Source organism: Corythoichthys intestinalis, chromosome 1 (assembly GCF_030265065.1).
Source record: "Corythoichthys intestinalis isolate RoL2023-P3 chromosome 1, ASM3026506v1, whole genome shotgun sequence".
Lineage (NCBI taxonomy): Eukaryota > Metazoa > Chordata > Actinopteri > Syngnathiformes > Syngnathidae > Corythoichthys > Corythoichthys intestinalis.
In genome coordinates this window covers 154,167-1,307,599 of record NC_080395.1, presented here as the reverse complement: position 1 = coordinate 1,307,599, position 1,153,433 = coordinate 154,167, and the positions used below count along the sequence as shown (strand labels likewise).

The window sequence follows — 1,153,433 nt, the reverse complement described above, 5'->3', positions numbered from 1 at the left end:
TAATATATGCCATATTTTTCTGTAAATTATTGTTGGAATGGAAATATAAGACACAAGACGGCTATATAAAGACTTGTAGTTCTTAAAAGATAAATGTTAGTAAAAGTTATAGAAATTTTATATTAAAACCCCTCTTAATGTTTTCGTTTTAATAAAATTTGTAAAATTTTCAGTCAAAAAATAAACTAGTTTCTCGCCATTGTTGATGTCAATAATTACACAATTCTCATGGTGCTTAAACCCATAAAATCAGTCGCACGAAAGCGCCAGCAGAGGGAGACAAAAACACAATTAACAAGTGGCCATGACGCTTTGCTGTCATTTTAATCTGTTTGAGCGGGGCATGTGCGATAATTGCGTCAATTATTTTAACGTGATTAATTAAAAAAATTAATTCCCACCCGTTAACTTTTAGCTAAGAATCATTAATTGATATCTAATATTTAGTTAAAAAAAAAAAAAAAAAAAAAAAAAACTTTAAAATATGCGAGTGAATAATTTTTTGTATTTTTAAACAAATTACGTCACAATGAAAAATTTGGTTTCTGTAAAAAAGTCACAGATATCTACCTCATAACTATAGCTTAATTGTATTTTTTCGTTACTGTCGCATTATACCCAACATTTTAGATGAAAAATATTCGATCCAAACAAAAAAAAATTGAAAAAAAAGTTTAAAACGGTAAATATATGAAAAAGAACATCTCGACCACTCCTTGATGTCTGCGATTTCTGCATCGCGACCATTGTTATATTACCATGTTTCACCCATAAAATCCACCAAAAATCCGGCTGTGGCCATTCACAGCTGTGTCTTGACACTCAGTGATGTACATGCTCCATAGAGTTTTTGGATCGAAACAACGCAAGAACGCGATAATATCGTTAAAGTCATGGCGTCTGTAATTCTGCTATGCTCTTGTGATTTCGGGTAAATTCCTATTTACTACATTCATATACATACTTCCGAATTACAGAGTACTTTCGGTTTACTTCCTGTACATTTTGGATCACCTCCTGATGATTTTGGGTTACTTCCAATTTAGTACATTTTCATGTCACTCCCTTGTTCATTTTAGGGTACTTTTGGCTCACTTCCTGTATAACTTGAGTCACCACTACATTTTGGATCACTTCTTGTTGATTACTTTCTGTTGATATTGGCGCACTTCTGAGTCACTTCCTGTTCGTTCTGGGGCAATTTTGTCGAAAATAATCATCACTAATGGAGATTTATTTTTTATTTTTTTTAGGTAGGAGTTGTAAATTAATAGAAGTGAATGGCTGTGGGAGTGTGAACGTGCCATTGGAAACGATTGTGGCAATTGAAAATGTGTAGAGGAAGGTTTTGTCAAATTCTGGCGAATTTGTATGTTTTTGCCAAAAATTGGCTGATAGCTTTGTTTTTTGCCATTGGATATGAATGTTTTTGTTTTACTTTGTTGAGTTTATTTATTTATTTATTTTTTTGCCTCAACAGTAAGTGTTAGAAGAGCCTGCATGACAAGTTTTGACAAAGTTTTGAATTTGGAACGGTGTAAATCGGTTTCAATGTGTTGGCTATTGGCACACTGAGAAAAGTGTCAGAAAACAAATTACCCTAATTTTCGCACTATAGGGCACACCAGACTATAAGCCGCAGCCCACCAAATTTGGCACGAAAACGCCATTTGTTCATAGATAAGCCGCACTGGACTATAAGCCGCAGCCGTCCTCACTGTATCATGGGATATTTACACCAAAAGATATTAACCGGTAAAACTTTATTTGACAGCGGCATCATACGACTCTCATAAGACCAAATGAAGCACCATGAAGCTTTGAACCAATTGGCTGCAAAGCTTTATTACTTCAAGAAGCTTCATTTGACCTCTGCTGCCATCTGGTGTCAACACTGTTGTCATCCAACATGCCTCTTAGCATGCACTGCAGCGCCAGAGATGTAAATAACAATCAAAAATCATGTTCTGTGCTAAGTATTTCTTCAGTTACTGTTCCAGTTGTTTCATCAATTAATAGTTACGGTATTAGCTAACACTTTATTTGACAGTGGTGCCATAAGACTGTCATTACACAATCATAATTATGACACGTCTCTGTCCTGAGCATTCATGAATGCTTATAACAGATCTCATTAAGTGTTATCCGGCAAATGATCTCACTTTTGAATGGATGTAAGACATCCAAGATGGACATAAATGGAGTGACATAATTTGCAAATGACACTTAATAACATAAGCATTCAGTAATGCCCATGATCGCGTCATGTCACAATTTAGACGGTCTTATGACAGTCTTATGACGCCACTGTCAAATAAAGTGTTACCTAAAAAAAAAATCAACAAATAAGCTGCACTGGACTATAAGCCACAGGTATCAAAATGAAAGAAAAAAATAGCGGCTTATATTCCGAAAATTACGGTATTATATGAATATTAGGGCTGTCAAAATTATCGCGTTAACGGGTGGTAATTAATTTTTTAAATTAATCACGTTAAAATAGTTGACGCAATTAACGCACAAATGCCCCGCTCAAACAGATTAAAATGACAGCACAGGGAAAGGTGTACTTGTTGTGTTTTTCGGAGTTTTGCCGCCCTCTGCTGGCGCTTGGGTGTGACTGATTTTATAGGCTTCAGCACCCATGAGCATTGTGTAAGTAATAATTGACATCAACAATGGCGGGCAACTAGTTTATTTTTTGATTGAAAATTTTACAAATTTTATTAAAACAAAAACATGAAGAGGGGTTTTAATATAAAATTTCTATAACTTGTACTATTATTTATCTTTTAAGAACTACAAGTCTTTCTATCCATGGATCGCTTTAACAGAATGTTAATAATGGTAATGCCATCTTGTTGATTTATTGTTACAATAAACAAATACAGTACTTATGTACCGTATGTTGAATGTATATATCCATCTTGTGTCTGATGTTTCCATTCCAACAATAATTTACAGAAAAATATGGCATATTTTATAGATGGTTTGAATTGCGATTAAATAATTTTTAAGCTGTAATTAACTCGATTAAAAATTGTAATCGTTTGACACCACTAATAAATATATTTGCTTTGTATAGCATCCCCACAATAATTAGGATTTTGAGTTAGCATAGCATGAACAGCTATCACACTTACCGTCGTTAGCATCATTGGCTCTGATTTCACATCACTACCCAAGAGTGTGCAGATGTTACACGCAAGCACAACCGACATAGTAAATATAAAGTATTTTCTTCTTTTTTTTTTATTGCTCAAAATTTCCACCCCGCACACACTGGTAAATCCATGATTAGCATGTGGTACACCTGTCCAACATCATGATGCTATTTGGCACATGCGCACCTACTGACACGCGCACGTGTGCGTGTGTCACAGCAGTGCGTGTTTGTAATGGAGACGGTTTTATTGTCGAGCGAGCAGGCAGCTGCTGATGATGAAGAGGAGCCAGTGAGCAGTCACTCAAGGCCACGCACACACCCGACATGCTCAGACAGCTCGTATTCATCGACACCTCAGATGACACGGCTTCATTGTTGTCGACAAAACACCTGCCGCCCGCCCGCCCGCCACCTCCGACTCTGATTTAACATCAATAGTCTTCTCGTTGACGGCAATAGACGTCCAATCCGTTTCGTCTATCGCTGTCAGTAAGCAAGATCACAAAAGGTTTAGAATATTCCTATGTAAAATGATATTAAAAAAAGAATGATATCTACTGTGCTGGTGAAGGGAAAAGGTACCGTTCTCGCACACACCATATAATTGTTTGCATTAGTTTAACACATTCATTTAACTATAGTTTAGGCAGACTTCACTCAGTGGCCTTGAACACAGTAAAGTGAATCACCTTATCAGCGCTCATGAGGGGGAAAAGGAAAAATGGTACCGTTTCTCAGAGGGACTGTGTAACTGTTTGCATTACTCGAACACATGTAATATAATCAATCCGGGAACAGTATCATTTCTCATATTCACTTTAGGACTGCACTACTCTAACACACCTAAAGTAAAATAAATAGCACACCATCGTTTAAAGAAACAGAATAGATACACAATGCCATCTTATCACAGAAGCCCAGCGTGTGCGTCACGAGCAAGATTGTCGCACCAACTCTGGCAATCAGTTCTCCCGCACTTTGTCCTAAAACAAGTAGCGCCAGCCCGGATAACAAAGTTGATAGCAGGCACTTGTGACGTCAAGACCAGCGTCGGTCGCTGTGGCAACCACATCCCATCCACGCACGTACCTAAACAGCCCGAAACCGGCCAGAGAGGGATGATCCCAAAGCAACGCCCGGACACACCTTCGGCCGGCCCACGGACTTAAAAAACACTGGACACTGTGATAAGACAGATTTTTCTGCTCGGAAACATGTAGCCTTGTTTTGGATCCAGAATTGTCCCTCCATAGTCTGTTTTTGCCTTGTTTTTGACCATTGACGACGAATAAATTGTCAACATGCTTTCTGCGAGTCTTTTTCAAACTTTTGGAACATGGAGTCAGTACAAAGGGTTAATGTCAGAGATGAACGCGCGGAGTTCCGCCTTCCCGGTTGGCGCGCGCGGGAGCAGCATCGGCAGAGCGGCACTTTGTTCGGCTGTCGCTATTTCCGTGCGCCTTGGCCATGGGGCAATTCCAACACTGGCCAAAAGTATTGGCACCCCTGCAATTCTGTCAGATCATGCTCAAATTCTCCCAGAAAATGATTGCAATTACAAATGCTTTGGTAGTAATATCTTCATTTAAAAAACACAAAAGAGAATTTAAAATAAAAATCATTATCATTTTACACAAAACTCCAAAAATGGGCCGGACAAAAGTATTAGCACCCTCAGCTTAATGCTTGGTAGCACAAATTTTAGACAAAACTGGGAACAACCGCTTCCGGTATCCATCAATGAGTCTCATACAATGTTCTGCTGGAATTTTAGACTGTTCTTCTTTGGCTGACTGCTCCAGGTCTCTGAGATTTGAACGGTTTTCAGATCTCTCCACAGGTGTTCTATGGGATTCAGGTGTGGACTCATTGCTGGCCACTTTAGACGTCTCCATTGCTTTCTCTCAAACCATTTTCTAGTGCTTTTTGAAGTGTGTTTTGGGTCATTGTCCTGCTGGAAGACCATGACCTCTGAGGGAGACCCAGCTTTTTCACACTGGGTCCTACATTATCCTGCAAAATGTGTTGGTAGTCATCACACTTCATAATGCCATGCACACGGTCAAGCAGTCCATTGTCAGAGGCAGCAAAGCAACCCCAAAACATCAGTGAACCTCTGCCACGTTTGACTGTGGGGACCGTGTTCTTTTCTTTGAAGGCCTCATTTTTTCCCCCTGTAAATTCTATTTTGATGTCTTTTCCCAAAAAGCTCCACTTTTGTTTCATCTGACCAGAGAATTTTCTCCCAAAACATTTTTGGCTTTCTCAGATAAGTTTTGGCAAACTCCAGGATGGCTTTTTTATGTCTCTGGGTCAGAAGTGGGGTCTTCCTGGATAGAGTCCCTTTTCATTCAGACACCAACGGATAGTACGGGTTGACACTGTTGTACCCTCGGACTGCGGGACAGCTTGAACTTGTTTGGATGTTAGTCGAGATTCTTTATTCACCATCCGGACAATCTTTCGTTGAAATCTCTCATCAATTTTTCCTTTTCGCCCACATCTAGGGAGGTTAGCCACAATGCCATGGACTTTACACTTATTTATGACCAGTGTTGGGAGTAACACCGTTATATTTTTTCAGTAACGGGGTAATCTAACTAATTACTTTTTCCGCCGTTCCAACGCCATTAACGTTACTGACGGTCAAAAGCGGTGCGTTACTTACTCTGAATAAATTGAAGAAACTACCAGCCGTGTCGAGTCGACTCTCTGCTCTGTTGATTTGTCATCCAAGACTTGGGGTGCGTTCAGGTTCGAGAATAGCGCACGTACTTCTGACTCCAAGCTGTTTGTCCCTGCTCATTCAATTAGACAATGCTTTCCAAAGTTTGGTAACGTTTCTGTGTTTGCTACACCTGATGCTAGCCTCGTTCCCATCTCCCACTGTCAGCCAGCAATAATTCTGCTTCCATCTTGAGGACGGCAGACGCTTTGAAGGTGACGTGAATTGTCAGGAAACTAGCCTACCTGAATGCAGCCCCTCGAGAGATGCGATGGAAGTGATTGTGATTGGCTGAGGGTTAGACTCATGTGTCGTGGTAAGCCAATCAGAGCCGGTGATTTCACAAGCAAACCGGAACAGCGCGTGCGGCAAACACACACGCAAAACAGATGCACAGGGTCGGGAGGGCAGAGCAGTCAGAAGAAAAATTGTCCTTTAAGAGGTGGAGATATAGACACTATTTCAAGTTTGTCGAAATTAAAGGAAAGAACCTGCATGTAATGTGTAATTTATGTCCCGGAGCAAAGCTTTTGTCGACATCTGTGGTAAGCAATTCAAATCTGCTGAAGCACCTAACAAGTTAACTACCTGTCTGTTCTTCTCTATTCCACTGACTCGAATACTGCTCAGAAAATTTCAAATTCTTTGACATACAACAAGTTCTTTTTAAAGTAACGGAAATAGTTACTTTCCCTGGTAACTAGTATTTTTACTATAAAGTAATTCAGTTACTAACTCAGTTACTTTTTGGAAGAAGTAGTGAGTAATGTAACTAATTTTTTTTTTTTTGAAGTAACGTGCCCAACACTGTTGATCACACTACGCACGGTAGACACAGGAACATTCAGGTCTTTGGAGATGGACTTGTAGCTTTGACATTGCTCATGCATCTTCACAATTTTGCTTCTCAAGTCGTCAGACAGTTCTTATGTCTTCTTTCTTTTCCCATGGCTCAATGTGGTACACACAAGGACACAGGACAGAGGTTGAGTCAACTTTAATCCGTTTTAACTGGCTGCAAGTGTGATTAGTTATTGCCACCACCTGTTAAGTGCCACAGGTAAGTAACAAGTGCTGTTAATTACACAAATTAGAGAAGCCTGACATGATTTTTCAAAGGGTGGCAATACTTTTGTCCGGACCATTTTTGGAGTTTAGTGTAAAATGATAACGATTTTATTTATTTTTTTTAAATTCTCTTTTTTTGTTTTTTCATTGCAAGCAAAATAAATTAAGATATTACGACAGAAGCATTTGTAATTGCAATCATTTTCTGGGAGAAATTGAGCGTTATCTGACATAATTGCAGGAGTGCCAATAGTTTTGGCCAGCAGTGTAGTAATATCAAATAAGAGTGGTTTAAATACGCTATGTGTCGAATGTGGTCAACAGCTAAAGCTACCACAAAAAAACACAATGCTTAAAGGTATGAGAGGGAAACATGCAAAAAGTATTATGAGGCAATGAAAAGGTCATAAAAGACTCATTAAAAACACAAATAGTAAGTACCGTATTTGCCCGAATATAAGACGGTATTTTTTGCATCGAAATAAGACTGAAAAAGTGAGGGTCACCCTTATTTGCGGTCTAGTCTTTATACCCATTCACGACGCTAGATGGCGCCAGATATCATTGAAGCAATGTTCTGTCATGACAGATCTCAGCTACTCTCAAGTTTAACCACTTTGCATTATTTTATTGCAATGTTTTTCCTTATTCAGATTTGTTTCAAGACTACAGTTACAGTTAGACCTCACTTATTATTGCAATTTTGTTGTTTTATCACAATAGATTGGTTTGTTTACATTTCAAAAACCAGAAGCCATTCATTTACAAATGTGATTGCAATTTAGTTTACATATTTCAATGTTCAGATATTAAGATTTGAATGAGGCAAAATAACATGCTTTTTCTCTCAAATTTATTGTTATAATCAATTGTTTTGGAGGTACTGTAATTATTTTCTGTATAAAAATTAATTTCGTGTTCAAAAAGTCTTTTTTTCAAACTTGAGTCTTGAAAAAGAGGGGGTTGTCTTATAATCAGGGCCGTCTTATATTCGGGCCAATATGGTACTCACCGCTTTTAACCGTATGTGTTGTACGTCTCGCCGCGTAAGGAATTGCAGAACACCGGTAGTGTTTGTCTCGTGACAGTGACAAACTACGTCATCACCCCGAGCATCCATTGCGCGCATAAAACATGGCACCCTCCGTAGGTCAAAACATGTACTAAATCGTATGATTTTAAATAAATGGCTATATTTTACGTGTTCCTAATAAAATATTTTAGTGAAAGAGAACAATTGCAGCTTATAAGAGCCTACAAGTCTTTAAGTCCAAGGTTCCCTTCAAAATGTGTGTCGTTTTGAACATAAGTGTACATACTGTATGCATAGGCGGATCTACTATTCAGGCGAAGTATGCGATCGCCTTAGACCCCCAACCAGTAGGGGCCCCCCAACCAGTTGCCCTTGCCCCAACAAGCAAGGGCACCAGAGCCAGCAGCACCCCAAACTATTCGTCATGTATAATTATGTCAGCATACCAAACAAACAAATACAAAAACAAAAAAAGAAAGCCATTTGAATGCTGCATTTATATTCTCTCTCCCCCACACACACGCACTACAATTGACTGTTCCACGACGACGGGCTGAGTATCAGTCGCTTAGCTTCATTTAGCATCGCTTAGCTCTCCCGCGTTTTTCACGCCACCAAGCTAGCTTTTTTTACAGCTAACTTGCTACTTTGCATGTCGGCTATCGTTTTTATTGAACACATGAGCGAACGTGCTCTCCATGAGAGCCAAAGTGCAGTGAGGGAGACGTTGAGAACAGGCCGTTAATGCCTCTTTTAACTTTCTTCTTCACACCGAACATAAAATACACAACAGCACACCCTGTGGCGGAACAATGCTGTACAGTTCCAATCAGTCATACAATAACACTCAACAGCTGGTTACAGCATTTGCTAAACAAAAAAAAAAATCTATTAGTGACACCACAAGCAATGACGAAGAATGTTTTTTTACGGAATGTAAAGCTTTCGGTTAGCGGTTTAGCGAACGTACCTCCGGTGAACATTTCAAAATAAAAGCACGTCATGTTCGTCATATAAATAACGATTTCTGGAGTTAATCCCACATACTTCAGAATTAATATTCTAATATGTTGAGTAAATACTACAGAATACAGATTCTAGACTAAGAATAGCTTTCAAATGACATGCTTTATGACGAGTATGATTGGCAATGAACATGATTATAATTATTATACTACTATTACCGTAAATTTCGGACTATAAGCCGCTACTTTTTTCCGTCATTTTGAATCCTGCGGTTTATTGTCCAGTGCGGCTTATTTATTGATTTATATGGGTTAATAGGTAGCACTTTATTTGACAGCGGCGTCATAAGACCGTCATAAGACTGTCATAGTTATGACATGACACTATCATGAATGCTGAATGCTTACGTCATTAAGTGTCATCTGGCAAATTGTGTCACTAACTCCATTTATGTCAATCTTGGATCTTTTACATCCATTCAAAAGTGAAATAAATTGCCAGATAACACTAAATGACATCTGGTAAAAGCATTCATTAATGCTCATGACAGTGTAATGTCATAATTATCTTATCTAATGACAGCCTTATGGCGCCACTGTCAAATAAAGTGTTAACAAATACCATAACTAGCAATTAATGAAACAAGTCGAAAAGTAACAGAAAAAATAATTAGCACAGAACATGAATTTTGATTGTTATTTGCATCTGTAGCGGTGCAATGCATGCTAGGAGGCATGTTGGACAACAACAGTGTTGACAGCAGGTGGCAGCAGGGGTTGACTGTCTATCCCAAGGGAGCAGCAATGGCCAAATGAAGCTTCTTGAAGCAAGGAAGCTTTGCAGCCAATTGGTGCATAGCGTCATGGTGGTTCATTCCGTCTTATGACAGTCGTATAATGCCGCTGTCAATCGAAGTAATACCGGTTAATATCTTTTGGTGTAAATATCCCATAATACAGTGAGGACAGCTGCGGCTTATAGTCCCGTGCGGCTTATCTCTGGACAAATGCCCTTTTCGTGCCAAATTTGGTGGGTGGCGGCTTATAGTCAGGTGCGCCTTATAGTGCGAAAATTAGGGTATATATAGTAGTATACTCTAATAATAATGCTAGAATTTTTGTTTTAAGAATTGTTTTGAATCATGTTGGAAAGGCAAAGTCAGTGTTCTGAATCTGTTTACATTCTTTTGCACTAGTAAATGCTATTAGCATTTAACCTCATTGTTTATTTGTGTTTAATTATTGTTATTTACATGGTTATTTGTACTTTTATAAAGAATTCCAGTGTTCCAAAATGGTTTTGTGAATTAATAATTGTCAACAAAAATTTCATTGCTAAATTAGTAAAAAAAAAAAGAATATTGTTAGATTAGTCGACTAATTGTAAAACTAGTCAGCTGACTAATTAGGAGAAAATTGTTCGTTTAGGACAGCCCTAGTGTACCGGAACATATTTCCTCCACACACTTCTCGCCTTTTTAACCCCTGACCCATGAAGAGGGCCCCTGGATATGTTCGCCTTAGGCCCCAAAATTGCCAAGTCCGCCACTGACTGTATGTGTGTTAGAGCTTTACAAATCGTCAAAAGTGAAGGGAGTAAAAACCTTTAAAAAGCTTGAAAAGCACAATTATTTGATGTCTGCAAAGCTGAACAACTTCGCGTTTAGTGAGGACAGAACACGTCATATTAACAAAGTAAAATATAAGATAGTGTGAAATACAATTAGGTGTTGTTTATGCGAAAACAAAAAAACTACGGGAGACAAAATGCCATACTCCGGCATCGTAAAGTCAAAATCGAGTACAGTACGTCGTCAACTGGCGACTACCGGAATTTTTTTTTGATATATCAGCCGCGCTGGACAATAAGCCTCATGGTTCAAATTGGGAGACAAAAGTAGCGGCTTAGTCCAAAAATGAAGATGTTTTTAAAACGGCCAGCGCGGCCTCGGCGACGCTTTAATCTCACTGCGATCGCAGGGCAGATAGCGAGCGTCTGTCGTCTCCTCGGAAGAGAACAGCGGGGATGAAGATCCGGAAGAGGAGGGGAAGGCGGGGTGAGCAAAGCAAAGTGGTGTCCAAGTCGAAGAAGAAGTATGATTGTCCAAGAAGTATTAGTTCTCTTTTTAATTTTAGCACGGCTGCAGCGAGGCATTGAAATGAATGAACGCTTTCCATCCAGCTAATAGTAATCCATAATCCTGAGCACGCGCGTGCCAAACACAATGTGCTCGCCCAGATTAACGTTAATGCCTCCCATGCTCAATTTATTGAAATGTTGGAATGAACACTTTTTTTTTTTCTTTTTTTGCTTTGGAAGCTGACGCGCTGGCGTGTGCGGAGGGAAGAAAAGGCTCGGAGATAGGAAGTTGGATGAGGACATGAGTGATCGTGGATGCGTTGGGAGGAAATTGTAGATGAAACAGGAGAATTGGGATGTATTGAAGATGTTTATAAAGGATGATTTTTCAAATAATTCAAGTTTTACCCTTTTAGTTTCGGTATCATTAGCTTAGCTCATTCCCCGCTAGCCCAGGGTACAGCGTATGTGCTGTGGTAGTTGGTCAAAGAGTCAGGCATGAAAATGGGTCCGGGGTTAAAAAGGTGGGAAGGATGTGGAGGAAATATGTTCCGGTACACTGTACAACTAGGGCTGTCCCAAACAACAAATTTTCTCCCGAAAATAGTCATCCGTCTATTTTTGCCCCTTTTTTTCCCCCCTCACTAATTTAGCAATGAAATTTTTGATCACGCCTATTAATTCACAAAAACATTTTGGAACACTTACAGTAAATTCTTTATTAAAATACCAATAAACGCGTAAGTATCAACAATAAATCGCGAATAAACAATGAGTTCAAATGCTGATAGCATTAACTAGTGCAAAAGAACATTCAGAACACTGACTTTGCCTTTCCAACATGATTCAAAACAATTCTTAAAAAAATATCTAGCATTCATATTATTGGATACTACAATATACTAGTATAATAGTATTGTAATCATTGCCAATCAGATTTTTCATAAAGGGTGTCATTTTAAAGCTATTCAGAGTGTAAAATCTGAATTCTGAAGTACAGTATCTGGGATTAACTCCAAAAGTCGTTATTTATATCATGAACATGAAGTGCTTTTATTTTGAAATGTTTACCGGATGTACGTTCGCTAAACGGCTCACAGCTTTACACTCCGCAAAAAAAGCTCTTTTTATCATTGCATGTGGTGTCAGCAGGGGTCGCGTTTACCGAATATTTTCCGTCGTTGACCGGTTTTTTAAAACGGTGACGGAAAAAAATGAAGTCCATCTGTCATTTTGACAGGTTGCAATTCACACCCCAGACCACAGGGCGGCGAGTGAGCATATTAATTAGCTATTGTCTCTCTTGATGCATGACGTCGTTGGCCTTACTCGGAAAAATGTCAAGGCAACTGAGTGCCCGAAGTTTCTTCAAAAACGACGATGGTGTTGATAAAAGAGGGACTGATGCAGTGGAGGATGAAGGACAGCCTCTGCAGCAATCCCACGCACGCAGGCTATTTTTAGACCGTGACGTCGCATCATAAAGCGGAAGTAAAGACGAAGTGGGACATTATAGACCCAACGTAAAAAGTGCTACTTTTCTCCGGTAATCTTTCAAAAACTAACATGCCGATCACGCATTGCTTTTTTGGAACTTGTAGAAACGACTCTAGACATTACGACACATGAAGGATGTTTTCTTCATACGTTTCCGGAACCAAAAACTAGGGTAGAAAAAATGTGAAGACCGAATCAACTTGCGCGGACTTTAACACCAGCTCGGCGAATCCATTCACATTTCATATGCAGTAAACATTATGTTGGGTTGGCATGGTCTTTCAGAGGACAAAGAGGTAAGCCATTTTTAACTTATTTTTTTAGCGTAACGTTGTGCCGTACTGCTTCTGTCTGACAATGAATGACCTGAAAAGAATTACAATGGTATTTGACTGCCACTGTTACCGATTCTGTTATATATATATATATAAAAACAACTTTAGTAAGGGGGAAGCGTAAATAAATTATAGGATTAAGATGTGTTATCAATGAAAAAATTACAAGTGTTCGTTGGCTGTCACTGAGTAGCATTTGCGATCGCTACACAAAGCTAACTAAATTACCCCCAAGAACGGTAAGAGACGTAGGACAACCAGAGGATATATAAGAAAGACAGGGCTGATGGTAAAGGATAGCTTGTTGAAACAGGAGAATGTCATTGTCAGTCGCGTCGATGAAAAAGCTAAAGCTATGCTTAGGTCGGCTCGTAGCCTACCTACTGGGGCCACAGTCAGCTGTTTTTGTCACTCCGGAGAAAAAGTTACATATTCATCTGCTTGATGTCTGATGGCACGGTGTGGATTCTCTGTTAAGCTTGTTCGGACAGAATATTAATTAAAAATGAATGAAAACTAAATACTAATGAATATGTCATTATTATCATTTTAAAAATTTAAGTGACGGGAAAAAATAGATGATGACCGGATTTTTATGACCCTGTCAGTCAAAATGACAGACAACAAAAAAGTCTAGCGCAACCTCTGGGTGTCAGTAATCTGTTTTTCATTTGCAAATGCAGTTAACCAGCGATTTTTCACGTTTGAAGTGTCACCTTTTAACCGCAAGTTTGCGTGTTGGACAAGACGTTTTTAGCATGCTAAAAGAGGATGTCTTTTTCCCCCATTAGCCTCAATGTAGCAATGCTAACGTTTACAGTGTTTAAGATACATGTGTTTCCTTATTTTGTATGTCTCAACTTTAATTCTACGGCGTGTTGATAACCAATAAACTTCTGTGAAAGGAACTTGAGTCTCATATGCCATCAAAACGCATGTGTACATGCACGCACAATTGTATGCACCCGACGATAAAACGCAGCCGTGAAAATTACCTCCTTCATTTTTATTTACCGTGCGATAAATGGACTCATTGCATATCACGACAGCCTTAGCAACTTCAATTAAACATGTCGTTAATAGTCAGATGGACTTACAAACTGGGTGACGGCGCTTTAGGTGTTCATTCACAGCCGACGTGCAGCCAAGCTTGGCATTGAAGGGGCAGGAAAACGGTGAACCCGCCTTTGTTTCGTTGAAATAAGTCAATGTTTTGCCCATCTGATGCACTTTTTTGGCTTTGTGCCGCTTTCCCCGCTTGCATACCAAGCGTCCGACATTAAACCCCCCCCCCAACTTCATAACATCGAATTTCGCCGAAAGGTGAGAGATTTTCATGCCTGAAGAGTGAAATTGATATTGGGAACACTGATCGACATCCAATTTATTTTAACTGGGAGAGGCTGGAAGCAATCGAACGATATAGGGTAACCACCTGTCTGGTTTTAGGATGGACACTCAGCCTTTTCAGTGATGTGTCCAGCGTCCCGCACAACCCATTTGCTGGACGCTATGTGTCCGGATTTTAAAGAAAATGGGCTGCGGTTCAGTTTATGTCTTTCAACTCAGCCTCACGATTGTCACGACTGGTCTGTGATTGGCCAAGAATGGCTTCAGTTAACACTGGAACTACCGGGTTTTTTGGCTATAATAAAAAAGACCAGAAAGGCGTCAAATTATGAAAAAATAGACCACTCAAACAAGCAATCCAGCAGACAACCTCCCTACGCATAGTTGTGAAGTGGGGGTTTCACTCTTGATAGCTGCAATCAGCATCTTGAATATTTGCAAATCCAGGGCTCCCTTGGCCTTGTTACGGTTGCAGAGAGGTGTCAGGCGAAATGCAAAGTCCTAACACTTTGCAAATAGAAAAAAGCACGAACCGCAATTGCAAACGCTTTCCCAAAAAAAAAAAAAAAAACTGCCACAACATAATCCCCAATTCCTAAAGCGCGATTGTAAATTGGTTAAAGCACAAACCCCAATCACCACAACACAACAGCAAATGGCTCGCAAAACGAATGCAAAAACCCGCAGCTCATCAGCAAAAAAGCATTATCTGACAGAATTGCAGGGGTGCCAATACTTTTGGCCAGCACTGTAGCTACACCGCTCCTTGCATAAAAAGGAGGTGTAGGCAAATTGCAGCTTTTAGAATATGTAAAAAGGTTGTCCACCCGATTGCCTGCCTGAGCGGTCCAAGGCACACAAGATGCTAATTGGAGCTATCCAACCCTGTGGTTTTGCGAGTGTGTTTTGTTTATTAGGAGAAAGCAGCAAACAGGAAGGTGTTATGAGGGGACAGAGAAAAAGGAAGGCAGACGGAGCACAAACAACAACAAGTACATTGAACGGCTACACTGACTATGAATATGTTGGTTCTGTTGTTAGTTAGTTGTATTCCTGGTTGACACCATGTGAGGGGCCGGATGACCAATTAGAAAGGGGGTGTCAGAAAGATAAGTGATTTGAAGAGGTGAAGTGTACACAAATCAGCCATGTAAGGTTTAGAACCCAGTATTTGTGTGAATCTCCTGTGAGTGTGGATATGTTGGCATCCTATTCTATGCTGCCTGATTGCTAATCCTGACACAGAGTTTCTCTACTTAAGTGTGTCTAATTGCATCTTGTCGTGTGTTGATCCCATCACACATGTGATAGTCCTGCAGACAAGTGGAAATGCCGCGCAGGAGCTGCCCGAGGACCATGGCCCTTCCCCAGAGTGCGTGAGTTATGAGGCAGGCTCCCACAGGCGGTGCCCTGTCCAGAGAACCACGGCCGCAGGGCGAGAGAAGCACCAGGGCCCCGCCCAACCCCCGCCCAAGACTACCCCCAGCCCCCCACTCCCCTGCCGCAGAAGCACCTACCCCCGCACCCCTGGACAGGTGCCAGAAGATACCCTGGCGGGGGTGTTCGGGTAATTTTACTGCTTCGAGTATGCGTTTAACTGGAGTGGCATTGTCATGGTTTGTTTTCAAAGTTTTTGCATTTAGTTAGATTGATTAAGATGGATACACTGTCCTCTACTGGCAAAAGTTAATATGTCATAACTAATTCAACCTGGCTGAATCCTGCTGCTCCTGTTAAGACCAACATAAGCACCATCGGTGTGTGAATGTGCACGTGAAAGGGTAAATGTGTGCTAATGTAAAGCACTTTGGGCATGGCAACCATGTAGATAAATGCACTATATATAAGTACTCTCGCTCGCTAATCGTTTTTTTTTTTTTGTTAATTGTTTTTTTATGCATTTGTAATTTATAGGTATATTTAGCTGTTCGATACAATATACAGTGCCTTGCAAAAGTATTCGGCCCCCTGGAACCTTGCAACCTTTCGCCACATTTCAGGCTTCAAACATAAAGATATAAAATTTTAATTTTTTGTCAAGGATCAACAACAAGTGGGACACAATCGTGAAGTGGAACAAAATTTATTGGATAATTTCAACTTTTTTAACAAATAAAAAACTGAAAAGTGGGGCGTGCAATATTATTCGGCCCCCTTGCGTTAATACTTTGTAGCGCCAACTTTTGCACCAATTACAGCTGCTAGTCGCATGGGGTATGTTTCTATCTGTTTTGCACATCGAGAGACTGACATTCTTGCCCATTCTTCCTTGCAAAACAGCTCGAGCTCAGTGAGGTTGGATGGAGAGTGTTTGTGAACAGCAGTCTTCAGCTCTTTCCACAGATTCTCGATTGGATTCAGGTCTGGACTTTGACTTGGCCATTCTAACACCTGGATACGTTTATTTTTGAACCATTCCATTGTAGATTTGGCTTTATGTTTTGGATCATTGTCCTGTTGGAAGATAAATCTCTGTCACAGTCTCAGGTCTTGTGCAGATACCAACAGGTTTTCTTCCAGAATGTTGCTGTATTCGGCTGCATCCATCTTCCCGTCAATTTGAACCATCTTCCCTGTCCCTGCTGAAGAAAAGCAGGCCCAAACCATGATGCTGCCACCACCATGTTTGACAGTGGGGATGGTGTCTTCAGGGTGATGAGCTGTGTTGCTTTTACGCCAAACATATCGTTTTGCATTGTGGCCAAAAATTTCAATTTTGGTTTCATCTGACCAGAGCACCTTCTTCCACATGTTTGGTGTGTCTCCCGGGTGGCTTGTGGCAAACTTTAAACAAGACTTTTTATGGCGATCTTTGAGAAATGGCTTTCTTCTTGCCACTCTTCCATAAAGGCCAGATTTGTGCAGTGTACGACTGATTGTTGTCCTATAGACAGACTCTCTCACCTCAGCTGTAGATCTCTGCAGTTCATCCAGAGTGATCATGGGCCTCTTGGCTGCATCTCTGATCAGTTTTCTCCTTGTTTGAGAAGAAAGTTTGGAAGGACGGCCGGGTCTTGGTAGATTTGCAGTGGTCTGATGCTCCTTCCATTTCAATATGATGGCTTGCACAGTGCTCCTTGAGATGTTTAAAGCTTGGGAAATCTTTTTGTATCCAAATCCGGCTTTAAACTTCTCCACAACAGTATCTCAGACCTGCCTGGTGTGTTCCTTGGTTTTCATAATGCTCTCTGCACATTAAACAGAACCCTGAGACTATCACAGAGCAGGTGCATTTATACGGAGACTTGATTACACACAGGTGGATTCTATTTATCATCATCGGTCATTTAGGACAACATTGGATCATTCAGAGATCCTCACTGAACTTCTGGAGTGAGTTTGCTGCACTGAAAGTTAAGGGGCCGAATTATATTGCACGCCCCACTTTTCAGTTTTTTATTTGTTAAAAAAGTTTAAATTATCCAATAAATGTTGTTCCACTTCACGATTGTGTCCCACTTGTTGTTGATTCTTGACAAAAAAATTAAATTTCATATCTTTATGTTTGAAGCCTGAAATGTGGCGAAAGGTTGCAAGATTCAAGGGGGGCGAATACTTTTGCAAGGCACTGTATGTATGAATGATTTGCTAAGAGCATTGTAAAAAAACGCTGGCATTTTATAATATTTAAAATAGCAGATTTTTGCTATGCAAGTTAGCTAATTGTTCTTTTGTTGCACTCATATCCTCTTTAATTTAATTTTGTGTATCGTTTGGGACTAAAATCAAGTATTTTAATTTATTTTTAAATGAAAGTGCAATTCTAGAGTTTGAAGAAACACTAGATTTTTTTTTTTTTGTATTCAAATTTAATGTTTTTAAAAGTGCAAATTTTGCAAGCCTTTCTTTACATCTCCTTAGATTGACTCTGCGATTACTCGATTATTCGGACTGACTAGTTGCTAGATGAATTGACGAATAAAATAATCGGTAGCTGAAGCCCTACTCTTAAACACATTTTCAGCTCGTTATTGTCGTAAAAAATATGTTCGCGATGAAACATTTTCGTTATTTATAGGGCTGTCAAACAATTAAAATTTTTAATCGAGTTAATTACAGCTTAAAAATTAATTAATCGTAATTAATCACAATTAATCGCAATTCAAACCATCTATAAAATATGCCCTATTTTTCTGTGAATTATTGTTGGAATGGAAAGATAAGACACAAGGTCGATATATACTTTCAACATACGGTACATAGGGACTATAATTGTTTATTATAACAATAAATCCTCACCCCATTTTTATTTTTTTAAGACTGTTGTCAAGTCCGACCCTTCCTAAAAAGCCGTGTTCAAGGCAAGCTAGGCGCTAATAACGCACAGCTGCACTGCTACCGTGGCGTCTCTCTTGCTTTTTGATGACGTAATTGCTGCATGAATTCCGATTTGAGAGACTGGACAGTACAGACCGCCGCGACAGTCTGGAAAAATGTGGCCCAGATCGGATTTGAACCACATACGAAAGTGACCCAGATCGGATTTGAAATGGTCCAGTTCTATGCGACTTTTCACGTTCAGACCATCAAGTTAATGCCTCACTTGAGTCGGAAAAACACGAAAAAATCGGATTCGTTCATGAAGACCTGTAGTATGAACGTAGCCTAATTTTGCTCTCGCCTGCTCTCACCTCCAGTTAGGGGTTTGCTGTTTTAAAAAAAATTAAATGCGCTCCTGTTCAAATTTTTAAGCTTCCCAATGATGTCTATCCATGGATAGAAAGACTTGTAGTTCTTAAAAGATAAATGTTAGTACAAGTTATAGAAATTTCATATTAAAACCCCTCTTAATGTTTTCGTTTTAATAAAATTTCAATCAAAAAATAAACTCGTAGCCCGCCATTGTTGATGTCAATAAATACTTACATAATGCTCATGGGTGCTGAAGCCTATAAAATCAGTCGCACCCAAGCGCCAGCAGAGGGCGGCAAAACTCCATAAAACACAATTAACATGTGGGCATTTCACTGTCATTTAAATCTGTCTGAGCATGTGTGTTAATTGCGTCAAATATTTTAACGGAGTTAATTAAAAAAAATAATTACCGCCCGTTAACGCGATCATTTTGACAGCCCTAGTTATTTATCATCATCTTCCACCAGATCAACAATGCACTTCAACCTGAATAAGTTAAATTCTCAGAACTTTTGCGTAGACGTCCACTGTAATTGGCACTCTCACTGAAATGGTTAAACTGGAGGAATAGCGATGAATGAACAAAAGTTCCAAATGGATTGGACGTCACGCACCGTCAATGGAAGCCAGTAAGTTAAAAAAATATTACAATTTTAATGAATATACACGTACTCGGTACATATGTTCAAATATGGCGTACAGTGGCATTGTATAGCTATTTATAGGGTGACATTTAAGATTTGCTTGCTTTGACTATGTGAAGGGGGGGGGGGGGGGGGAATACAGGGTTTGTGACAGGAAGTTGGATGAGGACATGACCAAATAAGGGCAAATGGCTCCCTCCCGCCTGGTGTCATTTTCAAAGATGATTTTAATTCCCACACACACACGCATACGCGAGTGTCAGGAAGCGCCAGACGGAAAAGTGGAATAATTAAAGTCGCCGTTTCATTTGCGGCAACACTTCAAATGAATTCCCGTAATGATCCCGAAACCTTGAAAAGGAAAAATCCAATCAAACAATATCGGCCGGGTCTCATTTTCCTCCGACCCCCGTCTTCACGTCCCCCCAATGTGGGGCGCCGTGCGCGTTCTGGTGTCGGGGCGTGCGCAAGCATGCTCGACGATGATGTAAATGATGCAGAGGAAGGTCAATTGTCACACAAAATGCCCGCCAATACAGGGTAAAAGTAGAGGCCGGCTTTTTTTGATTGAACACGATACACGGAACACCAGGAGAGGCAACTAAAAGGACCACCCGGAGATGAGAATCAACTACAACATTGATTTTATGCCCACCAAATGAAGTTCTGATGTTCTAGTAAGCTCACATCTGACATTACAAGCCACAATATTATAAGTGATTTCATTATTCAGAGTCAGAAGCCAAAATTCAGGGCTTGAAATTAGAGGTAGAGCAAACATTCCTTTTGATAGATGATTAATCACCGATTATTTTTGCAATAAACTGACTGATAGGCTTATATACATTTGTAATTATGTGGCGGAAAACAGACAAGGCTGAAAAAGCAGCCCTCTTTGAAATAAACTGCTATTTTAAGCCAAAAGAACTGTTGTGTTTGATAGAACAATATGTCTATATGCTGCATTAGCAGATTCATGGCACATTAAGCTCCCGAACTATTTTTAGTTTGGTTGTTTTACCCTGGAAACCCCCATTTACAGATGTCAGCGCAACCGCGTTTGTTTCAACCTAGCCATAAAAAGAAGGTATTTATATTTATGATTCTAAATGTCTCATTTTTAGCCTAGAATCATTAATTGACGTCTGATATTTTGTTTAAAAAAAAAAAAAAAAAAACACTTAAAAAAGTTATTTAGTTGCATATTTTAAACTTTTAAATGAATTACGCCACAATGAAAAAAATGGTGTCTGTAAATAAGTCACGGATATCTTCCTCATAACTGTCCTCCTTCTGTCATTGTTTGCATGCCATGCTCATTAAAATATGAAAACCTATAAATGTTTGAGTGGTTTTAGTTAAAGCACTTTTTCCATCTGTGTGATTTTGACAAAGATCAGATCACATTTGATGGTGATTTGATGCGAAAATGTGAGAAATTCCCAAAGGTTTTCATACCACTGTATATTAATATCTTATTTACGTTTCAAACTATTCTTTAATGTTCTAATTATGCGTATGCATCTATTGGATTTTATATACAATTATTGATATTTTATATACACACACACACAGAAGTGTATGTTAAAAAGTGTGGGGGGTGACCCTATTTAACGGTTTTTCACTGTGCGGGATTGATTCCGGTCCCGCAGCAATAAGTGGGGGATCACTGTACATACATATGTGATAATCCATGTACATAGAGGATTTGGATCAAACAATATTTTTAAATTGACACACATACAAAAAAAATGAACGACTCACTCGTGTAGTTGAGGGACTACTGACTGTGATCATACACTTAACCAGTGGTTGGTACCGTGCTCACATGAACCCTTTCTCGAACCAATTGGTTCAAGTGGTTCAATGTCTCGTGGGGCTTCATCTCACACTCGACACTGTCGGGGAAGTAAAAAATGCTTTAATAATGGTTAAACAAAATACAAAGTTCAAACAAAAGAAACTCAGGAACTTGGAACACGAGAGTTATGATGCAGGAATGGACAACAAATTGACAATGACGCAACAAGAACAGACAGCACATGGGGAACTTAAATACAGATATAGGGTAACGAGACGATGAGGCACAGGTGGGTGACACAAGAGGCAGCTGATTGGTCAACCCACAAGGAGCAGGCAACAAAAGGTGACAACAATGGGTAATCACAATGACCAGACACACAAGGGCACAAATTTAAATCAAACCATGACAGTTACGGAACTACTTATGGAGCCAATTTATTATTTATATGATTGTTAATTAGGAAAAAAAAAAAAAAATTAAAATGTGCTTTTTTTGATCCCCTAATTAGTAAATATTGTATTCGTTACCTTTTAAAAAAAAAAAAAAAACTATTATTTTTAGTTTTTAATATATATATTGTTGAAAAAAGCTGTTTGGCCAATCAAAAATGAAAAAAAAAAAAAAAAATGTCCATGTCAATAACCCATGTCAAAATGTCATATGCCAAAAGCGATCTTGCCATATGCACCCCATCCCCCAAAAAGCCATATACCAAAAAATGCTATATGCCAAAAGCTGTTTTGCCAATTAAAAAAGAAAAAACAATGCCATATGCTTAAAGAGATTTTGCCATATGCCCAAAAAAGCCATATACCAAAAAAATGCCATGTGCCTAAAGCCATTTTTTAAATGCGCCCCTGACCCCCCCCAAAAAAAGCCATATACCAAAAATGCTATATGCCAAAAGCTGTTTTGCCAATTAAAAAAAAAAAATGCCATATGCTAAAAGCGATTTTTCCATACGCCCCCCACCCCCCAAAAAAGCCATATACCAAAAAAAAAAAAAAAAAAAAAAAAAAATGCCATATACCAAAAGCTGTTTTGCCAATTAAAAAAGAAAAATCAATGCCAAATGCTTAAAGTGATTTTGCCATATGCCAAAAAAGCCATATACCAAAAAAATGCCATATGCCAAAAGTCATTTTGTCATATGCCCCCCAACCCCAACAAAAGCCATATACTAAAAAATGCCATATGCCAAAAGCTGTGTTGCCAATTAAAAAAGATAAAAAAGGCCATATGCCAAAAGCTATTTTGTCATATGCCACCCCCCAAAAAAAGCCATATACCCAAAAAATGCCATATGCCAAAAGCCATTTTGTCATATACCCCCCCAAACTCCCAAAAAAGCCATATAACAAAAAATGCCATATACCCAAAAAATGCCATATGCTAAAAGCCATTTTGTCATATACCCCCCCAAACTCCCAAAAAAGCCATATACCAAAAAATGCCATATGCCAAAAGCCATTTTGCCATTTGCCCAAAAAATGCCATATGCCAAAAGCCATTTTGTCATATGCCCCCTCCCCAAGAAAAAGCCATATACCAAAATAATGCCATATGCCAAAAGCGATTTTGCCATATGCCAAAAGCCATTTTGTCATATGCCCACCTATTAAGAAAGAAAAAAAAAAAAACTGCAATATGCCAAAAGCAATTTTGCCATATGCCATAAAAGCCATATACCAAAAAGTACAATATGCCAAAAGCTATTTTGCCATGTACAAAAAAGCCAAATGTAAAAAAATGCCATATGCCAAAAGCTATTTTTACGTATACCGAAAAAAAAATGCTAAATGCCAAAACTAAGACAAACCAACAAACCAAATGTAAAAAAAAATGCCATATGCCAAAAGCTATTTTTCCATATACCGAAAAAAATGCTAAATGCCAAAACTAAGACAAAAAAAAACAAACCAAGAGTAAACAATAAATGTTAATACACTTACTGTATGTAAAGCTGTCGGAACACGAGGGGCTGGGATAAGCACATACACACACAGTACATATCCCTCTTAGCCAATTGGATGCCAGGAATGCTAGGCAATAGCCAATGGCAGAGCAGCGATAAACATGTTACATTCAATAAACTCCGCGAGCTACGAGTACCAGCCATTTTTGCCATTCGTATTCTAAAATTTTTCTGAACCAGAGGCAATATTTGAGGAGTATCTCAAACTGTAAATTCTGTATGTACTGTAGGGACATTCATAAGTAGAGGTACTAATGTAATTGTGTAACTTATTACGTGATAAACTCATTTTAATTCATAGCAGAATGACGATAGGATGCCACATTATCATCTGTGGCACTGAAAGAGTCAATGATGATCAATTGTCACGAAACGCTAGCTTAGGTTCGTCGCTTTTTTTGTATGATTCAAGAGAATAACCGAATGCGCTCTCGGTTATTTCTCTTTCTCTACTAATCACATCGGAGGCCATTGTTTAGAGTTCCCACCCGTACCTTTGACCACTGGGGGGGTAATCAGGCGTGAGTATGTGTGCGTGGGGGGGTTAAGGGGGTGTATTAGCGCACGAGTGGATGAGCAGCCGCAATGCTCAAGTGACCTCTGGCTGTTGCCGCTCTTGTTGCGGAGGCTGCGGGGAGCTCAGTGACCGTGATGCCTTCAAGAGCGATGCCTTCAGGAGCACGTGTTAAATGGACTGATTGACACCGCGCGCTAATCTGCTCGGCGGGACGCCGCGGGAAAAAATCAAAAACTCGGCGAGACGATTTTTACGACGGTCGGATTTGAAAAACGTTTGAGGTGATTCAGGGAGAAACGATGCCCGATTACATCGCTAAACTCAAGATGTTGGTCAGATTGGGAAATGAAAATGGGTAAAGTTCAAGGAATTAACATCGGATCTACAGTAGATGTGTAGATTTTCTCCACTTTGTCCAAAATAGACTAATCAGGGCTCAAAACTAACATTTTTTACTAGGAGCACAGTGGCCCCTAACTTAAAATTTTAGGGGCGCACACTGTTAATCGACAAGCAAAGTTTTCCTCTAATTTTCAGTTTGACTACTTTCAAAATAAATGCATCAAACTTATGAATCCATATTTAATGATCAGTTTTGACATCAACCAGTATCCAGGTAGTCGTGAGGCGAGAGGTCGTGACTCACCTGTCAGATTGACAAGCGAGTCACGACCTCTGCTGACCATTCACCCTTCCAGGATGGAGTGGAGGATCTTCCAGGTAGTTACAAAATGGATTATTGATAATTTGGTGGTTAGCTGGTTTCTCGTTACTGTCGCATTTCCCCTAATATTTTAGGTGATAAATAATTGATTCAAGCTGAGAAATATTGAAAAAAAATGTTTAAAAGGGTAAAAAAGGGGAAAATCCCGATTACTCCTTGATGTGTGCGATTTCTGCATCGCGACCCTTGTTTTATTACCATGTTTCACCCATAAAATCCCCCCAAAATCCAGCTGTGGCCATTCACAGCTGTGTATTGACACTCATACATGCTACATGGAGTTTTTGGATCGAAACAAGGTACTTATGCAATATTTTCTCTTTAAAGTCATGGCGTTTGTAATTCTTCTCTCGCATTTTCTCACCTCCAGATAGGGTTTGCTGCTTAAATTTTTTTTTTAATGCCCTCCTGTTCAAAATTTTTCTTCACCCAAAAAATTGAGATTTTTTCCATTACTTGAGTATTTTTATTTTATGTATTACTATTATTATCATTATTACGATTATTATTACAGATGTCGGGATCCGATCACGTCATTTTCAAAGTATCGGAATCGGTAAAAAAATATCGGACATGCCTTTTTTAATATACAGTATATATATTTTTTAATTAAATCTTTTTTTTTTTAAATTATATTTAACGTTACACACATAATATGTTACACTTATCCAGAGTCTTTAGTTTAGGCTTAAGGTAAGGATTATCAAATTTGTCCCGATAACGGCGCTAATTAATTTTTTAAAAAACTTATCATGTTAAAATATTTAACGCAATTAATGCATGCGCTGCACGACCCACTCACGCATTGTCGTGCTCAATCTGTAATGGCGCCGTTTTACCTATATAGATAGCTAAGAGGCAGCGTAAAATGAGTAGAGTGAATTTTGGCAGCCATTGGAGCCTTGTTTTAAATGGCTAAAGCCTTACAATCCCTCTCCCTACAATTAGAAATATTGTGGGAAGCAATGTGGGGAAGGAAGGTAGTAATTGATCTTTTTCTCAACACCCTATTTTATTTCCCAATGCAGAGAAGATATATCATTTGGTAGCACTAAGCACAATCATGGTTGCACTTCCCATCATGCATTTGGGCATGGCTACAGTATCATTTACTGAAAGCTCAACAAATACACGACATGACAATATTTAGTCATAATAAACAAAGTCACATTTATCCTTTAAGAATTACAAGTCTTTCTATCCGTGGATCCTTCTCACAGAAAGAATGTTAATAATGTAAATGCCATCTTGAGGATTTATTGTCATAATAAACAAATACAGTACTTATGTACTGTATGTTGAATGTATATATTCGTCCGAGTTTTGTTCATTTTTTTCTTAATGCATTGCCAAAATGTATATGATCGGGAAAAATTATCGGGACACCATGACAGTTACGAAAGTACTTCCCGAACCAATTTATTATTCATATGATTGTCGATTAGGCAAAAGGAAAAAAAAAGGAAATCTGCTTTTTTCATCCCCTTATTAGTAAATATTCTATTCAATTATTTTTATTAGTTTTTAAAATAGACATATTGTTAAAATGAAAAACAAATGTGTAAATATTCTATTGTTTTATGTACGTTTAAGCGACCGTGACTGAAAATGTTTTTTTTTTTTTGAGTCACTTAATAGTAAAATTTAGAGATGTCCCGATCAATTGGCATCCCGATCGATCGGGTCCGATCACGTCATTTTCAAAGTATCGGAGTCGGCAAAAAAATATCGGACATGCCTTTTAATAATATATATATATATATATATATATTTTTTTTTTTTTTAAATAAATCGTTTTTTTAATTGTATTTAACGTTACAGACATAATATGTTACACTCATCCACAGTCTTTAGTTTAGGCTTAAGGTAGGGTTATCAAATTTATCCCGATAACGGCAGTAATTAATTTTTTAAACAATGTATCATGTTAAAATATTTAACGCAATTAATGAATGCTCTGCATGACCCACTCACACATTGTCGTGCTCAATCTGTAATGGCGCCGTTTTACCTATATAGAGAGCTAAGAGGCAGCGTAAAATGAATAGAATGGTTGCACTTCCCATCATGCATTTGGGCATGGCTGCAGTATCATTTACTGAAAGCTCAACAAATACACTAGATGGTAATATTTAGTCATAATATACAAAGTCACATTTATCCTATAAGAATTACAATTCTTTCTATCCGTGGATCCCTCTCACAGAAAGAATGTTAATTATGTAAATGCCATCTTGAGGATTTACTTATGTACTTATGTATTGTATTTTGAATGTATATATTCGACCGAATTTTATTCATTTTTTTCTTAATGCATTGCCAAATGTATATGATCGGGAAAAATTATCGGGAATGACTGGAACTGAATCGGGAGCCAGAAAAAAAGTAATCAGATCGGGAAATATCGGGATCGGCAGATATTCAAACTAAAACGATCGGGATCGGATCGGGTGCAAAAAAACATGATCGGAACAACCCTAATTATTATAATATTATTGTTCTGATTTTCATTTATAACTTATTTGTTTTGCTATCTGTAATTGCCATTTGTAATAGTACCAGCAGTATTTATTAGAATTTAGTGTAGGTTTTTGGGCTGTGGAACGAATTAATGGAATTATAATGCATTTTCATGAGAAAATCCTGCTTGACATATGACCATTTCGCCTTAAAAACAAGGTCCTGGAACGAATTAACTTCCAACACGCTCACTTCGCTCTACCACTATTCTTCCCCTCTCCGTCCCCCGTGTCCGCCTCTCCGCCTTTGGTTCCAGAGCTTTTAGTCATTGCACCCCCATGCTCTGGAACTCCCTACACCCTGATTTTCGCAGCATATCTACCCTATCACTTTTCAAATCTAGACTGAAAACACACCTGTTCACTCTTTCTTACCCACCATAACCCCTAGCTCTGTTATATTTTTACTTCTTTTATTGCGCTTTTAATTTTTTATCCTTTTAATACCTTTTATCGTACTGTGATTCCATGTCTCTTGTGAAGCGTCTTTGTGTGTTTTGAAAAGCGCTCTAGAAATAAAATGTATTATTAATATTATTATTGTATGTAGAGGCACCACTGTACTTTTACTTAAGTAATTTTTTGCACCTGAATCTATACTTTTTCTTACGTAAAAAAAAATACTTTCATCCACCACTGCTTTCTGGTCACGTCTGAAAATCCCCCCACTTTCTCCTGATTGGCTGAAACATCAGAGTATCCAACGTGATCCAAGTCAATATTCGCAAAGTGAGAAAACATCATTTAGAGAAGTTCTTACTGCCATGTTAAATGACCAAACTGTCAATTTCCCATCTTTAGATTTCAACTACAAAACCTTTACTCACGCGCGTGTAAAATGAGACCTCATTTGCTAACCAAAACAGCAGCACATAAAGAGGGGACAAAAAGTTGCGTCTCCAGTGACAATTTGTCTTCCTGTGTACTCTTAAAAAAATGCGGTCGTACCACAATGTTGCATGTGCCCATGTTTTTTCTTCAACTCCACTTTCACTTGACATTGAATCGTTTTTTTCCCCGCCGCATTACACTCGTGCACCTGTGCCGCTTAATGGAGTGTGCGTGTGTGTGTGTACGTGGCAGGTGTGGGACATTAGTTATGGGGGGTGTTCCTTGGACAAGACCGGTGCATCGCTCTCACTGTTGTAATAACACACTTTTGACATGTACACGCAAAAACACACGCACAGATTCACGTACGGGAAAAGTGAGGAAAAGCAAGGAGAAATGAAGTCTATTCAAATTTTGAGCAGAATAACAAAAAGACCTGCGGGAAATTGAACAGGGAGTCAGCCATTTTGGTTGGAGCAGCGATTTGGGGAATTTTGGCTGCATTTACATGCTATTAATATTCAAGTTAAGATCAATATTCTGTTTTTTACCTAGACATTTGAAATGATTAGTTTAAAGTTGTCAAAGTATAGAAATTAGGGCTGCAGCTATCGAATATTTTAGTAATCGAGTAATCGACTGGAAATTCTATCGATTAATCGAGTAATCGGATAAAACAAATATATTTTTAGGTGAAGAGCAATTATACATATCCATGAGAAAACAAGACATTTCATCTAATCTTGAACCATTTTCAGTCAATCAATGTCTTTATTTTCGATGTATATTGTTGAAAACAGCCAACAATTGCATCTCAGGTGTAACTAGAATTAAAAAAAAAAGACTAATTCACTGCTTTCACTCAAAAAACTTTTAGATCTTATTAATATATATATATATATATATATATATATATATATATATATATATATATATATATATATATATATATATATATATTACCAAAAAATGCCGTTACGCTTGATAACACACATCACTTAAAAGTTAGGATTTTTTCCCCACGTGTTTCAATTGAATTTCTCTTTGTGTCAAGCCATTTTTAAGTTCTAGTTAAGTTTTAAGTTAGTCTAAACTGTAAGTCCTGATAGGATTTTGAGTTTTTGCAGTGTTCAAAATAAATGTATAATACAGGCTGTATTGGAGCACATTAGGGACCAGTGCTACTTGGTGTTTTATCCAGCAATGACTACTGAGCTAAAATTGATAGTTAGCATGATTAAGTTTTTATTTTACACCCTCATCACTCCACAATGCTATGTTATGTTAAAGCCTGTATGTAAGACACGTTAGCCACGCATCGACAGTGGTCATAATTAATTGAAACCTAGCCCTCCCCAGGGCTAACGTTCCGTGAGCTAGTAGCGACAGTAACGTTAATCTTATTTATTAGCGCTTAGCGCTCTTTATTAGCGCTTGGCGATGTACTGCTTTAAGATGGCGGCTGTTTACAAACGCTGCCCAGACGTGGCCGAGTCTGTCATTATGCATCTAGTTCAACATACATGTGATCTCATGAGACGCGCCAGTCGCTGCCTGTTACCAATGTAGCATTGTGCGGGCTAGTATTTAGCAACGTCGGTGTCGTTTGTGGCGGCTGTCGGCTGCGGTAAGTTTTTTTTTTTCCCCCTTCTTCCTCTCCGCACGTGACAGCGCGTTGTCCTGCATTAAAAGTAGTCCTAGCAAAACGTGATGCTTAGAGCTGTCAAAATAAACGATTACTCGAGGTGAATAAAATTACTCGGATCAGTTTTTAAACTCGAGTTACTAGAGTTGCTCGAGTACTCGTTTCAGCTCTAATAGAAATATTGATAATTAAATGAATTGGGATACAATGTTTGATTGTAAAAGTATCGATGTTTAGTCATTTCTTTTGACTTCCCCACAAGTCCTCATTGGGTAAACTGGATTTTGCATTGTAATAATTAGGGTTGTTCCGATCATGTTTTTTTGCTCCCGATCATTTTAGTTTGAGTATCGGCCGATCCCGATATTTCCCGATCCGATTGCTTTTTTTTCGCTCCTGATTCAATTCCAATCATTCCCGATAATTTTTCCCGATCATATACATTTTGGCAATGCATTAAGAAAAAAATGAATACAACTCGGACGGATATACAGTTGTGGTCAAAAGTTTACATACACTTGTGAAGAACATAATTTCATGGCTCTCTTGAGTTTCCAGTTATTTCTACAACTCTGATTTTTCTCTGATAGAGTGATTGGAACAGATACTTCTTTGTCACAAAAAACATTCATGAAGTTTGGTTATTTTATGACTTTGTTATGGGTGAACAGAAAAAAGTGATCAAATCTGCTGGGTCAAAATTATACATACAGCAGCGCTAATATTTGTTAACATGTCCCTTGGCCATTTTCACTTTAATTAGGCGCTTTTGGTAGCCATCCACAAGCTTCTGGTTGAATCTTTGACCACTCCTCTTGACAGAATTGGTGCAGTTCAGTTAAATTTGATGGCTTTCTGACATGGACTTGTTTCTTCAGCATTGTCCACAAGTTCTCAATGGGGTTTAAGTCAGGACTTTGGGAAGGCCATTCGAAAACCTTCATTCCAGCCTGATTTAGCCATTCCATTACCACTTTTGATGTGTGTTTGGGGTCATTGTCCTGTTGGAACACCCAACTGCGCCCAAGACCCAATCTTCGGGCTGATGACGTTAGGTTATCTTTAAGAATTTGAAGGTAATCCTCCTTCTTCATTATCCCATTTACTCCCTGTAAAGCACCAGTTCCATTGGTAGCAAAACAGCCCCACAGCATAATACTACCACCACCGTGCTTGACGGTAGGCATGGTGTACTTGGGGTGAAAGGCCTCACCTTTTCTCCTCCAAACATATTGCTGGGAATTGTGGCCAAACAGCTCAATTTTTGTTTCGTCTGACCACAGAACTTTCCTCCAGAAGGTCTTATCTTTGTCCATGTGATCAGCAGCAAACTTCAGTTGAGCCTTAAGGTGCCACTTTTGGATTAAGGGCTTCCTTCTTGCACGGCAGTCTCTCAGTCCATGGAGATGCAAAACACGCTTGACTGTGGACACTGACACCTGTGTTCCAGCAGCTTCTAATTCTTGGCAGATCTGCTTTTTGGTGATTCTCAGTTGAATCTTCACCCTCCTGACCAATTTTATCTCAGCAGCAGGTGATAGCTTGCTTTTTTCTTCCTGATCGTGGCAGTGACAAAACAGTGCCATGCACTTTATACTTACAAACAATTGTTTGCACTCTTGCTCTTGGGACCTGCAGCTGCTTTGAAATGGCTCCAAGTGACTTTCCTGACTTGTTCAAGTCAATGATTCGCCAAAATTGCTAATTCGTGTTGCTGTATGCATATTTTTGACCCAGCAGATTTGATCACTTTTTCTGTTAACCCATAATAAAGTCATAAAAGAACCAAACTTCATTAATGTTTTTTTTTTTTTTTTTTTTTGTGACAAAGAAGTATCTGTTCCAGTCACTATCTATCGGAGAAAAATCAGAGTTGTACAAATAACTGGAAACTCAAGAGAGCCATGACATTATGTTCTTCACAAGTGTATGTAAACTTTTGACCACAACTGTAAGTACTGTATTTGTTTATTATGACAATAAATCCTCAAGATGGCATTTACATTATTAACATTATTTCTGTGAGAAGGATCCACGGATCGAAAGACTTGTAATTCTTAAAGGATAAATGTGACTTTGTATATTGTGACTAAATATTGCCATCTAGTGTATTTGTTGAGCTTTCAGTAAATGATATTGCAGCCATTTAACTTTTGCCCAAATGCATGATGGGAAGTGCAACCATGACTGTGCGTAATGGTACCAATTGATATATCTTCTCAGCGTTGGGAAATAAAATAGGGTGTTAAGAAAAAGATCAACTACTACCTTTCTTCCCCACATTGCTTCCCACGATATTTCTAATCGTTGAGAGAGGGATTGTAAGGCTTTAGCCAATTAAAAAAAGGCTTCATAGGCTGCCAAAATTCTCTCTACTCATTTTACGTTGCCTTTTAGCTCTATGTATACGTAATACGGTGCCATTATAGATTGAACTCAACAATGCGTGAGTGGGTAGTGCAGCGCATGCGTTAATTGCGTTAAATATTTCAATGTTATTACCGCCGTTACACGATAAATTTACAGCCCCGACTCTAAATGAGTGTAAGACATTTTGTCTGTCTGTGTGTGTTAAGTAGAATTAGAAAACGATTTAATTAAAAAATATATATTAAAAAAAGGTCCGATATTTTTTTGCCGATTCCGATACTTTGAAAATGACGTGATCGGACCCGATCGATCGTGACATCTTTAGTAATAATGGATATTAACACCCACCGACACTTTATTAGGTACACCATGCTAGTAACGGGTTGGACCCCCTTTTGCCTTCAGAACTGCCTCAATTCTTCGTGGCATAGATTCAACAAGGTGCTGGAAGCATTCCTCAGAGAGTTTGGTCCATATTGACATGATGGCATCACACAGTTGGTGCAGATTTGTCGGCTGCACATCCATGATGCATATCTCCCGTTCCACCACATCCCAAAGATGCTCTATTGGATTGAGATCTGGTTACTGTGGAGGCCATTTGAGTACAGTGAACTCATTGTCATGTTCAAGAAACCAGTCTGAGATGATTCCAGCTTTGGCGCATTATCCTGCTGAAATTAGCCATCAGAAGTTGGGTACATTGTGGTCATAAAGGGATGGACATGGTCAGCAACAATACTCAGGTAGGCTGTGGCATTCCAACGAATTTCAATTGTTACCAAGGGGCCCAAAGAGTGCCAAGAAAATATTCCCCACACCATTACACCACCAACACCGGCCTGAACCGTTGATACTAGGCAGGATGGATCCATGCTTTCATGTTGTTGACGCCAAATTCTGACCCTTTTGCATCTAGTTCTACATATATGTGATATCTACTATAGCCGTATGTTTGTAGCAACTAGCAACTGGGCTTTGTTAGAAGCAGCTGTCGGCCGCAGTCAGGTATTATTGTTTTATTTTTATCTAGCACCATGAGTTGAACATGATATTTACTCTCGGTCTGTTCCTCATTGTGTACCGAAGACTGCGCTGTGTTTTAGGTCTAGTTTACCTGGTATAATTTAATAATCGGAATTTGGGTTTTTGTGAATCGTTCTCGAATCTTCCATGGCCGAATCGCGAATAATCTCAGAATCGGAAATTTCGCACGCCTCTGTTTGACACTCAGTGATAAATGATACATGGAGTTTTTGGATTGAAAGGTAAGTACACGATAATATCTCGCTACAGTCATGGCGTCTGTAAGGCTATGTTCATACTACAGGTCTTAATGCACGAATCCGATTTTTTGTCATATCTGTTTTTTTGGCGTGCCCGTTCAGACTGCCTTTGTCCATTGAGACCATTCAAGTATTACGCATGCGCACTGATCCGCAGTCCGACAAGCGCTCAAAAAGACGACCCGCATGCGCAGAAGTATCAAAACAAATGACCACACATGCTGGCTGTCATCCGTCATTCCAGGGATATCATATTTTGCTTTTTAAAAAGAGGACACAAATAACAGACATAAATAATCCCAGTTTAGGTTTATATTCAAAGTATATGGATTAGGGCTGTCAAACAATTAAAATTTTTAATCGAGTCAATTACAGCTTAAAATAATTAATTGTAATTAATCGCAATTAATCGCAATTCAAACCATCTATAAAATATGCCATATTTTTCTATAAATTATTGTTGGAATGGAAAGATAAGTCACAAGGTGGATATATACATTCAACATACGGTGCATAAGGACTGCATTTGTTTATTATAACAATAAATAGTTCTTAAAAGATAAATGTTAGTACAAGTTATAGAAATTTTATATTAAAACCCCTCTTCATGTTTTCGTTTTAATATATTTTGTAAAATTTTCAATCAAAAAATAAACTAGTAGCCCGCCATTGTTGATGTCAATAATTACTTACACAATGCTCATTGGTGCTGAAGCCTATCAAATCAGTCGCACCCAAGCGCCAGCAGAGGGCGGCAAAACTCCATAAAACACAATTAACAAGTGAGTGTTTCACTGTACCGTCATTTCAAATGTGTCTGAGCGGGGCATCTGCGTTAATTGCGTCAAATATTTTAACGTGATTAATAAAAAAAATAACGCCCATTAACGCGATAATTTTGACAGCCTTACTTTATATTCAAAGTATATGAATTAGGGCTGTCAAACGATTAAAAATTTTAATCGAGTTAATTACAGCTTAAAAATTAATTAAGCGTAATTATTCGCAATTAATTGCAATTCAAACCATCTATAAAATATGCCATATTTTTCTGTAAATTATTGTTGGAATGGAAAGATAAGTCACAAGATGGATATATACATTCAACATACGGTACATAAGGACTGTATTTGTTTAATATAACAATAAATCAACAAGATGGCATTAACATTATTAACATTCTGTTAAAGCGATCCATGGATAGAAAGACTTCTAGTTCTTAAAAGATAAATGTTAGTACAAGTTATAGAAATGTTTAAAATTTTCAATCAAAAAATAAACTAGTAGTCCGCCATTGTTGATGTCAATAATTACTTACACAATGCTCATTGGTGCTGAAGCCTATAAAATTAGTCGCACCCAAGCGCCAGCAGAGGGCAGCAAAACTCCATAAAACACAATTAACAAGTGGGCATTTGACTGTACTGTCATTTAAATCTATCTGAGCGGGTCATGTGCGCTAATTGTGTCAAATATTTTAACGTGATTATTTTAAAAAATTAATTACCGCCCGTTAACACGATAATTTTGACAGCCCTAATACGGATCGATAGCATGCACGCACTGTCCGTGCATGTCACACACACATACGCGCAGTTTGCCCCAACTCTCGGCCGTGTAAGCAATGTTGAAATATTGCTTATATGGCGCAGACAGAAAACTGATCATTCTCAGGCTTATCCTCAACCCATTTTCATTTTTTTTATGACTGTTGTCAAGTCCGACCCTTCCTAAAAAGCCATGTTCAAGGCAAGCTAGGCGCTAATAACGCACAGGTACCGTGGCGTTTTTCTCGCTTTTTGATGACGTAATTGCTGCATGAATTCTGATTTGAGAGACTGGATAGTACAGACCGCCGCGACAGTCTGGAAAAATGTGGCTCGGATTTGAACCACATACGAAAGTGACCCAGATCGGATTTGTAATGGTCCAGTTCTATGCGACTTGTCACGTTCAGACCGTCAAGTTAATGCCTCACTTGAGTCGGAAAAACACGTAAAAATCGGATTCGTGCATTAAGACCTGTAGTATGAAGGTAGCCTAATTTTGTTCTCGCCTGCTCTCACCTCCAGTTAGGGGTTTGCTGTTTAAAAAAAGAAAAATTAAATGCCCTCCAGTTCAAAATTTTAAGCTTCCCAATGATGCATCATACATGCAAAGGGACAATTTTGAAATTTGGCCAAATTGGGGGTCCCAGAGCGGAACTTCAAGTCACCTGAGTGTTTTCCGCCATATATTTTTTCACTTTAATGAAAAGCAAAAATCCACGTTAAGACATGCTGACAAACTGCTGCAAGGGAATTCACCAAAATGAGCTATCACGACATAGTTTTTGTGTGTGTGTGTGTGTGTGTGGGGGGGGGGGGGGGGGGGATGAGGGGTGCAATGGCAAATTACCTGGAATTCACCCAAATCGGAATTGACTAGCCACACAGATGTGTCGCTGAAATGTGAAGCTTTTTTTTTTTTTTTTTGCATATGCCATCTCATGTTGGCAGAGGCTTGCATCAATGATCATTTCAAGGATTCACCGTGAAAAAAAGGACTGGCGAATGGAGCTAAACTGGTGAATGAATCTGATTGGTCACAGTCAGAAAGCACCTGCGCGCCCGAGAAACTTGTTAAATTCATCAGCTGCTATTGACGGTGCTAGACGTCCAATTCTAAATCAATCCTGACGCTTTACAGTGAATAAATTGGGCGTCTATCATTGTCAATAGCAGACAATGGTTTAAATACAGGTAGTCCCCAGGTTACGACGTACTAAACTTGCACCATTTTGACTTTGGCCGGAGTCTGGCCTGCCATTTTGTTTCCGGTCATTTTATTTGTTTTGTTTTTTTGGGGGTCGCATACCAGTATCTTAATGTACCTCAGGAAATCTCTTTTTAAATTTATAAACATGTGTTCTGTCTTCACTAAATGTGAAGTTGTTCAGCTTGACAGACAGCAAACAAGTCAAATACTTCACGTTTGAAAATTTGTAAAGCTGTTGCACACATATGTACACTTACTTTCAAAACACTTGTCACAAAACAACTGTTCAAACGTCAATCTCGTCTGATCAATATGTAAATTTAGTCGATTAAATTAGCCCAGTTTGCCTAACGAAAGTTTGCTAGCTTAAATGCTATGAATGCTAACATATTTATAATTCTCATCGCAAATCGCTCACACGTAAAACTGTAGTTGTAAACCTAATTACAAATACATACACAAACATATTAGCTGAAACAACTTACAGCCTTATGCGGGCCGAACCAGAGCGCAGCTATCTTTTATCCACGTCAGACGTCTCAGTCTGCTTCTCAGACCCAATGTTGCCACCAGAGGGCAGTGTAGTTATTTCGTAGGAGTACTCAAAGGGTTAATCCCGATTTACATGGAAATTCGGGTTACATCGCCAGCGTAGGAACAGAACTCGGGGATTACCTGTACAATGAAATATTAAAATTACAAAAAAAAACCTTCATCTTCAACTTGGGGCCAAAACCAGTGGGTAATCTTGTTTTTATTTGTTTTAATGTGCCTGTGACAGCATAAAAAAATCTTAGCATTACTGTGTGAATTAGAATCATATTTTGAGATTATTCGGCGATATACAACAATTTGGCAAAGAGCAGATGACGGGAAATTAAGTCTTTTAATCTGCTGTTTAGACCTGCCTGTCATTATAACGCTCTAGCGTCCCCAGTTGGATGATGAAGTCGGCAGGGTCACGATTTCATTTGATTTAGAATTGAGGGGGAAGATTCAGAACGAGGAAAATGCGACAAAGAGAGCAGCAAAATATCACTGTTTCGATCTCCCTACTCAAATATTTTTACAGAATATTGTTTTTATCTAAGTATTTTCCCTAATTGCTAAATAAATTGTATGGTCATGACAAATAACAGTCTTGAGTTGAATGGAATATGAAATATTAAAAAAGAGAGGGCTAAATTAGTGTATAATGGTCAAAACTGCCGACTTCTTCCTCTCCCGAACGGTATTTTATGCCACCGGAGTTAGTCCTGGTTTTGTCATTTCCCTGCCCCTGTTTTGGAGACAGAGAAAAGAGCATAAACAAAATAGGAGGCCTGACAGCAACCCGAACCGAGCAACTTTTTCTGTCTAATTGTCGGCTTTTGGACTCATGTCACACACGGCGGCAGGGTTGATTGTCTTCACCGATCAGCCACCCCCCGGCGTTGAGCAAGTTTCAGCTCGTCATTCCCCAGCTGCGGGCAGGTGTGCTCGTTGCCAGGGACGCAGCTGGAATATGGAAAAAAAAACGGCCGATGTCGGAGCTGGTGTCTGCGCATGGCCAAGCCGAGGAAAGCGCATTCTCGGTGGGCACGCGAATCGAACCGAGCGGGCTGGATTGGCCAGCCAAACCGGCCGACATCGGAGCTGGCGTCTACTTGTGACTAAGCCGAGGGAAGCACATTCTCATTGGGCACGCCATTATCTGATGGCGATCATGGTGTGCGACAAGCCGCCGGTCGTCGGCCATGCGGCCTTCTCGGTGGACAGGGAGTATTTTCACCCACAAATGGGTGCAAATATGGGGATGGCGTGGCTCAGTGGTAGAGTAGTTGTCCCCCAACCCAGAGGTTGTGGGTTCACTTCTCTGCCCTGATGAACTCACCTAAGTATCCTTGAGCAAGATACTGAACCCCACATTGCTTTTGGTGCTGCGTCAACAGTAGGTAGATGGCGATGTAGTGTAAAGCGCTTTGAGCGCCTTGAAAGGTGGAAAAGCGCTATATAAGTATAATACCATTTACCAAAATGCAAAACACATATTTTACTCACCTTACAATGGTCCCACAGTTGTCGGACCAGATTTGAACGGGAAGTTTTTGAAACCCAAAAAGGCTCACACGCCACTCCCTGGTGCAGCAACAAAAGCCTGCAGCACATTGGACTGGCGTGATGCGAAATATAAACGAAATAATCCCCCAAATCAGCTGAATCTGCAGTCGTTCTGCATGCTGTAGTATTGTCTGTATACTGACGATGACGTCACATTCGCATTCTTCGTCAATCCAGGATGTCACTCATTTTCATGGCGCAAAAATTAAACAAATATATCGATTGCTTCCACACATCCAAGCCGTCCATTTCATTCAGGAGCATAAAATAATCCCTGAAATATGAAATAAACATTCTTTTTGCTGTCATGGGCACTTTCATTTCATCAACCATTTCTCATTCATTTATCTTCTGTACCGCTTATCCTCACAGTGGTCGCGGGGGTGCTGGAGCCTTTCCATATTAACTATGGGCATGAGTTGGGGTACACCCTGCACTGTTTGCCAACCAAATGCAGTCTGATTTTTTTGTTTCTATGAGAAAAAATCTCATTGCCCTATAAAAGGTTAAGAAGGAAGCACACCCCACCATACGACCTGGCATTTCCTCGGAGCTTCATTGTTCTGACAAGTCAAGCAAAATGAGCCCATTGTCATTACTGAGAAATAAATAACACTTCAAAGGTGAGCTGGGGACATTGAAATTGGAGGTTTTAGCGGAAGTGCAGCGTTGTGACGCTCCAAATGTTGTATGTAGTCATTTCAAAATGTGTTTGTCGTTGTCTAGTTTTAGTCGACAATTCTTAAAATGTTTTCGTCTATAAACTTCAAAAGTTTTAGGCCATGAATAAATGAATAAAATTTATAAAAGGTTTCCAACAATTTCGAATGAGCATTGTCAGACAAGCACATAATTGTAGAGTCTACAAGGACATCAACATGTTCATGACAACACTCCATGAACTGAACTTAAAAAAATTTCTATGAGTTTAAGACGACACTCACCACGCTAAATGCAAATGCTAACACGACCACTATGCTAAAGCGAATGCTATGCTAACGCTGAGAGGCTATATATGATCGGATGGGACATCTCTATAAAATCCTGCATGTTTTCAATTGAAAAAAAAATCTGCGATGGACTGATGGCGCGTTGTAGCAAGGAACCACAGTAGTTCTTGTGTGGCTATGCAGTGATTTATTTGAACAATACTAGAAAAACCTGTGCAAAGTTACATCATCAATTGAAGATCAGAAGTCCAAGACAAAGAATAACTTAATGCTAAAAGGATAAAAATATATATAATGAAGTTTTAAGGCACATTCCATTAAAATATTATCATGTGTCAGTTTTGACACATCAGTGGTCACAGAAGAAAACGCACATAAACAAAACCTAAATACTTAATACTACTTGGTCAATTAGTAGTTTAACGGCATGTTCTTTGGGTGACATGGAGTGGTTCCACAAAGTAGCAATGATCTGATGTTTGTGTGGGTGGTGTCCATTGTTACTGTCCCCAGAAGTAGGTATGATCTGACATTTTTCTAACTGGTACCCAGGAAGGGAGAGAAAAAACAGATAGTCTGCAAAGTTACTGACCCCAGAAGAAGGTATGATATGACATTTGTGTAATCGGTACCCAGAAGAGAGTAAAAAACAGTTAGTGTGTAAAGTTACTGACCCCAGAAGTAGGTATGATCTGTGGTTTGTGTAAGTGGTACCCAGGAAGGGAGAAAAAATAGGTAGTGTGTATATTTATTGACCCCATAAGTAACGAGAATGAAAAAATGTCCCCACAAGGTGATCTGTAGTCAGGTCGATGGCTCTTTAAATTGTAAACAAAACTTTTAAATACTAAATACTACTTGGTCAATTAGTAGTTTAATTGCATGTTTTTCAGGTGACATAGAGTGGTTCCACAAAGTAGCAATGATCTGAATTTTGTGTGGGTGGTGTGCATTAGTATTGTCCCCAGAAGTAGGTAGGATCTTTTTCTAACTGGTCCCCCGGAAGGGAGAAAAAACAGATAGTCTGAATAGTTACTGGCCCCAAAAGTAGGTATGAGGTGAGGTTTGTGTAAGTGGTAGCCAGGAAGGGAGAAAAAACAGGTTGTGTGTATAGTTATTGACCCCATAAGTGATGAAAATGAAAAAATGTCCCCAAAAGGTGGTCAGTAGTCAGGTTGATGGCTCTTTACATTGTCTAAATAGAAGTTTGAATTGATTTTTGTATTGTGCAATGTTTGAGGATGCTCCCTGATTTTTGATATTCAGAAAGGGTGGTCCCCATAATGCGCGGTTTCGTCAGGTGTCCAAAGCAAGTATGCGTGTGTGTATGTGGAGGCGTAGCACGTCACCTGAGTGACACGCCCAAACACTGCTAAGATGCATGCTAACACCACATATGATAAACAAGTATGCGTGTGTGTGTGTTGAGGTGCAGCACGTCACCTGAGTGACACACCCAATCACTGCTAAGTTGCATGCTAACACCCCATATGATAAGAAAATATAACAGATTGTGAACTTACAGCATGACGGACACTGTGATGAATTTTTATCTCGTTCTCGTCTCATCGGTCGACAACTGGCATCCATCTAGTTGTTTTTATCTCCCAACACACTTTTATAGCTCATCACGGTGACGTCATCATCATGACGAATTCTTCATTATAGGGCTGTCAAACGATTAAAATTTTTAATCGAGTTAATCACAGCTTAAAAATTGATTAATCGTAATTCATCGCAATTCAAACCATCTATACCTTATGCCATATTTTTCTGTAAATTATTGTTGGAATGGAAAGACACAAGATGGATATATGCATTCAACATATAGTACATAAGTACTGTATTTGTTTATTATAACAATAAATCCACAAGATGGCATTAACATTATTAACATTCTGTTAAAGCGATCCATGGATAGAAAGACTTGTAGCTCTTAAAAGATAAATGTTAGTACACGTTATAGAAATGTTATATTAAAACCCCTCTTGATGTTTTCGTTTGAATAAAATTTGTAAAATTTTCAATCAAAAAATGAACTAGTAGCTCACCATTGTTGATGTCAATAATTACACAATTCTCATGGTCATAAAATCAGTCGCACCCAAGCGCCAACAAAGGGCGACAAAACTCCAAAAAACACAAGTAACAAGTGCACATGACCCTTTGCTGCCATTTTAATCTGTTTGAGCGAGCATGTGCGTTAATTGGGTCAAATATTTTAACGTAATTAATCAAAAAAATTTATTACCGCCTGTTAACACGATAATTTTGACAGCCCTAGTTCAGTGACGAACTTTTTTTCGTTATCGACATCGTTGATTAAAAAACAACACTGAATAGGACACGTTCAGAGTTTGCCACAATACGTGCACTGTCGCCGGGAACGCACCCGTCCGAATCAGTACCTTTCAAAACTAAATTTCTCGACCTTTCAGGGTCGTGGAACATTTTGAAGGATGTTACGTACTTGTGAGAATGCACCATATTTAAAAAAAAATTTTAAAAACGTGTATATTGTTAAAAAGGTACTGGAAAAAGAGGAAAATTGGTCTTGAAAGTCCTTAAAAAGTGCTTGAATTTGGCCATGAAAAAGGTGTACGAACCGTGTAAAAATAAATTTTGAGTTGCATAAGCGCACTTCCCTTTACCTCACCTATTATTTCTATTTCAGCCATGACTTTTGGGGTCGGCGGCGTAGAGGACGCGCCGGCGTTAGCCGCCACCGCTCGCGCACGTGGGCCTTTCATGTGGCACGGAACGCGACAAAGTTGAAGCGCGGCTGCATTTCAGATGCTAATGCGGCACTAAAGTGATTAATAATTAAACAATTATGGTCATGAGTCAATAAGTTGCGCGCACGGTCGTCATTAGTCAATCGCGGCGCGTAAACAAAGATTTGACATTACCAATTCAAATGCTCAGGAAGGAAGAAAAGTGGAGCATGTTGTTGCTTTGCATCCGCTTTGTTGCCTCCGTTTTCAAGTCAACATTCACCACGTTTTTAAATGGAAATGAGAAAGTCGTGTACATATATAAATGCATAAGTCGCCAATCTATTTCGTTTGCCATGGAAAGATGATTCAAATGGATTCATTTTTAATATGTCTGTGTTTAAATTTCAGTTGTTTAAGTCACTAGACGATGCTGGAGAAATTCGGTGGGGAGGCTTTGCTCTGCTGGTCAGTAACTTTTTCCCAATTTCCATTGGAATTGACAGATATTTAAAAAAAAAAATCCAAAAACCTGCAAAATCCCACCAAGAAAAACAGCAAAAATTGTGAAAAAAATTAAATAATGCAAAAAATTTGAGGGGGAAAACAAAAACTAGGGTTGTTCCGATCATGTTTTTTTGCTCCCGATCCCGATCGTTTTAGTTTGAGTATCTGCCGATCCTGATATTTCCAGATATTTTTTTTTTTGTTTTTTTTGCTTCCGATTCAATTCCAATCATTCCCGGTAATTTTTCCCGATCATATACATTTTGGCAATGCATTAAGAAAAAAATGAATAAAACTCGGACGGATATATACATTCAACATACAGTACATAAGTACTGTATTAGTTTATTATGACAATAAATCCTCAAGATGGCATTTACATTATTAACATTCTTTCTGTGAGAGGGATCCACGGATAGAAAGACTTGTAATTCTTAAAGGATAAATGTGACTTTGTATATTGTGACTAAATATTGCCATCTAGTGTATTTGTTGAGCTTTCAGTAAATGATACTGTTAACTGTTCTGCCAAAATGCATGATGGGAAGTGCAACCATGACTGTGCGTCGTGGTACCAATTGATATATCTTCTCTGCGTTGGGGAGTAACATAGGGTGTTAAGGAAAAGATCAACCACTATCATTCTTCCCCACATTGCTTCCCACCATGTGTCTAAATGTTGAGAGAGGGATTTTAAGGCTTTAGCCAATTAAAAAGAGGCTCCAAAGACTGCCAAAATTCTCTCTACTCATTTATGCTTCCTTTTAGCTCTATTTATAGGTAAAACAGCGCCATTATAGATGGAACGCGACAATGCGTTAGTGGGAAGGCAGCGCATGCGTTAAATATTTTAACGTGATTAATTTAAAAAAATTAATTACCGCCCTTAACGCGATAAATTTGATAGCCCTACTATAAGACAAAACTCTTTCTGTGAGAGGGATCCACGGATAGAAAGACTTGTAATTCTTAAAGGATAAATGTGACTTTGTATCTTGTGACTAAATATTGCCATCTAGTGTATTTGTTGAGCTTTCAGTAAATGATTCTGTCGCCATTTAACTGTTCTGCCCAAATGCATGATGGGAAGTGCAACCATGACTGTGCATAGTGGCACCAATTGATATATCTTCTCTGCATTGGGAAGTAACATAGGGTGTTAAGAAAAAGATCAGCTACTACCTTTCTTCCCCACATTGCTTCCCATGATATTTCTAATTGTTGAGAGAGGGATTGTAAGGCTTTAGCCAATATATAAAAGGCTCCAAAGACTGCCAAAATTCTCTCTACTCATTTTACGCTTCCTTTTAGCTCTATATATAGGTAAAACGGCGCCATTATAGATGGAACGCGACATTGTGTGAGTGGGCAGGCAACACATGCGTTACTTGCGTTAAATATTTTAACGTGATTAATTAAAAAAAAATTAATTACCGCCGTTAACGCGATAAATTTGATAGCCCTACTTTAAGACAAAACTAAAGACTCTGGATGAGTGTAAGACATTTTGTCTGTAACGTGAAATACAATTAGAAAACGATTTAATTATAAGATATACTGTACATATAATTAAAAAAGGCATGACCGATATTTTTTTGCCGATTCCAATACTTTGAAAATGACGTGATCGGACCCGATCGATCAGGATGCCGATCGATCGGGACATCTTTAATACAAACCAAAAAAAAAAATCGACCCTCCCTCAAAAAAAAAAAAAAAACGTGAAAAGTAACGAAAAAAATGAAAAAATGTGAAAGCACCAAAAAACTGAAAAACAATAATTGCCCCACCAACGCACCAAAAAGAAAAAAAAAATGGGGAAAATTTTTCTGTGAAAAATTGGCTAATGGAAAAGAATGCAAAATAATACTACTGGGGACATTGGCAAGGGATGTCTTGGTTGACGCGCCTGTGCAACATTGCATGGTCATCGGGGGCTGTGCCTTTGAAATGGCAATCCAGGGTGGTGGTCCCCATCTTTGAGAAAGGCGAGCAGAGGGTGTGTCCCAACTATAGGGGGACCGCACTCCTCAGTCTGCCCGGGAAAGTCTATGCCAGGCTACTGGAAATGAGGGTCCGGTCAATAGTTGAACCTTGGATCAAGGAAGAACAATGCGGTTCTCGTCCTGGCAGTGGAACCATGGATCAGCTCTTTACCCCCGTAAGGGTCCTCGAGGGGGCACGGGAGATTGCCAATTGAGTCCACATGTGTTTTATGGATTTGGAGAAGGCTTATGGCCGTGTCACCAGGGGCACCCTGTGGGGGGTACTCCGAGAGTATGGGGTGGATGAACCACAAGAGCGTGAGTCTGGTCCGTGTGGCCAGCAACAATTCGGACCTGTTACCAGTGAGGGTTGGACTCTGACTGAGCTGGCCTTTGTCACGGGTTTTGTTCGTGACTTTCAAGGACATAATTTCTAGGTGCAGTCAAATTCGGTGGTGGGAGTATTTCAATTCATCCAACCATCGATTACCTATCGCTTAATCTGGGGTCGGGTCGTGGCGGAAGCAGCTTTAGCAAGAAAGCACAGACTTCCCTAACCCAGCCACTTCAACTAGCTCCTCCGGCGGGATCCCCGGGTATTCTCAGGACAGACAAGAGACAAAAATTCTCTCCAGCATGTCCTGGATCGTCCCCGGGGTCTCCCGCCGGTGGGACATGCCCGGAACTCCTCTCCAGGGAGGCGTCCAGGAGGCATCCGAACCAGATGCCCTAGGCACCGCTGGCTCCTTTCCACTCGGAGGAATAGTGGCTTGACACCGAATCCCTCCCGGATGACCGAGCTTCTCACCCTTTCTCTAAGGGAGATCCGAGCCACCCTGGGGAGGAAACTCATTTCAGCCACTTGTATCCGGGATCTATGGTCACGACCCACAGCTTGTGACCACAGGTGAGGGTAGGAAGGTAGATCGACTGGTAAATCGAGAGCTTCACCTTTTGGCTCAACTCCTTCTCCACCGCTACCGACCGGTCCGCATCACTGCGACGCTGCACCGATCCGCCTGTTGATCTTCTGCTCCCTCCTACCCTAACTCATGAACAAGACCCAAAAATACTTGAACTCCTCTACTTGTGGCATAATCTCATTCCCGACTCGGAGAGGGCACGCCTCCCTTTTCCGACTGAGGACCTTGGTCTCAGATTTGGAGGTGCTAATCTTCATCTTCATACTTAAGTTTCCCTTGCCCCGGGTTACTGGGGCCCCCCTCTGGAGTTGGGCCTGGACATGGGGCTCAAAGGCGAGCGTCTGATGGCCGGGCACAGCCAGAAAAGGCAACGTGGGTCCCCCTTCCCATGGGCTCAACATCTGTGGGAGGGGCCAAAGGGGGTCTGGTGTGTAGGGAGTTGTGCAGCGGCCAAAGGCGGGGCCTTGGTGGTGCGTCCCCCAGCTGCAGAAGATAACTCTTGGGAGTATTTGATCTCTGCTTATGGCAGATGATGTGGCCCTCTTGGCTCCATCGCACAGCGACCTCCAATTTCCTTCACAGGGTGGCCGGGCTTGGCCTTAGAGATAGGGTAAGGAGCTTGGTTTTCCGTGAGGGACTCTGAGTAGAGCCGCTTCTCCTCCATGTCGAGAGGAGCCAGTTGAGGTGGTTCGGACATCTGGTTAGGATGCCCCCTGGACGCCTCCCTCGGGAGGTGTTCCAGGCATGTCCGACTGGGAGGAGACCCCGAGGCCGACCCAGGATTATATTTCTTGGCTGGCCTGGGAAGGCCTCGGGATTCTCCCAGACTAGTTGTTGGAAGTGGCTAGGGAGAGGTCTGTGTGCGCCTCTTTGCCGAGATTGCTGCCCCCCGCGACCCGGATACACGAGCGACAAAAATAACACAAATGTAGCCTGGTTTGCTTTAATTTCCTGAATTTATGGACACATAAATTTGAATTTATTTGAAATTGTAGGACTACATACATTAGGATTTTTGTTTTTTCCACTGTAAAATGACTAGGGCTATTTCATGTAAAAAAATGTTAAAGCCACAACTCTTGACGTTCGTGGCACAGCTGAAAGGGAGCCTGAAAAAGTCGAGGGAAAAAAATACATTCAAATCTCATATAGATAGAGCTTTGCTTGACAAAACATCCCCACAATAAACATACACGTCGCTATTTATTCATCCCAACGAATGATGTCAGTAGTTTTCCATGACATCAGGACGGTAATTATAACGTCCTGTCATCTCGTCACGGATGCTCCTGCGGCGAGCGGGAAAGATGGAGGATTAAAAAATAAAGTGCAAACAAAAGAATGATAAGAAGCGCTATATACAGGATAAACAGATTGACGAATGATAAATTAGCAGGAGCCGGCCTTGTTTACGGCGTTCATCTTCGCGCCTGCACCTGCTCATATCCCGCTGGCCTGGAGCGCAGATCCCCCGCGTGCCCCCCACCCTCACTCGATCTCTCTCCTCTACTCCCACTTCCTTCTCTTCCCTAATGTATAAATACTGTTATCAGTAGTTGTACAAGAGAGTAGTATTGTGTGTGTACTTGATGTATGAGTACTGTTGAGTATTTTTTGTTGTGAAAACTCATTTTTTCAAATGTATGTACAGTACATTTTGAACTCTTTGGCAGCTATTATTGACATGATCCACGTGATTAGACATCTATCATCATCAACAACCAGTTATTTAGTAGACTACTCCATTAAGACAGCATTCTGGATTTAGTTGCAGCTTCCCAATTGATTTTTTTGATTCAGACCGGTAAATTCTCCATTGCAAATAGCTGCCACTGATGGCGCTAGATGTCCAATACATTTGAAGTGGGAGGGTTGGCAGCCAATGAACATACGTGATATCAATGACATTTAAAGTACTTTACATGGTTGTCTGTGGCGCAGTTGGCTGGTTTTGTTGTCTTGGGACCGAAGGGTTAGCAGTTGGGTTCCTGGCTCTGGCTGCCCACTGTCTGAAGCTTTTGGAATTTCTCACATTTCTGCATACAATCACCATCAAATGTGAATGTGTCAAAATCACACAGATGAAAAAACCGTGTCTGCTTTAACTAAAACCACCCAAACATGTATAGGTTTTCATATTTAATGAGGATAGCATGCAACCAATGACAGAAGGAAATAAGTAAGTGAATCCTGCCTCAGGAGACTTAAAGAGCAATTGAAACCATTTTTTACCATAAAAAAATTAAGTCAGGTGTGTACCCAATCACTGATGAGTATTTCAAAGCTGCCCTGCCCACTATAAAACACACACCTGGTGTTGTCTGATGTGCATCATGGCTCGGTCAAAAGAGCAGTCTTAAGACCTGCAAACAAGGATTGTTGATTTGTATAAAGCTGGGAAAAGGATACAAAACCATCTCTAAAAGTCTGAATGTTCATCAATCAATAGTCAGAGACGTTGTCTACAAATGGAGTAGGGGTGCACGATATCCATTTTTTGCTACCGATATCAATAGCTTCCTGCTCCTCAAAGCCGATACCAATATCGATAACCGATAATAAATATATATTTTTTAAATGTATAACCTGAGTTTTTGAACACCTGGAGGTTTAAAAAAAAAAAAAAAAAAAAAAAAAAACTACAAAAGGGTTAGGATTAGGTAACTCACAGCAAAAGGGAAAACCACATCATGGACTGGGAAAAGGCCAGAGTCATCCGCACCGAAGAAAACAAAACATCAGCGCTGGATCAGGGAGGCTATTGAGATCCACAAGCGGGGCCCGAGGACCATCAACTGGGACGAGGGGGCATACATGCTCTCTATGACCTGGAACAGCATCTTGGAAGAGTGAATGGGCAGCAGAGGGCATGACTCTCACGCCTTCATCCATCAGCTGATAAAGACGCGTCACACCAACATCAGTGACCCTCTGACGAAGGCGGAAGTGCCCGCCGAAACATGTCAGGTAAATAAAACCACCTACTATTGCCTGGGATAAAAGAAAGGCTCCAAATGTGTTTGTCTTCGTCGAGTTTTTGTTGACGAAAACTCATGACTAATTTTCGTCGACGTTCAGTAAAAAATGTTTTCGTCTGTTAAAGTGAAAAAAAAAAGTTCAAAAATAAAGGTTTCCAATTATTTCGAATGAACACTGACAGACGAGCACATTTGTAGCGTCAACTTGGTGAAAATACACACTAAACAGAAAAACAGTACATTATGTTCAACTAATTATACCCACCTGGACACCACGAAATGTATGATAAAAGAAAAAAAAAAAGGCCGTTAGCATTAACCTAATGCTAACTCAAATGCAACGCTAATAATTAGCCCAGACCTTTAAAGGCTAAAGCAGCATTGCATATGTGCATGTGTGCAAGCCTGGACACGGGAGAGCAGCAGCACGTCACATGAGTGACACAGCCAGACGCTGCTACGATGTAGGCTAATCTTGAAATTCGCCTCCCCAGACAAGCCGCACAGAAACAGCGACAGCTGAACAAAGTGCTGCTCTGCCGATGCGGCCTCCGGGAAGGCGGAACTTTGCGCGTTCATCTCTTATATTAACCCTTTGTACTGACTCCATGTTCCAAAAGTTTGAAAAAGACTCACCGAAAACAGGTTGACAATTTATTCGTCAACAATGGTCAAAAACAAGGCAAACAACAATGCTGAATCCAAAGCAAGGCTACATAGCAAATGTTTCCGAGCAGCAAATCTGTCTTATCTCAGTGTCCAGTATTTTTTAAGTCTGTGGGCTGGCTGAAGGTGTGTCCGGGCGTTGCTTTGGGATCATCCCTCTCTGGCCGGTTTCAGGCTGTTTAGGTTCATGCGTGGATGGGATGTGGTTGTCACAGCGACCGACGTTGGTCTTGACGTCACAAGCGCCTGCTATCAACTTTGTTATCCGGGCTGGCACTACTTGTTTTAGGCACTTCTTGCTTTTCCCTTCACTAACTATACATAAAATGTCACACATTGTGAACACAACTATGGTGCATCGGCATGAAAAATTTTCCGTTGATGAAATATTTTCGTTATAGTCATTGTCGACGAAAACAACACTGACCAAAAACAGATATTGTGAGCAGTTACTTATTCCTTGTGTATTCTTTCACCAAATGATGAAAAAGGAATGAATTCTTTTGCTATGATTTTGAATGGGGTGTTCCGATCATGTTTTTTTTGCTCCCGATCCGATCGTTTTAGTTTGAGTATCTGCCGATACCGATATTTCCCGATCCGATTGCTTTTTTTTGCTCCCGATTCAATTCCAATCATTCCCGATAATTTTTCCCGATCATATATATTTTGGCAATGCATTAAGAAAAAAATGAATAAAACTCGGACCAATATATACATTCAACATACAGTACATAAGTACTGTGTTTGTTTATTATGACAATAAATCCTCAAGATGGCATTTACATTATTAACATTCTATCTGTCAGAGGAATCAACGGATAGAAAGACTTGTGACTTTGTATATTGTGACTAAATATTGCCATCTAGTGTATTTGTTGAGCTTTCAGTAAATGATACTGTAGCCATGCCCAAATGCATGATGGGAAGTGGAACCATGACTGTGCGTGGTGCTACAAATTGATATATATTCTCTGCGTTGAGAAATAACATAAGGTGTTAAGAAAAAGATCAATTGCTACCTTGCTTCCCCACATTGCTTCCCATGATATTTCTAATCGTAGGGAGAGGAATAGTAAGGCTTTAGCCAATTAAAATAAGGCTCCAAAGGCTGCCAAAATTCACTCTACGCATTTTACACTGCCTTTTAGCTCTCTATATAGGCAAAACGGCGCCATTACAGATGGAGCGCGACAATGCGTGAGTGTGTCGTGCAGCGCATGCATTAATTGCGTTTAATATTTTAACGTGATACATTTTTTTAAAAATTAATTACCGCCGTTATCGGGATAAATTTGATAACCCTACCTTAAGCCTAAACTAAAGACTCTGGATAAGTGTAACATATTATGTCTGTAACGTTAAATACAATTAGAAAATGATTTAATTAAAAAAAATATATATATATTAAAAAAAGGCATGTCCGATATTTTTTTGCCGATTCCGATACTTTGAAAATGACGTGATCTGACTCTAATTTTGAAGTAACGCTACTCTTATTTGAGTCAAATTTTTGCTACTCGACCCACCTCTGATTCTAACAAATAGATGTATTGGTTATGTTTAATAGTAATATTAGTGTGATCTTTTTGCAGTTTGATACTTGTGGTTCCCTTGCCTTTTCTTCTCATTTCCTTTGGAGATGCTCCAGGGGCGACAATTGCTCGGGCTCCAATAAAAAAGCTCATTTGAATATTAATTTCAATCAAAGAAGGGATTGGACAATGGTAAACGTGCTCTGAGGGCGCCGCCAGTCAATATGTGCGAAGACGAGAGGTGGGGTGGGGGGGATTTTCAGGGAGGGGGTCTGTACTGTACAAGTGTTTACACAGTCAATGATAAGAATATAGAGACAGCGCGCCTTGTTAATAAGCACTAATCACTTGCGCTCATTTCATCTGGTTGCTATGGTAAACAAGTGACACTTGAGGCTCAAGCACGCATGCACAACATCTAGACACTTCTCACACATACACACACGTACATGACCATAAAAGCCACACACAGCATAGGCGGAGTTTGACTTTTGGGGCAGGGGGGACACATCATGTCGATGACCCCGAAACGCAGTGTCAGCAATAGAATTAACTTACAAGAATATTTATGATAATAAGTTGACAATGAGCGTTTTTTTTTTTTTGTTTGTTTCCCATCATTCTTGAGGGGAATTCTAAATCAGGCTGCTTAGGCAATACTTTTCTCCAAGATCGTCATCCATTGAATATGGTATGCCCGTCGGTGTCGTGCTAATGTAGTTTCCACCGTCAAAAATTGTATCCCCTGAGCGGAGCCATATGGAGGTAGATTTGTGTCTTTATTATTCAATCCAAAAAAATGATGCTTCAATCAAAATATATATTGTCAACCAAAAAAAAAAAAAATCACTTCAATTAAAAAAAACAAAAAAAAAAGTGTTTCAATGAAAAAAGTAATTTGAAACTCAAAAAACTCCCAAAAAATGCACGAGAACGCTATTTTTCTTGATTTTTAAAAAAATTTTTAAATTTATTTTTTATATTATTTTGGATTGAAGTCGTTTGTGTTTGGGCCACATTTTGAATAAGACATGTTTGTCTTTATTATTCAATCAAAAACTAAGTTGCTTAAAAAATATGTTTAAAAAGAAAAATCACTTCAATTACAAAAAGAAGAATTTCAATCATTAAAAAAGTTTTTGAACACAAAAAAATATTTGAGATTGAAAAGTGTACATTTGAACAGTTAATTTTTCATTTAAATTTTTTTTCTTTGATTGAAACTATCCTTTATGTGTTTAGGCTATATTAAGGGTAGGGCATTTGTGTTGCAATCATTTAATCCCTCAAAAAGTTATATTTATTATTTTAAATATTAAAAAAAAAAATTGAAAATAAAATTGCCCTCCCCTAATATTTTTTTATGAAAATGATATGCAAAGTAAATGACCGTCTAAGGTGCTAGTCACATGATCTGTTCGAAAAATAACTTTGACCCACTATAAAAATATATGTTTTAGGGCTGTCAAACGATTAAAATTTTTAATCGAGTTAATCACAGCTAAAAAATTAATTAATCGTAATTTATTGCAATTAATCGCAATTCAAACCATCTATAAAATATGCCATATTTTTCTGTAAATTATTGTTGGAATGGAAAGATAAGACACAAGACGGATATATACATTCAACATACTGTACATAAATACTGTATTTGTTTATTATAACAATAAATCAAGATGGCATTAACATTATTAACATTCTGTTAAAGCGATCCATGGATAGAAAGATTAAAAGAGAAGTGTTTGTACAACTTATAGAAATTTTATTTTAAAACCCCTCTTCATGATTTCATTTTAATAAAATTTGTAAAATTTTCAATCAAAAAATAAACTTGTAGCTCGCCATTGTTGATGTCAATAGTTACACAATGCTCATGGTGCTGAAACCCATAAAATCAGTCACACCCAAGCACCAGCAGAGGGCAACAAAACACCAAAAAAACAACAGTAACAGTAACAAGTGGACATGACACTGTGCTGTCATTTTAATCTGTTTGAGCGGGGCATGTGCGTTAAATGCGTCAAATATTGTAACGTGATTAATTCAAAAAATTAAATACCGCTAATTAACGCAATACTTTTGACAGCCCTAATATTTTTTGTTGTTGTTAATTTCAATAATTTTTGTTGCAGTTGTATTATTTACTATTTATTTACTATTATTATATGTAGAGAAAAGTCAATTGGCGGCTCAGTGGCTGAGTGGTTAGCACGTCCTCCTCACAATTCTGAGATCAAGGATTCAATCCGACCTTCGGCCTTCCTGTGTGGAGTTTGCATGTTCTCCCCATGCCTGCGTGGGTTTTCTCCGTGAACTCTGGTTGTATCCAGAAAAGTCAATTACATGCAATGACACTTTTTGTCCACCAGGGGTCCGCTTATGACACACAGGCGTACCCACGCCACAGCATATATATATATATATATATATATATATATATATGTATATATATATCAGCATACATTCTCTCGCTCCGATGTCGTTGAGACGCACTTGCCGCGAATGCATTACCAATTTTTCCCAACTTTTGTCTTATCAGGTATATGCTGCCCCGCATTTTGCCCTGCCGCTCGTCTTATGAGCAACCGACAGTGCTGTCCTGCTCTTCACTTTTCAGATGTGGTTCAAATAGGAAGGGTAGAACTGAAGCTAACGAGTGACACACTGGAATTTCGGCAATGGGACCAATGACGTCAAGCACTGCGACGTAACAAGAATGGCGACCTATCACTTAAAATAATTTTTAACATTAAGAGGGGTTTTAATATCAAATTATTATAACTCATACTAACATTTATCATTTCAGAATTACTGGTCTTAAAGATTGAGGATCACTTTAAGAGTTTTTTTACAATCAATACGTATATAATCAAATGCTCATGTACCCAAAAGAGTTGTTAGGTCGAAAATGGCAGTCTCAGAATGGCTTTATCATGGTGTTAACTGTCAATTCTCCTTCACAAACAAACTTTCGTCACGACTGGAGCTCACACAAATGAGTTCAACTATTTTTTTGACAGAACTCCCGCTCATCCATAATTTGATGACTTTTCAATCATATTTTCCAGTCAATCATAATTCAGATATTTGTCAACATTAGTTCATCAACAATAAAACAATATTAACCCACCCCTCCCCTGACATAGCATAGAACGTTGTTTCGACGTCACTGTCACGTGTCATCGGTATTTTCAACATTGATTCAACATTGTTTACTGTCGATTATTTCAATGTCAACCATACTGATGATTTTGATGGAAAATCAACGTTTATTCAAGTCAGTCTGCTATCTGGGTTAGCAATAGTGTCCGCATACTTCACAAAAAAAAAAAAAAAACAGCAGAGATGAAATGATCAAGTAGCATTAATCACAGGAATGGATAATAGCTAATAGTCATTAGCATTAGCATATGCATGAAGGAGTAAAATAATTGTGAATAAGGTTGTCACTTTTGATGTTTTGACTCGACACCACTGAGAGCCGTTCCACATTGCTAGCTGACACATGAGGGGGAAAAGTCAATAAAAAGACATTTGTGCACTCATTTGCATATTGATAGAAGTCAATATTGCGTTGACGCCGCATGACCCGGAAGGCAGCCGCCGTCCACAAATAAAAGCAAGCGTTAAAGAAAAGAGCATGCAGTGATTGAGGTTAGCGTTAGCGCTGAAGGACACAAAGAGCGTTACGGCTGCATTACGACTGCATTTGTGCGCTATATATAAAATATGTAAATGTGACAGTCACACGCCAGGATGGAAGATGACAGCTGAATTATAGCTGCCGCCACGCAATCCATCAGGCTTTTTTTGTTTTTTACCGCCGCTGCCGCCGCGTCTTTAAGAGGCGACAAAGGCCTTTAATCACACTCTCAAGGTTGTTGGCGTTAGCATTGTATTCCTTTAATAGTTTCCGCGCCGCCGTTAATGACACATTCCCATGTAAATACCGACACGCTCCCTCGCGTCAACCATTAAAAACTTTATAAGATCTAGTGAATACGCAAAGGCTCGGGTTTTTAAATGGACGGGTAAAGTTCCTGATTCTGCGAAGGTAAAAAGTTGCAGGTAGTTGCTCTTTTTCTTATTAGGTCAGATGTAGTAGTCCCACTTTAAACTCGATTAAATTTCCAAGGTCATGCTAATTGATATGTTAGCAGTGTCAAACTCATTTTGGTCTGCATTACTTTACTGATACCGATACTGACATCGGGACTGATATGGCACAAAAATGACGTCAACAGTATCTGGCAGTACAAAGAAATAACGTGCTGATGCTGCGCATTTTGTACCTTTTGAGATCTACAGTGCCTTGCAAAAGTATTCGGCCCCCTTGAATCTTGCAACTTTTCGCCACATTTCAGGCTTCAAACATAAAGATATTTGTCAATTTTTTTGTCAAGAATCAACAACAAGTGGGACACAATCGTGAAGTGGAACAACATTTTTTGGATAATTCAAACTTTTTTAACAAATAAAAAACTGAAAAGTGGGGCGTGCAATATTATTCGGCCCCTTTACTTTCAGTGCAGCAAACTCACTCCAGAGGTTCAGTGAGGATCTCTGAATGATCCAATGTTGTCCTAAATGACCAATGATGATAAATAGAATCCACCTGTGTGTAATCAAGTCTCCGTATAAATGCACCTGCTCTGTGATAGTCTCAGGGTTCTGTTTAAAGTGCAGAGAGCATTATGAAAACCAAGGAACACACCAGGCAGGTCCGAGATACTGTTGTGGAGAAGTTTAAAGCCGGATTTGGATACAAAAAGATTTCCCAAGCTTTAAACATCTCAAGGAGCACTGTGCAAGCCATCATATTGAAATGGAAGGAGCATCAGACCACTGCAAATCTACCAAGACCCGGCCGTCCTTCCAAACTTTCTTCTCAAACAAGGAGAAAACTGATCAGAGATGCAGCCAAGAGGCCCATGATCACTCAGTATGAACTGCAGAGATCTACAGCTGAGGTGGGAGAGTCTGTCCATAGGACAACAATCAGTCGTACACTGCACAAATCTGGCCTTTATGGAAGAGTGGCAAGCAGAAAGCCATTTCTCAAAGATATCCATAAAAAGTCTCGTTTAAAGTTTGCCACAAGCCACCTGGGAGACACACCAAACATGTGGAAGAAGGTGCTCTGGTCAGATGAAACCAAAATTGAACTTTTTGGCCACAATGCAAAACGATATGTTTGGCATAAAAGCAACACAGCTCATCACCCTGAACACACCATCCCCACTGTCAAACATGGTGGTGGCAGCATCATGGTTTGGGCCTGCTTTTCTTCAGCAGGGACAGGGAAGATGGTTAAAATTGACGGGAAGATGGATGCAGCCAAAGACAGGAACATTCTGGAAGAAAACCTGTTGGTATCTGCACAAGACCTGAGACTGGGACGGAGATTTATCTTCCAACAGGACAATGATCCAAAACATAAAGCCAAATCTACAATGGAATGGTTGAAAAATAAACGTATCCAGGTGTTAGAATGGCCAAGTCAAAGTCCAGACCTGAATCCAATGGAGAATCTGTGGAAAGAGCTGAAGACTGCTGTTCACAAACACTCTCCATCCAACCTCACTGAGCTCCAGCTGTTTTGCAAGGAAGAATGGGCAAGAATGACAGTCTCTTGATGTGCAAAACTGATAGAAACATACCCCAAGCGACTTGCAGCTGTAATTGGAGCAAAAGGTGGCGCTACAAAGTATTAACGCAAGGGGGCCGAATAATATTGCATGCCCCACTTTTCAGTTTTTTATTTGTTAAAAAAGTTTCAAATATCCAATACATTTTGTTCCACTTCACGATTGTGTCCCACTTGTTGTTGATTCTTGACAAAAAATTAAAATTTTATATCTTTATGTTTGAAGCCTGAAATGTGGCGAAAGGTTGCAAGGTTCAAGGGGGCCGAATACTTTTGCAAGGCACTGTATTTCACAACCGCCGGTCACAAGATGGCCATCAGCTACGCATATGACCCCCCTCTTGGTCAGGCAGTGCACTGGAGTTGTTAAAGTTAACAATGATTGACAGGCGTTAAGGTTTGATCTTGCCAGTGAAGCTTGGAAGCCGAAACTTCAAGCCAATCCTCGTTAAGCTTGTTAAACATTTGCTGTGGCAACTCATTGTGTGTAAGTATTAGACATTAATTAATGATTCTAAGCTAAAAATCACAGACATTTCAAATAATAAATGTAACTAATTACCTTTTTATGGCTGGGTTGAAACAAAAGCGTTTGCGCGATGTCTGTAAACGGGGATTTCCAGGGTAAAACGGACAAATCAAAAATAGTTTGGGGGCTTATAGCGCCATGAATCTGCTATGGCAGCATATAGACATATTGTTCTATCAAACACAACAGTTGTTTTGGCTTAAAATACAGCAGTTTATTTTAAAGAGGGGTGCATGAGCAGAAATTGCTTTTTCAGTCTTGTCTGTGTTTTCCACCATATATATATTAATAAATGTTTTTTAAGCACCTCAAAATGTAATAATTATGACAACTTTTAAACATGTTACTGTCTATTATTATTTTTATACAAGAATAACATAGAAAATGCTTATCTTTATTAAACCCTTCATTGAGTGAGTCCACTCAAATCCACTCACGCTGCCCACTTACACACAATAAGTTGCCACAGCGAATGTTTACCAAGCTAAATGATGATTGACACATTTGTCGCCTTGAAGTTTCGGCTTCTCTGGCAAGATCAAACCTTAACCCCTGTCAATCATCGTTAACTTTAACAAGAAACTCCAGTGCACTGCATGACCAAGAAAAGCTGCAGTAGGTGGGTTGTGTGCGTAGCTCATGGCCATTTAGTGACCGGCGATTGTAACATAGATTTCGAAAGGTACGAAATGCGCAGCATCGGCATGCTATTTTACAATGTCATCCATATTATTCTTCAAATCATTACCCACAAAGTATTGAGGATAACTCTGTTGTTTAGCACCATTTTTAATTATTCCATTCAATATATCCAATATGTACAATGTTGCGACAAGAACTAAGATCAGGCACAACAGGTGAAATCAATGAGCAATCACAAGGACAAGTCACACTAGGAGGAAACAAACACTAGGCTAATGCTAACAGCGAGCATTAGCAGACAACTTTTTTTTTTTCCATACAGTTTGTGGCATATCATGGAATATTTAATTTTCATATTAGTAGTAGTAGTACATACTACACTAGTAATCGTATTGGTAAAAAATAAGTATTCATATCATTTTTTTTTTGAAGCACCTTATCCGTTTAATATTTTGAATGCCACATTGATATGTAAATATGAGTATGCCTGCCCCCTCTCTTCCTTCCTCACGTCGGCCATCAAAACATTTTAAGGTCCAATGAATCCGCCGCCTCACACACATACAGACACACGCACACCCGTCTTCTTATTTATTTTTTTTTTTACTGTTGCTGATGCAATAAAAAGCGATTGATTAATGGAGACTTTAAGGAAGTGATGCGAAGCGCTGATACAAATAACTCACACACACAAGAGCGAGCCTTCGGCATCCATTCATCAGCGGGCATTTAAAGTAAATGAAAGTGCATATTTTCAAGCACGTCGGCTAACGCGTGCATTTGCATCACACCTTACCATATCTTTAAGTTGACGCCGCCGTCGAATTGCTTCATCAAAACCTCATGAGGAATTTTTAAAAACAGGATAAGAATTGGAGTGAAGTAGCATTCAAAATCGACAGTGTTTTTTTTTTTTGGGGGGGGGGGTAGCGCTTTCCTTTTTGTTCAGTTTTTATCAGTACAGTTAGAGAGCAGCATGTCAGAATAATTTTCAAGTCATTGGCTGCTATTGAAGGTGATAGACGTCCAGTCATGTGGCTATTTCCATCATTCTGATGTGATTTTAAATTAGTTTTCACTGGCATAGACGTCCAGTCCATTTGAACTGGGAGGGTGGCAGCAAATCAACATTACAGTAGAGCTGAAACGGATACTCGAGCAACTCGAGTAACTCGAGTTTAAAAACTGATTCGAGTAATTTTATTCACCTCGAGGAATCGTTTAGTTTTGCCAGCTCCAAGCATCACGTTTTGCCCGGACTACTTTTAATGCGGGACAACACGCTGACGTCATGTGTGTAGAGGAAGAAGCAATAATTTTTTTTTTTTTTTAATTACCGCAGCCGACAGCCGCTACAAACGACGCCGACGTTGCTATAAACTACGCCCGCATGATGCTAGTTTGGTAGCAGGTAGTGTCCGATGCGTCTCATAGATATCGCATACGTTTAAGACTAGATGCTTGATGACAGACTCGGCCGCGTTAGTAAACAGCCGCCATCTTTAAGCAGTAGACTTCTCACCGCTAATAAATATAACGTTACTGTCACTCGCTCATGTAACGTTAGCCCTTTGGAGGGCTAGGTTTCTATTGATCATGACCACTGTCGATCCGTGGCTAACGTGTCTTACATACAGGCTTTATTTAATCTGTAAAAACATAGCGCTTTAGAGTGATGAGGGTGTAAAATTAAAACATAATAAAGCTAACTGTCAGTTTTAGCTCAGTAGTCATTGCTGAATAAATGTGCTTCAATACAGCTGGTATCATACATTTATTTTACCTAACCCTAACCCTAACCACTTACTTTGTAACACTAACCCAAACCCTAAACCCAAAACGTAACCCTAAAACTCATAATCCTACCAGTACTTACAGTTCAGACTAATTTAAAACTTAACTAAATCTTAAAAATAGCTTGACACAAATGGAAATTAAATTGAAACACGTGGGAAAAACACGTAGCTTTCAAGTGTTGTGTGTTATCAAGTGTATTTACATCTTTAGGTAAGAAATATGTTTTTTTTTTTTTTTTTATAAGATCTAGAAGTTTTTGGTGTGAAAGCAGTGAATTTTTTTTTCTAGTCACATCTTAGATGCAATTGTTGGCTGTTTTCAACCATGTATATCGAACATAAAGACATTGATTGACTGAAAATGGTTCAATATTGGATTAAATGTCTTTTTTTCTCATGTATATTTATAATTGCTCTTTACCTAAAAAAAATGTATTATCCGATTACTCGATTAATCGATAGAATTTTCAGTCGATTACTCGATTACTAAAATATTCGATAGCTGCAGCCCTACATTACAGTCAGTGGCAGCCAATTACAATAGCGTATTTACAAGTTTTAACAAAAAATCAATCAGGAAAATGAAGCTAACCCACATTGCAACTCTGACAGAATAATCTACAGAATAACTGGTTGCTGCTTTTATTTTTGGCCCAAAAGAAAATAACCCAAACAAAGTAACTCATTGGCTGCATTGACATACCTCCAGTCTTGTGGCTCTTTTCATACTTCTGCTGTGATATGCCACTAAAATATCATCAGTATTAGTGAGTACGAAGAAATAATGTGCCCATTCTGTGAAATTTGTACTTTTCAGGATCTGCTTTCTAACAGCTGGTCACCCTACCCAAGATGGCCACCAGCTAAGCACAAAAAAAGGCATAAACTTCATAATGTATTAATGGGACACCACGCACGGGCCCAATAAGTAGGGGGCCTGCATTGTTGGCGAGGCCTTCAAAGCTGACCGAGTGGAATCACAGATGAAGAGCTGTTTTTGTTGAAAGTTCTTGTGAATAAATGCTTAAATCCCCAAATTCTTTATACATATGGACATAAAACAGAAATGATTCTTGACCCTACTTTACTATATACAGTGGGGCAAATAAGTATTTAGTCAACCACTAATTGTGCAAGTTCTCCCACTTGAAAATAGTAGAGAGACCTTTAATTGTCAACATGGGTAAACCTCAACCATGAGAGACAATGTGAAAAAAAAAAAAAAAAACGGAAAATCACATTATTTTATTTTTAAAGAATTTATTTGCAAATCATTGTAGAAAATAAGTAATTGTTCAATACTAAAAGTTCATCTCAGTGCTTTGTTAGGTACCCTTTGTTGGCAATAACGGAGGCCAAACGTTTTCTGTAACTCTTCACAAGCTTTTCACACACTGTTGCTGGTATTTTGGCCGATTCCTCCATGCAGATCTCCTCTAGAGCAGTGATGTTTTGGGGCTGTCATTGGGCAACACGGACTTTCAACTCCTTCCAGATTTTCTATGGGGTTGAGATCTGGAGACTGGCTAGGCCACTCCAGGACCTTGAACTGCTTCTTACGAAGCCACTCCTTTGTTGCCCTGGCTGTGTGTTTGGGATCACTGTCATGCTGAAAGACCCAGCCACGCCTCATCTTCAATGCCCTTGCTGATGGAAGGAGATTTTCACTCAAAATCTCTCGATACATGGCCCCATTCATTCTTTCCTTTACACAGATCAGTCGTCCTGGTCCCTTTGCAGAAACACAGCCCCAAACCATGATGTTTCCACCCCCATGCTTCACAGTGGGTATGTTGTTCTTCAGATGCAATTCAGTATTCTTTCTACTCCAAACACGAGAACCTGTGTTTCCACCAAAAAGTTCTATTTATGTTTCATCTGACCATAACACATTCTCCCAGTCCTCTTCTGGATCATCCAAATGCTCTCTAGTGAACCGCAGACGGGCCTGGACGTGTACTTTCTTCAGCAGGGGGACACGTCTGGCAGTGCAGGATTTCAGTCCCTGGCGGCGCATTGTGTTACTGATAGTAGCCTTTGTTACTGTGGTCCCAGCTCTCTGTGGGTCATTCACTAGTTCCCCCCGTGTGGTTCTGGGATTTTTGCTCACCGTTCTTATCATTTTGACGCCACGGGGTGAGATCGTGCATGGAGCCCCAGATCGAGGGAGATTATCAGTGGTCTTGTACGTTTTCCATTTTCTAATAATTGCTCCCACAGTTGATTTCTTTACACCAAGCGCTTTACCTATTGCAGATTCAGTCTTCCCAGCCTAATGCAGGTCTACAATTTTGTCTCTGGTGTCCTTCGACAGCTCTTTGTCTTGGCCATAGTGGAGTTTGGAGTATGACTGACTGAAGTTGTGGACAGGTGTGTTTAATACCGATAATGAGTTAAAACAAGTGCCATTAATACAGGTAACGAGTGGAGCCTCGTTAGACCTCGTTAGAAACATTTAGACCTCTTTGATAGCCAGAAATCTTGCTCATTTGTAGGTGACCAAATACTTATTTCCACTCAAATTTGGAAATAAATTCTTTAAAAATCAAACAATATGATTTTCTGTTTTTTTTTCCCCCCACATTCTGTCTCTCATGGTTGAGGTTTACCCATGTTGACAATTACAGGCCTCTCTAATTTTTCAAGTAGGAGAACTTGCACAATTGGTGGTTGACTACTTATTTGCCCCACTGTATATATATATATATATTAACTAGGGCTGTCAAAAATTATCGCGTTAACGAGCCGTAATTAACTTTTTAAAATTAATCCCGTTAAAATATTTGACGCAATTAACGCACAAATGCACCGATCAAACAGATAAAAATGAGAGCACAGTGAAAGGTGTACTTGTTGTGTTTTTCGGAGTTTTGCCGCCCTCTGCTGGCGCTTGGGTGCGACTGATTTTATAGGCTTCAGCACCCATGAGCATTGTGTAAGTAATTATTGACATCAACAATGGCGGGCTACTAGTTTATTTTTTGATTGAAAATTTTGCAAATTTTATTAAAACGAAGACATGAAGAGGGGTTTTGATATAAAATTTCTATAACTTGTACTAACATTTCTTTTAAGAACTACAAGTCTTTCTATCCATGGATCGCTTTAATAGAATGGTAATAATGGTAATGCCATCTTGTTGATTTATTGTTATAATAAAGAAATAAATGATATTCGTCGTAATACCGATGCAGGCAAATCATCTGTTCTGCTACTATTGGATCTCAGCGCCGCATTTGACACGGTTGATCACAACATACTACTCAGCAGATTGGAACAGTGGGTAGGGCTTACTGACACTATTCTTCAGTGGCTCACATCCTATTTAAATGATAGGGATTTCTTTGTGTCAATCGGAAACTATCAGTCAGAACGAACCAAATTCACGTGTGGAGTCCCTCAAGGGTCAATTCTTGGACCACTCTTATTTAACATCCATATGCTTCCGTTAGCTCAGATAATGGAACAGTATGACATCTCCTATCACGCCTACGCAGATGACACACAACTGTACATTTCTGTGTCCCCACATGATTATAGTCCTTTAGTCTCCCTGAGTAAATGCATTCATCAAATCAATGAATGGATGTGCCAGAATTTTCTCCAGTTAAATGTGGGGAAGACAGAGGTGATCATTCTTGGGCCAAAAAATGAAAGGTCAAAGATAAGCAGGCAACTTAGCACAATGTCACTTACAGCTACAAATCAAGTCAGAAACCTTGGCGTAATTATTGACTCAGACCTAAAATTTGATAGCCATCTAAAGTCCGTCATTAAATTCGCTTATTACCACCTAAAAAATATAACCAGAATTAAGGGGCTTCTGACTCAACAAGACATGGAAAAACTTATGCATGCATTCATTTTCAGCAGATTGGACTATTGCAACGGTATATTTACGGGTCTTGATAAAAAATCAGTCAGGAAGCTGCAGCTAGTACAGATTGCTGCAGCCGGAGTCCTCACAAATACAAGGAAGCTGGACCACATTACACCGGTTTTGAAATCGCTAGACTGGCTTCCAGTGAGTCAAAGGATAGACTATAAAATACTACTGCTCGTCTACAAAACACTTAATGGCCTTGGACCAAAATACATACTTGACTTGTTAGATTCCTATGAGACATCTAGACCCCTAAGGTCGTCTGGAACCGGTCTTCTGCATGTTCCAAGAACAAGAACCAAGCAGGGTGAGGCAGCATTTAGTTATTATGCTCCTCACCTCTGGAACAAGTTACCCGAACGTCTGAAGTATGCTCAAACTGTTAGCTCTTTTAAATCAGGGCTAAAAACGCTTTTGTTTAGCACTGCATATCTATAACTGTCTATATATTTCAATCTACCTTCTTTCTTGTTTTTATCTCCATTGCTGATTTCAATTATTATTAGTAGTAGTAGTTTTTGTTTTATTTTTATTTTATTTTTATTTATTTATTTTTATTCAGTGATTAAATGCGATCTTTTGTCTTGGTTTTTACGTTGTGTTGATTTAAATGTGATTTTTATGATCTTCATGTGATGTAAAGCACTTTGCATTGCCTTGTGTTGAATTGTGCTATATAAATAAATTTGCCTTGCCTTGCCTTGCCTTACATACCGGTAGTTTTATATTTCAATTATAATTTAGAATTTTAATACTTTCGTGGCTCCAGTTTTATTGTGTGCTAAATTACTTGTTGTTAAACCAAATTATCCTTCCAGAGACGAACACATGCCCAATTGGAAAAATTGTTGGCCCTACAGGGGTTACAAAATAATGTTTTGAATAGGGCTGTCAAAATTATCGCGTTAACGGGCGTTAATTAATTTTTTAAATTTATCACTTTAAAATATTTGACGCAATTAACGCACATATCCCGCTCAGACAGTATTCTGCCTTTTGGTAAGTTTTACAGCAAGGTTTTTTGCACTGTCTAACAGCGAACTCTTGTGGTCGCTTTGCGACATGTTTTATTGCTTTCTTGCCAGTTCAATATGGCTGCATGACATCTCGGGCTAACGCCTACGTTGTAATGTTGTGCTTATATGATCGTTGGACAAGATTTGTCCGTACGTATGGTTGTTGTAAAGAATGTACATATTATGTTAGTAAGCGAAATGTTATATTTTTTGTATGAGACGCTTTTTGTTTATGTTTAGTGAACCTGTATAGCGTGCTAAGCTAACGTTGTTGCTAATGCAATGCTTGTGTACTTTGTTTTTGTAGTTTTACGACAGTCTAAAGAGGACAATGGTTTGAGGCCATTTTATTAATAAATCAGATGAAAAAGGAAGAAGTCTGATTATTAAGGCGTCAGTCACTAGCTGTCTAGCTTTGGAAAAAGTAGACGCTTCGGAGTGAGGACAGCATAGACATATTTAAATGACAGTAGAGTGAAATGCCCACTACAGTCTTTATGTACCGTATGTTGAATGTATATATCCGTCTTGTGTCTTATCTTTCCATTCCAACAATTTATTTTACAGAATATATATATAATTTACAGAAAAATATGGCATATTTTATGATGGTTTGAATTGCGATTAATTACGATGAATTAATTTTTAAGCTGTAATTAACTCGATTAAAAATTTTAATCGTTTTGACAGCCCTAGTTTTGAACAATATATAGTCTTGAATTAATAACATTTATGACAAACATGCATTTTTAAAAGACCAAATATAGTAATTTATTGCATAAAATAAGTTTGTGAAGAAACATAGCTAGGAAAGCTGAGTAAAATTTACTTGACACACTTATTTCTACTAGACTTACCCCGAAAACAAGAGAATTGAACTAGTTTTTAGGAGGTTTGTATTTGCAGTGTACAACTGTGCTACCAATCAATAACGACTTATTGGTTTGCAACGGCAGGCTTTAGTCACTGATTTTGTGGGTTCTGCACAGTTTTGCTCCCCTAATTTTGCGAATGTCCGGAAAGCAGTCATGTGGAAAAGACTGTGTTGAAACACGTATGTTAATAACAGTTTCCGAATCCCCGTACAGTAGTACTGAATGGGTGCGATCGTAGTACTAAAGGCTACTGCTATAAGGAGTAAGGATTTGTCGCCGACATTTAGCCACAAACAGGGGTGCTCAGCTGGGTGGCGTATCCCGCTTTTGTCGTCTCTTCAACTTTGAAGTTGAAATCTTCCCGTCCGGTGGTCCCTTTGCGCTGCTAAAGCAGCCTGGCGCAGATGGAACGCCGTCCAACTTGGGCGGTGGCCCCGGGCCACATGGCGGGAGCGGCGCTCGTTTCGACGGCGCCTCTCTTATCAGCTCCGCCAGCCCGGTAAGCTCGGATTAACATCTCCGCGTCGGGCCGGACGCGCCGCGATAGCACGGAACCGCGACGGACGCAACCTTTACTTCCTAGGAAAAAAAAGTTTCTCGGCGGTCCGGTGAGGAGAACCTCAAGACGAAGCTTTAGCTTTAAGACGCGACGCTTCTTTTGAAGGAAGCCAGGCGGTCCCGTCGGTGACGGGATCAGATTCTGTTGACGTTCCGGCTGCCAGCGACACAGGCGACGCCGGCCAAGTGCACAAAAGAAGATCCACATTGGAAAATCCGGCTAATCCCTGATTGAAAGTTCACGCGTTGGCTCGGATTTTTAAGGTCTGGCACGTTTTCCCTAGGAAAGGCCGGTCCAGCGAAAACGCGACCGACGACAGTTCGCTTCTTGCTCCTGTCGCCGGTGCGCCGTCGCGCATTCAGGTGAGCCCGCGTTCGAGCACCCGAGTCGGGGAAAAGCTCTTCTCCGCGGTTCCTCTACCTAGCATTGTAGGGTCTATCTAGCGAGGGGTGACGTCGATGGCGAGAGCGGCGGCGCAGATGGCAGGCCAGCTTGCCTTCTGGGGAAGAGCTCCTCCGCAGCTTAAAGTTCAGCTCCGCGCTCGTCGCCATTCTCCCGATCAAACTTTTGGCCGCAACTTTTCCCGCCTGGCGAGCGGTTATCGGCCGTGCAGCATGCGAGGGGAGGAGGGTGACAGAACAGCGACGAGACATGGAAAGGGGAGAGGGATGTCAAGATAAAAATGCCCAACTGTCTTTGCTCAGTAGGGACCTTTGGTGTAAGTTCACGATCAATATCATGAGTAATGTTGCATCAACCGATACCACTTTTTGGCTCCCGCTACTGATTCCGACACTCACCAAAATTTGCAAAAAACATGCGGATTCGCGAAAATTTCGATAATTTGGCAACGTTGTGAAAAAATGTCAAAAAATGGCTCAGTGGCGCCCCCTGGAATTTTTTAAAAAGGCCTCTCCATTTAGATTTTTTCAACGTAGAGCGATGAAATTTAGGGAGTCGATACCTTGGGCCAAAATGCATCAAAAAGTCTCATGCACCCATATTCCAAACCCAACACGAAATCCGATATTTTGGATTGAATATTGAAAAACATGCTTTTTTTGTCGAAAACCAGGGTGCACGTTTGAGACCATTGCGCCGAGGCAGTTTGTTGGATCGTCATCAAAATTGGTGAGACTCTTCATGAGACATATGAGATGTTAATTTATCAAAATAGTGAGTTTTCATTCACAGGCCTGACCTGGGTGGTGTACCAAAGTCGGGTTTATTTGGGGATTAGGGTTAGGGTTAAGGGTTAAGACTTCTTCAGGGCAAATGAAAATGGCCAATTTGAAGTTCTCAACATGCTCGAAAACTCACCAAAATTTGCACATTTCAAAATGGTGAGTTTTCATTCACGGGCCTGACCTGTGCGGGGCGTTTTTTGTGTGTGTTAGGTTTAGGGTTTAGGGTTAGAGCTTAGGGTTCACACTCTGCTACTTCTTCTGTGGGAGAAAAAAAAGATAGGTTAGGGTTAGGGGTTATGGGTAGATGCATTTTTCATCGTGCCAAAGTCAGACATTTTTTTGACAAAACACCAAATTCAGAAAATGACTAATAACTCCCCCATACAACGTTCAATCTTTTTCATATTTGGCATATACGTGATGTATCCCTGCCTGAACTTGACTTCATTGAAATATCACCCATTAGGCCTGGCGCCCCCTGCTGGGAACAGGAAATGGCCTTTTTTACGAGACCGACTCCTCCTGGAAGGGAAAAAAAACCTAATGACTCTCCAAAAAATCACCGAAAAGAAATTGGAGAAATCGACACAGGACTCCCGCTGGCCCGTTGAGTCCTGCTTGCAGGGCTAGTTATTATTCTTTCTTCATGACAAATGAAAATGGCCCATTTGGAGGTCTTAACATGCTCAAAAACTCAGCAAAATTTGCACAAACATGCGGATTCGCGAAAATTTCGATAATTTGGCAACGTTGTGAAAAAATGTCAAAAAATGGCTCAGTGGCGCTCCCTGTAATTTTTAAAAAAGGCCTCTCCATTTAGGTTTTTTCAATGTAGAGCGATGAAATTTGGGGAGTCGATACTTTGGGCCAAAAAAAGTCTCTTGCACCCAAATTCCAAACCCAACAGGAAATCGGATATTTTGGATTGAATATTGAAAAACATGCTTTTTTTGTCGAAAACCAGGGTGCACGTTTGAGACCATTGCGCCGAGGCAGTTTGTTGGATCGTCATCAAAATTGGTGAGACTCTTCATGAGACATATGAGATGTTAAGTTATCAAAATAGTGAGTTTTCATTCACAGGCCTGACCTGAGTGGTGTACCAAAGTCGGGTTTATTTGGGGATTAGGGTTAGGGTTAAGGGTTAAGACTTCTTCAGGGCAAATGAAAATGGCCAATTTGAAGTTCTCAACATGCTCGAAAACTCACCAAAATTTGCACATTTCAAAATGGTGAGTTTTCATTCACGGGCCTGACCTGTGCGGGGCGTTTTTTGTGTGTGTTAGGCTTAGGGTTTAGGGTTAGAGCTTAGGGTTCACACTCTGCTACTTCGTCTGTGGGAGAAAAAAAAGATAGGTTAGGGTTAGGGGTTATGGGTAGATGCATTTTTCATCGTGCCAAAGTCAGACATTTTTTTGACAAAAAACCAAATTCAGAAAATGACTAATAACTCCCCCATACAACGTTCAATCTTTTTCATATTTGGCATGTACGTGATGTATCCCAGCCTGAATTCGACTTCATTGAAATATCACCCATGAGGCCTGGCGCCCCCCTGCTGGAAACAGGAAATGGCCTTTTTTTACGAGACCGACTCCTCCTGGAAGGGAAAAAAAACCTAATGACCACCCAAAAAATCACCGAAAAGAAATTGGAGAAATCGACACAGGACTCCCGCGGGCCCATTGAGTCCTGCTTGCAGGGCTAGTTATTATTATTTCTTCATGGCAAATGAAAATGGCCCATTTGGAGGTCTTAACATGCTCAAAAACTCAGCAAAATTTGCACAAACATGCGGATTCGCGAACATTTCGATAATTTGGCAACGTTGTGAAAAAATGTCAAAAATGGCTCAGTGGCGCCCCCTGTAATTTTTAAAAAAGGCCTCTCCATTTAGGTTTTTTCAACATAGAGCGATGAAATTTGGGGAGTCGATACTTTGGGCCAAAAAAAGTCTCTTGCACCCATATTCCAAACCCAACAGGAAATCTGGTATTTTGGATTGAATATTGAAAAACATGCCATTTTTGTCGAAAACCAGGGTGCACGTTTGAGACCATTGCGCCGAGGCAGTTAGTTGGATCCTCATCAAAATTGGTGAGACTCTTGATGAGAAATATGAGTTGTTAAGTTATCAAAATGGTGAGTTTTCATTCAGGGGCCTGACCTGGGCGGTGTACCAAAGTAGGGCTTATTTGGGGATTAGGGTTAGGATTTATTCAGGGCAAATGAAAATAGCCAATTTGAAGTTCTCAACATGCTGGAAAACTCACCAAAATTTGCACATATCAAAATGGTGAGTTTTCATTCACGGGCCTGACCTGTGCGGGGCGTTTTTTTTTTGTGTTAGGCTTAGGGTTTAGGGTTCACACTCTGCTACTTCTTCTGAAGGAGAAAAAAAGATAGGATGTATTTTTCATCGTGCCAAAGTCAATGGGGTCCCAAAGTCTGACATTTTTTTGACCACCAAATTCAGAAAATGACTAATAACTCCCCCATACAACGTTCAATCTTTTTCATATTTGGCATGTACGTGATGTATCCCAGCCTGAATTCGACTTCATTGAAATATCACCCATGAGGCCTGGCGCCCCCCTGCTGGAAACAGGAAATGGCCTTTTTTTACGAGACCGACTCCTCCTGGAAGGGAAAAAAAACCTAATGACCACCCAAAAAATCACCGAAAAGAAATTGGAGAAATCGACACAGGACTCCCGAGGGCCCGTTGAGTCCTGCTTGTGGGGCTAATTTTCCTTATATTACTAAGTTACTGCATACTCAGGTGTAAACCAATTGCTATCATGGCTTTGTCAGACATTGCTTGAAACCCGTAAAGGCCCGCAACATGAAGCAACTGAAAAATTTAATGGAACCAGGGGTAGAATGGAACTAAAAGGCCCTGGCATTCTTGTCCAGGGTTCCCCCAGGATTGATAAATCTAAATTCAAGACTTTTAAGACCTTTTTTAATGCCATTTCAACTGAAAATGAATATTTTTCTCGCACCCATTATTTAGATCATATTGAATCATGTTAAATAAATAAAGCACTGAACATCAAATTTAACCTCAATTACTTAGTGTGTTTGACAAAAGAATGCACATATATTGAAGATACAATTAAAACACATTTAAAGTAACATTATAAAGTCTATCAGAATTTTTTTAAACACACACAGGCACACAATAATTATGGACAAAAAGAGGAGGAGGACAGGACTCAGACCAGCCATCTTCTGTAACAGGCTAGCCGCTAGTGCACCTGCCAAGACCCCAGTGAACATGGCTAACTCTCGAGTTAAAACGGCGAAATTCACATTCATTCGAAAGGCAAACCGAAATGTTTAAGCAGGTTCACTGCCTTCGCATGACCCATAAACTGCAACCTAAAGTATCTGGATGTAACTTGAGCCCCTATCACATACTTCAAAACAACGGGAATATCGCGGGACTTAACCGTGCAGCAGTTGTGTGTGAAAACAATTTCCCGTGTCAACTGATATGGGAAGGAGTTTGCGTGAAAGCAGGCGTTAAATTCCCGAGTCACAGCAGATGGCTGATGACTTAAATATCATAGTGGCGGCCGATGTAACTTCCTCTAAGAGGAAAAGCGGTAAATAAAAATCGCAATTGTAAATATAGCAAGCTGGAAACAGCTAAATTAAACTGAAAACATGACCAAAATTAAAATGTCAATTATTACGTCGGGCCAGGCCAGGGTTCTTCCTCGCAAACTTTTTGAAATATCTATATACAGTATTAACAATGTATGAATAATAAACTTAGGAATATAAAATAAATAATTTGGATAAAAAAAAAAAAAGAAGGCACGTGTTGAGGTAATTATCGAGGGTTGATTGATTAAATATTTGCTTGATTGATTATTTGCTTGTGCTCATATATACCATAAATAATACATATTGCCATATTTTTCTCTTATTGATATAACCAGTAAATGATAATAGCTTGCTATACTAGGTTGTAGTATAATGTTTAAGTGTTACAAAGAGTAAAAAGGGTCGGGATGACAACTGCCTTGCTTCATGGCCGCATCATTACGTAACTAGACCTTCCGGGACGTCTTCAGCACCTGACGTCTAGACTTTCGTTTAGACTTCCGAGGACAATTTTCCATTCGAGGATATCTTCCATGGCCGCAGCATTGCATAACTGAAGTGTCCTGGTCATTTTGACCTTTTTACCTGTGCCCTTGCTCACACACGTGTATTTAGTTAGTTCCACCTAGATGCTCACACATAGCCAACCAAAATCACATGGGTGTCTCCAGCTTGCTTCCCCCTCCCTCAGGGCGGCACCCTTTCTGTGTTAGGACAAACCCCTAAATAAAAATAGCAAGGAGAGTTTTTCCTTAGATCAATTTTGGTGACTATACAGCGTAATCTAGCATTCCTCTCTTAGTCCCTCAATTGCTCTCCTTGGCCAAGAAAACTGAGTGTCTTCTCTCCTTATTTTTGGGTAATTTTACAAATGTCTACCTAAGGGTCTATTTTTGAACTTGACAGCACGGTATGGTCATTGCAGAGCCAGAGCGTGCCTATACGCCCTTTTTAATCTTCCCCTCTGCGAGTCCGCAAAACCGCATTTGTTTATTTATATATAACAAACTTTTCCAGCGTTATTTCGTTGTGTAAATAAATTTATAATGATCATAAAAATATGTAGTCTATTTAAACATTAAGAAAATGTGCATTTTTTTTTCTGCCAACTGAGAATTCGTTATAAAAGACAGCCTTTTATGCAGACATCGTCACAAATGTTATCACACAAAACGCGGGTCGGGCTTTAATACCTGCGGACCAGTTCGGGTCGGGCTGGACTTTGTAGGCCCGATTTCACCTCTATCTTAAAGTCTCGATGAGCTTAAATTGGCTGCAGTTACGAAGTCAGGAATGCTCCTTCCGGAAAAAAACACAATTTGAGCAACATTATGTTTAACAAACTTTTCCAGCGTTATTTCATTGTGTAAATGCATTTATAATGGTCATAAAAATATGTAGACTATTTAAACATTAAGAAAATGTGTGTTTTTTTTTCTGCCAAATGAAAATTCATTACAAAAGACAGTTAAGATGTCGGGAACGCTCCCTCTGGAACAAAACGCAAAACTGACCAAAATTGTGACAGCCGATGCTGACCAAAAATGACGTCATATCCAAAACAGATCACCAATGGACTCATTTGAAGTATATGAATGGTGGTCTGTTTTGGTGTTCAGAATCCTCAATACTTCTGCCTGCAGGGTTTTCGTTCCACCGACAAACGGACGCATTCCCGATGCAGAGGTGGATGGATTCTCCGTTTTGCCGGTTGTGGTGGTTTGGCACGCACGAGTTGCATTTCGATTTGTAGTGCAGTGCATTGTAAAAATTCTATGCGTCATCTTCGTTATGGATTTAAAAAAAAAAAAAAAAACTTTCACGGATATAATTTAGGTTTCACTGAGATGCTCTTGAAAATTTAGACCACCGTGAAAAAATTCCAGACAGCTAATTTAATACTTTTAATACCTTTAATAATGGAAAACTAAATTCAATGCTTTTTTTAATACTTTTAATAACCCGCGGGTACCATGTTGTCTTGGGCGGCCCATCTTGTGTGTATATATATGGCAGAAAACACAGACGAGGCTGAAAAAGTTATCCTGTCTATCCGTCCTGGGAGTGGATCTCTCCTGACTGTGGTACTCCCCAAGGTTTCTCATTTTCTCCCAAAGAGCTTGGAGTTTTTGGAGTTTTTTCTTGCCGACATGGATGGGTCCAAGGATGGGGGATGCCCAGGACTTGAACTTTATTTATTCATCTTTGTTTACTTCATTTGCTGTTTCTGACTGTGTATCATACTACCTCTGCAAAGCCCTTTGAGACAACCTTGTTGTGATTTAGGGCTATACATATAAAATTGAATTGAACTGAATCCCTCCCACTTCAAATGGATCGGTTATATATAAGTGATACTCATTTCAATTCACAGCTGTTTATTAGTTGTAGAGTACCGTAGAATGATTTCCTGACCTATGTAACGATAATTGTTGTATCACCCTATCGTTAAAACATCGTTATCGTGAGCCTTGTATGTCCCGTGAGCCTCTTACCCAGAGATTTCCACCCCTAATATACATCCGATTCATTGAAACCGGTAGGACTGGCTGTGAAAGATTGACATTCATTCGCTCTCTCCCAGTCAAAATGGATTAGATGTCTTGCACCGTCAATGGCAGTCAAAGTGAGGTAATGTCCAAATCCGTATCAGTAGTCAAAATGTAACATATCTGTTTCAGTTGAGTATCATTTTCAGTATCACTAGTAGGCCGAGTGCGCGTGTTGAGTGCGATTGCGTTGGAGTCCACTCGAGTTTTGTCAACGTGCACTTTCACAGCAGCTCCTTCAATTCTTTCAAAAGTCCGAGGCAATTATTCCCACTTAACCGGCGCGAATCCTCCGGATGAACGTCTTGCGCCGGCGACCCCGACCGCGGCCGAGTGGGCGTCAACAACGTGGCGCTAATAGCCGACGCCATCAGCGCTGCTCTTGTTAGAGACCTCTTCACGGTTGCGGCCCGCGCACTTGACCCGCTCGAACACGGTCAGCTGACGACTCTCGTCTTTCTAGTGCTCCGATTTCATTTTCGCGCTTAGGTTTAGCATTTCAACAAGAAGGCTGCTTGGCTAATGTCATTGACTGACGACCAGTCAATTGTTTGTCTATATGTGCCGATGACACTGCCCTCAAATGGAACGGTGACCAATTTATTTTTTGTCCATAATTGGTCTGCCACAAATGATTATTTTGAATGTTGATTAACGGCAGTTTATTTTTGTGATGGGTGAACTAAGCATGTTGTTTACTGTTATATTACTCTGAGTGTCACATTTTAGCTGAAAATTGCATTGGTACAACAAAATACATAATGTAACTTTCGGACTGTAAGGCGAACCCGACTTTAAGCCGCCACCCATCAAATTTGACACGGAAACGACATTTGTTCATGAATAAGCCGCAGCTGTCCTCACTGTTTTATGGGATATTTACACCAAAAGAAATTAACCGGTACACTTTATTTGACAGCGGCATCATAAGTCCAAATGAACTACCATGAAACTTTGAACCAACTGGCGGCAAATAAGCTTCATTTGGCCATCACTGCTCCCTTTGGAGAGAGAGTCAAACTCTGCTGAAACCTGCTGTCAACACTGTTATCGTCCAACATGCCTCTTAACATGCATTGCAGCATTACAGATGTAAATAACAAAATTCATGTTCCGTGCTAATTATTTCTTCGGTTACTTTTCTAGTTGTTTCATTAATTGTTAGCTATGGTATTTGACAGTGGCGCCATAAAATTGTCATACGACCATCATAATTATGACATGACACTGCCTTCGGCATTTATGGATTTTTCATCCATTCATTTTCATGAATAAAGCATTAAGCAAAAAAAAAAAATAACACTAGCAAATAAAGTGTTACCTATTAACCTAAATAAATGAACAAATAAACTGCACTGTACTAAAAGGGGAAAAAGTAGGTGCTTATAGTTTGAAAATTACGGTACTAAGAAAAAGGTATTACTCTCAATACAATGATCATTTTCCAAATTTTGGATCATTACTTAATGTTTGCTTTCATGGAAGACTATAGACATCAAATGATATTTCCTTTTTCAACCCGTAGGTCACATTTGTGAAGGACAAAAATAATTTGATTTACAGGGCTCTAAAAATTTTCTTGAGTAATATTTCAAAATATTGTCACTATATATACATTGTTTGGATGAAATGTATGCACTTACACATGTTTGGAATAAATTATCACATGACCAAAGCTGTTTACTTCCTGGTTGCACCTTGAGAAGAAGATGGCTTCCTCAACTCCTTCCAAAAAAAGATCAGTAAAGTATGTTCAATTAAACATAAAGCTAAGATTTTTTGTACACATGATCTTTAGGTTGTGACTATAGCAACAAACACAGAGGAGCAATGTACCGAAACAGTAGTCAAGCGATGGAATGGTCAACTTGTATAAAATATGCAACGTGACAAAATATGTATTCAAATAGAAAAAAAAATAACAGTTGACATTTCTTCAGTTTTAGCCTGTGTTCACTTTCAGAGCTTTAAAGTGCGATTACAGCATATTATCCCACCGGTGACAATTGTGACCGATCATAAAGCATACATTTTTACCTATATGTGTCGATATTTTTTTTTAATTTTTTTTTTATTACTGATTACTTAAAAGGGCTACCAATGACACATGATTTTGACTTTTATATGTCTGGGAAAATTTTGGGATTAATTGGGTTAAATTAGTTTTAGCCCTTTTAAAGCTGCTGCCCCCGCGACCCAACCCCGGAGCAAGCAGAAGATGGATGGATGGATGGATAAATTGATTTTTAAAATATTAATGAACAATATTGTTCTCAATCAAAAATTTATTTTTAGAATCAAATAGAAGAAATTGTTCGATTGTTCCTTTTCTAAAACTGCGACGTAATCTTAATTTCCGCGTAATTCGGAATTAACCCTATCACTACCCCTGACTCTTAAAATAAAATTCCAAAAAGTCCAAAAGTATTGTATTGTGTTTAATAATGGAGGATACACTGCCCTCTGGTAGCACCGTTGGGTATGGATGGACTGTCGTCTTGCAGACTCATTTGACATGGATAAAGCACAGCTGCGCTATAGTTTGGCTCACATAATGCTGTAAGTTGTTTCAGCTAATATATGTTTGTGTATGCATCTGTAATTAAGTTTAGAGCTACAGTTTGTGGAGTTATGTGTGAGCGACTTGCATTGACTTGAATTGTAAATACGTTAGCACACGTAGCATTTAAGCTAGTGGACTTTTGGACATCTGGCATGTGAATATAGAAAATAAATAGAAATGTCCAGCTATAATTTAGAAAATCCTAAAATAGAAAACAAAAAAATATATACATATAATATAAAATCAAAATATTTATAGACCCCACTCACATGACGTCACAACCACGCCTCCGCGCCATATTGTCCGTCAGCTCGTCATGTTTACGCATTACCGCTACGTAAAGTCCTCCTATTATGGCTTGTTTTTCTGCTCGTTAACATTAATAATCAAAACGGTGAAGGCGTGTGTGGCGGTTGGTTGCAGTAACAGAGAAGATAGACGGAAAGACTTGAAGTTCTACTGTATTCCGAGAGACCCGGAGAGGAGAGCGAGATGGACTGCTGCAATTCCACGAGAAAACTGGACACCAAACGATCACCACAGATTATGTAGTAGTCATTTTATATATGGTAAGATGCATTTAACATATAGAGGGTTTTGGGCTGACAAGCACAATTAAGATCATTGCGAGGCTAATCGCCGACAACATACAGTTTCAAATTCAAGATGCTCATTTCTTCCACCATCATTATTTTTTTAAATAATATTTAGCTGGTGACAAGTGAAAGAAGCTGGCCTCGTCTACGGATCATCAGTTAAACAGGGGTATCCAAACGTTTTGCAAAGGGGGCCAGATTTGTTGTGGTAAAAATGTGGGGGGCTACCTTGGCTGATTTACGTAGAACAATATATTTAAAGAAATTTAAGCAAGCCCTTCTGTGCGTCACATTTGCTTTGTTATTATTTTTTTTAATTCATAATTTCAACAATCTCGTCTTTGTGGCGTTCTCTTTCGACACTCGGGCTCTTGCGAAATACTGCTGCTTTGAAATTAAACTAGCTTCAAGTTGCTTTCATTTCTCGCTAAGTATCTTCCCTGTAATGTTGTCGTACATGTCAGCGTGTCTTGTTTGGTAATATCGCGTGACATCGAACTCTTTGAAAACAGCGACTGTCTCTTTGCAAATGAGGCAGACACAGTTGTTGCGTATTTTATTGAAGAAATAGTCCAATATCCACCTATCCTTGAAGCGTCGGCCATCGCAGTCAACTATTTTTTTTTTTTAATTGATTGTCGCCATTTTAGAAAATTGAAAGTAAAGGGTCACACGGGGTAATGTTGCTTAGAGTGCTGCTCTTAAAGTTTTTCAAAGTTTCGTGAGAATAGGCTGATTTTGTGTGGACAAGATATGAGGGTAGCAGATGTCAGGCAGAGACGGCGAAGACAGCAGGTCGAAAAATATCTATTTAGGCATCAAATATGGATCTTGCCAATGGATCGACCGAAGCTTTTCAACATTACGCCTTTTATGCAACACATCCAATGAGTTTACACCGTCTGAAAGCACCCGGGCTTCCATGAATTGCACTATAAATTGCACGATAAATTGAGACCATTGAGAATACGGACACACAATGACCGACAATATGGCGGCACAATACAGCGACACGTCATTGTGTGAGGTTGGTGAGTGGGGTCTATAGAAGATTAATTAAAAATCTGACATGCATATATTTTTAATTACTAAATAATATTAAGGAAATAAAGAGGGATTTACTAATCAATATTTTATTTCTATATATTAAAAAATATACTACTTAATTTTTTCATTTTTCATTTTTATTCTAATTTTTTGTGTACGTTTTTCTATTTGTTTTTCAATTTTTTTGGTCATTTTTCCATGTTTTTATTTTTATTCTGCATTCTTTTTCATTACATTTCTATATTTTTTTCTATTTTATTTTTTGAAGCTTTTTTGATTTTCGAATTTTCTGTAGTACATTTTAAATTTCTATTTTATCAATAATATTATTATCACGTACATACGTATTCCCCATGATGTAGTATATTTGTTCAATTCAGGCATGAAGGAATAATTTGATACTTTAATATGGCTGATCAGCACTTGTTCTTCTCCACAAACGGGTGAAAGCACTTTAAGAAGGATTTATTTCCTAAGTCTCTTTTTAAGAAAAAAAACAAACTATTATTAATAATGACCATAAAAGTATATTCGAGTTGTTTTCCTGAATCTAAAAGAGGAAGGTTTGTCATTGTGGCGAGCAGAGAATTAACACTCACCTTGACCTGCTCTCAATTACGCATCAAATTCTAATTATATGGAGAGATTATAAGGTTTTTAAATATGATTGCAGCATTTAATACACTTTAAAAGTTGTACGCTAGACTACACTCGACGCGTGTGCGTGTTTTTTTTTTTAAATGACGTTCCTAATTAAAGCTTAGGGAGGATTTGTCCTCATGTCCTCAATCTCATTTTCATAAAACGTGTGAAATATTCATACGTTTAACACGTGCTATCACTTTTCTTTACTGCCCGTTGCCTTCATCTTCATGTCAGGCACGCGCGTCGTAGTCACACATTTACCATCACTCGCATAAACGTTCAAATATTATTTAAAAAATAAGCCCGGGGAAGAGTGGACGACCAACACTACAAGATCACGTTCGCATCCATGAGGCATTTAACTACAGTGCCTTGCAAAAGTATTCGGCCCCCTTGAATCTTGCAACCTTTCGCCACATTTCAGGCTTCAAACATAAAGATATGAAATTTAATTTTTTTGTCAAGAATCAACAACAAGTGGGACACAATCGTGAAGTGGAACAACATTTATTGGATCATTTAAACTTTTTTAACAAATAAAAAACTGAAAAGTGGGGCGTGCAATATTATTCGGCCCCCTTGCGTTAATACTTTGTAGCGCCACCTTTTGCTCCCATTACAGCTGCAAGTCCCTTGGGGTACGTTTCTATCAGTTTTGCACATCGAGAGACTGACATTCTTGCCCATTCTTCCTTGCAAAACAGCTCGAGCTCAGTGAGGTTGGATAGAGAGTGTTTGTGAACAGCAGTTTTCAGCTCTTTCCACAGATTCTCGATTGGATTCAGGTCTGGACTTTGGCTTGGCCATTCTAACACCTGGATACGTTTATTTTTGAACCATTCCATTGTTTATTTGGCTTTATGTTTTGGATCATTGTCCTGTTGGAAGATAAATCTCCGTCCCAGTCTCAGGTCTTGTGCAGATACCAACAGTTTTTCTTCCAGAATGTTCTTGTATTTGGCTGCATCCATCTTCCCGTCAATTTTAACCATCTTCCCTGTCCCTGCTGAAGAAAAGCAGGCCCAAACCATGATGCTGCCACCACCATGTTTGACAGTGGGGATGGTGTGTTCAGGGTGATGAGCTGTGTTGCTTTTATGCCAAACATATCGTTTTGCATTGTGGCCAAAAAGTTCAATTTTGGTTTCATCTGACCAGAGCACCTTCTTCCACATGTTTGGTGTGTCTCCCGGGTGGCTTGTGGCAAACTTTAAACGAGACTTTTTATGGATATCTTTGAGAAATGGCTTTCTTCTTGCCACTCTTCCATAAAGGCCAGATTTGTGCAGTGTACGACTGATTGCTGTCCTATGGACAGACTCTCCCACCTCAGTTGTAGATCTCTGCAGTTCATCCAGAGTGATCATGGGCCTCTTGGCTGCATCTCTGATCAGTTTTCTCCTTGTTTGAGAAGAAAGTTTGGAAGGACGGCCGGGTCTTGGTAGATTTGCAGTGGTCTGATGCTCCTTCCATTTCAATATGATGGCTTGCACAGTGCTCCTTGAGATGTTTAAAGCTTGGGAAATCTTTTTGTATCCAAATCCGGCTTTTAACTTCTCCACAACAGTATCTCGGACCTGCCTGGTATGTTCCTTGGTTTTCATAATGCTCTCTGCACTTTAAACAGAACCCTGAGACTATCACAGAGCAGGTGCATTTATACGGAGACTTGATTACACACAGGTGGATTCTATTTATCATCATCGGTCATTTAGGACAACATTGGATCATTCACAGATCCTCACTGAACCTCTGGAGTGAGTTTGCTGCACTGAAAGTAAAGGGGCCGAATAATACTTTTCAGTTTTTTATTTGTTAAAAAAGTTTAAATTATCCAATAAATGTTGTTCCACTTCACGATTGTGTCCCACTTGTTGTTGATTCTTGACACAAAAAATTAAATTTCATATCTTTATGTTTGAAGCCTGAAATGTGGCGAAAGGTTGCAAGATTCAAGGGGGCCGAATACTTTTGCAAGGCACTGTATTTAACTACAAAGACGGTGCTCTATTTTTCTAGGTGGTTCGGCAAATGAATAGTAAGTGACTCAAAATCAACAGGACCTGTTAAATGCCCTAAGATGAACAGGAGGTGACCTGTAAATCCCCACAAAACATTGGCTGTGAATGCTCTAGTTTCAGTGCCATAGACGGCCAATCCAGTGAAGGAATCTGACCTTTTAGCCAGATTGCTGAAATGACGCCAACTGAACCGCAGGATCCACGCTGGCACAGGTTGAACGACCTGGGACGGCGAGACACCGACAACCCAGCCAAAAGGCCAAACTCCGCATGTTCACCTTAGTCTTAACTAGGGTTGTTCCGATCATGTTTTTTTGCTCCCGATCCGATCCCGATCATTTTAGTTTGTGTATCCCGATATTTCCCGATCCGATTTCTTGTTTTTTACCTCCCGATTCAATTCCAATCATTCCCGATAACTTTTCCCGATCATATACATTTTGGCAATGCATTAAGACAAAAATGAATAAAACCCGGACTAATGTTAATAATGTAAATGCCATCTTGAGGATTTATTGTCATAATAAACAAATACAGTACTTATGTACTGTATGTTGAATGTATATTCTGCCCAAATGCATGATGGGAACCATGACTGTGCGTAGTGGCACCAATTGATATATCTTCTCTGCGTTGGGAAGAAACATAAGGTGTTAAGGAAAAGATCAAGCACTACCGTTCTTCCCCACATTGCTATCCACGATATTTCTAATTGTTGAGCAGGGCCCAGGCCATTTGGGGGCCCTAAGCGAAAAAATGCGAAGGGGCCCATATTTTTGGCCCATCATTTCGTCACAGTGTACTGTGAAACCCATACATGCAATCCAACCCATACGTCCATATTTTATATATTAATCAGATTTTGCATACTTCAAACTTCTCACCCCAAATGATTGTCAGTACTTACAGTAGATAGCGCCAAACCTTTTTCTAAAAGAGGAAAGAAAGAAGTTAAGGAAGAACTTTTATTTTTTTTAAGCTTGTAATCAAGTATCAAAACTCACAAAAGTCAAATAAAGCAAACTGCAGTAAACAAAATAGATAAAATTAAACAATTGCCAGATTGGGGACCCCCTTGTGATCAGGGGCCCTAAGCAGCTGCATAGTCTGCGTATAGGCTGGGCCGGCCTTGTTGTTGAGAGAGGGATTTTAAGGCTTTAGCCAATTAAAAAGTGGCTCCAAAGACTGCCAAAATTCTCTCTACTCATTTACGCTGCCTATTCGCTCTTAAAACGGCGCCATTTTAGATTGAACGCGACAATGCGTGAGTGGGTCATGCAGCGCATGCGTTAATTGCATTAAATATTTTAACGTGATTAATTTTTTAAAAATTAATTCCCGCCGTTTACGCGATAAATTTGATATCCCTACTTTAAGCCAAAACTAAAGAGTCTGGATGAATGTCAGACATTTTGTCTGTAACGTTAAATACAATTAGAAAACGATTTAATTAAAAAATATTTATATGTTAAAAAAAAGCATGTCCGATATTTTTTTGCCGATACTTTGAAAATGACGTGATCGGACCCGATCGATCGGGATGCCGATCGATTGGGACATCTTTAGTCTTAACCCCTTGTACTGACTCCATTTTGAAAGCTGGAAAAAGGCTACGAAACACAAGTTGACAATTTATTCTGAGTCGACAGCAATCATACAGCACAGAGGGACCCAGGCAAGAATTCAGGGTCACCATATCACAAAACAACAAAAGGTTCCCGAGAAAAACGGCAATGATTAGTTAAACATTCAGTCTTTTGAAGGCAGGAAGAAGGGTGTGTTTAGGATAATCTTATATCGCAATTTGGGCGGTTTACCTGCTGAGTCCCTTTTTCTGGGGCAACCGCAGTGGGAGTTTTTACCCGGCTCAGCGTCAAAGGGGCTCTTGGAGTCTTATCAGCCATGTTATCAGTTGGATATCGGGGGTTCTCCGGTGTTCCTTGTGTTGGGAAAGGACGTCCCGCCATTTGTTCTGGACTGTCCGGAAGAACTGACGTGGAGACGTGGGCTTATGCAGTGGGGCAAATAAGTATTTAGTCAACCACCAATTGTGCAAGTTCTCCTACTTGAAAAGGTTAGGGAGGCCTGTAATTTTCAACATGGGTAAACCTCAACTATGTGAGACAGAATGTGGGGAAAAAAAGAGAAAATCCCATTGTTTGTTTTTTAAAGAATTTATTTCCAAATTAGAGTGGAAAATAAGTATCTGGTCACCGACAAACAAGCAAGATTTCTGGCTGTCAAATAGGTCTAACTTCTTCTAATGAGGCCTAACAAGGCTCCACTCGTGACCTGTATTAATGGCACCTGTTTTAACTCATTATTGGTATAAAAGACACCTGTTCAAAACCTCAGTCAGTCACACTCCAAACTCCACTAAGGCCAAGACCAAAGAGCTGTCGAAGGACACCAGAGACAAAATTGTAGACCTGCACCAGGCTGGGAAGATTGAATCTGCAATAGGTAAAACACTTGATGTAAAGAAATCAACTGTGGAAGGAATTATTAGAAAATGGAAGACATACAAGACCACTGATAATCTCCCTTGATCTGGGGCTCCATGTGAGATCTCACTCCGTGGCGTCAAAATGATAACAAGAACTGTGAGCAAAAATCCCAGAACCACACGAGGGAACATAGTGAATGACCTACAGAGAGCTGGGACCACAGTAACAAAGGCTACTGTCAGTAACACAATGCGTCGCCAGGGACTCAAATCCTGCACTGCCAGACCTGTCCCCCTGCTGAAGCCAGTACACGTCCAGGCCCGTCTGCGGTTCACTAGAGAGCATTAAGATGATCCAGAAGAGGACTGGAAGAATGTGTTATGGTTAGATGAAACCAAACTAGAACTTTTTGGTAGAAACACACGTTCTCGTGTTTGGAGGAGAAAGAATACCTAATTGCATCCGACGAACACCATACCCACTGCGAAGCATGGGGGAAGAAACATCATGCTTTGGGGCTGTTTTTCTGCAAAGGGACCAGGACGACTGATCTGTGTAAAGGAAAGAAAAATGGGGCCATGTATCGAGAGATTATGAGTGAAAATCTCCTTCCATCAGCAAGGGCATTGAAGATGAGACGTGGCTGGGTCTTTCAGCATGACAATGATCCCAAACACACAGAAAGGCAAGTAAAGGAGTGGCTTCGTGAGAAGCATTTCAAGGTCCTGGAGTGGCCTAGCCAGTCTCCAGATCTCAACCCCATTGAAAATCTGAGGAGGTTAGTTGAAAGTCCGTGTTGCCAAACGACAGCCCCAAAACCTCACTGCTCTAGAGGAGTTCTGCATGGAGGAATGGGCCAAAATACCAGCAACAGTGTGTGAAAAGCTTGTGGAGCGTTACAGAAAACGTTTGGCCTCCGTTATTGCCAACAAAGGCTACATGACAAAGTATTGAGATGAACTTTTAATATTGACTAAATACTTATTTTCCACCATGATTTGCAAATAAATTCTTTAAAAATCAAACAATGTGGTTTTCTGGTTGTTTTTTTTCCCCACATTCTGTCTCTCATGGTTGAGGCACAATTGGTGGTTGACGAAACACTTATTTGCCCCACTGTAGATGTCTTGCCTGTCACCTGGTGGTCAGCGTCAATCTTGCTCAGTCAGCTGCATGACGTTGGGCTTCCGTGATAAGAAGGCGTTATGTATCTCTTAGGCCCTATATTTTTCTTGTTTTCCTATGGTATAAAAACTATTTATTTTATATTGGGTGTGTTAGAGTAATACAAGCAGTCAATCGGTAAATATAAGAATTTAAGATACTATTCCCTTCACCAGTCAAAATGAATTGGAAGTCCAGCGCCGTCAATCGCAGCCAGTGATCTAACAATATTCTACAGTTCTGAGATCAAGGGTTCAATCCTGGGCTCCTGCCTTCCTGTTTGGAGTTTGCATGTTCTCCCCGTGCCTGCATCTACGTCGGCTCTATGCAGGGGCAAGAGGGGGCAATGCTCCCTCAAATAAATGTCTTGCCCCAAATCAAAATTTCAGAAGTTTAGCACATTTTTAATTTATTCACAAAATTAATACATTAGAAATTGAGAGATTAATCTGCAGAAGCTAAAAAAAATCCACCGAAAAGCCTGTACCTGTGTGTGTACAGCGTGCACAGCCCCCAGTAAACATCCAATTACTGTTACTATATAAATTAGCCTAAACGTTGCTAGACAATGTGGTGTCAGGTTTCAGCGCGGCCACGGAGTCTGGATGGAGGATATTTTATTTATTTTTATTGTTCAGTTTCCACCTTTTTGTCGTCAGGGGGTTTGTGTGCCTCAGTGACCTTAAGAACTATATCAGCAAGAGTTTAGTCCTCAGGTGAGACACCCAAGTTAGACAGGTCTGGAGGTAGAGGCCTGACTAAGTGCAATCTACTTCTCTAGGTCGGAGTTGGACAGTGATAACAACCCAATTCAATGAAGAAAACACTGTTACCATAAGCACAGGGGACGCTGCAGCATGATGTTTACATACGATGCCACTTCCACATTTCTGACTGCCCCCCTCATACATGCCTGCCCATAACCGGCCCTGGCCTGCGTGGATTTTCTCCCGGTAGTCCGGTTTCCCCCCCACATACCAAAAACATGCGTGGTAGGCTGATCGAACACTCTAAATTGTCCCTAGGTATGAGTGTGTGCCCGAATGGTTGTTCGTCTCCTTGTGCTCTTCGATTGGCTGGCAACCGATTCAGGGAGTACCCCGCCTATAGCCCATAGTTAGCCGGGATTGGCTCCAGCACCCCCGTGAGGATAAGCGCCTCGGAAAATTAATGAATACAATTTTTCATTGAATTTTAGACAATTTAAGACCTTGATTATCCGGGATTTTTAATTTAAAACTTTTTAAAGACCTGCGGGAACACTGTAATAGAAAAATGATCGTAGGCCACATGATTGTAGCACTGAAAGAGTTAAAAATAAATTCAGGCATCAAGGGGGTTTACATCATCTCGAGATATTAAAAAAATAATAATATCATTTTTCATCAGATAATTAACAATCTACTATATTTAATAGATACTGCTTTCATAGAATGAGTTGACTTTGTTTTTTAAAGCTAGCACTTCGTTGCTGTTTTGGTTAGCAACTAGGTTCAAATGAGCTCAGTTGTTAACACTATGTGGACGCCCACCAACAGCCATGCACGTACACAAACACATACACACGTCGAGATTTAATTCCTCATCTTTTTATCATCTTTTCCTGCCTTTCCGACAAAGGAAAATGGCTTTGGCTGAATTTGCCGCTGCCGCCTCTCCTTGTGCCAAGCTGATTTGACCGTAGCCGAAGAACAGGGTGCTCTTTCTGATGCACGTTGGCACACGGACTCTCATCCTCCTCCTCTCCCTTATCCCAAGTTTTCCCGGGAATTGCGAGGAAACACAGCTCAGAGGAGATCTTCTGCGCCGTAATTCCGACAAGGCCTCGGGAAGGCTCTCCGTGTGATCTTCTCTCTGTGTGCCAGGCGGACGTCTGCCAACACGCGCGCTTCCATTGTGGCAGTCCCTTAACCTCTTCGTGCCTGAATTTACATTGAACTCTTTCAGCGCCATTAACGATGCTTGACGTCCATCTTGTGGAATCCATACATGCTTCTGTCATTGGGTTTATCACTGGCAATGGCAATGGCAGCCAAAGAGTTATTAAATATACATTAAGCGCTGGAGGAAAAAATAAATACTAAGCTTTTCAAGGTATTTGTATTCATCCCATACCATCACAGTACGGGCATCATGGTTTGTTGCACGGTGTCAGATTGCTCCAAAATAAACCCATGTCGGAGTTAGTCCAGTGGAGGTAATGCACCTAAAACAACAACCGACATTATGGGAAAGAGAAGGAACAACTAGTCGACTGACAACTAGTTGAATGACACCTATTTTATATCTTGAGGGGGTCTGTATTGTTTTCACCAGCACTAATTAACTTTGATGAGGGTGGCAGGAACCCTGCCACACACACAAAACAACAACAACAACAACAAATGCGCTGAATGCTTCACAGCATACATCTCTTCCCCCTTTCTCCATTCATTATAAAGACGGAAGTCGATGCAAACGCTTTCGCGCGAATGTTGCAAAGATGGCAAAGCAACAACAGAATCGAATGAATTACTTTTCTCATCTTGGCAATGCCGTTACCGTTACTGAGGCGGGAAAGGCACGCGTTACAATGCGTTACTATGGCTACGTTCATACTACAGGTCTTAATGCACGAATCCGATTTTTTCGTGTTTTTCCGACTAGAGTGAGGCATTAACTTGACGGTCTGAACGTGACATGTCGCATAGAACTATACCATTTCAAATCCGATCTGGGTCAGTTTCGTATGTGGTTCAAATCCGATCTGGGCCACATTTTTCCAGACTGTCGCGGCGGTCTGTACTGTCCAGTCTCTCAAATCGGAATTCATGCAGCAATTACGTCATCAAAAAGCGAGACAGACACCACCGTAGGGGTGCAGCTGTGCGTTATTAGCACCTAGCTTGCCTTGAACACGGCTTTTTAGGAAGGGTCGGACTTGACAACAGTCATGAAAAAAATAAAAATGGGTTGAGGATAAGCCTGAGAATGATCGGTTTTTTGTCTCCTCCATATAAGCAATATTTCAACATTGCTTACACGGCCGAGAGTGGGGGCAAACTGCGCGTATGTGTGTGTGACATGCACGGACAGTGCGTGCATGCTATCGATCCATATACTTTGAATATAAGCCTAAACTGGGATTATTTATGTCTGTTATTTGTGTCCTGTTTTAAAAAAGCAAAATATGATATCCCTGGAATGACGGATGACAGCCAGCATGTGTGGTCATTTGTTTTGATGTTTCTGCGCATGCGGGTCGTCTTGCTCAGCGCTTGTCGGACTGCGAATTAGTGCGCATGCATAATACTTGAATGGTCTCAATGGACAAAGGCAGTCTGAACGGGCAAGCAAAAAAAACAGATATGACAAAAAATCGGATTCGTGCATTAAGAACTGTAGTATGAACGTAGTGTGGTGACCCTTTGTTGGACATAATTCACCCACCGTACTTGTCTGTTTGGCCGAGCGCGTTACCGGCTGCGTCACAGTCACGTGACAGACATTATAAAGAGCTGCGCGCGTTCCGGCTCAAGAGAGAGAGAGAGTGTACGAGAGTTGGCGAGAGTTACATGCTGGACACAGCAAAAGAGCAATAAAGACTCATAGCAAAGCATCCCGCTTCAGTAGCCTATGAGTGACGCAAGAAAAGTCTGAGAGAGACGGACTCACGGAGACGAGAGAGCAGAGCAGGAGTGGGGACGCCGTTGCAAACGCGATGCTAGGTGGCTCCTGACTGTAGCTGATAGCCTACAAACTACGCCCACATGATGCTACGTTAGATATCACATATTATAGAACTAGATGCAAATTGACAGACAAGGTGGCATTAGCAAGATATATATATATATTGAACTAGATGCGTTAGTAAACAGCCGCCATCTTAAAGCAGTAGACCTCTTAGGAAGGCTCTGTTGTAGAGAACCTTCCAAGCGAAGCTAAGTAACTTTTTATCTAAACTGCTCCTAAATCAGCAAAATCTTGACTTAAATCGATCTTTAAATGATGAAACAGTTTTAAAACTTACACATGCCGAAAGTAGACAGAAGGGAACTAATACAATAACGCAATTTTAACAACTTTAACGGTTGATTCAGAACATTTTTTTTTTTTTTTGAGAAAAAAAAAACATGAAAATTATCAATAGTTACTTTGCCAAGTAATTAATTACTTTTACATTCAGGTAACTGAGTTACTAACGCAATTACTTTTTGGGAGAAGTAATTTGTAACTGTAATTAATTACTTTTTTAAAGTAAGATTAACAACACTGCTTATTACTATTCGTCCTTCACACAGCTGCTGTAAACAGAAATGTTGTTTAATCCATCTGCAGGCGACTGATTGATTTTTGAGCCGTTGATGATTTTACGACACTGTTCGGGTGTGCGCTGGTCTTAATAGGAAACGCAGTCTTCCTTAAGCCAAAACACTATCGCTTTTGCCCACCGGCGTCACTAAAATCGACCAAAACTGAAAAGCTAAGTTGCCAGCTGGCGAGTGCTACCTGACTTTAACTGTTATCAGATTTTGATATCAGATTTTACCAGAGGCTGCGAGTCACGTCATCACGCGAAATTAAATTTCTCAAACCCCCCCATTTACTGCAAAATGGACCCATTTACTTCAAAATGGATCCGAAGGGGTACCATTAGTTTGCGCTTGTTGTTGGAACACCCATCTGTTTTTGAGAGTTGGTACGCTCCGTCAGCTGCGGGAGTTGGATATGGAAAAGCTGCGAGACATGTCATCACTCGAAATTGATATCTCAATGTCTATAAAACAATAGCAGCAGAATTTTTTTTTACAGCACAAACGTAGCATAAATGAGTCAATTTTTACGGTGGCCGAGAGGTGTGAGGCGAAATGCAAAGTCCAAACACTTTGCAAATAGAAGAAACACGAACCCCAATTGCAAACGCTTTGCAAAAGATAAAAAGTACGAATGCAAACTGCCACAACACGATCCCCAATTCCTAAAACGCAATCGCAAATTGGCAAAAGCACGAACCCCAATTGCCACAACACGGCAGCAAATAGCTCGCAGCACGAATGCAAATTGCCACAACACAATCCGCAATTCCTAAAACGCGATTGCAAATTGGCAAAAGCACGAACGCCATTTGCCACAACACGACAGCAAATGGTTCGCAGCACGACCGCAAAAGGCTCGCAAGACAATTGCAAAGACGATGACCCAGAAGTTAAATTTAATAATATTAATAACAATAATAAAAAAGAGGACACTTTGTATATGCTATATGTTCTTTGTGACCATCTCTACAGGCTTCCATAAAGTTGCCCTCCCATCAGACGCAAATTTATATAAAAATGATGTTAATCGTTTGTGCTGCAACGGTTTTGTAGATACAGTATTATGCTTTTTATTAATTACGATTGGGGACGTCACTCGTAGCTTTTTCTTAGCTTAGCTCCCGCAGCTAATCGAGTGTACTAACTCTCTCATTAACAGAGGAGTGTCCTAACAAGGCCAGCACGAACGTAGCACAAACAAATTCGGGTCCATTTTGCAGTAAATTGGGGGGCTTGAGATATTAATTTCGAGTGATGACATCCCTCTAAATTAATTACGTGTGGGGCCGCCACTAGTAGCTTTTTCTTAGCTTATCTCCCGCAGCTAATGGAGCGTACCAACTCTCTCATTAACAGAGGGGTCTCCTAAAAAGGCTAGCACGAACGTAGCACAAACAAATTCGGGTCCATTTTGCAGTAAATTAAGGGGCTTGAGATATTAATTTCGAGTGATGACATCCCTCTAAGCCCCCAATTTACTGCAAAATGGACCCGAATTTGTTTGTGCTACGTTCATGCTAGCCTTGTTAGGGCACCCCTCTCTTGATTAGAGAGTTGGTACGCTCCATTAGCTGCGGGAGCTAAGCTAAAAAAAAGCTACGAGTGACGTACCCGCTTGTAATACATATCTCAATAAAAAGCATAATACTGTATCTACAAAACCGTTGCAGCACAAACGATTAACATTTTTATTAGGGCAGTCAAACGATTAAAATTTTTAATCGAGTTAATTACAGCTTAAAAATTAATTAATCGTAATTAATCGCAATTAATCGCAATTCAAACCATCTATAAAATATGCCATATTTTTCTGTAAATTATTGTTGGAATGGAAAGATAAGACACAAGATGGATATATACATTCAACATACGGTATATAAAGACTGTATTTGTTTATTATAACAATAAATCAACAAGATGGCATTAACATTATTAACATTCTGTTAAAGCGATCCATGGATAGAAAGACTTGTAGTTCTTAAAAGAAAAATGTTAGTACAAGTTAGAGAAATTTTATATCAAAACCCCTTTTAATGTTTTCGTTTTAATAAAATTTGTAAAATTTTCAACCAAAAAATAAACTACTAGCCCGCCATTGTTGATTTCAATAATTACTTACACAATGCTCATGGATGCTGAAGCCTATAAAAGCGCCAAGCAGAGGGCAGCAAAACTCCATAAAATACAACAAGTGAGCGTTTCACTGTGTACTGTCATTTAAATCTCTCTGAGCGGGGCATCTGCGTTAATTGCGTCAAATATTTTGACGTGATTAATTTAAAAAATTATTTAACGCCCGTTAACGCGATAATTTTGACAGCCCTAGTCAAAATACTTTCTGTAAAAAATCTAAAATACTGTAAAGAATCGGTTTGCATCTACTCTTCAGGTTGCAATGTTGATGCGTGGAGTGTTCTAAATGAAGTGAGGCCAATAACTCAAAACAAGGCCGTATATTAGGTATAATGCAATCCGGCTCGAAGGACCATTAAAATGTCAAGTCCAAACATTCTGTTAAAGCGATCCATGGATAGAAAGACTTGTAGTTCTTAAAAGAAAAATGTTAGTACAATTTATAGAAATTTTATATTAAAACCCCTCTCAATGTTTTCGTTTTAATGAAATTTGTCAAATTTTCAATCAAAAAATAAACTAGTAGCTCGCCATTGTTGATGTCAATAACTACTTACACAATGCTCATGGGTGCTGAAACCTATAAAATCAGTCGCACCCAAGCACCAGCAGAGGGCGGCAAAACTCCATAAAACACAATTAACAAGTGAGCGTTTCACTGTACCGTCATTTAAATCTGTCTGAGCGGGGCATCTGCGTTAATTGCGTCAAATATTTTAACGTGATTAATTTAAAAAATTAATTAACGCCCGTTAACGCGATAATTTTGACAGCCCTAATTTTTATATAAATTTGCGTCTGATGGGGGGGGCAACTTTACGGAGGCCCACAGTGATGGTCTCAAAGCACATATAGCAATATACAAAGTGTCGTCTTTTTTATTTATTTATTTTTTTTTAACTTCTGGGTCATTGTCTTTGCAATGGCGTACCGCACGCAGGCTATTTTTAGACCGTGACGTCGCATCGTAAAGCGGAAGTAAAGCCGAAGTGGGACATTATAGACGCGCCCTCGCATAGACCCAACGTAAAAAGTGCTACTTTTCGCCGGTAATCTTTCAAAAACCAACATGCTGATCACGCATTGCTTTTTTGGAACTTGTAGAAACGACTCTAGACATTACGACCATGAAGGATGTTTTCTTCATACGTTCCCGGAAACCAAAAACTCGGGAGGAAAAAATGTGAAGACCGAATCAACTTGCGCGGACTTTAACACCAGCTCAGCGAATCCATTCACGTTTCATATGCAGTAAACATTATGTTGGGTTGGCATGGTCTTTCAGAGGACAATGAGGTAAGCCATTTTTATATTTTTAAATTATTTTTTTAGCGTAACGTTGTGCCGTGCTGCTTCTGTCTGACAATGAATGACCTGAAAAGAATTATAATGGTATCTGACTGCCACTGTTACCGTTTCTGTTATATATATATAAAAAACAACTTTAGTAAGGGGGGAGTGTAAATAAATTATAGGATTAAGATGTGTTATCAATGAAAAAATAAAAGTGTTCGTTGGCTGTCACTGAGTAGCATTTGCGATCGCTACACAAAGCTAACTAAATTACCCCCAAGAACGGTAAGAGACGTAGGACAACCAGAGGATATGTAAGAAAGACAGGGCTGATGGTAAAGGATAGCTTGTTGAAACGGGAGAATGTCATTGTCAGTCGCGTCGATAAAAAAGCTAAAGCTATGCTTAGGTCGGCTCGTTTTTTTCGTCTTTTTCAGCCTTCGACACTAAAGCCATCTCTTTAACTGAATATTTTTATGTTCTTCCACATCTATGCCAGTCAATTTGGCACCAGGCACATCATTTTCGGAGAGAATTGGTAGGTTTAGCGCTGTAAACGTCTCCTTCGTACACGAGTTCCATTCATTTCCTATTAGGGACAAACGATGGCTTGTCTTCGGTTAGCAACAGTAGCTAATGTCATGAATATTAATGAGCGGAAGTGACGTGTTGCTTGCGGTACGCCATTGTCTTGCGAGCCTTTTGCGGTCATGCTGCGAGCCATTTGCTGTCGTGTTGTGGCAATTGGCGTTCGTGCTTTTGCCAATTTGCAATCGCGCGTTAGGAATTGGGGATCGTGTTGTGGCAGTTTGCATTCGTGCTTTTTATCTTTTGCAAAGGGTTTGCAATTGGGGTACGTGCTTTTTCTATTTGCAAAGTGTTTGGACTTTGCATTTCGCCTGACACCTCTCGGACACCGTACATTTTGCAATAAATCAGGAGCTGTGTGATATCATCACTCGAAATCAATAACTGAATATTTCAAAAACTGAAGCTGCACAAACGAATCACAAACGATTGACATGGTTTTTAATCATAATGGGGTGGTTGGTTTACTCAGATTGACCTATAAATGGATTTTTAATACCTAAAAAATAATAGCAGCACAAACAAAAGAATTTCAGCACAAGCGAATGACATATTTTTTCTATAAATTTGCATCTGATGCGGGGCCAACTTCACGGAGATCCCTGCTTCAGTTTTCCTGCATTTGGGTCCACCTTGCCTCTGAACTATAGTTCAATCGATTAATACAGCTAAAAATGAGATAAACACCCTTCCATTGATGGTGATAGACGTCCAATCCTTTTGAGCTGAGAGGGCTTTCGGAGATGGAAAGATCATGAGCAAATGAACACCTTGCGTCACAATTCAATTGAATAATAAGTCAAGGGGAATCTCATGCAAAATTTCACAAGTGCAACGTATAGTATCTGCCCTTTTCTTGCCTATAGAACCCGCACGACATGTATCATAATCATATTTAATATATGAAGTGTACGTGTAAGTGTTGGAGGTCACGCCAGGAGAATGCCGTGTTCAACACCAATGGGAAAGTGGGAAATCTTCCACTCTGAGCTTCAAAATGCATGGCAATTATGCTCTATTATGTAATTATATTATATTATATAATATATCCACATGTGTTCGTACATGAGGGTCTGACTGCAGTTGATTGGATTGAAAGGCTTTCTTTTTCATAATGTTATGATTGAGGCTTGGACTTTTTATGCTTTAGTTATACAAAAGAAAAATTATTTTTTAAATACAGAATTAGCATGATAGTCTGTTATTAGGGCCATAGCACCAAGTTGTGCGAGAGCCCTATTGTAATGCAAAGGATTGTTATTATTATTTTTTTTTAATGGCAAATGGACAGTTTCAAGGTCTTAACATGTTCGAAAACTCACCAATATTTGCAGATACATGTGGCTTGGCGTGAATATTTGAGAATTCTTCAACCGTGCGAAAAAAACGTCACAAAATGGCTCAACATCGCGCCCTTGAATTCTTCAAAAAGGCCTCTTCTATTAGGTTATTACAACATAGAGCGATGAAAATTGGGGAATCGATACCATGTGCAAAACTGCACCAAAAAGTCTCTTGGACCCATATCCCAAACCCAGATTTTAGTCGATTTTCAGGGTGCACATTTGAGATATTGGCGCCTAAGGAGTTCGTTGGATCCTCCTCAAAATTGGCGAGACTGTTCATGAGACATATGAGATCTAATATTATCAAAATGGTGAGTTTTCATCCGTGGGCCTGACCTGGGCGGGGTCCAAAGTCGGCCTTTTATTTATTTATTTTTTGGGGGCAATACACCAAATTCAACAAATGACTATTAACTCCCTTATCCAAGTTTTAGTGTTTTTCGCATTTGGCATGTATGAGAGGTATCCTAGCCTGAACATGCCTGAATTGAAATATTACTCATTAGGCCTGCCACCCCCTGCTGGGAACAGGATTTTTTTTTACATGACAGGCTCCTCCCCCAAGGGGGAAAAAAAAAAGACTGCATCAGGAGAGCCTTAGGACATGTGTTCAGGTGCCTGTTGAAAAATATTGAGGTTTCGTAGAAGAAAAGGTGTCAAAACAGGAAAGGGAAAATGACCGTTGCCATTTTGTCTCGCAACAAAATTTGAACAGTCATAATTTGGCAGATATACAACCTATCTGCAACAATCTTCCCGTGCTTGATGAGAGTCGTACCCTGAAGGTTCCTGCTGAGGTCATTTGTAACCCTACAGTGCCAGCTAGTGGCAACAGGAAGTCACTCATTTTAGGGTTAGGGTCCTAACCTGTCCAGTTCTTTTCAGGTTGGTTATTGTAGTTACAAGACCTTTTGTAAAGCTACATTTTCTTCCAACTTGTCTCTGTCTGTTGCCATGACGACCCTTTGTTAGCCATTAAAAGGAAGCAGATTTTTTTCAGGGACCTCGGTATCTTGTAGAGACGCGGAATTTGGCCCAATTAGAAGATTTATTTTTGGTTTTGATTAAGGGCGTGGCTGCACAACTCAGTAGCCCCTCCTTTTTTGTAGTACTCTCTCCAATAGGGTTTTTTTCTCCTAGGTGTGTGGATGTATTTCTAATCCTAGAAAAAGAGGCGAGTTTCGAGCATGTTAGGTTCTCATGAGATGATTAGACGGTGACGATCTGTCACCACCCCCACCTACGTGCCGTCCGAGTTGCGCCAAACTGCGAGGGCCCATCTAGTCCAGCTTGCAGGATTATTTGTTTGTTGTTGCTGTTGAGCTGCCGCCGTGCGGAGCGCTGTTGGATATTCATGTGCAATTTGAGTGTTGTGAGAAGTGGGTGTTAAACCAATGCTTAGTTTTCAAATATGGTTGTGTGTCATTGCTAATACAAAAACTTAAACACACACTGTAGGTGAGCGCTGTCTTTGTAGTAGCCTAGTAGTAGTATGTAAACTATCCAGCATGCGTGCATACTGCCATTGTGCATGCCTTGTATGGAGAAAAAGCATGACTGTGAGAAATTTGGACTTTACAGCTGCTGTGAGTGACTTCCAGCGCCCCCGATTGACGACGACAATAATGATCGTTACTTTTGACAACCTTACAAAGTGGATAGTCAAAAGACATTTGACGTCTTTCGCCGTTATTGGCACACACGAATGCTTGCAGGTGCTCCTCCTGTCGCCGACTTTCTAACGATTTGTTAACGTGTTGCGCTTAACAATCAAGGGCAATTTCTGAGAGTTGAAATGTGTATTTTATTTTTTTTCCCTCATCACTAGAGGTGGAAAAGTTTTGCGGAGCACGCCGATGACTGAGTAGCGAACGCACGCGAAGAGGAGCTCTCATTAATATTACACAGACTCTTCTTTGACTTGATTTCTTTTCTCCGTCGTCGCGTCGCAGGCGGCGCGAATTAAGGTGTGCAAATCACATTTTAGGCTTCAGTGTACAAAGAAGCAGAGAATTGTTTTAACCTTCCCTCCTCCTCTCTCCTCGGCTGCATATGAATATGGGCGCGCATAAATATATGTATATGTACACAGGCCTTTTATCTGGATGAATTATTTCAGGAGTTGACGTGTATGTGTGTGTGTGAGTGCAAAAAAGATTTAGTTCAATAATTCAAAAGTTGATTCATTGCGTGCTACCACCACATTGCTGATGAAAGGCAAATTCACATATATTAGGGTACCGGCTACTTAGCGCACCTTATCTTCAATGATAACGTATACAGTAGATTGTTGATTACTGCAATTGCAATCGGGAAAAGTTTTTTATATTTTGTATTTTATTTCGAAGAATCGACGGATTATTTTTATACAGACATGTTGTAAAAAGACAATGTTGTGACTTTATAAGTTTGCTAGTGTTTGGGGAAAATTGTAGTTGTTTTAACACTAGAAGTCCCAGAGAATTTTGGTACTCCTACTAGTCCCAAACAATGGCCGATATGGCCTCTCCCCCGGAAAACCCAGAGGTGGCAAAAATGACCCAATGGCTTTTGAATTGGCAAGTCGTTGTCATACAGACAACAGCCGTTCATATGGAAATGCAACCACTAGACATACATTAACTTCAGACACAATGACCACAATCCATACTCCATGCCCCTGATTCAGTCCTTCTAAACTATAGACACAATTCCTGCTTTACACTTAAATTGCAGTTCTAAAACGCATTTTTTTTCTTCATCAAAACAATGTACACATTTGGGCTATTCTTTCTGTCGTCATGTGTGGAGTATAGGAGAAGTTAATTAAAAAATGTGTAAAACGTGTGAAACTTCATAAATAAATGTAATTAAATAAATGTAGCTTGACTTGAACTGACACAAACTATCACAAGTCACGGAGGAGAGGCCAAATCGGCCATTGCTAGGGAACATTAGGAGTGTTTGTCTTGGGAAAGGCCAAGTCAGCCTCTGCTGGGTTTTCTAGTGTTAAAAATTAATGGTCTCATTGTCCCCGTTGACAGAATAAATTCATATTTCTACCAGGGCTGTCAAACTATTAAAATTTTTAATCAAGTTAATCACAGCTTAAAAATTAATTAATCGTAATTAATCGCAATTCAAACCATCTCTAAAATATGTCATATTTTTCTGTAAATATTTGTTGAAATGGAAAGATAAGACACAAGACGGATATATACATTCAACGTACTGTACATAACTACTGTATTTGTTTATCATAACAATAAATCAGCAAGATGGCATTAACATTAACATTCTGTTAAAGCGATCCATGGATCAAAAGACTTAGTTTTTAAAAGATAAATGTTAGTACAACTTATAGAAATTTTATATTAAAACCGCCTCTTTATGTTTTCATTTTAATAAAATTTTAAAAAATTTTAATCAAAAAATAAAATAGTAGCTCGCCATTGTTGATGTCAATCATTACACAATGCTCATTGTTAGGGATGGGATAGGATTTTTCCGATTCCGATTCCATTATCGATATTGCTTAACGATTCGATTCTTTATCAATTCTCTTATCGATTCTAATTTGGGGGAAAAGAAGAACAAACGTTTTGATTGGCATCGAGTTTAATCAGAAGTCACAACCTTACAAACTCACAACAAGGTCAAAAGAGGCCCAAAGCCTCAATATTAACTGTGGCAATAAGTGGCAAATGCACAAGAATGTGCAACATTTTACTGAAACATTTTTCTAATAGAAATAATAAATATGAAAATGAATGAATATTGGCATATAGGTCGTTGTTCTGCCGTTGGCAATATGTGTTAAAGCAGGGATCCCCAAACTTTTTCCTGTGAGGGCCACATAACTTTTAACTGATGAGGGGCCGGGGTCAGTTTGAACAGAACACAGAAAAAGTGTGACGATTGCAGGGGTGCCGAAATGTAAAAAATTATTGCTTTTCAGAAAGCCGCAATCAAATAACACTTTCTGGATTCTTTACAGAACAAAAGTAAATAAAGTAAAAATAATAATATAATATAATAATAATAAATAAGTACACTATTAATCAAATAGATAATAACCAAATAACCCTCTCTGAGTTCTTCACAGAAAAAGGCCAGAAAATAAATAACACTATTAAGAAAAAAAATAATTCAAAATGCTCTCTGGTATTGTTCAGGGGCCGGACCAAATGTGGGGGCGGGCCGTATCCGGCCCACGGGCCGTAGTGTGGGGTCCCCTGTTAAAGTGTAGTATATACCAGTATATTGAAATGCATTAGTTTTTATGGCGCTTTCACGCTCAAGTGGGGGCGCCCTTGCGCTTTCTCACGTGAAGAAGAACGCGTTCACGTGAAGAAGAGCGCGCTTACACGCGAAGAAGAAATGCCGCATCCAAGCGAGTTAGTGAGAGAGGGGAAACACTGCTACGAGCCTACGTTCTTTTTTAATGTTTGTAAAATATCTACAGAGGCAACGCCTGTATGTATCGTCTTTTTGTGTTGTTGTTGTTGTGTGCTTCCACTCGCGATCGGTCACTTAAATCCAGTTGTGTAGTAGACTGAACGATGGGTAATATTTCAATGCAGTCGTGTTCAGGTTCGAACACCTCTCATCCATGCCGGAGATGAAAAAGACAGCACTATATATGAGGGAGTTGTTAATCATTTACTGAATTTCACGTGTTGCCCAAAAAAATGGGCGACTTTGGCCCCCCGCCTAGGTCAGGCCGAGAAAGAAAACTCACCATTTTTACTACTCAAGATCTCATATGTCTGCTGAACAGTCTGACTAATTTCGAAGACGATCCAACTAACTTCCTAGGCTACTAGGGCTCAAATGTGCACCTTGTAAATCGATAAAAAATTCACATTGGATCCAAAATACCTTATTTTCTCTTGGGTATGGAATATGGGTGCAGGATACTTTTTGGAGCAGTTTTGCATAAGGTATTGACTCACCAAATTTCATGTTGAAAAACCTAAATAGAGAGGACTTTTTGAAAATCTCAAGGGGGTGCCACTCAGCCATTTTCTTACATTTTTTTTTCGCAATGTTGCAAAATGATCAAAATTTACGGAAAGTTACATGTATATGCAAATTTTGGTGAGTTTTTGAGCATGTTCAGGCCTTCAAATTGGCCATTTTGAGACAAAATGCCATGGGTCTTTTCACTTTACTGTTTGGACCCCGCCGCTTCAAGGAAAACTCAATATTTTTCATCAGATTTTTCATCACCTGAACACATGTCTTAAGGCTCCTCTGATGCAGGTGCCTTTCTTGTAAAAAAGGGCATTTCCTGTTCTCACTAGGGGGCGCCAGGCCTAATGGGTAATATTTCAAAAACAGTGGTGTTCAGGCTTCACACGCATGGTAGATATGAAAAATATTGCACCTTGTATCAGGAAGTTATTGTTCATTTACTGAATTTGGCGTGCTGCCAAAAAGACACCTGACTTAAGTACCTCGCCCAGGTCAGGCCCATGAATGAAAACTCACCATTTTGATAATTTAACATCTCATATGTCTCATGAAGAGTCTCACCATTTTTGAGGAGGATCTAACACTGCCTAGTCGCAATGGTCTGAAACGTGCACGCTGTTTTGTCACGCTTAGTGCTCGGGCCTTAATAAAGGAATAACATGAGTTGCCTTGCAAAGCTACCATCTAAGTATTAGAGGAAATTGTGATTAGTTTGACTTTATTCTTTTCGTATTTAAAATTTGGAGAACTTTATGTTATGTTGCCATGAGATATGACTGATCTGACAAAAGAATTTTGGGAAATACGTGACACCGGACCGGGAAATTTTTATTTGTCCTTTGACATGCGGGCAAACATTTTGAGATAATAGCTTTCTATACTGTGACAACTTGTGTTACAACCCCATGTGTTAGCTCTAAGCTAAAACATAATGGTAAACACCATTGACAGGCTAACTTAATTTGTTCTTCCTCTTTAAACACCAAATATTTGCATCAACACAGACAGACAAAATAGCAGTCTTTACAAGGAGTACATTCTTTATCCTCTAACAAAAAATAAATAAATTCAGCATCCTACTGAACAGTTTTAAGCGTCTCCATGTAGTCAAGCAAGTATTACGCGCAGGACAGCATTTTTTATCCCTTGATAGACTTGCGTGCGAGCGTGTAAAAAGGTGTTTAAAGGCTTTTATTTATCGCTGGCTTTAATTTAGTCTTTAGAGGAGAGTGTGTATATCAGCAGCGTGGTCAGCGGCCCTCCTATGAAATATTCATGAAAGATATGCACAATTTATGAAAGCTTATTACTGTAAAATTGCTGATACGCTGCTGGGACGCAGCTACAGGAAAACAATGATGCCTTTTTTTTTTTCTTATGATGATGATGATGATGCAGAGGGAAAACAGTAAGGGGGTTCCTGCATATTTTAATGTTAATGTCATAACGTGCCAGGTTATTATTATGTATGGAAAAAGAGTAAGGCTTCAAATGGAAAATGGCCAACTTGAAAGAGATGCTTAAATGACCTGTAGAAATATATAGCCAAGGTATATCAATATTCAATGGGACTATGATACATGTCTTGGTGTTTGCAGAATGGATTGCGTTTTTTTTCCTCGTAATATTCCTGTTTATTCGTGTTAGCTTATATTTCCATGTTTTAAGTTTCTTTCGAGTAAAATCCGTTTTTTCTTTGAGGATCTTATTCAAATTGTGATTTTTTTTTTAACCCACTTCAACTCCTTTAGCTCTTAAACTCATTTTACGCGGTTATCAAACGTAGATGTCCAATACATTTGAAGTTGGCGAGATGGTTGGCAGCCGTCCCATTTTAAAAAGACTGGACATCTAGCGCCGTCAATGGCAGCCAAATGCAATGGCCGGTGGTAGAACAAGTGCGAACTGTGCCAGGGTTGCGATGAGTAAAAGCGGGCCCTCCCGAATGGACCATCTGAAGAGGGGGTTGTTAGTTGACTATTATTTGCGGGCCCTCTTCAAGACGATCATGTAGTGAGTGCATGTGTGTGTGATGGCAGGCAGGTTCTGATGGAAAAATTGTCGTGGGCCCCTCCAGACGACTGCGGGAGGAGGCGAGGTCCGACAGTGATATTTTTAGCGCTATGTTATGTAGCCCCTTTCACAATTATATCCCGGTAAATTCACATGAAAAGAGATGCAGGATTTACCCGTGTCGGACACTTTCATACTTGTCCCGTGTTGGCGACTCGACGCTCTGAGAGACGGATTATATAACCCGGATATTAAGTCATTTTTGGTCAGCATCGGCAACAAAATAAGAGAGACAGCGAGAATGAAAAGTTGTATTTGACATATGGCGTAATGGCTTTTGGCATATTACATATTTATCACCATCACCTGACTTGGGTGCCAGTTGAATGTCAATGCGCAGTAATGGTAAGTGTATAGTCAAAAATCACAACAACAGGTTTTTCTGCCATTTAAAAGGAATTTGAAATTTGGACGCGCATAGCAGTCAAAAGTATGGATGTGCATTGCCTGCAAAAATGCCATATGCCTAAACCCATTTTGCCAAAAAAATCTGCCATATGCCAAAGCCCATTTTGCCATTCGCAAAAAAAAATCGCCATATACAAAAGAAACTTCCATATCCCAAATATCGCCCTATGCTCAAAGCCATCTTGCCATATACCAAAAAACTGCCATAAGCCCCAAAAACCTGACATAGGCCAAAGCCCATTTTACTTTATACAAAAAAAAAAAAAAAAATCGCCATATGCTAAACTCCATTTTGCCACATGCCAATAAAAATCACCATATGTCAAAAGCCATTTTGCCCCAAAAAATCTGCCATATGCCAAAACCCATTTTGCTATTTGCAAAAAAAAAATCGCCATATACCAAAAAACTGCCATATCCCCAAAAATCCCCATATGTCCAAAGTCATTTTGCCATATACCAAAAAACTGCCACATGCCAAAAAATCTGCTTTGGGCCAAAACCCATTTTGCTTTATACCCCCAAAAAATTGCCATATGGCAAAATCCATTTTGCCATATGCCAAAAAAAAATCACCATATGTCCAAAGCCATTTAGCCAAACAAATCAGCCATATGCCAAATGCCATTTTGCCATATACAACAACAACAAAAAATTGCGGTATGCCTTGACCCATTTTGCCCCAAAAAGATCTGCCATATGCCAAAACCCATTTTACCTCTTGCAAAAAAAAATCAGCATATACCAAAAAACTGCCATATCCCCCAAAATCCCAGTACGTCCAAAGCCATTTTACCATATACCAAAAAAATGCCACATGCCAAAAAAAAAATCTGCCGTAGGCCAAAACCTATTTTGCTTTATACCAAAAAAAAATTGTCGTATGCCAACATCCATTTCGCCATATACCAAAAAACTGCCACATGCCAAAAGCCATTTTGCCATATGCCCAAAAAAATCGGCATATGCCAAAAGCCATTTTGCCAAATAAATCTGTCGTATGCCAAATGTCATTTTGCCATATACAACAACAACAAAAATGCTGTATGCCTTAACCCATTTTGCCCCCCAAAATCTGCCAAATGCCATTTTGCAATATACAACAACAACAAAATGCCATATGCCAAAACCCATTTTGCCATTTGCAAAAAATGGCTATATACCAAAAAACTGCCATGTCCCCAAAATTCCCCATATGTCCAAAGCCATTTTGCCATATACAAAAATCTGCCACATGCCAAAAAAATCTGCCATAGGCCAAAACCTATTTTGCTTTATACCCAAAAAAATCTTCATATGCCAAAATCCATTTTGCCATATACCAAAAAACTGCCATATCTCCATATGCCAAAAGCCATTTTGCCAAACAAATCTGCCATATGCCAAATGCCATTTTGCAATATACAACAAAAATGCCGTATACCAAAAGCCATTTTGCCATATACAAAAAAAAAGCTATATACCAAAAGCCATTTTGCCATATGTCAAAAAAAAAAAAATCGACATATGCCGAAAGCCATTTTGCCAGACAAATTTGCCATATGCCAAATGCTATTTTGCCATACGCCCCCCAAAATATCGCTATATGCCGAAAGCCATTTTACAAAAAAAAACCTGCCAAATGCCATATACAAAAAAAAAAAAAAAAAGAATAAAAATGGCATATGCCAAAAGCCATATTTCCATATACCAAATACCACTTTTCATTTTCGGCCTTGCAGCAAAATAAACCACACATTTTCAAAGATGGACAATGAATGAACCGTCTCTGCCTTGGCTCTGAGATCCAGTTGCAATTTAATGTCGTTAAGTTAAGGTTAAGTTAAGGTTTAATTTGGCTATTTGAGTTTGCCATGTTGATGATTGCGATGTTTGTTTATCGCTTTTCGTTTTACTGCGATGAAAGAGAAAACGAAGATCGGCCCGCCATGATATTAACGTCATCGGCCTTCACGCTTTGACACGGGAATTAAACGGCTGCTTTCACACATGCCGTGTCCTGGGTAAATCCCGGACATTATGCTAGGACGCGACTCGGTTAATCTCTGTGTCAGTCGACCCGGGAAACTACTTTTAGATATGAGAGCTACCTGTTGAAATTCCGAGATTTAAACGGAGTTCAGCGTATGTCTGAAAGGTGCTTACTACAGTTATCATGTTGCCTTTCTCTTTTACCCTAGACTGGCCCAACTACAGCCCCTTTATGCCCAGAACCTGGCCCCCTGAGGCTTGGGCCTGGGTATGGCTGAACCCCCAACACCCCACTAAGCTCCGCCACTGGCAATACCATATATGCATTTTTTAACAAAAAAAATCCATCAGAAAACTGCAGCTAATCCAGAATGCTGCTCTCAGGGTTGGCAACTAATGAAAATTCACTGCCAGCCCTCCCACTTTAAATGGATTGGACATCAAGTGCAAATATTACAATTGCCCTAAATAAAAAACAGTATTTTTTTCCTTAAAATGTGATGACTTCTCAACTCGACTTAAATTCTGACTTTAATAATACGTCTGCATAATTTAATGCAAGCTTATTATTATGCATGGAAAAAGGGCTGGAAATGGAGGACGATGTCAAATTTGAAGGAGATGGTTAAATGACCTGTATAAATATATATGTATTAATATCTCAAAACGTATATGTGAGCTGGGTGTTTATGGGATGGAACTAATGGCGTCGGAGGAGGAATATTCCGCCTTCTCGCCAGGAAATCTCCTTCCATTTGACGCGTGCGAGCGATGAGATGGGTCGCTGATGGGGTTGGGGTCAAAGGTTAAGAGCTGGTTATTTTTAAGAAGGACACGAATGGGGCGTGGACACTGATTGCCTGGCCCGGCGTCGTAATTAGCAATTAGCGAAAAAGACGGCGTTAGGCGCGAGGGCCATTTAGCCGCTAATGCTCATCATTTAGGCCACGATGGAGGGAGAAGATGAAGATCACTTGGTGTCACATTGTTTCTCCATAAAACACACACACAGCAGTTTTCCTTCTTATACTGTGCTTTGCATTGTTCTTCTTTCTTTAGAAACGACTGTTTCCATCCGGGAGCGACATGCTCGCAAGATGCTAACGACAACAATGTTGCTGGGGATTGTCGATGTCTGGTAGGAATTAATTTCATTCATATATTAGCTGCCATTGACAGTGAAAGCCGTCCATGAAGTTGGCCCCCTATAAGACACAAATTTATATCAAGATGATGTCAATGGTTTGTGCTGCTATCGTTTTTGAGATGTTTGCAATTCTTTTATAGGTCAATCTGAGGTCAACATTTTGATTGAAAATGGCTAAAAATGGTGTCAATTGTTTATGCTTCGTTTGTGCTGAAGGAGATAGACGGTCCCTACGAGAAAAGGTTCTAACTGGTTGCATTACTCCAACACACTTAATATAATCAATCAGGGAATTGTATCCTTTCTCGTATTTTCTGTTTGACTTTTTGTATTACTCTAACACACCCAATATAAAATAAATAGCACTTATACCATACTTTCAGGAAAACAAGCAGAATATAGGGCATAAGAGATACATGATGCCTTCTTAACACGGAAGCCCCACACGTGCGTCATGCAACTGACTGAGCAATATTGATGCTGACATCTACGACCCCACGTCTGCACTACCAACTCTCGCAATCAGTTCTCCCGGGCAGTCCAAAACAAATGGCGGGACGGCTTGTCCCAAAAAAATAAACACTGGAGAACGCCCGATATCCAACTGATAACACGACTGACAAGATTCCAAGAGCCCCTTTGACGCTGAGGTGGCAAAATCCACAACCCTCATTTCCCTGATAACAGTAACTCCTGAATCCTCCTGTCCAATCCACAAACACACGATAATCTTAAACAAACACACCCTTCTTCTTGCCCATGGCCCGCCCCGCGAGAACCTTCGAAAAACTGAATGTTTAATTAAGTGTTGTCATTTTTTCTCGGGAACCTTTTGTTGACGTGTGATAGGCTGACCTTACCTCCCTGCCTGAGTCTGTTACTGTTTCGCCTTGCTGTTGGATAGCTGTCGACCTGAATAAATCATCAACTTGTTTTCAGCAAGCCTTCTTTAAATCTTTCAAAATGGAGTCAGTACAAAGAGTTAAGACTAAGGTCGGGATGTCAGGGTCCCGCCGGCCCGGGTCGTTAGAGTTGCGCCAGCGTGGGTCCCGTGGTTCGGCTGGCGCGATTCCGGCAGTCTGGCTAAAAGGTCAGATTCCTTCAGTGCTGCTATCGTTTTTACGATATTAATTTCGAGTGATGACGTCATGCAGCTCCCTTATTTATTGCAAAATTCTTCCGAAATGGTGCCATTTGTTTATGCTACGTTTGTGCTGTAAAAAAATGTTGTTTTTCAGCTATCGTTTTATAGATATTGATATATTTATTTCGACTGGCTTTTCCGTGGCTGATGAAGCGTAACAACTTTCTCAATAACAAAGGTGTGTCCCAACAACTAGCGCAAACGTAGCACAAACAAATGGCACCCCTTTGGGTCAATTTTGCAGTAAATGGGGGGCTTGAGATATTACATGTAATTTCGAATGACAACATGACATGCAACCCCCCATTTGCACTGTCCTCCAAATCGGCGACAGTGGCTCTGGATTGGGAGAAGTGGGGATCGGATGGTGTGGTCCAATGACAGAGGGATCACACTCAGCAGCCTCCAGTTTATTCAGGGTTTATGCAGATGAGGAAAGTCCATCTAGAAGTTGAATCCCTGATTAGGCAGGAGCTGTGGAACAGTGGGCCAGCTCTACACCCTCAGCAGGGTCCTCGAGGGCGCATGGGACTTCACCCAACACTGTCGCTCAACATGTGTGTTGTAGATTTGGGAGATCCCTGTTCAACCGTGTCCCTCGGGGAGTCCAGTAAGGGGAGCTTTGGGAGTACGGGGTAATGAGCCTTTACTGTGGTAAAGGCTGTGGGATCCGGTGTTGCATTGGACCGCGCCGCGCGACGCGATCTGATCCCCTTGTCCAGGTCAGGACTCGAACCCGCTCCGCACGACGCGTCCACATGGCAGGCGGATGCACTGACCACTAAGCTATAAGCTCGAGCTGAAGGCTTAGCCGCCAGCGCACCCACATGAGAGCATCATCGGGAGCGAGATTTCCACGCAGCGCACACTACGGACCTGCGTATACCCGTTACACTCATCCCCCCGAAACCCTCACTGTCGGTCCGGGTCACGGCACCAATGTGACCGGTGTTGCATTGGACCGCGACACAATCCGATCCACCTCGTCCAAGTCAGGACTGGAACCTGCTTCGCGCAACGTGTCCACACGGTCACACGGATGCACTGACCACCATGCTGTAAGCTCGAGCTGACGGTTTAGCCGTCAGTGCACCAACATGAAGGCATCGGGAGTAAGGTTTCCACGCACCGCACACTACGGACCTGCGTGTACCCGTTACACCTGTACGACCGATGTCAGAGTTTCGTCCGTATTGCCGGCAGAAAGTCGAATGCATTCCCAGTGAGGGTTGGACGCCAAGGGTGCCTTTGTCATGATTCTGTTGATAACTTTTATGAACAGAATTTTTTGGCGCAGCAGAAGCGTTAAGAGGGTTCGGTTTGGTGTCATCAGCATTGCATCTCTGCTTTTTCAATTCTCAATTTTCAAATCAATTAAATGTTATTTGTATAGCCCTGTATCACAACAAGGGTGTCTCATAGGGCTTTACAGAGTCAATTTGATACACAGTCAGATACAGTAGATGAATGAGATGAGTTCATATCCTGGGAATCCTCCGTCCTTAGACCCTTCGTGGCGGCTAGGAAAAACTGCAAAAACCCAGTGGGAAAAGAGAAACCTTGGGGAGAACCGCAGTCAGGAGAGATCCACTGCCAGGACGGACAGGCTATACATGCACCAGGACTGATGATGGATATTAGCAGAAGGAATTCCAGTTTGTGGAGATGCAATGGGGTGAGGGAACATGAGGGGGTCAATCTAGCCAAATGAGATGGGGGCAACGAGGACGTCCATCCAGCCAGGGGTCAGGATAGTCAGGCGGCTGCGGCTGAAGAAATAGCCCAGCATTATAGCTCCTAGGGCAGCTTAGACTGAACTGTGAGTCTAGGCAGTTTTCAACTAGCCTGACCATAAGCTTTGTTTCAAATAGGAACGCTTTTAGTCTACTCTTAAATGTACAGACTGTGTCGGGCTCTTAAATATTAGTTGGAAGCTGATTCCATAAGACAGGAGCTTGGTAACTAAAGGCTCTAGCTCCTACTGTACTTTTAGAGACCCTGGAAACTACCAGTAGACCTGTTTTCTGAGAACAAAGTGTTCTGTTGGGGCAGTGTGAAACCAGAGCATCTGTGAGATAAGATGACCCCATACCATTAATGGTCTTAAATGTAAGAAGGAGGATTTTAAATTCAATTCTAAACTTGACTGGAAGCCAGTGAAGGGCGTGGAGCACAGGGGTGATGTGATCTCTTCCATTGGTTCCTCTTAAAAGTCTTGCTACTACGTTCTGGACTAGCTGAAGACCTTTAAGGGAACTTTTAGGACATGCTGCGACTAAGGTGTTACTTTTGCAGATGATATGGTGCTGTTGGCTTCATCAAGCCCTGACCTCCGAGTCTCACTCGAGCGGTTCGCAGCTGAGTGTGTAGCGGTCGGAATGAAGAACAGCACCTGCAAATATGAGACTATTGTCCAGAACGAGGATGAGATCCTGCCTCAAGTGGAGAAGTTCAAATATCTTGGGTTCTTGTTCACGAGTGAGGGTAGGAGAGAGCGGGAGATCGACAGGTGGATCGGTGCAGTGTCTGCGGACGCTGCACTGGTCAGTAGGGGTAAAGAAGGAGCTGAGCTGAAAGGCATAGCTCTCGATTTAGCAGTCAATCTACGTTCCTACCCTCACCTATGGTCACGTGCTGTGGGTCGTGACCGAAAGAACAAGGTCCCGGATACAAGCGGCTGAAATGAGTTTCCTCCGCAGGGTGTCCGGGCTCCCTTAGATATAGGGTGAGAAGTTCAGTCATCCCGGAGCCGCTACTCCTCCATGTTGAGAAGAGCCAGTTGAGGTGGCTCTGGCATATGGTTTGGATGCCTCCTGGACACCTCCCTGGAGAGGTGTTCCGGGCATTTCCACTGGCGGGAGGCCCTGAGGACAACCCAGGACACGCTGTCTCTCTGCTGACCTGGGAACATCTTGGCATCGCGCCGGAGGAGCTGGTTGAAGTAGCTGGGGAGAGGGAAGTCTGGAGTTCCCTGCCAAAGCTGCTGCCCCGATGAACCAACCCTGCAGCAAGTGGAAGATGGATGGATTGATGGATGGATCATTTCATATAAATTTGCTTCTGCTGGGGGCCATCTCGAGACCTTTGTTTTCTGACTCCAAACCTTAACCCTGGTGTTTTCAAACCCTAAAGCCGCTGTTTTGTGTTCACACCGACCTTATCGTCCCCAAAAATGGAAGTCCGCCTACCCCGAACAACTTTTGGTTCTCGTAATGTAAAAATAAGTAATAAAACAACTTTAATCTTATCATTTTATGACTTTTCTTCTCCTCATATTTCTTCTTTAATATTACTCCAAAAATAGTTTTGTGTCGAAACAGAACTTAGGTTGCCAAAAGGTGAAGCCCCTGAAACAAAACCACTTCCGGTTCACGTAACATAATTTTTTGCTCTTTTTTTATTACTATTTTTCCTTCAAAATGTATCTTCAATTAATTAATTCATTCATTCGTTGTCTGAGCTACTTATCATTTATCTAATTTTTATTGCCCACCGCAAAACATATGGGGGCAATGCTAATGGATGTCAAACGGAGGGTGCAAAATATTAGCCCCGGGCCGCAAATTTGAAAAACATAAAATTTGGGAGCTAAAAAGTATTAAACATAATTCATACATGAAAGATTTTAAAATCATATAAAATGAAGGGAGATTTTTGTAACTTTTCAGGTTTTTCAATTCAACATCATTGTCAAGTTTCCCCCTTCCAAGAAATTGCTCTTCCACATTTTTGCATGCGTGTCACAGACCGAGTCGCGTTTGTTAGGTTTGAAGTGTAAAGAAAGTGCAACAAAAGCAAAGAGCGCCAAAACGACAACTCATTATCCCCGAAAGCAGACAGAAGTCAGCACACGAGCCGAGCCATATCCGCGACGCCGCTCTTTGTTTTCCTGCATTTTTTGACTTATTGATGAGACGTGAGTGCCGCGCTTTCATTTGGGGAATGTCCTCTGGCCACTCACGCCTGTCACGGCGTTTCGCGTCGGGACCGACATTCTCGCTGATTGCCGCCGCTTTCCTCATCATTGTTTTTGTTCGCGCACGATCAGGTAGTCAGTGTTGTGGCCGCCGGTGGCCAGAATGAAGGGATACTCTTTTAAATGGTAAATGGTGTTATACTTATATAGCGCTTTTCCACCTTTTCAAGGCGCTCAAAGCGCTTTACACTATCTCACCATCCACCTACTGGTGACGCAGCACCAGGAGCAATGTGGGGTTCAGTGTCTTGCTCAAGGACACTTAGACGAGTTCATCAGGGCGGAGACTTGAACCCACAACCTCTGGGGTTGGGGGACAACTACTCTACCACTGAGCCACGCCACCCTCTGATTTAAGACAGAATCAGTGTTATGGCTTCGAATTAGGCTCAAAGTTGTCTAAAGCAGTGTTTCCCAGCCCTTTTTGAGCAGTTAAGAAATCTCAAGGCACATCTTCAGATGAAAATCTTAACACACAAGTTGTTGCGCTCTGTCACGATAAATAAACGATAAACTTATGGCAATTTATGATATTTTCTAGGGTTGTTCCGATGATGTTTTTTTGCTCCCGATCCGATTGTTTCGGTTTGAGTATCTGCCGATCCCGATATTTCCCGATGCGATTGCTTTTTTTGGCTCCCAATTCAATTCCAATCATTTCCGATAATTTTTCCCGATCATATACATTTTGGCAATGCATTAAGAAAAAAATGAATAAAACCCGGACGAATATATACATTCAACATACAGTACATAAGTACTGTATTTGTTTATTATGACAATAAATCCTCAAGATGGCATTTACATTATTAACATTCTTTCTGTAAGAGGGATCCACGGATAAAAAGACTTTTGACTTTGTATATTGTGACTAAATATTGCCATCTAGTGTATTTGTCGAGCTTTCAGTAAATGATACTGTAGCCCTGCCCAAATGCATGATGGGAAGTGGAACCATGACTGTGCATAGCTCTTCCAATTGATATATCTTCTCTGCGTTGGGAAATAAAGTAAGGTGTTAAGAAATAGATCAATTGCTACCTTGCTTCCCCACATTGCTTCCCATGATATTTCTAATCGTGGGAAGAGGGATTTAAGGCTTTAGCCAATTAATAAAAAGGTTGAAAGGCTGCCAAAATTCACTCTACTCATTTTAGGCTGCCTTTTGTCTCTCTATATAGGTAAAACGGCGTCATTACAGATTGAGCGCGACAATGCGTGAGTGGATCGTGCAGTGCATGCATTAATTGCGTTAAATATTTTAACGTGATACATTAAAAAAAAATGAATTACCGCCGTTATCGGGATAAATTTGATAACCCTACCTTAAGCCTAAACTTAAGACTCTGGATGAGTGTAACATATTATGTCTGTAACGTTAAATACAATTACAAAACAATTTAATTGAAAAATATATGGCGGAAAACACAGACAAGACTGAAAAAGCAGTTTCTGCTCTTGCACTCCTCTTTAAAAGAAACTGCTGTATTTTAAGCCAAAACAACTTTTGCGTTTAATAGAACTATATGTCTATATGCTGCCATAGCAGACTCATGGCGCATGAAGCCCCGGAACTATTTTTAATTTGTCCGTTTTACCCTGAAAACCCCCATTTACAGACGTCGCGCAACAGCTTTTGTTTCAACCCAGCCATAAAACGAAGGTAATTAATTATATTTGTTATTCAAAATGTCTGTCGTTTTTAGCTTAGAATCATTCATTGATGTCTCATATATGGTTTAAAAAAAAAAAACGGCTTCAAAAAATTACTCACATATTTTAAACTTCTATACAAATTATGTCACAATGAAAAAAATGGCGTCTGTAAAAAAGTCACGGATATCGACCTCATAACTATCGCGTAATTGTATTTTTTTTTTTACTGTCGCATTTTCTCCGATATGTTCGATAATAAATAATCGATCCAAAAAAAGAAAAATAGAAAAAAAACGTTTAGAAAGGTAAATATATGAAAAAGAACATCTAGACCACTCCTTGACGTCTGCGATTTCTGTATTGCGGCCCTTGTTATATGACCATGTTTCTCACATATAATCCCCAAAAAAATCCAGCTTTGGCCATTCACAGCTGTGTTTTGACACTCACTGATACATGTGACATGGAGTTTTGGGATCAAAACAAGATAAGTACGCGATAATATCTCATTAAAGTCATGGCGTCTGTAATTCTGCTCTCGCGTGTTCTCGCCTCCAGATAGGGTTTTGCTGTTTAAAAACTTTTTTTTTTTTTTTTTTTAAATGCCCTCCTGTTCAAAAATGTTCTCTCAGAAAATTGAGATTTTAAGCTTTCGAATGATGTATCACACATGCATATCGGACAATTTTGAAATTTGGCCAAATTGGTGGTCTCAAAGCGGAACTTCAAGTCACCTGAGTGTTTTCCGCCATATATATATTAAAAAAAGGCATGGCCGATATTTTTTTGCCGATTCCGATACTTTGAAAATGATGTGATCGGACCCGATCGATCGGGACATCTCTAATATTTTCTTGCCCACCCTCAATAACATGATCACCCCACCCCTAAAAAAAATCTTCAACTTGCCCTTATACACTTGAGTAAATAATAACAACAAAAAACCCGCCTCCCCCAACATAATTGTACATGTGAGGGTATGTTTGCAATGTCATGTCCGTGGCGTCCGTTTGAAAAGGATTAGCTTAGCGTTTCCCTTGCGGGAATACTTTGCTTAGAGCAAATCCCCGCAAGCCCTTGGGACCAGTGTTGTAACGTTACTGATATCTTGGGGGTTGGGTACTCACCCGGGCCATCGCCCCACCCCCGGTGCGGGCCCCTTGCTGTTCGTTGTGGTGCCAGGGTATTTTCAAGTGTATGTCACTATGGTTCCTGTTATCTCCCGCCAAAGCACTTCGCATGTGGATTTTGTCTGCTTTTGAAAGGATGAGACAAAATGAGCGCGGTGTACGATAGTGATGAAATGACAGCAACAAAGCTTAAAACGACAAGAGTGATAAAGTAACAAAAATGGAAAAAAAATAACGCTACTGATTTTTTTCATATCTAACAATTGGTACAAATAGTGAAAAAACGAAAACAAAATGAGGGTGACAGAAAGACAGCGATGAAACAACAATGATCAAAACAATAGCAAGAAACTTGATTGGGATCAAATAGCAAGGAACAAATGATTGCAACAAAAAAAAGAGTGTGACGATATCATGGTAATGTGTCGTTTTGTTAATATTTTGCTGACATCATTACCTTCACGGATAGGAGAAACTTAGGTTATCCATGCGCTCCTGTTTGTCCATTTGTCTGCATGTTGAAAATAACTCAAGGATTAAAGAGACTGATACTGTACTTTTGTAATGTGTAACAGAACAGGTGATTCAGTTTTGGGGTAGTGCCGTCAAAGGTCACAGAGGTCAGAAATACGTTTGTGTTTAAAATAACTCCGAACAGATTTGTAGGATGTTTGTAATATGAGATGAAAATAGTAAAATGTGGGGGTTTGAGGACAAAGGTCAGAGAGGTAAGAAATCTGAGCTATTTTAAACACAAATCTAATAGAAAGTAATTAGCGTTGGACCTGCTGGATATGTTTATTAACACGAAATGAAACGAAAGAGATATGATTCAGGGCTTATGAGGCCAAAGGTCAGAGGTCAGAAAAGTTTGTGCTCAGGATAATTCAAGAGCAAATACATTTTCAAATTTGCAATATAAGCTATATATTCGTAATATGAAATGAAAATGATCAAACCGGGGGGTTTGGAGGTCAAAGGTCACAGAAGTCAAAAATAGGTTTGTGCTCAAAATGACTCCAAACAGTAAGGGATTAGCATCAGACCTGCAGGATATAGATAGATAGATAGATAGATAGATAGATAGATAGATAGATAGATAGATAGATAGATAGATAGATAGATAGATAGATAGATAGATAGATAGATAGATAGATAGATTTTTATTAACAGACTCAAGGTCCAACAACACAACACAACAATAGATTAAAAGACAAAATAAAATAAAGAAATGGTAAAACAATAACACAGCACTGGGTCTCCTAACGACCCACATTTAAAAGGCACGTATACCAGTGCTTCCAAAACCGAGACAAGTAGCGTGTAAAGCTGTACAAAATGTTGGTCAGGCCTAACACAATCACATTTTCTGAACCATTCAGACGATATGTTTGTAAACACGAAACAAAAGTGTTGATTTAGGGATTATGAGGCCAAATTTCAGGGGTCAGAAATGTTTGTGTTCAGGAGAACTCAATAATAAATTATTTTCAAACTTGCAATATGTATGTTTGTAATATGCATCAAAAGTGATAAAATGGAGGGGGGTTAAGGTCAAAGGTAACAAAAATCAAAAATAGGGTCCTGTTCAAAAACAACTCCGAACAGTAAGATCTGTTTGTAATATGAAACGAAGGTGGTAAAATGTGGGGGTTTTGAGGTCAAAGGTCACAGAGGTAAGAAATAGATTTGTGTTCAAAAGAACTCTGAACAGAAAGGAATTAGCATCAGACCTGCAGGATATGTTTGTAAACATGAAATGGAAAAAAGTGATTAGATTTAGGGGTTATGAAGTCAAAGGTCAGAAATGTTGTGTTCAGGATAACTCAAGAACAAATAAATTATTTTCAAATTTGCAGTAGGCTATGTTTGTAATATGAAACGAAAGTGATAAAACCGAGGGGTTTGAGGTCAAAGGTCAAAGAAGTAAAAAACATGTTTGTTAAAAAAAAACAAGTGGCTTGGCATCAGACCTACAGGATATGTTTGTAGTATGAAACGAAAGTCATAAAATAAGGGGCTTTTGAAGTCAGAGGTCAGAAATAGGTTTGTGTACAAAATATCTCCAAACAGAAAGGGATTAGCATCAAACCTGCAGGATATGTTTGTAATATGAAACGAAAGTAATAATATTAGGGGGATTTGAAGTCAAAGGTCACAGAGGTCAAAAACAGGTTTGTGTTCAAAATAACTCCGAACAGAAGTGGATTAGCATCAGACCTGCAGGATATGTTTGTAATATGAAATGAAAGTCATAAAATTAGGGGGTCTTGAGGTCAAAGGTCAAAAATAGTTTTGTTTTCAAAATATCTCCGAATAGAATAGGGATTAGCATCAGACCTGCTTGATATGTTTGTAAAATGAAATAAAAGTGATAAAATTAGGGAGTTTTTAGTTCAAAGGTCACAGAGGTCAGAAATAGGTCTGTGTTTAAAATAACTCTGAACAGAAAGGGATTAACATCAGACCTGCAGGAGATGTTGGTTTAAACTAACTGAAACGAAAGTGATATAATTAAGGGGTTTGTAAGGTCAAAGGTCACAGGGGTCAATAATATGTGTTCAGGATAACTCAAGAACAAATAAAAGGATTATATTCAAACTTGCAGGAAATGTTTGTAATTTTAGTGTAATAAGGTCAAATGTCACAGAGGTCAATGACTTCCAGGGCCCCTGCAAGCGAAAAGGGAGCGGCAAAACGAGACCTACGAAAGGCGACCATGAAAACGCAACACCGACAAAATAAGGTCACAATAGCACCAAAGCAAAAGTATACAGCTGGGAGTTATCCTCTTCCAGCCCCTGCCAGGATGTTTTCAAGCATTTGTCAGTCTTTTCCCTGTCATCTGGCGCCAAAGCACTCTTTAGCCGCCACCGGCGCATTGTGGTGCGTCTTCGTGGCCACGGGCTGCTCCCGCCCGCCCGCTTTTTTGATGGCGCTTTTATACGCGAACAATACCTGCCGCCTGCCCGCCTCGTCGCCTTCTCCCGCCGCAGCACTTTTTTTTATTTTCTGTTTTAGCTGCCTCTTTATTTCACGTCGGAGGCGTCATCACTTTTGTTGTCGGTGGTATTGAATAGTTCATGCCACCGCCGCCTTCCGCGTGAATTTTAGTAGTATTTTTACATCCGCACAATGCCTTTAACACCACGTGACGTCGCCCCCTCGGGACGGGGGAACGACACTGCGGGGCGTCTTTGCCGTTTTATAGCCGACGCGGCGCGCGGGAAGCTTTGCTTTAAACGCTGCGCTTTTTTAAACGTCTTTGATTGCACTAAAGCGTCTCACGTGCAGCTCTATTAGCGATTCGTTTTGAAGGAAGAAATGAGCTTTTATTAAAAATCAACAGAGTCAATGGGCGCTTCAATATGCAGCTCTTTCAAATTCCTCAATGGGCTTCGATTCATTTATTAGATTGCCTGCTTGGCTTACGGTAACCCTTAGGCCTTGTTCAGACTGGCAGACAAAATCTGATTTTCAGCCAATCTAGACTGAAACTGGATGGTTCTTTTGTCACGGTCACTTGCTAAAAATAGTGTGAACAGTCAGCCCTAAAAATCAGATTTAAGGAGGAATCCCATTTCAATCAGATATGCCTGCAGTTTGAATACAGCCTTAAGGCTGAGTTAGACCTACGTTGCCAAGGCAGACCTGATTTACGACCCTTCGCCATAGCCTGACGTGCATCCAACACGTGACACATCGACAGCGATCCGACAGCAAGGCGAAACAGTAACAGACTCAGGCGGGGAGGCAAGGTCAGCCTATCACACGTCAACAAAAGGTTCCAGAGAAAAAATGACAACGCTTAATTAAACATTCAGTCTTTTGAAGGTTCTCGCGGGTCGGGCCATGGGCAAGAAGAAGGGTGTGTTTGTTTAAGATTATTGTGTGTTTGTGGATTGGACAGGAGGATTCAGGAATTACTGTTGTCAGAGCAACGAGGTTTGTGGATTTTGCCATTTCAGCATCATAGGGGCTCTTGGAGTCTTGTCAGTCGTGTTATCAGTTGGATATCGGGCGTTCTCCGGTGTTCCTTGTGTTGGGACAGGGATGGACTGTGATTGGTCCGCTCAGACTGTTGTTTTCGGTTCAGCGCCATTTACAAACATTCTTGCGCTAACGACCACCTCCACAACCGTCTTCTGCATCGCCTGCACCTCAACATTTGTATGATCAACATTTGTTGTTCAATGTTGATGAGGTGAAGATCCACATTCAAGCGTTCCATCTCCGGTGGCATTGTTGTGTACACGGAAGAAAACTAGAGGAAGTCGACAAGAGTCCCGCGAAACTGTACAAACACAATGCCACACCCCTCTCGTGGCTCGGCAGAAGCATAACTCAGGCTTTAGATGCGTGAGGGACTGGACCAGGTGCTCTTCTGTAAGTGGGTCCAAAATGACATTTTCTCCATACATCCATCTATTATATACCGCTTAATCCGGTGTCGGGTCGCGGGAGTAGTAGCTTTAGCAGGGAAGCACAGACTTCCCTCTCCCTCGCCACTTCAACGAGCTCCTCCGGCGGGATCCCAAGGTGTTCCCAGGCCTGCCAAGAGACAGTCTCTCCAGCGTGTCCTGGGTTGTCCCTGGAACCCGTCCAGGAGGCATCCGAACTAGATGCCTGAGCCACCTCACCTGGCTCCTCTCAACGCGAAGCAGTAGTGGCTCGACCCCGGGTCCCTCTGGGGGACACTCTCTCTGAGGGAGAACCCGGACACCCTGCGGAGGAAACATTTCAGTCACTTGTATCCGGGATCTTCTTCTCTACCCACAGCGGGTAGAAACAAAGATTGACTGGTAAATCGAGTCTTCACCACTATGGACCGGTGGATAGCCCGCATCACTGCAGACGCTTCACCGATCCACCTGTCGACCTCCTGCTCCCTCCAACCCTCGCTCGTGAATAAGACCCCAAAATACTTGAACTCCTCCGTTTGGGGCAGGAACTCATCGCCGACCCGGAAAGGGCACGCCACCCTTTTCCGAATGAGGACCACGATCTCGGATTTGGAGTTACTGTCTTCATCCCAACCGCGAACCAATCTAGTGAGAGTTGGAGATCACTCCAAGAGAATTTTAAAAGTGTCTTTCAGAAGTCACTTTCCATTGGTTTGGGAGCATTAATGAGTCCCTTTATGTTAATTTGGGTTAATTTCTGATGAATTTGGGGCATTTCTGAGTCACTACCTTTGGATTTTGGGGATTTCTGGTCAGTTTCTCTTGGTTTTGGGTCATTAACAGGTCTGATAATTATGGGTAATTTCTTGGTCACCTGCCTGTTCATTGGTCACTTCCTGTTTAGATATGGCCATTTTTGGGTTACTTTCTGATGAATTTGGATCATTTTTGGGTCAAATCTTGTTCATTGGTCACATCCTATTGATTTTGGGTTACTTTCTGATGAATTCAGGGAATTCCTGGGTCACTTCCTGATCATTGGATTTTAATGATTTGGGAGAAATCCCTGATAAATTCTTGTATGATTTTAGGTCACTTTGTTTGTTTTGGGGTATTACGAGTCGTTTTCTGTTTATTTTGAGTTACGATCAGATGATTTGAGGGCATTCCCGGGTCACTTCCTGTTCAATTTGAGGTATTTGTAGGTCACTTTCTGTTGAATCGGGTCACTTTCTGTTAGTTTTGGGGCATTAAAACCGTCTGGCTAGATGGACCTCCTCTTGTTTCTTCATTCCATTGCATCTCTACAAACTGGACCTCCTGCTGCTAATGCCCACCATCAGTCCTGGTGCATCTATAGCCTGTCCATTCTGGGAGTGGATCTCTCCTGGCTGTGATTCTGCCCAAGGTTTCTCATTTTTCCCAAAGGGTTTTTCGAGTTTTTCCTTGCCGACATGGAGGGTTTAAAGATGGGTGATGCCCAGGTCTTGAAGGACATGAACTTTATCTAATTCACTTACTGTTTCTGACTGTGTTTCATATTGACTCTGCAAAGCCCTTTTAGACAACCTTGTTGTGATATAGGGCTATACAAATAAAATTGAATTGAATGAACAAGTCAGTTTTTGTTGATTTTATGTCACTTTGTCCATTTCGGGTACATTTCTGATAAATTTGGGGCATTTCTGGGTCGCTGCTTGTTCATTGGTCACTTCCTGTGGATCTTGTGGTATTTCTGGGTCGCTTGCTGTTGGTATTGTTAAGTTCAAATACAAATCCTTAGGTAGACATTTATTATATTACCCACAATAAGGAGAGAAAGCACTCAATTTAGTTGAAAAGCTTGCAAGGAGAAGGAGGAAGCTATACAATGGACTACAAAATACAGCTTCCGCAATCGTTCTAACTAGCCCCTCCTTCACCTCGCTTTTTATTTGGGATGGCTCTCACAACCGATGGGTGTCTTGCCCAAAAAGGGAAAAAGGGTAAGCAAGTTGGCGACACCTCTTGTCTTTGTTTGGCTATGTGTGTGCAAGTAGGTGGAATTATATACATGTGTGTCAGCACATTTCAGCAAAGCTTCTTCTGACCTTGACCAGGCAAGACAAAACATTCTTTCTTTGTGAACAATAAGCAAAAGCATTTCTTCATTGCAGGCAGCAATTGATAAAAGCAAATATATAATAACAACTTAATAACTATCTCATCAAATACATTTCATGAAGCAATGGCATTTGGTAAGTAATAAAATGCAACAATATGATTCCTTAAATGTATTGAAGTTGACCTGTGGAACCTAGGCCGGTTTAAACCGGTCAGAATGACAAGGCAGTATTATCAAGAGCTAAACATGTCTATAGTTATCAATTCCAAAAATGTCTCTTACTGCAATCAATCATAGAACATCCTATTATAGCAACCAATACTTTATTATGAGCCTTCATTGGTAAAAGCAAATATTTAATTACCATTTAATAATTATCTTACCAGATATCTGGTCACATTCTCTTGGTTTTTGGTTATTAACTTCTGATGATTTAGAGGATTTTTTGGGTCGTTTATTTCGGGTCGCTTTGTTGTTTTTTGGTTACTTTCTGATGAATTTGGGGCATTTCTGGATCAATTCCTGTTCATTGGTCGCTTCTTATTGGTTTTGGGCCACTTTCTGTTGGTTTGGGGCATTAACAAGTCACTTCCTGTTGAATTCGGGGAATTCCTGTGTCACTTGGGGTATTTCTTGACTACTTTCTGTTGATATCAGGTCACTTTTTGTTGGTTTTGGGCCATAAACGAGTCACTTTATGATGATTTTGAGTTAGTTTCTAATGATTCGAGGCACTTTGGTTCACATTTTGCGTCGCGTCATGTCAATTTTGGGGCAGTTAGACAGTTTTTTGTTAAAAATTATATGACCACCGATGTAGAAATACTGACTAAAAACATGTTTTTAATAATATGGAGTTTTTGTTTTTTTAGTCGAATCATGTGTTATCCAATAATATAATTGCTGTGAATTTAAACAAGTTTGTCAGTAGTAGCTGTCCAATCCATTTTATCTGGGAGGGTGGCCCACTTCAAATGGATTGGACAGAGAGAACCTTTTGATTATAAATTTCCCTTGGAATTTCACAAGTGTGTTTTTGCAGGTCTTGATCTTTTACATCAGGCTTGTCCAAGGTCCAGCTTGTGAGTTATTTGCGGCTCGGCGTCCCTATATTATATTTGCGTTCTACTTGTTTTTTGTTTTTGTTTTTTTTTACTGGTTTTTATTCCCTTAATGGACATGAGATGACAACATACAGTTCAGGAATAAAAAGAATGACATCATCTGCCGGATGACACCCAATGAAATCTGTTATAAGTATCAATTAATGCGCATGACAGCGTGATGTCATCATGATGACAGTCGTATGACGATACTGTAAAGAAAAATATTGTTAATCAAGTTAATAAATTACATTGGTAATATTTTAAACTTTAGACATTGACAAAACTATAGATAGCTGCCACGGCCCAAGTAAGATTCCATTATACATTTTGGTCCTGATCCATATAAATATGCAAATGTACTTCTCTTCATTTCCAGTGAATAATGCATGAGTCATAATCACGAGGCACACACACTCACTCGTGAGGTGTGTGTGTGTGTGTGTGTGTGTGAAACTAAAAGTGTGGAGAAAAAAAATAAAAACTTGTGAATTCCACTTTTTAATGCCATTGACGCCCAGACACGTCCAGCTCCCTCCTTGTTCAAACGGATTGGGCGTCTATTGCTGATAATGCTGTATATCAAAACGAAATTTTCTGTTGACATTTTTCATGTCATTAACGACATAAAGTTATTCCTGCAATTCACATTTTGGCCAGGACTGGGCCCCCTAGAAGCCCGGGCCCGTGTGCCCCCACACATATGCTACACTGCTGGCCAAATGTGTTTGCACCCCTGCAGTTCTGTCAGATAATTCTCAATTTCTCCCTGAAAATGATTGCAATTACAAATGCTTTGTTAGTAGTATCTTCATTTATTTTGCTTGCAATGAAAAAAAAAAATCATTATCATTTTACACAAAACTCCAAAAATGGGACAGACAAAAGTATTGGAACCCTCAGTCTAATACTTGGTAACTCAACCTTTAGACAAAATAACTGCGAACAACTGCTTCCGTTATCCATCAATGAGTTTCTTACAATCCTCTGCTGGAATTTTAGGCCATTCTTCTTTGGTCAACTGCTCCATGTCTCTGAGATTTGAAGGGTGCCTTCTCCAAACTGCCCTTTTCAGATCTCTCCGCAGGTGTTTTATGGGATTCAGTTCTGGATTCATTGCTGGCCACTTTAGAAGTCCTCTAAAACCATTTTTGAAGTGTGTTTTGGGTCATTGTCCTGCTGGAAGACCCAGGATCTTTGAGGGAGAACCAGCTTTCTCACGTTATGCTGCAAAATTTGTTGGTAGTCTTCATAATGCCATGCACACGGTCAAGCAGTCCAATGCCAGAGGAAGCAAAGCAACCCTAAAACATCAGGGAACCTCCACCATGTTTAACTATGGGGACCGTGTTCTTTTCTTTGAAGGCCTCGTTTTTTTTTTCCTGTAAACGCTATGTTGATGCCTTTTCCCAAAAAGCTCTACTTTTGTCTGGCTTTTTCATGTCTGTGGGTCAGAAGTGGGGTCTTCCTGGGTATCCTACCATAGAGTCCCTTTTCATTCAGACGCCGACTGTTACGTGCCAAAGGCGGCTCGCGAAGGGCGTAACATAAAACAAGCCACACAAATATACGAGTGGACACAAATTTATTTACAGAACAATCAAACTCGCAATGAATATGTACAGAATGCCGACGAAGCGTGACTTCAGGGTAAGCCCAGGCCAAAAAAACAAACAAAAGGAACTACACTTAAACCCCACCCGCTAACTAAACCCTGATCATGTAAAAGGAACAAAGAAAAGACAGCGTCTAACCTAACTGCCTACTCTATACAAAACAGAGAAAACAGGTTGAACAGAAATGGCGACTTACCCTTACTTGCTTCAGTGCTCTTATTTACAGTGGTGAACAAAAACGATCCAATAACGAATAAACACAAAAGACCTCACCGAAAAAGCGGGAGTGTATCAGACTAGCGATCAAATGCAAACGAGCGTGAATGGCGAGCAAAGAGCTGGCAAGGAGGACCGCGGCAGAATGCTGTCAAATGCGACCTCATAGAACGTTGACAACGGCAGGTTTAAGAAGCTTGGCGCCTTTTTCCGTGGCCAATCAGCGGCGGTGACATCGTCGGTCCGTCCTGCGTCGATCAGCTTTCGTCATAGTGGGAGGGGAAGCAGCCAGCTGGTGGAGGCGACGATTAGCTGACTGGAAGAATCTCAGAAAATTAACCATTAAACGGCCAGGGGCCGTCACACACGGGTTGACACTGTTGTACCTTCGGACTGCGGTACAGCTTGAACTTGTATGGATGTTAGTCGAAGTTCTTTATCCACCATCCGCAAAATCTTTCGTTAATGTCTCTCGTCACTTTTTCTTTTCCACATCTAGGGAGGTTAGCCACAGTGCCATGGGCTTTACACCTATTGATGACACTGCGCACGGTAGACAAAGGAACATTCAGGACTTTGGAGATGGACTTGTAGCCTTGAGATTGCCCATGTTTCCTAACCCTTTTTCTTCCGAAGCCCTCAGACAGTTCTTTCTTTTCTCCATGCTCAATGTGGTACACACAAGGACACAGATTGCGTCAACTTTAATCCATTTTAACTGGCTGCAAGTGTTATTTATTTATTGCTACCACCTGTTATGTGCCACAGGTAAGTTACAGGTGTTGTTATTGACACAAATTAGAGAAGCATCACATGATTTTTCAAAGGGTGCCAATACTTTTGTACGGCCCCTTTTTGGAGTTTAATGTAAAATGATCATGATTCCATTCCCCCCCCCCCCCCCCCCCCCATTCTCTTTTGTGTTTTTTCATTGCAAGCAAATTAAATGAAGATATTACTACCAAAGCATTTGTAATTACTATCATTTTCTGGGAGAAATTGGGCATTATCTGACAAAATTGCTGGGGTGCCAATACTTTTGGCCAGCAGTGTAGTTTGCACAATCATTTTGTGTAATTTTTCACCAAATAATTCAATATGTATTATATCGTGATTCAAGATGTCCCGATCGATCGGATTTTCAAAGTATCGGAATCGGCAAAAAAATATCGGACATGCCTTTTTTTGATATATATATATATTTTTAAATTAAATCGTTTTCTAATTGTATTTAACGTTACAGACAAAATGTCTTACATTCATCCAGAGTCTTTAGTTTAGGCTTAAAGTAGGGCTTTATCGCGTTAACGGCGGTAATTAATTTTTTGAAAATTAATCACGTTAAAATATTTAATGCAATTAACGCATGCGCTGCATGACCCACTCACGCATTGTCGCGTTCAATCCATAATGGCACGGTTTTACCTATATATAGAGCTAACAGACATCGTAAAATGAGTAGAGAGAATTTTGGCAGTCTTTGGAGCCTTTTTTTAATTGGCTAAAGCCTTAAAATCCCTCTCTCAACATTTAGAAACATCGTGGGAAGCAATGTGGGGAAGAATGATAGTGGTTGATCTTTTCCTTAACACCCTATGTTACTTCCCAACGCAGAGAAAATATCAATTGGTACCACTACGCCAGTACTTCTCAAATAGTGGGGATGCCAGGGGGGGCGCATGTGACCTCGGGGAACATGTTTTTTTTAATTTATTTATTTATTGTTTTTGCCGTACTGGAATAAAGTGTACTTGCACATCCACTCGGTAGGTGGCAGTGGCGCTCTCATTTTCGGAGTGCGCGCAGTATTTTTGAACTAAGGAAGAGCACTCAGCACACACAGACAACAGATATGAAGAGCAGTGTGCCACTGCCGTTTTCGAAAGCCGTTTTCCGACCGGACTCACTCACGCAGCGACCCACTGTCTTGTCCGGTTCTCACGTCGCCGCCCGAGAAGTGCCATTTTCGGTTTGGGATCGTCACGACGACCACCCTCACCTACGGTTCTACCTCGGCCGCCGTGAATGCGCTTTTTCGTGCTGTTTGCCTTTTAGCTTTGACTTTTAATACAGTGGGTGATGATGAAAGACCACTGTTTACTGTGTCTAAAAATAATTATAGCAGACAGCCAGAAGCCAAATCAATTAAGACGCCACTTAAAGACATTAGACCCCAATCTCATTGTTAAGCCGCTTGATTTTTTTGAGTGAAAACGTGCCGAATATTGCCAACAATCGTCCTGCTTTGTCAGTGTTATATCAGTAAACCAGTGAGCATTGTTAGCATGCGCATTGCAAAATAACTCCACACCATTGCAAAGGAGGTAAATACTGTGAGCAGCAAAAATAAAAACTGTCCTGTCCAAGGACACTTTTTCTTTTATTCAGATTTGTTTTTTCGGTCAAATTTTTTGGCACATTGTCCTCGTGAGTGAATGTTTCTAATCAATTTTAATTTGTTATTATTTACTGATTTTATTACATTTTATTTTTCTGTATCAAATGGTCAAAAATGTACCTTGAGTGTATTTTTTAGTTTGGATGTGAATTTAAAATTCTGGCAAATTGATGCAGGTCAAGTCTTCTCTGTTACAAACAAAACAATGTTAATAAAGTTATACTTTATTAAAAGTTGATCTATGTTACTTTTTTTCTTTATTAGAAAAAAAGGACACAATGTTAGGCAGATGCGTATTTATAATAGTAATTTTATAGACAAATGATACTATTTACAGTGGCGGCAGAGAGTTTGGGGGGGCGCGAAACATTTACGTCTTCCTTGGAGGGGCGTGACAGAAAATAATTGAGAAGCACTGCACTACGCACAGTAATGGTTGCACTTCCCATCATGCATTTGGGCAGAACAGTTAAATGGCTACAGTATCATTTACTGAAAGCTCAACAAATACACTAGATGGCAATATTTTGTCACAATATACAAACTTACATTTATCCTTTAAGAATTACAAGTCTTTCTATCCGTGGATCCTTCTCACAGAAAGAATGTTAATAATGTAAATGCCATCTTGAGGATTTAATGTCATAATAAACAAATACAGTACTTATGTACTCTATCTTGAATTTATATATTTGTCCGAGTTTTATTCATTTTTTTCTTGATGCATTGCCAAAATGTATATGATCGGGAAAAATTATCAGGGATGATTGGAATTGAATCGGGAGAAAAAAAAAAAAAGCAATCGGATCGGGAAATATCGGGATCGGCATATACTCAAACTAAAACGATCGGATCGGGAGCAAAAAAACATGATCGGAACAACCCTAATCGTGATATAAAATGGCCCATATCTTGATCGATTTTCTCCAATCGCTGTCAATAGCTGTGAATGAGTTTATACTGAACTTATTTTATGACTCATATTCCACGGGAAAAATCCACGCTCGCATAGGGACAGGAACTGGGCATGCCAAGAGTCCAGAAGATGCGGACCGTCTGGATCGGCGCGGTCCAAGAGCTTAGCAGGGAGTCCGCAAACTGCTCAAAGCTGACATTTGCGCTCGCAGGAGGTACAAACTCGCATTGACAGACAGACGACGGAAACCAGATCGCCCAGCAAAAATACACATCTCGGTTCCGTTTAATTGCATTTCCGTCAGAGACGTACATTCGAGACGGGGCTGACGTGTATGGGTGGCATGTATTTAATGATCCCAGGTTGTTGTTAAATCACACACGCTGATTGCTTTTATGTTCCGGCGCGCTGACTTTTATTTTATTTTTTTCACCTCGGCAGAAGCGCTCGTCGAAAGATTACAATAACGAGTGAGTTGATATTAAAACATGGCGCCGGGTAAATCTCATCAAGGGTTTACATTCTTCGCTTGCTTCCGTTCGAACGGCACACAAGCGCAAAGGTGACGACCGTGTAGAACAGGGGTGTCCAAACTTTTTTGCAAAGGGGGCCAGATTTGGTGCGGTAAAAATGTGGGGGGCCGATCCTGGCTGCAGTGGCGCCTCCAGAAATTTTTCATAGGGGTGGCCAGATGGGGCCACTTAAAATCTTGGGGTGGCCAAAACTAAAAGCCATAATTTCAGGTTCTCATTATATTATTGCAGTAAAAAGGTCAGGGGGAAACTATCAGAAAGACTTAAGGACACGACGACTGATATACTTTGTTGTATTGTGTAATATTTGATGTTACTAATGATTTAATGTGCATAGTCCGTAACTGTCCAGTCAACATTTTGAGTTCCACAACAATTCTGTTTTATTGTGTTATGTATGTATATATTAGGCATAAGGTGTACATTTAACTAGGGCTGTCAAACGATTAAATTTTTTTAACCAAGTTAATCACAGCTTAAAAATTAATTGTAATTCATCGCAATTCAAACCATCTCTAAAATATGCCATATTTTTCTGTAAATTATTGTTGGAATGGAAAGATAAGACAAGGATATACTGGACTGTCTCAGAAAATTAGAATACACAATATTCTAATTTTTTGAGACAGTCCTGTGTATATATACAGGACTGTCTCAGGAAATTAGAATACACAATATTCTAATTGTACATAAGTACTGTATTTGTTTATTATAACAATAAATCCACAAGATGGCATTAACATTATTAACATTCTTTCTGTGAAAGGGATCCACGGATAGAAAGACTTGTAATTCTTAAAGGATTCATGAGAGTTTGTATATTGTGACTAAATATTGCCATCTATGTATTTGTTGAGCTTTCACTAAATGATACTGTAGCGACTTAACTGTTCTGCCCAAATGCATGATGGGAAATGGTGCAACCATGACTGTGTGTGGGGGCTGCAAATACTATATTTTCTCTGCGTTGGGTACACTACAGGGTGTTAAGAAAAAGATCAACTCCTGTCATTCTTCTCCACGCCGCTTCCCACAATATTTAAATTGCTGTGGGAGAGATAACAAAGCTTTTGCCAATTAAAAGTATGGCCCCAATGAATGCTTTTATCTACTCCACTCACTTGACACTGCCTCTTCTCTCTGTATAGAAGTAAAATGATGCCATTGTAGGCTGTTTGTGGCAATGAGTCGTACTGCGAATGCGTTAATTGCGATAAATATTTTCACGTTATTAATTTTTAAAAAATAATTACCACCCGTTAACGCGATAAATTTGACAGCCCTACATTTAACAAAACAAAATGAATGCATTCATTTGAGATGAAATGCATAACTAACGCTACAATAATCTAACGAAGGGTTGCCAGTGGGGTGGCCAACCAATCTATTGGGGTGGCCGTGGCCACCCCTGGCCACCCCCTGGTGGCGCCACTGCCTGGCTGACGTCCTTTACGTAGAACAATATATTAAAGCAAATTTAAGCAAGCCGTTCTGTGTGTCACATTTGCTTTATTATTGTTTTTAATTAATAATTTCAACAATCTCGCAACTAGCCTTGTGGCGTTCTCTTTTGACTCTCGGGCTCTTGCGAAATACTGCTGCTGTGAAATTTAACTACCTTCAAGTTGCTTCAATTTCTCGCTGCGTATCTTCCCTGTAATCTTGTCTAGGGCTACAGCTATCGAATATTTTAGTAGTCGATTAATCGATGGTTTACTTAGTTCGAATAATCGAGTAATCGGATAAGGAACATGAAAAATTAAAATACCTGAGCTGAGCCTCAAACGGTATATATACAGTATATATTAGGGGTGTCAAACGATTAAAATTTTTAATCGAGTTAATTACAGCTTAAAAATTAATTAATCGTAATTAATCGCAATTAATCGCAATTCAAACCAGCTATAAAATATGCCATATTTTTCTGTAAATTATTGTTGAAATGGAAAGATAAGACACAAAATGGATATATATATTCAACATATGGTACATAAGTACTGTATTTCTTTATTATAACAATAAATCAACAAGATGGCATTACCATTATTAACATTCTGTTAAAGCGATCCATGGATAGAAAGACTTGTAGTTCTTAAAAGATAAATGTTAGTACAAGTTATAGAAATTTTATATTAAAACTCCTCTTCATATTTTCGTTTTAATAAAATGTTCAATAAAAAAATAAACTAGTAGTCCGCCATTGTTGATGTCAATCATTACTTACACAATGCTTATGGGTGCTGAAGCCTATAAAATCAGTCGCACCCAAGCGCCAGCAGAGGGCGGCAAAACTCCGAAAAACACAACAAGTACACCTTTCACTGTACTGTCATTTTAATCTGTTTGAGCGGGGCATTTGTGCGTTAATTGCGTCAAATATTTCAAAGGGATTAATTAAAAGAATTAATTACCGCTTGTTAATGCGATAATTTTGACAGCCCTATTATATATATATATATATATATATATATATATATATATATATATATATATATATATATATATACACATTTTTTATTTTATTTTTTTAATGAGGATCAATGTACAACAAAAGAACTGGCTAACTTACATAGAAAAAGTCCGCTAGCTTAAATGCTAATGCTAATGTTTTTTAAAAAATGTTGTTGTTTTTTTTGCAATGCTCTTAACAAATGGCTCGGACACAAATTCCCACAAAAAACGGCTAAATATTTCTATAAACTAAATAAGAATGCATTAAAAAACATTAGCTCAAACGAAAACTTAGCTGATGTTGGTCTTAACAGGGAGCAGGTGGATTCAGCCATGTGAAAAGAGGCAGACCAGAGGGCAGTGTATCCAGCCTCATCAATAAAACTTATTGCAAACACCTTTGAAATAAACCATTAAAACGGCACTTTAATTAAACAAATACTCGAAGCAACAAAATTGAATTAGAATATTTTTTTTGTAATCGAATACTCCAGTTAATCGATTAATCGTTGCAGCACTAATCTTGTCGTACATGTCTTGTCTTGTTTGGTAATATCGCCTCACATTGAACTCTTTAAAAACAGCGACTCTCTCTGCAAATGAGGCAGACACAGTTGTTGCGTATTTCAGTGGAGAAATAGTCAAATTTCCACCTATTCTTGAAGCGTCGGCCGACGCTGTCAACTTTCTTTTTTTTTTGTTGTCGCCATTTTAGAAAATTGGAAGGGTCACACGGGGTAACGTTTCTTAGAGTGCTGTTGCCTTTTAGTGTGTAAATGAGGAGCAGCATTTAGTGTGTAAGCTACTTCATATGCTGGTAGCAGTACTGCTGACCAATTTATTAAGTCTGTGTGCGGGCCAGACGTTATTGATTTTATGACAGAGGCTTGGGGCCGGATGAAATTTGACCATGGGCCGCATTTAGCCCACGGAATGGACATGTCTGGTGTAGAAAGTCGGTAAGGGATTTCTAAAGTATCAATACTGACATGTATCCGGATACGATATTTCATAGCAAAAATAGATCCATACTCGGTCTATGTTTTTGCGCTCTTACACGTCAACAAAAACTTGTTTGCATTACACTTATTATAATATTTTTGCATTTTTATTGTTAATTCGTTGTCTGGCATTGCCAGCGCTAGTTGTACAATTTAGTTTTGCCTCCAATCAAAATGAGCAGGCAATTAGTTCATTTTGGTGACACGTCTCTACAACATCGTGTGGACATCGGGGACAGTATCCCTGGGTTGGCAGACCGGGGTGGTGGTACCCCTTTTTAAGAAGAAGGACCGGAGGGTGGTTTCCAATTATAGAGGGTTCACACCCCTTCCCCGGTAAAGTCTATTCATGGGTGCTGGAGAGGAGGGTTCATGGGGAAGTTGAGTCTCGGATTCAGGAGGAACAGTGTGGTTTTTGTTCCAGCCGTGTAACAGTGGACCAGCTCTACACCCTTGGCAGGGTCCTCTAGGGTGCATGGGAGTTCGCCCAACCAGTCTACATGTGTTTTGTGGATCTTGAGATGGCGTTCGACCGTGTGCCTCGGGGGGGTCTGGGGTGCCTACGGGAGTACGGGGTACTGAGCCCCTTGGTAAGGGCTCTACGATCCAGTGTTGCATTGGACCGTGCCGCGCGACGCGATCCGATCCCCCTTGTCCAGGTCAAGACTCGGAATGACCACCATGCCATAAGCTCGAGCTGACAACTTATCCGCCTGCGCACCCACATGCAGAAATCGGGAGTGAGGTTTCCACGCACCGCACACTACGAACCTGCGTGTACCCGTTACACCTGTACGACCGATGTCAGAGTTCGGTCCGCATTGCCGGCAGTAAGTTGAATTCATTCCCAGTGAGGCTTGGACTCCGCCAAGGGTGCCCTTTGTCACTGATTCTTTTCATAATTTTTATGGACAGAATTTCTTGGCGCAGCCAAAGCATTTAGGGGTTCCGGTTTGGTGACCTAAGCAGATGATGTGGTGCTGTTGATTTCATCAAGACGTGACCTCCAACTCTCACTGGAGCAGTTCGCAGTTGAGTGAGGAGTGGTTGGGATGAGCCGAGACCATGGTCCTCATTCGGAAAAGGGTGGAGTGCCCTCTCCAGGTCGGGGATCAGTCCTGCCCCAAGTGGAGGAGTTCAAGTATCTTGGGGTCTTGTTAACGAGAAAGGGTAGGAGGGAGCGGGAGATCTACAGGCAGATCGGTGCAGCGTCTGCAGTGATGCGGACTCTGCACCGATTCGTAGTGGTGAAGAAGGAGCTGAGCCGAAAGGCAAAGGACTCAATTTAACAGTCGATCTACATTCCTACCCTCACCTGTGGTCACGAGCTGTGGGTCGTCACCGAAAGGTGAGAGGGAAGTCTGGGCTTCCCTGTTAAAGCTTCTGCCCCCGCGACCCGACTATGGAGCAAGCAGAAGATGATGGATGGATAGTTAATTTTGGTTCATGTCCGGCTCACTTCCTGTTCATTGGTTACATTCTGTTTGTTTTGGGGTATTTACGAGTCACTTTCTGTTGATTTTGGGATACATTCTTATGCTTTTGATGGATTCTCGGGTCAGTTTTTGTTCATTGGTCACTTCCTGTAGGATTTCAGGTCACTTTATGTTGGTTTTGAGTGACTTCCTGATTGTGGGGCATTTCTGGTTTACTTAATGTTCATTGGTCACATTCTGTTGATTTTGGGGTCACTTTCCGTTGATTTTGGATTACTTTGATGGTTTTGGGGAATTCCTGGGTCACCCCCTGTTGATTTTGAGACATTTCTGGATAGATTTCTATTGATTTCGGAAAGCTTTCTTTTGGTTTTGGGTTACTTTCAGTCGATTTTGGGTCACCTTCTGATGAATTTGGAGAATTCATGGGTCACTTGTTGATTTTGGGAAATTTCTGGCTCCATTCCTGTTGATTTCAGGCTCCTTTTTATTTATTTTGGGGCATTTACTAGTCACTTTCTGTTGATTTTGGGTTATAGTTTTATGATTTTGATGGATTCTCAGGTCACTTTTTGTTCATTGGTCACTTCCTGTATGATTTGGCATCATTTTCTGTTGGTTTTGGGTTACTTCCTGATGATTTTGGGGAATTCCTGGGTCACCTCCTGTTGATTTTGGGACATTTTCTGGGTCCATTCCTGTTGATTTCGGTTCACTTACTCTTGATTTTGTGCATTCACTGGTCACTTTCTGTTGGTTTTGGGTTACTTCCTGATAATAATGGGGCATTTTTGTTGACTTAATGTTCATAGGTCGCTTTCTGTTGATTTTGGGTCACTTTCGGATAATTTAGGGTTACTTTCTGATGAATTTGAATCCTCGGTAACTTCCTCTTGATTTGGGGACATTAATGGGTCAATTCCTGTTGATTTCGGGTCACTTTTTGTTGGTTTTGGGGCATTTACTAGTCACTTTGTTGATTTTTTTTAACTTTCTGATTGTTTGAGGGCATTCTCAGGTCATTTCCTGTTCATTTATCACTTACGGTTGAGTTTGGAGGATTTTTTTTTACGTCCCTTCCTGAGTCACTTTCTGTTGGTTTTGGCACATTACGAGTCACTTTCTGTTGATTTTGGATTACTTTAGTGATTTGGGGAATTCCGGTTTGCATTTTGGGTCACCTCATATCAATTTTGAGGCAGTTCAACATTTTTGTTAAAACTTATGAACACCAACGGAGAAAAACTAAATTTAGAAAAGAAAAAAAATTAGTATGGATTTTTAATTTTTATTTTTGTTAACCAAATCATTTGGCAGCCAATCATCTGATTGGTGTGAATTTTAACGCGTTTGTGTCACAAAATGCTTAAATGAAGTACAAACAACAAAAACAAAGTACAAACCGATTAGTTATCCCCAGTAGATATCAAATCCATTTGAAGTGTGACCAATCCATTTGAAGTGTCACACTTCAAATAGATTGGACATTTGTTGCCGTCAATGGCAACCAACAAGTTTTGAATTGCCATTCATAGTAAAACCATTCATTTTGTCAGCAGTCTTCCTAAGTCATTGTCATGCTAGTCGTTAGCCGTTATTCCCCTTCACGCAGGTCTTTTGTGTTAAGTCGCCCGTTATCCTAGCTTGACTGCAAACGTCAAAACAAAAACCTCCAAAAAAGGAGGAGAAATGTCAATCCAAATCCAAAGTTGTGTTAAAACCGCTCACCGGCGCTCTCACACGAAGCTCATTTATTTTACGAGTCGAGCATGTTTTCTTTGAATATTTATCACGCGCCGCCGTTTGATGATGCGCGTCGACGCCACGCCTGAAAGACGTTGGACAGGATAAAAATATCTGGAGTGCGCAAATTACCTGGGGAGCCGCGACGAGCCAAATATTCTCCTTTTTCACGCCGTGTTATTTAAACAGTTCACGTCCAGATGTGGGACACGCTCGGGCGGGAAAAACGGCAGCTAGCGAGTTAGCGACTCGGCTCCTTTTTTTTTTAACAAAGCGGGAACATGAGAGTCATGCTTGAGAGTAAAAAAAAAAAAAAAGTTTTCACGCAGCTGACATGTTTACTTCTTGTACTCCGCTTGTTTAAAGCTTGACTGTTTACGCGTGTCTTTATTTGTCATCTGCACAAAGATTTATCTTCTCCACGCAATCAGCAAGGAAATATTTTACAACTTTTCGCGCTACATGTGTGTTTTGTCTTACTGAAAGATAGGCCAAACAATTCAAATCTGGAGCAAACACAAGTAGTGTGGGTAGCTCGAGATACGATCACTTCGGGAGACAAAAAATTCATTTTAGGAAATGTTTTCCCAAGCTTTATTCACTTCACACATATTATGAAAAACTATTCAGCATAGAAAAGATAATACTGTATGTACTATATAAGATGTGTTATTCCTCCTTGCAGAAAATCTCATACAGTGGGGCAAATAAGTATTTAGTCAACCACCAATTGTTCTCCTACTTGAAAAGATTAGAGAGGCCTGTAATTGTCAACATGGGTAAACCTCAACCATGAGAGACAGAAAACCCAGAAAATCACATTGTTTGATTTTTAAAGAATTTATTTCCAAATTAGAGTGGAAAATTTCTAATGAGGCTCCACTCGTTACCTGTATCAATGGCAACTGCTTTAACTCATTATCGGTATAAAAGACACCTGTCCACAACCTCAGCCAGTCACACTCCAAACTCCACTATGGCCAAGACCAAAGGGCTCTCGAAGGACACCAGAGACAAAATTGTAGACCTGCACCAGGCTAGGAAGACTGAATCTGCAATAGGTAAAACGCTTGGTGTAAAGAAATTTATTAGAAAATGGAAGACATACAAGACCACTGATAATCTCCCTTGATCTGGGGCTCCATGCACGATCGCACCCCGTGGCATCAAAATGATAACAAGAACGGTGAGTAAAAATCCCAGAACCACACAGGGGGGACCTAGTGAATGACCTACAGAGAGCTGGGACCACAGTAACAAAGGCTACTATCAGTAACACAATGCGCCGCCAGGGACTCAAATCCTGCACTGCCAGACGTGTTCCCCTGCTGAAGAACGTACACGTCCAGGCCCGTCTACGGTTCGCTAGAGAGCATTTGGATAATCTAGAAGAGGACTGGGAGAATGTGTTATGGTCAAATGTAACCAAAATAGAACATTTTGGTAGAAACACAGGTTCTCGTGTTTGGAGGAGAAAGAATACTGAATTGCAGCCGAAGAACACCATACCCACTGTGAAGCATAGGGGTGGAAACATCATGCTTTGGGGCTATTTTGCTGCAAAGGGACCAGGACGACTGATCTGTGTAAAGGAAAGAATGAATGGGACCATGTATCGAGAGATTTTGAGTGAAAATCTCCTTCCATCAGCAAAGGCATTGAAGATGATGTCACATTCCGCTGCTGGTGGGATTGTGTTTTTGTTGCAGACCTGGTAGTGGTGGGCGTGTCCGACGTCTCACCTGAATCCAATGCAGGCTCATCAACATGGCATTTAAGCGCAGGTGATCTCAGAGAAGGCTGCCGAGATATTTTCCTTGCTGGTCGCCATCCGACATCCTTGTCATTCAAGTAACTTGTTATTTAGGTAATTTCGCCCCTTCTGTGGGTTTTGGTCGCCTGTCCCTTTAGTTTTGTATGCCTCTACCTTGGGCAGGTACGTGAGTGTATTTTGGTTGTTTTATTGGCTCTCTGCCTACCACCTTGGTTTACCTTCGCGTTTGTATATTGATCCCCGTCGACCTCCTGTCACGGACCCGTTTTGTTTTTTCCCCTTTTGGCCGCGATCGCGTGTGTTTTTGCTTTGTATTTAATAAACCCTTGTACGCTTCCCTCAGTCGTTTGTGTCTGTTGTGAGGTCCAACCTTGTTTCTGTGTTCGCGGACATAGATGAGACATGGCCGGGTCATTGAGCATGACAATGATCCCAAACACAGCCAGGGCAACAAAGTAGTGGCTTCATAAGAAGCATTTCAAGGTCCTGGAGTTGCCTAGCCAGTCTCCAGATCTCAACCCCATAGAAAATCTGTGGAGGGAGTTGAAAGTCCGTGTTGCCCAACCACAGCCCCAAAACATCACTGCTCTAGAGGAGATCTCCATGGAGGAATGGGCCAAAATACCAGCAAAAGTGTGTGAAAAGCTTGTGAAGAGTTACAGAAAACGTTTGGCCTCCGTTATTGCCAACAAAGGGTACATAACAAAGTATTGAGATGAACTTTTGGTATTGACCAAATACTTATTTTCCACCATGATTCTTTAAAAATCAAACAATGTGATTTTCTGTTTTTTTTTTCCATATTCTGTCTCTCGTGGTTGAGGTTTACCCATGTTGACAATTACAGGCCTCTCTAATATTTTCAAGTGGGAGAACTTGCACAATTAGTGGTTGACTAAATACTTATTTGCCCCACTTTACTTACCGTAATTTTTGGACTATAAGGTGCACATGACTATAAGCTGCCACCCACCAAATTTGACACAAAAATGACATAAATGTTATGACTATGACTATATATATATATACACATATACATATATATATACACTCACACACACATATATATATACACATATATACATATATATTATGACTATAAATGTTTGTGTGGTGTTATTTAACTCATTCATTCCCAGCCATTTTCACTGGAGCAAGGCCCTTCGCTCCCGGCCGTTTTACTGGATTTTGACTGATTTTGCAAGAACCACAGAAAATTCTGTTCTATTGCTATGTAAACATGGAACCCACCAAAAGAAAGATGTCTCTCTTCTTTCAGCAGGAAAAAAAGTTAGTTCATATCTTTTTCCATTCTTTAGAAATCCACATTAGATAATAGCTTAGTTTGAGCAATTTTCCAATTTCTGATGAAAAAACAGTGAAATTGAGTTTTTGTAAAAGCATACATTTCAAACATAACTTTGACTTTAACATAGTTATTTTTTCTTTTGTGACATCCCAAACATCTGAATAATGTTTTCCTTCTACAAAATAACATAAACAACAAGATAAAATAGAGCTTTTGATAGCAAAGTAACAATATATTTACACATAACTAAACTATTGAACTGAGAGATGATACTGTTGTGGCCGCAACAGCTGGGGTAAACTTTTCCCTGATCGCCGCCTGTCTCATCAAGATGGATTTTTTTTTAGTCTTTTTTTTGAGGTGACCACTGCCTCGTGGCAGAGTTCGCCTGGGGAACTTGTGTGGGGCATGTTGTGTTCCTGGGGGGGAACTGGTTTGGCCGTGCGCATTTCCGGCTGAGTCGTGGGACACTGGAGGGTAGCGAGGGACGCGAGCAGGCGAGGACTGCGGCGCGGGCTTTGCTCGGGGAGCAGCACGGACGTAATTTTGCCAGCTATGTGAGTCAATTTTTTTGCAACTGAATCTTATCCAGGTTGAATTTTTACAACCATTTTTTTTTTTTTTTTTTTTTTGCAAATGTTTGCTTCTAAATCTTTTGTAGCTGAATTAATTTCTTCAGAATTTTGATTGTGAAAAAAATAATCAGAATTTCAATTTCAAGCGATAGAAATTTAACATCAGTACGAAGGTTCAGATACTTTTTCATACCACTGTATATTTTGTCCCCACTATTTTGCACTGTTGGTCAACTGGATATATCGGGTTAGTCAAATATCCGTAACCCCTTGATTAATATCATTCTGAAGTAACGCTACTCCTACTTGAGTCAAATTTCTGGCCACTCAACCCACCTCTGAGCATATGTGAATTGTACATGAAAAGAAAAGAAAAACAACAGTGAGTAAATGAGCACCGCAATCAAATCAAAAGGCAGTTCACTTAAATATTTGTGCGGGCCATTTTTTTCTCGTGAGAAATCTTTCAAACATTAAAAACACACACAAACCACATTGCTCTTGAACATTCCTCATTGTTTATTATTGTAAAGAGTCGGCCGGTTAGCGTGTTAACAACAGACTTTCCCTTTGCCTGCAATACATTCCTCTGCTAATACTCGCTTATGTTTTTATCATCCCCGATTGTTTTTCCTGGAGGGCGAATCAAATAAAGTGTGCTTCTTTAATTCCCCTCTTAGGTGGAATGTGCGTAGCGACGCGCCTGTGTGTGTTGCTTCCACTCAGGGCACTTTGTGTTGATTGCTGGCTGTGAGCACGAGAAGCATGCGGCGCTGCAAATAATTGTTCTTTTCATGCTAAGAAAGGCCATATCAATTAAGGCTGAATAGTCTCCTTAGTTATTAGAGTACAGCTCAGTGGTTTGCCGTCACTCGTATCGCTCTCTTCCCGCCGCGCGTGCACGTGATGTTGTTACGGCGACGTGAAAAATCCGCCGATATTTGTGAGTCAGCGAGTTGTACTGGGGGGGAAAAAAAGGCACGGCAATTAAAAGAAGAGCTCAAAGACGGCGTCGGCCTTTAAAAAAGCTCGCCGGTGGATGCTTGAAGCCATTACACGCGCTCGGCTTTTTCTTCTTCTTGGCGCTCTATCATGTAGCGCTGCCTAGGGACTCGGCTTTTATTGAAAATAAATCATGCGTTTGAAATATCTACAAGTAGGTGTCAGCGTGGCTAACTGCCTGTGTTTTTCTTTTAGTTTTCGGTCAAAGAGACATCGCGTACTCAGCATGTAAAAGCAAGATTAGCAGCATGAAGATCATACATGTCGTTGTGGAATGAATGAATGAAATATTGTCATCATCATCGGTATCATTGACAATCATTGTCAATTACAAAATGTGATATGATTTGCCCGAAGGAAGAAAGAACTGAAGAAAAAGACAAAGGCAGCTAAAGACGCACAATCAGACATGGTACAGTTACATACATCACATGGCCACAAACTGTACAATAACACAATCAACAATCTGGGTTTACAATAACTCAGCGTCCAGTCAAGCAGCTCCATTGCGGTTGTTGATCACACAGCAGTCTCGTGCACAAGATTAGTGGTCTGATTTTCAGGGCGTACAAGGTTATGGCTTTGTCATTGTCCCTGACATTCTAGCATCTATTTGTTGTGGGAACATTTTGTTGTGGCTATGTGTGTGGCAAAAGTGTTATGCGTTATCACAGCTGGTGTGAGTAGCGACTCAAAATGCTTTTCTTATAAGTCTCTTTAAAGGGTACACTCCTAAGGTGTACATTGTGGCAACAATTGTCGCGCACAAAGATCACTGTAACAGTTTCATCGGACATGAATGTATGAGGAAAAATCAAACAACATGTTGTACATATTTTATCACAAGACATGCTTATTATTCTTTTTAAACAGTATCTTTTCCATATACTCAGTAAGCTGGACATTTGAATCAGGAGCTCGGAAGACAGAGCAGATAATTATGTTTTTACAATTGGGGATAAGGAGCTCAATTGCAATACATTCGAGGAGATTGTCAATCCTAATTGACATGTCATGTAGGACTTCAAACTTAAAATTTTCATTAACAAACAAGGCAACACCCCCTCCCCCCTTAGATGCCCGATTCATTTGGAATCGGTAGCAATTGAGTGAAAATGATGTACTTGCCACTAGAGATGTCCGATCACGTCATTTTCAAACTATCGGAATCGGCAAAAAAATATCGGCCATGCCTTTTTTTAAATATATATACTGTATATTTTAATGAAATCGTTTTCTAATTATATTTAACGTTACAGACATAATATGTTACACTCATCCAGAGTCTTTAGTTTAGGCTTAAGGTAGGGTTATTAAATTAATCCCGATAACGACGATAATTAATTTTTTTTAAAAATGTATCACGTTAAAATATTTAATGCAATTATTGCATGCGCTGCACGACCCACTCACGCATTGTCACACTCAATCTGTAATGGCGCTGTTTTACTTATATGGAGAGATAAAAGGCAGCGTAAAAGGAGTAGAGTGAATTTTGGCAGCCTTTGTAGCCTTTTTTTAATTGGCTAAAGCCTTACAATCCCTATCCCTACAATTAGAAATATCATGGGAAGCAATGTGGGGAAGCAAAGTAGCAATTGATCTTTTTCTTAACACCTTATGTTATTTCCCAACGCAGAGAAGATATATCAATTGGTAGCACTACGCGCAGTCATGGTTCCACTTCCTATCATGCATTTGGGCATGGCTACAGTATCATTTACTGAAAGCTCAACAAATACACTAGATGGCAATATTTAGCCACAATATACAAAGTCACAAGTCTTTCTATCCGTGGATCCCTCTGACAGAAAGAATGTTAATAATGTAAATGCCATCTTGAGGATTTATTGTCATAATAAACAAATACAGTACTTATGTACTGTATGTTGAATGTCCGAGTTTTATTCATTTTTTTCTTATTGCATTGGCAAAATGTATATGATGGGGAAAAATTATCGGGAATGATTGGAATTGAATCGGGAGCAAAAAAAAAAGCAATCGGATCGGGAAATATCGGGATCGGCAGATACTTGATCGGGATCGGATCGGGAGCAAAAAAAACATGATCGGAACAACCCTACTTGTCACATACTAATCATGTACAAATCGTGTAGTAGTTACATAAGTTCACCAACCAATTGTCTGCAGGTTTGACTACCCAGATAGCAAAATATAACAAGTTTACATGGGCCAGATCAGATGTACTGCAAATTTCGGGCCAATTTTGGAAAACATCTGTCCCAATCCAGTGTCTTTTTTAACAATGGCCCAAACTCAGTAGGGAGTTACTTGCCAGATCAGCAACCAGTTTTGGGACAGAACTGTCCCAAAGTACCAGACACTAAAGGCCGAGTTATACTTCCGCGTCAGACCTACGCCGTCAAGGAAGAATCGAGTTACGACCCTACGCCGTAGCCTGACGCGCACCTCTCGATTTTTCTAACCTTCGCGTCGCGTAGACGCGTTGACGTAGCGAAAATGGACTGTGATTGGTCCGCTCAGACTGTTGTTTCCGGGCGAAAACACCGCCATTGTAGAATAGAATCAAACATTATTTTCTACACGCAAAAATGCACCGAGCCGACGGGAGTATCATCGAAGAGCAAGTCTCGTCAAGAAATTATTATTGTGACTGCCAAATGGCAAGGTCGGCGATCGAAAAAATAAATAAATGGAAGAACCACCGAGACGTGGGTGGTCGGAATCGAGTGGCCACACAAAGCGGTGACACAGTCGGCCAAAAACTGCCAACTTTTTATCACTTTATGTCGTATTTTTGGTTGGTGCACTTCATCATTTACTGTGTACATATGTTTCAAGTATATGAAGAATAAAGCACAGATTTGGTGTCAAAGAGTTGTTTTGATCTTTAATTTTCAATAACAGACAGTTCACACACACAATACATCATCACTGATTGAGAGTGCCTCGGTGCTTTTTATGATAACCTTAAAATCAAGCCTCCCAACGCAGTTTGGGAAGTTCCTTAGACGCCAGAAATCTGCTATGGCTTCCCACTGGCTGGTTGTAGGACACGGCAAACAAATCAGGCTGGAGGGCTTTGCAGACCTTGAACGCAGTGCTCGACGCCAGTTTGAAGCTAGCCGCCACAGCTAGCTCTCTCCACCCGAGTCTAAAACTCTCTGTGCGGCATCAAAAGTCGGCCAGACCGCCTCGAAACCGTCTTCTGCGTCGCCTGCCCGTCAACATTTGTATGTTCAATATTTATTCAGTGTTGATGAGCAGAATATTTACTTTCAAGAGTTCCATCTTGCATTGTTTATTTTTTCTCCGACTAGCGGAAGTAGTCAACAATCATGCCCCAAAACCGTACAAACATAACGCCACATCCCTCTAGTGGCTTGGCGGTGAATTACAGAGCAACACGTTCCCTCACCGCAGAACTATCGAATGTCGAATGACGCCGTAGTCGCTACGCCGTCACCGCAACGCGGGAGTATAACTCAGGCTTAAGTTTGGTGATAAAACGTAGCTGAAAGTCACGTAGGTGAGTTATTGATCTGCCGATGATGTGAGGCCGAGGACTGGGTTTAAGTAAGCAGCTGATGATGATCAGCGGCACCTGGTCCCAGGCTCACCCATCTGTGCAATCAAGGCAGTGACACAAACACAAGGAGGAGGGGCTTAGTTTCACTAATAGTATTCAAACAAACATTTAAACTAACATAGCGTAAATGTTTTCTCACTCCATATGTTGTTATGCAACAAGTTTGAATTACCTAACTTACAGACATGGCAGATCACTCCAATACAACGGCCATTTTATGAACACTTGATTGAATAACTTATTTGGCAGTCAAAAAGTGACTTTAAAACACAATTATGACTTTGAATAAAGCAGTTACCACGAAAATTTCAGTACGCTGAGATGAAGTGTCATGAATCCTGCGAGTTCTCCTGTTTAGTGTCTCCGTGGATGCCCGCTTTCAGGGTGTGGGCTATTTTGACGTCACACGTCGACCGTTAAATTTCAGATTTTTTGCGTGTCTGCACATACATATTTATATGTATATATTTTTTATATAATTTTATATATTTTTTTAAATTAGGGCTGTCAAAATTATCACGTTAACGGGCGGTAATTATTTTTTTAAATTAATCACGTTAAAATATTTGACGCAATTAACGCAGATGTCCGCTCAGACAGATTTAAATGACAGTACAGTGAAACGCTCACTTGTGTTTTATGGAGTTTTGCTGCCCTCTGCTGGCGCTTGGGTGTGACTGATTTTATAGGCTTCAGCACCCATTACATTGTGTAAGTAATTATTGACATCAACAATGGCGGGCTACTAGTTTATTTTTTGATTGAAAATTTTACAAATTTTATTAAAACGAAAACATTAAGAGGGGTTTTAATATAACATTTCTATAACTTGTACTAACATTTTTCTTATAAGTCTTTCTATCCATGGATCGCTTTATGTGACGGCCCCTGGCCGTTTAATGGTTAACTTCTGAGACTCTTCCAGTCAGCTGATCGCCGCCTCCACCAGCTGGCTGTTTCCCCTCCCACTGTGACGACAGCTGATCGACGCAGGACGGACCGACGACGTCACCACCGCTGATTGGCCACGGAAGGAGGCGCCAAGCTTCATAAACCTGCCGCTGTCAACGTTCTAGGAGGTCGCAATTTGGCAGCATTCTGTCGCGTTCCTCCCCGCTAGCTATTTGCTCGCCATTCACGCTCGTTTGCACTTTGATCGCTAGTTTGATACACTCCCGCTTTTTCGGTGAGGTCTTTTGTGTTTATTCGTTATTGGATCGTTTTTGTTCACCACTGTAAATAAGAGCACTGAAGCAAGTAAGGGTAAGTCGCCATTTCTGTTCAACCCGTTTTCTCCTGTTTTGTATAGAGTAGGAAGTTAGGTTAGAAGCTGTCTTTTCTTTGTTCCTTTTACATGATCAGGGCTTAGTTAGCGGGTGGGGTTTAAGTGTAGTTGCTTTTGTTTGTTGTTTTGGCCTGGGCTTACCCTGAAGTCACGCCCCCACGGCATTTTGTACATATTCATTGCGAGTTTGATTATTGTGTAAATAAATTTGTGTCCACTTGTACAGTTGTGTGGCTTGTTTTATGTTACGCCTTTCGCGAGCCATCTTTGGCACGTAACACTTTAACAGAATGTTAATATTGGTAATGCCATCTTGTTGATTTATTGTTATAATAAACAAATACAGTACTTATGTATTGTATGTTGAATGTATATATCCGTGTTGTTTCTTATCTTTCCATTTCAACAATAATTTACAGAAAAATATGGCATATTTTATAGATGGTTTGAATTGCGATTAATTGCGATTAATTATGATTAATTAATTTTTAAGCTGTAATTAACTCGATTAAACATTTTAATCGTTTGACAGCCCTAATTTTTATATATAACATTTTGTAAAACAGATCCACCCTAGTCCAGAGGCTTTTTGAACAACCACCAAAACTCAATCAGGAGTCACTTGCCAGATCAGCAACCTGTTTTGTGTCAGAACTGGTCCAAAGTAACAGACACTACATTAATGTATGGCCCGGATGTTAAAGTTCTCATTTTTGTAGTAATGCGAATCCTGAATAAATTCTGTTTAAGGTTGGTGAATATTAGTAGTAGACCTCTCCGACTAATCCCATACTCAAAACTACCGTGATTTTTGGACTATAAAACACAAACCTTTCCCCTCATTTTTAGGGGCCGTTTACATGGTGACTCTCCGAGAAGACGAAAAATTTCAAATGTGCATCTACATGGTTTCATTTCCATTCGAGCAATGTCGCAATTCCGCATGAAAACGATGTAGTATTCATGCCAGGCCCTAGGGGGCAGTGCAGATTTACAAGGTGACAGCGAATGATGCACTTTGACCCCACGGGGCTCCTCAGCCCGGAAGAAAACATGCCCGCCCATTCGAAGCAGTGGCATTTTCCTTTTACTCCAAAAGGCACAAAAATGGAAACGTTCAACATATTTAAATGTAAAAATATTATTAAAACAGTAAATTAAAGCCGGCGTGCCGCCATTTGCAGTTTTTAATGTTAAATAGCACCGCTGCACACGCCCAATGTGACGTGTACGAGTGCTGACGTTATCGTCGCGGGTCCGGCGCGGCAGTAGCCTTTGATATGCATGCGAAGCAAGCCCCCCTCATTCCCCCGCAATCGAATTCTTCCACTTTCGAGGCAGGATTCAGAATTTTGCGTCTTCGCCGACACCATATGCACGCGAGGCGAGTCCGCAACTCAGTCATTGCGTCTTTGTGTCGCAGAGTCGCCATGTAAACTGCCCCTTAATCCCGCGGCTTATTTGTTGATTTATTTGGGTTGATAAATAACACTTTATTTGACGGCGGCGTCATAAGACTGCAATACAATCGTCATAATTATGACATTACACTATCCTGGGCATTAATGAATGCTTATGACAGATGTCATTAAGTATCATACGGCAAATTATGTCATTTATGGAGGTAGATTTGTGTCTTTATTATTCAATCAAAAAAAAAGTTGCTTCAATCAAATAAAAATTTGCTTCAATCAAAATATATATTTTCAATCGAAGAAAACGTCACTTCAATCCCAAAAATGTGTTTGAATGCAAAAATAAATTTGAAACTCCCAAAAATATATTTGAAAACTATTTTTCTTTGATTGAAAAAATTTTTTTTCGATTTAAGTCAAGTTTTTTTTTTGATTGAAACACCATTTTTGATTGAAGTCATGTAATTTTACGTTGGGACCACATTTTGGCTAGGACATTTGTGTCTTTATTATTCAATCAAAAATTAAGTTGCTTCAAACAAAAAATATATATTTTCAAAAGAAAAATCACTTCAATCAATAATTTTAAAAATATTCCATCGTAGAAAAAAAGGTTTGAATGTGAAAAAATATTTGAGACTCAGAAATTCGCATTTGAACACTTTATTTTTCATTCAAACTGTTTTCTTTGATTGAAGCAATCCTTTTTGTGTTTGAACCATATAAGGGATAGGACATTTGTGTCAAAATCATTCAATCGCAATAAAAGTTGCTTTAATCAAAAAATTATTTTTAATCAAAGAAAAAATCATTTGCAAAAATATATATTTTTTGAAAATATTTTTTAAAATTTGAAATATATATATTTTTTTATTGAAGTGTCACGTTTTTTGAAAAGCAAAAAGTTTTAAACTCTTTTTTTTCAAAGTGGAAAAAGTTTTGAACACACTTTTTTTTGAAGTGGAAACAGTTTTGAAGGCACTTTTTTTCGATTGAATCATTTTGACTCAAAGATTCAACTTCAACGCTAGTTCCGGTGTATTTGAGTGGCAGGTGGCTACGCCAATGACATAAGAGTATGAAGCAAGCATAATGGCCACCAGGGCTCCATCCAGCCATCGGAGTCTGCTGGACTCTAAGCCGAATATAGGGCACCGGTACGGGAGTGGTCGGCGAGTGGCCCGACACTAGCCTGCCCAGTAAGCGAGTGGACTACCGGCGAGTCGCCGGCGTCCACGCCGGCAGCCCCATCGCTTCAGCTTTGAATGAGTGCCGTGTCATTCGCGGGCCGTCCACTCGACAGCCGGCCTCCGTGCCTGGGGGGTGATATCGGGGTCCGACCAGTGTGCCACGACAGGGCAACGTACCGTTGCGGGTACTTAGACTCCAGCAGACTCCGATGGCTGGATGGAGCCCTGGTGGCCATTATGCTTGCTTCATACTTTATATCATTGGCGTAGCCACCTGCCACTCAAACACACTGGAACTAGTGTTGAAGTTGAATCTTCGTGTCAAAATGATTCAATCGAAAAAAAGTGCCTTCAAAACTTTTTCCACTTCAAAAAAAAAAAAGTGTTCAAAACGTTTTCCACTTTGAAAGAAAAAAGAGTTTAAAACTTTTTGCTTTTCAAAAAAAGTGACACTTCAATAAAAAAAATATATATTTCAAATAAAAAAAATATTTTCAAAAAATATATATTTTTGCAAATGATTTTTTTCTTTGATTAAAAATAATTTTTTGATTAAAGCAACTTTTATTGCGATTGAATGATTTTGACACAAATGTCCTATCCCTTATATGGTTCAAACACAAAAAGGATTGCTTCAATCAAAGAAAACAGTTTGAATGAAAAATAAAGTGTTCAAATGCGAATTTCTGAGTCTCAAATATTTTTTCACATTCAAACCTTTTTTTCTACGATTGAATATTTTTAAAATTTTTGATTGAAGTGATTTTTCTCTTGAAAATATATATTTTTTGTTTGAAGCAACTTAATTTTTGATTGAATAATAAAGGCACAAATGTCCTAGCCAAAATGTGGTCCCAACGCAAAATTACATGACTTCAATCAAAAATGGTGTTTCAATCAAAAAAAAAAACTTGACTTAAATTAGAAAAAAAAAAATTCAATCAAAGAAAAATAGTTTTCCCCAAAAAATTTTGGGAGTTTCAAATTTATTTTTGCATTCAAACACATTTTTTTGATTGAAGTGACGTTTTCTTCGATTGAAAATATATATTTTGATTGAAGCAACTTTTTATTTGATTGAAGCAACTTTTTTTTTGATTGAATAATAAAGACACAAATCTACCTCCATAGTCATTAACTTCATTTATGTCCAATTTTTACATCCATTCAAAGGTTAGAGGGCACGCTGGCAGCTAAAGCTGCTAGCCTGGGCTTTCGGCATTGTAGTTAGCACGCTCGCCTGCCAGCACGGGTACGAGTCCTGACCTGGACGATGAAGAAGGATCGCGTCTTGCGGCGCGGCTCCGTGCAGACCAGTTACACGAACCTACCTTATAGTTTCATATGAACTGAAAAATCTTAACAGTTAAACACTTTGAATGCTTTGCACTGTAAATTAAATGAATCAAAGTAGCATTTGCCATTCCTTTCCTCCATTCAGTCTCTTCACCATTAATAGCGCGCGTCTCGTTACATCAACATGAAAAATGCCGCCGCTATTTGTCAGGCAGTCGGTCTCGGCGACGAACGGGGAACAAAAAAAGAGAGCAATTAAAAGAAGAGTTAAGGATGCTTTCAACAGTTACTTTTTTTTTTCCTTCTGTGATGTAGCGCCGCCCGGGGACTGCGGTTTTCCCCGGGCGCCAGTCGTCTTTCATCGGAAATAAATGGTGCGTTTGAAATATCCACAAGTAGGTGTCAGATATAGAGTACGGCGCAATCGCTAACAAAAATAGACGGCGCGCGATACGCCGCCCTTCGTCGTCACTGTGAAATTGAGCAAACAATACGACACAACGCGGCAAATAATCCCGTTAAACCGTGCGAAGGGCTCGTGTTCGCTTAAATGCCGCTCGCTGTCAGCCAAAAACACAAACCCGAAGCGAGCTTGGCTTAAGGCTACAAACTGCCACGATTTCGCATGCTATGTTTGCTTAATTGCGCTGCAAATTTATGTCGGGAATGCAAATAATCTGAACCCCAGGAACTATACAAGCCATTCTTGTCAAATGCAGATTTCTGAAGATAAACGCCTAATGCCATATTATAAAAAGCAACAGATTAGCAAGATACCTAGTCCCGCGTAACCACGACAACTGCGGAAATGTTGCCTTTCTTTAACTCGTTCACTGCCGTTGACGCGCAGCACGGTGATGGTCTGGTTTCATTTGCTCTTGAAAAAGCAAACTGTTTTATTATTGCGTTAAAAAAAGGACATTTAATCTTTTAACTGGCGTGCTTTTTACGATCTTTTAACTGCTGCCGCCGTTTTACGCTTTGTGCGCTTTTATGACGTGCCTGCTTTATTTACTTTTATGTTCCCCTATGGCCGTTTTAGTCGGAGACAAAATCAAATCAATCACTGTAGAAGCTGTGAAATGATTGACTGACAATTTGTTTTATTTCAAAATCATTTTTTCCCTTCTTATCCTGCATTTGGTAACCTACGAGCACGGTAGACTGCGCGCTTGAAGCGCTAGCGTTGTTTTAGGTTTGTACTAGTTACTTAATCACCGTCATTGACGGTGATAAACATCCAATACTATTAGAATTGAAAGTGGCTGGTAGCAAATAATTTCCAGCAATGACTAGAGAAGCTAGAATATCTTGAAAGATGTTAGCTTTGATAGAAAGAGGGAAATTTGGAAAAAAGCAAGCTAGCGAACTTGTGTCCTCTGCTAGCAAAAGTGATTAGCACATGAGCTAAGCTAATGTTGTATAATGTAAGGTGACCAAAATTTCTCTTTGGCCCGGACATGTCCACTTTTGACATTCTGTCCGGGGCATCCGGCGGGGTTTTATAAATTCATGAAAATTTCTGGTTTTCATTATTAGAGTGTGTTCAAATTGACTGACACTTTACACAGGATGAATGAATGAATGAATGAATTTAATTATTGTCATTGTCATCATCATCATAATAATTGACAGTTTCAGAGTGTGGGATATTTTGGCCAGAAAGGAGAAACATTGACAGTCTAAGGAATAATTTGCCCGAAAAAAAAGAAAAAAAGACGATGACAGACAAAGGAAAACGTGAAAAAGCAAATGCTTATCGATACCTGACGTCACATCCGGTGAGTGTATCGTTTGTTTGTTAGCGCTGCTACTAGTCGCTAATCTCCTAGTGCTCCTCAATTTGTTTTATCCCACGGACACATCGGAGAATCGATCCTAGGCTGGTTCGGCTCTCCTAGTGCTCCTTAATTTGTTTTATCCCACGATTTAACAGGTCGTGGGTTAAAACTACTCTACTCTCCTCTTTAGCTCTATCTTGCTAGCCTAGCTTATCTGAGCTATGGCTAGCCCTCTGCCTTCTTCCTCCCGTCTTTTCTGCTCAGTGTGCTGTATGTATAGCGAGCACCCTGGCTCCTTCGTCGAGGACAGTAGTAGCTGTAGGAAGTGTAGCTTAGTCTCAGGGTTGGAGACCAGGGTTTCTGAGCTAGAAGCACGGCTCTGCACTCTAGAGACGAAAGCTAGTCCTAGCTATAGCCAGGTAGTGGCAGGGCCCGCAGGTCGTGCTTGCAGTAGTAGGATTGCTAGCGCAGTTAGCCCCCCAGCGAGCCCCATGCAGCCGGGGGAAATTAAGGACGGATTTGTGACTGTACGGGGGAAGCGCAGTGGTAAACGCACAACCTTAGTGCATCAGCAGCTTCACGTCAGCAATAGGTTTGCCCCCCTCAGCGACACACCGGCTGAACCAGACACTCTCGTAATTGGAAGCTCCATAGTTAGAGACGTGAAGCACCCGGCGGTGTCTGTCAGGTGTTACCCAGGGGCCAGAGTCGGTGACATCGAAGGAAACCTCAGGCTCTTAAAGCAGAGTAGGAAGAGGTTCCGCCGTATCGTGATTCACGCAGGCGGTAACGACGCCCGGCGGAGACAGTCTGAGGTGCTTAAATTAAACGTAGCCTCGGTGTGTAAACTTGCTAAGTCGATGGCGGACACCGTAGTTTTCTCTGGTCCTCTGCCTAATTTGGTCAATGATGAGATGTACTCTAGATTCTCATCATTTAACCGCTGGTTGTCTAGATGGTGCCCAGAAAACGATATAGTCTTTGTTGATAACTGGCACGCGTTTTGGGGCAAGTCCGGGCTCATGCGCCGAGACGGCATTCATCCGACTTGGGACGGTGCTGCTCTCTTAACTCGAAATTTGGCCGCCAAACTAAGTCTCCCAAAGTGACACTTCAGAGTGGGGGCCCGGGCGCAGTGTTGTAGTGTAAAACACAACTCTGTTAGTAGTGACCACTCGCCTCTTTCCGAGCTGTCACAAATCCAAAATTCAGGACAGAAGATAGAGACTGTGTCCGTGCCTCGTATGGTGAACAGGTGAAAACAGAGTACTATAGGAACGAGACCAAAGAATTTAATACATATAGCCCCTGATAGCAGTGAAAAAAAAATAGCTCTTAATAAATATATAAAATGTGGATTATTAAACATCAGGTCAATCTCGCCCAAATCTCTGTTAGTTAATGACTTAATTGGGGATTATAATATTCATATTTTGGCCCTGACTGAAACTTGGCTTCAGCAGGATGACTTTGTTAGACTTAATGAATCCACACCCCCAAGTCACGTGAATTTTCACACAGCTAGAAGCACGGGCCGTGGAGGGGGGGTGGCAGTAATATCACACTCTTGTTTAGGTATGAGCCCAAAAAGTAAATCTAATTACATTTATAACTCCTTTGAAAGCCTAGCACTATCAATTATAGACACTAACTGGAAGAACCAAAAACCAGTTCTTTTCATAGTGGTTTACCGTCCCCCTGGTCTCTACTCACAGTTTTTGTTAGATTTCTCTGACTTTTTATCTAGTATTTTGCTAAAATGGGATAGAATTATAATTGTAGGGGATTTTAATATACATGTTGACGATGAAGGTGACTCCCTTGGTAAGGCCTTTAATGACCTACTAGATGGGACTGGCTTCATTCAAAATGTAAATAAACCAACTCATAGTCACAAGCACACCCTGGACTTGATTTTAACCTACGGTACGGAGATTAGTGATCTTAGTGTCCATCCCCACAACCCCGTACTGTCTGATCATTTTCTAATTACCTTTCAGTTTGTGCTTCAAGATAATCCGCCACTAGTGACTAGAACTCAGATGAAAAGGACATTAGGTGATCGCTCTGTTTCAGAGTATAAACAGATAATTCAGCCTATATTTGCCTCCATGTCATCTAATTATGAAGGAATAATGTCCGGCCTTGCTGTTAATGACGAGTTTGTTGATCGTGTTATGTTTACGCTTCGTACTACCCTCGATGTCGTCGCTCCCTCCAAATTAAAGTTTGTCAAGCCGAGACGAGCCTCTCCCTGGTATAATGCTGAAACACGCTCTCTTAAACAATCGACACGTAAATTAGAAAGACTTTGGCGCCGTTCCAACACAGAGCACACCCTCTCTGCCTGGAAACACAGCTTAGTGACATATAAGCAGGCCTTGCGTACGGCTAAAACCAGATATTACTCATCCTTAATAGAGGAAAACAAAAATAATCCTAGGTTTCTGTTCAGCACTGTAGCAAGGCTGACAAACAGTCACAGCTCAATAGAACCTTATATCCCAACCACCCTTAGCTGTGATGACTTCCTAAAATTTTTTAACAATAAAATCACAACTATTAGAAATAAAATAAATGAATCACTTCCAGTTATTAGATCTGATAAAGTGCAGACAAAGAATTCGGAATCTCCTATAAACCCCTCTAAAATATTAAATAACTTCACCACTGTAGACGAAATTGATGTAATTTCAATTATAATGTCCTCCAAACCATCAACGTGCCTCCTCGACCCAATCCCAACCAAACTTTTTAAAGAGACCCTGCCTCTAACTATTGACATTATCTTAAATATAATAAATACCTCATTAGTTACTGGCTACGTGCCGCAGTCCTTTAAATATGCAGTTATTAAACCGCTCTTGAAAAAACCTACTCTTGATCCTGAAATTTTGGCCAATTATAGACCTATTTCTAACTTACCATTTCTCTCCAAAGTCCTTGAAAGAGTGGTAATTAAACAGCTCTGTCAGCACCTACAGGACAATAGTTTATTTGAACAGTTCCAGTCTGGCTTTCGAGCTCATCATAGCACTGAAACCGCATTAGTTAAAGTAACTAATGACTTGTTACTTGCCGCTGACGTTGGATTAGTCTCGATCCTGGTTCTGTTGGACCTGAGCGCAGCCTTTGACACAATCGACCATAATATCTTATTGCAGAGATTAGAATGTGACATAGGCATTAGAGGAGCAGCCCTCTGCTGGTTTAAATCATATTTATCTAATAGGTACCAGTTTGTCAATGTAAACCAACAATCATCATCGTACTCTAGAGTTAGTTATGGTGTGCCGCAAGGATCTGTCCTCGGGCCCATCTTGTTTACGCTGTATATGCTTCCTCTAGGTAATATCATCAGAAAACATAGCATTAACTTTCATTGTTACGCTGACGACACACAACTGTATTTATCAATTAAACCTGAGCAGGTCAGGCAAGTAGAAAAACTGAGCGCCTGCGTCCGAGATATAAATACCTGGATGAGCACTAACTAGCTTCTGCTTAACCCTGAAAAGACAGAAGTCCTTATAATAGGCCCGAAAAGTGTTAGAGACTCTTTAGCTGCCCAGATAGTCACTCTGGACAATGTAAGTGTAGCCTCCAGCACCACAGTTAAAAACCTAGGAGTTTTATTTGACCCTGACTTATCGTTTAAAGCACACATTAAACAAACCTGTAGAACGGCTTTCTTTCACCTGCGCAACATCGCCAAAATTAGAAATATTTTATCTAAAAGCGATGCAGAAAAATTAATTCACGCGTTCGTTACATCGAGATTGGATTACTGTAACTCCCTACTTGCAGCTTGTCCCAAAAGCTCTCCAAAAGGTCTTCAGCTAGTCCAAAACGCAGCAGCAAGACTTTTAACAGGAACCAATAGAAGAGAGCACATCACCCCTGTGCTCCAGGCACTTCACTGGCTTCCAGTCGAGTTTAGAATTAAATTTAAAATACTTCTTCTTACATTTAAGACCGTTAATGGGTTGGGGCCACCTTATCTCACCGATGCTCTGGTTCCATACCGCCCCAACAGAACACTCCGATCTCAGAATGCAGGTCTACTGGTAGTTCCCAGGGTTCATAAAAGTACTGTCGGAGCTAGAGCCTTTAGCCACCAAGCCCCTGTTTTATGGAATCAGCTTCCAGCTAGTATTAAAGAAGCCGAGACAGTCTGCGCATTTAAGATTAGATTAAAAAGGTTCCTATTCGACAAAGCTTATGGTTAGGCTAGTTGAAGTCGGAGTAGACTCACAGTTTAGTCTAAGCTGCACTAGAAGCTATAATGCTGGGGGCAGTACAGCCGCTGAGTTCTATCTCCTTTTCTTACTCTACCTACCACTTGTCTTACTTTATTTCTATTTTCCAATGTTAATATCTAGTTGTCTAATCTCTTCATCACTAGTCACCCGGTGTCCCCTTTCCCCCCTCCCCTCTGGGGAGGGGCTATTTTTCAGCTGCAGCCTCCTGACTGTCCGGACCCCTGGCTGGATAGACGTCCTCGCTGCTACCCCCGTCTCATCTGACTAGAGGGACTTCTTCTTGCACCTTCACTCCACTGTATTTTTACGGACTATAATTTCGCTTGCTAATTCCCATTAGCCGTTCTGGGGTTCCTGTCTATCCGTCCTGGGAGTGGATCTCTCCTGACTGTGGTACTCCCCAAGGTTTCTCATTTTTCTCCCAATTGACTCTGGAGTTTTTGGAGTTTTTCCTTGCCGGCATGGAGGGTCTTAAGGATAGGGGATACCCAGGACTTGAACTGCATCTATTCATCTTTGTTGCTTCATTTCTAATTGTGTATCATATTGCCTCTGTAAAGCCCTTTGAGACTTCTGTTGTGATTGAGGGCTATACAAATAAAATTGAATTGAATTGAATTTACCTGTCCCCCAACAGCCCGGGACGCACAGTCTAGCATGTTTGTGTTACAGTCCAGTTATTATCAGTTTTTTTTTTTGTTTTTCACTCACATATCATTCAAAAAAGTCATTGATTGCCATGGATTTCGCTTATTGTCAATTTGATTGGGTTCATTGGATCAGTTGATGTCCAAGTTGGTGTAGGGAGGGATGGCCGGGGGTATCATGGAGGCCCATGTCTGCTGTATCCCCTTCGAAAGATTAGTCATCATCCTCCCTTGCCCGGTTCCCGCGAGCGAGCCTTTCATGATCCCAGAGCTCCGTGAGGATTTTTGTGAGAATTTGAGCGGTGGAGGATACTACGGTACTGTGGTTGCTTCTGCTGTCCTCAGTAACGTCAGAGTAGTGTTAATCCGGGGTCGGGTCGCGGGGGCAGCAGCTTCAACAGGGAAGCCCAGACTTCCGTTTCGCCATTCACTTCAACCAGCTCTTCCGGCAGGATCCCAAGGCGTTCCCAGGTGATGTGGGAAAATATTACATTATGCTTTTGTGATGTATAATTGCTTCTGGGACATAGATTGAAACAACTTCTATTGTTTTTCACCTTGTTCCCATAGTTAGGAGACGCGCTTAAGAATCTCACGAGATAACTTGTTTTGCACCATAGTATTGTTTTACTACACGACTGGGTCCCATAGGGATAACTTGTTTTGCACCCATAATATTTACCATTTGTTGGCATCTGTTGCAGCACAGCTCATTTGTCCCATGTGAAAAGCCCTTGTTCAAGGGGGCTGAACCAAAATTAGCTTAAATGTTTGTGATTGGGGGCGGAAGTTGGCCTCTCCGCCTCTGGGGGGGGTGTCCTTACAAAAACGGACATTTCCGGGCGACCCGTGAGGTCCACCAGCAGGTCACGTACGGATCGCCTGGCTTTTGTCCTTTTGACGCTTTACTGGAGTGTTGTTGGCTTCCCACTCGTTTGTCACGGTAAGTGATTTTCAATTCTAAGGGACAACTAGTTGTGCTGTAACGTAACGCAGGGATTCTGAGATTGACAAACTCAAATCTAGTATCACGTTACCATTTGTTTGCTTGTTTTTGATATCTGCTTGCTTGCTTTTGTGGGATTGTAATCAATAAACATCGTCTATTGAGCAAAAGTATGCCTTTTACTGATTCACCGCGAACCTGGAAATTTTGGAAAACACCAGGCAAGCTGAGAGACATAGTCTCTCCAGCGTGTCCTGGGTCATCCCCGGGGCCTCCCGCCGGTGTGACACGCCCTGACCACCTTTCCAGGGAGGCGTCCAGGAGGCATCCGGACCAAATGCCCGAGCCGCCTCAACTGGCTCCTCTCAACGCGGAGGAGGAGCGGCTGAATACCGAGTCCCTCCTGGATGACCAAGCTTTTCATCCTATCTCTAAGGGAGAGCCCGGACACTCTGTGAAGGAAACTCATTTCGGCCGCCTGTATCTGGAATCTTGTCCTTTCGGTTACGACCCAACAGCTCGTGACCATAGGTAAGGGTAGGAATGTGGATCGACTGGTAAATCGAGAGCAACCCTTTCTTCACCACTACAGAACGGTGCAGAGTCTGCATCACTGCAGATCCTGCACCGATCCACCTGTCGATTCAATTCAATTCAATTTTATTTGTATAGCCCTGGATCACAACAAGGCTGTCTCAAAGGGCTTTGCAGAGGCAATTTGATACACAATCAGAAACAGCAAATGAAGCAACAAGGATGAATAAATAAATTCAAGTCCTGGGTATCCCCCATCCTTAGACCCTCCATGTCGGCAAGGAAAAACTCCAAAAACTCCAGTCTTCGGGAGAAAAATGAGAAACCATGGGGAGTACCACAGTCAGGAGGGATCCATTCCCAGGAAGAATAGACAGGAACCCCAGGACCGCTAATGGGAATTAGCAGGCGAAGTTACAGTCCGCAAAGATGCAGTGGAGTAAAGGAACAAGAAGGGGTCCATCTAGCCAGATGAGACGGGGGTAGCCACGAGGACGTCCATCCAGCTTGGGGTCCGGACAGTCAGGAGGCTGCAGCTGAAAGATAGCCCCTCCCCAGAGGGGAGGGGGGGGAAGGGGACACCGGGTGACTAGTGATGAAGAGACGAAACCACTAGATATTAACATTGTAAAATAGAAATAAAGTAAGATAAGTGGTAGGTAGAGTGAGAAAAAGGAGATAGAACTCAGTGGCTGTACTTCCCCCAGCTTTATAGCTTCTAGTGCAGCTTAGACTAAACTTTGAGTCTACTCCGACTTCAACTAGCCTGACCGTAAGCGATCTGTCGATCTCCCGCTCCCTCCTACCCTCACTCGTGAACAAGATCCCAAGATAATTGAACTCCTCCACTTGATCTCATCCCCGACCCGGACGGGGCACTCCACCCTTTTATGACTGAGGACCATGGTCTCGGATTTGGGGGTGCTGATAGTCATCCCAACCGCTTCACATTCAGCTGCGAACCGCTCCAGTGAGAGCTGGAGGTCACGGCTCGATGAAGCTAACAGCACCACATCATCTGCAAAATGCAGAGATGTAGTGCTGCGGCCACCAAACCGGACCCCCTCAAAGGGCAGCCTTGGCAGAGTCCAACCCCCACTGGAAAAGAACGACTTACTGCCGTTAATGCGGACCAAACTCTGACAACGGTCATACAAGTATCGAAAACCCCTTAACAAGGGGTTCAGTACCCCGTAGTCCCGGAACAACCCCCAGTGTGATCCCTCTATTCGCATTATGTTACTGATAGTAGCCTTTGTTACTGTGGTCCCAGCTCTCTGTAGGTCATTCACTAGGTCCCCCCGTGTGGGTCTGGGATTTTTGCTCCCAGTTCTTGTATCATTTTGACGCCATGGGGTGAAGAGGGAGTTGAAAGTCCGTGTTGCCCAACAACAGCCCCAAAACATCACTGCTCCAGAGGAGATCTGCATGGAGGAATGGGCCAAAATACCAGCAACAGTGTGTGAAAAGCTCATGAAGAGTTACAGAAAACGTTTGGCCTCCGTTATTGCCAACAAAGGGTACCTAACAAAGTATTGAGATGAACTTTTGGTATTGACCAAATACTTATTTTCCACCATGATTTGCAAATAAATTCTTTAAAAATCAAACAATGTAATTTTTCTGGGGATTTTTCCACATTCTGTCTCTCATGAGGTTTACCCATGTTGACAATTACAGGCCTCTGTAATATTTTCAAGTGGGAGAACTTGCACAATAAGTGGTTGACTAAATACTTATTTGCCCCACTGTATATGACTGCATGACAAACAAGTTTCCTCTCTGGTCGAGAATTGCGGAAAGTTCCAAAACTCGCTAAAGTAAACATCGGCAAAGGCTAACGCGACGCCCCGACTCCCGGCGGCGTCGGAAGACATCTGGTTGACAACGCGGCCGTGATCAAAAGCGGCGTTAGCCGCGGGAAACGCCGACTCGCCGCCGTCTAACGAGACGCTTGTCGCGGCTCTCTCGCCCTTCGCTCGCTTTTGTATCTCTTTTCGCTACAAATGGCGGTTTGATAGCGGGCCTGTTGAATCTCCTCCTCGTCAAGGCGTGTCAAACTGAAATGAATATTCCTCACCTGTCGGCTGCTGTTGACTCGCCTTGTTTGGATTTCCCAGCGGGGAGGGAAAACTAAAGGCGCGTATTTACTTTTAATTGAAAGGAAATTAAAGATGCATGTGACAAAGCCGAACGGGCCGTGATGGCTTTTGTTTAAGACGGATCTCATAAAGAAAACCCCCCGCCGATAATGACGGAACAAAAAAAAAGAATCTTGGACATTTCTCCAAATACAATTACCTCGCCGTCACCTGATCCAATCAGAGACATTTGCATTCTGTTTGCGCGCAGCCTTCCGTGAACCGGTAAACAAGGCGGGCGACGAAGAAATCTGATGTGTTTTCATGCTTTGCGCCTCTTCCTCTGTTTGCTACACTTTATTGGGAATATTTGAATTCCTATGAATTGATAAGTCGTCGCCGGCCGGGCGGCAAGACGGGAATATTAGCGTCGTGTTTGGAGACAGATGTCGTTTGAATATTTGACGGGCTGTGATGTGTGCTTAAGGACCTATCAAAGAAGCGCCGGCACTTCGGGGGCCCGGAGGGGGACGTCGCGGCTGGCGCCGTGACAACAAAGCATCAGACGAGCTCGGATAGTCGCCGGGAATGTTGCCTTCTAATCCCTGACCCTCTTTCCGCCGGCGTGCTTGACACTGGACTCACGCGGCGCTGGCAGAAACTGCCTTTTAAATGACACTCGGCGCTCAAATACGCTCTTTCGAACCGATGTTAATTTTGAACGCTTGAAATTCAAATTCTGATTTTCTTTCTCAATCAAAATTCTGAATTAATTCAGCTGCATAATATTTAGGGGCCGTTTACATGGTGACTCTCCGAGAATACGAAAAATGTCAAATTTGCATTTACGTCTCCATGTCGCGATTCCGCATGAAAATGATGTAGTATTCATGCCAGGGCCGAGGGGGCAGTGTAGATTTACTGGGCGACAGAGAATGATGCACCTTGACCCCACCAAGCTCCCTCAGCCCGGATCAAAAAATATGCCCGCGCACTTGGAGCAATGTCATTTTTCTTTTGTTCAAAAAGGCACAAAAAATTTACGGAGCCCCCCCAGGTGCCAGGGTAGAAAAAAAAAAAAAAATCATAGCTAATCTTTACCCACAGTTTAGTAATCTGTGGGTACAGTTTACTAATTTTACCCACATTTTACTAATCTGTGGGTACAGTTTAGCAATCTGTACCCACATATTACTAAACTATACCCACAGTTTAGCAATCTGTACCCACTGATTACTAAACTGTACCCACAGTTTAGCAATCGGTGGGTACATTTTAGTAATCTGTACCCACAGTTTACTAATCTGTACCCACAGATTACAAAACTGTACCCACAGTTTATTAAACTGTACCCACAGTTGAACGTTTTCTTTGGTAGCCGTCTAAAATTTCACTTTCAGGTGTCATCAATCAAAATTTCAGTTTAGCAATCTGAAATTTTAGACAGCTATCAAAGAAACCGTGCAATAGTTACTTTTTAAAACCCGTTTGTTCGCCGAGGGCAAAACGTGCAGGTGCTTGCTCGGTCGGTCCCTCGACGTTTGGAGTCCCTGCCAAACATTGGTGACTACTGTTTCCAGGTCATTGCTAAACTGTGGGTACAGATTAGTAAACTGTGGATACAGTTTAGTAATCTGTGGGTACATATTGCTAAACTGTGGGTACAGATTAGTAAACTGTGGGTACAGATTAGTAAACTGTGGACACAGTTTAGTAATCTGTGGGTACAGATGACTAATCTGTGGGTACAGATTAGCTATGATTTTTTTTTTTTTTTTTTTTGTACCCTGGCACCCGGGGGGGCTCTGTAAAAATTGAAACATTCAACATATTTAATTTGAAAATATTATTAAAACAGTAAATTAAAGCCGACATTCTGCCATATTTGCCGTTTTTAATGTTTAGTAGCACCGTTGCACACGCCCAAAGTGACGTGTACGAGTGCTGACATAAACGACGCGGTCTCGCGCCGCAGGAGCCTTTGATATGCATGCCAAGGAAGCCCCCCTCAACCCCCCGCAATCGGATTCTTCCACTTTGGAGGTAGGATTCAGAATTTTTCATCTTCGCCGACACCATATGCACGCAAGGCGAGTCCGCAACTCAGTCATTGCGTCTTTGTGTCGCAGAGTCGCCATGTAAACAGCCCCTTAGAAGCAAACATTTGCAAAAAAAAATTGGTTGCAAAAATTCAACCTAGATAAGATTCAGTTGACATAAAATTGACTCACATAGCAAAAAAATGTATTTTCATCTCTGTGATTTTGAGTATGAATGCGATTTGAGTAGCGTAATTTTCGGACTATAAGACGCTACTTTTTTCCCTCGTTTTGAATCCTGCGGCTTATAGTCCAGTGTTGTTTATTTGTTGATTTGTTTCAATTGCTCTTTAAGTCTCCTTAGGCAGAAGGTTCACTTACATATTTCTCCTCCATTCTTTCATTGTTTGCATGCTATCCTCATTAAAATATGAAAACCTATAAATGTTGGGGTGGTTTTAGTTAAAGCAGAAACTGTTTTTACACCTGTGTGTTTTTGACAATGATCAGATCCCATTTGATTGTGATTTTATGCAGAAATGTGAGAAATTCCAAAAGGTTCAGATACTTTTTCATACCACTGTATTACAGTAATATAATGTAGTATGAATAAAAGTGAACACTATCAAGATCAATATTTAGGCTAATATTGTGTTTAGTGATTTCCCCAACCCAAAAAGGCACTTGGACACTCCACAGAAGTTTTGGCAAATTATTATAAGTAGCACATAACCTCATGTGTGGAGGAAAAACATAACAGCTCACGAACATTAACACCTCATCTCCAACTTGAAGCATGGTGGAGGGAGCATCATAATTTGGGGCTGTTTTGCTTACTCAGGGCCTGGACAGCTTAAAATATTTAATGGAAGAATAAATTCAAAGGTTTTACAGGAAAATATGAGGCCGTCTGTCAGACAGTTGAAGCTAAAAACAGGATGGATGCTGCCACTAGACAATGATCTGAAACAAACAAGTAAATAACTTCAGAATGGTTTCAGAAGAACAAAATACACATTCTAGAGTGGCCGAGTCAAAGTCCAGACTTGAACCCCATTGAGATGCTGTGGCATGGGCCAAGATTAGTCCTGATCGATGTGCCAGACTGATCTGCAGCTACAGGAAGCGTCTGGTTGAAGTTATTGCAGCCAAAGGGGGTGCCACAAAATATTAAATGTGATGATTAAAATTAGGGCTGTCAAAATTATCGTGTTAACGGGCAATAATTATTATTTTTAAATTAATCACGTTAAAATATTTGACGCAATTAACGCACATGAACCGCTCAAACAGATTAAAATGACAGCAGTGTAATGTCCGCTTGTTACTTGCTTTTTGGTGTTTGGCGGCCTCTGCTGGCGCTTGGGTCCAAATGATTTTATGGGCTTCAGCACAATGAGTCAGCATGGTGTAATTATTAAAATCAACAATGGCGAGCTACTAGTTTATTTTTTGATTGAACATTTTACAAGGGTTAGAGCAGACATGTCCAAAGTCCGGCCCGGGGGCAAAATGCGGCCCGTGGTCAAATTTCATCCGGCCCCCAGCCTCTGTCATAAAATCAATTACGTCTGGCCCGCACACAGACTTAATAAATTGGTCAGCAGTACTGCTACCAGCATATGAAGTAGCTTACACACTAAATGCTGCTACTCATTTACCCACTAAAAGGCAACAGCACTATAAGCAACATTACCCCATGTGACCCTTCCAATTTTCTAAAATGGCGACAACAACAACAACAAAAAAAAGAAAGTTGACTGCGACGGCCGACGCTTCAAGGATAGGTGGATATTTAACTATTTCTTCACTGATTTACACAACAACTGTGTATGCCTCATTTGCAGAGACAGTCGCTGTTTTTAGAGTTCAGTGTGAGGCGATATTACCAAACAAGACAAGACATGTACCACAAGATTAGTGCTGCAACGATTAATCGATTAACTCGAGTATTCGATTACAAAAAAATATTCTAATTAAATTTTGTTGCTTCGAGTATTCGTTTAATTAAAGTGCCGTTTTAATGGTTTATTTTGAAAGTGTTTGCAATTAGTTTTATTGATGAGGGTGGATACACTGCCCTCTGGTCTGCCTCTTTTCACATGGCTGAATCCAACTGCTCCATGTTACGACCAACGTAAGTTTTTGTTTTAGCTAATGTTTTTAAATGCATTCTGTGGGAATTTGTGTCTGAGCCATTTGTTAAGAGCATTGTAAAAAAAAAAAAAAAAAAAAAAAAAAAAAAAAGAATTAGCATTTAAGCTAGTGGACTTTTTCTATGCAAATTAGCCTGTTGTTCTTTTTGTTGTACGTTGATCCTCATTTAAAAAAAAATATTCGAACTAAGTAGACCATTGATTAATCGACTACTAAAATATTCGATAGCTGCAGCCCTAGACAAGATTACAGGGAAGATACGCAGCTAGAAATTGAAGCAACTTGAAGCTAGTTAAATTTCACAGCAGCAGTATTTCGCAAGAGCCCGAGAGTCAAAACAGAACGCCACAAAGGCTAGTTGCGAGATTGTTGGAATTATTAATTAAAAACAATAACAAAGCAAATGAGATACACAGAAGGGCTTGCTCAAATTTGCGTAAATATATTGTTCTATGTAAAGGACGCCAGCCAGTATCGGCCCCCCACATTTTTACCGCACCAAATCTGGCCCCCTTTGCAAAAAGTTTGGACACCCCTGGGTTAGAGGATACAAAGCTATAAGGATATTTTAATAAAACGAAAACATTAAGAGGGGTTTTAATGTAAAATTTCTATAACTTGTACCAACATTTATCTTTTAAGTACTACAAGTCTTTCTATCCATGGATCGCTTTAGGAGAATGTTAATAATGTTAATGCCATCTTGTTGATTTATTTTTCTAATAAACAAATACAGTACTTATGTACCGTATGTTGAATGTATATATCCATCTTGTGTCTTATCTTTCCATTCCAACAATAATTTACAGAAAAATATGGCATATTTTATAGATGTTTGAATTGCAATTAATTACGATTAATTAATTTTTAAGCTGTAATTAACTCGATTAAAAATTTTAATCGTTTGACAGCCCTAATTAAAATATGAAAACCTATCAATGTTTGGGTGGGTTTAGTTAAAGCAGACACTGTTTTTTTATCTGTGGGATTTTGACAGATTTTATGCAAAAATGTGAGAAATTCTAAAAGGTTCAGGTATTTTCATACCACTGTATTTATATTAAATATATAATTTATAATGAAAAAAAGCAAGATTATGTACATTGAAACTTTTTTGTTTATAAAACAACAAAAATCCTTGAAATTTTGACGAGATGAGAAGAATGTGACTTTTTTTTTTTGCTATTATTTTTTACCCTCCATGAAAAATAAAATAGTAAACAGTAAACCAAATGATGTCATTGAATGTCAACTTGATACCTCGCGTCGTATTCTAATATTATTTCTAATTCCAACAAAAATGAATCATAACACAAGCGTAGTTGTTTGGTGTTAATATTATGATGTTTGTGATGCGTTTTGGACGCCTTCCCCTCATTAGCATCTAATTAGCATCCATCGTCACGCTCTTGGCGTGGACGCCGTTCATCTGGTCCAAGTGCGGGCCGGACAGCTGAGGCGGGTTCAAAGTTCCCGACGATCGCCATCGCGCCTCCGAGCGTCGTCTGCCTTTCGCCGAGGTAATCAAATGACCACAATGAGCTCCGACAATGGACAAATATGAAATATAGCCGCCTCAAAAATAAAAGCTATTTCATATGAGGAGCTATCAGATGAAAATGCTGTCAAAAAGAATTTGCAATAATGATGTTGGCTCCATTTCCATCAAAACAAAATGACAGCCAACTGTTTTCACATTGCCCATCAAAAGGCAGCTTCTACCCGTGTCCCCAATCTGTGTGAAAGGTACACACTCAATACAACCCACCAGACGCTGGTGTCATCTAGTTTTCAACTTGATATCGATACACCCAAAAATCCTCAATACCAATTTCGTTGCTTGATTTTTTTTTTTTTTTTTTTGATCATTGGTGGTCATTATTTTTGGCACACAGAAGGAAAAAAAATCCTTGAATTTCCACCAAATTAAAAGGAAGTGACTCAAAGTGTACAGGAAATGACCCAGAAATGCCCCCAGATCATCGTGTAAGACAGAAAGGGATCTGTAAATGCCCCAAAACTAATAGAAAGTGACCTGAATTCAACAGGAAGTGATAATCAAAAAGAGAGTGATCTGAGAATAATCCAAATTCATGAAATAAAAAATAAAATTCAACCAAAAATCAACATAAAATGACCCAAAAATTAGGGCCGTTCGAGTTTGCCGAAAAAGAAATACCCGATTATTTTTTCTCAAACCCGATATTCCGATATCGATTCCGTTTTCTTGGTAAAATAAAAACAAAGTATTCTTAATGTCTTCTATTTAAACTTATTTTTCCTTTATTAGAACTGAAAGTGCCAGTAAATGTGACTAATTAACACACACAGAACAAGAGCATTTTATTTATATAACAGACTCCAGCTCTGTTCTTAATTAAAGCGATAATGAAAGAAGAAAGTGTATATACTATTTGAAACAAAATCAAACATGAGATAAGGTAGTCAGTCTCTAAACCAAATAGTCTGTCAGCAAGTCAGTCTACCAACCAGCTAGCTAGCTAGTTAGCCAGCTAGCCAATCAAGTCAGTCAGTTGAAACAGGTGGGCAGCCAGGCTCAGGGTGATGTGCTGTCAAATTTTTCTCTGGTCTTACTTACATAAATGACTGATTGGTGCAATAATAACAATAAGCAAGGTGTCAATCACCTTGTCTAAACAATTAATGAAGGCAACAAACAGAATGATCTCTTAGGTTTATGAGCACCCCATCTTTAAAAAGGTCAAACACATTCATGGGCCAATGAGAAATGTTCAAATAGATTAAATTTTCAAGTGAATTTTACCAAAGTATGTTTTTATATTGAAAGAAAAAAAAAAAAACATGGCATGCTTTTTGTTAATGTAGCAGCAGTCTTGACAGGAAAACGAGACAGGAGGACAGACATACACACACACAGAGCGAGAGGGACACAAACACGCATATACTTTCATCCTTGTGGTATAGTGCAATATACACTCGGCCAGGTGTGGCACTAAATTACTGTCATGAAAGTGTGCAGACAAACTAAATAAGAAACTGATGAACATTTCAAGGCTGCATATTTTATTTGACAATCCACTGCAATACTTCCATATACAACAATATTTTAACTCATTCACTCCCAGCCATTTTCACCGGCGTGAGGCTCTTCGCTCCCGGCCGTTTTACTGGATTTTGACTGATTTTGCAAGGCCCACAGAACACTCTGTTCTATTGCTATATAAACGTGGAACCCACCAAAAGAAAGATTAGACACTCTTCTGTCAGCAGAAAAAAAAGTTAGTACATATCCTTTTCCATTCTTTGGAAATTAGCATAAGAAAATATTAGGGCTGTCAAAATTATCACGTTAACGGGCATTAATTAATTAATTTTTAAAAATTAATCACGTTAAAATATTTGACCCAATTAACGCACATGCCCCGCTCAAACAGATTAAAATGACAGAACAGTGTAATGTGCACTTGTTACTTGTGGTTTTGGGCGTTTTGTCGCCCTATGCTTGTGCTTGGGTGCGACTGTGGGTTTCAGCACTATGAACGAGCATTGTGTAATTATTGACATCAACAATGGCGAGCTACTGGTTTATTTTTGATTGAAAATTTTACAAATTTTATTAAAACGAAAACATTAAGACGAATTTTAATATAAAGTTTCTATAACTTGTACCAACATTTACCTTTTAAGAACTACAAGTCTTTCTATCCATGGATCGATTTAACAGAATGTTCATAATGTTAATGCCATCTTGTTGATTTATTGTCTTAATAAACAAATACAGTACTTATGTACCGTATGTTGAATGTATAGATCCGTCTTGTGTCTTATCTATCTTTCCATTCCAACAATAATTTACAGGAAAAAAATGGCATGTTTTATAGAGGGTTTGAATTGCGATTAATTACGATTAATTCATTTTTAAGCTGTAATTAACTCGATTAAAAATTTTAATCGTTTGACAGCCCTAGAAAATATCTTAGTTTGAGCAATTTTCCAATTTTTGATCAAAAAACGAGAAATTGAGCTTTTTGTAAAAGCATACATTTCAAACATAACTTTGACTTTAACACAGCTATTTTTCGTTTTTGTGACATCCCAAACATCTGAATAATGTTTTAATTTTATAAAATAACATAAACAACAAGACAAATAGAGCTTCTGATCGCAAAGTAACAATTTATTTACACATAACTAAACTATTGAACTGTTGAACTATTTGCGCACATCACAACGGGGAAGGCTCTCGGCTGAATGGGGTGGCTCCCAGTAATCTGATGAGTCCGGATCGAGATCGGTCTCACTTTTTTCATCATCTTCATCGTTGGTTTCAACCTCGGGCTCAGGAGTCACGCAACGTGAGCTCCGCAGAACGCGTGTGGAACCTGACGCTTTTTGGCCCGTCACCGTCTGTCTCATCAAGATAGATTTTTTTGAATCATTCTTTGACAATGGTTTCGTTTTCTTTTCAAAACACTCCTCCTTTGCCTTTTTTTTCCGATCGTTCTCCATATTTTTTTCAAATTCTCACACGTCTTCACAAGATCCTTCCAACTTCCGTTTCCTGACTATTTTTCTTAACTTCCTTTCTTGGCCCGAGATGAGTTCTTACAAAATGCGCTACTGCCCGCCAGTGGCCAGTTTTATTGCTTTAAAATGAGTTTTGAGCATTGTGCATTACAATTTAGGTCCAACAGAACCTAGGAATGCCTCTTGTCAACAAAAAACAAAAACAAAAAAAAACAAACAAAAAAAAGATGTATAAATACGTTTTAGGGACACTGAAGCAATTAAAAATACAACGTATTTATACGTTTTTGGGAGCAAATGTGTTAAGTACACCACGAGATAATATACAGTGGGGCAAATAAGTATTTAGTCAACCACTAATTGGGCAAGTTCTCCCACTTGAAAATATTAGAAAGGCCTGTAATTGCCAACATGGGTAAACCTCAACCATGAGAGACAGAATGTGGAAAAAAATCCCCAGAAAATCACATTGTTTGATTTTTAAATAATTTATTTGCAAATCATGGTGGAAAATAAGTATTTGGTCAATCCCAAAAGTTCATCTCAATACTTTGTTATGTACCCTTTGTTGGCAATAACGGAGGCCAAACGCTTCCTGTAACTCTCCACAAGCTTTTCACACACTGTTGCTGGTATTTTGACCCATTCCTCCATGCAGATCTCCTCTAGAGCAGTGATGTTTTGGGGCTGTCGTCGGGCAACATGGACTTTCAACTCCCTCCACAGATTTTCTATGAGGTTGAGATCTGGAGACTGGCTAGGCCACTCCAGGACCTTGAAATGCTTCTTACGAAGCCACTCCTTTGTTGCCCTGGCTGTGAGTTTGGGATCATAGTCATGCTGAAAGACGCAGCCACGTCTCATCTTCAAAGCCCTTGCTGACGGAAGGAGATTTTCACTCAAAATCTCTCGATTCATGGCCCAATTCATTCTTTCCTTTACACAGATCAGTCGTCCTGGTCCCTTTGCAGAAAAACAGCCCCAAAGCATGATGTTTCCACCCCCATGCTTCACAGTGGGTATGGTGTTCTTCAGATGCAACTCAGTATTCTTTTTCTTCCAAACACGAGAACCTGTATTTCTACCAAAAAGTTCTATTTTGGTTTCATCTGACCATAACACATTCTCCCAGTCCTCTTCTGGATCATCCAAATGCTCTCTAGCGAACCGCAGACGGGCCTGGATGTGTACTTTCTTCAGCAGGGGGACACGTCTGGCAGTGCAGGATTTGAGTTCCTGGTGGCGCAATGTGTTACTGATAGTAGCCTTTGTTACTGTGGTCCCAGCTCTCTGGAGGTCATTCACTAGGTCCCCCCGTGTGGTTCTGGGATTTTTGCTCACCGTTCTTGTTATCATGTTGACGCCACGGGTTGAGATCTTGCATGGAGCCCCAGATCGAGGGAGATTATCAGTGGTCTTGTATGTTTTCTAAAAATTGCTTCCACTGTTGATTTCTTTACACCAAGCGTTTTACCTATTGCAGATTCAGTCTTCCCAGCCTGGTGCAGGTCTACAATTTTGTCTCTGGTGTCCTTCGACAGCTCTTTGATCTTGGCCATAGAGGAGTTTGGAGTGTGACTGACAGAGGTTGTGAATCGGTGTATTTTATACCGATAATTAGTTAAAACAGGTGCCATTAATACAGGTAACGAGTGGAGGCTCGTTAGTAGAAGTTAGACCTCTTTGACAGTGTTGGAATTCGCTCCCCCGGCCAAGCTGCACGCGGGAGAGTGCCAACCGGGAAGGCGGAAATTCCGCCTATTCATCTCTGATGTTAACCCTTTGAACTGACTCCATGTTCCAAACGTTTGAAGAAGACTCGCCGAAAGCAGGTTGACAATTTATTCGTCGACAATGGTCAAAAACAAGGCAAAAACAGACGACGGAGGGGCAATTCTGGATCCAAAACAAGGCTACATATTAAATGTTTCCGAGCAGCAAATCTGTGTTATCTTAGTGTCCAGTGTTTTTTAAGTCCGTGGTGTAGGAGGCCAGGCCGAAGGTGTGTCCGGGCGTTGCTTTTGGGTCCTTCCCTCTGTGGCCGGTCTTGGGCGGTTTAGGTCCGTGCGCGGATGGGACGTGGTTGCCACAGCGACCGACGCTGCTCTTGACGTCCCAAGCGCCCGCTATCAACTTTGTTATCCGGGCTGGCGCTACTTGTTTTAGGACAAAGCGCGCTGGTCTTTGTCCTTGTTCATTGTCGGGAGAACTGATTGCCAGAGTTGGTGCGTCAATCTTGCTCGTAACGCACACGTTGGGCTTATGTGATACGATGGCGTTTAAACTATGGTGTGCTATTTATTTTATATTAGGTGTGTTAGAGTAGTGCAGTCCTACAGTAAGTATGAGAAATGATAGTATTCCCTGATTAATTATATTACGTGTGTTCGAGTAATGAAAACAGATGGTGCCTACGAGAAACGATACCATTTTTTAATTTCCCCCTCATGAGCTCTGATAAGGTGATTCACTTTACTGTGTCAAGGGCATGGAGTGAAGTCTGCCTAAACTATAGTTAGATGAATGTGTTACACTAATGCAAACAATTATATGGTGTGAGCGAGAACGGTACCTATTCCCTTCAACAGCCAGAAATCTTGCTTGTTTGTAGGTGACTAAATACTTATTTTCTACTCTAATTTGGAAATAAATTCTTTAAAAATCATACAATATGATTTTCTTTTTTTTCCACATTCTGTCTCTCATGGTTGAGGTTTACCTATGTTGACAATTACAGACCTTTCTAATCTTTTCAAGTAGGAGAGCTTGCACAATTGGTGGTTGACTAAATACTTATTTGCCCCATTGTAGGTACTTATTCATGGCATTATGCAATTTGTGTCCAAAGTTGGCTGGGCAAAAGTTGCAGAATCGCCAGGAGCCACGGTTGCAGCGCGCTCCTGTGTGAGGGAGCAGAAATGCAGAGGAAACTACGGTGGCTTAAATCAACCAAAATGGTGCGGTTTTGATAATCGAACATACCGATTTGAACGTTTTTAACATAGTTTTCACCAGAAAAGTCCGTTTCGGCTTAAAATCGATTATTCGAACAGCTTTACCGTAAATGGTCCAAAACAGCAGGAAGTGACCTGTAAATGCCTACCCAAAACAACTAGAAGTGACCAATGAAAAAAGAGTGATCAGAGAACAATTCGTAATCATCAAAAGGTGGCCAAAAATCAGAACAGTGACCCTTAAAGAGCATACGACAGGAGGAAAAAAAAGCCTTAAATGGCATTATTATGTGAATTAGAATCATATTTTGAGACGATTCGACTATATACAACAATTTAGCAAAGCGCAGATGACGAGAAATTAGTCTTTTAATCTGCCGGTTAGCCACGCCTACCATTATAGGGCTCTAGCGTCCCCAACAGGTGGATGACGTCAGCGGGAGACTGGGCTCATCGGTTTTACTACTCAGCCATTGAGGGGGAATTATTCAGAACGAGGAAAACGCGACGAAGAGAGCCGCAAAATGTCATTGTTTCAGTCTCTCTACACCAATATTTTTACAGGATATTCTTTTTATCCAAGTATTTTTCCCCAATAGCTAAATAAATGGCTTGGGAAGGACCAGTCAGCCCGTCGAGGGGGACACGAGGAAAACGCGACAAAGAGAGCTGCAAAATATCATTGTTTCTGTCTCTTTACTTCAATATTTTTACAGGATATTCTTTTTATCCAAATATTTTCCCCAATTGCTAAATAAATGGCATGGTCATGACAAATAACAGTCTTGTGCTAAATGGAATATGAAATAATAAGAAGGCACTTATTCAGGACGACATGGCAAAATTACTCCATAATGGTCAGAACTGTCGACTTCACCTTTACTGTCGCACCCCCGAACGATATTTTATGACACCTAAATCGGACATATTTCATTTCCCTTCCCCGGCTTCGGAGAATGTAAACAAACCAAGAGGCGTGACAGCTAGCCGACATGCTAACCCGAACCGAGTGATGTTTCAAAGTCTTCGAAGCGGAAAATCACACATAACTAGCCCGGATTATATGACATGACGATTGGGTTGTCGATTATCTTTGTGGATCGGCAAACCGCCCGGCGGAGAGCAATTTACGGTTCGTTCCCCGGATTAGGGTGGCTGCAGTTGTTGTGCAGCTAACGTGCAGCTAATGTGCAGGAGGAGAGCTTTTTATATGCCTATCAATGATCAAACGTAAGTAGTGCCTTATTTAAAGAAAGTTTGTAGTGTTTACTTTGTAATCGCTGTATTCGTATTTGACATAATACAAAACAAGATGTTAACTCACTTCCTCGTAAGTCCAATGGTCCCACAGTAGTAGGGCTTGTTTTGGCCAATATCCACGGTGAATGGGAACCTTTTGAAACTCCAAAAACGCGCACACGCCTCTCCCTCATAAAGCAAGATTTTTCTGCAGCCTATTGTCATGCGTGATGCGAAAAATAAACTTATTAATCTGCAAAATCACCTGAATCCTTAGTCCTCATACACAAAAATACAGTTGTTTAGTGAAGAGGACCCCTTCCTCCTCAATGCAAGACCGAAGCCGGAAGTCACTCATTTTCATGGCGCGGGATTCAAAAAACTAAATAAAAATAGCGATCGCTTCCACACACATCCAAGCGGTCCATATCATTCAGGAGCATAAAAGAACGCGTGTATTATGAAATAAACATGCTTTTTCGTGTCACACGCACTTTTTAAATGTTTCGCAAACCAACAGAACGTGACCTGAAATCTACAGGAAGTGACAATTGAACAGGAAATCATCCGCAAATGCCCTGAAATGAACAGGAAATGAATCAAAATGTACAGGAAGAAGCTCCAAAACAACAACAAGTGACCCACGTGTTCCCTAAAATCAACAAGGAAATGTTTCCAAGTTAACTTTTCCTGCAATTGACAACATTAGACATCCAATTCATTCAAACTGGGCGGACTGGCTGTGAATCATCATCTTTCAGGTCCACTGATGGCGCTAATCGTCCAATTCATTTCGACTGGGAGGGGCAGGTGAACCGACGCGAATGACTACGCACACCAACAACCTCGCACTTTTAGAGCGATAGGTTGACAACCATTTGTCCCATCAGATATCGACGTTGGGGATTTGTGTGAAAACATTCACAATTGTCGTCGCATTCTGCTTTCGTATAAATTCTAGATGCAGATTGCGGAAATCTCGAAACCTCATGTAGCAGGTCAAGGCCATCCCGAGGTCCATGTTAGGTTACAAGAGGCCATGCGAACTTTGATAATAATTAGAAGCAAGTCAGAGTCACGCGAACGTGAGGCAGGAAATCTAATTACTGCTTCCTGTCTTTTCAAACTTGTCCTATATCCAGTGCCCCCACCCTTCGTCTTCCTCTGTGTATGTGTCCTGCTCTCATGTCCCAACGAGCCCAAAGAGCAGACTCATGTTACGTAACACGCAAGAAGTCGTTCAGTCAGTGGACAGCAGTGAGTCTGGCTCCACCAGCCACAAGACTACTCAAGTGTATCACTGTGACCCAACGATATCCAGAAGTGTACTAGTCACGTTTTGAGAGAAAAACAGAAGCCATTCATTGAGCGGTTGCGAACAATAGAAGCAAACTTATGAACGAACTGCGATACTTCAATGAAACCAATACTATGTCACCAAACTAAAAGAAGGAATCCATGCCAAACAAACAAATCCAACCAACACAAACTTGATATTAATGAAGTCTCCTCAAAAGGCATTGAATTTCCTGTGGTTGCATGACTTTGTGTCAAATACAGTGCCCTCCATAATTATTGGCACCCCTGAAAAAGATGTGTTTTTAGCTTCTAATATATTTTTTTTTATTCAAATAATATGGGACTTTAATGGAAAAAAAGGAGAAAAATCCAACCTTCAATACAAGTGCATTTATTCAGTGGGGGAAAAAATCCCTCACAAAGAAATAATTATTTGACATCAAATAATGTGTGTCACAATTATTAGCACCCTTGGTGTTAATACTTTGTACAAGCCCCTTTTGCCAACAAAACAGCACCTAATCTTCTCCTATAACGTTTCACGAGATGGGAAAAGACAGAAAGAGGGATCTTCAGCCATTCCTCTTTGCAGCATCTCTCTAAATCTGGGTCCTCTCCTCTTCAGCTCACCCAGCAACAGATTTTGATTTAAAATGTCCTGGTATTTCAAAGCATTCATGATGCCATGCACCCTAACATGGTTCCCAGGGCCTTTGGAAGCGAAGCAGCCCCACAGCATCACTGACCCACCCCCATACTTCACAGTAGGTATGAGGTGCTTTTCAGCATGCGCATCTTTCGTGGCCCGCCAGACCCACTTAGAGTGTTTGTTGCCAAAAAGCTCAATCTTGGTCTCATCTGACCAAAGCGCACAGTCCCAGTTGAAGCCTGGGAGAGCCTGGGCCTCCCCCTGTCTGATAACTTTTAATTCATTTCAGTCTGGATTTCGGCCACAACACAGCACCGAGACCGTGCTTATCAAAGTCCTAAATGATATTCGTTGGAATACCGATGCAGGCAAATCATCTGTTCTGCTACTATTGGATCTCAGCGTCGCATTTGACACGGTTGATCACAACATAGTACTCAGCAAATTGGAACAGTGTGTAGGCCTTACTGACACTATTCTTCAGTGGTTCACATCCTATTTACATGATAGGGATTTCTTTGTGTCAATCGGAAACTATCAGTCAGAACGAACCAAATTCACGTGTGGAGTCCCTCAAGGGTCAATTCTTGGACCACTCTTATTTAACATCTATATGCTTCCGTTAGCTCAGATAACGGAACAGTATGACATCTCCTATCACGCCTATGCAGATGACACACAACTGTACATTTCTGTGTCCCCACATGATTATAGTCCCTTAGTCTCCCTGAGTAAATGCATTCATCAAATCAATGAATGGATGTGCCAGAATTTTCTCCAGTTAAATGTGGAGAAGACAGAGGTGATCATTTTTGGGCTAAAAAAAGGAAAGGTCAAAGATAAGCAGCCAACTTAGCACAATGTCACTTACAGCTACAAATCAAGTCAGAAACCTCGGCGTAATTATTGACTCAGACCTAAAATTTGATAGCCATCTAAAGTCCGTCACTAAATCCGCTTATTACCACCTAAAAAATATAACCAGAATTAAGGGGCTTCTGACACAACAAGACATGGAAAAACTTATGCATGCATTCATTTTCAGCAGATTGGACTATTGCAACGGTATATTTACAGGTCTTGATAAAAAATCAGTCAGGAAGCTGCAGCTAGTACAGAATGCTGCAGCCAGAGTCCTCACAAATACAAGGAAGCTGGACCACATTACACCAGTTTTGAAATCGCTACTACTGGCTTCCAGTGAGTCAAAGGATAGACTATAAAATACTACTGCTCGTCTACGAAACACTTAATGGCCTGGGACCAAAATACATGCTTGACTTGTTAGATTCCTATGAGACTGTCAGGAATGAACGGGCAGGCAGGCAGGTTGTTATGGACCCAAATGCAGGGAAAACGAAAAAGGCAGCGAGGCAGGTGGCAGAGAACTCAAAAAGGCTTTAATGATAACTAACAAAAGGCACAAAGTACAAAACAAAGGCTGTGGTGATCAAAAAACTATCAACAAATAACTTAGGTCACTAACAAAGGCTGAATATCAAAAACTTACTGAGACGAACACGAGGGCTAGGACAGGACTTCAACTTTGACGCAGGCACAGACATTGACATAGACAATGACGCAGCAAGGAGTGAACAGAAAATGGGAGCATATATACACAAGCAGACAAGGGATAACGAGACAAGGAACAGCTGGGTAACACAGGTGGATGCAGATTGCCGAATACACTGGGAAAACACACACAGGTGAGAGTAATGGGTAATCACAGGACAAGTCACACAAGGAGAAACCAAACACAAAACCTAACAGAGACATGTAGACCCCTAAGGTCGTCTGGAACCGGTCTTCTGCATGTTCCAAGAACAAGAACCAAGCAGAGTGAGGCAGCATTTAGTTACTATGCTCCTCACCTCTGGAACAAGTTACCCGAACCTCTGAAGTATGCTGAAACTGTTAGCTCTTTTAAATCAGGGCTACAAACGCTTTTGTTTAGCACTGCATATCAATAACTGTCTATATATTTCAATCTACCTGCTTTCTGTTCCTCTTGTGCTTATCTCCATTGCTGATTTCAATTATTATTAGGAGTAGTAGTTTTTGTTTTATTTTTTATTTTTGTTTTATTTGTATTTATTTATTTTTATTCTGTATTTGTATTTATTTATTTTTATTCTGTGATTGATTTAAATGCGATTTTTATGATCTTCATGTGATGTAAAGCACTTTGAATTGCCTCGTGTTGAATTGTGCTATATAAATAAATTTGCCTTGCCTAATTCTGAGCTTTTCAAACCTAATTTCTATAATAAAAAATAAATAAAAACAGAGAGAGACTGAGAGCTGTTGATGACGATTCTTGCCAGGATATTGGCTTTGTGTTCATCAAAACAGGCTGAAGTTTTTTTTTTTTTATACCGTATTGGCCCGAATATAAGACGGCCCTGATTTTGAGACTACCCCCTCTTTTTCAAGACTCAAGTTTGGAAAAAAGACTTTTTGAACACCAAATTCATTTTTATAAAGAAAATAATTACAGTACATCTGAAACAAATGATCATAACAATATATTAGAGAGAAAAAGCATGTTATTTTGCCTCATTCAATTCTTAATATCTGAATAGGGTTGGGCATCGTTTGAAATTTAGCGATTCCGGTTCTGACTCCACGTTTCGATTCCGGTTCCATACGAGTATCGATTCCGATTCTTTCCAGAGGCAGGGTGAAAAAAAAAATGCAGGGTCAAAAAAAATTGCATTGTTTATATTGAAGTCTTAACTTCTCGACGATTTTTAAAAATTGTATATAAATATCAGTCTTCAATTTTTTTCCACTCGGCGGTCAGGGCATCAAAACAAGGAATCGAAATTTAAAAATTCGAACGATTCCGGGAGCATCGGAGTGTTAGATCGGTTCCCATCGATGCTTGATTCTCGATGCCCAACCCTATATCTGAACATTTAAATATAAAAACTAAAGTGCAATCATACTCGTAAATAAATGGCTTTTGAGTTTTGAAATCTAAATAAACCAATCTATTGTGAAAAAACAATTAAATTACAATAACTGCATTAATCATCAAAGTGAAGTCTAACTGTACCTGTAGTCTTGAAACAAATCTGAATAAGGAAAAACATTGCAATAAAATAATGCAAACTGGTTTAACTTGAGAGTAGCTGAGATCTGTCATGACAGAACATCGCTTTAATGATATCTGGTGCCATCTAGCGTCGTGATCCACTATTTCCTCATCCCTGACCCTTACCCATTGGTTGACGACCAGTAGGCTATACTTGATTGTACTTGATTAACTTATCTGGGTTTTGCACTGATTTATGACTGTTTTTAACTGGTATATTTTTGCTCATGCTCATGCTACTGTGGAATCTTTGTTGTACATATGTCCAAAATTGTGTCAATGTTTACACTGGGTACTGAAGGGTATTTATTTTATGGGTTTTGCACTTTACCAACTTAGCTGCATGAGCTGTGTGGATGCTCCAAACAAAGTTTCGTTGTGCTTTTTGTAACAATGACAATAAATATTCTGAATCTGAATGGGTATAATGTCAAGACCGTGAATATAAGACAACCCCCACTTTTTCAGTCTTATTTCAATGCAATAAACACTGTCTTATATTTGGGCCAATACGGGAATTTTGGAACATTTTTGGTTTGTGGTGTGCCGCGAGATTTATTCCAATGTAAAAACTAGGGTTGTTCCGATCATGTTTTTTTTGCTCCCAATCCGATCCCGATCGTTTTAGTTTGAGTATCTGCCGATCCCGATATTTCCCGATCCGATTGCTTTTTTTTATGCTCCCGATTCAATACCAATCATTCCCGATAATTTTTCCCGATCATATACATTTTGGCAATGCATTAAGAAAAAAATGAATAAAACTCGGACAAATATATACATTCAACATACAGTACACAAGTACTGTATTTGTTTATTATGACAATAAATCCTCAAGATGGCATTTACATTATTAACATTCTTTCTGTGAGAGGGATCCACGGATAGAAAGACTTGTGACTTTGTATGTTGTGACTAAATATTGCCATCTAGTGTATTTGTTGAGCTTTCAGTAAATGATACTGTAGCCCTACCCAAATGCATGATGGGAAGTATAACCATGACTGTGCGTAGTGCTACCAATTGATATATCTTCTCGGCGTTGGGAAATAACATAAGGTGTTAAGAAAAAGATCAAGTGCTACCTTGCTTCCCCAAATTGCTACCCATGATATTTATAATCGTAGGGAGAAGGATTGTAAGGCATTAGCCAATTAAAAAAAGGCTCCAAAGGCTGCCAAAATTCACTCTACTCATTTAATGCTGCCTTTTATCTCTCTATATAGGTAAAACGGTGCCATTACAGATTGAGCGCGATAACGCATGAGTGGGTCGTGCAACGCATGCATTAATCTCGTTAAATATTTTAAAGTGATACATTTTTTAAAAAACTAATCACTGCCGTTATTGGGATAAATTTGATTACCCTACCTTAAGCCTAAACTAAAGACTCTGGATCAGTGTAACATATTATGTCTGTAAGAAAAGGCATGGCCGATATTTTTTTGCCAATTCTGATACTTTGAAAATGACGTGATCGAACCCGATAGTAAAAACGTGCCGTGACTCAGAAAAGATTGAAAAAAACTGCCGTAGAGTATTCAACAAAAGCAGCATTCTGGATTAGCTCCATTTTCCTGACTGATTTTTTGTGAAGACCTGGAAATATGCTATTTGCGATTAGCTGCCATTAAAAGCACTAGACGTCCAATTCATATGAAGTGGGAGGGTTGGCTGCGAATGAACGTTTCGTTCATTCGCAGCCACCCTCCCAGTTCAAATGGATTGGACGTCTACTCGTGATGAACTCATTCAAAAGAGTTAAAAAACAGCATTTAATATGAGGTTTTTATTCAAGTATTACCGAAAATGACACTAGAACCTGACTTAATTAAACTAAATCAACCTTTTCCAGTGACTCAAACACCCTCACTTCCCTATTTAGTCATTTTGTCTTTTTGCATTGTGCTGTCTGTCTGTCTGCTGAGTGTTGTAAAAACAAATCTCGCCACTCGGGATAATGTTTTTTCTCTCTCCTCCATGGAGGTCTCATGCAAAATGAATACGGGTGGCACATTTTATTGAAGTATGATTTAAAGAAGTGGGGCTGCGGGGGGTGAAAATGATGAAAATGCAGGACAGACAGCAAAGAGGAGGAGGAGGAGGGCGTTTAGAGGAAGAGATCTTGTCATAAATTATTTTACTCATACGCGGCCCTGCCGATGTATGTTGGCTGTGTGAATAATGCATCGGCCCGACGCATAATTAGGACAACAACGCTATTCTCTTCCTCCTCCTCCTCCTCGCCCTCCTCTTGGTGTGTGTAATGGATGAAGAGGCCACCTGATTGATCTGTGAAGAAGCTCTCTAAATGGCCTTCAAGTGTGCGCCCTCCTCCTCCACTTCTTTGTCATAGCGCGGCTAAATGATGCAGGCTATCATTTCCGCACCTGCGATCATTTAGATGGCAAATAAGCAAAAAGGTAATGCGAGGCGGGAAACAAAGCCGAGCAGAACAAACAAAACCAGGCCGACCCAACTGAACAATTCAAATTCTGCGTCGAGCTGTGCCCCAAATGAAAACCAAGGAAACTAAACTGACCTCTGTTAGAACGACCCAAACTAGACAAATCCAAACAAAATATTAATACAAACCATCAAACTCAACTTAGCGAAAATAGGAAACAAACCCAGCCCAACTAGAGTAATCCTAACAAAGCAATCCTAACTGGACTAATCAAAATAAACCAGAGTTTTCCCGATATTGACTTTTTATACCGATATCCTGATATTGTTCAACTCCAAAAATCTGATATCTATCTATCTATCTATCTATCTATCTATCTATCTATCTATCTATCTATCTATCTATCTATCTATCTATCTATCTATCTATCTATCTATCTATCTATCTATCTATCTATCTATCTATCTATCTATCTATCTATCTATCTATCTATCTATCCAAACCCTATTAATGCGCTCATGGCCCTAACATATTATTGCTAATTGTATTGTGATGCTCCACTGGATGCTTTAATAATGATAAATGTAACAACTTCAAGGTTTTTCAAATAAACATTCAGTAAAAAATAAGAGGACAAGTTCAACTAAAGTTGACCACCTCAGAGCCCCGCAGACGGTGGATGCATTAAAAAAAGGACTAAAAACTCACCTTTTTAAAAAAGCTTATTCTAGCTAATTTTATTTGACTGTCTTATTTTTATCTGATTGGTATCTGATTTTATCTGTGCTTCTGTTTTGCTTGTACTCTTTTATTCTTAGTCTTTTTATTTATTTATTTATTTTTTTTCTGGCAATGTGCACTTTGAGATTTGTTTTTCAAATGTAAAGTGCGTTATAAATAAAATGTATTATTATTATTATTATTATTAAAAGGAAAACTAACCCTAATCCTAGCCACGTAAAATTAAAACCCTAACCCAAAGAACCAGCTCCTCTGGCAGGATACTAGAGCTGTCCCGACTAGTCGACGTCATCGATGACTTAAATGCGTCGACAGGCAAAACATACCGTCGACGGGGAATGACAGGTTAAAAAAAATTACATGCTGGTAAAGTTTAGAATAGCGTGCGCTCGCGATGCAAGCGGTTGTTATCGGCACCCCCCAAGGCGGCCGTTGTTATTTTCAATGTGACCGGCAATGTCAAATTGAGCGGAGAGGAAGAAAGTGGGCGAGCGAGAGAGAGGGAGCGAGTTAGGTGAGAGTTGAGAAAGTGCACGTGTAGCGCAGAGTTAAATGGGTGCATCCCCCACGTTTTTGTTTTGGTCAATAAAAGTATCCATAAAAGCCATCCGACACCTCTTGGTGTTTTTATGCACGCCGCCGCCTTCCTGAGGAGGAAATTGGATGAACTGACGACAACGAGCCAATTGAATCGCCAGTTCACTCCTCCCTACAGCGAGGAGTTGAACACCGCCAATTACCAAGAAGGGCAGAATTGGTAACACGGTGAAAGTGGCATAAAGCCAAAAAAGCGGACCAGAAAAGCCAGGAATAATTTCAAGGAAAATATTGAGGATGCCACTGTGTGTAATCTTCTACTCGCATACCACGGTAGCACGTCGGCTAAGAACAAACACTTGAAGCGCCGTCACCCACGTGTAATTTTGTAAGACAACAAGAAACAACAAGCTAGCGGATTGTAAGTCCATACAACTTTCTAAAGATTTTTTAAAAATTGAAGTTTCCTTTATGTGCGTCGTTATTAAGGTGCATTTTTATTCAATAAAATAAAAAAATAAAAAATATATATATATATATATATATATATATATATATAAATACATACATATATACACACAGTGGGGAGAACAAGCATTTGATATTCATTCATATCGCTGCCACGAAGCCTCCATATAGTTCCAGTTCTCTCCCCCCTGTACTACCGTCACGCAACCGCAGCTCAGCTTTTGCTTGCCTCGTAGCTACCCGTGAAAGTGTTTTAAACTACTTTAAATGTGATTGTATGTCGTCATATGTAGTCCCGAGTCTGTTAAAAAGTAGTACGCTAAATCATGCGCGCTAGGTTTGTGTGGTGTTTTTGTCTGTTTGAGCTGCATATGATAGGCTCCACATTAACAAATATGTGACAAAGTCATTTCTTTTCATTTTTTGACTCGTTCACCACATTACTGGAAAGTCAAATTAGCAGCAAGTTCGGTCAGTAACTGGAGGACCGAGTAAGTGAACAGGAAGTGACATAACTCAGTCTTGCCCGGTGCCTGCACACTGGCTGCTTATTGGCCACACATGGAAGTGAGTGACAGACGCTCTGATTCTATTTCCGCTCCCGCCCCTATGGGGCGCCGTTTGTAAAGCAGCACAACCTGAAAATTACGACAACATTTTCTCACATTTAGCGCCACACAGAGTTTAAAATGGTGTGAAATTTTTAGAGTCACTTTTTTTTGCACATTTACAACATTATTTAGCAACTTAAATATTTATTTTTAAATAAGAAGTTTTGGACCTCAATGTTTAAATCCAGAACTAAATATTTAATTTAAAGTCTTCAATTCATATCCTATAGGCTATCCTAAATTGTAAATCAGGAAACGGTCGGAACTAAATATTTAGTTTAATATGCAAATTCACATGACTGGAGACAGGAAGTAACTAAATAAAAGCTGGTGGAGCAGCTCAGACTGTCTGTTTACGTCGCTTGAAAATGAATAAAACCTACTCAACGGTGATAGTCTGCTCTTTGACTTGAGTCATTGTGATAATAACCATATATGGGTAAAATACATATTTAAGGAGTATTTTGTGTACGCCAACTTTTATTTTGTTACTTCCAGTCTCCAGTCAAGTGAATTTGCATATTAAACTAAATATTTAGTTCCATCCGTTTCCAGATTTAGCATTTAGGATATAAATTTACGATTGAAATTAAATATTTAGTTCTGGATTTAAACATTCAGGTCCAAAACTTATTTAACAAATTAATATTTAGGTTGCTAAAATATGTTGTAATTTTGCAAAAAAAGGTAACTCTAAAAATTTTAACACCACGTTTTCAACACTGTGTGGCACTAAATGTGAGAAAACGTTGTCGTAATTTTCAGCATGTGCTGCTTTACAAACGGCGCACCTGTAGCCGGGAATCGAACCACTGTCCCTTCAGTCCCAGGAAAACTTGAGGTACCAACTGCGCCACGGCCAAAACCACGTGAACTTTCTTGGTAAACCGAAATAAGCTGACTTAAACGGACAAACTCGGACCACCAAAACAAATCCAAGCAAAAAAAAAAAAAAAAAAAAAAATCAACAACTCTAAACCACACCAGAATTGTCCTCCTGGTTGTGTGTTTGTGTGTTGATGAAGAGTCTCTCTAAATGGCCTTCAAGTCCTCTGTGCCTTCCTCCTCTTCTTCTTTGTCATATCTAAATGATCTTGGCCATCATTTCAGTGCTCATCATCATTTCAACGGCAAATAAGCAAAAGGTAATGTGCAACAGCAAAGGTGGGAGGCGGCGCGACGGCTAACGCTAATGCGTGCTAGCTCCGCACATTCATTACAGGCTGTCCTGACGCCCATTTTTTCCCCTCGTTTGCCGCTATCCATCCTAACGCAAAGTGACAACAAGACACGGCAAAGTAGAGGAGCTTATTATTTAACGTGCGTTTGTGTGTGTATGTGTGAGTTTGGAGATAAAACCTTTTTTTTTCTTCTTCTTTTAAGGAGGAATTGCCTTGAAGCATTATCCCCCAGACAGGCTACACGGCTAATCTAGCGCTTTGAGCCATTACGCTACATTTATCTGTGACCTCTCTCCCGCTCCATCATTGCACTTTAAAGTCCATAAAAGTGTGTTTAGACAAAGATGAAGGCATTACCTGCTCGCTACTTAGCCCACACACACACACGGGATATTAAATATCCTTTATCTCAAACGGGGGGCGCTGTAAGCTGATATCTCTGCGGGCCCGCGGCTGATAGCGCACACTCAGGTGTAATAAATACACACTCTCAAAAGCATGATCTTATTTATTTGCTAAGGACAGATAGAGTTACAAAGTCACAGCGGGCAGACCGGGGGGAGATTATCGGACAGACCTCGTGCACGCATACGTGCGCAAACACACACTCGAGCTATACTGAATCCAAAGACAACAAACCATCTCAAAGCAGACCAAATAGGGAAAAACTAACCTGAACAAACCAACATGTCGAACCAAAGCGACGTTGCTTAGACCCAACCAACTAGGCAAAGGAAAAACCAATCTATCGCAGTAGTAACCATAAGCTTAAATAATGCAGATAGACCCGACCAAGACTTGCCTAAAGTCAAGAATCATTTGGACAAAAATGGACAAAATGTATTCAATCCAATCAGTGTTCCGATTAAAATTGTGATCGGATGCACTGCGTTTATGGACACTAAAAATATTGATCCGATTAGGTCTTGCGTGCTTATGCATCAGAACCTTAAATTAAAGCAAATTATTTTGAAGTTTTTAAAGAATGTTTACTGTAAATATGCACGTTTATTTATTTATTTATTTTTGACGCCAGCATAATAACAGCTGGCTTTAAGCATATGCGAGCTAGGCTGTTGCCTAGGGTGCCATCTAGTGAAGAGGGCGCCAAACTGCTTTGGGGGGCAAAATACCCTGAAAATACTTTCTCAAGCTATGCTTTCCGACATATCAAATATATTTTGATGTATATAAAATTTGCATTTTCTTACCTGGATCGGATTAGCCACCTGCTATTTTGTGGCACTTACGAATCTGGAAGGAACTGTTTAGACTTACATAAAGTAAGCAGATCCACTTCGCTGAAAAAGATGAATAATGGCAGGTGATTAAATCAAAGGTCATTTTAGAACAAAACTAAAATGATACAATCACATAACAACAAACTAAATACAATAACTAGCAATTAATGGAACAAATAAATACATATACATACATTTTCTCCCGCTTATCCGAGATTGGGTCACAGAGGCAGCCCAGGGAAGCCCAGGTTCCCTCTCCCAGCCACTTCATCCAGCTCTTCTTGGTGGATCCTAAAGCGATCCCCAGGCCAGCCGGAATACATAGTCTCCCCAGCGTGTCCTGGGCTTGTCCCCAGGGCCTCCCATCGATGGGACATGCCCAGAACACCTCACCAGGGAGGCGCCCCGGAGGCATCCTGGTCATATGCCCAGGCCACCTCATCTGGAACATCCCGATGCGAAGGAGCAGCGGCTCTACTCAAGCCCCTCCCGGATGACCGAGCTTCTCACTTCATTTCTAAGGAAGAGCCAGGACACCCTATGGAGGAAACTTGGATCCGGGATCTTGTTCTTTCGGTCACGACCCACAGCTTGTGACCATAGGTGAGGGTTCGAACGTAGACCGACCGGTGAACTGAGAGCTTCGCCTTTCGGCTTAGTTCCCTCTTCACAACGACAGACCGGTGCAAAATCCGCATCACTGCAGATGCGGCACTGATCTGCCTGTCAATCTCCCGTTCCATTTTTTTTGTCACTCGTGAACAAGACCCCAAGATACTTGGGGAAGGACCTCATCCTTGACCCTGAGAGGGAATTTCACCTTTTCCGGACTGAGGACCATAGTCTCAGAGGACGATAGTCTTGGCAGAGAAGCAATATTGAGGAACAAATAATAACCGAAAAACTAAGTAGCAAAGAACATGAACTTTGAATGTTATTTACAGTGACATGTTGCATGCTGGGAGGCATGAGGCATGTTGTACGACAACAGTGTTGACAGGTGGCAGCAGGGGTTGTCTTTTTCTCCAAAGGAAGAGGTAGATTATATTGAGCAGTGATGGCCAAATGAAGCTTCTTGAAGCAATGAAACTTTGCAGCCAGTTGAGTCAAATCTTCCTGGTGAAGGGTTTGAGAATTCTATGGCTATTTCAGAAAATAATATGAATGTGCGTGTGTTACGATATGGACAAAATGCAACAAGTGCTACAAGTGCTGTAAGGAAAAATTGCTAATAATTTTTATCCATCCGTTATCTTAATCGCTTAATCGAGGGTGCAGCAGCTTTAGTAGGGAAGCCCAGACTTCCCTCTATTCATATTGTTATTTTCTTAAGCGGGGTGCTCCTAGCTAGACATTCGCCTTGTAATGGTCACTTCTGTGTTCTTCTTTGTTCCTTACAACAGTGGTCTCCAACCAGGTCCTCAAAGGCCCGCTATGGGTCGTGGTATTTGTTCCTGCCAATCTAGCACAGATAGTTGAACCAATGAGGTTTCTGCTAAAACAAGCATCACCTGACTGCAATCAACTGATTGCACTTGTGAAACACCAGATTGGTGAAAAAGTGTAGTCATCTTGTTTGTTTGGGATGAAATCCTGCACCCAGAGTGGGCCTTTGAGGACCGGGTCAGAGACTCCTGTCTTACGACATCCACCACACAGTGGCGTCTCTTTATTCATGGTCGTCTTCTTTAGTTGCTACTCACTTTTTGGTGGAGTCAATTGCGACCGCGTGTGCGTGGTCCATTGCACTCTCAAGTGACGAGTGGTTGAGCTGGATTTATGTTTTTTTTGTGTATTAAAGGAGCATGAGTGGAAGTCTGCTCCTTTTTTACCTTTTATGCACACATCCTGCCCTGCCAAGCGACAACAATGGCGCCCGAACATCTTTTTCCTGGACATCAGTCATGGTTTGGATCCGAACGTGACTTCATCTGCCTTCCATCGATGGTTGTTGGCAATCCCTTTGCCTCTGAGGATCGGAGTTTTCCCAACCACGACCGTGACATTGACGTGGGAGGGATCCATCTATTTCTTGGATGCGATGGTCCAACCGCTGTTTCAACATTAATTGGGATCCGTCTATTTCCTGGATGCTCGTGGCGATACGACCTCAGGCCCAGACGTTTCCCCAGAATGACATCTGGTTGGGCTGATGGTAAATGGACCAATGCCTTTCACACTGACAGAGTTGAACTGGTGTGAGCAGTTTCTGGCTGTGACATGGTTTTGTGTGGCTCTTTATGTTTGATATGTGTTGATTTGGTTATCATATTTACCTATGTTTGTTGAAATTGAGGTTCATGTTTTTCAAAGCTTTTGCAGATCAAAGAGAACAATTTTTATCCATCCATCATCTTCCGCTTGCTCCGGGGTCAGGTCGCAGGGGCGGCAGCTTTGACAGGAAAGCCCAGACTTCTATCTCCCCAGCCACTTCAACCAGCTTCTCCGGCAGGATCCCAAGGCGTTCCCAGGCCAGCCGAGAGATATAGTCTCTCCAGCATGTTCTGGGTCGTCCCCGGGGCCTCCCGCTGGTGGGACATGCCTGGAACACCTCTCCGGGGAGGCGTCCAGGTAGGCAGCTGAACCAACGATCCCCTCCGTGAGTCTTCCCCTTATCGTGGTGGAGGGGTTGCGTTTCTCAATGATCCTAGGAGCTATGTTGTCTGGGGCTTTATGCCCCTGGCAGGGTCACCCATGGCAAACAGGTCCTAGGTGAGGGACCAGACAATGCATGACTCCCAAGACCCCTTATGATGATAAACACAAATGGAGTCAGTTTTCCCTTGCCCGGACGCAGGTTACTGGGGCCACCCTCTGGAGCCAGGCCTGGAGGTGGGGCTCGAAGGCAAGCGTCTGGCGGCCGAGCCTCTTCCCATGGGGCTTGGCCGGGCACAGCCTGAAAAGGAAATGTGGGTCCCACTTCTCATGGGCTCACCACCTGTGGGAGGGGCCAAAGGGGTCGGGTGTGTAGGGAGTTGGGTGCCAGCCAAAGGTGGGGGCCTTGGCGGTCCGACCCCCAGCTACAGAAGCTAAAGAAAAAAATTCACTGTGCATTTAGTTTTGTTATTTTTCATGTGGTCTTTGCCCTATGTGCCTTTCACCCTTTCCAGTTATCTATGTATAGGATGCAGTTTAGCTGTTTTATGGTTCATCTTCAGCTGTGGACAGCCTTTTTCTAATCAGGGGGGACTATGCAATGGTCATGTCTGTGTTCCTCTTAAAGTGATCCTCTAACTTAAATACATGTAGGGTCTAATAAACCACTATTGTTCTCTTGTTCTAAAATATGTTGTTAGAAACACATAAAATGTTAAATCAATGGCAATATTTTAAAATATTTAGTCCATATTTTGACCGTTAGTTGGCGCCATGGTTTGGGGGCTCACAGTGATGACGTCATTGGTATCTTGCCTGTTCAACAATTGCTTATTGCTGCCTAAACTCGCGAAATAAAATGCCACGATGTGTTGCTTTTGGATGCAATTTCCAGTCAAATGGAAACAAGGGGAGTAAAGTGGGTGGTAAATGTGCACAAGTGGAAGCTTCTCCCCCTTTTTTGTCCCTGTATGCACGCATCCTACCCACCACGCGTTACAACTAGCGCCTGAACATTTTTCCTGGATCCTCAGTCAAGTAAGGGATCCGTCTATTTTCTGGATCCGACGGTCCCACCGTGTCTGCAATATTGGTTTCGGATCTGTCCATTTTTTTGATTCGTTGGTCCCACAGTGGCTTTTCAGATCAGTCTATTTTGTGTAATCGACGGCCTAATCGCGGCTGCGACATTGCCATGGTATCGGTCTAATTCCTGGATCTTCGAGTGAGTAAAAAACGCAGATTTTGATTACTATTGCTATCTTTTTTGTTGACTCTTCTTCGTGGGAGTTTTCCCCAAATCATACTAAATAATTAAAGCACTATGGCACCTTACAGTGACGACAGTGACTCTGACGTGGACCTTTCAACAATGTTGGGAGTTCGTCAGGGAACGCGTGTTTGCCTACTGCTGAGCTCCCGAGTGAAAAGTGGTCAAGGTGGAAATATTATTTTTTGTGAATAAATGTGCATAAGTGGAAGCTTCTCCCCTTTTTGGTACTTTAATACACGTATCCTAGCTACCACGCGTTACAATGTACAAGACATGGATTACACAAGGTGTGCTCTTTGGCCTGTACTGTAAGCACACGACAGCTCTGGATGCTAACAATCTACATAATTATATTGGGATAAGTTTGAAAACACAATATGCTTACCTTGAATATCTGCTAATAAAACCGGACAGCATACACTCTCGCTCCCAACCGGACTTCCCAACAGGACTCTCTCGCATCACCAGTTTTGCCCAACTTTTGTCTTATCAGGTATTTGCTGCACGCATTTTCCCTGAAGCTCGTCTTGTGAACGACCGACAGTGCTGTCCTGCTCTTCACTTTTCAGATCTGGTTCAAATAGGAAGGGTAGACCTGACGATATGTTGGGAAAGCTAACGAGTGACGCGCTGAGATTTCTGCAATGGGGCCAGTGACGTCACGCACTGCGACGTAACAAGAATGGCGACCTACCACTTAAAATAATTTTACAAACTATATTAAAACAAAAACTTTAAGAGGGTATTAATATCAAATTATTATAACTCATACTAACATGTATCTTTTAAGAATTACTTGTCTTAAAAACAGAGGATCCCTTTAAGACATCCACCACATGGTGGCATCTCTTTACTCATGTTTGTCTTCTTCTTCAGTTGCTACTCACTATTTGGTGGAGTCAATTGCGACCGTGTGTGCGTGGTCCGCTGCAGTCCCGAGTGACGAGTGGTTGAGCTGGATTTATTTATTTTTTGTGTATTAAAAGTGCATAGGTGGAAGTCTGCTCCCTTTTTTACCTTTTATGCACGCATCCACGCGTTACAGCCTAGGGCAACTAGTCTGCACCACTTTTGCTACAGTAGATACCAGGGGTAGTTAACTCCGGTCCTCGAGGGCCCCTATCCAGCTTGTTTTCCATGTCTCCCTCCTACAAAACACCTGAATCAAATGATCAGCTCATCAGTAAGCTCTGCAGGAGCCTGATAACGATTCTGATTATTTGAGTCAGGTGTGTTGGAGGAGGGAGACATGGAAAACAAGCCGGATGGGGACCTTCGAGGACTGGCATTGTCTACTCCTGGTGTATACTAACAAGAGCTTGACTGATCTTCTTGTAGCCTTCACCTTTTCTGTGTAAAGAATTGTTTTTCTTCCTGAGATCCTAACTACATTAAGAGTTGAGGGTTTTCCTCCTTAGTCAACACCCCTCCTATAGTCACATGTTTGCCAGCAACAGTGTCATGAGTAAGTCAATTCATCAGTGGTTGAAATCTTGTCATGGAAATTTTTCGAATGCAAATGAACTAATCTGGCTGTAAAATATGGCACGCTGTGGCAGAATTAATTTTGCAGTGCGGTTGGCTGTTTAAATTGTTGTTTCGGAAAAGAAAACAAAGGCATTTTGAACTATCACTCGGGAAGGGTACTGAATTATGATGTGCCCTGTACCTAAGAAAATGAGCAGTTATTTTACTTGGTAGCAAATAAACTCTTAAACACAGCACGTGTTCATCTCAAGACACCATTATATAAAGCTTACCTTGAATTGTGTCAAACAGTGATTGGTGGCACTCATTAGTGTCATCCATATCATGAGTACCATCAGTCCCACCTGTATCATCAGTATTACCAATCTTATCAGTGTCAGTGAAATCATCAGTGTCTCCACCATGATCAATATTCTCCGTGAAAACGCTACCAAGAGTGTCATAGATAAAATCCGTAGGGTCACCTTATCATCTGTGACTTTGGTGTCATTTGTTTCATTGGTATCAATACCATCAGTATCAGTGCACTCTAATGTAAAAGGAAGGTCTTTTTTTTCTCCTGTAACGAGGTTAGCGCACGAGACCCACTTTTTCTTCAAGTTCCCCCACGCTAGCGCTTCCCCCTCGATCCATATCCTCCCCCTCATCGCGCGTACCCTCCCGGGGCGATCCCCGTCACCTCGCCAGCTTTCATTACCTCTCGGAGGGCAGGCGGAGCTCGGCGGCTGGGGAGAGGATCTCGCGGCTCTTCGCTCGCCGTCCCCCGAGCAGCAGGGTCAATCAGATTAACCTATCGCGCCTTTCTTCCTTCATTACGCACTCCAAATTACACCTACTTACACACCAGGGCCCCGGCTCCGCCTGCCTTCATATATGGGCTGATATCTATTTAAAATCTAATCCCTTTGGGTGAATTTCCATTTCTCTTACGTTCCTGCCCATTGCCCGGAGGAACGGGATGTAACCTGGGCTCCTGTACGAATTAACTTTACATTCATCAGCCTAGACACTTTGTTTTTACTCTTATGGAGCACTTGAAGCAGAAGCGAGGAACTCGAGTGGCTGCAATTGCCTCGACTGTGATATTGGTGGTCTTTTTTTAAGGCTCGGGACAAGATTTATACACTCGAAAACGATCTTGGTTAAAGTTTTGAAGGTGTCGGTCTTGGTCTCGACACCCAAAGCTCTAAGTGATTCCTGATTTTGGGAAAGTCACAGTCAAGTCTCGTTCGAGGTCTTCATCACAACACTACTTGGGACTTGCTTGAATAACAAGTACAAGCATGCCCCTGCATGCTAACAGGCTGAAGGATGGCTAACTCAGAACTAGTGTTGCACCGAAACGATTTTTTGGTTTCCGATGCTAATTCCGACACTTTGCTGTGTGGTATCTATGCCAATACTGTCCAACACTTTATCCATCCATCCATCTGTAACGGGTACACATTGTATCCGTTGTGGAACGTGGAAACCTCCCCGCCGATTCCTTCATGTAAGGACGCTAACGGCTTCGCCATTGGCTCGAGCTTATTGGCGCAGTGGTTACTGTCCTTGCCTGTCAAATAGAATCGTCGCGGCGCGTGGGTTCGCGTCCCAGTCTGGTCAGAGGTGGGAGCGGAACGCGGGGCGGCGCTGACACTCGGGTTACAAATGGGGGCTCGTCCGGGATTGGCAGCGAAGGTTTCGGAGGGAGAGTGTAACGGGTATCCGTTGTGGAACGTGGAAACCTCCCCGCTGATTCCTTCATGTAAGGACGCCAGCGGCTGTGCCGTGGGCTCGAGCTTATTGGCGCAGTGCTTGCCTGCCGAGTAGAATCGTCGCGGCATGCGGGTTCGCATCCCAGCCTGGTCAGAGGTGGGTGCGGAACGCGGGGCGGCGCTGACACTCGGGTTACACATCCATCCATCCATCCAATTTGTGCCGCTTATGCGAGGTCGGGTCACAGAGGCAGCAGTTTCAGCAGAAAAGCCCAGACTTCCCTCTCCCCAACCACTTCATCCAGCTCACAAGGCGTTCACAGACTAGCTGGGAGACTCCCATTGGGACTTGCCCGGAACACCTCACCAGGGAGGCGTGCCGGAGGCATCCATTTTTTTCTTTCTTTTTTTTCTTAAACCTGTCCTGTTCAGCTGCTTGACACGGAGAATGGAATTCTAAGTGTTCGGTTGGTCTGAAAAGTTTAAGTGTTTCACATTGAGAGTATGACATACCCCCATTGTGATCATTCAACATACCTCATTTATTATGAAAAAGCAGCGAACAGGAAGAGGTTATGGGGGAACAGAAAATCAAGAAAAAAGAAAAGCAACAACAAGAAATACATTGAACGCCAACTACCTACGCCTATTAATATGTTGGTGCTATTGTCAGCTAGATGTATTTCCAGTTGACACCATGTGGGGCGTTCTGTTGACCAGGGAACGAAGGGGAGGAGGAGTGGGGGAGACTATAAGCTAACTGATTGGGAGGTGTAGAGTGTACACAAATCAGCACTGTGATCTAGAACCCAGTAATCGTGTGAATCCCTTGTGAGTGTAAGCCCGTTGGCAACTGACCCTACGCTGCCCCACCGGAAACCCACCTGAGCGCGCCCAATCACAACCAGCTGCACGCGAGCCCAACCAAACACTCAACAGCCAAGCGGACGCACAGAAATGCCACCCAGCCAGCCCGGGGTGGGGGTGGGGGCAGCACAGCCCATCCCTCCTCCCGCAATCCAGCAAAGGAATCATTGTCACCCCCCCGGGATCCAGGGTGGTCCCCCGGGCCACCCGCGCTCCAATCAACCAGCCTTCAGGGATGGGAAGAGCGGACGCACCACCAACCCTTAAGACCCCTAGATCAGACATGTCCAAAGTCCGGCCCGGGGGCCAAATGCGGCCCATGGTCCAATTTCATCCGGCCCCTAGCCTCTGTCATAAAATCAATAACATCTGGCCCACACACAGACTTAATAAATTGGTCAGCAGTACTGCTCCTCATTTACCCACTAAAAGGCAGCAGCTCTTTAACCCTTGATTGCCAAATGTATCACATTTGATACACCTAAAATTTCATGATTTTCTGGCTAATTTTGCATGTTGACATTTGTTTTTGGGGAAAAAAAAATGATGGATGTAAGTCCACACATGCATCTGCAGGTTCGATGAGAAAAAACATGATTTAGCATGGGTTATAGATATTAGAGCGCTTATTACACATATTCATTTTGACTTTTCTTTTCACAAATTTGAAAAAAGGTTTCATTAGGGACCTTATTTTTCAAATTTTGGGATTCTCTGATAATTGCTTCATGTTGCAGGTATTAAGGGCTAAGCAACACTACTCCGTGTAACCCTCAACCTTCAATTTTCTAAAATGGCGACAATCAACAAAAGAAAATTGACTGTGACGGCCGACGCTTCATGGATAGGTGGAAATTGGACTATTTCTTCACTAAAATATGCAACAACTGTGTCTTGCCTCATTTGCAAAGAGACAGTCGCTGTTTATAAAGATTTCAATGTGAGGCGATATTACCGAACAAGACATGCTGACATGTACGACAAGATTACAGGGAAGATACGCAGCGAGAAATTGAAGCGACTTGAAGCTAGTTTAATTTCACAGCAGTAGTATTTCGCAAGAGCCCGAGTGTCGAAAGAGAACGCCGCAAAGGCTAGTTGCGAGATTGTTGAAATTATTCATTGAAAAAATAATAAAGCAAATGTGACACACTGAATGGCTTGCCAAATTTTGCTTTAATACAGTGCCTTGCAAAAGTATTCGGCCCCCTTGAATCTTGCAACCTTTCGTCATATTTCGGGCTTCAAACATAAAGATATGAAATTTAATTTTTTTGTCATGAATCAAAAACAAGTGGGACACAATCGTGAAGTGGAACAACATTTATTGGATAATTTAAACTTTTTTAAGTGGGGCGTGCAATATTATTCGGCCCCTTTACTTTCAGTACAGCAAACTCACTCCAGAAGTTCAGTGAGGATCTCTGAATGATCCAATGTTGTCCTAAATGACCGATGATGATAAATAGAATCCACCTGTGTGTAATCAAGTCTCCGTATAAATGCACCTGCTCTGTGATAGTCTCAGGGTTCTGTTTAAAGTGCAGAGAGCATTATGAAAACCAAGGAACACACCAGGCAGGTCCGAGATACTGTTGTGGAGAAGTTTAAAGCCGGATTTGGATACAAAAAGATTTCCCAAGCTTTAAACATCTCAAGGAGCACTGTGCAAGCCATCATCCCTAAATGGAAGGAGCATCAGACCACTGCAAATCTACCAAGACCCGGCCGTCCTTCCAAACTTTCTTCTCAAACAAGAAGAAAACTGATCAGAGATGCAGCCAAGAGGCCCATGATCACTCTGGGTGAACTGCAGAGATCTACAGCTGAGGTGGGAGAGTCTGTCCATAGGACAACAATCAGTCGTACACTGCACAAATCTGGCCTTTATGGAAGAGTGGCAAGAAGAAAGCCATTTCTCAAAGATATCCATAAAAAGTCTCGTTTAAATTTTGCCACAAGCCACCTGGGAGACACACCAAACATGTGGAAGAAGGTGCTCTGGTCAGATGAAACCAAAATTGAACTTTTTGGCCACAATGCAAAACGATATGTTTGGCGTTAAAGCAACACAGCTCATCACCCTGAACACACCATCCCCACTGTCAAACGTGGTGGCAGCATCATGGTTTGGGCCTGCTTTTCTTCAGCAGGGACAGGGAAGATGGTTAAAATTGACGGGAAGATGGATGCAGCCAAATACAGGAACATTCTGGAAGAAAACCTGTTGGTATCTGCACAAGACCTGAGACTGGGACGGAGATTTATCTTCCAACAGGACAATGATCCAAAACATAAAGCCAAATCTACAATGGAATGGTTCAAAAATAAACGTATCCAGGTGTTAGAATGGCCAAGTCAAAGTCCAGACCTGAATCCAATGGAGAATCTGTGGAAAGAGCTGAAGACTGCCGTTCACAAACACTCTCCATCCAACCTCACTGAGCTCGAGCTGTTTTGCAAGGAAGAATGGGCAAGAATGTCAGTCTCTCGGTGTGCAAAACTGATAGAAACATACCCCAAGCGACTTGCAGCTGTAATTGGAGCAAAAGGTGGCGCTACAAAGTATTAACGCAAGGGGGCCGAATAATATTGCACGCCCCACTTTTCAGTTTTTTATTTGTTAAAAAAGTTTAAATCATCCAATAAATGTTGTTCCACTTCACGATTGTGTCCCACTTGTTGTTGATTCTTGACAAAAAATTAAAATTTTATATCTTTATGTTTGAAGCCTGAAATGTGGCGAAAGGTTGCAAGGTTCAAGGGGGCCGAATACTTTTGCAAGGCACTGTATATTGTTGTACATTAAGGATGTCAGCTGAGGTCGCCCCCCCCCACACATTTTTACCACGCCAAATCTGGCCCCCTTTGCAAAACGTTTGGACACTAGATGCTCAAACTTCTTTTTTAAAAACTAAACATATTATTTGAATAAATTACTGCAAAATCAATGGACTATAAAGTACCGTAATTACTATTACTATCATTGCTTGGTCAGACATCTAACACGCTGTGTAGTACTAGACGTCCAATCTACTAGAAGTGGGAGGAACGGCAGCGAATGAACGAACGTAGGGCAACCAGCGATTGGAAACTAAAGTTCGAAAAGTACATATTGCGCATCATTGGCACCTTATTTAATCGTACTCCTCGATACTGATGACGTCATTTCAGTGTCGTACCAGTACTAGTATCATTAGCAGTGTAACACTATTCACCTTTACATGGATTCTTTTCACTTTCTCGATCAAGGTTCACAGTTTACGTTACACACTCTAAAAGAAAAAAACGATCACGGTGGTATGATGAAAGCACGCATGCATGTTAATGTAAACAGCATTGTAAACAATGGAAGAGTGTGACACTTGGACATCAACAAAAAGTGCTTGAAATGAGCAGCTCAATCCCCCAAGTGGTTTACACCAACAACAAAAAAGTCATTTTTCCTTTTTACAAAGTTTATGTATTTGGAGATGTATTATTTTCATTGACTCTGAATGACTCATGCTGATGGGCCCGTGTTACCACATGGTCCAATGTGGTCTATCATGTTTAGCCGCAAAAATTACAATAAAAATGAGTGTTTGTCAACCTCTGGGTAGCAGAAAAAGCAGAGCTCGCTGAAAAGATCCAACTGGCTAATGTAGAGATGGTCCAAAACGTTGTGGGTGATCCCATTTTGTATGCATGACAACTTGTGTTTGCGGCTACACCACAGTTTTAATTGAAAAAAAGAGAAAAATCCAACCTTCAATACAAGTGCATTCATTCAGTGGGGAAAAAATCCCACATGAAAAAAAAAATTATTTGACATCAAAATATGTGTGTCACAATTATTAGCACCCCTGGTGTTAATACTTTGTACAACCCCCTTTTGCCAACAAAACAAGGTCTGGGGATTGAGATGTCCATGGGAGGAGCTTGATTTTTTGTCTGATGAACCATTTCTGTGTAGATTTGGGTCATTGTCTTGCTGAAAGACCCAGTGACGAGCCATCTTCAGCTTTCGGGCAGAGGGCAACAGATTTTGATTTCAAATGTCCTGGTATTTCAAAGCATTCATGATGCCATGCACCCTGTCAAGTTCAAAAATAGATCCTTAGGTCGACATTATAAAATTACCCAAAAATAAGGAGAGAAGACACTCCATTTTCTAGGCCAAGGAGAGCAAAAGAGTGACCAGTGCCAGTCACCAAAATTGATCTAAAGAAAAAATCCTCCTTGGTATTTTATTTAGGGGTTTGTCCTAATACAAAATGGATGCCGCCCTGAGGGAGGGGGAAGCAAGCTGGAGACACCCATGTGATTTTGATTGGATATGTGTGTGCATGTAGGTGGAACTAAGTGAGTACACGTGTGTAAGCAAAGGCTCGTGTAAACAATCATGTAAACAGTCAAAATGACCCAGACACTTCAGTTATGCAACGCTGCAGCCATGGAAGATGTCCTCGGATGGAAAATTGTCCTCGAAGGTCTAGACGAAAGTCCAGACACCAGGTGCTGAAGATGTCTCGGAAGGTCTAGTTACGCAATGATGCGGCCATGAAGCAAGGCAGTTGTCATTCCGACCCTCTTTTACTCTTTGTAATACTTAAGCATTATACTACAACCTAGTATAGCAAGCAATAATCATTTACTGGTTATATTAATAAGAAAAATATGGCAATATGTATTATTTATGGTATATATGAGCACAAGCAAACATTTAATCAATCAAACCTCGATAATTACCTCATCACACCCTAAGAAAGTTTCCAGGGCCTTTGGAAGCGAAACAGCCCCACAGCATCACTGACCCAACCCCATACTTCACAGTGGGTATGAGGTGCTTTTCAGCATGCACATCTTTCGTGGCACGCCAGACCCACTTAGAGTGTTTGTTGCCAAAAAGCTCAATCTTGGTCTCACACAAAAATCCCAGATAAGACCAAGATTGAGCTCAATCGGTCCCATCTGACCAAAGCACATGGTCCCAGTTGAAGCCTGGGACCGTGCGTATTTTGTGTGAGACCAAGATTGAGCTGCACCCCTCTAGTGGTTTGGCGGTGAATCACAGAGCAATGCGTTACCTTGACGCAGAACTTTGAATGCTCAATGACGAGGCAGGGCTCCGCTGTCAGCAGAACCCAGAAGCATAAATCAGGCCTAAATCCACGACAGCTTATGTCGGTATCGGATTTTTTGGAATTGGACAATTTCAGGTTATCGGTTAAAAAGTCATTATCGGACAACTCTAATTATAATGTTATCTCATGACATATGACAGTCTCATGACGCTATCATAAAAAGCCTTGAAATAGTGTTACCAAAATCTCTGTATTTTTCCTGTTTCTGACACTTCACGCATCCAAACGACGACTAAACCTCCGCCATCCGGAAGAACGTGTGGCATCACGGTGAAAGCAAACACATGCGGCTTAGTGGTGTCAACAATAATCGATGCGGCGATGCATCCCGATGCGGGGCATGGACGATTCGATTCGATGCGGGCAACAAGCCGAATCGATTCAGCGCATTTTAAAATATATAAGTACGTTAAAAAATCTTCCCTGCACAATTCCGGTGATGCAACGGATTTGGTTTCCCCATTTGTATTATTATTCTCATGTTTGATTTTTTTACACAGCGCATAACTCTGGTCAAGTTTCCCACCAACCTCGTAGAAGCCACAATGTCTCCAGATGTCTGCTTTCAATGTCTTAGGTGCATCAATAATCGTTCTCGCTCCCTCTTTCTCCGCTTCAGCCATTGTTATGTTATGTCCTATCTCTTAGAGGTTAGATCTTGTGCCCGAACCCGATTAACATTTTGGGTCTGACCCGACCCGAATTTGGCCCAAAATGTTAAGCATTCACGTTCGGGTCAGGCCGCCGCACCGGACTAATAAATTATTTTAAAAAAAAAAAAAAAAAAAAAGGGATAAAACCGAGAGCAGGCTCTCTATATTGTGCATTTGCTTGTGCACGCACATGAACGCCGTGGCCCGCATTTTTTTTTTTTTTTAATATTAAACTTTCCCAGTGTTATTTCGTTGTGCAAATGCTTTTATAATGATCATAAAAATATGTAGACTATTTAAACATTAAGAAAACTTTTTTTTCTGCCAACCGAGAAGTCGTTACGACACTTTTATTTATGCACACAAAGGCAACACAAATGTGATCCTTTTGAATCTTCTCCTCTGTGTGTCTGCAAAACCGCATGTTTTTTGTTTTTTTTTAAATACTAAATTTTCCCGGCATTATTTGGTTGCGCAAATGCTTTTCTAATGATCATAAAAATATGTAGACTATTTCAACATTATGAAAACTTGCGTTTTTTTCTGCCAACTGAGAAGTCGTTACGAAGGACACTTTTATTTATGCACACAAAGGCAACAGAAATGTGATCCTTTTGAATCTTCTCTGTGTGTCTGCAGAACCGCATGTTTTTTTTTTTTTTTAATATTAAACTTTCCCTGCGTTATTTGGTTGTGTAAATGCTTTTATAATGATCATAAAAATATGTAGACTATTTAAACATTAAGAAAACTTTTGCAACTGAACTGATCCCTGGAATGATATTGCGATAAAGATGCTGCTGCACTACAATATTTTCTTTGTCGTTTTCTTTAATATTTACTTGAATATTTTTATTGATGGGTCGTTGTGACTAAAATACAGTGACTGTTATTACTGATTTTGCACAGGAGTTCAGATGTTGCACTGTGTGAAAGGCTGCTACTGTGTGTAAAAAAAAAAATAGGAGAAAGCCCTGGTCTCATTCAAAGCACTAATTAAATGCTGTGATCTGTGTGTGTTTTTTTTTTAAATATATATATCTGAACGTATTTTCATTTGACTTCAACCAGGAGTGACGCAAGAGCCAATAAAAAGTTGTTCATTGCCTCATGATTCACGAAAAATATGCTTTACTTTAGAATTTTAATGCATCCCAGGCTTTAATGCATCGCGATGCATTGCCAAATCGAACCGAATCAAATCGTGACCCTCTGAATCGTAATCGAATCGAATCGTGAGGGCAGTGCCGATGCACACCTCTACTGCGGCTACATAGGCGGTGTAGACGCCACTTCCTGATTATGAATAGCTTGCGTTGAAAGGTCAGCGCCATGACAACGGCGTGATGGATGTCAGCGACGGCCAATTAAAGAAGGACGCCCGGCACGCTCGTTTGCGCGCTTATTAAATCCGACGTGGCGCGGTTTCGCTCGGCCCACTTTTTTTTGTTTAATCCCGCAATTATTCACCTTTGTGATGAGGGTGCTCGTTAGCAACGCTGCCAGATGAGCTAAGGTCAACTGACTTGAACAACTTTAGCGCACTCTCAACAACAAAAATGCACAAACTGCCTTGAGAAAAGTGGGACACGCCGTCCGTCGGGCCATGAATGAGAGGAAGTGCATTTTTATTTGTGTATTATTTGACCCTTTGAAACTTCCAGCACATGTGCGCGCAGGCACTTTCCTTCCTGGCCGGCTCTCACTTTTTAAGGCCACCTTTGGTTGAACTTTCTTTTTTCCCCTCCTCTTTCTCGTCTTGTGTATCCAGTCCGGAATTACAGATGAGGATAATAATAATAATGTCATTTTGTAGCGGAATCTTAGTCATTACCTGCAGTAAAGTGCTTCTAATTGATACCAGCAGAGAGATAATGATTACAATGCCCTCCAGGAACATATTATTGCAATATTAACCTTTGTATATACTTTTATGCAGAGGACTGGGGCACATTAAGGGACGTGTAAATCTTACTTGTGTGCCGTAATGCCATTAGAAACCAATGGAGAGCGGGAGGTGTGCCCTTTCCTTGATTAAGTGCGTCCGAGGCTCTGCGGCCATCTGCGGAAAATGGATGGCGCGCTAGTGCAATTTCAGTGGCTCGCCCGTTTCCCACCGCTCACTTTTATGCCTTATGGACTTTTGCGTGTGCGCTGGAAATTAACACTAATTAATTTCTAGTCCCACCCCCAAAAAAATCAAGCGGTCTGCCGAAAGGGTCGACGACATCCACGCGTTGAGGGAGATTTATCTAACGCTTTAAGAGCACTTCTGTGAGATGAATGCCGCTTTTTTGGAGAGGGGTCTGGAGATGAGGTCTGAAGATGAATCGGACGTCTAGCACCGTCAATGGCAGCCAGCGAGTTAACTTATTTGGCCAAAAAATCAAATGATCAGGCCCACGTGAGATCTCATTGCCATAAATGTGGCTCGCGAACCAAAATGACTTTGACAGTTCCCGTTGATTTGAATGCATTATACACCGAGGGCGTGGGGCGGCTGGGGTCAGTTGGGTGGGTGGGTGACACGACTAGGGTTGTTCCGATCATGTTTTGTTGCTCCCGATCCGATCGTTTTAGTTTGAGTATCTGCCGATCCCCATATTTCCCGATCCGATTGCTTTTTTTGTGCTCCCGATTCAATTCCAATCATTCCCGATCATATACATTTTGGCAATGCATTAAGAAAAAAATGAATAAAACTCGGACGAATATATACATTCAACATACAGTACATAAGTACTGTATTTGTTTATTATGACAGTAAATCCTCAAGATGGCATTTACATTATTAACATTCTTTCTGTGAGAGGGATCCACGGATAGAAAGACTTGTGACTTTGTATATTGTGACTAAATATTGCCATCTAGTGTATTTGTTGAACTTTCAGTAAATGATACTGTAGCCATGCCCAAATGCATGATGGGAAGTGGAACCATGACTGTGCGTAGTGCTACCAGTTGATTTATCTTCTCTGCGTTGGGAAATAACATGAATGTTAAGAAAAAGCTCAATTACTACCTTCCTTCACCATATTGCTTCCCACGATATTTCTAATCGTAGGGAGAGGAATTGTAATTTGTAAGGCTTTAGCCAATTAAAGAAAGGCTACAAAGGCTGCCAAAATTCACTCTACTCATTTTACGCTGCCTTTTAGCTCTTTATTTAGGTAAAACGGCGCCATTACAGATTGAGCGCGACAATGCGTGAGTTGGTCGTGCAGCGCATACATTAATTGCATTAAATGTTTTAACGTGCCGTTATTGGGATAAACTTGATAACCCTACCTTAAGCCTAAACTAAAGACTCCGGATGAGTGTGACATATTATGACTGTAACGTTAGTAACGTTAAATACAATTAGAAAACAATTTAATTAAAATATATATATATATATATTAAAAAAAGGCATGTCCGATATTTTTTTGCCAATTCCGATACTTTGAAAATGACGTGATCGGACCCGATCGATTGGCATCACATCTCTAGATGCGACCGTTACAATCCCACTGTCAGCCCCCGCCATTCCCTCACCTCTTTTAATGCACCACATGTATCATGCTCCACAGGGGAGCTACGATGAGGCTGTAGGACGTGCAGCTTGGAAGAAGTTTCACGTGGCGGTCCCTAACCGTAATATCTACATTAAATTAAGGAAGACCAGTACTTGAACCCACACTAGGGGGGCCTTATGCCTAAGCTCAACCATGGGGGCCTGTTGCCTAAACCCAACCCAGAGGGTTGTTACCTGAACTCAAACTTTTTCAACAGGCCCCCTAGGTTAATCTTTAACACCGAACGTGTCGGCAGCGACTCGTTTACGCATATCGTCTTTGAAGCTTCATCACGCTGTACTTATGTCACCCACGTGCCACTGGTTGGTCTCATTTGAAAGTGCGGAAGTTGATGTCCACACCAGTTTTTATTTGAAGTCAATCGACCAAGAAAAACGGGAGATAATGTCATTTGAATTTTATATTTTTATTGCACTCATAAATATGCATTAAAACGCTGCATGGACCATGTATCTATCTCCATATTTCCATCATTTCTTGTCCTTTTTCAAAACCGAAAGCTGCACAAAAGACTACACATCCCAAGAGCCATTGTGATGTCAATAAGGACGAACCGAATGTGATCATTTTTAATAAGTTTCCGAGCGAGGCGCCAACTAATGAAAGGGAGGCATGCGATGCAAGCAACGGCCGGTTGGTTTGAATGAGCGACTTTGAAATGTGCAGAATAAATCTAAACTTACATTTAGCGCAAGCTAATGCATTATTTCATTAACTCAAGGAAGAAGATGAGCCGTATTTGTCGTTGTTTTCCTGGGATGAGTTGGCGTCTCGGCGAGTAGAGGTGACAGCAGCGCACAAACGGCGAAAGAGTAGGCTGTGTGACATTGTGATTGACACAGCTCCGTGACCTGTTCAAGAAGAAGCTTTATTGAGTGCGCAAAAAAAAAAAAAAAACTTTATTGGGTCGCATGCCTGAAAAATTTGAATTGAACTGAACTACTTGTCAATATTTTTTAAAATACTTTTTTTCTATGTTATATATATATTTTTCTTCACTATAATCTTTTCAATTTTATGTAGATGTGTGTTCAAGAAGCTTGATTGCATGTGCGTATATAATTTTGATAAGGTGATGGGTACAATACCTAACTTCACAAAGAGATATCCTCCAAACCCTTTGTGTGTTGGATGATAAATATAATCTTTTTTCTCACTATTTTGCACTGTATATAACCTGTTTTGACCATAGTATGTGTAAAGGCCAAAAACGCCTATGACCATACCTGCAGTTTGTGTTGAATTGTCAAACATAAAACTATTCAATCTTATTTTTTTCTATTGAATGTTTATCCTAACAAGTTGAATAAATATGATCAAGCTTCAAAACGGTGGGTCGAGCATGTTTGGTTGTCAATGGGACATCAACATTACAAATTTTGAAAAAAGATTTAAGGATTTTTTTTTTGTCTTTTTGGGTCCAAAATGTGAATTATAATTAGTCAGCAAAGAAAACAACAGTTTGGACATGAAGTTCAAGGTGTCCTGAAAAAAGGGACCCAACTTGGCCATTGTAAACATTTTTTTTCTTTGATATATAAAGGCAACATCAAATGCATGCAAATTCGGTCAAAATAGGCTTAGGTGTTAAAGGGTTAACAGCTTCAACCCTTGATTCCTCCAACAGATTTGTGTCAGCACCTGTTAGGTGGGCCCAATGTCAGGTTTGTTTGTGTCTTACCACCCTATTCCGACTGAGGACCATGGTCTCGGATTTGGAGGTGCTGATCTTCAACCCGACCGCTTCACACTCGACTGCGAACTGCTCTAGTGAGAGTTGGAGGTCACAGCTCGAGGAAGCCAACAGCACCACATCATCTGCAAAAAGCAGAGATCCAATGCTAAGGCCACCAAACCGGACCCCCTCAACTCTTCGGCTGCACCTAGAAATTCTGTCCATAAACATTATGAACAGAATCAGTGACAAAGGGCAGCCTTGGCGGAGGCCAACCCTCACTGGGAACAGATTCGACTCGCTGCCGGAAATGCGGACCAAACTCTGACAACGGTCGTAAAGGGACAGAACAGCCCTTACTAAGGGGCTCAGTACCCCGTACTCCCGGAGCGCCTCACACAGCACTCCCCGGGGCACACGGTCGAATGCCTGCTCCAGATTTACAAAGCAATATAGAACGGTTGGGCGAATTCATTAATTAATTTATTTACTTTTTAAAGGGATCCTCTATTTTTAAGACAAGTCATTCTTAAAAGATAAATGTTAGTATGAGTTATAATAATTTGATATTAAAACCCCTCTTAATGTTTTTGTTTTAATAAAGTTTGTAAAATTATTTTAAGTGGTAGGTCGCCATTCTTGTTACGTCGCAGTGCGTGACGTCACCGGTCCCGTTGCCGAAATTCCAGCGTGTCACTCGTTAGCTTTCCCAACATGTCGTCAGTTCTACCCTTCCTATTTGAACCAGATCTGAAAAGTGAAGAGCAGGACAGCACTGTTTGTCATTCACAAGACGAGCTTCAGGGAAAAATGCGTGCAGCAAATACCTGATAAGACAAAAGTTGGGCAAAACTGGTGATGCGAGAGAGTGCTGTTTGGTTTTATTAGCAGATATTCAAGGTAAGCATATTGCGTTTTCAAACTTATCCCAAAATAATTATGTAGTTTGTTAGCATCCAGAGCTGTCGTGTGCTTTACATACAGTACAGGCCAAAGAACACACTTCGTGTAATCCATGTCTTGTCCATTGTAACGCGTGGTAGCTAGGATACGTGTATAAAAGTACCATAAAGGGGAGAAGCTTCCACTTATGCACATTTATTCAGAAAAAAATAATATTTCCACCTTGACCACTATTCACTCGGGAGCTCAGCAGTACGCAAACACGCGTTCCCTGACGAACTCCAACATTGTTGTAAGGTCCACGTCAGACTCACTGTCGTCACTGTAGCGTGCCATAGTGCTTTAATTATTTAGTATGATTTAGGGAAAACTCCCACGAAGAATAGTCAACATAAAAGATAGCAACAGCGATCCAAATTCGCGTTTTTTACTCACTCGAAGATCCAGGAATTAGACCGATCCCATGGCAATGTCGCAGCCGCGATCAGGCCGTCAATTCCACAAAGTAGACGGATCCGAAAAGCCGCTGTGGGACCGACGAATCCAAAAAATGGACAGATCCGAAACCAATATTGCAGACGCGGTGGGACCGTCGGATCCAGAAAATACTTGACTGAGGATCCAGCAAAAATGTTCGGGCGCCAGTTGTAACGCGTGGTGGGTAGGATACGTGCATACAGGGACCAAAAAGGGGGAGAAGCTTCCACTTATGCACATTTATTCACTAAAAATAATAATTCCACCTAGACCACTCACTTCACTCCCCTTGTTTCCATTTGACTGGAAATTGCATCCAAAAGCAGCACATCATGGCATTTTACTTTGCGAGTTTAGGCAGCAATAAGCAATTGTTGAACACGCTACACATTTGGAAAGATCCCAATGACGTCATCACTGTGAGCCCGCAAACCACAACGCCAACTAACGGTCAAAATATGGACTAAATATTATAAACTATTGCCATTGATTTAACATTTCATGTGTTTCTAACACCATATTTTAGTACAAGAGAACAATTGTGGTTTATTAGAGCCTACGTGTATTTAAGTTAGACGATCACTTTAACAGGAATGAATAAAATAGAAAATAAGAAAACAATGCACAATGCTTGTGCCAGTTCGTCGTGGGGTCCCTTTGTAGACACCTACTGCTTATGTGACATAACCCTCTCAGCCCGGTTCTCCTGTTTTAATGCATACATTGCAGTACCCTCCCTACACAACCCTATCAAAGTGCCGGGGAGTCAGTCGGGGACCTGGCAGCCACAGTAATAAGGCGATAGGTGGGTCCCACACTGTTCTATATGGGGTGGTTCCTGGGGTGGGGCTCCCTGGGCAGGGCCTCTGGGCTGCCAGTAGTGCGGAGGGCACGGTGGCCTTTCGGTAATCTCCTGATTCCACCTTCCTACCTCTTTTCTACCCTGGCATCCTCATTGGGCCCCAACGCGGATCGTCAGCTGGATGCCATCGCGGCGGCAGGTGGGGATCCTTTCCAACCCCAGGCCTAGTTGAGTGTGGGAGTCCTCCAGTGTTCCACGTTTTATTGGGGTTTGCGGCAGCAGCTGTTGGCGAGCGTTGGATGTTGTGGCGCATCCCCTCATCCCTTCCCTAAGGGCTTATTAATGGGGACACGGATGGTGCAGGGGACCGCCCTTCGTCCCTAGGTAATGATGGTGGATGACTGGGGCAGTGTCTGGGCCCTGAGGCGTCCCCACACAGCATTTCAACTTTTCTGCAGGACTATCACATGTCTGAGTGGGTTCACGCATGACTGGGTGCAATTAGACAAACTCAGGTAGAGAGCTTGTCAGTGCCAGGATTAGCGATTAGGTAGCACAGAATGGGATGTCGATATATCCAAACTTACATGTGATTTACATAATACTGGGTTCCCCACCTCACATTGCAAATTGTGTATTCCCCACCCTACCCAATCACGTCTTCTTTTGACTCACCTTCCCTCCTCTTTCTCATAGGTCATTAGGCCCCCCACATGGTGTCCGCGGGTAAATATAATTGGCTAACGATAGCACCATCGTGTTCATAGGTAGCATAGGCGAGCAACAATGTCTTTCTTATTGTTTTTGTTTGGTTTTCTCCTCTTCTGTGTGCTTCCTTCTTTTCTGTCCCCACACAACCTCATTTTGCTCCCTGCTTTCTCCCAATAAAAATAAATTAACTCATTTATTTATTTATTTATTAAACAGCCCAGGTGAACGAGTCAATCGGATTCCTTTCCTTGCGTTGGGCCTTTGCGCGGTACATATTCAAGTGTGTAAGTCAAAGTGTGACACGACAGTGGTGACATTATGTGTGCGTTGACTTGCACAGCTGCAGTGGCTGGCACTCTGTGGCTGTGCCCCCCCTCCTGATCCCCCAAATAAACAAGCCAGCATCCTAACCAGAGTCTATTTTTGGACGCCTCGCGCATAATAATTGGCTCACACTGACACCGAGACGCTTCCGTCGCCACATCTGCACGGCTGGTTTCTTCTTCGCTGGGTTCTGCGTGAAAGACAAACATCCCGGAATCTTGTTTCACACAAATCGTTTGAGGCCGCCGACTTCAAAGAAGCAAATATTTTACTCTTATTTGCTGTTTTTTTATGATTTAAAGTGACAAGCAGCTTTAGTATGTCCTTGACGCGTCCACTCGGGAAAGTTTCCGACATTTTTAGAGCGAGCCGGCCTTGAGTGGCTCCACTCATCACCCCCTCCTGTTTTTTTACTGTCTTTTTTTCCTTCTTCTTCTTTACACCATCTTGCTTTTTTACTAGCTTATCGTATTTTTCTTCACTTTTGTTGTTTTTCCTCCAGTCCTATAAAACACTTTCTCGCTGGGTGTTTTAAATCAGTTCAGTCAACGTGCGTTCCTCCTCTCGGTGATGCTTGGGTTTCTGCTTGTTGCACTTTTCTGCCAAGTTTGACAAATTATCAGTCGCTTTCGACGCGTCATCGGATGAAATGATCTTTTAGTCATGGTATCTTGGCACCGAGATGTCTTATGCTATGGAAGTGTATTGCTGCCACACCGAAAAAAAAGTCCTGTATTACATTTTTATATGATATTAACATGTACAGTGGTATGAAAAAGTATCTGAATCTTTTGAAACTTCTCAAATTTCTGCATAAAATCACCTTCAAATGTGATTTAATCTTTGTCAAAACCACACAGATGTAAAAACAGTGTCGGCTTTAACTAAAACCACCCAAACATTTATAGGTTTTCATATTTTAATGAGGATAGCATGCAAACAATGACAGAAGGGGGAAAATAAGTAAGTGAACCCTCTGCCTAAGGAGACTTAAAGAGCAAATGAAACCAATTTTTACCAAACAATTTAAGTCAGGTGTGTGCCCAATCACCGATGAACGGTTTAAAGCTGCCCTGCCCACTATAAAACACACACCTGGTAAGAATTGTCTTGATGAGAAGCATTGTCTGATGTGCATCATGGCTCTGTCAAAAAAGCTGTTTGAAAACCTGCGATCAAGGATTGTTTATTTGTATAAAGCTAGAAAAGGATACAAAACCATCTCTAAAAGCCTGTATGTTCATCAATTGACACTCAGAGAAGTTGTCTACAAATGGAGAGAGTTTGGCACTGTTGCTTCTCTCCCAAGGAGTGGCTGTCCACCAGAGTTCAGCGCAGAATACTCAGAGAGGTAAAAAAGGAACCCTACAGTGTCTGCTAAAGACTTACAGAAATCACTGGCACAGTCCAATATCTCTGCACACAACTATATGGCCAAAAAATGGTGTAAATGGGAGGACTCCACGGAGGAAGCCACTGCTGTCTAAAAAAAAAAAAAACATTGTTGCTCGTTTGGCATTTGGACACTCCACAGAAGTTTTGGCAAAATATTTTGTGGACTAATGAAACCAAAGTTGAATTGTTTGGGAGTAACACACAACGTCATGTGAGGAGGGAAATTGGAACAGCTCACATACATAAACACCTCATCCACACAGTGAAGCATGGTGGAGGGAGCATCATGATTAGGGGTTGTTTTGCTACCTCAGAGCCTGGATAACTTGCAATCATTCATGGAAAAATGATTTCAAAAATGTATCAATATGTTTTGCAGGAAAGCCTAAGGTCGTCTGTTAGACAGTTGAAGCTAAAAAGAGGATGGATGCTGCAACAAGACAACTATATTGCCACATAGTATATATTATACACTATATGGAAATATTTTTTTTACTCAACTGGATACTCAACAGGCTTTATTCTTCCTTAAAAAAATAATCAAACCTTAAAAAAAAAATAAGAATAATGATTAATAAATATATATATATATAATGCAGACCCATGGAAATGTAGTCCACTCAATACGCAAACAGTAGGCTATGTGCCAACTCAACATTTTTACAAATTACTATCACGACAATTGTCGTTGACAAATTGTTATTCCCACTCAATTTTTATTCTCATTCAGTGTTCCAGATTGTACGCAAACAATAACCGAAATAAACTGACAAGTTATTCAACCAGCACGTTTCCAAACGCTGCAGTTCGAAACTACATTGCCCATAATGCCTACCGCGGCTGAGCGCTCTGATTGCTACCCTGTTAGCGAGTACCGGGCGAGGTAAAATCAAACTTTACTAATAAAAGTTTACAGTTTAAGGTTTCATCGGCAGCGCAATGATGCAACACCAAACGGGATTTACAGATTACGCCAGTACAAATATCCGACAGAAGTCAACAGTTGCCATTATATACGTATTTGTCGTAAAAATAAAAATACTCGTAACTGGGCAGGCGCTCTTACTTAAAATATAATGCTAACATTCAACCAAACACACGAACGCAGAACAACTAATACAAGAGTAATACAATATACTGCATCTCTGTGTACACATATAACCCATTATACAACAGAAGACATGTGAGCGACATTAACAGGAGAGAAACCTACAGAAAGGTGTATGGAGCCACGTCTTAAAACTCCTTACGGTAGTCTGATCTCTTTCCAAAGTGTCAACCGTCGTTAGATGGTGGTAATTCCCATTGAAACAAAGAGTAAACTGCCAATTTAAAACAAGAAGATCTACTCCTTCTCCCGCCCCGAATAGTCGGAGCCACGTCAACCCAGGCAGGCGCTGCCTCCCAGCGGCCGAAGGGATTCTCTTCAAATTGGTCCCGTGAAAAATCATAAAAACCGGACATTTCCATGAATTTATGAAACTCGGCCGGACCCTCCGGAGAGCACGTAATAAGAAGACATGTCCAGGCAAAAGAGGACGTTTGGTCACCCTAATGCAGGGATGTCCAAACTTTTTGGGCCAGATTCGGTGTGGTGAAAATGTGGGGGGCCGACCTTGGCTGACATCCTTTACGTAGAACAATATACTTAAAGGGATCCTCTATTTTTAAGACAAGTAATTCTTAAAAGATAAATGTTAGTATGAGTTATAATAATTTGATATTAAAACCCCTCTTAATGTTTTTGTTTTAATAAAGTTTGTAAAATTATTTTAAGTGATAGGTCGCCATTCTGGTTACGTTGCAGTGCGTGACGTCACTGGTCCCGTTGCCGAAATTCCAGCATGTCACTCGTTAGCTTTCCCAACATGTCGTCAGTTCTACCCTTCCTATTTGAACCAGATCTGAAAAGTGAAGAGCAGGACAGCACTGTTGGTCGTTCACAAGACGAGCTTCAGGGAAAAATGCGTGCAGCAAATACCTGATAAGACAAAAGTTGGGCAAAATTGGTGATGCGAGAGAGTCCTGTTGGGAACTCCGGTTGGGAGCAAGAGTGCATGCTGTTGGGATTCGGGAACTCCGGTTTTATTAGCAGATATTCAAGGTAAGCATATTGAGTTTTCAAACTTATCCCAATATAATTACCGTAAATTCTGGACTATAAGCCGCTACTTTTTTCCCTCCCTCAGTATCCTGCGGCTTATAGTCCAGCGCGGCTTATTTGTTGATTTATTTGGGTGAATAGGTAACACTTTATTTGAGAGCTGCGTCATAAGACCATCATAACACTATCAAGGGCATTAACGAATGCTTATGACAGATGTCATTGTCATCCGGCAAACTATGTCACTAACTCCATTTATGTCCAGCTCGGATCTTTTAAATCTATTAAAAAGTGAGATAATTCACCGATGACACAAAAAACATCTGTCATAAGGATTCATTAATGCTCATGGCAGTGTCATGTCATAATTATGATAGTCTTATGGCACGACTGTCAAATAAAACGTTAACAAATACCATAACTAGCAATTAATGAAACAACTGGAACAGCAACTGAAGAAATAATTGGCAAATAACATGAATTTTGATTGTTATTTACATCTGTAGCGCTGCATTGCATGCTAGGAGGCATGTTGGACAACAACAGTGTTGACGGCAGGTGGCAGCAGAGGTTGACTGTCTCTCCAAGGGAGCAGTAATCTCCAAATGAAGCTTCTTGAAGTAATGGTGATTCATTTGGTCTTATGACCGTCATAATTATGAAATGGCACTATCATAGGCATTACTGAATGCTTATGACAGATGTCATTAAGTGTAATCCGGCAAACTATGTCACTATCTCCATTTATTTTCAGCTCAGATCTTTTACATCCATTCAAAAGTGAGATAATTTGCCGGATAACACTAAATGACATCTGGTATAAGCATTCATTAATTGTCATAACAGTGTCATGTCATAATTATGATTGTCTAATGACAGTTTTATGGGGCCACTTTCGAATAAAGAGTTACCAAATACCATCTCTAGCAATAAATGAAACTGAAACAGTAACTGAAGAAATAATTTGCAGAGAACATGAATTTTTATTTTTATTTACGTCTGTAGTGCTGCAATGGATGCTAGGAGGCATGTTGGACGACAACAGTGTTGACAGCAGGTGGAGCAGTGATGGGCAAATTAAGCTTCTCGAAGCAATGAAGCTTTTCAGCCCATTGGTTCAAAGCTTCATGGTGGTTCATTTGGTCTTATGACAGTCTTACGGTGCCGCTGTCAAATAAAGAAAATAATTAAAAATCCTCCCGTCCTCCCATAATTAAAAATTAATAATAATTAAATAAATAAGAATAATTAAAAATTACCGGTTACTATCTTTTGGTGTATATATTCCATAATACAGTGAGGAGTGCTGCGGCTTATAGTCCAGTGCGGCTTATCTGTGAACAAATACTGTTTTTGTGTCAAATTTGGTGGGTGCGGCTTATAGTCAGGTGCGCCTTATAGTCCAAAAATTATGGTATGTAGATTGTTAGCATCCAGAGCTGTCGTGTGCTTTACATACAGTACAGGCCAAAGAGCACACCTTGTGTAATCCATGTCTTGTACATTGTAACGCGTGGTAGCTAGGATATGTGTATAAAAGTACCAAAAAGGGGAGAAGCTTCCACTTATGCACATTTATTCACAAAAAATAATATTTCCACCTTGACCCCTCTTCACTCGGGAGCTCAGCAGTACGTAAACACACGTTCCCTGACGAACTCCAACATTGTTGTAAGGTGTTGTACGGGCTTTAATTATTTCGTATGATTTGGGGAAAACTCCCACGAAGAATAGTCAACAAAAAAAGATAGCAATAGTAATCCAAATCCGCGTTTTTTTTACTCACTCGAAGATCCAGGAATTAGACCGATCCCATGGGAATGTCTCAGCCGCGATCAGGGCGTCGATTCCACAAAATAGACTGATCCGAAAAGCCGCTGTGGGACCGACGAATCAAAAAAATGGACAGATCCGAAAACAAAGTTGCAGACGCGGTGGGACCGTCGGATCCAGAAAATAGACGGATCCCTTACTTGACTGAGGATCCAGGAAAAATGTTCGGGCGCCAGTTGTAACGCGTGGTGGGTAGGATACGTGCATACAGGGACCAAAATGGGGGAGAAGCTTCCACTTATGCACATTTATTCACTAAAAATCATAATTCAACCTTGACCACTCACTTCACTCCCCTTGTTTCCATTTGACTGGAAATTGCATCCAAAAGCAGCACATCATGGCATTTTACTTAGCGAGTTTAGGCAGAAATAAGCAATTGTTGAATACAAAAGATCCCAATGATGTCATCACTGCGAGCCCGCAAACCATGGCGCCAACTAACTGTCAAAATATGGACTAAATATTATAAAATATTGCCACTGATTTAACATTTTATGTGTTTCTAACAACAAATTTTAGTATAGGAGAACAATTATGGTTTATTAGAGCCTACATGTATTTAAGTTAGACGATCACTTTAAGCAAATTTTAGCAAGCCATTCTGTGTGTCACATTTGCTTTATTATTTTTTTAATTACCGGTAATAACTTTAACAATCTCGCAACTACTTTGTGGAGTTATCTTTCGACTCTCGGGCTCTAGCGAAATACTGCTGCTCTGAAATTAAACTAGCTTCAAGTTGCTTCAATTTCTCGCTGCGTTTGTCGTACAGGTCAGCGTGTCTTGTTTGGTAATATCGCCTCACATAGAACTCTTTAAAAACAGCGACTGCAAATGAGGCAAACACAGTTGTTGCATATTTTAGTGAAGAAATAGTCCAATTTCCGCCTATCCTTGAAGCGTCTGCCATCGCAGTCAACTCTTTTTTGTTGATTATCGCCATTTTAGAAAATTGCAAATAAAGGGTCAAATGGAGTAATGTTGTTTAGAGTGCTGCTGCCTTTTAGTGGGTAAATGAGGAGCAGCATTTAGTGTGTAAGCCAAATTATATGCTGGTAGCAGTACTGCTGACCAATTTATTAAGTCTGTGTGCAGGCCAAAAGTTATTGATTTTATGACAGAGGCTGGGGGCCGGATGAAATTTGACCACGGGCCACATTTGGCCCCCGGGCCGGACTTTGGACATGTCTGCCCTAATGTATGTAAAAGGAGAATGTATGTGTGTGAGAGGGCCAGAACGAAAAATGTTTTGTACGACGCCTCATAGTTTGCAGCTGATCGTTTTAGGTTGCAGCACTACTTCATACATTTAACATTTTGGCAGTTCAGTTTGTCAATTCAAATCTAAGGCGAGTGGGGGAAAAGCTGTCATAATTGTTGGATATTTTTTCACCAAATAATTAACAATGTATTAAATGGTGGCATAAATTTGCCCATATTTTAATACAAGATTTTTCTTTAGTTAAGTGGCAGGTTGTTGGTTTGAAATTGAAATAAGAGCCTATCAAATAGCAACATTTTTTTTTTCAGCTAGGATGCTAAACATCTGCTAAAAAAATGACTCCACTCACATCCTCCGTCAAGAGATAAATCTCAATGTAGGTCTTCCCAGCGGGAAGCGGTCACCATCCCGCGGGAGGCGTCGAGAGGTGGACGCATCCACGCGGGAGGTAGACGCGAGGAAAGGCCACAGGAAGCCAGGAGTAATCGCTCGCGTCCAGCGGAGGTCGGTGCGGGTCTTCAGGTTGTAATTATGTGCTAATAGCCACGGAGGAGGTCATTTGGCGCCATTAGGCAGCGCCTGTAGGTCGTTAGCGGCCCACAGCATCAGCCGGCCTCCTTAATGCTCCCCGCGAGGCCGTTAGCGCGCTGTCGCCGGCCAGCTAGCTGCCTTGTTAGCGCCATTAGCAACCAATTGATAGCTAATAGTAAAATATGATGGCACCGAGGCCGGCCCGGGAACGCCTACCGCGGCGACATGACGAGACGCCGCCCGTTCAGAGCGCCGCTGCCGGGGGTCATAAATAGGGAAAGTCAACGTTTTTGCTGACATTGCCGTGAATTTTCAGTGTTTATCGGCGCCTTTCTAAAATACTACAAACAACAAACACATATCATTTGTCATTGATATTGGCATCAGTTTTTTAATCACTTAAAAGAAAAACTAACCCTTATAACCCTAATATAACCCTTTCATGCAGGAATCATGTTTTTTTCCCCTCACTGGCTGCCATTGACAGCGGTAGATGTCCAATCCATTTTGACTGGGAGGGGTAATATAACAGCTTTAATCTCATATTTTTTTTCTTGTAATATGACAACCTTAATCTAGTTGTGTAATGTTAGCTAACATGATGACTTATTTTCTTGTAATTTTATATTAAATTACGTTACATTAGGACGTCCTAAAATAAAATTACAACGTTATGTCATATTACGACTTTAATCTTAAAATATTATGACTTTTTTTCTTGTAGTTGTATTTTTTTAGGGCTGTCAAAATTATCGTGTTAACTGGCGTTAGTTTTTTTTTTTTAATTAATCACGTTAAAATATTTGACGCAATTAACGCACATGCCCCACTCAAACAGATTAAAATGACAGCAGTGTCATGTCCACTTGTTACTTGTGTTTTTTGTCTCCCTCTGCTGGCGCTTTGGTGCGACTGATTTTATTGGGTTGACATCAGCAATGGCGAACTACTAGTTTATTTTTTGATTGAAAATTTTACACATTTTATTAAAACGAAAACATTAAGAGGGGTTTTAATATAAAATTTCTATATATTGACTTATGTACAGTATGTTGAAGGTATATATCCGTCTCGTGTCTTATCTTTCCATTCCAACAATAATTTACAGAAAAATATGTCACATTTTATAGATGGTTTGAATTGCGATAAATTACGATTAAATAATTTTTAAGCTGTGATTAACTCAATTAAAAATTTTAATCGTTTAACAGCCCTAATTTTTTTTCTTCTAAACCTGTTCGGTTCAGCTGCTTGACATGGAGAATGGGAATCTAAGTATCCTATTGGTCTAAAGAGTTTTAATGTATTACATGGGAGTATGATATACTTTTGTGATGATTATTGGCTGTGTTTCCTTTATTATTAAGAGACAGCAGCTAGCAGGAAGGGGTTATGGGGGACAGAAACAAACGGAAGAGAAGAACAAACAAAGGCAAGAAACTCATTCAACGCATACTCTAACAATGAATATAGTAGTGCTATCATTAGCTAACTGTATTTCCGGTTGACACCATGTGGGGGGCCTGATGACAAAGGAGAAAAATGAGGGGGCGGGTTGCAGAAAGTTATTGGATTCAGTGGGGTGGAGCGTACACAAATCAACAATATGTGGTTTACAATCCAGTATTATGTGAATCACTTGTAAGTGTGGATATGTTGACGTCCTACTCTATGCTGCCTGATCGCTGATAGTTTCTCTACTTGAGTGTGTCTAATTGCATCCAGTCATGCATGAATCTCATCAGGACGCGGACCTCGTCTTCCGAGTTACATTTTAGCGCCGACTCTGAAGTGAGTACTTTCCGCGGGGCCGCAGGAACAATACTACGTAGCTCTTTGGTATTTCGCTGAAATCAGCGCAAACACGCCCCTTACTTTTCGCGCATCACGTGAACACTTACATCCTTAGTAAACACGTCAAATACATTGTTTTACACTTACCCGTAGCCTCCTTTGTCTTCTACGGTCGTCTGCTACCCTTTCGGTCTCCATGAAACGAAGAAACATTGCTTGCCTTTGGCTCTGTTGTCTTTTAATGTGCGCTACCAGTCTCGTCGTTAGACGCTGGGATTGCTCGCTGATGGAAACGATTCCCTTCAAACATGCAAGAATTGCTGCGGAGTCTTCAACGGTCTCCATTTCGTTGTCTTCCGTTTAGCTCATGCGCCGCTGCTTGGTGTGGCGACTGGCGAGTAAATAATGCGTCACTGGCGCAGACTAAAACGTCACAGCAGGTCGAATTGGGCGTAGTACCCCATGTGCGAACACGACTGCTTCGCGAAGGATAGCTCCTCGAACTACAGGAGGGCAGGATTAGTTAAAGGAGCCAAGTACTCAAATTCCTACAGTGCGAAAATGCCTAATAACTAGCCCTCAGTGAAGGGATGAGGGGATGCGCTGCAGCCTCCCATGACCGCCCACCCACCTGGACCCCCAGACGCTGCCGCAAACCCCCAACTGAGGAGGAACACCGGACTCCCACACTCAACTAGGCCCAGGATAGGAAAGGATCCCCATCTGGGGACAGCCCCCTGAGATCCAGGGTGGTCCCTCGGACCATCCGTGCCCCCATTAACCGGCCTTCAGCGAAGGGATGAGGGCACACGCCACCGCCGCAAACCCCCAACCAAGGAGGCCACGCCCGGAAGTCACGCCACAGAGAAAAAGTGTCGGACCCACCTACTCCCGAATACACCACCATGTACACCTTAGGAATGTACCCTTTAAAGAGACTTATAAGAAAATCATTTTGAGTCGCTACTCACTCCAGCTGTGATAACACATCAACACTTTTGCCACACACATAGCCACAACAAAATGTTCCCACAACAAATAGATGCTAGAATGTCAGGGACAATGACAAAGCGATAACCTTGTACGCCCTGAAACTCAGACCACTAATTTTGTGCACGAGACTGCTGTATGATCAACAACCGCAATGGAGCTGCTTGACTGGACGCTGAGTTATTGTTCAAACCCAGATTGTTGCTTGTGTTATTGTACAGTTTGTGGCCATGTGATGTATGTAACTGTGCCATGTCTGATTGTGCGTCTTTAGCTGTATGGGGGGACGGGAAAATGATAAGCATATGCTTCCTCCCTTCTGCCTTTGTCTTTTTCTTCTGTTCTTCCTTTGGGCAAATCATATCACATTTTGTAATTGTCAATGATTGTCAATGATACCAATGATGATGACAATAAATGTTTCATTCATTCATTACCCAGCACCGTGATGGGATTCTGTGGGTATGGTAGTGGAGTGTATGTCACTCATTTCAAAATTTGACCGGGGTAATGCAACGACTTTAATCACGTAAATTGTGATCTTTTTTCTTGTAATATAAGTAGTTCCCAGGTTACGACATACCCGACCTACGTGATTTTGACTTTATGACGCCAAAGTCTTGTCAGTCATTCTGTCTCCAGTCGTTTTTTGTTTTTTTAGTTGAGTAAACAGTACCTAGTTCAGTGACGCTGCTGTCCTGCAGTTCCTGAATGTGTCAAGTCCCACACGCTATCATCTCCGGTTCTTATGTGTCCGCCCGAGAAGCGCCCTTTTTGGCTTTGGAGCGTCACGTTGCCTGCCCCTACCTCTGGTTCTTCCTTGGACATTCGGACTTCCCACTTCCTTGTTCTCATGCTGCCGCTTCCGCTGCTGCTACTTCCCTGCCACCGACTTCTCTTGCGAGTCCCGTTTTTTTTTTGTTTGTTTGTTTGGACGACGTGCTCGTGTTAAGAGAGTCGCCCCTGAGCGGCCACGATATCCCACCTCTCTTGCCTCCCTACTCATTCCACAGCGCCCTTTTCTCTCAGCAAAGCGACTCACTCGCAAGTAAAGCCCAAATATATATATACCGTATTGGCCCGAATATAAGACGGTGCATTGAAATAACACTGAAAAAGAGGGGGGTCGTCGTATATTCGCGGTTTAGACATTATACCCATTCACGACGCTAGATGGCGCCAGATATGATTGAAGCGATGTCCTGTCACGACCGATCACAGCTACTCTTTTCAGGTTAACCAGTTGGCATTATTTTATTGCAATGTTTTTCCATATTCAGATTTGTTTCAAGACTACAGTTACAGTTAGACTTCACTTTGATGGTTAATGCAGTTATTGCAATTTTGTTGTTTTATCACAATAGATTGGTTTATTTACATTTCAAAAACCAGAAGCCATTCATTTACGAATGTGATTGCACTTTTGTTTACATATTTCAATGTTCAGATATTAAGATTTAAATGTGGCAAAATAACATTTAAAATAATAAAATAAAATAATAATAAATAATAATAAATAAAATAAATAAATAAATAATAATAATAAATAAAATAATAAATAAAATAACATTTTCCTTATTCAGATTTGTTTCCAGACTACTGTTAGACTTCATTTTGATGGTTAATGCAGTTATTGCAATTTTGTTGTTTTATCACAATAGATTGGTTTATTTACATTTGAAAAACCAGAAGCCATTCATTTACAAATGTGATTGCACTTGAGTTTACATATTTCAATGTTCAGATATTAAGATTTGAATGAGGCAAAATAACATACTTTTTCTCTCAAATATATTGTTATAATCATTTTTTTTTCAGATGTACTGTTATTATTTTCTGTATCAAAATTAATTGGTGTTCAAAAAGTCCTTTTTTAAACTTGAGTTTTGAAAAAGAGGGGGTCGTCTTATAATCAGGGCTGTCTCATATTCAGGCCAATACGGTATTTTTTTCAAGCCCGAATAGTCATTCAATATAGATGAACACAATGTACCTCACATTATCAGTAATAGTATAACACTATACTTTTTACTTGATCCTATTAATATGACGTAAAATACATGTTTTTGGACAGTTATTTTGTATTTTGAGGTACTTAAAGGGTTCATTCTGACTTGCGTGGAAATTCTGGTTACATCGCCAGCCTAGGAATGGAATTGGTTCACAACCTGGCGACTCCCTGTATAATTATAAAGACTTCTTAAAATAATATTACGTAAAGTTCTGTCGTAATAAGACTTTAATCTTATAATTTCTATTACTTTTTTTTCTCGTAATATTATGACTTTATTCTTATAGTTGTTGTTTTTAATACTCCATTGTAATACACTGCTGTTGTAGTTTGAAATTGTAACTTTTTTTTAATTTTGTTTGTTTGTGTCTAATATTCCATAACATTTTTACTGTAGCGTTTAATAATAATGTTCCATTTTTTTGCAGGAGAATATTGATTCATACTAATTTGAACTTATTCGCTACCATTGACAAGAATAAACATCTAATTCATGGCTGTTAATGCTTATCTTTCAGTGCCGTTGATGCACCCCTCCAGTCAAAATGGACTGGAGGGGTGCATGCACGGCCAGCGCCATCATTGACGCAATATTCAAAAATGTTGACTTGACCTGTTCTGGAACGTTTTTGTGGAAAATCCACTCACTCAAAATATTCCAAACCAAATTTGAATTTACAACAGAAGGATAAAAAGAGCCACATGAGGCTCTGGCACCACAGGCTTGACGTCTAGCCTTGTTTATACATGAAATGACTTTCTGGTAAAACTCTGATGGAGACGTCTTGACTTACTTTGACAGTAGGAGAAAACTTGAAAATGGTTGACGTGTTGCACTGAAATATGTGAAATGACTTCTCTCACACAAAGGCAAACATTTTGACTTTGGTTTAAATTCCTTACCTCGCCTGAGATTACGCCCGCTCGGACGCTGTGTTTATAATAATAACCACTCGCCGTGATCAGATTTTAAAAAATATATACACATGGAGACTTGTCTGGAAACAGGAAATGAATGAGTTCTTCCCGTTCCTAATATGTGGACAACCAATATTATTTGCTGATTACCTCAAAAACGGAAAAACAAGATTTTATTGAATTTTTATTTCTGTGATAGCACAAAAAGGTGACAAAGGATGCCAGGAAGTGGCTAAACTCACTTCAACATTATTGATTAAACAGAAATGGTGTTATACTTGTATAGCGCTTTTCCACCTTTCAAGATGCTCAAAGCACTTTACATTACATTGCCATCTACCTACTGGTGACGCAGCACCAGGAGCAATGTGGGGTTCAGTATCTTGCTCAAGGATTCTTAGGTAAGTTCATCAGGGCAGAGAATCGAACCCACAACGTCTGGGTTGGGGGACCACTGCTCTACCACTGAGCCATGCCACCCCCAATGCTCCAATATAGCGCTAATGAACTATTTTGGTATTAGATCATAATTCAATTTGAGCAGAAATGAACAAAATTCACCCTAAAAATTGTGAAATATGCACAGGTTTACGGTAACGGATATATTTTAAGTGTTTGGGACCTAGATGCATATATTCAAAGTCATTTTTTTTCTCCTTTTGAATGGCGTTTCTTTGGCGTGCCGCACAGCCCGAACTGTTTGACTGATCAGCACTGAACTAATATCAAATGACCGGAAATTTTGCGTGATGGAGGGAATTTTTCCAATGACACCCCGGAAATTTTCCATTTGCCCGTAAATGCAGATTAAAAAAAAAAAAAAAAAATCAAAATGCTACTTTACAGTTTTTAACCATATCACAAATTTACACATAAAAAATTCCTGGACGGTAGGGGGAGTAAAAGTTGGCAAGAACCAAACTTTTGCAAAAAAAAAAAAAAAAAAAAACTTGCCCATTCATTTCTAATGGGATGCCATTGACAGCCATGTATGTCCAATTTTCCCCATTCATTTTCAATGGCAAGTAAACATAAGTTCTTGTGATTTATTTACAACTTACCATGACAACCAAATGATGCCCAAGTAAGTCAATGCCATTCACAGCCATGCACATCCATGCCATTGACGGCCATGTACGTCCAATTTTCCCCATTCATTTTCAATCGACGAAAACCTATGTGGTTGTGATTTTTGACCAAAAACCTACCATTTCAGCCCATTGACATTCCAGTAGCACCCAAGTAGGTGGATGCCATTGAAAGTCATGCAACCAGACATGTCCCCGAAATGTCCCCAAATCAACAGAAAGTGACATGATGGATCTGTATCTATCACAGCCCCATCTTAATTTCTCTAAAAATTGCAGTTTCTAGTTGTTTTTGTTTTTAAAGTTTTGCTTTTCTGATGTTTTAAAACTTTGCTGCCATGCTCTAGTATGCGTTCTTCATAGATGGTCTCTTGAGTGCTTTTGTAATTGAAAGACACCTGGAAATAGCCTGAATTTCTATAAAAGTGGTCACTTTGAAAAAATAAGATAAAAAAAGACACCTAACTTGGAATGTCCAAACTGTCATGCCTTAAGTTCTGTTAGGTTTGTGCCCGAGTGTGTCTTGTTATGGAATTACCCATTGATTTCACCTGATGTCGCCTGCTCCTTGTGTGCTAACCAATCTGCTGCCTTTTGTGTCACCCACTTGTGCTTCATTGTCTCGTTACCCCGTGTCTGTTTTTAAGTTCCCCATGTCTCTCTGTTCTTGTTCGGTCATTGTCAATCCAAGCATCTATCCTAAGGTCTGTCGAGGTCATGTCTATTTCGCCGTCCTTAGCCCTCGTGTTGCTGCATCTTCTTTTTGATGTTTTTTGTTTGTACTTCGCGATTTTGTGACTTACCGTTAAAGATTTTTCAGTTTACTGCCACCCTGCCTTGCCCCCTCGCCTCCTGTTTCCCTGCATTTGGGTGTACATTACTTGCACTTCCTGATACAAACAGCCTAAAATGGTCGCTTTAAACCACCGTGGCAGACTTAGCTTTTTCAGACTTTTTGTTGAATCTACTCATAATTGACAAATCTACCAATTTTCATCTAAGTCTAACTAGCTCAGAGGGCTGAATTTTAAAATAATGCCCTTTTAAAAAATGAAAAAAATTTCAAGTCATTTCCTAAAACTGTTCTAAAATAGCAGACTACCTCTCTCTTTTGGAAATGGTTTCTTGTGACTTTTTAATGCATCTAATCATGGAAGACATATCCACAAGAGGATTATTATGTGAATTAGAATCATATTTTGAGACAATTCGACTATATACAACAATTTAGCAAAGCGCAGATGACGAGAAATTAGTCTTTTAATCTGCCAGTTATCCACGCCTACCATAATAGGGCTCTAGCGTCCCCAACAGGTGGATGATGACAGCGGAGTCACGATTTCATCTGATTTAGTATGCGTTTAGTAACGAGGAAAATGCGACAAAGAGAGCTGCAAAATGTCATCTTTTCAGTCTCTCTACTTCAATATTTTTACAGGATATTCTTTTTTTCCAGGTATTTTTCCCCAATTGCTAAATACATGGCATGGTCATGACAAATAACAGTCTTGTGCTAAATGGAATATGAAATAATAAAAATGCATTTATTCAGGACGACATGGCAAAATTACTCCATGATGGTCAAAACCGTCGACTTCACCTTTACTGTCGCACCTCCTGAACGATATTTTATGACACCTAAATCATTTCCCTTCCCTGGCTTCGGAGAATGTAAACAAACCAAGAGGTGTGACAGCTAGCTGACATGCTAACCCGAACTGAATGATGTTTCAAAGTCTTCGAAGCGGAAAATCACACATAACTAGCCCGGATCATTTCACATGACGACTGGGTTGTCAATTGTCTTTGCCGATCGGCAAACGCCTGGCGGAGAGAAATTTACAGCTCGTTCCCCGGAGGAGGGCGGCTGCAGTTGTTGTGCAGCTAACGTGAAGCTAATGTGTATGAGGAGAGCTTTTACATGCTTATCCATGATCAAACGTAAGTAGTCCTTTATTTGAAGAAATTTTGTAGTGTTTACTTTGTCATCGCTGTATTCACGGCTATTTTAAACACAAAGTTGCAATCGGGTGGAAAATTTGACAGAACACAGGGCACACCAAGAGGGCAAAAGACGAGTATAATGCTCGCCTGCCGGGGGGGGGGGGACAAGCTGCCGGTTGTTGGCTGAGGGGACAAGGAGCATGTCAGCCACAAAATGCAAGCCACCTCCGTATTAAAATGATCCCAGTATTCGACATAATACAAAACACAATGTTTACTCACTTCCTCGTAAGTCCCATGGTCCCACAGTAGTAGGGCTTGTTTTGGCCAATATCCGCCGGTGAATGGGAACCTTTTGAAACTCCAAAAAGGTGCACACGCCTCACCCTCATACAGCAAGATTTTTCTGCAGCCGTTTGGCTGGCGTGATGCGAAAAATAAACTTATTAATCCGCAAAATTGCAGACTTCCTATGTCTTATTGGAGATGGCATGTTAAGGCTTTTTATAAGGTTACTCATGATAGACATGTCTACCAAATTTCATGTTAGTAGGTCAAACCAGCCGTGGGGGTAGAATTTTTAAAAGAATGACCTTGAAAAAAATTGTTAGGTTTTGTGTTGGTTCCCTCCTAGTGTGTCCCTGTCATTGTCCATTGATTTCACCTGTTGTGCCAGCTCCTTGTGTATCCTCCTCCTGTGTCACACAGCTGATCCTCGCTGTCTCGATGTCAAGTCCTGTCCAAGCCCTCGTGTTCCAGTCCCTCCGATTAAGTAATTTTGTTTGAACATTGCCTTTTTGATCCCCAGTCCTTTTGGTTGTACTTTGTGTTTTTGTTAGTTATTATTAAAACATTTTTTGAATTCACCGCCATCTGCCTTGTTGCGTTTTTGTTTCGCTGCATTTGGGTCCACACCATCTGCCTGCCCACGTCCCTGACAAAAATGAAGCAATTTCAAGAGGTTCTTTCGTAAGAGTCCCCTAAAATGGCAGACTTCCTGTGTCTTTTTCCACATGGCATGTTAAGGCATCTACTCATGATAGAAATTTCCACCAAGTTTCATATTAGTAGGGCAAACTAGCACTGGGGGCTGAATTTTTAAAATAAAAACCTCAAAGAAATTACAAGAGGGCTTTAAAGTTCCCTAAAATTGCAGACTTCCTGTGTCTTTTTGGACATGGCATGTTAAGGCTTTTAATAAGGCTACTCATGATAGACATATCTACCAAATTTCATGTTAGTCGGTCAAACTAGCTGCGGGGGCAGAATTTTTAAAAGAATGACCTTGAAATAAATGAAGCAATTTCGAGAGGGCCTTTCCTAAAAGTCCCCTAAAATGGCAGACTTCCTGTGTCTTTTTGGACATGGCTTGTTAAGGCTTTTTAAAGTGTCTCTCATGATAGATGTTTCCACCAATTTTCATATTAGTGGTGCAAACTAGCACTCGGGGCTTAATTTTTAAAATAATAAACTTTAAGAAATGACGCGATTTCCTAAACGTCCCTTAAATTGATGGCCATTTAAATCTAAAGTATTTGATCTCGCGTCTTTTCAAATATGGCTTCTTAAGACTTTTTTTGTGGGTCTACCCACGATACACTTGCCTCATGAATTTCATCTTTCTACAGTGGTATGAAAAAGTATCTGAACCTTTTGGAATTTCTCACATTTCTGCATAAAATCACCATCAAATGTGATCTGATATTCGTCAAAATCACACAGATGAAAATACAGTGTCTGCTTTAACTAAAACCACCCAAACATTTATAGGTTTTCATATTTTAATGAGGATAGTTTGCAAAAAATGACAGACTGGGGGAAAAAAATAAGTAAATAAGTGAACTATCACATTTAATATTTTGTGCCCGTCCTTTGGCAGCAATAACTTCAACCAGACGCTTCCTGTAGCTACAGATCAGTCTATCATATCGATCAGGACTAATATTGGCCTATTGTTCTCGAAAAAACTGCTGTAGTTCAGTCAGATTCCTGGGATGTCTGGCATGAATTGCTGTCTCTAGGTCATGCCACAGCATCTCAATGGGGTTCAAGTCTGGACTTTGACTTGGCCACTCCAGAACGTGTATTTTGTTCTTTTGAAACCATTCTGAAGTTGATTTACTTCCTTATTTTCCTGCAAAACATCGTGAGAAACTTTTGAATTCATTCTTCCATAAATGTTTTCCAGGCCCTGAGGTAGCAAAACAGCCCCAAATTAGGATGCTCCCTCCACCATGCTTCACGGTGGGGATGAGGTGTTGATGTTGCTCAGCTGTTCCAATTTTTCCTCCACAAATGACGTTATGTGTTACTCCCAAACAATTCAACTTCGGTTTCATCAGTCCAAAAAATAACTTCTGTGGAGTGTCGAAGTGACTTTTTGCTAACATTAAACGAGCAACAATGTTTTTGTAAGACAATACTGGCTTCCTCCGTGGAGTCCTCACATGAACACCACTCTTGGTCATAGTTTTACATATAGTTGATGTGTGCATACATATATTGGACAGTGCCAGTGATTTCTGTAAGTCTTGAGCAGACACTCTAGGGTTCTTTTTTTCCTCTGAGTATTCTGCGCGGAACTCTCGGCGTCATCTTTGGGAGAGAAGCAACAGTGCCAAACTCTCTCCATTTGTAGACAACTCTGACTATCCATTAATGAAGATCCAGAATTTTAGAGATGGTTTTGTATCCTTTCCCAGCTTTAGACATATTAAGAATCCTTGATCGCCGGTCTTCAGACAGCTCTTTTGACTGAGCCATGATGCATATCAGAAAATGCTTCTCATCAACAAAATTCTTACCAGGTGTGTGTTTTATAGTGGACAGGGCAGCTTAAAACCACTCATCGGTGATTGGGCACACACCTGATTTAAATTATTTGGTAAAAATTGGTTTCAATTGTTCTTTAGGTCTCCTTAGGCAGAGGGTTCACTTACTTATTTTCCCCCTTTCTGTCCCCATCCTCATTAAAACATGAAAAGCTATAAATGTTTGGGTGGTTTTAGTTAAAGCAGACACTGTATTTTCATCTGTGTGATTTTGACAAAGATCAAATCACATTAGATGGGGATATTATGCAGAAATGTGACAAATTCCAAAAGGTTCAGATAGTTTTTCATACCACTGTATGTCCAATTGGGCTCAGGGGCTGAATTTTTCAAACGGTTGTGAAACTTTCTTAGTAGCATGTGGGTGTGGGCAAGACATTTTTTTTATGATTTGTGTGTGTGTGTATGAGCTGCCGTGACGTGGGCGTTGATTTCATGTGAAAATAAAGAAAAAGTAATCTAATTATCATTCCAAAACGGAGCGTCTAGACCTCCCGTGCGGAACAATTCTTCATCAATTGGAGTCAGCTGTTTCCATTTAGACTTTTTATTATCGTTTTCTCTTTCTGGACACATTTAATCCTTGTGATTTGTATTAAAATGCTCTTATTATCGTGGGATACTTGTTGTAGAATGGCAACATGTTGTGAAGACACGGAGAGTTGGCGGCGTGTGTGGGGGTTCGTCTTTTTCTTGTAAATTCAATATTTTAATAAATTTCTACTCTGCGTAAAGCTACTGCTAACAAATTCCAGATTTGCCACACAACAGCAAAGAAAAACTGAATTTTGACAATGCTTTCCTTTTTCAAATGGACACAAACAAAATCCAAAGCAAAGATTGTATGCGACTTTCGAGACTTGAACGTCTATGGTCGTCAATGGTATTCGATGACCTAACTAATTCAGTGCCGTGGACATTCATATTTGTCAGTTTTTTGTCATATGGCGGAAAACACAGACGAGACTGAAAAAGTTTCTGCTCTTGCACTCCTCTTTAAAAGAAACTGCTGTATTTTAAGCCAAATCAACTGTTGCGTTTGATAGAATAACATGTCTATATGCTGCCATAGCAGATTCATGGCACATTAAAGCAGTAATGTGAAGTAATTTCATAACATGCAAAATAGGGTCACAATTAAAGTAATTAAACATTGTCCAACAAATAAAGCATGAAAAAAATAATTTATATGATGTATATTTCACAAAATAATCTCGTTTCCGAAGTTCCAGCCTGGAACCCGGAAGTGATACGTCACACTGGGAACAGCGATGGCAGCTCCATACATACGGCCGCCATACAAAGCCCTTCAAACAATGATTCAAACAGCGATATAAGCGATAGATCGAGCGCAAGGGAGGAGATCCAAGTTTTTGAAGAGTTGGAGGAAGAATTGGAATTTCATGTTGGACCTAACATGTATTAGCCAGACGCTTATCAGGATGCAAACAATGTGCCTAGACTACTTGACATGGAATGGATACAAGACCCATCGAGATTACACGATTGGTAAAATATAGGCTGTTATCATTTTCATGATTTGAAGATGCAGGCATTTGCACATCATTTTATGTTTTTGTCTATCTGACGACATTGTTAAAAATAATAATAGACTTCATTTTGGCAGATCCGGCAGCTCTCGAGCATATAAAATAATAATATAAAAACGTTGGGGGGAAAGACGGAGATGAGTCGTTGATGGCTCTCTCCACTTTATTGTGGCAACAATAAGAAAACAAAATAATAGCGGACTCCCGCCACATTTGACCGCAAAGTTTTGCTTCTCGCTGATCTCTTCCTCGCCTCCTACTACTCCAGCGTCTCTTAAACGGATCGTGCATAGTGTCTTGTTATGAGCTTTTTGTTTCCAAATGTATCGAACACACGACGTGCTGACAACTTTGTTTCTTTATTAACACATGAAGCTAACACAGCTTGGGGCTCTCGGCAGGAAGTGGCATCTAATGGCGTGAGGAAATGTAGTGTTTTCACACAAGCGAACAGATTACAAAGCACCACTTCAGTGTTGTCCCGAGACTACATTTCCCATGATTCATTGCGTGACCTGCGCGCTCGCTGATTCGCTGCCAGACATTAAAAGCAACTTGTCACCTGTCAGTGGCTCTTGTACGTAAAATACAAACTAGAAGGCTATCAAGCGATCACCGTGAAAGAAACGCCGAACCCTACAAATGCAATGCAATGCTTGAAGCATGAAGGTGGAAATACATAATACAAATACAAATAAATGTGCACAAACTCAACAGCACATATGCATATCCACACCCCTTTCCCGATTGACAGTGGATTAACCCTTTCGGACAAGATCGTAGATGACGCACAATTTAAACACACTTAACCTAGCGAATGCAACAACAACTATGATCGGGGATTGCCACGAGTTAACTTCCAGCTAACGTCGCTAGCTTATACTGTTCATTCCGCAACAGTTGGCAGCTCTGCTTTGACAAAGTCATCAGTCATCTATCCAAAAATCACACTTACTTTTTGTAGCTTTGTAAGATTGCCGAAGAAAAGCATTTTTGTTGTCAAGGGTGTTGCTATGGGTTAAACAATGAATCTGGAAGGGTTGCGTTAAAAAAAAAAAAAAAAAAACGAAAATATGCTTATAACTGTTTCGCCATTGATATGATTCAAAAACATGGTTGGCCAACCTTACTTCACATTACTGCTTTAAGCCCCCAAACTATTTTTAATTTTTCCATCTTACCATGAAAACCCCCATTTACAGACGTCACGCAACAGCTTATGTTTCAACCTAGCCATATAACGAAGGTAATTAATTATATTTATTATTCAAAACGTCTGTCGTTTTAAGCTAGACTCATTAATTGATGTCTCATATTTCGTTTAAAAAAAAAAAAAAAAAAACGACTTTAAAAAATTATTCACTCACATATTTTAAACTTTTAACTAGGGCTGTCAAACGATTAAAATTTTTAATTGAGTTAATTACAGCTTAAAAATGAATTAATCGTAATTAATCGCAATTCAAACCATCTATAAAATATGCCATATTTTTCTGTAAATTATTGTTGGAATGGAAAGACGGATATATACCTTCAACATACTGTACATAAGTACTGTATTTGTTTATTATAACAATAAATCAACAAGATGGCATTAACATTATTAATATTCTCTTACAGCAATCCATGGATAGAAAGAGTTGTAGTTCTTAAAAGATAAATGTTAGTACAATTTATAGAAATTTTATATTAAAACCCCACTTAATGTTTTCATTTTAATAAAATTTGTAAAATTTAAATAAACTAGTAACCTGCCATTGTTGATGTCAATAATTACACAATGGTCATGGGTGCTTAAGCCCATATAATCAGTCGCACCCAAGCGTTATCAGAGGGCGACAAAACTCCAAAAAACACAAGTAACAAGTTGGCATTGCACTGTGCTGTCATTTTAATCTGTTTGAGCGGGGCATGTGCGTTAATTGCCTCAAATATTTTAACGTGATTAATTAAAAAAATTAATTACCGCCTGTTAACGCAATAATTTTGACAGCCCTAGGAAAAAAAAAACATTTCAACAGCAAAACCCTAACTGGACGTGAGAGCAAAATTAAATACGCCATGATTTTAACGAGATATTATCGCGTACTTACTTCATTTCGATCCAAAAACTCCACGGAGCATGTATCACCGAGTGTCAAGACACAGCTGTGAATGGCCACAGCCGAATTTTGGTGGGATTTTATGGGTGAAACATGGTAATATAACAAGGGTCGCGATGCAGAAATCGCAGACATCAAGGAATGGTCGAAATTTTCATTTTCATATATTTATTCTTTTCAACGTTTTTTTGTTGTTGTTTTTTTTTTCAAATTTTCTTTGTTGGATCGAAATATTTATCATCTAAAATATTGGGGGAAAAGTGACAGTAACAAAAAAAATCCGATTAAGCAATAGTCATGAGGTAGATATCCGTGACTTTTTGCAGACGCAAATTTTTTTAAAGTGACGTAATTTGTTTAAAAGTTTAAAATATTCGAGTGAATAATTTTTTAAACTAAATATTAGACATCAATTAACGATTCTTAGCTAAAAATGACAGACATTTTGAATAATAAGATTACTTACCTTCTTATTTTGGCTAGGTTGAAACAAAAGCGATTGTGCGATGTCTGTAAACGGGGGTTTCCAGGGTAAAACTTACAAATTAAAAATAGTTCGTGGACTTAATGCGCCATGAATCTGCTATTACAGCATATAGACATATTGATCTATCAAACTCAAAAGTTCTTTTGGCTTAAAATACAGCAGTTTATTTTAAAAAGGGAGGCAAGGGCAGAAACTGCTTTTTCAGCCTTTTCCGCCATATATCAAGACTACGTGCATTCTACCTTGATGATGGAAGGCTCGATTTATGCTCCACCCATAGACTTCATAACAATTTTGACGGGACATATTACCCAGACATTGTGCCACGCCTTCAAGTAGGAGACCGTCCCACACTCCGTTTCAGTCGGTCCAAGTCGGGCGCAGTTATTCTCAAACACATGCAGCGCTCAAACGCCGGATTTAGGTTGAAAACGTACGAAAGCTGTACCGCATCCAAACAGGAAGGATTGTCTCAGAAGTGATTTGTTCGAGGATTCAAGGTAATTATTTTATTTTTCGTAACATGCATGCATTTTGAAAAGTGAAAAAAATCAATGGGAGAAAATAACCGCAATGGCATCGGCCCGTTTTTTTTTTTGCTTTTAACCAAGAATCGAGACTGTTTTACATCCATATCCATAAAGAATTCAGGGATTTAAGCATTCGTTCCCAAACATTTCAACGTAAAACGCTCTTAGTGGTGATAAAGCGTCGCCACAGTGGCTTAAAGACTAGCAGCGCAATCGACATTTACGTAAAATAAATGCTAAATGCCCATTTTTTTTCCTTTTTAACCAAGAATTGGACATATGGACCAACATATGGACATATGTTTTATGTCCATATCTATAAAGAATTCAGGGATTTAAGCATTTATTCACATGAACTTTGTGCACATTTATTTGTATTTGTATTATGAGAATGAGAATGCTTTATTTTGGACATGAGAAAATAAAAGTAATAAACAAACAAACAAAACAAACAAAAAATACAAACCAATTATAATACTTGAGATAACAGCAACAATATTTAAGACAATAATGATAATAAATATTAGAATTTATTCATTGTGTCCAAAAAGGAATAGGATGAAGCATATGCTTATTAAAACCTACCCCCCTTTTCTATTCCTCAATAATATCAGTCCGCCTTATTTAATTAGGCCTCATATCAACAAAGAAATAATGCAACCATATACATAAGATGCAAGACAAAATAAAAATAAAATGAAATAAAAAGTACCAGCCAGAAACTTTCAACGTATAACGCTCTGTTTGTGTTTCCACTTGGTCAGCTTTGACGTAGATTGGCCCTCTATGAATCGGCCCCGCACAGTGTCCCGTCAATATATTATGAAGTCTATGGTCAAATATGGTGCCGCCCATGTGTTGCTCAGGAAACTTGTCTATAATTGATTACATTATTAGGGTGGCCCCTGACAGTATTTTGAAGGACTCCTATCAACCGGCCCTCAGGGATGGGAATGGAGAGGGTTTTGTCTCATCCCCGGTGAAAGTAAATCCGAACGAAACATAGCTTTAAAGCTATGTTTCGTTCGGATTTAATTAAAGTAGGGCTGTCAAAATTATCTCGTTAACGGGCGGTAATTAATTTTTTTAATTAATCACGTTAAAATATTTGACGCAATTAACGCACATGCCCCGCTCAAACAGATTAAAATGACAGCAGTCTAATGTTAGCTTGGTACTTGCTTTTTGGTGTTCGGCGCCCTCTGCTGGCACTTGGGTCCAAATGATTTTATGAGCTTCAGCACAATGAGTGAGCATGGTGTAATTTAGACATCAAGGATGGGGGGTTACTAGTTTATTTTTTTGATTGAAAATTTTACAAATTTTAATAAAACGAAAACATTAAGAGGGGTCTTAATATAAAATTTCTATGACTTGCACTAAGATTTATCTTTTAAGAACTACAAGTCTTTCTATCCATGGATCGCTTTAAGAGAAAGTTAATAATGTTAATGCCATCTACTTATGTACCGTATGTTGAATGTATATATCCGTCTCATGTCTTATCTTTCCCTTCCAACAATAATTTACAGAAAATTATGGCATGTTTTATAGATGGTTTGAATTGTGATTAATTAAGATTAATTAATTCTTAAGCTGTAATTCACTCGATTAAAAATTTCAATCATTTAACAGCCCTACTTTAAAGTTGTTTCGTTCGGACTTTCACCAGGGATGAGACAAAACCCTCTCCATTATATGACACGTCCCATTAATACAGTGCTTCTCAATTATTTTCTGTTACGCCCCCCCAGGAAGATGTAAAAGTTTCGCCCCCCCCCAAACTCTCTGCTGCCACTATAATTTGTATTATTTGCCTATAAATTATTAATATAAGTATACTTCTGCATAATATTGTGCCCTTTTTATTATTAAAGAAAAAATATATAGCTCAACTTACAATAAAGTATTTAAAAGATTTAAAGTGCAACACTTTGCCTGAATTAAAGTCACATCCAATCTGTAAAAACACATTCACGGTACATTTTTTGACCATCTAGTAGTGAAAAATACATTTTAATCAATCAATAAATACTAATAAATTCAAATAACAATTTAACCGTGAAAACAAAAAATAATCTAACAAAAACAACAGTGTCATTGGACAATGGGACCGTTTTTATTTTTGCTATTTTGTACTGAGCAACTTGGTATGCCACCTTATAGGATGCTAACAATGCTCGCTGGTTTACTGATGTAAAACTGCGAAACAAAGCAGGACGATTGTTGGCAATATTCAGCATGTCTTGGCTGAAAAAAAAAAAAATGGCTTATCAATGTGAGTGGGGTCCAGAGGTTGCGCTACACATTTTCGTTGTCTATCATTTTGACTGACAGGGTCATAAAAATCCGGTCATAATCTATTTTTACTCGTCACTTAAATTTTTAAAATGATAATGATGACATATTCAATAGTATTTAGTTTTCATTCATTTTTAATTAATATTGTAACGCTTGCTTGGCGGCGAAAAATTAGACACGGAAGTCATGGTATTTTTCTACCTATTTTTACTCTGCTTACCGCCAACAACACCAACAAAACAACAACTCCGCTCCCAAAGAAAAAGAGGCAACTATATAGACCCCAATCACCAACGTCACACAATGATCTTAATTGTGGTTGTCAGCCCAAAATCTTCTAAATATATATTAAATGCATCTTACCAGATATAAAATGACTACTACATAGTCTGTGGCTATCGTTTGGTGCCCAGATTTCTTGTCGAATTACAGCAGTCCATCTCGCTCTCCTCTTCGGGTCTCTCAGAATACGGTAGAACTTCAAGTCTCTCCGTTTATCTTCTCTGTTACTGCAACCAACCGCCACACACGCCTTCACCATTTTGATTTTTAATGTTAATGAGCAGAAAAACACGTCGTAATAGGAGGCATGTACGTAACGGTAATGTGTAAACACGACGAGCTGACGGAAAATATGGTGGCTCCAGTCTGGGGGGCGGAGTTGTGACGTCATGTGATTGGGGTCTATACACAGGCGGCAATCTAGTCCACCAATTGGATGACGCGCTGGCACACCGGGTGCACCAATAAGAACCTCGCGTTGATGTGTCAATCACGGTGCCGCCACCAGACCCCGGTGACGCTACAATATTCTGACAGAATAGCCAACGACGTCATGCATTAAGAGAGACAATAACTAATTAATATGCTCACTCGCCACCCTGTGGTCTGGGGTGTGAGTTGCAACCAGTCAAAATGACGGACGGACTTCAGTTTTTTTCGTCACCGTTTAAAAAAACCGGTCAACGGCGGAAAATATTCGGTTAACGCGACCCCTGGTGGGGTCTAATGCTTATAAGTGACATCTTATTTGATGTGGCTTCCTGTTGTCCGTTGCAAACATTTTTAGACACAGACTGGTCTTTTCTCGTCTCCCACTATATTAAAAGTCAAAGCCAAATGCCACATACGCTTAGTCATATTTCCTCGTCATAGCTCATCATATCTCCAGTGCTCTTTGCTGTGTGTTCGTGTTTTGTTCAAAAATACAGCGCACACTATGAAAAAGATTATTATTATTCTAGTATGGTAAAAAAAGGATGTTCCCTGAGGTCACATACGCCACCCCTGGCATCACTCTGCGCCCCACTATTTGAAAAGTACTGCATTAATATCTCACTGAGTAATTATACATATTGAGAATTTATATATAAATAAATATACTGTACAGAAAGTTTTTAGTTGGTGGTGTACTGCAAGATTTTTTCCAATGTAAAAACGTGCCGTGACTCAGAAAAGGTTGAAAAACACTGATTTATTATCACAGAAGTTAAGATAAAAATGCTCTAAACCAGCCGGCAACGTACATCCATAAGTTGGGATCATCATCATAAGTCATGCGTCGAGTCTGTTAGGTCAGGTGGTATTGTGTAAGACTTCCTCTCCGACTTGCGTTCCCATCGCAGGCGCTTTGTGCGACCTGTCATCCGCTGAAAGAATCGCCGGTCGCGCTTCAAAAGGAGGCGAGAAGGCGCCGCTCATCCATGGAGAATCGGCCAAAAGGACCCCCGAGACCCCCTCCTCCAAAAAAAACCCCACCCCGCTATCGGCTCCATAGACAAAGTCTATTGCTTTTATTGATGCGCGCTCTTTCACGCTCTTGTCGCTCCGGCAGGATACAAAAAAAAAAGGAATTTCAGAGCATCCCGGGGAATTCCGTATCAGACGTTTAAAAGCACAGCGTGCAGCGTGGAGTTCTTTTGGGTCGTTAGTCATGTCTGTCACATATTCACGCATGCACAGTTTGTGTCACTTTTATTTGATAATGGTCCGGAAAATGTTGAGGGTTACCCGCGCTGATGACTTCAAATGATATCGCTCGCTTAGGGCTAGGGTTAGAGCGAGTCAGTATTTCCATATGAATCACAGAATTAAAAGAAAAATAACTGATAAACTATCCTAAATGATAAATAATGTTGTTTTTTATATATGGTGGAAAACATTCAGGTGACTTGAAGTTCCACTCTGAGACCTCTAATTTGGCCAAACTCAAAATTGTCCTAGATGCATGTGTGATACATCCTTGGAAAGCTTAAAATCTCAATTTTCTGGGGGAAGAAAAAAATTGAACTGTTGGGCATTTAAAAAAAATAATAAAAAGCAAAACCCTAACTGGAGGTGAGAGCTTGAGAGAGCATAATTAAAGACGCCACGATTTTAACGAGATATTATCGCACATTTACCTCTTTTCGATCCCAAAACTACATGTAGCGCGTATCACTGAGTGTGAAGACATAGCTGTGAATGGCCACAGCCGGATTTTGGGGGGATTGTATGGGTGAAACATGGTCATATAACAAGGGTCGCGATGCAGAAATCGCAGACATCGAGGAGTGGTCGAGATTTTCTTTTCCATGTATTCACCCTTTTAAATGTTTTTTTTTCCCTTCAATTTTTCTATGTTTGGATCGATTATTTATCATCGTAAATATTGGAGAAAATGCGACGGCAACAAAAAAATACAATTAAGCGTGACTTATTTGCAGACACCAGTTTTTTTTCATTGTAATTTGCTTAAAAGTTTAAAATATGCGAGTGAATAATATTTTACAATCTTTTTTTTTTTTTAAACTAATTATTAGACATCAATTAATGAATCTGAGCTAAAATGACAGCCGTTTTGAATAATAAATATAATTAATTACCTTCATTTCATGGCTGGGTTGAAACAAAAGTGTGCGACATCTGTAAACGGGGGTTTCCAGGGTAAAACGGACAAATTAAAAATAGTTCGGGTATTGTTCTATCAAACACAACAGTTCTTTTGGCTTAAAATACAGCAGTTTATTATAAAGAGGGGCGCAAGAGCAGAAACTTTTTTTCCCCAGACTTGTCTGTGTTTTCTGCCATATATAGAGTGAAAAAATACATTCAAACATTGAAAATGTAAACAAAATATGATGAATTGAGGGAAAAATACTAATCATACCTACTACAATCTTGTTTATAATAATTAAAAACAAAAAATATTAATTGTATTGATTAATGATGACATGCTCTGATTAAAAAAATACAAAAAAAAGATGGTCACTTTGTTAGCTACACCATCTCATCCCTTTAAAACAATATTAATAACAAGGCTGCAGCTATCGAATATTTAAGTTGTCGATTAATCGATAGACTAGTTAGTTCGAATAAACGAGTAATCGGACAAGGAACATGAAAAATTCAAATACCTGACCTGAGCCTCAAATTATGATTTAAAAAAAAAAATCTACGTACAGCAAAAGAACAATTGGCTAACTTACATAGAAAAAGTCTGCTAGCTTAAATGCTATAAAATGCCAAAGTTTTTTTTTTTTACAATGCTCTTAACAAATGGTTCACACATTTTCCCCACAAAAACGATCAAATATACCTATAAACTAAAATATGAATGCATTAGAAAACATTAGCTCAAACAATAACTTGGCGTACGTTGGTCTTAACAGGGAGCAGTTGGATTCAGCCATGTGAAAAAAGGCAGATGAGAAAGCAGTGTATCCACCCTAATCAATAAAACTAAATGCAAACACTTTCAAAATAAACCATTACAACACCACTTTAATTAATTCGAATATTTTTTTCCCCAATTGAATACTCGAGTTAATCGATTAATCGTCGCAGCACTAATTAATAATAGTAAAAAAATGTACTCACAAAGCCACCTAATTGAGCATTGATCATAATTATTGTAGTTCTTCTCTAATACGTCACTCCTACATGTATTTTCAATTTGTTCCTCAAAAAGCAAATCCTACGAGTACTGTTTGAAGCAAGAAAGTGTAAACACAGTATAATAAATGTCAAAGAATTGCAAACAATATAATATATTGTATATCTTATATACTTTTAGCTGCGTTAAGACAATTCCATATACTGTATTGTGCAAAACATTTATCATTTCCTCAATAAGTCATTTCCATATCCACTATTATATAAGTGTCAGTGACCATTCATATAGTCATTGTTTGCCCCCACCCCCTTTTTTTCCCCTTTGGGGGGCGGCAGGGGGCTTATGAATACCCCCCCCCCCTCCTTTAGTCCCCCCGCCTATTATGTGTGTCCATTTCCGAGTGCAATCCGATCGACATTTTGACTCTCCCGTGCGCGCGCAGCCGTGTGAACCCGGCGTGCACGCGCACCATGAACCGTGTATGTGTGTGCGTTTTATGAAAAATGATATTGTTGTGAGTGGTCGTCATTAGGCGCCCACCACCACCATCATCATCATCATGATATCATCCGTCCACAAAGCCCCCCATTCATCCATTCATTCCCTTCCCTTCCCGGCCCGGCGCGTGCACGTCCGCATAATTGCATTATTGAGCTTGGAAGTGCACGATATTTTCAAAATGAAACCAAAGTTGCTCCCAAAAGTCTTCTTTAGGAAATAAATGCACTTTTTTCCCCCCGCGCGGTGGTTCATAATCGCGAATAACCAGGTATTATTTTGCTTTATGATGATGACCATTATGCTTTAATTATGATTATTATTAATGTGAGAGTAGGTGGGGACGTCAGAGGGGAGGAGCGTGTGTGTGTGTGTTAATGTGTGCACGCGCATATCGGCGAGGCGGCTTATTTACATGAAATGCGCCACAAGGTTACAGTGCACACACTCACACTAGCGCTCTCTGACGCGCACGCGCACGCACACGCATACGTACACTCGTCATCTGGAGCGCTCGGGAGTTGTTTAAGCGCTCGGACGGTTAAGCGACTCTTCTTTTTCTTCTTCGTGACAAGAAAAGGTAAGAAATTCCACTTTTCTTCTTCTTTCTGTTCTGCGGCTTTTTTTTTTTTTCGTAGTATCGTAAAAAAGCGAGGACGTGCACGCGCGTTGCTCAATTTGGGATTAGTAAACCCCCGGAAAAAATAAAACAAGATTACTGAAGGTCAAAAAATGAGAGAAAGAAAGTGGATTTTTTTTCTTCTTCTTCTGCTTCTTTGGATCCACGCGGAAGATTCCCGGTGACGACGGACGCGGAGGTTCGTTCCACGGGACACGCGGAGCGAGAAAGGAAGGATAGAGAGGGAGAGAGAAAGAGAGGGAGGGACGGAGGGAGTGGAGAGCGAGCGAGCGAGCGAGCGGAGGGGTGGAGGGGGGGTTCACAAGGACAAGATTCCCACGTCAGGTCGGGATGCGCGCGTGGAGCGTGGAAGCTCTCTAACAGGTCCCACGCGCACTTTTCGCCTCCGTCTGCGTGCACGCGGCAGGAATCCCCTCAAAAAAAAAGGTAAGGGGAAACAAATCTTCAGTCCGTTTTGAAATAGCGCGATTCCCGTCAAATTGATCGCGATTAGACGCTTTTTTTTGACTTGGAAAGGCGGCCGAACTTGAGCGCGCGGCGTCCTAGACGGAAAGTTGCAAAAAGGATGACAGCGAGGAGGTGAAGATGAAAAACCTGCCATTTTGTGCGCGGCCGCGGGGCTCGTTTGACATGTCACCGCGAGCGGGGGTCGCCCGGTTCCGGGGGGCTTCCGCGGAAAGTTGCTCGAATGTCGAGGAAAGGAGCCCCGCTCTTCTGCTCCTTTTCTTCGCGCGCTTTGAAATCTAAATTGAGTCTCTTTTTTTTCGGATGACGTTCTGAAAAGAGCAGCACGGCGGCTCTGTAATACCATTACAAGTGTGTGCGCCCTTTGACCCCGAGGTCATGTGACTTGAACCTGCCACCTGCACCCGAGGGGGTCTGTCAAGAGGCTCCTAAATAATTATGATTGGCGGCAATGTGAGGATGTCAGCGCTTTTGACATGCACCGCCTAGTCGTCGCCATTTCATCATATTAGGATTTTAGTCAATTCAAAATGTCGTTAATTTACAATTTAGCGCCCCCTTGGACCCCTACCCGTTTTTTGGGGCTACAGGACGTGAATGTTTTCGGCGCCTGTCAATCATACAATGTGTCATAGAACCCTCTTGTGACCCCCCCACCCCCTGAGCCCACACCCCAACCCTGATTGGTGGGGGCGGGGGCATTGATTATTAGTCAATGTCACCACGGCCACTTCCTGCTGGTACCTGAGCGTGCGTGTTACAGTAGCTACCGCCCTCGCTTCCCCACGACGACCGCCGTGCCCCCGCGGCGACGCTAACACGCCGCCGCGGCCTCCGCCGTGTAGTGGCGTGACCTCAAACTCCCGGGTTCACACACTAGGCACGCAGTCTTTGGCGCGCTTGAATTTACCACACGCAATTAGGCATGCAAATTAGGAATAATAATTGTTAATAGTTGATTTACAGTTGGATGGTTTATCGTTTTTATCAACATAGAACATACGCTTGTAATACTTCGGTTAAGGCAGTTGAGGTTTTCTTTAGTTAAACATGAAACTTAAATTTTTCCTTCATCCACCAAATTAAGCAGCTTAACTAGTAATAATGTTAACATTTGAAGCTATGTAACAATTTCAGTCGTCCGTTTGTAGCTTTTTGCTAAGTTCAACATCTCACACACACTTGAATTTAATACACACTCTTAAACGTGTAAATGTACAATAATGGCGTTGTAGTTTAATCGTTTTGTTTGTTTTATACACACACTAGAACATCAGAAAACTACTTGTTTATTAGTAAAGCCAGCCATTATTTGATGTAATACTTAGTTTAGATTTGTACACACACTTGATTCAACCATCCACAATTGAATTATGAATAGCAGTCATTTGATGCTTTAATTTACTGTACTTTGTTGCTTTGAATTACATTCATTAGTTTGTAGTAGTTATCAGTAGTAGTAGTTTAGTTTAATACAGCTTGATAGTTTTCCTGTATTTCTCCCATTTTCAATATGTCACACATATTTGAATATAAATGATGACATAACTGCAATAAATACAAATGCAAGAATGTGTCACTCGTGTATAAACCGGCTGCGCGTCTAAACGTTAACGTCAAATGAAGTCTTCGTTTAAATCAGCCGCAATGCATATTTCATAACTAAATAGTACAAATAATAAGCATTGATCATGTGCAGTCGGGGGTGGCGTTCTTCATATTTCTATGAGGAAAATAAATGTTCTGTGTCAAAACGGGCCTGCCGGTTCTGGAACGCCGTGTGTGGGTGTGTGTGCACGCGTGTGCGTTTAACAAGTGTGTGTCACATTAATGTGGATGATGATGATGAGGATGAAGAAGAGCAGAAAGCATGATGATGTCGTCATGTCTCCTAACGGTATAAATGTGTCATTCTGGAGTGTGTGTGTGTGTGTGTGTGTGTGTGTGTGTGTGTGTGTGTGTGCGTGATATGCGGGGGTCCGAAGGGCTTTGGAAGTCAAATTTGATGCTTGTATATCAAAAAATTAAAAAAATGTTTGTGATGGTATATTTAGCAGCTGGCTATTGTGTTTTGTTATATTTTGCGTGATGTTTTATTTTAGTGTTGTTACTTTGATTGGTTTGGGTTTAGGGTTGGGGTTAGGGTTCCATTTGTGTTTAGCGACATGTCCTTTAGTTATTAGAATGTCTTAACTAAGGTGTTGCACCTGTGTGGATATGTTTGCGATAGGTGTAGAAGGTCCTATTAGATTAGATAATAGACGGATAATTTAAAAAGTGGCTTGATTTATGGCAGGGTGCAACCGGAGCGGGATTTTTTGGGGTTGCGGGAGTGTTTTTGTTTGTGTGTGTGTTTTGTCAGTGAGTGTGTGTGAGCAAGGGGGGGGGGGTCAAGAGCGGGGGTCTTCGTGTCAATCAGAATGGGGGTCGTCAAAGTTGATGCCTGAATTTGAAGTGTGGCAGAGAAGAAGAGACTCGGGATGATGTGAACGGATTTTTTTTTTTCTACGTTGTTAGATTTCGTGTCTGAATTTTAAAATATTAAAATAATAATACTTGGCGAAGAAACAGACTTGACTCGAATGGTGGCTGAGTTTTTTCGGGGTGTGCAGGTCCAGGGATGAGTGGAATGTGAGTCTGTGTGTGTTTTCGCTTGAATTTAAAGAAACTTGAATCGCATCCCGAGAATGTTTTTGGTGGGCAAACGGCGTTCAGGGACCGTTTGAGTGGTGTCACAATTGAGATGTGATTTTGACTTTGGAAATGTGTGTGAACGATTCATCAAGTATTTTGATAACTCATCGACAATTATTTGGATAGTTGATTGTTGACGTAAAAATATTCTAAATGGTAATTATCTTATTATATACTATTCATTTTTTTGTCTTAATTATATTGAATCAAAAAAGTACATGCACTCTTTTTTTTATTCCATTTTATTCTTTTTAGATTATTTTAAATTAAAAAAAAGCCAAAATTAGTGTAAATATTTATATATTTTTTTTAATTTAGAAAAAAAAGATGGGAAAACAGTAAATGCAAGTAGATGGTTATTTCCGTCACAAACCAAAATGGGGTATTTGCAAACATCCACTCTTTCACTTTGGAAAACAATGCTATAGGGCTGCAGCTATAGATTATTTTAGTAGTCAATTAATCGATGAACTAGTTAGTTCGAATAATCGAGTAATCGGATAAGTAACATAGAAAATTGAAATACCTGAGCTGAGCATCAAACTGTATAAAAAACAAATAAATGAGCATCTAAGTACAACAAAAGAAAAACTGGCTAACTTACATAGCAAAAGTCCACTAGCTTAAATGCTATAAAAAACTTTTTTTTTTCCCTACAATGCTCTTAACAAATGGTTCAAACACATATTCCCACAAAAAAAATGGCTACATATACCAATAAACTAAATTACGAATGCATTAAAAAAAACAATAGCTCTAACAAAAACTTATGTTGGTCTTAACAGGGAGCAGCTGGATTCAGCCATGCGAAATGAGTTATGTCATATTCAATGTCACCACTGGAAGGAAGTGTATCCACCCATATCAATAAAACTAAATGCAAACACGTTCAAAACAAACGATTACAACAACACTTTAATTAAACGAATACTCGAGTCAGAAAAATTTAATTCAAATCTTTTTTCTAATCGAATTACTCTAGTTAATCGATTAATGATGCGGTTACATAATATTCATGCGATATGTTCTCTGTGCTTTTAGTCCAAATACACCTTACAGCGAGTACTGAACAGTAAATATTGTGATTTACGCTTTATAAAGCGTCTTCTATATGATGGTGGTATGGACCCTAGCGCAGGGGTTAGCAACCCGTGGCTCCGGAGCCGCATGCTGCTCTTTGATCCTTCTGGTGCGGCTCAATTTAAAGATAAAACACAAGTATTTGATTAAAACATATTGTGGCGCTTATAAGATTTAAAGAAATTTAGCGTTGCGATAGTGAAGAGAACAAGTCAGGCTCACAAACAGAACACACATGCAGGTCTTTAATTCACCAACTATGTAAAATCAAGGTGCCACCTTCCAAGTGACACCGTGACTTTCCATAGTTGGTGAAATAATGAGCTACGTTAATTTTCTGCGAATAAAGCTAAATAAAAAGTGAGGCTGACTGGTTCCCGACCCCTTGGCTAACATCTTAATTGCAATTCTGTCAGATAACGCTCAATTTCTCCCAGAAAATAATTGCAATTACAAATGCTTTCTTAGTAATATATTCATTTATTTTGCTTCCAATGAAAAAACACAAAAGAGAATGAAAACATTTTTTAAAATCATTATCAGTTTACACAAAACTCTAAAAATGGGCCAGACAAAAGTATTGGCACCCTTTGAAAAATCATGTGATGCTTCTCTAATTTGTGTCACTAACAGCACCTGATACTTACCTGTGGCACATAACAGGTGGTGGCAATAACTAAATCACACTTGCAACCAGATAAAATGGATTAAAGTTGACTCAACCTCTGTCCTGTGTACCACATTGAGCATGGAGAAAAGAAAGAAGACCAAAGAACTGTCTGAGGACTTGAGAAGCAAAATTGTGAGGAAGCACAGGCAATCTCAAGGCTACAAGTCCATCTCCAAAGACCTGAATGTTCCTGTGTCTACCGTGAGCATTGTCATCAATAAGTGTAAAGCCCATGGCACTATAGCTAACCTCCCAAAATGTGGTCAGAAAAGAAAAAAATGACGCTAGATATCAACAAAAGATTGTGCGGATGGTGGATAAACAACGTCGACTAACATCCGAACAAGTACGAAGTTACAACAGTGTCAACCCTTGCAATCCGTCGGCGTCTGAATGAAAAGGGACTCTATGGTAGGATGCCCAGGAAGACCCCACCTCTGACCCAGAAACATAAAAAAAAAAGCCAAGCTGGAGTTTGCCAAAACTTACCTGAGAAAGCCAAACATATTTTGGAAGAATATTCTCTGGTCAGATGAGACAAAAATAGAGTTTTTTGGGAAAAGACATCAACATAGAGTTTACAGGCAAAAAAAAGAGAAAGAACACGGTCCCCACAGTCAACCATGGTGTAGGTTTCCTGATGTTTTGGGGTTGCTTTGCTACTTCTGGCACTGTACTGCTTGACTGACCAAGACCAAAGAACTTTCTGAGGACGTGAGAAGCAAAATTGTGAGGAAGCATGGGCAATCTCAAGGCTACAAGTCCATCTCCAAATACCTGACTGTTCCTGTGTCTACCATGTGCAGTAAAGCCCATGGAACTGTGGCTAACCTCGCTAGATGTGGACGGCAAAGAAAAATTCATGAGAGATTTCAACGAAAGATTGTGCGGGTGGTGGATAAAGAACCTCAACTAACATCCAAACAAGTTCAAGCTGTCCCGCAGTCCAAGGGTACAACAGTGTCAGCCCGTACTATCCGTCGGCGTCAGAAAGAAAACTGACTCTATGGTAGGATACTCAGGAAGCCCCCAATTCTTACCTAGAGACATATAAAAGCCAGGCTGGAATTTGCCAAAACTTGCCTGAAAAAGCCAAAAATGTTTTTGGAAGAATGTTCTCTGGTCAGATGAGACAAAAGAGGAGTTTTTTGGGAACAGGCATCAACAGACTTTACAGGAGGCCTTCAAAGAAAAGTACACGGTCCCCACAGTCAAACATGGCGGACATTCCCTGATGTTTTGGGGTTGCTTTTCTACCTCTGGCACTGGACTGCTTGACCGTGTGCATGGCACTATGAAGTCTGAAGACTACCAACACATTTTGCAGCATAATATAGGGTCCAGTGTGAGAAAGCTGGGTCTCCCTCAGAGGTCATGGGTCTTCCAGGAGCACCATGAGCCGAAACACACTTCAAAAAGAACTAGAAAATGGTTTGAGAGAAAGCACTGGAAACTTCTAAAGTGGCCAGCAATGAGTCCAGACCGGAATCTTATCGAACACCTTTGGAGAGATCTGAAAATCTCAAAGATCTGGAGCTGTTGGCCAAAGAAGAATGGTCTATAATTCCGGCAGAGCACTGTAAGAAACTCATTAATGAATACCTGAAGCGGTTTTTGGCAGTTATTTCGTCTAAAGGTTGTGCTACCAAGTATTAGACTGACGGTGCCAGTACTTTTGTCCGGCCCATTTTTTGGAGTTTTGTGCAGAATTATAATGATTGATTTTTTGTTTTCATTCTATTTTGTGGTTTTTCATTGAAAGCAAAAGAAATGAAGAACACATTTGTAATTGCAATCATTTTCTGGGAGAAATTGAGCATTATCTGACAAAATTGCGGGGGTTCCAATACTTTCGGAGAGCACTGTAGGTGTTCAAGGTTGCTGACCCCTGCCCTAGCGTGAACGCAACTTTAAACTCGATAATTCGCAGCTTCCCTCTCAAAACGGATTGGACGTCTATTACCGCTAATGGCAGCCAATGAGTTAGTTTGAGGGTTGTTGTTGTTTTTTTATTTTATCCAAAAATGAAGCCACCAACCCGTTATTTAGTTGATTCCACGAAAGCAGCAATCTTGATTAGCTCCAGCTTCCTGACTTATTTTTTGTTAAGACTTGTAAATACACCATTGCATTTGGCTGCCATTGACGGCGACAGATGTCCAATCCATTTGAAGCAGGAGTCCCAGACCTCATAATGTATTGATGGGACACGGGTCTGATTAATAGGGGCTTTGCATTGTTGGCGAGGCTGTCAAAGATCACCAAGTGGAATCACAGACAAAAAACCTTTTTTCGTTGAAAATTATTGTGAATAAATGCTTAAATCCCTAAATTCTTTATAGATATGTAAAACAGACTCGATTCTTGGTTAAAATAATATAAAAAAAAAAAAAAAAGAAAAAAGAAAAGAAAAGAAAAAACCCGTGCAGTTAGCATTTACTTTACGTAAATATGTCGAACTACAATGCTAGTCTGTTAGTGAATGTAGCTAGCGGCTGCCTGATGTAAGCAGAGCTTTTCCAGTGAAAATTCTTGTGAATAAAAGCTTAAATCCCTGAATTCTCTGTAGATATGGACGTAAGAGTCTCAATTGTTGGTTAAAAGCAAAAAAAAAAAAAAAAATTTGCAGTTAGCATTTATGTAAATATTGCGAACTAGGATGCTAGTCAGTAAGCAAATTAGCGGCCGCCATATATAAACAAAGAGCTTTTTCCGTTGAAAATTCCTGTGAATAAATGCTTACATCCCTGAATTCTTTATAAATATGGATGTAAAACGGTCTTGATCCTTGGTTAAAAGCAAAAAAAAACAAAACAACAACAACAACAAAAAACGGGCAGTTAGCATTTATTTTTTATTTTACGTAATATGTCGAAGTAAGATGCTTGTCTGTCAGTCAATGTGGCGGCAGCCGTATGTTAACAGAGCTTTTCAGGTAAAAATTCTCGTGAATAAATTCTTAAATCCCCAAATTCTTTACAGATAACGGACGTAAAACAGTCTCGATTCATGGGTAGAAGCAAAAAAAAAAAGTGTAGTTACCATTTATTTTATGTAAGTATGTCGAAGTAAGATGCTAGTCTGTCAGTCAATGTGGCGGCTGCTTTTCCGGTGAAAATTCTTGTGAATAAATGCTTAAATCCCCGAATTCTTCATAGATATGTACGTAAAACAGTCTCGATTCTTGATTAAAAGCAAATAAAAAAACGTGCAGTTAGCATTTATTTTATGTAAGTATGTTGACGTAAGATGGTAGTCTGTCAGTCAATGTGGCGGCTGCCATATTAAATAGACAAACAGCTTTTCCGGTGAAAATTCTTGTGAATAAATGCTTAAATCCCCAAATTCTTTATAGATATGGACGTAAAACTGTCTTGATTCTTGGTTAAAAGCAAATAAAAAACCGTGCAGTTAGCATTTATATTACGTAAATATGTCGACGTTCAATGCTAGTCTGTTATTGAATGTAGCTAGCGACCGCCTGATGTAAACAGAGCTTTTCTGGTGAAAATTCTTGTGGGTAAATGCTTAAATCCCCAAATTCTTTATAGATATGGATGTAAAACAGTCTCCATTCTTGGTTAAAAGCGGAAAAAAAAAAAAGTGCAGTTAGCATTTATGTAAATATGTCGAAGTACAATGCTAGTCTGTTAGTGAATGTAGCTAGCGGCCGCCTGATGTAAACAGAGCTTTTCCAGTGAAAATTCTTGTGAATAAATGCTTAAATCCCTGAATTCTCTATAGATATGGACGTAAAAGAGTCTCAATTCTTGGTTAAAAGCAAAAAAAAACAAAAAAACGTGCGGTTAGCATTTATTGTAAATATTGCGAACTAGGATGCTAGTCAGTCAGCAAATTAGCGGCCGCCATATGTAAACAAAGAGTTTTTTCCTTTGAAAATTCTTGTGAATAAATGCTTACATCCCTGAATTCTTTATAGATATGGATGTAAAACGGTCTCGATTCTTGGTTAAAAGCAAAAAAAAAAAAAAAAAAAAAAACCGTGCGGTTAGCATTCATTTTACGTAAATATGTCAAAGTACGATGCTAGTCTGTCAATGTGGCAGAGCTTTTTAGGTAAAAATTCTTGTGAATAAATTCTTAAATCCCCAAATTCTTTACAGATACAGATGTAAAACAGTCTCGATTCATGGTTAAAAGCAAAAAAAAAATTGGAGTTAGCATTTATTTTACGTAAATATGTTGAAGTACAATGCTAGTCTGTCCGTCAATGTGGCAGCCGCCATATGTAAACAGAGCTTTTCAGGTAAAAATTCTTGTGAATAAATGCTTAAATCCTCAAATTCCTTATAGATATGGACGTAAAACAGTATTGATTCATGGTTATAAGCAAAAAACAGTGCAGTAAGTGTTTATTTTACGTAAATATGTCAAAGTACAATGCTAGTCTGTCAGTCAATGTGGCGGCCGCCATATATAAACAAAGCTTTTCAGGTAAAAATTATTGTGAATAAATGCTTAAATCCTCAAATTCTTTATAGATATGGACGTAAAACAGTCTCGATTCTTGGTTAAGAGCAAGTTCAATGCTAGTCTGTTATTGAAGGTAGCTCGCGGCCGCCTGATGTAAATTGAGCTTTTACGTCTCGATTCTTGGTGAAAAGCAAAAAAAACTTAGCGTTAGCAGTTAGCGTTTATTTTACGCAAGTATGTCGAAGTAAGATGCTAGTCTTTCAGTCAATGTGGCGGCTGCCATATTAAATAAACAAAGAGCTTTTCCGGTGAAAATTGTTGTGAATAAATGCTTAAATCCCCGAATTCTCCACAGATATGGGCGTAAAACAGTCTCCATTCTTGGTTAAAAGCAAATAAAATAAAATAAAAACACCCATAAAAACGTGCAGTTAGCATTTATTTTACGTAAATATTGCGAACTATGACGCCAATGCAGTAGCGGCTAATTTCTCCCATTGATTTTTTTCACAACGTTTAAAAACTCATGCATGGTCTGAAAAATAGAATAATTAGCTTGAATCCTCGAACAAATCACTCCTGAGACCATCCTTCCTGTTTGTATGTGGTACAGCTTTCATACTTTTTCATCAGAAATTCAGCGATAGATCGCTGCGTGCGTGTTTTTGAATAGCCCCCCTTGATGTGGGCGGCCCCCTACTTGAATGCGGGGCGCAGTGCAGGACCCGTCAATACATTATGAAGTCCATGCAGGAGGTTGTCAGCGTCCCACTCCAAATGGATTAAATGTCTTTTTGTGATAAACCCGTTTAAAGAGTTCTAATTTAAGTGTTTAAGGGCACCGAAGAGTTAAGAATAAAATAATAATAATTTAAGTTGTTTTTTTTAATTCAGTATGGAAAACATCAGTGCATTATTAAGTGCGTTTGGAATTCTCTTGAAGTGCAGGTGTGTGGGAGTGTGTGCGCGTGTATCAACAACACAAAAGTTGTGTGGCCTTGAAACAAGTGTGTTTTTTTTTTTCACAAAAAACAGGCTTGTTGTTCATCTTTTTTTTGTGAGCTTGACTTGACTCTTCTCCTGTTTGTTGTTGTTCTTTTTCCCCAAAGTTCATTTGGGATTTTAGGATGTCAAGAACCCCCCCGTGTAACCCCCCCGCCTGCTTTGATGTGTCTGTTTTCCGCCATGTCATTCCCGTAGACTACAGCTTAGCGGCCGTCAATCAGGCGGCTACTGTTTAGCATTCGCATGTGAGAGGGAGTGCGTTTTTGCGAGGGTGGAGGGCCATATCCGTCGAGCGGACGGACGGGGGAGCCGGCGTTTGGGCTGAAGTCGCCGGAGCAAAACTGATGAGTTACGGTCAAACAAGATGGAGGACGAGGTGCATCATCAAAATTTTTTCCTTGTTCCTCTCTGGTTCTTCTTTTCCTCCTTTCAGCTTCATTTAGTTTTCTCCCAACACTTCTGCCGGCCCTCCTTGTCCTTCTTTTCATTCTTCTTCTCTATCTTCTCATGAGCATCCAACCATTCTCCTCCTCTTACAGTAGGACCGAGAACCAAAAGTGGTATTTGCCATGTTGCCAAATGGATTTTGCTTTTTTTTTTGCCATGTGGCAAAATGGATTTTGGTTTCTCACATTTTTTTAGGAGGTGGGTATTACAGCACATTGACTTGGGTGCCAGTTGAATGTCAATGTGCTGTAATGTAAAGTGTATGGTGAAAAATCACAGCCACACATATTTTTCTGCCATTTAATATGAATGGAAAATTTGGACGCTCATAGCCGTCAATGGCATAGCCTGACTTGGGTGCCAGTTGAATGTCAATGCGCTCTAATGTAAAGAGTTTGGTCAAAAATCACAGCCACACATGTTATTCTGTCATTTAAAATGAATAAAAAATTTGGACGTGCATAGCCGTCAATGGCTTGGATGTGCATGGCCTGCAAAACTGACAAATGCCTCAAAAAATGCCACAAACAAAAATCCATTTTGCCACATGGCAAAAAAATGCCGCATGGCAATGAAAAAAGGCCTCATGGAAAAATCCATTTTGCCACATGGCAAAAAAATGCCACATGGCAATGAAAAAAGGCCTCATGGCAAAATCCATTTTGCCACATGGCAAAAATATGCCACATGGCAAAGTAAAAATGCCAGAGGGCAAAATCAATTTTGCCACAAAATCCATTTTGCCACATGGCAAAGAAAAAATGCCACTTGGCAAAATCCATTTTGCCACATGGCAAAAAAATGCCACAAGTCAAAATCCATTTTGCCACATGGCAAAAAAAATGCCGCATGGCAATGAAAAAAGGCCTCATGGCAAAATCCATTTTGCCACACGGCAAAAAAAAAAAAATGCCACATGGCAATGAAAAAAGGCCTCATGGCAAAAATATGCCACATGGCAAAGTAAAAATGCCAGTTGGCAAAATCCATTTTGCCACAAAATCCATTTTGCCATATAGCATAGAAAAAATACCACATGGCAAAATCCATTTTGCCACATGGCATAGAAAAAATGCCACATGGCAAAATCCATTTTGCCACATGGCAAAAAAATGCCACATGGCAGTGAAAAAAGGCCTCATGGCAAAATCCATTTTGCCACATGGCATAGAAAAAAAGCTGCATAGCAAAAAAAATGCCACATGGCAAATAAAAAATGCCACTTGGCAAAATCAATTTTGCCACATGGCAAAAAAAATGCCACATGGCAAAATCCATTTTGCCACATGGCAAAAAAAATGCCACATGGCAATGAAAAAAGGCCTCATGCTAAAATCCATTTTGCCACATGGCAAAAAAAATGCCACATGGCAATGAAAAAAGGCCTCATGGTAAAATCCATTTTGCCAAATGGCAAAAAAAAATTCCACATGGCAAAGAAAAAATGCCACATGGCAAAATCCATTTTGCCACATGGCAAAGAAAAAATGCTACATGGCAAAATCTATTATGACGCATGGCAAAAAAAATGCCGCATGTCAAAATCTATTTTGCCACTTTTGGTTCTCGCTGTCTCTCCTTACTAGGCCGAGGTTGCGTTTTCCCTCATCGCATGTGTGACTGTGCGAATTTAACGGCTCCTCATTTGCATAATTCTATCTTTAACCCTTCATAGAGCAAGTGACTTCTTATAAATTACAAAAAAACAAAAACATCACCTCGTCAAGACCTGCCGTCCTGTTATATGTGGATTAAAAATACATTATTATTATTATTAATCATTATTTTTAAAAGAATAAAATAAAACTAGACCTGCAAGCAGGACTGAACGGGCCCTCGACGGCACGCAGCTCAGGGTGGTGGCAGATCGTCGCACTCTCATCATCTCAAATAGAAATTTACCTGTGCTCATAACTAGACATAGACTGATATATTGAGCCGATATTTGGAAATTTGACTTATATCGGTATCGGCCTTTTTTTTTTTTTAATCCGACCGGCCAATATGATAAAGTAAATTTAAAACTAGGGATAGGGACTAGGTGTCGTGGCTAAGAAAGATCCAAAGATCCCGCTTAAGCCAATCCTCTTACTTTCTCTATTTTCCATGAATTTTCCTTTTCTGTCTACCACCGGCTCACCCTTTTAGAACTTCAATGTAGTTACCCCGGGTGCCACTAGGTGGAGCGCCACCTAACAGTTGGCCCCTAATGTTCCACTGATGGGGAATGGAAATCAGGTGTGTCTGTAAGCACTCATACAAGGTTGCACTGGCAGAGCACAGAGACCTGTCCCTTAAAATAAGGAACGATCCGAAATTGGGAATTAAATGCAGTGTTCCCTATTGAACTAATACGGAATATAAATGAATAGATACATTTCTATGCATTTTAGAAGTTTTGGGGATGTCTTCTTTTTTTCTCTGCATGTACAACTTTGGGCGCGAGGGAGGGCGTTCCATATTTCTTATTTCTGAAAGGTGGCAACCATAGTTGCGATATATATTGCAATATTAACATGAGACGAATTTTCACCAGACTTGAATATCTCTGTTTGAAAAGACTTTGGTTGACTCACTACGATCACATTGTATTCATTAGCGATCTCCCAATCCAAACACTTGATCGAAAATTGGGCCGATCGCCGATTTTATTCGTTTTTCTGCTTCTCACTCTCCCTCCTGCTAAGCAATGCGACCAAACGGTTTTTCTTGGTCACCAGTGCAGCTGTACTCAAAGTTAATGATTATTGACTGGTGTGCACCAGATTGTTTCTAGTGTGCACCAGAAATCCCCAAAACTCTGGTAAACATTAGAATTATACGTTTATTTAAGCTAGGTGACTTTTGCTATGCAAGTTAGCCAACTGTTGTAAACATTTGCAAATATATAGCATTGAAGCTAGTGGACCTTTGCTATGCAAGTTTGCCAATTGTTGTTAACATTAGCATTTTATAGCATTGAAGCTAGTGGACTTTTGCTATACAAGTTAGACAATTGTTGTAAACATTAGCACTATATGGCATTTAAGCTAGCAGACGTTTGCTATGCAAGTTAGCCAATTGCTGTAAACATTTGCATTATATAGCATTGAAGCTAGTGGACCTTTGCTATACAAGTTTGCCAATTGTTTTGAACATTAGCATTTTATAGCATTGAAGCTAGCGGACTTTTGCAATACAAGTTAGCCAATTGCTATAAACATTAGCACTATATAGCATTTAAGCTAGCAGACTTTTGCTATGCAAGTTAGCCAATTGTTGTGAACATTAGCATTATATAGCTTTCAAGCTAGCAGAGTTTTGCTATGCAAGTTAGCCAATTGTTGTAAACATTAGCTGATGGTTCTTAATTACCATCAAACGGGACAAACAATTAAAAGAGCTTGACACAAGAGATGGAGCTATTTTTCAAAATATCGGAATTAGGTGATAAGGATCGTGTTTTTAATTTAAACTCACTCTCCCTCTTGCAGCTTTTCTTGGTCAGCAGTGCACTGCAAGTTTTACTCGTTAAAGTTAACGATGATTGACAGTCGTTGATGCTTTGATCTTGCCAGAGAAGCTTGAAAGTGCTACCTTCAAAGACGCCGAATGTGTCAATCATTGTTTAGCTTGTTAAACATGAGTGTGCCGTGTCAACTAATCGTGTTATCTAGAGAGATATTTATTTAACCTTTTATTCATCTTTATTAGAGATGTTTCTGAGTCTAGAAAATTCAGGCACTTCTGGGGCTATTTTTATTAGCGTGATTTAATAAACATGCTTTCGGCATTTCAATGAAGTTCACTGTTTCCATTATTCAATTTTTTACGCCAATTTTTACACTTTTACGGAAAATGAATATCGTTTCCAAAAGATTCTTTCCCTTAAAGTAGATATTTATTGTTCTTGTTAAGCCCGTACATCTAAAAGTTGGTCAGTTTTCATCTAAATCAAGAAAAAATTCTTTCAAATAATGTTTTGAGCAAGATATGTCCTTAAATTAAGAACAAATTTGACAAACAAGTTTTTGCTTTTAAAGATTAAATATACCTTTTTGCTTCAAAATTTGTATGTTTACCTTATTTTCAGCCAGCTGTTTTTCTTATATCAAGAAATCTGAGTGCGTAAAATGTACTTGAAGGACAGGCAGATATTTTCACGTATTACGAGTAGATTTACACTAAAAACAAGGGAATTTAAGTTTTTTTTTTAGCAGCAGAAAACATACAGGAGGATATTTCTCTCAAAGCAGCTTCCTCCTTGAGTTTGAAAAATTCGCACAGATTAATGTTGTGCTAACTCGGATGCAGGTCGGACTTCAGTAGAAAAATTAGTGGTGTGTTCCCCACCTTCACAACATTGATGTCTCTTTACATTACTTATTGTGGCTCCTGCTGGTGGAAAAAAAGGAAGCGGCATGTTGTATTTCTGTCGGGCTGTGAATGCGTGTGTGTGTGTGGGGGGGGGTCAAGTCATCAGCCAATCAAATACCCATTTGAGGGAAAAAAAATGGATTGGCACATTCAGGAAGTGAAAAGGGGTCAATGTAAGTCCGATGAAAAGTCATCATGAAAGTACTGCAATTCACTAAATGATTGGTTGGGTCAATTCTATCCTTACATCACATAGGAAGGCAAGCTAAATGACGTATAGAATTGAAGTCATTATATAATGCAAATAAGGTTGCCTAAAAGTGGTTGGGGACAATTTGAGCATCCTGAAAAGTTGCTAGTGTTATGTCCCTACCGTCTCCATGCAAATCTACGCCCTTAGCAATGAAATATTTACTTTGTAAGAAATTGTTGCACATTACACATTGTCAGAAAATCTGTCGTTGTTGAGATGTTGGAATTTACTACTTCTTCCCATTTGATGTGGAAAAAGTAGCAATACTATTTTTGCACATTAACATTTGCTGTTGTGTATAATTATTCTTTTAATAGAATAATCAGTTTGACATTATCGGTGGAAAAATGCATTATCGTGCATCACAACTATTAACTCATTCACTCCCAGCCATTTTCACCGGAGCAAGGCCCTTCGCTCCCGGCCGTTTTACTGGATTTTGACTGATTTTGCAAGGCCCACAGAAAATTCTGATCTATTGCTATATAAACATGGAACCCACCGAAAGAAAGATTAGACTCTATTCTTTCAGCAGGAAAAAAAGTACGTTTATGTCTTTTTCCATTCTTTAGAAATCAGCATTAGAAAATAGCTTATTTCGAGCAATTTTCCAATTTCTCATGAAAAACAGAGAAATTAAGCTTTTTGTGAAAGCATATATTTCAAACATAACTTTGACTTTAACACAGCTATTTTTTGCTTTAGTGTCAAGTTCAAAAATAGATCCTTAGGTAGACATTCGTAAAATTACCCAAAAATAAGGAGAGAAGACACTAGACACTAGAGGGACTAGACAGAGAGATGCTAGATTACGCTGTATAGTCACTAAAATTGATCTAAAAAAAAAAACCTTGCTCTCTCTTTTATTAGGGGTTTGTCCTGACACAGAAGGGTGCCGCCCTGAAGGGAGGGGGAAAGCAAGCTGGAGACACCCATGTGATTTGGTTGGCTAACTAACTAAATACACGTGTGTAAGCAAGGGCACTTAGGTAAAGTTGTCCGAATGACCCAGACACTTCAGTTATGCAACGCTACGGCCATGGAAGATGTCCTCGGCTGGAAGATTGCCCTCGAAAGTCTAGACGAAAGTCCAGACGTACGATGCTGAAGATGTCCTAGAAGGTCTAGTTACGCAATTTTGCCGCCATGAAGCAAGACAGTTGTCACCCCGACCCTTTTTAACACTTTGTAACACTTAAACATTATACCTAGTATAGCAAGCAATAATCATTTACTGGTTATATCAAATCAGAAAAAATATGGCAATATGTATTATGTATGTATTAGGTATATATGAGCACAAGCAAATATTCAATCAATCAAGCAAAAATTCAATCAACTCTTGATAATTAACTCAACATTTAGTGACATCCCAAACATCTGAATAATGTTTTCCTTTTACAAAACAACATAAACAACAAGACAAATAGAGCTTTTGATAGCAAAGTAACAGTTTATTTACACATAAGTAACTGAGATGACGCTGTTGTGGCGGCCGCGACAGCCGGGTTAACTTTTCCATCATCGCCGCCTGTCTCATAAAGAAGGATTTTTTTGAGTCTCTGAGGGATCTGCTCGGCGGCAATCGTCCGCTTCACTGGTGGTCCCGGTCGTTCTGCTCGGTCGTCCGCCGCCTGGCATCCTTTTGCCGGCGCCCCGGCCATTCGTTGCCGTTGAATCGGGTTGCGCGTCTTACCAAATGCGCTACAGCCCTCCAATGGCCACTTGTATTGCTTTAAAATGGATTTTCAGCTTTGTGCTTTGGAGCCCAGTTATATCAGAACCCAGAGATGTCTCTTATGAAAAAAAAATGTAAAAGAATACGTCTTTGGGACACTGAAACAATTAAAAATAGAACATATTTATACGTTTTTGGGAGCGAATGAGTTAAGAATCTTTGAGTGTCGATATCAAGTTGAAAATTGTAGTATTGTGCCGACAGCACTCAAAAAGATTTACTGCCGATCGAAATGTCGTTTGAAGTATTAAGGTGTCCCAAATGAACTGTCAACCCTCCCAATTTCATTGGATTAGACGTCTACTAGCGATGAACTCATTTCAATTGACAGCAGATGTATGAGAAGAGCCGGATGATTGGACGTCCATCACTGTCAAAGGCACTAAAAGAGTTCAAGTCAACTGTGTGCCTGTGCAGAGCTATAGAAATGGACTTCTTAAATCCTATTTTTGACCCCCTCCCCCATTCTGAACTATAAATCCTTCACCTCGAAGCACTTATCTGCAGGTTCTGAAAGCCTAAACCGAAGCGCAAACTCTAATTTGATAGCCCGAATGGCTAAAAAACAAGAATCGAGCGGCTGCCGCGTGCTCACGGGAGCTTACAAATGTGATGTGAAAGCGTTTACATTCCGCGCCAGGTCTGGCGGGTTAAAACCACAATAGCGGGATATTCTACCGCCCGGGGGTGCGCGTTGGTCGGGCGGCGGAATTCTATTTTCTTTGACAATGCCTCCATCGGAATTTCTCTCCGTCCGTCACTTTGCGTCGGGGACGGACCCACGGAGGAGGACGACGGGCGGGCGGGCGGGCGGGGGCGCGCTCGTGCCAGTGACATGCTGTCGGCCTGTTCCTGTGAAAGGCGGCTTTTTTTTTCTCCTCGTCATTGCGCTCACACTTTGTCCCCTTCAAAGTATTTTGGAAACGGCGCCGCATTAAAACGTTACGACTCTAAGAGCGAAAGTGGATTTTAATAGTTTACGCTCGATTTTCTTAATGAATCAGAAAGGTAATAAATATTCAGAGTGATGGGTAATGTATCAGAGATGCAAAAGTTAGCTGAAATGAGACCTCTGCCAAGGTCGAAAGTGAAGTAATATTTTAGGATTAAATGCATAAATGGGTTAAGAGAAAGTGACTTATGAAAAAAAAATTGCAGGAAGTGACTCAGAAATACCCTAAAATCAACAGGAAATGATTCAAAATGTGATGAAAGTGACCCCAAATCAAAAGGAGGTGTCCTTTCAGTACCCTAAAATGAACAAGGAAGTGACCCAAAACGATGGTCCAATCAAAGTAAACCAAAACGGTTATCCAGATAGGCTAAAAAATCATTAAACAGTAACCCAAAGCCAACTGAAAGTGACCGGAAAATCAACATTAAGTGACCAATGAAAAGGAAGAGACCCGGGTATGCTCCAAAAATCATTAAAGAGTAACCCCAAACCAACTGAAACTGACCGGAATTCAACAGCAACTCACCCGGAAATGCCACAAAATTAATAAAAAATGACCAATGAACAGGAAGTGACACAGTTTTCATCCAAAAACCCAAAACTGACTGAAAGTGACCAGAAATAAACAGAAACTCACCCGGGTATGCTCCAAGAATCAATAAAAAGTAACCCCAAAGCAACTGAAACACCTAAAATCAACAGGAACTAACCCAAAAATGCCCCAAAATCAACAGGAAATGACCCAAGTTGGCTCCACAAATCATTAAAGAGTAACCTAAAACCAGGAGAAATTGACCTGAAATCAACAGCAACTCACCTGGAAATGCCTCCAAATTAACTGGATGTTACCAATAAACAGGAAGTGACCCGGGTATCCTCCAAAAATCACTAAAGAGTAACCCAAAACCAATTGAAAACGACCTGAAATCACCAGGAACTCACCCGGAAATCCCACAAAATTAACAGGAAGTGACCAATGAACAGGAAATGACCCAAGTGTGCTCCAAAAAAATCATTAAAAAGTAACCCAAAACCAACTGAATGTGTCAACAGAGAATAACCCGTAAATGACCCAAAATCAACAGGAATTGACCAATGAACAGGAAATGACCCGGGTATGCTCCCAAAATGATTAAAAAGTCACCCAAAACCAGTACAAAGTGACCTGGAATCAATAGCAGTTGACCCAAAAATGCCCTAAAATCAACAAGAAATTGCCCCAAATTAGATAGGAAGTGAGCCAAAATCAACAAGAATTGACCACTGAACAGGAAATGACCCGGGTATGCTCCCAAAATTATTTAAAAGTAACACAAAACCCAGCACAAAGTGACCTGGAATCAACAGGAATTTACCCAAAAATGCCCTAAAATCAACAAGAAATTGTCCCAAAGTTGATAGGAAGTGAGCCAAAATCAACAGGAATTGACCAATGAACAGGAAATGACCCGGGTATGCTCCCGAAATGATTAAAAAAGTAACCCAAAACCAGCACAAAGTGACCTGGAATCAACTACAATTGACCCCCAAATGCTCTAAAATCAACAAGAAATTGCCCCCAAATTGATAGGAAGTGAGCCAAAATCAACAGGAATTGACCAATGAACAAAAAAACGACCCGGGTATGCTCCCAAAATGATTAAAAATGAACTTAAAATAAACTGAAAGTGACTTGAAATAAACAGGATATAACCCGGAAATGCACTAAAATCAACAAGAAATAATCCCAAAAATTGACAAATTGAGCCAAAATCAACAGTCAGCAACAATCTTTTAAGCACCCTAAAATGAACAAGGAAGTGACACAAAATGACCTCGTTGCCTGCCATTGGCAACGATAGAAGTCTAATTTGTTAAAACTGACAGAACTGGTGGTGAATGCTCACATTTCAAGGCCATTGACATCTATTGTAGTCAATGGCAGTTAACTTTGTTTCAGTTCCCACTTAATTTTAGGGTTCTTACCAGTTACTTCCTGTTGAATTCCTGTTACTTCCTGTACATTTTTTTGAACATTTCCTTTAGATTTTTGGGCATTTCTGTCACTTCCTGTTCATTGGTCACTTTCTTTTGGTTCTGAGGCATTTACAAGTCACTTACTTTTAACTTTTGGTTATTTTTTAAATAGTTTTTGGTGCGTGCCTGGCTGACTTCCAGTTCATTGGTCACTTCCTGTTGATTTTGGGGAACTTCGGGGCCACTTTATGTTTATTTCATGTCCAGTCGGTTTTGGGTTACTTTTTGATCATTTTTGGAGCATACCTTGTTCACTTCCTGTTGATTTTGGAGCATTTCTGGGTCAATTCCTGTTGATTGCAGTTCACTTTATGATGGTTTTTTTTGGGGTAATTTTCAACCATTTCTGGAGCATACCTGGGTCACTACCTGTTCCTTGCGCACCTGTTGATTTCGGGGTTGGTTTTGGGGATCTACGGGGAACTCTCTGTGGATTTTGGGTTCTTTTTTATGAATTTTGGTGCACATCCGAGTCACTTCCTGTTCATTGGTCACTTCCTGTTGATTTTGGGTTATTTATGGCTCACTTTCTGTTCAATTCAGGTCACCTTTTGTTGGTTTTTGGGTATTTACGGGTCAATTTCTGTGAATTTTGGGCTGCTTTTTAATTTTTGAAGCATACCCAGATCACTTCCTGTTCTTAAGACCACTTCTTGTTGGTTTTGGAGCATTTCTAGGTCACTTTCTGTTGATTTCATGCAATGCTGCTGGTATTGGGTCATTTACGGGTCACTTCCTGTTGATTTCAGGTCACCTTCTGTTGGTTTTGGGGGATTTACACATCACATTGTGTGGATTTTGGGTTGCTTTTCAATTTTTGGAGAGTACCCAGATCACTTCTTGTTCATAAAGTCTTTATGTTGGTTTTGGGGCATTTCTAGGTCACTTACTGTTGATTTCATGCAACGTTGCTGGTTTTGGGTCATTTACGGGTCACTTTCTGTGGCTTTTGAGTTCCTTTCTGATGAATGTTGGAGCACATCCGGGTCACTTCCTGTTCATTTGTAACTCACTGTTGATTTTGGGTTATTTAAGGGTTACTTTCAAGTCACCTTCTGTTGGTTTTAGGGCATTTACAGGTGACTTTCTGGGAATTTTGGGTTGATTTTTAATTTTGGGAGCGTACACAGATCACTTCCTGCTCTTAAGGTCACTTTCTCTTTGTTTTGGGGCATTTCCAGGTCACTTCCTGTTGATTTCATGCAACGTTGCTGGTTTCAGGTCATTTACCTGGTTACTTTCTGTGGATTTTGGGTTCCTTTTCTGGAGAATTTTGGTAACTTCTTGTTCATTGGTCACTTCCTTTTGATTTTGGGTCATTTACAGGTCATTTCCTGTTGTTTTCAGTTCATCTTCTGTTGGTTTTAGGGGATTTACGGGTGACTTTCTGTGGATTTTGGGTTGCTTTTTAATTTTGGGAGAGTACCCAGATAACTTCCTGTTCCTAAGGTCACTCCCTGTCATTTTGGGGGCATTTTCAGGTCACTTCCTGTTGATTTTATGCAACGTTGCTGGTATTGGGTCATTTACGGGTCACTTCCTATTGATTTCAGGTCACCTTCTGCTGGTTTTAGGGGATTTACGGGTCACGTTCTTTGGATTTTGGGTTGCTTTTTAATTTTTGGAATGTACCCAGATCATTTCCTATTAATACAGTCACTTCTGGTCGGTTTTGGGGCATTTCGAGGTCACTCCCTGTTGATTTCATGCAACGTTGGTGGTTTTGGGTTATTTATGGGTCACTTTCTGTGGATTTTGGATACCTTTCTGATGAATTTTGAAGCACATCCGGGTCACTTCCTGTTTATTGGTAGCTTCCTGTTGATTTTGGGTTATATACAGGTGATTTCCTGTTGATTTTAGGTCACCTTCTGTTGATTTTGGGGGATTTACGTGTCACTCTCTGTGGATTTTGGGTCGCTTTTTCAATTTTTGGAGCGTACCCAGATCACTTCCTGGTCATAAAGTCTCTCCCTGTTTGTTTTGGGATATTTGTAGGTCACTTTCTAGTGATTTCATGCAACGTTGCTGGTATTGGTTCATTTACGGGGTAACTTTCTGTGGATTTTGGGTTCTTTTCTGATGAATTTTGGAGCACATATGGGTCACATCTTGTTTATTGGTCCCTTCCTTTTGATTTTGGGTCATTTACGGGTCACTTCCTGTTGATTTCAAGTCACATTCTGTTGGTTTTGGGGGATTTACGGGTCACTTTCTTTGGATTTTGGGTCGATTTTTAATTCCAACCCAGATCACCTCCTGTTCGTAGTGTCACTTCCTGTTGGTTTCATGCAACATTGCTGGTATTGGGTCATTTACGGGTCACTTTCTGTGGATTTTGTGTTCCTTTCTTATGAATTTTGGAGCACATCCTGGTCACTTTCTGTTCATTGGTCACTTCCTGTTGATTTTGGGTTATTTACGGGTCATTTCCTGTTGTTTTCAGGTCACTTTCTGTTGGTTTTGAGTCATTTACAGGTCACTTTCTCTTGATTTGGGGCTATTTTCTAATTAAAATGATGTCTCCACATGGGATGCCACAATTATTCACTTAATTGTCTTCTATTGTCAAATTAATCAATTAATGATTTAGAGACATTGTTTTGTTAAATATCACCCAAATCCTTTTTTTGAGCGTCTTAATATTAAATATTCTCTTATAAATCCTCAACATTTTGAATTTTTGTAATATGTCACAAAAATAATTCTTTATTATCAGATGTAAGTATTTATTTGTTTATTTCAAGTATTTGAGATAAAAATAACAAAGTGTATAAACCATAAACATTCCTTGAATTTGTTGATTTAAATTATTATATATATTTAAATGAAAATAAAAGGAAAGTAAGGAAGTCCAGATGGATTTGGAGGACTATTTGCGTGGGAGTGTATCGCGTGTCAGAGTGGATCTCAGGTGACGCTTATCAGGTCAGCCGGGCTTCTAGAAGCTCAAGTGAACGTCGACCCCTCTTACCTCCTCGAGCGAGAGTGCTCTTCACCGCTGTACTTCTCATCTATCCGTCCGTCCGTCACTCCTTCCATCTCACGCTTGTTGACTTTCTTGTTTTCACTGCAGGACAGGCAAACTGTTGACTTGTGTGTCACACTATAGTGAAAACTAATGAGACAAACAAATAAATAAACAGATAAAATGCATTCATTACTGGGACGGGGGAAAAGTTGACCCTCCCCACCGTTTTGAACGGTCCAAAAATTACAGGCAAAAATTTATTTGCCGGAACAGTTGGCCATCAAAATGATTTGTAAAGGAAGTGTAGTTACGATAACAAATAATTAGCCCCCCCTCCCCAAAAAATGCAACCACAAAAAAAATTTGCAACAAAAATTTAAATTAAGTTGCAGTTGTTTATAAAATGAGCAAAAATTCAGTTGCAATAAAATTCACCCACAAAAATTCAGTAGCAAAAATCAGTGACAAAAAAATTCAACACAAAATTTAGTAGCGAAAAAAATTCAACACAAAATTTAGTAGTGAAAATTGAGTTGCAAAACAATTCAGGAACAAAAAATATCGGCCACCCCCCCCCCAAAAAAATGTAGTGTGAATTCAGTTGCAAAAAAAAAAATCAGCCACAAAAGGCAAAAAAAAAAAAAATCAGTCAAGGAAAAAAAAAATATTGGCAAAAATATTCAGCAATAAAAGCATCAGTAGCGAAAATTCAGTTTTTAAAAAAATTCAGCAAAACAAACAAACAAACAAAAAATTCAGTTGCCAAAAATCAGAGACAAAAAAATTCAATCCAAAATTTAATAGTTAAAATTGAGTTGCAAAACAGTTCAGGTACAAAAAAAATCTGCCACCCAAAAAATAAATAAATAAATAAATAAATTGTAGTTTGAATTCAGTTGCAAAAAAAAAAAAAAAAATCAGTTGAGGAAAAAAAAATATATTCACAAAAACATTCAGCTACAAAAAATTCAGCAAAATGAAAAAAAAAAATCAATGCAAAAAATCAGAGACAAAAAAAATTCAACACAAAATTTAGTAGCGAAAATTGAGTTGAAAAACAATTCAGGTACAAGAAAAATCTGCCACTCCAAAAAAACAAAACAAAAAATTGTGGTTTGTATTCAGTTACGAAAAAAAAAAAAAAAAACAGCCACAAAAGGCAAAAAAAATAATAATAATAATTCAGTCAAGGAAAAAAAAAATGTTCGCAAAAACATTCAGCAACAAAAGCATCAATAGCGAAAATTCAGTTTTTAAAAAATTCAGCAAAACAAACAAACAAAAAGAAATTCAGTTGCCAAAAATCAGAGACAAAAAAATTCCAATCCAAAATTTAATAGTTAAAATTGAGTTGCAAAACAATACAGGTACAAAAAAAATCTGCCACCCCAAAAAATAAAAAAATAAATAAACAAATTGTAGTTTGAATTCAGTTGCAAAAAAAAAAAAAAATCAGTTGAGGAAAAAAAATATATTCGCAAAAACATTCAGCTACAAAAGCATCAGTATTCAGTTTTAAAAAAATTCAGCAAAACGAAAAAAAAATTCAGTTGCAAAAAATCAGGGACAAAAAAATTCAACACAGAATTTAGTAGCGAAAATTGAGTTGCAAAACAATTCAGGTACAAGAAAAATCTGCCACCCCAAAAAAAAAAAAAATAATAAAATAAAATTAAAAAAAAAAATAAAAAAATTGTAGTTTGTACTCAGTTGCAAAAAAAAAAAAAAAACAGCCACAAAAGACAAACAAACAAAAAAATCAGTTGAGGAAAAAAAAATATTCGCAAAAACATTCAGCCACAAAAGCATCACTAGCTAAAATTGTTTTTAAAAATTCAGCAAAACAAAAAAAATTCAGTTGCGAAAAAATTAGCCAAGTTCTAGCAAAAATCCATTTGCAAGAAAAAAAAGAATCATCCACAAAAAAAATTCAGTCATGAATATTCAGTTCCAAAAAAAAATCAGTTGCAGAAAAACAATGCGTGAAAATTCAGTTGCAAAAAAATTAACATTTTATTTAAATAATTCACTGCCTTTGACAAAGATAGATGTTCAATTCATTTAAAGTGGAAGTCTGGTTGTAATTGTTCATCTTTCAGTTCATTAACAGCGCTAGCTGTCCAATGCATTTTGACAGGGTGGGGCAAATCATTCATACGTCCAAGTCAAAATGGATTCGACTCGATATATTTGAGATGAAAAGCATGTTATTTTGCCTCATTTAAATCATAATATCTGAACATTTAAATATGTAAAGTGCAATCACATTCGTAAATGAATGGCTTCTGGATTTTGAAATGTAAATAAACCAATCTATTGTGATAAAACAACAAAATTGCAATAACCATCAAAGTGAGGTCTAACTGTAGTCTTGAAACAAATCTGAATAAGGAAAAAACATTGCAATAAAATAATGCAAAGTGGTTAGACTTGAGAGTAGCTGAGCTTTGTCATGACAGAACATCGCTTCAATGATATCTGGCGCCATCTAGCGTCATGAATGGGTATAATGTCTAGACCTCGAATATAAGACGACCCCCACTTTTGTCAGTCTTATTTCAATGCAAAAATTATATTCGGGCAAATACGGTATGTACGCAGATGAAATTACAAATTGATTTTTTTTTTGTCAAGAAAAACTACAGTATTTTATATGACTTTGTATTTCCAATAAGATTCAAATATTGTAAATGAGTTGAAAAATCAATTCCAAACGAATGAACCGAGTTTAAGGTCAGGAAAAAGGACGGCACACGCGCTCATCGCAGAATTTTAAAGGCTCAGTGGGCCGAACCAAAGCCCCCGGGCCGCACTTTGCCCACTCTGGCTCTAAACGCCGAGAATCCTCTTTAGCGACTTTTGACTCCTAATTGCGAACGGTTGACGCGTATATAATAAGCACTCGAGGTGTTTCCCCTTCTTCTCCTCGGACTAATTGTTGTCAAACATGGCCGCCGGCGAGAAGACCGAGGAGGAGGGATGATGTACTTAACGCTATCGGGATGTTTGCCTCTCGACGAGCGTCTACCGCAGATCGGCGGCGCCGCTGATAAATTGGCTTTGATAAAAGCGGTGCCAAATGGCGGCGCACCTCTATTAAGCGCCGGCGCATTTGTCAGCCCCGGCGCGAGTCAAGCGGAGGGTTTTAATGTCACACGGGCGTGAATTAAAGACTCAATCCAAAGCGCTCACAGCTTCTTTTTTTTAAATGTATTATTCCTCTGAGCGGCGGCGGAGTTTGCCTGTCGACGCGTCTTGTCAGTACGGTGAAATGGAAACAGTCAGAAGTTAGTCTCCAGTTTAAGCTTCAAGTTCCATACCTGGCTACGTGGCCGATGATGATACGCTTAATCTTGTGATTCAATGCGTCTCAATATACCAGGGTCATGATGCGATACCTCACGATGGGATATCAAAAAAATGTGAAATAAAAGAGAAACTGTTTAAAGCTAGGGTGACCATATTTTGATTTCTAAAAAAGAGGACACTCAGCCCGGCCTAAGTTCACTCAAAGATGCCTATATCACTTATATTTAAAGTGTGCCCCCTCACTCTGGATGGAAAAATGCAGTTTAAAAAATAAATAAATAATGACTTATCATATATTATATATATATATATATATATATATTTATATATATATATATATATATATATATATAGTAGACCCATAGAAATGTAGTCCAGTCAATACACATACACACAGTAGGCTATGTGCCAACTAAACATTTTTATAGATTATTATCACGACAATTGTTATTCCGATTCAATTGATATTCTCATTAAATGTTCTAGATTGCACACAAACCCTAACCGAAATAAACCGACAAACAATTCAACCAGCATGTTTCCAAACGTAGCAGTTCAAAACTACGTTTCCCATAATGCCTAGCGTGGTTTAGCTTACTGATAGCAAAAAACAAACTTTGCTATAAAAGTTTAATCATCGGCAGCGCAACGATGCGACACCAAACGGGATTTTACAGTCAAAGCTCAGACAGAAGTCAACAGTTGCCATTATATACGTATTTATCATAAAAATTAAATTTAAAAAAACAGGCATTGTGCCTCATGATAGGGATAAACTGCCAACAAAAACAAGAAGAACTACTACTTCCCTCCATTCTAGTAGGAGCCATGTCAACTGCTGCCACCCAGCGGCCGGAGGGATCTCTTCAAATTGGTCCCGTGAAAAATCATAAAAACCGGACATTTTTATGAATTTATAAAACCCGCCCGGACCACGAGGACACTACGTGAAAGTAAGACTTGTCCGGGCAAAAGAGGACGTTTGGTCACCCTAATTAAAACAGTAAATTAAAGCCGACATTCCGCCATATTTGCTGTTTTTAATGTTTAGTGGCACCGCTGCGCACGCCTAATGTGACGTGTACGAGTGCTGACGTTAATGGCGCGGTCTCGCGCCGCAGGACCCTTTGATATGCATGCCGAGGAAGCCCCCCCTCAGCCCCCGGCAATCGGATTCATCCACTTTGGAGGCAGGATTCAGAATTTTTCGTCTTCGCCGACACCATATGCGCGCGAGGCGAGTCCGCTACTCAGTCATTGCGTCTTTGTGTCGCCATGTAAACTGCCCCTTAGTGTGTAAGCTACTTAATATCCTGGTGGCAGTACTGCTGACCAATTTATTAAGTCTGTGTACGGGCCAGATGTTATTGATTTTATGACAGAGGCTGGGGGGGGGGGGGGGGGGGGGTGAAATTTGACCAGGGGCCGCATTTGGCCCCCGGGCCGGACTTTGGACATATCTGATCTAAAGGGATCAGACACCAATTGCTGCAATGGTGGCCATGGAATTAAAAATTCGAAGACTGGAAGTCCAAATAAAATATGCTTTTGAGGGTTTTAAAAGCAGTGGATATATCGGGGGAAGTCTCGTCCAGTCGGTCCGAAATAAACAGCCGCATATTTGCTCGGAATAAAACAAATATAGCTCCATAAATAAATCAGACAGTTTCCTTGCTGTGAGCGCCGCGTTCACAGACGCCGGTGTGTTCGCCTTCCGAGATCTGTCTTGTTGACTTTTGCATAAACGTCCAACACTAACGTGGAACTCAGCGCGCCTTCCTGCTTAGACATGAACTCTGTCTATACCACTGACAATCATGTGGCGTCCAGTTGTCCTTCTACTGAGAATTTATCACTTGGTTGTCACTAGTTGACGTTCAAATCCATTTAAAGTGGAAGGGTGGCCTAAACGACTCATTCACGATTAGAGGTCGACCGATATGGGATGTTCAAATGCCGATGCGAATACCGATATCTAAATATATTTTCAGCCGATTGCCGATATCAAAAGCCCATTTTGTAAGCCGATATTTGAGGCTGATATACTACTTTTTTAAAGCACATAGATTTGTAGAAAATTGCTTCAACATGGTCAAATTTGCAATGACTTGAAGGATTCATTTTACAAACACACCCAACACTTCTTTTTATGATTAATAACACTCGGCAAGAACAGTACCTTTTTTTTTTTTTTTTCACGAAGAGATGTAAACAAGTGACAGTTTAAAAGGATGCTCGCCATGCTAAGGCTAATGCAATGCTAATGCTACGAGTTAGAGTGTAAGGATTCCTCAACTGGATTCCTTTTCATATGGGGAGATTTCGAGGACACGTCCTGTTGATATCAGGTCGTTTCCGGTTTATTTGGGGACACATCCTTCTGTTGCATAGCTGTCAGTGGCATTGACTTACTAGGGAAGTTTTTGGTCAAAAATCACAACCACACAAATTTTTCCGTCAATGAAAATGAATGGGAAATTTGGACATATATGGCCATTGACCTGCATAGCTGTGAGTGGTATCGACTTACTTGGGCACCAGTTTAATGTCAATGGGCTGTCATGGTAAATGGTCAAAAATCACAAGAACTAATGTTTTCTTGCCGTTGAAAATGAATGGCAAATTTGGACGTACATGACCGTGAATGGCATAGACGTGCATGGCTGTCAATGGTATCGACTTACTTGGGCACCAGTTTAATTTCAATGGGCCGTCATGGTAAATGGTCATAAATCACAAGGACTAATGTTTTTTTGCCATTGAAAATGAATGGGAAATTTGGACGTACATGGCCGTCACTGGCATTGACCTGCATGGCTGTCAGTGGTATCGACTTACTTGGGCACCAGTTTAATGTCAATGGGCTGTCATGGTAAATGGTCAAAAATCACACGACCAATTTTTTCTTGCCATTGAAAATGAATGGGAAATTTCGACGAACATGGAAAATTTTGAGGGAACAGTACGTTTTTCGCAAATTCTATTTACAATTTTTATTCCCCTTAACGTGCTGGAATTTTTGATGTGTAAATTATGCGATTTGGTCAAAAACTTTTCTTGCCGTTGAAAATGAATGGCAAATTTGGACGTACATGGCCGTCAATGGCATAGACGTGCATGGCTGTCAATAGTATCGACTTACTTGGGCACCAGTGGAATGTCAATGGGCCGTCAGAGTAACTGGTAAAAAATCACAAGGACTAATGTTTTCTTGCCATTGAAAATGAATGGGAAATTTGAACGTACGTAGCCGTCAATGGCATGGACCTGCATGACTGTCAATGGTATCGACTTACTTGGGCACCAGTTTAATGTCAATGGGCTGTCATGGTAAAAATGGTCAAAAATCATAGGACCTATTTTTTTCTTCCAAATGAAAATGAATGGGAAATTTGGACGTACATGGCCGTCAATGGCATTGACCTGCATAGCTGTCAGTGGTATCAACTTACTTGGGCGCCAGTTTAATGTCAATGGGCCGTCATGGTAAATGGTCATAAATCACAAGGACTAATGTTTTCTTCCAATTGAAAATGAATGGTAACTTTGGACGTACATGGCCGTCAATGGCATAGACGTGCATGGCTGTCAATAGTATCGACTTACTTGGGCCCCGGTTTGGTTGTCAATGGTATCGACTTACTTGGGCGCCAGTTTAATGTCAATGGGCCGTCATGGTAAATGGTCATAAATCACAAGGACTAATGTTTTCTTCCAATTGAAAATGAATGGCAAATTTGGACGTACATGACCGTCAATGGTATAGACATGCATGGCTGTCAATAGTATCGACTTACTTGGGCAGCAGTTGAATGTCAATGGGCCGTCAGAGTAACTGGTCAGAAATCACATGGACCTACAGTATGTTTTCTATGTATCGAAAATGAATGGAAAATTTGGACGTACATAGCCGTCAATGGCATGGACCTGTATGGCTGTCAATGGTAGCGACTTACTTGGGCACCAGTTTAATGTCAATGGGCCGTCATGGTAAATGGTCATAAATCACAAGGACTAATGTTTTTTTGCCATTGAAAATGAATGGCAAATTTGGACGTACATAGCCGTCAATGGCATGGACCTGCATGGCGGTCAATGGTATTGACTTACTTGAGCGCCAGTTTAATGTCAATGGGCCATCATGGTAAATGGTCAAAAATCACAAGGACTAATGTTTTCTTGCCATTGAAAATGAATGGGAAATTTGGACGTACATGGCTGTCAATGGCATCCCATTAGAAATGAATGGGACACTTTTTGGCAAATTTCGGGGAGAACCGTATGTTTTTGTGCAAATTCTGTATGCGAGTTTTAGTCCCCTTTAATGTCCTGGAATTTTTTTTATGTGTAAATTGGTCAAAAACTGTAGGACAAGATACATTTTTTTTTTTTCCAAAAAACCCGTGTTTACAGGCAAATTCAAAAAAATTTCGGGGGTGGGCTCATTCGAAAATTTCCCTGTGATGCGCGAAAATTACGGACATTTTGATTTTCGAACAGTGATGGTCGGTCAAATGGTTTGGGCTGTGCAAGCGATCGTTTTAGGTTGCAGCACTATTTGATACAAAACAATGAAGCTGTCCTAATTTTTGCATCATTTTTCACCAAATAATTAATGTTTTAATCGTGGCATATGGAAATAAATAGACCCATATTACGTCGGATTTTTTCCCCATATCGCATAGGACTAATTCAAATGAATTGGACGTCTTTCTCCGTCACTGACAACCAATGAGTTACTAATTTTTTAGCTAATCGTGGAATTTTTCCCTCAATCTACAACACAAGTCATTGGATTAAGAGGGGGGAAAAAGTGCTATTGATGTGAAGTGGTAACACTCAGCTGTGTTGTGCGTGTAGGGGGTCCCTGATTGGGGGTTCTTCCCTCGCGGAGGTCACTCTCCTCCTCGCCGTTGTCCTTTTTCCCCTCCAATTTGGCTGTCTGCAGGCGGCCGCTCGCACGCTTTTGTCGCCGGAGGTAATCTGCCAAGTGATCTTAATTACGGAGGTTCCGCACCCCTCCCCCTCGGTAAACCGCAAAGCCATTTTTCCACCACGAACACGCTTTTAATCAAACGGCCTCGTTATTTGCTAATGAGGCTAAAAAAAAAAAAAAGCAACGTCTTCCACGTTACAGGCCAGAAATAAAAAGGACATTCATTTTCACTAATAAAAGTACTATTTTAAAACAGAGTGGTGTTATCGTCAAAGGTGGGTAGAGTAGTCAAAAATTTTACTCAAGCAAGAGAAGCGTTACTTGTAAATAATGTGACTTAAAAATGCATTAAACATGTTACATTTAGAATATTGCACAATAAACATAAAATGAGAGTTGTGTATAATAGAAAGAAACAAAGAACAGAGGAAAAAAATTGTTATATTTAGGGTTGTTGCAATCATGTTTTTTTGCTCCCGATCGTTTTAGTTTGAGTATCTGCCGATCTCGATATTTCCCGATCCGATTGCTTTTTTTTGTGCTCCCGATTCAATTCCAATCATTCCCGATAAATTTTCCCGATCATATACATTTTGGCAATGCATTAAGAAAAAAATGAATAAAACTAGGACAAATATATACATTCAACATACAGTACATAAGTACTGTATTTATTTATTATGACAATAAATCCTCAAGATGGCATTTACATTATTAACATTCTTTCTGTGAGAGGGATCCACTGATAGAAAGACTTGTAATTCTTAAAGGATAAATGTGACTTTGTATATTGTGACTAAATATTGCCATCTAGTGTATTTGTTGAGCTTTCAGTAAATGATACTGTAGCCATTTAACTGTTCTGCCCAAATGCATGATGGGAAGTGCAACCATGACCGTGCGTAGGGGCACCAATTGATATATCTTCTCTGCGTTGGGAAGTAACATAGGGTGTTGAGGAAAAGATCAACCTCTACCGTTCTTCCCCACATTGCTTCCCACGATATTTCTAATTGTTGAGAGAGGGATTTAAAGGTTTTAGCCGATTAACAAGAGGCTCCAAAGACTCCCAAAATTCACTCTACTCATTTTACGCAGCCTTTTAACTCTCTATATAGGTAAAACGGCGCCATTACAGATTGAACGCGACAATGTGTGAGTTGGTCGTGCAGCGCATGCATCAATTGCGTTAAATATTTTAATGTGATACATTTTTAAAAATATTAATTACCGCCGTTATCGAGATAAATTTGATAATGTGTCTGGGTCATTCTGACCACTTTACCTAAGTTCCCTTGCTTACACACGTGTATTTAGTTAGTTCCACCTACATGCTCACACATAGGCAACCAAAATCACATGGGTGTCTCCAGCTTGCTTTACCCCTCCCTTTAGGGCGGCACCCTTCTGTGTCAGGACAAACCCCTAATAAAAGAAAGAGCAAGGGTTTTTTTTAAGATCAATTTTGGTGACTATACAGCGTAATCTAGCATTTCTCTGTCTAGTCCTTCCTTGCTCTCCTTGGCCAAGAAAACTGAGTGTCTTTTCTCCTTATTTTTGGGTAATTTTACGAATGTCTACCTAAGGATCTGTTTTTGAACTTGACACCTATTTTAAGCCTAAACTAAAGACTCTGGATTAGTGTAACATATTATGTCTGTAACGTTAAATACAATTAGAAAACGATTTAATAAAAAAAAAAAAACATATATATACATATAAGGATTCCGATACTTTGAAAATGACTTGATTGCCGATCGATCAGGACATCTCTAGATATATTATATTGAGATTGGCTGGCAACCGATTCAGTGTGTACCTCGCTTACTGCCCATAGTTAGCTGGGATTGGCTCCAGCACCCCCACGACCCTCGTGAGGATAAGTGGCTCGGAAAATGAACGAATGAATGAATGAAAAAGGAAAGAATACACTCGCGTAAAGCTGTCAGAACACAGGGGGCGAATGAAGAGGAAGCTTGGATATACACATACAATAGAGCCGTGTTTTTCAACCTTTTCTGAGTCACGGCACGTTTTTACATTGGAAAAAATGCACTGCACACCTCAAACCAAAAATGTTCCAAAATGACTTTCTGTAGCGTATATTAATTTATGAAATAATTTCTCAATATTTACAATTACTCAGTATGAAACTTGAGCCTGTTTAGATGAACACAAAGCCGATATCCTGGCAGGAATCTTCTTTAACGGCTCTGTCTCTCTCTGTTTTTATTTTTTATAGCGATTAGGCTTGAAGAGCTCAAAATTATCAGACAGGGGGACTTTAGCAGTGTCTTTAAATGCATCAGGGCCAAGCATGTCACTGACAATGGCTTTGCGGCAGGTAGTATTAATGTCCCTGCCACAGTGTGGCACTTTTATGTTTTAGCAACAAGTTCAGCAACAATGTAACTTTGAGGGCGTTCTCATTTACATTTGTAGTTTTTCTCAAAAAAGTTGCCAGTTTCTCTGTGTTTTCACGAGGGCGAACAAAATAGTCCATCGACTTGTTTTGAAGCGACGGGTGTTTTGTTTGGAGATGATTGCTTGGCACCATGACGCTGTTGGATAGCTGCTCGTGTCGCATTCAAGACCTGCTCGGATTTCTAGCCATCAGCCACTTTAATGTCCTCTACAATGTGTTTGAATAAAGCACATTGGAATAAAACACAGAGGGAAGGAATGACAGTCATCACATATGGATAAGTTGGCTGATGGCTAGAAATCCGAGCAGTTCTTGAACACGACACGAGCAATACCTCGCTCATCTGCACACGACCGCAACCTTCTACCTATTCCTTCCTTCCAACTCCGCCTGACAAAGTAAAAAAAAAAAATAGAGGTCCTTCTTACTCAATTGGATGCCAGAAAGATGCTAGGCAACAGCCAATGACAGAGCAGCTATGAGTTTCATAAACTCTGGGAGCTACGAGTACCAACCGTACTGTATTTATGCCTTTTGTATCCGGAAATTTCTTGCTGTGCCGCTAAGTGTATGCTACCCACGCTAAATGCTAATGTTAAGGTGAATGCTATGCTAACGCTATGAGTGAGGTTTAGTGTTTGATGATCACTCGGCATTAATGCTGCAACGATTAATCGATTAACTCGAGTATTCAATTAGAAAAAAAATTCCAATTAAATTTTGTTGCTTCGAGTATTCGTTTAATTAAAGTGGCGTTGTAAAGGTTTATTTTGAAAGTGTTTGCATTTATTTTTATTTATTAGGGTGGATACATTGCCCTCTGGTCGGCCTCTTTTCACATGGCTGAATCCAACTGCTCCTTGTTAAGACCAACGGACATTTTTGTTTGAGCTAATGTTTTTTAATGCATTCATAATTTAGTGTATATGTATATTTAACCGTTTTTTTGTGGGAATATGTTTTCGAACCATTTGTTTAGAGCATTGTAAAAAAAACTTTTATAGCATTTAAGCTAAAGGACTTTTGTCTATGTAAGTTAAGCAATTGTTCTTTTGTTGTACATAGATCCTCATTTAAAAAAAAAAAAATACGGTTTGAGGCTTAGTTCAGGTATTTTAATTTTTCATGTTCCCTATCCGATTACTCGATTATTTGAACTAACTAGTCCATCGATTATTCGACTACTAAAATATTCGATAGCTGCAGCCCTACTCGGCATAGACCTTTAAAGCTTTAAAGTGCCTGTGACAGCATTAAAAAAAAATCTTAAATAGCATTATTATGTGAATTAGAATCATATTTTGAGACAATTCAACAAAATACAACAATGTGGCAAAGTGCAGATGATGAGAAAGTAGTCTTTCAATCTGCCGTTTAGCCCCGTCTGTCATTATAGCGCTCTAGCGTCCCCAGCTGGAGTATGATGTCAGCTGGGTCACGATTTCAGCTGACTTAGAATTCAGCCCATTGAGGGGGACGATTCAGAATGAGAAAAATTGCGACAGACAGCAGCAAAACTTCATTGTCTTAATCTCTCTACTCCAATATCTTTCAGGATATTCTTTTTATCCAAGTATTTTTCCTCTGGTATGGTCATGACAAATAAGTCTTGTGCTAAATGGAATATGAACTACAAAAAAATGTACTTATTAAGTACAACAGGGCAAAATTACGTCATAATGGTCAAAACTGTCGACTTCTTGCACCTCCCGAACTGTATTTTATGCCACTGGAGTCCGGCTTTTGTCATTTCCCTGCCCCGGCTTCGGAGATGGAGGAAAGAGCGTAAACAAAGCAGGAGGTGTGACAGCTAGCCAACATGCTAACCTGAACTGAGCGGTGTTTCCAAGTTTTTTCTGCGGCTGAAACGCAGAAAATGACAAATCACACAAAAGTGTACCCCAAGTCATGTTACAAATTGCAGCGGAGTTGATTGGCTCTACCGATCGGCCAGCCCACGGTCGCGGGCAGGCAGTGCTCGTCGCCAAGGAGAAACGGGGAAACGCCGAAAATGTAAACAAAGCAAGAGTAGTGTTATCACCCACAAAATGCAAGCCACCTTCTCATTAAAACGTGTGCCATGATCCTAGTATTTGACATAACATAAAACACGTAGCTTGAATGCCACTTCTAAAACGAGTAAAAAATTACTTGAAATGAGATAAGATTTGCTTATAACAAGAACATTTTGCCAACAGATCAAGCAATTTTTTTCTTGGTAAGAATTCTTAAAATAAGACATTCATTCAGGATGAATGAGATCTTGAAATAATATTTTACTAGTTCATCCTGAATGGATGTCTTATTTTAAGAATTCTTAGCGAGACAAAAATTGCTTATTCTATTGGCAGAATTTTCTGACTTGTTATAAGCAAATCTTATCTCATGTCAAATACATTTTTACACGTTATAAAAGTAGCATTTTTTGCAGTAGTCATTTTTCCAATGGTCTCTTGATTGCCGGACTTGTTTTGGCCGATCTCGCGGTGAACGGGAACTTTCTGAAACCCAAAAAGGCTCACACGCCTCTCCCCGGTGCAGCAACAAAAGCCTGCAGAACATTTGGTTGGCGTAAAGCGAAAAATAAACGAATGAATCCGCAAAATCAGCTGAATCCGCAGTCCATCTGCATGCTATAAAGCAATTTCTGAGATGCTGACCCGGGTGATGTCACATTCGCATTCGTTCTCAACCCAAGACTAACTGGAGCCGAAAGTCATTTTCATGGCAAAACATTTAATAAACAAAACGATTCTTACACACATCCAAGCGGTTCATTTCATTCAGGAGCATAAAATACCTTGTAAAATATGAAATAAACATACTTTTTGTTGTCATAAGCACTTTAAGCAACATTGCATATTTACAACAAATCTTACCATGTGTTTCAAAACAAGCAAGCCTGGACCGCAGTCAAGCTAAGGTGCCTATCGCAGCATATTACAGGCAGTATATGAATTGGTTGTCAGCCAATCGCAGGGCACAAAGAGAAAAACAACCATTCACGCACATACCTAAAACTGAATTTAAATAACATTTAACAAATGTAATTTAATTTTAATGATCCAGAAGGGAAAATATGTCATACTTTTTAGTTGTAGCTGTTTTTGCCAATTGAATACAGACGAGAACAAGGTCACCCTTAATTTGTTAATTTCATATTTATTATTGATCACGTTCAAAGTATATTTTGGTCACGGTCAGGAGGTCTGAATGAGTAAAAATAGTACACTCCTTTCATGTCTTCAAAAAAAAGCCTTAAATTGGATTTTCTTAATGAAATTTTCCTTATGTCCCGTTGAAAGGTCGTCCCAAATAGATATTTCAAAGATAAGTATTTTCATGTGGAAGTGCTGCTAAAAGTAGAAGCGAGTTCTCGCGTTTCGGTCCCAATGACGACGACGGACGTCCAATCCATTTTGACTGTGAGAGGCTGGTAGCCTTAATTGTGTGCATGGGTGTTGCTGTGCTTATATTATTAAAGGTTTTCAGGGTGCCCGAGTGTAACAAAGCAGATGGCCTTTACATAAAACATGCTAAGAAGATGATTAGCATCCTCCTCCTCCTGCTTCTCTTATATTAAAAGTAGAACACTTTATTTCCAGAACAAAGCCACTTACATTTCACTTGATTTTCTATTGAACGACCAAAATAAAGAACTAATATATTTTATGAGTACAGGACCAGAGAAAAATGTTACAATTTTAGTACGAAGTTGCAATATAATCCTGGAAACTGTCATTTCTGGAGAAATTACTCTAAGCCTTTGCTGTGTGGAGATACAGATCTTAGCCCCGCCCAGGTTGGGTTTAGGGTTTAGGGACATTTCGGGGACAATATCAGCTCACTTCCTGTTGATTTAGAGACATTTGGGGGACAGGTACTGTCGATAAATGAATGGGAGATTTGGACGTTAGTGGCCGTCAATGGCATTGACTTAAATTTGCGTCAATTGAATCCAAGTACTTTGGCATCAATAGAATCAACATACATGCCCACAAATGGCATGAACCAAAGTATATGCCATTGGAAATGAATAGGAAATTTGGACATCCATGGCCGTCAATGGCATCAACTTCCATATGCGTCAAAGGAATCAGGGACATTTGGGGGACACGTCCTATTGATATCTGCCTGATAAAATAAAGATAAAATAAAAATCTGGCCATTTCCTGTTGATTTGGGGACAGTAATTTTTTTGCCATTGAAAATGAATGGGAAATTTGGACGTCCATGGCAGTCAATGGCATCAACTTCCATATGCGTCAAAGGAATCGGGGAGATTTGGGGGACACGTCCTATTGCTATCTGGCCATTTCCTTTTGATTTGGGGACATTCAGTTTTTGCCATAGAAAATGAATGGGAAATTTGGACGTCAATGGCTTCGACTTACATATGAGTCAATGGAATCCAAGTATATTGGCATTAATAGATTCGACATACATGGCTGTCAATGGCATCGGTGCAATGTAAATTCAATTGGAAGTGAATGGGAAAGTTTTGGGCAAATTTCTGTATTTTTTCCCCCAAATTCTGTGTACAACTTTTATGCCCCTCACCATCCCAGAGTTTTTGATGCCCAAATTATGTGATTTGGTCAAAAATTAGATACATTTTGAAACTTTTGGGGGGGGGGGGACACCGTTTAGGGGCGAATGGAAAATTTTTCGGGGCCGTTTGATGAATTCCCTGCGTCACGCCAAAATTCCCGTTGCTTTGATACTTGAACGGTGCCGATGGGTCAAAAGGTTCGACCTGCGCGACACGCTGAAAAAACGGGAATATATTGTATAAAGAATAAAGATAAAGTATAATAAAGTTGCAGAACAATATTATGTTGGCCTTTGTAAGGCAAACAGAATCATAGACTACATAATGTATTGACAGGACACGGGGCCGATCCATAGGGGGCCTATCTCCATCAAAGCTGACCGAGTGAAAACACAAACAAAGAGCTTTTTCCATTGAAAATTCTTGTGAATAAGTGCTTAAATCCAATAATTCTTTATAGATATGGACGTAAAACAGTCTCAATTCTTGGTTAAAAGCAAAAAAAAACATGCAGGTAGCATTTATTTTATGTAAATATTGTGAACTATGAGGCTAATCAGTAAGGAAATTAGTGGCCGCTATATGTAAACAAAGAGCTTTTTCTGTTGAAAATTCTTGTGAATAAATATTTAAATCCCTGAATTCTTTATAGATATTGACGTAAAACAGTCTCCGTTCTAAGTGTAAATAATCGATAGCTGCAGCCCTACTTCACAGTGGTTAACTTTAAAGTGACTTAAAGCCTTCCCTGTTAGGTTCAATAAAACGAAGGCTTTTTTGACGGCGCAGATTACCACTGTGATTTCCTTTGGGGTTCTGAAAATGATTCCCAAATCTTGATTGTGCGCAACGTGCGTCAGTCCGAGTCCAGGTGCGGACCACCGGTGTCGGCCAACGCTTCTTTGTGACAGCTGTCGTCATCTCCGGGATTAAAAATAGCCTTCTTCTCCCCATTCTTTTCCGACGGGTTCAAGTGCTGCGCGTACATTTGCAAAATTGCAAACAGATGCAAGTCAAGTACCTGCAAATGATCTGCCAAGACCCATTTGAGAATACGTGCCCGTCGTTAAGAGGCCGGCCGGATCGCCAGATGGGTTCCGATGCGTTTTATTCGCCGCCAAAGACCATACTTTTCCGAGTGAGACCACGATATCGGACGTTTAACTCGTTGGCTGCCGCAGACGCTTCCCAGTCTGTGCCGTCATATGAATCGCCATCTACTTTGCTGTCAATAAACCGTTTAGAGATTGTTGACCTCAAAATTTAAGGTGGACATACCGATTTTTAATAAATTCAGCCAATTCCCAATATCTAGAGCCGATATGGCAAGCTTATATTTGGGACCGATACACTTAAAAAAAAAAAAAAACGATACACTTAAAAAAACAAAGTCATTTGATTGTAAATGGTAATTAAAACACTCATATAAGGTTCAATTCTTCTTCTGCTTTTCTAACACTAGGTGGTGCAAAATCACAATTAACAAAGGTTATCTAATCTGAGCAACCACTAGAATGGGACGTACACAAATCTCTACTCGGATTAGTCGAACGTTCTTGTTACTTCAGCAGAGTGCGAGGCAACGCTGCTGCACACTGCCAACTACAGGACGGGAGTAGAAGTGGAGCCACTGAATTGCTCATTTCCACCAAAAATACACGTGCAGGAATCGATTCAGATACGAGAATTGTGTGACGTAATATCGCGATATATCTCAGAATTGATTTGTTTTGTTTTTTTAAACACCCCTAGTTCAGAAAAATGATTTTTCACTCGAAAGGGAGTGGGAAGAAGAAAAACTTATTTAACCCCACCCCTAATGTCACCGTCCAGAATTCTTATTATTTTTACATGTGCAAAAGTATTACTATATTAAATCATTATTAATTAATATGTATGCTATATTAATATTATTGCAGTAATATTATTAGTAAAAAGTACATGCATAAACAAATTTTTAAGACATTCAAATGATATGAATCTTAGCCAAGATACATTTTGAAAAGTGGAAAATTGGAAGTGACCCAAAAATCAACTCATTGCCCGCCATTGACCACGGTAAATGTCCAATTCATTTGAACAGGGAGGATTGGCTGTTTGTGCTTATCTTTCAATGCTATTGCATAGACATCATAATGATATTGACGGGTCAGATTCCACCTTCCAATTCGCTTCAGTTATTCGCAGTGGGTCGCAGTGACACATGCAGGGCTCCAATGCCGGATTTAGGTTGAAAAGGTACGAAAGCTGAACCGCATACAAACAGGAAGGATTGTCTCAGGAGTGGTTTGTTCGAGGATTATATTTTTCATGCTGTGCATGCATTTTGAAAAGTTGTGAAAAAAAATCAATGGGAGAAATTTGCAGCTACAGCAATGTCTGTATATTTTACAATATTTACGTGAAATAACTGCTAACTGCATGTTTTTTATTTATTTTTTTACATTTAACCAAGAATCGAGACTGTTTTACATCCATATTTTTAAAGAATTCATGAATTAAGCATTTATTCACAAGAATTTTCAATGCAAAAGACTTTTGTTATATTAAGGGGGGCGCCACATTGGCTAACAGACTAGCATCACATCGACATATTTAAGTAGAATAAATGCTAACTGCACGTTTTTTTTTTTTTTTTTTTTCTTTTAACCAGGAATCTAGACTGTTTTACGTCCATTTATTCGCAAAATTTTCAACGGGAAAAGTTCTTTGTTTACATATGGCGGCCGCTAATTTCCTTCCTGACTAGCCTCATAGTTCGCAATATTTATGTAAAATAAATGCTGACTGCACGTTTTTTTTTTTGCTTTTAACCAAGAATCAAGACTGTTTTACATCCATATTTATAAAGAATTCAGGGATTTAAACAGTTAGTCACAAAAATTTTCAACAGAAAAAGCCCTTTGTTTACACATGGAGGCGGCTAATTTTTGTAACTGACTAGCCTCATAGTTGGCTATATTTACGCGAAATAAATGCTACCTGCACGGTTTCTTTGCTTTTAACCAAGAATCGAGACTGTTTTACGTCCATATCTTTAAAGAATTCAGGGATTTAAGCATTTATTCACAAGAATTTTCAACGCAAAAAGATTGTTGCTATATTAAGGGGGCCGCCACATTGGCTAACAGACTAACATCACATCGACTTATTTAAGTAAAATAAATGCTAACTGCACCTTCTTTTTTTGCTTTTAAACTAGAATTGAGACCGTTTGACGTCCAATTTTATAAAGAATTCAGGGATTTAAACAGTTATTCACAAAAATTTTCAACGGATAAAGCTCTTTGTTCACACATGGAGGCGGCTAATTTTCGTAGCTGACTGGCCTCATAGTTGGCAATATTTACGCAAAATAAATGCTACCTGCAAGGTTTCTTTGCTTTTAACCAAGAATCGAGACTGTTTTACGTCCATTTATTTGCTAAATTTTCAGCGGGAAAAATTCTTTCTTTACATATGGCGGCCGCTAATTTCCTTACTGTCTAGCCTCATAGTTCGCAATATTTAAGTAAACAAATTCTAACTGCACGTTTTTTTGTGTGTGTGTGCTTTTAACCAAGAATCGAGACTGTTTTACTTCCATATCTATAAAGAATTCGGGGACTTAAGCATTTATTCACAAGAATTTTCAACGCAAAAAGATTTTTGTTATATTAAGGGGGGTGCCACGTTGGCTAACAGACTAGCATCACATCGACTTATTTAAGTAAAATACAATAAATGCTAACTGCTTGTTTTTTTTTTTTTGCTTTTAACCAAGAATTGGGACTGTTTTATGTCCATATCTATAAGGAATTCAATTTAAGCATTTATTCGCAAAATTTCAATGGAAAAAGTTTTTTGTATACATATGGAGGCCGCTAATTTCCTTCCTGACGAGCCTCATAGTTCACAATATTTATGTAAAATAAATGCTAACTGCACGGTTTTTTTGCGTTTAACCAAGAATCGAGACTGTTTAACGTTAAGTTAGGGTTTTAAGCATTTATTCACAATAATTTTCAATGAAAAAAAGTTCTTTGTCTGCGAGTCTACTCGGTCAGCTTTGACGGCCACACCAACAATGCAGGTTCCCTATTAATCTTTCCCGCGGCCCGTGTCCCATCAATACATTATGAAGTCAATGGCTATTGAACCAACAATCATTTGCTCCACCCGGTCAAAATGGTTTGGACGTCTCGCAGCGTCAATGGCAACCATGGATTCCCGAATCTCATAATCCCCGAGGAATCTTTTCATCTTCCTCGCAGCGTACACGTGTGTGCGCGAAGGAGAAGATCTGAAGCTTTTATTGTTTTGTACAAATCATTTAGCACCAAAAAAAACAAGAGCTAAAAAGCCTGCTTTTTGTTGTTGTTCAGTCACAGATGTGAAGTTTTCCTCTTTAAAGCGACGACAAAGCGTTTGGTTTTTTTTAACTCGCCGCCCAATTAAAGAACGTTTTAACAACGCGAGGTGCGGCAAACTTTTATCAATCGGTGGCGACAACAAAGGAAACCAGACGAGACGTTTTAAACGGTTAAACAAACAAACAAACAACACTCTCCTTCCCCTCCAAATTTTTTTAAAAGTCTCACAGGCCCTTCAAACAAAACGGCTTCATTTGAATCCTTGTTAATTGTGAGAGTGCAAACGCACGCGGCGCACAACAAACGGCCTTTCTTGTGAGAGGACGACAAGGAGAAGAATTTGAAGACGTGCGCGCACCTTGTATGTAATTGGGAGGTTGACTGCTCCGTGCTCGTGCATGACAGATTGGTGATAAAAACTTGAGGAGGCCAATAAGTGCTACTCCCGTATGCGCACAATCACAGTGTTGACCCAGGGGACAGCGCAATGTGACATGGTGCGCCAATCAACTGCTCCCTTTCTAAAATAGGAAGTGATGTCATGTAGGGCTGCAGCTATTTATGTAGTCGATTAATCTATCTGTTTGTTTGAATAATCAAGTCATCGGATTAGGAACTTTTAATGTGATAAAAAAATTAAATAAATGAGGAATCGAAGTACAACCCCAAAAAAATAATTGGCTAACTTGCATAGCTAAAGTCTGCTAGATTAAATGCCATAAGTTGCTAATATGAGGTGGGAAACGTAGCACTAATTTTGCTACTGAAAGTCTGACCTGCATCAGAGTGTAACATTAAACTGTGTGAACTTGCTAACCTGCAAACCTCGAGAAGGAAGCTGCTTAGAGAGATTTTCTTCTGAGTCTTCGTCTTTTGGACGATGATTCTTATCAGTCTTAGTCGTATATTCAATTCATCTAGTTTTTTGTCGGTAAAATTTTTAAAAAGTTACTCTAAAAATGAATAAGTTTCCAACTGTTTCGAATGAACATTGACAGTCGATTTGGGAGACTTGACAGTTCAGACCGCCGCCACATTCTGAAAAAACGTGGCTGGCTCGAATTTGAACCACATACGAAACTGGCCCAGATCGGATTTGAAATGGTCCACTTTTGTCCCGTTCAGATCTTCAAGTTACCGTAATTTCCCGAATATAACGCGCACTTTTTTCCCCAAAATCAACTTGTAAAATCATGGGTGCGCATTTATACACGGGTACAGGGATGGAGACAGAAATATAATATAATGTATATACTGTATATGAATATATTAGGGCTGTCAAACGATTAAAGTTTTTAATCGAGTTAATTACAGCTTAAAAATTAATTCATCGTACTTAATCGCAATGCAAACCATCTATAAAATATGCCATATTTTTCTGTAAATTATTGTTGGAATGAAAAGATAAGACACAAGACGGATATATACATTCAACATACGGTACATAAGGACTGTATTTGTTCATTATAACAATAAATCAAAAAGATGGCATTAACATTATTAACATTCTGTTAAAGCGATCCATGGATAGAAAGACTTGTAGTTCTTAAAAGAAAAATGTTAGTTATATTAGTATAGTCATATATTATTAAGTTCTAGACATTTTATATTAAAACCCCTCTTAATGTTTTCGTTTTAATAAAATTTGTAAAATTTTCAATCAAAAAATAAACTAGTAGCCCGCCATTGTTCATGTCAATAATTACTTACACAATGCTCATGGGTGCTGAAGCCCATTAAATCAGTCGCACCCAAGCGCCAGCAGAGGGCGTCAAAACTCCATAAAACACAATTAACAAGTGAGCGTTTCACTGTACCGTCATTTAAATGTGTCTGAGCGGGGCATCTGTGTTAATTGTGTCAAATATTTTAACGTGATTAATTTAAAAAATTCATTAACGCCCGTTAACGCGATAATTTTGACAGCCCTAATATACTGGACTGTCTCAGAAAATTAGAATACACAATATTCTAATTTTCTGAGACAGTCCTGTATATTGTTCTATGTAAAGGACGTCAGCCAAGGTCGGCCCCCCACATTTTTACCACGCCAAATCTGGTCCCCTTTGCAAAAAGTTTGGACACCCCTGCTTTAAATGGTGGATTAATGTACAGGACTGTCTCAGAAAATTAGAATATTGTGTATTCTAATTTTCTGAGACAGTCCAGTACAGTGGGGAGAACAAGTATTTGATACACTGCGAATGGGTTTTCCCATTGGCAGTGTATATAAATATATATATATATTTCACTCTGATTGGTCGAATAATTTCGTCTGCGTTAAATTCTGCTTTTTTCACTCTTCATAAAGCACAGAATTTAGTTTCTTGAACTCATTTGAGTCAACGTTTATTGCAACTCTGACCATAACAAACGTAACAACACAGACTTCCTGTGTCAGTCAACTACCGTATTTTTCGGACTATAAGTCGCAGTTTTTTTCATAGCTTGGCTGGGGGTGCGATTTATACTCTGAAGCGACTTATCTGTGAAATTATTGACACATTATTATATCATTTCACATGTTATTTTGGTGTTCTTGACCAAAATAACTTTATGCTATAGTTACCTGAATAACTCATAATAGCTATGTTACATTAACATACCAGCCACGATCGCATTTCGTTGTTCATGCATCATGTAACATTATCATACTGTGCACTTATTCAGCATGGTTTTCTCTTTTGTATTTTCATTTTAAATTGCCTTTGAAGATGACATATCTGTTCTATGTGTTGGATTTTATCAAGTAAATTTCCCCCAAAAATGCGACTTATATATGATTTTTTCCTCTTCGTTTGGCATTTTATGGTTGGTGCGACTTATACTCAGGTGCGACTTATAGTCCGAAAAATACCGTATATCTGTCCCTCGGGAAACTCAAACCCAAATAACAATAGTTTTTTTTGTTAAAGTCTATCTCGATGCGCTCTTTCCGATTTACGATTTCAGTCCTCACTTTTATTTTACCGTATCAATCCATGGAAGAAACATTTATTCATCATGTTAAAAACAAGCAAGTTATACAGCAGCCTTTAAAAGAAAAGTCATATCTGTTTTTTTTTTCTCCTGGATTTTGTTAAGTTGGATAAGTTGTCAAATCATATTATTACCATACATATTGTCAGTTTACGGTAACGTTTTGAACTACCAATGTGCTATGCTTGTTCTGTGTTTCACCAGTAAGTAAAATGACATTTCTGTATCTGTACACGAGCTCTCTTTTCTTGTATTCTTCTATATATTGGTGCTAAAATTAGGGTGCGCATTATACACGGGTACAATAATTTTCCCTAGATTTTACAAGTAAATTTGGGGTGCGCGTTATACACGGGTGCGCCTTATGTTCGGGAAATTACGGTAATGCTTCTTTCGAGTCGGAAAAACATGAAAAAAATCGGATTTGTGCATGAAGACCTGGAGTCATCTAGATCAAATCGCCCAAAATGTAGCCTGTGAACCAAAATGAATTTTAAACCTCATTTGTAGGTGATTGACAAGCCCCTCCCCCGTGATGACCTCATGATGACATCACACCTCCTTCCTTCTTCCCTTATGTACTTCTTCCCAACTCCAGTGTGACTTCACCGCTTGTTATTTCTTGCATGTGGCGAGCAGCTGACCGGCTTAAGCCCCCCCCCCCCCCCCCCCCCACACCGTTGAATAATAAGGTGGCCTATTGTCCCGGCTGGCGAGCCCACCCGGGCTGTGGTAATTGCAGAGGAGGTGGTTACAATTACATTAATGACATATTTCATCAAGTGTGTTTATGCAGCGTCAAGAAGAGGCCCAACTTTTTGTTTTTGCACTTCCTCGGCCTCCCTCCCGCCTCGCCGTAGCGTTTTTTGCGGCGGTTTTATTAGCGGCGAGGGAAAGGGGCGGCGCCCCGAGGAGGAATTACGGCCGAAGTGTGTGCCTTGCAACTTTTTACACCCGCCCCCCCTCGCCGCCCCGCTCCAAATGTTTATTTGAACAGTAAGCTCGTGATTTGAATATTTGTAATCCATGCTTAAATTTACAGGCCAGATGAACTTTTTGGCACCGAGCGGCAACCATAAGCGGGATTTTCTCAAAAAGCTCGACAAAATTTTAAGCCGCGCGCCAGCCTTATATAATTTTTACACCACGCCACCGAGGGGAGTCGCGAAGACGGGGGGCGCAAACAAAGCGGCATCGGTTTTATTTACATTAGCTTCCGTGCTAACGCTAGCGCGTGCCAGACGGCGGTGCGGCAGCTTGTTTGGCAAGCGGATGGATGACAACATACAGGAAGGAAGGACATAAGGAAGGCAGGATTTAACCGTCAGGCTGAAGTTGATGGCAATACGTATCACCCTAAACCCTAACCACCTAACCTAAACCCCAAGTCAAATATTTTAAAAAATAATATTAGCTGGGAAAAGTGTCGCTTAAGGTTTTATCGGATGTGTCATTAAATATGTTCGTGTTTCAGCATGCAATTATTTCAGGGTTAGTTCCAATTTGTATTTTTTTAATTGTTAAAATACAATTCATAAAAGGTGAAATAATATATACATACATTAATGTTCTATTTAATGTTGAAATTAATAAATATAAATAATGAAATATACTGTGAACTAAGTACAGAAATAGCACTTAATGGCACATTCAATTATTTAAAGGTGACTTTTCATTATGTCAAAAAAAATGTTTGTACATTTTTCTCATTTAATATGGTTTTCAAAACGATTTGTTTCGATTTTTTTTAGTTTCATGGCTTTTGGCGATGAGCGTTTCACGAGCAACAGTGGTGGATGAAGTACTCATTTTAAGTAAAAGCACAGATACAGGTGCAGAAAGTTAAAAGTACAAGTATCAAGTATCTAAGAATAAAATGACTAAAGTAAAAAAAGTACTTGCTTTAAAATTTACAAGTAAAAAGTAAAAGTATTTTCTCTCGATGCAAAAATGTTTTATAACTAGAAACTGCAATTTCTGGAAAAATTGCTCTGGGTCTTTCCTGTGAGGAGATACAGATCTTAGCACCGCCCAGGGCTATCAATAGAATGGACAAAAATGCCCGTCAATGGCATTAAACAAAGTAAACGCCATTAGAAATGAATGGGAAATTTGGACGTCCATGGCCGTCAGTGGCGGCACCCTTCATAAGCGTCAATGGAATCGGGGAAGTTTGGGGGACACATCCTATTGATATCTGGTCATTTCCTGTTGATTTGGGGATTTTTCTTTTTCCCGTTGAAAATGAATGGGAACATTTTTGGACGTCCATGGCCGTCAATGGCATCGAGTTACATAGGCATGATTGAAATCCAAGTACATTAGCGTCAATAGATTTGACATGCATGGCCGTCAATGGCATCAATGCAATGTAAATTCCGTTGGAAATCCCATTGTAAGTGAATGAGAAATTTTCCCATTAGAATTGAATGGGAAAGTTTATGGCAAATTTCCGGGAACGGTCATTTTTTTTCCCAAATTCCAGATTTTATGCCCCTCACCATCCTGGAATTTTTGATGCCCAAATTATGTGATTTGGTCAAAAATTGTAGGACAAGATACACTTTGAAACTTTTTTTTTTTTTTCCGGAAAATTGCCGTTTACGGGCCAACGGAAAAATTTTCGGGGCCGTTTGGAAAATTCCCTGCGTCGGGTGAGAATTCCGGTCGTGCCAAAAAACGCGGAGAATAAGATTAAAAAAAATAATAAAGGAAGAGATAAGTAGACTAAAGTTTCAGAACAGCACACACCCAGATATATATATATATATATATATATATATATATATATATATATATATATATATATATATATATATATATATATTTATTTATTTATTTATTTATGGTGGAAAACACTAAGGTGACTTGAAATTCCGCTCTGACACCCCCAATTTGGCCAAATTTCAAAATTGTGCGATATGCATGTGCGATACATCATCGGAAAGCTTAAAATCTCAATTTTCTGGGGGAAGAAAAATTTGAACAGGAGGGCATTTAAATTTTTTTTTTTTTTTAATTTAACAGTAAAACCCTAACTGGAGGCGAGAGCACGCGAGAGCATATTTAAAGGCGCCATGATTTTAACGAGATATTATTGCGTAGTTATCTCTTTTCGATCCAAAAACTGGCAGTCATTCCCTGCCACCCTCCCAGTTCAAATGGATTGGATGTCTAATCATCATAAACTCACTTAAACAGTTTGCATTCTTTATTAGCTGCAGTTTCCTGATTGATTTAAATGATTCAAAATGGATTGGACGCCTAGCGCCGTCATTGGCTCTGAAACACGAGCATGCACGGCTCATTCTGAACGATATGAAAGTGCCGTCTCATTCATTCAGGTGTCTGCTTCCTCTCTGAGTGTGTGTGAACGCGCTAACATATTGTGTGCGTGTGTGTGCGTGTAGACAGCAGTTGGGCGAACAGATGAATGAGTGGTTGGCCTCCGTGGCGGTTGGCACTTAGCGGCGTGAAAAAGCTTCTCTTGGAGGCCATTAAAATATACATTAACACGTGCGCGTACGCACAGACTGTTCCCATGTCAGCGTTCTGCGTAAAAGGGTTTTGACACAGGAGGGAGCTGACCAACTTCAAATAGAACAAAGTTTAGCCATGGACAGTCAAAAATGACTAAAAAAAGGCTGTTCTATTTTTTTGATAACTATACAATACAACTATGTATGAGGGAGTGTTAGGTAGGGCTGAACGATACTGGAAAAAAAATCTCGATATTTTGCGATACATTCCAGACAGCAAAATTTAACTGGAGCGGACTATGATGCCAATGCAGTAGTGGCTGATTTCGCCCATTGATCTTTTTTTTCACAACGTTTAAAAATGCATGGTACGAAAAATATAATAATTACCTGCAATCCTTGAACAAATCACTCCTGAGAAAATCTTTCCTGTTTGTATGCGGTACAGCTTTGGTACTTCTTAAAAAATCCATACGCCGAAATGACGTCGCAGCAGATGCCTGTCTTCAAGGGTGCGCGCTGTTGTGACGTCACACGTCGACAGTTGAATTTCAGATTTTTAGCGCGTCCGGTCTGCACAGTCCGCCCCGGAACAGTGCGCAACCTATCATTTGGACTGTCATATTAATAATCCCGGCCGCATCTGGCGCATTGAGAAGTTCAGCAGACGTGATTGCTATGTGGATCTGGCGAGCTCACGCCGCATACGGTGCAAAGTCACCTGCTATCGGTGTTGGACTGTCAGATTGATGATCCCCGCCGGACCTGCGCACTGACGTTCCGTGGACATGATTGCTATGTGGATCAGGTGAGCTGACGCCGGATCCGGCGCACAGTCAGTTGCTATCGGGGATAGACTAGATGCGTGCCACGTGATTTGAATAAAACAGTCCATATCTAGTTTATATCTTTCATTGCATCTATCCATATCTAGTTTACATTTCAGATTTTTAGCGCATCCGGTCTGCACGGTCCGCCACGGACCAGTGTGCAACCTATCATTTAGATTGTCGGATTTAGAATCCCGGACGCATCTGGCGCACTGAGGCGTTCAGCAGACGTGAATGCTATGTGGATCTGGCGAACTCACACCGGATACGGTGCACAGTCACCTGCTATCAATGTTGGACTGTCAGATTGATTAATCCCCGCCGCATCTGGGGCACTGAGGCGTTCAGCAGACGTGATTGCTATGTGAATCTGGCGAGCGGACGCCGGATCTGGCGCACAGTCACCTGCTATCGGGGATAGACTAGATGCATTGCCACGTGATTTGAATAAAACAGTCCATATCTAGTTTATATCTTGCATTGCATTTATCCATATCTAGTTTACATTTCATATTTGTAGCGCATCCAGTCTGCACGGTCCGCCTCGGACCAATGTGCAACCTATCATTTAGACTGTCAGATTTAGAATCCCGGACGCATCTGACGCACTGAAGTGTTCAGCAGACGTGATTGCTTTGTGAACCTGATTCGGCGCACAGTCCTCAGGTTTGGACTGTCAGATTGATGAATCCCCGCCACAAATGGCGCACTGATGTTCAGTAGGCATGATTGCTGTAAAAAACTGGTGAGCTGACGCCGGGTCCGGCGTACAGTCACCAACTATCAGGGATGTTGGGATTTTAAAACTAGCAGAATTTTCACCAGATGACTTGAATAGCTCAGTTTGGTTGGGTCAACATGACAACATTGTATTCATATAATATCGTTTAATCCAGGCTAATGGGGGTCATCTGTGAATGATGAAGGTTGCTGTATCATTTCATCGTATAACATGTAGAAACTAGAACTGTCCCGATCACATCATTTTCAAAGTATCGGAATCGGCAAAAAAATATCGGACTTCTTTTTTTTTATGTATATATATATATATATATATATATATATATATATATATATACATATATCTTTTTAATTAAATCATTTTCTAATTGTATTTAACGTTACAGACATAATATGTTACACTCATCCAGAGTCTTTAGTTTAGGCTTAAGATAGAGTTATCAAATTTATCCCGATAACGGCGGTAATTAATTTTTTAAAAAATGTGTCACGTTAAAATATTTAACGCAATTAATGCATGCGCTGCACGACCCACTCACGCATTGTCGCTCACAATCTGTAATGGCGCCGTTTTACCTATATAGAGAGCTAAAAGGCAGCGTAAAATGAGTAGAGTGAATTTTGGCAGCCTTAGGAGCCTTTTTTTAATTGGCTAAAGCCTTACAATACCTCTCCCTACGATTAGAAATATTGTGGGAAGCAATGTGTGGAAGCAAGGTAGCAATTGATCTTTTTCTTAACACCCTATATTATTTCCCAACGCAGAGAAGATATATCAATTGGTAGCACTACGCACAGGCATGGTTGCTAAAGGGATGTTACATCCGCCCATCATGCATTTGGGCATGGCCACAGTATCATTTACTGAAAGCTCAACAAATACACTAGATGGCAAAATTTAGTCAACATATATAAAGTCACAAGTCTTTCTATCCGTGGATCCCTCTCACAGAAAGAATGTTAATAATGTAAATGCCATCTTGAGGATTTATTGTCATAATAAACAAATACAGTACTTATGTACTGTATGTTGAATGCAGAGGTTGCGCTGGACATTTTCGTTGTCTGTCATTTTGACTGACAGGGTCATAAAAATCCGGTCATAATCTATTTTTACCCGTCACTTAATTTTTTAAAATGATAATGATGACATGTTCAATAGTATTTAGTTTTCATTCAATTTTAATTCATATTGTAACGCTTGCTTGGCGGCAAAACATTAGACACGGAAGTCGTGGTATTTTTCTCCCTCTTTTTACTCTGCTTACCGCCAACAACACCAACAAAACAACAACTCCACCCCCAGAGAAAAAGAGGCAACTATATAGACCCCAATCACCAACGTCACACAATGATCTTAATTGTGGTTGTCAGCCCAAAATCTTCCAAATATATATTAAATGCATCTTACCAGATATAAAATGACTACTACATAGTCTGTGGTGATCGTTTGGTGCCCAGATTTCTTGTCGAATTACAGCAGTCCATCTCGCTCTCCTCTTCGGGTCTCTCAGAATACGGTAGAACTTCACGTCTCTCCGTCTATCTTCTCTGTTACTGCAACCAACCGCCACACACGCCTTCACCATTTTGATTATTAAAGTTAACGAGCAGAAAAACACGCCGTAATAGGAGGCATGAACGTAGCGGTAATGTGTAAACATGACGAGCAATATGGCGGCTCCAGTCAGGGCGGCGGAGTTGTGACGTCATGTGATTGGGGTCTATACACAGGCGGCAATCTAGTCCACCAATTGGATGACGCGCTGGCACACTGGGTGCACCAATAAGAACCTCGCGTTGATGAGTCAATCACGGTGCCGCCGCCAGACCCCGGTGACGCTACAATATTCTGACAGAATAGCCAACGACGTCATGCATTAAGAGAGACAATAGCTAATTAATATGCTCACTCGCCACCCTGTGGTCTGGGGTGTGAATTGCAACCTGTCAAAATGACGGACGGACTTCAGTTTTTTCCGTCACCGTTTTAAAAAAACGGTCAACGACGGAAAATATTCAGTTAACGCGACCCCTGGTTGAATGTATATATCCGTCTGAGTTTTATTCATTTTTTTCTTAATGCATTGCCAAAATTTGTATGATCGGGAAAAATTTTCGGGAATGATTTGAATTGAATCAGGAGCAAAAAAAGCAATCGGATCGGGAAATATCGGGATCGGCAGATACTCAAACTAAAACGATCGGGATCGGATCGGGAGCAAAAAAACATGATCGGAACAACCCTAGTAAAAACATAGCATAACAACAACAATAAAAGCAGTTCGCCCGCAAACTCCGCACAATATTCTACGGCACAAAGTAAAACGCAAGCTGTGTGAGACAATTTCCGGGCAATCTCTCCCACCTCCAACCGGCAGAACAGCATGTCCGTGCCCCCAAAACAAAAACCGTCAGTGTTGTTCAATGAACAACCTGCAGACAGATCCTGTCAAGTCCCCGGCGGTTCCTTTGGAGCAGCAGCCATCTTCAGTGGACACCAGTGTGTCAAAAGTTGCATGAATATTTTTCTAGATCCGCCCCTGGATTAACCCTTTAACACCTAAGCCTATTTTGGCCGAATATGCATGCATTTGATGTTGCCTTTATATTTCAAAGAAAAAATTGTTTACAATGTTGGGTCCCTTTTTTCAAGACACCTTGAAGTTCATGTCCAAACTGTTGTTTTCTTCACTGACCGATTTTAATCCACATTTTGGACCCAAAAAGACAAAAAAATCCCAAAACCTTTTTTCAAAATTTGTAATGTTGACGTCCCACTGACAACCAAACATGCTCGACCAACCGTTTTGAAGCTTGATCATATTTATTCAACTTATTAGGATAAACATTCAATTGAAAAAAATAAGATTGAATAGTTTTATGTTTGACAATTCAACACAAACACCAAGTATGGTCATGGGCGTTTTTGGCCTTTACACATACTATGGTCAAAACAGATTATATACAGTGCAAAATAGTGAGAAAAAAATATATATATATCATCTAACACAAAAAGGGTTTGGAGGATATCTCTTTGTGAAGTTAGGTGTTGTACCCATCACCTTATCAAAAGTATATACCTACATGCAGTCAAGCTTCTCGAACACACATCTACATAAAAATGGAAACGATTGCAGTAAAGAAAAAATATATATAATATTGAAAAGTATTGACAAGTAGTTCAGTTCAATTCAAAATTTTCAGGCATGCGACCCAATAAATTTTAATTTTTTTTTTGCGCACTCAATAAAGCATGAACAGGTCACGGAGCTGCGTCACATGCAACGTCACACAGCCTACTCTTTCGCCGTTTGCGCGCTGCCGTCACTTCTATTCGCCGAGACGCCGACTCATGCAAAGAAAAAAACAAATACGGCTCATCTTCTTCCTTGAGTTAATGAAATAATGCATTAACTTGCGCTAAATGTAGTTTTATATTCATTCTGCACGTTTCAAAGTCGCTCGCTCAAACCAACCGGCCGTTGCTTGCGTCGCATGCCTCCCTTTCATGAGTTGGCGCCTCGTTCGGAAATTTATTAAAAATGATCACATTCGGTTCGTCCGTCTTGACATCAGAACGGCTCTTGGGATATGTAGTCTTTTGTGTTGCTTTCGGTTTTGATAAAGGACAAGAAATGATGGCAATATGGAGATAAATACATAGTCCACGCAGCGTTTGAATGCATATTTATGAGTGCAATAAAACTATAAATCTCAAATGACATTATCTCCCGTTTTTCTTGGTCGATTGACTTCAAATAAAAACTAGTGTGGACATCAACTTCCGCACTTTCAAACGAGACCAACCAGCGGCACGTGGGTGACGTAATTACAGCGTGACGAACAGTGGCGCCTCCAGACATTTTTCATAGGGGTGGCCAGATGGGGCCACTTAAAATCTTGGGGTGGCCAAAACTAAAAGCCATAATTTCAGGTTTTCATTATTGCAGTAAAAAGGTCAGGGGAAAACTATTACTATCAGAAAGACTTAAGGACAGAGCTACTGATATACTTTGGTGTATTGTGTAATATTTGATGTTACTAATGATTTAATGTACATAGTCCATTACTGTCCAGTCAACATTTTGAGGTCCACAACAATTCTGTTTTATTGCGTTATGTATATATTAGGCATAACGGGTACATTTAACTAGGGCTGTCAAACGATTACAATTTTTAATGGAGTTAATCACAGCTTAAAAATTAATTAATCGTAATTAATCGCAATTCAAACCATCTCTAAAATATGCCATATTTTTCTGTAAATTATTGTTGGAATGGAAAGATAAGACAAGACGGATATATACATTCAACATACTGTACATAAGTACTCTATTTGTTTAATATAACAATAAATCCACAAGATGGCATAAACATTATTAACATTCTTTCTGTGAAAGGGATCCACGGATAGAAAGACTTGTAATTCTTAAAGGATTCATGAGAGTTTGTATATTGTGACTAAATATTGCCATCTAGTGTATTCGTTGAGCTTTCAGTAAATGATGCTGTAGCGACTTAACTGTTCTGCCCAAATGCATGATGGGAAGTGGTGCAGCCATGACTGTGTGTGGTGGTTGCAAATGCTATATCTTCTCTGCGTTGGGTACACTACAGGGTGTTAAGAAAAAGATCAACTCCTGTCATTCTTCCCCACGTCCGTTCCCACAATATTAATAGTTGCTGTGGGAGAGATGACAAAGCTTTTGCCAATTAAAAGCACGGCCCCAATGAATGCTTGTATCTACTCCACTCTGCCTCTTACCTCTGTATATAAGTAAAACGGCGCCATTGTAGGCTGCTTGCGGCAATGCGTGAATGAGTCGTACTGCAAATGCGTTAGTGGCATAGTGATTAATCAAAAAAATTCATTACCGCCCGTTAACGCGATAAATTTGACAGCCCTACATTGAACAAAACAAAATAAATGTATTCATTTGGGTTGAAATGCATAACTGAAGCTACAACAATCTAACGATATACTGGCAAGCGGGGTGGCCTGGTGGCGCCACAGGTGACGAAGCTTCAAAGACGATATGCGTAAACGCGTCGCTGCCGACACGTTCGGTGTTAAAGGGTTAAACCCTCTGGCAGACCGCTTCCGGCCCGCGGGGCGTCCATTTTAAAGCTCGCTTACCTTTCCCCGTCATTTTTTTTCTGCACGCGACAGGAAACAATACCATGAAGGCAAGAGCGTTTAAAGCAGTAAAGTAATAAGACGAGAGCAGTCAAGTGTTGTTGATTCTACAAAAGATGCAGAAGGAGAGTACACACATCAAAACACACAACACACTCCGAGAGTGTAACACACACTGACATGCACGCGGGCGGCGAGTGTATAATCCGAAGCAAGTTTGTGTGTCTGGCAGCAGATTTTTCAGGGTGTGTGTGTGTGCCGGGATGTAATTCATTTTCCATCTCTGTTCATTAATCATTGTTAAAATTAGTGATCCATTTCTTCCACTCTGCCATCTGCACTCAGCCTCCTCACAAACATGAACGTCGGCCTCCTAATCACAAGTGACAAGGCCTCCAAATAGCTTTTTTTTTTTCCTTTCCTTCCACACCGTCACACTCCAGCCGACCGACCAAAAGGGGACGAGGCTTTTGCGAACGGCGAAGCTGAAAAGACGCGAGCCATTGATTTGATCATCGATTATTTTTGCAATCATAGGCTGGTAAATCAATTAAATTGTATACTGTTCGATAAGTCTGAGCACAACATTTGAGGCGTAAGTGTGCATTGGGACCAAAAAAGTTTTCAAAGCAAAATTATATGTTTGCAAATATCCAATTTTGAATCATTACAAAGCTTGGGTATGCATTTGCTTACATCAAGATTAGGGCTGTCAAAATTATCGCGTTAACGGGCGGTAATTATTTTTTTAGATTAATCACGTTAAAATATTTGACGCAATTAACGCACATGCCCCGCTCAAACAGATTAAAATGACAGCACAGTGCAACGCCAACTTGTCACTTGTGTTTTTTGGAGTTTTGTCGCCCTCTGCCGGCGCTTGGGTGCGACTGATTTTATGGGCTTAAGGACCCATGAGCATTGTGTAATTATTGACATCAACGATGGTGGGCTACTAGTTTATTTTTTGATTGAAAATTTTACAAATTTTATTAAAACGAAAACATTAAGAGGGGTTTTAATATAAAATTTGTACTAACATTTATCTTTTAAGAACTACAAGTCTTGCTATCCATGGATCGCTTTAACAGAATGTTAATAATGTTAATGCCATCTTGTTGATTTATTGTTATAATAAACAAATACAGTACTTATGTACCGTATGTTGAATGTATATATCCATCTTGTTTCTTATCTTTCCTTTCCAACAATAATTTACAGAAAAATATGGCATATTTTATAGATGGTTTGAATTGCGATTAATTACGCTGAATTAATTTTTAAGCTGTAATTAACTCGATTAAAAATTTTAATCGTTTGACAGCCCTAATCAAAATAGTTACTTTTACCCCATTAACAATTGATGATTATTTAACTGAAATTTTAAAATGAATAATATTGGTACTTTTTGGCCAAATTTCAAAAGTCCTATAAGCATGTGCGGTACATCATTGGAAAGCTTAAAATCTCAATTTTCCGGGGGAGGGAAAATTTTGATCAGGAGGGCATTTAAAAAAAAAATTAAACCCCTAAACCCTAACTGGAGGTGAGAGCATGACACAGCGTAATTAAAGACACCATGATTTTAACGAGATATTATCACGTACTTACCTTGTTTTGATCCAAAAACTCCTTGTAGCATGCAGTGTTGTTAATCTTACTTTAAAAAAGTAATTAATTATAGTTACAAATTAGTCCTCCCAAAAAGTAATTGCGTTAGTAACTCAGTTACCTGAATGTAAGAGTAATTACTGTAATTTTTGGACTATAAGCCTCTACTTTTTTCCCCTCATTTTGAAGCCTGAGGCCTATAGTCCAGTGCGGTTTATTTGTTGATTTATTGGATTAATAGGTAACACTTTATTTGACAGAGGCGTCATATGACTGTTATAATTATGATATGACACTATCATGGGCATTAATGAATGCATATGACGGATGTCATTTAGTTTCATCCGGCAAACCATCTCACTAACTCCATTTATGTCCAGCTCAGATATTTTACATCCATTTAAAAGTGAGATAATTTGCCAGATGACACAAAATGAATAGCTATTAATGAAGAAATCATTAGCACAGAACATGAATTTTGATTTTTATTTACATCTGTACCGCTGCAATGCATGCTAGGGGGCATGTTGGACGACAACATTGTTGACAGCAGGTGGCAGCAGAGGTTGACTGTCTCCCTCAAGTACGGTGGCCCTGAAGTGCAAAACACAACGGCAAATCAAAAAACACAACACCAAATTAAAAAACACAACTGCAAATCAAAAAACAAAAAAACAAATCAAAAAACACAACGCCAAATTAAAAAACACAACTGCAAATCAAAAAACAAAAAAACAAATTAAAAAACAAAACGCCAAATTAAAAAACACAACTGCAAATCACAAAACAAAAAAACAAATTAAAAAACAAAACGCCAAATTAAAAAACACAACTGCAAATCAAAAAACAAAAAAACAAATTAAAAAACAAAACGCCAAATTAAAAAACACAACTGCAAATCACAAAACAAAAAAACAAATTAAAAAACAAAACGCCAAATTAAAAAACACAACTGCAAATCACAAAACAAAAAAACAAATTAAAAAACAAAACGCCAAATTAAAAAACACAACTGCAAATCACAAAACAAAAAAACAAATTAAAAAACAAAACGCCAAATTAAAAAACACAACTGCAAATCACAAAACAAAAAAACAAATTAAAAAACAAAACGCCAAATTAAAAAACACAACTGCAAATCACAAAACAAAAAAACAAATTAAAAAACAAAACGCCAAATTAAAAAACACAACTGCAAATCACAAAACAAAATAACATTAAGAAAAACACAACGACATTTCAAGTACCGGAAAAGGTAGGGACCAGTCAAAATGTTAATTCATCGCTGATTAGACGAATCCACCGGAAACAGTACGCTCCAGACGGAAGACTCGACTGCAAGACGGCGCCGACCAGCAGGGATAGTTACTTCTCGCTTTTGGTTCAACATTTGGCCAAAAATACGTAAAACACAACTGAATTCTTGAAGTATAATGTATTGCCAGACCTGTGGAAAGCAGTTGGTGGAATCTTCACCTAATTTTTGCAGCGGCTGTGACAAGAGGCTTCGAGAAGTTTCTAATGTCAATGACGCAGAACGTCCTTCGAGTAAGTAAAACATTGCAGTATGACTTTCTTTACCTCTGTAAAACGATACATACGTTTACCGGAGAAAGCTAACATTATTCATTCGGATACCAGGCCTTAATAAGATTTCCTTGACATGTCCTAATTATATATTTTTATTTTGGGAATGAAAGCATTGCGTAATGCATGCCAATCAAATGATCTACTGCACTGTTGCCATTCTTATTTCAGAGAAAGTTGCAGCCGTTTCCCTGGAAGAAGTTCTGATGTTCACTACAGGGATAGCAGCATTTCCACCAGCCCTTCCACGCATCGAGTTCTTGACACTCACGTTCCACTCGCCAACACTTGTGCCAATACATTGTCAGCTTTATTTTAAGACATATATGGTGTCTTCAAGCAAAACATGGACTTTGGAATCCAGAATTCACCTGGATTTGGGTATTTTTAATGTACTGTATTTACAATGTTTTTTGTATTACGTTTTGAGAAACATCCTATGAAATTTTTAAAGTAACAATTAACTCAATGCCATTGACGACGCTAGACCACGTGGCTCTTTTCAAACTTCAGCTGTGAATTTAAATATCACCAGCAGACATACAATCCATTTAAAATAGGTGGGGTGACAGAATGAACATCCATTCCTTTGCTAACCCTCCCATTTCAATAGATTTGACATCTAGCGTCGTCAATGGCATTGAGTTAATTGCGATTGTCCCATTTTCCGTTCGAGGTCTGTTCGCATTCTCATTGGGATGGCACAAAGACCCGTGACGCAATTAATATAATCGGTTGTTGTCACCTACGTCATCACGACCACCTGAGCCGCCATCTTTCGTGTATCTCAGTGACCTGGATTACATCCGCCCCGGTCACGTTTGTTTTGTTGACAATTTTGCGGGTAAGCAGCCACGCGAATATCACATCGAAATGGGAAAAAGCCAGAAGAACGACAAGACTCCTTATGTGGAGAAGCTTGAAAAGGAAGCGGGAGATCGGTATTTGTCAGTTATGGTGCCTCTGCTGTGGTCTGGAGACCAAAGATGACATGGTTGCGTGTGATAATGAGATCTGCCCCATTATTATTTAACCTGTGGTCAACACCGCATGAAACAGATAAAGACGTGTTGGTTCTGCTCTCTGTGCTCCACTTAAGTTAGTGGTGGTTGGTAGTTTGTGATTTGTTTTAATTGACAATTTGGCAACATTAAAAGTACCTGGCCAAAATAGTTAACTGTTGTCCTTTGTATAAACATTATTATGCGTGTGTGTATATATATATATATATATGTATATATATATATATAATACAGTATTGACACATGCTGTACTTACAAAGAATAGGATTCAAGATGACAATGTTTTATTAAATACAATCAAGTCACAACAAAATACAAAATATCAATAACAGCTAAGTTTGAAAGGCTGAAACGGTTAGCATAGTAAATGGTATAACAGTACAAACTACACAACAGTTTGGCAAAGGTTTGTAAGGGCACCGTATACATAAACAATCTTATCTAACAATGTGCAATCTTCGCCGTCACATGGCAGAACCAAGTTAATAGGTATAGTTCCTGTTGGATCTTGGATACTTCTGGCAAAGATTACCAATTACCTGTTCAACATGGATCCTCAAATGTGCTATATTTCTAGTCTCCTCCACATCTCTACCAGCTAACTGACAGCGACCGTTTGTGAAAGCAGGGAGTTTGACCTCTGCACATAACATACCCACATGTTCTTGAATATCAAAGCCTCTGTCAGTCAAGACAATGTCCCCGGGCAAAAGGTTATTAAAAAAAAGCACTGTTCAAGGTGATATGTTTGTCACTTGTGCGACCACCCCAACCTTTTGACATCAAAAAAATTCCCCCCTTTGGTGTGATTCCAGTTAGGTATTTCATGGTGTAGTTATGCTTGTAATTAGAAAACATTTGCGCACACGCCTTAAGATTTGATGGTTTCGCTGTAAAAATTTCAAAAAACTCAATAATCACTGCAACTCTGCGTCTGAAGGACTCAACAAACTCGTGAGGCATTGTTTTATAGAGTGTTTCTCTGTTGGGCCAAACAATTGTTCGTCTCAAGTTAGCATGTAAAAAGGGCACCATGCCACTGAACACTCAATACACAGTCCTACGGGAAACATGGAATATGTGTGCAATGTGTAGTGTAGGCAGGTCCAAACGCAGGCGCATGAAGGTCAGAAGGAGCATCTAAAGGGCGCTGACGGCTCCTCCTGTAGCTCACCAACGTCTTCCTCCATCCTCAATTTCTCACGCCTACTTCGCCTAGAAGAGCGGTCCACGTTGGTGGGCTGAACACGTGTGTCCCAGGCGTAAGGATGGTGCCCAGTCAGGGTCTGCCTCATTTATTTCATATGCTGGTTTTCCTGAAATTATAAAAGTCATATCAGTCATACAACAGGTTAACATTAGTAACTTAAAATGGATTTTAAAGCTTTGTAGTGTGTCTAAACTGGTGGGACCTGACATCATATGGCACTGATTTGTATGCAACAGACTTTTTTTTTTTTTTTAAGTTTAACTGATCATTAGGCATAACAAACAAGCAGAAGATTCTTCTGGTGATTTAGTAGATCTGTAGTCTCCTCCACAGAGTGCTTGGTCAAGCATATCAGTAGCCTAAGCGGGAGGTAAATATTGCATTTTTTTTCTAACACATCTCCCATACTTATAATCATTCATTGTGTGCTGTTACATCTTCATTACTACCCTTACTTTGTTACCTTTGAACTGTTTTTTGTGTACTAGTACCATACGGTGAACGCCTGTTGCTTATGCACAGTTAGCCAGTAGGGCTACAGTTAGCCTCTCTTAGACACTAGCGTGGTTAGCCAAAGTAAACAACACAACCACACGCCATAAGCGTTTAAATGCAGTCAGTATCAGCATCCGAAGAACATTAACACTTCCAGTTACTTACCTTTATGGAAATGTAGGGAACAGACCGACATGTTTTCAGTTGATGAATAAAAAGTGATGGCCTTTCTTCTCACCGCTGCAACCATTCGAAGCCTCTTGGTCAACTCATCTGAGTTCCATATCTTCTCTTCCAGGCGGGAATGCTAAAAAAAAAAAACCTATCCCATCCTTTTTGCATTCGTTTCTATCATGGGACCTAGAATGGCAGTCTTTCACACAACACGAGTGTACCATTTTCAACGATTACCACGCAGAATGGATGCCTAGCAAAGGATCACGTCGCGGGCTTGTTGTTGTTCTGCAATACACGAAAACCCACAATGCATTGCGCCAGAAACGTCACGAGACAAGAACCGATAGGACTTCATACGTATGCCCCGAAAAAAAAAATTCTTTTATAGCGGCAGCCATGTTCGCATCTTCGGTAAGGCTCATTTTGAAATTCCACGCCAGAAGCGGAGAAACTTTCTTGTTCATCAGTTCTACGCTTTCCGGTGGATTCGTCCAATCAGCGATGAGTTAACATTTTGACTGGTCCCTACCTTTTCCGGTACTTGAAATGTCGTTGTGTTTTTCTTAATGTTATTTTGTTTTGTGATTTGCAGTTGTGTTTTTTAATTTGGCGTTTTGTTTTTTAATTTGTTTTTTTGTTTTGTGATTTGCAGTTGTGTTTTTTAATTTGGCGTTTTGTTTTTTAATTTGTTTTTTTTGTTTTGTGATTTGCAGTTGTGTTTTTTAATTTGGCGTTTTGTTTTTTAATTTGTTTTTTTGTTTTGTGATTTGCAGTTGTGTTTTTTAATTTGGCGTTTTGTTTTTTAATTTGTTTTTTTGTTTTGTGATTTGCAGTTGTGTTTTTTAATTTGGCGTTTTGTTTTTTAATTTGTTTTTTTGTTTTGTGATTTGCAGTTGTGTTTTTTAATTTGGCGTTTTGTTTTTTAATTTGTTTTTTTGTTTTGTGATTTGCAGTTGTGTTTTTTAATTTGGCGTTTTGTTTTTTAATTTGTTTTTTTGTTTTGTGATTTGCAGTTGTGTTTTTTAATTTGGCGTTTTGTTTTTTAATTTGTTTTTTTGTTTTGTGATTTGCAGTTGTGTTTTTTAATTTGGCGTTTTGTTTTTTAATTTGTTTTTTTGTTTTGTGATTTGCAGTTGTGTTTTTTAATTTGGCGTTTTGTTTTTTAATTTGTTTTTTTGTTTTCTGATTTGCAGTTGTGTTTTTTAATTTGGCGTTTTGTTTTTTAATTTGTTTTTTTGTTTTGTGATTTGCAGTTGTGTTTTTTAATTTGGCGTTTTGTTTTTTAATTTGTTTTTTTGTTTTCTGATTTGCAGTTGTGTTTTTTAATTTGGCGTTGTGTTTTTTGATTTGCCGTTGTGTTTTGCACTTCAGGGCCACCGTACTCAAGGGAGCAATGACGACCAAAGGAAGCTTCTTGAAGCAATAAAGCTTTGCAACAAATTGGTTCAAAGCTTAATGGTGGTTCATTTGGTCTTATGATGCCGGTGTCAAATAAAGTGTTATCGGTTAATATCTATTGGTGTAAATATCCCATAATACAGTGAGGACATCTGCGGCCTATAGTCCAGTGCGGCTTGTCTATGAACAAATGCTGTTTTTGTGTCAAATTTGGTGGGTGGCGGCCTATAGTCAGGTGCGCCTTATTGTCCAAAAATTATGGTAGTTACTTGGCAAAGTGATCATTTTCATGTTTTTTTTTTTCTCAAAACAAAACAAAAAAACAACTTAGGTCACACGATGTGAAGTGTGAAAGGTTTTTGGGACAATTGGCCCTAGCCCAATTCTTTACCCTAATTTACCGTTTACCCTAAATCAACTATTAAAAGTTGTTAAAATTGCTCCCATTATTGCATTAGTTTCCTTCTGTCTACATTTGACATGTGGAAGTTTTAAAAATTTCATCATTGAAAGATATATTCAAGTCAAGATTTTGCCGATTTAGGAGTATTTTAGATAAAAAGTTACTTAGTTCCTAAGAAGTCTACTGCTTTAAGATGGCGGCTGTTTACTAATGCATCTAGTTCCTATTCTGTATATGTTGCTAACGCCCCCGTGTCTGTCATTTCACATCTAGTTCTATATATGTGACATCTACCATGTCACTACTACTACTGAAAAAAATAACGCCGTTACCGGTTTCAAGGTTTATCGTGGTATGAAAACGTCACGGTTACAAAACCACTAAAAATTTCCGTTATACCGTAGTACGGTATTCGCTATTTTACATGTCTGAAAAATGCAGCCATAACTGTCTTGGAGCGACAGCGCTCACCCCTCCCTCTCCGGTTGTTGTGTGTGTCAGTGACTCTACTTTGCTAGACAGCCGGCGAACCAAAAAGAACTTTTCTTGAATTTAATGAGGTCTCAAATCATGGTAACTGAAATATATAAAAGAATACATTTAAAACGTTGTGCAATAGTATTTTACACGTGTGAGTAGCTTCCTTAGCACAAACACAACAGAATGTGAGGAAGTTATATCCATGAACACCATAAAAAAGGTCGCCAAAAACAAAACACACATTTTTCTTTCAAATTCAAAATACAAACTAACTAAAAACTTACAAAGATGAATGTTAGCCTAGTCTTAGCTGGGAGAGCAACTTTGTCAAGGTTATAAATCTCGCGGCCACTGAGAACCAAGCTTGAATGAAGGAAAAAAGAATAGCGTCAAAGATCGCTAATTGCGACAGACGATCTTGCCCTAAGCACAAATGCACGTTCGCTGGTCAAGGAGAGGTCTCACTCCCAGTGTTTTTTAGATGAAAACTTTACACAACAATATTTACATTTTAACTTATCCATTTTTAACTTATTAACTTATGAATTCTTTGTCTTTTTAACACAAAGGCATGAGATGTAGACTAGAGTCATACAGTAAATAGAAGTCGTACAGTAAATATTTGTCAATTTTATTTAGAAGTGTTTTTACTTTTTTATAGCAATTAATTTTGTTCTTGCTTTAATTTTGAGCAACCTGAGCTGTGGCTGTGGGTAGTCTATAAATTCTATTTATTTTGATTTTATTTAAAATATTTTTGTTTATTTATTTTAACATTATATTCATGTTCCAATTTGCAAACATTTTCTGAAAAATAACAAAATCCCGGATTTTTTTTATTTTATTTTTTTATAAACCCATACCTCTCAACACATTTTGGAGCTGTAATTGGGGGTGGCGTGGCTCAGTGGTAGAGTAATTGTCCCCCAACCCAGAGGTTGTGGGTTCGATTCTCCGCCCTGATGAACACGTCTAAGTGTCCTTGAGCAAGACACTGAACCCCACATTGCTCCTGGTGCTGCGTCACCAGTAGGTGGATGGTGAGATAGTGTAAAGCGCTTTGAGTGCCTAGAAAGGTGGAAAAGCGCTATATAAGTGTAACACCATTTAATTGTGATACCGTGAAACCACGATTACCGTACCATCAAAATCTCATACCGGCACATGCCTAGTTGTGATGCAGAAATCGCAGACATCAAGGAGTGGTCAAGATTTTCTTTTTCATATATCGACCTTTTTAAACAGTTTTTTTCCCCAATTTTTCTTTGTTTGTATCAATTTTTTTTTATCATCTAACGTATCGGAGAAAGTGTGACTGTAACAAAAAAATACAATTAAGCGATAGTTATGAGGTACATATCCGTGACCTATTTACAGACACCATTTTTTTCATTGTGACGTCTTTTGTTTAAGTTTAACATATGCGAATGAAGAATTTTTTTAAGTCGTTTATTTTCAAACAAAATATTAGACATCAACTAATGATTCTAAGCTAAAAATGACAGACATTTTGAATACTAAATATAATTAATTACCTTCGTTTTATGGCTGGGTTGAAACAGAAGCAATTGTGCGACGTCTGTAAACGGGGATTTCCAGGGTAAAACGGACAAATTAAAAAAAGTTGGGGGGCTTGGTGCGCCATGAATATGCTACGGCAGCATATAGAGCATAGTTCCTTTGGCTTAAAACACAGCAGTTTCTTTAAAAAAATTTGTTTTTTAATTAATTCTTTTTTTTTTTCAGTGGATAAAAAGTATTTTTTTCCCGCCTTTTTATTTAACATAAAAAATAAGTACAATAATATTTGTTGTGTTTTCCTTTTCTGTTCAAAAAAGGATATAGTAACTTTATATTTTTTATAAATAATAGTAGAGTATTTTATTTCATATTCTATATATATCATGTATTACATATTCTATTTAAGCCCTTTTCTTACCTTAAAAAATACATTAAATCAGATTCAAAGAATTAAAAATACTTTATAAAAATGAAAATATTTACTGGTTTTTCCCTTTTTGTTTTTTAATTTAAAAAATGTACTTTAAATAAATTGTCTGCTGTATTAAAAAAAATATCAATAATAGGACGGTTGCTGTTATTCACATTTTTTCATCTTAAAATCAAAAATACATTTTAAAAAAATTCTGTTTTTGATATAAAATGTTTTGAATGAATTAAAAAAATAATTGTAGATTATTTAATTGAGTTATTATGTAATATTTTAGTTCCCTCAAGTAGACCAAAAGAATTAAACTTGTAAATTAAGAAGAGAATACTTACCATTTTATTTTAGTTTTTAATATTTTCACCCAAAACAAATACTATTAGGTGTCTGAAAAAAGCATCCCTATTGAACTCATTGACTTCCAATGATGCCATCCCTCCCGGTTTAAATGGATCAGGCAGCCGTGGCCGTCGATGAATGAAAAGCCGCCATCCGAATCTGCCATTTTTCCCCCGTTTTTGCGCGTTTATTTTTTTTTCCATTTAAATGCGCGTTGCGGTGTTGTTGTTGCACTTGACGCAAAGATCAGCTGTCAATCAAGCGCCGTCTCTTAAAAGTCGTCCCGCTAACGACTTCCTCGTGGGGAGGGAGGGAGGGGGCGCGCAGATGTGGGGGGGTTTGCGCGAGGGCCACCCGCATACACAAAGCCACGGTGTTGCCTTAAGTCACAATCTAAATTGGCTCCCAGGGGCCTCCGACTACCTTGTTCACCAAAGGCATTGTGTACTGAGCGCATATGTTACAGTAACCTGAGACCAGCACGCGCACATTGCTATCGGGAGTTAGCTCTGTTTTGCAAGTTGTTCTCCTTCAGGACTGTCAAAATAGTTTGCGTACGCTTATTAAAGCTACACTTTCTCAGGGAACACTTTCGATTCGTTGACGTCCAATTCATTTTGACTGGGAGGGCTTGGCAGCTATTATTCTCCAAGTCAATAGGGATCAGATGTCTATACCCCGTTTCCAGTTTTGGAATATTATAATCAGTGTTTTCATTAGCAGATCTCCATATTAAGGGTATAGTTTTTCTTGAAATAATGTTCAGTCACTTTCAGAGGATCGGAATCGGGTTAAAAAGACTTTCCTACTTCTTCTTTTCTACTTCATGCATGCTGCCTCTACAAATGCCCTGATGAGTACACAGAGCTGTGTGAGACTGCCCCAAAAGCCCTTTTACTTCCTTTCAATCAAGAGCGCAGGTCCTCATGGGAAATACGTTCTGTCGTTAGGCAAAATTTTGTCCACTGGCGTCGCCAAAATCACCGAAAACTGATAGTTATTAAGTGTTGCTTTAACACACAGGCTGCAGTTACGTCTCCGGCCAGAGGTGGTAGTTGTGAGTGAAAAAAAAAAAGGGACAAACTCCATATACTAGGGTTGTTCCGATCATGTTTTTTTTGCTCCCGATCCGATCGTTTTAGTTTGAGTATCTGCCGATCCGATTGCTTCTTTTTTTTTTTGCTCCCGATTCAATTCCAATCATTCCCGATAATTTTTCCCGATCATATACATTCTGGCAATGCATTAAGAAAAAAATGAATAAAACTCGGACGAATATATACAGGACATTCAACATACAGTACATAAGTACTGTATTTGTTTATTATGACAATAAATCCTCAAGATGGCATTTACATTATTAACATTCTTTCTGTGAGAGGGATCCATGGATAGAAAGACTTGTGACTTTGTATATTGTGACTAAATATTGCCACCTTGTGTATTTGTTGAGCTTTCAGTAAATGATACTGCAGCCATTTAACTTCTGCCCAAATGCATGATGGGAATTGGAACCATGACTGTGCGTAGTGCTTCCAATTGATATATCTTCTCTGCGTTGGGAAATAACATAGGGTGTTAAGAAAAAGATCAATTACTACCTTTCTTCCCCACATTGCTTCCCACGATATTTCTAATCGTAGGGAGAGGGATTGTAAGGCTTTAGCCAATTAAAAAAAGGCTCCAAAGGCTGCCAAACTTCACTCTACTCATTTTACGCTGCTTTTTAGCTCTCTATATTGGTAAAAGGGTGCCATTACAGATTGAACGCGACAATGCGTGAGTGGGTCGTGCAGCGCATGCATTAATTGCGTTAAATATTATAACGTCATACAGTTTTTAAATTATTAATTACCGCCATTATCGGGATAAATTTGATAACCCTTCCTCTAAAGACTCTGGATGAGTGTAACATATTATGTCTGTAACGTTAAATACAATTAGAAAACGATTTAATTAAAAAATATATATATATTAAAAAAAGGCATGTCCGATATTTTTTGCCGATTCCGATACTTTGAAAATGACGTGATCGGACCATCCCGATCGACCGGGACATCTCTACCATATACAGTGGTACCTGCGGAGCCCCTAAAGGGACATGGACAAAAGATAGTATGTGGTGTGCAATAGAAACTATCTGGTAAACGTTAACATTATATAGCATTTATGTTAGCAGACTTTTGCTATGCAAGTTAGCCATTTGCTCTTTTGTAAGCTCTTTTGAGGCTAAGCTCAGGCATGCGTTGAACACCAGCAGTTTCGGCGTTGCTAAATATGTGAAGGAATCCGACCTTCTAGCCAGACCACTGGAATTGCGCCAGCCGAACCGCCGGACCCGCGCTGTTGCAGCTCCAATGAGCCAGGCCGGCGAGATTCTAACAATCCGGCCAGAAGGCCAAACTCGCACGTTCACCTTAGTCTTAATCAGTGTTGTTAATAACGGCGTTAGAATATAACAGCGTTATTTTTTTCAGTAGTGGGTAATCTAATTAATTACTTTTTTCATCTTGGCGATGCCGTTACCGTCACTGAGGCGGGAAAGGCATGCGTTACTCTGCGTTACTATGTTGGTTGACGCGAGAAAAGTCTGAGAGAGACGGACTCACGGAGACAAGAGAGCAGAGCAGGAGTGGGGAGGCCGTTGCAAACGTGATGCTAGGTGGCTCCAATAATACCTGACTGTAGCCGATAGCCGACAAACTACGCCCACATAATGCTACGGTAGAAATCATATATTGTAGAACTAGATGCAAAAGACAGACACAGTGGCATTAGCAACATATTTAAAGAACTAAATGCGTCAGCAAACAGCCGCCATCTTAAAGCAGTAGACCTCTTAGGAAAGCCCTGTTGTAGAGAACCTTCCTAGCGAACATAAGTAACCTTTTATCTAAAATGCTCCTAAATCCGCAAACTCTTGACTTTAATCTATCTCAAAATGATGAAACTATTTTAAAACTTATACACGTCGAAAGCAGACAGAAGGGAACTAATGCAATAACGGAAGCAATTCTAGTAACTTTAACGGTTGATTCAGAACATGAAATGACTTCCACACATAGCAAAGGTTACTATCTCGTTATCGCAATATCCGCAATACCCCAGTGTCTGGTTAAGTTTAGGGTAAAGAATTGGGCTAGGGCCAATTGTCCCAAAAACCCTTTAAACTTCGCATCGTGTGACCAGTTTTTTTTTTTTTTTTTGAAAAAAAAAAAAATTATCACCAGTTACTTTGCCAAGTAACTAATTACTTTTACATTCAGGTAACTGAGTTACTAACCAGTTACTTTGCCAAGTAACTAATTACTTTTACATTCAGGTAACTGACTTACTAACACAGTTACTTTTTGCGAGAAGTAATTTGTAACTGTAATTAATAACTTTTTTAAAGTTATATTAACAACACTGATCCTAACCCTTGGTAATGACTCCATTTTGAAAGGTTTAAATAAGGCTAACCGAAAACAAGTTGACGTTTTATTCAGGTCGACAGCGATCAAAACGTCAAGGAGAAACAGAAACACTCGGGGGGGGAGGCAAGGTCACCCTATCACGCGTCAACAAAAGGTTCCTGAGAAAAAAATGACAAAACACTTAGTTAAAGATTCAGTCTTTTGAAGGCTCTCGCGGGGTGGGCCATGGGCAGGAAGAAGGGTGTGTTTGGGATTATTGTCTCTTTGTGGATTGGACAGGAGGATTCAGGAGTTACTGTTGTCAGGGCAACGAGAGTTGTGGATTTTTCCACCTCAGTGTCAAAGGGGCACTTGGAGTCTTTTCAGTCGTGTTATCCATTTGATATCGGGCGTGTTCCCGTGTTCCTTGTGTTGGGACAGGGCATCCCGCTATTTGTTCTGGACTGTCCGGGAGAACTGATTGCAAGAGTTGGTGGTGCAGACTTGGGCTGTCAGCGTAAATCTTGATCATGAGGCACACATTGGACTACCGTGATAAGAAGGCGTCATGTATCTTTTAAGCCTTATATTCTGCTTGTTTTGCTTAAACTATGGTATAAGCGCTATGTATTTTATATTGGCTTGGTTAGAGTCATACAAACAGTCGAACAGTAAATACGAGAAACAATACTATTCCCTGATTGATTATATTAAGTGTGTTAGAATAATGCAAACAGTTAGTACCTTTTCTCATAGGGACCGTCTATCTCCTTCATATGATAACACAGGTTTGGTTTAACTTCAGTCTTGGACTATCAGCGGTTGAGCTTAGCCTCAAACGATATATAAATATAAGTAAATGAGGATCTAAGTACAACAAAAGAACAATTGTCTAACTTTCATAGCAAAAAAAATATATATATATACAGTGCCTTGCAAAAGTATTTGGCCCCCTTGAATCTTGCAACCTTTCGCCACATTTCAGGCTTCAAACATAAAGATATGAAATTTAATTTTTTTTGTCAAGAATCAACAACAAGTGGGACACAATCGTGAAGTGGAACAACATTTATTGGATAATTGAAACTTTTTTAACAAATAAAAAACTGAAAAGTGGGGCGTGCAATATTATTCGGCCCCTTTACTTTCAGTGCAGCAAACTAACTCCAGAAGTTCAGTGAGGATCTCTGAATGATCCAATGTTGTCCTAAATGACCGATGATGATAAATAGAATCCACCTGTGTGTAATCAAGTCTCCGTATAAATGCACCTGCTCTGTGATAGTCTCAGGGTTCTGTTTAAAGTGCAGAGAGCATTTTGAAAACCAAGGAACACACCAGGCAGGTCCGAGATACTGTTGTGGAGAAGTTTAAAGCCGGATTTGGATACAAAAAGATTTCCCAAGCTTTAAACATCTCAAGGAGCACTGTGCAAGCTATCATATTGAAATGGAAGGAGCATCAGACCACTGCAAATCTACCAAGACCCGGCCGTCCTTCCAAACTTTCTTCTCAAACAAGGAGAAAACTGATCAGAGATGCAGCCAAGAGGCCCATGATCACTCTGGATGAACTGCAGAGATCTACAGCTGAGGTGAGAGAGTCTGTCTATAGGACAACAATCAGTCGTACACTGCACAAATCTGGCCTTTATGGAAGAGTGGCAAGAAAAAAGCCATTTCTCAAAGATCTCCATAAAAAGTCTCGTTTAAAGTTTGCCACAAGCCACCTTGGAGACACACCAAACATGTGGAAGAAGGTGCTCTGGTCAGATGAAACCAAAATTGAACTTTTCGGCCACAATGCAAAACGATATGTTTGGCGTAAAAGCAACACAGCTCATCACCCTGAACACACCATCCCCACTGTCAAACATGGTGGTGGCAGCATCATGGTTTTGGCCTGCTTTTCTTCAGCAGGGACAGGGAAGATGGTTAAAATTGACGGGAAGATGGATACAGCCAAATACAGCAACATTCTGGAAGAAAAGCTGTTGGTATCTGCACAAGACCTGAGACTGGGACGGAGATTTATCTTCCAACAGGACAATGATCAAAACATAAAGCCAAATCTACAATGGAATGGTTCAAAAATAAACATATCCAGGTGTTAGAATGGCCAAGTCAAAGTCCAGACCTGAATCCAATGGAGAATCTGTGGAAAGAGCTGAAAACTGCTGTTCACAAACACTCTCCATCCAACCTCACTGAGCTGGAGCTGTTTTGCAAGGAAGAATGGGCAAGAATGTCAGTCTCTCGATGTGCAAAACTGATAGAAACATACCCCAAGCGACTTGCAGCTGTAATTGGAGCAAAAGGTGGCGCTACAAAGTATTAACGCAAGGGGGCCGAATAATATTGCACGCCCCACTTTTCAGTTTTTTATTTGTTAAAAAAGTTTCAATTATCCAATAAATTTTGTTCCACTTCACGATTGTGTCCCACTCGTTGTTGATTCTTGACAAAAAATTAAATTTTTATATCTTAATGTTTGAAGCCTGAAATGTGGCGAAAGGTTGCAAGGTTCAAGGGGGCCGAATACTTTTGCAAGGCACTGTATATAGATTTCTGTCGACGTCCCTTAAGGGGCTCTGTAGGTCCCTTTACTTAAGAACGTCTCTACATAGGAGAGTTTCAGGTTAAGACATGCCTCAATGGGCAAAATATTATCTCTTGTTTTGAAAGAAATTTCAGGATAGGAAAGGCAAAAATACTCTATGGCTGGTACTCGCAGATTCCAGTTTACCGAACGTAACATACTTATAGCTGTTCTGCCATTGGCCAAAGTCAAGACAATCCCAACCGACATGGACGTCACATTGGATGACCAACTGTAGCTTCCTGATTGATTTTTTTGTGAATTGGCTGCTACTGGAGCTAAACAAGCATGGCAGCCATGTGTTTGCCCAATAATGAAACTAGCAACCAGTTTCTCTGAAGATAGCAAAGCGTCTATGGGTGTCCTGAAAGATGCTATATAAATCCAATGTATTGTCATTATCATTTTTACTTTGTAATTAAGTTCTGTCAAAAGCATTTTAAAAAATCTGTCTTGTTCTTTGTTTTCAAACGATTTAAATGTCAATTTTTCCTGTACTTGCAGCTTGGTGTTGCCCATCCGTCTTCATTTGGAAGGAGCCAACGAGTCAGCAATCGGCGTCCGTCAACAGGTATGATCGAATATCACACAAGCAATATCTTACTTTCTTTCCACATTTTACATGTCTATTGTCCTCATCGCCATAAGTAGACCTGCTCCTGCAATGTACATTTTGGCCAGCAGATGGCGCCCAATTTGAGGGATTCCATATGCCATAATAATACCACCAATCGCTAGTTAGGCAATTGGATCCAACTGCCAACAGTACGTGAGAAATGTATTTATGACAATTGAAAATAGCAACAAGTATAATCAACAAAACAAAAAACATTTTTTTCCAGTATCAATATTGATTCATTCATTATTAATGATATAACGCTAAGTTAACATACGGCAGTCTTAAAAGTCAAAACCACCTACATGTGGTAGTCGATAATTAGATATATTTACATCTGAACAAAATGCTTCTTCTGGTTACACTGGTTAGTTTTAGGCTGCAGCACTACTTGACAAATTCAACATTTGTTATAATTGTTGTATAATTTGTCATGAAATAATACAAAAATGTGTTATTGTGGCATATCGAACCATATTGTGATATGAAAAAAAGATCAACATATTGCACAGCTATGGCTATGGCTGATGTCACTTTCATCCATTTTGTGTTTGACCTTTTTAAAACTGGAGTGAACGAGATGTCGGACATCTGTGGGGCTGTTTACATGGTGACTCTCTGAGAAGACGCAAAATTTCATGTTTGCATTTATATGGGCCCGTCTCCATTCGAACAATGTTGCAATTCCGCATGAAAACGATGTAGTATTCATGCCAGAACCTAGGGGGCAGTGCAGATTCACAAGGCGACAGCCAAGTTCCTCACCCCGGAAAAAAATATGCCCGCCCACTCGAAGCGATGGCTTTTTACTTTTGTTCAAAAAGGCACATAAATGGAAACATTCAACATATTTAATTTTAAAATATTATTAAAACAGTAAATTAAAGCCGACATTCCGCCATATTTTCTAAAGATGTCCCGATCACGTCATTTTCAAAGTATCGGAATCGGCAAAAAAAATATTGGACATGCCTTTTTTTAATATATATATATATATATATTTTAATTCAATCGTTTTCTAATTGTATTTAACGTTACAGACAGAATGTCTTTAGTTTTGGCTTAAAGTAGAACTATCAAATTTATCGCGTAAACGGCAGTAATTAACTTTTTTTTAATTAATCACGTTCAAATATTTAATGCAATTAACGCATGCGCTGCACGACCCACTCACGCATCGTCGCGTTCAATCTATAATGGCGCCGTTTTACCTGTATATAGAGCTAACAGGCAGCGTAAAATGAGTAGAGAGAACTTTGGCAGTCTTTGGAGCCTCTTTTTAATTGGCTAAAGCCTTAAAATCCCTCTCACAACAATTACAAATATTGTGGGAAGAAATGTGGGGAAGAACGGTAGTGGTTGATCTTTTCCTTAACACCCTATGTTACTTCCCAACGCAGAGAAGATATATCAATTGGTGCCACTATGCACAGTCGTGGTTGCACTTCCCATCATGCATTTGGGCAGAACAGTTAAATGGCTACAGTATCATTTACTGAAAGCTCAACAAATACACTAGATGGCAGTATTTAGTCACAATATACAAAGTCACATTTATCCTTTAAGAATTACAAGTCTTTCTATCCGTGGATCCCTCTCACAGAAAGAATGTTAATAATGTAAATGCCTTCTTGAGGATTTATTGTCATAATAAACAAATACAGTACTTATGTACTGTATGTTGAATGTATATATTCGTCCGAGTTGTATTCAATTTTTTTCTTAATGCATTGCCAAAATATATATGATCGGGAAAAATTATCGGGAATGGTTGGAATTGAATCGGGAGCAGAGAAAAAGCAATCGGATCGGGAAATATCGGGATCGGCAGATACTCAAACTTAAACGATCGGGATCGGATCGGGAACAAAAAAACACGATCGGAACGACCCTAATATTTTCAGTTTTTAATGATTAGTAGCACCGCTGCGCACGCCCAATGTGACGTGTACGAGTGCTGACGTTATGGGCGCGGTGTTGCGCCGCGGGAGCCTTTGATATGCATGCGAAGATAGCCCCCCTCAATCCCCCGCAATCGAATTCTTCCACTTTGGAGGCAGGATTCAGAATTTTTCGTCTTCGCCTTCCCCCTGCATTTCTTCCTGCGACCAGTCAAAATGATTGTATTTACTATGTGAGAGCAAAAACACAGCTGGGTTTCCTCGTCATGTTGTTGTCTTTGATGTCACTTCCTGTGTGGGGAAGACAAACAGCCAGTGAATCAAATAAAAATACTCTGTCCAAATATGAGGCCTAACAGTTGTACATGAGTGTGTCACGCAGTGCATTGCGGGATTGTTGTTTTTGTCGTGTCATTGTGTTTGAAGGAACAAAATGTTCCGCAACGTTGTTGTGCAAGCGGGCTTATGAAAATGATGAAATTAGTGTGTTTATAAAATTTTGCAGGAAGCACATATTTACAGTTAGATCAGTGGAGTACCTTAGCTTGTATTTTCACAGAGGCTTCATTAATAACTATGGAATTAAGTGATTTAAATGGAAATTCAGAAGGTTAGTCATTGTTTTCAAAATATGCTTTGTTACATATAATACTCATAATGATTTCATTTAAAAACAGATGCATTTTAATGACCTTGATGATGTTTTTCGTTTTCAAATATTTTTTGCTGTTCTTCTTAATTATTCATGCAGAGCCTGTGGCGTTTTACAGTACACAAACTGATTCATTGAGCTTCGCGAATGTCCGAGATGGAATTTAGTGTGAGTCACGTTGTCATAAATATGAATACGATATGCAGGATTGTCGCGAGAGAGTACAAAAGAAGGGGCGTGCTTCGCGAGAGGGTTCAAGGCAGTTTGTGAAAATTGATCTGCGTTCAATTCCAAATCAATGCAAACCTTTCTCTCTGGGAAACTCAAGAGGAAAACCTTCTTCACTGTCAAGCATGCTTAAAACATCAAGACATTTCAAGTGAAGAAGTGATCATGATGAGTGCTGATGATGGCAAATAATGAAAAGAAATGCAACATTTTTAATCTTGAAATAGATGAAGGTCATTTTGACAGAAAATCATGGAAATATATCAAAATTTAAGTTGATTTATATAGTGTTAAACAAATTTAAGATCTCAAAGGGCTTCACATTCACATACTGTACACATGGTCATAGACTTCATAATGTATTGACATGACACATTCCCCGTTCACTGCGTCACACCTTCCCGAAGGGGGCTGTCCAACACTGCGCTTCTTTTATTAGCAGTCGGTCACATGCAGCGATCTAAGGCCGGGTTTAGGTTGAAAAAGTACGAAAGCTGTATCACATGCAAACAGTAAGGATTGTCTCAGGAGTGATTTGTTCAAGGATTCAAGTTAGTTATATTTTTCGTACCTCCTATGAGTCGGCCCCGTGTCCCGTCAATACATTATGAAGTCTATGAAATGGTGAACATTAAGATATTAAATAAATAAAGAAATAAATTAAATTGAAAGAGCAACCGATGTAATAGTCCTAGAATAATAAATCTCAAAAATAAAAATCAGTGATGACATTCCCTAATCTAAACCCGATAGAGCTCAAATGGGCAAAACCTAGAGTGAAAGTGGCTAGAATTTTCCAGCTGGAACTCCATGACATAAAGGTCGCTATGGAGCCAGATGTCTGATTTTCATTCAAAACTGTGTTTTAAAGTAAAAAAAAATTGTCTTTTTTTTTTGTTTTGTTTTGTTTTGTCTCTTTTTTGTTCTCTTTTGTGTTTTGTCATTGCAAGCAAAATAAATGAAGATATTACTAAGAAAGCATTTGTAATTGCAATTATTTTCTGGGAGAAATTGAGCGTTATCTGACAGAATTGCAATTAAGATGTCAGCCAAGGGGTCGGGAACCAGTCAACCTCACTTCCTATATTCCTTTATTCGCAGAATACTAACGTAAGTCATTATTTCATGTGCTTGGAACCTTGGCACCTTGATTTTACATAGTTGGTGAATTAAAGACCTGCATGTGTATTCTGTTTGTGAGCCTGACTTGTTCTCTTCAGTATCGCAACGCTAAATTTCTTTGTTAAATCTTATAAGCGCCACAATATGTTTTGATCAAATACTTGTGCTTTATCATTAAAATAATAGATTTATAATAATAAAATAATAATAATAATAATAATTAAATAAGGGCCATATTCACCTCTGGGCAAAACTGCGAAACCACATAGAAGAATAAATAAGCTGATTATTGTAATATTTGGGGGGATATACCTTAATAAATATATTAAAAAAAAAAAAAAAGTTATTGAAATAAAATTATAATTTTGAGAATAGTGTCGTGTATTTTCATAATTGAGTTCAATACGTGATGTTAAAAACATTTGATTTATACACTAGTACATAAAAGGGATATGTCAACTGTAATATAAAAGTAAACTTAGGTGATAAAGTGATATATAAAAGAAATATGTGCAATCCATTTTTTTAAATGAAATGACAGTGTAGCGTTCACAAAGTCTGTTCATGCAAAAAACTCAATGCTCCCTGCTTGCTTTCTAAATATGGTCACGGGACACCATCTTAGTCATTGGGGGCGAGCAAAGTATCATATTCTTTTTCGTCCTCTAAAGCATCTCCGGCCTCAGTTAGCGGTTCGCGACTCGGCGGGTATAAATAAGATGTGATTGGCATCCCGGCGGAAGTATCTTCACATCTTCTGACAACCTTCATTTTTGCGGGACAAGTGTCACACTTGGCGGGAGTTAACGATGGTAATTATTAGCATTTTTTTTTTTTTTACATGGCGGGATAATTATTTAAGAGCTTTTGTGCACGTCGTCCTAATCAGCGCCCACAGATTACGGCGAATCAGCATGGCAACAGATGACACTCGCGTGCTTCCCGGTTTAGACTTTAGAGGGTGGCAGTGAAAGATTGCTCGTCTATCGCTCTCAATGGCAGCCAATTGCAATGGAGGATTTATAGGACTTGACAAAAAATCAATCAGGAAACTGCAGCTTATCCAGAATACTCTTTAAATGAGTTTATCACTAGTAGACGTCCAATTCATTTGAACTGGGAGGGTGGCAGCATCAGCCCTCCCACTTCAAATGGTTTGGAGGTCAATTGCCATGAATGGAAGCCAACGAGTTAAGAGACTTTTAAAGTAAACTGGGAGGGAAGACCTGAGTGACCCGCCACGTCATACTTTAGCGCTAGAGTGTAGACGGAGGAAGCACGGGTTAGAGAGGGGCAGGGGGGGGTGTGCCACTTTTGCTGTATATGAATTGACTTCCTGTTTAGAGAAGCTAACTAGAAAGCGAAGGAGGGAACTTGTTATCCGGGGTCCGCTGGCCTACATTCCTGACTAATTGTATAATTGCTAAAGCTCTCCAAATGAGCAAAGCCCACCCGCCAATCCGTGGCCCCCCCAGTCTCCTCCAAAGCCCCCGACACCCCGCATCCAAAATGCTCGCTCGCTTCAAAGCGAAAGCGCTAAAGAGCATTTTGGGACCAATAATTATTTCAATAAACGGATATTATTCACCGAATCTCACTGGTCTGAAGTCGACGTGAGTCTGATTAGCAAAATGTTTCATTATTTTTTCCAAGTGATGTGTAGGGCTACCAGAAATGATGATGTTGATAGTCGATTAATCACCGATGAATTTTGCGACTGGTCGACTCATCAAAAGAGTCGTCATAAAGCAAGGGCGTAGGTTTGGTCTCAATAATGGTAGGGACGATCTGTATTAACTTTCAAACTGCAAATTTTACTGTATAATGTCTTAATCTGATCATCTTTCTTACATCTAGTCGAATATTTTTTTCATTTTGTTTTGCGTTTTAAACGCTAGTTAACAGATAAATGCATCAGATTATTCCACTTACTTTTCGTATATATTACCATTTGTTCTTATTAGGCCCATACATCTAAAAGTCGGTCATTTTTCACCTAAATCAAGAAAAAAAATGGTGGTCAAGTCATCAGCCAATCAAACCTGCCTTTGAGGAAAAATAGCGGCTTCCTACCCAAGTTTTGCAGTTGAGCAAGTTCACACAGTTTAATGTTATGCTAACGCTAATGCAGGTCGGACTTTCAGTAGCAAAATTAGTGGTGCATTTCCCACCTACACAACATTGGCATCTTTTTAAATTACTTACAGTGGCTGCTGCTGGTCGAAAAAAAACTTCTAATATCCTTCCTCTTCGAAGGAGGCAGCTTGTTGTCGACATGTATTTCTGTCGGGGCTGTGTGAGTGTAAACGTATGTGTGTGTCGGGGGTGGGTCATGTCATCAGCCGATCAAATGTGTGTTTGGGGGGGGCACATTCAGCAAGTGAAAAAGAGGTAAATATAAGTCTGAACTAGGGCTGTCAAACGTTTAAATTTTTTAATCGAGTTAAATACAGCTGAAAAATTAATTAATCGTAATTAATCGCAATTCAAACCATCGATAAAATATGCCATATTAATAAGACAAGACGGATATATACATTCAACATACGGTACATACGTACTGTATTTCTTCATTTTAACAATAAATCAACAAGATGGCATTAAAATTATTAACATTCTCTTACAGCGATCCATGGATAGAAAGACTTATAGTTCTTAAAAGATAAATCTAAGCACAAGTTATAGAAATTTTATATTAAAACCCCTCTTAATGTTTTCGTTTTATTAAAATTTGTAAAATTTTCAATCAAAAAATAAACTAGTAGCTCGCCATTGTTGATGTCAATAATTACACCATGCTCACTCATTGTGCTGAAACCCAGAAAATCATTTGGACCCAAATGCCAGCAGATGGCGCCAAACACAAAAAAAAAAAACAAGTGGACATTACACTGCTGTCATTTTAATCTGTTTGAGCGGGGCATGTGGTTAATTGCGTCAAATATTTTAACGTGATTAATTTAAAAAATTAATGATCGCCCGTTAACGCGATAATTTTGACAGCCCTAGTCTGAACACAATGAAAATAATTCATTTGATAATAGTAAGGACAATTCGTTACAAGATATGGGAAGACAATCAAAATGACCAATATAACTGAACAAATTATATAATGCAAATAACGTCGCTTAAAAGTTGGTGGGGACAATTTGTTATATCCGATATCGGATTCCAAATGTACTGATATTTAAAACATTAGAGGGGTTTTAATATAAAATTTATATAACTTGTACTAACATTTATCTTTTAAGAACTGCAAGTCTTTCTATCCATGGATCACTTTAAGAGAATGTTAATAATGCCATCTTGTTGATTTGTTATAATAAACAAATACATTACTTATGTATCGTATGTTGAATGCATATATCCGTCTTGTGTCCTATCTTTCCATTCCAACAATAATTTAAAGAAAAATATGGCATAATTTATAGATGGTTTGAATTGTGATTAATTACGATTAATTGATTTTTAAGCTGTAACTAACTGGATTAAACATTTTAATCGTTTGACAGCCTTAGCGCAAATATGTTGTATATCTGCAAAGTTATGACTGTTCAAAATTTGTTGTAAGACAAAATGCCGTCATTTCAACGAAAACCTAACCCTAAACCCTTACCATGTCTTAAGGCTCCCCTGAGGCAGGTTCGAGGTCAATTGATTTTTTTTCCCAAGGAAGAGGAGCCTTTCTCGTTTAAAAAAAAAAGGCATTTCTGGTTCCCACTTGGGGGTGCCAGGCCTAATGGGTAATATTTCAATGCAGTCGTGTTCAGGCTGGGATACCTTTCATGCTCGAAAACAACCATAATGGCTCGCGCCAGGCACCGTCGTCACTCTGCCTCAGTGTGCCCCATTTTGACCTTTAAACCCCAAAATAATAAGTTTTACCAGGATCAAGTCAACAGAATGTTACTCTCTTCCAGAGTTGGCACCGTGGGGTCTTGAATTCCAAACTACAGGGTGCTGGAAGGGCCATAATTTATCGCGCGTTAAAAAAATTAACGTCAAAGGGTGGTTCCGTTAATGCCATTATTAACGAGTTTAACTGACAGTTTCATAGAAAATTTGTATTGAGACCTAATGGCGCAAACATCAGGCCGGCCCACCAGGATTTGTCCCGGTCTGCCCGATGAGCCACTCCAGGCCTAGTATCAAGTATTATTTCAGTATCGATATCGAGTTGAAAATTCTATTATCGTGACAACAGCATTTGAACTGTTGTTGATTTATTTGATCACAATTTAGTCCAATTCTTCTTGACGTCTATCGCCGTCGACGGAAATAAAACAAGCTCACATCGTACCGCCGACCGTCTCAGGGTCAAATTGAATTCTGGGAAACTCCGTTCGTGCTCGGCGCCACGGCGGCGCGCATCATCCCCGGACGGGATCGCCCACGCGGGGGCTAAAACGAAGCCGTTAATGAACGCCATCGATCGGCAAAAATGCCATTTGCATACCGGGCCGGTGATCAATGCGTTAACCGATTTCTTCTAGCCTCCCCCGGCCCTCCGGACCCTGGCTCCTTCCTCTTGAAATGTGATTTCCTGAGTTTCAAAGCGAGCGAGAGAGTTGAAGCTAATGCCCATCGATCGGCCGCCTTCACACGCGAATACAAAGCGTTTGATTAGCCCGTGATGGCGTGCGCACGCACACGCAATCACAATCTTTTACACTTGTATGACAGATTAGAATTGGGGGGGTGGGAAAATATGCACTCATTTCCGACTCCAAATGCATTGAAGTCCTTAAATGTAAATAAAAATAACCATTATTATTATTACATTTTAATATAGTTTGCTGTGCTTTAAATATATAAACATCTATTTCTGATTCTTATGAGCAAGTGGGTTTTCTTTTTTTCTTTTTTTTGGTGTTTGCGCAAGCAAGGTGGCATCGCCACAGGGCTTCGTTCCAACCGCTTGGTGGGAAAAAAAAGAAGCAAAAACACCACGTGGGATAAAAACAACAAGAGGTGTTAAAAAGAGCAATATGTTGTTTTTATCCATCTTTGCATCTTATTATAGCGTATTGATTCATCACCATAAGGATGTCCCGGTCAAGTTTTAGTAACTTTGACGCGATAGATGTCCAATCCGTTTAAAATGGGAGGGCTGTGGGACCGGGTAGTGCATCGGTATAGCCAAAATGTGACCATTAAGTGACCCAAAATTAACTCATTGCCTGTCATTTACAACGATAGACATCCAATTCATTCGCACCATCTTGTCAAAGTGAATTGGATGTCTACCGGCATCAATGGTAGCCAATGAGTTAACAATCAAACTACATAAATACATCCATTACTATTAGTATCAAGAGCAGTGACCTGGGAAAGCCCCAAAATCATCAGAAGTTGACCCAAAACCTACAAAAAGTGACCCAAAACACCCCAAAATCTACCGGAAGGGACCTAGAAAATAAAAATAAACCTAAAATCAACAGAAAAAAATCATAAATTAACAGGAAGTAACCCTCAAATCCCCTAAAATCAACAGGAAACGATTTGAAAAAATTGACACTGGAATGCCCCAAACCGTTCCGGTGATGACGCTAACCGAACCGCCGGACCTGCGCCCGCGCAGCTCCAACGACCCATGCCGGCGAGGCCGACAACCCGGCCAAAAGGCCAAACTCTGTGTGTTCACCTTAGTCTTAACCCGTTGTACTGACTCCAGTTCCAAAACTGTAAGAAGGCTTTGAAACACAAGTTGATAATTTATTCGAGTTGACAGCGATCAAACAGCAAGGCGAAACAATAACAGACTCAGGCGAGGAGGCAGACTTGTTCCAAGGTCACCATATCACAAGTCAACGAAAGGTTCCCGGGAAAAAATGACAATGATTGGTTAAACATTGTCTTTTTGAAGGATTTCGCGGCGCGGGCTGAGGACAGAAGAAGGGTGTGCTCGGGCATTGATTAGGATTATAATCTGTATGTGGATTTGTTTTGTGAATTTTCCGGGTTCGCGGTGAGTCAGCAACCGGCACACTTTTGCTCAATAGGCGATGTTTATTGATTAGAAAATGCAGAGTAAATGAGATTTTTTGATTACAATCTCACGAGAGAAAGCAACAAGTATCAAGAACAAGCATAACAAGTAGTAACGATGACGTTAGATCTAGTTTGTCAATCCCAGAATCCCAGCATTACCGTTACAGCACAACAAAATGTTCCTTAACAATGAAAATCGCTTACCGTTGACAAATGAGCGGGGAGCCAACGCTCCGGCAAAGCGGCAAAGGAACAAAGCCAAGCGACCCGTACATAATCCTCTGGCAGACTTCGGGGGGGTTGGGGAATCTCCCGACTCTTATAGGCACGTGTGACGCGGGGACGCGGATGGCCACTCCTCGCCCCCACGAAAACGCACCACCCAAACTCATGAGACCCCCCCCCCCCCCCAAGGGTATGAGATTCCCCCCCAGTTGAGGCTCCCAGTGGTTAAAGTAGAATGTTTATTTAAATTATCTCGTGAAATTCCCTCCTAACTATGGAACCCAAGCGCATACTATGGTGCAAAACAAGTTATCTCGTGAGTTTCCCTCCTAACTATGGAACCCAAGGTGAAAAACAATAACAAGTTGTTACAATCTAGGTCACAGAGGCAATCATACATCACAAAGGCATAATGTGCTAATGTTAAGGCATCACATAATATTTTCTCCCATCAGGATTGTACAGAAGGATTCGGGAGTTACTGTTTTCAGGGCAACGAGGCCTCAATCTTGCTTAGTCAGTTGCATGAAGCGCATGTTGGGTTTATGTGATAAGAAGGCGTCATGTATCTGTTATGCCCTATAGTCTGCTTGTTTTCCTTAAACTACGGTATAAATGCTATTTAATTTATATTGGGTGTGTTAGAGTAATACAAACAGTAAATACGAGAAAAGATACTGTTCCATTCATGATCCATAACTAACATGAAGTGAAGCAGAAATGCCCCAAAATCAAAGAGAAGTGACCAATGAAGAAGTGACAAAAAATAAAAATCAACAGGAAATTACCCAAAATGAACAGAAAGTGACCTGGAAAATGCCCTAAAATCAACAAGAAATAATTCAAAATGTACACAAAATTGAACCTGGAAAGCCCCAAAATGTAGCACAGGTGATCCAACACCTACAGAAAGCGGCCTAGAAATGCCCCTGCCCCTGAATTAACAAGAATTGACCACAGGACAGGAAGTGACACAGAGATGCCCTAAAATTGACAAGAAATGATTCATAATGTACACAGAACTGACCCTGGAATGCTCCCAACATGTACCAGAGGTGACCCCAAACCAACAGAAAGTGACCCAGAAATGCCCCAAAATCGACCAAAAGTAACCAACTAAGAAGTGAGCTAGAAAGTACAAAGCAACTTTAAAATCAACAGGATATCATCCAAAATGAATAGAAAGTGACACGGAAATGCCCTAAAATCAACAGGAAATCTTTCAAAACGTACACAAAAGTTACCCCGGAATGCCTCAAAATGTAGCAGAGGTGACCCAAAACCAAGTGAAAGTGAACATGGAATGCCCCAAAATGTACCGGTGGTGACCCATAACTGGGTTGGGCATCTTTTGAAATTGAACGATTCCGATTCCACGTTTCGATTCTGGTTCCGAACGATTCTCGATTCCAATTCTTTTAAGAGGCAGGGTAAAAAAAACAAAAAAGGCACGGTAAAAAAAAAATAATTGCATGGTTTATATTAAAGTCTTAACTTCTCGATTATTTTTTAAATTATGTGAACTTCTCACAGGGCTAATTTTAACTTGCATATAAATTAGGGTTGTCAAAATTATCGCGTTAACGGCCGGTAATTAATTTTTTAAATCAATCACGTTAAAATATTTGACGCAATTAACGCACATGCCCCGCTCAAACAGATTCAAATGACAGCACAGTGAAATGTGTACTTGTTGTGTTTTTCGGAGTTTTGTCGCCCTCTGCTGGCGCTTGGGTGCGACTGATTTTATTGGCTTCAGCACTCATGAGCATTGTGTAAGTAATTATTGGCATCAACAATGGCGGGCTACATTTTTTGATTGAAAATTTTACAAATTTTATTAAAATGAAAACATTAAGAGGGGTTTTAATATAAAATTTCTATAACTTGTACTAACTTATCTTTTAAGAACTACAAGTCTTTCTATCCATGGATCGCTTTAACAGAATGTTAATAATGGTAATGCCATCTTGCTGATTTATTGTTATGATAAACAAATACAGTACTTATGTACCGTATGTTGAATGAATATGTCCATCTTGTGTGTTATCTTTCCATTCCAACAAAAATTTACAGAAAAATATGGCATATTTTATATTTGGTTTGAATTGCGATTAATTACGATTAATTAATTTTTAAGCTGTAATTAACTCAATTAAAAATTTTAATCGTTTGACAGCCCTAATATAAATATCAGTCTTTGAACTTCAGCAATTTTTTTTCCGCACAGCAGTCAGGGCATCGAAACATGGAATCGAAATCTAAAAATTCGAACGTCCCGGGAGCCTCGAAGTGATAGAACCGGTTCCCATCGATGCTCAATGCTCGATTCCCAACCCTACCCATAACCAAAATAAAAGCCAACCACAAATGCCCCAAAATCATTAAGAAGTGACCAAGAAAATACAAATAAAAAATCTCCTCAAAATCAACAGGAAATCATCCAAAATGATGAAAATCAAATCCAGAGGTGACCCCAACACCAATGGAAAGTGACCCAGAAATGCCCCAAAATTAACATGATGTGACCACTGAACAGGAAGTCACCCTGAAAATTCCCTCAAATCAACAGGAAATAATTTGAAACGTACACAAACGTGACCCTGGAATGTCCCAAAATGTAGCACAGGTGACCCAAAACCAACTGAAAGTTACCCTGGAAAACCTCAAAATGTAGCGGTGGTGACCCCGAACCAACATAAAGCGACCCAGAAATGCCCCTTGTTGAAATTCACCTCCCCGGTCAAGCCGCAAGGAAGCAGCGACAGCCAAAACAAGTGCCGCTCGGCCGATGCTGCCTCGCGTGCGTCAACCGGGAAGGCGGAACTTCGCGCGTTCGCTTCTTATTTTAACCCTTTGTACTGACTCCATGTTTCAAGAAGACTCACCGAAAACAGGTTGACAATTTATTCGTCGACAATGGTCAAAAACAAGGCAAAAACAGACGACGGAGGGAACAATGCTGAATCCAAAGCAAGGCTACATAGCAAATGTTTCCGAGCAGCAAATCTGTCTTATCTCAGTGTCCAGTGTTTTTTACGTCTGTGGGCCGGCCGAAGGTGTGTCCGGGCGATGCTTTGGGATCATCCCTCTCTGGCCGGTTTCGGGCTGTTTAGGTTCGTGCGTGGATGGGATGTGGTTGCCACAGCGACCGACGCTGGTCTTGACGTCACAAGCGCCTGCTATCAACCTTGTTATCCGGGCTGGCACTACTTGTTTTAGGACAAAGCGCGCTGGTCTTTGTCCTTGTTCGTTTGTGGGGAGGACTGATTGCCAGAGTTGGTGCGTCAATCTTGCTCGTGGCGCCCACGTTGGGCTTCTGTGATAAGATGGCGTTGTGTATCTATTCTGTTTCTTTAAACTATGGTGTGCTATTTATTTTACATTAGGTGTGTTAGAGTAGTGCAGTCCTATAGTGAATATGAGAAATGATACTATTCTCTGATTGATTATATTACGTGTGTTGAGTAATGCAAACAGTTAAACGGTGCCTACGAGAAACGGTACCATTTTTCCTTTTCCCCCTCATGAGCGCCGATAAGTTGATTCACTTTACTGTGTTCAAGGCCACTGAGTGAAGTCTGCCCAAACTATAGTTAAACGAATGTGTTATACTAATGCAAACAATTATATGGTGTGTGCGAGAACGGTACCTTTTCCCTTCACCCTAAATCAATGAGAAGTAACCAATGAAGAAGAAGTGACTGAGCCAAATGGCCAAAAATTAAACAGGAAATGATTCAAAATGTAGTGACCCTTGAATGCCCCAAAATGTGGCAGAGGTGACCCCACACTAGAAATGTGCCGGTAACCGGTTTCAAGCTATACTGTGGTATGAAAATGTTACTTTTTCAAAACCACTAAAATTTTCTGTCATACCGTTTGTACGGTTTTAGCTGTTTTTTATGTCCTAAAGGTAGAAATCCCTTACTTGCAGCTGCAGGACTTAGCTCTCCCCTGCCAGTTGTTGCTCAGTATTTTCCGAAATTTCCAGGTTCGTGGTGGATCAGTAACAGGCACACTTTTGCTCAATAGACGATGTGTATTGATTAGAAAATGATAATATATAAATTATAATCCCACAAGAGCAAGCAACAAGTATCAAAAACAAGCAAAAACAATGGTAACGTGACGCTAGATTTGAGTTTGTCAATCCCAGAATCCTCGCGTTATCTATACAGCACAACCAGGTGTTCCTGTAGCAATGAAAATCGCTTACCGTGACAAATGAACGGGAACCAACGCTCCGGTAAGGCGGCGAAGGAACAAAGCCAGGCGATCCGTGCGTGACCCGCTGGCGGACTTCACGGGTCACCCGGAAATGTCCTGTTTTTGTAGGGACGCGCCACACGGGGGCGGAGACGGCCAACCTCCGCTCCCAGGCGGCGCGGCTCCGTCCAATGACAAAGCTACTTTTGGTTCAGCCCCTCGAAAAAGGGGCTTTTCCTTGCGTGGTTCCCAGGTTGTGCTGTCCGGCAGCAGATGTTGTGTTCCCACGGTAAATATTGTGAGTGCAAAACAAGTTATCTCGTGAGATTCCCTCCTAACTTATGGGACTCAAGCGCATACTATGGTGCAAAACAAGTTATCTCGTGAGATTCCCTACTCAGGCGCGTCTCTTAACTATGGGAACAAGGTGAAAAACAATAGAAGTTGTTACAATCTATGTCACAGAAGCAATCATACATCACAAAGGCATAATGTAATATTTTCCCCTATCACTCAGTAAGTCAGCTGTGCTGCATAATGGCTGGAGGAGGTGAAACACCTCCATTGAAGAAAACAAAGTCGTTGATATGGGAATACTTTGGCTACAGGAAAGTTACAGACAGCCGCAGCTTAGAGCAGGAAGGCAGACCGACATGTAAAACATGTTTGGGGAGGGTGGCTGTCAGCGAAGGCAATCCTCCAATATGATTTTGCACTGACATGACCACTCATCGCTTTGTACAAAATTAAAGACATTTCGCACCAGCTACGCTTGTTAACTCCAGCATGTTTAGTGTGTCTAGCGGTGATAAAAATGATAACCCTGAACCCTAACAAATTTCAGGTGACCTGTGGTCGTACAAAAACAAATAACTGAGAATCGATACTTTTGCCATCAAATAGCGTATCCGGATAAAACATCACAGTCTACTTTTCGATACTTTTGACAAGCCTAATTTTTCCCCGATAGAATTCCAAGTGCCCACCGAAGTCCCAGGTACCAAAAGTACCGTCGACGTCCAAGTGGCATCTGGAGACGAGCGCCGAGCGTCGCCACGAGGCGGTTCTGTAATGTAGGCGCGCTCCACAAAAGGCTAATTGTTTTAGCCCAGATGTTGCGGCGGTGGTGGCGGCACAACAAGCAGGATACAATGTTCCTACTGAGCTGATGAGCCCAATCAGTGAAATGATTAAAAATTGATTTTGTCCCTGTAATTACAGTATGTAAACTACTTAGCCGCCATTGCAAAGGAAGTGATTTTCTAATTACGTATATACTCTGGTGTCTAATGATTGCTTTTTTCAAGTAATGAAGAGAGGGTCCTAACGACTCCGCTGTGTTGTGTTGTTCGACGGAGGAGGAAGGCGGGAGGGAGGGAAGGGGAATGATGGGGGGCAAGTAGAAACAGCGGCGGATACAAAAGACACGGAAGGGAATTGAAGGTTTGAAGGCTATCGCTAACGTGCTAAATAGGGTTCCGGTACACATCTAGTTGGCTTACATCAGTAGCTAGGGCCGCCCCTAAGCTTTACTAGCCTTAAATCTATACAAGGGTTGAAAACGTCTATGCTTGACATTATTTTCAATAAGCCTGGATGCCATTTTACCAAGTTGCCATTGAAAGATTCCAGAATGTCATTATATGGGGCTTTGCAAGACAAAGGCCCAGATAGTAAAATTTTTTTGGATGACGTTTCTTAGGCGCGCCGCACAGCCCGAACTGTTTGGAGAGACACTGAGAACCAAAAGTGCTATTTGCCATGTGGCAAAATGGATTTTGCCATGTGGCTTTTTTTTTTTCTGTATCCATGGCATGGACGTGCATAGCCGTCCATGGCATGGCCTGACTTGGGAACCAGTTGATTGACAATGCGTTGTAATGTAAAGTGTATGGTCAAAAATCACAGCCACACGTTATTTTTGCCATTTAAAATGAATGGAAAATTTGGACGTGCATAGCCGTCATGGCACGGTCGTGCATAGCCTGCAAATTCCATATACCCCAAAAATAATGACAAATACTAAAAAATAAGCCTTAAACCAAAATCAATTTTGCCACATACCAATAAAAAATGCCACATGCCAAAGAAAAAATGCCACCAACCAAATCACATGGCAAAGACAAAATGCCATATGGCAAAATACATTTTGCCACATGGCAAAAAAATATATATAAATAGAAAAAAAATTCACATGGCAAAGAAAAAATGTCACATGGCAAAATCAATTTTGCCACATGGCAAAATCAATTTTGCCACATGGCAAAAAAATGCAACATAGCAAAGAAAAAATGTCACATGGCATAATCCATGTTGCCACATGGCAAAAAAATGCCACATGGCAAAATCCATGTTGCCACATGGTAAAACAAAAAATGCCACATGACGAATACCACTTTTCGTTCTCGGCCCTGCTGACTGTTTGACCGTCACCCTTCAAATATCTTGATTACCAGAATTTTAGCGTGACGTAGGGAGTTAATCAAATGACCCCCCAGAATTTTCCGTTCATCCGTAAACGTGGGTTTTTTGAAAAGAAAAAAAAAAGTTATTAAAATGTATTTAGTCCTACAATTTTTGACCAAATCACATAATTTACACATCAAAAATTCCAGGACATAAAAGATATATACAGAATTTGCACAAAACAAAACAAAATAAACTGCCAAATTTCTTCATTCATTTTCAATGCAAAAAAAAAAAAAAACTGTGTGGTTGTGATTTTTGCCCAAAAACTTACCATTACAGCCCACTGACATTAAACTGGCGCCCAAGTAAGTCAATGTCATTGACAGACGTGCAACAGGACGTGACCCTGAAATGTCCCCAAATCAACAATAAGTGACTCAATATCAAGAGGACATATCCCCAAAATGTCCCCAAATCAACTGGAAGTGACCTGATAATAGGACGTGTCCCCGAAATGTCCCCAAATCAACAGGAAGTGACCTGATATGAAGAGGACGTGTCCCTGACATGTCCACAAAATGTCCTCAAATCAACGGGAAGCGACTTGATATCAACAGGAAGTGTCCCCGCAAGTGACCTGATAGTATGAGGATGTGTCCCTGAAATGTCCCCAAATCAAATGCAAGTGACCTGATAACAGGACGTGTCCCCGAAATGTCTCCAAATCAACTGGAAGTGACCTGATAGTAAGAGGACGTGTCCCCAAATAATCAGGAAATGACCTGATAATAGGACGTGTCCCCGAAATGTCCCAAAATCAACCGGAAGTGACCTGATAATAGGATGTGTCCCCGAAATGTCCCCAAATCGACAGGAAGTTACCTGATAGTATGAGGATGTGTCCCTAAAATGTCCCCAAATAAAATGCAATTGACCTTACAACAGGACGTGTCCCCGAAATGTCCCCAAATCATCAGGAAGTGACCTGAAATCAAGAGGACGTGTCCCTGAAATGTCCACAAATCAACTGGAAATGACCTGATAACCGGACATGTCCACAAAATGTCCTGATATTGACAGGACGTGTCCCTGAAATGTCCCCAAATCAAAAGGAAGTGCCCTGATATTAAGAGGACGTGTCCTCGAAATGTCCCCAAATCAACTGAAGTGACCTGATATCAAGAGGACGTGTCCCTGAAATGTCCACAAATCAACTGGAAATGACCTGATAACCGGACATGTCCACAAAATGTCCTGATATTGACAGGACGTGTCCCTGAAATGTCCCCAAATCAAAAGGAAGTGCCCTGATATTAAGAGGACGTGTCCTCGAAATGTCCCCAAATCAACTGAAGTGACCTGATATCAAGAGGATGTGTCCCTAAATCATCAGGAAGTGACCTGATAACAGGACATGTTTCAGAAATGTCCCCAAATCAACAATAAGTGACCTAATATCAAGAGGACATGTCCCCGAAATGTCCCCAAATCAACAGAAAGTGACCTGATATCGACAGGACGTGTCCCTGAAATGTCCCCAAATCAACTGAAGTGACCTGATATCAAGAGAACGTGCCCCCAAATCATCAGGAAGTGACCTGATAACAGGATGTGTCCCCGAAATGTCCCAAAATCAACAAGAAGTGACCAGATATCAAGAGGACCTGTCCCCAAAATGTCTCCAAATTAACTGGAAGTGGCCTGATATCAACAGGACAATTTCTAAACCTACGTCAGCAGAATGATCTAACTTGCAAACGAGATTGCAATCAAATAAAATATAACTACTAGCTTGTATTTTATCCCATGTTTTGGGACAAAATCGGGCACTCCTTGCAAGGCCTCTGCCAAGGAAAAGATGGAAGAAAATGTCATGTAGTGTAAAAGGATTATCTTAATATTCCAAAGTATAGAAGTGGAAGGGTTAAAAACACACAAGATGTCCAAAAACAAGCAGTAATCCCAGAGAGCGCCTGTACTGCTGCATCCGACATGTGTAACATCCCGAGCGAGGCTCTTCCCTGGCAGGGACCAGATTGCGGGGGCCGGCCGAGGCCTGTCAGAACCGGTCGAGCCCCCATGAGGAGTCACAGCCTCCATTTAGCTTCCTGATCCCGTGCAAACGACTTTCCCCCGCGCCGCTACCGCCTCCTCTCGTGTTGGTGTGCGAGTGGCGGCTGGCCAACGTTCAATTTCCATGGCTTTTATATACCCGGCCCGCGAACGACGCTCATCTTTCTGCCTTACGCTTGTCGTCCAATCTGAGAGGCAAGTGAGGTCCTGCTGTCCAAGTGGATTGGACGTCTCGCTCCGTCAGTGGCAGTCAATGAATTAAGAGAGGCAGATATTTTGTGGATTTTGGGCTGTGAAAGTATATTATCTAAAGCTAGTAAAATACTTTCCGAAAATACTGTTGAAAGTGAAACACTATGGAAAAGCTCTTATTTCTAAATGAAAATTATTCCATTTTGTGATTTACATGATTTTTTTAAACAAATAGCCATAAAATTGAGCTCTTGGGCTTCAAAACTACTTGATTTCTCACTTCCCTTGGCAGAGACAGACAACCTCTGCTGCCACCTGAAGTCAACACGGTTGTCATCCAACATGCCTCCGAGCATGCGTTGCGGCACTACAGATTTGAAATAACCTTCAAGGTTCATGATCTGTATTAATTATTTCTATTTCTTCATAATTTGTTGTGATGTGACCATTTTTGTTTTGAAACCGGGAGTTTGAATGAAATTTTGGTTGAGTGAGTAAAACAATGTTAATTTTGGTTGTTTACCTGCAATTAGATACTTTCTCTTCCAGAGATAAAGAAAAACCACATCATACTTTGGTATGTCAACATTTCTTAATAAAGAACTGAATATTTAATGTACAATAAAAATCACTTTTATAGCCCGAGAAGGGTCATCTGACTCTAATCATATCTTTTTTGAGCACTGAGTTCATCATTTGTCATTCCCATTCACGCTCTCAAACCCACAGGGTTGAATTGCTCCAATTAGGATCTTGAGTGTTTGCTGGGCAGGGCTGCCTTGGCCTTGTCAGACAGTGGACCGCTCGGGCAGGCAATCGGGCGGACAACCTTTTTACAGTATGTTTTAGTGTTTGGTAATTGCTCAGTATAGTTGTCTAATGTGATCGAACTGTGCACGATTTGTCAAAATTGGGAAGATATCACAGCACTTTTTTTGCTGGGGATTTGTTGCGGAGGACTGTTTTACATTACAGCACTGAGAACAGCAGTCTCAATCTCTCTGAATATTTAGTTGCACTGTTTATTGTATATATGGGGCTGTAATTGTCATATTGCTGATGATGGATGGCTGATGATGCACAACATAAGTCATTTTTTGCACAAAAAAAATCTTTTTATTCAATAAAAAAACGTATGTGAAAAAGACAACAAAAGAAACTAAGCCTGCCAGCAGGACTGAACGGGCCCTCGCAGTTTGGCGCAACTCGGACGGCACGCAGGTCAGGGTTGTGGCAGATTGTCCCCCTCTCGTAATCTCATGAGAACCTAACTTGCTCGAAATTTGCCTCAATTCAATCCACTGAGCCATTTTGTTCCTGTTTTCTGTATGTCGTAAGATTATCGAAATTTACACAGAGCCACATGTATGTGCAAAATTTGGTCAGTATTCGTGCATGTTCAGGCCTCCAAACATAAACTGTACTATGAATCGAAAAAAATTCACATTCGATCCATTCGAGACTCATGAATGAAAACGCACCATTTTAAAAACGTAAGATGTCATATGTCTCCTGAACAGTCTCACCAATTTTGAAGACGATCCAACAAACTCCCTCGGCGAAAAGGTCTCAAATGTGCACCCTGTAAAATTCACATTCGATCCAAAATAACAGATTTCCTGTTGGGTTTGGAATATGGGTGCCAATGCTTTTTGGAGCAGTTTTGGACAAGGTATAGAGTCCCCAACTTCCATCGCTCTACCCTGACAAACCCTAATGTTATAGGCCAATTTTAAAATTTCAAGGGGGCGCCACTGAGCCATTTTGTTACATTTTTTTGCAACTTTGCAAAATTATCAAAATTTAAATTTTGCCGCACGTATGTGCAAATTCTGGTGATTTTTTGGAGCATGTTCAAGCCTCCAAATTGGCCGTTTTCATTTGCCGAGAAAAAAAAAAAAAAAATCCTTTGCAGAACAATAGGGCCTTCGCACGCTTAGTGCTCGGGCCCTAACTATATACAAAGGATGGTGTAATAAAAAACAAAACATTTTTTATGTAGTGACATTTGACACTTCGCGCTTTCCCTAGGTGTTGGAGGTTGTTGCCGAAGCAATTTTTCATTCTACGCCCTCGTTGCGCCCACGTGAGAGTGAGCCAATTCTTTTGCAAGACCCACCAAGAAGTCCACCCGTCCCTCTTGCCTTCCAGTGCATGCCTGATACAACACATATGCATTCAGTGCTGCCATGTCAATCATATTCTAGAACTGGCCATCTCCGTGTTCCTCCGTGTTTAAGAAAGCCAAGGAAGCCCAGGATTTGCAAATATTTAAAATGCTAATTGCAGCTATCCAGAGTGAACCCCCCCTTCACACCTAGGCAGCGACTCCACAGGTGTGTGTAGGGGGTCGGTCTGCTTGATTGCATGTTTGAGTGGTCTATTGCTTGACAAAGCCAAGTAGTCAGGTTGGAATTGGGGTCATCTGACACCCTTCTGGTCTTTCTTTATAGTCAAAAAACCCGTGTTGAAAACCATTTCCCCTCTCATGTCACACCCCTTTCACTAGGTCATCCTCAAAACGCACATACCCAAGATCCCAAACAGCTTGCGGAACTAATTGTAATGTGACAATCTCTCCCGACGATCATTCAAATTCCCTCCAAACGACTTCAAATGCAAAATTACAAATGAATTCCATCTTTAATTTCCATCGTTCCCGTCAATCACTCTCCGATAACACTCCACATTTGACCCGCGCTAATAATTGGGCCTGTGCTGCAGGTGCGTAGCTATCATGGCGGCCTCCGCAGATAAGGCCCGGAGGTCAGAGTGCGCGTGGAGAGCACATGAATCACTCCTCCTTACAAAAGCTTCCACGCACCTTATCGCCACGCTTAATATTCTCACTTTGATTTCCCCCACTCACTCACTCGTTGTGTTTTGGAAAAAAAAATAGCACCCCCCCCCTTTCCCGGGAAACACGACTAACTGACAGGCCGCCAGATTAGGAACGCCGGCACGCAGCTGCGGAGGCTTTGAAAACGCCGCCAGCCCATCGGAGGAGACGTCCTTTAAGGATTCATCCGCTCGCCTGTGATCTTTTCGTTTTGTACCTTTTGACACGGAACGCCGCTTCGGCGGCGCCGCCTCTCTGATATGTGTGTTTAAAAAGTGACATCGAGCGGGAGTGAGACGTCGCATCCGCAGACGGCATTTTGGCAGTCCCGCGGGCGCCGGCGGATGGGAACCCCGCGATACGGCTGGCTGCGAGTAGATTAGACGTGGCGGAGGATTTCCCTGCGAGACGTCCGCCGAACACTCCGGAGTGTTTTCGAGCGACTATACGCCATTATTTGTGACTTTGAGTGCTCTTTAAATTAGGGTTGGGAAGTTGAGGCAACCACGATCGTGAGTTGTGCTTGTCCATATTGTATCATGCGTGCGGTCATGGTGCGATAGCCAAATTCTATCTCTACTATCGGTTCATTGAATATTTAATAGCTAATTACTGTCAAATGGTAACTTTACTATCGATAGAGCTGTATCTCTCACCTTTAAAACCGGATATCCGGTCGTATCGGTTTATCGTTCTCAAGCTTACTTTAAATATGCAAATGAGGAACTTGTTACATATACATGTATTTGAAGACCCTTTTAACCTTTTCGTGAACGAATTATGATTTCCATCCATTAATTTTTTTTCTTAAATGTTTTCATTATGTTCCTATAGGACAGGGGTATCGAACGTGCATCCAAGGGGCCAATTGCAGGAACAATATTTTGCAGCCCCCATTTGACATCCAATTGTAAAAATTGGCAAAGAGCATCACAACAGACCAGTGTTTAATTTGTAAATCATAAGGTGCCAGAACGCAAAGTGCATATGACAGCGGAGGGATGACAAGACGGGCACAGGTCTAGGAATATCCGCAGATAATGGTGCTGAAAACAACACTCAAATGCCCACTGGCCATGCTGTGGGACTTAGAAGCCTCAATTTCAGATAATATCCATGGTATAAATTAAAGATACACAATAATATCGGTTACCGATAATTATCGGCCGATAATGGCAATTATGACGTCACACAGATAATACAGATTAAAAAAAAAAAAAATCAACCGATAATGCAATCCGATAATTATATACTTGATTTAGCCTCCAAATGTGCGCAACCGAAGCAGTTTTCTCCACTTCTCCACCGCCGCCTGCTCAACCCCTCCCGTCTCTGAAGCCCCTGTGGGAGGAGGGGTTGAGGAGTACAGCATCATAGAGGAGGCGGTGTTACACATCAGTGTTGAGGTGCTCTCACTAGCATGCGTTGATTTTCCCTTGTGTGAAAGGAAATAAACGACGCTCTCGCCATCTACAAAACATGTTGCCTGGCTCTGCCAGACTATTCTCCACTGAGAGAAATAGTCTGGGAACCATCCCATTTACGGCCTTTTCGAGCAGATACAAAATCAATCGACAAATCAGATTCGTTTATTTGCGTGACGTGTTCTTCACGAGCAACGTCACTCTTGCGCGTCGAAAGTCGTCTCTTCAACAACACAGATGGTGAACGGCAGAGCCGAGAATATGTTCCAGTCCACGGTAAAATCAGTTTTAAATGACCAAAAACACATCGACACGAGTCATTGACAACAGTCTGTCTCGCGCTAGCCATGTTGAATAAACTCCGCTCTCTTCGTATGTTTACTTCCGCGCGCAGGTCCCTCGTCCTGCCGTCGCCATTTTACTAACGTCACGTCTGCCCGTCGCTGATTGGTCCACTCCGCTGTCTGTTTGCTGTGGCTTGCTCCGCCCTGGAAATTGTATCCGAGTGAATGGTGGCCAGACTCAATAGCTGGAACAGCGGTGAGTCTGGTGTACCAGGCAACAAAACATGCACTGCAAAAGTTCCACGAGGTGTAAAGAAAGCGTCCTGATTGAACACCGCTAACCCAGCAGCCATTTAAAACTGCATCACAGATTTTTTGAACGAATACGAGGCTGCTGCTAGCGCGAATGCTAAAGCTATTGAAAACACAAATAAAGTATAAAGGAAGCTAGTAGCTAATCATCGCTCATTTACGTTGATGCGAACCTGTTTGTTATTGGGGATGAAATTGATTTGTTTCGTTTCTATTTTTAGTTTCACTCTTCAAGTGATGGTTGAATAAAGTCTGCAAATTATACCAACGTCTTCTGCATCGTCATTTGGGAGTTTAGCTAGCTGTACAGCCAGGACTGAGCCTTAGCGTCTCGGTGAGGACAGTACAGTCGTATTCCCTCCCGATGCCGTTGACTGCAAGTCGCTTTGTTGTAATTTTTCCTCGTGAAGTGAAGACACACTTTCGAGCGTTTGAACCTACGTGCTGCCGTTGTTATGTTTACGGCTGCAATGCTCGTGCTAAACCATCGTAGCCTTTCATTTTCACCCATTTTCCTGGTGAAGTGCAGCCAAACTTTGGAGCGAGTGGTTCTTGGCGCAATGCTAGTTTGATGCGTCTGGACAACAGGCGTCTTTAGGAATCGTTAAAGGGATCGTTAAGGCTTTTTCATTGTGATGTCGAGGCTTTGAAACACTTGGAATTGGAATCGGATTTCAATTCCCGTTCCTAGCCAATTGTACATTGGTTGTGCTTGAATCCTCATTTATCTGTTTTATATTGTTTGAGGCTAAACTATTTTATTTTTAAATGCATTTATTGCTCTTGTGAAATGAAAGTGCAGAAGGGTTCATTCCGACTTACGCGGGAATCGTCAGCGCAGGAACAGAACTCGTTCAGAAACCGGGGACTACCTGTATTAATAGATTAATCGATTTTCTAAATAATCACTAGCTGCAGCCCTTCTTGGATGTCAAGCCAATGCTGTCATCAAAATGTAACATAGAAGTCACATAAATGTCAATCACAAAATTCACAGTTGTTAGCCATGCTTAGCTTAACACATAACGTCTGTGTGTGAGTACTGTTAGTCTGCCAGCCATCTTGTGTCTGAAAGGCGAATGAAGTATTTTAAGGGGCCAATGAATTTGACTGCGGCGAATAGGATGTTGCCACATGTTTTACTAAAGGAAATATAATGGCGCACTATTATTAGATCACATTAATCACGCGCGTGCCAAAGGCAGTGACAGGCGCGCTGAAAAGGATTGAAAACGCTGGTAATGGATATAAATTACCCATTGTGTGATAAAAGGATTCCCCCTCCGCACACACTCGTGTACCCCCCCACGCTAAGAAGGTAAAGAGAAATAAAACACTAAATGTGAGCTGGACATGTTTGCGTGTGCGTCTGTAATAAAAGAGGGTTATCGGCGCGGGATTAAAATTTTAAAGAAATCAGATAGTGACGGCGAGGAGGAGAGGAAAGGATTAAAAACAGATTAAATTGGTTTGGAGTGACGGAGATGAAAGGAGGATTGGGGCGGGGGGACGTACAGGAAGTGGGGGCAGGGCTGTTTTGACGGAACGCTGTCGGTCCAATCAAGCGCACCTCAAGATCTCATTACTGTGCTATCAATCTGTATTGAGCTTATCGATATTTTTGGAAGGTCCAAATTAACTTATTAGCTTCCGTTGACGTCAATACCAACTCATGGCATACGTATACTTTGATTTGCAGACGCGTGCGTTTTATACATCTTGGTGTTCAGGTCCATTTTCACTTGTCTCAACGAACTGTTCTACCAAGGACGTACAGTTGTGGTCAAAAGTTTACATACACTTGTGAAGAACATAATGTCATAGCTCTCTTGAGTTTCCAGTTATTTCTACAACTCTGATTTTTCTCTGATAGAGTGATTGGAACAGGTACTTCTTTGTCACAAAAAACATTCATGAAGTTTGGTTCTTTTATGACTTTATTATGGGTTAACAGAAAAAGTGATCACATCTGCTAGGTCAAAAATATACATACAGCAACAAGAATTAGCAATTTCTTGTGAGTGATTATTGACTTGAACAATCATTGACTTGAACAAGTCAGGAAAGTCACTTGGAGCCATTTTAAAGCAGCTGCAGGTCCCAAGAGCAACAGTGCAAACAATTCTTTGTAAGTATAAAGTGCATGGCACTGTTTTATCTCTGCCATGATCAGGAAGAAAACGCAAGCTATCACCTGCTGCTGATAGAAAATTGGTCAGGAGGGTGAAGATTCAACCGAGAATCACCAAAAAGCAGATCTGCCAAGAATTAGAAGCTGCTGGAACACAGGTGTCAGTGTCCACAGTCAAGCGTGTTTTGCATCTCCATGGACTGAGAGGTTGCCGTGCAAGAAGGAAGCCCTTGCTCCAAAAGTGACTGAAGTTTGCTACTGATCACCTGGACAAAAATAAGACCTTCTGGAGGAAAGTTCTGTGGTCAGACGAAACAAAAATCGAGCTGTTTGGCCAGAATGCCCAGCAAGAAAAGGTGAGGCCTTTAACCCCAAGTACACCATGCCTACCGTCAAGCACGGTGGTGGTAGTATTACGCTGTGGGGCTGTTTTGCTGCCAGTGGAACTGGTGTTTTACAGAGAGTAAATGGGCTAATGAAGAAGGAGGATTACCTTCAAATTCTTCAAGATAACCTAACGTCATCAGCCCGAAAATTGGGTCTTGGGCGCAGTTGGGTGTTCCAACAGGACAATGACCCCAAACACACATCAAAAGTGGTAATGGAATGGCTAAATCAGGCTAGAATTAAGGTTTTCAAATGGCCTGACTTAAACCCCATTGAGAACTTGTGGACAATGCTGAAGAAACAAGTCCATGTCAGAAAGCCATCAAATTTAACTGAACTGCACCAATTCTGTCAAGAGGAGTGGTCAAAGATTCAACCACAAGCTTGTGGATGGCTACCAAAAGCGCCTAATTGAAGTGAAAATAGCCAAGGGACATGTTACCAAATATTAGCGCTGCTGTATGTATATTTTTGACCCAGCAGATTTGATCACTTTTTTCTGTTCACCCATAATAAAGTCATAAAAGAACCAAACTTCATCAATGTTTTTTGTGACAAAGAAGTATCTGTTCCAGTCACTCTATCAGAGAAAAATCAGAGTTGTAGAAATAACTGGATAGCAACTTTTCAGGATGCTGAAATTGTCCCCACCAACTTTTAAACAACCCTATTTTCATTACACTAGAACTACCAAGGTGGATCAGTTGATACAAATCACGTTTGTAACTAGAGAAGGATCATTTGACCCTAATCAGCATATCTTTTATGAGCACTATGGTCCTTATTAGTCATTCCCATTCACACTCGCAAAACCACAAGGTTGGATTGCTCCAATTAACATCTCGAGTGTTTGCTGGGCAGGGCTGCCCTGGCTTTTTCGGACAGTGGACCGCTCAGGCAGGCAATCGGGCAGACAACCTTTTTATATATTTCAAAAGCTGCAGTTTGCCTAGTATGTACTGTATACTCAAGTTGTGTTTGCTATGACAAATCAGCTGTTTGAGCTGCTTTGGAAAGTTCTTTGTCATTGTGTGCTTCAACATAACAAACTGTGAACCTTGACAACTAAATGTTGGACTTGTCAAGACAAAGTAAAAGGGCTTGATTAGATTTGTCCCTGATGTTCTAACACTCAATATTCTAAAATCTAGACAGTTTGGCTTAGCAACAGTTCTGGATGCTAATCGTACTTTCATGCCACATGGCCCTCTTATCATTTTGACACTAACAAGTGTAACAAGTCTGGATTTGCAAATATTCAAGATGCTAATTGCAGCCATCCAGAGTGAAACCCCTCCTTCACACATGGTGCTTGATTGTTTGTTTGAGTGGTCTATTGTTTTGACAAAGCCAAGTAGTCAGTTTAGTATCGGGGTCATTTGACACCTTTCTGGTATTTATAGCAACAAAAAATAAAAACAAAAAACCCCGGTGTTTCCATTGATAAGGAGTTCAGTTACATTGATAATTTGGATGGTCTCCCCATATGTTGTAATAATAGAACAGACCCTAACATTATTAAATGAATTATTTTCATTAAATCACTTCGGAGAGGGATGTTTTTTTTTTTTTTTCGGTCAGCAGCAGCCACTGTAAGTCACGTAAAAAGACGTCAATGTTGTGGAAGTATGGGAAACACTACTAATTTTGCTACTGAAAGTCTGACCGGCATAAGAGTTAGCATAAAATTAAACTTAATAACCTACAAAACTACTGTCAGACCAGCCTCCATGAGGAACAACGAAGTCAAGCTATCCTTCCCTTGTTTGGATCATTGTTTGCATTGCGTGCATTACGGTAGTATCATCCCTACCTGTTTTCTCCACTAGAGGGCACTCATGCTCTTTGGATGAATGGTGTTTCAGTTCTGTAGATTTTTTGTGTCTTGCCGGAATTCAATGATTTTTTTTTTTTTTTTTGGCTTATGTTATAGGTCAAAGTGCAGTATGATTAATAACAGTTCATATAGATAACTTTGTGCTGAGAAAAAAATACTATTGTTTAAGTGGAAAAAAATCAAACATTGTGAACAGTTAGTCACAATGTTACTCATGTCTTGAGTATTCTTTTCTTCAAATACCTTTTTACTTGTTCTAAGTACATTTTTGGATGACTGCTCACCTAATCTTACTTGAGTAATATCATTTTGAAGTAAGTACTCTTACTTGAGTAAAATATTTGGCTGCTCTGCCCGTGAAGTGGTTAGACACTTGAGGTTGGCAAGAGAATACTGTACTGTATGATGAATGAATGAGGGTGACAGGAGCGTCTTGCTTGCAAGGCTAGTTGTTGCGTAAACAGCCCCTGTAAACACGTCGGGGAGTATCGTTCACTGTGGTGACCGACATTTTGAAGTGTGTGTGGTGGTGGGGGGAGGGTTGCGACGCTTCGTGTAGTGTGACATACCACCGACTGCTTCGGACAACTCACGACGACGTCGCAGGAAATTTGGCGAGTCCGAATTTCTGCTTGTCATCAGGGGTGGGATGAAATATCGAAATGGTGATGTATCGTGATACTTTGTGTCCCAAAAGGTTATCGATATGCTCCTGCCAAGAATCGAAATATCGTTGGGGCTCCTACAGGTCAGTTGGGTTAGGGTTAGACCCTAAACCCTAACCTAACCTTAACCCGAGTTGGAGTCTTCACATATTCATTTTGGGAGATCCTAACCCAAACCCTAACCCAGTACTTCTCAAATAATGGGTGGCAGTGGCGCACTCATTTTCTGACTGCGCGCAGTATTTTTGAGCTAAGCAAGAGCACACGGAAAAGAGATATGAAGAAGAGCTGTGCGCCGTTTCCGAAAGCCGTTTTCCGACCGGACTCACGCAGCGACCCACTATCTTCTCCGGTTGTCATGTGTCCGCCCGAGAAGTGCCGTTTTCAGCTTGGGATCGTCACGACGACCGCCCTCACCTACGGTTCTCCCTCAGCCGACAAATGCGCTTTTTTCGGGCCGTTAGCCTTTTGGCTTTGACTTTTAATACAGTGGGAGGTGACGAAAGACCACTGTTTACTGTGTCTAAAAATGATTATAGCGGACAGCCGGAAGCCAGATCAATTAAGACGCCACTTGCAGACATTAGACCCCAATCTCATTGATAAGCCGCCTGATTGTTTTTCAGCAAAAACGTGGCGAATATTGCCAACAATCGTCCCGCTTTGTCCGTGTTGTATCAGTAAACTAGTGAGCACTGTTAGCATGCTCAGTGCTAAATAACCCCACAATTTTGCAAATGAGATGATACTGTGAGCAGCGAAAATAAAAACTGTCATTTTGTCCAAAGACACTCTTTTTCTTTTTTTTTTTTTCTTCTATTGAGTTTAGTTTTTTTCGGTAAATTTGTTTTTGGCATATTGTCCTCACGAGTTAATGTTTCTAATCAATTTGATTTTCTTTTTTTTATTATTTACTGATTTTATTACATTTTATTTTTTCAGTATCAAATGGTCAAAAATGTACCTTGAGTGTATTTTTACAATTTGGATGTGATTTTTTTTTTTTAATTCTGGCAAATTGATGCGTGTTAAGTCTTTTCTGTTACAAACAAAACAATGTTAATAAAGTACTTTATTCTAAGTTCATTTATTTTATTGTTTTTTCTTTAATAGATAAAAGGACACAATGTTAGGCAGATGCATACTTATAATAATAATTTTATAGACAAATGATACGATTTACAGTGGCGGCAGAGAGCTTTGGGGGGGGGGCGCAAAATATTTACGTCTTCCTTGGGGGGGCGTACCAGAAAATAATTGAGAAGCACTGCCCTTACCTCAACCGGAAGTAAATGGACAGTACTTTTATAGCGCATTTATCTATACACTTATTACAATGCCCAAAGCGCTTTACATTAGCACACATTTACGCGCACATTCACACACCAATGATGCTGTTGCCATGCAATGCGCTGTCAACCCACTGGGGGCAAATTAGAGCTCAGTGCCTTGCCCAAGGCCACTTCGACAGTGGGCAGTTGTAGCCGGGAATCGAACCGCTGACACTTCGGTCCAAGGACAACTCCAGCTACCAACCCATAAATGTTCCAAAATCAACATGAAGTTACTAAAAATCAACGGTAAAAGGCCTAAAATGTGCCCAAATTAAACTAATTTGTTGCTATTGACCGTCCTGGACATCCAATTCGTTTGAAGTGGGAGGAATGAACAAATGTTCATTCACTGCCACCCTCCCAGCTTAAACTGATTGGACGTTTACTAGAGCTAAATTCCAATTCACAGCAGAGGTATGAAAATAGCTTGTTTTGTGTTTATTAGTTGTTTTGTAGAATATCCTAGAATGATTTCCTGACCAATGTATTGATATATTGCTTTGTATCTCAAACCCTATCGTATCTTGAGGTACCCACCCCTACTTGTCATACTGCATCGTGCAGTGGTTCTTAACCTGGGTTCGATTGAACCCCATGGTTCGGTGAATAAGTCTAAGGGGTTCGTCAAAGGTAAAGAAATGCAGAGCCCTATTTTCATACAGTTGCTTATTAAACCAGGTTCTGCACTGGGTCTCTTCCAATTTAAAGTCTTAATCTAATTTTAAACTGCTATTCCTCAATCTGATGGGAGGAGGAACTGGTTTGCTCAGTGGAAGGTTGACTCCCACTTGGTATGAGGGAATACAACAGCCCAATGGGCAGCGTGGTCTCAAATTTTGAGGTGTTTATAAAACATGCTGTCAAAATGAGAAGAATTTTCAACAGGAATTTGCTATAATTTGCTATTTAAGTTATTAGCTTGCTAGCTTAATATATTGGTTTTTAATTTGGACAAAAAAAAAAAAAAAAGTTTATTATCCAATTCTGAAGGGTTCGGTGAATCCACATTTGAAATTTGTGGAGTTCGGTACCTTTAGAAAGGTTAAGAACCACTGGCATAGTCTGACATGTCCTACAAGTTCCTGCTATTTGTAAATGAATATTGACCAAGAGTGTAACTTCGACCGGCACGAGCAATTTCAGCACTCAGCTTAGTTTTTGAGAGGCACATGATTGCACGTCTATCAGCCAATGACTTCATTGGAGTTTTATTTTTTTTAGCCAAAAATGAAACCAGCAAGCATCTTCAGTATATTAATCCAATGAGATCGGCATTCTCTATCAGCAGCAGCTTCCTGACTGATTTTTTGTTAGGACCTATAAATAAGCCATTGCGGTTGTATGCCATTGACAGCGCAAGACGTCCAATCCATTTGAAGTGGGAGAGTGGCCAGCAGAAGGATTATTGGACATGTCTATTATCACCTTTGAAAGGGCGACAAATGCAGCCATCTTGGGTAGGGCGACCAGCATGTGCGCTAACCTCACTTACTTTACATCCAAAACCTTGTTTCTGCCTTTGCCCCTAAAAATGTTAATCTTCATCAATCAATATCAACATTTGTACACGTTGCCTCCGTTTACATCAAAATTTCACCTTGTAATAAAGGTTAAACAACGTTGGGTGTATACCAAATTGGTTTGTACTGATGGAAATAAAAGAAAGCTTAGCAGGTACGGGGGTGTCGAGGTGCGCGCATGGAGGGGCTTGACGGAGGTCTGTCGGGCTTTTGGCACGGCGATAATGAGTCACATCTCCCGTGCGCCCGTTATTTATGGCCGACTTGGCTGGCAAACAAAAGATCAATAATTTTGAGCAAATCTAATGTTGTCCCCGCCGCTAATGCGCTCGTCCATCACGTCTGTCTGCCGCGCCAGGAGATGGACTCATTCCCTGTTTATTTGCACATCAAATGCAATTAGATCACATGGCTCTAATAACGCGCACGTGCGGCGGGCGCCCACGTCGGCCGCCGCACGCGCACGTGCGCATGCATATGGATGCCCAAATGATAATATATGTATCGGATGGGCGTCGGCTCCGGCGCATCAATCTTCATTTCTCGCTCAGACCTCCTGTTTGAAATATGACGGGTGTCACCGGTGCGCCTCCCCCCCGCCGCCCCGCCGCACGGGAGGCGCTCAAACATCCGTCACAATGGCGGCGACGTGTTGGCCCGCAGCGCGCCGGCGACGAGACAAGACAGGAGATCCTTCACTGACAACTAGCCCCGGGTGAGACGCGGCCTGCCACCTCCATGCTATTGGCGCGCCCCTTTTTTCAACCAGCCAGGTGGGCTTGATTTATCTTAGCTGGTGGAGGAAGGCATCGCATCAAAAAAAAAAAAACGCTTCTTTCTGTCCTTGCCTCTGCTTCGGGTTGGATAAAAACTTGTCTCAAGATGTCTGAATTGATATCAAACGCTTGTTTTCCTTCGACATCCCACCTCACGATTTAGGAGCTGTTTACACTACAACTAGCCTTGCACGCAAGACGGACCCGTCCTGATTCATCATACGGTAGCTCAGGGGTGTCCAAACTTTTTGGAAAGGGGGCCAGATTTGGTGTGTTAAAAATGTGGGGGGCCGATGACCTTTACATAGAACAATGTAAGCAAATTTTAGCAAGCCTTTCTATGTGTCACATTTGCTTCATTATTTTTTAAAATTAATAATTTCAACAATCTTGCAACTAGCCTTGTGGCGTTCTTTCAACTCTCGGGCTCATGCGAAATATCCCTGCTGCTGTGAAATTAAACTATCTTCAAGTTGCTTAAATGTCTCGCTGCGTATCCTCCCTGAAATCTTGTCGTACATGTCAGCGTGTCTTGTTTGGTAATATCGCCTCACATTGAACTCTTTAAAAACAGCGACTGTCTCTTTGCAAATGAGGCAGACACAGTTTGTTGCGTATTCTAGTGAAGAAATAGTCCAATTTCCACCTATCCTTGAAGCGTCGGCCTTTCGGAGTCAACTTTTTTTGTTGATTGTCGCCATTTTAGAAAATTGGGAGTAAAGATACACACGGGGTAATGTTGCTTAGAGTGCTGCTGCCTTTTAGTGGGTAAATGAGGAGCAGCATTTAGTGTGTAAGCTACTTCATATGCTGGTGGCAGTACTGCTGACCAATTTATTAAGTCTGTGTGCGGGCCAGATGTTATTGATTTTATGACAGAGGCTGCTGGGGGCCGGATGAAATTTGACCACGGGCCGCATTTGGCCCCCGGGCCGGACTTTGGACATGTCTGCGGTAGCTCATACAACACGTGTATCAATATTGTGAACTGGTCATGAAATTCCTGCTTTCCAACTCAAGTCGATTGTAGAGCCCCTCAAGCCAAGCTTCCCGCTTGGCGGCAGGTGTAAAGTCGCTACGCTCCTTCCCGTTCGCCCCGGGCGAGGTGTGAGGCGGCGCAATGACACACAAAGGTCACCTGGCCTAAAACGTCCCACCCGCCGGGTACTTGCCCTGCCCAACGTGCCCCCCGAGTTTCCAGATTAGGAAGTTAGCGTGAAGTCAATGGACGCCGTCCAAGTAGAAAACAGAGTGGAGGCGTGCAAGCACTTGTCAAGTCTCAAATAACAGTGGTGGTGTCCCATTTCTTTTGTGCCCTGCAATTAAATATTTGCGGTGCACGTACTTTGAAAACACTTCAAGTTTATATGAAAGTAATGAAGGATGTTTTTGCATTTTCCTTTAACTTATTGGGTGCCAGTGACTGCGCTAAACATCCAATAAGTGCTTAATTTGTAAATCATAAGGTTCCGGAACGCAAAGTACATATGACAGCGCAGGGATGACGAGACGGGCCCAGGTCTCGGAACATAAGAAATTCAGACCACTAATCTTGTGCAAGACGCTGCTGTGTCAACAACCGCAATCGAGCTGCTTGACTGGACGCTGAGTTTTTGTAAACCCCGATTGTTGATTGTGTTATTGTACAGCTTGTGGCCACGTGATGTATGTAACTGTACCATGTCTGATTGTGCGTCTTTAGTTGTATGGGGGATGGGAAACTGATAAGCATATGCTTCCTCCAGTCTGCCTTTATCTTCTTCTTCGGTTCCTTCGGGCAAATCATATCACATTTTGTAATTGTCAATAATTGTCAATGATACCAATGATGATGACAATAAATATTTCATTCATTTATAAGCAGAAAATGTTGCTGAAAACAACACGTAAATGCCTACTTGCCATGCTGTGGGACCAAGAAGCCTCAATTTCAGATAATATATAAATGTTATGACAACAATTTACAATTATTTAGGCTATACTCCGCACAGCACGGGCAAGTGCCCACATAACCACAGGTCAAACACACACAGTCACAGTCAAAATGGCCTCTGTCAATGGCATTGAAAGACAATGATTTAATTTGTATTCACTTCATTGTTAATTTCTGGTAGTTACTGGCAGGGCCGGCCCAGGCCATTTAGTGCCCTAAGCAAAATAATGCAAAGGTGCCCATATTTTTCGCCCACCATTTCATCACCAATACATGCAATCCAACCCATACGTCCATATTTTGTATATTAATCAGATTTTGTTTCACTGCATACTTCAAACTTCAAAGAACTTCAAAGATGTTAAGGAATAACTTTTTTTTTTTTCAAGCTTGTAATCAAATATCAAAACTCACAAAAGTCAAATAAAGCAAACTGTAGTTAACAAAATAGAATATAAATTAAACAATTGCCAAATTGGGGGCCCCCTAGTGGTCAGGGGCCCTAAGCAGCTGCATAGTCTGGGTATAGGCCGGGCTGGCCCTGGTTAATGGCCACTGGAAATTTTTGGGTTTTGTGTACATTTTGAATCACTTTCAGTAGGGCTGTCAAACGATTAAAATTTTTAATCGAGTCAATTACAGCTTAAAAATTAATTAATCGTAATTAATCGCAATTCATTAATATTTTTCTGTAAATTATTGTTGGAATGGAAAGATAAGACACAAGATGGATATATACTTTCAACATACGGTAAATAAGTACTGTATTTGTTTATTATAACAATAAATCAACAAGATGGCATTAACATTATTAACATTCTGTTAAAGCGATCCATGGATAGAAAGACTTGTAGTTCTTAAAAGATAAATGTTAGTACAAGTTATAAAAAATTTATATTAAAACCCCTCTTAATGTTTTTGTTTTAATACAATTTGTAAAATTTTCAATCAAAAAAATTAACTAGTAGTAACTAATAATTACACAATGCTCATGGGTGCTGAAGCCCATAAAATCAGTCGCACCCAAGCGCCAACAGAGGGCGACAAAACTCCAAAAAAACACAAGTAACAAATGCACATTGCACTGTGCTGTCATTTTAATCTGAGTGGGGCATGTGCGTTAATTGCGTCAAATATTTTAACGGATTAATTAAAAAAATTGATTACCGCCTGTTAACGCGATAATTTTGACAGCCCTAATTTTCAGTTGATTTTTATTTTGTAGGTTCATTGGTCACTTCCTGTGGATGTGGTGGAATTCTGGGTCACTTTCTGCTGATTTCCCGTCTCTTTCTGTTGGTTTTGATAGTGGATTTTGGGTCACATCCTGTACATTTCCTGTTGATTAAAGTGGATTGTCATGTTCACTGATCACTGCCTGTTGATGTGGTGCATTTCCGAATTCACTTTCTGTTGATTTCTGGTCACTTTCTGTTGGTTTTGTGGCACTTAAGGCTCACTATATGTTGGTTTTGGGTCAATCGCTGATCATTTTAGAACATTCCTGGTTCACTTTCTGTACATTTTGGATCATTTCCTGTTGATTTTAGAGCATTTCCGGGTCATGCCATGCTCATCGGTTACTTACTATTTATTTGGTGCATTTCCCGGTCACTCTCTGTTGATTTTTTTTGGCACTTACAGTTTCCAGGGTACTTGCGGGGTCTTAAAAATGTCTTCAATGCAATAATTTGAATTTAATATTATAATATAATAATATAATTTCAATAATTTGGCTTTAAAATGTCTCAGTCTCCTCAAATCTTACAAAAGGTCTTAAATACGATTTTTAAAGTTCTCAAAAATCAATTGACATTACTTTAATTAAAACATGCTGCAACGTCAGTCTCACTTTTAAAAGTTATATTTCTGAGGACGCCAAAACGTAGCTACAAAGCGGAACATACCTCTCATTTTCCTTCAAGTCTTTTTTTACGTTTTTTTTTTTTTGCTTAAAATGTCTTAAATTTGGCCAGTTGAAACCTGAAGAGACTCTGGGGTCACTATATGTTGATTTTGGGTCGCTCTCTGAGGATTTTAGCACATTCTTGGTTCATTTTCCGGACATTTTGGATCATTTCCTGTAGATGTTTAATTTTTTTTTTTTTTTTGGGGGGTCGGGTCATGTTCATTGGTTCCTTCCCTTGATATGGTGCATTTCCGGGTCAGATCCTGTTGATTATGGGGAATTTTTGAGAATTTTATATTCCTTTAAATGATGATTATCAATAGAGCAATACCGAAAGACTTTTTTTTTTATCAATGTAGCATTGAGTATTTTTCTGAGTATCAATATAGAGTTGAAAATTGTAGTGTTGTGGCATTTTTTGCTTATAGTTAGAGAACCATAATTTTCGCACTATAAGGCGCACCTGACTATAAGCCACTACCCACCAAATTTGACACGAAAATGATATTTGTTCATAGATAGGCAGCACTGGACTATAAGCCGCAGCTGTCCTCACTGTGTTATGGGATATGTACACCAAAAGATATTAACCGGTAACACTTTATTTGACAGCGGCATCATACCACTGTCATAAAACCAAATGAACCACGATGAAGCTTTGAACCAATTGGCTGCAAAGTGTCAATGCTTCAAGAAGCTTCATTTGGCCATCACCGCTCCGTTGTGGGATACAGTCAAACCCTGCTGTCAACACTATTGTCATTAAACATGCCTCCTAGCATGCATTGCAGCACTACAGATGTAAATAACAATCAAAATTCATGTTCTGTGCCAATTATTTCTTCGGTTACTGTTCCAGTTGTTTCATTCATTGTAGAGCTGAAACGAATACTCAAGCAACTCGAGTTTAAAAACTGATCCGAGTAATTTTATTCACCTCGAGTAATCGTTTATTTTGACAGCTCTAAGCATCACGTTTTGCTCGGACTACTTTTAATGCGGGACAACGTGCTGATGTCACGTGCGAAGAGCAAGAAGCAAAAAAAAAAACTTACTGCAGCCGACAACCGCTACAAACGACGCCGACGTTGCTAAATACTAGCCCGCACATGCTGCGTTAGTTGCAGGTAGCGTCCAATGAGTCTCACAGAGATCACATGTATGTTGAACTAGATGCACAATGACAGACTAGGCCGCGTCTGGGCAGCGTTAGCAAACAGCCGCCATCTTAAAGCAGTACAGCGCTAAGCGCTAATATATAAGATTAACGTTACTGTCACTACTAGCTCACCTTACGTTAGCACTGCGGAGGGCTAGGTTTCAATTAATTAAGACCACTTTCAATGCGTGGCTAACGTGTCTTACATACAGGCTTTAACATAACATAGCGTTGCGGAGTGATGAGGGTGTCAAATAAAAACTCAATAATGCTAACTATCAATTTTAGCTCAGTAGTCATTGCTGGATAAAACACCAAGTAGCACTAGTCCCTAATGTGCTCCAATACAGCCTGTATCATACATTTATTTTGAACAGTGCAAAAACTCAAAATCCTATCAGGACTTACAGTTTAGACTAACTTAAAACTTAACTAGAACTTAAAAATGGCTTGACACAAATAGAAATTCAATTGAAAAACGTGGGAAAAAATCCTAACTTTTAAGTGATGTGTGTTATCAAGCGTAAAGGCATTTTTAGGTGTGTTTATATATATATACTTTTTAAAAATAAGATCTAAAGGTTTTTTGAGTGAAAGCAGTGAATTAGTCTTTTTTTTTTATTCTAGTTACATCTGAGATGCAATTATTGGCTGTTTTCAACAATATACATCAAAAATGAAGACATTGATTGACTGAAAATAATAAAATGTCTTGTTTTCTCATGTATATCTATAATTGCTCTTCACCTAAAAATATATTTGTTTTATCGGATTACTCGATTAATCGATAGACTTTTCAGTCGATTACTCGATTACTAAAATATTCGATAGCTGCAGCCCTAATTCATTGCTAGTTATGGTATTTGGTAACACTTTATTTGACAGTGGCGCCATAATACTGTCATTAGACAATCATAATTATGACATGACACTGTCATGAGCATTAATGAATGCTTACTGTATAACAGATGTCATTTAGTGTTATCTAGCAAATTATCTCACTTTTGAATAGATGTAAAAGATCCGAGCTGGACATAAATGGAGTTAGTGACACAATTTGCTGGATGAGACTTAATGACATCTGTCATAAGCATTCAGTAATGCCCATAATTGTGTCATGTCATAATTATGACTGTCTTATAACGCTGCTGTCAAATAAAGTGTTACCTAATAACCCAAATAAATCAACAAATAAGCCGCATAGGACTATAAGCCGCTGGATTCAAAATGAAGGAAAAAAGTAGCGGCTTATAGTCCGAAAATTACGGTATGTAAGATTTATTGCTGCATTGTTTTTGGTTCCATGGCACATTTGCAGGAAAAAATGTCAACATTATGGCAAATAATGTGATTGCCCTACATGACAATTGGTAGACGAATTGCAAATATAATCGATGATTGATTGTCTATCAGAATAATTTGTGGCAACGCCAGTGTGCACGTGTGTGATGGTTTGGTAATATCGGGTGTCTCCATCAACGGTGGAAGAAAAGTAAGTGTGTGTGGCTGTGGGGGTTAGTAATGGTGAGTGGAAGAAGGGGGGTCAATCAGCAGGTTGTGCCTCCTTTCTCCTCCAGCCTGTGCCAGTCTGCCACTCCTGGGGCACGCTTCAGACAGGACACACACACACACACAATCTTGGCTCGCTCCCACAGAAGTGTTAACCCTTAGCGGGCCGCTAGACTTGTATCCAGGGTGAACAGGTGGTCCGACAAAACACGGGCATCAATTTCCTTTTGACTTATCCCAGCGTGTGTGTGTATGTGGGGAGAATGAGGCATAAAGGGGGAGGGGCTTATCAGTGAAGAATTACGAGCATCCTTAGTGATGTCATCATATCATGCCACTTCTCAGGTGTGTGTGTCAGCAAAGCTTCCGGAAGATTCTTAGGTCGTGTGGTGAATGTTTTTCCCCGAGTCAGCAGCAAAATCTGATTAAACGAGGCTGGAAGTCATAAAAAAATATAAAAAAAAGGATGAAGTGTCAAAATGTTGTTTAATGGCTGGTAAATCTACAACGCAAACAGTCATGTCGGGTCATGTGACCAGGATGCTGCAGGCGGCCGTAAAAAATGGTGGGAGCGTCTTTTTTTTTGTTTTTGTTTAATTTTTAACTGATTAAGATTGACACTAAAAATTAAAAAGATGCATTTTCTGAGCAAGAAGAATTATTTTGACAAAATACATATATCACTGTTTTGAATAAAGTTGTATTCATAATTTTGCATTTATCAGAAAAGGTGTCATGCCTTGTTTGTTTTGTTAGGATTTTGCCCTAGTGTTTCTTGTCCGTGTGATTACCCATTGATTTCACCTGTCGTGCCTGCTCCTTGTGTGTTGACCAGTCCGCTGCCTCTTGTGTCACCCACCTGTGCCCAATTGTCTCGTTATCCCAAGTCTGCACTTAAGTGTCCCATGTGCTGTCTGTTCAAGTTGTTTTATTTATAATCACTGCAAGTGCAAAACAGGTCAATAATTAACAATTTATAAAATTTTAAGAAAAAAATTAGTCAAGGTCGAGCATAAATCGAGCCTTCCATCATCAATGTAGAATGCACGTAGTATCGATATATGTCCATCAAAATAAGTGTTCCACCTGTAAACAAACGAACAAAAACATGCATAGCCCATGCATTTGGGGGAAAAAGCCCATGTGTGACTTGAAGATAAATGTTGGTTTTCCATTTCTTTATCGTTGTATAGCTACATTTAGCAACGCCATGAATGTCGCCGCTGTGACGCAACACACAGAATTGTTGCCAATTGAACATTATTGTACCTGTTATTGCTTTGTGGTGGCACTGTCTTGGTTCCACATCTCGCTTCATGAACACAAAATTCCCATGATCGTGTACAACCCCTAGCAAAACGTATGGAATCACCAGTCTCAGACGAGCACTCACTCAGACATTTAATCACGTAGAATAAACTGAGATAAAAAGCTTGAAAAATAATGAATTAGTTCAAAAGAGCAACTCTTTAGCATTCAGAAACACTAAAAGAAATGAATAAAAAACATTGTGGTGGTCAGTAAATGTTTTTATTATAGAGCAAGTGCAGGGAAATATATATGGAATCACGAGAAACAAACAGAAATAATCAAAACACATCTCTAGTATTTAGTAGCACCACCTCTGGCTTGCAGTCTCTGAGGTATGGACTTGAACACTATTCTTCATCAATTTGGTGCCAACTCTCTTTGATTGCAGTTGCCAGATCATCCTTGCAGGTCGGAGCCTTACTGTGGACAATTTTTTTCCCCATTTCCACCACAGGTTTTCAATAGGGTTGAGATCTGGGCTATTTTCAGGCCATGACATTGACTGGATGAGTCTTTCTCCAATGAATGCTTTAGCTCTTTGGCATGCTGCATCGTCATCTTGGAAAATGAGACATATTTTCAATTGAAGGGATAAGAAAGCTGTCTAAAAATTCAATGTAAACTTGTGCATTTATTGAAGATTTAACCATAATCGGATTTTAGGGGGGGCCAGGGCCCTGGTGGCTGAAAAGTGTCATTTCATGTAATTGACTTACCTACATATATATAAAAGTTGTAAAGCAATAAAACTGCAACAAAAATGAATTAAATGAACAAAAAAACATTTTTATAATGGGTCGAAATTATTTTTAGAGCACCTTAGACAGTCATTTGTGTTGCATATAATTTAAAAAATATATATATATGTAAGTATTCTTTGATTGATTTTTTTTTTTTTTTTTTTTTTTTTGATTGAAGCAACTTTTTGGGGGATTGAATGATTTGGATGCGAATGTCCTAATCATAATATGGCCCAAACACAAAAAGGATTGCTTCAATCAAAGAAAAACTTTTTCAATGAAAAATTAAGTGTTCAAATTTTTCAATCTCAAATATTTTTTCGCATTCAATTCTATGATTGAACATTTTCTTTTTTTTTTTATTGAAGTGATTTTTCTTTTTGAAAATCTATATTTTTTTGAAGCAACTTATTTTTTTGATGGAATAATAGAGAAAAATGCCCCAGCCAAAATGTGACCTAAACACAAATCAGCATTACCCCAACCAAAAAGTTGCTTCAATCAATACAAAAAAAAAAAAAAAAAAAAAAACGACTTAAATAAAAAGATAAATAAAAAAAATAATAAAAATAATCAGAAAAAAATAACTTTCACATGCAGTTTTTTTTTTTTTTTTTTAGTTTCAAATTTATTTTTGCAATCAAACACATTTTGTTTTATTTGATGAAGCGACTTTTTTTGGCTGAAAATATATATTGTAATTGAAGCAACTTAATTTTTTTAATTTTTATTGAAGCAACATTTTTTGATTGAATAATAAAGACACAAATCTACCTCCATATGGCTCTACCCAGGGGATACAATTTTTGACTGGGGTAACTACATTGGCAAGACACCGGCGGGCGTACCGAATTCAATGGATGACGATCTTGGCGAAAAGTATTGCCTACGCAGCCTGATTTAGAATTCCCCTCATGAATGATGGGAAACAAAAAAAACGATCATTGTCAACGTATTATTATATTCTTGTGAGTTAATTTTTTATGCTGACACTGCCTTTTGGGGTCATCAACATACCGCCCCAAAAGTCAAACTCTGCCTATGGATTTACCCACAGCCATCTCCCCAGTTTTCGATTTTTGTCTTATTATTAAATATCTTTGAAATGGTATTATATATTCATTTAAGTTTTGGATAATACTACCTCAACTTTAAACACACTTTTATTTTTGTTTCTATGCCTGAATTCTATTTGAGATTGAGTGTATATTTTGTGTTAAAACTATTCATTGTTTTCTTTTTGGATTGAAATCGGTGCAAGTTGAACGCTTACAGGTTTCAATTACATGTTGGTGAAAGTTTCTCCTCTTCTCTGTGATAGGATACAGCGGCTCGGACGAGAGGAGCTGACGCCGACCCGGCTTAACCAGGGTAAGTCTGGTCACGTGACCGCTACATTCCCTCCTCCCTTTTCACCCTCCGAGAGGTCACTCTGGGGCCTCCGGGAGGTCAATGAGGTCAACCCAGGTGAGGCGAGCGGGAGTTCTTCCACCCGGGAGGCGTTCGTCTTTGGAGGTTGCGTTGCAGAATCGGCGCGTAATTCCCACTTAATCCCATTATCTGATGCTGCTTCAAGGGTTTGTCCGTCTGTCTGTCGGTAAGCCGTCCAGACGCTTACGTAACATAGGTGCGCGTGTTGTTCCGTCGGGCGTCTCGTCGTGTCGGTGCGAGGTCGTCGCCGAGGACGTGAATCATAAGGTCTTCATATTTTATTTACGTGTGAAATGTGCGGAGGAAGACGGGGAGGGGCCACGTGTCACCCGATCCCCGGATGATGATGTCGCTCCTCGCCGGGGATCGATTCCGACCCTACCCCGGGGAGGGAGGCGGGGCCGGCGGCTCAAGCGTTCCTATTGATTTATACCAAATGGGCACTTTTGTGGAAGGCAGATGTCGAGCAATAACAATCGCTTCTTCCCTTTTAGACGAGTTTCTAGTAAAATCTTACTCTGAAGAACTCGTTTGAAACATTGAAAGGAAGCCCTAACTCTGGCTTTTTAACTCATTCGCTGCCATTAAGCGAAACGGACTTCAAATCCATTTCAACTGGGATGTCAAGCATTGAATGATCATGTTTCCGTGTCAATGACATTGTGGACTGTTTGAGGGGGGGCTTTATGATTGGCTGAGGAGTAATCATTAGATTTTTTTTTTTTTATGTGTGTTGGATGAAAAAATGTAGGATGATATACAATTTTAAAATTGAAAAATTCAATGTTTTTGCCTTCAGAAATGAATGGGGCCATTGGAATAAATTGGATTTTTTGGAAGGTTAAATTTTGGTGAAACCGTACATTTTGCTCAAAACCTGGATGCAGCCTTTGTGCACCCTGAATTTCTTGGTGTGTAAATTATGTGAGTTGGATAAAAAAAAGTGTAGGATGAGATACACTTTGAAAGTTGAAAAATTCCATGTTTTTGCCATTAGAAATGAATGGGGCCATTGGAAATAAATAGGGATTTTGTTTGTCAAATTTTGGTGGAAGTGTACATTTTGGTCAAAAAACTATGCAACCTTTGAGCATCTTTATTTCCCGAATGTCTTGATGTGTAAATTATGCAAGTTGGATAAAAAAAAAAAGTGTAGGATGAGATACATGTTTAAAGTGGAAAATTTCAATGTTTCGCCATTGGAAATAAATGGGGATTTCATTGATCAAAATTTTAGCGGAACCGTACATTTTGCTCAAAAACTGAATGCAGCCTTTGTGCACCTTGATTTCCTGAATGTCTTGGTGTGTAAATTATGTGAGTTGGATACAAAAAAAAGTGTAGGATGAGATACAATTTGAAAGTTGAAAAATTCCACGTTTTTGCCATTAGAAATAAATGGGGCCATTGGAAATAAATAGAGATTTTGTTTGACAAATTTTGGTGGAAGTGTACATTTTGGTCAAAAAAACTATGCAACCTTTGAGCATCTTTATTTCCCGAATGTCTTGATGTGTAAATTATGTGAGATGGATAAAAAAAAAAAAGTGTAGGATGAGATACATGTTCAAAGTGGAAATTTTCAATGTTTCCCCATTAGAAATGAATGTGACCATTGGAAATAAATGGGGATTTCATTGGTCAAAATTTTAGCGGAACCGTACATTTTGCTCAAAAACTGAATGCAGCCTTTGTGCACCTTGATTTCCTGAATTTCTTGATGTGTAAATGATGTGAGTTGGCTAAAAAGTGTAGGATGACATACAATTTGAAAGTGGAAAAATTCCATGTTTATGCCATTAGAAATAAATAGGGTAATTGGAAGTAAATAGGGATTTTATTTGTCAAGTTTTGGTGAAACCGTACATTTTGTTCCAAAACTATGCAACTTTCAAGCACCTTGATTTACTGAATTTCTTGGTGTGTAAACTATGTGAGTTGGATTAAAAAAAAAGTGTAGGATGAGATACAATTTGAGTGTTGAAAAATTCAATGCTTTTGCCTTTAGAAATGAATGGGGCCATTGGAATGAATAGGGATTTTATTGGTCAAATTTTGGTGAACGTGTACATTTTGGTCCAAAACTATATGCAACTATGCAACCTTCATTACCTGAAGTTTTTGGTGTCTAAATTATTTGAGTTGGATAAAAAAATGTGTAGGTTGAGATACAATTTGAGTGTTGAAAAATTCAATGCTTTTGCCTTTAGAAATGAATGGGGCCATTGGAATGAATAGGGATTTTATTGGTCAAATTTTGGTGAAAGTGTACATTTTGGTCCAAAACTATATGCAACTATGCAACCTTCTTTACCTGAATTTCTTGGTGTCTAAATTATTTGAGTTGGATAAAAAAAATGTGTAGGATGAGATACAATATGAAGTTGGAAAAGTTCCATGTTTTTGCCATTAGAAATGAATGGGGCCATTGGAAATAAATGGGGATTTTGTTGGTCAAATTTTGATGGAACCATACAAAAATGTAGGATGACATTGTTGAAATTTTACCTTTTAGCCAGATTTTTTTTTTTTTTTAGGTTTTTGCCATAAAAAATGAATGAGCCATTGGAAATAAAATTTTGGTGGAACCATACATTTTGCTCAAAAACTGTAGGCAGCCTGTGTGCACCCTGAGTTCCTGAATTATTTTTAATTTGTAAATTATGTGAGTTGGATAAAACAATGTAGGATGAGATACATTTTGAAAGTTGAAAAATTCAATGTTTTTGCCATCAGAAATGAATGGAGCAATTAGAATAAATTGGATTTTTGGGGGGTCATATTTTGGTGGAACCGTACATTTTGGTCAAAAACTTCATGCAAGCTTTAAACATCCTAATTTCCTGAATTTCTTGATGTGTCAATTATGTGAGTTGGATTTAAAAATGTAGGATGAGATACAATTTGAAAAATGAAAAATTCAATGTTTTTGCCATTGGAAATGAATGGGGCCATTGGAAATAATGGGCATTTTATTGGTCAAATTTTAGTTGAACAGTACATTTTGGTCAAAAACTTTCTGTAATCTATGTGCACCCTGATTTCCTGATTTTTTTTAATACATAAATTTTGTTAGTTGGATAAAAAGTGTAGGATGAGATACATTTTGAAAGTGGAACCATTCAATGTTTTAACCATTAGAAATGGATAGGGCCATTAGAGATAAATGGAAATTTTATTGGTCAATTTTTGATGGAATCGTACATTTTCTTCCAAAACTGTATGTAACATTTGAGCACCTTGATTTCCTTAATTTTCTTGATGTGTAAATTATATGTTGGATAAAAAAATGTAGGCGGAGATACATTTTGAAAGTGGAAAAATTCCATGTTTTTGCCATTTGAAATGGATAGGGCCATTAAAACATAAACAGGTATTTTATTGGTCAAATTTTGATGGAACCGTACATTTTCTTCCAAAACTGTATGTAACATTTGAGCACCTTGATTTCTTTAATTTCTTGATGTGTAAATTATGTGAGTTGGATAAAAATGCAGGATGAGATTAATTTTGAAAGTTGAAAAATTCCATTGTTTTGCCCATAGAAATGAATGGTGCCATTGGAAATAAATGGGGATTTGATTGGTCATATAAAGGTGGAACTGTACATTTTATTCCAAAACTGTAAGCAACCTTTGAGCACCTTGATTTCCTTAATTTCTTGATGTGTAAATTATGTGCGCTAGATCAAAAATGTAGGATTAGATACATTTTGAAAGTTAAAACATTCCATGTTTTTGCCATTAGACATGAATGGGGCCATTGGAAATAAATGGGGATTTTATTGGTCAAATTTTGGTGGAACCGTAAATTTTGCTCACAAAGTTTTTGCAGCCTTTGTGCATCCCGATTTCCTGAAATTTTCTATCTGTAAATTATATGAGTTGGATTGAAAATATAAGATGAGATACATTTTGAAAGTTTAAAAATTCAATGTTTTTTCCATTAGAAATAAATGGGGCTTTGTTTTGTCGTGTGCATTGAAATCAAAATACTGTGATTTGTTGGAACGTCTCAAAGTTGGAACAGTGAGAATCCGTCAAGGCAAGTGGGCTGCTGAAAAAGTGAACAGGAATATTACATGCGGGGAACTTTGATTTCCAAAGCATCGCCACAAATTACGACAATAATGGAGTTATAGTTTTGGCTTGTGAGAAATGTAAGCTTGTGAATTGAGTTGACGAGAACCCTGGAGTTAGTATTCTTGAAAGTTTCATCCAAGTGCTCCAAAACAGAGGCAACATCTGCTTTAAAAGTGGCCAGCGGTGTGCGCGAAAATAAACGGCGACAAAAGCTTGCAGCGCAGTTGAGTAAAGCTCAATGAGGCGCGGAGGAGGCCGTGACAAATGAAGATAAAAGACAAGATGGCCGCCTTCTCCTTGTTCTTGTCCATCCGTCTCCTCCGGGGCACGTTTAAGCGTTGAGGCATTTGCCCATTACGTGGCATTAACCTCATTACAAAACACTCTTTAGCCACCAGCAGATCAAATTGATTTACAGCTGCCATTTTGTCGCGCCGCTCTCGATCAATGCTCAAACTCGGCTTTCACGCCGCGCGCTTTTTCCCCCCCTCCTCTCCGCTGGTCCTTAACTGCTTTTTAATTGCGTTAAATGTTTCCGTGCCGTTGACGGCGATTGACGTCTGCTCTATTTTGTGGGAGGGGCTAGGATGATATCTGCGAGTCCTCCTTCTCAAGATGATCTATCAGCCAATGAGTTAACTACCACTACTGCTTTCCCTTCTCGTTGTACATCAAAATAATGAAAAAATATATACCAAACCTAAGTATTTGAGAATATTCGCCAGTGTATGAAATGGAATGATTGCTGCAAGCCCTCCCAGTCAACATGGATTGGACGCCTAGCGCCCTGTTCATTGATCACAGGGTTTTTTGGGGTGTTTCTGTTGTTTTTGGGTTCCTTGTTCATTTTAGGAGACTTCTGGGTTACTTCCTGTTGTTTTTGGATTGTTTTGGTACATTTGTGGCATTCTGGAGTCACTTCCTGTATATTTTATATCTATTCTGTTGATTTTAAAGTAATTCTTGCTACAGTTCTGGGTGAGCGGGGAACCTAAGTGTAGTGAAAGCAGGCAAGGTGGCAGTGGTAACAATAGTTTATTGCATAATACTTAAGCTGTCTGTGTCCAAATGATCACGCGGGCATTTGGCGAGTGAGCAGGTAAGCTGTCAAGGCAGGCGAGCAATGCAGGATCTCTAGACAAAGTCAGCTTCATAGAAGCATTACATATCTTGGATCGAAGTGAACACTTGAGTCACAAACTCGTGGAGTTGAGTTGTTGATCTGGCGACAAAGTGAGGCCAGGAACTGGCTTAAGTCGGATGTGTTGAAATTCGCCTCCCCAGACAAGCCGCACGGAAACAGTGACAGCTGAACAAAGTGCCGCTCTGCCGATGCCGCCTCCGCGCGTGCCAACCGGGAAGGCGGAAATGGTTCAATATTAGAAGAAATGTCTTGTTTTCTCATGTATATTAATAATTGCTCTTTACCTAAAAAAAATGTTTTATCCGATTACTCGATTAATCAATCAAATTTTCAGTCGATTACTCGATTACTAAAATATTCGATAGCTGCAGCCCTATTTTAAAGTAATTCTTGCTACAGTTCTGGATCAGCGGGGAGCCTAAGTTTAGAGAAAGCAGGCAAGGTGGCAGCGGTAACAATAGTTTATTGCATAATACTTGAGCTGTCTGTGTCCAATCATATTTTGCTTTTCAAAAAGTGGACACAAATAACAGACATAAATAATCCCCGTTTAGGCTTATATTCAAAGTTTATATGGATCGATAGCATGCACGCACCGTCCGTGCACGTCACACACACATACGGGCAGTTTGTCCCGACTCTCGGCCGTGGAGGCAATGTTGAAATATTGCTCACTTGGAACAGAGAAAAAACTGAGCATTCTCATGCTTATCCTCAACCCATTTTTATTTTTTATGACTGTTGTCAAGCGCAGCTCTTCCCCAAAAGCCTTGTTCACTGCAAGCTAGGCGCTAATAACGCACAGGTGCATCGCTACGGTAACGACTCTCTCGCTATTTGATGACGTAATTGCTGCATTAAATCCGATTTGCGGGACTGGACAGTACAGACCGCCGAGACAGTCTGGAAAAATGTGGCCCAGATCGGATTTAGACCACATACGAAAGTGACCCAGATCGGATTTGAAATGGTCCCGTTCTATGCGACTTGTCACGTTCAGACCGTCAAGTTAATGCCTCACTCGAGTCGGAAAAACACGAAAAAATCGGATTCGTGCATTAAGACCTGTAGTATGAACGTAGCCCTAGAGTCACAAACTCGTGGAGTTGAGTTGTTCATCTGGCAACAAAGTGAGGCCAGGGACTGGGTTAAGTAGGATGTTAATGATGATCAACTGCACCTGTTTGGACGCTCACCTATCGGTCCAATCCTGCAATCAAGACACACAGACACTCAAGGAGAGGGAGCAGGGGCCCTAACAATTCTGAGTGACATGCTGTTGTTTTTGGATTTTTCTGGTACATTTGTGGCAAACTGGAATCACTTCCTGTACATTTTTTATCATTTTTTTGTTGATTTTAAAGCAATTCTTGTTACAATTCTGGGTGAGCAGGGGATAGGGTTGCCACCTTTCAGAAATAAAACAGGGATTATCAGGGTAAAACGGGCAAATTCAAAATAGTTCGGTGGCTTAATGCGCCATGAATCTGCTATGGCAGCATATAGACATATTTTTCTATCAAACACAACAGTTGTTTTGGCTTAAAATACAGCAGTTTCTTTTAAAGAGGAGTGCAAGAGCAGAAACTGCTTTTTCAGTCTTGTCTGTGTTTTCCACCATATACATTTAACATGCTTTTTTAATCAAAAGTCATTGAGTATTTGTGGGAGTATCTATATCAAGTTAAAACTTTTAGTACATGAAAACAGGACTTGATGGTTTGACTTTTTTTTTTTTTTTTTTTTTTTGTGACTTACTCAACACAAAGAAACATGCGCGTGTGTTTCTCAAGCAGGGATGTCAACACTTGAAAAATCAATCACCATCTGGGCTCATTTGCTACTCGGGGGTGAGGGCCGGGTGAAGGGGGTCCGTGGGGGTGCGGTAACGCTTGACTACGTACACACGTGCGACTTCCCTTTCTCGCCTCTCCCCTCTTTTTTCTATTTTTAAGTCTTTGCCATCAGAGCAGGTGCTCCCTCCCGGCACGCGAGACGAGGCGTCGCAGGGGGGAAGTTTATTGGTCGCTGCCTTTCGCGCACAACCCGATGAAGAGGATATTGTCATTTGCGGGTGCGCTTTTACATTCTGCGTTGATGAAGGTAATATGTAAAATGCAAGGGCGTAGGTTTGGTTTTAATATTGTTAGGGACGATATAACGGCGTAACCTGCATGTACACTTTTTGCTGGGGACGGGACGTTAATAAGACCAAACAGATTCAGGGCCACATTTCTCACCAATATGAACCTAATGAATTGATAGGCGAAATGATTAATGCAAAATAAATCTGTATTGACTTTCACGCTGCAAATTTAAAGTATAACGTCTTAATCTGATAATATTGTTAAATCTAGTCAAATAATTTTCTCCATCTTTTTTTTGAGTCTTAAAGGCTAGTTTACAGATTAATGCGTCAGATTCTTCCACTTACTTTAAGTAAATATTATTATTTGTTTATATTGAGCTCATACATCTAAAAGTTGGTCATTTTTCACCTAAATCAAGAAAAAAAATCTTTCAAATAATGTTTTTAAGGAAGAAGAATTAAGAGCATTTCTGACAAGTTTTTAAGACTAAATATACAAACTTTTTGCTTAAAATAAGTCTTAACCCTATATTGCCAAATGTATCACATTTGATACACCTAAAATTTCATGATTTTGAGACTAATTCAGAATTTTGACATTTCTTTTTGGGAAAAAAAAAATGATGGATGCAAGTCAACACATGCATCTGCAGGTTCCATGAAAAAAACAAACAGGATTTAGCAAGCGTTATAAATATCTGAGCGCTTATTACATATATTCATTTTGACTTTTCTTTTCACAAATTTGAAAAGTTTCATTAGGACCGTATTTTTCCAATTTTGGGATTCTCTGATGATTGCTTCATATTGCTGGCATTAAAGGGTAAGCTTATTTTCAGCTAACTGTTTTTATTTCAAGAAATCTCAGTGAGTAAAATCGACTAGAAGCACTGTAGCAGTAGCAAAATTAGTGGAGTGTTCCCCACCTTCACAACATTGACGTCTTTTTACATTACTTACAGTGGCTGCTGCTGGCAAAAAAACCCAAAAAACTTCTAATGTTCCTCATCTTTGAAGGGGGAGGGGGAGGCGGCATGTTGTATTTCTGTCTGGTTGTGAATGGGTGTGTGTGTGTGGGGGGGGTTAAATCATCAGCCAATCAAACATGCGTTTGAGGGGAAAAAATAATAATGGTAGGGTCTATTCTATCATTACAAAATATGGGAAGACAATCTAAATTATCTATATAACTAAACTCTTTAAGTAATGCAAATAAGGTTGCTTAAAAGTTGGTGGGGACAATTTGAGCATCCTGAAAAGTTGCTAGTGTTATGTCCCTACTGTCCCTATGCAAACCTACTCCCTTGGTAAAATGATTTATGATTATTTTGTAATGAGTAGATTAATTGGTTCTATAATTATTGTGTCAAGTTTAGGTTGTTTTATAGCTTAAATGGTTGGAAAGGTGTGATAATGTCAGTTCTTTATTTTATTTTTAAACCTTTTTTTTTTTTTTTTAAATTCAAAGTGCCATATTTTCCGTACTATAAGGTGCATCGGAGTATATGGCGCATCTTCAATGAATGTCCTACTTTAAAAATGTTTTCATATATAGGGTGCACCACGTTACAATGCACAGTAGTAGTAGTGGTTGAGGTTGAATTATGCATCCACTTGATGGAGCTCCGCTAATGGCACACTTTTGAGGAAATTGAAGGCTTTTAGGTACGCTATATAGTGTGGGTTACGACGTACCCGACTTCCGTGATTTCGACTTTACGATGGCGGAGTCTCGTCCATCATTCTGTCTCCAGTCGTTTTAGGTTTTTTTTGTTAGTCATGTAAACAGTACCTAGTTCTTGCCATGTCAGGATCCCTTCCTCCACCAGCAGTGTTGCCACCATCCTGTAGTTCCTGACGGTGTCAGGTCCCACTTCCTTGTTCTCATGATGCTGCTGCTGCTGCTGCTGCTGCTGCTGCTGCTGCTGATGCTTCTCCTCCGGCGCTGACTCCTCTTGCGAGTCCCGATTCGGTTTTTTGAGTTCGGACGGCGGGCTTGCGTTAAGAGAGGCAACCTGAGCTTGCCTGGGACGGCCAGGCTGTTCTCCCTGCATTTTTTAAACACTGGTAGAACAGTCTTGGACCCGGCTTCTTATTGGCCTGTCGAGCCCGAACGAAATCGTCCGTGCAATCAGATTCGTTTATTTGCGTGACGTGTTCTTAAAGAGCAACGTCACTATAGCGTGTCGGAAGTCGTCTCCACAACAACACAGATGGCGAAAAGGAGAGCTCAGAATATGCTCCAATCTGAGATAAATTCAGTTTTAAATGGCTAAGAACACATTGAGTCGCTAAAACCAGCAGTGTCTCATGCTAGCCATGTTGAATAAACCTCTCTGTTGACCACTCTCCTCGTATGTTTATTTCCTCGCGCTAGAGTTTCTTGTCGCTTTACTAACATCACGTCCGCCCATCGCTGATTGGTCCACTCCGCTGTCTGTTTGCTGTGGCTAGCTCTGCCCTGGAAATTTTGATCCACGGAACGGTCGCCAGACTCTATCTCTGGAACAGCGGTGAGTCTGGAGTTCTATGCAAATGATATCCCCCCTCTCTCGCCTCCCTACTCTTTCCACAATGCCCTTTTCTTATTTTTTACTTTATCTCATTAATATGACGTATATTACCGTATTTGCCCGAATATAAGACGTTGTTTTTTTGCATTGAAATAAGACTAAAAAAGTGGAGTCTGATATACGCGGTCTAGACATTATACCCATTCATGACGCTAGATGGCGCCAGATATCATTGAAGTGATGTTCTGTCATGACAGATCTCAGCTACTCTCAAGTTTAACCAGTTTGCATTATTTAATTGCAATGTTTTTCCTTATTCAGATTTGTTTCAAGACCAGTTACAGTTAGACTTCACTTTGATGGTTAATGCAGTTATTGCAGTTTTGTTGTTTTATCACAATAGATTGGTTTATTTACATTTCAAAAACAAGAAGCCATTCATTTACAAATGTGATTGTACTTTAGTTTACATTAGGGCTGTCAAAATTATCGCGTTAACGGGCGGTAATTAATTTTTGTAATTAATCACATTAAAATACTTGACGCAATTAACGCACATGCCCTGCTCAAACAGATTAAAATGACTTGTTACTTGTGTTTTTAGGAGTTTTGTCGCCCTCTGCTGGCGCTTGGGTGCGACTGATTTTATGGGCTTAAGCACCCATGAGCATTGTGTAATTATTGACATCTACAATGGTGGGCTACTAGTTTATTTTTTTTGATTGAAAATTTTACAAATTTTATTAAAACGAAAACATTAAGAGGGGTTTTAATATAAAATTTCTATAACTTGTACTAACATTTATCTTTTAAGAACTACAAGTCTTTCTATCCTTGGATCGCTTTAACAGAATGTTAATAATGTTAATGCAATCTTGTTGATTTATTGTTATAATAAACAAATACAGTACTTATGTACCGTATGTTCAATGTATATATCCATCTTGTGTCTTATCTTTCCATTCCAACAATAATTTAAAGAAAAATATGGCATATTTTATAGATGGTTTAATTTGCAATTAATTATGATTAATTACGATTAATTATTTTTTAAGCTGTAATCAACTCGATTAAAACATTTAATCGTTTGACAGCCCTAGTTTACATATTTAAATGTTCAGATATTAAGATTTGAATGAGGCAAAATAACATGCTTTTTCTCTCAAATATATTGTTATAATCATTTGTTTAGGATGTACTGTAATTATTTTCTGTATAAAAATTGATGTGGTGTTGAAAAAGTCCTTTTTCAAACTTGAGTCTTGAAAAAAAAGGGTGTCGTCTTATAATCAGGGCCGTCTTATATTCGGGTCAATACGGTACATGGTTTTTGGACAGTTATTTTGAGATTTGGGGGTATTTAGAGGTACTTCAAGGGGTTAATTTCAACTTTCGGAAATTTTCGAAATTCGGGTTACATTGCTAGTCTAGGAACGGAACTCGTTCATTACCTGGGGACTACCTGTAATATCTTTTTTTTTTTTTAATTAAAAAAGTAATTCTCAGCCTTCATTGAAAACGACACAAATCTTAGCGTATTTAGTATTTTTCTTTTTTGTTTTTATTCAAATAAATGAAAAACTAAATTAAAATAATAGATAAAATAAATTTAAAAAATGAGAATTATAATGTACATATTTACAGTTGTTTCATCATTTATTTAAAAAATCTAAATGAATAACATGACATAAATTATTTAAAAATATTTATTACATATTAACGTATTCACTGAAGCCCAGGTCACATAACTTTTTAAATTGATCGTGAAAACACCCATTGACCACAATAGACGTCCAATCCCTTATAATCCAGTCAAAAAGGATTGGATGTCTACAACAGTCATTGGCAGACAAAGATTTAATAAGCTCAAAACAGCATTTTTACTAAAATATTTAAAGTGTCTCTAAATGAGCAATTGACAATTAGATTATCCCATTAAGGAAGCATTCTTTTTTAGCTGCAGCTTCCGGACGTCAATGGCTGCCAATGAGTTAAAAAGACGGGCAGCGTTTTGAAGACTCTCATAGCCGGGTCGCCGCCACCGCCGCCTCAGGTCAGGGAGTTTAGCTCCAGATCACAGCGGGCGTCTTCATACGGGAAACGCAGACGTTTTTACGCCAACAGGTTCATGTACAAAGACGTGTGAAATGGTGTGTGAGTGTTTTCAGCGTGTGTGTATGTGTGTGTGAGGTGATTCCTCCCCCCGCCCCCTCCACGGCCTTTCAGTAGCACAGCCGTGTGAAAAAGAAGCGCTGAGTCGGCACAATGGCTTAATAGTCGACAAACAGCGAGCTAAGCCCACGTCCAATAGTCGCACCGCGCTGCCATATGACCTACATACTCGGCATACGCTTGACTTTTAATAACAAATATCAAAAGTCTTTAATAGCACCGGTCAAAGAAGGGGGTTGGATTTTTTTTAAAAAGCGGCGAAAATCTGCGGATAAGTCAGCCGTATTTCGCGCACGGTAATTAGGTGTCACATAAATGCGGCTAACGGCGTCAAATAAAAAGTTGCAAATGCGCAGCTAACGAGTAAGAAGTCGCCTTAATTAAAATATATGCAGCCGACGCTTCGTTAGGTACAACTTTTGAAAATTGTTTCAAGTGAGACTGTGTGCGTGTGTATTTATTTTTATGAATACATTGAGACTGGGCGAGTCAACTAATATTCATTAAAACTACTGGTCATATTATTTTATCAGTATTTTACTCAACGTTAGTTACTATTCATTCCCATTTCATTAATATGACAGTACCAGGGGCGGAGCTTATGGGGGTGTGACAGCGCCTAGGCCCAGGCCTCTAGGGGCCCTGGTTTGCTGGTGGTTGGACGAGGGGAAGGTCAAATACAAAGACAGGATGAGCGTACAAACAATAACTGAAGGGGGGAAAGTAAGTAAGTGAACCCTCTGCCTTGAAACCATTTTTTACCAAACAACTGAAGTCAGATGTGTGCCCAATCACTGATGAGTGGTATAAAGCTCTCCTGCCCACTATAAAACACACACCTGATAAGAAATGCCTTGATGAGAAGCATTGTCTGATGTACATCATGGCTCGGTACAAAATGTGATGAATCTCACCGTTAATTATTGTAACCCTAGAAACTGCAATTTCAGGAGAAATGACTCTGGGCCTTTGCTGTGCGGAGATACAGATCTTAGCCCCGCACAGGTTGGTTTGTGGACATTTTGGGGAAAATATCAGGTAACTTCCTGTTGATTTGTGGACATTTGGAGAAACGTCCTGATCATATCAGGTCATTTGTGGACATTTGGGGGCGTGTCTTGGTCATATCAGGACATTTGGGGGGCGTGTCCTAGTCATATCAGGTCATTTAGGGACATTAGGCGGGCGTGTCCTTTTCATATCAGGTCATTTGAGGGACACGACCCATTGATATCTGGTCATTTCCTGTTAATTTGGGGACATTTGTTTTTCTGCCATTGAAAATGAATGGGAAATTTCGACGTCCGTGACCGCCAATGGCATCGACTTACATTTGATTCAATGGAATCGAAGTAGATTGGCATCCATAGAATCAACAAACATGGCTGTTAATGGCATTAAGCAAAGTAAATGCTATTGAAAATGAGTGGGAAATTTGGACATCCATGGCCGTCAATGGCCTCAATGCAATGTAAATGCCATTGGAAATACATCGGAAATTTTGATGTCAATGGCATCAACTTACATATGCATCAATGGAGTCCAAGTACATTGTCAGCAATAGAATCGACATACATGGCCGTCACTGGCAAGGACGTGCACAGCCCTCATTTGCAATTGTGTACTTGTGCGTCAATGCAATGCGAAAACATTGGAAATAATTGAGAAATTTGGACGTCCATGGCCGTCAATGGCATCGACTTACATATACGTCAATACATTGGCATAAATAGATTCGACATATCCGTCAATGGCATCAATGCAATGTAATTTCCATTGGAAGTGAATGGGAAATTTGAATGTTGCATCCCATTAAAAATGAATGGGAAAGTTTTTGGCAAATTTCTGGGGAACCTTTTTTTTTTTTTTTTTTAATTCTGTATGCAACTTTTATGCCCCTCACTGTCCGTAGAACAAGCTACATTTTGAAAAGGTGTTTTTTTGTTTTGTTTTTTTCCCTCCAAAAAATCGGTGAAAAATCAGCGTTTATGGCCAAACGGAAAAAATTTTCGGGGTCATTCGAAAAAGACGCAGGTAATGATTTCTAGCTTATCACAATAGAGTAATTCCATTTCCGTTTCAAGTGGAAGGGCTGGCAGCCAATGAGCAACTGTTCATTCACCATCCGCCTTCAAATAAATTGGACATCCGTCGCTGTCAAAGGCAGCTATAAAAATGTTGTGGAACTTCAAAAATGAAGAAAACAATGCTCGAATGCAAGGAACCCCCCTCTGAATTGTGACTGCGTTTGCAGAGCAATAGCAATTGAGCGACTGCTTGTGTGTGTGTGTAACTAAAGTTGATGCAGAAAGAAAAGACGCCAGGCATTGATCACTGGGGCCCTAAAGCTATTATCGTGATCTAATTAGCTTTAACATACGTCTGTGTCACGGCCCGGTGCAAGGCCGACTCGTCCCCGATTCCACGCTGTCACTGCCTGGCCGCTAAATATAGCACACGCGCACATAGTTGGAGTTTGGACTTGACTAATAGGACACTTACTAACTGTGAAAAGTGGCGAAACAAGTGGCGTTTGGACATAAGTATCGGAAAACTTACAAGCAGTAAAATTAGTAATGGGACGTTCCTTATGATTTATCAGTTGCAAATTTTTCAACGTATCCCCGCCAAAATCCAGCATTTTAACGTGTCAATCACAGACCTTTAAACCAGTGCCAGAGAATCCAAAGAATTGAGGATGTTATATATCATCATGAAATATTGATAATAATACTAGGCCTGCAAGTAGGACTGAACGGACCCTCGCAGTTTGGCGCAAATCGGACGTCAAGCGAACTCGGACGGCACGCAGGTTAGGGTGGCGACACACCAAGGAGAAAAAATCCCTCTTGGAGAAAGTACTACAAAAATGGAGGCGCTACTGAGCTGTGAAGCTATGCCCGTATTCAAAACCAAAATGAATCTAAGTCCATGGAAAAATATAATTCCTTTTAAAGTGCGTACGACGGGAGGAAAAAAGTCTTAAATAGCATTATTGTGTGAACTGGAATCATATTTTGAGACGGTTCGACTATATACAACAATTTGGCAAAGCGCAGATGACGAGAAATTGGTCTTTTAATCCACCGGTTAGCCACGCCTACCATTATAGGGCTCTAGCGTCCTCAACAGGAGGATGAGGTCGGCAGGGTCATGCTTTCATCTGATTTACAATTCAGCCCAATGAGGGGGAATCATTCAGAATGAGAAAAATGCGAAGAAGAGAGCCGCAAAATTGTTTCGGTCTCTCTACTCAAATATTTTTACATGATATTCTTTTTATCCAAGTATTTTTCCCCAATAGCTAAATAAATGGTATGGTCATGACAAATAACAGTCTTGTGATAAATATGAAATAATAAAACTGCATTGATTCAGTACGACATAGCAATATTACTCCATAATGGTCAAAACTGTCGATTTCACCTTTACTGTCGCAACTCCCGAATGATACTTTATGCCACAGTAGTTAGTCGGGCTTTTGTCATTTCCCTGCCCCGGCTTTGGGGAATGTAAACAAACCAAGAGGTGTGACAGTTAGCCGACATGCTAACCTGAACCAAGTGATGTTTCAAAGTCTTCGAAGCGAAAAATCACATAAGCAGCCCGGATCATTTCACACGGTGGCAGGGTTGTCGATTGAGCAAGTTAGAGCTCGTCATTCCTCTGCTGAGGACAGGGGCTCGTTTGCGGGGAAGCAGCTGGACAATGACCGCCGGACAAATCGGCCGACGTCGGAGGAGCGCATAGCTGCCACATGGTCAACACGAATATGGCGTAAAATAATGCGTTACTACACAGCGAAGACGTAAACAGCGAGAGAGTGATAGGAGAGCGGCTGCAGTTGTTGTGCAGCTAACATAGCAGAATCTGTCTGAGGATAGCTTTTCTACATGACCATCCATGATCAAACGTAAATAAATAGTCCTTTGTTTAAAGAAAGTTTGTAGTACTTACTTTGTAATCGCTGTATTCGCAGCCATTTTTAACACAAAGTTGCAATTTCTGATCGGATAGAAATTTTGACAGAACACCGGGCACACGAAGATGGCAATAAGCCGAGTGTAGTGATTTCCTGGCGGGGGGCGGGTCATTGGCCGAGTGGACAAGGAGCATGTCAGCCAAAAAATGCAAGCGACCTCCATATTAATGTGCTATGATCCCAGTATTTGACATAATACAAAACACGATGTTTACTCACTTCCCCGTAAATCCAATAGTCCCACAGTTGTCGCGCACTTGTTTTGGCCGATCTCGGGGTGAACGGGAACTTTCTGAAACCCAAAAAGGCTCACAGTCCTCTTCCTGGTGCAGCCACAAAAGCCTGCAGCCCGTTTGGCTGGGGTGATGCGAAAAATAAATTAATCCACAAAATCATCTGAATCCGCAGTCCATCTGCATGCTATAAAGCAATGCTATATTGTGAGATGCTTACCCGGGTGATGTCACATTTGCATTCTTCCTAAACCCGAGACTGGAGCTGGAAGTAACTCACTTTCATGGCGCGGGATTCAAAAATTGAATATATAAAACGATCACTTCCACACACATCCATGCGGTCCATTTCATTCAGGAGCATAAAACACTGGGTGAAATATCAAATAAACATGCTTTTTGGTGTCATACGCACTTTAATGGTGAACAAAGGGTCGTCACGGCTACAAACAGAGACATGTGGACATGGGCCTTAAAATGTAGTATTACAAAAAGTCTTGAAACTACAATGACCAACCTGAAAAGAACTGGACATGTATCAGTAAAATGAGTGACTTTCTGTTGCCACTAGTTGGCGCTGTAGCGTTGATCCAAATAACTTCTACAGGATCCTTCAGGTTACGACTCTCACCAAGCACGGGAAGTTTGGCGCAGATTTGTTGTATGTATGCCAAGTTGTGACTGTTCAAAATTTGTGGTGAGACAAAATGGCGAAAGTCATTTTCATTTTCCTCTTTGGACTCCTTTGCTTCACCCAAACCTCAGTATTTTTCATCAGTCACCTGAACACATGTCTTAAGGCTCCCCTGAAACAAGTTTGAGGTCAATTGGATTTTTTTTTTTTACCTTGGAGGAGGAGCTTGTCTCGTATAAAAGGTGGTTTCCAGTTCCCACTTGAGGGCGCCAGGCCTAATGGGTAAAAATTTCAATGCAGTCGTGTTCAGGCTGGGATACCTCACCAGTGTTGGGCACGTTACTTTAAAAAAGTAATTAGTTACATTACACACTACTTCTTCCAAAAAGTAACTGAGTTAGTAACTGAATTAATCTATAGTAAAAGTTTCCAGGGAAAGTAACTATTTCCATTACTTTAAAAAGAACTTGTTGTATGTCAAAGAATTTGAAATTTTCTTTCGAGTCAGTGGAATAAAGAAGAACAGACAGGTACTTAACTTGTTAGGTGCTTCAGCAGATTTGAATTGCTTACCACAGATGTCGACAAAAGCTTTGCCCCGGGACATAAATTACACATTACATGCAGGTTCTTTCCTTTAATTCCGACAAACTGGAAATACTGTCTATATCTCCACCTCTTAAAGGATAATTTTTCTTCTGACTGCTCTGCCATCCCGACCCTGTGCATCTGTGTTGCGTGTGTGTTTGTTGATGCGCTGTTCCGGTTTGCTTGTGAAATCACCGGCTCTGATTGGCTTACCACGACACATGACTCTAACCCTCAGCCAATCACGATCACTTCCATCGCAACGTAATGGGGAGAGGAAAAATTAGGCTTATTGTTACTGCGTTACTCCCAACACTGCACCTCACATACGTGCCAGATATGAAAAAGATGGAACCTTGTTCCAGGCAGTTATTTGTCATTTGCTGAATATGGTGTGTTGCCAAAAAATGTCCGACTTTGACACCCCGCCCAGGTCAGGCCCGTAAATGAAAACTCACCATTTTGATGACGTAAGATCTCATATGTCTCATGAACAGTCTCACCAATTTTGAGGAGGATCCAACTAACTCCCTAGGCACCAAGGTCTCAAATGTGCACCATGTAAATCGATAAAAATTCACATTCGATCCAAAATACCTGATTTCCTGTTAGATTTGAAATACAGGTGCAAGAGGCTTTTTGAAGCAGTTTTGCATAAGGTATCGACTCCCCAAATTTCATCGCTCTCAGTTAAAAAACCTATTTGGAGAGGCCTTTTTGAAAAATTCAAGGGAGGCGCCTCTGAGCCATTTGTTACATTTTTTCGCAACGTTGCAAAATTATCAAAATTTACCCAAAGCCACATGAATGTGCAAATTTTGGTGAGTTTTCGTGCATGTTAAGGCCTCCAAATTGGCCATTTTCATTTGCCATGAAAAAGAAAAATAATAATCATTTGCATTCCAATTGGGCTCTCCCACCAGTTGGTGCTCGGGCCCTAAAAAAATCCCCCCCTCTCACCACCCTATCAGTATTTTATTAGATCCGCCCCTGCTTGCTGTCCTATTTTATATTACCTTTAAAATCCATTCTCTCGTCTAAGCTGCGATTGATTCCTTCATCGATTTCAAGCTGTGCATCTCAATACTTTTCTCTATAAATCAAGTCCACATATAAGTCCATTAGCACGGATGCTATATTTAAAACACGCCATTGATTATGCGCTTCTTATCTGGGCCGCAGTCTGTATCGTTTCCCAGCATGATTAGCCGTGACGTGCTAGGCTAACGCAGTGGGTGGCGCGCGGTCTCATTACCTGCACACTTATTTCCTCTTACAGTTCCAAGTAAAGCGGTAAGCGCTATTCCCAAGTGCGGATGGCCGCTGAAGGACCGCTCGCCCACCCCCCCGTCCCGGTTTGATTGATATGTGAAATCCGTCTCCCTCGGCGGTCGCTGTGCGTGCGTGTGAAAGGTGCTCATTGTGGAGTGGAGCCCACTTTGTCAGGAAACAATCGCGGAAAGCTTTTAAAGAAAAAAAGATACAGCCTCTCATTGTGCCGGAACTTTAATTTTGCGTGTGAGGTCATTTTAATCCTGATGAATTTTCATAGCGGCCGCCGCTAAGAGTTCAATGGCGGCCCCCGAAAGGACGGGGGAAGAATGGGAACCCACCCACGGGCCCCGACCGCAAGGCCGCACTTAACAGCGGGGGCCGGGAACGACGTTCTTTTGTCCCGCTTAAATGTGCAAGGCCACAAAGGGGAATGCCCTCAATGGAGCCCTGATCGGCTCAAATTCAATGTTGAAATCATCGCCAGGGATCAAACGTCTTTTAACTTTTCTATCAATACAAACAAGTTGTGATCTTCCATTTCCAGTTGAAGTTTCAGCATCATCCTCATTAACATATGGTCTGGGTTCTTCCTCATCAAGTTTTGCTACCTACAAGAGGAACAGTATTTGTATCGGTACCGATAAGGCACTAAAATGACATCATCGGAAACGGAGAGTACTAAGAAATAATGTGCCGATGCTGCATAACACGTAGTTTTCGAGAGTTATGCTTCTGTGTTGTGGTGACGGCGAAGTGAGTACGGTGTCAATGAGCATTCGATAGTTCTGCGGCGTTGCTCTAATTCGTAATTCACCGCCAAGCCACTAGAGGGGGACTGTTGACGACTTCTATTTTTCTTCCGGTTGCATCGCTAGGCTAAAATGCTAACGGAGATAAAATGCTTGAATTTGGATCTTTAGCTCATCAACATTGAACAGCAAATGTTGATCATACAAATGTTAAGGCGCAGGCGACGTAGAAGACTGTTTCTGAGGCGGTCTGTTGATGCCGTCACATTACGAATTCTAGCCTTGGGTGGAAACCAGCAAGCTGTGGCAGCTAGCTTCAAACTGGCGTCGAGCACTGTGTCCAGCGTTTTGTCCGAGGTCTGCAAAGAATTATGGGGAGCCCTCCAGCCCAATTTTTTGCCGTGTCCTACAACCAGTCAGTGGGAAGCCATAGTAGATTTCTGGTGGCTATGGAAGTTCCCAAACTGCGTTTAAGCCTTGATGGTAAACACGTTTTCATAAAAACATAAAATCAAATAATCATTTAAAAATCGGTTGAGAAATAATCTAAGTATGCCTTAATTTCAATGTCAATCCATTGACTTCGACTGGAACGTCGCCCTGAGCAACATGGCCGCTCCGGGCCATTGTGGTAGGGGCGATTTTCTTGCTTTTGCCGGGAATTGAAATGAACGTCAATGGCATCCAAATGACAAAGCAGAGCTAAAGCTGCGATAGTAATTACTTGGCAGTCATGTGAGTATGCGATAACTTACTATCTATCTATCTATCTATCTATCTATCTATCTATCTATCCATCCATCCATCCATCCATCCATCCATCCATCCATCCATCCATCCATCCATCCATCCATCCATCCATCCATTTACCCCTTAATCCGGGGTCCATTTCAACCAGCTCCTCTGGCGGGATCCCAAGGCATTCCCAAGCCAGCTGATAGATATATGCTCTCCAGCGTATCCGGGGTCAGGTCACGGGGTGAGCAACTTTAGCAGGGAAGCCTAATTTTTCCTCTCCCCAACCAGCTCCTCTGGCGGGATCCCTAGGCGTTCCCAAGCCAGCCGAGAGACATATGCTCTCCAGCGTGTCCTGGGTCGTCCCTGGGGCGTCCCGCCCGTGTGACATGCCCGGAACACCTCTCCAGGGAGGCGTCCAGGAGGCATCCGAACCAGATGCCCGAGCCACCTCAGCTGGCTCCTCTCAATGCTTAGGCATAGCGGCTCGATCCCGAGTCCCTTCCGGATGGATATCTAATGGTGAGCCCGGACACCCTGCGGAGGAAACTCATTTCGGCAGCTTGTATCCAGGATCTTGTTCTTTTGGTCACGACCCACAGCTTGTGACTATAGGTGAGGGTAGGAACCTAGATCGACTGGTAAATCCAGAGCTTCGCCTTTTGCCTCAGCTCCTTCACCACAATGGACCGGTACAGAGTCTGCATCACTGCAGACGCTGCACCGGTCGATCTCTCGCTCCCTCCTACCCTCACTTGAGAACAAGACCCCAAGATACTTGAGCTCCTCCACTTGGGGCAGGATCTCATCCCCGACCCGGCAAGGGCACGCCAGCCTTTTCAAACTGTGGACCACGGTCTCAGGTTTGGAGTTGCTGATCTTCATCCCAACCGCGTCGCACTCAGCTGCGAATCGAAACTTATTATGAAAAGGGGAAAATATATATATATTTTTTAATCGTTGCAGTATTGGCATCGGCTGTTTCAAGTTCAAATACGACTCCTTAGGTAGACATTTATAATATTACCCAAAAGGAGAGAAGGCACTCAATTTAGTTGAAAAGCTTGCAAGGAGAAGGAGGATACAGCTTCCGCAATCGTTCTAACTAGCCCCTCCTTCACCCCACTTTTTATTTGAGGGTTGGCCCTAGCAACAGACTAAAGTGAAAGGGGAAGCAAGCTGGCGACACCTCTTGTATTTGTTTGGCTATGTGTGTACATGTAGGTGGAATCATATACAGTACATGTGTGTCAGCAGATTTCAGCAAAGCTGCATCTTTTGCCTCTTTCCTTGAACAGGCAAGAGGCCTCTTCAAGGCTTCTTCAAGACAAAACATTCCTTCTTTGTAAGCAACAATAAGCGGAAACATTTCTTGATTGCGAGCAACAATTGATTAGAGCAAATGTATAATAATTATGGCAAGTAATAAAATGCAACAATATGATTTCCTAAGTGTCCCAGACAGTTTAGTTTCCCAATGTCTGTGGCTTGTCCTCGAAGTTGACCTGTGGAACCTCGGCAGGTTTAAACCGGTGAGAATGACAAGGCAGTTTTATCAAGAACTAAACATGTCTATAGTTATCAATCACTAAAATGTCTCTTTACTGCAATCAATCATGGAACATACTATTATAGTAATCAGTACTTTGTGAGCCTTCATTGGTAAAAGCAAGTATTTAATAACCATTTAATAGTTATTCATTTACATTAATTTAAATGCCAAGGACAGCACTAGACGTCCAATCCATTTGAACTAGGAGGGTGGCAGAGATAGTTCATTCGCTGCCAGTAGAAGGATGATTGGACGTTACACAACTACATGTCTCTTATCAGCTTGGGAAGGGCGACAAATGTTTTTTTTGCTGTACGCAACTGGCGGCCATGTTGGGTAGGGTGACCAGCGGTTGGAAACTTAAAAACTATTATGGCAAATTAGTTCTTAGTACTTGCTGATACCGATGACGTGGATTTAGTGCCGTACCGATACTCGTATATCCATATTGTTGTCAAAATCAATCGACCTCTCCCAAATGTAGAGACAAAGCTAAAGGTGCGTTTGTCAATGCGCAAAAAATGCGCTATGAAACAGATGGAAACTCTACTTCCCTCTGACTTTCCAGGCCACTAAAAATCCAGGAATTAGCCTCTTCGTTAATTTGAACCGCAGGAATCAGATAGAGGGGAAAAAGTCATGGCTAAAAGTCCCAAAAATACAGAACATGTTGAATTTAAAGTACCAAAACTTGCTGGACTTCCTTCACGGTGGTTCGCGATTGGTGGAAAGTAAGCTAGCATGCAGCTGATGAGTTGTTTTCCCCATCGAAACTCGCCCAAGTTTCCAGATTGTCGGTCGGTTTCGGGGCAAACATGTTTTCACGCGCCTCATTAGCATTGTGGCTAAATGCGACGCGCGGCCCGTTTTGGCCTGCGCGTGATTCATAATGCTTATTTATGTCGTATGTAGCTGAGAGCGGCGGGGGGTCCTGGCCGCCGTCCTCCACGAGAGCTTCCTCTTTTCTTGCCTGATGATTTTTTTTTTTTTTTTTTTACACTCGTTGTTTTTGATCATCTCCCAGAATAACGACATACGAGATGGAGTGCAGCACTTTTGCGTCGGGGTCGGCTACCCGTTCTGGTGGCCCGCCAAATGGTCAATAAAAACAAACATCTTTAATAACCGTTTTCTTGATCTTCTCCCTGTTTTCTCGCAAATGAAAGCGGTAGTTAAGTGTAAGCGTCTTTAATCCCGATGTTTTGGGATCTCATTCTCATCTTCTCTGATCCCGTTAACATGAAGATTTCAAAGCGGAAGAGCCGTTTTGATGAGTAATATCAAATAAAGGCACTCGGGCGTCATGTGAATGTCACGTACCTCTTTTTTAAACCCTAAAATTGGACAGTACAGTTATATTTTTAAATTCATTGAAAATGATTTAAATGTGTGTATGGATACTAAAAGGTATATTATTTTCTACTGTATAGTGAGTTAAAAATAACATGTAAAATGAATTGAATGAGTGCACAGTGAATGTAAAGTTCATTAAAATAATAACTAAATATGCTGTGAGCAAATTCTTTGAAATTTGACAAGAAATGAATAAAATCTGACCAAAAACGTATTAAAAAAATGAATTAAAATTAAAGATGTCCCGATCGATCGGGTCCGATCACGTCATTTTCAAAGTATCGGTATCGGCAAAAAAAATATCAGACATGCCTTTTTTTTTAATATATATATTTATTTTTTAATTATATCATTTTCTAATTGTATTTAACGTTACAGACAAAATGTCTTACACTCATCTAGAGTCTTTAGTTTTGGCTTAAAGTCGGACTATCAAATTTATCGCGTTAACGGCGGTAATATTTTTTTTTTTAATTACTCACGTTAAAATATTTAACACAACGCATGCGCTGCACAACCCACTCACGCATTGTCACGTTCAACCTGTAATGGCGCCGTTTTATCTACATATAGAGCTAAAAAGCAGCGAGTGAATTTTGGAAGCCTTTGGAGCTTTTTTTTAATTGGCTAAAGCCTTACTATCCCTCTCTGAACAATTAGAAATATCGTGGGAAGCAATGTGGGGAAGAAAGGCAGTAGTTGATCTTTTTCTTAACACCCTATGTTATCTCCCAATGCAGAGAAGATGTATCAATTGGTGCCACTACGCACAGTCATGGTTGTACTTCACATCATGCATTTGGGCAGAACAGTTAAATGGCTACAGTATCATTTACCGAAAGCTCAGCAAATACACTAGATGGCAATATTTAGTCGCAATATACAAAGTTATCCTTTAAGAATTACAAGTCTTTCTATCCGTGGATCCCTCTCACAGAAAGAATGTTAATAATGTAAATGCCATCTTGAGGATTTATTGTCATAATAAACAAATACAGTACTTAAGTACTGTATGTTGAATGTATACAGTTGTGGTCAAAAGTTTACATACACTTGTGAAGAACATAATGTCATGGCTCTCTTGAGTTTCCAGTTATTTCTACAACTCTGATTTTTCTCTGATAGAGTGATTGGAACAGATACTTCTTTGTCACAAAAAAACATTCATGAAGTTTGGTTCTTTTATGACTTTATTATGGGTGAACAGAAAAAAGTGATGAAATCTGCTGGGTCAAAAATATACATATACAGCAGCGCTAATATTTGGTAACATGTCCCATGGCCATTTTCACTTCAATTAGGCGCTTTTGGTAGCCATCCACAAGCTTCTGGCAAGCTTCTGGTTGAATCTTTGACCACTCCTCTTGACAGAATTGGTGCAGTTCAGTTAAATTTGATGGCTTTCTGACATGGACTTGTTTCTTCAGCATTGTCCACAAGTTCTCAATGGGGTTTTAGTCAGGCCATTCGAAAACCTTAATTCTAGCCTGATTTAGCCATTCCATTACCACTTTTGATGTGTGTTTGGGGTCATTGTCCTGTTAGAACACCCAACTGCGCCCAAGACCCAATCTTTGGGCTGATAACGTTAGGTTATCTTGAAGAATTTCAGACCTGTTAAGTTTCACGATTTGGTCGGGAGACTCCCGATTTTGACCCCAATGCTCACGCCTCTCGATTAGAAAGCCAAATCTCCCGATTTTCCAAAAATGTCAATTTTTTTTTTTTTTTTTTTTTTTTTTTACGTTTTTGTTTGTCACCGTTTTGTAACGATACCATTTGGCCCGATTCGGAAAGTGACCAACAACGAATAGCCTGGCCGTCTCCGACTTCCCTGCCCTCGCCTCCCCTTCAGAGCTGGAAAAAGCCCAACCAAACATCTGACAGGGAGGGAAGAGGCGAAGCACCACCGACTTCCCAAGATGCTGGCACTAATAAACCGGCTTTTAGACTGGTTCAAGTCTTTATTTTGGAAGGAAGAGATGGAGCTGACCCTGGTCGGCCTCCAGTATTCGGGAAAAACGACGTTCGTCAACGTAATTGACGTAAGTCTTACCTGCCAGCGATAGCTAACTAGCTTAATGCTAATAGCATTAGAGCTAATGATGGGAGAACGATGACGAGGAAGAAGTCGCTGCTTTACTCTGTGTTTTCGTGGATCAAACATCATGGAATATTAAACCACTGCGGTCCTACCCCCACAATATATGAATTTAAGTGAGAAAGCGTATCGTTACTTACTTGAAGTTTAATCATTTAGATTCGCTATTATGCTAAAGCTAAAGTGTATACTATACACTTTATTACAATATATCATTATTACTGTGCTGAAACAAAAAATATAAAGTTTCAATTCTAGGTTACAATTCAATTAAAAAACTGCCATGACAAAGATACTTTTAAAAACAAATATGATTAATTTTCTAAATGATGTAATTTATGTTTTTGATCTTGCTGATTTAGTCTGACGAAACCCTAATTGGAGTGATGGTTGATGAGATGAAGAGGCTGCTGAGGAAGCTGATGTCTAAATTTGTGCAAATGGATGTGATCAGGAAAGCTGAGGATATCCTAGATGTTGATTACAGGAACAAGGAGAACTGGCATGACACAGGCAACATAGCAGTATCACATGATGCCAGACAATACATGGAGCAAGTTGAAGACTATCTCTGATGCCACCAAAAAGAGGTTCTTTGACAGTGTAGTTAATTTTTACACAAGTGTTGTGACCAAAATGAACTTGAAAAAAAATGGTTGCATTTTGTCTTAGCGATTGTCACGCGCGCGCGCGTCATCGGGGTTGGCAAACAGAAATCTCCCTATTTGCAATTTCTACAACTTAACAGGTATGGAATTTGAAGGTAGTCCTCCTTCTTCATTATCCCGTTTACTCTCTGTAAAGCACCAGTACCATTGGCAGAAAACAGCCCCACAGCATAATAGTACCACCACCGTGCTTGACGGTAGGCATGGTGTACTTGGGGTTAAAGGCCTCACCTTTTCTTGCTGGGCATTGTGGCCAAACAGCTCGATTTTTGTTTCGTCTGACCACAGAACTTTTCTCCAGAAGGTCTTATCTTTGTCCATGTGATCAGCAGCAAACTTCAGTCGAGCCTTAAGGTGCCGCTTTTGGAGCAAGGGTTTCCTTCTTGCACGGCAGCCTCTCAGTCCATGAAGCTGCAAAAACACGCTTGACTGTGGACACTGACACCTGTGTTCCAGCAGCTTCTAATTCTTGGCAGATCTGGTTTTTGGTGATTCTCGGTTGAATCTTCACCCTCCTGACCAATTTTCTCTCAGCAGCAGGTGATAGCTTGCGTTTTCTTCCTGATCGTGGCAGTGACAAAACAGTGCCATGCACTTAATACTTAGAAACAATTGTTTGCACTGCTGCTCTTGGGACCTGCAGCCGCGTTGGGGACCTGCAGCTGCTGTGAAATGGCTCCAAGTGACTTTCCTGACTTGTTCAAGTCAATGATTCGCCAAAATTGCTAATTCGCATTGCTGTATGTATATTTTTGACCCAGCAGATTTGATCACTTTTTCTGTTAACCCATAATAAAGTCATAAAAGAACCAAACTTCATGAATGTTTTTTGTGACAAAGAAGCATCTGTTCCAATCACTATATCAGAGAAAAATCAGAGTTGTAGAAATAACTGGAAACTCAAGAGAGCCATGACATTATGTTCTTCACAAGTGTATCTAAACTTTTGACCACAACTGTATATATTCGTCCGAGTTTTATTCATTTTTTTCTTAATGCATTGCCAAAATGTATATGATCGGGAAAAAGTATCGGGATTGATTGGAATTGAATCGGGAGCAAAAAAAGGAATCGGTTCGGAAAATATCGGGATCGGCAGATACTCAAACTAAAACGATCGGGATCGGATCGGGAGCAAAAAAACATGATCAGAACAACCTTAATAAAATGTCTGAAAAAATTGAGTACATTGTGACTTAGGGGCGGAACTTAGGGGGCGCTGTGGGTGAGGCAGCGCCCAGGCCCAAGCCTCTAGGAGGCCCAGTTTGTGGCCGTAAAAGAGGCATATTTGGGCGAAGGGAGGGTCAAACAGAATAGTACAATGATGCGCTGAGCTGTAATATAGTGTTTAAGTATTGAAATAACCCCGCCCTCCCCAAAACTCTCCTTGGAGATCTGTTTTGCAGGTGTAACTGGGGTGTGTTTGGGCGAGGGGAGGGTCACACAGAAAGGTAAGATGATGCTCGAAGCTGAAATATAGTGTTTACTGTAAGTGTTAAAATATCTCTCATACAATTGCACCCCCCTTGCTCGACGGGTGGTTTTCTGTAGAAAATTTTCTTTAGCTTCGACGAAGGGCGGTAGGATGTGCGGCTGGGAAGCACTTCCATGTGGCGGTCCCAGTGCTCTCAGCCGAGCATACAAGCTATGTTGTTTGGTCTGGCGACAGCGCCACTAAGTTAAAAACAGGAGGCATAGCTGGAGGTGGCAGTGGTGAAGATGCTGAGGTTCTGTTTGGGAGTGACCAGGATGAATAGGATCAAAAATGAGCACATAAGAGGGACAGCACATGTTAGAGGATTTGGAGAGAAAGTCAGAGAGGGCATACTGAGATGGTTTGGGCATGTCCTGAGGGGAGATAGTGAGTATATTGGCATAAGGATGCTGGATTTCCATATGTCTGGCAGTAGGACAGCGTTAGATGGAGTCAACTGATTCACTGTGGCGACCCCTGAAGGGAAAAGCCGAAAGAAGAAGACTGCACTACCTTCTCCACACAATCCCATCACAGTGCTGGGTAATGGATAGCAGGACAGTAACAGAATGGTCGGTGGGTCCCTAACTTTTTTTTTTGTGTGTGTGGGTGCCGGGGCAGGGTCTCCTCTTCACCTGGGCCGCCCGTTGCAAGGGTCGGGACTTAGGTCCCGCTCTCCTGCTTCTGCGTTCCACTCTTTTCTCTACCTGAGCATCAGTGTGGGTTGCCGGCTGATTCCCAATGGGTTGGCAAGGTGTCGCCCACTCCGGGTGGGGATCCTGTCCTGCTCAGGGCCTAGTGAACTGTGGGGGTCCCGCGGTGTGAGGTGTCAGTTAGGGGGTTGCAGCAAGTGGTTGGTGGCGCATCCCCTCGTCTCTTCTTTGAAGGCAGATCAATGGGGGCGCGGATGATCTGGGGGACCACCCTGGGTCCTGTGGGGGATGGTGGTGGTCCCTGTGCTGGAACTGCGGGCAGAGGGGTGGACTGCACTGGCTAACCCCCCCTGATTGGCTTGGGAGGGGTCGTGGACCCGACTGCAGGACTATCATACGTCTGATGGTTTTCACGCATGAGTGGGTGCAATTAGACACAAGAAACTGTCAGTGCCAGGATTAGTGATCAGGCAGCATAGAATAGGAAGACAACATAACCACACTTACATGTGATTTACATGATACTGGGTTCTACACTTCAACCCACATGGTGTCCAGCAGAAGTACGATTAGTTAACGATAGCACCGCTGTATTCATAGTTAGTGTATGTGTTCAATGTATTTCTTGTTGTTCTTAATTCTTTTCCTCTTCTGTCTCTCTAACCGCTTCTATTTTCCTTTGTGTCCCCCCTTAACCCCTTCCAACACATTGAATAATCACAATGGGAGTATGTCCTTATATCACTTGAAAATTGCCAAAAATTTGTCGAATTTGACTCTAATTTCATCTCACCGGGAAATTATTACTGACGGCACTAGACGTCCAATCCATTTCGACCGGTCAAAATATCCCATTTTCTCCCAAAATGTCTAGCGCGGTCAGTGCGTAAACGGTTATTTCCGTATCGCGTGCAAACATTGTCTCCCATCTTTTCTTCTATTGGTCGGGCGTGCGATCACCCGCTTTGTGGAGGATGACGCACAGTTTATGTTTTTATTTTTTTCTCGGGCCATTGTGAGCGGTGGTGAATGGGACCCTCTCTCTACTCCCCCCTTTGCCGCACCGCTTAATACTAGCACTAAATGCATCATTAGACAGCTAGGCTGCTGTGAAAGTGGTGGGACAATAGCGGGGTAAACAAACCAACAGGAAGTAACAGACACACACACAAAATGGCCTCGCTATGGCGTGTGGAGATCTTCCGTGCGGCGTGATGGCGTGGAAAAAAGTTTATTACCTCCCACAAGGACGCCGTTGTTGTTGTTGTCGTCTATTTGCAGAAATCAAAGGTCTCTCTGTTAGCGCGCCCCCCTCGCCCACCATCACCCCCGTTCGCCCTTTTGTTTGATTCCTTTCTTCATTTTTTCTTTTTTGCATACGTGACGCCGCTACACACGCAACGGCATTGTTTCGGTTCCGGCGGCGTTGACGGCAATAGATGTCCAATTGATTTGTAATGGTGCGTATGCTAACGGCAACCGAATATTATTTTGCGACATAAAATATGTTCCGGTTTTTTATTTGAACCCTTTCACGCACAAATGATGATTGATGTTCGTTTATTTATTTGACCCTCCCAGTCAAAATGGATTGGACGTCTATAGCCGTCAATTGCAATGGATGATGATCTTTCCATGTGTGATGAAATCTTGGAGAAAAGAGACAAATTTTACTTATTTTTAGGCAATTTTCAGGTCAAATATACATATTTTTTTCTGCTCAAATTCTGATTATTTTGGTGAACAACGTTTATCTATTAATTACCATAATTTCCACACTAAAGGCGCACCTAAAAGCCTTCAATATTCTCAAACGCAGACAGTGCTTCTTAAAATCCGATGTGCCTTATATATGGATAAATATGGGTTAATCATGGCATGACATTTCCTGTAGCAGCACCATCTAGTGGATGTATAACGCGACACCAACCACTACTACGACTACTACTACTACACCTTATAACGCAGTACACCATAGATATGAAAACAGTTTTAAAATAAGCCATTCATTGAAGGATGTGCCTTATAGTGTGAAAAATACGAAACTTTTGGCTTATTATTTATTTATTTAATAATGAGTCGAATCAAACTGAACAACTTTATAGTCATTATTTACTCATTTGAGATATTATTTTGTTTATTTTCTGGTAATATTTTACTCTTTTTTTGACAAATGTTATTCCATTTTGGTCACATTGAAATTATTATGTTAGCAACTTTAGGTATTATTTATATAGTTTTTAGTGATTTAATATGCAAAATGCAAATTTTTTGACTGTATTGTAGGGCTGCAACTATCGATTATTTTAGTAGTCGATTAATCGATGAACTAGTTAGTTCGAATAGTCGAGTAATCGGATAAGGAGCATAAAAAATTAAAATACCTGAGCTGAGCCTCAAAACGTACAAAAAAATAATAAGGATCTAAGTACAACAAAAGAGCAGTTGGCCAACTTACATTGCAAAAGTCCATTAGCTTAAATGTTATAAAATGCTAACTTTTTTTTTTTTAACAATGCTTATAACAAATGGTTCAGGCAATATACCTATAAACGAAATTACAAATGCATTAAAAAAAAAAAAACATTAGCTCAAACAAAAACTTAGCTTATGTTGGTCTTAACAGGGAGCAGCTGGATTCAGCCATATGAAATGAGGTAGACCAGAGGTTAGTGTACCCACCCTTATCAATAAAACAACATGCAAACACTTTCAAAATAACCCATTACAATGCCACTTCAATTAAACGAGTACTCGAAGCAACAAAATTGAATTCGAATATTTTTTTCTAGTCGAATACACGAGTTAATCGATTAATCGTTGCAGCACTACTGTATTGTCGATCTGTACTCAATTTTGTCCATTTTCTTGTCATTTTTGGGCAGTTTTTGTCCATTTTCTTGTCATTTTTGGGCAGTTTTGTGGTGAAATTTGATATTTTTGGGTGACATATATGTTAATTTTCTGGTGATATTTTACTCCTTTTTTGACAAAAGTTATTCCATTCTGGACACATTTAAATTATTATGTTAGCAACTTTAGGTATTATTTATATAGTTTTAATTGATTTAATAATGTTATTAAGCAAATTTATAGACTGTATTGTCAATATGTACTCAATTTTTTCCATTTTCTAGTCATTTTTGGGCAGTTTTCTGGTGAAATTTGAGATTTTTAGGGACATATATGTTTACTTTCTGGTAATATTTTACTCCTTTTTTGACAAATGTTATTCCATTCTGGACACATTTAAATTATTATGTTAGCAACTTTAGGTATTATTCATATAGTTTTAAGTGATTTAATAATGTGATTATGCAAATTTATTGACTGCATTGTCAATATGTTCTCAATTTTGTCCATTTTCTAGTCATTTTTGTGGTGAAATTTGATATTTTTAGGGACATATATGTTGACTTTCTGGTAATATTTTACTCTTTTTTTGACAAATGTTATTCCATTCTGGACACATTTAAATTATGTTTGCAACTTTAGGTATTATTTATATAATTTGATTTGATTTAATAATGTTATTAAGCAAATTTATTGACTGTATTGTCAATATATACTCAATTTTGTCCATTTTTTTCGTCATTTTTGGGCAGTTTTGTGGTGAAATTTGATATTTTTAGGGACATATATGTTTATTTTCTGGTGATATTTTACTCCTTTTTTGACAAATGTTATTCCATTCTGGACACATTTAAATTATTATGGTAGCAACTTTAGGTATTATTCATATAGTTTTAAGTGATTTAATAATGTGATTATGCAAATTTATTGACTGCATTGTCAATATGTACTCAATTTTGTCCATTTTCTAGTCATTTTTGTGGTGAAATTTGATATTTTTAGGGACATATATGTTGACTTTCTGGTAATATTTTACTCCTTTTTTGACAAATGTTATTCCATTCTGGACACATTTAAATTATTATGTTTGCAACTTTAGGTATTATTTATATAATTTGATTTGATTTAGTAATGTTATTAAGCAAATTTATTGACTGTATTGTCAATATATACTCAATTTTGTCCATTTTTTTCGTTATTTTTTGGGCAGTTTTGTGGTGAAATTTGATATTTTTAGGGACATATATGTTTATTTTCTGGTGATATTTTACTCCTTTTTTGACAAATGTTATTCCATTCTGGACACATTTAAATTATTATGGTAGCAACTTTAGGTATTATTCATATAGTTTTTAGTGATTTAATAATGTGATTATGCAAATGTATTGACTGTATTGTCAATATGTACTCAATTTTGTCCATTTTCTAGTCATTTTTGTGGTGAAATTTGATATTTTTAGGGACATACTGTATATGTTTATTTTCTGGTAATATTTTACTCCTTTTTTGACAAATGTTATTCCATTCTGGACACATTTAGATTATTACGTTAGCAACTTTAGATACTATTTATATAGTTTTAATTGATTTAATAATGTTATTAAGCAAATTTATTGACTGTATTGTCAATATGTGCTCAATTTTGTCAATTTTATAGTCATTTTTGGGCAGTTTTCTGGTGAAATTTGAGATTTTTTGGGGACATATCTGATCAAATTTATTTTCTGAATAACTTTTTTTTAATTTGTTTTTATTCATTATTAATTGATTTAATAAACTCACTAATCAAATGTATTCTTAAATGCTCTTTCAAATTTAGTGCCACTAGAACATGAGTCATTTTTGTATTGTTAAAAATGATTTCTAAATATTTGTCAAAGATTTTCCCATATTTTAAACTCATTGGCTGCCATTGACGTGCAATCCATTTGAACCGGCAAGATCCGAGTCAAAGTGAATTAGACGTCCGTCGACGGCGCCGAAAGAGTTAAACGAATCCGCGGCAGAAGGCGAGACGTGCCCCGAACAGCCGGGCTAAATGGATCTTATTTAGCGAGGCGCCGACACGCGTATGAGGCTGCACGCGTCATTACTTTGCACTCCGACGTGTTGGCCCGCTGATGGATGGCGACGCGGGCCGAGGTGCGCCGGCCGGCCGAAAACTCGCCCCTTGATTTACACGCCGCGCTTCCAAACATCCCGGCCAAACAACAAAACAAGAGCTATGCGTCGATAAATAATGGACAAAGAATCCAATTTGAAATTCCTTACTGTCATGTGAAAAGAAGTAGAGGTCATGACTGTAAATTGAAGTCTTGCCAGACCTAACCTAGGTGTTAATATCAAAAATAAAAGTCATTAGCAAACCAAACGTGTAAGCAGAACCACAACTGGAGACGACCAGGGTGACCTGTGCGTAACAGCGGCCGAGACAGGCGGAGCTTCTCCGGGCGGCCGTTTTGTGAGTTTCGCTCTCCCGGAAGTGGCGACAAAACCAAACCAAACCTCCTCGATCCCACTATTCACTCCAGGTGCCGTGCGTTCAGAGACAGCCCAGAAAACAACACTGAACACATCAACATTACAACCTGAAGCATACATACATCCAGGGCTGTCAACAGACTTGCGGGGTCCCGGGGACAAGAGACCATTATAGTCCCCCCATCTAACCCCACCCCACCCCTGCCACCGGCTTGTCACAACAACATACCCATTACTTTTAACGCTTTGCAAGCAATGACAGTGTAAATTTTCAAATGATTTAATTAGAGATGGACAGTTACATTTTTAACAGACGGCAATGTGATGTGACTCAATATAAACAAACAATTTCCATTTATTGTCCCATGTAGGCTACAATACAATACAACTGAGAGTGCTATGCCTGCCAGCTAAGCAACAATACAGTATAACTAAATATACGCTCCCTACCGATCTGCGGCTGCTGCTCTGAGTGGAACCTGGGACGCGCCCCCTCCTCAGCTCTGACTGTGGGCTGCCTGACAGCTCCCTGTCTCTTCCTGACAGGCTCCTCTGCTGTTCCACTGCTGCAAATTTGTGCTGTTTCGGTGATGGATTCGTATTAGCGTTTGCTATAATACACAGTGGGTTGTAAACCCAAGATGAATCCAGCCGCCGGACCCGAGTCTGTTAAGCCTCGCGCACCTGCTCCCCACAGACTAACATATATCCCCGATCTCCCATCACCCTCTCTCTCCTCGGTTCAACGCGAGCAGCATGTCTTGTCTTGGCTACAATCGGCCGGTGACACTCGAATCGGGCTTTGGTCACGGTGATCGCGAATGTAAACGTTCAGTGTTAGCGCCTTTTGTTCACTTACTGACGTCACTGTCCACAGCCAACTCTAGCCCTAATTATCTGGCTTCTTGTCCCCTTTTTAAAAACTTCGTTTTTTTCTCATTCACCTCTATGATCTTCATCTCTTTTTCCTTTTTTTTTTTTCTGTGCACCTGATTTATGATGACTCACCATGTTTAGAGATTATAACAATGACAGATTTTGATTTCCCTTAAAGACACGTACGTAGTGTAGCCTTGAGTGCACCGGAGCGTGGTCAAACCATTCTCTGCTAAGACAGAGGGGGTGGGGGGGGGGGGGGGGGGGGTGCGTTATGCAAAAAAAGGAAATAATATGTATTTGAAATATTTATTATGTTAAAGTTTTTAAGTATATATCGAGTAGAACATAATATTTGATCAGATATTGATTTTAGGGCTATCAAACGATTAACATTTTTAATCGAGTTAATTACAGCTTAAAAATTAATTAATTGTAATTAATCGCAATTCAAACCATCTGTAAAATATGCCATATTTTTCTGTAAATTATTGTTGGAATGGAAAGACGGATATATACCTTCAACATACTGTACATAAGTACTGTATTTGTTTATTATAACAATAAATCAACAAGATGGCATTAACATTAAAATTCTGTTAAAGCGATCCATGGATAGAAAGAGTTGTAGTGCTTAAAAGATAAATGTTAATACGTTATAGAAATTTTACATTAAAATTAGGGCTGTCAAACGGTTAAAATTTTTAATCGAGTTAATTCCAGCTTAAGTCGTAAGTAATCGCAATTAATCGCAATTCAAACCACCTATAAAATATGCCATATTTTTCTGTAAAGTATTGTTGGAATGGAAAGATAAGACACAAGATGGATATATACATTCAACATACGGTACATAAGTACTGTATTTGTTTATTATAACAATAAATCAACATTAACATTATTAACATTCTGTTAAAGTGATCCATGAATAGAAAGACTTGTAGTTCTTAAAAGATAAATGTTAGTACAAGTTATAGAAATTTTATATTAAAACCCCTCTTAATGTTTTTGTTTTAATAAAATTTGTAAAATTTTCAATCAAAAAAAATAAACTAGTAGCCCGCCATTGTTGATGTCAATAATTACACAATGCTCATGGGTGCTTAAGCCCATAAAATCAGTCGCACCCAAGCGCCAGCAGAGGGCGACAAAACTCCAAAAAACACAAGTAACAAGTGGGCATTGCACTGTGCTGTCATTTTAATCTGTTTGAGCGGGGCATGTGCGTTAATTGCGTATAATATTTTAATGTGATTAATTTTAAAAAATTAATTACCGCCCGTTAACGCGATGATTTTGACAGCCCTAATTGATTTAAATAAAAAAGGAATGTGTGAATGTAAAGTAAAATAAATTAAGGGTCATTCTGGAGTCCCTATAGTCCTGAGGCCCGGGACAACATACCGGGTTGTTACAGTCCTTATTTTTACATTACGTGAATCAGAAGTTGTTTGGTTTTGCGAACTTCAACTGTGAACAAAAAACTGTTTTTGACAAGGAGCAAGGGGACACTTCCTGTTCATTTTGGGGTCACTTCCTGTTGATTACAGGTTACTTTCTGTCAATAGAATGTTGAAGAGGGCCACTGGAAATGAATGGGGACATTTTGTGCAAATTTAGGCGCAACAGTACTTTTTGTGCAAAAACTGTACACAACTTTTGTGCCCTTCATGATTTTTTTCAAAGTATCAATTGTATTGAAATTGTATGACTCGATACATTTAGAAATTTTTACCACCCCCTTACCCCATGCCAAAATAAACCCATTTTGGGGCTAATGGTCATTTCTTTTGGTTGAGCTCCAAGGACGAGATGGTACAATCCCTCAGATTTATCTCACCTCAGTTTAGCTTTATTTTGGGTATCAAACGAAAGTTTCCCTGTGTCGCGCGAGAATTCCAGTCGTTTTGGTATTTGAACGATATTAGACGGTGTGGGCTGGACGGCACACTAAAAAAAACTTCTGTTGATTTAAATAATATATAATATTAGGGTGGCCAAACGTCCTCTTTTGCCCGGACAAGTCCTACTTTCACGTAGTGTCCTCATGGTCCGGACGGGTTTTATAAATTCATAAAAATGTCCGGTTTTTCTGAATTTTTTTTTGTTTTATTCACGGGACCAATTTGAAGAGAATCCCTCCGACCGCTGGGTGGCAGCAGTTGACATGGCTCCTACGAGAATGCAGAGATGTAGTAGTTCTTCTTATTTTTGTTGGCTGTTTACCCCTATCATGAGGTATTACCGCCATCTACCGGGTTGACGATTTGGCCACAATGCCTGAAGTGTTTTTTTTTTTTTTTTTAATGATAAATACGTATATAATGGCAGCTGTTGACTTCTGTCGGAGCTTTGACTGTAAAATCCCGTTTGGTGTCGCATCGGCGCGCTGCCGATGATTGTAAACTTTTTATAGCAAAGTTTGACTTTTGCCTCAGCTAGCTATCAGTAAGGTAAACCGCGCTAGGCATTATGGGAAACGTAGTTTTGAACTGCTACGTTTGGAAACATGCTGATTGAATAGTTTGCCAGTTTATTTCGGTTTTTGTTTGTGTGCAATCTAGAACATTGAATGAGAACATCAATTGAATGGGAATAACAATTTGTCAAGGACAATTGTCGTGATAGTAATTTGTAAAAATGTTTAATTGGCACATAGCCTACTGTGTGTATGTGTATTGACTGGACTACATTTCTATGGGTCTGCATTATATATATACATATATATATAATTATATATATATATATATATAGACACACACACACACATATATATGTATGTATATATATGTTTTTTGTTTTTTTTTTCAAACTGCATTTTTCCATCCAGAGTGAGGGGGCACACTTTAAATATATTAAAGTGATATAGGCATCTTTGAGTGAACTTCGAGTAAAATTCAAGTATCTTGAGGCCGGGCTGAGTGTCCTCTTTTTTAGAAATCAAAATATGGTCACCCTATATAATATAGACGGTAGCTTTTGCATGACACGCGACACTACCATCAAATCCAAATCCACTGCAACTAAATGCTGGACCCCAACCTTTTAATGATGACATCTCATAACAGATCACATCCCGGACGCCATTTTGTCACTCGCCAATCTTTTAATTGCGCGCGGCTAGTGATGGTGGCGCGTTTGGACCGGGGTCTCCCTCCGCCGTCGCGCGTTTGGACGGGAAGGCGACGTTGATTGGCTTTGTTCCGTCTTCCTGGCAGCCGCCACCAGCTGACATCTGTTCCCTCCTAACCACTCAGACTTATCTCCATCGGGGAACGCGCACACATGCTGTCACACGGCGGATAGAAAGCATGACATTCGCATTGTTTTAGGGGGAGAAAAAGCAGATTTCGCAGAGCTGGAAGAACGCGTCGCCGTCAAACGCTGCCAAAAGCTTACTGCGTGGCTAATTAAAACATTACTATCATAATAATAAGAATAATGAGAATAACAATGGTGATACAGTGGATCTTGATGAACTTGATGTTTGAAATACGGCCGCCACAAACCATTATTTCGATTGTCTGGGTTTTGCATTTTAGCTACATAGAAATGGAAGAAGAAAAAAAAAGTTTATAACTGCTGTTATAATTTATTTTCCAAAAGCAGATGTTTGTACATTTCAATTAATTGAGCCTATTTACTGTTTTTAAATACTGTAAATTCCTTTTAAGAATAAAATTTTTACATTTCCTTTCTTCATTTACATAAAATGTATGGACAAAATGATTTTTTTTTTTTTTTTAAATAAAAAATGGTTAGAAATTCTGGTAACACTTTATAATAACTATGTTATTACTACTTAAAAAATCATTAGTAAACTGTTAATAAATGATTTATTGTTGACTTAAGTGTTTTGTTGACCGAAATGTTCAAAGTTTCATCTGTAGTGTTTCTTTGGAAAAGTACAGTACACAGAAAGGCCTATATCAAATTTCTGGTACCATGAACTTCAACCCATTTGCTGTCCTTCAACGTTTAGGAGATGGTTAGCCAACCATTAACAACTGATCTGTAAAGTGTGAGCTATTATATCAAATATTAGTTATAAGCTTATGTATGCTATGGGGACGTTATTCTTAAATTGCACGTATTCCTCATTTACTAACAATTAATAAATGGGAGTTGTTGCATGTCATTAGTTAGTAAGTTATTAACCCTTTATTACCAAATGTGTAACATTTGATACACTTAAAATTTCATGGTTTTGAGACCAATTCAGAATTTTGACATTTGTTTTTGGAAAAAAAAAAAAAAAAAAATGATGGATGCAAGTCAACACATGCATCTGCAAGTTCCCTGAGAAAATTAGACAAGATTTAGCAAGGGTTAGAGATATTAGAGCGCTTATTACACATATTCATTTTCACTTTTTCTTACAAGTTAAAAAAAAAATCATTAGGACCTTATTTTTCAAATTTTGGGATTCTCTGATAATTGCTTCATCTTGCAGGTATTTAAGGGTTAATAGCTTGTTCATGATCTAATGCTATTTTATAAGGTATATGTATAAATCATTGACATACAGCTTACAAGTCATTTGTTACTCATCAACTATCAGTTTATGATATATTAGCTGTCAACAGTGGCATCGTTAGGCCTATTTTAGGGTGGAAAATTTTTTCTCAAGCCCCCTAAATAATTTGGTGTTTTTTTATTTAAAAAAAAAAAAAAAAAAAAAAACAATTACAAAAAAATGCTGACACATTGACTTTGAAGTTTCCATAATAATATGATAATGTCATATATATGATATATATCATAATATCATTATTAAATTAAATATGAGTAAGGTAGAGAGCATAATTCAGTGTGTCCTTCAGTGCGTAATTGTCCAATTCATTCCACTTGTTCATATAGAGAACGCCCACATCACTGAAAATCCACTCCGTGTTTTCCCTGTGACCTTGTCAGAACCGGGCCGGCGTTGGAGTATAACAGCGTTTTTTTACTCAGTAATGAGTAATCTAATGAATTACTTTTCCCATCTTTTTAACGCCGTTATCGTTACTGAGGATGTGAAGGGGCACGTTTCTGCAATTTGGTTGACTGAAACGGGAGTTGTCTGATTTTGACAGCTGTCTGGATAGAGCAGAGTGTGAATAGATGGATGCAGGATGGACATAAGAAGGTTTTCCAAAGTGAGTACTTATCACTGCTGGTAGTAACAGTTAGCTCCAGCCCCCGACTAACAGCAGAAAGTACCATGTAATTAATTCACCAACTGCTCCGAGTTTGACTAATAAAACCTGGCTGCTGCTTCTACAGACAATCTCTGCGCACGTCTTACTTTTGTTGTTTTGCGGTCAAAAGTTACATCCCAGCTCTAAAATGACGCTGCTGCTAGCTAGTTAGTCTGAAATGTATTATGCACACACTATCTTTGGGGTGACTTCTTTATGGAGAATCAGCTGTGTTTCTCACTTTACGCATAGATAAGCACAGGAGCAATAATATACTAATAATAATCACCACCTTAATTTACCTGTATGAGTCAGAGCAGAGTGAGAGACCGATTTGCCACCTTTAAGAACAGATGGCATTCTATGATGCTTCCATCTACCAAGTAACTTGCAATTGTAGCCATTTTTTTCCTATTGTTCTACTGTATTAAAAATAGGCTGAAACAACAACAATAATCATGAATAAATTATCAGTCTTTGTTAGTTATTTCTCAAGTTTTATGTTTGTATGCTACATCTTGGTCATCTCCTGGGGGGCAAACCCCCCCCCCCCCTCCATCTGAAAACCGAGTGATGCCTCTGGCTGTCAATAAGGCATCATTACAAATGCTTAACAAACTGTTAACAAACACTCAACAACATATCATTTATTAACAGTTTAGTAATGATTTATTGTCTAGTTCTTACAGATAGCTTTATTATAAAGTTACTGTCATTTTTTTTACTATGCTCACAAAAAATATATAACTCAATATCAATATTAAAAAAAATACCCAATCAGATATTCAATACTACATTTATGTCCATGAAATAAACAGATATCAATTGGACACGCCCCCCAAATGACCTGATATGACCAAGACACGCCCCACAAATGTCCCCAAATGAGCTGATATGACCAGGACACGCCCCCCCAAATATCCACAAATGACCTATGACCAGGACACATCCCCCAAATGTCCTCAAATGACCTGATATGACCAAGACACGCCCCCCAAATGTCCCAAAATGACCTGATATGACTAGGACACGCCCCCCAAATGTCCACAAATGACCTGATATGACCAGGACACGCCCCCCAAATGTCCACAAATGACATATGACCAGGACACGTCCCCTAAATGTCCCCAAATGACCTGATATGACCAGGACATGTCTCCCAAATGTCCCTAAATCCACAGGAAGTGACCTGATATTGTCCCCGAAATGTCCGTAGATCAACTGGCACGGGCTAAGATCTGTATATCCACACGGCAAAGCCCTCGAGTAATTTCTCCAGAAATTGCAGTTTGTACTTGTTCATATATTGAAGAACTTTATTTAAGTGCAAAAAATGCAAAACAGCAATATATGATTTTATTCGTATAATATTGTTTAATCCATATGAAGGGGGTTTAACTGTGAATGATGAGGACTGTTAAGGGTGTAGGGTTAAACCCTATATAAAAAAAGATACACTAAGCCATGTTTCAGCACACGTGCTGCTTTTATGAAGCAAACCCAAACTTTACGTGTTAAAAAAATAAGAATAATAATCGCACGTCCTGCGATAATACTATTGCGCATGCGCACATCGCGATGGCGCTATTCAAACCATATATTGTGCGGGCCTACTCACAACTCTTCAGGAAAATTTCATAGAAAGGGCAAAACAGTTGATTGTTGACTAAACGGAGCGCTCCAACGTGACGTCATGTACTGTACGACTGGGCCGCTCAAGAGGCGTACTGTACGTGTTGCCAAAAAAACAACTTCAAGGACATTGGATTTGGGACGTTCCACTGGATCTCACTATATCAATAATACAGTGATTGTGTGTGTGTGTGTGTGCGTTTAGTGTAGACATGTGGAATGTGAAGGCAGAGTGGTATCGACGCACACGTTTTGCTTTTACTTTTCTTAAATGGAGCAAAATGAAAAGGAAATGTAAATTGAATGGAAAGAATTGTTAAATCGCAATACAAAATGCTTGTGAATCTTAATAAAATAGAACACAAATGTTGGGGGGGGGGAATAATGCAATGGATGAAACCATTTGAATGAAAAAATAAGCACTGCAAAGTACAAATTTCAATGATTAAAAAAAACTACTTTATATGTATTTATTTTAGTTTTTATAATTTAATGATGTTTATTCAAATGTCAGGTTAAATATTTAAAATTTGTATAAATTAAATTTAAGTGGAGTATTGAATTAAATATCTCTCTGTGTGTCTCAAGCGCGTAGGTTTGTATAGGGACAGTAGGGGCGTTACACTAGCAACTTTTCAGGATGCTCAAATTGTCCCCACCAACTTTTAAGCAACCTTATTTGCATTATATAATGACTTCAGTTAGATAGGTCATTTAGCTTGTCTTCCTATATGTTGTGAGGACAGAATTGTGCATACGATTATTAAGTGAATTATTTTCATTATGGTCAGACTTAAATTTACCCGTTTTTAGCTGCTGAATGTACCAGTCCTTCTTTTTCTTCTTTTATTGGCTGATGAATTGACCCCAAGACACACACACACGCTCTAACGGCCCCGAATGCAATACATGTCGACAACATACCGCCTCCACCGCACTGTTTGAAGAGGACAGATATCAGAAGTTTTTTTTTTTTTTTCGGCCAGCAGCAGCAGCAGCCATTAAAAGTAATGTAAAAAGACGTCAGTGTTGTGGAAATGAGGAACACACCACAAATTTTGCCCCTAAAGTCCGGCCTGCATCATAGTTATTCTAACATTAAACTGTGTGAATTTGCTAACCTGCAAAACTCGAGTAGAAAGCTACTTCAAGAGAAATGTCCTCCTCTATGTGTTTTTCTACTGTTAAGATTAATTGAACTGTGAGAAATGTTGTGAACTGAGGATTACCCCCTTATCCCCAATTTTTATTTTATTTATGTGGTCCTAAAGCAGCCCAAGGAGCGTTATTTTTTGTTGAGTTTGACTGTGCTTGTGGACAAAAACAGTAGTGTTTTACCTGAAGGAAGGCTCCATTTTTATTTATTTTTGTTATGGCCAGACTTAGAAGTGTTTTCAGTTATCTTTATTTAGACAATGTTGAGACAAATGTTTATTATTTGCATTCCTGGATATCGAAGAGATTATTTACAAGTTTGTATTTATTGTGTATAGTAATATAATGTAGGTGATGTTCAAATATTGCAATTGAAATTTGCTAATAAAATCCAGACCCTTATTCTGGATGTTTTCAAAATGTTTCGTTAGTAGTTTTTGAAACCAAAGGTTCGAATTGAATGGTGTATCATCTGAACCAATACATATGAAATTTAGTATCAATAAATACAAATTTGTTTTGCATCGATCATTTAGCCCAGGGGTCCCCAAACTACGGCCCACCTCCACATTTGGTCCGGCCCCTGAACATTTTTTTTTTTTTTTTTTTTTTTACGTGTGTTATTTATTTTCTGGCTTTTTCTGTGAAGAACCCAGAGAGGGTAATTTCATTTGGTTGTTAATCATTCAATTAATAGTGTTATAATAGAATATAATATTATATTGTTATTATATTGTTGTTATTTATATAATATAACATAACATAACATTTAGGGCTGTCAAACGATTACAATTTTTAATCGAGTTTATCACAGCTTAAAAATTAATTAATCGTAATTAATCGCAATTCAAACCATCTATAAAATATGCCATATTTTTCTGTAAATTATTGTTAGAATGGAAAAATAATACACAAGACTGATACATTCAACATCCGGTACATAAGTACTGTATTTATTATAACATTAAATCAACAAGATGGCATTAACATTATTAACATTCTGTTAAAGCGATCCATGGATAGAAAGACTTGTAGTTCTTAAAAGATAAATGTTAGCACATTATAGAGTTAGTTATAGAAATTTTATATTGAAACCCCTCTTAATTTTTTCGTTTTAATAAAATTTGTAAAATTTTCAAACAAAAATTATAGTAGCTCGCCATTGGTGATGTCAATAATTATAATAATAATATAATATAATAATAATAATTAGTTATATTGTATTATATATTTTTTAATTTTATTTACTTTTGTCCTGTGAAGAATCCATCAATGGTTATTTGATTGTGGCTTTCTGAAAAACAATATTTTTTTACATTTGGGCACTCCTGCAATCGTCACACTTTTCTTGTTATTAACTGACGCCGGCCCCTCATCAGAGAAGGGAAAAGTTATGTGGCCCTCACAGGAAAAAGTTTGGGGACCCCTGATTTAGCCTATCAACTAATTAGGTTCTTACTGGTAAGAAATGTAGCCCTGACTCCCCGTTCACCCAATCTGTTTGGTAATGTTCCGTCCCCGGCAAAAAGTGTACATGCAGGTTATCCTGTTATATCGTCCCAACCAATGTTGGGACCAAACCTACACCCTTGGTGTGTATTTTGTGCCATAATAACAATATCAATAAAGAAATAAAGCAAGTGAACCCAATACATAAAAATTGCAATGAAATGAAATAAATCAATGAATAATACAGTAAATGCTGTTCTTGTTTTTTCCAAGTAAGTAAACTGTAAGCGTAGCCAGTCAGAAATCTGGGACGTGAACATTCCTTGTCTTTCTTTTCTTGCAATTAACCACAAAACACCAGATGAATTGTGTGTGTGCGCGCCCACACGGACGCTAATGTGTGTGCGCGAGGCGAGCAGGTGTCGGCCATATTTGAAGACGACAGTAGGGGTCTGACCCATGCCAGGCCCAATAAAGCGGCCTTGTGATGGAGCTTATGTGACACACCATCCCTGGGGCGAGCAGGTCCCTCGCTCCCTCGCCAACACATGTCACACACGTCCGATGACGACGTATCGGCGTTGACGCGATCTCCGCCCACCTCTTTTGTCAAACGGCTGCTGACATGATGGCGGCGCGGCAGCTGTGCGTGTGTACTGCGTCACGTTTGACAACTTTACCCAGTGCGTATATATAGTAAGTCCAATTAAATCAGTCAATGGAACAGGAAGTGAGTCTTTCAAAGATGGAACGTCTACACTTTCCATTTTGTGACCTCAGTTGCAAAAGATGTCGTTTTAGCTTTATCTTAGCATTGGAAGTCTTCATGTTTACTAAAAGTCTTCGCGCCTGTGAAAAGCCTACTAGAACAGCGGTAGTCTATGTTGACATTCTCATTCAATATTTGTCGGCCTAAACGTTAATTCACAAGTCTGCAGCTTTTGTACGTTTAGCGCAGCAGCTATGCTTAGAAAGACCTCTAGATGTGTCCAAACTAAAATGTTAGAGATTTGTTAACTGGGGGAAAGACCTGAATCACTCATGGTGTACAAATAACATGAACAATAAATGAAAAATGAAGTATTATAACATATAACTACCGTAATTTTCCTTCATTTTGATACCTGTGGCTCTCAGTGCGGCATATTTGTTGATTTTTTTTTTTTAGGTAACAGTTTATTTGACAGCGGTGTCATAAAACTGTCATAAGATCATCAAAATTATGACATGACACTATCACGGACATTACTGAATGCTTATGTCATTAAGTGTCATTTGGCAAATTATGTCACCAACTCAATTTTTGTCCATCTTGGATCTTTTGCATCCATTCAAAAGTGAGATCATTTGCCGGATAACACTTAATGACATCTGTTATAAGCATTCATGAATGCTCAGGACAGAGACACGTCATAATTATGATTGTGTAATGACAGTCGTATGGCACAACTGTCAAATAAAGTGTTAGCAAATACTATAACTAGCAATTGATGAAACAATTGGAACAGTAACTGAAGAAATATTTAGCACAGAACATGATTTTTGATTGTTATTTACATCTGTAGCGCTGCAATGCATGCTAAAAGGCATGTTGGATGACAACAGTCAACAGCAGGTGGCAGCAGAGGTTGACTGTCTCCCCCAAGGGAGCAGTGATGGCCAAATGAAGCTTTTTGAAGCAATAAAGCTGTGCACTAATTGGTTCAAAGTTTAGTGATGGTTCATTTGGTCTTATGACAGTCGGTCGTATGATGCCGCTGTCAAATAAGGTTGTACCAGTTAATATCTTTTGGTGTAAATATCCCATGATACAGTGAGGACAGCTGCGGCTTATAGTCCAGTGCGGCTTATCTATGAACACATGCCGTTTTCGTGCCAAATTTGGTGGGCTGCTGCTTATAGTAAGGTGCGCCTTATAGTGCGAAATTTAGGGTACTCTGTTCTCAGGACTATGTTTTTGGATTATATTTGTTTTATTCTTTAATTTGCTGTTTTGACTTTTAGCATGATGTGTTTTTTATTTTTTTTTTCAATTTTATTATATAATACTTCCCTGCCGTTATCATGAACTAATATTTTCCGTTGTTGTAAAGCAAATTAAGGACCTGTCGAGTTTGTAAAGGGCTATATAAATAAATTTGATTTGATTAGTTACTAGAAAGAAATAGTCGCTAAGAAAAGTAAAACAACACATCATTTACAATTAAACCTTGAGAGTCGAAGGATGCGCCGGCGCGTCCTCAGCGCACGTCGTCTTTGAAGCGCCCTCACGTTTTAATTACGTCACCCACATGCCGTTGGTTGGTCTCGTTTTAAAGTGCGGAAGTTGCGGTTTACTCTCGTTATTATTTGAAGTCAATCGACCAACTAGAACGTGAGATATTGTCATTTAAGTTTTATAGTTTTATTGTCCTCTCAAAAAAACATTAAAACGCTGCATGGATCATTTGTTTATGTCTATATTTCCATCATTTCTAGTCCTTTTTCAAAACGGAAGCTCCATGAAAAAAACACAAATCAAACGAACCCTTTCGAAGTCACAGTGGAAGCACAAAATGCGTTTTTTTTTTTTTTTTTTAATATAAATATAACTGCGGTGCGAGGTTCAACCGAACGAGAGGGAGGAGGAGTGTTCTGAAGCAGCGAGGTGGCGAGCGACGGCCAGTTGGATACTGCTGGATCGAGCAGCGACTTTGTGTGACTTTGACAATGAACGGAAAACTAAATTTAGCGCAAGCAATTGTGCTTCTGATCAACTTGAGGAAGAGGATGGTCCAAATTCGTCATCATCGTCTTCTTCGGAAGAGTCCTCGAGTGAAGATAGTGACGGATTTGAACACGTGGGTGACGCCATCGACGAGCAGCAGAGGTAAACCAACTCACTCTTTTTTTTCATGCTGAAAACGTTTCTTTTGAAAGTTTCTTTTGATATTGCAAGACAAAGTTAATTTTGATGCAATATAAGTGTGTGTTTGTGTATATAATAATAAAATGTGCATATCAGATCAAAGTCGTACGTGCACTGTGGGTATCCCAGGCAGGAATTTATAATTTGTGGTGTTCTTCTTTCTATATGAAGATTAGGGATGTAGCACATATTCAGCTATGGTATTCTTTCTATTGTCATACATATAGATTTCCATTATTATTTATTGCTGTATATATTTTTATTTTATACTTTATTATTTTCATAAATACTGACTTATTTTCATGTACATTTATAGTGACAATGAAAGCAAAGTGAAATGAAAATGGAAAGGTGGAAAGAGGACCGACACCCCATGGAAGTGTGAGCTGTGTGATGTAGCCGTGTCTAATTCCAGGACGAAACTGCTTTTCGGAGTGGCATGACTGAAAAAAATTTAACTTGTTTATTGTAAATATTTTTGAAAATGCTTTTTTCCCCCCAATGTTATATATATATTTTTTTCCCCACATCAATCTTCTCAATTTGTGTATATAAATGTGTGTTCAAGAAGCTTGATTGTGTGTACATAGTTTTCATCAGGCGATTGGCCGCAATACCTAAACTCATAAAGAGATGGGCTCTAAACACTTTTTGTGTTAGATGGTATATATTTTTTCACTGTTCTTCACTGTTAGGTCTGCTGTATATAACCTGTTTTGACTGGAGCATGTATAAAGGCAAAAAACGCCTATGGCTATACCTGTTGTTTATGTTGAATTGTCAAATATAAGACTATTTATTCTAAATTTTTTTGGTTGAATGTTCATCCTAACATGTTGAATAAATATTACAAAGTTTCAAAACGGTTCGTTACGCATGTTTGGTTGTCAATTGGACATCAATATTACAAATTTTGACAAAACGATTTTGGAATTTTTGGTCTTTTTGGGCCCAAAATGATGATTTATAATTGATCAGTGAAGGAAACAACAATTTGGACATGAAGTTCAAGGTGTCACAAAAAAAGGGACCAAACCAGGCCATCGTAAACAATTCTTTCTTTGAAATATAAAGGCAACTTCAAAGGCATGCAAAATCAGACAAAATAGGCCCAGACCTTAAAGGGGTTAAATATCATGTGCAAACGCCAAGTAAAATGCCTTCTGGGAATTGTCACTCATTGTCTAGACCATTGGTTCTTAACCTTGCTAAAGGTAATGAACCCTGCGAGTTTCACAGGTGCATTCACCGAACGCTTCGGACTTTCATAAAAAAAAGCCATTTTTTTACTAATTCAAAACCTAGCAAGATCGAATTAAATTCCTGTTCAAATTTCTTCCAGATTTCTAATTTATTACAAATAATTTTGCTGTTGATTTTCACATTAGTACACTGTTCCTTTTGGTTTTACGTGTACATTCTCATTATATTGTCACATCCTTGCATCACATATTATTTTCATGATGTAAATTTACGCACATTTTTAAAAAAAATTATCTACGCAGTTCATGCTGCCTGTAGGTGTGTTATACTTCCTCTTAGCGAGTGCTAGTCAACCTTCCACCGAGCAAACCAATTTCTCCTCCCATTGGATAGAGGACTAGCAGTTGAAACAAATGAAATAAAGCCTGTAAATTTAGGACAAACCATTCCAAAACCTGGCTTAAAATACCACTTTGCCTAGGTTTAGTCAGCGTACAAAATAGGGCTCTGTGCTTCTTAACCTTCACCGAACTGCTGAGGTTTACTCACCGAACCCCAAGGCTTCGATTGATTCCCAGTTAAGAACCACTGGTCTAGACTCTGGTCCTATGATTGCCTACGTGGAAGCACTGAGTGATCCATGTTTGTTTGTGGCAGTGCCATATTAACACGTACTTGCCAGGATCATCTCAGAGAGAACATGCTTTTTGCGCTATTTTTGAGTTGAATAATAATTGTATCAGCAGTTGTTCCATAACTTCAGTTGAAGTTCTCTTATTTTCCACAGAATGTTTATTTGGAAAACCTTCAAGTTGTGACATTTATCATTATTAATGCATCCATCACAATGCAATTTGCCATAATAAGTTGAAGGAATCTGACCTTCTAGCCAGACTGCCGGAACCGCGCTGGCGCAGCTCCGACCCGGGCCGGCGAGACCCCAATCTGACCAGAAGGCCAAAGTCTGCGCGTTCACTTTAGTCTTAACCTTTTGTACTAACTCCATTTTGAAAGGTTAAAAGAAGGTTCACCGAAAAGAAGTTTGCAATTTCTTAGGGCAGCAGCTATCGAATATTTTAGTAGTCGATTAATCGATGGACTTGTTAGTTCGAATAATCGAGTAATCGGATAAGGAACATGAAAAATGACAATACCTGAGCTATGCCTCAGTATAATAAGTTTTTTTTTTTTTTAAAAAACGATCTATGTACAACAAAAGAACAATTGGCTAACTTACATAGAAAACGTCTGCTAACTTAAATGTTATAAAATGCTTAAGTTTTTTTTTTTTTTTTTTTTTAAACAATGCTCTTAACAAATGGTTCAGACACATATTCCCACAAAAACGGCTAAATATACTTATAAACTAAATTATGAATGCATTAGAAAACATTAGCTATAAAAAAAAAAAAAACAGCTTACGTTGGTCTAAACAGGGAGCTGTTGGATTCAGTCGTGTGTGAAAGAGGCAGACCAGAGGGCAGGGTATCCGCCCTAATCAATAATACTAAATGCAAACACTTTCAAAATAAACCATTACAACAACACTTTGATTAAACCAATACTCGAAGCAACAAAATTTAATTTGCATATTTTTTTTATAATTGAATACTCGAGTTAATAGATTAATAGTTGAAGCACTACAATTTATTCTGGTCGACAGTGATCAAAACTGGAAGGCGAAACAGAAACACTCAGGCGGGGAGGCAAGGTCACCCTATCACACCTCAACAAAAGGTTCCCGAAAAAAAATGACCGCGATTAGTTAAATATTCAGTCTTTTGAAGGCTCTCGCGGGGTGGGCTGTGGGCAGGAAGTAGGGTGTTTTTAGGATTATTGTCTGTTTGTGGATTGGACAGGAGGATTCAGGAGTTACTATTGTCCAGGCAACGAAGATTGTGGATTTTGCCACCTCAGCTTCAAAGGGGATCTTGGAGTTTATCAGTTGGATATCAGGCGTTCTCCAGTGTTCTTTGTGTTGGGACAGGGCGTCCCGCCATTTGTTCTGGACTGTCCGGGAGAACAGATTGCGAGAGTTGGTGCGTCAATCTTGCTCAGTCAGTTGTATGACGCACGCGCTGTGCTTCCGTGATAACAAGGCGTCATGTATCTCTTATGCCCTCTGTCAAATATAGTCTGCTTGTTTTCCTTAAACTATGGTATAAGTGCTATTTATTTTAGATTGAGTGTGTTAGAATAATACAAACAGTAAATACGATAAATGATACTATTCCCTTATAGATTATATTATGCTAGATTAATACAAACAGTCGATCGGTAAATACGAGAAAATGCTCTCCATATTTTGGATTTTTGGAGTTATCAAAAATAGGGGTGTGTAGACTTTTGACACTCACTTTATAAGCTGTTTGGAGGCCTCTAACTGGTTTTCTCTGAGACAGCAATGTCAAACTAGAATCCACCAAGGCTAAAATCCCTTTTAACGTTCGTTCATCCGCCCCTCCCGATCGAAACGGATCGGACGTCTTGCGGCGTCAATGGCGCTGAAACATCACTCGCAGTCGCGCCTCGCTTTCCGTTTTCACAAAGCTGGGGGAAAAAAGCAAATTCCTGCGTTCTGGCTTGCGAAAGAAGAGAAAGAACACCCACAGAGGAAAAAGATGCTTTATCTGCCTTGCCCCAATTTGATTACACATTGCATTTTCCCCCTCCTTTTTTCCCATTTGCATAAATGTCCTGCTCAGCATGTTTAAAGTTGTTTTATTAACGCCTCTTGAGACGTTTTTTTTTTCTGTTCCCCCGCCTTAACGCGTCGGGCTCGCTAATTGCTCCGTGATCTTTCGCCGCTCAGCCTCGGCGCTGCGCAAACATCATAAAAATAACTTGCAAAAAAAAAAAGATGTGATCAAGTGCAAACTTGCTCCGCATTTGTTCTTTTATGCACATGTGGAAGCATTGTGTTTTAGCCCCTCCCCCTTCTTCCTCCTCCTCCTCTTCTTTTTTTCTTCATAAACAATGAAAAGTTAATGAAGAGGTAACTTAATGATGTAATGAATATGGCCGCTCAAGGTCAAAGCGGGCTGCAGTCTGGGCGCAAGACGGCCACCGCACGCCGTTTATATGTCGCGCGCACGCCAATAAGTGCCATCTGTAGTAAAAGTGTGTGCGTGCGTGGTGATTAAATATTGAAAAGGTTCAAATGGTACAGTCGAGATTTGGGCTTTGCAGTCAAGTGGATCGATGGAGCTCGGCCGCTACTTGTTGAGCGCGCGTGTCACACCGATTTGAGTATTTTATAGTATCTCACTCTAGCGCTATAGTATCGTATCCTGTCGTGTCATTATTCGATCTGATACATCTTTATTGTCGCATGCAGCACTAAACATTCGTGTTCCAGTCTACCCAGACGACTATTTTCAACTGATTTCTAATCATTGTTTCATATCTTTCTTTCTTATTTTTCCATATCATTTTGTAAGCTATAAATAGTAAAATAGTTCATTCTCACCATTTCAAACAGTCCCTCAAAGGCCAAAAACAGTTTTCAATTTATTGTATGTGTAGTTCGCACGCATCGTAGCAGTGTTTGGTCGTGTCATTCATGTGACGTGCTGTTTCATATCGTAACCTTTATCTTCTTATCTTACCCTATTCTATTGTAACCCATAAATGGTAATATATGTAATTTGAAATAACCTCTCAAAGGCCAAAATCTTTGTTTTTTTTGTTTTTCAATTTGGTATCATGTCTGATACAGGTATTAAGTCTACAGTCACTGCCTTTATACCACATTAGCCTTGCTCATGTGCTAATCACTTATTCTAGGAGAGGGCACGGGAAGTTCACTAGCTTACTGTTCAGCGTTGTTTTTGTCAACAATGACAATAACGATAATATTTCGTCGACAATTTTTTCATGACGATGATGAGCTAAAATTGTGGCTCGGGAGACTAGAACATAACGAGACGAATGCCAGTTTTTGTCCGAGAAGAAAATGCTACATCGTTTCTGTCACAAGTTAACAATAACTGACAATATTTTATCGTATGTCTAGTTGGCGTGCATTGTATTAGTGTTTGGTCGTGTCACTCATGTGACGTGCTTTTTCATAGCTTATATTTCTTATCTTACTATATTATATTGTAAACCTTTAATGGTAAAATATGTAATTTCAAACAGTTTCTCAAAGGCCAAAATCTTTTTTTTTTTTTTTTAATGTTTGTTCCTTTTGGTAAAGTCTGATACTGGTATTAAGTCTACAGTCACTGCCTTTATACTACATTAGTACATTAGCCTAGCTCATGTGCTAATCACTTATGTAGGAGAGGGCACAAGTTCCCTCGCCTACTATTCAGTGTTGTTTTCGTCAACAATGACGATAACGAAAATATTTCGTCGACGAACAATTTTTTTTATGACGACGACGAGATTAAAATGTGGCTCGGGAGACTAGAACATAACGAGACGAATGCCAGTTTTCATCTGACGAAACAGCAACGAGACGGAAATGTGACATTGTCTCATTGTATGTGTAGTTAGCACGAATCACAGCAGTGTTTGGTCGTGTTACTCATGTAACGTGCTGTTTCGTATCTTAACCTTTATTTCTTATCTTACCATATTCTATAGTAACCCATTAATGGTAAGATATGTAATTTCAAACAACCTGTCAAAGGTCAATTTTTTTTTGTTTTTTTTTAATGTTTATTCAATTTGGTACCAAGTCTGATACTGGTATTAACTGTACAGTCAATGCCTTTATACCACATTAGTACATTAGCCTAGCTCATGTACTAGCATAATCACTTATGCTAGGAGATGACACAAGTTCACTAGCCTACTCGTCAGTGTTGCTTTCATCAACAATGACGATAACGAAAATATTTCGTCAACAAACAATTTTTTTTATGACAATGATAAGGTGATGTGGCTCGTGAGACTAGAACATTTCAAGATGAATGCCAGTTTTCGTCCGTCGGGACAAAAATGCGACATTGTTTCTGTCACAAGTAACGTGTGACATTGTCTCATCGTATGTGTAGTTAGCACGCATCGTAGCAATGTTTGGTTGTGTCACTCATGTGACGTGCTGTTTCATATCTTTTATTTCTTATCTTACCATATTATATTGTAAACCTTTCATGGTAAAATATGTAATTTCAAACAGTTTCTCAAAGACCAAAATCTTTGTTTTTGTTTTGTTTTTTAAAAATGCTTGTTCAATGGTATCAAGACTGATACTGGTATTAAGTCTACAGTCACTGCCTTTATACCACATTAGCCTAGCTCATGTGCTAATCACTTATTCTAGGAGAGGGCACAAGTTCACTAGCTTACTGTTCAGTGTTGTTTTTGTCAACAATGACAATAACGATAATATTTCGTCGACAATTTTTTCATGACGATGATGAGCTAAAATTGTGTCTCGGGACACTAGAACATAACAGGACTGTCAGGTTTTTTCCGAGACAAAAATGCGACATCGTTTCTGTCACAAGTTAACGTGTGACATTGTCTCAGCATACGTGAGTTAGCACCATCGTAGCAGTGTTTGGCCGTGTCACTCATGTGACGTGCTGTTTCATATCTTTTATTATCTTACCATATTATATTGTAAACCTTTAATGGTAATGTAATTTCAAATAGTTTCTCAAAGGTCAATTTTTTTTTTTTTTTTTTTCAATTTGGTATCAAATCTGATACTGGTATTAAGTCTACAGTCACTGCCTTTATACCACATTTGTACATTAGCCTAGCTCATGTGCTAATCCCTTATTCTAGGAGAGGGTGCAAGTTCATTAGCCTACTATTCATTGTTGATTTTGTCAACAATGACGATAATGGAAATATTTCGTCGACGAAATTTTTTTTTATGATGATGACGAACTAAAAATGTGGCTCGGGAGACTAGAACATAACGACACGAATGCCAGTTTTCATCTGACGAGACGACAATGAGACAGAAATGAGACATTGTTTCTGTCATAAGTTCACAACGTGTGACATTGTCTCTGTGTATGTGTAGTTAGCATCATCGTAGCAGTGTTTCATATATTAACATTCATTTCTTATCTTATTCTTATTATATCGTAACTCATCATCGGTAAAATATGTTATTTCAAACAGTTTGTCAAAAGCCAAAATCTGTGGTTATTTATTTTTTTTTTTTATGTTTGTTCAATTTGGTATCAGGTCTGATACTGGTATTAAGTCTACAGTTACTGATTTTTTACCACATTAGTATATTAACCTAGCTCATGTGCTAATCACATGCTAGGAGAAGGCACAAGCTCCCTATCCTACATTAAAAAAAAAAAAAAAAATTGACCTGTCGCCGACTAATCAGTGTTGTTTTCATCAAAAATGATTATAACGACAATTTATATTAATTTATAATAACGACTAGAACATAATGAGACGATTGCCAGTTTTCGTCTGACAATACTAAAATGCGACCTCGTTTCTGTCACAAGTTCACAATGTGTGACATTTTCTTATCGTATGTGTAGTTAGCACGCAACGTAGCAGTCTCACACATGTGACGTGCTGTTTCATATACTAACATTTATTTCTTATCTTAAAATATTATATTGTAACTCATCAATGGTAAAATATGTAATTTCAAACAGTTTGTGAAAGGCCAAAATCTGTGTTTTTTTTTAAAATGTTTGTTCAATTTGGTATCAAGTCGGATACTGGTATTAAGTCTACAGTTACTAATTTTACCACATTAGTACATTAGCCTACCTCATGTGCTAATCACGGCACATGCTCCCTATCCTACATTTAAAAAAAAAAAAAATTTGACCCGTCACCGGCTCCTCAGTGTTGTTTTCATCAACAATGACGGTAACGTCAATTTATATTAATTTATAATTACGACTAGAACATAATGAGACGATTGCCAGTTTTCGTCTGACGAGACTAAAATGCGACAGTTTCTGTCACAAGTTTGCAATGTGTGACATTTTCTTATCGTATGTGTAGTTAGCACGCATCGTAGTAGAGTTTGGTTGTGTCACTCATGTGACCTGCTGTTTCATATATTAACATTTATTTATTATCTTACAATATTATATTGTAACTCATCAATGGTAAAATATGTAATTTCAAACAGTTTGTGAAAGGCCAAAATCTGTGTGTTTTTTTTTTTTATGTTTGTTCAATTTGGTATCAAGTCTGATACTGGTATTAAGTCTACAGTTACTGATTTTTACCACATTAGTACATTAGCCTAGCTCATGTGCTAATCACTTATGCTAGGAGAAGGCACGAGCTCCCTATCCTACATTTAAAAAAAAAAAAAAAAAAGTGACCCGTCGCCCACTACACAGCGTTGTTTTCATCAACAATGACGATAACGTCAATCTATATTAATTTATAATTAAGACTAGAACATAATGAGACGATTGCCAGTTTTCGTCTGACGAGACTAAAATACGACAGTTTCTTTCACAAGTTTGCAATGTGTGACATTTTCTTATCGTATGTGTATTTAGCACTCATCGTAGTAGTGTTTGGTCGTGTCACTCATGTGATGTACACACTCACGCTTACTCACCGGTGTCCTCTCCAGGATCCAGATGTCTCTTTTGTAAAAGGTGCTGCTTGGTAAGTTTTGTTTTCTTAACATGGCTAGATATGCCATGTTGCTTTAGTCTTTAAATGTCTGTGCATCGTCATGAAAAAATTGAACGTTGACACAATATTTTTGTTATGACATCGTTGACGAAAACAACACTGGTACCAAGCCAATACCGATGCCGTATCAATGTCACTTCCATTCCTAGAATCGGTGCAACACTAGTTCCAACAACCACACCGACATGTCTGATAAGACACGCGATGGACGCTCTCCCACAATGCATCAGTTTCTAGTAGCAGCTGCACACGTTAGCCTTCAAAAGAGTCCCGCTTGGCTCATCGGTGTTGCAAGCCGGCTCCCACCAAAAAAAAAAAAAAAAAAACGCTAATCTGGAACATCAGGGGTTTGCGTAAACACCTTCAGACGTCCTCGCTGATCTATTTTAAAAAGACTCTCATTGTAATCAAAAACAATAAGCGCTCCAAAGTCCTCCCCAGCTTGGCTTTTCCCTCCCGCCCTAGAGTATGAAATAATAATAATTCCGTGTGTGGGCTCGTCGGCCTCGCTGCCGCTGCTGAGAACGCAAACATTTCACAATAAACTTGTTTAACTCCAGGCCTCGGGCCAGATACAGGACATGCTGCGTTAATTACCACGGCCCGTTCAAATAAACCAGAAATAAAATATGACCCTCTATTCTTCGACAACGCCGCAATCAGCCATTCCGAGGGATTTAAGGGATGTTTTTAAAAAATGAAGCGCTCGTGCTGTTTGGAGAACAAACACAACCTGCATATAAAAATGCCCTTGGAAGTAAATAGACACATTTTTGTCCGATTCCATAACGTATGATATGGTTTAAGGCGAGGTTGTCGGAAAACCCATAATATATATTTAACGGATAGGAGGGGCGAATGCTCAAAATGGATTGGACGTCCAGCCCCGTCAATGGCACTCAAACATGAAGCATTCACAGCCCGCCCTCCATGTTTAAATGAATTGGATGTCTGTTGTTGTCTGTGATTTGTGGGCCACTTCCTGTAGATTAGCAAATGAATCGACTACTATTTTATCTACTATCTCAAATTGTCTATAATTTCCTTTTTGAGACTCTTACTCGGATAGCAAAATATAACTGGAGCGGATATGAGCCAAATGTACTGCAAATTCTGGCCCGATTTCGTAAAACTGATCAGCCATAGCGTCATTTTGAACAATGGCCCGAACTCCGTTGCCTGATCAGCAACCAGTTTTGGGCTAGAACTGGTCCAAAGTAGCAGACAATACATTAATGTATGGCCCGGATTTTGCTTTTTCATATCTTATATTTCTTATCTTACTATATTATATTGTAAACCTTTAATGGTAAAATATGTAATTTCAAAGAGTTTCTCAAAGGCCAAAATATATAAAAACATTTTTAATGTTTGTTCCTTTTGGTAAAGTCTGATACTGGTATTAAGTCTACAGCCACTGCCTTTATACTACTTTAGTATATTAGGCACAAGTTCCCTCGCCTACTATTCAGTGTTGTTTTTGTCAACAATGACGATAACGAAAATATTTCGTCGGCGAACAATTGTTTTATGACGATGACGAGATAAAAATGTGGCTCGGGAGACTTGAACATAACGAGACGAATGCCAGTTTTCATGTGATGAGACAGCAACGAGACGGAAATGTGACTTTGTCTCATTGTATGTGTAGTTAGCACAAATCACAGCGGTGTTTGGTCGTGTTACTCATGTGACGTGCTGTTTCATATCTTAACCTTTATTTCTTATCTTACCATATTCTATTGTAAACCATTCATGGTAAGATACGTAATTTCAAACAACCTGTCAAAGGTCAATTTTATTTATTTTTTTAATGTTTGTTCAATTTGGTATCAAGTCTGATACTGGTATTAACTGTACAGTCAATGCCTTTATACCACATTAGTACATTAGCCTAGCTCATGTGCTAATCACTTATGCTAGGAGAGGACACAAATTCACTAGCCTACTCGTCAGTGTTGCTTTCATCAACAATGACGATAACGAAAATATTTCGTCGGCGAACAATTGTTTTATGACGATGACGAGATAAAAATGTGGCTCGGGAGACTTGAACATAACGAGACGAATGCCAGTTTTCATGTGATGAGACAGCAACGAGACGGAAATGTGACTTTGTCTCATTGTATGTGTAGTTAGCACAAATCACAGCGGTGTTTGGTCGTGTTACTCATGTGACGTGCTGTTTCATATCTTAACCTTTATTTCTTATCTTACCATATTCTATTGTAAACCATTCATGGTAAGATACGTAATTTCAAACAACTTGTCAAAGGTCAATTTTATTTATTTTTTTAATGTTTGTTCAATTTGGTATCAAGTCTGATACTGGTATTAACTGTACAGTCAATGCCTTTATACCACATTAGTACATTAGCCTAGCTCATGTGCTAATCACTTATGCTAGGAGAGGACACAAATTCACTAGCCTACTCGTCAGTGTTGCTTTCATCAACAATGACGATAACGAAAATATTTCGTCGACAAACAATTTTTTTTATGACGACGATGAGGTGATGTGGCTCGGGTGACTAGAACATTTCAAGACGAATGCCAGTTTTCGTCTTTCGGGACAAAAATGTGACATTGTTTCTGTCACAAGTTCACAACGTGTGACATTGTCTCATCGTATGTGTAGTTAGCACGCATCGTAGCAATGTTTGGTCGTGTCACTCATGTAAAAATGGATTGGACGTCTAGCCCCGTCAATGGCACTCACACATAAAGCATTCACAGCCCGTCCTCCATGTTTAAATGAATTGGATGTCTGTTGTTGTCTGTGATTTTTGGGCCACTTCCTGTAGATTAGCAAATGAATCGACTACTATTTTATCAACCATCTCAAATTGTCTATATTTTCTTTTTTGAGACTCTTACCCAGATAGCAAAATATAACTGGAGCGGACATTGGCCAAATGTACTGCAAATTCTGGCCCGATTTCGTAAAACTGATCAGCCATAGTGTCATTTTGAACGATGGCCCAAACTCCGTTGGGAGTCACTTGCCGGATCAGCAACCAGTTTTGGACCAGAACTGGTCCAAAGTAGCAGACATTACATTAATGTATGGCCCGGATGTGGCACACGTTACCCAGTCTGGGCCAGATTTGAGTCAAAACCGTTTTCAATATTAAATTCGGGGTCCATTTAGTTCAGTGTATCATACTGTAATGTGTTCATATTGCAAATCGTCTATTAAAATGAATAATGACAACACTTCTTTTTCGTGTCATCTATTAACATATTAATGCATCATAACAATACAACATTGTTTTTTCACAAAATAGTTTAATTGGAACAAGCAACTCCACATGAAAATAACCAATTTTTAGACTGTAAACAACATATTGTATTTGTTAAGGTTCCAGGGTAACTGGGGACTGAAGCGCAAAGACAGAGGCAGACTAGCAGTGGGTACAAGAGTTCATTGACGATTAAAGGGAGTCTAAAGAATCAGGTGGGCAGTTTGGTGATGGGCGATGACAGGTAAAGGGGCAGGAAGGCAAGCAGTACAGGATCTAGGGGGGAAAAAAACAAAAATGAGCTCAGTATCAGGATTGCAAGATTCTTTGTTAAATGAAAGTCACATAGGTGAGTTGTTGATCTGGCGATGATGTGCGGCCAAGGACTGGTTTCAGTAAACTGCTCACGATTATCAGCGGCACCTGGTCCCAGGCTCACCCATCTGTGCAATCAAGGCAGTGACACAAATACACAAACACAAGGACGAGGGTCTCAGTTTGAATAATAGTATTCAAACATTGCATCGTTTAAAGCAAAACAGAGTAAATGCTTTCTCCCTCCATATGTTGTTATGCAAAACATTCTGAATTACTTAACTTGCAGACATGGCAGATCAGTAGAATACATCGGCCATTTTATTAACGCTCGTTTGAATAACTCTTTTAGCAGTCTAGAAGTGACTTGAAAACGCAATTATGACTTTGAATAAAGCGCTTACCATAAAAATATCCGTACACTGAGATGATGTGTCCTGAATCCTGCGTGTTCTCCTGTTTAGTGTTGCAGCGGATGTCCGCCTTCCGGGTGCGTGCTGTTGTGATGCCGAATGTTAAACTTCAGATTTTTAGCGGGTCAGGTCAGCACGGTCCGCCTCGGACCAGTGCGTAACCTATCATTTGGACTGTCAGACTGTTGATCCCGGCCGCATCTGGCATGCTGACGTTCAGCGGGCGTGATATCTACGTGGATCTGGCGAGCTGACCCCCTGGCGCAGTTACCTGCTATCAGGGTATTAGCAATTTTTTTCAGTAAATATTTTTGTTTATTTTTCAAATTGTTTTTAATTAAAAATGGACGAATGTAAATACTGTCTTTATTTTTTAATTCAGGTTTGATGTTATTATTTAGATTAATACTTAATGAAAAACAAGGGGGAAAATGAAGAAATTCTCTTTATTTATTTTTGTGTGTGTGGGGGGGGGGTGTGGGGGTCCCCGATTCATTTCCAGTGGCAAAAACATACAAATGCAAGTTTTCAAAATGCTTGGGATAAGTCCGACTTCCCACCTCCCTTGAATGCAGCGTGAGCACGAGTGGCCAAAGCGCTCCTCTCTATTGTGGTCGTATTACCAGTGTTGTTAATCTTACTTTAAAGTTACTAGATTTGCTCCCATTATTGCATTAGTGCCGTTCTGTCTACTTTCGACATCTGAAAGTTTTAAAACTGTTTTATCATTTCAAGATAGATTCAAGTCAAGATTTTGCCGATTGAGGAGTATTTTAGATAAAACGTCACTTAGGTTCGCTAGGAAGGTTCTCTACAACAGAGCTTTCCAGAGAAGTCAACTGCTTTAAGATGGCGGCTGTTTACTAATGCCGGCGAGTCCGTCATTTCACATCTAGTTCTATATACATGTGATATCTACCGTAGCATCATGTGGGTGTCATTTGTAGGCTATCTGCTACAGTCAGGTATTATTGGAGCCACCTAGCATCGCATATGCAACAGCATCACAACTCCGTGTCCCTCAGACTTTTCTCGCGTCATTCAACCTACGTAGTAACACATAGTAACGCACGCCTTTACATCCTCAGTCACTGTAAGAAGACAAAAAAAAAAAAAAAAACACCGTTATTGACAACACTGCGTATTATACATCTAAAAAATAATAATCCTGCATCCTACAGAATGAAATGAATTACGGCAGTTTGGTGTGACATGGATATTTGGAACAATGATCTGCATTTTGAAATTATTTGACTATGTTGGATCTATTCGTAGATCTGTTGTGTTTTATTGCCATAGAAGTGGTGGTGTGCTCCAGAAACTATCTGCTGAACATTAGCATGATATAACATTTAAGCTAGCGGACTTTTGCTATGCAAGTTAGCCAGCTGTTTTATACATTATCATTAAATAGCATTTAAGCTTGCGGACTTTTGCTTTAAAGTGCGTATGACACCAAAAAGCATGTTCATTTCATATTTCACACGGTGTTTAATGCTCCTGAATGAAATGGACTGCTTGGATGTGTGTGGAAGCGATCGTTTTAAATATACAAATTTTGAATCCCACGCCATGAAAATGAGTGACTTCCTGCTCCAGACTCTGGTTTAGGACGAATGCGGATGTGAAGTCACCCAGGTCAGCATCTCACAATACAGAATTGCTTTATAGCATGCAGATGGACTGCGGATTCGGCTGATTATGCGTATTATTCGTTTATTTTGCATCACGCCAGCCAAAAGGCTGCAGGCATTTGTAGCTGCACCAGGGAGAGGCGTGTGAGCCTTTTTGGATTTCAAAAGGTTCTCATTCACCGCTGATATTGGCCAAAACAATCCCTACTACTGTGGGACCATTGGACTTGCGAGGAAGTGAGTAACTATGTGTTTTGTATTATGTCAAATACTGGGATCATGGCACGAGTTTTAATACGAAGGTGGCTTGCATTTTGTGACTGACATGCTCCTTGTCCACCAAAAATGACTCTTGGCTGGCGACCGGTGGCTTGTCGCACTCCCCCACCGCCGGGAAATTGCTATAGTCGGCTTATTGCCTCTTCGTGAGCCCTGTGTTCTGTCAAATTTTCCACCCCATCAGAAATTGCAACTTTGTGTTAAAAAGGCCACTAATACAGCGATTACAAAGTAAACACCACAAACCTTCTTTGAAAAAAGGAATATTTACTTATGTTTCATTATGGACGGACATGTAGAAAAGCTCTCCTCAGACACATCCTGTCATGTCAGCTGCACAACAACTGCACGCTCTGACACTGTTTACGTCCTTCGCCGTGTAGTAAAGCATTATTTTACGCCATATTCGTGTTGACCATGTGGCAGCTACGCACTCCTCCGACCTTGGCCGGTTTGTCGGGCGGTCATTCTGCACCTGCTTCCCCGGCAAACGAGCTCTCTTGCCCGCAGCAGGAGAACTAGTCCGACGAACTGTAACTTGCTTGCCGCCGGGCGGGTTGCCGATCGGCCATGTGACATGATCCTTGGTAGTTTTGTGTAATCTTTCGCTTCGAAAGCTGAGAATAAGACTGAAACAGCACTCTGTTCGGGGTAGCGTGTCGGCTAGCTGTCACGCCTCCTGGTTTGTTTACGCTCTCCGAAGGAGGGGCAGGGAAATGACAAAAAACTCCGGTGGCCTAACATATACGTAGTTTAGGAGGTACAAGAAGTGGACAGCTTTAACCATTATGAAGTAATTTGCATTGTCGTACTGAATAAATGCATTTTGAATATTTCATATTCCATTTAGCACAAGACTGTAATTTGTCATGACCATACAATTTATTTAGCAATTGGGGACAAATACTTCGATAAAAAGAATATCCTGTAAAAATATCGGAGTATAGAGACTGAATCAATGACATTTTGCAGCTGTCTTCGTCGTATTTTCCTCGTTCTGAATAATCCCCCCTCAATGGGCTGAATTGTAAATAATGTGAAACCATACTCCTGCCGACGTCATCCTCCTGTTGGGGACGCTAGAGCCCAATAATGGTAGGCGTGGATAAACGGCAAATTAAAAACTAATTTCTCGTCATCTGCGCTTTTCCAAATTGTTTCAATATAGTCGAATCGGCTCAAAATGTGATTCTAATTCACATAATAATGCTATTTAAGACTTTTTTATCCTGTCGTATGCACTCTAAGTCAGCCCAGTTGACTCTCACTAGCTTAGCCACTCCTGAGCCTTGACACTAATAAATGAATAACTACTGTAACTAGGGTTGTTCCGATCATGTTTTTTTGCTCCCGATCCGATCGTTTTAGTTTGAGTATCTGCCGATCCCGATATTTCCCGATCCGATTGCTTTTTTTTTGCTCCCGATTCAATTCCAATCATTCCCGATAATTTTTCCCAATCATATACATTTTGGCAATGCATTAAGAAAAAAATGAATAAAACTCGGACGAATATATACATTCAACATACAGTACATAAGTACTGTATTTGTTTATTATGACAATAAATCCTCAAGATGGCTTTTACATTATTAACATTCTGTGAGAGAGATCCACGGATAGAAAGCCTTGTGACTTTGTATATTGTGACTACATATTGCCATCTAGTGTATTTGTTGAGTTTCAGTAAATGATACTGTAGTAATGCCCAAATGCATGATGGGAAGTGGAACCATTACTGTGCGTAGTGCTACCAATTGATATATCTTCTCTGCGTTGGCAAATAACATATGGTGTTAAGATAAAAATCAATTGCTACCTTGCTTCCCATGTTATTTCTAATCGTAGGGAGAGGGATTGTAAGGTTTTAGCCAATTAAAAATAGGCTCCAAAGGCTGCCAAAATTCACTCTACTCATTTTACGCTGCCTTTTATCTCTCTATATAGGTAAAACGGCGCCATTACAGATTGAGCGTGAGTGGGTCGTGCAGCGCATGCATGAATTGCATTAAATATTTTAACGTGATACATTTTTTAAAAAATTAATTACCGCCGTTATTAGGATAAATTTGTTAACCCTACCTTAAGCCTAAACTAAAGACTCTGGAAGAGTGAAACATATTATGTCTGTAACGTTAAATACAATTAGAAAACGATTTAATTAAAAAAGAAAATATATATACATATACATACATACAGTGCCTTGCAAAAGTATTCGGCCCCCTTGAATCTTGCAACCTTTCGCCACATTTCAGGCTTCAAACATAAAGATATGAAATTTAATTTTTTTGTCAAGAATCACCAACAAGTGGGACACAATCGTGAAGTGGAACAACATTTATTGGATAATTTAAACTTTTTTAACAAATAAAAAACTCACTCCAGAAGTTCAGTGAGGATCTCTGAATGATCCAATGTTGTCCTAAATGACCGATGATGATAAATAGAATCCACCTGTGTGTAATCAAGTCTCCGTATAAATGCACCTGCTCTGTGATAGTCTCAGGGTTCTGTTTAAAGTGCGGAGAGCATTATGAAAACCAAGGAACACACCAGGCAGGTCCGAGATACTGTTGTGGAGAAGTTTAAAGCCGGATTTGGATACAAAAAGATTTCCCAAGCTTTAAACATCTCAAGGAGCACTGTGCAAGCCATCATATTGAAATGGAAGGAGCATCAGACCACTGCAAATCTACCAAGGCCCGGCCGTCCTTCCAAACTTTCTTCTCAAACAAGGAGAAAACTGATCAGAGATGCAGCCAAGAGGCCCATGATCACTCTGGATGAACTGCAGAGATCTACAGCTAAGGTGGGAGAGTCTGTCCATAGGACAACAATCAGTTGTACACTGCACAAATCTGGCCTTTATGGAAGAGTGGCAAGAAGAAAGCCATTTCTCAAAGATTTCCATAAAAAGTCTCGTTTAAAGTTTGCCACAAGCCACCTGGGAGACACACCAAACATGTGGAAGAAGGTGCTCTGGTCAGATGAAACCAAAATTGAACTTTTTGGCCACAATGCAAAACGATATGTTTGGCGTAAAAGCAACACAGCTCATCACCCTGAACACAGCATCCCCACTGTCAAACATGGTGGTGGCAGCATCATGGTTTGGGCCTGCTTTTCTTCAGCAGGGACAGGGAAGATGGTTAAAATTGACGGGAAGATGGATGCAGCCAAATACAGGAACATTCTGGAAGAAAACCTGTTGGTATCTGCAAAAATAAACGTATCCAGGTATTAGAATTGCCAAGTCAAAGTCCAGACCTGAATCCAATGGAGAATCTGTGGAAAGAGCTGAAGACTGCTGTTCACAAACACTCTCCATCCAACCTCACTGAGCTCGAGCTGTTTTGCAAAGAAGAATGGGCAAGAATGTCAGTCTCTCGATGTGCAAAACTGATAGAAACATACCCCAAGCGACTTGCAGCTGTAATTGGAGCAAAAGGTGGCGCTACAAAGTATTAACGCAAGGGGGCCGAATAATATTGCACGCCCCACTTTTCAGTTTTTTATTTGTTAAAAAAGTTGAAATTATCCAATAAATTTTGTTCCACTTCACGATTGTGTCCCACTTGTTGTTGATTCTTGACAAAAAATTAAAATGTTATATCTTTATGTTTGAAGCCTGAAATGTGGCGAAAGGTTGCAAGGTTCAAGGGGGCCGAATACTTTTGCAAGGCACTGTATATATATATATATATATATACATATGTTAAAGAAAGGCATGGCCAATATTTTTTTGTCGATTCCAATACTTTGAAAATGACATGATCGGACCCGATCGATCGGGACATCTCTAACTGTGACTGCACGGAATTTGTTGAAATCAACTCCACTGACTAATTAACCCCTGCTAACTCGAAGATTCGGCCTCATGTCAAAAATTCTGAACTTCCCCTTTCATAGGAACTGACTGAAAATCTCAAGAAGTGGCATTTTCTAGTATATGTTAGGATTCAACACAGTGAGGATTCACAATAGATGTATGTATTTTTATTTTTTTTTGGACATTGTTCAACCCACCAAAAAATAGTTGAGGAGTAAGGACCGAAAAAAAATCGATCAACAAAGACGCCGTGTTTGCCTTTCGCTGATATTTCCCGCCGCCGCTCCCGCTTCAAGGCGAGCGAAGAGAGCCCCCGTTAAGCGCCGCGTTTATTATTCTTCAAAGTCTTGTCTGAAAGTAATATGCTTTAAAGGCACGCCGGTGACCCCGCTCACCCTCCGCTGTGTCTACTTGGGTGTGTGTGTGGATTATTTGACTTAAGTTGCTGCTGGGTGGCCCCCGCGCCGCTTTCACTGTGTTAACATAAGAATGGAGGCGGCGGCGGAGGAGGAAGGAAGACAGGGGGAAAAATGGGGGCGGGGTTGAAATAGCTTCAGCGTAGCGGGGGCCGCTGTTATCCACTTACGACATCAAGACACATTGTCGCCCGCTCTGTTTGAACACCTGGTGGCGTCGCGGCAGAACCGCGTGAGCGCGATCTCCCGTGATCCGAGCTTAAACGAGAACAACTTAGCAATCACAACTAGAAAATGGGATTCCTGGAGAAATTACATGGAGTTGTTTTGCATATCCCTGCAGGTTTTCGGGCACTTCTTATTCATTTTGAGGCGTTTTCGGGCTGCCATTGACGCCGCAAGATATCCGATTCATTTGGTCCGGGTGGGGCCAATTAACTCGTTGGCCCCTCCCTGTACGAATGGATTGGACGTCTGGTGTTGTAAGTCGAAAGAAATGAGTTGATCGTGGGTCACTTCCTTGTTAATTTTAGGGAACGTATAGAGGAAGTCGGACATACGGGCATTTAATGACATCACCAGCCACAACAAAGCGTCGCCATATTGAAAATGGGGTAAAAGACAACTCACAAGCAGTTGCTCTGTCGTGCATTGTAATACAAACGCGTTGAACTTTTGTCTTATTTGCAGTCTTTTTTCTGTCGGAATGACTAAAAGTTGCTGTGTTGCGGGTTGTACACAAGGAAGAGTTCGGAGCCGAAGTTCGTCATTCTTCCTCGTGAGAAGAAAAGAAACAAATGGCTGAAAGCAATTTGTTCGTGGACTATTTTCGCCTGTGGGACCCTAAATCCAAGCACATTTACGTTTGCAGCCGATATTTTATTACTGGCGAGTTTAATCGATTCTTTTTTGGCCCAATTAGCTGCTACGATTCAATAGACTAGGCAGTGGTTATTATTGCCGTAACCGGCAACTCGCAAAGCGTTATTTTTCTTTTGCCGTGAACTGCTCTGATTACTCAATCGGTACATTATTGGCCTGGTGGGATTTGGTTATTTTGCCGTGACGTGTTCACGGCTAAATAATGCTTGGGGGTAGGGTTGTTCCGATCATGTTTTTTTGCTCCCGATCCGATCGTTTTAGTTTGAGTATCTGCCGATCCCGATATTTCCCGATCCGATTGCTTTTTTTTTTGTGCTCCCGATTCAATTCCAATCATTCCCGATAATTTTTCCCGATCATATACATTTTGGCAATGCATTAAGAAAAAAATGAATAAAACTCGGACGAATATATACATTCAACATACAGTACATAAGCACTGTATTTGTTTATTATGACAATAAATCCTCAAGATGGCATTTACATTATTAACATTTTTTCTGTGAGAGGGATCCACAGATAGAAAGACTTGTAATTCTTAAAGGATAAATGTGACTTTGTATGTTGTGACTAAATATTGCCATCTAGTGTATTTGTTGAGCTTTCAGTAAATGATACTGTAGCCATTTAACTGTTCTGCCCAAATGCATGATAGGAAGTGGAACCATGACTGTGCGTAGTGACACCAATTGATATATCTTCTCTGCGTTGGGAAGTAACATAGAGTGTTAAGGAAAAGATCAACAACCACCGTTCTTCCCCACATTGCTTCCCACAATATTTCTAATTGTTGGGAGAAGGATTTTAAGGCTTTAGCCAATTAAAAAGAGGCTCCATAGACTGCCAAAATTCTTTCTACTCAATTTACGCTGCCTGTTAGCTCTATATATAGGTGAAACGGCGCCATAATATATTGAACTCGACAATGCGTAAGTGGGTCGTGCAGCGCATGCGTTAATTGCATTAAATATTATAACGAGATTAATTTTTAAAAATCAATTCCCGCCATTTACGCGATAAGTTTGATAGCCCTACTTTAAGCCAAAATTAAAGACTCTGGATGAATGCAAGACATTTTGTCTGTAACGTTAAATACAATTAGAAAACTATTTAATTAAAAAATATATATATATTAAAAAAAGGCATGTCCGATATTTTTTTGCCGATTCCGATACTTTGAAAATGACGTGATCGGACCCGATCGATCGGGACATCTTTACTTGGAGGCGAATTACCGGTTACGGCAGAAATAATCACTTCATATATATACTACCAATTTTCTCAGTTCTGCACAGTACATATTCCACGTAATTCATAAAGGTCAACTTACTGGGTGACTTGAAAGGTAGTTGTAGAATTTTCCGAACTCCACTGCAGGCGATTCCTGTGTTTATCCAGCTATCAGCTGCCACTTTATATCGGCAAATTTGCAAGCCAATACACGGTAATTTTAAATTGTATCGCCTCCTCGCGTCTGTCGGCAGTGACTCGTGATAATAGTAAGCCATGTTTAGGACGTTTTTATGAAAAAGGACGCAAAACACACCTGAAATATATGAATTTCAGACATTTGTCCACGGAATGTTAAGCTGTGCGCGCCCCTTTCGCAAAATGGAGACACGTTGCTAAGCGAGGTGACGTCATCGTGACATCACGCCGACTTCCTCCATGCATACCAGTCAACCCGAGGCCATTGCCCTTACAAATTGGTGACTAATCTTACAACGTTGTATATAGCGTGCAATATGAAACAAAAATAAAACTCAATTCTTAAACTAATATGAATGTATTGGTAATATTTTAACACATAACCTGGTCCAATCAAAGAACAATCAATATCTATAGTTACATCATGATTACTAAAATTTAACAGTGACTTTTGTTATTGTATGTAGCACTTTTGGCAATTTCTATCATGTCTTGATGGCTGCACTTCAGCTCGTAATTCAGTTTGACTAGAAAGTCGTTCGTTAGTGTGTCCAATCATAAATTAAAAAGGTCAATTGATAAAATTAACTTACTGATGCAATCTTTGAGTCAGGGAACATTTCTTTTGCTAATTCTGAGAAGTGATGAGCAATAGTTGCGGGCAAATTGTGTTCGCCAACAAATTGGCGGAATGAAATCTCCGCTTTCGTCCCTTTTTATTCTGCAGACTTCATTTTTATGATCAGTGTTGTTAATCTTACTGATGAAAAGTAATTAATTAGTTACAAATTACTTCTCCCAAAAAGTAAATAAGTAAGTAACTTAATGAGTTAGAGTAATGAGTTACTTGGCAAAGTAACTGGTGTTATCTTTCGTGGGTTTTTTTTCATTTAAAAAAAAAATAGTAACCTTTGCTATGTTTGGAAATCGTATAATGTTGTGAAACAAATGTTAAAGTTGTTAAAATTGCTCCTGTTTTTGCATTAGTTCCCTTCTGTCTACTTTCGACATGTTAAAGTTTTAAAACTGTTTCATCATTTAAAGATAGATTCAAGTCAAGATTTTGCCAATTTAGGAGTATTTTAGATAAAAAGTTACTTAAGTTCAATTGGAAGGTTCATTTCAACAGAGCCTTTCTGAAATGTCTACTGCTTCAAAATGGCGGCTGTTTATTAACGGCGCCGTCTGTCATTTCGCATGTAGATCCATAAGCATTTGATATCTAGGCGTAGATTGTACACTCTTCTCTTTCAGTGTCTCTGACTTTTCTCGTGTCAGTCAACCAACGTAGTAACACATCGTAACGCACTGTCTCGTTGCTGAAACGGTGATGAAATCCTAACGGAGAAAAAAAAAACGTAATGCACGGAAAACGTAAAGATTTTGAACATACGGCGTACGTATTTAAAAATCAGTGCTCACTTGTACAAATTACGCCGAAACCGTACAACTTGGCAGGTATGCGTATGGGTTGATTTGATTTTGGGGTGATTCAAGGAAGTTTTGTTCCTTCAAAAGCAATAATGTTTTACTGATACGGCACTAAAATTGGTATCGAGGAGTACCGTAATTTGCAAACTGTAAGCTGCTACTTTTCCCCCTCATTTGGAATCCTGCGATTTATAGTCCAGTGCAGCTTATTTGTTGATTTATTTGGGTTAATAGGTAACACTTTTTTTGACAGCGGCTTCATAAGACTGTCATAAGACCGTCGTAATTATGACATGATACTCCCATGGGCATTACTGAATGCTTATGACAGATGTCATTAAGTGTCATCCGGCAAATTATGTCACCAACTCCATTTTGGTCCAGCTCGGATTTTTTTTGACAGTGCGATGTCATAACTATGAATGTCTTATGACGCCACTGTGAAATAAAGTGTTATCAAATACCCTAACTAGCAAATCATGAAACAAGTGGAATAGTAACTGAAGAAATAATTAGCACAGACAAGCCCGTTGACAGGGGAGGGGGGGCAACAGGGTATGTTGTCCCGGGCCTCAGGACCATAGGGCCCCTGAATGACCCTCATTTTACTTTACATTCACATATACAATATATATATTTTTTAATTTAAATCATACATTTGGAAGTAAATTTCTGAATCATGTCATGTCCATTTTTGGTCTCTTCCTGTTAATTTTGGGGCAATTGAAGAAAGATTTTTGGGAGGAAAAAATAACCACTCATGGAAAATTTCTTTTTGGGTCCAACTTGGAAATTATTAAGAGTAGGGTTGTTCCGATCATGTTTTTTTGCTCCCGATCCGATCATTTTAGTTTGAGTATCTGCCGATCCCGATATTTCCCGATTGCTTTTTTTTTTTTTTTTCCCTCCCGATTCAATTCCAATCCTTCCCGATAATTTTTCCCGATCATATACATTTTGGCAATGCATTACGAAAAAAACAAATAAAACTCTGGTTAAATATATACATTCAACATATAGTACATAAGTACTGTATTTGTTTATTATGACAATAAATCCTCAAGATGGCATTTACATTATTAACATTCTTTCTGTGAGGAATCCACGAATGGAAAGACTTGTAATTCTTAAAGGATAAATGTGACTTTGTATATTGTGACTAAATATTGCCATCTAGTGTATTTGTTGAGCTTTCAGTAAATTATACAGTAGCCATTTAACTGTTCTGCCCATATGCATGATGGGAAGTGGAGCCATGACTGTGCGTAGAGGCACCAATTGATATATCTTTTCTGCGTTGGGAAATAACATAGCGTGTTAAGAAAAAAAGACCAACTACTACCTTGCTTCCCCACATTGCTCTCCACGATATTTCTAATTGTTGAGAGAGGGTTTGTAAGGCTTTAGCCAATTCAAAAAATGCTCCAAAGACTGCCAAAATTCACTTCACGCATTTTACGCTGCCTTTTAGCTCTATATATAGGTAAAATGGCACCATTATGAGTTGAACAGGACAATACGTGAGTATGTCGTGCAGCGCATGCGTTAATTGCTTTAAATATATTAACGTAATTAATTTTTTAAAAAATTATTACCACCGTTAATGCGATAAATTAGATAGCCCTACTTTAAGCCAAAACTAAAGACTCTGGATGAGTGTAAGGCATTTTGTCTGTAACGTTAAATACAAATAGAAGACGATTTAATTAAAAAATACATATACAGTACTGTGCAGGACACCTGCCTAAAACTTTTGCACAGTACTGTATATTTTTATTATATTATGTATATACAGGATATACTGTATGTATATATTTTCCCCAAGTGGAATCTTCCATGATCCTAATAAATTTAATAATAATAAAAAAAATATGTATTGTTATGTCCTCTGGTCTTATGTTGACTACTTTTTGGGTTTCTTTCTAAGATTGTATATTGTTCATCCGTCCACAGGATGTCGCTATTCTAACTCAGAATCTTAAGTTTTTCTTTGGTATTGCTGTTTGCGCTCGGCTTCCCCTAGTGGCGACTTGCTGTAAGCAGCAGGCAGAAAGAACTTTTTATTTCAGTTGGAAAAGAGGCCTTGAGGTGTTAAGACGTTACACACCTCCTCTGCACCATACATCGTTGGGAACCCTTGACAAAACAAAATCTGTAAGTTTGTACGTTTTAACAGTGGGTTAGATGTAATTTTGGTGTGTCTATTCTGTTATTTTGTTGTTATTTATGTGGCGCGAACCCACACGTTTTTGTGCTAAGCTAAAGTAGCCACTTCATTTCATTTGCTCATAATGGAGCCAGTTTTCTGTTATTTACATAAACATGTTATTGTATAGAACCTTTTATTTTGTGTATAACATTTGTGTTTTATGTATGTTTCAGTTTTACCACACACACACACACGCGCACACGTTCACGCGAAGAAATAAATGAGAGGAAGGAGTTTGGGCCTCCATTTTTCTTTGTTGGTTTAGCTCGCTGCCAAAGTCGAGTAGCCATACGCTCGGCTGAGGGCAGAAGAGTAAAAAGATTTTCAACACATCAAGCACCCAAGATGTCTCAGCAAGAAGTTTCACCACCTATCAGCCAAGTGGTCACTAGGTCGGAGGCCAGTCATTCTCATTCTTCACGCCGGTCCAGAACGAGCCAAGCTGCTGCACAAGCACGAGCAGACGCCGAAGCTGCCTACGCCAGAGCACGGTACGCCAAACGCCAAATCGACATGGAGGTCGAGAAGGCACGCATCGAGGCAACACTACACGCTCTGAAGACGGAAGGTGAAGCAGAAGCAGCGCTCGCCGCAGCTAAAGTTTGGGAGGCGACTTTCGAAGAAGAGGAGCGCGCCAAAGTCGACCTCAGCGAGCAAGGGGTATTTTCCAAGACACCCCCCTCCATCAGGCGTGCACAAGAGTATGTGCATGCTCACTTTGACGACCAGCGTGTCCAAGCAGATGGCACACAAACGCCAAACAATGAGCACCTGGTTAGGCACAATGACTCTCAACAACCAGAAAATAGCCCAAAATCAGCTGGTGCTTTTCCACATGTGCGTCACATCGACATCGCTGACGAAGAGCATCTCCAATCTCATCGTGCGAGAACGGACATCTCACACCAGCCTACACCTTCAGCAACCCCACAAAGTGAACTGTCCAATTTAGCAGCCTATCTAGCACGGCGTGATCTGCTGACATCGGGGTTCAAGGTTTTCGACAACCGGCCAGAGTCCTACCTGTCCTGGAAGTCCATGTTCTGCAACGCGACGGAAGGCCTCAATCTCAAGCCCAGCGAAGAGCTCGACCTTCTCACCAAGTGGCTCGGCGGGGAGTCTCTTCAACACGCTCAGAGGATCAGGGCGGTCCACGTGAGTAATCCACAGGCAGGTCTCCAACGTCTGTGGCAGCGGCTAGACAAGACTTATGGCTCTCCAGAGGTAATTGAATCCTCACTCTTCCAACGGTTGCAGACTTTTCCAAGAATCTCCAACAAAGACACTCACTTACTGCAGGAGCTTGCTGATCTTCTGTTAGAGCTATCGTATGCCAAAAGTGAAAGTTATTTGCCGGGTCTTAGCTTTCTCGACACACCAAGGGGCATAAACCCGATAGTTGAAAAACTCCCATATGGACTCCAGGAGTCATGGGTTACACAAGGTACCAAATACAAAAGGGAAAACGGTGCAGTCTATCCACCTTTTTCGTATTTTGTGCGGTTCGTAAATGACTACGCTGAAATGAGAACAGACCCTAGCTTTATGTTACAGTGTTCAAACGTAATAAATCCAAGGGTTGATAAGACATCAGTAAGACGAGACAAATACAGAGTTCCATTGGCGGTGAATAAAATAGAGATCAGTCCGGCTAAATTGACAGCACCCGATCCAGACAAACAATGTCCTATCCACCAAAAACCACATTCACTCGTCAAATGCAGGGGGTTTAGAATGAAAACACTAGACGAAAGAAAGAACATTCTCAAAGAGCACGCCATTTGTTTTAAATGTTGTGCGTCCACAAATCACAGGGCTCGAGACTGTAAAGCTATTATCCAATGCTCAGAATGTGATAGCGATGCTCATGTGTCTGCCATGCATGTCGGTCCACCTCCATGGACACCTCAAGACTTTAATCCCCCAACCCAGAGTCACGGCGGGGAGTCTGAGGGCCCAAATCCTGTGAACACAGCCAGTTGCACAGAAGTATGTGGGCAAGGCGTAAAAGGAAAATCATGCTCAAAGATCTGTTTAGTTAATGTATATCGCCGAACTTCTCCAGAAAAGAAAAAGAGGGTATATGCCATGTTGGATGATCAGAGCAATTCATCCTTAGCCAGATCTGCGTTTTTTGACATGTTTAATGTGCAAGGTACCATATTCCCATACACCATGAGAACATGTGCAGGTTTATCAGAGACACGAGGTCGCAAAGCTGATGGCTTTATTGTAGAAGATGTAGATGGTAAGGTCTCCATGATGCTGCCTACAATAACAGAATGTGATCAGATTCCAGATAATAGAGACGAAATTCCCAGCCCTGAGGTAGCAGCAGCTCACCCTCATTTGCGATCAATCGCTTCACAGATTCCTCCTCTCGACCCATCGGCAGACATTCTTCTGCTCCTGGGAAGGGACATCATTCAGGCTCATAAAGTTCGTGGACAGGTAAATGGGCCAAACAATGCACCTCATGCCCAGCGTCTCGATTTAGGATGGGTTGTCATAGGTGATGTCTGTCTCTCTGGAGCTCATAAACCCACATTGAACTCATTTAAGACGAACGTTCTAAACAGTGGACGTCCCACGTTCCTCAGTCCTTGCGAAAACACAATCGTTATCAAAGAGAAATACACCAAAAACGATCCACTAAACACACAAGCGGAACTAGGACAACATATTTTCCAACAAACAACAAATGACGACAAAGTTGCACTTTCGGCAGAAGATGCGTTGTTCCTAGACATTATGCACAACAACTTTGCTAAAGATGAGGCGAATAACTGGGTAGCTCCACTTCCATTCCGCTCACCTAGGCGGCGCCTACCTGACAATCGGGAGCAGGCCTACAATCGTTTAATGTCGCTCCGCAAAACGCTGAGAAGAAAACCTGAAATGAGAGCGCATTACGCTGAGTTTATGGAGAAAATATTCAGCAAGGGCCATGCCGAACCAGCGCCCGCACTGGCGCCAGATCAAGAGTGCTGGTATCTCCCTAGTTTTGGCGTTTACCACCCGCAAAAGCCAGAAAAAATTAGGGTAGTCTTTGATTCGAGTGCTCAACTTGACAATGTTTCTCTCAATGACGTGCTCCTCAAGGGACCAGATCTTAACAACACTCTCGTAGGAGTTCTGATGCGGTTTAGGTCCGACCCATACGCCGTTATGGCAGATGTGGAGCATATGTTTCACAACTTTATAGTACGAGAAGACCACCGTAACTACCTTCGTTTCTTGTGGTTCCAAAATCATGACCTTGATGGAAAAGTGCAAGAATTTAGGATGACTGTCCATGTGTTTGGTAATTGTCCTTCCCCATCAGTCGCCATCTTTGGACTGAAAAGAACAGCCATAGAAGGAGAAATGGAATTTGGCAGTGACGCAAAAGAATTCATTGAACGGCACTTCTATGTAGATGATGGGCTAAAGTCATTCTCTTCCATAGAGCAGGCCATTGATGTTCTTAGTAGGGCACAGAAGATGCTGGCTCAGTGTAACATACGCCTGCACAAAATCTCATCCAATTGTCCTCTCATAACAGGAGCCTTTCCAACCGAAGATCGTGCTGTAGGCATGCAAGGTCTTGACATTGGGCAGACTACCCCACCAATGCAGCGCAGTTTGGGCTTAGGATGGGAGCTGTTGACTGACCAATTCAAGTTCCAAGTAAGAGTAAATGAAAGGCCGTTCACAAAAAGGGGAGTTCTGTCAGTTATCAACAGTGTGTTCGACCCACTTGGTTTTGCTATTCCAGTAATCGTAGGGGGTAGAACCATACTCAGAGACATTTCCACAAATGTTTCAGAGTGGGACACTGAACTGCCAAAAGACAAATTAGAACAGTGGCAAAAGTGGAAAAGTTCCCTCGGACACCTACAACATCTTGAAATTCCCAGAATGTACACTTCAATACCGCTGTCTGCAGCCCAAAGAATAGAGATTGACGTTTTTTGTGATGCTTCCACAAAAGCCGTAGGTGCGGTAGCCTACCTCAAACTCACAAATGAGGACGGACACAGCGAAGTGGGATTCCTCCTCGGCAAAGCACGTTTAGCTCCTAAACCAGACATCACCATACCCCGACTTGAACTCTGTGCAGCAGTCCTGGCCGTGGAAGTAGCAGAGTTGGTTCTAGAGGAGCTGGATGTCACAGTCGATCAGGTGAATCTTTACACAGACTCAAAGGTAGTGCTTGGGTACATCTCAAACACCAAGAGACGCTTTCACGTTTATGTGCACAACAGAGTCGAACGCATCAGGCGCTTTGCACAAACTCACCAGTGGCATTACGTGCCCACACACTTAAATCCGGCAGACCATGCCACACGAGCGTTGCCCGCTGAGCAGCTCTCCAGCTCCACCTGGCTCAGAGGCCCAGCTTTCCTCTCCAGGTTGGACCAAAGTCAAGTTCGAAGTCAAACCTTCGATCTCATAGACCCAGAGACTGACTGTGAGTTGCGTCCTGAGGTAACAACTTGCACTACCACCCTATCAAAAGGCCAGTTTAATAGTGCCAGATTTGAAAGGTTTTCAAGTTGGAAGGTGCTGCAAAAGGCTATTGCCAAACTCCAACATATAGCTCAATCATTCAAGAACAACTCTGAGGTTTCCTGTCGTGGCTGGCACAACTGCAACAAACATTTAACTGAAAAGTCACTGCAACTAGCCAAGACCACGATCATTCGCACCGTTCAAAGAGAGGTCTTCGCAGAAGATATTGGATGCATTGAAAAAGGCACAGCTCTAAAAAACTCAAGTCCACTCAGCAAACTGAATCCATTTGTTGACACGCAAGGGCTCCTTAAAGTTGGAGGCCGACTAAAGAAAGCACAGTTGTCTGCAGAAGAAACCAATCCCATACTCGTCCCTGGAAAGCATCATCTTGCTCAGCTCATAATAAGACACTTTCACGAAAAATTATGTCACCAGGGAAGGCATTTCACGGAGGGAGCAGTCAGAGCAGGGGGCTTTTGGATTGTGGGAGGAAAAAGAGCAGTAAGCAGTGTGATTTTCAAGTGCATCACATGCCGCAAATTAAGGGGCAGGCAACCTGAACAGATAATGGCTGAACTTCCTGAGGACAGGCTGTCCACGGACCCTCCTTTCACAAATGTAGGCCTTGATGTGTTCGGTCCCTGGTCCGTTACAGTGAGAAAAACGCGTGGTGCTAATGCAGATGCTAAAAGATGGGCAGTCATATTCACCTGCATGAGTACACGTGCAATTCATATTGAAGTGATTGAGTCAATGGACACATCGTCATTCATTAATGCACTGCGTCGTTTCTTTGCCATCCGAGGTGGTGCCAAACTCTTGAGATCTGATTGTGGGACAAATTTTGTGAGTGCCTGCAAAGAGCTCCAAATAGACAAACTAGGCTGTCACAATGACAAAATAGGCACATTCTTGAAAGACAGTGCGTGCAAATGGCAGTTTAATCCTCCACATGCATCCCATATGGCTGGTTCCTGGGAACGCATGATCGGCGTCACCCGAAAAATCCTCAATGCAATGCTCCTTGAACATCCATATGGGAAGCTCACACATGAAGTACTCGTGACATTGTTAGCTGAAGTCACCGCAATTGTAAATGCACGCCCGCTAACGGCTGTTTCTACAGATCCCGAAAACCCAGTCATTCTTACTCCTGCGATGCTACTCACGCAAAAGGTTGGCACACCACCGATTCCACCAGGGCAGTTTCAGTCCGGTGACCTATTCAAAGCCCAATGGAAGCGCGTGCAGTACTTAGCTAATGTTTTCTGGAGTCGTTGGCAGAAAGAATACATCGCAGGCCTGCAGGTTCGTCACAAGTGGAAAACAAAAAAGCCAAACCTTCAAATGGGCAACGTTGTTTTAATGAGGGAGTCTCTAGAACATAGGAATAATTGGCCACTCGGACTGATCACAAAATCTTTCCCAAGTGAGGACGGTAATGTCAGAAAAGTTGAGGTTAAGATTTGCCGAAACGGCGAGAATAGGTTTTACATTCGCCCAATTCGTGAAGTTGTGCTTTTGATGTCTAAGGATAGCATGTAAAACGAGTTGTTGTTTTGTATCGTTCATTAGTTAAGAGCTGACATCTTGCAGATGTCAGGCGGGGAGTGTTATGTCCTCTGGTCTTATGTTGACTACTTTTTGGGTTTCTTTCTAAGATTGTATATTGTTCATCCGTCCACAGGATGTCGCTATTCTAACTCAGAATCTTAAGTTTTTCTTTGGTATTGCTGTTTGCGCTCGGCTTCCCCTAGTGGCGACTTGCTGTAAGCAGCAGGCAGAAAGAACTTTTTATTTCAGTTGGAAAAGAGGCCTTGAGGTGTTAAGACGTTACACACCTCCTCTGCACCATACATCGTTGGGAACCCTTGACAAAACAAAATCTGTAAGTTTGTACGTTTTAACAGTGGGTTAGATGTAATTTTGGTGTGTCTATTCTGTTATTTTGTTGTTATTTATGTGGCGCGAACCCACACGTTTTTGTGCTAAGCTAAAGTAGCCACTTCATTTCATTTGCTCATAATGGAGCCAGTTTTCTGTTATTTACATAAACATGTTATTGTATAGAACCTTTTATTTTGTGTATAACATTTGTGTTTTATGTATGTTTCAGTTTTACCACACACACACACACGCGCACACGTTCACGCGAAGAAATAAATGAGAGGAAGGAGTTTGGGCCTCCATTTTTCTTTGTTGGTTTAGCTCGCTGCCAAAGTCGAGTAGCCATACGCTCGGCTGAGGGCAGAAGATGTATATATATATATATATATATATATATATATATATATATATATATATATACTGTGTATATACAGTATTGTGCAAAGGTTTTAGGCAGGACACTTGCATAGTACTCAGTATATTAAAAAAAGGCATGTGCGATATTTTTTTGCCGATTCCGATACTTTGAAAATGATGTGATCGGAGCCGATCGATCGACATCTTTAATTAAGAGTTAATGTTTTTGGTGTAGTTGAATGTGCCATTGGAAATGAATGAAGCCGGTGAAATGTTTTTGTCAAAATTTGGCAGAACGGTTCAATTTTACTTACTAGTATACTTTTGCGTGCCTTAACATGTGTAAATGTGAATTGGAAAGAATCTGTAGAACAAGTAGCTTTTGAATATTTGAAATTGTATGTTTTAGCCGTTTGATATTAATTTGGAAACCCCCCACTTAACGAACACAACCATAAAGCCTTGGGGCAAAACAAATTATGTGTGGTGTGAATATCTGTCAGAATCGATCAAAAAGTGTGGACTGTGTGGCTTTTCGAAAAATCGGACTGGAAAAATAATAACAATATTATATGTGGCGTGGCTTTGAAATTGAAATTCCACTTTAACGGCGAGGGTAAAGAAGCGCTTGGAATGTCTTAAAGAGGACTTTTAAGGGTGTTTGTATACATCGTCGGAACATCTGGTTGCGATGAAGCGCCATTTGTGTAAACAGAGGAGGGGCTCGGCGAAGCCACCCAACGAGCCAACGTTATTGACAAATATTTCAGCGCCTCCAGAGAGATGGACGCTCGCTCGCTAGCTGGCTGGCTGGCTGGTGTTTATACGCTGAAAGAGGGGAAACACTTGAGGACGGTGACTGGAGAGCGGGAAGAAAGCTGAGGAATATCAGCAAAGTTCTCGTCTTTTGGGATCTTGACGTAAATTTTTTATCATTTGTCGAGTGTAGTCATCTCATTTTTAGCATCATATATCACTGTCATTGACTGCCTCCCAGTCACATTGGATTAGACGTCTTGCGCTGTCCATGGCAGCTAATGAGTTCATGCTTAAACACAGTGGAAGACGCCATTGATGTGCTAATGAAAATGAGTTGCTAGTAAGCCACCCAGCGTTGTTGACAGATATTAAACACTGATGTTTACACACTGGCGGCAGCCCACTTGAAGATGCCTTTAAGAGATGGTCACATGATAAATAAAAATGTCTAAACACTTGCCTTTAGCGCTCATTCGCCACGTTTGCTTGATTAGGATTTATTCCCCCAAAAATGCACTTTACGCTAATATATATATTTTTAAATGTGCTATGAAATTCTACAGCGAGTGACTTTAAAATGAAAGCCAAGCATCTTTTTGACACAAATCCTTCCCAAAGAACTGACATAATAATAAAACTAGATCCTAATAAATAGTCTTCCTATCTCGGCGACCTTGGCCCCACCCACTGAAAAATCTCCACGCAGAAGATGATGTCTATTCGATTTGAAGCTAAGCTTATGTACACCTAGCTTGGCTAAAAAGAACACACAGGAAGTCTATGTAGCTTTTATCATTTTCACAAGTCGCCGCTTGAAGGAAACAGTTGCAAAACCTATTTTCAGGGCGCTTTTACGAGTTACCACTCCAAGGAATTTAACCTATTTCCTCCCCCCTGTTCTTCTGCTGTAATTCAGAATATCGCCAATCTTTGGACGCCAACAAATAAGAAAAATCACCTTCCCTTAGAGAAAACTAGCTCTGAAAAGGCTGCCGTGAAGTCCCCACGGCCTAAAACTTTGGCGGTGATAGTTCTCACTGGTTGGCATCGTCCAGATATATTGCATCCGGCTCGAAGGACCAAGAAAATGTTAGATTTGAAGCTAAGTTTATGTACACCTACCTTGGCTTAAAAAAACACACAGGTGTGATAAATACAAATTTGACCTTGGCCCTGTCCACTAAAGAATCTCCAAGCAGAAAATGATGTCTGTTGGATTTGAAGCTAGGCTTGTGTACACCTAGCTTGGCTAAAAGGAACACGGAAGAAGTCGATGTACTTTCTGATTTTTATGAGTCGCTGCTCGTAGAAAACCATTGCAAAACCTATTTTCAGCAAGCTTTGATGAGTTACCGCCCAAAGGAATTTTACCCATTTCTTTCACACGCAAAAGCTAAACCCACCTCCAGTCTTTTCTTCCTCTGTAATTCGAAATTCTGCCATCTTCGGATGCTAACAAACTAGAAACGTCATCTCCCCTCAGTGAAAACTAGCTTTGAAAAAGGTGGCAGTGAAGTGGCCATGGTCAAGAACTTTGACGGTGATAGTTCTCACTGGCTGGCGTCGTCCAGATGTTGGATCCGGCTCGAAGGACCAAGAAAATGTTAGATTTGAAGCTAGGGTCATGTACGACTAGCTTGGCTAAAAACAACACGCAGGAAGTCAAATTAGTTCCTAATTTTTACGAGTCGCTGCTCGAAGGAAACCATTGCAAAATCTATTTTCAGCGCACTTTTACGAGTTACTGCTCAAAGGAGTTTAACCGTTTTTTTTTTTTTTCACACACAAAAGCTAAACCTACCTCCCACCTGTTCTTCTGCTGCAATTCGGAATTGCGTCAGTCTTTGGATTCCAATAAACAAGAAATGTCAGCTCTCCTCAGCAAAAACTAGCTCTCAAAAAGGTTGCCGTGAAGTCGCCTTAGCCAAAAACTTCAACGGTGGCTGACATCATCCAGATATGTTGATCCAAAGGACCAAGAAAATGTTAGATTTGAAGCTAGATTTATGTACGCCTAGCTTGGCTTAAAAGAACACAAAGGAAGTCGATGTAGCTCTTTTCATTCTAAGAGTCGTCGCTTAAAGGAAACCATTGCAAAACCTATTTCCAGCACGCTTGAAAGAATTTAACCTGTCTTTCGCACACAAAAGCTAAACCTACCTCCTGCCCGTTTTTCTGCTGTAATTTGGAATTGTGCCAATCTTTGGACGCCAACTGTCTGGATTTGGGGGCAGGAGTGGACCCAACAGCGGAAAAACAAAGACAAGGCAAAAACGCAAAGGCAAGGCAGGATGGCGGGGAACTCCAAAATACTTTGATAATCAAAGACCAAAAAACAAAGTGCAAACAAAAGCAGTGGGGATCAGACAAAAACCAGGAATCAAAAACTTACTTTGGGCAGGAAAAAGGGCTTGGACGGAGAAATTGACACTGGGATTGACACGAAATCAGCCCTCGGAAAGACAAATCTGAACAAGAACAGACAGGAACTTAAATACAGACGTTAGACAACAAGACAATGAGGCACAGGTGGGTAACAAAAGAGGCAGCGGATTGGTCAACACACAAGAAGCAGGAAACAAAAGATGAAATCAATGGATAATCACATGACATTAGGGCACATGACACTAGGGCACAAACCTAACACCACTTAACTCAAGGCATGACACCAACAAACCAGGAAGGTCCCCTCGACTCAGCGAAAACTAGCTCTGAAAAAGGTTGCAGTGAAGTGGCCATGGCCAAGAACTTTGATAGTGATATTTCTCGCTGGCTGGCATCGTCCACATATGTTGCATCCGGCTCGAAGGACCAAGAAGATGTTAGATTTGAAGATAGGTTTATGTACACCTAGCTTGACTAAAAAGAACACGAGTCGCTGCTCGAAGGAAACCATTGCAAAACCTATTTTCAGAATGCTTTTTCAAGTTAATGCTCGAAGGAATTTAACCTATTTCTTTCAGACACTAAAGCTAAACCTTCTTCATGACTATTCTTCTGCTGCAATTCCAAATTGTGCCAATCTTTGGACGCCAACTGTCAGGATTTGGGGACAGGAGTGGACCATGGCCAAAAACTTTGACGTTGATAGTTTACGCTGGCTGGCGTCATCCAGATATATTGCATCTGACTTGAAGGACCAAGCTTTTTTCATTTTAAGAGTCTCCGCTTGAAAAAAAACATTGCAAAACCTATTTTCAGCACGCTTTTACGAGTTACACAATTTAACCTATTTCTTTCGCACACAAAAGCCAAACCTACCTCCCGCCTGTTCTTCTGCTGTAATTCGGAATTGCGGCTATCTTTGCATACCGACAAAATAGAAAAATCCCCTTCCCTCGGTGAGAACTAGCTCTGAAAAGGCTGCCGTGAAGTCCACAAGACCAAAAACTTTGACGGTGATAGTTCTCGCTGGTTGGCATGGTCCAGATATATTGCATCCGGCTCGAAGGACCAAGAAAATGTTAGATTTGAAGCTAAGTTTATGTACACCTACCTTGGCTTAAAAAGAACACGCAGGTGTGATAAATACAAATTTGACCTTGGCCCTGTCCACTAAAGAATCTCCAAGCAGAAAATGATGTCTGTTGGATTTGGAGCTAGGCTTGCGTATACCTAGCTTGGCTAAAAAGAACATGCAAGAAGTCGATTTAGTTTGATTTTTATGATTCGCTGCTCGTAGAAAACCATTGCAAAACCTATTTTCAGCACGCTTTGATGAGTTACCGCTCAAAGGAATTTTACCCATTTCTTTCACACGCAAAAGCTAAACCCGACTCCAGGTTTTTGTTCCTCTATAATTTGAAATTTTGCCATCTTTGGATGCTAACAAATTAGAAAATTCACCTCCCCTCAGCGAAAACTAGCTGTGAAAAAGGTCACCATGAAGTCGCCACGCTGCTAGTTCTCGCTGGCTGGCGTCATCCAGATATGCTGCATCCGGCTCGAAGGACTAAGAAAATGTTAGATGTGAAGCTAGGCTTATTTACACCTAGCTTGGCTAAGATGAACACACAGGAAGTCGAAGTTATCCCATCTGATGACCAACTATACGGAAAAGCATAAATGTTAATTACAGTGTACAAGTACAGTGTACAATAATTCTAACAATGTGACACTAAGAATGAGTTGCTAGCATGAACACGATCCTTAGGAGCGCTATTCTGTTGTTGCTGTGTGACCGTTCTGTCATTCTGTCAAAATGTGCTAGCTAGCTAGCGCCACACTAGAAGGCTAGAAACGATCACCAATTCTGGTTGTGATGTCAAAAGCAGAATTGTCAAAAATTGATTATTGTAGAGGTAAAATTTGAGCGCCATATTCATTTTCTACATGTAAACTGACATTAGTGCAGTAATTGTGATTTTTTTTGACATGCTTAGCATTTCGTAGCACCTTAAGAGTAACAGTATGTGCCCGGCTGGTTTGGGTCAGTCGCATCCTTGAACGAGATCCGGTCCGCTGATTGTCACCATGGCAACAAAGGCCATCATTATTGGATCGGCCGGACGGACGTGCCTTGGCGTGTATTTGAAATACTTTTGACAACGCCAATGAAGGTTTTCCCTGACGTGCCGGTAAACAAACGACGCTGACCGTGTAATGGCCGCCGTGCGTATGGGCGTGCGCGTTACGCACGTGTGCGAGGGACAGGCGGACATGAGCGGGATAATAAGCGTCATGGCATCTAATCAGATTTCCAAGAGGAATTGATTGTTGTGCGGCAGGCTGCGCTTGACAATAAGCCCACATTTAAGTGTTAATTTTTATGCAAATGCGGGGATGCGCTCGGGTCCCGTCCGTCCGCCCATGTGAAAATTGTCCCGTACACAAAATGTCAGCTTGGCAGCCGGCGTGAAGGCTTGTAATTTATCAGCTATGTTTCTATTAGTGCGTGCGTGTCACACTTGTTATGGAGACGCATGCGCTTTTTATTCATTTTGGAAGAAGTGCTCACCGTTTTTTCCTTTCCGTTCGGCGACAAATTTCAATCATTTTTGAGTCAAATATAGCTTTTTTTTTTTTTTTTAAAGCATTTTCTTATTTGTACTATTTTTAAATAAATGTTCATTTTCTATATTTATGGCAGTTTTTACTTATTTGATAGAAAACCTCTGTTTTGTTTGTATTCTTTTTTTCAACTAAATTTGTTAAATTTCAAATTTTTCCCCTAAATTTTCAAATTTTAAAAAATTATGTTGGAATTTTACTTTGTAAAATTTTCCTTTGATTTATGACACTTTCTTCCTAGTTTTACCAATTTAATCAAATGTTGACTTCAAACGATTTTTACTTTTTTTTTTTTTAATCACATTTTGTCGATAGGTTTTTTTCACTTATTTTTCTTGTCAAATTTAATGTTTTTGTTTTTTAATTATTATTAAAAATGTCCCCTTGTAAAAGTTCTGTTAACTAACATTTTTAATATTTACCATTTCTTTTCAAATATTTTCTAGTTTTATGGCAGATTTTACATATTTTATAGAAACATTTGATTTTGTTTTTCTTTTGTTAAAAAAAAAAACTTTTGAAATTTCAATTATTTTCCCCTAAAATTTTCATTTAAAAATTGTTATGCTGCACTCTTATTTTGCAGAATTTTCCTTTGATTTTTTTAAAAAAATCAAATTTAAATAAATTTTTCACTTAATTTTTTTAAATGATTTTTTTAAGTTCAAAATGTCCATGTTTCGATCTATATTCTCTTGTTAAACTAATTTTGTTAAATTTCAATTTTTTCCACTAAAATTTTCACTAGACAGAAATTGTTATGCCTGTTATTCTGTAATTTTTTTCTTTGATTTTTTATAAAATCAAATTTAAATACATTTTTCCCTTTTTTTTTTCAAATTTTATGAATTTCTTATTTAAAAATGTCCCTATTTTAACCAATTTGTTAACTTTACCATTTTTAATATTTACCTTTTTTTTCTCCTCAGTTTCTAATTTTATGGCAGTTTTTACTTTTTTCCCCTTTTTTTAAGAAAACATCACTTTTGTTTTCATTCTTTTGTTAAACTAATTTTGTTACATTTCAATTTTTTACCACTAACATTTTCACATTAAAAAAATTGTTACACCTCTTATTCCGTAAAATTTTCCTTTGACTTTTTTTAAAATCAAATTATAAATCAATTTTTCATTTTTTTTTTCAAATATATCTTTTTTTTTCATTCAAAATGTCCCTATTTTAACCAATAGGTTAACTCCTCTCAAATATTTTGTCATTTTATGACAAATTTTTTTCCTGTAATTATGTCATTTTCATTTTGCAATTTATTTTACGCTGTCATGTTCGCACTTAAAATAAATGGAAAAAAAGATGTAGGGCAAATTTTTTGTAATGTTAAATGTTCACTTTGATTTTTTTTTTTTTTTTTTTACTCATTATTGTATGCATTTTTAATGTTTTTTTTTAATCAAAGGTTTTGTGCCACTTTCACTGTTCTTTGTAAATGGATTTTGACATGTTGCTTTTTTCTTTTTTTTTAACCCTTTTTTTTTAGTTTCACAATTTTAATGAAATGTGCATGTTTTGCGCATACCTGTTCAATTTTTCCCCACTTAATTATCCCTATCATTTCTTTCCTTGAATATTTTTTGTTTGTTTGTTTGTCTGTTTCGGGTTTACGTTTCTTCATATGTCAAATTTGACGCATATTGCAGTAGTTAACAATTTTAGTGTCATTTTCTGGCAAATTCCTCACATCTTTAATCATTTAATGTTTTCATTCTGAGTGTTTTTCACTCATTTTTTTAATTTACCCCCTTTTTCTTGTCAGTTTTATCCCAGCATTTTCACTTCTTTTTGTAATGACGAACCCTTTCTGACTTGACAGAATTGAGAAATAGTTTTCAGCGCGCACAAAATGTCAGCCCGGCCGGCAGCCGGCATGAAGGCTTGTAATTTATGAGCTATGTTTCTATTAGTGTGTGTCACACTTGTTAGCGAGAGAGCCGCCGCTGCCGCATGCGCCTCGCCGCCTGACGGTGATGACGGTCGGACGGTCTCAGCTGAGCGGCCTTATAGTATTATCATATATCGGGTGGTCCTTGCCCCCCGGACAAAAGGCAATTTAATATGATTTAATGACATTGCCAAGAAAGGGTGTGTGTGTGTGTGTGTGTGTGTGTGTGTGTGTGTGTGTGCGTGCGTGCGTGCGTGTGGGGGTGCACGGTAAAGGAGGCAAGGAAGATGAGGAGGAAGAAGAGATGTGAAAATAACGTCTGTGTTTTTAATGGCTCAAGCGCCCGAGCAGTGGTGTCACCTTCACTCGCTTGCTTCCTTTACAGTCACGTTTAGTTCTTACTATTGAGAAAAATTGCTGTAGTTGTAACATTTGCATTTCCCCCAAAAATTAGCTTGAAAATCATTCAGTTTGTCCCCATGACAAAATTAGTAAAAATTTGATTAGAAAATGAATGAAAAATATTCCAAAATAAAAATGAATAAATTTGACAAGAAAATGAATTTTCACAAAAGCGTTGTCCAACCAAAAATTGCAGCAGGGCCGAGAACGAAAAGAGGTACAGTATTTGCCATGTGGCAAAAAAAAAAAAAAAAAATCCCACATGGTAAAAAAAAAAAAAAATGCCACATGGAAAAATCAATTTAGACCCTTGGTAGAAAAAAAAGCCACATGTCAAAATCCATTTTGCCCCATAGTAAAAAAAAATGCCACATGGCAAAATCCATTTTGCCACATGCCCCAAAAAATGCCACATGGCAAAACAAATGCTAAATGGCAAAAAATAAATAAAAAAGCCACATGTCAAAATCCATTTTGCCACTTGGCAAAAAAATGCCACATGGCAAAAAAATTTTTTAAAAAGCCACATGTAAAAATACATTTTGCCCCATGGTAAAAAAAAAAAAAAAATGCCACATGGCAAAAAAAAATAAATAAAAAATTTAAAAAAGCCACATGTTGAAATACATTTTGCCCCATGGTAAAAAAAAGCCACATGGCAAAATAAATAAATAAATAAATAAAAAAGCCATATGTCAAAATCCATTTTGCCACTTGGCAAAAAAATGCCACATGGCAAATTTTTTTTTAAAAAAGCCACATGTAAAAATACATTTTGCCCCATGGTAAAACAAAAAAAAAAAAAAAATGCCACATGGCAAAAAAATAAAAATAAATAAAAATTTTAAAAAAGCCACATGTTAAAATACATTTTGCCCCATGGTAAAAAAAAAAAGCCACATGGCAAAATAAATAAATAAATAAATAAGCCACATGTCAAAATCCATTTTGCCACATGGCAAAAAAAATGGTACATGGCGAAGAAAAAAAATGCCACATGGCAAAAAATTTTTTTAAAAATGCCACATGGAAAAATCCATTTAGACCAGGGGTGTCCAAACTTTTTGGAAAGGGGGCCAGATTTGGTGTGTTAAAAATGTGGGGGGCCGATGACCTTTACGTAGAACAATGTAAGCAAATTTTAGCAAGCCTTTCTATGTGTCACATTTGCTTCATTATTTTTTTAAATTAATAATTTCAACAATCTTGCAACTAGCCTTGTGGCGTTCTCTTTCAACTCTCGGGCTCATGCGAAATATCCCTGCTGCTGTGAAATTAAACTATCTTCAAGTTGCTTAAATGTCTCGCTGCGTATCCTCCCTGAAATCTTGTCATACATATCAGCGTGTCTTGTTTGGTAATATCGCCTCACATTGAACTCTTTAAAAACAGCGACTGTCTCTTTGCAAATGAGGCAGACACAGTTTGTTGCGTATTCTAGTGAAGAAATAGTCCAATTTCCACCTATCCTTGAAGCGTCGGCCTTTCGGAGTCAACTTTTTTTGTTTATTGTCGCCATTTTAGAAAATTGGGAGTAAAGATACACACGGGGTAATGTTGCTTAGAGTGCTGCTGCCTTTTAGTGGGTAAATGAGGAGCAGAATTTAGTGTGTAAGCTACTTCATATGCTGGTGGCAGTACTGCTGACCAATTTATTAAGTCTGTGTGCGGGCCAGATGTTATTGATTTTATGACAGAGGCTGGGGGCCGGATGAAATTTGACCACGGGCCGCATTTGGCCCCCGGGCCGGACTTTGGACATGTCTGATTTAGACCCTTGGTAGAAAAAAAAGCCACATGTCAAAATCCATTTTGCCCCATGGTAAAAAAAATGCCACATGGATAAAAATAAATAAAAAAGCCACATGTCAAAATCCATTTTGCCACAGGGCAAAAAAATGCCACATGGCAAAAAAAAAAAAATTTAAAGCCACATGTAAAAATACATTTTGCCCCATGGTAAAAAAAAAAAATGCTACATGGCAAAATCCATTTTGCCAGGTGCCCAAAAAAATGCCACATGGTAAAAAAAAATGCCACATGGATAAAAATAAATAAAAAAGCCACATGACAAAATCCATTTTGCCACATGGCAAAAAAATGGTACATGGTGAAGAAAAAATTACACATGGGAAAAACTATTTTGCCACATGCCAAAAAAATGCCACATGGCAAAATCAACCTTGCCACATGCCCCCAAAAAATGCCACATGGCAAAAAAAATGCTACATAGCAAAATCCATTTTGCCACATGGCAAAGAAAAAATGCCACATGTCAAAATCCATTTTTCCACATGGCAAAAGAATGCCACATGGCAAAATCCATTTTTCCACATGGCAAAAAAATGCCACATGGCAAAATCCATTCAGACACATGCCAAAATAAATGCCACATGGCAAAAAAAAAAACAAAAACAAAAAACGTCAAAATCCATTTTGCCACATGGTAAAAAAAATGCCAATGGCAAAATCCATTTTGCCACATGGAAAATACCAATTTTGGTTCTCGCTGTCTCTCAAAAATTTACTTGAAAAGGTTTTAGCATTTGTTGGAATGTTTTCCGTTTTTGTTATTCGTATATGCTGCAAAAAAAAAAAAAAAAAGTTGTACTGTGAATGTGTCGAAGTACGATACTAGTCTGCTTGTCGATGTGGTTGCCGCCATATGAAAAGAGCGTTTCCAGTAAAGATTCTTGTGAATAAATGCTTAAATCCCTGAATTCTTTATAGATATGGACGCAAAACAGGCTCGATTCCTTGTTAAAAGCAAAAAACATGCAGTTAGCATTTATTTGACATAAATATGCCTAAGTACGATGCTAGTCTGTTAGTCAATGTGGCGGCCGCTATATGCAAACAGAGCGTTTCCAGTGACAATTCTTGTGAATAAATGCTTAAATCCCTGAATTCTTTATAGATATCGACATAAAACTCTCAATTCTTGGTTAAAAGCAAAACAAACCATGCAGTTAGCATTTTTTTTTTACGTAGATATGTCGAAGTACGATGCTAGTCTGTTAGTCGATGTGGTTCCCGCCATGTGTAAACAGAGCTTTTCCAGTGGAAATTCTTGTGAATAAATCCTGAAATCCCCCCGCCACGCCACGGAAACAGCGCAAGCCGAAGGCAATACAGTTCCGCTGGCACCGCTCCCGTAGGCCAACCGGTGGCGGCCAAGATTCCACGCGTTCACTCCCGTGTTAATCCTTTGTACTGACTCCATGTTCCAAAAGTTTGAAGAAGGCTCACCGAAAACAGGTTGACAATTTATTCGTCGCCAAAGGTCAAAAAACAAGGCAAAAACAGACGACGGCGGGACCCTGCTGGATCCAGGGTAGGCAAAACAAAGCTACATCAAAATGTTCCCCAGCAGCGGCCATTGTTATCTAAGTGTTCAGTTCTTTTTGAAAGCTGCGGTGGAGTAGGCCGGGCCAAGGGTGTGGCTGGGTGTTGTCTTGGGATCATCCCTATGTGGCAGGTTTTGGGCGGTTAGGTCCGTGCGTCATCCTTCGTGGCTGGGACGTGGTTGCCACGGCGACTGACGCAGGTCTTGACGTCCTGGGCGCCCACACTATCAAGTTGTTGGTAGGGCAGGAGCGTCCTGACCCCTTCGGAGCACTGATGACGCTGTTTCTTTGACTATCAGGCGAGGGCTGATAAACTAGTCCACTTTACTGTGTCAAAGGGCATGGAGCTTGTTTCTTTAAACTATGGTTAAGTGCTTTACTATGATGAATGTGTTAGACTAATGCAAACAATTAGTGATGCACGATAATGCATTTTTCAACCGATACCGATGATTTCCTCCTCGTTCCAACCGATGACCGATAATGTCAAGCCGATAATTCTATTAAAAGTCACAAGACCCGTAGTTTAGCTTAGTTTATATATGTTTAGCTTTAGCATCTGCGCTAGCAGCAGCCTCGTATCCGTTCCAAAAATCTTTGTGATGCAGTTTTAAATGGCTGATCGGGTTAGTGGTCTTGAATGAGGACGCTTTCTTTCCGCCTCGTGGAACATCTGCAGTGCATGTTTTGCAGATGGCGAGAGCGTCGTTTGTTTCACACACGGAAAAAAAATCAACCCACGCTAGTGGCAGAGGCGCCATGATATCACGTCAACCCTGTAGTGTGACGCCGCCTCATCTATGACGCCATACTCCTCAACCCCTCCTCCATCAGGGGCTTCAGAGAGAGGAGGGGTTGAAAAAAAAAGCAATCAGATTGGGAAATATCGGGATCAGCAGATACTCAAACTAAAACGATCGGGATCGGATCGGGAGCAAAAAAGATGATCGGAACAACCCTAATGTAAATATGTCGAAGAATGATGCTAGTCTGTTAGGCAATGTGGCGGCAGCCTTACAACAAAGAGCTTTTTAGGTTGAAAATTCTTGTGAAAAAATGGAAAATATAATAATTAGCTTGAATCCTCGAACAAATCACTCCTGAGACAATCTTTCCTGTTTGAATGCAGTACGGCTTTCGTACTTTTTAACATAAATCCGGCGTTGGATCGCTGCATGTGTCGCTGCGACCGAGTGCGAATAACTGAAGCGGATTGTGGCATGAACCCCTACATGAAGGCGTGGTGCAGTGAAGGTCGAATCTGGCCCGTCAATATCATTATGAAGTCTACGGTAGTACAAAAAAAACTAAAAATATATGTGTCTCGTTTCAGGGGGCGGGGGTGGGGGATCTCATCTGACTAAAAATACAATATCATCCCTTAAAAGTAGAATTTCATTAAGATATTGCCTTATTTTGAGGCCATTCTTTTACATATTGATCTTTTCTGTCACTAATCCTATGAGAATTTTTCATGACTTTGCCAATTTATTGACACACACAGCACCCGGTTTCAGCCGCACTTTTTTTTTTTTTGCTGGTTTGCCGTGTGTTTTTAACTGCCGCCGGCGGCAGCAGTGGCGCGCTGGCGCCAAAGCGTCCAAACTGCACTCGGCGGGCCCCAGAAAGAGCGCTGAAAGGTTTGGATCCAATTCACATATAGGTCAATTAAATGCACCAACATCTGCTCTCTCCCCACCATTTGCATATAGCATTCATATGTTAATCATGGCCCTTGTTTTTTTTTTTTCTTCTTCTTCTTCTCTTCCTGTGTGTGCGTGCGTTTCCTCCTCCTGTACTTCCTCCCCCCCCTCACAGCCTCTTTTGTATCGCCAAACAAAAAGAGATGCCGAACATTTTTGGATTCCCTTTTTCCCGTCCTATTTCCACTTCCTCCCCGCGTCAAAGAGGAGGCGAGCGGAGCCGACGGCGGCCGTCGACGAGGATCGGCTCTCTTCCCCGAGCAGCTTAATGCCTTATAAATCAATGATGACACAGATGGACCAGCGATAATCTATTTAGAATGCCTCACAGCAAATATTGTTGTGCAGATGATTAGACAGACAGTCGTTTTAACCCCTAAACGCCTCCCACGCTCACATGTTTGGCTTATTTCGAAGACGTTTAGCGACAGGAGAGAGGACGGTAGCGTTGGCGGTCGCGGGGACTCCTCGGCAAACGTGTCCTGGCAAGGCAAATGTATTTGCGGAGCACGATTCAACACGAGGTCATTCAAAGTGTTTTACATCACGTGAAAAACGACAAGAAGCTATTAATAAATCAAATCTTAAACTAGAAAATGCCATTTGTAGAGATTTTTGGTTACTTTCAATTGACCTTTTGCAAAAGCTCCGCCCCCCGTTAGGCCTGAGTTATGCTACTGCGGTGCGGTGACGGCAAAGCGACGACGGCGTCAATGAACATTCGATAGTTCTGCAGCGTTGCTCTGCAATTCACCTCCAAGCCACTAGAGGGTTGTGGCGTTGTGTTTGTCGGGTTTTGGGGGACTCTTGACGACTTTTAGTTTTCTTCCGGTTACACAGCTATGCTAAAATGCCAACGGGGATAAACGCTTGAATGTGGATCTTCAGCTCATCAACATTTAACAACAAATGTTGATCATACAAATGTTGAGGTGCAGACTGTTTCGGAGGCGGTCTGTCCGACTTTTGATGCCACACAGAGACTTCTAGCCTCGGGTGGAAACCAGCAAGCTGTGGCAGCTAGCTTCAAACTGGTGTCAAGCACTGTGTCCAGCGTTTCATCCGAAGTCTGCAAAGAACTGTGGACAGACCTCCACCCCGATTTATTTTTTATTTTTTGCCGTGTCCTACAATAAGCCAGTGGGAAACCATAGCAGATTTCTGGGAGCTATGGAACTTCCCAAACTGCGTTGTAAGCCTATGATAACGTTAGTGTTTACCATCAAAAGTACCGTGGCACTCTTAATCAGTGATGATGTATCAAAAGTGTGAACTGTCTAGTTGAAAATTAAACATCAAAACAACTCTTTTGACACTAAACCTGTGCTTTCTTCTCCAGAAAATTGTGAAGGAACACAAAAGGCTACGGCGGAGTGTCGTAAATCGGGTCTGCCTTGACGGCACAGGTCTGCCGCAGTAGGATAACTCGGCCTTTCGTTACGATTGCTAATCAAACAAGCTTTGACACTCTAACGCAGTGTTTCTTAACCTAGCTAAAGGTACCGGACCACACAGGTTTCACATGTGAATTCACCCAACTCTTCGGAGTTAAATAATGAAGCAATGTTTTTAAATTTTAAAACTGATGTTGCTAAGCTAAGAAGCTAATGTTTACTGTAGCCGAATTTCCGTTCAAATTTCTTTTAATTTTGCTTAGACTTACTCACCGAACCCCTGGGGTTCATTCAAGCCCCAGGTTAAGAACCACTGCTCTAATGGCAAAGCCCTTGCGGGCGGACATACAGTATATACACCGGAGTGTTTGAAGTGATTTAGTTTGCCGCAAAACCAGCGCAACGTTCTCCAGATTGAGGCAAAAGGGTTTACAAAATGCAGAAGACGATATTGAAAATATAAAGAATTGTAACAAGGTATCAAGGCAAACGCTTACAGGTTATATAGCTATTTACAGGCAATCAAATGGTTGGGATACTGAAGTGCCTGTTGTACCATGATACCAAGATGTACCATGATAAATAAAAACAAATTAGGCCTACAATTAGGACTGAACAGGCCCTCGAAGTTTGGCGCAACTCGGACGGCACGCAGCTCAGGGTGATGGCAGATCGGCCCTCTCTCATCATCTCATGAGAAACTAACCTGTGCTGGAAATGCACCTGTTTTGTGTTGAACCTCTTTTGTATTGTGGACATGGCTGAGATGTTTTTTTTGTATATCCTGAGATGAGAAATACGCTCACACACCTAGGTGGAAAAAAAAACACTATTGAAGAGGGTACTACAAAAAAGCGGGGCACTGTGCAGCCTGAAGGAGATAGTACCATTTTTCGTAGGCACCGTCTAACTGTTTGCATTATTCTAACACACTTAACATAATCAATCAGGGAGTAGTATCGTTTCTCGTATTTACTGTTTGACTCTTTGTATTACTCTAACACACCCAATATAGAATAAATAGAACTTATACCATAGTTTAAGTAAAACAAGCAGTATATAGGGCATTACAGACACATGACACCTTCTTATCACGGAAGCCCAACCTGTGCGTCATGCAACCGACTGAGCAAGATTGACGCTGACAAGCCCACGTCTGCACCACCTACTCTCGCAATTAGTTCTCCCGGGCAGTCCAGAATAAATGGCGGGATGGCCTGTCCATACACAAGGAACACAGAAGAACACCCAAAATCCAACTGATGACATGACTGATAAGACTCCAAGAGCTCTTTGACGCTGAGGTGGCAAAATCCACAACCCTCATTGCCCCGACAACAGTAAATCCCGAATCCTCCTGTCCAATCCACAAACAGACAATAATCCTAAACAACGCCCAAACACACCCTTCTTCCTGCCCACAGCCCGCCCGGCGAGGGCCTTCAAAAAGGCTGAATGTTTGACTAATGGTCTTCATTTTCCTCGGGAACCTTTAGTTGACTCGTGATATGGTGACCCTGAATCCTCACCTGGGTCGCTCTGTGCTTTAAGATCACTGTCGATCTGAATAAATTGTCAACTTGTGCTTCGAAGCCTTTTTCCAGCTTTCAAAATGGAAGCAGTACAAGGGGTTAAGACTAAGGTGAACACGCAGAGTTTTGGTCTTTTGGCCAGGTTGTCGGGTTCTGGCGCAGCTCCAGCGTCCCGGGCCGGCGGGCGTGGTTCCGGCAATCTGGCTAAAAGGTCAGATTCCTTGAAGGCACGCCCTTATTTGAAACCAAAAAGAATCTTCTAATTGGGCCAATTTCAGCAAGTGTGCCAAAGTTTGTGGCTGTATAAGCTGCCTAAGTCCCTGAAGAGATATAATGCATTTTCATGGCGTATAAAGGGTTGTCATGGCAACCGACAGAGACATGTGGACATGGGCCTTAAAATGTAGAATTAAAAAAGGTCTTGTAACGACACTGACCAACCTGAAAAGAACTGGACATGGATAAGTAAAATGAGTGACTTCTGTTGCCACTAGTTGGTGCTGTAGGGTTGATGCAAATGACCCCTACAAGACCCTTCAGGGTACGATTCTAATCAAGCATCTACGAAGTTATGACTGTTCAAAATTTGTGGTGAGACAAAATGGCAACGGTCATTTTCACTGTCCTGTTTGGACCCCTGTGCTTTGACGAAACCTCAATATTTTTCATCAGGCACCTGAACACATGTCTTGAGGCTCCCCTGATGCAGGTTTGAGTTCAAATATTTCAATGCCGTTGCTTTCAGGCTGGGGTACCTCTCATAAATGCCGGATATGAAAAAAGACAAACTTGCACAAAGGAGTTATTAGTCATTTACTGAATTTGGCGTGTTGCCAAAAGAACAAGGCGGAATTCAGCACCCCACCCAGGTCAGGCTCGTGAATTAAAACTCACAATTTTGATAACTTTAGGTCCTATATGTCTCATGAACAGTCTCACTAATTTTGACATCTGGCGACGTCAATGTCAGCCACGGAGTGCCTTATAAACCCAGTTTTCCATAGTTACTCAAATCTTCTAGATTTTTGGTGATTTTGGCTTATTGTTTTTTTTTTTATGTAGCCCCGCCTGACCCCTGTTTTTTTTTTTGCGTTTTTTTTCCCACAGTTTTGCCATTTTTATCCACAGTTCTGCCATTTTTCTGCTGTTTTCTTTGTTTTGCCCAACGAACACTCATTCGCCCCGCCCAGTCAAAATGGATTGGACGTCTAGCGCCATCAATGGCAGCCGGTGGTTAAATAAGCATCCGTTAAAAGGTTAAACAAAAACTGAAAACGATCCGTATCCTTTGGAGAATGGAGGAGGAAGCACGGATGACGATGATGATGAAGATAAGCGTGGGGATGAAGTGAGGCTTGTCAGAGGTGGCAGCTGGCGCGAGCGCGCCGATAAATATAAACCGGTATCGATCGCGTGAAAATGAAAGATCCCCGAGTGGCGAGCGGTATTTAGCTCCAACGCGGTGGCCCCGCTTTTGTCCGCCAGGATGGGATGGATTTCCAAAACGTGCCTCCGTGCGCGCGCGCTTTGATTTCATCTATACCGTTGGGGTCTAATTTGACCCCCGTTGACATTTGACAGCACTAAGAAATACGCTAAATGTCATTCTTTCGCCCTGAAATTCGATGACCGCTACAAAGTTTGTCGGCGTTGGGACTGCCGTGTGTCCAATTTTTAGCCCGATATGGAATTTAGATATAAATAAAAATGTTTGTAATAGAACTAATCTTCCAATTTTCTATTAGGTGATGCTCAGAAGTGGGTAGTAATATGCTGAACATATATTGCCTAGTTTTGTTCATGAACGCTAGTGGTTAAAAAACCGAAACGACAAAATGAGATTGTCCCTACATTTTTACAGGAATTGCAAACATTCCCGAGAACTCTCTGTGTTCCCACTACAGTATGGCTTTCTTCCACTTAATGGTGGCCTTTGTTCTCCCTTCAGGTGGCGTTCCCGCCAGCAGTGCCAGCCACAGCCGGCTCGATCCAACACCGACGTTCACTCCAGTATGCTGTTGGTGTGCTAAGGTAATGCGCTTGAATTTGAAGTGAACATTTCTCATTTCGCTGACTTTGCTAACAGTATAGTGGTACTGTCGCCTGACTTCGGCGAGGTCGATTCCCACTCAGTAGCAGTGTGAATGGTTGTCTATGTGTGTGTGCACCCGGTTTAGGGCGTAGTCAACCTTTCGCCCAAGTTTACTCATAGTTTTTTTTATTATATTGAATCCTAAAGTTGTGTGATAATGACTTTGTAACCCATAACTGATATCCCAATGTTGTCCAGCGCCAAAAATCCGACATCAAACCGATACCGATATATGCGGTCGTGGACTTAACAAATTATGGCTAATTGTATTGTAATGCCCCACTGGATGCTTTTAGAATGATAAATGCAACAACTTCAAGGTTTTCCAAATAAACTTCAACTGGTTATAGAAAAAGTGCCAAAATAAGGTCCCATATACAGTGCCCTCCATAATTATTGGCACCCCTGAAAAATATGTTTTTTAGCTTTTAATATATTTTTTAATTCAAATAATATGGGACCTTAATGGGAAAAAAAAAGAAAAATACAAGTGCATTCATTCAGTGGGGAAAAAAATCCCACATAAAGAAAAAAGTATTTGACATCAAATAATGTGTGTCACAATTATTAGCGCCCCTGGTGTTAATCCTTTGTACAACCCCCTTTTGGCAACAAAACAAGGTATGGGGACTGAGATGGCCATTGGAGGAGCTTAATTTTGTGTCTGGTGAACCATTTCTGTGTAGATTTGGCCATATGTTTAGAGTCATTGTCTTGCTGAAAGACCCAGTGACGACCCATCTTCAGCTTTCGGGCAGAGGGGAACAGGTTTTGATTTAAAATGTCCTGGTATTTCAAAGCATTCATGATGCCATGCACCCTAACAAGGTTCCCAGGGCCTTTGGAAGCGAAACAGCCCCACAGCATTACTGACCCACATACTTCACAGTGGGTATGAGGTGCTGTCTACACACCAACAAGCTGTCTGGGAGGCATGCACAGAGAAAACCTTTCCTCACTCACAATCATAAACGCAAAAGTCTGGAGTTCGCCAAGCGGTATTGCGGCTTCAACTGGGACCGTGTGCTCTGGTCAGATGAGACCAAGATTGAGCTTTTTGGCAACAAACACTCTGAGTGGGTCCGGCGTGCCACGAAAGATGCGCATGCTGAAAAGCACCTCATACCCACTGTGAAGTATAAAGGTGGGTCAGTGATGCTGTGGGGCTGTTTCTGTTTAAAAAAAAGCTAAAAAACACATCTTTTTCAGGGGTGCCAATAATTATGGAGGGCACTGTAAATAAAAGGATAGGATATAATAGGATATTCCAATGCAATGATAATTCCCAAGATGCATTTTGATGGGCCTTTGCAAAGATTTTTAATTACAATGATGTGTTTGACTACTTTTCTTAGTGACTATTTCTATCTGGTGGCAAAGTAGTTAAACGTGATGAGTAGGTATGTGCCGGTATGAGACTTTGATGTCATGTTAATATACCCTTATGCAAAAATACCACTGTTTCGCGGTATCACAGTATTGCACTTATAGCTCTAAAACGTGTTATTTTGAAATGTATGGGTTGCAAAAAAAAAAAATTCCATTGAACAGGATATTTTTATTTTTTACAACATATTTGAAAATTGGAACATCAACATGAATATAATATCTAAAATAAATAACTGAAATAGAACTTATAGACTAAACCCTGAAAGAATCTGACCTTTTAGCCAGATTGCCGGATCCACGCCAGCCGAACCGCCCGACCCGCGCTGGTGTAGATCCAACGACCCGGGCCGGCGAGAGCCCGGCCAAAAGGCCGAACTCTGCTCGTTCACCTTAAACTCCATTTTGAACGCTGGAAGAAGGCTTTGAAGCATAAGTTGACAGTTTATTCAGGTCGACAGCGATCAAACGGCAAGGCGAAACAGAAACAGACTTAGGCGAGGAGGCAAGGTCACCATACCACAAGTCAACAAAAGGTTCCTGAAAAAAATGGCAATGCTTAGTTAAACCTTCAGTCTTTTGAAGGCTCTCGCGGGGTGGGCTGTGGGCAGGAAGAAGGGTTCTATTGCAATTTGGGCTGTTTAGGATTATTGTCCGTTTGTGGATTGGACATAAGGATTCGGGAGTTACTATTGAAGGTTACAATGAAGGTTGTGGATTTTGCCACCTCAGTGTCAAAGGGGCTCTTGGAGTCTTGTCAGATGTGTTATCAGTTGGATATCGGGCGTTCTCCGGTGTTCCCTGTGTTGGGACATAGCGTCCCGCCATTTGTTCTGGACTATCCGGGAGAACTGATTACATTTTTGCTGCATTTTTATGACGTAAAAAAATGGCGGCACTAATACCGTACTATGGTATGACGGAAAAGTTTTTGTGGTTTTGAAACCGTGACGTTTTCATACCACGGTAAACCTTGAAACCAGTAACTGGCACATTCCTAGCGTTGAGTTGATTATTTTTAATTGATTGTTCGTTTTCTTTGTGTGCCACGAGTGGTTAATGTCTTTCCCTCAGTTAACAAATCCCAAGCGTCTTAGCTTGGAGACACCGAGAGGTCACTCTACGCACAGCTGCTGTGATCAGCCTGTGCACAAAGTCTGCAGTTCTGTACATTAACTTATAACCCAGCATACATACTGGCACAAAATCGATATGATATGATTATATTTTAAATGGTTTTATCGGTCGATAATATCGGACAACTCTAGATCGAAGGAATCTGACCTTTTAGCCAGATTGCCGGAACCACGCTAGCCGAACCTCCGGACCCGCGCTGGTGTAGATCCAACGACCCGGGCTGGCGAGAGCCCGACCAAAAGGCCAAACTCTGCGCGTTCACCTTAGTCGTAACTCCTTGTCCTGACTCCATTTTGAAAGCTGGAAGAAGGCTTTGAAGCACAAGTTAACAATTTATTCAGGTCAACAGCGATCAAACGGCAAGGCGAAACAGAAACAGACTCAGGCGAGGAGGCAAGGTCACATTACCACAAGTCAATAAAAGGTTCCCGAGAAAAAATGGCAACGCTTAGTTAAACCTTTAGTCTTTTGAAGGCTCTCGCGGGGTGGGCCGTGGGCAGGAAGAAGGGTGTGTTTAGGATAATCTTCTATCGCAGTTTGGGCTGTTTAGGATTATTGTCTGTTTGTGGATTGGATAGGAAGATTCGGGAGTTACTGTTGTCAGGGCAACGAGGGTTGTGGATTTTGCCACCTCAGCGTCAAAGGGGCTCTTGGAGTCTTGTCAGACGTGTTATCAGTTGGATATCGGGCGTTCTCCGGTGTTCCTTGTGTTGGGACTGGGCGTCCCGCCATTTGTTCTGGACTGTCCGCGTGAACTGATTGCGAGAGACACAATACTATTCCCTGATTGATTATATTAAGTGTGTTAAAATAATGCAAATAGTTAGACGGCGCCTATGAGAAAAGGTACTATCTCCTTCAACTTTACACTTCTGACAGTTATGTTTGTGCTGCTGCAATACCTGAATTGGAATACCAGAATTATCTTACATTACCTTAGATTTCTCATTATGAAATAGAATTTGATATTGCTCTTGCTTTAAAAACCCAAAATGGAGAGTGTCATAAAGTACAAAATGACTCAAAGAACACTGAGACTTGCTAGGCTTTCCTTTCAGCCTGTTACTAAATGATATCGCCGTGTGACGATAAATAACATCACACACCCGCGCGCACACACCCGCCAACTGTTCATCACTCACTCGCCAGTTCGACTTATCCCCAAAGGCGTTGTGTCTTTAAGCGCACACACGTACACACTTAACTTGTAACAATCTGGATTGTGATAATCTACCATAATCACGCGCCACATGCCGCCTAAAAACACACTGGGGTGGCATTCCGCCGTGCGCCAATGTCACTACCTCCGCCGTCAATGTCACCAACGGGCGGGAGGGGTGTTGAGCAATTTATGTTTGGCATTAGTCTAATTGAATGGCGCTCGTATATCAAAGGCGCGGCCAGGCAAAGGTGAGAGGAATCTAGACAAAAATCATACTTGACAACATGTTGCTATGTAACCCATTGGCTGCCATTGCGGGAGATGGAATGATCATGTTTCCGTGCCGTCGACGGCAACATTTGTCCAATCAAGTGGGAGGGATGGCAGCGAATGATTAAAAGGATTGGACGTCTCCTAGTGATGATGTCATTTAAAGAGTTTTAAGAAAGAGACAGCGAGGACCAAAAGTGTTTTTTTCCATGTGGCATTTTTTTTGCCATTTAAAATGAAAATAAAATTTGGACGTGCGTAGACACAATGGCAGAGCCTTACTTGGGTGCCAGTTGAAGGTCAATAAGCTCTAATGTAAAATGTATGGTCAAAAATCACAGCCACACATGTTTTTCTGCCATTTAAAATGAAAATAAAATTTGGACGTGCATAGACGCCAATGGCATGGACTTGTATGGCCTGCAAAACAGCCATATACCCCAAAAAATGCCATATACCCACCCACAAATCAAAATACATTTTGCCACATACCAAAAAAAAATGCCACATAGCAAAATCCGTTTTGCCACATGGCAAAAAAAATTGCCACATGGCAAAAAATTTTAGCCACATGGCAAAACATTTTTGACACTTGGCAAAAAAATGCCACATGGCAAAACATTTTTGCCACATGGCAAAAAAAAAAAAATGCCACATGGCAAAAAAAAAATTCCACATGGCAAAAAAAAAATGCCTCATGGCAAAAACCACTTTTGGTTTTCGGCCCTGCTGTTAAGAATAGCATTCTGGTTCAGCTGCCATTTCCTGATTGATTTTTTGTTAAGGCCTGTGAATTTGCAATTGGCTGTTATTGACAACGCTGGAAATCCAATCAATTTAACGTGAGTGAACCTTTATTCGCTACCATCCTACCACTTCAAATGGATTTGACATCTATGAGTGATAAACTCATTTAAAGAATTTTAACGGTGCACAATGTGAGATTTGAACTTCAATTATTCACGAAATGGCCATAATGTTTCAATAGATTTCAAAGAGACATGTTTTTCAGAAATACTTTTAAAACAGTTCTCAATGGTTAAGCGGAGACTTTCCCGTTTGGAAACACTCTTGCCACTTAAAGTTCTTTTCCTGCAGCTTCTCTGATGTGAAGCGGTATTCAGGCAACCGGTAGGGGGAGAGCATTTCGTGCTAGTTAATATTTCAATATACAGTGGTATGAAACGGTATCTGAACATTTTGGAATTTCTCACATTTCTACATAAAATCACCATCAAATGTGATCTGATATTTGTCAAAATCACACAGATCATTCTTGGCCATAGTTTTACATATAGTTGATATGTGCACAGAGATATTGGACTGTGCCAGTGATTTCTGTAAGTCTTTAGCAGATACTATAGGGTTCTTTTTTACCTCTCTGAGTATTCTGTGCTGAGCTCTTGGCGTCATCCGGTGGTGGCAAACGGCCACTCCTTGGGAGAGAAGCGACAGTGCCTAACTCTCTCTATTTCAAGACAACTGCTCTGACTGTCAATTGATGAACATCCAGACATTTAGAGCTGGTTTTATCCAAATCAACAATCCTTAATCTAAGGTCTTCAGACAGCTCTTTTGACCAAGCCATGATGTACATTAGACAGTGCTTCTCATCAAGACAATTCTTACCAGGTGTGTGTTTTATCATGGGCAGTGAAGCTTTAAACCACTCATTAGTGATTGGGCACACACCTGACTTAAATTGTTTAGTAAAATTGGTTTAAATTGCTCTTTAAGTCTCCTTAGGCAGAGGGTTCACTTACTTATTTTCCCCCTTCTGTCATTGTTTGCATGCTATCCTCATTAAAATAGGAAAACCTATAAATTTTGGGGTGGTTTTAGTTAAAGCAGACACTGTTGTTACATCTGGGTGATTTTGACAAAGATCAGATCACGTTTGATGGTGAATTTTTGCAGAAATGTGAGGAATTCCAAAAGGTTCAGATACTTTTTCATACCACCATTTTTGGCCTTCAATCCTACATGGTGCACCATTTATATGTAGCATTCGGCATTAGCTGCCGTGTCCTGATTGATTTTTTGTTAAGACCTGGATTTACAGCTAGTATTGATGGCTGTAGACGTCCAATCCAATTGAAGTGAAAGGACTAGCAGCCAATGTTAGGTTAGTTCTTCTTTGTAGTTTTGCTCGAATGACGTCATTTATCAATTTTTCCGTTTTTATGTTGTTAAAAAAATGCAGAGTGGCCCTCCCTCGTTTCCGACACGAGGAACAATGCCACCGCCCCGCGCCGTCCCCCCTCGAACGAGACGGATGATAAATTCCGGGGCGGGTTGCGGCCGCAACAGCTGTTGGCAGACAGGCCTGATATGAGAATAGCAGCATAGGATGAGCAGGCATTAAAAATTAATATGCTATTTAGCCTAGGTGTATTTTAGGTATTTGACATTTTCATGTCCGGACAGCCGCAATTTATTCATAGTGCAGAGGAGACGGAGGAAAGGAAAAAAAATAAAAAATAAAATCATCGTAAAATAGACGTTGACACGTGCTGAGGTTTTTACGGGCGCCCAGCCTCACCTTGTAGCTGTGGCGAGTCACGTGATCACGGACGATGGGAAATCGCTCTGCTTTTGTGAGGGGGAGGAGGGACTTGTGTCCGTCAAGGCTCTTTTTATTTCCGTGGTAACTAAAAAACAAACATGAGCGCATTACATATATTGTCATCATCAATAAGTATAGTCATTTTAAACGCTGCTGCAGCAGACATTTTGCGTTTCAATTATTTTTTTTCATAATATATTTTAATTTAATTCTCTATTTTTCACATTTTATACATACATACATTTTGTTTTGGGATTTTGGGGGGAATTTCTTTTTCTTTCTTTTTTTATATTTTACTTACAATTTTTAAGTCATTATGACTATAATATTATTATTTTGTTTCTTTAATACTTTAACTCCAATCATAAATCCGTGAATTTCATTTAGAATTTTGGTAATAATCATTACTGATTTTAATCATTTTATTTGCATCTTAATTTAAGGTCTTATTTTTACATGATGCAACCTTTAGTTAATTGCTCTAACATCATCATTCCAATTTTTTATTTACTAATTTTGTCATATATATATTAGAGCTGAAACGAATACTCGAGCAACTCGAGTAACTCGAGTTTACTGATCCGAGTAATTTTATTCACCTCGAGTAATCGTTTATTTTGACAACTCTAAGCATCAAGTTTTGCTCGGACTACTTTTAATGCGGGACAACGCGCTGATGTCACGTGCGAAGAGGAAGAAGCAAAAAAAAAAAAACTTACTGCAGCCGACAACCGCTACCGACGTTGCTAAATACTAGCCTACATGCTACGTTAGTTGCAGGTAGCGTCCAATGAGTCTCATAGAGATCACATGTATGTTGAACTAGATGCACAATGACAGACTAGGCCGCGTCTGGGCAGCGTTAGCAAACAGCCGCCATCTTAAAGCAGTAGAGCGCTAAGTGCTAATAAAGAGCGCTAAGCGCTAATATATAAGATTAACGTTACTGTCACTACTAGCGCACCTTACGTTAGCCCTGCGGAGGGCTAGGTTTCAATTAATTAAGACCACTTTTGATGCGTGGCTAACGTGTCTTACATACAGGCTTTAACATAACATAGCGTTGTGGAGTGATGAGGGTGTCAAATAAAAACTCATGCTAACTATCAATTTTAGCTCAGTAGTCATTGCTGGATAAAACACCAAGTAGCACTAGTCCCTAATGTGCTCCAATACAGCCTGTATCATACATTTATTTTGAACAGTGCAAAAACTCAAAATCCTATCAGGACTTACAGTTTAGACTAACTTAAAACTTAACTAGAACTTAAAAATGGCTTGACACAAATAGAAATTCAACTTTTAAGTGATGTGTGTTATCAAGCGTTAAGGCATTTTTAGGTGTGTTTATATATGTATATACTTTTTTAAAAAATAAGATCTAAAGGTTTTTTGAGTGAAAGCAATGAATTAGTCATTTTTTAAAATTCTAGTTACATCTGAGATGCAATTGTTGGCTGTTTTCAACAATATACATCAAAAATAAAGACATTGATTGACTGAAAATGATCAAATGTCTTGTTTTCTCATGTATATCTATAATTGCTCTTTACCTAAAAATATATTTATTTTATCCGATTACTCGATTAATCGATAGAATTTTCAGTCGATTACTCGATTACTAAAATATTCGATAACTGCAGCCCTAATATATATATATATATATATATATATATATGTATATATATATATATGTATATATACTGTATATATATGTATATATATGTATATATATATATATGTATATATACTGTATATATATGTATATATATATATATATAAACAAAACAGACTTATTTTTATTTGCATCAATACTATTATTATTATTTTCAATTTTCTTTAACTAATTTCAAATTTACTCTGTTTAATTAGTCTTGTTAATATATATCTTTTTTTAACTCAATTTTTACGTTATGTTTATGACCCATTTTACTAAGATTATTTGATTTGTATATTTTTCTTTTCTGTTCATTTGTTGGTATGGTCTCACAGGTAACATTATAAAATGTATACTGCATGTACAGTGAGGAGCAGAAGTATTTGCACCCCTTGTGATTTTGCAAGTTCACCCACTCAGAAAAGAGGTAGAGGTCTGAAGTTTCAATCATAGATGCATTTCCACTCATAGACATAATCTTTAAAAATCCAGAATTTACTTTGTATGATTTTTTAAAAAATAATTTATTTGCAATGTACTGAGAATCAGCAATAATTACAACACTCAATGAGTTGTCAGTCTCCCTTTACCCCATGAGTAACCACCCACCCAAGTCCCGTTTGCGCTAATAATTGTCACCTGCGCACCCCACAGTCAGTCTTAACCCAACTCCTACCATGGAAAAGACCAGAGAACTTTCGAAAGACAAATTTACAAAGCTGTAAGAGGCAATGGGACAATTGGAAAGCAGTTTGGTGAGAATAAATCAACAGTTGTAGTAATTGTTAGAAAATGGAAAAGGCTAAACATGACTGATAATCTACTTCGGACCGGGGCTCCATGTAAAATCTCTCCTCGTTGGGCATCACTCATGATGAGAAAAGTGAGGGCTCAGCGTAGAACTACATAGCAGGAGGTGGCCAATGATTTGAAGAGAGCTGGATGCACAGTTTCAAAGGCTACTGTCACTCAATGCAATGGTTTAAAATCATGCATTGCTCAGTAGTTTGCCATGGACTATCTGAATGAAGCAAGAGGGGTCATGGGAGAAAGTCATAAGACCAAAGTAGAACATTTTGGTGCAAACTTTACTCGTCGTGTGTGGAGGAAAAAGAAGGATGAGTACAATCCCAAGAACACCATCCCCACTGTGAAGAATGGCGGTAGAAACTTCATGCTTTTCAGCAAAGGGGACAGGACAACAGTACTGTATAAAGCAGAGGATGAATGGCGAAATGTATTGTCAGGTTTTGAGCCGCAACCTCCTTCCCTCAGTCAGAGAGTCGTGGCTGGATCTTCCAACATAGCAACGATCCAAACACAGCCAAGCTGACCAAGGAGTGACTGCGTAGAAAGCATATCAAGGTTCTGGAGTGGCCTATCCAGTCTTCAGACCTCAATTCAATAGAAAATCTTTGTATGTAGCTGAAACTTTGTGTTTCTCAACAACAGCTCGAAACCAGACGGATCTAGAGAAAATTTGCGTGGAGGAATGGGCCAAAATCCCTGTTTCCATACACTGCTGGCCAAAAGTATTGGCACCCCTGCAATTCTGCCAGATAATGTTCAATTTCTCCCATAAAATGATTGCAATTACAAATGCTTTGGTAGTAATATCCTCATTCATTTTGCTTGCATTGAAAAAACACAAAGAGAATGGGCAAAAAATGAATCATTATCATTTTACACAAAACTCCAAAAATGGGCTGGACAAAAGTTTTGGCACCCTTTGAAAAATCATGTGTCTAATTTGTGTAATTAGCAACTCCTGTGACTTACCTGTGGCTCACAGGTGGTGGCAATAACTAAATCACACTTGCTGCCAGTTAAAATGAATTAAAGTTGACTCAACCGCTGTCCTGTGTTCTTGTGTGGAGCCTCGTTAGAAGAAGTTAGACCTCTTTGACAGCCAGAAATCTTGCTTGTTTCTAGGTGACCAAATACTTATTTTCCACTCTAATTTAGAAATAAATTCTCTAAAAATCAAACAATGTGATTTTCTGTTTTTCCAACATTCTGTCTCTCATGGTTGAGGTTTACCCATGTTGCAAATACTTCTGCTCCTCACTGTACAGTATACCCTGTATTTGAATATTCTATTTCCATTTAGTACTTGATGTTTTCTTTCGACGAGCTGGACGGAAAAGCGTTGACATCCCGCCCGGGTGAAGCAGCACAGCAACTCGCGAACGCGCGCGTTAAAGGCGTTTAATCCCACTCGACTGCCGGCTGTCGCGGGTTCATTTACTCGTCAGCGGGCCTCCGGGCCGTTTTCAAATGTCGACACTCGCCCGCGGCGCCGGCGATGCTCGCTTTGACAAAAATGATCTTTAGCTTCGGCTTGACGTCGCGGCGCGCGTACGCCCTCGTTAAATTCAACACGGTGCTTCGTGTCCTCACTTTAGCGGACTCTTTTCACCCCGGGGACGCCGCGTTTAACACCGCGACGTGGACGAGGAAGGCGGGAGAGAAAAGCGCGTTCGACGCTTCCCTTCCCACCTGTTGGACGTTCGGCTGCGTCTTCCCGCGCTCGCTACAAAGCGGGCGAGGAATCAAAGCCCCCCGCGTGCCGCACGCACCATTTGAAAAAGAAACACTCTTAACAAGCGGCGTCTTCTTCTCCTCTTAAGTGGAAGCGTTTGACTTCCCGCCTACCCGGAGTCTTTCAACATCACGCTACGATTAAAAGTAACGTTAAAAAAAAAAAAGAGACACGCGTAGACGTCGTCAAGTTGTATTTTTCCCGGCGGAGGCCAAAGTGACTTTGAGTCGGCGGCCTCCTGTCGCTCCCCATCCGTCAAGTGTCGACATTAGCATATGGAAGACTTCAAATAGCGCCCCCTCCCTTTCGCGCCTCGACGCCGACACGGTGATCATCATCCACCTCGACGGCCCTGTCACTTACTTCGACCCTACTTGACTGCAGAACACCAGCCTGTGCCAATTTTACACCGTTGGCAGTGTCGCACAGACAATTGGACTCGAGTCGCAAATTTGATGACTCGCAACTCGACTCGGACTTGGCCAGGTATCGGGAGCCAAAAAATGTTATCGGCGCAATACTAGTTGGGTTAACGCTACACAACGGCTACCTGAAGTGCTTGGTAACACGACAAGACAAATGCGGTCCAGACGTACAAACACCCCGCGTGAATAATGGATGATGTCACTTGATCTTTATGCGTTTACTATTAATATAACGTCCGCGTCTACCTAATACGCACGTCGGTCAGGATGTGCGCACCGCAATCAACAGCCGCACGGTTAGAAAGGCGACACTGACACCGGCCCAGTGGGGCAGCGCCGGTGCAATTTAGGACCTTTGGATCTTATCATGTGTTAACCATTTGTAGGCCGCCAATTCAACTCGCTGGCTTCCTTTGACAGCACGAGACATCTAATCCATTTGGACTGACAAAATTTGGAAAATACAGCTGTACATGGAAAAATCCTCAATGAACAAAAATGATAAAACATTAAAAAAAAAAAAAATTAAATACAAAGAAATACATTAAAAATGAATTTTTTTTAGGTTAGAAATAAGTTCACTTAAAAGGAATTCATGAACGAATTCACTTATAATTTTACAAATACACCCCTCCAAAAAATGTTCCATTAATTAAAACTTTGAAAATCCTAAATTAACAACATAAAATACATATTAAATCATTAAAAAAAAAAAGTTAGTGTCATAGAAAATATTAAAATATATAAAAAGGAGCCTTAATAGAGTCTTCGCTTTTCAATTTTGTTGCTAAATTTAAAATAAAAATCCTTTGATTGACTAAAAGTTAGGGGCAAAAACTAAATTTAAAAAAAAAAAAATTGAAAATTAAACATTTTTAATATATATATATATATATATATATATATATATATATATATACTAGGGCTGTCAAAATTATCGCGTTAACGGGCGGTAATTATTTTTTTTAATTAATCACGTTAAAATATTTGACGCAATTAACGCACATATCCCGCTCAGACAGTATTCTGCCTTTTGGTAAGTTTTACAGCAAGGCTTTTTGTGCTGTCTAACAGCGAACTCTTGTGGTCGCTTTGCGACATGGTTTATTGTTTTCTTGCCAGTTCAATACGGCTGTACGACGTCTCGGGCTGATGCCTACGTTGTAATGTTGTGCTTATATGATCCTTGGACAAGATTTGTCCGTAAGTATGGTTGTTGTAAAGAATGTACATATTATGTTAGTAAGCGAAATGTTATATTTTTTGTATGAGACACTTTTTGTTTATGTTTAGTGAACCTGTATAGCGTGCTAAGCTAACGTTGTTTGCTAAAGCAATGCTTGTGTACTTTTTTTTGTAGTTTTACGACGGTCTAAAGAGGACAATGGTTTGAGGCCATTTTATTAATAAATCAGATGAAAAAGGAAGAAGTCTGATTATTAAGGCGTCGTTCACTAGCCGTCTAGCTTTGGAAGAAGTAGACGCTTCGGAGTGAGGACAGCATGGACAGATTTAAATGACAGTAGAGTGAAATGCCCACTACAGTCCTTATGTACCGTATGTTGAATGTATACATCCATCTTGTGTCTTCTCTTTCCATTCCAACAATTTATTTTACAGAATATATATATATAATTTACAGAAAAATATGGCATATTTTATAGATGGTTTGAATTGCGATTAATTGCGATTAATTACGACCAATTAATTTTTAAGCTGTAATTAACTCGATTAAAAATTTTAATCGTTTGACAGCCCTAATATATACATATATATATATTAGGGCTGTCAAAATTATTGCGTTAACGGGCGTTAATTTATTTTTTTTAATTAATCACATTAAAATATTTGACACAATTAACACACATGCCCCGCTCAAACAGATTAAAATGACAGCAGTGTCATGTCCACTTGTTAGTTGTGTTTTTTGTCTCCCTCTGCTGGCGCTTTGGTGCGACTTATTTTATGGGTTGACATCAACAATGGCGAGCTACTAGATCATTTTTTGATTGAAAATTATACAAATTTCATTCAAACGAAAACATTAAGAGGGGTTTTAATATAGAATGTCTTTAACTTGTACTAACATTTATCTTTTAAGAACTACAAGTCTTTCTATCCATGGATCGCTTTAACAGAATGTTAATGTTAATGCCATCTTGTTGATTTATTGTTATAATAAACAAATACAGTACTTTATGTTGAATATATATATCCGTCTTGTGTCTTTTCTATTCCAACAATAATTTAAAGAAATATATGGCAGGTTTTATAGATGTTTTGAATTGCGATTAATTACGATAATTTTTAAGCTGTAATGAACTCGATTAAAAGTTTTAATCGTTTAACAGCCCTAATAAAAGGAATAATTTAATGAATAAATTCCCCCATTTCACTTATTTTAGACATTTTTGAAAATTTCTTTAACTAATCTTTAATGACCTAAAAATCCTAAATTAACATAGAAGAAAAAAAAATGTCCTTTTTTTTCTAACAAAAGATAATTCAATAAAAGTTTCAAATTCCTCTTTTTTTTTTTTTTTTTTTTTTTTTAAATATCTCCCAAAAATAGCTTAATTACCTAAAAATTTAAGTCTTACATTCACAAAATTCATTTGGTAAAAACCTCAAATTAAAAAAAAAAAAAAACATTAAAATGTAGAAAATTACTTAAAAGTTAAAATGAATATTTTAAATAAAAATTATAATAATTCAATGTCTATTTATTTGATAAATCGCCCCCCCCCCCCTTTTTTTTTTTTAATTAAAAAAAAAAAAAAAATTATCCTCACTATTCATTGGCAGGGCAGAATGTGTGTGTGTGTGTGGGGGGGGGGGGGGGGGGGGGCCGGGAGTCATTGAAAGACAGGCCCACTTCATGGACGGTGTTAAATGCCATCCAGCCATACCTGTACCTGAACTGATGATGAAAACAAAAATGCATTTGATGTTGTTTTGGCCAAAAATCATATAGTAAACAACAGCCCAAGCCCTTAATTAGCCTAAAATAATTACAACAGTGTAGTGATTTTAAAGCATGCAGTAATTTTCACGCAAACAGGTCATTGATACAATAACGTATAACATGGGTAAACCATAAGAGAACTGAAACCTGATCAAAGTACACATCTAGGACTTCAAATTCAAATTTTCTAAATATTGGTACATTATAAAAATGCATAGTTTTGAGTATGGGAGTAGTCAGACAGGTCTACTACCAATATTTACTAACCTTGTTCCAGAACTTATCCAAAATTGTGGATTTACAGTGCCGGATTTTAACCACGTACGGAAGTGACCTGAATCAGATTTGAAATGGTCCACTTTTATGCAACTTGTCCCGTTCAGACTGTCAAGTTAATGCCTCACCTGAGTCTGAAAAACATGAAAAATCAGATTTGTGCATTCAGACCTGCGGTACTAACCTAGCCCAATTCCTACTTATTTATTAACCAATACTTATTTTTCCTGTTGTTGGAGGCAGTCTTTCAGGTCCTCCGCGTGTTCGTTTTCAATTCAGGTGAGACGGCTAGACTGGATTGCTAAATAAAGACTGGAGGCAAGAGATCAATAGTGCGCAGTTTTAATTTCAGACATTTCTTGGTGCGCTTAGCTACAGTACAAGCCGTGTAGAGAAATGCACGCTGAACAGATGACTCAGCCTTCCTTTTATACAAATGACGAGGTGTGTTTGTGATTAACTCTTCCTTGCAAAATAGGTCATGAGCCTTGCTGGTAAGCAGTTAAAAGTCATGTTTATCTGAGGCAAAACTAACTATCGGCAGTTTTTGTGAAAAACAACTCCATGCTTGGTCATGCTTGTTCAATTATATCAGAAGATTGCATTAGGCGGGATGTATGCTGACTTCACCGTGTACATGTAAAACATGTATGATCGGAGTTAGCGGAATTGTGGTGACATCAAACCATGCTTATTTCTCCTGACACCGAAAGTCCTCGCTATCCCCGTATGCCAGTCCACCTTTGCTCATTGGCTACCACTGACGGTGCTAAACGTCCAATCCACTTGAATTGGTGAGGGGCGAATGAACGTTCGTTCAAGGAAGCCAATGAGTTAACAAGGACAGAAAATGAATGGAATAGAGCGGAATGGAGCCGAAGCCATGCAATTTCTCCAGAAATGGCATTTTCTAGCGAAGTGTCTTTCCGCCATTCTACAAAGGCACGCAGCTTTCCTCTCCTCTGGACCTTCTTCTCCTCGCCGGCTAGCTTCCTGAATTAAAGCCTCGGCTTCCTGTTCTTTGATATGCACGGCCACATCTGGGCGGCCGCTCGCCGGGCCGCGCCGCTTAATAACAATCACCTTCCCTTTCACTGGTCCCTGATTGTTTCTAATTGGCCCTGACAGATAGTAGCTGACAGGCCGCCGCCGCCGCCCCTCCCCGCGTGACCCGCGCTCGCTCGCCGCACTTAGAAGGCCTGTCATTTTTAATATTTGATTTTCGCCGGGTAAAAAGTTATGTGTTTTAGAGCTGTCACCCTCCCTCCCCCTCAATCATATGATGAAATCAGTTTTTAAGTGAGGCGGCGGACGCCGGTCCCTCGTCTCCCGTCTTTGAAGCCTCCCCCCACCCCTGCCGGTCGCCTCCGTTCAGCCTCACGCATCAAATATTCACGTTTGGACAAATGGCGTCCGCGTCTGAGCACGCCTCAAGTGTTATTTGCGCGCCATCGATTCCCGTTAAAGGTGTACGGCGCGGCGCCTCGGTCCGGCCGGCGGATCATTAAATGAAAAGACGGATTCATCGACAGCTTGACGGATGACATTTTGCGGCGCGATCCATATCGGCCTTCGATAAAAACACAATTTGGAGCTTAAGACAAAGAGGATGCACAGAGGAGGACAGAGAGTACAGTTTCTTCAGCTCCCGATGTCCAGCACAAATGCAGGAAATGTCACCTTTTAAATATTTGCGATACGGGTTTACACTCGGCGAAGCGACCCGGGATGATGGACAGGCCCGATTCAGACGCCATCGCTCAGGGTCATCGGCGCCACTCGTGATTCTGGTTTCCTTTGTGCGTTTGTGTCCAAGGATGTGTTTACATTACAACAGCGTGTCTGAAAAAGAGCGTGTTGTTTTGACGTGATACACGTGACTGGAGGCTGTTATCGATTTTATTGGAAACTGGAGAATAGAATACTTTATTGTCTGTCCCCGATGGTGACAGAATTTCTTCCTCGACAGGGCTCAAAAACACATTCCTATCAAGGCACATCTTACACAATATAAATACTTTTTTTTTTTAAAAAGAACTAAAAATACATTACTGGTGTGTATTATGTAGGTATTCAGAATGTTACCGTAGCACTAGCCTCACGATATCGGGCGTTCCACCCACAACAAGAAACGCCTGATTCTTGTTAACCAACTTGATGGGGTTTCTGAGCCTTTAGCCCGCCCCTCTTGAGCCAAGTGTTCCGTCCATCTATCCATCAATTATCTACCACTTAATCCGGGGTCGGGTCGCGGAGGCAGGAACTTTAGCAAGGAAGCCCAGACTTCCCTCTCCCCAGGCACTTCAACCAGCTCCTCCAGGGGGGATCCCAAGGTATTCCCAAGCCAAACGATAGACATGGTCTCTCCGGCATGTCCTGGGACGTCCCCGTCCTCCTGAGCCAAGTGGTCCATTTGTGAACTATTTTCCTTATTTACAGTAAGGACTAGTATTTTGCGAAAACCGGAAGCCAAGTCGGAAACACAGTGCCACTCTAGATGGTACTATGTTCTGCTGGGAGTGCTGACATATTGCTCGAAAGTAGGAAGATAGGTGGTAATGTCACACCTGTTAAAATCCCCTAACGCAGGATTCGGGAACCTTTTTTGACCAAGAGAGCCAAAAAACCCAACATACAGTGCAGTGTATCAAATACTTGTTCTCCCCACTGTATTTTAAAACATGATTCCACGAGAGCCATACAGCGTGTGTGTGTCTATCTACAGTTTATATACGTACACTGTACTGTATACTGTATATACAGTGGGGCAAATAAGTATTTAGTCAACTACTAATTGTGCAAGTTCTCCCACTTGAAAATATTAGAGAGGCCTGTAATTGGCAACATGGGTAAACCTCAACCATGAGAGACAGAATGTGAAGAAGAAAAAAAAAAAAAAAAAAAAAAGAAAATCACATTGTTTGATTTTTAAAGAATTTATTTGCAAATCATGGTGGAAAATAAGTATTTTGTCTATACCAAAAGTTCATCTCATTACTTTGTTATGTACCCTTTGTTGGCAATAACAGAGGCCAAATGTTTTCTGTAACTCTTCACAAGCTTTTCACACACTGTTGCTGGTATTTTGGCCCATTCCTCCATGCAGATCTCCTCTAGAGCAGTGATGTTTTGGGGCTGCTGTTGGGCAACACAGACTTTCAACTCCCTCCTAACCCCGTGGCATCAAAATGATAACAAGAACGGTGAGCAAAAATCCCAGAACCACATGGGGGGACCTATCGAATGACCTACAGAGAGCTGGGACCACAGTAACAAAGGCTACTATCAGTACCACAATGCGCCGCCAGGGACTCAAATCCTGCACTGCCAGACGTATCCCCCTGCTGAAGAAAGTACTCGTCCAGGCCCGTCTGCGGCTCGCTATAGAGCATTTGGATGATCCAGAAGAGGACTGGGGGAATGTGTTATGGTCAGAGGAAACCAAAATAAAACTTTTTGTTAGAAACACAGGTTCTCTTGTTTGGAGGAAAAGAAAACTGAATTGCACCATACCCACTGTGAAGCATGGGGGTGGAAACATGAGCTTTTGGGACTGTTTTTCTGAAAAGGGACCAGGACGACTGATCTGTGTAAAGGAAAGAATGAATGGGGCCATGTATCGAGAGATTTTGAGTGAAAATCTCCTTCCATCAGCAAGGGCATTGAAGATGAGACGTGGCTGGGTCTTTCAGCATGACAATGATCCCAAACACACAGCCAGGGGAAACAAAGGAGTGGCTTTGTAAGAAGCATTTCAAGGTCCTGGACTGGCCTAGCCAGTATCCAGATCTCAACCCCATAGAAAATCTGTGGAGGGAGCCCCAAAACATCATTGCTCTAGAGGAGATCTGCATGGAGGAATGGGCCAAAATACCAGCAACAGTGTGTGAAAAGCTTGTGAAGAGTTACAGAAAACGTTTGGCCTCCGTTATTGCCAACAAAGGGTACATAACAGAGAATTGAGATGAACTTTTGGTATTGACCAAATACTTATTACTTATTTTTCACCATTATTTAAAAATCAAACATTGTGATTTTCTGGGTTTTTTTCCACATTCAGTCTCTCATGGTTGAGGTTTACCCATGTTGACAATTTCAGGCCTCTCTAATATTTTCGAGTGGGAGAAAATGCACAATTAGTGGTACTTATTTGCCCAACTGTACCTTCTTTTTATGGCTAAGTTGGAACAAAAGCGGTTGCACGACGTCTGTAAACGGGGGTTTCCAGGGTATTAAATAAAACGGAAAAATTATAAATAGTTGGAGGGCTTCATGCGCCATGAATCTGCTATGGCAGCATTAAGACATATTGTTCTGTCAAACACAACAGTTGTTTTGGCTTAAAATACAACAGTATATTTTAAAGATGGTGGCAAGAGCAGAAACTGCTTTTTCAGCCTTGTCTGTGTTCTCAGCCATATATTTTTATTGACTTTTGTTCATTTGGGTTGTTCCAATTTTTAGTTCGTTCTTTTTATTTTTATTTTGAATGTTCAATTATTATATTTTTATCCGCTAATTTAGAAGTTTGAGTTACCGAAATTTTCAGAGTATAATGCACACCCGACTATAAGCTGCCACTCACCAAATTTGACACGAAACGGCAACTTTTCATAAATAAGCCACACTAGGCGATAAACCGCATCTGTCCTCACTGTATTATTGGATATTTATACCAAAAGATATTAACCGGTAACACTTTATTTGACAGGGGCGTCATAAGACTGTCATGAGACCGTCATCATTATGACATGACACCGTCATGAGCATTAATGAATGCTTATAACTGATGTCATTTAAAACCCTTTCACACATACCTGAACTCCAGTTATTTCCCGGGAAGTAGTGTCTTACAGTCCGAAAATTAAGGTATGCTTTCTAGATTTTGGCAGTCAAAAGGGATTGTACATCTAGTTTTGTCAATGGTATTTGTTTTCTTTGTCTGCAGTTGATAGCAATAGACCTCCAATTCATTTGAACTGGGACGACGAGCTGTGAATGCCCATGTTTGAGTGCCTGGATTAGACGTGTCGCGCCGTCAGTGGCAGACTATGAGTTAAGGATTGTATCGTCCACTCTTTTACGTACAAATTGCCCGGCCCGTTTATTAATCACGGCGAAACAAATATTGCTTTTTGGTGCGCTCCATTTGTTTGAAGCCACACACACACATACGTTCCCAAAATACTCATTCCCGGCTCCCATGTAATTAAAGAGCGCCTTTAGTGAAAACACGCAGCCCGACTCCAATTAGTTGTGTGGATGTCGCCGGCTGAAAGGCGCAGCGTGGAGTTGGGTACTGGGTGCGCCCGGGGGCACCTGGGGGTCCCGGAATGGAAGAAGAGTGCGGCAGGGGTGGCTGAGTCAAACGGGGGGGCGGGGGTGAAGTCTTTGACATTCTTTCATAGTCTGTGTGTTTAGGACTAAAAAATAACTTCAAACTGCGCCTGCAACAAGGATCAAAACTGCAGAAAATGTAGAAAATGAATTCAACTTTAAAATACTTCATAACTAAATGTTAAGAAATTCACCTTTTTTTCTGTGACATTTATTATTCATTAATTTTAATATTGATTGCAGTATATTCTGGACAATAAGTCACACTTTTTCCCCCATTGTTTGCTCAGGTCTGCGACTTATACTCAGGTACGACTGATATACATTTTTTTTCACTCTGACTACGGATAGAAAGACTTGTAATTCTTAAAGGATAAATGTGACTTTGTATATTGTGACTAAATATTGCCATCTAGTGTATTTGTTGAGCTTTCAGTAAATGATACTGTAGCCATTTAACTGTTCTGCCCAAATGCATGACGGGAAGTGCAACCATGACCGTGCTTAGTGGCACCAATTGATATATCTTCTCTGCGTTGGGAAGTGACATAGGGTGTTAAGAAAAAAATCAACCACTCGATCTTCCCCACATTGCTTCCCAAGATATTTCTAATTGTTGAGAGAGGGATTTTAAGGCTTTAGCCAATTAAAAAGAGGCTCCAAAGACTGCCAAAATTCTCTCGACTCATTTTACGCTGCCTGTTAGCTCTATATTTAGGTAAAACGGCGCCATTATAAATCGAACGCGACAATGCGTGAGTGGGTCGTGCAGCGCATGCGCTAATTGCATTAAATATTGTAACGTGATTAATTAAAAAAAATTAATTACCGCCGTTTACGCGATAAATTTGATAGCCCTACTTTAAGCCAAAACTAAAGACTCTGGATGAATGTAAGACATTTTGTCTGTAACGTTAAATACAATTCGAAAACGATTTCATTAAAAAATCTATATATATTAAAAAAAGGCATGTCCGATATTTTTTTGCCGATTCCGATACTTCGAAAATGACGTGATCGGACCCGATCGATCGTCTTTACAAATAGTAAGTACTGATGTGTGCATGTGTTGGACGACTCGTCGCGTAAAAAAACCAAGACAAGCAACAAAGGGATCGAGAATACAAACTGTCAAATGGCAGCAAGTCAATATCTCGGCAACCTGCCTAGGATCGGTTTAGAAACACTGCTGATGAATTGGAATTGGATGCAGGTACCATGCCATCCCAGCAGCAGAATGTGACAAAATCATGGCAGTCGTCATACTAGCTTTGCTTACTAGCTAGCTAGCTCAGCTATTCTCCCAGTCCAGTCCATATAGAAGATGGTGCCCTTCGTAGGTCAAAACATGTACTAAATATTCTGAATTTTTAAATCAATGGCAATATTTTATGTGTTTCTAATACCATATTTTAGTAAAAAAAAAAAATTGTGGCTTATTAGAGCCTACAAGTCTGAGGTTCCCTTTAATAACTAAAAACGACTAGCACTGAAACGCAAGCATTCGCAGCTCCGATGAATTGAACGTCTATCGTCGTCAATGGCCGGCAATGAGTTGATGAACTTTTGCGTTCTTCGGGTCCTGCTCATAAGAGCTTTATTAATAAGAGGGTGAATAATGTCAAGAGTATTGTTTTCTTCCAGCTTGGTATTAATAAACATGAATGAATTTATTGGGTATTCGGCAAAGCGTGATTAACGCACATTAATGTCGGGATATTGCTCATTGTGCCCCGCGTCCCTCCTCCGCCAAAAAGCCAACAACCTAAAAAAAAAAAAATGAAATATTTATGAAAAAAAAAAGAAAAATAGCGAGTTATTAATCCTCTGATTAACAACTGATTAACCTTTTTTATTAAACACGTGATCCATGCACCATCGACTCCGGGATATGTCCTCTTGACTGCGCGGTGGAATAATTATTTTTGTGTCTTTTCTAATTGCAAAAAAACCCTGCATGGCTGAACTATACGCACGCGTGCGTATGTGTGCGTGTCTTAAGGCGACGCACACGCGCACGCATGAATAAGATGGAGGATAAAGCCCAAGTGCAAACATAATGAACAAAATTCCGGCGCGCTGGAGGAGAACAAGAGCCTAAATTTAGCCAGCGATCTGCTTAAAACAATGGCGTTTAATTCACATATCCGTTTATTGGGCGCGGGGCGGGAACGCGAGCGGCAAAGGCGGGATAAAAACAACCCAAAAAGAAAAAACAAGACTATTGAAGGACAAAACACGCGCTGCCGAGGCTCATCTCTCCGCTATTGTCTGCGTATTTTTAGCCGCCGTCGAGCCCAAAGACAATTATGACTTCCGCACTCGGCAAAATCCGCTCGCCCGCCCTTCTCATGTTTGTACTTAGTTATTTATTTTCTGCCATTGTTTCAGACCGGCTCAAGTACAGTGGAGTTTATCGCAATCATCTATTTCAATTTAAGCATTCACGGGAATTAGGACCATTCGTTCCTTTCGTCCAGGTGTTTGTAATTCGCATTCGCAGACTTTGTGGATTATTCCGCTTGGGTGTGTTTGGTTTTATTGTGCAGGAAATATCTTGTGAGTTTTCCCAGGTATGAGCCATTGCTAGCTGTGTTGGCTAGCAACCAAGGACGTAGGTTCAGTTGACCAAACGTTCTCTTTTGCCCGGACATGTCCACTTTTCACATCCTGTCCGAGGCGTTCGGCGAGATTGAACAAATTCATGAAAATTTCCATTTTTTTTTCACGGGACCAATTAGAATGTGTTCAAATCAGGGGCGTAGGTTGGCATAGGGATGGCAAGTTTTTGCGATGCTCCAATTGTCCCTCCCAACTTTTAAGCAACCTTATTCAGCCATTCATTGAGTGAATTATTTTTAGAGATGCACGATAATATCGGTCACCGATAATTATCGGCCGATAATGGCAATTATGACGTCACACAGATAATCCAGATAAAACGAAATACAACCGATAATGCAATCCGATTATTATATACTTGATTTAGCCTCCAAATGTGCGCAATCAACAGTTTTGTCCAACTCTGCTAGTTTTAAGGAGGTGTTTTTGCAGTGTATTAATGAGATATGTGTTAGGAATGGCTTACTTTTAAAGGCATTTTTGTGCAACTTGGGTGTTTACTCTCTAAGTAATTGTTGCCAAAAGCTTACCATTACACAATGTCATTGCCATTGTTTAGATGTTGGAATTTACTACTTGTCCACATTTGATGTGGGAAAAATAGCACTAAATTACATTTTTGCACAGTAACGTTTGATCTTCGTATACTTTAACATTTTACATACATATTCGAATAGAATTATCGGCTTGACGTTATCGGTTATCGGGTGGAAGGGCCAGGAAATGATCAGTTATCGATATCGGTTGAAAAATGTATTATCGTGCATCACTAATTATTTTCATTATGTTCAGACTTATATTTACATCTCTTTTCATTTGCTCAATTTACCAGTCCATTTTTTCCCCTGAAACGCACTTTAATTGGCTGATGACTTAAACGCCCCCCCCCCCCACACACACACACATACATTCACAGCCCTGACAGAAATACATGTCGACAACATGACACCTTCCCGCCGCCTTCGAAGAGGAGGGATATTAGAAGTTTTTGGGGGTTTTTTTGGTCAGCAGCACCCACTGTAAGTAATGTAAAAAGACGTCAATGTTGTGGATGTGCGGAACACACCACTAAATTTGCCACTGAAAGTCCGACCTGCATCAGAATCAGCATAATATTAAACTGTGTGAATTTGCTAACCTGCAAAACTCGAGTAGGAAGCTGCTGAGAGAGAAGTGTCCTCCTGTATGTTTTTTTATACTGCAAAGGTTAATTAAATTGAAAAATGTACCACCCAAATACAATATGCCACCGCCTCCTCCGCTAAAGGATATTAGAGGTTTTTTTTTTTTTTCCCCAGCCAGCTCACACAAAAATACACACGGTCCCAGGCTTCAACTGGTGTGCTTTGGTCAGATGAGACCAAGATTGAGCTTTTTGGCAACAAACACTCTAAGTGGATGTGCATGCTGAAAAGCACCTCATACCCACTGTGAAGTATGGGGGTGAGTCAGTGATGCTGTGGGGCTGTTTCGCTTCCAAAGGCCCTGGGAACCTTGTTAGGGTGCATGGCATCATGAATGCTTTGAAATACCAGGACATTTTAAATCCAAATCTGTTGCCCTCGGCCCGAAAGCTGAAGATGGGTCGTCACTGGGTCTTTCAGCAAGACAATGACCCTAAACATATGGCCAAATCTTTACAGAAATGGTTCACCAGACCAGAGGTTGCGCTAGACTTTTTCGTTGTCTGTCATTTTGACTGACAGGGTCATAAAAATCCGGTCATAATCTATTTTTACCCCTCACTTAAATTTTTAAAATGATAATAATGACATATTCAATAGCAGTGTTGGTCAAAAGTGGTGCGTTAGTTACTCAACTCTGAATAAATTGAGGAAACTACTCAATTGTGTCTACTCTCTGCTCTGTTGATTTGTCATCCAAGACTCGGGGTGCGTTCAGGTTTGAGAATAGCGCACGTACTTCTGACTCCAAGCTGTTTGTCCCTGCTCAATTAGGCTACGTTCATACTACAGGTCTTAATGCACAAATCCGATTTTTTTGTCATATCCGTATTTTTGGCGTGCCCGTTCAGACTGCCTTTGTCCATTGAGACCATTCAAGTATTACGCATGTGCTCTAATTCGCAGTCCGACACGCGCCGGTGCGCAGAAGCATCCGTCATTCCAGGGCGATCATATTTTGGTTTTCAAAAGGAGGATACAAATAACAGACATAAATAATCCCCGTTTAGGCTTATATTCACAGTTTATATGGATTGATAGCATGCACGCACTGTCCGTGCATGTCACACACACATACGGGCAGTTTGCTCTGACTCTCCAAGACGGGCTGCAGCCAGACCCCTCTCCCGACCGAAATCTTGAAATATAGCTCACATAGAGCAGAGAGAAAACCGATCATTCTCATGCTTATGCTCAACCCATTTTTATTTTTTATGACTGTTGTCAAGCCCGGCCTCTCCCCAAAAGCCGTGTTCATTGCAAGCTAGGCGCTAATAACGCACAACTGAAATCGGATTTGGGACACTGGACGGTACAGACCGCCGCGACAGTCTGGAAAAATGTGGCCCAGATTGGATTTGAACCACATAAAAAAATGACCCAGATCGGGTTTGAAATGGTCCACTTCTATGCGACTTGTCCCGTTCAGACCGTCAAGTTAATGCCTGACTTGAGTCGGAAAAACACGAAAAAATTGGATTCGTGCATTAAGACCTGTAGAATGAACGTAGCCTTAGACAATGCTCTCCAAAGCTTCCTAACGTTTCCGTGTTTGCTACACCTGAATGGTAGTTCGGACATTTTTCCGAGTAAGGCCAGCGACGTCATGCATCAAGAGAGACAATAGCTTATTAATATGCTCACTCGCCATCCTGTGGTCTGGGGTGTGAATTGCAACCTGTCAAAATGACGGATGGACTTCAGTTTTTTCCGTCACCGTTTTAAGAAAACGGTCAACGACGGAAAATATTCGGTTAACGCGACCCCTGCACCAGACACAAAATCAAGCTCCTCCCATGGCCATCCCAGTCCCCAGACCTTGTTTCATTGGCAAAAGGGGGTTGTACAAAATATTAACACCAGGGGTGCTAATAATTGTGACACACATTATTTGATGTCAAATAATTATTTCTTTATGTGGGATTTTTTCCCCACTGAATAAATGCACTTGCATTGAAGGTCGGATTTTTCTCTTTTTTTCCATTAAGGTCCCTTATTATTTGAATTTAAAAAAATATATATTAGAAGCTAAAAAACCAGGGGTGCCAATAATTATGGAGGGCACTGTATATATTTAGGAAATGACAAGCAGTACTCAATTTGGACATATAGGGATGTACGTAGTTTGTATGGGGTGTAATAACTTTTGTTGCCAGGGTTTTGGATATTAATGGCTATATTTTGAGTTATTTTGAGGGGAAAATAACTATTTTATAAGCTGCACACAGACTACTTTTCATTGTGTTAAAGAGTCATTACTTGAACATCTGCAGAAATGTGAGGGGTGTACTCACTTTTGTGATACACTAGCCTACTGTGTGTGTGTTGACAGGACTACATTTTCAAAAGTTGAGTGCGTTCTAGTGCATATTTAGAAACAGTATACATTTGATCACTTTTTTTTTTTTTTGACATTTTGGCCACCGATTTCAAGACACACCACCATCTGAAAATCTTCAATTCTAAAACTCAGTAACTTATGTTAACAATATAAAGTCATTCTCATCAAAGTTTTGGGGGCGAGGTCATAATCCCGACAATTATTCTAATTTCTCCAACTTGCATTCCTTCACATGAAAATACATTTCCATTTTTTTCCCACCACTTTCTTTCCACTCTTTCCCTTGCCATGTCATTTTCCTGATTTCTTTTTTTTTTTTTTAACATGACATTTTTGTGCTATCATCAAAATGAATTAGTCTGATCCCAAAATATGCAGAAGGACATATGCCTTGGCCCACTTTCTGTCAAGTGCCGGGTTCACATTCTGGTCATTTGCTCTTTGTGTGTGGGTGTGTGTGTGTGTATTGTGTGATTTCTTTTGGGACTCGGCAAGTATTTTTAGCAAGGTAGGCTGTGCAGTAATTAAAAGAGGGGCTTAATATTCCACTTTTTCTTTTGTTTTAAGTGTGCAGACAAACACACATTTTGTGTAGCGACAGGTACATGAGCGCTAAGCTTCTTATTAGCGTCCGCGGTTCCGCCGGCAGGTCCGAACCTGATTTCGGGCCTTCCTTGAATGAGTTCTGATTGGACATTTACTGCCGGCTGGGATTAACGGCAAATTCATTTTAAACGGAAGGGTTTGCAGTGAAATGATCATATTTTAGTGCAAATGACAATAAGGAACATCCAATTTATTTGAACTGGATGCCACGGGGCTCGCTTACTTTTTCCTCCAGATCAATGTTAACATTTTGTTTTTCGTTTTTTAGAATTCATTTTCAAGTCCAATCTTATGCTTTTTTTCTCGTTATTATAATTTTACTAATATTTCAAAATGAGTCCTTTTCTAGCCACATTTTACTTTCTTTTCATATAATTTAGGTTTATTTTCTGTCTCTTTTTTTAAATTTATTCATTTTGAATTTACTCCTTTTTTTGACAACTTTTCTCATAGAATTTTACTCATTTGTTGATTCATGTATATATTTTTTTCCCACCATGACTGATTCTTTTAATATTATCGACCATGGTTATATTATTTGACAAATGCCAAGGTTTTCTTAAAAGTCTAAAGGATAATTAAAAAGATTATGGGTAAAAAAAAAAAAAAAAAAAAAAAATGAAATAAGATTTTAAAAATGAGGCCATATATATATATATATATTATATGTAATCCACCATGGTTTTATTCTTTGACAAATGTCAAAGTTTTCTTAAAAATAAAATATATTTTTTTAATTATGGGTAAAACAAAAGATTAAAAAAAAAAATAGATTGATTAGTCACATTATTAAGTGAATAAATAATAAATACAATGGATACAATTTGTACAAAAAAATAATAAAATGAGTAAAATGTCACCAGAAAATTGCCTAAAAATGAATTAAAAAATCTGACTAGGAAATATATGAGTTGTCCAAAAAAAAAAAAAAAAAAAGTAAGGTGTGGCCAAAAATGAATTAAAAATCCCTTAAAATGAGTATATTTGACTAGAAAATGAATTAAAATTGTCTAAGATGAGTAAATAATGACTATAAAGCAAATACATTTGATTAGCCACATTTTGAAACTAATAAATGATATGCAAAATTAATCATGTATAAAGGTTTTTTTTTTTTTTTTTACAAAATAAATAAAATTTTGTCCAAAAATGAATAAAATGTCACCAGAAAAGTGCCCAAAAATGAATAAAAAAATATGACAAGGAAATAAATGAGTTGTCAACAAAAAAAGTAAGATTTGGCCAAAAAATGAATTAAAAATCCCTTAAAATGAGTATATTTGACTAGAAAATGAATTAAAATAGTCTAAGACGAGTAAATAATGACTATAAAGCAAATACATCTGATTAGCCACATTTTGAAACTAATAAATGATATGCAAAATTAATGTATAAAGGTTTTTTTTACAAAATAAATAAAATTTTGACCAAAAATGAATTCAATTTGTCCAAAAATGAATAAAATGTCACCAGATAATTGCCCAAAAATGAATTAAAGTGAGTTGTCAAAAAAAGAGAGAGAGAGAAAAAAAAAAAAGATTTGGCCAAAAAATCCCTAAAAATGAGTAAAATTGACTAGAAAATGAATTAAAAATGTCCAAGATGCCTAAATAATGACTTTAAAGTAAATACATTTGATTAGTCACATTATTGTATAAATAAATGACATATAATTATTTTTTTTCACAAAATAATCAAAATTTTTACCAAAAATTAATACAATTCGTCCAAAAAATGAGTAAAATGTCACCAGATAATTGCCCAAAATCTGATTAGAGAATAAATGAGTTGTTTAAAAAAAATGTAAAGTAAAAATATTATTAGTTATGTCCAAAAAATGAATTAAAACTCCACTTAAAAATGAACTTTTACTAGTAAATGAATACAAGTTGTTCACAAAACATTATTTCATTTGCCCCTTGCTTCGTCAAAATAGATCGAACGACTTTTGCCGTTAATGGCGGTCAAATGAGTTCAATATTTCTATCGGATGGCCCTCTGAAGGAAGCCATATCTACAATACTAGTTAAGGTTCTTCCGGCATATTCCAAAAATACAAATCATGTTTTTTCATGTTGTCTGTTTAGAGGAGTGTCATTAGCGCATTTCAAAGCCGTACGTCAAAATGTTGACGGAAGTGGTTTGTCGCTCATCCCGTGACAAGCCTCTGAAGGTGCCTTTGTTTTTCCCAAATCGTGTGGCTTGCCTCTAATGAGCCATTAGTACGCCTTTTGTTTCCGTTTTGGCGCTACATCGGCGCTCGTCTTCAAACCGCAAAACTGTACAAATAAGAAAAGTTGACAGAAGCTTTAATTGCTTTGATTTGTACCAAAGTGTACGCCAAGTTGGAATAAATGATGACATTCAAGAGGTGGGCATCACTTGACCAAAACAGTGACTATTTATGTGGAATTTTCAAGGGCTAGAGGTCCCTGATACTTAATTTTGAAATTAGAAGACAGTAAAATTGTTCCGTTCATTATTATTATTATAACACTGATTATTATTATTATTACATTTATCTTGACCTTTTCATCCACAAATTATGATTTTTTTTTTTTTTCTCCCATAAATTTTTACATTATGTTTGTTTAGCCCAGTACTTCTCAAATAGTGGGGCGCGCCCCCCTGGGGGGGCGCAGAGCGATGCCAGGGGGGGCGCATGTGACCTCGGGGAATTTGTTTTTTTTTTTTTTTTTGCCGAACTGGAATAAAGTGTACTTGCACATCCACTCAGTGGGTGGCAGTGGCGCTCTCCTTTTCAGAGTGCGCGCAGTATTTATGAACTAAGGAAGAGCACTCAGCACACACAGAAAACAGATATGAAGAGCAGTGCTCCGCCGCCGTTTTCGAAAGCCGTTTTCCGACCGGACTAACTCACGCAGCGACCCACTGTCTTGTCCGGTTCTCACGTCGCCGCCCGAAAAGTGCCATTTTCGGCTTGGAATCGTCACGACGACCGCCCTCACCTACGGTTCTACCTCGGCCGCCGAGAATGCGTTTTTTTCGTGCCGTTTGCCTTTTAGTTTAGACTTTTACTACAGTGGGTAATGAGGAAAGACCACTGTTTACTGTGTCTAAAAATAATTATAGCGGACAGCCAGAAGCCAAAACAATTAAGACGCCACTTGAAGACATTAGACCCCAATCTCATTGATAAGCCGCTTGATTGTGTTTCAGCGAAAACGGCCGAATATTTCCAACAATCGTTCTGTTTTGTCAGTGTAATATCAGTAAACCCATTAGCATTGTTAGCATGCTCATTGCAAGATAACTCCACACCATTGCAAAGGAGGTACAAAAATAGAAACTGTCCTTCTGTCCAAGGACACTTTTTTTTTTCTTTCTTTTATTCAGTTTTGTTTTTTCGGTCAATTTTTTTGGCATATTGTCGTCATGATTGAATGTTTCTAATCATTTTTAATTTGTTATTATTTACTGATTTTATTACATTTTATTTTTCTGTATCAAATGGTAAAAAATGTTCCTTGAGTGTATTTTTTAATTTGGATGGGACTTTTTTTTTTATTCAGGCAAACTGATGCGCGTCAAGTCTTCTCTGTTACAAACAAAACAATGTTAATAAAGTTGTACTTTATTATAAGTTGATCTATGTTACTTTTTTTCTTTATTAGGAAAAAAGGACCCAATGTTAGGCAGATGCGTATTTATAATGGTAATTTTATAGACAAATTATACTATTACAGTGGCGGCAGAGAGTTTGGGGGGGGGCGCGAAACATTTACGTCTTCCTTGGGGGGGCGGAACAGAAAATAATTGAGAAGCACTGTATTAAAGTAATATAGGCATCATTGAGTGAACTTCGAGTAAAATTCAAGTATCTCGAGGCCGGGCAGAGTGTTTTTTTTTTTTTTTTTTTTTTGGAAATCAAAATATTTTTGCTGTTGGTTTGCCAAGTTAGCCAATTGTTGAAATGCAAGTTAGCAAATTGTTGCTTATATGCTATATAATGCTAATGTTTACAACAATTTGCTAACTATCTGGTGCGCAACTGATTGCTTAAATTTATTTTATTTCTGTCGATGTCCCTTTAGGACAGTACTTCTCAAATGGTGGGGCGCGCCCCCCCAGGGGGGCGCAGAGCGATGCCAGGGGGGGCGCGAGTGACCTCGGGGAACTGTTTTTTTTTTTTTTTTTTTTTTTTTTTTTTTTTGCCGTACTAGAATAAAGTGTACTTGCACATCCACTCCGTGGGTGGCAGTGGCGCTCTCATTTTCAAAGTGCGTGCAGTATTTTTGAAGTAAGCAAGAGCACACGGAAGAGACTCATGCAGAGCTGGACTCACGCAGCGACCCGCTGTCTTCTTCGGTTCTCACGTGTCCGGCCGAGAAGTGATGTTTTTGGCTTGGGATCGTCACGACCACCGCCCTCACCTACGGTTCTCCCTCGGCCGCCGAGAATGCGCTTTTTTCGGGCCGTTTGCCTTTGACTTTTAATATAGTGGGAAATGAGGAAAGACCACTGTTTACTGAGTCTAAAAATGATTACAGCGGAGAAGCCAAATCAGTTAAGATGCCACTTAAAGACATTAGACCTCAATCTCATTGATAACCCGCTTGATTGTTTTTCAGTGAAAACGTGCCGAATATTGCCAATTGTCACAATCGTCCTGCTTTGTCAGTGTTATATCAGTAAACCAGTGAGCACTGTGGTGAATCAGCGAAAATAAAAACTTTCCTTCTGTCCAAAGACCTTTTTCCCCCCTTCTATTCAGTTTTGTCTTTTTTTCGGTCAAATTTTTTGGCATGTTGTCCTGAAGAGTAAATGTTTCTAATCAATTTGAATTTGTTATTATTTACTGATTTTATTACATTTTATTTTTCAGTATCAAATGGTCAAAAATGTACCTTGAGTGTATTTTTACAGTTTGGATGTGACTTTTTTATTTATTTTTTATTTTTTTTAACTTCAGGCAAATTGATGCGCGTTAAGTCTTTTCTGTTACAAGCAACACAATGTTAAAAAAGTTATACTTTATTATAAGTTGATCTATGTTACTTTTTTTCTTTAATAGAAAAAAAAGGACACAATGTTAGGCTGAGGCGTACTTATAATAGTAATATAGACGAATGATACTATTTACAGTGGCGGCAGAGAGTTGGGGGGGCGCGAAACATTTACGTCTTCCTTGGGGGGGCGTAACAGAAAATAATTGAGAAGCACTGGTTTAGCCCAAGGGTGCAGCCCAGGGACCAATTGTGGCCCATGGGACAATATTTTGTGGACCCCATTTGTAGTATCAGTGTTGTCAAAACATATTTTGCAATGGGCAGTACAAATATACATTTTTTTTCAATAAAATTCATTTGGTAAGGAAAAAAATCTATTATAAAAATAGTAATAAGAAAAAAGAAATAAATAATGCCAATTACCGTATTGGCCCGAATATAAGACAGCCCTGATTATAAGACGACCCCCTCTTTTTCTTGAGTTAAGTTTGAAAAAAAAGACTTTTTGAACACAAAATTTGTATACAGTAAGTAATTACAGTACATCCGAAACAAATGATTATAACAATATATTTGAGAGAAAAAGCATGTTATTTTGCCTCATTCAAATCTTAATATCTGAACATTTAAATATGTAAACTAAAGTGCAATCACATTCGTAAATGAATGGCTTCTGGTTTTTGAAATGTAAGTAAACCAATCTATTGTGATAAAACAACAAAATTGCAATAAGTGCATCAACCATCAAAGTGAAGTCTAACTGTAACTGTAGTCTTGTAACAAATCTGAATAAGAAAAAAACATTGCAATAAAATAATGCAAAGTGGTTAAACTTGAGGGAAGCTGAGATCTGTCATGACAGAACATCGCTTCAATGATATCTGGCGCCATCTAGCGTCGTGAATGGGTATAATGCAAATATAAGACGACCCCCTCTTTTTCAGTCTTATTTCAATGCAAAAAACACTGTCTTATATTCGGGCCAATACGGTAAATAAACCATTGTGTAATGAAAAGCATACAAAATCTTACTTTTTGTCAGCCAAAAGTATTGATAAAAATTCTAAAATAAATTTCATTTCAACAAATTAAAAACTGTATTAAATTTAAAAAAAAAAAAAAAAAAAATTAAAGCCATAAATTCAAATAAGGGTGGCCCGTGTGTCATTTGCTTAACGTTTTGGCTGCCGTTGATCACAAGATCATTCAATGTGCTTTACATAATGTTCAAATCAGCAAGATAGTTAAAACAAAAACCAGCCATTAGGAAACAGAAATAAAACACAAATGGCAGATAAAAATGAACAAGACGGTTAGAAACAATTCAAATGGTGAGATTGTGAGATGACGTCCAATCCGTTTTGACTGAACATTTGTTCATTGGAGGCTTAGTGCCGTCAATCGCAGCCGTATAAGTTAATCGTGGCAGTCCTCCCAATACAAATTTGTATGAAGTCTATCTTCGTGCACACGTAGACAATAGCAGTTAACGAGTAACGGAGAGAAAAGCAAACCCGGTGACGGTCTCGTCTAACTTTGCCCTCTTGGGGAATATGAAAGGAGACTGGCGCAAACAAAACAACGTCAACAAGTCAGGATCACGTCCAACGTCAAAGAGTCACCATTATCCCGTTTTTATTGTGTCCCACTCAATAGGAAGATGACTGGCTCGGAATGACTAAGGCGACTTGACTGGAAATCAAGTGAGAGAAGTTGAGAAAAATAAACTTATTCTAAAATAGGAGATCATGATTACGTCTCAATTCGTACTTTTAAAAAGTCATCTAACATTTCATAAATATATGTCAAAAAGCATTGGGGGAGTACATTAGTACATAAAAATAATAATAACTAGGCCTGTTCCCAGCAGGCCTAATAGGTAAAATGTCAATGCAGTTGTGTTCAGGCTGGGATACCTCTCATACATAACGGATATGAAAAAAGACCAAACCTTGGACCAGAGAGTTATTAGTCATGTACTGTATGTTTCCTAAAAAAAAAAAAGGCCAACTTTGGGACCCCGCCCAGGTCAAGCCCGTGAATGAAAACGCTCCATTTTGAAAACTTTAGATCTCATATATCTCATGAACAGTCTCACCAATTTTTAGGAGGATTCAACTAACTAAGGAGCCAGTGTCTCAGATAACGCGATACAAATTCACATTCAATCCAGAATACCCAATTTCTTGTTGGGTTTGGGATATGTGTCCAAGAGATTTTTGGGTGCAGTTTTGAACGATGTATCGACTCCGCAATTTTCATCACTCTACATTGAAAAAAAAAAAAACTAATGGGAAAGGGCCTTTTTAAAAAACTCAAGGGGGCGAGGTTGAGCCATTTTGTTACTAATTTTCACAAGGTCGCAAAATTATCGAAATGTATTTTGCAAAGTTTGGTTGATTTTCGAGCATGTGAAGGCCTCCAAATTGTTCATTTTCATTTGCAATAAAAATGAAACTGATAAAATAATAATATTAATCGTTTGCATTACCATAGGGCTCTCGCACCACTTGATGAGCGGGCCCTAATAAAAGTGGCAAACTCATTTGAATAGCGTACCACAAGCAACACGTCACTTTTGCTCATTAATATTCATGACGTTAGCAATTTTGGCTAGGCGGGTCAACCTCCCGTTTGTCCCAAATAGTAAATACCCAGAAATAGTGTAGGAACGAGATGTTTACTGAGCTAAGGGTTCCAATTCTGTCCAAAAATGCTGACCTCGGTGCCAAAAGGTTAGGTAGGGCCTGGGTGTCCAAACCTGTCCGCAAGGGCCGCTGTGGGTCCTGGTTTTTGTTCCTACCAATCGAGCACAGACAGTTTAACCAATGAAGTTTTTGCTAAAACAAGCAGCACCTGACTACCATCAACTGATTACACTTGTGAGACAACGGATTGGTGAAAAGATGTCATCTTGTTTTGTAGGAATGAAATCCAGCACCCACTGCAGCCCTATGTGGAATAGTTTGGACACCATTGGGTTAGGGTTTGGAACATACAGGTTTTTGGTTTCGGGAAACGTATGGCGAAAACATCCTTCATATGTCGTAATGTCTAGACTTTGTACAAGTTCCATAGCAGCAGCGTTTACTTGGCATGTTCTTTTTTTGAAAGATTACTGGAGAAAACAAGCAGAAATAACATGGATTGTAAGCGAGGGCGTGTCTATGTTGACCCACTTCCGCGTTACAATGGCGACGTCACGGTCTAATAATAGCATTCGTGCGGTATGCTATTCACATCAGAAGGATGATTGGACGTCTTGCATCGACAATGGCACTGAAAGAGTAAAATAGAAACTCAGGCATCAAGGGGCTCAACAAAATGAAGGCAAATAGCACGCGAGTACAAAAAAATTTGTCATCTGTTCAAGATTGCAATGAATATTATACATTATAAAGAAATAAGTTGACTAAAACTGAAATATTTCTGTATATACAGTATTATTCAGAATATTTTGACTGAAAAAAAGTCTTGCCTGCACAAACAACCAGTTTTTACTAGTCGAGTAGCGTGTGTAGCACAGTTTTTTTAAGAGGCTGCCACAGGGGACACTTCCATCCATCCGCCCTATGACGTCAGCCCTAGTAATGGAGCTAACTAGCTGTAGCGGCGGCTCCGTCCGCGCGTCTCCTACCTCCGGGCCCGACTATGCTCAATGCTCCGTAATGTGTTTTATATTTCCTTGAACACACACAGCGCGTTCCGCCCTCGGGCCGGCGCTCACTGTCGACCGAGTGTGATGAATATGGAGGACGGAGGTGGCCCCGTGGCGTCGACCGGCGTTTCCACCGAGACCGTAAAGACCGCCATGATGATGAAGTCTACTCAGAGACTCTAATCTAGTCATCTGTACTCATCTTCTTGTCCCTCGGAAATAATACGGGAAGTCAAAAAACTTGGGAAGACATGGGAAAACCTATTTATGCATTCTTTTTCCGCAGATTGGATGACAGTGAAACCTCATGCTTCGTGGTCGAGGTTTCAAAAATATTCATCGGGAAACAAATATTCGTAAAAATTAAAATGAAGCTAAAGCCAAACACATCAAATCAAGAACGAGTTTCAGGAAGAAACGAGCCTACACGGGATGCCCCGTGATCAAAAATCGAGGCCTGTAATTGGCAGCTATGACGTCCGTACGCCGATTGGCTGACAAGCTTCCCTGCATCTCCCATCTCTAGTACGCTGATACAGTACACTATGGATTGCTTATTTCAGATTTAGTGCCGGTTTAAAGTTAAAATAGTTCCCAAACAACGCCGGCCATCGGCAAGTGCTTCTGAAGAACCGAAACAGTTGATGACAATTTCCGAAAAACTGAGACTTCTCGATACGTTGAAATCAGGGCAATCACACACCATTATGGCATCAATGAATCTACAATTCGCTACATATAGAAGGAAGAAGCAAACATTCGTAGAACACAATTGGACATTGCGGGTTTCACCATTCACCAAGAAAGGGGGGGGGGGTCACAGCCAGTGTTAGTTACAGTTACATTTGACTTCTCCCAAAGAGTAATTGAATTCGTAACTGATGTTACTTTTCATGTTCTACACTGTTCTACATGTTCTCTATTATACAATCTGGAACATCTTTCACATTAAGGACATCAAGCAATGACCTGATCATTATATGAGTCTTTGCATTGCAAAGGCCTAAATAGCAAAATTGTTAGGTTGTGTGTTGGTTCCCTCCTAGTGTGTTCATGTAATTGCCCATTGATTTCACCTGTTGTTCCTGCTCCTAGTGTATCGCCACCCTGCATCCTTCTGTGTCGCCCATCTGTTCCTTGTTGTCGCGTTACCCCTCGTCTCTGTGTGTGTATATAAGCTCCCAGTTTCTTTTCACCCCTTGTTGCGTCATTGTCCGTGTCAAAGTCGAAGTCCTGCCCAAGCCCTCGCGTACTAAACCCTCCAATAAAGTAAGTTTTTGTTTGAACATTGCCTTTTTGATCCCTAGTCCTTTTGGTTGTACTTTATCATTTTGTTAGTTATTATTAAAACATTTTTTGAGTTCACTGCCATCTGCCTTGCTGCGTTTTTTTGTTTCCCTGAATTTGGGTCCGCACCACCTGCCTGCCCCGCGTCCCTGACAAAAATACCTTTTTTTGGGGGGGTTGTTTCTTTGGTGCGACGCACAGCCCAAATCGTTTGGGTGACCGTCACCGGTCAGATGTCAAAGTGACCGGAATTTTAGTGCGACGCATGGAATTTTTCAAACGACCCCCAAAAATCTTCCGTACACCCGCAAACATGATTTTTTTTTTTTTTAAAGCATTTTTCAAAATACTAATCGGCCTACAATTTTTTACCAAATCGCATAATTTACACATCAAAAATTCCCGGACGGTAAGGGGCATAAAAGTTTATACAGAATTTGACAGGAAAGTATGGTTCCGCCCAAAACTGTCCCATTCATTTCTAATGGGATGCCATTGACTACCACGTCCGCCCAAATTTCCCATTCATTTTCAATGGCAGGAAAACAGGTTCTTGTGATTTTTGACCATTTACCACTACAGCCGATTGGTATTTTATGACCTGTTATTAACAGGACGTGTCCTCGAAATATCCCCAAATCAACAGGAAGTGACCCCGAAGTGTCCTCAAATTAACAAGAAGTGACCAGATATCAACAGGACGTGTCCCCCAAATGTCCCTTTATTAACAGGAAGTAACCTGATATCAATCGGACGTTTCCCCAAATCAACAGGAAGTGACCTGATATCAGCAGGATGTGTCCTCGAAATGTCCCCAAATCGAGAGGAAGTGACCCCGAAGTATCCCCAAATTAACAGGAAGTGACCTGATAACAGGATGTGTCCCCCTAATGAATATCAACAGGACATGTCCCCCAAATGTCCCTAAATTAACAGGAAGTAACCTGATATCAATTGAAAGTGTCCACAAATCAACAGCAAGTGACCTGATAACAGGACGTGTCCTCGAAATGTCCCCAAATCGACAGGAAGTGACCCCGAAGTATCTCAAATTAACGAGAAGGGAGCTGATATCAACACGATGTGTCCCCCAAATGAATATCAACAGGACATGTCCCTAAATTAACAGGAAGTAACCTGATATCAACAGGACGTGTCCCCCAAATGTCCCTAAATCGACAGGAAATTACCTGATATCAACAGGATGTGTCTCCAAATCAACAGGAAGTGATCTGGTGTCATCAAGAGGACGTGTCCGCAAAATGTCCCCAAATCAACAGGAAGTGACCTGATAGATCTGTATCTACCACAGCAAAGCCCCATCGTAATTTCTTTAGATAATTCAAGTTCAAATGTAAAGGTATGCTATTGTGTATGGATACAAAATCCAACATGCCGGCCATCACAAAACAAAATGCATTTTAATTTGAAAATTCTTGTAAATAAATGCGTTAATCCCGAAATTTCTATAGATATGAACGTAAAACAGTCTAGATTCTTGTTTAAAAGCAAAAAAAAAAAACGGGCAGTTATTTTCATTTTACTTAAATATTTCAGCAAAAGTCACGCTAATTTTTTCCATTCATTTCATTTTTTTGACAACGTTTCAAAGTGCATGCATGGTGCTATTTCATATAATGATTACCTTGAATCCTCGACCAAATCACTCTCGAGACACTCGCGTATGCGTTTAAACTTTCGTCCTGTTTCCACCTAAATCCTTGCCTGGTATACCAGACTCACCGCTGTTCCAGCAATTGAGTCTGGCGACCGTCCGGCGGATCAAATTCCGAGGGCGGAGCAAGCCACAGCAAACAGACAGCGCAGTGGACCAATCAGTGACGGGCAGACGTGACGTTGTTAAAGCGACAAGTAATTAGCGTGAGCGGAGAATGGAGAAGTTTATTCAACATGGCTAGCGCAAGCCATTTGACGTTTGTCAATGACTTGTTTCGATGTGTTTTTGGTCATTTAAAACGGGTTTTACTGCGGATTGGAACATATCCTCGGCGCTCCCGTTCGCCATCTGTGTTGTTGTAGACACGACTTTCGGCGCGCAAGAGTGACGTTACTCGTCAAGAACACGTCACGCAAATAAACGAATCTGATTGGACGATTGATTTTGTACCTTGCTCGAGAGGCCGTTAATGGGCTGGGTCCCAGACTATTTCTCACAGTGTTTGAAAAATACAGGGAGAATAGTCTGGCTGTGCCAGGCAACCTAAATCCGGCGTTAGAACGCAGCGTGTGTTTGACTTTAGTGAAATATTATGACGCTCTGCATGGCCCGGTCCCTTACAGGAAGCCGTGGCACAATGTTTGTAAGAGCTGTTGCGACAACTGATAGTGAAGTCTATGTATCACCCCAAAAAAAGAAACATTTATGTTTTTTATCGTTTAATCTAAAACATACTGTACATATCTATATCCGTCGTCATCGCTCAAGAGAAAATGGCGTCGGTTCGCGCACGCACATAGTAGCAGTCCGTCGCGATCCGGCAGCCCGTCACGATCGGGTAAAGGCAACGGTACTATATGATGAATCAGTGAATCAGGAAGTACCATCTTGTTTGCTGGGCTAGTATTTTCTCGTTTTTATTTTTTTAACTACTTCTACTATTGGTTCTATCATCCAATCTTGGTAAAACCTACTTTTACACCCGGGCTTCTTCCCCTCTCCGCGCCGTTCCCCTCATCAGCGTCCAGAAAAGTCTTTTTTTCCCGTCCCCCTCCTCCCCAGCATCTGATTAAGTTAACAATGTGCTGTTATTTGCATGCTGATTTGGCAGATCCCGCCTCGCGACCCCCACTCCAACGAGCGAGGCAGGATCAGAGTAATGTGATCGCGCAGCAGCCAGCCAACACAATGCGCCTGAAAGAGCAGGTGCGCAGCCTCTCCTCCACCTCCCTCGTCATCCCTCCTCTCGTCTTCAACCCTTTTCTTCCTCCTCCTCTTCCTCGGCCTGTTTATGAGCCGGTATTATAATCAAATCTTCAGCGAGGGAGGCCTGTCTTTTTTTATTAATTATAGGCCGCGCCTGATGCCGACGCGTCGGGAAGGCATCTTCAAAATAGGTCGGCTGCTACACTTTGCTATTCTTATCGCATTTAAATGTCAACACGGTGCAAAGCTCTACAAATTAGTTCAGGCAGGCTTCAACCCCCATTTAACATTTAAGGCGCCGTTCTCAAAGCGCTCTCACACGCACACGCGCGCGTATATAAGCCGTATAAATACAAAATAGAGAGATAGCGCCGCGTCTTTCAAACTTCTCATTTCAGCGCAGACGCCGAGCTGCCAACCTTTCCGCCCGACAACAAAAAGAAACAGAAACAATGCATTAGTCCGCATGAATAATACATCGGCAAAAAAAAAAAAAAAACAGCTCCGCTTTTTCGACATTTCCGCTTAAATCCACCGGCCGACTCGACGGATGCGAGGAAACTCAGGTGATTTTTTTTTTTTTGTGCCAGTGGCTGCGAGTGATTTCGTTGCTCGAATGCCGAAATGTCTGGTTTTTAGGGAAGTAATTACTGTTGCACCGATATTAGTATCCGAAGGTGGGTTTGGCATTAGCCAAAAATTGTACTCAAGTAAGAGGAGCGTTACTTCAAAATAATATTACTCAAGTAAAAATAGCCATCCAAAAAACTGCACTCAAGTACAAGTAAAAAAAAATGCACAAGTCCTGTTATCTATATGAACTGTTATTATTATACTGTACTATAACCTATCACATAACCACATTAGGCCAAAGAAATACAAAAAAATTGTCCAATGAGCATGAGTGCCCTCTAGTGGAGAAAATAGTTCCTAGTTTGAATAGTTCAATAGTGAATAGTTCTTTCATAGCTTCTATTATGAAATTAAAAGGATCGGCCCCTAGATGCGGAGGTGAGGCCAGTACCCTCGCAAAGCAAGGCCGTGCGCCGACATGACTGGACGTCGACTCAGCCTCTGGGAACTCTGTGTATGTTTGAATCCGGCCCGAAGGACCATTAAAATGTTAAGTTCAATTACAAATCTTTAGCATGACATTTATAAATCTTACACAAAATGAGGGAAGGCACTCAACTTTTTATGACACTTGCAAGGAGAACGAGTGGGAACTATACAACGCAAGACTAGACTACACAATACAGTTTCCAAGATTGTTCTGAACCTAAACCTCCCGTGACCTTTTTTTTTTTTTTTTGGGTTGGCCCTGGCAACAGATGGGTGTCTTTCCCTAATAGGGATTGGCGAATGAAGCTGGCGACACACAGTGAACTTGTCTGTCAATGTGTGTGTGCATGTAAGTGTAATTAGTACATGTGTGTAAATCTTAGCAACACATTTGTGCAAATCATTTATCAAACGTCTGCAGCTGCGTCTTCTTTCTTCAGCATACAGGATTGGTTGGTACCAGTTTAATAGAGAAGTTGATTGTGACCTAAAGCATCATTAAATCAGCAAGCAAACTATATATGGAATACAGCAGCGATTAACTTGAGCAAATGTATAATAAACCCGATAATTATCTTAACACATATCTCCGGGTATCTGTGGTTAATCGGTGCCAAATAAAAACTTATAGTGGTTAAAATCCATGGTTTTGAGTCATGTTGAGGGCAGCCCTTTATGTCAAATACTTCATTTTTTTACGGTGCTTTAAAGACACGTGATTGCACAGATCAGCGTGATCAAAGAAAGGCAAGCTTGAGTCTGATTGGCATAATGGAGTCATGTGATTATTGTCGCCATGTCTCATTGGTGAAACTGGTAACGCTGCTGTTGGCGTCACTGGCAAAAGAAGAAAAAAAAAGTGAAATCTTATATGTACATTAACGAGGAAAAATTTAACAACTAGTGTCGCCCAAAGTAGCAGAGTAGGAGTACCATTTCTTCACCAGTGAATTCCCGATATTCGAGTAGTCCTCATGTCTGAAAGCAATTTCCCTGGTAGGCTGACACAGAGATTACATGGACATTCACCGGGTCGTGACCTAGTGCAATGTTCAGGACTTAATCGGGCAGCGGCATGTGGGAATGCGGCCAATAAGTTCTGTGCAGAGCATGAAAGCTGATGACGTAAGTATCATGGGACTGCAGCGCAGGCCGGGGTTTTTGACGTCATTTCTTCTTTCTTCGCGGCAATATGAAAGCGTTTAAACCAGGGGTGCCCATGTCCGGTCCTCGAGAGCCCCTATCCAGTTTGTTTTCCATGTCTCTCTCTAACACACCTGAATCAAAAAATCATGATCGTTATCAGGCTCCTGCAGAGCTTCCTGATGAGCTGATCATTTGATTAAGGTGCATTGGGGCGCTTTAGCATTAGCACTGTTTGGTCCCTTTAAAACGGACCAGATTTCTTTTTCTCAGATAGTCTGCTTCGTTTTGTAAATGTGAACGCGCATCTGAACTCTAGTTCGGACCAAACAAAGAAACTCCAGTCCACTCAAAAATCGTGGGTCTCGGTTCGCCATTCGCGCACCTTGCTTCGCTTATTATGCTACATTATGTGCATACAGTATGAGCGTCCCAGCATGGTGCTGTGAAGCTCCACGCTCTCTCCAGGGACATATTTCCTCTTCTAAATTTGTCCTATCAATGAATGCCCCTTTTGTTCACGTGATGCTACCTGGAAGGTTCGGTTGAACCTTTTCAGCAAGTCATTAGGTGGGGCTTTGCAAGGCAAAGACCTAGATAATAAAATTCCTTTTTTTGGGGCGTTTTATCGGCACACTGCACAGCCCAAACCATTTGACCGTCCCAATATCAAAATGACCTGAATTTTTGCGCAACGCAGGAAATTTTTCGACTGACACTCCCAAAATTCTCCCAGAATATGTTTTCAAAATGTATCTAGTCCTGCTATTTTTGACCAAATCATATAATTTCCACATAAAAAATCCTAGGACTGTAAGGTGCATAGAAGTTGTATGCAGAATTTTCCAAAAACCTACAGTTCCCCCCAAACGCTCCCATTTCTAATGGGATGCCGTTGACACCCATGTGCGTCCAAATTTCCCATTCATTTTCAATGGCAGGAAAGCATAGGTCCTTGTGATTTTGGACCATTTACCACGTCAAACCATTGACATGAAACTGGTGCTCAAGTAAGTGGATGCCATTTACAGCCATGCACGTCCACGCCATTGACGGCCATATATGTCCAAATTTCCCATTCATTTTCAATGGCAGAAAAGCCTGTGTGATTGTGATTTTTGACCATACACCATTACAGCCCAATGAAATTCAATTGGCTTCCAAATATGTCGATGCCATCGACAGCCATGCAACATGACGTGTCCCTGAAATGTCCCCAAATCAACAGAAAGTGACCGAATAGATCTGTATCTACCACAGCAAAGCCCCATCATCATTTCTCCAGAAATTGCTGATTTTAGTTTACAAGTTTTGTCGCAAGGTAGCTCTCCAACCGGACCCTGGTCCTCTTGGTGTAATATGAAAGCGCCCTTAAAGGGGAGCGACAAAAAAAACAAGCTGGATAGGTCCTCTCGAGGACCAGACTTGGGCACCTCTGCATTAAACGGACGTAGCGATTATCAACATGGAAAGCTAGCGAGCTAGCCAAATTAAACTGCTTCTGGACCTTAGGGCCAAGGAAGAGACCACGGCGATCGGTCAGCAGAAGTCTATTGCTATTTCCGCGTTCATCTGCTGAAGTGTGGTTTGTTTTGCTGCCAAAGTGACTTAATGTCAGAGTTATAAAATCCGATCCCCTGACCTCCCCGCTCAGAGCTGATGTCTGAAAGTATCCTACTCGGGTAATTCCTGAGACAACCCCCCGCCCATGTCTGAAGGCTACGACACAGTAAAATCCTGTGGGAATTATAGCAGGATATGAATCTGAAAGGGTCTTCGTACTCGTCTTGGTCTCCACTCCCAAAAGTCTTGTTCTCGCCTCTGTCTCAGGCGAGTATCGTTAGCTAGTGTGTCTGTGTGTGCGTGTGCACACAGCAGCCTTGGTGTAAGGAGATAAGTGTCAGATGATAGTGAAGGTCACTCAGGGTGTGAAAGAAATGCGAGATATGAAAAGCGTCGGACGTGCGGCGCTGGCGGTACAGGAATGCCGGCACGCCGCGCACAAATCGTCTTTTGTTAGCGCCAGTAGATAAAAAGCGCAACTTTATTAACGCCGCGCTGACCTCTGACAGGCAACAACATATCTTACGGTCGGGATCTTAGTAAATCTCCGTGGCTTCGAGTTATCCATTCAGTCAATCTGTCAGTAAGTGGAGACTTGTAGATGCAGCCAGTATTCGGATTAAGGTGAATATTCTGTTTTTTAAAACACTTGGAGTTATCCATCGGCATATTACTTTCGGTGGGGAACACCGTCAATCACAGAGAAGTTGCTGACGAAAATCAGATTTCATCCTCCTTTTTCTAAACCCTGGATATTATTTTAGCTAAATCTTGCCATCCTGTGACTTTGTAGCACCAATGAAAGACTTCATGTTCAAGTCTTTCATTAATATATGGCGGCAAGGTGGGCGAGTGTCGAACAGTTCTAAAATCAAGGGTTCAATCTTGGGCTAAGGCCTTCCTGTGTGGAGTTGCATGTTCTCTCTGTGCCTGCGTGGGTTTTCTCCTCCCATGTACCAAAAATGGTCGTATGTCAAGCAGGACTTTCCCATAAGAATATATTACTGTATAATTTCATTTATTTGTTCCACAGCCCGAAAACCTACACTAAATCCTTAATAAATACTGCTGGTACTATTACAAATGGCAATTACACATAGCGAAATAAATCAATTATGAATCAAATATGGAAAAATAATACAGTATAATAATAATAATTCTTGTAATAATGCAGTGCTTCTCAATTATTTTCTGTTACGCCCCCCCAAGGAAGACGTAAATGTTTCGCACCCCCCCCCAACTCTCTGCCGCCACTGTAAATAGTATCATTCGTCTATATTACTATTATAAGTACGCCTCAGCCTAACATTGTGTCCTTTTTTTTCTATTAAAGAAAAAAAAGTAACATAGATCAACTTATAATAAAGTATAACTTTTTTAACATTGTGTTGCTTGTAACAACAGAAAAGACGTAACGCGCATCAATTTGTCTGAAGTTAAAAAAAAAAAAAAAAAAAAAAAGTCACATCCAAACTGTAAAAATACACTCAAGGTACATTTTTGACCATTTGATACTGAAAAATAAAATGTAATAAAATCAGTAAATAATAACAAATTCAAATTGATTAGAAACATTTACTCTTCAGGACAACATGCCAAAAAATTTGACCGAAAAAAAACAAAACTGAATAGAAGGGGGGGGGGGGAGTCTTTGGACAGAAGGAAAGTTTTTATTTTCGCTGATTCACCACAGTGCTCACTGGTTTACTGATATAACACTGACAAAGCGGGACGATGGTGACAATTGGCAATATTCGGCACATTTTCGCTGAAAAACAATCAAGCGGCTTATCAATGAGATTGAGGTCTAATGTCTTTAAGTGGCGTCTTAACTGATTTGGCTTCTCCGCTATAATCATTTTTAGACTCAGTAAACAGTGGTCTTTCCTCATTTCCCACTATATTAAAAGTCAAAGGCAAACGGCCCGAAAAAGGCGCATTCTCGGCGGCCGAGGGAGAACCGTAGGTGAGGGCGGTGGTCGTGACGATCCCAAGCCGAAAACGGCACTTCTCGGCCGGACACGTGAGAACCGAAGAAGACAGTGGGTCGCTGCGTGAGTCCAGCTCTGCATGAGTCTCTTCCGTGTGCTCTTGCTTACTTCAAAAATACTGCACGCACTTTGAAAATGAGAGCGCCACTGCCACCCACGGAGTGGATGTGCAAGTACACTTTATTCTAGTACGGCAAAAAAAAAAAAAAAAAAAGCATGTTCCCCGAGGTCACTCGCGCCCCCCCTGGCATCGCTCTGCGCCCCCCTGGGGGGGCGCGCCCCACCAATTCAGAAGTACTGTAATAATGTAACGAATCAGGTTCTAACATGGCGGACTTGTTTTGCTTGCTGTACCTGAACGCACCGCGTGGCTGATGTGACAGTGTGAGAAAGGTGTAGTAGAGATTTTACTTTCTCTTTTAATGTTTTGTTATTGGCTCCCAAATAACGATGCAAGACGTCGCAATGATTTGCTGACTCGTTATGACATCATCACTTGAAGAGTGAAACTAAAAATAGAAATAAATCTAATCATTTTCGTCTTCAGTAACAAACATGTTCGCAACAAATGAAAAATGCGACAGTAACAAAAAAAAAATGCAATTAAATTATAGTTATGAGGTAGATATTCATGACCTATTTGCAGACATTTTCATTTCATTCATTCATTCATTTTTTCATTGTGATGTAATTTGTTTAAAACTTTAAAATATGCGAGGGAATAATTTTTTTAAGTTTTTTTTTTTAAACTAAGTATTAGACGCCATTTAATGATTCTAAACTAAAAATGATAGACATTTCGAATACTAACTATAATTATATATAATTACCTTCTTTTTATGGCTGGGTTGAAACAAAAACTGTTGCAAGGTGTCTGTAAACTGGGGTCTCCAGGGTAAAACGAAAAAATTAAAAATAATTTTGGGGTTTAAGGCGCCATGAAACTGCTATGGCAGCATATAAACTTTTTGTTCTATCAAACAAAACAGTTCTTTCGGCTTAAAATACAGTAGTTCATTTTAAAGAGGGGTGCAAGAGCAGAAACTGCTTTTTTAGCCTTGACTGTGTTTTCCGCCATATACTTATATATATATATATATGTTTATTTTTTTGTCTACTTTTTTCAGCACATAATGAGACAATAAAAATAAAATTTATAATATAAAAAAATGTTTGAAAAACACAAGAAATTTAAAAAAATTTTTTGTTTTTTAAATTCCTTTTTTTTTTTCCTTCAGTTTTTTTGTTTTCTTAAGTTCCATTTTAAAAAAAAAAAAGTTTAAACCCCGCCCAAAGGTGTATTTTTTTTTTTTTTTTTTTTTCCCCGAAATATGAATCTCTTTATTCTTTAACACATTTTGTGTATTGTATTTTATTTTAGGATTTTTTTAAGCTGCATTTTTTTTTTTTTTTTTTTGGCTTTTTGTGTACCGTAATTTTCGGACTGCAAGCCGCTGCTTTTTTCCTTCATTTTGAATCCTGTGGCTTATAGTCCAGTGCGTCTTATTTGTTGATTTATTTGAGTTAATAGGTAACACATGCCTCCTAGCATGCATTGCAGTGCTACAGATTTAAATAACAATCAGAATTCATGTTTGTGCTTCTTAATTATTCAGTTTCTGTTCCAGTTGTTTCATTAAATGCTAGTTATGGAATTTTGTGACACTTTGAGAGCGGCGTCATAAGACTGTCATAAGACCATCATAATTATGACATGACACTACCATGGGCACTACTCAATGACATCTGTCAAAAGCATTAAGTGTCATCAGCAAATTATGTCTTTAACTCCATTTACGTCCAGCTCGGATCTTTTACATCCATTCAAAAGTTAGATAATTTGCCGGATAACACTAAATGACGTCTGTTATAAGCATTCACTAATGATCATGACATTGTCATGTCATATTTATGATTGTCTAATGACGCCACTGTCAAATTAAGTGTTACCAAATACCATAACTAGCAATTAATGAAACAAGTCGAACAGTAACTGAATAAATAATTAGCACAGAACATGAATTTTGATTGTTATTTACATCTGTAGTGCTGCAGTGCATGCTGGGAGGCATGTTGGACAGCAACAGTGTTGACAGCAGGTGGCAGCAGAGGTTGACTGTCTCCCCCAAAGGAGCAGTGATGGCCAAATGAAGCTTCTTGAAGCAATGAAACTTTGCAGCCAATTGGTTCAAAGCTTCATGGTAGTTTATTTGGTCTTATGACAGACCTATAATGCCGCTGTCAAATAAAGTGTTACTGTTTAATATCATTGGTGTAGATATCCCATAATACAGTGAAGACAGCTGCGGCTAATAGTCCAGAGCGGCTTATCTATGAACAAATGGTGTTTTCGTGTCAAATTCTGTGGGTGGCGCCTTATAGTGCGAAAATTACTGTACTTTAGTCTCGTTCGATTGCTTCAGCCCTCCCATTCAAAATCCATCGGGGGTCTATGGCAGTAAATGAACAGTGAATCCCTGACAAGCTGAGCAACCAGTTGCCTAACAGACAAACTGACTCTAGTGCTAACCAACAGGCTAACTCACATGTTACTACATTGAATAACAACACGCAAACCAACAGATCTCATCAAGTAAGAGCCATCCGAACTCGTCATTGAGGGCATCTGTCCACTTCCTGTATATCCTCTGGAGAGTTGCAACAGAGAACTCGAGAAGTGCCACTCTTCCTGTTTGATAAAAAAAAGAAATCACATTTAACTTTATTTTATCTGAGTCATCAGGAAGTGCTTCTTTCAGTTGTCTCTGAGGCCTTTTATCCAATTAAAATCACGTCCTACAAGATGCGGTATGGCGTACTATCTGGCCGGTCGCAGGAAGCGCTTTTGAGGGGCGTGGCCACAGCGGGCACATAAGTCAGCGTGTCGTCCTATCAGAGTTGATCAGAGCGGATGGTCGGCGGATGCTGTTAAGTGGACGGCATGAAAGAGTTTCCGCAGGGACCCAAAAACACCAATGCGCAAAAAGCAGGTCGATAGCAGAAACCAATGCTCTGTAAATCCTCAAGTACGACAAAACGGAATTTTTTCGTATTCTTCCAAGATGAAAAGCAAATTATTTTAATCGGGTGCTTGAGGAATTAGCTGCTATTGGCGCCAAAAGACGTCCAATCCACTTCGACTGGAGGGACGGTCGCGATTGAACAATACACACAATGATATGTAAGTACATTAACTAGTACAGCTGGGAATCTTTGGGCACCTAACGATTCGATAACGATTCAAAGGCTCCGATTCGATTATAAAACGATTATTGATGCACCCCCTCTTTTTTTTTTTTTTTAATGTTTTGTACGTTAGTTTCAAAATTGTTCACAAATCCTCTCAGGCTAAACCAAACTACTATTTCAGTATCAAGTTAGCGTATAACAGTAAACAAATATACAAAAATAACAGTAAATAAAATACTCCAGTCCCCAGTCTGTATCAGCAACTTTAAACTAAATTCAATTAATTTAATGTTGTAAAATCAAATGTTACAGTTGTTAAAATTGCTCCCGTTATTCCATAATTTCTATTCTGTCTACTTTTGTCAGTTTTAAAACTATTTCATCATTTAAAGATAGATTCAAGACAAGATTCTGCCGATTTAGGAGCATTTTAGATAAAAAGCTAACTAGGTTCGCTACAACACAGCCTTTTAGAGAAGTCACTGCTTTAGTACTGCTTTAAGATGGCGGCTGTTTACTAACGCCGGAAAGTGTCATTTCACATCTCGGTTCAATAATACATGTTCTAACACCGCTATCGTCTGTCATTTTGCATCTAGTTCTACATATATATGATATCTACTGTAGCCGTATGTTTGTAGCAACTAGCAACCGGGCGTTGTTTGTAGCGGCTGTCGGCAGCAGTCAGGTATGATTTTTTTTTTTTATCTAGCTGCATGAGTTGAATATGATATTTACTCTCGGTCCGTTCCTCATTGCGTCCCAAAGACCGCGCTGATTGTGTTTTACTTCCGTTTTACCTGGTATAATTCAATAATCGGAATTTTGATGTTTGTGAATCGTTCTCGAATCTTCCACGGCCAAATCGCGAATAATCTAAGAATCGGAAATTTCGCACGCCTCTATAAACTAGTGTTAATTTTAAAAATGAATTGGAAAAAATACCACCCTATCACTGCACCACCCCTGTAACTGATTGCATGTGTTGCTTATATGCACTTTTATGGCTGTTGTGTAACCAGTCTGCTCTAACCGCGTCGCACAACGCGATCCGTCCCCTTCATCCAGGTCAGGACTCGAACTCGCGCCGCACAGCGCACCCAGCGCGGCAGGAGAGCACGTTAATTGCTAGGCTAACAGCCCAGCCGGACTAGCAGCTCTTTAAAGCATTGCTAGGGAGATTTCCACGGTATACAACACACACTTCTAACAGTTACACCTGAAGACAGCAGTACAAGTTGATTCCTTAGTCTGCCAGTAGGTTTGCCAGCTGTCCCTGGAAAAACAGAATTGTCCCGTATTCAGAAATAAAAGTATTGAGCTTACCAGGGATGTGCTTTGTCCCGTATTTCATGAAAATTGAATCAGTTTTGTAAAACGAACGAAAGCCATTATGGTGTTTTTTAAGCATACAGTGGGGCAAATAAGTATTTAGTCAACCACTAACAGTGCAAGTTCTCCCACTTGAAAATATTAGAGAGGCCTGTAATTGTCAACAAGGGTAAACCTCAATCATGAGTGACAGAATGTGGGGGGAAAAAACAGAAAATCACATTGTTTGATTTTTAAAGAATTTATTTGGAAATCATGGTGGAAAATAAGTATTTGGTCAATATCAAAAGTTCATTTCAACACTTTATTATGTACCCTTTGTTGGCAATAACGGAGGCCAAACGTTTTCTGTAACTGTTCACAAGCTTTTCACACACTGTTGCTGTTATTTTAGCCCATTCCTCCTTGCAGATTTGGATCAGAACTTGCACAATTAGTGGTTGACTACATACTTATTTGCCCCACTGTATGTAAGGGAACACTTTCCCCCGCCTCTCCTGCTTTCTGACCATTGAGCCGACAGAAAAATGACAATCCCGCTCATCTCCTTGGTCGAGGCTTGTCATGATACCGGAAGACAACATAGAATGTGGGAGATAAGAGGTTTGAGTGAACCAAAACAATGATCAGTGGTTTCTTGTTCTTCTCTGCGTACCAGTGTTTTTGCTAACGAAATGAAAATATTACGTCGACGAACAATTTTTTATATCGATGACGAGACGATAATGAGCTCAAAATGTATCTTGGAAGACTAAAACATAATAAGACCATAATAATGCCAGTTTCCGTCTGACTAAAGTACAACGAGACAAAAATGCGCCTTAGTTTCTTTCTGTCAAATGTTCACAATTTTTACATTTTTATGTGTAGTTAGCAGGCATCGTAGCAGTGTCTAGTTGTGCTTCGCCCCCCCGCCCCCCAAAGTCACTAGTGTCCTCTCCAGGCTTGCTTGTTTTATAACACACGGTAAGATTTGTTTAATTATGTTGGCAAGAGAGAATATGTAATGTTGCTTTAATAAGTCTTTTTTTTTTCCTATAAAGAAAGACCAGAAAGGCGTCAAATGACCCCGATACCAAACTGACTACTTGGCTTTGTCTAACAATAGACCACTCAAAGAAGCAAAGTAGTCAACCCCCCTACACACTCCTGTGGAGTCGCTGCCTATGTGTGAAAGGGAGGTTTCACTCTGGATAGCTGCAATTAGCATCTAGAATATTTGCAAATCCAGGGCTCCCTTGGCTTGGTCAAACACGGAGGAACACGGAGGTGGCCAGTCACCGTGCTCTACAATATGATTGACATGGCAGCACTGAACGAGTGTTATATCAGGCATGCGGCAAGGGAGACAGGTGAACTTCTTGGTGGGACTTGCAAAGGAATTGGCTCACTCTCATGAGGGCGCAAAGAAGTAAATAAATAAATGAATAAAATAAATTGTCTTGGTTTGAGTGGTGGTTGTTTCTTACCATTGCTGGTATATTGTCCATGACCGTTGTTGGTATAGTTATTGTTGCCATTTATAATTTGTTGTTTTGTGTGTGTGGCCTTTACCATTGTTGGTATGGTTTTACTTTCATTTACCATGTTGGTATGAAATTGTTTTTGGTTTGGGTGTTACCTGTGGTAACTTCATCACAAGGGACAAACTCTGTTACAAAAATGTATTTGTGCAAAACTGTTTGAACTGATTTTATGGTTGCCTACATTTTTGGAAGGAAGTAGCAAGAATTTTTTTTGTTCTTAATTAGATGACAATAGGGGTGGGATTAAATAAATTTTCTTCTTCCCACTCCTTTTCAGGCATGTAGTTGATGTTGTAATTAGTGCTGCAAATGATTAATCGATTAACTCGAGTATTCGATTAGAAAAAAATATTCGATTAAATTTTGTTGCTTTGAGTATTCGTTTAATTGACGTGGAATGGTTCATTTTGAAAGTGTTTGCATTTCTTTTTATTGATAAGGGTGGATACCCTACCCTCTGGTCTGCCTCATTTAATATGGCTGAATCCAACTGCTCCCTGTTCAGACCAACGTAAGCTAAATTTTTGTTTGAGCTCTTGTTTTTTTTTTTTTGTTTTTTTTTTAATGCATACGTAATTCAGTTTATAGGTATATTTAGCCGTTATTTTGTGGAATGTGTGTCCGAACCATTTGTTAGAAGCATTGCAAAAAAAAGGTTAGCACTTCATAGCATTTAAGCTAGCGGACTTTTGCTATGTACGTTAGCCTATAGTTTTTGTTGTTGTACATAGATCTCTATTTATTCATTTTTTTATACCATTTGGCTCAACTCAGGTATTTAAATTTTTCATGTTCCTTATCCGATTACTCGATTACTCGAACTAACTAGTTTATCGATTAATCGACTACTGAAGTAATCGATAGCTGCAGCCCTAGTTGTAATGTTACTTAGTTTTGCTGCTCTTTTTTTGATACATGATTATATGGGCTGTATATATTTGCTGTCTTTGACAAGGAATCATGCCCTGAAATAAACCAATGAAATGAAATGAAATTAAAAAAGGAAACACTGCTTTGGCAACAACCTCCAACACCCAGCCCTGGGAAAGGGGTGAAGTGTCTAATGTCATCACATAAAAAATGTTTTGTTTTTTATTACACCGTCCCTTGTACTATAGGCAAACTGCAGCTTTTGAAAGATGTAAAAAGGTTGTCTGCCCCATTGCCTGCCTGAGCGCTCCACTGTCCAACAAAGTCAAGGCAGCCCTGCCCTGCAAATACTGAAGATGCCAATGGGACCAATCCCACCCTGTGGTTTTGCGAATGTGAATGACTAATGAGGACCTCAATGCTCACAAAAGATATGCTGACTAGGGTCAGATGACCCTTCTCTGGATACAAAAGGGATTTGTATCAACTGATCGACCCTTGGTAGTTCTAATGTAAAGGAGTGTGCTGTGTGATCATCACATACTAAATGTAACTCGTAGCGTTAGCATAGCAACTTTGGACTTTTACAGACAATTTGAGTTAAAGTCGATTAAAACTAGATGGAATTAGTCAGAGCTGTCATCACCAAATACTAGACAAAGACATTTTGAAATGACTAAAATATGACAGTGCAGAGGAAACTACAGTGGCTTAGATCAACCAAAATAGTGTGGTTTTGAAAATCGATTTGAATGTTTCAACCAAAAAAGTCGGTTTAGGTTCAAAACCGATTAACCGAACAACCATACTATCTGCCAGTACGTTACAGGTCTTGTTAGCTCAACAACTAGTCATGGAATGAATTTGCAGTAGCTTGTCCGTTTCTGTCAGGCTGTTATTTCTCAAGTTAGTTCATTCATCAAGTTTCTTTCCTCTGTCTGTCGTTAAGTGGCTTAGTCCGTCGGTCAGTCTGTTAGTTGCAGACAATGAGACAAGAAAAATCTCTTCACCGTTGCAGTGTGCCACTTCTAGAGCTTTTTATGCTAACTCTTCAGAGGCTACGCAGGAAGTTGAGGTGGGCCTTATCAAAGACGGAAAGATTGAAGACGCCGCCGGCCTTATCAAAGACGGAAAGATTGAAGACGCCGCCATTAAAGACGGACTTTGGACTATTGAAGAATCGTGTTTGCTTTGTGGTTGAAGAACATATGGAGCCTCTCGCTACCTGTGTCTTATCTACTCAAAGAGAAAGTAGAAGAGGACGAGGAGGAGGAGGGAGACGCTCAGACATTGAAGAATCATTCAATTACCCCAAAATAATTACCTGACTGGCTTCCTGTAAGCGGCGCCGCTAATTAGCCGCCGACGTTTGTTTTAGCGGATAAAAGCGGCGAGAGTGGAAGTCCCAAACTCCCAACCCTCGAGGAAGACTAGCAACGCCGCCGCCGTGACGGACGCGCTGACGGACATGTTGCTCCTCGCCGCTAATTAGTTGTGCCACAATTAAAAAGTCTGCGCTTAGCAAATTGTACCTTTGTGTCGCGCGGAGGTAGCTGTCACAACAACTCCTCCTTCTTTCACGCCGCCATTATGCAAAGCGGAAACACAATTGTTTTGGATGTTTGCAGGAAAATCGGCTGACAACGGTAGAAAGATTGAAAAGAAACACCCCTCGGTCGTCGCTCGGTTTGTCACGGCAAAGCAAAGCTCCCCTTATACAGTGTAATATTCCTTGCTTGTTTCTGTCCACTTTTTCGGTGCACTTCAAAATGTTACAAAAATTCACACGATGCAGGCTTTCTTTTGATTTCGCCTCAACACGTTTACATTTGTGGCAAAAACTGGGGGGTTTTCCAGGCAGTCACTTACAGCAGGGGTTGTTGAGAATCTTTTTTAGTTTTTCCCCATCCAAAAACAGCCGTTTCGGTCGAATTTTGTCACGCTAGCGAGTTTTCTCCATACATATCGGCAGTACACGCATATGCTGGATCGTCTACGTACTACTACTAGGCTGCTACAAAGACAGTGTTCGATTTCGCCTGCAGTGTGTGTTGGAGTTTTTGTATTGGAAACAAAAGCACCCGTGTCTTATAATGCGCATTCCTGCAGCTACACAGCACAATGACACACAAACACATTTGAAAACTAAAAGGTCCAATAAGCCTCAGTTTAACACCACCTTTCCACAACACTAAAATTAATTGCACACGAATATTCAATAGCGTGGCCACAGCTCAACAGCAACAACAAATAATTGTCTTACCTATTTGAAGACACCGAAGGTAGATTTCCTTTGTGGACTCCACGGTCCAAATCTGCCGCCAACTTTTCCTCCCTGGGAACTATGATAGAACTACCATCATAATCATCTTCGTTAGGGTTGTTCCGATCATGTTTTTTTGCTCCCAATCCGATCGTTTTAGTTTGAGTATCTGCCGATCCCGATATTTCCCGATCCGATTGCTTTTTTTTTGCTCCCGATTCAATTCCAATCATTCCCGATCATATACATTTTGGCAATGCATTAAGAAAAAAATGAATAAAACTCGGACGAATATATACATTCAACATACAGTACATAAGTACTGTAATTGTTTCTTATGACAATAAATCCTCAAAATGGCATTTACATTATTAACATTCTTTCTGTGAGAGGGATCCACGGATAGAAAGACTTGTGACTTTGTGTATTGTGACTAAATATTGCCATTTAGTGTATTTGTTGAGCTTTCAGTAAATGATACTGAAGGCCATGCTTAATGCATGATGGGAAGTGGAACCATGACAAGTGAAACCACGACTGTGCGTAGTGGTACCAATTCATATATCTTCTCTGCGATGGGATATAATTCAAGGTGTTAAGAAAAAGATCTATTGCTACCTTGCTTCCCCACATTGCTTCCCATGATATTTCTAATCATAGGGAGAGGGATTGTAAGGCTTTATCTAATTAAAAAAAGGCTCCAAAGGCTGCCAAAATTCACTCTACTCATTTTACTCTGCCTTTTATCTCTCTATATAGGTAAAACGGTGCCATTACAGATGGAGCGCGACAACGCGTGAGTTGGGTGTGCAGCGCATGTGTTAATTGCGTTAAATATTTTAACGTGATACATTTTTTTAAAAAGTTAATACCGCCGTTATTGGGATAATACAGTTGTAGACTACAATTAAGTCAGCTGTAATAAAATATTATTTTTGAAGGAAATAGCCATCCATTTTGTCTTCATTACAACATGCCTAAAACAACTTCAAGGTAAATTCTAAAGGTTTTTGAAAAAATGTTATATTTATCCGATTAATCGTTTAATTAATCGTCAAATTAATCAATTATGAAAATAATCATAAGTTCGAGCCATAATGTCCCACGTTATAGTCGATTCACATATTTAAAAAAAAAAAAAAAAAAAAGTCAGGAAATAAAGGCACATAAAATGTCTATACAGTTTTAGCCAAAAACATGGTTCAAACTAAATTTGACAAAAATATCGCTGGGCAGATATTTCCAATGGCCCCATTCATTTCCAATGAGAAAAAAAGAACCGATGTCAGCAGAGGTGCCCTCGAAAAGCCCCCAAATCTGGGGGAATAAAAAAATGTATTGAGCCAGAAATTCCCTAAAATCAATGAAAAAAAACACCCCTGTGAAAAACATGGAAAAAAAGCAGGAAAACCATCGATAATTAAAGTTTTCTTTGGTTAAAAAATCCTGCCAAAATTGCAGAAAAACTCAAAAAACATAAAAACTGCAAGAACTACAGGAAAACGTGCAAATTGCATGTTAACAACAAAAAAATTAAAGAAAAACTAAAATGGACCCTCCAGCCCTTGCCAAAACCACTAAAAAAATAGCTAACAATTGAAAACCTGTCGAAAAAATGTTCGTTGTAGTTTTGGTAAGGCAATCATCGGCGATCCGCAATCGTCCCAGTCAAATGGTTTAAACCTCTCACACCGTCAATGACACTGAAACATGAGTAAACACGGCAGCCCACGAGTTCTGACTGATTTTCACGTTCCAAAAATTCACTTGAGGATTTCGCCTTTTCAATGGCAAAAACAGTACCATAACCTGACATTTCTTTCTTAACAAGAGGCATTATTTTCCCATTGAAGCGTGTCGTAACCAGAAAATTCTTTTTGTACAGTTCCTAAGTAGTGTTTTATTTCCGATGGCCGCCGTTCCCCTGGATTCAAGTGACATTTGTTTGTGCGTGTTAACTCGGCGGTCCTTCGCATGCGACGCTGATGTAAGCGAGCGCGGACACACTACGGCCATTGTCTCTGTAATGGCTGCCGTGTTTGTTGTGTCCTTGTTTTCTGAATGATTTGACAGGAAGAAGAGTGTGGCACAAATGTGCACACACTGGGATGGCCACACAAGAACTTTTCTGCTTGTTACTTTTAGGGATGAAATCAAAGACGTCTTTCTTTTTAGCATTTAGCACTTTTTTGGGCGCGCCACACAGCGTACGTACTGTTCCAACTTCCAAACGTTCCAAAAATTCACCTGACACAGGCTCTTTCCGATTTCGCTAGGGCTCCTACATTTGTCCTACATCCAAATTGCAAAATGTACACATCTGAAGATTTCAGGAAATCAAGGTGCTCAAAAGACTTTGCAAGAAATCTACTAAAATTACAACAATTTGACAAAAACATCCCCATTCATTTACTGCCAACCACCCACCCACTTCAAATAGACTGAGGTGATGAACTCATCGCAGGATGATTGGACGCCACACGATTGGATGTCTATCATCATCTTGGGAAGGGCATTAAGGGTAGGGCCACCCGTGGTTGGAGTTGGCATTATTTCTTAGTACTCCCCCATACCGATGACATCATTTTAGTGCTTTATCTGTCCTGATGCAATCATGTATCGGTGCAAACATGGTTGTTTCCGTCAACGACAACAAAAATAAATTTGTTGACGAACAACTTTTTTTGTGATGTGATGTGATGTGATGAGCTACATAAAAACGTGCCTCGGGAGATGAAAACATAACGAGACAAATGCCTTTGGGTCGTGTCACTCATGTGACATGTGCTGGGCCCCCCGTCTCGGATTTCCTTCAAACCAGGCTTCGATCCAGCATTGCTTGTTTTGAAACACACGGTACGATTTGTTTTCTAATCATGGCACGAGAGAATAGGCAATGTTGCTATAGCCTTTAACGTTCTCTGCTGAGTGATCATCACACACTAATTGTAACTCGTAGCGCTTGCATCACATTAGCATTTAGCGTGGCGAGCAGACAGTGGATCTTAACCTTGCTGAAGGTACCAAACCCCACTACTTTCACATTTGGATTCACCGGAATTGGATAATAAAGCAACTTTTTCAGATTCAGAACCGATATTTCTAAGTTGGCAAGCTCCTAATTTTGCAAATTCCCATCCAAAATGCTTCTCATTTTGAAAGCATTTTTTATAAACAGGTCAAAATTTGAGACCACGCTGCCCATTGGTCTGTTGTGTTCCCTCTTACCAAGGTCGAGTGAACCTTCCACTGAGCAAACCAGTTCCTCCTCCCATCAGATCAAGGACTAGTAGCAGTTAAAGGAAATGTATTAAGCCAGTAAACTGGGAGCAACCCAGTCCAAAACCTGGTCTAAAAAGCCACTTATTCAGTGTATGAAGATAGGGTGTTTCTTTACCTTCGCCGAACCCCTTAGACTTACTCACCGAACCCCTGGGGTTCGATCGAACCCAGGTTAAGAACCACTGCTTTAGGACAACTTTTTTACACACATGGCATGTCATGGCATGACATCCTCTAGTGGATGCATCATGCAACCCCAACTATTAACACTATTACTACTACTACACCTACTACTACTGCACCTTATAATGCGATTCACCTTATGGAGTGTGACAATATATCGAAATGGTGACAGTATCTCGCAATACTTTGTAGACCAAAATGTCATGGACATGCTCCCACCATGAATTGGTATATCCTTTTAAAAAGGTGTCACTGTTTAAAAACAAAAACAACAGGTTGGTACATTAGAATAGTGTCTACATTAGCTCACTGGGCTGCCATTGACTGCAGTATACATCCAATTCATGCTGTCACTGACATGTGGCAGCCAATCCGTTTGAAGTGGGAGGGTTCCCGATTCAAATGGATTGGACGTCTATTAGTGAGAAACTCATTCTAATTCACAGCAGAAGGATGAAAATAGCACGTTTCTCTGTTTAAAGTTGTATCGTAGAATACTGTACAATGATTTCCTGCGCAATGTATCGATAACTATTGTATCGTGAGAGCCTTTTATCCAGGGTTGGGAATCCCTGGCATGAAGCCGATTCGATATTTTACTAGATCCACAGGTTACGATTCAATTAAAAAAACGGTACATTTTTAAGGCCGAGCGATTCTATACCATTCGATACAGTTTGAGAACGATACGGTTCGATACAGAATGAAAACGATACGATAGTAAACATTTGTTGTGTGTGTTCGTACAGTATTTTAAACATAGAAAAAAAGATTAAAGATCAAATTAACAACAAAATTTCATACCAATGTTATGTTTTATTTTTTTATGAAAAAAAAGCTTACTGTACGACCGTCATTTTGTTGGATGAGATTGATAATGAAATAAAACTCCAGTGACATACAACAATAAAGTGCAGTAATTTAATTACAGTATTTCCTGGTCTTTTGAACACAACAGGTAAGTAATTTAAGTGCAAACTTTCAACATAAACATCTTACAAGCAAAAAATATTAATCATATGCAGCAGCTCTAGAAAAAATGAATTAAACCTGCTAGTGTTATCATAAATAAATAATAAATTATGCTTTATCACTGGTATAACAGGGGGAATAAAAACATGGCATCTTAGACAGACAGGTCAATAATCATTACTTTAACCTTATACACAGCAAAGTCATTCACTTATGCCTGTGCTTCCACATTTTTTTTATTCCTCATCACTGTCTATATCTTTTTTGAAGGGCAGATTTTTCTTGAGGAAGATCAACTGATCCACATGTTCATGTTTAAGTAGACTGCGTTTCGTGGAAACAAAATGCCGCCCTTTCCACCATTGTAGTGGGTTCTTTTTCAGGGTTAAAAACTCACGATCTCTGTACCGCTTCACACTAGCTCTGTCCCATGCGAACAGATCTGGCTGCCTTCGTCACTTTAAAGTCCGACTTTTTTTTTTTCCGGACTGCGTTGAAAATCAATCGCTGCACGTCGCTGGCATGGTGAGCAAACTGTCCATTGTTTTAGCATGTTGCTTCGTTGCTACTACTAGTTTTGTTTTGGGCTGTGAAGAAAACGCTACGGAGTGCTTCTGTTAGCTCTCGCATTTTTATGACACGCCCGTGACGATCAGGTAATGACGGGGACTACTAGCAGTTCTGCCGAAATGAATGGGAAGTTGAGGCAACCACGACGGCGGTCACAATCTAAGTGCGCTGTGTGGTGAATGACACAAGCACAGCATGTGGGGTAAAAGCTAAATGATTATCATATTAAACAATGCATTGAACTAGGCATTAGAAGCAGATTCTTGTGCTCGCGATAGCCGAATTCTATCTCTACTATCGGTTCATTGAATCTTTAATGGCTAATTACTGTCGAATGGTAACTTTACTATCAATACACCTGTATCTCCCACCTGTAAAACCGTATATCCGGTCGTATCGGTTTATCGTTCTCAAGCGTACTTTTATCTCAAATCATATGGTATCGTGAGCTACACAGAGGTTCCCACGCCGAGCGCCCTATGTATGAAAACAGTTTTACAATAGGCCATTCACGGAAGGTGTGCCATATACACCAATGTGCCTTATGGTGCGAAAAATACAGTAATAAGTATTTTCGTCCAAAAGACTATGATTGAAACGAAAATGTAAAGACTACCAAAAGCAACACTGCGTGCAAGATGACATTTAAAGTGCACCTTTTGGACATATTGTCATGTTTATTTATTTCCACCCGTGGAATGCCGCTCGCCGCGGCAATGCTTCCCACACGCTGGCGTAGCGGCGATCTTTATCAAGAAGGAAAGCTCTCAGCCGCCGGCCGTCTCGGGGAGAGGATTTGGCCGGCGAGGAACAATGAACTGTGGGAATCCGTTTGTCCCGCATTGATCTTTCTCCCGTGGCGCTCGCGCACACACAGGTTTTTCTGTTCTCCCCACGGCCGGCAGTGAGGTGATGCGAGCCGAGTGGAAGTACCTGTTGACAAGTGCTCTCCGGCCGACCTCAATGGTCCACTGTGCCGCGGCGGTGAGGAAGAAGTGGGAGAAAGGCTCTTCATCAGCCTACAAAGCACAGCGTGTTTGTTTGGGGGTGCATTTAGTCTTGAGGCAGTAGAGGACGTCCAGTATATTTTGAATGGAAGGCCTGGCAGCAATGGAATGTCATAGGCTAAATAGATTACAGTGACCCTTTGTTTTTGCGGTAAATAGGGACCAGAACCCGCCGCAATAAGTGAAAAACCATGAAGTAGCCCAAAAAAATTTTTTTTTTTTTGCGCGTGTTTAATGTATATATTCAGATTTAGCATTGGAAAGATATACATATTTATTTTATTTTATTTATTTATTTTCCCTTCAGGCATGACAAATCCGAACAAACATACAGCATTTATATGTGTTTACAATTAATTCAACCCGGACAAAAAAAAAAAGGGCACACGGGAGAAGCCGAAGCTTATTGAAACCCGCCCCCAGTATACCATATAGGACGCAGAAAATATCGAATAACAATTTTCGACACTCAGATTTCGTAGTGATTACGAGTTTGGTTTTTTTTGTTGTTTTTTTATCATCCCCTCTGATTGTTCATTTTCCCAATAGTCGATCGTGGCAATGTGCTCGTTATGTTGATTAAATCCAGTAGATTAGTTCATAATTCATTGGTTACTTTATTCAGGTGATTCGATCCAGAAGATAGGGAATAGCTGCGGACCGATGGTAGGCCGTGTCCGCCACCCTCCTTTTGTCGACTTAATCCTCGTCGCAGTTTTCATTCTGCCTCCCGACGAACATTCATCTCAAGGTTGCGCTGTTTCATAGTAAGTTGCATTGCCATTCCGGTTGTGCTCTCAGGGCCTGGGGTACTGGCGTCGCTAGGTCCTTCTGACCACCTCATAAGGACCGCCCCAGCGTTCACTGTCCCACCTGGCACAATCTCCAATCCCCTGCAGAAGCCAGCAGCGCACACAAAAAGAAAACATCCTCGATATCGTTCCACTTTGAGTGTGGTCAGACACAGCGGCCGCCATCTACCCCAGCTATCTTCCACATAACCAGACTTTAAGGTGTTTTCCGGGCAGGTGCGTTGTCCAGGTTCTGACCGCATTGTAAAGAGGGCACTCAGTGGCCAATCGACCTGTTCCGTGTCGTTACAGAATTTGAAGTCAGTTGTCTGTGCATTTACAGCCAACAGCTGATATGTCCTTGTGAGTTCTGTTTGCATTGGCTTTGAGTGACCTTTGTTTTTGTCTTCCTCTTTTATTTTTGCCCTCCTTTGTTTTGGGTAAACTCGGTTTTGTTTACAGGTTTGAGTTGCATATAATACAATACAATACATATAAGACATGTTTTTTTTAACTTTTTTTCCTAAACTATTTTATACATATAATTTAATAAATGGTTTTTAACTCATTCATTCCCAGCCATTTTCACCAGAGCAAGGCCCTTCGCTCCTGGCCGTTTTTCTGGATTTTGACTGATTTTGCCCACAGAAAATTCTGTTCTATTGCTATATAAAAATGGAACCCACCAAAAGAAAGATTACTCTCTTCTTTCAGCAGGAAAAAAAAGTAAGTTCATATCTTTTTCCATTCTGTAGAAATCAGCATTAGAAAAAAGCTTAGTTTGAGCAGTTTTCCAATTTCAGATGAAAAAACGGAGAAAATGAGCTTTTTATAAACGCATATATTCTTTAACACAGCTATTTTTTGCATTAGTTTCTCCCCAAACATCTGAATAATGTTTTCCTTTTACCAAATATCATAATGAACAAGACAAATAGAGCTTTTGATTGCAAAGTAACAATTTACACATGACTACTGAGAGATGACGCATGTTGTCGCCGCGTCTGCCGTGTAAACTTTTCCCTCATCGTTGTCAGTCTCACAAAGATGGATTATTTTTGAATCTCTGCGGGGTCTGCTTGGCGAGCCCGCTGCACGGTGGTCTCCATCGTTTTGCTCCGTCGTCCAGCGCCTGGCATTCCAGGCGTCCTCTCGGTTGTTTTGTTCGGTCGTCCGCCGCCTGGCATACTGCCACCAGCGCTCCGACCGTGCTGCCCGGCCTTTCATTGCTGTTGAATCGGGTTGCGGGTCTTTACAAAATGCGCTACTGCCCTCCAATGGCTAGTTTTATTGCTTTAAAATGGGTTTGGAGCCTTGTTTTTTGTTTCTCAGATAGATCCCAAGCGGTAGATTCTTCTTGTAAAAAAAAAAAAAAAAAAAAAAAAACGCAAAAGACATAAATACGTTTTTGGGACAGTGAATCATTTAAAAATAAAACGTATTTGTACGTTTCTGGGAGCAAATGAGTTAAGCACTTCTAATGTAGTAATTATAATATTTTAAACATGTTACTGTCCCACCGAATTATTTTTAAACAAAAATAAAGTAGAAACACGCATGTCTTTATTAAACGCTTCATTGAGTGAGTCCACGCAAATCCGCTTGAGCGGCTCGCTTACAATGAGTTGCCACAGCAACTGTTTAACTAGTTGAACAATGACATGCGGCGCTTTGCAGTTTCGGCATTCAGGCAAGATCAAACCTTATCGTTTGTCAATCATCGTTAACTTTAATTAGCAACTCCAGTGCACTGGCTGACCAAGAAGCTGTAAATTGATTTGTAAAATATGATGAAAATTGGAAGATCCTAAGTTTAAAAAATAAATACATAAAGGTATTTTGGAAAAAAATATGTAAAATAAAGGTTGAAAAAGAACATATAGAAATGTGGAAACAAGGATTTTTAAAAAAAAAAAAATTAAAATCTTTCCTTTTTATTTATAATTAATTTGATATATTTACTTTTATTCCTTATCATTATAATTTTTTAAAAAATAATCTTTTTATGATTTTTTTTTAAATTTAGGACAGCAATTTTTAATTTTTCAGTTTTTTTTTTGTTTTTTTTTAACACACTGACTGTAATGAGTTCATTAAAAATATATTTTATGGGAGGGTAGGATATAAATTTTTTAAATATTTTTATTTAATTCCTTTTTATTTATTTATTTATTTAATTGAAATGATTTTTACTTTTAATCTTCAATATTTACTTGTATTTATTATTTTTAAATCCTAAAAAAAAAAAAAAAAAATCGGATTTACTAATTTTTTAGCTGTATTTTTCAATTTAATTTTGATTTTTTTTTTTAAAAGTATTTGAATGAGAACTATTTTTCGGTACTTATGTGAAAACAGATTGGACGTCTCATGCCGTCGGTGGCCCTGAAACGCGATCATACGCTCCGGTGCGCCGGCTCTCCCATCGTGCACTTTGAATGCGCGCTTCTCTCTCACAGTTCAATTCAGTCTTATCAATATTAGCAGGCATCACAAATGCATGAGGGATTTATATGTGCTTCACTCTAATTGTAACCATATCAATTATTGAAGCAAAGGCAATAGTGGGGATAGCTATTAGAAAGGCTCATTATAAATTCATACGGAAATAAACAGTTTCGGAATATAAAGCTTCTCTTCTCAGCTTCAAACTTTGGAGCCTTGTCGATGGAAAAGCTATTAGAGCTTTCTTTTTTATTTTTTCTACCTCCTTTTTAATTTTGGCGTCACGCAGAAACGTGAGGCCATCGACGGATAGCGAAGCCGTAGCTCTTTACGGCCTTGTGTGAGTTGCTGCCGCTCTGGTAGGAAACAATCGATTCTCATCGACATTGTGCGCATTGCCTTTATATGCCTGATGCGCGGACTGGTTAACGCCATCGTGGAAGAAAAGTTCACAGAAAACGAAAGAAAATTCTGTCAACAAACCCGGCGTCAACAATTTCCTATACTGTTCTGTAAAAGCGGGGTTTATCCCGCCTCTGGAGGAGTCTGTGGGCAGTGGGCGGGGCTCAGCTGAACCGGATGTTCTGCTTCTCTGCATGATGATTGGATAATCTGTCTGCTTTTCGTTTGTGCTGCTATCGCTGTTGAGATATTGACAATTCTTTTATAGGTCACTCTAAAGTCAACCAGGCCCCATTTTGATTAAAAATGGCTAAAAATGGTGTCAATCATTGATGCTATGTTTGTGCTGTAAAAAAATGTTGTTTGTGCTGCTATAGTTTAATAGATATTGAGGGATTAATTTCGAGTGGTGACGTCAATCGCGGCTGATGGGTCGTACCAATAATAGAGGGGTGTCCAAACAACTAGCGCAAACATAGCACAAACAAATGGCTGATGGAGGGCTTGAGATATTAATTTTGAGTGATGACGTGACTCGCACCCACCGAAACTTTTTCAGCACAAATGTAGCACAAATGAATGACATCATTTTTATTGGGGCTGTCAAAATTATCGCGTTAACGGGCGGTAATTAATTTTTTTGATTTATCACGTTAAATATTTGACGCAATTAACACACATGCCCTGCTCAAACAGATTAAAATGACAGCACAGTGCAATGTCCACTTGTTACTTGTGTTTTTTGGAGTTTTGTCGTCCTCTGCTGGCGCTTGGGTGCAACTCATTTTATGGGCTTCAGCACCCATGAGCATTGTGTAATTATTGACATCAACAATGGCGGGCAACTGGTTTATTTTTTGATTGAAAATTTTACAAATTTTATTCAAAGGAAAACATTAAGTGGGTACTTGTACTAACTTTTTCTTTTAAGAACTACAAGTTTTTCTATCTATGGATCACTTAAACAGAATGTTAATAATGTTAATGCCATCTTGTTGATTTATTGTTATCATAAACAAATACAGTACTTAAGTACCGTATGTTGAATGTATATATCCATCTTGTGTCTTATCTTTCCATTCCAACAATAATTTACAGAAAAATATGGCATATTTTATAGATGGTTTGAATTGCGATTAATTACGATTAATTAATTTGTAAGCTGTAATTAACTCGATTAAAACTTTTAATTATTTGACAGCCATTAATTTCCACGAGGAAAAAAACATGGACTGGCTAATTCAGTGAGCGATAAGGGGGTAAATGTAAGTCTGAAAATAATGAAAATAATTCACTTAATAATGGTAGGGTCAATTCTATCCTTACAACATATGCTATATACTTGAAGTTAGGGTTGTTCCGATCATGTTTTTTTGCTCCCGATCCGATCCTGATCGTTTGAGTATCTGCCGATCCTGATATTTCCCGATCCGATTGCTTATTTTTGCTCCCAATTCAATTCCAATCAATCCCGATAATTTTTCCCGATCATACACATTTTGCCAATGCATTAAGAAAAAAATGAATAAAACTCGAACGAATATATACATTCAACATACAGTACATAAGTACTGTATTTGTTTATTATGACAATAAATCTTCAAGATGGCATTTACATTATTAACATCTGTGAGAGGGATCCACGGATAGAAAGACTTGTAATTCTTAAGGGATAAATGTGACTTTGTATCTTGTGACTAAATATTGCCATCTAGTGTATTTGTTGAGCTTTCAGTAAATGATACTGTAGCCATTTAGCTTCTGCCCAAATGCATGATGGGAAGTGCAACCATGACCGTGCGTAGTGGCACCAATTGATATATCTTCTCTGCGTTGTGAAGTAACATAGGGTGTTAAGGAAGAATCAACCTTTACCGTTCTTACCCACATTGCTTCCCACGATGTTTCTAATTGTTGAAAGAGGGATTTTAAGGCTTTAGCCAGTTAAAAAGAGGCTCCAAAGACTGCCAAAATTCTCTCTACTCTCTTTACGCTGCCTGTTAGCTCTATATATAGATAAAACGGCGCCATTATAGATTGAACGCAACAATGCGTGAGTGGGTCGTGCAGCGCATGCGGTAATTGCATTAAATATTTTAATGTGATTAGTTTTTTAAAAATTAATCATTAAAATTATTTTTAAAATTTGATAGCCCTACTTTAAGCCAAAACTAAAGACTCTGGATGATTGTAAGACATTTTGTCTGTAACGTTAAATACAATTAGAAAACGATTTAATTAAAAAATATATATATATATTAAAAAAAGGCATGTCTGATATTTTTTTGCTGATTCCGATACTTCGGGACATCTTTACTTGAAGTCATTATATAATGCAAATAAGGTTGCTTAAAAGTTGGTGGGGACAATTTGAGCATCCTGAAAAGTTGCTAGTGTTTTGTCCCTACCGTCCCTATGCAAACCTACGCCCTTATCGCACCTTGTAAAACATTCAATGCCTAAAACGGATTGGACGTCTATCGCCGTCTCCGGCAGCCATTGAGCGCCCCGCCGTGTGGAAAAAACGTGTTGCGGTGTCCTCTCGAGTCGCTAAACATGCGCCGTGTCTTTTAGAGGGCATCCGCATATTGAATTGTTGTCTGCGTGTGTATGTGTGTGTGATAGGCGCAGAGGAGAAAAGGGGCGGTGGGGGGGGTGTCACATAAGAAATGTCCTTTTTAATCAGGAGGAAAAATATAAAATGAGTCGGGAGCAAGACGCGCATATGAATGCGGCTCATTTGCATACGCTCGTCAGCCAGGATACGTCGGTTAAAAACACACACACACACACACAAAGTGGATTCGTCAGTTCATTTCACATGATTCCATTGTCTATGTGCCTTTGTTGTATGTTGAAGATAAAGGCGGGCATCAAATTGGAGAAAAGGGCACGGCCGTCGCTATCTCCTCAAATGAGCAACAGCTCATCAGGCGACTTTAAATCACAGATTTTGATTCCAAAAGGCGGCGTTTTTGCCTTTCAAATGATTCCTCCGGCCGCGTGAGCACGAAGGGCCGGCGACGGAGGCCGACGACAGGCGGGAAAAAGTTTTTACTCTCATGATAAACATGGACGTAGTCATATTCTGTGGGGGGAATGGGCTCAGGTGTGGCGTGGGATTGTTTTTGCTGCACTTTTATATGGCTCTGTCGGCATCCGGAGAGGATTTTGTGAACAAAAGGTTGTTTTATCTGGCTTTGTCAGTCTTGATGCTTGATTGTCAGTGGGTAGAAAATACAAATCTTGCAACAGGATATCAATTTGGAGTGTTGAGCATCACATTTTTTTTTTAATACATTATTTTTAAACAATATACAATACCCAACCTGATTAGTTGAATTTTTCTTTTATCCTAGACAATTGTTTTAGGTGGTTTTAATTACCTGACAAGTTTCAGCAAACACTTCCACCATCACCATAGAGTCACTGGATTTGGTGTGACGCGTCTTTATCAGCGGATGGATGAAGATGAATAACACACACACACACACACAAGAAGGAGTGTAAGAAGGCGACAACAATAAGACAAACAAGGGCAATAAAAGAACAAGCACAACAGGAACATCACAAGTTTGCCATCACCGATCGCCACAAAAGGGAAAACCACATTATGGACTGGGAAAAGGTCAGAGTCATCCGCACTGAAGAAAACAAACATCAGCGCTCTGGATCAGGGAGGCCAGAGAGATCCGCAAGCGGGGTCCGAGGACCATCAACAGGGACGAGGGGGCTTACATACTTTCTACTACCTGGACCAGCATTCTGGAAAAGTGAATGGTCAGCAGAGGGCGTGACCCGCCTGTCAATTTGACAGGTGAGTCACGCCTTCACCCATCAGCTGATAAAGACACGTCACACCAACACCAGTGACTCTCTGATGAAGGCGGAAGTGTTTGCCGAAACTCGTCAGGTAATCAAAACAACCTAAAACAATTGCCTGGGGTAAAAAAAAAAAAAAAAAATCAACTAATTTATAAGTGTAGACAAAATGAACTCGGTACAACTAATACCCAACCTGTTTTTGCTATTTGGTTGCCATTTCAATTTTTTTTCTACTTTAAATTGGGTGGTAAAATCCTCATTTGATTATGAAATTGGTTGCCATTGATGACGCTGGACATCCAATCCATTTCGACTAGGAGGAATGAATGAATGTTGATGTTTTAAATCAGTGCTTCTCAATTACTTTCTGTTACGCCCCCACAGGAAGACGTAAATGTTTGTTTAAACACACACTCAAGGTACATCATACGCTGGGGTGACGTGGCTCAGTGGTAGAGTAGTTGTCCCCCAACCCAGAGGTTGTGGGTTCGATTCTTCGCCCTGATGACTCCTGGTGCTGTGGCACCAGTAGGTGGATGGCGAGATAGTGTAAAGCGCCTTGAAAGGTGGAAAAGCGCTATATAAGTATAACACCATTTCTTGATCATTTGTCACAGAAAAATACAATTTTATTCAAATCAATGAATAATAATACATTCAAATTGTTGGAATTTGACCTTTTAGCCAGATTGCCTGAGCTGTGCTCGCACATTTCCAACGACCCGGGCCGGCGCAATACCTACAACCCGGCCAAAAGGCAAAACTCCCGTGCGTTCACTTTATTTTTTTTACCCCTTGCACTAACTTCATTTTGAAAGCTGGAAAAGTGCTTCGAAACACAATTTATGCCAAGTCGACAGCAATCAGACAGCGGGCCCAAAACCGCAAACAGACCCAGACGAAGAGGAAGGCTGGATCCAGGGTCACCATATTAAAGGTCAATAAAAGATTCCCGAGACAAAGGACAGCGATTAGTTAAACATTCAGTTTTTTAAAGTTTTTTTGTGGAAAATGTTGTGGTCCGTAAAGAAGAGTGTGTTTGGCTGTTGTTTAGGGTTATTGTCCGTTGTGGATATGGCAGGAGAGTTCGGGCGTTACTGTTGTCAGGGCAACAAGAGGATTTCACCAGCCTCAGTGCCACGTGAGTTCTGAGTGTCAACTTCTCAGTCGCGGGTTCCTCCGTTATCAGACATTTTTAGACAGTGTTAACATACTGGTCTTTGTCTCCTTATGTCTTAAAAGTGAAGCCAAACACAACATATGCGTTGTCATATCTTATATATTTCTTTATATTTTCATGGTGTTGCTGAAGGGTTCGTTCACTGCAATTCATATCTCCTGCTTTCTGCTGTGCGCTCTTGTATGGTTCAAAAATCCTACGCACACTCTGAAAATCAACACTGTTCAATGAAGTATACCCACCTGGATGCCACCAACTGCATGTAAAACAATGTTGTCTGAGAATTTAAGACGACGGTCGCCATGCTAATTCTAACGCAAAAGCTATGCTAACGCTCCAAGTTATATTTAGTGTGTGACAACCAATCAGCACCGATGGTTAAAGGCTAAAGCACCTTTGTATATGCTCTCTTGCCTGGATACAGTAAGAAAACAAATCATGTGACTAAGACTATAGCGCATTTTCATCTCGTCAGACAAAAACTAGCATTCGCCTCATGATGTTTTATTCTCCCGAGACACGTTTTAAGTATGCTTGAGAACGAGAAACCGATACAACCGGATATCCGGTTTTACGGGCGAGCGATACGGCTGTATCCATTGCAAACTAACTATTCGACAGTAAATAGCCAGTAAATCTTAGATATATCCAGGGCCGGCCCAGCCTATACGCAGACTATGCAGCTGCTTAGGGCCCCTGACCACTAGGGGGCCCCCGATCTGGCAATTGTTTAATTTATATTCTATTTTGTTTCCTACCGTTTGCTTTATTTGACTTTTGTGAGTTTTGATACTTGATTACAAGCTTAAAAAAAAGTTCTTCCTTAACTTCTTTCTTTCCTCTTTTAGAAAAAGGTTTGGCGCTATCTACTGTAAGTACTGACAATCATTTGGGGTGAGAAGTTTGAAGTATGCAGTGCAACAAAATCTGATTAATATACAAAATATGGACGTATGGGTTGGATTGCATGTATGGGTTTCACAGTACACTGTGACGAAATGGTGGGCCAAAAATATCGGCCCCTTTGCATTATTTTGCTTAGGGCCCTCTAATGGCCTTGGCCGGCCCTGGATATATCGATAGTACAACAAGGACTCGGTTATCGCAAGCACTAAAAACATGGTCGTGGTTGCCTCAACTTCCCATCATGCATTTCGATCGTGACGGCTGTGTCATAACTACGCCAGAGCAAACGAAACCACAGTCGCGCATGCTAAAACAATGGACAAACAACACGAGCGCCAGCTTGCCAGGCGGAAGTTGCTAATGACAGCGATTGATTTTCAACGCACGTCGGACTTTGAAGTGAAGATGTCAGCCAGATTTGTATGGGACAGAGATCGTGAGTTTTTAACCCTGAAAATAACCCACTACAATGGCACGACCTGCTGGAGATATATTTGTAGCGCCTCTGCTGTTAAGCAGTGGGTGATGTGGGCTACTGGACCAGTTCTAGGTTCGGGGAGTGGTAAGTAAAAAAGAAGGAACCAGAGACAGATAAAACACAAAAGCCGGCAATTTACTTTACAAATTAACAAGACAATTGACAAACAAACAATTAACGAATAAATTATGTGCATCAATTCTTAAGATGTACCTGATGAAAATGATTTTTGTTATCTTATTCCTTAATTTTGTACTAGGAATTCTAACAAAATTATAGCTTCAATCTGTTTTTCCTATTTTATATTTAATTTTCTGACCGGTCAGATTTGCTAATTATAGTGATTATTCTGTTTATAGTTTTAAACCAAAATCACAAAATTGAGCAACGTTCAATTTGTTACACTTCAAATAATATTCGAAGGCACTTAGGAACTTCAAAATTCTTAAAAGTTCAACATTCAAAATCAAAAATAGAACAATTTAGCTTGTCCGTTAATTGTCCTCCAAAGATCCAATGGGTTTGTGGTGTATAGCAGCACACCTTTCAGTTCAATTCATCCAAAAGAAAAACTAATCCAACTCCTACCGCAGCCTTGGTTGTGACGGTAATTTGTTGTTCAGACGGGAAAATCCAGCTCTTTGGGTTAGCTCGCCACTCGGCTCTTACCGAGAATCCTGTTGTCCTTCTTGACGTTGTCGTCGCTCTTCAATTGGGTGGTCTGAGTTTCGGGAGAAACTCAGTGGCTTTTCCCAAGGGGGAAAAAAAATCTGGCCTGTTATCAGGCCACGAGAAATAAATTTTAGACATTTGTACAACAAAAAAATAATAGTTTTAACTAGAGGCGTGCGAAATTTCCGATTCATAGATTATTCACGATTCGGCCGTGGAAGATTCGAGAACGATTCATAAACATCCAAATTCCGATTATTGAATTATACCAGGTAAAGCGGAAATAAAACACAGTCAGCGCGGTCTTTGGGACGCCCCGGTCTTAGAGATGCAATGAGGAACGGACCGAGAGTAAATATCTTGTTCAACTCATGCTCTTAGATGAAAAAAAAACAAAAAATAATCATACCTGGCTGCGGCCGACAGCCGCTACAAACAGCAACCGGTTGATAGTTACTACAAACATACGGCAACATATGGCTACGGAAGATATCACATATTGTAGAACTAGATGTGAAATGACAGTAACGACAGTGTTGGAACATATACAAAGAACTAGATGCGAAATGACAGACTTGCCGCCACCTTAAAGCAGTAGACTTCTCTAGAAGGCTCTGTTGTAGCGAACTTAATTACTTTTTATCTAAAGTATCCCTAAATCGGCAAAATCTTGACTTGAATCCATCTTTAAATGATGAAACAGTTTTAAAACTTTGACATGTCGAAAGTAGACAGATGGGAAATTATGGAATAACGGGAACAACTTTAACGGTTGATTCACAACATTAAATTACTTGAATGTTGTTTAAAGCTTTTGATACAGAATGGGGACTTGAGTATTTTTTTTACTGTTTTTAACTGTTAACTTGATACTAAAATAGTTTGGTTTGGCTTGAGAGGATTTTTGCACAATTTTGGAACTAATGTACAAAACATTAAAAGTGTGGTGGGGTGCATCAATAATCGATTTATAATCGAATCGGAGCCTCTGAATCGTAATCGAATCGTTAGGTGTTCAAAGACTCCCAGCTCTAGTTTTAACTCAGTCTAGTTGCTAGGAAGGCCGCATTTCGAGACCTAAAGGGCGGCTCGAACGTAGCCGTTAGTCTACCGTTTTTCCACAATACGGCACATTTTTCACATCAAATGAATTTGAGTCACAAAATAAAATACATCATCACTTTTTCATTAAAATAAAATACTAAAAATGACACTTACATTCAATATAATTCTACGTTTCATAGTATAAGTTGTGGCAACTGAATGTGCCCATTGCATGGTAGCTCCGCTAAAACTAACTTCTCAAAATAAGCATTTTTAACAAAATGAAACTTACCAAAACGCGTCTGGTTAACGTTTTGAGCCTTCCAAAGGGTCACACCACTCTTGTAGTGAGGCTCAGGATCGGTGTTTTGGGAGAAAAATTGGTTTAATTCGTCTCTTTATTAGCGGTAGCTCGTAGCCAACTGCTACGCTTCCCATCGGTCTCTTGTCTGAGACTCGCGGGTGGGGGAGGGGCTCTCTCACTCTTGAAAAAACTTTATTAGTGAAAGCAAAAATTCTTATTGAATATTTATAAATGTTATTTATTTTGAAAATTACCATTTTTAATCACTTTGAATATGCAAATGACTGATTTGTTTGGTGGTATATTTATTACTTATTTGCTCAATTTTTAATGTAATTTAATATAATTATTTTAACTGGGTTTACATATTGTTTCCACGAAACGCAGTCTACTTAAACATGAACATGTGGATCAGTTGATCTTCCTCAAGAAAAATCTGCCCTTCAAAAAAGATATGTGATGGGGAATAAAAATGTGGAAGCACAGGCATAAGTGAATGACTTTGCTGCGTATAAGGTTAAAATAATGATTATTGACCTATCTGGCTAAAATGCCATGTTTTTTTTCCCCCAAATATACCAGAGATAAAGAATAATAGCATTATGCTTTATTTATTTATTTATTATGATAACACTAGCAGGTTTAATTCTTTTTTTTCAAGAGCTCCTGCATATAGTTTTAGTTTGTAAGATGTTTACGTTTAAAGGTTGCACTTAAATTACCTACCTCTTGTGTTCAAAACACCAGGAAATACAGAGATTGAATTACTGCACTTTATTGCTGTCTGTCACTGGAGTTTTATTTTATTATCAATCCCAGCCAACAAAATGATGGTCATTTAGTTGGCCTTGGTTTTTTTTCCCATGTCTCAAAAATAAACATACATTGGTATGAACTTTTGTTGTTGAATTTTGCTTGTAGAAATTTGGTCTTTTTTATCCATTCAAAATACTGTAAGAACAAACAACAAATGTTTACTATCGTATCGTTATCACACTGTATCGAACCGTATCGTTCTTAAACTGTATCAAATTGTATCAAATCGCTCTGCCTTAAAAATGTATCATTTTTTTAATCGAATCGTAACCTGTTTATCTAGATACATATTAAATCAGCTTCATGCCAGAGATTCCCAACCCTAGTTTTTAGCTCGTCATGGTCACAAAAATGACAACGGTATGAATGAGCTACGAGGTGCCTGTCAGGCAACAAAACCCCGCGGGCCATATGTTAGACACCCCTGGTCTAAATGATTCCAAATAGTTGTTGATTTTGTCATCGTCGCATTTCTGACGCCGTAACAGAATTCAGCAATTATTCGGGTCAATCACAGAGGCCGTAAATCGACGCGTCGGCGCCCCGGGATCAAGTGAGGCAAATTCCGAGGGCTGCGGAATTCCTTCAAAAGAACAGAGCGCCGTTCATGTCGGAAGGAAGAAGAACAACACTCCGCTCTTATGTCCGACACAATGTGGCCTTCCTCCGCCTTTTCTTTTTTTGATGATTGCGCCACTGTTACCAGGCAGCGCCGCTAATCAGCTTAATGAGACATTATACAATATTTTGTCGAGCAAAGCAAAAAGTGCGCTTATTGTTTGGGCGGCCGGCTCTGACCCCGCCAGCAGCGCGTGCTCGCCGACCACTTGATAGTACCTCTCCATCTGGACGGCAGATGGATGTGCGTTTAACCCCTGCGTGGCTGAATTTAAAAGCATTGAAGGAATAAAAAAATACATGAAAATAATATGACCTCTTCGATGCCTGAATTTACATTGAACAAAACTACATCAAAAAGTAATGGACGAATACATGAAAAGCGTCATAATACCAAAAAAAAAAAAAAATGGTAATAAAAATATAGAGATTGAATTGAGAAATACAAGCTCAAAGATGAAAATCCAAACCAAATACTTTCAAAAGTCTGACTTTGCTTACAGCATTTTAACATCTCGAATGTTACTTGCCAGTATTTCTGCTTCTCAGCCGAAATGTTTTTTTTATTCTCTTCCCCAAATGACACAGAAAGGAAAATAGATATAGTGAGTCACACTGTTGTTGTCGATTTAAAGCGCTATTTACTGCCCGCGTCCTAATTGCGGTCTCACAATGGCGTCGCCGCGTTCCATTAGGGCGTGTAATTGGCGCAATTCCGATAGGATGGGCACAAGTAGCCTAATTAAGCACCGCTAGCTCAGTGTCGACAAGACTAATTATTAGGTCCAAAATGGTGGCTGGCTCTCTCTCGCTTTTATTTTTTGTGGAAAACGCAGCATTTCTGCAGTCCCTCGACGTGTTCCGACGACGCCGTCGGACACTTCATTAGGTACGCTCGCTCAATGTAATTCAATAAGAGATAAGCACAACAATTTAAGCCCTTTAGATAGTAAGAATTCAATTGTGCTCGGTAAAACTTGAGCCAAAATGGATCCTGCGGTGCAGAAGAAGTAAATCAAATATAATTGAATACGTTTTTTCTGGTGTATGTTATTGTGGAAAAAAAACGTTCATACTAAGAAATGCAATTTCTGCAGAAATTGCTTGGTTGGGGTTGCTACGCTCTCATTTCCTGTAGATTTTGGGGTCACTTCCTTGTTCACTCATTTGCTGCCATTAACGGTGCAAGACGTCCAATCCATTATGGATGGGATGGGCGAATGGACGTTCTTTCACTTCCAGCGCCGTCAATGGCACTGAAAGCCAATCATCCCAGTTTCAATTAATGTCTATCGTTGTCAGTGCTGAACGGTAAAATAATTTTGTGTAATCTCATTAATGTTAGAGATGCTTTTGGGTCACTTTCACTTGATTTTGGGTCACTTCCTGTGCATTTTGGGGCATTCCGGGCCCAGATAGAAAAACAACTGAAGTGGAAATGGGCCAGATGTACTGCAAATCTCGGCCCAATTTCGTATAACGGATCTGCCCCAGTGTCTTTTTGAACAATAGGCCAAACTCCATAGGGAGTCACTTGCTGGATCAGCAACCAGATTTGGGCCAGAATTTGTCACAAGTAGCAGACACTACATTAATATATGGCCCGGATGTGGCAAATGTTACCCAGTGAAGGGTTAGGGACAAAAGTGAGCTCGGAATCAGAATGACAAGATTCTTTGTTAGCTGAAAGTCATGTAGGTGACTTGTTTATCTGGCGATAATGTGAGGCCAAGTACCGGTTTAAGTAAGCTGCTGACGATGGTCAGCGTCACCTGGTCCTAGGCTCACCCATCTGTGCAATCAAGGCAGTGACACAAATACACAAACACAAGGAGGAGGGCCTTAGTTTGAATAAAAGCATTCTGTCAAGTTCAAAAATAGACCCTTAGGTAGACATTTGTAAAATTACCCAAAAATAAGGAGAGAAGACACTCAGTTTTCTTGGCCAAGTAGAGCAAAGAGGGACTAGACAGAGGAATGCTAGATTACGCTGTATAGTCACCAAAATTGATCTAAGGAAAAACCCTCCTTGCTCTTTTTATTAGGGGTTTGTCCTAACACAGAAAGGGTGCCGCCCTGAAGGAAGGGGGAAAGCAAGCTGGAGACACCCATGTGATTTTGGTTGGCTATGTGTGAGCATGTATGTGGTACTAACTAAATACACGTGTGTAAGCAAGGGCACAGGTAAAGTGGTCAAAATGACCCAGACACTTCAGTTATGCAACGCTGCGGCCATGGAAGATGTCCTCGAATGGAAAATTGTCCTCGAAAATCTAGACGAAAGTCTAGACGCCAGGTGCTGAAGATGTCCCGGAAGGTCTAGTTACGCAATGATGCGGCCATGAAGCAAGGCAGTTGTCATCTCGACCCTCTTTACTCTTTGTAACACTTAAACATTATACTACAACCTAGTATAGCAAGCAATAATCATTTACTGGTTATATCAATAAGAAAAAATATGGCAATATGTATTATGTATGTATTAGGTATGTATGAGCACAAGAAAATATTCAATCAATCCTCGATAATTAACTCAACATATTCAAACATTGAAACATTTACATCAACATAGAGTAAATGCCTTCTCCCTCCATATATTGTTTTGCAACAATTTTTGAATTACTTAACTTGCAGACATTGCAGATCACTTTAATACACCGTCTATTTTATTAATGCTCCGTTGAATAACTTTTAAAAGTACAGCAATGACTTAAAAATTGATTATGACTTTGAATAAAGCACTTACCTTTCAATTTGCCATCTGCCGATGCGTCGTGACTCCTGCATGCTCCTCTGTTTAGTTGCCTTTTAGGTACGCGCTTAAAGCGACGTCACACGTTAAATTTGAGTTTTTCAGCGGGTCCGGTCTGCACGGTCCGCCCCGGAACAGTGCGTAACCTATCATTTGGACTGTCATAGTGCTGATCCGGGCCGCATCTGGCGCACTGGTGTGATTGCTATGCGGATCTGGCGGATCCGGCACGCAGTCGCCTGCTATTGGTGGGGTGACTTCCTACACATTTAGGTCACATTCCCAGTTAATTTTAGGGAATTTACGGTCACTTCCTGTAGATTTAAGGGAATTTCTGGGTGACTTCAAGTCATCTTTGGGGCTTTTTCTTGGGTCACTTCCCATTGATATTAGCTCGTTCTTTTGTCCACTGAAAAATAAATTTTAAATTAAAAAAAAAATTGGGCATGTGTTTGTCAAATTTTGGTGGAACCACACAATTTTGAAAAATAAAAAGTTTTATTGAATCTTAAATTTTTTTGTTGTGGAAATTACATTGATCAGATATAAAATGTTGGATGAGATTTATTTCGAAATATTCAAAGTTTTTAACTCAGCCATAAATGATAGGCGTGATAGGCCTTTGTTGCGTGAATGTATGTAACATTTATTGTGTGGCACCGTGAAAAAGTGGAGGGTAGACACTATGGAATAATAAAACTGTATATTTGTGTTGTTTTTGTTCCAGGATGGAGGACTCTAGTTTGTGCCTTGGTATGTCATCAGCGGTGCCCGACACCGAAGCCCACCTGAGCAGCGCGGTGCTCAACGGCCGCTACCCGATCAGCCAGAAGCTCCACCAGCTCACCGCCCAGCTGGGACACGCTTTCCCCGATCTGCACCGCCCGCAGCAGATTCCCGAGGAGAAAGCGGCGGCACCGCTGGACGAGAAGAGCCACCACGCCGCCCTGGCCAGCCAACCTATCAGCAGCCAGATGGCGCTACTGGCCAACCAGCTCAACCGCGACATCGACGCCGGAGCTTTGAGCGGCTTGAACGGACGCGTTGACCTGCAGCAATTCCTCAACGGCCAAAACTTGGGCATCATGTCCCAGATGAACGACATCGAAGACGACGCCCGCAAGAACAGGAAGTACCCGTGCCCGCTGTGCGGCAAGCGCTTCCGCTTCAACAGTATCTTGTCGCTGCACATGCGAACCCACACGGGCGAGAAGCCCTTCAAATGTCCCTACTGTGACCACAGGGCGGCTCAGAAGGGCAACCTGAAGATCCACCTGCGGACCCACAAGCTGGGAAACCTGGGCAAAGGCCGAGGTCGAGTCCGTGAGGAGAACCGGCTGCTCCACGAGTTGGAAGAGCGAGCCATCCTGAGGGATAAGCAGATGCGAGGCGGCGGTCTCCTGCAGACGGCCCCGCGCGAACCCCACGTCGGCCTCAACAACAGCGCCAACGCCCTCCAGCAACAACTGGGCTCGGCCTGCGGCCTGCCCACGCCCCCGGGCCTGATCGCCCCGGAAACCGCCGCCCAGCCGTCGTCCTCGCCAAAACCGACCGGCCCCCAGGACGAGCAGTCCCTTAACCCGGCCGCGGGGTACCGTTGCACCTTCTGCAAGGGCAAGTTCAAAAAGCGAGAAGAACTGGACCGTCACATCCGCATCCTCCACAAGCCCTACAAATGTACTCTCTGCGAATTTGCCGCTGCCCACGAGGAGGAGCTTATCAGCCACGTGGAGAAGGCCCACATAACCGCCGAGAACACGCAGGGCCAGGGTTCCGGCGCGTCAGGTGGCATGCAGATGGCCACAGAGTTCCGCTGCGACGTGTGCGGCCAGGTGTTCAGCCAGGCCTGGTTTCTCAAGGGTCACATGCGGAAACACAAGGATTCCTTCGAGCACTGCTGTCAAATATGTGGCCGTCGCTTCAAGGAACCCTGGTTCCTCAAGAATCACATGAAGGTCCATCTAAACAAGCTGGCCATCAAGAGCAAACCGCCGCAGCCAACCGAGCAGGACGTGGCGTCTGTCAACAGCATGAGCAGCCTGGCCCAGGAAGCTCACGCGAACCTTTACTCCCGCTACATCTCCTGCCTGCAGGGAGGCTTTCTTTCTCCAGACAAACAAGGTCTGAGCGAGCAGCACCAAATGTTGGCAAAGGCCGGAATCGCCATGAAGGAGAAGGAAATGCTGGGGAAGCTCTTAGGCCCGATGGCGGCGGGAATCGGTCACGGGCTGGGAGAAAATGAGAAGCGCTCCCTCCTGGGCTGCCTCAACCTGGTTCCGCCTCTCAAATCCAGCTGCATGGAGCGTCTGCAGGCCGCCGCCAAAGTGGCTGAGATGGATTCCCTCAACAGCTACCAAGCGTGGCAGATTATGGCTCGTGGCATCGCTATGGACCGTGCCTTCATGCCCAAGGAGCAGCTGCATCAGCAACAGCAGCACCACCACGCCGCCCCCGGGCAGGAGGATGATATGACGGCAGCCGGTGCCGTGGCCTCCTTCTCCAAGGAGAAACAAGACTTTGCACACATGACTTCCGCAGATGGCTCCAAGAAGCAACTATCAGAGGCTTTGCAGGGTTCCAAGGCCGCTAGTGCCGCCATTATGTCGATTAAGGACGAAGCCAGAGGCTTCGACTTGATGTCCCACCACATCGGTGCCGAGACGCCCGGCAACCTGTCCGGCTTGGGGAACCCCATTATGGACTACGGCCTCTCCAACCTGAAGGATAAGCCTTCAGAGTGCCCCGACTGCGGCCGGGTTTTCAGAACCTATCACCAGATGGTGGTCCACTCCCGCGTCCACGGCAAGGATCGACGCGGCGCGGAGGAAGCGCTCCAGCAGCAAGGCGTGGACGAACGCCGCGGCTCGGCCAGCGACCCCGAGTCCCAGTCCATCAGCCGTTCCACCACACCCGGGTCCTCCAATGTGACCGAGGAGAGCGGAGCCGGAGGCGGACACTCGCAGACGGGAAGCGTCCAGGATGACAGCCCGCATCCCTCCTCACCTTCTTCAGGTAGGATATTAAACTTACTGATTGCCTTTTGTGCTTTGTGGTTTGTTGTTTGTGGTAGCGTCATCTATTTGAATTTTCCAGTGACCGCATAGTATTTTTTGCTCAGAATAAAATGTAACTCTATCTTTTGTCAGGATGATAGCTTTTAAAAATTGGTATCTCTTTAGGGTTGTCAAGAGTATCAAAAAGTATCAATACTGAAGTGTAGTATCTGTTGGATTTTTCGCTACTCTTGATAGTAATGGAGGACATTTTTGCACTTTCATTGAACTAATTGTGGATGGCGTGGCTCAGTGGTAGTGTAGTCATTCCCCAACCCAGAGGATGTGGGTTTGATTCTCCCCCCTGATGAACTTGCTTAAGTATCTTCAAGATACTTCACAAGTAGCTAGGTTAAGAAACAGTGTAAAAGTGCTTCGAGGGCCTTAAAGGTGCAAAGGCGCTTTTCAAGTGTAACTGCGATTGATGGTGCTAGACGTCCAATTCCTTTTGACGTTGAAGGCCAAATGAACAAATGACCATCAAATTCTCCCAGTCAAAAGGAATTGGACGTCTAGCATCAGCCCCCAATGGCACTCAAAGATGAGCATTTACAGTCAATCCTCTCAGTTTAAATGAATTGGATGGCTATCGTTTTCAAAGGCAAGCAATGTGTTGATTTCGTCTTCATTGAATCTCTAAAACTGACCATAAATGCTCAATAACGTTGAGGTCTGGGGATTGATGCGAGATACTCAACTTCTTTAGATTCCATTCTTTAACAATCATGTTCAATGATTACGATGCCAAAACGTTAGGTGTTTGCATTATTTTGTCCAACCCCTGTATTTCACATAGGGCCATATTGGGTGCTGGATTTCATTCCATGAAAACAAGATGACACCTTTTCACCACAACAATGTGGTGTCTTACAAGTGTAATCAGTTGATTGCAGTCAGCTGCTGCTTGATTTAGCAGAAACTTCATTGGTCAAATTGTCCGTGCTCAATTGGTAGGAACAAAAACCAGGACTCACAGTGGCCCTTCAGGACCAGTTTATAGGGTTAGGTCAGTACAAAGTACTCAGGTTACTAAACCCTATAGCAGTGGTTCTTAACCTGGGTTCCAATCGAACCCCAGGGGTTCAGAGAATAAGGCTAGGTTCATAACGTAGGTCATAAAGCACAAATCCAATTTTTTGTCAGATCTGTTTTTTGGGCGTGCCCGTTCAGACTGCCTTTGTTCCTTGAGCCCGTTCAAGTATTACACATGCACACTATTTCCCAGTCCGACACGCACTGAGCAAGAAGACCCGCATGCGCAGAAGCATCAAAACATGACTACACATGCTGGCTGTCATCAATCATTCCAGGGCAATCGTATTTGATTTCCAAAAAGAAGACACAAATAACAGACATAAATAATCCCCATTTAGGCCTATATTCAAAGTTTATATAGATCGAAAGCATGCACTCACTGTCCGTGCATGTCACACAGACATATAGACAGTTTGCCCCGACTCTCAGCCGTGCAAGCAATCTTGAAATATCGCTCATATACTGGAGAGCAGAGAGAAAGCCAATCATTCCCATTTTAATTTTTTTATGACTGTTGTCAAGCCCGACCCTTCCCAAAAAGCCGTGTTCAAGGCAAGCTCAGCGCTAACGCACAGCTGCCGGCCGTAGCACGCAGTCTCTCTCGCTCTTTGAAGATGTCATTGCTGCACAAATTCCGATTTGGGAGACTTGACAGTTTAGACCGCTGCGACATTCTGGAAAAATGTGGCCCAGATCGGATTTAAACCACATACGAAAGTGACCCAGACGGGATTTGAAATGGTCCACTTCTATGCGACCTGTCCCATTCAGACCGTCAAGTTAATGCCTCACTCGAGTCGGAAAAACACGAAAAAAATCGGATTCGTGCATTAATACCAGCAGTATGAACCTAGCCTAAGTCTAAGGGGCTCGGCGAAGGTAAAGAATTTTCGTACGCTGATCAAATCTAGGCAATGTGACTTTTTAGCCCGGGTTTTGGACTGGCTTGCTTCCAATTTAAAGGCTTAATCAATTTCTTTTAACTGCTAGGCCTCGATCTGATGAGAGGAGGAACTGGTTTGCTCAGTGGAAGGTTGACTCTCACTTGGTATGAGGGAACACAACAGACAAATGGCCAGTGTGGTCTCAAATTTTGACCTGTTTATACAACAAGCAGTCAAAATGAGAAGACTTTTGAACAGGAATTTGCTAAATTATTAGCTTGCTAGCTTAGATATATCTGTTTTGAATTTTTCTTTTTTTTTTTCTTTAATTGCTTTATTATTTAATTCTGAAGTGTTCGGTGAATCCACATGTGACACTTGTGGGGTTTGTTACCTTTAGCAAGGTTAAGAACCACTGCACTATAGTAATTGGAGGTATTTTAGTGGGAGGCAAGCAGGTGGTGTAATGTTTCTTTCCCAAGTGGTACCAAAACCTGGAATGCATATTACTGCTTGTGTATCATTTTGGGTTTTTTTGTATATAGTATTATTCTTTTAATCGCCAACATGCAAAGCCAGATCATACATTGACATGACTTGATTGTTGTCATATACACCCGCGATCAAACGTTTTGAGATGTTTCAACATTCAATTGAATGAGGAAGAGTTTGAAAACCTTTGACCAAGGGTGTCGAGGTACTGTACCTACTAAGCCGCAATTTGTCCAATATCGTTCTCAAAGAAGGGCCTCCTGCATGGTAAGGAAGAATGAACCTAAACCTTAACATAGGGTTAGGATAAGGCTAGACATACATACCATTTAAGCCAAACTTTTAAGCATGGCTAGTGTTACCATGCGTGATAGGGTTACCGTGACCATTAGGTTAGGAGTGACTATCACCATTAAGGTCGGACACGAGTAAAGCAGGCTTTAGGAGTTTATCCTTCCTTTATTGTCTCGTGTGGCTTCACATCATGCGACAAAAAACGGCAAAAGTGCTGTCAAAGTGGCACTTTCTTCTCTCAGCTTAAATACTTAACACGGTGTAATGTGACGGCGTCCGTCTAAGCGCACTTTTATCGGGATTAAGCGTGGCTGGTCGCGGGCGATCACGCGACTTTTTAAAGGTAACTTTGGCGAGCTCCTCGGGGCAGCCGAGGAAACGCGAGCGCGGTAATTAGGTCACGAATGCGCGATAATCAGTCAGTTTAAGCTAAACAAGACACTAATTAAAGATATACATATAAAGCAGGTCAAAAAAAAAAACGTCGGAGTTAATTTGCCAAAGCCGGCATGTGCTTTTAAGTCTTTGGAGAGAAATATAAATATAAATATAAATGAGAGCGTCTTAGCTTAAGGCTGTAAGCAACTTAATTCCACCAGTGGAGATGAAATTGTTTATTTATTCACAGAGGCATGAAGTCCTTATCACTCGCGTGTAGTGTGATGGGTTTGTACACGGGATGGGCGATGTTTATTTTAATCTAAGAAATAGTAACACACACATCCCCACACCCCAATTAGGAATTAATGAAAATGAGCACGAGATAAAAAGCTATTTTCTTTATAGACACTATTAAACACAACACTTTCTCAACAGGCTGGGGGTGTCGCCGACATAATTAGCTGCTGAATTTTAATGCGCTGGCTTTGACTTTTTTTTTCCCCTCGTGTTGTTAGCGTCCATTGCTTAAAAAAAATAAATTAATAATGAAATCAAATAAAACACTCCACACACAAAGATGTGTCTTAAGTCTGCCCTCTCTGTGCCAACTTTGGATGTTAGCTTAAAATACACAATATGAATACATTGTCAGTGCTAGATTGAAGAACGACTCTAATATTGACGTCGCTTGTGTGAAGTGCTAATGTTGCTAACATTTTCACTATACAAAACATTGATTGAGTCTATCATGTGTCCTTTTCAATGTCACATAAAGCCAAATTCCTAACTGTTAAGTGTGGGATGTAATCTTTATCTTCCTGTGCTAGCTACTTCTGTTACTAGCAAAAAAGCACAACAGCTGTGTTCCAGTCCGCAGTGCGGGCTACTCCTTGTTCCCCAAACCCGGAAGTGTGACGTAAATTCCCGAACGCAACAGAAGACTATCCACAGCGAGCATAGCAGCAACAACTATATCAGTGATATTTCCACCGAAAATGACCATTCAGGATCGCTCTTTTGCGATGCTAACGATGGCAAAGGCTCCCAGGAAAGATGATTTACAATAAATCCCTACGTGTTTGAACCTGAGGCATCCTAGGACGACGATTTACTCGGCACAGGAGACGTTGGTGGCGTGCCCTCTCTTGGTCGGGGGTGAGATCCTGCCCCAAGTGGAGGAGTTCAAGTATCTTGGGGTCTTGTTCACGAGTGAGGGTAGGAGGGAGTGGGAGACCGACGGACGGATCGGTGCAGCGTCTGTAGTGATGCCCGACTCTGCACCGGTCCGTAGTGGTGAAGAAGGAGCTGAGCCGAAAGGTGAAGCTCTCGATTTACCAGTCGATCTACTTTCAGTCACGACCCACAGCTCGTGACCGAAAGGACAAAATCCCGTATACAAGCGGTCGATATGAGTTTCCTCCGCAGGGTGTCTGGGCTCTCTCTTAAAGATAGGGTAAGAAGCTCGGTCATAGACACTCACTCTGTGTCGAGCCGCTACTCCTCCCGGTTGAGAGCAGCCAGCTGAGGTGGCTCGGGAATCTGGTTCGGATGCGTCCTGGACGCCTCCCCCTCCCCGGAGAGGTGTTCAGGGCATGTCCCACCTGTGAGGAGGCCCCGGGGACAGCCCAGGACACGCTGGAGAGGCTACGTCTCTCGGCTGCCCTGGGGACGCCTCGGGATCCTGCCGGAGGAGCTGGTTGAAGTGGCTGGGGAGAGGGAAGTCTGGGCTTCTCTGCTAAAGCTGCTGCTCCCGCAACCCGGCCCCGGATTAAGCGGATGGATGGATGGATGGATGGATGGATGGATGGATGGATGGATGGATGGATGGATGGATGGATGGATGGATGGATGGATGGATGGATGGATGGATGGATGGATGGATGGATGGATGGATGGATGGATATAAAATAGATATATTTTTGTTAGGGCTGTCAAAATTATCGTGTTAACGGGCGTTAATTAATTTTTCAAATTAATCACGTTAAAATATTTGACGCAATTAACGCACATGCCCAGCTCAAACAGAATAAAATGACAGTACAGTGTAATGTCAGCTTGTTACTTGCTTTGTGGTGTTTGGCGCCCTCTGCTGGCGCTTGGGTCCAACTGATTTTATGTGTTACACCATGAGTGAGCATTGTGTAATTATTGACATCAACAATGTTGAGCTACTAGTTATTTTTTGATTGAAAATGTTACAAATTTTAATAAAACGAAAACATTAAGAGGGGTTTTAATTTAAAATTTTATAACTTGTACTAACATTTATCTTTTAAGAACTACAAGTCTTTCTATCCATGGATCGCTTTAAGAGAATGTTAATAATGTTAATGCCATCTTGTTGATTCATTGTTATAATAAACAAATACAGTACTTATGTACCGTATGTTGAATGTATATATCCGTCTTGTGTCTTATCTTTCCATTCCAACAATAATTTACAGAAAAATATGGCATATTTTATAGATGGTTTGAATTGCGATTAATTACGATTAATTAATTTTTAAGCTGTTATTAACTCGATTAAAAAATTTTATCGTTTGACAGCCCTAATTTTTGTTTCTTTTGGCAATGCCATTCTATTTCTGGATTGTTGTAAAGTACGAATTTAAAAACCTGATCCTTTTCACCCAATTCCAATCCTCTGAAAAATAGCCAGATCGGGCCTATCGGATCACGTGATCAGAAATCGGGGACATCTCCATTTAGTTTTATTGATTTGGGTGGATACACTGCCTTCTAGTTGTGACAGTGAATATGCCATAACGCGTGTAACATGGCTGAATCCAACTGCTCTCCAGTAAGGCCAACATAAATTTGTATGTTTATTCATGCATTTGTAATTTTGTTTAGAAGTAAATTTTGAATTTTTGTGGGAATATGTGTTTGAAAGCTTTGTTAAGAGCTTTGTAATCAAAAGTTAGCATTTTATAGCATTTAAGCTAGTGGACTTTTGCTACGCAAGTTAGCCAATTGTTCCTTTGTTGTACTTTTTTCAGCTCTGGTGTTTTAAATTAGTTGTAAACTAATTAAAATGACTAAAAATTAAATAAAAGTGCAATCCTGCATAGTCTGAAGAAACGCTCAGGAATTTTATTTTGTATTCGCGTTTAACGCTCTGTTGAAAGTGCAATCTTGACAAGCTAAAATAATTATTATTGCAAGCATAATCTCCTCAAATCTTTTCTGCAAAGCATTAAATGTTTGTAATCCGGTAACTCGATTATTCGAAAAAATTATCATTGATTAATCGATTACTTAAATAATCGAATGCTGCAGCTCAAAATGCTCTTCACCTTTTTAAATTATTTTTTTTATCTTAATACGTAACCAGATTTGGGGAACCTCCTGATATGATTTGCAATGCAAGGTTCACGAAAACAATGATCCCGATAGTTATCGATACACGTGTCAGGAAATCAATTTACAATATTCTACAGGACAACTATTAAAGAGAAAAAACTATGTATTTTCGTGTGAACTGATTGGCCGCCATTGACAGTGCAGCAAAATAGTTAACACAGACACTATTCTAGCGGACAATTTTGGTCAAGTGGAGAATTTCTGTTGGCTCCTGTATGAAACTGTGACGTCTTTTTAAAACGATATAGCGAATCTTGGTGGAGGTGTATCGATAACCGATTCTGATGCCAACTATCGCGATATATCACAATATCAATATAACACCACACCCTTAATTGGAACGCAGCTTCTGACCGCTCGCAAGCTTTATCCAGCCTTGCTTCGTACGCAACTTTGCTAACAGTGTGTCCGCTAACTCTGCATTTAGCTCCACTTTGAATTCCAAGTTTGTATACAATATGCAAGTGTTTCAGAATAAAAAATTGAATTCTAACAGAAAAGAGTGGGGAAAATGCAATTTTCTGCATTTGAAACATACATATATGAGAAGAAAACAATGCCTCCTCCTGCGTGTGTGCACATACTTCCTCCTCAAACGCATCACTAATGGTTGAAAAGTTGGATTACAGTAATCAACAATAACATGTCGAGTGTGAATGAAGGTCAAGGCTTTCAAACGAAGGTGGCGCAACCTCTCCAAATGCATCTTTCAGGCAGTAAAGATTGTTGTTGGTTGGAATTTTTGCTAGCCTAAAAGCTATTTATGATCACAAGGTCATGCAAAAGTCTACAGGTCAAGTGTTAGTGATACGCCGATACCTGGCTGTGTGGCACTGTACCGATAACAAAACGTATATAAATATATTTTATATATATATATATATATATATATATATATATATATATATATATATATATATATATATATATATATATATATATATGTATTAGGGCTGTCAAACGATTAAAATTTTTAATCGAGTTAATTACAGCTTAAAATTAATCGTGATTTATCGCAATTCAAACCATCTATAAAATATGCCATATTTTTCTGTTAATTATTGCTGGAATGGAAAGATAAGGCACAAGACGGATATATACATTCAACATACGGTACATAAGTACTGTATTTGTTTATTATAACAAGATGGCATTAACCTTAACATTCTGTTAAAGCGATCCATGGATAGAAAGACTTGTAGTTCTTAAAAGATAAATGTTAGTACAAGTTATAGAAATTTTATATTAACACCCCTCTTAATGTTTTCGTTTTAATAAAATTTGTAAAATTTTCAATCAAAAAATAAACTAGTAGCCCGCCATTGTTGATGTCAATAATTACACAATGCTCATGGGTGCTTAAGCCCATAAAATTAGTCGCACCCAAGAGCCAACAGAGGGCGACAAAACTCCAAAAAACACAAGTAACAAGTGGACATTGCACTCGGCTGTCATTTTAATCTGTTTGAGCGGGGCATGTGCATTAATTGCGTCAAATATTTTAACATGATTAATTTGAAAAAATAATTACCGCCCGTTAACGCGATAATTTTGACAGCCCTAATACATACATACATACATATATATATATATATATATATTTAAATGGCGGAAGACACAGACAAGACTGAAAAAGCCGTTTCTGCTCTTGCACCAATCTTTAAAATAAACTGCTGTATTTTAAGCCAAAAGAACTGTTGTGTTTGATAGAATAATATGTCTATATGCTACCATAGCAGATTGATGGCGCATTAATCGATGTCTAATATTTTGTTTAAAAAAAAGAACGACTTTAAAAAATTATTCACTTGCATATTTACTTGCAAAAAATACTCGCATAACTTTTAAACAAATTACGTCCCAATGAAAAAAATAGTGTCTAGATAGGTCACGGATATCTACCTCATAACTATCGCTTAATTGTATTTTTTTTAGTTAGCGTAGCATTTCCCCCAATATTTTAGATGATAAATAATCGATCCAAACAAAGAAAAATTCGGGGGAAAAAAATGTTAAAAAGGATAAATAAATGAAAAAGAAAATCTCGACCATTCCTGGATGTCTGCGATTTCTGCATTGCGACCTTTGTTATATGACCATGTTTCACCCATAAAATCCCCCAAAAATCCGGCTGTGGCCATTCACAGCTGTGTCTTGACACTCGGTGATACATACAAATGGAGTTTTTGGATCGAAAAGAGGTAAGTACGCGATAATATCTTCAAATCACTTGAGTGTTTTCCGCCATATATGTGTGTGTGATGTCGCAAACTGATGATAAAGTTAATTTTCCGTGCTTCTGATTGACCGCTAAAAAGCAGACATCAATGTATTTTTTTTGTATGAAAGGCAGATTTCTTCTGGAGTTGATTTGATTTCCCGCTCCCTCCATGCCTTTCTCCGTTCTCTGATGCGCACTTTGTAAATGTTGCCCGTGCCGGGAATTAGGCCAGTCCTTTTTCGATCATGTAAAACTCGGATTGTATTCCGACAGCGCGCGTTTGATGGAGGCCAAACGTTCCCGCCAGCTCGCGCCGGCCGGCTTCGTCCTTATGAAACATTTATCAGCCCGTTTTATGTCCTAATGATGGCGTTAGCGGTCCCCGCTGGCTTGTGAAACCGGAATGGGATGACACGCTGTCACGTGATGCTAAAACACAGCTTCAGGATTTTATAGTGGAATACATGGACGCACTTATCGGCGGCCATTGGTGGCGATAGACACCCGTAATGATTGAAATTCGTCTTGGGCCGATAAAATGACGTCATCGGTATCGGCGAATTAAGAATTCATGTGACCATGGTGCCCAATAAGCACTCGTTTTCAACCTCCGGTCGCACTACCCAAGATGGCCGCCAGCTACACACTAGCACTTGTTGCCATTCCAACTTCCAAGCCTGTAACGTTCTGCTGTCAATACAAATGAGTTTATCACTAGCAGACGTCCAGTCCAGCAGAATTAGGACTGCGGCTGCGAATGAACGAACGCCACCCCTCCCACTTTAAATGGATTGGACGTCTAGTGCCATCAATGCCTGCCAATGAGTTCATCTCAAATCATCTCAACTAGTCTTGCGTGAATTAATCGATTAAATGTAAAACATAGCCATATTCCATTATTCACATTTTTTACTCTGAATGTGAATTCCATTCGGCCGTCAACATGCGTAAAAGCAGTTTTTTATTTTAGGTCCACCGTTTTTTTCAGCTGTTGGTCACTTTTACGTGCGCATTTCCATGTGGAAAAACAGGAGAAAAATTAAGCAGGGAAAGTTGAGGTCATGACAATATGGAAGGACGCGGATAAATGATGTTTGAAAACTTTTCCTTTGACTTTTCTCAAAGTGGTGAATATTCCACGCCGACACTTTTAAGCACACATGATCTGCGCACGTCCATGTGGCGTCAACACTCTCTCACACTTGCGCGACTGCTACGCTAATTTATGTGTCCTGTTTTTTTCTCACCAAGTGGCTCCACTTCCCGCGGAAACGTTCGCCTACTTATGGGAGTAAATCTGTGCCGCTGAAGTTGGAATTCCAATATTGAGTTTTTTTTTAGTTTTTTTTTTTTTTTTTTTGGGCATTAAAATTCAGCCACTGCTTTTTTTTTCAACGTAAAAAAAAAATAGCCGGGGGAAGGGGATAATAAAATAATTTCAGCATGTTGAACCAGAATTTTATGTGAGTTGAAGTTTTGGCTACTGAATATTTTGTGACCAATTTTTTTATTTATTTATTTATTTTTTTGTGGATACATTTTGGATTTCGAATTGTCGACAAAATTCAGCTACTCATTTTTTTGCGACTGAATTGTAGTGGGAGGGAATTTTGTTTTTTTGTTTTTTTGCGAGCAATTTTTGCAAACCAGTTTTCGCTGCTGAATTTTTCTGACTGCGTTTTCCCATTCCGAAATTTAATGCTGAAAAAAAAAATAGTGTCAAAATTTCGGTGCCTGGAAAAAATTCTGTGAATGTTTTTTCAGCATTAAATTCAACTCCCAAAAAATGAGACTGATGCCCAGACGGGGATTGATTGCTTCTCCCTGGTTACCATGTTTCTATGACTAATTCTTTTCTTGCCAAATTTTGTGCGACTGCATTTTATTTTTTTCAACCAAATTTCTGCAGGTCAATTATTGTGACCAATTTTTTTCCCCCCAAAAAATAAAAAAACGAATTTGTAATGTTGAAATATTCAGTGTCAGAATTTCAATGACGAGGCTAGACATCCAATCTATTTGAAGTAGGAGGGTGGCAAGAAAAACACAACTGGAGACAAAATGGCGGACGAGACTCTGGCGTTGTATAGTCAAAATCGCGTAAGTCGAGTAGGTTGTAACCCGGGGACGACCTGTGATCAGGGCTGTCAACAGACTTGCAGGGGCACGGGGGCAAAAGGCCATTTTAGGCCCCCCCCCCCCACACACACACACACACTTGCCATCGGCTTGTCCGATAACATACGCAGTACTTTAAATTTTTTTTAAATTTCAAATTATTTAACTTGAGATGGACAGTTAAACTTAGCAGACCGTAATGTGATGTGACACAATATAAACAAACAATTTCTATCTATTGTCCCATGTAGGCTACAATACAATGCAACTGAGAGTGCTATGCCTGTCTGCTAAGCAACAAAAGAGTATAACTAAACATCCTGCCCCCTCCACATCCCTGGGGTTATCAAGCCCTCAAACAGTGATGTGCCTAGATTTTTTTGACAGCAAAGTCATTTATAACATCAGTCAAATCTAGTTTTTGAGCAAGCTCATGCTCAATGGAGAGCATGGTGTTACCGGCTGCTGTCCCCTACAATATAACGGGCTTTACCAATTTGGTGCTAAGACGGGGGAGGGGGCTGTTGAGCAAAAAAAGGAAAAAATATATATTTCAAATATCTAATATGTTAACATTTTCAAGTGTATTCCTATGGTCCTGAGGCCCGGGACAACATATCCGGTTGCCCCCCCATGTGGACGGGCTTGCCTGTGATTGCTGTCATGGTTTGGTCGACACCGTCGGTCAGTGGCTGCCATTAACGGAGGTTGACATCCAATCCATTAGAAGTGCTAGTGCCACCATCCTCCTACTTCAAATGGATTGGACGTCTACTAGTGATAAAGTCATTTCAAGTCACTGGGTGCCACGTGGTTGGATGTCTGTCACCGTCAATGGCACTTTGCGTGCCCTGTATAAGGCACACAGAATCCAATACAATGCAATTTACACCTTGTAAAACACTGGAGTCTCTCGTCGAATACCCCCGCACGCGTGTCACATTTAGAAACGGCAGCGACGGCGCGGCAAATATGGCGGCGGGGATTAGCCGCGCATCCCGCGGTCTTTAGCGCGGGCTCAAACAAACAAGACGAGCGAGCGAGCGCTCTCTCGCCGGCTGGCAAATTGAAATGTGACTCAGCGCCCGAGGTTGCGAAGGCGGCGGAAGATTCGGCGTTACACACTCGCGCGTATTACAATGTGTCGCCGTGTAATTAAGACGTCATTAACAGGCCGGCGGAGTGGATCGCGAGGACGTCATGACTATGCATGACGACGCACAAGTGCACACTTGAAGAGATAACACGCATCATTAAAATGTACTTAAAAGAGTAAAATGACACGTAGAAGCGTCAAAATATCAATACTGAATAGTGTGTGTATTTGGTCTAGGATGCTTCAATGGCTTTTTTTTCTTTTCTTAATGACTTTCTTTATATTATTTTCTTCTTGTCAACTTTTGAAAATTGTTTAGAGAGTGAGACTGCGTGTGTGCGTGCGTGCGTGTCTTTCCTCAGTGTATTTTTGTCAGCAGTGGCGGCGGAAATACGTTTTAATAAATATTAGGGCTGTCAAAATTATCGCCTTAACGGGCGGTAATTAATTTTTAAAATTAATCACGTTAAAATATTTGACACAATTAACGCACAGACAGATTTAAATGACAGTCCAGTGAAATGCCCACTTCTTAATTGCATTTTATGGAGTTTTGACGCCCTCTGCTGGCGCTTGGGTGCGCCTGATTTTATAGGCTTCAGTACCCATGAGCATTGTGTAAGTAATTATTGACATCAACAATGGCGGGCTACTAGATTATTTTTTGATTGAAAATTTTTACAAATTTTATTAAAACGAAAACAGGGGTTTTAATATGAAATTTCTATAACTCGTACTAACATTTATCTTTTAAGACTACAAGGCTTTCTATCCATGGATCGCTTTAACAAAATGTTAATAATGTTAATGCCATCTTGTTGATTTATCGATATAACAAATACAGTCCTTATGTACCGTATGTTGAATGTATATATCCATCTTGTGTCTTATCTTTCCATTCCAACAATAATTTACAGAAAAATATGGCATATTTTATAGATGGTTTGAATTGCGATTAACTATGATTAATTAATTTTTAAGCTGTAATTAACTCGATTAAAATTTTTAATCGTTTAACAGCCCTAATGAATATATTTGAAATTCAAATTATAAATAAATATACAAAAACAATAAACAGAAAGTTTTTTTTTTTTTTTCAATTAAATATACTGATATGTATAGATATGGCGGAAAACACTCAGGTGACTTGAAGTTCCGTTCTATGACCCCCGATTTGGCCAGCTTTCAAAACAGTCCGATATGCATGTGTGATACATCATTGGAAAGCTTAAAATCTCAATTTTTGAGGAAAGAACAATTTTGAACAGGAAGCGTTTTTTTTTTTTTTTTTTTTTTAATAAAAAAGTTTTTTAAACAGCAAAACCCTATCTGGAGGTGAGAGCATGCAAGAGCAGAATTACAGACGCCATGACTTTAACGAGATATTATCGCGTACTTACCTTGCTTTGATCCAAAACCTCCATGTAGCATGTATCGCCGAGTGTCAAGTCACAGCTGTGAATGGCCACAGCTTAATTTTGGGGGGATTTTATGGGTGAAACATGGTAATATAACAAGGGTCGCGATGCAGAATTCGCAGACATCTAGGAGTGGTCGAGATGTTCTTTTTCATATATTTACCGTTTTTTTTTTTTTTTTTCAATTTTTCTTTGTTTGGATCGATTATTTATCATCTAACATTTGGTAGAAAATGCGACAGTACCAAAAAAATACAATTAACTGTTAGTTAAGAGGTAGATATCTGTGACTTTTTTACAGATGTAGATTTTTTTTAATTGTGACATGTGTTTAAAAGTTTAAAATATGCGAGTGAATAATTTTTTTAAAGTCATTTAAAAAAAAAAAAACGAAATATGAAACATCAGTTAATGATTCTAAGCTAAAAACGACATTTCAAATAATAAATATAATTATCTTCGTTTTATGGCTGGGTTGAAAGAAAAGCGGCTGCGCGACGTCTGTAAACGGGGGTTTTCAGGGTAAAAGGAAAAAAATTAAAAATAGTTCGGGGGCCCAATGCGCCATGAATCTGCTATGGCAACATATAGACATATTGTTCTATCAAACACAACAGTTGTTTTGGCTTAAAATACAGCAGTTTCTTTTAAAGAGGAATGCAAGATCAGAAACTGCTTTTTCAGTCTTGTCTGTGTTTTCCGCCCGAGATAGTGTAAAGCGCTTTGAGCGCCTTGAAAGGTGGAAAAGCGCTATATAAGTATAACAGCATTTACCATATACAAATAGAGTATATACTGGCCGATTAACAAAAAAAAAAAAAAAAAAAACACTGATAAAAAAGGATTTTGATCAGGCATCTTTCTGGGCAACTGTGGCCGCCGCTGACTGACATTAGGACTCTGAAAGGACCCCGCAGCAGCTTGAAGGCAGGCTGCTATAGGTAGCTTCAGGCCTGCCTGGTTTGTAAATATAGTAACTCTAAATGTAACTCATAGCGTTAGCGTAGTATTCGCCTTAGCATTAGCGTTAGCATGTCGAGCATCCTTTTAAACCCTAACTTGTTTACATTTCGTCGTGTCGTCCTGGTTGGTTTAATTGTTTGAAAATAATGTACTGGTCTTGCTGAGTGTGTACAATCATCAAAAGACCGAATTAATCCTTTAAAGCAACACTAGGGAACTTTTCAACCTTTATAAAATATTTTCATAACATTTGTCATGATATATCGACTGACAATTAGTTAAATGACACTTCTTGTATATCTTGACGGGGTCTGTATTGCTTTCACCGGCACTAATTAACTTTGAGGAGGGTGGCAGGAACCCTGCCACACTAAAAAACTAGAAATGTGCAGACTGTTTTATGGCGTAGGTCACTTCCCGATTTCCCCATTCATTATAAAGAGAGACAAAAAGTTTTGTCCGAGGAGGGAAAATCAAGGGAGGCTATCAGGATACTCAAGAATAAATACTGGGCTGGCTTTCCTTCGTTGGAGTGATCCCCTGACCCCCCCTTCCACCAACCAAACACTTCAACGCTGATGAGTTTGGGTGGGGTTGAGGGAGTTAGCCACACTGAGGCACACAGTTGCTAACCATCATATGCTATTTTTCAACCCATAGGCAGAGCTTGACTTTTGGGGCAGGGGGGGCACAACATGTTGATGACCATGAAGCGCAGTGTCAGCAATAAAATTAACTTATAAGAATATTTATAATAATAATTTGAAAATTAGCATATTTCTGTTTCCCATTATGTTTTAGGGGAATTCTTAAACCAGGCTGCTTAGGACAGCTGTACTTTTCACCAAGATCGTCACTCATTGAATATGCTACGCCCGCCGGTGTTCTATCCAATTTTCCACTCCATCAGAAATTGCAACTTTGTGTTAAAAATGGCCGCGAATACAGCGGTTACAAAGTAAACACTACAAATTTTCTTTAAATAAAGGAATATTTACTCACCTTTGATCATGAATCTGAATCTGAGGGACATGTAGAAAAGTTCTCCTCAGACAACTCCTGCCATGTTAGCTGCACACAACGACTGCACGCCGCTTTCTCACTGTTTATGTATTCGCCGCATCATGATTTTACGACACTGTGTGGGTTTGTGCTGGTTCTCATGGGAAATGCAGTATTACTTAAGGCAAAAAACTACTGCTTCTGTCCACCGGCGTCGCTAAAATCAACCAAAACTGAAGTTACCTACTTTTGCTTTAAGTGTCTGGTCATTGTTTTAAATTTGTTTTTTTTTGTTTTTTTTAATTGATTTTCTTAATCTGCGTACTTAAAAAAAAAATGTACAGTATATAGGAATCTCAAATATCGGCTTACAAAATCGGCTTTAGATAACGGCAGTCGGCTGAATTTTTTTTTTTTTTTTCCCGATATCTGTGTTGGCATTGGAAATGGTATGGCATTTGAAAATCCCATATCGGTCAACCTCTATAAATATATATTTATATTATTTATTATAATTCATGTTTAAATGATGCATTTTATAGATATAAATATTTGTATAATAAATATCCTGTATTATTAATTTTTAAATTATCATGATTTGTTTACTGAATACATTAATTCAAATAAAGGGGAAAAAAAAAAGAGTTTCAAAAAAAAAAAATCTCACCATAATGAGTATTGTTGAGCTGTGAAGTCAGTATATAGCAACTTCAAATGGATTGGACGTCCACCGCAGTCAATGGCAGCGAATGAGTTTGTTAAATCCATTATTATAAAATGAATAAGTTAGAAAAAAAAAACTTTGCCAAACTGCAAAAACTCTGAGGTGGGAGAAATGACAGAACGTCCAAAAATTGGCAAAGAAAAAAAAAAAAAATTAAAAACTGAAACTCTTGGGAGGAAAATTGGCAAAAATAAATAGGGACAAAAGAATACATTAAAAAAATATATGATCAAGAGCGCTTGGACGTCTAGCGCCATCAATGGCAGCCAATGAGTTGACAAGAAAGTGACTGGAAAATGAAGAGGAAGTTACTCCAGAAATGGCATTTTCTTGTGAATAATTAGAGGTCAGAATAACCGGACGGTAAACGGTCGGGGGTCGGTCTACTCGGGGCTCAGCTTGTATGAACAAGTGAACTTGGGCGTGAGGATGCTGAAGCAGTGGGAGCATACATTGACCTTTCCCTCATTAAAAATGGAGGAGCTGACATGTGACACCACCGCTGAGGAATCTCTCTCTCTCTCTCTCTCTCTCTCTCTCTCTCTTCTTGGTCGTCCTCCTCCTCCTCCTCCTCTTGAGGCCTTTGACAGGTCACATAAAAGTCTTTTGTGTCAACATCAGGGCGCCGACATGACAAATGTGACATGAGAAATGTGCTCGCTCGCCGCTATCTCCTCATCACAAAGACAAGAGGAGAGAAGAGAGCGAGGAATTAAGTCCAGGGATTAAGATCTCGGAGCTTTCTTCACCCCGCTCCCTCCCCTCCCCCCTCCTGCCACATTCCGATTGTTCTTAAAATATTTGGCAATGTCAATTAGTAAGTGAGCAGAGCCTCGCTGATGAACACAATTTTCCAGGCGGCTGAGCGCACTATTGTTGTGGAGCGAGCGCCACATTTCCGAGGTCATTATCATTCCCCGTTAGCCGTGCCCAGCTGCTCGCCCCGCGCTCTAGCCAAACGCTCCGCTCCCTCCCCTCCCGGCCGGCCGTCTCGGCGCTGCTCGACAGCAGGCGGCGACGGGGGATCTAGGAAAGACGAGAAAGGTTGGGAAGCGGGGTTAAACGGCGTCCAACTTGCCGACTATGTTTCTCACATGGAAGATTCGTAGTACACGCTTAAATTTCACTACTAGGATACTTTGCTACAAAACTCAAAACAACACAGCCTTAAACTCCATATACCCGCTACGAATATAATAATCTGGGAAATATCCGATCGAGACCCGTATCATGGGAGGAACCTTCCAAAAAATAAACCCCAAACCCTAATGTATTGTATTCCAGCAGATAATCGCCAGTCACGTCTGCAGCTCCCGCCTCTTTCCCCTGTCTGGCTCGCCATCATAAGACGACCTATCCACATGAAGTCAAAGTGTGACAAATTAGCTCTTGGAAGAGCAAACACATCGTAGGTTTTCCCCTACACATAAGAGATTGTGGCACACCGCCACACCAAAATAAAAGCCGCCACACCTTGCAAATGAGATGTTTTTTTGTTTTTTTAAGGCCGTTTCAAACTAGCGGCAACCTATTCATTGTGTACTGTAATGTCCGTAACTAAGCGCGGCTCCCTTAAGAGACAATCAGACTGGGGAGCTGTGACGCAGGGGGAAGCGAGCAAAACGAATGGGAGAACGGGCGAGATAGCGAGAGATAGCGGTCGCATGTCACGGCAGCCCACTGTTATTTTGTTATTGTTTTTCTTAATTAATTGTTACCACAATAAAGTGGGCTAGTCAATACCAATTCCTCTCTTTCTTCCCCGTATCAGGCACATTACAGTAGTTTGGATCGGACTTTTCAGTGAAATTGAGCAAGTTTGAATTATTTTACGCTGAAAGGCGGGGTCCAACATAGAGCCTTGCTCTATTTCCAGAGCGCCGCCGCGTCAACATGAGAGGTAGGCGTACTTATATCTGTGCTATCAGGCTGTTTCGGCAGACGGATTTATGCAATTACGGCTGACGAAACTTTGATAAATGCGCTTTTTTTCAAGATCCGCGAGCTCTTGGACTTTCGAAAAATGGCTCTCATACCTCTCCTTGCTAAGTTAATGGTACCTTTATGTGCATTTGTGTGGAAATGTAGTTCGCGAACAACAACAAAAGCTACGACATTATCCTCACAAATAAAATATTTCAAATATATCTTTGTTACGGTTCTTCTTGGGGGAAAAAAAAAAACATGAACATTTTGCCATGGCACGACATGGTGAGGCTGTCTGACTCTGATGCAGCCCACCACCACAGCTTTAAAAAATCATAGGGGAAACACTACAAAGTTTCCCGTCAAAAGATTTTTGGGGCGTTCTTTGCTCTTGAGGAAATAAAGTGTATTTCCATCAAAACTTTAGAAATTGACTTATCTGCAAGAAGCATTCAACCATAGCAATCAAGCAGATACAATGGTACGTCTACTTACAAGATTATTTAGTTCTGGAAGTAGTCTCGTAACCTGAAAAGTAAGTAAGTAGAGACACGTTTTCCATGTAAATGCCCTAATCCGTTCCAAGCACCACTGAAATGCCACATTAAATTTTATAGTTGGGGTAAAACTGAAATAAAACAACGGCCAAACACATTCATATCATTCCATATACCTAACTTAACCGTTAATACCTACAATGAATTTGAATATAGAACATAATGCAAAGGGATCTTTTGAGTAAGGCAATGCGAGGAGACCTGTGCTCTAATGTGCTACTAATGTAGTGAACTGCGTGTGGGCTTAAAAAAACTCTTTGTGAGACAAAAATGCGAGAAGACTTGTGCTCATTTAGCGAATCATCGACCTGCTAAAACAACAACACTGTCGCGCCTGGGCAAGTCCTCATACTGCGACACCACACATCAACAACAGGCCAATAGGAGAGCAGAATCAAGTTACTGAAGCATTATGGGAAAGATTATGACCGATAGGGAAGCAGGATCTTGTGGCGTGATATTCAAAGGGAGGAAGTACATTTGTATTATTTTACAGTATTGTATCGTATTTTGCCTGTCGGAACCTGAAATTTCCTTTTTAACAAGACGCAATATTTTCCCAGTAAGGCGTATCGTAACCTTAAAATTACATTCGTAAAGACGTTTGTAAGTAGAGGTACAGTACCACTGTAGTTGGCTCCTGGTCACGTTTCTTGGCTGGAGCATCAGATGACCAGGGAAGTACTTGGATAGTTGAGATTTGCAAGACGGTACTGCATGATGTATCAGTGAAATCAGAAAGTATCGTCTTGCTTGCAAGGCTACTTGGAACTCATGACATGTTTTAAAATCAGTTTTCCATATTACTAACGGTTCAAGAGTATTTTTAGCAATTTTTAAGAACTAGAAAATGCCTTTTCTGGAGAGATTGCAATGGGATGGTTTGCACTCTCTCCACTTCTTGTAGATTTTTTTATCACTAGCTGTTCATTTTCAGGTCACTTCCTTGTTAACTCAAGTCTCAGAGCCATTGCCGGCACTGGAAGTCCAATCTGTTTTTAAGTGGGAGGGTTGGCGGCAAATGTACCCTGCCAGATTACACAGATTGGACATCTAATAATAATAAAAAACTCAAAGTCTTTAGTTGATTGAGTCCAATGGCATAATTTCTGATCTTAACAAAAAAATCAATCAGGAAGCGGCAGCTACTCGTTGCCAGAGTCTTTACAAATACAAGGAAACTGGACCATACTACGCTGCTCATGAAATGAATACACTGGCTTCGTTTGAGTCATACAATAAACCCTTAAAACTTACAGTTAACACAGTGGCTGCCATTGACAGCAATAGCAGGCTAATTCATTTGAAGTATGAGTGTGTTGTCATTCGCTGGCACCGTTCCGGTTCAAAGAGATTGGACATCTACACTTGATAAAATCATTCCAAATACAGTGGTACTTCTACATATGAATTTAATTTGTTCCAGGACCTGGTTTGTAACTCGAAATGGTCGTCTGTCGAACGGGATTTTCCCATAAGTATGCATTATAATTCGATGAATTAGTTTCCGCAGCCCAAAAAGCTGTGCTAAATCCTTCCTAAATACTGTCGGTGCGATTACAAATAGCAATTACACATAGCAAAACAAATAAATTATAAATACAAATCGGAATTATAATGATTTAATGAATCAGGTTCGATTATGGCGGTTGTGTTTTGCATATTGTTCCTGAACGCACCGTATAACGTGGGTGCGGAAGAGTTTTTACTTTCTCTTTTCATGTTGTTGTTGGCGTCGGCTACAGCGGACTTTAGCCGTGTTGTGTTGCACAAGTTTAGAAATAAATGATTCAAAAGCTGGCGACTTCCTTGCTGATGTTACAATAACAATAGTTGTTACCTTAACTTATAAAGAGGTCGGAGGAGGACCGTCGAGATCGTAGACATATTCCGATCATAGCGTCGAGCCAATTCACTGACATACACACCACCTTTATGTTTGTCATAAATCAAATCAAATTTTAATGTTAAATGCCACATTTTCCCTTTTTTCCACCGCTTGCACTAACCTTCTTGGGAACCATGTTGATTTCTCTCACAAGAAAATCCGCCGTGCTTCCGCCTCGCGGGTTAACAATGAAATTGCGACAAATGAAATCATCGTATTTGTAGCATGTCCTTATACGTCGAGACAAATGATGAGTCAAATTTTACGTCGGATGTCAAAAGGATCGTATGTCGATGCGATCATATGTCAAGGTACGACTGTATATTTTTTTTGTAGCTGGGATTATTGCAGTGGCATATTAACAGGTCTTCACAAAAAAATCAGGTCATTTGAACGGCTTCGAATGTGTAAAACTTCATTTCAATTCACTTTAAATTTCATCGGAAATGGACGTCTTTCACTGCGTGTCGAGTAACATTCATTTATTTCGGATCCTCTGAGACTTTTTTTTAAATTTTATACCATAAGGTGTCTGATTGAACTTCAGGGCCCGGTATGAGCGTGTGAGCGACAAAACTAAATTTAACACTCCTTTCACACCAACGACCTTGTCACACTTACGAGCCACATAACGCACACGAGAAAATGGCTAATTGGGTCCAATTTGGACATTTTCACTTTATTTTCATGACAATATTTTCTTCGAAAGGAATCCCACGTCATGATCCTGTCCTGTTCCGCTGTACCGCGTAGCACCGCGGTTTGAAAAGGCGCTCATGGGAAATGTAGTCTTCGGGCCAATTAAGACACCCCTCCTCATTTTACGCTTCGACAACTTTACGCGCAAAAAAGGAAACTTTTCAAGTGCTTGCTAGTTGCCCTTTTGCCTCCTGTCCGACCCGAATTCAGTCAGTCCGGCGTGAGTGCGTGTGTGTGTATGCTGTGGAATTTTGTTGAGTGCCTGTGTGCGAAAAAGAGAAAGCGAGAGAAGGGCGAGCGGCATCAAAGCTCTACAGCTGCCAAGCCTCGGCGTCCCCAGTTAGCAGGCATCCAGCTGTCGGAGGCGGCGAGGGGGGAAATCTCCCGGCAGCCATATGGTGACGGCTGCTGTGTGAGACGCGGGCAAATGGCAAACTCGTATATCTCATCAACAACGCTAATATGCAGACCTGAGACCCCGGACCGCATCGCCGGCTTTGCCGCAAGATGCCGCTTCCCAAAGCAACACCTCGCCCGTGAAACGATAGCGGCGCCAAGTTGGAAGTAGCTTCCGCTACGTTTGCTATACTGTAGCTCTAGAATTGCTTTTGTGAAGTAGAAGATGCTTAGCTCTTTATTTCATGAGTCACTTCCTGTAGATTTTTGGTCACTTCCTATAAATTTTGCTGGATTTTTAGCTCACTTTCTTTCTTAACACATGAAGGAGGTAGTACTCGTTGGCACCGTCTGATATTCTAACTTAATATAATCATTCCGGGAATAGTATCTTTTCTCGTATTTACCGATCGACTGTTTGTATTACTCTAACACACTTCATATTATCAATCAGGGAATAGTATAGTTTAAGGAAAAAAACGGAATATAGGGCATAAGAGATACATGACACCTTCTTATCACGGAAGCCCAAGGTGTGCGTCATGCAACTGACTGAGCAAGATTGACGTTGACAAGCCCACGTCTGCACCACCAACTCTTCGCAATCAGTTCTCCCTGACAGTCCAGAACAAATGGCGGGACACCCTGTCCCAACGCAAGGAATACCGGAGAACGTCCGATATCCAACTGATAACATGACTGATAAGACTCCAAGAGCCCCGTTGCTGAGGAGGAAAAATTCACAACCCTCGTCGCCCTGACAACAGTAACTCCCGAATCCACCTGTCCAATCCACAAACAGACAATAATCCCAAACAACACACCCTTCTTCTGCCCACAGCCCGTTCCGTGAGAGCCTTCAAAAGACTGAATGTTTAACTAATCGTTGTCATTTTTATCTCGGGAACCTTAAGTCGATTTGTGATATGGTGACTTTGGATCCGCGACTGGGTCCCTCTGTGCTGTATGATTGCTGTCGACTCAGAATAAAAATGGCCAACTTGTGTTTTGAAGCCTTCTTCCAGCTTTCAAATTTGAGTCAGTACAAGGGGTTAAGACTAAGGTGAACACACAGAGTTTGGCCTTTTGGCCGGTGTCAAGTTGAAAAATATCCAAAATAGATCCTTAGGTAGACATTTGTAAAATTACCCAGAAATAAGGAGAGAAGACACTCAGTTTTCTTGGCCAAGGAGAGCAAAAGCGTGACTAGTGACAGTCACCAAAATTGATCTAAAGAAAAAATCCTCCTTGGTATTTTATTTAGGGGTTTGTCCTAAAAAATTGTGTGTCGCCCTGAGGGAGGGGGAGAGCACGCTGGAGACACCCACGTGATTTTCGATTGGATATGTGTGTGCATGTAGGTGGAACTAAGTAAGTACACGTGTGTAAGCAAGGGCTCATGTAAACAATCATGTAAACAGTCAAAATGACCCAGACACTTCAGTTATGCAACGCTGCGGCCATGGAAGATGTCCTCGGATGGAAAATTGTCCTCGAAGGTCTAGACGAAAGTCCAGACGCCAGGTGCTGAAGATGCCTCGGAAGTTACGCAATGATGCGGCCATGAAGCAAGGCAGTTGTCATCCCGACCCTCTTTTACTCTTTGTAACACTTTAGCATTATACTACAACCTGGTATAGCAAGCAATAATCATTTACTGGTTATATTAGTAAGAAAAAGATGGCAATATGTATTATTTATGGTATATATGAGCACAAGCAAATATTCAATCAATCAATTAAGCAAATATTGAAACAATCAAACCTCGATAATTACCTCAACAGCCGGGTTGTCGGGGTCTTGCCGGCCCTGGTCGTTGGAAATGCGCCATGCTTCACACATATTAAAGTGCCTTTGTTGACATTCAATCGCTCCTCCCAGTCGAAATGAATTGGACATCTAGTGCCGTCAATGGCACTTAAAGACGAGTTTAAATGAATTGGATGTCAGTCATTGTCATTGGCGGGTAATTAATAAGTTCATTTTTGGTCACTTCCTTTTTAGGGTACTTACAGGTTGATTTTGGGTGACTTCCTCCATATTAGGGGGCATTCTGGGATCACTTACTAACATTTTGGATAATTTCCTATAGATTCTGAGGCTTTTTCAAGCCACTTCCTGTCCATATCAGGTCTGTTTTTTTCCTCTATTGAAAATGAATTGAGCTATTCGAAACAAATCGGGATGTTTTTGTCAAATTTTGGTGTACGCGTACATTTTAAGCAAAAGAAAATTGCATACAACTTTTGTGTGCTTTGATTTCCTGAGCTTTTTGGTGTGTATATTATATGCATTATTATTATTATTATTATTATGAGGTCCATTCCATGTGTTATTAATATGTTATATTAGCAGTATAGATGTCCCGATCGATTTCCAAAGTATCGGAATCGGCCAAAAAATATCGGACATGTCTTTTTTTAATATATATATATATATATATATTTTTTTTTTAATTAAATTGTTTTCTAATTGTGTTTAACGTTACAGACAAAATGTCTTACATTCATCCAGAGTCTTTCGTTTTGGCTTAAAGTAGGGCTATCAAATTTATCGTGTAAACGGCGGTAATTAATTTTTTTAAATTAATCATGTTAAAATATTTAACGCAATTAACGCATGCGCTGCACGACCCACTCACGCATTGTCGTGTTCAATCTATAATGGCACCGTTTTACCTTTATATAGAGCTAACAGGCAGCGTAAAATGAGTAGAGAGAATTTTGACAGTCTTTGGAGCCTCTTTCTAATTGGCTAAAGCCTTAAAATCTCTCTCTCAAAAATTTGAAATATCGTGGGAAGCAATGTGGGGAAGAACGAGTGGTTGATTTTTTCCTTAACACCCTATGTTACTTCCCAATGCAGAGAAGATATATCAATTGGTGCCACTACGCACAGTCATGGTTACACTTCCCATCATGAATTTGGGCAGAACAGTTAAATGGCTACAGTATCATTTACTGAAAACTCAACAAATACACTAGATGGCAATATTTAGTCACAATATACAAAGTCACATTTATCCTTTAAGAGTTTCAAGTCTTTCTATCCGTGGATCCCTCTCACAGAAAGAATGTTAATAATGTAAATGCCATCTTTCTTTCATCGTCCTGAGTGTCCATTGCACGCTTAAAACATGGCATCCTCTGTGGGTCAAAACTTGTACTAAAAATTATAGATTTTTAAATCAATGTTAATATTTGATGTGTATCTAATAAAATATTTTAGTACAAGAGAACAATTGTGGCTTATTAGAGCCTACAAGTCTTTGAGTCCGAGTTTCCCTTTAAATACCATTGATTTCAATGAATATGGTTTAAAAGTACATACTGTATATATGAACTTTTTTTCCATAGCCTCAATGTAGCAATGCTAACGTTTTACAATGTTTAAAGTAGATGTGTTTCTGTATTTTGTATGGCCGAACTTTAATACTACGGTGTGTTGATAAGTAGGTCAAACGATTAAAAGTTTTTAATTGAGTTAATTCATTCATTCATTCATTTTCCATGCCGCTTATTCCTCACGAGGGTCGCGGAGGTGCTGGAGCCTATCCCAGCTAACTTCGGGCAGTAGGCAGGGGACACCCTGAATTGGTTGCCAGCCAATCGCAGGGCACAAGGAGACACACAACCATTCACGCACACACTCACACCTATGGACAATTTAGAGTGTTCAATCAGCCTACCATGCATGTTTTTGGGATGTGGGAGGAAACCGGAGTTCCCGGAGGAAACCCACGCAGGCACGGGGAGAACATGCAAACTCCACACAGGAAGGCCGAAGCCCGGGATTGAACCCTTGATCTCAGAACTGTGAGGCAGACGTGCTAACCACTCAGCCACCGTGCCGCCTGAGTTAATTACAGGTTAAAAATGAATTAATCGTAATTAATCGCAATTCAAACCATGTCTAAAATATGCCATATTTTTCTGTAAATTATTGTTGGAATGGAAAGATAAGACACAAAACGGATATATACATATATGTTTATTATAACAATAAATCAACAAGAAGGCATTAACATTATTAACATTCTCTTAAAGTGATCCATGGGTAGAAAGACTTGTAGTTCTTAAAAGATAAATGCTAGTACAAGTTATAGAAATTTTATATTAAAACCCCTCTTAATGTTTTCGTTTTATTAAGATTTGTAAAATTTTCAATCAAAAAAATAAACTAGTAGCTCGGCATTGTTGATGTCAATAATTACACCATGCTCACTCATGGTGTAACACATAAAATCAGTTGGACCCAAGCGCCAGCAGAGGGAGTCAAAACACTAAAAAACAAGTAACAAGCGGACATTACATTGTACTGTCATTTTAGTCTGTTTGAGCGGGGCATGTGCGTTAATTGCGTCAAATATTTTAACGTGATTAATTGAAAAAAAATTACTGCCCGTTAACGCGATCATTTTGACAGCCCTATTGATAACCAATAAACATCTGTGAAAGGAACCGGAGTCTTATATACAATCAACAAGCACGTGTGTCGAGTGCACGTATCGAACACACACAAAATTACCAGCCTCCTCCGTGAGATTCACTGAATTACTGCATATCGTAACAGGCTTTGACTTCTTTCTTTTTTTTTTTTTACTCAATTCTTGATTGATTCCTGACTGTTTTTGAGTTACCAATCCATTAAAATTGCAGTCAGTTTTTGGACTTCCCATTGACTCATTTCAGGATTTATTGTTGACTAGTTCTTCGTTGTATTCCGGTCTCTGTTTTGACCGGTTGAAAAATGATCGCAACGTGGTCAACGGTACGCTTTTTTTTACGTGTCGTAAACTCCTTCCTGACACGCCATCCGAAACCCCCCGTGGCGTTTAGCGCAAATGTTGCACGACGCGTTGTCAGAAAGTTTGTTTGTTGATCTCCCGGGGATGAGCGCAATGAGTCTGATGCCTGATGACGATTGTGACGGCTCTCCAAGAAAAGTCCTTGGGCAAACAATGGGAGGAAATGAGGGAAAAGTAGTCGGGGGGTACGCCGCGACAGACATTCTCATTTGCAACTTGGCCGCAAATAAAAAGGAGGTTTACGTTGTCATCCCCCGCTGTTGAAATATGAGTTTGACCTGACAGAAGGAATTAAAAGTCTGCTAATGTCACGTCGTTTGATGCCTCATCTCAACATCGGCTGTCAGGCTCGCTCTTTGCAGATTTTTATCAACTGGAAGGTTATTACATTTCAACAATGTGACAATTAAAAATCCTTCCATCAACGCCAGAGATGAAAACACGCGTGCGTTTCTGTACAGGAAGTTTGTGAAAAGCCTCGCAAACATCGTCAGCTTTGGCTCTGAAATCAACTCTCTTCTTCTTGAACAAAGTAAGAAGGACTTCATCCGAGTTTCTTAGGTAGGTAGACAGAACCGGGTAAAGTCTCAGCTTTGTTGTGGTTTTGAGAACTAGTAGAGCCTATCGGTACCAATACAGCACTAAGATGATGTTAACGGTATCGGGGAGTGCTAAGAAATAACGCGCCGATGCTGTGCAATATGTACCTTTTTGAGATTGTTTTCAACCACTGCTTACCCTATCCAAAATGAAATAGGAGAGGGTTTTGCCATTCTTAAGATGCTTTTGCTTTGAATTTATCACTAATAGTTTATCAGTCATTTTGAAGCCACCAACACACTTCAAATGAATTGGACGTCCAGCGCTGTCAATGGTAGCCAATGAGTAAAAAAATCATACGTTTTAAAATAAGCTAGTTATGACTTCACTTTAATGTCACTGCATTGACTTTGGTGTGAATGTCGGCCCTACAAATATGGCCACCATTTTGGTAGGAGTCATGAAAGGTCTTTTTTTCTAATTGATTTTATCATTAGGAGACGTCCAATCCATTTGAAGTGGGAGGATGGAAGCGATTGAACGAAACGGCGATCCCACTTCAAATGGATTGGACGTCAATCTCCATCAATGGCGTCTGCTGACTGACAGTGTCTGACCAAACCATGATAGCAATTACAGGTAGTCCCCAGGTTATGTCCTACTCGACTTTCGTGATTTGTATGGTTTTGAATTGTAATCTGAAAAAAAAAAAACAGTTGAAAAAAAAAAAATTTGAAAGTAAATGTTTTATTCTTGAATCTTTCAAAAGCGAAAAAAAAAAATCTTTTTTTCAGGGACAATGTGGACATTTTCAGGTTCAAAGATTTTTTTTTCACTTTCAGATCTGTTGAAATTCGCCTCCCCAGTCAAGCCGCACAGAAACAGCGACAGCCAAAACAAGTGCAGCTCGGCCGATGCTGCCCCGCGTGCGCCAACCGGGCTGGCGGAACTTCGCGCGTGCTCTTCTTATTTTAAGCCTTTGTACTGACTCCATGTTTCAAAAGTTTAAAGAAGACTAACTGAAAACAGGTTGACAAATAAACCGTCGACAATGGTCAAAAACAAGGCAAAAACAGATGACTGAGGGAACAATGCTGAGTCCAAAGCAAGGCTACATAGCAAATGTTTCCGAGCAGCAAATCTGTCTTATCTCAGTGTCCAGTGTTTTATAAGTCCGTGGGCCGGCCGAAGGTGTGTCCGGGCGTTGCTTTGGGATCATCGCTCTCTGGCCGGTTTCGGGCTGTTTAGGTTCGTGCGTGGATGGGATGTGGTTGCCACAGCGACCGACGCTGGTCTTGTCGTCACAAGCGCCTGCTATCAACTTTGTTTATCCGGGCTGGCTCTACTTGTTTTAGGACAAAGCGCGCTGGTCTTTGTCCTTGTTCGTTTGTCGGGAGGACTGATTGCCAGAGTTGGTGCGTCAATCTTGCTCGTGGCGCCTACGTTGGGCTTCTGTGATAAGATGGCGTTGTGTATCTATTCTGTTTCTTTAAACTATGGTGTGCTATTTATTTTACATTAGGTGTGTTAGAATAGTGCAGTCCTACAGTGAATATGAGAAATGATACTATTCCCCTACTACTACTACTACTATTACATGTGTTCGAGTAATGCAAACAGTTAGACAGTGCCTACGAGAAACGGTACCATTTTTCCTTTTCCCCCTCATGAGCACCGATAAGGTGATTCACATTACTGTGTCAAGGTCACTGAGTGAAGTCTGCCTAAACTATAGTTAGATGAATGTATTAGACTAATGCAAACAATAATATGGTGTGTGCGAGAACGGTACCTTTTCCCTTCAGATCTTATTTTTTTCAGTTTCAATTATTTTTTTTCTCACAATCAAATCTTTTTTTCACTCTCGAATCTTCTATTCGCTTTCAGATCTTTTTTTTTTTTTCAATTTCAAAACTTTTGGCTGTGTTTTAACGCGGGGTGGGGGTGCGCGGCCTTGACGAGACGCGTGTTGACATGTGAGAGAGCCTATCAAAGCAACCCCAAACGATGCTGCCATCAGGAAACGTGGGTACTTTGATGAATGATCACTCCACACTCTCTCCACTTTATTTTCTTGATACCTGTAGTTAAAGTAATGCTAAGGGGAGTTGTCTTTTGTAAATCTAAACGACTCAGTTTTGATGAATAACAATTGGAAAATATGCCAGGTTGTTGACACGATGTGTATGAAATTCAATAGAAAACTTTTACAAATATTTTTTGCTAGTTTGTGCTGTAATATTTTCCATTTGTGCTGCTATTATTTTTTTTTAGATATTGGTGCAAAATGGACCCGAAGTGGTGCTATTTCTTTATGCTAGTTCATGACGCTACGTTTGTAGCATCTGATGTGTCTCATAGATAACACACGTATATAGAAATAGATACGAAATGACAGACTCGCTGCATTAGTTAACAGCCGCCATCTTAAGCAGTCTTAAAGTTTTAAAACTGTAAAGTTTTAAAACATAAAAAGTTACTCACCTTAGGTTCGCTACAAGAGCCTTCCTGAGATACTAGTATGTACTGCTTTAAGATGGCATACTCAATACCTTATCTTACATACAGTATCTATTTTTTTTACTTTATTTTATCATATGACGTGTTCTGTCCTCACTAAATGTGACGTTGTTCAACTTAACAGACAGTAAACAAGGCAATTGTGCTTTTTGAAGCGTTTTACTTCCTTCATTTTTAAAAATTTGTAAAGCTGTAACACACATATATACACTAATATTCAAAATGATACGCATTTTAACAATAACACACTTGACACAAAAAAATTGCTGTTCAAAAATTCATCCAATCCGATCATTATGTAATTCTAGTTGATTAAATTAGCCATTAGCTTAGATGCTACGAATGCTAACATATTTACAATTCTCATAGAAAATCGCTCTCACATAATTCAACAAACTGTAGCTGTAAACTTAATTACAAATTCCTATACAAATATTAGCTGAAACAACTTACAACCTTATGTGGATCAAACCAAAGCGCAGCTGTACTTCATCCATGTCAGACGTAGAAGTGCTCTTGTGTGGAAGCATTTTTTAACGACAGTCCAGCCAGACTCAATGCTGCCACCAGAGGCCAGTGTATCCTCCATCATTAGACAAAATACAATACTTTTGAATCATTATTTTGAGATATAGGGATAATTCCAAATACGTGGTTAAGGAATCTGACCTTTTAGCCAGACTTCCGGAATCACGCCGGCCGAACCGCCGGACCCGCGCTGGCGCAGCTCCGACGACCCAAGCCGGTGAGTTTCCGCCAAAAGGTCAAACTCCGTGCGTTCACCTTAGTCTTAACATCTTGTACTGACTCCATTTTAAAATCTGGAAAAAGGCTTCAACACACAAATTGACAATCTATTCAGGTCGACTGCAATCAAACGGCAAGGCAAAACAGCAACAGACCCAGGCAAGGAGGCAGACTCGTTCCAAGGGTATCGTATCACAAGTCAACAAAAGATTCCTGAGAAAAATGACAACAATTAGTTATACATTCAGTCTTTTTGAAGGCTCTCGCAGGGCAGGCTGTGGGCAGAAGAAGGATGTGTTTGGGCGTTGTTTAGGATTATTGTCTGTTTGTGGATTGGACAGGAGGATTCAGGAGTTACTGTTGTCAGGGCAACGAGGGTTGTGGATTTTGCCACCTCAGAGCCACGTGAGTGCTGAGAGTTCACTTCTCGGTTGCGGGTTCCTCCTTATCAGCTGTTACTTGTGTCAAGACAAGATGTGCCGCCATTTGTTCTGGACTGTCCGGAAGAACTGATTGTGGGAGTTGGTGGTGCGGACGTGGGCTTGTAGATGTCTTGCCTCGTCAGCGTCAATCTTGCTCAGTCAGTTGGATGAAGCACGCGTTGGGCTTCCGTGGTTAGAAGGCACCATGTCTCTCTTAGGCCCTAAGTCAGATATATTCTGCTTGTATTCCTTAAACTATGATATAAATGCTATTTATTTTATATTGGGTGCGTTTGAGTAATAGAAGCAGTCAAACAGTAAATATGAGCAAAGATGCTATCCCTCCAGTGGAAATACATGTTATTTTGCCAGCGTAGGAACGGAACTCGTTCGTAACCCTGTATTTTACATTCAAGCGAATACAAAGTATTCTTTCTTTTTTCTTTCAAAAAAGTATCGGTACAGTATCGGTTTTGGTATCGGCAGCCAAAAGATGGTATCGGTGCAACATTAGTGAAAACCCAACCCCGCTGATGCCTTTCCGGGTCACGTACGGAAAGATTTCAAACGTTTAAATCTAATCGCGTCAACTAGGCAAAGGGCTTTCAATCGCTCCTAAACGCGTCACCGATCGATCCGGACGGAGAAGCCGACAGCCAAACTTTTGTCCTGACGTTGATTGGCGGGATAACTCGATCGAGATCAATTGATTAGAGGGCGTCGCTTCCTATCTGATTTTAATCTAGCGGGTTGCCGCGGAGACGCGCCTGAGCTGAACTCGCTGGAAAAGTCACCTCTCTTGACTTTTCCCGCAGCCCTCGAACCCCCCGTCTCGGCGCCTTCATGCTTCGCCGTCACCTCGGAGGATCTAGAGAGGAGAAAAAGATTTAAAAGGACTGCGAAAGGAGGGGGGGTGACGGGGAGCTCAATTGTTTATTGATTTTATAATAGGCTTAGTGCAAGGAATAAAGCGGGGGCCGGAGGGCCGGCGGCGGCGGCGTGGTCACGGCGAGGCGACGGCGTGACAAACAACAGGTAACGGGCTCCGGCGCAAATGCGGGTTATTGCCTGGAGCCTTGCTCACGTTTCTGCGGCTGCATTGTTATCCCGCTCTTAAACCAGTGCCGACATAATCGCTGCGCTCGCAGGCGGGGCACGGCCTGGGAAAAAAGTCTGTCGAAGGGGACGGGGTGAGTGATGTTGGATCTATAAGCGCGTGTAGGGCAATAGTGTCAGGTTCTCAGGGTTTGAGAGACCTAGCTTACGTGGGGTCCAAAGAAACACTTTAGAGTCAAAATATAAGGTTGGCTGCATTAACCCAGATAGGAATTGACGCAGTTGATAATTTGAATTGCGCATTAACTCGTTGCATTCAGAGGTGGGTAGAGTAGGCAACAATTTTACACATTTACACATTCTTTCACATTCGGAGTTAGGAGTTAGATGCTACCTCGCAGCAACACTTAAAAATGACTTGTTGAAAAGGTTCAGCATTCACACTGTGCCAACCGAGCTTTCCGAGTAGCATCACATGGACGAAATGCGCACTCATTGATTGGACAAATAGAGGTGTGCCACGTCACAGTATGGTGCTGTGACACTGCAGGTAATGTGGCATAAAGTTTGCCTGGCACAGCCAGACTATTCTCCCTTTATTTTTCAAACACTGTGAGAAATAGTCTGGGACCCAGCCCATTAATGCCCTCTGGAACAAGGTACAAAATCAATCGTCCAATCAGATTCGTTTATTTGCGTGATGTGTTCTTTACGATTAACGTCATTCTTGCGCGCCGAAAGTCGTCTCTACATCAACACAGATGCCGAACGGGAGAGCCGAGAATATGTTCCAATCTGCGGTAAAACCTGTTTTAAATTACCAAAAACACATCGAAACAAGTCATTGACAACAGTCAACAAGGCTCGTGCTAGCCATGTTGAATAAACGTCTCCATTTTCCGCTCACGCTAATTACTTGTCGCTTTAACAACGTCACGTCTGCCCGTCGCTGATTGGTCCACTCCGCTGTCTGTTTGCTGTGGCTTGCTGCGCCCTCGGAATTTGATCGGTCGCCAGACTCAATCACTGGAACAGCGGTGAATCTGGTATACCAGGCAAGCATAAAGACGCCTCACGGCCAGCGGCGGGGTCGCTCCCTCCAGACTGTATGCCGGGCGAACTGGACTATATAAAAAAATGCATAGGGGAAAATTGAACCACGAAAGGGAACCGTGTGGTACCCCAAGCCACACAGGCGCGAAAACGCTCTCACTTTCATGACTTTATGGACTGTCAAATTGTTGCCATTTCCAGGACACTCACTAAATGGCTGCCCCGAGAGGCTCCGCCTGTCGCGGCCACTGTCAATCTCACATGGTCCTTTCAGGAACAGCATGCAAAACACAACCGCCACATTAGAACCTGACTCTGTGTATCAAATGCAACTGCTTACCGCAGCACAACAACATTTGCCCATGGTTAATCGTCTTTCATCTTGCCGTTGTTGATTTTGAAAAGCATGCACGCTGTACTTCTGCGTCTAAAAATGCCGTGCATGTAGCGTCACAGCCTGAAGATGATGCACATGAAGTAGCAAAAGCGCACTCTGCTCCGGTTACATTTACAAGCGAAGCAGGATGCGCTTAACCCCTTAATGCCTGCAATATGAAGCAATTGCTAGAGAATCACAAAATTTGAAAAATAAGGTCTTAGTGAAACCTTTTTTTTCAAATTTGTAAAAAAGAAAAAATAATATGTGTAATAAGCGCTCTAATCGCTATAACCCTTGCTAAATCCTGTTGTTTTTTTTCTCATAGAACCTGCAGGTGCATGAGTTGACTTGCATCCATTATTTTATTTATTTTTTTTTTTTTTTTGAGGAAAGCTATTTCAAAATTCTGAATTAGCGTCAAAATCATGTAATTTCAATTCAAATGTGATACACTGGGCAAGAAGGGGTTAAAGCGGATCGAGACCCACGATTTTTGAGTGGAACAGAATTTGGATGCACATTCACATTTACGGGCTATCTGAGAAAAAGAGCTCTGGTCCGTTTAAAACAGACCAAACAGTGCTAGTGTGATAGTGCCCTTACTCAAGTAAGAATAGCATTACTTCGAAATAATATTACTCAAGTAAAAGTTGTACTTCAGCACATATTATGGATAACAAGTAAAAAAGTACTCGGTGAAAAGAATGCTCAACTAATGAGTAACATTAGAACTGCTTACAATGTCTGATAATTTTTGAAACTATGGTTATATATTTTTCTTAGAACAATGTCATCTATATGAACTGTTGTATGCTATAACCCAGGGGTCCCCAAACTACGGCCCGCGGGCCGGATACGGCACACCTCCACATTTGGTCCGGCCCCCTGAACAAAAAAAAATTCCTGGCTTTTTTCTGTGAAGAACCCAAAGAGGCTTATTAGGTTATTATCTATTTAATTAATAGTTTTATTATTATTTATTATTATATTATATTTAGGGGTATCAAACGATTAAAATTTTTAATCGAGTTAATTACAGCTTAAAAATTAATTAATCGTAATTAATCGCAATTCAAACCATCTATAAAATATGCCATATTTTTCTGTAAATTATTGTTGGAATGGAAAGATGAGACACAAGATTGATACATACATTCAACATACGGTACATAAGTACTGTATTTGTTTATTATAACAGTAAATAAACAAGATGGCATTACCATTATTAACATTCTGTTAAAGCGATCCATGGATAGAAAGACTTGTAGTTCTTAAAAGATAAAGTTTTAATAAAATTTGTAAAATTTTCAATCAAAAAATAAACTAGCCCGCCATTGTTGATGTCAATAATGACTTACACAATACTCATGGGTGCTGAAGCCTATAAAATCAGTCGCACCCAAGCGCCAGCAGAGGGCGACAAAACTCCGAAAAAGACAACAAGTACACATTTCACTGTGCTGTCATTTTAATGTTTGAGTGGGGCATGTGTGTTATTTGCTTCAAATATTTCAACGTGATTAATTTTTAAAAAAAATTACCGCCCGTTAACGCGATAATTTTGAGAGCCCTAATTATATTATATTATTATTTTATATTTACTTTTGTTCTGTGAAGAATCCAGAAAGGGTTATTTGATTGTGGCTTTCTGAAAAACAATAAATATTTACATTTTGGCACTCCTGCAATCGTCACACCTTTTCTGTTACAAACTGACCCCGGCCCCTCATCAGAGAAGGGAAAAGTTATGTGGCCCTCACAAGAAAAAGTTTGGGGACCCCTGCTATAACCTATTACATGTCCGTATTAGGCCAAGAAAAATACACAAAAAACATCAAATTCAGACTAGAATGTTCTTGATGAAGCCATAAAATCTGTGTATTGACTTAGTCCCACACAATTCATGGTAGTTGTTACCTTTTAACCAGAACTGAAGCTGAGTAAGTGATGCCAAAGCGTGTAATAGGTTGAGCCTGCATTTTCAAAAGTGACACCTGACCATTTTGCCGCATTTACTATGCCGTGCCACGCCTGGCCCGCAAGGAGCTAGCGGCAGACAGCAGAGTGTAACACGATGACAGTCGTCTTGTTTGCACACTTGAACGCTCCGGCGTTAGCAGAGCGGAAGCTTTAGCGCGGCTAGCCCCCCCGAGAGCGAACGAGACAACTCGGCTTTGTGCTCTATCTGTTAGCGCCCTCGCTACACCTGCTCATCTAATCCTGGCAGGCCCGCCGTCTCCGCCGCCTCCTTATGGCTCGGCGAGCCGCGCTCGATCGCGGGTTTGTCGGCATTACGGCGCAAAGCTCGGGAACAAGCGCCCGCTCGCCCCTCCTCTTCATCGTCTTCCTTTTGGGCAATTATGTCAGGAGCGACGGTGACGGCGAGCGACGCGACTCCCACAAATCAACAACCTGCAGCGGCGGCTATTAAACGCGAGGAAGCGACGGCGGAGGTTTGGGGGGACGCTAACTTTAATGGCCCTACTGGGTTTTTAATGAGCGCTGTGCCCCAAACAAAACGAGCTAATTAGTGTTGCCGTCGATATATCATTCCCTACATCGTAGATATATATATATACAATGCTCTTATCCGCTATCAGGAATCATGATTTGCTCCAACGCTGTAATGCGGATTTTGAAGCAATCAAATAATATTGTTCTTTTTTTTTTTTTCTGTCCACTTTTACGGCACGACGCAAAGGAAATGCACGTTGAGTGACTCTTAACGTTCCAAAATGTCCAAGAAATGATGCGACAAATCTATGAGGGGCCATACAAGACATTTTTCATTCTGGCCCTCTCACACACATACGCACTCCTCTCACATACATATATATTCATTCTTACACTCATATATTCTCCTCTCACATTCATATTTATTAACTCTCACACTCATACATTTTCACGCTCACATTCATACGTTCTCCTCTCGCATACATATATTCTCCTCTCACAGACATATATTCACTCTCTTATACCCACATATATTTTCCTCTCACATACATATATATTCACTCTCTTTCACACACACATACAGTGGGGCAAATAAGTATTTAGTCAACCACCAATTGTGCAAGTTCTCCTACTTGAAAAGATTAGAGAGGCCTGTAATTGTCAACATGGGTAAACCTCGACCATGACAGACAAAATGTGGAAAAAAAAACAGAAAATCACATTATTTGATTTTTAAAGAATTTATTTCCAAATTAGAGTGGAAAAGAAGTATTTGGTCACCTACATACAAGCAAGATTTCTGGCTGTCAAAGAGGTCTAACTTCTTCTAACGAGGTCTAACGAGGCTCCACTCGTTACCTGTATTAATGGCACCTGTTTTAACTCATTATCGGTGTAAAAGACACCTGTCCACAATCTCAGTCAGTCACACTCCAAACTCCACTATGGCCAAGACCAAAGAGCTGTTGAAGGACACCAGAGACAAAATTGTAGACCTGCACCAGGCTGGGAAGACTGAATCTGCAATAGGTAAAACGCTTGGTGTAAACAAATCAACTGTGGGAGCAATTATTAGAAAATGGAAGACATACAAGACCACTGATAATCTCCCTCGATCTGGGGCTCCATGCAAGATCTCACCCCGTGGCGTCAAAATGATAACAAGAACGGTGAGCAAAAATCCCAGAACCACACGGGGAGACCTAGTGAATGAACTACAGAGAGCTGGCACCACAGTAACAAAGGCTACTATCAGTAACACAATACGCTGCCAGGGACTCAAATCCTGCACTGCCAGTCGTGTCCCCCTGCTGAAGAAAGTACACGTCCAAGCCCGTCTGCGGTTCACTAGAGAGGATTTGGATGATCCAGAAGAAGACTGGAAGAATGTGTTATGGTCAGATGAAACCAAAATAGAACTTTTTGGTAGAAACACAGGTTTTCGTGTTTGGAGGAAAAAGAATACTGAATTGCATCTGAAGAACACCATACCCACTGTGAAGCATGGGAGTGTAAACATCATTCTTTGGGGCTGTTTTTCTGCAAAGGGACCAAGACGACTGATCTGTGGAAAGGAAAGAATGAATGGGGCCATCTATCGAGAGATTTTGAGTGAAAATCTCCTTCCATCAGCAAGGGCATTGAAAATGAGATGTGGCTGGGTCTTTCAGCATGACAATGATCCCAAACACACAGCCAGGGCAACAAAGGAGTGGCTTCGTAAGAAGCATTTCAAGGTCCTGGAGCCAGTCTTCAGATCTCAACCCCATAGAAAATGTGTGGAGGGAGTTGAAAGTCGGTGTTGCCCAACGACAGCCCCAAAATATCACTGCTCTAGAGGAGATCTGCATGGAGGAATGGGAAAAAATACCTGCAACAGTGTGTGAAAAGCTAGTGAAGAGTTACAGAAAACATTTGGCCTCCGTTATTGCAAACAAAGCGTACATAACAAAGTATTGAGATGAACTTTTGGTATTGACCAAATACTTATTTTCCGCCATGATTTGCTAATAATTTCTTTAAAAATCAAACAATGTGATTTTCTGTTTTTTTTTTTTTTCCACATTCTGTCTCTCACTGTTGAGGTTTATCTATTTTGACAATTACAGGCCTCGCTAATATTTTCAAGTGGGAGAACTTTCACAATTAGTGGTTGACAAAATACTTACTTGCCCCACTGTATTCTCCTCTCGCATCCATACATTCTCCTCTCATATACATATACATTTTACTCATACACATACATTCTCCTCTCACAACATATATTTTCATTCTCACACACACATGACACATTTACTAGCTTCAAACTTTAATAGCTGTGAGGTCTTTTGACCTTATGACCCCCAAACCAGTGCAGGGCTGAAGATCATGCACACCTCTTAGTTTTCCAATCTATCTATTCATAATGTTTTTATTATTTTTAAAATATATTTAGTAACTTCAAACTTCAATATCTCCAAGACCATTTGACTTTTTGACCCAAAATCAGTGCAGGGTAGAAGTACTCTTCTCCTAGGTTGAAGCACACCTCTTAGTTTTCCAATTTAGCTCTATTCATTCATTTATTTTTTTGACTATATTTTCACTTAATAGCTAATTGGTGTTGTGACCTTTTTGATCATTATCAGTGCGCATTCATAGACTTCTCCTTGCTGTTTGGGGAACATATCATTAAGACAGCTAGACATTTTCCATTTGTTGCTGTAAATCATGACACAAATAAAATATGATCTGTCAAAATACTTGACAGAATTATAGAAAGTGTGTGCTTGATTTTACAATAGTGTATTAATTAGTCAGGCAGCCATCATTCATTTTTTTATTTAGAAAAATACAAATAAATAACCGTAGAACTCTAGCGGGGTTCGAACCCACGAAGTTTAAGCCACAGACAACTAATTTAACCACTGGACTATTCACCCGCTTGACACCATGGTCATGCCTTTTTTTTATAGGTCAGAAAATTTCTCTCATCTCACTTTCAATCACGTTATTATGAGTGACGTTGGGTGCAGCCGATCCTGTCCTCTGCCGCTCGAGACTGGATGACAAAGACGTGACCGTTTCAGAGGTCGACAAAATATTTTGTAATAGCCCAACTGCTTGACGAAGTTCTCGCGTCTCCTCTTCCATGTTGACCCGCCTCAACAGGAATTGCTTCAGCTTCTCCGCCATTCAGAGCTAGCCAATCAGAGCTGCCTTCCGTTTCCACTATACTTTCCCTCACACATACATACAGTGGGGCAAATAAGTATTTAGTCTACCACTAATTGTGCAAGTTCTCCCGCTTGAAAATATTAGAGAGGCCTGTAATTGTCAACATGGGTAAACCTCAACTGTGAGAGAGAATGTGGAAAAAAAAACCAGAAAATCACAGTTTGATTTTTAAAGAATTTATTTGCAAATCATGGCGGAAAATATGTATTTGGTCTATACCAAAACTTCATCTCGATACTTTGTTATGTACCCTTTGTTAGCAATAACGGAGGCCAAATGTTTTCTGTAACTCTTCACAAGCTTTTTACACACTGTTGCTGGTATTTTGGCCCATTCCTCCATGCAGATCTCCTTTAGAGCAGCGATGTTTTGGGGCTGTCGTTGGGCAACACGGACTTTCAACTCCCTCCACAGATTTTCTATGGGGTTGAGATCTGGAGACTGCCTAGGCCACTCCAGGACCTTTAAATGCTTCTTACGAAGCCACTCCTTTGTTGCCCTGGCTGTGTGTTTGGGATCATTGTCATGCTGAAAGACCCAGCCACATCTCATCTTCAATGCCCTTGCTGATGGAAGGAGATTTTCACTCAAAATCTCTCGATACATGGCCCCATTCATTCTTTCCTTTGCACGGATCAGTCGTCCTGGTCCCTTTGCAGAAAAACTTCCCTAAAGCATGATGTTTCCACCCCCATGCTTCACAGTGGGTATGGTGTTCTTCGGATACGCATGCTTTTCAGCATGCGCATCTTTCGTGGCATGCTAGACCCACTTAGAGTGTTTGTTGCCAAAAAGCTCAATCTTGGTCTCATCTGACCAAAGCACACGGTCCCGGTTGAAGCCTGGGACCGTGTGTATTTTTGTGTGAGACCAAGATTGAGCTTTTTGGCAACAAACACCACCAAAACCAAAGCACCTCATACCCACTGTGAAGTATGGGGGTGGGTCAGTGATTCTGTGGGGCTGTTTCGCTTCCTAAGACCCTTGTTAGGGTGTGTGGCATCATGAATGCTTTGAAATACCAGGACATCTTCCCGAAAGCGGAAGATGGGTCGTCGCTGGGTCTTTCAGCAAGACAATGACCCTAAAATAGGGCCAAATCTACACAGAAATGGTTCACCTGACACAAAATCAAGCTCCTCCCATGGCCATCTCAGTCCCCAGACCTGGTTTTGTTGGCAAAAGGGGGTTGTACAAAGTATTAACACCAGGGGTGCTAATAATTGTGACACACATTATTTGATGTCAAATATTTTTTTCTTTATGTGGGATTTTTCCCCCACTAAATGAATGCACTTGTATTGAAGGTTGGATTTTTCTCTTTTTTTCCATTAAGGTCCCATATTATTTGAATTAAAAAAAAAGATTAGAAGCTAAAAAACACATCTTTTTTCAGGGGTGCCAATAATTATGGAGGGCTCTGTATCTGTAAAGACAGTCTTTGTTAAATAGTATATGTACCAGTGAGCAAGCCGCCTCCTTAAGTTTCTGTCTTACCTCACGATCCTCGTGCTCCACAGCTCCCACCTATCAGGCAGTTTTGGGGAGGAGTGCAGGAGCAGAGCTGTTAGCGGCAGAGTTTGTGATGCTGCGGCGGACATTTTAGCGAGAGAGAGACGACAAAAATAAATTTGGAAAATACATTTTGGGAGGGTTTCATTTGGATCGAATACTTTTAGCGTATTGAATCAAAGAGGGCGTATCGTACGGTTCAATATAAAACCGACTATTGTTGCATCCTTATAATAAGAATAAGAATAAGAATACATTTTATTAGGGCTGTCAAAATTATCGCGTTAATGGGCGGTAATTTTTTTAATTAATCACGTTAAAATATTTGACGCAATTAACGCACATGCCCCGCTCAAAAAGATTAAAATGACAGCACAGTGCAATGTCCACTTGTTACTTGTGTTTTTGGGAGTTTTGTCACCCTCTGCTGGCGCTTGGGTGCGACTGATTTCATGGGCTTCAGCACCCATGAGCATTGTGTAATTATTGACATCAACAATGGCGGGCTACTAGTTTATTTTTTGAATGAAAATTTTACAAATTTTATTCAAACGAAAACATTAAGAGGGGTTTTAATACAAAATTTCTATAACTTGTACTAATATTTATCTTTTAAGAACTACAAGTCTTTCTATCCATGGATCGCTTTAACAGAATGTAAATAATGTTGATGCTAGCTTGTTGATTTATTGTTATGATAAACAAATACAGTACTTTTGTACCGTACGTTGAATGTATATATCCATCTTGTGTCTTATCTTTCCATTCCAATGATAATTTTCAGAAAAATATGGCATATTTTATAGATGGTTTGAATTGCAATTAATTACGATTAATTGATTTTTAAGCTGTAATTAACTCGATTAAAAATTGTAATCGTTTGACAGCCCACATTTTATTTATTTAATCACTTTACATTTGAAAAACAAATCTCAAAGTGCACATTAACAAAAAATAATAATAAAAAACTAAGAATAAAAGAGGAAAAGCAAAAACATACAGAAGCACAGATAAAATCAGATACTAATCAGATAAAAATAAGACAGTCAAACAAAATTAGCTTGAATAAGCTTTTTTAAAAAGGTGAGTTTTTAGTCCTTTTTTAAATGCATCCACCGTCTGCGGGGCTCTAAGGTGGTCTGGGAGGGCGTTCCACAGACGGGGCGCAGCAGCTGCAAAGGCCCTGTCGCCCATTGTCTTGAGCCGAGTCCCGGGCGGGAGTAGACAGTGCTGTTGGCCTGACCGGGTTCTGGCTGAAGTATGTGATGTGAGGAGTTCGGTGAGGTAGGTGGGGGCTACACCGTGTAGACAGTGATGGGAGTGAAGGAGGAGTTTGAATTCAGTACGGAGGTGAACAGGGAGCCAACGTAGGATGTGAAGGATGGGGGTGATGTGTTCATGTTTACGCACCCTCATCAGGACCCTGGCAACACTGTTTTGGACATACTGAAGCCTTTGTAGGCTCTTGCCTACAAAGGCTTCAGTATGTCCAACTTTAGTTCTAACATGTACAGTATTGCTTTTTGTTAATTGGAATCTTAATGCCGATTAACATGCGAACATGTTGCAGGGAGAAAAGTTCCCATCCTTGCTAGACGAAGGTGGTAACTTCCGTTTACTTTCAACAATTTGGAGCTCCACCTCATTTTGGTATTTGGGTTTGACACTGGTTAGATCAACAGTTTCCAGGTGCACGGATTGGTCGGCGTGGTCCTGCGGAGTGGCCTCCCAGATCTCTGGACTTTATTCCTCTTGATTTTTACCTATGGGGACATGACATAAAGGCCATGGTGTATCAGGTAGAGCTATAAAACATGAATCATCGCATGTTCTTCAACAGCGGACGACACACATTGACATGTGTTCCTGACAAAATGGTGGTCATATAGAGCATATTGTAGTGACCACTACCTCTTAACAGAATTCACCTAGGGAACTGGTGTGGGGCATGTTGTGTTCTGGGGGAAACTATATGTTGTCGCACGTGTTTCTGGCACAGACACTTCAGAGTCACAAAAGGAGCGGCCGAACACGGCAACACGTTTACTCAACGAGCAATCGAGACTCAACAACATCATCCGCTAAAATATTGTATAAAAGAGAATTGTTTATTATTCCTCTGTATGGAGCTATGGGAAGCCCTGTTGTTGAAAGTGTCTTGTATTGTTGGTCCACTGCATCATATCCAGTGAATGACATCCATAATGCGCAACGGGCATTCCAATTGGCTGCTTCCAGAACATTCTGTGCTGCTAAATGGGTTGGAGATTCTTCCAATGAATCGCAGATGATCCGTAAGGTTCTGGCGTCATCCAGCATGCGACTGCAGCAGATTGCGGCAAGCTGTCGATTGTGTCATTTTGGACGTCCGGCTCGGTCCGCTATTGGCTGACCCGTCAGGTCTGCCGGGCTCCGATTGGCCGGCCTCTTGATTGGAGGGCTCGAAGGAACCCTGGAAAGCTTCCTCGATGGTGTTTTTGGTCAGGTCCCCCGAACCACGTCTTGGCTGACGCGCAAAGGCGTCAGGTGGCTCGGTTGGTCATTCCACCAGACCGATGGCCGCATCATCGCCCTACTGGCCCCGATCGTCACAGACATGTTTTAGCGTGTTGGTTTCTGTCAAATCCAACCCCCACCCTCTACCCTCCCGGGCTGACTGTTGCCAAGCGACATGCTGAACATTCTGGCACTTGTTTTGTTCCACCAGGTTCGCAAGTCCTCTCGGAATTTTGCTTCTTCTCTGTCTATTATGGGCCGGAGTCCCCCGGGCTGCCTCAGATCAGCTCGCGTCTGAGCTTCCTCTCGCTTCCCTGCTGTGTTGTGTGGCCATATGTGGACATTTTAAAAACTTTTGGCAGGTTCTGATGCATTAAATTAGGCTTAGAGGAAGGGCAGAATAGGACAGGGACAAAGATTTAGATGAAGGAAAGAGAGGGATTGGGTTATAGTTTAGAGGTTCAGGTTTTGGCTTGGTACCGAGTTGAGGACAAGGTTCAGTGAGTGTTATGGTTAGTACATTTAGGTTGGGACTTCAAATGCATTGGACGTCTACAAGTGATAAACTTACATCAGAGGATAATTGGACGCCACATGACCCTCCTTTTTTACAGTGGTGTGCTTAGCTAGCGGCCATCTTGGGTAGGGTGACCAGCGGTTGGAAGCTAGATCCCGAAAAGTACATATTGCACAGCATCAGCACGTTATATCATAGTACTGGCCGATACCGATGACATCATCATCATTTTAGTGTCGTATCGGTACCGACGCTAGTATTAGTAACGGTGCGACACTAGTCGATTCAAGCGTGTTCGGTCACTTCATAGGACGGCTGCGGGAGTTCTAGTTGACCCTTTCTAGTGAAACTGTCTTGACCTTTGAACTCACCCAGTTGAAAATGTCAACATGCCGGATGCTGTCAAACGCTTGCCACTACTCTTGACACCGTTGCCAAGCGACCGGGTCTCACTGCGTTCGATGTCCGCTCGTCCTCTCGGAATTCTGATCCTTCCCTGTCATATCTGGACCTGATATTCCCCACGCCGGCGCAGATCATCTCGCCTCTGAGCTTCCTCCGGCTCTCCCGCCGCGTCGTGCTCTTTATTTCCACCGGGAGCGACACTGACCTCATTTGTGAGGACAATGACCCCCTTGACTTTGGGGATTAAGACATGAAACCTTTGTGGATTAATTAGCTCCCGAGCCGAATTCATTTGCAGGCGCCGGACGGAGGATGTGTCATTGTTTTCCCCAGATAGATGTATTAAATACAAATGTTAAAGCCGGCGTCGTGAACAGCGCGGCGGCCGGCTTATCGCGACTTAAACACGAGCGCCGAGTCGGACGCGCGCAGACGAGCGCTGGCTTAAAGCGGCTGGCAAGGTGGCGCGTGCAGAATGCGCTTTCGCCGGACTATCTTCAATCCGCGACGGCTGCGGGGCTGAGTCTGCGCGTTGGCCGCCTCCAGATCTGCTCTTAAGCCGCTCGCGCTCGCATGGAGTCGGTCCAGACAGCGCGGCGCCAATCGCATTGTCTCAGTTGACGCGGTGACAAAGCTAAGTGTTTGTTTTGCAAGATGCGCTGCAATCGCGATTTTTGATGCTTTACACCTTTTGTGTGCATTTTTTTTTTTTAATCGGATGCTCTTTCGCACCGGGGGGAAAAGTGCGGCGGGAGCTGTTGATTGGCTGATGAGGGTGGTAGATGTTTTGTATGCCAATTAGCCAAGGTGTTTGCTTACGGCAAAGGCAACAATGTGATGATGTGTTAATATAGGCCTCCAGTCATTGACACGTTGTACGGTTTTGAATATCATCCTGCAAGTGCGTCTGATGTTTTTGCCGGGAATCAAGTAATTTGCTGACATGCCTGCACATACATGGAGATCCTTCGTCTGACTTCTACTTTTAGACAGTCTTCTTTTCCATGATAGAGACACCGTTGGCCTCAAAATTAGGGGTGTGGAAAATATATCAATGTGATGTTATGTTGCAATACTTTGTATCCCAATAGGTTATTGATATGCTCCCGCCAAGAATCAATATACTGTTTTAAAAAGATGGCACTGTTGTATAGAAGAAACCAACAGGTTGCCACCACAATTTTCCACTAAACCAAAACCTCCCACTAGAATAGTGTCAATGTTAACTCATTGGCTGCCATTGACGGTGCTGGACAAACAATTCATTTTGACTTGGGGGAGGCATTCGCCCCTCCAAGTCAAAATGAATTGGATGTCTAGTGTCCTCAGTGTCCCTGAGAGTACATACGGGTCACTTCCAATTGACATTTTGGGGCATTCCTGTACATCTAACCCTAACCCTCATTACCTGGGAATTTTAGGGCATTTCTTGGTCACTTTCTGTTCATTGTAAATACATTTGCCTTGCCTTGCTTTGCTACAAACCCCCTAAAGCAGACATGTCCAAAGTCCGGCCCGGGGGCCAAATGCGGCCCCTGGTCAAATTTCATCCAGCCCCCAGCCTCTGTCATAAAATCAATAACATCCGGCCCGCACACAGACTTAATAAATTGGTCAGAAGTACTGCAACCAGCATATGGAGTAGCTTACACATGAAATGCTGCTCCTCATTTACTGTCAAGTTCAAAAATAGATCCTTAGGTAGACATTGTAAAATTACCCAAAAATAAGGAGAGAAGACACTCAGTTTTCTTGGCCAAGGAGAGCAAAAGAGTGACTAGTGACAGTCACCAAAATTGATCTAAAGAAAAAAATCCTCCTTGGTATTTTATTTAGGGGTTTGTCCTAAAAAATGGGTGCCGCCCTGAGGGAGGGGGAGAGCAAGCTGGAGACACCCATGTGATTTTCGATTGGATATGTGTGTGCATGTAGGTGGAACTAAGTAAGTACACGTGTGTAGGCAAGGGCTCATGTAAACAATCATGTAAACAGTCAAAATGACCCAGACACTTCAGTTATGCAACACTGCGGCCATGGACGATGTCCTCGGATGGAAAATTGTCCTCGAAGGTCTAGACGAAAGTCCAGACGCCAGGTGCTGAAGATGCCTCGGAAGGTCTAGTTACGCAATGATGCGGCCATGAAGCAAGGCAGTTGTCATCCCGACCCTCTTTTACTCTTTTTAACACTTAAGCATTATACTACAACCTGGTATAGCAAGCAATAATCATTTACTGGTTATATTAGTAAGAAAAATATGGCAATATGTATTATTTATGGTATATATGAGCACAAGCAAATATTCAATCAATCAATCAAGCAAATATTTAATCAATCAAACCTCGATAATGAACTCAACATTTACCCACTAAAAGGCAGCAGCACTTTAACCCTTTATTGCCAAATGTATCACATTTGATACACCTAAAATTTCATGATTGTGAGACTAATTTAGAATTTTGACATTTCTTTTTGAAAAAGAAAAAAAAACGATGGATGCAAGTCAACACATGCATTTGCAGGTTCTATGAGGGAAAAAAAACATGATTTAGCATGGGTTATAGATATTAGAGCGCTTATTACACATATTCATTTTGACTTTTCTTTTTACAAATTTGAAAAAAATGGTTTCATTAGGACCTTATTTTTCAAATTTTGGGATTCTCTGATAATTGCTTCATCTTGCAGGTATTGAAAGCCTAAGCAACATTACCCCGTGTGACCCATTACTTCCATTTTCTAAAATGGCGACAATCAACAAAAAAAAAAAAGAAAGTTGACTGTGATGGCCGACGCTTCAAGGATAGGTGGAAATCGGACTATTTCTTCACTAAAATAAGCAACAACTGTGTCGGCCTCATTTGCAAAGAGACAGTCGCTGTTTTTAAAGATTTCAATGTTAGCTGATATTACCAAACAAGACACGCTGACATGTACGGCAAGATTACAGGGAAGATTTGCAGCGAGAAATTGAAGCAACTTTAAGCTAGTTTAATATCACAGCAGCAGTATTTCGCAAGAGCCCGGGAGTCGAAAGAGAACGCCACAAAGGCTAGTTGTAAGATTGTTGAAATTATTCAATTTAAAAAAAATTGTAAAACAAATGTGACACACTGAATGGCTTCCTAAAATTTGCTTAAATATATTGTTCTACATAAAGGAGGTCAGCCAAGGTCAGCCCCCCACATTTTTACCGCACCAAATCTGGCCCCCTTTGCAAAAAGTTTGGACACCCCTGCCCTAAAGGAATATCGACAGAAATAAAATACATTTAAGCAACCTAGCTGGTGTGCACCAGAAACAGCCAATTGTTGCATTTGGCTAACTGGCATAATAAAAGTCAGTTAATTTACCGTAATTTTAGGACTATAAACCGCTACTTTTTCCCTTCATTTTGAATCCTGCGGCTTATAGTCCAGTGCGGCTTATTTGTTGATTTATTTGGGTTAATAAGACACCCTTTATTTGACAGCGGCGTCATAACACTGTCAGAAGACCGTCATAATTATGACATGACGCTATCATTGGCATTACTGAATGCTTATGTCATTAAGTGTTATCCAGCAAATGATGTTACTAACTCCATTTATGTCCAGCTTGGTTGTTTTACATCCATTCAAAAGTGAGATAATTTGCCCAATAATAGTAAATGACATCTGTTATAAGCATTCATAAATGCTCATGACAGTGTCATGTCATAATAATGATGGTCTAATGACAGTGTTATGGCGCCACCGTCAAATAAAGTGTAAACAAATACCATAACTAGCAATTAATGCAACAACTTTAACAGTAACTGAAGAAATCATTAGTACAGAACATGAATTTTGATTGAATTTACATCTGTAGCGCTGCAATGCATGCTAGGAGGCATGTTGGACAACAACATTGTTGACAGCAGGTACCAGCAGAAGTTGACTGTCTCCAACAAGGAAACAGTGATGGCCAGATAAAGCTTCTTGAAGCAATGAAGCGTTGCAGCCAATTGGCTCAAAGCTTCATAGTGGTTCATTTGGTCTTATGACAGTCGTATGATGCCGCTGTCAAAAAAAGTGTTACCGGTTAATATCTTTTGACGTACATGTCCCATAATACTGTGAAGTCAGCTGCAGTTTATATTCCAGTGCGGCTTATCTATAAACAAATGCCGTTTTCATGCCAAATTTGGCGGCATATTGTAAGGTGTGCTTTACAGTGCGAAAATTACGGTAAATGCTAAATAATGCAAATGTTGACTACAATTGGTTAACTTGCAGAGCAAAAGATGTTTCTGGTGTGCACTGGATTGCTTCAATTTATTTTATTTCTGTCAATGTTCCTTTATGGGCTTCATGCCTTGCCGTTGGTCACTTCTTGTTAATTTTGGGGCATTTCCAGGTCAGTGGCGCCTCCAGAAATTTTTCATAGTTGGTGGCCAGATGGGGCCACTTAAAATCTTGGGGTGGCCAAAACCTTCAATACAAGTGCATTCATTCAGTGGGGAAAAAATCCCACATAAAGAAAAAATTATTTGACCTCAAATAATGTGTGTCAAGACTATTAGCACCCTTGCTGTTAATACTTTGTACAACCCCCTTTTGCCAACAAAACAAGGTCTGGGGACTGAGATGGCCATGGGAGGAGCTTGATTTTGTGTCTGGTGAACCATTTCTGTGTATTTTTGGCAATGTGTTTAGGGTCATTGTCTTGCTGAAAGACCCAGTAACGACCCATCTTCAGTTTTCGGGCAGAGGGCAACAGATTTTGATTTAAAATGTCCTAGTATTTCAAAGCATTCATGATGCCATGCACCCTAACAAGGGTCTTAGGAAGCGAAACAGCCCCACAGAATCACTGACCCACCCCCATACTTCACAGTGGGTATGAGGTGCTTTTCAGCATGCGCATCTTTCATGGCACGCCAGACCCACTTAGAGTGTTTGTTGCCAAAAAGCTCGAAAATAGAAAAGCTGCGAAATACTGCTGCTGTGAAATTAGACTAGCTTCAATTTCTCGCTGCGTATCTTCCCTGTAATCTTGTCGTACATGTCAGCGTGTCTTGTTTGGTAATATCGCCTCACATTGAACTCTTTAAAAACAGCGACTGTCTCTTTGCAAATGAGGCAGACACAGTTGTTGCATATTTTAGTGAATAAATAGTCCTATTTTCACCTATCCTTGAAGCGTCGGCCGTCACAGTCAACTCTCTTTTTTTTGTTGATTGTCGCCATTTTAGAAAATTGGAAGTAAAGGGTCACACGGGGTAATGTTGCTCAGAGTGCTGCTGCAGTTGAGTTGGTAAATGAGGAGCAGTATTTAGTGTGTAAGCTACTTCATATGCTCGTAGCAGTACTGCTGACCAATTTATCAAGTCTGTGTGCGGGCCAGATGTTAATGATTATTATGACTGAGGCTGGGGGCCGGATGAAATTTGACCACGGGCCGCATTTTGCCCCCGGGCCGGTCTAGACTGTTTGACCCAAACACACTCTATTAAAGGTACGCTTTTTGGGGCAGTCTCAAGTCAAATGTCAGAAAATTGGTGGGGCACGCGTGGAGTCAAAAAGTATTTTAAATGAACTCTAAAAATCACGTATAGTCCCTTTAATGTTTTTATCTTTACAGACAGAGAAATGACTGAAGCAATCGCCGAACCCCCATCAGGAGGATAGCCTTTCACCAATCTGGTGTCTCACAATTGATAGCAGTCAGGTGCTGCTTGTTTTAGCAGAAACCTTATTAGTTGAACTGTCTGTGCTGGATCTGTTGGAACAAAGACCAGGACCCACTGTGGCCCTTTGTGGAATCTGTTTGACACCCCTGCCTTAGGCTATGTTCATACTACAGGTCTTAAGTCTTAATGCACAAATCCGATTTTTTTCTGTTGATCTGTATTTTTGGTGTGTTCGTTCAGACTGTCTTTGTCCATTGAGACCATTCGAGTATCACGCATGGGCACAAATTCACAGTCCAAGATGCACTCAGGAAAGAGACCAGCATGCGCAGAAGCATCAAAATAAATTAAACACGCTAGTTGTATGTCATTCCAGAGTGATCATATTTAGATTTCCGAAAAGAGGACACAAATAACAGACATTAATAATCCCCATTTAGTCTTATATTCAAAGTTTATATGGACTGATGGAACGCATACGCACACACACACGAGCCTTGACGTGTGTGCGTGAAATGACGCGGGTGCGTCAGTTTTCCCCGACTCGGCCGTGTGTGCAAGAATGAAATATTGCTCATTCGGCGCACAGAATGAAAAATCGAAAATTGTAAGGCTTATTCTTTTCTTTATTTTATTTTTTTATGACTGTGGTCAAGCCCGCTTCGTGCTTAAAAGCAGAGTTCAAGCTAGGCGCTCTTTGCTGACGTAATTGCCGCACAAATTCTGATTCTGGAGTCTTGACAGATCAGACCGCCGGCCACGTTCTGAAAAAATGTGGCCCAGATCGGATTTGAACCACATATGAAAGTGACTCAGATCGGATTTGAAATGGTCCACTTCTAAGCGACTTGTCCCGTTCAGACCGTCAAGTTAATGCCCGACTCGAGTCGGAAAAACACGAAAAAATTGGATTCGTGCATTAAGACCTGTAATATGAACCTAGCCTTAGACATACTCACCGAAACCCTGGAGTTCATTCAAACCCAGGTTAAGAATAACTGGTTTAATAGTTAGAATATCATAGATTGATTTCCTGATCTGTGTCTCGATCATTGTTGTATTGTAAGATACCGTCAGCCTTGCATCACAAATCGTATCGGCAGGTCCCTGGAGGTTTCGAAAGTTCCTTTCTTCTCACGTAGCCAGTTACTGAGACAGTCACTCACCTTAGCTCTGGTGTCCTTGCCGGATAAGCAAAGCCTTTCTCGCATCAACCTCCGGGCTTCCGTCCAGCGATCTCCTCGCCTCTAGAGGACTTGAGGTTTTATCCCAGGGAGTCCCTCTCTCAACCCATCCCTCGCGGTGATCCTCATTCTTACCTTCCTTCATCTGGAGAAATAATCGTCCAAATGCCACCTCCCCTGGTACGGCTGCCAGGTGAGGCGTAATCGGCCCGGTGCAGGGCCGTCAACGGAAGATATTCCCGATTGGACACGGGGATGAGGAGGATGTCTTGGTCAATCCTCGAGTCCTGATCCTCAATCCCACCTGTTTTGCTGCGTCTTGACAACGCCGGATTTGTTTTTTCTTTTGTTTGTTGATGTCGTTTCTTCTTCTTCCTCGCTTGCTTGGAAAGAGAAGGGCAAAGAGAGGATGAGGGAAAGTTTTGCGTCGGGGAAGTTTTTGGAGGACATTTCTGGATTATGTTCACCAAGCCGCAAGCTGCTCACAGTTGGGAATGTGGCACGTTGTCAATGGGATCTATTTGCACGATCATTATTTTTGTACGAGGCGCAATCAGGCGGGAGGAAGAAAAAGTCCGTCTGTCTGTTTCTTAGGCGGAGGTACCGCTGACTCGGGTCGAGAGGTGGAGTTGACCGCCGAGAAATGATATATCGATTTGAAAAGATGTCACTGTTTTATAAAGGTTTTGCTACCAAAACTTTCCACTGGAATAGTGTCTTAGTAAATCAGCGGCTACCATTGACGGCACGAGACATCCAATTCACTTCGACTGGGAAGACCTCCCAGTGAAAATAAATTGGATGCCAAAGTGAGCATGCAAAGCCAATTGTCCCAGTTTAAATAATAAATAAAGTTTAAATAAATAAAATAATAATTTTGTGTCACCTGCTTGTTAATTTAATGATCACTTCCTGCTGACTTTGGGGTCACTTCCAGTTCATTTTGGGGCCTTCCAGTGTCGTTTCCTGTACATTTTGGATTGTTTACATTTCAACATTCATTTGCTGCCACCCTCCCGCTTCAGATGTATTGGACATCTATTAGTGATAAATGGCGCTTTCACGATAGGCAAAGCCAGGCAAATTTGTTTGTATAGCACAATTCAACACAAGGCAATTCAAAGCGCTTGAAAGTCATAAAAATCACATTAAATCAGAAGAACGTTAAAACAGAGGCAATCGAAACAGGAAATGAAATCATACATGAAAATCACATTAAATTGAAATCAGAAATGGAACTAAAGCAGAAAAGGAATAAAAAGCAAATAGCATGAAGTTTGAAATACAGTATGTGGACAGTTATGGATATGCTGTGGTGAACAAAAGCGTTTCTAGCCCTGATTTAAAGGCGCTAACAGTTTTAGCACACTTCAGACTTTCAGGTAATTTATTCCTGAGGTGAGGAGCATCATAACTAAATGCTGCCTCACCCTGCTTGGTTCTTGTTCTTGGAACATATAGGGGACCGGTTCCAGTTGACCTGAAAGGGATCCTCTATTTTTAGACAAGTAATTCTTAAAAGATAAATGTTAGTATGAGTTATAATACTTTGATATTAAAACCCCTCTTAATGTTTTTGTTTTAATAAAGTTTGTAAAATTATTTTAAGTGATAGGTCGCCATTCTTGTTACGTCGCAGTGCGTGACATCACTGGGCCCGTTGCCGAAATTCCAGCGTGTCACTCGTTAGCTTCCCCAACATGTCGTCGGTTCTTCCCTTCCTATTTGAACCAGATCTGAAAAGTGAAGAGCAGGACAGCATTGTCGGTTGTTCACAAGTCGAGCTTCAGGGAAAAATGCGTGCAGCAAATACTTGATAAGACAAAAGTTGGGCAAAACTTGCCATAGTGCTTTAATTATTTAGTATGATTTGGGGGAAACTCCCACGAAGAATAGTCAGCATAAAAGATAGCAATAGTAATCCAAATCCGCGTTTTTTACTCACTTGAAGATCCTGGAATTAGACTGATCCGATGGCAATGTCGCAGCCGCGATCAGGCCGTCCATTCCACAAAATAGACTGATCCGAAAAGCCGCTGTGGGACCGACGAATTTAAAAAATGGACAGATGACCATCACAGACAGAAAACCAACATTGCAGACGCGATGGGACCGTCGGATCCAGAAAATAGATGGTTCCCTTACTTGACTGAGGATCCAGGAAAAATGTTCGGGCGCCAGTTGTAACGCGTGGTGGGTAGGATACATGCATACAGGGACCAAAAAGGGGGAGAAGCTTCCACTTATGCACATTTATTTGTTAGGTTTTGTTGGTTTGCTCCTAGCGTGACTTGTCTCTGTGATTGCCCATTGATTTCAACTGTTGTACCTTCTCCTAGTGTATCCCGCTGTTACCCAGCTGTTCCTCGTTGTCTCGTTACCCCTTGCCTGCGTGTGTGTATATAAGCACCCAGTTTCTTGTCACTCCTACTGTAATCACAGAAATGTAGAGTTGTGTGTCATCTGCACAGGTGTGATAGGAGATGTCATACTGTTCCATGATCTGAGCTAGGGGACGCATATAGATGCTAAATAAGAGTAGTCCGAGAATGGACCCTTGAGGGACTCCACCAATGAATTTGCAGCAGCGTTTGGTCCTTTTTAAATGGACCACAGTTCTTTTTCTCAGATAGTACGCTTCATTTTGTAAATGTGAACATGGATCCGAACTTTGGTCTGCTCAAAAATCAAGGATCTCGGTCCACTTTAAGCGCACCCTGTTTCACTTGTAAATGCAGGCGGACCGGGGTGCGCTTATGCTACATTACATACAGCTGCTGTGACGTTCCACACCCCTCCCCTCCAATGAGGAGGGAGTGCGCCTTTCGTCCACGTTATGCTTCTCGCAAAGTTTGGTTGGCGCAGTCTGAATACTGAACCTTTTCAACAGGTCATTTGCAAGTGCTGTTGCAAGGTAGCTGTCCAACCGGATCCTGGTCCTCTTGGTCTAATGTGAAAGTGCCCGAACTCATTGAAATTCACAGCACAGGATGTGGCGTGCGTAGCCAGCGGTCATCTTGGGTGGGGTGGTTGGAAATTAGATCTCAAAACGTACATTTTAGACGGCATCGGCACGTTATTTCAAAGTACTTCCCGATACCGATGACATTGTTTTAGTGCCGTGTCGGTATCGATACTTGTTCAGTATCGGTGTAAAACAAGTATCAGAAGGTACCCGGAGGTTTTCACTACTAAATTGAACCGGTCACCACTCAACCACTACCAGGAAAAAAAAAAAAGTCCTTCTAATTTGAAAATGACAAGACACAAACGGCAAAAATCTCACCCGTCACGCACGTCTGGCATCAAACTTCTTGCTCAGCGTTGCGGCAAACGCGCCAGCTGACGCCTCGGCGAGACGCGGCGCATCGGACAGGTGAAGACGGAGACGGCGACGCGTCACCCTCGCCGCCACCGCCATCTGTAAACCTTCGTCTGGAGTCACTCAAGTTTGGGGAGTGTGCCACAAAGAACATTTGCCCGGATTTGGAATTCAACGCCATTATTCAGTGTCGGTGCTCGGGAACAAACGCCGGCTGCTGATTGCAACTTCTTATCGCCTTTCATTCGTGGCTTCTGCTCGCCTTTTAATCTTAAAACTATAGCTGTGCACCGATACTATTTTTTGGCTCCAAGATACCCAACTGTGTAGTATCAGCCGATACCGTACCGATACATTTTTTTCTTTCATACTAAGTTACTACATATTCGCTTGAATGTAAAGTAATTTAATTATGGCTTGGTAAGATACTGCTTAACTCATTGTCCCTCATTAATGGCGCTAGACGTCCAATTCTTTAGAAGTGGGAGGGCTGGCAGTGAATTAGTTCATTTGCTGCCGCACAAATGGATTGGATGTCTACAAGTGATAAACTCATTTGAATTTATATCTGAAGCATGAAAAGACCTTTCATCACTCCCAGTGGCCATGTTGGCCGGGGCGAGGTTCCCCTCAAAGTCAATATATTTAACTAGCTTTTTTCAAATGTAACGGGTACATGCAGGTCCGTCGTGTGCAATACGTGGAAACCTCCCTTCCGATGCCTTCACGTGTGTGCGCTGGCAGCTACGCTGTCAGCTCGAGCTTATGACTTGGTGGTCAGTGCATCCGCCTGCCGTGTGGACGTGTCGTGCGACGCGTGTTCGAGTCCTGACCTGGATGAGGGGGATCGGGTCGCGCGGTGTGACGCAGTGCAAAACCGGTTACATTGGTGCCGTGACCCGGATCGGCAGTGAAGGTTTCGGAGGGTGAGTCTAACGGGTACACGCGAGGCAACCGGATGTGTTTGTGTGCTCGGCAATAAAAGTTAAAAAGTGATACTGAGCAGTTGTGATTTCTACATGTCACACAAGGGAGGTAACAAAAAGATTATTTTATCAACATCAAAGCATTCGCTAATGCCGCTTGACGTCAAAAATCATTTTCGAATCCAAATCAATTGCACGTCTACTGGTGATAAACCCATTGACGACATGGGATGCGCGATAAACGTTCCTTTCTTTTACATCGGCGTGCGCAGCTGGCGGCCATCTTGGGAAGGTCAACCAGTGGTTGGAAACTTAATCTCGAAAAGTACATATTGCGCATCAATTCTTTGTGCTTCTGATAGCGATGGTGTCATTTCAGTGCCTTAGACTACTTAACACATTATCTTATGAGTAGGGCTGTCAAAATGATCGCGTTAACGGGCGGTAATTAATTTTTTAAAATAATCACGTTAAAATATTTGACGCCATTAACGCACATGCCCGACTCAAACAAATTAAAATGACAGCACAGTGCAATGCCAACTTGTTACTTGTGTTTTTTGGAGTTTTGTCGCCCTCAGCTGGCGCTTGGGTGCGACTGATTTTATGGGCTTAAGCACCCATGAGCATTGTGTAATTATTGACATCAACAATGGCGGGCTACTAGTTTATTTTTTGATTGAAAATTTTACAAATTTTATTAAAACGAAAACATTAAGAGGGGTTTTAATATAAAATTTCTATAACTTGTACTAACATTTATTTTTTAAGAACTACAAGTCTTTCTATCCATGGATCGCTCTAATTTCTTTTTAGTAAAAAAAAAAAAAAAAAAACACAAACCCATAAACCCATTCAGAGTCTCCTTTCAATACAAACTCCCATTCAACCTGTAAATTCTCATACAAGAGAGTGTGCTTTGAAATTGGATTTGATCTGGATCTGTTTGATAACCGAAACATTCATCACAGCACTTTTTTTGTTTGAATGTACATGACTTTTGTCTGATTTGTGTACTGAGAAATGATTTATATTTTATACTTAGAACCGTTAACATTAAGTTTTATGTACTTAAAACAGTACAATTGTAGACTACAGTAGAGTTAAGTCAGGAATCCGTCATAAAATATTAGTTTTAAAGGAAATAGTCATCCAGTCTTCATTGTTACTCACAACATACCTAGAGTAAGTTAAATTCTGAAGGTAATTGGAAAAAATGTCACATTTATCCGATTAATCATTTAATCAATCTTTCGATTAATCGATTATAAACAAAAAAATAATCGTTCGTTGCAGCCCCAATATTTTGGCCTAAAAAGGAGTCAGAGTAAGGGCTTAATAATGAAACTAGATCGGAATTCGTCTTTTTTTCTCAGCAGCCTTGGCCCCGCCCACAAAAAAAAAAAAATGACGTCACACCCAGAATGGGCTGCAGATTTCTGCTACTACGATCTTGTTGCCTTGTGATCGTTCTGTCAACATATGTTTAGCTAGCTAGCGTGGCACTAGAAAGCTAGACAAGCTCATCAATTCTGGTTATGACATCACAAGCAGAATTGTTATTTTTCGATTGAAAATTTTACAAATTTTATTAAAAACAAAACAAAGTGGGGTTTTAATATAACATTTCTATAACATTTATCTTTTAAGAACTACAAGTCTTTCTATCCATGTGTCGCTTTAACGGAATGTTAATGACATCTTGTGGATTTATTGTTATAATAAACAAATACAGTACTTATGTACCGTATGTTGAATGTATATATCCATCTTGTGTCTTATCTTTCCATTCCAACAATTATTTACAGAAAAATATGGCATATTTTATAGATGGTTTGAATTGCGATTAATTGCGATTCATTAATTTTTAAGCTGTAATTCACTCGATTAAAAATTTTCATCGTTTGACAGCCCTTCTTATTAGCCCTTATCATATCTTGAAGATGATGTATTGTGCCCTATCATATCTATCTTTTGACCAGAGAGCTTCTTTTGAAACTTTTTTACTGAATGTCTTAATCATTTGTGGCTTGTGTTTGAAAGAGTAAAAACAGCATTTGACCCCCACGTCCCAACATGTACGCGCATCCGCCGCCCACCCCGCTTTTCTTCCACGCTCCCCGTCTTCCCGCGCACTCAGCAGGCTCTTGGAGTGTTTTCTGCGAGACAGAAGGCCTCGGCGAGCGCCAGGCATCTTGATGATTCTCCCTCCCCCCTCCTCCCGTCTTTTCTTTTTTTTTTCCTTTTTCGGGGTGCATCAGCATCGCTCGCCGAATGCCAAGCGTGCACCAAGGCCGTGCCTTTCGCCAGAGAGGTGCGAAGGTGCTGAAAGAAGGAGGGCGGGACAGGAAATGTAAAAAAGGCTGGTTAAATGCGAGCGTGCCCGCAAGGTTTTTTGACTCCGAAGAACAAGTTAATCTCGTCATCATTTACTGCCTCTCTTTATAACGCTTAATATTTTAAATTAGCGAGACTTATCGGTTATATCAACTTATCCACTTGTTACAGTTTCTACTGTTTTTTTGTTTTTTTTTTCAAACCTGTCCTGTTCAACTGTTTGACACGGAGAATGGAAGTCTAAGTGTCCGGATGGTCTGAACGGTTTTAATGTTTCACATTAAGAGTATGACGTACTCCCGAACACACAAACAAGAAATACATTGAACGCGTACACTCACTATGAATACGTTTGTGCTGTCGTCAGCTAGATGTATTTCCGGTTGACACCATGTGGGGGGCCTGTTGACCAGGGGAAAATGGGGAGGGGGTGGGGAGTCTATAAGGTAAGTGATTGAGAAGGGTAGAGTGTACACAAATCAGCCCTGTGATCTAGAAGCCAGTAACCGTGTGAATCCCTTGTGAGTGTAAGCCCGTCGGCAACCGACCCTGCGCCGCCCCATCACTCGTTACAATATCTACTTCTTGTTGTTCCGGTTGTTATATAGGATTTTGACATTTTTTATGTTCTTTTACCAGAAGAAAAAAATCAGTTTAACTCATTGGCTGCCATTGACAGTGCTAGTCCAATAATGTGGTGTACAATCATCCTTCTGCTGTGAATTACGAAATGAGTGAAATAGTGGATAAATTCAATAATTTTTTTGTAAATGTAGGCCCCAAATTGGCTGCTAATATTCCTGACCTAGGATCTGACAAACATTTCTCAAATATTAAGCAAAATCCCTATTCATTTTTTCTTTCACCAACAAATGAACAGGAAGTGATAAACATTGTGCTTAAATGTAAAAGTAAGATGTCTACTGACTGTCATGATATCAATATGTATTTGGTTAAAAGAGTTATTTTGATTATTGCAAAACCCTTATCGTATATATTCAATTTATCATTTCGAACTGGTTGTTTTCCTGGAAAGATGAAAATTGCTAAAGTAATTCCACTATTCAAAGATGATAACAAGCATTGTTTTTCCAATTATAGACCAATTTCTCTATTGCCCCAGTTTTCAAAAATTCTGGAGAAACTATTCAATTTTAGACTTGATACATTTCTTGAAAAGCATCAGATAATAAATGAGGGACAATATGGGTTTAGAGCTAAAAGAACTACATCAATGGCAATAATTGACGCACTTGAAGAAGTCACGAATGCATTAGACAATAAAAAACATGCAATTGGTGTTTTTATTGATCTTAAAAAGGCATTTGACACAATAAATCACTTCATTTTACTAAATAAGTTGAAAAAATATGGAATTAGAGGTTTGGCTGGGGATTGGGTGAAGAGCTACTTAACGGATAGGCTACAGTATGTTAAGATGGGCGAGAACATATCTGGCACACTTCAAATGGGTTGTGGTGTCCCTCAAGGGTCTGTTTTGGGACCAAAACTGTTCATTTTGTACATAAATGATATCTTTGACGTATCTAATGTATTAAAACTTATATTATTTGCTGATGACACCAATGTATTTTATAGTCATGATAATTATAGCGAGCTTGTTACTACCATAAATAAGGAAATAAAAGCCATAAAGAGGTGGATGGATATGAATAAATTATCCTTAAATATTAAAAAAACAAAAGCAATACTGTTTGGCAATGTAATAGCAAATTCTGAGTTGCAAATAACTATTGAAGGCGTAACAATTGAAAAAGTAAATGAAGTAAAATTTCTGGGTATTATATTAGATAACAAATTGTCATGGAAACCCCATATTAAATACACAAAAAACAAAATCTCTAAGTGTCTGTCAATCATAAACAAAGCAAAACATTACCTTGATGTAATTGCACTTCGTACGCTATACTGCACTTTGGTACTCCCATACTTTTCGTATTGTGTCGAGGTATGGGGAAACACCTACCAAAGTGCATTAAATCCGTTAGTCATATTACAGAAACGAGCAATCCGCATCATACATAAAGTGGGATTTTTAGCTCACACCCATAATTTATTTAGTCAATCCAAACTGTTAAAATTCAATGATCTTGTAAAATATTACACATCTATATTCTTATTTAAAGCTTTCCATAAATTATTACCCTTAAACTTACAATCCATTTTTACAGTGCGAGAGCAATCTCATAATTTGAGAGGATTTCACAACTTCTCAATACCAACATTTCGCAGTACTCGTAAAGGATTCTGTATGTCTGTATGTGAGGTAAAACTCTGGAACAGTCTGGATTTAAAATTTAAGCAGTGTCAAAGTATTCAGAGATTCAAATTGTTCTATAAACATCAGGTCTGGTCAAAATACACAGAAAGTGGTCTCTAAATGTTTTGGGTATATACTGTATATATAATTATTACATATGCTATAGTTACTTATACATATTACTACTGATATATTGTGTTATGATGATGACGATTTTTGGGAAGTGACTGTATTTACATTGAATTTTTGGGGAGTAAATTGGGGGTGGGACCCAAAAAAAAAAGCTCTGCTTCTTCCCACTCCTTTTCGAGCTACGTATGTACTGTATGTATTTGTTATTCATTTTTGTTCAAATCAACATGTACTATTGTTATTGTTTTCCCCTATTCTTGCTGTTTTTGTTATTACTGCTCGAAATAAATTAATCAATCAATCAATTTAAATGCGTTTATCACTAGTAGACATCTAATACATTTTAAGTTTTAGGCTGGTACCGAATGAACGGCAAACCCTCCCACTTCAAATGGATTGGACGTCAACTAGCGTACTCATTTAAAAAGTTTTTAGTAGATTGTAGTAGATATGTTCACTGTTGCTTCTAGAGGGCAGTGTATCCACCCAAACCAATAAAACTAAATGCAAACACTTTCAAAGCGAACCATTACAACGCCACTCTAACGAATACTCGAAGCAGCAAAATTTGATTCAAAGCTTTTTTTCTCATCAAATTACTCCAATTAATCGATTAATTATTGCAGCACTAGTTTTATCTATTGATTTATTTTAAAAAAGAAGAAATCTACCAAGATTGTCTTTTGTGTTATTAGATCCATTGTGCCTCCAACAGAGGTGAGTAATTGAAACCAATTGTGTTGTTTGTATTGTTTGTTGAGGAGACGTTGCTACTTAGCACGGAGCGCTAAGCTAGTTAGCAATTATGTTAATCAGTTTCTTAAGTGTCCATTTATATTGTGTTTTGGAGAAGCATATTAGTTATTGTTAGATAGTGAAGTTGTCTAATTTCTTTTTAGAAAAAAAAAAATAATAATAATAATAATTTAAAAAAAAATTTATTTTAAAAACCACCCATAAACCCATTCATACAAAAACTTTAAGTCTCCTTTCAATACAAATTCCCATTCAAACTGTAAATTGTCATACAAGAGAGTGTGCTTTGAAATTGGATTGTATTTTGAACAACTGTTTGATAATGGAAACATTCCATTACAGTCTGCCAATCAGCAGCACTTTTTTTGTTTGAATGTACATGACTTTTGTCTGATTTGTGTACTGAGAAATTATTTTTGTTTTATACTTAGAACCGTTAACAAGTTTTATGTACTTAAAACAGTAGAGTTGTAGACTACAGTAAAGTCAGGAATCCATCATAAAATATTATTTGTGAAGGAAATAGTCATCCATTTTGTCTTCATTGTTACTCACAACATACCTAGAGTAAGTTAAATTCTGAAAGTAATTGGAAAAAAGGTGACATTTATCCGATTAATCGTTTAATCAATCTTTCGATTAATCGATTATAAACAAAAAATAATCGTTTGTTGCAGCCCCAATATTTTGGCCAAAAAAGGAGTCAGAGTAAGGGCTTAATAATGAAACTAGATCCGAATTAGTCTTTTTTTTCTCAGCAGCCTTGGCCCCGCCTACTAAAAAAAAATCCTCCAAACAGACGATGACGTCACACCCAGAATGGGCTGCAGATTTCTGCTACTATAATCTCGTTGCCATGTGACCGTTCTGTCAACATATGTTAGCTAGCTAGCGTGGCACTAGAAAGTTAGATAAGATCATCAATTCTGGTGATGACATCACAAGCAGAATTGTCAAATTGGTTTGCTATACTGTGTGTAAAATGACACCAGCGCAGTCATTTTAATTTTCTGACCCGCTCACCATTTCTTAGCACCTTTAAATGAGTTTGCCGCAAGTATGCGTCCAATCTGTTTGAAGTGGCAGGGTGGCGGCGACAATTCCGTCTCTTATTCCGATCCAAATGGAGGGCTTTTCAGTTTTGCCGCTAATTGTTTTCCTTTTAAAGTACGATCCGGAGACATCTCATATTTGTCTGCGTCTGTCTGCTAATGTTTTTCCTTCATGGCTCCATCACATCACATCACATCACACGACTGTGTTTGTCTTCCAGAGCGGCGGGTGAAAGGAAGGGAAGGGAGGGTAGGGAGAATTTGGACTAAATCCCAGGTATCGCATATCTGACCGTATTTCAATTCTAAATGAAGCATGTCACAGCGCAAGAAAGGGGGGCGGGGGGGAGAAAAAGAAGAAAAGCCCCTTTTCGCTTTAAAGGTCAGACATTAGCGCTGGTAAAAATTGATCTGTGGACTTATGAATTTAGCCCCGTTGTGCCGACTCCTTTGTAACGGAAGATGCGGCGGCGGGAAGCTTAACACGGCATTGTTTGGCTTTGACAGCGCCGCCACAAGAGCCCGTGCAGCTGTTCCCCTCGCGCACAATGGCAGATTAATTAACACAATCACGCGGCGCTGGCTGCGGCTCAACAGCCAGGTCTGCTGCGAGATAGATAGGTAAATCCCATACACCGCGTTACGGCGACCACGCCGGCGAGATGCGACCGGACCCTGGTCAGCTGGTGGCGTGAAATTAAGCTTGAACGAGGAGGTGGAGTTGCTAATTGCACTGATGTTGGAATGCCGCGACCGACTCCAGCCTGGAAAATGGAAATGGCTGCTCAGACTCAGTTGTTTCATTCATTGTCTTTGACCTTCACCAAAACAGTCAACATGCTCATAGAAAGTTCACTGAAAAAAGAAAAAAAAAAATCCCTACATTACATTTGTTGACAACCAAAATTGTATTTTATTCTTAAGAGAAGTAGCCCAGAAAAACAACCATTTTAATCATCATTTTATATATCTATATATCTTTTTGAGAACAGATTAAATTATAAATGAGTAATACATCTATAAAAACAAAACAGAAACATACTTTGGTAATAAGAAAAAATAAAATGAATAAACATTTAAAATACTTGAAATTTTATTCTTTTTTATGTTTCTTTTAAATGAAATTTAAAGGTTTGATGTGATTCTTGTAATATTACAATTTTAATCCGTAATATGACGTAACATTCAGATATTTTTTTAAAAATAACAACAAATAATTAAAATTACGAAGTATGACCACTTTAAACTTTAAATAATTGTTACATTTATCCATAAGCGGAGTTTGGCTTTTGTGGGGAGTGGGGGGCAAAACTTGTTGTTATGCATGGTTAGTAGGGTTAGGGTCTCTAAGGTGCTAGTCAAATAGAATTTGACGAGGGCCGCAGCTATCCATTATTTTAGTCGTCGATTAATCGATGAACTAGTTAGTCGGAATAATCAAGTCAGAAACAAAAACATTAAAATACCAGATCTGAGCCTCAAACAGTATTTTAAAAAATTAATAAATTAGGATCTAAGTCCAACAAAGAACAGCTGACTAATTTACATAGCAAAAGTCCACTACCTTAAATGCTATAAAATGCTAACTTTTTTTTACAATACAAATTGTTCATACACATATTGCGAAAAAAAGGCTAAATAGACCTATAAACTAAATTATTAATGCATTTAAAAAAAAACATTAGCTCAAACGAAAACTTAGCTTATGTTGGTCTTAACAGGGAGCAGCTGGATTCAGCCATGTGAAATTACTGTCATATTCACTGCTGCCGCCACTAGATGGCAGTGTATCCACCCAAATCAATAAAACTAAATGCAAACACTTTCAAAACAAACCATTACAACACCACTTTAATTAAACGTTTGTAATTAGAATGTGTTGGGGTTTTTTTTAATAATCAAATTACTCGAGTTAATCGATTAATCCTTGCTGGTTTCATTCATTTTTGTTATTTGTTTTATTACTTTACAACTTTTAGAGGCAATATTTTACCAACTAGGTCTTTCAAATTCATATCTTGGAAAGTCGGTTACATGCAATGATATTTTTCTGCCACTAGAGGGGGCACCGCCCCAGCTGCCTCACCTCAATCTCCGTGTATGTGTTTCTCGTAAGATTACGACTTTAATCTTGTAATGTTAAGTTACGTAACACGATCATTTCCTGGTAATATTTCATAAAATCTCGTAATATTATGTAAAGTTAAATAACATTAGGATATTTTTCTCGTAATATGACATCAAATTACGTAACATTACAAGTTTTTTTTTTTTGTAATATTACGATCTATGTCCCGTGATATTACGTAAAGTTACTTAGCATTTCATTTAGCATTACAGTTACAAAATACAGTTTACCGTTACCATTTTAAACTAGGATTAATGACTATTTCTTGTAATCCATCCATCCATCCATCCATCAACTGCCGCTTAATCCAGGGCCGGGTCGTGGGGACAGCAGTATTACATAAGACTGCACAAAAATGACTTTTTTTTCTTATATTATTAAGTAAATATACATATTATTACCACTTTAGTCTCAAAATAATTTACTTTTCTCTCATAATATTATGACTTGTCTCGTAATATCACGTAAAGTTACGTGATAATAAAGTTACTTAACATTTCATTTAGCATTACAGCTACGAAATTACCATTTTAATCTTGAAATAAAGACTTTTTTCTCGTATTACGAGTTTAGGTTTTACAGTGGTACATCTACTTACGAAATTATTTGGTTCTGGAAGTACTTTCGTAACTTTAAAATTGTGTAAGTTCCGTAAATTTAGACATAAATCTTTTATAATGCATAAAATTGCATCGAAACACACCACAAATACATGTTAAACGTAAAATCCGAGTTGGGGATAATGCAAAAAACCAAGGATCAAAGTTAAAACGCTCACGGAAAGCTGTCGAAACACAAGGGGCGAATGAAAAGGACGCTGGGATACACACGTACACATACAGTAGGAGTCCATCCAATTGGATGCCAGGAACGCTAGGCAATAACCAATGGCAAAGCAGCTATAAGTATGTTACGTTTAGTAAACTCTGCGAGTACCAGCCATACTGTATTTTTGCCTGAAATTTCCTTCATAACAAGAAGCAATATTTTCCTGTTGAAGCATGTGTTAACCTGAAAATTCTGTATGTAGAGACGTTTGCAAGTAGAGGTACCAGACGTTCAGAGGTTCCTATGCTGGTGACGTAATCCAAAGTCAGAATGAATCGGAATTAACCCCTTTAAGTACCCCAAAAACACTATCCAAAAAGTCTAAATGTATCGTATTTTGTTTAATGATGGAGAATAGACTGCCCTCTGGTGGCAGCGTTGGGTCCACATACGGCTGTAAGTTGTTTCAGCTAATATATGTTTGTGTATGCATTTCTAATTAAGTTTACAGCTACAGGGTGACCCAAAAAAAAAGTTTACACTGCCATAATACAACTTAAATGCCATGTTTATTCAGCTTAGAATTAGAATTTAATCACAAATTAGACATTATTGTAAAGAACATGTACAGTACACTCTATTTTTCAATGTGTCCTCCCTTAAGTGTCACAACAGGCGCCTGCGGAACGCTTGACAGGTCTTCTTTATGTAGGATGCTGTCATCTTTTCCCAAGATCTAACAATGGACCTCTCCAAGGCTGCCACAGAAGTTTGTGGCTTCTTACAGGCACTATCCTCCACAGTTGCCCATATGCTATAATCCAGGGGATTGAGATCTGGACTCTGGGGTGGCCACATATCACCTTGTCAATCAACTTTTTGGTCCGCACAGATCGGGTTTTCCAGACCCAGGTTTTGGTGAGGCTGTTCCAGTATCTTTCAGCTTCTTTTTAACTTTGTAGACTGCACATCTGGATATTCTCAGATTTGCTGCAATCTCAGTAGGTGTCAGCAATTCAGGTACAGCTAAAGTTTCCTTCATTTTCAGCAGAAGCACAGGAATTGTAGAGACGAGAGATTACCAGCTGCATTGAGTGACCTTAATGAATCACTTAAGCATGACAACCTATTTAGATATGTTTCAATGGCTTCAATGGCAAGCAGTCAACTGAGTGTAAACTTTTTTTTGGGTCACCCTGTACTGTTTGTGGACTTACGCGTGAGCAATTCGCTATGGGAACTGTAAATACGTTAGGGTTTGTAGCATTTAAGCTACCTGACTTTTATTTTTAGGCTAATTTAAGATACTAGAATTACCGTATTGGCCCGAATATAAAGCGGCCCTGATTATAAGACGACCCCCTCTTTTTCTAGACTCAAGTTTGAAAAAAGACTTTTTGAACACCACATTAATTTTTATACAGAAAACAATTACACTACATCCGAAACAAATGATTATAAATAAATTTGAGAGAAAAAGCATGTTATTTTGCCTAATTGAAATCTTAATATCTGAACATTTAAATATGTGAACTAAAGTGCAATCACATTCGTAAATGAACGGCTTCTGGTTTTTTCAATGTAAATAAACCGATCTATTGTGATAAAACAAAAAAAAAATTGCAATAACTGCATTCACCATCAAAGTGAAGTCTAACTGTAACTGTAGTCTTGAAACAAATCTGAAAAAGAAAAAACATTGCAATAAAATCATGCGAACTGGTCAAACTTGAGAGTAGCGGAGCTCTGTAATGACAGAACATCGCTTCAATGATATTGGGCGCTATCTAGCCTCATGAATGGGGAGAGTAGCTGAGATCTGTCGTAACAGAACATCGCCTCAATGATATCTGGCGCCATCTAGTGTTGTGAATGGGTATAATGTCAAGACCACGACTATAAGACGACCCCCTCTTTTTCAATTTTATTTCAATGCAAAAAACACCGTCTTATATTCGGGCCAATACGGTACATATTGATCAGATTAGATGGACTTTTGAGCACCAATTGTTTTGTGTCGGTGTTTTATTGTTAAAATGAGTGTCGTTTTGGACATAAGTGTACATATGGGCGTTACAAAATTTTACAAATTGTTTGATGTCTGTAAAACTGAACAACTTAACGTTTAGTGAGAACAGAACACGTCATATTAATCAAGTAGAGTAAAAAATAAGATACAGCGAGGTACAATAAGGTACTGTTTACGCGACTGAAAACAACAAAAAAAAGTACTACAGACAAAATGGCGGACGAGACTCCGGCGTCGTAAAGTGGAAATCGTAAGTCGAGTACGTCGTAACCCGGGGACGACCTGTATCATGACTTTATTCTTGTAGTCCTTTTTTCCTACTCATTGTTTACCGCTAATACTCGGCGGTACAAAATCAATGGAGGGCAGCTCGTATAATGACGGCGTGGCGCAATATCCTCGCGTCGAGTCCATTTTTTGTGCCGGCGTGATTCGAGGAAAGCCATCTAGCGCGCCGTTAAAAGACTTTCACCACCGGCGACGTGTCGCCAAATGTCCTCTCGTCCATTTGCGAGCATTCAAATGAGCCCATTTGCGTGTGTGTTCCTATCAGCGCGCGCGTGCGCGTGCAGGTGCCAGACGGCGGTCCGGGAAGTCTAATTAAGATTCCGCCGGTCAAGCCGTCTCTCTTACTTACTCTGCGTGCTGACATTTGAAAGTGTCTATTATGCCGGGCCGCCTTTCAGGTGCAATGCTGTGTAAATGGCAAGTGGGCCACATTATGTATCTTTGACACACTGGTGTCCATCATCGTGGGGGGAGGCGTTTGAATTATTAGCGGCCGTGACCATCTTTTCCCCATTGATCATATCGCCGTCCTTGCTGGCCGGCCGGCCGTCGCTCCATTAGCCCGTCTCTCCCCCCTCCTTCCTGTCTCCTTGCTTTTATTTTGAGTGTTTCACCACCCCCCCACGCAAACGTGACCGCACTTTGTCAATACTTTACCCTTGGCCCCCCCACCCCCGGTGTTGATATAATGATCACTTAACAGTCAAGAGTAAGGCGAGGAGGAAATTAGGGCGGCGGCGAGGACAACAACAGCCCAGCAATTATGTTTTCTTTCAGGACCCGAGTTCTGCCGTTAATGAAATCTCTTATCGGAGGGCGGCGAGGAAGAAGGGGGGGGACAGGTGCAACAAACCTTCCTCCTTCATTTATCTTATTCTTGGAAGAAGAAGAAGAACAAAAGCCGCGCAGATAATAGAAGGCTGCATGGGCAACAAGTGGGCACGGTCGCTACTAATAAGACGCAAAAATACACAACAAAGGGACGAGAGAAAAACAAAAAACTGTTTAGCAGTTTCGTGTATTGTTGCTGAGTATGTGTGATTGTAGTTTGTAACAAAAGGAAAATTTAAATTGAAAACACCTATTGACGGCAATAGGTGTCCAATTCATTTGAACTCCCAGTTAAAATGCTATGTGAGAGAGTTATAAAACAAAACCTAAAAATTAATTTGCAAAAAAATCCACATTTGAAGAAAGAAGGCGCAGAAGGAAATTATTGCTTCGGCAACAACCTCCAACACCTAGCCCCGGGAAGAGGGGGAAGTGTTATATGTCACCACATTAAAAAAAATGTTTTATTTTATATTACACCGTCCCTTGTACTATAGGCAAACTGCAGCTAAAGGTTGTCCGCCCGATTGCCTGCCTGAGCGGTCCACTGTCCAACAAAGCCAAGGCAGCCGTGCCCTGCAAACACTCAAGATGCTAATTGGAGCAATCCAACTGTTTTACGAAATTTCCGGGTCCGCAGTGAGTCAGCAACACACACACACTTTTGTGAAATATATGATGTTTACTGTAGAAAAAGGAAGAAAGCAAACAACAATAACGCTAGATATAGCTTGTCACTTCTAAGATCCCTGCGCTACAGTTAAAGCACACAAGATATTCCTTTAAGCGATCAAGGAATGGGGGTGGCGTGGCTCAGTGATAGAGCAGTTGTCCCCCAACCCAGAGGTTGTGGGTTCAATTCTCCGCCCTGATGAACTCACCTAAGTGTCCTTGAGCAAGATAATGAACCCCACGTTGCTCCTGGTGCTGCGTCACCAGTAGGTGGATGGCGAGATAGTGCAAAGCGCTTTGAGCGCCTTGAAAGGTGGAAAAGCGCTATATAAGTATAACACCATAACACCAACAGCATCAAAAATCTTACCGTTGACAAGCGGGCGGAGAGCCGACACCCCGGTTGAGCTGCAGAGCAATACCAGCTAGACGTCTGTATACTAACCACTAGCAGACTCTAACCTAAAACCTAAAAGTCCCAAGCTCTTACAGTGGTGCGTGAGAGAAGAGATGGTCAGCCCCTTCCCTCAGGTGACGAGCCACTTGCCCAATGGTATCGTTACACGTTTTGAGATCCAAGGGTTTCGTTACACCTGGTTTGACACGTTTTGTAATCAAACATCACAAAGATGTCAAAGTGGCGAGGAAAACAAGGTAAAGGGAATCCTACATCACAAGGATGCCAAAGTGGCAAAGATAACAAGGTTACAGTCATAAAAGGGAATCATCACAATGTGCTGATTCATTCCGGGTCATATTATATTTCTCCCATCACCAACCCTGTCGATTTGCGAGTGTGAATGGTCATGGCTAATGAGGACCTCAATGCTCACAAAATATATGCTGATTAGGGCCAAATGACCCTTACAGTTGATACAAAAGGGATTTGTATCAACTGATCCACCCTTGGTAGTTCTAATTTTAAAAAATCGATTCTGAGATTTATCGTGATATTACGTCACGCAATTCTCGTCTCGTCTCTCATCCAAACCATTTGAAGTGCATTGCTGCCACCTTGCCACTTCAAACGGATTGGACATTTATTTAAAGAGTTTTAATCTAGTTTATAAATCCAACATGATTGGACTATTATCATCAATGGTGCTGAAATAGTTCACATTTAATTTTTTTGTGTGTGTCTATATGAAGTTGAACGTTTTAGTATCGTGCTATGTTTTTTTGGCAGTGGCGGAACAAATGCCAACAGGTTCTGGGTGCAATGAGTATAAACGGCCCCCCGAGGTGAACGTCCAGCATGTTGGGGGTTCTAGTGAAGAATTATTTGCAGGCCCGCGGGTCCCTCAACACTTTCGTGGGCCCTTCAAGACGATCATCCGATAAGTGGGGCGGGGGTGGCGCAAATGGAATTTTCTGCAAGCCAGACAGCCAGTCGAGCGGGAAAGGATTTAACACTATATTCCAGCTCTGTACATCATGTTACCTTTCTGTTTGACCCACCCCTTGCACAACCACACCCCCTTTACGCCAGAAAAACAGGTCCCCTAGAGCAGGGGTCCCCATCTGCCGGGCCGCGGACCGGTACCGGTCCGTGGCGCATTTGCTACCGGGTCGCAAAGAAAAAATAATTTAATAATGACCGCATTCTGGCCGAATTAACCCTGTGCCCCTGCTTAACACACCAATATCTCTGTCTACTCTAGATATAATACTACGGGATCAATTACAATGTTGTCATAGAAGTCCATTGATTGGACTGCTAGCAGTACATCTTGTTTGTGTATATAATATATCTACGTGCGCTTGTCCTCGATAATAGCGTATTACTAGGCCGCGGCGCAGCACATTTGTTCCCGGAAATAATTAGGCCCCACACGAGCGAAGATAACAGGAAAACAGACATCTTTGGAAATATTTTTTACGGCGAGAAGGGCACCTGAGCCTACAACCTCGAAGACCCACGAACTGCGAAGGAGTGGATTCGTGACCCGTTTGTGAATAAACAGAGAGATCGCAAATGACGGCGACCTTATTAAACGTACATTTGAGACAACAACTCTACCGAAGTTCTGGATTAAAGTCATTCTTGAATATCCTGACATCGCGACAAGATCATTGAAAACCTTGCTACAATTTCCAACATCGTATCTTTGTGAAGCGGGCTTCTTAATTAATGTTTAACGACAAGGCGAAGTCGTTAATGGTGAGCGCGGTGTGCAGCTGTTGTGTGAAGCTTACATGGCAGGATGAATCTGAGGAGAACTTTTCTACAAGTCCTTCCATGATCAAACGTAAGTTAATATTCCTTTCTTTCAAGAAAGTTTGTAGTGTTTACTTTGGAATCGCTGCATTTGCGCATTTTGCGGCTATGTTTAACGTTACGCGCATGCGCAGACCCGCATCGTTGCAAGTTTTGATGGGTTGCAAAATTTGTCAGAACACCGGTCTGTGAAAAAAAAGACCCAAATAACACCGGTCCGTGGTGCAAAAAAGGTTGGGGACCCCTGCCCTTGAGGCCTAGACCCGGGTGCCACCACACCCGCCTAAACTCCGCCCCTGGTTTTTGGAATATAGCAGGTTGAAACCCATGTTTGAACCTCTGAACTATGTTGTGCTAACAAGTAAACCACCACACTGCCGCTACAATAGATAGAACGATAGTTTCATTCAAGACTAAAAAGTCACAATTGTACCTTGAAAAATCAAGTGATCTTTCCCGCAAACGAGACTGTGCGCGTGTGTGTTCTTTAGCATCTGGCTAAAAGGACAAATCGAAGACTCTCTCCAGGCTAGCATTTGAATTATTTGCTTTTGCTCCAAACGCCTGCCCTTTTCCAGCTCTGTAGAAAAAGTCAGACAGAAAACGAGACCTCCAGGAACCTTTTCACAATACTTTTGCCCCCAAGCAGCTCTAAACTGTCTTAGTAAAAACGTGTTTAAAGCATTTTAACAGTGTTCTCTACTCTCACACATTTCAGGCCCTAAAACACACCTTACATTTCTCACGCCTAAAATAACTTGATCAATGTCATCATTTAAAATAACTTTACATAATATGATGTGACGAAGGTTGTAATATTACAAGACTAAAGTCGTAGTACTACTAGAAAAGAGTCATGAAATTACTAGCTTAAAGTTGTTATATTAGGTATTTTTAAGGATACTGTGCATCTAATTTAGCGAAATTAGCCATTAGGCCCTTCACGTAGCTCTCTGCTCCCTCAATATTGAGAACGTCTCGTAAGATTGTATTTTAGAGTTTGGGAAATCATTCATCTTTTGGCATGCCTACAGTACATCAAATGATTAATAAAAATGCTTCCACTTTGTCGTCATGCCCAATTAGCTCATTTTAACAAACGTAGTTCCGCGCTACGTAAAGTGCGTAGCAGCTAATTTAGCTAAATTAGCCACACTGCATCCTTAAAAATACTAACAATTCTAATATTTACTTGTATTATCATGACATTAATCTCACAATTTTACGTAGAATTCCGTAACATTACGATTTTTTTTTTTTTTTTAATATTACATCGTATTATGACATCAATCTTGTGAGAGTACGTACAGTGGGGCAAATAAGTCTTTAGTCAAACACTAATTGTGCAAGTTCTCCCACTTGAAAATATTAGAGAGGCCTGTCATTGTCAATATGGGTAAAACGCAACCATGAGAGACTGAATGTGGGGGGGGGGGGGGGGGGGGGCAGAAAATCACATTGTTTGATTTTTAAAGAATTGATTTGCAAATCATTGTAGTCACTAAGTAATTTTTCAATAGCAAAAGTTCATCTCAATACTTTGTTAGTACCCTTTGTTGGCAATAACGGAGGCCAAACGTTTTCTGTAACTCTTCACAAGCTTTTCACACAATGTTGCTGGTATTTTGGCCCATTCCTCCATGCAGATCTCCTCTAGAGTAGTGATGTTTTGGGGCTGTCGTTGGGCAACACGGACTTTCCACAGATTTTCTATGGGGTTGAGATCTGGAGACTGGCTAGGCCACTCCAGAACCTTGAAATGCTTCTTACGAAACCATTCCTTTGTTGCCCTGGCTGTGTGTTTGGGATCATTGTCATGCTGAAAGACCCATCCACGTGTCATCTTCAATGTCCTTGCGGATGGAAGGAGATTTTCACTCAAAATCTCTCGATACATGGCCCCATTCATTCTTTCCTTTACATAGATCAGTCGTCCTGGTCTCTTATCAGAAAAACAGCCCAAAGCATGATGTTTCCACCCCGATGCTTCACAGTGGGTATGATGTTCTTCAGATGCAATTCAGTATTCTTTCTCCTCCAAACACGAGAACCTTTGTTTCTAGCAAAAAATTCTATTTTGCTTTCATCTGACCATAACACATTCTCCCAGTCCTCTTCTGGATCATCCAAATGCTCTATAGCGAACCGCAGACGGGCCTGGACGTGTACTGGCTTCAGCAGGGGGACACGTCTGGCAGTGTATGATTTGAGTCCCTAGCGGCGCATTGTGTTACTGATAGTAGCCTTTGTTACTGTGGTCCTAGCTCTCTGTAGGTCATTCGCTAGGTCCCTCCGTGTGGTTCTGGGATTTTTGCTCACCGTTCTTGTTAACATTTTGACGCCACGGGGTGAGATCTTGCATGGAGCCCCAGATCGAGGGAGATTATCAGTGGTCTTGTATGTCTTATATTTTCTAATAATTGCTCCCACTGTTGATTTCTTTACACCAAGTGTTTTACCTATTGCAGATTCAGTCTTCCCAGCCTGGTGCAGCTCTATAATTTTGTCTCTGGTGTCCTTCGACAGCTCTTTGGTCTCGGCCATAGTGGAGTATGAAGTGTGACTGACTGAGGTTGTGGACAGGTGTCTTTTATACCGATAATGAGTTAAAACAGGTGCCATTAATACAGGTAACGAGTGGAGCCTCGTTAGAAGTTAGACCTCTTTGACAGCCAGAGATCTTGCTTGTTTGTAGGTGACCAAATACTTATTTTCCACTCTAATTTGGAAATAAATTCTTTAAAAATCAAACAATGTGATTTTCTGGTTTTTCTTTTTCCACATTGTCTCTCATGGTTGAGGTTTACCCATGTTGACAATTACAGGCCACTCAAATCTTTTCAAGTAGGAGAACTTGCACAATTGGTGGTTGACTAAATACTTATTTACCCCACTGTATAATGGCAGAAAATGACTTTTTTGTCATAATGTCACTTTCAGTGGTATTATGACAAAAAGTCTTTTGCGATGTTACATAAAATTATGTAATATTACGAGATTTTAATCTTGCATATTACATAGAATTACGTAATTTACAATTTGAAATCTCGTAATGTTATGACAACTTTTTTGTCAGTATTACAACTAGGAGTGGGAACCTCAGGGCACCTCACGATATGATACACGATACAAGGCTCACGATAACGATTATCTCACGATATCACAATACAGCGATTATTGATATACTGTTCAGAAATTTGATACATGATATTCTACGATACAACTGTTGAAACGAACAAAACGATATATTTCAAAATAGAAAAAAATTAAAAATATACATATATATATAAATAAAATATAATTATAAAAAATTATTTTTTCAGTCCACTTGGAGCTTCGTCTCTTCTTCCCTAGACGACTTGAGCGCACTTTACCTTCACCGCGACTCATGAGCGCCCCTAGTGGGCCGCCAAGGAATTGATATGGCCAATATGTCAACTAAAAGTATCGATACTTGGCGGGAGCATATCGATAACCAATCGGGTTGCAAAATATCGCGATATATCGCTGTATCGAGATATTGTCACACTCTTAATTACAACGTAGTAGTTGTCGAAATATTAAGAATAATCTCGTAATATTATGGCCTTATTCGCATAGTCCAATTTTTGACGTTTTGCCTTAATACTCAGTGCTAGGATGGAACAGGTGCACGGGTGTGCACAAATAAAAGCAAGTCGTCGTCCCGGGCTCCTTGTTAGTCGCAGCCATTAGCCGCACGCCGCGGCGGCTCCGCTAATGTCCGCCTTGGGCCGCTCCGCCGGCCGGCTCGCCGTCGCTCATGTAAGAGAAGTCTATCTGATTGGAAACGCATCCGCGCCACCGGCGGGGGTTCGGGGGAGGCGGCGGCGGCTGGCCCCGGTTAGTGGCGTTTAATGACCCATTTCCTCCGCCGCCGCGTGCCACCGGCAGTTAAACCTCCATCAAGGTGCCCAGAGGTGGAGCGGGGCGGGGGGTAGCAAAGGGAAGGAAGGGAAACAGACAGACACGGCGCATAATAGATAGCGACGTCGCTCGGCTAGCGGGCGGCAAATCAAAGCTGATTTTCCCAGCAGGAAGCTAAGCGGCGGTCCGAGAACACGCACGCGTGCACACGAGAGAGAAAAGGGTCAAAGTATCAATTCAGCAGGTGGATCCATTAACTTTATAGGTCAAGTAACTCAAGTGGACCCGGAACGCGGCAGCGTGTGATTGGTTGGCTTCTCCCAGATCATCTGCAAGGACAAACAAGGTGTGCTCGTTACGGCGTTGAGAGAACAACAGTGAAATTGCGATATTCATCTGCCGGCGGTCAAGGATCACGCTTGTTACTGTTTTTCCTTTTTCTGTTCAAATCACACGATGTTCAAACTTTCATACTGTACTTTTTTTAAAGGCAATTTCCGGGTCTCTTCTGATTTTGGTCCATGTACAGGTCACTTTATTTTTTTTTACACCCAAATTTTCTGTTTATTTTGTTTCAAACAACAAGAACAAGAGCAACAATGGCGAGCTTTTACGGGCAAAGAAACGGCAACAATGGCGAGATTTTAGGGACGAGCAAACTCATTTAACGTCACCCCAAGCAAACAAATAAGTCTCGGGGCTTAAGCTTTTATTTTTATCCCACATTTGTTCTTTTTTAAAAGTGATCGTCAGCGTTTGTCGGGCGCCTTTATCTGCGCCAGGCTCAACAACTCAAGACTAATTACAAATTAATCTGCGGCGCGAGCGAAGAGAAGATACACACGCACAAAAAAAAAATAAAAAGCTTTAAGAGACGTCGGGCCGTAATTGCCTGCTCGCCCGATCTGCGCGATGACATCACGACGGCCGATTGCGCCGATGAGTAATTGATGGTTTGCCCCGATAGCGGCCTTTTAACGCCCGCCGCTTTGACGCTCGATCTGAGTCGCTCCTCTGGGGGGTGCCGTCGAACGTAAATTGGAGACTGTTCGGTGTCTACTGTTCATTTTCATGTACGTTTAAATAAAAGTTTTTTTCAGCGGGCATGGCTCACTTCATGTAGATTATCAGTCAGTCTTCCTATTATTATTAAGGCATTTTCATGTCACTTCTGTGTTGACTCATTGGCTGCCATTGACAACGAGAGACGTCCACTCTATTATGACTGTCAAAAATCATGAATTACAATGAATGAACGAATTAATTTGCAAATGAATCATCTATTTTCATAGTCAGTAAACCGTTTACAGGCATGAAAATCACTCACCTTTTGGCGAAATCCGTTGTTTTGAAGTCAAAAAGGCTGAATTGTGTAGATTCGAGGAGAAAATTTTTCGGGGGGGGGGCGCGTAAGTCCATCTAACTAACTAACTAATGTCATGTTTTATTGAAGTTGCTAAGCTGCTAAGCCTGTCGCGATATACAATGAGTCCATCTATCGCAAGGTAAATAAAAATGAGGGTGGTAATTTTCACAGCTGCGTTTTTTCACCTCGCGCGTGCATACATTTGTGCGTGCATGTAGATGTCATGTGAGACTCCAGTTGTTGTGTCCAGCTGTTTATTGGTCAAAAACACGCCGTAGAATTACTGTTCACACATACAAAATAAGCAAACACATCTGTTTTAAACACTGTAAACGTTAGCATTGCTATACTGAGACTAATGGGGAAAAAAGACAACTTACTTTAGCCTGGTATAAAACATTGCAGTCTTTTCCAAAATGCAAACTTGCGGTTAAAAGGTGACACTTCAAACACGAAAAATCGCTGGTTAAGAGCATTTGCAAACGAAAGGGGGGAAAAAATCTGTTAGTGGCACCGCAAGCAATGACGAAAAGTGCTTTTTGCGGAGTGTAAAGTTGTTAGCGGTTTAGCGAACGTACTTCCGGTAAAACCTTCAAAATAAAAGCATGTCACGTTTGTCATATAGATAATGATTTCTGGAGTTAATCCCACATACTTCAGAATGAATACTATAATATATATAAATTAGGGCTGTCAAACGATCAAAATTTTTAATCGAGTTAATTAATCGTAATTAATTGCAATTAATCGCAATTCAAAACATCTATGAAATATGCCATATTTTTCTGTAAATTATATATATATTCTGTAAAATAAATTGTTGGAATGGAAAGATAAGACACAAGATGGATGTATACATTCAACATACGGTACATAAGGACTGTAGTGGGCATTTCACTCTACTGTCATTTAAATCTGTCTATGCTGTCCTCACTACGAAGGGTCTACTTTTTCCAAAGCTAGACAGCTAGTGAACGACGCCTTAATAATCAGACTTCTTCCTTTTTCATCTGATTTATTAATAAAATGGCCTCAAACCACTGTCCTCTTTAGACCGTAGTGAAACTACCAAAAAAAAGTACACAAGCATTGCATTAGCAGCAACGTTAGCTTAGCACGCTATACAGGTTCACTAAACATAAACAAAAAGCGTCTCATACAAAAAATATAACATTTCGCTTTCTAACATAATATGTACATTCTTTACAACAACAGTTGTAAAGTTGAGTTGAGTTCGCTGTTAGACAACACAAAAAGCCTTGCTGTAAAACTTACCAAAAGGCAGAATACTGTCTGAGCGGGACATGTGCGTTAATTGCGTCAAATATTTTAACGTGATTAATTTAAAAAATTAATTACCGCCCTTTAACGCGATAATTTTGACAGCCCTAATATAAATACTATAATACTACAGAATTCAAATTTTACACTAAGAATGACCTTAAAATGACACCCTTTTTAAAAAATATGATTGGCAATTAATATTATAATCATTATACTACCATTATATATATTAGTATACTATAATAATGATGCTAGACATTTTTTTATAAGAATTGTTTTGAATAATGTTGGAAAGGCAAAGTCAGTGTTCTGAATCGGTTTACATTCCATTCTTTCGCACTAGTAAATGCTATCAGCTAAGCCTGCACAATATATCTTTTGAACATTGCCATCGCAATGTGCGCATGTGCAATAGTCACATGGCAGGACGGGCAATTTTTTTTCTTTTTTTCAACATGTAAACTTTTCTTTGACTTCCTGAATGCAGCAAGTGTGCATATCCTGGATTAAACTGAGTTATACAAATTAGGGCCGATGGCGCCATTTTTCAAAACATCGAAATTTAAAAACAACATACATTCATGTTTTTCTGCTTCATGCCCATACAGCACCACAGTGTCTCACTCTCCTTCCTGCTAGGCAGCGCGACCAAACTGTTTTTCTTCGTCAACAGTGCAGCTATCCCGAACAGAGCTATTCAAGTTATTTGCTGAAATTTTTCAGGTTTTAATATCGCAAACTCCCCAAAAATCGCAATCATAGTTTTTTCCAATATCGTTCAGGTGTACTATCAGCATTTGACCTCAGTGTTCATGTGTGATTAATTATTGTTATTTACATGTTTATTTGTACAGTGATACCTCGGCTCACGAACGCTTAAGCTCACGAACTTTTCGCCTCAAGAACATTAAATTCGCGAGCATATAGTCTCTGCTGGCGAACTAGTTTTCGGCGGACGAACCAAGCCACGCGGTCGGACAGCGCCACGAGAAGCTGACGCACGCTCACGGCGTCCCAGTTCGTCCCCCCCCTTTCGTTGAGTGCGGACGTGGTTTGTGTTTGATAGACATTTTGGACCATATTGAGTGTACTTTTGCTATTATGGGACCGAAAAAGAGTTACATACAGTCCTTATGGAAGGTGACTCGTGTTACCAATTCGCCCTCGACTGGTAATTGGCGGTGCTTTCAGCTTCCCACCGTCGTGAGAAGTGGACCGGCGAGTCACGTTGGCTCGTTGTCGTCGGTTGTCTTCGGTTCGCCCGATTTCCTCTCCAGAAAGGAGGCGGCGTGCATACAAACACCCAGAGGCGTCGGATGGCTTTTTGTGGGCACTTTTATTAACAACCAAAAGCATGTGGGGGGCACAGCAGTGGAGTCTACGCTAACTGCGCACTTTGCCGGTAACACTCTCCTTCCAAACAGTAACTCCCTCCCTCCTCCTCCCACTCCTCCCACTCCCATACCATCGCAAAGGTAAATAAAACAACTTTATTATACAGTACAGTTTATTTCTTTAATTATAATACAATAGCACACTTATTATACATAAAATAAGGTATATTTTTGTGTAGTTTTAAGGCTTATTTAGTAGAAAATTATGTTTTATGGGGACCTGGGAACGGATTATTCTCATTTTAATGGTTTCTTATGGGAAATAAATGTTCGGAAGACGAACTTTTCGCCTCACGCACACTTTCTGGGAACCAATTATGTTCGTGAGCTGAGGTATCACTGTACTTTGATAAAGAATTTAAATGTTCCAAAATGTTTTTGTGAATTAATAAGGGTCAACAAAAATTTCATTGCTAAATTAGTAAAAAAAAAATATATATATATATATATATATATATATATATATATATATATATATATATATATATATATATATATATTAGTCGACTAATTTTAAAAATAGTCGTCTGACTAATCGGGAGAAAATTAGACGTGCGGAACAGCCCTACCGGAATATATTTCCTCCACACCCTTCTCACCATTTTAACCCGTGACCCATTGTCATGCCTGCGTTTGGAAACATTTTTGACCTAAAACAAAATGTCCATATCTTTCTCCAAAACTTTTTTTTTTAATGTGGATCTTTATTTATCCCATCCATTTTTTTTCTCAGCACACCGCGTCGCACCGCATAGCCCACACATTTTGACCGATTCTCACTGTTCCGACATTGACACAACCCAAAAACCCTGTTGGTTTTAAGGCACTTGCTAAACATTCCTATGCATTCCAGGGGCATTTACTGTACATTTTTGTGATCATTTCCTGTTGATTTTCAGGCATTTACAAGTAAATTTCCATTGATTTGGGGGCATTTAGAGGTCAAAAGTTGATTCCAGGTCACTTCCTGTTGATTCCGGGTCACTTCGGTTAGGTTTGTACTAGGGCTGTCAAACGATTAAAATTTTTAATCGAGTTCATTACAGCTTAAAAATGAATTAATTGTAATTAATCGCAATTCAAACCATCTCTAAAATATGCCATATTTTTCTGTAAATTATTGTTGGAACATAAGTTACTCTATTTGTATTATAACAAAAAATCAACAAGATGGCATTAACATTATTAACATTCTGTTAAAGTGATTCATGGATAGAAAGACTTGTAGTTCTTAAAAGATAAATGTTGTACAAGTTATAGAAATTTTATATTAAAGGAAAAGCGGCATGGAAAACGAATGAATGAATGAATGAACCCCTCTTAATGTTTTCGTTTTATTAAAATTCGTAAAATTTTCAATCAAAAAATAAACTAGTAGCCCGCCGTTGTTGATGTCAATAATTACACAATGCTCCTGGGTGCTCAAGCCCATAAAATCAGTCGCACCCAAGCGCCAGCAGAGGGCGACAAAACTCCAAAAAACACAAGTAACAAGTTGGCATTGCACTGTGCTGTCAATTTAATCTGTTTCAGCGGGGCATGTGCGTTAATTGCGTCAAATATTTTGACGTGAATAATTTTACAAATTAATTACCGCCCGTTAACGCGTTAATTTTGACAGCCCTAGTTTGTACCACAGGTCAAATTCAATTTATTGTGTTTTTCCGACTCGAGTCAGACATTAACTTGACAATATAGAAGTGGACCATTTCAAATCCGATCAAGGTCATTTTCGTATGTGGTTAAAATCCGATCTGGGCCGAATTTTTCCAAATGTGGCGGCGGTCTGAAGTGTCAAGTCTCCCCAATTGGAATTCAATAATTCATTCAATCACATCAGCAAAAGCGAGAGAGAAAGGGCGTTACGTTAGCGATGAAGCTTTGCATTAGCATTAGCGCCTAGCTTTAATGCGAATTTTAGGGAAGAGACGGGCTTGACAAGTCATTAAAAAAAATACAATTTTGTGGGGTGGGGGGTTGGATCTCTGCTTCAAATAAGCAATATTTCAAGATTGCTTCCACGGTTGAGAGTCGGGGGCAAACTGTCCTTATATGTGTGCGTTGTGCACACACAGTGTGTGCATGCTATCTATCCACATACATTTTGCATATAAGACGGAATAGGAATTATTTATATCTGTTATTCGTGTCCTTCTTTTGGAAATCAAAATATGATCACCCTAAAATGACGTTGAGCCAACATTTCTTTTGATGCTCCTTCACATGTCTGTCAGTTTGCACAGTGCATCTAGAACTGGGAATTAGTGCGCATACGTGATACTTGAACAGGCTCAATGGACAAAGGCAGTCTGAACAGATACGCCAAAAAAACAAATATGATAAAAAAATCAGGAATTGTGCATTAAGACCTGCGGTATGAACCAAGCCTTCCTGTTGGTTTTGGGGCATTAGCAAGTGCACGAATCCGATTTTTTGAGTTTTTCCGACTCAAGTGAGGCATTAAGTTGACAATCTGAACGGGACAAATCGCATAGAAGTGGACCATTTCAAATCTGATCTAGGTCACTTTTGTATGTGGCTAAAATTGGATCTGCCCCACATTTTTCCAGAATGTGGCGGCGGTCTGAAATGTCAAGTCTCCCAAATCGGAATTCATGCAACAATTACGTCAGCAAAGAGCGTGAGGAGCAAGCAAGATGGCAGCGATTTAGCTGTTCATTAGTGTTTCCTCCTAGCTTTAACACAGCTTGACCACAGTCATAAAAAAAATACATTAAAAAAAATGAAGGAAAGGATAAGCCTGACAATGCTTGGTTTTCTTTCTGTGCACCAAATAAGCAATATTACAGTATTGCTTATATTGCGTGAGGCGGGGCAAACTGACGCACACACGTAAGGCTTATTCAGTTCAATTCAATTTTACTTGTATAGCCCTATGATCACAACAAGGTTGTCTCAAAGGGCTTTGCAGAGGCAATATGATACACAGTCAGAAACAGTAGATGAATTAAATAAAGTTCAAGTCTAGGTCCTGGGCATCCCTCATCCTTAGACCCTCCATATCGACAAGGAAAAACTCCAAAAACCCTTTGGAAAAAATGAGAAACCTTGGTGAGAACCACAGTCTGGAGAGATCCACTACCAGGACGGACAGGCTTTAGACCAGGGGTGCCCAAGTCTGGTCCTCGAGAGCCCCTATCCAGCTTGTTTTCCATGTCTCCCTCCTTGAACACACCTGAATCAAATGATCAGCTCATCAGCAAGCTCTGCAGGAGCCTGATAATGATCCTGATTATTTGAGTCAGGTGTGTTGGAGGAGGGAGAAACGGGAAAAAAGCTGGATAGGGGCTCTCGAGGACTGGACTTGGGCACCCCTGCTATAAATGCACCAGGACCCTACCACGAGCAAGCAAAACTCCGCGCGTTCCTGTGTTAAACTTTTGTACTGACTCCATGTTCCAAAAGTTTGAAGAAGACTCACCAAAAGCAAGTTGACAATTTATTTGTCGACAATGGTCAAAAAACAAGGCAAAAACAGATGACGGAGGGTCAATGGATCCAAACCAGGGCTACATAGAAAAATGTTTCCGAGTAGCAAATCTGTTTTATCTCAGTGTCCAGTGTTTTTTAAGTCCGTGTTGCAGGAGGCCGGGCCGAAGGTGTGTCCGTGCATTGCTTTTGGGACCTTCCCTCTGTGGCCGGTTTAGGTTCGTACGTGGATGGGACATGGTTGCCACAGCGACCGACACCGGTCTTGACGTCACAAGCGCCAGCTATCAACTTTGTTATCTGGGCTGGCGCTACTTGTTTTAGGACAAAGCGCGCTGGTCTTTGTCCTTGTTCGTTGTCGGGAGAACTGATTGCCAGAGTTGGTGCATCAATCTTGCTCGTGACGCACACGTTGGGCTTCTGTGATAAGATGGCGTTGTGTATCTATTCTGTTTCTTTAACCTAATGTGTGCTGTTTATTTTACATTAGGTGTGTTAGAGTAGTGCAGTCCTATAGTAAATATGAAAAATGATAATATTCCCTGATTGAATATATTACGTGTGTTCGAGTAATGCAAACAGTTAGACGGTGCCTACGAGAAACGGTACAATTTTTCCTTTTCCCCCTCATGAGCGCCGAAAAGGTGATTCACTTTACTGTGTTCAAGGGCACGAAGTGAAGTCTGCCAAAACTATAGTTAGATGAATGTGTTATACTAATGCAAACAATTATATGGTGTGTGCGAGAACAGTACCTATTCCCTTCACCCCCCTAATTCGAAGATTAAGCCAAGTGAAAAAATCCTCAACTTCCACTTTGAGACATGCGGTATGAACCTAGCTTTCTTGATTTTGGGCGACTTTCTGATGATTTTTGGGCATTCCCGGGCACTCCCTGCTAATTTGGGGGCAATTTAACCTTTTATTGCACGGGTATCCCTCCCTCCTTTAACACACCCAAATGAAATGATCGGCTCATCAGCCAGCTCTGCGGGAGGCTGGTAACGATCCTGATTATTCGAGTCAGGTGTTGGAGGAGGGAGACATGGAAAACAAGCTGGATAGCGGCTCTCCAGTTGGATACCCCTGCTTTATTGTATCACATTTGACACACTTAGAATTTCATGATTTTGTGACTCGAATTAAGAATTTAGAGGGGGGGAAAATCAGGATTTAGCAAGGGTTATAGATATTAGACCACTTATTAATTAAACATATTTATGTTTTCTTTTTTATAAATTTGGAAAAAATGTTCCATTGAGACCTTATTTTTCTAATTTTGGGATTCTCTGACAATTGCTAGACGTCCATTCAATATGGACCACAGTATTTTCTAGTTGTTAGTAAACTTGGAAAAATACGCAAAATTCAAATCCTTACCAAACGAACACACATCCACACACGCCGCGCGGTTAAACTGCCCACGAAATAACAGCATCAAGATTATTTAAGACGCCGTTGTGTGTCTGCGTGTGTGCGAGAAAAGAAAAATAAGGTTAATGGTTTCTAATTATTTAAGAGGACAGTGAGTGTGTGTGTTGGGTGGGCAGCGGGTAAGGAAAGGGGCAGTCTATTAATAGTTGAGTCATCAGTGCTTCAATGTTCAGAAATGGCAAATTGTTAGATCCCCAATGGTGATTATTACTTGCTGTCAATGACCTTCATAACAAATTAAAATTATGCGAGTGGGACAGTGCGAGCGTGCGTGCGTGCTCTTTAATGGGCACTGCATGTGTGTGTGTGTTGCGCAATGGCCAGAGGCTGAAGACGGGCCTTTGGTGTTTAACTGTTTCCTCACCACCTCCATCGCACAACCATATGTTTAACCCATCGTAGGAGTTTAACTCACGTGCTAGATGTCCGATGGCTTTTCATTTGATCGTTTTTTTTTTTTTTTTTTAATATTCTTTTGAATCTGTTTTAATCCAAAAGAAAAGCAAAACATACATATTTTTTCTGTATTAATTTTTATTTTTATATTTTATTTAATTTTAGAAATTAGAGAATTTAAGAAAATTGGTAAACTTTTTTTTTTTTTTCATTTTTGGGGTTCAATGAAAAACTATTAAACAGCAAATGGTCTCTTTTTAATTTTTTTTATTAAGCAATACAGTAGTTAAATAGTCTTTTTATATATTTATTTATATATTTGGTAACGCTATAATAACTATCCGTCATAACTAGTTTATAAATCATTAGTAAACTGTTAATAAATGATTTATTGTTGATTTGTTAAGTGTTTGTAAACAGATGGTTAAGCCTTTATAATGATTACTTATAGATAATAAAAAACAGGATAGAGAGTAATAAAGGTTTTGTAAACTGTATGTCAATCATTTATATCATAAAAGTTAGATCATAAACAAGCTATTAGTAAATGACTAACTAATGACGTGTTAACAGTTGTTTTTTGCAGCCCTTTTAATTTTTGTCTTTGTCTTTTGGACACGTCTCCATGAGTGACACTCCCCAAATAACTTTTTTTTTTTTAATTTATTTGCAATTTAAGAAAAAAAAGTAATTGATTAAAAAAGGGGATTGTTGGGGGGTTGGAAACAGTCTCTTTTCTCATTTTTGGATTTAATGAAAAAAAATGAAAACGAAATTAACTACAACTGCAGCTATCGAATATTTTAGTAATTGATTATTCTATCAAACATAGACTTCATAATTATATTGACGGGACACGGGGCCAATTAATAGGGGGCCATAAAAGCTGACCGAGTGGAAACACAGACAAAGAGGTATTTATGTTGAAAATTCTTGTCAATAAATGCGTAAATCCCTAAAAATTTCTGAGCTTAACCCCAAACAGTATAAATAAATGAGGATCTAAGTACAACAAGAGAAGAAATGGCTAACTTGCATAGCAAAAGACCGCTAGCTTAAATGCTGTAAAATGCTAACCTCTTTTTGCAGTGCTCTAAACAAATCGTTTAAACACATATTCCCACAAAGAAATTGATTAATATACTTATAAACTAAATTATGTATGCATAAAAAACATATTAGCTTAAACATAAACTTACCTTATGTTAGCCAGGGAGCAGCTGGATTCAGCCATGTTAAATGTCATATTCACGATTGCCATTAGAGGGCAGTGTGTCCACCCAAATCAATAAAACTAAATTCAAACAATTTCAAAACAAACCATTACACGAACGCAAAAAAAAAAGCAGCAAAATTGGATTCGAAGCTTTTTTCAAATCAAATTATTCATCTAGATGTCCGATGGCTTTTCATTTGATCGTTTTTTTTTTTTTTTTAAATATTCTTTTTTTTGGCGGCACGGTGGCTGAGTGGTTAGCACGTCTGCCTCACAGTTCTGAGATCAAGGGTTCAATCCCGGGCTTCGGCCTTCCTGTGTGGAGTTTGCATGTTCTCCCCGTGCCTGCGTGGGTTTCCTCCGGGGACTCCGGTTTCCTCCCACATCCCAAAAACATGCATGGTAGGCTGATTGAACACTCTAAATTGTCCGTAGGTATGAGTGTGTGCGTGAATGGTTGTATGTCTCCTTGTGCCCTGTGATTGGCTGGCAACCAGTTCAGGGTGTCCCCTGCCTACTGCCCATAGTTCGCTGGGATAGGCTCCAGCACCTCCGCGACCCTCGTGAGGAAGAAGCGGCATGGAAGATGAATGAATGAATGAATATTCTTTTTAATCTGTTTTAATCCAAAAGAAAAGCAAAACATACATATTTTTTCTGTATTAATTTTTATTTTTATATTTTATTTAATTTTAGAAATTAGAGAATTTAAGAAAATTGGTAAACTTTTTTTTTTTTCATTTTTGGGGTTCAATGAAAAACTATTAAACTATTACACGAACGCAAAAAAAAAGCAGCAAAATTGGATTCGAAGCTTTTTTCAAATCAAATTATTCATGTACCGATTAAGTAAAAATAAACAGAAAATACGGTAGTGTAACATATATATATTGACTTTGTCAGCTGCCCACCTCCTCCTTTTCCACACGAAAAAACCAAGACACCCATCTTTCCTTGACGCACGGTGAACAAATACAAAAGCCATGTCCATTTTGTTTTTGCAATATAAATCTTTTGATTTCATTTTGTCAAAGAAGAGCAGTCCTTTGCTCGCCCAAAGGCTGGCGAGCCCCCCCACCCCGTCGTAAGCCCACGTGACTTCTTATCGATCGCATCTGATCGTTAGTGCGCGTTAATAATATGTAGGCTTAATTGTGTCATGTACAGTGTGCGGCGTCGGGTTAGCGTAGCGCGGTCGGCCGTGGAGCGGCGCTGCTCCCTGATTGGCCCATTGTACTCGCTGTTGATTTAACATAGAGCTGCAGTGGATAGAAAATCAATGGGATCTCATTTAAGAGTTGTGATGATGTCACGCGGCATTCAGGAACACTTTTGCGGGATCGATGACTTATGAGTCATGTCGTAGACATTCCAATAATGCTTAGAAATGGATCAAAACATGGACAGGATGTGGTGAACCAGAAAAATTGCATTTGGAGCATTCGCCCCGCCCTGTCCAAAGGATTGGACGTCTACCGCCGTCGATGGCACTGAAAGAGGAGGCTTCACAGTCAGTCTTCCGAGTTTCATCGGTAATGAGAGCCAATTCATATTGAGTTGCTTATTTGTTAATATTAGAGTACTTGGGTTCACTTCTAGTCCATTTAGGGAAATTTCCTGTTGATTTGAGGGCATTTCTAGATCACTTCTTGTACATTTGGGGGCTCTTTCAGGTCACTTAAGGTCTTTTTGGTAACACTTTATTTTAGGGTGACCAAACGTCCTCTTTTGCCTGGACAAGTCCTCGTTTTACATCCTGTTTTTATCCAAATAATAATAATAATTTTCAATATAATAATTTTAGATTCATATAATTTTTAAAAAATCATCGAGAAGTTGAGACATTAATACAGACTAATACATTTTTAAACTATACATTTTTGGACCCTGCCTCTTTTTTTGTTGTTGTTTTTTTGCTTTTTGACCCTGGCTCTTAAAAGAATCGGAATCGAATATCGTTCGGAACCGGAATCGAAACATGGAATCGGAATCGTTCAATTTCAAATGATGCCCAACCCTAATTATGACCGTGTCAAATAAAGCGTCGCCTCTATTTTTCCCATTGCAAATAAATGGAGCCATCATACATAAATGGGCGCTGTTTTTGTCAAATGTTGGTGGAACCGTACATTTTTGGCAAAAACTGCATACAACCTTTGAGTGGCTTTAGTTGTGTGTGAATTGGATAAAAATGAAGGACGAGATGAAAACGTCAATGTTTTTTGCTATGGAGAATGAATGGGACTTATTTTTGCCACAACCGTAAGCCTTAAGGGCAAATTTTAATAGAATGGCTGCGTTGTGTGAATATTTGGAACATGTCAAAGTTGGAATGGTGAGAATGGGTCAAAGCGTGTGTGCTATTTGGCACGTCGGAACAGTGGAAGGGATACAAAATAAAATAAATAAATACATATATGGTATGAATTGGCATGGCAAAACATTGTTGGCTATTACTATATGGTCTGGAAAAAAAGGGGACAAAATCAACAGGTGTAACAAGACCACAACATTTGATGGTTTCTTTCATCATCATCATCATCAGTCCTAGTCACATTATTCATTCCTCCTCCCTCCCATTGGTTGCTTTTCCATCCTCAGCGCAACACCCCACCCTCCCTCCTCCCTGACAGAAGGTGTCTCTCCCGCACGCCCGGGCCTGGCAACGCCGAGGAAGAAGAGGAGCGCTGCCATAAGTTTCTCCCTGGCACCGACCCACCTTTGTTCCCTCCCTCCCCGCCTTCGCCAACATATTGTTTCAGGCTTCAAAGAGCTCTGGGAAAACACACGGCAACTCCGACGTGACGTCCCTTTAACTTTATCATTGGAGCGCAATGATACCCGCCGAGAGGATGCTTGAGTGTGCTCGCTCTCGTGTGTGTCCGCCGCTGCGCGTCAAGAAAAGGAGGCAGACGGGGACACAAATGTGTGTCTTTGAGGACGACCAGATCAATTGCTAATCTGTTTGTCAAAAACAATCGGTTCAGTCAGTGTGTATTTGCGTATCGTGCCGTCCTGTTGGCGAGTGGCGACCATTCTTGAACAGGAAGTAACCCAGAAATCAACAGAAATAACGCATAATCGAAATTGATCACACATCAAAACATTTAGGAACCATTCTGCCCAAAAAATCCCCATTCGTTTTCACTGGCCCCATTCATGTCCAATGGCATAAATTTTTCCATTCACACCTATTGATTTTCAACTCAAACCTGCAAAAACAAAAATCTATTGGTGATCTCTATTTTTCACAACAACAAAAAAATAGCCTCCATTTGCCCCCAAATTAGCAGGAAGTGACCCATGACTGCCCTGAAATCGTCAGAGAGTGACTCAGAAATTGACCTGTAAGTGCCCCAAAACCAACAGGTAGTGACCACTGAACAGAAAGTGAGCCAAAAATGCCTGAAATCATCAGGAAATATTTGAAAAATGTACTGAACATGACCCTTAAATACTCCTAAGACGCAGGGAGTGACATGTAAAGTACCCTAAAATTAACAAGAAAGTAAACCAAAGTTAACCTATTGTCCAACATCGACAAAAGTAGACATCCGCGTCATTCGACCCTCCCTATCAAAATAAATTGGATGTCTATTGTCAATGGCAGCCAATAAATTAAATGAAGGGGTAAACCAAAAATTTTTTAGCAATGGCATATCCCAGACAAAACCATTTGATACACCGTCACCATCCATACACCAAACGACTAGAATTCTCGTGCAACGCAGGCTCAATTTCTTTGGACACAAAATGACTGTTTGACCAAAAACGAGTTTTTTGTTTTGTTTTGGTTTGGGTTATTTATTTATTTATTTATTTATTTATTTTTGGGGGGGGGGGGTCAAAACGCTACTTTTCCTACAATTTTTGTCAAAATCTTTTATACATTAAAAAATTTTTAGGACTCTAATGGGCACAAAAGTTCTATTCAGTTTTTGCTCAAATAAATAAATAAATAAATAAGTCCAGTTTGGCCAAAATTTGACCAAAACATCCCAATTCATTTCTAATGGCCCAAATTTCCCATTTATTTCTAATGCCCCTTTTCCTACAATTTTTGTCTGAATATTTTATACATTCAAAAAATTGAGGACTCTTATGGGCACAAAAGTTCTATTCAGTATTTGCTAAAAAAAAATAAAATAATAATAATAATAATAATAATAAGTTCAGTTTGGCCAAAATTTGACCAAAACATACTTATTCATTTCTAATGGCCCAAATTTCCCATTTATTTCCAATGCCCCTTTTCCTACAGTTTTTGTCTAAATCTTTTATACATTTAAAAAAAAATTGAGGACTCTAATAGGCACAAAAGTTCTATTCGGTTTTTGCTAAAAAAAAAATTCATAAGTTCAATTTGGCCAAAATTTGACCAAAACAACACTAATTCATTTCTAATGGCCCAAATTTCCCATTTATTTCCAATGCCCCTTTTCCTACAGTTTTTGTCTAAATCTTTTATACATTTAAAAAAAAAATTGAGGACTCTAATGGGCACAAAAGTTCTATTCAGTTTTTGCTAAAAAAATAAATAAGTTCAGTTTGGCCAAAATTTGACCAAAACATACTAATTCATTTCTAATGGACCCAAATTTCCCATTTATTTCCAATGCCCCTTTTCCTACAATTTTTGTCTAAATATTTTATACATTCAAAAAATTGAGGACTCTTATGGGCACAAAAGTTCTATTCAGTTTTTGCTTTAAAAAAAATAAATAAAAGTTCAGTTTGGCCAAAATTTGACCAAAACATACTAATTCATTTCTAATGGCACAAATTTTCCATTTATTTCCAATGCCCCTATTTGCCATTCATCTCAATGGCAATAAAAACTCGGAAGGAATCTGACCTCTTAGTCTAGGTTCAAACCGCAGGTCTTAATGGACGAATCCGATTTTTTCGTGTTTTTCCGACTCGAGTGAGGCATTAACTTGACGGTCTGAACGGGACAAGTCGCAGAGAAGTGGACGATTTCAAATCCGATCTGTGTCATTTTTGTATGTGGTTTAAATTCGATCCGGGCCACATTTTTCCAGAATGTCGCGGCGGTCTGAACTGTCAAGTCTCCCAAATCGGAATTCGTGCAGCAATTACGTCATCAAAGAGCGAGAGAGACAACGGTAGCAGTGCAGCTGTGCATTAGCACCTAGCTTGTTTTGAGCAAGGCTTTCGGGAAAATTAAATGGGTTGATGATAAGCCTGAGAATGCTTGGCTGCTCCATATGAGTAATATTTCAAGATTGATTACACGGCCAAGAGTCGGGGCAAACTGTTTGTATGTGTGTGTGTGTCATGCACAGACAGTGCGTACATGCTATCGATCCATATAAAGTTTGAATGTAAACAAACAGGGATTATTTATGTCTGTTATTTGTGTCCTCTTTTTGGAAATCAAAACATGAGGGGAGCAGGGAACAGCGCTAGTGCAATTCCAACGACCCTGGCCGGCGGAACACTGACAACTGGCCAAAAGGCCAAACTTCATGTGTTCACCTTAGTTTTAACTAGGGCTGTCAAAATTATCGCGTTAACGGGCGTTAATTAATTTTTTAAATGAATCACGTTAAAATATTTGACGCAATTAACGCAGATGCCCCGCTCAGAGAGATTTAAATGACAGTACACAGTGAAACGCTCACTTGTTGTGTTTTATGGAGTTTTGTCGCCCCCTGCTGGCGCTTGGGTGCGACTGATTTTATAGGCTTCAGCATCCATGAGCATTGTGTAAGCAATTATTGATATCAACAATGGCGGGCTACTAGTTTATTTTTTGATTGAACATTTTACAAATTTTATTAAAACAAAAACAATAAGAGGGGTTTTAATATAAAATTTCTTTAACTTGTACTAACATTTATCTTTTAAGAACTACAAGTTTTTCTATCCATTGATTGCTTTAAGACAATGTTAATAATGTTAATGGCATCTTGTTGATATATTGTTATGATAAACAAATACAGTACTTATGTACCGTATGTTTAATGTATATATCCGTCTTGTGTCTTATCTTTTCATTCCAACAATAATTTACAGAAAAATATGGCATATTTTATAGATGGTTTAAATTGCGATTAATTACGATTAATTAATTTTTAAGCTGTAATTAACTCGATTAAAAATTGTAATCGTTTGACAGCCCTAGTTTTAACCCTTTGTACTGACTCCATTTTATAGCTGGAAAAGGCTTCTATTGCAGATTGGGCTGTATAGTTCGTGCGTCAAAGTTGCTGAGTCGCCATTACTGAAGCAACCGGAGTGGGAGGTTCAAGCGCCTCAGCGTCAAAGGGGCGCTTGGAATCTTCGTGTTATCAGTTGAATATCGGGCGTTATTCGGCGTTCCTTGTGGTAAGACGGGATATCCCGCCATTTGTTCTGGACAGTCCTGAAGAGCTGATTGCAGGATTTGGTGTTGCAGACGTTGGCTTGTAGATGTCGCTTGTCAGCGTCAATCTCGCTCAATCAGCTGCATGATGCACGCGTTGGGCTTCCGTGGTAAGAAGGCGTCCTGTATCTTTTATGCCCTCATCTACCCGTTGTTTTGGTGCTGCAATTTCCAATCATTCCAAGTCCATAATATCAAATATATTCTGCTTGTTTTTCTTAAACTTTGATATGAATGCTATTTATTTTATGTTTGGTGTTCTAGAGTAATACAGTCAAACAGTAAATATGAGAAAAGGTACCATTCCCTCCAACTCCGACTGATTTCCAACCCGAGTGAATCGATGTCAACAGGAAGACTCGTAGACTCATGTACGTAGACTCGTATTCCTTTGGCTTCCGGCCATTTGTAGCCAAAGTAAAACGTGAAAAATTCACTTGAACGCAACAAACTAAAAAGAGGCCACAAGGGCCACTTCTCCACGATAAATCCTCGCCCTCACAGGACTATTTGTTCTGTTTTTTTGGGCTTTCCGGAGTGTTTTTCCTCCTCGGTGGCGCACGCGAGTACATTAACAATCGGCGCGTTCATTTGTCAGCCGTTTGGACACTCCGGCCTGCGCGGCGGCACTTTTTCCGTGGCGGGAAATTAATGAAGGAGCCTTCGCCCGACGACAAACGCGCACCTGTGCCGGCGAGATGCTAATCACAAACATTTATATTTATTAGCGACGTAGCCGCAAATGAACGGGCTGGACCCGTACGACAAGACGAACGGGATGGTGTTGAGCCACCATTGACAACGATGAACGTCCGATTTATTTAACCGTTTCGTGTTTGAACTAGGATTTTTGTTTTCTTAAATGATTTTATGATATTTATAGGGGTTTCAAACTTGCGGCACAGGGGCCTATTGCGTCTCGCGGGACAAAATTTGGCGGGCCCAGTTTGACATCCGATTGTGCTATCAGGGTTGCCCGCACATATTTTGTGATGGGCAATAATATACATACTGTATTTTTGGCGGAAAACACTCAGGTGACTTGAAGTTCCACTCTGACGTCCCCAAAAAAATTAAACCCCAACTCGAGGTGAGAGCATGAGAGAGTATAATTTTTTGATTTTAATGAGATACTATCGCCTACTTACCTTGTTTCGAACCAAAAACTCCGTGTAGCATGTATCACCATGTGTCAAGACACAGCTGTGAATGGCCACAGTCGAACTTTTTGGGGATTTTATGGGTGAAACACGGTAATATAACAAGAGTCGTGACGCAGAAATCACAGACATCAAGAAGTGGTTGAGATTTTCTTTTTCAAATATTCACCCTTTTAAACTTTTTTTTTTTTTTTAATCAATTATTTATCATCTAAAATTTTCGAGGAAATGCAACAGTAACAAAAAAAATTCAGTTTATTTTAAAGAGGGTTGTAAGAGCAGAAACTGCTTTTTCAGCCTTGTCTGTGTTTTCCGCCATATATAATTTTAAATAAAATGAATCAATCAATCAGTCAATCAACTTTATTTGTATAGCACATTTAAAAATCCGCCAAGGAGACCAAAGTGCTTTACATAGCAAAACACAGCAAAATAAGTCAACTTTGAAAGATAAAACAAACACATAAAATAAAATAAATAAAAGACGAGGTCATAAACTGTCATTGCACATTAAAAGCTGACGAAAAATAAAATGTTTTAAGACGTGATTTAAAATCCGTAAGTGAGGGGGCCTGTCTAATAGTAAGTGGTAATTGGTTCCACAGCCTGGGCGCCATCACCGCAAATGCACGGTCACCGTGAACCTGAAGTATCCATTGTAGAAAAAATCAATTAAATAGTAATAAATCAAACGAGTAGAGAAAAATAATAATTCAAAAAATGCAAAAGCCATGAGATACATAAATGATTCTAAATAAGCTAACATGATTGTTTTTAATTAAACTAATACTAGGTAACTTTTCAGTTTTTGTCGATTTTAGAGACGCCGGTGTTTTGCCTTAAGGAAGACTGCTTTTCCCATGACCAGTTCACACCCGCACGGTATCGTAAAATCATGATCTCCCTGTCGCCTGAAGACGGATTAAAACAACATTTCTGTTTCCAGTGCCTGTGTGAAGGATGAAAAGTAATAAGGTAATAAATCCAGTTGTGGCTAAAAAAAAAAAAAGTATATGATGGTTAGCAACCGTGTGGCTTAGTGTGGCTAGCATCACGCTAACGACTGAAAGCCAGGCCAATGTTTATTCTTGAGTATCCTGGTAGCCTCCCTTTTTCCCACCTTGGACAAAACTTTTTGTTTCTTTTGTTGCTTTGCCATCTTTGCAGAATGTACGCGACAGCGTTCGCATCAACTTGTCTTTCTAATGAATGGGAAAAGGAGTGAAGGGAATAGTATCTATTATTAGTAAGTGAACTAATGGAGTTAACACAAATAGCTATGAGTGATATAGCCATGCTTACAATTGCAAGCATGTTTGCAATTGGAGACATGGCGAGAGGGGGACTGATTTTTTCACAACTTGTTAAGGCTAAGTTGTGAGACCGCCATAATTTTTAAAATATGCCCTGTCGGGGGTGGTTGAGGGGGACTGAAGGGAATAGTATCTTTTTTTTTGTATTCACCGATCGACTGTTTGTATTACTCTAACACACCCAATTTAAAATAAATAGCACTTATACCATAGATTAAGGAAAACAAGCATAATATATTTGCCATAGGGCATAAGAGATACATGACGCCTTCTTATCACGGAAGCCCAATATCTATGTCATGTAAATGACTGAGCAAGATTGATGCTGACGAGGCAAGACAGCTACAAGCCCACGTCTGCATTACCAACTCCCACAGGTTGTCCCGGACAGTCCAGAACAAATGGTGGGACGTCCTGTCCCAACATATGGAACACCGGAGAATGCCCGATATCTAACTGATAACACAGCTGATAAGACTCCAACAGCCCCTTTGACGCTGAGGTGGCAAAATCCACAACCCTCATTGCCTTGACAACAGTAACTCCCGAAACCTCCTGTCCAATCCACAAACAGACAATAATCCTAAACGACGCCCAAGCAAACCCTTCTTTTGCCCACAGCCCGCCCCGCGAGAGCCTTCAAAAAGACTTTTTAACTAACGTTGTCATTTTTCTCAGGAACCTTTTGTTAACTTGGGATATGGTGACCTTGGAACGAGTCTGCCTCCTCGCCCCATGTCTGTTTCTGTTTTGCCTTGCCGTTTGATCGCTGTTGCTTCGAAGCCTTTTTCCAGCTTTCAAAATGGAGTCAAAGTACAAGGGGTTAAAACAAAGGTGAACGCGCGGAGTTTGGCCTTTTGGCCGGGTTGTCAGAATTTTGCCAGTGCGGGTCCGGCTGGCGGTTTGGCCGACGTGGTTCCGGCAATCTGGCTAAAAGGTCAGATTCCTTCAAGAGGAAGTGATGTATGCCGTAAAGCAGTCAGCTCATTTGTAGTTTTTACTTTTTGTGTGCGTGTGGCAGGGTTCCTGCCACCCTCCCTAAAGTTAATTAGTGCTGATGGAAGCGATACAGACCCACTCAAGATATAAAAGGTATTCAACTAGTTGTCTGTCAACATATCATCACAAATGTTATGAAAATATTTTATAAAGGTTGAAAAGTTACCTAGTTTTGCTTTAAAATGTGGTTTAATTTTTGTAAAAATCTTCGTTAAAAATAAATTGGGGGGGGGGGGGGGGGGCATAAATTCAAGTAACTGTGTATTTTGCTCCGGGAATTTTATTTTAATTGTTTTTTTTTGTGACTTCACATAGCTGAACTCTAGGGCTACTATGGACGGCAACAGACGTCCAATCCATTTTAAGGAAGAGGAGCCGGAAACGATCATTCAATCAAACCAAGGTTCGTTCGCCCCCTCCCGGTCAAAACGGGGATTGGACGTCTAGCGCCGTCAATGGCAGCCAGCGAGTTAAATGGGGATGTGTAGACTTTCAGAATACCTGAATGTCACACTATCATAATATTGTACACATTTAACAGTTTACGTCAACGGGGAAACATCGTTCTGTTTGCGAGATCGCGAGAGCAAACAAAGGCAAAATAAATCAAATGTGCCTAAAAATGGGTCGTTTTTCACAAGCTGCAAAAATGTTTTATTAAGGGGAGAGGAGGAAAGGGGGGCACGACGGGGGGGAGGGGGGCGAACACCTGCCTTAAAATGTCGTCTCAACATCTCCCGAATGCCATTTTGCTTAATTGACTTGGAAATGGCCCAAATGTATTGCTGAGTGCGGTCTAATTAATATTAATAATAAATGCCATTATTAACATCAAAGAACATCTGGTGCCCCTGTTTACCGCCGAGCGAGCGAGCGAGTGTTCTGTTTTCATCTCACGCAAAACAACAACGCGCCTTTCTTTCCATTTATTTGCTCACTTCTCTTTTATTTTTTTCCTTTTTCCTTTTTTTTTTTTTTTTTTTTTTGTTGTTGTTGTTTTTGCCGGCGTGCGTCTTGGCCGCCTTCCTCGCCGGGTCAAACGGGAAGTCGCGGCGAATCGACGTGTGAAATTTGGAAGCCGCGTTGCCCCTCCTCCCCGCACTTGACGCCTTCCTTTCTTCTCATCTGCCTTCTGGTTGTTGTGATACCTCCGAGAGTTGTCACATCCCCCGCAGCGGCAAAATATAGATAAAAAAATATATATTTCAAAAATGATAAACATCTGCAGCTCGCATCAACTTCTTAGAAAACGAAAATTGACATTGTCAGGTCTTAGTTATGAACATTTTCAAAAAGATGGTATAAACAGCGTTCAGAATTCATTAAGCATTTAAATATAACTTTGAAGTGTGAGACTTCATTTAATCCGTACGATATTGAAATCGGTGTTGCACCGATACCAGGACTAATATCGGTAACGGAGAGGACTAAGATAAAATGCGCCATCTATTCTTCGAGACCTAGTTTCCAATTGCCGGTTGCCCTACCCAAGATGGCCGCCAGGTACAAATACCACCGCAGAAAAGGAGCACTTGTTGCACTTCCCAAAATGATAGCAGTCCAATCATCAATGAGTTCATCACTAAAAGACATCCTAGCCATTGGAAGAGGGAGGTTGGCGGCAAATGAATGTTCGGATCAGATTGATTTTTTTATTAAAAGATCACCATTATAGTAATCTAATCTGCTAATAAAAAACAAATGCATTTTTCCGTGTCGTGTTCAATTCTGGCTATATAATGATATACTGTATAATAACCTGGCCATCGTTAATTTCATCAGTTCACAAATCAAACATTCCATTCGTGAACACATCAAAAATGTTTGCGGGAAAAGTCACAAAGAGCAAAATTAGCAGATTTCGTAATAAATTTAGAAAAAAAATAGTAATAATAATATATATATAGAGAGAGAGAGATTTTTTTTTTTTAAACTAAAGGTTGACTGATATATGAACATTTTTCAAGATTGTCCAATAAATATCCAATATAAGAGAAAAACCTATGTTAGCTTCATGGGTGCTGATCTTTCTTGTAAAGGTTGACCTATATGTTTGGCCGGCCGATATATCAGGCTGATAGATGGGCATTTTACAAGATTGACTTATATTAGCTGATTTATTACCAATATAAGAGAATAACTGTTATGTTCACTGTTTGGGTGATGATCTTCGTTAAAAAGGTCAAACAATACCGTATGTTAGTTTGCAGATATATAGACTTTTCAAAATCGCTCGATCTCAGCCAATATAATACGATAAGTGTTATCAGCTAATATCGTCCAATGTTGAAAATAGGCCCACGTATCAGTCCGATATATCGGTTGGCCAACATATCGGTTGACCTTTTATAAGAAAGATCACCCAGACGGTAAAAATTACTGTTATCCTACTACATCGGCTGATATCGGGCGATCTTGAAAATATATATCGGCCCGATATTTTAGCCCGCTAACATATTGGTCGACCTTTTTAACAAAGATCCTTACCCAAAAAGTGAACGTAACAGTTATTCTCTTAAATTGTCTATAAATCAGCTAATATGGGCCAATCTTGAAAAACGCCCATCTATCGGCTGGCCAGCATATCGGTCGACCTTTAAAAGAAAGATCATCACCCAGACAGTGAGTGCATATAGACAATATAAGAGAATAACTGTTATGTCCACGGTTTGGTTGATTATCTTTGTTGTGCACTCTATGCGGCAGCTTTGAATCTCATAACACTTTGCGTAATGACAATAAAGGCATTCTATTCTATTCTATTCTATCCTAAAAAGGTTGACCGATATGTTAACCGGCTGATATATATAGACTTTTCACGATAACTGTTATATTCAATGTCTGTGGGATGATCTTTCATATAAAGGTCGACTGATGTGTGCCGGCCGATGGATGGGCGTTTTTCAAGATTGGCTGTTAATAGCTAATGTATAACCAATATAAGAGAATAATTTGTTAAAAAGGCCGACCGATATGTTAGCCGGCTAATATATCGGCTCGATATATAGACACTTTTCAAGATTGCCCCATATCAGCCAATGTAGTAGGAAAACTGTTATTTTCACTCTTTGTGTGATCTTTTTTATAAAGGTCGACCGATATGTTGGCCAACCGATATATCGGGCCGATACCTGGGCCTTTTTTCAAGATTGGCCGATATCAGCTGATATATGGCCAATGTAAGAGAATAACTGTTACGTTGACTGTTTGGGTGATGATCTTTGTTAAAAAAGTCGATCGATATGGTAGCCGGCTGATATATCGGGCCGATATGTAGACTTTTCAAAATCACTCAATCTCAGCCGATTTAATACGATAACTGTTATATTTACTCTGGGTAATGATTTTGTTGAAAAGGTCAACCGCTATGTTAGCCAGCCGATATACTTTATTGGGCCGATAGATGGGCGTTTTTCAAAATTAGCCGATATCATCAGATGCGTAGCCAAAATACGAGAAAAAACGCTATGTTCACAGTTTAGGTGATTATTTTGTCAAAAGGACATGGGCCTTTTTTCAAGATTGGTTGATATCAGCAGATATATAGATAATATAACATAATAACTCATCCCGATCGATCGGGTCCGATCACGTCATTTTCAAAGTATCGGAATCGGCAAAAAAATATCGGCCATGCCTTTTTTTAATATATATATATTTTTTAATTATATCGTTTTCTAATTGTACTTAACGTTATAGACATAATATGTTACACTTACATTAAAATATTTAACGCAATTAATGCATGCGCTGCACGACTCACTCACGCATTGTCGTGCTCCATCTGTAATGGCGCCGTTTTGCCAATATAGAGAGCTAAAAGGTAGCTTAAAATGAGTAGAGTGAATTTTGGCAGCCTTTGGAACCTTATTGTAATTGGCTAAAGCCTTACAATCCCTCTCCCTACGATTAGAAATATCATGGGAAGCAATGTGGGGAAGCAAGGTAGCAATTGATCTTTTTCTTAACACCTTGAATTGTATCCCATCACAGAGAAGATATATAAATTGGTAGCACTACGCACAGTCATGGTTTCACTTGTCATGGTTCCACTTCCCATCATGAATTGGGCATGGCCTTCAGTATCATTTACTGAAAGCTCAACAAATACACTAGATGGCAATATTTAGTCACAATATACAAAGTTACAAGTCTTTCTATCCGTGGATCCCTCTCACAGAAGGAATGTTAATAATGTAAATGCCATCTTGAGGATTTATTGTCATAATAAACAAATACCGTACTTATGTACTGTATGTTGAATGTATATATATTCGTCCGAGTTTTATTCATTTTTTTCTTAATGCATTGCCAAAATGTATATGATCGGGAAAAATTATTGGGAATGATTGGAATTGAATCGGGAGCAAAAAAAAGCAATCGGATTGGGAAATATCGGGATCGGCAGATACTCAAACTAAAACGATCGGGATCGGATCGGGAGCAAAAAAACATGATCGGAACAACCCTAACAATAACTGTTATGTTCAGTTTGGGTGATGATTTTGTTAAAAAGGTCGACCAATATGTTGGCCAGCCGATCTATCGGGTCGACACATGTGCCTTCTTTCAAGATTGGCCGATATCGGCTGATCCATAGATAATATAAGAGAATAACTGTTACGTTGATTGTTTGGGTGATGATCTTTGTTAATTGTGATTTTGCACCACCTAGTGGCCAGGGTGTTTCATTTACCTTTCATATTCAACTTCCTTTTAAAAAATAAGTACATTGACCTCAAATATCAGTTTGCAAAACCGGCTTTAGACATCGGCTGAATTTATCTTTAAAAAAAATTGTTCGACCCCTAATAAAAACATCAAAGAATATATGAACGACACAGTTCAAAACACATATAAGCCGAAGCAAGTGAACATAAGTTGACCCATCGGACTTCTGACTTCAAAATGCATTTTGAAAAGGTGCGCCGTGTCAGGTACCCCTGCAACGAATGCGGCGGCATTTAATGATAATTGTTGTTTGCTTAATAAATTCCGCGCGCGGGAATGCCGGCGTCAGCAGTGTAACTAAACCTCAAATTGATTAACTCGCACCGACCGCACGCTCACAAAGATGGCAACGCTCCAATTCAAAAGGAGAAGCCGGATGGTGTTGTGTTGCTCCGGCCGACCGCCCGGCGTAAGGAAATCATGTCCCGGCGGGCACATTTTTAAAAGCCTAATGCCTTTGAAATGATGTCATCACATTTTCCTTTCCCCCCTCTGCTTTGCTTCCCACACCCCTCCTGTCCAATTTGGGGGGCGGTCACGTGACGCATTAGAATAATGGAGTGGCGAGAAGCAGACAAACATTTTAGTCGTCTTTTTTACGACACTTTGATTTCCTGAAAGCGATATCGCGGCCATCAAAAGAGGCGGGAGACAGAGCGAGGAAAGAGCGCCATTACGGGACAATTGATAGATGAGAGACTGGCAGTGAATGATCGCGTTTCAGTGCCATTGAGGAGATAGACGTCCAATCGAGTGGCGTGGCGTAGCGTCCATTCATCCTATCGATGAGTTATCACGAGTAGACGTCCAACGAGTTAGCAAATAGCATTGCAGGGATACACTGAGAAAATGCTAAATTTAGAAACGGCGAAAAATGAGAAAATCCTGAAATATAAAATCAAAATAATTTTAACCAAAATATAAAATATTAATTAGAAGTATACATTTTTTAAAAGAAATATTTTCAGAATTAAAAAAAATATATATTTTACTTTTTTTTTAGCTAATTTTCTATATTTTATTTTTTGCAAAAAAATTACAACATTAAAAGATTTCAATACGTTGCGTCACTTGTGATTATGCTTTCGAGAAGATGCTAGGCTTAGAAAGTTCATCAAAATAAATAATAATCATAAGAAATAATGATCAGATTAAACAATCAATGTAAAAGAAATATTTATGTATGATGCAAAACAGGCATCTATGGTAAAAATAAATATCACGTATTCGCGACAATAGGCATCAAGATGTATTGACGTATTTTAGTAGTTACTGACGTTACGTGCATAGAGGAAGAAACAATAATACCTGAAAGCAGCCGACAGGATTCAGGGTCACCATATCACAAGTCAACAAAAGGTTCCCGAGAAAAATAACAAAGATTGGTTAAACATTCACTATTTTTGACGGCCGTCGTGGGGCGGGCTGTGTGCAGAAAAAGGGTATGCTTGGGCATTGTTTAGGATTATTATCTGTTTGTGGATTGGACAGGAGGATTCGGGAGTTACTGTTGTCAGGGCAACGAGGGTTGTGGATTTTGCCACCTCAGCGTCAAAGGGGCTCTTGGAGTCTTCGCTGGCGTGTTATCAGTTGGATATCGGGCATTCTCCGGTGTTCCTTGTATTAGGACAGGGCATCCCGCCATTTGTTCTGGACTGTCTGGGAGAAATGATTGCGAGAGTTGGTGGTGCAGACGTCAGCTTTTCAGCGTCAATTGCATGACGCACATGTTGGGCTTCCGTGATAAGAAGGCATCATGTATCTCTTATGCCTTATATTCTGCTTGTTTTCCTTAAACTATGGTGTAAGTGCTATTTATTTTCTATTGGGTATGTTAGAGTAATACAAACAGTAAATCCGAGAAACGGTACTATTCCCTGATTGATTATATGTGGTGTGTTAGAGTAATACAAACAGTCGATCGGTAAATACGAGAAATGATACTATTCCCTTCACGATTAATCGATAGAAATTTCAGTTGAGTTGATCGGTAAATACAAGAAAAGGTACTATTCCCTTCACGATTAATCGATAGAAATTTCAGTCGAATACTCGAATATTAAAAATATTTGATAGATGCAGCTCTATAATGATTATAATAAATAAATAATAATTAGGGTTGTTCCGATCATGTTTTTTTGCTCCCGATCCGATCCCTATCGTTTCAGTTTGAGTATCTGCCGATCCCGATATTTCCCGATCCGATTGCTTTTTTTTGCTCCCGATTCAATCCCAATCATTCCCGATAATTTTTCACGATCATATACATTTTGGCAATGCGTTAAGAAAAAACTGAATAAAACTCGGACGAATATATACATTCACATAAGTACTGTATTTGTTTATTATGACGATAAATCCTCAAGATGGCATTTACATTATTAACATTCCTTCTGTGAGAGGGATCCACGGATAGAAAGACTTGTAATTCTTAAAGGATAAATGTGACTTTGTATATTGTGACTAAATATTGCCATCTAGTGTATTTGTTGAGCTTTCAGTAAATGATACTGCAGCCATTTAACTGTTCTGCCCAAATGCATGATGGGAAATGCAACCATGACTGTGCGTAGTGGCACCAATTGATATATCTTCTCTGCGTTGGGAAATAACACAGGGTGTTAAGAAAAAGATCAACTATTATCTTTCTTCCCCACATTGCTTCCCATGATATTTCTAATTGTTGAGAGAGGGATTGTAAGGCTTTAGCCATTTAAAAAAAGGCTCCAAAGACTGCCAAAATTCACTCTACTCATTTTACGCTGCCTATTAGCTCTATATATAGGTAAATCGGCGCCATTATAGATTGAACGCGACAATGCGTGAGTGCGTCGTGCAGCGCATGCGTTAATTGCGTTACATATATTAACGTGATTAATTTTTTAAAAATTAATTACCGCCGTTAACGCGATAAATTTGATAGCCCTACTTTAAGCCAAAACTAACGACTCTGGATGAGTGTAAGACATTTTGTCTGTAACGTTAAATACAATTAGAAAACGATTTAATTAGAATATATATATATATATATTTTTAAAAAAGCATGTCCGATATTTTTTTTTTTGCCGATTCCGATACATTGAAAATGACGTGATCGGACCCGATCGATCGATCGGGACATCTTTAATAATAATCAAATCAAACAATAAACTAAGAAACAAGACACATTATGTATGATGCAAAATAGGCATCTATGTTAAAAAAATATCACTAATTCGTGGCAATAGCCATCAAGATATTAACATATTTTGTAGTTATATTAAAATGAAATTTGAAAATAAATGTTTAAAAAAATACTAATCAATAGAAATCAAAATTCCATTCCATTCATAAATAAAGCCATGACTATTTAATCTTAATTTCCAACCTAACCCTGTAACCCATCATATTTCCTGGTTTTATTCTATCCAAATAATCTCTTGCTCTTGTTGATACCGTCTTTTTTTTTTTTTATTCCTTCTCGCCTCCATTAATGACAACTGGGTGTGGTCGCTCCACTCATACACACACGCACTGGCGCAGCGGCAGATCTTTATCAATTTATATATTTGTCAGTCAGTCATGGAGGATGCCCTGGTGTCCCTGCGGTGGCGGGAAGGCGCACTCACGCGCGCGCGCACACCGAAGGGAAGTGAGCGCAGAGTGCGGCCGACAGCCGGCGGAGTGACTGATACTCAGCCTGCCTCCCAGATGGCCCGTTCAACTCTGCTCCAATCTGATCCGGGAGCCTTTGTTCTGGCATGTTCCATTACGCCGCCGTGACACCAGTAAAGGCAGAGGGGAGAGGAGCTGCTCTCAGATCAGATACACTTGAATTAAACATGCCTCTTCTCTCCTCTCCTCAGCGCGCGCGCGCACACACGCACATGCGAGCAGCTTTCGCGCCGCCGTCACAGATGATAAATTCATGGGATTTTAACATTGATGAAATAAAAACGCTTTGAATGTGGCATTTAAAGATGCATTTATGTATTTGGAATATATTTTTTTGTGCCGGCGCGAGGCTACATGCGTAGGAATTAGGCCCGATTGAAAGAACAGATGTCAGATCAGCCGTCGACGGCGCATCAAATTTGCATGAACGTACATATTTTAACGCGTCCGTGTGAAATGAGGACTGAAAATATGTCATTCATATGTTCAAATTCCCAAAGAGTGTTGTTGTGCCATGCAGGTATGGAGAAAAGGTATGATTAACCCTCTGGTCTCAACATTGATTGAAACGATATTGCCGTAATGCACATAATGTAAACAATGATCCAAATAAAGTTTGACTTCGTTGTTCCCTGTGGAGGCCGGCCCGACCGCAGTAGTTTTGCAGGTTATCAAGTTTAATCTTATGCTCACTCCGATGCAGGTCGGACTTTCAATAGCAAAATTAGTGGTGTTTCCCACACTGCCACAACAGTGACGTCTTTTTACATGACTTACAGTGGCTGCTACTGGCCGACAAAAAAAACTTCTAATATTCCTTCTCTCCGAAGGGGGCGGAGGAGGCGGAAACGTTCGTTTGGGTGCGGTTGACCGGCTCATTCAGTAAGTGAAAAGGGATAAATGTAAGTCCGAACATAATGAAAATAATTCACATAATAGTGGTAGGGTCCATTCCAGAGGTCATGGAACCACGGACCTCGGTCAGGTTCCGTACCCCCAAGCCATCTGGACCGGATCTCAAGCTGTCCGGACTAATACGCGCTGCAACAACAAAGATCTTTTTTTTCTGCGGGTTTGCAGAGCAGAGGTGGGCAACAAACAAAAACCTTAGAGGTGATGCGCGTATGCCAGCCAATGGGAGTTTGAAAGTTATTTTTAGAACTGCATGTTTCACACTCGCTTTCCATACTCCGCGGAGTGACAGCCAAAAACTGAGCCGAATGAAGTTGGAGGAAGAGGCGAAAAGGTACGGCAAATGCCGTGCTCAAAACTACGCAAGATTGATGCAGAAAACAGAGTGCTTAAGGAGGAGTAAACCAACACATTTTTGTTTATTTTACCTGGCGGCAGCACATGCCTCATCTGTTCAGAGACGGTGTTCTGCCAAAATCTGCTATATTGGGAAAACGTCCTACATTAGTCGAATCTGACACCCAAAGTACTACCGTGCGCGCTAAACTTGTTTTGTTTGGATGCATACAGGCAGAACGTACCAAAAATGCCTTAAGAAAATACTTAAATGCAGTTATATCAAATAAGGATGGTTTAAATACACTACCTGACTAATGTGGTCAACTGCTTCAAAGCTAACACAAAAAACCACAATGGTTAAAAGTATGAGAGGGTAATACATGCAAAAAGTATTTTTGAGGCAATGAAAAGGTTTTAAAAAACGAAATAAAAACAAAAATAGTGAGTACTCGCCGCTTCTGACCGATGTGCGCATGCGTTCGGATGCTTGCGCAAACGCGCTGAGCGTTGTGTAGACGTTTCGCCGCGCATAAGGAATGGCCGAACGACGGTAGCGCTTGTAAAAAGCAGCAATTTGAAAAGGCCCTATGAACTCTGCCATCCGTTCTCAAAAAATAGCGGAATGAAGGGTTCAATATTTAAGGGCTTTATTCATTATTACTAATTATTATTAAATATTATTTATTACTTACTATAAATTTATTTTTTATATTTTATTTCCTTTTTTTATAATTTTGTAATTATCAGCATGGTCGTGTAAAGATACATTTGTATTTTTTGGGAAAAAAAGCATTAAAAATATTTCTGGACCCGAGATTGTTGTCATTTTTAAATTTTGACCCAGAGGATTTTTAATTCATGACCCCTAGTCTATTCTAGCATTACAGCATGTGGGTAGACAATCTAAATGACCTATATAACTGAACTCTTTATATAATGCTAATAAGGTTGCTTAAAAGTCGGTGGGGGCAATTTCAGCACCCTGAAAAGTTGCTAGTGTTATGTCCCTACTGTCCCTATGCAACGTCCTTGCAATAACCCTTTTTTGCACAAATAAAGTACAGGCCACTCTTAACTCATTGAATACCATTTACAGTGCTAGATGTCCAATCCATTTTGAGGTAATGTTCTGTCGCCCGTGTTGAACTTGTTGAGAATGCTGTGACCAAACATCCACACCTGGCTTGATTTGAGCGCGTCTTCATCCTGGCTGGTAAACGTGCAAGAAAGCACTGCACTGATCAAACTTTTTAGGCCTTGTTCAGACTGGCAGCCAAAATCTGATTTTTAGCCTATCCAGAGTGAAACTGGATGGCTCTTCTTTCGTCTTAACAGTCACAAAGCATCAAAATCTGATCTGAAACCTGGTACAGGAGGTAGTTTCATATCTGACATGTACAAGATGCTTCTCATTCTAAACAGTTCAGATGGGATTTGGCTGTCCGTGACGTCACTCGATGCCGGATGACGCTTTCGTTGCCACAACAACCTTTCAGGTGTCGATGATAATGCGGCCCTGTCTGAACAGGCCCAGATCTGAGTATGACACTTGCTAAAAGTAGTTTGAACAGTCAGCCTTAAAAATCAGATTTGAGGAGGAATCCCATTGGAATCAGATACAATGGTACCTCTAATTAATAAATCAATTGGTGCTGGAAGTAGTTTCTTAACTTAAATTATGGAAGGAGTGACGCATTGTTCATGTCAACGCCCTAATGCGCTCCGAGCACTCCAAAATTCATAATCTTTCATCATGCATAAAAGTGCATCAAAATATGTAACATTCTTGCACAATAAAGATAAAACCAATTAAAGCCAAGACTACAATATAGAATAAAAGTTAATACTCTCATGTGAAGCTGTCAGAACACGAGGAGGGAATGAAGAGGAGGCTGGGATACACACGTACTCATAAGCCGCTTTCACACACTCCGAAACACCGGGAATATCATGGGATTTAACCGTACAGCAGTTGTACGTGAAAACAATTTCCTGGGACGACTGACACGGAGATTACGTGGACATTCCACAGGTCCTGTCTTGGTATGTTGTCCAGGACTTTCCCGGGAAGCGGTGTGCGTGAAAGCGGGCGTTAAATTCCCGGGTCACAGCACGATGGCTGATGACGTAAATAACACGGCGGGCCGATCGTCACTTCCTCTCTCTTCGCAGTAAGACGAAAAGCGGTGAACAAGTATCGCAATTATCAACATAGCAAGCTGGAAATAGCTACATTAAACTGAAAACATAATTGAATTAAATATCTACAGGATCGTAGAGCTAAGGATGAAAGTCCATCATCCATCTTTGAAAATGTGTGGTAGGGCTATACAGTCAAGATCCCTCTTAGCCAATTGGATGCCAGGAATGCTAGGCAATAGCCTGTGGCAGAGCAGCTATAAGAATGTCACGTCCAGTAAACTCTGGGAGCTGCGAGTATAAGCCATAGTGTATTTATGCCTCTCGTATGCTGTTTTTCCCTGATTTTCTGATTTTCCCGTTGAGGTGTGTCTTCACCTGAAAATTCTTTATGTAGAGACGTTGGTAAGTAGAGGTACCAATGCATATTTGCAGTGCAATTTGAACGCAGGCTAAGCCTTTGTCAAGCCACGACTTGGCGTTTATCCGCATTTACATGTATTATTATTTATTAATTCAGTGTTGTTTTAGTCAACAATTACTATAACGAAAATATTTCGTCAACGGATAATTTTATTCATGATGATGACGATAATGAGCTAAAACTTTATCTTGGGAGACTAAAACATATCGACACGAATGCCAGTTTTCGAGACGAAAATGCGCCATAATTTCCGTGTGTGACATTTTATGTGTAGTTAGCCTGCATCGTATCAGTGTCTGGTTGTGTCACTCATGTGATGTGCTGCACCCCTCCTAATCACCTACTAGCGTCCTCTCTGGTCTCCCCATAGCTTGTTTTTGAGACACACACGGTAAGATTTGTCCTATCTTGGCAAGAGAGAATATGAAATGTTGCTTTAGCCTTTAGAGGTCTGTGCTGAGTGATCATCACACACTAAATGTAACTCGTAGCGTTAGCATATCATTCGCGATAGCATTAGGCTATTGCTAACAGCGAGCGTCCTCTTAAACTCTCGAACTTTTTTTAACATACAGTTTTAGTGAAAATAACGTACTGTTTTCCTGCCGAGTGTGTATTGTCACGTGATAAATTTGTAGATGCTACAATATGTGCTTGTATGTAAATGTTCATTTGAAATAGTGGGAAACTATTTTTTGGGGGGGGGGGGAGTGAAAATGTTCTCATTTTACAGATGAAAATATTGAGTAAACGTCAACTAAAACTAGAACAAGACAAACGCATTTTGAAATGACTAAAATGTATTTATTAAATTTATTAAAAATAAGATTTAGACGAAAATTAAAAGGGCTGCCAAGAACAACACTGATGTTGACAAAATTAAAAATAAAAATACACATTGGCCTGAAATAACACTCTAATGTTGATAAATGCTAAATAAATAACATTAGTAGCATTCTTAATTTTCTTGAAATAAAAATATACAACTATAATATATACTGTATATATAATATATAAAAATAAAAAAACGAACATAATACATAATAATACAGCATATTAACATTTTATCTTTTTTAGGCTTTTTAAAAATATATATATTTACAATTTTTTTGCGTTTTTGATTTTTTTCATTTAAAAATGTAATTAATAAAAAGTTTTTTTTTTTTTTTTTTTAAAGAATAAATTAGATAATATTGACTGTCAATTTATTGCCTGTCAGTTATAACAATAGATGTCCAATTCATTTAAACCGACAGGGCTGGCTGAAAATGCTCAAGTGTTAGTGCCATTGATGGCGATAGACGTCCAATCCATTTTGACTGGGAGGGGCGAATAAATGTTTGTTCATGCACCCCTTCCCACTCTAAATGAATTGGACGTCTATGGCAGCCGGTGAATGCACTGTAAAGAAATAATAATGCACATAAACATCCAGATCAATATTTTAAAGCATTAAAATCCCAAAGATTTCACAGAAGGTTCATTTGGGCCACACCACTGAACGCTCACTTGACTGTTATTCGAAATCCATCGTCCGAATACGACGCGGCGCTTGTTGGTCTTTGGCATATTTCTAATCAGACAGTCAACATTTCCAATTGCGCTCCAAACACGTCTTATCTGACGAGCGCGCGATTAAAGCCAGACGCCGGTCGACCTTTAGCGGGCGGCTACAAGCGCGCGTTAACGCCTCCGACAGTTTGCATAAGACCAGGAAAGGAGAAAAAAATAAAAAGCGGGCGGATCGATATCGCCGGAAGATTCCGCCGTCCGTCGTGAGCGATGAGGCCTAATATACGAGGTGACCTTCAAAATGTCATAAATGTGTTGTGCAATAAAGTGTCAATATTTGCAGTTATGTGCGGCGCCGTGACTTTTACAGTAATTGGAGCGGCCACATTAAAAGAGACGGATCAGTCCGCTGATTAAAGACGCGGGCGTCTACCGATAAGGCCAACCCACGCACGTGTTTTTATTTTAAAGGTGCTACGAAAAGGTGAGCGTGTCAAAAAATGAAAATGACTGCACTAATGTCATTTGACATGGAGAAAACAAATTTGGCACACAAAACCCTAATGTGTATATACTGTATATATTTTAACAAATGGTTTTTAAGCACTTCAAATGTATAAGTTTGAAACATGTTACTGTCCCACCGAATTATTTTAAAACAAGAATAATGTAGAAAAATGCTTGTCTTTATCAAATGCTTCATTGGTTGAGCCCACTCACGCTTTGATGCTCATGCTGCGGAGAACAGCCTCTCACCTCCACATACCTATAAAGTTGTATGGTTTCGGCGTAATTTGTACAAGTGAGCACTGATTTTTAAATGTGTACGCCGTACGTTCAAAATCTGTACGTCTTTCACACATTACGTTTTTTTTTCTCCGTTCGGATTTTGTCACCATTTCGGCAACGAGACAGTGTGCGTTACTACGTTGGTTGAATGACGCGAGAAAAGTAAGAGGATGCTAGGCTAGTTGGCTCTAATATTTCTTGACTGTAGCCGACAGCCTACAATCTACGCCTAGATATCAAATGCTTATAGTACTACATACGAAATGACAGACGGCGTTAATAATCAGCCGCCATTTTGAAGCAGTAGACTTCTCAGAAAGGCGCTTTTGTAGTGAACCTTCCCAGCGAACTTAAGTAACTTTTTATCTAAAATACTCCTAAATCGGCAAAATCTTGACTTGTATCTATCTGTAAATGATGGAAAAGTTTTAAAACGAACATGTCGAGAGTAGACAGAAGGGAACTAATGCAAAAGTGGTAGCAATTTTAACAACTTTAACAGTTGATTCACAACATCAAATGATTTCCAAACATAGCAAAGGTTACTATGTTTTTTTGTTGTTGTTTTTTTTTTTTAAATGGAAAAAATACATGAAAGGTAACACCAGTTACTTTGCCACGTAACTAATTACTCTTACCTTCAGGTAACTGAGTTACTAACTCAATTACTTTTTGGGAGAAGTAATTTGTAACTAATTAATTACTTTTTTAAAGTAAGATCAACAACACTGGTCGTAAAGATGAAGTCTGCAGAATGAAAAGTGACGAAAGCGGAGATTTCATTCCGCCAATTTGTTGCCGAACACAATTTGCCCGCAACTATTGCTGATCACTTCTAAGAATTACCAAAAGAAATGTTCCCTGACCCAAAGATTGCATCGGTAAGTTCATTTTATCAATTGACCTTTTCAATATATAATTGGAAACACTAACGAACTACCTTCAAGTCAAAACTGAATTGCGAGCTGAAGTGCAGCCATCAAGGCATGATAGAAATTGCCGAAAGTGCTACATACAACTATAACAAAAGTCACGGTTAAATTTTAGTAATCATGATGTAGCTGAAGATATTGTTATATGCTACAATATTACCAATAAATTTGTATTATTTTAAAAATGGAGTTTTATTTTTGTTTCATATTGCACGCTGTATGCAACGTTGTAAGATTTGTCACCGATTTGTAAGGGCACACGTCACTATTTGTAAGATTGCAAACGGCCTCGGGTTGACAGGTATGCCTACATAATGAGTTGCCACAGCACACTACTGCTAGTGTTTAACAAGCTAAACGACTGGATGCCTTTGAAGATAGCGTTCCCAAGCTTCTCTGGCAGGATCAAAGCTTAACGCCGGTCAATCATCGTTAACTTTAACAAGCAACTCCAGTGCAGTGCCTGACCAAGAAAAGCAGCAGGAGGGAGCGTGAAAAATCGGATCAGGACATCTGTTATCGCAAATATTGTACTTACTTATTTTCTAATTATAAAAAAAAAATCTGCGATGGACTGAGGGCGCGAAGTAACAAGGGATCACTGTAATTTCATTAGTAAGCCTTTTTCTTGTCACTTTTTTGGGGATGGATTTGTGTATAAAAATATGGTGCATTAAGATCTTAAGCTTCAGGATTTTTGACAGTCGGGTTTATCTTCGAGTTAGCAGGGTTTAGTTAGTTAGTGGAGTTGATTTCACCAAATTCCGTTTCGTTTGCAAGCTATTTTTTTGTTTCAGGGCTCTGGAGTGGCTAAGCTAGCCCGAGTCAATGGAACCGTTATAGAATGCTAATAAAAAACAACATATGCACACATGAAAATCATCGAAGACCCATGCAATCAGAAGTGTTGCCTATGTTTTCAGGACAAAGTTATTAAAACCTACCATTGCATGTCAATAATTGCAGTATGAACAGCAACATTTGTAATCCAGAAGCTCTGCAGAGGAGCAGGGCGGAGTGATATTACATTGGGGTTTTTTTTTTCACCGCTGATTTTTTTATTTCGTAGCCAGCAGCAAGTTACCAGTTTATATTTTTCCTCATTCTTCATAGGGAATTTTGGTCACTTTCCTTTGCCTGTTTCTTCTGTCTGTTTCCACAGCCTCTAAATGCACATTTCACCATGTTGCCAACCGTCGATTTACTCAGCAGACTGATGCTGCATTCGAGGAAGGAGGGAAGTCAGAGTTTCCAACCTCTGATCTGGAAAAATATCATTAGTACGCCTCACTATTTCATCGCTTATGAAAAGCCAGGTTTGCTGGAGGTCAAAATGTCTTTTGAAGGCCAAAATAAAAAACAACTTGTGGCGATCAGCCATCTTCGCTGTTTACATTCACTTGGAATGCTTGAAGGTCGCAACTGGTACCCTCCGAGTGGGATAAATTCGACTTCCCACCTTCTTCGAATGCAGCGTGAGAACAAGTGACAAAACCACTCCTCTTTATTGGGGTCATATTGCACATCTAAATAAAAAAAATAATCCTGCAGAATGCAATGAATTACGGCAGTTTGGTGTGACATTGTTTTGGCTGCATGGGTGTTTTGAAACAATAATATGTGTTTTGAATTTATTTGACTATGTTGGATGTGTTCGTAGATCTGTATGGTTTTTTTATTGGTATGCTATAATGGTAACATTGACTCGCGCTAGCTTAGCCACTCCGGCGCCCTGAAACTAACAAATAACTTGCAAATGAAACGGAATTTGTTGTCCACCAACTCACTAAACCCTTGCTAACTCGAAGATTAATTCTAATGCCAAAATACCTGAACTTCCGCTTTAAGCCTAATGTCAAAACTTCTGAACTACAGGTTATGGTTTAGGGGTTAGGGTTAACAGCATATCAGTGCCAATGTAAAACAATGCAAATTGACTGCACAATAATCAACAACACGCAAATAAATTGCACAGTGCAATAAACACAAAGGGTGGGGCGGCCGCGAACGTGCGCGCACAACCCAGAAGTACGCCGTACACACACGGTCAATTTGGCCACAAAACATGGCGGAAACTAAGCACTTTACACTCAATCGAACTTACAACACATCTCAAAAATGCTAAAGGAACATGTCACTTCACGGCATAAATGTGCAACACGAATATGATGTAAACCAGGGTTCACTAAATCTGGACCTCGGTGCCACTTTTCCTGTCGTGTTTTCCATGTCTCCCTCCTCCAACACACCTAAACCAAAATAATCAGGATCATTATCAGGCTTCTGGAGAGATTGCTGATGACATAATCATTTGATTCAGTTGTGTTAGGGGAGAGAGACGTGGAAAACACAACAGGAAAAGTGGCACCGAGGTCCGGATTTAGTGAACCCTGATGTAAACAATGCTCACCGACTACCCGCCGTTGCAACGAAAAAGCTACGAAACGGCCGTCCATGTAGCGGCTCCAACCTATCGCTGGAACCCTCCAGAATGAAGGAAAAATATGTTCATTCCATAGAGGCATACAGATTAACATTCCCTCGCACATCTCAACAGGTGGCTGCACATGGCTGGAATGTGCACCTGCGCTCCACACGTCTTTCTCAGTCCCAAAACAGTGACTCGAGAACTAAACAGGAAGTAACTATGAGCAGTTACCATGGAAACGAACGCATATTGGCGAGGTTCCTAACATTTTCCATTCAAAATGCACTTTGTACATGACTGCAATATTCTTCATTCTACACACGTTATGAGGCAATAACAAAATTGTAACGCACAGACACGAAGGAAACTAACTTTAATCAGATTACTGGTTTGGAAAAATGAACGCATTAGATTGCTTGTTACTGAAAGAAAGTAATCAGATTACAATTCGTGACAACACTGCCGCTATAAATATATTACACATACCAATCTAGGATAGATCCAATTGAGACCTGTTCCATGGGAGGAACCTTCAAGTATACGGCTTCGAATTGGATGATGGCTCCTCTTGTCACACTTGAAAAAACATCATTTCTCGTTAAAAAAGCTTTTAGTGACATTCTTTGCTCTTTTTTCAACGAGGAAATGATGTACATTTCAGAACAAACTTGGGAAATTGAAGCATTTTGCACTCCGACATTGTATTAAAGCAGATAGTTCCCTCTTGGTCACGCTTCTTTCTCCTGATTGGCCTGAAAATCAGTGGAATGTTTGGACGGTTAAGGTTTACAAGTACGATGAATCGGGAAGTACCGAGAGTCATATATATCACATCCATTTGAGCTGGGACGGCTGGTGCGAGTGATCACGTTTCACTGCCATTGACGGCGATAGACGTCCAATTTGACCCAGAGGGCCCCCAGTCAAGTCGCCGTCAATGGCAGCCCGTTGCTAGAGATACCAACTGGAGAATAAATGAAACTTGTAAGTCGAGCATGTGTGCCTGCACGCAGCCTGGCTGGTGGCATGTTTTGGATTTTTTAATTTGGCCTCCATCTGCGTGGGGCAGGTGGGCGAGCGAGCGCGCGCGCGACAACGCCGCGTGCCAAAAAAGGATGTGAAGAGATGTGTCGCGGCGACCGCTGGAAATATGTTTGCGAGGCGGCACGCTATGGCGACAGTATGCCCAAGACCCCGCGCGCCCAGGGGGAATCCAACTAGCGCAATTTATTTATTTATTTGACTGGGAATGTAAAACATTTTTGGTATCATTTTATAACATTAACAACAATTGATATTTACAAATATTAGACACTTTTATAAAATGTCATTTATTAACAGTAGAGATGCATTGTTCTCACAATTTCCTCATTGGCTGCCATTGACGGCAATAGAGGTCCAATCCATTTGGACAAAGAGTGGCGAATGTTAAGTCCAAATGGATTGGACGTCTAGTGCCGTCAATGGCAGTGAAAGATTAGCATTCGGAGCCACTTCTAATGAATTGTTGTCATTGGAGGGCTGTGGGTTTCACTATTATAAATTTTAGGGTACTTCAAAAAATCTTTATTGCAGACGTTATTTTTGATGAAACAATATTCTCTTATATATTCATTTTCAATTTTGTTAACTGAAAAAATGGGGGGGGGTGTAAATATATATGTATTTTTTTAAGTCTAAATTAAAATGATAAAACTTTGTCAATGGCAAAAGGTAACCAATGATTATTGCCTACCTTCTTTTGATTTGGGGGCATTTACAGGTCACTTCCTATACATTTTGGGGAATTCAGAGATCACGTCCTGTACCTTTTCTTTTTTAATGATTTCCTGTTGATTTTCAGATATTTCTGATTCGCTTCCTGTTCATTTTGGTACGGTGGCCCTGAAGTGCAAAACACAACGGCAAATCACATAAAAAAAATAAATTAAAAAAAACACATTAAAAAACAACACCAAATCACATAAAATAAAAAATAAAATAAAAAAAAACATTAAAAACACAACGCCAAATTAAAAAACATAATGCCAAATCACATAAAAAAAAATTAAAAAACACAGGGCCAAATCACATGACAAAAAAAAAAAAAAATCAAAAATCACAACGGCAAATTAAAAAACACAACGGCAAATCACATAGCAAAAAAAAAAAACAACAACGCCAAATCACATAACAAAAGAAACAAATTTAAAAAATACAACGGCATATCACATAACAAATTAAATAAAATAAAAAACAAAACACCAAATCACATAACAAAAAAAAAACTGAAAATCAAACAACAACAAAATAAATAACAAAACACAACAACAAATTATAAACAAGGGCAAATCACATGAAAAAAAAAAAACATTAAAAACACAACGCCAAATCACATAACAAAAAAAATAAACAACGCCAAATCACTTAACAATAAAAAAAACAAATTTAAAAACACAACACCAAATCACATAACAAAAAAAAAAAAAAAAAAGACAACGCCAAATTAAAAAACATCACATTAAATCGCATAACAAAAAAACAAAAAACACAATGCCAAATTAAAAAACACAATGCAAAATCACATAACAAAAAAACAAACAAAAAATAATAATCAACACAAAGCCAAAATCACATAACAAAAAAACAATTTAAAAAAATTTAAAAACGCAAAGCCAAATCACATTAAAAAAATATTTAAAAAACATAAAGCCAAATTAGAAAACACAACATCAGATCACATAACAAAACAAAAAACACAATGCCAAATTAAAAACAACAATGCCAAATCACATTAAAAAAACACACAAATTAAAAAAGCACAAAACCAATCACGTAACAAAAATACAAATTAAAAAACACCAAATCACATAACCAAAAAAAAACAAATCAAAAAACACAACGACAAATCCAAAAATGAAATTACATCAAGGAACCGGAACAGCTGGGTACTAGTCAAAAAGTACACTCATCGCTGATTGCACGAATCTACCGTCAACGGTAGGTACTGATAAATTAGGAACCTATTCGGCGTCTGGTGTGGTATTTGAAAATGAGCATTACCAAAGACGCGAACTTAGCTTCCGCTATGAATCTATCCATACATCTTGAACTGCTTTGAATCTTTTTATTTGGGACATACGTATGAAGTCAAATATGCTGGCGCCGCAATGGTGTTTTGCTTTTTACGGTATTTTGGGGATTTCCAAACCACTTTCTGTTCATTTGTCTTTACTTACTGTCTGTTTTGGGTCACTTCCTGTACATTTAGGAGCATTCTGGGGTCATTTCCTGTTTATTTTTGGGCATTGACAGGTCACTTCCTGTTTATGAGTCACCTTCTGAGCATTTGGTGGCATTCACTTCTTGTTGATTTTGATTCACTTCCTGTTGGATTTTGAGCTCTTTGTTGATCATTTTCTGGGGCAATTTGAGGCAATTTTTTTTTTTTTTTTTAATGATAATGACAATGTAGGCTGACATACATTTTGAAATTTGAAACGTTTTTGCCAAAGGAAATGTTTTTCCCCCCTTGATAAACCCACATTTTTGCTACAAACGTTAGCGGCGAAATCGAAAGAGAAATGCTTTGCAAAGCACCCCGGCATTGCGAAGTCACTAATTCGCTGACTTTCCCACATCTTGTTATGAATAAAAATGTTTGCGATGATTCGATAAAAGATGGCCGCCGCTCGCGCCGCACAATAAGTTTTTTTTTGCGTGCGCCGCACGCCCGCTCGCAGGTCGAGAGAATAGAAAGAGTCAAGTCAGCAGGTCACACACAATAAGACGCGAGGCCATTCAGCAGTCGCGGCGAAAAAACATTTAAAAGCACCCGCCAATGGAGGGAATTCTCTTTTAAGAAATAAAATGTGTGCATCTGGCTTCTCTAAATTCATGAGGCGAAAGGATATAATTAGCATTGAAGTCTCCATTCAAAACCTCATTTTAAAAAAATGCTTTTAAAGCCTCTCCTATGCACACATTCTGGAAATTTGATGCGGTCTTGGCCTGTGCCTTGCACACACAACCCAAGTGGTGTGTGTCAAACATTATTCTTTGTTTCAATTATTATACTTTTTAATTAGAAATTGCTATTTCTTGCATGGGGATGCTTTGCTTTATCGCCGACGGATCACTTTCTGTAGATCATGGGTGTCCAAACTATTGTGGGTGCTGGATTTCATTCCAACAAAACAAGGCGACACCAATCTGGTGTCTTACAAATGTAATCAGTTGATTGCGGTCAGGTGCTGCTTGATCGGTAGGAACAAAAACCAGGACCCACAGTGGCCCTTGCAGACCGGTTTGAACACCCCCGCAGTGTAGAAGTGTAGATCACAGGTTTCAAACCGATTCCAGAAAGGGCCAAGTGGGTGCTGGAGTTTGTTCCAACCGATAACCGTGCAGAGAGTTTAACCAATGAACTTCCTACTGAAACAAGCAGCACCTGACAAAGTTTAACTGATTACACATGTAAAAGATCTGATTGGTGAAAAGGTGTCCTCTTCATTGGTTGGAAAGCAAACCTGCACCCACTTGGCCCTTTCTGGAATCGCTTTGACACCTGTGGTGTAGATGATCAGTCATTCCCGATTGATCTCGGGGCTTCCTTGTGAACTCATTGGCTGCCATTGACAGCACTAGATGTACAATTCATTTAAATAGAGTCGAATGAACATTCACAGCCAGTCCTCCCACTTTAAATGAATTGCACGTCTATTGTCATCATTGGCAAGTAATGAGTTAAGTCAATGTTCTCTTATTTATTTGCTTTGTGGTAGTTTTTTTTCAATGAAAAACAACAAATAAAGTTTAAAAAAAACTGGAAAAATATGAATGCAGTATTCCTCAAGAAGAAGTACTACCTCTACTAACGAACGTTTCTACATAGATACATACAATTTTCAGGTTAAGACACTTCTCTAAGGGAAAATATTGCTTCTTGTTGTCATGGCCCTCCCTCCCCTGCCTGTTGTGCCGCCCTGGTGGCCGAAAAGTGTCATTGCATGTAGTTGACTTTCCTATACAGTATATGATTTTAAAATTAAGAATTTTCCGGTAAAATATTGTCTGTAAAAGATGTAAAGCAATAAAACAAAAATGAATGAAATGAACAAAAAAAGATATTTTTATAATGGGTCAAAATTATTTTTCGAACAGATTATGTGACTAGCACTTTAGACGGTCATTTGCTTTGCTTAGCCAAAACCACCCGAGGACCGAAAAGGCACAATGGATTTACGTTTTTTTTTTCAAACCTAAGCTTTCAAAAGGGAACTCAACTACTGAGCAAAAACCAAGGATGAACCGCTAGAGACCACCATCAAAATGGTGAGCGGAGTTTCAAATTGCCCCGCTAAATACTCTAATTGTACAACAGAGCCACCATCGGTGTCTTGCCAATGTAGTTACCCCCGTCAAAAATTGTGTCCCCTGGCCGCGGGAACGCGTACACACATATTAGTTATGAGGGTTGTCGACTTCAACAATTCATTGAAGCCAGAAAAGAACCTCAGTTATATATTTTGGACATTGATGTTTACTAAACTGGAGAAACTCCATACAGGACCTGAATTACAGTAAGAACAGTTATAGGTCATCCTACGAGTAAAACAGTGAAACATTGCATTTTTTAATGTTCAGTAGATATGTTACGGTATAAGACAGAAAAAAAAGGTTTGTTTTTTTTTTTTTGTTTGTTTGTTTTTTTTTTCAAGGATGAGCGATGTCTTAAAACCTCGAAGATAACTGCATCACCAAAACACAGAAATCAAGCAAATCAGTGCAGTGCAGTGGCTCCACCCAGACTTGGGTAACTACATTGGCACGACACCGGTGGGCGTACCATATTCAGTAGATGACGATCTTGGCGAAAAGTATAGCCTAAGCAGCTTGATTTTAGTATTCCCGTCAGGAATGATGAGAAACAAAAAAACGCTCATTTTCGGGTTAGGGTTTATTATCATATACAGTACCGTAATTTTCGGACTATAAGCCGCTACTTTTTTCCTTCATTTGGATACCCGTGGCTTATAGTCCAGTGCGGCTTATTTGTTGATTTATTTGGGTTAATATGGAACACTTCATTTGACAGCGGTGTCATAAGACCGTCATAATTGTGTCATGACACTATCAAGGGCATTAATAAATGCTTGTGACAGCTGTCATTTAGTATCATCTGGCTTGGATCTTTTACATTCATTCAAAAGTGAAATTATTGGCCGGTTAACACTAAATGACATATGTTATAAGCATTCATTAATGCTTTGGACAGTGCCATGTCATAACTATGATTGTCTAATGACAGTCTTATGTCGCCACTGTCAAATACAGTGTTACCAAATACCATAACTAGCAATTAATGAAAAAAAAATGGAACAGTGACTAAAGAAATGTTTAGCACAGAAAAGGATTTTTCATTATTAATATCTGTAGCGCTGCAGTGTATGCTAGGAGGCATGTTGGACAACAACAGTGTTGTCAGCAGGTGGCAGCAGAGGTTGCCTGTCTCCCCCAAGGCAGCAGTGATGGCCAAATAAAGTTTCTTGAAGCAATGAAGCTTTGTAGCCAATTAGTTCAAAGTTTCATGGTTGTTCATTTGGTCTTATGACAGTCGTATGATGCCGCTGTCAAATAAAGTGTTACCGGTTCATATCTTTTGGTGTAATTTCCCCATAATACAGTGAAAACAGCTGCGGCTTATAGTCCAGTACGGCCTATCTATGAACAAATTCTGTTTTCGTGCCAAATTTGGTGGGTGGCGGCTTATAGTCAGGTGTGTCCTATAGTGCGAAAATTAGGGTATATTCTTGTAAGTTAATTTAATTGCTGACACTGCGTTTCAGGGTCATCAATATATTGTGCCCCCTCGCCCCACAAGTCAAATTCCGGCTATGGTGGCTCTCTATCAGTCGTTTAATTGAAGGCACCTGGGCTTACAAGGCCTGGGTTCCCTGCTAATCATTCTCTCTGCTCTACACTTCAGGTACTGTTGTTGGGTATTCCTCGGTTGGGTTGGACTTAAGTTAGATGTTCACGCTTTGCAGACACCACTGACTCTACAACCATAACAAACCTTCTTTTGAATTAGTCATTGAAATTGACCCATAGCTGTGTCTCGGCTTCCCTCATTTTGTCATGTGCCTGTGCAAGTGACAAGTGGGGGTTCATCCTGGTTTGTTAATTTGGTAGTTTGAAGTGGTGCATGTTTGAGCTTTGTTTAGTATTGTACTTTTGTTGCAGTTGGGTGGTACAGTGTCAAATTTCAGGATACGAAAGGCAAAAAATTAGCCTAATTTGCAGTACAAACATCGGCTAGCTTAAATTCTACGAATGCTAACGTATTTACAAATCTCATCGCAAATCGCTCACACGTAACTCCACAAACTGTAGCTGTAAACTTAATCACAAATGCATGTACAAACATATATTAGCTGAAACAACTTTATGTGGGCCAAACCAGAGCACAGCTATCCTTTATCCATATCAGACGAGTCTGCTCCACAATCATACAAGGTGACAGTCCGGCCAGACCCAACGCTGCCACCAGAGGGCAGTGTATCCTCCATCATTAAACAAAAGACAATGCTTTTGGGATAGTTATTTTGGGGTACTGAAAGGGTTCATTCCAATTCATGCGGAAATTCGGACTACGTCGCCAGCGTAGGAACTGAACTCATAACCCGGGGACTACCTGTACCTATACTTGCGAATTCAATTCAATTCACTTCAATTTATTAACACACACATTCATATTTACAAAGTGTACATCATATCTCAGTGCTGAGCCAAGATTATGTGTGAGTCAGGTCTCCTTAAGAAGCTACTAAAAGCTTATAGTCAGGAGCCTGCATACATCAAGACAATCACAAGAAACATTATCAGATCATTATCAGATGAGCAGAAGGGTGAGTTGCAGTTTTTTACAGTCTTCTCATACAAAAACATAATAATGTACAATAACTCGATATATACACACATACTCTCACACACACACACACACACACACAGAAAAAAAAAAGAAAGAAAAAAGAAATACTTCCCCAGAAGACAATTTATAACCTAGGTATGTTGGAATTGTTATATTTACTGATCAGAATACTGAATGTCTCTACATACAGAATTTTCAGGTTAAAACACGCCTCGATGGGAAAATATTGCCTCTTGTCAAAGAAATTTTAGGATACAAAAGGCAAAACTACAGTATGGCTGATACTGATAGTTCACTGAACGTAATGCTGCTCTGCCATTGGCTATTGTCTAGCATTCCTGGCATCCAATTGGCTAAGAGGGACCGCTAACGTATGTGTACGTGTGTATCCCAGCGTAATTCCGACAGCTTTACATGAGTGTATTAACTTTTATTCTTTACTCTTGTTTCTTCACATTATGCACAACTCTGATTTTATAGTTTATTGTGCAATAATCTATTTGTAAAATGTATTTTTTACATGTTTTGATGCATTTTTATACATATACTTATATCTGAATTTTGGGGGGCTTGGAACAGATTAGGGCATTTACATGGAAAATGCATCTCTACTTACACAATTTTCATGTTAAGAAACTGCTTCCAGAACCAATTAATTTTGTAAATAGAGCTACTACTGTGTGTGTATATATATATATTTTAATAGTCTCCTGATCAGTGTTGTTAATCTTACTTTGAAAAAGTCATTAATTACAGTTATGAATTACTTCTCCCAAAAGGGATTTCATTAGTAACTCAGTTACCTGAATGTAAGAGTAATCAGTTACTTGGCAAAGTAACTGGTGATAATTTTCATGTTTTGTTTTTTTTTCTCTCAAAAAAACAAAACAAAACAAAACAAACAAACAAAAAAAGGGTCACACAATGTGAAGTATAAAGGGTTTTTGGGACAATTGGCCCTAGCCCAATTGTTTGTCCTAAACTTAACTAGACACAGGGGTATTGCGGATATTGCGATAACTAGATGGTAACCTTTGCTATGTGTGGAAGTCATTTAATGTTGTGAATCAACCGTTAAAGTTGTTAAAATCGCTCCCGTTACTGCATTAGTTCCCTTCTGTCTATTTGACATGTGTAAGTTTTAAAACTGTTTCATCATTTAAAGATAGATTTAAGTTAAGTTTTGCCTATTTAGGAGTATTTTAGATAAAAAGTTACTTAGGTTCGCTTGGAAGGTTCTCTACAACAGAGCTTTCTTAAGAAGTCTACTGCTTTAAGATGGCGGCTGTTTACTAATGCATCTAGTTCTTTATTATACTTCTTGCTAATGCCGCTGTGTCAGTCATTTGCATCTAGTTCTGTATATATGTGACATATACCGAAGCATCATGTGGGCGTAGTTTCTAGGCTATTGGCTACAGTCAGGTACTACTGGAGCCACGTAGCATAGTAGCTTCACGTTTGCAACGGCGTCACACTCCCTTGCCTCCTCTCCACTCCATCTCTGCTCTCTCGTCTCCGTGAGTCCGTCTTTTTCAGACTTTTATCGCGTCAGCCAACCAACATCGCAACACATAGTAACGCACGCCTTTCCCACCTCAGTAACGGTAACGGCGTTGCCAAGATGAGAAAAGTAATTAATTAGATTACTTACTACTGAAGAAAATAACGCCATTATATTCTAACGCCGTTATTAATAACACTGCTCCTGATTTATTGTCACTGAAAGATGAGCATTCACAGGCAAGCCAATAGATTGGACATCTATTGCAGTCAGTGGCAGTCAGTGAGTTAAATGTATGATTTTTATAGTCTCTTCTTGGACTCACAGAAACCTGCGTAATGATTTCATGAGCTCCTGTTTCCCTATATTTCTAAGGAGCATTCTGGACCAGCTGCAGTTTCCGGATTGATTTTTTGTTAAAATATGCCATTGCAATAATCCACTCTACTAAAAACTCTTCAAATGAGTTTACTAGTAGATGTCCTGTCCATTTGAAGTGGGAAGATGGCAGCGAATGAACTCCCACTCCAAACGGATTGGACGTCAGTCGCCGTCAATGGCGGTTGATGACTTCACATGGCCGATGCCAAGTTTTCTCCCATTTTTATCCCGGAAGAAACAATGGCAACAAACAGAAATAGATTCTCCTGTGTCAGCACGGCAAGATTTTTTTTTCTCCCCGGCGCCGCCAGCTGATTGTGACAGCTCGCTGTCACAGATATGACGGGGTGATAACGCTTTTGACCGCGCGCCCCCCCTCACCGCCGAGGAAAAAAAACCCGATGACGCCGGCGCTTTAGCGTCTGTTATCAACGCGATCGCCTCCGACGACGACGCCGTTGACAGCGGCATAACGCGAGGTGAGGGCGAGCGCCGTTACGCCGGCCGCCTGTGATGTGCTGACAGTCGACGGCGCGAAAAAGGGGGCCCAGACAACTGGCGTCGCTCAATTAAAAATACCCACAATGGATTTGACGGACGGGCTGCCGAGCACGGGTTGAGCATCAAAAGCGTTGTCGACGAGCCGCTTGACATGAAAATGTTGTTTGTACTGTCGGGACTTGATCGCAATTAGTGGCGTTTTAATCCAATACGAATAATAGACACAATATGACATTTCACAAGATTTGGTTAAAAAATACTTCCGATACAGAATGTCTGAAGTACTGTTGCCCTGTAGTAGTAGTAGTAGTGATTCCGACACCAAGCCGATATTGTACCGATATTAGGTTTTGTTGTTTGAACATGCAATATTTGTAGTTTATGTTGCTCATTGATAAATTCATTGACAATAAAATGACATCATCGATTGTTAACAAAATAATAGTGTGCTATATACTAGTACAGTATGTACTTTTCAAGATCAGGTTTTCAATCGTGGGTCGCCCAGCCCCAGATGATGGTAGACGTCCAATTATCCTTCTGTTTCGATGTAATTTCTATCAATTTATTACTACCGTAATTTTCGGACTATAAGGCCCACCTGACTAAAAGCCGCCACCCACCAAATTTGATGGGAAAAGGGCTTTTTTTTTTCGTAGATAAACCGCACTGGACTTAAAGCCACAGCGGTCCTCAGTGTATTATAGGATATTTACACCAAAAGATATTAACCGGTAACACTATATTTGACAGATATATAAGATCTATAAGGTTATAAGACCAGAAGGAAGCACCATGAAGCTTTGAACCAATTGGCTGCAAAGCTTCCAGAAACTTTATTTGGCCATCAGTCATCCAACATACCTCCTAGCATGCATTGCAGCTCTACAGATGTAAATGACAAACAAAATTCATATTCTGTGCTAATTATTTCTTCAGTTACTGTTCCAGTTGATTCATTAATTGCTAGTTATGTTATTAGCTAACACTTCATTTGACAGTGGCGCTATGAGACTGTCATAAGACCATCATAATTTTAACATGACACTGCCATGAGCATTAATAAATGCTAATGACTAAAGATGTCCCGATCGATCGGGTCCGATCACGTCATTTTCAAAGTATCAGAATCGGCAAAAAAATATCAGACATGCCTTTTTTTTTATATGTATATATATATTGTAATTAAATCATTTTCTAATTGTATTTAACGTTACAGACAAAATGTCTTACACTCATCCAGAGTCTTTAGTTTTGGCTTAAAGTAGGGCTATCAAATTTATCGCGTTAACGGCAGCAATTATTTTATTTTTTTTAATTAATCACTTTAACGCAATTAACGCATGCGCTGCACGACCCACTCACGTATTGTCGCGTTCAATCTATAATGTCGCCGTTTTACCTATATATAGAGCTAAAAGGCAGCGTAAAATGAGTAGAGTGAATTTTGGCAGTCTTTGGAGCCTTTTTTTAAATAGCTAAAGCCTTACAATCCCTCTCTCAACAATTAGAAATATCGTGGGAAGCAATGTGGGGAAGAAAGGTAGTAGTTGATCTTTTTTTTAATTTGTTATTTCCCAACGCAGAGAAGATATATCAATTGGGACCACGACGCACGGTCATGGTTGCATTTCCCATCATGCATTTGGGCAGAACAGTTAAATGGCTACAGTATCATTTACTGAAAGCTCAACAAAAACACTAGATGGCAATATTTAGTCACAATATACAAAGTCACATTTATCCTTTATGAATCACAAGTCTTTCTATCCGTGGATCCCTCTCACAGAAAGAATGTTAATAATGTAAATGCCATCTTGAGGATTTATTGTCATAATAAACAAATACAGTACTTATGTACTGTATGTTGAATGTATATATTCGTCCGTGTTTTATTCATTTTTTTCTTAACGCGTTTCCAAAATGTATATGACCGGGAAAAATTATCGGGAATGATTGGAATTGAATCGGGAGCAAAAAAAAAAAGCAATCGGATCGGGAAATATCGGTATCGGCAGATACTCAAACTAAAACGATCGGGATCAGATCGGGAGCAAAAAAACATGATCGGAACGACCCTACTTATGACAGATCATTTTGTGTCATCCGGCAATTTATCTCACTTTTGAATGGTTGTAAAACATCCGAGCTGGACATAAATGGAGTAAGTGAAATGATTTGCCAGGTGACACTTTACGACATCTGTCATAAGCATTCATTAATGCCCATGATAGTGTCATGTCATAATTATGACGTTTTTATGGCAGTCTTTTGATGCTGCTGTAGAATAAAGTGTTAGCAAATACCATAACTAGCAATTAATGAAACAACTGGAACAGTAACTGAAGAAGTAATGAACACAGAACAGGATTTTTGTTTATTGACATCTGTAGCGTTGCAATGCATGCTAGGCTTGAATGGATGTAAAAGACCCGGATGGACATAAACAGAGTTCATGACATAATTCATAATGTGACAATTGTGACGGTTTTGTGGCAGTTTTATCACGCCACTGTCAAAGAAAATGTTGCCTATTAACCCAAATAAATCAACAAATAAGCCGCACTGGAGAATATGGATATGGTGTTATACTTATGCTTATGCGCTTTTCCACCTTTCAAGGCGCTCAAAGCGCTTTACACTATCTCGCGATCAACCTACTGGTGACGCAGCACCAGGAGCAACGTGGGGTTCAGTATCTTGCTCAAGCACACTTAGACGAGTTGGCCGCAGGATTCAAAATGAGGGAAAATGAAGCGGCTTATAGTCCAAAGATTATGGTAGTAGACGTCCAATCCATTCACTGCCAACCCTTCCACTTGAAATGAATGGGACATCCACGGCTGTCAATGGCAGCCAAAAGTTAAGCAGTGTCTGACCAAGCCATGATAACGTTGCTTTACATTCAAGTGAGTATTCAGTAATGAAGTATCAAAATAAATAAATACAAAACTTTGATATCGGCACAGTATCGGTATCGGCCAGTACCACACAGTGTCAGGGAAAACGCAGGCAGGTGGTGTGGACCCAAATGCAGGGAAACAAAAGGCAGCCATGGAGGTGGTGCTGATCTCAAAAAACGTTTTAATAATAACTAACAAAACACAAAGTACAAGCAAAAGTACTGGGGATCAATAAGGCAAGGTTCAAACAAAACTTACTTTACCGGAGGGTTTAGAACACGAGGGCTTGGACAGGATCTTGGCTTTGACACAGACATAGACAATGACGCAACAAGGAGTGAAAAGAAACTGGGAGCTTATATACACACACACACAGACAAGGGGTAACGACACAACGAGGAGCAGGTGAGCACAGGAGGATGTAGGTTGGAGGATACTCTAGGAGGAACAACAGGTGAAATCAATGGGCAATCACAGGAACAAGTCACACGAGGAGAAAACCAACACAAAACCTAACACACAGCCAGGTATCGCAATTGTTGTCGGGAGCCAAAAAATGACATCGTGTTGCCTGGTTCTTAAGACACTATCTTCTCTTGGTGTGAAGTCTTGGTCTCGTCTTTACATTTGATGTTGATGATAACACCCTCCTTTTGGTCTCCAGATGCCGGCGAGGAGGCGGCATCGGCAGCAGCAAAGGTGGCCGTCAGCGTGCCGCCGTCCATGTCGCAGCATCGCGAGCGATCCTTGGGCTCTGCCTCCAAAGACTGCCCCTACTGCGGGAAGTCCTTCCGTACCTCGCATCACCTCAAGGTCCACCTGCGCATTCACACAGGTTAGTAGAACAATCCAAAATTCCTCAAATCGCCCTCCCGACTTTGATTGGCGCGCAACGGTATTGCCGTCGAGCGACGGGAAGTGCGTCGGCCGACATGTCGAGCGCACAGATGGTCTCGGCTTCCGAGTCGCACGTTCCCTAAAAGTGCGAGCGATGCCTGCGCGCACACTCGTTAGTCCTCGTTAGTCCAAGGCGACCTCATTAGCTAGTCCTCGCCTCTGCGTGCGCGTGTGGCGAGGAAGTTGTCGTTATTCTCGTCTTTCCCTTCCAATGTGTCCCAATGGCTTGCGTTTGCTAACTTTTTAAGCACAACAAAGGCGGCCTGTCCTCACTCTGGCTGGGGGTTACTTTGCACTCGCGAGGTCACTCAGTACTCGACAAGCCTCGTCGATTTCACTTTATCCTCCGTCGGAGCGGGACGACCCTCTTTAGCACGGACGCGCTCGACCGATCCTGGCGGAGGCCCGGAGATGATGCGAGAGGTTAAATCCCTCCGCGGGCTGACTAACGCACCATTGAGGATCCAGGTTAAAGTCGCAAGTAGACCACACAAGGACACTTGCTTGTACAGCTGTCTCTAAACTGGGACGTTGGTACACTTTTAGCGACCGCCAAAAGCCTGACGCAGTTTGGTCTTGAACTATTTTTTTCTCCCTAAATTACGTTCATTTCCTGCTACCCTCCCACTTCACCCCTGTGAAGTTGGCCCCCATCAGAAGCTAATTTATAGAAAAAATGTCATTTGTTTGTGCTGAAATTTGTTTTCGTTTGTGCTGCTATCGTTTTTTTGAGTTTACAATTCTTTTATAGGTCAATCTGAGGTCAACCAGCCCCGTATTTCGATTAAAAATGGTGTCAATCATTTGTGCTGCTATCGTTTTTGAGATAGACATCAATTTTGAGTGATGACGTCAATTGCACCCCTTCTGTCGTGGCTGACGGAGGGTACCAATTCTCTCAATAAGGAGGGGTGTCCCAACAACTAGCGTAAACGAATGGCACCCCTTCACATCCTTTTTGCAGTATATGGGGGGGCTTGAGATATCAATTTCGAGTGATGATGTCACTCGCAGCTTTTCCGTATCCAACTCCCGGGTGGCTAACGGAGCATACCAACTCTCTCAGTAACAGAGGGGTGTCCTAAAAACTAGCTCAAACGTATGGCACCCCTTCATGTCCGTTTTGCAGTAAATGTTGGGGCTTGAGATATTAATATCGAGTGATGACGTCACTTGCAGCTTTTCCGTATCCAACTCCGTGGCTGACAGAGCGTACCAACTCTCAATAACAGAGGGGTGTCCTAACAACTGGCGCAAACGTATGGCACCCCTTCATGTCCGTTTTGCAGTAAATGTTGGGGCTTGAGATATTAATTTTGAGGAATGACGTCACTTGCAGCTTTTCCGTATCCAACTCCGTGGCTGACGGAGTGTACCAACTCTTTCAGTAACAGAGGGGTGTCCCATCAACTAGCGCAAATGAATGGCACCCCTTCACTTCGTTTTTGCAGTAAATGTTGGGGCTTGAAATACTCATTTCCAGTGATGACGTCACTTGCAGCTTTTCCGTATCCAACTCCCGCAGCTGACGGAGTGTACCAACTCAATAACAGAGGGGTGTCCCAACAACTAGTGCAAAGGAATGGCACCTATTCGGGTCCATTTCACAGTAAATGGGGAGGCTGCGAGTCAGGTCATCACTTCAAATTAATATCTCAAGCCCTGCAAAATGGACCCGGAGGGGTGCCATTTGTTAGCGCTAGTTGTTGGGACACACCATTGTTATTGAGAGAGGTGGTATGCTGGGACAGAGGGGCTACGACTGACATCATTAATTGAAATATCTATCTATAAAACAATAGCAGCACAAATGTAGCATAAACAAATGGCACCATTTCGGGTCCATTTTGCAATAAATGGGGGGCTGCGTGACTTCATCACTCAAAATTAAATCTCAAAAACATTAGCAGCACAAACAAGCACAAACGATTGACATCATTTTTATCTAAATTTGCGTCTGATGGTGGGCCAACTTCACGAAGGTTCCCACTTTAAATGAATTAGACATCTACTAGTGATAAAGGATTGGACTTTCCTCACCGCCAAAGACAGCCTTTGAGTTATAGAGCGAGCTCGTCAAATACACACATGCTAACTCTGCTACATATGTCTGTTAATACAATACGAGGCCCTCACGAGGGGGGGTGAGGATTTCACCACCCGGGTGGTCTTTTCTTTAGCTCACCGCAAAATGACGAGCGAGAAGAAGAAAAGAATCCGGCGTTGATGTTTTTCAGCTGTGAAGGATTTCCACCGCGCCTCAGCACTCGAGGATTAAAATGCGGCCAAAAACCAGGAAGTGACAATGGTGTCAGGACGAGAAAGAAGTAGAGATTTTTTTTTCGTACGTTCACAAGTTAACTGCTGGTTTGTGGTAGTGATCCTAACAAAAAATAAATAAAAATAGCTGGCAGTCTTACTTTTTAGTTTTTACTCATAAGCGGAGTTTAAGGGGGGACTAGGGGGTCCAGCCCCCCCCCCCCCCGGTGGCCACAAAGTGTCATTGCATGTAATTGACTTTCCTATGTATATAAAAGTTGTAAAGCAATAAAACAAACAACAAAAATGAATGAAATGACCAAAAAAATATATTTTTATAACGGGTCAAAATTATTTTTCGAACAAATCATGTGACGAGCACCTTAGACGGTCATTTGCTTTGCATATTATTTTCAACAACAACAAAAATTAAGGGAGGGCAATTTTATTTTTCAAATGATTTTTTTTCTTTGTTTGAAAATATTAATATGAAAGACTTAGACACAAATGTCACACAAAAGTATTGCTAAAATCAAAGAATTTTTTTTAAATGAAAAATTAAGTGTTCAAATGCACATATTTGAGTTTAAATTATTTTTTCGCATTAAAAAACTTTTTTTCTATGATCGAAATTTTTCTTTTGTTTTTTTGATTGAAGTGATTTTGTCTTTTGAAAATATATTTTTTTGTTTGAAGCAGCTTTTTTTTTTTTTTTGATTGAATAATAAAGACACAAATGTCCTAGCCAAAATGTGGCCCAAAAGCAAAACATTACTTCAATTAAAAAATTTGCTTCAATCAATAAAAAAAACTGACTTCAATCAAAAAAAAAAAAAAAAAAATTCCAAAGAAAAATAGCTTTCAAATGCATTTTTTTGAATTTCAAATTTATTTTTGGCGGCACGGTGGCTGAGTGGTTAGCACGTCTGCCTCACAGTTCTGAGATCAAGGGTTCAATCCCGGGCTTCGGCCTTCCTGTGTGGAGTTTGCATGTTCTCCCCGTGCCTGCGTGGGTTTCCTCCGGGGACTCCGGTTTCCTCCCACATCCCAAAAACATGCATGGTAGGCTGATTGAACACTCTAAATTGTCCGTAGGTATGAGTGTGTGCGTGAATGATTGTATGTCTCCTTGTGCCCTGTGATTGGCTGGCAACCAGTTCAGGGTGTCCCCTGCCTACTGCCCATAGTTCGCTGGGATAGGCTCCAGCACCTCCGCGACCCTCGTGAGGAAGAAGCGGCATGGGAAATGAATGAATGAATGAATTTATTTTTGCATTCAAACATTTTTTTTTTTTTTTTTAATTGAAGTGACTTTTTTTACATTTCAATTTAAGGCCTTAACCCTAGTCTTGTGTTAGAAATCGGCCCATATTTTTGCTAGTAAATTAAATTTGATCTGTAAATTAACTTGGACTGAAAAAAGTAAACCTTTGCAATATATTGTTTTCGGGTCAAGTTTGACCCGTTTTCAAATTTGGGTATGTCAACAGTGACATTGATTTTTGCATATGAAAGTTTGAAAACAGGTCAATTCAAACCATCTATATAATATGCCATATTTTTCTGTAAATTATTGTTGGAATTGAAAGACACAAGACGGATACATACATTCAACATACGGTACATAAGTACTGTATTTGTTTATTATAACAATAAATCAACAAGATGGCATTAACATTATTAACATTCTCTTACTTAAAGCGATCCATGGATGGAAAGACTTGTAGTTCTTAAAAGATAAATGTTAGTACAAGTTATAGAAATGTTAAATTCAAACCGCTCTTAATGTATTCGTTTTAATAAAAATTGTAAAATTTTCAAACAAAAAATAAACTAGTAGCCCGCCATTGTTTATGTCAATAATTGCACCATGCTTGCTCATTGTGCTGAAACCTATAAAATCATTTGGGCCGAAGCGCCAGCAGAGGGCGCCAAACACAGAACATTACACTGCTGTCATCTTAATCTGTTTGAGCGGGGCATGTGCGTTAATTGCGTCAAATATTTTCACGTGATTAATTTAAAAAATTAATTACCGCCCGTTAACGCGATAATTTTGACAGCCCTAAAAAAAAGTCTTTAAAAGTCTTCAATTTGGCTTGTTGAACCCTGCAGAGACCCTGGAGTAGATGTCCACTGACGTGTCCTTGAAAGGGTTAAATCTAAAAAATTAAGAAAATCCATAGAAGGAACTAAAATTGAAAATCATTGCTTAACCCCGAATGCACTTCCTTTAGAAGAACCAAAAACTTTACACTAAGTAGGTGCTAGCATAAATGCTAAGCTACAGTAGAATGGAGCTGAAACCATGTTACAAAAGGGGGAGGGGGCTGAAGTGTGTCTTGATGACAAGGTTAAAGTAAGGTTAAATGACACCAGCCTGCCTGGAGAAACTATTGTCACAGCAGAGGACTTTTTTTTTAAATTTTATTTTTAATTATTATTTTTTTTCGCTCCCCCCCCACACACACACACACACACATACACGCGCTTGCGCAGCTGCTTACTGCTAAATAGCGCCTTGTCCAGAAGGGGACAATCTGGCCCTCTAATTGCTGTCACTGAAGCCGAGATTCATTATGTGACTTTCCCATTAAAATGTGAGCATTAATTTGTATAATGAAATATCACCCTCCGCAGTGTGTTCATTAGCCGGCCGCTGTTAGCCGCCTCCAAAAAACGCCGCTCCATTCCGCTAATGGATATTTGCCCACTCCCCGTTCGAGATGAAACAACGGCCGCGACGTTAGCTCTCGAGCGCTAAATTTCAGCTCACTTCATTCCTTTCAAGCGGCTGTTAGCGCCTCGTTAATCTCTCTCTCAAAGGCCCGTGGGAAAAAAAAAAAGAGAGAGAGAAAGCGGGTCCGGATCCGGATCCGCTCCTGGACCGGATCGCCGTTGCCGCCGATTAGCATGTCGCGATGATTTAAGACGATCCGTCGCGCCGCTCGCATGTGCGGAAAAGCTGCGCCGAGCCAAATAAACATCCACGCTGGGCCCGCGTCTCCTTGTCGCACATTAAATTTTAATGGGGACCAAAACGGGGATGATGTGTAAAACAAATTGAGATCTGAGGGAAAGTCAAAGACGGGGCGAGGAACACCGCGCATTCCCGATGAAAACACGTCCGGTGGACTCCGTGAATATATCAGGAGGCTTCAGGTAAAAAGAATAAAACCTTACACTGAAATGTCTTCTCACTCCACAAATGAGATTTTTACTGTTTTTTTTTTTTACTGATCCCCACTACTACTTTTGAATAGAGGTCAACGCCAGTAACCACTGTCCCTGAAAGAATTGAAATCTTTGCTGACCTCAAATTAAACTCATGCCACACGGATGGCTACCGATATATCGGCCAGCCGATATGTGGACTTTTTTCTAGATTGTATAGTACTGTATAGTAAGGAATGATCCTTATATTTATCATGTACACTATACATTTTGCTTTGTTGTAAAGCCTCTCAGGTTTTTGTAAAGGACTCTCGACAAGTTTCCTGAGCGAAACATGGGCGGCGCCATCTTTGACATTTTCTGCCACGGACTTCTGGTTTAACAGATCAACATGAAGTATGGTTGAAGTAAGCAGTGTGTAGACAAATTAAAACTGTAAAATCTCCAAAAATGGATTCAGCACAACGTAGATGAAGCTCCGCGACTTTCTGTTTAGTGCGTTCGTTGATCGTCGTGGACAAAACTCTGTCCAGCCTGTGTTAAAATGAGGTGTAGATTGACATGTAGGCCACTTGAGTGACCAAAATGAGGCAAAATTACAAATAATAGACAAGTTTCCTGAGTGAAATATGGGCGGCGCCATCAAATTTCTGCTTCAAACTTCCGGTGTTCTGCCAAAATCTCCTACACTGGGCCTGTTGCCGAAATTCCAGCGGGTCACTCGTTAGCTTTCCCAACATGTCGTCGGTTCTACCCTTCCTATTTGAACCAGATCTGAAAAGTGAGGAGCAGGACAGCACTGTCGGTCGTTCACAAGATAAGCTTCAGGGGAAAATGCGTGCAGCAAATACCTGATAAGACAAAGGTTGGGCAAAAGTCTCAATGACAACAGGGCGAGAGAGCATATAATGTTGGGAACTCCGGTTGGGAGCGAGAGTGTATGCTGTTGGGAACTCCGGTTTTATTAGTAGATATTCAAGGTAAGCATATTGCGTTTTCAAACTTATCCCAATATAATTATGTAGATTGTTAGCATCCAGACCTGTCGTGTGCTTTACATACACTACAGGCCAAACAGCACACCTTGCGTAATCCATGTCTTGTACATTGTAACTCGTGGTAGCTAGGATACGTGTATAAAAGTACCAAAAATGGGAGAAGCTTCCACCTATGCATATTTATTTACAAAAAAGAATATTTCCACCTTGACCACTCTTCACTCGGGAGCTCAGCAATACGCAAACACGTGTTTCCTGACGAAATCCAACATTATTGTAAGGTCCACGTCAGAGTCACTGTCGTCACTGTAGCGTGCCATAGTGCTTTACTTATTTAGTATCATTTGGGGAAAACTCCCACGAGGAATAGTGAAAAAAAAAGATTGCAATAGTAATCCAAATCCGCGTTTTTTACTCACTCCAAGTTCCCAGAATTAGACCAATCCCGTAGCAATGTTGCAGCCGCGATCAGGCCGTTGATTCCACAATATAAACTGATCCGAAAAGCCGCTGTGGGACCGACGAATGAAAAAAATGGACGGATCCGAAACCAATATTGCAGACGCTGTGGGACAGTCGGATCCAGAAAATAGATGGATCCCTTACTTGACTGATCCAGGAAAAATGTTTGGGTGCCCGTTGTAAAGCGTGGTGGGTAGGATACGTGCATACAGGGAGCAAAAAGGGGGAGAAGCTTCCACTTATGCACATTTATTCACTAAAAATAATAATTCCACCTTGACCACTCACTTCACTCCCCTTGTTTCCATTTGACTGGAAAATGCATCCAAAAGCAGCACATCATGGCATTTTACTACGCGAGTTTAGGCAGCAATAGCAATTATTGAACACGCTACACATTTGGAATGATCCCAATGACGTCATCACTGCGAGCCCGCAAACCATGGCGCCAACTAATGGTCAAAATATGTACTAAATATTATCAAATATTGCCATTAACATTTTATGTGTTTCTAACAACATATTTTAGTACAAGAGAACAATTGTGGTTTATTAGAGCCTACGTGTATTTAAGTTAGAGGATCACTTCAAGTCGCCGCGTACCGAATGCCTGTTCAGCCTCGTTTGTTAGCTTGAGTGGCGCTAACAAAGCCAGATGCGAAACAAAAAAGGAACACACACACAGCGAGTGATCAAGCGGGAGGAGGCGTTTCCGAGATCGGCGATGTTTTCCAGGGCAAACAACCTGGCTTTCATCTCCGAACGTGCGACAAAAAGTTCTCCCGTCCTATTTTTAACTCCCCGAGCATCAATTTCCTGCTGGCTGGCTGGCTGGCGAAGCGTCGGGCGGGCGGGCGGCAGGAGCGGGGGAGGTTGTGCTGTTTGCGCTGATATCAATTAAAAGTGGATTAACGGCTACATAATGACCTTTAGCTGTAAATTGTGCGTAATGTTGCAAGGCAGGATACAGTAGAGTCCCCAGATGTCACGGCAGGCCCCCCCTTGACGGATGACGGCGCAGATGTCCTCGCCGTCGCACATGCTCCTCCAAGACGCCTTTTGCAAATGGCGGAAACGGAGACTTAACCCCGAAGAGCTCCTTTAATGATCCGGATGATAAATAGCGTCATCTTCCTCAAAACAGCTGGAAAAACAGAATGCATTCATATTTGTTGCTACTTTATGTGAGTGGAAGGACTCTGTATTGCGACTTTAGTGCCTTGAGATAAGAGTTGGGAGTTTTTAACTCATTGGTGGCGGGGCAAAGCAAATATATCTGAATAGCGTGCTACCCGGCACGCGCACATTGACTGATTCTTTCACCGTTCCAACATAGAAACATTCCAAAAATGGGCGAAACTCGGGCTTGCGCTCCGTTTTGTCCTTCACATTTACATTTTGCTGCAAAAACGTGGAGTTTTTGATGGAAAAAAAAACAAAGTCTCCTTTACAATAACAAAAACGTAGTTTATCGTTTTTTTCGTTTGAGTATATATATATATATATATATATATATTGTTGTAAATTTTTTTTATCCAATTTACATAATTTACTGTACAAATCCAAAAATTCTGGAAATCCAGGTGCACAAAAGGTTTTCCCACAGACGTACGCCACCATCACAATTTGACAAAAACATTCCTATTTCCAATGCCCCTTCATTTCCAGTTAGGGAATAGAATAGAATAGAATAGAATAGAATAGAATAGAATAGAATAGAATAGAATAGAATAGAATAGAATAGAATAGCCCTTTGTTGTCATGATACAGTTGTACAATGAAAATGTGGAGCATCTCCCTTTACAGTGCAGGACAAGTAAAAATCTTGAAAGTGGCTTGCAAGAATAAAAGCGTAAGTTCTAAATAAATATAAAATATGTATGAGGTAGTCCTATGTTCAGGCAGTTTAAATAATTAAAGGAGCAACATGTGACAGTGAAGGCATTGAATATTGCACATTAATATTGCACGTAAATAAGTACTGCACATAGAGTGTGTGAATAGAAGTAGCAGAAGTTGACAGTGAGGTACTGAATATTGCACATTGATATTGCACGTAAATAAGTATTGCACATAGAATATGTGTGAATGACCCGATATTAACAAGAAGTGACCCAAAAATGCCTCAAAACCTACGAGTAGTGACCCATAAATGTCCTGAAATCAACAGAAAATGATCTAAAACGTGACCTCAACCGGCCCCTCGCCCAGCACAGCAGGAGAGAGTGGGAGCTAACCGCTAAGTGCTAAGTTAAAAGCCCAGGCTAGATGCTTTAGATGCCTGCACGCCCTCTTATAATAATAATAATAATAATAATAATAATAATAATACATTTTATTTGTAGAGCGCTTTTACCAATGCTCAAAGACGCTCTACAGTAGGAACAGAAACAGCAAACAACGTGAACAGAACAAAACAAAGAAAATAATTATAAGTTAAAAGCTAGTTTAAAAAGGTGACTTTTTAACAGTTTTTTGAATGTGGGAAGGTCTGAACAGGAACAAATGGGTTTTGGGAGTGAGTTCCAAAGGGAGGGGGCGGCAGCGGAGAAGGCTCTGTCCCCCCTAGTTCGGTGTGTTCTTTGTTTGGGCGGTGCGAGGATGTTTCCATTAGAAGAGCGGAGGTGACGGGAAGGGTTGTGGGGACAGAGAAGGTCTGTGAGGTAGGGCGGGGCCAAGTTATTGAGTGCTTTGTAAGTGAGAAGGATGATTTTGAACTGAATTCTGTATGAAATAGGAAGCCAGTGCAGTTTCTGGAGGACAGGGGTAATGTGGTTCCTATAGGGGGTCCGGGTGAGAAGGCGTGCAGCAGAGTTTTGGATATATTGTAGTTTATTGATGAGTTTGGATGGAGAACCGAAGAGAATGCTGTTGCAGTAGTCAAGTCTGGAGGTTATGAAGGCATGGATGAGGGTTTCAGCAGTAGAGAAGGTGAGGGAGGGGCGAAGACGGGCTATGTTCTTGAGGTGGAAGAAGGCAGTTCTGGTGATATGGTTGACGTGGTGGTCGAATCTGAGTTTATTGTCAAAAATTATATCAAGATTGCGGGAATGTGTTGAGAAAGGCAGGGTGCAGTTGTTGAGGGTGAGGAAAAATTGACTGTCTATGATGTGGGCTGCAGGGTGGCTCTTGAAGGCATCGAGAGGAGGGTTTCGATGCAATGCACACAACGGATCAATTCAATTAAATTTTATTTGTATAGCCCTAAATCACAATATGGTTGTCTCAAAAGGCTTTGCAGGGGCAATATGATACACAGTCAGAAACAGCAGATGAAATAAATAGAGATGAAATAAATAAAGGTCAAGTCCTGGGCATCCCCCATCCTTCGACCCTCCATGTCAGCAAGGAAAAACTCTGGGAGAAATGAGAAACCTTGGGGAGTACCACGGTCAGGAAATATCCACTGGACTGCCAATGGGAATTAGCAGACGGAGTTACACTTTGTAAAGATGCAAGAGAGTAAAGGAACAAGAAAGGTCCATCTAGCCACATCAGACGGAGGTGGCAACGAGGACGTCCATCCAGCCAGGGGTCCGGATAGTCAGGAGGGTGCAGCTGAAAAAGGGAGGGGGGAAAGGGGACACCGGGTGACTAGTGATGAAGAGACTAGTCAACTAGATATTAACATTGAAAAATAGAAATAAAGTAAGACAAGTGGTGGGTAGAGTGAGAAAAAGGAGATAGAACTCAGTGGCTGTACTTCCCCCAGCATTATAGCTTCTTGTGCAGCTTAGACTGAACTGTGAGTCTAGTCCGACTTCAACTAAACTGACCATAAGCTTTGTCGAATAGGAACGTTTTTAGTCTAATCTTAAATGTGCAGACAGTCTCGGCTTCTTTAATACTAGCTGGAAGCTGATTCCATAAAATATGGGCTTGGTGGCTAAAGGCTCTAGCTCCGACAGTACTTTTAGAAACCCTGGGAACTACCAGTAGACCTGCATTCTGAGAGCGGAGTGTTCTGTTGGGGCGGTATGGAACCAGAGCATCGGTGAGATACGATGGCCCCAACCCATTAATAGTCTTAAATGTAAGAAGGAGGATTTTAAATTTAATTCTAAAATCGACTGGAAGCCAGTGAAGGGCCTGGAGTACAGGGGTGATGTGCTCTTTTCTATTAGTTCCTGTTAAGAGTCTTGCTGCTGCGTTTTGGACTAGCTGAAGACCTTTTAGAGAACTTTTAGGACAAGCTGCAAGTAGGGCGTTACAGTAATCCAATCTCGATGTAACGAACGCGTGAATTAATTTTTCTGCATCGTTTTTAGATCAAATATTTCTAAATTTTGGCTATATTGCGCAGGTGGAAAAAGGCCGTTCTGCAGGTTTGTTTAATATGAGCTGGGTCAAATAGAACTCCTAGGTTTTTAACTGTGGTGCTGAAGGCTACACTTACGTTGTCCAGAGTGACTATCTGGGCAGTTAAAGAGTCTCTCACACTTTTTGGGCCTATTATAAGGACTTCTGTCTTTTCAGGGTTAAGTAGAAGATAGTTAGTGCTCATCCTGGTATTTATATCTCAGACGCAGGTGCTTAGTTTAGGATCTGCGTGCACCTGTTACACTCACCCACTGAAACCCTCATAGCCGATCCGGGTCACCCCACCAATGTGTTTGGTCTGCACGGAGCCGCGCCGCACGACACGATCCATCCCCCTCATCCAGGTCGGGACTCGTACAGAGCCCTGCACGGTCTTATTGAAGTGGCATATTTACAGGTCTTCACAAAAAAATCAATCAGGAAGGTGGCGACGGCAGGGAAAGAGTCAAGTTTTTTCCCCCGCTCGGGATAAATAACCATGCGTTGACCTCCAGATTCTGAGGTCACGCCTCCCTCGGACCTTCGCCGTCGTCCAAATCTGGTAAAGAAGGTGTGAATCTGTTGCGATGCCGTCTATTTATTTATGCGGCGCATGCATATTCATGTCGCGAACGCTGGAAGACGAACGCGCGGCTTGCCAGGAGTGGATGTTCCACCGCCGCGATACACATCCTGCAAGCAATTATAAGAGGCTCGGAGTCGCCGCCAGATTTAGCTTCATTAAACAATGAACACAGAGGGGAAAAAATGCAAAGCTCCCCTCCTTCTTTTAAAGAAAAAAAAAACTTCCAAAAGTGGGATTTGCGTGCACGGCGGATGAATGGGGAAGAAAAGCGAACCAAGTGCATATTTCTAAACATACAATCATATAATGTTTAGAGTCGACACATGGAAACGCTTGCGCGCGGCTGGGAGCGGAAAAGCACACACAAAAAAAAGGCATTGTTACGCCAGGCTGCTTTGAATGATTTAAGTCGGGCTGTGTAGTAAATCATGGATATAATTAGCAAATGGCATACTGCTCAAGTCGTTTATCATTATTTAGAGGGCACCATTCCAGAAAAAGACTGCGCAATCTGCAGACCTACTGCCGAGCCATGGCATAAAGGGCCACAAACAGCGACTCAATACAATATTGATACGGGCCGGCAGAGAATAGGAGCGTGCACAAAGGGAAATGGAGCGCGCCTCCGACTACAGATAGCGAGACGCTGATTTGATCCATTTTTTTTTTCTTTTTTCTTAACGCCAGCCCAGTGTATTTAAAGTCAAGCACGAGAGATGAGCTTTTAACCCAATAAGCGCTGCCACCGGTGCAGCCCGACTGCTGATTGAATAAGGAAACGTCCCCCATGCAAATTACCATTCGCGATTCCTCTAACTGGACAAAATGATATTCCGGCGGCCAAATTAGACGCAAATTAGACTGATGTGATTTTTTTTCTCTCCTCCTCCTTCTCCTCTTAAGAGCTCGTTAATGCGCGCGAGGGCAAATCAAGACGAATGCGAGCGTATCTTCGTCTAAATATGCCGAACGGAGAGGAAAACATTCGTTATGTTTATGGGACCGCCGCGCGTCCTCCAGCCGTCCGTCAAGATGAACGCTTTAACCCTACGATTAGCCATTTTTTATTTCCCAGCTATTTGAAAGCGCTGAATGGATTTAGGCCCGATTTGCCAAAGGATATTTTAATAAAAACAACACAATTGTCATCTAGCCTAAAATTGTAGCGCTAGCAAAGCACAAGGGATGGAACTTAGTGGGGTGCCGTGGGTACAGCTGCACCCGGGCACGGGCCTCTACGGCTAGGTTCATACCGCAGGTCTTAACGCACAAATCCGATTTTTTCGTGTTTTTCCGACACGAGTGAGGCATTAACTTGACGGTCTGAACGTGACAAGTCGCATAGAAGTGGACCATTTCAAATCCGATCTGGATCACTTTTGTATGTCACTATTCAATATTTCTTCCCCTCTCCGTCCCCCGTGTCCGCCTCTCCACCTTTGGTTCCAGAGCTTTTAGTCATTGCGCACCCCAGCTCTGGAACTCCCTACCCCCTGATCTTCGCAGCATATCTACCGTATCACTTTTCAAATCTGGACTGAAAACACACCTGTTCACTCTTTCTTACCCACCATAACCCCTAGCTCTGTTATATTTTTACTTTTTATTGTGCTTTTACTTTTTTATCCTTTTAATACCTTTTAATCGTACTGTGAGTCCATGTCTCTTGTGAAGCGTCTTTGTGTGTTTTGAAAAGCGCTCTAGAAATAACATTTATTATTAGTAGTAGTAGTAGTAGTATGTGGTTTAAATCCGATTTGGGCCACCTTTTTCCAGAATGTCGCGGCGGTCTGAACTGTCGTCTCTCCCAAATCGGAATTCACGCAGCAATTACGTCATCAAAGAGCGAGAGAGACTGGGCGCTACGATAGCGGTGCAGCTGTGCGTTCGCACCTAGCTGGGAAGGGGTCACGCTTGACAACAGTCATAAAAAATAAACTGGGTTGAGAATGCTCTGTTTTCTCTCTGCTCCATATGAGCAATATTTCAAGTTTCCTTACACAGCAGATAATCGTGGCAAACTGTCCGTACATCCGTGTAGGGCTGGGCGATATGGCCTTAAGTACGTATCACGGTAAATTGAGCAGATTTACCTCGATAACATAAATGACGATAGATTCGCCCAAGCAGACTGTTACATAATTTGAAAATTTGAATCAATGCGTGGACTACAAATTAACCGTTTCTCGTTACATTTATTTACCAGCTTTCAATTTAACAATTGCACATGCAGTCTAAACATTAAGTATTAAAAAAAAAAAAAAATCTTGTAAACAATAATAATTATTGTGTGAACATTTATAACAGCTTGTATGACTTGAAAAATGTACATTATAAAAATCAATATGACGACTTGTCATTGTAACATAAATGACTTGCAGCTTTAACAGTACACTTCAGACAACTTATTGGTAATGGCTGCTGTGACAATTATTCAACACAAGTGTTTACGTCAGGTTTCAGGTTTTTTTTTTTCCAGAACATTTTTTAATGCATGCAACCCCCACACAGACACAACCATATTAAAGTTGTATTGCTCTGATGCCAATGAAACATTTAAGATTTTATGATGGCAGAATAAAGCAAACACATACAGAAAAATAGCTGTAGCCATTAAACTGTTATATTATATATAGGCTTCACTGTTGGATTATACTTTATGCTGAGTGCTTTACCATCATGAAAGCTTTCAGAGAAATCATATAGAAATACCAAATTACGTGACATAATGATTGCTAGATGATGTCCGTGCCCAGTCCACTCATTAATTTCAGCTGTTTCGAAGAGGTTAGAGCCGCTACCCGACTCGCATCACGTTCATTTGTACCGTTAGCCACTAGCGTTAGCCTGTGGCTTGGCTACCAGATAAAAAAGCACTGAAAGCATCCTCTCCTGAAATCATGAGAACCAGGGCAGGACAGCGGGTGAAAGCCCGTCTGGAACCCGCCAAGAGTTTACTTAATGTCGGCTGAAAGTTTGGCGAAGCTCCCTTAAGCCCGGCTCCATCACGTTTGCTTGTAGCGTTAGCCGCTAGCGTCAGCCTACCGGTCTTCTGTTTGTTTGGCTTCCTGAAAACCACGTGACTCCATACGTAAGTGCACTGACTGCTTTCTTAAAGGGGAATGAACAGCCGAACAGCACAGCGTCAAAGCGGGATGAAAAGACTACATTTTCTTGTTTTATTAAATTACCGAATTTACCGACATGGTCTACTTCGGTCATCATGAAGAATTTCAGTAACGGTAATTTTTCAGTTTACCGCCCTGCTCTACATCCGTGTGTCATGCACGGACAGTGTGTGCATGCTATCGATCCATATAAACTTTGAATATAAGATTAAACGGGGATTATTTATGCCTGTTATTTGTGGCCTTTTTTCCGAAATCAAAATATGATCACCAGGGAATGACATACAGCTAGCATGTGTAATTTGTTTTGATGCTCCTGCGCATGCGGGTCACTTTGCTGAGCGCATCTCGTACTGCGAATTAGTGCGCATTTGTGATACTTGAACGGGCTCAATGGAGAAAGGCAGTCTGAACGGGCACGCCAAAAAAACAGATATGACAAAAAATCTGGTTTGTGCATTAGGGCCTGCTTTATGTACCTAGCCTAAGGGGCCTGGGTGCAGGCGTAAAGTGGACAAGGTTGCTCAAGGGGAGGGTCAAATGGAAAGGTAAGATGATGCGCGGAGCCATGATATAGTGTTTAAGTGTTAAAATATCTCTGTCAGCCGCTTGTCTGGTTTTCTATAGGGGCCTGCAAAAAAAAAATCAATTTGCATCAATCCAACACACACACACACACACACCTCTTGCGAATAATTGTCCACTAGCTCACACCCCTGTTCGATGGTCCACTCAAGAGGGTCCTGTTTACGCGCACCGCACCCGAGCCCTGTTCACATTTGTTCCACCTCTGCAAAGAGCAGCAGTAATATTTATAATAATTTCTGGAGAGGTATGTTTTAGAATTGATTTTTAACTGCCATTGACAGCGGTAAATGTCCAATCCATTTGAGGTTTATTCGCTGCCACCCTCCCGCTTATTAGACGTCACAAGTTAATTAAAAGTGTTTGTAGTCTACTGGATTATTGCAGTGTGTCGGAATTTGCCCTTTTAGCCAGATTGCCCAAATCCCGCCAGCCAAACTGCCGGAACCACGCCAGCGCAATTCAAACAACCCGGGCCAGCGGACTTCCGACAACCCAGCCAAAAGGCCAAATTCCACGCGATCACCTTAGGGGCAGTTTACATTGTGTCTCTGCGACACGAAGACGCAATGACCGACTTGCGAAATACCCTCGCGCACACATGGTGTCAGCAAAGACGCAAATTTCCGAATCCTGCCTCCAAAGTGGAACGATTCGGGGGGGGGGGGGGGGCGGAGCACATTCATATGAATGGAAACCCCCTTCGCTTCGATGACGTAAGCACTCTCACACGTCACGTGGGCGTGCGCAGTTGTGCTATTAACACTAGAAGTCCCAGAGAATTCTGGTACTCCAACTAGTCCCAAACAATGGCCAATGTGGCCTCTCCCCCGGAAAACCCAGAGGTGGCAAAAATGACCCAAGTGCTTTTGAAATGGCAAGTCGTTGTCGGACAGACAATAGCCGTTCATATGGAAATGCAACCACTAGACATACATTAACTTCAGACACAATGACCGCAATCCATACTCCATGCCCCTGATTCAGTCCTTCTAAACTATAGACACAATTCCTGCTTTACATTCAAATTGCAGTTCTAAAACGCTTTTTTTTCTTCTTCAAAACAATGCACACATTTGGACCATTCTTTCTGTCGTTATGTGTGGAGTGTAGGAGAAGTGAATTAAAAAATGAGTAAAAAGTGTCAAACTTTATAAATAAATGTAATTAAATAAATGTAGCTTGACTTGCTTGAACTGACACAAACTACCACATGAGTCACGACGGAGAGGCCAAATCAGCCATTGCTAGGGAATATTAGGAGTGTTTGTCTCGGGAAAGGCTAAGTCGGCCTCTGCTGGGTTTTCTAGCGTTAAACATTAAAACCAGCAAATGGCGGAATGTCAGCCTTAATTTACTGTTTTAATAGTATTTTTAAATTTAAATATGTTGAATGTTTCAATTTTTGTGCTTTTTGGAGCAAAAGAAAAACGCCATTGCTTGGAGTAGGCGGGCATGTTTTCTTCCGAGCTGAGACGCTCGGTGGGATCAAAGTGCATCATATCCTGTGGCCTTGTAAATCTGCACTGCCCCCTAGGGCCTGGCATGAATATTACATCGTTTTCATGCGGAATTGCAACATTGTTTGAATAGAGACGAAACCATATAAATGCACATTTCAAATTGTTCGTATTCTCAGAGACTCCCCATGTAAACGGCCCCTTAGTTTGAACCCCTTGTACTGACTCCATTTTAAAAGCTGGAAAAAGGCTTCGAAACACAAGTTGACTATTTTTTCCAAGGCGATAGCAATCAGACGGCAAGGGAAAACAGCAAATAGACCCAGACGAGGAGAAAAGCTGGCTCTAGGGTTAACAAGCAAGAACTACACAAAATTGTATCTGAGAAAAAGACAGCGCTAGCTAAAGAATTCAGTCTTCAGTCAGGATTATTGTCTGTTGTGGATTAGACAGGAGAATTTGGGCGTCAGGGCAACGAGAGTTGACGATTTTGCCATTCTCAGCGCCACGTGTCGCGGGTTCCTCTGTTATCAGATGTTCCTTGTGGGAGGAGAGGATGTCCATTGTTCTGGACTGTCTATTGTTGGCCCCCAGAAGAGCTAATGGTGGGATTTTGTGGTCCAGACGTGGGCTTTTAGATGCCTTGGCCATCACCTGCGTGTCTTGTTCTGTCAGCTGCACGATGCGCATGTTGGGCTTCCGCAGTCAGCAGGCACCCTGTGTCTGTTATGCCCTTATCTGCCTGTTGTCTTGATACTGCAAATCGCTCCAAGTCCAGCCATTGATAATGTCAAAAATATTCTACTTGCTTTATTTTTTAACTATGATTTAAATGCTATTTATTTTATATTGGGTGTGTTAGAGTAATACAGTCAAACAGTAAATATGGGAAAGGATGCTATTCCCTTCAAGTGGCATATACTGTATACAGGACCTAACAAAAAAAATCCAAATGGCAAACAATGAGTTAAGCAGTGCAGGACCAAGCTATGACAGCAATTACTTTACATTCAAATGAATATGAAGTAATGTGTTTTTTCTTAATGTGGTATTGCTACAGTATTGAAATCTTTTTTTTTTTTTAAAGTGCAACACTAGTTCCAACTAGAGTTGTCGAATAACTACTTTTAAACAGATATCTGTAACTGAGATCCCTACATTGTCCAACCCCAAATATCTGATACCGATATTAAACCGATACGGAGATACACAGCTGTGGAGTAATTGTATGGTGACGTCCCACTGGATGCTTTAATCATGATACATGTAACAACTTCAAGGTTTTCGAAATAAACATTTTGTGAAAAATAGAGATGTCCAGACGATCGATCGGGTCCGATCACATCATTTTCAAAGTATCGGAATCGGCAAAAAATATCGGCCATGACTTTTCTTAATATATAAATATTTTTTAATTAAATCATTTTCTAATTGTATTTAACGTTACAGACATAATATGTTACACTCATCCAGAGTCTTTAGTTCAGGCTTGAGGTAGGGTTATCAAATTTATCCTGATAACGGCGGTAATTAATTTCTTTGAAAATGTATACCGTTAAAATATTTAACACAATTAATGCATGCGTTGAACGACCCAGTCACGCATTGTCACGCTCAATCTGCAACGGTGCCGTTTTACCTATATAGAGAGATAAAAGGCAGCGTAAAATGAGTAGAGTGAATTTTGGCAGCCTTTGGAGCTAAATTTTAACAGGCTAAAGCTTTACAATCCCTCTTCCTACGATTAGAAATATCATGGGAAGCAATGTGGGGAAGCAATTGATCTTTTTGTTAACACCCTATGTTATTTCCCAACGCAGAGAAGATATATCAATTGGTAGCACTACGCACAGTCATGGTTCCCCTTCCCATCATGCATTTGGACATGGCTACAGTATCATTTACTGAAAGCTCAACAAATACACTAGATGGCAATATTTAGTCACAATATACAAAGTCACAAGTCTTTCTATCCGTGGATCCCTCTCACAGAAAGAATGTTAATAATGTAAATGCCATCTTGAAGATTTATTGTCATAATAAACAAATACAGTACTTATGTACTCTATCTTGAATGTATACTGTATATTCGAGTTTTATTCTTTTTTTTTCTTAATACATTGCCAAAATGTATATGATCGGGAAAAATTATCGGGAATGATTGGAATTGAATCGGGAGCAAAAAAAAAGCAATCGGATCGGGAAATATCGGGATTGGCAGATACTCGAACTAAAACAATCGGGATCGGATCGGGAGCAAAAAAAACATGATCGGAACATCCCTAGTGAAAAATAAGAGAATACCTTCAACTGAAGTTATGGAAAAAGTGCCTATATTGCATCACTATATTGTTGAAATCAATCAGTTTTTTTGGATCAAGTGCAAAGTGCCTATATGGCACTACCATATCCATATTGGCCCAAAAACAATCATTAAAAAAAAAAACGATGACGATATTATCCGATATCATTTTAAAATGTTGTTATTGGCTGATATTATCAGCTAACCGGTAATATCGGACAACTCTAGTAACAACACTAACTGCAACTGATATCAGAGTTCTCAGAGGGTTTAAAAAAAAAACTTAAAATTCTTAAATTTACCAGTTTGATATTCGAGTTGTGGGGAAAAAATTACACATTGAACAGAGGTCCATCCATCAAGGAAATAGAAAATCTGCCAACAAAAACAAAATCTGCCAGTCATTTAGACATTCACTGATTTTCGAGCATTGCACTGGCTATCGTGAGGCTAAAAATCAGAGAGGGCAGCCCACCCGGTTTAAATTGATTGCACGTCTATCGCCGTCAATGAGTTAAAAGTTGGACCGGACCGCCAATGTACTGAAAAATGATCATTCACTACCAAATCTGAGACCTGAGATCATCGGGCACAAGCGACATTGGCGTGTCATCTGGAAATATGGCCGAACGCACCATATAGCCACGTATTGTTTTTTATGACGGAAACGTGAATGACGGCCGGCTCGGCCGGATCGACCCAAAATGCAAACGCCTTCGGTGCCTTGGCCCCCCCTCGACAGCAAGCATTAAGACACGTGAAATGGAGCAGCGCTGACAAGGCAGTGGGTGGTTAGATGTTTATCTTTATGACTCTCGCTCTTGTCGACACTCGTATTAAACCTGCCGCCATCAGCTCTTCCGCCTGTCTTTTGTTTTTGGAACCGTTGGAAGTACAGTACGCCAAAAAAAATACACAAGATATAGCAGGAAAAAGTGGAAGACAGTGGTCTAACAAATTATGTTAATAAAACTTTTGAAAGCAGTGATGAGCACCCCAATTGTCAATTCTTCAAATGGTCACTTTGTAAATTCTAATAACACTGATGTCCAGAGAACTAAAAATATGAATGCTTAAACTGCTGTTTTGAATGCATAAAAAGGAAGTTAATATTTATTTACATACACATTTACAGTACACTGTACTAAAGTGTCACTTAAATGACAGTGACAATAGCGTTAGCTTGCGCGCGAGTTTGTTCCAAGGACCAAGAAAGGAGAAAACGGCCAACAAATAGCCGTAAAAATCTGTTCTAATGGGATTTTCCGTCTGAAATAATATTCCCAAGGGGTTACAAGACAGAAAAAAAGGTTTGCAAACTACTGTGGAAACATCCTCTTTTGTTATTAGCGTTAATGAAATGCGTTTCATTTGCTGCTCTGACCTCCTTTTCCTCCTCCGGGGAGGTGACATGACCCTCGGGTCGGCGTTCCCGCTCTAGCAAATAGCTTTTGGATACCCAGCCGCTAATAATCAGGTTAATGATTTGCTCTTCTGCTCTTTCCCTCAGGAGAGAAGCCCTACCGCTGCCCTCATTGCGATTACGCCGGCACCCAGTCCGCCAGTCTCAAGTACCACCTAGAGCGCCACCACCGCGAGCGGCAGAACGGCTCGGCCGCCTCCGGACACGCCCCCTCGTCGGATCACAAAGACGACCACGGGAAGGCGTTGGGCGGCGGCGTCTTCGCCCGCCCCGACGTTCTACGCAATGTCTTTAAGAGCATTCCCCCCAACTTGGACTTCAGGGGACACTTGCTGCCGCATCAGTGGGCTTCAGCCAGCGTGGCGGCGGCGAGCGAACGCGGGGATCGCCATTTCGACGCCGCGGCCGAGAACACGAAGGCCAACGACGCCGACGGCCCCGCCAGCTTCTCCGACCTGAGCCGGGCCTACCAAAGCATGATGGGGAACGGAGTTCACTTCCAAGGCTCTCTGCAGGCTTTCATGGACAACTTTGTCCTCAACTCCATGAAAAAAGATATGAAGGACAACCAGAGTCCTGTCCAGATCCAAGCCGCCCAGTCCTACCACGATAACGGCGAGCCCAGAGCCAAGCGAATCGCCCTGACGGACCAGGATATGGATGATAAACTGGAGGTCAAGCAGAATCCGGGACCCTTAAAACCCGGATCCCAGTTCGAGCCACTGGACCTCTCCGTCTCGGTCCGGCCCGAGTCCGGCTCCGGTTCTCTCCCCGGCTCCTCCGTCACTATCCACGACAACGTGGCGTGGCACGGCTGCCTCTTCTGCTCCTTCTCCACCGCGTCCCTGGAGCTCATGGCCCTTCACCTCCAGGCCAACCATCTGGGTCAGGCTCAGAGAGCCGACATGGGAAAGGACGCGCACGGCGAGGCTTCTCCCAACACCGAGCAATCGCCCAACATCAAGAGTTTGCTCTTGGACAAAGACGGGGATGGAGAGAGGAACCAGATTGGCTGGAACAACCACATCGACCAGCCCTACAACCCCTTCCAGAGCGACTTCTATAGACGCTTTGGCGGCCTGTATGACGGATCCCCCCGGGGAGGGCCTCAGGGTCTCCAAGGCTACATGTCTGCCACCGAGCAGGGACTGGAACTTCCGGGCAAGGCCTTCAGAGGGACATCTTCAGCTGGGGATGACCAAGTCGGCGAGAGAAGCTCTTGCGGAGACCCTGACGAGGAGCGGGTGGGCTCCGACGACGAGGTCGCAAAGTCTGAGACGCAAGTCTCCGGTGACACTCCGTCAACCACCCCCAAACGTGGGCGACATCACTCCGACGAGGAGAGGGAGGATGCCGAAGAGGACGAGGAGCGAGAAGACGATGCGGACCGAGACGAAGGAGGAAGTCCCGCTCCGGACCGTGTTCAGAATCACCAGAAGCAGCCGCAAGACGGTTTGGCCGCCTCGGTGTCGCTTTTCCAGCAAAATCAGAAGCAAGTCTTGTCCCTGGAGAAGCCGTGGCAGCAAGGCCTGCCCCTCCTGCCTCCGACCGAAGCCCCGCCGGGACTTCTGAAGGCCGAACAGCAGATAAACATGATGTCGGTTCTCCGAGCCTACGGGAGCGACAACCTGTCGGCCTTTAACGTGAAGAGACCCGATGCGTCCGGTAAGTCTTGAACCTCTTCCGAGGCTGCATTCACTTCAGGCGGAGTTTGAATGATTTCAACCCATCGCTTTGATTTTTTCCTTCTGTTTTGCATTGTAGTCACGTGAGCTTTTTTGGGTCGCGCCCTTATTCTGGTCTGGGGAGATTTGATGAGTAGAGAAGAAAAAGTATGAATTCAAGCATGTGGTTTAAATTCAGCACAAGAAGTCACAAAAAATGGGTCTAAAACAGCGTTGCACCGATGCCAAACCGATTCCGACACCTGGCTATGTGGTATCGGCCGATACTGTAGCGATACCACAATTTAAAATATATATATATATATATATATATATATTAGGGCTGTCAAACGATTACATTTTTTAATCGAGTTAATTACAGCTTAAAAATTAATTAATTGTAATTAATCGCAATTCAAACCATCTATAAAATATGCCATTTTTTTCTGTAAATTATTGTTGGAATGGAAAGATAAGACACAAGATGGATATATACATTCAACATACGGTACATAAGGACTGTATTTGTTTATTATAACTATAAATCAACAAGATGGCATTAACATTATTAACATTCTGTTAAAGCGATCCATGGATAGAAAGACTTGTAGTTCTTAAAAGTTAAAATGTTAGGACAAGTTATAGAAATTTTATATTAAAACCCCTCTCAATGTTTTCGTTTTAATAACATTTGTAAAATTTTCAATCAAAAAATAAACTAGTAGCCCGCCATTATTGATGTCAATAATTACTTTCACAATGCTCATGGGTGCTGAAGCCTATCAAAACAGTCGCACCCAAGTGCCAGCAGAGGGTGGCAAAACTCCATAAAACACAATTAACAACTGGGCATTTCACTGTACTGTCATTTAAATGTGCGTTACTTGCGTCAAATAATTTAACGTGATTAATTTAAAAAATAATTACTGCCCGTTAACGCGATAATTTTGACAGCCCTAATATATATACATTTTTTTCCTCTTTTAATTAGTGTTGGAACGATTAATCGATTAACTTGAGTATTTGATTAGAAAAAAAATATTCGAATTAAATTTTGTTGCTTCGAGTATTCGTTTAATTAAAGTAGCGTTGTAATGGTTTATTTTGAAAGTGTTTGCATTTAGTTTTATTGATGAGGGTGGATACACTGCCATCTGGTCTGCCTCTTTTCACATGGCTGAATCCAACTGCTCCCTGTTAAGACCAACATAAGCTAAGTTTTTGTTTGAGCTAATGTTTTTTAATTCATTCATAATTTAGTTTATAGGTATATTTAGCGGTTTTTTTTTGTTTTTTTTTTTGTGGGAATATGTGTCTGAACCATTTGTTAAGAGCATTGTAAACAAAAACAAAAAAAACTTTAGCATTTTATAGCACTTAAGCTAGCGGACTTTTTCTATGTAAGTTAGCCAATTGTTTTTTAGTTGTACATAGATCCTCATTTTAAAAAAAAATTTTTTTTTTAAATTATACCGTTTGAAGTTCAGCTCAGGTTTTTTAATTTTTCATGTTCCTTAACCGATTACTCGATTATTCGAACTAACTAGTCCATCGATTAATCGACTACTAAAATATTTGACAGTTGGAGCCCTACTTTTAATGCTAAATTACTGCATACCCACTTGACTGTAAAGTTTTGCTATCATGGCTTAGTCAGACACTGCTCAACTCACGGGCTGCCATTGACGGCGCTAGACGACAAGCGCTCCTGTTTTTTAACCGCGATGTGCGTAGCTGGCAGCCATCTTGGGTGTGGCGACCAGTGTTTGGAAACTAGATCTCCAAAAGTACATATTATGCAGCATCGGCACATTATTTCCTAATACTCCATGATACCGCTGATGCCATTTTAGTGTCGGGGCGGTATTGGTGCAACACAAGTCCAAGTTTGTATGTGGGTGGGGGGAAAAATTCTGATCTAAGATATGATTTATATTATGATATCTTAATAATGTTGGACTTCTTGGACTCCAATCCGGCCAAAGAAACATTCCTAAAGTCTGTGCAGGGAACCAATTGATCGGTTTATTCTCATGACGTCAGGTTCTTATTGACAGGGTACATCCAATCTGTTTAAGGCGCAGTCATCTTGTCAGATATCCGATACATATCACATTTGGACGCGTTCTGAAATTCCAATCTGAGGATATCCATTTCCTTCTATTCTTTTGTCTATTCCGCCGCATTGGTGCATGTCCAAATGGTGCCAACTTGGAGAGAAAGGTCTAAATTGATGCGACTACCGCAAAGCTGACGTGATTCGTGTTGTATGAAACCAGTCAATAGCCGCTTTAGGACCGTAGGTAACATCCTTCGCCATCCAGTCGACCTTTCTTCGTTTCATGGAGGACAGGGCAGCACACAGTAAAAGACAAAGTGTAACATATTGAAGGTGTTTACTGTATACACATATTGTATACATGGCTGCTACCACAGGCTAGTTTTTTTTTTTTTTAACATTGCGGCTCCTATATCAAGGGGCGTAGCTTCTGATTTCAGCGAATCGCCAAACACCGACGTCATCGAGTTCCTACATGTGCGAACACAGCAAATGGGTGATTCTCATGAAAGCTATGTGGTGGGGAAGTTGGCATATAAATCAAATGAACTACAGTGATCCCTCGCTACTTCGTGCTTCAAACTTCCGCGCCGTCAGTCCATCGCAGATTTTTTTTTCCCAATTTAAAAAAATAATAATAATACAGATGAGCTGTCCCGAGCCGATCGCACCTTCTCACTCTCCCTCCCTCTGTCTCCCTGCTCTTTGTTCATCAGGCAATGCACTGGAGTTGCTTATTAAAGTGATCAATGATAGACAGATGTTTAGGTTTGAACTTGCCAGAGAAATGAACTTCAAAGCGCAGAATGCGTCAATCATCATTTCACTTGTTAAACCGTTGCTTTGGCAACTCATCGTGTGTAAGTGTTTTTCTACTACTTTATTCTTGTTAAAAAATAATTCAGTGGGACAATAACATGTCTAAAAAACTTATCATAATTATTACATTTGAAGTGCTTAAAAGCCATTAATTAAAATATACATATATATATATACTGGACTGTCTCAAGAAATTAGAATACACAATATTCTAATTTCCTGAGACAGTCAGGAAATTAGAATATTGTGTATTCTAATTTCCTGAGACAGTCCTGTATATATACACAGGACTGTCTCAAAAAATTAGAATATTGTGTATTCTAATTTTCTGAGACAGTCCAGTATATATATATATATATATATATATATGTATATATATATATATACACATTTTTTTAAATTATACTTTGGGAGGAAAAAAGTGAAAAAAACATGTCTTATATGTATCTCTTTCCAATGCTAAATCTGTAAATAACCCTAACCCTAACCCATTGAACACACACACACAAAAATTTTTTTTAGTTGGTGGTTTTTTACATATCGCGGCGGGTTCTGGTCCCCATTAACCGCGAAAAGCAAGCAATCGCTGTATTAGCAATGTCAAAAAAGGCCAAACAATCTTACCTTGTCGCTATCTTATGTCTTGCCTTCTTTGTGGTGCATTATGGGTCAGAATAACTATTTTTAAAAACACTGCGATTATGAAGGGTCCGTGAACACAGTCATGAAAGCTGCATCCTTGTACACGAAATTTTCCTTAAATACCGTATTGGCCCGAATATAAGACGGCCCTGATTATACGACGACCCCGTTTTTCAAGACTCAAGTGTGAAAAAAGACTTGTTGAACACCAAATTAATTTTCATACAGAAAATAATTACAGTACATCTGAAACAAATGACTACAACAATATATTTGAAAGAAAAAGCATGTTATTTTGCCTCATTCAAATCTTAATATCTGACAATTTAAATATGTAAACTAAAGTGCAATCACATTTGTAAATCAATTTTGGTTTTTAAAATGTAAATAAACCAGTCTATTGTGATAAATCAACAAGATTGCAATAACTGCATTAACCATCAAAATGAAGTCTAACTGTAACTAGCATTGAAACAAATCTGAATAAGGAAAAACATTGCCATAAAATAATGCTGGTTAAACTAAAAAGAGTAGCTGAGATCTGTCATGACAGAACATCGCTTCAATGATATCTGGCACCATCTAGCGTCGTGAATAGGTATGACGCCTAGACCGCGACTTCTACTAGTGATAAACTTACAGCAGAAGGATAAAGAAAACTTGTTTTTCTGTTTATTAGTTGTTTTCTAGAATATCCTAGAATGATTTCCTGACCAATGTACAGATAATCATTATATTGCTGTATCGTGACATCATCGTTATCGTGAAATTTGTATCGCATATCATATCGTATCATGGGTTAACTAGAGATTCCCACCCCTAATCCCGATATTGTCCAGCTCCAAAAATCCAATACCGATATCAAACCAATACCGATACAGGCGGTCGTGGACTTAACATATTATGGTTAATTGTATTGTGATGCCTCACTGGATGCTGTAATAATAGTAATGCTCACATAACAAATCCCAAGCATCTTAGTTTGGAGACATCTAATGGTCAATAAGCATTACTGCTATGCTAAGCTATGACCAGCCCTTGTACAAAGGCAGGAGGCTTCTACATGAACTGTGAAGGCAACATGCATATTGACCCAAAACCGATCTCGATATGCCTATATCATTTTAAAATGCTTTTATTGGCCGATATTTTCAGCTACCCGATAATATCGGACAACTCTTATTTCAGGTTTTCATGACTATATTCCTAAAAGACATACCGTATTGGCACGAATATAAGACAGGGTTTTTTGCATTGAAATAAGACTGAAAAAGTGGGAGTCGTCTTGTATTCGTGGTCTAGACATTATACCCATTCACGACGCTAGGTGGCGCCAGCATCAAATAAACGAATGCTGAACTTGAGGAGTAATGTTGTGTCATGACAGATCTCAGCTACTCACAAGTTTGCATTATTTTATGGCAATGTTTTTCCTTATTCAGATTTGTTTCAAGACTACAGTTATAGTTAAACCTCACTTTGATGGTTAATGCAGATATTGTAATGTTGTTATTTTATCACAATAGATTGGTTTATTTCCATTTCAAAAACCAGAAGCCATTCATTTACGAATGTGATTGCACTTTAGTTGACAATGTTCAGATATTAAGATTTGAATGAGGCAAAATGACATGCTTTTTCTCTCAAATATATTGTTGTAATCATTTGTATCGGATGTACTGTAATTATATTCTGTATGAAAATTAATTTCGTGTTCAAAAAGTCTTTTTTGTAACTTGAGTCTTGAAAAAGAGGGGTTCGTCTTATATTCGGGCCAATACGGTACTTTAGGTTAGCTTCATGAAAATCACCCAAATAACATCATCGGTCCCACGAAGGTTAGAGGAACTGCAGATGGTTGCTACAGAAGCACCAAGTCCTAAAGACTCATGTCTGAAAGGTAAATTCAGTTTCCAGGCGGCAAAGACACCCACCGAAGGTCCCTGGAACGTCTCTGAAGTGATTTGAGTCTTATTTCCGCCAAGTTGAGGAGTAATCAGCGGAACTACCAGCAACAGATTAATCTTTATTACGCGTTGATATTACCGGGAGCGCCGCCTCCCTCGAACGCCGCCACGCCAGGAGGGAATAACCCGACGCGAGTCCGAGCAGGACCCGGAGCTCCTGCGCGTGTCTCCTAACTATCTTAGTGTTCATAAAGCCGCCTCCCAGAAGAAGCCCATTACTTTATAAGACTGGTCGATGTATGACCCTGTGAAAAATGAACTGCCAGCTTTCATGATTGTGCTCGGGTTACAGCTGCTCCCCGAGACCCGGCCGGGAAATCGTTTTTCTCTTTGTCTCTTTTTACACTTTTTACTAGGCTCTCCTGCACTTTAGAGCCGCCACCTTCAAGTGTCTGCGGGAGGAAAACATGGCAAACTCGTGTCGTCGCTTTAACTCGTTGGCCGCCATCGACGGAGATGCCAGTGATAAACTCGTTTAAATATTTTACTTGATTGGATGATTGCAACGGCGTTTTTACAGCGAATCAACGTTTGCCACTATTTGATCAACTCATTTCAGTTCACGGCATGGCTGGAGGTATGAGCTACAACAGGGCTGTCAAAATGGCCGCCATGTCATTTTGTTTGCCCTGCGAAAGACAATTATACACAACGACTTCATGTTTTTCGCTAATATAAAATGCTTGTAAAATTTTCCTAGTCCAAAAATCGAAGAATTTGTTCCCTTTGACAAAATTGAAAACAAAATAATGAGTCAAAAACAAAGAGAATATTTACTGTTTTATTTTTTTTTTATTGAATGAAACTTGCAAATAAGATTAAAAACAAATATATATATAAATAAATAGATAAATATTTTTTTTTTTTTTTGACTTTTTTTAATTCAAAGTTTTAAAAAAATATAGCTTTTAAAAGACAGAATATTGATCTTTTCCCACCCCTTAAAAAAATGGGAAAAATAATATTGTTTAGGGGCAAAAATAGGAAAGATTTGGACTATTTTGAAGTCATCAATGTCTAGAAGGTGTATTGCTACGATACAATGTAGACTATAATTTATTTGATCATTTGGATACGTATGAAGTAATTGATATTTTCAAATATAATAACGCTCCAGGAATCGGGCCGAGATGACTTTACGACAAATATCCGTGATAATTAGCATCCTGTGACCTTTTCGACTGACAACAGATGGTCTGTCGTCAAGGATCTCGCTCTTATAATATAAACATGTACACATTCCGGAGGTTTCCATACAGTACCGCGTCCTATAGTCTAGCTCATCAAGCGTCTCCTTTGTGCGCCGTGACGACCGTGTAGGCCGAATTAGGAATGTTTGACCTTTTTGTCGATAAGCCGACGTAACAAAGGGCTTTGTGGCATATTTTCTTACTTGTACGCTCTGACATTAAGCAATTGTTCATCCTCGCTAGATACGATGCTGAGATTCCAAATCTGTCCACTTTTTTTGTCTTCACCATGGACAAAGCAAGCTCTGTAATGGATCGTTTGCTTTAGAAGACTGTGACGTCAAGCCAAAATTGAGTGGATGTGCTTAAATTTTGTTTCTTTGATCATCGCACTTCTTAGCCGAATAGTCAAGACTGGGCGGAACGTGACCTCGCGCATCCTAGGAGTCCCTGGATAGGTATTGACATGGAATTTGAATCAGCGGTGGTGGGTAGAGTAGCGAAAAACAAGTCACATTACGTCAAAATAATATTGTTCAAGTAAAAGTACTGTATTGGCCCGAACATAAGAGGGTGTTTTTTGCATTGAAATAAGACCGAAAAAGTGGGGGTCGTCCCATATTCGCGGTCTAGACGTTATACCCATTTACGACGCTAGATGGCGCCAGATATCATTGAAGCGATGTTCTGTCATGACAGATCTCAGCTACTCTCAAGTTTAACCAGTTTGCATGATTTTTTTGCAATGTTTTTCCTTATTCAGATTTGTTTCAAGACTTCAGTTACAGTTAGACTTCACTTTGATGGTTAATGCAGTTATTGCAGATATTAAGATTTGAATGAGGCATAAAAACATGCTTTTTCTCTCAAATATATTGTTATAATCATTTGTTTCGGATGTACTGTAATTATTTTCTGCATAAAATTAATTTGGTGTTCAAAAAGTCTTTTTTCAAGCTTGAGTCTTGAAAAAGAGGGGGTTGTCTTATAATCAGGGCCATCTTGTATTCAGGCCAATACGGTAGTTATCCAAGAAATTTACTCGAGTACAAGTATAAAAGGATTCTGTGAAAAGAATCCTCAAGACACGAGTGACATTGTGAGTAACTGCTTACAATGTTTAGATTTTTTTGTCCTTAGCACCGCAGCATATTTCTTAGCATAAACTGCTATTATTGTACCGTACTATAACCTATAACATGACTGCATTAGCCCCCAATAAAAATAAATAAATAAATAAAACACAAAAATCTTCAAATTTAGACCAGAAAAATCAACAGAAATGAAACCTCACCTATCCAAAGAGCACTAGTGCCCTCTAGTGGAAAAAAAAACATGATCGTTTTCATTTCATGGTAGAAAAAATCCCTCGTTTTCTGTGGTCTATCAGTGCCAAATAAAAACTGGGATAGAGATTGAAATCTGCGCTTTGGAGTAATGTTGACCTACATGATTTCAACTTTACGACGGCGTCTCGTCCGCCATTTTGTCTGAAGACATTTTTTGTTTTTGTCGCGTAAACAGCACCTTATTGTACCGCACAGCATCTTATTTTATGACTTTCTTTTATTAATATGACCGGACTGCCCTTTGGAAAAACATGTATTTGACTATTATGTTCACTTTTGTTTTCTGATGCATGCTTTTATTTTGGTGCGGGAAGTGTAGAGTAGGTAGTACTTCTGCATGCGAGTGAGAGAGGGGAAGGATTACAGCTTAGCTCGCTGTCTAACTAGAATTTAGCTCCAATGTCTTGGAGAGGACAGTACAATGATGTGTTATACATGTTTTTGGATAGTTATTTTAAGGATTAGGGGTACTTAAAGGGTTCATTCCAATTTACATGGAAATTCAGGTTACGTCCCACGAATTTCGACCTCGTTTGTAACTTGACCTGGATGACCTGTACTTTAGTTTTTACGGCGCTTTAAAGATGCCAAGGGATTGAACAGGCCAGCGTGATCATAGGACTTCCAACGACGTGTGTGTGTGTGTTTGTGTGGTCATGTGACTGTATTTTTACGTGGGGTTGGTGTCATGAAGCCATGTCATTAATTGTCGTGACGTGTCATTGGTGAAACTGCTACGTTGACATAAATAAAATCATGTCTAACATGTAGAATAAAGATGTTATGTAGGCCAAAGTAAAAAGTATTGTGTCTTAGGAGTACATTTTTCTCAAAAAGTCACTCACGTACTATATTTTCTGCACTATAAGGCGCACCTAAAAATCTTCCGTTTTCTCAAAAGCCGACAGTGCGCCTTAAAACCCAATGCGCCTTATATATGGATCAATATTGTTATTTTTCATGACACGACATTCCTTTCAGCGAGGCTCCATCTAGTAGATGTATAACGCAACCCGAGCCAATACTACTACTAGTACTACTACTACTGCGTCTTATTATGCGGTGTGCTCTATTCTGAAAACAGTTTTAAAATAGACCATTCATTGAAGGTGCGCCTTATACTCTGATGCGCCTTATAGTGTGGAAAATACATTAAACGTAACAGAGTAAAGGTAACGCGTTACCACTCACATCTGAACTTCAACTTTCTAGAAGTTGCTGGATGGGTATCGACATTGAATTTGTGATATAAGAGGTATGAAACAGTTGGTTTCATTAAAGGTAATAGTGGAAAACCAGAAGATGGATGTGCAATGTTTTTAAATCTAAGTTGGCGAGTCACTTAAACTCTGCACTTGTGGTTGTTGTGTCTTATAAGAGCATGAAAGTGGAGGTGTTTACACCCATTTACACCACCTACTGTATGTGCTAAACTCCAGCCCACCTGCCTAAATGTTCTAGAAATTCCATTTATCAATTTAGGTGATTAACGGCAAGCCCTCGGGTCACAGACGCGCTTCCAGCTCGCAAGGCCGCGGCGTGACGCGTGAGATGCAATCGATGATAGACGTCCAATCGCGTGGCTCTTTTCATCCTTCTGCTGTGAATTTAAATGAGTTTATTGCAAGAAGACGTTGAATCCATTTGAACTCAGAGGCTGTCAGCGCGTGAACGTTCGTTCATCTATTCATCTTCGTCCATTGCTGTCAATGGCGGCCGACAAGTCGAATGTAAGGTTTTATAGGTTATCCGTTGACTCACTCGAAGCCAGTGTCATAATTTTGTCAGCGTTGTAGTATTGTCCAGTTTTTGTGTATTTTTAAGGATTCCGGATTAGCTGCAGTTTCCTGATTGATTTTTTGTTAAGACCTGTAAACATGCCATAGAAGCTCTTTAAAGGTGTTTATCACTAGTACACATCCAATCCAGTTGAAACTGGGAGGCCTCTCGCACTTCAAATGGATTGGACCCATGACTGGCAAAGGCTTCCAGACAGATTTTTCTGTTCAGACCTCTAAATATACCATTAAAATAATCCAATCTACAAAAAAATCAATGCATGGGTAAGCAATGAAGGAATGTGACCTTTTAGCCAGATTGCCGGAATCACGCCAGCTGAAGCGCGGGCCGGCTAGACTCCGACAACCTGGCCTTAAGGCCAAACTCCGCACATTCACCTTAGTCTTAACCCCTTGTACTGACTCCATTTTAAAAGCTGGAAAAGGGCTTTGAAGCACAAGTTGACTTTTTATTCAGGTCGACAGCGATCATACAGCACAGAGGGACCCAGGTGAGGATTTAGGGTCACCATATCACAAGTCAACAAAAGGTTCCCGAGGAAAAAAATGACAACGATTAGTTAAACATTCAGTCTTTTTGAAGGCTTTCGTGGGGCGGGCTGTGGGCCAAAGAATGGTGTGTTTGGGTGTTGTTTAGGATTATTGCCTGTTTGTGGATTGGACAGGAGGACTCGGGAGTGACTGTTGTCAGGGCAACGAGGGTTGTGGATTTTGCCACCTCAGCGTCAAAGGGGCTCTTGGAGTCTTATCAGTTGGATATCGGGCATTCTCCGGTGTTCCTTATTCCTTAGTCCTTTTTCTGGACTATCCGGGAGAACTGATTGCGAGAATTGGTGGTGCAGACGTGGGCTTGTCAGCATCAATCTTGCGCAGTCAGTTGCATGATTCACACGTTGGGTTTCCGTGATAAGAAGGTGTCCTTAAACTATGGTATAAGTGCTATTTATTTTATATTGGGTGTGTTAGAGTAATACAAACAGTAAATAAGATCAACGATACTATTCCCTGATTGATTATATTAAGTGTGTTAGAATAATGCAAACAGTTAGACGGTGCCTACGAGAAAAGCAATGAGTTCATAGAAAATATTGAATCCGGAGTCATAATAAAACATGCCACTTACATGATTATGGAATCCAGTTATGACGTCACACCAGTTGTGATGTCATTGACATTTTACTCCGATTACAATTGGATTATCTCAATTGGGTAATACTTACCCCAATTTTGATTCCACCCTTTCACGATTTGTTTCATATCACTGACTACACCTGATGAGTCCCTCCTCAAATGACAAGATTCAATTCCATTACGATTTCATTCATTCAATATCAGTCGTGATTTTGATTGACTTACTTACTTCCCAGCTCAAATAAAGTACCGCAGTACCGACGAGTGCTAAAACTGGCAAAAACTTGTTGAACGCCGGAACTCTCCGACTGAAGCAATCAATCTCGTCGCGTGGGATCAGTCATCTCGTGCGCAAACAGCTTGACTCCAATCTCACACTGCATCTCGTTTTTTATCAGCGCTGTTGTCTTTGCACCTTAAGCGTACACACCTGCCCTCCTTTATTCGCACCTCCGCGCACACACTGACACACGCGCGCACTCCAAACTTGTGATAAAGCAAAACCTGGTAATTGCCAATAATATCGTCCTCATCAGGTGGTTAATTACCATCAATGTGCTTGCCGTCTCTGACAAACACGCTCACGCACGTGTGAATACTTAAAAAATGCTCTGCTAGGTTGAAGTGGGCGGGGCTAGGAGACCCCGTCGTTTACTAATGAGCTTGACTGAGTTCTCACCTGCTCGCTGCTTTTTGTTTTTGACACGTTACAGTACAGCTGAAAGTTTTAGGGTTTGTTTTCTTTAGACTATCTATAAAGTGACCAAAATAAACCCAAAAGAACTCTTAAGTGCCCCGAAACCAACATGAAGTTACCCGGAAATGCCCCGCACGAATGCTATTTTTAGACCGTGACGTCGCCATCGTAACCCGGAAGTGGGTCAACATGGCCTAATCCATGTTATTACTGCTTGATTTCTGCTGGTAATCTTTCAAAAAAGAACATGCCGAGTAAACACTGCTGCTATGGAACTTTTTGAAACGACTCTAGACATTACAACATATGAAGGATGTTTTCTTTGTTTGATGTTTGCGTTTCCTGAAGCCAAAAACTGAGAGGAAAAAATGTAAAGAATGGATAAACTAAACAAGGTGAAGCCATTCACATTTCATATGCAGTAAACATTTTGTTGGGGGCGATGGTCCTACAGAGGACGAAGAGGTAAGCCATTTTGATACTTTGACTTATTTTTTTAGCGTGGCGTTTTGCCGTGCTGCTTCTGTCTGAAAATGAATTACCTGAAAAAAGGTTTTCAGTCCTCGACACTCAAGCCATCTCTTTAACTGAATATTTGTACGTTCATCCACATCTTTACCAGTGAATTTGGCACCAGGGACTTCATTTTTGGACAGAATTGGTCGGTTTAGCTCAGTAAACATCTCGTTCGTACACTATTTCCCTGCATTTAGCAGTAGGGACAAACGCAAGTTTAACCCGCCTAGCCACAATTGCTGACGTCATGAATATTAATGAGCAAAAGTGGCATGTTGCCAGGGCCGGCCCAGGCCATTTGGGGGCCCTAAGCAAAAATAATGCAAAGGGGCCCAAATTTTTGGCCCACCATTTCGTCAAAGTGTACTGTGAAACCCATACATGCCATCCAACCCATACGTCCGTATTTTGTATATTAATCAGATTTTGTTGCACTGCATACTTCAAACTTCTCACCCCAAATGATTGTCAGTACTTACAGTAGATAGAGCCAAACCTTTTTCTAAAAGAGAAAAGAAAGAAGTTAAGGAAGAACTTTTATTTTTTTTAAGCTAGTAATCAAGTCTCAAAACTCACAAAAGTCAAATAAAGCAAACTGTAGTAAACAAAATAGAACACAAATTAAACAATTGCCAGATTAGGGGCCCCCTAGTGGTCAGGGGCCCTAAGCAGCTGCATAGTCTGCGTATAGCTTGGGCCGGCCCTGCATGTTGCATGCGGTACGTCACTGGAAATGATCCAAAAGGTACATGACGTCACCCGGGAATGCCCCCAAATGTACCGGAAACGACCTGAAATCAACAGGAAGTGACCAGTAAGTACCTTAGAATGAATTGGCTTTGAATGCTCATGTTTCAGTTCCATTGACGGCGCCAGATGTCCAATTCAATTTGTCTGGGAGGAACGAATTAACATTATTAAAACTCTTTAAATGAGTTTATCATTAGCTTCCTGATTAATTATTTAAAAAGACCTTTAAATATGTTAGTGCAACACCAACTGAAATCTACTAAACTAAAAGTTTATCCTTAGATGTGTAGTGCCATCAAAGGCAGCCAATGAGTTTTAAAAAATGAATAAAATGTATTCTTCATCAGGCCAAGACGCAACAATAACTTTATCACTAGTAGACGTCCAATCCAGGTGAGCTGAGAGAGCGACAGCGCCCTCCCACTTCAAAATGATTAGACGTCTAGCGCAGTCATTGAGTCAACAAAGAAACTGCTTCATTACTATCAAGTAGTGCAAAATCAAATATGGTCCAGGACGACAAATTTCTGGTGACCTGTGCTAGTGCAAAAACGAATAAGTGAGTGTCGATACTTATGGTCTTCGGATTCAACATTTCAGTAATGATATTCTTCAATACTTTTGACATCCACCAGGTTTCGACTATTGGATCTGTAAAATAGTTTGGGTTCTGGTTTTTATTGGCCGGTCCCTGACGTAAAGGCCCTCGTTGAAGACGCACCGATCCATTGTCATTTTTTTAAAGGCAGGTTAGCTCCACATTTCCTCAGCATGTTGAGTGAAGACTCTACAGCGCTACAAGTGCACGTATGATTATACACCCGAGCGCCTTTGTTACCGGAACCTTTGTTCCCTTTGTCATCTCCGATGCCGCCGAGCTTCAGTCACTCCTCGCTTGTCTTGTGATGACACGCTCACAAAGAGCAGCCAGCCGTCGCTCGGCTCGCGAGTTTGACTTAAAGGGTAGTTGTCGTCGTCTCGCTCGCTCGGCACTCCGCATCTTAAGGAGAAGCGAAAGGGTCGTTGATGTTTCTTAGCTCGCAGTTAAAGGCTAATGGGCGCCTCTTAACTCGGTGTTAAAAAGAGTCGTTGATGTCAAAGGGTACTAGCGCGGTACTCGGCGTATTGAGTCGAAGTGAAAGGGGTCATTGATGTTTTTGAGTTTCATGTTAAAACGGGTGTCTCTTACCTCGTACTTGGAGGATTGTTGAAGTTAAACAGTATCTCGCCGCCTCAAGTTAAAGGGTTGATGGTTTTTTAAAACAAGCTTACAACCCTTACAAGTAAAAGGGGGAATTGATGTTTCCAAAGTATTTATAGGCTATTAAGAACGCTGGGAAGATTAGCACCTGAATTGTCGTTTACATAAGAGTTTGGAGACATGAAGTAAAGCATAGCATCTATAATCAGGAGTTAAAAGATTGTTATTGTCAAAAAACAAAACAAAAAATCACATCCAATCATGTGGTGTCCAATCATCCTTTTGCTGTGAATTTCAAGGAGTTTATCAGTAGATGTCCAATTCATTTGAAGCGGAAGTTGGCAGCGAATGTAGATTAGTTAACAGCGGCAATCTGGATTAACTGTACCTTCCTGATTGGTAAATATGCCATGAAGGACTCTAACCTTTTAGCCAGATTGCTGGAATCAAGCCAGCTGAACCGCCGGACCCACGCTGGCGCAGCCTTTTGGCCGGTGGGATCCCGGCCAAAAGGCCAAACGCCGCGCGATCACCTTAGTCTAAACCCCTTGTACTGACTCCATTTTGAAAGCTGGAAAAAGGCTTCGAAGCACAAGTTGACGATTTATTCAGGTCGACAGCGATTGTACAGCACAGGGGGACCCAGGCGAGGATCCATGGTCACAATATCACAAGTCAACAAAAAGGTTTCCGAGGAAAATGACAACGATTACTTAAACATTCAGTCTATTTGAAGGTTCTCGCGGAACGGGCTGCGGTGCGTGTCAAGTTCAAAAATAGACCCTTATAGACATTTGTAAAATTACCCAAAAATAAGCAGAGAAGACACTCAGTTTTCTTGGCCAAGGAGAGCAAGGAGGGACTAGACAGAGAAATGCTAGATTACGCTGTACAGTCACCAAAATTGATCTCAAAAAAACCCTCCTTGCACTTTCTTTTATTAGGGGTTTGTCCTAACACAGAAGGGTGCCGCCCTAAAGGGAGGGGGAAAGCAAGCTGGAGACACCCATGTGATTTTTGTTAGCTATGTGTGAGCATGTAGGTGGAACTAACTAAATACACGTGTGTAAGCAAGGGCACTTAGGTAAAGTGGTCAGAATGACCCAGACACTTCAGTTATGCAACGCTGCGGCCATGGAAGATGTCCTCGAATGGAAGATTGTCCTTGAAAGTCTAGACGAAAGTCCAGACGTAGGATGCTGAAGATGTCCTAGAAGGTCTAGTTACGCAATGTTGCGGCCATGAAGCAAGGCAGTTGTCACCCCGACCCTTTTTAAAGCTTTGTAACACTTAAACATTATACCTAGTATAGCAAGCAATAATCATTTACTGGTTATATCAAATAAGAAAAAATATGGCAATATGTATTATGTATGTATTAGGTATATATGAGCTCAAGCAAATATTCAATCAATCAAGCAAATATTCAATCAACCCTCAATAATTAACTCAACAGTGTGCTTGGTTTAGGATTATTGTCTATTTGTGGATTGGACAGGATGATTCGGGAGTGACTGTTGTCAGGGCAACAAGGGTTGTGGATTTTGCCACCTCAGCGTCAAAGGGGCTCTTGGAGCCTTATCGGTCGTGTTATCAGTGAGATATCGGGTGTTCTCAGGTGTTCCTTGTGCTGGGACAGGGCGTCCCGCTATTTGTTCTGGACTGTCCGGGAGAACTGATTGCGAGTGTTGGTGGGGCAGATGTGGGCTTGTCAGCGTCAATCTTGCTCAGTCAGTTGCATGACGCACACGTTGGGCTTCCGTGATAAGAAGGTGTCATGTCTCTCTTATGCCCTACATTCTTCTTGTTTCCTTAAACTATGGTGGTGTAAGTGCAATATATTTGATATTGGGTGTGTAATACACACAGTCAAACACTAAATACGAGAAACAATACTATTCCCTGACTGATTATATTTAGTGTGTTAGGATAATGCAAACAGTTAGATGGTTATAGACGAGATAAGGTACTATCTCCTTCAGCCACTAAAGTAATTGAATCTATTAAAAACTCACTCACTTGTAGATAAATGTATGAACATTTATCTACAAGTGAGTGAATCGCTGCTAGCCCTCCCACTTCAAATAGATTGGACGTTTAGCGTCGTCAATGGAAGACCATGATTTAAGCAGTGTGATAGCAATTACTGGACATTTAAGTGAGTTTGCAGTAATTTAGTATTAACAGAAATCAGACTTTGTATATTTTTGCGATAAACTTTGTATCAGTACAGTTTCTGCATCGCTTCGCCCGATACGGAATCGATATCGGGAGCCTAAATTTGGCATCGGGGGGTGCAACACAAATTTTGACAAGAAGTAAAGGCTCATTGGTGTCTGGCAGAAATAAGTAAATCATCGTTGGCATCTCTTAGCTCCAAAGTTAAAGGGCTGTACAAGTGAAAGGGTAATTGGCATGCCGTAGCGTCGAGTGAAAGGGTTGTTCAAAGTTCAGGCTATTTGAAGTTGTCTCTTAGCTCAGAGTTAAGGGCTGATTCTCGTCTACTGGCTTTTTTTATGGAATGTCCAAACGTGAAGTGAAAGGGTACTTGGTGTCTGCGCGCTCGGAGTTTAAAGGGTAATGTGTGTCTCTCGTTTCCAGTTGAAGGGTAATTGATGTTAAAAGGTAACTGTAGCCTTAGCTCGGAGTTAAAAATGCACTTGGCACCTCTTTGACTGACTGACCCGAGCGGAATTTTTGTCTCTAGGCTCAGGGTCGAAGGCTAATGTTCTCAGTTTAAGGCTAGATAAAAGCTTTTTGTTTTTAGTTCGGTATTTGAGACGTAGCATGGACGTCGAAAAATGGATTCCGTTAGCCCTTCCCTTTCAATGAGCTAAAGAAAAATGGTCGTGTCTCATCCCATATACATAAATGAGAGTAAGAAGATGCTTGAGATTATAATGAGCAAACAAGCATCATTCTTGAATTAACCCTTTAAGAGACAGTTGTTGCTACAGTGAACAGCTATTCAAAGGTTGACACTTAAGACCTTTAACCATTATTGGGCAAGCCACTATTTTAAGTCATTTCAACAAAAAAAAAACTTGGCAGTGGTCGGAACGAATGTTCATTCGCTCCTCACGGTCAAAATGAATTGGATGTCTATTGCCGTCAATGGCAGCCAATGAAATGAGTACCCAGCAAGGGCTAATTTTGTGTTCTTTTTTTAAGTCATTATTCGTGCATGAAAGAGTTAAGCGGCGAGAATGTCAAAGTTGCGTCCGCCGCAGGAGCCTTAAACGGTTTACTCGTTGCAAATTGAATTGCGGGCTGGCAAAGGGTCTCGCAAACAGCTTAACCCGATTACAACTTTAACCGGAGTTTGACCGGCATCCGCTCGGAGAGCCGCGGGGCCGGTCGGATATCTACCGGCCCTTCGTTCCCACCGGGAACTTCCTACACTTCTCTCCTCGGCAGGGTCGAGGGGGGAAAGGGAGAGAGGTTAGGGGTGCGATTAAGCCGTCTGGAGACTGCGACGTGAGCCGCAGCCAGGCCTGACATCAGCATGAAGCCGCGTGGTCACGGCGGAGATTCCCTTCGCCGATTATTTGCTTGCCTTCTGTCATCTCAATGTTGCAAAGGCAAGGCATATGTATTTGTATAACAGCATGTAACACAAAGTGCTTTACATCACATGAAAATCAGCAAGACACAATTGAGAAATCCACATTTTTTTTAAAAAATGCTATATAAAAGTCACATGAAATCTTTAAGATAAAGACAAAAACAATTAAAACAAGAAATATAAATAAAACCAATAAATGGATGAAGGCAAAAGTTGTACAGTTTGGAACAATTTGTAGTGCTAGTTTCCTGACTGATTTTTTGTTGAGACCAGTAAATATACCATTGCAATAATACAATCTACTAAAACCTCTGAGTTAATCACTAATAAGCAGCCAACCCTCCTACTTCCAATGGTTTGGACATTTATTGCCGAAGAAGGCTTGCTGACTGATTTTTTTTTTTTTTTTTTTTGTGAGACCTTTAAATATACGTACCATTGCAATTTTTTCATGTTTTGTTTGGACAGAAGCCCATTGATTATGGGCAGTGGAGGAACAAATGTGAACAGGGCTCGGGTGCGATTAGCATAAACGGGACCACCCGAGTAGATTGCCTGGTGGGGCGAGTCGCTAGTCGATGTTCATTCGCGGGCTCCTCCACACTTTTGCTCCAGCAGGCAGAGATATTTTAACAATTAAAACTCTATATTACTTGGGATGTCCCGATCGCATATATTTGCACCCGAGTCCGAGTCAACTGATTTGAGAATCAGCCGATCTGATACTGGGGGGGGTTTGAACATGGTACTGTCCCACATTGCCACCTTCATAACATGAATGATTTTTAAACAAGAATAACGTAGCATAATGCTTGTCTTTATTCAATGTTTTATTGAGTGAGTCCACTCAAACAGCCTCTCACTTACACAATGAGTTGCCACAGCACACTACTGCTACTGTGTAACAAGCTAAACGATGATTGACACATTCTGCCCCTTTGATGGTAGAGCTACCAAGTTTCTCTGGCAAGATCAAAGCTGTAACCCTGTCGATCATTGTTAACTTTAAGTAGCCAACTCCAGGGCACTGCTGACCAAGAAAAGCAGCAGGAGGGAAAGCGAGAGGCTGTACAAGCATGAAGCAGAAAAACATATATTTTTATTAGGTCTGTCAAAATTATCGCATTAACGCGCGGTAATTAATTTTTTTAATTAATCACGTTAAAATATTTGATGCAATTAACGCACATGCCCCGCTCAAACAGACTAAAATGACAGTACAGTGTAATGTCTGCTTGTTACTTGTTTTTTTGTGTTTTGCGCCCTCTGCTGGCGCTTGGGTCCAACTGATTTTATGGGTTAGTACCATGAGCGAGCATGGTGTAATTATTGACATCAACAATGGCGAGCTACTAGTTTATTTTTTGAGTGAAAATTTTACAAATTTTAATAAAACGAAAACATTAACAGGGGTACAACTTGACAGGCATGTTTTACACTCACAAATCGGGCCCCGTAAGTTACGCCCTTTGATTCTGGCCATATTTTTTGGGTGGTAATAGGCAGGTTCATTTAAACTCTGGATAGGTGTCAAAGTTTAGATCTAAGTCAATAATGACGCCAAGATTTCTGGCTTGATTGGTAGCTATCTGTGACATTGACAGTGATTTTTGGCCTTTCCTTTTTTGGGCCTAAAAATGTTCACCTCGGTCTCTCCTGCATTTAGCTAGAGAAAGGTCCGGCACATCCATTCACTGATTTGATGAATACATTTACTCAATGAGACTAAGGGACGATAGTAATGTGGACATTTCACTGAAATGTATAGTCGTGTGTCATCTGCACAGGTATTACAGGTGACGTTGCATAAAAGACCCGTGTCTCAAAAGATCTGCGGTGACACCGACCACACGGCGCTACCTGGAAAGCCTAGATCCGGTTACGTCGACGAGGACGGCAAAGTTCCGTGACAATTATTCTATTCATCCTTCCGCAAGGGGGGGAAGAGATAGCGTGGGAGTTTCCCCGGAGCCGGAGATCAGATTGTGTACGCGCACATCTTTTATGTATACGCTCCCACACGCGCACAATAACGTATCGGATGCTGCCAAACATGAAGAAACGGCTCATAAATTGGCCTTCCAACCCGATATATCCGCCGCGATCTCTGCTTGCCTTCTCGTTAGTTTGCTGTTTGTTTCGTTTCTTCGCCGAGTCCCGGAGACTTTGTTCGCTTTGACGCCGTCCTCTTAAGGATGCCGCCTTCCCCGTCCCCAGGCGCCCCCCGAGATGTAAGGAAGACGGCGCCCCCGAGGAGTTGTACTCGCGAGGCATACGCCGAGCGGCGGGCGTAATAACGACACTTACGCGTAATGAGACGCCGACGTCGGCGCTTCAAGGAAAAAAGCGCGGATATATAAAAAACTACACAGCGCGCAGCGGAGGGAACCGGAGGTGACGGCGGGGGGTGAAAACGAAGAAACTATGTCAACTTTTATTTCCCGTGTCATTCGGCATCAATGGCGGCGCGCCGCCACGCCGATACAAACAGAAAAACATACACAGGTATACACGCGCAAATGTCTTTGAAGCGCTCTGTGGCAATTAAGGACAAATAAGTCGACTTCACCGAGCGCGATCCCGACCGCTTGCTCAATCGTCGCGTTTGATTCCGACATCAGACGCCGGCGAGGTGAAAATAAATAAGTCAGATAAACAAAGTTGCGCCAAAGCGCACGAGGTTCGGAGACTGGGGGGAGGCGCAAAACCGAGAGGGAATAAAATAAGGGTAGCGAGCATCCAAACAAATACGTTAATAATATCATTAGCGCTGACAAAAAATGTAAACGCCAGTGTGCCGCAAATCCCAGTGACGGAATGCAAACAGCTGCGATTTTAGCGCCAGCTTTTTCTTAACTCTTTCACCGCCGTTGACGATGACAGACCGACCACACCGATCGTGTGGCTCTTTTTGTCATTCTGCTGCGAATTTAAATGTGAATTTGAAGCGTTCTAGAATCAGCGTTCTGGAGGAGCTGCAGCTTCCTGATTGATTTTTTGTCAAAATCTGTAAAGCTATCCCAATAATCCGACCGGTAACTCTTATCATTAGTAGACGTCCAATCCTTTTGAAGGGGGAGGGTGGCTTCACTGTCAACTCTCCCACTTTAAATGGATTGGGAGTCTAGTGCTATCAGTGGCAGCCAATAACTTATGTTATATAAAATGTTACAATTAGGGTCGTTCCGATCATGTTTTTTTGCTCCCGATCCGATAGTTTGAGTATCTGCCCATCCCGATATTTCCCGATCCGATTGCTTTTTTTTTTTTGCTCCCGATTCAATTCCAATCATTCCCGATCATTTTTCCCGATCATATACATTTTGGCAATACATTAAGAAAAAATGAATAAAACTCGGACGAGTATATATATACATTCAACATACAGTACATAAGTACTGTATTAGTTTATTAGAAAGACTTGCCATTCTTAAAGGATAAATGTGACTTTGTATATTGTGACTAAATATTGCCATCGAGTGTATTTGTTGAGCTTTCAGTAAATGATACTGCAGCCATTTAACTTCTGCCCAAATGCATGATGGGAAGTGCAACCATGACTCTGCGTAGAGGCACCAATTGATATATCTTCTCTGCGTTGGGAAATAATATAGGGTGTTAAGAAAATGATCAACAAGTATATTTCTTCCCCACATTGCCTCCCACGTTATTTCTAATTGTAGGGAGAGGGATTGTAAGGCTTTAGCCAGATAAAAAAATAGCTCCAAAGGCTGTCAAAATTCTCTCTACACATTATACGCTGCCTTTTAGCGCTATCTATAGGAAAAAATGCGTCTTTATAGATTGAACGCGACAATGTGTGAGTGGGTCGTGCAGCGTATGCGTTAATTATTTAACGTGATTAATTTTAAAAAATTACCGCCGTTAACGCAATTAATTTGATAGCCCTACTTTAAGCCAAAACTACTCAGGGTGAGTGTAAGACATTTTGTCTGTAACGTTAAATACAATTAGAAAACGATTTAAATTAAATATATATATTTAAAAAAGGCATGTCCGATATTTTTTTGCCGATTCCAATACTTTGGAAATGACGTGATCGGACCGAATCTGCCGATCGATCGGGACATCTTTAGTTACAATCTATCCTTTGATTTACAGGGAGGTTGTCAGGTGTAATATGGTCCGGTTTCCTTGTTCTTGTACTTGTACGTGCATTTTGGATTAGCTTCCTGACTGATTTTTTAAGACCTGCAATTACACCACTGCAATAATAGAATCTACTAAAAACTCTTCAAAAGAGTTTATCACTTTTAGTCATGGGAGACTCCCAATGGACTGGATGCTGATGAATGTCAACGGCTGCATTTTGACCGCCTTCAACGGTTCGAAGGCGCGCTACTATCACATGAACCAGGAAAACGTACAGTGTGAGCCCCATGTCTATACAAGGACAGATATGTGCTTAAACCAGTGCTTCTCAATTATTTTCTGTTACGCCCCCCCCACCAGGAAGACGTAAACATTTCGCGCCCCCCCCAACTGTCTGCCACCAATGCAAAAAGTACCATTTGTCTCTAAAATAATGATTATAAGTAGACCTCTGCATAACATTGTGTCCTTTTGTATATTAAAGGTAATATAGATCAACTTAGAAAACTATAACTTTTATATATAACTATTGTTTTGTTTGTAACAGAAAAAGACTTAAAGCGCATCAATTTGCCTGAATTTTAAAAAAATGGCACACCCAACCTGTAAAAATACACACAAGGTACATTTTTTGACCATTTGATTCTGAAAAATTTAATTTAATAAAAACAATCAATCACAATGAATTAAAATTGGTTAGCAGCATTAACTTACAAAGACAATATGCCAAACAATTTGACCGAAAAAACAAAAATAGAACCAAAACGACAGTGTCTTTGGACAGAGGAACAGTTTTTATTTCTGCTGCAGGCAGTATCAGCTCCTTTGCTATGGTATGGGGTTATTTTGCACTGAGCGGGCTAACAGTGCTCGCTGGTTTACTGATGTAACACTGACAAAAAGGGACTATTGTTGGCAATATTCGGCACGATTTCGCTGGAAAAAATCAAGCGGCTTTTCAATGTGATCGGGGTCTAGTGTCTTTAAGTGACGTCTTAATTGATTTGGCTTCACGCTGTCCAACGCAACATTTTCAGACAGAGTAAACAGACTGTTCTTTCCTTGTCTCCTACTGTATTAAAAGTCAAAGCCAAACGCTACATACGCTTCCTCATATATCCTCATCTAGCTACTCATATCTCCAGTGGTCTTTGCTGTGTGCTCTTGTTTGGTTAAAAAATACCTCGCACGCTCTGAAAATGAGAGTGCCACTGCCACCCATTGAGTGGGTGCGCAAGTACACTTTATCCTAGTACGGCAAATATGTATGTATCTCCGAGGTCACATGCGCCACCCCCGGCATTGCAAAGTACTGGCTTAAACGTACATTTTTTGGAGCGATACTAGAGTTGCACTGATACCGATACTAGTAACGATACCGATAGTGGTATGTGTATCAGCACTAGAATAACATCTATTACTGTCAATAGCAGTGAATGAGTTAAGTTGCCAGGTAACAACAAAAATATTCTGAAAAAAAAAAAAAGTACACATTAACAGCTACAGTATGTACTGTATATAATATGAATGTTAATTAGTGTCGGTATCGGTACAGCACTTGAATGGCGTCATCAGTATGGGGGAGTACTAAGAAATACAGTGATCCCTCGTTTTTTGCGGTTAATGGGGACCCCTTGCAAAAATTGCAAATCCGCAAAGTAAAGGCGGAGCTAATTTGTTTATTGTTTGTGTGCTTTTTAAATGTATTTATTCAGATTTAACAGCATTGGAAAGAGATACATATACGACAAGTTTTTCCCTTAGTATCGTTTTTTTTTTTTTTTTTTTAATTAAGAATATTTTTATAAAAGATTTTTAAGCACTGCAAATGTAGTACCGTAAAATTTAATATGATTGGGATGTATATAGAACAAAACAATGATTTGTACAGGGATACATGCATATATTTTAACATTTTATAAATAAAATACTATACAGATACCCAGGTTCCGTTCCTGCGCTGGCGATGAAACCCGGATTTTAGCATAAATCGTAATTAGGGTTGTTCCGATCATGTTTTTTTGCTCCCGATCCGATCGCGATCGTTTTAGTTTGAGTATCTGCCGATCCTGATATTTCCTGATCCGATTGCTTTTTTTTTTTGCTCCCGATTCAATTCCAATCATTCCCGATAATTTTTCCCGATCATATACATTTTGGCAATGCATTAAGAAAAAAATGAATACAACTCGGACGAATATATACATTCAACATACAGTACATAAGTACTGTATTTGTTTATTATGACAATACAGCTTCAAGATGGCATTTACACGATTAACATTCTTTCTGTGAGAGGGATCCACGGATAGAAAGACCTGTGACTTTGTATATTGTGACTAAATATTGCCATCTAGTGTATTTGTTGAGCTTTCAGTAAATTATACTGTGGCCATCCCAAATGCATGATGGGAAGTGGAACCATGACTGTGCGTAGTGCTACCAATTGATATATCTTCTCTGCGTTGGGAAGTAACATAAGGTGTTAAGACAAAGATCAATTGCCACCTTGCTTCCACACATTGCTTCCCATGATATTTCTAATCATAGGGAGAGGGATTGCAAGGCTTTAGCCAATTAAAAAAAGGCTCCAAAGGGAGCCAAAATTCACTATACTCATTTTGCGCTGCCTTTTATCTCTCTATATAGGTAAAACGTCGTCATTACAGAATGAGCGTGACAATGAGTGAGAGGGTCGTGCAGCGCATGCATTAATTGCGTTAAGTATTTTAACGTGACACATTTTTTTTTAAATTAATTGCCGCGGTTATAATGATAATGTTTGATAACCCTACCTTAAGCCTAAACTAAAGACTCTGGATGAGTGTAACGTATTATGTCTGTAACGTTAAATACAATTAGAAAACGATTTAATTAAAAAATATATATATATTAACCCTTTAAGGTCTGGGCCTATTTTGTCTGATTTTGCATGCCTTTGAAGTTGCCTTTATATTTCAAAGAAAGAATTGTTTACGATGGCCTGGTTTGGTCCCTTTTTTTGTGACACCTTGAACTTCATGTCCAAACTGTTGTTTCATTCACTGACCAATTATAAATCATCATTTTGGGCCCAAAAAGACCAAAAATTCCAAAATCGTTTTGTCAAATTTTTTCATATTGATGTCCAATTGACAACCAAACATGCGTAACGAACCGTTTTGAAACTTTGTAATATTTATTCAACATGTTAGGATGAACATTCAACCAAAAAAATTTAGAATAAATAGTCTTATATTTGACAATTCAACATAAACAACAGGTATAGCCATAGGCGTTTTTTGCCTTTATACATGCTCTAGTCAAAACAGGTTATATACAGCAGACCGAACAGTGAAAAAATATATACCATCTAACACAAAAAGTGTTTAGAGGCGATCTCTTTATGAGTTTAGGTATTGCGGCCCATCACCTGATGAAAACTATGTACACACAATCAAGCTTCTTGAACACACATTTATATAGACAAACTGAGAAGACTGATTGTGGGGAAAAATATATATATACAACATTGGGAAAAAAAGTATTTTCAAAAATATTTACAATAAACAAGTTAAATTTTTTTCAGGCATGCCACTCCGAAAAGCAGTTTCGTCCTGGACTTCGACACAGGGCGACATCACACAGCCCACACTTCCATGGGGTGTCGGTCCTCTTTCCACCCTTCCATTTTCATTTCACTTTACTTTCATTGTCACTATAAATGTACATGAAAAAAAGTCAGTATTTATGAAAATAATAAAGTATAAAATAAAAATATATACAGCAATAAATAATAATGGAAATCTATATGTATGACAATAGAAAGAATACCATAGCTGAATATGTGCTACATCCCTAATCTTCATATAGAAAGAAGATCATCACAATTATAAATTCCTGCCTTGGATACACACAGTGCACGTACGACTTTGATCTGATATGCACATTTTATGATTATATACACAAACACACACTTATATTGCATCAAAATTAACTTTGTCTTGCAATATCAAAAGAAACTTTCAAAAGAAACTTTTTCAGCATCAAAAAAAAAAAAAGTGAGTTTGCTTACCTCTGCTCGTCGATGGCGTCACCCACGTGTTCAAATCCGTCACTATCTTCACTCGAGGACTCTTCCGAAGAGGACGATGATGACGAATTTGGACCATCCTCTTCCTCAAGTTGATCAAAAAGCACAATTGCCTGCGCTAAATTTAGTTTTCCGTTCATTCTCAAAGTCGCTGCTCGAGCCACACGGCCGTCGCTCGCCACCTCGCTGCTTCAGAACACTCCTCCCTCTCGTTCGGTGGAACCTCGCATGGCAGTTATATTTATTTAAAAAACGCATTTTGTGCTTCCACTGTGACTTCGAAAGGGTTCGTTTGATTTATGTTTTTTTCATGGAGCTTCCATTTTGAAAAAGGACAAGAAATGATGGAAATATAGACATAAACACATGATCCATGCAGCGTTTTAATGTTTTTTTGAGAGGACAATAAAACCCAAAAACTTAAATGACAATATCTCACGTTTTAGTTGGTCGATTGAATTCAAATAATAACGAGAGTAAACCGCAACTTCCGCACTTTAAAACGAGACCAACCAACGGCATGTGGGTGACGTAATTAAAACGTGAGGGCGCTTCAAAGACGACGTGCGCTGAGGACGCGCCGGCGCGTCCTTCAACTCTCAAGGGTTAAAAAAAGGAATTGTCCCCAAAAAATTTTTTTTTGCCGATTCCTATACTTTGAAAATGACGTGATCGGACCGGATCGATCGGCATCCCGATGGATCGGGACATCTCTAATCGTAATTAACCTTTTAAATAACTCAAAACACTCTCTAGATTCAGAAAAAAAACGATCCAAAAACATGTATTATAGGTACTGTCCACGACGTTGGAGCAAAGTCCTAGGTAGACAAATAGCTAAACTCCGAAAGGACGATGTCAGCCATCCGTGTGGTTTGCTGACTTTATTCAGCTGCTCATGACATCAACACATGCAGAATGAAACTAAAATAAAATGAAATGAAATCAGTCTCATCTTCAATAAAAGCAATTCAATTTTGTGTTTAAAAGTAGCTGCAGATACAGCAATAACAAAGGATTAGCCTGTTCCAGTTAGCGTCCGCACGTCTTCGAAAACAATCACATCAACTCGCACCAAGTATTCGACCACAATTGAAAACGCACAATAAACGGTACAAAAGGGTGTGTGCGTGTGTGAAGTGGGCGCGTCTGTACATGCGCTCACTTCCTGTTCTACGGTTCCCGCGCCACAATAAAAGCCAAAACAAAGCCAACGTTTAAAAACAAAACAAAAAAAACACAACAAGATGCAGACATCTTAAAGCCGAAATTGCGTAAGTCGGGTTGGTCGTAACCCGGGGACTACCTGTATTTATTTTTTATTTTTGCTTAATTGGGGGGGAAAAAACGACATGGATTGAGGCGTGAAATTTGAAGCGCAACGTAGCGAAGGATCACTGTATCGTGCAGATGCTGCGCAATTTGTATTTCCCAAGATCTATTTTCCAACCCGTGGTCACCATACCCAAGATGACAGCCAGCTACGCGTGCCACCGTAAAAAAGTTGTTCTCAGTCAAAAGGAATTTGATGTGTGGCGCCGTCAATGGTAGCTGATGAGGTGATAGTGACCCAGAAATGCTCCAAAATGAATAGGAAGTGACTGGATTTAAAATCTTTCAGTTAGCCTGACTTAACATCACAAGCAGTCGCTTGCCAATATTGCTTCTTTGGTTGCATTTTGACAACTAGTGAGAAAAAAGGAGCGCTACCGCCACCTAGGGAACTCTTTGGAACAGCGGTGACCCCGCCACACTTAAGTCAATCCCGAACGGTTAGCTTTCTGTCACAGGTGATTAAATCGTACAGGTCGAATTGGAATTTAAAACTAATACTAAAATGGATCAGCGTATGTGCGGTTTAATGGAGGACATTTTTAATCACCATTAGCGAGGTTACCTGGCAGCAGTAGGAAGGATGTGACTGAAAACCTCATCTTTGGAAATGACATCATTGATGCGCTAAAACAATGGCGGCTTTTTATTTAATTTTTTAAAGCCGGCAGCCTCGTTAAACAGCAGGCAGGCTCCGGCAATCCACTTTAATCAGATTAATAATCACATATAACCTCGTTTTCCGCGGGCAGCGACCTCCGCGCACAAAAGCTGGCATTGTGACGCTTTACATCATTAGCAAAAATTAATGCGAGCGTCGTTAGAAAGCGCACAAAAGGCCGGCAGATTGCCGGTCATTACGGGCGGGATTAGAGTTTCCCGGATGGGAAGGACCTCCGCGGCGCGTTCGCAGTAACATGAATCGTCCGTTTTAAGAGAGATATGCTTTCATGGGAATTATGAGAGGTACAGTAAGCGTCGCCGCAACACTGCGCCTCTTTGTTCCCGCCGGAAAAACTTTTTTTGCACTATCCCCGCCCGCCCCGTCCGACGGGGTCTTTGATTCCCGAGCGTTGTCATCGCGGCGTCTCGGAAAGAGGTTCCGGGATGAATGCGCGCCTTTCACTGCGAATCAAATATTCATGAAGTGGGCCGCGGTGGTCTCGCGACCATATGCTTCCTCGCCTGAGCAGCTTGCGGCGGACGGCGGCGAGAAGCCGGCTCCGGAGTCGCCGCCGTTACTGTCGTCAAACCTGGCTTTCTTGCGAGGGATTAAATCGGAACGTCGCCCGAGTTTGACTTCATCGAAATACAGTATAAAGACCAACAGAAGGTTCTCCACTAGACCTAGATTACTGACTAAAATAGTGTCAGGGGCGAATGAATGACTGTTCCTTCATACAGTATATTCTGAATTAAAAATCAGAAGTCAACAATCTGAGTTTATTGTCAGAATTCTTACTCAATTCACATTAAAGGAGATTTATTTTCAAATGTGCAGCTAATCCCTCCCTTTTAATCCTCAACACCTTTTGCAAATCACGTCGACCGTCCTTGCCCCCTCTTGCGGAGTTCAGGCCTCGCATTGGAAATTTCCATGTTGAATATTTCTTCTCAGAATTCTCACTCAAAAGTCCCAAATCTAATAATATCGTCACTTTAAGGTCAGAATTCCCTGGCCCTAATTCTCTTTTGTACATCCTGTTGATTATGGCTCACGCCCTGCACGCATTCCGGGGTCACTTCCTGTACATTTTGGATCATTTCCTATTGATGATAGGGCATTGGACACTTCCTGTTGATATCCGCATTACTGTGTGTTGATTTCGCCTCACTTTCTGTTGGTTTTGGCCAAGGGCGTTGGTTTGGTCTCAACATTGGAGGGACGATATACAGTAACAGCATGTACATTTTTTGCTGGGGGCGGGACATTAATAAGACCAAACAGATTATTATTATAATGTGGGTCAGGGCTACAGTTCTCATGAATATGAACCTAATTATTTGCTAAATTAAATTGCAATATTTGAACATAAATTATACTAACATACACAATAAATACAAACTTGTTAATAAACTCTTAACTATCCAGGAATGCAAAAAATAAACATTGTCCTAAGACCACTCAAGATTGTCTGTCTAAATTACCAAAATATAACTGAAAAACCTTCTTAGTCAAAGAATAATAAAAATAAATTGCAAAATTTATGCCAAGCTGCATGTATGTGCTAATATTGGTGGGTTTTCAAGCTTGTTAAAGTCTCAAATTCTGCTGCCACTCGTTGGCGCTACAGAGTTGATGCAAATGACCCATGCAGGAGCCTTCAGGGTATGACTCTCAACAAGCACGGGAAGTTTGGCGCAGATATCTTGCATATCTGCCAAGTTATGACTGTTCAAGTTTTGTGTTGAGACAAATTTTCAATTTCCTGTTTGGACCCCTCGGCTTCAACGAAACCTCAATATTTTTCATCAGGCACCTGAACACATGTCTAAAGGCTCCCCTGAAACATGTTTGAGGTCAATTGTTTTTTTTTCCCATGGAGGAGGGGGGCAGGGGGCACCAGGCCTAATGGGAAATATTTCAATGCAGTCGTGTTCAGGCCGAGATACCTCACATACATGCCAGATATGAAAAAGATTGAACGTTGTATCAAGGATTTAGTAGTCATTTACTGAATTTGTGTTTTACCCAAAAAATGGCCAACTTTGGCTCCCCGCCTAGGTCAGACCCATACATGAAAATGGACCATTTTGAAAACTTAAGATCTCATGTGTCTTATGAACAGGCTCACGAATTTTGAGGAAAATCCAACTAACTCCCTGGGCGACAAGGTCTCAAATGTGCACCCTGTAAATCGATAAAAAATTCACATTCAATCCAATACAGTTGATTTCCTGTAATTCAATTCAAGTCAATTTTATTTGTATAGCCCTGGATCACAACAACATTGTCTCAAAGGGCTTTGCAGAGGCAATATGATACACAATCAGAAACAGCAAATGAAGCAACAAAGATGAGTAAATAAATTCAAGGTTTAGGGTTTAGAATATGGGTGCAAAAGACTTTTCGAAGCAGTTTTGCACAAGGTCTTGACTCCCCAAATTTCATTGCTCTACGTTGAAAAAACCTATTAGGAAAGGTCTGCAACTGAGCCATTTTGTTAAAATTTTTCACAATGTTGCAAATTTATCGAACTTATTGATGAGTTTTCAAGCATGTTCAGGCCTCCAAATTGGCCATTTTTATTTGCCCTGAAAAAAGAATAATAATGCTTTGCATTACAATTAGGGTTGTTCCGATCATGTTTTTTTGCTCCCGATCCGATCCCGATCGTTTTAGTTTGAGTATCTGCCGATCCCGATATTTCCCGATACGATTGCTTTTTTTTTTTTTTTTTTTTGCTCCCACTTCAATTCCAATCATTCCCGATAATTTTTCCCGATCATATACATTTTGGCAATGCATTAAGAAAAAAATGACTAAAAGTCGGACGAATATATACATTCAACATACAGTACCTAAGTACTGTATTTGTTTATTATGACAATAAATCCACAAGATGGCATTTACATTATTAACATTCTGTCTGTGAGAGGGATCCACGGACTTGTAATTCTTAAAGGATAAATGTGACTTTGTAAATTGTGACTAAATATTGCCATCTAGTGTATTTGTTGAGCTTTCAGTAAATGATACTGTAGCCATTTAACTTCTGCCCAAATGCATGACGGGAAGTGCAACCATGACTGTGCGTCTTGGTACCAATTGATATATCTTCTCTGCGTTGGGAAATAAATTAGGGTGTTAAGAAAAAGATCAACTACTACCTTTCTTCCCCACATTGCTTCCCACGATTATTCTAATCGTTGGGAGAGGGATTGTAAGGCTTTAGCCATAAAAAAAAAGGCTCCGAAGGCTGCCAAAATTCACTCTACTCATTTTAGGCTGCCTTTTAGCTCTATATACTGTATGGGTAAAACGGCGCCACTATAGATTGAACGCGACAATGCGTGATTGGGTCGTGCAGCGCATGCGTTAATTGCATTAAATATTGTAACGTGATAAATGTAAAAAATATTAATTCTCGCCATCAACGCGATAAATTTGATAACCCTACCTTAAGCTTAAACTAAAGACTCTGTAACACATTATGTCTGTGACGTTAAATGCAATTAGAAAACGGTTCAATTAAAAAATATATATATATTAAAAAAAGGCATGTCCAATATTTTTTTGCCGATTCCGATACTTTGAAAATGACGTGATCGGACCCGATCGGCTGATCGATCGGGACATCTCTAATTACAATAGGGCTCTCGCGCCAGTTGGTGCTCGGGCCCTAATAAAAATGGAGCCTTCATTCAGGTAGAACTCGACTGCTTTTGTTCACAAGCTCAGCCAAATTCAACAAAAAAACAAAAGTTCCTTCGGGCTGCTTTAAGACCACATAAATAAACTAAAAATGATAATTGGGGAAAAGGGCTAAACCTTGGTTCACTATATTTCTCACAGTTTAACTAATGTTAACAGTAGAAAACACATACAGGAGGACACTTCTCTCTAAGCAGCTTCCTACTCGAGTTTTGCCGGTTAGCAAGTTCAGTTTAATGTTATGCTAACTCTTATGCTAACTTGTTTTCAAAAACTACTAAAGAAACTATTGGAAAACTTCCAGAATAAATGTTGGATTTAATCAGCAAAGTTATATTTGAATTAGGGCTGTCAAAATTATCGCGTTAATGAGTGGTAATTAATTTTTTTAATTAATCACGTTAAAATGTTTATTAACGCACATGCCCCGCTCAGACAGATTTAAATGACAATACAGTGAAATGCCCACTTGTTGTGTTTTATGGAGTTTTGCCGCCCTCTGCTGGCGCATGGGTGCGACTGATGTTATAGGCTTCAGCATCCATGAGCATTGTGTAAGTCATTATTGACATCAACAATGGCGGGCTACTAGTTTATTTTTTGATTGAAAATTTTACAAATTTTATTTATAATGAAAACATTAAGAGGGGTTTTAATATAAAATTTCTATAACTTGTACTAACATTTATCTTTAAGGAACTACAAGTCTTTCTATCCATGGATCGCTTTAACAGAATGTTAATAATGTTAATGCCATCTTGTTGATTTATGTACTGTATGTTGAATGTATATATCCATCTTGTGTCTTATCTTTCCATTCCAACAATTTATTTTACAGAATATATATATAATTTACAGAAAAATATGGCATATTTTATAGATGGTTTGAATTGCGATTAATTAGTTTTTGGAGTTTTTCCTTGCCGGCATGGAGGGTCTTAAGGATAGGGGATACCCAGGACTTGAACTGTATCTATTCATCTTTGTTGCTTCATTTCTAATTGTGTATCATATTGCCTCTGTAAAGCCCTTTGAGACTTCTGTTGTGATTGAGGGCTATACAAATAAAATTTAATTGAATTGAATTGAATTGTGATTGATTACGATGAATTAATTATTAAGCTGTAATTAACTCGATTAAAAATTTTAATCGTTTGACAGCCCTAGTTTTAATATGAAATTTCTATAACTTGTACTAACATTTATCTTTTAAGAACTACAAGTCTTTCTATCCATGGATCGCTCTAAGACAATGTTAATAATGTTAATGCCATGTTGTTATAATAAATAAATACAGTCCTTAAGTACCGTATGTTGAATGTATATGTCCATCTTGTGTCTTATCTTTCCATTCCAACAATAATTTACAGAAAAATATGGCATATTTTCTAGATGGTTTGAATTGCGATTAATTGCGGTTAATTACGATTAATTCATTATTAAGCTGTAATTAACGATTGAAATTTTTAATCGTTTGACAGCCCTAATTTTCAATATTTGAACATAAATCAAATTATATTAAACTACACAATAAATACAAACTAATAATCTCTTAACTATCCAGGAATGCAAATAAAAATATTTGTCTTAAGACCACTCAACATTGTTGAGAAATTAAAATAACATATATATAATATATAAATTAAATATAACTGAATTAAACTTAGTCAGGGAATAACAAAAATTAAATTCAGCCTTCCTTTCAGGTAAGACACTACTGCTTATGTCCACTAACTCAACCAAAAATGAAAGCTCCTTTGGGCTGCTTTAAAACCACATACATAATATAAAAATGAAAATTGGGGAGAAAGGGATAAACCTCGGTTCACTACATTTCTCACAGTTTAATTAACGTTAGCAGTAGAAAACACATACAGGAGGACACTTCCCTCTAAGTAGCTTCCAACTCAAGTTTTGCAGGTTAGCAAGTTCACACAATTTAATGTTATGCTAACGATGATACAGGTCAGACTTTCAGTAGCAAAATTAGTGGCATGTTCCCCTCCTCCACAACATTCTTACATTACTTACAGTGGCTGCTGCATAGTTGCACGGGGCTTATCAATTGCGCCGGAGGCATGAAAACCAAAATGTGCTGTAAAATGTAGTGAAGTAAAAATAAAAAGTACCACTTCATATTTGTACTCAAGTACTGTACAGATACACAAGAATGTACATTCCACCACTGCCAAGAGATTTCCACTCCCGGGTGTCATTACCGCCAGCATCACATCGACTCATCGATCTGGAAGGGAAACACTGAACGGTTGGCATCATTGGTGAGGCCTCACATTGGAGAATCCCGTTAAAAAGAGAACATCGCGCCCAATTTCCATCGCGAGGCCACAGCGCCGTAAGAGGAGGAAGGAACAGCGGCGCGGTTCCGTCGACAACGAGATTCGCCAAAGGAAGGGAGGGTGTCGAGGATTAAAAGCGGGGGATTAGCAGCATACTTTAAGATAAATCTCCTTTAATGTGAAACCTCATCCCTGCTCATTCCCAAAAAGAAAGCCTTCCCTATCAAACCACTTTTTATTTTCACGCCAGACGACTTGAGGTTCATTTTGGTGGTGGGGGAAAGGAGGGGGTGGTAAAGCTAACAAATAAGCTAACTGCGCTAAGCTGCTAAACAATGGCTCCGTCAAAGTACCAGTTGTGCTCTTACAAAAGCTTATCAGTGCATCACGCATCAGGCCATCCATCTCCAGCACTTCATCTAGTGTATCATCTTCCATCATTACTCCATCTTCTACCACTTTATCTCTTCATCTTTTATCACTTCATCAGCTAGCATCTTTCTACTACTTCTCCCCATCTGCTGACACTTTGTAACCACGACTCCATTGATTCCTTCATCTCTCCATCTTCTATCACTTCATCAGAAATGATCTTCCATCACTCCATTTTCTACAATCCATCACGACTGCCGTCTTTTTTATGACGCGCCATCCATCCCCCTCTTCTATCACTTCATCACTAATGGCGCTCCATCTTGTATCAATAAATCTTTTCACTCATCAATCCATCTTCTTTCAATCTTTCTATCCCTTTATCGGCCATCACTCCTTCTCCCCGCCCGATCGCCTTCTTCTCTCACTCTGCGCCATTCATCACTCCATTTTGTCCTGTCACCGCCCCTTCAGCCTTCTGTCCGTCATTCTCGCCACTTGATCCCCGTCACTCCATTTTTTTATGATTCCCAAGGCATCCCTCCATTTTCTTTCTTCATTCCTCATCACTCCTTCTTGTTATCCTTCCTCCATCCAACCAATCATCATATTTTCGCATCATCACTCCATTTTTTGTATGCCACCACTCCTGTCCTTTATCTATCAGTCCATCTCTCCCTGTCACCGCTCAGTCTAAAATCTCTCCCTTTTCCATCCCTTCATCTTCCAGCTCTCTTTCATGCTAGGTCGTCTTCTCCCACTTCTATTCTCCATCTGTCACGACTCTTCTATCACTTCTTTGTGCTGTTTTTTTTTTCCCTCCGACTTTTTCTTCCATGGGAGAATACTGTTACACCGATACCATTTTTAGGTTCCTGATGCCAATACCATACGCTGTTACCACGTTTTTTTGAACAAATAGACGATGTTTTTCTTTTCATATTAAATTACTGCATACTCACTTGACTGTAAAGTAATAACTATCTTGGCTTGGTCACACACTGTTTAACTCATTGCCTGCCATTGCTGTCGCTAGACATCTATTTCCCATCCATCCAACAAACGCTAACCCCGGTAACACACCGGAAACGTCTACGGCGCGACAACGTTGCCAACACAGTGAAACGCGGCCGTTAAAGTCAATCACCCAATGCCCACCGCACTCAAAAAATGACTCCGGTAGGTTGTAAAGTTTACTAAAAGACAATGTGCATTTTCAGCAAGAACACACCATGTTTCCAAGGTGAGCATGATTAAATCATGCAGTCCATACATAAACATGAACAATGAATGAATAGCTAGATTAGATCATGTTGATGCAACATAATGTTAACCAGCCTTTCCAACCAATTGCCTAGTAGTCTCGTCATTTCTCGCGAGATTTAAAAGTAGGGTTGCCACCCTCAAAAAATAAGTGACACCTCATTGGTAGAGCCGGCCGGCCCAATAACCGTCACCATTTAATTATTATTTTGTTTGTGAAAAGTGATTTTTTTTTTTTTTGTATTAGATTGGGCTTTTCAAGGCACAGACCCAGCTAGTAAAATTCCTCAACTTTATTTTTATTTCTTTCTTTCTTAATCTTATTATCCACGTTTTTTCGGCGCACTGGAGACTCCGAACCGTTTGAGCGATTGGCACCGTTTAAATATCAAAATGACCAGAATTCCATTCATTTTTAAAGGCAAGCATTTTCCCTTCAATTTCATTGACAGGAAAACATAGGTGGTTGTGATTTTTGACCACTTACCATTACAGCCCATTGACATTGAACTGGCGCCTAAATAAGTCAATACCACTGACAGCTATGTACGTCCATGCCATTGACTATCATGAATGTCACTACTGTTGATGCCAATGTACTGGATTCCATTAAGGCATATATAAATTGATGCCATTGACGGCCATTTACGTTAAAATTAGGGCTGTAAAATGATTAAAGTTTTAATTGAGTTCATTACAGCTTACAAATTAATTAATCGCAATTCATTACAATTCAAACCATTTCTAAAATATGCCATATTTTTCTGTAAATTATTGTTGGAATGGAAAGATAATACAAGGCGGATATATACATTCAACATACTGTACATAAGTACTGAATTGGTTTATTATAACAATAAATCCACAAGATGGCATTAACATTATTAACATTCTTTCTGTGAGAGGGATCCACAGATAGAAAGACTTGTGACTTTGTATATTGTGACTAAATATTGCCATCTAGTGTATTTGTTGAGCTTTCAGTAAATGATACTGTAGTGACTTAACTGTTCTGCCCAAATGCATGATGGGAAGTTGGGCAACCATGACTGTGTGTGGTGGCTGCAAATGCTATGAGTAAATACAGGGTGTTAAGAAAAAGTTCAACCCCTGTCATTCTTCCCCACGTCGCTCGCCTCAATAGTTATAATTGTTGTGGAAGAGATGTCAAAGCTTTTGGCAATTAAAAGCACAGTCCAAATGAATGCCTGTATCCACTCCACTCACTTGTCACTGCCTCTTACCTCTGTATATACAGAAAACTGCGCCATTGTAGTCTATTTGCGGCAATGTGTGAGTGGGTCGTTCCGTGCATGCATTAAATATTTTAACGTGATTAATTTAAAAAATTAATTACCGCCCGTTAACGCGATAAATTTGACAGCCCTAGTTGTGCCTTATATTGGCTCAAGATGTGTGCTTTATGTTAAAAGAACACAATTGCTAAATACTGAAGGAAAGCAGTTTAATCAGGTGCAAATTATATTTCTTTAATGTCGGTTCAACATGTTTTTTGGGGTGAACATGAGTGCCTCATGTTGGCTCAACAAGAGTGCGCTATGTTCGCTCAACAGAGTGCCTAATGTTGGCTAGACATGTGTGCTTTATGTTAAAAGGACACAATTGCTAAATGCTGAAGGAAAACAATATTATCAGGTGCAAATTCTTTCCATAATTTTTTTTTTGAGTGCAGTCGCAGTGTGGCCGCGTGTTCGACGCTTCCCAGAAGCGGCTCAATGCGTCACACGCGAAAAGAACGACAGAGTTTATAATTTGACGTGAGACACGGCCCTCCTGCGTCAATACTACTAGGTAGGATCGGGCAGGCCGGAAGTTACTCACAAATACGGTGGATCCGGTCAATTTTCAAAATAATATGCGATTGTAACCCTACTTTTCGAGTCCATCAGATCTCTTGAGGCTGTGGGTAGATTGGGTCACAGTTTACTTGTTGTTGATTTTCTGCTGCCTTCTCTTCTTATAATATTAACCAACACGACAGGACAGTATAAACTCTGCTTTTAATCACCAGTAACCCCGTGTTCAATACAAAACCCTCCTACCACAACACAACAAGTAGGAACTAATATTCACATAGTAACTAAAATTAAACATGAATACAAATAAATACATCACATTTGTAAAACCTAAATACATAATAAAATAAATAATAGCCCCTATAAATAAAATAAATTGAAATGAGCTAAAGACCTGCGATTAAATAATAAGAATAATACACAAATCCTGCTTACACCATTAAATTGATTCATTTCTTCCTGGCACTTTAACTTGAGAAAATCCGCGGAAGAGTGACATGTTCTTAACGAGCAACGTCACTCTTCCGCATCGGAAGTCGTCTTCACAAGAACACAGATGCAGAACAGGAGAGCCGAGAATATGATCCAATCCACGGTAAAATCAGTTTTAAATTACCAAAAACACATCGACATGAGTCATTGACAACTGTCAAGTTCAAAAATACACCCTTAGGTAGACATTTGTAAAATTACCCAAAAATAAGGCGAGAAGACACTCAGTTTTCTTGGCCAAGGAGAACAAAGAGGGACTAGACAGAGGAATGCTAGATTAAGCTGTATAGTCACCAAAATTGATCTAAGGAAAAACCCTCCTTGCTCTTTTTATTAGGGGTTTGTCCTAACACAGAAAGGGTGCCACCCTGAAGGGAGGGGGAAAGCAAGCTGGAGACACCCATGTGATTTTGGTTGGCTATGTGTGAGCATGTAGGTGGAAATAACTAAATACACGTGTGTAAGCAAGGGCACAGGTAAAGTGGTCAAAATGACCCAGACACTTCAGTTACGCAGCGCTGCGGCCAAGGAAGATGTCCTCGAATGGAAAATTGTCCTCGAAAGTTTAGACAAAAGTCTAGACGTCAGGTGCTGAAGATGTCCCGGAAGGTCTATTTACGCAATGATGCGGCCATGAAGCAAGGCAGTTGTCATCCCGACCCTCTTTACTCTTTGTAACACTTAAACATTATACAACAACCTAGTATAGCAAGCAATTATCATTTACTGGTTATATCAATAAGAAAAAATATGGCAATATGTATTAGGTCTGTATGAGCACAAGCAAATATTCAATCAATCAAGCAAATATTCAATCAACCCTGGATAATTAACTCAACAACAACAGTCTGTCTCGCACTAGCCATGTTGAATAAACTCCGCTCTCCTAGTATGTTTACTTCCGCGCGGAAGTCCCTCGTCGCTTCACTATCGTCACGTCATGTCTGTTTGCTGTGGCTTGCTACGCCCTGGAAATTGTATCCGCTGAATGGTGGCCAGACTCAATAGCTGGAACAGCGGTGAGTCTGATGTACCAGGCTAGCAAATTTCCAAAGTTTTTTTTTTTTTTTCTGTATGTCAGGGGCATGATTTGTTGGTCCAGCTTTTCAGTGCATCAACATATCTCCGACTCTTTCAAATGATGTTAAATTTATATAAACAACATGCAATTCTTGGGATTTGTTCTGAAAATGAATGTATGCATATTATTATTTTATTATATACTGTAATGTCCGTAACTATGCACGGTCCCTTTAAGACACGGTGGGACTGGAGAACTGTTCGGTAGTAGGAAGCGATGGGGAGACGGGTGAGAAGCAAAAGTTAGCGGTCGAATGTGGCGGGAGTCTCCTGTTTGCTTGTTTATTGTTTTCTTATTGTTGCCACAATAAAGTGGAGAAAGCCATTAATGACTATGTTCTGTCTTTCCCCCAATTCGGGGCTATTACTATACATTTTTTAAAAACATTTTTATATTATTGTTATTTTCTATACACGAGAGGTGCCGGATCTGCCCAAATAAGTCCTGGAACAAAGGGAGGCCCAAATCAAGAGGTGCCGGATATTGTTCCGGCAGGATCTGGCACAAATTAACCTTGCAACTGTGAGCGAGGGATTTCTCAAAAAATAGCTAATACCTTAGGGACGGTATGACGAACATTTTTTGTAGTTTTGAAACCGTGGCGTTTTCATACCACGGTATACCTTTAAACCGGTTATGGGCACATGCCTAGCCAAGATAAATCTTACCATGTGTTTCTAAACAAGCCAGCCTGGAGCACAGCCTCGCTTGATGCGCATCGTAAACACATGTCAAGTGACCCAAACACTGCTACGATGCAGGCTGACATACTCCATGTACAATAAGAGAAAGTCACGCATTGTGATCATATAACAGAGACTATGTTGCAGACAAGATTTGGCATTTGTCTCATTATGTGTTAGTCTCCCGAGACAAGTTTTGAGCTCATCATCGTCACGAAAAAATGGTTCGTCGTCGAAATATTTCTGTTATCGTCTTTGTTGACTAACACAACATTAATTGGCACGTTATTTCTTAGTACTCCCCGATACGATGATGTTATTTTAATGCCGTATCGATACTTGTATTGGTATCGGTGGAGCACTAATAGTGAGGGATTTTGCCCCCTGCCCGTGCACCGTCCTCCCTCTCTTTCATCCCTCCATCCTCCCAATCATCTCCTTCTGCTGTCACTTGACTTGCTCATCAGGCGTCAGGCACACAAACGTGACACTGTCACGCTCCAGCGGACTCAACATGGATCATTCGCACAATTCTGTGCAATTTCTATGTTTGGGATTCTTAAAGCAGCAGCTCATAACTGTAGTAAAAAAAACGTGCCGTTTTTTCTAGTTGTCCTCCCCCTTCATCATAAAAGATGATATCAGCGCACGGGGCGGCGTTTGTTGCAAGGTCAACACGGACCGACACATGACAAACGATCTCAAGATGGCCGCATCATCTGTCCTCTAATTGTTGGCCGCATCCTTCTCTTTTTTTTTTTCTTCCTCCCCACCTCCCCGTCTTTATTCACTTCCAGCTTTGTAATGTAATGTCACTTTCGAGCATGTGTGCGTGTGAACACATGAACAAGAAGCAAATGTTGTCCAGAAACGTGCGCATGCTGTTTCTGTATCAGGCAGCAGACTTGGCAGCAGATGCACAGCGAGTATTATGGACAAGCTGCTCGTCAGATGGGAGATGCTTTATTTCTCCCTCCCTTTCAGAGGCTCTCTCTTAAAGATCAGATTTCAGTGCCGTTGACGGTGCGAGGCGTCCAATCCGTCTCGACCGGGAGGGGCGGACGAATGAACGTTGATTCGCCCGTTCATATCTCGTGCCGTCAACGACAGCTAATCACTTTAATGAGTGTCATATCATTCACCGCCTGCTAACCCTCCCAGTCAGAATGGATTGGATGTCTGTCGCTATCAATGGCGGCTTATAAATTCATCATAACTGGCTTGATAGGATATGCATAGTAGTAATAGTAAAAGTAACCTCACAGTTGTGTAGTAGATTAATTTGCAAATAATAAAAGGTATATATTTTCTATTTTTTAAAAACATGTATATACCTCCAATCTCTTTGTCTTCCTAAATATGTATAAAATAAAAAATGTAACAATATAAAAAAATTCGATATAAAGGTAGCCCCTGGGTTACAAACGAGTTCCTATGATGGCGACGTAACCAGAATTTCCAGGCAAGTCGGAATGAATCCTTGAGGTACCTGTTAGTGCTCCTTAAATCTAAAGATAACTATCCAAAAACATGTATCATGCGCCATTGTACTGTCCTCTCACCAAGGTGTTGGAGCTAAGGCCTAGACAGCAAGCTAAACTGTAATCTCGCGCTCGCTCTCGCGATCTCTCGCTCTCTCCGATCTCTCTTGAGATCCCAATATCTCTCTGTCGCGATCTCTCGCTCTCTCTCTCTCTCTCGATCCCAATATCTCTCGATCTCTCTCGAGATCTTGATTTCTTTCGATCTCGCTCTCTCTCTTGCTCTCTCTCGATATCTCTCTCGAGATCCCTCTCTCGATCTCTCTCTCACGATCTCTTGCTCTCGATCTCCCTCGAGATCCTAATCTCGCTCTCTCTGATCTCTCTTAAGATCTCGATATCTCTCTCTAGATCTCGATCTCTCTGTCGCGATCTCTCGATAGCTCTCTCGAGATCCCGCTCTCGATCTGTCTCGCAATATCTTGCTCTCTCTCTCCCTCTCTCCTGATCTCTCTCGAGATCTCAATCTCTCAAGAGATCTCAAGAGCTCTCTCTCGATCTTGATATCTCTCGATCTCTCTCGAGATGTTGATCTCTTTCGATCTCGCTCTCGCCCTGTCTTGACCTCTCTCTTGATATCTCTCTCGATCTCTCTCTCGCAATCTCTTGCACTCTCTAACTCGATCTCGCTCTCTCTGATCTCTCTTAAGATCTCGATATCTCTCTCTCTAGATCTCGATCTCTCTGTCGCGATCTCTTGCTCTCTCTCTCTCGAGATCCCAATATCTCTCGATCTCTCTCCATCTCGCTTTCTCTCTCGCTCTCTCTTGACCTCTCTCGATATCTCTCTCGAGATCCCTCTCTCGATCTCTGTCTCGCAATATCTTGCTCTCTCTCTCCCTCTCTCCTGATCTCTCTCGAGATCTCAATCCCTCAAGAGATCTCAAGATCTCTCTCTCGGTCTTGATATCTCTCGATCTCACTCGAGATCTTGATCGCTTTCGATCTCGCTCTCGCCCTGTCTTGACGTCTCTCTCGATATCTCTCTCGATCTCTCTCTCGCAATCTCTTGCACTCTCTCGATCTCGATCTCCCTCGAGATCCTGATCCCTCTTGAGATCTTTCTCAATCTTGCGCTCTCTCAATCTCTCGGTTTCCCTTGAGATCCTGATCTCTCTTGATCCATCTCGATCTCGCTCTCTCTCGATCTCTCTCTCTCTCTCTCTCTCTCTCTCTCTCTCTCTCGCTCTCTATCTAGGTTGCACAACTTCTTTCGTGGGAGCTAATGCGCTCTTTTTCGTGTGCTCAAATACGTTCTTCTTCGTGTGTACGTGTCCTCTTACCCGCTTGCGGTAGCACTACCTGCTCTACGCTTCCTGCGCCAAAATTAAACCATCCTTTACAAAACAAAATTCAACATTATAATCAAATACACATTTCGCCAAAGGGCAGGACAGTCATATAAATCAAATACTGTAAAAAATAAGATACTGTGATTTATAATGGGGTACTGTTTACGCAACTAAAAAAAAAAAAAAAAAAAAAAAAGGACTGGACACACAATGGCGGAAATCACGAATGGTCAGAATCACATCATTCGAAAACGTAGTAACCTTTGGAATACCTGTATCCATTCATTTATTCAATCATTCATCATCTGAAACGCTTATCCTCACAAGGGTCGCGGGGGTGCTGGAGCCTATCCCAGCTAACAACGGGCAGGAGTACACCCTGTATTGGTTGCTGGCCAGTCAAAGAGCAATCTAATTATATACAGTATATATTTTTTGTAAATTAAAAATGCATTTAAAATGTATAGCAAAATAATGACATTTGAATAGTTTATTTGTATTTATACTAAGAATAATTTTTGTATTTATTTCTATTGATATTTATTTAAACCAGTTTAGGTTGCCTCCTGCCCATTTTGCTGGAATGCGTTTGTTGCACAAACGTACAGCTTAAATAGCTTTGCTGTCTCTCAGAAAAGGAATTTAAAAAGACAAGCTCTCATGATGGTTCTGCTTTAATTACAGTGATTTTCAAAAACCATTGTTTTGTCACTTTCCTTTTTGAAGAAAAAAACAATTCCACTTCATTACGTTAACACGAGTTACGGCATCTCGCCACGCTTTGATGTCATCATTAGCATCCCGACGCGTTTCCCCGGCGGGTCGTCGCCGGCCGTCGCGCCGCGGGAGGCCATTTTCTAACGAGGGCACGTCAGGTTAGACGCCGTCGGCCCGTCTCTCGGCAAACGGGGAATGGAAAGGCAGGTTTATTAGACAGTTTTGGTGCAAAGTGCCACTAGCTCACCTGGAGATTCCACTCAAGTGAGCTGACTTGCTTGCAAGCTACTAAATGAACACATTTGTATTTTTAAGCTGTTTTTTTACCTGTGATAGTCCATATTCTACAACTCCAGAATTTATCTTCACTACTTTAAAATTTTGCACCCAGAATGTATTCTACTGTAGAATATTGTGTTAGCAGGCCATCCAACTGTTAGCGTTGTTAACTCGTTCACTGCCAGCTCAGGTATATGTGTACTGTTCACAAAGTAAGTGTCGTGTGAGTTGGTAAAAGAAGACAAAAACTGACTTGGACGTCCAGTCCGTTTTGACTGAGATTGAAAATTCAGGCACTTCCTATCACGTAGTTATGGGGCAATTTCATCTCGCTTCTTTGTGAAAGGGCAGTTGAAGAGCTTTTCAGATGCGTGTTTTACTTGGTTAATTTGGCCTGAATGTATCATTCGCTGTCTCAAAACTAACATTACCAAAAGAAATTTTGAATTGACCGCGTAGTTTTTGAGTTAGTGCCATAGCAACACCTTAGCAAGGAAGGACGGGCCTCACTGCCGGTCGTTACACAATGACGTCAATTCTACGTAGAGGACTCCTCCAGCGCTCTATTACGAAAGTATAGCACCACACTATCCTCACCGTATATTGCAAACATTTTCTGGGTTTTACTCGCGAGATTCTCCATGCTATCGCAATGTGTTGCGATGAATTGCTCACACGAAAGCTCAGGACTCCATGAGTGGCCCAAAAACCAAGGATTTGGACATCTTTTGTTAGAGTCAAGTCGAAGAACTTCTACAAGGTGTTCTAACATATTAGGGCGAGACGGCCTCGCACCGTCCACGGGCAAAGCCTTCATCAGGAGGACTCGGGCCCACCGGGCGGCGTCGGCCGAGCGGCCTTCCGTACGCCGGCCAGCCCGCACCATTGTCCCAGCCGCTAATACGGCGAGTTGGATGAACACCGGCTCCTCGCTCGCGTCTTTGTTTTCAACATTTCAGCGACGACAGCTTTGAAAGCCTAAGAGTTTGGATTTTCAAAGACCCTTACTGGCAATTTGACACATTTAGTACTTGATCGCGACCTGTTTTTTTGTTGTTGTTGTTGCTTGCCTGTCATACTGTAAGACAGCTGACAGGTTGTCAATTTGATACATTTATTACTAGATCTATATAACTACCGTATTTTTCGGACTATAAGTCGCGGTTTTTTTCATATTTTGGCTGGGGGTGCGACTTATACTCTGGAGCGACTTATGTGTGGAATTATTAACACATTATGATATAATTTCACATGTTAGTTTGGTGTTTTGCAGTGACACTGATGGTTTTGTAAAGTTGTTAGCATGTTCTTATGCTATAGTTATCTGAATAACTCTTTATAGCTATGGCCACGTTCGCGTTCTGCCTTTGGCAGTGTATGTTCAATTGTATTATTGACTTTTTTATCTTGAAATGGATGCATTTAGTTTATGGCGCTTTCGCGCCCACGTGAGGGCGCACTCGCACTTGTTTACGTGAAGAAGAGTGCTCACACGCCAGAAGAAGACGGACAGCTACGTAGCTCTGAGTGAGTGAGTGGGCGAGTTAGCGAGAGAGAATAGACGGCTGCGGCTACATGTCTGTTCTATGTGTTGGATTTTATCAAGTAAATTTCCCCCAAAAATTCAACTCCGGTGCGACTTGTATATGTTTTTTTTCTCTTCGTTGGGCATTTTATGGCTGGATCGACTTATACTCAGGAGCGACTTGTAGTCCGAAAAATACGGTACTCGTCGCTGTGGATAGTATTCTGTTGCGTTCAGGAATTTATGTCACAATTCTGGGTTTGGGAAGGGACTATTAACGGAGGGTAAAAAAACTATTTAAAAAAATAGATTAAAAAAAAAAACGCTATTTATCCTCACAGCTATGTGTTAAAAATGACATGGTTGTTTTGACAAAGTCATCCATAAAAATATAGACGGCGAGAACCAAAAGTGGTATTTGCCATGTGGCCAAATTGATTTTGCCATGTGGCATTTTTTTCTTTGCCATGTGACATTTTTTTTTGGTATGTGGCAAAATGGATTTGGATTTTGGAAAATTTGGACGTGCATAGCCATCAATGGCATAGCCTGACTTGGTTGCCAGTTGAATGTCAATGTGCTGTAATGCTAAGTGTATGGTCAAAAATCACAGCCATACGTTTTTCTGCCATTTAAAATGAATGGAAAATTTGGACGTACATAGTCGTCAATGGCATGGACCTGCATGGCCTTCAAAACTGCCACATACCCCCACCAAAAAATGCGACAAACCAAAATCCATTTTACCACATACCAAAAAAAATGCAACATGTCAAAATCTATTTTGCCACATGGCAAATGCCACTTTTGGTTCTCGGCCTTGCTGCCATAAAATCCGTCCGTAAAATTCCACCGAAATCAGCTGCCCTTTAACTCGTTGGACTCCATCGACTGTGCTAGTCGTCCAATTCGTTTGGACTGTTTAGAATCGTTCGTTCGTCCCTCCCGGTCAAAACGGATTGGACGTTTAATCGCCATCAATGGCACTGATTCACAGCCAGTCCTCTCACTTGAAATGAATTGGATGATGTAGATAAATGTTGCCAATGAAGTGATTTTGGGGCACTTCCTAGTTAGTACTTACAGATCATTTGCTGTACATTTAAGAGCACTCTGGCAACGTTTGCTATGCATTATGGATCATTTCCTGTTGTTTTTGTAAGTTTTTAACATCACGTCCTGTATATTTTGGGGCTTTACTTTTGGTCAGTTCATATTGACATCGGTTCATTTTTTTTGCCAGTGGGAATTAATAGTGCCATTGGAAATAACTAAGTAGAGATATTTTGGCAGAACTGCGTGTTTTTTTGCCAAAAACTATATACTACTATTGTAAATCTTGAAGGAATCTGATATTTTAGCCAGACTGCCGGAATCACACCAGCCGACCCACGCTGGCACAGTTCCAGGGAACCGGGCCGGCGAGAACCCGGCCAAAAGGCCAAACTCCACACGTTCACCTTAGTATTAACCCCTTGTACTGACTCCATTTTCAAAGCTTGAAAAAGGCTTCGAAGCACAAGTTGATGATTTATTCGGGTCGACAGCGATCATACGGCACAGGCGAGGATTCAGGGTCACCGTATCACCAGTCAACAAAAGATTCCCGAGAAAAAATGACAACGATTAGTTAAACATTCAATCTTTTTGAAGGCTCTCTTGGGGCGGGTTGTGGTAATAAGAAGGGTATGTTTGGGCGTTTTGTAGGACTATTGTCTGTTTGTGGATTGGACAGGAGGATTTGAGAGTTACTGTTGTCAGGGCAACGAGGGTTTTTGGATTTTGCCACCTCAGCATCAAAAGGTCTCTTGGATTCTTATCAGTCGTGTTATCAGTTGGATTTAGGGCGTTCTCCGGTGTTCCTTGCGTTGGTCGGTACTATCTCCTTCAGTCTTGATTACTTACATTTTTTGATGCGTAAATTTTACGAATCGGATGAAAAATGTACGAAGAGATACATTTATAAAAAGCATCCCCACAAATATCTGACTTACTCTATAGACCTTCACGCATGCAGGAAAAGAAAAAAAAAAAGCAAAGAACTCTTATCGAGTAGGATTGCCGAGGTTGCAGTATCGGACCAGAGTATCGGACGTGGCTGTTTTTTTGTTGATTTTTTTTTTTTTTTTTTACAAAGTGTGCTTTGCAGAGTAATGATCATATCCAAATATCAATATGAGAAAGAGTGCCTTCTAAAGAAGATGAATGGCTATTGACGTTTAAATAACTGTAGCGTAAGAGAGATGGAGCGCGCGGGGGGAAGAGAAAGAGGGGGAGGGAGTGAAAATCATATTTTCTATCCATGTTTTCTTGTCGGACTAGGTGGGAAACAAGCAGATTATAGAAGTGCAGAAAAACTGAAAAGTGCGAGGTGATCGCGACGCTCGTCTTTTTGTCTTACCAAACGTGGTCTTCGCTTACGGGATCGCTTACTCGATCCGGGCAAATATTTACGCGGGATCAACAAACATTCCCATTCCCGTGTTTGTTTAAAGAGAGAGTTTGTTTGCCCGGGACTGAGCCTAATAAGAATCATAACACGCGAATATGGAAATTCATGTCGCGCGCCCGTATGTGCTCAGCTGAGAATGGACGAGACAGATTTGAACGCTGTTGACTTAACATGAAAAGCGGTGCAAGTCATGAGGCTGAGACATAGAAGAAAAGCACAAAGTGGATTTTTTGGGGGGTTATATTTCATGTTTGGCTGTAATGCAAATAAAATTGAGAAAAACAGATGAATAGATTAAATCTTTAAGCGCACACGAGGTTGTAAAATGCTTTGCAAATCAAAACTCCCCATGCATAACTATTGTTGCGCCAGTACCAATACTAGTGTCGGTATCGGTACTCCACTGAAAGGAAGTCATCGCTATCCAGGCATACTAAGAAATAGCGTGCCGATTCTGCGCAATATGTACTTTCCGAGGTCTAGTTTCCAACCGCTGGTCATCATACCCAAGATGGCCGCCAGCTACACACACAAAATTTGTTCATTCGCCCCTCACAGTCAAAATGAATTGGACATCTAGTGTCGTCATTGGCAGCCAATGAGTTAATAGTGACCCAGAATTGCCCCAAATTTAATAGGAAGTGACAGAAAATCTACAGGAAGTGACTCAACTCAAAAACTACATTTTTCAGTTTAGCTCGGACTTCACGTCACAATCAATCACTCGCCAATCTAGATTCCCAGCGCTGGTAGCCCTACCCAAGATGGCCGCTGGTGATGCACCCCACTGTAGAAAAAGAAGGCCTTTTGACTCTTTCAAAATGGCATCCAATTTCTTTCTGCTGTGAATTTCAATGTGTGAGTTTTTGTCATGATGTTCAATCCATTTGACGTGGTAGGGCTGGCAGTGAATTAATGTTCATTAAAAAGATGTCCTGATATCAACAGAAAGTGTACTAAAAAAGCCCAAAATCTAGAGGAAGTGGCCCAGAAATGCTCATAAATCAACTGGAAATTATACAAACTGAATGGGAAAAGATGCCAAAGCGTGCAGGAAGTGACCCAAAACCAACAGGAAGTGAATTGTAAGTACCCTAGAATGAATAAGGAAGTGGCCCAAAATGAACCCATTGATAGCGATATAGGTCACACGGTCACTTTCTGGTGATTTTTTGGGTATTTCCAGCTCACCTCATGCTAATTTTGGTGGAATTCAAAGAAGGTTAGATTAGCCAAAAATAGGTTTCTAAGTACAGTGGTGCCTCTACTTAAGAACGTCTCTACAAATAGAATTTTCAGGTTAAGACACGCCTCAACAAGGAAAATACTGCCTCTTGTTAAGGAATAAATTTCAGTATACAACAGCAACGGCAGTTTTACAGTTGCTGAACGTAACATACGTATCACTGCTCTGCCATTGGCTATTGCCTAGCATTCCTGGCATCCAATTGGCTAAGAGGGATCTCTATCTACTGTATGTGTGTATCCCAGCGTCCTCTTCATTTGCCCCTCCTCTACCGACAGCTTCACAAGAGTGTATTAACTTTTATTCTTTAGTCCTGTTTTTTTACATTATGTACAACTCTGATTTTATGTTTATTGTCCAATAATGTAACATGTATTTGTTCCAAGTTTTGACGCATTTTTATGAGTTATAAAAGATTTACCGTATTTTTCGGACTATAAGTCGCAGTTTTTTTCATAGTTTGGCTGGGGGTGCGACTTTTACTCTGGAACGACTTATGTGTGAAATTATGAACACATTATTATTAGGGTTGTTCCGATCATGTTTTTTTGCTCCCGATCCGATCCCGATTGTTTTAGTTTGAGTATCTGCCGATCCCGATATTTCCCGATCCAATTGCTTTTTTTTGCTCCCGATTCAATTCCAATCATTCCCGATAATTTTTCCCGATCATATACATTTTGGCAACGCATTAAGAAAAAAAATGAATAAAACTCGGACGAATATATACATTCAACATACAGTACATAAGTACTGTATTTGTTTATTATGACAATAAATCCTCAAGGTGGCATTTACATTATTAACCCTTTCTGTGAGAGGGATCCACGGTTAGAAAGACTTGTGACTTTGTATATTGTGAATAAATATTGCCATCTAGTGTATTTGTTGAGCTTTCAGTAAATGATACTGAAGGCCATGCCCAATGCATGATGGGAAGTGGAACCAAGACAAGTGAAACCACGACTGTGCGTAGTGCTACCAATTTATATATTTTCTCTGCGATGGGATATAATTCAAGGTGTTAAGAAAAAGATCAATTGCTACCTTGCTTCCCCACATTGCTTCCCATGATATTTCTAATCGTAGGGAGAGGGATTAAGGCTTTAGCCAATTAAAGAAACGTCTCGAAAGACTGCCAAAATTCACTCTACTCATTTTACGCTGCCTTTTATCTCTCTATATAGGTAAAACGGCGCCATTACAGATTGAGCGCGACAATGCGTGAGTGGGTCGTGCAGTGCATGCATTAATTGCGTTTAATATTTTAACGTGATACATTTTTTTAAAAATTAATTACCGCCGTTATCGGGATAAATTTGATAACCCTACCTTAAGCCTAAGTTAAAGACTGGATGAGTGTAACATCATCATGTTACACTCATCTGTACAATGTCTGTAACGTTAAATACAATTAGAAAACGATTTAATTAATATATATATATATATATATTTTTTTTTTTTTTTTTTTTTTTTTAAAGGCATGGCCAATATTTTTTTGCCGATTCCGATACTTTAAAAATGACGTGATCGGCATTCCGATCGATCGGGACATCTCTAATTATTATATCATTTCACATGTTATTTTGGTGTTTTTGGAGTGACAATGGTGGTTTGGTAAACCTGTTAGCATAGTTATCAGGATAACTCTTAATAGCTACGTAACGTTTACATAGCGGCCACATTTACATTTTGTTGTTCATGCATCATGTAACATTATCATACTGTACACTTATTCACCATGTTGTTCTCTATTGTATTTTTTCATGTTCTATGTGTTGCATTTTATCAAGCAAATTTCCCCCAAAAATGCGACTTATACTCCGGTGCGACTTATAGTCCGAAAAATAAGGTATGTCTGAATTTTGGGGAGCCTACATGGAAAACGCGTCTCTACTTACAGAATTTTCAAGTAAAGAAACTACTACCAGAACTAATTAATTTTGTTAGTAGAGGTACCACTGTACCCTAAAATGGCCAAGGAAGTGACCCAAAACTCATTGTCCGCCATCGACAACGAAAGGCGTCGAAATAATATGAACTGGGAGGACTGGCAGTCGACCATTTAAACAATCGATACGATGATCCAGATCGATGTATCGTTACACCCCACCAAATATCACTGCCAATGTCAGTGAAGCGAATACTGACATTTGCAGAAATGTCCTTGAATGTGTCATTTTGCTTGTGTGATATGTCCAATAGGACTCAATGCAATCTTCCCTCAGGTGGATTCAAAAAGAAAAAAAAAAAGAAGCGACGCGAGTGAGCGAGAACGCCGCCTTATTTCGCCTGTGATGTTTTAATAGAAAGCAGATGGCTTCAGACGCGTTGCCGCACGCCGCCGGTGATCTTTAATATTTTAGAGTGGTCTTTGCTGTAAATATGGCAGCAGCTGTTTCCCCCTCACGCTGAAAATTTACAGCACTTTTTTTTATTTTTCTTTGACTCTGCACGAGCGGCAGCGATTGGATTTGGTGTAAATTACAAAAAGGAATATAGGAGAGTGACGGGGAGAAGGGGCGGGGGCGCGTGACTTCCCGCCACTCGCTTCTCTTATTTTGGCACGGCGTTGCGTGGAGGTGATATTCAAATGTAAAGTGATATTAAAGTAACGAGCTGATGGAGGCGCAGGAGATAAATGCAATTATTTGCGCGCGCGCCGAGGCCGCAGGTTGCCTTTTAATGTCAGCCGCCTGCCAGACGGAGGTGATTGGCATCGGTTTGTGTTTTGGCATTTAAAAAGCGCCGCGCTCAAATATATTTGAAATGCAAATACAGCTGCCGGACCGAGCCGCCGCAAATTATTTATTCAGCTGTTTGTTTCATTAGGGTGCAAAGGCCCTCTTCAAACTGCTTCCTTTCTTTGTTATTATTCTTAGGCCAAACCAATCCACATTTTGAGCTATCCTCATTGTGTAGTTTATTGGCGCGCGAAAGCTATAGCCACGGAAAACGATATCACTTCAGAAAACTCAAAAAATGACCCATTGGGATGATTTGGGTTTTAGGTTAATTAATTTTTTTCCCTCGGACGAGGGGCCTGTAAAAAAGGCCGTTTCCTGTTCCCAGCAGGGGGCGCCAGGCCTCATGGGTAACATTTCAATGCAATCGTGTTCAGACTGGGATACCTCACATACATGGCAGATATGAAAAAGATTTAACCTTGTATCAGGGAGTTATGTCGTTTACTGAATATGGCATGTTGCCAAAAAAAATGGCCGACTTTGGAATAAATATTCACCATTTTCATAGCTTAAGATCTCATGTCTCATGAACAGTCTCACCAATTTTGAAGAGGATCCAACTAACTCCTGAGGCACCTAGGTCTCAAATGTGCACCCTGTAAATCGATAAAAATTTCACCTTCGATCCAAAATACTGGATTTTCTGTTTGGTTTGGTGCAAGAGACATTTTGGAGTAGTTTTGCACAACTTATCGACTCCACAAATTTCATTGCTCTACGTTGAAAAAAACCTAACAATAGAGGCCTTTTTGAAAAATTCAAGAGGGCAGGGCGCCACTGGGCCGTTGTTACATTTTGTCGCAACATTGCAGAATTATCTAAATTTACACGAAGCTGCACGTATGTGCAAATTTTGGTGAGTTTTTGAGCATGTTCAGCAAATTTAATGGGGATGTTTTTAGAAGAGCTTGGAACAAATCACATGTAAAACACGTTTGCTTATGCACTACTACTTACCACATCAAATCGTTCTGGAATTAGTCTCATAACTGGAAAATTCTGAAAAGTAGAGATGCGTTTTCCGTGTCAAGGCCCTAATCCATTCCAAGCACAAGTGAAAAGCATATTTAATTTTCTAATCGGGCTAAAACCGGAATAAAACAACAGCCAAAGAGATTTGAATCAATCTACTATAATATAGCTAACCTTACAAGTAATACCTGTAATGAAGCAGATAGTAAAAAGTAATGCAAAGGAAAACAGAAAAACAATGTAGATAGCGGAAGACTCAGGTGACTTGAAGTTCCGCTGTGAGACCCACAATTTGGCCAAATTACAAAATTGTCCTATATGCATCATTGAAAAACTTAAAATCTCTATTTTCTGGGGGAAGAAACATTTGAACAGGAGGGCATTTAAAAAAAAAACAAACAAAAAAAAATTCAAACCCCTCAACCCTAACTCGAGGTGAGAGCATGAGCGCGCATACTTAAAGACACGCTGATTTTAACGAGATCTTATCGCGTACTTACCTTGTTTCGATCCAAGGAACATGTCTCACCGACTGTCAAGATACGGCAGTGAATGGCCACAGCCGGACTTTGTGAGGATTTTATGGGTAAAACACGGTAATATAACAAGAGTCACGATGCAGAAATCACAGACATCAATGAGTCTAAGCTACAAATGATAGACATTTCAAATAATAAATACTATTACTTACCTTCTTTTTATGGCAGGGTTGAAACAAAAGCGTTTGCGCTGTGTCTGTAAACGGGGGTCTCCAGGATAAAACGGAAAAATTGGGAGCTTAATGCACCATGAAATTGCTATGGCAGAATATAAACATATTGTTCTATGAAACACAACAGTTCTTTTGGCTTAAAATACAGCAGTTTAATTTAAAGAGGGGTGCGAGAGCAGAAAGTGCTTTTTCAGCCTTGTCTGTGTTTTCCGCCATATCTTACCTTTCCAGTGAGGCAATGTCTTCTTTCACAAGATCGACGGTGCCTATCTCACGCTTCGTGACACAAAATCGCAAGGCTTACTGTGCTCTAATGTCGTGAACTGTTTATGGTCTTAAAAAACAACTCTTTGTAAGACAAAAAAACGAGACGCATGCTCTTTTGGCTCATATCTCGACCCGCAATAACAACACCGTCGCGCCTGTCTCGTCATCATACTGCGACACCCAAATTGAAAGGTCAACAGTAGATCAACAGGAGAGCAGAATCCCACTACTGAAGCATGATGGGAAAGATTATGACCAATGTCACTCTTATTTAATGTCATAATGTCCTTTTTTTCTTTATATTGGTTTAGATTTTGTCATTGACGTGATGAACAATTTGTCAGGGTTGAATAAAAAAATTTCACCTGTTTTTCTCTTTTCGATTAGTTTTTGTTTTCCGCAAATGGGAATCATGCTAAGTGTTTAGAGGCTAAGAGGCTAACATCTTTTTTTTTTTTTTAATCCCTCTTGTCCTCATGTTGTCAGGTCATTTTGCTTAAATGAAGTAGTATATTCCACTTTCCATCCATTCTTGGTGCTAGTGCTGTCCGTTCACCCGCGCTCCACCGACTGACATGTTTCTTGTCGATGGTCTCTATCGTGACATGAATGGCGGTAATGGCCCGAGCCTGTGATGTCATCACCATGACAGAAAGCGTCTGATTAACAAGCGCTCTTGTTTTCCTCCCTCGTTCCCCGAACGAGAACTCCCGCTGCTCCGCCGACATCCCTCCCCGCTCGCCCGTCATCCCCCCTCATCGTGGCTGCCGTGGATTGCGGGGAGTCACAGGTGTGTGACAATAATTACACGTGCACTCTAGGAGAAAAAAAGGAAATAATGCGCTTTCTCGCATTTAATAAGTTTGCGGTAAAAGAGGCGGCGTAACTGGATCGCGGGGCTCTTAAGAGCACGCCGCCACCAGCTGGGGCTCCCCGTAATGTGCCGCGCGCAATATGTGCGGAAAGCGATACGCGTTAATACAGAGGCCCACTTTAGCCGAAAGCGGCGATCGGGTTCGCGCGGCCGGCGACGAAAGCCATCTGTCGACGAAAGGGGATCCAAAGTGGCCTTGCCTACGATAGGCTAACGATTGTAGTAGGCGTCCGATCCTCCTGCTGCTACCAATTGTAGTAGGCGTCCGGTCCATTGGAATGGGGGCCGCAGCGGATGAACGTTGGTTTGCTGTCAACCCTGTCACTTCAAATAGATTGGACATGTAGCACTGTCAATGGCATGCAGTGAGTTAAAAGTAAGGTTTATAGTGTATCCTTTGACTCACAGGAAGCCAGGGTTATGATTTCATGACCGCTGCAATATTTTCCAGTTTTCTTGTATTTGTAAGGAGCAGCATTCTGGATTAGCTGTATCAGCAGTTTCCTGATTGATTTTTTGTTAAGACCTGGAAATATAAAAAATGGGTAGTGTATAAATATTATAAATTCCAAAAATAGAGAGAAAAAAATTTAATGTTTTTTTATGATTTTTTTTTTTTATTTGTAGTTTGAATTTATTCATTGGATGGGGCTTTGCAAGGCATCATTCTGATGGTAGTATTTTTTTTTTATTTTTATTTTTATGTATGGCGTTTCATTGGCACGCCACACTGCCAAAATCGTTTGACCGATCGTCGCCGTTTGAATATCAAAATGACCGGTATTTTCGCAGAACGCAGGGAAACTTTCGAACGACCCCCAAAAGTTTTCCGTTCACCCATAAACAGGGTTTTTTTTGTTTGTTTTTTTGAAAAAAAATTGTTTTCTTTTTTTTCCCCCAGAACGCTACTTGTCCTACAATTTTTTAACCAAATCACATAATTTACACTTCAAAAATTCCAGGATGGTGAGGGGCATAACAGTTGAATTTGGGAAAATAGTACAGTTCCCCCAAAATTTGCCAAAAACCGTCCCGTTCATTTCTAATGAGATGCCATTGACAGCCACGTACATCCAAATTGCCCATTCATTTTCAATGGCAGGAAAACATTAATTCTTGTGATTTTTCACCATTTCCCATTACAGTCCATTGACATTTTGTGGCCTGATATCAAAAGGGCGTGTCCCTCAAACGGATATCCACAGGACTGGTCCCCCAAATGTTCCTAAATTAACAGGAACTGACCGGATATCAAGGGGACGTGTCCCCGAAATGTCCCCAAATCAACAGGATTTGACCTGATACCAACAGGATGTGTCCCTGAAATGTCCCCAAAGCAACAGGAAGTGACCGACTAGATTTGTATCTACCACACCAAAGCCCCATCGTTATTCCTCCAGAAATTGCAGTTTCTAGTTAATATACTGTATCTTTTTTTAATTTGTTCATTCATCTTATTGTTCTTACGTACTTGGGTATACCTCCATTGCTATTTGATGTATATTCCTTAACTGTACAGTAGGTGGTTGTCTAATACATCTGCTGATGATGCTCGCCGACAGCGCTGACGGCGAGAAACGGCAAGTAAAAGTGACGCCCACTCCGGAGAGACTAAAGGGAAGTTGCGAGAAGACGCCGAGGCATTTAAGGACACGGTAGTGGGAAGGAAGGGGGTTGAAAGTGCGCGAGGCCAAGCGGGTGTTGCGTGGTACGAAGGGAACGGGGGCGCGACGCCTCAACTTCAAACAAACTCCGCCGCCAGTTCCGCCTGCCATACAGATGCTTTTGTCGGTCCCGTCACTCCTTAAACTTCCGCCGTGGTCGCCCGCTGATCGGCGCATCAAAGCCGCTCGAAAAGCCCCGGTCCCCGTCCGTCCGTCAGCCCCAATCATGGCATCAGAAGGCCCCGGCGGAGAAATATTTGATCTGTCCTCTTCGCCCCCGTCAACCACACGAGCTGCGGGGAAAAGGATGATGATGGCAGGGATGAAGGAGTAAAGAAATACTCCACTTGCTAAAGTTGACCTAGCTTAACTCATTTGCTGCCGTTGAGCACGCTAGACGTCTGTCAATGGCGGCCAATGAGTTAAGAAATAAAACGTGTTCTTCCCCTGGCCAAAATGAGTCTATTACTAGTTGTCGTCCAATCTATTTCAAGTGGGAGGCATGGCAGTGAATGAGCGTTCATTTAGCTGCAGCGTCTAACGCAGTCAACGAGCTAAGCAGTGTCCAGAATTGGGTAGTAATGTGTTACATTTACTTCGTTACATTTACTTATGTAACTTTTTCAGACAATTGTCATTCTAAGAGTAGGTTTACCACGTTTGACTCTTACTTGAGTAGATTTGTGAAGAAGGAACACTCACTACTCTTACTCCGCTATTTTGGCCTTCGCTAGAGTCCTTACATATTTCCTCTTTTGCCCACTCTACCACTTTAACCAATGAGACGTCGCAACATAAATCAGACGTAACATGATAGTTACATGACCACACAACAGCTTACAGTCAGAAGTCCCATGTCCATGCCGGCCTGTTTAATCTTGTGGCATCTTTAAAGCACCGTAAAAAATAAACTATTCACATAGTCAACATGACTCCAAAGCATAAGCGGAGTTTGACTTTTTTTTTTGGGGGGGGGGGGACATTTTGATGACCCCAAAATGCAGTGTCAGCAATAAAATTAACTTACAAGATATATGCTCGGTTTGATGGGTCAGAGTCTCTAAAGCCCCTTTCACACATACCTAAACACTGTTAAAATCCCGGGATTTAAAAGGGTAGCCCTTATGCGTGAAAGCATTTTCCCAGGTCAACTAACACAGAGATGACGCAGATATTTACCCAGTCGCGTCTTAGTATAATGTCCGTGACTTTCCCGGGAAGCGGTATGTGTGAAAGCAGGCGTTAAATTCCCGGGTCACAGCGCATCGGCCGATGACGTAAATATCACGGCGGGCCGATCGTCACTTTGTCTTTCTTCGCAGTAAGACGAAAAGCAGTAAACAAACAATTATCAACATGGCAAACTGGAAATAGCAAAACTAAAATGAAAACATAACAAAATTAAACTGCTGCTGGATCGTAGAGCCGAGAAAGAGTCCATCGTCCATCTTTTGAAATTTGTGGTTTATTTTGTTGCCGATGCCAACCAAAAATGACGTCATGTCCGGGTTATGAAAACGCACCAGCCGCCCTCCCCGCGCAGAGAGCGCCGAGTCAGCAACACGTGACAATCTTTGAAAGTGTCCAACCCGCGTTATTCCCAGGCTATCTTTCCATGTGTAAAAGCAATGATGCAGAATTACAAGGGAATTTACCGGGATATAAGTCTGAAAAGGTGGTTAGTCACATGATCTTTTCGAAAAATAATTTTGACCCTTTATGAAATACTTTCTAGGATTCTCGTTCATTTCATTCATTTTTGTTGTTTGTTTTATTGCTTTACCACTGTTATATACAACATTTTACCAGCTAGGTGTTTATTTTAAATTCATGTATAGGAAAGTCAATTACATGCAATGACATTTTTTGGGCCACTAGAGGGGTATCACTGCCCCGCCTGCCTCCCCTCAATCTCCGCGTGTGCTCTAAAGCGAGGATTTCAAGCTTTTTCCCAGATTAATTTGGCACCAATAGACTGCAAAAAAACGGAGATATGATTATTTGAATTTGATGGTAGGACATCTTTTCTCCACTAGAGGGGACTCATGCTCTTTGGACAGGTAATGTTTTATTTCTAGTTGGAATTTAATGTTTTTTGTGAATTTTTTGGCCTCATACGGTAATGCAATAGGTTATGGGAAGGGGGAGGTTTGCATAGGTACGGTAGGGACAAAACACTAGCAACTTTTCAGGATGCTTAAAATTGTCCCCACCAACTTATAAGCAATCTTATTTGCATTATATAATGACTTCACGAACATTAAGATTCTTTCCATATGGATCGAATTGACGCTACCATTATTAAGTGACTCCTGACTTAAATGCGCACACAGAACCTCGACAGAAATACATGTCTCCTCCGCCCCCTTTGAAGGAGGATTAAAAGTCCTTTTCGGCCAGCAGCAGCAGCCACTGTAAGTAACAGATGTCAATATTGTGGACTGTGGTGAACACTAATTTTGCGACTGACAGTCCGTCCGGCATCAGAGTTAGCGTAGCATTAAACTGTGGGAATTTGTTAACCTGCAAAACTCAAGCACACAGCAAAAATACACCTCCTTAAATTAAATAAATTCCCTTGTTTTCAGTGTAAATCTCCTAGAAATAAGTGAAAATGTCTGCCAGTGCTTCAAGTCAATTTGACTCAGATTTGCAGTCTGTTTTCAACTGTTATCATTAATTGAACTGTGAGAAATGTAGTGAACTCTGCTGGAAACTATAGAACCCGCAAAACGCGAGCAAGATGTTGCTTAGTGAGAGAGGTTAGGGTTTGGGTGGACACGGTCTGTGTTTCACAGGAAAGTGTTGACAGTCAAAAAAACACATGCTGCTTCTTTTCTTCTTGTAAACGGCCCGGGGTAAAAGGAAAGAAGGCTAGAGCATCTTGTGGCATTACACTTTTCAAACCAAATACCTATGAGTGTATTCAGGGCCGGCCCAGCCTATACGCAGACTATGCAGCTGCTTAGGGCCCCTGACCACTAGGGGGCCCAGATAGGGGGCAATCTGGCAATTGTTTAATTCATATTCTTTTTTCTTTTTTCTTTTTTTAACTACAGTTTGCTTTATTTGACTTTTGTGAGTTTTGATACTTAATTACAAGCTTAAAAAATAAAAGTTCTTCCTTAACTTCTTTCCTCTTTTAGAAAAAGATTTGGCGTTATCTACTGTAAGTACTGACAATCATTTGGGGTGAGAAGTTTGAAGAATGCAATGCAACAAAATCTGATGAATATACAAAATATGGACATATAGGTTGGATTGCATGTATGGGTTTCACAGTACACTGTGACGAAATGGCAGGCCAAAAATATGGGCCCCTGGCATTATTTTGCTTAGGGCCCCCAAATGGCCTGGGCCGGCCCTGAGTGTATTCATTCATGAATTAAAATGTATTCTTTTATTTTCTACATCATTTATTTAAAAATATTTTTTGCAGCTTATGCAGACATTATTTTCAGTTAATCATCCATTAATCATAATCGAGATAGAAAGTTTAATCCCGATTGAGATTTTTTTCCCATAATTGTTCAACCCACTGATACACTTTAGAGATAAAAACCAGATGAAAGAGACAACCAATTGAAGCAATACGTATTACTCATGTGGTGAAGGACAATGTAGGCTAAGATGTACAGTGCCCTCCATAATTATTGGCACCCCTGAAAAAGATGTGTTTTTTAGCATCTAATATTTTTTTTTTATTCAAATAATATGGGACCTTAATGGAAAAAAAGAGAAAAATCCAACCTTCAATGCAAGTGCATTCATTCAGTGGGGAAAAAAATCCCACATATAGAAAAAATTATTTGACATCAAATAATGTGTGTCACAATTATTAGCACCCCTGGTGTTAATACTTTTTACAACCCCCTTTTGCCAACAAAACAAGGTCTGGGGACTGAGATGGCCATGGGAGGAGCTTGATTTTGTGTCTGGTGAACCATTTTTGTGTAGATTTGGCCATATGTTTAAGGTCATTGTCTTGCTGAAAGACCCAGAGACGACCTATCTTCAGCTTTCGGGCAGAGGGCAACAGATTTTGATTTAAAATGTCCTGGTATTTCATGATGCCATGCACCCTAACAAGGTTCCCAGGGCCTTTGGAAGCGAAACAGGACCACAGCATCACTGACCCACCCCCATACTTCACAGTGGGTATGAGGTGCTTTTCAGCATGCGCATCTTTCGTGGCACGCCAGACCCACTTAGATTGTTTGTTGCCAAAAAGCTCAATCTTGGTCTCATCTGACCAAAGCACACGGTCCCAGTTGAAGCCTGGGACCATGTGTATTTTTGTGTGAGACCAAGATTGAGCGTTTAACTAGCGAGCTAGTAACACCAGAGGTGCTAATAATTGTGACACACATTATTTGATGTCAAATAATTTTTTCTTTATGTGGGATTTTTTTTCCCCCACTGAATGAATGCACTTGTATTGAAGGTTGGATTTTTCTCTTTTTTTCCATTAAGGTCCCATATTATTTGAATAAAAAAAATCTTAGAAGCTAAAAACCACATCTTTTTCAGGGGTGCCAATAATTAGGGAGGGCACTGTAGTTCCATGTATAGGTTAAGTCGTATTTTTAAGTAGATCTCCCCACCGCAGACCCCCCCCCCCCCAAAAAAAAAACATAAATTCCATTCCTCCATAAATTTCCTTTATATGAAGCAAGAGGGAATTCCCCTATTTTGAAAAATGAATTTTTCCCATGAAAATAACTTTTGTCAATTTTACGTCGGAAACACATCAGCATATTCGTAGGAAATGCAGCCCTGTTCACCTAATATGTTTAGTCTTATTAATGTCCTGTCCCCAGAAAAAGTGTCTATGGAGGTTATGCTGTTATAGCGTCCCTACCAATGTTGACACCAAACCTACGCCCTGGGTTGTAGTACAATATAATGGCAGTTCTTATGTATGAAAAATGTACCATTGTTTAAAAAAAAAAAAAAACTATTTCTTTTTCAGTCTCTGACCAAGCTATGCTAGCAATTACTTTAGATGCAGTAATATAGTATTAAAAGAGAAAACATTTTATATTTAAAAAGATACAACAACAACAATTGTATCAATATAGTATGGGCATCGGATGCAGTATCAGGAGCCAAAAAATAATAACGGCGCAAAACTACGGTTTATCCTTCCATCGTGTCCTAATTGTCTCATCGAAGCCTTTGAAGGCCCGAGGTCGTGTCGGCTTTTTGTTGTTTATTTTTCCGGAGATTTTCAAGTGGTTTTGTGCGGTCGCGATAACATTTCTACAACAACAACTCTCAGGGTGGTCCGAGACTTAAGCGCACATGTGCACTGATCTTTGTTATTATTAAAATATGTACGTGAATGTGTGGCCCGCTGTAATTTTTAAAAGTACAAGCAGAAAGGGAGAGTTAAGAAAAGAAAAAAAAAACAAGCCCTGCTGGAAATGATTTTGACACGTAAGAAATAATTGAAAGCATTTATCAAGTATAAATCCCAAACATGTGCTGCGCAAAGCTGCTAAAATGTGGCACTTTTTTTTTTTTTATTATTCTCTTTTAATCAGCGAATGTAATCTGAAGCAGGAAGCGCGCGCACACACACACATGCGCGCATAGAGAGAAAAGAAGAATGAAGTCATTCATGTTAAATGTTTACTGGCACAAAGTGGCCTTCCATTAACCTCCAGTCAGCACTTTAGCGTTTACAACAAGTTTGTCAGTAAAGATAAAAATTACAAACGTCTTCCGTCAAAGAGATTTAAACATTTTTTTGACATGGCAAAAAAATAACACAAAACGTATGATATGGAGCTGTCTGTCATTAAAAATGATTGACAGCTCTGTTTATCGTACCACCTTCATAGCATTTTGCATGTTAGCTCTGGTTTAGCACCCATAGCATGTTTTTATACCCAATACAGATAACAACTCCTGGCTTAGTGGTATCGGCCATTACAAATACTGTATACCGTAACCTAAAGATACGTGATATAACGCCTTTAATCTCTTATTACAAGGAGGAAGATCATGAATTTAATCTTATATTACGTAAAATTAAGTCAAATTACGACTTTTTTTTCTCTTATTATGTAAAGTAACGTAACATGATTGCAACTTTAATCTCAACATGTGACTTTATTCTCGTCATGCAATGTTTTTTTGTCTTTGATCATAAACTTCATCATGTATTGACATGACACATTCCCCATTCACTGTGTCACGCCTTTTCAGTCGGTCACATGCAGCTATCTAACGCCGGGTTTAGGTTGTCAAAAGTAAGAAAGCTGTACCGCATACAAATAGGAAGGATTGTCTCAGAAGTGATTTGTTCGAGGAGTCATGGTCAGTATTATATTTTTCCACTAATTTGCTTATCGACTAGCATCATAGTTGGCAATATTTATGTAAAATGATTGCTAACTGCACGTTTTTTTTGCTTTTCACCAAGAATCAAGACTGTCTTACGTCCATATCTATAAAGAATTCAGGGATTTAAGCATTTATTAACAAGAATTTAACGGAAAAAGCTCTGTTTACAAATGGCAGCCACTAATTTGCTTACCGACTAGCAGCATAGTTTGCAATATTTACATAAAATAACTGCTAACTGCCCATTTTTTTGCTCTTAACCAAGACTCAAGACTGTTTTACCTCCATATCTATAAAGAATTCAGGGATTTAAGCATTAATTCACAAGAATTTTCAACAGAAATAGCTCTTTGTTTACAAATGGCGGCCACTAATTTGCTTACCGACTAGCATCGTAGTTCGCAATATTTACATGAAATAAATGCTAACTGCACGTTTTTTACCCCTTTTAACTAAGAATCGAGACTGTCTTACATCCATATCTATAAAGAATTCAGGGATTTATGCATTTTTTCACAAGACATTTCAATGGAAAAAGCTCTTTGTCTGTGTTTCCACTCGGTCAGCTTTGACGGAGATAGGCCCCACTCCCCGTGTCCCGTCAATATATTATGAAGTATGTGCTTTTGTGTATACTCATAGTCCGCCGTAAAATGCACTATGTGTGCACTGGGTGTTTTTTCTGTCACTGTGTTTATCTCTAACGTTGAATCTAAAAATTGAAACCCTACCACAATGTGATCAAAATTCCTACATCACAATCTGGCAGTGCTTCTGAATTTCGTGATTTTTTTTTATTTTTATTACGACTTGATTGATTGCTGTCAACTTACTGAAATGATTCAGATGTTTTCTTCTCTCACACACACACACACGCACACACAGCAAAAATTTGACAATGGTGTTGCCGTCACTCGACAATACACGCGCACACTATCAGAGAGATTAGCTCCAATCCCGCATCACGCTGTGTTCTGTACTAAGAGAAACACTGATTAGCGCAGGAAACATTCCACCTTTTCAACCCGGTTTGGCACGCGCGTGCACGCGGGGATGCGCGTTTGTGTGTGCGCTCCCTCGGAAGTGACGGTCTGACATGTGACGAGCCTGCAACGCTGACAGCATTCATGCCAAAAGGGTGTGTGTGTGTGTGTCTGATACAACACACTCTTTCCAATCACATATTCATCGCCCCCATTTGATTCTCCCTCTTGTCCCCCTTCCTCCCCCCGAAGCACAGTGTGTCAATAATGCTACCAGCTGTTCCACCGTCAGTGTGTGTGCGCGCGCTTGTGTGTGTGTGTTTGACAGGCAGAAAAAAAAGAGGGCGGGGTCTATATATGAGTATAGCTATACAGTATATATGGCGGACATAAAGGGCTTGATGTGAAAGGTAATTATGGAGTCTGAGCTCACACGTTTAAGAGATGGTTGACGCATGCACATGGCCACAAATAACACGCGCACGTGCGCAGGTTTTAAAACAAAGGATCCAATGAACCCCTCGATGCCTGAATTTACATTTAACAAATGGGCATAAACAGTGAAGTAATACATAAGAACATAAAGAAGCAATTGTACTAAAATACAAAAGCTAAAAAAAAAATACCAAAATTTTCAAATAAAAATGAATAATGAAAAGATATAAATGAGAAGGAATAAAAAATGATGCACCCGGTTTACAACGGCCCCGACTTACAAGATTTCGACGTTATGACGCCAGTCATGCACTTTTCACTTTTTTTTTTTTTACTTTATTTAATTAATATGACATAAAATACCTGTTTTTGGATCATTTATTTTTATTAAGAGGGTCTTTAGAGGTGTTCCGACTAGTGCTGCAACAGTTAATCGATTAACTCGAGTATTCGATAAGAAAAAAAATTATTCGAATTAAATTTTGGTGCTTCGAGTATTCGTTTAATTAAAGTGGCACTGTAATGGTTTATTTCGAAAGTGTTTACATTTAGTTTTATAGATTAGGGTGGGAACACTGCCCTCTGGTCAGCCTCGTTTTACATGGCTGAATCCAACTGCTCCCTGTTAAGACCAACGTAAGTTTTTGTTTGGGCTAATGTTTTTTAATGCATTCGTAATTTAGTTCATAGGTATATTTAGTCATTTTTTGTGGGAATATGAGTCCTAACCATTTGTTAGGAGCATTGTCCAAAAAAAAAAATGTTAGTATTTTATAGCATTTAAGCTAGCAGACTTTTGCGATGTTGCCAATTGCTCTTTTGTTGTACATAGATCCTCATTTATTTATTTTTTTGTACCGGTTGAGGCTTATCCCAGGTATTTTAACTTTTCATGTTCCTTATACGATTACTCGATTATTCGAAATAACTAGTTCATCAATTAATCGACTACTAAAATAATCGATTGCTGCAGCCCTAGTTCCAACATACACGGAAATCCGGGTTACATCGCCAGCACAGGAACGGAACTCGTTCGTAAACTGGAGGCTACCCGTGGATATACAGTATATAGATATTTAAGTCAATGTCATTGACAACGATAAATGTCCAATTGATTCATAAACTGGAAGGACTGGCTCATGTTTGAGTGCCATGGACGGTGCTAGACGTCCAATCATTTTTGTCTAGGAGAGGCAAAAGAACCAATAAATTTAAAAATAAATGAATCACGATTTTTTTTCTAAAATAAATAAAGGAGAGATTCATTAATAAGTTCCTCTTTTACATGAAATGTACTTAAATGTTTATAGTTTTTTAGATTTTTCGTTTGAATTTTCTGTATTCTTTTTCAATGTATCTGTATAATTTAACATTTTTGTTCATAATGGATTTTCCCATATTTACTTGTATTTTTCAATTTACTATCAAATTTGCTCCCAAAAACAACTTGACTCAATGACTGCCATTGACAGCAATAGATGTCCCATTGATTTTGACTGGTAGGGCACATGAACGAATATAATTTTGAAATCTTATTTTTAAATGTCTAAAATAAGTAGAAAGGGAGGATTTATATATGTGTCTATGTGTGTGTGTTTTACTACACAATAATTTTTATATAGATTTTGAAAAAATATTTTTTTTTTTATAAGACTATTTGTAGTATTTTCACACTTTTTTTACTAACATAAAATAAACAAACTCAGTTCAACGGGTGCCATTGACGGCAATAGATGTCCAATCGATTTTGAGCGGGAGGTCTATAAGCAGTCATTCACGTAAACCGACGCTTGAGTTTGACAAGTATTCTTTAAACCCATCAGTTCAAGTAAAATGACAATAAATAACAAGTCTGGTAATTTCGGTACATTTTGTAGTTTAACGGTGGACCAGTGGCGCGGGTAGTGTGGTGCTGATGGTGCTGCAGCACCCCCTGGTGTTCAGGAGAAAAGGAGGGGGTAAAAATAAATACATAATAAAAAAATATTGAAATAATAGTGCATTTAACTTTGGGGATTAAATATATACATTATGTTGAAAAAAGTTTTTGGTTTTTTTTTATAACATGGTCACATTCTGACACCTTGCCTGCTACCAGGTCACTTTGGATAAGGTGTTTTTTGTGAAAAGGGGGCGTAGACTGAGGAACTGAGGAAAGTTTTCAAATGTGTTTTTGTGTCATTGCGCCATCGAGCTGCGGGGAAATGCACTATAGTACATAGGTGCTGTATTTCCAATACAAAAACTTCAACACACTGTAGTTGAAATAGAACTCTGTCTTTGTAGTAGCCTAGTAGTAGTAGTAGTCCGTAAACTATCCAGCATACGTGTGTACTGCCATTGTGCATACCCTGAATGGAAAAACGTGCGAGTAGGACAAATTTGGACGTAAACGGCTGTATTTGAATGGGAAAAACTAAAAAAGATCCTCAGCACCCCCTGCTGTGAGTGACTTCCCACGCCCCGGCGGTGGACATTTTCAAATGTTGACGTTTGTCGTCACTTTTCATCCGAGTCTCGTCAGAACAGAAAAAAACTCAACATATTTCTAGGCGGCGAGGTGGGAGATGAAGATGAGCAGTACCGCGGCCGGCTACGATGATGAGCCGCCGCCAATTTGACCGGCCGGCGGGCCGCGGCTAAGTGAGCCTCAACTGACCAGAAAGGATTGGCCGCTGTCTGTTAGCCGCGTAATGGACTCGTCCGACTCGTCCAATTAGGAGGCGGCGAGATGGCGCACGCTTCATTACGGCCTCGAGACCCACGCCACCACGTCACAAATGATTTCGGGACAAATTAATGTTTTTATTGTCTCGTCTTAACACACACACACACGCGCGCGCCCGCGTGGGTCTCACGTGTAACAACCGAGCGCCATCTAGAGGTGTAATCATGGAACAGATTATGAGATTTTTTTTTTTCTTTTTTTTTTAAATAGGCGGGACAAAAGATTTGCTGTGATTGGGTTGTCAGTGACTGATCATGCTTCAGTGCTACTGACTTTGACTGTTGGGTTTGAGTCCAAATGCAATGGAGTTGCCACTAGATGAGGTCTGCCACCAATATTTATTTCGATGAATCGCCGGTCATTTTTGCAACTCATCTTTTCGAATAGAAATCAGTTGTTTACCGATACATGATTCTGGCTTAAACCTTTTCAGGGAAAGTCGACAGCTATTCTAAAAGATCTCTAACCCTTTTTAAAACAATTGCCTTTTTATGGTCGTTGTAACAAAACTTTTAAAAACAATTTTTGACACTTTAGACCTTTTAGAGGACAAAGGAATTTTTGGTCATTATTAAAACCTTACATTTAGCAATAATTATTATATATTGTATCATTACAGTTCCTTAAAGCAAAGGTGTCAAACAAATTCTGCTTCGCGGACCGCATTTATGGCAATTAGATCTCATGTGGGCTGGCCAAATAAGTGGCTGCCATTGACGGCTCTCAACGTCCAATCCTTTTTGACTGGGAGGGGGCAAATGAACTGTCAAGATGGATTGGACATTGAGCACCTTCAATGGCACTGGAAGATGCGCATTCACAGCCAGTCCTTCCAGTAAAAGTGAAATGGACATTCATTGTTGTCAATGGTAGGCAACGATTTAATGTAGGTTTAAGATACTTACAGGCACACTTTCTCGAAATTTTGCATCGGTTACTGTTGCTTTGTCAGGCATTTCCGGGCTACCTTCCTATTGGTTTTTGGTCATTTCCTTGTCATCACATCGGCTCTCATTGACGGTGCTAGACGTCCAATCCATTTTGACAGGAAGACGGCGAACGAACGACTGTAACTGCTGGCATGAAAGTGAGCCAAGTGCGTTAGTGCAAGGCCTCAAGCACGCAAATCTATACGGTTTTACAGCACCAATGTAATTTTGTATATACGCCGGGTTTGTACAGGTCCTTGAAATCCTTGAAAATGCTTGGATTTTACGGTCTTGTTTTCAAGGTTTTAAAAAAATGCTTGTATTTTCCGTATAGTCCTTGAAAAGGCTTGGAAGTGTTAGGTTCTCAGCACCCCGTTTGCCTTTCCAACTAAATTTCTCGAGCCTCCGATGTCATAGAACATTTTGAAATACATACTTGTGAGAATGTACTATATTTTATTTCTGCCTCATTGGGGAAAAAAACAAAAAAACATTGGGATATTGTTTAAAAGGTACTGGAAAACAGGTCTTGAAAGTCCTTAAAAAGTGCTTGATTTTGGACATGAAAAGGTGTACGAACACTGTGCGTGTACAGTATGAAGAAGCTACAACATGCCAATTAGACAGAACAACCCGGCGGGCCAAAATAGACTCCCTGGCGGGCATTGTTGTTTTTGGTAGCCCAATTCATTTTCGTCTTAGTCTTTTGAACTAAAATACTTAGTCTTAGTCCTATTTTAGTTATTTAGAAATGTGTTCGTTTTTGTCTAGTTTAAGTCAAAAAAAAAAAAAAAAAAGGTTTCCAACAATTTCGAATGAACATTGACATACGAGCACATAATTGTAGAGTCTACAAGAACATCAACATCTTCATGATGATAATACACACTCAGCAGGAAAACAGCGCATTATTTGTAATTACTTAAACTCACCTGGACTCCACGAACTGTATGTAAAAAGTTTTCCAAGAGTTTAAGAAGACACTCACCGAGTCACCGCGCTAAATGCTAATGATAATGCTAACGCTACAAATTAGTTTAGAGTGTGTGATGATCATTCAGCACAGATCTTTAAAGGCTAAAGCAACATAGCATAGCCAAGATAAGAAAACAAAACTTACCTAGCAACAGCCAACACATGTTTCACAAAAGGAGCCTGGAATGGGCACGCGCTCACTCGGAAGGGTCGGAGGGAGGCGCAGCACGTCACATGAGTGACACGAACAAACCCTCCTAAGATGCGTGCTAACTACACATACGATAGGAAAATATCACACAATGGGAACTTATGATGGCAAATTTTCATCTCGTCTCGTCATGTTTTAGCGCATCATCGTGACGTCATCGTCATGAACAAATTGTTCATTGATCAAATATTTTCGTTATCTTCATCGCTGACGAAAACAACCCTGTCGGTGGGCCACTTCTGACCAGTGGACCGCACATTTGACACCCCTGCCCTAGGCGCTTCCGGCCCGCGGGCCATACATTTGACACCCCTAACATGGGCTAATCTTGTAAAAAGTCCTTTGATCGACCTGATATATGGGCTGGTCAACCTTTGTAAGAAAGATAATCACCCAAACGGCGAACACAACAGTTATCAAATGATATCGGCAGAGTTTTTAGTAGATTGTATTATTGTACTGGCATATTTACTGGTCTCAACAAAAAATGGACCGGACGTGAACTAGTGATGAACTAATTTCAATCCATAGCAGAAGGATGGTTGGACATCTATCATTGTCAGACGGAACGAAAATGTTGAAAAGCTAACGTTTCTCACAGCCGGCAGATGTCCTTTCTTTCTCTGATGGAGTTGTGATGCCTATTTTTCCTCTCGCCGGGGTAACAAAGCGGCCCCCGGTCGAACGAAGCGTTTTCTTCTCTTAAGGCAACATCAGGCGGTGTAATTTATTTGAAGCGCGCGTTCACATGACACGAGAGCGCCGACGCTATTGGGGAATCTCTCAATAAATCAATGTGACTTTAAACACATCTCCCCGACGCCGATAACAAGTCGGACTAATCTCTTCGGAGACGCTTTGAAGCCGGCGAGCCGGCGTCCATCACCGAGGTTATTTGTCAATGGCTACTAATCCAGGTACTCTTTTCCCGCCGTTTACCGCGCGCCGTTCTCACGACCGAAGTCGAAAAACAACAAAAAAAGGCAGACGGGAACTAAAGGGAAAGCCTATGGATCGGTGCGGCTAAAACGGGAGTTCAGGAAGAGGTTGCTCTTACTTAGCTCTGATCGAGATTTTGGGGGTTTCGTGATCTGATGTCACAATCGATCTGGTACTTAAAGGAATTTTCATCTTTTGGATCAAGTCGTCACGGCAGAAAGAGTCTTGTTTAACCAACTGGATGTCAAATGGAATATGGTCCCGTGGGCTGTGATTGGCCCCTAGGCCACAAGTTTGAGACCTTTGCCCTATATGAATGTTATATAAAGATTTAAGAAGCAAAAGTCCCCATGTGTTTGGCAATGGCAATAAAGATACATAAATAATTGAAATAAATGAAATCATTGAAAGATTCATTTTGGAGGGAAACATCAATTATTTCAATAATAATGAGTGAAAAAGAATTTTCTAAAAAAAAATAAAATTCCGCACAAGTCGGAATGAACCCTTGAAGTACGCCTAAATCTCAAAATAATTGTTTGTTTGAAAGTACTGTATTGTACTTTGTTTAATGATGGAAAATACACTGCCCTCCGGTGGCAGCTTCGGGTCAGGCTGGACTGTCGCCATATGACGGAGGAGCACACTCTCATCTAACATGGAGGCTGTAAGTTGTTTCAGCTAATATTTGTTTGTGTATGCATTTGTCATTAAGTTTAGAGCTACAGTTTGTGGAGTTATGTGTGAGTGATTCGCTATGAGAATTGTAAATACAATTAGCATTCGTAGCATTTAAGCTAGTGGCTTTTGTTAGGCAAGTTAGACTTAAGTGATCTACTAATTTTATATATTGATCAGAGTAGATGGACGTTTGAACTCCAATTTTTTTAGTGTCAATTGGTTTATTGTTAAAATATGTGTCGTTTTAAACATAAGTGTAGCCTACATATGTGCGTTATACCTTTACAAACGCCAAACGTTACGGAAGTCAAAAGCTTCAAAAATCACAGTTGCCTTGTTTGCTGTTTGTGAGGACAGAACACATCATATTAACAAAGTAGAGTCAAAAATAAGATACTGTGAGGTACAATCAGGTACTTTTTACACGACTACACAAAAAAAAAACGCCTGGAGACAAAATCGCGGCCAAGACTTCACGTCGTAGAGTCAAAATCACATAAGTCAGGTACGCCGTAACCCGAGGACTACCTGTATATATCACTCCTAAATTTTAAAAAATATATATTATTTTTTTTTTAATTAAAACTTCAAAAAATGAATTAAACAAATTTTAATAAATCGTTGGGGGGGATGAAGAAGGAAATGACAAATTCAATTATTTAAAGGTTTTTGCTCTTGGTTTTGGTTTGGATTAGTATTGTGTTGTGTTACAGCAAAATCATTTTTTTGCCTCTCACTATCGATACCGAGCTGTGTGATATCAGCCGATGCCGATACTTAACGATATCACCCCCTTTTTTTTTTTTCATACTGACTTGAATTTAAAGTAATTGCTATCACAGTTCGGTCAGACCCCGCTTTAACTCACTGACTGCCATTGACACTAATATGTAAATGTCCAATTTACTTGAAGTGGGAGGCCTGGCAGCAGCGAATGAATAAACTTTTGGATGAATCCTTTCAGTGCCATTGGGGATGATAAAGATCCAATCATGTGGCATCCAATCATCATTCTGCTGTGAATTTAAATTGCAGAAGGTTGAAAAGACCTTTCGTCGCACCTAGCAACATGGCCTCAGATCGGCCATGTTGTGAGGGGCGACGTTCCCATCAGAGTCAATGCATTGACAGTCAAATTGACTCATAACTTGCTTATTTCACAACCAATTCATAAAATTGATCAATATCAAAGCTTTTGCATTTTCCTCATTGCCTGCCATTGATGGCGCGAGACTATCACTACTAGTGATAATCTCATCCGAATTAAGATAACTGGATGTCTCACGATCATCTTTCCTTCTTTTTCCACTTTTTTTTTAACAATTTTCAGTCATGGTAAGGTCACTCAACCCATGTGTTTACATCCGGCCTGGGAATCCAAAGCGCCGCCGCGACCGCTCGTCCGTTTTTGTTTGACGCGCGCATACCGACGCGTAAACAAAAAGTCCGAATAAAATGAAATTAAGCGGCACGGGAGAAGGCTCCGTTCGGAGCGAGGCGGGCGGCTGTCAAAACATTTCCCCGACGCTTTTGTTTGCGTTGCGGCGAGATCAAACGGGGAGCAAAGTGCATTGTGGGAAACGCACGTGCGAGGCGGGCGGGGAAGTCATTCTTCGGGGACACCGTTCCCGATTGGAGGGCAGGAAGTCGGATCGAGATTCACAATGTGTTCTTTTATTCATTTGCAGGACAATAAATATGAAATGAATTGAGGGAAGTTTCCTCGCTGAGAAAATTCATTTTCTTTGGACTTTGCTTCCAATTTTAATCTTTTTTTCCATAAACTCATTCACTGCCAGTGGCAGGGACAGACATTTAATCCATTTCCGCTGGGACCCAGCCGTGGGTGATCATGTATCATTGCCATTGACGGCCATTGACGCCCGATGAAGGAGCACTAAAGTTGGATTGCCATAAAAGTATGATTCCACCAAAATCTGACCAAATTAGTTTATATTTCCAACAATTGATTTCTTATAGGAAAACCTCAACAGGAAATCAGCTGAAAAAGGCCCAGATACTTTAGGAAGCGACCCATAAATGCCCTAAAATCAACAGGAAATGATTGAAAATGTAGAGGAAGTGACACCGGAATGCTTCAAAATGTGCAGGAAGTGACACGTACAGTCACGTGAAAAAATTAAGACACCCCATTAAATATTCAGTTCTTTATTAAGAAATGTTCAATATTTGATCTTGTTTTTCTTTGTCTCTGGAAAAGAAAGTGGATTTAAATGTAGGTAAACAACAAAATGTAACATTGTTTTCATCATTAAGCCAAATATATCAACAAAAATGCATATTCTAACTGAGGAAAAAGTGAGGACACCCTACCACCTAATAGCTAGTGTTACCCCCTTTGGCTGAAATAACTTCAGTGAGACACCATCTACCAGTCTTTGAAGTCTGAAAAAAGTTAGCTCCACTCCTCAACGCAGAATACTTTCAACAGTGACTGACTGTTGAAGTGAGAGAAAACACTATGGTGAGATCAAAGAAGCTGTCTGAGGCCTACAGAAAGAAGATTGTAGACACTTTTGAGTCTGGTAAGGGATCTCAAAAGATCTCAAAAGAATATCAAATCAGCCATTCTACTATCTAGAAAGGAGTCTACAAGTGCAGGACATTCAAAACAACTGGCAACATGCCCAGGTCTGGCCGTACAAGCAATTTCACCCTGAGAGAAGACCGCAAGATGTTAAAAGAAGTCTCCAAAAACCCTAAAATGTCATCACAGCAGGCTCTTGCTACTGTTGATGTGAAAGTGCATGCCTGTACAATCAGGAAAAGACTTCACAATTTTAACCTTCACGGGAGGTGTGCAAGGAGGAAAGCATTGCTCTCCAATAAGAACATGGAGGCCAGCCATAAGTTTGCCAGAGTGAATGTAGACAAAGACCAGGACTTCTGCAATGATGTTCTTTGGACAGATGAATGTAAAATTCATTATTTGGACACCAGAACAGAGGACATGTTTGGCGTAAACCTGCTACAGCATTCCAGGAAAAGAACCTCATACCAACTGTGAAGCATGGTAGTGGTTTGGGGATGTTTTACTGCAGCAGGACCTGGCCACCTCACCATCATAGAATCCATAATGAATTCTATTTTGTATCAGAGGATGGTTAAGGAACATGTGAGGAGTGGGGCAACCTTTTTTCAGACCGATGTCAAAGACTGGTAGATAGCTATAAAAGTGTCTCACTGAAATTATTTCGGCTAAAGGGGGTAACACTAGCTAATAGGTGGTAGGGTGTCCTAACTTTTTCCTCAGTTAGAATATGCATTTTTGTTGCTATGTTTGGTTTAATGAGTAAAGCAATGTTCATTTTTGTTGTTTACCTAAAATTAAATCACTTTTTTTTCCAGTGATAGAGAAAACCAAGATCAGACATTGCTATGTGAACATTGCCTAATATAGAACTGAATATTTCATGGGGTGTCCTCATTTTTTCAAACGATTTTAGGTAGTCTAAAAGGAAGACGAAAGTGACCAAAATTTACTTATTGCCCATTGACAAAAATACTAGACATCCAATTTAAACTGGGAGCATATTTCAGTGCTATTGACGGCGTTAGACGTCCAATCCATTCAGACTGGGAGGGGCGATTTAAACGCTTTGAAATTCCCAGGACGATTGGACGTCTATCAAGATAAAACAGCTTTGAGAGAGTTAAGAGGCTCTGGAGGTTCTGGCACTCCATTTCAAAAGGAGACCGGGCGACGCCAACGCCAAGCCTGGCATCACATTTAAGACAAAGAGAAGAAGGAGGACACGAGAAGACCCCCGCCCACAGCCCTTCATCGCGAGCTCCTTCCCGCTCGCAACAAGCGGAGACGATATGATTATGTAAATGTAAACAGGATTTCCCGGCGTTTCCGCTCTGACCCGTTCTCCTGGCAAATCTTCGTTTAAGAGCAATCCCCCCGGGTGGGCTGCTCTTAGTTAACAAGATAATTAGGAAATCGCCAACCTTTCCAAGATCACAAACCCTCACCGTCCCTGGCGTGCGCCTTCCTTATACTATCTCGACACTTGCTCTAGGTTGGCAATTTCCAGTTCTCGGTGGACCGCACCCATAGTCGGAACCCTTAAATTTGAAGTGAGCTGACTCCATGAACAAAAAGTAGAAAAACCAATAGGAAATACTGTTGTCGTGATCCTAAAATTTTAATGAACAGGAGTTAACAAGTTGTGGATCCATATTCCATTGGTAATGCTGAGATAAATCAATTGGTAGGTTCAAACCAGCTATCGCTTTAGCCAGTGGTGGAATGTCATGGAGTAAAAGTACATTTTTGTGTATCTATACTTTACTTTTTACTTCACTACATTCAACAGCACGAATCTGTACTCCACTACTTTTCAAACTTTTGTTTGTTTTCGTTTTTTTTTCTCATTGTTAATTGAAAGTTTCGTTTTCATGCCTTCGGTGCAATCGATAAGCCCCTTGCGACTGCAACATAACTGAGCACTAGAGGCAGTGTCACCAGTGCAAGCAAAATTAGGCAGGTGAAAAAGATATTGACCAAAAACAGTGTAGCTTTCAGATGGGCGCTGCACACTCTTGTACAGTAGGTGGCGGTATGCACCTGATACTTGCTTGCAATCCAAGCTAAGTTTTGGAGCTTTTGAGCTTGTTAAGCTTCTGTTTACAGTGTAGTCAATTTCTTGCTTGTTTTCTCCATTTTAAATAAAACTGAGCAGTCCATGAATTTTCTGGTTCTTTCTTTCAATGTTGATTCAGATCTCTGCATGTATATGGATGTCCCAATCCCATATTTTTGCGACCCAATTTTGAAAATCTGCTGATACCAAGTCCCGATCAGATACTGATTTTTTTTTTTTTTTTTTTTCTTTTAAACAAAAGTTCCAAACATGTTACAGTACTGTAATGTTTACAGTATTGTACTTCCTCTTCTGCTTTTTGCAGGAGTGTTGCGGAGTATAAAACATATAAATGTTGGTTTCTTTAGGCTATGCCATTGTATGTCTGGATTATTTTGTGACTTTTTAGCCCTTAAAATATCAAAAATGATCCCAATCCTTTTCACCCGATTCAGATCCTCTAAAAAAACGGCCTGATCAGCCTCATTTCCGATTACGTAATCGGATTGAGGACTTCCCTAACATTATTAGGGCTGTCAAAATTAACGCGTTAACGGGCGGTAATTAATTTTTTTTAAATAATCACATTAAAATATTTAACACAACGCATGCGCGGTTACTATAACTTGTACTCACATTTATCTTTTAAGAATTACAAGTCTTTCTATCCGTGGATCCCTTTCACAGAAAGAATGTTAATGTTAATGCTGTCTTGTGGATTTATTGTTATAATAAACAAATACAATACTTATGTACAGTGTGTTGAATGTATATATCCGTCTTGTCTTATCTTTCCATTCCAACAATAATTTACAGAAAAATATGGCATATTTTAGGGATGGTTTGAATTGCGATTAATTGCGATTAATTAATTTTTAAGCTGTGACTAATTCGATTAAAAATATAAATCATTTGACAGCCCTTATATATAAATATATATATAAATATGAAATGAATATATAAATATATATATAATTATGAAATGAAAAAATATATATATACATATATATATATATATATATATATATATATATATTCATTTCATATATTTCATAACGAGATATTATCGCGTACATACCATGTTTTGATCCAAAAACCAAACCCGATGTAGCATGTATCACCGAGTGTCAAGACACACCTGTGAATGGCCACAGCTGGATTTTTTTTTTTTTTTTATGGGTGAAACGTGGTGATATAACAAGGGTCGCGATGCAGAAATCGCAGACAACAAGTAGTGGTTGAGATGTTCTTTTTCATATATTTACCCTTTTAAATGTTTTTCTTCAAATCTTCTTTGTTTGGATCGATTATTTATCATCTAACATATCGGGGAAAATGTGACAGTAACAAAAAAAATACAATTAAGTATTAGTTATAAGGTAGATATCCGTGACTTTTTTACAGACGCCATATTTTTCATTGTGACGTAATTTGTTTAAAATATGCGAGTGATTTTTTTTTTGTCTTTTTTTTTTTTTTTTTTAAACTAAATATTAGACATAAATTAATGATTCTAAGCTGACATTTTGAATAAAAAAATATAATTACTTCTTTTTAGTGCTAGGTTGAAACAAAAGCGGTTGCGCGACGTCTGTAAACGGACGTTTTTAAGGTAAAACAGACAAATTAAAAATAGTTTGGGGGCTTAATGCGCCATGAATCTGCTATGGCAGCATATAGACATATTGTTCTATCAAACACAGCAGTTGTTTTGGCCTAAAATACAGCATACTAAAGTATACTCTTTTAAAGAGGAGTGCAAGAGCAGAAACTGCTTTTTCAGTCTGGTCTGTGTTTTCCGCCATATATATATATATATAGATATATATAGATATATATACAGTATATAATATATAAACATACGTGAATTAAGTTTTTACATCGGGAGAAAATACCTAATTTTGCACGTTTACTTGAGTGCATTTTTTTCTTACAAACGTACTTAAGTAATTTTTTGCACCTGTACCTGTACTTTTATTTAGGTAAAAAAAAAAAAAAAAGATGCGTTCTTCATCCACCACTGGCACAGTAGCATTAGCATTTTTGCTCATATGTAAAGATATATAATTATCTAGTCATACTTGTGACTTTTAGGTTTGACTTTTGAGACTGCAGTTATAGTAAGTTAGCATCATATCGTTCATAATAAATGAATTACGATTGATTGTGTTGCTATTTTCATTTGTCTTACATGCATTATTCATATACGAGTAGCAGGGGGAGCCAATTTGCTGCCTATTGAGTAGAGCTAGGGACATCTTGAGGTTGATTGGTGGTACTGCTATGGCATAGGGAATCATTCCAATCAACGTCCCAAATCAGCGTAAATTTGGTGCCATCTGCTGGCCAAAATTTGCATTGAAAGAACAGGTCTATACAAGGCGATGGAGACGATAAGCATGTAAAATATCAATAGAAAGTTTGATAGATATCGTCTTTGTATTGAATTGAAAATCTTGTATCTTTATAAAATGGAATCGGACTCATGTCAAAGATTTTACAGATACTTACGCTTATATTATTGCTGACTGGACTAAATTGAAGCGAACTGTGCGGTCGTGCCTGGAAAACAAATTTAGGCCGGATGATTGACGTCTCTCGTAAAAACAAAAGCGTGAAAAGAATGTCCTGGAAACCGAAAGAAAAAAAGAATCAGGTGTGAAGGAGATGAGAAGGTTTATTTGGTGAAAGTGAAGCTGCAGAGTTCGTCTCCAGGTCACGGACCAAAGAGTCTGGAATTTTTGTTTTTTGTTTTCCTTTTACTGGAGAGAGCAGGAAGAAGCCGACATTTTGGACTTTTTTCTTCCACGGCTTCCTAATGTTGCTTGCGTTACCATTTTTTTGAGTGTGTAGTATCGGCTGATGCCAATAGTGTACTGAAAAAAATATATTCATTTTGTTGTAGTACGAAATGACTGCATATAACTTGAATATAAAATAACTCCTACCATAGCTCGGTCGGTCAGTCACTGCTCAACTTATTGGCTGCCATTGACAGCACGAGACGTCTAATTCATGTCAAGCGGGAGAGTGTTATCCCTCTGCTAAATATTTCTATGGAAAATGTAAAAGTTTTGACTGAAGCTTATTCCCCACACGAAAATCAACCTTCAAAGTCCGAAACTTGGAGTTTTCAGTGTGCGGAGAAGACCAAAAGTTAATTCTCAGTTGTAACCATGTGTAAAAAATGATGATTAATAAGTAGTAAGCGCTGGCGGGCGTGTCGTTCATTAGCGCGTTCGACTTCCCCCGAAAGCTCCTCGGAGGTCAGCCTCGCTGCAGGAGGTGAAGCGGTGAGCGATCCTGCCAAAATTCTCCTTCGCCTTGACGAGAACCGGCTCGCGGCCTTTTGGCTATTTGCTCACTTTGTGGAAATATTCACCACTTTTGTCATAGTTCCAAAACCCTTCATGCCTGAACATAAATTGAATGAAAACGCTGTACATCAAAAAAACATTGGAGGAATAAATCAAATCAAAATAAAATAGTAAAAATGTATGTATGTGTAAATATCTAGAGCGGGTGTGCCCAAACTGGTCCTCAAGGGCCACTGTAAGTCCTGGTTTTTGTTCCTACCAATGGCGTACTGGAGGCAACACGTCACTTTTGCTCATTAATATTCAAGGCGTTAGCAATTGTTGCTAGGCGGGTCAACCACCCGTTTGTCCCTAAATGTGAAATAATATACGAAGGAGATGTTACTGAGCTAAACCTACCGATTCTGTCCGAAAATGATGCCAAATTCACTGGTAAAGATTTGGAAGAACTTACAAATGATCAGTTAAAGAGATGGCTCGAGTGTCGAGGGCTGAAAAAGAGCCGACCCGATCCACAGTTAGCTTTTATATCGACACCTTTTTCTTACACCACTGACAATGACATTCTCCTGTTTCAACAATCTATCCTTTACCACCATATGCCCTGTATTTCTTATATATTATATCCTCTGGTTCTTACGTCTCTGACCGTTCTTGTGTAGCGATTGCAAATGCTACTTTATTTACACTTCCCCCTTACTAAAGTTGTTTTTTTACAACAGAAAAGGTAACAGTGGCAGTCAGATACCATTTTAATTCTTTTCAGGTCATTCCTTGTCAGACAGAAGCAGCACGCCAAAACGCCACGCTAAAAAATGAGTAAAATTGTCAAAATGGCTTACCTCTTTGTCCTCTGTAGGGCCATGGCCCCCAATAAAATGTTTACGGCATATGAAATGTGAATGGCTTCACCTTGCTGGCGTTAAACTGTTTTTTGGGACACCCGCGCAAGTTGATCCATTCTTCACATTTTTTGGTTTCGGGAAACGTATGAATAAAAACATCCTTCATATGTCGTAATGTCTAGAGTTGTTTCTACAAGTTCCATAGCAGCAGCGCTTACTCGGCATCTTCTTTTTTGAAAGATTACCAGAGAAAACAAACCAAAAAAATATGGATTGTATGCGAGGCCGCGTCTCTAATGACCCACTTCCGCGTTACGATGGCGACGTCACAGTCTAAAAATAGCATTCGTGCGGTATGGTATTTAACCAATGAGGCGTCTGCTAAAAACATGCAGCACCTAACTGCAGTCAACCGATTACATTTATAAGACACCACATTTGTGAACGGGTGTCGTCTTGTTTTGAGGGAATGAAATCCAGCACCTATACGAAATACCGGGGTTGGACAAAGTAATGGAAACACCACAACATTTTGGCATCGTAATCATTGAACATAATTGTTAAGGAATGGCAGTGAAGTTGAGCATCACGTATCAATCCCCAGACCTCAACATTATTGAGCATTTATGGTGAGTTTTAAAAATTCAATCAAGACGTCGATTTCCACCACCATCCTTTCTAAAAGAGGGTATTCTAAATGAAGAATGGCTTAAAATGCCTTTAGAAATAATTTACAAGTTGTATGAATCAACGCCTTGGAGAATCGAGGCTGTAATTTCCGCAAAAGGCGGACCCCCTGATCTAGAGAGATAGAGAAAAGTTACAATTGAAAAATACCCAAAAAAAATAGAACGTCCTAAATTAATGAAATTCATAGAAACAAAAAGTAAGAACAAAAATAGGGTTAATTTTGAAAATTTTAGATTTTTTTTTCACAACTCATTGGCTCCTATTGACATCGTTAGACGTCCAATCCTTTTTGTAAGGCAGTGATCATTTGATCCTCCAATTGCTCCAAAATGTACAGGAAGTGACTTGTAAATGCCCGAAAATCCACAGGAAATGATAATGACGTGTGGACAGAAAGCGATACCAAAATGCTGAAAGGGAGTGACGCAAAATAAACTCGATGCCTGTCAGTCCAATTCATATAAACTGTGAATACTCATCTCTAAGGGCCATTGACTGCGCATTCGTTTAATCCCAGTCAAAATGAATTGAACATCTAGCTCGGTCAATGGCATTGAACGATTAGCCAGTCCTCCCGGTTCAACTCAGTGGACGTCAAGATTTTTAGTCATAGTTCTTGTTCTGGTGTTAAGCAGGCCAAGGTAGGGTTGTCCCATATAATATGCATAGTGGCCTATATAGCGTTGGCCTATTTGCTAATTAGCTCCGCCTTTTCAGCTACAGAGTGTATATTCGCCATAAGCTTCTCAGGCGTGCCAATTCAACGTTTTCATTGAACTTCACTTTTCATCAACTTGAACTCGTGTGTCTACGGGCTAAAAGCCTGTCAATTTGCCAGTTAGGTATTGTTGTTGTTCTTGTGGAGGCTAATTTCCAAGTTCTTCTCCTCTGTCATTTGTGAAGCGATTGTCTTCAAACTTGGTAGCATGGGCCAGTATTCATCGAGCCTCACAGCCTGATTTTTTTTTTTTTTGTATCGGGGCTAATTGATCAGTTGTTGAATTATTAGCAAGTAGAGTGTGTTTCAAAACAAGCAAGCCTTCAAGTGCAGCCTAGCTTGAAGCACCGGTGAGGATGAGTGGCGCGGCACGTTTCACATGAGCGACACAACCCAAACGCTGCTACAATGCAGGTTGAAGTACTGCACGCAAAAAAATGTCACTGGTGTATTTGAACCACCCTTATTTGATATTACTACCTTGAAGTATTTTCTTAAGGCATCTTAAGTACGTTCTGTCTGTATTAGGCATGTGCCGGTATGAGATTCTGACGGTATGATAACCTTAAGCCAAAATATCACGGTTTCACGGTATTGCAGTTCCAGTTATTAAAATATGTGTTACTTTTGAGATATCTAGGTTTAAAAATAATGATAAAAATTCCCATTAACCAGGATTTTTATTTTTCAAAATATTAGCAGATTGGAACATAAGTCTAACGTTAAATTAATAATTAATAATAACAAAAATTCACTGAAATATTACAAATAAAATTAAAATAAATGCAGTCCTTTAGGCAAGCCAAAACCCACAGCAACAGCTCAACATTATTACAGAACAAAAAAAAAAAGCACGTGTGTATGACTCGTATCATGTTTACATTATACACACACTCTCTTTCTCAACACGTTTTACCACCGCTAGACACACTAAACACGCCGGAGTTAACTCTCGTAACTGGTGGGAAACGTTCATGACAGTGTTTATGAACTTTTAATTTTGTATAAATGCGAAATCATATTGGAGGTATTGACAGCCACCTTGGCAGCCACCCTCCGTAAAAATGTTTTACATGTCAGTTGGCCCTCCTTTTCTAAGGACTAACTAGAACTAACTTTTCTGTAGCCAAAGTATTCCCATACAAGCGATTTCCTTTTCTTCGATGGGGGGAGTTTCACCTGCTCCAGCCGTCGTGTCGCACAGCTGACTCACTGACACTGGGCAACAACCCGTGGGGGAGGGTTGAGCCTTGCAGCTGCAAGCGAGGCATTTCTCCCTGCATTTATGGTACGTAAAAAAGTAACTAATACCTTAGGAACAGTATGACGGAACATTTTTGCGGTTTTGAAACCGTGGCATACCACGGTATACCTTGAAACCAGTAATCGGCACATGTCTAGTATGCATCTAAACAAAACAAGCTGAAAGCGCACGGTAGTACTTTAGGTGTCAAATTCACCTCTTGTATGATGTTTCGCCGCAGTGCCACATTTTGGCAGAGCACCGGTTTTGTCTCGTTTTTGCTGCTCGTTTTGTGGAATATGGACAGTGCTGTCATGCTCATTAACGTTCAAATTGAAAGGGTTAAACAGATGACACGTTTGTCGCTAAAGCCATACTCTGGAAGCCCCGCAGCGTAACCATGTGACGTCACCGCCCTGTGACGTCAACAACAATGACGACCTACTAGTTAAACTAACTTTACAGATTTTATAAAAATGAGAACCTCAATATCAAATGATTTTAACTCATAATCATGTTTATCTTTCAAGAACTACAAGTCTTTCTATCCGTGGATTCCTTTTTTTTTTTTTTTTTTTAAATGGACTTTATAAGCAGTTACTCACAATGTCACTCATTCCTTGTGCTGGAGGGTTTTTAACTTGAGTAATATTATTTAGAAGGATCGCTACTCTAACTGGAGTCCAATTTTTGGCTACTCTACCCACCTCTGAGCCAGCGTTTTTTTGGGGAGGAAATAAAATGCGCTCTCCATTTATTTGGCGGCTAAAAACGAGGTTGACGTAAAAGAAACCAAGTTTGCGACCTTGTTAGCGTTTGGCGGGCGGCGGCTCGGGCTCGTCCTTAATGAGCTCGTTCTCCTCTTTTACAGTGTCGCCGCCATTTAAAGCCGTGGCCTTTCTGCCTGCGCATTCCTGCGCCATTATGTGACATTGTTGATGAATAAAAGGCCGTATTATGTTACGCGCCCCCCCGACCCAGTAAAAGGGCAAAAGTGGACCACTTTTTATCTGCTGAACGAATCAATCAGGATTATGTCAGCGCAAAAGAATCACAGACGGCGCGAGGGCGAGGATGGGAAACGCAGAGGCAGAAAGCACTTCAGAACGACGTCGTGCTACTTTCTGCGTTTGGTTTTAAACACGGGCGGGCAGCGTGTTCTGTATTATATTGTCGTCACCGCCCTCCCCCACGACTTGGAGGATTGCGAGGGCACTAATTATCATTCGAGCGTCGATGATTAGGAGATCAAACAGAGATCGAATGCCATTTCCGTCCATTAATGCTCCGGCTTTAGAGTGGCTGTCGTGGCCGTGATGGATCCTCGCGCGCGGGAGGGGATGACATGGAAGAGAAGAGAAGAGAAGAAAGGAGCAATTGGAGATATGCTTAAACAAAAATGCTTCAAATGGATTGGACGTCTACTAGTGATGTCAGTTCACAACACGCTGTGGAATAGGGGTGTGACGAAATATTGAAATGGTGATATATCGTGATACTTTGCATTCCAAAAGGTTACTTATACGCTCGTGCCAAGAACTGAGATATTGTTTTAAAAAGGTGTAAGCAAGGGCGTAGGTTTGGTCTCAACATTGGTAGAGGACGATATAACAGCATAACTTGCATTACACTTTTTGCTGGTAACCAAACACTAATAAAACCAAACAGATGGGGTGAACTGGGGGTCAGGGCTACATTTCTCATGAGTATGAACCTAATTAATTGATAGGCTAAATGATCAATAACACCATTGACTCCGACTAACTTTCCTGTATATTGGTTCAAGTGATACATCGTTCGATTCAAACTCTTTGTTTTCAAAAACTACTAAAGAAACATTCCGAAAATTTCCAGAATAAATGCCTGGATTTTATTATCAAATTTTTAAATTAAAATATTTGCACAAACATTTTATGAACATACTAGGGCCGTCAAACGATTGAAATTTTTAATCGAGTTGATTACAGCTTAAAAATTAATTAATCGTAATTAATCGCAATTCAAACCATCTATAAAATATGCAATATTTTTCTGTAAATTACAGTTGGAATGGAAAGATAAGACACAAGACGGATATATACATTCAACTATTCAAGTACTGTGTTTATCTATTATAACATTAAATCAACCAGATGGCATTAACATTATTAACATTCTCTAGTAGACTTGTAGTTCTTAAAAGATAAATGTAAGTACAAGTTATAGAAATTTTATATTAAAACCCCTCTTAATGTTTTCGTTTTATTAAAATTTGTAAAATTTTCAATCAAACAATAAACTAGTAGCTCGCCATTGTTGATGTCAATAATTACACCATGCTCACTCATGGTACTAACCCATAAAATCAGTTGGAACCAAGCGCCAGCAGAGGGCGCCAAACACCAAAAAACAAGTAACAAACGGGCATTACACTGTACTGTACATTTTAATCTGTTTGAACGTGGCATGTGCGTTAATTGCGTCAAATATTTTAACGTGATTAATTTTAAAAATTAATGACCGCCCGTTAACGCGATAATTTTGACAGCCCTAGAACATACACAACGAAAACAAACTTGTTAATAACCTCTATTCAAGAATGCAAAAATAAATAAATAAATGAACAAAAAGCTTTTTGGGAATAACAAAAATAAAAATGGAGCCTTCCTTCAGGGAAAACACTACTGCTTTTGTCCACAAACACAGCCAAACTCAACAAATAAGAAAGCTCCTCTGGGCTGCTTTAAGACCACATAATTAAAATAAAAATGACAACTGGGAAGAAGGGGGTAGACTTTAGTTCACTACATTTCTCACAGTTTAATTTTTAAAGCAGAAAACACATACAGGAGGACACCTCTCTAAGAGCTTCCTACTTGAGTTTTCCAGGTCAGAGAATTCACAGTTTAATGTTATGGTAACTTTTTCAGTAGCAATGGTTGTGGTATGTTCCCCAACTCCACAACATTGACGTCTTTTTATATTACTTGCAGTAGTTGCAGTGGCTGCTGGTGCAGAAGTCTAATATTCCTCCTATTCGAAGAAGGCTTAGGAGGCAGTATATTGTCGACATGTTGTATAACTCATCAGCCGATCAAACGTGTGTTTGAGAGGAAAAAATGGACTGACACATTTAGCAAGTCAAAAGGGGTAAATGTAAGTCTGAACATAACAAAAATAATTTACTTAATGACGGTAGGGTCAATTCTATCCTTTTAACATATGGGAAGACAATCTAAATGACGTATATAACTGAAGTCATTATAAAATGCAAATAAGGCTGCTTAAAAGTTGGTGGGGACAATTTGAGCATCCTAAAAAGTTGCTAGTGTTATGTCGCTACCGTCCCTGTGCAAACCTACGCCCTTGGGTGTAAGTGTTTAATCTTCCACCATAATAGTGTCTCGGTTAACTCTATGGCTGCCAGTGACAGCGCTAGATGCCTAATCCATTAAGACCAGGAAGGGCGAATGAACTTTCGTTCGTTCGAAGCCAGACATTCACAGTCTTTCTGATTTTCGGGGCTTTTTGTAGGTCACTCCCTGTTGAGTTTGAGTCGCTGCCTATTCAATTCCTGTTCTGTTAACCAAAATCAACAGGAGGTGACGCTGAAATGCCCCAAAATCATCAGGAAGTGACTGAAAATCAACAGGAGATGATGGCCCAAAATGACCTTGCTGCCACTGACGGTCATAGAAGTGGGTAGGGTTCATTCGTTCCCACTTTCCCAGTTCAAATGGATTGGACGTCGTCTAGTGATAAACTTACAGCAGAAGGATGTTTTTTCTCTGTATTACTTGGTTTGTTGAATCATAGACTTCATAATATATTGAGGGGATACGGGGTGCGGGGCCGATTAACCCATTTGCTCCCAAAAACGTATAAATACGTTCTATTTTTAATTGTTTCAGTGTCCCAAAAATGTATTTATACTTTTACGTTTTTTTCACAAGAGACATCTCTAGGTTCTGATGCAAGTTCGCTCCAAAGCTCAACACTCAAAATCAATTTTAAAGCAATAAAACTGGCCACTGGAGTAAGAACTCATATCGGATAATGAAAGGAAATGAATGAAGAGAAATAGTCAGGAAACAGAAGTTGGAAGCGTGAGAAAAAATGTGGAGAACGATGTCAACACAAGGCACATGCCCCACACAAGTTCCCTAGGTGAATTCTGTTATGAAGTAGTGGTCACTACAAAAGAAAGATTCAAAAAAATCTATCTTGATGAGACAGACAGGCGGTGATGAGGGAAAGGTTTACCCCGTCTGCCGATACAGCCGCGGCCACAACAGCGTCATCTCTCAGTTCAATAGTTTAGTTATGTGTAAATAGTTACTTTGCTATCAAAAGCTCTATTTGTCTTGTTGTTTATGTTATGTTGTAGAAGGAAAAAAATATTCAGATGTTTGGGATGTCACAAAAGCAAAAAAAACAGCTGTATTAATGTCAAGGTTTGAAATGTATGCTTTTACAAAAAGCTCAATTTCTCTGTTTTTTCATCAGAAATTAGAAAATTGCTCAAACTAAGCTATTTTCTAATGCTGATATCTAAAGAATGGAAAAAGATATGAACTTAATTTTTTTTCCTGCTGAAAGACGAGAGTCTAATCTTTCTTTTGGTGGAGTCCATGTTTATATAGCAATAGAATAGAATTTTCTGTGGGCCTTGCAAAATCAGTCAAAATCCAGCTAAACGGCCGGGAGCGAAGGGGGTTGCTCCAGTGAAAATGGATGGGAGTGAATGAGTTAATGAGGGCCTGTCTCCGCCAAAGCTGACAGAGTGGAAACACAAAGAGGTTTTTCCATTGAAAATTCTTGTGAATAAATACTTAAATCCCTGAATCCTTAATAGATATGGACCTAAAACAGTCTCGATTCTTGGTTAAAAGCAAAAAATGGGCAGTTAGCATTTATTTTACATAAATATGTCGAATGTGCCGCTAGTCTTTAAGCCACTGTGGCGCCGCCTTATCACCACAAGGAGCGTTTTACGTTGAAAATTCTTGTGAATAAATGCTTAAATCCCTGAATTCTTTATAGATATGAACGTAAAACAGGCTCGATTCTCGATTAAAAGCAAAAAAATGGGCAGTTAGCATTTATTTTATGATGCCAATGACGTAGCGGTTAATTTCTCCCATTGATTTTTTTTCACAACGTTTCAAAATGCAAGCATGGTACGAAAAATATAATAATGACCTTGAATCCTCGAACAAATCACTCCTGAGACAATCCTTACTGGCTGTATGCGGTAAAGCTTTCGTACATTTTCAACCTAAATCCGGCGTGGGATCGCTGCATGTTTTTTGAGAATAATAACTGCGACCGACTGAAGCGGAGTGTGGGACAGCCCCCTACTTGAAGGCGTGGCGAAGTTGAAGGTTTGAATCTGACCTGTCAATATCTTTATGAAGTCTATGGTTGAATATCCTAAATTGATTTCCTGACCAACGTATCGATAATCGTCGCATCTCCATATTGTGAGATGGTTAGCGTGAGCTTTTGTATCGTGTTGTATCGTGAGGTACGACAACCGTGTCGACAGCAGGTGGCAGCAGAGGTTGACTGTCTCCTCCAAGGGAGCAGTGATGGCCAAATAAAGCTTCTTAAAGCAATGAAACTTTGCAACCAATTGGTTCAAAGCTTCGTGGTGGTTCATTACCGGTTCATATCTTTTGGTGTATATATCCCATAATATAGCGAGGACAGCTGCCGCTTGTAGTCCAGTGTGGTTTATCTCTGAACTAATGCCATTTTTGTGTCAAATTTGGTGGGTGGTCAGGTGCGCCTTATAGTGTGAAAATGATGGTACTTTTTTCCCTTTGTTTTTATAAAGAAATGTAAAAATGAAAACAATGTTTACCAAAAAATGCAAATAAATATGAAATTAAAAGGAAAAACAAATGAGTAAATAAATACGGAAAGAGAATATTTTTTAAAAAGAGAGTGTTTGTTTGTTTCCCTTTAACGTTTGACTGCCATTGATTCATTCTTCTGTATAAACAAATACATTTTAAAACCCGATCTTTTTTACCTGATTCCGATCCTCTGAAAATGACACAATCGGGCCTGATTTCCTACATCCCTACTTAAATCTAAACAAATTTAATGGATTGAACATGTACTAGCGATAAAAGCTGAAGGATGCTCGAGCGCCGCACGATCGGACGACTACCTTCGTCAACGTTAGCCAAAGAGTTAAAGAGCGACATCCCGCGAGCGTCCGAGCTATCCGTTTTCTTCCGGGGCTCCTCCCCGTGGCGACGCGTCGGCATCCGCTCGTCGGCGTGACCTCGCCGCCCGTCGCCGTTAACGACCTCGCCGCTCCCGGCTCCATTTTCCCCTCTCATCAAAAACATTAAGAAGAAAGGGGGGGAAAAAAAAAAAAAAAACATTCTTCCCGTCTGCTGCAGTCATTTCCATCCGCATTGTATTTATGCACTGCAGGAAAAAAAAAAGGTAATAGATCAAGCACATTCCATTATTCTCTTATAAGATCATTAGCAAATATAATTAGATATGAAAGAAAGTAATTTGGAGAGGCGAGCGAAGGAAAGCGCTATCAGGCACACAAGACAGATTGTAGCATCGCAGTGTTTGGGCTTAAATTGCTCAGCGGAGCTTTTATCTCCACGCCAATCTTTCAGCCTCAGAAATAGTTTGAGAGGCGCCGCGCACTGCCGACAAGAACAAACGTGCACTTCACTCGCTTATTTTATTTAAAAGAAGAAGGAAAAAAAAGGACTCTCTCATTAAAGGCTTGACATTGCTCCCTTTCTTCATTGTTATTATCCTTAGGCCAAATACATTTGGAGGGCTTTCCCACACTCATAACATGGCAAATTTGCATCAATAGCGCCCCCGGTGGAATGTCTGGAAAATTCCGCTCGAGCGGTTGCTTTCGTTTGGTGCGACGGAGTACTAGGGCTAAAAAAAAAAAAAATAGGACTACGGGAATAAAGTCATAATTTTACGAGATTTAAGTCGTAAATTTACGTGAATTGAGTCATGCCATAGACGTCATAATTATATTGACGGGTCACACCACGCCTTCAAGTAGTGGGCCTGCCCATATCAAGAGGAGTTATTCTCAAACGGACGCACGATCCAACGCCAGATCTTGCTTGAAAAAGCACAAAAGCTGTACCGCATACAAACAGGAAGGATTGTCTCGGGAGTGATTTGTTCGAAGATACAACATCATTATTATAGTTTTCATACCATCCATGCATTTTGAAACGTTGCGAAAAAAGTCAATCCGAGAAATTAGCCGCCACGGCATTGGCGTCATAGTTTGCAATATTTGCGTAAAATAAATGCTAACTGCACTTTTCTTTTTTGCTTTTGACCAAAAATTGTTTTACGCCCATATCTATAAAGAAATCGGAGATGTAAGCATTTATTCACAAGAATTTCTATGTATAAAGCTCTTTCTCTGTGTTTCTACTCGGTCAGCTTTGACGGAGATAGGCCCCCTATTCATCGGCCCCGCGCCCTGTGTCCTGTCAACAACATTATGAAGTCTATGGTAATACAATGTGACACACACAAAAAAAAATGAGTAAAAATGTTGCAATAGTACAAGAATAAAGTCGTATGTTGTAATACGAGAATAAAGTCATACACTATGAGAAAAAAAATCCCAATATTACAACTATAAATTCATAATATTATGAAAATGAAGTCAGAAAATAACCAGAATAAAGTCATACGTTGTAATACGATGACAAAAAATATTATGAGTAAAAGGTCATGTCATTTGACCCAAAAAAATTAATTAAATTCGTAATATTGCGTAACTTTACGGAATATTAAGAGATTAAAGTCATCATGTTACGAGAAAAATGCCGTAAAATTATGAGATTAAAGTCGTTATACGTTTGGTAATATGTATGGATGCACTGCGGCTAATTTAGTGACCGTGGAATTCCTCAACATGTTTCCAAACAATAACAAGGAAGTGGCCCAAATGAACTCATTTTCTGAGAGTTGAATGAATGCAAAAGGAAAAAATCCTTCATTCCTTATAGATTTTTTTCTGAGACCTGTGAATAATCCATTGCAATTAGAGAATCTGTTCAAAATGAATGCATGGATACGTTTTTCCATGTCTTGTTTAGCTCTGCGAGAGGATGAATGAATTTCTTTTATTTCCCTTTTACAGCCCAAGGGCTTAGACATCCAAAATCAAAAATGTCCTAGATGTAACCCAAAATCAAGAGGAAGTGACCCAAAAGTACCCTAAGATTAACAAGAGAGTGAACTCATTACCTGCCATTGAAGTCCAGTTCATTTCAACTGGAAGGGCTGACTATGATTGCTCATCTTTCACGGCCATCGACGGCACTTAACGTCTAATTCGTTTTGACTGGGGGAGGCAAATGAACTTTTGCTGTCAATTGCAGCCAACACAATACAAAAAATATACCATATGTACAAAATCTAATTTACACTATGGCAACAAATATCTGGTAACCTGCAAAAACAAATACAGTGAACCCTCATTTTTCGCGGTTAATGGGGACCAGAACTGTCAGGAATGAGCGGGCAGGCAGGTGGTGTGGACCCAAATGCAGGGAAACAAAAAAAGGCAGCAAGGCAGTGAACTCAAAAAACGTTTTAATAATAACTAACAAAAATCACAAAGTACAAACAAAAGGACTATGGATCAACAAAACTTACTTAAACGGATGGACAGGTACGCGAGGGCTTGGACGGGTCTTGACTTAGGTAAAGACAGACATAGACAATGACGCAACAAGGAGTGACAAGAAACTGGGTCATTATATACGCAGACAAGGGGTAACGAGACGAGGAACAGCTGGGTAACACAGGTGGATGCAGATTGCAGGATACACTGGGAAAACACACACAGGTGAGAGCAATGGGTAATCACAGGGGCAAGTCACACAAGGGGAAACCAAACACAAAACCTAACAAGAACCCGCCGCGATAAGTGAAAAACCGCTAAGTAGCGCAGCACCCCCAACTCCTTAAAAAAAAAAATGGGTTTTTTTTGTTTGTTTTTTTTGGTGTGTGTTCAATGATTTATTCAGATTTTGCATTTGAAACAGATACATACAGTATAAGACATGTTTTTTTCACTTTTTTCCCCTCAAAGTATAATTTTTTTTTAAAAAATGTGTATTTTAATAAATGGTTTTTAAGCACTTCAAATGCAATAATTATGATAAGTTTTAAACATATTTCTGTCACACCGAATTATTTTTAAAGAAGACTAAAGTAGTAGAAAAATGCTTGGCTTCATTGACTAAGTCCAGTCCAATCCGCTCCAGCTGCTCACTTACACGCAATGAGTTGCCACAGCAACTGTTTAACAAGTTAAATGATGATTGACGCATCCGGCGCTTTGAAGTTACGGCTTACAAGCATCTGTGGCAAGATCAAACCCAAACATTTGTCGACATTGTGAACTTTAAAAATAAACTCTGGTACACGGCCTGACAAACGAAGAGCAGGGAGACGTAGGGAGGGAGCAAAAGTGAGACTACGCGATGGGCTCGGGACAGCTCATCTGTATTTTTTTTCTTTTTTAATTGAAAAAAAATCTGCCATGGACTGAGGGCGGGAAGTAGCGAGGGATCACTGTAACCGAGTATTGATACTTTTGCCATTAATTGTTGCATCTGTATATAACATTTCAGTATCAATACAGTTTCAATTCATTTGTTCCAGAGTGGCCTTCGTATCATGATTTTTCCATATAATGAATAACATTTTACATGTAAATCATCTCATTTGTTCCAAGCTATACTAAAACACCTGTCTTTTTTGTAATGCTTCGTCAGTCCCTAGTGGCGCTTTCTTATAACTAGGGCTGTCGCGATAACAAATTTTAGTGTGCGATAATTTATTTCATAAATTATTGCGATGTGCGATATTATTGCACTCCCCCCCAATTTAAATAAATAAATAAAAATTTACAATAACACTGTGACAATACAGTATACATTAATAGATCACGTACACCCATTTAAACGCAATAAATCTTTACTCTTAAATTCAAAAATGCTTTTTAAGAAATCACTACTAAAAACAATAGACCATGCCTCTTTTAAGTAAAAGACAACAATATTAATACTGCACAGACACACAGAATAAATCAAATCTGTTTTTTAAGAAAAAAATAAAATTCCACTTAATAATTTAAGCATCTAGGCCAATGAAAACTTTTCCCTCATAGCTTCTGCAATGGCATTCCATGTGTAATACAGTGGTACCTGAACATATGAAGTTAATTCGTTCCAGGAGCTTGTTTGTAAATCGAAACGGTCGTATGTCGAGCAGGATTTTCCCATAAGAATACATTATAATAATTCCATGAATTCATTCCACAGCCCAAAAACCCACACTACATCCTTAATAAATACTGCTGTTACTATTGCAAATAGCAATTACAAAGAGTAAAAGAAATAAAATAGGAAGAAATATCAGAATAACAATAATATAATAATAATAATAAATACAGTACAGTACCTGTAATAATGTAACGAATCGGGTTCTAATTTTTTGCTGTATCTGACGGTGAGCAGAAGAGCGCTATTTTACTTTCTGTTTCAATACTGGCGTCAACAGCAGTGGACACTCGGCGAGTTGATGGAATAAATGATTAGAAACCTGACGAAGCTGGCGATTTCTTTGGCGATGTTACCACAATAAGAACTGTCACCTTAGCGAACGGAGGAGGCCCGCCGGTGTTCTGTCAAAATTTGCTCCCTTATAAAATGTTGCTCCCAAAGCTTTTGTGGCGCTGAAAATGCCCTCTTTTACATTCAGTTGGACATTCAGTGTTATCCAAAGGTGCTAACTAAACTAGATACATCATAAACATACATGTGCAACACGAAAATGGCGTAAATTAATACTTAACGACGCGGCGAAGTCGTTAACAGTGAGAGCGCGGGGTGCAGTTGCTGTGTGCAGCTAACATGGTAGGATGTGTCTGAGAACTTTTGTACATGTCTTTACATGATCAAACTTAAGTAAATATTGCTTTCTTTAAAGAAAGTTTGTAGTGTTTACTTTGGAATGGTTGCATTCGCGGCCATTTTTAACGTTACGTGCAAGCGCAAAACTGCAAGGTAGCAATTTTTGATGGGTTGCAAAATTTCTCAGAACACATGTTCAACACAGAACACCGGTATACGTTGAACAATAGGATATAATGGGAACAAATTGGCTCCGGCGCTAGTTTTTGCCGGGCCCAGAACCAAAATGCATTTTGCGTAGTTGGTAACAAGGAAGCTGAACTTTTAACAGCACGTCAGCTGCACGTGAAGCGATAAATCGCAGTGGGAAAATTATCGCCTTCATTTTTATTTACCATGCGATAAATGGAATTATTGCATATTGCGACAGGCTTACTTCTAACTGCTGTAACTTTTGGCCTATAAGACGCACCTGACTACCACCACCCATCAAATTTGACACAAAAACGGCATTTGTTCATACATAAGCCGCACAGGACTATAAGTCGCATCTGTCATCACTGTATTATGAGATATTGACATTAAAATATATTAAGCGGTAACACTTTATTTGACAGGCATGCCATAAGACCGTCATAACTATGACTTGGCACTGTCATGAGCATTATTGAATGCTTATGACAGATGTCATTGAGTGTCATCTGGCAAATCATCTCACTTTTGAATCGATGTAAAAGATATGAGTGTGACATAAATGAGTTAGTGACCAAATTTTCCAGATGACACTTCATGACAGCTGTCATAAGCATTCATTAATGCCTATGACAGTATCATGTCATAATTACGACGGTCTTATGACAGTCTTTTGACGCCGCTGTTAGATAAAGTGTTCCCTGTTAATCCAAATATATCAACAAATAAGAGCAGGATTCAAAACGTTGGGAAAAAAGTAGCAGTTTATAGTCTGAAAATTACGGAAAGCTCATTCTACAGACACTCGAGCTGATAGCAAACACAGAGCGCTAAAAGATAAGCTAACTTCGGCAGCCCCTAGCTCGCTATGTCATCTCACTGTAAGTTACATTCTTCTTTTGTTACATGAGCATTGTGGTGTGTACAGTATATTTCGTTTGTTTACATTTATAGTCAAACAAAGTTACATTTATGAATTGTATAATCTATGATAGTATAACATATTATCATATTGTATTAGCATTTTCCGTCATATGAAGTGAAAAAGATGATTGGTTTCATGTACCGAAGCTGTCGTATCTCGAGGTAACACTGTAGTTTAATACTTTTTTCGATTCCGCTCCAAGACTCCGGCGCGGAATCTTTCCTTACTTGTCTCTGTCTTTCACACTGTCTTAAAAAAAATCAAGAAAACAAGTTTTGATTTGGCTTTTGAGGTTATTTTCTGCCACTTTAATAAACACAACAAGCGCACAAATTGACTTTTGATGTGTGCGCGCGCGCCACCTCCCTCCTTCCCTCCCTCCACTGCAGGGTGTGTTTGTCTAATAGGACGTGAGCCTAAAAGCAGAGCGAAGGAAGGCACACAACAATCCCGCTTTTCGCGCCGCTTGTTCTTCCTCCTTGGAGCGCTTTGAGGGACGGGGAGGGAGAATGTGGATTTTTCTCCTCTTTTGTGCGAATTACAGAGAGCGGCGGGCCCGTCTATAAACATCCTGTATTCATTAAAACCATCTAAAAATACGGTTGTTTTTTCGGGAGGGGAGCGAGCGCACGTAGCCTTGCACTCATATTTACATATTTATGACGGTTATATCAAGTGGCTTTAGCTTGAACCGAGCCTTTGACAAGAGAGGGGAAAAAAGTATGTGCCTTCAGTGTGACTCCAGGAAGTAGACTGCACCCGTTATTTGTCGTTATAGCAATACGCAAACTTTTATTGACCTCTCCTGGAAGTGAGACTTTTCAAGAGCCAGTAAGTGTGGGGGAAATGTACTGCATATGAAAACCTAACCAAAATTTGTCAGGTTTTTATAAACAAAAAAGTCTCAATGGACCTGAAAAGACAAAGAAATTCAGCTGTTTTGCTGTGTGTTAATTGTTTCTTGCTGATTTTATTCATGTAAAGCACGCTGAATTACCTGGCGTTTGTTCTTCTCCTCTTCTGTCTGCTTCCTTCCTTTCTGTCCCCATTAGACCCCTTCTTATTTGCTGCTGTCTCTTAATAAATTAAACATAATGAGTATTTCAAAGTCCCATGTGATAAACTAAAACTGTTCAGAACATAAGAACACTCAGATTCTTTTCTCTGTTTGGATCAATTATTTATCATCTAAAATATCGGGGAAAATGCGACAGTAACAAAAAAAATGAAGCGATAGGTATGAGGTAGATATCCGTGACCTATTTACAGACACTATTTTTTCATTGTGACTAGAGTTGTTCCGATCATGTTTCTTTCCTCCCGATCCGATCCCGATCATTCCCGATCATTTTTCCCGATCATATACATTTTGGCAATGCATTAAGAAAAAAAATGAATAAAACTTGGACGAATATATACATTCAACATACAGTACATAAGTACTGTATTTGTTTATTATGACAATAAATCCTCAAGATGGCATTTACATTATTAACATTCTTTCTGTGAGAGGGATCCACGGATAGAAAGACTTGTAATTCTTAGAGGGTAAATGTGACTTTGTATATTGTGACTAAATATTGCCATCTAGTGTATTTGTTGAGCTTTCAGTAAATGGTACTGCAGCCATTTAACTGTTCTGCCCAAATGCATGATGGGAAGTGCATCCATGACTGTGCGTAGTGGTACCAATTGATATATCTTCTCTGCGTTGGGAAATAACATAGGGTGTTAAGAAAAAGATCAATTACTACCTTTCTTCCCCACATTGCTTCCCACGATATTTCTAATCGTAGGGAGAGGGATTGTAAGGCTTTAGCCAACTAAAAAAAAGCTCCAAAGACTGCCAAAATTCACTCTACTCATTTTACGCTGCCTTTTAGCTCTATGCATAGATAAAACGGCGCCATTATAGATTGAACGCGACAATGCGTGAGTGGGTCGTGCAGCGCATGCCTTAATTGCGTTCAATATTTTAACATGATAAATTTTGAAAAAATTAATTACCGCCGTTAACGGGATAAATTTGATAACCCTACCTTAAGCCTAAACTAAAGACTCTGGATGAGAGTAACATATTATGTCTGCAACGTTAAATACAATTAGAAAACAAAATTTGATTTAAAAAAAATATATATATATTAAAAAAAGGCATGTCCAATATTCTTTTGCCGATTCCGATACTTTGAAAATGACATGATCGGACCCGATCGATCGGCTGACGTAATTTGTTTAAAAGTTTAAAATATGCGAGTGAATGGTTATATACAGTCGTTTTTCTTTTTAAACTAAATATTAGACATCAATCAATGATTCTAAGCTAAAAATGATAGACATTTCAAATAATCAATATAATTACTTACCTTCTTCTTATGGCTGGGTTGAAACAAAAGCTATCGCACTGCATCTGTAAACGGGGGTCTCCAGGGTAAAACGGACAAATTAGAAATAGTTTGGGGCTTAATGCACCATGAAACTGCTATGGCAGCATATAGACATATTGTTCTGTCAAACACGACAGTTCTTTTGGTTTAAAATACAGCAGTTTATCTTAAGGAGGGGTGCAAGAGCAGAAACTGCTTTTACAACCTTGTTTGTGTTTTCTGCCATATAGATGTATATATATATACATTATTTTTTAATCTAGCCCCGTTTACTCAGAAGCATGGTTAGACCTACAAAAAGCATGAAACTGCCATTTCTGGCATGTTTTTGCCATTTCCAGGCTTAAATTTGGGTCAATCCATCCACTTGCTTCTAAATTTGAGCCACGAACCATGTATTAAATTGTGAGCAACTTCTAATTTTGATGATTTTGTATAAAACACAAAATCCTCCCTAGTACAAAAGCTCATCGTATAAAATAATCATTTGAACCGGGTTTTGTGTCAATCGTTTAGCTTATTGGATCTCGTCTATTTTTGTAGCGTAAGAAGGAAAAAGGAATTAACCAAAACATTGATCAGTGTGCAAATGTATGCACATATATTTTGAATGAATCATATTATTAAATGCTTCATTTGGGGGGCGGAGGATGTGTCATCGGAAATTCCAATGTTCACATTGGGAAAAGTCTCCATATGACACTCAATCCAGCTTCCTAAATGCGGACGACGAGCTATTCGAGCATCTGTTCTTCCCGCCGTACCTCGGAGAGGCCTGGTTTTCTCGGGCGCGTTACCGCCGCCTCGCCGTTTATCCGTCCTGTTAAGCGTGACGCGGAAATTACGGAGGGATGCGTGCTAGGAGCTGCGCGGCCTCGGCCATATGCCGTCGCCATGCCTTTTCTCTCTTCCGAGGCCTCGTTCGGAGAGGCCCGCGCCGTACCGACAATCACCGCAGGCGGGAAAGTAGCGAGGCTGCTCGCATGATGAAATGAGAATGCCTGGTCTACATTGCGTGTCGCTCTTCTTTTTGTGCAGTTTTATCCAAAACGTAACCCTTGAATCCAGTAGGTGGCGTCTGCACGCCCAATCAGACCACAACAGATTGGCACACACTATTCAGAAAATATTGGGTGTCCAAACTACGACCCACGGGCCAACTGCGCTCTATTCGCTGCTGGCCTCCCACTTTAAGTGGATTGGATGTTGGATTTAGTAGTTTTTACATTACTGCAATGGCTTATTTACAAAAAAAAATCAATTCGGAAGCTAGGGCTAATCCAGAATGCGACTTTCAGAGCCCTTACAAATACAAAGAAACTGCAACATATCATTATTTATTAAAATCAAAATTGTATTTTGGAAATTTTGAAAATATTTTTTGTAACTGATTGGCTGCCATTGACAGCAATAGACATCCAATCCATTTGAAGTCGGTGGGTGGCGGCTAACGAACGTCTACTAGTTATAAATTCATTTTGTTTTTAGTAGATGTTATATTTCCAGGTCTTGACAAAAAAAATCAGTTAGGAAGGTGCAGTTAATTGATAAAGTCGATTCAATTCGCAGAGGGAGAGTTATTGGACGTTTATTATTGTCAATGGCAGCCAGTGAGTTAACTGCGACTCTAGTCAGGACAAGAGAGTCGGTTCCTACAACAAAACTGGCTTAGTATTCCCGGGATCAATTTTCCAGGCATGTGTTTGTATTTGTTTGCGGTGCGGTGCATCTGCCGCCCGAATGGAAAAATCGGGGCCAGATAGGAAAGTTGCCGTAAATGTGTAAAGTTGGCAGGTTGCTTGTGTAGGGAGGGAGGGAGCAGAGGAGCCGCTTAAATAAGGATCCAGGTGGCTCACTTAATGAAGAGTGAAAATCAAATATGGAGACTAATCTGGAGCTCGTTAAGGCAAGTTTCCGGGGCGGGAAATCAAAAAGTCTGTGTGTTTTTGTTGTAAAACTTAGGACATCCTTTTTTGTGTGATTCTGCCATATGAATTCATATCCTATTTCATTTTAATTTGATTTGTTTACCTAAAAACATACAACTCTGGAGTCGGCTTGTGTTTGTCTTCACTTGTTGTGTTGCACTGCCATCTGCTGGTCAAACTGGTTATGAACGCATGTTCTGCTTCGTTGAAAAAAGGCATTATAGACTATCATTTTTAATTGAACGTGATTAATATTTCAAGTGCTTCAATTGTCATATGTGGAAAAAAAATACAGAAAAATTGTTGGCATAAGACAAAAATTCTTTACTATTGGATTCAAAAACAAAGTTCGTTCAAAAGATAATGTAACCTGTATTTAAATATGTTAATCGAATCTAAGACAATTCATGATTTTAAGTAAACACTTCTTTTCACTTAACATTCATGGATTTTTCCTCCCTAAATATATTGTATATTTTTTATTTAAAAAAAAAAATTAGCACAGCAGTAGTAGTAGTAGTACTAGTACACTCAATATCAAAAGTTTTGAGACTCTTTCTCGTTAAGTTGAATTGTAAAATGTCTCTAACCGTATGACACCAGATGTCATAGTAGCAGTATGTTCTGGTTATTAAAAATAAATTTTAAAAATCTTTAACGGCAACTAAAAAAATTAAAAATGTGTTATTCATATCTTGTTTGGTTTTTTTTTGTTTTTTTTTTTTTTGTTTTCCAAACAAAATATGTGATTTTTTTTTTAACAGCATATATTGCATATGTGTAACATTAATTATTTATAGTCGTATTAGTAGTATGTTATTAATCATCAAGTAGACTGGCTAATATTTTTACTTAACATAGTTCATAGTTCAATTTTTCTTTCAAATGTTTTTTTTTTTATAATCATTAGTCGAATTTGATATGAATAGAATTTGTGGTGCATGCATGACAAAATAATGATTTTTTTTTTTTTTTCCTAAATGGTTTCTTAATTCAAAAACTTTTGAAAAGTTTTTAACCGCTTAATACATCAATTTAATGGGGAGACATTTGGAATGTCATTTGCATTATTTTAACGAATGAGACAGCTTGGGACGGATCCGAGTTGAAATCGCATATGATGATCACGGTTATTGTTCAGCGGCTCGCAAAGTCGTTAAAAAGTTGTCGCGGCGCGTTAGCGTCGTTTGACTCGCCTGGCTGCAACGGACTCGCGATGAAAAAGACGCAATTTTAAATCACAGTTTATCTTTTATTTGCCAGCGTGGCTTTGTCGGCTAACCGTCTGGTGTTGCGTGGTATTCTAGTGCCCGCCTGGATGTCGGAGGAGGAGGAGGAGGAGCAGCCGCTGACCCTCGACCCCGCCCTGAACCTGGACCAGGACCACCTCAACAGTGACCTCGACGAGCTGGCCGACCTGGACCGCGACGAGCAAAACTGAACCGAACGTCGAGGAAGGAAAACTTTATTTAAACGGACGCGCGCTCGTAAGACGGACCTAAAATTGAAAACACTTTTGTTTTGAAACTACCTGTGTGACGACGAGCACTTCCCGTCATCTTTCGGACAACTTTTTGGCTTTCCTTCCTTTTTTTTTTTCTCTCGAGTGTCTCTCCTGTATTCCGCAAAGCGAGACTTTGTATACTTGGAAATCTAAATATCGTACCCGGAATGTATTCTTCTGTAGATTAGCCACGTTAGCTGGCTAGCTAAACGGTTAGCGACGTTTCCGAGGCTGTCGTTAAATGGAAAAGAAAAAAAAAAAAACAAGATGCAAAGAACAAAAAACAAAAAAAACTGAGGAGGACTTTAATCTGTGTTTGTATGTTGGGTTTTTTCCATTTGCAATCAAAAAGTCACTGATTATTTTGTTGATTTGTTTTAGGATGGATTGAATTAACAATTAAAAAGCATTGGGATTGCCCTTATAAGTATATAAATCATAAAATATATATATCCAATATATACAGAACATTAAATTGGAAAATTAAATTAAAAATGAAGAATTTCTTTAAAATAAATAAAAGCTTTCTGGGTTAACTGCAGTTTCCTAATTGATTTTTTCTTGTCCTTAAAACCTGTAAATATACCATTTCAATCTACTAAAAACTTTGGAAATGTGTTTATCACAAATAGGCGTTCAATCTATATGAAAGTTCCTACATTATGTATATATGCCATTGCAATAATCCAATCTACTAAAAACTAAATGAGTTTATCACTGGTAGACGTCCAATCCATGTGAAGCGAGTTTGGACATCTATTTATGTCAATGGCACTCAATTCATTTCCTAGACAAATAATCAGTGACTTTTCCCCACTGCGTGTTTGGCAAGAACCGACAACGTGTGACTTTTTTCGATGATTGTGAACTGAACAAGGAGCACTTGAACTGCCCCAAGATGTACTTAACCCTTCCGCCCACATAGAGGCGCCCTTCCTCCTATTTTCGGTTGTTGTTTTTTTCTCAATGTACATAAAGAGATTTAGGGAGGACGTTCCCAAGGAGCGTCGTAAAAGAAAAGAAAAAAAAAAAGAAGAGGCGTTTATCAAGCCGACGTTCTTCTCTCTGGAAGAATTAAAAGAAAGAAAAAAAAAAAAAGCAAAACGAGGGTTTTTGTAAAATACCGCCAGCCGTCGTCGTTGCACAGTGTTGCTGAATACTACTGATGAGGAGGAGGAAGAGGAGGATGGCGATGCAAGAAAAAGAAGGACATGTTGTGTATAACCTTAGCTCGGACCAAGCCGCGTTAGCTATGCTTAGACTCTTAGGACGTACGCTTTGGGTTCTCTCCTCTCATTTTTAAATAGATATATAATACACTGCTCACATAAAAGTCGGCGTATGGGCTTTTGCCGTGAACTTTCGGGATGACCCTAAAAGCGGCTTCGTTTGGTCGACGGATAAGTTTTCAAGTCCAACTGTTGAAGGGATTTTGCACGACAAGACGAGAAGCGCAAATGCCAACTTTGACAATGTTTCACCTTTGAATGTCAGTAAGTTTATTACTAGTAGACGTCCACTCCATTTGACGTGGAAGGGCTCAAACGTCGATGGCAGCCATTGATTTCAGCTGTGTCTGACCAAGGCCTGTTAGCAATTGCTTTATATTTTCAACTTAGAATGCAGTACTTTCGTATTAATTAAAAAAAACATTTTGTTTTGAAATATTTTTTCCAAAAAAACTTTAGCGATACCACACAGTCGGTCGTCGGAATCGAGAGCCAAAACAACGGTATCCACTCGGGTTATTCTTTTCCCTTAAAAATTTCTGACTTTTCTTGGCAAAAAAAAAATAAATGTAAATGAAAACAAATCTTGTCACTCAAAACACACAAAAAACTTTTCTCAAACATATCCTGACCAAATTTTTAAATTATCCCAGAAAAATCTCCCTAGAAAAAAAACCTAACACTTTATTTTGAATGCTTCTTATAAGAGTGTCACAGTTTTGCTCAATTAGATTTACTCGATTAACTTTTTGAGGAAAAATCTACTTCAAAGTGTAGTTGTACCATGCGATACTTGAGTAGATTTCTGAAGAAGAAACGCTTCACTTACCCCGCTACTTTAGATTTTTCCGCTTTTGAATTTATTTTTGCCAGCACGGTGGCCCTAGCAGTTTCTCCAACAAGACGTCGCAGCAATAATCGACAACACCGTCACATGACCGCGCGCAAGCTTGCAGTCGTAACTCCTACGATCACGCCGGCCCGTTCGAGACGACGTGACTCAAAGCGCGGATTTCAAACTCTAGCTTACAAGTTTCTATTTGGCACCGATAGACGATTGAAAAGCGGAGACGTGATAGATTTTAATTTCATGGTAGGAATTGCTCTTTGCACGGGTGATCTTTCTCGATTTGTCGTCAAAATTCAATGATTTTTGTTCATTTCTCTTCCCTAATATGGTCACGTAATAGGTAACAGTACAGTCTGATAATAACAGTTCATTTAGATGACATGCTGAGAAAACGAAATATACAACCATTGTTGAAACAAAATCTGCTATTGCAAGCAGTTATTCATGACTTGGGTATTCTTTTCAGTCAATACATACCATTTGCATTCCAGTCCATTTTTTGGATGACTACTTTGACTTGAGTAATATTATTTTGAAGAAACGCTACTCTTACTTTGAGTCCAGTTTTTGGCTACTCTACACCTAACACAAGCCACCAAAAAAAGAATCATAATAATAAATGCCTATTTGTTAGAAATATTTGTTTTATTCTTAAAGGGGGGGGATCCTGCAAATTTGAAGCGTCTTGAGAAATAAAATGAATATTTCAATTTAAAAAAATAATACTTTTTTTGTTAAATAATTAAAATGTTGAATGATAAGGAAACTTAATGAAGCTGTTGAACTTTTTTTTTTTTTTGGGGGGGGGGGGGGGGATAAATGTGTCTTCTCCCACAAATAAAATCAATGAAAAATTCAAATCTGAACAAAAAAAGCTTTGTCAATACGCAACGCGATATTACGAGAAAAATGTTACTACATTTTACGTGGTATTACTAAATCGTAACGTTACGAGAAGAAAATCGTAGTACAGTATTACGTTACATAATATGTACAGATGCAGTCCGGTTCAATTAGCCAAACTAGCTAAATATGACATAATGTTATCTTACCTCTGTAGGGAGCAATGAGGAAGTATTAGTTTAAATCCTTGTATTGATTATGATTTGATGTAAATGTGCCAAAAGATGAAAGATTTCCTTATTTGTGAAATGGATTGCCTCACCAGTTGCAACTCATTTTATCATTCATTTTAACATTTCATCAGTTCATTTTAACAGAAGTGGCAAAGTCATTTAGCTAATTTAGCTGCACTGCATCCTTAACGTAAAGCTATGTCATATAAGGACATAATACTGTGACTAACTAATTTATATTAAGGACTTTATTCTCATATTATTGTGACTTTAATTTCGCAATATTACGTAAAATGATCTAACGTTTCAACTTTTTCCTCATAATATGACATAGGCTAGCTATGTTGCATTTTACTTGTAGTACATAGCATTACAACTTTAATCAGGTCATGTGACGTTTCTCACAACGTTAATCTGGTAATAAATATTACAATGTATGACTTTCCTCTCATGTAAAACTCCAACTTTATTCTTGTAATCCTATTGCTTTGTGTTGCCCTAATACAGCGGTCTCAAACCGACTCCACAAAGGGCCGCAGTGGGTCCTGGTTTTTGTTCCAACAGATCCAGCACAAACAGTTCAACCAATGAGGTTTCTACTAACATAAGCAGCACCTGATTGCAATCAACTGATTACACTTGTAAGAAACCAGATTGGTGAAAAGGTATTTGTCTCGTTTGGTTGGAATGAAATCCAGTACCCCCTGCGGCCCTTTGAGGACCGGTTTGAGACCACTGCCCTAATACTTCATCATACATACAACCTTTGCTGACGATTAAGGCCAATTTAATCAATAAACTCCATTTGCCTTTTTCATATTTAAAGTTTTTAAAACGTACTTCTTTTTCAGTCTGGGAAAATTTCAATAGTTGGACATTGAAAACTTGGCTGACGGTAAATCGACGATCAAAGCGGGAAATCCCGATACTCGGTCTCCGCCCGCCAAGAAAAAAAGATGACAATCGTCTCCCGTGCTGCGAAACGTACAAAAAAACAGGCCGAGGAGGAGGACCTTTCCACCTTTTCTTCGAGCGTTCCCGGAAGTATTTTGCACTGTGATATTATAACGACGATTCCGAACGACGATTCCAAACGCGACACTAGCTAACTAACGAAACTTTGGGTTGTGTGTTTGTGCGTCCCCTTGGCATCGTGAAATGTTTGTTTTTTTTCCTGGTTTTTATGTGAAAAGAAGGATTCTAACGCGCTCATGTACAGACCCCGATATTAGAAGAATGATAATAATCTTGGTCCCGCCCGCCCGAGACTTTAGTTGGATCTATACTCGATGTGGCTTTTGACTTTTTCTTTGGACTTCCTCGGGCCCGCCGCCGACTTTTCCGGCGGGAGGAGTCGCGACGGCGGGTTCCAAGTGGTGTCTCGTGTTTGGCTGTATCCTCATGGCAGATGCTTCGTTTTGTAACTACTGAACTGTACTTATAAGAAAAATAAAATGTATTCCAACTAAAAAGGCGTGATGTGATCGTGTTTCGGTGCCGTTGTTGGAGTCAAATTAGCCTCTCCCGGTCCAAATGATTTCCGGGTCACTTCCTGTACATTTTGGCATCAATGACAGCCAGTGAGTTCAACTGGAGAAATGGCAAATCTTTCAGTACCATTGACAGCGCTAGACGCCCAATCCATTTGGAACGGGAGGGGCGAATGAACTCATGTTCAGGATTCACGAGCAGTTCCTACTATCAATGAATTGGACGATTTAAGAACATTTTCAGATAACATGTTTATTCATTTACTGTATTCTAAGGCTGCAGCTATCAATTATTTTAGTAGTCAATTAATCAAGTGGTTAGTTTGAATAATTGAGTCATCGGCTTAGGAACATTTAATGTGTTGCAGAATCAATTCTAGGAGATGTAAAGGCTTGCTAAGATTGTACTTTCAAAAGAGCATGAAATGCAAAGATAGAATTTCTTCAAACTATACAGAAGTGCAGTTTCATTTAAAAAAAAAAAAAAAATACTAGCTTGCCTTCAAACGGCATAAATAAATGGGTATCTAAGTACAACAAAAGAACAATTAGCTCACTTGCAGAAAAAAAGTCCGCTAGCTCAAATGCTATAAAATGCTAACGTTATTTTACAATGCTCTAAAAAATCACCTTCCCACAAAAAAAAAGCAAAATATACCTAAGAACTAAAATACAAATGCATTAAAAAAAAAAAAACATTTTAGTTCAAACAAAAGCTTACCTTATGTTGGTCTTAACCAGCAGCAGCTGGATTCAGCCATGTTAAACGAGTTATGTCATATTCACTGTTGCCACTAGACGTCAGTGTATCCACCCAAATCAATGAAATTAAATGCAAACACTTTTAAAAGAGCATTAAATGCGTATACAAAATAAAATTCCCTGCCTGTTTCTTCAAACTTTACAGAATTGCACCTTCATTTAAAAATAAAATACGAGCTTGACTTCAAACGGCATAAATAAATGGGTATCTAAGTACAACAAAAGAACAATTAGCTCTCTTGCAGAGAAAAAGTCTGCTAGCTCAAATGCTATAAAATGCTAACGTTATTTTACAATGCTCTAAAAAAAATCACCTTCCCACAAAAAAAGCTAAATATACCTAAGAACTAAAACACAAATGCATTAAAAAAAAAACATATTAGTTCAACCAAAAGCTTACCTTATCTTGGTCTAAACCGGTAGCAGCTGGATTCAGCCATGTCAAACGAGTTACAGTTGTGGTCAAAAGTTTACATACGCTTGTGAAGAACATAATGTCATGGCTCTCTTGAGTTTCCAGTTATTTCCACAACTCTGATTTTTCTCTGATAGAGTGATTGGAACAGATACTTCTTTGTCACAAAAAACATTCATGAAGTTTGGTTCTTTTATGACTTTATTATGGGTGAACAGAAAAAGTGATCAAATCTGCTGGCTCAAAAATATACATACATGGATCTGAAAAAGCGAATCATTGACTTGAACAAGTCAGGAAAGTCACTTGGAGCCATTTCAAAGCAGCTGCAGGTCCCAAGAGCCACAGTGCAAGCAATTATTTGTAAGTATAAAGTGCATGGCACTGTTTTGTCACTGCCACGATCAGGAAGAAAACGCAAGCTATCACCTGCTGCTGAGAGAAAATTGGTCAGGAGGGTGAAGATTCAACCGAGAATCACCAAAAAGCAGATCTGCCAAGAGTTAGAAGCTGCTGGAACACAGGTGTCAGTGTCCACAGTCAAGCGCGTTTTGCATCTCCATGGACTGAGAGGCTGCCGTGCAAGAAGGAAGCCCTTGCTCCAAAAGCGGCACCTTAAGGCTCGACTGAAGTTTGCTGCTGATCACATGGACAAAGATAAGACCTTCTGGAGGAAAGTTCTGTGGTCAGACGAAACAAAAATCCAGCTGTTTGGCCACAATGCCCAGCAATATGTTTGGAGGAGAAAAGGTGAGGCCTTTAACCTCAAGTACACCATGCCTACCGTCAAGCACGGTGGTGGTAGTATTATGCTGTGGGGCTGTTTTGCTACCAATGGAACTGATGCTTTACAGAGAGTAAATGGGCTAATGAAGAAGGAGGATTACCTTCAAATTCTTCAAGATAACCTAACGTCATCAGCCCGAAGATTGGGTCTTGGGTGCAGTTGGGTGTTCCAACAGGCAATGACCCTAAATACACATTAAAAGTGGTAATGGAATGGCTAAATCAGGCTAGAATTAAGGTTTTCGAATGGCCTTCCCAAAGTCCTGACTTAAACCCCATTGAGAACTTGTGGACAATGCTGAAGAAAGAAGTCCATGTCAGAAAGCCATCAAATTTAACTGAACTGCACCAATTCTGTCAAGAGGAGTGGTCAAAGATTCAACCAGAAGCTTGCCAGAAGCTTATGGATGGCTACCAAAAGCGCCTAATTGAAGTGAAAATGGCCAAGGGACATGTTACCAAATATTAGCGCTGCTGTATGTATATTTTTTGACCCAGCAGATTTGATCACTTTTTTCTGTTCACCCATAATAAAGTCATAAAAGAACCAAACTTCATGAATGTTTTTTGTGACAAAGAAGTATCTGTTCCAATCACTCTATCAGAGAAAAATCAGAGTTGTAGAAATAACTGGAAACTCAAGAGAGCCATGACATTATGTTCTTCACAAGTGTATGTAAACTTTTGACCACAACTGTATGTCATATTTACTGTTGCCACTAGACGTCAGTGTATCCACCCAAATCAATAAAATTAAATACAGCATTAAAAGCGTACACAAAATAAAATTCCCCGACTGTTTCTTCAAACTTTACAGAATTGCGCCTTCATTTAAAAATAAAATACCTGAGCTTTGCTTCAAACAGCTTAAAAAAAAAAAAAATCAATGAGGATCTAAGTACTACAAAACAACAATTGGCTAATTTGCAGAGCAAAAATCCGCTTGCTCAAATGCTATAAAATTATGTTATTTTACAATGGTCTTAACAAAACATTAATTAGTTCCCACACACGAAAAAAAAAGAACGGCTAAATATACCTAAGAACTAAATTACAAATGCATGTTTTAAAAAAAACATCTTAGCTCAAACAAAAGCTTACCTTATGTTGGTCTTAACAGAGAGGAGCTGGATTCAGCCATGTTTAATGTCATATTCATTGTTGCCACTAGAGGGCAATGTATTCCCCCCCACCCCCAAATCAATTAAACTAAATGCAAACACTTTTAGAAGAGCATTAAATGCGTACACAAAATAAAATTTCCCGACTGTTTCTTCGAACTTTACAGAATTGCGCCTTCATTTAAAAATAAAATACCTGAGCTTTGCTTTAAACAGCATTAAAAAATAATCAATGAGGATCTAAGTACGACAAAACAACAATTGGCTAATTTGCAGAGCAAAAATCCGCTAGCTCAAATGCTATAGAATTATGTTATTTTACAATGGTCTTAACCAAACATTCACTAGTTCCCACAAAAAAAAAAGAACGGCTAAATATACCTAAGAACTAAATTACAAATTCATTAAAAAAAAAAAAAAAACAACATATTAGCTCAAACAAAAGCTTACCTTATGTTGTTCTTAACAGAGAGGAGCTGGATTCAGCCATGTTTAATGTCATATTCATTGTTGCCACTAGAGGGCAATGTATTCCCAAATCAATAAAACTAAATGCAAACACTTTCAAAACAAACCATTAAAACCCCACTCTAAAAATCCACGAATACTCGAAGCAGCAAAATTTGATTCGAAGCTTTTTACCTAATCGAATTACTGGAGTTAATCGATTCATCATTGCAGCGCTAATTCATTCATTTTCCATGCCGCTTCTCGTCACCAGGGTCGCGGAGGTGCTGGAGGAGCCTATCCCAGCTAACTACGGACACGAGGCGGGATACACCCAGCCAATGGCAGGGTACAATGAAACAACCATTCACGCACACACTGATACCTACGGACAATTAAAAAAACAAAAACAAACAGACAACACATGCGTGTTCAATCACGCATCTTTTTGGGAAGTCAAGTCCCTTGGAGAAAATCCACGCAGGCTCGGTGAGAACATGCAAACACTACAAAGGAACCCGGAATTGAAGCCTTGCTCGCAGAACTGTGAGGCGGACGTGCTAACCCCTCGGCCACATGTTCAAAATATGAAATCTGGACTTGAAGTTATGAAATGAGATTTATTTGATTTTTTTGCACATTTTATTATACATTAAAAAAGCTTGTATTTACACATCAAACGTGTGAGTAACATCCAAGAGTCACGACAAACATTTTTTTTAGCATGTCATACTTTTCACAAAGTGTACAAGAAAAGAAGTCTCAGTAGTTGTAGAGACGCTGGCTGGGCTGCTTGACGTGGCGTTCGGCGGGCGGCGAGCGGCGCGCTTTCGCCGTCAAGTTCTGCCTGAGCAAAGCGCCGCGGCTCAGCTTCTTGCGCTCGACCGCCGCCCTGCCGCAAAAGAGGACTTCGGAGGGCAGGGGGACGCCCCACGCCGCCAGACGCCAGGAAACGCGTCGACGCGAGGGCGCCGAAGATGACGGCGAATTCACGGGCCTGGAAGGACACGCCGTGGCGAGAAAATTTTCAATCTACCGCAATAGGCAAACACGTACAAGGTTAGAAAAGCCACTCTAATGATTTTTTTTTTTTAATTATAAATATTTCAAGATTTTTTTTCCTCGTGGTATTTTGAAAGATGAGATCTGCCGCAAATATTTTGACAGTCGATTAATCGCCGATTATTTTTGCGACTCGTTGGCGAATCGGCTCCTGCAGAAATCAGTTATTTTCCGTTACGCAACTCTGGAATATTGCTGACTACGGCAGGCCAGAGCTTCAAATATGGCGCCTCGTGTAGTTGCTACTTTGCACCAAAAGATGGCAGATGTGTGCCTACTTTTGCTGCACAGTAAGCATTTTCTATCGCTTTTTTTTGAAGGATGGATCTGTGTCCAAAATATGACGTATCATTTTAAAATCACTCGCTGTATTATTTCATAGCGCCTTTAAAGTCTACCCCGCCCAACTATTTTTTTTGTAAATTTGATGTTTTGTTTAAGCATGAAGAAGTATAGGGTTACGACATATTCAACTAATGTGACTTTGACTTTACCATGTCGGAGTCTCGTCCACCATTTTGTCTCCAGTCGTTTTTGTTGATTTTTTTTTTTTCAACACTCGCTTAAACAGTACCTTATTGTACCTCACTGTATCTTATTTTTACTTGATTAATACGATGTGTTCTGTCCTCACTAAACTTGAAGCTGTTGAGCTTTACAGACATTAAACAATTGTGCTTTTTGAAGCTTTTGACTCGCTGCACTTTTGACAATTTGTAAGGCTGTAACACTTACGTTCAAAACGACACACATTTTAACAATAAAACACTTGACAGAAAACAACTGGTGTTCCAACATCGATCTAGTCTGATCAATATGCAAATTTAGTCAATTAAATGAGCCTAATTTGCCTAACTAAAGTCCGCTAGTTTAAATGCTACGAATGCTATCGTATTTACAATTCTCATAGCGAATCGCTCACACGTAACTCCACAAACTGTTGCTCAAAACCTAATTACAAATGCATATATTAGCTGAAACAACTTACAGACGTCTGCTTCTCAGTCATATAAAGCGACAGTCCAGCCAGACCCAACGCTGCCACCAGAGAGCAGTGTATACGCCATCATTAAACAAAATACAACACTTTTTGGATAGTTATTTTGAGATTTAGAGGTAGTTCAAGGGTTCATTCCAATTTAAGAACAGAACTCGTTCATAACCTGGGGACTACCTGTAAGTTGTTTCGAGGAGTTTCACTTTTATTTTGGGGGGAAAAGAGCTCAATTCTGAGTATATCTGGAAAAAAATAACTTATTGGCAGCAAAGGACAGTGACAGATTAAAGTGGGAGGCTGGCAGCGAATGAATGATGAATTCATTTACATTCAAAGTAGAACGATGAAAAGATTGGACATCTATTAGCACCAGTGGCAGCCAGCAAGTTCATTTGAGTGGTTTCCTTTGCCAAAATGAAACCAGCAAAGCTTATTCCATGAGCGCAGCAATCTGGATGAGCTGCAGCTTCCTGGTTGATTTCTTGTTAAAAAACCATCCTCCCACTTTAAAAAGAAAGGACATCTAGCAAAAGGCTGATTGGACATCTGTCATTGCAAATCGCAGAAGAGTGAGTACGAAACGGTTCACCTGGGAGAAAGGTTTTCCTCCTCTTCATCTGAACCTTCTCGCTCATCTTCTGCTCCTCGGCTCATCTGATAAACGGACATGCTAGGGTGCTCTATCAGGAGGTTCTCAAGGGGGTCCGCCGCCTCCTCGGGGGACAAAAGGGGACCGGCTTCTGACCACAACAACAATGTACTCACGTCAAAAATATATATTTGTGTGTATATTTTGTGTATCTAACGTATGCTGTGTTTGTGTACTTATCTTCCGTGTGTGTGTTTAATGCAGTGGTGTCCAAACTATGGCCCGCAATAGCAGCCAATGACTTGATTCTTCAAAATAAAAAGAAATACATTCTATCTTTTTTTAATCTTTTTTTTACCCAATTACAATCCCCCGAAAATGACGTGACCGATTTCTGCTCACGGCATCGGATCGGGGACATGTTCTGTATTTCGGATCTCAAAACGGCCTCGTACAAGGGAAAAAAAGTTTGGACACCCTTGCTGTAATGTATTACGCTATATCTATTGTGTTAGTCTATGTACAATGACATTAAAAGGTTTGTATAGAATTTTCAAGATTTTTTTAATAGATTATTGGTTGTTTAGACCAGTTGTTTAAATGAAGTACTGTATAATCAAATCAATATATTGTGTGTATACAATGTTTGCGTGCAGTTTTGCGTGTGTGTATATTTGTGTGTAGATTGGATATGGCGGAAAACACTCAGGTGACTTGAAGTTCCGCTCTGAGACCCCCAATTTGGCCAAATTTCAAAATTGTCCTATATGCATGTGTGATACATCATTGGAAAGTTTCAAATCTCAATTTTCTGGGGAAAGAAGAAAGAAGAAATGTTGAACAGGAGAGCTTTTTTTTTTTAAAATAAATTAATCAATTTTAAACAGCAAAACTCGAACTGGAGGTGAGAGCACACGAGAGCATAATTAAAGACGCCATGATTTTAAACGAGATATTATGGCGTACTTACCTCTTTCCGATCAAAAAACCCATGTAGCATGTACCACTGAGTGTCAAGACACAGCTGTGAATAGCCACAGTCGGATTTTATGGGTGAAACATGGTCATATAACAAGGGTTGCGATGCAGAAATTGCAGACATCAAGCAGTAATCAAGATTTTCATTTTTGTATATTTACCCGTTTAAACTTTTGTTTTCAATTTTTCTTTGTTTGGATCGATTATTTATCAGCTAAAATATTGGGGAAAATCCGAAAGTAACAAAAAAAATACAATTGAGCGATAGTTATGAGGTAGACATCCGTGACCTATTTACAGACATTATTTTTTTCATTGTGTCATAATTTGTTTAAAAGTTTAAAATATGCGAGTGAATAATTTTTTTAAGTTGTTTTTTTTTTTGTTTTGTTTTTTTTGAATGAAATATTCGACAGACATGACATTTTGAATAATAAATACGATTACATACCTTCTTTTTATGGTTAGGTTGAAACAAAAGCGGTTGCACGACATCTGTAAACGGGGGTTCCCAGGGTAAAACGGACAAATTAAAAATACTTCGGGGGCCTAATGTGCCATGAATCTGCTATGGCAGCATATTGACATATTGGTCTATCAAACGCAACATTTCTTTTGGCTTAAAATACAGCAGTTTATTTTAAAGAAGGGTGCAAGAGCAGAAACTGCTTTTCCAGTTTTGTCTGTTTTCCGCCATATATTTTTACCTACTGCTTGATGTGTGTGCTTATCTTATCTCAGTCTATTGGGTGAGCTTGTACATTGTGGCTATTGTTTGTTTGTGTGCGTTTATTGAGTTGTGTGCTGATTTCTAACGTGTATCTCTGTGTACTTGTTTTCTATGTCGTTTGTGTTCACTCTGGTTCGTGTTTGCGTCGCCTGCGTGCGAATGTGCGTGCCCGTGAGCGTGCCGCGTTTCCCACCGGGCATCCTGACGATGACCCAGCCACCCTCCTCAAACTCCAGCGGCTCGTCTAGCGCGTCGCCCGTCTCGTCGGGTCGGCCGCCGCCCAGCAGCTGAGAAATGATCCTGCCGATCATCGTCGTGGAAAACTGCGTGAAATGAAATATAATCATTGTGATCATTTATGAGAGGTGTAAAGACACAAAATTGAGCTTTTGACTTTTTTTCCCACAATCAAATCAAGAGTTTGAAGCAATATTTATGGTGTATGTGGGACTGGAGCCCTGCTTTGAAAAGCATCTCCATAACAAGAAAGACTTTTGTCTCCCTCTTGTGGCCGCCACCGCACACGGCGCCTGTCAGGAGTTCCCAACGTTTTGACGTATTACGTCACAGTGATTTATAGATGTACAGCATACGTGACCTCACGTTACACCCCCGACCCCACAAAAAATATCCCACAGAGGACACACATACCTCAAAGCAACTACATTGACAAACATTATACAACAAACACATCAAATTCCATTATTGTCATCACACCCAGTGAAACTAACGCGTCTCCCACCACCTCATTTTATACAAATCTCGAAAGAGTTGATAACATTAGATGACGCCATACACGAGGGGTTTTTTTTTTCTTTCTTTTTTTTAAGTCAAAATAATCGAGGGGAAAAAACTGCAACTGTGAGCAAGCGTATCCAAGGCGTATTAGCTTGCAATTTAAGCCTGCGTTATTTGGCCACCATAATTTAGGACTTGAGACTAAATACTTAGACTTAGTACTTACTTAGTACTTAAGAGAGCGATGTATTATCTGGCCACTGTGAGTTCCCTCCGTTAGACTAGTTTGGGCAACAACAGCTGAAGTGACGTCACGGCAGAGGACAAAAGACAAAGAACGATATGTTAAAAGGTTGTCAAGTTTCTCCTCAAAGATAGCAAGCGTGTTTTAACTCACCCGAACGTGTCAAAAATAAATATTCTCCTTGTTGTTGTTCGGGGCGCGGTCGTCGAGCTTAGTTGATGCTGCAGATTTGTTTTGATCGCGGACTTGTTGTTTACCCAAAGAGTCCGCCCGCTTTGCCTGACGTCATCAAGAACCGCCCCAAAAGATTGGGAGGAGTGAGCGGTGTCAGTCGTCTTGGAGCTGGGAAAAAGAAGACGTTTCTGATAATTGTTTTTTTTAGAATTTAAAAATATATATATTTATATATATATTTAAGGGTTGGGCTTATGGGTTTATGTTTTTGTCCATCCCTTTCTGGGACAGATGTCGCTGATCCTTAATGGGTCAAAAACTAAACTAAAACTAAATATCAGTGGTGGAATGTTTGTTACTGACCTTAAGTACATTTTCTGTGTATCTGTACTTTACTGGAGTACAAATACGGAGTGGTACTTTTTACTTTTACAGCCCGTATCTATACTTTTTACTCGCTACTCATCAAATTGTCACCTGCGTAACACGTTATTTTTGTTTGGGGTTGTTTTAATTTCCTCATGGTGAATTGATCATTTCGGTTTCATGCCTTCGGCACAATCAATAAACCCTGTGCAACTATACCGTCATTGAGCACTAGAGGCGGCAACATGAGTACAAGCAAGATTAGGCAGGTGAACAAGAAAATGACCAATAAAAACCAACAATGAGAGCAACGCGCCTTCAGATGGGTGCTGATAGTTGCTTGCAATCCGTCAGTAAGTTGAGTTTTGGAGTTTTTTTAGTTTGTTATGCTTCTGTTTACAGTGCAATTTAACAATTTGATTGCTTGTTTTTCCCCCATTCTGAAAAGTTTAAAACAAATTAAGCAGTCAATTATCTGGTTCTTTAGTTGAATATTAGCTCAGATATTGCTCTTTCGATACAATATATACTCATATGTAACCGGTCTGCATGGAACCGCGTCACATGACGCGAGTCGCACCCGTGCCGCACAACACATCTCACACGGCGGGCGAGCGCGCTGGCCACCGAGCTAAAAGTCTAAGCTAGCGGCTTCAGCTGCCAGCGCACCCTCTTGAAGGCATTAGGAGGGAGGTTTCTATGCAATGCACTCAACGAACCTGCGCGCACCCGTTAGACACACACACACATATATATATCTCAAAATGTTTTTGTTTGTTTTTTTTGCATTGGGAGAACATACTTTTATTTTTCACTTGTAAATTCCAAAGCAAGTACTTTTGTACTTTTACTTGAGTCATTTTTTCTTAGATACTTGTACTTTTACTTAAGTATTTTTGACCTGTATCTGTACTTTTTACTTTAGTAAAAAAAAAAAAAAAAAGTTAGTACTTCATCCACCACTGCTAAATATTTGCAAGTATTTTCATTGTATTTAACTCACTGCATGCCATTGACAATGATAGACATCCAATTCATTTAAACTAGGAGGACTTGCTGTGACTGCTAATGTTTAAGTGCCACTGACGGCGCTAGACGTCCAATTCCTTTTGTCTGGTAGGGGGCTAATAAACTATAATAAAATTGGCACATTAATACTGCTCACTAATAGTGATTGAGGTTTGTATTCATTTTTATCACCAAGTAATCCAGACTAGCAGTATCAGTGATGGCGGTTAATTATCTGCTCTATTTATTGTTTATTTTATTGTGTAGATTGTTTTTGTTTTTTTTTTATTAAAATGTCCAAAACAATTAAATAATGGTCATCATTAGTCGCGCTGGAAGATTTCAATTTCAATTGGTTGCATTTTTACGAACTAAAAAGAACTTTTTAATATTGGCCATGAATGATCTTGTCTCGACTGTTTACTCTCCGGCGTGAAACCGGTAGTCGTGGACAAGAGTCACAACAACTCGACCTAACTTTCTACAACACGAGTACCGGTAAGAAAAGTACTCAAAGGAGTGTTTTAATCCATTTGAGTCCAATGAAATCAATTTTTTTAGCTATTGAAAATGAAGACATGATTCCGCTTCCTTACATGAGTCGAAGAAGCAACAACGAACATGATTTGGTCGGCAAAAAGTGAAGTGGAGAAAATGAAACAATGTTTTTGTGCGCACAATTGTGGTTTTTGGTCAGTGAAGAGACTAGTTTGGGTTTATATTTTTCAGTTCAACTGCTAAACTCAAGCTTTGTATATACTCACTTTTGTTTCATTTCTATCAACGGTTGTTCTTATTAGTAAATGATGGATGTTAATTACTGATAGCACAGCAAGTCAATCGGCATTTTTATAAAATGAGCTGTTCTTCAAGTTAAATGGCGTGATTTTTGTATTATTTGTAGTTCAGCAGTAATTTTTTGAAAATGTATGCTTCAAACCAAAAAATGGCAAATGTTCCTGTGTCTAAGGTTGCCAGATCGGAAGCAGCCCAATTACCTCATAACACACCCGCAGTTCAGGAAAAAACAGCCCAATTTACAACCTGTCGTTCCAGATACGATGTTTCCCTTATGCAACTCAGTCTATATTTTGGTAGTAGAACCAGAAAATATAATAAATCAACAGAGGGAGACACAAGGTGGTGAGGTCAATGCTATTTCCCAGATAGGCATCGTGTAGTTCCAAGAAAACGTTCAAATTACTCTATTATTTTCGTTTCAACAAACACAATCATTAATCAAATTAGTGCTGCAATGATTCATCGATTTACTTGAGTATTCGATTAAAAAAAAAGATTCGAATGAAATTTTGCTGCTTCGAGAATTCGTTTCATTAAAGTGGCGTTGTAATGGTTTATTTTCAAAGTGTTTGCATGTAGTTTCATTGATTTGAGTGAATACACTGCTCTCTAGTCTGCCTCATTTCACATGGCTAAATCCAGCTGCTCCTTGTTAAGACCAACATAAGCTAATTTTTTGTTTTAGCTAATGTTTTGTACAATGCATTCGTAATTTAGTTTATAGGTATATTTAGCTGTTTTTTGTGGGAATATGTATCTGAACCATTTGTTAAGAACATTGTTTAAAAAAAAAAATGTTAGCATTTTATAGCGTTTAAGCTAGCAGACTTTTGCTATGTAAGTTAGCCAATTGTTCTTTTGTTGTACATAGATCCTCAGTTTTTAATTTTTTTTTTTTTTTTTTTTTTTTTAATACCGTTTGAGACCAAGCTCAGGTATTTTAATTTTTCATGTTCCTTATCCGATTAATCTCGATTATTCGAACTAACTAGTTCATCGATTAATCGACTACTAAAATAATCGATAGCTGCAGCCCTAAATCGAATATTTATTCATTACTAAACATCAAAAATACTTGTTGACGTACAACTTTGAAAGTATTTTCCGGAGCCAATTCAGAAGTGCATTCTGGGAAAAGTGTTTCTCTTGTGATCGTTGTCAAAACGATTCAAAACACACCCGAATGCACAACAAAATCCCAAGTTTTTCAGTGCATCTAATGCATTTTCACATCACAACATTTTTGGAATTATTTTGTTGAATGAACTGCGTACCTGTAAATCAGAAATGAGATGCAGTACACAGTTTACGCATCGTGAGGCGCTAAAATGCAAAGAAGATGTCAGCCTTATGGAAACTTTCATTTGGTTCCTTGATCAAACAGTGGCATCTTTTGAAAACATCGATCCTTGGCGAGAGCATATCGATAACGGAACAGGATACAGTGTGTCACAATACATCACCGTATCCATATATTGTCACACTCCTGCCTGTTTTTCCTGTAGCGTTGAAGGTGCCGCCCAGTGTGGAAGACGTCATGCATCTGTGCGACGATATCTCAGCTAAAAAGAAACGCAAGGTGAGGGTCAGAAGCGCGGGCAAGGGAGCCCTGATGGCGGGGGGCAGCGCCTTCGTCGGAGGCCTGCTGGGCGGACCGCCTGGCATCGCCGTCGGTAAGCGCGGCTCATCTCCGATGACCGTTGACTAGCATTAACGGCGATCGACATCCAGGTCCATTTCAAATGGATTGGATGCCTACTAGTGGTGATCTCATTTCACTTCACAATGGGAGCAAATGCTCTCATTTGAGGTTTTTTTTTGTCGTTGTTGTTCTTTGCCCAAAATGAAACCGGAAACCAGTTATTCAGATTATTCCACAAGAGCAGCATTCTGGATTAGATGCATCTTCCAGATTTGTAACTACGCCATTGCAATTGGCTGCCATTGACAGCGCTAGACGTCTACTCCATTCGAAGTGGGAGGCCTCGAAGCGAATAATCAATGTTCATTCGCTGCCACTCTCCCACTTCAAATGGATTGGACGTACTAGTGATAAACTCTTTGACGGAAGGATGATTGGCTGCCATGAGATTGGACGTCTAGCGTTGTCAATGGCACTAAAAGAGTAAAGTCACGGGGTAAAAATAGCCACCAACAAAGTCAGATGTTACCTGAACAAGTTGCTCTGCCCGCGACTATTTTCCATCCGCTGCTGCGGAGTTATTTTTCCCAGTTATTTGGGACATATTCCAACATACCTTTCCCTCCTACAGGGGGCGTCATAGGAGGCCTGCTGGGGGGCTGGACGGCCGGCGGTCAGTTCCGTCCTCTTCCTCAGATCCTGGCCGAGCTCCCGCCGGCGCAGCGGCAGAAACTGTACGAGGACGTGTCCGCCGTCCTGTTGGGTCTGGACTGGACGGACGCGGCCCTGCTGCTCGCCTTGGTGATGGGCAACCCCAGGATGGAAGACGTCATGTGTCTGTGCTGCGATATCCCAGCTCAAGAGCGAATCAAGGTGGCGGTCAGAGGCGCGGGCAAGGGAGCCCTGATGGCGGGGGGCAGCGCCTTCGTCGGAGGCCTGCTGGGCGGACCGCCTGGCATCGCCGTCGGTAAGCGCGGCTCATCTCCGATGACCGTTGACTAGCATTAACGGCGCTCAACATCCGGGTCCATTTCAAATGGATTGGATGTGTACTAGTGATGATCTCATTTCACTTCACAATGGGAGCAAATGCTCTCATTTGAGGTTTTTTTTGTCGTTGTTGTTCTTTGCCCAAAATGAAACCGGAAACCAGTTATTCAGATTATTCCACAAGAGCAGCATTCTGGATTAGCCGCATCTTCCAGATTTGTAACTACGCCATTGCAATTGGCTGCCATTGACGGCGCTAGACGTCTACTCCATTCGAAGTGGGAGGGCTCGAAGCAAATAATCAATGTTCATTCGCTGCCACTCTCCCACTTCAAATGGATTGGACGTACTAGTGATAAATTCTTTGACGGAAGGATGATTGGCTGCCACGAGATTGGACGTCTAGCGTTGTCAATAGCACTAAAAGAGTAAAGTCACGGGGTAAAAATAGCCACCAACAAAGTCAGATGTTACGGGAACAAGATGCTCTGCCTGCGAGTATTTTCAACCCGCTGCTTTTGAGTTATTTATCCCAGTTATTTGGGACATATTCCAACATAACTTTCCCTCCTACAGGGGGCGTCGTAGGAGGCCTGCTGGGGGGCTGGATGGCCGGCGGTCAGTTCCGTCCTCTTCCTCAGATCCTGGCCGAGCTCCCGCCGGCGCAGCAGCAGAAACTGTACGAGGACGTGTTGGCCGTCCTGTTTTGTCTGGACTGGACGGAGGCGGACTAGCCGCTCGCCTTGGTGATAGGCAACCCCAAGCTGCAGCAGCAGTTGGTGGCCGCCTTGGCCGCCTTGTTCAACTAAGTCACCAAGGAGCTCCGAGCCGAGGTGCGCTACAAGGACTGACGACCAGGGCTGGCCCAGGCCGTTTGGGGTCCCTGAGCAAAAAAATGCAAAGGGGCCCATATTTTTGGCCCACCATTTCGTCAAAGTGTACTGTGAAACCCATACATGCAAGCCAACCCATACGTCCATATTTTGTGTATTAATCAGATTTTGTTGCACTGCATACTTCAAACTTCTCACCCCAAATGATTTTCAGTACTTACAGTAGATTGCGCCAAAACTGAAAGTTAACTTAAGTTAAGAATTAACTTTTTTTTGAGCTTGTAATCAAGTATCAAAACTCACAAAAGTCAAATAAAGCAAACGGCAGTAAACAAAATAGAATATAAATTAAACCATTGCAAGATTGGGGGCCCCCTAGTGGTCAGGGGCCCTAAGCAGCTGCATAGTCTGCGTATAGGCGGGGCCGGCCCTGCTGACGACGTGTGCACATTTATTATGTACACAAAATAGAGCCAGTTCGCGGACAGACGTGCTTAACCTATTGGTCGTCTTGTCAGTCCTCCCCATCAAAATGGATTGTCATTGACACTGAAACAGCCCTCATACACGGTGAAAAGGATTGGACGTCTCTTGCCGTTAAGAAATGCATATGAAAAACACTCTTTATGAGCAACTAAAATGTATATTCTGTGAATACTCTCGATACTTCTGTGCTGGCAGTGAATGTGTTTAATGTAACCATTAAAAATGCAATCAATTTTATATTCCCAGGCAAACAATAAGTTTTTATGTCAATATCACTTGCTTTTCAAATTCAGTTTTACTTTTACAGAAGTTTTTGGTTTTTGATCCCCCCACTATTTTTTGTTTTATTTAAAGAGGCCCTCAAATCATTTTCCGATATTTTGAACTGTAAGATATGGGAGTGTGGAAGTGTGTTATCTATCCAAGTAGTATTTTTGATTGCAATCACGTTAAGTTTCTCATTTTCTCCCAAAGACTCTGGAGTTTTTGGAGTTTTTCCTTGCCAACATGGAGGGTCTAAGGATGGGGGATGCCCAGGACTTGAACTTTATTTATTCATCTTTGTTTGCTTCATTTGCTGTTTCTGATTGTGTGTCATATTGCCTCTGCAAAGCCCTTTGAGACAACCTTGTTGTGATTAAGGGCTATATAAATAGAATTGAACTGAAGTTAAATCCTCCTGCAGATGGTAGTTTTTGAACTTGTGCAAGGTGTGATGTCGCACCACGCCTTATGAAGCAAGTACATGCCCTCTTTCTTGTTCCTTCACAGCCACTAGTATGGGGAGTGCTGAGAAAAGCCGCTTGGAGGGTGCCAATTCCTGGATCTAAAATGTGCCATTTTGAGTGGTCGCAAGCAAGATAATATTCAGAAATGACTTTGATATTACACTTCAACGCAAGGTCCCAAAATGGGACGTTTTTTCCTATGTGTCGCAAAAACAAATCAGCACACAAGGGTTAAGAGGAGGACGCCTTGAGCCTAAACGTGTTTGTGTTTAGGTCACTTTTTGCATTGATAAGGTAATTTACGATATCAAAATATGTGACGGCTGGCAAGAATGTCGGGTCTTTGGTAAAGTCCTCTTTTTGAAGGGTATATGGATCCTTCCCTGCAATCAATCCTATCTTAGCGTCATACCGATGGCGTTCATTTGCTCCCAAACTATCTCTATAAGACGTTGCCATTCCTGAAGGAAGTCATTTAGAAGTCCTAAGTTTCGTTGCAGTTGTAATGCCCGAAGTAGCGATCGTTCTTCCAACAAACATGGCGGACCGGAAGTGGCAAATTTTATCATGGGAACGGTGTATTTGTTTTTTTAGAATTAAAAAATATATATTAAAACTAAATATCAGTGGTGGAATGTTCGTTACTGAACTTAAGTACACTTTCTGTGTATCTGTCCTTGAGTACAAATATGAAGTGGTTCTTTTTACTTATACAGCCCGTATCTATACTTTTTACTCCGCTACTTTTCAAATTGTCACCTGAGTTACACGTTACTTTTGTTTAGATTGGGGTTTTTTCTCTCTCTCTCTCTCATTGTGAATTAATAGTTTTGTTTTCTTGCCTCCGGCGCAATCAATAATCGTTGAGCACTAGAGGCAGCAACAGCAGTATGCTGCTGTGGAATCTTTTTTCTTTTTTGTACTTATGTCTAATACTGTGTCAATGTTTACACTTGGTACTTAAGGGTATTTATTATATGGGTTTTGCACTTTACCAACTTAGTTGTATGGATTCTCCTAACAAAGTTTCGTTGTGCTTTTTGCAACAATGACAATAAATATTCTGAATCTGATCTGATACAAGCATTATTTGGCAGGTGAACAAGATATTGCCCACTAAAAACCAACAGTTAGAGCAACGCACCTTCAAATGGGTGCTGCACACTCTTGAACAGTAGGTGGGGGTATGCACCTGATAGTGGCTTTCAGTCCACCATTAAGTTGAGTTTTTTTTGAGTGTGTTATGATTCTGTTTACGGTGCAATTTTAAAATGATATTGTTTGGTTTAAAACCAATTGAGCAGTCAATTCATTTTCTGGTTCTTTATTTGAATATTGGTTCAGATCTCACTCTCAAGATACACATATGTAACCGGTCTGCATGGAGCCGTGCCGCATGACGAGACTCGCACCCGTGCAGCACATCGCGTTCGGCACGGCGGGCGAGCGCGCTGACCACCGAGCCAATAGCCCAGGCTAGCAGCTTTAGCTGCCAGCGCACCCTCTTGAAGGCATCAGGACGGAGGTTTCTATGCAACGCACTCAATGGACCCGTGTGCACCCGTTACACACGCACACATTTATATATCTCAAAATGTATTTATTTTTTTTGCATCGGGAGAAAATACTTTTATTTTTTACTTGTAAATTCATAAGCAAGTACTTTTGTACTCTTACTTGAATCATTTTTTCATAGATACTTGTACCTTTATGAAAGCATTTATTTGCCCTGTATCTGTACTTTTTACTTTAGTTAAAAAAAAAAAAAAGTGAGTGCTTCATCCACCACTGCTAAATATTAGCAAGTAAGACTCCAAAGTAGATGTATTTTCATAGTACTTAACTCATTGCATGCCACTGACAATGATAGACATCCAGTTCTTTTAAACTGAAGAGACTCGCTGCAAATGTTTAGGTGCCACTGACGTCCAATCCGTTTTGTGTGGTAGGGGGCGAATAAAGTATATTAAGATTGAACATTATTAGTGTGTCTCTCATAGTAATTGATGATTTATTAATTTTTATCAACGAGTGATCATGACTAACAGCATCAGTGATGGCGATTAATTATCTCCTCTATTTAAGTGTGTAGATTTTTTTGTTTGTTTGTTTGTTTGTTTTAATTAAAATGTCCAAAACAATTAAATAATGGTCATCATTAGTTGCACTGGAAGATTTCAATCTCAATCGGTTGCATTTTGACGGACTAAAGAGAGCTTTTTAATATTGGCCATGATTCATCTTGTCTCGACTGTTTACTCTCTGGCGTGAAACCGGAAGTCGTGGACTAGAGTCACAACAACACGACCTAACTTTCTACAACACGAGAGCCGGTAAGAAAAGTACTCAAACGAGTGTTTTAATCCATTTGAGTCCAATCAAATCCTTTTTTTCAGCTATTTAAAACGAAGACGTGATTCCGCTTCCTTACATGAGTGGAAGAGGCAACAACGAACATGATTTAGTCGGCAAAAATTGAAGTCGAGAAAACGAAACAATGTTTTTGAGCGCACAACTGTGTTTTTGTTCGGCGAAAAGACTAGTTTGGGTTTATATTTTTCTATTCCACTGTTAAACTCAAGCTTTGTACATAATCACTTTTGTTTAAACTCAAGCTTTGTACATACTCACTTTTGTTTCATTTCTATCAACGGTTGTTCTTAATAGTAAATGATTGATGTTAATTACTGATAGCACAGCAAGTCAGTCGGCATTTTTAAAACGGAGCCCTTCTTCAAGTTAAATGGCGTGATTTTTGTATCATTTGTAGTTCAGTAGTCACACCATGTTATGGAATATCGTTGGAAAATATTTGAAAATGTATGCTTCAAACCAAAAGATGGCAAATGTCCAAGGTTGCGAGATAGGCAACAGCCCAATCACCTCTTAATACACGCGCAGTTAGCTCAGGAAAAACGAGCTCAATTTACAACCTGCCGTTCAAGATACCATACCTTATGAAACTCGGTCTATACTTTGGTAGTAGAACCAGACAAAAAAAATAATAAATCAACAGAGGGAGACACAATGTGGTGAAGTCATTGCTATTTCCCAGATAGGCATCGTGTAGATCCGAGTTCGAATACTTATTCATTACTAAACGTCAAAATACATCTTGAAGTACAACTTTGAAAGTATTTTCCAGAGCCAATTCAGAAGTGCATTCTGGGAAAAGTGTTTCCCTTGTGATCGTTTTCAAAGCAATTTTAAACACACCCGAATGCACAACAAAATCCCAAGTTTTTCAGTGCATCTAATGCATTTTCACATCATCGGAATTATTTTGTTGAATGAACTGCGTACCTGTAAATCAGAAATGAGATGCAATACACAAGTTTACGCGTTGTGAGGCGCTAAAATGCTAAGAAAATGTCGGCCTTATGGAAACTTTCATTTGGTTCCTCTATTAAACAGTGGCATCTTTTGAAAACATGGATCCTTGGAGAGAGCATATCGATAACGGAACGGGATACAAAGTGTTGCAATACATCACCGTATCCGTATATTCTAACACCTCTGTTTTTCCCTTTAGCGTTGAAGATGGCGCCCAGGATGGATGACGTCATGCGTCTGTGCTGCGATATCTCAGCTCAAGAGCAAATCAAGGTGGCGGTCAGAGGCGCGGGCAGGGGAGCCCTGATGGCGGGGGGCAGCGCCTTCGTCGGAGGCCTGCTGGGCGGACCGCCTGGCATCGCTGTCGGTAAGCGCGGCTCATCTCCGATGACCGTTGACTAGCATTTACGGCGATCGACATCCGCTCTATTTCAAATGGATTGGATGCCTACTAGTGATTATCTCATTTCACTTCACAGCAGAAGGATGAAAACAGCCACGTGATTGGACGTCTATCACCAGTAATGGGAGCAAATGCGTTAATTTGTTGTTGTTGTTCTTTGCCAAAAATGAAACTGGAAACTAGTTTTTCCAGGAGATTATTCCACAAGAGCAGCATTCTGGATTAGCTGCATCTTCCAGATTTGTAATTACGCCATTGCAGTTGGCTGCCATTGGCGGCGCTAGACGTCTAATCAATTCGAAGTGTGACGGCTCGAAGTGAATAATCAATATTAATTCGCTACCACCCTCCCACTTCAAATGGATCGGCCGTGTGCTAGTGATAAAAGCCTTTGACGGAAGAATGATTGGCTGCCACGAGATTGGACGTCTAGAGTTGTCAATGGCACTAAAATAGTAAAGTCACGAGGTAAAAATAGCCACCAACAAAGTCAGATGTTACGGGAACAAGTTGCTCTGCCCGCGAGTATTTTCAACCCGTTGCTGCGGAGTTATTTATAACAGTTATTTGGGACACATTCCAACATTCCTTTCCCTCCTCCAGGGGGCGTCGTAGGAAGCCTGCTGGCGGGCTGGATGGCCGGCGGTCAGTTCCGTCCTCTTCCTCAGATCCTGGCCGAGCTCCCGCCGGCGCAGCGGCAGAAACTGTACGAGGACGTGTCCGCCGTCCTGTCGGGTCTGGACTGGACCGACGCGGCCCAGCTGCTCGCCTTAGTGATGGGCAACGCCACACTGCAGCAGCAGGTGGTGGCCGCCTTGCTCAACTACGTCACCAAGGAGCTCCGAGCCGAGGTGCGCTACAATGACTGACGACGTGCGCCTATTTATTATGTGCACCATGCAGATTGAATTAAACAGAGCCAGTTTGAGGACAGATGTGCTTAACCCATTGGTTGTCAGTCCTCCCGGCCAAAATGGATTGTCAAGGACACTGAAAAATTATTTGCAGCCAGCCCTCACAGTGAGATGGATTGGACGTCTCTTGCCTTTAAAAGAAATGCATCTGAAAAACACTCCTTATGAGCAACAAAACATATTCTGTGAATACTATAGATATACCTGTGCTGGCAGTGAATGTGTTTAATGTAACCATTAAAAAAATGCAATCAATTTTATATTTTCCAGGCAGTAAGTTAAGTTTTTGATGTCAATACCACTTTCTTTTCAAATTCAGTTTTACTTTTTCGGAAGTATTTTGGTTTTTCATGCCCCCACCATTTTTTGTTGGTTTTATTTAAAGAGGCCCTCAAATCATTTTCCGATATTTTGAACTGTAAGATATGGGAGTGTTCCCTCGTGGAAATGTGTTATCTATTCAAGTCATTTTTTTATTGCAATCGCGTTAAGTTAAATCCTCTTGCAGATGGTAGGTTTTGAAATTGTGCCAGGTGTGATGTCCCACCACGCCTTATGAAGCAAGTACGTGCCCTCTTTCTTGTTCCTTCGCGCCCACTAGTATGGGGAGTGCTGAGAAAAGCCGCTTGGAGGTTGCCAATTCCTGGATCTAAAATGTGCTGCATCAAGCAAATAAAGGATTGTTTAAATCGAGACATATGAATATTCTGTGGTTTAGTACAATACTTTCATCACACCAACAGTTCCTGTTTTTCCACACCCCCTTGGTTGCTCACCACTTTCCTGCACGAGAACAACATTCGCCGGCTTGCCCGTGACTAAAATTTGGCCTCCTGACACCTGTGAGCGTAAATCGTGTAAGTCCACGTCTCGGTGATGTGTCAGTGACCATACACATTGCCAAGGCCCGCGTGCTTCAGACCAATGCGGAGGCTATGCAAATTAGCTCCAATCAGATGCATATTTATAATTAAGATGATTGCCAGTGTTTTGTGGTCAAAATATTTTTTTTTAAAACACGATGATGAAAAGCAATGGAAACACAAAGGTTCAGGAAGTTTCTTCTAATGCCTACTATAACACAGGCCACTAGGTGGTGCAAAATCACAATTCATCACCATCACGGATCATCACACAAACAGTAAATATCACAATTATCCTTGTACTGTATATTGGCTATAGTCCCTGGATTAAGCGGTAGATAATTGATGGAATATATCGGTCAACCTTCGAGAAATCATCACCCAAACGGTTATCCTATTAGATCGGCCGATGGCAGATCTTGGAAAAACTCCATATATCAGTCTACCTTTACTTTCAACTAGGATTGTTCCGATCATGTTTTTTCGCTCCTGATCCGATCCCGATCGTTTTAGTTTGAGTATCTGCCGATCCCGATATTTCCCGATCCGATTGCTTTTTTTTTGCTCCCGATTCAATTCCAATCATTCCCGATAATTTTTCCCGATCATATACATTTTGGCAATGCATTAAGAAAAAATAATAATAAAACTCGGACGAATATATACATTCAACATACAGTACATAAGTACTGTATTTGTTTATTATGACAATAAATCCTCAAGACGGCATTTATATTATTAACATTCTTTCTGTGAGAGGGATCCACGGATAGAAAGACTTGTGACTTTGTATATTGTGACTAAATATTGCCATCTAGTGTATTTGTTGAGCTTTCAGTAAATGATACTGCAGCAATTCAACCCAAATGCATGATGGGAAGTGGACCCATGACTGTGCGTAGTGCTACCAATTGATATACAGTGGGGAGAACAAGTATTTGATACACTGACAATGGGAAAACCCATTGGCAGTGTATCAAATACTTGTTCTCCCCACTGTGTCTTCTCTGCGTTGGGAAATAACATAAGGTGTTAAGAAAAAGATCATTTGCTTCCTTGCTTCCCCACATTGCTTCCCATGATATGTCTAATCGTAGGGAGAGGAATTGTAAGGCTTTAGCCCATCAAAAAAAAGGCTCCAAAGGCTGCCAAAATTCACTCATTCATTTTACGCTGCCTTTTATCCCTCTAACTGGGTAAAACAGCGCCATTACAGATTAAGCGCGACAATGCATGAGTGGGTCGTGCAACGCATGCATTAATTGCGTTAAATATTTAACGTGATACATTTTTAAAATTTTAATTACCGCCGTTATCGGTACCTTAAGCCTAAAGACTCTGGATGAGTGTAACATATTATGTCTAATGTTAAGTACATTTAGAAAACGATTGAATTAAAAAATATATATTTAAAAAAGGCATGGCCGATATTTTTTTGCCAATTCTGATACTTTGAAAATGACGTGATCAGACCAGATCGATCGGGACATCTCTACTTTCAACCATCGTTGTTTTTGTCAACGATGACGATTAAAGTATTTCATCGACGAACAATATCTTCATGATGAGACGATGAGCTAAAAACGACTAAAACAGAACAAGACACAAGTGCCAGTTCTCATTTGACGAGCCATGGAACGAACAAGTTTCCGTCATGTTCACAACGTGTGACATTTTGTTATTGTTCGTGTAGTTAGTCAGCCTGCATCGTAGCACTGTTTGGCTCCTGTCGCTCATGTGACATGTTCTGTGCCCCCACCCTGACCGTTACCAGTGACTGGTGGTTAACTCATTCACTACCTAAGACATATAAAAAATGATGTTCTTCGAGCCAGGCTTGCTTAGTTTAGAAACACACGGTAAGATTTGTTTTCTTATCTTGGCTGAAGAAATGATGTAATGTTGCTTGAGCCTTTAAAGGTCTGTGCTGAGTGACCATCAAACACTAAATGTAACTCGTAGAGTTAGCATTCTCGTAAGCATTAACTTTAGCGTAGCGAGTGTCCTCTTAAACTTGTATTGTTTTTTTGTTTTGTTGGTGTTTGCCACGGCTCCCGGTCGTCGTGCTCCCGGAAGTTGTCCTTGTGGACGCTATGAGATGTGATCGTCTGTTAATGTTTGTTTTAAACGGTTGAAAACCTTGTTATTTTTCATTTATTTGTGGACTAAAACCTTTATAGTTCACAGACGACAACATTTTAAGCATTTATCAACAAAAACTAGACGAATAACGCAGATTAAAATGACTAAAATATGACAAAGGCGAACAAGTATTTCGTCCAAAAATCGAAAATGAAAAGGGCTGCCGTAAACAATGCTGCTATCGAAGCAAATTCAAACCCGGCGTAAAAGTTCATGAAAACCTAAGTTAAAGAAGTTAAGGCCACCTTTAAGGTTGCCCTTAAGTCTTTCTTGAAACGTTAAAGACACGCGTGAGGTGAAAAGCTTTTTTATTTCCAAACAACAACTCTTTAAGGCAGTGAGGAGCATTAGGAAATAGAAATACAGAGTGTATAGTGTGTGAAATGGTAAAAGTAGTGAGGCACTGTGCTAGTGTTTTCTATAAAAGGCACCTTTGGGAGCTGTGGTACAAAGTGCACGTGTGAGTGTGTATTGCTTTAAAAGTCAAGGTGGCTGGCTACAAAGCTGAGATGGTGGAAAAAGAGCACCCTCTCGTGGACTCAAGTGCAAAATTGGTGCGAGTCAAAGGCAGTAAAGCTATGTGCCAAAAATACATATATAAAAAAAAAACATGCACGCGCAAACACACACACAACTTTACACTGTACAATTACGCTTTTAGAACTGTTCTGAGAGCAGGTGACAAAGTCTCTGAGAAACGGCGTCCCGGCTTGTCCGTAAAGTCAAACGGTACATCTGACAAAAAAAGACGCACGTCATTAGTTAGCAACAGCACACGTATATGTGTGTGTGTGTGCGAGGGCTGCCACGATTCATCAACATTGTTTTGATAGTCAACTTGTTGCAGTTGTTAGAGTGCAAAAATTGTCCAAATCTTGAAAACTCCTTGGCTGCATTTGACTGCACTGGACCACCGATCCATTTTGCATTCATTCATTCACTGCCACCACTACCATTTCCAATGGATTGGACGTCTCGCGCTGTCAATGGCAGACATTAAGGTAAAAAATAAACAAATTATTCTTCCTCTGGCCAAGATCCACCCTCCCACCAATGAGTTTATCACTAATAGAGGTCCAATCATTTGAAGTGTCAAGGGTGGCAGCGAATGAACCAAACGCTAAGTGCTGCTATTTAATTCTAATATTTTTTTCAAAAACCACGGTCGTGACACAGTATCGGCCTTGGCCGATGCCACACTGTGTCAGAATTGGTATCGGTGCAACACTAATATAGTCACAGTCCAGCTTGTCTAAGTGCGCCGCTTTCGGTTCCAATGCACATTTTCTGTTGGAACGTCAAATCCAGAGTAATACAACAGTCCATATTGATAATGATTAGTCAACTATAGGCATGTGCCGGTATGAGATTTTGACGATACGATAACCGTGAGCAAAAATACCGCGGTATCACGATATTGCAATTATAGCTCCAAAATTTTGAGATGTGTGGGTTTTAAAAAAATTAATAAATAAATACTTTTTTTTTTCCCCCATTGAACAGGATTTTTTTTCAAAACATATTTGCAAATTGGAACATGAATATAGTGTGAAAATAGATAAACAAAAAATAACAAATATTTTATACAAAATTTAAAAAAATAAAACCTTGACTATACCCACAGCTAGAGCAGGGCGGTAAACCGAAAATTTACCGTCACCGAAATTCTTAACGATGACCGACATAATTTTGACCATGTCGGTAAATTCGGTAAATTAATAAAACAAGAAAATATAGTTTTTTCATCCCGCTTTGATTCTGTGTTTTTCGTCTATGTTCATTCCCCGTTTAAGAAAGCAGTGAATGTGCTTACGTAGGGAGTCACGTGATCATCAGGAAGCCAATCAAACAAAAGCCCGGTAAGCTAACGCTAGCAGCTAACGCTACAAGCAAAACGTGATGGAGTGTGGCTTAAGGGAGGTTCACCAAACTTTCAACCGACATTTAGTAGACTCTAGGTGGCATCCAGACGGGCTTTCACCCGCTGTCCTCCTTTGTTCTCACGATTTCCGGAGATGGTGCTTTCAGTGCTTTTTCTACTGGTAGCCAGGCTAACGCTAGCTAGCGGCTAACGCTACAAATGAACGTTATGGAGTCGGATAGCGGCTCTAACCTTGTCGAAACGGCTGAACTTAATGAGTGGATTGGGCACGGACTGCATCTAGCAATTACTATGTGGCGTTATTTTGTATCTGTCTGTGTGTGATTCCTCTGATAGCTTTTGTGATGGTAAAGCATTCAGCATAAAGTACAATCCAACGGCGAAACTTATAATGACCGAGAAATGGCCCCAGCTATTTTTATTGTGCGTGCATTTATTAAAAAATGCACTGGGGGGGAAAAAAACCCTTAAACCATAAAGTAAACGCTTGTATTTAATAATTATGTCACAGCAGCTACAATGACATTGCAGTAAGTTGTAACAGTAAGTTGTCTTTTTGAAGTGTACTGTTCAAGCTGCAAGTCATTTGTGATACAATTACATGTTTGCACAGGCATACTGATTTTGACAATGTACATTGTTCAAGTCATACACGTTGTTATAAATGTTCATACTTGAATTCTCATTGCTTACAATACATTTTTATAAACTTAATGTTTAGACTGCATGTACAATTGTTAAATACAGTATATCAAATTGAATGCTGGTAAATAAATCAACAAGAAATAGTTCATCTGTATTTCATGCATTGATTCAGATTTTCAAATTATATAACAGTCCGCTTGGGCGAATTTATCGTCATTTATCGTTATCGAGATAAATCTGCTCAATTTATCGTGATACATGTTTAAGGCCATATCGCCCAGCCCTACCCACAGCCACATCTCAAGTTGCTCAATATTAGAGTAAGAACAATATAATTGCTATAAAAAAAGTAAAAACACTTCTAAATAAAAATATATACTGTATGACTTTTTTTGAGGGGGGGAGCTCAAGTGAAGTTTCGCCATTTTCAGCCACTGTGTCAACTCTGCTCTACATGATGCCATGCCTTTGTGTTAAAAAGAACAAAGAATTCATAAGTTAATAGGTTAGTTAAAAATGTATAAGTTAGCTTTATAAATTAGTTAAAATGTAAGTATTGTTGAGGAAAGGTTTCATCTAAAAAAAAAAAAAGTGAGGAGTGAGACCTCCTTTCTCAATTAGCGATCTTTGACGCGATCCTTTTTCTTTCCCCCTTCATTCAAGCTTGTTACTCACTCAGCGGCTGTGAGACATAAAACTTCGACGAAGCTGCTCTCTCAGCTTAGCCTAGCCTAACATTCGTCTTTGTAAGTTTTAGTTTGGATATTGAATTTGAAAGGAAAATGTGTGTTTTGTTTTTGGCGAACTTTTTCATGGTGCTACTGCTATCCTGTTGAACCTAATCACACGTGGAAAAATCGAATTGTACAACGTTTTAAATGTTTTCATTTGTATATTTCACCACGATTTGAGAGCTCAATAAATTGAAGAAAAGTACGCCTTGTGTTTGGAGGGTGTGTTTTTGGGTTTGCTGGCTGTTTAGCAGAATAGCGTCACTGACACTCACGGCAACAAACAGGGGAAGGGTGAGCGCTGCCGCACCAAGCCACTTCGGCTGCATTTTGGCACATGAAAAATAGCGAATACCGTACTAAGGTATGACGGAAAATTTTTTGTGGTTTTGAAACCGCGACGTTTTCACACCACGGTAAACCGTGAAACCAACCAGCACATGTCTAGTCAACTATCAATATCATTGTTGGTGGCAGCCCGAGCGCGGGTGCGTGCGGGGGTTACCTGTGCTTGCATGTTGGGCTCCAGCCTGAGAAGACATCCCACCTGAGAGGTTTTGGTGTGAATGACGCCAGCGCCGACAAAGTTCGCCGGGTTGGGATCCACCCCGTCCAGCAGAGCCACGCCAAAGCCCAAAATCTCACAAAGTTCAAGCAAAACACATTTCAACGACTGTATTTGTCCAAATTTTCAACAGCAACGTGTTAAAAGCTCACCTTGGCTTTGGCCACCTCAGTGTCCATCGGGTGTTTGGGCTTGAAGATCTTTTGGACTTCTTGCTGAGGGCTGGAACAGAGAAAACCGTTCAACGGGAGGCCGTCGGTTCGGTTCGGCTCGGGCGTTTCGGGTCGGAAGGCTCACAGGCCGAGCTGCTTCCAGCGCTGGAAGAAGTCTTGGGACGTCATCTCGGTAGGCTGGAAGAACTTGTTGAGCATTACTGGGAGTTTGATAGAGATGTTTTGGGGAGTGCCGCCGTACCTGCAAACGCACATGCCGGGCTGTTTACCACGAACCCTCGCTATATTGCAATTTGTGGCCCTAGACAGATTTTTTTCCCCCGTCCCTTTCCTTTGTGAGCTGTTGATACTTAGGTTGGTGTGATTTGGTTTTGCTTTTTTCCAACCTGAACTGGATGTTGAGTAGCGGAGCATCGCTGAACTCTGACACGCACTCGATGTTGAGGACCTGTTGAACTTGAGCGCCGCCCTCGATCACGGGATCCACTGCTTTGGCGTGTACGTTCACATGTGCAATGGGGATTAAAGAAAAACACAGAGCACCACCAGAAATGTTGAAATAAATATTACAAACTCGTGCCAAAATGGTCCATGTGGCGTCCAATAATCCTCCTGTGGTGAATTGAAAATGTGTTTATCGCTAGTAGACGCCCAATCCATTTGAAGTGGGAGGTTGATAGCGAATGAACGTTTGTTTATTTGCTGACAACCTTCCCATTCAAATGGATTGGATGTCTAACGCTGTCAACGGCGACCAGGGAGTTCAAAAATATGCATAGGTACATAAAAAATATTGATTTAAAAAAAATCTTAAAGATAGAAAAGCTTAGACAACCAAAAATGTGGGGGAAAAAAAACGTATTTATAATTTTGAATAATCCGATTTTAATTTAATTTTCTATATTTCTATGGGCTTATGTATCAAAGCATCAGGCATCAAGGAGTTCATTATAAATTAAAAAATGTTTACCAGAAATGTTTGCAAATTCATTAAAAAAAAAAAACCAAAACAAACTAGGTAATCGCACATCTCATCCCATTCGTTTTCAGTCTACTTATTTTGGTCTTACATTCACGGGTCTTTTCAGCAAACGAAAACGACAATTGCAAAGGATATGCGTTTTGAGCGCGTCGTCGCCGGTCACCGACGACGAAAAGCTGAGAAACTGGCTGGACGTCTTGTTGCCGAAAAACACGTACATGCGACCTGGAAGACGTGAGAAATGAAGACTGAGCTCCATTAACCATAAACAAACGCGGATTGGACATCTTTGGCACGGGGGGAGAGTTAGAGGATTGAAAGCCGCTCACCCAAATTCTGCCGGTACTCCGACTTGAGTCCGATCTGTAAAAGTTGATTCTCATAGAGAACACCGTTGTTCTTACACACGAACCTGTGTCAACACATATGAAAATATCATTGAATATCACAAAAAGCTGGAGTTCAACTTACAATGGAGCTCTTCACTTAAACAGTGTGTGGACAATCCATTGAAAACTTTTGTCTTCTTCACAGTTATTTCCGTGCAGCATTTCTGTAAATCTGGGGTGGGCAAACTATTCCACAAAGGGCAGCAGTGGGTGCGGGTTTTTGTTCATACTCATCATGAGGACAACTTTTCACCAATCTGGTTTCTTACAAGTGCAATCAGTTGATTGCAGTCAGGTGCTTCTTATTTCAACTGAAACCTCATTGGTTAAACTGTCTGTGCTGAATCAGTTGGAACAAAGACCAGGACCCACTGCGGCCCTCGAGGACCGGTTTGCCCACCCCTGCTGTATATGAATACAGTGACGCTATTTTGTTGCGACATTCTTTTAAAGGGTATGTAGCGGCAAAGGGGGTGTAAGACATCAATAGAACCGTTATGTGCCAAGATAACAAATATTTATAAAGTTAACAAAAAAATCAATCACATTAATGAGCAATTATGGAAAATAGATCGAAAATGACGAACATTTCCGAAAGTGTTCCGGAAACAGCCGAATGGGGCGGGGACGTCACGGCAAGTGATTGACAGTCGAGGCGGAGCCAGGTGCCATTGTTTTTTATCGACGAGAGAGTAGCGTTCGGGTTTGTTTGACCAAAACATCACTAGAATGGTTCAAAACTGCTGTGCTATGTGGTGTACAAATAGCTATTTATCGGAATATAGTATCCATGAGTTCCTGAACGCGAAAAAAAAAGATGGACTACGCAGACAATGGGTAAAGTTCGTCCGTGCAAAGAGGGCTAATTTTCTAGACCTAGCCTCCGGCACGGTTTTCTGTTATTTTCCACCTGAAAGCTTCTCGAACTATGGACAAGTGAAATCGGGTTTTGCTAAAAGATTGCGGCTCAAAGGAGATGCGGTGCCGACCATACACGCGCAGCCACCTAAATGTCCCGAGATATCAAGAAAGAGGACGATGACTGGCAAAGGAGGCTAAGGCTAAGCAAAGGAGGGGAGCAGCCAAGCTCGAAATGGCCAGAGTGAGTACTCTTTTATAATAAAAAAATGTCACGCATTGGATACAGGACTAGACACATGTATAAATTATCGTTCGTAAAATATATAGAACAAATCCTCTGATCCCATTCATATTTGTGTCTGTTGGCAGAGCGAAAAGCTATGATAGCGCAATAAATGCTATGCATTCCTTTATTTTGCAGTCACGGTGTATCTGCTTCACAAAAAGAAATGCAAAACAAATCATTGGTGTTTCCCACACGATCTGCTGCCGATGTTTCATCAGTGTCATTGCTCCCCTCAATGACCGTTTCATTACGCTGCATTGGCGTTGGTTTGGGCTCAAATTGGTAACCTAAAACAGCTTCGTAACTCTCCTCGTCACCATTAGATGAACATTCGTTACGTCGGATTCGTCGCTGAAACGCGAAAGGAAATTGTCTGCCATCATCGCCGCCATTCAGTATTAAAGCACTGAGCCTTTTTCTTGTTGAAGAAACGATTCTGGATTCTCTTTTATTGACAACGAGGGGTGTTTCTTCATGAGGGAACCTGGAATATGTGCAGGACGAACACAATGCATCAGCATAAAACAAAACACCCCTAATCCACTCCCCTCACTAGAAGGAATTCTATCGATGCAGACAGGCGCTGCCCTCCTAATGGCCGGTGGCACTCTCTTCACTTGTCGTGACGTCACGCACACAATCTGCCAGATCTCTGGCGCCGGTCGTTTTAGCTTGACAATCGAGCCAAATTTCTCTCATTTTCTTGTGTGTAATTACACAAAGTGGCATGATATGAATACAAAAGGCATGCGTTTATGGATAAATGATGGAATATTAACATTTTCCCCGGGCATGACATACCCTTTAAGCAAAATAGTCTTTATTCGTTGTCAACCACTGACAACAATAGATGTCCAATTCATTTTAAACTAGGAGGACCGACTTTGAATGCTCACGTTTGCGTGCCATTGACGGTGGTAAGACGTCAAACTCATTTTGACTGGGACCAGCCTAAACGAATTGGACGTCTAGCCCCGTCAATGGCAGCTACTGACTTAACATAAGACACAACAGTACTCTAGTTTGCTAGTAACCTGTTGGTTCCTTTGTTAAAACAATACATCATTTGTTCATTCTCCCCTTTCCAGTCCAAATTTGTGGGATGTCTAGGACCGTGCATACTCGTGCAGCTTTTTATGTACCACGCGCAAGTTAAGCGTCACCGTCACGCTCCTGTGTCTCTTCCACCCACCTTGGAAGACGACAGTTGCACCGTTTCGCCTTTGGGTGGTAATGTTTGCGTGTGTAAAGACATTGGCTGTTTTCACAGTCAGTCAGTACTGATTAAAGTAATGTAATGCAGTTAATGTTGTACCGATACCAATTTTTGGCTCCCGATACGGATTCTGACACTAGGCTGTGTGGTATCTGCCAATGCAGATACCGTGATTTTTGTTTTTTTCCCCCTTATTTCTTGTAATGCTCGATAACTGCATAAGCACTTTACTGGAAAGTAGCTGCTATCATGGCTTGGTCAAACACTGCTTCACTCGTTGGCTGCCAGCCTGCCACGGACGGTCATAGATGTCCAATCCAATTAAAGTGGGAGGAATTTTGCTCATTTGCTTGTTCATTTGCTGCAACCTTCCCACTTTAAATAGATGTACTAGTGATAAATGAATTGGTGCATCTTGGACCAGGGAAGAACAAATGTTATAATTGACCTCATTGGCTGCCACTGACTCATGCCACAATTGCCAACCATGTGGCATCCAATCATCCTTCTGTTGTGAATTGAAAATGAGTATCACTAGTAGACGTCCAATCCATTTGAAGTGGGATGTTGGCAGTGAATAAACGAACGTTCATTCGCGGCAAATCTTTCCGCTTCAAAACGTCTACTAGTGATAAACTCATTGAAATTCCTAGCAGAAGGACGATTGGACACCACACGATTGGATGTTGATCATCATCTTGGGAAGGGCCACAAGTACTTTTTCATAACTGGATGCCTAGCTGGCGGCCGTCATGGGTAGAGTGACCAGTGGTTGGAAACTATTTCAGGACAGTTCACATACTGCACGGCATCGGCACGCTATTCATTAGCAATTGCCGATACCGATGACGTCATTTTAATGCTGTATCGGTGCAACACTAATATTGACATCATTTTTCGCCAAAACAAACCTGCTGAAACTTTCATCAGAGACTTCAGGGGCTGGGTTAAAGGCGGAGTCAAAAGCAGAGGCGGGGTCCTGCACGGCGTCCGAGAAGACATCGATCAGAAGACTGGAGTTGGCGGCGGGTGGCGAGTTGAGGTTGAGCAGATCGTTCAAGGTATGTGCCGAGTTCTGCGTGAGAAGCATGGGATGGGTCAAAATGAATCATCTCCGAAGATGCACGTTTCACTACTATTGACGGCAATAGTTCGGATAATTGAAATTGGCCATCTAGCACTGTCAATGGCAGGCAATGAGTTAGTACGCGTGGCGCTCGGTGGGAGCAACCCCGGCACACAAGACAATGACTACCTTTACACGGACACATTTATTCGGATTAAAAGCCTGATCGGAATAAAAATGCTTAAGGCACACCCCCCACTGGGAATATACTGACCCGATCAGGATTTTATTTCTAACCAGAGGGATGTTTTATGTGGATTTAGCATCCGATCAGTGCGCTTGAAAACACTTATTTTGAAAATTTCGAAGACACCGCCTTTACCGCCCATGTCTGTAACATCAATATACATGTTTCTGTTATTCCCGGAAACCAGTAGAAGCACAGTGAGCAAAAGACCTGGTCGGTACAAGACAAAATTGGAAGATACATTGCAAATAACGCTAACGGTTAAAGTAGAAATGGACGTAGCAATATTTGTTGCTTCTTCTTCTACTCCTTTTTTTTGGTATATTCGGCCGTGTCAAAATAATTAGTTTTGACCAAAAGTGTGACGCATGAACATGCAAGTCCTAATCGGAGCTATATAACATTATATTTTCAGCCTGTCTTATTCCGCTGCTGAAACACAGGAAATGTGAATCTGAGTCTCTTTATAGGCTAAAGAATTTTAACGTGCCACATGGGAGTTAAAGAGGAACATGCATCTTTAAGTATTAGAGATGTGCTGAAAATTTAGCACCGAAAATAGCTACAAACACTATTTCGGTGTTGAAGACTGAATAGTAGCCCGCGGTTTGGAAGTATCCAAACGTCGGACATGCTGGCTTGGCTGTGAGCCAGTAGTGTTGTTTCTCCCCTTGTTTTAATGATATCATCAAAAAATGACTACTATTCTAGGCCTGAACGATATATCGTTTAAACATCGCCATCGCGATGTGCGCATGCGCAATAGTCCCATCGCAAGGACGTGCGATAGTTTTTTCATTTCATTTTTTTAAATCCACAAACGTTTGTTTTGAGCAAGGAGCGAGAAGGAGAGTGAACAGTCTCTCATTCTCTCCAGCTCGCAGTACTCGGCTCCTCCCCCTCCCCTGCTAGAGCGGAGTGGAGGGAGGAGGGGCCGAACAGCAGAGCGGAGGGAGGAGGGGCCGTTTTCAAAGTGAAAGCAAGCAATCAAGCAGCACGTTGAATAGGGAAGACTGTCTCCAAAAGGAGTTTTGGAAGTATTTTGGCTATCGACAAGAATATAAGGAACAAAAAAACAGCCCTGTTGACAGTGCCTCGCCATGGTTGCCTCAACAAGAAGTAATCCGTCGAACATGTGGGACCATTTAAAACGCAGGTATCTATGCATTCCTGCTACGAGCTTCCCATCAGAGGCTTTTTAGTACAGGTGGGAACATTGTTACGTGCCAACGTTGTTGTCTCAAGCCTGCAATGGTGGATAAACTAGTAGTCTTGGCCAAAAACCGATGAGACCCAGTTGAGAATTGCTGAGCAAGGAAGGTGGACGATATGCAGACAAATACATAAATTTGGGAGTTAAAATGGTTCTGTTATTCATCAGTTATTTGCTGTTATTCAGTTCAATTATTTACAAGTTCAATTGAGTTTCTGTTTCTTTTATATTTAAATTAACTGTAAATCGTATTTTTCAAATAACTATAGTACAGCTGCACATAAAGTTTTGATACTTAATATTTTTTAAATATTTTTACAACTTTGTTGCAGTTTTGCAGTTCTATATTGTTATATTTTGTGTAAACAACTCAGGGGACTAATGCACTTGCACTTTTATTTGACAGATTTAATATTTAAGTTCAAATATGTTGACAACTTTATTGTTTTACTGAGGTTCTTATTTATTGTTATAGTTTGTGAACAACTCTTATTTGTCATATTTAATATTTTTGTTCAAATATGTTTACAACTTTGTTGTTATTTTACCGAAGTTGTTATTTATTGTTATATTTTGTCAAAAACTCAGGGGACGAATGCACCTGCTCTTTTATTTGTCATTTAATGTATTTGCTGCTGTTGAAGTGTCAAATATTGTGTTCAAGAAATTATCTATTTTGTGCAGACATGGCTTCCTGGATCCCTTCATAATAATACAGCAATCTTAATCATTCACAAATGAAACGGTATTATATGAATACACTGTGGTCACGGTGTGTCATGCAAAGTATTTCCAAACAGCTATTCAAGTCATCTAGTGAATATTTCTTTAAAAATGTTTTTTTTTTTACTATCACAATACAATATCGCAATATATTGCACACCTAAAAAAAATCGCAACAATAGTTTTTTCCAATATCGTTCAGGCCTAATTCTGTGGTAAACTTTCGGTTTTCAACACCAAAAACCGAAATATTTTTTTTAGCTATTTCCGGTGCCGAATATTCTGTCACATCTACCGAAAACCAATGATGCATTTTTAATTTTGAGGCCGATGTTTTTCGGCACCGAATTTTCGGTCACATCTATGTCAAATTTTCATGCTACCGAGTGTAAGCAGTGGCGCTATAACTTCTTACTAGAGGACATCGTGTGTGCATGTTGAGGGGAGGAGCAATTAGTAACTGAAGGATAAGAAGAGGGAAGATAGGTCTGATAGGAGTGTGATTGGGAGAGGTGTGTGACGCGTGTGCTCAAGCAAAGTTAGTAATGTGAAGTGGGGAACCCAGTATTAGGGGGGGGGAGGGGAAATTACCTCTGAGTATCTAGTCGACGTCCTACTGTTTGCAAACCCGGTCGCTTATCCTGACACCGACAATTTTGTTTACCTGAATGGCCGATCCTAAATTGAATCCAAACTCTGATCGAGATAAAGAAATTTTGTACATGTCAACATTATCCATTGACTAATAACTTTTTGGGATGCACAAATTATGTGAATGGGACAAAAACTGTCGGACAATACGCATTTTTAAAAATAAAATGATTGGGGCTTTTCTTTTATATGTGGCGCAACCGTGAACATGAGGGGCGAAACTGACCCTATGAAAAAACAAAACTTTTATTTTAAAAAATACATTAAAAAATGAAATGTATTTCTACTTCAACAAGTGACCAAAACCAACTAACGTTTGCACGTGTTACATTCAACTAGTAGCATTACAGTTACAGGCCCGCTGTATAAAATGTTTGCCCACTGATTTATTTTTTGATATTTTGAACATTAGCCGTATGAAACGGACCACCAACTACATGGAACACTCCAAACATCAAGACGTAATTCAAACGCAGTCATCTTATGTACCATGATAGGAATAGAGTGGGCGGGGCGAGGCCTGTTGGCGAGAGGCGCCATCATCAGTGAAGGAGGGGACTGATGAAAGGAAGGGGGAAGGGAATCAAAGAAAGAAAAAAGAGGAAAAGTGAAAAGTCAGCAAGTAGCCAAAAGAAAAGTAAGCGCGCCAATTTTACGTCACCGTGCCGGCAGCGTCGCCGTTCTCGCCGTTGTGTTCCGCGTCGCCGTTCACGTTGCGGCGCGTGTCATCGATGCCGGGCAGGTTGCCGGGTCCCTTCTTTTTTTTCAATTTAGCCAGGATGGAAGACTCTCTCTCCGGAAAAGGCGGCATTTCCTCCAATACGGTAGCCTGCGGAGGGAAGAAAATCGAAACTGGGACCCGCTCACAAACGGCACGTAGTCCTACCGCGTACCAGGATGTCTGTGGTGGCGATAGAACTGAGCCTCAGGTACTCCACGGCTCTCTGCTGCAGCTCCACGTCGGCGTTGCGGAGCTGGCTGTCCGAGCGCAAAACGTCCTGGATGGTGCTCTTCACCTCCGGGAAAAGGTTGATGAACTTGATGTAGGCGGAGAGCAACAGCGCTCGCGTGGGCACCGAGCACAAGTGGAACTTGGAGTGAAGCAGGTTGAACTGGACCAAGGGACTAAAGGATAAAACCAACAAAAATATGGCTTAACTATTAAAACAGCATAGATCCGTTTTCTGTAGTTGAGGTAGTACTGTATTTTCGTGAAAGATCAATATATTGACTAGCCAATTCACTTCCCCCCAATCAAATGATCGCTGCCAACCCTCCCATTCAAAATAGATTGAACGTCTATAGTCTTTAATGTCAACTAATGAGTTCAAAATAAAAATACGTATTAAAAACCCGATTCCGATCCTCTCAAATGACCTGATAGGACCTTGTGAGAGAATTTAATTTATGCTTAAAACACAACCATTATACAACATATTTTGTATGCTTTTGTTATGCTTGCATGAGAACATTGTAGCATTAATCTGTTGAGTGTGCCTCTCCGTAGCCTTCATAAAATGCCCAAATATGGACTGTTATGTTCCTGTTTTCCAATATGCCCTGAATGAACACAATGAGCAACTGTGGTTTATCAGACCAAGCTTATCTTCGTTCTAGCCGGGACCGGTGTTCAAGGTCTCAGCTCAAAGATGTTTTTATATGGGAAAAATACCCAGGTTTGTGAGATGATGAGTTTCGTTTCTTAGTAAGCTTCCTTTCACGGTGGGCTTCGGCACCGCCCTTTCAACAGTATAAATGTCCAGCCTCTATTGTACTTCTTTGTACTTTCTGGGTGATCACAGCTCCTGGCTGGGTCACATCGGTTTGTACCCGAGAGCTCTTGTTCATAAAGCCTTCGAAGAAAAGCAATCCATGGTTGGGGTCGTATTCATTTCTCTATTCGCGCTATCGAGGTAACACTTGTCTTGGAGTTCACATTTGAGCTTCCCTGACAGACCCGATTTCGGATCACGCGGTCGAATCGGGCGCATCCCTAGCTCGTACCTGGATCGCGGATCTCCGGCAATCAGATTACCAAACTCCCCCAGGATGTAGCCTCCCACTTTCACCAAGTTCTCATGACAGGCGGGTGCTTGAAGGGCCTACGAGGGATTCGGCAACTATGAGGTCAAAGTCCAGGACCGCGTCACGAGACGGTCGGTCGGCCCTCACCTCAAAGACCGTCTTGGCTGCGTAGCCCTGTACGTCGTCTCTATTGATGACGATCTGGATGACACGATACCACACTTCCTCGCTCACGTGGTCTCCGGCCATGCGGATGAGGTTAAGGATGGTGTCCACGTACCAGGTGTAGTCCACCGCGTACTTCTCGGCCAGAATGGCCACTTTGAGCACCTGGAGGGGAGGGAAATTGTCGAGGAAACCTTTATATCCGAGGATATATTTGCCGTACGTACTATCTCCTCTCGGATGGAGTAGTCGGCGGTCTCCAGGTAGCTCAGCATCTCCGCCACGATCTGCTTGGCGTTGCTGCGGTCACACATGGCGTAGAGAAGGTCCACCGCGCGCTGGCGAACGCTCACGTCTCGCTCCGTCTGAGGGACAAGCGCGTGTGAAAAATGATGACGATGATGAATACTACCTAACCGTGATGCGTTTCTTTAATTTTTCAAAAAATGCTGAAATTGATGTAAATCTAAAATTTGAAAAACCAGCTTTAAATAAATGGGGGGAAAAAAGCACGAGTTGTCCGATATTATCGGTTATTTCATAATCGGGTTTGGCCTACGATGCATATTGCCTTCAAAGTGAATGTAGGAGCCTTCTGCTTTCTGGTCACAGTTTAGCACAGCAGTTATGCTAATTGACCATTAGATGTCTCCCAACTAAGGCCATGTCTACACATTGCAGGGTATTTAGCAAAAAGTAGAACTTTTTCTACGGTTTGGGCTATCATCCACACGCACATTTTGGGCATTGAAAACGAGGGTTCTTAAAAACTTCGTCCAAAGTGAAGATGTGCAAATTCTGAGTTTGTGGCGCCATCACGTGAACACCGATAACCGAATATTTGACTGTCACTGACCAACTTTGTTCCTGTGTCACACATGAAACCAACGTTTACATCGTTTACGTTTAGAACTAATTATTAGACAGGTGCTTTTTGCTTTCGTTTATTTACAAACTCTTGCAGTGCTTCATATTGAAGAACACATGCGAAGGATGGGGGTACTATGGACAACTATTTTTCACGCATTGTTATGAATGTACTTAAAAACAAATAACTGCGATTGGCTGTGGAAGCTTTTTTTTTCAACAAACGTGCAGGTGTAGACGTAATAGGGCTGAATCCTCGGTTTAAAAAAACAACCCTGCTAGGTGTGGACATGGCCTAAGATGCTTGGGATTTGTGATATGAATAGACCATTTGCATTGATGGGGCAGAAATGAAATGAACGATAAATGAATGAAAAATAATGAATTAATAAACTCGTTACATATAACTACTGCGTCGAAAGAAATAGTCACTAAGAAATCTAAAATGGTAAGAAAATACCAAAATCTGCATTGGCATGTCCTATGATCGCCTTCCCGTATTTGTAATGCTTTGGTCGCCCCCTAGTTGCGATTTGGCGTAACTACTGTAAACGTGATTAAATTGTGAATGACTCCTTTTATTTATTAATGGACATTTTAGCTCACTTTAACTTGTATTATTCATACGGGACAATTTCTACAATTTCAGTTTAAGTTATTCTATTCATTTTCACAGAATGTTTATTTTATTTGGAAAACTTTGAACTTTTTATATTTATCATTATCTAAGCAGCCAGTGGGGCATCGGACAACTCTAGAAAAAAACGACAGCGAACATTCATTCGCTGCCATCCCTCCCAGTTCAAATAGATTGGGCGTCTACTCGTGACAGAATCAATCATTTCAATTCACAGCAGAAGAATGACTGGACGTCACACGATTGGACGCCTACTGCAGTCAATGGCAGTGGAAGAGCTTATACAGTATAAAACCAATATAGCAGGAAAAAAACAACTGACCTTGAGAGCGTTGATAACGGTATCCATGTGCGTCTTGACGGCCTCGTGGGAGAACTCGGAGCTGGCCAGCGTGCACATGCTCTCCAGAGCTAAGTAGCGTAAATTGGTCTCACGGTGCTGGAGAAACTGACCCAGTTGGTTACACGCTCGCACCAGTAGGGTGGGCTCGCTGCGCGACAGCAGATCACATTTGAATATCCGTAGCTCTTAAGTATTTTCTGAAAGCAAACTTGGACCTGTCATGGTGGATGATGAGCGAAATGGCTTCAAAGAGGACGGCGTTCTTGGCGTTGGAGTGCTGAACCTTCTTGGACTTGGGTGGCTCCTGGGCTTTGTTTAAGATGGTCTCCAGACATTCCGTCAGGCGACTTCGCAGCGACGTGTCCTCTGCCACGCACCAAAGATAAGATTCCGGCACGGGTTCAAACACAAATGCTGTCAAAATCAAAGAATAAGCACCAGGTGGCGGGTAGCACTGCAGCAGTCTCAGCAGTTTAACAGAGAGCCACGGCGCCGCCACAAAGTAGTACGTGTAGTCCTGAAGATCGATGGACGCCGATGTCACGATCTGAAAAAAATTAGTGAGTACATTTCAAAGGAGTAAATGTGATTCTTCAGCTAACCGTCAAGCCACACCCACCCTGCTAAGTCGGGCCACCGCCAGCGACACGGCCGTTTTGAAATCATCCGGACTCTTTTGGGCTAGCCTGCCGATGAGGCTGGTGGCCGCCGTCACCACGCCCTGAAAACACACAGGTAGGTCACCTACGGCCGGAAAGAGTCAGAAAAGGCTGCAAAAATGTGCACCGTTTAGAAAGCTAGAGCCAAAGATGAGTTACAAATAAACAAAAAAAACAAGCTTTGGTGCGTTAAGTTTTACCAGGTGCTGGTCATTAAGCAGGTGGACCACCCTGGCCGTCCACTCGCCCATGGGCACCAGGTCAGGTGAAGTCTTATTGAGGCGGAGGAGGCACAGCGCCGCGCTCTGCTTCACGCTGTCCATGGTGTCCCTGAAAAGGACAATCTTATAAAGTCTCGTTTTTTCAAATTGGGGAACATTTCAAAGAAAAATTGAAAAAAATTAATGTTAAGAAAATCAAAGAAACTGGTTTGAAAATATAAAAAAAAAAAAGATTTTTTTATACCTAGATTTTTCTAAAAATTGATCAACTGTAATTTTCGGACTATAAGCCACTACGTTTTTCCTTCATTTTGAATCCTGTGGCTTATTTGTTGATTTATTTGGGTTAATAGGCAACCCATGTCTCGTAGCATGCATTGCAGCACTACAGATATAAATAACAATCAAAATTCATGTTCAGTGCTAATTATTTATTATTATTTATGGTATTTTTGTTAACACTTTGTTTGATAGCGGCGTCTTAAGACTGTCATAAGACCATCAAAATTATGACATGACACCATCATGGGCATTTCTGAATGCTTATGACAGATGTCATTAAGTGACATCCGGCACCAACTCCATTTATGTCCAGCTCGCCTCTTTTACATCCATTCAAAAATGAGATCATTTACCGGATAACACTAAATGACATCAGTTATAAACATTCATTAATACTCATGACACGGACATGTCATAATTATGATTGTCTAATGACAGTCTTATGGCGCCACTGTCAAATAAAGTGTTACCAAATGCCATAACAAGCAATTAATGAAACACCTGGAACAGCAACTGAATAAAAAATTAGCACAGAACATGAATTTTGATTCTTATTTACATCTGTAGCGCTGCAATGCACGCTAGGAGGCATGTTGGGCAACAACAGTGTTAACATTAGGTGCAGTAGAGGTTGACTGCCCCCCCCCGCCCCCAAGGGAGCAGTGGCCAAATGACGCCCCTTGAAGCAATGGAGCTTTGCAGCCACTTGGTTCAAAGCTTTATGGTGGTTCATTTATGACAGTTGTATTACGCCGCTGTTAAATAAAGTGTTACCAATTAATATATTTTGGTGTAAATATCCCATAATAAAGTGAGTACAGCTGCGGCTTATAGTCCAGTGCGGTTTATCTATTAACAAATGCCGTTTTCCTGTCACATTTGGTGGGTGCCGCCTTATAGTCAGGTGCACCTTATAGTGCGAAAATTACGGTATATATATTTACTTTCTTTTTTGTATATTTTGATATATTTTTCAATTATATTTTCTACATTTAGTTTTTGTTATTAATACTACTGTACGCATAGCTTTATGTATTTTTGCGTCAAGTATAATCAAGGGGTCAAAGCACTCCTAAAAGAAGTGCGGGAGCGAAGTTTTTTACAAAAACTAAATTACATTTTGTCATGAAAAAGTCATAACACAAAACTGAAATTTTCCCATTTCAACAAGTCGGAAAGGACAAAAATACAACTTGGTTCTTGTAAAGCTACACCTTTTACTGTACTCTTGAAAACAAGATGCTCTGGCGTTAAAAAGGAAAAGACTTTATGACTAGGTTCATACCGCAGGAAAAATATGGCCCGGATCGGATTTGAACCACATACGAAAGTGACCTAGATCGGATTTGAAATGGTCCACTTTTATGCAACTTTTCCCGTTCAGACCGTCAAGTTAATGCCTCACTCGAGTCGGAAAAAGTCAAAAAAATCGGATTCAAGCATTAAGACCTGCGGTATGAACCTAGCCTATGAACGAGTTCACGCAATTCCGCACCCAGCCACTAGGATGCGCGGGATGTCGGAGGCGAAGGCCTCGGCCATTTCGCGACTGCCCACGTTGGCGATGCAATGGAGCGCCAGGTTCATGAAGGTGGGGTTGTGGCTGTTCAGGTCGTTCCGGATGCCGTTGTTGATGAGGTGGATCAGCTCGCTGTTGGAGTTGACCAGCACGGAGATAAACAGGTAACCCTGAAGGCAACACAACACAAGATCATTTAAGTTCATAAGTACAAGTTGTCTGGAAGTATCTGTTGCTCACCAATAAAGAATAATCATTGCACGAGGTTTTGTTAAAACTTGTGATCAGAGTAATTCAACTACTACTAGCTTTAGCTTCAACTACTGTATTTTGGTAGTCGATGACTTGTTGAGAGACATTGTTGACCTAAAACTTGTCCTTGTTGAGCTTCTTAACTCATTGCCCACCATGAAGAACAACTAATGTCCAATTCAGATGAACTGGAGGGCTGCCCGTCTTTCAATGCCATTGACGGCACTCGATGTTTAGCTTCCTGACTGTTTTTTTTGTTAAGACCTGTAAATATGCCATTATAATAATAGAATCTACTAATGACTCTAAATCAGTTTAACACTTGTTGATGTCCAATCCCTTTAAAGTGAGAGGGTGGATGGGTACATCTTGGACAGAGGAGGAATACATTTTATTTTTTGACTCATTGGCTGGCATTGATAACAACAGCTGTCCAATTTAATTAAACTGGGAGGACTGGCTGAGAATGCTAGTCTTTCAGTGCCATTGACAGCGCTAGATGTCTAAGCCATTTCCACTGGGAGGGACAAATCAACAAATGTGGATTCGTCCTTCCCAGTCTAAAAGGATTGAATGTCTAGCGCCGTCAATGGCAGCCATTATTGTCTTTTGTTGTTGTTTTGTTTTTTTTCACATCTTTGATTAAAAACGGTCCAAAAAAACAATATTTAAGTTGCAAATTCATTAAATGTATCATTATCATTTAACTGTTTTTAATTCCTGTAAATAAAAAACAATGAAGGAAAATTCATTTATTTTTTATGCCTCTAGTCATACACTACATCGAAATAATTATTTTCAGAGTTACATATGCCGACACAATGCTAATTACCATTAGCATGTCAATAACATCTTCCTTAGCAATAAGATAAAACATAGTACATCCTGAAAACACGTTATTTTTGTGTTTAGTTTTACATTCAAGCTTCAATGGAATATAAAAACTGCTCCAAAACAAATGCGGACTTACAATTTGTTTCTCTGTGTATTTGTTGGAACTGAGCAAGTTGACGGCCTCCATGTGTCCAAAGTCGATATCGTGGCCCAAAAGGAAGATGAAAAGCAGCTTGCACACATACTTCTTCTTGCTGTACCCATCCAGAGCCTTGTCACCTGGATGAGACATAGCATTAATATTATTCAATTCTGATTCAGCGCCATTGACGGCAATAGAGGTCAAATCTATTTGAACTGGGAGAGGCTAGTATTGATTATTCACCCCGCCATTCAAATGGATTCGACGTATGTCGCAGTCAATGGGAGCCAGCGAGTTCATTTTTAAACCCGGTGTGACACAGTCATGTATAATATGACGATTTATATCGTCAAACGATATATACAATTTTTCCATCATGATTTCCATCTTCATGAATAGACCTGTTCCTGCAATGTACAGTATTATCGCCAGCGGATAGCGCCCAGTTTCTACCGACATGCTACATAGATGGGATTCCATATGTCCCGATCTCATACTCAGTATTGGTATCAGTGCCCAGTGCAGCTATTTTTGGAGTATCGCATTGGTCACACGATTTAATCTGATCCTCTATTTACATTTGTTTTCAGCGCCATCACGCTCTTCGGATGCTGTAAATTCAACCGGTAGGCAAACATGTCCGCTGTGGGACTAATTCTCTGTAGAAACTAATGATAGTCACAGAGCATCGTGTAATATTTGTAAACAGAGAATTTCTTGAAGAGGTACCAACGGGGCTCGCTTTAACACAAAAAATAGAATTCGTCATTCACTGGTTGCATTTTTTTTTTTTTGTGCATTTCTATTGGTCTGAAATACGGGATCTCAGATTGGCAACAACAAAACAGATCTTGGAAAAAGGAGATTGAAAGTCAAAAAATGAAAAATCACCACTGGGACATCTCTGAGTAATACCGCCAATACGCCTAAAAATGTCCGGATCTCCACTCGGATCCCGCTGCCAACCGTATAGAAGTAATCAGTGCACGACAATCACACAGCCAACACAATTTGTTCCAATATCAATATGGATTTATTATAAATGATATTATTCCAAATAAATAAACAACAGTCAAAAAAAGTAAACCCCACTCACTAGTATTAGATCTAAGATACCTCCTTACATTTGAGCAAAATTGTGTAAGCTACTGTGCTAGTTCTTAAAACAACTTGTGCATATTTGCATTATCCCAAGAATAGCTTTGTCATGTTTTGCTGCTATGATGTCATTTTCATAAATGTTACTTTGCCATTCATGAATCAAAACAAGTATTTTTTCTCAAATTTTTGCCTTGGGTTGGTTCTTTTAAAAAACACTTTTTTGCAACGTGAAGCAAGCACACGCATTTTTTTTATGGTCAGTGTTTTGGCTAGACTTACCTTTGAATTTTGATCGAATGTTGGCTAGCTCCTTGTTGATTCTCTTGATCTCTGCCTCTTTACTTTTACCTGAAAATGAACCCACAAAGTTTTTTTTCAATAAAGATGTTCAAGATCCACGCGAATGGCAAAATGTTTTGAGGAGGATTGACGGCAAATACACTGCTCGAAAAAAATTTGAGGTACAAAATTGTTGGCGTTCATCAGTTTCAGCTTTGTTGTTAATAAAATCAACAACAGGGGCAACAATGAGAAGGCCCCCAAAACAGGAATGATTTCCCAGGTTAAGGCCACTGATACTTTTTTATCCTCCTCGTCTCTTTAGGCTGATTTTTTGACTGACTGGCATTCTACTGCTGTAGTTTCTCATTTGGCTTGCATCAACATCTCTGTTAGCATGGTGCGGTACCTGAAAGCTACAGAGGTTGCACGAGTAGTCCAACTCCTCCAGGATGGCACATCAATACGTGTCATTGCAAGAAGGTTTGCTCCGTCTCAAGAGCATGGCGGAGATTCCAGGAGAGGGAGGTCTATAAACCCTTAACAGGCTCGGTACCGCCTCCTTTGTGCATGGCGGAAAAGGACGAGCACTGCCAGTGCTCACTGTCCGGCACCATAGAGTGCGTAGATGCCGTGGAGAACATTTTTCTGCCTGCAACATCAAGCGGCTTGAACGGTTTGGTGGTGGGCCAGTGATGGTCTGGGGAGGCATATCCCTGGATGGATGCACAGACCTCTATGGATTAGATAATGGCACTCTGACTGCTATTAAGTATCTGGATGAAACCTATTGTTAGAACCTACGCCGGTGCCGTGGGACCCGGATTCCTCCTGGTCCGACCATAATGCAGGCTGTACCCGGAAGATGAAGGAATTGATACCATGGACTGGCCCCCATGTTCACCTGACCGAAACCCAATAGAACACCTCTGGGACATTATGTTTGTGTCCATCCCACGCCAGAAGGTTGCTCCTCAGACTTTTCGGGAGCTCAGCGATGCCCTGGTCCAGATCTCGGAGGAGATCCCCCGGGACACCATCCGTCGTCTCATTACGAGCGTGCCCCGACGTTGCCAGGCATGCATGCATGCATACAAGCACGTCGGGCGCTCACACAAAGTACTGAGAATCATTTTGAGTTGCTGCAATGACATTTTGGTCTGCTGCAACATTTTTCCACATCATTTCATTTTTGGGGTGTCTTTGAGTTCCCCCCTCTAGAGGATGATCATTTTAATTTCTATCGTCCTATGCGGCATCATTTGTTAACTAACACGTCAACTACTTATTATGAGGGAAAATTTTTAAGATCATATTTACCCCCGTTGAGATATGATTTGCTATCGAAGTGTTCCTCTAATTTATATGAATTTATTTTGTTTAAGTAGAAATTTTTATTTGAAAAATACAGCTCAAAATTTGAAAATCCTAAAATGAAAAGGTATATAATCATTTTTCAAAAATTAAGAAATAAAATATAATAATTTCCTTCAGGATTTCCCCATTGTATCTTTCAATTTCCTCCATTAAGCCTGTCGCAATATGCAATAATTCTATTTATCGCACGATAAATAAAAATGAAGGCGGTAATTTTTCCGCTGTGATTTACCGCCTCGCGTCCACGTGGGTGCGCGCATGCAGCAGACGTGCTGTTAAAATTTCGGATTCCTTGTTACCAACTGCGCAAAATGCATCTTCGTTCCAGGTCAGGCAAAAAAATAGCGCCGGAGCCAATGGTTCCCATTATATCCTATTGTTCAATGTACACCGGCCGCGTCAGTGCTCCTGATTGACTGCGGGCCATCTCCGACGTGCCGGTGTTGTTGACGTGTGGCCGCTCCCGTCAGGGGTGACATTTCACGCGGGGCGGCTATTTTTCGGCACAACACCGGATATTTACAACGAAGTCTGCCAAAACATTGTTACTGACTTGGCTGCTACGAACAACCTCGGTTTGACAACAGACAGCTGAATGGACATGATGAACATTGAGTGGCAAATTAAGAGTGCTGTGTTTCAAACTCGTCCTGTTTATTAAAGTCGATTGTCAAATGCCGGTGTTGTGCAGTAATGAGCAGACATGACTTCTGTGGCGTTTGCTAACTTTTTTAATGTGCGCACACACTACATATGATGTAAAAGCAAACTAGATGAGCTACATCCCATGCCATTGGCTACGTGAGCCCAGAGTGATTATGGGACACGTAGTCCATATACTACATCGATGAATTATAAACCGCCATGACTGAATGGAAGTTAAGAAGGCCAAATCAATCCATAGCAGTTACTATAGATAATGCTGCAAATATTGTTAATTCAGTACGTGACACAGATGGATTCGGACCACAAATAGGATGTCTTGCTCATGTAGTAAACCTAGCTGCTAAGAGAGCTGTAGCAATAAACAGTGTGCCCCGCCTCACTTTAAAAACAGTAAAGATTGTTCTCAGCACTTTTATACAAAATTTCTTCAGATCAGTAAGAAGTAAGCACATAAATATTATGCACTAAAATGCAAGTTTATATGATGGCAATATAATTTCTGCTCGTTAGCAAAAAATTAAAAAAAAAAAAAAAACATACAATTGTTTTTTTTTTTTGTCCCCCCCCCCCCCCCCAGAGCATTAAATGCATTGAATCAGATCGAAAATCGTGTCCCCTGTATCGAAAATCGTACTGAACCATGACTTAACTGTATCGTTGCATCCCTATGGAACACCATTGCAGAAGCTATGAGGGGAAAAGTATTCATTGCCTAAATGCTTAAGTTATTAAGTGCAATTTTGTTATTTTTTTTTCTTGAAAAACACATTTTATTTATTCTGTGTGATATTATTATTGTTGTCTTTTACTTAAGAGGCATGGTCTATTGTTTTTAGTTATGATTTCTTAAATATTTTTTAAATTTAAGAGTAAATATTCATTGCGTTTAGATGGGTGTACTTGATCTATTAATATAAACTGTATTCTCACTGTTATTGTTTTTTTGTTTTTTGTTTTTTTTAAATGGGGGGGCGCAATAATATCGCATATCGCAATAATTTATGAGACAAATTATTGCACACTAAAATTTGTTATCGCGACAGGCCTATCCTCCATAGATACTTAAAATCATTATTTTCAAGAAATTGTGTATTTTCCCAATACTTTTTGAAATATATTTCGTAGATTTAAAGGGGTTAATACCGATAAATATCATAATTCAACTTTCTGTGACAGGTATTGCGTTTTAATCAGCTCGCGGGCAAATGCCGTTCAAAAGAGACAAACAATTGTTGTTTTTGTTCAATTCTTGTTTGTAATCTTCAAATGGTGACTTTTATTTTTAAAGCGGCGGTCACGCCCTTCGTCACTGCTTCGAGCTAACAGCTAATTAGCTAGCCAGTTAGGCGCCTTAAAGTTACGAGTTTACAGAACTCCGATAGCATTCGCGACAAATCGATCCTGATTTCCTGAAACGATTGCTCGTTTACGTTCGAGCCATTCATAAAGTCTTATTGTTTCTTATCTTGTCGGCTAACTTGGATAAACTTACAGTTCCTGATGTCGGAGATGAAGACGGCCAGGCCGCGCATTCCGTCCCCTTTCGACACCGCCGGCATGTCGTCGTTTTCCCGCTAAGGCCACACGTTCTGTACCCCGGTCCACACTCGCTCCCGGCCCAGTAGGTAGGAGAGGCCGGCTTTCGCGCTGAAAAGAAGCCGGCCAGCAAGAGACGATGGGCGGCCAGACTGTTTTGAGCGTCCCCGCAAGGACCGAGACACAGACAGGAAGGAAGCACCCTGGCTGCATTCCGTTCCAAGCAAGACAGTCCTTCATCTGGGTCGCGTTCTAATTTGCTCAGAAGATAACTAGACAGTCCTCGATTGGAGTCGCAATTCATTTTGTTTTAGGGTGGATGACAATGTTTGCATGTGTAAAAGACGTTGGCTGCGTCGATATCCAGTCGGTGTATTGCACCGATACCATTTTTTTACTCCCGATATTCATTCCCAATCCCAATTGTGTCGATACGTACCACGTTTTCTTTCCTTTTAATATCAAACGAATGCATACTGACAAGATTCTACAGCCGCCTTAAAACATGGCCCAAAGTTTTGAAAGTGAAAAATAAGATCTGAAAGCGAAAAAAAAAATATTTGAATGTAAAAAATATTTGACACAGAAAAAATACGATCTGAAAGTGAAAACAAAATCTGAACCTGAAAACATTAACTTTGTAACTTAAAAAAATAAAACGTTTTTTTTTTCGCTTTTGAAAAATTCAAGAAAAAAATCAACATTCATTTTAAATTTTTTGTCAATCGTTTCGTTTTTGTTTTTTTTTTCAGATTAAAATACTTTTGGCCTTGATTTAACGCCATAGAAAAGCGGCTTCCAATGAAACGTGACTCGATTCCCACCGTTCACGTTACTGAGTCGTTCAAAAGACCGACTCATTCGCGAACGTCACAGCTCTACAGCGGATCGCCACCTCGACCGTAGAAGAAGACGACACAAAAAAGAAATGTAAACCTCGATTTGTGCGTTGTGAAAGCTAAGCTACTTCCCTCCCGACATATTGCTCCTAGCGTGCGTTGCCTAAAACTGAGATGCAAGCGCAACTGGTTCCCGGTGTCCGATCCGATCGAGCTAGCGTCGGTGGATTTTGTGGCTCTAGCTAGCTAGCTAGCTAGTTAGCTGCTATATTAGCTCACCAAGCGTTTGTTTGTTCGGTCGCCGCCTTGCAGGGATCCCGCGTGTGAGCAAAATATGATGGAGATGGAGCGAAAACGCCGACAATTTCACGAACTGCTTCGAGCTTCGTTACGTCATGCAGGTTTGGATGCTTCACTCTTACTTCTTTGCTAACCAGCGAAATTTGTTGCCAGTTTTTTGTAAACACAGGCCTTGTTCTATGTTTCGTTTACAGGCTACACAGGAGCTGTTGTAAAGAATTGTAGGCGTGCGGTACCGTCCACATCACAACTGGTTCCTGAAATCATCATTTCTGGTAATTTCCGACGTTGATTTATATCGATATGGTGATGCATTGCGATACTTTGGATCCCAATATTAGGTCGATAAGCTCCCGGAAAAAACAGATCGATAATCATTTTAAAAAACTGTCGCTGTTTAACAAAGGAACCAACAGAAAAGATCCCCACGAGACCAAAGTTTTACACTACAAGAGTGTCTACGTTAACTCAATAGCTACCGTTGACGGTGCTAAACGGCCAATTTTTTTGACTGGGAGAATGGACGTCTAGCGCCGTCAATGACACCCAAACAAGAGGGTTCGAAGCTAGTCCTCCTAGTTGAAATGAATTGGACATCTATCGTTGGCATCCAATGAGTTAAGAAAGGCACTCATTTGTTTACAAGAATGTTGGAATAATACAGTGTTGCTGTACTTATTTACTGCGATTGGCTGGCAAACGATTCAGGGTGTAGCCCGCCTACTGCCCATAGTGAGCTGCTCCAGCACCCCCGCGAGCCTCGTGAGGATAAGCACCTCAGAAGATGAATGTAATTACAGAAATGTTGCACGGAAATATTGTAGGTTGCGAGGAAGACAAAAGTTTTTGACAGATACTCTGCGACATTGAAAAAAAAAAATGAACATTGCTTATTTTTGAAGGCCAAGTGAACTCTGAGTTAACGAACACAGTTTATGCACAGTTAAAATCATTAACTCATTCCCAGTCAGTTCGTATACAGTACAGTGCCTTGCAAAAGTATTCGGCCCCCTTGAATCTTGCAACCTTTCGCCACATTTCAGGCTTCAAACATAAAGATATGAAATTTAATTTTTTTGTCAAGAATCAACAACAAGTGGGACACAATCGTGAAGTGGAACAACATTTATTGGATAATTTAAACTTTTTTAACAAATAGAAAACTGAAAAGTGGGACGTGCAATATTATTCGGCCCCTTTACTTTCAGTGCAGCAAACTCACTCCAGAAGTTCAGTGAGGATCTCTGAATGATCCAATGTTGTCCTAAATGACCGATGATGATAAATAGAATCCACCTGTGTGTAATCAAGTCTCCGTATAAATGCACCTCCTCTGTGATAGTCTCAGGGTTCTGTTTAAAGTGCAGAGAGCATTATGAAAACCAAGGAACACACCAGGCAGGTCCGAGATACTGTTGTGGAGAAGTTTAAAGCCGGATTTGGATACAAAAAGATTTCCCAAGCTTTAATCATCTCAAGGAGCACTGTGCAAGCCATCATATTGAAATGGAAGGAGCATCAGACCACTGCAAATCTACCAAGACCCGGCCGTCCTTCCAAACTTTCTTCTCAAACAAGGAGAAAACTGATCAGAGATGCAGCCAAGAGGCCCATGATCACTCTGGACGAACTGCAGAGATCTACAGCTGAGGTGGGGGCGTCTGTCCATAGGACAACAATCAGTCGTACACTACACAAATCTGGCCTTTATGGAAGAGTGGCAAGAAGAAAGCCATTTCTCAAAGATATCCATAAAAAGTCTCGTTTAAAGTTTGCCACAAGCCACCTGGGAGACACACCAAACATGTGGAAGAAGTTGCTCTGGTCAGATGAAACCAAAATTGAACTTTTTTGCCACAATGCAAAACGATATGTTTGGCGTAAAAGCAACACAGCTCATCACCCTGAACACACCATCCCCACTGTCAAACATGGTGGTGGCAGCATCATGGTTTGGGCCTGCTTTTCTTCAGCAGGGACAGGGAAGATGGTTAAAATTGACGGGAAGAGGGATGCAGCCAAATACAGGAACATTCTGGAAGAAAACCTGTTGGTATCTGCACAAGACCTGAGACAGGGACGGAGATTTATCTTCCAACAGGACAATGATCCAAAACATAAAGCCAAATCTACAATGGAATGGTTCAAAAATAAATGTATCCAGGTGTTAGAATGGCCAAGTCAAAGTCCAGACCTAAATCCAATCGAGAATCTGAGGAAAGAGCTGAAGACTGCTGTTCACAAACACTCTCCATCCAACCTCACTGAGCTCGAGCTGTTTTGCAAGGAAGAATGGGCAAGAATGTCAGTCTCTCGATGTGCAAAACTGATAGAAACATACCCCAAGCGACTTGCAGCTGTAATTGGAGCAAAAGATGGCGCTACAAAGTATTAACGCAAGGGGGCCGAATAATATTGCACGCCCCACTTTTCAGTTTTTTATTTGTTAAAAAAGTTGAAATTATCCGATAAATTTTGTTCCACTTCACGATTGTGTCCCACTTGTTGTTGATTCTTGACAAAAAATTAAAATTTTATATCTTTATGTTTGAAGCCTGAAATGTGGCGAAAGGTTGCAAGGTTCAAGGGGGCCGAATACTTTTGCAAGGCACTGTATATTAATACCTCCTTGATATGGCAGTACATCAAAAATGGCGTGGTAAAGCCTGTTGTTGAGTTAATTACCAGAATGTCTGTGTGATTAATCAGTTTTACGCAAAAATTCTTGAATACACTACGTATTATAATAAGAATGTGCTACGTTTGAAATAGTGCGATTAATTGAAGTTAATCTCGTGTGAAAAATCATGCTCAAAATGTGTCATCATTGCCCAGGCCTATTGTTTTTCCATTTTGAAATGGCTTGTTTCTCTCTTTTTAATAGTTATATCATTGATTCATTTCCTGACCTGTGAGTGGATAATGGCTACGTCGCCATATGTCCATATGTTTATTATCGTGAGCCTTGTATCGCAAACCGTATCGGGACCCGGAGGTTCTGAACACCTTTCTTTTACTCTAATGGCAGATGAAGAAACAACCAATCCCCCTGCTGAAGATGATGCGAGCCGCGTTGTCCGTGAGTAGTTATTTATTGGTATATCACTGATTATTGTTTAATATCAATTCATTCATTATTTTTTTTAATTTTTTTTTTTTCGCTGCAGAAGAATTTGGTTTTGTTGAAGAGGAAAGTGTTCCCGGTAAGTTCAAATATAGCCAAAAGAATTTACGGTGGATTCTGTGACTGTGAGCTGGCCTGACCATGCCAAAGCAGGGCCAATCAACATGCTTCATAATTGTTTTCAGGTATTTTGGATGTATTTGAGTGACGCCATCTGCTCTGGTGTCCAAATAAATCCGTTTCTTTGCAATGAAGACTATTCCACGTAATATCCAGCCAACTTCAGTCTAGACTTGATGTTCTCAAAGGTTTTTCACTCTGCCTATGAAAGTCAAAACTTTTGTAATCCCTCTCTAATCATCCAGATTTACATGTCTGATTATAACTAATATGTTTGCATCAATACCATTTTTTTGTCTCTCGATGCCATTTCCAGCACCTGGCATGTGGTGTCAGCCAATGCCGAATCTTTACCTCTACCACGTTCTTTTAATATTAAATTACTGCCTACTCACTTGACTGTAAAGTAATGGCTCTCATGGCTTGGTCAGACTTTACTCATGATCCGCCCTTGACCGCGCTAGACGTACAATCCATTTGAAGTGGATCTCGAAAAGTACACGCTGCACAGCATCGGCTTGATAATATCATTTTAGTGGCGTATCAATACTGATGCTAGCATCTGTATCGGTGCGCCGGTCCTAATTTAGTTGTCCTCAGAAATTGTGTTGCTCATAAAGGGGAAGTTCAGAATTTTGGACATGAGGCTTAATCTTCGAGTTCACGAGGGTTCAATTAGTTGGTGGAGTTGATTTCCAAAAATTGCTTTCAGTTTTTCAGTTATTTATTAGCAGTGTTGTCTGTAGGTATGTGCCGGTTACCGGTTTCACGGTTTACCGTGGTGTGAAAACTAGGGCTGCAGCTATCGAATATTTTAGTAATCGAGTAATCGACTGAAAATTCTATCGATTAATCGAGTAATCGGATAAAACAAATATATTTTTAGGTGAAGAGCAATTATAGATATACATGAGAAAACAAGACATTTCATCATTTTCAGTCAATCAATGTCTTTATTTTTGATGTGTATTGTTGAAAACGGCCAACAATTGCATCTCAGATGTAACTAGGATTTTAAAAAAAAGACTAATTCACTATATAAATATATATATATATATATATATATATATACACACACACCTAAAAATGCCTTTACGCTTGATAACACACTTCGCTTAAAAGTTACGATTTTTCCCCACGTTTTTCAATTGAATTTTTATTTGTGTCAAGCCATTTTTAAGTTCTAGTAAAGTTTTAAGTTAGTCTAAACTGTAAGTCCTGATAGGATTTTGAATTTTTGCAGTGTTCAAAATAAATGTATGATACAGGCTGTATTGGAGCACATTAGGGACTAGTGCTACTTGGTGTTTTATCCAGCAATGACTACTGAGCTAAAATTGATAGTTAGCATTATTGAGTTTTTATTTGACACCCTCATCACTCCACAACGCTATGTTATGTTAAAGCCTGTATGTAAGACACGTTAGCCACGCATCGAAAGTGGTCTTAATTAATAGAAACCCAGCCCTCCGCAGGGCTAACGTTACTTGAGCTAGTAGTGACAGTAACGTTAATCTTATATATTAGCGCTTAGCGCTCTTTGTTAGCGCTTAGCGCTCTACTGCTTTAAGATGGCGGCTGTTTGCTAACGCTGCCCAGACGCGGCCTAGTCTGTCATTGTCCATCTAGTTCAACATACATGTGATCTCTATGAGACTCACCAGAGAGATGGCGGCTGTTTGCTAACGCTGCCCAGACGCGGCCTAGTCTGTCATTGTCCATCTAGTTCAACATACATGTGATCTCTATGAGACTCACCAGAGCTAACTGCAACTAACGTAGCATGTGCAGGCTAGTATTTTGCAACGTCGGAGTCGTTTGTAGCGGCTGTCTGCTGCAGTAAGTTTTTTTTTTTTTTGCTTCTTCCTCTACGCACGTGACATCGGCGCGTTGTCCCGCATTAAAAGTAGTCCGAGCAAAACGTGATGCTTAGAGCTGTCAAAATAAACGAATACTCGAGGTGAATAAAATTACTCGGATCAGTTTTTAAACTCGAGTTACTCGAGTTGCTCGAGTATTCGTTTCAGCTCTAGTGAAAACGTCGCGGTTTCAAAACCACTAAAATTTTCCGTCAGACCGTAGTACGGTATTCGCTATTTTTCTTGTGTCAAAAATGCAGCCAGAAGCGGCTTGGCGCAGCAGCGCTCACCCCCTCCCGTTTGTTGCTGTGTGTGAAAGTGACGCTATCAGCTAGCCAGCCAGCTAACCCAAAAACAAATACTCCAAATATAAGGCGTACTGTTCTTCAATTTATTGAGCTCTCAAATCGTGGTAAGTGTAATATACAAAATGAATACATTTAAAATGTTGTACAATTAGATTTTTCCATGTGAGTAGCTTCAACAGATTAGCACCATGGAAAAAGTTTGCCAAAAACAAAAAACACATTTTCCTTTCAAATTCAATATACAAACAAAGTAAAAGCTTACAAAGATGATTGTTAGCCTAGGCTTACCTGGGAGAGCAACATCGTTGAGTGTGACAGCCGCAGAGTGAGAAGACAAGGTTGAGTCGCTTGAATGAAGGGGAAAAAGTGATAGCGTCAAAGATCGCTAATTACGAAAGATGATCTTGCCCTAAGCACAAATCCACGTTCGCTGGATCAAGGGGAGGTCTCACTCCCAATGTTTTTTTTATTTTATTTTATTTTTTAGATGAAACCTTTCCACAACAATATTGACATTTTAACTAACTTATACATTTTTAAGTAACTTATGAATTCTTTATGTTCTTTTTAACACAAAGGCATGACATCATGTAGACTAGAGTTGACACAGTGGCTGAAAATGGCGAAACTTCACTTAAGCTTTTCCACCCTCAAAAAAAAGTCATGCAGTATAAATTTCTAAAAAATTTTATTCAGAAGTGTTTTTACTTTTTTATTGAAATTATTTTGTTCTTGCTCTAATCTTGACCAACTTGAGCTGTGGCTGTGAGTATAGTCTATAAGTTATATTTAGTTTAATTTTATTTAAAATATTTTTTATTGATTATTTTAACAATATATTCATGTTCCAATTTGCAACTATGGTCCGGAAAAAAAAAATCCTGTTCAATGGAAAAAAGTTTTTTTTTTTTTTTTTTTTTAACCCATACATCTCAAAATTTTTTGGAGCTATAATTGCAATACCGTGAAACCGCGGTATTTTTGCTCACGGTTATCATACCGTCAAAATATCATACTGGCACATGCCTAGTTGTCAGTAACACGTTACTGTAATCTGATTACTTTCTTTCAGTAACGAGCAATCTAACGCGTTCATTTTTCCAGGCCAGTAATCTGATTAAAGTTAGTTTCCTCAGTGCCTGTGCGTTACTATTTTGTTGTTGCCTCATACAGTATGTAGAATGAAGAATATTGTAGTCATGTACGCAGAGCATTTGAAAAGAAAATACTGCGCTTGAGTTTGGGAGTGACATCACATCTCACGTTTTCTCATCGGGGTCACGTGTAATACCATGCTGCCTGTGCGCGCGCCGTCTGCCACGGCGGTCAACAACATAACCTGCTAGCTATCAGGATGCTAACAGTAAAGGAGCCGGAGAGATACAATAAACGGCTGCATTTGCTCACTGGAGATACAGCCATTACTTCACATATCCGTCCAGTAAAGATGACAAAAATATCTCCGTGCGTTGCAAACTCTGCGCTGGCTCAGAAAGACTGTCAACCGCTATATACTCGACATCCAATTCAACAAGGAAGCACTTGGAATTACAGCACAACGCGTCGCGGAAAAAAAAAAGCCGACAGGTAACGAGACAGCCAGCTCTTCGACAGTTTGTAACCAGCCTTTATAATATGTGTAATTATGTACATTTGATAGTTAGAGTTTGTAATCATAGACGGAGTTTTACATTTGTGGGACTGGGGGCAGAAGCATGTTGAAGACTGAAACGAAAGTCAAAAATTTTGGACACACATTTTGCGTTTTATATATTTTCACTACTATTATATATTCTCACTGAAGACATCAAAACTATGAACGAACATGTGGAATGGCAAAAAAAAGTGAAATAACTGAAAACAGGTTTTGTTTTCTACATTCTTCAAAGTATCCACCTTTGAGGTGTCTCCAAACTTTTGGCCAATACTGTGTATATATATATATATATATATATATATATATATATATACACACACACACATCTTGACACTGTTCGAGTTCAATCAACTGTTCAAGTTGTTGTTGGCAACGTTTGAAAGCTTAGGTTTAAAGAAATTCTAAATATCCATCTTGCCTCCTCTGGTGTAGTTTTGGCTAAGCAAAGCAAAGGATAGTCTCCAAGGTGAAAGGCACGTGATCTGTTCGAAAAATGATTTTGACCCATTATGAAAACTTTACATTGTAGGATTTTTGTTCATTTCATTAATTTTTGTTGTTTGTTTTATTGCTTTACAACTTTTAGAAACAACATTTTAACGGCTAGGTCTTTATTTCAAAGGGGAAGTTCAGAATTTTTTACATTAGGCTTTATCTTGGAGTCAGCGGGGGTTTAATTAGTCATTGGAGTTGATTTCGACAAATTTTGTGCAGTTTGTCAGTTAGTTTTTAGTTTTAGGGCTCCAGAATGGCTAAGCAAGGGCGAGTCAAGGGTGGTCGACTAATTAAACCCCCGCTAACTCAAAGATTAGGCCTTATGTGAAAAACTCAATTACACGCGATGACATTTTTCTGTTATTTTTATGTTGAGGCAGCAAAAGGGAAAATAATGATAAAAAGTAACTGATAAGTTACTTTTAAAGTAACTTAGTTACTTTGATAATAAAGTAATCAGTAAAGTAACTAGATTACTTTTTTGATGTGTAATCAGTAATTAAATTACTTTTTTAAGTAATCCGTGACAACACTGTTTATTAGTTTCAGGGCTCCGGAGTGGCTAAGCTAGCGTGAGCCAATGAGCCTGTCCTAGCATGCCAATAAAAAACAACATATGCACGCATGGACAATTACCGATCATGATCCATGCAGTCAATAGTGTTGGTTATGTTTTCAGGGTGAAGTTATTCAAATTTACCATTACATGTCAATAACTGCAGTATGAACAGCAACATTTGTAATCCAGTAGCTATGTCGGCAACAGTCTGCAGAGCCAAGTGATATTTTTTCCACTGGTGTGTTTACGTCGTGGCCAGCAGCAAGTATCCACAGTTTGTATTGTTCCTTGTTCTTCATAGGGAATAAGAGGAAACTCTCATTTCTTCTATCTGTTTCCACAGCCTCTAAATGCACGTTTCACTATGTTGCCGTTCATCGGTCAAGACTCCGTAGACTGATGCTGCATTTGAGGAAGTGGAGTTTTCCAACCTCCGACCAGGGTAAATCGCATTGGGACACCACTCGAACCGGGGGGCCCTTGTCCCGAAGTCAGGGGGGGAAAAGTACCCCGACCTCACGAGTTGCTTCTATCGGATGTCACTCTACAAAATGCTGTCGAAAAGCAGACCGTCAATAGTAAAACAAAAGAAGGCAGTTTACGGTGTGGTCTATTTACCTTAGCTGTTGTTTTTCCTCCGCTATTTGATCGCTTACGAGAAGCCATGTTTGCAGCAGGTGGACATGTCTTTTGATGGCCAAAATAAAAAATGTTTGGAACGCTTTGAGGTCGCAACTGGTACCATCCGAGTGGGATAAGTCCGACTTTCCGCCTTCCTCGAATGCAGCACGAGCGGCCGAAGCGCTCCTCTCTATTGTGGTCGCGTTACTCATCTAAAAAAAATAGTCCCACAGAAATAAATAAATGAATGACGGCAGTTTGGTCTGATATTGTTTTGGCCGCATGGGTATTTTGAACAACGATCTGCATTTTGACTATATTAGATTTGTTAATATGGTTTTTTATTGGCATGTGAGGACGGGCTCATTGACTCGCACTAGCTGAGCCACTCCGGAGCTCTGGATTTAATAACAAATTTGTTGAAATCAACTCCACCGACTAATCTAACCCCGCTAGCTCGGAGATTAAGCCTAATTTCAAAAATTCAGAATTCTTATTTTCGAGTCTTAAAAAGGCTTATCTTTGTCTATTTTTGAGAAATGACTTGGATTGTTCAAATTGACGTTTTCGTGTCCACAATTCCGAACATTTTGAAAAACACGTGCTTCTGTAGGTCATTTTTTTCACAACTATATAAGGTGGTCCTACATTTGCACACACAAAAATGAATATTTTCTGCTTTTTAGGTGTATCTCCAAGTGAAACCTCTCCTGTCACTTATCAGCATTCTGCTTCCAGCGTCACTAATGCTGGTATGAAAATTTGCTCGGACTTCTTCACTATTGAATTTTGTTCGGAAATTCTCTATCTCAACTCGGCTATGGCAGATAAATATTTGGGATGTCCCCGATCAAATCAAGCGATCGGAAATCTGGCATTTTCAGATGATGGAAACAAGGCAATAGAATAGCCAGTTCTAAAACGTGACAATCATAATAAGTACTGTCGTATGTTGTTTCCAATGAAGTCATCCTTCTCCCATCTCAGTCCGTCTCCTTTGCTTTTTCCGGACCAATGCAACAAGTGATCTCATTGGAGGGCAAACAGCAAATTGGTGTAAGTCTGCCAGCTCTGATTGGTTCATGGCACATTTGCAACACGTGCGCCAAACTGAGCGCGCAGAGAAAACAAACGGTGAGCGCAGGGGTCGACCGATTTAGCGCATAAAGCTAACATGCAAATACAATCAGGGAGAATAGAGTAATTTTTTTGTGTGTGTTCAATAATATTTTCTGTGCTCAAAATCTAGCATTGCTCGCTCAAAATAGTGGCACAAATAAAACACCATACTCATGATGATGGTAACAGTGTAATATTTGTAAACAGAGCATTTCTTGGGGCGGTACCAGCAGGGCTCATTTTGATAAAAAGTACATGATTTGTCTTTTTTTTGTGTGTGTGTGTGTGTGTGTGTGTGTGTGTGTAATGTAGTGGTGCAACGATTAATCGATTAACTCGAGTATTCGATTAGAAAAAAATATTGGAATTAAATTTGGCTGCTTCGAGTATTCGTTTAATTAAAGTGGTGGTGTAATGGTTTGTTTTGAAAATGTGTGCATTTAGTTTTATTAATTTGGGTGGATACACGGCCCTCTAGTCTACCTCATTTCACATGGCTGAATCCATCTGCTCCCTGTTAAGACCAACATAAGCTAAGTTTTTTTGTTTGAGCTAATGTTTTTTGAATGCATTTTTAATTTAGTTTATAGGTATATTTAGCCATTTTTTGTGGAAATATGTGTCCGAACCATTTGTCAAGAGCATTGTAAAAAAAAAAAAAAAAAAACTTAAGCATTCTGTTGCATTTAAGCTAGCACACGTTTGCCATGTTAGTGAGCCAAATGTTCTTTTGTTGTAGATTATCTTTTTTTTTTTAAAATACTGTTTGAGGCTCAGCTTTTTTTTCGTGTTCCTTACTCGATTATTCGAACTGAAAAGTTAATCGATTAATCGACTACTAAAATAATCGTTAGCTGCAGCCCGAGTGTAGTGGGTGCACGCAAGTCCGTTGCATGCGAAGAAACCTCCCTCCCGTTGCCTTCAAGAGGGTGCGCTATTGGCTGGAGCAGCTAGCCTGGGCTTCAGGCCTTATTGGTTAGCGCGCGCTCCTGCCGTGCGGCGCGCGTGTGAGTGGCGACCCGGACGAGAGGGATGGATGGCAACGTGCGGCGAGGTTTAATGCAGATGTATTACATTTGCATTATTTGTGTAGTCCGAAAATACAGATATCGGATTGGCAAAACAAAAATCGGCATGGGGGCATTAACCGCAAGAAAACACTGAAGCGGAAGTCAACGCCGCTGGTAGAAAAACGTTCTAGTGGCTGTCGCGGGAAGCTAACGGTAAAATAGTGTCATACAATAGTGATACATTTCTAAAACTATTTTCCAAATCAAAAAATGAATGGATGTGCTTTATTTTCGTTTTAACATACTTACTGCCCAAGTATCAGCTCTAGACTTCGTATCAGCAGATGCTTGAAATCGGGCGACGCCTACACCGGCTCGGGTGCACAAATATATGATCGGGAAAAGAGCGGCTCTCAAAGCACCGCGGTACAGATGCTGCTAATCGACATATTTGTCCTCGATGTCAAAGGGTGCGTCGTTCGCCAGCCTTCTGAGGACTCACAACTAGGCCAAAACGCAAGCAAACATCATACTCGAATACCGAGGTATTCCAAACGACAAAATGATTGGGACATCCCTACGAAATATATGTGTATAAACATAAAAGTCTATGTTTTGCCACTGAAAGGACTCAAACATTTGGTAGAAACTGGGGGGGAAAATACACTTGAGTTCACAAGCTCTCATTCTTGAATCACTGAACACATTACATAAGAGGCACAAACACAATAGTAGAAGGATTTTTGTCCTTTATGACTGAAGCCATGTCTTAGATGATAATAAAAGCAATGTCTGGGCATGTTCTTACAATTGTCCCTGTAATTCACACGATATTGCTCAACTCTTGATAATAATGGAGAATATTTTTGCTTGTTAACTAGGGGTGTAACAGTACACAAAAATCTCGGTTCGGTACGTACCTCGGTTTTAAGGTCACTGTTCGGTTCATTTTCGGTACAGTAAGAAAACAAAATGCAAACTATAAATGTGCTAGTTGTTTATTACACACTTTTGTGCTTTCAACAATAGGAACATTAGCCTATACAAAGCTAGAATTCTGCTCCAAAAGTAGCGGGTATTTAAAGATAATAATCCAACAACAATTTGCCTTTCACACCCCGCATATTGGTAAGCTTTCTTTCTGAAAGAAAGGAGGAAGAAGTCGTGTGCTAAAGAGAAAAGCAATCCCAATGACAAAGATTTTAGCATACATTTTACAAGTGAAATGCCTCAATGAATCATTTTTTTTAATGAACGGTTTTCAAAAGCTTTATTGGTGGATTTTCTCAAGTTAAAGCGCCACACAGAAATTAATCAATTTAATTGTGTAAGCAGGCTCTGTGTATCGTTCTTATTATTTAATTACAGGTTTTTTAGCTCATTTCAATTTGTTTTATTTAAATGGGCTATTATTTATTTTATTGTGTGTTTATATTTTTAAAATGTGATGTAGTATTAATTTATATTGTATATTTCATGTTGTATAACTTTAGTTCCTATGTGAATATTAGTTCCTACTTGTTTAGTGTTGTGGTAGAAGGGTTTTGTATTGAACACGGGGCTGTGTTGGTTATTATTATAGCAGAGAAGACAGCAGTAAATCAACAAGGCAAGTCAACTGTGCCCCGATCTACCACTCAAGAGATCTGATGGACTCAAAAAGTGGGTTGCGGTTGCATATTAGTTTGAAAATCGACCGGATCCACCGTATTTTTACACGAGTGACTGCGGTCTGCCCGATCCTAGCTAGTAGTATTGACGTTGGAGGGCCGCGTCTTGCGTCAAATAGTAAACTCTGCTGTTCTTTTCGCGTGCGTCACGTTGAGCCGCTTCTGGGACGTGTAACACGCGGCCGCACGGCGACTGGTGTGCATTAGCTTATCGACTTTAACGCCCGCGTTTCACTGCGTTCTCGCGGCGGCCACGTTTCTGGGTTATACTGTCCACAGTCCTGCCGTGTTGGTCCTCATTATAGTAGAGTGAAGACGGAGTAAATATAATCTACACAAAAAATCTGTAACCCGATCGACTCACAGCCTCGAAAAGTAAGGGTTGCATTACGTCAGAAACTTGTTCGGTACACCTCCGTTCCGAACCGAGCACCCCGTACCGAAACAGTTCAATACAAATACATGTACCGTTACACCCTTATTGTTAACTCATTGTTTGCCTTTGACGGCGCTAGAAGTCCATTTCAATTTGACCAAGAGGGTTGAATGAATGAATATTCAGTGGTCCCTCTCGGTCAAATTGAATTGGACGTCTAGTGCCGTTGATGGCAGCTCAGGTGTTCACAACAAAATTGCAAAAACATCCAGCGTTACTATCGAGAGCACCGCCAAATCATGTTTATCCGATGACAACAAACATCTGGTGACCTGTGGTAGTTGAAAAGCAAGCCATTAACAACATTCCAGCATCGATTCTTTCATACTTTTGCCAACCCTTGTGGTCCTGAGCGCAACTTTGCTCTCAAGGGTTAAAGTCCTCCGTCGTCATGACGGAAATCCATCAGAGGGGGGCGCTCGAGGTCAATCACGAGATTGACGCAGATCAGCGGGAAAAACAGAGTAATTGGGACCCCTGACAATGACGATAAAGTTGTACTATAATCTATAATCTATTCTACAGTTCTCCGTGAAGAATAGTATGGCCCAATGATGAATTTCACAAGCATGCGATTGTGTATAAGAGGGTTTGTTGTCCTCAAAACACAAGAATCACAAAAACCTGGGGGGGGTCATAAAAAAATGGCAATAAATAGTCTTGAAATGTGAAAAAATACTTGACAAATGAGGAAAATTTCCACTATAAAACAAAAATATGCAAGAAAACACACACAAAAACATCCTGCAAAAAAAAAAAAAAAAAAAGCTGCCCCCCCCCCCCCCCCCCCCCAAATGCAAAAACACACAGTACAAAAAAGAAACCCAACAAAATTTGGGGGGAATATATATATATATAATTTATTTGATCTTGCAGTTTTAGTCAGTGGCGGCTATTAACAGCGCTAGATGTCCAATCCATGTTGCCTGCCCCTCTCAGTCGACCTGAATTGGACATCTAGCGTCGTGACTCAAAAATGCCACAACATTTCTAGGAACCATGGGAGAGCGATGCATCCCCACTCCCGATTTTCTAGTTATTGAAATACACTTCCACTGAAAACTTGATTGGATATGTCCAATGAATGAAAATAGGTTGATTTAACCTCACTGAATTAAGCACCTCCAATGTCATATTATCCCCTTATCGTTTGTTTTTTTAATGTTTCGGTGAAATTATTTTTTTTTCTCCCTTTAATCCAAGTACTGTCCTTCTGTTCTACAGACATTGACGCAGAAGAACTCCATCCCGAGCAGCGAGACTTTCCTTTTACCATCACAATTTCCGACACCGAGGACGAACCCTCGCAACGTGACGAGACGGTTCGCGCCGGTGGCAAAAAACCAATAGAATGTTCTTTCTGTGACAAAACTTTTCTCAGCAAGTCCAGGTGGAAAAGACACACAAGAACCCACACCGGAGAAAAACCTTTTACCTGCTCGCTTTGTGCTAAAAGCTACACTCGGGAGTCCAATCTAAGACAACACATCAGAACCCACACTGGAGAAAAACCTTACCTCTGCTCCGTTTGCGGCCAACGATTTGTTAAAAAGAGACATTTAAGCGACCATACTATAAAACACACTGGGGTGAAACCTTATTTATGCTCGGTGTGCGGTCAGGGTTTTACCCGACAGGAGTATTTCCGCATCCACCTCAGGCAACACACCGGGGAGAAACCTTATTCTTGTTCCATTTGCGGGAAAAGCTTTAGCCAGCAGCAATATTTCAAAGCGCACACGAGAATACACACGGGGGAGAAACCTTTCGAATGTCCAGTTTGCGGTCTTAAAGCGTCTCAAAGAGGGACGTTAACCAATCACATGAGAATACACACCGGAGAAAAACCTTTTGCCTGTTCGGTCTGCGGGAAACGATTCACGCTGAAGCAATATTTAAGAACGCACGCCAAAACGCACAGTGGGGAAAAACCTTACACGTGCTTGCTTTGCGGTCTCGGATTCAGTCAAAAGATGAGTTTGACCACACACATGCGAACGCACACCGGGGAAAAACCTTATACCTGCGACGTTTGTGGCAAAGGGTACACAACCAAGGCAAGTTTAAGCAAACATGTCCAAACGCACGCCGAAGAAACCAATTAGAACTTCTAGCTTTTAGGTGTGGTTGTTTTTAGCATACTGACGGCAATAGACGTCTTCATCTAGTCCAAACGGATTGGTCGTCTATCGCTGTCAATGGCAAGAAAACATGATCAATTTTTGTTCTCCTTTGTCCACAGTGTTGCACCGATACCATTTTTTGACTCCCACGCCAGTCTGCCGAAAGTGTACCAATACTGTCTCGGAGGAAGTAACACTTTTAAATAAAACTCACTTGAATGTAAAGTCAGTGCTATCACGGCTTGGTCAGACATTGCTATAACTCATTGGCTGCCACTGACTTTATAGACGTCCAATACATTTGAAACGTGCAGGTTGGCAGCCGCTTTTAATTGGACATCTACTGGTGATAGTCATTGAAATCCACAGCGGAAGGATGATTGGATGTCTGTGATCATCTCGGGAAGTGCGTTGTTGTTTTTTTTAAGGCGTAGTTGGCGGACACCTTGGGTAGGTCGAAAACTTGAAATTTGATCTTGAAAAGTACATACTGCGAAGCATCGGCCTGTCATTTCTTAGTACTTTCCAACACTGATGATGTCATATAATGCCGTATCGGTGCAACACTAATGTCATGTATTAGTAAAGAATATTGTAATATTAGTGAAGTAGCCTTGAGAAACTGTTGATTCTGCTTTTTTTTTTTTTTTTTTAATAAAACTATTAAACAGTCAAACAAACTTTACAATTTCTTCACGCAGTGTATGCCAGAAATCTCTTATGGAACAGAAAATATGAACGACTGTCAAGCCAATGTACGTGAAAAACAAGACATATCCTTGAAAGTCACATTATTGTCGCAAGGACATCAACAAAATCGGAATATTTAAGATTTTAAATATATAATACACATTTGCTTTGAATAACAAATAGCAGCAATTAAGACCTCTAATAATTATCATGTACATACCAAAAAACTCAAAAATACCAAATAAATATCAATTACCGACCTACCTATTGTTTGTCGTAACTATATTACCGTACCTCATTCAGTGCCATTGACATTGATTGACATCAGATCATGTAAACTGGGACATCTGGCATTGATCATTTTTATTGAAATGAATGGCGATAGGCTGGATCACTGCCATCACAGCCGATGTAATAGTAGGGAGGTTGTTGATGTCAGAACAGATTTTCAAGCAACTCTGGTTCTTGTATTGTGGCAGACTTGAACGAGTTATTCACTGCAATCCAAAGTCATTTAAACGAAACTCGAGGATGGCAAATGGCTAAACCGAAAAATCTAATACATACAGATCTTTAGTAGGAACACGATTTCAAATTGCAAAATTGAGTCTTTTTTTTTTTTTAAGCAGCATAAACAAACAGATAATTTGCATTTAGGAATACAAAATTATCCATAAATAAGATTCTTCTTTATTTATTTCCTTTTCAGGCATGACAGATCCAAACGTACAGCATTCATATGTGTTTATGTTCAGTTCAACCCGAAAAGAAAATGGCTGACGGGAGAGGCCGAAGCTTATTGAATCCCGCCCCCGGTATAGACTCTACCCACGTGACGTCACAACTCCTTCCTCCTGACTGGTGCCGCCCAATTGTCCGTCAACACATCATGTTTACCTGTTACGGCTACGTACATTCCTCCTATTTACGACGTGTTTTTCTGCTCGTTAACATTAATAATCAAAATGGTGAAGGCGTGTGTGGCGGTCAGTTGCAATAACAGAGAAGATAGACGGAGAGACTTGAAGTTCTACCGGATTCCGAGAGACCCGGAGAGAAGAGAGCGAGATGGGCTGCTGCAATTCGACGAGAAAACTGGGCTCCAAACAATTACCACAGATAATGTAGTAGTCATTTTATATCTGGTAAGATGCATTTAATATATATTTAGAGGGTTTTGGGCTGACAACCACAATTAAGATCATTGCTAGGCTAATCGCCGACAACATACACGTATGTATGTAGTGAGAGTGCTATCGCTAATCCATATAAACATTAAAAGCCCTAGCTCCATTGACAAATGACATGAAATACATTAGACTGGACAGTGGATGTTAGCAAGAACAAAAGATTTTGAATTGAAAATTTCGTAACTCACCTTTCCAAGCACAAGATAGATTTCTGCCGAATTTTCGTGGACAACCTGTTTCACCCAACCAGCAACGAAGTATTTATAAGCCTCCAAGCTCTTAAAGTTTTTCACATTTTCGTGAGAATAGGCTGATTTTGTGTAGACAAGATAGTTGTACATATCAGGCTAGCTAGCAGATGTCAGGCAAATACGGCGGAGACAGCGGGTGGAAAAACATCGATTTAGGCATCAAATATGGATCTGGCGAATGGATAAACTGAAGCTTTTCCACATAACGCCTTTTATGCAACGCAACAAGTGAGTTTACGGCATCCGAAAGCACCGGGTCTTCCATGAAATGCATTATAAATTGCTCGATCAATTGAGACCATTGATAATACAGACACAAAATGACGGACAAGGGGGCGGAACCATACAGCGAGCACGTGATTTTGTGACGTCGGTGGGTAGGGTCTATTCCATAGGATGCAGAATTATCGAATAACAATTTTGACATTTCAGAATGTGTGATAATTACAAGGTGTTTTTTTATCCCCTCCCCTTGATTTACCATCTTCCCAATAGTCATTGTCGATCGCGGCGATTATTTCTTTATGTTGATTATTTCCAGTAGATTCGTTCATTATGCAGTTTGTGGTTAGTCCATTCTGTTGATTCGATCCAGGATGGGGGAATAGCTGAGGACCGATGGCAAGCCGTGTCCTCCACCTCCTTTTGCCAATTTAATCCTCGTCACGGTCTTCATTCCTTGCTCCATTCCGACAAACGCTCATCTCCAAGTTGCGCAACTCCATGGTACTTTTCATTATCATTCTGGTTGTTGCAGTGTCGGATGCAGCTAAGTCGTTCTTCACCCGTAATATATCATTACAGGCCTTGTTGAGGCTGGTGTGCACTCCAGCGATAGCGCTCGCGGCCGTAGTGGGCAATTCAATTCAATTTTATTTATATAGCACTCAATCACAACAGAAGTCTCAAAGGGCTTTACAGAGGCAATATGATACACAATTAGAAATGAAGCAACAAAGATGAATAGATGCAGTTCAAGTCCTGGGTATCCCCTATCCTTAAGACCCTCCATGCCGGCAAGGAAAAACTCCCAAAACTCCAGAGTCAATTGGGAGAAAAATGAGAAACCTTGGGGAGTATCACAGTCAGGAGAGATCCACTCCCAGGACGGATAGACAGGAACCCCAGAACGGCTAATGGGAATTAGCAAGCGAAATTATAGTCCGTAAAAATACAGTGGAGTGAAGGTGCAAGAAGAAGTCCCTCTAGTCAGATGAGACGGGGGTAGCAGCGAGGACGTCTATCCAGCCAGGGGTCCGGACAGTCAGGAGGCTGCAGCTGAAAAATAGCCCCTCCCCAGAGGGGAGGGGGGAAAGGGGACACCGACAATTCCACTGATCTCCTTTGGCTTTCCAGCACTTTCACGATGATCCAACGAATCAAGTGGGCTTCGAGCCCCGACAGAAGAATCGCAGCCAGCAGCGCAACGAAAAGATGCACATCCTCGATGTCTTCAACTTCGAGTGCGGTCAGACACAGCGGCCGCCATTTTCCCCAGCTATCCTCCATAAATCCAGACTTAGAAGTGCTGCCCGGGCACAGGCGTTGTCTAGGTTCTGGTCGCATCGTAGAGAAGATCTTGTCCAGGCACTTACTGACCAATTGACCAGTTCCATGTCTTTACAGAATGGCACAATACGACTATCAACAGTCAACTGTCTGTACGCTTACTGAGCCAAATGTCCTTGTGACAGATGTCTGGTTGAGAATTTTGCAGTTGGCGGTCCAGGTTCCCACAGCTTTTTTCAGTTGACGTGCTTTCCTTGCTATTTCGGCTTTCCGGCGGGTTATGTTATCATTTTAAGAAGATGTTAGATCCTTTCAGGAGATGACCTTGTTTAAGGAGAGCAGTCTTGCTCTTCTGATTGGAGAGCTTCATGATGATCATTGGAGGTTTTCTCCCTCGGGAAAATATAGCGGAAAGCATTGTTGAATGTGTTGCTGTTCCACTCTTATTTCCAATTCTTGAAACTTGGCATTCACCTGTATTTCAACCGTTTCATAGTTTGGTTCAGGGTCATCCTTAACCCCCATTGGCCGCAGCTTGCGCATATGTGCGTGTTCGTACTTGGATACCGGTGATGAGATTGTTTGCGCGCCCACTTTGATCCAGATCCTCTGCCAAATCTTACAGTTTTTTGATGCGTTCATCTCTCTTTCATTGCCTTCTTTAGTTGCTCCTTTTCAACCTGGAGCAGTTGGATTTCCTTCAAGATATCTTGATTTTGCTTCAAGAGGGCTTGATTTTGATTTTGGGTCAAGAATTCAGCCACAGTGCACTCTAATGTCTGTATAGAAAATTTCAAATTTTCCTTTAGAGATATAAATGTTATCCAATGAAGATTGTAAAATGAAATTTTTTTGTCTGTCATCCTCAATTACTAAAGGTTTAGTGCAAATACGGTTTGTTTATTTAATTATTTCAACTTTTTTTCCTTTACATTCCTATTTATCAACTTACTTTTCGATATTGAAATCTGACTTCTTCTCGCACGTACTAAATCGGTTTAAATTCTTCCGTGTTATATTTTTGACGCAGTCCGTCCAAAGTGTAAAAAAAAAAAAAAAAAAAAGTGAGAGACGTTTGAAAGACGAGTGCGAGGTGGAATCTGTTGGAAACGAAAAGGACAAAAAGCCTTCAGCTGGCTTTCACACGAAAGGTTTGTTCTCTTTTACGCTTATTTTTGTTGCCCATGCACCTTTTATACAATGAAAATGTGAGTTTAGTGACTATGTTATACAAGGGGAGACTGCAAAGGTTAGTGAATATTCCTTAGTGTGTGGCGTCATCTAGTGGTAAACTTAAGAACAACAATACGCAATTCTTTTGAAGCCATTGTCTGTATGGAACTTTTTTTTATGTTTATATTCAAACAATAACAAGTGCAAAAGCACACAACTGGACAGAATTTTCTCAACAATGCGACCTACACCTAACCAACGCCACCCTACTCAATGAACCTAGCAAATCGACCATGGCAATCAATAACTTTTGGGAAGATAATATAAGTCAAAAAAACGAAAAAGAAAAGCTCGTGTAATGTGATGTACGCAACCCTACCATGTTAGACTGTAGAAGCCATATTCACTGTGACAATTCAGTGCATCAATGTGTTTATTTTGAAACTGTTATTGTTTTTGCCACCAGGGGGCACCGCCAATGTCATTAGGTATTTTACTATAAAGGTGCGCCTAGAGAGCCACTGTTAATGAGTGCACCTGGTGGACACACGGTTTTTACCATAGCACGCCGTAGCATGAGCTGCATTGGAAAGTGGACTGTTTGCTGAATGACTGGAATAAATCACCAAACTAAAACCATCCATGTGGGCAGTTCATTGCCGGCATAGCCTATGCGTACATTCAGGTTCCAAAGGTGTACTCAGTATTGGCTTGATTTTGAGTTTGCTAAAATGCCATTACATAGACTGTGCGTCCCTGGGTATTGATAAGCATATGCTTCTCCCATCTGCCTTTGTATTTCTTCGGGCAAACCATATCACATTTTGTAACTGTCAATGATACCGATGATGATGACAACATTTCATTCATAACGTACATGAAAATAAAGGACCGTACTGCAGAGGTGCCCAAGTCCGGTCCTCGAGGGCCCTATCCAGCTTGTTTCCCTCCTCCAACACATCTGAATCAAATAATCAGGATTGTTATCAGGCTCCTGCAGAGCTTGATGATGAGCCGATCATTTGATAGAGCTGGCTCTCGAGGACCCCCTTGCTGTAAACTTGTTGATGTTTTGAGACGTCCAGTTCATTCAAATGAATAATCATCTATCAGTGTGATTGACAAAAATAGACGTCTTTGAGCCCTCCCAGTCCAAACGGATTGGGCTTCTACTGGCGTCAATGGCGGCCATTTGTTTATCACATCACACAACTAAATAGGCCTACCCCATATTGTATGGCATTGTTGACGAAGTGGAACCCTTTGGAATAATTAGGAAAAAAAGACTCTCACAAAAATGGTCCATTCATTTTGTTTCGCACTTTTTCCAAAACCAGATGTTACAACGAGTGTTTTTTGGCCCTTATTGGCTGATAGTTTTTTTGGGGGGGGGGAATTACTTTTTTTCTTTTATTATTAAATTACTGCAGATTGGACTGTAAAGCAACTGCGATCACGGCTTCGTCAAACATTGCATGATCTCTGTCTGCCATTGACAGCAGTAGACATCTATTTCATTTGAAGCCTAAGCGATGGCGGGAAACGAACATTGACTAATGGCACTGAAAGTTGACCATTCGCAGACAGTCCTTCCAGTTTAAGTGAATTGGACATCTATCGTTGTCATTGGCAGGCAACGAGTTCATTTTGCATCATTTGTATGCAGCATGTGATTTTGTATATACAGTATGAATGAGCAACAACGTGCCTGTCAAGCAAAACAACCCCGAATTGACTCCCTGGCGGGCCGTACTTTTTGACACCCCTGTGCAATTAGATCGGTCTGTTCAGGGCCGGAGTGGGACTCATTTTCGGCCCTGGAATTTCATACCTCAGACCGGCCCACTCATTTAAAATTATGTCATTATGTATACACGTGTTAAGTTCAGTGTTCTCTAAAGCCGTGTACTGTAATTCTGTGTATTCCAATTCAGTGCAGGTAAAGGTTGTTTAACAAGGTGGCTTTATTTTAACAAGTGCAACACAACATATTTTGAACAAATTTAAAAATGGATTTTAAAAAAAACTATATTAAATGATACATTTGAAAAAGAAATTAGGGCTGTCAAACGATTAAAATTTTTGATCGAGTTAATTACAGCTTAAAAATTAATTGTAATTAATCGCAATTCAAACCATCTATAAAATATGCCATATTTTTCTGTAAATTATTGTTGGAATGGAAAGATAAGACACAAGATGGATATATACATTCAACATAAGGTACATAAGGACTGTATTTGTTTATTATAACAATAAATCAACAAGATGGCATCAACATTATTAACATTCTGTTAAAGTGATCCATGGATAGAAAGACTTGTAGTTCTTAAAAGATAAATGTTAGTACAAGTTATAGAAATTTTATATTAAAACCCCTCTTAATGTTTTCGTTTTAATAAAATTTGTAAAATGTTCAATCAAAAAATAAACTAGTAGCCCGCCATTGTTGATGTCAATAATTACTTACACAATGCTAATGGGTGCTGAAGCCTATAAAATCAGTCGCACCCAAGCGCCAGCGGAGGGCGGCAAAACTCCATAAAACACAATTAACAAGTGGGCATGTCGTTGTACTGTCATTTAAATCTGTCTGAGCAGGGCATGTGCGTTAATTGCGTCAAATATTTTAACGTGATTCATTTAAAAAATTAATTACCGCCCGTTAACGCGATAATTTTGACAGCACTAAAATAAATGAATAAATAAGACCTTTTCTGCAACATCAAATATTAACAAAATGAGTGCTTACAGATAAAACAAACATAGCAACATAACAATATGAAAAATAAAGAATACGTATTGCACATTGTAACAACTTCTAATGATACTATTATCCATTTTCCATTTCCACTTTAAAAACGCCACGTAATTGATTATATTAATAACTCGCTCGCTCGCTTGTCGTTCACTCGCTGAACGACATGGCAATCCTACCTTCCAGCTCTGCACCTGTGGTGTGTTCATTATGGCTAATGCTTGCTGCTACATATCCCTTGTGAGGTGCTACAAGAAGCCAAAGTTTCCACAGTTACATATTGTCGTATCACACGGTGCAAGTTGCATTTTATTCGCCATCTGGCCTTACCACTTTCGTTGTAATCCTCTGTACGAGTGCTTTTCTCTTTTTAATTCTTATTTTTCAGCGCCACCCTTGCTCTTTTTATCCATCCGAGCACCGAGATAGCAGCTAATTTGGCTCTATAGACCCTACCCACCGACGTCACAAAATCACGTGCTCGCTGTATGGTTCCGCCCCCTTGTCCGTCATTTTGTGTCTGTATTATCAATGGTCTCGATTGATCGAGCAATTTATAATGCATTTCATGGTGCTTTCGGATGCCGTAAACTCTCTTGATGCGTTGCATAAAAGGCGTTATGTGGAAAAGCTTCAGTTTATCCATTCACCAGATCCATATTTGATGCCTAAATCGATGTTTTTCCACCCGCTGTCTCCGCCGTATTTGCCTGACATCTGCTAGCTACCCTGAACTGTACAACTATCTTGTCCACACAAAATCAGCCTATTCTCACGAAAGTTTGAAAAACTTTAAGAGCTTGGAGGCTTATAAATACTTCGTTGCCGGTTGGGTGAAACAGGTCCTCGTCCACGAAAATTCGGCAGGAATCTATCTTGTGCTTGGAAAGGTGAGTTACGAAATTTTCAATTCAAAATCTTTTGTTATTGCTAACATCCACTGTCAAGTTTAATGTATTTCATGTCGTTTGTCAATGGAGTTAGGGCTTTTAATGTTTATATGGTTTAGCGATAGCACTCTCACTACATACATACGTGTATGTTGTCGGCGATTAGCCTAGCAATGATCTTAATTGTGGTTGTCAGCCCAAAACCCTCTAAATATATATTAAATGCATCTTACCAGATATAAAATGACTACTACATTATCTGTGGTAATCGTTTGGAGCCCAGTTTTCTCGTCGAATTGCAGCAGCCCATCTCGCTCTCTTCTCTCCGGGTCTCTCGGAATCCGGTAGAACTTCAAGTCTCTCCGTCTATCTTCTCTGTTATTGCAACCGACCGCCACACACGCCTTCACCATTTTGATTATTAATGTTAACGAGCAGAAAAACACGTCGTAAATAGGAGGAATGTACGTAGCCGTAAAAGGTAAACATGATGTGTTGACGGACAAATGGGCGGCACCAGTCAGGAGGAAGGAGTTGTGACGTCACGTGGGTAGGGTCTATACAGACTACAATTAGGGGGCGGAGCTGCATGCTGTATTTTTTTGTCTGCACACGTGAGGATGAGTCTGGGAAAAAAATAATACTGTTTTTTTTTTAAGACAGCCCACAGGGACAGCGGTAACAGAATGTAAGTTATACTCAGTGACACTGTCATAAATAAATACCAAACAAAAAATGATAACAGTGTAATTTTTTTTTTTTTTTTTTTTTAATGAAACCCGGACCGGCCCATCTGGCCGGCCGGCCTGCCCTTCTGGAATCGTCCAGAGTCTCCCGATTAGTCACTCCGGGCCTGGGTCTGTTTATATATGTCTATTCACTAGACATATGCCGATGACCGGTTTTAAGTTATACCGTGGTTTGAAAACGTCACGGTTTCAAAAGCACAAAAAAATTCCGTCATACCATCCCTACGATATTACTAGATATTATTAGCTATTTTTATAACCCAAAAAGGGAGGGGGAAATCCATCGCTAAGCTGCAAGGCTCAGCCCTCCCGAACCAGTTGTCGCTCAGTGCGAGTCAGCCGTGCTCCACGATGACTAGAGGAGGTGAAACTCCTGAACCTTTTTCCCCCCATCGAAGAAAACGAAATCGCCGGTATGGGAATACTAGAGCTACAGAAAAGTTACAGACGGCCGCGGCCTAGAGGAAGAAGGCCAACCGATACGTAAAACATTTTTCCGGAGGGTGGCTGCAGAGAAGGCGATACCTCCAATATGATTTCGCATTTATACATAATTAAAGGTTGGTAAACACTGTCATGAAACTTTCCCACCAGCTGTGAGAGTTAACTCTTGTTTTAACTTAACATTATACTTATGTTCCAATTTGCCAATCTATTGTGAAAACGAAAAATTTAGTTGAATGGAAAAAAGTGTTTTTAACCCAGATAGCTAAAAGTAACACACTTTAGAGCCATAATTGCAATACCGTGATACAGTGAAATTTTGGCTCAAGGTTTTCATACCAGCAGAATCTCATACCGGCACATGGCCAATATACACCCACCCGTGAAATGAAAATCCTTCACCTTCCAAGCTGCTTATCCTCACAAGGGTCGCAGCAGTGCTGGATTCTATTCCAGCTGAGCTAACCATGGGCATGGTACACCCTGAATCTGCTTATATATTTTTTAAATTAAAAAAAATTGATGTGTGTGAACAGTCCATTTTTATTAGGCATCACGTACACTCTCATAATAAGCCTTTCTCCTCAGCGTGCGATCTCGCGTGTTTCGCCAAACCCGAATGATCGCGGAAACTCAAGCCGCACGCCGAGCAGTCCAAAGGTTTTTCCCCGGTGTGCGTTCTCACGTGGATCCTTAAATGCCCGCCGGTGGAGAAGGCTTTGCCGCAAAATAAGCAGGCGAACGGTTTCTCTCCGGTGTGCATCCTCTCGTGCGTTTTCAAATGTCCCTTCGTGGCGAATCGTTTCCCGCAAAAAGTGCATTCAAAAGGCTTTTCTCCGGTGTGCGTTCTTACGTGATTGGTTAAGCTAATCTTTTGCGTGAATCTCAGCCCGCAGAGCGTACACGAAAAAGGTCTTTCACCGGTGTGCGTTCTCGCGTGGGTTCTCAAATGAACGTTTACAGAGAAACTTTTCCCGCAAACCGAACAGACAAAAGGTTTCTCCCCGGTGTGCCTCCGCGTGTGCGCCACCAAATGTCTCTTTCCTGAGAATCGTTGACCGCACGTGGAGCAGGCGAAACGTTTCTCCCCAGTATGAGTTCTCGCGTGATTTGTTAACGTCACCTTTTGGGCGAATTTAACACCGCACGAGGAACACGCGAAAGGTTTCTCCCCGGTGTGCGTCCTCCCGTGTATCCTCAAATGTCCTTTTATGGCAAATCTTTTATGGCATTGCGAGCAGGCAAAAGGTTTCTCCCCGGTGTGCGTTCTGGTGTGTCTTTTCAACGATGACTTGTTGAAAAAGGTTTTGTGGCACTGAGAGCACTTGACGTGTTCGCTGCCTGTGCGAGGAGTCCTTTTAGAATGTTGACCATCGTCATTTGGAGATTGTGAGGTGACGTCATCGCTATCGGATAGTGGCGCTAAGAGGCTGTCTAATTTGGACGCTTTGCAATGGTCTCCATCGTGGTCAGTCTCGCTGACGTTGGGTGTTTGCAGCGCCTCCTGCTGCCCAAGATGAAGATCTTCATAGATGTCTACATGGCACATGAAGAGAAAACAAATACAGTTTGTTAATGTCAAGTTTCACACTGTGAAAGACGTCCTAACCCGGCGGCATGGGCGAGCATTAGGGGGCCGGGCCCGCCTTGAGAGGCTGCTGTGCCCGCCCTAGCTCGATTAGACTGTACATATATATTTTTTAATCTTCCACAAAAACACACACACACACACGGAGAGGACAAACCCAGTGTTTTTCAACCGATTGTGCGGCCGCCGTGAGAGATCGTCAGGGGTGCCGCGAGAAATTATCCAATGTCGCTTTTTTTTTTTATGTTACGCCCAGGTCTAGGGGTTACAGGACGCAACATGGGGTGTGCTCCTCCCGTCAAACCCTCACCCAGAAAAGCCAGTGAAAATGAAAAAAAGTCAAGAGCAGTTTCTTTATTTGGCTCAGAAGGAGACAGTCGCCAAAATAACAAACAAAACAATGAAAACCCTGTCTTCCCTAACAAAACTAAAAAGGTCAAATTAAAGACATTTCCTTTACCTACCTCCTAGCAACAAAAACAGGAGAAAACGGCGCAAAACAAAAAGGTATCTCCCTCCTACATTACTGCTCAACTATTTACACTATGTACGAAGATTATTCAAAACAGGAATCACTGCTGGAAACCGAACACACGAACTGGCGTTTCTGAATGCTGGTCTGGTTGGCGAGGAGGCAGAGTGCTTGTGGCAAGCTTCTTTAGTAGGCCAGGAAGTCCAAACCTTGGCCAATGAGGGGTCACCAATCAGGAGTGCTTGAATCAGCAGCACCTGCACCCAGTGTTGTTAATTTTACTTTAAAAAAGTAATTAATTACAGTTACAAATGACTTCTCCCAAAAAGTAATTGCGTTAGTAACTCAGTTACCTGAATGTAAGAGTAGTTACTTGGCAAAGTAACTAGTGATAATTTTTATGTTTTTTGTTTTTCTCAATTAAAAAAGAAAAAAAAAAGGTCACACAATGTGAAGTTTAAAGGTTTTTTGGGACAATTGGCCCTAGCCCAATTCTTTACCCTCCACTTAACTAGACACAAGCGATAACTATATAGTAACCTTTGCTATGTGTGGAAGTCATTTAAAGTTGTGAATCAACCATTAAAGTTGTTAAAATTGCTCCCGCTATTGCATTAGTTCCCTTCTGTCTACTTTCAACATGTGTAAGTTTTAAAACTGTTTCATCATTTAAAGATAGATTTAAGTCAAGATTTTGCCGGTTTAGGGCCATTTTAGATTAAAAAAAAAAAAAAAAAAAAAGTAGGTTCGCTAGGAAGGATCTCTACAACAGAGCCTTTGAGAGGTCTACTGCTTTAAGATGGCGGCTGTTTACTAACGCATGTAGTCCTTAAAACATGTTACCAATGCAGCCGTGTCTATCATTTGCATCTAGTTCTATAGTATGTGATATCTACCGTATCATGTGGGCGTAGTTTGTAGGCTACAGTCAGGTATTATTGGAGCCACGTAGCATCGCGTTTGCAACGGCGTCTTCCCCACTCCTGCTCTGCTCTTTCGTCTCCGTGAGTCCGTCTCTCTGACTTTTTTTATTCAACCAACTTAGTAACGCATAGTAACGCACGCCTTCCCGCCTCAGTAACGGTAACGGCGTTGCCAAGCTGAGAAAAGTAATTAATTAGATTACTCACTACTGAAAAAAATAACGCCGTTAGTAACGCCGTTATATTGTAACGCCGTTATTAACAACACTGCCTGCACCTAATTCATTCAATCAGCCACCCATCTCACGCACACACACACAGTGGAAAAAGCAGTAAAAAAACGAACAATTGACCCACAGGGTCATAACATTTAACATCGTCGGGCAAAGTTGCAGTAGCAAGGAAGGAGTAGGCAAAAAGTTCTCGGTTGCGTGCAGATGAGTGAGGCATTGCTCGTGTTGCGTTCAAGAACTGTTCGGATTTCTAGCCATCAGCCACCTTGCTTTCTGCAACAATGTGGACCCCAGCACGTCTACTGTGACTCGTCAAGTGTCGATATACACAAAAGTATCCTTTACATTTTATCCATATGTGACGACCGTCAATCCTCCCTCTGTGTTTTATTCCAACACATTATCGAGGACAGCAAGGTGCGTGACGGCTAGAAATCCGAGCAGTTCTTGAACGCGACGCGAGCAGCTATCTAGCGCCACGGTGCCATACAAGCTTAAACGTCATCTCCAAATGAACACCCGTCGCTTCAGAACTATTTTGTTTGCCTTCGTGAAAACACAGAGAAATGGGCAACTTTTTTGAGAAAAACTACAAAAGTAAATCTGAAAGCCAGTTACTTTGTTGCTAAATCCAAAAAGTCCCAAACTGTGGCATAGACGTTAATACTACCTGTCTGCAAAGCCGGTGTCAGCGAGATGACCAGCCCTGATGTGCTTAAAGACATTGCTCAAGTCCCCGTCTGATAATTCTGGGTTTTTTAAAGCCTAAGTGCTAAAAAAAAATTAAAAATAACTGAGAGAGACTGAGAACTGTTGAAGAAGATTCCTGCCAGTTTTTTGGCTTTGTGTTCATCCCAACAGGCTCAAGTTTCACACTGAGTAAGTATAAATACTGAGAAATTATTTTATAATTAAATATACTGTGCAGAAAGTCATTTTGGAACATTTTGGTGTAGTGTGCCGCGAGATTTTTTTCGAAATGTCCCGTGACTCAGAAAAGCTTGAAAAACACGACTCTATTCATCCTATCTTGATCTGTTTCATTCAATTCAACCAATCTGAACAGCGAATTAAGGCAATTTCTCACCAATCACAGATAAGGGGGGCGGGCCGAGGAGCCGGCCATTGGGTACCGCGATTGGATAGGGATTGCTTCGGTTACAGAAATGGCGATTGAGCGGCTCCTCCGTTGCCAATTCAAATTGGAATGGACATCCGTGTTTTTTTCAAGAAACTCAAGCCAAACTCAAGCCAAGACAAAGACGCGGCCGAAAGTCAACATGAAGCCTGCCACCTCCTGCAATTTCACTGACTGACACCATCATCAGAAAATATAACGGGTAAAAATGCCACTGTTCAGGCTAAATTTACATTGAAGAAGTTGAAGAACCCTAAATGTAATGCCCCTCCTGTAATTTCTTTCTGCAGCCGGGTCTGGCAGTGATCATTCATGTTTTTTTGCTAGAAACAGACGGCTCCTTCAAAATTTGGCAAAAACAAAAAACCTCGTCATTTCCAATAAATGGGATGTGACCCACCAATGCCCTAAAATCAAAACAGAAAAAATCTTGGAAATAAAAAAAAAAAGTCATGGAAAACGTGAAAAAACCAAAAGGGTAAAAATAAATAAATCTGGTAAAACAGAATAAAACGTAAAAGTCTTGGGGGGGGGGAATGCAAATTACAGCAAACTCACACAACCTCCAGCACAAGGGAGGATTTTTAGCTTTAGTCTTAATATTGCCCAATTTGGCTTGACTTCTTGGTGTTGAGGTAAAAAAAAAAAATTTTTAATTTTTTGTTTTGTTTTGTTTTTGTTTAAACATATTAGCTGCCATTGGTGGCGCGAGACGTCCAATTTATTTTGACTGGGAGGGTCAAAAGATGTTTCAGATTAATAACACATTTTTGTAGCACGAATGACAAACTAACATTTTTAAGACAAAGGGGGAAATAAGTGATCGAGGCAGAAATCTGAGCGCGCCGCTACATAGGGGTTCATGAGTGTGTGTTATCTTTATGTCACTATGTTACCTAATTAATATCACCTGTGACTACCTGTGAAGATTTTGTGAAAAAGGGAGGCAGCTTGCCAGTTTTCTCTTTGACTGCTCATGTTTCATTCACTCATTTGTTTTTATGTTTTACACGATCGCAGTGCACACGCTCGTTTTGTAGACGGTCACTGCACACTCTTGTTTAACAAGTTAGACAAACGTGTGAAGTGGACACCCACAAAACAGTAAGTCACCATCTCGTGACTAAAGTCATGGTGGATCATGAGTGCCAAAATAAAACAAAATAAAAAGTGTGTGTGTTGGGAATTGGGATCCATTTTGAAATCAAACATTGAAATTAAAAAAAAAAAATTGAAGTCAATACAAATGAAAGACACACACAAAGCGAAATAATACATCAATAAATAAAAGCAGCGTGACAAACCTTCTGCGAGGAGCACCTTTTGATCACCGCGTTGAGGCCTTCGGCCATCAGCTTCCCGTGGTTGACGTCGTCGCAATCCCTCTTCCATTTTTCGCTTGACTTTTGCAGCAGATACCGACCTAAATGTGCACCACCCGCGCTTGATTTTGGCCAAGCAAACGTGTGTTTTTGTTCCAACTTCGAAGCTAAGCACGTCCGACCAAGCTACCGTCAACTGTTATGCGCACGCGCAGTGGACCGAACATTTGAATCGCTTACTATGGCGTTGGCTAAAACAGTCGAACAAAATAAACGCATTTAAAAAAAATAATACAATAATCATGATAACGCTTTGATAAATAAACTCACTGACCGCCAATGACGGTGCTAGACGTCCATCCCATTTGCAGTGGGAGGGTTGACATCGAATGAACGTTGACTTCTACTGATAAACTCAAGGGTGATTGGACGTCTATCACTATCAATGGCAGGAAAACAGTTCAACTGTTTCAGCATTTTTGAAGGAATTCGGTGGTTTGGGGAATTCTGTGCTGGAGTAGATACTACCTGATCCACCTGAGGGGGGCAGTAATGCATAACGCGTTGCCTGTACGAACCGGAAGTTAAAGCTCAGCCGTTTCGTCGCCTGTAGCGGTTTGCGGCCAAATTGAGCTGAAACCAAGCGCGAGCCCTAAGTGTAGAAAATGTGCACGAGAAGAACGGCGGCAGTCAAGTTGGACGGTTGTGGAGCAGAAGAGGAGAAACGATCTCAAACCGTTTCCAACACGTTGCTACGCGGCCCCGGTGAGTGAGTGAGTGAGTGAGTGAGTGAGTGAGTGAGTGAGTGAGTGAGTGAGTGAGTGAGTGAGTGAGTGAGTGAGTGAGTGAGTGAGTGACTGAGTGAGTGACTGAGTGAGTGACTGAGTGAGTGACTGAGTGAGTGAGTTGACGTTATTTTGGAAATACGTACTTTCCATTTGAATTAGATCCATTTTGGAGGATCGGTAATCGGTCCATCACTGAAAATAGAACCGATTTTGTCTCCCAGCCGTGTTTAGATACAATGAGCCACATAAACCTGCAAGCATTTGGTGCATACTTTTGCTAGAAAACTGCTTCAATGAAAAAAAAACTGTCAATTCTCCACATGTACTTACCATACAAAGGAATCGAAACTGCCTTCCTCACTATTCAGAACCAAAATAAACCTGCTGCAGTGTGTATAAAAACAGCAAGGTGGAGTGTCCCTTGCTTTCTTTATGATCACCCTCCTTATGTTTTGGTCTAAATCCCATTGTCACAAATGTAAATTTAGTCAGCTTTTACCATCCTTACCAGAAATTAGTTTTTGTTCTTTTCTGAATGTATTAATCTATTTGTACCTCCCATCATATTTTTTGTTGTTGTATTTCCTTTATGTGTAATAGTAACTTTTTAAAAAGTCATAATTTTGCGACACAAACCTAAGATTCTAACATGCCATTTCCACATAACGCCTTTTATGCAACGCATCAAGCGAGTTTACGGCATCCGAAAGCACCGGGTCTTCCATGAAATGCATTATAAATTGCTCGATCCATTGAGACCATTGATAATACAGACACAAAATGACGGACAAGGGGGCGGAACCATACAGCGAGCACGTGATTTTGTGACGTCGGTGGGTAGGGTCTATTGGCGTTCCAGTCACTGTGTGGTCATTACTTTCCGGCCACTAGATGGTGGCATTACGCTGCCTTTTCTTTTGGGAGTCGATTCAGCTACATAACAGTCGTTTAATGAAAAGTCCCATTTGCCTCACATTGAAATTGTTTCGGCATCAAAAGATGCTTCTCAAGAAAGACGCGGAGAACTGATATCATTTCGTAGCTATCCTGAAAAAATCATATATCAATTTCCTGAAAGCTTGTGATTTTCTGGTTTAAAGCAAAATAGTGCAGCATTATGGCATATGAAACCCCCAAAATGTTGCAAGTCACTACGAATTGGGTGCCGTCTGCTGGCCGAAATGTACGTTGCAGGAACAGGTCCGTGTATGCCGAAAATAACAATAGGTGCAGACACACTTATTTTGCAATTCTTAACTTTGGTCAGGGGTATTGGCTGAAAGAAATGCCTAACAAAGCACATTTTGGGGTACGGAAGAGTACCTTGACTGTTGATATTTGCTCCATTTCACCGATGCATAAGCATTTGTCGTCTTGTCTCTTGCAGGCATCAGAGAAGCGCATCATTCTGAGTGGCTTGAGTTCCCTCGCATCCAAAAGGGGGAGGAAGAGCTCCAAGGCATTAAAGAGGAAGAGCCAGAGCATTTCTTCAAGGTTGGGCAGCCTCAAAACCCTCATATCAAAGAAGAGGAGAGAGCATCGCCATATATTAAAGAGGAGAATGAGGAAGAAGAAAGCACCGAGTTGACTTTAAAAAGTGAAAATGAAGACCCAGCTGAGACGGTAAGAGAGCCTCCGAGCGGCGACGCGGCAGAAGTTGACGGACACCGCCGCGGAGGATCGCGGGAAGACGACCTTACCGCTCCGCTATCAGATCGTGACGACGCCACGTCACACTCTTCTGACTATGATGACGGTAAAGATGAAGTGTTAAAAAGTCGTAAGACGGGTCACAGTGACAAGAAACACTGGAAATGCTCTGAGTGCGGGAAAGCCTATAGTCTTAAGATTGTGTTGAAGAGGCATATGACGACACACACCGGAGAAGAACCTTACGTCTGCTCGGTTTGCGGTAAAAGATTCACTCAAAAAAGCCATTTCACGGAACACGCAAAAAGTCACACCGGGGAGAAACCTTTTGTCTGCTCGGTCTGCGGCAAAAGATTCATTAGTCGCGGTAATTTAAAAACTCATCTGAGAGGACACACGGGAGAGAAACCGTTCATTTGCTCATTTTGCGGCCAAAGATTCATTCAGAAGGGAACGCTAGAGAGTCACACAAGAACGCACACTGGGGAGAAGCCTTTCTCCTGCTCAGTTTGTGCCAAGAGGTTCTCTGAAAAAGGGGGCTTAAATATTCACGTGAGAACACACAATGGGGAGAAACTGTTTTCCTGCTCGATGTGCGGCAAGAGATTCTCCGAAAAAGTCAACTTGAAAATTCACGCCGGAACACACACCGGAGAGAAGCGTTTTTCTTGCTTGGTTTGCGGTCAGAGATTCTACAGGAAAACAAACTTGACACGGCACACGAGAACACACACTGGGGAGAAACCGTTCGCCTGTTCAGTTTGCGATAAACAATTCTCGCTCAAGACGCATTTAGAGCTACACGCGAGGACCCACACAGGGGAGAAACCTTTCCCCTGCTCAGTTTGCGCTCAAAGATTCGCTCAGAAGGGACAACTCAAAATTCACACGAGAACACACACTGGGGAGAAACCCTTTTCCTGCTCCGTTTGCGGTAAGAGCTTTTCCGACAAAGGGACCCTCACGACTCACACGAGAACTCACGCCGAGGAGAGACCTTTTTTGTGCTCCGTTTGTGGTCAGGGATTCCATCGAAAAACAAACTTGACACGACACGCGAGGACACACACTGGGGAGAAGTGTTTCTCTTGCTCAGGTTGTGGTAAAAGATTTTCACAGAGGAAACACAAGTGTGTTGGTTTGAAAGGCAGTGACCAATGAAGAAATATCTGTCATCCAAGTGCTTGAATCGATTGACTAGGTTCTCATATATGGTGAAAAGTGAGTGAGTTTCCACTTTACGCCACAACAACTACGCTAACGGCAAAAAAAAGTTTTGTTCCCTAACCCAGTCTCTTCATTATGTGTAACTTACACAACAGCAGAATACACAACAATCGGAAAGAAACATTTAAATGTGTTTAACGTGGCATTAAAATTGAAGGTCGACTGATGTATAGGCCGGCCGATTTAGGCACTTTTTCCTAAATCCAACATATAGCCCATATAATAGGATAAGGGTTATTTTCGCTATTTAGGTGATATTCTTTCTCATGAATGTCGATCGATGTATTGGCCGGCCGATAAATAGGGCCAATTGGTGGACCGGAGGGGCTAGAAGGGTTCGAACGATGGCTTCTGGCCCCTCTCGGTTGAAAAGACAATAGGTGTTTTCAATATCTATTTCCCTCTTTTACTATCTACCACAACACATTCACTGTGACCTGGGCCAGCAATGATCGCGTTAAGTTCATGATAACGTTTGAATAAATGTCCACTGTGTTAAACAAGCTACCTGAAAAAAGAGTTTTTTTCGTGTCTTTTGTTTCCTATTTAGTTTTTTTCATTTCCCAATTGACCGCTTTTGTTTTGAACTGTGTCTAGCTGAATTGCGCAATAAATTTGCTTTGCCTTGGCAATCAGTCATTTGTATTCGATGCCTTGTTTTCTTTAGCTTCACACTGGCTATGAAGGCGTTACTCGGTGAACATTTGGACCTAACTTCCTAATTGAGTCACTATTCATTCAATAATGCCAGAGGATGAATATTAACCAACAAATTTGATACCATTTAATAACGGACGGATACATTCCGTATCACTGTAAATAGAGTATATTGAATGCAAAGTTTTGTCAATCATAATTGATGAATATATAAATCAAATTATACAAAAGGACAGACACCCAATGTGCGTGAATAAAATATACATTTAACAAGTGTGAACTGTTGACATAGTGTAATATCAAGTCAAGATTGTTCCTTAGTCGACCAGTTTCGTGGAAATCTGGGGATCAAGCAACAAAAAATACTATGTACAATGTGTATATGTAATAGAAAAGAGCGCAGCTTTAAAAAGAGTTGGAATACTATTCACATTTACAGTACTGTCATTGTATCTTTTTAATGAATATTTGATGACTGTCATTGTATTTATTATTGCTCATCTATAACACACACAAAAAAGTACGTTTCACAAATCTGCATTTTGAACGGGACAAAAATGGGGGAAACACAACTTTTTAAAATACAGTCCACGTCTGGTTAGTCAGCTACTACTTGAATGATTAACAACTATTTTGACCACCATACGGTATTTCAGAAAAGCGCTATTATGGCACAATGATTAAGTTGATTTGAGACGCCATGTCTTTTTTCTCATACAGTGGATTATTTTAAAGAATTTATAGATGTTTTCTATTGACTTTCAGCAAGGACGTCACTAAACAAGGCAGTTTACAGTGTGGCCTATCCCTCAGCAGTCCCGTCCACTATTTGATCGCTCATGAGAAGGCATGTTTGCCGGAGGTCAAAATGTCTTTTAATGGCCAAAATTTACACACAAAAAACTTGTCACGATCAGCCATTCTTCTATTCTGTCAGAACAACAATGTGTTCACCACTGTTCCCTGATTTTTTTTTTTCTGGTTATAAAAACGAAAAAATAAGGATTGTAAAAGGGAAACATCTTATCTTGAACGGGAGGCTGAATTTGACTGAACTTGACGAGTTTTACTGTGTGATTGGGTTGGATACTTGCGTTGCGACCCGGTAAGTGGTATAAAACAAGCCAATCCGTAAATGAGGACTCTTGTTATTGTTTAGGACACGACGGAATAAAGGGATTAGCCATCAATCACTTGTTTTCCTCCCCATTTTTTTTTTCAAATTACGACACTGTCGTAGTACACAAAAATGTCGTTGCCGTACATCAGTTTGCGCAGGGAATCACTTCCGCGTACGGTTTATGCAGCCAAACGCGTTGCATTCCACAATCGTCCTGTGAATTATAACTATAAATCGTTCGTCACAATACCGTCAACTATTTTTTAGTAAACTTCATGAAACCGGTGTGCGTGGAAGGTTGTCACGTCACGCTAGCTTAGCTTAGCTTAGCTTAGCTTAGCTTAGCTTAGCTTAACCGGCCGGGCGCTTGACATCACCTATCAGGCGTCGATTGTGACAGCTTGAAAATGTGTACCAAAAGTATGAAAGGAGAGCACGTGGGTGGACTTTTCGGACCAAACGAGCGACGACGTCAACAACCGGGAGCCGTTTGCGAGACGCTTCGAGGGGACGCGGCAGGTTTGTTCGCCTCGTTCTACTTGGGTTTTATTGTCTTTCGAGGACCGCCCGCCCCGCCGCCGTTGTTTTGACGGTGACGACCATCACTGAAACAACGGTGATAGGATGTTCAGTAGGATTGCGGACGGTCGAATAACACTTGACAAAACCCATTTGTATGCCCCATTAGATACGTCTATGTTGTTGTCACCTTGTATTCTATACCAAAATGTGTCATTGTCAAATTTCCCCTTCGATTGAGACCCCCAAAAGTACTCGATACAACTTTTGATACTGCTATAATAACAACAAAGTGAAATGGTGTTTTTCCATTGGCGGTCATTTTTGACCCCCCCCCCCAAAAAATCCTCAAATTGTCCCAAAAATGTCAGTAAGTAACTTCCAAATCACAGGGAATACGACCCCAAAAATCATGAGAAAGTTAACCAAAATCAACAGACTCGTCCTTGCCCTACAACTGACAGAAAGTGCATGGTCCAAAATGAACAGGAAGTGATCCGTATGTACCATGAAATGAAAGCCAATATTTACTCATTGTTTGCCACTGACAAAGATAGACGTTCAATTCATTGAAATTGGGAGAACGTGCTCATGTTTCCGTGCCATTGACGGCGCTAGAAAGATGAAATATGTGAAAAAGGGACAACCTGATTAAAATGACAATTTGGTTCCATACTGTGGACAATTTGCACTTTAATATTACGAGCAGAGAACTGGCTTAGGTTGGCTTCCACAAATAATGGCTATTCATACCTCAAATGCCACACACGCGCAGTCACGGTATCATAGCAAAATTGTCATACAGTGTATATGATACACAAGAGCGGTCATTGAAGGTAAAGGCTGGTGTCTCCATACTTTGACAACTATTATTGGGATGAATTTCCCCATAAAAATGCAACTTATACCCTTGTGCGGCCTAAATGTGTTTTTTTCTTTATAAATGTTTTGAGCTTGAAGAAATCCCCAAAATATGCTAAATCAGTACATCGCCGTGTGATTCTTGATTGAGGAAATCACTCCTTTTCTATACTTATCCTGCAGAGATTGTGCGACCACACGTTAAAGAAGAAGAGCAGGACACGTCTTTGTTCACTGACGTCATAGTGAAGAGTGAAGATCCCAGTCAAGGTGAAGCCCAAAATCGCAACACGAGCTCAATTTGACTCGAAAAAATTCACCTATTTGTCTTCTTCTAGATTTCAGCAAAGATCTTTGCCCCAAACGGCAGGAGATTAAAGAGGAAGATCAGGAGAGCGACGTGACAGAGTTTCCGTTGACCGGCACCATTGTAAAGATCGAAGGTGACGACAAAGATGGACTCTTAGCTCCGCTGTCAGATTCCCCCGACACCGATGACGAGCGCTCACCTAGCGAGGCGGAAACCTTTTGGAGGTGCTGCCAATGCGGCAAAGCGTCCACGTCAAAATGGGGCCTAAAGATCCACATGCGAACCCACACCGGAGAGAAACCGTTTGCCTGCTCACTTTGCGGGAAAAAATTCACTCAGAAAGGACACTTACGAGCGCACGCCAGAACGCACACCGGGGAGAAACCTTTTCCCTGCACGGTGTGCGGCGTGGTGTTAAGTCAGAAGGTTAATCTGACCAATCACATGAGAATACACAGCGGGGAGAAGCCGTTCGCGTGTTCGCTTTGCGGCAAAAGATTCTCCGTCAAGGGACATTTAAGAATTCACACGAGAACGCACACGGGAGAGAAACCATTTGCCTGCGACGTTTGCGGGCAAAGGTTTGCGTTGAAGGGACACTTAAGGACACACGTGAGAACGCACACCGGAGAGAAACCTTACCCCTGCTCAGTGTGCGGTAAAAGATTCTCAATTAAGGGACATTTAGTCGCGCACAGCAGAACACATACCGGGGAGAGACCGTTTGCCTGTTCGGTGTGCGGTCTCCGTTTAACTCAAAAGATCAGTTTGACCAATCACATGACCACACACACCGGCGAAAAACCCTACGATTGTTCGTTTTGCGGTAAAAAATTCTCTATTAAGGGCCAGTTGACGACGCACACGAGAATACACACGGGGGAGAAACCTTTCGCCTGCTCCGTGTGCGGCATAAGTTTCAGCGATCGCTCGGGATTGGCAAAACACACGCGAACGCACACCGGGGAAAAACGGTACGCGTGCTCGCTTTGCGGGAAAAGTTTCTCGCAGAGGTGCACTTTGACCGTACACGCCAGGACGCACACCGGGGAGAAGCCCTTCAGTTGCGACACATGCAAGAAAAGATTCTCCCGCAAAGATCAGGTGAAGAAACACAAGTGTCTTGGGAAGAAATCTGGATTCTAAGTTGAAAATGTGCAACTGTTTAAGGGGGGAAAAAAAAAAAAAGGCTCCTCACATTGACAGCGATATACGTCTGGTCCCTTTCAACAGGGTGGGCTGGCAGCGATTGGTTGCTGCTAGCCCCCCAGTCAAAGAGGATTGGACGTCTGTATCCATCAATGGCAGCTTATGGGTTAGTAGCCATGCTCATCTGAAGAGAAGGGGCTCAACTTTGTCAAAAAATAAGCAGTTTGTGTTTTCCACTCGTGAGGTTTACTTGCTTGTCCTGTCAGGGTTTGCATGTCATTTCCAATAAAAACAAAATGGAAACTTAAGAATGTTTTAAGCCCTTGAATTCATCTATTTCCTTTTTTGAAGCCAGGCCTTTATTCTGGAAACGTTTCTGATTTTACGTTCCCAGATACTGAATAGATGTGTGTACGTGTATGCACATTGGCCCATAAAGCAACCGAGTTCCTCCGTAGACCTCTATGCTCTCTAACCGGAGCCCCTGTTACGGTAACTCTCCTGAACCGACCGGTCAGAAGTCGAATTTGGACAGAAATGTTCAAATATTTGAGTGGTATTATTTTAGACTGTTCGTGCATGTAATTTTGCTGTCTGGGGAACGCTTGGGAAGCTAGCGGGTGTCGGCAATGCGAGTGGCAAAGACTACAATCGTTCTCCAATGACACCGAGCTTCGCCATTTAACAAAAATAAAATGACTACGCTTTGGGTACTGAAGTCTGCCAATTTGACACGCATATTCATCAAACCCTTCAAAAGATAACAAAGAAATATTCTTAATCAAAACAGTCATATATTTTATTAGCGCACAAGATGACAGATACAAATTTTGTACATCAAATCAATGTGTACTCAGGGAATAAACAGCAAAACAATCATACCACACAAAAAAACTTGAATGCCAACGATTTTGACATTTTCTGGGCCGCAAAAGAAGAAATCCCTCGCAGTTCACACGGATTGGATGTCTATCACCATTGATGGCTGCCATTGACAGTGTTAGCCGTCCAATTGGATACTGATTTGATACATTAGTGGTGACAAGTATGAAAGGAAATCAACACAAAATTAGTGTTGCAGCAAAACCATTTTTTTGGCTCCCGTTACCGTCCAATTCATTTTGGCTGGGAGGAGTGAATGAACAAATCCCAATCAAAATGGATTGGACTTCTAGCACTGTCATGGGCAGCTAATGAGTTCAATGAGAGGGCTGTTCGTGTTGAAAAAAATATCAAAATTTGTGAATGAAAGTGTTAATTACATCTTAATCTGCTGATTGTTGGCACTCCTGGTCTTCCATTAATAATATGTACTGTATATGGCGGAAAACACTGACAACACTGAAACAGCAGTTTCTGCTCTTGCAACCCTCTTTAAAAGAAGCCGCTGTATTTTAAGCCAAAACAACTGTTGTGTTTGATAGAACAATATGCTGCCATAGCAGATTCGTGGCACATTATACTATTTTTAATTTGTCCGTTTTACCCTCAAAACCCGTTTACAGAAGTCGCGCAACTGCTTTTGTTTCAACCCAGCCATAAAACGTTGGTAATTAATTATATTTATTATTCAAAATGTCATTTTAGCTTAGAATCATTAATTGATGTCTAATATATCGTTAAAAAAAAAAAAAAAGAAGAAACGACTTCAAAAAATTATTCACTTACATTTTTTAAACTTTTAATCAAATGTCACAATGAAAAAAATGGTATCTGTAAAAACGTCACGGATATCTACCTCATAACTATCGCTTAATTGTATTTTTTTTTTTGTTACTATCACATTTTCTTCGATATTTTAGATGATAATTGATCCAAAGAAAAAGTGAAGGGAAAAAAATGTTTTTGAAAGGGTAAATATATGAAAATGAAAATCTCGATTACTCCTTGATGTCTGTGATTTCTGCATCGCGACCCTTGTTATATGACCATGTTTCACCCATAAAATCCCCCAAAAATCTAGCTGTGGCCATTCAGAGCTGTGTCTTGACACTCAGTGAGTTTTTGGATGGAAACAAGGTAAGTACGCGATAATATCTCGTTAAAGTCGTGGCGTCTTTAATTCTGCTCCCGTGTGCTCTCACCTCCAGATAGGGTTTTGCTGTTAAAAAAAAAATGAAATGCCCTCCCGTTCAAAATTTTTCTTTCCCCCGGAAAATTGAGATTTTAAGCTTTCCAATTATGTATCACACATACAATTTTGAAATTTGGCCAAATTGGGGCTGTCAGAGTTGAAATTCAAGTCACCTGAGTGTTTTCCGCCATATATATTTCACATGTAGACAACTGACTGAGTTGTTTCTAGCCTGTGTCTTCCAAATGTCTTTATTTCTACCACGTTGGACGTGGCAGAAGCACTAACACAGTCGACAAAGATGTAAAACACTTTGAATTTTGGAATTCATGTCAAAGGAAGACTGATACACTTGTTGAACAAATGCAACTTTATTTCATTACAAAATGTCACTTAACATGATTGATTATGCATATTGATTTCGGTCCTTAGACAGAAATGAGAATGATGTTGATATTTCGTGATTGATGTCTGATCGCTAACCACGCATACATATGTAATATCAGCTCATTGTTTAGGTAAAGGACTGCTAGGAATAATAGGTACAAGATTTAGAGATTTGAAGAAAAAGTGTTGTCCTGATACAGGGACAAAAATCATGTCATTGGAGTACAAAGAAATAACATGCCGATGCTATGTGATATGTACTTTTCGAGATCTAGTTTCCAAACGCCGGTCGTTCGCTACCAACCCTCCCACTTCGAATACATTGGACATCGATTAGTGTCAGTGGCAAACAATGAGTTAAGCAGTATCTGACCAAGCCATGATAAAATTATTTTACATTCAAGCGAGTATGCAGAAATTGTGCATTATAAGAAAAAAATATTCAATATTTTTTAAAAAAGTTTGGATACAGTATTGGCCGATACCACAGTTGGAATCGGTATCAGGAGCCAAAGTATAGTATCAGTGAAAAGACTGCTGGTTATAATAAGATTTTAAGAAATTTCAAACAGTCACTGTACCGTCAATCTTTGGGCAAAGCAATTTTCAGAATTCCCATTTTTCAAGTGTTCAGTAAACCAATACACAAAGTCATGAGAGATTGAAAAAGGAGTCGTGACCGCTGCTCTTCGCACCGGCACACTTGTGTCTCTTCACCTGTCGCTTGACATGGAATTTTCTTTCACACACGCTGCAACCGAACGGTTTCTCACCGGTGTGCGTTCGTACGTGCGACACCAAATGTTCCTTCTGAGCAAATCTTTTTTCGCAAACTGAGCAGGCAAACGTTTTCTCCCCCGTGTGCGTTCTCACATGTGCCACTAAATGTACCTTCTGCGTGAATCCTTTCCCACAGAGTGAGCAGACGAAAGGTTTCTCACCAGCGTGCGTTCGCGCGTGAGCTGTCAAATTGGTCTTCTTTGAAAAACGTTTATCGCAGAGAGAGCAGGAAAAGGGTTTTTCGCCCGTGTGCATTCTCATGTGTTGGATCAAAGTCGAGCGCACGCTGAAACATAAGCTGCAAACTGAGCAACAAAATGGTTTCTCCCCAGTGTGCGTTCTCGCGTGTATTCTTAAATCGCCGTTCTGACTAAATCTAGCGCCGCAAAACGAACACGCAAATGTTTTCTCGCCTGTGTGCGTTCTCGTGTGTGCTACTAGATGTCCCTTTTGAGTAAATCTTGCACCGCAAACTGAGCACGCATAAGGTTTCTCCCCAGTGTGCGTTCTTGCGTGCGCTACTAAATCACCCTTCTGTCTGAATCTTGCGCCGCAATCTGAGCAGGCAAAAGGTTTCTCACCCGTGTGTGTTCTTGTGTGGATGCTCAAGTCACCCTTCCTGGAGAATCTTTTACCACACACTGAGCAAGCAAAAGGTCTTTCCCCCGTGTGTGTTCTCGTGTGCGCGATTAAATGTCCCTTCTGAGTGAATCTTTTATCGCAAAGCGAGCAGGCAAAAGGTTTCTCGCCAGTGTGCGTTCTTAGGTGCCTTTTTAATGTTGACTTGTTGAAAAAGGTTTTGTTGCACTGAGAGCATTTCAAGTGTCGGTCGGCACGGGGACCCGACGCGACACTCTTCAGGCGCTTGCCGTCATCGTCGGTGTCGAGAGTGTGAGACGTTACATCGTCGCCGTCGGAGAGTAGAGGTAAGAGGCTTTCCGATTGGACTCCTTCGTGTAGGTCTCCGTCACCTTCTTCGCTCTTGACAATGACAGTCAATGGAAAGTCGCCGATATCCTCTTCTTGGTCTTGATATTTAATATCAGGGGACTCTGGCTCCTGCGCCAGGTGAAGATCTTCTCCGCTGACATCTGCAGGAGGTCATGTGTGAAAGTCAACTCTCTTTGTTGGAACTTTGATGGATGGAAGCACTGACCTGGCGCTTCATCAACTTCGGTCTTGACGATGACACCCGTAAACGGAAACTCTGTCATTTCAGCTTCCTGATTTTCTTCTTTGACGTGCGGATCCATCAAGGAGCTCCGCTCCTTTTGCGCGACGCCAAAATCTTTTGTGACGTCTAGAGGACACAAGATGAAAAACACACACGGTTTGGTACTGTTGCGCTGATACCATTTTTGGGGTGTCCCATACCGATTCCGACACCCAGCTGCGTAGACTCGGCCAATACTACGGAATACTGATGACACCCTTTCTTTTTTTTCCTATTTCAAATGGCATTTTTTGTACAATTTTAACATTAAAAGACTGCATACTCACTTACTGGGATAAGTGATTGCTATCCTGACTCGGTTAGATGTGCTTAACTCATTGTCGGCGTTAGACATTCGATCCATTTTAAGTGGGAGGATGACAGCGAATAAATGCTGCCAACTTCAAATGGGGTGGACGTCTACTAGTGATAAACCCATTTAAAAAGTAGATTGGATTATTGCAATGGCATATTCACAAATTGCTGTTTTTTTTTCCATCTGGAAATGCAGCTATTCCATGATGCTGCTTCCAGACTCCAGGAATCTGGTCATGAAATCATGACACTGGCTTCGTACGATTGAAAGGATACACTTTAAAATGACATTTAACTCACTCAATTCATTCAATGAATTCATGGCAAAAGCATGAAAATACATTTCATGGCCCCTACCAAAATGGAGCAGTCATGTTGGATGGTAGATGGGCGACATTCCCATCCAAATCAATGCATTGACATTAAAATGAAGTCGTTAATACCGTATTTCTGTCAAAGATGATGACTTTATCTATGTCAAAGCATCTGCTCTTTACTCAGTGGCTAGCACTGACGGCGCAAGACGTCCAGTCCTTTTCAGGTTGCGACTCGATCATATGCACTACATAGGTATGTGTAATAATCTGCAGTTGTAGAATATTTCTAAAAGCAAAGGTCCAGAAAGAATTTTGACCATTTTTAACCCAAAGTGTCTTCCTTTCAGCCATCCTTCAAGTCATGTTTTCAAAAAAGTTATTGATCATTTCAAATGTCAAGCCACGATTCAACGGGTAAATGTTGTCCTCTCATTTTCGGCAGTCCATCGCAAACGTCATCTTTTACAGTCGCGTGAGGAATCATTTCAGCCCTGGAAGGCAATTGGAAACGCCCTTTTTGAAGCTAGTGGGCTGACTGAGTCGAGTCATAAAAAGGCTAAAATTAAAAAAGAGAAAGAAATCTTGAAACCAACTCGGTAGATGACAACGCGAAGCCTTGAAATCGCCCCTTCTCGTTTTCTGCCCCGTAAGGTTCCTCTTCTTTCTTAAAATGTGCCCATGATGAAAACCCCTGAACCTCCTACGTTTGATTTGTGGTGAGAAACTTGTCACCGATCAACGCGTCTCTTTGTTAGCAGCGCGCTAAGCTAAATCGCGCAATGTAAAAGTACGGAAACGACAGTCAGACAAATTTAGAATAGTTCTTCATATGGTATCGCTGCCATCTAGCGGTGATACTTGTGAATGTTCAGGCACTCAACACCTATTTGAAATCCAACACGGTTCGGTAATTCGGTCCGGCGCACGCGCGAATCTGCGTCACTTTCTCTCAAGCCGCGATTGTTTTTTTGTTTTGTTTTGTTTTGTTTTTGCTTAATGTATGCAAAAAATGTTATATCGCGATAGGTTCAGACATAAATCAATAAAACTTACATCATCAAAAAACAACAACTATTGAGAGGAAGTGATGCATTTCGCGCATGCGTATGACAAATCAGAGCGATAGACGACTTGCTGGCGTTGAAATCATCTTTTGAATTTGCCTGTTTTATGAGTGCATGTGCGTTGTACGTTTCAGGCGTGCCTCACATGCCGCACCGGTATAGACTATTGCTGAATCTAACACGTAAATAAATGTCAATCGCGAGGAAGTGACGCACCCGCATGCGCAATCACAATCGTGTAGCGGCAAGCTACCCTGTCCTGAATTGAACTAAACGAGCCTTGTCCGTTTAGCCTATTTGGGGTTATCAGCTAACAAGGGAACGCCTTGCACGGAGGATCTGTGTGAAGCAAAAGGGGTGGACGTTCGGTGACGTCCAATTTTACCCTCGAGTACGCAGACTAGCTGGTCAGTTGACATCTTTTTCTGGGTGCTGGCAACAACTGCGCTTAAAATGGCGGCGATGAGGTCGAACCCTAACCCTTTAGGGAGATTTCTGTGTTTTTTTTTAATAGTCTTAAAACAGCCTCAGGATTCTTGCGTATGATGTGGATCAACCAATTAAAAATGAGCACATTTATAATGAATGATACATTGGTAGGGCTGGGAAGCTCTGGGCATCACAATGCACCGATACAACAATTATCGATACATGGTGGGTCTATTGACCGGCTTTACCGAGTCACGATCCGATACCTTGGCAATGTATTTAACGGGGCGTTGGGGATGATTCCTTGACCTCTGATAAGCGGGAGAAATTGCATGGAATGGAATGGAAAGTTTTCCGTACTGTAGACATAAATGATAGCGTTAGCTTCCCACGACAGCTACCAGAACGTTTGCCTTCTAGTGTGTGGTAATATATTTTTCTTTGTTTTGGCAATATCCTTGTAGATCTGGAGAATGTTTTTGTTTTGCTGTCCTAAAAATAAAAAATCATTTTCAAAACACCCAATTGCGATCCTCTGAAAATCTTGCGATCGGGCCGATATCCCATCACTTGATCAGATCGGGGGACATACAGGACAAATGGATTGAACGTCTGGCGAAAATTGATGTTGGTTACTTAATTAAATGGTTTTTAAATTATACATCAATTCTTGGCGGGAGCACATCGATAACGTATCGAGATACAAAGTATTGCAATATGTCACCATATCGATATATTGTCACGGGCTTATCTGATGAGCCATCCAAAAGACTACTTCTGTTCAGTTCATGTTACCGTACGTTAACATTAGGGGTGTAACGATACACAAAAATCTCAGTTCGGTACGTACCTCGGTTTTGAGGTCGCAGTTCTGTTCATTTTCGGTACAGTAAGAAAACAAAATGCAAACTAGAAATGTGCTCGATGTTTATTACACACCTTTCAACAATAGGAACATTAGCCTATACAAAGATAGAATTCGGCTCAAAAAGTTACGGGTACTTAAAGATAATCCAACAACAATTTGCCTTTCAGACCCCGCGTATTGGTCAGCTTTCTTTCTGAAAGAAAGAAGACAAAAGAAGTCCTGTATTTTACAAATGAAATGCCGCAATGAAACATTTTTTTTCTTATGAACGGTTTTCAAAAGCTTTATTGGTGGATTCTCCCAAGTTAAAGCGCCACACAGAAATGAATACATTTAATTGTGTAAGCAGTAGGGCTGTCCCAAACGACTAATTTTCTCCTGATTAGTCAGCCGACTATTTTTACGATTAGTCGACTAATCTAATAATTTACATTTTTTTTTTTTTTTTTACTAATTTAGCAATAAATTTTTGTTGACGCTTATCAATTCATAAAAACATATTGGAACACTCAAATTATTTATTAAAGTAAAAATAAACACGTAAATGACAATAATAAATCACAAATAAACAATGAGTTCAAATGCTGATAGAATTAACTAGTGTAGCATCCCGATTGAAAAGATGGTCTCTTAAACTGATGGTTTACAACTTTTATTCCATCCTTGATGTAAACACACCGTAAGAGCTACGGTGCACACAAATAAAGCAACACAATTAGAAATTAACAAAAACTTTTCACCATTTTCCTTTTAAACCTTATTTATATATCAATGAATTGCCTTTACCTTAATTTATTACCTTATCATTGACAATCTCTCCCTTGAGTGCAATCACTGTATATTCTGTAAATATTTATGACATTTTAACCTTATATCATTTTCTATACCATAAAATAAACCTTTCAATTAGCATTAAGAACAATACTAATAGCACTTATAGGCCCGTTGTCAATGAAACATTATTATTTAGTAAGGCGACAGCACCCTCTGGTGTACAAAAAATGGGGAATTTTTTTTTTTACAAACTGCGTGAAGGCGCTTGGTGTTTATTCACGGCCGACGTGCAGCCAAGCTTGGCATAGAAGAGACAGGACAGAAGAGTGTACTCTCCTTTGTTTCTTTGATATAAGTCAATGTTTTGGACACTCTGGTACGCTTTTTTTTGGCTTTGTGCCGCTTTCCCCGCTTGCAAACAGCATCCGACATTCTAACTTTCCACGCATATATTTTTTTTAACCCTTCATTAACCGTCGACGGGATGTTGTGGTCGTCGACGGATTTACGTCATCGATGACATTTACTATGTCGACTAGTCGGGACAGCTCTAGTAAGCAGGATGTGTGTATTATTCTTATTATTTATTTACAGCTGTTTTAGCTCATTTCAATTTATTTTATTTAAATGGGCTATTATTTATTTTGTGTTTATATTTTACAAATGTGACGTCATATTCATTTATATTGTATATTTTATGTTGTAGAACTTTAGTACCTATGTGAATATTAGTTCCTACTTGTTTTGTTGTGGTAGCATTAAATCAACAAAGACAAGTCAACTGTGCCCCGATCTACCACTCAAGAGATCTGAGGGACTCAAAAAGTGGGTTACGATTCCATATAAGTTTAAAAATCGACCGGATCCACCGTATTTTTACACCAGTGACTTCCGGTCCTAGCTAACGGTAGTAGTATTGACACAGGAGGGTCGCGTCAAACAATAAACTCTGCCGTTCTTTTCGCGTGCGTCGCATTGAGCCGCTTCTGGGACGCATCTAACACGCGGCCGCACTGCAACTGGTGTGCATTGGCTGGCCGCACTGCAACTGGTGTGCATCGGCTGACTGACTTTAACGCCCGCGTTTTACCGCATTCTCGCGGCGGCCACGTTGTTGCGCTGTTGACGTTTCTGGGTTATACAGTCCTACTGTGTTGGTCCTCGTTATAGTAGAGAAGACGGAGTTAATATAATCTACACAAAGAAACCGTAACCCGATCGACTCACAGCCTCGAAATGTAAGGGTTACATTACGTCAGAAACTCGTTCGGTACGCGTCCATTCTGAACCGAGCACCACGTACCGAAACGGTTCAATACTATTACATGTACCGTTACACCCTTAGTAAAAATCATCCAAACACGTAAGATCGTGCAACCGACTTGTGTTTGTCTTCTGCAGAACTCTTCATTTCAAAGAGGAAGAGGAGCGACAGCTTTCTCATGTAAAAAAGACGAGCAGGACATTGCAGGAAAGTTGCTATTGACTGGTGTCACAGTGAAGCGTGGAGAAAATCCCAAGGAAATGGCCTCTCAGCTCCAACGTAAGATGGCGAAAACACACTCACGTCACACTCTTCTGACCGATGATGAAAAGCATTACGTTGAGCGACACTTTAAAGGTCTTAAGACACAACGCGTCGGCTGCAAATGTGAAATATTCTCAGCGTAACAAAAGATTTTTCGAAGAGTCATCACACAGGAGAATTAACTTTTTCCCTGCTCAGTGGTCAGAAGAGACTGCTCGGAAGCTCTTGTGAATTATCCAGTCAAGTTGTCTTTGGATGCTTTATCCGTAAATACTGACGTTCAGATGAAGCCCCGTGAAGCATTAACCGTTTCGGCCGACCATCCCGGTATGTATGCCGACAATTCATAAGGATTCGGTTTCTATCGTGCCATCAAAATGCCAATTTTTCACTAAAGGGCCATCACAAAGACCAGGGGTCTGCGTCCTGCCGCTATAGAGCAGCATGTGGCTCTTTTATTCTTCTGCTCTTTGTGCACGCTTTGTGACTTTCCAAGTAGACTCTTTCAGTGCCATTGACGATGCCAGAGGTCCAATCATATGTCTGTTGTGAATTAAAACACATTTATCACTAGTAAATGTCCAATTCATTCAAAGCAGGAGGGTGTTAGCAGATGAACATTTGTTCATTTGCTGCCAGCCCTCCCATTACAAATGGATTGGACGTCTAGCGCTGTCAATGGCAGTCATTGGGTAAATAGCAAATGCTTTGACATTGATAAAACCCTTTTTTCTAAAAAAAAAAAAAAAAAATCAGTTGAGGGTTAACTTATGACTTCATTTTAATAAATGCATTGACTTTGATGGGAACATCGGCCCTACCAACATGGCCACCTTGAGGCTAGTTTGGTAGAGGCGGTGAAAGTTTTTTTTTTTCACGCCTCTGCTATGAATTGAAATGAATTCTTAAAATCGGCATCATCCTTTCAAAATCCTATATCAGCCGATCTCTACTTTCTGTCTATCATCACGGGCAAAATTGGACCTGTTCCCGCGATGCACATTTTGGCCTGTAGATGACAAACACTTTGAGCTGACTCGCTACATTGATGGAATTCCATGTGCTGTATTAGTACCACTGTCTGTCCTCAAGATGTTCCTATTTTAGCCAATTGGCTTGCCCTTCCAAGTGTATGTGAGTCATGAATGCAAGACAATAATCCATACAGACAAGAACATTTCCAATATTATTTATATTGATACTATGTGAACTTAATATACAGCAGTCTTAAACCACCCGTTACAAGTATTATTCAATAATTAGCAAATTTACATTTGAGCAAAAATATGTATGCTAATGTTTTAAGGTGCCGCGCTACTCGATGCATTTGACAATTGTGGCACGTCCGTTTGATATCAACTCAAAAATTAAGTGATTGCATAAACATCAACAATTTGTGCGTATGCCTTCCGCAGATATCAGCGCCAACTCAGAACCTTTTCCTATGAAAGCAGAAGAGGAACCGGAGACTGAGGAAGAAGAACCGCAATCTGTTCGCATTAAAGAAGAAGCGCAAGAAGACGACATAAGCCAGTTTCCGTTGACCGGCGTCACAGTGAAGAATGAAGGAGGAGACCGTCCCGGAGGATCGCGAGGCGACGGCTTCTCCGCCGCACCGTCCGACGGCGACAACGCGACATCGCACTCTTCCGACTATGACGACGACGATAAACACGGACGCTCCAAAAGTAACGAGACGTGTCACCAGCGTAGCCGACACGAAAAATGTTCTCAGCGGTACAAAACGTTTTTCGACAAGCCGTCGTCGAACAGACACGCCGGCGAGAAAACATTTCCCTGCTCGATTTGCGGTAGACAATTCAGTCAGAATGCAAATTTGGAACGTCACATCAGAACGCACACCGGGGAAAAACCATTTGCCTGCTCATTTTGTAATCGACGTTTTTCAGTCAAGATAGGTTTAGATAGACACACGAGAATACACACGGGAGAAAAGCCTTTCGTCTGCTCGGTTTGCGGCAAACGATTCTCTCGAGAGTCGACTATTAAGACGCATTCGCGATCCCACACGGGCGAGAAACCTTACGCCTGTTCGGTTTGTGGCAAACAGTTCGCTCAAAAGTCCAATTTTAACACGCATTCCAGATCGCACACGGACGAGAAACCTTTTGTCTGCTCCACTTGTGGCAAAACATTCACTCAGAGAGGAAGCTTAAATATTCATCTAAGGACTCACACCGGAGAAAAACCTTTTCCCTGCTCAGTGTGTGGGAAAAGATTCACCCGTCGAGTTCTTTTAAAAAGGCACACGAGGAAACACACTGGGGAAAAACCTTTCTCTTGCTTGATCTGCGGGGACAGATTCTCTTTGAAGTCCAATTTAACAATACACACGAGGAAACACACGGGAGAACAACCTTTTGCCTGCTCAACTTGCGGTAAAACCTTCACTCAGAGTGGTAGCTTAAAAATTCACATAAGAACGCACACCGGAGAAAAACCTTTTGCGTGCTCGGTCTGCGGTAAACGATTCACCCGTAAAGTCATTTTAAAAAGGCACACGAGGATACACACTGGGGAGAAGCCTTTTCCCTAAAAAACCTGCGGCAAAGGATTCTCTGTCCGGACCCGGGTTGCACCGATACTGGTATCGGCGTCTAAACCGATGTGGCGCTAAAATGACATCGTTGGTATCAGGGCGTACAAAGAAACAATGTGCCGATGCCACTGCTGCGCAATACGTTGTTTCGGCCGCCAGCTTCGTATGCCGCCGTAAAAAATAAAAAAGCACTCGTGGTTGCCTCAAATGGATTGAACGTCAACTAGTGATAAACCCATTTCAATTCTCAGCAAGATGATAGGATGCCGTATGATTGGTTTCACAAAACATGTTTGACATGAGTTCAAATCTCTATCTGGCCCGGCCCTCACACCATACAAGGATTAAGCAGTGGCTTTCCTGGGGAAAAAAATGACAACTGCCTTATTCAAAACTCGACAAGTTACCCAAAATGAATCTTATGAATATTTTATGTCAATAATGGTTGGATATATAATGCAAAAAGTGTACAATAGTCTTATTTATCAGACAGGAGATTGACAGATGAAGACAATGCATATCATGCTATCTTTGTTTCTTTGTATTGTATCATTTTGGTGTGTGTGTGTGTGCGTGTGTGTGTAAATAAATGTCTCGCAAGTGATTTTATTTTTTGGGTCATTTGCTCCGCAGCATTTGGTTGGCATTATAAGCAAAATATGTGACCGACTCTCATGCAATCTCCATGATTGCGACTTTATACAATCCAATGTAAACGTGACAATTAGCTCATTGGCAGCAATAGGCGTCCAATCCGTTTTGACCGGGAGCACATGAACACAGTATTGAGGAACGCTCGTTCATTGGTTGCAATCCTTCTCACTTCCAATACATAGGCCGTCTTATCGTCGTCGACGGCATTCCGGTAAGGACATGTTGGACCGAGCCATGATAGCAACTGTACATTCAAGTGAGTATAGACCCTACTCACCTACGTCACAAAATGGGCGTGTCGCTGTTTCCGGCCGCCATATTGTACCTCTTTTTCGGACCTATTCTCATTGTTTTCAATTAGTCGAGCAAGTTATAGAGCAATTCATGGAAGCCCCGGTGTTATCTGACGCTGTAAACTCATTGGATCCGTTGCATAAAAGGCGTTACGTGGAAAAGCTTCAGTTTATCCAGTCACCAGATCCGTATTTGATGCCTAAATCGATGTTTTTCAACCCGCTGGCTTCGCCTGACATCTGATATCCTGATATTTACAACTATCTTGTCCACACAAAATCAGCCTATTCTCACGAAAGTTTGAAAAACTTTAAGAGCTTGGAGGCTTATAAATACTTCGTTGCTGGTTGGGTGAAACAGGTCCTCGTACACGAAAATTCGGCAGGAATCTTGTGCTCGGAAGGTGAGTTACGAAATTTTCAATTCAAAATCTTTTGTTCTTGCTAACATCCACTGTCAAGTCTAATGTATTTCATATCATTTGTCAATGGAGCTAGGGCTTTTAATGTTTATATGGTTTAGCGATAGCACTCTCACTGTATACATATATAATACGTAATAAATATGAAGTGCGATAGCACTACTCCAGATTGTCCCTAGTTGAATTTATTTTTTGGCTTTTGACCTCAATAGTGAAATTGTAAATTAATTGTATGACAACTGTCTGATTATCCCCTTATAATTATATATTTTCAGGTAGTTCATTCACAACGTCTGAGTGTATGTTGTCGGCGATTAGCCTAGCAATGATCTTAATTGTGGTTCTCAGCCCAAAACCCTCTAAATATATATTAAATGCATCTTACCAGATATAAAATGACTACTACGTAATCTGTGGTAGTCGTTTGGAGCCCAGTTTTCTCGTCGAATTGCAGCAGTCAATCTCGGTCTCCTCTTCGGGTCTCTCGGAATACGGTAAAAATTCAAGTCTCCGTCTATCTTCTCTGTTTTTGCAACCGACCGCCACACACGACTTCACCATTTTGATTATTAATGTTAACGAGCAGCAAAACACGAGGAATTTACGAAGCGCTAATGCATTAACATGACTAGTATCCGGACAACATGGCGCGGGGGCGTGGCTGTGACGTCACGTGAGTAGGGTCTATACAGTGGAGGAACCTGCGTTAACTCTGTGTTCCTCAAGGTTGCAGGCCTTTTCGTAAAAAGACTACGATAACAATGACATATCAAAAGCCAAATCATTTATTGTGTTATGATGACAGAGGAGTCTAATGTGGACTTAGGTGTGCTGGGTCAATAGCTAGATGACGTGGTCAAAACGCCACACTTTATTCTATTCTTACTTACTATGATCTGAGAACTAAGAACACTAACCTTGATAAAAGTTCTAACAACACGGTACAATTCCAGCAGCATGCACGAAGGCATCGGAATTGACCGAGCTTTGACGAAATGGATCTGTCGGTCTTTTAAAGGGAGCCAAACAAATCTGTATTATAAAATACTTAACCATTATACTATACTATACTATTATACCTAACCTTAAAATTCTAAGGGGAACCGTAACGCACAACGATGTTACGAGAAGATTGTCAAATCGAAAAAAGTGGGGAGAGAATGACACCTCCTGCCACTACTTTAAAAAAAAAAAAAAAAGTTTAAATACAGAAGATGGTAACATGAATTTACATACAGAAAGGTAATACACTACCAAAAAAAAAAAAAAAAAAAACATGACAGGGGCTTCAAATATGCAAAAACATTTACAGAAACAAAATTAGTTACAACTTTTTTTTAAAGATAGTGTTGTTCTTTTTTTTTTTTTTTTTTTTTTTTTTTTTAAAGAGTTTTATATGTATTGTAAAGTCTTGTTGTGAAAGTGTGAAAAAGTAAAAGCTGACTACATTTGTGCTAATAGAATTTAGACAATAAAAGAATTTACGTTTAAGACTTTTATAAAAACGTGACATATTCTCATTTGGCCATCTGTCACTACCCGATTGCGACGGTCTACCTGATTGGGACGTCACTATGGCGGCGTAGGCTACATGATAGAAATATATGATTCTAAACCCTGCTTAGGGCATGTGGGGCACACACAGCTGATCCGTACAACACACGTGCATACATAAAATCAACTTTATTTAAACGCCATCAACTTTTAGGTCAAATGAGCAATTGAATCTATCTGGAGTATTTCCTGTCACTACCGGAAGGAAGAATACGGCTACCCGATTGTGAGGGGACTGCGCCTGCGCATGTCGTCTTTGTTTGAAAGCTACTGTCATTACCCGATCGTGACGGGTGCCTCGATTGTGACGGTTTGCTACTGCGCACGCGCAGATCGACGCCATTTTCTCTCTCCCGAGGGATGACGGGAGATATAGATTTATGCGTTAGGCTCGGACATTGAGGGTTTTTTATGCGTGTGTGTACGCCACGATCTTCGAAAGGTTCCTGCGAACTTTGACTCGAGTAGTGGACTGTATACATCGAACTTGTGTGGTTAGTTTGATTCTTAGAGTGGCATGAAATGCTTGAATTTGTCTAAATAGATACTTCGAGTGATCCGAAAAGATGAATGTGGATACCTAGCATCTAACGTACCTGGTCGACGGAACGCTTCCAACTACTCAAGTGGGGCGCCTTAAGGTTCACAAATGGTGCGTGATTTCATTGTTAAAGGTAAGTAAAACTGATGTTATACTAGCAATTTGTGTTATAAGTCTGAAAAGAGGGTCATGGATATATGAGCCTCTACGTTTTTTTTTTTAAATCCTTTATAGGCCAAGTGACTATTTTTGGCCTTTTAAAAACGCAGCTCCATAAGCTATTTATAAAGATATTTAAATAATCAAAAAAAGAGGCACTTTTTCTATTTTTGTTTTTTAAGTAGAAAATGAGATATGAAATGTTAAACTAAAAATAAGAGAAACTGTTGTGAATCTCAGGTGGGAGAAGGTCCAGAGCTGAGTTTTATTTCTTTTTGAATTATTATTATTAATCTCTTTCAAGTGGTGGTCATTTGAATCCGCTGCATTTTAAGATTCTCTTTGCTTTTTTAATTTTTGTCCAACAGATAACCCCCACCCCCAATCAAATATATGCGCCTGGTCATCAAGTCAAAGGGGAAGCGGACTATCTTCATGGAGTGTCACAATAACTCTGGTACTGGGAACGAGAGCGACGTCGAGGGCACCCGCAACAGAGCCATTTCTAGCTTCTATTGGCCAACAATGATTCAGGACATCAATGAATGGGTAAATGCCTTAATTGAGCAACTAAGTTAAATCAGAAGTGTTACATGAAATTTATTTCATCTAAAGTAATGATTTATATTGAAGCACAAATGGATTGTTTTCACTTCTCAACAGACATTACAGTGTTAGACCATCCTGCTTTTCAGAATTGTTGAAATATTGAAAATAAATTTGTATTTTTAATTTCTGAGAAATGATCAAACATTGTCACATTTTTAAAGCCTTTTTGGTGGTCTGTTTTTAATTTTGTGACACTTTGGTCAAAAAACATCGGGAGGTATTGGGCATGGATTTATTTGCATTTCTTTTTAAAGGCATGGGCACAGATTTGCCTTCTGGACAGAGAAAGCGACCCCTCTTCTTCAGGGAACTCTACAGACTGTCTTCAGCGTTCCAAAGGCAACCCCCTCTATATCTTACTAAACTTCAATCAGACAGGTAAAAGAAAACTACAAGATAATCAATCAATGTTGATAAGGGGAATGGTCATCACTGCAATTGATGGCTTACCTGGTGATAACGTTCACCTGCATGTCATGTGTAAATTATGTTTTCTTTGAAAGGTTGAGGATGACACTGACAGCTGCCTAATCCCGGACATAATTTCCTTTGATCTAAATTGAGGACATAACTGCTATACTAGTAATTCTAATCAGAGGCAGGGCCCAATGAGGCAGTATTGCACAGGGAGTTTAGTAATTGTCATGAGAAGCCAATTACATTTTAAACATTTGTTTTTGAATAAATTTGATACTTTTTCATTGTCGGCTCACCTATATTTTACAGTTGCCAGAAGTATTGACTGCCAACATACATGAAAAAGTTGTCCTTCGGGAAGGTGACCGTGCTATATGCACGTTGGCTCTTGTGTGCTCCAGAATCGGAGACCTTGGTTCTCCAGACTCCTTCAGAAGACGGGCACATTTTAAATGGCTTAACAGTTAGTACTTCAGTAAAATGCAATGACATGTACTTTTTTTGTGCTGTTGTCACATTTGTCTACAAGCTATATATGTAAATGTGATTTTTTTTTTTTAATCCCACAGGTGTCTGGACATGGAGCAGGTTCTGTGCAGAATTCAGGAGAGAGTATTACAACATGTACACCATTGAGATCTGCCATGGGTATGGGGAGCAGTTCAAACAATCCCCACGAGGTGAGTTGCACTGTGTGAGCTTATCTTGGTGTCATTAGAGACACTTAATATCTCAACATAGCATAGACATGGTGGAAAAGCCACAGTGCTTGGAAATGGTATTTCTCAGTGTTTTTATGTTCTTTTATAGGATTTGTCGGAGAGGAGAAAAGGGGTAAAGTAACGGCGTTTTACTGCGAGGAGGAAACACCTACAGCAGTGGTCTCAAACCGGTCCTCAAAGGGCCGCAGGGGGTACTGGATTTCATTCCAACCAAACGAGACAAATACCTTTTCACCAATCTGGTTTCTTACAAGTGTAATCAGTTGATTGCAATCAGGTGCTGCTTATGTTAGTAGAAACCTCATTGGTTGAACTGTTTGTGCTGGATCTGTTGGAACAAAAACCAGGACCCACTGCGGCCCTTTGTGGAGTCGGTTTGAGACCGCTGACCTAGAGGATACTGCAGTTGTTCCTGCTGCCCAATGCATTCAACTTTAATGTTTTTGTTTGAGTTTGTTCTACACATGCACATTAAAACTGTTTCAGCTTAAGGCATTTTGTTTTCTTCAATCTACGGCATAATCATTGGATGCTTTCCTATGAAACTTTATTTTTTTCCTAAATTTAATACAGCAATAAATGTCACCTTACAGCTTTTATTTGTTTATTCACCTTCTCTACTGTTTATCCTCAAGAGTATTTCTAATTATATTTATGCATTTGTAGGTTTGTATTATGTATTTTGGACTATAGAATGACTGCCACATAGTTTTCAGTGTTATCATAAATTTTCTGTTGTTATCCCCAAAGCTGTCAGACTGTTGAACTCTTGCCATGCTCCGTAGACCCCCAATATTACTGGACTACTATGATCATGTCTATATACCTCACGCACATCTTAGCCCCTAACAAGCCCAAGTCAGCCAACTGCTAAATTGTTTTAGTAGTTACATATTTTTATACTTCTATCCAGCGTGTTTTGTCTTTCTTGCTTGTTATTTTTGTATGCACCTTACAATTTTGCTCTTTTATACTCACTCTGCATTTGTATTGGCTTTTAAAACTGGACCTGAGTTCTAATTTCTCACCATTAACATGTAAATGTGAACTGATGAGACAATAAAAATCCTTGAATCCTTATAAAATGGTCAAAATATTACAACAATAAATTTGACAGTGATAATGTTTTGTTTTTTATAATCACAGCAAATTACACGAAACTACGAATATACCAAAATATATACAAAACAAAAACATTTTATTGTTGGATTTAGCAGCAGAATTAAATCATAACATGGGCTTTAACAAAATGTTGTATATATACCAAATATAAAAAAGTCAAAATAGAGGCTCTTTTTAATTACTATTAAGGACTAAACTATACTCACCATACAAATCTAGGACTCTGAAGCCTTCGTACATTATTACAATAACAATTTCTATTTGTAATACCATTGAGAAACGTATGTTATAACAAAGTCCGTAAGGTTTAAAGTTTTTCTTTTAAATTTAACCAGCGTGAATGGTCTCTGAAGGGGTTACTGCGGGTGAGGGGAGGGGAAGACATTTAAGTATGTAAGGAAAGCACTTTTTCCATTTTTTTTAAAGAATTATTATTACTATATTGATACAGAGATAAGGGTGGAGGCAAACTGTAGATGATGTACATTTGTATACAGTAGATGGCAGTATGCACTAAAATTCGCGATTAATAAAAAAAAAAACTAACGAAGAACTTTAACGCGCATGCGCAGATAGCTACCCGATCGCGACCGTCTCTCACGTGACTGCACTACGTCACTTCCTTCAAAGGCTTTACGCTTATAAACGCAAGAGATTCAGACATAAAAATTCACTATTCTTCGATTTGTCTTTAGGTTGATTAATATTTTTTTATATGTCAGAATCTACCACATAAATCACTCTTGAGGCATCGTGGCTCAAGTGGGGGGCGGTGCACTACGCGCATGCGCAGAACCAATCGAGGCCTGCCTAAGATTTATTCATGATTAAATAAAGTCTTAAGGTTTTCTTTTTGTGTATTGCTTGGATCAGGGTGTACCTCAAATGCCCTACCGATTTAAAAAAATATATATTTTAAATGTATTTCGATCATTGAGTCTCTCACATATATGTCTATATGTCCCGTCACTGGTCCCGCCATCGCTCGGGAGAAAATGGCGTCGATCTGGGCGTGCGCAGTAGCAACCGTCACAATCGATGCACCCGTCACGATCGGGTAATGACAGCTATTCCTTATTTTTACATATTAAATAATATACTTTCAGTCAAATGGGTTGAAGATAAATGATTTTATATGTCTGAATTCATCGCCTAACTCATTTTTCCTCTGTCAAGGCTCGAAAGGACGTGACGCATTCCGCGCACGCGCATTCGGTCGCGGGCGGTGAACAACTTTCAACTTGTCTCCTAGCTTCATTTAGCTTTGTTCAGACACTCGCAAAGAAGGCGCGTTTGCATTATTTTGTGCAAAATGTGTGCAAGACTGTTTGTGAAAGAAGAGTACGAGGAGGATCTTTGCGGAGGCAAGGACGAGCGAAGAATTGTATTACGCATAATAGGTTGGTTGATCCCTTTTTTTCGGCCCTTGTTTTAGGGTTTCAAGTCAAATGTGACATTTTGACGTTGCGTGATGGCCAGTTCCAAGCAGGAAGTCAAATACTTGGCGATTCATATCTACAAAGACAATAATAAATCATCTTTGAGGAACACGAAAAACGGCAATGTATTTTATCCTGATGGTTATAAAGGAATGTCTCCGTTTTTAGAAGGTTTTGTTAACAAAAATGGATAGTCCTTCTCTTCACCAATTTTGACCAAAATGATAAATACTGTAAGGAAAAATGAAATTGGATGTAGAATAAGCACTGTACATTTTGGTGTTATGATGAATGAATGGAGTCTTAAATTTGAAACTGCTGAAATCAGGATCTGAACTTTATTCCTAACATGGTTTTCATAATAGTTGGGTGGTGTTGGCGTTGGCTTTCGACCTCGTATCTCAACGCCGCGCTTTCGTTTTCTGTTTAATAAAAACGGAGTCGACACACAAATACTGAGAGTCTTATGAACACGTTTTAATGAACGAGGCACACACATTTCAGAATCTGACTACTATACTATATACCTCACGTTTTACAATCGTGTGGACGTTTACTGTAATCAATCAAACCATTTGGTAAACAAGAAACTGATCTGTTGTGACTTCCCCTGATTAGATGAACAAAGATTTGAGTAGACTAAAGGGGGTCATGTTACACCTTTGTGATCTTCAAAGGACTAAGATCATTGACCTTACTCTCCTAACACCAAATGATATGTGTTTAAACTAACCAAAATGTGAATACATGATTGCTTTAACTAAGAATAAAAGGCATGCAAGTAAACAAAAATGTAAGTACATATAACAAGGGCTAAATTATTTTTTGTTGCGATTGTGTAAACCTTTTTTTTTTTTAAAGCATGTTTGATTATGAACAGTGTTGGGAGTAACACCGTTATAAATAACTCCGTTACGTAACAGCGTTATTTTTTCAGTAACGGGGTAATCTAACTAATTACTTTTTCCGCCGTTACAACGCCGTTACCGTTACTGACAGTCAAAGGCGGTGCGTTACTTACTCTGAATAAATTGAAGAAACGACCAGCCGTGTCGAGTCGACTCTCTGCTCTGTTGATTTGTCATCCAAGACTTGGGATGCGTTCAGGTTCGAGAATAGCGCACGTACTTCTGACTCCAAGCTGTTTGTCCCTGCTCATTCAATTAGACAATGCTTTCCAAAGTTTGGTAACGTTTCTCTGTTTGCTACACCTGATGCTAGCCTCGTTCCCATCTCCCACTGTCAGCCAGCAATAATTCTGCTTCCATCTTGAGGACGGCAGACGCTTTGAAGGTGACGTGAATTGTCGGGAAACGAGCCTACGTAAATGCAGCCCCTCGAGAGATGCGATGGAAATGATTGTGATTGGCTGAGGGTTAGAGTCATGTGTCGTTGTAAGCCATTCAGAGCCGGTGATTTCACAAGCAAACCAGAACAGCGCGTGCAGCAAACACACACGCAAAACAGATGCACAGGGTCGGGATGGCTGAGCATTCAGAAGAAAAATTGTCCTTTAAGAGGTGGAGATATAGACACTATTTCATAAAGTTTGTCGAAATTAAAAGAAAGAACCTGCATGTAATGTGTCATTTATGTCCCGGGGCAAAGCTTTTGTCGACATCTATGGTAAGCAATTCAAATCTGCTGAAACACCGAACAAGTTAACTACCTGTCTGTTCTTCTCTATTCCACCGACTCGAATACTGTTCAGAACATTTCAAATTCTTTGACATACAACAAGTTCTTTTTAAAGTAACAGAAATAGTTACTTTCCCTGGTAACTAGTTACTTTTACTATAGAGTAATTCCGTTACTAACTGAGTTACTTTTTGGAAGAAGTAGTAAGTAATGTAACTAATTACTTTTTTAAAGTAACGTGCCCAATACTGATTATGAAAGTCAATTGGAAAACTCACTAGATAAATGTGGTAGAAGTATGCCCATATTTTTGTTAGTGGATCAAATTTGATCAATAAACTCGGCCTGAAAATATTCAACTGTATACTGTTTTCGGGTCATGATTGACCCATTCTCAATTTTGGGTATTTAAAAAGTACATTTGATTTGTGCATACTGTTATCTTTACTCTTACTCGTCATGTAGCCTTTTATTCTCAGTCAAAGCAATCATGCATTCACATTCTGGTTAACCTTTAACATATGGCGGAAAACACTCAGGTGACTTGAAGTTCCGCTCTGAGACCCCCAATTTGTCCAAAATTGTCCGATATGCATGTGTGATACATCATTGGAAAGCTTAAAATCTCAATTTTCTGATGGAAGAAAAATTTTGGACAGGAGGGCTTTTTTTTATTTTTTATTTTTTTAATGTTTTTTACACAGCAAAACCCTATCAAGGGTGAGAGCACGCGAGAGCAGAATTACAGACGCCATAACTTTAACGAGATATTATCGCATACTAACCTTATTTCGATCCAAAAACTCCATGTCGCATGTATCGATGAGTGTCAAGACATAGCTGTGAAGGGCCACAGCTGGATTTTTCAGGGATTTTATGGGTGAAACACGGTAATATAACAAGGGTCGCGATGCAGAAATCGCAGACATCAAGGAGTGGTTGAGATGTTGTTTTTCATATATTTTCCCTTTTAAATGTTTTTTTTTTCCCGATGTTTCTTTGTTTGGATTGATTATTTATCATCTGACATATTGGAGAAAATGCGACAGTTACAAAAAAAATACAGTTAAGCGATAGTTATGAGGTAGATATCCAGGACTTTTTTACAGACGCCATTTTTTTCATTGTGACATAATTTCTTTAAAAGTTAAAAATATGTGAGTGAATAAGTTTTTGAAGTCGTTTTTTTTTTTTTTTTTTTTTTTTAACAAAATATGAGACATCAATTAATCATTCTAAACTAAAAACAACAGACATTTTGAAGAATAAATATAATTAATTACCTTTGTTTTAAGGCTGGGTTGAAACAAAAGCGGTTGCGCGACGTCTGTAAACGGGAGTTTTCAGGGTAAGACGGACAAATTAAAAATAGTTTGGGGGCTTCATGCACCATGAATCTGCTATGGCAGCATATTGTTCTATCAAACACAAGAGTTGTTTTGGCTTATAATACAGCAGTTTCTTTTAAAGATGGTAGCAAGAGCAGAAAGTGCTTTTTCAGTCTTGTCTGTGTTTTCCGCCATATACAATTTGGTGTCATAAAAGTAAGCTCTTGAAGAGCACAAAGGTGTCACATGATCTACTCAAGTCTTTGGTAATCAAATCGGGCGAAGTCACAGACAGCCCCCAGAACTGTTCCTTGTTGACCAATGGTTTGAATGATTAAAGTAAACGGCCAGAGGTGAGCTATATTGGGGTCAGAATCTGAAACGTGTGTGCCTCATTCATTAAAGCTCTTGTTTATTGTTTGACCGCACGCTGAGATGATCAGTATTTGTGCGTCGACTCTGTTTTTGTTAAAGCCTTCGGGACAGAAAACAAATGCGTGGTAAAGGGTTAAGTTTTTATATGTTCGCATGCGAAGGACTTGTTATGAACATTAAAGGACAATGAAGACTGGTGACTTAGGGCAATCTGCCGACAACATCATTATCCTGTCCGCACGATCAGGGCAGGGCTCTTACCTGCTTGGGACTGTGCCAGATGCTGAGGATCTGGGCACCAACGGTGGGAATATGTGCTTGTAATCTCTGTTCCCCAGAAAAGAAGAAAATAGCTTATATATTGTTATGTGTTGTGCTAAGTTATCATATATCAATGAGTGATTGTCTGATTATTGTGTGTACATTGTTCAGAGATGACCAGGCCATGAGGCTATCGTTCCAAGAGGGGAATTTTGTCCTGACTTTGACAACAACGATACATACTCCCAATAATAATCTCAATGCTCTTTAAGTGCAGGTTTTCGCCCCTCTCTGGCATCTCACCCTTGGTGATGAGGCATATTGGTAAATTCGTACAGATCAAATAGAAGGCCCACACCAGGGGGGATTGTGTAATATAAGCTTGAGTTTTAATACATAAAGACATGATTGATTATACAAAGTACGTTTCCGACTCGAAGTACTCAATGGCTCACACACGCACACATGCTTTCATGTATCCCATATATGGTCATGTTTTTGTCAAGCATTTGGTTGTTGTGTAACCACATAACCAGTTTGAACTAGTTTGTTGCTTGTATTGAAGAAGTATTTGAGGAAGTAATGATCATGTATTCATGCATATTCATAAGTACGTCTATATAATTCTACTTGGGTGTTGTCCCTCTCCCCCTCATTGAACACACGCTCTGAGTGTGAAAGACTGGGGACCCAGACGTCTGTAATCTTTTGCTTGGGCGAGTAAATGCTCATATACAATTTGGTCTGATTGCTGCTTGGTCTCTTCTAAGACAGAACGAACGCGCAGAATTGTTGGGTATGTTGCAGTAAGATAAAGTAAGTGTAATCGGGCACGAGTAATTGGAGTCAGATTAAGGAAGAACAATTAATGATTCATAGTGAATAAATAACGTATCCTAACAGTGGCGTCGTGGGTACAAGGTCGAGAGCCAACGCCAACATTACCTAAACTTGAAAACAGCTCCACTTTGACGCAGACACAATTCAAGAGTTATATAACAGATTAAAAAAAAAAAAAAGAAAAAACGTTTTTTACCCATACAGAACCAAGTCAAACAAAATGGAGCAGTTTAAAAAAAAAAAAAAAAAAAAAAAGAACATACCGTATTTTTCGGATTATAAGTCGCACCTGAGTATAAGTCGCACCAGCCATAAAATGCCCAACGAAGAGGAAAAAAAACATATATAAATCGCACTGGAGTATAAGTCGCATTTTTGGGGGAAATTTACTTGATAAAATCCAACACATAGAGCAGATATGTCATCTTGAAAGGCAATTTAAAATAAAAATGCAATCGAGAACATGCTGAATAAATTAACAGTATGATAATGTTACATGATGCATGAACAACAAAATGCGAACGTGGCCGGTATGTTAATGTAACATAGCTATTAAGAGCTATAGCATAAAGAACATGCTAACAAGTTCACTCCAAAACACCAAAATAACATGTGAAATGATATAATAATGTGTTAATAATTTCACATATAAGTCGCTCCTGAGTATAAGTCGCACCCCCAGTCAAATTATGAAAAAAACTGCGACTTATAGTCCGAAAAATACAGTATACAACGTACAGTAAAGTTGAAACTGTAACCTGTTTGATAAATGGTGTCAGTGCAAGTACTGGGTTGAAACCATTTCGAGTTTCTTTCTAAACAGGGGATGTATTTTCTTGTGAAAGTGCAAGGAACCACACTCAGCATGCGACTGGCACTCACTAGTTCTCGCAAAATCCAAAGCGTAGCCCACGCTCGCTGTTGCACACACTAGCCACGTTTACATGCTGACTTTTATTCATACCGATTCAAATCATTCCGAATGGAAATTTCACATCAGCTGTTTACATGTCACTTCATCTATTCCGATCCAGCGTTTACACGTGTCTGCCTTTATTCCGAAAGGACGTTTGACAACTGCCGTCTGACATGCTTAGATTAATCAAAACAAAGCGTCACGTTGCAAAACATGGAGATCGATCGTCAGATCAGCTGCTGTTTTAACTTTTCGAGTGGAAACAAAACTTGAGAATGATACGCCGTTCATTTAAAAAGTTGTGTGGGTGCGCTGTGCGTGTGCTTGGAAGCCATGTTGCAAGTGACGTTACTTACGTCACCGAGTGACGTCACCACGTCAGTACGGAGCATGTGCAGAAAGAACGCAACCAGACACCATACCGCTTCCCTGTTTACATGATATAATTTTACTTCTAATCGGTTTGGGAAAAGGAATATTCCACCCCTGTGAATCGGAATGAAATTCCATTCGGTTTGGGCCTGTTCATTCCGAATGAGGTGTTTATATGAAACACATTTATTTGGTTTGAACAAATATTCCGACTGTAATTGGAATATTTGGCTCCATGTAAGCGTGGCAACTGATTGGCATTTGCAGGTAATGTTCGCAAATAGAGTCCACATTAGCGTAGCCACAGTTAGCATCAACATATTCAATCACGTTCTAAAATTTGTTTTATTATTTCACAAACGGTGGTTGCGGGTTTTCGTTGCAACACATCAAGAGGACACCAATCCGGTGTCTTATAACTGCAATCAGTCAGGTGCTTCTTGTTTCTCCGCACCCCTTATTGGTTAAACTGCCGTAACAAAGCCCAGGACCCACTGCGGCCCTTGAGGACCGGTTTGCCCACCCCTGTTCTAAGGAGAGCAACAACATTAGCTCACAACAGACAGACAAGTTTTGAAAGGAGCTGCCGGGTTGCTTCTAGGAAGCTTCTATCCACTTGCTGTTCTTTTTTTTTTCCGTCTATGACTACACTCTTACACAGAACCAGCTCGATACGGTTTCAAGTGTCCTTCAGGTGATAAACAGTCACCCAAATTATAGAGCAGGGCGGTAAACCGAAAATTTACCGTCACCGAAATTCTTAACGATGACCGACGTAATTCTGACCATGTCGGTAAATTCGGTAAATTAATAAAACAAGAAAATAGTCTTTTCATCCCGCTTTGATTCTGTGTTGTTCGTCTATGTTCATTCCCCTTTAAGAAAGCAGTGAATGTGCTTACGTAGGGAGTCACGTGATCATCAGGAAGCCAATCAAACAAAAGCCCGGTAAGCTAACGCTAGCAGCTAACGCTACAAGCAAAACGTGATGGAGTGTGGCTTAAGGGAGGTTCACCAAACTTTCAACCGACATTTAGTAGACTCTTGGTGGCATCCAGACGGGCTTTCACCCGCTGTCCTCCTTTGTTCTCACGATTTCCGGAGATGGTGCTTTCAGTCCTTTCTACTGGTAGCCAGGCTAACGCTAGCTAGCGGCTAACGCTACAAATGAACGTTATGGAGTCGGATAGAGGCTCTAACCTGGTCGAAACGGCTGAACTTAATGAGTGGATTGGGCACGGACTGCATCTAGCAATTACTATGTGGCGTTATTTTGTATCTGTCTGTGTGTGTGATTCCTCTGATAGCTTTTGTGATGGTAAAGAATTCTGCATAAAGTACAATCCAACGGCGAAACTTATAATGACCGAGAAATGGCCCCAGCTATTTTTATTGTGCGTGCATTTATGAAAAAATGCACTGGGGGGGGAAAAACCCTTAAACCATAAAGTAAACACTTGTATTTAATAATTATATCACAGCAGCCATTAACAATAAGTTGTCTTTTTGAAGTGTACTGTTCAAGCTGCAAGTCATTTGTGTTACAATTACATGTTTGCACCGGCATATTGATTTTGACAATGTACATTGTTCAAGTCATACACGCTGTTATAAATGTTCATACTTGAATTCTTATTGCTTACAATACATTTTTATTAGGGCTGTCAAACGATTAAAATTTTTAATCGAGTTAATTACAGCTTAAAAATTAATTAATCGTAATTAATCGCAATTCAAACCATCTATATAATATGCCATATTTTTCTCTAAATTATTGTTGGAATGGAAAGATAAGACGCAAGATGGATATATATTTTCAACATGCGGTACATAAGGACTGTATTTGTTTATTATAACAATAAATCGGTTCTAAATCAGTTATAGAAATTTTATATTAAAACCCCTCTTAATGTTTTCGTTTTAATAAAATTTGTTAAATTTTCAATCAAAAAATAAACTAGTAGCCCGCCATTGTTGATGGCAATAATTACTTACACTATAAAATCAGTCGCACCCAAACGCCAGCAGAGGGCAGCAAAACTCCGCAAAACACAATTAACAGGTGGGCCTTTCACTCTAGTGACATTTAAATATGTCTGAGCTGGGCAAGTGCGTTAATTGCGTCAAATATTTTAACGTGATTAATTTAAAAAATTTATTAACGCCAGTTAACGCGATAATTTTGACAGCCCTAATTTTTATAAATTTAATGTTTAGACTGCATGTACAATTGTTAAATACAGTATATCAAATTGAATGCTGGTAAATAAATCAACAAGAAATAGTTCATCTGTATTTCATGCATTGATTCAGATTTTCAAATTATATAACATTCCGCTTGGGCGAATTTATCGTCATTTATCGTTATCGAGATAAATCTGCTCAATTTATCGTGATACATGTTTAAGGCCATATCGCCCAGCCCTAACCCAGAATGCTGATAGTCCTGCCCGGTGTGGACGCAAGATAATAACCGTCGCCCTGACAATGGTGACGCGTGAACTCCCAACGCACGAACACAGTGATCACAACGGTTATCCTATTATATCGGCTTTGAATTTGTACACCGGCGGATGGCCGATTTAGGGAATTAGCATTTAATAGCTATTGGTAACATTTAAAAAGTAGCAGTTCAGTAAAATGTGCGATAAGAAAGTTGAGACTGTTTTAAAGCAAGGAGGCAGCTTTGGACAGCTGACGCATACCACAGGTCAAAAGGGGAATAAAGAACAACAACAGCCAGGGAGCCATCTTGTCGGCTGACGTCTAAACGACATTCCCCTCTAGCCAGGACCAATCAGAAGAACACTAGTCCCTCTTTAGTAGGGATAAATTGGAGCCGGGAAAAGACAGACCTCATTTTCATTTACCTCGCAATGAATTGACTTATTGCATATTGCAACAGACTTACATTTGTCATCTTTCATCTTGCAGCTGTCAGTGACACGCACGGTCCTGAGTGGCAGGAGTCCTCCCTCCTCAAAATGGAGGAGTTCCCTCAAATGAAAGAGGAATCACAGAAGCGGCACCCTTGCGTCAAGAAGGAGGAGGAAGAGGATGACATCACCAAGTTCACCGTTGTCCCTTTGAAGAGTGAAGATCCAAGTGATGCAGGCAGAAGGGCGGAGCCTCTCCACAGCGGCATGGCCACCTCAACTGTAGGTGGCGAGCATCACCGTCGCGGAGGATCGTCAGATCGTGACGACGCCACGTCACACTCTTCCGACTATGCCGACGATGATGACGAAGAGTCAGAAGGTCCTGAGACGGACGACAAACGCCGGAAACGTCCTCAGTGTGGCAAAACCTATTGCAGAAATGACATGTTGAACAGTGACAAAGAGACATTTGTCTGCACAGTTTGCGGGAAAATACTTTCTTGTAAGTATTCCTTAATACTTCACGCAAGGAAACACACTGGGGATAAACCTTTTTCCTGCTCAGTTTGCGGTCACAGGTTTATTCAGAAGTGGAATTTGATAAACCACCAAAGGATACACACTGGGGAGAAGCCTTTCTCCTGCTCGGTCTGTGGTAAAAAATTTGCCGAGAAGGGAAACCTAAACGTTCACGCGAGAACGCACACTGGCGAAAGACCCTTTTCCTGCTCCGATTGCGGTCGAAGATTCTATACCGCGTCACATTTAAAAAGGCACCGTAGGTTACATAGCGGCGAGGAGAGAATACCGCAGTCACAGGATAAACGTTTCCCCTGCCCGGTTTGTGGCCAAAGATTTGATCGGAAGGACCACTTGAAAAGCCACGCGAGAATACACACTGGCAAGAGACCCTATTCCTGCTCTCATTGTGGGAAGAGTTTCACTACCAAAAGTAATTTAAAAGAACACAGTCGATGGCACTTTGGCGAGAAACCTTTTTCCTGCTCTGTTTGTGGCAAAAGGTTTCATGAGAAAAGATATTTAGAAAGTCACTTAAGGTCACACTCTGGGGAGAAACCATTCCACTGCTCAGTCTGTGGCCGGAGCTACTCTCTGCAAAACAGCTTAAAATCTCACATGAGAACGCACACCGGAGAGAAGCCTTTCTCCTGCTCAACGTGTGGTCAGAGATTCCATCATAAGCAAACGTTATGTAGTCACATTCGAACACACACTGGGGAGAAACCTTTCTCCTGTTCAATGTGTGGTCAGAGTTTCTTTGAAAAAAAAATGTTACGTCGTCACATTAGAACACATACTGGGTAGACGCCTTTCTCCTGCGCAATGCGTGGTCAAAGAGTCTCCAAAAATCAAACTTCATGTCGTCACATTAGAGCATACGCTGAGTAGAACGCTTTCTTGAGGTCAAAGTTTCACTTTTAGGAGAGTTTCCACAGACGTTAAAAACTGCAGTAATAAAACCTCTCCTAAAAAAACCTCATCTGGATGCCTCAGCCATTAGCAATTACAGGCCAATATCAAATCTGACATTCCTGGGGAAAATGATCGAAAATGGTTGTGTTCGAACAGATCCAGACTTTTATGATGCAAAACAATCTTTTTAACTCATTTCAGTCTGGATTTCGGCCACAACACAGCACCGAGACCGTGCTTATCAAAGTCCTAAATGATATTCGTCGGAATACCGATGCAGGCAAATCATCTGTTTTGTTACTATTGGATCTCAGCGCCGCATTCGACACGGTTGATCACAACATACTACTCAGCAGATTGGAACAGAGGGTAGGGCTTACTGACACTATTCTTCAGTGGTTCACATCCTATTTACATGATAGGGATTTCTTTGCGTCAATCGGAAACTATCAGTCAGAACGAACCAAATTCACGTATGGAGTCCCTCAAGGGTCAATTCTTGGACCACTCTTATTTAACATCTATATGCTTCCGTTAGCTCAGATAATAGAACAGTATGACATCTCCTATCACGCCTATGCAGATGACACACAACTGTACATTTCTGTGTCCCCACATGATTATAGTCCCTTAGTCTCCCTGAGTAAATGCATTCATCAAATCAATGAAAGGATGTGCCAGAATTTTCTCCAGTTAAATGTGGAGAAGACAGAGGTGATCATTTTGGGGCCAAAAAAGGAAAGGTCAAAGATAAGCAGGCAACTTAGCACAATGTCACTTACAGCTACAAATCAAGTCAGAAACCTTGGCGTAATTATTGACTCAGACCTAAAATTTGATTGCCATCTAAAGTCCGTCCCTAAATCCGCTTATTACCACCTAAAAAATATAACCAGAATTAAGGGGCTTCTGACTCAACAAGACATGGACAAACTTATGCATGCATTCATTTTCAGCAGATTGGATTATTGCAACAGTATATTTACAGGTCTTGATAAAAAAATCAGTCAGGAAGCTGCAGCTAGTACAGAATGCTGCAGCCAGAGTCCTCACAAATACAAGGAAGCTGGACCACATTACACCTGTTTTGAAATCGCTACACTGGCTTCCAGTGAGTCAAAGGATAGACTATAAAATACTACAACACACTTAATGGCCTTGGACCAAAATACATGCTTGACTTGTTAGATTCCTATGAGACATCTAGACCCCTAAGGTCATCTGGAACTGGTCTTCTGCATGTTCCAAGAACAAGAACCAAGCAGGGAGGGTGAGGCAGCATTTAGTTATTATGCTCCTCACCTCTGGAACAAGTTACCTGAACGTCTGAAGTATGCTCAAACTGTTAGCGCTTTTAAATCAGGGCTAAAAACGTTTTTGTTTAGCACTGCATATCCATAACTGTCTATAAACTTCAATCTACCTGCGTTCTATTCCTCTTGTGCTTATCTCCATTGCTGATTTCAATTATTATTAGTAGTAGTAGTTTTTGTTTTATTTTGATTTCTGTTTTATTTTTATTCTATTTGTGATTAAATGCCATCTTTTGTCTTGGTTTTTACGTTGTATTGATTTAAATGTGATTTTTATGATCTTCATGTGATGTAAAGCTCTTTGAATTGCCTTGTGTTGAATTGTGCTATATAAATAAATTTGCCTTGCCTTGCCTTGCCTTGCCTTGCCTTGCTTTGCCTTATAAGAGACAGGTTGAAAAACACCAGTGTGATTTGTGAAAAGCAGTGACCAATGAAGGTTTTGCTTGTGTTCCAAGACATCTTCATCACTTTGTTCACATAAGACAATTGTATTCCGTTAGTACTTCTTCCAAACATCCTATGGGCACATGTTGAGAATGATCAATTGCGCTAAAACCCCAAATACACGCAATACATTTTCTATATAGTATTGCCTGAAGTAGGTAGTAATGCGTTACATTTACTGCATTCCATTCACTTGCCTAACTTTTGGAACAAAGTGTCCCTCTAAGAGTAGTTTTACTATACTTTACATGAGTAGATTTGTGAAGAAGAAACGCTACTCATACTCTGCTACTTTAACCATACCCTTGTCTACGCGTAACATTTTTCATCTTTGTCCTCCATATTAGATTTGACTTTGATGTTGGTCATTACAGTGGATCAAGCAGTTATACCAATCAGACGTCGTACTGTAACAATAATCACATGAGTCCACGATACCACTCAGACATAACAATATAGTCACGTGACCACGCCCAAGCTTGCTGTCGAAAGTTATACGATAACACCGTCCTGTTCAATCATGTTAAAATGCCTTAAAGTGAAACTATTTGACATTGTCAACATTACCCGAAAACGCAGATTTCAACCTCTCTCCCAGTTTTTATTTTGCACCATAGACACTGGTAGGAAATGCTTTCTCTCCAAAAGAGGGCACTCATGCTCTTTTGGTGGGTGATAATTCATTTTTTTTAAATGAATTTAATGATTTATGGGAATGTTTTTTTTTTGTTTTTTTCTGCATAACATGCTCATGTAATGGGCTATAGTACACTGAAATACTAAGAGTTCATATAGATGATGTTGTGCTATGGGAAAATATATAATTATTTAAAATATATCACACTGTAAGCACTTGCTCACAATGTTACTCATGACTTGAGTATTCTTTTCACCAAATTCTTTCTTTCCTTGTACTTGAGTCAATTTTTTGGGATGACTACTTTTACTTTTGTGATAATATAGTTCTTACCTGAGTCAGGTTTATGGCTACTCTACCCACCTCTGAATATTGCACTGATACCAATTTTTGAATGACTGACTCCCAACAGCCGGCTGCGCGGTATCAGCCGTGGCCAATGCTGTACCGTTACCAGATGTATATATTTGTTGAAGAAAAAAACAAAGTCACCAAATTACTGCATACTCACTTGTCAGTAAAAGTAGCTTGGTTAGACATTGCTTTAACCTTAATGGATGCCATTGTTCTTAATAGACATCCAGTCCTTTTGAGGTGAAAGGGATGTCTCCTGATTGGACGTCTACTAGTAATAAACTAAGTGATGGGAAGGAGCATCTTGTCAAGAGGAAGAACAAATTCTATTTTATAACTCCTTGTCTGTCTGATCACATTTTTTAATGAGCAAAATGATTTATAATTTGTGCTAAATTGTAAATCCTCATATCCAAATTTATACACAAAAACAACAACAACAACAAACGACATCGAGTTGCCTGTTTATGTAAAACGTTTGTCTGCACCTACACACCAAAATGCTGTCAAAACTTGTCAATTTTGCAAACTGCACAACATTTTTATTGGAAAATGCGCCTTATCTCTTCTCTGATTTGTTTTATTTGTCCTTCTACTATGTGTTACCCCCCTGGCGGATTGTTATTGAAATTGTGAAACTATTTGTTTGTATAGTTTGTGTGTTTTCTTATTGCTCTAATAAATTTTTAACCCTTTGAGGGGCAGGGGCATTTGTGACTAGAGTGGACAGCTATTTCAAAATTGATAGTCGAGACCTTTAACCTTTTACGAGGAAAATGACTTCTTTTAGCCATTTAAAAAAAAAAGCTTACTATTAGTACGATTTTTTTTGTGTGTGTAATTAATTTAAAACAATAATTGCATTTTCATCATTATAAATACATTTATAGATTTCGTTTTGATTAACATTGTACTAATGAAACAAATAAAAAATAGAAATACACACTGGTGATGATTTTATTTTAAAAAAGAAAAAAAGTATCTAATTGCAAAGTGTTGACAAGGATAGACATCCAATCCATTTAAACAGGGAAGACTGGCTGCAAATGCCTACGTTTCGGTGCCATTGACCATGCTAGCATCCAATTCATTTTGACTTGAAGGGGGGATATTTGTTTATTAAGTGACTATTTTTAATAATTATATATATTAGCGATTATTATTATTATATAGTAAATAAATATATATATTATTTTATACAATTATAAAGAAGTCAAAATGGATTGGACATCTAGCACAATCTACTGTATAGACCCTACCCACCGACGTCACAAAACCACGTGCTCGCTGTATGGTTCCGCCCACTTGTCCGTCATTTTGTCTCTGTATTAGCATTGGTTTCAATTGATCGAGGAATTTAAAATGCATTTCATGGAAGACCCGGTGCTTTCTGATGCCGTAAACTCACTGGATGTGTGGCATAAAAGGCGTTATGTGGAAACGCTTCGTTCTATAGACCCTACCCACGTGACGTCACAACTCCGCTCTCCTGACTGGTGCCGCCCACTTGTCCGTCAACACATCGTGTTGACCTGTTACGGCTACGTACATTCCTCCTATTTACGGCGTGTTTTTCTGCTCGTTAACATTAATAATCAAAATGGTGAAGGCGTGTGTGGCGGTCGGTTGCAATAACAGAGAAGATAGACGGAGAGACTTGAAGTTCTACCGGATTCCGAGAGACACGGAGAGGAGAGAGCGAGATGGGCTGCTGCAATTCGACGAGAAAACTGGGCTCCAAACGATTACCACAGATTATGTAGTAGTCATTTTATATCTGGTAAGATGCATTTAATATATATTTAGAGGGTTTTGGGCTGACAAATAACCACAATTAAGATCATTGCTAGGCTAATCACCGACAACATACACGTATGTGTGTAGTGAGAGTGCTATCGCTAATCCATATAAACATTAAAAGCCCTAGCTCCATTGACAAATGACATGAAATACATTAGACTGGACAGTGGATGTTAGCAAGAACAAAAGATTTTGAATTGAAAATTTCGTAACTCACCTTTCCGAGCACAAAATTCCTGCCGAATTTTCGTGTACGAGGAACTGTTTCACCCAACCAACAACGTAGCATTTATAAGCCTCCAAGCTCTTAAAGTTTTTCAAACTTTCGTGAGAATAGGCTGATTTTGTGTGGACAAGATAGTTGTAAATATCAGGGTCAGGCAGAGACGGCGAAGGCAGCCGGTCAAAAATCATCGATTTAGGCATCAAATATGGATCTGGCGACTGTATAGAACGAAGCTTTTCCACATAACGCCTTTTATGCAACACATCCAGTGAGTTTACGGCATCCGAAAGCACCGGGTCTTCCATGAAATGCATTTTAAATTCCTCGATCAATTGAAACCAATGCTAATACAGAGACAAAATGACGGACAAGTGGGCGGAACCATACAGCGAGCACGTGGTTTTGTGACGTCGGTGGGTAAGGTATATACAGTCGCCAGATCCATATTTGATGTCCAAATCGATGTTTTTCGACCCACTGTCTTTGCCCTGTCTGCCTGACATCTGCTACGCTGATATTTACAATTTTCTTGTCCACACAAAATCAGCCTATTCTCACGAAAATTTGAAAAACTTCAAGAGCTTGGAGGCTTATAAATACTTCGTTGCTGGTTGGGTGAAACAGGTCCTCGTTCGGCAGGAATCTATCTTGTGCTTGGAAAGGTGAGTTACGAAATTTTCAATTCAAAATCTTTTGTTATTGCTAACATCCACTGTCAAGTCTAATGTATTTCATGTCGTTTGTCAATGGAGTTAAGGCTTTTAATGTTTATATGGTTTAGCGATAGCACTCTCACTACATACATACGTGTATGTTGTCGGCGATTAGCCTAGCAATGATCTTAATTGTGGTTATTTGTCAGCCCAAAACCCTCTGAGTATATCTTAAATGCATCTTACCGGATATAAAATGACTACTACATAGTCTGTGGTGATTTTTTGGTGCCCAGTTTTCACGTCGAATTGCAGCCGTCCATTTCGCTCTCCTCTTTGGATCCCTCGGAATACGGTAAAACTTCAAGTCTCTCCTTCCATCTTCTCTGTTAGTGCAACCAACAGCCACACACGCCTTCACCATTTTGATTATTAATGTTAAGGAGCAGAAAAACACGCCGTAAATAGGAGGAATGTACGTAGCCGTAACAGGTTAACACTATGTTTTGACGGACAATTGGGCGGTACCATTCAGGAGAGCGGAGTTGTGACGTCACGTGGGTATGGTCTATAGGGTCTCCATTGACAAACGACATGAAATACATTAGACTTGACAGTGGATGTTAGCAATAACAAAAGATTTTGAATTGAAAATTTCGTAACTCACCTTTCCAAGCACAAGATAGATTCCTGCCGAATTTTCGTGGACGAGGACCTGTTTCACCCAACCGGCAACAAAGTATTTATAAGCCTCCAAGCTCTTAAAGTTTTTCAAACTTTCGTGAGAATAGGCTGATTTTGTGTGGACAAGATAGTTGTCCATATCAGGGTAGCTAGCAGATGTCAGGCAAATACGGCGGAGACAGCGGGTGGAAAAACATCGATTGAGGCATCAAATATGGATCTGGCGAATGGATAAACTGAAGCTTTTCCACATAACGCCTTTTATGCAACGCATCAAGTGAGTTCACGGCATCCGAAAGCACCGGGTCTTCCGTGAAATGCATTATAAATTGCTCGATCAATTGAGACCATTGATAATACAGACACAAAATGACGGACAAGGGGGCGGAACCATACAGCGAGCACGTGATTTTGTGACGTCGGTGGGTAGGGTCTATAGCAGCCGATGACTTCAATGAGTGTCCTGTAAATTGTTTCTAAAAAAAATATATATATATATATATTTTCATGAGGGGGTTAAATATGAGCAATTGATTCCATATCAATCACAACTGTATTTGTATTAATATTATTTTGTATGATTCGGGTTTTTGAAAAATAACAGTTTGTGTACCTACACCGACATTTGTGAGGTCTAGCGCCGTCGATGGCAATCAGGTATAAAATCAAAAGTTGATTGGTGACGACTTTTTGATCAGGCACTTGCGCGAGCGCTTTGCCGTTTTGATCGGGCACTTTTACGCGAGCGCGTGACTCCTCAGCCAATCATAGCGTGAGAATATCGAAGGCCCCCGACCTGATCGTGAACACAAGAACAGTTTGGTTAGCTCCACTCATGTTCCGTCTTTTCTTGCCGAACTACTTCGACAAGTAGCGAACCAAGCGATCATTGAAGTAAAACCGTTCGAGCTGGAACTAGACGGCTCTGACTCTTTTGGCTTAGTTTAGCCTAGCTTGGCTCGCTAGCCATGAGACACTCGGATGTCAAAAGTGTTAAAGAAGAGTGCGACGAGGAAATCTTTAGGAGCGAAGACAAGGAAGGACAAAAAGTGGACGCTGTTTGGAAGAAACTTGAACACAAATCAGGTTTTTCCTCACTTGTTTTGCGGCTACTTTGGCTTTTCAATTTTTTTTACCTTTGAAATCTTACTGAGAGAGTGCTAACTAACCACAGTAGACATCTATTCAAAAGTTGTCATGATCTCAACTGCCAGCCCTGGTCATAGATTTTGTGTTGTGGCAGTGATTCAAAGAGGGGAATTGATATTGAAAATACCCATTGACTAAATTAGACGTGTCAATGCATTTCAACTGAGAGGGAGGGAGGGAGGAAGGGGCTGGGACGCTTAGCTGAAAGCAGGCATTTGACTAAACAGACGATCTGATGAATGCAATTACCTTGACAATTTCACTTATTTTCGACATGTATAACAATGAAGACAATATCAACGACTACTTCTTTGATATAATATTTTCGTATAGCTTATTGATGTGACTACATCTGTACTGTTTAAAGTGCATAAAACCTGTTCAAGTGTCTACTCAAGCTCAAGTTAGGCTCATTGAAAAATAAAAGTGCTGCCGGTTGACATTGTTTCTGTCTAAGCAAGTGTGTCAATAAGTCATTTATTTTCTCTCTAAACTAAACAACAACATTTTTGCTTCTTTTCTTCAATCCAAGGATGGAGCAGCAGCAATAATAATAATAAGAACTAAACTAATCTGAATAGAATCGTTTGAAAAGGTAACCACCTATGTACTGGTCAGGCAGGGCTGGGATCCATCAGGTATAAATCCTGCAAACTGCATCTGATCATTTCACACGCAAATTCTCACACGGATATAGACTTAAGTCTGTGAATGTTTTCGATACGTACCGGATCGGCAGTCTGCGAGCTGTGTGAAATGAATCGATCAGGTTTTAGTGTTGGTATCACGACAAGACAAATTTCAGGATACCAAACTATTATTTGAATGGACCCAATGATAAGAAGAAAACATGGTGATAAGAATTAATAAATGTAAATATGAATGTTCTTCAAATTTGTTGGCAGCAAACCTATTCATCGATTAGTTCTGTTTTGCAAATGACATGATTTTGTCATCGTGTGTACCGCAGACGTCACTCGAGAAGATGCTCTTCACCCTAAAAACAACGAGACCGAGCCACTCCACGTCAAACAGGAGGAGGAGGAGCCAGACACGGCGCGCATCAAAGAAGAAGTGGCCGAGAATGAAATCAGCCGGTTTTCATTCAAAGCCACCTGCGTCAGGCCGACGCGAGAAGAAGACGAAGGTCCGAGCGAGTGGGCGGAGCCTTCACGCTCACGTCAAAAACTCGGCGGCCTCTTAGCGCCGCTCTCGGATAGCGACGACATCACGTCGTTCTCCTCCGACGTCGATGACGAACGCTCACACGACGACGCCGAGTTACGCGGCGACGAAAAGCACGCGACGCCGGAAAGCGACGCTAGAGAAAGCGCAGACGGGAAACGTTTTGCCTGCGCGGTTTGCGAGAAACGATACTATACGAAGGGGAAATTGACGCGACACGCGAAGACGCACGACGGGGAGAAACCCTTTGCCTGCGCGTTTTGCGGTAAAAGATTCGTCGAGAAGGGCGATCTAAACAATCACACGAGAACGCACACTGGAGAAAAACCTTTTCCCTGCTCAGTCTGCGGTAAAAGATTCACCCGAAAGGGAGATTTAAACATACACGCGAGAACGCACACCGGCGAGAAACCTTTCGCCTGCGCCGTTTGCGGTCGGAAGTTCACTCAGAAGGGACATTTGAGAAACCACACGACCACAACTCATACCGGAGACAAACCTTTCGCCTGCGCGATTTGCGGTAGGAGGTACGCCGAGAAGAGACATTTAGCGACGCACGCGAGAACGCACACTGGCGAGAAACCTTTCGTCTGCTCAATTTGCGGTCAAAGATTCTCCGAAAAAGGAAATTTAAGCAAGCACGCGGTCACCCACACCGGAGAGAAACCTTTCGCCTGCTCGGTTTGTGCTAAAAAATTCTCTAGGAAGGATGAGTTGAAGACGCACGCGAGGACGCACACTGGAGAAAAACCTTTTGTCTGCTCCATTTGCGGCAAACGATTTATTCAGAAGGGAAATCTGACGGCGCACGAGAGAACCCACACCGGGGAGAAACCGTTCGCCTGCACGGTTTGCGAGCAACGATTCTCTCAAAAGCAGTCCTTGAGGATACACGTCAGAACGCACACGGGGGAGAAACCTTTTCCTTGCTCGGTTTGCGGGAAAAGATTCACTCAGAAAAAAAACTTGTCGGCCCACACGAGAACGCACACCGGGGAGAAATCTTTTTCCTGCAGGGTTTGCGGTAGAAGATTCACCGAGAAGAGATGTTTAACAATACACATGAAAAAACACACGGAATAGAGGAGTGTAACAACAGTATAATAGCACAATCTTGATTTGCCGCGATAGAATTCCTTAATGATGATTTGGCCGAATTATGCAACAATTATGACGGATTTTCTGCCACTCGTTCTAAATTTGATTTTTTAAAAATTCTATCAAGTACTCCTGCAACCTATCCGGTGTAATCGGAAGCAGCACGGTAGCGTGCATATTTTTGCTCTAGTATAAATGTCTAATTATCTAGTAATTTTACAGCGGATTTAGGGCTGTTATATATCATTTATGCGTTCATCTTTCATGCTCCTCCACTCGGGGGTGCCGGAGCCTATCCCAGCTTACTACAGGCAGGAGGCCCGATGGTGGGGTACGCAGCCGATCACAGGGCACAATGAGACGAACAACCATTCACGCGCACAGTCGTACGGTACCTAGTACCTAGAGACAATTTGGAGCGGTCAGTCAACCGACGATGCATGTCTATAGGCTGAAGGAGGAAACGCTGAAAAGCCACGCAGGCGCGTTGGGAACATGCAAACTCCACACAGGAAGGCAGGAGCCTGTGATAGAACTCTTGATGTCAGAACTGCAAGGCGGATGTGCTAACCACTCTGCCACCGTGCTGTATATTAAGAACATGTAATATCATTTACTAAAAAAAGCCATCCCTCCAACTTCCAATGCATTGGGCGTCTAGCACCGCCCATGGCTTCCCTTGATTCGACATTGAAAAAATCTCAGTTGAGGAAGAAGATAGGTATGACTACATTTTCATGTCAATGATGGGAATGCGGCCCCTACCGACATGCCCGTTCTGAAGCTACCTTGGTAGGGATAGTGAAAGGTCTTTTCATTCTGCCGTGAATTGAAATGAGTTTCTCAGTAGTAGACGTCCAATCCATTTAAATTGGGACCGAATGAACGCTCCTTGATTGGCTGAGTTTAGTCGTGTTTCACCTCGCTGTGATAGCAATTACTTTGCAGTCAAGTGAGTTTGCAGTCATTTAGTTTGAAAAATAATCAAATGTGGTAGCGGTGCTGTATCAACATCCGCCGAATTATCAGTGATCAGGAGATAAAACATTGTATTGGTCTGGTTCGCTCTCCCTTGTATGTTCATTTGACTGCTTGTTCTTATCAACGATTTATAGTTCTGAAATTTGTCCTTTTCTTTGCAAACTTAAACTTCTTCATCTCCTCATTGAGCAAATTGTATATATTTTTTTTTGCACGATCCATTCATTCGATCAATAAACTTAATCAATGCTGAAATGTGCATTCCATAGCACGTGTTTCACTGGGTTGATTTTTTTTTTCTTTTTTCACATGAATAAATCCCAGTTGCTCATCTTCAACGTGACCTTTGACTCTTCATTACATATATCTACCTACAACAGGGGTGTTAAACTGGCAGCCAGGGGGCCAGATCCGGCCCGCCGCATCATTTTCTGTAGTCAAAGTAAATCACAGCATGTATTTCTCCAATATAAAATAGATGTCAAATTTCCCAAAATAAGAGAATATTTAGTTTTTGGTTTTAAATTGTTTTTTAAATTAAAAATAAAAGAATATTTACTTTTTTTTTTTGGGGTATCCAAAAATATATAAAACATGAAATTAAAAGAATATGTATTTTCTCTTTCCCACTATTTAAATGGAAATTAAGAGGGAAAATAGTTGCAATTTGGAGGTGGACAATGTCTAAGATTTATTGACCATCAAAATAGGTGATATGTTTGCTAATCAATTCATCATGGAAGACTTAGTTGAATTATGATGATATATTTCTAACAAAACGTGGAAAATGGATCAATCCCTTTGCACGCCGCCGTTGAATTCAAGCAGATCGTCGCTTTCTGCCGCTCCTGCCTTTTTGCCCCAATTGACTCAGACATCAGAAGCCTGACAAGAGGCATTTGGGCCTAATATTATGAGCCAGATAAATGACATCTTATCACATGAAATTAGACCAGTGGTAAACTGCTATCCCGACACTTTATTCTATTGGTTACATCGAGAGAATATTCACCTTATGTCCTGCAGAGGGCGCTGGAGTTTTTGGTCCGAAGCAGCACATTAAACAGGACGGTGTGCCGGTCAGAGAACAGGCAGAAAGGTGACAAGACTCCACTGTAGAATTGAAATGTGTTTAATTTGACATGTATCCCTCCTTGATGTAAATGAATGTATAACTTCACACGATAGAAGGTACTAGTTGAGTCTGAAAACGATACAACAAAACAAGAATCAGCTGAAATGCAAACATCAGATTTGAACTGAACATCAGTAGGGAAATACAGCCAGAAGCTCCCATTCGATAACAAGCATTGTCTGACTGAATTCACGTACAAAGGATTGGACGAGTGCTGCCATCCAGCGGCCGTAAAAGGGAACTACCGGCTAATAATACCCAGTTTGTATCCCACAGTCCATCCAAACCCTCTTACATTAGCGCAGCATGTGTTACAATCCTGCAAAATAAACACCACGTATGCATCGCCGTCGTATGAAAAGCGCATACAATGCGCACGTATAAGCACATGAGCGACCCGATGCTAATAATCCTAAGTGGATCACAAGCATCTCACAAGGGCTAAAACGCCAAAATACGATTCACTAACTTTTTGTCATTCATTCTGCGCTCGGACGCACGTCCAGCACCGCGTGGTTTCTAGCGTGCCTCCGCAAATGTTCCTTGCGAGTAAAGCTTCGGCCGCAAACCGCGCAGGGAAAAGAGACGTCTCTGGTGTGCGTTCTCGTGTGCCTTTTCAAATCTTCCTTCCGAGAGAATCTCTTCTCGCAAACAGCGCAGGGAAAAGGTTTTTCCCCGGTGTGCGTTTGCGCGTGTACTTTTAAAAGTGTCTTTTGCGTGAAACTCTTCCCGCACGACGCGCAGGCAAAAGGTCTCTCTCCGCTGTGCGTTTTGGCGTGCGACGTTAAAAATCGCTTGTCGAGATATCGGTTGCCGCAGACAGAGCAGACAAAAGGTTTTTCCCCGGTGTGTTTTCTCACGTGATTCGTCAGATTGACCTTTTCGCAATAAGCTTTACCGCAAATGGAGCAGACGAAAGGTTTTTCCCCCGTGTGTTTCCTCGCGTGTCTCGTTAAGTATTGCTTCAAAGGGAAGCCCTCGCCGCAAACGGAGCAGACGAAAGGTTTCTCTCCGCTGTGTAATCGGGAATGGTTCGTCAAATGCGCCTTCGAAGAGAATCCGCGACCGCAAACGGAGCAGGCGAACGGTCGCTCTCTCGTGTGCGTCCTGGCGTGCCTTTTCAAATTTTCCTTCCTCAAAAATCTTTTGTCACACACCGGGCAGGCAAATGTTTTCTCTCCGCTGTGAGTTTGCGCGTGTCTCCTCAACGATCCCCTGTTGACAAAACTTTTGTCGCATTGAGAACATCTGACGCGCTTGTCGTCAGGGTCGCGTCCGGAGCGGTCGTCGGTGTCCGACGAGGGCGAGGCGACGTCGTCGCTATCCGAGAGCGGCGCTAAGAGGCCGTCCGATTCGGATCCTCCGGAGCGGTCGACGTCGCCTTCTTCGTTCTTCACGATGACGGTCAATGGAAAGTTGGCGATTTGGTCCTCCTGCTCTTCTTCTTTAATGTGGAGGTGTTCTGGCTCCTCCTCTTCTTTAAAGTGGGGGAGTTCTCTCATGGGAACTGTCTCTGGCTCTTCTTCCTTAGTGTAGGGTAGATTGTTCAGAGATTCTTCACTGATTTCTGCAGAAGACAAAAACACATGGCTCGCACTTTAGCATAGTTTGTTGGGTGCGCCCCGCATCACCGATACCATTTGCGGTTCCCTTCTTACGATACAAAAATGATAGACGGGTCAGGAAATCAAGCTGCGATACACAAGAGAAAACCAAGGTTTTTCTAAAGGGAAAAATCAAACTCTTTATTTTCATGTTAGTGCAACATTTGTGTAAAGAAACACAGCAACGGGATATTATTGCAACATACAAACCAGTGTCTTTCTTAACTCTATGCCTGCCATTCACAACGATAGCCACTCAATTCATTTAAACCGGGAGGGGGTGGCTTTGAGTGCTCCTATAGACCCTACCCACCGACGTCACAAAATCACGTGATGGCTGTATTGTTCCGCCCCCTTGTCCGTCATTTTGTGTCTGTATTATCAATTGATCGAGCAATTTATAATGCATTTCACGGATGCCGTAAACTCACTTGATGCGTTGTAAACATGCTTGAGGCATTTCAATGAAGTTCAGTGTTTGCAGTATTTGAATTTTGACACCTTTCCTGCAAATGAATATCGGCTCCAACAATTGGTTATTGGCCCCTCTAACTACTAATAATCGGTATCGGTCCCGAAACCCCCATATCGGTCGATCTCAAATCCACCAGAAGGGAGCCAGGAATACCCCTAAATCATCACGAACAATAAATATGAAATGTTATTATATCAAAAGGAAATGATTCCAAATGTACTGGAATCGACCCAAAATGAACGACAAAAGTGAGCAAAAATGACTTCTTTGCCTGCAACTGACAACGACAGCCATCCAGTTCATTTCCAACTAGGAAGACCGGTGTTCGGCCATTCCTTACTACGCGGCGAAACGTCTACACAATGCTCAGGGCGCTTGCGCATGCATTCACACGCATGCGCACATCGGTTAGAGGCGGTGATTACTATTTTTGTTTTTATTTAGTTATTTAGAACCTTTTCACAGCCTCAAAGATACTTTTTGCATGTTTTACCCTCTCATACTTTTAACCATTGTGTTTTTTTTTTTGTGTTAGCTTTGAAGCAGTTGACCACATTAGTCACGTAGCGTGTTTAAACCGTCCTTATTTGATATAACTACATTTAAGTATTTTCTGCAGGCATTTTTTTAGTACCTTATTCCTGTATGCATCTAAACAAAAGAAGTTAAGAGCGCACGGTAGTACTTTAGGTGTCAAATTCGACTAATGTAGCACGTTTCGCCGATGTAGCATATTTTGGCAGAACACCGGCTGGGAATGTCCACCCTTCTACTTCATCTGGACTAGACGTACGGTCTACAAGAGCAGCCCAGGACGCCAGATGGACTGACTGTAAATGCATGCAAAGCATCCAGGATTGAGGAAGTTAGCAAACCTGCTCGATGCTGCATTTTGCAAACTTGGCGTCGCTCGTTCTCCTCGTTTGTTGTCCCGGAAAGCCCGTTCAGGCTCTCCGCGGTCCTCATCGCACACATTTCAGCATGATTTCCCACTCCCTAGCGAGCTCGACTTGGACCAAGAGGTTATTTTTGTTAGCTAGGCTAAGCTAAGCTAACTTGCGACGCTTGGATGCGAGTAGAATTAAACCATGTTTTAGTTCAGTCAACTAGCGGTGGAGCTCCTAAGTCTTCTGTCAGTTCTCTGCTCGTTCGCCAAGACCCAGAATTTCGTCAAATGCGTGAGATTCCGATGGCCCGGACAGTCAAGGACCTGAATCTTATTCTGGTTTTACGGTAGCATTTGCAGCTTAATCGTCACTTTGGCGCCCCCTTGTTTGCGGAGCCACAAACGCTTGTCGACAGAATGATTTTCATTCAATCCCCGCCCACCACCACCACCAAAAAAAAAAAAAATAGAACCAGTGTATATTTATGTTTTATATCAACATTGTATTCATTTATACATTTGCTTACAATCATGAATAATAAAACGTCTTTAAAAATGAGTAGTATTTAACCCTTCTAGGGTAATCGTTGACATTGACAGTGCGAGACTTCCAATCCATTTAGACTCATTTATGCCAATTATAAAAAAATCAAAACCCATAATGACTAATGAGTTCATGAATTTCTGGATAAATTGCGTGAGGACGCCTTGCTCTGCCACAGGTCACTTCCTGTAGATTACCGGTCACTTGCTATGAATTTGGGGGCATTTTCGGGTCACTTCCTTGTTAACCTTTTTAACCGTGAGGGGCAAATAAACATTCAGGGGGGTCAGGTTTTCGGTATGTTTCCGCCAAGATTCAATATATCATTTTTTTAATTGTTGCGGTTCAATAAAGGAACCAATAGAAAAATTCTCCACTAGACCAACATTTTGAATTTTCTGAAATGGGAGGGCTGGCAGTGAATGAATAAATGTTTATTCGCAGCCCTCGTCCTGCTTCAAATGGCTTGGACCCAGTGGCGCCACCAGGGGGTGGCCAGGGATGGCCACGGCCACCCCTATAAATTGGTTGGCCACCTCGCTTGCCAGTATATCGTTAGATTGTTGTAGCATCAGTTATGCATTTCATCCCAAATGAATGCATTTATTTTGTTTAGTTAAATGTCAGGCTGTCAAATTTATCACTTTAACGGGCGGTAATTTTTCTTTTTTTTTTTTTAAATTAATCACGTGAAAATATTTATCGCAATTAAAGCATTCGCGGTACGATTCATTCACGCATTGCCGCAAACAGCCTACAATGGCGCCGTTTTACTTATATACAGAGATAAGAGGCAGTGTCAAGTGAGTGGAGTAGTAACAAGCATTCATTGAGACCGTGCTTTTAATTGGCAAAAGCTTCGTCATCTCTCCCACAGCAACTATAAACAATTAAACTAAACAACTATATTGTGGGAAGCGACGTGGGGAAGAATGACAGGAGTTGATCTTTTTCTTAATACACTGTAGCGTACCCAACGCAGGGAAGATATAGCATTTGCAGCCACCACACACAGTCATGGTTGCACCACTTTCCATCATGCATTTGGGCAGAACAGTTAAGTCACTACAGTATAATTTACTGAAAGCTCAACAAATACACGAGATGGCAATATTTAGTCACAATATACAAAGTCACATTTATCCTTTAAGAATTACAAGTCTTTCTATCCGTGGATCCCTTTCACAGAAAGAATGTTAATAATGTTAATGCCATCTTGTGGGTTTATTATTATAATAAACAAATACAGTACTTATGTACAGTATTTTGAATGTATATATACAGTATCCGTCTTGTCTTATCTTTCCATTTCAACAATAATTTACAGAAAAATATGGCATAGAGATGGTTTGAATTGCGATTAATTAATTTTAAAGCTTTGATTAACTCGATTTAAAATTTGAATCGTTTGATAGCCTTAGTTAAATGTACACCGTATGGCTAATATATACATAACACCATAAAACTGACTTGTTGTGGAACTCAAAATGTTGACTGGACAGTTATGGACTATGCACATTAAATCATTAGTTACATTAAATATTACACAATACACCAAAGTATATCAGTAGCCTGTCCTTAAGTCTAATAGTTTTCAAACCCTGACCTTTTTACTGCAATAATATAACGAAAACCTGAAATGATGGCTTTTAGTTTTGGTGTGCCACCCCAAGATTTTAAGTGGCCCCATCTGGCCACCCCTATGAAACATTTCTGGAGGCGCCACTGCTGTTCCCATGTTGGTTGAGGCGACGATCCCGTCATAATCAGCTTATTTCTCCACCGATTATTCTGTCAATGTGACAGCATCTGCTATTTATTCAGTGGCCGCCATTGATGGCACGAGACGTCCAAGCCATCTGAAGAGGGAGAAATGGCAGCAAATGGACAAACGTTCATTCATTCACTTGCCCGCCACTTCAAACGGATCGGATGTCTACCACCGATAACCTCATTGAAATTCACAAAAGAAGGATGAACGGAAGCCGCACGATTGGTTGTCCGTCACGGTCTCGGGAAGGCTGACGCGCTCCTTTTTTTACGCCCGCGTTCGTAGCCGGCGGCCATCTTTGGTTGGGCTACCGGCAGTGGTGAACATATCAAAAATGTACATATTGTGCAGCACTTTATTTCTTAGTTCTGCCCGATACCGGTGACGCCAATTTCAGTTCAATTCCTTTATTGTCATTGCAAGCCGAGCAAACAACGAAATTGGAAAGCTACTCTGTGGATCGGTATCGATACTAGCAACAATGCTAACTACAGAGGATCGAGCATTCTCAGAGTAGGACGGTGAGCGCCGGCACATTTGTGTTTCTTCAGTTGGTCCTTGCTGGCAAAACTTTTCTCACACGCGGTGCAAGGGAAGGGTTTCTCTCCAGTGTGCTTCCTGGCGTGCCTCTTCAGATCCACGTTTCGCACGAAGCCTTTGGCGCAAAATGGGCAGGAATAGGGTTTCTCCCCCGTGTGTTTTCTCGTGTGCACTTTTAAATCCACCTTCCGGGAGAAGCTTTTGCCGCAAATTGAGCAGGCAAAGGGTCTCTCGCCAGTGTGCATCCTCAGGTGCAAGCGCAGCCTTTTCTTTTCGGGGAACCGTTTACCGCAGACGGAGCAGGCTAACGGTTTCTCGCCAGTGTGCATCCTGGTGTGTATTCTTAAACCGTGGTTCTGGGCGTATCGTTTCCCGCACACCGAGCAGGCAAAGGGTTTCTCTCCGGTGTGCGTCCTGGCGTGTATGGTCAAGTCGCTGTTCTGAATGAATCTTTTACCGCAAACGGAGCAGACGAAAGGTTTTTCTCCCGTGTGCGTCTTGGCGTGCATCGCCAAACTCGACTTTCGACAGAAACTTTTACCGCAAACGGAGCAAACAAAGGGTTTTTCTCCCGTGTGCGTCCTCGCGTGCGTGTTTAGATTTCCCTTCCGAGAGAATCCTTTCCCGCAAAGGGAGCAGGCGAAAGGTTTTTCCTCAGACCGAGAATCTCTGGAGCCTTCCCTGTCAGAAGAGTGCGACGTGGCGTCGTCGCTGTCGGAAAGCGGCGCCAAGAGGCCGTCGGCTCGTGCGTCTACGCCGTCGTCGTCATCGTCTTCGCTCTTCACAATGATGTTCAAGGGAAAATCGCTGACTTGGCGCTCCAGCTCTTCCTCTTTGATAAGAGGAGACTCGGCCCCACCTTCCCTTTGGAGATGTGGACGCTCCGGTTGCTCCTCCTCCTCCCGGTCTTCTGCGGGACACAAGACGGTATAACGTGAAATCCAAACATTCTTTCAATCTCAGGGTTTGTGGCCAAAAAAGTGATTGCAACCGGGATCAAACTATTGAACGTCACAACTTTTAGGCTGCCGGAGAAGGACTTGGCAATCTACTTTTGGTGAATCGCTTCTGCGTTCTGTATCACAAATGATTATCATACCATTTTTGCATTCCAGTCAGAAAAGATAGGGACTAACACACGCACACACAACGTTAGTGTGATCATACGGCATATGTAGTCTACAGCTTATGTCAATTACATACAGTGATCCTTCGATACGTTGCGCGGCTTCTCTACTGTACATCGCGTGGTGTTCATCAAAGAATGCAAATGAAAGAATTAGGGCTCTCAAACGATTAAAATTTTTAATCGAGTTAATTACAGCTTAAAACTTAATTAATCGTAATTCAAACCATCTCTAAAATATGCCATATTTTTATGTAAATTATTGGTGTAATGGAAAGATAAGACACACGACGGATACTGTACATCAGTACTGTATTTGTTTATTGTAACAATAAATCCACAAATGGCATTATCAACATTCTTTCTGTTAAAGTGATCCACGGATAGAAAGACTTGTAGTTCTTAAACGATAAATGTTACAGTTACAAGTTATAGTAATTTTATATTAAAACCCCTCTTCATGTTTTCGTTTTAATAAAATTTGTGAAATTTTCAATCAAAAGTAGAGTTAATAGAAGAAGAATAAAAATAACTACTAAAAATAGAGTGAAAAGTTTTACATGTATTTTGCATAGCTATTTTGATATGGAATGCCAGTTCATTTTGCATTGTTGTTTAACTGTGTGTCAGAATAGGGCCTCATTACTATAGACTGAAGTGCTTTTCTTTTTGTGAACATTTTTTTTTTTTTTTTTTTTTGAGAGATGAGAATATTATTTTTGTTGTGCTTTCACTAAACGATACTTATGTTTGTTGTGAAGGAGTTGCCGAAGCTTCTGCCAAAGAACGCCTCTGTCCACTCGCCTTTACTGTATAACATATAATGGGAAAACCCATTGGCAGTGTATCAAATACTTGTTCTCCCCACTATATCTGTACATATCTTACCCAAAATACAAAAAGAGACACATAATTGCCACTAAAAGAAAGAAAACTTACCGAAATATGTGTGGAGCACAAATAGCAATTTGCATTGCATTGTGAATACAGCATAAACGTCTCACAACTACTAATTCTCCCACGTTTACAAGAAATAACATGAGTATGGAACGGCGCTGCCCCCAAGCGGCCAGTGGCATTCTCTTCACTCTTAAAATGTCCATAAACGGCCTCATTGAAATCTGTTTGAGCAATATGCCAGCGGGTCATTCATTGCATGCGTTAATTGCATCAAATATTTTAATGTGATTCATTTTTAAAAATTAATTAACGCCCGTTAACGCAATAATTTTGACAGCCCTAGAAAAAATACGTGTTGTTTCATGTTAATGCGCAGGAGGCAAGGTTTCCTATCACGCCAAAGAGGTGAGTTGACTTTGTACCATCGCACGGGCACTCATGAAGGGCGTGCCGTGGTTACCCGGCGCAAGATCGACCAATGGGAGTGGATTTCATGATAATGAGCCAAAGCGGTATAGTGGATGACTGTAACATAACGAAACGACTGCCAGTTTACATCTGATGAGACTAGGCGAAAATGGCAAAGCGTGACATTTGCTTATTGTGCGTGTGGTAAGTCAGCCTGCATTCTAGCCGTGTCACTCATGGGACATGAGCCCCCACCTCCACCGTCATCGGTGACTCGTGATTAGCAATTGCAGGGGCTTGCTGCTCAGAAAAGACATGAAGATATATACTAAGGGCGAAAGAAGAACGGTGTGTGTGGTCCCTGTTGGCGACCACAAAAATCATTTCCATAATTTGGCTAAAACTGAAGCGGCCCCTGAAAGTTCGCCTCGACAGACCCACCGGGCGGTTCATAGGTCGAGCTAGGCAAACGTTAGGGGTGTCAATAAAAAAATCTTCAAATAGTATGTGATGATAGAGTATTCAAAAAATTCTACAAGACAATAAAACAAAAAAACAACAATAGATATAGTAATGAGACATTAAATAATAATAATCCATTGCTCCTTCTGCCCGTTTTACCGTTTCCTGTGCTGCAGTAATTTTACCACAGTCTCTAATCTGACTCACCCTCCCGCAGACCAGAGAGCTACCTGAAGGCAATCCTCCGCAAATGAGCCACGTCATGATAAAACAAAAGCTCTCCGAGTCACATCTTAGAAAAGTGGAGCATAAACGTTCCAAAGACAGAGGTTTGTCGTGGGAGGAAAAAAGACACATTTTTTAATTGCATTAACACGTATACTTAGCACAATTGCGAGATAGCTGTTATTTACATCGACTTTAGATGACATACCGCTAAAGGTCAATTATACGGTATCATTAGCCAGGCCTGTTGTTTTAGAAATATGTTCAGTATTCAGCCAGTTAAATGGACTCCCTCTCCCATTTTAGACAAAACTAAAATTGTGTCTTGATTTTCAAGTGATGTGAAGCACCTTTACCTTGTGTTAAATTGCACAATTCAAATAAATTGGCCTTGCCTAAACTTGCCAAGGTTGATTCAATAAATACCCCATTGAATATGCAGTGAATATTTCATACTTCTGTGGTCATGGGGACTAAAAGTGCAATGGATTCAAATGCAAACATTTGTTATTAAATGTGTCATCAATTCAGTGAAATGGCAATTTTGTTCGTGTAAAAAATATATATTCCATTTCATTTTTTTATATTATGATGGCACTGTGTAGTTGCATTGCTTCATGAATTGATTTCATTTTTCAATTAGCGGCCGGATCCGAACACATGATTGAGCCAGATACAGTAGGCTGCTCGAGTTAGGCGCTATTATGGTGGTTTCACAATCGACATCACTTTCTTCTCTTTCTAGATGCTCTTCTGAAATATTAACAGTCCACCTCTGTACATCCAAGGCCATATTTTATAGCCACCTTATCCACATCAGCAGCAAGTCCAAGCCCACCAAGTCCACTACCTTTCTGTGCTGATAGTGTTGATTTACAGTCATACCATTCCACAACTATATTTGTTTAGACTATATAATGCAGAAGAAAAAAAAGTTGTTGTTGAGAGAGCTTTTACAAGATGGCTGCAAAGCATGGAAAGTGGGAAGCCGCCAGATGCCGTCAATTGGACTGGAAAAGTGGACTGTGAGAAGCAAACTTGCAAGCAACGTTTCACGTTATACCTACAAGCCGTCGGGTTGAATTCCAAGTCAAATGCACGGAAGATTGCACTGCTTCTTACCTACCGTGGCGGGCAGTTTTCCCTACTGCAAAAAGAATGAAACCTTTGAGAAGCTACAGAAAATTTGGATACTTTTTGGACGGACCGCAAGCTAAAAGCTAGTACATGCAATTTTGGACAGCTGCAAGAGTCAATGATAAGAGACCAGATGGTGTTTGGAATAAGGGGAGAGAGAGGCTGCTACGTGAGATGGAGTTCATATTGGCTGGCGCAGTTCAAATATGCCAGGCCAGTGAACTTGCTCTCCAACATTCAAAGACCTTCAATGAATAGCCGAGGGACGTCGACGCGAAGGGAATGGCGGGCGGTGGCGACGAGACAAAGCAGGTCGCGTGTATTTAAAGACACAAAACAAAGGCTCCAAAGAAGTTTCTTTGCAAAAGATGTAGCCGCAAACTCACAAAACAACAATGTCAAGCATATGGCAATAAGTGAAAAGGACAAAACCTTTTTGCCAAGCGACGCTTTTCAAAAAATCCAGCAAACCCAGAAAGACAGAGTGCACACACACACAGTGGCTCTCAGTGACACGTTTTTCGTGGGTATGGTGACACAACAGGACGCGTCCATGAAGCAAGTGACAGTCAATGGACTGAGACACTAACAGTCAATGGGAACTTTTAAGCTGGACACGGGCCAAAGCAAATCTGCTAAATGAGCTGGACGTGAACGCGATGAGGGTCAAACCAAAACAATAGTGCGCTCCAAACGTATAATGAACAGCCAATATACACTAGAAGTCAATGCAGGCTCAATGGACACGTTAAAGGAAAAAAATCGCATGCCAATGTTGGTCATTGTACCTGAAGGACATGAGACAACAAAGCATGTGAGAAACTGGGCCTACAGTAGTTAAACGGGTCTGTTCTAGATAAAGCTTAGAACCTAACAGCATGAAGGTAATTGTGAATAAGTACCCAGACATATTCAAAGGGTTTGGAGTATTACTTTATAACTGAAGGAAGGAGCTCATGCACCTTGACGTGTTCCAGCAGCACTTAAAGAGGAATTGGATCCAATGGAGACGTCATCTGAAAAGTGGAGGAACACACTGAATGGTTGAACTCCATGGTTTGCATCAACAAGCCAAACAGGTGCTCTTAGAGTGCACATGAATCCAAAAGACTTCATTGCAAACATTAAAAGAGTGCACTACAAGGGATGAAATTACAAGTAGTAGCAGGTTTTTTAGCAAACTGGACCACCGCAAGGATTTTGGCAACTCAAGCTTCATTTAACACACCATTTGGATGGTACAGTTTCCTTCGAATGCCTTTTGGAATCTCTTGGGCTCCTGATATTTTCCACTCTTCCTATTCCACTAACCAAGAAACAGACACAAAGGAAATACAAGATGAAACGGTTGCAGAAGAGACACAAGATCAACTATGACAAAACTGCTGAAAGTTTAAAACCACTTAGTTGCACCCAATGATACCGTGAGAGTGGAAGATGCAAACATGAAGAACAAGAACGCAACCGTTTCGCAGGAAGTGATCATACAAAGTGACAACTGAAGTTGGAATTCTACTAAGGAGAAACAGTTTATTGCGCACAAGACACAACGTCATCACAAGAAGGACAATGTACCACCTGAAATGGACAGTGTTGAACCAGCAACATTTGTACCAAGGAGTTCAGCACATACAATCAAACCACTGGACAGACTGAACCTTTGAAATATGATGTTGAGAAAAAAAAAATGTTCACGCATAGACTTCATAATGATATTGACGGGTCAGATTCCACCTTCTAGTAGGCGGCCATCCCACAATCCGCATCAGTTATTCGCAGTTGGTCGTAGCAACACACACAACGATCCGACGCCGGATTGAGGTTGAAAAAGTACGAAAGCTTCACCGCATACAAGGCAAGGGAAATCTATTTATATAGCACAATTCAACACAAGGTAGCCTGGTACACCAGACTCACCGCTGTTCCAGCTATGGAGTCCTGCCACCGTTCAGCGGATACAATTTCCAGGGCGGAGCAAGCCACAGCAAACAGACAGCGGAGTGGACCAATCAGCGACGAGCGAACGTGACGTTCGTAAAGCGACGGGGGACTTGCGGGCGGAAGTAAACGTTTATTCAACATGGCTAGCGCGAGACAGACTGTTGTCAATGACTTGTGTCGATGTGTTTTTGGTCATTTAAAACTGATTTTAACGTGGATTGGAACATATTCTCGGCTCTCCTGTTCGCCATCTGTGTTGTTGCGGGACGACTTCCGACACGGACGAGTAAACAAATAAACAAATCTGATTGGACTGTTGATTTTGAGCTTGCTCGAGAGGCCGTTAATGGGCTGGGTCCCAGACTATTCACACAGTGTTTGAAAAACACAGGGAGAACAGTCTGGCTGTGCCAGGCAAAACACAAGGCAATTCAAAGTGCTTTACATCACATAAAAATCACATGAAATCAATAGTTCGTAAAAACAATCGAAACAGGAATAAAGTTATACATAAAAATCACATTTAATCACGAATAGAATCAAAAAATAAATACAAAATAAAACAAATACTACTACTACTGCTAATAATTGAAATCAGCAGTGGAGATAAGCACAAGAGGAATAGAACCGAATAGATTGACATATATGGACAGTTATGGATATGCAGTGTTTTAGCCCTGATTTAAAGGAGCTAACAGTACGAGCATATTTCAGACCTTCAGGTAACTTGTTCCAGAGGTGACTGGATGCTGCCTCACCCTGCTTGGTTCTTGTTCTTGGAATATACAGGAGACCGGTTCCAGACAACCTTAGGGATCTAGATGTTTCATAGGAATCTAACAAATCAAGCATGTATTTTGGTCTAAGGCCATTAAGTGCTTTGTAGTATTTTATAGTCTATCCTTTGACTCACTGGAAGCCAGTGTAATCATTTCAAAACCGGTGTAATGTGCTCCAGTTTCCTTGCATTTGTGAGGACTCTGGCTGCAGCGTTCTGTACTAGCTGAAGCTTCCTGACTGATTTTTTATCAAGACAAGGAAGGATTGTCTCAGGAGTGATTTGTTCGAGGATTTAAGGTCATTATTATATGTTTCGTTTTTTCACGAGAATTTTCAACGTAAAAAGCTCTTTGTTGTATGGCTGCCGCCACACTGTCTAACAGACTAGCACTATTATTCAACATATTTACGTAAAATAAATGCTAACTGCCTGTTTTTTTTGCCGTTTTTACAAAGAATTGAGACTGTTTTACATTCATATCTATAAAGAATTTGGGGTTTTAAGCATTTATTCACAAGAATCTTCAACAAAAAAAGCTCTTTGTCTGCGATTCCACTCGATCCGCTTTGACGGCCACGCCGACAATGCGGGCCCCCTATTCATCGGCCCCGCGCCCCCTGTCCCGTCAATATAGTTATGAAGTCTATGGTTAGGGTGTATACTGAAATTTATATTTTGTTGTAGTAGGTATTCTGCTTGTGGTCAATCATTTTGTATTGGACGTGCAATGTTACATTCTATCTGAAGAAAGGAGGATGTGTTGATATACAGTCATACCGTTCCACCACTAGGGGTCTGTACTTGTTAAGAAAATATAATGCAGAAGGAGAAAAAGTTGTTGTTGTTGTTGTTGTTGAGAGAGCTGTTACAAGATTGCTGCACAGAGCACAGCAACCACGTTGATTAAACGTTTAAGCTGGAATCCACGTCTCTATTTTGATGTTTTATTAAAAGATAACACTTCCCACACACAAACTACCAGTGGAGGAAGAAGTACAGTGTGAGTGTTAAAGTATTTGTGGTGAATATAGCTATTGTTTGAGGGCACTAGCAAACTTGTTGTTTAGTGTACCAGGAACGGCCCAGCGCCTCGCTGATATCGATTCAAAGGCGAGCTTTAAAGATCATTTGAAGATATCGTAGACATTTCTTTCTGACCAAAACGGATCGTACGCCTATCGATGTCCACTTGAGTAAAAAAATTAAAAAAGTGTGAGCAAACCTGTTTCAGCGCCTCGACGATGTTCGGAATCGCATTCTTCTCCTTTCCCACTTTTCGCCCACATCTTTGTTAGCGACAAGCTAAACCAAGCTAATTCTTTGCAGCTTCGGCGCACGCGCAGTTTGGAAACTTGTGCCGTTTTTCGAAATGGCGTTGGAGCCCGTATGCGGAAGTGCCCCACTTAAGGCTAGATGTCTAGAGACAAGTCAGCGGCGGAAATAAGCGGCGGCCATCTTGCGTCGCAAGAGCCCCATGAAGAAAGCCCTTTTAAAGCCGGTGATTTTTTAAAAAAAATTCTTACATAAAACTTTTTATCTGAATGATAATTTTGCCTATCGTTTGCCGCATTTGTGAAAAGAACACGACAGTGAAATACTCAAGACACTGACTATTAGTGGTGGGACTTTCTGGGTACGATTTGTGATACAAGGCTCACGAAAACAATGATCTCACAATATGGCGAGAAACACATGGTGTTTCTAAATGAAAAAATAACTTTTTGCAATGTTTGGGACAATCTGTCCAAAACCTTTGTCTTCCTAGACTGGAAGAACATTTCACGGCAACGCTTCTGTCAATAAAAACAGCAGCACCATATCATTGCAAGATTCAAAATAAGCCTTTCTTAACACGTTGCCTGCCACCAAAGAGGACGGACGACCAATTCATTTTAAGCTTGTTCACTCACGCCCACGCCCACCCAGTCAAAATGAATTAGCGCTGACGCTATTCTGGTGGAAAATGTTGGTCAAGCAAAAATATTTTGGGAATACCCCAAAATTAACAAAAAGGCTGTAAATATTTTGGCCACCCTACACCACCAGTATAATAGACCCCATTCACCAACGTCACACAATGACGTGTCGCTGTATTGTGCCGCCACATTGTCCGTCATTGTATGTCCGTATTCTCAATGGTCTCAATTTATCATGCAATTTATAGTGCAATTCATGGAAGCCCCGGTGCTTTCAGACGCTGTAAACTCATTGGATGTGTTGCATAAAAGGCGTTATGTGGAAAAGCTTCGGTCGATCTATTCGCCAGATCCATATTTGACGCCTACATCGATATTTTTCGACCCGCTGTCTTCACCGTCTCTGCCCGACATTTTCTACCCTGATATCTACAACTATCTTGTCCACAGAAACTCAGCCTATTCACACGAAAGTTTGAAAAACTTTAAGAGCAGCACTCTAAGCAACATTACCCCGTGTGACCCTTTACTTCCAATTTTCTAAAATGGCGACAATCAATAAAAAAAAAGTTGACTGCGATGGCTGACGCTTCAAGGATCGGTGGATATTGGACTATTTCTTCAATAAAATACGCAACAACTGTGTCTGCCTCATTTGCTAAGAGACAGTCGCTGTTTTCAAAGAGTTCGATGTGACGCGATTTTACCCAACAAGACACGCTGACATGTACAACATTACAAGGAAGATACGCAACGAGAAATTATAGCAACTTGAAGCTAGTTTAATTTCACAGCAGCAGTATTTCGCAAGAGCCCGAGTGTCGAAAGAGAACGCCACAAAGGCGAGATTGTTGAAATTATGAAGTTAATATAATAATAATAAAGCAAATGTGACACACAGAAGGGCTTGCTAAATTTTTTTTAAATATGTTGTTCTACGTAAATCAGCCAAGGTAGCCCCCCACATTTTTACCACACCAAATCTGGCCCCCTTTGCAAAAAGTTTGGACATCCCTGTTTAACTGATGATCCGTAGACGAGGCCAGCTTCTTTCACTTGTTACCAGCTAAATGTTATTCAAAAAATAATGACGGTGGAAGAAATAAGCATCTTGAATTTGAAACGGTATGTTGTCGCCGATTAGCCTCGCAATGATCTTGTCAGCTTGTCAGCCCAAAACCCTCTAAATCTATATTAAATGCATCTTACCAGATATAAAATGACTACTACATAATCTGTGGTGATCGTTTGGTGCCCAGTTTTCTCGTCGAATTGCAGCAGTCCATCTCGCTCTCCTCTCCGGGTCTCTCGGAATACGGTAGAACTTCAAGTCTCTCTGTCTATCTTTTCTCTGTTACTGCAACCAACCGCCGCACACGCCTTCACCGTTCTGATTATTAATGTTAACGAGCAGAAAAACATGCCATAATAGGAGGAATTTACGTAGCGGTAATGCGTAAACACAACGAGCTGACGGACAATATGGCGCGGAGGCGTGGTTGTGATGTCATGTGAGTCATGTGAGTGGGGTCTATAAGCCCCCCCCCCCCCCCCTTCCAGGGCTTCATAAAGTAATAATAACTGTTTCAAATACTGAAACTAGGGTGAGTTTTTTTTTTTTTACTAGCGGCCAACTTCAGAGATCTATACCACAGAAGAGACTCAATATAAACTCAAATTTTCCAAGTAACAATATGACATTAAGAACACATTAAGTTGTTACCCTCTCCAGAAACTCCTGACTCCACTGTCCACGTTGACAGTTCAATTTGTTTGGACATAAGGCATATCCTTCCAGAAAAGTAGCCAGTCACAATGAAAAATCAAATGTTCAAGACCTTAAAAAAAAAAATACACACACACACAACCGTTTGTCTCAAAATAAAATTGAGAGTCTCAAAATTCATCGGTAGGAATAGCATTTAGTATTATAAATTATGTTTCTTTACACTTGGGTGGGATTGGAAATGAAAGATACCTTGCTCTGAACTGTTTATTGTCCATCTAAGACGTTAATATCTTCTTATTGGACCAAGGAACAATTCATTCATTTTCCAAGCCGCTTGTTTTCACGAGGGTCAATTCCTGACTTAAAAGCAGCCTAATAACCTTGTTCATACACGAAACATGGCCCAAATCAACATTTTGTACGTGGAGCTGTCTTAATCCAGGGGAGATGTTAGAATACAGAATGTCTTCTCTGACTATCCAAATCAAGGGGAATGAAATGGCTCAAATCATTCTTTTACACTGATTATTAGAACATTTAACGTCATACAAAACTTACCTTATTGTGGTCATTTTTTTTTGTCAAGAAAATAACAAATCTCTCCTGACTTCCATTGATTTCCTATTTCATTGAATATAACGTTGATTCCATACCGGAGCGTTCTCAAATGATGTTTGAAAATCAATTGTTGATGAAAACCTGACAATTCAATTGGCACCGAGCTGTTGTTAAAGTCGCAAAAAGTACTCGGAACAACAGACCAAAAGGACTCCCCTGCCTCCTAACAAATCGAATTTCAAGAAACCATTCATCACCTCAAAATCATTAGCATTCACCCCTCCCTCGTCTGTTGTGGCTATTCACCAAATCTGCTTTCCTGGTACACTGGCGTGGATTTCTCCAGTCCAGACGAATTGGATATAAATGCTATTAATCAGTTTTATGAAATGGAGCAAGGAAAGGGCTGGATGAATTAGAAAAAGCAGCTGCCCCAAAATGCCCCAGAATTTAGGAAGTTCCGATACTAATCATAACTTCCTAAATTCTATGATTGCACCCTAAATTGTAAATAATGTCTCTCTTAAGCGACCTAATAATTGTGTACTGTCACTGCAGGTCCTCTCGCCATAACATCAAATGACCGCTGGAAGTCAGCAAAGATGCATAAACGCGTCTCCAAATCGACGACGAAGAAGAAGAAGCCGCCGATGAGCCAAAAGCTGCTGAGCTAACTTGGCCGCGAAAGTGAGAGGAGGGCTGCAGCCAGACTCTCTTGGGGAAAGTCGCTCATTTCCCCCTCCGTACATCGTTACTAGTGCCTCTTACGTTTTTGGTTTGCTATTCCCTCCAGTCTGAGAGCCTCCTCACTTCCGAGCTAAGCGCGGCCTCGTATTTGAAGGCTTTCCACCGGCTGGCTAGCTAGCTAGCTAGCTAGCCTTTAGCTGCAAACAAAGACTTGAGCGGCGGATGCTAAGCGTTAAGTGGCCGCGAGTGCAAAAGTCTTCTTCTCACTCTTCGTGTGATATCATTGTGAAAATGTGCAAAGTGAAAATGTTGAGGGCGCTGGTGAACCAGCGGCTGAGCGCGGCCGTAGAGGAAATCTTTGAGGTGTTGGAGAGAACCATAACAGAGTACGAGGATGAACTTTCTCGAACAAAAGAGGAAAATCTGCGACAGCGGCAACTGCTGGACGCCCTCATGGACTCGAGCACAGCAGGTTAGTTGGTTAGCAAGCTAAGAATGGCATATGTGTCACTGTTCTGCCATTGACGCCGGTGGACGTCCGATATGGATGAGGAGAGGCTGACGCTTCAAACAAAATCACGCAAAGCCAAACTACTATTTATTTATTTGTCAATAATAACACTCTTATACTAGAATTATTGTATTCAACAATGGTCACGATTCAGTTTTTTATCATCACACATTTGGGGATGGCGTGGCTCAGTGGTGTTGTAGTTGTCCCCCAACCCAGAGGTTGTGGGTTAGATTCTCCACCCTGATGAACTCGCCTAAGTATCCTTGAGCAAGATACTGAACCCCGCATTGCTCCTGGTGCTGTGTCACCAGTAGGTAGATGGCAATGTAGTGTAAAGCGCTTTGAGTACCTTGAGAGGTAGAAAAGCGCTATACAAGTATAACACCATTTAGAAATGCATACTTCATCAAAAAAACTACATGAATGAAAGTGAAATAGACATTGGTTACAGCCCCAAGTAACTCTTGTGAGCTCAGCTCATTGCATACGATTGACATGGATAGACGTCCAATTCATTTCAACTAGAATGAAAGGCTGTGATTGCTCATTTTTCTGTGCTACTTAATGACGTTAGACGTCCAATCCATTTTGACTGGTCACTAGTTGCAAGGTGCAACTTTAAATGTGTAGCGCCCACAGTATCTTTCCCCATTTTCATATCCTGTATCTCCAGGCGCCTTTTAGTAGCCCCATTTAATCCTCCCACTTTGCTTAAAGGTACTTGTCGTCTCGTGTTCTCGCAGACGTCGGTCAAGAGGACGTTCCCTCCGAGCGGGAGGAGCGGAGCCCCGGCGAGGACCCGGACGAGCCCCGGCCGGACCGAGACGAGCGAGCGTGGGGCGCCCCCCCGCCGGAAGAAGAGGAAGAGGCGCCGGACGACGGCAAGGACCCGGCCCCCGCGGCAACGAAGCGCGAAGAAGACGACGACGCGCGGTCGGCCGTCAAAATCCGCGCCACGGGTTACCGCGGCGACCGCGTGCGCTTCGACGCCAAACACTTCAAGTGTTCCTTGTGCGACTCCGCTTTTTTCAAGATGTCCGACCTGCAGCGCCACATGATGATCCACTCTGGAGAAAAACCTTTCAGCTGCACCGTGTGTCCCAAGCGCTTCATCCGCAAGGCCCATTTGGTTTACCACATGAGGACGCACACGGGCGAGAAACCCTTCACGTGCTCCTTCTGCGGCAAACGCTTCTCCCTCAAAGGCAACTTGATGCGACACGCCCGCAAGCACACGGGCGAGAAACCCTTCAAGTGCAGCGAGTGCGACGCCGGCTTCGGCGTACGCCCGGCCCTGATCCAGCACATGCGCTCGCACGCCGGCGAGAAACCCTTCAAGTGCTCCTTTTGCGGCGAAGGCTTCGCTCAGAAGGGCCATCTGATCGGACACGCCCGCGTCCACACCGGCGACGGGCCCTTCTCCTGCGACGCGCGCGGCCAGACGTTCTCCGTCAAAGGAACGCTCAACGCGCACGGTCTCGACGGCGACAAGTCTCTTAACTGCGACTCGTGCTCGGGCACGTTTGCGCTCAAGGAGCAACTCGAAAAACACGTGTGCGCCGGAGAGGGCGGCAGTGCGCAAACCCATTTTGAGGATTAAATTTCACAGGAAATTGAATTCCTTGGTCTTTTTAGTATGCGAATGTTGTCTTATTCTATGTTTATCCCACAGTTTGTAACCCTAAGGAGACTAGGAAGATGCTAAATAAATGACCTAAATCGTGTCACTGGTAGTTTTTTTCTTTTCATTCGTTTCCCGATGTCTGCGATCCATTCGGGCCGCCCGCGGAGGACCGGCACCGATCGCGTGATCTCACTCCAAGTGGGTCAGACGTCTATTGCCGTCATTCAACCTAAGCGTGTAAATGTTTTTTATATTTTCTTTATCAACTTGATGGTTTTAAAAGTACTTCTAGCATTACTTTTGGACTATATCATATTTGTTCATTAACTTTTTATGTCAACTATTTTTACCTATCCACTGTTTTAAATATTTCTTAAAGGAACTTTAAAGCTTTGGAATTTTAGGGTAACATTTTGGAATGCTTAAAATGTTAGCTATTGTCGATTATTTTTTTAAATCTTTATTTTCTCCATCAGATTTTATTTTTTTATCAGTGACCAATTTTGTCCAAGTGTACTAGGAGGGTCTTGGCCCTTTCCAAGATGGCCGCCGTGCGGCGACGGCTCAGCTCAGCTCAGCTCGCATTCGCCGTCTCTTCTATTTGCTACCAAAGATGGCCAGCTCGCTGCGCATGCGCAGACCACCTCGTTCTTGGAAAGAACAACCAAGGCGAGAAGTTGGATTGTTCGTCAACTCCGACTGCGCTTTTTTTTCTTTGCTCACCCACCGGTGCGCAAGACGTGAGCGTTGTGCTTTCGGTCGTTGACTAACTCGTTCGTCCCCGGGCTATATGAGCACGTTATCTGCAAAAAAAGGATGGCGGATGTTAGCAACATGCTAAAACGAGGAGAAGAGAAGAGAAGCGGCGACAAGGACGTTGACCAGCGGACGCACAAATGGACTCTCGCACCAAAGGGTGGCATTTTTTCCTGATTCATTCACTGTTTTTATTGGAAGCGTGAAACTGCTTCTCCACCCCAAAAAACGTTTCTCGTTTCAACCCGTCCAATATTTTTTTCTCCCATACAAATCCATAAGCTATAGCCTACATAGTAAGGGCGCGTTGGCGTTATAGTGATACATGCATCGCATTCAAATAAATACTCAGTTGACACTTTACTGTTCATAGCATACTTATTTGTTCCTAACCGGATTGTTCGTCGCGCGACAAGTAAACCTGGAACTCTGTCACCGCCATTGACGTTCAATCACTTGGTGTCCAGTCATCCGTTTGCTGTGAATTGAGATGAGCTGATCACTAACAGACGTCCAATCGATTTAGGCCAGGAGCAGCACTGCAAATGGATTGGACGTCTAGTGCTGTGAACGATGGCCAATGATTGAAGCCCACATTCTATATACAGTACTCTTGCAGAGCCAATGACAGTAACAGACGTCCAATCGTGTAGCGCCCAATCATCCTGCTGTGAAATGAAAGGAGTGTGGTGACCCTTTTGTTGGACATAATTCACCCACCGTAATTGTGTGTCTGATTGGCCGAGCGCGTTACCGGCTGCGTCAGTCACGTGACAGACCTGATAAAGAGCCGCTCGCGTTCCGGCTCATTAGAGAGAGTGCACGAGAGTTGGACACAGCAATCGAGCAATAAAGACTCTTAGCAAAGCATCCCACTTCAGGAGTTTGCCCCTCGTAGACGGCCACTCCATTTGAAGCGGGAGGTCGGCTGACACAGAATGATACATCCATTCATTTGCTGTCAGCCTAACTTCAACAAAATAGTCAAAGTCATGAATTAAATACCTCACGGTCGTATTTGACGACGTGCGTCGGTCTCGTCGTGTCTCGCAGACGAGGAAACGGCGTCCCCGGAGAGCCTTCACGTCAAAGAGGAACAGCAGGAAGCGGACGTCGGTCTGGAGCGCACGGAGGAAGAGGACTTCCCGGTCATCCGCGTGGTCGTGAAGGGCTAAGAGAAGGCGGACCGCCGCCAAGGATGGCCCGAGAAGACCCGACGCGCCGGCGACCGAGAGGACATCTTCATCTGCCCGTTTTGCGGCAAGAGCTTCGAGCGGCTCGCGGGCCACGTGACGATCCACGCCTGTCAGAAACCCTTCGTCTGCTCCGTGTGCGCGGTAGCTTCTCGCTCAAGGGCACGCTGACGATTCACATGAGGACGCACAGCGGCGAGAGACCTTTCCCCTGCTCGGTGCGTGGCGAGAGATTCTCGCAGAAGGTCAGCCTGACCACGCACGCGAGGACGCGCACCGGGGAGAAACCCTTCCCCTGCTCACTGTGCGGCGAGAGCTTCTCGCAGGAAGGGGAACCTGACCAAGCACTTGCGGACGCACACGGGGGAGAAACCCTTCCCCTGCTCCGCATGTGCGGTAAGACCTTTGCGCTGTAAGGCAGCTTGAGGAAACACACTAGAACACACACGGGGGAGAAACCTTTCGCTTGCATCGTTTGCGGCGAGAGCTTCGCGCAGAAAGGGAACCTGAACGTTCACGCCCGTAAACACGCGGGAGACAAATCCTACCGATGCGACACCCGTCAGGAGAAGTTTGCCACTTCCTGTCAGCTGAGACAACACAAATGCCGACACGGCAATGCTGAATAAAGCTGCCCGATGACGCCACAATCCATCGCCGGCCGACAAGAAAAGGACCGCGACCACAAAACGGCAACAAAAGACTACTATTTGTGTTGCCGTACCCAAGATGGCTGCCACCTACATACCCCACCAAAAAAGAGCAGCACTTGTCGCCCTTCCCAAGATGATTGTCGTCCAATCTGCTGTGAATTTCAATGCATTGCTTCAATGGAAACATTGCCCCGAACAACATGGTCGCCCTCGGGCCATTTTTGAAGGGTAGAGGGAAGGAATTTTTATGCTTCTGCTGTGAATTTCAATTTGTTTACCAGTTAAAGACATACAATTCATTTGAAGCGGGAGGGTTGGCAGACAGCCCTCCTGCTTTCAATCGATTGGTTGTCTATCACCGTCAATCAGTCCGTATCAAATTGTGTTGACAAAAAAAAAGGTCTGTCAAAATTTTTAATGACAAATGTAACACCGTGCGCCCTTGACAAGTTGGAAACTCAACTACATGAGCTGGAATTGAACGAGGCTGTCCATGCCAGGCCCAATTTTTATTGACCTGCAGCACATGATGGAAAATATCATTGAATATGGCCTCCACAAGAAGTTTGAGTGAAGCCTACATTTTGCTGCACTTAACAGCTTCAACACTAGATAGAGCTGGTCACTCAAACAGTGTGTTGATGGACGCCCATTAGCTCAGTTGTCAAAACCTGACAAGTTGAAATCAATGTAGGAAAGTGTAAAGTTGTGTTTTGCATAAGTATCATAAAATAATCCAGTGTTATCCTTGAGTTTGGTTGGGATTTTCTCCATACGTATTGCTGTCGAAGGACATTTTCTCTTTGTTTCAGTTGAGTAATATTGCAATTTCCTTATACCTCATATTATGTTGCTTGTAGTCCTTACACCATTGACTGCCATTGACAACTATAGCCATCAAATCCGTTTCAACTGGGGAAGCTGGGCAGTGAACGATCGCTGTCCCCCCCACCAGGCAAAATGGATCAAACATCTATGGCCGTCAGTGGTAGCCAATGAGAACGTAAGGTAGTGGCACCACCTAATTTTTTGCTTTGACTTCCGGTCCCCTCTAGAAGTAAAGGGCACCGGTTAAAGAGCAAGAGGAGGAACGCACCATCGACACTGGTCGACCGGCACCGCTTTCGGACACCGACCGACCGTCGGACGAGGACGCCGCCGTCTCCAAAGGAGCGTTCGAGTGTAAAAGAGCAAGTTGAAGAGGCACGTCGGCTGGCACGCCGGAGAAAAACTCTTCCGCTGCTCCGCGTCGGGCAAATGCTTTTCTCAAAATGGAATCCTGATGCGGCACGCCCGTACGCACACCGGAGAAAACCCTTCGGCTGTCCTTTCTGCGGCAAACGCGTCTCCTTGAAGGGCAGCCAGCTGATGCACGTCCGCATCCACGCCGGCGACAAGCCCTTCTCCTGCTCGGCCTGCGGCGCCAGCTTCGCGGTCCGCTCGGCGCTAGTCCAGCACGCCGGGGAGAGACCCTTCACCTGCTCCTTTTGCGACAAAACTTTCTCTCAAAAAGTCAGTCTGACCACGCACCGGAGAAGACTCACGGTAGAGAAGGCGTTCCGCTGCGACACTTGCGCCCAGAGCTTCGCTCACAGGTATCAGCTCAACAAACACGCTTGTGATGCCCGCCGGACGCCTTAAACACTCGAAGGAGACATCGGACTGCTGCTTACTGTGGAAGAATCCACTTCAACCGAAGGCGATAAACTCTGAAAGCTTCCAAAAACCAATGACTAGACAGTAGTGGCGCTGTGTTAGCCTTTCTTTCAAATGATGTGTCTGTTCTCCAAATAAACAGAGGAAAATGGAAATAATCAATGTTTCTGCGCTTTCTGGGAATATATCATTGGTGGTTTCATATTATTCATGACATAAAATCACACACAAAAAAAATAAAATGAAATGATTGAACTCACCAAAACGGCTGTCTCCCAAAGCACTTATACAGGTCGAACATCGGTGCATTTCGCGGTAGTTTGCGCCCGTCGGTCCACCTCAGAGGGCCATGTTTTGGGTTAAAATGGCAAATTTATGTTTTGCCTGAGAACGTGGATTTCACCCCATCCTCCGTTTTTGTGCCTAAAAATAGTAAGCTTCGGACGGCCGCAACAGAAGGACAAAGTGCCTGCACGGAGCTTTTAGTGGTGCTCTCCATTTCAAATTCTTTCATTCTACACATTCATTGACAGTTTACTGCATCTGTGGATTGCAGTCATGAATGATAGGAGTGCCACATTTTGGTCTAAAAAAGACAACGTAACGTTGTGCTGTGAATGACCTGAAAAAACTACAATGGTATCTGACTGCCACTGTTACCGTTTCTGTTATATAAATATATATATATATATATATATATATTAAAAAAACAATTTTAGTAAGGGGGAAGTGTAAATAAATTATAGGATTAAGATGTGTTATCAATGAAAAAATTTAAAGTGTTCGTTGGCTGTCACTGAGTAGCATTTGCGACCGCTACACAAAGCTAACTAAATTACCCCCAAGAACGGTAAGAGACGTAGGACAACCAGACGATATATAAGAAAGACAGGGCTGATGGTAAAGGATAGCTTGTCGGAACCGGAGAATGTCATTGTCAGTCGCGTCGATTAAAAAAAAGCTAAAGCTATGCTTAGGTCGGCTCGTTTTTTTTCGTCTTTTTCAGCCTTCGACGCTAAAGCCATCTCTTTAACTGAACATTTTTATGTTCTTCCACATCTATGCCAGTCAATTTGGCACCAGACACATCATTTTCGGAGAGAATTGGTAGGTTTAGCGCTGTAAACATCTCCTGCGTACACGATTTCCATTCATTTCCTATTAGGGACAAATGGTGGCTTGTCCTTACTTTATCTGTTGTTAAAAAAACAAGTAAGGGGGAAGTGTAGATAAGTAAGATTTGCTAGTGATGAGAAAAAAAAAGTAGCATTTGCGATCGCACACAGAAATCGCAATGTAAATTACCCCCAAGAATGGTCAGAAACGTAAGTCAACCAGAGGGTATCAGAAAGACTGGGCATATGGTGGTAAAGGATAGATTGTTGAAACAGGAGAATGTCATCTTCAGTGGTGTAAGGCAATGCACACAAGAAAAAGGTTTTGGTAAAAAAAGCGAACTCTGGATCAGGTCGGCTCTTTTTCAGCTCTCGACACTGGAGCCATCTCAAACTTAACATTTGTATGTTCTTTACCAGTGAATTTGGCACCAGGGACATCATTTTCGGACAGAATTGGTAGCTTTAGTTCAGTAAACATCTCGTTCGTACACTATTTACACGTATTTACCATTTGGGACAAATGCGAGCCTGACCCTCCTAGCAACAATGGCTAACGTCACGAATGTTAATGAGCAAAAATGACGTGTTGCGTGCGGTACGCCATTGGGAAGGCTGACATTGAGTGATCACGTTTCACTGCTGTTGACGTCCACTTTAATTTGAATGGGACGTCTATCGCCGTCAAAATAAATACATAAAATATTAATACATTTTTTTAGCCGATTCCGATCCTCTGAAAATAACGTGATCGGGAGGGCATCCCTAGTTGTGAATTGCTTTCCCTAATGTTTTGGATGGCTTGAATGACTATGAAATGTTTATTAAAAGAAAAGCTTTGAGTGCCAAATTCGTTTTCTACATGGAAAACTGCATTTTCATCATTTGAAATGGTCACCATGTCATAGCACCACTGTGTTGAATTTCAGAGTATTAAAACGTATTTGGCTGTCATTAACGGCAGTCAAATGTTGCGCTTTCAATGGCAGACAAATGAAATGTCTAGAATACTGTGTCACTATAAGAGCATATATTACGAAGTGAATAGAATGAAAATCAAAGCCTTGACAAAAATTCAATTTCACAAATTTATTTGATGTACACGTATGTAATATTTACACATCTTTTATATCTTGCACTTAAAAGCAGATGTTTTCTTTTTGTCCTTAAACTCAATGGCTGCCATTGACGGCGGCGGTGATTGAAATTCAGATGGGGAGGTTGATTGGACGTTTCGCATCGTCAACGGCGCGACAAGAGTTAAGTGTTTGCGCAGACTTTTTTCATTTTAATCACGACAGAACAAGCGTAGCTCAGGCTAATGTCAGCAATGTTAGCTGAAGTGAATTCAATGGTCAGAGTAAGAAAATATTTCAATAACAGTACATTTTTTTAACTAAAAGAAATGGGGGAAAAACTTTTGAAATTTTGAATATTCATTAAAATGAAGAATAATTTTCATTTTAAATATTGACTCCAAAAAAAAAAACTAAAGCACATATTGTCGTTTCTCCCCTTTAAAAACATATTTGCATTTAAGCTGCTCAAATATAATATTAACAAATAGACTCAAAACATCAATAAATGACTAAAAAGAAAATTCAATTTCTCTCCCTCACTTTTAAATGAATTCAAATGAAAAAGTATACATATTTGTTTTTAAAGTAAGGAGGTGGACAGTTACGATTTTTAATGTTTGGAAAAAAAAAAAAAAAAACAATAAATATTGTCTTTTTTTCTCCCCCAAATGGCTTTCGGCATTTACCGAGAAACAAATGATGCACATCATTTATGAACTCTTTTCAATTCACAGCGGTAGGATGAAGGACAAATGGGACGTCAACGGCACCGGTTATTTTAATAGCGACCGACGGCGGTGAAGGACGTCATTTCGCGTACGATACTCGATGTCGAGGCGCGGTTGTCGTTTCATGCGGAGAAAACATTTGGTAGAGCGAAAGCTAGTATGATCGGCGGTTAGGGTCACGTGACGCTCAGAGTTCCTCGGCCATCTGCAGCAGCGAGTTGATGGCGGCGTCTTTGTCTCCCTGCTGCGCCTCCAGTACCGTGCGCACCACTTCCGGGTCCAGGTTGGGGAACATGTCCTGGAGGGCCTTCAGATCGTCCTCCGTGCACGGGGCCGGAGCCGGCGCCGGAACCGGGACCGCCCCGCCCTGATTGTAAATGGGCGGAACGCCTAAAACGCATCACAAAGTCCCATTTATTGACTTATATTATAAGGGGCTGTACCATACATATTGCAAAAGCGCCAACCAAAAATGAATCTATGTCTATTGTCATGAATATCACCTGTTCTTGCAATGTACAGTTTGGCCAGCAGATGGTAGCCACCTTGCGCTGACAATTTGCAATGTGTATACACACACACACACACACACACACACACACACTTGATGCCTTTGTGTTCCGTCGTCAATGTAGTGATGCTTGGCAAAGCCCCCTAATATTTACAGTACGTAGTTCAAGTCCCACTCATTTGCAATAGTAAAAATGTTTCAGATTTCAAAATCTATCTTGCGCTAGATTTTTTTTAACCGATTCACATTATTTTACATAGAGAAAAAAAAAAAATCCGGAAATCCACGGTTTTAGCCAAACACATACGCTTCCACCCAAATTTGACAAAACATCCCCATTTACTTCAGATGACCCCATCCAATGGGGGTGGGGGGACCAGATATCAACAGATGTGACCTGAAAAAGCCCCCAAATATATAGGCCCCAAAAATCAAAAGGAAATGACCAAAAAATGTACAGGAAGGGACCCTGGAAGGTGCGAGATGTGAAAAAAAAATCTCATTATTTTTGACCAAAAAACCTCGCCATTCATTTCCAGCGGCATTTGAATTCCTTGCAAATCTTGGGTTAGGGTTAAGGCTGGTGAGGGGTTCGTGCTGGATAGGAGTGAACCGTTTTAGGATTAGGCTATGTCGGCCATATACTGTACATCAATGCCAAAGACGGCCATACGCGTCTAATCCGAAGATGGCCATCTACTGTACGTCTATAGCAAGTGACTGAAAATTTACAAAGGCAAAGCTTCCCCGTGCAATTTCACCAGAAACGGCCAGTTCATTTTTGTCATTTTCAAACCCACCTTAATGATGCTGTATGATGTAACGATATATACAGTATATCGCCAAAACGATCAAACGGATTTACATTTTGCATGTTTATCCTTACCATGGCTATACATAGGCCATTTCCTACAATGTGCAGTTCGGCCAGCAGATGGTACTTCATTTGCACAGACGTACTGCATGATGTTTCCAACCAGCTGAAACGGATTGGACTTCTTTTGCCCTCGATAGTCATTTTCAATCTCTCTCTTTAAGTCGTTCCCGCAAAACCTACTCTGTGAACTGGGCCGGCAGTGAATGAGCACTTGATTCAATAAATACTATTGATTAGAGGTGTGCAAAATTTCCGATTCTTAGATTATTCGCGATTCGGCCGTGGAAGATTCGAGAACGATTCACAAACATCCAAATTCCGATTATTGAAATATGCCAAGTAAAGCGGAAGTACAACACACTCAGCGCGCCGCGCGGTCTTCGGGACGCAATGAGGATAGAAGCGAGAGGAGCTAAACATCATGCTTGTCATTACCCAGCCCCTCGGGTAATGCCAATGCTCAACTCACGGCTCTAGCTCAACTCATGCCACGAGATAAAAAAACACAACAACATACCTGACTGCTGCCAAAAAGCTGCTACAAAGTACGTCATCCACATAATGTAATGGTAGATATCATTTATATAGGACTAGATGCATTATAGCTTCGGTAGCGTTAGCAGCACATCTACAAAAAGCTAGATGCGGGCGTTAGTAAACGGCCGCCATCTTTAAGCAGTACACTTCCCTACAAGGCTGTTGCAGCGAACCTTCCAAGCAAACCTAATTAACTTTTTATCTAAAATACTCCTAAATCGGTAAAATATTGACTTGAATCTATCTTTAAAATAGTTTTAAAACTTTCAGATGTCGAAAGTAGACAAAAGGGAAATTATGGAATAACGGGAGCAATTTTAACAACTTGATTCACAACATTAAATTAATTGAATGTAGTTTAAAGCTGCTGATACAGAATGGGGACTGGAGTTTTTTTATTTACTGTTATTTTTGTATATTTGTTTACTGCTATATGTTAACTTGATACTGAAATAGTAGTTTGGTTTAGCCTGAGAGTATTTTTGAACAATTTTGGAACTAATGTACAAAACATTAAATTAAAAAAAATTTAAAAAGGAGGGGGGTGCATCAATAATCATTTTATAATCGAATCGGAGCCTCTGAATCGTAATCGTAACCGAATCGTTAGGTGCCCAAAGATTCCCAGCTCTACTATTGATAATAGAATAAATGGTGTCTGTGTGTAACCCATGTGCAGCATTCCTCAGGTACGGGAGCTAATTGGCTAACTAGGGAGGTTTTGAGACCGATTGGCACTTCTCCTATGGCAAATGTCAGCGCAAATTGGGCGCCATCCGCTGGCCAAAATGCACCTCGCAGGAACAGGTCTATTTATGGCGATGATGACCACGCAAAATGTCATGAAGACAAAGTTTTGCCAATACATCTCATTGTATCATACAGTTCTATTTGAAATAGGATTAGAGTTATACTGTCATTTTTGGAGTACAAGCCGCATCCGTTATATTTGACGAGAAATCAGCATATAAACCACATCGGAGTATAAGCCTCAAGTGTCCGCATATTTAAACTCATCGTCGATCATATCGTCGTCAACGGCGCCAAAAGCACTGACCTGCGATGGGCACGTAGCCGACGCCCTGCTGGTACACGGAGGGCATCAGGACCACCGGTTGAGTCACGGCCGCCGCCGCCGGGAAGGACTGGGACAAATGCAAATGACGCACGGCGGCTACGCCCAACCCGCCCGTCCCGTGGCGCAACTCACCGAGAAGGACATGACCAGGTTGATCATGCCTTCCTTGTCGTCGCCCTGCCGGCCGCTCAGCGTGAACCACTCGTCGGTCGTGCCGCCCTCCCGCACGGCCTCCGGGATTCGGACGTGCGTCCACGCTATACGGTCGTCCATGGAGAACGCCCGCTGAAACGGTAAAACATATGTATGTCAATGTCTGTTTTTGTTTGGAAGGTATCTTCAGGATTTCAAAAGTCACCGGAGAGAGACGCAATACTTTACAGGGAGTCCCGGGGTCACGACGTGTCCTCGACCTACGACGTTTTCCACTTTACGATGCCGGTAATTCTGCTTAGCTAGTGTTCGTCTGTGTTTGTGGAGTAGCTTTGCCCTTTTTTTTTTTTTTTTGCCCTCCTTTTTACACGTGATGGCCCCAAAGAAGAAAGCGTATTGGGGCATCACTGCCGTAGGAACCCAACTTGGGGACTCTCTGTATTGCAGTCCGTAATTGGACACTATAAAAGGGTAAAGTTTACCCTTTGTAGCGGACTCATTGAACTTGTTGATGTAGAAATGTCTCAGTTTATATTTAACATTGCATAATAGTAAAGGGACGACCAGACTACAATGCTTCAATACTGTGGCCCTCACGAGACAATTTGCACATTATTATTGTAACAGGCAGAAGACTTCCACGAAAAATAAAGGCCAGTCATCCATTCCAATGTCATCACATAACAAACCAAACAGGACAGCTGGAACAGTAAGGGAAGAAATAATTAGCACAGAACAGAAACATTATTTACATCCCATTTACTGTTCTTACTGGTTTGTTCTGTTGATGGGTCATTTGATTAATGTTCAATCACGGCCCGTCCGTGTGTCGCGTTCAATAAAGCCAGCCACTAATAGGAGTTGTGTGCGTTATGGGACTCCAGTAAAGGTCAGTGTTTCCTCCCCACGACACTCATTAATTTAAGATGTCCTCAAAATGACGTATTTGTTCTTTGGGTTGGACTTTAGATGATATCGTAAAAATGTGACTTTCTTTCCTTTGTTATTATGCTTTTTTTTTGTCTTCTGTAATTTGTGCTCTAGAGCAAATAATAGTCCAAAAATGTCAGTATATACATCAAAAAATATTGGACGAATACATAAAAACAGTAATATTAAGTATTTATATAGAGAGAAAATTCAAAGCAAAAATACATCTAAAATTGAGAAAATCTTACATTTAAGTAATTAACAAGAAAATAACAATGTTAAAATGAAATGACATTTTTGGGAGGAAAATGTCAAATGAAATAAAAAAGAATTTATTTTTATACATAGAAATTTTCCCCCTATAATTCTGGAACTCTTTTTAAAAAAAAAAAAAAAAAAAAAAAAAAAAAAAAAAAAAAAAAAAAAAAAAGGTTTTATTTTTAATCAGTTTATTCCCCCAAAAAACATTTTGGTGTATGCGGTCATTTCAGGCACCAATGGGTTCAATCTAAACATGGAAATGTGTGAAAGTGCGACATGCATGATGTAAGTGCATGAAAATGTTGGATTCTTGTCAGCTTTTTTTTTTTTTTCTGTTTGAAGTGGGAGGGCCAATGTTCATTCGCTGCCAACCCCCCTCCCGCTTCAAATGGCTCCTACAGTTTTAGTAGCTTGGATTATTGCGATGGCTTATTTACAGGTCTTCACCAAAAATCAATCAGGAAGCCGCGGCTCATCCAGAAAGCTGATGCCAGTCTCTCCTTCCAAATACAAGGAAACTGGCCCTCATGAAACCATTTATTCACTGCCAGCCCTCCCACTTCAAATGGGTTGGACGCCGACTAGCGATCAAGTCATTTAAAGAGTTTGAAATGAAATTTTGACAGCGACATCCGTCCTCGTCGACGGCGCCAAATGAGTTAACGTATTTATGTGTCATTCGCGGGTGTGGCGTGTCGCTGTCGTGACCTCGTCAAAGATCTCCAGGTAGAAGGAGTCCACAGCGGGCGGCAGCGTGCACTGGATGACTTTATTCCATCGCGGGTTCTTGGCGCCGTTGTGCGCCGTGGGAGTCTCGTAGACAGCGTAGCCCAAACGCACGCGCACGTACGGGTCCATCCGGGTCATGCCGTAGTTCTTGGCCAGCTTGGCCTGCGCAAGAGCGCAGTCGTCAGTCGTGCCGTCGGAGCCGAATCGGCCGTTCCGGGGACGTTACCTGCACCACGGTGATGCTGAGACGGCCCACGGTTCCGATGGCGCCGCCGTACTGCAGCTGGCGCGCCGCCTGTGCGTCCGATTGGACTTGATGATGCCGGTGGGTCGGCGTGATGCGCAGGAAGTCCGCGGGGAGCTCGCCCACGTACACCTGTCGGAAGAGAGCGGTGGGACTACATTTAAAAATAATAATTTGGGGATGCTTCGCCACACAAGGAGTATTAAATCACGCCCCCCCCCCCCCCCCAACTAATTCAATGATTGAATGAAAAATCAATCACCAAGACTCCCACAGAGCCATAAGTATTGAAATTGTACCATATCGTGGCACGAGCGAGTGGCAGCAAACCAGGAAACAAAACCAAAAAAAAAAAAAAAACAGTTGGGAGAGGAACGCTTCTCCAATAAGCATCATGGGAGATGTGGTTCTTCTTCAACAACAATAAAAATGTTGATAACGATTGAGAATTTCTCATTTCAATAAACACAATATTGAATAATAAACTATTTCTCCATCGATAGAAATCGCTGCCAAAGTACAATTTCGACTCACTGGCAGCCAATGAGTGCTTTGCAAACTTGATAATAACTGGACTTTTTTAAATATCATAATATCCTTTGTCTTGGTTTCAAAAACACCAATAATGATCTCAATCTTTCTTCGTCTTGCCATTCGAATTGCCCTGGGGAAAAGAAATGGTGGATCAGCAAACGCTGGGTCCATTTTGACAAATCAGGCGCCAAAATGTTTGCCAATCCTTCCGGGAAAGTCACTTGGAAATTTTCTCTTAAGTTTGTATTGAGAAGGTTTTAAGACTAGCCAGCTAAACGCAGACAATCTAGTCATTAGCCCGAGCCGAGCCCCTTCAAATATTAACAATGTTTAACGTGGAAATAGCGTTTTGGTCGTCCGTGTAGACGTTCTAAATGCTATTTTGGCTGGCGAAAATCGGACGTGACCCACTTTCACGTCACTTTGGAAAAGAAAAGGACAAATACTTCTCCCCGCTGCGTGCTGATGGTGCTCGCCATGTTGTGGTCGTCCTTCTGTCGACGATTCAAAACAGCAGCTTGATCAATGTTTTGAAACGGAACCGATTGGAAACATTGAGAGTGAAAAAAAAAAAACAAATCCCCGAAAATCTTTCTTGACTTCCGAGAAGAACGCCTGAGCCGGAAGTGAACCGGAAGTGTACCTCCGTCCGTGCACCACCCAACAAGTGACGTCATTTATGGCGATCGAATTTGGGAAAAGGAAAATGCATCATTTCTGTCTAGCCCTAACATTTAAAATTCGCAAGCTTTATCAATGTTTTCAATTATGAACTGATTGGAATATGTCCATAAGAAGAAAAATAAAAGTTATGGTGACTTGTCGCCCGATCCGAAAGTAGACCTCCTCTGTCATCCTTCCGTGCGCTATCATGCACGCAATTGTAAATTACCTTAAAGTGCTCCAAACAGTGGCGCCTCCAGAAATGTTTCATAGGGGCCACTTAAAATCTTGGGGTGGCCAAAACTAAAAGCCATAATTTCAGGTTTTCATTATATTATTGCAGTAAAAAGGTCAGGGGAAAACTATCAGAAAGACTTAAGGACACAGCTACTGATATACTTTGGTGTATTGTGTAATATTTGATGTTACTAATGATTTAATGTGCATAGTCCGTAACTGTCCAGTACACATTTTGAATTCCACAACAATTCTGTTTTATTGTGTTATGTATATATTAGGGATAAGGTGTACATTTAACTAGGGCTGTCAAACGATTAAAAATTTTAATCGAGTTAATCACAGCTTAAAAATGAATTAATTGTAATTAATCGCAATTCAAACCATCTCTAAAATATGCCATATTTTTCTGTAAATTATTGTTGGAATGGAAAGATAAGACAGATATCTGTATCTGCAAGTACTGTATTTGTTTATTATAACAATAAATCCACAAGATGGCATTAACATTATTAACATTCTTTCTGTGAAAGGGATCCACGGATAGAAAGACTTGTAATTCCTAAAGGATAAATGTGACTTTGTACATTGTGACTAAATATTGCCATCTCGTGTATTTGTTGAGCTTTCAGTAAATGATACTGTAGTGACTTAACTGTTCTGCCCAAATGCATGATGGGAAGTGGTGCAACCATGACTGTGTTTGGTGGCTGCAAATGCTATATCTTCTCTGCGTTGGGTACATTACAGGGTGTTAAGAAAAAGATCGACTCCTGTCATTCTTCCCCACGTCGCTTCCCACAATATTTATAGTTGCTGTGGGAGAGATGACGAAGCTTTTGCCAATTAAAAGCACGGTCTCAATGAATGCTTGTAACTACTCCACTCACTTGACACCAGTGTTGTTAATAACGGCGTTACAATATAACGGCGTTACTAACGGCGTTATTTTTTTCAGTAATGAGTAATCTAATTAATTACTTTTCTCATCTTGGCAACGCCGTTACCGTTACTGAGGCGGGAAAGGCGTGCGTTACTATGCGTTACTAAGTTGGTTGAATAAAAAAAAGTCTGAGAGAAACGGACTCACGGGGACGAGAGCAGAGCAGGAGTGGGGAAGACGCCGTTGCAACCGCGATGCTAGGTGGCTCCAATAATACCTGACTGCAGCCATAGCCGTCAAACTACATCCACATGACACGGTAGATATCATATTATAGAACTAGATGCAAATGACAGACACTGCTGCATTGCCAACATGTTTTAAGGACTACATGCGTTTGTAAACAGCCGCCATCTTAAAGCAGTACACCTCTCAGGAAGGCCCTGATGTAGAGATCCTTCCTAGCGAACCTAAGTAATTTTTTAAAATCTAAAATGGTCCTAAATCGGCAAAATCTTAACTTAAATCTATCTTTAAATGATGAAACAGTTTTAAAACTTACACATGTTTAAAGTAGACAGAAGGGAACTAATGCAATAACGGGAGAAATTTTAACAACTTTAACGATTGATTCACAACTTTAAATGACTTCCACACATAGCAAAGGTTACTAGCTAGTTATCGCAATACCCTTGTGTCTAGTTAAGTGGAGGGTAAAGAATTGGGCTAGGGCCAATTGTCCCCCAAACCCTTTAAGCTTCACATTGTGTGACCTGTGTTTTTTTTTTTTTTTTTTTTTTGAGAAAAAAAAATATATATCACCAGTTACTTTGCCAAGTAACTAATTACTCTTACATTCAGGTAACTGAGTTACTAACGCAATTACTTTTTGGGAGAAGTAATTTGTTCCTGTAATTAATTACTTTTTAAAAGTAAAATTAACAACACTGCATGGCACTAAATGCGTTAGTAGACAGCCGCCATCTTAAAGCAGTAGACTTTTTAGGACGGCTCTGTTGTAGAGAACCTTCCTAGCGAACCTAAGTAACTTTTTATCTAAAATACTTCTAAATCGGCAAAATCTTGACTTGAATCTATCTTTAAATGATGAAACAGTTTTAAAACTTTCATATGTCGAAAGTAGAGAGAAGGGAACAAATGCAATAATGGGAGCAATTTTAACAACTTTTAACAGTTGATTCAGGGTAAAGGGTAAATTAGGGTAAAGAATTGGGCTCGGGCCAATTGTACCAAAAACCTTCACAAAAAACTTCACATAGTGTGGCCAATGTTTTTTTTTTTTTTTTTTTTTTTTTTGAGGGGAAAAAAAAAAGTAATTATCACCAATTACTTTTCCAAGTAACTAATTACTCTTACATTCAGGTAATTGAGTTACTAACGCAATTACTTTTTGGGAGAAGTAATTTGTAACTATAATTAATTACTTTTTTTCAGTAAGATTAACAACACTGCTTGACACTGCCTCTTATCTCTGTATTTAAGTAAAACAGCGCCATTGTAGGCTGTTTGCGGGAATGCGGGAATGAATCGTACCGCAAATGCGTTAATTGCGATAAATATTTTCACGTGATTGATTTTTAAAAATTAATTACCGCCCGTTAATGCAATAAATTTGACAGCCCTACATTTAACAAAACAAAATAAATGCATTCATTTGGGATGAAATGCATAACTGATGCAACAACAATCTAATGATATACTGGCAAATGGGGTGGCCAACCAATTTATAGGGGTGGCCGTGGCCACCCCTGGCCAACCCCTGGTGGCGCCACTGGCTCCAAAATGCGACAAGTTCCTTTAAAATGATGGCAGACTATATTTCCGACACAATCCATCAAAAAAAAAGTGACAGAAAAGGCTTAATAATGAAAGTACATCCAAATGAGTCTTGATTTTTTTTCTTCCCCAAAGTGTGAAAATGTCATTGAATGTGGCACACGAAGCTTCGATTCAGCTTCGATTCCTCCTTACATTCTCTTGCACTTCTTAGTTTTAACACAAGATGGAACTAGTAACTTAAACACATTGAAATTATGTTGGAAACTGTACTTTGTTTTACGTATGTAAATGCAGTGATCCCTTGTTTTTCGGGTTTATTGGGGCCATTGGCAGTGTATCAAATACTTGTTCTCCCCACTGTATATATGTATATATTTAGATACAGTGGGGAGAACAAGTAACAATGGTTTTCCCATTGGCAGTGTATCAAATACTTGTTCTCCCCACTGTATATAGATATAGATATAGACATATATTTTAGGGCTGTCAAACGATTAAAATTTTTAATCAAGTTAATCACAGCTTAAAAATGCAATATTTTTCTGTAAATTATTGTTGGAATGGAAAGATAAGACACAAGACGGATATATACACTGGACATACTGTACATACAGTGCCTTGCAAAAGTATTCGGCCCCCTTGAACCTTGCAACCTTTCGCCACATTTCAGGCTTCAAACATAAAGATATAAAATTTTCATTTTTTGTCAAGAATCAACAACAAGTGGGACACAATCGTGAAGTGGAACAAAATTTATTGGAAAATTTCAACTTTTTTAACAAATAAAAAACTGAAAAGTGGGGCGTGCAATATTATTCGGCCCCCTTGCCCCCTTGGAGCGCCACCTTTTGCTCCAATTACAGCTGCAAGTCGCTTGGGGTATGTTTCTATCAGTTTTGCACATCGAGAGACTGACATTGTTGCCCATTCTTCCTTGCAAAACAGCTCGAGCTCAGTGAGGTTGGATGGAGAGTGTTTGTGAACAGCGGTCTTCAGCTCTTTCCACAGATTCTCGATTGGATTCAGGTCTGGACTTTGACTTGGCCATTCTAACACCTGGATACGTTTATTTTTTTAACCATTCCATTGTAGATTTGGCTTTATGTTTTGGATCATTGTCCTGTTGGAAGATAAATCTCCGTCCCAGTCTCAGGTGTTGTGCAGATACCAACAGGTTTTCTTCCAGAATGTTCCTGTATTTGGCTGCATCCATCTTCCCGTCAATTTTAACCATCTTCCCTGTCCCTGCTGAAGAAAAGCAGGCCCAAACCATGATGCTGCCACCACCATGTTTGACAGTGGGGATGGTGTGTTCAGGGTGATGAGCTGTGTTTCTTTTACGCCAAACATATCGTTTTGCATTGTGGCAAAAAAGTTCAATTTTGGTTTCATCTGACCAGAGCACCTTCTTCCACATGTTTGTTGTGTCTCCCAGGTGGCTTGTGGCAAACTTTAAACGAGACTTTTTGTGGATATCTTTGAGAAATGGCTTTCTTCTTGCCACTCTTCCATAAAGGCCAGATTTGTGCAGTGTACGACTGATTGTTGTCCTATGGACAGACTCTCCCACCTCAGCTGTAGATCTCTGCAGTTCATCCAGAGTGATCATGGGCCTCTTGGCTGCATCTCTGATCAGTTTTCTCCTTGTTTGGAAGGACGGCCGGGTCTTGGTAGATTTGCAGTGGTCTGATGCTCCATCCATTTCAATATGATGGCTTGCACAGTGCTCCTTGAGATGTTTAAAGCTTGGGAAATCTTTTTGTATCCAAATCCGGCTTTAAACTTCTCCACGACAGTATCTCGGACCTGCCTGGTGTGTTCCTTGGTTTTCATAATGCTCTCTGCACTTTAAACAGAACCCTGAGACGATCACAGAGCAGGTGCATTTATACGGAGACTTGATTACACACAGGTGGATTCTATTTATCATCATCGGTCATTTAGGACAACATTGGATCATTCAGAGATACTCACTGAACTTCTGGAGTGAGTTTTCTGCACTGAAAGTAAAGAATATTCGTGAATTAACACCAGGGTTTTCCCTATAGATAAAAGATTGTGGCGCGCTGCCACGCCTTGCAAATGAAATTTTTGAAAAAAGATTCAAAGGTACATTCTAATTTATAATTTGGATAATTCAACAAGATGTCCAAATGAATACATATACGGTATACAAGGGGTCGGGAACCTTTTTGGCTGAGAGAGCCATGAACACCACATATTTTTAAATGTAATTCAGTGAGAGCCATACAATATGTTTAAAACTAAAAATACAAGTAATATGGGCATTTTATGTAATTTCAAGACTTTTAAAGTACAATAAGTCTCTGAATTCTTTTAATAACTTATATAGATAATAAAAAAGAATATTGCACGCCCCACTTTTCAGTTTTTTATTTGTTAAAAAAGTTTAAATTATCCAATAAATGTTGTTCCACTTCAAGATTGTGTCCCACTTGTTGTTGATTCTTGACAAAAAAATTAATTTTCATATCTTTATGTTTGAAGCCTGAAATGTGGCGAAAGGTTAAAAGATTCAAGGGGGCCGAATACTTTTGCAAGGCACTGTAAGTACTGTATTTGTTTATTATAACAATAAATCCACAAGATGGCATTAACATTAACATTCTGTTAAAGCGATCCATAGATAGAAAGATGTACAGTTCTTAAAAGATAAATGTTAGTACAAGTTATAGAAATTTTATATTAAAACCCCTCTTAATGTTTTCATTTTAATAAAATTTGTAAAATTTAAATAAAAAAAATAAACTAGTAGCTCGCCGTTGTTGATGTCAATAATTACACAATGCTCATGGTGCTGAAACCCATAAAATCAGTCACACCTGAGCGCCAGCAGAGGGCGACAAAACACCAAAAAACATCAGTAACAAGTGGAAGAGACACTGTGCTGTCATTTTAATCTGTTTCCGCGGGGCATGTGCGTTAATCGCGTCAAATATTTTAAACTGATCAATTAAAAACAGCCCTAATACATATATGAATACTGTATGTACAGTATATCGTTGTCTCGCCCACCCGGGCGGTATGGTCTCTCCTCTCAAGCTCGGGTCCTCTACCAGAGGCCTGGAAGCTTGAGGGCTCTCTTCTGAACGGAGATGTCGGTCGTTGTTCCTGGTATCTGTTGGAGCCATGCACCCAGCTTGGGGGTTACTGCCCGTAGTGTCCCGATCACTAGTGGCACCACTGTTGCCTTCACTCCCCATTTTATCCAACTCTTCTTTATACCCTTGGTATTTCTCCAACTTTTTGTGTTCTTTTTTCCTGATGTTGCTATCGCTCAGGATTGCTACATCTATCACTACTGCTGTCTACTGATGTTTATGCACCACCACTATGTCAGGCCGGTTGGCCATCACCAGTTTGTTTGTCTGGATCCGGAAGTCCCACAGGATCTTGGCTCGGTTGTTCTTGACCACCTTTGAAGGTGTCGCCCACCTTGACTCCGGGGTCTCCGGTCCATACTCGGCACAGATGTTCCTGTACACTATGCCTGCTACCTGGTTATGTCGTTCCGTGTATGCCTTGCCTGCTAGCATCTTACACCCTGCTGTGATGTGCTGGACTGTCTCAGGGGCCTCTTTGCACAGCCTGCACCTGGGGTCCTGTCTGGTGTGATAGACTCCGGCCTCTATTGATCTTGTGTTAAGGGCCTGTTCTTGTGCTGCCATGATCAGTGCCTCCGTGCTGTCCTTCAGTCCGGCCTTTTCCAGCCACTGGTATGTTTTCCCAATGTCAGCCACCCCCTCAATTTGTCGGTGGTACACACCATGCAGGGGCTTGTCCTTCCATGATATCTCCTCAGGGTCCTCCTCCTTACTGAGCTTCTGTCGCCTGAGCCATTCACCGAGCAGGTCATCACTGGGGGCCATTTTCATGATGTACTCTTGGAGGGATGTGGTTTCCTCCTGGATAGTGGCTCTGATGCTCACTCGTCCTCGGCCTCCCTCTTTCCGCTTTGTGGAGAGCCACAGGATGCCAGACTTAGGGTGAAATCCTCTGTGCATTGTAAGGAGCTTCCTTGTCTTGACGTCGGTAGCCTGCATCTCTTCCAGCGGCCAGGATACGTTGCCGGCATGGTATCTGATTACTGGTAGGGCATAGCTGTTAATGGCCTGGATCTTATTCTTGCAATTCAGCTGACTCTTGAGGACCCGCCTCACCCTCTGCAAGTATTAGGTTGTGGCAGACCACCTAGTTGCGTCCTCATGGTTCCCATTTGCCTGTGGGATACCTCAGGTATTTGTAGCTGTCCTGCACAACAGTTATGTTGCCTTCAGGTAGTATACATATATACAGGACTGTCTCAGAAAATTAGAATATTGTGTATTCTAATTTTCTGAGACAGTCCTGTATATTGTTCTATGTAAAGGACGTCAGCCAAGGTCGGCCCCCCACATTTTTACCACGCCAAATCTGGTCCCCTTTGCAAAAAGTTTGGACACCCCTGCTTTAAATGGTGGATTAATGTACAGGACTGTCTCAGAAAATTAGAATATTGTGTATTCTAATTTTCTGAGACAGTCCAGTATATATATATATATATATATATATATATATATATATATATATATATATATATATATATACCAATAAGTGGTTTTTAAGCACTTCAAAAGTAATTATTATGTTTTAAACATGTTACTGTCCCACCCAATTATTATTAAACTAGACTAAAGTAGAAAAATGCTTGTCTTTATTACATGCTTCATTGAGTTAGCAGCAAGTTTAACACGTTAAATGACAATTGACATGTGCGGCGCTTTGAAGTAAGTGTCTCTGGCTAGATCAAACCTTAACATCTGTCAATCATCGTTAACTTTAATAAACAACTCCAGTGCAATGCCTGACCGAGAAAAGCGGCAGAATCGAGAGTGAGCTACTACGTGATCGGCTCGGGACAGCTATAAAATATTGCATTGTTTTGTTTTGTTTTTTCTTTTTTCGTACATAGCATACAGACGTACTGTATGCAAACTGACCGAGCCGCCCGGCCACCCGCCCGCACGCTCACGGTGTGGGCGTGTCATTCGGTTGCCGAGCCATTGAGGACTTTGGTCTGTAACGCGCGGTATTTAAGTCACTCACTCACGCAGCGAAGAGACCACAAAAAGCACAAGAAGCTCGCGTAAGTACAACTTATACTGTCACTTGTTGGATAGTCCACAAATGGGTAGCTCAATTGACTTAAAGTTTGTTTGTAGATTAGTCACTTACTTTGGTTGGTTGGTTAACAAACAACCAAAAAATAATGCTTATCTAATATTTCATGTAGTTTTGAGTTTAGTTTGATTGGTCAGTTGTTTCGATTCAGTTGGTCTTTCGGCTCATAAATGACTGTAGGTGAATCCTCTGGTTGCTTGTTATCCCTATTTTTTGGAAACTGCCTATTTTTTTGTCATTAAGGGAAATAGTTATTGCACTGACATTTATTTTCAGTGCCAAGGATATGCGCTTGATAAAACAACTGTCTTTAGCTTCTGCTGAAGTCCCACCACTTATCAAGTCATAAAAACGCTTTTTGTTTCAATCTGAGTGATATTGGACCGCAATTGATAAAAGCAACTGACATCAACCTCTGCTGATATCTCACCAGATAGCCGGTCATATAAATGCGATAGCATTATTGGACAGAATTTGATCACCACTTTTGCTATCTGACCTACTTTGCACACACAGACAAAAAAAAACAAAACAATGCTTTTGGTTATTTTGTCTTCAAATATTAATATCTGTTTCAAAAGAAGTCATTTTATACCACAACATGAGATAACAAAGTAACAAGTGAGTTCCAATAGAAATAAAGATTGATCTGATCCTATGACCTAACCCAGGAAATGTTTCACCAAATGGTTTATGAGATCAAGTCACAATAAGTCAATAAAAGATGTCGTAAACAGATATCAGATCAACGGTCGTCTCGGTCCACGCGTCTCCAAACAGGAAGGATGGCTCTGGACGATGCGCGGAAGGAGCTGATCTTGAAAACGCTGATGGACCTGGGGGAGGCAGACTTCAAGTCCTTCCGGTTCTACACGCACCTGCCTGAAAGCGTACGTGAAAGTGGCGACCGAGTGGACATTAGCAACGAGCTGGTGAAGAAGCACGGCGAGAAAGCTCCGGACGAGACCGTCAAGATTCTGAAGAAGATCGGTAACAACAATTTGGCTGAGATGCTGTGCAGCGAAATGCTGGAAATCAAAGGTTAGTTGAACCACGCGGGGAGGCCTTATCCAATGGGCTCAGGTGGGCTGAAGCCCAGGGGCCTGCAATGGCAAAGGGTTCATCAGACAAACTGATTCCATCCCCCGCTTAACCACGCAACCAGAGGGTAGAGGGCACGCAAGTCCCTTAGCAACCTGGCTTGTCTTCTTAGCCCAGCGGCCGCTAGGTAAATTATGGTGTTCCTGCACACAGGACATCAAAGGAAGTAGAACACAAGTTGCTTGAAATCTCTGTGGAAGTCAACCACGAGATGAGGCAAACTTAGTTGTCCGTTCCAGACGCACGTCTGGAAGTAGAGTCGAGCTCCTGACAAATTTCAACTGTTTGATCCACTTCTCCATCGTTTTATAGTTTACAAAAACCAGGGCAGGGGACAATGAGTTGGTGAAATGGCTTCTTTACTTCTCTTTCTGGATGTGAAGTTGACCTATTCACGTCTCTGGTGGTTGTGTCCCCTGGGGATGGTCACAAGTTTGTTGATTTTTTTGTCCATAACAGGTCACCGGTGCTTTCTTCCAGGTGGCGTTTTCTCCATCCATGACAAAGATGATCAGATTGCCAGATTGAAAGGGGAACTGCAACACAAGTTGCAGGTTTCATACAACTTTGTTCCCGAGGGCAACACGGAGCACTGCAAGCAGGAGCAGCCTCTGGCGAACGTCTACACAGAGCTCGACGTCACCTACGGTGCCGACATCGGCTCCGACGAGTGGCGCGAGGTCCTTCGGACGGAAACGTGCGCCGCGGCTAAGGCGCCTATTCGGCCGTGCGACATCTTCAAAAGCGCCGACGGGAGTCCGAGGCCGATACGCACGCTGCTCACCGTCGGCTTAGCGGGAATCGGGAAAACCTTCCTGGTGCAAAAGTTTGTGCGGGACTGGGCCGGCGGAAATACCAACCAGGACGTGCACTTCATATTTCCCCTCACCTTCCACGAGTTGAACACGGACAAAGGGAAAAGCTTTACTTTGGCCCAGCTGATCCGACGCTACGTCTGCGAGAGCCGGCACATGAGCGAGGAGACGCTGAACAATATCTTTGCCGGGCTGCAGACGTCCGGGAACCGGGACTACTTAAGTAGCGGGATCAAGATCTTGTTTGTCCTGGACGGACTGGACGAGTGCAGCTTCAAAATGGACTTGAAGAACGAGATGAAAATGGACATCGACGTGACGAAGGCCTACCCGCTGGAGGTGCTCCTGGCCCATCTCCTCAAGAGGAACCTGCTACCCTGCGCCCGGGTTTGGATCACCACGCGGCCCGCGACAGTCAGCGATATCCCCTCCGACCTCATCGACACCAGAATAGAAGTGAGAGGATTCAGCGATTCCCAGAGGCTGGAGTACTTCAGGAAAAGGTTCCCGAATGAGGAGCGTGTCATTAAGCACATCCAGAGGTCTCGCTACATCTTCATCATGTGCCAGATGCCCGCCTTCTGCTGGATCACCGCCACAGTTCTTCAGGATCACTTCAAAGACAAGGAGCTTCCCACAATGCTGACCAACATATTCTCTGAGTTTTTGTCTTACCACCTGGTAAAGTCCAGAGAGAGACAGACTATGGAGTCTATCTATTACGTGAAAAATCTAGCAAAGCTGGCCTTTCGGCACACGATGAAAAAAAATCAGCTCTTTTACGAGGAAGACCTGGTGGACAGCGGCTTCGATTACGGCCAAGCCGCAAAACACTGCGGTTTGTTCACCGAGGTGTTTAGGGAGGTAGGTCCACTAAGGAGAATCCAACAGGGCAAGATGTTTCAATTCCTCCATGTGACCATCCAGGAGTATCTGGCCGCAATGTACGTGATGATGAGCCTCTTCCATGACAACAAGAACGTACTGGCCGATTCAGAAAGGTCACTGAAAGGTCTTTTCATGCCTTTTAAGCAGATGACAATCACGGAGGTCCACCAGTCAGCTCTCCAGAAAGCCTCCCAGAGTGACGGAAACCTAGACCTATTCCTTCGATTCCTCTTTGGCCTTTCCTTGCCGTGCGATCAGGAACTAGTCAGGAAACTGCTAAAGGCTCCTGCGGACTGTGGGCAAAGCATCTCAGACACGGTCAAGTGGATCAAGACGAAAATAGAATGGAACACTCCAGAGAAGAACATCAACTTGTTCTACTGCCTAAATGAGATGAAGGACGACTCCTTGTTGAAGCAGATCCAGCAGGACCTACGTTCGGGATGTGGGTCCTGGTGCGACATGACAAATGACATGTGGTCAGGCCTGGCCTTCTCTTTGGTGAACGACGATGAAACAATGAATTCCTTTGACCTAAAGAAGTACTCCTCATCGGCGTTGGGGCTCGAGATGCTGCTCTCGGTGGTCAAGGCTTCTCAAAAGTCATTGTATGTGCACTAAAGTCTGCCTGAAGTGCAAAACGCAATGGCAAATCAAAAATCACAAAAAAATCCAAAAACAAGTGCAAACTACAAACCTGAACGACGAATCAGAAAACTAAACAAAAGAAAGAAACAAAACTAGTAAAAATGCTTTGTGCTGCGGCGACGTACTACGCTTTCCTCAACTCGGGTCCACCATACCGACTTCCTGAATGCAAATACGTGATTGGATGCAATATGTCCATCCGTGATGACGCCGGCTTGATGCGAGACCAAAATGCGCAAATGTCGGCGGACGGACGCTCGGTATAAGATTTCCACAGCTTTGTCACCAGTAACTAACGGTTTCTTCATTTGGTTTTCTGATTTGTCATTGCATTTTGCATTCAAGGGCACCGTCCTAAGGTCAGCAGGCGTTAGGTTCGGCTCACTCTCACCACATCCTCCTTCTTGTGTGCTTCAGGCTTGACAAATGTAACCTGGACAAACACAGCTGTCGTCTGCTGGCCTCCATTCTCAGTTCACCATCCAACCTAAGGCATCTGGACCTGAGCCTGAACAATCTCTCGGACGAGGGGATCGAGATCCTCTCGGAGGGACTGGCCAGCCAACACTGCCTTTTACAAGTCCTCGAGTAAGCAGCTCCTCCAGTTACAAATCTTCTGTGGTTCCGGTCGACCCAACCGATCAAAAGAATCCTTGCTGTTTGTGGCCAAGGAAAAGGCAGACAAAAAAGTTACTTTGGGTAGAACCTTCACAGCTTTGATCAGGTCCCTTTCCTGACTTCAAGCAATGATCTAATTTATTGCAGTCTGTCAAGATGCAAGATCACAAAGCGAGGATGTGTCTCATTGGCAAAGGCTCTCAGGTCAAACCCCTCCCATCTTCAGGAGCTGGATCTTAACTACAACAATCTGTCGGACGAGGGGGTCAAGAGTCTCTCAGAAGGACTGGCAAGCCCCGGCTGCATCTTAAAAGTCCTCAGGTAAGGCGCTCCTCTAGTTAGAAATCTTCCTTTGTTCCGGTCAACCATGCAAAAGAATCATTGTTGTTATTGTACAAGAAAAAAGAAGACAAGAGTTACTTTCAGGATAGCCTTCATAGCTTTAGCCACGTTCCTGTACAACTTTCAGGCAATGAACTCATTTGTTTCAGGCTGGAACGCTGCAAAATCACAAAGCGAGGATGCGTTTCATTGGCCGAGACTCTCAAGTTAAAACCCTCCCATCTTCAAAAGCTGGACCTGAGCTGCAATGACCTTTGGGACGAGGGGGTCGAGGTTCTCTCGAAAGGGCTGGCCAGCCAACAATGTATCTTACAAGTCCTTGAGTAAGCACTTCGTCCGTGGTGCCGGTCGACCAGTCAAAAGAATCATTGATGTTTGTAGCCAAGGAAACGGCAGACGACAAAGTTACACTCAGTAGAATCTTCAAAGCTTTAACAGTGTTCCTTTCCTGAGTTCTACTACGATCTCATTTATTTCAGACTGGAACGCTGCAAGATGACGAAACAAGGATGCGTTTCATTAGCCGAGGCTCTCAAGTTAAACCCCGCCAATCTTCAAGAACTGGCCCTGAACTTCAACGATCTGTCGGACGAGGGGGTCGAGGTCCTCTCGACAGTGCTGGCCATCCCAGACTGCACCTTAAAAGTTCTCGAGTAAGGAGCTCCTCCAGTTATGAATCTTCTGTCGTTCCGGTTGACCCATTAAAAGAATCACTCCTGTTCTTAGCCAAGGAAAAGGCAGACAAAAAATTACTTTCAATAGAAGCGTTTCACCTTTAGATGAGTTCTTTTAAAGCCCTGACTTTTGAACAGAGACTGCCCAAAAAAAACCCTTTTCTTCACTTCAATAGAGAGTGTAGGGATCGAACACTTGGCAAAAACACTTTTGTGACCCACTTAAGACTAGCTACTAACTGTTTTTATGTTTCTTGTGCTGATTTGATGGGCCAAACTGTCATTGCTTTATGTTCTTGCTCGTACAAGTGTGCGCGCCATGATCGAGCTTCAGTTACGCTTTTGACCGGAAGTGGCAGTCACAGTGTCAGTAAAAAAAATGAAAAACTCTGTATAGTTCATTTAACCATGTTCTGACTTCAGGCAATTATCTCATTTGTTTCAGGCTGGAACGCTGTAAGATCACCAAACAAGGATGCGTTTCATTGGCCGAGGTTCTCAATTTAAACCCCTCCCATCTTCAAGAGTTGGCCTTGAACTTCAACGATCTATCTGACGAAGGGGTTGAGATTCTCTCAAATGGACTGTCTAGCCCAGGCTGCATCTTAAAAGTGCTCGAGTAAGGAGCTCCTCCAGTCAGAAATCTTCTGTTGACCAGTCAAAATAATCTCTGCTGTTATTAGCTCAGTAAAAGACAGGCAAAATGATACTTTCAATGGAACTGTCATAGCTTAAAGAGCATACGACACCAGAAAAAAAGTCTTAAATGGCATTACTATGTGAATTAGAATCATATTTTGAGACGATTCGACTATATACAACAATTTAGCAAAGCGCAGATGACGAGAAATTAGTCTTTTAATCTGCCGGTTAGCCACGCCTACAATTATAGGGCTTTAGCGTCCCCAACAGGTGGATGACGTCAGCGGTAGACTAGGCTCATCGGTTTTACTATTCAGCCCATTGAGGGGGAATTGTTCAGAACGAGGAAAACGAGACGAAGAGAGCTGCAAAATGTCATTGTTTCAGTCTCTCTACTCCCAATATTTTTACAGGATATTCTGTTTATCCAAGTATTTTCCCCAATAGCTATATAAATGGCTTGAGAAGGACCAGTCAGCCCGTCGAGGGGGAACTATTCACAATGAGGAAAACGCGACGAAGAGAGCGGCAAAATGTCATTGTTTCTGTCTCTTTACTTCAATATTTTTACAGAATATTCTTTTTACCCAAGTACTTTCCCCAATTGCTAAATAAATGGCATGGTCATGACAAATAACTTGTGCTAAATGGAATATAAAATAATAAAAATCCATTTATTCAAGACGACATGGCAAAATTACTCCATAATGGTCAAAACAGTCGACTTTACCTTTAGTGTCACACCTGCCGAACGATATTTTATGACACCTAAATCGGACATATGTCATTTCCCTTCCCCGGCTTCGGAGAATGTAAACAGACCAGAAGGAGTGACAGCTAGCCGACATGCTAACCCGAACCGAGGGATGTTTCAAAGTCTTCGAAGTGGAAAATCACACATAACTAGCCTGGATTATTTGACATGACGACCCGGTTGTCGAGTTTCTTTGCGGATCGGCAAACCGCCCGGCGGAGAGCAATTTACAGTTCGTTCCCTGGAGGAGGGTGGCTGGAATTGTTGTGTAGCTAACGTGCTAGCAGCTAACTGCTAATGAGCGTGAGGATAGCTTTTTACATGCCTATCAATGATCAAACGTAAGAAGTCCTTTATTTAAAGGAATTTTATAGTGTTTACTTTGTAATCACTGTATTCGTATTTGACATAATACAAAACAAGATGTTTACTCACTTCCTTGTAAATCCAATGGTCCCACAGTAAATATCCACGGTGAATGGGAACCTTTTGAAACTCCCAAAAGGCGCATACGCCTCTCCCGCATACAGAATGATTTTTCTGCAGCCGTTTGGCTGGCGTGATGCAAAAAATAAAAGTATTAATCCGCAAAATCAGCTGAATTCTTCGTCCTCATACACAACAGTACACTGTAGCGTGAAGAGGACGTCTTCTACCGTACACGTCACAGCGCCCTCCGAAGCCGGAAGTCACTCATTTTCCTGGCGCGGGATTCAAAAAACTAAATAAATATAGTGATCGCTTCCACACACATCCAAGCGGTCCATATCATTCAGGAGCATAAAATACCGCGTGTATTATGAAATAAACATGCTTTTTCGTGTCACAAGCACTTTAAGCCTGGCTGACTTTTTGACTTCAGGCAATAATTCGCTTTGTTGCAGGCTGTCATGCTGCAAGATCACAAAAGTGGGATGTGTTCCATTGACCAAGGCTCTGAAATTAAACCCCTCCCATTTCCAAGAGCTGGACTTGAGCGGCAATGACCTGTCGGACGAGGGTGTCGAGATCCTCTCCGAGGGACTGGCCAGCCCAGATTGCAACTTAAAAGTCCTCGAGTAAGGAGCTCCTCCAGTTACAAATCTTCTGTGGTTCCGGTCAGCCGATCAATAGAATCCACTGCTGTTGTTAGCCAAGGAAAAGGCAGAGAAAAAGTTTCACTCAGTACAACCTCCAAACCTTTACTTAGGTTCCTGTCCTGACTACAGGCAATGATCTCATTTCTTGCAGGCTGTTCTACTGCAAGATCACAAAGCGAGGATGCGTTTCATTGGCTGATGCACTCAAATTAAAAAATACCCATCTTGAAGAGTTGAAGCTCAGCGGAAATGACCTGTCAGACGAGGGGGTTGAGAACATCTTGAAAGTACTGGACAGCCCAAACTGCATGTTAAAAGTCCTTGAGTAAGGAACGCCTCCAGTTAGAGCTCTTGTGTGGCTCCGGTAGACCAATCAAAAGAAAGCAGTAGCTCAGGAAATGGCAGACAAAATGATACTTTCATTGGAACCTTCGTACCGTCGACCATGTTCCCTTCCTGACTCGGGGCAATGATCTCATTTATTGCAGGCTGTCAGACTGCAAGATCACGAAGCAAGGATGCGTTCACCTGGCCGAGATGCTCAAATTTAACCCCTTCCATCTTCGAGAACTTGATCTGAGCGGAAACGATCTCTCGGACGAGGGGTTTGAGATCCTCTCGGAGGGACTGGCCAGCCCACACTGCATCTTAAAAGTCCTCAGGTAAGGAGCTCCTTCAATTAGAACTCTTTGTGCTTCCCGTCGACCGATCAAAAGAATCACCGACCTTATCAGCCCAGAAAAGGGCAGGCAAAATGTTGCTTTCATTATAACCTTTAAAGTGCCTACGACAGGATAAAAAAAAGTCTAAAATAGCTTTATTATGTGAATTAGAATCATGTTTTGAGACGATTCGACTATATACAACAATTTGGCAAAGCACAGATGACGAGAAATTAGTCTTTCAATCCGCCGTTTAGCCACGCCTACCATTATAGGGCTCTAGCGTCCCCAACAGGAGGATGACGTCGGCAGGGTCATGGTTTCATCTGATTTACAGGGTGTTCCAAAATGGTTGACCCCATTCTAAATGCCCATATCTCGGAAACTGCTCGATGGATCTTAATCAAACTAAATACGCTTTATGTTGAAGTTCATAAGTTTTATTGGTTACATTTACAAAGAAAAGTACAAATATTTGTTGGTTCTATGACAGATTTTCAAAAATGTTCAAATTGAGCGCAGCCTGCAAAATGCCTTTTCTTTTGAAGTGAACGGCATTTCTTAACCTGAAAAGATAGAAGTGCCAAACGTTACACACAAAAACTTGAAACGTTTCTACACAAGCTTTGAAAATTTGTGGTAATTCCAACGAAAATTGTCAAAAATATTGGCCTACGAAATGGGGCCAAACATTTTGGAACACCCTGTAGAATTCAGCCCATTGAGGGGGAGTTATTCAGAACAGTGAAAATGCGACGACGAGAGCCGCAAAATGTCATTGTCTCATTCTCTCTACTCCAATATTTTTACAGGATATTCTTTTTATCGAAGTATTTTTTCCCTAATTGCTAAATATATGGTATGGTCATGACAAAAATTATGGAAGGGTTATGGAATATCAAAAATGCATTAATTCAGTACGACATGGCAAAATTACTCCATAATGGTCAAAACTGTCGACTTCACCTTTACTGTCGCACCTCCCGAATGATATTTTATGCCACCGGAATTAGTCCGACTTTTGTCATTTCCCTGCCCCGGCTTCGGAGAGCGTAAACAAACCAAGAGGCGTGACAGCTAGCTGACACGCTAACCCGAACCGAGTGATGTTTCAAAGTCTATTCTCGGCTTTCGAAGCGAAAAATCACTCAAAACTACCCGGGTACATGTCAAAGGGCGGCGAGGTTGTCGATTGTTTCTGCCGATCGGCAACCTGCCCGGCGGCGAGCAAATTACAGCTCGTCCCCTGCTGCGGGCAGGAGAGCACGTTTACCGGGGAATTACCGCCAGACAAACTGGCCGACGTCAAAGCAACGCGTAGCTGCCACATTGTCAACACGAATATGGCGTAAATCACAGGTGTAAAACCGATTCCAGAAAGGGCCTAGTGGGTGCTGGATTTTCTTCCAACCGATAACGCGCAGAGAGTTTAACCAATGAACTTCCTGCTGAAACAAGCAGCACCTGACAAAGTTTAACTGATTACACATGTAAAAGATCTAATTGGTGAAAAGGTGTCTTCATTGGTTGGAAAGCAAACCTTCACCCACTAGGCCCTTTCTGGAATCGCTTTGACACCGGTGGCGTAAATGAATGCTTAACTAGTCGGCGACGATGTAAACAGTGAGAGAGCAGTTGCTGTGCAGCTGACATGGCAGGATGTGTCTGAGGAGAACTTTTCTACATGTCCGTCCATGATCAAACGTAAGTAAATATTCCTTCATTTAGAGAAAGTTTGTGGTGTTTACTTTGTAATCGCTGTATTCGCTGCCATTTTTAACACAAAGCTGCAATTTCTGATGGGGTGGAAAATTTGACAGAACACCGGGCACACGAAAAGGGCAATAAGCCAAGTATAGCGCTCTCAAGCCACCGGTTGTCGGCCAAGTGGCATTCTCGGTGGACAAGGAGCACATCAGCCACAAAATGCAGGCAACCTCCGTATTAAAACGTGTGCCATGATCCCAGTATTTGACATAATACAAAACATGATGTTTACTCACTTCCTCGGAAGTCCAAAGGTCTCACAGTTGTCGCACACTTGTTTTGGCCGATGTCGGGGTGAACGGGAACTAGGGTTGGGCATCGAGCATCAAGCATCGATGGGAACCGGTTCTAACACTCCGATGCTCCTGGAATCGTTCGAATTTTTATATTTCAATTCCTTGTTTCGATACCCTGACCGAGCGGATAAAAAATTGCTCAAGTTTAAAGACAGATATTTATATAAGTTATAATTAGCCCTGTGAGAAGTTCATTTAATTAAAAAAAAAAAAAACGTTTAGAAGTTAAGACTTTGATAAAACTCTGAAATTTTTTGGACCCTGCATTTTTTTGGGGGGGGGGACCCTGCTTCTTAAAAGAATCGGAATCGGGAATCGTTCGGAACCGGAATCGTTCAATTTCAAACGATGCCCAACCCTAACGGGAACTTTCTGGAACCCAAAAAAGGCTCACAGGCCTCTACCTGGCGCAGCTACAAAAGCATGCAGCCGTTTGGCTGGCGTGATGCAAAAACTAAACAAATTAATCCACAAAATCAGCTGAATCCACAGTCCATCTGCATGCTATAAAGCAATGCTGTATTGTGAGACGCTGACCCGGGTGACGTCACATTCGCGTTCGTCCTAAACCCGAGACTGAAGGCGGAAGTCACTCATTTTCAAAAATGAATTCAAAAATTGAATATATAAAACAATCGCTTCCACACACATGCAAGCGGTCCATTTCATTCAGGAGCATAAAACATCGCGTGAAATATGAAATAAACATGCTTTTTGGTGTCATACGCACTTTAAAGCTTTAATCGTGTTCCCTTGCTGACTTCAGGCAATGATGTCATTTGTTTCAGGCTGGAACGCTGCAGGATCACGGAGCGAGGATGGCTTTCATTTGCTGGGGCTCTAAAGTTAAACCCCTCCAATCTTCAAGAGCTGGTCCTGAAATTCAATGTCCCGGAAGAAGAAGAAGAAAGGAGTGTCTTGTAGGAGGTCAAAAGGGATCCCGCTTGGAGATTGTCTAGTAGGATCCAAACAATCCTGCTTGTAAGAGTGTTCGTTCAGGTCCGATTCAGACTCTTGTGTCTTTCTTCAGCTTTCACCGCTAGCAACATTTGATTCCTGGCGTCAGGACCGGCGAGTCGTTCAAAATGTTGACTTTTCATTACTTGAAGACGTCAAGTTGAATCCGTTTGGTCTAAAAGCAGCTGTACTCCTCGAAGTCCTCCCAATTAGCTACTCCGACAAATGGAAATCCCTGTCCAAGTACAACCTTGACAGTCAAATGACTTAGTCTTGTTGTCAATATAATAAAGTACACTGGAGAGATGCTCTGATGCGAAATATGGCCTACTCGTGTTCTTGCACTAAACTCCATGGAATCATTATTTGTGGACTCAAACGTTGTGATTTATTTCTCTCATGTGTGGATAATTTGAGTGAATACCAATGTCTGCCAGAAATTTCATTCATTCCAACTGCATGTTTGTGGATAATTTGAATGAATACCAATGTCTGCTAGAAATTTCATTCCAACTGCATGTTTGGAAATAACTCAAGAGAAAACGCGTTCAATACATCATGGAGCGGAGGCGGTGGGGGCAAGGTGGACCCAACAACAGGGAAGCAAGGCAGGGTTGCGGTAAAGTCACAAATGTTTTCATGATAGTTAACAAAACACAAAGTACAAAAAAAAAGATTGGGGATCAAGAGGGTAAAGTTCAAACAAAACTCAGGAATATGAACAAAGGACCAAACTTAGTATACAGTGGATGCAGGAACACGAGGGCTCGGACAGCAATAGATAATGACGCGACCATAACACACAGGACATGGGGATCTTACATACAGACATGGGGTAACGAAACAATGAGGCGCAGGTGGGTGACACAAGAGGCAACGGATTGCTCAAAACATGAGGCGTGAGTGAGTGCATGAATGAATGAATTTATTAATGCAGGCACGACAGGTGAACCCAATTGGAGAGAGGTCAGTTCAGATCCGGCTTTATCTTTGTCCTAATAAGTTAACTCCCTTGTCACCATTGATGGTGCTAGACGTGGTCCTACCCATTTTGATTGGTAGTGGCGAATGAGCATTCGCCACTACCAGTCTAACACCTTCAGTGGCATATAGCATATGAGCATTGAAGGAATTTAGTCCTCCCAGCCCAAACTGCACGGGGAGGCCGGCAACAGAACGGAAATGTGCTCCGTCGCTGACTCCCCCGAGGAGCCAGGCTAAGGAGGAAGCTAAACTCCGCGCGTTCCTGTGTTAACCCTTTGCACACTGACTCCATGTTTCAAAAGCTTGAAGAACACTCGCCGAAAACAGGTTGACAATTTATTCGTCGACAATGGTCAAAGACAAGGCAAAAACAGACGACGGAGGGACAATTCTGGATCCAAAACAAGGCTACATGTTTCCGAGCAGAAGAAAATCTGTCTTATCTCAGTGTCCAGTCTTTTTGAAGTCTTTGCTGACGCGGGTCTCGTCGAAGGCGTTTCTGGGCGTTGCTTTGGGGCCGCCCCCGCTGTGGCCGGTTTTGGGCGGTTTAGGTTCGTGCGCGGATTGGGACGCCCGCTATCAACTTTGCTGTCCGGGCTGGTGGTGCTTGTTTTAGGACAAAGCGCTTTGTCCTTGGAGTTTGCTGAGAGCAGATTCCCCGAGTATGTGCGTCACTCTTGTGATAAGACGGCATTGTGTATCTCTATTTCTTCTCATTAAACTATGGTGTGCTATTTATTTTATATTAGTAGTGTAGTCCTACCGTAAATATGAAAATGATACACATTTCCTGATTAATTATATTACGTGTGTTAGCCTAATGCAAACAGTTAGACGGTGCCTCCGAAAACCTGTACCATATGTATGTGTTAGACTATATATGTGTTAGACTAATGCAAACAGTTATATGGTGTGTGCGATGACGATATCGTTTCCCCTTCAGCATTGACAGCCAGTCCACTGATTTTAAGTCAACTGGTTGTCTATTGTTGTCAAGAAAAGCCAAGGAACTCATTTTGGGGTACCAATGGGTCTCTTCCTGTGCATTTGGGATCATTTCCTATTGATTTTGGGGTCACTTTCTGGTGATTTGGGGGGTTTCCGAGTCACTTCCTATAGACAAGTTTCCGAGGTACTTCTGCTTTTCTGCTCGCGACTTCCGTTTTACACGTTCTCTAACCAAAACAACAATGGAGCTGGAGTGGCATCACCCATCAAAAAAAGACAATTTGGAAATCCCGCATCCATCAGCCATCATCGTGACATCATCAGCATGAAGAAATGGCACAACCAAAATATTTGTGTATTTTCTAGATTTAATGGCAATGGAAGCAAACTCATTTAGGAACCTGAAAAGCTCCGAGGCATCCGGTACCTGCACAGCAACAACAGAGCTGTGAATGGCCACAGCTGGATTTTGGGGGGATTTTATGGGTGAAACATGGTCATATAATAAGGATCGCGATGTTGAAATTGCAGACTTCAAGGAGTGGTCGAGATTTTCTTTTTCATGTATTTAACCTTTTAAACAATTTTTTCCCCAATTTTTTTTGTTTGGATCAATTATTTATCATATTGGAGAAAATGTGACAGTAACACACACACAAAAAAAAATACAATTAAGCGATAGTTATGAGGTAGATATCCGTGACTTTTTTACAGACGCCATTTTTTTCATTGTGACATAATTTGGTTAAAAGTTTCAAATATGTGAATGAAGTCTTTTTTTTTTAAACAAAATATGAGACATCAATTAATGATTCTAAGCTAAAAACGACAGACTTTTTGAAAAATACAATTAATTATCTACGTTTTATGGCTGTGTTACAACAAAAGCGGTTGCGCGACATCTGTCAACGGGGGCTTTCAGGGTAAAACGGACAAATTCAAAATAGTTCAGGTGCTTCATGCGCCATGAATCTGCTATGGCAGCATATAGACATATTGTTCAATCAAACACAACAGTTGTTTTGGCTTAAAATACAGCAGTTTATTTTAAAGAGGAGTTCAAGAGCAGAATCTGCTTTTTCAGTCTTGTCTGTGTTTTCCGCCTCAAGCTAAAATCTTGCGCATGAAACGACTTGTTGTCTTTGATATTGTTATTACGATGATGATTGTAATTACCATGATGTTTAATAGTATTTACTACAAGTACTGCTGTGGCTGAAACACATGCTACTGACTAGGCTAGTACAACTGCTGCTGCTCATAAGTACATGTAATGTCTGTGTAGAATGGTACCATTATGTTCCATTTCTGTGTTTTGCGTCACAGCTGAGACATCATGAGCTTTGCTAAACGTAGTTATACAACGATAAAGAATTGTAAAACACTCATCTACTACAAGTCACACAAAGGCTTCTTACCCTAAATGCATGTGTTACAAGTTTGTTTACAGTTGGAAAACGCTGTCAGGCAGGGATGACCACTCACAACCACTTACTGTACATGGATGGCCATATTTCGAGACTACCTGCATTCTACTTTCTACTCATGCTGTGGATGACTTTGATGATGGAAGGCTGAAGTTAATATTTTTCTAGTAATCTTATAAATTGTGATTTATTCGCCTGTTTTGCACATGCACCAAATGTTATGAATAAAACAAGAAATGGATTCATGTTGTCCAAAAGTTTTATTGTGACCAGTATCTGCAATAAAAAAGAATGACATACTGATTGTGTTTATGTGGGATGCACATGGGTGATGAGCTTATTATACTATAACTAAAATCTAATCAGGTGAGACATACCTTCCTTGTAACTACAAAATTCGTTGAAGCATTTCTGCATTCGGCAACCGTCATGTTATTTGTAATTTGGCCTCATTTTGGTCACTCAGGTGGCTCCGCCGGCATATCGGTCTACACCTCATGTTAACACAGGCTGCACAGATTGTCGGACTTTTGTCCGTGAAGGATAAAACAAGTAACCAGAACAAACATACAGTCTTTTCGTCGGGTCCTTGAAGTTGAAAGCAGCGAGCCGCATCCTCAATTTATTGTCTCCTTCCGGTTTCGATTTAAGGCACATGGCGGGGTACGTTCACACTGGCGCTTTGTAGCTGGTCATTGATCCAAACATTCCACTTCCAACCGTGTGTATATAGGCGCTTCCAAGAGTTGACGCAACCACGCACAGCACAGAAAATCCCGGAGACTCATCTACGTCGTACTGAATCCATTTTTGGAGATTCCGTGGGTTCCTCTGGTTTGATTTTGCAGTTAACTTTAGCAGCGTAGCTGCTTACTTCAGCGGCACTTCATGTTGTTCTGTCTAAACAGGTAGCAGAAAATGTCCAAGCTGGCGCCGCCCATGTTTTGCTCAAGAAACTTGGAGACACATTTTGGGTCACTTGTTCATTTTAGGGTCTTTATGGGTCACTTCCTCTTGATTTCAAGTCATTTATGGTACATTTCGGCATGATGGGACAGTAGGATGTCACTTCTTGTCCACTTTTGATCCATTCCTGTTGATTTTAGGGCATTTAGGGGTCACCTTCTGTTGATTTCGGGGCCTTTTCAGCTCACTTCTTATTGATTTCCAAAGTGAGCCGCTTCAGGCAGACTGAAAAAAACTGTTCCGAGCTTCGACAGGTCAAGGGGTCACCTCTGTCGATTGCTATTGTGCCTTCATTCATGTGTATAACAGTGTGCGTCGGTAGCAATATTACACACACTCTGTAATACAAGTACAGTTTGAAGTGCACAATTGACAGGAACGATTGTATATAAATGTTATTTCCGGACTGGACGTCTATCGCCATCAATGGCCGCCAACCAGTGTTTGCCTGATGTTGTTGTTTGGCAGCGTTCATTAGAAGTCATTTCCCGCCGTTCGCCGCCACGATTAAATTAGCGCCAGCGACGTCACGGGCGGGCGAGCGAGCGCCGCTAATTCGCGCGCTACGCAGCTCGTCTTCTCCAATTTGGCAACAACAAATAAAATCACTTTTGTCCTACAAACATATGTGAAAAATTTGCTACTATGGCGATGGGATTGATTGATAGCCAAAAGAGTACAAAAACAAACATCTTTGTTAAGGGAGAGACTATTTGATTCATTCAAAAATACATCAATACTGTTCATTATATTTCTATATATACACTTTTTTTCATATTCATTATGTTTTTTTTAAATTTTAAATTTAAAGAATTACATTCATAAATGAATAAAACATTTACATATAAGAATTTTATTTACTAGAAAATACCATATCTGGAGAAATTGAGGGAGGATGCTCATCATTTCCTGTTGATGTTGGGTCACTTCGTATTGATTTTGGGGTACACTGTATTCATTTCGTGGCATTTCTTGGTCACTTCCTCTTGATTTTTCTCTGGGTCCCGTCAATATCGGGTTACTTCCTTTTGATTTCTGTGTCACTTCTGGGCACTTCCTGTTGATTTTGGGGCACTGTGAGGTCTGTTCACGCCATAAGCTTGATCATTTGTGTCACTAATTTTGGGGTATTTGTGCATCACTTCCTGTTTATTTCAACTCACTCCCTGTTTTACTTCAAGTTCTATTTGGGTTAGATTCGGTCAGAGTGAAAACGTACAGGAAATGAGCCATTTTTAACTTAAGTTCTTTTGCTTTTGTATTTTGCGGTTGAAATCGAAAACCCCGGAGAGTGTTTGATCGAGTGAATTGCGTCAGGGCGTTTGTCGCCACGGCAACCTCGGAGACCCAAAGGCACTTTAAATGGCCGCCGGCGGCCAACCAGCCGGCACTCCAGACGGCCGCAGGGGCGAAGACGCGCTCGCTGGCAGGTGAGTCAGGCGCTTTATGCTCATCTTAATTTGATGACCAAAAGTACTACTGCCTACAACTCCTTGGGTGTCATTGATGGGGATGGATGTCCTTTATTTGTTGTTGTTGGCTTTTTTTCAAACATTGAAAAACGGAATATTTGCCTGAAAAGAAAATGTTTCCATTGACCGGGTTTTTCATTTTTTTGTTTTTGATTGTATTATGAAATATAAAAAGAGAATATTTACATCTTTCTTTTCTTCTTTGAAACTTTATTTTTAAAAAGGGAATATTTACCGATTTATTTCAAATATGTCTTTATTTATATGTTTACATTTTTTTCTTCTTATTGTTGTTGTCTGTTTTTAATCAAATAATGAAATAATAATGCTCAAGCATAAACAAAATCTGAATGTTTGTTTTTGATGACAAATTCTTCAAATCCAATGAGAAAATTAGACAATACTTACAATTCTTTCTCTCAAACAATGAAATCAATTTTAAAACATTAAGAAAAAAGAAATTGTCTACATGTTTTTCTTTTTTTAAGAACATTATTTTTAAAAGGATGCCATACGATTGGACAATGATCATTGTCAAAGGTACTGAAGGAGTTCCTCATTTGATTGACTTTTTATCTTGTTTTTTCCCTAGGGAGTACAGAACATTGATCAGATCCCATTTTTTTTCAGGTAACAAAGTTTTTTTTCTTCATGTTTTAAAATAACACAATTGGTACATTTCTACATATACTAGTGCCATCAATTGAAATGAACTGTTCATCGGGTGCCAGCCCTCCCACTTCAAATGGATGGGACGTCCAGCGCCATCAGTGGCAGACGATGAGTTTAAGCAGTTGAGAAATAAGCTTGATTTGAATGTCAATGCATTGACGACTGTCGCTACATCATGGCCTCAGGGCAGCCATGTTGATAGGGGCAATTTTCAGGTTTTTGCCATCAATTGAGGTGAGTTTATTACTGGTAGACGTCCGGTCCATTTGAAGAGCGAGGGAGTGAGTGAGGCGAATGGTTCCTTCACCACCCATCCCGCTTCATATGGATTGGACGTCTAGCGCTTTCAGTGACAGCCGCGGAGTAGTTAGGAGATGTTTTGACATTGATCAGATCATCTTTTAAGCTAGTCGCAACTTGATTTGAACCTCAATGCATCGGTTTTGACATTTGTACGTGGCCTCGAAAGGTCTTCTGCCGTCAATTGAAAAAAAATGATCGCAAGTAGAAGTCCAATCCGTTTGAAGCGGGAGGGAGGGCGGCAGCCAATGAACCTCCCGCTTCAAACGAATTGGACGTCTATGTCCGTCAGCCGCACGGAAAGCCTAGGATGTGGTCGGGCGTGGCGTGGTACCGCTGCTGGCTGCTGAGCCTGCTGGCCTCGTCGTCGGCGCTGCTCCAATCGCGTGACCTCCCGCCGGACGCCGACCTGCCGGATGCCTTCTTGTCACAATTAGGTGTGTCCTTCCAGATGACATTTTATTTTTCTCCCCGTCACGTATCTGTGCTCTTTTTGTTTGTTTGTTTGGTTTTTTTAGCCGCAGTGAGAAGCCGTGCCCGACAATACGGGCACGACCCCGCCCAAGCACCCGGAGAGACGGCGCACGCTTCCGGGCGACTCGACGGCGGCTTCCCGATGGAGGGGGATTCCTTCGAGATGGCGGCGGTGAGAACTTCCATTTTCATTTTCAGATGTGATGTCTTCCTTTGAAAAAAGAATCAGGTTAGAATAATATACTGTAGTTTTATTTAAAAAAACAAAAACAAATAAAAAATAGAGAATGGAGACGCTTGCTCTTCTGGGTCACTCCCTGTTGATTTTGGGGGCTTTTTCAGGTCATTTGCTTTTGGATCACTTCATGTTGCTTTAGGGGCATTTACCGTATGTGTCATTTTTGGGTCAATTTGGGGTTATTTACAAGTCAAGTCACAGACTGTTTGGGTCACTTTTGGTTTCGAGCATGGTATGGTATGGTTTTGGGTCACCTACTGTTGATTTTGGGGCATTTACTTTTGTTTTGGACACTTCATGTAGATGTGGGGGATTTATGTCTCATTTTTTGTTGTTGATTTTTCATCACTACCTTTTAATTTTGTGACTTTTACAGAAAATTTGCATCAGGGTCACTTCATGTTGGAGTTAGGGGCATTTACTTGTCATATTTTTGTTCTTTTACACATCACTTACTGTTGACTTTGGCCCCCTATCGGTTGGTTTGGGGAATTCCCAGGTCACTTCCTATCATTTCATGTTGGTTTTGGGTCACTTCCTGTTGATTTGGGGGCATTTACAAGTGACTTACTGTTGCACTTGGGTCAGTTTCTATTGATTTCTTTTTGCTTTAAGGCATATACAGGTCATTTCTTGTTGGTTTTGGGTCAGCTTGGAATGACCCCAAAATCAACAGGATCCCAAATCAGCAGGAAGTGACCCTGAAATGCCCCCAAATCAACAGGAAGTGACCCAAAATTTGGACACCTATCATCATCAACGGCATTGAATGATTTCAAAAAGCATTGTTCGTCCATTCTTCCAATATTTCTGAGCGTGCTGTTTCTAGGAACCTGTGTCTGGCGCGACGGCGGCGGCGCGGTGGTCGCGCTCGCCCCGCCGCTGCATCCGTCACCAGCAGTCGTGTTTGGGTTTGGCGTTGCCCTGCTGCGACGCCTGCGACACTTGCTACTGCCGCTTCTTCAACGCCATCTGCTACTGCCGACGCGTCGGACACGCTTGCCCGCCGGCGCGTACCTGAAACGCCATCGTCCTCTTCTTCTTCTGGCACGCTCAGTATGCTTCTAATAAATGAAGTCATCCGTTCGTTTGTCTTCTTATGGTATTTTGCCTCCGGGACGGCGGGGGGCGGGGCCAGCAGGACCCCCGTTGAGCTTTGTCAATCCAGTTGAGTTTGAGAGTCAAAAATCAATAGAAACATTGTTGACCTTAAAATTGTCCAATGCCTATTTTGAAGAAACGTGTCAATTTACAATTTTTATTGGTGACATTAATGAGTGTGACCCATGCTATGTAGCTTCATTAAGAAGCAGGGTTATCAACTCAAGATCTCGGGTATATTAAGAGATGACAAATTAAAACAATACTCCAACTCTCTCCTCCACATTAGTAGGAGTCATATTAATTGAGGCGGACACTGTCCCCTAGTAATGTAATACTCCATATTTTATTGACCTTTCCAACTCATTGATGGTGGCAGAGGTCCAGTCCGTTCAAAATGGTTAGGGCTAGCAGCGTATGAACATGAGTTACAAAAACCTACAGGAAGTGAGACAAGGGAAAGAGACGGGAGCATCCCCATCCACGCAATTTCTCCTGAAATGCCATTCCCCCCCTAGTGGATGTTGGTTTGAAAAGTCGAGTTCGATGCACCGCGCATGCGCCCTAAGTAGCACAAAGCACTTTTCCCCTCCCCTCGCGGTAGACCACGTGTAAGGTTTCATTTACCGCCCAACTGCAATTGACATGCGCGCCGGCCAATGAGCGGCGGCCTTCTCCTCGAGCACGATCGTAAACTGGCCAATCGCAAAGCGACTGAGTCGCGTGGGCGTGCCCTCGGCCCGCTTGACTCGCTCCGCTTTTTTGGGGGAAAAGAAAAAGTGTGCAAAGAATCGCGCCGCTTCTCCGTCCCGGTCCGAATTGTGGTCCCGGTCGTAGCGAGCGGCTCCGGTCCCGGTTCGGGAGCGGTTGTTGGCTTCGGCATGCGGAGCGGCCGTGTGACGCGCCTGTTGGTGGCGCTGTTGTGCGCGGAAGTGTCCGGTAAGTCGGCTCGCTCGCTCGAGTAACGGAGTCCATCCACCAAGTTGATGGATCGACTGACTGCTAGCGACAGCTTCCAGTATTCACTTCTCCAACTCTTCTCTTCCATCTGGGAAGGAAAACCTCTCAGCTTGTACTTTCCCCCCTACTTCTTGGTTAGCTAACTGCGTTTTTTTTGGTTTGTTTTGTTTTTTGGGTGGGTGGATGAGCGTAATTCCTCGCAAGCAAAGCCAAGTTGTAAAAGTGTTATTTAAATAACAAATGCATCACGAGCTAACTGGACTCTTTTTTTCTTTCTTAGATGGTCACACAGTTAGCAAAAGGGCTATTTTGAATACACGCTAGACTTTGCCAGTCTGTTTAAACTTTATGCCAGTGTACTATTAGCAGATGAAGAAAAGAAAAACAAATTAGGGCGAAAGAAAAATGGGCCAAAAATAGATGTTTTGTCGCTGTCAGCCCGGATGGATTGGACGCCTATCGCCGTCAATATAGGACTGAAAGTCATCATTCAATGCCAGTTCCAAAAAAATAAATCGACAACTATTTGGATAGTCGATAAATCATTTGGAGACACTGTTCACCTCCAAAATAGTAAATATTGTCTCATTTATTCAAAATATGTATTTATGTATGATAACAATCAGGAGCTAAATATTCTCTTTGTCATTTATTTGTCTAATTTGATTGATTTAAAAATATGTATTTGAAATGGAAAAAAGCTTCTCTTTTATTTATTTTACATTCTGAAATAAATCATAAAAAAGTACATTGTTTTTATTTACAGTCTTTGAACCTGTTTTCATTTAAAATGACATATTACGCCTTCAAAAATAGAAAGTTCAAATTTGTCATCGACAACCAAGCCCTTGAACCTTTGCCATGGCTCCTCGTTGCTAGCGGATGGCGGCCGAGGGTTAACGCAACAGTGCCTTTCCGCAGCAGCGGCGGCGGCGGGCGGCGATTCCCCGGAACGGACGGAAGTGGTCCCCGCGCTGCTGTCGGCGCTCGGCGCCCCCGAGCGGCTGCTGGTGTCGCTGGCGGCGTTCGGAGAGGACCTCCGACTCGACGCCCGGAGGAACGGAGACGGCGGGCCGCCGGTAGAGGAGCGCCGGGCCGGCCGGAGGTCGCCCGTCGCCGCGCCGATGGACAGGAACCAGCTCTGCCTCTACTCGGGGACTGTCCGGGATCGACCCGGGTCGCTGGTGTCCTTGACTGCCTGCGGAGGCCTGGTACGCACACATGCGCACGCCACCGCTAGGGGGCGCAAACACTTATTTTTGTCACTAGCGGCCATCTTGGGAAGGGCAACCCGTGAAGCTAACATTCAGCGGTACGTGGAGACACGAAATCTTCGATACGCAAAATATTCATTTAACGAACAATTTTCTACAGCTTTTTTGCTTCATATTACGTAAAATGATTCAGCATAACGCATATTATAAAATATACGTCATTCCCGTTGGCGGAAAGTTTTAAAAGTCACGGCGTAAGATCCTGCTGCCCTATTGGTCAAAATCTTTCCCATAATGCTTAGTAACATGATTTTGCTGCTCAGAATCTTTCCCATCATGCCTCAGTCACAGGATTCTGCTCTCCTATTGCTGATGTCGTTTCAATTTGGGCGCAGTCGCAGTGTGATGACGCGTCGTAGCGGGCTCGACGTCTTTGCCAAAAGAGCGCGAGCCTCCTGGCGTTTTTGTCCCAGCGAGAGCTTTTACGCCCACGCGCCGTCCGCTACATTGGTATGACTTTCGCCCGAGTAGTCATGTGATAACGTGTGTAGAATAAGCTGGAACCTAACAATCTAGTAACACTTAAAGTGCACTTGATGGCGACAAAGCATTACAAATAAAGACAGGTTAAACATGACAGCAAATTGAATTGGAATTGAGTTTGGATCCAATCGGGCGATTGACATGTAAAACGCCATTCGCGATACGGAAAAATCATGATACGCAAGCCACTCTGGAGTAATTCATTGCACATCTTGAGGTACCACCGTACTCCCTGATATCTGATCTGATACCTGGTATATTGTACCACCATATTGGTACTGATGCTAATATCGGTATCTACTTTGAATGCTCATGTTTGAGTCCCATTGACGGCGTTCGGAAGGAATTGGACGTCTAGCTTTGTCGACTGAAGCCAGTGGGCAAACATTGACACTGAAAATGTTGGTCGAGTGGAAAAATGTTCTTTAGATTCCTTAATTAAACAGTGACATCTTTTTAAAACAAATATATGGATTCTCGATATCTACATTCCAGACAGCTCTGGTCCACTTGAGCGGCGAGGTTCTGCTCATCCGCCCTCGGGAGGGCCACAACCTCACCGGCTTCGGGTCCTTCTCGGGAGTCCGACACGAGCTGCTGCGCCGGCGGGAAGCGTCGTCGCGATGCGGTACGGCGCCGGAACGGGAAGCAGGTTAGCGCGGCGATGACCAACGGGTGCCGTCGCGGGCGCTGGAGGGCGTTTGAGCACGCGGTCTGCTACCACGACGGCAGGGGGTCGCCATTGAGATGACTTACCACTGTTCCTAATGTAGTGGTATGAAAAAGTATCTGAACCTTTTGGAGTTTCTCACATTTCTGCATAAAATCACCACAAATGTGATCCGATCTTGGTTAAAATCACACAGATGAAAAAACAGTGTCTGCTTTAACTAAAACCACCCAAACATTTATAGGTTTTCATATTTTAATGAAGGTAGTATGCAAACAGTGACAGAAGGGTGAAAAATAAATAAGTGAACCCTCTGCCTAAGCAGACTTAAAGAGCAATTGAAACTATTTTTTACCAAACAATTTAAGTCAGGTGTGTGCCCAATCACTGATGAGTGGTTTAAAGCTGCCCTGCCCACTATAAAACACACACCTGTCTTGATGAAAAGCAATGTCTGATGTGCATCATGGCTCGGTCAAAAGAGCTGTCTGAAGACCTGGGATCAAGGATTGCTGATTTGTAAAAAGCTGGGAAAGGATACAAAACCATCTCTAAAAGTCGACAGTCAGAGAAGTTGTCTACAAATGGAGAGAGTTTGGCACTCTTGCTTCTCTCCTGAGGAGTGGCCGTCCACCAAAGACGACGCCCAGAGTTCTCCGCAGAATACACAGAGAGGTAAAAAAGAAACTTGTGCCTGCTAAAGACCTACAGAAATCAATGGCACAGTCCAATATCTCTGTGCACACATCAAATATATGGCCAAGAATGGTGTTCATGGGAGGACTCCACGGAGGAAGCCACTGCTGTCTAAAAAAAACATTGTTCCTCGTTTAATGTTGGCAAAAAGGCACTTGGACACTCCACAAGTTTTGGCGGAATATTTTTGGGGACGGATGCAACCAAAGTTGAATTGTTTGGGAGTAACACACAATGTCATGTGTGTAGGAAAAATGAAACAGCTCGCCAACATCCCTACTGTGAAGCATGGTGGCATCATGATTTAGGGCTGTTTTGCTTCCTCCGGGCCTGGACAACTTGCAATCATTAATGGAAGAATGAATTCAAAGGTTTTGCAGGAAAACCTGAGGCAGTCTGTCAGACAGTTGAAGCTAAAAAGAGGATGGATACTGCAACAAGACAATGATCCAAAACACAGAAGTAAAATAACTTCAGAATGGTTTCAGAGAAACAAAATACATGTTCTGGAGTGTCAAAGTCCAGACTTGAACCCCATTGAGATGCTGTGGCATGACCTAAAGACAGCGACTCATGCCAGACATCCCAGGAATCTGACTGAACTACAGCAGTTTTGTAGAAAAGAATGGGTCAAGATCGATGTGCCAAACTGATCTCCAGCTACAGGAAGCGTCTGGTTGAAGTCATTGCTGCCAAAGGGGCCACAAAATATTAAAAATGATGGTTCACTTACTTTATTTTTCCTCCTTCTGTCATTGTTTGCATACTATCCTCATTCAAATATGAAAAGTTATAAATGTTTGGGTGGTTTTAGTAAAAGCAGACACTGTTTTTTCAACTGTGTGATTTTGACCAAGACAAGATCACATTTAATGGTGATTTTATGAGAAATTCCAAAAGGTTCAGATACTTTTTCATACCACTGTAAGTCCACGGCAGTTTGGATTAATTGTCCTCAAAATTGTACGAATCCTCTTTTTTTGAGCCCTCACGAGACGCCCTAGAGTCAACGGGAAATGATACAAAATGTACAAGAAGTGACCCGTAAGAACTAATAACAAGGAACAAGGAAGCATACCATTATTTGCAGCCAATGATTTGCCAAGGAAGTGACCCGCAAAATGAATAGGAAGTGAGCGAAAATCTCCAGGAAGTAGAGAGAGAAAGAGAGACATTCCCTTTTCTCGTATACCCTTTTTAGCCCAAACCCAATTTCTCCCACCCACCCACACACCTCCCCATTGGCTACCACTGAGGGCGACAGATGTCCAAAGCGTTCGGACGGGGAGGGCTGAAACGTCTTTGAAACTCTGAGCCGATTGTGTGCGTCGCCAGGCCAAAAGAAGCGGAAGCCTTCCGAGCTCGGCGAGGAAGCTCGCGGTAAGCGCGCGCCGGAGGACGAGTACACGGTGGAAACGCTGCTGGTGGCCGACTCCGACATGGTCCGCTTCCACGGAGCGGACGCCGCTAAGAGGTTCTTGTTGACCGTCATGAACATGGTAACCGCACAGACGGCCGGCGGAGGGAAGGAGGGAGGGAGGGAGCTTTCGGCGGGACCGGAACTTCCCGCCAAAATACTTCGTCGATGAACTTCTCTTCGATTGGATTAAAGGGACGTCTTTGAAGTTGTCCTCTACTGTCGTTTTTCAGGTGTACAACATGTTCCAGCACCAGAGTTTGGGCGTGAGGATCAACATTCGGCTCACCAAGTTGGTTCTGCTTCACAGCCGCCCCGTGAGTTTTCACTTGAACCCCGATTCCACTTCACCGCAACATTACTCGCTTCTTTGTAAGCACCTTAAAAGTGTTACAGCAAGTGCCTTTAATGATGATAGCAGAGCATATCTTGGACACAAATCCATCAAAATAAGTGACAGAGAAGGAGATTGGAATGAGTTAGTTGGCTCCACCCACTAAAAAACAGAAGATGATGTCACAACCAGAATGGGTGTGACTCATCGCAGTTCGTTTGTTTCGAGCCAGCCGCCCGGTTTCACGCCGAATGTTGCGGGTCGGCGGAGAGCCGGACGCACTCATCAAAAGAGCCAGATATGGCTCGCGAGACATAGGTTCCAGAACTCTGCGCTGCAGTCTTCAAACGTAATGCTTTCAAATAACCAGTAAATGATCAATTTTACAGAGACTTTTCTCGACAACATGTCCGCACGCTGGAAAAGAAATAACTCAGTTAGCAAAAAGTGGCCATTCCCTTTTGATTTTAGGTCACTTCCTTCTGGTTTTGGACTCACTTCTGTTGATTTTGAGGCTTTTTTGTTGTTGTCAAGTCCTGCTGATTTTGGATTATTGGACAGGAATGTCCCCAAATGAATAGGCGCTGACTGTGAATACCACCAAAATCACCGGGAAGAGTGGCTGCGAACGCTCAGTTGTCAGTGCCGTTGACGGCACGAGACGTTTTCGATCAATTTGACCGGGAGGAGGGAACGTATCGCTAACATTTTGGGATACAAAATCGTGATATAGCACCTGTTTGTTTCATTTCCGACGGGTTCACGCTTCCGTACGTACCGTCAGGAGAAGCTGAAGGTCGGCCATCGCGGGGAGCGTTCGCTGGAGAGCTTCTGTCAGTGGCAACACCAAGAGTTCGGAAGGCCAGCGTACCTGGGAAACAATCGCCTTCCCGTAGGACGCGAACAAGTCCCGGCCGTGGACGCCGCCGTGCTCGTCACCAGGTGGGTCGCCGTCGTCTTTGGCGTGTCGGAGCGGCGGGAGGTCAGAGAAGGTAGAAAGTACCGGTCCTGGCCCGGGAGGAGGTTTTAGGCAGGCCAGAGGTTTTTAGTCCCCAGACAAGGTTGGTCCCGACAGAAGAGAAAGTACGAGCGCGAGTAGAAGGTAGCGGTCTTTCGAAGGAGGTTCTCGTCTCAGGTGTGGGTCAGAGTCCCACGGATAGGTCCCCGTACCGAGTGGAGGCTACGTCCTTCCCAACTCAATATTCTGCTTCCCAGAAAAGGTTTTAGTCCCAGAGAAGGTTGCAGTTCTGTAAGATGGGTGTCCTCTTAGTTGAGTTTTTTTTTTCTTTGTATGGAGAAGGTCTTTGTCCTCAGACAAGGTTATAACCTAAGACAAATGCTTTATACTGAGAAAAGGTTCTTGTTACAAAAGAAGGTTCCGGTCCAAGGAGAAACCATGAGTGCAAGCAGAGAGTAGCGGTCCTCGGAGAAGGTTCTAATCTCAGGTGAGGGTCTGAGTCTCACGGCAGGTTCTCGTAGAGAGAAGAGACTAGCTCCTTCCAAACAAAGTTCTGCTTCCTCGAAAATGTTTTAGACCCAGGGAAGATTCCAGTTCTGTAAGATAGGTGTCCTCTTAACTCATTCACTCCCAGCCATTTTCAACAGAGCAAGGCCCTTCGCTCCTGGCCGTTTTACTGGATTTTGACTGATTTTGCAAGGCCCACAGAAAATTCTGTTCTATTGCTGTTCTATTTGAACGCACCAGATGAAAGATTAGACTCTCTTCTTTCAGCAGGAAAAAAATGTAAATTCATATCTTTTCCATTCTTTAGAAATCAGCATTAGAAAATAGCTTAGTTGAGCAATTTTCCAATTTCTGATGAAAAAACAGAGAAATTGAGCTTGTTGTGAAAGCATACATTTCAAACATAACACAGCTATTTTTTGCTTTAGTCACATCCCAAACATCTGAATAATGTTTTCCCTTCACAAAATAACATAAACAACAAGACAAAAAGAGCTTTTGATAGCAAAGTAACAATTTAGTTACACATAACTAACTGCGATGACGCAGTTGTGGTCGCGACAGCCGGGTTAACTTTTCCCTCATCGCCGCCTGCCTCATAAAGATGGATTTTTTTTGAGTCTCCGCTTGGTCTGCTCGGCAAGCAGCACAGACCTGAACGACATTGTCCGCTGCACCGGTGGTCCCGGTCGTTCCGCTCGGTCGTCCGGCATCCCGGGCGTCCTTTCTGTTGTTCTGCTCGGTCGTCCGCCACCTGGCATCCTTCCGCCGGCACCCTGGCCGTGCGGCCCGGCCTTTCATTGCTGTCGAATCGGGTTGCGGGTCTTACCAAATGCGCTACTGCCCTCCTGTGGCCAGTTTTATTGCTTGAAAATGGATTTTCAGCTTTGTGCTTTGGAGCCCAGTTGAATCAGAACCCAGAGATGTCTCTTATGAAAAAAAAAAAAAAAAAAAACGTGAAAGACGTATCAATACGTCTTTGGGACACTGAAACAATTAAAAATAGAACGTTTTCATACGTTTCTGGGAGAAAATGAGTTAAGAGAGGACGTTTTTTTCTATGGAGTAGGTCTTTGTCCTCAGACAAGGTTGAAGTCTCAAGACTAAGGTTTTACGCTGAGAGAAAGTTTCAGTCTTGACAAAAGGTCCAGTCTCGGGAGAAAGTAAGAGTGTAAGGAGAAGGTCCTGGGACGAGGTTCTGGTCTGTGATGAAAGTTTGAGTCCTACCAATCGGCAAAGTTCGGGTTTTATTGAAGATTGTACTTCCGTAAGATGGCTGTCCTTGTAGCCCGAGCATGAGAGAGTTCCCCGCAGAGAAGGTTTTTGTCCCGAAAGAAGGGCTTTCAGCAGCCTAGCAAAAAAGTCCATCGTTGAGGATTCCGGTCCCGGGACCGGCTTCTGCTCTGAGTCCCGAGAGGAAATGTGTGGGAATCTCCCGTACACAGAGAAGCCTTTTGCCTATTTTTCCCAAAGAAACAGAGACAGGCTTCCATTTCTTAGACAGAGAATTCTTCTTCTTTTTTTTCCCTTGCCTGTTAGTCAGGAATGTGCTGACTTGTGATGTGGATTTCAGGACAGACTTCTGCGTGCACAAGGAGGAACCGTGTGACACTGTCGGTAAGCTTGATTTATTGATTGATTTAAGAGCACTTGCTCTTCATTTTGGCTAACTTCATGTCCATTTTGGACCATTTGCGCTTGCTATCGAGTCACTTCCTATTGACTCAGGTGCATTCCTGGAACACTTCCCGGTGACGGTGGGTCGCTCCCTGTTGATTTGGGGGCATTTCCGGGCCACTTCCTGTTGCTCTCGTGTCACTTCCTTTTGATTTGGTCCGCTTATGGTTTTTGGAGCCTTTTTGTGTCAGAATCTTCCATGCGTTTGTCTTTTGTTTGTTTTTTCCCTTCCCCGCCGCGCTGTTTTTGCCATTTTTGACTCATTGGCTGCCACTAACATCTAATTCACTTTTAGGCAGAGGGCTTTGTAGCCATCATTGCCCGTCATTTTTTTTTGCTTTATATTGGGGCTCTTTTCGAGTTGAATTTGGCATGTCTCATCATTTGATGTTTTCATTGTCTCACTTTTTTGTCTTTGTACCTCTTTTATGTTGGTTTTTGTGTGTCTCTTTTGGCCCTTTTGCGTCTTGTGTGGCTCTTTTTCTGCTGGCTTTTTGGGGGGGGGGGGTGAGAAATTTTGTGGCTAATTTTTGTGTACCTCTCGTGTGCGATGTTGTTATTTGGGTCTTTTTCAGAGTCTTTTTTGGGGCCTCTTTTTATCGTCTTTTCTGTGCCATACATGTTCATTTTTTTAATTGAAGTGCCTTTTTCAGAGTTTTTGTTGTTGTCATTTTTAAAATTGTTTTCGATAGCTTTTTTACGCACAATCTTGTTTGCCTTTTTTGTTTCGTGCATATTCCTTTATTTTGAAGGGCTATTTTGGTCGTTTTGTGGTTTTGGAATCTTTATTTTTGTCCTTCTTTCATGTGCCTTTTTGGTTTGCCATTTTGTGTTTTTTCACTTTTGTGGTTCCTTTTTTTGCATGTGTGAGCATCTTTTTTGCATATCTTTGTGGGGTCTGTCTTGTGTCTTTTTTGTTTATATGGATCCCAAATATTTTTGGGCCGATTTTTGGTACGTTCGCTCCACCGGCCTTTTGTCTGTTTCATTGAGGTATCGCGTATCTGGGCGGGGCTTGCAGCGCTAAAAGAAAGTGCGTGTTGGCCGAGGACAACGGCCTCAACTTGGCCTTCACCATCGCTCACGAGCTGGGACACAAGTGAGTTACCGTCGCAATCTCGCCCTTCGATTCTTAATTTATGGCTCGGACCTGCAAAGAATCTTCATTGGTGCTGATTATCTTTGACAAAAAGAAAAAGTTTCTCCAATTGCCCATAAATTGTCAGGGAAGCCGCCCGGAAAGCCCCCAAATGATCAGAAAGTGACGCAAAAGTGACTTGAAAATACCCCAAAATCAAAAGCCAATGAAGAGGAAGTGACACAGTCATGCCCTGTCTAACAAGGTCAGCGGCAATGAAAGATGATAGTTCACAAGCAGTCCTTCCAGTTTAAATCAATTGGATGTCCATAGGGGATGGCGTGGCTCAGTGGTAGTGTAGTTGTCCCCCAACCCAGAGGTTGAGGGACAACTAAGAGTCCTTGGGCAAGATACTGAACCCCACATTGCTCCTGGTGCTGCGTCACCAGTAAGTAGATGGAAATGTAGTGTAAAGCGCTTTGAGCGCCTTGAAAGGTGGAAAAGCGCTATACAAGTATAACACCATAGTTGTCAATTCCTGTATATTTTGGGGAACGCCCTCCCCCACAAAAAAAAAAAGACCAATAATGGAGATTTGTTTTGCAGGTCCAAGTTAAGGATAGGGTAAAGAGGGGGCAATGAAAACGTTTTAGCACCAGTGGAAATGAACGGAGCGATTTTTGACACATTTTGGCGGACGCGTCGCTTTTTGGCCACAAACTGGCAATGATTTGATGCGCAAACGGCGGATTTTTGTCCGGTCACGGCTAGCATGGGCATGAGCCACGACGACGACCACGCGTCCTGCGGCGGCCACGCCTACATCATGTCCGGCGAGTGGCTGAAGGGACGCAACCCCAGCGACCTGTCGTGGTCGTCGTGCAGCCGCGACGACCTGGGCAAGTTCCTCAGGTGAGCGCCGGAGCTCCTCCTCTCCCGGCCGCGATCAGTACGCTTCTTTCCCGCGGCCGCAGGTCCGAGTCCAGCGCCTGTCTGGTGCACACGGACCCGAGGAGTCGCTACCAGCCGCGTCTTCCTCACAAGCTTCCGGGCATGCATTACGGCGCGGAGCAGCAGTGCCGGATCCTCTTTGGAAACAACGCCACTTTCTGCACCGACATGGAGGTACGTCTCCGCTCTTGACCGCTCTTCGGTCATTGGGGCATTTGCAGCTCACTTCCTGTTGATTTTGGGTCGCTTTTACGGGTCAGTCCCCAGTTACTTCCTGTGGATTTTGGGGCATCCGTTGCTAAATCCCTATTGAATTTGGGAAACATGGGGTCACTTCTTGTGGATTTTGGGGCATTTTCTACTCATTTCCTGTTGATTTTTGGGTAATTTCCTGTTCATTTCCTGTCACTTTATGTTGATTTGAGGGCATTTGCATGTCATTTTCTAATGATTGAGGGTGGCTTTTGGGGCAATTAAGGCTCAGACACTTCTGTTGATTTGGGTCAACGCGGGGTCACTTCCCTTTGGGGGCATTTCTGGCTTTGGCACGCTAGTCATTTTAGGGGCTTATTACTCAGCGTTGGTTTTGCTCGACGAGCTGTCGAATCCACTCGAAAAGGTCCCGCGCCCCGGACGAGTTAACCGATTGGCCGCGTGTTTGGCAGCACCTGATGTGCGCCGGCCTGTGGTGCCTGGTGGAGGGCGAGGTTTCCTGCAAGACCAAACTGGATCCTCCGCTGGACGGAACTCAGTGCGGAGAGGATAAGGTGGCCGTCTCACGACGATACGGCCGGCCGCTCGTCCGTCTTCCTTATCCCCTCTCTCGTCCGTCAGTGGTGCCGTGCGGGAGAGTGCGTGAGCAAGACGCCCATTCCGCAGCACGTGGACGGAGACTGGAGTCCGTGGGGTCCCTGGAGCATGTGCAGCCGCACCTGCGCCACCGGAGTCCAGTTCCGACAGAGGAAGTGCGACAACCCGCCGTACGTAATTGCGGCCGGCCGAGGACGCTTTTTCGGGAGAGTCGCTCTTCATTAGTCATTTCGCATGTCTTGGACCGTCATCGAGCTGAGCGGGAGGTCTGGCGGCAAATAAACCTTCATTAGCTGCCAGCCCTCCCAGATGTCTAATTGTGATCAACTCAATCCTATGGACTGCAGAAGCATGAAAAGACCCTACCAACATGGCTGCCTGAGGCCACGTTCCCATTAATGAAAATTTTATCAATGTCAAAGCATGGGCTAAATGCTCTAAAAACGGACTCGTCGCCAGTTCTTGACTGATAAGGGGTCAAAAGAAATGACTGGTCGCCACACAACGGCATTCGTGGCAGTTAAAAAAAAAAAAAACTGGAACGGTCGATAGTCAGTGACATAAAAAGAAAGCTGACTATTTCCAGGCAACGACTAAAAAAGAAATGACCGGTCGCAATGTCAGGACACGCACCGACAGCTTGTTCGCCGCCCAATGTCAAGTCAGGTGAAGAAACGGATCGGTCACCAGTCAATGATAGATTTAGGAAAAACAAAAACCATTGGTTTCCGGGCAACAGCGGGACACTGGATTTGAAAAGAGGTCGGTAAAGTCACGGCAGTCGCTGCTAGTCTTCCCGCTTCAAAAGGATTGGACGTCTAGCGAGCAGCCGCCGAGTGAATAGCTGAAGTTAAATAAGCTTGTCATGATGTCAACGCATTGACTTTGATGGGAACGTTGCCTCGTGGTGGGCAGCTAAAGGTCTATTCTCGCGTCTGCCGTCAATTGAGATGAGTTTATCCACGGTGGACGTCCATTCCGCTTGAAGACAAGAAGGAGGCTGGCGAGGAATGAGCGTTCGCTGCCGTTTCGAGCGGATTGGACGTCTTGCGCCGTCGATGAGCGGAAAAATCAAATTTGCTCTCGCTGGGTACCAATTTAAAGATTGCATATTTGACAGACATAACTGTGAAATTCTGATGATTCTATCGTGCGCCCGAGCAGGCCGGGTCCGGGCGGGCAGCCGTGCCAAAAGGCCAGCGTGGAGCACAAAGCCTGCGAAGGTCCCCCGTGCCCGAAGGGGACGCCGGGCTTCCGGGACCTTCAGTGTTTGTCTTACGACCGGCGCGCCGGCGGCAAAAAGGAGGGCCGCGTCTTGACGGCGGTCACGGACGACGGTGACGCCCGCTCGCTCGCCCCGTCCGCTTCCGGCGTACGCCCCTTGACGAGTTTGCGCGCGCCGGCCCAGAGAAGCCGTGCGCGTTGTTCTGCAGCCCGGCGGGTCGCGACCTTTCCGTGCTGATGGCCGACAGGGTGATGGACGGGACGCCGTGCGGACCCTACGAGGCCGACCTCTGCGTCAACGGCAGGTGTCGGGTAAGCTCGCCCGAGCTTCGGCCGCTTCCGTTTGTTTGCCGCGAAAACTTTCCATATATATTCTTTTCAAAAGGAACCCATAGGTTGCTACCAAAATCTTCTGCTAGAATAGTGTCCATGTTTGCTCATTGGACGCCGAAACCAGTCGGTCCTACCTGTTTTGGAGGGAGGCATTCACCGGTCACTTCCCATTGAATTTGGGATCAATTCCTGTAGAATTTGGGGCCATAGACATCATAATGTGATATGTTAAATATCGCTATTGATCCTGAAAATATAGGTGATTATTTGGTGATTTTTGTACATCTAGTGTCAAATCTGAGAATTTTATAGCCATTTTAAGTTTTTTATACATATATAAAAAAATAATGATGAATCGGGATTTTATCATTATCATAAATTTATCATTTTTTAACATTTATTTATGATGTATTTATGATTTATTAATTAATTTATCATTATTCAGGATTTATTAACATGGAAGGCCCATGTGAGCCATCTGCATAATAAGCTTGCCAGAAGCATTTCTATTCTCTTTAAAGCCCAAAATATGCGAGATGAGAAGGCTCTCCAAACTCTATACAGTGCACTGATCTTTCCGCATCTCGGCTATTGTTCAGAAATATGGGGACTGTTAGAGCAGTTTTTGTGTTGAGTGACGTAATGTGGCAGTGCCACCAAAATGGGTGATGACGTCACCACTATGCGCGTATAATATAAATAACTATAAATAACTTACTCAGCACAGGTGTGGAACACTGGTGGATATAGTTTTCAATCGCAACCAACCGCATACGCGACATATGTGACCACATGCAAACGCACGTGTATGTTTTAGATGACCGCAGAGTTGCGAGTATATTGTTTTGTTTGTTTGAAAGTTTGAAGATGCGAAGTTTGCATTTTTGTTTATTTATTTGACCACACGACATGACTTTGGACTGAATGACCATGATTAGCTTGACCATACTCATTGATAATTTGACACCTTGGATTACCATCGGCCACGTCGTTTTGCATGAGCCTGCCGGTTGACATCGACACATGGTGAGTGCGCGTTGAAACATTCCTAAACCAGCGTATTGAAAATTGTGTGAACAGGGACACACACACACATAAGGTACGTCTTCATCCTCTACTGATCCTTCAAAAGAAAGCGATTCGGATCATCCACAACGCGCCATTCAGATCACACACAAATGAGCTCCACATCAAATCCAAGCTTTTAAAATTTTATGATTTGATACACTTCAAAACTGTTCAGATGATATACAAGGCCCACTCAAATTGTCTCCCGTCTAACTTACAAATTATAACTTGAGAGGGAGCAGGTTGTTACCTTACTGTTACTACCTTAAAATCATTTTCGGTTACTAACATTGGGGCTTGCCTCTGGAATGTTATTGACCCAGCACTGACCAGCATAGGGTCACTGGCTGCCTTTAAAAGGATATACAAGGACAGTATTCTGAGTCGCTACCATGATTGACCTTAATACTAAAAAACTACTGCCACACACACACAGACAACAAATAAACGATAGGAATGTCAGGGGCAAAGATAAAGTAGTCACAACATAGCATGCCCTAAAAATAAGCCCCATAGTAAATGCAGAACATTAACTGCTAACTAACTAACTGTAACAATTGTGTACAATGGAGTTGCTGAACTGGTTGCGGAGTTGTTGTTTTTTTTCAACAATGCGACCTAGATCGAGCCAACGCCCATGTCCAGCCAACACCTTCACGTCTGGATTCACGAATCTGACAGTCACCCTAATCGATGAACTCACAATTGATCGACAACTTCACCTAAGTGTTACATCCAATAAATGACTTTTGGGAAGAAAATTCATGTGAAGACAAAAAAAACCAAAAAGCTGTTCATATATAGCAATGTATAATGCTACCATGTATTGACGGTGCGTCCTTGGTTGGTTGAAGGGGACGGGACTTGATAAGCATATGCTTCTCCCGTCAGCCCTTGTCTTTTTTTCTTTGGTTTTGTTTCTTCGGGTTAATCATATCACAAAACTTGTAACTGCAATGACACCGATGACGACAATAAAATAAATAAAGGATAAAGGTTATTAGGGAACGACTTTGAATTTTTTCCCCCCTACGAATTGGCCCAGTTTCTCGTGTCATGTCAATAGGTTATGAAGTCTATGTCGGGGCTTATGCTGTTTATTTGAGGGCATTTAGGAGTCACTTCTTGGGTTTTTATTTCTTATTGAGTACAGGGTCAATTTAGAGGCATTCATGTTGTATTTGGGGTCCGTTTCTGTTCATTTTGGGGCATTTGTAGCTCGCTTCTCGATGATTTTTTGACCTTTTTTTTTTCGGAAAGTAACACGCTGGCTGCCTTTGATGACAGTAGATGTCCAACGCAGTCAACAAGGAGGGGCTGTCGTCACGGATAGGACATATATTGCCGTCACAAACGCAAAAAAAAAAAAAAAGCAGGAATAAGCCGATCTGTTACAAACGCAGTGGGGTTCAAATAGTGGAGGCTCACGGTCAGAAATGGACGGTAAATAGAAATCTGACCACGGTTTACAGAAAATCGGCTGCGACGGCATCATCGGCTCCTCGTCCAGAGAGGACGTTTGCGGCGTCTGCAACGGAGACGGACGATCGTGCTCCGTCGTCAGGGGGGACTTCAACCACACCAGAGGCATGGGTAAGAAGCGGACATCTTTCCGCCCGCTCGTCGGCTCGCTTCATCCGACCGCTCGGGCCTCAGGATACGTGGAGGCGGCGGTGATTCCGGCCGGAGCGCGAAGGATTAAAGTGGTGGAGGACAAACCTTTGCACAGCTTCCTAGGTAAGAAACATTTGACTTTTCTTTCTTTCGGTTTCAAAATCAACCGCTTTGACATTTAGCAAGTCTGCATTTTACCACTTACGCTTCACATCCTCTTTATTTTCCACCCTGTAGAGGTTTTTTGGGTAACTTGCTATTTGGATTTGAAAGCATTTCCAGGTCACTTCCTGGTGATTTTGGGCCATTTCCTGCAGATTTTCTTTCTTGTTCACTGGCTCTAGCTAGCGCTGTCAATAGGTGATTTTCTGTTCATTTTGGGACATTTACAGACTGTTACGGATTCACTTACCGTTTGCTTTTCAGCTCTGAAAGACGGCGGCGGCAGGAAGTCCATCAACAGCGACTGGAAGATCGAACTCCCGGGAGAGTTCCAGGTGGCCGGCACTACGGTCCGCTACGTCCGCAGAGGCCTGTGGGAGAAAATGTCCGCCAGGGGCCCCACCGACACACCCCTGCATCTCATGGTCAGAATAATTTGTCGGGCAAATATTTCCTACCTCGGAATATGGGGGCCAAACAGAAATGGGACTAAAACAATAAAGTCAGAATATTACCAGATGAAGTCATCATACTGAAGACTTAAAAAAAAAAAAAAAAAAAAAGACGTAATATTACCAGATTGAAGTCACAATATGACGATGTTAAGTTTGTTTTTTGTTTGTTTTTTTGGTCATACTGTATTTTTGTTATATTAGGCTAGCTTCATACCAAGGGCGTATGTTGGGGACGGGACATTAATAAGACCAAACAGACTGGGTGAACGGCGGTCTCACCGATAAGAACCTAATTAATTGATAGGCTAAATGATTAATGCAAAATCAGTCCGTATCGACTCTCATACTGCAAATTTACAATATAATGTGTTAATCTGATCATTTATTTCAATCTAGTCGAATTCTTTTCTTCATCTTGTTTTGAGTTTTAAAGGCTAGTTAACAGATTAATGTGTCAGATTCTTCCACTTACTTTTAGTAAATATTACCATTTGTTCTTATTAAGCCCAAAATTCAAAAAGTCCGCTGAAATCAAGAAAAAATGCTTTTAAATAAGGTTTTGAACAATGTCTATTCTTGAATTAAGAACATTTCTGACAAACAAGTTTTTTAAGACTACATATAGAAGCTCTTTGCTTAAAATAAGTCTGTTAAGCTTATTTTCAGCGAGCTATTTTTCTTATTTCGAGAAATTGGGAGTAAAATTTACTTGAAGCGCTGGCAGATCATTTGACTTATTTCAAGTAGATTTACAGTGATTTAAACCTTTGTTTTCAAAAACTACTTTTGAAAACGTCCGGAATAAATGTCTGGATTTTATTAGCAAATTTAAATTACAATATTTGAACAGAAATTTGTGTATTAATGTACAAAGAAATACAAAATTGTTAATCATCTCTTAACTATCCAGAAATGCAAAAAAATTAACATTTGTCCTAATACCAGTTAACCCACTAAACTGGGAAGAAGTGGGTAAACCTTGGTCCACTACATTTCTTTTATTGAACACAACAAAACATACAAATAACAAATAATACAAAACAACTAGTTCACATAGAATATAACCATCTCAACATATTTACATCATAAGACATACAAAAAAATAGTAAATAAATAAAAATAATACCTCAAAAGGGAAATTAAGTACTAAACAATTTTGCATGAGCTTCTATAGTAGACTTGCATTTATTATTTTGTATCATATTAAGTGATGTGAAATATGATTCAAATTCAACCCCAAAAATCTTAAAGTTCGGATTTACCTTTTGAAATTTAGATTTATGAATATGAAATTTCCCTTGCAATATATAAAGATTTAATATAGTAAATATTTTTTTATCTTTGGATTCGAATACAGTAATGATCGCTTTTCCTGTCAAGTCGATGTTTTGTTTAGTTTGACATAAAATATATTTCTGAAGATCCGTCCAAAACTTTACACTAATGGGGCAACCATAAAACAAATGAGTCACGCTTTCAGGTTCAGTCATACAAAATGTACATTTGTTGTCAATATCCTTAAAACGAGACAAGTACACGTTAGTCGGGTATATATTATGTAAAATTTTCAAGTGCAATTCCCGTACTTTGTTGGAAACAAACAATTTCAAAGGAACAAGCCACGCCTCCCTCCATTTTATATGATCAAACTGTGCATTCCAAAAGAATTTCCCACGAGGTACAATTCTCCTCTTACTATAGAATGATTGCCTTATATGTTTATTTGTACATTTCTTGCTTAAAAGATCTATATTATTTAAATAAAGGATCTCATCACCGGCTAGGTCATTCTGTCCTTTATACTCTTTCATTAGTTCTAATATTCCACTGGGGATGGAGTCGAACACAAAATGAAATTCTTTAAACTTGATGGGAAATCCTTTTTCTATTAGAAATTCTTCATAAGAAAGAAGCTGTCCATCACCTTTAAACAAATCTTTCAAGTATATAATATTTTTATCAATCCAATTTTGTATGAAGAGTGATTTGTTCCTTTTTGTTATATACTCATTATTCCTGATAATATATTTGTGTGGAGAAAAATTGTGAGAGTGACATAACTTCCAAGACAACAAGGCTTGTTGATAAAAACCTGACATTTTAACAGGAAGTTTCGAGACCTTGTAATTACGTGACAACAGAAATCGAAGACCTCCAACCTTGTTCAAAAAATTATTTTCCGGATGAAATACCAGATTGAGTTTGGTGCTTTTAAACATTCTTTTAACCATTTGACTTTAAAAGTATAATTCAAGTCCATAAAGTCCAAGAGTTCAAGTCCACCTTCAGTCCTGGAACCAGAAAGCAGAGTTCTTTTGAGATGATGGTGCTTATTCTTCCAAACAAAATCAACCAGCATTCTATTAATTGCTTTGCAAGTAGAATCTAAGACAGACATGTCCAAAGTCCGGCCCGGGGGCCAAATGCGGCCCCTGGTCAAATTTCATCCGGCCCCCAGCCTCTGTCATAAAATCAATAACGTCTGGCCCGCACAGACTTTAATAAATTGGTCAGCAGTACTACTACTAGCATATGAAGTAGCTTACACACAAATGCTGCTCCTCATTTATCCACTAGAAGGCAGGAGCACTCTAAGCAACATTACCCCGTGTGACCCTTTACTCCCAATTTTCTAAGATGGCGACAATCAACACAAAAAAGAAAGTTAACTGTGACAGCTGACGCTTCAAGGATAGGTGGAAATTGGACTATTTCTTCACTAAAATACACAACAACTGTGTCTGCCTCATTTGCAAAGAGACAGTAGCTGTTTTTAAAGAATGTGAGGCAATATTACCAAACAAGACAGGCTGACATGTACGACAAGATTACAGGGAAGACACGCAGCGAGAAAGCAACTTGAAGCTAGTTTAATTTCAGAGCAGCAGTATTTCGCAAGAGCCCGAGAATCGAGAGAGAACACCACAAAGGCTAGTTGCGAGTTCGTTGAAATGTAATTATTAAAAAAAAAGAAACACAGAATGGCTTGCTAAAATTTGCTTAAATATATTGTTCTAAGTAAAGGACGTCAGCCAAGGTTGGCCCCCCACATTTTAACCACACCAAATCTGGCCCCCATTGCAAAAAGTTTGGACACCCCTGATCTAAGACTTCTAAGGAAAGTGTTGGATAGTCAAACCTGGAAACACCTTCAGCTTTCGTTAAGAGACACTACATTTCTTACAGCTGAGCAGAGTTCACTATAGACCCTACTCACGTGACGTCACAGCCACGCCCCCGCGCCATGTTGTCCGTATACTCGTCATGTTAATGCATTAGCGCTTCGTAAATTCCTCTTATTATGGCGTGTTTTTCTGCTCGTTAACATTAATAATCAAAATGGTGACCTCGTGTGTGACGGTCGGTTGCAAAAACAGAGAAGATAGACGGAGAGACTTGAAGTTTTACCGTATTCCGAGAGACCCGGCCGGAGAGGAGAGCGAGATTGACTGCTGCATTTCGACGAGAAAACTGGGCTCCAAACGACTACCACAGATTATGTAGTAGTCATTTTATATCTGGTAAGATGCATTTAATATATATTCAGAGGGTTTTGGGCTGACAACCACAATTAAGATCATTGCTAGGCTAATCGCCGACAACATACACTCAAGACGTTGTGAATGAACTACCTGAAAATATATAATTATAAGGGGATAATAAGACAGTTGTCATACAATTAATTTACAATTTCACTATTGAGGTCAAAAGCCAAAAAATAAATTCAACTGGAGACAATCTGGAGTAGTGCTATCGCACTTCATATTTATTACATATTACATATGTATGTATGTAGTGAGAGTGCTATCGCTAAACCATATAAACATTAAAAGCACTAGCTCCATTGACAAATGACATGAAATACATTAGACTTGACAGGGGATGTTAGCAAGAACAAAAGATTTTGAATTGAAAATTTCGTCACTCACTTTCCCGAGCACAAGATAGATTCCTGCCGAATTTTCGTGGACGAGGACCTGTTTCACCCAACCGGCAACGTAGCATTTATAAGCCTCCAAGCTCTTAAAGTTTTTCAAACTTTCGTGAGAATAGGCTGATTTTGTGTGGACAAGATAGTTGTAAATATCAGGGTCAGGCAAAGATGGCGAATACAGCGGGTTGAAAAACATCCATTTAGGCATCAAATATGGCTCTGGCGAATAGATAAACTGAAGCTTTTCCACATAACGCCTTTTATGCAACGCATCCAATGAGTTTACGGTGTCAGGGCTTCCATGAATTGCTCTATAACTTGCACGACTAATTGAAAACAATGAGAATAGGTCTAAAAAATACGGACAATATGGCGGCCGGATACAGCGACACGTCATTTTGTGACATAGGTGAGTAGGGTCTATGTGTGTGTGTGTGTGTGGGGGGGGGGCAAGTCATTAGCCAATCAAACGTGCGTTCGAGGAAAAAAACATGGACTGGCTCATTCAGCAAATGAAAAAGGGTTAAATGTAGTTCGGAAAATAATTCACTTCATAATGGTAGGGTCAAATTTATCGTTACAACATAGGGGAACAAAATCTAAATGACCTATATAACTGAACACATTATATAATGCAAATAAGGTTGCTTAAAAGTTTCAAAAATTTCAGCATCTTGAAAAGTAGCCTACCGTCCCTATGCAAACCTACACCCTTGGTTCATACCATAGGTCTTAAATGAATGCACAAATCCGATTTTTTTCGTGTTTTACCCACTCAAGTCGGGCATTAAGTTGACGTCTGAACGGGAGAGGTGGCATAAAAGTGGACCATTTCAAATCTGATCTAGGTCACTTTTGTAGGTGGTGAAAATCCGATCTGGGCCACATTTTCCACAATGTATCGGCGGTCTGAACTGTCAAATCCCCCAAATCGAAATTCATGCAGCAATTACGTCAGACGGGGCGCTACGTTAGTGCCTCGCTTGAACGCATCTTTTAGGGAAGAGGCGACCTGGACAACGGTGAGAAAAAATAAATAAATCTGTGCTTCAAATGAGCAATATTTCAAGATTGCTTACAACTGTATATGTATGCGTCATGCACGCGCATTCAATCGATCCATATCAACTTTGAATATAAGAGTAAACAGTGATTGTTTGTGTCTTCTTTTTGGAAATCAAAATAGGCTCACCCTAGAATGATGTTCAGCCAGCATTTGTTTTGATGCGCATGCAGGTCAGTTGGCACGGCGCATCTCAGACTGCGAATTCGTGCGCGTGCGTGATACTTGAACGGGCTCAACGGATAAAGGTAGTCTGGAAAAAAGAAAAAAAAATCCAAATTGTGCATTAAGAACTACGGTATGTACATAGCCTTAGAAGCTCCTTCTTCTCAAAACAAATACATACAATAGCTCAGGAGAAAACAAACAAACCCAAACGCTCATCTTTCCGTGCTAACAGCCGGCGTAGACGTTTGAACCGGATGGCTTCCTTCCCCTCCCAGTTGACATGGATTGGACGTCAATTGTCGTCAATCGCCGTTTTCAATATCCGTTTCCCCTCTTCAATCCTGTCTTGTCATTTTTGTTGTTGTTCTCAAAACAAATACATATTTGACGAGCTGCGCTCGCTCGCAGGTGCTGCTGTTCCACGACCAAAGTTACGGGATTCACTACGAGTACACCTTGTCCTTGAACGCCTCGCGAGACGACGAGCGCAAACGCGACGATCCTCTTTACATCTGGACACACAGCGGCTGGGACGCCTGCAGCGCGCACTGCGGAGGAGGTAACTAAAAAAACAGACATATCCATTTGTTCATTCCGTTTTCATTTGAGGATACTTGTTGATTTTTGGTCACATTTTGGATCATTTCCTGTTGTGGGTCACTTCCTGTTGATGTTGAGTCACTTCCTATACAATTTGGGCCACTTCCTTTTGGAATTGAGGGCATTTCCAGGTCACATCCCGTTGACTATTATTGGAGGGAAATAATAATAATAATTTTTGGTTTTTTTTGGACTCTGAAGTGATCAAAAACAGGAAGTGAGTGTAAGTACCTGAAAATGAACAAGGAAGCCACCCAAAATAACTCATTGGCAACCATTGAAAACGATAGACGTCGGCGTCACCGAACGTTCGTATAGGCCCCTCCCCGTCGGAACCGATCGGACATCTAGTTAACCGGGAAAATGTCGTCGTCGTCGCTCAGGCGAGAGGAGGACGACGGTGTCCTGCGCGCGTTTGGCGGACAAGTCGAGGGAGCCGGCGGAAGACGGGTTTTGCGGCGCCGAGACTCGGCCGCCGCCGCAAGTGGGGACGTGCAACCCTCAGCCCTGCGCTCACCGGTAGGCGCCCGCCGGCGGGCCCGCTAGGCCGGATAGGACGCTTAGCCGTTACGCCCTTTGTTTCAGGTGGCTGACGGGCGAGTGGGACGCGTGCTCGGCCACGTGCGGCGAGGGCACGCAGCGGCGACGGGTAACGTGCGCGCTGGAGCGGCGCAACGGGTCGCTGACGCCGGCGGAGGACGCCGGCCGCTGCCCGGGGCCCCCGCCGCCGCCGCTGAGGGCCTGCGAGGGCCGTCTCTGCCTCGGCGTCTGGGAAGCGTCCGAGTGGTCGCAGGTGGGTCCGGAACGCGCTGCGCTCGTTGGCCGCCGACGTCCGTCTGTTCCGAAGCGGGAGTGTCCGCGAACGCTCCCGCTTCGACGATCGATTCACAACAAAAAGATGATTGCTTATCGTCCAATGGCACTGAAAGAATTCATGAAAATTAAGAATACATATTCTTTTTTTCTCCTTATTTATTACATTTAGTTCAACAGATATTATATATATAAATTTTAATCATGTTTATTAATATAATTGATATTTTTAGTTTACACTTGTATTATTTAGATTTTATAAAAAAAAATGTAATGATTGTATTTGAATCAATTCATTATTATGATGAATAATCTGCACGTGTGTGCATATTCTACAGAAAAATCTCTATTTTAAATACATATATGTACACAGATAGTATTTACAGTACAATGCATTGTAGGCTGTCTGAACACTTGAAATTGTGTGAGTGTGCACACGACGGGTTGCTGGTCTCCTCGTGCCCTGCGATTGGCCGGCAACCCCGCCTACTGCCCATAGTTAGCTGGGACCCTCGTGACTGAGGATAAGCGTCTTGGAGAATGAATGAATGAAAAAATCTACATCATCATACATTTTTTTGTTATTTATCCATTCATTCTATTTATTTTTCTGAATTTATCTTATAAAACATTTTACCCTTAAGAAACAGTAAGCATTGTCATCTCTTTGTTATTGAAATATTTGAACGGCAAAACCTTTTTTCTGCTTTTCCGGGCCAATTTGTGTTTTTGCGTCCACAGTGTTCAGAGGGCTGCGGCACGGGGGTGCGCACTCGCACGGTCACGTGCGGCAACGCCGCCGGCCTCTGCGACCCGCCGGCTCGGCCCGCCGGCCGAGAAGCCTGCCGCGACCACTCGCGCTGCTACGAGTGGAAGACCGGCCAGTGGTCCAGGGTACGTGGACTAGATCAAATGCACTTCATGTGGATGGTTGAAATGCTAAAGTCAAAAAGTCACGTCAACTGTAAAGGCTCCAAAGTCGACGGGAAGTGACTCGTTAATGGCCAAAAGTCAACAAGAGGCGAGCTCCAAAAAGTGACCCCGGAATACAACGGGAAATGGCCCGGGGAAGTGGCCCAGTGATGCCCCCAAAATGAACAGGAAGTGATGCAAAATCAACAGGATGTGACCCCAAATTCAATAGGAAGTGGCCCGGTAATACCCCCAAAATCAACAGGAAGTGAGTCACAAATGCGTTCAAATCAACAGGAAATGACCTGGAAATGCCCCAAAATCAACAGGAATGCAGGTAGTCCCCAGGTTACGAGCTACGCAACCTACAGGAATTTCTGCTTGACGACGCCAGGGTCTCGTCTGCCAATTTGTCTCCAGTCTTTTTTTTGTTTTAGTCTCGAACACACTACCTCACAGTATGTTATTTTTGACTTGACTTTGTTAACATGACTTGTTCTGTCCTCACTAGACATGAAGTTGCTCAGCTTGACAGACAGGGCAATTGTGATTTTGGAAGCTTTGGACTTCCTTCACTCTTGACAATTTGTAAAGCTGTAACACACGTCTGTTCAAAATGACACGCATCTTAACAATAAAACTCTCGGCACGATTGGTCATAGACTTCATAATATATTGACGGGACGCGGAGCCGATTCATAGGGGGCCTATCTCCGTCAAAGCTGACCGAGTGGAAACGCAGACAAAAGAGCTTTTTCCATTGAAAATTCCTGTGAATAAATTCTTAAATCTCTGAATTATTTATAGACATGGAGATACAGCCAGAGACTTTTTCGTTGTCTGTCATTTTGACTGACTGGGTCATGAAAATCCAGTCATAGTCTATTTTTACCCGTCACTTAAATTTTTAAAATGATAATAATGACATATTCAATAGTATTTAGTTTTCGTTCATTTTTAATTAATATTGTAATGCTTGCTTGGCGGCGAAAAATTAGACACGGAAGTCGTGGTATTTTTCTCCCTCTTTTTACTCTGCTTACCGCCAGCAACACCAACAAAACAACAACTCCGCCCCCAAAGAAAAAGAGGTCCACCAATTGGATGACGCGCTGGCACACCGGGTGCACCAATAAGAACCTCGCGTTGACGTGTCAATCAAGGTGCCGCCGCCAGACCCCGGTGACGCTACAATATTCTGTCCGAACAAGCTTAACAGAATCCACACCGTGCCATCAAGAAGATGAAACTTTTTCTCCGCAGTGACAAAAAGAGCTGACTGTGGCCCCAGTAGGTAGGCTACATATGGAACAATGAAATTAACAGTTCACCTGCTGTGGCCTGAACGCAGTCTTCCTCCTGGTGCGCATGGACTTGAATTGCGTGCCCGCTTGTGCATAATCAAATGTCTCAAGTGGGATTCCTTCAGAGGCTATTGTCATGAAGTTTTGGACTTTTGCCTCGGACAGACGACTTAGTTCGGACACTCAGTTGCCTTGACATTTTTCCCAGTAAGGCCAACGACGTCATGCATTAAGAGAGACAATAGCTAATTAATATGCTCACTCGCCACCCTGTGGTCTGGGGTGTGAATTGCAACCTGTCAGAATGACAGATGGACTTCAGTTTTTTTCCGTCACCGTTTTAAAAAACCGGTCAACGACGGAAAATATTCGGTTAACGCGACCCCTGGATACAACAGTCTCGATTCTTTGTTAAAAGCAAAAAAAAAAAAAAAACATGCAGATAGCATTTATTTTGCGTGAATATTGCGAAGTATAATGCCAATGCTGTTTCTCCCATTGATTTTTTTTTTCACAACATTTCAAAATGCCTGCATGGTATGAAAAATATAATTACCTTGAATCCTTGAACAAATCACTCCTGAGACAATCCTTCCTGTTTGTATGCGGTACAGCTTTTGTACTTTTTCAACATAAATCCGGTGTGGGTTACTACCTAACTGAAGGTAACTGAAGCGGATTGCGGGATGGCCCCCTGCTCAAAGGCGTGGCGCACTGAAGGTCGAATCTGACCCGTCAATCATTATGAAGTCTACGGATTGGTGTTCAAACATCCGTCTAGTCTGATCAATATGGCAATTTAGTTGATGAAATGAGCCTCATTTGCTGAACAAAAGTCCGCTAGCTTGAATGCTATTTACAATTCTCATAGCGAATCACTCGCATGTAACTCCACAAACTATAGCTGTAAACTTGCATACATGAACATCCATTAGCTAAAACAACTTGCAGCCATACGTGAGCTGAACCGGAGCACAGTTATCCTTTATCCATGTTGGACGTCTGAGTGCTCCCGTACGGAAGCATTATTGAACGGCAGTCCGGCCAGACCCGACACTGCCACCACAGGGCAGCGTATCCTCCACCATGAAACCAAATACAATACTTTTGGATCGTTATTTTGCATTTTTAAAGGGTTCCTTTCGATTTACGCTGCAATTCGGGTTACGTCGCCAGCGTAGGAACGGAACTCGTTCGTAACCCGGCGACTACCTGTATTCATACGTGAGTCCATTTAATGGGTGACTACTTTGACTTTGGCTTGAGTCATATTGATAACGCTACTCTTACTGGAGTCCAATTTTTGGCCACCTCCGCTTATTCATTTAGGATCGGATTATTTCCTTAAGCTCAGGCAGGGTCGGTAGCGGCTAACCGTTTTTATTTTTTTGTGCGTGTGTTTTTGCTCCGCCAGTGCTCGTCGTCTTGCGGGCGGGGACTGCAGTCGCGAGTGGTGCAGTGCATGCACAAGGTGACGGGTCGCCACGGGGACGGGTGCCCGCCCGACCCGCGCCCGCCCGCCTACCGCCACTGCCGGGCCGAGGGGGCCTGCCGACGCGACGCCAACGCCATCACTTCGCCCAGGCTAGGTCGGGACTCGCCCGTCCACTTCCCGCGGCTTCCGCCTCTGACCCCGTTCCTTCCCTCGCCAGCCGCCCTGACGTACAAGTGCTCCGGCGACCAGTGGCCCGTGTACTGCCGCGTCATCCGCCAGAAGAACCTGTGCCAGGACATGCGCTGGTACCAGCGCTGCTGCCAGACGTGCAGAGACTTTTACGCCGCCGAGACCGAGCGACCCGCTTGAAAACGCTCGCTTTGCCGCGCGCCCGAAAACAACGACCAAAAAAAAAAAAAAAAGACAAAAAGCCAAAGAAGGTACTTCTACTCATAGATATCGCATATATATTTCAAATGTTTGAAGCGGGAAGAGGACGAGACGGACGGCAGCCGATGGCCGACCCTCCCGCTTCCGTCGGATTGGACGTCTACGGAGTAAATGTTTTGACCTTAGTAAAAAAACAGCTTGAGAAGTACCCTCGTTAGGACTTCATTTTAATGTCGACGCATCGCCTCAGGGCAGGCGGCGCGTCGATCGGTAGGGGCTCTTTTCCTGCCTCTGCCGACCGTTCGAATGAGTTCGCCGCTAGTAGACGTCCGATCTGTTTGAAGCGGGAGGCCCGACGGCGGCGCCGACGGCTCTCTTGGATGTCGAGCGCCATCGGTGGCGGGCGCTGAGTAAATAGCAGACGGCTGCTTTGGTGTGGATCCAATGAAAGGAGCAATATGTAAGTTTGGTTCTTCGGTTTTTCGTGAAATGGCCCTGATAATTCAATTAAGAAACTGGGAAATTTTCCCTTTTTCAGAGCCCGTAAAAGTTTGGTTTTGATACTGCGTTTACAACAGATGACTTCCCTCCACCGACGGGCCGAGTATGAGATCAGATCTTTATATTTGGTCGCCAGAGCTCCGCGGGCTTCATTAACTGGGTTTGCAGAAATGAGACGAGGATATGCCGTGCACTCGTACTGCAAGAATGATTGTACTCAACTATAGTTACTTGCACAACAAGCACCTGTACTTATGTGTACTTGTACTCCAAGTATGTGTTTTTGCCTGAACTTAAACGACAAGTACGAATACCTGCACTACAAGCACGTATACTTGTATTACGAGCAGGACAACAAAAGCCACCTAATTCAATTCAATTTTATTTGTATGGCCCTGGATCACAACAAGGTTGTCTCAAAGGGCTTTGCAGAGGCAATATGATACACAATCAGAAACCGCAAATGAAGCAACAAAGATGAATAAATAAAGTTCAAGTCCTGGGTATCCCCCATCCTTAGACCCTCCGTGTCGGCAAGGAAAAACTCCAAAAACTCCAGTCTTCGGGAGAAAAATGAGAAACCTTGGGGAGTACCACAGTCAGGAGAGATCCACTCCCAGGACGGATAGACAGGAACCCCAGGACTGCTAATGGGAATTAGCAGGAGAAGTTACAATCCGTAAAGATGCAGTGGAATAAAGGAACAAGAAGAGGTCCATCTAGCCAGGTGAGACGGGGTTAGCAACGAGGACGTCCATCCGATCAGGGGTCCGGACAGTCAGGAGGCTGCAGCTAAAAAATAGCCCTTCCCCAGAGGGGAGGGGGGAAAGGGGACACCGGGTGACTAGTTATGAAGAGACTAGACAACTAGATATTAACATTGGAAAATAGAAATAAAGTAAGAAAAGTGGTAGGTAGAGTGCGACCTACCGAGTTTCCCCAGAAATGGCATTTTCTAGCTTCTGTTTGAAACGAAACATTGGTACGATTCTTCATTGCGGAGCACCGGCTGCCCGAAGGGGAAGGAAAAGGATGTTGTGCGTGCGCATCAATATTTTCATCCTGGTCGCACTACCATATTTGGCCACCAATCTTACATACTGCTCCTTAAACTTGGAAAAGAATCTGTTTGACTCTATTATCCTTTCAGCGCATCCACTTAGTCGACGAAAGCTCTTTTAATGCTTCCGCCGTGGATCGAAAACAATTGATCACTAGCGGGAGGTCGCCGCCGCCCCTCCCGCTTCAAACGGATTGGAGGTAGCCCCCCATCGACGGCGGACTACGAGCGAAGCGGCGTCTCACCGAGCCGCGATAGCGATGACGTTACATTCGAGGATACAAAATGAAGTATGAAAAGAAAAATCCCCCCCCCCCCCCCCCCCAAAATCGAGGTATCGGTACAGTCGCTGTCCATAGCGCACGGGATCAAGAGCCGAAAAAACGGCGTGGACGCAACACTACTAACTAATAACCATTGTATTGTCCGTCGTCGCTGCCGGGCAAGCCGGCCTCCGCGGCGAGCGGGAAGCGCTCGGGGTTTTGGCTAAGCCTCGCGCTTTGCTCAAACTTGCCCCAAAACAAAACATTTTGAGACAGTAAGTCACAGAAGGTGCTATTTTTTTTCCTTATTATTGTGATTATTTAACATTTTGCGGACAACTTTGTTGATGTTTGAAGTTTCGTGCCTTGTCTGCCATTGTGTGTATTTGATGGTGCTCCTCACAATAAATGTTCTCTACCAGTCAAGACAAATGAAACGTGCACTTTCAAAACAAAATCCAATTTTTCCAAGTTCATGCACATTCAGTTCTGGCCGAAAATTGGAATAGCAAGTAAAAGTGCCCCCCCCCCCCCCCCCCCAATTTGACATCAAAGATGCATGCAAATCGACAGATCTCCAGCAGTTCCTTGTTGTAACTTTGCTCATGAAAATTTTTAGCTTATAAAAACCGCAACCTTTTTAGGATAGAAGAAGTCGGACATCCGGGCATTAATGACGTCACCAGCCACAACAAAGCGTCGCCATATTGAAAACGGGGCAAAAGATGAGTCACAAGCAGTTGCTCTCTCGTGCATTGTAATACAAACGCGCCGAACTTTCGTCTTATTTTTTCCGTCGGAATGACTAAAAGTTGCTGTGTTGCGGGTTGTCAAACAAGGAAGAGTTCGGAGCCGAAGTTCTTCATTGTTCCTCGTGAGAAGAAAAGGAGAAACAAATGGTTGAAAGCAATTAATCGAGGAACAGTAAAAGAAGACGGTTCCGTCAACTATTCTCGCCTGTGGGAACCTAAATCCAAGCACATTTACGTTTGCAGCCAACATTTTATCACTGGTGAGTAAACTAATCAATTTTGTTTTGCCCCAATTAGCTGCTAGGATTCAAAAGAGTAGGCAATGGTTATTATTACCGTAACCGGCAACTCGCAAAGCGTTATTTTTCTGTTGCCGTGAACTGCTCTGATTAGTCTATCGGTATATTATTGGCCTGGTGGGAATTGGTCATTTTGCCGTGACGTGTTCACGGCTAAATAACGCTTGGAGGCGACTTACCGGTTACGGCAGAAATAATCACTTCGTATATACTACCAATTTTCTCAGTTCCACACAGTACATATTCCACGTAATTGATAAGTTCAACTTACTGGCTGACTTTATGAGGTAGTTGTAGATGTTTCGGAACTCCACTGCAGGCCATTCCTTTGTTTATCCAGCTATCAGCTTTATTGGCAGCTTCGTAAGCCAATAAATGCTCATTTTAAATCGTATCGCCTCCTCGCGTCTGTCGGCAGTGACTCGTGATAATAGTAAGCCATGTTTAAGACGTTTTTATGAAAAAAAGACACAAAACACACCTGAAATATATGAATTTCAGACGTTTGTCTAGGGAATGTTTAGTTGTGCGCGCCCCCTTCGCAAAATGGCGACACGTTGCTTAGCAAGGTGACATCATTGTGACATCACGCCGACTCACTCCATATTCTCATTTTCACGACCCGTTCATTTTGAGTCGCTTGCTGTTAATCTCAGGTCTCTTCCCATTAATTTGGTGTCTCCCACTCATCTTTTCCTATTGATTTTGTGGGCATCACTTGTTTTTGTTGATTTTTGGCTCACTTCCTCATGATTTTCAGTCACTTCCCTCGATCTCCCTCCTTGTTGTTTCTGCATGTGCACTTCCTGTTCATTTTGGGCCAATGTAGAGAAAACGGGGGGAAAAAACTCCTAGGTCTGATTGACGGCGATACACGCAGGGGTGAAAGTGGGCCAGAACGGTCAGGAATGCAGTTCCGGTATAAGATTCAAGGCCGGAACGCTGTTCCTGTATACAGCGCTTTGATTCCGAAAATATGACGGCAACTGCCAAAACGCTATGTAAAAAAAAAATAAAATAAAATAAATACAAAGCTACCACACATTTCTTTCATCTCCAAGAGGAAAACAAGCTACCAACATCAGATTTACAAACACAAGTCTTAACATAAGCATAATAAAGTGCTTGTGTAGCGTAATCCGTTTCCACTTACATTTATTATTTATTTTATTCCTGGACAGCATGGAAGTTTCCCCAGCTGTTGCAGTTACGATGACGAGTCACGTCAATGTGCGAATGCACACAGCAAAGCGCCTGGACTCATTTATCCGTTCAATTGGCTGACATACTGACATGTGATCACCAGAAATAGGTAGCTCTGATTGGTTCAAATGTGCATGCTTTCTGAAACAGCCCAAAAAAAAAAAAAAAAAAAAGATAAAAGGGCAATGCAACAGAAAATGGATCAAATCTTTAAGAGCAAGCAAAGAGTTAAGGAGGCTTATTTATCATATTTAGTTTTATTTGCTCCGATGGGGAGGTTCAGAACATCTTAGCTGTCAATGTACACTTTGGACCTTTATTTGTTCATTTATGTTGGGCTACCTATTCAGTTTCGTCTGATTTAAAAAAGCTAATGTTTGTGTGATCTTCAAAATGTATTCCATTTCACTCTGCATAATATAAGTCATTTGTACTTATTTTTCTTAATGTATGTTACTTATATCTTTAAAAAAAAAAGGTAAACGTTTACATTACCTTCAATTTGAATATATATCCTATGTTTTAAGTAGTTGAAATTGAGATTTGGCATTTAGTCTGTGAGGAAATGAGGGAAAATAAAAAATTAGGAGATGGATGTTGGGGTTGTAGCTGTTTTTGTTAACTTTTGTTTAGCAAATCATTGAAAAAATACCATTTTGAATGAAAATCAGTTATAAATCAATACAATTTCTTGCTCCGTGGCGACCCTCACGTCGGGGAGTTCCGGCAAGAACTTCTAACCACTTTCACCCCTGGTTACACGTGGTATCCATTTGAAGAGGGAGGGCTTGAAAATAACCATAGGAGCCCGCCCCCGCCGGGGGTAGTATGTGGGCTCGACTAGTTCAGTCACTCAGCAGGCATTCGCGACGAGCCGCGTCGTAGGAACCCGAAAGACTAGCGCCTGAGCTTTCTGTCTGTCAAAAAGCGCGGAAAGTCGAAACCGCCAGACGCCGCGAGGATGGAGGAGTTCTCGGCCGAAGGGGAACTGCGCGCGTGGTTGCGCGCGCGAGCTGAACCGGCGCACCTGGTCGAGCTGTGCGCGCGCGCGGATCCGGCGCACCTGACCGAGCTGCGCGCGCTGCTGTGCCGCGCGGCTGACCCTCGCCGTGCCGCCGGGCCGCGCCGAGAAGACGCTCGCGCGGCCGGCCGTGGCGGCGGCGGCGACGCCGAGGTCGCGGAAGACGCTGTCGCCCCGTTCCAGTTGAACCGCGCTCGTCGAGGAGCCCCGGCCGCGCTCCCCGTGGAGTGGCGTCAAGGCCGTCGGGCAGCGCCCTTCCCGGCTCGGCGGCCCGACCTCCGGTCGCCGTCCCTGGACGAACAGCCCCACTTTTGTCCGCAGAGGAAAAAAGTGTTCTGGAACAACTTCCGACAGATGACAGCCACGCCGCAGGTTAGTGATGTTATAAATCAGGTTTTGTGTTCAAATATGGTCCATGCACTGCTGCCCTGTTTTCATTAGCCCATACAAGAAACTTGAGTGAAGCGTACAATCTGTTTGTACTTCTTAGCTTCAACACTGGATGGAGCTAATCTTTTCATTAGCTCACTCGGGGGTTAAAACGACCTCAGCCATGAGAAACGTGGACCCCCCCCCCCCCCCCCAGAAAATCCCATTGTTTGATTTTCAAAGAACTTATTTGCAAATCATGGTGGAAAATAAGTATTTGGTCAATACCAAAAGTTCATCTCAATACTTTTGTTATGTACCCTTTGTTGGCAATAACAGAGGCCAAACGTTTTCTGTAACTCTTCACAAGCTTTTCAAACACTGTTGCTGGTATTTTGGCCCATTCCTCCATGCAGATCTCTAGAGCAGTGATGTTTTGGGGCTGTCGTTGGGCAACACGGACTTTCCACAGATTTTCTATGGGGTTGAGATCTGGAGACTGGCTAGGCCACTCCAGAACCTTGAAACTCCCACTCCTTTGTTGCCCTGGCTGTGTGTTTGGGATCATTGTCATACTGAAAGACCCAGCCACGTCTCATCTTCAATGCCCTCGCTGACGGAAGGAGATTTTCACTCAAAATCTCTCGATTCATTCTTTCCTTTACACAGATCAGTCTTCCTGGTCCCTTTGCAGAAAAACAGCTCCAAAGCATGATGTTTCCACCCCCATACTTCACAGTGGGTACGGTGTTCTTGGGATGCAATTCAGTATTCTTTCTCCTCCAAACACGACAACTTGTGTTTCGACCAAAAAGTTCTATTTTGGTTTCATCTGACCATAACACATTCTCTCAGTCCTCTTCTGGATCATCCAAATGCTCTCTAGCGAACCGCAGACGGGCCTGGACGTGTACTGACTTCAGAGGCGGACACGTCTGGCAGTGCAGGATTTGAGTCCCTGACGGCGCATTGTGTTACTGATAGTAGCCTTTGTTACTGTGGTCCCAGCTCTCTGTAGGTCATTCACTAGGTCCCCCCGTGTGGTTCTGGGATTTTTGCCCACCGTTCTTGTTATCATTTGGACGCCACAGGGTGAGATCTTGCATGGAGCCCCAGATCGAGGGAGATTATCAGTGGTCTTGTATGTCTTCCATTTTCTAATAATTACTCCCACAGTTGATTTCTTTACACAGCAAGCGTTTTACCTATTGCAGATTCCGTCTTCCCAGCCTGGTGCAGGTCTACAATTTTGTCTCTGGTGTCCTTCGACAGCTCTTTGGTCTTGGCCATAGTGGAGTTTGGAGTGTGACTGACTGAGGTTGTGGACAGGTGTCATTGTACCGATAATGAGTTAAAACAGGTGCCCTTAATACAGGTAACGAGTGGAGCCTCGTTAGACCTCGTTAGAAGAAGTTAGACCTCTTTGACAACCAGAAATCTTGCTTGTTTGTAGGTGACCAAATACTTATTTTCCACTCTAATTTGGAAATAAATTCTTTAAAAATCAGCTCGGGCATCTGGTTCGGATGCCTCCTGGACGCCTCCCCGGAGAGGTGTTCTGGGCATGTCCCACCGGTGGGAGGCCCCGGGGACTACCCAGGACACGCTGGAGAGAGTATGTCTCTTGGCTGGCCTGGGAACGCTTTGGGATCCCGCCGGGGGAGCTGGTAGAAGTGGCTGGGGAGAGGGAAGTCTGGGCTTCCCTGTTAAAGCTGCTGCCCACGCGACCCGACCCCGGAACAAGCGGAAGATGATGGATGGATGGATGGATGGATGGATGGACAATGTGATTTCTGTCTCTCATGGTTGAGGTTTACCCATGTTGACAATGACAGGCCTCTCTAATCTTTTCAAGTAGGAGAACTTGCACAATTGGTGGTTGACTAAATACTTATTTGCCCCACTGTATATAGCAATAGCCCTGGATCATTTTGTCGATTGGAGCCCTTCACTCATTCACTGCCATTGTTTATAGCCAACAACTAGCTATAATACTAATACTGTACTATAACCTATTATATGAGCCTATGAGGCCAAAAAATACACCAAAATAATTCAACTGTTACAGGAAAAGTAGAAATTGAACATCACCCGTCCCTAGGGCACGAGTGCCCTCTATTGAATTAACATATGTTCTTCCATGTCGAACAATGACATTTTCACGGCGCTTTAAAGACGCCACGGACGTGATCGTCGGACTTCCGACCGCAAGCTCGTGCGGGGTCACGTGACTGTATGGTGACATCTCATTGGTAGAGCCGCCGTTTTGGCGTACTCATATCTAATATGTAAAATAAAGATGTGCGCTCAGCCAAGTAGCGGAGTAAGAGTTGCAGTTCTTCACAAATCTACTCAAGTAAAAGGAAAAACAATAGGCTACTCTTAGAAGTACATTTTTCTCCAAGTAAATATAACGGAGTAAATGTAACGTGGTCCTCCCCACCTCTGAAGAACAAATATGAATTCTCGCCGGGAGCGTAAGGATGACCTATCGGAACACAAAGCCTGTCAATATATGACCGTATTGATATAACGTCACACACGGAAGACTGTAAAGCCCTTTGAGACTTCTGTTGTGATTGAGGGCTATACAAATAAAATTGAATTGAATTGAATTGAATCGGTTACTAACGGCCCCTGACTCGACTTTGTCAATCTAGCTCTCTCTATTGATGCGATTTCCACGAACGGAACCGCGGTCTGTCCCGCAGGTGTCGGCGTCCGGTTACCATCGGGGATCCGTGCCGGGCCCCTTCTTCACCCGCGGGAACCCGCCTCCCCTTCCCCGGCGGCAAAGTCGGGATGACCGGAGGTCGTCCGTCGACGCGGAAGACGAGCGCCTCGGCCCGGGCTCGCGGGACAAGCGCGGCGACGTTCGACACTTAAGGGGCGTCTCGGCGGCCGGCCGGAGGAAGAGCCGCTCGGAGCCCGTCGCCGACGACATCAGCGACATTTTCCGCTTCCTGGACGAGATGAGCGCGTGCGACACGCCGGCCGCGCTGCCGGCGTCCCGCCGCGTCAGCGCCCCGTCGCTCGGGTTTGTTCCTTTTCGCTAGAGGTATCGCATGTGTAGAGAGAACGAGGCGCGGGCCATTTTGTGTCGGCGCCATTACAAAAAAACGTTAAAGTCGATGGAGCCGGCACGTACTTTGAAATAGCTGTTTTCAAATGGCTTGCTTGGAAATGAGCAAAAGTTGACAAATGAGCAAATAATGACAAATTGGCAAATGAATGGCGTACTGAAAATAAGGACAATTTTGGCACCGATACGACACTAAAATGACGTAATCGGTATCGGGGAGTACTGAGCAATCATGTGCCGATGCTGCACGATATGTGCTTTTCCTGATCTTCTTTCCAATTGCCGGACACCCTACCCGAGACGAGCAGATTGGACGTCAATGGTAGACAAATGAGCATATAGCAGATGCTTTGACATCGGTCAAATCGTCTTTTAAAAATAGGTTGAAGCGAGATAAGACTCGATTTGAACATCAATGCGTCTACTTTGAAGGGAACGTCGCCCCCTACCGACGCGGCCGGCCCGAGGCCAGGTCGCTTGGGCCGATGACGTGTCTTTTCACGCTTCTGCCACCATTTGAGAATATCGCTAGTAGCCGGCGGCCTTCGACGGCCGGCTACAAGTGTCTGACCGAGCCACGTGGCAATGAAATTTTCAATCACGACAAAAACAAAAGTGACATCCGGCCAATAGTGGCGTCGGGAGCCCCAAAAATGCTACCATTTTTTCCCCCCTAACTCAACCGTAGCCAAAGTGTTTGGAAATTTGAGTGGACCGCTTCAAGATGGCCGCCGGTCGGTAGTCGCGTCTAGCTCTCTACATCTGTGATATCGACGCGTTCCCGCTCGCTCCTTCTGGAAATCGGACGGCTTCGAATGTCCTTCGGCCCAGGTCGGACGGCGGCGACGCTTCGCCGGAGCGCCCGGCCGCGGGCGAGCTGTCGGCCAGGATCGGCGATGCGGAGAGGAAGCTGGATTTGCTGTCGGGCGTGCGTGCCCAGATCTCGCTGGTCCTGAGCAAGCTGGACGAACTGGAACGGAAGATCGGAGGTGAGAGAGCGGTGGCCGTTCTTTGACGGCCACGGTCGACGACCAATTCACCGAGAGTTTACCCAACTGACGAAAGGACACGACTGCTACTTTTTCTCCAGCTTCTAGCAGTTCCGGATTTGCTTCTGCCACATCTTGCGTGGCTCGCGGTCTCAATTCAGCTTGGTTCTGAGAATTCTAGTGGTATTTAGGGGAGAGTTGCCAATAATAACTTTGTAACTCCAAAAATCCGATGCGACGCCCCACCGAAATCATCGATGATGATCAATGTAACAACTTGTTTTTCCGATATAAAATGTTTGAAAAATCTGTGGAAAACAAGACGACTTCAACTGAATTGATGGAAAAAGTGGCACTGTATTTACGATTGAACTCAATATAGTGCCGTTTTTATTTTGATCATGCTCTCTCTGAGATAGTCCTGGCAAGTGTAAAGAGTCCATAACTTCACACACTCGGTGGTTACAAGTTGGCAGGCTAAAGTCCAGACAATGTGACAATTCCCGAGACTCATTTTGCACACCTTTTTCAGGAGAAGTGATAGCTTTTCTTCATCACAATTTCTTTCTGGTAAGGCAGTGGTCCTATCCATATGAGTTTATCATTCATTTTTCATCTTCTTTGTGCCCCATCGATGCAAATGTCTTTGCCTACTTAACAAATCCCAAGCATCTTAGTTTGGAGACATCCAGAGGTCATTGTAAGCATAGACGTTCTGCTAAGCTGCCACCAGACCATGTACAAAGGCCACAAGCAAGTGAACTTTGAAGCGAACATACATAAACTCACGCTGACACCATTTGAAATGCTTTTATAGGCTTCTTAGACGGCTTCTTTTGGTTCTACTTCTATCAGTTCTTGGTTGTTGTTGTTGTTTTTTTTAACTTTCCTGGGTCTTTTATCTCCAGTTCTGGTCCTGCGTATATCAAATCTTGCTGCTTTTTTGCTAATACTTTGGATTTCACCTCCTCCTTTTGCTTTTGATAACTTAAGCTTTTATTTTTGGTCTATGTTTTGATTCTACTTTTTCAGTGACTGCTTCTTTTGAGTCTTTCGGTCCCACGTCAATAATCTCATCTGGTTTTGCTTCTTCTTCCCTGGCTCCTCAGTTTTGGCAGCGCAGGTTCTGCATAGGCTGTTTTTTTAGGTGATGCCACTTCTGCGACTTCTTCTGGTTTAAGGACTACTTCTGGTCGTGATACCTGGCAGTTCCACATCTGAGAATGGACATCGAAAACTTTATTTTTGGCTTCTTCTGGTTCTAGCGCTGTTTCCCACAGCCATCTTCAGCAACTGCTTCTTTCACTTCTGCTCTACTTTGGCTTCTTCGTGCGGTCGGCACTTCTCCTTCTGGCTTTTTAAGGGGATACCCCTTCTAGTTCTCTGACTTCTTCTGGTTCTAGGACTTTCCCAGCTCTGTTTATGGTATTGCAGGTTCTATTTTTCTTTTAAGAGAATCGCCGCCATTTGCTTTCCGCGGATCGAGTCGACCGCTCGGGACCGGCACGAAAAGCGACACGTTCCGAGACGACTTCCTGTACGATTTCCGACCAGGCGGCGGGGCGCCCGAGTTCTCGGCGGGGGCCGAGGTCTTCCCGCGGAGGTCTTTGCCCTCGCTCGACGGCGTAGAAGCGGCGCCCGGGGACCAAGGGACGTTTCGGCATCGTCGCCGTCCGACGGACGAGGAGGTACGTACGTGCGTACGCGTCGTCGCCGTTCGACATATGAGGAGGTACGTACTTACGCGCGCACGCTAACGATTGCGCGAACTTGTCGACTTTAGGCACGGGCTTCGGAGCGCGAGCGTCGCTACGACTTTTGGCCGACTCGCCCTCCCCGGGCGAGTCGGCGTTATTCCGAGACCCCCCATCGGAACGTCGAGCGCGAGGCGGGGCGGCCGGCCGACCGCGAGAAGGTACGTGGCTTTCAAACATTGCTTAAGCTTCAAAAGTAAAGACTCATTTTGACAATTCTATGAGAATCTTTACTGTTTTTTTGTTTTTTATTTGCTCATAATATGAAATAACATTGATATTGTTTTGCCTTTTTTTTTTTTTTTTTTTTTTTTAACAAAAAATAAAACACGAGTCAAAGAACATATTAAGAGGCCTTCATTGAGAAGTAAAAAAAAAAAATTTTTAAATTGAAATTTGAAAAAAAAAAAAAAACAGTGTTTCCTCTAGGATTTTTTGAAGTTGTGATGGTGGTGGGCCGCAAAATTGTTTCATATCCAGAAAATGAAGATTTTGTTTTTGTTAAAAAACCTTTATTTTTTCCAAGAAACATCACAAAGATAGACTTGCAGAGTTTGCCTCCTGCCTGCACTTGATTTTTCTGCATTTTCTAAAAAGCAATTTGATAAGGGAAATCAGCAATAGGTGGTCCATATACAGTATAGTCAATGTGAGGCCAGCCGGTTCCTCAGGTCTGTCTTCACCTACAAATGAGATCCGGGAAATGAAGCCACACAAACATCTCTAACTTACATTGTACAGTTGAGCAAATATCTTGCAGAGAAATCACTCTCACAGTTCACTGTTGAGATGGGCAATGGCCAACAGCTGGCTCAAGCAAGGGTACGGCCTTCCCCATTCATCAGTTTGTTTGACATCATGCTGAACTGGTCCATATTCTGAATAGATTAGCCATTAGGACTACACTGTTTCAAACCCATGTTTTAACAGATTACATTAGTCAATTCAATTGAAGTCAAATTGAAATGTCTTTGTGGGAGTTACTTTTCTGATTGTTTTAAAGTTAGTCCCCAGTGAAAAAAACATATACTAGTCCTTCTCAAAACACGAGCATATTGTGATAAAGTTCATTATTTTCTGTAATGTACTGATAAACATTAGACTTTCATATATTTTAGATTCATTACACACATCGGAAGTAGTTCAAGCCTTTTATTGTTTTAATATTGATGATTTGGGCAAAAAAGTCCAGAAAATCCCTGTCTCCAAAAATGAGCATATCATGAGAAGGCACTCTAAAGAAGCTACTAATCTAATCATCTGAATCAACGAATGAACTCAAAACCCATGCGAAAGATTCCTGAGGCTTTTAAAAACTCCCAGCCTGGTTCATGACTCAAAACCGCAATCATGTCCAGAAGGCCATCATTGACATCCTCAAGCAAGAGGCTAGGACACAGAAAGAATAGGCTGTTCCCAGAGTGCTGTATCAAGGCACCTCAGTGGGAAGGTAAAAGTGTGGCAGGAAACGCTGCACAACCAGAAGAGGTGACCGCACCCTGAGACAGATTGCGGAGAAGGGCCGATTCCAGACCTGTAGAAACAGTGGACTGAGTTTGCTGTAAATGGGCTACAGGTGCCGCATTCCCCAGGTCAAGCCACTTTTGAACTTGAAACGGCGGCAGAAGCGCCTGACCTGGGCTACAGAGAAGCAGCATTGGACTGTTGCTCAGTGGTCCAGAGTACTTTTTTTCAGATGAAAGCAAATTTTGTATGTCATTCGGAAATCAAGGTGCCAGAGTTTGGAGGAAGACTGGGGAGAAGGAAATGTCCAGTGTCAAGTACCCACAGTCAGTGATGGTCTGGGGTGCCCTGTCAGCTGCTGGTGTTGGTCTACTATCAATGCAGCTAGCTATCAGGAGATTTTGGAGCACTTCATATTTCTGAAAAGCCTTATGGAGAGGAAGATTTGATTTTTCAGCACGACCTGAGTGCCAAAACCACTGGTAAATGGTTTACTTACCATGGCATTACTGTGCTCAATTGGCCTGCCAACTCTCCTGACCTGAACCCCATTGAGAATGTGTGGGAGGAAGTTGGGAGACACCAGACCCAACACTGTGGATGAGCTTAAGGCCGCTATGGAAGCATCCATGACACCTCAGCAGTGCCACAGGCTGATTGGCTCCATGCCACGCCGCATTGAAGCAAAAAGGAGTATTGAGTGCATAGCTGATATAATTCATTGAAGGTTGACTTTTTTTGGTATTAAAAAACACTTTTTTGTATTGGTCGGATGAAAAATGCTCATTTTTTTGAGATAGGGGTTTTTGGTTTTTCTTGACTTTTTGGTAAAGATGCACCGTTACCGATACTAGTATCGGAAGGGGGCACCGATCCGGCCCGAAATGGTGGTATCGGTATCGGCGAGTACCAACAAAGACGGCGCCGATACCATTTACCGGTCCATTATTACAACATTTGACCACAGCCTTTTTCTCCTCCTGGCGCTCACTACACTCTGTCTCTGTGTTGTGTGATGACACGTGAACACCAAGCGGCTATCGCTATTGGCCTGCTCCAGACCAATGAGAGCGGGCCAATAGCCACTCCTGACCAATCAAAAGGGGGCTTTTTCATATGGACAAAAAACAAACCAGGAAATATGGCGGCGGTCGGGAAATCTTTCCAAATAGAAGTCCCGTCGATTCAAATCAATGGCTGCATGCAAGATTTGCGGCCTGAAAGTTTGGAGATGTGGAGTTAAATCGGCCAGTTTCAATACCTCGAACTTGATAAAACATTTAAAGACCAAACGTGAACGAACACAATGAGTTTGAGCCTGCAAGAGCAGGACTGCTATCCAGAGGAAGAAGGCCGCTGGACCGGAGCAACAATCTCTGCTCAGTTCACTTCGTCTACTTTACTTTTATTGTCTTTTACTGAAAGAAATGCCGCAGTAATTTGGGAAGTGTTTCCAAAGTATTGTTGCCACCTTTCAGAAATAGAAATAAGGGACTCCCGCAAAAAAGGAGAGACGGGATGCTGTGGTCAATTATTATTACTTCTTAGCGTCCGCAAATGCGGAAACAAGGTTGAACCTCGAAGCAGACAACAAGCGGGGGATACATAAAAGGGTTTAATGATTGCAAACAAAAAATAACACGCGATCGCGGGATAGTAGAAAAGGAGTCCGTGACAGCAGGTCGACGGACAAACTAAGACGATAGGCAGCGGTTACAGACGAGAGCAGCACACTAACAGAAAAACCCAATGCAGGGGCACAACAAGCAAATGTAGCGAGATTATTGTGCCAGATGTCAAATAGCGATCAGCAAGGCAAATATCTCGGCAGCCTTCTCTGAGATCACCCGTGCTTAAATGCTGCGTTGATGAGCCTGCATTGGATTCAAGCGCCCAGCAACAAAACACAATCTAACCAGCAGCAGAATGTGACAATAATTTCATGAAAGTTGCACTGCTTGGACTTTGAGAGGTTTAAAAAAGTTTATTCAGTTCATTGAGTTTATTATTATGAATTTATTTGTACTTTCTTACTGTTGGGCTAGTATTGTACATGTTTTATTAATTTCACAAATTTAGCACTATTTTGGCCTTTGAGAGCGGAAGGTTTATTCAACTATTGTCTACTAGGGTTTAGTGTACTTTTTCCTATTTTGCAAAGGTAAGCAACAGCCTGACAAAGCCTTGATAGCAATGATTTCACATCCAATTATGTAGCTCTTTGGGGAAAAAAAAAAAAAAAAAATTAAGAAAAAAAAAACAAATATATATATATATATATATATATATTATGGCTCAGTTTTAAATGACAGTATACATTGAAACGCTCACTTGTTGTGTTTTATGGAGTTTTGCCGCCCTCTGCTGGCGCTTGGGTGCGACTGATTTTATAGGCATCCATGAGCATTGAGTAAGTAATTATTGACATCAACAATGGCGGGCTACTAGTTTATTTTTTGATTGAAAATTTTACAAATTTTATTAAAAAGAAAACATTAAGAGGGGTTTTAATATAAAATTTCTCTAACTTGTACAACATTTTTCTATTAAGAACTACAAGTCTTTCTATCCATGGATCGCTTTAACAGAATGTTAATAATGTTAATGCCATCTTGTTGATTCATTGTTATAATAAACAAATAGTCCTTATGTACCGTATGTTGAATGTAAATATCCATCTTGTGTCTTATCTTTCCATTCCAACAATAATTTACAGAAAAATATGGCATATTTTATAGGTGGTTTGAATTGCGATTAATTACGATTAATTTTTAAGCTGTAATTAACTCGATTAAAAATTTTAATCGTTTGAAAGCCCTAATATATATATATATATATATATATATATATATATATATATATATATATATAATCGGGGTGGTATCGGCCGATACTGCACAGCCAGGTATCGGTATCGGGGCCAAAAAATGGTATCGGTGCAACACTACTTTTTGGCCAAAATCATCAATATTAAAACAATAAAGGCCTTGAACTACTTCCGATGTGTGTAATGAATCTAAAATATATAAAAGCCTAATGTTTATCAGTACAATACAGAAAATAATGAACTTTATCACAATATGCCAATTTTTTTGAGAAGGATTAGTATTTATTTGTTTCAAGGGATGAAAAAGACTTACTTTGCCATTTATGGGATAAGGAATATGCCAAGTTATAAACAATCAACCTTTTTCAACACCATAAGTTGAAACAATACAATTATGATAAATAGTTGCACAATTCTTAATACTCACCTTGATTTATGTGGTACTTTGCCATTTCTGTCCATGTTGGGTCTGGCCTGGTTTTGCTTTTACTTCTCCTTCACTGTACATAGTACGTCTTCCTGATCTGAGTCTCAAGCTGTGATCTCGCAACATTAAAATACAACGCGCTTGCCACGTTTCTCTTTCAATTCAATTAGCCCGAGCCAAATGCAATGCTAGGACGCGACGATTCGGGTCACAGACAAGCCATAAAGAACTTCAACGTTACGTCAATCTCCAATTAAGGTCGTTTTCGCAGCCTTAAACCCAGAATTACATTTATTCAACTGAAATCGCTTTCTGTGGACTTTTCTCCTAATTTCCAACTCGGAGCCGACGTCAGGCGCAAGTTTACAATAGGAGAACCGATGTGATTTTTAAAGTAAAGCGTGTAAAGGAACAATGTGTATTTAACGTGCTATTTCAGATGACTTATGGTAAATATTGTAATAATGAGCTATAAATATATATATATATATATATATACAGTGGGGAGAACAAGTATTTGATACCAAATACTTGTTCTCCCCACTGTATATATAAATATGGCAGATAACACAGACAAGGCTGAAAAAGCTGTTTCTGGTCTTGCATCTCTCTTTAAAATAAACTGCTGTGTTTGATACAACAATATCCATATGCTGCCATCACAGATTCATGGCACATTAAGTCCCCAAACTATTTTTAAGTTGTATGTTTTACCCTGGAACCCCCTGTTTACAGACATCGCACAACCACTTTTGTTTCAACCTAGACTTAAAAAAGAAGGTAATCGTATTATTCGAAATGTCTCATTTTAAGCTTAGAATCATTCGTCTAATATTTAGTTAAAAAAAAAAAAAACTTTAAAATTTTAAAATATGCGAGTGAATAATTTTAACAAATTACGTCACAATAAAAAAATTGCGTCTGTAAAAAAGTCATGGATATCTACCTCATAACTATCGCTTAGTTGTATTTTTTTTTTTGTTACGGTCGCATTTCCCCGATATTTTAGATGATAAATAATTGATCCAAACAGAGAAAAATGAAAAGGGTAAATATATGAAAATCTCAACCACTCCTTGATGTCTGCGATTTCTGCATGGCGACCCTTGTTATATGACCATGTTTCACCCGTAAAATCCCGCAAAAATCCGGCTGTGGTCATTCACAGCTGTGTCTTGACACTTGGTGATACATGGAGTTTTTGGATGGAAAATAGGTAAGTACGCGATAATATCTTAAACTCATGGCGTCTTGAATTATGCTCTCACCTCCAGTTTTTTTTTTTTGAAATGCCCTCCTGTTCAAAATTTTTCTTCCCCCAGAAAATTGAGATTTTAAGCTTTCCAATGATGTATCACACGTGCATTTAGGACAATTTTGAAATTTGGCCAAATTGGGGGTCTCTTAGAGCAGAACTTCAAGTCCCCTGAGTGTTTTCCGCCATATATTTAGACGTCTTGGTAAATTATACAAATTATAAATGTGAATGTATCTTTAAATTTTGGCTGTTATTTTGGTGTGGCAGTGCACCAATCTTTCATATGTAGGGGAAACCTTGAAATGGATCCAGTTTTAAATAAAATGGAACATAAAACAAATGAATTCAACGTGTCATTTTAAATGGAAAAAAATGAAATGACAATAAGTTTTTACAGACTCGTCAAAACAAAGAAAGCAGCAACGAAAATAGGTTATCATTTAAAAGCCAGCAGTTAAAAAAGGGGTCATTTTAACATTTTTTTTTATATGTAGGAAGGTGTGAACAGGTGTGGATGGCTTTAGGGAGTGAGAGGCAGTTCCTGTTGGGGGAGTGCCATTAGATGAGCGGTGACCAGGTCATGGACTCGTTCATCTCAAAATGACTCTGTCGAGCCCTCTGTTGTGATATAGGGCTATACAAATAAAATGGAACTTATCCAGTGCGAGTAGGATTTGAAACCGTACCCTCTGGGTTGTGGAGAACATAGAATTTCGGGCTTGGGGTGAGAAGGTGCGCAGCAGTTGGAAGAATGCTGTTTTATTTGCTTTTGAATCCAAATGAAAAAGTCCATCAAAATGTGCAGTTTCCCCACTTTCCAAGATGTGAAAAAACACACCCGCAAACACAACCCCCCCCCGCAAATATTTAAATACAATAACCCCCCCCCAATTTTTTTAAAAAATAAGATAAAGTACATTCAAAAATGAGAATACCTTTGCCGTTGAAAAAAAAAAACAGGATGTTGAGGTCAACGACATCCGGCTGGTTAGACTTTCCGAATCGTCATTTGACCAAAAAACAGAAATTCGTCGTGTCGCACGCAGGCGGGCTGGGACGAGCTGGCGTTCTGGTTGGAGGACGTCCACACGCCGGGATTCGATTCGCTGCTCAAGCGGCGGGAAAGCCGCCGGCGCCGGAAGGCGGCCCTTCTATTGGCCGGCGTCCCGGCCGTCGTCCTACTCCTCCTCCTGGCGGTGGCGGTGCCCGTCTGCGCCTTCAAGACGTGAGACCCGCGGGCGCCAACTCTCCTCCCGGTCGGTCACTTCTTCATTTGGCCGACTAACACGTGATCTTTAGGCCATTTCTGGGCGACTTCCCGTCGGGCCGGGGTTAACCTTCGGCTTGGTTCAAGGGCATTTCCTGTGGTGACTTCCTGTTGATATTGGGCCTAACCCTTTTGGGGAACATACAGGTCACTTCCTGTTGATTTGGGAAATTCATTAAAAAAAATTTTTTTTTTTTTTTAAATGTTTTTAGCAAAAAGTATACAATTTTAGAGCATCTTGTATTTTTTGATGTGCAAACGATGTAAAGGACTTTTTGAAACTGGAGTCATTGGGAATGTTATTTTCTTTTCTGTGGAAAACAGGCTTTTGCCGCCACGGGAAACGTTCGGGGTGAAATGGCTTTGCGGCGGCGATGTTTTGGCAAGCGTGTCTCTTGACCTTCAAAGCGCTGGCCGTCCTTTCCGTCCGGTCATTCTGGCAGTTTCCGGTTCATTACGCAGCGCTAGTTGACAAATGTCAAGCAGCGCCCAGAACCTCATCACGGGCGAAAGAGAGATTCACTCGTCGACCGCCGTCGACGGCCAGACCCGCGATCCGTTCAGGTCCGTGGAAATTTCATTCGGAAATACATGGTGCGTCAAATCGATCCGAAATGTGTCATTGCGGGGACGTGTTGCGAAGCACCGCTTTCTGTTGATTTGACTCACCTTTTCTCGATTTTGGCGGCATTTTCAGGTCGCCTCATGTTGGTTTTGGGCATTTTCCGGTCACTTCCAATTGATACGTGGGCACGCCCGGGTCATTTCCTGTTTAATTAGGCTCAATTCCGGGTCACGTCCTATTTCTTTTGGAGCATTTCCGAGTCGCTACCAGTACTTTTGGGGCATTTGCGGGTCAATTAGCAATCCATGTCCAATCAGCAGACTCTTCATCCGTGCGTGGAGTGAAATGTCATTCGTCCGCTGCCAATCTTCCCAATTCAAATGGACTGGAGATCTGGCAGCCGACCAGTTACAATTGGTTTAGAAAACCTCCCAAAAAAAGCCCCAAACCGACAGAAAGTGACCCGTAAGTGGCCCAAAACTAAAAAGAAGTGTTGATTCGGAGCAGTTATTCCAGAAACTTTCAAACCTTAAACTAAAGTCAAAGGACTCAAGTAAACATTGTTTTGTACCTTAAAGTGCTTACATGACATGGACTCAAAAAGAAAAGATTGGCATTCTTCAGTTTCAACTTTTTGCGCCCAATTCTGCGGCGGGCGGGCGGGCGGGCGTCTTTGAAAGATGAGGTAGCCGGGTTTCCACCAGTGTTGCACCCATACCGCTACTAGTATGGCTAAAATGACATCTTCCGAATCGTACTAAGAAAGCGTGCGCCCGGAAAAGTGCAGTTTGCCCATCGTCCTGTCAAAGACGGCCACCGGCAAAACATGGCAATAATAGACGTTCAATCGGGTGGCGTCCCATCATCCTTCTGCTGTCAATTTCAATGAGTTCATCTGATGCTTTGACATGAATCAAATATTCATTTGACCTAGTTAGGACTCAATTTGAATGTCAATTCACTGACTTTAATGGGATCGTCGCCCCTAGCGATGTTTGCTGCAAAATTGGCAGACAGTGAGTAAACAGCAGATGCTTTAGCATCAATCAAATAATCGGATGAGAGGACTTCATCTGAATGTTAATGCATTGACTTTGATGGGAACGAAAGGTCTTTTCGCACTTCGGCCGTCATTAGGCGCTCAATCCGTTTGAAGCGGGAGGGCGTGCGTTCGCTGCCCCCGACCCACTTCAAACGGATAGGACGTCTATCCCCGTCAGTGGCATCCACCGGCTAAATTAGCAGATGCGTTGACATCGACCAAATCAGCTCGTCGGGACACCATTTCAGTGTCCGCGCTTCGACTTTGACGGGATCGCTAGGTAGGGGCGACGGCTTTCTGCCGTCAATTCGTCGGCTTTGTCATGCGGGCCATGACTTTACAGTCATTGAGTATGCAACTAAGAGCGCTATCAGTGCAACACTAGATCCAAGGTAAATGTTAAGCCATCTTTTTCGTCTTGCGCGGTTTGACGCCCGAGGACAAATAGTTGAGGTAGTTGAGGTCATAAGGCAAGTCGCTACGGGTCCTGGACGCGCCCTGCCGCGTCGCCGCCGCCGGCGCTCTTTTGGAGTCCGCTTTGTCCTTTTGGACGCGCGAGCGCTCGGTTCCGACTCGGGACTTGCGAGTCGGCGACGCTCCGGCGGCCCGGCATTTCGCCCGCGCCGACCAGTCCGCGGTTTTGGCCCCCCGACGCCCGTCGGCCGGGGACGAGGGCCCGCGTCCCGCGCGCGGTTTGTAGAGCCGCGCGGGCTCGCCGGTATCGACCGGGTCCCTTTTGGCCCGCGGCGTCGAGTCGTCCTCGGCCCGCCCGGACGGGCCGCCGCGTCGGACGCGCGAGCCGTCGGGCCGCCGCGTCGTCTCGGCGACCCGCGCCGACCGGTCGCCGACTCGCAATCTTTTATCGAAGGCTCGCGCCGACGGGACCTCGCCGGCCTCCGGCGTGGCCGGGCGTACTTCCGCTCGGAAGGAGCGTTTGTCCAAGGCCCGGGAGAGGTCCCCCTCTCGCGTGGCCGGCCGGAGCGGCGACGAGCCGCCGCGGTAAACTCCGGACAAGGGCCGGCCGGCGGTCGGCGGCGGCGGCGGCGGGAGCGACTCGGCCCGGAGGTCCCTTTGGGTCCTGAGTTTTTCGGCGGTGCCGCCCCGACGGAGGGGAACGCGGCACGGCTCCGGAACGATCCGTTTCATTCGGAAGAAAAGGCAGATTTTGATCCACCAGGTTTTCTCCGGCGGAACCTCGGGCTTGGGCGGCGGCGGCTCCGTTCTCCCGTTGAAGACGCGACACAACCTCCGCCACCAGGTCCGGGGTTCGGCGTCGGGATCCCGGGCGGGAGGCGGTTCGACCGCGGGGGCGCGACCCGGCGGGGGCGGCGCCTGCTCGCCGCTCCTTCTGGGGCCCAGCAGGCGACAGAACTTTTGCCGCCAGTTCCTGGCCTTGACCGTTTGCCCCGAATCGCACTTGTCCGAGTTGCTGGCCGGACAGAACTTCATTTTATCCAAGCTGTCGTTCACGCTGCAAAAAAAGAAAAAGTTCGTTATGGGGCGCTGTTTGCAGCACATGCTGAAAATGACGACCTTTTCTCACATTTAGCGCCACACAATGTTTAAAATGTGATGTGTAAATTTTTAAAGTCACTTTTTTTTTTTTTTGCACATTTACTACATTATTTAGCAACTTGAATATTCATTTATAAATAAGTTTTGGACCTGATTCTTTAAATCCAGAACTAAATATTTAATTTAAATCTTAAATTTGTATCCTAAATGCTAAATCTGGAAACGGTTGGAACTAAATATTTAGCTTAATATGCAAATTCACATGACTGGAGAACGGAAGTAACAAAATAAAAGCTGGAACACACAAAATACTTTTTAAATGTAGTTTCTCCTAAATATGTATTTTACCAATATATTTTTACTATCACAATGAGTCATGTCTAAGAGCAGACTGCCACCGTTGAATAGGTTTTATTCATTTTTAAGCAACGTAAACAGACAGTCTGAGCTGCTCCACCAGCTTTTATTTTGTTACTTCCGGTCTCCAATCATGTAGATTTTTCATACGCTCTTGAGTTTTCCCACTTTCTGGGTCACTTCCTGTGTCTTTTGGGGCACACAATGTCCCAAATGAAACAGGAAGTGAGCTGTAAACTGAACAGCATGTAACCCATGTTGCTCGACCAGTCAAAATGAATTGGACGTGGACCGCAACCCGTATTTCTTCAACTGTGACACCTTTTTAAAATGATTCTTGGCGCGACCTTGTTCATCCACTAAAGGGCACTTTCATTTCCGTCTTTGGTGTATTTTTTAGCCTAATACGGTCTAGTATTATAATGATAGGAGTTCATATAGTGGATGACGTGGCGCAGAGAAAACAAAGAAGCCGTTACATTTACACTAGTACTTGAGTAAATAGTGTTTTGGATGACAATTACCATAAGATTATTTGGAGGTAGGACAATGATTTGAGTCCACTTACTAGAGGCTGGTGGTCTTGTGCTCGCTCAGGTGGCTCATGGTGAGAAAAGGGTGCCGGAGCGCATCCTCGGGGGTGATCCTGCGTTCGGGGTCCATGTGGAGGAGACACTTGAGGAGGTCCACGAAGGCTTCGCGATCCTCCATCTCGACCGGCTCGCCCGCTTCCGGCTTGAGCTGCGTTCGGGCGGCGCGCGTATTATCATCACAATTAGCAATGACCAGTGTTGTTAATAACGGCGTTAGAATATAGCGGCGTTACTAATGGCGTTATTTTTTTCAGTAATGAGTAATCTAATTAATTACTTTTCTCATCTTGGCAACGCCGTTACAGTTACTGAGGCGGGAAAGGCGTGCGTTACTAAGTTGGTTGAATAAAAAAAGACTTGAGAGAGACGGACTCACGGAGACGAGAGAGCAGAGCAGGAATGGGGAAGACGCCGTTGCAAACGCGATGCTAGGTGGCTCCAATAATACCCGACTGTAGCCATAGCCTACAAACTACGGTAGATATCACATATTATAGAACTAGATGCAAATAACAGACATGGCTGCATTGGCAACATGTTTTAAGGACTACATACGTTAGTAAACAGCCGCTATTTTAAAGCAGTAGACCTCTCAGGAAGGCTCTGATGTAGAGGTCCTTCCTAGCGAACCTAAGCAGGGGTCGCGTTAACCGAATATTTTCCGTCATTGACCGGTTTTTTAAAACGGTGACGGAAAAAACTGAAGTCCGTCCGTCATTTTGACAGGTTGCAATTCACAGCCCAGACCACAGGGTGGCAAGTGAGCATATTAATCAGCTATTGTCTCTCTTAATGCATGACGTCGTATTCTGTCAGAATATTGTAGTGTCACCGGGGTCTGGGGGCGGCACCGTGATTGACACATCAACGCGAGGTTCTTATTGGTGCACCCGGTGTGCCAGCGCGTCATCCAATTGGTGGACTAGATTGCCGCCTGTGTATATAGTTGCCTCTTTTTCTTTGGGGGCGGAGTTGTCGTTTTGTTGGTGTTGCTGGCGGTAAGCAGAGTAAAAAGAGGGAGAAAAATACCACGACTTCCGTGTCTAATTTTTCGCCGCCAAGCAAGCATTACAATATTAATTAAAAAGGAATGAAAACTAATACTTTTGAATATGTCATTATTATTATTTTAAAAATTTAAGTGACTGGTAAAAATAGATTATGACCGGATTTTTATGACCCTGTCAGTCAAAATGACAGACAACGAAAAAGTCTAGCGCAACCTCTGAACCTAAGTAACTTTTTTTAAATCTAAAATGCTTCTATCGGCAAAATCTTGACTTAAACCTATCTTTAAATGATGAAACAGTTTTAAAACTTACACATGTTGAAAGTAGACAGAAGGGAACTAATGCAATAACGGGAGCAATTTTAACAACTTTAATGGTTGATTCACAACTTTAAATGACGTCCACACATAGCAAAGGTTACTATCTAGTTATCGCAATACCCTTGTGTCTAGTTAAGTGGAGGGTAAAAAATTGGTCTAGAGCCAATTGTCCCCAAAACCCTTTAAACTTCACTTTGTGTGACTTTGTTTTGTTTTTTTTTTTGGGAGAAAAAACATGAAAATTATCACTAGTTACTTTGCCAAGTCACTAATTACTCTTACATTCAGGTAACTGAGTTACTAACGCAATTACTTTTGGGGAGAAGTAATTTGTAACTGTCATTAATTACTTTTTTAAAGTAAAATTAACAACACTGGTGACGACTGAATTTTGGCGCCAGCGCGCGGTCAAGAAAAAGCCAGCGAAGGGATGACAAAGTCTTAGCGTGAACAGCGGCGCTGCAGACGGACGCCAACTTACTTTGACCAAGTCGTCCAAACTCTTGAAGGTCCACGGCAGGGACTCGGGACGAACTCCGGTCTTGTCCTGGTACTCCCGCTCTGTCTGCAAGCAAATCTGGCGCTGATTAACCAAAACTGTTGTTATTTCACTATTGTATTGCTATTATTATTGTACTGATAAATGCCATTTCTGGAGGGACGCCATCACTTCATGGTCATTTGGAGACATTTTGGGGTCATTCCCTCGCAAACCTCGCTGGGACGTGCAATTTATGTAGAACGAGAGGAGAATGCTCTTCTTTCAGCGCCGTTGACTGCGCTGGACGTCAATGGTGACGAATGAGAGAACACAAGGAAGTGACCCCAACTTTAGTGCAAGCAATAAAGTGAGCCGGACCTTCCCCAAAACAAACAGGAAGTTCACAAAGGTGATGCGTCCCCTCTTCCCATCACTGAGGGCCAGTTGATGGGAGCGCAGGTGGCCCGGGGGAACGCCCCGGATCGGGCGGGTGACGATGAGGAGCCATCGCTGGGTTGCGGGAGGAGGGATGGGCTGTGCTGCGCCCCCCCCCCCCCCCCCCCCTCGCCAGCCCTGCCTCCCTCCCCGGGCTGGCTGGGTTGGCGTCTCCGCTCGTCTGCGGGGCTGTCGCGTGTTTGGTGGGGCTTGCGTGCGGCTGATTGCGATTGGGCCCGCTCGGGTGGGGGGTACCGGTGCCGGAACTGGCGGAGGGGCAGCGTAGGGTCAGTTGCCAACGGGCTCACCCTCACAAGGGATTCACATGATTACTGGGTTCTAGATCACAGAGCTGATTTGTGTACACTCTACCCCTCCCAATCGCTTAGCTTATAGACTACACCACACCCCTCTCCTTCTGTCCATGGTCAACAGGGCCCCCACATGGTGTCAACCGGAAATACATCTAACTAATAATAACACCAACATACAGTGGGGCAAATAAGTATTTAGTCACCCACTAATTGTGCAAGTTCTCCCACTTGAAAATATTAGAGAGGCTTGTAATTGTCAACATGGGTAAACCTCAACCATGAGAGACAGAATGTGGGGAAAACCCCCCAGAAAATCGCATTGTTTGATTTTTTTAAAATAATTTATTTGTAAATCATGGTGGAAAAGAAGCATTTGGTCAATACCAAAAGTTCATCTCAATACTTTGTTATGTACCCTTTGTTGGCAATAACAGAGGCCAAACGTTTTCTGTAACTCTTCACAAGCTTTTCTTACACTGTTGCTGGTATTTTGGCCCATTCCTCCATGCAGATCTTCTCTAGAGCAGTGATGTTTTGGAGCTGTCTTTGGGCAACACGGACATTCCACAGATTTTCTATGGGGTTGAGATCTGGAGACTGGCTAGGCCACTCCAGGACCTTGAAATGCTTCTTACGAAGCCACTCCTTTGTTGCCCTTGCTGTGTGTTTGGGATCATTGTCATGTTGAAAGACCCAGCCACGTCTCATCTTCAATGCCCTTGCTGATGGAAGGAAATTTTCACTCAAAATCTCTCTATACATGGCCCCATTCATTCTTTCCTTTACAGAGATCAGTCGTCCTGGTCCCTTTGCTGAAAAACAGCCCCAAAGCATGATGTTTCCACCCCCATGCTTCACAGTGGGTATGGTGCAATTCAGTATTCTTTTTCCTCCAAACACGAGAACCTGTGTTTCTACCAAAAAGTTCTATTTTGCTTTCATCTGACCATAACACATTCTCCAAGTCCTCTTCTGGATTATCCAAATGCTCTCTAGCGAACCGCAGACGGGCCTGGACGTGTACTTTCTTCAGCAGGGGGACATGTCTGGCAGTGCAGGATTTGAGTCCCTGGCGGCGCATTGTGTTACTGCCTTTGTTACTGTGGTCCCAGCTCTCTGTAGGTCATTCACTAGGTCCCCCCGTGTGGTTCTGGGATTTTTGCTCAACGTTCTTGTTATCATTTTGATGCCACAGGTTGAGGGAGTTGAAAGTCCGTGTTGCCCAATGACAGCCCCAAAACATCCCTGCTCTAGAGAAGATCTGCATGGAGGAATGGGCCAAAGTACCAGCAACAGTGTGTGAAAAGCTTGTGAAGCGTTACAAAAACCATTTGGCCTCTGTTATTGCCAACAAAGGGTACAAAACAAAGTATTGAGATGAACTTTTGGTATTGACCAAATGCTTCTTTTCCACCATGATTTACAAATAAATTCTTTAAAAAAATCAAACAATGCGATTTTCTGGGGGGTATACCCCACATTCTGTCTCTCATGGTTGAGGTTTACCCATGTTGACAATTACAAGCCTCTCTAATATTTTCAAGTGGGAGAACTTGCACAATTAGTGGTTGACTAAATACTTATTTGCCCCACTGTATTAATAATTAGTGTAGGCGTTCAATGTATTTCTTGTTGTGTTTTTTTCTTATCTTCTGTCCCTCCATAAAAAAAAAGGTGACTCCGCAAGGGAGTGTAGGGAGCAGAGGGGCACGCAAGCATCCACGTGCAATTTCTCCAGAAATGGAACCAAAATCAACAGGAAATGTAGCCTACAGGAAGCCGGCCCAAATCAACATGAAAGTGAGCCACGGGAGCAAGGAAGCTTACCATGAGGCGCCATTTGGGGTGATCGCCATCGTTGTCTCTGTCGCTTCTCTTGAAATACTTGGGCGTGTTTTTACTAGCCATCAGCAGATGATCGGGAATGCCACCCACCACCTCGATCATGCTTCGCAACTAGAAAAGATCACGTCACAGTATGTCGTAGCTTATATCGTATGGAGCGGCGTGCGTCCCCACCAATGAGTATTTGATTGTAAATTTGTCGAAAAGGAAATTTGCAAGTCTTGCACGCGTCGCTCGTGTGACATGTGCCGACCTCGTCGAGGACGCTAGGCCGGCCGGTTCCGGGCTCGCTCGTTTTGCGTACTCATCTTGGCGAGACAGAACATCGCTTTAGCCTTTAAAGGTCCGTGTCGAGTGATCGTCACACACTAAACGTAACTCGTAGCGTTAGCGTGAGCTTCAGCACGGAGCGCGTCCGCACCGATCTGCCGACGAGTGAAGTTCGGCAGTTTGGGCATCGTACGGTTTTAATAACGCTAGGCGTTTAGACAGAGCTGCTCCTGATTTAGCGCTGTTCTCAACCTGCTTTTGATTGGTGTCGTTCGCATGTTTTTCAAAACGTATGCATGTCATGTAAACAATGTTGTTCATCGCAAATTGTTTTTAGACTAAAACATCTGGAGTATTCATCGAATCGAAGCAGACCAAGACCAACTCATTTTAAAGCAATTAAGAGTTGTCCGATAATGTCGCCCGCTCGATAATGTCGCCCCATAAAAGCATTTCAAATGGTATCGGTTTTGCGCTGGCGTGTTTGCCGGGTTAATGCTTTGCCCGCCCCCTAGTGGCTCTTGGGTGAAACAGTTGTACATGTCAGGGTTTATATCGCTATCGGATTTTTGGACATGTGACGGCCCTGGCCGTCTAATAGTTAATTTTCTGAGATTCTTCCAGTCAGCTGATCGTCGCCTCCTCCAGCTGGCTGCTTCCCCTCCCACTGTGACGACAGCTGATCGACACAGGACGGACCGACGACGTCACTGCCGCTGATTGGCCACGGAAAAAGGCGCCAAGCTTCTTAAACCTGCCACTGTCAACGCTCTATGCGGTCGCATTTGACAGCATTCTGCCGCGGTCCTCCTCGCCAGCTATTTGCTCGCCATTCAATCTCGTTTGCATTTGATCGCTAGTCTGATACACTCCCGATGAATCCGCAAACGTGCCGTTGCTGTCCGATGGTCGGTAATCGTGCAATACTCTTCTGTGTCAATAGGTAGCTAATGACTTTGTTTAGTGATGTGCAAGAGTGGCGCTTGGGCAAGCGGCCAGTCGCTAGCTAGCGATGCTATAATGGTGACAAGTCAGAAGTGGAGAAAATTCATTGAAATGCGATTCAAAGGAAGCAAAGACAATTTGGTCTCTGGTGTAAGGCTACACTATAAGCAAAAGTTATCTCTTGTTGGGATTTACGCTATAATGTGAAGAAAATAGCGGGATTAACTTTCAACGGGTATGCACTCCAATACAGGTGTCACACTGAGTGAGTCATAAAATTGTTTTTTTCATAGTGTTTGTTTGATTCCTGTTCAATACACGACTTTATCACGCTAATATAGTCCATGACATTTTTTTGCTGGTGGTGTGCCTTTTCATGAGAAAAAAAAAACACTGCACTACGACTAAAAGACTAATAAGTATGAAGAGGAAAATAAAAAGGGCAATCGTACAGATCGAAAGATGACCTACCATGTTGTAGTTGGAGTTGGCCAAGAAGAGGTAGTTCCCCAGGTACAAAAAGGACAGCACGCATCCCAGAGACCACATGTCGATGGCCTCGGAGAAGGGTAGACCCAGGGCCACTTCCGGCGCCCTGTCGCCGGGTCACGGTCAGTCACGGCGGGCAGGCCGGGAGCGAGCGAGAGACCTTCTCCCCACCTGTTGCCCATGGGTTGCAGGGCCACGCCGTAACTGAGAGGCGCGTCCTCGGTGATAATGGACAGCCCGAAGTCGATCAGCTTGACCCGGAAAGGCGCGGCCGTGTGGTTGACCAGCATGATGTTGTCCGACTTGAGGTCCGTGTGGATGACGCCGATGCTTTTCAGCGCGTCGAAAGCCGTCAGGAGCTAAAGGCGGGTCAGATAAATTGGACAAAAAAGTTTTTTCGTCCCGTTCCCCTCCGAAACGGCCAGCTTAGCCGGTCCGGCGTTTGCTGTTAGCTCCGGTCGTCACGCGATAATGCGTGTCGAATGAGCCTCGTTACACTGAAGCGCCACCAGGGGGCGAGAAAGCAGTGGGATTACAGAGGAAATCTAGCCTTTCGGCTAACAGTTGTAATGTTAATATGCACTGTCTTTGTAAAGAGCCATCCTCAATAAAGCATTACAAATCAAGACAAGAAATAAGAGGACATGAAAGAAAAAGGCTCAACGAGGTGCGGACGTCCAAATGGATGAAGCCGCGCGCCTGCGGAATCTGGAAATTGGACACGAGGTACCCCAGGAGTATATTGGTATAAATGCGCTTCTTTCTCTTCCCAAAGCCGAAAAAAGCCAACTGGATGAGGAAGTACGGTGCCGCTGCCGGCCGGCTAACAAAGAAGACTCCAAAAGAAACCCGTAGACCAGGGGTGGGCAAACTATTCCACAAAGGGCCGCAGTGTGTGTGGGTTTTTGTTCATACCCATCATGAGGACAGCCTTTCACCAATCTGGTTTCTTATAAGTGCAATCAGTTGATTGCAGTCAGGTGCTTCTTGTTTCCACTGAAACCTCGTTGGTTAACGTGCCTGTGCTGAATCAGTTGGAACAAAGACCAGGACCCACTGCGGCCCTCGAGGACCGGTTTGCCCACCCCTACCGTAGACACACGCGTTCGCTTCAGGTAAGATGAAGCTAACGTCGGAAGGTTAATGAGTGTGCTAAAATCTTTTGAGTAGAGGCGTAAACATTGATCAAACTGTTGTTACTGTTATGCAATATTATTTCTTACTACGATGTCATCGCGTTATAATAACGCCAGAAGTGTGGCTGCTTCACTATTAAATAAAGTGAGTTAACCATCCCTGTTCGCAGTCCGTTCGTTTGCTAAACAAGGTGTGCCCAATCCCGGTCCTCGAGAGCCCCTATCCAGCTTGTTTTCCACGTCTCCCTCGCTAACACACCTGAATCAACTAATCAGGATCGTTATCAGGCTGCTGCAGATGAGCTGATCATTTGATTCAGGTGTGTTAAAGGAGGGAGACACGGAAAACAAGCTGCATAGAGGCTCTTGAGGACCGGCATTGGGCACCCCTGTGCTAAACATTAAAGCGACTCTTCCTCTCTTGAAGAAAACACGGTGCCCGAATAACTTTTTATTTTTCAAGTAACATTTAGTAAACTGACACCTTAGTATCCCAACCCTTTGTAAGTGTTGAACCTGCGCGCTTATGCCTGGATAGCTTGCCAGATTTTTCAGTACGGTGCCTTTTTGCTTCAATCTGGAGAATGTCACTTTAAACACTCCACGATATACCATACGTCCGCCCGTAACAGCTTTCCCGTTAACAGTGACCGAGCTTGTCGGATGAGCGAGAGCAACTGAGGGGGAGTGGGGGGGCTTTAGCCAAAGGTCAATTAACGCCACGCACATGTAAAACGAGGCGGCCGCGGCGCAGTCGGGCGCTCGAGTTGTACTGAGACCGAAGGGTCAGCCATTCGATTCCCAGCTACCACCGCCCCGTCGAAGTGCGCTCATCGCAAGGCATCGAATTGTAATTGGCTCCAAATGGTTTGGCAGCAGCACCGTTGGTGCTCGAAAGGGTAAACGTGCGCTGACGTAAAGCGCTTCGGGCACGTTAAACATGTAGATATATGCGCCATATAAGTTCTCTCCATTTGAAACGCAGTTCAGGATACAAAAGCCACTCATTTGGGATCTTGAGGTACCGTCGTATATGCTAGCGGCAGGTCCGTCGAGATATACGATATCTACATGACCGCGTTCGCTCTCAAATAAAGATTTCTAAATCTAGGGGATGGAGTCAGGTACCTGTTGGGCGACAGGTCGGATGTCGTTGGGTGAGAATGTCTTCCATTTCTTGTCCAGGACCATGCTGAACAAGCTGGTGTCCAGAAGCTCAAAAACCAGGCAAGGGTGCCCGTTATAGGTGAAGGTTTCGATGAACTCCACGATGCTCTTCTTGTCAGAGTCCAGCACGCTCACAATCTCTTGCATGTTGATCTGAGCAGAGCGGAGTTAGCGCGGCACGCCGGCCAGCCGGTCGCCCGCCCGCCGGCTCACTCACCTCATTTTCAAAGAGCGCGTAGTTCTTGTGCACTTTGAGCGCCACGTCTTTGGCGGTGGCCAGGTTCTTACACTTGAAGACGTGGCTGCTGGTTCCTCGGTCCAGAAGCTTGTGGACGTGGTAGAAGCCGCTTTTGCTCTCCACGATGGAACCTTCCATCTCTGCCAGTTCCTGGGTGTCCACCTCGGAAGAACGCGCTGAAGAACATGCAGAGAACGCAGACTGCGGAAAGGTCAGGTGCTAGAGTTCTTCCAGAAGGAACCCAAACTCCGCCGGGCGCTATGAACGGCGCGTCTATCGTCGTCTACGGCGGGCGACCAATGAACCCCTCCGACGGTACTCGTTGAAATGAAATCAACTTGACGGTATTATTAGAGTTATGAGTAAGATTAGAACCAGGGTGGATAAAAGAAAAAGAAAAAACGGAAGTGACCTGGAAATAAACATGACATCTCCCATAAATGCCCCAAAATCAACAGCCGGGAGGTGACCAAACAAACAAAGTCATCATGGATGCCCCCAAATCGATAGCAAGTGAGCAAAATAAACAGCAAGTCACCCTGAAAACAGTAAAAAAAACAATAGCAATTCAGCCCTAAATACTGAAAATGAACAGGAAGTGACCCATAATCAACGGAAAGTTGCCTGTAAAGAACCCAGAAATTGACAGAAAATGACCAAAATATACAGGAAGTCAGCCATAAAACAGGAAGTGACTGGGAAATCAACAGGAAATTTCCCAAAATGTGCAGGAAGTGACCACGAAATGGAGCTCGAATGCTCCAAAATCGAGAGGAAGTGACCCAAAAAATAATCACCCCACGAATCAACAGTCAACCTAAATAGGAAGTCACCTGGAAATGAAAAGTGACTAAAAATGAACAGGCCAAAAATATCCAAAGTGAACACCTAAGCGTCCACGCCATTTCTCCATACGTATAAATATACTTGATGGGAAGGAAAAAAAAAAAAAAAGATAAAAAGAAAAGGAATGATTAAAAAGCATGGCATGTTTTGGACATCGCTTGCTGTATAAGGGGGTCGAGGTCCGAGGGCCGCTTATTTTTACTCTTCGACCGCCGCGGACGACGAGAGCCATCAGTCCGACGGAACCTCCCTACCTGTGTCATGTGTGGAGGATTTGAGGAAAGCCACGGCACGGCGGGGGATGGCGGCGACGACGCGTCCTGCGGCGATCCGGCAACATGGAACTTGTTTGTACCGGCGGAAAAAAAATAAGACTCACAGAAATCTTTGTCAGGGGAGGACGGCCAGAATGCGGCCCTTGTTTCACACGCCTACCATCAAAGTTGGGCGATATCATCAAGGTGCACCCGTGACGTCATCCTCCACTGATGACGTCGGCTCGGCCGGCGATGTCGCGGGGGGCGTGGCCCTCCGGCAAAACCGCACCGAAAGGTCAGGCGCGGCCCTCCGCCAACGCCGGTGGCCGATGTAACGATGACTCGAGTAACTCCATTTTTAAAATGAATGGAGGAATTTCGCCGGCTCCAAGCATGACTACTTTTAATGCGGCACAGGAAGAAGACAGACGCCAGATATATTGGATTTCAACCACGCGTGAATATAGAAGTAAGGACGAAAGAGAAGGCCTCGAGAAAAAGCAGAAAATAACAAAAGTGCGGGAGCATTTCTAGCCAAACACCGTTCACAAAATTCGCTGTAAGTAAGACAGCGCTCGTATACCGCTACGGCATGTCCGCGGCTCCACCTAAGGCGCACCGTTTACTCCGAGAGCGGAGGACCGATACCAGAGACGAGGTCAAATAAGTGAACGAAGGCTAATAAATAAGATTAACGTGACTGTACCTTGCTAACGTAACGTTAGCCCTGAGGAGGGCTGGGTTTCTATTCATTATGACAATGCCTGTCTTTCACACAGGCTTGATTGAATCTGTAAAAACGTTGTAGAGTGACGACGGTGTCAAATCAAAACATAATCCATTTTAGCTCTGTAGTCATTGGTGGATAAAACAGCAAGTAGTATTGTTGGTGTGCTCCAACACAGCAGCTCAGCAATTATATTTATTTTAAACACTGCAAAAACTCTCAAATCCAATCAGACTTACAATTTGGACTTAAAATAGCTTGACACAAATGGAAATTGAATGGAAACACGTGGGGGAAAACACCTAACTTTTAAATGATGTGTGATGACATTTTTAGGTCAGAAATAAGAATTCAAATTTTTGGAATGAAAGCAGTGGATTTGTCATTTCTTTTTCTGCTCACATCTGAGATGCAACAATGTAGATCTAAAATAAAGACTGTCTAAAAATGGTCGTAATATGAGGTGAAATGTCTTGTTTTCCCATGTGTATTTATAATTGCTCTTTACTTGGGAAAAAAAAAAAAAAGTTTTATCCGATGACTCGATGGAATTTTCAGTAGAATACCCGATGACTAAAATATTGGATAGCTGCAGCCCTAATCAAATGTATTTGGAAAAAACGGTCGGGCGTTGACTAAAGAGTAAATAGCGTGGATCCAATTGTCTTTTACAGAAACAAACAAAAATTTGGAGCATTTTGAGGTCCTTTCCTGCTGATTTTTGGCAATGTAGATCTTTGCAGGTCTGGATTGGAAAGTTTTTTGCAAATATTGGCGGAAGCGTACTTTTGTGGCAAAAAACAAACTTTTGAACATTAGAAGGACGTGAATTGGTAAAGTGGCTGATGAACTGTGCCAGAGTGTCTCAAAATAGACAGGAAGCACCCCAACGTTGACAGGAAGTGGCCCGTATATTCCCCCAAATCAACGGGAAATGTCCCAAAATCAACAGCCGTAAATGCTCACGGTGTCCAAAATCAGCTTTTTAATGGATACTTTTTGGCCCACGGATGAAGAACAATGTACTGAGACGACGTTAATCTTTCAGTCGGAGACTAGGATTACTTCCAAATACATATATATTAAGTATAAAAGTATATCTGTATGGCGGTGTCCGGAGTCCGAAGCAAACGGCAAGCGCCGTCACGTCACGTCACGTCAGGGCTGGCCGGCCGCTTTGAGGAAGCGCCGCGACTTTTGTCGGCTCATGCGACGCTGCAGGTGAGCCGCCCGAGCGGTCGTGATGGACGACAGCATCCTCTAGGACACAAAACAAATGTTCAATCAAATCATTTAGAAAAAAAAAAAAAAAGTGGCCTGGAAAATAAATACAAATAGAAAATACAGGGGTTGAACAAAAGAATGGAAAGACCTAACATTTCAGCATCTAAATTGGTAAAGAACGGCATCTAATGAAGTTGAGCATCTCGTATGACCAACATTATTGAGCATTGATGGTCAGTTTTAAAGTGCCCGTTACACAAAAAAAGCATGTTTATTTTATATTACATGCGATATGTGTGGAAGCGATCGATATATTGATTCAGTTTTTCAAATCCCTCCCGCGCCACGAAAATGAGTGACTTCCGGCTCCGGTATCGGGTCGAGGAACAAGGCGAACGTGACGTCAGCGGTAGAGATTATCTTCACAATACAGCCATTACTAAACATGCAAAAGGACTGCGGATTCAGCCAATTTGGCGGACGAATTTGTCTATTGCGTCACGCCAGCCCAATGTGCTGCATGCTTTTGTTACTACACCAGGAAGAGTGATCTGAGGCTTTCCAAAACATCCTTGTTTACCGCGAAGAATAGGGAAAACAAGTCCGACAATCAAGAGACCATTGGACGGATGACTAATAAGTGAGTGAAGTACTACAAAGCCAGGGCAGGGAAATGATAAAAGCCGGACTCACGCCGGTGGCGTAAAATACCGTTCGGGAGGTTTAAGAAGTCTGCAGTTTTGACCAATATGCAGTCATTTAGCCGTCGCCCTGAATAAAAGCATTTTTAATATTTCGTATTCCATTTAGCACAAGACTGTTATTTGTCAAGACCATACCATTTATTTATTACTGGGGAAAAATACTATCCCGTAAAGACATTAGAGTAAATAGATGAAAGCAATGATGACATTTTGCTGCTCTCTGTGGCATTTTCCTCGTTCTGAATCTTCCCCCCTCAATGGGCTGAATTTGAAATCAGCTGAAACGGTTACTCTGCCCAAGTCATCACCCAGATGGAGGCGCTAGAGCACTAGAGTAAACGGCAGACATAGATATCTTTACAATTGATGTGTCACTTCGTCATTCTTTGCGCGACGCCTTATCAGAGGGGCCCGATCTTCATTCAGTAATAGCCGAAGATGGCACACGCTCATGTCGAATTTAAGCTTGGATTTAGCTGTACCACATACAAACAGGAAGGAATGATTTGTTCCAGGATTCAAGGTAAATATGACATTTTTTGTACCATGCGTGCGTGATTGAAGCATTTATTCGCAGGAATTTTCTTCTTTGTTTACACATGGAGGCGGCTGATTTTCTTAACTCACTAGCCTCATAGTTTACTTTGAACCGAGAATCGAGACTGTTTTATGTCCAAATGGATTAAAAAAATTCAGGGATTTAAGCATCTATTCACAAGAATTTTTGCCACAAAAGCTCCGTTTACGCCAGGCAGCCGCTAGCCTCATTTGCTAACATAGTAGTACTGTACTTCGTCAATATACGTAAAATAAACGCTAACTGCACGGTTTCTTTGCTTTTAACCGAGAATCGAGACTGTTTTACCTCCATATCTATGAAGAATTCGGGGATTTAAGCATTTATTGACAAGAATTTTTGCCAGAAAAGCTGTTACGCCAGGCAGCCGCTAGCCTCATTCGCTAACAGTAAATAGTGTATAATGAGAATAAAGGGCTATTCTATAATAAGCTGTGACTGTATAAAGAATTATTAATAACCAATTTACATAATATTTATAATTGATTCTGCATGTTTTCCTCAAGTATTAAATTTCTGATGTTCGATTTATTAGCTGTTAAAGTCATTTTGGTCAAAAACTTCTATATGTTAAATATTGCTGTTGATCCTGATAATATAGGTAATTATCTCTACATCTGGTGATTTTTGTGCATCTAGTGTAAAATCAGACTTTTATAGCCATTTTAAGTTTTGTTATACTTATATAAAAACAAATTCATCGGGATTTTATAAGGGAACAACTTTGAATTTTTGGATGCTGCTGCTCATGGAGACAAGGTAGGTGCCTGTTTTGGTTTTAGGTCGGTAGCAGCTTTGGTTTTGAAAATGTATAATAAGTTTTTGAAAATAGGCCCCCTGCGAATCGGCCCCGTTTCCCGTGTCATGAAGTCTACGCGGCAGACTCATTTCTAGTCATCTGTGCTTTGCCAAATTGTTGTATATAGTCAAATCGACTCAAAATATGATTTTAATTCACTTAATAATGCCATTTAAGACTTCTTTTTTTTTTTTTTTTATCCTGTTACAGACACTTTCAGATGTCCATTTCCACTGCCATCGCAACTTAAAAGAGTTCAAGGGTATTCCAACGGAAAATTCCTTTGTTGTATGAATCAATACCTCGGTGTAATTGCAGCAAAAGGCGGACCTACACCATATTCTGTTTTTTTTTAAAGGTGTTTCCATTATTTTGTCCAACCCCTGTAAATATGACCATGATAATGTTGAAGAAGAAAAAAAAAACAACTAAAATACCCGAATACTGGAAAAGGAAAATGAACATAGAAACTAAATACAAAGTGAACAATAATAAATACATCTGTGATAGCATTTCATATAAATAAAAACCAAAAGAGCTAAACCGTGAGGACACACACCAACCAACCAAAATTAAATAAATGAGTTCATAAAAAAACAAGTTGAAAATTTTTAAGAACTAAAATAGGAAAATAACAATTGAAATCAATGAGTGAGGCTAAAAAGATGAGGGGAAAAGTACCAGGGCCGTCTTTTCATCTCTCAGCTCGATGCAGCGACTCCTCTCTTCTTTTTTGCCAAGTTTCAACTTGTGGGGCTCCTGGAAGACATCACCGTTTCATCTCGCCAGTCACAAAATTCCACTCAAAATGGATCGGACGTCGAGCGTCTGCGACCGGTCCTCCCGGTTGGAATGAATTTGACGCCCGTCGTCGTCAATGGCGGGATATCCAAAAACAACATCAGTGATGAAAGGATCCAGAAATGCCCCAATATGGACAGGAAGACCCAAAATCCAATCAAAGAGACCCAATCCTTGCGAGCCGTCGCATTTTCCGGAGGGATCGGCTTTACCTCGCAGTAGATGTTGAGCCGCGTGCCGGCGACGTCGGGAGGCGCGTAGAAGTTTTCGTACAAACACTCCCACTCTTTGGTGAAGTGGCCCACAAAATCCAACTCCTTGATGCACACCACCCTCCTAGGCAAAGGTACAGACAACAGAGCGGCGCGCGCGCTCGGATCGGCGACGATGGCGAAGGCCTACCTGTTGGTGACCATGACGTTGCTCTTTCTTCGCCCGGGATAAGGACACTGATCTCGGAATACTTCGCCATCCAAGCGCTTCAGCTCCGAACGCTGTCGTCGAGCGGCGCAAAACCGCACGCGAGACGAGACGGACAATAAATATCACCCAGACACTCGACTCTTTTGAAACAATTGTTTCAACATTTTCTTTTTTTTAATCACAAATTATCCGAGAACAAAAGTAAAGCGAGGAAAGGGGGAAAATGGAGAAAAGTCGTCCAGGCGGCATTTTTAATGGTCGTCGTCATCGTCATCGCGCTGCGTGTCAGTCAAACACACAAAAGAAAAGTATGTTAATTTTAAAAGCAAGAAGAAATAGCAAGAAGAATCAGAGGAGCAGCAAACGCGTCGCATATACAAGGGGTGTCAAACATGTTGTTGCCACAATTAGATCTCACATTTTCTGTTGATTTTGGGTCACTTCCTTGTCCACCGATTGGCTGCCATTGACGGCGCCATTTTAACCGTGAGGTCAGGAAAATGGACCCAAGTCAACGGACGCACTTCATCGCAAATTTCCGGCGTTAAGATGCCGATGTCAAAATAAAGGCACGCCGTTCTCTATCTACAGTACGAAATTACGAATGAGCCGTTGGACACCCCCGGAATATGCAGTATAGTGTATTTTTCGGACTTTAAGTTGCTCATTACTGAAAATTGAATGAATTTTGTAACAGTGTCCTCACAAATTACCCGTCAACCTTCGCGGGCAGAGAGGTGACACGGAACACAGCAGTAAGTGGCAAAATGGAAACGGCAAATTGAATCTCCCAGCATGCGTTGCAACGCTACAAGTCTAAATAGCATTCAAAGTCCCTGTTCTGCGCTAATGATTTCTTTGGTTACTGTCAGAGGTCGACCGATATAGGATTTTTTCCAAAAATGAGACAAAAATGGAGCCGACCGCCAAGGTCCATTTCCTAAGCCGAAAAGCATGTCGATTACGAAAGGAAACGCTTGTCATATAAATACATACAGAATATTCAAAGTTCCGTTTATATTCTGCTAGTTCACCAAACAGTTATCCTATTGGCTTATAGCGGTCCATCTTGAGAAAGAAAAAAAAAAAATCCACCAATCGGCCCGATATATGAACTAGCCAATCGGCATTTATTTATTGGCATTTATAAAAAAGATATGTACACTACTATCATCTTAGAAAAAGTCCATGTGTCAGCTACTTGCTAATGTCGCTATTAAGTTTGTTATGTGTTCATTTCCGTTTGAGGACACCGGGACTACGCGTGAGACGTCCCACACGCTACCAAACTATGAAAATTGCAACTTATAGTCTGAAAAATACGGTAAATCATTCACAGGATATATACTGTAATGGGAATGCGCACCCACTACCAATACGGCCGCATTGAGGCCATTTTGGTAGGGTGTCTCGCCATTCTTCGGAAAGAGTTTATCACTCGTAGAGGTCCGATCCGTTTTGGAGCGGCAGCGTCGCTTCAAACGGATCGGACGCCGTCAGCGTGCAGCCCATGTCGCTGAATTTGCCGGCGGTGTTTAGCTACCTGAAAAAGGTCAAAGCCTCGCGACTCGGCCAGGTCGTAGGCTCGGATGATTCCGTCCTCTCGGATCAGCCGAACCGGGCGGAGTTTAACCACGTCCTCAGTCGACTCGGCCGCCCTGACACACACAAACACACACACAAAACATCAATGAATATACGCAGACGACAAGCTGCGAGAATGAGTAGGACGGCGGCGGCGACCGAGCGAGTCGAGATGCTGACGAGCGCCGCTCCGTCAGCGCCCCCTGCGAGCGTCTCACCTGATTTGATCTCTAGGGGCAGCGTGGAACAGGCACACAGTCATGTGACCAACCAGGTAGAGGAAGCACATTAGAAATAATCTGTGGGGTTTTTTTTGTTTTTCTTTAAAAAAAATTTTTTTGGGGGGGGGGGGGTCATGAACCAAAGCGCCTCCCGACTGGACGCAAGCTAACCGGTCAATCGGCACGTAGCGCACACATGCACGTGCATGCCCGCCAATCGGCAGCCGGCCGGGGCAACGACCTTACTGGCTAGCGCGCCATTTTTAAAAAATCTTTAGTCTAAAAAATTTTTTTCCGGCTACGCGGTCAGACACGGTCACGTTCGTCGTCCAGAGCCGCATTTGTAGTTCTGTCACTTTGGGCTTTTTGTGAAACATTCAAAAGGAGTGTTGGAAACTTTTTGCCCCCGGACGACTTTCCGGCATCATGTCCGCCACGTTTGTCATTCTGCCACGTCCGTCAAATGTCACGTTTGGAGTCTCGCGATTCGTTTCTCGCCCGATACCGCCTTCGTCGTCCCGCCTGTCGCATATTTGTAGTTTGTCAACCGTCGCGTTTGTCGTTCCGTCACATTTTTCAGTCATCCGTCTGTTCGCTCCTTATATGTTTGTCATCCTACGGCATATTTGTAGGCCGATGACATGTTTGTCCTGCGCCATTTTTCCACTACTTCCCCACTTTTTTTTTGTCCTTGGTCAACTTCCCCATGCCACTTTTGTAGTCCTACGACATATTTGTAGTTCGATGCCACAGTCTGTCACGTTCCTACCCACTTTTCCCGCGACGTATTCGTCGCTCGGCGACATATTTGTAGCCCGACGCCACGTTTGTCGTCCCCTCCGTCTCATGCAAACGCCCCGGTCGGTTCGCGGACACAAAATGCAACTTCGGGGCTTTCTGAATGGAGGGGAGGCCATGAACTTACCGTCGGCTCCCGAAACGCTCGTACTAATGCAAAATGATACCATGCCAATCCGTACGGGTCCGCGTTCAACTCGAGCGCATCATTCTTGTCAAGAAACAGAGAGTGCCATTCACACGCACGCACACCAGGTGTCATGAGCATAGACACATACTCAAAGCACAAACAATGAGTTCACATGTTAAGTCCACGTCATCTTAACATGTTCAATACTCACACGGCAAAAGGGAGGAACAAAAAAAACAAAAGAAAGAAAGGAGCTCAGTGACACAAAAGCAGAACATTAATCAGTACGGCAGAAGAGCGGCGAAGCCAGAGCGCCGCGCCGCGCCGAGTTTACCTCTGGATGCCTTGGAACGTGCTGCTGGCCATGTCCACGATGCCGCCCGTGGGGCGGGCCACCACGCCCACCAGACCTTTGCCGATGCCTTTGAAGAAACCGGCCGTGCCTTCCTTCCTGGCCCCTGCGCCCACCACGAGGGATCGATTAGGGATGCCCGAGATTGAAATGGGATTTAGGTTAAAACCCCTTCGGACCCGAGCACGCCGCTGAAGGACATGACGCGTTCTTGTCTTTAAATCAATAAATGTTGCTATTGACACTTCTGGGAGATGATTGGATGAAACTTTACCCATCAAAATCAAATGAGGTTTAGTATGCCCCATTTTTGGCTCTTTGAAAATGGCTGAGACAAAATGCAAATAGGCAAGTGCTCTTTTCTCATTAAAAACAATGTAACTTTAAAATGAAAAATAACCCAATGAAAGCATGGAATATCCCCGACCAACAAATTGCACTTTATTCTGGTATTTGAGTAGAGTAAAAAACATAAGCAAAGATTTTTTTTTTTTTTTTGCCCAGCAGAAAAAATGCAGGTCTGAAGGGGTTGATTTGGAACCCTTTCAGGTCCGGGCGCATTTTGCACGCCTTTACAAGTGTTGACAACGGCTGGCTGGCCTGCCTGCCTGCCTGCTTGCTTTTTCAGGACACTTCATGTCCAAACTGTTGTTTTCTTCACTGACCAATGATATCCTCACTAATGCAGTACTTCTCAAATAGTGGGGTGGGGTGGGGGTAGGCGCATGTGACCTCAGGGAACATACTTTTTTTGCCGTACTAGAATAAAGTGTACTTGCACATCCACTCAGTGGGTGGCAGTGGCGTGTGCACAGTATTTTGGAACCAAGCAAGAGCGAAGAGCTGTGCGCCATTTTCCGGCCGGGCTCACGCGGCCACCCGCCGTCTTCTCCGGTTCTCCCCCGGCCGCCGGGTATGTGCCATTTTCGGGCTATTTGGCTTTGACTTTTAATACAGCGGGAGACGAGGAAAGGCCACTCTGTTTACCGTGTCTAAAAATGTTTGTAGCGGACAGCGGGAAGCCATCCCTTAAAAGACATTAGACCCCAATCTCATTGATAAGCCGCTTGATTGTTTTTCAGCCAAAACCAGTGAGCGCGGTTAGCATGCTCAGTGCAAATAACCCCACACCATTGCAAACATTGCAAAGGAGACGATACTGCGAGCGGCAAAAATAAAAGCTGTCCCTCTGTCCAATGACACTGCCGTTTTTCCTCTATTCAGTTTTGTTTTTTTTTGGCATATTGTCCTCATGAGTTAATGTTGCTAATCAATTTGAATTTATTATTATTTATTGATTTCATTACATTTTATTTTTTAGCATCAAATGGTCAAAAATTTATGTGTGTTTTTATAGTGACGTTTTTTTCTTTTTTAAAATTCAGGCAAATTGATGCGCTTTAAGTCTTTTCTGTTACAAACAAAAAAAATGATAATAAAGGCGTACTTTTTTGTAAGTTAATCTATGTTCCTTTTTTTCTTTAACAGAAAAAAAGGACACAATGTTTGGCCAAGATTTACTTATATTAGTAATTTTATCGACAAATGATACTATTTACAGTGGCAGCAGAGTTGGGGGGGGGCATTTAAGTTTTCCTGGAGGGGGGGGGGGGCGTAACAATATAATTGAGAAGCGCTGCACTAATGTTACATTTGCACCATCTGAGAAATCAAAGCTGTTATTTTATTCTAAATATTACAAGGTTCTATAACACAACTACCTGTCTGTTCTTCTCTATTCAACTGACTCGAATACTGCTCAAAAAATTTCAAATTCTTTGACATACAACAACTTCTTTTTAAAGTAGCGGAAATAGTTACGTTCCCTGGTAACTAGTTACTTTTACTATCGAGTTATTCAGTTACTAACTCAGTTACTTTTTGGAAGAAGTAGTGAGTAACTAAAACTAATTACTTTTTTAAAGTAACATGCCCAACACTGGTGCTGAGTGATCATCGCCAGTGTTGTTAATAACGGCGTTACAATATAACGGCGTTATTTTTTTTCAGTAGTGGGTAATCGAATTAATTACTTTTCTCATCTTGGCAACGCCGTTACCGTTACTGAGGACGGAAAGGCATGCGTTACTATATTGGTCGAAAAGTCTGAGGGAGACGGACTCACCGAGACGACAGAGCAGAGCAGGAGCAGGGAGGAGGCAAGAAAGTTGTGACGCCGAGCAAACGCGATGCTAGGTAGCTCCAATAATACATGTTGTAGCCAATAGCCTTCAAACTACGCCCGCATGTTATGGTCGATATGGTAGACATGGTAGATATCACATGTACTGTACATAGATATAACTAGACGCAAAATGACAGACATGGCACTAAATGAGTTAGTAGACAGCCGCCATCTTAAAGCAGGAGACTTTTTAGGACGGCTCTGTTGTAGAGAACCTTCCTAGCGAACCTAAGTAACTTTTAATCTAAAATACTTCTAAATCGGCAAAATCTGGACTTGAATCTATCTTTAAATGATGAAACAGTTTTAAAACTTTCATATTTCGAAAGTAGAGAGAAGGGAACTAATGCAATAATGGGAGCAATTTGAACAACTTTTAATTAACAGTTGATTCAGGGGAAAGGGTAAATTAAGGTAAAGAATTGGGCTCGGGCCAATTGTACCAAAAACCTTCACAAAAAACTTCCCATCGTGTGGCCAATGTTTTTTTTTTTTTTTTTTTGAGGGAAAAAAAAAAAAGAAGTAATTATCACCAATTACTTTGCCAAGTAACTAATTACTCTTACATTCAGGTAATTGAGTTACTAACGCAATTACTTTTTGGGAGAAGTCATTTGTAACTATAATTAATTACTTTTTTTCAGTAAGATTAACAACACTGATCATCGCACACTAAACTAAGTTGTGGCGTTAGCATAGCGCTAGCATTAGCATATAATGCGGTGGCTCGGTGTCTTCTTTAACTCTTGGAAAACATTTTACATACAGTTCGTAGCGTCCAGGTGATTTTATTTAATTGCAAATAATGTGCTGTTTTCCTGCTGAGTGTGTATTATCATCATGAAAAGGTCATGTCCTCGTAGACTCTACAGCAGGGGTCAGCAACCCTGGTCCTCGAGTGCCACTATCCAGCTTGTTTTCCATCTCTCCCTCCTTTGACACACCTGAATCAAATGATCAGCTCATCAGCAAGCTCTGCAGGAGCCTGATAACGATCATGACTATTTGATCCAGGTGTGTTAAAGGAGGGAGGCATGGAAAACAAGCTGGATAGTGGCACTCGAGGACCAGGGTTGCTGACCCCTGCTCTACAGTGATGTGCTAATCTGTCATGTTCATTGGAAATTGTTGGAAACCTTTTATTCATGGACTAAAACTTTTGAAGTTTATAGACGAAAACATTTGGAGAATTGTTGACTAAAACATTTTGAAATGACTAAAATATGACTAATAAGTATTTTTGTCAAAAAGACTAAGACCAAAATGAAAACGGCTGCCAAAAAACAACACTGGTTAAAATGCATGTCGTGTTGAAATATTAGCGTACATACAGTGGGGAGAAAAAGTATTTGGCTCACATATCAAATACTTGTTCTCCCCACTGTAGGTGTGTTATAGCTTTACAAAATGTCAAAAATGAAGTAAAAGCTTCACAAAGCACAATTGCCTTGTTTGATGTCTGTAGAGCTGAACAACTTCATGTTTAGTGCGGACAGAACACGTCATATTAATCAAGTAACTGTGAGGTACAATAAGATTAAGACAAAAAAATGACTGGAGATAAAATGGTAAAGTCGAAATCGCCCAAGTCGAGTACGTGGTAACCCGGGGACTACCTGAAATATTGTTTTGTTTCCATTTTTGCACACTGTATTTCAAGTTCCAAAAGCTTTGATTGAGCATCTTTGTGGTTTTTGTCATAAATAGCTCATTTTTTTCAATTTGAATCTTTGACCATTTTTGGGCCTAATATGGTCATGGCGTAAAAAGGGTAAGACAAGGATATGTCAAACAATATTTTGACTTGGCAAAAGGAAAAATAGGCTCAGGGCTCCAAGGGTTCCGTAGGAACTCATCGACGTCCAATCCCTTTGAAGCGGGAGGGATGGCATCGGTTCACCCTCCCGCTCGTTTCCATTCATTTCGGCGCTTTCACGACATGAGCCCTAACGAGTTTAATTCCCAACAGATTATTTGACAGACACACAGGTGTACTCACCCTCCACCGGTTTGGTGACGATGCCGGTCACTCCGCTGACGACACCCTGCGCGCGTAAGGGAACGTTACGTCAGAGCGAATTTGCGCTGGCGTTCCCCCTTCGCCCGGCCGCCTCTCACCTTGAGAAGTCCTTTGCCGCCTTTGGCCAAACTCTGTCCGAAGTCTTTGGGGGCTCGGTTCATTTCCTCTCTCCGTTGCTGCTGGTACTCTTTGTCCATGGTGATGGCCGCCAGGCCTTTGCCCACCGAGCCCGTGATCCTGGACACCACGCCGGCGGCGCCCCCTGCGAGCGTCCGCTGGCTCAAATGACGGAAATTCCACTTTGTTTTCTTCCAAAGCTCAAATTCAATACATGCATTATCTGGAGAAATGGCCTGGGTGGGGATGCTGCCTCTTCTCTTTCCATTTTTGAAAAAAAGTGGTCACATCCTCCTGATTTGGGGGCACTGGAAGTGATGCCCCAAAATCAACAGGAAGTGGCCCAAAAGGAAGAAGTGAGCAAAGCGCAATTTCTTCCACTTCAACACGGATCTTCTGCGGGCACGCTGGGTCGCCCCTCCTTCAAAATGAACCGAGGCGGCGACCGTTCAAAGGAAGGTTAGCGTATACGGCGCGCTCACCGACGGTGTGACCCAGAAGGCTGCGCACGCCGATGACGACGCCCTCGGCAAACTCCTCGGGGCCTCGGACCGCCCCCTGGAAGGGCTCGTAGAAGAAGGCCTCCACCCCCTGGGACAGCCCCCGGATCAACCCGAAGGGGTTCCCCAGCACGTCCAGACCCAGGACCAAGACGTACATCTGCTTCAAGAACTGACGGAGAAGCCGGCCAACGGTCAGAAGGAGGGCAAAAGGCCGGCGTAAGCCCACCTGCTCGCTGTAGTGCCGCGTCGCCGCCTGCGCCAGCTTCTCCCTGCGATAAAACTGGTACTCCACCTCAAAGTAAGCCAGCCTGTCGGGAGCGGAGACGGCAAACGGGAGCGTGAGCCTAACCCAATTTCCGCCCCGACAGAAATACGGAGCCGCTCCATTTTCTGCTACGTCAAAACCCCGGCCGGATCCGGTCCCCCCTGCGGTTTAGCCCGCGCCGGCAGCCAGGTCCAGACTTTCAAAGTAAAGTTCATAAAAACTAAAATGTGCAATTTATCCTTGGCTTTATCGCTCACTGGATAATTGAACCGATTATTTTAGTTTAGGGGTTATAGGGCACTCGTGGCCGCCGAGGACATTTTGAGTCAAAACGGATGGGAGGTCTGGCGACGGCCCGCGACGTCAGATATTTTGGCAGAAGCGGAATTTCCCGTCGGCGGCGTCTCACTTGAAGACCAGGTCGTCCACGTCGGTCAGCGTGGCGCCGATGCTCTTCAGGAGCAGGTTGAGCGACTCGGCGCCGGCGTCGTCCGCCGAACCCGGGCCCAGCGACAGACTCAGGTGGAGCTGCGGGAGACCCGGTTAACGACGGCGGTCGGGACGCCTCGCCCGGTCTTGACCGAGCCTACCTTGACAGGAGAGATGTGGAAGTGTTCAAAAAAGTTGAGTCCGGACGAGTCGTCCAGAGAACTTTGCATCAGTTCGGCCTGCAGGATCTCCATGTCTTTTTGGAGCAGCTCACTCTAAAAGACAAAAAGAATCACCTTCACTAGAGCGCCATCTCCGTCGACTCGTCGGCCACCATCCCTCCGTCTGGTTTTAACTGAACGTGGCTCGCTTCCCGTAGATTTGGAGGCACATTTCAGAAGGGTCACTTTCTGTCCGGTGACCCCAGAAATGCCTCAAAATCAACAGGAAGTGACTAGACATCAACCAGAGATGAGCCAGAGATGGCAGCACTGGTTCATTTGCAGTGACCCTCCCTCCCTCCTTCCCTCCCACCCACTTGAAATGGATCCGACGTCTACTGGTGAAAAAAAGAAGGATGAAAAGAAAAGAGTGAAAAAGATTTTTCTGTTTATAGACGGGAAACGTAAACAGTGACGATGCTACCGCCGAGCCCGGTCCCGCCCGTCGGATGCACACCCAAAACCCAGCCCCGGGAGTTTAAAAAAAGGCCACTGACCTTTTGTCCCCCGGCCGGCGGAGGGTCGGCGGGCGCCAAGAGAGCCAAGATGGCCGACAGGAAGCCTCGGTCCATCTTCACGGCCATTTCCTGGACCAGAACCATGAAGTACCTGAAGTAGAGGAGGAAAGGGGAAACTGAACGACCGTCCGTCAACGTGGCGCGCCAAAATGAAATGGATGATGCCAACCTTGATGCATTTTGAAGGGAATAGTGACCTTTCTCGCACACACCATATAACTCTCTGCATTACTCTAACACACGTAATATAATCAATCAGGGAATAGTACCGTTTCTCATATGTACTACTCTTAACACACCTAAAATAAATAGCACACCATAGTTGAATGAAAAGAAGCAGAATAGATACACAACGCCATCTTTTCACAGAAGCCCAACGTGTGCGTCACGAGCAAGATTGACGCACCAACTCTTGCAATCAGTTCTCCCGGCCACTCCAAGGACAAAGAGCAGGGCGCTCTGTCCTAAAACAAGTAGCGTCTCACCCAGCCCGGATAACAAGTTGATAGCGGGCGCTTGGGACGTCAAGACCGCTGTCGGTCGCTGTGGCAACCGCGTCCCAGCCACGCACGAACCTAACCGCCCAAAATCGGCCACAGAGGTAATTATACCAAGAAAACACCCAGCCACACCTTCGGCCCGGCCCACTCCACCGCAGCTTTCAAAAAAGACCGGACACTGAGATGACAAACGGTTCGCTGCTCGGGATCATGGCTATGTAGTCGTTGTTTTGACGACCCTGGATCCAGAATTGTCCCTCCGTCGTCTGTTTTTGCCTTGTTTTTTGACCATTGTCGACGAATAAATTGTCAACCTGTTTTCGCTGAGCCTTCTTCAAACTTTTGGAACATGGAGTCAGTACAAAGGGTTAACACAGGAAGGGAACGTGCGGAATGTCGGCCATCCCGGTTGACTCGCACGGAAGCGGCATCAGCGGAGCGGCACTTCGTTCGGCTGTCGCTGTTTGCGTGCGGCTTGGCCGGGGGGGGGGGGCGGATTCCTTCAATTTCTATGCAATTATTCATTTGCTTACGTTTTCCAATCTCGTCTGATATTTCCATCCATTTGGATGGATTCCTGCCTTTAGTTCAATTCCTACACAATATATACATTTACCTCTGAACTGTTCTTATTTTTCATTTTCCACATTTTTTACATCATTTGCTCGAAACCTGACCGTTTTAACGTACATATTTCAATGACCCTTGATTTATTTGCATTTTTCAATATTTATACATGTCCATTTTCATGATGTATACTTTGGATTGTGAAACTGCATTTTTTTAAGGTTTGAAAATTTTGCCATATGATCTGGACCATGAAAAACGCAGATGGGAACCTGGCTAGGAAACGGAGTAACAAAATAGACTAACTTGAATTGCGTGACGTTGCTGTGTTGGTTGGAGCGCGTGATGACCGACATGTCCAGAAAGGCTTTGGGCTCTGCGGAGGGAGGAGACGAGGAGTCAGCTCGTCATCCGGTCGGCCAGGCGGCTAGCCGCTTCGCACGTTGCGTTCGCACCAGCGTCCATAGCCACCGACTTGGGAGGTGGAACCGGGTGGAAGGCGATGGGGAAGACGGCGCCCGGAAGCTGGTTGTCCACCTGAAAACACCCAAAGCGCGAGCGTGAGCGCCTTGTGATCGCTCGCCAAATTGGATGCCTACCCTACGTCATCTGCCGGCAGGCAATGAGTTTTCATTATTTTCTTCTTCATTTTGGATCATCTCCGGGTTAATTCTTTATGCTGTAGATGTTTGGACATATTCAGGTTACTTCCTGAGGCATTTCCAGGTCATTTTTGTTGATTTGGAGTCACTTCATGTTGAGTTGGGAGTCATTTATGGTTGACTTCCTGTATCTTTTTTCAATTCCTGTTGTTTTTGGGGCATTTTCAGCTCACTTCCTGTTGATTTTTGGGGCATTTTCGGCTCACTTCCTGTTGATTTTTTGGGGCATTTCTGAGTCACTGCTCCATTTTGTTTCACTTCCCTTGTCATTTCCGTCTGTTGATTTTGTCCACTTCCTGCTGACTTTTGGGCACTTTGATTTGACGTTTTTAGGATTTGACGCCACTTGTCGTCACTTCCTGTTGTTCATGAACTACTTTCAGCCATAGACAGAGCTGTCATTTGGACTGGGAGGGGCAAATAAACCCAAAAATAAATCAATAAATGTCGGTCTAACCTGCAGCCAGTGCAGTTGCGCCCGAAGACTCCGTTGGTGGAGAGATCGTTTCAACTCCACCTGGACGCCCGACAGGAAGTTCCTCCTGAGGGGGCAAGCGAAGGGCCGGCGCATGGTCACGGCGCCGCCACCGGCAGCGCCGCCGAGGTCCACCTCCAGGTCGTCGTCCACTTTTGTCCGTCCGCCGGGCGAACGGCCGCTCCTGACGCTCTGGTAGGCCTCCTCCAGCAGGTTGATGTGCTTTTGACTCAACGCCTTCCAACGGTTTTTGCGCTTCATCTCCCACACCACGCCCGAACTGAAGCCAAAGCCACAGGTGTGCCAAAATATTCCTTATAAAATCAAGAGAGTACAGTTTTTTGTTTTTCTTTCAAATTCGAGACCTGGCGACGCCGACGTAAGCCACTTCCCTCCGGCCGACGTGGTCCACCAGGGAGAGCCCGAGGTTCCGGAGCGAGAGCCGAAGCTCCTCCCGGAACTGCTCCAGTTCCTCGGCCTGCCGAGCTTTGGTCACCACGCCCGCGTCTTCCGTAAAGATCAGGACGCGCTGACGCCCGTCCAGGAAGGACACCCAGTAGACCTGGGAAAGCCCCCCGTCACGCCAGAACTGACCCCACTCGTCCTGGAACGCCACAACGGGTATACCTAAATGCCGTATACCACGTTTAACTGCAAAAGTATCGCCACTTGCGGGTCCCCCAGAAATGGATGAAATGTTCATTTTGCACTACTCTAAAATGAGAATCATTTTCCTCATTGACAGCGCTAGACGTCCGATCCATTCGAAGCGCTTCAAAGGGATCGGACGTCTAATAGGGATGAACTCATTTCACTTCACCGCTTAAGGATGAAAAGACCTACGCCATCCAAATCAATGCATTGATATCAGAGGTAGCTTCATTCTCAACCCATTTTTGAGGTCACCGCACAGCGACACTGGACAAATGTTACGGCACATTTGGTTTTCTGTAGACCCCGAGGAAATGACGTTTCAGAGCCACAGATGACGCCCAATCCATTTGCACCGGAGGGCACAGAACCGGTTCAAAAGACGAGCGTTTGTTCGCCACGAACTTTGAAAATAACGTCGTCAATTCGAAAACCTGCTCATTTTGCGACGGCAGAGGCCGACCTTGAGGAGACGGGTCTCTCCGGAACGTTCCCCGCAGCTCCAGCTGAGCGTTCGAACTCCGGCGGGGTCGTCCCAGGCGAAGCGTCGAGCCTGGCCGGGCTCCAGCCGGTGGTCGGCGGAACACCCGCTGCGAGAAAAGAAGAGCGGCCGGCGTGAGCTACGTAGGCGCGCCTCCGACGTCGGGCCGGGCCAGGCCGACCTCTGCCGGTAGACGATCTCCGCCCGGGCCGTGTGGTTGACCAATAGGGCGGGGGCCGCTCCCTCGTAATAGTCGCCGAAGCCGACGACGGCCGAGTGGTCCGAGACGTTGACGTCCACCGTGATGCCCCCGCACTGCGGAAAGGGCGTCCGTGTTAAATGCGGCGACGGGTCCGTCGGCGTAGCCGCCCTACCGTGTCCAGGCGCAGCAGGGTGCCGTTGTCCTGCCGGTCAAAGACGAACCACTCGGACCCCCGCTCGGCGCCCACGGCGCGAACGCGCAGCTTCCCGGAATTGCTCTCGGGCCACAGAGGAAGACACTGCCAGGTGTCGACGGCGTACGTCACATATACAGTAAGGAGAGCTATATGCGTAAAGTGTCCGGGCGATGGCCATTCGTCTCTATCTCAATGAAATGTCAAAAACGCCGTGTCATTTTACATGTCAAATCTGGCTGCTTTTTAAATGGACCATTTCATAGTTATTCCACTGAAAAGAAGGCATCAGGCAATGGTCCATTTTTTTAACATCCATTTGCGTCGATCACGTTTAGCTTTCAAATACTGTCGACTACGGCAACTGGGGTTAAGTCAGCTCTGAAAGGAAGACTCATTAGGATCTCATTTGATGAAAGAATCCTTTTTTTTGGATGGATTTCAAATATTGAAGGAAGAATAAAAGCCCGAAGCAGCGCTGACCTCCGTGGAGGAGATGTAGTGCCACCTGGTGGCGGCACCAACTAATTCCCCGACCTCCAGCTCGTAGGACGACTTGTTAACCAGCGTGTAGAAGGGAGTGACGGTGACCATCTTGGTGAGGTTGAAGCCGCTCATCCGGATGCTCACGCCCACCTGGACGAGCGCCGAGGATATCACCGGTCGGACGGGAAGGAAGAGGCGGGATCTTACCAGGAAGTCGGTGGTGTTGTTGCCGGGACAACGCACGCAGCCGTAACTTCCCACCGCGTCCAGGGAGAAGCCGTCCGACCAGGAGCTGTTGGACACGCACATCTGGATCTGCCCAGAGTACCGACGGGTTAGAAAGCGAGCGAGGCCCCGAGCGTCAATTCGTTGGCTTCCGTCGACTGTTACATTGACAATGCTGTGACGTCCGATCATCCTTCTGCTGTGAATTTTTCACTAATACACTTCCGACCAATTATAAGCTCATCGACTGCCAGACCTTCAAAAGCATCGGATGTCTAGCGCCGTCAATGGCAGCTAATGAGTTCATAGCAGATGCTTTGAGTGGGCTCACACAATCGGTTGCGAAATAAGCTACTTCGGACTGCTTTACAGTGTCAATACATTGTCCCCCGGTAGGGGCGACAAAAGATCGTTTGGCATTAAAATGAGTTTGTCAAAATCGGACGTCAGATCCATTGGAAGTGGCGGGCCGTTCCTTCGTTCGCCGCCGGCCCTGAAACTCCAAAGGGATCCGACGTCCGGTCCCGAGCGAAGCGCGGTTCCCACCTTGTTCTTGCTGAGAATGTTTTTCCTGCGGAAGGAGAAGAGGACGATGTCCCTGTAGTCGGAAGGATGTTTGACTTGGACGTCGTCGGCCCGGTATCGCAGGACCCGCCGCGTCTTGTTGATGATCCAGAAGGGGCTGAAGAGCGAGAGCAGGAGGCGACCCGGCGCCGCCGCGGCGTGGACGCTCAGCTCCAGGGTCAGGGCGCGATCCGAGTCGCAGGTCAGGCACACGGCAGGGAAGTCGCCGGCGGCGGCCCGGTCCAGGCGCAGGTGGCCGCACCAGTCGCGGCCCTGGTAGCCGAGCAGCTCCAGGGACAGCGTCTCGCCGCTCGCGCGAGCATTGAGAAGATCCGCGGCGGCGCCCTCCGCCAGCTCGTAAGAATCGGCGCAATTCTGAAACGCGTAGGCGGAACGGGTGACTTTGCCGCTCTTTTTGGAACTTTCTATGCCGGCTTACCTCCATTGTGTAACGGAGCGTGTAAGGGAGCAGGTTCCTGAGCGCGGCCACGGGCCGCAGGTGCAGGACGTACGCCGGGTCCCAGTCGTCCTCGCCGCCGGCGATGTGCTTGAGGTCGTCGGGCGCGGCCAGGACGCTGATCGTCAGGGGGAGGACGCCGTCCAGGGGCGGGCAGGACAGCAGCGAGAGCACCTCCGAGCTGCGGTGCACTTCCTCCTTCCACGACAGGCACGTGGAGGACGGAGCGTAGCGGGAGGACAGGGCCGCCGACGCCGGCCGAAGGTACAGCTGACACCTGCGACAATCCCACGCTCCGTCTTTGAATCCCGCTCGGATCGTGTAAAACCCCATTTGGCGACTAGAAAATGCATTTGTTCTTCCGGTCTGCCAACTCCAGTTGATTTTGGGGCACTTCCCCAGGGATTAGAGCGCTCACGTTTCATTTTGGTGTATCTTGGGTTCACATTTTGGGGCATTCCTAAATGATTTCCTACTAATTTAGACTCCTTTCATATTGATTTGGGTCACTTCCTGTTGATTGTGGCTCCCTTCCTGTGAGCTACTGTCATTGACTGCCATTCGGTCATTGGAACGCTGCCAACCCAGTGCAAACCATCACGTTAATGACAGCAAATGAGTTTACCCCAAAATCAAGAAGCCGGTAAATGCTCCAAAATGAACAAGGAGTGACCCACGAGAGTTGACGGACCAGAAGGGCAAGCATCCATCCCATCCTGCAGAAATGGCATTTTCTAGTCACAGAAACAGGGCCGTGAAGCACGAGGGAGCCACCTGTAGGCATCCAAGGGAATGTGGAATTCCTTCTCGGGACACGCCACTCCGACCGGTCGCAGGTCACGGCTGGACGGGCAGAATTTGAGGACGGTGAACGGCACAGAGAAGTGGTTCTGGATCTGGAAAGCCAGGAAAATGGATGCAGGCGGGCAGACGGACGGTCAGACAGACGGACGGACGGACGGACCTGCAGGGGGGAGCGGACGGTGACCAGCTTGTTGCCGTCGGCGGCGTCGATCTGCACCACCACCGACAGCGACTCCTGCAGGTTGGGGCCGCGGATGTTGTACAGGCGACGCCCCGGCTTGTCCACGGGGACGTCGGCCATCTCGCTGTACCCCGACGGCACTGCGTCAAACGCGTTGGAGACGGACGGGGTTACTGACTTCGGGCCAAAATGCCCGCATCATCGGTCAAACCGCGATCCCGTTTCGCTGCCGTTGATAATAGAAGAAAGACAGAAAGACGCCCCCGACGTAAAATAGTATTCTGACCGATGGTGAGGTGAAAGAAGCAGCTCTCCTGGCGCTGCAGAGCCGACAGTTTCCCTCGAGACGAGGCCTCGAAGACGGAATGTTCCAGTTCCATGCAGCTCAGGGGCGGCAGCTCCTGCAGTTTCCCCTGCTGCGCGGCGCCCACCGGCCTCAAGTTGGCGCTGTGCCGCACCAGTAACGGGACGCCCAGAGCGTTGAAGACGGCGACCGGCGCTTTCTCCTTGGCCGACGGGTCGAAGGTGGACGCGGCGCCCTCCGAGAAGGCCTGCGCGCGGGAGTTAGCCAGATTAGTAGCCAGCCCAGACTGGGAAAATGCTCACAAAATCAAACAAAGAAAAAAAGCTTTTCCCACCCGGGCCAGGTTGCCCAAGACGTCGAGGGCGCAACGCGACAAGGTGACGTTGAGGGTGTCGTCGGAGTAGACGCGGATGGCCGTGCGCGGTTCCGGCAGGATGACAAATTCGTCCCCGTGGGCCGGACTCTTGTCCGCCACCGGATTGGTTTTCACCTGCGCGCCAGACAGGCCGTCAGACGGACGGGCGCCTTCCAAGAGGACCGTTCTACCTCCAAGTCCAGGTTCCAGCGACGCGCTCCGCCGTCCACGCGTTCAATCAGCGGCTCCCACACAGCGTGGACCTCGTTAAAGTAGTTGACCTGCAACGCACCCAGAATCAATAGGTTTGGAAGCGTAAATGCCCCTAAAATGAATAGGAAATGAGCCAAAAGAAATGGGAGGTGACCCAACATGGACAGGAAGTGACCCGCGAGTCAACAGAACATGTGTCCCGGAATGTGATATGGGATCTAATTAGCATAATGTGGCCCGTTTGCCTGCCAACCAAGAAAACAACACGTTTGACACGCCTTGTAAATGTTTTTCTTTTTCGCATCATCAGGGAAATAGGAAGAGACCCAAAACGTACAGCCGATAACCCAGGAATGCTGCAAAATATACAGCAGGTGATCCAAAATCAACAGCGCGGGACTCGTAAATGGGAAGTGATCCAAAATCAAAAGGAAGTGAGCATAAGCACCAAATGAATAGGAAGTGACCCAAAAGGTGAGCCAATTATATCACATTTGATGTATTGTACTCCCAGGGGTTACCTCCAATGTCAGGTTGGCTTTGAGCCGCAGGAGGGAGGACCAGTTTTCGGCCGACCCGCCGAAGGAGGACTCGGCCAGCAGCAGCGGGACCGTACGGTGACCCGGACCCGACTCCAGGGTCACTTGGATGACCTGGGAAGCAAGGCCGGACTCGCTCAAAATCTGTTTTTTTTTTTTTTTGAAACAAAGGAGCAGTCCTTACTTTGACTTGGACATCGAAACGCTGGCCTACGTCGAGATCCTCTCGGTCCCGGAAGTTCTCTGTGACCTCGCTGGCCCGCTCCACGCCCAGGAACCAGTAGTCGCAGTCGTAGATGTTCTCGGTGGCCCAGAGGTCTTTGAGGTCCTCGCCCGGCCGGTCCTCGCTCTCGTCGTCGCTCCGCCGGCCGGCCGTCATGGCCGCCGTGATGGTGCCGATCGTGTTGAGGATGAACGGAGAAATCTGAAGCGAGGACGACAAGAAGACCGCGATTCAACTTTGGACTCTGTGTATACGGCTAGGAAACCCCAGACCGTTTAAGGCAAACGCATACAATTCTGCCAAAATTGAACAAAAACTACAGAGGTGCCATTTCTTTCTTTCTTTTTTTTAAAGTGTGCTTTGCAATGAAGGAGTCTGTTTGCATTACTCTAACACACGCAATATATAATAAAAAGCTCTTAGACCATAGTTTAAGGAAAACAAGCAGAATATAAGAGATAAACAGCGCCGTCTTATCACGGAACTCCCAACACGTGCGTCGTACAAGTAACTGAGCAAGATTGACACTGACAAGCCCACGTCTGCACCACCAAGTCTCGCAATCAGTTCTCAAGGACAGTCCAAAACAAATGGGGGGACGGTCTGTCCTAACACAAGGAACACAGGAGAACGCCCGATATCCAACTGATAACACAACTGACAAGAACCCCTTTGACGCTGAGGTGGCAAATGGTAAATGGATAGTACTTATATAGTGCATGTATCTGCCTGGTTACCATGCCCAAAGCGCTTTACATTAGCACACATTTACCCATTCACGCACACGTTCACACACCAATGGGGCTGCTGCCATGCAAGGCGCTGTCCACCCGTTGGAGGCAAATCAGGGTTCAGTGCCTTGCCCGAGGGTACTTCCAACAGTGGGCAGTCGTAGCCAGGAATCGAACCACTGACCCTTCGGTCCAAGGACGTCTCAGGCTACCAACTGCACCACGGCCAAAATCCACATCCTCGTTGCCCAGACAACAGTAACTGCAGAATCCTCCGGTCCAATCCACAAACAGACAACAAGCCCAAACACACCTTTCTTCAAGCCCACGGCCCGCCCTGCGAGAGCCTTCAAAAGACTGAATCTTTAACTCAATGTTGTCATTTTTTTCTCGGGAACTTTTATTGAGGTATGATAGGGTGACCTTGCCTCCCCACCTGAGTGTTTCGCCTTGCCGTTTTGGTCTCTGTCGATTCGAATAAATTGTCAATTTGTTCTCGGTGACCCTTCTTTAAACCTTTCAAGATGGGGTCAGCACAAAGGGTTAAGACTAAGGTGAACGCACCGAGTTTGTCCTTCTGGCAGGATTGCCGGGTTCCCGCCGGCCCGGCTCATTGGATCTGCGCCAGCGCGGTTCCGGCGGTTTGGCTGGCGCGATTCTGTCGGTCTGGCCAGAAGGGCAGATTCCTTCAGCAAATAAAATCTACCATTCAAAAAGACGGCATTTTACAGAATTTGCGTACAGATCCGAGTGCATTTGATTGCAAATCCACAGAAATTGTCTCGATGATGGTCGAGAATCAGGCCTCGCGCCATCCGTTCCCTTCCGTCGCAGCAGATGGCGCCGTTCACTATACAAAAGCCACCGGGACGAGATCACGTCAAAACCGGAGGTGCACGCCGGGCGTTTATCCGTCTGCGAAATGGGGGCGGGATTTAGGCAGAGACGTGACAGTTTTGCACTTAACTGCGCGCGGTTGAGGTTGGGTAAATCTAACCTAACCGTACGCAGTCGAGTACAGGTAAACCACCGTTACCGTTTCGTGCAAATCATGCCCAAGTCTGGCAGACATAAAAGCCTGGAGTGTCCCCCCTTCGGTATTCTGAAATTCCTTCCACTTCTCACCCACGAACAGCGCCATCTGCTGTTAAGCAAGTATACGGATGTCCTGTCACGTGACGGTCATTTCCCATGCGGCCAAGATACAAGAGAATCTACTCGGATCAACGCAAGTCCAATTTGGACACTCACCCCAAAAAAAAGCGAACGGCCGGCGCTAAAAATATTTCAAATATTTGCCGAGTCGGTCGGTCGCCCGACTTTGTGTAGCCGCGCGGATCCGTTTGGCGGTTTGTGTACTCGGGCCAGCCCTACCTTGACGAGGACCTCCTCCACGGCAACGGATCCGACCGGCGCTCGCCCGGGACCGCTTTTGATTTCGGCGGCAACGGAGCAGGGTCTCAGAACGGTAGTGACGGCCTTGTCCTCCCGCTGGCGGATGAAGGGGCAGGCCAGGACGTGGAGGGCCATCAGCTGGGCCTTCAGGGTCCGGCTCCCGTCCCCCTCCGTTTCGCCGCTCACGTCGCACTGGAAGGACAGCACCAAGGACGGAGCGGCGGCGTCCATCAGGCTGGCCACGAACACCACCTCGGGGTCCACCACCACCGCGCGCACGGCGGTCCTGAACGGGGGCGCTGAAAGCGCCACAAACAGTGAGGCGGGCGGGCGGGCGGGCGAGCGAGCGCGCACCGGCGGAGGCGTCCTTCCCTACCGGCCTCGGGACGCTTCCTCTGTTCCGCCGCGTGCCTCGGCCTGTCGCTTTTGGGGAGGGGCCGCGGCGGCAGAGCCCGCAGGAAGAAGTCGGCCACGGCCGTCAGGAACTCCACGCTGGCGCACACGTAAAGCTTCTGCAGGACGGCCACGACGGAGCGCTCGCCGGCGCTTTGCCGGTACGTGACGTCGACGGCGGCGCCTCCGCCGGAGTCGTCGCGACGGCTCACCATCCTGAGGAGGAGAGGAGCGCGGACGGATTGAAACGATTCTTCCTCGTCCCGAAAGTCACTCGGCTACAGACCCGGCATTCTGAGAACTACCGTCATTGCTCTTCTTCTGACTGAAAACACGAAAAGGCCGTTATGCAAGTCAGCCGAGACGGAGCCTTTTATGGGAACAATAAAATAAACCACGATAAACCGGTGTCCTCATGTTGTCAGACGCCAAAATCCGATATCAAATCAATATATATCAATATCTCCAGAAATGGCTTTTTCAGTCAACAACATTTTTGAAAGGACCAAACCAAACTTTCTCCGTCCCGACTCGAAAGCGGAAGGAGCTTCAGATCAGAGACCCTGGGGACAGAACCATTTGACTTACCGCGAGGTGACCCTGTCCACGCCCGTCCTCTGGTCGTCCAAAGTGCAATCGGTCAGGACGGCGTTGAACTCGGCGCCGCCGTTGTTAAAGATCTTCCCGGAGGCCTTCAGCAGGTGAAGGGCGAACTCGCCAAGACGGTGCTTTCTTTGCTCGAAGGACTGCGGAACAATAGGTCAAATCAAGAAGGCACGGGGATGAACCCGAACGGATCCTTCTTTTCTTCAAACAAAGACTGAAAGCGGTCGGTCGGTCGGTCGGTCGGTCCTATCCGTTTGGTTACCTAGCCTAGTCACGCAGAAATTCAGGGATCCTACTTCCTATGAAACGTGTTCAACTCCCTTGGAAAGGGTGAAACCGATCCTTATTTTTATGACACAGATAACCCCGACTTCTGCTGGAAAATGACCCTCCTATGACTGAAAGTCAAGTCGCCACTCGCAACGATTTCGGTCAGACTTTAGTCCACGAGAGGATCGCCGGCCGTCGGGAGAGTTTCCGACCGACTACGAAGCACTCCATCGGAGACAGTTCTTCACCTACCTTCGTGGGCTCATCTTGGTAGAGAACCAATCCCAGAGACTCGATAGTGAAGTTGAACTTGACGGACTCCGGGCTTTCATCCTCGTCTTTATCCGGGACGACCCGCTTCCCGGCTCCGCCTGAAACATGGCACCAAAATCTGTCGGCGCCTACCGAGGCAGACGGCTTGGGAAGATTCGGGGGAAGACGACAAACCTGTCTGAGGGCCGGCGGTTACCGGAAGCTGTAAAGCGGTCGCCGGCTCGGGCTCGCCGGCCGGCGCCGGGCCCCCGGCTTCGGCCAGGTTCTCAGTGAGGATCTTCAGCAGCACCTTCAGATCTTCCCGGCTCAGCGCCACCTACGTGGTCAGGATTATTTTTTACTGTCCACTTATTCACACCACGTGGTTTGCCCCTCCCAGTCGAAGCGGAGTAGACGTCTGGCATCGGTATTGGGGGCCATAATAGGAGCTGATCCAGAAATACACCAAAATCAAACGGACATGGCCCCCAATCAACAGGAAGTTACCCAGAAATGAGACAAATTCAACATGAAATGCCCCCAAATAGACAGGAAATGATCCCAGAATGCTATTGGCATTGTAAGATGTAGCCACTTGTAAAGAATTGTTGTCAACAGCAAGCAATGAGTTGATTTTGGGCCACTTCCTGTTAACTCTGAGTCATTCCTGTTTATTTAGTCACTTCCTGTTGATTTTGGTTCATTCTGGAATCACTTCAAGTTGGATTTGGAGCGTTTCCGGATCACTCCTTTTTCATTTTGTCTCATTTCTGGGTGGATGATTTCCTGTTTTTTGTTCAGTTGCCTGTTGATTTGAGCTCACTTCCTTGTTCCTTCTAGGGTACTTATGGGTGGGTCACTTGTACCTTTTAGGGAACTGCCTGTTCATTGGTCACCTGTTGGTTTAAGGGTGAGTCACTGTTGATTTTGGCTCACTTTTTGGGTCCAACCTGCTGAATTAGGGTCACTTCTTGTTGTTTTTGGTCATTTTCTGTCGATTTTGGTCACTTACTGTTGATCTTAGAGCACTTATTTGTTCATTTCCACATACTTATGTGTTACTTCCTTTAAGATGTGGGTCACTTCCTGTTCATTGGTCACCTGCTCGTGGTTTCGGGGCACTTTGTCGATTGGAGGTCACTTTCTGATGATATTGGTGTCCTTCTGGGTTACGCCCTGTATATTTTGGTTCACTTTCTGTTCGTTTTTGGGCAATTTGAGGAATTTTGTCAAAAATGATGGCCACAAACATTTTTTTTTTTTCTTTTCAGATCCAAATTGAAAATCAACAAGAGTGGATTGGATGTGTCTACTGTTGGAGTTGACATTGGAAATGAATGGTGCCATGAAAAATGCATGTTTTTGCCAAAAACTGGCCGATAACTTTTGCACGCCTGGATTTTGCCTAAAACGGAAGATGCATTTATCCCAGTCCAGTTCCCACCTTCATTGGCTTTAGGTCTCCGTCCAACTCCACGGCTGCCATCTTGTCGTACCAGGAGGCGGACAAGTTCCTGTTGATCCTCAGGTTCAGGTTGACCGGTTCTAGAAGCTCGCTGGAGGGTCCGCACCCGGTCGGGTCCAAACACGTCCTGACGGGACAATGGTACGATTTACGACACGAGGCCGTGATTGGGATCAGTCAGGAAATCATTCTACAACTAATAAACAGGAAGCCAATGAATTGACAGTTCACATAAAGTCCATTTCCGTGGTAAACATTGGTAGCAACCGGTGTTCTGCCAAAATCTCCTACATCGGCGAAACGTCCTTACTTTAGTCGAATTTGACACCCAAAGTACTACCATGTGCTCTAAACTTGTTTTGTTTAGATGCATACGGGAATAACGTACAAAAAAAAAAATGCCTGCAGAAAACACTTAAATGTAGTTATATCAAATAAGGACGGTTTAAATACGCTACGTGACTAATGTGGTCAACTGCTTCAAAGCTAACACAAAAAACACAATGGTTAAAAGTATGAGAGGGTAATACATGCAAAAAGCATCTTTGAGGCAGTGAAAAGGTTCTAAATAACTAAATAAAAACAAAAATAGTGAGTACTCGCTGCTTCTAACCCATGTGCGCATGCGTGTGGATGCATGCGCAAGCGCGCTGAGCATTGTGTAGGACGTTTCGCTGCGTAGTAAGGAATGGCCGAGCACCGGTTGGTTCCTTTTTTTTTTTTTTTTTTTAAATTTCTGTAATCTATCGATAAGAGCCCTCGTCCGGCCTTACGGGGTGACTGACCTAGACACTTTGAGCTGAGTCAGTCGTACGTCCATGTTGTCGACCACGGCCGGGAGAGGACGTCCGTCGACGGGCAGCAAGGAGAAGGCGTTGGACACGGTGATCAGACCCAGGTCCGCCACCAGGGCGTCGTAGGACGTCGACGAGCGCGGGACGACGACCAGAGGCGCCTTCAGCTTGACTTCCGTGGAGAGACGGAAGCATTTCTGGGCAAAGTCCCGAACGCTGGACGCCGCCCTCTCCGCCGCCTGAGCCGTGGCGGCGCTCACCGCCGCTTTGGCCGTCTGGAAGTTATCGGTGAAGTTCTGCGGAGGAAGGAACACCCAAAAGAGGGACCTCAGAGAGAGCGCCCGGGCAGATCTCTTTGAGGGAGACGCACCAGGAGAGCCGTGACCAGCTTGTGCAAGTAGACCACCCGGACGCAGCCGACGTTCAGCTTGAGCCGTCCGTCCGATTCGGACGTATCGGCGTACCCGGCGCCTTCCGTGGCGTTGGGTGTTAGGCTCACGGAGAAACTGAACACCTCGTCCCCCACGATGGAGACGGCCTAAATGGACACCGGCGTCATTTTTCAAAATAGCGAGGGCGGCTTCGGACCCACCTTCTGGTGGAGGCTCGCGGGATCCGCGTCCAGAACCGCAAAGTCCTTCAGGCGGGCCGATATGTGAGTTTGAGGTCCTTGCGCCAACAGGGAGCCGTGAAGACCTGAAGAGCACGGTGAGTACTTAAAGGGCGTCTGCGCCACGTGAGTTTGCCAAAATCCTTACCTTGGATTTTAATGTCCACAATATTGCTTCTTTGGTCACACACCAGGACGTTGAAGGCCCCCAGAGCCACCATCGCCTTTAGGCCGATTATCTCGCCGACGGCGGGCCCCGCGGAGCCGTCTGGCGGGAAACGCGGATCGACCGTCGATGCGCCGGGTCCAAAAAGACGCGATTGACCGGCGGACTCACCGGCCGCGGCTTTGCCGTCTCGAGCCTCGGACCCGATCGGTTTCTCGGCAGAGGTCGCGCCGCCGCCCGAAGCCAGAACCCCCGAGAAGAAGCGGACGGCGGACAGGAGAGCCTGCGTGTGCAGCACGAGGTCCAGGGAGGCAAAGTTCACCTGGAAGACCAAACAATGTCAAGATCTGAGCATCGCATCGCAAACACCTCGCCCCGTTTTACATTGTCGGTCGTTCGGATCGAGGTACGCCGGAGAGACACGTTTTGGTCGGTTGGAATCCATGGTGAAAGGCAGATCTCAGTTATCTTCAATTAACTTGTGCATATCTGTTTTTTTGGCGTGCCCGTTGAGACTGGCTTTGTCCATTGAGACCGTTCAAGTATTACGCATGCGCACTAATTCGCAGTCCGACACGCACTGAGCAAGAAGCATCAAAACACATGCTGGCTGTCATCCATCGTTCCCGGGCGATCATATTTTGATTTCCAAAAAGAGGACACAAATAACAGACATATATAATCCCTGTTTAGGCTTGTTTTCAAAGTTTAAATGAATCAATAGCTTGCACACGTACGGGCAGTTTGCCTCGACTCTCGGCCACGTAAGCAATCTTGAAATATTGCTCATATACTGTAGAGCAGAGAGAAAACCAATCATTTTCAGGTTTATCCTCAACCCATTTTTATTTTTTTATGACTGTTGCCAAGCTTGACCATTCCCCAAAAGCCGTGTTCAAGGCAAGCTAGGCGCTAACGGAAAGCTGAACCGACCGCTACCGTAGCGTGCAGTCTCTGTCGCTCTTTGATGACGTAATTGCTGCACGAATTCCAATTTGGGATCATTGACAGTTCAGATCGCCGTGACGTTCTGGAAAAATGTAGCCCAAATCGGATTTAAACCACATACAAAAGTGACCCTGATCGGATTTGAAGTGGTCCACTTCTATGCGACTTGTCCCGTTCAGACCGCCAAGTTAATGCCTCACCGGAGTCGGAAAAACACCAAAAAATCGGACTCGTGCATTACGACCTGTAGTATGAACGTAGCCTAAGACCAATGCCTTATTCTTGACAGTCTCTAACTCACGGGAACACTTTCACAAACTGGAACTGGACGAGACCCGCTTTGGAATTTCATTAACGTTACTCACGTTGATCATCTGTTCCGTGTTCTTGTACACGCTGGAGAAGTTTGGACCAAAGCGGTCAGCCTGAGAACAATCAAAGATCAGAAAAGCATTTCACGCCAGGGATGTGGTGCTCTTAAAAATAAAAAGGTTAAGTTATGCAAAGTCCTGACCTTGAAGTACTGGACTTTGAGCAGCTCGTCGCCGGACGATGAGCTGACGAGACGCAGAGGTTCACCGCCGGGGTCTGCGTCGCCACGACAAAGACGCACATGAACAGAGATGTTACAACACAAACAAGGTCGGTAAGCCGGGTTGACGGGAATGCAGCTAGGTAGGAAGGTAGCTCGAGAGGGAAGGAGGGATCAAGATACTCCCTATGCAGGCAAGGGAGTAATGTAAGTACAGTAGGTAGGAAGGGAGCGAGAAACTGTACGTACTGTATATAGGGGTTGAATGAGTTAAGTAGGAAGGGAATTGCGTTAGATGGGGGAGGACATTGTCACCTTTGAACTCCAGATAAGAGAGCATCATCTTGTTGATGTACATGGTGGCACAGGTGTCGTACTTCCTGACTTTGGTGTCCATTCCCAGATGAGCCAGGTGGAACTCCAGGAAAGGAGATTCCACCTCGCCGTCTGCTTTCTTCTTCAAGGTCAGCAGAACCTCGAAGAGCCAGCGAATTTAAAACCTGAGCGAGGTTCGGCAACCCCTAGGGCGGTGTCCGTGCTCTTTTACCTCACTGATTTCAAAGTTCATCGAGACGTTGACGGTGTTATCGGCGCCGTTAGCGACGGCCTCCGCCGCGCCGCCGCTACCTCGCCTCGACGGTGACGACGATGCCGCCGCCGCCCGCCGCTCCTCGGACTCCGCCGACGATGTCGCCGCCGCCCGCCGCTCCTCGGACTCCGCCGCCGATGTCGCCGCCGCCGCCGCCCGCCGCTCCTCGGACTCCGCCTCGTCTACGGACCGAGAAAACGGTCCGATCGCTAAAAGTTCCAAACAAAAAGTAAAAGTGGCTTTCACATCCCGGTCACCTTCGGCCCTCTTGCCGTCCTCTCCGTCGCGGCGCTCCTTACTTCCCTCGCCGATATTCTCCTGCAGAATCTTCATCAACACAAGCAGGTCCTGCTCCCCCACGCTCAACTGCACAAAGTTATAAGGCACTTTCAAAAAATAATAGCAATTTATTGAAGTGGACAGTATACACACTATATTCAACTGCAAAAAAAAAAAAAAAAAGACTTGGACGACTAATAGCGAAGATGACTACCTTAAGAGAGGGCAGGACGCCTCGCATGCGAGTCCCCGGGATTTCGGTGAACCAGGAAGAGGCCATGTTTCTGGTCACCGCCAGCTCGACATTCACAGGCTCCAGAATCTCAATGTACGAAGCGCAAGATGTGGCTCTGCGGACAGGAAGTCATTCGTAATTGCGCAAATATCAACACAAAGTGACCCTAGCCCAAAATCTACAGGTCGGGGGTAACCTGGAAACGTCCCAATATCAACAGGAAACCACCCAATATGAAGAGGAAGATGGCCAAAAATCACAGGAAGTTACGTGCTGGCAATAGAAAGTGACCTGGATATGCCCCAAATTCCATAGGAAGTGACCTGACAAGCCCTAAACTTACCAGGAAGTGACTTGGAAACTCCCCCAGATCAACAGGAATTGACCCCGAAATGCCCCAAAATCAACAGGAAGTGACCTAATATCACAAGGAAGTGAATGCTCCTAAAAAAAGTGAAAAGCCCCAAAATTTGCAGGACGTGATCAACAGGAAGTTACATGCAAATGTCCCAAATTCAGTAGGAAGTGGCCAAATATCAACTGGAAGTGAGCCATAAATGCCCCTAGAGCAACATGAAGTGACCCGGAAACTCCAAACCCCAAATCAATAGAAAGTGCAGGCATGAAAATAGGTCCGGGTTTAAAAAGGTGTGGCGGAAATGTGTTCCAGTACACTAAGGCTGTCTCAAACGACTCATTTTCTCCCGATTAGTCGGCCGACTATTTTTACGATTAGTCGACTGATCTAATAATCCCTCCCCCCCATTTTTTATTTTTATTTTTTACTAATTTAGCAATGATATTTTTGATGACGCTTATTAATTCACAAAAACATTTTGGAACACTTAAATTCTTTATTAAAGTACAAATAAACACGTAAATAACAACAATAAATCACAAATAAACAATGAAGTCAAATGCTGATAGCATTAACAAGTGCAAAAGAACAGATCCAGAACACTGACTTTGTCTTTCCAACATGATTCAAAACCATTCTTAAAAAACATATCTAGCATTAATATTGTAGTATATACTGTATAGTAGTATTATAATCATTGCCAATCAGGTTTTTAATAAAGGGTGTCATTTTAAAGCTATTCTTAGTGTAGAATCTGAATTCTGAATTATGTGAACTCGTTACGTAGAATTATATTTCCATTTATTCACATAATCATATGTAGAAGCAGTCAAATTTCATTCTACATCCTAACACAGGCTCTTGGTCCTCTTACCAGTGTATGTAATCTGATCAGGGCTGGGGGTTGCACATTCCAAGCAATTTGAGAGAGGAAGTTAACCCTTCCCCCAAGTTGGATGTAAGTAAAAAGGCTATGTGCTGGGAGGAGGGGGACACGCTCTGTATCCCGGTACCGGTCTTTTCTGTTTGTCTGTCTATAAGTGTAAATTCTTTGTTCTTTTTTATTTCTGAATTCTGTGTCATCAACTCCTGTTCGTTATAAGAATGAAACAACGTGTAACAAGGAAAAATCAACTCTTTTCCTTCAAATGGCGTCACGGACAGGATTCTTGAAGCGGGGGAGGCGACACAGAATTTGGAGAACTCAAGTCACTTTAGGACAGATGGTAAGGCGCCAATATAGTACAAGGTTATTTTTTGTTGTAATACACCGCTGTCCCGGAGAGGACTGAATGGATATGGGGTAATTAATAATATGTTTATTGATGCAAAAGGGCATCCCTGAGGTGATCGCTCCGGGCATTATAAAGCGACCAGTTTCGTGTTTAGCTTAAAACACAATCGAATGCATTCATTTTATATTTATATTGAGTGCCAAAGGGCATCCCTGAAGCGATGGTTCCGGACATTATGAAGCGACCCGTTTTGTGTTGAGCTTAGAACACAATCGAATGCATTCTAGAACGCTCCCTGCGGCTGAGCGATGGTTAACCTAGATTATAATTGATTGCAGAAGAGCGTCCCTGAGGCGACAGTTCCGGGCGTTTAAAAGCGACCCGTTTCGTGTTTAGCTTAGAACACCATCGAATGCATTCAAGAATGCTCCCTGAGGCAGAGCGACGGTTGATGCGTACACGATTTAAGTGCATTCCGAGCACCCCTGCGGTTAGTCGCTCCGGATAATTTAGACGATCCGTTTTGTGCTGGTGACAATCGAATGTACTTTGAAACGTTCCCGAGGCAGCGTTTCACCCTGGGGAGGGCGCTAGGCGACCCACTTATTCCGCGGATCTGTGTTTTCTATTTGTCACGGAGCTCAAATTGCTTGAGTGTGTGAGTATGCGCCCCCCCCCCCCCCTTCTTTCTTTTTTACTCTTTCTTTCCTCTCTCATTGTGAGTGAAGGGTGGTGAAGTGAACGCTTCTTAGTTTGTTCTCGTGAGTAAAGAGGGAGCGTGGACAAGCAAAGGAATTGTTTTGAAATGGTTAACGAAATGGTATAGCATAATAACAGAAGCGCCTTTGTTCACATTCAGGGTGGCACCCGCGTGTGGCAAGTTGCGCCTCTGATCAAAAAAGGGGGATGGTGGTGTTCAAAATGAGATGAGCGGGCCGATTTGTATGAAGCCCCCTTGTTGTGTTCTGGCCAGGCATAACAAGGGAGGTTGGAAATATATCTAAGCCCTTTCTTTTTACTAAAGATTAGGGCTGTCAAACGATTAAAATTTTTAATCGAGTTAATTACAGCTTAAAAACTGATTAATCGTAATTCATCGCAATTCAAACCATCTATAAAATATGCCATATTTTTCTGTAAATTATTTTTGGAATGGAAAGACAAGATGGATATATACATTCAACATACGGTGCATAAGGACTGTATTTGTTTATTATAACAATAAATCGAATAAATAAATTGAAGTGAATGCTGAACTTGGTAATGTTCTGTCATGACAGATCTCAGCTGCTCTCAAGTTTGCATTATTTTATTGCAATATTTTTCCTTATTCAGATTTATTTCAAGACTACAGTTACAGTTAGACCTCACTTTGATAGTTATTGCAATTTTGTCGTTTTATCACAATAGATTGTTTACATTTCAAAAACCAGAAGCCATTCATTTACGAATGTGATTGCACTTTAGTTCAGATATTAAGATTTGAATGAGGCAAAATAACATGCTTTTTCTCTCAAATATATTGTCAGAATCATTTGTTTCGGATGTACTGTCATTATTTTCTGTATAAAGAATAATTTGGTGTTCAAAAAGTCTTTTGACAAACTTGAGTCTTGAAAAAGAGGGGGTCGTCTTATAATCAGGGCTGTCTTATATTCGGGGCAATACGGTAAGTCAATGTTTTGGCCACTCTGGTTCGCTTTTTGGGCTTTGTGCCGCTTTCCCCGCTTGCCTACCAAGCGTCTCACATGAAAAAAATCTCCCTATACAACAACCCCCCCCTTAAAAATGTTCTCCTCAGATCTACACGATTCACGTAGGTCAAGATTTTTGACTTCAAAACGGCGAATTCGCCAAAAGGTGAGAGATTTTTGAGAGCCGATATCAAGCTACAAATGCCCCGACATCAACTGGAAGTCGGCAGAAATGGCATCTTGTCATCATTTCAACCACTCCATGAAGAATCACAGACCACAGGTCAAATCATTTTTGGACGGGGCTCATAAGCGGCGTTACCGTTTAGCTAACGAGACGCAGAGGCGGCGACGGCTACCTGGAGAGTTTGAGTTGCGTGAGCCGAACGTCCATCTCTTCAACCACGGCGGGCAGCGAGAATCCTCGGGACGGAACCACGGAGAAGCCGTTGGACACGGTGATGAGGCCCAGGTCCACCAGTATGGCGTCACGGGAGGCGGAAGAGCGCGGCACCACCACCAGAGGCGCCTTCAGCCGGATGTCCGTGGACAGGCGGAAACTCTTGCGGGCCAAGCGGCGCACCTCGGACGCCGCCTTCTCCGCCGCCTGAGCCGTGGCCGCGCTCACCGCTTCTTTGGCGGGATGGAAGTTGTCCACGAACATCTGAGGAGACAAAGGTCGCGCTATGAACGAGCTTCTCGTTCAAAAGCCCATCCGGGAAGTTTTTTGTCGTTCTCCGTTCAGGACATTAAAGGCACTTTTCGATTTGAGCGAGATGGCGCCGACCCCGAGAAGGAGTTTGTTTGTGTCCTGACCAGCAGCGACGTGAGGAACTTGTGCAGGTAGACCATCTTGATGCAGCCCAGGCGCAGGGTGACCTTGCCGTCCACCTTGGACATGTCCCCGTAGTTGTCCCCCAGGGTGGACCCCGGAAACAAAGACAGCTCCAAGCTGAAGACCTCCTCACCCATAATGGACACCACCTTCAAAAATGAAACGGATTCATCGTTTTCAACCGTCAACTCTTGAAAATCCGTCCTGTTTTTCAGCCGCTACGGAGACGATACGAAACGTAAAAGCGTAGACCTTTTTGTGAACGCAGCGAGGGTCGACGTCGAGCACGGCGACGTCTCGGAGGCGAGCGGACACCTCCGTCCGCTCGGCTCGGACCAGCGCCGACGCCTCCAAGCCTGCGACGGACGTACCCGGATTACCGCCGTCCTCCGGGCGCACTCGCCCGCTTACCTTGCACTCGGATGTCGGCGACGCTGCGGCGGTCGTCGCAAAGCTCGGCGTGGAAACATCCCAGCGCCGCCGACAACTTCCACCTGATCACGTCCGGGTCTCCGACGCCTTTGGGCGCTGAGAGAGAAAACAAATGTCCCAAACCAATAGCAAATGACACGATATTGGCAGAAACATATGACCTACATGCCACATAAATAAATAGAAATAGGAGTACATATACTATGAATTTGGGGGGCCATGACCAGTTTCTTTCTCACGGATATGAGCCAAAATCAAGGCGAATTGACCAAGAAATCAATTGAAAGTGCGCATCAAACCAAAAGGAAGTCAACAAAATAAACAAGCAACTTAGAAACGAGTCCAAATCCAGAGGAAGTAACCCAAAATCAACAAGCAGTGACAAAAATAGTTCCCAAAATGATTTGGGGCTGGGGCCATCGCCAGAGTTGATCTAAAATGAATAGGAAGTGACCCAAAAATCAATAGTGACTTGAAAAGCCAACAAAAGAAAAATCCCAATGACAACTGTCCATCCATTTCTCCATTGGCGTAGCCCAACCCATTCGTTGAAAGAATTCGGCGACTCGGGACTCACCCGTCCCGTCCCGCCCTTCGTCCGCCCGCTTCTCGCCGTCCGGGTCGCGTCCAGAGCGAAGATGCGGCGGGACGGCGCCGAACAGGAATTCCGCGGCGGACAGCAAAGCCTTGGCGTCCAGATGAAAGTCCAGGGACGAAAAGGCCACCTGAGACGGCACGGCCGGCCAAGTCAGATACGGAGCGGCGTCCGTCCGGACCCTTCGGACCCACCTCCAGCTTTTGCTCCGTGCCGTCAAAGAGCGTCCGGAAGCCGGGCCCGTCCGCGTCGGCCTGCGGGACAAAAAGGCGCGGCCTTCGACTTCTGGCTCGGCTCGGCTCGGCTCGGCTCGGACGTGACCGGACCGGACGGCGCCAACTCACTCACCCTGACGTAGTCCACCTTGAGAAGGTCGGCGTTTCGCTCCTCCGAGCAGCTGATGAGGCGAAGGGGATCGCCGCCTGAGAGAAGGGGCAAACCGAAGATAACAGACGATATTTGCAGTCCCGAGGTTCGCAATAATGACGATCATTGGGGATTATGAAAATCCTACTATAACGGCTGACGAGTGAAAACGTCGGCTCACACGGCGCAGGCCGCATCTAGCGACGTAATAAATACGATGACGTTTCCAACAATAAATGGGACGTGTTATATTAAGTACTGTTTGTTGACAGCAAAATCAGCAGGAAGTGACTGAACCAAATGAATAGGAAGTAAAGGCCCCAAACCAACAGGAAGCAATTTATAACCATTTGAAAATACACACTTGCCTGTTACCTACAGTCATGTAAAAAAATGAGGAAACCCCATGATATAATCAGTTCTGTATTAAGAATATCAACGTCTGATCTTGTTTTTCGTTATCACTGGAAAAGAAAGTGATTGTTGCAGGTAAACAACAAAAATGAACACTGTTTTACTCATTCAACCCAATACATCAACAAAAATGAAGATTCTAACTGAGGAAAAAGTCAGGACATCCTACCACCTAATAGCTAGTGTTACCCCCTGTGGCTGAAATCATTTCAGCGAGACGCAGTCTATCAGTCTTTGACATCGCTCTGAAGAAAGTTTGCCCCACCCACTCCTCAACAAAGAATACTTTCTACAGTGACTGACTTTTGAAGTAGACTGTCTGAGGCCTTCAGAAAAAAGATGGTAGATGCTTATGAGTCTGGTAAGGGATTTCAAAATAAAATAAAATCAGGCATTCCACTGTCGAGAAAATAGTCTACAAGTGGAGGACATTCAAAACAATTGTCAACATGCCCAGGTCTGGCCGTCCAAGGAAGGTCACCCCGAGAGCAGACCGCAAGAGGCTTAAAAAAAAAAAAAGTCTCCAAAAACCCTAAATTGTGATGTTGATGTGAAAGTGCATAGCTCTACAATCAGAAAGAAACTTCACAACTTTAACCTTCATGGGAGGAACCCTTTGCTCTCCAAGAAGAACATGAAGGCCAGACTGAAATTTGCCAGAGTGAATGTAGACAAAGACCAGGACTTCTGGAATAATGTTCTAAAATGGAATTATTTTGACACCGGAACAACACACGTTTGGCCTAAATCAATACAATACAGCATTCCAGGTTTGGGGATGCTTTGCTACAGCGGGACCAAGCCAGCTCACCATCATAGAATCTACCATGAATTCTATCGTGTATCAGAGGGTGCTAGAGGAACATCTGTGAAAAAATATCAAGCTGAAGCCAAACTGGACCCTGCAACATGACAATGACCAAAAATATGCCAGTAAATCCACCAAGGACTTGCTGGGGAGTGGCTCCAGATCTTAATCCCATTGAGTTGCTGTGGGATGACTTGAAACGGGCGGAAACCCCTCAAACATCTCACTGTTGAAAGCATTCTGTGTCGAGGAGCGGGGCAAACTTTCCTCAGACCGATCTCAAAGACTGCTAGATGGTGTCTCACTGGAGTTATATCAGCTAAGGGGTGTAACACTAGATGTTAGGGTGTCCTAACTTCTTCCTCAATTAGAATAAGCATTTTTGTTGATATATTTGGTTAAATGGGTAAAACAATGTTTGTTTTTGTTGTTTACCTGCAATCAAATCCATTTATTTTCCAGTGATAAAGAAAAACAAGATCAGACATTGATATTCTTAAAAAAGAACTCCATATTTCATGGGGTGTCCTCATGTTTTCACATGACTTTATATCAGGGGTCTCCAAACTGGTCCTCGAGGGCCACTGCGGGTCCTGGTTTTTGTTCATAACGATCAAGCACAGACCTTTTAACCAATGCGGTTTGTACTAAAACAAGCAGCACCTGAGTGCACTTATTAAACACCAGATTGGTGAAAAGCTGTGGTCTTGTTTTGTTGGGAGTTAAATCCTGCACCCACTGAGGCCGAATAGTTTGGAGACCACTGCTGTATATTATTTGGCACTGACCCAAAATGGCCGTCCTTTGTTCTAAATATCGTATGTCGGAGTCTTTTTCTAGCCGCGCCGAGCTCACCCGGTACACGGTAGTAGTCCAGCGTGATCTTCCGCAGGTACGCCGTGACGCCGGTGTCAAAGGTCCTCATCTGGCCCCGGGCCCCCAGCTGGCAAACGCCCAGCGCCAGCGCCGCGGTCCCCTCCCCGTCGCCTCGCCGCGTCAGCTCCAGCAGCACCTGAAGGCGGCGGGAGCGGGTCGGTTGTCGCGGCGACGGACGGACGGACGGTCGGACGGAGCGGAAGCTAAAGAACGCCACCGACCTCTTTGACTTCAAAGTCGAAGCGCAGGTCGGTGAGCTCCTCCGGAGCCGAGCGCCGCGGCTCGTCGTCGCTGTCCGAATCTGACGGGTCGGCCGAATGAGACGGAGCGTCGGCCGGGGACCGTCCGGGAACGGGAAACCCGATCTTACCAGTCTCCGCCGTGCCGAGCGGCGCGGGTCCGATGGCGAGCGCCGGCGCTCCGTACTCCGCCCGGGTCGGTGCCTGCCAAATATGGGCAACGTGTCCAAATCTACTCCGACGCGCTCCAATGCCGTGTTCGCTCCTGCTCAATTTAATCCTGAATCATTTTACTCATTTCAAAAAACATTTATATACAGTCCCTGACAAACGTCTTGTCACTTATCCATTTTGTAGATACAATTGCTAATAACCTGACTTTTAGTGATTCAATTGATTTCAGAAATGGCTCATATAACAGCTAAGATCCCCCCCAAATGATCTTGAATGTAGAAAAATATATTTGTTTCACTGAAAAAAGATTGATCACTTAATGAAGACATTAAGGTCAATTTTTGGCAAGACAAAAAGTTTTGTCGCCTACTGAAAGTAGTGTGAAAATTGAACAAAAAATGTACTTCAAATAACAAAATATGTTACACAAAATAAGCCAATGAAGTAGTGGTGCTGTGCGATCCAAATTTCATATTTTGTATGACTTCCATGCAGTTCGGCAAGGATTCATACAATTTATTGATGAAGTCATCAGGAACATCAAAGAAAGCAGTCTTGCATGCCTCCCAGAGTTCATCAACATTCTTGGCTTTCGTCTTCCATGCTTCCTCTTTCATCCTACCCCAGACATGCTCAATGATGTTCATGTCATGATGTTTTGTTTTAATGAAAAGCAGTAAGAAAAAAAAAAAATCATTTTGTTTTTAAATTATATATATATATCGGTGGGGAGAACAAGTATTTGATACACTGCCAATGGGAAAATTCATTGGCAGTGTATCAAATACATGTTCTAACCCCTATATATATATATATATTAGTTGACAGATTTTCACTGGCTCAAAGCGTGCATGTCGCTTCGTACGCGCTATAATATATATAATAATTATAATAATATAATATACAGTAGCCATGTTATTTTGGCAGGTGAAACAGGTATACGACAAATAATCACTGTGAGCGAGCGGAATAAAAAATCCATACCTTGTCTCCGGGCGCCTTAGGTGCGGAGCGTCCGCGGGGCAGCGGGATGCCGCGGACCAGCTCCAGAACTTTTTGGATCTTCTCGTCCGACACCTTGACGTGCACCAGGGGCAGCTCGCCCGACACCTTAAACCTGCAAACGCACGCACACTATGTGGCTATGGCAAAAAAATGACGTCATCGGTACCGGGGCTAAAAATGAACGGTGCCCTCCACTTTCCAAATAAGCTAGTAAGGAATGTTCCTTTTTTCTCGCCGCCACCCCTCCCGCTTCCGACAGATCGGATGTCGAGCACCGTCAATGAGCTAAGGGGTGAGTACGCCCTAATTCAGTATTAAAAGAGGGAGGGGGGAAAAAAAAAAAAAAAAAAAAACGTCCAGTATCGGCAACTATCACACAGCTGAATATTGGAATGGTGAGGCAAAAAATGGTTTTGGTTCAAAATACACAGATTGTATCTACTGCCGTCAACGGCGCTGAAAGCGGAGCTGTCTTTCCTGGTATACAGGTCATTTGCTGTTGATTCTGGCAAACTCTCAGGTCACTTCCTGTTCGATCAGCCAAAATCAACAAGAAGTGAACCGCAAACATCCCATAAGTCAAGAGAAAGCAAGTGAAAAATCAACAGCAAATGCCCCCAAATCAACTCATTGGCGTGTATAGATGTCCAATGGGTTTGTCATTCGCCGCCCGCTTCAAACGGACCGGACCGGACCGGACCGGACAGGTGTTCGGCCATTTCTTACTACGCCGCGAAACGTAGCACATAATGCTCAGCGTGCTTGCGCATGCATCCACACGCATGCGCACATGGGTTAGAAGCGGCGAGTACTCACTATTTTTGTTTTGATTTAGTTATTTAGAACCTTTTCACTGCCTCAAACATACTTTTTGCATGTATTACCCTCTCATACTTTTAACTAAGCCTGAACGATATATCGTTTAAACATCGCCATCGCGATGTGCGTGTGCGCGATAGTCCCATCGCAAGCACGTGCGATAGTTTTTCTTTTTTTTGATCCAGATACGCCTCACTTTCTGGTCTGCGCACAGCCTCCTACCCTCCCTCTCCCAGCCTTTTGATCCTCTCAGTCACTGCAGCACAACATTGGCTTTGATCTGGCCAAAGAAGCAGACTTCACACGGGCATCTGTCAATCATCGTTGAACTTGTTAAACAGTTGAAAGGAAGCCGCGCTGGAATGAATGTGTGTACTGTGGGGACGTTGGAGACATTTAAATGCCAGAAGTGATCATGAGGAGTTTAAAATGTCTACATGTCACTTTAACGGTCACAGCTAAAGTAGATAAACAGAAGCATTTAATAAAGCCAAGCATTTATCTGCCACAGTACTTAAATTGCTATCTGTTCGTTTGGAGTGTTTAACATTGAATCAAGGATTCTAGAAGGACATACATAACTAATTCAGATTGGTGACATTATACGAACATAACTGTATAATATCTGGTGAGCTGTTTCACCCTTATTGACCCACTATTGCACTCCTTCATACTTGTTCAGTTCTTCAATGTTTCTAATAACTAGTATTTCGGGTGGGCCATTAAGTTTGATATATACTTTACAGTTCATAACCCAAGTATTCTGAATTTTGTTTTGCTTCCTTAAGATTCTTGCTTTTTTGGCGATATCAGCATTTCTTTTGATTAGACGGTCATTTAAATAGACATTAGTACCTTTGAGCTTTTTTCCTTGTTTCATCAGAGCTACTTTGTTCTTCCTGTTTGTGAATCTCATGATCACTGCTGGTAGATTGTTCACTTTCATGGGAAGAGGATGGCACGCTTCAATCGAATTGGTATCCACGTGTATGTTTCTTGATGCAAGGAAAGCCATCACCTGCTGTTCTGCAGAGCTGCTGTCCGAGTTACTTATTTGCACCTCTTTATTCTTGTTAAAAAATGATTTGGTTGGACAGTTATGTTTAAAACTTATCATAATTATGAAATTTGAAGTGCTTAAAAACCATTTATTTATATACATTTTTAAAATCACTTTGGGGGGGAAAGTGAGAAAAAAACATTCTTATATGTATCTCTTTCCAATGCTAAATCTGAATAAATACATTGGGCACAAAAAACACACACACATTTTTTTTTTTTTTTAATGGGGGGGGGGGGGGGGGGGGCTACTTCGCAGTTTTTCACCTATCGCGGCGGGTTCTGGTCCCCATTAACCGCGAAAAACAAGGGATGACTGTACACTGTGGTGATGGTGAGTCATCTAAAGGCTTTCCAAACAGCTATTTAAGTCATCTTGTGAAAATTTCTTGAAAAAAAAAATATACATTTTTTTTAATATCGCAATATATCACAAACCCCAAAAAAATCGCAGCAAGAGTTTTTTTCAATATCGTTCAGGCCTACTTTTAACCATTGTGGGGGTTTTTTGTGTTAGCTTTGAAGCAGTTGACCACATTAGTCACGTAGCGTATTGAAACCGTCCTTATTTGATATAACTACATTTAATTATTTTCTGCAGGCATTTTTTTTGTACGTTATTCCCGTATGCATCTAAACAAAACCAGTTTAGAGCGCACGGTTGTACTTTGGGTGTTAAATTCGACTAGTGTAGACGTTACGCCGATGCAGATTTTGGCAGAACACCGGACGTCTACTTGCCATAAACTCACAGCAGTAGGACGGTCGAAAGGATCGACATTGACGAGGATCTCGTCCGACTATGTCTTTATGCGGCGATACGGACGGACGGACGGGGTGTCCGACGCGTAGTACCTGGGCATCCTGGCGTCGTTGTCCACCACGCACTTGGACAGGCGAAGCTTTAGGTCGAGAGGGCGCAGGACGTGCTGCCGCGACGAATTCAGCCGACGGGAAGACTTCCACTCGTCACCTGCGCGTTTAACCCAGCTGAAATACCACAGCGAACGGCAACACAAATCTATCCAAAAATCATCAAGTTGGATTCTAAGGAGTCTTTCTTTCCGAGCTGCCTTGGCCCCAAAACGAAGAAAATCTCCAAACAGAAGATGATGTCAAACAACAGAACCAGCCCCATGATTTGCTGCAAGCGTGCTACCGGTTTCTCATTCCGTCAACAGCGTAGGAAGTCAAGCGCACGTAAGAGAAAGCGTGCAATTTCTGTGGCGGGCTTTACCCGACTGGCTGTAGAGAACTTGAACTCGCGTCAGCTCGGCGCGGTATCGCTCGTAGGCCCGCTCCATGATCTCTTCCAGGGACGAGAAGGACGAGGAGGGCGAGCGCAGGTTCTCGTCCGCGCTGTTAAACTGTTCCGGACGTTTTGACTTTTGGCCTCGGTCGGTCGGTCGGTCAGACGGACGGACGGGCGCCCCCGGGGCTTACCTGCAGGTTTCCAAAGTCGATCACGACCACCTCCGAGTTTTCCGAGTAGAAGCCGGATTTGGGCAGCAGCAGGTAGGACGGGCGCAGGTCCACCTTCAAGTCCAAAACCTTGCGGGTCTGAATGACGTGAGCTAAACCTGCCAAAGAAAGCGGCTTTCAGCCCGGACGGAGACGAGACCGGGACGCTCCGACCGACCTGCGGCCGTCTTCTCTTTGATCTCCTCCAGTTTGGAAAGCGTGGCCGAGGTCAGCGCTTCCAGGTCCACCTCCTGACCCGTCTCGAAGAACTCGGCCAAGCTGTTGACCGTCATCTGGCGGATGGACGGGAAGCCAAAAAAAGGTCAATATTCTTTGTCCTCACTTTCTTTCATTCCAAAAAAAATGGTATTAAAAACAAAAAAATCTATTGGCAGGGTGGGATTGGAGGTGCTATTTTCATTCATTGGACATATCAATCACCGTCTGGCCGGCCACATCCCCTCCTTGTTAATTGCCATCGACAGCGCTACATATCCATGGCGATAACAAAAAAGAATCAAATACTGGAAATGATCCATTTTCATGATTTAGCTGGGGGGGTTTTTTTGGGTCCGTTTCTGCCGTTTTGCCAAATTAGGCTTTCGCTCTTTGGCTGTTTTGCCAATTTTATTTTATTTTTTTTTGCAGTTTGGTGTTAGCTAGTTTTTAGTGGGATTTTATTGGACAGATTTTTTTTTGTCCTTTAAGTGCAGGGTTCTTTTTTTCATTGGATATTTTTTAATATTTTTGGGGGGGTCTTTGAGTGTTTGTGTTTTTTGTATTTTTTGTTTTGAGTACAACAAAAACAAAATAATGAGAGTCAGGATTCAACAGCTAATGCTAGCCGATCTGCCTCAAAAACCTGACGCTGATGGATTTTTATGATGATGACAGAGGACAAAAATGCATCCATAAAACACTGAGTAAATATTTTTTCACTTTTATGTTTCAGAATGTATCTTTAAAAAAGGACAACAGTGTTCTGTGGCTTTGTTTTTTTAAAACGGATTTTCTTTTTCCAAGAAAAAGACAGTTATAGTGTTTGTTTTTGGTTTTTAAATGACTGTAAAGAAAAAAAAAAGTGCAAACATGATCTTGTTTTTTAGTTCAATTAAAAACTGTAGTCTGGGCTTATCCATTTTCAACAAATAAAATGTATTATATAATATCCATTTGATTTTGTTTCTAAATCATGTATTATTTTGTTTGATACTTGAGAATGAAAGACAAAACGCCCTCGCTGTAACGGGATTGGTCTTACGGCGTCGTAGATGATCTGCACGGGTTGCGAGTGGATCCGGACGACGTGATCGGCCGGGCTGTCGTCGGGGTTGAGCTCAAAGACCGCGCGCAGCAGAGACGCGTCCGGGTCCCGGTCGGAGTCTTCCGCCGACGAGATGAGCGAGGGAACGCGCCCGTTCTGTTCCAGGCCCGTCACGTTCCAGCGCTGCAGCGATACCTCCGCCCTTTGCCAACAGACAAAGGATTCAATTGCGTGCCCCCCCCCCCATGGCCTACTTTCTTTCTTCACTCATTCCCTGTTGGTTTTGGGTGCCTTCAATGACCCCAAAATGAATAGGAAGTGACTCAAAATAAACAGGACTGACCAATGTGGTCATTTGCTGTTGATTAGGGGTCACTTCCTGATTGATTTTGGATGGCTTAAGAGGAATTGACCCAAAATTTCTGACACATGCACTTAGGGGTCACATCCTGCTGATTTTGGAAGCGCTGTCCCAAAATGAATAGGAAATGAAATACAAGTCACCTGCCAATGCCCGAAAAAGACTTGTAAATGCAGCAAGATCAACAGGATGGTAAAGGCGGCCAATCGGTTGACATAAGGTGGTAGGATATGTGGATAACTCTATACCTGAGGGCTCGGGCTCCCGGTCTGTGGCAGAGGGCGCTGCCGAGCCCGATCACCTGGACCCGGAGGATCTCGGGAACGCCGGGCCCCTCTCGGACCGTCAGCGATGCCCCGCGCAGCCGGAAGGCCAGCGCCAACGCCACGTACTACGCGCAAAGACGGCGGGCGGGCGGGCGGTCGGTCGGGGTTACCGAGCGGAACATTTTCGAGGCGCCTACCTCTTTGGGCGCGGCCGAAACGCCGTCTCCGGCGCTGTATCCGATGGCGGCGTAGAGCTTCTCCTTCTCCTCGGCCGTCAGCACGGCGTCCAGAGCCGAGCCTGAGGAAGGCAGGAGAGGTTGGCGTCGACGTCCGGGCCCGCCCGCCCGCCCGGCGACCCTACCGACCCTCGGCCTCCTCGCCGTCTTCCTCTCGCTTCTCTCGCTCCTCCTCCTTCTTGGGCTTGCGACCGAAGAGGCCGGCGAAGAATCCTCCCCGCTTGTCGGCCTTCTCGGCCGCCGGCTTTTGCCCCGGGCGGACCGCCTGCGCAAACGAGCGCATTTCGGATACGGTTTTCCACCTTCAACGGACGTCGGATCCGTTCGAACCGGGGTGTCCGATATTGAACGGTAACGCCGATCGACATCCGATCCGGGGAGGGAGAGCTCGGCGATCGGACAATCCATTTACATCCATTTTAAACAAAAAAAAAATACAATTTTGACAAAAAAAGTTTTTTCCATTAAAAAATTCCATTTGAAAAAAAAAAAGGTAAATTTTTAATAAAATGCAGTCATTATTTTAAAACCCTGTATTTAGTTTTTTAATTTAAAAAAATGAATTCATTTGATGAATTTCATTATTTTCAATGTTTTTTTTTTTTGGGTCAAAAAAAAAAAAAAAAAAAAAAAAAAAAAAAAAACCACCAGTAATTATGTTTCATTTATAGAATGCTGTATTTACTTTTTTCGTTTAAAAAACAGTCTTGTTTTATTTTTAATAAAATGCTTAAAATTCATTCTTAAAAAAGGCAGTATTTGATCACTATTTTAAAAAATAGTATTCTTGTTTTAATTTATAAAATGCTTCTTTCCCCATTTTTTGAAAGATATTTGATCTTTTTTCTTGAATGAAGGGGGGGGGGCAAAATACTTTTTTATTTTCTAACAGGGCTTCAACCAATGATTTTTGTCACGGACGATTGATTGGACAAATCTCTTACAATTTATCTTTCGGCATGTTGCAAGTAGCTATGAAGACAAAATTGATGACTATTTTCTTCAAAAATAATATTCTATTACAGCTTCCCGACTTGACTGTATTCTAGCAATGATCAAATTCGTCATTTATGAATCGATGAGTTGTCGCAGCCTTATTAAGAAGCTAGTTTAGGCAGCAAGATGACTGAAAATTGGCAATATTTCTTTTCCAAAGTAAAAGCAGACTTTTGTTCATGTCCTACTTTGACTTACCAAAAATAGAACAAAGAAATCTGTTCGTATTTACAACTGTTTTATATATTTATGCTAGGGTAAAGGCTTAATCAGTGACTAATTGGTTACCATAATATTTGTCAATTCATTTGCTAATCAATTAGTTGTTGATTCATTGTTGCCCCTCACATTTCTAAATAGAATTAGAAATACGTTATATTTTTTCATTGAAAAACAGTAAATATGATCCCATTTGAAATCAGACGTATTGGAGGTATGTCGCCGTCGCTGGCGGCCGTTTGCTAGTTTTCCACCGTACCTCCATCTGGGCCTGCTGCCGAGCCAGGGTGATATTGAAGACGTCCAAAACGTTCTCCAAGTCCTGGTAGAGACACAAAGCGGTCCAAATGAGGCCGACGGCCCGAGGCGGTGGGTCGGCGCGGCGCGGCGCGGCCGGCACCTGAAGCCGGCGCTCGGCGTCCGGGCTCGACTTGTTCCGGTTCAGGATTTTGCTCTTGTAGGCCGTCTTGTACACCTTGACGTCCCGCCGGTGCTGTCTAATGTTGGACCAGGACCACATCCGGCCGGCCCGGCGCACGTGGACTTCTAGGATGCCGCTAATGGCGTAGCGCCACCTGTCGTGCAAATGTCAGCGCCGTGGACAGAAATGGACAAAGCAGATCGGATGGGAAGAATAGTGTTGACAACCTACTAAAGCGGACTACGGGAAATAATAGACATTACAACAACTATAGATGTCCAATTCAATGACACTCTGGACCGGTACCGGCTGTGTGTGAACGCTCGTCTTTCAGCCAATTCAATTCAGGCCAGTCCAAACCCATCGGAAAATGATCCTCCAGTAGTAGTAGTCCAATTCACAAAAGCCATAAGCACTTTTGCAATTGAAGGGATAGTACTTTTTCTCGTAGTTATCGTTTAACTGTTTGTATTATTTAACATACTCAAAATAATAATAAAAGCCATTTAATGATAGTTTATGGAAACAAGCAGATTATGTTTGAATGAATGTGGGCGGACAAAAGAGCCCGTTGCCAATGAGTAACAGTTACAGGACACCGCCCTGACAAGAGATGGACATCAAGAACGCGACCACGCCTACGGCCGAGGAGGTGAGATTAACACCGACGCGCGCTTCACACAACAGAAGCGATGGTATCGGATAGCTCGCCGCGGGCCGAACCTTCCGCCTCGGTCGCCTTACAAACCGTGACTCGGCAACGACGACGCACGAACTTTACCGCCCAATCTGCAACGGAAGACAGCCGGCCACACCCTTCATCTGGCCCGCCTCACTGCCGCCTTCAAAAAGACTGGACACTTAGCTAACAACGGTCGCTTCTCGGGGACATTCCGGCACGCTCGTGTAATTGTCGACCCTGGACGACGGATCCGGTGAGCCTCCTCGCCTAGGTCGCTCGCTCTCGGTTCGTCTCTCATTCTCACTCTGCGCTGTATGATTGCTGCCAACTTGGAATAAATGGTCAACTTGTGTTTCGAAGCCTTTTTCCAGCTTTTAAAACGGAGTCATTACAAAGGGTTAAAACTAGGTTGAACGCGCGGAGTTTGGCCTTTTGGCCGGGGTTCCGCCGGCCCGGGTTGTCGGAAATGCGCCAAGGCGGTTCGGCCGGAGTGATTCCGGATGTCTGGCCGAAAGGTCAGATTCCTACACCCTCAAATCCGGATACAGTATTTCGAAATAAAGGTGAGGGAAGACAAAAGAGGAAGCCGCTTTACCCACCAAACGGAGGCGTTGTCGCGCACCGGCACCCGGGGCCGGAACTTCCTGTAGGGGGCGTTCCTGGCCACGCGCTCCGCCGACTCCAGCGTCTCCACCACGCTGACGTACTGTGCGCCGGGTGGGAAGTTTTGAGCTGCTCCCCGTCCGTCCCGGTCCGACGTAAGTCCTTACCTGGGCTTTAGTGATCTGGAAGTCCACGTTCTGGACCTCCAGATCCAGCCGAGCTTTGGGAGAGTCCGGTTTCTTCTCGGCGTCGGGGTCGATGCGGATTTTGGCCGAGGCGAAGATGGGCTTGAAAACTGGAAGGCCAAAAAAATTTCAGTCTTCCGCTATCCATCGAAATGAGCTTCATACGTCGGAAGCGGGAGGGACGGCGGCCGATGAACGCTTGTCCCAATTCTAACGGCCCACCCGCGTTTTTCATCTGGCCGCCAGCCTCAAACGGAATGGACGTATTCCGTGGCGGTTCATTTCCTGTCCATTTTGGGTCACTCGCCATCGATTTCGGGGCATTTACGGATCACTTCCCGTTTATTTAGGGTCTCTGAAGTGATGCCCGATCGCGAATAGGTTTAGTGACTCAAAATGAAATGGAAAAAGCCTCCAAACTGAACAGAAAGTGACCGAGCGCCAGTCAAAACGGATCGGATGGTCGAGCGAGCGCCAATGAGTTCATTTTGGGGGCATATCTGGCTTAATTGTGTTGATTTTGGGGAATTACGGGCCACTTCCTGTTGCTTTTGGTCAAGGATTAGACAGAGAGGAGCAGAACCGACCGTAGTCGTAGAGAGGTAATTCCCGGTCCACCCCGCCGATTCCGGATTTGAGCCGATCCTGCAAAAGACACCGTCAGCCCCCTCCTCTGTCGTCCGCTTTGAAAGATTTCCGTCAGAAAAAGCGAGTCACCACGACGTCTCGGCGGGATCCTCGGCGGAAGACGGGACCCTCGACGTTCCAGTAGGCGCACAGGCGCTCCAGTCGGCCCAGCTGAAGGTACAACGCAAAGCACTTTTCAAGGCCAACGGACGGACGGACGGAGGCGACTCGGGCCGGCGCCGATCGGCCGACCTTGTAGATGATCTTTGCCGCTTCGTCCAGGACGCATAACTTCCAGTTTTCGTCGGCGGTCTGAGAAAAGACCGTCGGTCGGAAAGTCAATCTCCGAGAGTACAAATAATCATTCCTTCATACTCAATGACGAGCGAATAGGAAACGCGTGACCTGCAGGCTGAGTTCTGCCAGCGTGACTCCCAGGGACAGGGGGCGCCGCGGGTCCGACACCTGGGACACGCGCAAACTTTACCGGTAGGTAGGTCGGGTTCACGCCCCCGCCGACGGACGATACTTACGTCGTCCTCGTATCTCAGGTGTATGCCGCTAATCTTCACCTGCAGGTTCTTGATGACCTGCGTGGCCAGCTTCTCCATCAACGAGTCCTTCTTCTCCTCTTGAGCTTTGTCTGAAAGCAAACGGAGACTCAGATAGGCGGCGGTCGGACGGTCCGGCGAGCGCTGGGCGCGGGCGGGCTTTCTTCCGCCGTTTTCCCGCTCACCTGAATTGCCGTCGCCTTTCGGCTTCCTCAATGCTTTTTTGCGCTTTTTGCGTTTGTTAGATCCTTTAAGCGCTTTGGCGGCATTAAGGAAAAAGACAGTTAGACAGTTCTGGGAAAGGAAAGTTAGAGAAGCCAGACCGCACCGGTCAAAAGCAGCGTTCTATTAGAGACGTCGCAATCAGATTGGGTCATCGGACTGAGTAGCCTTTCTTGAAAATAATATAAGTCAAAGTAGTCATCCAAAAAAAAGCAGTCTCAAGTTAAAATGTACTCCTTGACAAAAATGAGTAACATGCTTACAGGGTGACATTTTTTAAAAATGGTATATCATTTTCTTCCTCAGCACAACGCCGTCTATATCAACTGTTATCATACCATAATATAATTGAGGACCTGGACATAGTAGGCCAAAAATCATCCAATTCTGACCGGAAAAATGAAACTTTGCATTTCACCCGACACCTCTCAGCCACCATACAAGATGGCCGCTTGAGGCTGTGCCTGATGTTGCTCTCTCATTCTTCCTTGGGCATGTTTTGTTCCCGAGTACTGTTTGTCTAAAGTACAGTGCATATTATTTTGGAGATTTGAAACGCAACTCGTCTGTATAGTTGGCGTACGTAGCTCACGCCAACTTTTGTGCTTTTTCACATTTACGACAGTCTTAAATTGGGTCGTGGTCAGAGCATATTGGGCGAATAGGTCGCCCACACCCCTGCATTTTAGGGCCAAAAAAAAAAAAAGGGGGCGCCCCATATGCAAATATACAGTGGGGCAAATGCGTATATAGTGAACCACTAATTGTGCAAGATCTCCCACTTGAGAAAGGCCTGTAATTGTCAACATGGGTAAACCTCAACCATCAGAGACAAAATGTGGAACAAAAACAGAAAATCCCATTGTTTGATTTTGAAAGAATTTATTTGCAAATCATGGTGGAAAATAGGTATTTGGTCAATACCAAAAGTTCATCTCAATACTTTGTTATGTACCCTTTGTTGGCAATAACAGAGGCCAAAGGTTTTCTGTAACTCTTCACAAGCTTTTCACACACTGTTGCTGGTATTTTGGCCCAGTCCTCCATGCAGATCTCCTCTAGAGCAGTGATGTTTTGGGGCTGTCGTTGGGCAACACGGACTTTCCACAGATTTTCTATGGGGTTGAGATCTGGAGACTGGTTCGGCCACTCCGGGACCTTAAAATGCTTCTTATGAAGCCACCCCTTTGTTGCCCTGGCTGTGTGTTTGGGATCATTTTCATGTTGAAAGACCCAGCCACGTCTCATCTTCAATGCCCTTGCTGACGGAAGGAGATTTTTACTCAAAATCTCTCGATTCAGTCTTTCCTTTACACAGATCAGTCATCCTGGTCCCTTTGCAGAAAAACAGCCCCAAAGCATGATGTTTCCACCCCCATGCTTCACAGTGGGTACGGTGTTCTTTGGATGCAATTCAGTATTCTTTCTCCTCCAAACACGAGAACCTGTGTTTCTACCAAAAAGTTCTATTTTGGTTTCATCTGACCATAACACATGCTCCCAGTCCTCTTCTGGATCATCCAAATGCTCTCCAGCGAATCGCAGACGGGCCTGGACGTGTACTTTCTTCAGCAGGGGGACATGTCTGGCAGTGCAGGATTTGAGTCCCTGGCGGCGCATTGTGTTACTGATAGTAGCCTTTGTTACTGTGGTCCCAGCTCTCTGTAGGTCATTCACTAGGTCCCCCCGTGTGGTTCTGGGATTTTTGCTCACCGTTCTTATTATCATTTTGACGCCACGGGGTGAGATCTTGCATGGAGCCCCAGATCGAGGGAGATTATCAGTGGTCTTGTATATCTTCCGTTTTCTAATAATTGCTCCCACGGTTGATTTCTTTACACCAAGCGTTTTACCTATTGCAGATTCAGTCTTCCCAGCCTGGTGTAGGTCTGCAATTTTGTCTCTGGTGACAGCTCTTTGGTCTTGGCCATAGTGGAGTTTGGAGTGTGACTGACTGAGGTTGTGGACAGGTGTCTTTTATACCGATAATGAGTTAAAACAGGTGCCATTAATACAGAGAACGAGTGGAGCCTCGTTAGAAGAAGTTAGACCCTTTTTGACAGCCAGAAATCTTGCTTGTTTGTAGGTGACCAAATACTTCTTTTCCACTCTAATTTGGAAATAAATTCTTTCAAAATCAAACAATGTGATTTTCTGTTTTTTTTGTTCCACATTCTGTTTCTCATGGTTGAGGTTTACCCATGTTGACAATTACAGGCCTCTCTAATCTTTTCAAGTAGGAGAACTTGCACAATTGGTGGTTGAATAAATACTTATTTGCCCCACTGTATGTATGGTACATATTACATTGTATATTAAACCCTACCACTATTACATATTCTAAAGGCCCCATTCATTCATTTTAAAAAAAAAACAAACAAAAAAACAAAACAAAACCTCTTTTAGTATTTTAAAATGATTTTATACTTTCTCACTTTTAATACATTTTTTAAATGACTGGACAGAGACCTTGAGTGCCAGAAAGGCGCCTTCAAATAAAATGTATTATTATTATTATTTCCAATGGGGGAAAAAATGACCCAATATCAACAGGAGGTGACCCATAATCTACCTAAAGTGATCCAATATGTTTTAGAATCAACACAAAATGATTCCAAATGTACAGGAAGCGATCTCTACCCCCCCGGTTACCGTACGTAACCCGTGAATGCCCCAAAATGAACAGGGAGCGAAAGTAAAATCAACAGAGAATGAGCCATAAGTTCCCCAAAACCAACAAATCCAGCATTAACAGGAAGTGACACGGAAAATTCACCACAAGTAACCTTGAATTGTGCTCAAATCTATGATTCAAAATGTGCAGGAAGTGAGCTGCAAGTAGCCTCAAATGAGGAAGGAAGCCACCCAAAATTGCCCGCCGTTGACAACGACAGACGTCCAATTCATTTCAAGCGGGAGGATAGGCCGCGACTGCTCATTTTTCAGTGCCATTGACGGCGCTCGACGTCCAATCCGGACGAATGAATGACTAGCGGCAAATCCATTGGACCTCTATCATCATCAAAGGCTCCAAGAGAGTAGAAAAAAGGAGCAACAAAAGGACAAGTTTGGAGACTTGTTCCGTCCTACCAGGTCCGGCCGCCGTCTGCAGCGCCTGCTCCACGCGCATCAGGTCGCGCCGTTTGGCCTCCTGCCGGTAGCGCTCCTCTTTTGCCTCGTCGTACTCGGCGGCTGTCGGCGACGACCAGAAAAGTTGCTTAAGCTCCAGATAAAGGCGGCGCTTTGGCCCCGGGACAAAAAGCGTGAGGAAAATTGAAGATCGACCGATATTCCCCCCCCCCCCGATATATCGGTCATACAAATAAAAAGCCCACTGAATAGGATAACGTTTACGTTGACTGTACTTTCTGCAAACGCCGATCGCCAACGGGCCGGATCGGGACAAGCCGGCGAGCTTACCCGCGGCGGGTACGAGCAGCAGGTAGAGGCCATCCAGCGTGGCCACCACCGCCTCCTTGTACAGGTTCTTCCACGGGATCTTCAAGGTCAGCGTGCCGATCAGGCCGGCCTTCACCTTGACCGGGATGTCCAATTGACTCTGCGTGGCGGGCGGGCGGGAGAGAGAGAGCGCTCGCTTAGTCAGAGGGTGGGGCAACAACAACAAAAAAAAAAAGATTCCACTCACCAGTGCATTTTCCTTCACTTGCAGGTTCTCCAAGACAACGTTTCCTGCAAGAAGCAACGGTGGCGAGACGATCAATCGAACCAGCCACCCGTGAACAAATCAATCCACGGCAACAGCAAAAAATAAAAATTGGAACCTACCCGTAACACATAACGGTACCTCAAGATAAGTCGTGAATTGGTTCCGGAGTGGCTTTTGTAACGTCATTTTTTCTGATTTTTGATGGCGTTTTGCATGTCAATAGCCTAATTCCTTTCAAACTAAACTAAAACACCTCATTCAATTTGTCCCGATTGTCCGTCTTCATGGGCAATGCTTTGTCGCCCCCTAGAGGGGCTGAAGGGTAACTTCTTTGTTAGACGTTATCACATGACTGCTGGAGCTCATAGCAAACACGGAGTGCTAAAGGATCCGCCAACGTACAATCTCCTCCGTTTGTGCCTTGATAAAGCGTCGCTCGCTTTATCAAAACTTGTTAACTTTATCCAAAAGTTATATTTTGGACCTCCATTACCCACGGGGCCAAGGCACATTATGATTTGGAAGTGCACTGCCAAAGTGAGAATGAAACTCTTCAGTATTAGAATAATAAGACAGACAACACAGTAATTGCACAGCTGCCATCTATTGCAGTACATATTATTATTGGTACAATTTTTCCTCAAATGAAGCCGGAGGAAAAGCTTTAGAAAAATAATGCTCCACTTTCCTGGTTCCAAGAAGTCACGCAACGCGGGCTCTTTTAATTTTGCCCTTCACGTTCGTGCCAAAAACAATTTATTTGGGGCGAATGGCAAATACATTCAGATTTGCATGTTTATTCTGTGAAAAATTATGAGTATCTTTCTTATCGTAGGGATGTCTTCCACATAGAATATTCCTTTTTTCTGTCCGCTTTTTGGGCACACTGCTCAATCCCCGTGCTTTGACCGATTCTCGCCGATCCAACAATCACACAAAGCGGGTTCTTTTCATTTTGCCCCCAAAATGCTCGTTCATTTCCAAAGGCAAATTATCTTAATTTGTGGTCCAATTGACGTCATTTACTCAACCAAAAATTCAGGAAATCAAGGTACACCCAAGTTGGATTGTTTTTGCCTAAAACAAAAACATACACTTCCACCAAACCTAAAAACAGAGCAGGAAGTGACCCAAAAATGCCCTAAATCAATGGGGGGGTTACCACAAAAAAAATTCTCTGAAATCATAAATTAACAATGCAAAAGACTGCACGGAAAGGCAAAAGTGGAGAAAACAGAAAAAAAAAATGTTTAAATGCAAAAACCATAAATATACCAACTGCGAGAACTGCAGAGAAGCTTGGCAAAACCTTGAAAAACATCAAAAACCTGTAAAAATGACCCAAAAACACAACATTGGCAAAACTGTGAAAACCCAGAAAAAGCAATCATGCCAAATCGTTTTTTCCCCCCTTAACCCCGGTCAACATGGACTGAACGTCTAGGGCCACCAAGAGTCAACAGTGCCAAATAAAGGAAGTGAGTAAAAATCTACAGGAAGTCAATCCCCACGCCAGAAACGGCCTTTTCTAGTTTGGCTTTAGGGGCCCCGCCCCCCTACCGATCCGGTTTGTTTCGCCACTGGCTGGACGGACGTCTGCTCTGACATGAAGCAAATTATTGTCCAAGTTTATTGAGCAATTGAGGCAGGCAGGCAGGCAGGCGTTTGACAATTCCGCACGGATTTGGGGAAGGAAAGAGAAGCGAGTCGGAACTGGCGCTGGCGACGCGACGCACGCACGCACGCACGCACGCACGCACGCGAGGCTGGTCACGCACAACATAATGATGCAAATAAATGGAGCTTTTCCGGTTTCATGAAGCTCGCTTGTCCTTTTTTTGCGCAGATAGAAGCAAAGTATATGAATGGCCGGCCGCCGCTAATTAGCAGGCAGGCAGGGAGGCGCTGAGATGAGCTCACCTACCTCCCCAGATTCCGATTCGGAGCTGAGAACTGTCCAGGTTCTCCACGTAATCTCCCACGAACCTGTTCAGGAGGTCACTAACCAAAGACTCGAATACCATGACTGACAGAGAAGCGAGGACCAGGACCTGGACCGAACTCTTGCGTCCGTCGTCTGTCAGTCACTTCGCTTCGCTTCGCCTGACTTCCGGGTTAGGTGAGGAGGAGGTGGCCAAAGATATCCTAATATAAAACGAGATGTCCGATGCGCGATCGCGCGCGCCATTCGTCCGTCGGCCATTTTGCGTCGGGGCAGAAGCCTTCCTACTTTGGACACCTTTAGCTCCCCGTCGTCAAACGACATGACGTCAGATGTGTACCTCAAACAACTTAACGTTTGAACATCCCCAAAGTTTTGTTAGAAAAAAATATAGACATTGAAAGAGCAATGTTGAAAGCCTAGTATACAAAATATTTTTGTATCGTTTTTCTAGGCTTTTGACGTTCAAATACTTTCCTATTTTGAAAGAAAGAACACAGGAAAATATTTCAAGAAAAAAAGCATACAAAGAACCTAGTTTTCCCCCTTTAATTTTGAAAATAGCATTTTTCAATGAAAAAAAAACAAGTAGAAAAACTGCGTGTGTTGTATATATGCATTTTCACTTCCAGTTGTTTTAGGGTCACTTCCTGTTGATTTCTCGGCATTTATGAGTCACTTCCTGTTCATTCCGGGACATTTACGTGTCACTCTCTGTTGATTTTGGGGAATCACTTCCTGTCAACTCTGCGGCTCGCTTCCTGTTCATTTCAGGTCTGGGTTGATTTCCATCACATCCCGTTCATTTACGGGTCAATTCTGGGACACTTACTGCCCCGGGCAAAATCCGCCGGCGTCTCGGCCCGCCTTAAGTCGTCGCGTCGCTTCCGTCAACAGTTTGAGTAAAGAGTCGGCCTTGTACGGGAAAAGTCCCTTGTGTCGCAGCCTGGCGATCAGGAGGCGGAGCCTCAGGAGGCAGCCCGCCGCCCTCTCCAGCGCATCCTCCGCGGGGCGCTCGGCGTCCATTCGCCGGCAAGAGGCGGCCAAACCCCGCCGGTCGGTCCTCAGGAAGCGCAGGTAGCGCACCAGGTACTCCAGGAAGCAGGTTTCCGTGGAGATGAGCAAGTCCAGCAGGAGGCGCTGATCCCAGGAGACGGCGCGGAGGAAGAACAGGAAGTGGCAGTGCGGGTTGCAGCCGGCGGCACACGCGTCGTCCTGCCGCCAGTGCTCCCTGTGGATAGTAAAAACGGCGTAGGATACGATGAGCTCACAATATGGCGCCGCAACAGTTACCGGCTCAAGAAATGCTTCTACAATTCTCCTTCTGGTGTTCCTTTCAACGAGTGGATCACTAGTAGACGTCCGATCCATTTAAAATGGAAGGGGGAGGCTCCCTAATCCTACGCTGTTGGTTTTTCACTCACTTCCTGTTCATTTTGGGGTATCACTTCCTGTTAATTTCCTTTTCATTTAGAGCATGGGTGTCCAAACCTGTCCTCAAGGGCCGCTGTGGGTCCTGGTTTTTGTTCTTACCAATTGAGCACAGACAGTTTAACCAATGAAGTTTGTGCTAAAACAAGCAGCATCTGATTACACTTGTGAGACACCAGATTGGTGAAAAGATGTTTTGTAGGAATGAAATCCAGCACCCACTGCGGCCCTATGTGGAATAGTTTGGACACCACTGATTTAGAGTGACTGAACAGGAGGTGAACGTCTCAAAATGGATAGGAAGTGACCTATAATCATTCAGGCAAAAGATTGGATGTCTAGCAGCGTCAATGGCAGGCCGGCAGGCAGCCAATTGTGTTCATTTCTTGCTCACTTCCTGTTGTTTTGGTGACATCTGAAGGCGGTAACACTAGAAACGTCAAAGTCGCGTCAACGATCCCGCCGCGATAACGCACCAGTGACGCTCGGCGTCAATTTCCATAGGATGCGTTTCACGAGCAGCGCGTCTGTAGAGCGGCTCGATCGGTTCACGCGAGGATTGCAAGATCGCGCGAGAATAGCGGGTATTTAAAGGTAATAAAAAAACAACATTTTGCCTTTCAGACCCCGCGTATTGGCCAGCTTTCTTTTTGAAAGATAGAAGAAAAAAGAAGTCATGTGCTGAAGCAAAAGGCAATCCCAATGCCAAGGATTTTAACATGTATTTTACAAATTAAATGCCTCAATCATTTTTTTCCCTTATGAACATATTTCTAAGCTTTATTGATGTTTTTTCTCACGTTAAAGCACCACGCAGAAATTAATACATTTAAATGTGTAGCAGGATTTGTGTATTATTCGTATTAATTACAGGTGTTTTAGCTCATTTCAATTTATTTTATTTATATAGTAAGTTACGATTGCATATTATTTGGAAAATCCACCGGATCCACCGTATTTTTACGCGAGTGACTTCCGGCCTGCCCAATCCTACCTAGTAGTATTGACGGAGGGGGACTGTGTCTCGCGTCAAAAAACAAACTCTGCTGTTCTTTTCGCGTGCGTCGCGTTTCGCGCTTCTGGGCGCGCTTTTAACACGCGGACGCACTGCGACTGGTGTGCATTGGCTGATCGACTTTAACGGCCGCGTTTCGAAGCGTAATCGCGGCGTGATCGTTGACGCAACGTTGACGTTTCTAGTGTGTTACCGCCTATTCATTTAGAGAAATGTTGATGGGTTAGTCAAAATGAATTGGATATTGGCAGCCAATGAGAATGACACTATTCTAGTGGAAGGCTTTTATCAGTGACTTGATGGCTTTTTTTTTTTTTTTTTTTTAAAAACCATAGCATATCCAGTTCCACGGGTATATTGTCACACTCCTAATCCCTACCGGAGACGGAGGAAGATGGCCAGCGCGGCTTTGGCGGCTTCCGTCATGTCGTCGTCCTGTTCGGCGAACAGCAGCGGGAGGACGCCGCAGTCGTGATCCTCGTCGTGACGCGCCCCCTTCGGGCGCAGGAAACGCCACAGGGAACCCAAGTAGACCGCCGTCTCGGCCGCGCCTGTAACGTCACCGCCCTCGTTATTCGCTTATTTTGAACATCTTGATTCACCATTTTAAAAAAAACCATTTTGTTTTTCACTTCCTGTTCATTTTGTAGTATTGATGGGTATTTGGCTCACTTGCTTTTGATTTTGGGGCATTTACCAATCATTGGGGAATTGAATTGTTGATTTCAGATCTCTTCCTGTGTATTTCAACAAGGAGGAGCCGAGAAACGCGCAGGAAATCAGGATCAGAAGTGACCAGAAATGTCCTAAAGGCAGCCAACCTCAGAAGAAAGTGACCTAGACATGTCGCCAAATGCACAGGATGAAGTTGGGACACCAGAAAATGGACAGGAAGTCAATCAATATCAACAGGAAAACTGTAGACCCAGAAATGTCCCACAATTAACAGTAATTGAGACAATATGATAATATAATCAGGAAGCGACCTGGAAATGCTCCAAAATCAAGAGGGAGTGATATTCATGAAAGGATTTCATGCCATCAATTATTACTTCATAAATATAAAAGTTTAAAAAAAAAATTAAAAAAAAAATAAAATGACTTTTTTTTTTTCCTTTTTTTTTTTTCCAGACAAAATGTGAGCAGCCCCATTTTTTCCCCCTCACTTTGGTCATTGGCGGCGACAGAAGCGGCGCGTCGCTCCGCGCTCTTGATGACGAGCAGGCCGACGGCGCGCAGCATCGTCGCGTCGCGCCGCCCGTCCCGGGCGCGGCCGGTCCCGCCGAAAAACGAGGCCGGGGCCACTTCGACGCTCGCCAGCCAATCGGCCGCCACCGCGTCCAGCGCGGCGGCCGCCAGAACGCCCGCTCCGGAGGCCTCCCCGCCGGGCAGGGGGCGCAGCGCCGCCCGTTTTAGCGAGAGCGCCGCCCTCTTGCGGACAAAGTACCGCGGCGCGTTGCCGACGGCGCTCAGCGAGGCGCCGGCGTGGACGCGGGCCGACTCGGGACTCGCCGCCGCGAGGAGTTCCAGCAGGTCCAGCAGGAGGCAGAAGGCGTCGGCGTCGTCGGGAAGCAACCTGGCCGCCAAGGCGCGCGCGCCGGCGTCGAACGCCGTCACCAGCACCCTGACGAGTTCTGCTGAATACAAATCGATCCGTTGAGTTAAAAATATTTCGACATATACTGAAAAAACAATATGATACTTTAATAATAATCATGAAAAAAATGTGTTTCAAATGAAAAATAATAAAAATCACAAAACTTGCAATATTTAAATGAAGTTTATAATCAATATTAAAATAATTACTATAAGTCAATAAATATTTACAAATGAACATATTTATACTAACAAATAACTAATGAAAAAGTAAACAAGTAACGATTGCAACAGATAAATCCAGAAATAAAATGATATTAAACTAGAAGTTGCCATTTCTGCTATTCTGCTTCCTGTTGATTGTGGCTCACTTCCTGTTGGTTTGGGGTAACCTCTTGCATATTGTCAGGCAATTCCAGGTCACTTCTTGTTGATTCTGTGGCATTTCTGACTCATATCTTTTGATTTGCAGGTTACGACTTGTTGATTTTGGCTCACTTCCTGCATGATGATGTCAAGTGTGAATTTGACAGAAACCGGAGGACAACATCATTTTGCCGTGGGAAAAATGCATTGACCTTTGGATTCGTCCCGGAGGAGTCCGCGGAGGACGCGGCACAGCGACCACAAGCAGGCGTCCGGTCGGGGTCCGGCGGGCGAGCCCGAAAATGCCTGCTCGCACGCGTGAGGCCACGCGGGATGGAGCGCGCCCTGTCGTCAACGACACAAAAGCCACCGTTAGCCGTCGACGGAATAGTCCGAACCGTCGTAATATCGTTCCGGCGGCTCGTTTTCGGTCGACCTACGTGCCGACCGTTCATTTCCGTTAATGAAGTTCAAGTCATTTTCCAAGATTTCACGCATATTATAGGTCAAACGGGACCCCCAAAATCAAGCGGTAGTGACCCAAGATCGACAGGACGTCCCCCCAAATAAACAGGTGATGAATTTCGGTCGATCGCTTCCGACCGATTTTGGGTTGATTTTTGTTGTTGTTGTCATCCCTGTTGATTTGGGGGCATTTTATCGGTTTTGTTTTTCTTAATCGCATAGTATAGTACTTTCCTGCCTGTTATTTATCACAAACCATGTTTGTTTTTGTTGTAAAGCACTTTGAAGGTTATTTTTTGGGGCTATTGAAATCAAGTCAAATGATTTCCTATCCTACTGATTTGGAGATATTGCCAGCTTCACCTCCCATTGATCCAATGCCGCATTGGAGGAAGTCGGGCTTATCCCACTCGGGCGGTACTAGTTACGACCTCCAAGCGTTCCAAGCAAATGTAAACAGAAAAGATGGCTGACGTGTTTTTTATTTAACCCTAACCCTTGCTGAAAGTTAAATTCTTAAGACTAATTCACTGTATGAGGAAAAAATACATGGAAACTTCATCAATACATTTTCTTGAGCGCCATTTTGCCGAGTGACATCAGGTTGAAGCAAATGGTGAAGTGGACTTCGCGACGAGGACCTCCCGGTTTGAGTGGCGTTCCAGTGATCCCCCCCCCCGGTCGGAGGTTGGAAATCTACAACTTCCCACCTTCCTCGAATGCAGCATACGGTCACATCCTATGATTTGGGGGCATTTATCTGCTGATTTTAATTCTCTACTGATTTTGAGTCACTTTCCGTTGATTCTTTTTATCATTTCTGGGCGACTCTGTTGATTTTGAGACATTTCCGAGTCCAGTCCCCAACGCACTGGACGTCTCTCGCAGTCAGTTGAAGCCAATGTATTCATTCTCATTTTCATTCTGGTATTTTGAACGCTAATTGTCAAGTAAACCTGGTCAAACGGGATCCAAAGTTGTGAAAAGACTCACGGAGTGTCGCAGTTGGTAGAGGACACAGGAGGATGCGCTCTTCGCAGCCAAGTGACGGATGATTTGCTCCTCACTGCCAAAGCGCGCCACCTAGCATTAGCATTAGCATTAGCATCGGCACGTCCGCTCGCCCTGGGCCCCGGGCCCCGGGTACGGTGTCGCCCCCGCGGACGGGCACTGGCAAACGGGACTTGACTCACCAAGACGTCCAAGTCCCGAAGCAGGATTTCCGCGACGTCCCGGTAGAAACGGGAGACGCGCGACCGAGCGAGCGTCCGGTCAATCAGCGTCAGAGCCAAGCAGCAGACGTCAATCTCCCCCGGTGCCCTCACACCGCCGACAAGGGCGCGCGCCACCTCCTCGGCGTCGCGGTTCGGTCGCGTGGCGCCCAACGAACACTCGTACAGCTCTTCCAGGACGGCCACCGGCGAAACCGAGGCGCCGGGGGACGCCATCTTGCTTAGAAGAAGCGACGTCTTCTTCATTTTGTTCATTGGCAGTTTACCCCTCGGTGCCGTGGGGCATTACCGCTACCTACTGGACCGACGGTTTAGCACGAGATCAGACATTTACAGACTAAAAGTAATCCCTCCTGACAACCAGTGAAACACACCCAGAGTGTAGACAAAACCCAAACCAAAAAACTGGATAAATTAAATACCAACAAACAAATTAAATACTAATGAATTACCCTCTTCCTATATCCTGTCCAAAAGCCCTGTGTCCATGAGAAACTTTATTAGCCCTTTTTGAATAATGGCCCTTTTCATCTGTAGAACATTTCCCATCCCAAATGTCTCTTCTGCCTGGTCCAGCACCATTCTGAACCGATCCCTCTGCTCACCATACTTCCCACATACCATTAGAATGTGTTAAACCGTTTCACGCTCCCCACAGTGTTTACATTTCCCATCTTTGTGTTTTCCTATCCTATGCAACGAATCATTTAGCCCCGTGTGCCCTGTCCTCAGTCGACTCAACACCGACGTCTTCTTTTTTTCTTCTTCTTCTTCTTTTTTGAAGAGGTGATAAATAATATGCGTTACCGCCAACTACTGGTTTGGACTGTGGATCAGGTATACCTAACTATAGTACAGTACAGTTCTTCTATTAGAAGAAGTCGGCATGATGTCACGATGACGCCATCTCGCATAGCAAATTTTCGCCATTTTGAGAGGGGGGCACGCACAGGTAAACATCCGTAGACAAACGTTGTCTGAAATTCATATGTTTCAGCTGTGTTTTGCGTCTTTTTTTCATGAAAACCCCTTAAACATGACTTATTATTATCACGAGTCACTGCCGACAGACGCGAGGAGGCGATACGACTTCAAATTTGCGTGTATTGGCCTGCAACTCTGCCCATACAAAGTCGCAGCTGATAGCTGGATAAACAATCCAAAGGAATTGCCTGCAGTGGAAATTGGAAACATCTACAACTACCTTATAAAGTCACCCAGTAAGTTGACCTTTATCAATTACGTGGAATATGTACTGTGTGGAACAAAGAAAACTGGTAGTAGGCTATATACGGGGTGATTATTTCTGCCGTAACCGGTAATTCGCCTCTAAGCGTTATTTAGCCGTGAACACGTCACGGCAAAATAACCAATCCCCACCTGGCCGAGAGTGTACTGACTGACCGATCAGAGCAGTTCACGGCAAAAGAAAAACACTTTGCGAATTGTCGGTTCCGGTAATAATAACCACTGTCTACTGAATCCTAGCAGCTAATTGGGGCCAAAAAAAAATCAATGAAAGTTTACTCATCAGTAATAAAATGTCGGCTGCAAACGCAAATGTGCCTGGTCCACGGAACCGTCTTCTTTCACTATTCCTCGATTTATTGCTTTCAGCCAATTGCTTGTCCTTTTCTTCTCACGGGGTAGAATGAAGAACTTCAAATGCAGTGCCGAACTCTTCCTTGTGTTACAACCCGCAACACAGCAAGTCATTCCGACAGAAAAAAAGACCGCACATAAGACAAAAGTTCCAACGCGTTGTACTACAAAGCACGACAGAGCAACTGCTTGTTTTCCCCCCGTTTCAATATGGCGACGCTTTGTTGTGGCCGGTGACGCCATTAATGCCCGGATGTCCGACTGCGAGAATGGCGTACTGCACGCATGCTATTTTTAGACCTTGACGTCGCATCGTAAAGTGGAAGTAAAACAGAAGTGGGACATTATAGACCTGCCCTCGCATAGAAACCATGTTAATCATGCTACTTTTCTCTGAGATAATCTTTCAAAAACAAAGATGCCGATCACATATTGCTTTTTTGGAACTTGTAGAAATGACTCTAGACATTACGACATATGAAGGATGTTTTCTTCATACTTCCCAAAACCAAAAAATGTGAAGAATGAATCAACTTGCGCGGGTTTTAACGCCAGCTCAGCAGTAAGCATTTATTTATGCAGTAAACATTTTGTTGGGTTGTCATTGTCTTTCAGAGGACAAAGAGGTAAGCCATTTTGATATTTTGAACTCTGAACTTTTTTGAATTTTTTAGCGTGACGTTGTGCCGTGCTGCTCCTGACAATAAATGACCTGAAAAGAATTAAATGGACTGCCACTGTTACATCTTCTGTTGTCAAAAAAAAAAAAAAACTTTAGTGAGGGGGAAGTGTAAATAAATTAGAGAATTAAGACTTGTTATCAATGAAATAAATGAAAAGGGTTCGTTGGCTGTCACTGAGTAGCATTTGCGATCGCTGCGCAAAACAAACAATATAAATTACCCCCAAAAATGGTCAGAGACGTAGGACAATCAGAGGATATAATATTTAAGAAAGACAGGGCTGGTGGTAAAGGATAGCTTGGAGAATATCATTGTCAGTCGCTTAAGATAAAGGTGTCTATAAAAAAGCTACCTCTGGATCAGGTCGTCTCTGTTTCCCGTCTTTTTCAGCTCTCGACACTCAAGCCATCTAACTGAACATTTTTATGTTCTTCCTGTTGGAATCCGCACGGAAACGGCGACAGCCGAACAGAAATGGTGCTTCGCTGCTTACCGCTGCCGTGCCCCAACCGGGAAGGCGGGAATTCCGCGCGTTCACCTCTTGTGTTCACCCTTTGTACTGACTCCATGTTCCCAAAGTTTGAAGAAGACTCACCGAAAGCATGTTGACAATTTATTCGTCGACAATGGTCAAAAACAAGGCAACAACAGACGACGGAGGGACAATTTTGGATCCAAAACAAGGCTACATAGAAAAGTTTCCGAGCAGCGAAATCTGTGTTATCTCAGTGTCCGGTGTTTTTTAAGTCCGTGGTGGAGTAGGCCAGGCCGAAGGTGTGGCTGAGTGTTGTTTCGGGGCCATCCCTCTGTGGCCGGTTTTGGGCGGTTAGGTTCATCCGTTGATGGGCCGTGGTTGCCACAGTGACCGACGCTGGTCTTGACGTCCCAAGCGCCCGCTATCAACTTTGTTATCCGTGCTGGCTCTACTTGTTTTAGGACAAGGCGTGCTGCTCTTTGTCTTTGTTGGTGTTCGGGCAAACTGATTGCAAGAGTTGGTGCGTCAATCATGCTCGTGACGCACGCGTTGGACTTCTGTGATAAGATGGTGTTGTGTATCTATTCTGCTTCTTTTTATTAAACTATGGTGTTCTATTTATTTTATATTAGGTGTGTGTTGAAATAGTACAGTCCTACAGTAAATATGAGAAATGATACTATTCCCTGATTAATTATATTACCGCGTTAGAGTCATGTAAACAGTTAGACGGTACCTACGAGAAACAGTACCATTTTTCCATTTCCCCCTTATGAGCCCTGATAAGGTGATCCACTTTACTGTGTCCAAGGGCATGGAGTGAAGTCTGCCTAAACTATAGTTAGATGAATGTGTTAGACCAATGCAAACAATTATATGGTGTGTGCGAGAATGGTACCTATTCAGTTCATTCCACATCTTTGCCAGTGGATTTGGCACCAGGGACATCATTTTCGGAGAGAATTGGTAGGTTTAGCTATGTAAACATCTCCTTCGTACACGATTTCCATTCATTTCCTATCAGGGACAAACGTTAGCGTGTCCCCCTTAGCAACAGTAGCTAACCTCATGAATATTAATGAGCGGAAGTGACGTGTTGCGGTACGCCATTTACTGTCAAAAACAAAACCAGGCCAGGAAAGTTAACCTATTGATGCCTGAATTTTCATTCAATTCACTGGCTAACATTGACGGCGCTCGACGTCCGATCCGTACGTCCCGTCCCATTTCAAAATGATCAGACGGCCGAGAAGATTTCCTGTTGACTTTGGGGCATTTAGGGGTCACTTCCTGTTGATTTGGCATCACGAAACAGGAATGAACCCAGGAATGTCCCAAAGTGAATAGAAAGTTGATAAGATAAGTATTAAATATTTGTTGTTACCAACGAGACTCATAATAAGGTATTGGTTGCTATAAACTGATGTTCCATGATTGAGTGCAGTAAGAGACATTTTTGGAATGGATAATTATAGAGATGTTTAGCTCTTGATAATACTGTCTTGCTCTTCTGACCGGTTTAAACTGGCCTCGGTTCCACAGGTCAACTTCAGTACATTTAAGGAATTCTATTGTTGCATTTTATTACTAACCAAATGCTATTGCTTCATGAAATGTATTTGATGAAATGGTTATTAAGTTTTTAATATGTATTTGCTTTTATCAATTGCTGCCCGCAATGAAGAAATGCTTTTGCTTATTAATATTGCTCACAAAGAAAGAATGTTTTGTTTTGCCTGCCTGGTGAAGGTCAGAAGAAGCCGCTATGCTTTGCTGAAATGTGCTGACACATATGTGTATAATTCCACCTCCATGCACACACATAGCCAAACCAAGACAAGAGGTGTTGCCAGCTTGCATCCCCTTTTTCCCTTTTATCTGTTGCTGGGGCCATCCTGAATAAAAAGCGAGGTGAAGTTAGAAGGATTGAAGAAGCTGGATAGTTTCCCCTCTTTCTCCTTGCAAGCTTTTCAACCGAATTGAGTGCCTTCTCACCTAATTTGGGGTAATATTATGAATGGCTACCTCAGGATTGGTATTTGAACTAGACAAAAGTGACCAAAATGTGACCTGTAAATGCCGTCGAAATCAACAGGAAGTGTCCCGTGTTGATTCGCCCTCTCCCAATTTCAAAAAGATTGGACATCCGTGCCCATCGACGGCAGTCCATTTCAGGCCCACTTCCTGTTAATTTGGGGGCATTTATTTGGGGCCACAAAACAGGAAGTAACCCAGGAATGTCCCAAAATGAATAGGAAGTGCCTTAAAACAGACGGGAAGTGACCTGTGATAGCCCCCACAGATGAACCGGAAGTGACCCATGTTCATTCCCCCTCTCCTAGCCAAAACAGATTGGACGTCTCGCGCCGCTGTCAGTGGACGTTTTTGAATGGATCAGGTCATTTAAAACGGATCATTATTTTTTTGAATTGACAAATGCAAATATCACACTCTGAAAGCTTTCTTCAGTCATTTTTACAATGACACCGTTTACTAAAAAGATTCTGAGAAAAAAAAAAAATGAAAGTGGGATGAAATAGAACGATAGACAGAAATTTGGGGGAAAAAACATTTGATAAATTGAACAGTATTATTTGTTGTGCATATGTTATATAATGTCTGTTTCATTTTGTGTCATATGAAAATGAAAAGAATGAAATAAACGTTCTTCAATGTTTGCGGCGATTTGATTGGATGTAGTAGCGCCGCCATCCTCTAGGCGGAAGCAAATCCGACTCTATTGCAAACAGCAGCAAGAAAACGCTGGACGAAAAAGAAAGCCGCCGAGGCAGGGTGTTTTTTTTTCCCTTTTCCCCCTTTAGGATCCGTTTTCGGCCGACTCGCTGCGTCGACGTCAACAAGTGCATTTTTCTTGGTTTCTTTCGAACGTTGCGGCCGTTCGAATGGACGACGTGGAGATTACGGACGTGGACGAAAACGGCGAAGTGCTGGAAGCAGAAGAACCGAAGCAGCTAAAGAACAACGACCCGTCCTCTGTTCTTTTCCTCACGGGTAACGACGCATTTTAGCCTTGTTCAAGTGACATGACAGTCGTGTGAAGAAAAACACGATAAAGGTGTGCTTGAATCCGAGGTCACGCGAGTATTCTGCTTTTGTACCACGAGACGTGACGACGTGCTAACTAGCATGTTGGCTCTTAGTGAACTAACTCGTTTTGATGAGTTGACCGTTGCTGTCAAAGACCGATTGTGAGACTAGAATCAAATGATGCAACTTCAAATACTTACTTGTAATACAGGTTGCGCGCGCTTTCAGCCTTCTCAGTCTAATTAAATCGGACATCCATTCGGTTGCGCATGCAAATGTAGTACAGACTAAAGTGAAGCCTATTCCATTTGACACAAATTGTTATCACGATAAAAATGTTCTTATAGGTCTATCGATAATTATCACGATCGTTTTTTCTTAAATTTTGAGTTTTGCCGCTGAGTGCAAGTTGACAAAACCAGATGCTGCTTTAACCAATTTTTAATGTCGGAACAAAGATGCATGCATGGTGACAAACTGCTACACATCCATCCATCATCTCCGGGGTCGGGTCGCGGGGGCAGCAGCTTCAACAGGGAATCCCAGACTTCATGTCGTGTTATCGCTCAGGGTTAAGTACAATATAAAGCGGCCGCAAAACCAAAGGGCGATCGCATGTCAACGCGCATTTTGTGAATTTTGGGCTGTGAAAGAATGCTATTTCGAGCTAATGACCCCCCGCCACCCCATTAAACCAAAAAAAAAAAGACAGTTTAAAGCCAGACACTTTGGGAAAGCTATTGTTGCTAAATAAAAAAACAAAAACAAATGATCCTTAAGGGCAAATGAACCACTGTGAAGCTCTGAACCAATTGGCTGCAAGGCTTCATTGTGTCAGGAAGCTTCATTTTGCCATCACTGCTCAATCTCTCTCACTTCCCACGGGAGAGACTGACAACGTCCCAAAATGTCACAAGGTGCCTCCCGGCACGCTATGCTGCGCTGAGGGTATAAATGACTTCTAAAGTTAATGTTCTGTGCAAATCATTTCTTTGGTTATTCTTCCAGTTGTTTCATTATTGCAGTTATGCTAAAAACTCTATGTATCTTGACATTTTGTTTCACAATATTTTGTCCCGAATCTAGTACCCAGAAGCTCCATTCCAAATTGTATGTGGGATGCTTTGCTCTGCAGAACATCCCCCACAATTAGTATAAAACAAAGAATGTTTTGAACCCGCAAATGCACGCGTCATGTAGTCATCTTTCCATTGGCGTCATTTCAGCCGGCGACGTTTTGTCCGCGTACGGCTGGTACCTGCTGGCGGCGCTCGCGGCGGCCTACGCGCTGGTCCTCTACCTGGGCAAGCGAAGGAGCGGCGAGTCGGACGCCGCGACGCCCTCGCGGCCGCAAGGTTCCTCTCTTTGCTCGCTCGCGCCGCGGCGGCCTCTCGCCGTCCGTAGCTGAAAGACGTGCGTGGTGGTGTGAAGATGCCGAGGCGGTGGTGAGGCGGCAAGAGGCCGTGGAGGCGTCCCGGCGGAGGATGCAGCTGGAGCAGGACGCCAAGGCGGCCGTCTTCAGGGAGAAGCAGAAGCTTGCGGAGGAGGAGAAAAGGAGGCAAAAGATCCAGGAGTGGGAAAGCATGCAGCTTGGCAAGAGCTTCAAAGGGGCTTCTAGGCGACTGCAGGTCAGCCCGGCCTGCCTTCTTTAAATAAGCGAAGCAAAACCACCTATACTGTGCATATATATATATATATATATATATATATCAGGGTTACCGCATATCCTTAAAACGACTTAAAAAAACATTCAATTTCTAAGTCTAAAAATGAGGCCTTCATTGGGATTAAAACGTCTTCAAGCTAACCTTGGGTAGTCTTAAATAACACGTCATTCATGGGATTTCATCATGAAAATTTAAGAACAAAATACACGATTTTCCTAGAAAAATATCTACTTTTCAACTGTCAGGTGCAATCACAATAATGGCTAAACTGCGATATGATGAAGGCTGGGTTTCTAAAGCAGATGCGCCAATTTATAGCCACGTCATGGGAAAGTTAGCCAAAATTGGCTTATGAACCACTTCTGTCATGTGTCTTATTGGCAAGATGCTTAGTGGAAAGAAAAAAAAAAAAGTCTTACATTGAAATTGCCTTCAGCTATAGGAACCCTGAGATATATAGGTTAGGGTAACCCCTAACCCTCACTTGCTGTAGATTTTGCCGTTTCCTGTTGAGCTTGGGGCATTTCGGATCACTTACTGTTCATTTTGGGGTGATTTTTGTCACGTTGTTGATTTTAGGGCATTTTCGGGAAAAGTCAACTCCCCAATAATGCTCTTAGTTAAAAGAAAATCAATAAATGACTGAAGGTCAGTTACCAATGTGTCCATTTTTATGCTAATCTATATAATTATTTATTTTTATCCCCTTAACCCTCAACAGAGCGACGACGCCGACGCCACCGCCGGCACTTCGGTCAAACCCAAGACGGACAAGAAGCCACTACGCAGCTCCGGTAACTAGAGCGACGAGCGAAAATACCATCTGATCGGCGGCGCTAAATGTTGGTTGGTGATCGGTAGCGCCCTCAATGGCGGACAAGGGGCGATCCCTTTTTTGAAGCTAACTTTCTGTTAACGCGTCAAACTTTTTGTCTGAAATCCTTCCGCTTTCATTTGTTAAAACCGGTTCGGAATCCACTTTTTAAGATATTTGGAAGTAGAAACTCGATCGTAGACGTCCCATCCGTTTGGACCGGCGGCAATCGCTCGATGCCGACCTTCCCGCTCCAAATGGATTGTAAAACATTACTGAAAGTCTGCAGCATTGATTTCTATTTTGACCCTTGAGCCAATGCAGAGGCGCTCCTCTACGGAGGTAGATTTGTGTCTTTATTATTCCATTAAAAAAAAAAAAAAAGTGGCTTCAATCAAATAAAAAGTTGCTTCAATCAAAATATATATTTTCAATCGAAGAAAAAGTCACTTCAATCAAAAAAATGTTTGAATGCAAAACAAAATTTGAAACTCAAAAAAATATATTCAAAAACTATTTTTTTTTGATTGAATTTTTTTTTTTTTGATTTAAGTCAAGTTTTTTTGGATTGAAACAACATTTTTGATTGAAGTCATGTAATTTTGCGTTCGGACCACAATTTGGCTGGGACATTTGTGTCATTATTGTTCAATCAAAAAATAAGTTGCTTCCAACGGAAAAAAAAAAAAATTTCAAAAGAAATAGCAATCAAAAATTTTAAAAAATTCAATCGTAGAAAAAAAGGTTTGAATGTGAAAAAATATTTGAGACGCAGAAATTCGCATTTCAACACTTTATTTTTCATTCAAACTGTTTTCTTTGATTGAAGCAATCCTTTTCGTGTTTGAGCCATATTATGGGTAAGACATTTGTGTCTAAATTATTCAATCGCAAAAAAAGGATTTGCAAAAATATATTTTTTGAAAATATTTTTTCTAATTTGAAATATATTTTTTATTGCCGTGTCACTTTTTTTTTTTAAGTGGAAAAAGTTTAAACGCACTTTTTTTTTGAAGTGGAAAAAGTTTTGAAGGCATTTTTTCGATTGAATCATTTTGACACAAAGATTCAACTTCAACGCTATTTCCGGCATGTTTGAGTGGCAGGTGACTACGCCAATGGCATAAAAGTATGAAGCAAGAATAATGGCCACCAGGGCTCCATCCAGCCATCGGAATCTCCTGGAGTCCAAGCTGAATATAGGGCACCGGTACGGGGGTGTGACATCGGCATTTCACCGGAGTACGGTGCCCTGCTGCTTAATGTGATTCAAAACGGCGAACTTCACCCGCTGCCCTGACGTGACGGTTGGCAATCGGTTCCAACCGGAGTGTCCGCGACGCGCCGGTACAGGAGTGGTCGGCGAGTGGCCCGACACTAACCTGCCCAGTAAGCGAGTGGACTACCGGCGAGTCGCCGGCGTCCACGCCGGGAGCCCCGTCGCTTCAGCTTTGAATGAGGGTCGTGTCATTCGCGGGCCGTTCACTCGACAGCCAGCCTCCGCGCCCGGGGGATGATATCGGGCTCCGGCCAGTGTGCCGCGACAGGGCAAAGTACCGTCGCGGGTACTCCGGTGAAATGCCGATGTCACACCTCCGTACCGGTGCTCTATACTCGGCTTGGACTCCAGGAGACTCCGTTGGCTGGCTGGAGCCCTGGTGGCCATTATTCTTGCTTCATACTGTTATGCCATTGGAGTAATCACCTGCCACTCAAACACACCGGAACTAGCGTTGAAGTTGAATCTTTGTGTCAAAATGATTCAATCGAAAAAAAGTGCCTTCAAAACTTTTTCCACTTCAAAAAAAAAAAAAAAAGTGTGTTCAAAACTTTCCACTTTGAAAAAAAAAAAAGTTTAAAACTTTTTGCTTTTCAAAAAAAGTGACACTTCAATAAAAAATATATTTCAAATAAAAATATATATTTTCAAAAAAATATATTTTTGTAAATGATTAAATGATCTTTGATTTAAAAATAGTTTTTTGATTAAAGCAACTTTTATCGCGATTGAATGATTTAGACACAAATGTCCTACCCCTAATATGGCTCAAACACAAAAAGGATTGCTTCAATCAAAGAAAACAGTTTGAATGAAAAATAAAGTGTTCGAATGCAAATTTCTGCATCTCAAATATTTTTTCACATTCAAACCTTTTTTTCTACGATTGAATTTTAAAAAATTTTTGATTGAAGTGATTTTTCTTTTGAAAATATTTTTTTGTTTGAAGCAACTTATTTTTTGATTGACTTAAATGCCCCCCAAAAATTCAAAGAAAAATAGTTTTCAAATATATTTTTTGAGTTTCAAATGTATTTTTGCATTCAAACACATTTTTTTGATTGAAGTGACTTTTTCTTCGATTGAAAATATATATTTTGATTGAAGCAACTTTTTATTTGATTGAAGCAACTTTTTTTTTGTGATTGAAAAATACACAAATCTACCTCCATACTCCTCGTGCTCTCTATTGTTGAACCTGAAAAATAGAGGTGAAACTGGTGGTCCATTTTCAATATTTTCATCATTTGGGCCAATAAAAACCCGGCAGCGTTGTCCCACGGGCCGTTGTTTAGGCACCACTGATATACGGCCATTTACGTCATGTCGGTTTAAGGGGTCACTTCCTGTCAATTGTCGGTGAGTCGCGCGAGTTTGCGACGGCTCCGGTAACTTGATTTTTCAAAAACAGAGGATCCTTTCTTCGAAACTCTGTCAAATCATTTGTAATGATTTTTTTTCTTCTTCTTTTTCAGAGTACAACCCCCTGAGCGGCGAGGGTGGCGGCTCGTGTTCCTGGCGACCCGGAAGGCGGGGCCCCGCTTCGGGCGGATGAGGTTAAAAGGAGGTCCCAAAGGGACCTCCGCCACCCGAACGCCGATTGACGCGAGCTCGCGGGCGACCGGACGCAAACACATACTCGACCGATTTTTTTGTTGTTGCCATTTTTCATTTTTTGCCGGTGGTGATTATTATTATATACTTTTTCATTCACTGTACAAATACATTAGTTTTTAATATGGAGAAAAGACGGCGCGGGTCGGCCGTTTAGCGTCCGGGCGCCCGGCGAGCTCGGTGTGACGTCGCGCTCGGAAACGGTCGGCGACCGGCGAGCGGGACCGATAAACCTCGGCGAGCGGGAGCCACGCGCGTCGGCTTTTTGTACGCGAAGTCGTCGGCGACGGTGTACGCGTCGGTCCGTCCGGCGATCCGAACGTCAAGGGACGTCTATTGTCGTCGACGGCGCGACAACTTTACGAGCAATAAATGGACACGTGCCAACCGCCTCCTTTTTTTTGCATGTGATTTCAGACTGGTGTTAACACTCCTAGCAAAAACAGAAGAAAAAATAAACATCAGAAAAAACCCCTGATAGTCGTTATAGGACAGTCATGGATTGTTTTACCTGAAGTGAATGAAAGACCAACTCGGCAATATTATCCCCCACGATTTTAGTCAAAACAGAAATGGAACCCTTCAATCCAAGCGTGATTGATCGGCGCACCGGGGCGCTGTCAAATTTTGCGCCCCGTCAGAACTCCGCATCAGTCTCCCTAAGACCTCGTAAGCGCTCGGATCGGCGTGCGGCGTTTGGACTCGGCTCTCTAATTCTTGCCATAGTTTGGCCCGCCAAAGTCAACTGACCGGGTGTTTCTCCTGTCCGAGCCGAGCGGTGCCACCCAAGTTTCAATCAAATGTTTTTTTTTTTTTCCCTAAAACCGATTTGACATTTGACCTTGGAAATTTGTTTGGATGGAGAGCAGAGAAGGCGACAGCTGCGTTTGTCCAGTTGTCTAGCCTGGTGTGCCCATACAGTACGCAACGGTAGGAGGATGTCGTGAGAGCGAGCAGACCCTAATAAGCCCAGTACAGACAGCACGTCATCACAAGGCGCTCGCGTCTTTCGTTTCGTCCGGTCGGCGACGGCTCAACTTTCGCACTATTTGTTCTTGAGTTCTCATCTTCTACACCTATTTCTGAGTCCTGTAAACTTTGACCGCACTAGCTTAAAATGGAACTCATCCAGTCAAAACGGATGAAATGGCAGTCGGCAAATTTCTACCGAGGTCAGTCGTTCCCTGCAGAATGGACCCTAAATGCCACTGGTTTTATACATACAGGTATTGTAGAACATTTGATTAAATGTTGTTTGACACTCATGAGTCGCCATACCCTTACAGTTGTATGTCTCTTACTAATTACTGAAATAGCGGCAGTATTGCCAGGGGTTTTCAACCCAGTCCTCAAGGCACACTGTGGGTCCTGGTTTTTGTTCCAGCCGATCCAGCAGAGACAGTTGAACCAATGAGGCTTCTGCTAAAACAAGCCACACCTGACTGCAATCAACTGATTGCACTTGTAAAACACCAGATTGGGGAAAAAGTGTTGTCATCTTGTTTGGTAAGAATGAAATCCTGCACCCACAGTGTGCCTTAGTGGAATAGGTTGGGGACCCCTGGATTAGACTACACGGAAGTGTGCATGCGAGGCAATCGGCCGATCAGTATCGTTTTACGAATAGTGGTTTGTTCATCAAGCGTGATCCCTGACTCGCACAGAAAGAGGCAAGTTTCTACATGGTGTCAGAACTCTCCTGTTAGTTTTAATTTTTTGTCAACGGACTGCCTGCTGTTGTTTTCCCAACGGACGTCAACCGCACGGACTTTGGGTTAGCATGAGCATTTTCATATTTTGTAAGAGAACAATAAAAAAAAGCCAAACCTAAAATAAAATGGAAAAATTAGCGATTGACAAAAACTTGACTGAAATGGAAAAAATACCGTGGAAGTTTCATTTTGTTGACTTTATTGAAGTGCAGGAATGTCAGGAGGTAGTTTGTTGACTCCAGCGAGTTCTCCAAAATTCACACATCAATGAAAACTTTCCCTTTAAAAGCATTCCTATCGGTCAACAAAATAAGAAGAAATAGAAAATATTCTCAACAGGAAGACCATTTTAAGATGACAATGGTTAACATTCATTTGGATGGATTTTTTTTTTTTTTTTTAACATTTTGTTGCGCATATATATATATATATGTATATATATATATATATATATATATATATATATATATATATATGGCGGAAAAAACTCCGGTGATTTGAAGTTCCGCATGTGTGATACATCACTGGAAAGCTTCAAATCTCAATTTTCTAGGGGAAGAAAAATTTTGAGCTGGAGGGCATTTTTTAAAAATATTTTTTAAACAGCAAAGCCCTATCTGGAGGTGAGAGCACACGAGAACAGAATTACAGACGCCATGACGTTCTTACTCTGTTTCGATACAAAAACTCCATGTAGCATGTATCACTGAGTGTCAAGCCACAGCTGGATTTTTTTTTTTTTTTTATCGTATGGGTGAAACATGGTCATATAACAAGGGTTGCGATGCAGAAATTGCAGACATCAAGGAGTGGTCGAGGTTTTCATATATTTACCCTTTTAAACAATTTTTTTCAACTTTTTGTTTGGCTCACTTATTTATCATTTAACATATCAGAGAAAATGCGACTAACAAAAAAATACAATTAAGCCATAGTTATGAGGTAGATATACGTGACTTTTTTACAGACGCCATTTTTTCATTGTGACATTTGTTTAAAAGTTTAAAATATGTGTGAATAATTTTTTAAAGTCGTTTAAAAAAAAAAAAAAATAGACATCAATGAATGATTATAAGCAAAAAATGAGACATTTTGAATCAAAAATATCATGAATTACCTTCGTTTTATGGCTGGGTTGAAACAAAAGCGGTTGCACGACATCTGTAAACGGGGGTTTTCAGGGTAAAATGGACAAATTCAAAATAGTTCGGGGGCTTAATGTGCCATGAATCCGCTATGGCAGCATATAGACATATTGTTCTATCAAACACAACAGTTGTTTTGGCTTAAAAGACAGCAGTTTCTTTTAAAGAGGTGTGCAAGAGCAGAAACTGCTTTTTCAGTCTTCTCTCTGTTTTCCGCCATATATATATATATATATATATATATAAAATGTATATACACACACTCACATATTGAGTATTAGGGCCAAACAAATAGGACTGCAGAATGAAGTCATTAAAAAAAAAGTCATTATATTACATGACATAATATGTATGGATGCAATACAGCTAAAGTAGCTAAATTACCTGCGACGTACTTGACGTCGATCTGAACCGCCTCCGTGACAGTGGACAAATGAATTAGGAGCCATTTGTTTTAAATCCTTCTATGGATTATAATTTATTGTGCCAAAAGATGAATGATTTCCTGATTTGTAAAACCAAAAACACGACTTGCTCTCAATAGTGTGGATTTTAATAGTGCCAGTTCTGCGCTACTTAAAGTACGTAGCAGCTAACTCAATTAGCCGCACTACATTCATAAATATTATACCAAAACTGTTTTTCTCGTAATATGACAATCTAGTCATGATTAAAATAACTTTCTCGTATTTTTACGACTTTAATTTTGTAATATTAAAATGTATCATTTTATTCTCATATTACCACTTTCATGACTATTTTTTTGTCAAATGACATAAAGTTACCGAACATTGCCACTAATCCGAACTCGTAGTATTAGTAAAGTTATGCAACATTGCTACTTTAAACTTGTAATAATAGAATAGAATTAATCTTGTCATATTACAACGAGCGATGCGTCGAAAATAGCAACGCATTTTTAGCCATTTTCGGCAAATCTCTAATAACAATGTATGACTTTATTCCCCTAATATTCTCTCTTTTTTTCCCTCGTAGTCCCTTTTTTTTCCCTCTTTGGCCAAAATACTTGGTCGTACTTTTGTTTCACTCAATAAAATATATACAGTATTAGTTTTTTGTTGGCTTTTTTGGCGCATCGCCCATCCCGGCTGACGCCTTTTGACCGTATTCCAACTTGGACATACTCCAAAAATTGATGTGACTGACGCAGGCTCCTCTTTGACCTAACGTTAATGGTTGCAACGTTGATTTATTGACGACCCCCCCCCCCCCCTTCCAAATGACCCCCAATCATTTCAAATGGCAGAAACGGCTCAAATTTCAAATTGTATCGCGTGCCGTTAGCGTAGGCACGTAAGGCAGAGCCTCACTGCTCCTGGTGGTCATCCTTCCCACTGCATGTGAATAGTCAAAAAAAACCAAACTGTCATTTCTGGAGAAGTTACGGGGGGATGCCTTGTTCTCCCATGGGTCACTTCTTTTAGATTTTTGGTGATTTCATAATAAATTTGGGGCATTTTGGGTTCACCTACTTTGTCTGCCATTGAGCGCTATCCGAACTCTCAAGTGGCATCATTTGATTTTTCTGTAAGCTTGGAGAACAAAGTTTAGACACACTCTGTTTAGAGCTATTCTCGCCGCCCATCGATGTCGACGAGGTCGACGAGGCTGGCGGCGGCGCGCGGCCGCTCCTCACTTCTCTTCCTGGCGTTAATGTTGAGGCTCTTGGATCGGAGCGCGGGGAACTTGCCGCCGTCGTCGTCGTCGTCCGCCTCTACCCGGTCGCCGTGGCAAGGCGAGACCCGGATGTCCACGTTGGACGGAGAGCGGACGGAGCGACGAGCCCCGTCCGGCGTGGATCGGACCTCGCCCGGAGAGGGCGCGGCGAGATCGGGGCGCCGTCTCTCCGGACTCCCCGTCACCGAGGCGGCGTCGCCGGCATCGAAGCCGGCGTCGTGTTCCAACCGAAAGCGGTAGAGGCTCCCGCCGTCGGCGCTGGCGAAGCTGCCGCGGCGGCACGGCGAGACGTCGCGGGCCGCCAAAGCGTCCCGGGCGGCTACCGCGGGCGGTTCCACGCCCGCCAGCTTCTCCAAAGCGCCCATCATGCGGGCCGAAAACTCCTCCAGCTGCGCCAGCCGGAGATCCACCGTCTGCAGGGACGCCTTCATGGAGTGCTCGCGCTCGTTAACTTCCTCCAGGCGCATCGACATGTTCTCCACTCTGGCGGAAGAACATAAACCAAATGGATTCTCCACCTACTGGCTTATACCACCTACATGTTCTCCAACTTGTCAAAAATACAAACAAAGCTAACCCAATATTTTTGTGTTTTCTATGTGTGGACCTCCTCAACGTTCTACTTTCTCAAAAAAAAAAAAAACAAAAAACAAGAAAATAGACATCAGACATGTTCTATATTCTTTTGGTTTTTTTCTACCTCCTTAATGTGCACCTTAAAAAAACAATAATCTTTTTCACATGTCTTTAACATCTTCACCTCATTCTGATGCCGGAACATGTTCTTCCCCTTGTGGGAACAGCACACGAGGTGTTCTCCAACAGGGGCGTTACTTGGGGGCAGTGCCCACCCACGGGCACGCTCTGCCCACCCAAAGAAAACTGGATGTAGTACTAACGGCAGTCCGGGCACCGCGTAGGGTATCCCTCTCATGTCCACTTGTTTCTTGCATGTTTTTTTGTGTTTTGTTTCCCTCTGGTGGCGCTTGGGTGCAACTGATTTTATGGGTTTCTGCGCTCTCTGCTGACGTGATTATATGTAAATGCGAACTCAGTGCTACAGATCCCACTCACATGACGTCACGACCACGCCTCCGCGCCATATTGTCCGTCAGTTCGTCGTGTTTACGCATTACCACTACGTAAATTCCTCCTATTATGGCGTGTTTTTCTGCTCGTTAACATTAATAATCAAAATGGTGAAGGCGCGTGTGGCGGTCGGTCGCAGTAACAGAGAAGATAGACGGAGAGACTTGGAAGTTCTACATATTAAGCTGGTACCAAGTGAAAGAAGCTGGCCTCGTCTACGGATCATCAGTTAAACAGGGATGTCCAAACTTTTTTCAAAGGGGGCCAGATTTGGTGTGGTAAAAATGTGGGGGCTACCTTGGCTGATTTACGTAGAACAACATATTTTAAAAAATTTTAGCAAGCCCTTCTGTGTGTCACATTTGCTTTATTATTATTTTAAATTCATAATTTCAACAATCTCACCTGTGTGGCGTTCTCTTTCGACATTCGGGCTGTTGCTGTGAAATTAAACTAGCTTCAAGTTGCTATAATTTCTCGTTGCCTATCTTCCTTGTAATGTTGTACATGTCAGCGTGTTTTGTTGGGTAAAATCGCGTCACATCGAACTCTTTGAAAACAGCGACTGTCTCTTAGCAAATGAGGCAGACACAGTTGTTGCGTATTTTATTGAAGAAATAGTCCAATATCCACATATCCTTGAAGCGTCGGCCATCGCAGTCAACTTTTTTTTTTTTTTATTGATTGTTGCCATTTTAGAGAATACGGATAAACAATGACGGACAATATGCTGGCCGGATACAGTGACACGTCATTGTGTGACGTTGGTGAGTGAGTAGGGTCTATACAGACCAGCTAACGTCTACATCCAGTACACAGTGGCAGTATTCACATTCTCATCACACTGTTTGTGTCTGATACATGCATCGCTTGTGAGTTATATTTCTTCTTTGTATATATTCATCAGTAATCCATAGTTATTAGTGATGTGTATTTCATTTTGTTTAAAATATGGGAAATGTAGTTATATTGTTTGTTGCATGTGAGCTAATTGGCTAGTGCTCCGACTCAAATGGACACGTGTGTGTGTGTGTGTACTTTGCGGTATTTTGTGATTTGTGCAAGTTATTGACCCAATGTTTTATTATTTTCAGTTTTACAAAAATAATCAGAAACGTGCTCCTGTCAAAAGAAATGATGACATCAGTTAAGCCCATTGAACTCTGATTTCTCTTTTGAGCTTCTTATGTTCGCTATCTGTCAATTTGTGTACTCACACACATTGAGGACAGAATAATCCACTCATATAGTACTGATGTGTTCTAAGTTTTAACCTTTATGTTGTTACCTCCTCTTTCACTTAAAAGAAAAAAAAAAAGATATGAAATGTTGGTTTTGTTCCTAGGGGGAGCTACACACTTTTACACATATTTAGATTTTTTTTTTTTTACATTTTATCGAAGTTTTCACCAGTGTTCACCTGGCTGTTGAGTTTGGTGAGTTTTGAAGAATTCTAAGGGGGTCAAAGTAGGGCTCAAAGCGTCGGCCGGACAAAGAATGACTACTAGGGGGCCCTACATAGAGTATTTGAATTTGTCTTTACACGGAATCAAAGATTGCAACTGTCTTGACCTGCCTGCCGATTTTGGTGCATTTTGAAACATTCTAAGGGGGTCAAATTGAGCTCAGAGAGGCAGTGGAACAAAGAATAACTATAATAATAATAATAAAACCCAGGAGCCACAATAGGTTACCTGAAATAAATAATTGTCACCTGCATGTCCATACTGTTCAGTTATGGATGTGTTCTAAGTCAAGTCAAATCAAATCAACTTTTATTTGTTTCGACCAAATGACAACAACAGTTATCTCAAGGAGAAAACAAAACATGTTTTAAGGTGAGGTGGCCCTATGCTGGATTTCGACTTACTTGAGCATTGTAGTTTTTTTTTTTTGCCCCCCCCAGGTAAGACTAATGCCCACCCACACCTGGTGTCCTGGTAACACCACTGTTCTCCAACCATGTTCTTTACACGTCAGCACGCGAGCAGGTTCCACGACATGCGCACGAAACATCTTTTACCTCTCGGAGGTGACGCGGATGCGCTCGTTGTTGGACGACTGCTTCTCGTCGTCCTTTTCTCGGAAGTACTCGTCCACGCACTGCTCCTCGAACTCGTGGAGACTTTTCAGCTCGTCCGCGCCCAGCAGGAGCTCTACAGCACACATACGAGGCACATAGAAACGAGAGTGATCGGACACCATTTCTTTAGTTTGAAGCGCACTTCCAAATAGTACTCAAAGTTTCAATTTGGACCTTTGATTGCATTTGCCACCGATTCTTCAGTGCAACACTCGGCCATTTCCGGATTGGTTACACTAACAATTGCATTTGGCATATCTCCTGATACATCTATGCCACACTGCACTAGCTCTTGCAGAAATGAGCAAATACTGCGCTAACATTCAATTTGCACCTGTGCAGCGTTTTCATCGGTGCAATTTTGAGCTTACTCCATTTTTGCGGTTTAGCTATTGGCAAACCGAAGAAAGGTCGGAACCCCGGTCTAAATTTCATTTTGGGCCCGTACGGCATACGGCCCGTTTCCCGACCCGTCGGCGCCACTCCGGGTCGACGCCCGTTTCCGAACCGGCCGGCCCTTCCCGCGAATGCGTGTTTCGCCAGTGGCAAAAATACAAAACGGTGACGGGTCGGGTGTCATTTCAGACTTAAAGCTCGCGCGCAGCGGGACTTACGTAGGCGTCTCTGGTTGTCGTCGCGGTCGCGGCGCGGTCGCCGCCCACGCAGGCACCGGCAGCAGAGGCGCTTTAGGACGATGAAGACGTGCGGGAAGACGATGAGGGGAGGCGGTAGGATGGGCCGGTCGTGGAAGGTCATGATCAGCTGGTAGCGCTGGAACTTCCACACTTGATTGGATATCGACTTCACCTCAAAGAACGTGTTGCTGCGCGCAAACGTTGAGACAAAATCAAGGACCGCTCTTTGACTTTTTGAAAATGTGGTATTTTAGCAACCCATTTTGCAAAAACATTTTTGGTTTGTCCACACTAACTTGAAGACGGCGATGAGCAGGTTCACCAGAAGGATATTGGCCACCAGCAGATAGCAGGCCATGATGGCCGGCGTCAGCCAAGCGCCCGGGATACACGGGGGGAGCTTCTTCCCGTCCTCGTCGTACATGTTGTCCCCGCACGGAGCTGACGTACACACGCACGCATAATTACACTCACGCACAGTTCCCCTCACCGGTGAGGAAGTGGCGTCTGTGTGTTTTCATTGCTTACGATTGATCTCCATGGCGTAAACTGCCGATATTTGACAAAGACAAGAATTGCAAAAGGATTAGTAAGGATTAGAAAGTGGAAACAAAATCAGATTTGTCATGCAAGTTTGACCATTCTTTTGCAATGGACAACATTTGACAAAAACTGTCCCCGTTGATCGTTTTTTGTGTTTGTGTGTGGGTTTTCAATTTTTTCACCGTTGGTGCAAATTTTGTGTTTTCCCTGTTTGTCAGGTTTTCGACCCCCCCCCCAAGTTGCTCTAGTTTTCCTTTTCATTTTTAAATTTTTCCACAGTTTTCTGAAAAAAATTGACACGCTTCTTCAGGTTATTTTGTTGTTGTAAACAAGCGTTCATTCCCTGCCACCCTGTCGCTTCAAATAGATTGGAATGTCCATCGGTGGTAACCTCGTTGAAATTCACAGCAGAATGACGATTGGACGCCTACTCCCGTCAATGGCACCGAAAGAGTTCATCACTACAGAAAAAGCTAGTGTAGCTCAGGCTAATGTCCCTGTGTTTAACAAACGGTCAGCCAAAGCAAATTTGTTGTCATTTAAAGGGCGAATAATGCTTGAAATCCTCATTGGCTGCCATTGACGGCGCTAGACGTGCGATCCATTTTACCCACTTCAGATGGATTGGACGTTGACTAGTGATAAACTCCTCGGTGGGCATTTTGTATTTATTCATGTTTTTATTTTGGGGGGGAAGGAGGGGGCTACATTTCAGTTTGGAGCTAGGCTAGATTGCATTTGACACTTTCCAAAACCTAAAGCTGGTCCAATTTCTGTGGTTCTCGCAATCCTAGATAAAAGTAAATGACTATCTGAATGCGAATGAGATGTTTGCAAAGATCTGCTTTTGCTTTGTAAAAATCATATACATAGTCTGACTGACTGTTTTTCAAGTACCGATGCTAAAATGTCCAGCCCAGAGTTAGAAGGGGGAATAAGATGCGACTCCAACACGAAGGCAGCGCTTCCAAAATAACGAAGGGACTGTTAAAGACAAGTGCACGTGGCAGCCCTTTTGCACGTGTGAGTGTGTGTGTGTGTGTGTCTTCTGCCAAGAAGAAGCGTTTGAAGAAGGCGGATGGGCTGAGGGGAAGTCTTACTATGAATTCTAGTCTTACGGTCTATGGAGTCGGCAAACACCTCGCCGTAGATCATCCAGTAGGGCATGTAGAAGATGTTGCGCGCCAGGCGCCAAGTGGGCTCCTCGTCCGGGTGCAGGATGGCCTGGCGCGCCACGCCGAAGCTCATCAAGACCACCAGCATGATCACCACAAAGTACAACATGTCGATCATCTGAGAGGCGGAAAAGGACGTCGGTCAGATCTAACGCTACCCGGGCCGCTTTCCCGGGCGCTCACCATCTTCCCGATCATCATGACGTAGGGTCCCAGGTACTTGTTGACGCCAAAGATGTCCAGCACGCGAATGTACCAGAAGATGATGTCCACGCAGTAGATGACGCGACCGTAGCCCATGTAGGGTTCGTTCTGCAGCCGCAGCAACAGGCCCAGCACGAAAACCCAGATGGCCACCAGGTCCGTGATGTTCCAGTAGTCCTCCAGCCAAACGTTGATCTTCTGCTTCAGCTTCCCTGGCTCTGACATCAGGATCTTGCCGTGAAAAGTTACAAAAACGAAAAAAAAAAAAAAAATAAAACCTGTCCTGGTAAACCGCAGGATGGTCTTGGCCTCTTTGCTGCAGCTCAGTTTCAGGGTATTGGTAATCTTCTCATAGGTCATGTTTATGTAGAGTAACAAAGTAACTGATCTTCAGAGAGTTTTTGGCCATGAGGTGCTGTTTTGACCTTTCTGTGACCGGTATGAATGCGTAAGAGCCGTAATACCAAACTGAACAAACCCGTCACCCGTTCACACATCAGATCGTGTTACACTAATGTGTCACATGACTATGAAGAAAGAATATGACTCCTAACTGAGCTCTATTTGAGCATTTTCACTCACTTTTGTTGACATGCATGGCATTATTTTGAGGGAACAACAAATTTACAATGTTATATAAGCAACTTTTCACCGTGAGTCAGAGTCATATCTTTAGTGTCGACCAATGGAAAGATCAGAATTTTAAATTTGCAGAAATGCAAGGGGCGTACTCGCTTTTGTGAGCTACTTTTTTCAAAAGAGGCGGTATCGGTAAACTCTCGGCCGATACCGCGCAGCCGGATATCGGCATTGAAGGCGCAAAACGGCATCGGCGAAACACTAACGGCCCGGCACCCTCGCCGCGTCGGCCCCTTTACCTGTCGGACCTTCTCCAGGCCCAGCGTGATGATGTAGGAAATGACGATCCACTCCTGGAGCGAGGGCCAGCGCTCCATCTTCACCAGGATGATATAGTTGTAAAGCATCAGGTACACCAGGTAGGAGATCTGAGGGGTTAACGCGCACGAGTCAGGAACTCCCAAGTCAGGAAAGGCCAATAGCTCGGAGAGGTCTACTCGCCGTGTTGAACCAGAACTTGGTGAAGGGAGCGTTGTAAAACTCGTAAATCTTCCTCCCGACGGGAACCCTCTTGCCCCCTTTCTTCTGGTTGTCCTCCTCGTCTCCTTTCTTGGACACGGCGTCCACGTTGGAACCGGCGTCCTGGAACCAAAGTCGGGCGTCCGATAGGAAAACCCAGACGGGAAACTCTGGCGGCAGCCTTACTTTGCCAGACTTGTTGTCGTCGTCTCTGCCTCTGCCGCTCTCGTTCTCCTTGGACGAGTGGAAGGACGTCTCGTCGCCGATGCGAAACTCCAGCAGGAGGATGGCGGGAGGAAAGACGATTCCTAAAATCACCTGCGGAAGCAACGGCGGACCGGCTTGATTTCGGCAGGGGGCTTTTGCGCTCGTCAAAGCACCGTGCGCGGATGGCATCGGAGATGAAGTCCGGGGCTGTCCAAACTTTATTTGAGAAGGACGCGAAGGCAACGTTGAAATCCTCCCTTTTCATGTCATTCATCTTTGACAGTTCGAGACATCAACTGGGGAGGCTGGCATTGAGCGATCATATTTCACTGCCTTTAACCTTAATAGCTGTCCAAACCAATTTGACTGGCCAATGAGTTCATACAATGGGGAGAACAAGTATTTGATACACTGCCGATCATTGGCAATGTATCAAATACTTGTTCTCCCCACTGTACGTCAAAAATAAATATAGCCGATTTTTTTGTTCCCTTTTTCCAATCCTCTCTTTGACAAATAAAAATGTGTCAAGTGGGCCCCCGCAGCCTTTGATTTTTCTGAAAGTGGCCCTCTGTCGGGGGCTAAAGTCCTAGGCTCAGCGATCCCACCTCAGGATAAAAGCGGAATTGCGGCCGACGTACGGCTAAGAGAAAGCGGGCCGGCAGATGGCGACGCGTTACCTTGAGGCTATTGCTCTTGCCCATGCGTAGACATCCCATCCACATGTCGGTGAGCAGCATCTGGCTGCACGTGTGGGCGATAAAGTCTCGGTGTTTGGCGGCCACGGCCAGCTTGAGACAGGTGGAGTTGCTCCAGTTCTTCAGCTCGTAGGTCAACAGCTTCATGGCCACCTGCTCGTCGCGTTTGTACGACTGTTCCAGAAGTTCGTAGGCCAGCTGGCCAAATTCCCTGCGAGCGAAAACACGTCGCGTCACGTCACGTCGGGTCGCTAGCGGTCGCCCGCCCCCGCCCGTTGGCCTCACTTGGAATTGTTCTCCAGATCCTGGTAGATGTCATCCACCAGCTCGCTCTGGGACGACTCGTGGGCCATCGCCTTGTAGAGCTTGCAGGCCACCAGCGCTTTAGCCATGGCCTCTTCGCCGCGCTCCCACAAGAAGAGCGCCATCTTCTGGCGTTTCATCAACACGGCCCACACCATCAGCTCGTGGAAGGGGTACTGGAAGCGGCTCACCTCGGGGTCGTCCACGTCGATGTCCACCTCCTCCTCCTTCTTCTTGTTCTTCTTGCCCTTGGGACGAGGCTCGTCATCCTGGAGGACGCCAGGAAGAACGTTTGTCTCCTCCTCGCCGCCGCCGCGCCTTCGCCGATCTTACCTCCATGCCGAGAAGCTTCAGGGCTTTGGGCTGGAAGAGGAGAAGTCACCGAGGGGATAACCTTTGCGCCTACCAGCGAGTTGTGACTAGGCTCACCCTCTTCAGGCCGTACAGGTTGTTGTAGAGCGTCCTGAAGGTCTTCCTGGTGTAATTGCAGCGATAAGCTCCGCCCATCAGGAACTCCAGAACCAATCCGATGTCGATCAAGGTGATCTGGTAGTCCGGAGGGAGGTTCCCCTGAACGCGTCGCGGAATTCGTCGGTCGCGTCGGCTACCGTCTCGGGCGTCGCCGTCCGACTCACCTTCTTGACATCTCGGACCACAAAGTGCAGCGTGTTGGCGGGCCCCAGCTTCTGCGGAGTCCCGAGACGCACGGAGCGCGTCAGTCGGCAGAGAGGGCGGCCTCACCCGCGCGGCGCGACTGACCGTGTTGTAGAGTTCCTCCAGACGGGGGATGGTGAGGAAGTGATGGATGTTGACGCCGTTCTCGATGAGAAGTTTCACAAAGTCCACGCGGTCCAACACCAGCGCGTCCATCATGGCCTGCTCCAGAGAGTTGACCTGCGGGGGACACCGTCGTCGACGACGCTTTGCGGCCGGCGCTCGAGACGGACGGACGGGACCCTGGCGTTACCCAGCCGAGCAGCTCCAACTTCCTGGGGTCCGTCTCCTCCGGGGGTTCCGCTTTGTTTTTCCCCGCCTTTCCTTTCTTCCCTCGGGCTTTCCCCTTGGCCGGCACCGCCGCCGCCGCGCGCTGGGCCGCCGGACTTTTGGGGCGCTCGCTCAGGGTCACCGGCTGCACACCGAGCGACAGACGTGACCGGGGGCGGCGCTAAAATCCGGCGAGCGTCGGTTCGCTCGCTTTCGCGCGCGCTCGCTCACCGGCCAGTGGTGTCCGTGCACGAAGATCTGACTGCGAGCGATGTCCACGCGATTCCACGCCAGAGCCAAACTCAATTGGTCGCACGCCGACGCGTTGGTGCCTGTCGCGTCGCGTTCGGGACGTCCGATCCGTTTGAAGCGTTGTCGTCAATGCCGGAAAAGGAGTTCATCTGTCAATCGCTTGTCGGTGACCCATCAATGACTCCTCTAAGACCGTAAGGTCATTTGCCAATCACAGGTGAGGATGCTACGTCGAAGGCTGACCTTTGAGCAGCGCGGTGAGGATGGACATCTCGATGTCCTGCTGGCCTTCGCTGCCCATGCGGAAGACGGTGATCTGAAACAAAAGGGAGCTTGACTGACTATTCCCTAATGCTCCTTAGCTAGGGATCTTTCCATTTGGTTTCACTCCGATTGGACTCTTAATCCCACAATGCACTGCAGCTCTTTTCAGTATTGCTATGCTGATAACTAAAGCTAAACTACATCTAAAACTGCAACTGAAATAAATACAAAGTCAAAGGGATTATTGTCTAATGAGGTCCAAATGAAACTGTTATGGAATACCTCTTTAGTGTCACTGACGATGATCGACGTTCAATGATGCTTCTGCTCTTTATTGACTAAGCTAAAAAGAAATCTTTTTCTTATACTACTAAACTAAGGCATACTCACATGCATGTAAAGTCATTGTTATACTGGCTTTATCAGACACGGCTGAACTCATTGTTTGCCATTGACACCGATAGAGGTCCAACCCATTTGATGTGGGAGGGTTAGATTTGACATTGACTTGTGATGAAGTCATTCAAATTTACAGCAGAGGATGAGTATTTGCGCCGCATCGGTAGCAAATACCGATAGTAGTATTAGTATCGACGCAACGCTAATAAACGCGTACGTAGTTGACGGCCATTGATCAGTGTTTGTAATATTGACAAATTGTTTATGAAAAAAAACTAAAAGATACATGTGAGGTAAGAGCCAACAGGTGGCGGCGTTGCGTCAGTTGCGATTAGAATGGAAGCTATAGGGGTGGGATTTGATCAGGCTTCCCAATCTATGGCGGCAGCCGGGGAGTGAGGTTTCCCCACCAGCAGTGTTGTTCATCTTACTTTAAAAAAGTAATTAATTACAGTTAGAAAATGACTTCTTCCAAAAAGTAATTGCGTTAGTAACTCAGATACCTGAATGTAAGAGTAATTGGTCACTTGGCAAAGTAAGCAAAGTAACTGGTGATCATTTTCATGTTTAAACCCCCCCCCCCCCAAAAAAAAACAGGTCACACAATGTTTAAAGGGTTTTGGGGACAATTGGCCCTAGCCCAATTCTTTGCCCTAAACCAGTGGTGTCCAAACTATTCCACATAGGGCCGCAGTGGGTGCTGGATTTCATTCCTATAAAACAAGACGACATCTTTTCACCAATCTGGTGTCTCACAAGTGTAATCAGTTGAGTGCAGTCAGGTGCTGCTTATTTTAGCACAAACTTCATTGGTTAAACTGTCTGTGCTCTATTGGTAAAAACAAAAACCAGGACCCACATCGGCCCTTGAGGACAGGTTTGGACACCCATGCCCTAAACTTAACTAGACACAGGTGTATTGCGGGTATTGCGATAACTATATAGTAACCTTTGCTATGTGTGGAAGTCATTTAATGTTGTGAATCAACCGTTAATGTTGTTAAAATTGCTCCCGATATTGTGTTAGTTCCCTTCTGTCTATTCGACATGTGTAAGTTTGAAAACTGTTGCATCATTTAAAAATAGATTGAAGTTTTGCCGATTTCGGAGCATTTTAGATAAAAGGTTAGGAGGAGCTAGGAAGATTCTCTACAGCAGAGGCTTCCGGAAAAGTCTACTACTAAAAGATGGCTGCTGTTTCCTAATGCATCTAGTTCTTTTTACGTGTTCCTAATGCCGCCGTGTTTTTCATTTGCATCCAGTTCTCTATATATATGTGATATCTACAGTAGCATCATGTGGGTGTAGTTTGTAGGCTATCGGCTACAGTCAGATATTATTAGAGCTACCTAGCATCGCGTTTGCATTGGCGTCACCACTCCCTTGCCTCCTCCCCACTCCTGCTCTGTTCTCTCGTACCTGTGAGTCCGTCTCTCTCAGCCTTTTCTCGCGTCGTTCAACCGACATAGTAACGCACGCCTTTCCCGCCTCAGTAACGGTAACGGCGTTGCCAAGATGAGAAAAGTAATGAATTCGTTTACTCGCTAATGAAAAAAGTAACGCTGTTATATTCTAACGCCGTTATTAACAACACTGCCCACCAGAGCTTTCTTCTTCATGCACTCCATGACCATGAGGAAGATCTGCTGCGCTTGGCTGCGACCGTAGTTGAAGGTCTTCTGAATGGTGACCAGGAGCTGCTCCTTCACGCTCTCGCTCACAGACCTCCCAAAGAAAGAAAATAGGCATACACATACAATCAACCTCACGATTGCAAAAGCACTACTTTCGTCCGAATCGACTTCCTCCACTCTCGAAACTAAAATAAGCACTGCTTTTGTCGAACCGACGGGTCTTTTTTTTTTTTCCCCCCCGACAGATCCAGCACAAACAGTTCAACCTGTTTCTGCTAAAACAAGCGGGACCTGACAGCAATCGACTGATTAGACACCAGTCAACCCGGTACAGTACAGTATCTTATTTTTTAAAAACTTTATTCTATTAATGTGACGTATAGTAAATGTTTTGGAGAAGTTATTTTGAGGGTATTTCAAGGATTCATTCCGAGTTACGTGGAAATTCGCGTGGCGTCGCCAGCGTAGGTGCCACATTCTGTTGGTCAGACTGTGTTTTGTTACAGCGCGTTCCCGCGTGGCACCTGCAGCCACTTCAAGCTCGTCAAGACAGTATTTAAGCCCAGGCGATCCAAGAGAAGGATGCCAACATTGCCTCGCCGGTGGCCGTTTTAGTGCTCTCGACCTTGTTACTTGCAATTGGCCAGTTTCGCCGCTGCCTCAGTTTGTTTGTCTGCCCCCTTTGTTTAGTATCCTCTACCTTGTGCAGGTATTTGAGGGTCTTGTGCAGGTATTTTTGTCCCCTTGGTTTACCCTCGGGTTATTTCTAGTGGCGACCTGTTGTCATGGGCCCTTCTTGTTATCTCTTTAGCGATGGCGTGTTTTTGTCTGGTTACAATAAACCTGTTTGAACGCCTCCCTCGTTGTCTGTTTTGGGGGGCAACCTTGTTTTCCGCCTTTGCGGACACTAACAGTGGGAACGGAACTCCTTTGTAACCCGGGGACTACATGTATACTGTATTTGATCACTAAACAATATGGAGTACAAAAAAATGCCGTGATTAAAATATATACAGCATATATATAAAAATGGGAACATCTGGAAAAAAAAAAAAAAAAAAAAAAAAAATCATTAAGAATATCAAAAGGAATGAATGACATTTTTGAAATATAAAATAATAATAAAATAAATTGGAATGTTTACTATTTACTCATTGCCTGCCATTGACAACAATAGACGTTCAATTTATTTAAAAAGGAATGGGCTGGCCCACGTTTCAGTGCCATTGACGGCTCTACACGGCCAATCCGTGTGGACTGGGAGGGGCCGTCAATGGCAGCCAAAGAGTTGAATGAGTCTCTCCTAAAGGGTTAGCCAGAGGTGGGTAGTAACGCGCTACATTTACTCCATTACATTTACTTGAGCAATTTAAAAAAAAAAGTACTTCTTAGAGTAGTTTTACCACACAATACTTTTACTCTTGCCCAAGTAGATTTGTGAAGAACAAACACTACTCTTACTCTGCAACGAGTCTTTACATTTTGAGAAAAAATTTAAAAATATATATATATATTCAATGATCGCAATCTGGCCGGTACCTCTTGACTAATCTGAGTAGCGATACATACAGAGATTGATTGCCCTCTAGTGGTTGGCCACCATGACTGGGATGTTTGCCCAATTATAGCAGCCCAGTGTCAGTCAACGTAAACAGTAACACTAGCTGCTGTTGGCCGTGTGCTGTGGGCGGCGACGTCTTTGGACAGCTTTTATACAGGGAAAAGGCCACCTACTGAGCCTACAACCTGCATAATATGTGGCTAAAAGCTAGCAACAGAAGCGAATGCACTGAGAGCATCATACCTCGTGGCGAACCCTGTTGCGAAAGCCAGGAAACCTTTCTCGATTGCAGAAAACTGGGATTATGCCAGGGATTGAGGATATTTGCTGTCATGTTTTAGGAGAGACGGCTGTTAAAAAAGGTTGATTCGGCATATGGTGGGTTACATTTTCCCTGCGTGTCATGTTCGTTTTTAGCCCCGTTGTGTTATTTTATATGTAATGTCATTTTCTGCCACGCATTGCCCGTCCGTAAAAAAAAAAAAAAAAAAACGTCCGTGGTGCAAAAAAGGTTTGGGGGAACACTGGGCTATAGTACACTATAATAATAACAGTTCATATCGATGATGTAGCACTGAGAAAAAAATGACCACGATTAAAAAAAAAATCCAAAAGCAGTTACTCACCACGTTCCTCATTACTTGAGTATTCTTTTCACCGAATACATTTTTACTTGTACATAAGTCAACTTTTGAATGACTACTTTTACCTTGACTATAGTAATATTATATGGAAGTAACGCTACTTATACTTGAGTCAAATTTTTGGCTTCTCTACTCACCTCTGGTGAACGCTCACCTTTCAGCACTCTCTCAGACTTCCAAAATGCTTTACTTTTGGCTAAACGAAGCTCCTCAATTCATACTGGCACTGACCCGTCGTCGTGGCAATATCTGTGCGCGAAGGAGACGATGTCGGACGCTCGCCCGCTGCCGTCGCACACCACCACGGGGACAGGGGGCTCCTCCCGCAAGCTCTCCAGCACGATGGAGATAACGTTGGGCCCCCCCTCCAAGATCAGGCACACCACGGGGACACCTTGACCCAGACCTGCGGGCAGCGGGGTATAAGTTATGTTATCGGAGGCAGCGGGGCCGGGCGTGGCGTCGGTCCGCGGGCTGAGTGGAGGTGACCGCCGAGCCTCCCTTTGCAGTCCCTGCCTGTTTTGCGAGCGGGCGCCAGGCATCGGATGACAAAGGGAAGCCCGCCGGACACACGGTCGGTCGGGCAGTATAGACGTCCGAGCCGTTTAGACCGTCCCGCTCGGTTCAAACGGATCGTACGACCATCGCTGTCATCGGCGGACTCGAGATCCAACGACTCTCGTCGATCCAACGTATAGAGGTGCGGGATTGCCAAAATCCATCCCACTCAAAACAATCACTAAATAGGCCATTCAATATTATTATGTCAGGATTTTTCAGGATCCAATATTTGTATTTTTCATGATTTATTTTCATTTCTATTGACTTCTGTAGCTGGGGGTCGGACCGCCGAGGCCCCCGCCCAACTCACCACGCGCCTGAGCCCTTTGGCCCATCTCACAGGTGGTGAGCCCATGGGAAGAGGGAAGCACGTGGCCTTTTCGAGTTGTGACCGGCCACCGGACGCTCGCCTTCGAGCCCCGCCTCCAGAGGGGGGGCACCAGTAACTTGCGTCCAGGCACGGGAACACTGATCCCATTTCTTTCTGTCATCATAAGGGGTCTTTTGAGCCATGCTTTGTCTGTTCCCTTACCTCTGACCTGCTTGCTATGAGTGACCCTGCCGTGGGCATAAAGCCCCAGACAGCATAGCTCCCAGCATCATTGGGACACGCAAACCACTCTACAACGAGGAGGAGCAGTGTGGTTTTGGTCCCGGCCGCGGAACAGTGGACCAGCTCTACACCCTCGGCAGGGTCCTCCAGGGTGCGCGGGAGTTCGCCGAACAAGTCTACGTGTTTTTTGTAGATTTGGAGAAGGCATTCAACCGTGTCCCGTGTGGGGTGCTTCAGGAGTACGGGGTACCGAGCACTTGTAAAGGGCTGCTCGGTCCCTGTGCGACCGGTGTCAGAGTTTGGTCTGCATTAAAGACCAAATGTGAAGTAAGGTTGGCCAACCATGGTTTTGAATAATATCAATAGCTAGACAATTATGAGCATATTTTCGTTACTTTTTTTTTAACGTAACCCTTCCAGATTCTTTGTTTAACCCATAGCAACGCCCTTGAAAACGAAAATGCTTTTCTTCGACAATCTTCGGAATTGACGTCACACCGAGAACTGCGAGGGAAGTCCGCCATTCACACAGCATTGCTTCTTGGCAAGATGCCGTGGCGGTGTGTGGCGATGTATTGTTCTCAATTGAAAGAAAAGTTGTATGAGTGGCCAAAGGATAGCAGGGCACGTAAATGGACATCTTTCGTTCGCACGAAGCGAATGAATTTCACGCCATCATCGAGTCGTGCTCTCTGCTACAAACACTTGGAAGATGCCTGCTTCCTCAACCGGTCTACTTATGATCAAGGATTTGCAAAAAGGTAAGTGTGATTTTTGGATAGATGACTGATGACTTTGTCAAAGCAGAGCTGCCAACAGTTGTGTAATTGAACAGTACAAGGTAGCGACGTTAGCCGAAAGGTAACTCGAGGCAAAACCCCGATCGTGTTGTGGAATGAAGAGTAGAAGCTAGCGACGTAAGCCGAAAGCTAACTCGTGGCAATCCCCGATCATAGTTATATTGAGTTCATTTTGCCTACGCTTATAAATTCGTCAAAACTTTTCTTTTATCCCAGGCAATAGTAGGTGCTTATTTACCTGACATGTTTCGGCGAACACTTCCGCCTTCGTCAGAGGGTCCGAAAGCGGAAGTGTTCGCCGAAACATATCAGGTAAATAAAAGCTAACGTCGCTAGGCTTTACTGTTCATTCCACAACATGATCGGGGATTCGTCAAAACCTTTCTTTTATCCCAGGCAATAGTAGGTGATTTATTTACTAGGGTTGAGAATCTCTGGCATGAAGCCAATTCGATATGTATCTAGATAAACAGGTTACGATTCGATTAAAAAAACCATACATTTTTAAGGCCGAGCGATTCGATACAGTTTAAGAACGATACGGTTCGATACAGAGTGAAAATGAGACGATAGTATACATTTGTGTGTGTTTGTACAGTATTTTAAACATATAAAAAAGATTAAAGATTAAATTAAACAACAAAATTTCATTCCAATGTTATGTTTTATTTTTTTATGAAAAAAAATAAAACTTACTATAGGACCGTCATTTTGTTGGATGGGATTGATAATAAAATAAAACTCTAGTGACAGACAACAATAAAGTGCAGTAATTTAATGACTATTTCCTGGCGTTTTGAACACAAACATCTTACAAGCAAAAAATATTATATTATATGCAGCAGCTCTAGAAAAAAAAAAAGAATTAAACCCGCTAGTGTTATCATAAATAAAAAATAAATGATGCTTTTCCACTGGTATAACTGGGGGAATAAAAACATGGCATTTTAGACAGGTCAATAATTATTACTTTAATCTTATACACAGCAAAGACCTATGCCTGTTCTTCCACATTTTTTTTTATTCCTTATCACGGTCTATATCTTTTTTCAAGGGCAGATTTTTCTTGAGGATGATCAACTGATCCACATGATCATGTTTAAGTAGACTGCGTTTCGTGGAAACAATATGCCGCCCTTTCCACCATTGTAGTGGGTTATTTTTCAGGGTTAAAAACTCATGATTTCTGTACTGCTTCACACTTCACAGTAGCTCTGACCCATGCGAACAGATCTGGCTGCCTTCGTCACTTCAAAGTCCAACTTTTGTTTTCCTGGGTGCGTTGAAAATTAATCGCTGCACGTCGCTGGCGTGGTGCGCAAACTGTCCATTGTTTTAGCATGTTGCTTCGTTGCCACTACTAGCTTCGCTTTGGGCTGTGACGAAAACGCTACGGAGCGTGCGTTTCAGTGGTTTTGTTAGCTCTCACGTTGGTATGACACGCCCGTGACGATCGGGTAATGACGGCGACTACTAGCGGTTCTGCCGAAATGAATGGGAAGTTGAGGCGACCACGACGGCGGTCACAATCTAAGTGCGCTGTGTGGTGAATGACACAAGCGCAGCATGTGGGGGTAAAAGCTAAATGATTTTCATATGAACCCTTTAACACCGAACGTGTCGGCAGCCACGCGTTTACGCATATCGTCTTTGAAGCTTCGTCACGCTATAATTACGTAACCCACGTGCCGCTGGTTGGTCTCATTTGAAAGTGTGGAAGTTGATGTCCACACCAGTTTTTATTTGAAGTCAATCGACCAAGAAAAACGGGAGACAATGTCATTTGAATTTTATTTTTTTATTGCAATCATAAGTATGCATTAAAACGCTGCATGAACCATGTAACTATCTTCATACTTCCATCATTTCTTGTCCTTTTTCAAAACCGAAAGCAGCACAAAAGACTACATATTCCAAGAGCCGTTGTGATGTCAAGAAGGACGAACCGAAAGTGATCATTTTCCATAAATTTCCGAGCGAGGCGCCAACTAATGAAAGGGAGGCATGCCAAGCAAGCAACGGCCGGTTGGTTTGAGCGAGCGACTTTGAAACGTGCAGAATGAATCTAAAACTACATTTAGCGCAAGCAAGCTAATGCATTATTTCATTAACTCAAAGAAGAAGATGAGCCGTATTTGTCGTTGTTTTTTTTATTTGGATGAGTCGCCGTCTCGGCGAGTAGAAGTGACGGCAAACGGCGAAAGAGTAGGCTGTGTAACGTTGTGTGTGACACAGCTCCGTGACCTGTTCAAGAAGCAGCTTTATTGAGTGCGCAAAAAAACCTTTATTGGGTCACATGCCTGAAATAATTGAACTGAACTACTTGTCAATATTTTTGAAAATACTTTTCAATGTTATATATATTTTTTCTTCACTATAATCTTTTCAATTTTATGTAGATGTGTGTTCGAGAAGCTTAATTGCTGGTGATGTGTACAACACCTAACTTCACAAAGAGATATCCTCCAAACCCTTTTTGTGTGAGATGATATATATATAATCTTTTTTCCTCACTATTTTGCACTGTATATAACCTGTTTTGGCCATAGTAATTGTAAAGGCCAAAAACGCCTATAGCCATACCTGCATTTTGTGTTGAATTGTCAAACATGAAACAATTCAATCTTATTTTTTTCTATTGAATGTTTATCCTAACAAGTTGAATGAATATTACCAAGCTTCAAAACGGTCGGTCGAGCATGTTTGGTTGTCAATGGGACATCAACATTACAAATTTTGAAAAAAGATTTGGGGATTTTTTTGGCTCCAAAATGTGGATTATATTTGGTCAGTGAAGAAAACAACAGTTTGGACATGAAGTTCAAGGTGTCCTGGAAAAAAAGGGACCCAACATGGCCATTGTTAACATTTTTTTCTTTGAAATATAAAGGCAACATCAAATGCATGCAAATTCGGCCAAAATAGGCTTAGCTGTTAAAGGGTTAAGCAATGCATTGAACTAGGCATTAGAAGCCGATTCTTGTGCTCGCGATAGCCGAATTCTATCTCTACTATCGGTTCATTGAATATTTAATGGCTAATTACTGTCAAATGGTAATTTTACTATCAATACAGCTGTATCTCTCACCTGTAAAACCGGATGTCCGGTCGTATCGGTGTATCGTTCTCAAGCTTATTATTTACCTGACATGCTTCAAATCATGAAAATAATAACAGCCTATATCTTACCAATCTTGTAATCTCGATGGGTCTTGTCTCCATTCCATGTCAGGTAGTCCAGGCACATTGTTTGCATCCTGATTAGCGCCTGGCTAATACATGTTAGGTCCAACATAAAATTCCAACCTCTTCCTCTTCCTGCAACTCATCAAAAACTTGGATCTCCTCACTTGCGCTCGATCTATAATCGCTTATATCGCTGTTTGAATGACTTTTTTGGGGGGCTTTGTATGGCGGCCGTATGGAGCGCTGCCATCACTGTTCTCGGTGTGACGTATCACTTCCGGGTTCGTCCCCTTTCAGGCTCGAACTTCGGAAACGCAATTATTTTGTCAAATATACAACATTTCAATTATTTTTTCCATGCTTTATTTGTGCCTTGTTCACGAGTGAGGACAGGATGGAACGGGAGATCGACGTGTGGATCGGCGCGGCGTCTGCAGCGATGCGGACTCTGCACCGGTCCGTTGTGGTGAAGAACGAGCCGAGCCAAAAGGCGAAGCCCTCTATTTACCGGTCGATCTACGTTCCTACCCTCACCTATGGTCACGAGCTGTGGGCCGAGGCCAAAAGAACAAGATCTCGGATACGAGCGGCCGAAATGACTTTCCTCCGCAGGGTGTCCGGGCTCTCCCTTACAGATGGGGTGAGAAGCTCTGTTATCTGGGAGGGACTCTGGTTCGAGCCGCTCCTCCTCCGCTGGTTGGGATGCCTCCTGCACGCCTCCTCGTAGAGGTGTTCCGGGCACGTCCCACTGGCGGGAGGCCCCAGGGACGACACGCCGGAGAGACTATGTCTCTCGGCTGGCAAGGGAAGGCCTTGGGATCCCGCCGGAGGAGAGGGAAGTGTGGGCTTCCCCGCTAAAGCTGCTGCCCCCGCGACCCCACCCCGGATGAAGTGGTAGGTAGTGGATGGAAATTGTTTCATGTAGGTATTTCAGTTCATTTATGCTTTCAGGCACAAAGGACCATTTACTGTATTTGACTTATTACATTGACAGAGGACAGTGGTCTCAAGCTTGCGGCTCAGAGAGAAATGAACGAACACGTATTGAAATTTTAAAAACAGGAGTAATAAGGGACGAGTGAATTGGGGTGCTTCCGTTGGCTGGCCGGCAGACTCACGCGTGTTGATCTTCTGCAATGCCACGTGCTTCTCCAGCTGTCGGCGAAGGCGCACCTCGGCGCCGTACTTGCCGCTCGTGCCGTTGTCGGCCAGGATGAAGTGCGAGTGGCTGCTGTTGACCACCGCCAGCTTGCTCAGCGGGTTGCCCATGGTCCCGTACGGACGCGACACCTGGCGAACACGCGACCGCAATCAGAACATTCCAAAGCGGCGGTCCTTATTCGGTTCCCCGTACATATAATCGAGATGAATTCAAAGTTGAAAATTGCGGACATTTTGGTAGAGAGTACACATCTGGATCTATGATCATTCCTGAGATACAGCGTTAGTTTGTGGCCTTGCCAAATCCAAGATGCCCGACCGGAAATGTGTACGTCCTTTGAAAAACTTGGAATGCATTGTTAACAAGCCCCAAATAAGTGAGTGTACAGCAGTTGGGTATGGCCAATATTCTGCTATCGAGGATATGTCTGTGTTGTTGTCAAATTTTTGTTTTTGGCAAAACTGCATCGAAAGTTTGTGCACCTTGATTTCCAGTTGATTTGGGGGCTCTTTCTCTTGGTTTTGGATCACCTATTGATGATTTGACGAATCACTTCCTTGTTCATTGGTCACTTCTTATTGATTTTAAAGCATTTCCAGGTAACATTCTGTTGATTCGGATCATTTTCGGATTATTTTGAGGCATTCTCAGGCTACTTCCTATATACTGAGTCACTCAAATTTACATTTTGGTAAAATATAATGACCGCTATTTTTTTTTCTTTCTCTTTTGCAGGTCCGAGGTGAAAATCAATAAGAGTGAGTGGAAAATTTTCATGGGTGTAGAATTTGCAATTGGAATTGAATGGAGCTATTGAACACGTATGGGAAGTTTTGGACTGTCAAATTTAGGCAGAATTGTATGTTTTTGCCAAAATCTGGTTGGTAACTTTTGTGCACCATGTGTAAATGATGTGACTTGGATAAAAACTGTAGGACAAGTTGCATTTTTGCAAATTGGTGTCACATTCTGTTGGTCATATGGTGTTTTGTTACAGAGCCGGTTACGGGAGCGTTCCCGAGGTTGCGCCTGTGGCCAATTTAAGCTCATCAAGACAGTATTTAAGCCCAGGCGATCCAAGAGAAGGGTGCCGAGATATTGCCTCGCCGGTCGCCGTCGGACGTTTTAGTCCTCTCGAGCTTGTTCTTTGCAATTGGCTAGTTTCACCCTGCCTCGGTTTGTTTGTATGGCGCTTTTGTTTGGTATCTTTTACCTTGAGCAGGTATTTGAGTGTATTTGTGTTTCTTTTTTCACTCTGGTTTACGCTCGGGTTATTTATACTGATATCTGTCGACCTGCTGTCACGGACCCTTTTTCTTATGTCTTTAGCGATCACGTGTTTTTGTTTGGTTCCAATAAACCTGTTTGAACGCCTCCCTTGTTGTCTGTTTTGGGGCCAACCTAGTTTTCCGCACTGCAGACCTTAACAATTAGAATTTTGTTTTGCCATTGGAAATGAATGCGTTTTTTTTTTTTTTTTGGATTAAAAAAAACAACAAAATAACAAATAACATGTTTCTGGTACAATCGTGGCTGTTAGGGGCCAAATCGAAAGAGAGCCTGCATCGTGTGTATTTTTGGAATGTTGAGAAACGGTCAAAACGCATTGACGGGGTAAAAAAACAACTTTATGCGCGCTGAACTTTGTCAACGTTTGTCTAATCGCACCTGCATATATAATGGGGCGAGGCGGGGAGAATTTTTCACAACGGCAGAACAGAAGATGATTTTTGGTCCATACGTACATCCCTGCCGAGGAGGTCGTCCTTGTTGTCGACGATGCCCCACGGCGCAATGCCGATGGCGCACACTTTGCCGCGAGACTTGGACGAGTGGTCCTTCAGGGCGTCGCCCACGTGCCGGATGACGCCTGAAAACACCCGGAAAAAAAGTTGACGCGTCCGTGGGACGACAACAATATTCAATGTGCACAGGGAAATACTGTAGACATACTTTTTTTCCCCCAAATATTGTACTAGGTCCAGATTTCAACCGTTATTGTGAGTATCCTTCTTAAAGCAAAGCAAAGCAAAGCTGACCACATATGAAATTCCTATTTTCTGACCCTCCTCTTGTTTTGATGCGCCGCACACACATCCGGCCTACACGCTTGCACTCATTACCACTGTCCAAAGGTTCCCAAAAACGGACGTCACGAAAGCTTTCTTTGGATTTCACTCAACAATTTTGCTTGCTACAAAACGCATGTTTTTCTGCAAACAGCCCGATTCATTTCCAATTGTAAAATGAATCTCGTTCTACATTTTTAAATCCGATTCACATATTTAAAACAACCAAAATTTCAGGACATAAATGCAGAAAGAAGTTGTATACTGTTGCTTTTTGCCAAACACCACCAAAATTTCTCGACTACATAGCCTAAAGCCATAGCAATAGCCTCCTCTATGGTCTTCCATCTTCTCATTTCCAAAAGCTGCAATATGTTCAGAATTCTGCCGCCCGCCTCCTCACCCACATCCGCTCCAGAGAACACATCACCCCCTTCTCCGACAGCTTCACTGGCTTCCAATCTCATACCGGATTCAGTAGAAAACTCCTCCTCCTCACCTACAATAACCTGGCCCCTTCCTACCTCACTGACCTTCTACAACAGCACTGTCCCTCCCGCCAACTCTGGAACTCTCTCCCAAAACCCATCAGGAACTCGGACTCATTACAAAACTTCAAATCACTTCTAAAAACCCACCTGTTCAAACTAGCTTTTCCCACCTCTTAATTCTGTTTATGTTTTATGTTATGTAGAGTGTCTTTGAGTGTCCAAAAAAGCGCTATACAAGTTTGATGTATTATTATTATTAGTGATGCACGATAATGCATTTTTCAGCCGATACCGATAATTTCCTCCTCGTTCCAACCGATAATGTCAAGCCGATAATTTTATTAAAGATTTATGTAAAATTTTAAAGTATACACAAGAGAAAATATTGCTGTGCAAAAATAATATTGCTCTTTTTTTTCAACATCAAATGTGAACAAGTAGTAGTAGTAGTAGTAGTAAATTCCAACATCTAAATAAAGACAGATTGTCTGACATTGTGTAATGGTAAACTTTTGGCAACAATTACTTACAGAGTAAATACATAAGTTGCACAAAAATGGCTTTAAAAGTATGCCATTCCTAAAGTATAACATTACTACACAGCAAAAACACAGCTCCTTAAGACTAGTTAAAGTCCCTTGTTTTCAGTGTAAATCTATTGGAAAGAAGTTAAATTAACTGCCAGCACTTCAAGTATATTTCACTCAGATTTCTTGAAGAAAAATGGCCAGCTGAAAATAAGATTAACAGCCTTATTTTAAGCAATAAATTATTATACATAATCCTAAAAAAAAAAAAAAAACCTTGTCAGAAATGTTCTTTATTCAAGAATTGTATGGTTCAAAACATTATTTGAAAGCAATTTTTTCTTGATTTAGGTGAAAATGACCTTATTTTTTTAGATGTTTGGGCTTAATAAGAACAAATTGCAATATTTAGTTCAAGTAAGTGGAATAATCTGGCGCATTCAACTAGTCTTCAACACTCAAACAAGATGGGGAAAATTATTTGACTAGATTTACGAAGAATGATCTGATTAAGACGTCGTCATAAATTTAAAGCGTACTGAATGCATTAGTGACTGGATGACTTCTTTGTGTCGTTTGGTGCATGTTACAATTATCAACTAACCACTGTGCCGTCATGATAAACATGGTTTGTTGACATCACCTGTGTAAATGTCCGTGGTAAAACTGATGTGATCGGCATGTCTTTCACGAAGAATCGTGGTCGTATAAACTGCATTATTTTTTCATCCAGGGGTTTGGCTATCGGGTCATTTCGGGAATTTCCTCCCGCCTGTGCCCTTCAGTCCGCCCGGCTGCCAAATTAGCACCCGCGCCAGGCCTCTGTCTCGAACCGGAGTGGCGGCGGCAGCTAAGTTCGTACCGGATATCCGCCCGCCCCGGCCGGCTCGCTGCGGCGCATTCGGTGCATGGCTCTGCTCTCATGCTCTACCCGCCTAGGGCGAGGCGGCGGCGGCCTGCCGGACCGGCGGGCTCCGTCGGAAGACAGCTACTTGTCAACTATCGATCTCGTGAGGTGTTTAGCCATAGATGGGAGTTTACCACTCGCTTTGGGCTGCATTCCCAACACCCCGACTCCGGGAGGACCGCAGCGTCTCTGTATCGTCACAAGCCCCGTAGCTTCCTTTATAGTTTATTTGTTAACAATAGCTTTAGCATTCGTGCTAGCAGCAGCCTCATATTCGTTCCAAAAATCATTGTGATGCAGTTTTAAATGGCTGCTGGGTTAGTGCTAGTGGTGTTCAATGAGGACGCTTTCTTTAGGCCTTGAGGAACTGTTTTGTAGATGGCGAGAGCGTCGTTTATTTCATTTCACACACGGGAAAAGCAACGCACGCTAGTGAGAGCGCCTCAACACTGATGTGTAACACCGCCTCCTCTATGACGCCGTACTCCTAAACCCCTCCTCCCACAGGGGCTTCAGAGAGGGGAGGGGTTGAGCAGGCGGCAGTGAAGAAGTGGAGAAAACTGCTTGGTTGCGCACATTTGGAGGCTAAATCAAGTAAATAATTATCGGATTGCATTATCGGTTGATTTTTTTATTATCTGTGTGACGTCATAATTGCCATTATCGGCCGATAATTATCGGTAGCCGATATTATCGTGTATCTTTAATTATTATTTTAAATTTGTCAAAAAACATCCCTATTTATTTCCAGTGGTCCCATTCATTTCCAATACAAAATCTATAGGACGTGACCCAGAATTGCACTTAAATCAACAGGCAATGATCAAAAATCAAGAGGAAGTGCAGTGTTTCCCCTAGGGTTATTTGAAGCTGAGGTGGAGGGCTGCGTCGGAGTCGGACTGCCTCACCATGTCGTGCCACGGCAAAATTGCATCATATCATGACTTTTTTTTTTTTCACATTTTGCTTCCCAAAAAAGAACCATAACAAAGATCTATTTGAAATATTTCATGAGCCAAGCTAATGTCGTAGCTCTCAGCTACGGTTCATGTACGTGAAATGCGTAGCTGATCACAGTTACATTACCCTACGAAATAATACGACTGTTTTTTCCTCGTAGTAATAGTGTGACTTACAATTGGTAGTCCTTCTTTTTCCTTTTATTTAGCCTTAATATGTACTACATTAACACAACAATAATAGGAGTTCTGTTAATGGACCACTGGCGTAGGTTTGCATAGGGACGTTAGGAACTTTTCAGGATGCTCAAATTGTCCCCACCTAATTTTAAGCAACCTTTTTGCATTATTAAATGAGTTCAGTTATAGAGGTCATTTAGATTGTCTTCACATATTTTTGTAAGGATAGAATTGACCCTACCACTTTTAAGTGAATTACTTTCATGATGTTCAGACTTACACTGACACCATTCCCCTCCCCCCCAAATGCACGTTTGATTGGCAGATGACTAAATCCCCTGGTTTTCAATCTACTAGAAATAAGTGAAATGATCTGCCAGTGCTTTAAGTAAATTTTACTCAGATTTCTTGAAATAAGATTATTTTCAGACAGCTACTTTTTAACACACTTATTTTAAGCCCCCCCCCCCCCACAAAGCTTTTTTTTTGTCAGGAATGTTCCTTGATTTTGGTGAAAAATGACCAACCTTTAGATGTATAGTATAGTATAGTATGTGTATATAATCTGACCCATTAATCTGTTAACTAGCCTTTAACACTCAAAACATCCATCCATTATCTTCCGCTTGTTCGGGGTCGGGTCGCGGGGGCAGCAGCTTTAACGGAAGCCCAGACATCCCTCTCCCCAGCCACTTCAACCAGCTCCTCCGGCGGGATCCCAAGGCCTTCCCGGGCCAGCCGAGAGACATAGTGTCTCCAGCGTGTCCTGGGTCGTCCCCGGGGCCTCCCGCCGGTGGGACATGCCCGGAACACCTCTCCGGAGAAATGTCCAGGAGGTATCCGAACCAAATGCTCCCGTCACCTCAGCTGGCTCCTCTCAACGCGGAGGAGTAGCGGCTCGACGCCGAGTCCCTCCCGGATGACCGAGCTTCTCACCCTATCTCTAAGGGAGAGCCCGGACACCCTGCGAAGGAAACCAATCTCGGCCGCTTGTATCCGGGATCTTGTTCTTTCGGTCCCGACCCACAGCTCGTGACCATAGGCGAGAGTAGGAACGTAGATCGACTGGTAAATTGAGAGCTTTGCCTTTCGGCTCAGCACCTTCGTCACCACTACGGACCGGTGCAGCGTCCGCATTACTGCAGACGCTGCACCGATCCGCTTGTCGATCTCTCGCTCCCTCCTACCCTCACTCGTGAACAAGACCCCGAGATACTCAAACTCCTCCACTTGGGGCAGGATCTCATCCCCGACCCGGAGAGGGCACTCCACCCTTTTCCGACTGAGGACCACGGTCTCGGATTTGAAGGTGCTGATCTTCATCCCGACCGCTTCACACTCGGCCGCGAACCGTTCCAGTGAGAGCTGGAGGTCACGGCTTGATGAAGCCAACAGCACCACATCATCTGCAAAAAGCAGAGATTCAATGCTGAGGTCACCAAACCGGACCCCCTCAACGCTTCGGCTGCACCTAGAAATTCTGTCCATAAAAGTTATGAACAGAATCGGTGACAAAGGGCAGCCTTGGCGGAGTCCGATCCTCACTGGGAACGAATTCGACTTACTGCCGGCAATGCGGAGCAAACTTAAAACAAGATGGAGAAAAATATTCAAATAGATTTCAGAAAAATCATCGTATTAAAACGTTCAAAATTTGCAGTGCGAAAGTTGGTACGCCAATACAGATTTATTTTTGCATTGATCATTTAGCCTATTCCCTATACCCCCGTTCACCCAATCTGTTGGATCTTTTCACGGTAATGTCCGTCCCCAGCAAAAAGTGTACACGCAGGTTATGCTGTTATATCGTCCCTACCAATATTGAGACCAAACTTACCCCCTTGTAATGGATCCATTTCAAGGAGTAGGGGGAAATTCCACTTGCTGTGTAAAGAGATTTACTAGTTTGTGCTAGCTTTTGTTCTTGTTGTTCTTGAACTCCATTTGCACACAAACGCACATCGAGGTACCAATTAGCTCAGCAAGGAGAAGTATGAGAGTACTTTTCGAGTGTCCCAGAGCTCGCAAAACTTGGATAGAAAGAGCGCATATATCAATGTTTCGTCAGCCGTGATAGCGTATATCCGTCCACCGAAACAGCCTGGTAGCAGATATAATAAGTACGCCTGCCCCTCTGCTATTGAACGCGTTGTTGATATTAGCGCGGCGGCGCTCTCCCCGCCTCTCGGCGCAATTTCATTCAAACTTGCCATTTCGTTCAAGACGGCCGTCCACTGCTCACTTTCGCTGAAAAGTCCGATCCAAAATACTGTAATGCCCCAGATGGGGGGAAAAAGGAAAGGAATCTGTATTGGCTTACCCACTTTATTGTGGCAACAGTATTAAAGAAAAACAATAACAAAATAACAACGGGCTCCCGTGACATGCGACCGCTATCTCGCTTCCCTCTACGTCACAACTCCTCGTCCGAATGTCTCTTAAGGGGGCCTCGCAGAGTTATGGACATTACAATACACAATGAATAGGTTGCCGCTGAACCCTTCACACTAGGCTGCCGCTAGTTTAAAATGGCCTTAGAATTTTTTTTTTTTTTTTTAAACTTCTCTTTTGCACAGCATGGCAGCTTTTATTTTGGTGTGGCGGTGCGCCACAATAATAAATATGTAGGAGAAACCCTGAAGTGACCCTAAAAGTACTTGAAATTATTGGGCCCAAAATGAAGTGCCCGCCAATGACCACAATAGACCTTTTGGGTCAAATCCTTTTTAATTTTAGGGTACTGACAGGTCACTTTGGCTTGACTTTGGAGCATTACCCATGTACGGTACATTTTGGGGCATTCCGGGACCACATCCTGTACATTTGAGATCATTTCCTGTTGATTTTAGTGCATTACTGGCTGACTTTCTGTGTCCCGACAGTAGATTTGGAGGCATTCGGGTATCATTTCCTGTTCACTGGTCACTTCCTGTTGATTTTGGGGCATTTCAGGCTTAGTTCTCGTTGATTTTGGGCCACTTTCTTTTGTCTCGGTGTCCCGGATCACTTCCTATACATTTGAACCCTTGATAGGGCACCCATTGTAGCAATTAGCCGCCATCGACGGCACTACACGTCTAATTCTGAGTGGGAGGAGGCGACCGAACAAACCTTCATTCGCTCCCGTCCGTCCGTCCGAACGGATGGGAAGTCTAGCGCCATCAATGGTGCTGGAAGATTCCCAGCCGGTTCTCTCAGTTTGAATCAATTTGCTTTGTAAATAAAAGGCCATCGTTTTGAACGGCGCGCGGCTCGTACCGGTGCTGACGCCGCCGGTGAAGATCCAGGCGCCGGTGGTGACGGCGGCTTTGATCAGGCCGCGTCCGAAGACCTGCCGCAGTTTGGGCGGCAGCTCGAAGTTCTGCAGCCCCCCGTGCACCGAGATGAGCAACGTGGGGAGCTCCAGCGACCACTCCTTAACCATCAGCTGCAGCAGTGACTCGGGCTTGGTGTCGAAGGAAACGCGGATGTACTGCCGGAACGGGAAAGGAAGCGGCGACGGTTACCGTCCGCTACAAATGCTCTTTTCCTTACGTCCGCCGTACCATGGCCTTGTTGACGTGTCCGCCCTCCTGGAACTCGATGACACCGTAGGCGTCGGTGGGCGAGGCCCGCGTGTGCTTGAGGGGGCTCCAGCGCTCCTTGGCCTGGACCTCCAGTCGCACCGGGGGGCCGTCCACCCGCCCCTCCTCGCCCGGCCCCTGCCCGTCACCCGACGGTGAGTGCTGCGCCACCGGCTGGCCGCAGCCGCACCTGCCGGAGATAATTAAAATTTCTAATCCGTACTCAAATGTGCACGGACAGACATATCAACACTATTGTAATGTAAAAATCCCAACGATTGAAATTTCACTGAATAGAAAACGGTATAAATTGTGATGAATAAACGCAACTTGAAATAGTTACAAAAGGGTTTTGATTGATTTTCTTGATTTTTAAGGAGACTGCCCCAAAAACTATTTCATTTCTAATAGGACTCTTCTGGGGAAAAAAAGGGTTAGGGGTTTAGGGGCAGGGGGCCTGTTTTTTTGGGTCACTCTGTAGCGTGGCACGATTTCGATGTGGCACAAAAAGGACATCACCAGCACCAGGGAGTACAGCATGAACTCTGAGATTTTGTTCAGAACCGACAGTCGTCTGACCCAAAATGGCCACTGCTGGGGGAAAAAAAAAAACAAAAAAAAAGCGCTTGTCACCCTTCCCAAGACAACAATAGACATTCCATCGTATGGCATCCAATCATTCTTCTGCTACGAATTGAAATCAGTTTTTCACTCGTAGACGTCCAATCCATTCGAAGCGGGAGGTTGGCAGCGAGTTCAGCCATCATGGGGTTGAATAAATATACTGTATATCTAAAAAAATGGATTTGAATGTATAACCACTGAAATGAAAACCATGAAATAGGAATCGTAATAAATCAACACGAATGGAAAGAAAAGTTGAAATGAAGAAATACACATTCATTCAAATATTGAAATGGAATCAAAATTGGAATAGGTAAATAACAATTGATTTACCTATGTATAAAATGGGGTGGAACAAGTGGAAATTTAGAATGGAAAAATACTACATATTTTGCAATTCATCAAAATGACTACTCCCAAAAAGTCAGCGCAAGTTTACCGACATACAATACAATATTCAAGTGATTGAAATCAACTCAAATCAGTCATCCAAATAGAATGACTGAGAAACATTCCCTAAGAAAAGATTCATTTACCTGCTGGGGTCTTTTCCGGTGATGATGTGCGCACATTCTCTCTTCTGAAAGGTTTTCTCGATCCAAGCTCTCTGTAGCTGAAAGACATTGCACAATCAAAGTCCCGTTACAAGAAAGACATTTCCTTGGCGTGGGATCAGAAGAAAATCGAGTCGAGTAGAACACGCAAAATGTGCACAACACACGCTAAGAAATAAGGCCGAACCCTGTCGTCGGGCCGATAAATTTGGACTTTGGAGAGGCCAATGAATGAATATGAGCCAAAATGCATAGGAAGTGACCCGGGAATATGCTCAGAAAGTTCCCTGAATGCAAAATGAAGTGCCCCAAAATAAACAGGAAATGATCCAGAAAGTGATCCTGGAATGCCCCAAATTGTACATGGAGTGAACTCATTGCCCGCGATTGATGAGGGTAGACGTCCATTTCATGAATGGATCGAATTGAAATGTAATATTCACTGAACGTTTATTCGCCTCTCCCGGTCAAAATGGATCGGAGGTCTAGCCTCGTTAGTGGCAGCCAAAGAGGTGACCCCAATTGGTCTAGAATGAATAGGAAGTGAGCAAAAATCCACAGGAAGTGAAAGCAAAGCATTTCCCTAGAAATTGCATATTCCAGTTCTGGCAGTACTTTGTGTATTTCTCCAGCGTTATTTGCGGCAGCGTCATTAGCGATAACGTATTTGTTACATGTAAGAGAATCTGACTAATTACTGTGAGGGTCAAGCTTTCCATTTCTTGATGGCTCTAATCCTCTTTCGCAATACTCATGAAAAAAGAATCATGATAATCCTGCACCGCTTTTAAATCTTTGCTATAATATTTCATTGTGCTGCATGACATTGCACTCTGCATAATGGAGGATTAACGTTGTGGTCACCTAAGCCCTGTTTACATTGTCGTCCTCTCTCTCTCTCTCTCTCACGTAGTCAGGAATAGATGCTCTGTACAGTTTTACAAAGGCTGGAGTTCTCGGAGGACATCGGGCGATCTACGAGGGACTCCGACGTGTCTCAGAGTATCTCAAGTTGTCCCGAGGTTGTACCTCGACTGGTTCCTGAAGACTGCAAACTGTCTCGATAGGTGTCTTCAAGGACTTCTAGTTGTCCAGAGATTATTCCTGAGGTTGTATACATGTACCTCAAGTTGTCTCAGGGGACTTTAGATTGTCACTGAGAACTCGAAACTGCCACAAAGCTGTCTCCGGGGCCTTGAAGTTGTCTCTTGATGTCTCCAAAGATTTGAGGGGGTCTTTGTTTGCTCTCAAGTTTTCTCGAGTATCTCTGTTATCGGGGTTTTGTCAGTAGACAACAACTTGTCTCCCTTGAATAAGAGTTGTCACTGGGGACTTCCAACTCAAGTGGCCTGTGAATACTTGGGACTGTTCCAAGGTTGTCTCTGAGACCATCAACAGGTCTCAGAGGACGCTTGGTCCTCTCCAATTACCCGCAAGCGGCTTCCGCATTATCTCGGCAGGAGTCAAATGATCTCCAAGTAAAGACGGTGCCATTGCGAGATCTTTGATTGCCTTTTCAAGTGATCTTTGGCCAGCTCTACCTGCATCTGTGGATTTAAAGCGACTTTTCTCCAAATAGCCTCCAAAGAGGTGGACTTTAGGTTGTATCTGGGAAACGTTAATATGTCTACGATCAGGGTAACACTGGCATCATGTAAATAAATGTGGAGGTGACGTAAAAACCCAAATGTTTGGCTCACCCTCTGCGATCCAGACGAGGCGCTGCGTTTGATGGAGGAGCGCTTAAAGGAGCCGTCGGTTCCTCGTCTTCCTCTGCCGTCCATCGTCGCGACGCGCTCAGGTGTCCCTCCGCTTCATCGTCCCGCCCGGCGGTGCGCTCGGGCGTCTCTGACGTATCGGGACCGCTGCGCGGATGACTGACTGACTGACTGACTGGCCTCAATAATCGGGATTAGTGGTCTTTAATGCATGACGGAGATTTCATAAACGCTGATGGCAGGAAAATCCATTTAGGAGCACAAAAGGCCAACAAATGCACAACCCGTGCCCCAAACAGCACACCCACACACACACACAATTTACGTGCCTGCCGCCTTGTAGTGTACGATGTTAACTGCGCCTCGCTCGGAGAAGCGAAAGACAAACACACACACGCGCTCACACCGCCAAATTTGAAAGTGATGACTTTCTCTCACTGAGTTTCTCCGATCACGATATGGATCTGCCACGACAAAATAAAAAGTTTGTGTGTGAAAAAATGATACAACAATGACTAAAATAGGCAATTTCTGGGGAAATGGCATTTGCTGTCTTTGGGTCACTTCCTGCTCTTTTCGGATCGCTTCCTTGTTAACACATTGACAGTGCCGGACATCCAATCCATTTTGACTGGGACGGGCGAAGGAAACGTTCATTCATTCACCCCTCCCTCCCAGTCAAAATGGATTGGAAGGCTATGAAAGATGAGCCATAGTTGAAATGGACCTGACGTCTATTGCTGTCCATGAGTTTATTTTGGGTCACTTACTTGTGAGTTGTAGGCTACTAAAGCCTGAGTTATGCTTCTGCGTTGCGATGACGGCGTCAATGAGTATTCGATAGTTTTGCAGCAAGGGAACGCGTTGCTCTGTAATTCACCGTCAAGCCACTAGAGGGGTGTGACGTTGTGTTTGTACGGTTTTGGGGGACTCTTGTTGACTTCCTCTAGTTTTCTTCCGGTTACACAACAATGCCAACGGAGATGGAATGCTTGAATGCGGCTCTTCAGGTGATCAAAATAGAGCAACAAATGTTGATCATACAAATGTGGAGGCATAGGCGGCGGTTTCGGAGGTGGTCTGTCCGACTGTTGATGCCGCACAGAAACTAGCCTCGAGCGGAAGCCAGCAAGCTGTGGCGGCTAGCTGCAAGCTAGCGTCGAGCACTGTGTCCAGCGTTTTGTCCGAGGTCTGCAAAGCATTGTGGACAGCCCTCCAGCCCGATTTTTTTTGCAGTGTCCTACAACCAACCGGTGGGAAGCCATTGCAGATTTCTGGTGGCTATGGAACTTCCCAAACTGCGTTGGAAGCCTTGATGGTAAACACGTTCTAATTAGCGCTGTCAAATTTATCGCGTTAATGGGCGGTAATTCATTTTTTAAGTTAATCACGTTGATGCATTTAACGCTTGCGCAGAATGACTCGCTCATGCATTGCCTCAAACAGATTACAGTGACGCCGTTTTTTGCACATTGAGAGCTAAAAGGCAGAGAAAGGCGAGTGGACACAGGTGTTCATTGGATCGCGCCATTTATTGGCATAAACTTCGGCAAGTCCTTCACAACAAACATAATTATCATTTAGTGAAAGCACAACAAAAATAATATTCCTCTCTCTCTGGAAAAAAAAAAAAAAGATGTTCACAAAAAGAAAAGCGCTTGAATCTGTATTAATGGGGCCATATTCTCGCATAGTCAAACGACAATGCAAAGAACTGGCATTCCCAATCAAAATAGCAATGCAAAATACGCATAAAACTTACTCAGACTTTAGTCGAACTCTATTCAAACATTTGGTTTAGCTCAACAAATACACTGGATGGCAACATTTAGTCACAATACACAAACTATCAGAGGTCTCGTACATTGTGAAGCCAGCACTCAAATGACTGTGAAGTACCAGTAAACAGGGAACTACGGCGTCAGTCGAGGGACAGAACAAACTCATTCAGATTCAGAATATTTATTGTCATTGTTACAAAAAGCACAATGAAACTTTGTTTGGAGCATCCGTACAGCTCATACAGCTAAGTTGATCAAGTGCAAAACCCATAGAATAAATACCCTTAAGTACCAAGTGTAAACATTGACACAGTATTGGACATATGTACAAGAAAGATTCAACAGCAGCATGAGGTCATGCCAGTGCTTAAGTGCAGAGCAAAATATACCAGCTAAAAACAGTCATAAATCAGTGCAAAACCCAGATAAGTTAATCAAGTATAATCATTGGCTTGATATCCAAGTACAGTAATTTAAAACTCGGCATTGACACCTTGTGGTGTATTTCAATCACTACCTTACGTAGTTAAAGACACTGTGGAAGAACGGCAGCGAGCCCATGAGACGTCACCGCTACTAATCGACTGGCAAGATCAAGATGGCGCCCCTGTGTTTGGCTGGCCGTCTCACTCTGCTCGATTTATTGTTATTTACCCTGTATTTGCTATTTGTCATACGGACAGTGTCACCGCTTCATGTGTACGATCGCCTGACGCTTTTTAATATCCGTGACACGTTGGAAAAGTTGCCGTTCAATGGCTATAATCACTCAAAGTCACCGCCGCCTTTTCTGGCGTTTTTACCACCACATTTACGGCGCCTTCCTTGTTGGTTGCCACGTACCTACCGCCGCCGGAGGCGTGGAAAGCGTGGAGGAATTGCTGTCAAATTGAAAGCCTACCTGGCGTCCTATCGCTGCGATCGCCATCATCTACCGGCTAGACCCCCGACTGTCTTCAAGGGATATGATCTACGGAATTCCTTGGAGTTCCGTTATCGGTGGCTTCAACCGACTCAACGGGACTTCGGGACGCTACTTCCGCGTTGTCGGCCGGTGAGGCTCTCTCTGCGGGGCTCTGTGCCGGGGAACCTTCGCCCGCTCCGCGGCCCCACCCCCCCGGCTGAGCGATCCCTGGTTCACTCAGCGCTGATTAACACAAGGTCCCTTACGAATAAGACGTTTATCTTGAATGACTTTTTTTCGGAACATCATTTGGATTTCCTTTTTCTAACGGAGACCTGGTTGAAACCAGGTGAATACAGCGCCTTTTCGGAGCTCCTCCCATCCGGCTGCTGTTTTTTCAACACCCCGCGAGCGACTGGCCGTGGTGGCGGCCTGGCTGTTGTATTCAAGGACAATTTTAGATGCAGGCCAATAACTGCTCATAATTATTCAAGTTTTGAACTGCAGTTATTCTCTATCGGGCTTTCTCCCCCATTGCTTTGTGCCACAATATATCGCCCCCCTGGTTCTAACAAGGATTTTATCCCGGAGTTTTCTGAGTTTTTATCAGATTTGATTCCAAATTTTGGCAGGGTTTTAATTTGCGGGGATTTTAATATCCATGTCTGCTGCTCTGCTAATCAGCTGGCAAATGAGTTTAAAGGACTTCTGGACTCATTTGGCCTCACCCAGTCTGTGAGTGCCCCAACTCATGAGCAAGGTCACACCCTGGATTTGGTGATTTCACTTGGGCTTTCAGTCTCCATCACAGAAATTGTGGATACTGCTATCTCGGACCACCTTCCCATCATTTTCGACTTTTCTGCCCTTTTTTCTGCCGGAAAGCCAATATCTCCAGCCTGCTACCGACGACGCATTACTCCATCCACATCAGGAGAGTTTGTGGCTGCTTTTGGAGACTTACAGCAGCATCCTGGCGCCGCGCTGCCTTCTCCTCTTTGCTCCGACAGTCTTCTCTCCATTTTCCATTCCACTTGCACTGCTGTCTTAGACTCCATTGCCCCTCTACGGCAAAAAAGCTCCAAACCCAAAGCCGCTCCATGGTTTAACGACAATACCCGCCTGCTCAGGCAAAAATGCAGGCGTGCTGAACGCCAGTGGAAAAAGGACAAACTCCATGTTTCTCTGGGATTGCTGAGGGACACCTTAGCTGCCTACCAGGAGGCCATAAAACAGGCCAAGTCTAGTTATTTATCTACCATTATAAATAACAGCTCCAGTCATCCAAGACTCCTTTTTAACACTATTGATTCTGTTTTGAACCCACAACCCACTGTTTTAACTGATGTGTCAGTTGCCAAATGTGAAGAGTTTCTCAACTTCTTTCAAAACAAGGTCTCTTCAGTTAGGCAAAATGTCTGCAACTCTGGTTTCTCATCCGATAACGTACGTCCTTCAGAACTGCTCAATGCCATTGAGGAATTTGAGCATATTTCATTGTCAACTCTCGCCGAAATAGTTAGTGGCATGAAACCCACTAACTGTCCATTAGACGTAATACCAGCTAGCCTTCTAAAGGAAGTCTTTAGTTGCCTTGGATCAAGTCTGCTGTCCCTCATAAACACCTCTCTCAGTTCCGGTTCTGTCCCAGCTGCCTTCAAACAGGCTGTAGTCAGACCCCTTCTTAAAAAACCCCATCTCGACTCCTCTGTGCTGTCCAATTTTAGACCTGTCTCCCACTTGTCTTTCCTTTCCAAAGTTTTAGAAAAAGTTGTTTTTATTCAATTGCAAACCTTCTTAGAGACGAATTCCACCCTTGACAAGTTCCAATCAGGTTTTAGGTCCAGACACAGCACTGAGTCAGCATTGTTAAAAGTTCATAACGACATTGCTCTTTCTGTGGATAATGGAAACCCGGCTATCCTTGTTTTACTGGACCTCACAGCAGCATTCGATACAGTTGACCATTCAGTCCTTGTATCTCGTTTAGAACATTTCGTAGGTATCCGTGGTAACGCTTTAAAATGGTTTAAATCGTATTTACAACATAGAACATTCTCGGTAATGATTGGGGAATTTTCCTCCTCACAATCTTCTCTGTCTTGCGGGGTACCGCAAGGCTCTATTTTAGGGCCTGTTCTTTTTGCGCTTTATCTCCTACCTTTAGGATCAATTATAAAAAAACATAATATCACTTTTCATTTTTATGCTGATGACCTGCAGCTTTATCTGCCCCTGAGACCTAACAAAAAAACTGCTCTTGCTAAATTGATGGAGTGCATATCTGATGTGAAGCAGTGGCTTGCACAAAACTTTTTACACCTTAACGAGAGCAAAACTGAATTTATTACTTTTGGCACACCTTCCATGATGAAAGCCCTTGAGCCCAACTCTGGTGCTCCGGCTGACATTTTTAAGACGCACGTTAAAAATCTCGGAGTGATATTCGATAGCAGGCTTAACTTTGAAAAGCAGATTAGTTCTGTTGTAAGAGCAAGTTTTTTCCAGCTCCGTCTCTTAGCCAAAGTGAAGCCTTTTCTTAGTCGCCACGACCTTGAAAAAGCAATTCACGCTTTTATAAGTTCAAGGCTGGACTACTGCAATGCACTTTATGTTGGCCTACCCAAGTCCTCGATTTCTCGGCTGCAACTTGTTCAAAATGCTGCTGCTCGATTTTTAACAGGTACACCTAGACGTGAGCATATTACCCCCGTGCTATCATCACTCCACTGGCTTCCAGTCCATTTTAGAATTGATTTCAAACTTTTACTGTTTGTTTTTAATTCTATTTATGGCCAGGCTCCATCATATCTATCGGAAATTTTAACTTTTCGTAACTCTGGCAGAACTCTTCGCTCGACCGGCCAGCTTGTTTTAGATGTTCCGAGGTCAAAACTTAAACAGTGGGGAGACCGATCCTTTGCGGTTGCTGCCCCCAGGCTGTGGAACAGCCTTCCCTCCGAAATCCGCACCACCACGGATGTAGGTCTTTTTAAGTCTCGGCTAAAAACGCACCTTTTTAGACTCGCCTTTTACAAAGATTAGGATAGCCTGGTTTTATTAGCTTAAGGACTTTTTTTAATGTTTTTCGATTTTATCGGTTTTATTGTTTTACTTGCTGGACTTTTATTGTGATGCGCTCTTTGTTTTACTTTATTTTTTAAATGTCATTGTATAATATTTTCCTGCCTTTTATTTATCTTGAGCCATGTTTTGTTGTAAAGCACTTTGAGGGCCTTTCGGGTTTTTGTAAAGGGCTATATAAATAAATTTGATTTGATTTGATTTGATTTGAGTTTCTTTTTTGATAGAAAATTTGACAAATTTTATTAAATTGAAAACATTAAGAAAGGTTTTAATATCAAATTACTATAACTTGTACTAACATTTATCTTTTAAGAACAAGTCTTTCTATCCGTGGATCCCTTTCACAGAAAGGATGTTAATGTTTATGCCATCTTGTGGATTTATGTCCCCGGACTAAGCGGAAGATAATGGATGGATGGATGGATGTGGATTTATTGTTCTACTAAACAAATACAGTACTTATGTACAGCATGTTGAATGTATATATCCGTCTTGTGTCTTATCTTTCCATTCCAACAATAATTTACAGAAATATTTTAAAGATGGTTCAAATTGCAAAGAATTACGATTAATTCATTTTAAAGCTGTGATTAACTCAATTCAAAATTTGAATCGTTTGACAGCCCTAGTTTTTGTAAAAGCACCGAGGCATTCTCAATCAGTGATGATTTATCAAGTGTTTGAACTGTCAGTTGTTGAAAATGAATCATCAAAACAACTTTTTTGACACCAAACCTCTGCTTTATTCTTCATATGCTTGGGACTTACATTTCCCACTTCAGACTCACAGCAAACATATATACACAACAAATGATGAAGTGCACCAACCAAAAATATGACATCAAGCGATAAAAAGCTGGCAGTTTTTGGCCGACTCTGTCACCGCTTTGACAAGGATGCACCAAGGACCCAAATGCTCGATAGTTGTGCTCAGACAAAAGTGTTTATTCTCCAATTAGTAGAGTTCAAAAAGTGAACAAAAATTCACAGCAACAGCTGGACATCAATCAACCAAAATTCACAGCAACAGCTGGACATCAATAAACTGAGTTAATTCTTCAAAAAACAAAAAGGCATGGCTTGAAAAACATGAATCGTGATCAAAAAAAGGGCTTACACAAGGATGTGGCATAGGACGTGGCAGGATAGCAGACAAACCGACACTGGGCAGGTTTAGAAGCAGGCTATTTATACAGAGGGTCACAGGTGGACGCGATCAGCCTGATTGGCAAGGGCAGGAAGTAAAGTTAACTCTAGGAGGCACGCCACTACCAAAATAAAAGAATCTGACATGAATCAAAACAAAACATTAACAAGACTTCCGAGACGTGACACGCTGTAGGTGGCCATTCTCTTTCAAACACAAACATACTTGTCTCGTTGGTTCTTCCATGCTTTTATGCAATTGCTGACCTTGCCATTTTTTTTCAATCTTTATAATGTCTTGACGAGACATTGAAGAAGTTGTCGTACTTGCGCTTCGATGATACTCCCGTCGGCGTCGGTCCATTTTTGCGCGTAGCAAAACAATCTTTGAAAATGGCGGTGATTTCGCGCCGAAAGGGAAACAACAGTCTGAGCGGACCGAGATCGCAGTCCATTTGCGCCACGTCACCACACGTTGACGTCGTACAAGTTGAGATTTTGTCGAGGTGCACGGCAGGCTGCGGGGGGCGGTCCTAAATCGGTCTACCCTGACGGCGCAGGTCTGTTAACTCTTTGGCTGCCATTGACGGCGCTAGACGTCCAATCCAGGAGGGGGGGGGGGGATTTGTTCGGAAAGTGATCTGAAATGTCAGGAAGTGACCACTGAGGAGGAAGTGCAGAAAAATCCCCTGAAATCAACTGGACAAGCCCCAAAATGTACAGGAAAGGGCCCCAAACCAACCGAAAGAGACCTGTAATTGATGTCAAATTAATAGGGAAGTGATCCAAAATGAAAAAATCAATAACAGGATTCAAAAGAGCCTTTTTAACTTCGAGGACTGCTTCATGTTTCATTGCTACTGACGGTGATAGACTTCCAATCCATTTGGACTGGGACGGGCGAATGAACGAACGTCTCGTACCGTCAACGCTAGTCAATAAGTTAACAAGGAAGTGACCCGAAAATACCCCATAATTATGAGAAAGTGATCTGTTGGAGGGAGAGAGAGAGAGAGACTGTCACGCCTGGGTGAGGGTCGTCCTGTCTAGGTTTATTGCCTTGTCTCTTCCGGTTTTATTTTGATGCCTCACCTATCTGTGATTGTGATGACCAATTGTTCCCATTCCTCATGTGCTTCAAATGTTTGTCACTCCCTAGCCTCGTGCCAAAGTGTCTTCATCCTCCAGCATCCATAGCCACAGATATTGTAAGTAATATGTTTGTTCATAGTGTTCGACCACAGTTTGTTGTTATTTTATGCCTCATGCCAACTCCTTTGTTGTGGTGACCTACTGCAGTGCATTTTGCCTAGCTCCCTTGTTTCCTGTTTGTATCACAGCCTGTTATTTCCTCCTTCTGGAGGGCCCTCAGTTCACTCCTGCATCTGACCATTTGTGTTAAATAAAGGACTGAATTCTGCATCTGAGTCCGCTCCATTACAAACAGCTGTGACAGAGACAGATAGAAATGGCATTTTCTACAGTCGTTTGAACAAAATTCTATGAGGACCTTATGGATATTGGCGTTCAACTTCCATACTTGTTTTCCACTGAGAAAAAACGTCCTTGCGATGTCATCATTTTTGCACAAAGCGCACATGTTGTCGTTCACACGCGGAGCCTGCGAACGGTCCCGCTGATAAACAGCTGTCGCCGTCGAAGCCGGTCCGGACGCCGCGGATAAAAGCCGACGGCGCCCGGCCGGCGGCATCGTCGTCGTCTTCGTCGTCGTCATGGCCGTCCTGTGGATCGTCTCCTGCCTCGCCCTCGTCGGCGCCGCCTACGGTGGGGAAAGCGCCGATGCCGACGGAGCGCGGAGCGGCGCGTGACGGCTGTCTTCTTCCCTTTGACAGGTTGCGGAACGCCCGCCATCTCCCCAGAGGTGACCGGCTACGCTCGCATCGTCAACGGCGAGGAGGCCGTGCCGCACTCGTGGCCCTGGCAGGTGTCTCTGCAGGTCAGTCCTTCTCATTCGGTCTCTTTCTCATTTTCTTCCTCTTGAGTTTCTCTTCATTGGGGTGGCTCTTTGCAAAGCAAAGCCTCCCTCCCCACATTTTTTTCACATCGATATCTCGTCCTACATTTTTAGTTCATCCCATTCACATAATTCATACATTGAAAACAAAAAAGGTGGATATCAAGGTGGACAATGGTTGTATACAGTTTTTGCCAAAAACATATGCTAAATTTGACCAAAGAAAATCCCAATATCTTTCCAAAGGCAAAAAATATATGCATCTAAAGGAAGTCACCTCAAAAAGCTACAGACTCTAGCAGGAAGTGACCCAGAAATCAAGGCAAAAAAGCTCTTTTTTAAAACCCAGAAAACATGAAAAATCTCACAAACCCCCCCCCCTCCCAAAAAAAACACACGAACATCTGCACTAAAAGGCAAAAATCCCTCACCCCAACCCCCCCCCCCAAACTGCAAAAATAATACAAACCAAAAATAAAACAAGATGGGCAAAACTGCAAAACCCACCCCAAAACCAGAAACCCCCCCACAAGAAATTCCCCAAATAATTTACAGTATATTTTAGTTTGAGTCATTCTACCCATACACGTATTGGCAGCCCTACACATCCAAATGAATGACCTGCCAGGGAACTCACTGGCTGCAATATACCTCCAATTGATTTGAGCTGGGAGGACCGGTTCACGTTTCTGTGCCATAGACGTCCAATCCATTTAAAGTGGCAAGAGCCAGTGAGTTAAACAGGGAAGAAATGGAGTCGCCGTTCCCATGTGGGTTTTGGCTAACCCTATTGCCATTTGGGTTATACGGTTTCTCTTCTCTTCCTCGGTCTCACCGTCCCGTCTGGGGTCCGGCCCAGCAATCCAACGGCTTCCACTTCTGCGGCGGCTCCCTGATCAACGAGAACTGGGTGGTGACGGCCGCCCACTGCAACGTCAGGTGAGCGAGCGAGCGACTTTCCGCCGGCCGGCCGGCCAGCCAACCGACCAGCCGGCCAGCCGGCCAACCGACCGGCGCTCTGATCCCTCGGTCGACCTCAGGACTTATCACCGCGTGGTGGCCGGCGAGCACGACAAGGGTTACGGCTCCGACGAGGCGGTGCAGGTCCTGCGACCGGCCAAGGTGTTCCAGCACCCCCGCTGGAACCCTCGCACCATCAACAACGACATCGCCCTCATCAAGCTGAGCACGCCCGCCCGCCTGGGCGACAACGTGTCGCCCGTCTGCCTGGCCGAGTCGGCCGACAACTTTGCCCCGGGCACTACCTGCGTCACCTCCGGATGGGGACTGACCCGATACAACGGTAAGCGTCCCTCCCTCCCTCTCGCTTTCCTCCGTCTCTTTCCGTCAGAGGTGGCTAGTTTACACTGTTATGTTTACTTGAGTCACTTTTTGAGAACTACAAAATACAATTTCTGCGTGCATGAGGATGCTTGTGCTCACTTCCTATTCATTTTGCGTCACCTCTTTGTTAACTCATTGCCAGTGATTTCCCTGTAAAAAATGAAACTAAAAGTTTCCCAGTTTTCTGCATTTTTTTTCTTTTAAAATTTCTGCTGTTTTTGCAAGATTTTTAAAGTTATTTATTTATCAACTTCCATGGGTTTTCGATTTTTGAAGGAGGGGGTTGGCATTGATTTTAGGGCCATCTGGGTCACTTCCTGTTCATTTCTTACTTACTGTAGATTTGGGGGGCTTTTCAGGGCACTTCCTGTTGATAGTTTCACCCTCACTGGACATAAACAGAGTAGTTTTTGTCAAATTTTGGTGGGACTGTATGTTTTGGGCAAAAAGGGGATACAACATTAGTGCGCCTTTATGATCTCTTTTTAATATATGTATGTCAATGATGTGACTCGGGTGACAAGATTAAAAATTATAATCAGACAAAATAAGCATTACTCAGTACTTGAGTATTATTTTCAGCGAATTAAAAAAATTTTTTTTTTACTTGGACTGGAGAGACTGCTTTGACTTTGAGTAATATTATCTTGAGGAAACGCTTTTCTTACTTTTGGGCTACTCTACCCACCCACGCACGCACGCGTGCTCGTCGTTTTGCCACGGCGTTGACGAGGCTCGTTGCGTTTGTTCGGCAGCTCCCAACACTCCCAACAAGCTCCAGCAGGCGGCGCTTCCTCTCCTGTCCAACGAGCAGTGCAAGCGTCACTGGGGCAGCAACATCTCCGACGTGATGATCTGCGCCGGCGCCGACGGCGCCACTTCCTGCATGGTGGGCGCCCCGCGCGGCCGTACTGTAGTTGCGGCCCTTTACCAGTCCGTGCTGACTCCTCTTTCTCTCCTCTTTGCGCACTTTAGGGTGACTCCGGCGGTCCTCTGGTGTGCGAGAAGGACAACGCCTGGACCCTGGTGGGTATCGTGTCCTGGGGAAGCAGCCGCTGCTACACGAGCACGCCCGCCGTCTACGCTCGCGTCACCGAGCTGCGCGCTTGGGTGGACCAGACCCTCGCCGCCAACTAAAGGCCCCTTCCCAACACTATTTGTTGGCCTGGCTGGAAGCCCAATAAAAAGCATATCGATGAACATCACCAAAAGCTTCTTGACTTTGATTTCAGTTTTTTCTGTTGCTGATCAGCGGTTACAAACTATTTTTGGTTATTGAAGAAGAAGTAAAACCTTTTTTTTTTTAACTAATCATTAATGCATTTTTCTAAATGAATGTTTTGAATTAGAAATAAGTACACTTTCAAAAAAAGCTAAATTGACCAAATGAATATAAAAATAGAAATATACTCTGCAGGTTATCATTTTTGTTTACGTAACTGCATTGACGAGGATAGACAGACATGTACCCATGTAATTGAGTTAAAGCGGGCTGCAAATGGTCATGCTTTATTGCCATTGACAGCGCAATACCTCAAATCCATGTTGACTGCATGCAATGGGCAAATCAACTTTTTTTTTTAATTGAATGACACATGCTGTAAAAATATAGAGAACATTACATTACATTACATTTGCCCTTTTTTTTTGGAAAGAAAATTTGAAAATAGGTTAAAAAAAACAACACAAAATCTTCCACGGTTTTGTTTGCTAAGTCAATTAACGGTGGCACCTGCCGTTGAAGTCCAATCTATTTTGCCCTAAAACAGGAAATGCTGGAAAATGTAAAGGAAGGGAGCAGGAAATACCGCGTCATCAACAAGAAATGATAGATGAATTGGCTGCCAATGAGTGCCCTGTAATTGGCAGGGTTAAATGACTTGAAATAGTCCAATGCCCTATAAAGGGTTAATCCTAATTTGGATTCCTAAATCAAAAGCGTGCAGCTCAGCCCTCCTCGGCTCCCTGCAAGAGGCCGCCATCAATTATTTGTTGTTTTGCAGGACGGGCGGAAGTGCCCTTTGGCTTGCGGCGCTCGCTCATTTAGCTCTTAGCAGGATGTCTGAAATGAGCGAGAGAGAGAGAAAAATGCAGATCATGAGAGCTCTTCCTATTTTCATTTGAAAAGAATTTCAATCTCCAAATCTTCAAATTCCAAAAGCTTTCACAAACTGATATTGAAACATTAGATCATATGTTTACATGATTGCAATTCATAGACTGCTTGATGGGAATAAAAATCCTTTATGTACACACCCCATTGGGAATCTTCTAACCCTATCCAGCCTATTCCGGACGAGAGGGTGAATCATCCGATCGACGCGCAAGAGAACACTTCATTCCAAAATTTCAGAACAAACAGTCTTTACCGTTCATGTCCGTAACGTTCTGTTATTCCCGGGAGGCAGAGAGAGGAGACTAAGACTGAACTGCTCTGTATCCTAGATAAACACCTTGCTGGAGATCTTAAAATTGTTGAAAGACTAAAGGGTGGAAAAAATACACCAAATGACACTAATGTCTAAATGGAGAGAGAAATTTTGGGTTGACAGTACGGAAGCTAGTGCGGCTTCCCCTTCTTCTCCCGGTATATTTGGTCACACTGCCTTCACATGCTTTGGGAAAGAATGTCCCCTTTATGTGCTTTTGTTGGCGTAGCCCCCCCCCCCCCCCCAAAAAAAAGAAAAAAAACCAGAGCAGAAACCAACCTCATTTTGCTTTGTTGCGTGTGCCAGACTGTTTTAGACTGATTTATCTACAAAAGGGGTCTCCAAACTGTTCCACAGCTGGTGCAGGATTTCATTCCTGTCGAACAAGGTGACAGCTTTTCACCCATCTGGTGAAGTGTAATCATTTGCATAGACTTCATAATTAATTGACAGGACACTTCCCCCAGACATTGCGTCACGCCTTCTCGAAGGAGGCCGGCCCACGGCGGGAGAGCAGTTAACCTCAAAACACACGCTGCGTTTCCTTAACGCCGGATTGCGGTTGAAACGGTACCAAAGTTGTAGCGCATACAAGCAGAAAGATTGTCTCAAGAGTCATTTGGTCGTAATTATTATATATTTTGCACCATGCATGCATTTAGAAACGTGAATACAATGAATGGGAGAAATTACCCACTACGCCATTGGATTGCTCACTAGCGTTGTACTTCGAAATATTTATGTAAAATGAATGATAACTGCCTGTTTTTTTGCCTTTAACCAAGAATCTAGACGGTTTGATTTTCTTATCTATAAAAAATTGAGGTATGTACGCATTTATTCACAAGAATATTCACCTTAAAGAGCTTTGTTTTGTACGGCCGCCATGTTGGATTACAGACTTTGAAATATTTCCATAAAATGAATGATAACTGCCATTTTTTTGCTTTTAACCAAGAATCTAGACTGATTTACGTTCATATCTTTAAAAAAATTCATGCATGTACGCATTTAGTCACAAGAAATTTCAACTTAAAAGCTCTGTTTTGTACGGCTGCCAAGTTAGATTTCGTATCTTAGTTAGACATTTCTGTGTCCATAATAAAGAACAATCAGCTTTTACGTGTACTTTCAAAAACCATGGGGAGGGAGTGTTGCGTTGTGGGCTGCCAGACTGTCTACCTGACCAACAAGACGGTCGACCAGGAGCGGGGGACCCCGATCACTCTCCCCAGGGATGACGAGCTGAGGGCCAGGTGTCAACAGAGGGTACCAAAAGGTACTGCTGCTCTTTGCGCTGCAAACAGAGCGAGGACAAGGGAGGCTGTTTTGATGAGCCGTCAGAGGCCAATGTCAAGTTTCTCCAGGAGATTGGTGAGATTTGCAAGGTATCTAACCACACTTTAGGTCAGTGTTTTTCAACCTTTTCTGTGTCACGGCACGTTTTAACATGGGAAAAAATGTCGCGGCACACCACAAACCAAAAATGTTCCAAAATGACTTTCTGTACAGTATGTTTAAGTATAAAATAATTTCTCAATATTTATACTTACTCAGTGTGAAACTTGAGCCTCTATGGATAAACATATAGTCGATATCCTGGCAGGAATCTTCGTCAACAGCTCTTAGTCTCTCAGTTTTTATTATTACTTTTTTTTTTTTATAGCAGTTTAGCAGTTAGGCCAGACAGGGGGACTTTAGAAATGTCTTCATTCGCATCAGGGGCAAGCATCTCACTGACAATGGCTTTGCAGGCAGGTAGTATTGTCTCTTAGTGGATTCAGCAACAAGTTTAGCAACAAGCAACTTTGAGGGCTTTCTCATTGACTTTTGTAGTGTTTCTCAAAAAAGTTGCGTTTTCATGGAGGCGAACAAAATAGTCAATCGACTTGTTTTGAAACGAGAGCAAATGCAACTGCTCACGTCACGTTCAAGAACTGCTCGGATTTCTAGCCATCAGCTACCTTGCTGTCCTCAACAATATGTTGGAATAAAACACAGGGGGAGGATTGACCGTCTCACATATCGATGAAATGGAAAGGACACTTTCGTGTATATTGACACTTGACGACTCGAATCAAATGATGTACAATAGACGTGCATTTTAGCGGACAGCAAGACGGCCAGTGGCTAGAAATCTGAGCAGTTCTTGAACGCGACACGAGCAATACCTTGCTCATTTGGACACGACCGCAACCTTCTACCTACTCCTTTCATACTGCAAATTGTAAGGCGTGGTAGGTAGGATGCGTGCATAAAAGTAACAACAAGGGGAGAAGCTTCCACTTATGCACATTTATTCACAAAAAAATAATAATGAATCCACCTTGACCACTCGTCACCCGGGAGCTCAGCGGTTCGTACACACGCGTTCGCAGATAAATCCCAACATACATAAAAGTAAGCAGCGACCGTTAGAGAACATATTCAATGTAAATAAAGCAGCGCCACCGCGTGGTGGATGTCGGGAGAAACATCATTTAAGGAGGTGACTGTTACAAACTCCGCCCGACGACGTAAAAAATAAAATGCGAAATTGGATAACTTCTTGCGGCACACCTGACGATCGAGGCACACTGGTTGAAAAACACTGCTTTAGGTGATTACATTGAATTGAATGGACAGCAAACTTGTTCAGTTTGAATTTCTTTTTTTATTTTATAATATGTTCCAAGTTTGGGCCAGCAAGGAGAAGTACGTTCAGGTTCATGTACAGTACAGGCCAAAACACACCTCATTCAATGCAACACAAATGAAGGCCCCAACCCCAAATGGTGAAACTGTGCAAAAAAAGTCATCAGAGCAGAGGGTGGCTACTTTGAGGAGACTAGAATATTATACATGTATTT

General features: G+C 41.3%; 25 protein-coding genes across 56 annotated transcripts; 15 read left to right on the top strand and 10 right to left on the bottom strand.

Moving 5' to 3' along the window:
• The first annotated feature begins 232,507 nt into the window (after nt 1-232,507).
• Nucleotides 232,508-775,146, top strand: znf536 (zinc finger protein 536). Of its 2 annotated transcripts, none has more exons than XM_057853244.1 (8): nt 232,508-232,653; nt 305,708-305,774; nt 348,213-348,262; nt 444,474-444,556; nt 521,806-524,090; nt 650,300-650,470; nt 671,296-672,873; nt 772,065-775,146. In XM_057853244.1, exons 5-8 carry the CDS (start codon nt 521,807-521,809, stop codon nt 772,196-772,198), a joined length of 4,167 nt encoding a protein of 1,388 aa, XP_057709227.1. In that variant the 5' UTR covers nt 232,508-232,653; nt 305,708-305,774; nt 348,213-348,262; nt 444,474-444,556; nt 521,806; the 3' UTR covers nt 772,199-775,146. The 2 variants fall into 2 exon arrangements, with proteins under 2 accessions (XP_057709227.1, XP_057709219.1); XM_057853236.1 differs by lacking the exon at nt 232,508-232,653 and adding an exon at nt 232,999-233,139.
• On the top strand, nt 373,220-374,261 carry LOC130927431 (ADP-ribosylation factor-like protein 8). The gene is made up of 2 exons (XM_057853255.1): nt 373,220-373,468; nt 373,887-374,261. Exons 1-2 carry the CDS (start codon nt 373,346-373,348, stop codon nt 374,097-374,099), a joined length of 336 nt encoding a protein of 111 aa, XP_057709238.1. The 5' UTR covers nt 373,220-373,345; the 3' UTR covers nt 374,100-374,261.
• Nucleotides 775,147-779,620: 4,474 nt separating the features above from the next.
• si:ch211-260e23.9 (uncharacterized protein LOC555795 homolog) lies at nt 779,621-786,092 on the bottom strand. 2 transcript variants are annotated; one of them, XM_057851325.1, is made up of 5 exons: nt 785,929-786,092; nt 785,758-785,831; nt 784,987-785,116; nt 783,086-783,233; nt 779,621-781,434 (listed from the first exon to the last, which is right to left on the bottom strand). In XM_057851325.1, exons 3-5 carry the CDS (start codon nt 785,102-785,104, stop codon nt 781,200-781,202), a joined length of 501 nt encoding a protein of 166 aa, XP_057707308.1. In that variant the 5' UTR covers nt 785,105-785,116; nt 785,758-785,831; nt 785,929-786,092; the 3' UTR covers nt 779,621-781,199. The 2 variants fall into 2 exon arrangements, with proteins under 2 accessions (XP_057707308.1, XP_057707307.1); XM_057851324.1 differs by having other exon boundaries at nt 779,634-781,434; nt 783,086-783,236.
• A 2,938-nt stretch (nt 786,093-789,030) lies between these two features.
• LOC130925391 (uncharacterized) lies at nt 789,031-793,796 on the top strand. The gene is made up of 3 exons (XM_057851323.1): nt 789,031-789,797; nt 790,398-790,733; nt 791,333-793,796. The coding sequence occupies exons 1-3, from the start codon at nt 789,464-789,466 to the stop codon at nt 791,488-791,490; spliced, it is 828 nt and encodes a 275-aa protein (XP_057707306.1). The 5' UTR covers nt 789,031-789,463; the 3' UTR covers nt 791,491-793,796.
• Nucleotides 793,797-795,031: 1,235 nt separating this feature from the next.
• LOC130925433 (protein C19orf12 homolog) lies at nt 795,032-798,142 on the top strand. Its single transcript, XM_057851326.1, has 3 exons — nt 795,032-795,136; nt 796,336-796,503; nt 797,143-798,142. Exons 2-3 carry the CDS (start codon nt 796,344-796,346, stop codon nt 797,406-797,408), a joined length of 426 nt encoding a protein of 141 aa, XP_057707309.1. The 5' UTR covers nt 795,032-795,136; nt 796,336-796,343; the 3' UTR covers nt 797,409-798,142.
• Nucleotides 798,143-800,749: 2,607 nt separating this feature from the next.
• Nucleotides 800,750-825,246, bottom strand: LOC130921076 (AP-2 complex subunit alpha-2-like). 3 transcript variants are annotated; one of them, XM_057844741.1, is made up of 23 exons: nt 824,950-825,243; nt 821,415-821,483; nt 820,029-820,171; nt 818,783-818,976; nt 816,985-817,114; nt 816,745-816,846; nt 816,564-816,672; nt 816,341-816,491; nt 816,105-816,273; nt 814,506-814,643; nt 814,261-814,443; nt 814,093-814,190; nt 812,982-813,213; nt 812,750-812,917; nt 812,578-812,646; nt 809,100-809,263; nt 805,766-805,848; nt 805,573-805,661; nt 804,841-804,965; nt 804,579-804,695; nt 804,434-804,503; nt 804,222-804,356; nt 800,750-801,193 (listed from the first exon to the last, which is right to left on the bottom strand). In XM_057844741.1, the coding sequence occupies exons 1-23, from the start codon at nt 825,014-825,016 to the stop codon at nt 801,116-801,118; spliced, it is 2,883 nt and encodes a 960-aa protein (XP_057700724.1). In that variant the 5' UTR covers nt 825,017-825,243; the 3' UTR covers nt 800,750-801,115. The 3 variants fall into 3 exon arrangements, 2 of the variants coding, with proteins under 2 accessions (XP_057700724.1, XP_057700779.1); XM_057844796.1 differs by lacking the exon at nt 812,578-812,646 and having other exon boundaries at nt 824,950-825,237; XR_009064310.1 differs by lacking the exon at nt 800,750-801,193 and having other exon boundaries at nt 804,277-804,356; nt 804,579-804,631; nt 824,950-825,246.
• Nucleotides 825,247-825,769: 523 nt separating this feature from the next.
• LOC130921660 (gastrula zinc finger protein XlCGF8.2DB-like) lies at nt 825,770-843,722 on the top strand. 2 transcript variants are annotated; one of them, XM_057845847.1, is made up of 7 exons: nt 825,770-825,923; nt 826,145-826,233; nt 826,327-826,407; nt 829,161-829,211; nt 829,300-829,335; nt 835,562-835,627; nt 840,335-843,722. In XM_057845847.1, coding segments are annotated over exons 1-7 (1,206 nt in total). In that variant the 5' UTR covers nt 825,770-825,921; the 3' UTR covers nt 841,216-843,722. The 2 variants fall into 2 exon arrangements, with proteins under 2 accessions (XP_057701830.1, XP_057701915.1); XM_057845932.1 differs by lacking the exon at nt 835,562-835,627 and having other exon boundaries at nt 825,772-825,923.
• Nucleotides 843,723-850,485: 6,763 nt separating this feature from the next.
• On the bottom strand, nt 850,486-857,081 carry LOC130921903 (gastrula zinc finger protein XlCGF17.1-like). Its single transcript, XM_057846298.1, has 2 exons — nt 856,546-857,081; nt 850,486-852,423 (listed from the first exon to the last, which is right to left on the bottom strand). The coding sequence occupies exons 1-2, from the start codon at nt 856,631-856,633 to the stop codon at nt 851,453-851,455; spliced, it is 1,059 nt and encodes a 352-aa protein (XP_057702281.1). The 5' UTR covers nt 856,634-857,081; the 3' UTR covers nt 850,486-851,452.
• Nucleotides 856,473-865,238, top strand: LOC130921244 (zinc finger protein OZF-like). Its single transcript, XM_057844932.1, has 4 exons — nt 856,473-857,328; nt 858,739-859,107; nt 863,569-863,655; nt 863,724-865,238. Exons 1-4 carry the CDS (start codon nt 857,229-857,231, stop codon nt 864,839-864,841), a joined length of 1,674 nt encoding a protein of 557 aa, XP_057700915.1. The 5' UTR covers nt 856,473-857,228; the 3' UTR covers nt 864,842-865,238.
• Nucleotides 865,239-867,312: 2,074 nt separating this feature from the next.
• Nucleotides 867,313-888,229, bottom strand: LOC130921304 (zinc finger protein OZF-like). 4 transcript variants are annotated; one of them, XM_057845308.1, is made up of 3 exons: nt 888,007-888,229; nt 869,242-869,385; nt 867,313-869,176 (listed from the first exon to the last, which is right to left on the bottom strand). In XM_057845308.1, the coding sequence occupies exons 2-3, from the start codon at nt 869,336-869,338 to the stop codon at nt 867,957-867,959; spliced, it is 1,317 nt and encodes a 438-aa protein (XP_057701291.1). In that variant the 5' UTR covers nt 869,339-869,385; nt 888,007-888,229; the 3' UTR covers nt 867,313-867,956. The 4 variants fall into 4 exon arrangements, with proteins under 4 accessions (XP_057701291.1, XP_057701034.1, XP_057701117.1 ...); XM_057845051.1 differs by lacking the exon at nt 888,007-888,229 and adding an exon at nt 886,107-886,786; XM_057845134.1 differs by lacking the exon at nt 888,007-888,229 and adding an exon at nt 871,380-871,420.
• On the top strand, nt 871,085-879,210 carry LOC130921757 (zinc finger protein 239-like). Its single transcript, XM_057846056.1, has 3 exons — nt 871,085-871,401; nt 874,467-874,920; nt 876,009-879,210. Exons 2-3 carry the CDS (start codon nt 874,878-874,880, stop codon nt 877,148-877,150), a joined length of 1,185 nt encoding a protein of 394 aa, XP_057702039.1. The 5' UTR covers nt 871,085-871,401; nt 874,467-874,877; the 3' UTR covers nt 877,151-879,210.
• On the top strand, nt 884,644-895,022 carry LOC130921516 (zinc finger protein OZF-like). 3 transcript variants are annotated; one of them, XM_057845556.1, is made up of 3 exons: nt 884,644-884,703; nt 884,823-885,046; nt 893,750-895,022. In XM_057845556.1, exons 2-3 carry the CDS (start codon nt 884,959-884,961, stop codon nt 895,018-895,020), a joined length of 1,359 nt encoding a protein of 452 aa, XP_057701539.1. In that variant the 5' UTR covers nt 884,644-884,703; nt 884,823-884,958; the 3' UTR covers nt 895,021-895,022. The 3 variants fall into 3 exon arrangements, with proteins under 3 accessions (XP_057701539.1, XP_057701701.1, XP_057701619.1); XM_057845718.1 differs by lacking the exon at nt 884,823-885,046 and having other exon boundaries at nt 884,646-884,703; XM_057845636.1 differs by lacking the exon at nt 884,644-884,703 and having other exon boundaries at nt 884,821-885,046.
• Nucleotides 895,023-902,040: 7,018 nt separating this feature from the next.
• On the top strand, nt 902,041-905,993 carry LOC130921462 (gastrula zinc finger protein XlCGF57.1-like). The gene is made up of 2 exons (XM_057845432.1): nt 902,041-902,328; nt 903,362-905,993. Exons 1-2 carry the CDS (start codon nt 902,211-902,213, stop codon nt 904,657-904,659), a joined length of 1,416 nt encoding a protein of 471 aa, XP_057701415.1. The 5' UTR covers nt 902,041-902,210; the 3' UTR covers nt 904,660-905,993.
• Nucleotides 905,994-906,631: 638 nt separating this feature from the next.
• Nucleotides 906,632-920,958, bottom strand: LOC130926840 (oocyte zinc finger protein XlCOF6-like). The gene is made up of 4 exons (XM_057852124.1): nt 920,813-920,958; nt 912,563-913,520; nt 909,745-909,830; nt 906,632-908,357 (listed from the first exon to the last, which is right to left on the bottom strand). Exons 1-4 carry the CDS (start codon nt 920,874-920,876, stop codon nt 907,270-907,272), a joined length of 2,196 nt encoding a protein of 731 aa, XP_057708107.1. The 5' UTR covers nt 920,877-920,958; the 3' UTR covers nt 906,632-907,269.
• Nucleotides 920,959-924,375: 3,417 nt separating this feature from the next.
• On the top strand, nt 924,376-926,714 carry LOC130921835 (gastrula zinc finger protein XlCGF8.2DB-like). Its single transcript, XM_057846181.1, has 2 exons — nt 924,376-924,952; nt 925,738-926,714. The coding sequence occupies exons 1-2, from the start codon at nt 924,703-924,705 to the stop codon at nt 926,592-926,594; spliced, it is 1,107 nt and encodes a 368-aa protein (XP_057702164.1). The 5' UTR covers nt 924,376-924,702; the 3' UTR covers nt 926,595-926,714.
• Nucleotides 926,715-927,261: 547 nt separating this feature from the next.
• On the top strand, nt 927,262-931,024 carry LOC130921247 (oocyte zinc finger protein XlCOF15-like). 2 transcript variants are annotated; one of them, XM_057844911.1, is made up of 2 exons: nt 927,262-927,534; nt 930,276-931,024. In XM_057844911.1, exons 1-2 carry the CDS (start codon nt 927,515-927,517, stop codon nt 930,859-930,861), a joined length of 606 nt encoding a protein of 201 aa, XP_057700894.1. In that variant the 5' UTR covers nt 927,262-927,514; the 3' UTR covers nt 930,862-931,024. The 2 variants fall into 2 exon arrangements, with proteins under 2 accessions (XP_057700894.1, XP_057700885.1); XM_057844902.1 differs by lacking the exon at nt 927,262-927,534 and adding an exon at nt 929,297-929,448 and having other exon boundaries at nt 930,276-930,861.
• Nucleotides 931,025-933,691: 2,667 nt separating this feature from the next.
• Nucleotides 933,692-940,319, bottom strand: tollip (toll interacting protein). The gene is made up of 6 exons (XM_057829658.1): nt 940,099-940,319; nt 939,101-939,250; nt 938,854-939,036; nt 936,934-937,086; nt 936,781-936,868; nt 933,692-934,188 (listed from the first exon to the last, which is right to left on the bottom strand). The coding sequence occupies exons 1-6, from the start codon at nt 940,129-940,131 to the stop codon at nt 933,986-933,988; spliced, it is 810 nt and encodes a 269-aa protein (XP_057685641.1). The 5' UTR covers nt 940,132-940,319; the 3' UTR covers nt 933,692-933,985.
• An 8,882-nt stretch (nt 940,320-949,201) lies between these two features.
• Nucleotides 949,202-959,850, top strand: LOC130923069 (NACHT, LRR and PYD domains-containing protein 14-like). The gene is made up of 12 exons (XM_057848490.1): nt 949,202-949,457; nt 949,860-949,862; nt 950,025-951,828; nt 952,286-952,456; nt 952,634-952,807; nt 952,978-953,151; nt 953,308-953,481; nt 953,948-954,121; nt 955,783-955,956; nt 956,129-956,302; nt 956,466-956,639; nt 959,491-959,850. Exons 1-12 carry the CDS (start codon nt 949,202-949,204, stop codon nt 959,624-959,626), a joined length of 3,588 nt encoding a protein of 1,195 aa, XP_057704473.1. The 3' UTR covers nt 959,627-959,850.
• Nucleotides 959,851-969,020: 9,170 nt separating this feature from the next.
• On the top strand, nt 969,021-995,659 carry adamts17 (ADAM metallopeptidase with thrombospondin type 1 motif, 17). 2 transcript variants are annotated; one of them, XM_057832145.1, is made up of 23 exons: nt 969,021-969,180; nt 970,123-970,412; nt 971,454-971,610; nt 973,660-973,823; nt 973,975-974,058; nt 974,860-975,017; nt 977,114-977,157; nt 978,211-978,316; nt 979,067-979,207; nt 979,270-979,420; nt 979,912-980,013; nt 980,081-980,226; nt 981,221-981,393; nt 981,465-981,592; nt 984,154-984,274; nt 984,338-984,418; nt 984,722-984,882; nt 990,486-990,636; nt 991,061-991,196; nt 991,263-991,470; nt 992,232-992,384; nt 995,121-995,295; nt 995,359-995,659. In XM_057832145.1, exons 1-23 carry the CDS (start codon nt 969,123-969,125, stop codon nt 995,508-995,510), a joined length of 3,240 nt encoding a protein of 1,079 aa, XP_057688128.1. In that variant the 5' UTR covers nt 969,021-969,122; the 3' UTR covers nt 995,511-995,659. The 2 variants fall into 2 exon arrangements, with proteins under 2 accessions (XP_057688128.1, XP_057688046.1); XM_057832063.1 differs by having other exon boundaries at nt 984,154-984,418.
• Nucleotides 995,660-1,013,745: 18,086 nt separating this feature from the next.
• LOC130913202 (homeodomain-interacting protein kinase 1-like) lies at nt 1,013,746-1,028,217 on the bottom strand. Of its 3 annotated transcripts, none has more exons than XM_057831621.1 (10): nt 1,028,071-1,028,217; nt 1,027,890-1,027,979; nt 1,026,769-1,026,990; nt 1,026,513-1,026,704; nt 1,024,420-1,024,607; nt 1,024,231-1,024,354; nt 1,022,527-1,022,655; nt 1,019,951-1,020,052; nt 1,018,115-1,018,287; nt 1,013,746-1,017,145 (listed from the first exon to the last, which is right to left on the bottom strand). In XM_057831621.1, the coding sequence occupies exons 1-10, from the start codon at nt 1,028,071-1,028,073 to the stop codon at nt 1,016,074-1,016,076; spliced, it is 2,295 nt and encodes a 764-aa protein (XP_057687604.1). In that variant the 5' UTR covers nt 1,028,074-1,028,217; the 3' UTR covers nt 1,013,746-1,016,073. The 3 variants fall into 3 exon arrangements, with proteins under 3 accessions (XP_057687604.1, XP_057687622.1, XP_057687612.1); XM_057831639.1 differs by having other exon boundaries at nt 1,019,951-1,020,034; XM_057831629.1 differs by having other exon boundaries at nt 1,026,769-1,026,965.
• Nucleotides 1,028,218-1,029,725: 1,508 nt separating this feature from the next.
• Nucleotides 1,029,726-1,084,640, bottom strand: vps13c (vacuolar protein sorting 13 homolog C). 11 transcript variants are annotated; one of them, XM_057831610.1, is made up of 80 exons: nt 1,084,432-1,084,640; nt 1,082,487-1,082,530; nt 1,082,261-1,082,399; nt 1,081,931-1,082,032; nt 1,078,804-1,078,875; nt 1,078,601-1,078,710; nt 1,078,473-1,078,532; nt 1,078,320-1,078,379; nt 1,078,158-1,078,238; nt 1,078,028-1,078,085; nt 1,077,423-1,077,550; nt 1,077,252-1,077,358; nt 1,075,950-1,076,124; nt 1,075,809-1,075,871; nt 1,074,464-1,074,599; nt 1,074,296-1,074,396; nt 1,074,081-1,074,223; nt 1,073,469-1,073,673; nt 1,072,386-1,072,500; nt 1,072,190-1,072,326; nt 1,071,984-1,072,113; nt 1,071,602-1,071,719; nt 1,068,848-1,068,980; nt 1,067,672-1,067,893; nt 1,067,430-1,067,586; nt 1,065,335-1,065,408; nt 1,065,181-1,065,240; nt 1,064,969-1,065,116; nt 1,064,371-1,064,487; nt 1,064,212-1,064,315; nt 1,063,941-1,064,108; nt 1,063,484-1,063,788; nt 1,059,817-1,059,952; nt 1,059,581-1,059,689; nt 1,059,282-1,059,505; nt 1,059,050-1,059,209; nt 1,058,717-1,058,790; nt 1,058,568-1,058,627; nt 1,057,426-1,057,576; nt 1,057,237-1,057,356; nt 1,057,071-1,057,174; nt 1,056,849-1,057,016; nt 1,056,470-1,056,774; nt 1,055,664-1,055,811; nt 1,054,415-1,054,556; nt 1,054,220-1,054,338; nt 1,053,680-1,053,837; nt 1,053,075-1,053,307; nt 1,052,678-1,052,997; nt 1,050,534-1,050,773; nt 1,050,332-1,050,463; nt 1,049,789-1,049,878; nt 1,049,577-1,049,732; nt 1,049,225-1,049,489; nt 1,048,918-1,049,078; nt 1,048,728-1,048,849; nt 1,047,936-1,048,230; nt 1,047,479-1,047,871; nt 1,046,915-1,047,022; nt 1,046,705-1,046,857; nt 1,046,201-1,046,326; nt 1,046,008-1,046,141; nt 1,045,809-1,045,935; nt 1,045,060-1,045,298; nt 1,044,677-1,044,974; nt 1,044,013-1,044,094; nt 1,043,864-1,043,933; nt 1,042,470-1,042,581; nt 1,041,913-1,042,026; nt 1,041,732-1,041,850; nt 1,041,284-1,041,365; nt 1,041,037-1,041,226; nt 1,040,536-1,040,699; nt 1,040,417-1,040,462; nt 1,036,215-1,036,338; nt 1,034,691-1,034,805; nt 1,033,127-1,033,218; nt 1,032,937-1,033,060; nt 1,032,605-1,032,682; nt 1,029,767-1,029,879 (listed from the first exon to the last, which is right to left on the bottom strand). In XM_057831610.1, exons 1-80 carry the CDS (start codon nt 1,084,529-1,084,531, stop codon nt 1,029,778-1,029,780), a joined length of 11,256 nt encoding a protein of 3,751 aa, XP_057687593.1. In that variant the 5' UTR covers nt 1,084,532-1,084,640; the 3' UTR covers nt 1,029,767-1,029,777. The 11 variants fall into 11 exon arrangements, 2 of the variants coding, with proteins under 2 accessions (XP_057687555.1, XP_057687593.1); XM_057831572.1 differs by having other exon boundaries at nt 1,029,726-1,029,879; nt 1,057,237-1,057,576; XR_009062715.1 differs by having other exon boundaries at nt 1,029,801-1,029,879; nt 1,032,605-1,033,060.
• Nucleotides 1,084,641-1,084,996: 356 nt separating this feature from the next.
• Nucleotides 1,084,997-1,090,842, bottom strand: lins1 (lines homolog 1). The gene is made up of 6 exons (XM_057843609.1): nt 1,090,516-1,090,842; nt 1,090,316-1,090,405; nt 1,089,070-1,089,202; nt 1,088,062-1,088,529; nt 1,087,275-1,087,446; nt 1,084,997-1,085,680 (listed from the first exon to the last, which is right to left on the bottom strand). Exons 1-6 carry the CDS (start codon nt 1,090,807-1,090,809, stop codon nt 1,085,278-1,085,280), a joined length of 1,560 nt encoding a protein of 519 aa, XP_057699592.1. The 5' UTR covers nt 1,090,810-1,090,842; the 3' UTR covers nt 1,084,997-1,085,277.
• A 5,231-nt stretch (nt 1,090,843-1,096,073) lies between these two features.
• Nucleotides 1,096,074-1,102,128, top strand: selenos (selenoprotein S). The gene is made up of 5 exons (XM_057834636.1): nt 1,096,074-1,096,326; nt 1,097,589-1,097,717; nt 1,097,794-1,097,990; nt 1,098,751-1,098,823; nt 1,101,598-1,102,128. Exons 1-5 carry the CDS (start codon nt 1,096,218-1,096,220, stop codon nt 1,101,675-1,101,677), a joined length of 588 nt encoding a protein of 195 aa, XP_057690619.1. The 5' UTR covers nt 1,096,074-1,096,217; the 3' UTR covers nt 1,101,678-1,102,128.
• Nucleotides 1,102,129-1,103,938: 1,810 nt separating this feature from the next.
• On the bottom strand, nt 1,103,939-1,138,076 carry LOC130914964 (transient receptor potential cation channel subfamily M member 1-like). 8 transcript variants are annotated; one of them, XM_057834601.1, is made up of 27 exons: nt 1,137,901-1,138,076; nt 1,136,183-1,136,259; nt 1,135,005-1,135,212; nt 1,134,718-1,134,931; nt 1,128,072-1,128,196; nt 1,126,283-1,126,454; nt 1,120,296-1,120,470; nt 1,117,827-1,117,950; nt 1,115,806-1,115,878; nt 1,115,542-1,115,642; nt 1,115,294-1,115,455; nt 1,115,086-1,115,220; nt 1,114,962-1,115,012; nt 1,114,756-1,114,896; nt 1,114,660-1,114,689; nt 1,114,309-1,114,595; nt 1,114,006-1,114,234; nt 1,113,305-1,113,436; nt 1,113,101-1,113,241; nt 1,112,899-1,113,027; nt 1,112,000-1,112,251; nt 1,111,742-1,111,934; nt 1,110,627-1,110,647; nt 1,110,395-1,110,539; nt 1,110,078-1,110,286; nt 1,109,404-1,109,536; nt 1,103,939-1,106,774 (listed from the first exon to the last, which is right to left on the bottom strand). In XM_057834601.1, exons 1-27 carry the CDS (start codon nt 1,137,982-1,137,984, stop codon nt 1,106,183-1,106,185), a joined length of 4,335 nt encoding a protein of 1,444 aa, XP_057690584.1. In that variant the 5' UTR covers nt 1,137,985-1,138,076; the 3' UTR covers nt 1,103,939-1,106,182. The 8 variants fall into 8 exon arrangements, 6 of the variants coding, with proteins under 6 accessions (XP_057690584.1, XP_057690591.1, XP_057690577.1 ...); XM_057834608.1 differs by having other exon boundaries at nt 1,111,760-1,111,934; XM_057834594.1 differs by having other exon boundaries at nt 1,114,772-1,114,896; nt 1,115,086-1,115,455.
• A 7,919-nt stretch (nt 1,138,077-1,145,995) lies between these two features.
• LOC130918062 (chymotrypsin B-like) lies at nt 1,145,996-1,149,355 on the top strand. The gene is made up of 7 exons (XM_057839941.1): nt 1,145,996-1,146,044; nt 1,146,457-1,146,621; nt 1,146,690-1,146,793; nt 1,147,671-1,147,750; nt 1,147,852-1,148,114; nt 1,148,911-1,149,044; nt 1,149,131-1,149,355. The coding sequence occupies exons 2-7, from the start codon at nt 1,146,570-1,146,572 to the stop codon at nt 1,149,290-1,149,292; spliced, it is 795 nt and encodes a 264-aa protein (XP_057695924.1). The 5' UTR covers nt 1,145,996-1,146,044; nt 1,146,457-1,146,569; the 3' UTR covers nt 1,149,293-1,149,355.
• Nucleotides 1,149,356-1,153,433: the final 4,078 nt, after the last annotated feature.

What these genes read in the sequence shown, in the direction of transcription:
- LOC130927431 (XM_057853255.1), top strand. Translation starts at nt 373,346, where the DNA reads ATGCTGGCACTAATAAACCGGCTTTTAGACTGGTTCAAGTCTTTATTT. An exon ending in CGTTCGTCAACGTAATTGAC is followed by an intron (nt 373,469 to 373,886) that starts GTAAGTCTTACC and finishes TTGCTGATTTAG; the next exon opens with TCTGACGAAACCCTAATTGG.
- znf536 (XM_057853244.1), top strand. Translation starts at nt 521,807, where the DNA reads ATGGAGGACTCTAGTTTGTGCCTTGGTATGTCATCAGCGGTGCCCGAC. An exon ending in TCCCTCCTCACCTTCTTCAG is followed by an intron (nt 524,091 to 650,299) that starts GTAGGATATTAA and finishes TTTGGTCTCCAG; the next exon opens with ATGCCGGCGAGGAGGCGGCA. An exon ending in CCACCTGCGCATTCACACAG is followed by an intron (nt 650,471 to 671,295) that starts GTTAGTAGAACA and finishes TCTTTCCCTCAG; the next exon opens with GAGAGAAGCCCTACCGCTGC.
- si:ch211-260e23.9 (XM_057851324.1), bottom strand. Translation starts at nt 785,104, where the DNA reads ATGATCGGCAGGATCATTTCTCAGCTGCTGGGCGGCGGCCGACCCGAC. An exon ending in GGTCATCGTCAGGATGCCCG is followed by an intron (nt 783,237 to 784,986) that starts GTGGGAAACGCG and finishes TGTTGTGGTCAG; the next exon opens with AAGCCGGTCCCCTTTTGTCC. An exon ending in GAGGAAAACCTTTCTCCCAG is followed by an intron (nt 781,435 to 783,085) that starts GTGAACCGTTTC and finishes GTGTCCTTCCAG; the next exon opens with GCCCGTGAATTCGCCGTCAT.
- LOC130925391 (XM_057851323.1), top strand. Translation starts at nt 789,464, where the DNA reads ATGTCAGCCTTATGGAAACTTTCATTTGGTTCCTTGATCAAACAGTGG. An exon ending in ACCGCCTGGCATCGCCGTCG is followed by an intron (nt 789,798 to 790,397) that starts GTAAGCGCGGCT and finishes TCCCTCCTACAG; the next exon opens with GGGGCGTCATAGGAGGCCTG. An exon ending in ACCGCCTGGCATCGCCGTCG is followed by an intron (nt 790,734 to 791,332) that starts GTAAGCGCGGCT and finishes TCCCTCCTACAG; the next exon opens with GGGGCGTCGTAGGAGGCCTG.
- LOC130925433 (XM_057851326.1), top strand. Translation starts at nt 796,344, where the DNA reads ATGGCGCCCAGGATGGATGACGTCATGCGTCTGTGCTGCGATATCTCA. An exon ending in ACCGCCTGGCATCGCTGTCG is followed by an intron (nt 796,504 to 797,142) that starts GTAAGCGCGGCT and finishes TCCCTCCTCCAG; the next exon opens with GGGGCGTCGTAGGAAGCCTG.
- LOC130921076 (XM_057844741.1), bottom strand. Translation starts at nt 825,016, where the DNA reads ATGCCGGCGGTGTCGAAAGGGGACGGAATGCGCGGCCTGGCCGTCTTC. An exon ending in CATTCGATCAAAATTCAAAG is followed by an intron (nt 820,172 to 821,414) that starts GTAAGTCTAGCC and finishes TGTCTCATCCAG; the next exon opens with GTGACAAGGCTCTGGATGGG. An exon ending in CGCTGGAAGCAGCTCGGCCT is followed by an intron (nt 804,504 to 804,578) that starts GTGAGCCTTCCG and finishes TCTCTGTTCCAG; the next exon opens with CCCTCAGCAAGAAGTCCAAA.
- LOC130921660 (XM_057845847.1), top strand. An exon ending in AGCTTCGTTACGTCATGCAG is followed by an intron (nt 826,234 to 826,326) that starts GTTTGGATGCTT and finishes TTTCGTTTACAG; the next exon opens with GCTACACAGGAGCTGTTGTA. An exon ending in TGAAGAGGAAAGTGTTCCCG is followed by an intron (nt 829,336 to 835,561) that starts GTAAGTTCAAAT and finishes TCTGCTTTTTAG; the next exon opens with GTGTATCTCCAAGTGAAACC.
- LOC130921903 (XM_057846298.1), bottom strand. Translation starts at nt 856,633, where the DNA reads ATGGAAGAGGGATTGCGACGACGTCAACCACGGGAAGCTGATGGCCGA. An exon ending in AAAGGTGCTCCTCGCAGAAG is followed by an intron (nt 852,424 to 856,545) that starts GTTTGTCACGCT and finishes TGTGCCATGTAG; the next exon opens with ACATCTATGAAGATCTTCAT.
- LOC130921244 (XM_057844932.1), top strand. Translation starts at nt 857,229, where the DNA reads ATGTGCACGAGAAGAACGGCGGCAGTCAAGTTGGACGGTTGTGGAGCA. An exon ending in CTCTTCTGACTATGATGACG is followed by an intron (nt 859,108 to 863,568) that starts GTAAAGATGAAG and finishes CTTATCCTGCAG; the next exon opens with AGATTGTGCGACCACACGTT. An exon ending in GAGTGAAGATCCCAGTCAAG is followed by an intron (nt 863,656 to 863,723) that starts GTGAAGCCCAAA and finishes GTCTTCTTCTAG; the next exon opens with ATTTCAGCAAAGATCTTTGC.
- LOC130921757 (XM_057846056.1), top strand. Translation starts at nt 874,878, where the DNA reads ATGAAGCCCCGTGAAGCATTAACCGTTTCGGCCGACCATCCCG. An exon ending in CGTTTCGGCCGACCATCCCG is followed by an intron (nt 874,921 to 876,008) that starts GTATGTATGCCG and finishes TGCCTTCCGCAG; the next exon opens with ATATCAGCGCCAACTCAGAA.
- LOC130921516 (XM_057845556.1), top strand. Translation starts at nt 884,959, where the DNA reads ATGTGTGCAAGACTGTTTGTGAAAGAAGAGTACGAGGAGGATCTTTGC. An exon ending in AATTGTATTACGCATAATAG is followed by an intron (nt 885,047 to 893,749) that starts GTTGGTTGATCC and finishes TTCATCTTGCAG; the next exon opens with CTGTCAGTGACACGCACGGT.
- LOC130921304 (XM_057845051.1), bottom strand. Translation starts at nt 886,170, where the DNA reads ATGACAAATCAACAGAGCAGAGAGTCGACTCGACACGGCTGGTCGTTT. An exon ending in GTTTCTTCAATTTATTCAGA is followed by an intron (nt 869,386 to 886,106) that starts GTAAGTAACGCA and finishes TGTGTCCTCTAG; the next exon opens with ACGTCACAAAAGATTTTGGC. An exon ending in CGAAGTTGATGAAGCGCCAG is followed by an intron (nt 869,177 to 869,241) that starts GTCAGTGCTTCC and finishes GACCTCCTGCAG; the next exon opens with ATGTCAGCGGAGAAGATCTT.
- LOC130921462 (XM_057845432.1), top strand. Translation starts at nt 902,211, where the DNA reads ATGAGACACTCGGATGTCAAAAGTGTTAAAGAAGAGTGCGACGAGGAA. An exon ending in GAAACTTGAACACAAATCAG is followed by an intron (nt 902,329 to 903,361) that starts GTTTTTCCTCAC and finishes TGTGTACCGCAG; the next exon opens with ACGTCACTCGAGAAGATGCT.
- LOC130926840 (XM_057852124.1), bottom strand. Translation starts at nt 920,876, where the DNA reads ATGTGGGCGAAAAGTGGGAAAGGAGAAGAATGCGATTCCGAACATCGT. An exon ending in CTGAGAATGCTCGATCCTCT is followed by an intron (nt 909,831 to 912,562) that starts GTAGTTAGCATT and finishes GTGTGCGATGAG; the next exon opens with GACCGCGGAGAGCCTGAACG. An exon ending in CAAAATGCAGCATCGAGCAG is followed by an intron (nt 908,358 to 909,744) that starts GTTTGCTAACTT and finishes TGTCTTCTGCAG; the next exon opens with AAATCAGTGAAGAATCTCTG.
- LOC130921835 (XM_057846181.1), top strand. Translation starts at nt 924,703, where the DNA reads ATGCTAAGCGTTAAGTGGCCGCGAGTGCAAAAGTCTTCTTCTCACTCT. An exon ending in CATGGACTCGAGCACAGCAG is followed by an intron (nt 924,953 to 925,737) that starts GTTAGTTGGTTA and finishes GTGTTCTCGCAG; the next exon opens with ACGTCGGTCAAGAGGACGTT.
- LOC130921247 (XM_057844902.1), top strand. Translation starts at nt 929,297, where the DNA reads ATGGCTGCCACCTACATACCCCACCAAAAAAGAGCAGCACTTGTCGCC. An exon ending in CCTCGGGCCATTTTTGAAGG is followed by an intron (nt 929,449 to 930,275) that starts GTAGAGGGAAGG and finishes GGTCCCCTCTAG; the next exon opens with AAGTAAAGGGCACCGGTTAA.
- tollip (XM_057829658.1), bottom strand. Translation starts at nt 940,131, where the DNA reads ATGGCGAGCACCATCAGCACGCAGCGGGGAGAA. An exon ending in ACCTGGTCATGTCCTTCTCG is followed by an intron (nt 936,869 to 936,933) that starts GTGAGTTGCGCC and finishes CATTTGTCCCAG; the next exon opens with TCCTTCCCGGCGGCGGCGGC. An exon ending in CGGCTACGTGCCCATCGCAG is followed by an intron (nt 934,189 to 936,780) that starts GTCAGTGCTTTT and finishes GATGCGTTTTAG; the next exon opens with GCGTTCCGCCCATTTACAAT.
- LOC130923069 (XM_057848490.1), top strand. Translation starts at nt 949,202, where the DNA reads ATGGCTCTGGACGATGCGCGGAAGGAGCTGATCTTGAAAACGCTGATG. An exon ending in AAGGCTTCTCAAAAGTCATT is followed by an intron (nt 951,829 to 952,285) that starts GTATGTGCACTA and finishes TGTGTGCTTCAG; the next exon opens with GCTTGACAAATGTAACCTGG. An exon ending in TGCATCTTAAAAGTCCTCAG is followed by an intron (nt 952,808 to 952,977) that starts GTAAGGCGCTCC and finishes CATTTGTTTCAG; the next exon opens with GCTGGAACGCTGCAAAATCA.
- adamts17 (XM_057832063.1), top strand. Translation starts at nt 969,123, where the DNA reads ATGCGGAGCGGCCGTGTGACGCGCCTGTTGGTGGCGCTGTTGTGCGCG. An exon ending in GACCTGGGCAAGTTCCTCAG is followed by an intron (nt 979,208 to 979,269) that starts GTGAGCGCCGGA and finishes CCGCGGCCGCAG; the next exon opens with GTCCGAGTCCAGCGCCTGTC. An exon ending in ACACACCCCTGCATCTCATG is followed by an intron (nt 984,883 to 990,485) that starts GTCAGAATAATT and finishes GCTCGCTCGCAG; the next exon opens with GTGCTGCTGTTCCACGACCA.
- LOC130913202 (XM_057831621.1), bottom strand. An exon ending in CTGCAACCCATGGGCAACAG is followed by an intron (nt 1,024,355 to 1,024,419) that starts GTGGGGAGAAGG and finishes ACCCGGCGACAG; the next exon opens with GGCGCCGGAAGTGGCCCTGG. An exon ending in GTTTGGACGACTTGGTCAAA is followed by an intron (nt 1,018,288 to 1,019,950) that starts GTAAGTTGGCGT and finishes GCCCGAACGCAG; the next exon opens with CTCAAGCCGGAAGCGGGCGA.
- vps13c (XM_057831572.1), bottom strand. Translation starts at nt 1,084,531, where the DNA reads ATGGTATTCGAGTCTTTGGTTAGTGACCTCCTGAACAGGTTCGTGGGA. An exon ending in GCTGCTCGTACCCGCCGCGG is followed by an intron (nt 1,082,033 to 1,082,260) that starts GTAAGCTCGCCG and finishes CGTCGCCGACAG; the next exon opens with CCGCCGAGTACGACGAGGCA. An exon ending in GTCGGTGGCTATGGACGCTG is followed by an intron (nt 1,043,934 to 1,044,012) that starts GTGCGAACGCAA and finishes CTCCCTCCGCAG; the next exon opens with AGCCCAAAGCCTTTCTGGAC.
- lins1 (XM_057843609.1), bottom strand. Translation starts at nt 1,090,809, where the DNA reads ATGAACAAAATGAAGAAGACGTCGCTTCTTCTAAGCAAGATGGCGTCC. An exon ending in TTCGGGACTTGGACGTCTTG is followed by an intron (nt 1,090,406 to 1,090,515) that starts GTGAGTCAAGTC and finishes TGCTAATGCTAG; the next exon opens with GTGGCGCGCTTTGGCAGTGA. An exon ending in TCTACCAACTGCGACACTCC is followed by an intron (nt 1,089,203 to 1,090,315) that starts GTGAGTCTTTTC and finishes CGTTGACGACAG; the next exon opens with GGCGCGCTCCATCCCGCGTG.
- selenos (XM_057834636.1), top strand. Translation starts at nt 1,096,218, where the DNA reads ATGGACGACGTGGAGATTACGGACGTGGACGAAAACGGCGAAGTGCTG. An exon ending in GACGCCCTCGCGGCCGCAAG is followed by an intron (nt 1,097,718 to 1,097,793) that starts GTTCCTCTCTTT and finishes GGTGGTGTGAAG; the next exon opens with ATGCCGAGGCGGTGGTGAGG. An exon ending in GGGCTTCTAGGCGACTGCAG is followed by an intron (nt 1,097,991 to 1,098,750) that starts GTCAGCCCGGCC and finishes AACCCTCAACAG; the next exon opens with AGCGACGACGCCGACGCCAC.
- LOC130914964 (XM_057834577.1), bottom strand. Translation starts at nt 1,137,984, where the DNA reads ATGGACGGCAGAGGAAGACGAGGAACCGACGGCTCCTTTAAGCGCTCC. An exon ending in ATTGCAGAAGATCAACACGC is followed by an intron (nt 1,120,471 to 1,126,282) that starts GTGAGTCTGCCG and finishes CGCTGCCCGCAG; the next exon opens with GTCTGGGTCAAGGTGTCCCC. An exon ending in GATCTGGAGAACAATTCCAA is followed by an intron (nt 1,114,235 to 1,114,308) that starts GTGAGGCCAACG and finishes TTTCGCTCGCAG; the next exon opens with GGAATTTGGCCAGCTGGCCT.
- LOC130918062 (XM_057839941.1), top strand. Translation starts at nt 1,146,570, where the DNA reads ATGGCCGTCCTGTGGATCGTCTCCTGCCTCGCCCTCGTCGGCGCCGCC. An exon ending in GCCGCCCACTGCAACGTCAG is followed by an intron (nt 1,147,751 to 1,147,851) that starts GTGAGCGAGCGA and finishes GGTCGACCTCAG; the next exon opens with GACTTATCACCGCGTGGTGG. An exon ending in ACGGCGCCACTTCCTGCATG is followed by an intron (nt 1,149,045 to 1,149,130) that starts GTGGGCGCCCCG and finishes TGCGCACTTTAG; the next exon opens with GGTGACTCCGGCGGTCCTCT.